Genomic DNA, 1,153,433 nt, shown 5'->3' with positions numbered 1-1,153,433 from the left:
TGAAGCCTTGAGTCAAGGTCCTGGCGTAGGGAGAGCACCTCTCCCACCCCGGTGTCCGAAGCATCCACCTCCAGAGTGAACTGTTTCGCTGAATCAGGGTGAACGAGCACTGGAGCATGGGTGAACTTGTCTTTTAAGGTGCTGAATGCGTTGTCTGCCTCCGGAGTCCAAACGAACGGCACCTTAGAGGAAGTCAGGGCTGTGAGGGGGCTGGCCGTCTGGCTGTAGTTCATAATAAATTTTCTATAAAAATCGGCAAAGCCCGGAAACCGTTGTAATTCCTTCCGAGTGGTAGGGATAGGCCAGTCTTCCACCGCCTTGATCTTGCCGGGGTCGGCGCGAACCTGCCCACCCTCGAGGACGAAACCCAGAAAACTGATGGATGACTGGTGGAATTCGCACTTCTCGGCCTTCACAAACAGCTGATTTTCCAGGAGGCGCTGAAGGACTAGATGAACATGCCGGCGATGCTGTGTAGGAGTCTTTGAATAAACCAAAATGTCATCAAGATAAACAAAAACGAATAGATTCAGGAAGTCCCTTAATACATAGTTTACAAGAGCCTGGAACACGGCGGGTGCATTACATAGTCCAAACGGCATCACCAGGTACTCATAGTGTCCGAGTGGAGTCTTAAAAGCCGTCTTCCATTCATCTCCCTGGCGGATTCGGACCAAGTGGTATGCGTTCCTAAGATCGAGTTTAGTAAAGATTGTGGCGCCATAAACTGGTTCGAAGGCCGATGAAAGAAGGGGTAAAGGGTACTTGTTCTTTATCGTGATGGCGTTTAATCCCCTATAATCTATACACGGGCGGAGAGACCTGTCTTTCTTGCCGACAAAGAAAAACCCAGCTCCCAATGGGGATGAAGACGGTCAGATTATTCCTGAGGCTAATGATTCGTTTATATAATTCTCCATTACCAACCTCTCCGGTCCAGAGATTTTATATAACCGGCTGGATGGTAATGGAGTTCCTGCCAGAAGGTGGATAGCGCAGTCATAAGGATGGTGCGCCGGGAGGGACAGAGCCCGAGACTTGCTAAACACTGATTTTAGATCATGATACTCACTTAGTACTCGAGTAAGATCGGGAGGTTCGACCTCCCTCTCCTTCTCAGGAGTACTAGGGGGAACAGCTGAGTGGAGACAGGATGACAAGCACTGGGTGGACCATGATTCTACCCGTAACTCCGCCCAGTTCAGATGCGGGTTGTGAAGCTGCAGCCAAGGAAATCCAAGCACAAGAGAGCTCTGTACTATGGGAAACACAAACAGGGTAATAAGCTCCCTATGGTTACCAGATAAGACTAATTCCAGGGGTAGAGTTCTATGGGTAATACTGTGGAGCGTCCGGCCATGAAAGGCCAAGACTTGACGTGGCACGGTTAATGGTTCAATCTTAATCTGGTGGAGTTTTACCAGATCCTGATCGATTAGGCTCAGTTCACAACCCAAATCTAGTAGGGCGGAGAGAGTGAGGCTCTGTTGATTCAATACTAATGTGGCAGGTTGATTCAATACTATTGTGGCAGGTAATGTGAAACGTGAGGGCATGCTAAAGGGCCTTTGGTCCTCCAGTCGCCCTGATAGAACCGGCGGACCCAACCTATTGGCCGAATAGGACAAGCCAAAACAAAATGCTCGGGGGATCCGCAGTAAAAACACTGCCCGGCCTCCCGCCGGCGACTCCGCTCATCATCAGACAATCGCGCCCGTCCGAGCTGCATGGGCTCGGACTCTACCTTGCCTGGAGTTTGTACCAGTCGGGTCGGTGTTTGGTGAGTGGTGGAAGACTGAGCTCTAGGCAAAAAACCGCTCAGCGCGGGACCGCCTCCTTTCCCTTATACAGTTATCCAAACGGAGGGCTAAATCAATATATTCATCTAGGTCCTCTGGTTCCTCCAATAGAACTAGTTCATCCTTTAAATTTTCATTCAGAGCCTGAAAAAACATTGACCTCAATGCACCGGAATTCCAGCCAGATGCAACCGCCAAAGTTCGAAAATCTAGTAAATGGTCGGTTGCGCTGCTTAAGCGTGCATAACCTATGAGCCACTTCAGTCTGACCCATCTCTAAATCGAATATGGATCTGAAGTCCTTTAAGAATTCATCATAAGTGCAGCCAAAATGACTATAATTAGTGAATCTTGCCTCTGCCCATCGGAGTGCCCTACCAGATAGTAAACCCAGAATATAAGATACCTTTGCATCATCATGGGGAAATGACTGAGGGGAATGGTTAAACACTAGAGAGCACTGCAACAAAAACCCACGACAACCTCCAACCTCACCGGAAAACTTCTCCGGGCAGGGGGAAGAGACATCTCAGCCATGCGAAAGTCGCTGCGCTACTGGAGGCTCTGCAGCGGCCCCCGGTGGTGCTGTGGCTCTAACACTCAGGGTGTGCTGCATGAGTGCCGTTATCTCCCCCAGCTGTTGACTAACCTGTCGCTGCTGTTCTAGGATCGAACGGAGGGTTGAGTCATGGGCCTGGATCGTTTGGCCGTGTTCCGAAACGGTTCTCCATAGTTTTTCTGCTGGGTCCGGCTGGCCTGAGTGTTCTGTCATAGTGTTAATGGCCGACTTGACCCACATGCAGAAAAACACAACTAAACATAGAAGCGTTTAGTAAGAAGTTTTATTTGCAGAATCAGGTACTGGAAACCGAGGATGCTGAGCGACTGCAAGAGAAAAGCGAACGCAGGTAAGACACCACCAAAGAAACCTTAACAATGTGCTCTATGTGAGAGCTTACGTCCGGTTGAGTTAGGTCCGCCAGGGAGAGAGGTTATGATCCTGGAGGGGCTGTGAGCAACACTGCAATGTTGGAGCAAGGTAGTCCTGAGAGGTTCAGAGGAGGGTGGACAGGGTTCGCCTGGAGCTATGAAGCAAACGTCTGATCCGGCAGCCAGCGGGTAGAAGAGCGAGAATCCAGAATCCATAAACTGTTAGAAGTCTTCCAGAGATCTCTTAGGAACTAGGCTTTGGTATCCTGAGTTAGATAAGACCATTAGTCAAGGGAATAAACAGAGTCTTCACAGAAGATAAAAAACTTTACAAAATCACGAAATTGGCCAGGCTGAATACCACGAGGAGGCAAAACACTCAAGCATCGAAGTACTGGCTCACCTCCTTCTTATAGTCCTCCAGCTGATGACACTCATGCGATACACCTGACCACCCAGAACTCAGCTCCTAATGCCCCTACTGGTGGAAAAGGGTTAGTAGAAGGCAAAAATAACCAGGATCTGACAGTCTTTGTATAATATTTTCATAGGTAACACATTATCTTGCTCAATTTATCCACTCCTTTTCAATACAGAGCATTATTATCATTATCATTATTATTGTCAGAGACAGAGGACTTAAATTCAGCCAAACACAAAGTGAAAAGTTAAAAAAGGTTTATTCAGCAAAACAGCATCAGAAGACAGGAGACCAGCAGTCAGCTTCCACGAATCACTGAGGACAGAGAGGCGAGTTAGTGGCTGAATAAAACTCAGGACTTGAAAAGAGTTAAATAAAGACACTAACCTTCTCAGTCTGGGAATGAGGTGCTGAATCCAGAAGAGGATGTGATCCAGACAGTTTATGTGGAAGTGTCCAACAGACTGAAGTCGGATTGCCGACTGATCCAAATCCTCAGCGGAATCAGTTGAAGCTGTGACAGGAACACAGAGAGCTTAGGTTGTCCTCTTGACAATAATTCCAGGCGGACTAGAGAGCCAGGCGGACTCAGGCTGAATAAACCAGTGGCTTGAATAAACGCCTGTTTTCAATCCCAGTGCAGCCGACAACCCCTCACAAGCCACTCAAAGTAGGACAGAGAAAAGGAGAAAAGAAAGCAGCGGAAGTGTTTGACATCTACCGGGTCTCAGAAAGAATGGCCAGAGACCTGACATGGGGGCCGGTTCAAGCGAATGATGGCCGTCGAGCGTACATCCCAGCTGTATGGGCTGACCGCCTGGAAGACAAAGTCAAACTCAGGGTACAAGCAACAGTTGGGGAATGGGCCAACATCCTAATGATGCCATCCTACCACACCCTAGCAAATTATCAGCCCCTGACCAGCAAGTACAGAACCGCTTATGTTGGAGTGGTGCATGATGTGATGTTAAGAAAACTAAAGAAAGCACCATACAAGTATGCACAAGAGATCGTGCGACAGGTTGATGAGCTGTCAGCCAAGGAAGAAGAGGAAGAACCTCCACTGCCGTCAGCACCACGTTCCACAAGCAAGCCTATAGGGAAAATATCTGAACAACACACGGCATCCAGCCCTGAAGCTGATGTTTTTCATGAGTACAAAAAGATCAAGACTTTAGTTAGAGAGAAAAGATCAGAAGAAAGTAGTGAAGATTATATCAAAGATGTGTGGCTGATGATTATCAATGCTACTGAAAGTGACGAAGCTAAAAAATTGTGGCTAAGCCATGTAACAGCACATCCCTTAGACAAACAAGGAATGGCTCAAAGTCATTATGAGAGGTTGGTGTTGGAAGACATGTATGATGAAGACTCCCAGATCAGGAGAGCTAGTCTGCGCATGGATGGAGGTCAGCGCCTTGCACCAGTGTGGCATGTGCTTAAGCAAACAATCTCACCAGCTAGATATGTGAAGGACTTCCGAGAAGTAACTAAAGGGAGGAGAGGAGAGATCGCTTTTGCCAAAATGCCGATGCAGGGTACGACAGTTCCACAGATGGATCAAGCAGTAATTTCTTTTGATCTGGAGCAGCAGTTTTATGAAGAAAGAAAGAGACAGGACAAGGGGCCAAACCACCAACTAAGGCTAGTGTGAAAGCTCCAGCCAACCCTCCTAAGAGGCCGCCTCTTCAGAGAAGAGAACAACCGCAAAGAAGATTTTACGGACCACCAGCATCGCAAGGCCCATGAAAGAAAAGCACCTTTCTCCCTAGGGAGGAGTACGACAAACTGTCCTCTGAAGAAAATAAGAGGCCCTCTTCGAGTCCCGCATATCCGGGACCGGGGGGCCAGCCAAGTAATGATGACATGGCCACGAGTCACCCTGGAAAATGCCTACTGGAAGGGGGACGAAATCTACACAAAGGTGGGAGGAGAACCCTATCTAGTGGACACCGGGGCTGAGGTATCCATGACTTGCAGAGGCCTAAAGACAACGGGATACCTTACGGTCTAATTTGCCAACAGGACCGTAGAAGAGATGCCGTGTGGAACTTGGCAAGGAATCATTTGGGTGAAGGGCCCATACAATCTCATCACCGTCACAGACTTGAAAGAACTCAACAAACCATGGGGAAAGCGCAGTTCTCTATCTCAAAGGCTGAGCCAGTTACAGTCAAGGTTAGAAAAAGTAGGATCGACTCAGAGTGGAACCGGGGCTCAAGAGTGGTACAAAGCAGTGGATGTGCCAGAAGTAACTGAACAAAAGCTGAAAGAAAGCGACTTCTCCCCGGCTGGGAAAGAGAAGTCACGGAAGATTATCACCTCAGCTAATGTGGCCCGGTTCAAGAACGACTGTGGAGACTTGGGGCCGAAGTATGGGCACCTCATAGAAAGGGGAGTGCATCCACCTGTTCGACAGTACCCCCTGAACCCGGGTGCTGTTGAAGGAATGGATAAAATTGTAAAAGAATTAAGCGCTCTAGGAATCATCAGAGAAGAGCTAAATCCCATCACTAACAGTCCCATTCAAGCGGTAAAGAAACCAGAGTCAGCAGGAGGAGGTTGGAGGCCAGTAATCAACTTCAAGGCCCTCAAACGAAGAACCATAGCAAACCGAGCCAGCCTAATCAATCCCCAAGGAGCATTGAAGATGCTAAGAGTCAAGAAATATAAATCCTGCATTGACTTAGCAAATTCATTTTTCTCCTTCAGACTCGCAAAGCAATCACAAGGCAAGACAGCATTTACACACAAAGGCAAGAGTTATGTATGGCAAAGGTTACCTCAGGGGTACAAGAACTCTCCTAATGTGTTCCAGTCAGCTGTAATGGAAGTTTCGGGTGACCTAGGAGCAACAGTGCACATAGTTGATGTGTTTATTGCAGACGAAGAGGAGCACATAGAGAGACTGCAAACAGTGGTGGAAAGAATCACAGCAGCAGGCCTGAAGCTGGATCTCAAGAAATGCCAGTTTGGACAGTTTTAGGTGAACTACCTAGGATTCCAAGTGACAACAGATTTGGGACTTTCAGAAGGGTATCGAGAGAAGCTGGCACAAATCAAGCCACCTGAATCCGAAAATGATCTACAAAAGATTTTGGGACTCTGCAACTATGTGAGAGATCATGTTCCTAATTATCAAAGATATGCTAAGCCGTTATATGCCTGCCTAAAGAAGCGAGAAGTAGAAGAAAAAATGACAAAGAAAAACTGGAAATGGACTGCATCAAACCAGAACGACCTGGATAAGCTCAAAAGAGCAATCCAAGAAGCCGTGATGTTGGAGCCGAGGAGCCAGACTGAAAAGTTGGTGGCCGAGATCAGCTGTGAAGATGAGGACTCCATGCTGAAAGTAAGCAATGAAAATGGGGGGTTAGTAATGTTGTGGAGTTACACTTTGTCATCTGTAGAGAAGAAATTCCCCCAAGAAGAAAAAGAGTTAGCAGTGCTTGCTAGATACTGAAGCACCTTAAAAGACCTAGCACAAGGACAGCAGATTAAAGTCATCACTCAAAGCCAAGTCCACAAGTATCTCAGAAAAGGAACGGTGGAAAGCACAAAAGCAACCAATACAAGGTGGGGAAGATGGGAAGACATCCTGCTGGACCCCGACCTTGAAATTGGCCCAGCACAACCAGCCAGCAAGAAAACACCCTTAGAGCTGTCTGTGAAAGAAAGGCCGCCAGAGTGGGTCCTATACACTGATGGATCGAAGAAAGGACTGGATCAGGTGGCCTACTGGGGATTTATTCTCAAACAGCACAGTCAAGAGAGGTGCCGCCAGAAAGGTAAAACTCCCGGTAGTGCATAATTGGCATCTCCATGGCTGAAACAACAGCATCCGTGGGTCACAGTGACCGTGACTAAAGTATTGGGCAATAACCAAGAAGTTGAGCGGAAAAGGTTGCGCATTTCTTTCTGCTCTCGGTGGAGGAAGACGCTTTTTCTCTGTCTCCCACAACCCTCCCATATCTGCCCTGCTTCAGCTCTGTCTTGTCTTCTTTTTGGAGCCTCTTTTTGCATATCTTCCAAATTCTGAGTTATGGATTTGGTCAGCTGGTCTCTCAATGCAATTGATAAAATTTTCTCGACGAGAAGACAGGGTGAAGGAGAGCCCAACTTGTCCGGGCTGGACGTTTTTCTCTGGATACACAATGGACTCCTGGCAGAAGTGGAGGATTGTGTGTTTGTCGATAATGTCAGTTGAGGATGTTGAAGATATGTATATAATTGGATGTTTGATATCAGGATTTCTGCTTTTTGGAGTCAGCGGTTACCTGGCATATCGATAAATTCGGAGAATGTCAGCAGCTGTTCTGGCAATTGTGAGGCTGCCTGGCATGTATGATGGGATCTTCAGGGCGATCAGCACTCAGACTGAGATGTTACGTGAGCTGAATCGCAGACTGGATGTGATCCTTACACAGGATCGCAGGCAGGTTGCGGTTCCTGGACTCAGGGGTGAAATGGGATAAATCTTGGAGAAAGTTGTTCGTTCGGATCTGGTGAAAGACCAGGAATTTGGCTGTTTGGATTCGCCTTTGAGAAGCACCAGCGAGACTCTCAAGGCTGACGGAAAATTAAGAGTCAGCCTAACCCAAATAATTATTGTTTTTCTGAATCTGGGTCCCCTGCACGGCCTTGATGGCTGGCTATCTTCAACCTCTCCTGGAAGTTATGTAAACATGACGCTCTGCTCCCTCTGCCCCCTCCCTTCCCTGAGGACATCTGTGGACCTGCTCAGAACTTTGTGTCCAGTTCCATCAAGGACAATGGCCTCTGTGACAGTGCTTCCACACACTTACTTGCACACACTCACTTGCACACACACACACATGCTCAAGATAAACATATGCACCCCCTCACATTACCTTCACCATTCCCGGCATGATGTTGTACTTACCTAATGTGGCCTCTTTTCTCATCTAGCAAGGGTAGCGCCTGTGAGTTGGCGGCAAAGCCTCGGTGACCCGTCCCCCCCTTGTCTTGTGTTATGATGTATGTTTGGATGGGTTGTACTGGAATTCTAATTTCCCCTCGGGGATCAATAAAGTATATTTGAATTGAATTGAATTTAATTTAATTTAATTTAATTTAATTACTAAGAAGCCTAATAAGGGGCTGACTGGTGAAAACAACAAGCGCTATAAAAACAATGTTGAAAGCAGAAACGAGGTTGTTTCCTCGCGGAAGACCAGCGAACAAGATTGGACGGAGAAACGAAGCTTAGATGGAAAAGGAACAGAGACACAGCCCCACTGATCGACTGCATTAAAAAAGAGGATCAACCGGTGTGCCCAGAAAGGACTGTGCCTCAAGATTAAGAATCTGATTTCATCTAAAGCCTTTTTATCCAGACAACAGAAGTGAACTTGATTGGTGAACAGCTGATTGCTCTAAGTTTCAGGCTTCTGGAAGTCCTGAATCAACTTCATCTATGTCTCCGGGTTTCCTTCAACTCTTCAGCCTCTGGAAACTACTATCTTTGGAGACATATAACAACAAAGATCATGTTTAACCATCGAAGCCTGGAGCACCAGTGCCTGCCACTTAAAGGAAGAAAATTGAAGATTAAGTCGTATTCCCTTCAAGAAACCACTCGTTGTTACCAGAAGAATTTTCTCCATCAGGTGCATGGATGAGCCTCCGTCTTCAAAGCCTCTCCAAACTCACTAGTTTCAGCATCAGGGAAAGACAGGTTGAGTTGATTGATTCATTTCTCTTATTGAAATTATTTTGTGTTGCTGAATTTAAGCTGTTACTGACCCTTGCGAAAGCGTTACTTATATATATATATATATATATATATATATATATATATATATATATATGCTCAAAAAAATAAAGGGAACACTTAAAAAACTCAATATAACTCCAAGTAAATCAAACTGTCTACTTAGGAAGCAACACTGATTGACAATCAATTTCACGTGATGTACAAATGGAATAGACAACAGGGGGAAATATTTGGCAATTAGCAAGACACACTCAATAAAGGAGTGGTTCTCCAGGTGGGGACCACAGACCACTTCTCAGTACCTATGCTTTCTGGCTGATGTTTTCGTCACTTTTGAGTGTCGGTGGTACTTTCACACTCGTGGTAGCATGAGACGGACTCTACAACCCACACAAGTGGCTCAGGTAGTGCAGCTCATCCAGGGTGGCACATCACTGCAAGCCGTGGCAAGAAGGTTAGCTGTGTCTGTCAGCGTAGTGTCCAGAGCCTGGAGGCGCTACCAGGAGAGAGGCCAGTACACCAGGAGACGTGGAGGAGGCTGTAAGAGGGCAACAACCCAGCAGCAGGACCGCTACCTCCACCTTTGTGCAAGGAGGAAGAGGAGGAGCACTGCCAGAGCCCTGCAAAATGACCTCGCCAGAGGTAGCCTGACTGCCATTAGGTACCGAGATGAGATCCTCAGACCCCTTGTGAGACCATATGCTGGTGCAGTTGGCCCTGGGTTCCTCCTAATGCAGGACAATGCTAGACCTCATGTGGCTGGAGTGTGTCAGCAGTTCTTGCAAGATTAAGACATTGAAGCTATGGACTGGCCCGCCCGTTCCCCAGACCTGAATCCAATTGAGCACATCTGGGACATAATGTCTCGCTCCATCCACCAACGTCACGTTGCACCACAGACTGTCCAGAAGTTGGCAGATGCTTTAGTCCAGGTCTGGGAGGAGATCCCTCAGGAGACCATCCACCGTCTCATCAGGAGCATGCCCAGGCGTTATAGGGAGGTCATACAGGCATGTGGAAAATGTGGATTCCCAAGTTTGGTTAAAAAATTAAAAAATATATATGTAAAGAACATAAATTATTAACCCACATGGTTAGATTTTAGTCCAACTATGATGCGTATAATAAAATGTATAATGAGCAAATTGTAATTTTCAAATAAATTACCAAGTGTTCTTACACTGTACATAGCAAATAATTTGCCTGTTTTTCTATTACCATATAAAAATAGGTTGATCTTTTACATGCTAATCTTTTTCAAAGATTTGATTTGATTGAACCCTTTTCACACATTCAATTCATCAATAATTTTATTCAGGTAAGATCAACCTTTTTCTTTCATGTTTTAAATGCCTACATACTAAGATTATATTAACGGTAGACTCTGCTGGCATCTAAAGAGGTGTGATGTTTTATTTCACTGAATTATGCCTGAGGATGTGGCTCCAACCACGCTCCTTCAGATACCACTGAAACTGGCCAACTAATTAATCTCTTGTGACTTTGACACAAAGAGTAGAACTTGGACTGCTTGGTAGAGATGATGGACAGGGCCAAGTTTATTTTTGGTTACAAAGAATTTGAAGAAGTACCTGCTGGCATAGTGCATCCATGAGTTTTTTTTTTTTTTTTTACATCCTTAACCTTTTGGGCTTGATTGAAGCATATTAACACAAAGGAAGCTTAAAAAAAAAAAAAAAAAGCACATAATAAATTTAACAATAATTAAAAAATGAAAGTGTTTTTTTTCTTTGCTCTATATGGCTTCACAGCAAGAGATATAAGTTGTTTGCTTTACTCATAGGCACATGTGTTGCTGAGCGACAGGAGACGTGACATGAATCACCTCACCCCCTCCTGACTCTTTGTTCTAAAGCATTTTGTAGCCATGCTGCTTCTCAGTCCCGTTCTCTAAGATCAAGCCTTTAAACCAGCCCTTCCATGGTCTATCCAGCAGAGCTGCCTTTATTCAGGTGGCTCTTTTAGGGGGAATGTCCACAAGTGTTGCAAATTCTCCAATAGTTTTGTTTCAAACCACCTTTTGTGAGAGTAAATTTTATTTAATTTTAGCTCTCAAACATCTTTTTAGTTGAAGCCTTCCACGAGTATTACAATCATCCTTCTTTTTATAGCCTGTCATCAGCATGTATTTGCTGTAACGATTAGAAAAATGTTTGTATGTAGAAAACCTGTTTGTATGACAGCAATTTTTTACCACTACAGAAATAGCAACTATTGGAATCACAGTAGGTCATTAAAAATAATGTCAAGAGTAACATTCAGAGGTTTGTGTGTGATTATAAAAACAATTCTGGATTTTCTCCAATCGCTATAATGTGGGGCACACAAGAGTGAAGCAATCTGTACTACGGGTCCTTCTCAAAATATTAGCATATTGTGATAAAGTTCATTATTTTCCATAATGTCATGATGAAAATTTAACATTCATATATTTTAGATTCATTGCACACTAACTGACATATTTCAGGTCTTTTATTGTCTTAATACGGATGATTTTGGCATACAGCTCATGAAAACCCAAAATTCCTATCTCACAAAATTAGCATATCATTAAAAGGGTCTCTAAACGAGCTATGAACCTAATCATCTGAATCAACGAGTTAACTCTAAACACCTGCAAAAGATTCCTGAGGCCTTTAAAACTCCCAGCATGGTTCATCACTCAAAACCCCAATCATGGGTAAGACTGCCGACCTGACTGCTGTCCAGAAGACCACTATTGACACCCTCAAGCAAGAGGGTAAGACACAGAAAGAAATTTCTGAACGAATAGGCTGTTCCCAGAGTGCTGTATCAAGGCACCTCAGTGGGAAGTCTGTGGGAAGGAAAAGGTGTGGCAGAAAACGCTGCACAACGAGAAGAGGTGACCGGACCCTGAGGAAGATTGTGGAGAAGGGCCGATTCCAGACCTTGGGGGACCTGCGGAAGCAGTGGACTGAGTCTGGAGTAGAAACATCCAGAGCCACCGTGCACAGGCGTGTGCAGGAAATGGGCTACAGGTGCCGCATTCCCCAGGTCAAGCCACTTTTGAACCAGAAACAGCGGCAGAAGTGCCTGACCTGGGCTACAGAGAAGCAGCACTGGACTGTTGCTCAGTGGTCCAAAGTACTTTTTTCGGATGAAAGCAAATTCTGCATGTCATTCGGAAATCAAGGTGCCAGAGTCTGGAGGAAGACTGGGGAGAAGGAAATGCCAAAATGCCAGAAGTCCAGTGTCAAGTACCCACATTCAGTGATGGTCTGGGGTGCCGTGTCAGCTGCTGGTATTGGTCCACTGTGTTTTATCAAGGGCAGGATCAATGCAGCTAGCTATCAGGAGATTTTGGAGCACTTCATGCTTCCATCTGCTGAAGATGGAGAAGAAGATTTCATTTTTCAGCACGACCTGGCACCTGCTCACAGTGCCAAAACCACTGGTAAATGGTTTACTGACCATGGTATCACTGTGCTCAATTGGCCTGCCAACTCTCCTGACCTGAACCCCATAGAGAATCTGTGGGATATTGTGAAGAGAACGTTGAGAGACTCAAGACCCAACACTCTGGATGAGCTAAAGGCTGCTATCGAAGCATCCTGGGCCTCCATAAGACCTCAGCAGTGCCACAGGCTGATTGCCTCCATGCCACGCCGCATTGAAGCAGTCATTTCTGCAAAAGGATTCCCGACCAAGTATTGAGTGCATAACTGTACATGATTATTTGAAGGTTGAGGTTTTTTTTAATTCAAAACACTTTTCTTTTATTGGTCGGATGAAATATGCTAATTTTGTGAGATAGGAATTTTGGGTTTTCATGAGCTGTATGCCAAAATCATCCGTATTAAGACAATAAAAGACCTGAAATATTTCAGTCAGTGTGCAATGAATATAAAATATATGAATGTTAAATTTTCATCTTGACATTATGGAAAATAATTGACTTCATCACAATATGCTAATATTTTGAGAAGGACCTGTATACTGAACAAAAAAGTGTGAAACAACTGAAAATATGTCTTATATTCTAGGTTCTTCAAAGTAGCCACCTTTTGCTTTGATTACTGCTCCACACACTCTTGGTATTCTGTTGATGAGCTTCAAAAGGTAGTCACCTGAAATGGTTTTCCAACAGTCTTGTGTATATATATATATATATTTATACACACAAAGAGATGGCCACACCATCACTGAATATAAACATGACTAAACATTCTGCCAGCATTACAGAAGCCAAGTATGCTGTTAATTTAGAGACATAGGAAACAGAATCAGGTCTGAAATGCTACATTTGTCGCCAAGTTTCAGACAGCTACTCAAACATGGGTCAATATGACAACACGTCACATTTTCTGCCCCACCAAAAATCCCTGCATGTTCTTAACATCACAGTAACATACATAATCTAATGAATTGACATTAGTCCAACCAAGTTTATTTTGGCCTGAAGTGTTAAATTGTATGTATATGATATGATTACAGGACTTATTGTAACTTACCTTTAAAAGAATATCAGCATGGTGACCCTAAAGGTACTGCTAAGATTTGTGAAATTTTTCCACTTAGTTTGTGGGCACATTTACCGTTCTCTCTCTCTCTACAATACATTTACTTTTTCTTTCAGATGGATCGTATATATCAAGTATGTCCACAGATTCTTTCATGGTTTCTACGAAGGCCCCACCTGTTCCTTACGGCCATGGTCCATCAATGAATTAATAAACTCATGATGGTGATGGGTGTGACCAAACAAGGATAGGATGGAGCAGCATTGCTTATACTTTTTAGCTTTTGACTGAGAGATTATATGCAAAATAGGCAGAAATGCCATGCATTTTAAACGTCTGACAGACCGCCCACTAACATTTTTGTCTAGTCTTGTCTTCCCAACAAAAAAAAACTCACACACGTCTCGTCATGTTTTACTCATCAAAGAGTGTTGATCTCGTCATTGTCTCGTTATCGTCATGAAAAAAAGGGACATCAACAAAATAATTTGGTTATCGTTGATGTAAACAACACTGCTTTTAATCTCCCTATGATGTTTACTCTCATTTCAACAGTTACAAAAACACCAAATTAAATGTCCATGGTTTAAACAGGGCAAAGCTCTTCGAAAATGGTGAGTATACATGTTCTATTCATGTTCACCTGTGATTTGAAAATTTTAATAATTAGTAATAAAATATTCAATAATTTTTGGCCCCTTTAAGTTGAAATAATTATGGGAGTGTCCTCACAAGAAAATTGAATTTTTGTAAAAATATTTTACAATTTATAATGGTCTTTTCAGGATTTTTTATTTATCTTACAATAATTCTTCAGTAAAATCGATATGTCCAAAAATATTAATCAACTATTCTTGTGGCCTTTGTCAATAAAGAGACGACAAGAGGAAGGCAGAGAGAAGGAGATGACATCTAGTTTGGGCACCATAACCTTCTGCAACAATCTGCTGCAGAAGACTGCAGAGGTGAGCAAATAATATGGTAAATATGGTAAATGAATATGGTAAATGCATGTATGACTCTCACATTTTACGATCACATGTTAAATTAGATTGAATATATTTCAGAAAATATACTATATATACTATACTACATATATTATAGACATTCATAAAATAAAGAGATTTATGTGCATAAGCAGAAAATCAAACAGAATATTTCATATTTTAGTAATTGAGGTTCTCCAAACACGTGTGAGAAAAACATAAAATTTCTAGACCAATTCAGGAGGAAAACGGCTTAGCGAGGGAAAAAATCTTAGAGTAAATGTGTGTAACTCCATTGGTCAGAATTTTTAAGTGTTATCCAGCTTTCAGAATCAGAATCAGAAAAGCTTTATTGCCAAGTACGTTTTTGGACATACGAGGAATTTGTTTTGGCGTAGTCAGTGCAATACAATACAAATTAAACAGTATAAACATATCTACAATATAATATAAATATATGTGCACAGTTTTAAGTGAGTGAGAGTAAATATGGAGCAGTATAAGATGCAAGAGCAATACAACAGTGCAGATGATCAGTGTGCAAGTATGGCAGGAGTCCAAGCTGAGCGTTAATGTAACGCATAGAGTTACAATTTACAATTGTCAGTGTGGTTTCCGGGCTTTGTTAACAAGGCTGGTGGCAGATGGGAAAAAACTGTTCTTGTGGCGTGAGGTTTTGGTCCGGATGGACCGCAGCCTCCTGCCAGAGGGGAGAGTCTCAAAGAGTCTGTGACCGGGGTGGGAGGGATCAGCCAGAGTCTACCCTGCCCGCTTCAGGGTCCTGGAGGTGTACAGTTCCTGGAGCGACAGTAGACTGCAGCCAATCACCTTCTCAGCAGACCGAATGACACGCTGCAGCCTGCCCTTATCCTTGGCTGTAGCAGCGGCATACCAGATGGTGATGGAGGAGGTGAGGATGGACTCAATGATGGCTGTGTAGAAGTGCACCATCATAGTCTTTGGCAGGTTGAATTTCTTCAGCTGCCGCAGGAAGAACATCCTCTGCTGGGCTTTCTTGATGAGGGAGCTGATGTTTGGCTCCCACTTGAGATCCTGGGAGATGATGGTTCCCAGGAAGCGGAAAGATTCCACAGTGTCAATTGTGGAGTCACAGAGGGTGATGGGGGCAGGTGGGGCTGGGTTCTGCCTGAAGTCCACAACCATCTCCACTGTCTTTAGAGTGTTGAGCTCAAGGTTGTTCTGGCTGCACCAGTCCAACAGATGGTCCACCTCCTATCTGTACGCGAACTCGTCACCATCAGAGATGAGTCCGATCAGGGTGGTGTCGTCCGCAAACTTCAGAAGCTTGACAGACTGGTGACTGGAGGTGTAGCTGTTGGTGTACAGGGAGAAGAGCAGAGGAGAGAGAACACAGCCTTGGGGGGAACCGGTGCTGATGGTCAGGGAGTCAGAGACGTGCTTCCCCAGCCTCACGCGCTGCTTCCTGTCAGACAGGAAGTCAGTGATCCACCTACAGGTGGAGTCGGGCACACTCAGCTGGGAGAGCTTCTCCTGGAGCAGAACTGGGACGATGGTGTTGAAGGCAGAGCTGAAATCCACAAACAGGATCCTGGCGTATGTTCCTGTGGAGTCCAGGTGCCGGAGGATGAAGTGAAGGGCTAGGTTGACTGCATCATCTACAGACCTGTTGGCTCTGTAGGCAAACTGCAGGGGGTCCAGGAGGGGGTCGGTGATGTCTTTTAGGTGTGAGAGCACAAGGCGCTCAAAGGACTTCATCACCACAGAGGTCAGGGCGACGGGTCTGACGTCATTAAGCCCTGTGGTCCTTGGCTTCTTGGGAACAGGGACGATGGTGGAGGACTTGAAGCAGGCTGGCACATGACATGTCTCCAGTGAGGTGTTAAAAATGTCTGTGAAGACTGGAGACAGCTGATCAGCGCAGTGCTTCAGGCTGGCTGGTGAGACAGAATCCGGACCAGCAGCTTTCCGGGGGTTCTTTCTCCTGAAGAGTTTGTTTACATCCCTCTCCTGGATGGAAAGAGCCGTCCTCGGCATGGGTAGGGGGCTGGTGGGGGGGAACTTCAGGGTGGGGGTTGGAGGTGCCAAGGCCCCTCTTGAGGTTGGAGAGATGGGGGTGGTGGATTGTGGCTGCAGCTGTTGGGGGGCGTCGTGGGGGATGGTTGCAGGACTGTCCCTTTGTCTTTCAAAGCGGCAGTAGAACTCGTTCAGGTTGTTGGCGAGGCGTCGGTCGTTGATGGAGTGGGGGGCTTTCGGCTTGTAGTTGGTGATTTGCTTGAGCCCTTTCCAGACAGACGCAGAGGCGTTGGCTGAGAACTGGTTTTGGAGCTTCTCAGAGTACAGTCGTTTGGCCTCTTTCACTGCCTTGCCAAACTTGTACTTCACCTCTCTGTATATGTCTTTGTCCCCACTCCTGAAGGCCTCTTCCTTATCCAGTCTTAACCTTCTGAGTTTAGCTGTGAACCAGGGTTTGTCGTTGTTGTAACTCACCCTGGTGCATGATGGTACACAGCTGTCCTCACAGAAGCTGATGTAGGAAGTCACAGCCTCTGTGTACTCGTCCAGACTGTTGGTAGTAGTCCTGAACACATCCCAGTCTGTACAGCCTAAACACGCCTGGAGATTCTCCACAGCCTCACTGCTCCCCTTCCTTGACGTCCTCACAACAGGTTTGCAGAGCTTTAGTTTCTGCCTGTATGCAGGAATCGGGTGGACCATGATGTGGTCGGATTGGCCCAGTGCAGCACGTGGGACGGCGTGATAAGCGTCTCTGATGGTGGTGTAACAGTGATCCAGAATGTTGTCCTCTCTGGTCGGACATTTTATAAACTGTCTATATTTGGGGAGTTCGTGGGTCAGATTACCTTTGTTAAAGTCACCAGCGACGATAACTAAGGAGTCCGGGTTGGTCCGCTCCACACTCAGTATCTGGTCGGCGAGCATGCGCTGTGCGACCTGCACGTTAGCTTGCGGCGGGATGTAAACACCGACCAGGATGAACGAAGCGAACTCACGGGGGGAATAGAAAGGCTTACAGTTTATGATGAAGGCTTCCAGGTCTGGAGAACAGTGCTGCTGAATCACTGTCACGTCGTTGCACCAACCACTGTTGAGGTAAAAACAGATTCCTCCACCTTTCACTTTGCCGGAGAGTTCCGTGTCTCTGTCCGCTCTGTAGAGCTGGAATCCTGCCAGCTGCAGCGCAGAGTCCGGTATTAATCCACACAGCCACGTCTCCGTGAAGCACAAAACTGCCGATGAATAAAAGTCCCTGTTTTTCCCCAACAACAGTTGTAGTTCGTCAAGTTTGTTGGGAAGTGAGCGCACGTTAGAGAGAAATATTCCAGGTAACGGTGTTCGTAGTCCACGCTGGCGAAGACGTACCAGCACCCCAGCCCGTTTCCCTCTCTTCCGGCGTTTCACCGCGTGAACAAAGGTGAGCGGAACCTTTGACCAGAATGTCCAAAACTTCCAGAGCAGTAGGCAGAAAAGTTGGAAATAACTCCTCTGGTGTAGTAGCCCTGATGTTCATGAGTTCTTCTCTGGTGAGAGAGCTCCGGGTACCATCACAGAAGACCGTTTTAAAGCAAAAAACAAAACAAAACAATGCGCACCAACACGCCGAGGTGGCGCCGCAAATTCTACATTATTTTGACCATTACAAAAAAATAATATTTGTTGTATCTTAATATTTCTCTGGAGAGAAAGTGCAAAAAGCTTATTTGCATTTAAACATTTAAAGGTAAATTACTACATAATTGTAGCCCAAACACAATTTGCATGCTCCTTTCTTATCAGGAAAGCTTCTTTTCTGTCAAATTCTGTTTAAGTAGGCTTATACAACAGCACAATATGCTGCCAGTCAAACCTGTATCAAATTCACTTAGTCCAACAATTTTGATCAGGGAACGAGGGTCAGACTTTCTGGGGGTGAGAAAATTTGAACTTGATGGCTGAAATTGCTTCAAGAAAACAATGTGTGAAGTTGTCCATATAGGTAGGAACAGAGTGTGTATTCAAATTGTTTCTTCCTCTCTGTTTCACTTTTTTATTTAGAGCAAATTGAGCTTATTGCCCTTACTTGTTTTCAGAATGACAAATTAAGCCACAGTTTACACACAGGGGCAAGCACACAGAAATTTCTATTAAATTTATAGTCAAGGAAATGTGCGTCTATATCTAAAAAAAGAAATGATACATTGTTTCCTTATCAAATTAGTTTATTTTTCTATCTTAGCTTACAACAATTATATGGAGTGCAAACATAATAATAACACTGCAGGGTCAAAATCCTGTCTTGTGTTCCATTAACAGAATAGAATAGAATAGAATAGAATAGAATAGAATAGAATAGAATAAAAAAGGGGTTTTACTGGTCCAACTGGAATGTTTTTCTAAGTGAGTGTACACTTCACATCCATTTCCAACAAAATATAACACGCAATCTCCATCCAAACACGTTAGAAACATACATACACATTTGCCACAAACCATGTAAGAGACAGAGCAACCATATGATAGAAGGTGCTCTGGTCCGACGAGATCAAAATAATGTTGGATCGAGCTCAAAACAGGGCAATACTTGGAGGAAAACCTGTTAGACGGTGGGTTCACCTTCCAGCAGGATAGCAGCCCTAAACATATATCCGTTGCTACAATGGAATGGTTTAGAAAAAAAAGGATGTTCATGTATAAGAAAAGAGTAGAATATAAATACTTATTATTGTCTCGCAGTGTGGAAATTCAGGTGTGTCAGCTGCAAAGTAACAAGTATGGAAACATACAGGTGCTTACAAATGTGAAAAACTATAAAGATCAAGAAGTAAGAGTAGACTGTACAGTAAAGGGAAATAAATTTACAACCTAAGAAAAAATACTGTACAGTTATTAAAAATGGCATACTCAGATTAATGAAATGTGCAGCTTAGTTGGGTGATTTGAAAATATACAAAAAGGCCCCAACTCTGTGGCAAAATAAAAATGTAAGTGGGTGTAATTTGAATTTAATATCCATTCTGTCTCCTTAAAATAAATTATTTTGTAGCAGTTCCAATGAAAATTTGTACAGGACAGCAGCTTTTATCTCTGCTAGGACCCATCTGTAACCTCATCCTCAACAGTTTAAACCTGCTGGGTTGTAACAGAGCTGAAGAGTTTAATTAAATGGGTTTCATTCACTGCAGTACTAGAAATGTTATCTTGGTGGGACAAACAAGTTAATATTCCAATGATCGCCTTCGATGAATCATGTCTACAATCACTGATGACTGGCTTAAGAGTCTCTGTGCTGGAACATCATTTATCAGACCTGATGCGGCTCTTTCTGAACAGCCGCGTCAGTGGGGTATCTGTCAACTGCTGCTTTAGTTGCTGCACAAAGGTAATAAAGCAGATGGCTTATCTTTGATCTGGTTATCTTTTAAAAAATCTCTCATTTTCCCTGATCAACTTTTGAACAAATAGCATCAATACAAACTGCTGGAAATGCACAATTATTTCTCCCTCTACTCCAATTTGGTAGAACCAGATTTAATTTAATTTTGTTTATTTGTCAGCAGTTTGACTTCAAGAAAATAAGGTTTCAGCCATTAATAGAGCAAAACACAACAAAGATGTCAGTTCAAAATTAATTTGAACTGACATGCCGACTGTTAATGGATTAGATAAAAAGATGCATTTTGAGTAGTTACTGTATTTATATTCAGGGAGCCTGCAATGTAATGTTCTGCTTTGTGCCAGTTTTTCTAGCGAGCCTGAGGTGTGGTTGAATACAAGGCAGCGATGTAGCACTTATCCAGCAGCCAGGTGTTCATTTTACTAACAATAGACCATGCTGCGTCATTGTGCTCAGGCCAGCTACATCCTCTCATCACGAATTAGAGAGCCGGGCCCTCAGTCACCGTGTCGTTTTTGGAGTCTGACTTGTAAATGGTCTTTTTATTTAAGGCATGCTCTTTGTCTGGCTAATCAAAGATGCCTCTTGTTTGAAATGCAGGTGAATGAAATGAGGGATGGGAAAATGGATAAGAGAGATGGATAGGGGAGAGGACTGTTAAGGTATACAGTGAAAAGGTTCCTGTTTAATACATGGATTCAGTTTTAAACAGCTGTGAGGTTTTTTCTTCTGAGTTTCTCTTTGTTTTTCAGCGTCAGCCAGTGCACGGCTTTAAAAATAAGCTTTGATGGCCTTTATGTCTGTAGATTAATATTCTTGAGAAGATCAGTCTCATTCAGCAGTTTGGAGCAGTTCTTCATTTGTCAAACCCTTTAACCTATGTGCTGCTCTTTATGCTAATGACTCCTCAAGGGTACAATAATATCTCTATAAAGGCAAGGTTGATAAGCATATACAGTATAGTCCCAGGATTCATTTGTATGGAGTATATAAGTTCCCTAAAGTTTAATTATGTTAAACCAAAGTGAAAAGACTCTCCAGAGATGTTTCAGTGTTGCTCAGGTAGAATTTAACAGCTGATGAAGATCACATGAGTGCCAGAATGATGAGTTGGGCAGCCTGATTTATGTTTCCATATTAACTAATGACTTTGAAGAATGTGTGAGCATGGAGCTCAAGGTAAGTCTCTAATCTATATTAGTAAGGTGATGTTCTCCACTGCTACAAATTAGCATAGTGCAACTACTGACAGAAACATCGATTTCAAAGGCAAAAACTGAGATCAATTGATTTTTGTAGTTAAGTGCTTCAGTCATGTCCAGGTGTGAGAGAACACACTGTTAACAGTGAATATTGTTGGCACAAAACGCTTATTACCTACAAAATATCTGGACTCTGACTTGGCCATTCCAAAACCTAAAAATAAAGAAAAGTGGTAAAGTCATTATTTTGTTAATTTAGATGTTAAAACTGACTGGAATTTGAAACGTTTTGTATTTTCTTCAAACTGGAAAATCCTCAATTCCATCTAAAGAAAAGAAACCCAAGATCATGATGATGGTGCCACCATATTTTATTAGGGATGTGGTTACTTTTTGAAGATTCAAAACATCTTTGTGCTTAAAACACCTTTTGAAATTTTTTCGTCAGCCCATAATCTATTTTCCACAAGGTTTTAGAATATTTTAACAAGGGTTGGATGTTTTGTTTGGAAGAAAAGTCTTCTGCTTTCAACACTACATTTCAGTCTGTACATACCAAGCCCCAAAGTCGCCCCTCAAGGGCTGGCATCCTACATTTTCAAATGTTTCTCTGATTCAAAACACCCTAATCAAATCCTAGTTGATCATCTGCTAATTGCAGAACTTGTGAATATCCTGAGGCAGTAATTCAAGCATTCAAGCATTAATCTGCTTTATTAGAGCAGGAACACAACTAAACCATGCAGGACACAAGGTTCTTGAGGATTGTAGTCTGACATCCAGGCTCTGCAAAGTTTGGCTTTACCTAAAGGATTTAAATGAGAGAATGTCAGAAACATACTATAAGGATAGCTCAGCTTTCTAACAGGGTTAGCTGAAATTGATGTCAGGTGTGTAACTAATAAGACTAAGTGTTTAAAGTGGATCCAAAGGTGCATAAACTGAAGTATTTGGTACAAGGGTGTGCAAACCTATCCAGCTGGGTTAGCAAAGCTTTTTTTTCCTTTTTACACCCCCTCCCAAACAGATATGTAGCTTGTGGCATTGAAACCATTCTCAACTTGTATGAAGAGTACCAAAAGTGTGCTAGGAAATTATCTTCCACACAATGAAGCAAACACCCTAGACTGTTTGGTACAAGATACAATCAACTCATGTTTTTATGTTGTTTACACCAAATTCTGACCTCACCATCTGAATCTCGCTTCTGATAGTGAGACTCATCAGACCAAGTAATATATTTACAATCGGTTACTGGCCAATTAAAAAAAAAAAACAGTTCAAACTGTGACCTCATTTTTCTGTTCTGAGCTAACGCTGCTGCTGTATTTTATCTACTTCAAGGTGTGTTTAGAGATGGTATCTCAACAACCTTGGCTGTAACAGGTGGTTATTCGAGAAACTGTTGCTGAGTCCTCTTGGTCAAACCATTTTTTGTAAACCAGAGATATGGTGGTGCAGGAAAACCACAGTAGATTAGCAGTTTCTGATGTACTCAGACCAGAACATCAAACACCAACAACCATGCGATGTTCAAAATCGCTTAAATTCCCCCCTTTTCCCCTATTCTGATGCTTACTTGAAACTTTAGCAATTCATCTTCACTACATCTTTATGCTTCAATGTGCTGAGCTGCTGCCAAGTGCATGACTTATTCACTATTTCTTTTATCACACCGTTTAACAGGTGTATTTAATAAGGTGACATGGGGGAGGTTTTGCAATGCAAAGCACATATTTATGCTGCATGTGACTGCTGCCAACAGTTATTCTATTTAATGTGCCTTTTCCCCAAATCAATATAAAACAGGATTGTGCAATGATCCGTTCCTCCTCCAAATTAGTTTACCTAAATTGGCTTGACTTTCTGATGGATTTTTCTTTCCATCACATCATTTGTTTTCTTTAAAGGTGAGTCTAATTATTGCTGATTTATTATCAGCACAGCTTGATTCAGAAAAATAAATAGTCTCCTTTCAACCATTCAAGGCTCTCAGTTTTAATTTTGTTACTTTTGTAAACTAGAAGACAGATACTGTATGTCATTATCTGAAAACATTTGTTTTTGACTTGAAGTGTATAATCAAGTTGAAGCTTGCACATTTTAAAAGCATTGTTTGCTTTCTTGTGGGGAGCTAGTAAACAACTCTTCTCTGTGTAGAAGTAAGAAATGTGTGAAGACTCATAATTATGAGTGGGTGTCCTTGGTTGTCTCAAGAAAGAAAAAAAAAAAGGCGCTTCCACTCAGGAAATTATTCAGTTTCTTTGCTCTCATTTTCAAATGGGCACATTTGTATTTTGAGCCATTAAAATGAAACTGCTGGGCAACAGAATTACTGTGGATACACCTTTCCCCTTCTCCCTCTATCCCTCTGTGGTACAAAGCTTTGAAAATCCCTTTAGACTGTGCTGCACAGAGGACTTCATGAAGGACAAGGGGGAACACAGGAAACATATTTAAGAAGCTGAAAAACCTAGCATAAAAATTACACTTCTCTGGCTCATTGTCTTCCCATTTTTCAAAACAATTTAATGCCCAGACAGAACTCACATCCTGCAAGGCAACTATTGATCATTCATCAATAAGCTGGGTTTCCAAGTGGCTGTGATTTACGTCATTATACAGCATGCTTAATCTTGCTCAGGCCACAGCAAAGGATCACTGATCAAAATACATACACTCTGAAAATATTTTTTAACACATAAAGGTAGAAAAATCTGTAATCATCAGTAACTTACACATGAAGCATTCTTTTCTTGCCCAACTAGATCAACGTACTTACAGGACTCTGCAAAAGTATTCACAACCCTTAAACTGTTTCACGTTTGCAAGAACATCACAACCTCTTTACATTTCATGGGGACTTTATGTGAAGGACCAACAAATTGTAGAGAACCCTTCTACTTTGTAGAGAGAGTAGGTCATTTGGAGACTAAAGTTGTTGCCCCTTTTTCTTGTGTAAAATAAATGAAGTTTAGTGAAATTAGAAATGGATCATTTCTGAGAATTACTTTTAGTGTCTTGCCACAGATTATCACTCAGAAAAGTATCCGCACAGAATGATGTTTCCACGACATTGTTTTACTGTAAGGATGGTGGTGAACTTTGGTCTTATCGGACCAAATAACCTTTTTCCACATGTTTGCTAAATCCTCTATGTGGCATCTGAAAAATTTTAAGAGGACCTCATATGGCTTTCTTCCAGGTAAAGTGGCAAGTACAAAAAACATTTTTTTTTTTAATTTGCCACTGTTGTATAAAGGTCAGTTTGTTGAATCTACGACTAACAAATTACATGTTAATCCCTCAGAGTGGTTTTCCGATGTATTTATGATGTTGTATTACTTTATCTGTAATTTACTTATGTATTTATACCATGGTCATCAATAAGGGAACATCTCATTTTATTTTATCTTGTTAGTTGTCTGGTTGACAGATCCTCCCACCTGAGCTGTGGATCACTGCAGCTTTTCCAGAGTTACAATGGAGCTCTTGGCTGCTTTTCTGATGAATGATGTCTTTACCTCTTTCTCAGTGTAGGTGGACAGCAATGTCTTTTCATTTTCTGACAATAGAATGATCAGTGCTCTGTGAGGTGGACTCTATTTACCAATTAGATGTATTGTGAAGCTTGTGCTGGGTTTTATTAAAGGGTATCAGAGTAAAGGGGGATTAATACATGTGCACAACACACCTTTCAGATTTTTATTTGTAAAGCCGTTTGAAAACAATGTATAATTTTCCTTTCACTTCACTGTTGTACACTACCCTGTTTGTCTATTGTATAAAATCCCGGTAAAATACACTGAAGTTTGAGAGACGTGACAAACTAAAAATGATTCAGGTGTATCAATATTTTTACAAGGCACTGTTCATACTTGTGATGTTTGTGTCATGCTTGACAGAAGCAAAATAGTAATGCCTTAACTTTGATTGCATGTCATTTGATGACACAGTGGGCTTTACACTAGGGGGAGACAGAGATCCTTCGTGGACATACAGTCATAGTTAACTAAAGATTGCATGATTAATGAGCTCAGGTAATATTTTAATGAAAACAGATCCAGCTCCTTTGTGCAGATTGTATTATCAGCAGGATAGTAAGCAGCAACCACATCTCTTCCTACCTTTGCTTTTTTATTGTTTCTGTAATTATCTATTTTTTGTGTAGAAATAAAATAACCCAAAAAATTATTATTTGGTGTCCCCTTCTTGGTATAGTGTGTCTTAAAATGCTTACACAAACACTGAGGCAGCTGGGTCCTGAACCATAATGTAGTGAAATCTGGGCCACATTACTGGGCTGTATCCTGAGGGAGGCTCATTGCAACAGCGACATGGGAAAAAGGAGAGACAGTGTGAGGCAGGAAGAGCGAATGAACAGGGCATTGTCAAATTGCCCTCTCACAGTCTATCTTAAACCCATAACGCCATGCTCCTGGATAGTTCATAGGATGTGTTGGGCAGTCAATAACCAATTTATGTGAAGTTGATTGAAGAAAAAGGGAATCACTGCCTGGTAATTTTCTTTTGAAGTGTGGAGTAATTTCTTCTGTGCTGCTCCTTTGTGTGAACCCTTCAAACTTTTTCTTAGAGCAGAACCCACCCGCTTCTGCTATTATCCTCCCTTTTTTCACATATACCAACTTTTACCCCTAATTAAGGCCTTACCAATTATATGATGTTACCTGCTTTGCTGCAAACATGTCTTGAGTTGCTATAACAACAGCTGCTGCAATATCTGTCACTGCTGTGGGTTAAACTAAAAGAGCAATGTACATCACATCGTGCTTTAACAGCCAGTTACTGTCTCTGAGCTTTAGCTTTTCACTGTCTTTGTCTTCCACATCACGTCTCTCTGGCTTTGTACGTCAGCTGAGGATGTGTTCTTGCTGATAAAAATAAATAAATAGGAAAAACCACCTTCTTTACAGAGCAATGAGATGACTGAAAAAATGCAGTTTACTTCGAGCAGTAACAAATTGAAACCCGCTTTGTTTGCTGCCTTTCTGCAGCATTAATGAGTCCTGAAAACAGCAGGGGGCTCATTGTGGTTGTTGCATATACTCCCTTGCTTTGAATCACATCACAGCCAAATATAATTGTGGAGAACATAGAGAAAAAAGCTGATGAGAATCATTGCTACATTTTCTTTTTACAGGAGCAGCACAGTAGAATAGAATTAGTTTGCTTTAGAAATTCGATATATAAAGTGAAACTCATATATTCATTACACACATAGTAATATGTTATTTGTTCATTTTCATTTTTACAGGCTAATGAAGTTAGAATTTGACATTAGACCAATTTTACATAGTATTTTTACTACAGCAATGTCCATGTACTGTACCTTGTACTTGGTTGAGGCTCCTTTTGCATAAATCACTGCGTCAGTGCAGTGTAGCATGGAGATGATCAGCTTGAGGCTCTGCTAAAGTGTTAAGAAAGCCAAGGTTAATGTCATATTCGCTGTCAGCTTGTCTGCATTGTTGGATCTGGTGTCTCTCATATTCTTCTTGACAATATCCCACAGATTCTCTGGGTGGTTCAGGCCAGGTGAGTTTGTTGGTCAGTCAACCACAGTAATACAATGGTCATTAAAGTAGGTATTGGAACGTATAACATTATGGACAGGTCCCAAGTCCCGCTCAAAAATAAAATGAGCATCTTCTTAAATTACTTTCTAGTTAATGGAGATGGATCCAAAGCCAGTGACACCAAAAGATTTGTTGACATTTTCTAGAAATAACACAGGAGCGACAAATCACACCGTGGAATGTCTTTTTAATATTTGTAAAGATGTTAGCTTACAGATGAATTACTAAATCTGAAACAGACCAAGAACGGCTTTACACAATAGTCAAGTTAGAAATATTTCTACAGTTTTGTATCATTGAAGTAGGCACACACCAAGGCTCAATAGCAATGCTCACCAACAGTCAAAGCTCCAAGAATGCATTGAAGTGTACTAAGTGCAGTACCACTTGACCTACTGAATTTACTTTGACATCAGAGCTGAATGTTGATTAAAGATTTATACAGAAGCGAATAAAAAAAGAATGTCAAATGAATTCAGTTTGAAATAGTGTTTTTCTTGCAGAAAATCCTATGTATATTTCCATGATGTTGTGATGCATAATAAAAAGCAGAGGAAATGCACGCACATACAGTAAAAAAAAGCTTCCTAATTCAATCACCATAAAAAGACTGGTGGCCAATACAAACAAAACCGTGATATGAAAAATCACTACAAGGTCTATAAAAAGGTTAAAAAATTAACTAGGCAAGTACTACAGTCAGTATAGGAGCCTTTAAAACAGTAGGTTCTTTTCTTAGGTTATGCAGTATATGTTGAGGTACAAAACTCACAAAGACTAACTGTAAGGAAAAGGGTAGTACATCTATACATCAGCAGGTCCACATACTGTATAGCATGGCTATATTCATCAGATAATAGGTGCGGGACATTTTTGCTCTTCGAGATACTGTATTAGTAAAAGCACTTGATGTCAGAGGCCTGGAGCTGGGAAAAGGAAGAGAAAAAATATAGCACTTCATGTTATAAGACACAGTGAATACATAGGGGAGGTCAGCTGGCGGGATTCACATGGCTTTCTGGGAGAAATGTGTTCATGGTGGCACTGATGGGACTGTGCTATCTGTGCCATCATCCTGAGTGGTCAATACCTGAAGAGAGCAGAGAACATTGTTCCCTCAGTAAACCTGAAAGGATTTACATCTTCAATAAAAATGTATTTTAAAAGAAAATATCTAGTACTTTGCAAACGTTTCAAATCATGCTGTTTCTTGATAATTTGCTTCCAATGAGCCAGATATTCTTGCAATGTTTAAAAGTGATCTTTAGTCCTCATACCGGATGATGACTACAAATTGTCCAGACGAAAATGACAAAAGCAGGATGTGCGGCCTGAAAACCTATCTATGGTAGACCATAATCATGTCTTTTAGAGATAGGAAAATCCAGAAAATAACTGACAGGACCAGAGAGAGGCATTAACCTTTAGATAATAATTGGTAATAATTGCTGCTGGATGCTTGTAACATATTGTCTAAAGAATTACTGATCTTCTCACAGCCACAGTATGCGGAAAGAAACATGCCTCTAAAAATGGTCTGGTACTGGACTAAACCATAATAAAGAAAATGAAACAAACAGAAAAACTTTGAAAAGCCCTCCAGATAGCCTAATTGTAAAAGCTAACAAAAAAATCGACTTACTGGAAGCAAAATATAAATAAATGGGACATAAAGTGCCTTGCAAAAGTATTCATACCTCTTGAACACTGTTGTGGTAAGTTACAACACCAAAGTATTTTATTTGGGATTTTATGTGATAACCCAATATAAATTAGTGCATAACTGTGAAGCAGAAAGAAAATGTTACACAGTTTTCAGAATTTAACAAAACATTTAAAGTCAGTTTTTGGGAAACTTTGCACATCTGACTACCAAATGTTTTATCCATTCTTTAACAAATATCTCAGATTTGATTAAAAGCATATGTGAACAACAATTTTCAAGTCTTGCCACATGTTCCTATTTAGATTTCAGTCTGAACTTTTACTAGGTCATTCTAACACATGGAAATCCTTCGATCTAAACTATTTTTTGTTGCTACGGCTGGATGTTAAAGGTTGTGTTTCTGCAGGTCCCGTAGGAAGGTGAACCTTCACCCCAGCCTTTTGCATCTTCAAAAATGTTTGTCCTCTAAGATTGCATTGTATATAGCTCCATCCATATTCCTTGACCCGATTCCCTCTCCCTGATGAAGAAAAGCAGGCACATAGTATGAGGCTTCCACCACTATATTTCACCATGAGGAAGGATAGTTTAGGGTAATGTGAAGTGTTAGTTTTCCATCATCACACACCACATTTTAGGTGTTGGGCTTAAAGCTCTTCTTCTGTGTCCCCCACATGGCTTGTGGTAAACCACAAACTGTAATTCTCATTTCAGATTTTATTTTAACAGTGGCTTTCATCTTGGAACCCACAAGGGAATATTGGTGCTCTATCGTTGGAACCTCTTCCATAAAAGAAATGCATGACTAAAGGTTGTGGTGTTAACAATATATCCCCCACCACTGCTGTGGATCTCTGCAGCTCCTCCAGAGTTACCAGTGGCTGCCTGACTACTTCTAAGATTAATGATCCAACCTAAACCTGCTTTAAACTTCTCCACAAATTTACTCATGAACTGTCAGGTTTGTTGCCAATCTTCACACTCTTTTGAGTTTCATTTTTTACCTTTAAAAACCATGCATCATTTTTATTCCACTTCATATTTCTGTATTGGTCTGTCTAATTGAAACCCTATAAATTCACCGAAGTACCGGAGTATGCAAACTCCATGCAGAAAGACCCCTAGCCGGGAATCGAACTCAGGACCTTCTTGCTGCAAGGCAACAGTGCTACCAACTGCGCCACCTCCATATGATGTGTCTCTAAATATATGTATCCCAGAGGACTCTAGGTATGAACACACTTCTAAAAAATCATACATCTACTTATCATTTTTAAAAGAAAGCAACAAGGACATTACATGTTTTCTAAAGAAATATTTAAATAAGAAATAAAAACTGATATAAAAGAAAGGGTCCAAAAAGGACAGAAATGAGAGCCTTTTCAAAAAGGAATGTGAAGGATGGGACACATTGATGACTGAACAAACGGGAATCGACATAGCTGCAAAGTTATGAATTAAAGCTACATGTGATGGATTAAAAAGGAGAGAGATGATTTTACTGATCAGGTTCAGGCAGAAAGATTTACTTGTAAAATACCGTGTCATTGAAAATCGCTTTTATTCGGGAACAGGAGCGACTGTATTGTCTTTCTGCTCAGAGGGAACGGCCAGGTAGTTTGTCCTGCAGAAAAACAGAGGAGCGTGTGGGGTTAAGTTCATCCAGAAGAGTTGACACTATCATTCAGTGTTTATCAGCAAACGCCCAGCCTCTTAAAACCATATCACGTGCTTCCAGTTACATGCAGTGCATCTGCATGGCTTCTCTGTAGACTAAGCAGGTTTTATTTTAGTGAAATGAGCTTTGTGACTCAATCAGCAAACTTTGAGCAGGTAAAGCTGTCAAAATCAAGTTTCACTTTTTGTTGTCAACTTCATCTTGAGTACCAGATTAAAATTATCTCACATATTACAGTTATCTTACCGTTTCAACTACTTAGACTAAGTATTAAAGTATGAGCTTCAGATGCCTCCTTCATCTGTTCTTTGCAGCTACAGTGCCTTGCGAAAGTACTCGGCCCCCTTGAACTTTTCAACCTCTTGCCACATTTCAGGCTTCAAACATAAAGATATAAAATTCAAATTTTTTGTGAAGAATCAACAACAACTGGGACACAATCATGAAGTGGAATGAAATTTATTGGATGTGTCAAACTTTAACATATAAAAAACTGAAAAGTGGGGCGTGTAATATTATTCGGCCCCCTTGCGTTAATACTTTGTAGCGCCACCCTTTGCTGCAATTACAGCTGCAAGTCGCTTGGGGTTTGTCTCTATCAGTTTTGCACATCTAGAGAGTGAAATTCTTCCCAATTCTTCCTTGTAAAACAGCTTGAGCTCAGTGAGGTTGGATGAAGAGCGTTCATGAACAGCAGTCTTCAGCTCTTTCCACAGATTCTCGATTGGATTCAGGTCTGGACTTTGACTTGGCCATTCCAACACCTGGATACGTTTATTTGTGAACCATTCCATTGTAGATTTGGCTTTATGTTTTAGATCGTTGTCTTGTTGGAAGATAAATCTCTGTCCCAGTCTCAGGTCTCTTGCAGACTCCAACAGGTTGTCTTCCAGAATGGTCCTGTATTTGGCCCCATCCATCTTCCCATCAATTTTGACCATCTTCCCTGTCCCTGCTGACAAAAAGCAGGCCCAAACCATGATGCTGCCACCACCATGTTTGACAGTAGGGATGGTGTGTTCAGGGTGATGAGCTGTGTTGCTTTTACGTCAAACATGTCGTTTTGCATTGTGGCCAAACAGTTCGATTTTGGTTTCATCTGACCAGAGCACCTTCTTCCACATGTTTGGTGTGTCTCCCAGGTGGCTTGTGGCAAACTTTAAACACGACTTTTTATGGATATCTTTGAGAAATGGCTTTCTTCTTGCCACTCTTCCATAAAGGCCAGATTTGTGCAGTGTACAACTGATTGTTGTCCTATGGACAGACTCTCCCACCTCAGCTGTAGATCTCTGCAGTTCATCCAGAGTGATCATGGGCCTCTTGGCTGCATCTCTGATCAGTCTTCTCCTTGTTCGAGATGAAGGTTTAGAGGGACGGCTGGGTCTTGGTAGATTTGCAGTGGTCTGATACTCCTTCCATGTCAATATGATTGCTTGCACAGTGCTCCTTGAGATGTTTAAAGCATGGGAAATCTTTTTGTATCCAAATCCGGCTTTAAACTTCTCCACAACAGTATCTCGGACCTGCCTGGTGTGTTCCTTGGTCTTCATGATGCTCTCTGCACTTTGAACAGAACCCTGAGACTATCACAGAGCAGGTGCATTTATACGGTGACTTGATTACACACAGGTGGATTCTATTCATCATCATCAGTCATTTGGACAACATTGGATCATTCAGAGATCCTCACTGAACTTCTGGAGTGAGTTTGCTGCACTGAAAGTAAAGGGGCTGAATAATATTACACGCCCCACTTTTCAGTTTTTTATTTGTTAAAAAGGTTTGACACATTCAATAAATTTTATTCCACTTCACGATTGTGTCCCACTTGTTGTTGATTCTTCACAAAAAATTTGAATTTTATATCTTTATGTTTGAAGCCTGAAATGTGGCAAGAGGTTGACCAGTTCAAGGGGGCCGAGTACTTTCACAAGGCACTGTATATATCACCATACTGCTGGATTTTGTTTATCTTAATAAGGTCTGAAGCCTCTAGAAAGTTCCAACTTAATCATATTACCATCCAGCTTAATATGCTTTAGCCAAGGTCAAAGTACCAAATTTGGAATGCAAATTTTTTATCATGGTCATTTTACACAGCAAAGACCAGTTCATATCTTTAGAATAATTGCTGATTTGCAATACTTCAGAAAATCCTCCCAATTCCCAGAGGAAAGCACCTACTGTCCTAAAGACGCTCACTAGCAAAAAAGTTAAACACCGGTCTTTAACTTTCTTCGTCTTACTGATATTGATCAAAAGAACCTACTGAAAGGTAAAGTCTAAGTGGATGAATGTACTGCAGCAAGTAACTATTTGTCATCAAAGTTGGTAGAAGACATTAATATTAGGTGGTTTTCTGGACCGGACCCAACTTCTATGCTTAGTTTTCAAATTATCAATACGGATGAGTTTAAGACCATTCCAAAAATGTAATGTTTGGATTTGTATCATGTTAAGACACCCAGCTTGTGTCCAAATGTCCATTGTGTAGCTGTTGTTTTGAGGTGAAGTTAAGGAATTTGGGGATAGTCCTCCTGTTCATTGTTAAACCCACTTTGCTCAATGAACCAGAACAACTGACAGTGAAACAGGGCCCTTAGCATGATGTTACCACCACCATGCTTGACAGTTGGAAAATCATTTTCAAAATAAATGCAGAGACATGAATGCATTTTGTTATTGCGGTGAGATAGCTCCATCTTTGCCTCGCTGACCATAAAACATTTACCCAGGAGCATTTTAGCAAATTCAGTCAAGATGGCACCCTCTCAGTTAGTCTCCTCAATGTGAACTGTGACACTGGTGTTGTAGAAGTTTCCGGTTCATTAGATGCTAGAGCTGTGACAGGTATTGGGTTGTTCTTGAATACAAACAAATTTTCTTTCTACTGAGGGTTACAGTATAGGTCAGATAGTTGACATCTGGACCTAACTGGATGATCTAACAGGGCATTGATCCCAGACACGCATAGGAACAGAGTTGAAATGGGTAATTGAATGTATATTTGACTTGGTGCTGATTAGAGAAATCCTCAATAAATTCATTTTTGTGCAGCTAATTCTTGTTTTTAAAAATCACTGATGTTGCATAGTGGATCATTCAAGCCTGGAAAAGGAACGATTCAAATGGAACAGTTAAATACCAATATTAATGACATTCATGTCTACAATAGGTGTATGTGCACTTTTGACTGGAACCTTTTGGGAGGTTGTAGAAGTTTTAAAAAAAAAAAACAACATATAATTTACTAGAGGCACGGACATTGACTTTAGAGATTTGCTGCATTTTCACAGACTCAGATTGCATTGTTATGAAATAAGGAATAATCAGGATATGCAGCATTATATTCTGCAGTGGTTGGGCTCTATGTGTCACACAGGGAGTGGGATTTGGAATTTGCATGAATTATTGCAAACAACAATAGTGAATCAACCATAAAAAAAAACAACAAAACTGTTAACAGACATGGGCTGGCTGAGGCAACGTGGAAATCCAGTGGGGCTGACTACACCAGTGGCTTTGAGATAAGGTGATACAAAAAGCCAGTTTGTGATGGAGCTGAAAATCCAGCTTGGATGTAAAAAGCTTGTTTAAAAAATGAGCACTCAGCAGAGCTTGGAATAATTCAGGTGTGTCTGGCTGGCTGCCTTACAGAAAAGACAGATTCATGTTGAGAGGGTTAAAAACCAGGGCAGGGAACATACTCAATTTTCAATTACTCCCATGTCTGTCTGTTAGTCTGACCTTTTCAGTCAGTCTTTCTGACAGCCCACTAATTCTCAGCAGCAGATGCCTGGGATTTTAAATAAGCATTATATAATAACAAGAAATTCAAACATCCACAGTAACAAATCATCCATTTTAAACGAAATAAACTTGATTCACATTTATATCAGAATAAATCATGTCAGAAAACTGTATTTTGTCCTCATCTCACACTGATCTGTGTGTGTAGATCCGTGTGAGACTCACTCTGCATCCTGCGCTTGCTCATCAGACTTTGAGATCTTCCTATAGCAGTAGACCATTTCCACCAGCAGCCAGAAGGTCAAGAACACCAGCAGGACATACATCATGATCTCAGAGTAGATTGCAGCGGTGTCATTGGAGGCTGTGGAGCACAAACAGCAGATAGGCACATGTTTTATTCAGCGTGCATAAATTTTCTGGACCATTTTGTGAAGAACAACAAAATAAGACTGCTGCAGCTTTAAGGAAGTGTCCTAAGTTTGTTGAACACTGCTGACACATAATCTAGAGTCATTTATGATGGAGAAGAAAATAGATAAGCAGTCTAATTTGACTGAATAACAAATTCAATTCATCCGTTATAAAAGATGCATTCATGTCTCTGCATTTATATTTATGTGTTCCTGGTTCATTTTCTTATCAACATAATGCATTTCACATACCGAATTTGTAGTTTATTACCAATTAAAAATTGATATGATGTGTTTATCATTTTTAAAATGCAAGGAAAAAGAGCAGAGAACATCAATTATTTATCATTAGATGGAAAATGTTTTTACCAACCAGTAGTAAAGCTTGTTTTCATGTTCTTTTGGTCACTTTTGAAAATGTCAAAAACATTCTAAACCTGTCGTTTTCTTAGTTTTCTGCAGCAACTCCGCCCACCAAAACTAAATTTTTCTAGTAGTTATTCTGCTACCAGTCTCAACCCAGTCTGACAGCAAAGTGTGTACACTGGTACTAAAACCATGAAAATAATTTTGGCAACTTTTCGAGGCTAATGGACACAAAACTGAATGCATAGTAGAGGACCATCATCAGTGCATTTTCAGGAACACTTGCAAAAAGGACTTGGGTCATATTAAACACGTGAAAAAGTCTGACCTCACAAGTAAAGACTGGCTGACTGAGATTAAAACAAATTGAAATGGGTTGATTGCTGCAACATTAGAGGAGCACTTGCATAAATTCTGATGCAGTGGTGTATATGTGCAGTATATATGCTGTTTCTCTGTAGCGAAACTCATGCCATAGACTTTTTGGACACACCCAAAAAATCTCAGTCTAGCTTAGCAGGAGATCACATTATGCATGCCAAAGTATCAGATTCAAAGAAAGGCAATACATCTATTTTCTTCATATCCCCAAATGCAAGTCAGGTATGCAATATTGTGATTGGAGTATTGATAAGTATGTGTATTTGGTCTATAGGAATATTCAATTTAGAAAAATGGTTTCCATGCAACATACATGTCATTGCCCGGATGAAAATATCCCACTTCCTGTTCATCTACCCAAACGTGCTTTTACTGCTTTTACATTTTCAGTGGCATGGTACTATCTGATTATCAATTACAGTAAGCGCTGTAAAAAGAAAATATTCTTATATGAATTCATGCTTTTAGGTGGATTTATTAAAACTTAAAAATATACTGTTATAAGGTTGCATACAAAATATGATCTGCGTAAATACACTGTAATGATATTAGAACCTAAGGAGTTAAAGAGAAAAGGTGCCTTGCAGAGATTTCTCAACGTTACAAGCAGGTGGAGGCAAATTCAACAAAAACCTGCCTATAGAAATATAAAAGCTCCACAGGGTACCTTTGTGTATGATATAAGATGGAGGTGCAAACTCACAGTGGTTCTTGCATCATAAATGTATTTTATTCTTAAGAGTTTCTTATTGTTGATGTGTTTGAAAACAATCATCATGCCCATCGGAACATAAGAACAGTTTCTGCCTATTATAATTATTTATTGTCTTTAAGTCTATAGGAAAAAATGTTTTTCATATCTAAAATATCCTATTTGCTTACATTTAGCTGTGGCAGAAGATTAACAACATGCTTAAAAAACCGCAGACTGAAGTGCTCTGCAAAGGTATTCATACACCTTGAATTGTTTCACAAATTGTAATTTTATTCTATGTATTTTCGGGAGTTTTATGTGATTGACCAACACAACGTAGTGCATGATTTTGAAAGGGAAGGAAACTGATACATGGTTTTTTTTTTTTTCTTTTTTTTTTTTACAAATAAAACTCTGGGAAAACTCTGAAAAGTCTGCTGATTTGTAGTCAGCCTCGTTAACATTAATATTCCATATGAAGTCTAGTGATACCACTTGCCTTAGGAAGTCACCTACCAAGTAAATGGAGTCCACCTGTGTGTAAATTAATCTCAATATAAATCCAGGTATTTTGTGAAGCCTCGGAGGTTTGTAGGAGAACATTAGAGAACGAACAGCATCATGGAGACCAAGGAGCACAAAGTGCTAATCAGGGAAGAGCCAAAGAGGCCCATTTTATTTCTGGAGGTTCTGCAGAGATCTACAGCTCAGGAGGCAGAAGATGCCAGCATTAGCAATGCACTACTTTTTTATGATGAAACATGGTGTTCTCAGTATCATGCCATGGGAATATTTTTTTATTTTCTCAGCAGGCACGAAAGCTAGTTAAAGTTAAGCTGGAAGATACAAATGCCACACTTCTAAGAGTTTTATTTGCAAAAGAATATCTATTTTTTTATTTCTACTTAAAAATGTGTCATTTGTTTGGTTGGTCTGTCACACAAAACCCCAGGAAAATACACTAAAGCCTGTAGATGTAATAAAAAAGAAAAGAAAAGGAAAACCCAGTTATGCAAGGCACTGTATTTCACCCATCATTCACAATGTGACCTCATTAGAGGAGAATGTCTTAATGGCCAATTTGAACATGAGTCAGGACTGTGATAAGCAAAATTTCCTTGAGAACACATAGGGGCATTTGGCAATTGTAAAACAAAATCATTGTTAAACTATTCAGAAAATTGAGTTTAATTTTTGAGCCACTGTGAACCTGGTTGTAAGTTTGTACCAAATTCCAGAAAACATACTCAGAAGAAAGCTGACATATTTGTTCAACTTGATTTTTACAGTCCCTGCAAATAGGGGTTATTTTTGTAATACAGGTCCTTCTCAAAAAAGTAGCATATTGTGATAAAGTTAATTATTTTCCATAATGTAATGATGAAAATTTAACATTCATATATTTTAGATTCATTGCACACTAACTGAAATATTTCAGGTCTTTTATTGTCTTAATACGGATGATTTTGGCATATAGCTCATGAAAACCCAAAATTTCTATCTCACAAAATTAGCATATCATTAAAAGGGTCTCTAAACGAGCTATGAACCTAATCATCTGAATCAACGAGTTAACTCTAAACACCTGCAAAAGATTCCTGAGGCCTTTAAAACTCCCAGCCTGGTTCATCACTCAAAACCCCGATCATGGGTAAGACTGCCGACCTGACTGCTGTCCAGAAGGCCACTATTGACACTCTCAAGCAAGAGGGTAAGACACAGAAAGAAATTTCTGAACAAATAGGCTGTTCCCAGAGTGCTGTATCAAGGCACCTCACTGGGAAGTCTGTGGGAAGGAAAGAGTGTGGCAGAAAACGCTGCACAACGAGAAGAGGTGACCAGACCCTGAGGAAGATTATGGAGAAGGGCCGATTCCAGACCTTGGGGGACCTGCGGAAGCAGTGGACTGAGTCTGGAGTAGAAACATCCAGAGCCACCGTTCACAGGCGTGTGCAGGAAATGGGCTACAGGTGCCGCATTCCCCAGACCTGGGCTACAGAGAAGCAGCACTGGACTGTTGCTCAGTGGTCCAAAGTACTTTTTTTGGATGAAAGCAAATTCTGCATGTCATTCAGAAATCAAGGTGCCAGAGTCTGGAGGAAGACTGGGGAGAAGGAAATGCCAAAATGCCAGACGTCCAGTGTCAAGTACCCACAGTCAGTAATGGTCTGGGTGCCGTGTCAGCTGCTGTTGTTGGTCCACTGTGTTTTATCAAGGGCAGGGTCAATGCAGCTAGCTATCAGGAGATTTTGGAGCACTTCATGCTTCCATCTGCTGAAAAGCTTTATGGAGATGAAGATTTCACTTTTCAGCATGACCTGGCACCTGCTCACAGTGCCAAAACCACTGGTAAATGGTTTACTGACCATGGTATCACTGTGCTCAATTGGCCTGCCAACTCTCCTGACCTGAACCCCATAGAGAATCTGTGGGATATTGTGAAGAGAACGTTGAGAGACTCAAGACCCAACACTCTGGATGAGCTAAAGGCCGCTATCGAAGCATCCTGGGCCTCCATAAGACCTCAGCAGTGCCACAGGCTGATTGCCTCCATGCCACGCCGCATTGAAGCAGTCATTTCTGCAAAAGGATTCCCGACCAAGTATTGAGTGCATAACTGTACATGATTATTTGAAGGTTGATGTTTTTTGTATTAAAAACACTTTTCTTTTATTGGTCGGATAAAATATGCTAATTTTGTGAGATAGGAATTTTGGGTTTTCATGAGCTGTATGCCAAAATCATCCGTATTAAGACAATAAAAGACCTGAAATATTTCAGTTAGTGTGCAATGAATCTAAAATATATGAATATTAAATTTTCATCATGACATTATGGAAAATAATGAACTTTATCACAATATGCTAATTTTTTGAGAAGGACCTGTATAAGCCCCTATATGGTAAAGAACAGATGCATTTACCATGAGCTTTTCCACCATGAACATCATTGTCAGATGATATGATGCAGATATATAATGATCACTACACAAAAGGCTTTCTGAAATTTGATACTGTTGTATGAAATATGAAGGAGCATTTTAATATTGTGCAGAAAAAAACAGATTATAGCATACATAGGAGGAAAAAAACATTCTGTGTCTTTATAAGGATCTCGTTCAAAATTTTACCATGTGCAGGCATAGAAAATGTAAATTTAAAGAAAAAGAAAATAATTAAGTACTTCCAAATATACATGTTGATGTGTATATTCGAACGAGGTGGGTGATGAAACACTCAGCAGACCAAACATTCGAGAAGCATAATACATTACCCGTTTTTAAAAAGATAGCAAAGTAGCTGGTTTGAATTAAGCCCTTCACTGACAACAGAAGAAAGCTTTAATGGAAAATAAAGGCAGACAAAACAAAACAAAACACAGTTATTTGTCAAATCAATCACAGCATGGAGGAGAGTGGGAAAGAGAAGAGGTATTGTTAGTGGCAGACTGCTTTCACACTAATGCATCACTTAGCAAAGAGAACACCTTAGGTTGATAATTAAAAAGCAAGTCATGGTGGCCTGATAAACACTTTAAAATCAGATGAAGAGGAGGCAGAGCACAAAGAAAGGACTCCGTGCACAGAGATCAGCACTGAACTGTGTTTTGCATCTAAACAGTACAGCCTTGATTAAGTCAGCTCTAAAAATATGAGTTAACAAAGGTTAGAACATATTATATTGTATCAGAAAACATGCAGAGACACTGTAATTGCTTTACCACTTTCAGTTAAAAACCAAATGTTTACATAAATTCTATAAAAAAACATATAACCTTTTTTTTTTTCTTACTGTCTGACATAAAATCAAATCTAAACCGTTTTTGTTTTAGGTCTGTGAGTATAACCAAAATTATTTGTATTTGCTAAATGCTGGAATAATGATAGAACATTTTCCTAGATAATTATTTCTTAATTACTTCAAATTTACAAGTTTACATATATTTCCTTAATATTTGTATGACTTCGGATCTGACATTTTCAGTATTTCTCAACAAGCTTCTCCCAATACTTGCTAAAATTCCGGCCCATTCTTCCTGACAGAACTGATGTCAGTCAGTCAGGTCAGTAGGCCTTCTTCCTTACTCACACCATTTCAGCTCTGCCCACATATTTCTTGTGGAACTAAGATCAGGACTTTGAGATGGCTGCTTCACACATTGACTTTGTGGCCTTTAAGCCACTTAGCCACTTATTTGGACCCAAGATTAGGACCTATTTTTACTCATGCTTTAACTTCTGTGCTGATTTTTTTCAGATGTTTCAATATGTTTTAATGTGTTGGTTTTTTTTTTTTGCATGAAGCAATCTGTTTTATGAAGTACACAAGTCTCTCGTGCAGCAAAACACCGAGAGAACTTGGTGCTGCCACCCTTGTACCTCACAGTCAAGATGTTGTTCTCAGGCTTTCAAGCATCTTTTCCTCCATGGTCATTATGGCCACTCACTGCTATTATTGGTTACAGACCACAAAACTTGTCTCCAAGACCTAATTTCTTTGTCCTTAAGAGCATTTGCTAAGTGTAATCTCGCTTTTTCAGTTCAGCTTTTAGAATAATAGTTTCTTTCTCTTTAAGTAGCCTTTCAGCCCATGTTGGCAGTTTTTTTTTTTTTTTGTGGAGAATGAACTCTCTTTACAAAATCTTTCGCTTTTGCTCTGCGGAGGTCCACAGTTCTCCTCCTGATATTCTGGCAGATTCTTTTCATTTTTCCATGATGTCACACAAGGATGCAATGTGTTTGAGGTGTTGTTAAAAAACATCCACGGGTGTGACTATATTTAACTGAAATGTTGCTCAAAGTAGTCTAGTGCACATGATTTCAGAATTTGAGGAGAGCAATGAAACAATGTCTCTCCTTTTCTGGCATTAAGCAAATGTAAAAAATGATAATCTTAACTCATCAGCAACAAGAAAAGTTTAGTCTGATTTAATGTCACACAGTTAGAATAAAAAATGGCTGTGTGTATTTTTATACATTGAGTTAAATATTTGGTTTCAACTGTGTTTGCACTAAAACCAAAGCACACAAACATACCTTTCTCTTTCACGGTCAGCGTGATATTCTTAATTGTCAAAACAGAAGGAGTAAAGACTTCAAACTTAAACTGACGGTTAACGTGGCACTCATAGAAACCACTGTCACTCTCTGAGACATTTAGGATCGAAATGGAGACATCTTGAAGGTCCTTGCTACCTTTCCACTCCAGACGGCCGGTAAAATGCTCATTCAAACCTTTTCGGATTCCATTCTCATATTTGTAAATCTGGGGGAAAAGAAAAGACAAAAAGACAAAAATTTTAACATGAAGAACCAAAGCTGAACCAAAGAGTCATACAGGACACTATTCTGGAAACATACATGTTGTTTTGTGTTTTCGTTTTCTTTTGGCCTGAAGTACCAATTCACAGTTGTATTTGTTTTGACCTCCTCCCTCTTCAAACAGGAGATGCACGTCAACTTCATGGTTTTTCCGAGCACTGCTTCTGTATCCGACGCCACGTCGACACATACTGGCCTGCTCAGGTGGACTAAAGAACACACATTTAGCTTTGCAGTCAACCTGTATGTTCATATTTAAAACTCCTGTTAATATTTTTTTAAAATGTTAAACAAACATTTTTCTGTCATGTGTATCAATATTATTCATTTAAACTAATAAGTAAACAAGCTAACCTGATTAGGAGGGAGAGTTTATCTTCATCTATCTTAGATTTTGCATGCCAGTAATAGATTATTTTTGACACTGAAATTGGTTTTGAGGAATTTAAGCCAAAAAGAAAGTCTAATGGTAAAGACTCTAAAACGTTGGGCATTTATTTCAGGGGAGAAATGCTTAAGGATAAAGTATACAAGTATTTACTGAATTACAAGCTGTCTTGTAAAGCTACACAAACTACAACAGATACACTTTTTTGCAAAAAAAAAAACCCTCATGAGTGAGTTTGTTTTCATTTAAGCATCTCTTATAATCTGTTCACATCAAATCCAACACAGAGACAGAACTCGGTTTACATTAACACACATTTAATTATACAGTCCTGTGAGCAGCGGAGAGACTCGAGAGACAACAGATAGAAGACAAAAACGTGGCTTCAGCCAGGTAATATTTACCTGGAGAGGGAGGAGAACATATAGCGAAAGAGTGTAGAGACAATAGCTAGAACTGGTGAAGGGTTAGCAACATATTGTGAACAAAATGGAGGAAAAAGGAAACTGCTGGGGTATAATTGCATTACAGTTGATTGAATAATGTCAGGAAAGCACTGAGTGCAGTAAAAAGGAAAACAATTCAGTGTTTATGAATGCATACAAATTGAGTCTGAAACCCACTGCTCCAGAGCCAAACGTAGCTCCTTTAGCAACTAAAGAGTGGCTCTTAAGAACTAGGAGAGGTTAGTTTTATGTCTTCCATCGACACATATTTAGAAAATGTCCACTACAGAAGGACACTAATGGTACAAAGGAAATTGTTTTTCTTGTTGTGTCTGTTTATGATGTAGGCTTCGAATTATGTGCTTTATTTTTCAAGTGAGCTAATTTTCACATAAAGACTCAGTTGGTCCCAGCTGTATGTAATTGCATTCCCACTTAAATAACTTTTTTCCTTAAAAATTTGAGTGTTTCGTTCTGAAGTATGAAGATAGAAGTAAAATCAACTGTGGGTTCTCTAAACTGATGCATAAAAATGGCATTACAAAGCTTGCCAATGTTTTGCATAGACTGATTTCATATTCTTATCGGTATTCATAACTAATTTTTGGCAAATTATAACTAAATGTCAATGTATTTAATGGTATTTTGTATGATAGACCAACAAAAATCATTGCATATTTGTCAAGTGGAAGAAAATAAATAGGGTTTGACATTTGTCTAATGAGAGAAGCAGCCAAGAGATCTATGTTATCTCTGGAAGAGCTGCAGAGATGCTTAGTTCTGATGGGATAATCTGTTAATATGACAAGTATTCATAATCGACTGGCCTCTATGGAAGGGTAGTGAGAAGAAAGACATTGCTGAAAGAAAGCTACAATAAGTCCTGTTGCAGTTTTCCACGAGCCATTTAGGAGACATAGCAAACATGAATGTAGGTGCTCTGATCAGATGAGACCAAATTTGAACTTTTTTATACTACTTACAAAATGCTGTTTGTAGAGGAAAAAACTGTCACTGCACATTAGTCTGTACGTAATTTCCAAAGAGAAAGGTGGTGGTGGCAGCATCATGCTGTGGGGATGTTTTTCTTCTACTGGGACAGGGAAACTGGTCAAAGCTGATAAGAAGATGGATGGAGCTAAATATAGGGAATCCTGTCAGACAACAAAAGACCTGGGAAGGCGATGGAGGTTTACCTTCCAGCAGGATGACAAAACTAAACAAATAACAGCAACAACAGCTAAATGCAATGGTTCAGATCAAAACACATGCATGTGTTAGAGTGACCCAGTCAAACTGTCCCCCATGCACAAACAAACACTAACACAAAAAAACACAAGATTCTTGACCTGGCAAAATGTGAAAACGTCCACGGGGTAAGAATATTTTTGCAAATCACTGTATATGCATGACTGTGCGTTGGGCCCATTTCTGTTATATAACAAGCGCCCCCCACCCCTCCTGGCAGACAGTGACAACATTGATTTTATCTTTTTTTCATCGTGTTTTTACCACATGTGGGCGGAGAGAAAAGGCACAAGAAAACAGAGAAAGAAAGACAGGAAGGAAGGACGAAATAAATCAGTGTAACGTCGCTTTCTTCTGTGCAGCTAGTCTGTTTATGTGAACCATCAGAGTAAGCGCTCTGGTAAAAGTCAATGTTCATAACCGTGAATGCTCCGTAACCATGGCATGCTGCCACGCTCCTGATTTAAACAAGGCATACGGCAAACCTTAAATTATATACTTACCGACAAACAACAAAAGAAGCAATGTTTGCAGATGAACTCTGTGCAGAGTTACCATATTCAGCCCTATGAGGAGCTGCTGGCAGGACAACCTCTGCTGTAACTCTAGTTCTGTCTGAAGTTGCTTTCAAGGCCAACTCCTGGGTGAGATATCAGAGTTCAGGACCACAGACAACGCCTCTCCTCGGCCGCTCAGAGCGCAGGAAACTTGCCACTCCTCCACAAGTGAAAATCCAAGGCAAAACGCTTGTCAAAAGAAGGGAACTGAGGGGACAAATAACGCTCAAAAGCACTGCAGGACATTTATTTTAGAAGTTTTCCCTGCCCATCAATGGCGTCTGGGTTCGCAATTCCTCTTCTACACAGAGGCAAGTAATTTCATCATCCCTTGGATGGACTGGGCAAGTCCGAAATGTGCGACAGCAAACTCGAGTGATGCAACAGTTTCCTCGCCCACAACTCCAGTCACTTAGTCCAGATCCATCCCCATACACTGAGTTTATTTTTCTGTTCTTCTGCAACGGTCAGAACCCGATGATTCGAACAATAAAGCCGATTTACTCACTTACAGCCTCGAGATGTGAAGTCTTGATTAGACGTAAACAGCAACGCTTATCATTTCACATGAAGGTAAGCATGTTGATTGTTTCAACTCTATTTCTTATATAAAAAAAAAGCCATTTACTATATTTCCTAGCCGATGCTTACTCTTTGTTTTCCACTTAGCGCCTGGCAGCAGGAGAGCGTTTGATACGCATGCGTGAGTCACTCCCTCCCATAATACAACGTGCATGATCATGTTATACCCAGCCCATTTGGGTCCTGCATGGGCACCTCCTCGCCATTAAATTTGTTTTTATTTGACTGTAAACAAATCACAGCAGCTCCTGGAACAGCTTGCAGAAATAGAATGCAAATCAGTTTTAATACTTTAAAAAATAAAGTATGAAAGGGGTCTCTGTGTCATGAGTTTACATAAGTTGTTGAGCACACTCATGACATTTCATTTTTTGAGTGAGCACATGTATTTTTTTTTAACTTGCCCAGCTTCATCATGAACAGACTAATAAAAAATGTTGCAGGTGGTCAAGCCTTTAAGTAAAGAAAACTAAAGTGCGCACAGCGCCTTGCAAATACAGGGGTTGGACAATGAAACTGAAACACCTGGTTTTAGACCACAATAATTTATTAGTATGATGTAGGGCCTCCTTTTGCAGCCAATACAGCGTCAATGCGTCTTGGGAATGACATATACAAGTCCTGCACAGTGGTCAGAGGGATTTTAAGCCATTCTTCTTGCAGGATAGTGGCCAGGTCTCTACGTGATACTGGTGGAGGAAAACGTTTCCTGACTCGCTCCTCCAAAACACCCAAAAGTGGTTCAATAAAATTTAGATCTGGTGACTGTGCAGGCCATGGGAGATGTTCAACTTCACTTTCATGTTCATCAAACCAATCTTTCACCAGTCTTGCTGTGTGTATTGGTGCATTGTCATCCTGATACAGCGTCAATTCCTCAAGAATGGTTCAATAGTCCTTGGCAGTGACGCGCCCCTCTAGCACAAGTATTGGGCCAAGGGAATGCCATGATATAACAGCCCAAACCATCACTGATCCACCCCCATGCTTCACTCTGGGCATGCAACAGTCTGAGTGGTACACTTCTTTGGGGCTTCTCCACACCGTAACTCTCCTGGATGTGGGGAAAACAGTAAAGGTGGACTCATCAGAGAACAATACATGTTTCACATTGTCCACAGCCCAAGATTTTTGCTCCTTGCACCATTGAAACCAACGTTTGGCATTGTCATGAGTGACCAAAGGTTTGGCTAAAGCAGCCCGGCCGTGTACAGGTCCTTCTCAAAATATTAGCATATTGTGATGAAGTTCATTATTTTCCATAATGTAATGATGAAAATTTTACATTCATATATTTTAGATTCATTGCACAATAACTGAAATATTTCAGGTCTTTTATTGTCTTAATACGGATGATTTTGGCATACAGCTCATGAAAACCCAAAATTCCTATCTCACAAAATTAGCATATTTCATCCGACCAATAAAAGAAAAAGTGTTTTTAATACAAAAAACGTCAACCTTCAAATAATCATGTACAGTTATGCACTCAATACTTGGTCGGGAATCCTTTGGTAGAAATGACTGCTTCAATGCGGCGTGACATGGAGGCAATCAGCCTGTGGCACTGCTGAGGTCTTATGGAGGCCCAGGATGCTTCGATAGCGGCCTTTAGCTCATCCAGAGTGTTGGGTCTTGAGTCTCTCAACGTTCTCTTCACAATATCCCACAGATTCTCTATGGGGTTCAGGTCAGGAGAGTTGGCAGGCCAATTGAGCACAGTGATACCATGGTCAGTAAACCATTTACCAGTGGTTTTGGCACTGTGAGCAGGTGCCAGGTCATGCTGAAAAGTGAAATCTTCATCTCCATAAAGCTTTTCAGCAGATGGAAGCATGAAGTGCTCCAAAATCTCCTGATAGCTAGCTGCATTGACCCTGCCCTTGATAAAACACAGTGGACCAACACCAGCAGCTGACACGGCACCCCAGACCATCACTGACTGTGGGTACTTGACACTGGACTTCTGGCATTTCCTTCTCCCCAGTCTTCCTCCAGACTCTGGCACCTTGATTTCTGAATGACATCCCCCAGATCTTGGGGGATCCGCAGGTCCCCCAAGATCTGGAATCGGCCCTTCTCCACAATCTTCCTCAGGGTCCGGTCACCTCTTCTCGTTGTGCAGCGTTTTCTGCCACACTTTTTCCTTCCCACAGACTTCCCACTGAGGTGCCTTGATACAGCACTCTGGGAACAGCCTATTCGTTCAGAAATTTCTTTCTGTGTCTTACCCTCTTGCTTGAGGGTGTCAATAGTGGCCTTCTGGACAGCAGTCAGGTCGGCAGTCTTACCCATGATTGGGGTTTTGAGTGATGAACCAGGCTGGGAGTTTTAAAGGCCTCAGGAATCTTTTGCAGGTGTTTAGAGTTAACTCGTTGATTCAGATGATTAGGTTCATAGCTCGTTTAGAGACCCTTTTAATGATATGCTAATTTTGTGAGATAGGAATTTTGGGTTTTCATGAGCTGTATGCCAAAATCATCTGTATTAAGACAATAAAAGACCTGAAATATTTCAGTTAGTGTGCAATGAATCTAAAATATATGAATGTTAAATTTTCATCATGACATTATGGAAAATAATTAACTTTATCACAATATGCTAATATTTTGAGAAGGACCTGTATATTGACCCTGTGGAGCTCCCGACGGACAGTTCTGGTGGAAACAGGAGAGTTGAGGTGCACATTTAATTCTGCTGTGATTTGGGCAGCCGTGGTTTTATGCTTTTTGGATACATCCCTTTCAGACAGCTTCCTCTTGCGTCCACAGTTAATCCTGTTGGATGTGGTTTGTCCTTCTTGGTGGTATGCTGACATTACCCTGGATACCGTGGCTCTTGATACATCACAAAGACTTGCTGTCTTGGTCACAGATGCGCCAGCAAGACGTGCACCAACAATTTGTCCTCTTTTGAACTCTGGTATGTCACCCATAATGTTGTGTGCATTTCAGTATTTTGAGCCAAACTGTGCTCTTACCCTGCTAATTGAACCTTCACACTCTGCTCTTACTGGTACAATGTGCAATCAATGAAGACTGGCTACCAGACTGGTCCAATTTAGTCATGAAACCTCCCACACTAAAATGACAGGTGTTTCAGTTTCATTGTCCAACCCCTGTATATACTTTGTACTTCCATAATTTGCTTTAAGCGTGGCTGCAAGTTTTTTTTTTTTTTGAGTTTGTCTCTACTAGCTTTGAAAACCTACAGATTAAAATTCGTGCCTATTCTTCTCTGAAAAACATCTTAAGCTTAATCAGATTAGATAGAGGGCATCTGCAACAGTTTTTTTTTTTTTGTGGCACAGAAACGTAATTGTATTTAGGTGTGAACCTTGCCCAAGCTTTCATCTAAATCATTCCATTGAAGCTCTGGCTGTATATTTTGGGCCATTTAGGGCTAAAGTCTGAAGTCTTTTAGAAGCTCCAATAGGTGTTCTTCCATGAATTTTCTATCAACTCTGACCAGCGTTCTTGTCCCTACTGAAGGAAAGCCTCCCCACAGCAAGATGCTGCCACCACCTTGCCTTATTCTGGGTATGGCGTGATTAGGGTGATGCTTTGCACTACACATAGTATTTTGCCTGTGTCCCCAAAAAAATCTATTTATGTCCCACCTGACCTCCTCACATGTGTTTGTTGTGATATCTACATGGCTTGTGGCAATGAAAGTTCTAATGCATATATTTCAGCAATGGCTTTCTTTTGATACACTTCCTTAATCCTGGCTTAGCGCTAGTACAGAGCAAGGCAGATGTCACAGGAGGCGAGACAGGGGAAAACACGAGTAGCAGACGCTCTGTGCGACCCCCCTAGGACTGTGGGAGGGTTAAAGGCCAAATTTGTTGAATCCATAATTAACACTGTCAATTTAGTATAATCTGTTCCCCTGTCAACAGATTCTACTACCTGAGATTTGGATTTCTGCAGCTCCTCCAGAGTTATCACAGGCTTCCCGGCTGCTTCTCTGATTAATGCTGCCATTGCCCTGCTTGTCAATTTAGGTAGATAACCTCAATTTAAAATATTTGCAGTTGTCCCATACTCTGTGAGATGTTCATAGCTGTAGATATTGTTCTATCAGCTAACCCTGCTTTAAATTTCTCTTTAGGTTTACCCCTGACCTGTTTGCTGAGTTCCCTGGTCCTCCTTATGCTGATTTCATTCATAAATCTTCTTTAACAAACCTTTGAGGTCTATACAGAACAGCTGTATGCTCAAAATGATTTACACACAGGTGGTTTGTTTACTAATTAGGGAACCCTAGGGAAATATAGTGGGGTTAAAAACTGCATACCTGTGTTTTTTTTAGATTTTTATTTGACAACCACTTCCTAGTTATGCTCCGCTTGTGTTAGTCTATCACATAAAGTCACAATAAAATCCATTGAAGTTTGAGGTTTTAACATAAGAAAATTTGGAAATTTTCAAGGGGGCATAAATACCTTTGTAAGGCACCATATCTGACAGTACATGCGCTGCTGGTTTGCATAGTGAATACAGCCAACTGTAACCAACTATAAAATTGAAAGGTTTTAACTGTTAGCTATGTATAACCAACAAATGTTTTGTTTAGAAAGTATAGTCAATGGTTTTTATAATTACTTCTGAGAGCAAACCTGTTTAAAACAAAAGTATGAACTTGAACAGTCAGACATATTTAAGGAAATGTACTTGAGTTTTAAACAAAAAGGTTTGTCCTTAACTTGAAATTAACAATAAATTGAAAACATCTGCACCATCTTCTGATCCAAACTAATTTGGTTCAAAAAGGAAGTCACCTCACTACTTCAGGTCGTGAATTTGATTATATGCCTGTAGGAACTCTGCGGTTGTACAAATTTCAGATCCTCCAAAATATCTAGATTATAGTTATAGAAAATGAGCAAAACATTTAAAACCATTTATGATTTGTCATATGTGCATCCTTAGTACAAAGGTTAGAAAGAGATTGCATCTAAAGAATGGGACCTTAAACTGAGAACTTATTATTTTATAGTCTTTTTATTTTGTAAAATATCCCTTGTGGCCTACTTATTAATCATCCAATCATCCAATTTCTATTCTCTCTATTGTTGGTCAAAAGCTCACTTTCAGTTACAACATTTTATCGCCATTGCTCTCTTTTTTTTTTTTTTTTTTGCTTCCCTCTTGATGCTGAGTTCAACAATAATTCAAAGAGGAAATAGAAATGTAAATCAGTTATTTAAAATGCATAGATTTCTGTAGAACAAATACAGACATCTCTTTGCACTATATACTGCAATGTGTGATCTCCCAGCTGGAGTTCTTTGCAATCAGAAAACTATTAAAAGATCTTACAGGATCCTACAAGAACCTCCTACATGCTTTTTCTAGTGTTGGCTTCCTGTGGGACTCAGACTCCGTTGCCCTTGCCGCAGGACTACATTGACGAGGACAACTTTTATCCCCAGGGGTTGTTACCTCCTTAATTCCCAACCTTGTCTTAAATTGCACTTGAATGTCATTCAACCAGCAAAGCGTTGCACCATAGAACCCTACCAATGTTATTTATTTTTTATCAACCATATTTCAAATTTTACTAATCAACTTTTTTATGCAGTAAAAAAAATAATTGCGTCTTTGTGCTTTAAAGTGCCCCTGTGCGATGAAAACTTAATTGAATTAAACAGAACTGAACTAATATAAGTTTGAATTAAATTGAGCAGAATTAAACCCAGTTTAATTAAAATGAACCCATATTGAATTAAGCAAAACTAAAAAGAATTCAAACTGAAGTGAATTGAAATAAATGTTGAATGGAACTCTGCTGAATAAACTGAATTAAACTGAACTGATCACAACTCAATTAAACTGAAGTACACTCAACTGAATTAATACAGTTTAATTAAACTACAAATTGAATGGAAGTGAATCAAACAGAACTAAACTGAGAACTATATTGATTAAATTAAACTAAATTCAACTGTCCTGACTGAATCAAATAGATTTGAATTACCACAGAGATTCTTTGTGTCGTCTGGACAATAACTTACATAAATGAATAAAACCACATTTTTCCTTTTCTAAAGAAAAAATACATTGAATTTGCATTACACTAATAAGATAGATTAGGGTTACAAAGACGCAAAGACAATTTTTAACATCCTGTATAAGCATCCATGGTGCCACCCAAGCTTTGATTGATGGGTATATGAAAATATCCTTATAAATAAATCTAATCCTTTCTCAAATCTGTGTTCATTAAATATTTATTTTACTACAAGAAAGCCATGTTACATGATGTCAATTTTGTGAAAAGCTTACTTTTTTTAAATTTGACTTAAGATAATGCTTTCATTAAGAAGGAAAGATTTCTGAGTGGGCTGTTCCTATCTGTGAAGTCTGTGAAAGAAGCAAAACTGACATGTTAAGACCAAACTGTGATAAAGTCTGAAAGGGAAGCAAAAATCTCAGAGTATTTAATCCTGCAGCTCTTGTATCTGGAACAATAAGAGGATTATTTATACAGAATAGGAATGCAGCGTTGGTGAGGATCACTGTCATTCTTTTGTTTCATATTATCTAATGGCAGAGATAAAAACTCTAATTTCTGGTTATGAATTCCCTTCTATGTATCTGCACACATCTAACTAATGACTATAGTTGTGGTTCATCTTGTGCTAGAACTGTAAAATGGAAGAGTTATACAAAAAGGCTTCAGAGCTACTTAACTCTTTCACAGAAAAACAAGAGGAGAGCTAAGTGCATCCAGCAGCAGCTTGCTGAGAAGCAGACTAAATATGGCAGGTCTGGTTGAACTACATGCTGCAGATAAGGAAACCATAGCAACAGTAATGCAGTACCATGGTGACTAGGGGCCTGCTTAATGACAGGCTGCAAACTCATTATAAGCATACAGGACTATTTCTGTTCTTCACCTGCATCCATTCTGCCTCGCTGCAAGAACCAAAGCCCAACACCAACAGAAAGGTGTGAATGGATGGGTTATCACAACTGTTGCTCTTTAAACCTATCTGAGGTGCACACATGTAACAAATACAACATTTTGATTAGATCCTTTACCTGAAAGGAAGTTTTGAGAGCAGGTATTCAATGACACTATAAATTGACAGAATGCACAAGCAAAATTTAAGTGGTCAAAAGTACGTTAATATGTGTTGTGCGTGAGTGTTTGCAGGGCTTTGACGTAAAGCAGATTTCGAGGGATTTGGAAGGATTTCAAGATAATAAAAGGATTACAGCAGATCAAACATAATGGAAATTGAGCTGTAAATCTTGAGCTAGAAAAACCTCTTAAAGCTGCCGTTTGTAAAGCCAGACTTCACTCATCTTTCAGTAATATTAACTGCTTTGGTGTGCACTGTATCTGAAGAGCTTGCCTCGTCAACATATTCATACCGAGTGAACTCTACCATATTTTGTCAGGTTACAACAACTCATTTCATTAGTCTCTGGTCTTCTAACGCTTCTAATAAGTTTTCTTCCGGGATTGTCCTGTATTTAGCACCAGTTTTCTAGTCCCTGCAGAAGAAAAGTCTCCCCACAGCATGATGCTGCCACCACCATGTGTAAACATGGAGATAGTGTGTTCAGAGTTAGGTTTTCTAGCACAAATAGGGTAGATATTTGTTTACTAATTAGGTGACTCTGAAATGCTCTGGATTTTCTTTACTGGTATCAGAACAGTCAGTCATTTTCTACCACTTCTTCCATAGTGGGTCGCGGGGAAGCTGGTTCCTATCTCCAGCAGTCTATGGGCGGGAGGCGGGGTACACCCTGGACAGTCCATCGCAGGGCGGTATCAGAACAAAGGGGGGTGAATACAAATGCACCAAAAATGTCGTCTATCATTTTTATTCCACTTCACAGTTATCCATTACTTTGTGTTAGTCACTTAAAATCCCAATAAAATAAATTTAAATTTGGGGCTGAAATGTAACATCATATAAAAAAATAAAGTTTTTTTTTTTTTCTTGTTCTAATTCAGCCAACAATTACTCTACATCTTGAACAAACTACACAGGTGTGTTTAAATCAGAACATCTTTCCCGATAGATGAACAAAAGCAGGCTGTCTGCATGCACGTAATTAGTTGCTGTGACTTGAAAGAGGAAAAAATGGAAACTGAAATGACCCATGTGTTGGGATCTACACAATTAGAGCGAGCGTAATGTGGTACAACCACAAATCATCCCACAGATTTACACACACATCAGGCTCCTCAAGCAGTTCTGTATTCACATGTTACTGTGAAGCAGACATGCAGGACAGATCAGACAAAATAAGCTAATCTAACTGATAAAGCACATAATCTCAGGTCAGTCACAAAACAACACCTCACAGACTCACAAACAAGCACCCTCACATAGTTGCAGGGCAGTGCCTGATTCAGCCAAGGGGATTTGGCATGGAGCAGAAAGCTAACACTGATATTAGGTGAAGACTTGTTCTATCTGACCTTCTGATTTGGCTCACAGCCCCCCTGTAGGAATACTGACTTTCTATTATAAGACCCAGAACCCTGTGTGTCAGATAAAGCACTGGAGCAGAAGAAAGCAGCAGTTATGAAGCTCAGACTTCTCTGACTGGCATTCATGTTGTGGAAAGGGTTATAAAGCCATTTCTAAGGCTGTGGGAATCCAGAAAACCACAGTGAGAGCCATGATTGACAAATGAAGACAACAGGAATAGTGGTGAATCTTCCCAGGAGTGGCCAACTCATCAAAATTACTCCAAGAGGGTATTACCAACTCATCAAGGGGGTCACAAAAGAACCCAGAAAAACATCTAAAACACTGCAGGCCTCAATTACCCCAGTAAAGGTCAGTGTATCTGATTCACCAAAAAGAAAGAGACTGGACAAAAATAGCATCCATGGGGGAGTTCCAAGGTGAAAATCACTGCTGAATGAAAAGAACACAAAGGCCCAAAAACATCATGATGATGCCCAAAATGTTTGGGAAAATATTTTGTAGATTTATGAGACAAATATAGAACTCTGGCATTAAACTAAAACAGCATTTCAGAAAGGGAACATCATACCAGCAGTCAAACACAGCAGTGGGTGTGTGATGGTCTGGGACAGCTTTGCTTCTACGGTACTTGGAGAACTTTTTCAAAACTATAAATTCTGTTCTCTAACAGAAATTCATGAAGAAAAATCTATGGCCATCGGTTTGTGACCGTAAGCCAAGTACCTGACTTAGATCCGACTGGCATTATATGGCAGGAATTCACACAAGCCATTCATTCACAACAACCTTCTAATGTGGCTGATTTAATAAAATTCTTCTGGGAAGAGTGGGCCAAAATCTTTCATTAGTTGTAAGACTCATGCCAGTTACTGTAAAGGCTTGATTTCAGTTGTTGCTGACAACTGGGGCAAAACCAGTTATTGGTTTTAGGGTAAATTACTTCTCTGCACTGCAGTGCATTTAGATGTATAAATGTATAAATGATGTAGTGAACATTTTTTTGTTTCATAAGATATAAAAACAGGTAGGTTGTCAGCTTTATAAAAAGAAAAAAGTAATCAGAAAACAAAAAAAGCCAGTTATCATTAATCTTAAGTTTATCATTTGAATTTGACTCTTATAATTAACATAGGCAGTTCTAACGGCCTAAAGCCACTCCCTTTATTAACTCCTGACAGACAAACTATGTGGACCAGATTACAGATTGTCATACTGCAGCTCACTGTCAGAATATATTTCTGTCCGTTATCTCTGGAAAGTTGACAGAGCACAGCAGAACTAGAATCACACTTTAACAAACAAAACAGAGTATTATCTTGTACAAAGATTAGCTAAAAAGCAATTATAGGCCAAATGTAACTGTAAAAGAAGTCTCAGAGAGTCAAAAATAGGAATGTGACATTGCCAATTGAAAGGAAAACAAAACATTAAATACATGATAGTAATAATTTTGTCCTTTTCCCTTTTTCCCTTTGGTTTGACTATTCGGCTCTAAGATTCCTAGGCCAGTTTTTATGGACCTAATCTTTTGTCTGGATATTTTGGTCCATTAATGTGTCAGGATTGTTGGTGTGAACATAGCTGCTCCTCTGGTGGTCAGAATCATGACTTTCCATTTTAGAACCTGAAAGAGCTCTGCTCTCTGGGCTGCGTGGGCTGTGCTTCTGACCAGCTGAAAGGGTGGACAGCCGATGGTGGTCGGCAGGACTGCAGCAATCCGTGGCAGGATTATGTTCCTTTTCTCTGCGCTGATCGGAGCCAACATCACTTTTTTTACGGCCTCTTGTTCCTTCTTTCAGCTTCCCGTCATGCAACTGGCACCGTCTCATTTGGCCTAATGTGGCTTGCAGCTCATTGAGGCGCTGTGATACATAACATCTCTTCAGCTCCAACAGGATTGTTCCGTTACGACTCAGACTTGGCGTGTTTGTTGATGTTTCCCGCTGCAGAAATAGATCATTCATACATCTCATTATTGCATACTAATGAATGCTTTTATCCTCTATGTCAAGCCTGATTAGGAGTGAATTTACATCAGCTTTTTATCTGTATAGTGTCTTGCAAATTCTCAAACGTTTTTACAATTCGTCACAGTACATCCGAACATTCCAATACTTGTTTGTGGCATATTATGTGTTAGAAAGGTTGGGTGAAAATCTGAAAAGTGTGGTGTGCATTTGTATTTAGCCACTTTAATTATGATACCCCTGAATAAAATCTAGTGCAACCATCTGTAATTTATCCTGAGTATAACCCCAGAGATTTATTGGAGACCATTATTGAACAAACAGCATCATGAAGACCAAAAGACAGACGAATCATGGAGAAAGTTGTGGAGAAGTTTAAAGCAGGTTTAGATAAAAAAAAAACAATATACCAAGGTTACAATATCCCATCTCACAGAGCACTGTTAAGTAATCATTTGAAAATGGAAAGCATATGGCCAATCTGTAAATCTGCCAAGAAATGGTTGTCCACCAGAACCAACAGACCGGGCAAGGACAGAATTAATCAGAGGAGCAGCCAAAAGGCCCATAATAACTGTGGAGGAGCTGCAGAGATCAGAGCCCAGGCTGGAAGATCTGTTGACAGTAGTAGTAATAAGAGAACTACTTATTGTGACCGGTCTCCAGTAATAACCTAGCCATTAATTGGTAAGAGCTGATTGGGAAGATGGATAGAGATAAAGATAGGAATCTCATTGAAAAAAAAACGGATGGAAAGACCTGAGGCTGGGACAGATGTTCACTTTCCAGCAGGACAACAACCCTAGCCATACAACCAAAGCTACAATAGAATGGCTTAGATAAAAGCATTGTGCGTTGGACCTAAATCCACTTGAGATTCTGTGGTAAAACTTAACCAGCTGGAGCTTGAACTATTTTGCAAAACATAGAGAAAAAATAAAAACCCTGGTGGAGCTGGTGGAGACATGTCTTGAAAGATCTGCAGATGTAGTTAAAGTGAAATGTGATTCTGCAAATTCTTGAACTTCCGCTTTCATTTATGCGCTGTTTTGTTTTGATCGATCACATAAAATCCCAATAAAACACATTGTGGTTTGTGGTTGTAATGTGACAAATTGTGGAACAGTTCAAGGGATATGAATATTTTTGCAGGGCACTGTATGTAATAAAAAAATAAGTAACAAGATCCTTACACAAAATACACAGAAACCATGATAGAAATAGATCATTTATGAGCTGGACACAACATTCGGATAAAATCATGTATGTAACTTGCAGGATTTTAAACACAGCATTCATTCTAATTCCCACCTGATCTTCAGCACTGCTATCTCTCTGCTTTAGCATTGTGCTTATTTGACCTCTTCTCTGCAGTTGCATGCTTAGCTGCAGGAAGGATTCGCTCATACGGTCAATTTCTTCCTCTACACATGACATCTGGAGAGCAGGAAAATGAATCATGTAATGCAACATATTCAGGAAATCATGATTAGTCTCTTTGGTCCTTTTCTTCCAACTTTCCTACCTGCACTGGTGTCCCATTTGGTGGTAAACCTGCAGAAATTAAACCACAACTTGACAAGTCATCCTTAAACTCATGAAGAAATATCTTAATTAAATCTCTATAGAAGAAATGAACAATTACTATACACAGCAGTATGTGGTTGCTTTTCAAGCTATAGAGTCCCTGTGTGCACTACTTCAGCACTCCGTATAAAAGTGTACTAGAATATTGGTTCATTTCTCAAAAAGAAAAGCTCTTTAAAGTCATTAGGGAAGTAATAATTGACTTCCTCTCCAGACCCCACAATTGTTGAGTGATGTTTATAGCTTGTGAAAGGGGAGAAATGAATAAAACAACCGAGAGCCTGATATCACAAATGGATTTGTCCATTTGTTTATGATGTGCATTATTCTACCAGATTAATGGAACTTAATTGTTTTCTGAAAAAAGCAAGCGGACACGATCAATGCCAGCACTAAACATCGATTGGATGATCATGATAAAATCTAAAAATGCAATTTTCATTTAAAAGGAGACCATGCAAGATGAGAAAATTGGTATGGATTATTTAGTGTGTACCATATGTGAACTTCCTAAGCATAGTGTTATTTATCTTGCAAAGAATGCTCAAATTAAAGATGCTGTTCTAATTCAAAGTGTACTTGGTTACAAGTAAATAACTTTTTCATTTCTTTATCAATGCAGGGGCAAAGGATTGGATTATTGTTATGCAGTTATATTAGAACACAGTGTTGAGGCATATTTTTATAGTCCAACACTGTAAAACAGTCGGCAACTCAAGAGGGTTGAGATATAATGTTAAATTCATGGTATTTACAGAAAAATGAAACGTTTTTTACATACACTATCTAATATATAACACAAACATCCACTAAGTTTTAAATGTACTTATTGTACACGATATTTAACGTTTTTAAGGTTTTCCTTTTTATAGAGTAATTTTGCAGATGTCAGTTGATAAACATGTCGGGTTATCTGCTGCAGTAGCCAGCCTGCAGTTGGCTGCTAAACAGATATCATTTACTCATAGGTCAGGGAACGTTTCAAATGTAACATTTAAAAAAAAAGGTTTATTGAATTCTTTTCACAGATTTGTGCCACTTTGAATATGTAAGGTGAACGTTTATTGAAAAATTCAAGGGATATGAGTATTTTTGCAAGGTGCTGGATGTAATAGGAGAAAAATCTGCTCCAGTAGCCAGCCTGCAGTGGGTTGCTGAATTGATAGCAGCCCATGGCTTGCCAATTGTAGTTTTAAAGCAGCTTAATAAAAAAAAAAAGAGTGTTAGTTGGTGTCTTTTGATTTAAAAGTCATGGCTGTTGGTGTTTTTCATAACAGAAAATATTTCCAATTAGACTTTTTGTAAGTCCAGGAAAAGCTTAAGCAACAGGTCATGGAGGACAGCACCGCACCTCTAGGCTTCAAACAGTCAGATAAAAACTGGTGAATTAGGTACTTTTTCTGACATCGTTAAAACCTCTAAAAACCAAACGGATGATACGGAATAAGATTTTAGCAGTTCTGAAACTTAATTTTAAAAAATGGTTTACCAAAAATAAAATAAAATAAAGTCCAGGTTGTAACTAGAGGTAAAACTTGTGCAGACTATTTCGAATAAGCAGCTGCTTGGTGAAATATATGGTAGCAGTACTGCTGTGTAGCAGTAATCTCCTGGGTTTGAATCCTGGCTTTACTGTGTGGAGTTCGCTTGTTCATGAGTATGCATGCATGCATGCATGAGTTCTGTCTGGGTACCCCAGCTTCCTCTGACCATCAAGAAATATGGGTTTTAGGTTAAATGGTTCTAAATTGACATTAGCTGTGGCATGTGTGTATCCCACCTCTCAGCACCAGCATTGAAGGACAGGGCAGGTATAAAAATGGGTGGAATTTTATAAATAAAGTGCTCAATGTTTTTTTACAAAATGTTGGGAAAAGCTGAATGTGTCATAGGAAAGTTCACCTAAATTTGAGCTGAACAGGTCAACCAAACCCACTGCAATCTTAGACCAAACAATGATCAAAATACAAGTCTGCTTTTCCAAATGTCTTGTCTGCCTTGTGTAATAGTTCTTTATAAAAAGTGTCACCCTAATGACCAAAACCATATTTAAAAATGTTGAATCAATATTACACCGCATTAGTCTTACTATGTACTACTAAACCCATTAATTAGTATTATATTTATGCAAATGTAAAACCTCAACCTATATGACAGAGGTAACTTCTCAGAGCTAGCATCAGGAAAAAGCTTACAGAATCTTTTTTGAACTGAGCTCAATGGGGGCATCTCAACGGTGTTTTATTGCTTTTTTTCTGCTCTGTTGTTAAGCTCATGCACTATTGGCTGAGCTCTACTTGATGTTTACTATGATTACGTTTACCTCCTCTTATTGGAGAGCAGAGGATACAAAGATGCCGACTGCAGTTTGCACTTTGCCGTGCATTTTGATACAAAATTGCCATTGAATACTGAAAATAGAATCTATTCTGAAATTATTTGGACTATTACTGGTCTTTATTTGCATAATTATTGTGACATCTATCATTATATTCCTTACAGAGACATAATCTTTTTGAAAATTTAATTTTCTATTCTCAAAGTTCTCTGCAAGTTATTTACATGCATTATTTTACACTAATGTGCCTAAAGTGTAAAGAAAACCATGCTTGCATAAAAAGATGCCATACCTGTATTTGGAGTTGATCTTTGTTTGAGGTTGCAGATGAGATCCTCCAGTTTAAAATACTTATATCTCTCAAGTCTAAAGTAGAAGATGAGAAGTTACTTATTATAAATGCATTTAACATACTTCGCTGTAAGTTTTATTTTTCTCACCAACCTTCTGGCTAATAGGTGCTCAGTGAAGCGTGCTTCAGAGGGAACTCTGATATTGAGAAATTGCTCCACTAATGCACCATGCCGCCCATCTAATGCATCAAAATTAGGCTGAAAAAAAAGCTATAAAAAGTTATCAGCCTACATTTCAAACTGTGCGAGAATGATGAGTGAACTGCAGATAGCTCTCACACACCTCGGCCGAGCTCCATTTAAAAGAAAGGTTGAACAGCTGAAGGCTTACAGTTGAAATGGCCTCATGTAGTGCTTGCAGAAACCTCTGGGGTTTGGATCCTGGGTAAGAACAGCACAAATTAATCATTGTGCTGCCAAAGAAGATTACATAGTTTATGCTCAAAGATGATTGCCCAGGCTATAATATTATGCATGACATTCAGGACTCTCTTTTATTTTTTTTTTATTACCTCCTACTATGTAGGCCATGGACTGCAGGATGACAGCAATAAAGTGTCCCACATGATGAAGCTTTGGCTCGCACAGATAAAGGATTTGATTGGTTGGATCAAAATAGAAGTCCCCTGTGCAATGGGCCAGGAGATTCTCGTTAGAGGGAGCTGAGCAAAAGGGAACTGACTTCGCCAGTAAAAGAAGAACAGAGGGGAACATCGGTGACTCTGCAAGCAACTGCATCACGTGACAACCAAACAGGTAAATAGCTGAGTGCTGTGGAGACAGGTTGTCCAGTGCAATTGGAATTAGATGTTCATTGTGGTTCTCTTGGACAGAAGGCCCCATTTCTGCTAAAACAGAACATTGTTGTATCAGGATGTTATGTTTAGGATTTTGTGACATCCAGTGTCTTGCAAAAGTATTCGTGCCCCTTTCAGTTTTTTCACCTTTTGTCACATTGCAACCACAAACGTAGTTGGATTTCATTAGGTTCATATGTGCTAGACCAACAAAAGTACTGCATCATTTTGACATGTAAGAAAAGTTTGTCCTGCTTTCTAAAGTTTTTACAGAATAATAATCTGTGTGGCATTCATCTGTGATTCAACTCCCCATTAACCCCTGAAAAAAATAAAGTGCCACCAACAGCCTTTAAAATGAAAGTATGTAGTAAATAGGGTTCACCTGTCTGAAATGTCATCCCGGTAAGAAAATGTTTGTTCATGAAGGTCTCAGAAGTTTGTTAGAGAACATTAGTGAACAACTAGCATTGTCCAGACCCAGGCACACACTAGTGGGTTCAGCGATACATTTGTGAAGAACTTTAATGCAGGGTAAGATTTTAAAACTACATATCAAGCTCCAAACAACTCACACAACACTGTTTTATTCATTATCTACAATGGCAAACATACCAAGGCATAGCTATCCAGCTAAATGGCCAGGCAGGGCAAGAAGAGCAGTATCAGAGAAACAGACAAGAAGCAAAAGTGCAAAGCAAGAGAAGATACATTCCAAGAGACTTGCATCTATAACTGCAGCAAAGGGTGATCCTACAAAGTCGAAACCTGTCTCAGTTTCTTCCATTTCACAATTATGGACTATTTTGTACAGGTTTATCGAATGAAATAATGATACAAAAGGTGATGTTTAAGGGATGACAATACTTTAGCAAGGCACTGTATTTAGATTTCAAACGTGTTTTGATTTGCACCATTGCAGGGATGTTGATGTGACTCATCTGTGGTGAGCTGCTGTAAGGACTGCTGAATCTCTTGCAGAGTTTTGAACAAAGGAGATATGGTGACCAATTTGGACAGATCGTCATCACTGAGATAAGGAGCTGTGGTCTGTGCACAGTCTAGAGAACAGAGAAATTACATTTTAGAAGCACATACTCTTTTATCCTAATATGTTCAAAAAAGGGGAAAAACCTAAAAAAATAAAGATTTGTTTCTCACCTGTCTCATGAGAAAGAGCTTCTCCTTTATTCATAGACACTGATGAAAACTGGGGATAGTTAAGAAATACAACTTTTACATTCTCATCATATGCTTGAAACAGTTTACTAATGTTTCTAAATTACCTGTGCAAAACACATATTGGTGTCACCGGGTTGCATATATCCAACCTGAGCCTCACAATCTTTTGAACCATGGCAACATGGAAGACCATGCAGATCCTGGTTTTTCCAAGTTTCTCCTGTCAGCTTGCACAAGAGAGCTTCAACTGATCTAAGAACAGCTCCCAGTAATGACACAGAGTTCTCAGCTTGGGTGGTGGAAATGTCCGTTTTCATGAAAATACACAAATTAAAGTATTTTAAAAATTTGAAGTTTTAGGCTATTAAAGCTAAACAGTTGTGATTATTTAAGTGCAAAGGGAGAGAATGTTTACTGCACTGGTAAAAATCCCCTCCTTAATTTGCAGGGCATTGAATCTAAAAGAAATCTGAACTAATGCAAACAAAATGGCAACATAAAAATAATTTTGAAGTCATCCATTGGTAATGAAAAATAACATCAAAAGCATAAGAAAAGTGTTCACAAAACAAATGAAAAGTACTGTGACAATAATTGAAACAGTTCAGAATTATTATCACAATCATCAAGGTAATCAGAAAAAGTCACTAAGGGAACTTAATAGTGAAACAAAAATTTTAAAAAGAAGAGAAGGATGGATTGTGTTTTTGAGTGAAGGAGGGGAAAACATTGATTAATTTTTACTCGGTTTTGCTGCAGTTCTCTTATCGGAGTAAGATGTTCCTAAGTTTGTTCTTACACTTTTTGTTTACATTAGTGTAAAAATCATTGTCATATACATGTTGATTCGAAAGTTCTCAATATTTAATTTGGTCTGCTTTACATTTAAAGTTACATTTCTAAAAAAAAACACCAGTAGGCTGACTGCTTGATGATCCTGTCATGACACATACAGTTGTGATCAGAACTTTACATACACCTATCATCAGCATAAAAGTATGGGGTGGACTGATAATACAACTTAAGATTATTATTAAATAATTGTGCAGAAGTTTGAATTTAGAAGAATCTGGAGGCTGTCCTCTGTTATCACTGTCAGGGGACAGTGATATAGAGATATAGACTGTGACCAAATAGTTTTACCTCCTGTTTCTCCAAAAGGAAATTAGCTTGTCCTTGTGGGAAACTGTCAATTTTAGTTGAGCTTTTGAAGGTCCTGAGTTTTGGAGCAAAAACTTCTTTCTTTTGGACTATGCTTAAAAGCCAGGTCTATGCTAGGAAACCAACCAATTTGGTTTTACTTTTCCCTTTCTGATTGGTAAAATGGTATCAAGTTAGAAAATATGCCAGGAATTTATGGTTAGGGGCTACAGAAATGTTTCAATTTAATAAGAACCATTAAATCAAATAATAGTAGGGGGATATGTTTATATTTGACCCTGCATTATATTTTGACCATGTGTGGATTAGAAAAAAATCTACAATAACTTAAACTTTGTGGTTCTTGTTTTTAAATGAGTGTTTGGTGTGTGATCACTTCACCCCAAACCAAAGAATGGTTGAAATAAATCATTACATGACCATAAATATTAGGATTACATTAATGCTGCTGATGAGAGTTTCCCTTCTGACCACAGCTGTATTTACTGCAGACTTAATGGTAAGTTTAGTATGTCGTCAAGAAAAGCTCAATTGCGATACATACGATTTTGGATAAAATAGAATATATTTTTATAGGTAACTTTTATTTCCTCCTAAATTTGTTTCTCGTTGTTTTCTAATGACAAAGCCTCTTAAAAGAGTCTCTCTAATGGGTTTCTGATCTCAGGTTTTCAGAGTCTACAGTCAGACACAAACTGTTAACTAAGCAAATAGAGTAAGGCAGAAGGGACAGCAGCTTTTGCTCACAACAGATGGTAGAATGCTGCGGCGAAGTTTTCAGTACCCTTGACACCGCACTGAAGTGTTGTTCATATTTTATACAAAGAAACCGCATGTTTTCAATGCAGCAGCCAGTACAAGCCATCAGCAAACGGTCTGCCCATCTGTTCGTCCATCCATTACTGAATAAACTGACAAACCACTAATAAAAAATACTTTGTTTTTATTCTCTTCTCTTGGTATCATAAAAATGATACAGAAGCTGCCTCAGAGGTGCATAAAGACTATTACATATTAAGTCTCTTGATGGAATAAACTAATATAATAGAAATTAATGAGTTAAATTGCTGGTTGTAGCTTTTATTTTGTTATTAAAAACTGCAATGGGTCCACCTACTTTTATAAATGGCAAACTATGTAATTTATCTCTCTTTGATCATAACATTACATTGTCTTTTTTATAAAAAAAAAAGCTATAACACATTTTTGCTTCTTGTAGCTTTACTAATTATTTAATAAGTACCTTTATTCTTACCTTGATTGTCTCTCTCTCCCATATTAATGTGTGATGGTCTATCCTTCATCACATCATGGACTTGAATCTCTTTAAGGAGATGCAAGTTTTTATAATCCATATTTTCAAATATATCCTGAAACAAAATGTACAGTTTTCTTTATTTCTTAGACATATACTTCGTGTAAGCACACCTTTTTGTTAAAAACACAAGGAAGCTTGTAAACCTTCAGTGATTCAGCTTGTTTGCAGATATTCCTGTAAAATTCCTGCATGTCTTTGCGATGTCTGGCCAGCTGGGCGGCGATGTGGAGGTTTTGGTCCTCTAATTTGTCATAAAGTGTCTTCACATTGAACTCCTCCAGATCAAAGCAGCCTGACACGCTTCCTAAATGAGATAATCAAACGTCAGTCATGGAGAGATAATTTCTTTCCCTAATTTGACCATATGTCAGTTTCCTGGGGTCTCTCTCTCTTTTTCTCTCTAAATTATATTAGCAAAAGTCATTACGGTCCAACATTACCTATTATTTTGTTCATTGTCTATCTAATTCAGAATAGGCTGTTAACTAGGAGCTGTAATGCTCGATCATCTCATAATAAACAGTCCATTTAAATGTCTTAAAACTGAATGAATAATGCAACATGCACTAACTGAGAAACATTAGGGCCAGCGCCACTATCAGTCAGTAGAGCACACTACCAAACAATTACAAATGCAGTGAAAAGGAAATTAGATGAAAAAGTTTTTTCTGTGAAAAGTGTTTTCTGAAGACTTTCTGTTACTTAACGGCTTGAGATGGAAGTTTTTGGGATAGCCTATTTCCCTTTTGTCTGAGAACCAGACACTATTCATTTAGCAAAGATTTATGTTGTTTTGGATAAAAAAGTTACAGAAAAATGATACAAAGTGAGAGTTTACCTCCCTTTGAGACTGCAGGCTCCTCCTCTTCTGCTCCCTCACCTACACCTCGAATGCCAAGAATGCCACCTTGACTCTGGACAGTTATGCTAAAACACATAAAGGAAGTAGCCTTATTTAAAATGAATCTTTTAGTATCTATAAAGGATATCTCACATATTTAAGGATGTTTTGATTTAGGATTCTATTACAAAATACATTTATGTCACTAATTTAAGCCTGTACAATAAGACGTTTACCAACATCTATGTGCATCTCAATAACTTGGAATATTATTTAAAATTAAATTCAAACAGTGAAACACATAGATTCATTACATATGTTGTTATATATTCCAAGTGTTTATTTCTGGTAATTTTGATGAACAGGCTTACAGCTGATAAAAAGCAAAACAATCTTTTTTTTTTTTATATAATAATGTGAATAGCCAGCATATCAATGCAAAGCTGAGTGGAAGGAAAAATGTGGTGAAGGTGCACAAGAAACAGGAATAACTGAGGCAAGTATCGAGTGCATATATTATACATGGCTTTTTCTTTTAGTATGCCCACATTTTTGCATAAAGAATATTTTCATTGATATTTTCAAGTCTTAAGTTCTTGTAATTGTAATGCTTATAGTTTGAAGGTAATGAAAACCAGTCTGGGTCAGTAGCCTACACAACCATGGGGAAGACTGCTGACTTTACAGAAGTCCAGAAGACAGTCATTGATACCCTCCATAAGGACGGTAACCCACAAAAAGCCATTGCTAAAGAAGCTGGTTGTTCACAGAGTGCTGTATCCAAGCATATTTATAGAAAGTTCAGTGGAAGGAAAACATGTGGTTGGAAACGGTGCACCAGCTACATGGATAATGGTAGCCTGAGAGGATTGTCAAGAAAAATCCATTCAAGAATTCAGGGAAGCTTCACAAAGGCCGGACTGAGGCTGGAGTGGCTTGACGCACAGACGAGTCCAAATGTCAAATGTCGGATTTCTCATGTATAAGCACTCCTTGAGCATAGACAATGTCAGAAGTGTCTTACCGGTACTAAGAAGAAAAAGAACTGGGCTGTTGCTGGGTGGTTCAAATCCTGTTTTCAGATAAAAGTAAATTCTGAATTTCATTTTGAAAAAAGGGTCCCAGTGTGGTGTCAAGTCCAGTGTGACGTCTACAGTCAATGCAGTCATCTACCAGGAAATGTTAATCTGACAAGTTTTATGGAGATGCTGAGTGAGTGAGTGAGTGAGTGAGTGAGTCAGTCAGTCAGTCAGTCAGTCAGTCAGTCAGTCAGTCAGTCAGTCAGTCAGTCAGTCAGTCAGTCAGTCAGTCAGTCAGTCAGTCAGTCAGTCAGTCAGTCAGTCAGTCAGTCAGTCAGTCAGTCAGTCAGTCAGTCAGTCAGTCAGTCAGTCAGTCAGTCTGTCTGTCTGTCTGTCTGTCTGTCTGTCTGTCTGTCTGTCTGTCTGTCTGTCTGTCTGTCTGTCTGTCTGTCTGTCTGTCTGTCTGTCTGTCTGTCTGTCTGTCTGTCTGTCTGTCTGTCTGTCTGTCAGTCAGTCAGTCAGTCAGTCAGTCAGTCAGTCAGTCAGTCAGTCAGTCTGTCTGTCTATGTATATGTATATATATGTAAATTTATATATAGCTTGGATCATCAACAGAAATAAGTTCTTAAAAAATCTCCCTGTGAGTAATAAGTCTGTGGTTTACCTTTTTGAATTTAATTACTATTACCATTGTTGTGAATAATGTGAAGCAAATGGTGGAATGAAAAACACTGTGCATACAAATGCTAACTAGATAAGCCTAATAATCAATTTCCGTTTTATGCATGCATAGAGCATGTCACAAACGTATTAGTATGGAGCAAGATGGGTAAAACTGTGATAAACTTGCTTACACTATTGCTTACATTATTGTCATTGTTTCTCTGTTCAGTTCTCATCATGTTCTGTCTCTATTCTCAGCCACCGCCTCCAAAATCAGCTTCATTCATTCCACCTGCTTCATGCCAATCAGTCTCCTTGTTTTCACCTGTGCCACGCTCTTTATTTACCCTACTATTCTGTTTACACCTTGTTGGAGAATACTGTTTGTTCATGCCAAGCCTGTCTTTGTCCTCGACTGTTTGCCATGCCACGCTGGTCCATAAATGCTCTCTTGTTGCTGTATCAGCTCCTGTTCATGCTTGTTTTTAGCCTTTGCTCCATGTTTTGCCCACCTAATACTTTGCCTTTTATTTATTATAATCTTTTCTATTTACCATTTACCATTCTGCTCCTGGCTGCATATCCAACTCCAAGAACCAAAACTTGACACCAACAAGAAATCCTCAAATGAAATAGTGAGTAATATACCATGAGTACAATAGATGGGATTGTACAGAAAAACATAAGTACTAAGAATTTTGTATTTTTTGTTATCAATTAGCTTGAGAGGCAACAAAATGTTGATGGAGATGTGCATCTAATCCTATTTAAATAGAAAACTGACTATGACATTACTAATGTAGCCCTCCAGAAAGTCATTAAGAAACTCTTGTACCTCATTCAGGTATAAGTTTCAACCTATAGCAATATTGGCTGGTTTGGGAGTTAAATGTGAAATACTTCTCACCATAAAAGTATACGTTAGCATGTTGCAAGACATTTTTTGTGCTGTAAAATAAATATCTTATGAAATGAAATCATCTTATGTTTGGATAAAAATAATATATTACAGTTATGACAAAATACAGGGTTAGAAAGGTTGTGTTATGTAGAAGTGTGCAGAAACATCTTTTTATTTCATGTTTGAAACTGTTGTAATGTGAAGCATGTTATAACAAATAGCTGGCAACATACACGCATGTTATATAGTTTAAATGTAGATTTCAACAAGTAGTTTAAAAAATCTCCATAAATATTTCTTCACCTCATCTGTTACATAAACACACCTTTCACTGCTGCAAACACACTCGGCTGGGCAGAAGGGCTCTCCAAGGCTGCGCCACTTTGGCCTTATCTTCCAGTGGGGGACGAGCTTTGATTTGCTGGGTCGTAGAACCAGCACGGTTGTTGTCAGGACTACAACCAGGACCAACAGCAGACTCAAGATCCCTGCACACAGTTAGTGAAATATGTGAGGCCAGCCTAACAATCCTGTACCACATACAGGTCCTTCTCAAAATATTAGCATATTGTGATAAAGTTCATTATTTTCCATAATGTCATGATGAAAATTTAACATTCATATATTTTAGATTCATTGCACACTAACTGAAATATTTTAGGTCTTTTATTGTCTTAATACGGATGATTTTGGCATACAGCTCATGAAAACCCAAAATTCCTATCTCACAAAATTAGCATATTTCATCCGACCAATAAAAGAAAAGTGTTTTGAATTAAAAAAACCTCAACCTTCAAATAATCATGTACAGTTATGCACTCAATACATGGTCGGGAATCCTTTTGCAGAAATGACTGCTTCAATGCGGCGTGGCATGGAGGCAATCAGACTGTGGCACTGCTGAGGTCTTATGGAGGCCCAGGATGCTTCGATAGCGGCCTTTAGCTCATCCAGAGTGTTGGGTCTTGAGTCTCTCAACGTTCTCTTCACAATATCCCACAGATTCTCTATGGGGTTCAGGTCAGGAGAGTTGGCAGGCCAATTGAGCACAGTGATACCATGGTCAGTAAACCATTTACCAGTGGTTTTGGCACTGTGAGCAGGTGCCAGGTCGTGCTGAAAAATGAAATCTTCATCTCCATAAAGCTTTTCAGCAGATGGAAGCATGAAGTGCTCCAAAATCTCCTGATAGCTAGCTGCATTGACCTTGCCCTTGATAAAACACAGTGGACCAACACCAGCAGCTGACACGGCACACCAGACCATCACTGACTGTGGGTATTTGACACTGGACTTCTGGCATTTTGGCATTTCCTTCTCCCCAGTCTTCCTCCAAACTCTGGCACCTTGATTTCCGAATGACATGCAGAATTTGCTTTCATCCGAAAAAAGTACTTTGGACCACTGAGCAACAGTCCAGTGCTGCTTCTCTGTAGCCCAGGTCAGGCGCTTCTGCCGCTGTTTCTGGTTCAAAAGTGGCTTGACCTGGGGAATGCGGCACCTGTAGCCCATTTCCTGCACACGCCTGTGCACGGTGGCTCTGGATGTTTCTACTCCAGACTCAGTCCACTGCTTTCGCAGGTCCCCCAAGGTCTGGAATCGGCCCTTCTCCACAATCTTCCTCAGGGTCCGGTCACCTCTTCTCGTTGTGCAGCGTTTTTTGCCACACTTTTTCCTTCCCACAGACTTCCCACTGAGGTGCCTTGATACAGCACTCTGGGAACAGCCTATTCGTTCAGAAATTTCTTTCTGTGTCTTACCCTCTTGCTTGAGGGTGTCAATAGTGGCCTTCTGGACAGCAGTCAGGTCGGCAGTCTTACCCATGATTGGGGTTTGGAGTGATGAACCAGGCTGGGAGTTTTAAAGGCCTCAGGAATCTTTCGCAGGTGTTTAGAGTTAACTCGTTGATTCAGATGATTAGGTTCATAGCTCGTTTAGAGACCCTTTTAATTATATGCTAATTTTGTGAGATAGGAATTTTGGGTTTTCATGAGCTGTATGCCAAAATCATCCATATTAAGACAATAAAAGACCTGAAATATTTCAGTTAGTGTGCAATGAATCTAAAATATATGAATGTTAAATTTTCATCATTACATTATGGAAAATAATTAACTTTATCACAATATGCTAATATTTTGAGAAGGACCTGTACAGTAGTGAATTGTTAAAAAATGAGAACAACTTGCCAACAATGAGTCCCCAATCAGGAAGAAGGTTGAGCCGGTGATGTTTCACAACCCCATACTTGACTAAGTGTGCTGGAGTCATGGGTTGAAACGCGGCAGTCCTGCTGTCACATTCTGTGCCCTCCTCACTGACCACCACAACCATACTCCGCTGAGGGACGACACTGTCCACAAACACATACTTTCCTGCTTCGGAAAAAACATGGGCAAACCTGAAAGGAGACCCGGAGAGGAGATCCAAGTTTATTTTTACAAAATGTCATTTGAAAAGATAAATACTCTATGGAGTCTACACTACATTGAAGAGTTGAAATGTGTTTGTTTCATCAGGATCTGCAGATGTCTGAAGGCCCCAAAGTCCCAGCTTGGGTTACTGTTAAACAGGTGGTCCTTCTGGTACACTGGGAAATGGCTGAGAAGGCGGTCTAAATATTTAAATAAAGTTAGAATATCAGGGAAATAGCTCAAATAAACAAATGTAATTCCACCAACACAAGAAACAGTTAGTTATTAAAGTAAATAAGATTCAAGATACCAGTGTGGTTGACAGTGAGATGAAAAACGAGCATGTCACCCGAGGAAAGGCAGGCGATGGGATTTGGGATTCGAGGAAGGGCATCAGCATTATTCTCATCATCTTCTTCAGTGTCTCTCCTTTTTCTAGATCTTGTATTTAGGATATCAATTGGTTCTAAAAGTAAACATTTTAGTTTTACATCTTTATTATTATTTTGTGAGATAATAAGAAGAGTTGAATAAAGACTTAACACAGCGGCTGTCAGAAGTCACCCATCATTATTTTGGGCTTGTTGATTAATTAATTTAAAAGGTTCTTTTTCCAGGGTGGAATAGTTATTCATCAGTAACTTTACTGATTTATGAAAACAAGATCTAGGTGCAGAAGTTTGTATTAATTTTTATTATACATACCTGCTCAAATATTTACATACATTCTCACCATAATTGAGTTAAAATACCCCTTGGCAACTGATTTCCAAACACAGGCTCGGCTTTTAAACAATGAGTACAGATTTTCAACAAGACTGAGGTTAGGGCTATATGGAAGCCAACTTTGAAGCTTAATATCAGCCTGGTTTAGCCATTCCAAAACCCATCCATCCCATCTAAACTTTCTCCCTCTGACAAAATGAAATTAGTCAGGATATTCAGAAACAACACAGGGTCCACAGTTAAGTTTAACATCAATATTGACTGAAAGGGTGCTTACCAAGAAGCCTCATGCTAAAACCCAACACCTTCAAGTTCAATATTTGCTGCTTTCTTGAGAAAGGTTTTACAGTCAGGGGATGGGAGAATAAGATTGAGATATATCACCACTATGACAAGAAGAAGGTTTGGAAGAGCTGAGGTGAGGGTTTCAAACCTAAGAACACCATCATGCTGTGGGCCAGACTTTCTCCCAGTGGTACTGGTGCACTGCACAAAATAAAGGAAATAAGTAAAATGGAGGACTACTTTCAAATTCCCTTTATATCTAGATCTAGATGCTTAAAATTTGTACACAACTGGTTGCTCCACCAGGACATTGATCCCAAAGGCACATCTAAAGTGTTAGCTCAGGCTAACATTATCCAACTGAAATGGCCACAACTTGTAATGTGGAATCACTCTGACCTAAGCACCTACAATATTATGTCTTCATTACGAAACATTGTAAAGATGTTCTATAAACAACATCTAAAATCTCAGAGTTTTAGCTTCCCTAAATTTGTTTTTCTTTCCACTTATTTCCTGCGTCACACAGAACGAAAGACACAGGCTGGTGAAACAACAAGAAAGCATCAGTCTCTGTGTTTGCAATTGGTGGAGCTCCAGGTCCAGCAAAAGTTTAAACATTTCTGTGTCCATAAACTCCTTTGAGCATAGTCATTTCTTCAAGATAGGTTTCACTTTCGCCTCACTCAATATTGGACAGTTAGCAGGGATGCCAAAAAAGGTAAGAAGGAGAAACTCCAAGAAGCCATTCTACTTAATTCAATCTCAGGGGCTTTGATTATTTTGATGACAAAGGTTTTTTTTGGCACATACCCATCCCACGACAATATCCTTCGATAGATACTTTGCAATCAGAAGAGAAGACGTATCCGAGACGAAAATAGGGTCTAGAGGGGGCATAAGAAACAGATTGAGGAGGAGAGGCAGCCAGCTACAGTCAGGACTAAGACAGAGGAACTTTCCACTCTCCTTATGTTTAACCAGGACTACCAACAGAACAGCCTCTTTTGCTTCACCGAGATTTGGCTCGCTAATGATACAGACCTGCAACTGGATGGCTTTGAGATCATTCACTTTGACAGAGATGCAGAGAGAACCAGGAAATCAATTGGAGCTGTCAACAGTGGGCTACAAACATTACAATGACAGAGACCGAGAGCTGTAAGCACTACAGGCTGTTGACATTGTCTTTCAGACCACATTATTTACCCAGGAGTTCTCCCAGCTAACTGATTTTAGCATGCATCCCAGGACCGGATTTAAACATGGCAGCAGAGTGAAGAGCTGACAGCTATCACAGAGCTGTCAATCCAACAGGAGCATAGCCTGTGTTTCTTCTGGGGGATATCAAAAAATCAAATCAATACCAAAATACAAATCACAGCTTAAAACATGTGAGACGAAAACAAAAACCACTAAAGCCTGCAATAATGAAGCAACCGAGACACTTGAACGGACACATTGGGAATTACTTTTCAAAGACTGTGGTGAGGATTTATTCTGTAAGGACACTGTCACCCCCATTAAAAAATAATCTACCCAAACAATAAAAATGGTTCACAAAAGAAGTGAAATTCTACTTAACCTGGGATGAAAAGACATTTCTTTAGGGAGACAAAGAGAAGGTGAAAGAACTGAAGCGGGAGTTCAGGAGACGGTCTGCCCTTGCAAAAAAAACAATTATGGGAAAAAGGTAGAGGAAAAACTGATATCTGGGAATGTGGGGGAGGCATGGCAGTGATAAAATATCATGAAGGCAAGCCACCAAACCAGCTGCAACAGGCTGCACAGATCTGGCCTTATTTGCAAAACAACTCATCTTTTTTAGTAGGTTCAATCTAAACAATTCATCAAGTACCTTTAGGTTAAGCGTTCAGACTCATAACCCATCTCTTACTGTTGATAAGCACACCACAGCAGATGCTTTTAAGTTCAGTAAACTGGTTTTAAATACAGAGCTCCCACAAGGCTACGTTTTATCCCCCGTCCTGTTCTCTGCCTTTACCAATAACGTCACTTGTAGAAGAGAAGGGATGGTTCTTTTTAAATATGCTAATGACATGGCCCTGTTGGACCACATGGACATTATAGAGCCTCTCACTCTTGGTGAGAAATCACTTGACCTTAATCACAAGCTTTTTAAGTCTTTAACTATTCAAGGAAGGGCAGGTTGAACAGGCAGGGTGCTTTAATTATCTGAGAACACAGAATGACACCTGTATGTCCTTCTAAATACACTTTGACACGATTTATAATAAAGCCCTCCAGCGTATCAATCTTTTCAGGAAGCTGTCCTGACCAGCAGAGTTGCACTCAGAATTGTTGTCTGAATGCCAAGAAGAAGACCAACATATTTACTTTCACAAGTGGAGCATTACGGCTTTCGCTATAATGCTCCGCTTGATATATAGAAATTACGTTGGGATTATTTTGAATGCAATGGACACCGAGATGAAAAAAAAAATACAAGGAACTAATCAATACAAGATGTATTTAGAGGCAACTGCAGCTCAATATAGAGTATATCTTATATCTGTGTATCTGTAAACACCTGAATCCAAACACCTGTGGACGTATGTCTGACTGTGCTTGTGTATACGAAGTTTCTCCATAAGAATATTCAGCGATGGACGTGAGGGGCCACAGACCTGCCCCCCAGGACCCAAGGCAGACACAGAGGAGATCGGAGCCAGAGACATCTAAGGGCTCCTCAGAGCATTAGAGCCCTGGAAAGACCACCGCAGGGATTCAAGCACCCCCTGCCAAGATCAGCCCCAGGGGGACCACCTAGCCGCCACAGTGCAGAAGGCCCAGGGACCTGCAGCAACAAGCCCAAGGAACTGAGACCCGATGGAACACCACCCACCAGCAGAAACACTCACACCCTCACACTCAACATAAAGACACACCCCTCCCCTATGAACCCCAACATGAATTTCCTCACAGGGCAAACCCAACCAGGACACAGATATCGAATACATGTCCCCAACCACAAATGCCATGAATCCTACCCGACTGTGACCACAACATGGCACCAGGCCAGGGCCCGGAGCTTCACACAAATAAGGTTTCTATTCTATTCTATTTAAAAGGACGAAACCATTTGAATTACAGTGAGGCTTTTTTTTCTTTACAAAGAATGGTTTATACTGTAAGTCAATTTCACACATTTGCTTTGCTAAAGATGTACTCTGACATATGGGATAAGTTTTGATTGACTGCAGGAGATGTGCAGAGGATTTGTACAGAGGTACGTTAGTCAGATGTTGACTGTGAATGGATTAAGTAAAATCCACGACAAATTCAAAATATAATTACATTATTTTCAAATTCACTGAGGTTGTATGTTGTTTCACTTTTCCTGCCTGGAAAAGGAACCAACTTAATAAATCGCTTAATGCCTAAAATTATTACAACATTTATGCAGATGACAAGTGTATGTAAACTTCTTACCAGTCCAGTACAGGTCCTTCTCAAAATATTAGCATATTGTGATAAAGTTAATTATTTTCCATAATGTCATGATGAAAATTTAACATTCATATATTTTAGATTCATTGCACACTAACTGAAATATTTCAGGTCTTTTATTGTCTTAATACGGATGATTTTGGCATACAGCTCATGAAAACCCAAAATTCCTATCTCACAAAATTAGCATATCATTAAAAGGGTCTCTAAACGAGCTATGAACCTAATCATCTGAATCAACGAGTTAACTCTAAACACCTGCAAAAGATTCATGAGGCCTTTAAAACTCCCAGCCTGGTTCATCACTCAAAACCCCAATCATGGGTAAGACTGCTGACCTGACTGCTGTCCAGAAGGCCACTATTGACACCCTCAAGCAAGAGGGTAAGACACAGAAAGAAATTTCTGAACGAATAGGCTGTTCCCAGAGTGCTGTATCAAGGCACCTCAGTGGGAAGTGTGTGGGAAGGAAAAAGTGTGGCAGAAAACGCTGCACAACAAGAAGAGGTGACCGGACCCTGAGGAAGATTGTGGAGAAGGGCCGATTCCAGACCTTGGGGGACCTGCGGAAGCAGTGGACTGAGTCTGGAGTAGAAACATCCAGAGCCACCGTGCACAGGCGTGTGCAGGAAATGGGCTACAGGTGCCGCATTCCCCAGGTCAAGCCACTTTTGAACCAGAAACAGCGGCAGAAGCGCCTGACCTGGGCTACAGAGAAGCAACACTGGACTGTTGCTCAATGGTCCAAAGTACTTTTTTCGGATGAAAGCAAATTATGCATGTCATTCGGAAATCAAGGTGCCAGAGTCTGGAGGAAGACTGGGGAGAAGGAAATGCCAAAATGCCAGAAGTCCAGTGTCAAGTACCCACAGTCAGTGATGGTCTGGGGTGCCGTGTCAGCTGCTGGTGTTGGTCCACTGTGTTTTATCAAGGGCAGGGTCAATGCAGCTAGCTATCAGGAGATTTTGGAGCACTTCATGCTTCCATCTGCTGAAAAGCTTTATGGAGATGAAGATTTAATTTTTCAGCACGACCTGGCACCTGCTCACAGTGCCAAAACCACTGGTAAATGGTTTACTGACCATGGTATCACTGTGCTCAATTGGCCAGCCAACTCTCCTGACCTGAACCCCATAGAGAATCTGTGGGATATTGTGAAGAGAATGTTGAGAGACTCAAGACCCAACACTCTGTATGAGCTAAAGGCTGCTATCGAAGCATCCTGGACCTCCATAAGACCTCAGCAGTGCCACAGGCTGATTGCCTCCATGCCACGCCGCATTGAAGCAGTCATTTCTGCCAAAGGATTCCCGACCAAGTATTGAGTGCATAACTGTACATGATTATTTGAAGGTTGATGTTTTTTGTATTAAAAACAGTTTTCTTTTATTGGTCGGATGAAATATGCTAATTTTGTGAGATAGGAATTTTGGGTTTTCATGAGCTGTATGCCAAAATCATCCGTATTAAGACAATAAAAGACCTGAAATATTTCAGTTAGTGTGTGTTAGGGTTAATTAATGATTATATATGTTTTAACTTTAATAGAAGTGAAGCTTGCTGTTCAGAGTGATTATATCTTATATGTACAAGAGCTGCAAGATAGAGACAGGATGTTCTAGAACGTTCTGTCGGTGTAGCTGTTTCTAATCTTATGAGTGTGCATCCCTCCCTTTGTGCTTGGAACATTTTGTAACCAGGGCCTCTTCTCTTATGAATAAAAGGCAGAGAGAGCAGGGGCTGTCTCAGAGTGTGTTTGGAGGATTGTAATTGAGCAGCCTCTGAGACACTCTCACCTGCAGGTTAAAATGAACTAACTTCTCTGTGTCTTTCTTTGTGCAGAATTGTGAAAGTGTTTGGTGTTTAAACCTAACATAAATGGTCCTTCGAGCCGGATACCAAGACGCTTGACGATCCCAGTGGGTGAGTGAGATTCCAGACAAATCTGTGGCCACAGTACTAATACCCTTTCCGGGACTGGTCCCTCCCTGACAGGCTGGGGTCTGACGGCTGACGGTACTCCCGAGGACACAGAGAACCAGTGAGTAGGTCTTTCATTTAAAAGGAATGAGTGATGAAATGCAAATGACCTAAAATAGTACAGTATAGAGAAACCCTGACAATTCTAGACACTATCAGGTGAACTAAAATAGACAGTTAAATTCCGCAGGAGGGTAGACTCCCTTAGTTGAAATAGACTAATTAAACTCTACACAGGACGGCGGAGTCCTCTGTTGAACTAAAATAGACAGTTAAATTCCGCAGGAGGGTAGACTCCCTTAGTTGAAATAGACTAATTAAACTCTACACAGGACGGCGGAGTCCTCTGTTATGTTTTTGTGAAAGTAATTACAGTAAGAGTAAAACGCGTAAAAAAGTGTGACTGAAAAACGTGTGGAAGAGTGAATGGAATCGTAATGACCATTAGGTCCTTACTTTTCATATAAACTGAAAACAGATAGTAAATGGTGAGCCTTTGTGGATGCTTGTAGGCAAGAAAATCCCACCTGAACAGGGTTGAAGTGGATTTTACCACAACTGAATTCTTCATCACCATACTGTTTTCAAATACATAAATCCAGTATTTAGAATACACCAGGTATTAAAAAACATACTGGATCTAAATCTAGTTCAAAATGGGAAAGGGGCAAAGTAAAGAGAAACAAAGTAAACTAATTGACTTAGAAGGGGAGGTAAAGTTTATGGAGAACTATGTAAAAGGAGCAGGTATGATCTGTCATAGATGGAATAAAAAATAAAAAACATGGGTTTTTGGGCAAATTAGATACAAAGGATGTCTTAAAATTACAAGGGGATCTAAAATTAGCAATAATGAAAACTAAAAAGAGAAAAATAACAAAGAACAATGGGGGAAGAACAGAGAAAAAGCTCTGATTTAACAGAAATATGTACACGATGGCATAAAAATACGGATTTTCAGGTAACTTAATTATCACTGAAATCCTAAAACTACACGGGGATCTTAAACTGGAGATTATGCATTCAAAAGATTCAAGAGACAATAAAAAACCTTGCCAGGTTATAATTTCAAAGGGGACTTTTCAGTCCCTGAGTGCTCACAGTTGATAAACAGATTAAAACAAAAAGATGAATTAAAAAAAAACAACAATAAGAGCAGCTTTTAACTGACATAGCCATAATACTGAGGCCTTAAGAAAAGCACAGAAAAAAAAAAAAAAACTTTCAGCTTAACTGAAAACAAATAAAGGGGGGGGGCGGACTGCCACCCATCCCAGTTTAGAATACCAAGGTAGCCCCAAATTATAAAGACTAAGAGGTGGTTTTAGAGGACGTGGTAAAAGAAGTTAAAAGAGGAGGTGACAATGTGGACAACATGGAAACTGTCCAACTGGACAACCCAGTGAACAATGACTAGAGTTGTTAAAGAAGTAATCTGAGAGTAAAAGATTTTGTAGGCAAGCATTAGTGAGAAACAGGTGCTTTAAAAATCATTCTATGGTGTTATACTACCAACAATATCATGATAAAATGCAAAAGATTCATTTTACAGGGAAATAATTCCATATTTGGCTCAGATTGTGTGCATTCTTGATTTTTCCTCTTTGAGAGAAGTTAAATTTCAGCTCTGTGAAACGACCTTGACAAAGAGATGCAGCTGCCTGAAAACAAAGATAAAACTTCTGCAAACAGCAGAAGCCTGTCTCTGCTGAAAGGTCTGAAAAAATTGTAACTCTACCCTGCATGTGTCAAACTCAAGGTCCGCGGGCCAAAACCGGACCCCAGAAGTTTAGTGATTCTCTAGAAGTAGAGCCTTTTAATATGGTGATTGTGTGCTTGAATGTTATTTTGTCAATCAATAAGCAGTTTTGTTTACATTCTGCCACAATCTGCCTTTTGAAAATGTTTTGAATCTTGCTCTTTATGTATAAAAAAAAAAGAAAGAAAAGAAAAATTGGCTAAAGTCTGCAGACATAAAATGAACCTGGATTGAAGCTCTAACTAAGTTTATTTAATCTGAGATCTTCTCCAAATGCAACAGTATATGTCAGTCTACATGAGATACTAACAACTTCACCTACTGATATAATATAAAGATGTGAGTGAATATGTGAAACAAACAATGATGAAAGTTTTTCAACAGGTGATGCTCATCCAGGAGGAAGACAGTGTTCCTAGGAAATGCAGCTCATTCATTAACAATCATTTTTTCTCCTATAGGTGGACGTTTTGCTGATTAATCATAGGCTGGATCTATGAAACATTATGTGCACAGAACAAATGACCAAGGTTCTGACTGACTTATGAACCTCACTGACCTGACAATGATAACATGACACCCAACAGATAACACCTTTAAGGTGGATCCACTAAGACCACCTTATTGATTCTTGGTGAATAAAAAAAAAAAAAAAAAAAAAGGAATTGAAGCGTTCAAAACAGACCTTGTGGAAACAAAAGGGGTTATGAGGAAACAATGTGCATTTTAAGAATAATAGAAGTCAAATTATGTTCAAATCTTTGCAAATAAAAATTACTCTGACAGAGAAATAAGTAAGTAGTGTGTGAATGTGTGTGAATGGGAATGACTGATTTCATTGTAATGCATCTTTGAGGGACATTAAAAGCGCTAATAAAGGTCTGATGTTCTGATGATCTTTGCCAAATTTATATCTTAATAAGGTTTCCAGAATCTTTTCCGAAAAATCATATAAAGATAGCAAAGGTTCTACCTGTATTAAAAATACTGATAACTATAGGAAAGTTCATAGATCTGTCTTCAATTTTTCCTAATTCTTTTACAAACAGGTTATTTAAACTTTCATGTGGCCAAATGTCTGTGTTTGACTTTCTGTTTTTGTGAAATAAATGTCTGTTTCATGTTATGTAAAAATTAGAGTCCTCAACATTACCATAATAATATTAGGTCAGTTCTCTATGGTAAAACAAAAAGATTTTAACAGATGTTTAGACTTTTTCCAGTCAGGTTCAAAATGATTGAATTAGACTCAAACTTAACATAAGATTAAATTAACCTTAACAGAATTACTGGACTGGACTGAAATAGAGAAAACTTGAGTTAATTGAAACAAACTTTAGTTACTTGAACTAAATACAAAGCTGACTGAAACTGTATGTTGTATCTATAAAACTGGGTAAAACAAACTAAGATTATAAGATATAATATGCCCTTCATTTTTTGTGTTCATCAGTGAGTGAGTTTTTATTTTTTATTTTTAATAAGAACTAAACCAAACATTATCTGAAGAAATAGCAAAAAGCCGAAAAGACTTAAAAGATACCCCTCTGACAGATGGAGAAACATTATTTGTAGACGGGTCTTCAAAAAAGGATGAGAAAGGTAAAACAAAAACCGGATATGCTGTAGTGACTCTTAATAAAGTACTAAAAGCAGAAGCACTCCCTTCACACTACTCAGCGCAAGCTGCTGAGTTAGTAGCCTTAACTGAAGCATGCAAATTAATGACAGGAAAAAGTGCAACAATATACACTGATAGCCAGTATGCATATGCAACAACGCATACTTTTGCACAACATTGGAAAAATAGGGGTATGATTACCTCCACTGGAAAACCTGTAACACATGCAGCACTATTAACAGAGCTATTGCAAGCAGTCCAACTGCCAAAAAAGCTTGCAATATGCAAATGTGCAGCACACACCACAGGAACAGACACTGTGACTAAAGGCAACGCCTTTGCTGATAAAACTGCTAAAGCAGCTGCAGAACAACAACCAAGTAGTCTTCTCCTAGTAACAATGGAACTAAAAGATGAAACATTACTGGAAATGCAACAACAATCACCCCAAAATGAAATACAAACCTGGCTAAAAAAGGGAGCTCAACTTAAAGAAGGAATATACACCTGACCAGAAAATAAACCTATCCTACCAAAAAACCTATACAAATGGGCAGCAATTTCGAGTCATGGAGTTTCTCATGTCTCGAGAGGAGGAATGGTAGGATTAGTGAACAAAATATACACAACATATGGATTTAACTCTTATTCAAAAAATTTTTGTAGAACATGTTTGATCTGTGCTAAACACAATGCACAAGGGAACTTCAGACCAAAAAGGGGACTAAAATAAGTTTCTTAATAGCAGTGTTTATTCTAACCATCATAATTTGTGTTGTGGTCATAGCATTGTGGTATCTGTTGTAGCATTGTAGCTCTTCATCTGACCTTCAGAGAAAGTCCGGCTACAAAGGGAGCTGCAATCATAGTTTGCAGCTGTCTCAAACCGGTGAAGATTGTCCACAGCTCTGTTACAGGTTTTTAGGAAGGGCGCCAATCTACAGAAAGATGTTCACGCCAACACACAAAAAGATATTGATAATAGGGGGCGTCATCTCGATCATAATTGTAGGTGCCCTGCTAATATGGGAAAGAAATCATAGAACACTGCATAAAAGATCCCGGTCATCTGACCTTGACGAATCTGACGACAATAACAGGTGTGGAACAAAAAGAGCTTACCAATTTGGATTAATGGTGTGTGTGCAGTCAAACACCACCACGAATCTTGTCATTCCACTTACCAGTCTTAGCCGTAAAACAGAAAAAGGCCAAGATTATAAAAACTACAAATGGTATTTGACTAATGATCAAAAACAAACACAATGGGCCACAATAGTAGCTGATGCAAATAATGAATGGACCCCAACGTGGGGCACTACTGCATATGCAAAGCACCAGAAAAAACTATTCAGACTTAACGCAACAAGTACAGCTATATATCTAACTGTGAATCTTACAAAAACCTCCCTAAAACCCCCTGGGAGCAACTTACAGGGAGATTGTTGGCTTTTCCTACTAAGGGCCTATTCATCAGGGGCGGATCCCAGTTTCCTACTGTTTATTTGTGAACATGAAAATGCAACGACCCTCTCCCCAAAAACAGTAGAAAAAGGAGTCAGAATTGATCCTGGGAACCTGACAACAGATGACTGGTTCGAAATATCTACAGGAATATCTAAAATAGATAACAACTGGCTTTTAATGGCGGAACAGGCTGCCCAGGCAGCAAAAACAGATTGTGTAGTGTGCATGGGAGCCAGATTACTGCTACAAGTGGTTCCCTCAACGTTGACAGAAGAATGTCTAGTGGAAGTAATGAACAGCACAAGACTCTCAACAAACTGTACTATGTGGGATAATGTTTATCCTTTAACTACAGCTGAAAAACAAAAACCAATGTTCTCAAATAAGATTGCTCCAGGAAATTTTTCCTGCATTAACCGAACAGGTGTGGGATCAAACATAAGCAGACTCAATAAAGATCAATGTCACTCCATCATAGCAGTAGGTGTCAGCTTTAAACCTAAAGCACGCAGCGACATCTGGTGGTGGTGTGGAGACGATAAACTGTATGACAGGTTGCCATACAACACAACTGGATTGTGTGCATCAGTGTCATTAATATTTCCCGTGTCTGTTATTCCACTCTCAGTAGCAGAGTTGTTGGGTACAGTAGCCAGCATATTTCCACACACCTGGAAAAATAGAGAAAAAAGATCAGGATGGAGTAAAGACGACCCTACTTATATAGATAGCATAGGAATACCAAGAGGAGTTCCTGATGAATATAAGTTAGCAGATCAAGTAGCAGCAGGTTTTGAATCCACCATATGCTGGTGGTGCACAATAAATAAAAATGTTGACAGAATAAATTACATCCATTACAATGTGCAACGACTAGGAAATAAAACTGAAGAAGGATTCTCAGCCATCCATGAACAATTGTCAGCTACCTCTTTAATGGCTTTCCAAAATAGAATTGCTGTCGATATGCTCTTAGCTGAAAAAGGTGGAGTATGTTCAATATTTGGCCATCAATGTTGTACATTTATTCCAAATAACACCGCAGCTGATGGGAGCCTCACCAAGGCCCTGGAGGGTCTTAGGTCACTTAACAGCAAAATGAAAGATCATTCTGGAGTTGACACCACAATGTGGGATGGTTTTGGAGAAATGTTTGGTAAATATAAACAATTAGTGTTGTCTATCCTTATGTCAATAGCAGTCTTTGCAGCTATTCTCACATTGTGTGGATGTTGCTGTATTCCGTGTATAAGAGCTTTGTGCACTCGCATAATAACCTCTGCTATTCAGCCAGTCAAAACAGAAATGTCAGAGATGTATGCCCTCCTGAGACCTGAGGAGACAGAAGGAGCCAGTGATGATGATGATGATGACCAGGAAGAAGAAGAGACTTCTCTGCATTTCCCTGATCTGTATCTTGACCCTGACGACAATTAGTTGTATACAGTAAACTTAAAGACCTCCTGCTACTTTTTTAATGACATGTACAGATAAAACACACCATGATGTCTTAACTGAAAATCTGAGAAGAAAAGGTTAATGATTGATGTATCAAGTGTTTAAAACATTTATAAAGAGGAGGAAAATGTTAGGGTTAATTAATGATTATATATGTTTTAACTTTAATAGAAGTGAAGCTTGCTGTTCAGAGTGATTATATCTTATATGTACAAGAGCTGCAAGATAGAGACAGGATGTTCTAGAACGTTCTGTCGGTGTAGCTGTTTCTAATCTTATGAGTGTGCATCCCTCCCTTTGTGCTTGGAACATTTTGTAACCAGGGCCTCTTCTCTTATGAATAAAAGGCAGAGAGAGCAGGGGCTGTCTCAGAGTGTGTTTGGAGGATTGTAATTGAGCAGCCTCTGAGACACTCTCACCTGCAGGTTAAAATGAACTAACTTCTCTGTGTCTTTCTTTGTGCAGAATTGTGAAAGTGTTTGGTGTTTAAACCTAACATAAATGGTCCTTCGAGCCGGATACCAAGACGCTTGACGATCCCAGTGGGTGAGTGAGATTCCAGACAAATCTGTGGCCACAGTACTAATACCCTTTCCGGGACTGGTCCCTCCCTGACAGGCTGGGGTCTGACGGCTGACGGTACTCCCGAGGACACAGAGAACCAGTGAGTAGGTCTTTCATTTAAAAGGAATGAGTGATGAAATGCAAATGACCTAAAATAGTACAGTATAGAGAAACCCTGACAATTCTAGACACTATCAGGTGAACTAAAATAGACAGTTAAATTCCGCAGGAGGGTAGACTCCCTTAGTTGAAATAGACTAATTAAACTCTACACAGGACGGCGGAGTCCTCTGTTGAACTAAAATAGACAGTTAAATTCCGCAGGAGGGTAGACTCCCTTAGTTGAAATAGACTAATTAAACTCTACACAGGACGGCGGAGTCCTCTGTTATGTTTTTGTGAAAGTAATTACAGTAAGAGTAAAACGCGTAAAAAAGTGTGACTGAAAAACGTGTGGAAGAGTGAATGGAATCGTAATGACCATTAGGTCCTTACTTTTCATATAAACTGAAAACAGATAGTAAATGGTGAGCCTTTGTGGATGCTTGTAGGCAAGAAAATCCCACCTGAACAGGGTTGAAGTGGATTTTACCACAACTGAATTCTTCATCACCATACTGTTTTCAAATACATAAATCCAGTATTTAGAATACACCAGGTATTAAAAAACATACTGGATCTAAATCTAGTTCAAAATGGGAAAGGGGCCCTTGGACAGTAATGTGTAGAGGAAAAGAAATTTGCAGGTACAGAGCATTTATACCAGTTGCCTCAAAATGTGATTAAAAACTGCTTTTTTGAAATATCTATCCTTTTCCAAACTCAAACAGTTTTCAGATATGTCTTCATTTTAGTTGATCCTGTTCATTATTTTTTTGTTGAGGTGAAAAATGATAGCAGAGTGAACATCTTTAAGTAAGTTTAGAGGGTGTACTTTATTTTTACTATGACTGCTCAATGCACAATTTTAACTGTCTTTATACATGAATTCTAGATTAGGTTATTTTTTTCTAGCAAAAATAACATCCCTGTTGGATGCATGAAGCTGTTGCAGAACTTCAGTGACACACTGCTGTGTCCTAGGAGGACAAGGGAGCGTTATCGCAGATCTGTCCTCTTATAACATTCACTGCTCCCAACAAACACAATAAGTGTTCCCTGTTGTTATTTGCTCAGTTTTTTTCACTTCTTGTAAATAGTGTTGTTGCTTTTTATGCACAAATGTACAGAGGTTGGACAATGAAACACCTGTCATTTTAGTGTGGGAGGTTTCATGGCTAAATTGGACCAGCCTGGTAGCCAGTCTTCATTGATTGCACATCGCACCAGTAAGAGCAGAGTGTGAAGGTTTAATTAGCAATGTAAGAGCACAGTTTTGCTCAAAATATTGAAATGCACACAACATTATGGGTGACATACCAGAGTTCAAAAGAGGACAAATTGCTGGTGCACGTCTTGCTGGCGCATCTGTGACCAAGACAGACCACCACTAAGAAGGACGAACCACATCCAACAGGATTAACTGTGGACGTAAGAGGAAGCTGTCTGAAAGGGATGTTCGGGTACTGACCCGGATTGTATCCAAAAAACATAAAACCACGGCTGCCCAAATCACGGCAGAATTAAATGTGCACATCAACTCTCCTGTTTCCACCAGAATTGTCCGTCGGGAGCTCCACAGGGTCAATATACACGCTGCTATAGCCAAACCTTTGGTCACTCATGCCAATGCGAAATGTCGGTTTCAATTGTGCAAGGAGCGCAAATCTTGGGCTGTGGACAATGTGAAACATGTATTGTTCTCTGATGAGTCCACCTTTACTGTTGTCCCCACATCCGGGAGAGTTACGGTGTGGAGAAGCCCCAAAGAAGCGTACCACCCAGACTGTTGCATGCCCAGAGTGAAGCTTGGGGGTGGATCAGTGATGGTTTGGGCTGCCATATCATGGCATTCCCTTGGCCCAATACTTGTGCTAGATGGGCACGTCACTGCCAAGGACTACTGAACCATTCTTGAGGAATTGACGCTGTATTCCTGCCCACAGCCATCAGCATGTACAACGGCTCTTTGAGGAAACCTTCATAATATGAGCTATAACAACATTTAATTTCCCTTTGGGATTAATAAAGTATTTTTGAATTTGAATTGAATTGAAAAGGAGGCCCTACACCATACTAATAAGTTATTGTGGTCTAAAACCAGGTGTTTCAGTTTCATTGTCCAACCCCTGTACATGCATATTTTGTAATTGTTTAAAAATCACTATTTAGTTGCATATTTCATTTAATCTAAGTATGTTATTTTTAATAACTGTACAGTATTTTCTTTCTGTTATAAATTATCCTTTACTATACAGTTCATTATTTTTATTATCGATTTTAATCATTTTTGCCTTTGTGCGTATCTGCATGCTTCCATTTGCCTTTCTCTTTTATTCTGGTACGCATGAATTTCTCCACTGTGGGACAATAAAGAATATTTCTATTTCTATTTTTCTTTTTGTTCTTTGTGTACATTCTTAGCTTTGTCTCTCCTATTTTACTTTCTCTGTCAGTGTTTTGTCTGCTGACTTCTGCATTTGAATCCACCAACTGAATCATCTCTTCTGACAATAATACAAATAAGACCTTCTTTTTATTGCTAAATGGAGCTAAATAACCCTGGTACAAATATGCGCACATTCATGCATGTTGAGACATCAGTTCGAAGATCAGACCAAGAAACTATTTTTTGTATTAACTAAACTGTTTTTTTTTTTTTTTTTATCAACCAGAAATGCTCACTATTCAAAATCTTTCTATATGCAACCAAACAAGTCTGTAATATTCAATTCATCCTGATAAGAATCTGGAAAGTTGGGACTAATACTTGTTGTGAAGAGCTTTCCATATATTTCTTAATTCCAGCAAACAATGCAGTCTGAGAAGCTTCCTGGCTCTATCATTACAATCCTGATAATGTATTTTGTCTATTTTTATCTGCTCCTAGCAGCTTTCACATATTCATTTGCACATTTAGGATTTGTATATGGTAAATAACTGGGACTGGATAGAATGATTTGCAGTGCTTTAAATGTGTAGCTGATCATAATTTTTTCTGTGGCTCAGTCAGCTTTCTCTCACCCTTGCCCAGACCCTGCTGTTTCTTTCTCTAAGGCTGAGTTGCAAGTCTCCGTCCGGTGTGAGCTGGGCAGACACCTGAGGCAGCCTGAAGAGGCAGGAAGTATTGCAAATCTCCTCTGCAGACACATATCGCTCACACAGACAGCTGAGGCACCAGCAGATAAGAAAGGAGACAGGAAATATCAGACATGTCAGTCTAAATATTTACAACCTGGGTTACATAGGCTCAAGTAGCTTTTGCAGGATAATTTAAATCTGTAATAATTCAGAAAAAATAAATGAGACTCACATGCCCATCTCCACATCCAGAGTTCCTCCATGCGATCCACAGGTTATATTACAGGAGTGGAGGGAGGGTGAGACGCACTCTCTGGAGGCTGCTAATCGTACTTCTCCTGTGCTGCACCGTCTGTTCACCTGAAACATAAAACCAAAGACACTAACATCTGAGTAGGCTAAAAACACAAGTATGTTGCTGTTTGTCTCATCAGTCTGAGTGGAACCTTTAGATATGCCTCAAGCTAACATTACAAAGATCTAAACACAAAAATCAATATTGATGCAAATACTATGTTTATAAAGTATACAGCACATTTTGTTGACCAATCAGTACTGACCTCAGGCTGGCAGTCCAATTCACTATCAGAAGTAGAACTTTTGAAGTCCAGCTCATTGTAGTAGATAAAACCAGTTCGGCACAAACACGATCCATCAGAATACTGGAAAGCCCGATTCTTCCCAATGCAGGTACAGGAAGAGGAACCTGCAAATATTATTTTGCAGCGCACACAATTATTTTAGAAAATAATTACTATAAAAAAATGCCCAAATTCTCAAAATATTAATAAGAGAATAATTAGTTTTATTGCTTACAGTCCATTAGTGTATTTTTTGAAATTCAGCACAAACTGAAGTTATTTATTTTGACAGCTAATTTCTAATTTAAGAAACTAATGACAACATTTTTTCTAAATGTAATACAATTGAAGATTTTTGTGAATATCTTAAGAACAGAAAGTCTCTTTCGGTAAAACAACACTTGCTGAGACAGTTGGAAGGATTTACAAATGGCTGACTTAGTACACAAGATGGTCTTTTGTTTTGTTCCCGTTTAATCAAATTTAAGATAAGTGAAAGAAAGGCTATTTATGATAAAATGATCACTACTTCTTTAATTTCACACAGATTTCTGCAATTATTGACCAGTGTCTTGAATTGGAATGAGCAAATAAACTATACATAGATTATCTTGTTATCTAACCAAGTGATGAGGTGGAGGAACTGCCACATGGAAAACAGGCCTTCTGGGCAGGCAGGTGGTTGAAGGTGTTGGTTGGACAAGGGTGACAGTCGTCCATTTTCTCAGCACGGGTAAGGTTACCAAAAGTGCCAGGTGGGCAGGACTCCGGCTGGCCGTATCCCTTCCCACAGACATACCCCAGAGGGCAGGGATTACTCTTGTAGTTATCCGTGCCTGGTCAAAGTGGGCAACAAAAAATGAAATGTTGTAAATTTAGGTGAAAATAAACAATTACTTTCTCATAGTACCTTGGGGGCAGTAGTATCCTGGTGGACATGGAAGGCACTGCAGACTCGGGGAAAGGTATGGACGATAAGTCCCCACTTCACACAAGCTACAGCTGCTGTTGTTTGATCCTCTGAGTCCACTCGTGCTGACAGGCATGGATCCTCCAGCACAGGATTTCATTGCAGAGCTGTTGGCAGGGCAGTAGTAGGGATATGGGCATCTGTGGAACAAGTTTATTATACAGCTTTAACCCAGACCTTGTAGAATCAGCTAGTGCCCATTTAAACAACTTTACTTTGTTGAATCTTTTATGTACTCACAATTGTTTAGGGTTGTCATATGAATATGATCCCTCGGGGCAAATATAACCTTCTGGGCACGCTTGAGGATCAGACGTCTGAGGTCCACAGTATGAGCCGGCTCTGCATAGCTTCTCTGAAATTGCACCTGGAGTACAGTCAAAAACTCATTACAGCCACAGGACCTCATCTGAATGTATTTAGAAAATAAATATATATAAAGACTCCTACCAACGGGACATTGATACGAGGCCCTGCAGGGGATTCCTTCCACGTTGGGCTTTCCTGTAATGCGAGGGTCTGGGCAGAAGGTTCCCCCTGCACAGGGTTCACAATGGTTGGGTGCAGCAGCTCCAGGAAGCTGTCTCTTGGTCCCTGCTGGGCAGAAGATGGGGGGTCCAGTCCCACTACACCAGAGGCCAGGTGGGCAGGGACTGCTGTTATACTCTGTGAGTCCTAGAAAACCCCAAAAGTTATTTAGTCATTGTAACCACAAAACATTTAGCCCTGGAAATTGATAGCAGTTGTGGGGATATTTTGTCAGGATGGAAATGATCCTCCACAATCAACACCTGGTGACTTTCTTAAACTTAACAAAAACAACAGTGATTTTCCTCTAATTAGTGGCATTGGCACACATTAAGTTTTGTTACAGTGACTGACCGCAAATTTGTGCCTGTTTTTCCAAGTCAAACCGCGTTCGATATGAACACGAAAAGGATGGAGCAGAGCGGTGGAGGGTAGCCAGAAATTATTTATATTCCATCAGTTTCACTGGTGGGGGGTTTGTTTCAGAAGGAAATCCAACACAGCGATAAAAGCAAACAAACGTTTGAGAAAAAAAAAGGAAAACAATTATACACATACAGTGCCATGGAAAAGTATTTGCCCCCTTATAGATTTTGTCCTTTGCTTTTCTTTCACACTTAATATGTTTTATTTGGAATATGCACATTACTTGGAAATGTTTTTTTCTGCCCCTTTTTTACACTTCTGTCATGTACCAACTTGATTTGAGGGATGGACCACTTCAACACGTGCCTGGCCGGTAAATAAAAAAAAATAAAAAAAACCCTGAAGGTAGAAGTAAATTTGCAGCATCATCAACCTCACATATTCAGCAGCACTTAAAATACCCAACACTCAATAAAATACCCAATACTCCAGACGTATTTAATGACTGTATCAAACCTGAAGTTCTTTACGACTTGTTATTTAAAAGGGAGGTCTTTTAAAATTAGAGGAGGAACAGGGAAATAAACTATCTGCTGAGCATTAGCCATTAACTTGAATTACAATAGGGCTCAGTTTCAAGCCTAAAGCTTTTGTAAAAGGGATTAGAAAGACGTTTTTCTCTGAAACTGCACAACTCAATGATTTCTGTGTCCTCAAGTGACAAGTTTTAAATTCAAAGCCTTTCCTCATCATGCATTTCCTTCTCTTATCTCAGGCAGTGGTACAGGCAAAAGTATTTTAGAAAGAATATATATACACTGCTCAAAAAAACTAATGGGAACACTCAAATAACACATCCTAGATCTGAATGAATGAAATATTCTCATTGAATACTTTGTTCTGTACAAAGTTGAAAATGCTGACAACAAAATCACACAAAAATCATCAATGGAAATCAAATGTATTAACCAATGGAGGCCTGGATTTGGAGTCACACACAAAATTAAAGTGGAAAAACACACTACAGGCTGATCCAACTTTGATGTAATGTCCTTAAAACAAGTCAAAATGAGGCTCAGTATTGTGTGTGGCCTCCATGTGTCTGTATGACCTCCCTACAACACCTGGGCATGCTCCTGATGAGACGGCGGATGGTCTCCTGAGGGATCTCCTCCCAGACCTGGACTAAAGCATCCGCCAACTCCTGGACAGTCTGTGGTGCAATGTGACGTTGGTGGATGGAGCGAGACATGATGTCCCAGATGTGCTCAATCGGATTCAGGTCTGGGGAACGGGCGGGCCAGTCCATAGCTTCAATGTCTTCATCTTGCAGGAACTGCTGACACACTCCAGCCAGATGAGGTCTAGCATTGTCCTGCATTAGGAGGAACCCAGGGCCAACCGCACCAGCATATGGTCTCACAAGGGGTCTGAGGATCTCATCTCTCATCAAAGAAATGCCACCCCACACCATTACTGACCCACTGCCAAACCGGTCATGCTGAAGGACGTTGCATGCAGCAGATCGCTCTCCACGGTGTCTCCAGACTCTGTCACGTCTGTCACATGTGCTCAGTGTGAACCTGCTTTCATATGTGAAGACCACAGGGCGCCAGTGGTGAATTTGCCCATCCTGGTGTTCTCTGGCAAATACCAAGCGTCTTGCACGGTGTTGGACTGTGAGCACAACCCCAATTTGTGGACGTCAGGCCCTCATACCATCCTCATGGAGTCGGTTTATAACCGTTTGTGCAGACACATGCACATTTGTGGCCTGCTGGCGGTCATTTTGCAGGGCTCTGGCAGTGCTCCTCCAGTTCCTCCTTGCACAAAGGTGGAGATAGCAGTCCTGCTGCTGGGTTGTTGCCCTCCTACAGCCTCCTCCACATCTCTTGGTGTACTGGCCTGTCTCCTGGTAGCGCCTCCAGGCTCTGGACACTACGCTGACAGACAGAAAACCTTGTTGCCACAGCTCACATTGATGTGCCATCCTGGATGAGCTGCACTACCTGAGCCACTTGTGTGGGTTGTAGATTCTGTCTCATGCTACCACGAGTGTGAAAGCACCACCAACATTCAAAAGTGACCAAAACATCAGTCAGAAAGCATCGGTACTGAGAAGTGGTCTGTGGTCCCCACCTGCAGAACCACTCCTTTATTGAGTGTCTTGCTAATCGCCAAAAATTTCCCCCTGTTGTCTATTTCATTTGTACAACAACAGGTGAAATTGATTGTCAATCATTGTTGCTTCCTAAGTGGAGAGTTTGATTTCACAGAAGTTTGATTTACTTGGAGTTATATTGGGTTGTTTAAGTGTTCCATTTATTTAAAGATCATTTAAAATATAAAAATGTAAATTCAAGCTCACCAGATAAAAATATATTAGGTTGAGTTTTACACTCCAATACAGTTAGCAGAAGAGAGGGGATATAAGTAAGGTAAAATAGCAATAAAAGTCATGATAAAAGCGATGTCTTGAAATCTGTATGCTTGATTTAAGCTTTTAAGAAATGTTCACTGTTAAATCCTTTACATGGTACCTGTGCTGTTACAGTTTGAACCAGGAGGACAGGGCAAGCAGTCACCCTTGCTGCCTGCTCCTGGGGAAGCTCGATAAGTAAACATAGGACATGGCCGGGGTCCAGTACCAACACTGAAGTCACTTCCGGGCAGACCGTCACAGTAATGACCAGCCGGACACAGATGAATGACTGGGTTTCCTGCAAGCAAAAAACTCCTTATATTAAGTTAAAAAAAAAAAGGCTTTCATGATGCAACTGGTTTTGCTACTTATTGTCCTAATATCAGTTTGGGAGGTAAATCTGTATGATTCTGGTAAAACTCATCAAGCCCCTACTACAGGCACACAATCAATGCTGCAAGTATATGCGGTGCATTGAGTAAAAGCAATCATTACCCTTGAACTTTTTAATAGGTTTTATTGGGATTTTATTCCATAGACAAACAAAAAGTTACTTATTCACATCTGAAAAGTGTCTGATGCACTGCAGTCAGTCTTCTTTACTCTGATACCCCTAAATAAGGAGGAATCAATTCAGAAGTCACCTGTATGGTGAATACAGTCAGCCTGTGTGTAATTTAATCTCAGCATAAATAAAGAAGTTCAGTGAAGTTCTCAGAGGTTTGTTAGAGAACATTTGTCACTGCGTTTGTCAGGGAGACCCTTGTGCAGGGAAAAGGAATGTTTCTTCCAGGTTTGGGAGCAGTTTACAGGACAGCAATGAAGAGGAGGGGTAAGTGGTTATTGAATGAAGAGATGTTTGATTATGTGCAATGATGATGGAGAGGAACTGAATTTTACTCTTGCAGGGTGGTGAACATATCCTCGGGGAGTGAGGTTGACAAGCTGTGGATTGCTAATGGTGTTTGTTTTCTTCTTCCAGAGGGAAGATGGTAACAACAGCAAAGCTGTGGAGGGTGGACAGCCAGGTGAATAATGGTGGTGGTATGGAGAGGTTCATGCAGGGGATCCAATGAGGAGCGACCAAAGGAGCAGTGAGGAGATTCTTGGGAGGGGATCCAGAGGTGAGTTCATCGGTAAACTCTAAGAAACAAGACGGGAGAGAGGACCTGAGGACTGTAGAAAATGTTTCTTCCTGGAAGGTGGACACACGAGGTGAGCTTAGGAACATAACATAAGAGGGCTACAGATAAGAAGGAGCCTGATTACTACTTAGAACATTCTGACATCTTCTAGGGATCGACTTCTCTTTATGCTCCTCCTGATTGGTCAGTCACACCCTGCAATCAGAGAAGACACACCTACACACACACACACAAGAACACACACACATTACCCTGCACACAGATATGACAACATAAGTGAACAAACAGCAACATGAAGACCAAGAAATGCAGCAGATAGGTAAGGGATAAGGTTGTGATGAATTTAAAGCAGGTTAGGTTATAAAACAATATTCTAAGCACCTCACAAACCACTGTTCAATCCATCATCCAAAAAGGGAAAGAATGTGGCACAACTGCAAAGCTACCAAGACATAGCTTCTCCAACCTAATCTCACCAGCTAGGCAAGAAGAACAATAATTAGAGAAGCTAGAGGCTTATGGTAACTCTGGAAGAGCTGCAGAGATCTACAGCATAGGCATGGGGATCCGTCAACATTATTAAAGCCACTGCTCAAAGAATGAGAAGTACCACTGTCAGTTTACCAGAAGTGATGGAGAAGGCTTGGGAGAAGTGGAGAGACGTGCTCTGATCAGAGAAGAAGAAAACATAATTTTTTGGGGCTTCACGAAAGCCGCTGTGTGTGGTGGAAAACACTAACATTGAACACACCATCCCCATCTTGACACATGGTGAGGGCAGCATTATGCTGTGGGGAAGCTTTTCTTAAACAAAAACAGTTAAACTGGTCTGGGTTAATGGGAAAATAGATGGAGTTAAATACAGAGTAATCCTAGAATAAAACCAGTGAAGAGGCTGGAAAAGCATGGTATGAACATTTCTTGTGCAAATTGACATTTTTATGTTGGAGACAGTTATCTACAGCTGTGGATCAGCCTTTTTCTAGACCACTGCATAACAGGAAAACGCCTTTGTAACAGTTTAGCACTGATTAGTATAGATGAAGCTTTTCCTAATGCAGACAAGACTAAAATAATGCTCTGTTCCGAATCTAAGAGACAACAAGTGATCCACTCAGCTACAACTTTAGAAGCCAAAAGTAAAAGAGGTGGTTACCATGTAGAAATCTCTGTCAATCTTAATCGATGAGTGTTTCACTTTTAAATGGCCAGTTTAAAATGAGGGGCTGCTTTCAAGTCCATATACCTGCACTAAAATTGATAAAAGGGGTTTTGTCTATTCTGCTCCATTTACATCCAACAAGCAGCAGGCTGACTGGAAAATGACACAACATGTTAAATTGGGTGCATTTATTATTTGAGGCTGATTCCATTTATTTATTTTGTTTTTGGTAATCCACTTGTGATTTCTTATTTGTTTTTTGTTGGTTTTTTTTGTTTATATTGTCGCTATTTTCATCTTGTGTTCAAATTGGGCAACATTTAGCAATTTAAGTTGTAAGTTAAGCTGCCAATCGTAGCCAAGTCTGTTTTGGAAAATAGGGATGTTATCTGGTTAAATAAAGATTAAATAAAATAATCTAAATAAAAAGATTGAGATGGAGGTTCACCTTCCCACAGAACAGCTACCCTAAACATAGATCAGAGCTACAATAGAATGTTCTAGATTAAAGTACATTCATGTGCTAGAATGGCCCAGTCAAAGTCTACACCCTGACTAATCTTAAACAATAAGCAAACATTGTACTTCCTGCCTGTGCCAAACATTTCAGACCTTCCCCAGAAGACTTGCAGCTACAGCACATGATTTATTTACTAAATATTGACTCAGAGAGGTTGAATATAACTGTGCACCACACTTTCAGATTGAATTTGTAAAGATAATTTGGAGAGCATATATCCTTTTTCTTCTTGCACTACTTTCTGTTTGTCTATCACATAAACTCCCAATGAAATATAATAACATTTGCAGTTATAATCTGACAAGCTAGAAGGGGAATGAATATTTTTGCATCTGTGCCATCACTTACCAGGTTTGCACCAATACTGTGGTGGGCAGGATAAGCAGTCCTTTACACTCACGGCCCCTGCAGAGCTCCTGACTGTATTTGCAGGACACAGCTGAGCTTCTTCTGTACCTTCAGGACAATAAAAACCTAGAGAAAAGGAAAAAATCAAACACTCTTGAAGATGAGGAAAATGCATTTCCGGAACCAAAAGAAAACTGAGCAATTTAGATATCTATGGATGTTTTTTGTTGATGTTTTCAAAAATTGATGGAGTACCTGGTGGACATGGGCCTGCACACTGCACACCCCACTGACAATGGGTCATGTTAGACACTGATCCCTGAGGGGTGAAACCTGCACTCCCAGAAATGCACAGATACCCTGCAGCACAAACACCCTGAATCTTACCAGCCCTAAAAAAAAAACATGGTTTGTAAACATAGTAATATCAATATTTTCTCATTGCATAATTTTCATCAATCATATTAACAGTGCATACTAAGATATTTTTTTACTTAGTTAAACCTTTCAATGATATAGCTTCCTGATGTTAATGCGTAAAATAAAAGTGGAGGTTACTATTTGCCATTGGGTATGTGCATATACGATGTGCATATGGCAAATGGTGTGAGTGCAAGAAGGTCTGAATATACAGTATGTGACAGTGAGACACGTGCAATGCGAGTTTTTGCATGCAAGCACCCGATGCAAGATGATTCCAGAGTACCTGCAGAACTTCCCTGGAGGGCATGGCAGACACTCTTTCTCTTCCTGTAACCCACTCTGGTTTGAATGGGTGTATGTCCCATTAGGGCAGGGCTGTGGCACCATTGTCCCTAAAGAAAAAGACACAGTAGTAAAATAATAATTACAAACCGTCTGTTGCTGTCTTTCACCTGCTCACCTGCTGGACAAAATGAGTGTGGAGGACAGGGCCATGGGTTTCCCACTACAGCCACCTCACAGAAGAATCCAGGTCGGCATGGGAAACAGTTCTCCGACCCCGGGTTTGGTTGGTATTCTCCGGTAGGACATGGCAAGGCCATTGCAGATCCCTCGGGACAGAAATGGCCCTGGGGCAAAAAAAAACAACAAAAAGGCACATCCAATTTGGCAGGACATTAATAATGAACAATGCAGCATATGCAGATTGAAAAACAGAAAAGAGAAAAAAATGTGAAAGTAATAATAGATGTGTACATAAATAAACATACCTTGGGACAGAGGAAAGCATATGGAGTGGTTGAGGAGAAGTCAAATGGACAGTAAAAACCAGCAGAGCATGGACCACTAGGGATAGCCAGCCCATCAGAAGAGCAGTAGTGTCCAGCAGGACAGGCAAAGCAGTTTTGCATGGAAACACCTCCTACAGTAAGAAGAAATACTTGTTGTACATAATGAGGCAAAACATTTTCAAAAACGTCTTTGAACAAAGATAGGAATTGGGAAGATGGGAAGTTACTAAATACATTTTTTTAAATTATTTTCATATAGTGCTTTGCAACAGGATTCATATCCTTAATATCCTTCATATTTTGTCACATTGCAACCACAAACTCCATATTATATTTTGTTCAGAACTTTTGTACAGCCAGAGACTGAAAATGTTGCCTATTCTTCTTTGCATAATAGCTCAAGCTCAGTCAGGTTTAATGAAGAGCATTTATGAACATAATGAAATAGCTCTAACTCTCTGTTTATGGTCATTGTCCCACTGCAAGGTAAATTTCTGTCCCAGTCTCAAATCTTTTGCAGCCTCTTACATGTTTTCTTGCAGGATTGCCCTGAGATCAGCTCCACTCATCTTCTCGTGTATTCTGACTAGCTCCCCATTCTTTTTGGAATAAAGGCACCGAAACACAATGATGTTGCCACCATTATGCTTAAAGACGTTGGTGGTGTGTTCAGGATGGATGCATTGTTGATTCCAATACAGGCAAGAACAGAGAAATATGTTATTTCCCAGGGCTGCAAGATGAAGACGACAACCTTCTGTTTTTAAAGTCCTTGTTTGGGAGTCAATGCAGCTTGTTCTTGATGCATATTCTGGATGCATATTCTGAGCAGAACTTTTTACTTGCATAGTGTCCAAATAACATGATGTGGGTGGAGTGGGAGATAAATATACAGACTCCCTCTGGGTTCTGCATGTTATGAAATGTCCTTACTAGCAGAAACTTTGTTGTTGTTCCTGCAGTCTCAAGTACGAGATATGTATTGGCCTTTTGTTTTATGCTACACCTGCTGTTTTTCATATTGGCCAAAAAGTTCAATTTTGGTCTTATTTAACCAGTGCACCTTCTGCATTTCCTTCCACTCTCTAGTTTGATTTGCCATCTCCAGCTCCTCCAGGGTTACAGTGGGCCTCCTCACTGTCTCTCTGATTGTGACTCTCCTTACCAGGTCTGGGACATCATAATGCTGTTTGATCACTAATGTTCTCTAACAAACCTTTGAAACCTTCAAAGAAAAAACTATATTTACAGTGAGATCAAATTAAATACACAGAGGCTATTCAATAATTAAGGGGACTTCCTCTGCAGTGGTTGCTCTGGAATTTATTTAGGGTAATGGTGTTCCTAGTCAGTCTTCAAGGGTCAGTTGTCTTGCATGTTTAGATGCGTTCTACACTTAAATCAAATGAATGGTTCATTAACAGGTAATGAGAAGATAATTCAGCTGATTTCATCAGCTGTGTTGGATCCGATACATCTAAAATATCCAAGACACCAGCCCACAAGGACTGGAGTTGTCCATCTCCGATTTGTAGATATCAGATTAAAGGGGGTTTAATACCAATTCATAACACACTTCTGCAACTATTATTTCTCTATGTATACAAAAATGTAAAACCCTGTATCATTTTTATTATGTAAAGAGGGAGGTGCTGGTCTATTACATTACATCCTAATAAAATTCAATCAAATTTGTAGTTTTAATGTGACATGTGAAAAAGCTACAAGGAAATGGATACTTTTGAAAGGAAATTTGGATGGGGATGTAACCAAAAGATGTACCAGTTGCATTGCGGATACTCCCAGCAGGGCATGGAACTGGGGTGAGAGACCCTGCTGGACAATAGTGTCCAACAGGACAGGGCCCATTCCTCAGAAAGATTTCAGAACTCTCAGGTGTTGGCACTGTGGCTCCACTTTGGCAAAAGTAGCCCTGCAAACAAGGACCTACACAAAACACATCAACACTATCAGTTCGATTACCTCCAGCTAGTTAAATCAAGAGACCTGAACGTGAGTATATTTTAGTGCAAAGCTTAAATAATATCAGTAAACATCTTAGTGTTTACCTTGCGGAGTAGAAGCTCCATATGAGCTACAGTACACTCCAGAAGGACATGGCAAGCAGGCAGATAGAGAATGAGCTCCTGTTTGGTTGTTGAAAGTTCCTATAGGGCATGGCTGAGGCAGGACTGTCCCAGCTGGGCAAAAATGGCCTAAGAAACAGAGCAATTATATACCATGAGCGGAGAAATAAAAGGTGGATGGCTGAAACAAATTGCACATTTACCCAAATGAGTAAACCACTAGAAGTTATACTATTGATTTTACACTTTTGTCCTCACCAGCTGGGCAGATAGAGGGCTCTTGAGTAGCTGAAGTGGGGCACATGGTTCCTCTTAGGCAGACCATGCACTGAGCTGCTCCAGGGACCGGACCGTAAGTGCCAGCTTCACAGGGCACTTCGCTCGCTGTGCCAACAGGACAGCTGTAGCCAGCAGGGCAAGGGTAACCACGGAAGCCATCGGACGGTGTGGGACTGAAGCTTCCTCTCAAACAAACATAACTGTAGGTGTAAACCAAAAAAACAAACTTCAAATCGAATAAAAGATTACCCGAAGCATCAATTAATGAAGCCCAGCAGACAGTCAGTGAGGATGTGTTCCTCCAGTAACACTTTAAGATGGGTGTCTACTTTGGCCAAGCAATTCTGGCTTAAACCAATTTGTACAACTCAGTGAATGTAATGAGGCTCACCGAGCAATTTCAGAATGAAGGGAACCAGTGTCAGTATTAGAATAATGAAGCTGACTCTGAGAAAAAGCTTAACCATTTTAAAATGAACTTTCTCTTCGTTGAAGTCAATAATACAGGGATGTTCTCAAGCAGTTACTTGTAAATCATTTTTGAGGTTCTTAAAAAATACAGGACTGTTTTCAAGAATTTAGTTGGGAGTATTTGACTGATTGAGGGTCTTCCCGGCCCCCACATTTTGACAGCCTTGCTTATTGAATTTGAGACATAGATAAACAAAGCACATTATCCCCAATCTAAGTAAGACAGCTTCACAACAGATGACTATTGAATCACTAAAGACCTAAAAACAGTCGTGCCCAAACGTTTTGCATCGCAAGCCAAAATCGTCAAATCAAAAGTACTCAGTTTTCTTTTTTTTTTCCCAATCTATAATGCAAAATACTTTTATTCTAAATTGTTTTGCTTTTACCTGCTCAGCAAAAAATTCAACTTGAATATTATTATAAAACAAAGTAGTCTAATTTTTGTAGAAAATAAATTTTTGTAGCCTTGATAAAATAAAGTTGTACAGTCCCGAATGTTTTCTACTTGGTCGGTCTAGAAAATTCTTTTGGAATGTTTCCAGCAGCAACAACAATAACAACAAATTTCTTTGAAAACACTTGCTGTATTTAGCCAAGCTTAATAAATGCATATGTCCAAGTCTGTTTTTTGAGAAAAAAGATGTATGTTACTTACTATGAAATTAAAATCAAATTAAAAACACATGGCTAATAAAAAAAAACAAATGTTGTGGTGATCCCAACATTTAATAAGATAACTTTGTTAATAAAATATTATAAAAAGTCTATATCAACAAAAGTTTCAAAAATTTCAGAAAATTATTTTATTTTATTATGCTTTAGAACTTAAAAAAGTGGCCAATAACAGAACTGACAAGATATTTGTTGTTTAATTATTAAAGGATAAGAAAATAGTCAGTATTGTTGTTTATGAATGTTTGAATAAAACTGTGCTGATATATGAAAATAAAAAAAATACTGTGAAATTGCTATGATAAATGGACAAGCAGCCTTAAAGTGCCGGAGTTGAGAAATACCCTGTTGCCAGGGGGCTCCTCCAATGGCATAGTATGTGGTGTGTGACATTTTGGGATGGTTGAATGCATCAGACTTTAGTGGATTTTTCTTCAGTAACAGTGACGCTTACATAGATTTCAAGTTGTTTAAGGAGAGCAATACAGTTTAATGAAGCGTGAGGGTTATATAAACATTCTGACAAAGCTTTGGTTCGGTCCAAGTTTCTAGCTGAGTGAGAAACCATTATGTTCCCAAATACCAGACTTTAGTGATAGCTGAAAGTTCCCTCTAATTTGTGTTTATGTTGCTTTTTAAAGTCACATGATGCACTAAAGCATTGCACACTTAGTGCACCTGCATGTATTCAGGTTTAAAACAATGCTGTATCTGTTTGGTAAAAATGGGTGCCAAACCAAAAGGTCTGAACCAAATATTTTCAATGTGTATTTGTGTAACGTCACACCGCTAATTTGTACAAGGTTGTACAAACAGCCTACTTTTTTGTAGCCGACACTTTTTCCATCCTAGATGTTCCATGATATTTAGGGTGTTCCAATGACACAACTTTGCATAGTCTATGAAGCATTTATAACATCACCTTCTCTAATTTTCAAAGCACATCTATCAGGAAAAGTCAGTAATCAAATATAACATGGATTACACATTTTTCCTGACATTTCATGCTACTAACATTATTTTGCACAACCATGGATTAATAATTTTCCGACACAAGCGGATATTCTCTCCTGCTGCACCACATGTCCACTATGACATAAACTTGCATATACGATCTGAGACATGGCGTTGGATTTAAATCTATCAAGAACATAAATCCAAATGAAAGAATCCCAAGTTTGGAGAGAATGACCCTACACCTATTGACTGGACTGTATTTTTAGCTTTTCTAGTCATACTGACCACTAAAAGCACTTCACATTAGAGTCACATTTACCCAGACCCATCACAAACGCGCACACATTCATCCACCGACACACAGATCATTAGGCAATTTGCCCGGGGAATTTTGACATGTGACAGAAGGAAGCTGGAATCTAACAACTTTCGAATTGCAAGGCAACTACTTTTACCAGAGTGTGTATTTTTCTGCTGCATACACATGTTTGACAAATAAGGGCTTATGTGCTAAATACTTATAAATTAATGTTACCTAATTTACATTTTAAGCAATAGTGAAAAAAAATCAAGTCATACAGCAGCTGTAAAAAACATTGATTAATAAATGAAATGTGTCAAAATATGATTCATGTAACTTGTTTTCTGATCTCCAGATATACAGCACACAGAAAATGTATCTTAAAATCATAATCATAAAATTAGAAGAAGGAGGTCAGGAAGTTTTACCCAGCGTGACATGGCAAAGCGCTGGATAGATCTGACATCGCAGGACTGTCACAATATAATCCAGGAGGACAGGGTGGACATTCTTCTGGTGCTTTTAGTCCCTGGGAAATGGCAAGAGAACCAATGGGGCAAGGGAGAGGATGACCAGTGCCAGATGGGCAGTAATGACCAGATGGACAAAGATGGCCATTGGTTGAATTAACCTGGAATAGAAATGTGAAAAATGTGATGTAAGTTACAAATAATTGCAACGTTTTTATTGTGTAAAACATTTACCAAGATAGATACAGCACATTATCCATTTGTTTTGTTTCTTATGTAGTATTACACAAAGTGGTGCCAGTGAATAATATTTTAACGAGTTTCAAACAACATAGGGCAAGGGTCAGCAACCTTTACAATCCAAAGAGCCCTTCTGACCATCTCTCCTACTTTATAATCATAAAACCTATTTTCCTTGGGAAAAAAGATTACAGTTTATTTTTAATGTTTTATTGGTAACTTAAAGACCTATTTAATTTAATCAGAATTTTAAAAAAAACGTTCTCTTGTAGATGGAACTACTGAATCTACCATATCACATAGCCTTTATATGTAAAACTGCTGCTCATTTTAGGTTTTAGGAGCCCCTGTGTGGAGACGCTGACTAGCCTCGTGCAACTCTGGAACCGCACATTGCAGACCCTCGGTATAAGGGTAAACAGAAGAACAAATGTACGAAGGACCTTTTTCTTTTGACGACAAATCAAATCAAATTGCAGAAGCCTTAGGATATATTGTTTTTTTTTAAACAGGGCTGTATTTTATGAGACTTGTGGTTGAATATACATGTGATTGATAAAACAAACTGTAAAGCAACAGAGGAAAAGCCTAACACCTGATTCTCTGTAGAGTTTGGACTGGTTGATCCTGCAGGACAGAAATATCCCTCCTGACAAAGACCTGAGGGCTGTGACAGACCAAACTGAGAGCAGAACATTCCTGCAGAAACAAAACAGAAAAACATTAAAGAACAAACTTCACCACGATGGGCAGCATAAAAGTACTGTCCAAAAATGCATTGTGGTGTGGTGTAGATGCACAAAATTTCCCTCACCAGCAGAGCAGGGACTGCAAGCATTAGGATTGGAGGCTCCAAGACGACTCTGTACTGTGCCAGGAGGGCAAGGGAACTCCTGTCCTAAAATCTGCCCTGCAGGACAGTAATGTCCAACAGGACAAAGTACAGGCTGGAGAGTACCTTCATCTGAGACACACCAAGAAAAACACTAAATTATAGAAATTCAATTGAAACATTGCTCAATCATTTACCAGGGTGAATAGCGACATTAAATACAGGTTTAACAATGAATTAGTCTATCTTTCTTTTACTCTAAAACAATTAACTATCATCAGCTGCTTAATCAAATGCACTTCAGAAACATTTTGAAGAACAGGTTACTTTGTTGCTCCTATAAAAAGACAATACATTAACTAAGTCAATCCATTTAACAATTCATCATCACAAAACAAACAAGACACTCAAGAGTACAAAAGCACTGTAAAGACATTGAGAAAGACATCTGTCACATTGTCTTTTGATTGTACTTTCGCTTAGCATAATCTTTTGAGTCCTACCTTGACAGTAGTATCCAGGGATACAGATGGTGCAGTTGTCTTGGTGAGTGTTGCCCATTTCAGAGCTAAATGTTCCTGCAGGACAAGCCAAGGGGACTCTTGTCCCACTGGGGCAAAAGAAACCGGCTGGACACAGAGCCTGATCTGCTTTAGTGGACCCCCAGTCACAATAAAACCCTGCCTGGCAATCACCTGGCAATGGAAATCACAATTAAGTAAATTCATTGCTGTTTAATATAATATCTGGTAATGTAATAATCAAATTACACCTGTTCAATTTTCATTTTATCCAAATGAGATACATCTTTTATTTCATCACCTGCTCTAAGTCCTTCCTGGCAGAATATCCCAGGTGGACACAGAGATCCTGTCCTGTTGTCAGTTGGATTTGGGACCTTTGCACCCATCAGACACAGAAAACCAGCAGCACACAATCCCGAGGGCTCAACCAAACCTTCGGATCCACAGAACTGACCTGCCGGACACATTAAGCACTGACCTGCAAACAAAAAGACTGGCAGTTGTGAATTCAGTCCTAACAGCAAAACAAGCTATCTGCCACATGCACTCCATCCGCATATGTTTGAGGTGCTGATAACTCTGCCAGATCTTTTTTTGAATTTGATCAATAAAAAAGTAAGAAAGGAAACTCAGACCTCTACCTGTAGAGATAAGACCCTGGCTAGAGCTGTAGGTTCCTTTAGGGCATGGAATAGGCTGATTGTCCAGACTATCTCTGGGACAGATATACCCAGCTGGGCAGGGCAGAGGACTGGAGACTCCAAGAGAAGTCCCTCTGCTGGGAGTGGGATTCAGAGGCTGGCAGTGGAACCCAGCAGGGCAGGGAACACATTCTTTCTGACCAGGTAAATCCTGGAACCACCCTGGAAAAAGTTTTTACAGGAAGTATCAAAACCTAAAAAGATGAAGAATTTATAGGCCTTAAAATGAGAGCCTTTGTAGCATTAGTCATAGTTTACCAGGTGGACAGGGTTTACAGTCATCTCTGCCTTTGCTTCCGGGATCATTTTGGTAAAAACCAGCTGGGCAAGGTGTTGGGACACTGGTGCCTTTTGGACAGTAGTGACCTACTGGACAAACGCCTGCAAATTCACCTGATGCTGGAGAAGCAGACTGAGAACCCTCTAAACAATAGTAACCTGGAGGTAGAGAAATTTTAACAAAATTGAATCAGATGTTTTCATTCATCCTGTGAGTAGTTTTTTACAGCCCCCTGTGGTGGGTGCTCATTTGTACACCAGCTAAAGATGTGTAAACAATATTAAAATAATTTATCTATTTTTGCTGTGCCATTATGTCACAGTGGAAAATTGTGAAAATAAAAAGTGGAGAAAGCACCCCAAATTAAGACTTATTTTTTAATCACTGGTGCTATACGTATGTGCAACACAGTTAACTTTAAGAAATTTAATGTAACCAAATCATTTTTAATTAATATTTTTACTTTTTTACTTGATCAAATAGTCTCAAAAATGTTAATTAGTGATACCCAACTTTCTGTTTTCCTGGGGTAAAAATATTGCGCTTAGCCACTCTTCAAAATTGGAAAGTCAAAAGAACATGCCAATCAAGTAAAGCAAATGTGTGCCGATCAAAATAAGTCAAAAAATGGCCGCACAAAAATAGCTACTCAGAAACACTTTATTTCTATAGTCAATGCAATGTTTTCATAAAACGATTAAAACAACTATTTTGGGACAAACAAGAACACAGTTTTATCTCACTATCACAAACAGCAGGAGGGTAAGAGAGGCTAAACGTTCTCTACAGCTAGAGAACAGCAATGGCATCTTGGGTCCACCGAGTCTACACTCTCTACCTGCTAACCAGTTGCTTGGGAAGCATTCCAGGAAAATCCTTTTCCGTCTAACCATGTACTTTAGTCAAATGAGATGAAGATTGTCATTTTTGGCAACAAACAAAGAATATGTGGAATAATTGTTCCCGCCCACTGTTAAGTAAAGAAAGGACCCTGTGATGCTCTGGGCCTCTTTCTCTTCTACAGGCCATGGGAACCTTATTAAACTCCATAGCATCATGAAGTCCTTAAAGGAAAAAGAGATTAAAAAAAAAATCTTAATGATTCTGCTAGAAAATTATAAAAATGGGTCGACATTGGGTCTTTTAACAGTGTAAGAACAAAAAGTTCTCTGGACACAAATCAACCTTATTCCATGACCATCTCAGTCCCCAGACATAAATCCTTCGACACACCTGTGGGGTTAGCTGAAGAGAGGGGAGCAATGAGAAGATCCAGGACTCTGGATGACCCAGAGAAATTGTGCAAAGAAGAATGGTCAAAGCTTCAATCTTGTGAATTATTATAGCAAAAGACTAAGTACTCTTCTATTGACAAGTGAGGGCAGTATGAAGTATTAACAGCAGGGATTGACAACAATTGTGTGATGGTGATTTTCTTAAAACTATCATTCCTAATGTGGAATTTTTTCCCCCACTTAATAAAGGTACTTAAACAATGGTTGGAGTGAGATTACACACCTGCAATAAAAGACCAATTTATTTGAATGGTTTTCACACATTTTTACCAGATTTGGCAATACGTCTGGAGGGCACCAAGTTTACCTGCGAGGCAGGGTCCAGAGACTGAAGAGAGACCAGGTTCTGAACAGTAAAAACCAGGACCGCAGCTCTGACAGTGAGAACTGTCTGCAAGCCCACGTTGTTCGCTGTCACAAATATTGTAAAACACAGAAATAGTTCGTAATATTATGCAAGGAAATTAAGATTGGTAGTTCTTCATATAATAGTACAAAAACTAGAGCTTGCTAACAGGTTGAAAGTTAAATTACTTGGAAATCCTAAAGAAATGTAAATATTTAAAAAGTCTTACTTAGAAAATCTTGATTATCATACAATCAAAACTGCAAAATCAATAAAGTTTCAGCTGAGATCGTATTTTTCCAGATAATATGGTATGTGGCAAGGAAAGACATTCAAAGGTTTACCACGTACAAAGATTCTGGGATTTCACCTGTATGTCCCTTTAGGGCACGGTTTTGGTACAAAAGTCCCCCTGGGGCAATAATATCCAGGTGGGCATGGGAATCCCGTCAAACTGTCTGATGGCGAATGCTCAAAGGCTCCTTCAACACAAACGTACCCCTCAGCACAAAGCCCACTGGGGAAAGTCCTTCCTGAAAGCACATTTTATTTCAAGCGTTATAATACAGAAACAACACAGCACCAAGACAAACCTGACTTTTTAGGACTTCATTTCATATGTACAAGACTGAACACAGTCATTCTGGGGATCGATGTCATATTAATTTTAGGCAGTTAACAATGCATTTGATCCTCTCTTTTTCCAAGGTGGAATGATGTTATAACATACAACAGCAGTGAGCTTTAAAACCCATAACTATTTCTTAGGTGGGTGCAGCAAGACCACACTCTTTTTGTGGCTTTCAAAAAACTTGTGGCATAATTCATCAGGAATAAATCTTAATCAAATAGGTCGGTTTGCTCGCAGTTTCCATGGCTTTTAAGCATAGTCCACAAATTAAAATAGAGTTGAGGTTCCAAAAGCTTAATATTAGCCTGTTTTTAGGTATTTTAAAGCCATTTTTAATATTTGCTTGGGATCACTGTCTTGTTGGAATACCCAGTTGTGTCCAGGTTTCAACCATCAGGTCCAAATTGTGAGTAGTTTGTGATCATAAATGATCATAAACTGGATAATGCTGGAACACTAGTAATACTGTCAACAATAAAGAAAGTTTCACATTGCCATGGACTGAGACGATGTGGAGCAAGAAAGGGCCAAAATGTACACCTTCAAGATGGACTGAAATTGCAGCTGCACACAAGGACAGGGCCAAGAGTTTCTGAAAAAACGTTTTATAATCACACGGGACACAGATTGAGCTATTTAGGCCACAACAGCAAGACATATCTGTGAAGGAGTTAAGGTGAGGCTTTTAAACCAAAAAACGTTGTAACACGTATCAAGTATGGTGGTTGTAGCAATATGAGTGGTACTGATCCACTGAGCTTTGTGCAATGCAATATCAGAATAATGAAGATGAAAGACTAGCTCCAAATTCTTGAGCTTCATCCTAAACTAACACCTAGATGATTCAAACTTAAACACAATTAGATGTTCAAACAGGGCAAAGACCCATGCTCATTAAAACGGGTTTTGCTATTCATAAAGCCTCTGGAAGGCCCAGAACTCAAGCCCATCTAAAACTGGTTGGTACCAAAACTTTTAGATGAGCTGTGATATTTCTGATGAGAAGAATGGTCAAACATCTGGCCATAATAGTTCCAGAAGCTTTTTGATGGCTACAAACAGAATCTGTTTCTCTACAACTAAAGGACATTTATGTGAATATTAGTGGGGGTGCATGTTTATCTTGGAGCCTGTATGCTTCATATTAGCCCTGTGTGGATAAATCCATTATAAATTCCAACTTGTACACCCAGTTCTTGTTTTTAAAATTCATCACAGTTGTATGTTGAATAGTCACTCGACTCTGAAAAAGGAACAATTGAAACAAATTATTAAAAGCCTAAAATAACATGACATCCATACTAATGATGAGTTGCTGTAAACCTCTGGCAGCATAGTTTTCTGCACAGTGTAATCCTCTTACATTTGGAGGAATGTCTCTATCTTACCTGATCCTTTGCAGTACATGCCAGGGTCACATAGTGTGCACTGGGACTCTTCTGTAAGTCCTGACACGTTTCCATAGGTCCCTGATGGACAGGGATGTGGAGTTACTGATGTAGTAGGGCAGTAATATCCTCTGTCACAGGGAAGTGGATGACTCATTCCTAATGTGTTGATGCAGAATTCCAAGTAAACATTTACTTTTTCCCATAAAAAACTGCATAAATCAAGGCTAATCAAAATTTGTGCTCTCAGCTGCGAAATGCATAGTCATCATACAATTTATGGTTTACCCTGATCTTGACAATAGAAGCCAGGGGGGCATGTTTCACAGGTCCCTTGGCCCTGTCTGTGCTGGTAGCTGCCAGGAGTGCAGGGGCTCTGCCTCACACTTCCCTGAAATGACAATTAAAATGATTTTATGAGACTTTACACCTGGGGAACAGCACATATCAACAATGATAACTGCAGAGCAGTGATAAAAGTGGAGGCAGACAAAGCTGAAGTTGAAGACTGAGACAGTCTGTACCCAGTTGGGAAGACATTAACTGGCTGCAGCACATGGTAATGTGCATGTCATATCAGAGCACTCTTCTGTGAGGAAATCTCATACAAAATTCAGTAGTGATGACTGACAAGAGCTTGAGGACTAATGGAGTATGGCTGACCTTCTCACAATAATGTCCCAGTAAGCAAACATGCAGTTGAGGTCTTTGAGAGCTCTGTCCTTCAGGACAATAGTAGCCCTCTGCACAGTGGCCACTTGGCTCAGCCTGCCCTCTCTGATTGCAGTAGTGACCTGGAGGACACGGCTGACATGCCTCCACTGTGGATCCACCGAAGGAGCCTGGTGGTTAACACACAACAACCGTACCAGGAGAAAAAGATTTAAATGGTTAAAAGTAATACTGAGCGTTTCAAAAGTATCAATTTCTAATATTTGTCACAAAACAAGCATAAATTTCAATGTATTTTACTGGGATTTTATGTGCTAGACCAACATCAAATGGTACATAAATGTGAGTTCAAAGGAAAATTGTGTTTTTTTAAAGAAAAATTCTGTAAACTGTGGCAGAGCCAAGAAGACAGTGGTAACTCTGGAGTAGCTGCAGAGATCCTCAGCTCAGGTGGGAGAATTTGTACTCTCAGAGATCTCCTATCTTAGCCTAAAATAGGGGGGCGAGGGGGCAACTGTCCCCCTGCTGTAGACCCCTGCTGCCCCCCAGTTTTATGTCCTTAAAATACTTGTAATTACTAATTGCTTGTTGGTCCAAAGGCCTTCAAACAAAAAATTATTTACAAAAAAATATTATTGTAGATATAATCTGACCTCCCTGAAAAACGTAGATACGGCCCTTCATCAAACATTGTCTGCCTACTTCTCCGCAGCCACGTGTACGTGTGTCAGAGGCACATAATGAGCCAGCCTGTCTGCAGCCCAACAGAGTGAAGCAACTGAGCTGACCAAGCTTCTGCAGTGAAAGTCTGTTTGTCCAGGAGATTTTTAACACATAACAGCAAAGGCAACTAAGTTTGCAATAAATGAAATGTTCACTTGTAATGTAATGGTCTTCACTCTCTTGGAGACCATTACATAACACAATAACAACCAGTAAGGCGTGTTTTTATGCAATCCCCTAAATTCATAAATCAAATTCGGAACTGTTCCGGAACTTGAAGAGTTTAAAGCCCTACTCTTAAATTCCTGAATGCCTACTCTTAAAATTTTCTCAGAATACAGCAAATAATCAGTTTCATTCCTTGACATCTTGGTTAATAATTCTGATCTTCTTAAGACTGCAGTTTATAGAAAACCTGCTGATAGGACTGCATTCTTGCAATACAGCAGTTAGTGTCCTTCTAGCCTCAAAAAGGGAAAACTTTTTTCTGCAGCACTGAGGAAGCTTTTGACAAACCACCTAAAGATTTATGCAAACGATTTAGAGATAAAAGGTATAAAGACCTAGTATTGAGGAAATGTAACAATAAAGTAAAAAATCATGGAAGGGCTGCAGTATTAACCCAAACACCTCACTCTCATAGGGACTCAAACATTGTATTGGCTGCTACATTCTCTATATTATCTACAGGGATCAAACGATTTGTCATCAAACATTGGCACATCTTGTCCAGTGACCTGACTGTTGTCCAATTGGGATTTTTGGACACAAAAGTAATATTCAGAATAAAGATTCCTGTGGATAGACACTTTAACACAGCTGCCACAACATTTGTTTCTTGAAATTTCAAGGTACTGAAATGGTGTCTGCCCCTAAAAGAGGGGGTGACAGAGAGAGACAGTTCTTACAAAGAGAAGCATTCTGGATTGACACATTACAAACATTAAACCCCACAGGTTTGAAAGAGAAATTGTTGTTGAACTGTTTTCTCTGAAATGCTTTCCCCAATTTTGTGACGCTTTTTGACTCTTTTGTGTCAAAACTCAAAACTCTTTTGACTCTTTTGCTAGTTTTTTTTTTTCATCTGTGAATGTGCTGATGATGGCATTTAGCCAAAATGTGTTTACCTCGCCCATGCCAAAAAGAGAAAAAAGAATACGTGTTGGTTATCTTGATTTTTTTGATACTCTAGAAAAGAAAAACAAATCTGAAATCATTTTGTGGGTAGAAATAATTAAAGCATTAGCGTAGATAAAAATGTAATTTGAATGCAAACTACAAAGTACCTGCTCCCTAAACAGTTTCTAATTCATAGCCACACAAAGAAGTTACACACACACGTTGATGAGCTTCTAGTTGTTCATTGCGAGACAAGAATATAATTAGACAATTAAACCATTTTGTGACAACAATTATTCATAAGTGCCCAAGGGTGAGAAAAAAATGCTTCATTGGAAGTTTTCATACATTGCCACATCAGTGAGCCACAAAGACAGACATCCAGTTCATGTGAGGACATCAGTGGGAAAACTGACAATGATAGCAGCAAAGAGGATTGTTTCCTGTCTATCTCAGCTCTGGTTTGTGTCTGAATACTTATTATTTCCGACTCAGAATGGACTAGGGAATACTGACTTGTTTGGAAATGGTTTAACAAGCTGCTTTTTTCTGAGAAATACATTGTGGCCCCCCCTTAAAACACATTTTATTAAATTAATTTAGTCATTTCAACTATATTCCAAAATGTCTTACTTTTAGTGGTTCCTAAAGGGCAGGGAATGGGAAGTGGTGTTCCAACTGGGCAGTAGTGTCCGGAGGGGCATGGGTTAACGTAAGGGTCTGAGGACCCCCAGGGGCAGTAATAGCCAGCCATGCAGGGTCCTGCTGGTGCATCTAGACCAGTCTGGTTGCAGTAAAAACCAACATCACAAAGCTTAGGGTAAGCGGATCCTAAAGGACAATAGAAACCTGAAAAACAGCAACAAAAGCTGTCAATAAATTCAAGTGCTACAAAACAGGAAACTCATGATAATTATCTTTTTCTTATGCAAGCGCTCCCCCTGAAGATAAATGTTTTCCTCAGTGGCTTAAATATTTAATCTCCCATTTTCCATCTCGCAGAGCTTTCTTGACATTTCAGAGGAACTAACTACTTTGCTGCAGGAATTCAAATTTGTTCTTTTATGGGCTGATATGAGCAACTGCTTTATGGTGTGTTCCTGCACATCACCACCAAGCATCATTTCAATACAGAGGTCACAATGTAGCATTCAGACTTTCAGATCTTTAAATGGGAGGACTTGGAGAGTGAGGCGCATCTAATAGAGGAGGAAGCTTACTCTGAATAGGCATCAGCATCTTGTGCTGCTTTGACCAAGTGACAGCAAAGATTCTTCTATCATGGCAAGTAAATGTAAACACTTTCTGAAATTGTGTAAAAGTTTTAAAAAATATATTTTCTAATACCTGTATCCTAAACAGTACTTATACACCATCCCAAAAATATTTTAATATTTTTTTAAATGTATAAAAATGTTGAAATTACAGACGCAAAAAATTGAAATAAGTGATATTACAGTGACAATGTCATAAAATGAAAACGCTTGTGGAGGAGGGGATAAAGTTACATTAGAGCACGCATTCACTGTCAGGATTTACTCACCCTTAGGACATATATCCCCTCTGTAGGTGGAACATGCATAATGTGGACTCTTGAGATGTTCTGCTTTCTGATTCACATTGTGATCAGAATCAGCCTGGGGCACCAGAACTACTTTGATCCAGGTAGTGTTTCTCCCTGCAGCTGAACATAGCAGGCAAAGTATAAAAAAAACAGCTGGTGTTGCATCTTTATCAGATGGGACACAAATAGACACCATGCCTATTTTCTTATATGCAAATTTCATATATTTGCCCAAAATTTATCGTATTTTATGTAGTGTTCTACTAAACAAAGAATGTTGAATGTATGAAACATGCCTAAATCGCAATCAGCCTTGCCAGTGTTTTTTAGTAATTGTAAATACTTCATGACACAAAAAGAGCCATTGGAGCTAAGTCTCTAAAACAAAACTGGACTACGGTATTCGGATAATGCGTATGTAACAGTAGAGTGTGACTACCTCATGTAAACAAGAGTTTGATTGTTTTTATTAAAAAAAGTATTTTCTAACAGGAATATGTTAAATGAATTTATGGTTGCTTATTGGCAATATATAAAAATAATTTGGTGAGCACTTTTACTTTCCCCAAAATTCTTGCTAATTAGAAAAAGCAGGTAAGTTTTATGCTGGTCTGTTGAAAACACGTTTTGCCCCAGATCTTTGAAATTATTGAAATCTTGGCTTTATGACGAGAAACTACCCAAGGCCTAAGAATTAGGCATAATCCACAGTTCAAGTTTTGGTCATGACAAATAGCATAAGCAGACTCTTCAGCCAGACCAACGAGATTTCCATGGCTTTGTAGGATCATTAAGCTTCTCAGACAAGAAAGTTAGCTTTTTAATCATTAATTTGTATGTGTAGCATTAGCTTGAAGTGACTTTTCAGTTCAAAACACCACGTGAGAACTAATAGAGCTTGAGTGGCATAATAAATATTGTTCTCAGAAAAATGCTGTCACACCTTCATTACTGTAGTGTAGCTAAATCCTCATCAGTAAAATAAGAATGATTATTTGTAGAAAGGTTAGAGCTCTAATTGCTTCAGCTCACCACTGCTATGTTTTACACAACCAATGCTGGATTTCGTGTTCTGGTGACACAGTTTTGTGAAGAAAAGGAAGTGATGTCACAGTCCAGTGCACATTAGAGAAATAAAACTGCTCAGAACTGGAGAAGAAATTACAATTTCTACAAAACTACTGCCAAAATGTTCCCTTTTTTAACAGTTATTTGCAACCCTGGTGGAGAACAGGCAGACTGAGCATGATAATGAATGCTTTTACATCCCTTGGTACGGTGCCGGTCTGTTTTATCTCTACACTACTGCACTCCGGCAACATTTCTCCTGACTCTCTCCTCCCCACTGGATAAATCTCTATATAAATAATCCCTTTCAAAACCATCATTCAAACTGGAGACTGTAATGTTCCTTTTTCATATATTTCTCAATTTCCATTTATCTATCCATCGTCTATACCTACTTATCCTCGCTAGGTCACGAGGGGGCTGATGCCTATCTCCATCATACAATGCACAAGAGGCTGGGTACACCCTGGACAGGTCGCCAGTCCATCACAGAGCAACACAGAGGCAAACAGGACAAACAACCATGCATGCACATACTCATACCAAAGGGCACGTTTTTGGACTGTGGAAGGAAGCCAAAGTGCCCAGAAAGAAACCACAGAGGGAACATGCCAACTACAGGCAGAAAGACCCAAGGCCAGACTCAAATACAGGAACTCTTGATGCAGCGCAACAGAGGTACCAAGTGCTCTACCATGCAGCCCTATTTCTCCAGTTTGTATATATAAATGAATATAAAGAACTGTAAAAAATTGCAGAACGTTTTACCACTGAAAAACATCAGAAAAAACATAACAATACCAGATTTGGAAACGTTGGAGCAGGAATGATTCCACATCCACAAGACCATGTCTAGTTCCATCGAGTAAATGTCCAGGATTTGCACAAGACAATTAAAGTCAGATGAGTTGGCTTGTGGTGTGGGGCCATCAGCACCTCCAGCACAGAAGAAACCTGTATAACATGAACCTAACACAAAGAAGTAGTCATTAAGAGGAGGTTGCATTGAACAGTTTGTCAAATAAACCCTTAGACTTGCGTTTGTATTTTGTTATTGTATGATTTAAACCTTGTAAAAAGACTAACTGTTCCACACCTTATACTATTTTTGGATAGAGTCAGAATGCAGCAAGTGCAGTCCCCCACCTGTAGGATGTGTGGCTCCAGGAGTTAGGCAGTATTTCCCTGGGGGACAAGGACGACATTGGGAGAGGGATAAAGCTCCAGCATCTGGAAGGAAACTGCCGACAGGACAGGGTTTGGGTGACCCACTTCCCTGAGGACAGAAGTGTCCCTCAGGACAAACATCTCCATATGGCTGGGAGAGAGGTGAAGGCTCAGTGGACCTCTGGGAACAAAAATGCCCTGTAGTGGACAATATGGACAAACATCCTTCTAAGGATTACTGAAATATTTACTATTTTACCATAAGGGCAAAAGGGCTTATGGTCAATATTATCTTATGGTATTTTAAAATGATTGCTGTTAAACCAAAGTCATGTACAATAAAAACTTCAAAGAGGAACATGAAGAAGCAAGGCAGACAATAATAAACAAAAATAAATAAAAGTTTCTCAATAAGATTTTAACCTGACCTAATTGTAGGGATGAACCTGCTGCCATCTTGGCATCTTAGTAAAACATTCACTTTTTCACAAGAAAATATTTTCAACAAACATACAAATTATTTTCTAAACATATTCATACCTAAATTTCTTTTAATCTTTAAATTTCAATTTTTATACAGTTTCTGTTCAGATTTGGTGTGTTTAAAGTTGAGGCATTGAAAATTTATTCTACCAGTTATACATTTAGGGTTTTTTTTTAATCACAAATATTTAATTATTGAATGCAAACTAACAAGATAAAAGGTGTATTACATTAGTTAGAGAATAAAAGTAGATAAGAATTAAGAGCTAGTAGAGTCTAATGTTCATCATGCAGACTTATGACAGAATTAAAAACTATTATGGTACTTTAATTGTATCCCTGGTATAGTGTTCTAATGACATAGGACTAAATTCTATCACATAAAGTTTTACATCAACTTTAAATATCAAACTCCAAGTTTTCAAGAGTTTATCTCGCCTCTAAAAATGTCTTCTGTACTAAAAATAACATTTTCTAGGGAGGTTTTTTTGACATACTGCTTGTGAACTGACAGACCTGCGCTGCAGGGTCCAGACGGTTCTGTCAGAGCCTTGCTGTTACAAAAGTAGCCGGAGGGGCAGGGGGAGCAGTCGCTCAGAGATATCCTGTCAGCTAATGGACTGACATAGCCCAATGGACATGGAGAAGGAACAGAAGAACCTTCCAGACAGTAAAAACCTGAGAAACAATCCAGGTTTTATGAAAAAAAGCCTCAAAATGAAAAATAGGTACAAAGTTTGAGCAGATAAACATGTGAGAACAGTTAATTTACCTGGCGGGCAGCTGTCACACATTGACTGTCCAGATAAAGACTGAAAAGTGCCTGGACTGCAGATGACTGGCTCTGCACTACCAGCTGGACAACCAAAGCCAGGTGGGCATTGGTATCCTATGAAATAATGAGAAAATAAACCCCACACTGTCACATGCTGCCTCGTTGTTCATGATTTAAAAAAGGTCATGGGTAGAGCACAATTTAAATATCAGTATATGTCTTTATTAATGCAACAATGTGGCAGCTATCTGATGTTTTTAATTATGCAGTGTGATACAATTCAAAAAGTGCAATGAAGAGAATATTAGCTGTAAGCAGAGCTAATCCTCCACAAAAATCCAGTGGGAGGGATGGAGAAGAGAGTGAACTCCTCAGCTGAGGTGCCATGAAAATAACAGACAATTTTAAAACTATTTATAGATTCTAGGGCCACTTCCTGTACAAATTGGTAAAACAAGTCCTCTTCAACCAAGGGCTAAGAGGAGGTATGGCATCTCTCTGGCTTGTAATATAACCGAAACAGGAAGCTTACCTGGGACATTTAATTACTTCTGTGGCATTTATTCAACAGATATGTACAGACAGAGGTTTTAGACCTCAATAATTTATTAGTATGGTGTAGGGCCTCCTTTTGCGGCCAATACAGCATCAATTCGTCTTGGGAATGACATATACAAGTCCTGCACAGTGGTCAGAGGGATTTTAAGCCATTCTTCTTGCAGGATAGTGGCCAGGTCACTACGTGATACTGGTGGAGGAAAACGTTTCCTGACTCGCTCCTCCAAAACACCCCAAAGTGGCTCAATAATATTTAGATCTGGTGACTGTGCAGGCCATGGGAGATGTTCAACTTCACTTTCATGTTCATCAAACCAATCTTTCACCAGTCTTGCTGTGTGTATTGGTGCATTGTCATCCAGATACATGGCACCGCCTTCAGGATACAATGTTTGTACCATTGGATGCACATGGTCCTCAAGAATGGTTCGATAGTCTTTGGCAGTGACACGCCCATCTAGCACAAGTATTGGGCCAAGGGAATGCCATGATATGGCAGCCCAAACCATCACTGATCCACCCCCATGCTTCACTCTGGGCATGCAACAGTCTGGCTGGTACGCTTCTTTGGGGCTTCTCCACACCGTAACTCTCCCGGATGTGGGGAAAACAGTAAAGGTGGACTCATCAGAGAACAATACATGTTTCACATTGTCCACAGCCCAAGATTTGCGCTCCTTGCACCATTGAAACCGACGTTTGGCATTGGCATGAGTGACCAAAGGTTTGGCTATAGCAGCACGGCCGTGTATATTGACCCTGTGGAGCTCCCGACGGACAGTTCTGGTGGAAACAGAAGAGTTGAGGTGCACATTTAATTCTGCCGTGATTTGGGCAGCCGTGGTTTTATGTTTTTTGGATACGGGTTAGCACCCGAACATCCCTTTCAGACAGCTTCCTCTTGCGTCCACAGTTAATCCTGTTGGATGTGGTTCGTCCTTCTTGGCGGTATGCTGACATTACCCTGGATACCGTGGCTCTTGATACATCACAAAGACTTGCTGTCTTGGTCACAGATGCGCCAGCAAGACGTGCACCAACAATTTGTCCTCTTTTGAACTCTGGTATGTCACCCATAATGTTGTGTGCATTTCAATATTTTGAGCAAAACTGTGCTCTTACCCTGCTAATTGAACCTTCACACTCTGCTCTTACTGGTGCAATGTGCAATCAATGAAGACTGGCTACCAGGCTGGTCCAATTTAGCCATGAAACCTCCCACACTAAAATGACAGGTGTTTCAGTTTCATTGTCCAACCCCTGTAAGTGGATGAAGGGACAGAACACCTACTTCAATAGTTGCAGCAAAACCTTAAAAAATGTAAAGTTACTTCTTTATGTAAAGTCTAACATTTATGTTTATATACTCCCTCGTTTCTGTACTATACAAATAGGAATTGAAGGCGGGTATAAATTTAACCTAATTGATGCATAGGCTATAGTAATCAATGGAGACCAGTGCATTGCATGACACCTCTTTTATATGTGGTACTACTATAGAAGGATGAAAAAACAGAAAATCTTTAAATTAACAATTAGTCTTATGAAAATGGGATTATACTATTATGTTATAGTGCATCTATATCAGCAATTAACAGGTTTAGAAATATGAATTTTTAAAACAAAGCTTTCCACAATTGAAGCCTCCTTATTTCATGTTTCGATTTTTGATAAAGTACTACTTACCTCGTGTAATTAAATTACACATCAAAACATTTCATTCTGTTGTCCTATGAAAATAAATTTTACAGATACTTTATAGCATAGAAGCTCATAAGCTTGTGTCAGCATAGGTATAGATAATGTAGTTTAATATGGAGTTATTACCATACATACTTGTGTCGGCGCTTTGCACATGACAGCATCTAACATGCAGTTACCATGTTAGATAGTGTGAGTTACTGCATATAGTTACTAATCTCCAAAATTATTTATTTTATTTCTGTTGGTCCTATTGCTTCTATATTCTTATTTAAGTGCTCCAGAACTACAAACATCAGCTGCCTCTGGGGTTTTTTACTAAGTGTGTTAAATCCAGTAATCAGCACCACTTATTAAGAAATAAAAAGTATTGTAGACTGCATTCATTTGTAATTATACAAATCCCATTAAGTGTTTTATGATATCATTTTCTAATCTTCTGTTCATAGCAATAGAGCCCATTTTGTTTAGTTACCTTGTCCATTATACAGTTGAATATATTTCACTGTAAATCATCATTTCAACAGCAGCTTATGCATAAATCTTTCCTTTATTATTGAACAATTGCCTCCTACAAATAACTTTTTCCAATTGCTTGGAAACTACGACCCACAATACAGATTATTTTAACAGATATGATTTGCACCCCCAATGATGTGAATTGTACCTGGCTGATGTCCAGACGATGATCCTGTTGGACAGAACCATCCCTGGGGACAGGGGAGGTCCACAGATGTCTGAGCCCACGAGGGGCAATACATTCCTCGGTGACAAGCTTCACAATCGTTTTCAGAGTGAGCTGCAGTCCTGCCCAAGAAAGTACCTATTCAAAGGAGATAAATGAACCAGCATGGAAAAATGATTCATGGTCCTGCTCCCTTTTCACACACACACACACACACACACGCACACACACACATTTATCTATACAGATTTGAAAAGGTATGGGATAATTGTCATGTGTGCTCTGCTGCTCCATTTATTCACCTAATTAAGTACCTATCTGACCACTCAGACAGGTTTATTTGGACTCCCATTAGGTTTCACATCTCTCCATAATGTTGTAGATACATTAACCTATCACACATTCCCTCTGGGGGATTTATGGCCTGTTGCCCTACCTACTGAAGATACGTGTTCAATATGTGAGGCCAGACACACAGCTCATGTGTGGGTGTCACAACGCATATGTTCTTTCCGTGGGAGTTTTTTTTTTTTTTAACAACACTATTATAACAAAAGATAAAACACTTTTCTAGTCAGAAGTTTAAATACACTCACCATCATCAAAGGTGTCATAGTCAGTGTGAAGAGGTTAGGGGAATGTTCCAGAAACTAGTTTGTGTTTGGGATCCCTGTCCAGTTGGAAAAACGTATATGTGTCCAAGTTTTAACTGTCCGACTGTTGATTTGAGGTGAACTTGAAGAATTTGGAGGCAGTCTTCATCATTCATTATTATTCCATCTACTTTGTACAATGCAACAGAACCTCTTGAGCAAAACAAACCCCTTGCAGCACCATCCTTAAGAAATGGTAGTGTTTTTGATTTAAATGCCTTTTCTTGACCCCTCTGAACATTATGTTACAGAGGCCCTAAAGCTCAATTCTTGCCTTGCCTGGCTATAAAACCTTTCTATAGGATTTGAATTTATCAATGTGCTTAGCAGCAGAATCAGTCCAGTTTAAAGGGAAGGCTTCTAATGTATCTTAATGGGCAACCCCTCAGTCATTTCTTTTTTAGGTTAAACAAGCTTCGGTGTTGATAGTGACACTGGTATACCAGCATCTTTTAGTTTATGATCCTACCCAAAACCTCTCTCAACTGTGGGTGGCAGTTTGGGTCAGATGATAAACATTGGCTACAACTGTGTGTTCCAACTAGAAAAGGATCCTAACCACACATCACAACTATTTATTTCTTTGAAGGGTTACATTAAACTTGCCGAACTAAAGGGGTTACCTCAATTATAAAGGAAATTTGTGGACTTTGCTTCAAAAAGGTGTCTGGCAGAAGCCTAACTAATTTAAATATTCATTCAAAACAGTGCCAAGGCCAAGGTTTAGTCAAGAAGCAACTTGCCAATAGATATTTATCCACACTATTTCGGTTTTATGTACATATTTGAGCCAATATGTATAATATTTTAACGTATATTACGTCTAATCAAGATGGGTTATATTATACCAAGAAGGGTTATATTATACCTGGTTAAATAAAGATCCAATTAACAAATTGTATGTTGTATAATTAGTCCAAGGATCCACGGTGGAACAATTACCATCAGTTGCCTTCCAACACGAAGGTCCTGGGTTTGAATCCCAGCCTGGGGTCTTTCTGCATGGAGTTTTCATGTTCCCCATATGCATGCATGGGTTCTCTCTGGGTCATCCAGCTTCCTCCACCAGTACAAAGACATGGTGGTTAGGTTAACTGGCAACTCTAAATTGCCCTTGGGTATGAGTGTGTGTGCAAGGTTGTCTGTCTTCTGTGTCTCTGTGTTGCCCTATAATGGACTGGCGACCTGTCCAGGGTGTAGCCACTTTTGAATGCTGGAGGTAGGCACCAACCCCCCCTGCAACCCTCCAGGGATAAGCAGGTATAGACATGGTTGGATGATTAATACAGCCTCAAAAAAGAGGGGTCCTAATAAAACATTAAAAATAAACGTTAACATCAATTGATATGACATTGATATGACATACACCTGATGACAGGTGTATGTAAACCTCTGACCTGACCTACATTTTTTGTTTTTCCTTTAGGAGCTCTGTCAGTGTATGTTGTTTTTCTACCTGGAGGACAGGGGTTTGGTTTTGTGCTGCCTTTTGGACAGTAGTAGCCTGCACGACACACATCTCCATGGACTGAATCACCATCAAATCTGGCTGAAGATGCCACTTTTCCTGGAACAGAAAGCACACCTTCATTGGATTCCTTTACTGGTTTTGTTAGTAAGTGAGCTAGAAGACCAAAATCATTTTCAGCAACCTCTTTAAAAAAACTGCTAAAACAAAGCAGAAATTAATGTTCAAAATTACTTTAAAGGTGCTGCGGAGAAATGTTGAATTAAATCAGATTTTTTCAGATCATTCAAATTTCATACCTAAAGATGTTGTTACTAAAACAACCTGTTTAGATTGTTGCTATGCATTTATTAACATTATTGAAAGGTCACGAATGAATGCTACCAGTGATATTTCTCAAAGGTGAAGCAGCTGGCGATCCCTCTCTGCAGTAGAAACCAGGGTTGCAGAGTCCAGACGGGGAAGATGCTCCAGGCTTAGCACAGTAGTGGCCAGGCAAACAAGGCTGACATACTTCTATAGACACTGCACCTAATTTAAAATTGAACAAAACCAAAACAATATATTGATGGAAAGAAGAAATTAGATGTGGTATAATACTGTAATGTCAAGTGTTTCCAGGCTTCACTATGATATGAACAAGGCTTCTTGCTTTCAGTACAAAAAAGGTCCCAGTGTGAGAAAAGCAAGTGGCCATTATGTAAAAGTGCACTATGGATAAGGGGAAAACATATTTAAAAAGGCCTACATTTTACATGGCCTCAATAATAAAATAAACTATGGCCAATGTGTAGGGACCTATTCTTCATCCAGGCAATTGTTTTATTCAGTCATTTCTTTCCATTTAGCTTTACTTTACTTAACTGAATGCACCTTACTGAATTAGGATTTTGGTAACTTATCAGAGTAATATAATGTCAAGTTTTTATTCAGTCTTATCTATTTATAAATGTATATACCTCTATATATTTTACTTTTTACGGTATAAAGTTGGACCGATGGTTGTGTGCAGCGACATACACTACTGTTCTGTGTTATTCTACCAAGGTGATTGAACTAGCAACCCTCCAACAATCTGTTAACACAACAGTCTTCAAAGAAAAACTCAGATAACTTATTTTATGATGGTTTATTTTATTTATTTTTTTTGCTGTGAGTTCTTGGCGTAATATTTGTGATCAATTTTATAAATGCACTTATTCATTTTCTATCTTTGTAGCTGAATGTTTCTGAATAGTTATTGTTTAAATTTAGCTTTATAAACTGATAGCATAACACTTCTGCGCTAATTTACTCTAACAAGTTGATTGATTCAATAAACATTCCACCAATCAGAAAACTCTACAGTCTTCAAAAACAGTGAAATATTTTCAGTAGGATGATTGTTTAAGAGTACCACAGTCGACTTTTCATATAATTCTGTATGTGGTATATCAGCATTTGTGACGAAGGTTTTATATCACCTTCTATGGAGCTAAATGTGCCTGCAGGGCAAGGAACCATGTAGCTTGTTCCCTGTGGGCAATAGGACCCAGCAGAGCACCGCTGTCCGGTTGGACTCTCCTCTGGTTGGGCAGAAACAGAACCTTGGATACAGAAGTAACTAGGGAGAGAAAGGCCATTACAGCATACGTAACCTGGTAAGGCTGAATCAAATGGAGACAGTTTACAATCTTGCTGCAAACATCATATATGTATTTACCCAGGAGAGCAGACCCCAGAGGGAGAAGCCAGTCCAGAGGAACTGCAGTATCTTCCAGGGGGGCAGAGCTCACACCCTGACTTATTGGACAACCCCATCTGGCTGCTGAAAGTGCCAGCTGGGCATGGGAACGCTACACCAGTCTGAGTTCCTGTAGATAAACATGTATTGTATCTACAGATGGCTGCGGGCTAAACATCAAAGAACAATTTATGATGACCATGCTTATCTCGATTATGCTCAGTAATAGCCATTAGCATAATTGGAAAGCAGTTTAGAGCCGCAGTCGCTCACTCAGGAGTGCAAACAAACCAAGTTCAGCAGTGCACTCTGCGTACAACAAATGCAATATTCAGACAACTAATCTCACAAAGGCTGTATGCAGCACCACTTGTGTCACATTTATTAGTGACAACATAATGCAATAAGGCTGTACATTTGTATGAATGTTTTATAATATGCAGTGTACTGTAGCTTACCAGGTGGGCAATAATGTCCTTTAGGACAAGGCATAGGAGTGTGAGATCCAGACACCTGACCAGCATCTGCACTAACCAGGCCAGGGCAGAAAAATCCTGCAGGACATTCAATACAGTCTGCCTGTGGAGGAGACACCAGCTCTTAATCATTTTTATGAAATTGCAGAATAAAGTAAAATATGTTTGACCTCCTCACCTGACCCGGCAAATTCTGATAGGTCCCAGGCAAGCAGGGCACCTGTCTTTCAGATCCAGGTGGGCACTTGTTTCCCGGTGAGCAGGTTATAGAGTATTGCAAGTTGCTGTTTTCTATGCCTAGACAATAAAAGCCAGCTGGACAGATATGAGAAGGAAAAGAGAGCCCTCTGCTGACACACAAAAACCCTACAAAACAAGGAAAAAAACTTGTTACTGCTACAGTTTTATGGGACTAATGGCAAATAATTAAAAATAGTTCCAACCTGGAGGACAAGGCAGGCAGTCTGAGATATGACTGTTTCTGCTTTTGTTGCTATAATGCCCTGCAGGACAGGGAAGTGGTGCAGAGGAGCCCTGAACGCAATAATGCCCTTCAGGACATTTATCACCTGTCACCCCTCCATCCTCTGGTGTGGGTGACTGAGCACCAGAGAGACAGTAGTAGCCTGCACTACAAGGGCCCGATGCTACATCTTTACCAGGAGTCGCACAGAACGAGCCTGGTTGGAACAAAAAGGAAGAAAAAGCTGAAATGTTTATACCCCTGTAAATTTATACCAGAAATAATAAAATGTTAAACTTGAGAATACATGAATGTAGACATTTTAACAACCGACTCTGAAGTAGACTATTTTACCAACAGCTTCTAATTACCATCATCATGATGTACAAAAAAAAATAACACTGGGTCAACTGCTAAATCTTTAATTAATCATTAGCAGTAAATGATGTGTGACCTGGAGGGCATGGCAAGCAGTCCTGGGGTTTTGTCATCTGAGTGCGAGGATTGAAAGTTCCAGCTGGACACGGGAACTGGTATTTGGACCAGGTCCCGGCCGGGCAGTAATGGCCCGGCGGACACTCAAAACTCTCCAGCACAGAGTTGTTAGTTTTCCCAGAGCAATAAAATCTGTCCAGGCAAAACAAAAAAGGAATAATTTAGTTATTGGCTTCTGATGGCAGCACGGACAAAATGTTCTCCTGTATAATATGCAGAAGTACTCAGAAAAAAAACAATAAACTAAACTCAAAGTTACTTACTTTGTAAAACATGAAAAGCATGTTCCCTAAATATGCTAGAGGATTTACAGGTACTGCAACCTCTGTTGTGTATGTATGTGAAAATCTGTGTCAGCTTACAGTTCATGGAGACCATGTGAAACTGATAAGCAAGCATACCCCTGGGGACAGACACTGCAGCTGGCTTGGCCGTCTTCTGTGCTGATGGTTCCCAGGGGGCAGTGCTGAGGAGCTGCAGAACCCTCTGAACAGTAATAACCTGCTTGTGCAAATAGAGGCACCATGAAAGAGATGCACAGACACAATCCACAAGAAACAAGGTTTGATTCTGGTCCCAACAGAGCAGTTGCTTCTGTTTGGAGCCCTAAGCTGGAAAGAGCCTGTTGTTTACTTTTATGCTTCTATGCTGAGCTTGCTTTCAGGTTATGTAAATGAAAAACGTTATCACTTGTTAAAGAATTCCCATATGTACTGCTTGTTAAATGTCATAAAACATTGTTATCTGCTGAAATTTACTGCTTGAGCAACAATAAAAACTTGACCTAATTATTGCCACATATTTATTCATTTCCTCCCCATAATGATCTGTTGGCCACGCCTTTTAAAGAAGAGGCTAAAGCTAATATCTGAAGTGTCATTGATCACCTTTTGGGCATGGACCTCCATGGCTGTCTTTGAAAGGAGGGTCAGGGCGATCTGCACCCTCAACACAGAAGAAGCCTCCCCAGCATTTTCCTGAAGGTGCGGACAGCCCCACTGAGTCGCAGTAGTAACCTGAGAAACATGGCTGACAGTCCTCCTATAAAATGAAAAACATGAAGCAGCAGAGTAATGCTTTTAAAAAAAGTTTTTTAAAAAACTGGTCTGGGAGTAAATACTAGTTAACTTTATACAGCACCTTAAAAAGTAGTCATAACCCTTTTGCTTTTGAAAGCAATAACTTTATTTTATTTTAATGGGACCTTATGTGATAACCAACAGAAAATGTGCATAGCTCCACAGTAGATCCTTTTTACTTGGTAAAAGATGAAGAAAACCTCTTCATAGCAACATACTGCTACTGCCATGTATTGCCTTACATCCAAAAACCTTTTTTGTCATTTTGCCTCCTGTTTTTAGTAAAAGATCATTTTCAGCTAACAGATCGTATTTTATTTCTTTAATCATACAGGCGCTGTCAATAATTTAAATAAAAACATCATCCTGATGGAATGTCATTTGTAAATATTTCATTGTCACTGTAAGGAAGACAGGTGAATGCCATGATAAGTGAAAATAACCTTGGAGGCCACATTGGTGATGTTAGAGAATGTTCCAGATGGACAGGGCTGAGGATGGATGGTGGCCTGGGGACAGTAGTGTCCAACAGGACAAGGTCCTCCTCCTCCTGGTAAGAGACACATGTCTCAAAGAGCACTAATAGATAACCACTATCAGATTTACAAATATATTAGCAAAAGAAACATCTGGGATCACTTCTAGTAAATGGGTGACTTTGTAGTGTATGCTGTGTAAAGACATTTGTTTACCTGCAGCCTGCGAGAGAGGCTGTGGAGACACGTTTCCATGTAAACAGTAATATCCTTCCTGGCATGGCCCAGTGACAGCTGTGGCATTTCTGGAAGAGCAATAATGGCCTCCGTCACATTGCCTGCACTGGGAGACAGACCAGTAGCCAGGATCCGGACCGTAGGTTCCTTCTGGACAGCTTTTTAAGGCAAATCCAGTCCCCTCAGGACAGTAAAATCCTGTAGGTCAAGACAAAAATCATGAAAATGAAAAAATAATGAAAAATAAAAACGATTGGACAAACACATATGCTTCTTTGTTTGTGTTTTGGCAAAAATGCTATGGTATAGATAAACACAAATCAAAATTTGATAAGATTTTTTTTATTTCAATTTAAGTTTCTGAAAAATAAACAAACAAACATAACAACAAACCTGCAGGACAGAGGTACAGAGAGCCAGACACACAGAACCAGCCTGGGAGACAAAGCTCACACTGACTCGCATGTGTTACAGCCACATAAGTCCCTGGAACACAGGGCAAAGGTTGAACAGTTCCCTCAGGGCAGTAGTGACCCTCAGGACAGGGTCCTCCTGAAATTCCATCAGTGGGGGTAGGTATGACAGCTCCCTCTTTACAGTAATATCTGCATAAGAAATATGACCAAATGTAATCAGGTTAATGATCAGATGGCTTGTATGACTTTGATCCAAAAAACACAAAAGAGATGTACCCTTCACTACAGAATCCACTGGGTTTAGTGAGGCCAGTAGAGTCACAGTAAAATCCCCCCAAACAAGCTTTACAATCTTCCTGGCTACGTAACCCTGAGCTGTTTGTCCAACTTCCCTCAGGGCAAGCTTGGGGTGCTGCAGAGCCTATAAAGACGACATGAAGAAAAACTGCATTAAACAAGAGTTTGCACAAAACAGTAAAATAGGGTTAAAATTATGCATGCACAGTGTTTGGCAAACATATACAGCGTGACAATGTTTCACACAGTATTATCGAAAAATAAGAGAAAGTATACAAGTGAGACACTCTTATGGAGTGTTGGGTGCAGCGTTGGCAAACTCACAAAAAATCAGTTTGCCCTGCAGCAGCATTTCAAAGAGATGGGTCAGCCAAGTAAAAGAGGGCAAATGTGGGATTTATTTTAAAGACATCAGGAAAGCAAAGGCCACAAGATCCATGCTGTCAGAACTTGTTGATGACCTCCAAATGGTAATTAGCATAAATAATACAACATAGCCATAAAATATAATGGGCCAAAATGTTAATAAGGTCCTTCACCATACATTTGCTTACATTGTGCTTATAAGAATGTAATGTTTATATGCATAATATTAAAAAAAAAAACAATGCTTGAACAATGTGCAGCGCCTAAATATCAAAGCTACAAGCTTATAAAAGAAAAGGCAGGCAAATAACCTGAGGGGCAATAGTGACCAGGTGGGCACAAGGAGCCAGAGAATTCATTCTGGGGGGAAGGAGAGGATGCCCCAGGTTGGCAAAAATATCCAGCGTGACATGGTCCTATGGGTGGAAGGACATAACACATTTACATCATTCAGCAATCTATTCATACATACATCATACAAAGCTGTGTACAGTTCAATTCAATTCAGTTTATTTATATAGCGCCAATTCACAACACATGTTGTCTCAAGGCACTTCACAAAAGTCAGGTACATACATTCCAATTAATCGTAACCATTGAACAGTGCAGTTAGATTTAGTTATTTATTCAAATTGGATAAAAAGTTTTTCTATCTAAGGAAACCCAGCAGATTGCATCCAGTCAGTGACTTGCAGCATTCCCTCCTCCCGGATGAGCATGTAGAGACAGTGGACAGTCACTGGCGTTGACTTTGGAGCAATTCCTCATACTGAGCATGCATGTAGCGACAGTGGAGAGGAAAACTCCCTTTTAACAGGAAGAAACCTCCAGCACAACCAGGCTCAGTGTGAGTGGCCATCTGCCACGACCGACAGGGGGTTTGAGAGAACAGAGCAGAGACACAAAGAGAACAAAGAAACACTGATCCAGGAGTACTTTCAATGGGAAGGAAAAGTAAATGTTAATGGATGTAGCTCCTTTAGTCATTTCACCTAGAAAGAAAAAACAGATAAACTCTGAGTCAGTTTTCAAGGTTAGTGTCTGAAAGAGAGCACATACAGTTAGTTACAGTTAAGCTCAGTCAATTGCCATGTCTAGGAGAGAGAAAGGGTTAAACACTAAAAGACAGGGCTATGTGGATCATAGGTAGAAGGTGAGCATTAAGTTGTTGCCAGCAGAAGCTTGGACGATGCCCCCCTCCAGAAAGTTGTCACAGGTATACACAGACTCAGGCCAGGTGTAGCTTCTAGGAAGAGAAAAGAGGGAGAACATAAAGTTAAAAACTGAAATAACAACAAATAATGCAAAATTGGAGAGTAGTGTGAGAATGTAGCGAAGAGGGTGAAAGTGGTCGTTATGTCCTCCAGCAGCCTAAGCCTATAGCAGCATAACTACAGAGATAGCTCAGGATAACCTAAGCCACTCTAACTATAAGCTTTATCAAAAAGGAAAGTTTTAAGCCTAGCCTTGAAAGTAGACAGTTTGTTCATCTAGAGCTCACTGATGGCCATTGTTATACTAAAAACCACAAGGATTGGGATACCTCTCTCTGTCAGATTGACCATAACCATTGGAAAAGAGAAGGGGTCATACAGGTAGCAGAAATGGAGGGTGTGTTTGCACCTCAACCATAACTGAGCCGGTTTAAGCTAAACCTGACTCCCCCTTACTCCAACCAACAGGGAGGGAAGAAGATGGAGGTAAAAATAAGGAAGATAGCTCAGGATAACCTAAGCCACTCTAACTAACTATAATCTTTATCAAAAAGGAACCTTTTAAGCCTAGCCTTAAAAGTAGACAGGGTGTCTGCCTCACGGACTAAAACCCGGAGCTGGTTCCACAGGAGAGGAGCCTGATAACTAAAGGATCTGCCTCCCATTCTACTTCTAGAGACTCTAGGAACCACCAGTAAACCTGCAGTCTGAGAATGAAGTGCTCTGTTAGGAACATATGGAACAATCAGATCTCTGATGTATGATGGAGCTAGATCATTAAGGGCTTTATATGTGAGGAGGAGAATTTTAAATTATATTCTGGATTTAACAGGTAGCCAAAGAAGGGAAGCTAAAATAGGAGAAATATGATTTCTCTTTTTAATTTTCATCAGAACTCTTGCTGCAGCATTCTGAATCAGCTGAAGTCTTTTAACTGCATTTTGTGGACATCCTGATAGTAACGAATTACAATAGTCCAGCCTTGAAGTAATAAATGCATGGACAAGTTTTTCAGCATCACTCCTGGATAGGATATTTCTAATTTTGGCAATGTTCCAGAGATGAAAAAAGAAAACCCTAGAAACCTGTTTAATATGGGATTTAAATGACATGTCCTGGTCAAAAATAACACCAAGGTTTTTCACTTTATTACTGGAGGTCAATTTAATGCCATCCAGGTTAAGTGATTGACTAAGCAGTTTACTTTTTTAAAGACTACAGTCCAAAGACGACAACTTCTGTCTTGTCTGAATTTAGAAGCAGAAAATTTAAAGTCATCCAAGTTTTTATGTCTTCAAGACATGCTTGTAGTCTATCCAACTGGTTGGGCTCATCAGGATTCATGGATAAGTAAAGCTGAGTATCATCAGCGTAACAGTGAAACTTTATTCTATGCTGCCTGATAATTTGACCTATTGGAAGCATATATATAGTAAAGAGAATTGGCCCAAGTACTGAACCCTGTGGTACTCCACAATTAACCCTGGAGTTTAAAGATGATTTATCATTTACATGAACAAACTGGAATCTGTCAGACAGATAATATTTAAACCAGCCTAGCGCTGTTCCCCTGATCTCTACAGCATATTCCAGCCTTTCTAAGAGAATTTTGTGATTGACTGTATCAAATGCAGCACTGAGATCTAACAGAACCAGAACAGACACAAGTCCATTATCTGAGGCCATAAGAATATCATTAGTGAATTTCAGCAGAGCTGTTTCAGTGCTATGATGAGCTCTGAAGCCTGACTGAAACTCTTCAAACAGGTCATTGCTGTGTAAATGCTCACACATTTGATTAGCAACTATTTTCTTAAGAATTTTAGATAAGAATGGAAGATTGGATATAGGTCTGTAATTTTTCAAGTCATCTCGATCAAGCAAAGGTTTCTTAAGTAAAGGTTTAATTAAATCTACCTTAAAAGCTTGTGGTACATATCCATTTACTAAGGATAGATTAATCATATCTATAATGGGCTGGTAATCAGAGGGAACACTTCCTTAAATAATTTGGTCGGGATTGGGTCTAACATACAAGTTGAAGGTTTAGATGAAGCTAATATTTCTGATAACTTAGGAAGCTCCACGGGATCAAAACAGTCCAAACACAGATCAGGTTCTACGGTTACTTCCAATGTTGTCTCTCTTTGAGGATGAAATAATCATCTTCGGGAGAATGTCAAAGATTTTCTTTTTAATAGAATCAATTTTATTTTTGGAAGAATCCCATAAAGTCATGACCGTTGAGAGCTAAGGGAATGGGTGGCTCAACAGAGCTATGACTGTGTAAGTTTAGCACCTGTACTAAAGAGAAACCTAGGATTATTCTTGTTCTCTTCTATTAATGATGAGAAATAAGCTGTTCTGGCTTGGTGAAGTGTCTTTTTATACAACAGTAGGCTATTTTTCCAGATTAAGTAGGAATCCTCTAGGTGTATAGAGTGCCATTTTCTCTCCAATTTTCTAACATTGTGCTTTAAAGTATGCAGCTCTGAATTAAACCAGGGAGCTAGCCTCCTATGAATGATTACCTTCTTTTTCAAGGAGGCTGCATTGTCTAATGCATCACACAATGATGACGTAACACTATGAACAATATAATCAATTTGTGAAAGGGCAGAAAAAAGTATTGTCCTCCACTGTGCTTTTCAGTGATAATGAGGAAATCAAAAGTGGAACAGATTCTTTAAAGGTTGTTACTGTGTTGTCTGATAATGATCTACTATAATGAAATTTTCTTTCAGGTGTGGAGTACTTGGTTAAATTAAACTCAAAGGTTATTAAAAAATGGTCAGACAGGACAGGGTTATAAGAAAATATTACAGGTCCTTCTCAAAATATTAGCATATTGTGATAAAGTTTATTATTTTCCATAATGTCATGATGAAAATTTAACATTCATATATTTTAGATTCATTGCACACTAGCTGAAATATTTCAGGTCTTTTATTGTCTTAATACGGATGATTTTGGCATACAGCTCATGAAAACCCAAAATTCCTATCTCACAAAATTAGCATATTTCATCCGACCAATAAAATAAAAGTGTTTTTAATACATAAAACGTCAACCTTCAAATAATCATGTACAGTTATGCACTCAATACTTGGTCGGGAATCCTTTTGCAGAAATGACTGCTTCAATGCGGCGTGGCATGGAGGCAATCAGCCTGTGGCACTGCTGAGGTCTTATGGAGGCCCAGGATGCTTCGATAGCGGCCTTTAGCTCATCCAGAGTGTTGGGTCTTGAGTCTCTCAACGTTCTCTTCACAATATCCCACAGATTCTCTATGGGGTTCAGGTCAGGAGAGTTGGCAGGCCAACTGAGCACAGTGATACCATGGTCAGTAAACCATTTACCAGTGGTTTTGGCACTGTGAGCAGGTGCCTGGTCGTGCTGAAAAATGAAATCTTCATCTCCATAAAGCTTTTCAGCAGATGGAAGCATGAAGTGCTCCAAAATCTCTTGATAGCTAGCTGCATTGACCCTGCCCTTGATAAAACACAGTGGACCAACACCAGCAGCTGACACGGCACCCCAGACCATCACTGACTGTGGGTACTTGACACTGGATTTCTGGCATTTTGGCATTTCCTTCTCCCCAGTCTTCCTCCAGACTCTGGCACCTTGATTTCCGAATGACATGCAGAATTTGCTTTCATCCGAAAAAAGTAGTTTGGACCACTGAGCAACAGTCCAGTGCTGCTTCTCTGTAGCCCAGGTAAGGCGCTTCTGCCGCTGTTTCTCGTTCAAAAGCGGCTTGACCTGGGGAACGCGGCACCTGTAGCCCATTTCCTGCACACGCCTGTGCACGGTGGCTCTGGATGTTTCTACTCCAGACTCAGTCCACTGCTTCCGCAGGTCCCCCAAGGTCTGGAATCGGCCCTTCTCCACAATCTTCCTCAGGGTCCGGTCACCTCTTCTCGTTGTGCAGCGTTTTCTGCCACACTTTTTCCTTCCCACAGACTTCCCACTGAGGTGCCTTGATACAGCACTCTGGGAACAGCCTATTCGTTCAGAAATTTATTTCTGTGTCTTACCCTCTTGCTTGAGGGTGTCAATAGTGGCCTTCTGGACAGCAGTCAGGTCGGCAGTCTTACCCATAATTGGGGTTTTGAGTAATGAACCAGGCTGGGAGTTTTAAAGGCCTCAGGAATCTTTTGCAGGTGTTTAGAGTTAACTCGTTGATTCAGATGATTAGGTTCATAGCTCGTTTAGAGACCCTTTTAATGATATGCTAATTCTGTGAGATAGGAATTTTGGGTTTTCATGAGCTGTATGCCAAAATCATCCGTATTAAGACAATAAAAGACCTGAAATATTTCAGTTAGTGTGCAATGAATCTAAAATATACAAATGTTACATTTGCATCATTAAATTATGGAAAATAATGAACTTTATCACAATATGCTAATATTTTGAGAAGGACCTGTATGTCTTCACACTCAATGCCATATGTCAGCACAAGGTCCAGAGAATGAAGACAAAGGTGGGTAGGTTTGTTAATGTTTTGAGCAAAGCCAATTGAGTCTAAGATAGCATTAAAGGCTATATTTAGGCTTATCACTTTCAGTGTCAACATGAATGTTAAAATCCCCCACTATAATAAATGTATCTGTATTTAACACTAAATCAGATAAAAGGTCTGAAAACTGATCCAAAAATTGAGAGTAAGGGCCTGGTGGACGGTACAAAACAACAAACAGACGTGGTTTTAGTGCTTTGCAATTTGGATGAGGAAAACTAAGGATTAAATATTCAAAAGAGTTGTAGCTATTGATTGGTCAAGGACTAGTCAATAAATCGGACTGAAAGATGGTTGCTACTCCTCCTCCTCGCCCAGTATTTTGAGGAATGTGAAAATTTAAATAATTAGTAGGAGTTGACTCATTTATAGTAACATAATCCTCTTGCTGCAACCAGGTTTCTGTGAGGCAAAATAAATCAATCTGATTGTCACAAATCAGGTCACTAACTAGCAATGTCTTTGAAGAGAGAGATCTTATGTTGTGTAAGCCATATTTAATTGTTTTATTTTTCTTTTCGGTCTGAGTTGTGTTTATTTTTATTAGATTTTCCTGATTTCCTCCTTTTAGATAATTTTTTAACCTATTCAATTTTGGCGTGGGCGAGACACTGTCTTAATAGGGTAATGGCTGGGTAGCAGTACAGAAGCTGCAGAGAGGAGTGTTAAACTATGACCCTGCTTCCTGGTCTGAACCCTGGGTTGTCAGAGGTTTGGAGAACTAATAAATTCGGCCAGATTCCTAGAAATAAGAGCAGCTCCATCCAAAGTGGGATGGATGCCGTCTCTCCGGATCAGACCAGGTTTTCCCTAAAATATTCGCCAGTTATCAATGTAACCCACATCGTTTTCTGGACACCACCTAGACAGCCCGCGGTTGAATGAAAGCATGCGGCAAAACATGTCGTCACTGGTCAGATCAGGGAGGGAACCAGAGAAAATTACGGAGTCCAACATTGTTTTGGCAAACTTACACACCGAAGCAACACTAACTTTGGTCACCTCCGATTGACGTAACCGGGTGTCATTACCGCCAGCGTGAATAACAATCTTACTGTATTTACGCTTATCCTTAGCCAGCATTTTTAGGTATGATTTGATGTCGCCTGTTCTGGCCCCTGGCAGACATTTGACTATGGTCGCTGGTGTCTCTAGTTTCTGACTATGGAGCAGCCAATTACCAGAGTTGGCTTCTCAGCGGGGGAAATCTGTTAGAAACGCAGACGGGTTGGTGGTAACCTGTGGGCTGGGATCTAGGACTATGCTTTTTATGTACTGTCACCCGGCAGGCCTGAGGCCCCGGCTGCGCGGGCTCTGCTGGAGGACTGCTACGGGGAGCTACCCTCGGTGGCTCCGCGCTGGCTAAGGGGCCTCGGCTATCTGCTGGTTTTTCAACAGCGCGGAGCCGGGCCTCCAATTCAGACACCCTCGCCTCCAAAGCTACAAAAATGCTACATTTATTACACGTCCCATTATCACTAAAGGAGGCAGAGGAGTAACTGAACATCTGACACAGAGAGCAGGAGAGGAGACTCAGAGAGAGAAACAGTAGAACGGGTAGCCATGGTGGAGCTAACGCTAAGCTAGAGACCCTTTACCACTACTAGAAAAACCGTGTAAAACACGGAGAGTCCCCAAACGTTAAAGGCAGCAACAGGAAGTAAGTGTTTTAACGTGCTTATGTAATAGAACAAGAACGATGTATCACAGTAGAGAGAAATCAGATCAAACGAGAGAGCCTTCAGACACCAAACAATTCACCAACAGCGAAAACAGGAAGTGACGAATACGCCTTACCACGCCTGTCCAGCAGAGGAAAGAGGTGTGATCAGTAAAAGAAGGTCAGAGGTACAGACCACATTAAACAAGGGAATCACATAAATTAGGCTTTAATGAACAAGTTTCTAATATAAATCTTTTAAATTTTACTCCAAAATGTGTCTTATTGTGATCTGATCTAAGATAAAGGTATATACTGTAAGGTGCTTGTTAAATGATCTGAATGGGCACTTACACTCTTAAACACTGCAAGTTATTTTTTTAACCCAATATTTTACAATGAAAAAAATCAGACTCCATTGAACCTCTAAAGAAAGAAATGGTAAAGACATTAGAGTTATGCAATAAAATAATGCTAATGTTATTGAGTTGTGTTCATAACAATAGTTCACACTAGAAAACGAGTTTGTTCACAGAATGTAGCATTAGCATTTTATCAGCTCAGTATTTAGCACAAGCTAGTGCTAACTGTTCAACATTGACACTTTGACCAAAAGAAATGGTGGTAAAAACAATATCAACAGGGAATGCTGGATTTTAAAAAGTTCTATACACAGATAATGTTTTGCTCTGTTCTGGTCATGCAACAGAGAGGGCTGGAGAGCTCATAATTCAACCAATATTTGACTCCCAAATTGAGTTACTTTTAACCCGGCATTTTCCGGTGTGGAACGTTTTTTTGGTAAAACTAACATGGACAAGTCATATAAAGGGTTTCTACATAACAAATATCAACAGTTAAAACCTGTTAGTTGCAATTGCATAAAAAATTGAAAGACAAGACAGGACATTTGAGTCCACCTCACCTGTAGGCTCTGACAGTCCACCTGAAGAACAGTAGTGGCCAGCAGGACATGGGACACATCCTGCTGGGCTGCCTGTCCGCTCTCTTGGGTTGAAGGAGCCAATGGGGCAGGGGTGTTGGTTGGCTAGGCCCGTACCTGCAGGACAGTAATGTCCTTTGGGGCAGGGTCTGGGCAAGGAAGTGTTGACCGGACCCAGTCTCAAATCACAATGGTACCCTTTAAATTGGAGAACAACTTGTTTTTCAATTAGAACAGCCAGCATGTAGAGATAAAAAGTAGTAATTTATTTAAACTGGCAAAGATCACTACTTTAATAAATCAGCTTCCACAGAAACATTTTCAGACTTCAGAAAGAATATTTTTATTTCAGTTTGACAGCAGTGGTAAAAGACTAAATAATTTTTTTTTTATCTGTGAACCATGCACTTGTTTGCTTGTGGAGATTAAAACGGGTTTATGTTCTTCTCACCAGCCTCACAGATCATGCAAGATCCCTGTTTGTTTCTATCCTGGTATGTTCCTGATGGACAGGGCTCTGGAGCTGAACTACCTTCTAAGCAGAAATGACCAGAAGGACACGGCAGAGCTGTTGCTACACTCTGACCAGGAGGACACCAATATCCTATGGAGGTAAATCAAGCACGGTTAAAAGGTAAATGATAGTAAAAGATAGGGGATTTCACAAAAAAGGTTGGCACACTTTCTAAACATTTAACTCTGGAGACTGTGTGGATTGACCTTGGCTGCAAGGTCCAGTAGGAGCCCTAAGGCCTTCTTCTCCGCAGTAGAACCCTGCTGTACACGGCTGACAGCTAGCCTCATTAGTCAGACCAGATAGCGAGGAGAAGCTTCCAGGTGGACACATCTCTGGCTCTCCTGATCCTTCCACTAGACAAAGAAAACAGTCAAGAAAAACCATCAGTCATTCTTCTATTCATTCATCTTATTTGCAGTTCAGTTGCCACTGCAGGGGTATTGAAGAGGCCAGAATAATTTATCGCTAAATAAACTTGGCAGAATGTATGGGCACAACTCCACATGGTTCAGCACTTTATCAACAAGCTAACACAAATAGAAATAAGCACACATATACAGACAGGTAATTTTAAGAGTTCTTATCTACCTAAATCTCTTAGATCAGTTCAGGTCTTGAATTAACTTTCACTTTGAGCCATGGAGAAGATGAAGAAAATCTAAAGGACCCCCACAATACCTCAGAAGTAGCACTTTGTGATCTCTTTGGTTTCAACGAGCAGTTTACCAAAGTTTTTTTATCTACGTGTGTCAACCTGGGGTGTTTCTCCTATCTAGTAACCTAATGCTGACTTTTAATCAATAAAGACAATAAAAGGAAAACCTTCTCTTTAGCAATTTATTAATGCTGTCGGCCTTATTTAACAGCGAGCTAAATGCATTTCTTGTTACAAAGCACTATGTCAATTTTCCTACCAATATACTATAACATCACATAGGCTTTAGTTTGTTTGTATAAACAAGTTGGCGGATAGAAACACTCCATGATAGTAAACATGGGCTCACCACAGTACGTCCCAGGAGGGCAGATGTTGCCTGTTCCCACATCGGTTGGTCTGGCCTCAGTGGCTCCTCCAACGCAATAATACCCAGGAGAGCACGGTCCCACTGGCAGAGCTAAACCTTTTGGATAACATAAAAACCTTGTTACTTTTACTTCATACATACACACTCTTTATCCACCAGCCCTGCAGGTTCTGAAGGATGCAGTTTAATTGTGTATTCCAAGTTTTACTCAGAAGCAGAAATCTTCCGAAATTAGACAGGAGAGTGGGAAAATAAAAGTTTCTTACCAATCCTAGCCATTAAATCTCATTACGATGTTGCATTCAAAAAAGGTTTAGTGGTTTTTCCCTCATTTTATTATTTTCACACAATGTATGCAAATGAAATTTTTCTTTTGTGTTTGAATACATAACACAGAAAGAAATAACTGCTATCAGCTAGTATAGCAGTAGTTGGCCATCCACCGAGGACAGCAATTAGTATGTCCCACTGGTTTTTCAATTTGCACCCAATCCTGGTTAAGTTGGGTTTTGATTGCAGAGGTAAATAAGTAACCTAGAACTTATGTATGTGTTTCACTGTTGACAGCATATGCAGTACAGCTAATTTTTTTGTAGCTTGTGTTTCAAAACAACATCAGTGCACTTGAACAACAACTCCTTCTGCCAGTAATTCAGCGCTGTATTCACATCTTAAAATGTTTATAGCACAATTTCTTGAGTACAACTAAAGGAGTACCACTTGAGTAACACTACCAATCTTGTACAATCTTGTAATACAGTTTGAAAACACTGGGTCGGGCGCAGCAGTAGAGCATGCAACCCATGTACATATGTACATGACTCAGTCCTTAGATGCGGCTGTTCTGGGTTCGAATCCCAGCCTGGTCACGTTTGCCGCATGTCTTCCCCCTCTCTCCATCCCACTTCCTGTCTGCCTTCTTAAAAAAAAAGAAAAATAAAGGCCACTGGTGCTGCAAAAAAAATGAATAATTGAAAACTCTGGGTTTAGTTAAGGCTGTGTTGTCGCAACATATTAACTCAAAAACTCAAATTAGGACAAGTATCTGTGATTGTCAGGAAAACAGAAACCACAGTATCTGGATTGTCAGTGATTAAGAGCTGCACAATCATATGACTAATATAGATGATATCTTACTACTGTCTAAAGATATTAAAGTTTCTACTGTATACTTTTGTTTTGAGTAACTTTTCATTTGTAAATAGTCAAATTGGGCCTTGCTGTCAGCATAACCCTAATTTTAAATGACTTTCGTGATATGCAAGGTTTTAAAGTAGTTCCACAACAAGTGAAAACAACCCAATAAAATAAATACTTAGAAACAAATATTAATTGCTTCGGCCATCTCTCAATATCAGACCTCATTTTAGCTGGAATAAAAATAAGTGGAGAAACTTTCCAGCAATTTGACCTATCAAATTTTAAAACCCCCTCTTAGAGCCCTGTTTTCTGGCCCAGAGAGTGAGAGGGATTGTCAAACTTCTTATCAGCACACTGCTCAGGAAATGATGATGCATGTTGATGCATTTGTGCACAGGGCATAGCTTAATGCCATTACCAAGAAGGCATCACTGAAACTGATTTATTTATGTTCCTGGAGCAACAAATTTGGGCACCTATGCACTTTCCTAGCCATGTAAGGCTTTACTTATATAAGAAAGGCAGTTCCACATCCTGCTCATATTATTAAACAGCACAGCTCTTTAGGTAGAGGTCTGAAAAGTACAACGTCTGAAAAACACAACATGTATTCAACTCCAAACCTAACAAAAAAACATAATGAAATTGTATGTTATATGTATTAATCTTTATGAAAGTATTTCAGTAAAAGAAGGTGCCCTATTCAGTTAAAGAAAAGCTACCACTCAAAGAGATTTTTATGCACTAACGTGTCTGAATGGCTCTACCGCACAATGAAAACAACGAGTTTAAAAGCAGAAAGCAAGAGGCAGGCAAGGGAGATATATGCTTTGCTAATCTGCTAAAGCTTTAAGCTGTAACTTTGTTGGAACTGTGTAAAATTGGCCTGCCCACAGTCCAGAGCTGCCACAAATGGAAAGAACTTTGAAATGAAAAACAACAACAGAGAGTCAGCACTGCCGAATTGCTGTAAGATTTTTCTTCCAAAATTAGAGAACAAGGTGTTTTGCTAAAAAACGAAGTGATATATTCTGCTCAAAAAAATAAAGGGAACACTCAAATAACACATCCTAGATCTGAATGAATGAAATATTCTCATTGAATACTTTGTTCTGTACAAAGTTGAATGTGCTGACAACAAAATCACACAAAAATCATCAATGGAAATCAAATTTATTAACTAATGGAGGCCTGGATTTGGAGTCACACACAAAATTAAAGTGGAAACACACACTACAGGCTGATCCAACTTTGTTGTAATGTCCTTAAAACAAGTCAAAATGAGGCTCAGTATTGTGTGTGGCCTCCATGTGTCTGTATGACCTCCCTACAACGCCTGGGCATGCTCCTGATGAGACGGCGGATGGTCTCCTGAGGGATCTCCTCCCAGACCTGGACTAAAGTATCCGCCAACTCCTGGACAGTCTGTGGTGCAATGTGACGTTGGTGGATGGAGCGAGACATGATGTCCCAGTTGTGCTCAATCGGATTCATACCCTCATACCATCCTCATGGAGTTGGTTTATAACCGTTTGTGCAGACACATGCACATTTGTGGCCTGCTGGAGGTCATTTTGCAGGGCTCTGGCAGTGCTCCTCCTGTTCCTCCTTCCACAAAGGCGGAGGTAGCGGTCCTGCTGCTGGGTTGTTGCCCTCCTACGGCCTCCTCCACATCTCCTGGTGTACTGGCCTGTCTCCTGGTAGCGCCTCCAGGCTCTGGACACTACGCTGACAGACAGCAAACCTTCTTGCCACAGCTCGCATTGATGTGCCATCCTGGATGAGCTGCACTACCTGAGCCACTTGTGTGGGTTGTAGAGTCCGTCTCATGCTACCACGAGTGTGAAAGCACCACCAACATTCAAAAGTGACCAAAACATCAGCCAGAAAGCATCGGTACTGAGAAGTGGTCTGTGGTCCCCACCTGCAGAACCACTCCTTTATTGAGTGTGTCTTGCTAATCGCCAAAGATTTCCCCCTGTTGTCTTTTCCATTTGCACAACATCATGTGAAATTGATTGTCAATCAGTGTTGCTTCCTAAGTGGACAGTTTGATTTACTTGGAGTTACCGGTTCCCCCCAAGGCTGTGTTCTCTCTCCTCTGCTCTTCTCCCTGTACACCAACAGCTGCACCTCCAGTCACCAGTCTGTCAAGCTTCTGAAGTTTGCGGACGACACCACCCTGATCGGACTCATCTCTGATGGTGACGAGTCCGCATACAGATGGGAGGTGGACCATCTGTTGGACTGGTGCAGCCAGAACAACCTTGAGCTCAACGCTCTAAAGACAGTGGAGATGGTTGTGGACTTCAGGCAGAACCCAGCCTTTCTATAAGTTCTGCTGAGAAGGTGATTGGCTGCAGTCTACTGTCGCTCCAGGAACTGTACACCTCCAGGACCCTGAAGCGGGCAGGGAAGATTCTGGTTGATCCCTCCCACCCCGGTCACAGACTCTTTGAGACTCTCCCCTCTGGCAGGAGGCTGCGGTCCATCCGAACCAAAACCTCACGCCACAAGAACAGTTTTTTCCCATCTGCCACCAGCCTGGTTAACAAAGCCCGGAAACCACCCTGACACTCTCCCTTTCCCCCACACCCCCCCCTTTTTTGCTGACAGGACACCTGTAACCTGTAACTCTATGTGTTACATTAACGTTCAGCTTGGACTCCTGCTTTACTTGCACAATGATCACCTGCACTGTTGTATTGCTCTTGCATCTTATAATGCTCTACGTTTACTCTCACTCACTTAAAACTGTGCACATATATTTATATTATATTGTAGATATGTTTATACTGTTTAATTTGTACTGTATTGCACCGACTACGCCAAAACAAATTCCTTGTATGTCCAAAAACGTACTTGGCAATAAAGCTTTTCTGATTCTGATTCTGATTATATTGTGTTGTTTAAGTGTTCCCTTTATTTTTTGAGCAGTGTATATTACTAGGATTTTGCATGATAGACCACACAAAGTAGTGCATACTTTATTTGTAAAGTGAATGGGAAAGAATGCAATGTTTTATAATTTTTACAAATAAAAAATCTGAAAAGTGTGCCATGCATTTTGCAGAGATCATTTGCTCATGTTTATGTTTACGCATTTGGCAAACACTTCTGTCCAAAGAGACTTACGAATTAGGAAATAGCAATGCATTAACTATCAAGCTAACAATAAATTACAGGGGTGGCAGTGTAGAAATAGATGCAGAAAGAAAGGGGGTAGGCAAGTATAGCATAGCCGCCAAGATAAGAGATGAACTGGTTCCTTAAGACTTTCGTGTGGGAGACTGTTTACAAGTTGTGCACCTCACAAATCCGACTTTTATGGAAAAGTTTATTTTATTTAAAATGTTTAATTCTCAGCTTTATTTAACTGGGAAACACCCGTTGAGAATAAAATTCTGTTTTACAAAAGAGTCTTGGCCAGGAACGATATAGAGATGAGCTTAAGATGCAATTTCAAACATAACAGCACAAAAAAATGTTAATTTAACAGCAATTACAACAAGATTTACTTGTTTCTAAGTCCTCTAAAAACTATTTAAAAGTGAAGTCCTAACTGATGGAGCAGCAAATTAAAAATAGTTTCCTAGTTCAATTTGGACCTTCAGATCAAGGTAGAGGGTCTGGCAGTGAAGTGAGTTACACACCATGTCTTTTTGTTGATGTATTTTAGCAGCTTTGTTGGCACATGTCCAGTAATTGCTTTATTTATTATGATGTACCAGCGGTTTAACCTGAATAGCCAGTTCAAGCATTTCCTAGTTGTAGAAATCAGTGGTGAGTTAGAGCTTTGAGATTTTGTATAAATGTAAGAGAACCCTGATAACTTAGTCCAACACTTGTAGGCAATAAGAGGATGCATGCATCTATACAACTTATCACCATAATTCAGAGTTGATATAAAAGTGAGTGGCAAGAAGCAAGCATTTGTTGAAATAAAGCCATTGAAAATCCTGTTTGATGTTTTCCACCAGCCATAACGGGAACACAGCAAACATCTGGAAGAACGTTGCTCAGAACAGATGATACCAAAATCAAACTCTCGGGTGGAGACAAATAATGTTCACCCTGCACAAACCATACCCACGATGGCCCATGGTGGTGGTAGCATCATGGTGTGGAGATGCTTTTTATTTCAGCAGGAATGGGAAGATGGTCAGAGATGACGGGAAGATGAACAAAACTAAAAACATGTAATAATGGAAGGAAACCTGCAAGAGGCTGCAAAAGACTGGAGAATGGGCACGTGGTTCCCTTTTCAGCAGGACAGTGACCCTAAACATATGGCCAGTGCTACAATGAAATGGTTAAACATATAGGCCTGGCCTCAATTTGTAAACCACCTGTGTTTTATCAAATAAAATTACAATAAAATACACTGAAGTTTGAGGCTGCAAAATTCTCGTGTGTTTAAGGAAGTAAGGAGCTGTATGTGATCAGTGTCGCCATGAGAATTATTACGTATAATATTAAAAGCTCTTATGGTGTTAAGAAGATATGACATTGTAATTTAAATACCTGATTTATTACAGAAGGTTCCCGGTGGACAAGGTAGAGGCTCAGAGCTGCCCAGAGGACAGTAAAAGCCCACTTGACAGCGCCCCCCTGTGGAGGTAGCTGGGCACAGACAGTTGGCATTTGTGTAATTATCAAGGTCAAAGGGCTGAGAGTTCCAGGCTGCTGACACACAGAACCAACCTGAGAGGACCAAAAAGCACAAAAAGACACAAAGCAGGCAACATCTCAGCATGAGTTCAAACCAGAAATTCAACATTGCCGGAAAAAAGCAACACAGAGCAAGGTGAGACAGATGAGTCACTGTTGACGAAGGAGATGATTTAATAAACCAGACAGGCATACTTCAAGTTTCAACCTGAGAGATGTGGGTAAAATACGACTGAGGATAGGGCCATATTCTACTGCGCATCTTTCTGCATGACTAAATTATATGCAGAAAATTATTCAAAAGCTTTTGTTGCTGCTGAAATGTTGCCACTGTTGTGATGTTTCATGCTTCATGCGCACCCTTTGTTCTCTTCTTCAGAGTCTTACAGGCTGCTTCGGACTGGTTTGCCAGCCCCTGAAGCCAAAACAGGCTGGGATGGAGGACAAAGTCCTGACACGGGGAACTAGGCTGCGTGACTGTGACTGTGTGATCGGACGAAATGAACAAAGACACCATTACTCACCAGCCTTGCATTTTCCAGACACTTTGGTAAGCCGTTCCTTCTCACAGTAGTGTCCTGGAGGACAAGGCAGGCAGCTGTCCAGACTCTGAGTCATGGGCTCTGGGTTGTAGTAGCCACGCGGACAAGGAAACTGGGTGGCATGCTTAGTTCCTATGAATATAATGGATATCGTATTTTAAGTAAAAAAAAAAACATTCCATTTGGATATTTCCAATGCACCAAAACAAAGGAGAAAGGTTTACTGAAGCAGACACTATATATCAGCGGTACATGAAGCTAAAAATATCTCAGCCTTCTATTCCAGCAATTTTTCAAGATGCATATGACTGATAGCATTTTGGATGACAGCACCATCAGGACAGTAGAACCCAGGGGGGCAGGGGAACTTGGCAAAGTTGTCAGTCTTTTCAGGACAGTAATATCCTGCCGGGCACCGAGAACATGCAGGCTGGCCTGTGAGGTTGCTGTAGGTTCCAGCTGGGCAGGCCACTGGGCTGAAGCTTCCCTCAGGGCAATAATGACTTGCTGGGCAAAATCCTCCTTCAGAGCCTGAAGAGGAAACTTTAATTAGATGTGAAAGAAGGATGATGAAATGATCACTGCTTTTAGCCTTTAATGTGATAAATCTGGTTAAAGATGCAAGATCGTTCAATGGCCACTCATTCCATCAAGCACCCTCACACATTTGAGTCTCTTGTATTCACCATGGTTTCTTCCCTAAGTGAGGCCTGATAGATCTCTTCATGTATTTAATGTAATGCAGGAAAGGCCATTTATATGAAACCCTATTGTGTTTAAGTTGAAAAATCATTAAACAACCTTCCCCCCACTGACCAGATGAGGAGAAAAACTCAAATACATCAGTATTCCTACTTCCTACCTGTGTTTGCTGTGTCTCCACCTGGACAATAGGATCCTGCCTGACACAGACCAGATGGATGAGTGAGTCCTGTGGTGCCACAGTATTGACCTGCTGGACATGGACTGCAGCCAGAGGCTTCTGTCAGATAAAGCCTGCATGCAGACAAAATGTCAACATCATTACAAGCCATCCAAAGTTACTTAGTAAAAATAGTGGGTTTTACTATTTAAATCAATGAAACCTGTCAGAGTAAGTCCCAGGTGGACAGGGGAAAGGGAGACTGGTACCCTCGGGACAGTAGCTCCCCTGTGGACATGCCCCTCCGATTCCTGTGCTGAAGTTGCCATCAGGGTTCTCAAAGTTTACACCTTGCAAAGATGATCATTTTAGTTAAGTATACTCATTGGATTCACTTTAGTATAACATTATTTTCACAGTGACGAGTCTTTTTGTTTTTAATGCTAATACTGAGCAAGTAATGCTCAACATGTGATTTCAACTGTGTGGACATACTACAGTGCCTATTTCACATTTAGTCATTTTGTGACCACAAACATGAATGTGTCTTTTGGGGATTTTATGTGAGAAATCAACACATTGTAGCACATAATTGTGCCACTGTGTAAAAAGTGGGCATGCATTTGTATTCACCCCCCTTGATAAAAATCCAGTGCAAACATTTGCCTTTAAAAGTCACCAAATTGATAACTAGACATCAAGTGGCCCGTGGTAAGTTTGGAGGAGCTGCAAAGATCCACAGCTCAGGTGGGAGAATCTGTTGAGAGAACAACTCTTCCACAAATTTGGCCTTTGTGAAAGAGTGGTAAGAGTAAAAAGCTGCTGTTGAGAAAAAAGCCTTTCAGTCACCACCCATGTAGGCAGCATATCAAACATGTGGAAAAGATTGCTCTGGTCAGATGATTCTAAAACTGAACTTTTTGACAATACGTTTGGTAGTAAAGCAACAATGCAGTCATAAACCTGTACACACCGTGCCTACAGTGATGGCAGCATCATTTTGTGGAGGCTTTTCTTCAGCAACTATGTGGATGAGCTGTTAAAATGATGAATGGATCTGAATACAGAAGCGACAAAAGATATACCTAGGCAGAGGTTTACCTTCCTGCAGGACAACAATTCTCTACATACAGACGGAGCTACAGAGCAGGGGCTTGGATGAAAGCATTATCATGTGCTAGAAATACCCAGTCAAAGTCGAGGCCTAAATCCAACTGAGAATCTGTGGCAAGACTGCTGTTCACAGATGCTCTCCGTCCATTCACAATGACTGAGCATTAGCTATTTCACAATAAATGATGGGTCAATAAAGAGGGGCCTAAAAGAAATGCAGGCCACACTTTTTGGGTTTTGTTTGTGAAAGATTTTATGTTAAAAAACATAGTTAATTTTCCTTCCACTTAATGTAAAATCTCAATACAATACACCAAAGTGTGTGGTTGAATACATTTTTGGGGCACTGCATTGGTATTGTACCTGCTATGCAGTAGTACCCAGAGTGACAGAATCCAGTAGGTTCAAACAGCCCCCAGTCATCACAGTAGAAACCTGCAGAAAACATTGGAGAAGTTGCTGTAATGCATGAAAAGTGTTCATAACAAACCCTCATCACATCAATATATTTCTTGTTTAGTTAATTAAATATGATGAAACTTTGAATTATTGCCTTTCATTTTTATCAATCAGTTTTAAATCCATCCAGTAAATAAATTACAGCTTAATAAATTAAAATTCCTTTCAGCAGGATATTTTATGTGCAGAATACCAATGTGTTGCGAGGTAGTGCTGAAAACTATGTAACAACACTCCCACCTGCTGGACAAATGAGGCACTGCTCCACTTGACGAAGCCCTAACCGAGGGCTGTATGTGCCAGGCGGGCAGGGTAGGATGCCTTCTACTCCCCCACCAAGACAGTAGTGACCTGCTGGACAGGGCTGGACAGCCTCACCAGACAGACAGTATGTCCCTGGTGGACATTCATCACACACTTCTGCACCTTTATTCACAAAAACAAAGAAATGGGGTCAAGCAAAGCTGGTATTGTAAATGGTATATCTTTAAGTTAGAAAGGATATGCATCCCCAATGAGTTGTTTATTCATGTATGTGTAGGATACCTGTGCTGTTTGAGTATGTCCCATCAGGGCAAGAGATTGGAAAATCTGACCCTAGAGGACAATAGTGTCCAGCTGGACAAATGTCCCCTGTTAAACCATCAGAGGGCTTTGAAATTGTTGCCCCTCCTAAACAGTAATAACCTATAAATTAGACAATACAAAAGTTACATAAAAATCATAGCAAACTTATAGAAAGAATTCATGTCAATAGTTAATATTAATTTCCTTTAAATAACACTACAGTCTTTTTGGAATTAGACACATCATTTGATGGACAAATAAACACCTGTGTCACATATTCCCGAAGGCTGCCTGAGTCCAGTGCTGTTGCAGTAAAACCGAGGTGCGCAGGCCCAACAGGAGGACAGGTTCTGGCCTCCTACTGAGCTGCTCCAGGTACCTACAGGACAGGGGTGCTGCTGTGGGAACTTGGTCCCTCGCGGACAGAAGTAGCCTGCAGGACACACATCACCAGTGGCAACAGCTACCTGTAGGAGTTCAGCAAAATATGAGTCTACTTGTTAAATAATATATTAACTTCTCAAATGTAATTTGAAGAAAATAACACTGAAGGGAACTGGATGTCTTTAGAATGTCCTCAAACTTTATGTTAACTTGAATGATCTTGGATGTCAAAATATGATGAGTCCGATCACATTGGCTTCATCTCGAATGTTCCTTAAAGTAAGAGATGTTGGCAGTTGAGGCTGGTGCCTGTCATTCATTTCCTACGCACCATCAACAGCTTCTCTAAACGAAGATCTGCAGTTATTAATTTACCAAACAAAAACAGGAACACAACATTCGTCTGGATTTGTATTCATGTTAACGACATGAAATTAAATGCCAGATTGTGTGGAAATGTGAGAGCCATGCGCAGCTTATTTGATCTTAAAAACCAGGACATTTCTCCCTCCTTAATTACCCTGTTTCTCCTTGTCTCCCCACCCCCCACTTGCTCCATTGCGCGTACACGGCACCATGCTGACAAATTGCCTTACTTGAGCAAAACTGAATTACAAGAACAAATTGCCAACAAGCACCTGGCAGACAGATTGTCAGACATTTTACCCACATGACAGAATTAGCAGGTACAACCTAGGGTAAATGTACAGTGCCTTGAAAACATGTTTATACTCCCTTGAACAATTTAATATTTTCTCATTTTCCAACCCCAAACCACATCGTATCTTGTCAGGATTTTTATGTGATAGACCAGCATAAAGTAGTATATAATTGTGAAGGGGAAGAAAGAATATACATTTGTGGCAAATGCAAAGCATGGATTTTTATTTAGCCTCTCTAAGATTTTGTGTTAAACCATCTAAACCATCTCCCTTGTAGCTCTGGTGGCCTGTTTTAGGGTCTTTGTCCATCCGGGCTTCATTTCATAAATCGAGGTTAACGAGCTCTGAGTAGAAAGCAGATACTCTGAGTAGACCTACTCAGGGTTTTCGGTTTCAGAACAGGGTCTAACTATTTGTCACTCAACTCGGAGTCAAGTTCGCCCTGAGTTAAGCACAAACGCAAGTACTTAAGTCCCGATCAATAACACGATTAATCAAAGCAGCAGTAGGAAATCAGAAGCCTCGAAGTGCGTATTTCTCGCAGAGGGTATTAGAAATATTAATGATGGCATATTGAGAATATCAAAACATATTTAACAAAAAAAGCAATACTGTTGCTGTTACAAAAGAGTGTGAATTAGCGTGGAAGAGAATTGCTGACAAAGTCAATGCATAAGTGTGATTTAATGGAAAATTATAGTTAAATCCTAACACTACACTCATTTAATGTAAAAAAAAAAAAAGTGTATGTTTGTGTGTGTGTGTGTGAGCACAAAAAGGACATTGCAGCAAATCACAATAGCATATAAAAATACAGTTAAATCAGGTAAGGTCCAGTTATGAGCTATTGTTATGTTTAACCTTTACCAAATGAATTCCACATCATTCACTAGCTATACGCAGCATATGCAATTAATGATGTGTAAGAAGTTAAAGGTTGGCTCATGACTTAATATGAAAAAGTGTAGACATGCAACTGAAATTGAGATATTTTTCTGTCCCTAAGACCTAAACATACAGCTGCAGAAAACACAACAAGAAATCCAACTGTTGGAGCATCAGTTGAATGTGGATTATTTTTTATTTTCAAAGTATTAAAAACTACTGTATTTTCACTTCTGTCTTTAGTTCGGGAAAAGATTGGTCAATCAGAAATTATTATAACAAATATATATAAATACAGACTGAGTTATTGATTTCACTGATACCTGCAATTCTGTGGAATTCTGTGTCTGTGACTAGAGGACTAGGGGACGGCTTTGGGAGTGCTGGCGCCTCTTGCTTAAAATAAAATATTATGAGAATTTATTATGATAAATATGTGACTGTATTTTGACGGTATCCTTCGAAAATATATTAATCCGGAAAAGACACCTATTCGCAGTCTGATCAGTGATCAACCTCTACTGGCGGAGATTTCTGGGGAGTATTTGCACTCCAGCGTCTTCAGGCTCCTCCAGGAAAGATCACATCATTTCTGACACTTTCCTTGTGCCAGATCTCAGCTAACAAGCAGACCAAATAAAGGGTTATTTCAATAAACCCCGTTACCGAACAGGGTTGGTTCACATAACTTGACACAGGGGTAACAGCTAGCTGGCTTTTTAAAACCGAAAACCCAGGGTGTGCACATACATACCCCAGAACTTACTCTGAGTTTTCACTAATGCCTTTTTCTGAAATGGGGCCCTGGAATGTGAACACAATCCCAAGTCTTTAGAGGCCTTTAACAGGTTCTCTCCTGTATTGACCTGTATTTAGTCCTATCCATCTTCCCACCAACTCTGACCACTGTCCTAGTGCCTGCTGAAGAAAAGTGTCCCCACAACATGATGTTGCCACAGCTTGATTTACACTAAAATTAAATTAAACACACCTGGACTCCAGTTACTAATTACGTGACATCTACAAATTCAAGGGGGGTGAATACTTTTCCAAGACAATCCATATGATGTGATTTAAAAGCATGTGTTAAAATCTTTTTGCAGATTTTTGTTAAAACATACAGGAGAGCTTGTGGTGGCTCCTGATGTGCAGTAGTGACCCGGATCACAGAGACCTTGAGGCTTGGAGAGGCCAGCTCTGCCACAGAATGAACCTGCCTCACATGGTCGACAGTGCTTTGCATCCCCACCACTTAGCTGGTCAGAATAAGTGCCCTGAAAAATCCGATTATTCACTATCATCTGCATGAACTGCATTTACAATGAAAAAGCACAGTAAAATCAGTAATATTGATACCAGACATGCACCCACATTCAAAACAAATTTTTGCTTCTAGAAATCTAAGTAAAATAAAGATTTGGCTTCAGGTTATTGCACAGAGCATGACAATGACAAACTTTACATCACATAACTGCATTAGATAGAGCAATAAACTACTCCTTTCCTTAGATATAACAGCATTACAGAGGTATTGGAAGTGTAAGAAGATCAGATTTGTTAGGGCTCTAAGCCTATCAAGCCTATTGGTTTGGACATTAAGGGTTCCCATCCCCACTCATTCACACAAAAGCATTTCTAATTATTAGGTCAATGGCTGACTTGTAGAAAATGATATTTCTGTAGCTAAACTGAAGTAAGGCAGTAAGGCAGGGACATTACAGACAAGAAGAACAGCAAACTAAAACATGGAGATACAGACTAAAGGGCAGGGCCTTGGAGCAGAGGAACCAGACGGACAGTAGTGTCCTGTAGGGCAGAATGGTGGCTGCCACAGGCCCGTTCGATTGCACAGCCTTCCTCCCTGACACACCATACATGAACCTGCACCTCGGCCCTGTGGAGATGGGGTTTTTTAGGCATGTTAAGCAGTATCACAAATTCAGATTAGCAGCATTAGATTGAGATATGTATGTTTTACTTCCTACAGGCTGAAAAGTGCCTAGAGGACAGGGCTCTGGCCTTGCTGCTCCCTCCAAGGAATAAAAACCTTCCTGTACTTCATTCTGAACCGGTGAGGAAGAACCCCCAGTACAGTAGAAACCAGGAAAACAAGGTCCAGAAGGTGAGCTATTGTTGGAACCTAAGCAATAAAATCTGAGATAGGAAGAGTGAAGATGTGATTTTAAATAAAAATAATCTATTTGCTATCCCAAATGGGGATTCGGTATGAGTTGAGTTACCCAGGCGGACAGCTAACACACTCCTCAGGGCTGCTGAGGCCAGAACTGTTGCTGAAAGTGCCAGACGGACAGGGGAAGGGAGAGGATGAAGCCAGAGGACAGTAACCTCCAGGTGGACATAAACCTCCCGTTGGTCCATCCACTGGAGTCTGGCCATAAATAAACAGCACACAGAAAAACGGGTGAAAATTCACTTCAGGTACTTAAGCTCTGAAGTGTGTGTCCTACTATATATACAATAAAACATTTAAGCACTACTGCTTTCTTCACAGAAATAGCATCATCTTACTGCAGATTTGGCTCCCACTCTGCAGTAAAAACGCTTTTTGCAGCTCCCAGAAGGCTCTGTCAGTCCAACACCAGTGCAATACTGTCCGCCGCTACAAGGGGTGCACTCTGAGAGCTCACTGAGACCTGACTGCGAGCTGTAGGTTCCCTCAGGACAAGGCTTGGGAGTAGAAGTGCCATCTGGACAGTAAAACCCCTGAAATGAGTAATGAATGGGAGGATAGTTGATGTTTATTGAGTTTTAATATAATCTGAGAGCAATTTAAGCATCTGTAACTTGTCTTCAAAGAAGCATAAACAATACGAGTGAAATAAACGCTCAGTAGGTCCCACCTGAGGGCAGAGTAAAGGCTGATCAGTTCCCAGTTTGTTGCAGAAATGCCTAGATGGACATAAAATGCAGGCCTCTCCAGTATGACCAAGCATGTTGTTCCTGAACCTGCCAACCTGACAGGGATACATGTAGGGGTGTCCAGTCCCTATGGGGCAGTAGTGCCCATCAGGACAGGGCTCTGTCTTAAGTATAAGAATATACACAAAAATGTATCATTAAATTAATAAATAAAAAAATAAAAATTATTTTATGCGTGCAAGTTGCTAGAAACCATGATGGATTTACTGGCAACGCTGATAAAGCTGTGCAAAAGGCCTTAAAAGAAAATCACAATTAATTGCTGTGGCATCTCACACTGAAAAAACTTTAATAATCAAACTTATAGTTGGAGTGCATTTGTTCTCATCTTGATGGGTGTCCAAAGGGTGGCCTGTGGACAATTTGCAGCCAACCAAAGGATTCTGTCTGGCCCATGACGACAATTCAAGAAAGGTGCATATTGGGAAATTGGTACATCTTTCTTTTAATAAGGCAATCATGCAAGGCCCATTATTGGATCTGCTTTGATCTACAGATCCCGTTTCTACATTAATCAGACAACTTTGTTTCATACTGTTATGCAGGTTAAAAAAAAAATAAAACTCACAAAAAACAAATTTTTAATGTCAAAATTTGTACTTTCGACTTTATGACTTTCAACTTTATGACTTTTTGCATGTGGCAAAAAGTTTGGAAATGACTGCTCTGAATTGACAAAGATGTGGTTTTTCTCTAACGCTGTTCTTTCTTCATTTCACTCCACAAATCTTTTACAGGATTACAGGAAGTCTGGAAACTGAAATGGCCTTGGAAGATGGTAGTTTTGGAGTCTGTTGAACCACTTTTGTGTAGATTTGGCCAGATGTTTTGGAGAACTACCCTGTCTGTTAGTTGGCAAGATTGTTCTTTAAAATCTCTATTCCAAACAGATCAAGGTTTCTGCGGCCTTTTGAAGAAAAACAGGCCCGCAGCATCATACATCCTCTTCCATTCGAAAGAGTGTGCTTTTCCACATATTTATACCTTGTTTCATCCCACTTTGCAAAGAGAAATGAGCCGCTGTTTCACATTTACATCTCAGCGAAACGAAAGTCATGGATTACCAATTAGAGAAACTCATGTTCTTGTTAAAAAGCCAAGTCCATGTATGTTGCATTTATTTGAAAGGGATTGTTTGGTTTACTAGCTGATGTGCCAGCGGTAATTTTGAATAAAACATATATATATATATATTTTTTTTTTTTCCCACGGGGGAGAGGCAGCAGGCAGGTGTGGGTTTGCTTGTTGCCCTCCAGCTCAGCCATCTCGTGTTGGGGTTTATCCCAGTGGATGAGAGGGTCGCATCCCTGCGCCTTCGGGTTGGGGAGAGGTCTCTGACTATCGTCTCGGCCTACAGGCCGAGCAGTAGTGCGGAGTACCCGGCCTTCTTTGTGTCCATCAGTGCACTTGGCACCAGGAAACCCTAGGCAGGAGGTCAATGATTGACTTTGTTGTCGTATCATCAGACCTTCAGCCGCATAATTTGGACACTCGGTTGAAGAGAAGGGCTGAGCTGTCCACTGATCACCACCTGGTGGTGAGTTGGATCCGCTAGAGGAGGAGAAAGCTGGACAGACTTGGCAAGCCCAAGCGCATAGTGAGGGTCTGCTGGGAACGTCTGGCGGACCCCTTGGCCAGGGATGTATTTAACTCCCACCTCAGGGAGAGCTTTGACCAGATCCCGGGAGATGTTGGAGACATAGAGTCCGAGTGGACCATGTTCTCCGCATCTATTGTCGATGCTGCTGCCCGTAGCTGCGGCCTTAAGGTGTGCAGTGCCTGTCACGGCGGCAATCCCAGAACCCGGTGGTGGACACCGGCAGTAAGGGACGCTGTCAAGCTGAAGAAGGAGTCCTATTGGCAGTGGTTGGCTTGTGGGACTCCTGAGGCGGCTGACGGGTACTGTGAGGCCAAGCGTGCTGTGGCCCAGGCTGTGGCAGAGGCAAAAACCCGGGCCTGGGAGGAGTTCGGTGAGGCCATGGAGAAGGACTACCAGTTGGCCTCGAAGCGATTCTGGCAAACCGTCCGGCGCCTCAGGAGGGGGAAGCAGTGCTTTGCCAACACTGTTTATAGTGGGGGTGGGAGGCTGCTGACCTCGACTGAGGACATTATTGGGCGGTGGAAGGAGTACTTCGAGGATCTCCTCAATCCTGCCATCACTCATTCCCTGGTGGAAACAGAGGCTGGGGACTCGGGGTTGTACTCCTTCATCACCCAGGCTGAAGTCACCGAGGTGGTTAAAAAGCTCCGCGGTGGCAAGGCTTCGGGGGTGGATGAGATCCGCCCTGAGTACCTCAAATCTCTGGATGTTGTAGGGCTGTCATGGTTGACATGCCTCTTCAACATTGCGTGGCGGTCGGGGACAGTGCCTCTGGACTGGCAGACTGGGGTGGTGGTCCCCCTTCGTAAGAAGGGGGATCGGAGGGTGCGTTCCAACTACAGGGGGATCACACTCCTCAGCCTCCCTGGTAAGGCCTACGCCAGGGTATTGGAGAGGAAAGTCCAGCCGATAGTCGAACCTCGGCTTCAGGAGGAGCAGTGTGGTTTTTGACCAGCTCTATACCCTCTACAGGGGGCTCGAGGGTTCATGGGAGTTTGCCCAACCGGTTCACATGTGTTTTGTGGACCTGGAGAAAGCATTCGACTGTGTCCCTCGTGATGCCCTGTGGGGGGTGCTCCAGCAGTATGGAATCGGGGGCCCTTTATTAGGGGCCATCCGGCCCCTGTACGAGCGGAGCAGGAGTTTGGTCCGCGTTGCCGGCACTAAGTCGGACCTGTTCCCAGTGCATGTTGGACTCCGGCAGGGCTGCTCTTTGTTACCGGTCCTGTTCATAACTTTTATGGACAGGATTTCTAGGTGCAGCCATGGGTCGGAGGGCGTCTGGTTTGGGGACCAGTGGATTTCGTCTCTTATTTTTGCAGATGACGTGGTCCTGCTGGCCCCATCTAGCCAAGACCTACAGCATGTGCTGTGGCGGTTCGCAGCCGAGTGTGAAGTGGCTGGGATGAAGATCAGCTCCTCCAAGTCAGAGGCCATGGTACTCGACCGGAAAAGGGTGGCTTGTCCTCTTCAGGTTGGAGGGAAGTTCCTGCCTCAAGTGGAGGAGTTTAAGTATCTTGGGGTCTTGTTCACGAGTGAGGGAAGAATGGAGCGGGAGATCGACAGACGGATTGGTGCAGCTGCCACAGTAATGGGGGCACTGTGCCGGTCCGTTGTGGTGAAGAGAGAGCTGAGCCAAAAAGCCAAGCTCTCGATTTACCGGTCGGTCTACGTTCCTACCCTCACCTATGGCCATGAACTTTGGGTCATGACCGAAAGAACGAGATCTCGGATACAAGCGGCTGAAATGAGCTTCCTCCGTAGGGTGGCCGGGCACTCCCTTAGAGATAGGGTGAGGAGCTCGGCCATCCGGGAGGGGCTCGGAGTAGAGCCGCTGCTCCTCCACATCGAGAGGAGCCAGTTATGGTGGCTCGGGCATCTATACTGGATGCCTCCTGGACGCCTTCCTTGGGAGGTGTTCTAGGCACGTCCCAGGGGATGACCCAGGACACGCTGGAGGGACTATGTCTCTCGGCTGGCCTGGGATCGCCTTGGGCTCCACCTGGAGGAGCTGGAAGAGGTGTCTGGGGAGAGGGACGTCTGGGCGTCTCTGCTGAATCTGCTGCCCCTGCGACCCGGTCCCGGATAAGCGGAAGACGGCGAGTACGAGTAAATTTTTTTTTCACCAAATAGTTTTTTCCCCTAACAAATAAATAAATGAATGAATATTCTCAAAATTAAAGATTTGATTTTTCCATTTTTTCCGTGTAAGATTTTGCAATCATATAATAAATTACTATTAGGCCTTTTTTTTTTACACATCTTTACCAGTACAGCCAACAAATTTATCCTGATTAATATTTTCGGTTGTAAAGTGGTTACTATTTTTCATCTTAAACACAGTTTTTTTCCTTACAGGCCTTGTGATAGGCTGCTCCTGAGGCCGCTCTGTGTAACAATACTTCCCCTCAGGACACTGGACACACTGGGATGCAATACGGAGACCAGGAGATGCACTGTATGTCCCATTAGGGCACGGAATGGGGTTGGGATCCTGTGCATTTACATTTGTAGACATGTTAATAAAAGTTCTAGTTCTGGTACTTTTTTATATTCACTACAGTTATTTAATTTACCCATATTACCCGCTCCAAGACTCACAATGCCTCCTCCAGGGCAGTAGAAACCTCGAGGGCAGAGCGTGGCTGATCTCTGAGGGTCTCTGGCCAAACCCTGCGAGCAGAGGAAACCAGGTGGGCACACCATGACACTCAGCATGGCCTCCTTGCTGGTGGTATCATTACTGCAGTAGTGCCCCTGTAGGCATGGAGAGCACTCCGCAGAGCCCTCGTCCTACACACAGGAGAATAAGAAGAAACATTCAGGGAGTTGAAGTTAAAGATATAAACTGGTATGTAGGTGGGAGACAGCAAAATGCACACTGATAACTTGAGAGAAAAAATGTTGGAACATAAAGACTACCTCAAATTAAGAAAAAGATGATATATTATAACAAAAGCACTATACTATCTGTCCTGCTGACATTTACAGATGTACACAGTAGGTGAGTAATATAGGATGATTGCATGTGGGTGGCAAATGTAATCTAAAAATAGGACAATCAAAACCGTTTCTAGAATGATGGGAATACACCGGTGCTGGTTTTCAGTGGAGCTGTCAGTTGCCCAGTTACACAGGATTTTGTTTAATGGAGTCTTACAGAGTAGCTGCCAGCTCCGCAGACTCTGGGGTTTATAGTGGCTGAGTAGGGGCAAAAATAGCCAGCAGGGCAAGGAGAGCAGTCCTCCAGCTTTCGACCTCCTTTCAGGTGGCGAAACGAAGAGCTGAGACAGACAGTGCGAACATGATTTACTGAATCATAGGTGCTTCATTCTCTTCTTCAGTCACATGTCTTCTTTCTGATATTCTGCTTACGTACGGAGGGCAAGGTGAGGGTTTGGAGGTTCCCAGCTGACAGAAAGAACCTTCAGGACAAATCAAACAGTCCTCTCTGTATCTGTTGCCCATTTGAATGCTGTAGGTGCCTGCGGGGCAAGGATACTGGGTGCCATATGCTGTCCCTGAGAAGGCAACATCACCATAAGTATATTCAAATGAATGATTAATGATTACAGCACAAGTGAAACGATTCCAAAAGTTGCAAAGACAGTTAAAAGACAATTCTGTGAGTTTGTCCTGTACATACAGCTGTGTAAAACATTACTTTATTGCATGTGCCTTCATCTTGTTGTGTTTACCTTCAGGACAGTAGTGTCCAGAGTTGCATCGGCCTGCTGGAGTTGCAGACCCAGCCAAGCAGTACCAACCTCGAGGGCATAGCTGGCACTCTGTTTCAGCCTCCAGTCCACTCTGACTGCTCAATGTCCCCACAGGACACTTGTACTGGGTTGGAAACATCGTTCCAGGGGGGCAATAATGGCCAGCAAAACAAAGAACCGGCGGTCTTTGGATACCACCTGTTCCTGATAAGGCAGAAATGATACACCAATACAGTAAGTAAATGTAGTAACAAAATGTATTGGTATGCAGGAAAGATGATTAGAAATGCCCATAAAATCCTTAGAAATTGATGTAGTGCGATAGTATTCATACCTCTTAAACTTTCTCAGAATTTGTTGTATTACAACTACTTACCTGTATATGTTTTATGGAATTGGAATTTTATGTTTTAAAACAACACATAATAGTGCATAAAGTGCATGGGAAGTGTAAGGAACATGATACATGGTTTTGAACATTTTTACAAAAATCCTGCAATCACAGCAGCATGTCTTTTGGTGAATGTCTACCATCTTTGTACCTCTAGATACTGAAATGTTTGCTAATTTTTCTCAACAGGTGAATAGAGAGCATCTGTGAACAGCAATTTTCAAGTCTTGCTAAATATTTAGGCCTGGACTTTGACTGGACCTTTTCAACACAAGATGCTCGGATCAGACCAGATTGTAGTTCTAGTTGTATCTATGTTTGGAGTTGTTTTCTGGCTGCAAGGCGAACCTCCTCACGTCTCAAGTCTGTTGCAACGTCCAACAGTTTTTCTTCGAGTAGTGTTTTTGAGTTCCACTTACCTTCCAATCAACTCCGAACAGTTTTTCTGTACCTCCTGAAGCATCCCTACAGCATGCTGCCAACACCATGTTTCAACATGGTGCTCAAGGTAATGTGCTGCTTAGACGTTTTCCACCACACACTCTTTTGTATTTGGTACAAAAACGTAATTTTGTTTGTCTCATCTAGCCTAGGTACATTATTTCCACATGTTTGCTATGTCCCCTTCATAACTTGTGGCATTCTGGATTTCTGAAGAGTACAACTAATACAGTAGTTGTGGTGTTGATGGACTCTTCCATCTGAGTTGTGGATTTCTGCAGCTCCGCAAGAGTTACCATAGGCCTCTTGACTGCTTTAGAAGTAGGGTCTCCTTGCCTGGTTTGTCACTTCAGATGGACAGGATTGTCTTGGTAGGTTTGCAGTGGTGCCATCTCCATTTTCAGATGATGGATTCAACAGTGCTCTGATCCACAATTGGGATATTGTTCTATACCCTAACACTGGTTTACACTTAACAACTTTCTCCCTGTTTGATGTGTTCTTTGTTCTCCATAATGTTGTTTGTTTACTAATGTTCTCCAACAAACATCTGAGTTCTTTACTAAACAATTTGATTTATATTGAGATCAAATTACCCACAGGTTGAATTGTTTTCCCAATTGGCTACCTTCTGAAGTTAATTGGCTTCGACAGATTTCATTTAGGAGCATCCGAGTAAAAAAGGCTGAATATAGGAGAAGGCCACACTTTTCCGTTTGAAAACATTTTTAAATCACGTTTCTTCCACTTTACATGTAGGCACATCTTTGTGTTCATCTATCACATCTATCACAAAAGTGGAAAATATCAAGTGGCATGAATACTTTTGCAAGGCACTTAAATAAGAGTGAGACATCACCTATCTCTGTAAGGAATGCATAACAATATTTTCTACTTTTTTCTGATGTAGGTCCTTTTAAAAAGCATCTACACAGATACAGAAAATGTAACCTCGTAGACAGGCGTATTGTGCTGGACACAGCTGACAGTGTGAGCGGTCTGTAAGGTTGATACGATTGCTAAACGTTCCCGGTGGGCAGGCGTTGACTGGTGCATTGGGTTTTGATGAACCAGGAGGACACACAAACCTATGGAGACAATTCCCTTAGAAGCACACTTGACAAAAAAAAAAAGAAAAAAGATTTTGTTGTTTCTGAACAGGTTGTTTACCCAGGCATGCAGTCTACATCAGGGGCCCTTAGTGCTATCTGTGTGCAGGCCTTTCCCGCATAGCATTCTCTGCAATCAGCCACCTCATCCTGCCCCTCTAAGGGGTTAAAGGACCCTGGTGGACAGGGCACTGGGTCACTTGTCCCCTCTGGACAGAAGAAACCAGCCGGACATTTGAGACAATCCTTTACACCTAGAGGAAGAGGTTAGAATGAAATCACTGTTGGTCTGTAGCTTCTCTACTGAGATACATAAACCTCCATTAACATGTTTGGTTGTGAGTTTTTTTTTTTTTCATCCATCATTTTCTCAGTAACTGACTCACTACTACAGCTTTTTTTTGTTTTTAGTTAGTTTGTTTCCATTTGACCCCTTTAACATTTATTCTCACCTGGATATTATGGCTCCTCGTGGGAACCAAGAGCAACTCGGTAAACAATGCAATAAGTGAACTTTTTACCTGATGAATAGATTGAAATAGTAAAATAGTATTTTAATTATTGTTTGCAAAAATGTAGAACATGAAAGTAAAGATTAAATTATATGAAATGCATGCAAAAATTAGACATCATATTTTCTAAAAACCAAACAACAATGCAAGTAGTTTTTAATTTACACTCAATGTTTGTCAGTGCTTTTTGTAATTTACAACAAGAATAAGTATTTGTATGTATGTGTGTAAATACAGTTCTGGTCAGATGTTACCCTACACTCATCATGAGTACATTTGGGGCCATTAGTGATTTTACTTGAACCTTTTTGTTCTAGAGTGGAATGATTTAACAGAACACAACTTCTATTATTGTTAAGAACAACTATTGGCTGAAATCTATACATATACCCCCACCAGATGCACCTTGACCACACCTGTTTTATAGCAATTTAATTTAGTTGGATATTATATCCACTCTGCTTTGGTTGGGATCCTTTAAATGTGTTGGTTTCCTGGCACAGATCTGGCTTTTAAGTATAGTCCATGAATTGTCAACAAGATAGAGGTCAGGGTCATTCCAGAAGTTTCTTTATCAATTCCATAACCAACTTTGAGGTGTGTTTGGGATCACTGTCCTGATGGAACACCTGAATGTGTCCAGGTATCAACCAGCTGAGCCAAACTGTCACCTGAAGATTAAAGGAAATTAGTTGGGATGTTCAGGAACATACCAAGAACCTTCTGTACTCAAGCCTATATAAACAAGAAGTTGCTGGAGGTGTCCTTATACACGGTGAAGTGAGCTTAACATCAAAATGGGCTGAGGGTGTGCAGACCACGAAAGAGGCTTTAAAGCTCAACTGAAATTGGCAGCTGCCCACACGTACAAGCCAAATATATTCTAGAAATAAGTGTAATGGTTAGACAGGATACAAATGAAGGTTTATCACTACAATGACAGAAATAATATTTCTAAGAGTCAAGATAGGGCTTCAGACTGATGAACACTGTACCAAATGTCAAATATGATGGTACATAGTTACATAGCTTTTATGCTGAGGGTATGTTTTGCTGTCAGTAGTAGTGGAGCACTGCACAATGTGGATGAAACAATGAAGGATTGCCTCCAAAATTCCTTAACTTCACCGTAAATCAATAGCTACAGAGTTGAACCCGATGGCGTCACGATCCCAAGCACACATCAAGATTGGTTTTGGAACAGATACAGCCACAGGTAAAACAGATAAAGCTTGCCAAAAGGCCAAGACCTTCGGCTCTTAGAATTCTTTAGTCCTTAAAAGCCGGGTTCATAACATTAAACCAACCAGTTTGAATGAAGTCGTTCAGTCTTGTTAAGAACAGCGGATAAATATCAAACCAGGACCACGTTGATGGCCACAACAAACATGTGGCTACTGCAAACGTTGTTGAGGATTCATGTGCAAATATTAAGGAAGGTTTGAGAAAATATTTTAACCTGTATGAATAATATTAACACTGTGGGGTTTGGAGAAAATCCACAGTAAATTTAAACTTCAGCATGCATTTCTTGTTTCAAAAAATCCCTGAAGTTGTTTCTTGTCTACTATCCACTGTGGACAAGTACAGTTTGAATAAATTATCAAATGCTCAAAATCAGTATGACAATCTTATTGTATGTGCACTTCTGACTGAAAGAGAACTCACTTATTGCTCCTTGGTGAGGGGTGAAGGTGCCTGATGGACAAGTCACTTCCTTCAATGTGCCAGCTGGGCAGAACCGTCCTCTAGCACAGGGCAGACCAGGACCTGAGGAGCCTGTTTAATGTAAAACACAGAGAATTAAACATCTGAAAAGACTGTGTTCAATATTAAGGAAATCTTTTGCAGGTACTGTGCATTATAAATAAGGAACTCTGGTCACATCACCCATTGCTGCAATATTTTATCAATGTTTTTTTTCTTTTTTCTTCTTAAACCAAGCATGCATTCACTTTCTGGGACATGTTTTATTTGTATTTCCGTGTCTGTTGCTCCAGTGAAGTGAGTTTTATCAGAACAATGGCTAACCTGCAGGACAGAAGCGTCCCTCTTTGCATCTTTTGCAGGCTGCCCTACTTGTCTGACCCAGTTGTTCCCCTGATGTACCAGCAGGACAAGGTGACCCATGAGGGGTGGCGGTGCCCTCTTCACAGTAATAGCCCTGTGGGCACATGAACTGGGAGGTGGGTCTCTGTGAGCTCCCTTCCAGACAGTAAAACCCTTGAGAAAAGTATTTATAGATGAGAAGAACATTTTGTAAAGGACGCGACCTGTTTGGTAAGATGATGTATCTGAAGATGGAAAACATTTAGCTTTTATAGCTTGAAGAAAGGCAAATGAGTTAGAACGTTTCAAGCCCACAGTTTTTCTGCAAAGCTTTGGACTTAAAACCATTTAGAATGCTTGCTATACCAGCAGGGCAGATTGCACAGTCTGTCATTCTCTGCAGACCTTCTTTAGGACCATAAGTCCCTGCAGGACAAGGTACAGCCATACCTCCCACACAATAATGACCTAACAAACAGATAAACAACAATCAACACATGTTTGGTTTCCTTCAGGAGCAAAAACCCTGCTAAAAAAATGTATTCCATTATTAACACTAACCTTTTGGACATACAATGCAATCTTCCTTTGCAGGTTTGTAGGTTCCTGATCTACAGGAGTTGGGTTGACCTGATCTGTGGACAGACTGGTTCCAACGGGGTGCCACAGCTCCCCCACACAGCAAGGGGGTATCATTACAGCTAAGGCAGGAAGTCTGTCCAGGGATGGAGGACCAACCAGGAGGACAGGGGAGTGGTTGTGCCATCCCACTGTCTGGACAGTAACTTCCTACAGCAGCCAAAAGGCACATTTAACTATCAAATTTAAAAGACACAGCATAGAGAGAGAAGTAATATTTTATAGAAGCACTACCTGCTGGACACTGCAGACAATGAGCAGTACAAACAGTAGAGTAAAAACCTGGGAAACAGTGAATACATTCAGTGTGATCCAGGTTGGGCTCCTTTCCAGGTTCACACTGTGAGCACATAAAAAACTTTAGAAAACAGGTAAATTTTCTCTTTCTGCAGCATACTGTAAACATTCTCTATTATTTGCACGTCTTTAATGGTTGATGGTGACCTTATAAGGAAGCCCAAATGTGCAAACAGAATCAAAAGGGCAGGTCAGACACTGCAGGACCCCTTCAGGTGAATGTTGTCCTGCTGGGCATAAATAAAGTGTTCCATTGGCCGCGTCACATGAAAAGCCTGCAGGACACAGCCGACAATCCACTCTGTCCTCTGAACTGATCAGGCCTGGAAAACAGGGCTGCAACATGAAGCAACCAGCAATGAGCACATATAAAGATACCCAGTTTATACAAATATGAATCTGTGAAGTAAAATGTATTCAGTTTACTGAGTCAAAACATTGTACAACCACCTTTTTGGGGGTATGTTTTTAGCAGCTTTGCACACCTGAAGACTGAAATGTTTGCCAATTCTTCTGAACAAAATAGCTTAAACTTAGAATAGATAGGGAGGATCTATGACGAGCAGTTTCCAAGTTGTGCCACAAATTTTTCCAGTCGAATTTAGTTCTGGACCATCAACATGCTTTGATCTAAACCATTCTATTGTACCTCTGGCTGCATGTTTAGGATAGTTGCCCGGTTGAAAGGAGAATCATCGCCTCAATCTTGAGTCTTTTGCAGCTTCTTAACAGTTTTTCTTCATTCAGTGCCCTGTATTTGGTTTCATCTAACTTGCCATTAACCCTGACCTTCTCTGTCCCTACTAAAGAAAAGCATCTCCACAACATGAAGCTGCCACCATGTTTCACGCTATGAATAATGTGCAGTTTTTTGCTATACATAACACTTTGGAAAACCAGCCAATAATCTTAAATGCTTCTCTGAATAATGCTATCCTAGCCCAGCCTCTCAGTTTGATAGGTTTGCAGTTGTCCCTTAATCTTCATTTTCATCTCTGTGAGATGTTCACACCTTGGGATATTGATTTATAATCTAACTCTGCTTTGCAATTATTCAAAATTTTAGTCCTGACCTGTCTGGTGTGTTCCTTGGTCTTCATGACCTTGTTTGTTCACCAATGCCTTCTAACAAAAGTAGCACTTGGAATTTGGTTTGTCATCTCCAAAGACTTTTGGTTTTCTGCTCACTGAAGTTAACTCGTTGAATTTCATCATTTAGCCAAAATAAAGCACCTTTCCCCAAACAACAAGCTAATCTCTCAAATAATGAATGTTTTTTTACTGATATTCCAAACAGTTGTTGTATTGTTCTGCTTATATGATAGCCATCTGCAACTGCAACGGACTCATACCAGACAAAACAATGGCTCTGGAAGGATAACCACTTTATTTCTTTTTAATTAAAATAATGCGTAAATATTTCAAGTTTATTACATGATGTTCTCTTAACAAATTTAGGGGAGAACACTATACTGGTCTATTTATACTGGGCTAAAGTTTAACCGTTTGGACTGTTAACCAAGTAGGTGACAAGTTGCAGCCTGTTGCACTGGATTTTATTTAGGGGTATCAAAAAAAGGGGCTAGCCATGAACTCAAATGCACACCCTACATTTCAGATTTGAAAACCATTTATAATTTTCCTTCCACTCTACAATTATGCACTACTTTTTTTGGTCGCAACATTTTACATTAAATCCCAAAGAATTACATTGGAATGTGTGATTGTAAAGTGAAGGAGGAGGAACAGGTGAAGGAGTACTTTTGAAAGCACTGTAACATTTTAATGTTAAGATGCTTGGAAAAAGCTTTTCTTTGATTATATTTATTTTATGCTATGGCAGGTGAAACAGTTGAAAAAGAGCCCTTTGAATGTAAATCAGTCCTATTGGAGTTAAGCAATCAAAGGCATGTGAATAGGTGTTTTACCTTACAGTCACTGATGCTGCTTTTCCCCGTGTAGAGGTTGAATGTTCCTGCTGGACATCGATTAGGTGCAGATACTTTTCCAGCGCAGCTATAGAGCAGAACATGTTTAAGTAGGCAAAACAGCATCAATTATTCATTTTCGTTGTTCCATATGAAAAAAAAAAAAAATCCAGTCCCACTGTTTCAAATATGGTTGATGACTTACAAATGACCAGAAGGACAATCCAAACAAAGCTGCTGGGTGAAGTACCTTCCTTCTGGACACACACCAAAATCTACTTCTTCACTGAGAATAAGATCTCCACTCCCCTCTGGGACTTCTCAGTAACATCAGAAAGGATGTAAAATTCAGTCATTAAATGCACTTTAGGAAATAATAAAAGCATGAAGGTTGTTTTTCTTACCTAAAGCATCTCCAGGCTGCATAAGCAGCGTAAAAGTCCCAGAGGCTGAAACACATAGCAAATACATTGCCCTCCACAAGCACATTACATCTGGATCTCTAATCCTGTACATCAGCATGTTACGGTTTTTCTCCATTTTCAGAGCACACCTTGTTGTTCTAATCCTACATGGAAAACTGTTTACAGCCAAAAAAAAAAAGCAAGAAGCCTGTTTGCCTGAAAGTGAAATGAGCACGAAATGTGATTCCCAGGAGGTGACTCAAGCTGACAGTGATGTGCAATTAGGTTCTGTAACTGTATCTGAGACTTTCATTATGCATGAGCAAGCGCAAAAGGTAGCCTATTGTTTCTGTTAGTGGATCACAGCAAATTATTTATGTTACCCAGGAGCTGTCATTCACTGTAAGTAGGCGATTTAAGACATAGAAGGACTTTTTAATAGATATCAAATCAGATATTTTCTTGGAATTAGTGGATGAAAAGTAGAGACATTTTGTTTTCCCGGGGCAATAACTGCAAGATAAATTATTTTAATAATATCCATCCGTCGCTTGAGCAGACAAAGTTGCAAGAACAAGTGACACCCTCAAACTTCCTGCACTAGTAAGCGCTAAGGCCTTTCCTAAGCCACATGTGAACTGCTTGAACATGAATGGTATTAATGCAAAAATACCCTAAAAAAAACAACAAAACCTTTAGCACTGCATCATCATGTTCCATGACACATTTGCCCTTTTAGTTTTTCAACAGAACCTTTCTATGCAGGAAGTCAGCTGCAATGAATGGAACGTTGTGCATTATCTTTAGACACCCCTGAATCCTTTTGAATACCACTTCCTGTACCCAAACTCAAGAGGATGAACATATATGTGGGTATATGCAGGTGCAAGCAACACCAGACTGCAAGAGCACAAGGTATTTCATAGCTTGAATATAAGGAGCAAAGAGATAAGAAATAAGGAGAAGTAATGAGGATCTCAGTCCATTTCATCGTATTCTTCCTTTGGGTGCCAAAAGGTAAAAAATCAACTCAATGTTTCACCTTCATGGTAACATAACTTCCTTTTTTGTAAGGTAACTAAATTATCCTTTCTTAACAGGGCATGTGAGTTCTGCAAACACAAAGGCACTCATAGATTATAAAGTGGTAAAATGGGGGGACAGTCTAGTGTTGAACTGCACCTATAACTGCTCGTCTGGATTTACCCGTGGCTCCTGGAGGACAGAGTCTGATATATCTGATTGCAACACAACACCAGGAAATGGCAGCTTTTGCACTGTGTCCATCTGCCTATCAAATATTTCTACTCAACATATAGGAAAGAACTACAGCTGCTACACAGAAGCTATAGATGACCCTAAACTTACAAAACAAACTGTGCGCATCATTTTCCTTCGACTTCAAGGTATGCAACTTTATATGTTGATATATATATATATATATATATATATAAGTTTTGTGAAAAAACAAGGAGAAAATCCATTTTTGTTTTGTTTTTACAGCTCGAGACACTGTCCCGAACTGGACAAGAAATCCCAATATTGATCTCAAAAATAGTGAGAAACATTTTTGATGTCTGATATAAAATAATCCACAGTTGCAACATTTGTTTTATTGATCAATCATTTTTTAATACAATGATCTTAATTATATTAGCATCGCTTCCTGCTGAACATGGGACTTCAAATGGAGGTGAGGCAGCAAATTGTAAATTCCAAAAATTGTTTTTAGGAACTTCAATCAGTCATATTGGATCTGTTTTCATGTTAACAGGAGAATTTAACGGAATGAAGGTCTTGGCAGCGGCAACCATCACAGTGGCCACGGTTCTTGCAGTTTTGGCAGTCTTCTTATGCATAAACCGCAACAGGCACATCTGGAATGGTAAAGGTGATTACAATGTAGTATCCTCTTAGAACACACTTGCAAAAATATGTGTAAAGATGAAAGCGAGAAAAATGTACCAATTTGTATCCTTGATGTATTTTAACAAAAAGGCTTCTCATTCTAGGGGAGCGGGTTGTGTCCAGGTCATAGTGAGTACAATCTGATCTCATCTTTATTTAAATCTCTGCGTGAAAAACTGTAAGATCTATGTTATGCATATCTCTTTATTAGACTTTATAAATTAGCATTATTTTTAACCTTTCCAGTTCACACCAACCCCCAAATGCTGCCCTCCAACCAGTAAAAGGTGAAACATTGAAATATAAGATAAATAATGAAAATAAATAAAGAACTGTGCAAAAAAAAAAAAAAAAAACGTATTTGCATATTCTCTACACAGGGATGCTATCAACACAAAGTGAGAAAATAATCTTACGGATTCCTCCGCCTGGTAAGATGAACACTCAGAACCATCAGAATCACATGTGTCATTATGATGACTGAAATGTGTTGTTCTGCTTGACCCAGAAAATGAGGGGGACACTGAGGTTCCATATGCGGATATAATGATCACCGTCCGAGGGGTCAGTACACCAGAGCTCACTCAGGTTGGCTACTTAGGAACAGGAGAGGTGAGACACAAAGAGAGAAAAGCCCAAAAGTAATAATTCATGTATAATTCCATCCTCATCTTGTTTTGCACAGGATGGTTTACCAAGAATCTTTTAGCTTTTTGGTTTATACATTCTGTACACATTCGATGAATAGGCAGAATATTGCAGAAATAAGCATAGTTCCATTTATTTATTACAGGAGTTTGTTATATCAGGTTTGTTATATCTAGTTATATTAGGTACATCATTATCTAGAACCATTACAAGATTATATGAGAGACTTTGCTGCTTTTGTTTGTATCCACTTTAATTTTCTTATGTGCATGTTAGACATTTAAAAAGCAATGTTTCCTTTCATGTATTTTCATTTTGAAACATTAGCACATTTCAGAAATAAAGACATTTTTTGGATGGCAGCAGAAGTCGCTCAGAAACTTGCATGTATTGTTAAGCAATAGTTATGTTTTAGGTTGTATGCATGTTGCTTTGGTTATGAGCTTTAAAACACAACCCTTTTCATCACAGATCAGCAAAATTAACCAACACTTCTGTCATTTTAGGTTTTGCTAAACCTGAGAACAGTAGGCAATTTGTTACTGAATGGCTTTCCAGCATGACTTAAATACAGCGGATCTCAAAAGTGTCAAACTACCAGATATGATGTAAAACATTTATCAGAATAATCAAAACATTTAACTACTTTAACATGAAATAAACTCTGTACAATTCAATTGGGAAACACAACAAAAAAATAGGGGGAAAAATAAATAAATAAAAAAAGGGCGAAAACCTAGTTGCATAAATGTGCTCACCTTTTTGATCCAATTTCAGCATTTAATCTGTCTGGGTACACACTTAACCTCAATTACAATTAAGCCCGAAAGTATTCATACCTCTGTCAGATCTAGATTTAAAACTATTTTTAGTCAACAGAGAAGTTTTATAGGAAATGAGAAAGGAATCTCTCAAACCAAACACACATGAATACTTTTCTCCATTTTAGTAAATCCAAGCAAACATGCAAATTAACAAAAGAATGGCTACAACAAGAGAAACGTAAAGTTTTGGAATAGCCTATCCAAATCCAGAACTACACCTGACAGAAAATCTTCGGACTCATCTAAAGAGGACTGTGGACAAGAGATGCCCTTTCAGTCTGATAAATCTGGGGAACCTTTGAGAATTAGAGTGAGCAAATCTTACAGTCAAGATGCAGTATGCTCATAGAATTCTACCAAAAAAGACACTTATGCAACCAAGTCATTGCAGTTTTTATTTTATATATTTTCTATCCATCCATTGTCTATACAATTATCGTGGCCGGGGTAGTGCCTATCTCCAGCGGTCATTGGGTGAGAGGCTGGGTACACCCTGAACAGGTTTCCAGTCCATCACAGGGTAACACAGAGACACATAGGACAAACAACCATGCTCACACACATCCCTAAGTACAATTTAGAAAGACCAATTGACCTAACAGTAATGTTTTTGGACAGTGGGAGGAAGCCGTAGTGCCTAGTGAGAACCCATGAAATTTACAAAGACCCCAGGATGCAAATCAAACCCCGGACCTTCTTGGTGCAAGGCAACAGTGCTACCAACTGCACCACTTTATATATTTGTCTGTTTTCAGCTAGAGAGGATGTATGTCACATTAAAGGAGGAAAAACATTTAACTGCTTTTCATGGTTTAATTTTTTTACATCCCAAAACTCTGGCATTTAACAGGGGTGTAAGTCAGTGTAAATTCTAACTAGTGTTTATTAAATGGTTATATTTTTTAAATATACAGTTTAATTAACCTGTATGTGCAGGATCATTAATTATTAAATATCAGTTTTCCTCTGGCTCATCTGCAGTGGCGAGGAGATGAATCAAGATGCCACCTGCAGGCCTCGCGCTCAGCTGACCGACTGCATGTGCCCCAGCCCAGAGAGGTCAGCCGCAAGATGAGCACCAACTCTGAGTATGCAGTTATCACATATGCCTGACCATAGATATTTCAGCCTGTTTTTACTGCAGCACGTGGCCCAGGAAACACCTTCTGTGCCTCGGTAAAATTCCCCAGTCTCATTTCAGAAACGTATCTACATACTTACTGTTTAAACTTTGTTTAAAACACTCCTGTTACTGTTGTTTTTAACAAGTCCAGGTATATTCCATTATGTGCTCCTTTAAATGCAGTGCAACACAAATAGATAACTCTACGTATAATCGTGGACCACTGAGCACAAGGGTTTTCTTGTTTTGTTTGTGCTTTTGACTCTGACAGCAGTAGTACGTGATAATGTTATAAGCTGATACATTTCAGTGCTAATCAAGTTTATCTTCAAATGGATCACTTTAAAGGGACAAATTATTTAACCTGAGAAACTCCGTCTTGAATCTGATACAGCTGGACTGTTCATCAGTGCCTTTAGAAAACAGGACCCTTTAAGGACTCTGAGAGAGAGATCATCCTTCAGTTGATTATTCACTGTGATTGCTGGCTTTAGGAATCACTTTGTTAAAAAATTACTTTATTTTCCATCAATGTTTTTAAATTTTTTTTTTTTTTTCATAGATTTAAACACTGACACCGTTGAGCATCCAGGACGACAGCTCACAGTACTTTGTGAAGTTGTCCTTGATCTCATAAGTGATTAATTTTTACATGCATTAACCCCCTAAAACACTCATAACCTAATCATTTGTGTAAAATCCCATAGATTTTGGGTTTGCGTTTCCCCAGATTTCATACAAGCAGTATTTGGTTCACAAAACTTGCATTCTGTATCAGGGAGGCATGAATTAGCCTACACACAGCTGTTTGAGCACTCAGTGGCTTATTGCTCTGGTTTATCTGTACAGGTCCTTCTCAAAAAATTAGCATATTGTGATAAAGTTCATTATTTTCTATAATGTAATGATGAAAATTTAACATTCATATATTTTAGATTCATTGCACACTAACTGAAATATTTCAGGTCTTTTATTGTCTTAATACAGATGATTTTGGCATACAGCTCATGAAAACCCAAAGTTCCTATCTCACAAAATTAGCATATCATTAAAAGGGTCTCTAAACGAGCTATGAACCTAATCATCTGAATCAACGAGTTAACTCTAAACACCTGCAAAAGATTCCTGAGGCCTTTAAAACTCCCAGCCTGGTTCATCACTCAAAACCCCAATCATGGGTAAGACTGCCGACCTGACTGCTGTCCAGAAGGCCACTATTGACACCCTCAAGCAAGAGGGTAAGACACAGAAAGAAATTTCTGAACGAATAGGCTGTTCCCAGAGTGCTGTATCAAGGCACCTCAGTGGGAAGTCTGTGGGAAGGAAAAAGTGTGGCAGAAAACGCTGCACAACGAGAAGAGGTGACCGGACCCTGAGGAAGATTGTGGAGAAGGGCCGATTCCAGACCATGGGGGACCTGCGGAAGCAGTGGACTGAGTCTGGAGTAGAAACATCCAGAGCCACCGTGCACAGGTGTGTGCAAGAAATGGGCTACAGGTGCCGCATTCCCCAGTCCGGGGCTACAGAGAAGCAGCACTGGACTGTTGCTCAGTGGTCCAAAGTACTTTTTTCGGATGAAAGCAAATTCTGCATGTCATTCGGAAATCAAGGTGCCAGAGTCTGGAGGAAGACTGGGGAGAAGGAAATGCCAAAATGCCAGAAGTCCAGTGTCAAGTACCCACAGTCAGTGATGGTCTGGGGTGCCGTGTCAGCTGCTGGTGTTGGTCCACTGTGTTTTATCAAGGGCAGGGTCAATGCAGCTAGTTATCAGGAGATTTTGGAGCACTTCATGCTTCCATCTGCTGAAAAGCTTTATGGAGATGAAGATTTCATTTTTCAGCATGACCTGGCACCTGCTCATAGTGCCAAAACCACTGGTAAATGGTTTACTGACCATGGTATCACTGTGCTCAATTGGCCTGCCAACTCTCCTGACCTGAACCCCATAGAGAATCTGTGGGATATTGTGAAGAGAACGTTGAGAGACTCAAGACCCAACACTCTGGATGAGCTAAAGGCCGCTATCGAAGCATCCTGGGCCTCCATAAGACCTCAGCAGTGCCACAGGCTGATTGCCTCCATGCCACGCCGCATTGAAGCAGTCATTTCTGCAAAAGGATTCCCGACCAAGTATTGAGTGCATAACTGTACATGATTATTTGAAGGTTGACGTTTTTTGTATTAAAAACACTTTTCTTTTATTGGTCGGATGAAATATGCTAATTTTGTGAGATAGGAATTTTGGGTTTTCATGAGCTGTATGCCAAAATCATCCGTTTTAAGACAATAAAAGACCTGAAATATTTCAGTTAGTGTGCAATGAATCTAAAATATATGAATGTTTAATTTTCATCATTACATTATGGAAAATAATGAACTTTATCACAATATGCAAATTTTTTGAGAAGGACCTGTAAAGTCAAGTTAGAAGAGGGATCTTTAGGCATCTTGTCTGGTTAAGCTGTTCTAAATGTTCTTGTAAGACTTTGTGTAAAAAAAAAAAAACTGGGTAAACTTATTTTGCTACAGTGGATAAATAGCACTGGGAATAGCTTAAGATAAAAGATCTTAAACAAAACAAAAACAAAAAATAATCAAACAAACCAAACAAATATCCTGGCCTGTGTAAATAACTAAAAACACTGTTAACTTGTAATTTGTTTTCCTAAAACAAATTGTATCTTCATGCCAGTCTGTTGATAACTAAAAGCATCAAGATCCACTTTAAATAATTAAGAGAAAGATTGACTGATTGTAAATAGAATATAAAGACATGAGTGAATATTAAAGAATTATGCACAGAAATGTTTGTGCAGATAAAATACACATGTATAGCACATTGTTAAGCAAGTTTTTTATGTGATGTAAAAGTTCACAATATTTATGATGAGATGCATTTACAAGTCCAAACTTGGAAGGCACCAGTTAGTCAAGCCATGTATTTTAGCTGTTAATGAGAATACACATGTATACAATCATTTTGGACTGCAGAAGGCTTGGGAATATTAGAAAAGGTTTGGTTTAGAAATTATATTCGCTTCTACTTTTATGTGCAGCCTAGTTATCTGGTGTACTTGGAGCACAGTGTCAACAAACTGCAGTAATTGAATGTTTAAAAAGAATTAAATTAATAAATGTTATTTCTTTCAATAAAGAAAAAAAATTGGGATCTGGAAAATAAACTTGTTCATAGAAAGCTATGTTCACATCTTAGGCAACTGTGAGAGTCATAAAATGACTACTGTTTTTTTTTTTTTTTTTTTTTTAAATACGCTCTAGTGTTTCTTGATTATTGTGTTTATTTAAATAAATGTCTTTAAACATTCATGGACGTATCTTTGCTTTCTTTCTTTTTCCGTTTGACAAGTCTTCTAAAATTACAAAAGTAAATGTTTCTGTACAATCCTATTTACCTGAGTTATGTCTATAATAAAGATTTTATCGAATTAGATTAGTATTTGTTCTGCTTTACATGACCCTTCTTTGGGTCCGTACTCGGAACCGTTGCTTAGTAACATAGATCAACAAAGCACAGCACTAGTTGAGCTAGCTAGCTATAAACGTTCAAAGTCTCGCCAAAGGTGGATTTAAAAAGCTTCCAGGTAACAAGTGGTACTAACATTTTATTGTTAAGGCGTTTTATAAAATTCAGGGTATTTACATTGAAATAGTTAAGTGTTTTAACAGCCGAATTTAATTATAAACGTAAATAATATTTAGAAAGCTAGATTTAGTTCAGAGTTGTATATCATTTGTGGAAAAAAAAACAAAAAACGGACATATTTACTGGTTCTAGCTTGGAATCAGACACGTAGTCCAAGAAAATGTCAGTGCCCTTCTCCAACACTCACCTGAGGGTCCCCCGAGGATTCGGTACCGTGTTAGAGGGACTGGCCCGAGAGGTTCTCCGGGACCAGCCTGACGACATCCCTGCATATGCAGCGCAGTATTTCGACAAACTTCTGAAACAAAGAGAAGGTGACTGAAATTTCAAATATCACAAAATAAGGGAAGTACCGGTCAATGGTGGGGTTTTTTTCCTCGCAGAAAGTGGGTTGGACCCTGCTGAGTGGGCTGCCAGACTGGAAGACAGGTTCTACAACAACCACGCTTTCAGGAATACAGAGGTAGGTTAAATATTGTTTTTACTTCAAAAGTCACAGCTCTTGATATACCTGACTAAATCAAGTTTAGGTGAAGTTGTTGTATATGTTATTTTTCTCCAGACTGATGGTCCTGAAAAGGAAACAGCAGCAGAGGAGACCGGTTCCAAGTGAGTCTCTCTTTAAGTGCAGCAGGCAGAATCAACACTGGAGGAGGAAGAACATGAGGGAAAGGATAGAGAAATATTCTAAAAAAAATTAAACTAGAGTTGAACTTTTTTAGTCATTAAAAAGCTAAGAGTAATTTTGTCATTTATTACATTTTTATATGGACCTTTCAGTTCAATTCAGGTAATAAAAATAGGATCATTTTGGAACCAATATTATCTCAAGGCACTTTTGAAGAATAATGGGTCAAATTCATATCCATTTATACTGAAATATAATTAAATGTACCCAATTTATACCAGTACAATCCAATAATGTAGACAGATTCAGATTTCATAACTCCAAATTAAGAGTAATTCATATACAAAGCAATTATATTCAGCTCATCAAATAATACCGGTCAGTGAAAAGGAGGGCCACCTGATTGCATCGAGTCAATGACTTTGCAGCAATCTTTCCTTAGACAGTATATAGCAAAAGTGAAAAATGAATGATTCTCATTTTCACAGGAACAAACAGGGCCAGTATGTTCCATCTTCCACAAATGACTATAGGTTGAGCAGACAGGTCACAGGTTCAAGGGTACTTTCAACTACTTATTGCCCTGATAAGAAATTATGAAATATGAGTATATTTACTACAATTATATCTTTAATTTCTTTAAAACCCTTGGGTCTGAAAGCACAGTGCATCTGAAGTACTATTAAAGGCTTCTCATGCTTCATCAACCAAGGTTGGGAAACAGTGGTCTCAATCAATTGACTGCGTTCGTTTCTTGAATTTCTTTAGAACAGTGCATGATGTGTTGCCTTTTGAGGCCTTTTAGCCCATATTATGTTGGTAGGTTCTGCTTAAGTGGTTTCTTGATTAGTGGTTTAGTAATTAGTAAATATAGCTTGTGAAACTAAACCAAAACATCTGTTTAATCACAGTTAATTCATGATTTAACAATAGAGGCAATTATGTTTTCGCATTTTCAAGAATTCTGGTTTGGATAGCTTTTGTCATCTGATAAATGAAGCCATCGTTTGAAAGCAGTATTTTGTATTTACTCAGGTTAAGTTATCCAATATTCAAATTTGTTTGATTACCGGAAACACTTAAGTGGGACAAAAAAGCAACAAAGAAGACATCGGTAAGGCAGCAAATAATTTTCTACTGCAATGTATGTACAGTTATTAGTAAGATGTCATTAGCTAAGATATTAATAGGTCTCTTCCTAAAAGGTTTAAATAGGACCATGTGAAAAAAAGAATCTTTAAATATATGCAGGGATACTTAAACCAAAACAAAGCTATAATTAATAGCAGAGTACTGTCAGTTTTTCAGTGTCAAGGCAGAGAGGAAAAGGCAGAACAGAACTACTTGAGACCAGCAGCTGCAGAGGACATGCGCAGGTTTCAGCTGAGTTCAGCCGATGTACTGTGGCATATTCTAAGCATTGCTTTAATCTGTAATATTTCTGAAAATGTTTCATTTTGTTGCTTTCTAGAGAAAAATCAAACAAATCCCAAACTGAAGATGAATCAAGTCACTCAGGAGAGGATACTACCAAACAGTCTCCTATTTCAGATCAAACTGATTCGGCTGAAAGCACAGATGATGAAGAAAATAATGATCCAACAGACCAACTCACTATTTCACATAAATTACAGCATACAGAAAAGACATCTGGCACAGATAAACAGTCAGATGAACAAAACGGTACAGAAAAAAAGAACGATTTTACCAAAGCTAAACTTTATCAGGTTGACAGACCAGATAAGGACGTAGATGTTAACCCTGGTCTAGACTCTACAACATCTCAGCTTGATTTAGATCTCTCTAACCTGTTGTCAGCCAAAGAAATTTCAAATGCAGATATGTGGGAGGTGGGAGCGTCAGAATATGAGGGAAAAGATCAACAAGATGATGCCTTTGAAGATAAGGAGATTGTTAGCTCAGAAGGAGAGGAGGATGCTGAAGTAGCAGAACCAGTTCAGAGCCTTCAATATTTTGCTCATGGTAACATGGATATCTGTGCTTCAGAGCTTGGAGGAATAAAAAGAACATTAGAAGATGGCATCTATCAAGATGATGCATATGCTGCTGAAGAGGAAGAAACTATGAAATATCAGCTTGAAGAAACTGATGTTGAATTACTCCCATCTCAGTATGAAATCCCTCAGGAAAACCATCAGGAAGCAGAGAATCATGCACAAAAACTAAATGAGAGGGAAACAACAGAAACTGAAGCTTCTTATGAAGAAACCAGTAAAAGTTTAGCTCACTCTGAGAATTCCTTAGATAACAGGGCTATACAAAAGGAAGATTCATTGGTTGAGATGAGCTTTGAGGATGTTCCAGAGGATCAGTGTATTACTGATGTTTTGGAAAAAAACTCTGAGGAAGATGCTTCAATAGAGGTTGCACCGATTAATATATCAGAATTGCCCCAAAAAGAGGAGTTCAAGGAGCTTACAACATGTTCAACAGTAATGTTTGCTGCAGAATATCAACATAAAACTGAAATGGAGATCATCAAGAGGGAAGTTATCTCAGAAGAGGAGGAACTAAGCTATCGCGCTGCCTTTGACACATTAAAAGAGGAAACAAATAATTTAAATTATAGTAATGATGGTGAAAGGGAGTTAGGTAGTAAAACCCCTGAATTGGCAAACAAAATTAAAGATCATGAAAATGAACATATAGAGGAGATACCTGACGTAAATAGAGAGACGGAAGAAAAAAAGCAGTCAAATGAGCAGGACGATAAAGAAGATGAGACAACAGACGTTTCTATAGAAGGCTACAGTAAGATGGATGACCAGGAAATTAATAATAGCAGGGTGATACAAAACCCATCACAGCTCATTGAATTAGATATGTCAGTGACTGGAATCATGACAGAGGATGAAACCTTGGAGGAAAATCAAGAACATTTACTGCAGCCTATGGCACAAAGTCCCAAAACCATTGGGGAATCACAGTCAGAGGATGTCAGGGAAGAAAAGTGGGACACATTTAAACAAGAAGAGGAAATGGCAAATTCTGAAGTGCAAGAACAGAGTGAAGAACCGGGGAAAGAGGAGACTATCACCCCCACTGGTAGTGCTGATTGGACAGCTGCTGACCGTACGGTGGAGGAAAGGCCTGCTGCGTTTGAGAAGGACACCTCAGCGTCTGCAAACAAGAGTGATAAGGTAATCTTGGTTGTTAGATAAAATTGTACAATCATTGTTATGATGCATTTCACCCTTTACCTATGCTTTAAAATTATACAACTGTTAAATTAATCGAAGGATCTTCTGTTACCCTCAATAAATTTGAATAAATGTCCCTTATTGCATAGAAACCGCCCACATTGTGCAGGTATTAACAAGGTCCTGGCATAATTCTAGCCTGATGTTTGAATATTGTTCTTATCCCAAATGGTAGAGCTCATTTAAATTGTTCATTTTCCAGACATGACAAAATAATGTCCTTCTGTTCTTGCAGCTCTCCTTGAGAGGTTCTTGCAGCTTGTTCTTGACACATATTCTGGACAGAACTTTTTTTGTGTGTGGTGTCAGACATGATTAGTCAGAAATTTTAATTGGGCGTGGTTACTACACAGACAAATTCTGCAGTGAGAGGAGCCTATGATGACTTCCCAGACGTTCTTGTTTAAAAGTATAAAAACTTCCAGCCCAGATAGAACTTCTTGTAATTTATTCATTCTTGCAAAGTATGTACAGGTCTTAAGGTTCTGGAATGGCCCAGACCTCAACTTTATTTAAAGTTTATGGGGCGGGTCTGTGCCAGGAAATGAAACATTTTAATGAACTCTACCATTTCTCAACTATCCTTGCAGAGTTATGCTAGAAGCATGTTAATGACTACATAAAGGGTAAGTTCTTTCTGTAGTTCGTAAGAGACATTTAACCAAATATTAGTGGTTATAATTTAGTTTATAATTTTTCAAAAGCATTGAGGCTGAGTAATATGTTCAACTCAAAGTGAAAATGGTTCAAATAAATCATTAAAACCCCAAAATTATTATAACATAATAACCAATGATAGGTGTAGATCAATTTCTGAAAGAAACTTTGACCTATTAATGAGCCCGTATAGGCACTCAACTCTCGGGATATAGATGTTTGAAAATATCTCCAAAATATTTCATTTTCTGTATGATGTGTCGTAGTCTCTGTGGTACTTTAAATGCCATTTTACTTGTGATTATATAGAAATGTCTTTCTCAGAACGAGGCGGTTTTCATCCCTCTGTATTGATGCCTGTTGGCTTGGTAAATAAAAAAAGCTGCCTGCACCAGATCAAGTCTCCTCCTGGGAGCCACCCAGGAGCAGCGCCCCCAGAGTGAAACTTGTATAATCTGTCAGTGTAAAAGAGCGACTAAACAGTTTGTCTCAAACATTTTTAGTGCTGTCAGAGGTAGAACCCCCAATTTGATTGAACAAGCTTCTTTGAACATGAAGGGAGGGAGTGTAGGAAGGGGTACTGAGAATGTTACTATGGTAACTCCCTCAACATGTACGTGTCGTTATGGATTTAATAGAAGATGTGATGCTGATAGTTGCTAGGCACCCTCTGTATCAGTAATCTACCTTGTAGAGCTGTTTTTAACTCGCTGTGTAATAAAGTATAACCCCTAACTTTAGGTAAAACAAGCCACTTTTTTAACCTTAAGACAGCCACGGCAACACTTAAATATTTCTTATTACATTTCCTTAACTCTGCCTAAAGTAATCAGATGGATAAAAACAGTATTTTGAAATGTACCCCATAAATCAAACAGATGTGAGCAGATTAGCTGCATATTCATTACAATCAAGTAAAAGGTGTTTACAATTTCTAAATATTGAGCTATTGATTATCAGAGCTACTCAGCTCAGAGCTGTTAGGCATGTGCCGCAATTACCGTGATGAAATGCTCTGCAAATTGGAAGCATTACGTTGCTGTTTGACATATAACGCGGATAAATGGATGTTTTTGCTGGTCCTAGCCCCCGTCTTGTCTGTGAGGCTTGCAGAGGAGTGTGGGCGGCCGTACCAGCTGGGATCAGAGGGATGGAGAGAGCTGTTAGTTCTCTCTGCCTCTAATAAATTTATAACACCTCCTAACGCAAAAAAAACCAAAAAAAAAAAAAACTTTTTTAATTTGTGGAGTTCCTTACTGTGACGAAGAAAGTTGTGAAATTTTAAAAATGCTGGTTGCATGCGGAAGCCGCTTTTTGTTCACATTACAAGTAGGGCCTGCCTATACAAATACACAAACTTCTTATATGTAATTTCAGTTTTTATGTTCTACAGTACTTTGTGAATCTGTTAGACACTTGCAAGGGTAAAGTGAGCAGAGTAGGTCAGCAACCCTAATGAGCCTGAAAAGATGAAACACATGCTATGTTTGTAGGTCTCTCTCTCTCTCTCTCTCTCTCTCTCTCTCTCTCTGTTCCTAGCCTCTCTCTTTCTCTCTCCTTCTCCCTCAATGCGTGAGCGGCTGTTACTGAACATACAGCGACTGTTAGTGAGAGCCAGTCAGGCATCTGTATTGTTTAAGAGACTCACCTAAAGAGCGTCCTCCTTGGCCCAAGTAGAAATTTAGACACTCGAGTCAAAATAGATCAGCTCACCTGAAGACTGAAGTCATCCGGGAGAAAAGGAAATGGACTGTCACAATGTAAGTAGATTTTTCCGATGAACTTTTTAGTAGATAACCCCGTTTAGCTGTTTGGATGATTCAGTTGTTGCCCACTGATGATGCCTGAGGGTTAGTGGTAATGTCAAACTGCCCACAGAAGCTAGATTTGTTGTTGGGTTTGTCCTTTAAAGCAGTATATATGTGTTTTTGTTTGTTTGTTAAAGATTAATTTTTAAAAAAAGTGATTCTGTTGTAAAGAAAAAGCTTTCCAACTTTACAGGAGATTTGAACCACACAAGAGATGTGTTGGCAGTGTATATCTCTGTGCTTCTTTGAAAAAGCTGGATGTTGGCTGCTCTGTGAGCAGTCAGACAGAGAGGCTAATGAATACTGGCCGAACAGGTGGGTGGTCACACTCCCACACTGAAAGGGGTTTCACTGGAGACATGATGCACTGCCTCACTGAGATAGTGGGATGGCAGTGGGTCTGTTCTGTGGGCTGCCTTTATTTGTGGAAAATGTCAATCCATTACCATAAACAAAGCACAACGTATGCGTGATCTGTTGTCTCCACATAAATTGAATAGGTGTTTACATAACTCATCAATACCCGTGGCACTTTTTTACTGACAGTTTGTCACTAGCCAGAGTTTCTCTTCCACCCACTCCACTTTTCCTGTGGGACTGTGGATTCTGAGTGGCTGTCATGGACTGCAGCAACATCTCATGCTGGATCATCTTGTTTTTGGGGCGAATGCTGCAGAGGGAGTATATTATTATTTCTTTGAAAGATGACTTTAGGTGTCAGCCTAACCCTAACGTTAGGGTAAGTTTGGAATGAAAACATTTTTGTTTGTTTTGATGAAAGATTTAACTCTTTCCTAATCTTGTTAATGATAAAAACAAAACAAAAAGCAGAAATTCGTTATATTAATAGATTTGAACTGGCAGTGTTTCATTGACAAAACAACGAGAATGTAGACTTGAAAAAGTTGGTTGTTGACAGATTAAGAACACATTACCCAAGAAGGATCATAACTGATAGTAGCTAAAAATGCTAAAACAAACATTCTTTAGGGAAAAAATACTGTTAAGCTGTTAAGTAGCTACTGTTAACAAAATATGGTCTCACAATCTGGTAAAGATGAAAAACATCCACAAGTTTTTCATGAAACAAAGTTAAGAGAAAACACCACATAACCCTAAACTCTATTCCTATGCTGCTATAAACCTGTTTGTCCTCGTAGCAGGAGGAGTGCAGCCGGCCCCAGGAGGAAGAGGACATCATGGACATCCCCCTGGATGACCCCGAGGCCAACAGAGCCGCTGCCAAGATCCAGGCTGGCTTCCGCGGCCACATGACTCGTAAGAAGATGAAGCCAGAGGACAAAACTGAAGGGGAGGAGGTGAGCAGCACTGGGGATGTGCTCCACAGCAGCCAGGGGGGCTCAGGTCAGTGTTGTAGAGCCAAGGGATAAGACTAAGCCCCATTATGCTGTTATAGAGGGCATTATGGTTAGTGATTGTACATATGGTAAGAGAGAGGCTCCCATCACGTCATAACTACACTTGATAACTTAAGGTAAGTGATGGAGATGTTACTTATTAGACCAAAATGAGAGAAGGTTTAGATAAACATGTTCTGATATTGTCAGGATGTCTTCTCTGAGAAAAACACATGAGCATAATGCAGGAACAGAAACTGATTTAGCATCTTAAACATTAGGAAAACCACCATTAATCCTATACATAATTCAGCACATTTTTTAAAAGTCCCTCAAGGTTTAACCGAAGTGTGATTAATGCAAGACATAACTGAGTGACTCATTTAATTACCCCATGGGATAGCGACAGATGATTGAATGTCTCAGTTCATTTTTTTTCTCTTTGAGAACTTGGATGAATCTGCCTCTAGATGCAAGTGGCAGAAGATGTTCAAGGTTCCGTTTGCTTCGAAAATGTCAAGCACCATCATCTAGCACCTATTTGCCAGTCTTTATTTGATGTAAGAGTGAAGGTGGTAAAAAAAAAAAAAAAATCAACATTGAAGTATTACATTAAAAAGCACCTAACAGGTTATGATTAGGTTTTACAAACCAGGATTTCTGAGTGACAAAAATCCAAATAAACATTTTTTTTACTATTGTTTACCATCTCTCCCACTCAAATATTCTGCAACAATATGTTTGGTTTGGCTATAAATAACTATTCATTAGTTTCAAAGGCATTTATTAACAAATTAGTAATTTCAATTAAAATTACTTAGTGGGGGCACTGCCTAATTATCAGGTATTAATAGCCAAACAGCTCTTGGTTTCTGTCAGTTATTGTTTTATGAATACTTGCCTGGTGAGGTGAGGTATTATAGAACAATAGATGAAGGAGTGAATTTGTGCACTGGCGTTCTTAAACAGCAAGCATTACTCACATATACAGAACATAAACCACTTCTCTCCAAAATATATGGATTTATTAGCAAAATACTTCACGTTAAAATACTAAGTACAAATTAGAAGCTAAGGAAAACGAATAAACTACGAAAAAAGGGCGCAAAAGAATATAACTGAAACCGATAACCAATAAATCAATACAGTAATATCACAGTTCAATGTGAATATGTATGTTTAAAAGCCAAGGTTTATTTTGAGGGATTGGAATTAAGGTAAAATTAGCTTTAAAACTAATTAAGAACAACAACTAGTACATGTTAAAAAAAAAGTTAACAATGCAAAGCAGAAGGGTAAATAATATTTTTAAAATAATTTGCCGAATTAGAAATCAATAACCTTTTGGAACCTTGATTGTTAATTTTGAGTTTCCTACCCATCACAAGGAGTGATGGACTACTAAAATTGTTGCTTAAAATGGATATGGGCAAACAATTTGGCTGTCTTGATTGCAGGCGTGATGTGAGCCAGAATCAGCGGCTCGGCTTAACAAAGAAAATAGCACTGTTGCGCTCTTTAGCAGCCCCTCTAAGTCCCATATGTACCTTTAAGTACTGCTAATACAAATATTGATGTGTTTATGAGCACTGGTGACCTGCTATGACCGATTGCAGCAGAACTTATGGTGGCTAATGACTTAGCATTAGCAATGCTTTAGTTTTAGCATTAGCAGTTTACGGAGACTCAATCTAGCATGTTTTTAAGGTCTATGCAGGCATATTTCTTTCAGGTTAGTGTGAGGAGAAGAAGAAAAAATACATAAAATGGAATTAGCTCACGTTGCAGAAGTAAAATTACTCCTTACCAGCCATCAACTTTATAAATCAAATTTGTTGCACTAGGCTCAATGGCCTTTTAGCACTCAAGCAGTTAAACACCACAAACAAAGCAAAGACAATGAAATCAACAATATTTAAATACTTTTATCCTAAATTAATTTTCTCTGCCCAGACACAACCTCTTACCGTGACCCATTCTGATGAACAGTGGAGCACGGTTGATGTGCTTGTGAGTTTAGCAGATCTGATGAAAATAGAAGAAGCTTGATTTTGGTGTGGCAGCTGGGACGAGCATCTGCTCGTGCTGGCACCCGTGGGCAGTGTTCGGTGTTGCAGTTTTTTCAGGCAGTGGGGGAAAAGCGCTTTATCGATGTAATTAGGGAGACCGTCTCTTCTTAGGTAATCTCTTGCTCATAGTCTCTTGCTCATAGAATCTCAGACAGAAAGGTTAAGGTGGATATTCATATTTCCGCTCACCTGATACACAAACATTGGCTCCAAGGTTTCTACAAAGATGCAGTCTTTTACTTAGCCAGCGAGATCAAGACGTTCACATGCGCATCCTCCCCAATGCAACCAGTGAACAGCTGTGGGTAAAGAAGAGGACTGCTGCTGCGGATAGAGTTTTGTAGCTCTATTACGTCCCAGGGATTCTATCTGTGACTCCTTCTTCCTGGGAGCTTTGCATGAAAATGGGTTGATGCTGTGCATTCTGGGATGCAGGGTTTTTACCAGTCTCTTTTGTTGTCTGTGTGGAACTCAGTTCTTGTTTCATGGCTGGGACCCAAAACATTACAAAAACCACAAATTTAATAGACAAAATGTCATTTTTCACACAAATCCAGACAAAAACGCCAACACTGAATTTAGTAAGACATTAAAACATTTCTGTTTTTGCCAGGAACGATAAAATCTGTTGAACCTTGAGTTGTTTTCTTTCCTAACTCTAAAAATGTCATTGAGTCACATAACCATCAAGCTAAAAGGCAGTTTATCTTTACTTAATAGTAAAGTAGTAAAGTATCCTCCTATGTGTGACTAAAGACATGAATTAAATGGCATTTGAAGGTTTTTCTTTGTATTATGTTTTACCAGAATCCAATATTCCTTAAATAATACAGCAACCTGTAGACAAGATTAATTTTTGTCCCTCTTTGAAATTATTTTAAAATAACACATCCAATAAAACGTTAGCCTTAGACAAGATTACTGGTGCTTGGGAACATTTACCACCAACATCATTCATTTAAACATAAAAATAAAACAAAAATTGTAATATGTTGCCTCTTTGATAAACCATAAAGGAAAAATTTACTCCTACTGCTAGTTTTTTTCTGTCCTGTCCTTGAAGCTTAGGCAAACAGTCTGACCTGTGGTGTAAGGTCAGATTTAATTTATGAAAGGGGGAAAGTAAGATATTCCTCTTGTTGCATAATGGACTTTATTAACTTAATGGCATGACAGACCAAATCTAATTCAAGTGGAATTGACACAACAATCATGACTCACAAGCAACTGTGAGGAACAAAACACAATAACAATAGCAACAAAGAAAAGAAAAAACAGAAGATGTTTAATAAAAAATAAGTAAATATGAAATAAATGAAAAAATAAAATACAAAAAATTGTTACAACTTTTAAGCAAATTAACCTCGCTCATACATCGTCAACCGTTCCAGGTTAGTTCACCCTTTGCAGGTTCATACTTCATTTCATACCTGTGCATTGCCATGTCATCCATTTCTACTTCTATTTAATACCTTTTAACAAACCCTTACATACCCACATACTTAAATAACAGCATATGAGTTTGTCTTTCATTGTGTAAGGTATTCATTTAAACCACACGGATAAACAGTCATAAAAATGACCAAATATCATAGATAATTTAATTTTCAGAAAGTGTTTTACTATCCGAAAACTTTTTACTACACTTCCTTTTTTTGTTTTGGTTCCGATCCGAGGCCGGAATTACGCAGGGGCAAGAGGGGGCAATGCCGGACGCACGCAAAGACTTAAAGTGGACGTCGGCTGGACATTATTAGTGTAATGTTTCAACTCTGTCAGAAAACAGTCAATAAATGTATACTGTTTTCTCACCTGATTCAGCGAGTCTCTTTTGATTATGATGCATAGCAGAACATTGATTTATTTCTTTTACAAATTCCATGCTTTAAAAAGTTTGCAGCATAATGCCAAGACAAGCAAGGCTATGAAAGCATATTTATTTCCTGTCTTTTTATTTTAATTTTATAAATAAATTTGGAAATGGATGCCCTTTTTTGGCTTGAGCACCTGCCTCCAAAAATGTTTATGTTCTGACCAGCACCAGATCCAACTGGAATGGAGTGCTGGTCTGGTTTTAGTTTTCTGTATTTTCCCCCCTTTAGCTTGATGCTGTCTCTCTACATCAAGTCAAAGCTTAACAAAGTAAAGGCTCCACCTCAGTTTATATTAGATGAACTCTTGACAGCATTTTGGGCGTTTACAATTGACCAATATAATTTCACAGTGACAGTTGATTAACCAATGACCCTTACTGATCGATAATGTGAAGTTCAACAGATTCTATTTTTCAAAATAAATGAACTTTTGATATGAGTAAAAGACACAACAGTTTGAGATTTTCAGATGTGTAGGTTTTTACTTTTCTGCCACACAATAACAACTACTTTTGTCAATCAAATGTTATTAAAAGCTACCCAAATTTTAACTACCCGCCCACAGCTATGTTTTCCAGCCCATCATGTTCAAAAGAAGCTCAACTGGGGGGAAACCAGTCCAGTCTGGCAAATTGCACAGCACTACACAGTTTACCCCAATCTCATAGAGAAAACGCTAATCAACAACAGCAATAAACATGTCGGAGCATAATGTGTACGCATGATGATGCACTTTCACATTTCGGCCTACCCCCTCATATGTTCTTGCCTAGAACCTGCCCTGTTCTGAATCCTCCTTGGGCTTTTTGACCACCCTCATCAAATCAAAGTAACTCAAAGTGACCTCTTGCTGGTAGGTATTTATTATAGCAAAAGAAACAAACAAACAAAAAACAAGACAAAACAAAACAAAAGAACAAAACAACAAAATAATTAAAAAAGAAGATGACTAAAAATTAAAGTGAAACAAATACAAATGCAGATATATATCTTTTAAGCAAACTTCCCTTTTTTTTCCTACCATGGCTGGTTTCTAATCAGGAGAATCTGTTTAACATGGTGGATTAGCATAAATGATCCCCGCTAACCCAGTTGCCAGATGCTTTGTGTCTTTAGGTAGGAGATGTATTTATAGCTGCAGGTGCATTAGTTACAGTATATGCCTAAAACGGCCGAGCAGAATTAATGGGCCTGTCCATGTAGAACTGAGCATCTTGAGGTCCTCCCGCAGGGGCAGACCCCCTTTTTACAAGAAAAGTGCTCAGTCATTTCAGATGTCCCCCAGAAGAAGAACAGTATTAACTATACTTTAAAAATTTGCAATAATAAACATATTTGAATAAAGATTTTTCCTTCTTTTGTAAATTAATGCCTTTTCTCAACTTTTTTTTGTACGATGTGTCGGTTTGTCTTAGAGGCTCTTTAACCTTGACTGTAATGAATATAGGAACAGTTCTGTCTAGGTTCTTCATATCCTGACTACAGCTCGCCTGTTTCTGTTTTTAGAGACAGGAAGATCGGGGGCAATAGAGAGAGACGACACATCTGTGCCAGAGCAGTGACGCCCCTGTCCTGACCTGGATGATGAGAGGGAGAACAGTCAAGAAGAGGTAGATGGATGGCACAAGCTGGTACAAGCTGGTTTGCAGGCTTACCTTTTTAACCCCAACCCACCCCCACAATCATTTCCCTTTTTTTTTCCCAACATGAGTTAGCTGTAGAAAATGAACAGTTTCGAGGGTGTGTTATGTGAAATATTTGTGAACTTTAACACTCCCTCCCTGCTTCTTCGACAGCCTCCAGCCTCATCAGTGCGAATATCTTTGACCCAGAATTTGCAACTCACTGCATGTACTTGTGAAACTTCTGGTACTGTGCTAGTTTTTAGATGATGATCTGTGAATGTGAAAATAAATGTCCTCCAAGCTAGACAGGGCTTATTTTTTGAATGGATCAATGCATATATCCTGTGTGTAACACCTTGTATGCATCACTTTTGGTGACTAGTGGCTTATTTTGTTTGTTGGTTTTCCATGTTTAATGATGTGCTTGTATTTGGACAGTTATCTGACTTGCTTGCAAAATAATTAAAGCATCCAAATCACCAAAAGAAAAGTAGCTATGTATGTTCTATTTGTTATTTATATCTTTCTGACCACGTGAAGTATTTTCACAGCATTTTTCTATAAATCTGATCTTCCAGAGCAGTAAGCATGCGGTATTTACACTCTTCTCCAGATGCATTTTGGTACAGCTTTACCTTATAAAATAGTAGTTCTATGTCCTCTGTTGTTTTGTTGTGTTGTAAGAGTTTTTCAGAGCTTTTTCAGAGTTTTTCAGTGCTTAAAAAATCAACTCAGTAGTACCTGAACCTTGGTGTGGAGTCCTGGCACTAATAAATTCATTCTAACTATACAGTGAAACTTGAAGATGTGTTTGTTTCAAACAGGCCTCTTTTATGTTCACCTACGTCTTCAGCCGCTCGTTCTCATCTGCAACACAAGCAGAGTATTTAATCAGAGGAAGCATGTTTTATTGAAGCTGAAACACTGTATGTATCCTGTGGAGTTCACTTATGCCAGAAAAATCATAAATAATTTATAAAATAAATGTGTATTTACCGAGGTGCAGACAAAGTTCTCAGGTTTTGAACTAATGTTTAATAAACAATACAGTTTTATTAATTATGTTTTGCACAGTTGCAAAGCCAGCACACCATAAAGGTACAGATGTTTTATTCATGTCACAAACTTTCATGTATTTTAATAGGTTTTTATGTGATGGAGCAGAACGAAGTAGTGCATAACTAAGAGGTGGTAGGAAAATGCTACAAGTTTTTCATAAGTTGTTTTGTTCTAGGAAGATCGGACAAGTGCTAGAAAGCATGTTTATTCAGCCCCATTTACTCTGATGCCCCAAAACAGCCCCTAGACCAACAGTTGCCAACCCAAGCCAACTTTATTTATGAAGCACTTTGAAAACAACAGGTACTGAGCAAAGTGCTGAATAACAAGAATAATTCAAATAAATGAACAAAAACATGACATTTTAAAACAAATAGAATTATAGAAAGTAAAAGTAGCAACTAGAAAATACGACATAAAGAGGAACAAATAAAATAAAATCAATAACCTATACTAGGTCAAACACCAAGGAGAAGTGGTGGGTTAAAAATGGATACTGAAGGGGCTTTTCTGATTCACAGTGGTAGAGCATTTCAAAGTTTAGGGGCTGCAACGGCAAAAGTCTGATCTCCCCTGAGCTTTGGCCGTGTCTTCGGCACCTCCAGCAACAGGTAATCAGCTGATCTGAGTGACTGAGAAAGGGAGTGTCTTCACAAGTCCCCTAAATATTGAACTGAATGTAGTCTTCGTAGAAATACAGTTTCTCTTTCAAGAATATTGGTGAACAAACAGCATCATGGAGACCAAGGAACACGGTAGATAAGTCAAGGATAAAGCTGTAGAGCAGTTGAAAGAACGTTTGGATTATAAAATTACATCCCAAGCTTTGAAATATTTTTTAAAATATTAGCCGTGAATAGCGGGAATCCAGACTTTATTTAACAGTGGCTAGAAAAAAGCCATAAGAGGTCCCGTTTGCAAATTGCCAAAAGCCATGTAGGGTCAGGGAAAAGCTGTGGAAGAAGGCACTCAGGTCAGAACTGAACCAAACTGAAAAATGAAACTTTCAGGCCTACATTCAAAATGCTGTGTGTGATGGAAAGCTTACATACCTCATCACACTGAAAACATTAAAGCATAATGGTGGCAGCATCATTATGTGTGGATGCATTCTTATGCAGGTAACTGGAAGCTGGTCAGAGTTTATCTGAGGATGGGTGGAAAGAAATACAAGGCCATCCTGGAAGACAACCTAGATGCTTGAAGAGACTTAAGAATGTCGCTGAGGTTCACCTTCCAGCAGGACTAATCTAAACATACATCCAGAACTACATTGGAAATGATCAAAGCATATTTGTGTGTAAGAATGGCCTAGTCAAAGTCCAGACCTAAATCAAATTAAGAACATATGACCAGAACAAATATGCATTGATTCCACTCTTTGGATGTGCGAATTGAATGTAGCTATACCCCAAAATGACTTCTAGCTGCAGCAACAGCTGGTTATGAAAAATATCTACACAGGGATGAATACAAATGCTTGCCACACTTGTCAGATTTGTATTTGTAAAAAGTTTTGAAAATCTTGTATCCTTTTCCTTCACAATTAAGTGTATTTTGTGATTCTCCATCACATAAACCCCAGAAAAATATTTTGAGGTTATAACACAACGAAATGAGGAACAGTTCAAGAGGTGTAGACATCTTTGCAAGGAACTGTATTTAATAATACATGACTTAATACAATAAGGCTCTATAAACCACCAAAGTGTACCTCAATTTCTCTTCATCTACTGAGGCAGTCTTGTTCACTTTATGAGAAACAGGATAGTGCATCTTCAGTCTCCCTGTGCACCCACTCAGCCCACCCACACACATCTGAGCCACGCAGCACACTGCACAAACCCGAGCTGCACATGCTTCCTCACACAGGAAGAACACAACCCATCCATCAACATGCTCATCGCACTCAATTCACTCATTTCCACTGTCTCTCTCTCACACACACACATATTGTCACACACACACTGACACGCGCACTCATGTGATGGGCTGTGTCACCAGCTGTAGAGATAGCACAGCCAACATCTCGTTAGAAGTGGTTTTGCAATGGCAAAGTGCAAACACTTCCTTCTCAGGCTGACATTATTCCTCCTCCTCAATCTCATAAACATCCTCTACGGGTTTTATTTGGACCTATTCTTTTCTCCTACTCAGTCCCAGAGGTGCCATGGCCACGTTCTGCTGTCTCTTTAATGACTGTGGGTGAACAATCAATATTATGCACACCTCCAAACATAGCACAACACCCACTTTGCGTTGTAGATTGAATTCTGACAGTGAAGAGAAAGACACATTAAAAAAATGTCAGCATGGAAATCTTGATTGCCAGGATACTGAAAGAGTTTGTAAAACAGATGGTAACCTTAAACATCTCTGAAGATGCTACATAGCTTAAGTTGGAATATTTTAGTGGTAAAATACAGAAAAGATGTGCTTGGTTGGCTTGTTCTACTTAGACAGCTTGTCAGTGAAAAAATATATCTAGTCTCCTGGGTGATAATTAAAGATGAATAAGCCAGGACATAAACAGCAGGGGGCGCAATTATATTTGTTCCTGTGGTTATCCCTCCGGCCCCACCATTAGGTTCACCTATTTTTTTTTTATTTCAGCGAAGGCGCACAGTTTAGGAAGGAATTAGAGGCTAGACATAAATTAACTATTAGGCCACAGCTGCACAAACTACACATGATCATCATCTCTTATTTAGTGCAATAAAGAAATCAAATTAATAAAAGAGACATGTAACATGAAGATGCATAACATTATGACCAAATATAGGAAAACATTTTATTTTGTTGCTTTGCAACATTGGACAGGGAAAATCTATGCACTGGGTAAATGTTTCTATGAGTTTAGTCAGTCCAATGAGTTGATAAGATTCGCCATGTGGATCAGATTTGGAAGGATGCACTTTTTCACACCTATGTGTTAGTAAGGAAGACACAAGCCGTGTGTTTAAAGTGTCCAGTGGTATATTTCTTTTCACTAATAAAAGTACAGTGACAACAGCTGGGTAATGTAGTATGCATTTCCACACTAAAGAGGAAACCTGCCGACCCTACTTAGTGTGTATTTGGGTCAATGACATCACAGGAGGCACAAGAATCCAGAACAGTTAACTGGAACAAATCCTGTTTATATTCCTGTCTGAATCTTTCCATCAGACTGGTTTCATTCATATAGGGCCCTGATTCAATGAGTACATGTCTTCTTGTGCTTATATCACTCAAAATAGTTGATTTACCTGTACAGTAGCACAATGTAAAATCTGAACTTGTTCTACTTTGGCTTACTCAAACAACTTCTCATTTTCTGATCTCTGAGCAATGGGATTTTTTCCCACTCCTTCCCTTTCATGGTTGCTAGAACTATGGCAATAACATTGGCTGTACTACAGTCATGGTGTGGATAACTGGTAGGAATGTGCTCATTATAAGTCTGTCTGCCTGGTGATCATTTTTAAACATAGTTGGGACTTGTAAATTATCGTAATGGAACACATTTACCAGACTGGTTTTTATATAACAATTTAGCTTAAAATAATCACTAAAGATCATAGATAAAGTAATCCATCCATTTTAGCCCTAGTACTCTTCACAAACGTCTTCCACATGTTTTTTCGTTACCATATTTTACTGAAACCCATGCACTGTTCTTACATATGGTTCAAATGCAGCCAAACAGGATACAATTAAAAACCTATTAAGATGTCAGTTTTAAAACAAATCTAAATAAGAGGAAAAATCTGAAAGGTAAATACAAGAGATCAGTGATCTGTTGCCTTACATCTTATGTCACCAGAGGCATGCTGTTAAAAAAACTATTTACAAATGAAATAGCAAATCAGCCAAAAACTGACCATGACATGTCATGTAGGTGACAAACTAAATCCAAAGTGAGTTTGGTTGATTTTATAGAAACATCTGGCTAGTGGCTTTAGTGGGAGCAACAAGGGTTTGAGTCATGAAACATTAACCTAAAACTGTCTGAATCTCACAGTCTGTTTCCCTGTCTCTCTTCCTCTCATGTCTGAGAAGTGTCCCACTTGATTTAGAGACCATTAGAGGATGAGAGGAATGGTGAGGCCTGCCTTTTAGAAAGGGCAGAGGTGAAAGGGAGAGGTTCGACTTTGATGACTCGGTACACAGGAGGCTGAACGCTGGGTGGCTAACAGCAGCTGCTCACACAGTCACAGAGCTCTCTGTCAACCATGATTCCTCCCATGCAGAGAAGCAACCTCTGTTTTCCAACAAAATACAATTTAAAAAATACTGAATCATCAGAGCACACAGGGTAATCTAAAACATGCAAAGAAAGGAGACTGATATAACATGGAGATTTTACACTTAATGGCATCATAACTTACTAAATAATAAACTTTAAAGAAACCATCTGGTGGTGGGCAAAAGGTGATCTTTCAATTAAAGTTTGCTGCTCTTTGGGTCTTTTTCCAGCAGTGCATTTGATGTTCTTTAGTTTTATGCAGCTTTAATGTGAAAACACAGCCTAGGCTGTTCTTTTGATGCCTTTCCTCCCACTGCTCACTTTGTTCTTCTCAAAGGAGAGGTTGCTGTCTTAATGCAGCCTCTACTCCACCTAGAGGACAAAGTAAGTATCCGCTCTTTACTGGTGGTTCTATTATTTGTTGTTCATTTCGTTGTATAACAATCAAAAAGGTACAGTAGCTCCAAGAGCATACATTGCCTCTTAACTTTTCATCATTTGTGGAAAAAGAGATTTATGATTTTCAAATGTTTTGTTTTTGTTTTTTTTACAAAATAAATATCTGAAAAGTGTGGTTTGCTTTTGTATTCAACCTCCCTCAGCGAATAGCCAATAATTTTAGAACCGACTTTCACTGCCATCACAGCTGCAAGTCTTTTGGGGTATGTCTCTACCAGCTTTGTACCTGAAATATTTGCCCATTCTCCTTTGTAAAATAGCTCAAGCTCAAATTGGACGGAGAGCATCGGTGGACATCAAATTTGAAATTTTTGATTCGGGTCTGAACTTGTCATTCTACCACATGAATATGATGCCATCCAAACTATTTCATCATGGTTAACCTCTTCACCAGAGTCAAGTCTTTTGCAGCCTCTAACAGGTTTTCTTTTAGGATTACCTTGTATTTTGCACCATCCCTTTTCTCATCAACACTGACTGTCTTGTCTGTGTTGAAGAAGAGCCTCCCACAGCATGATGTTGCCACTACCATGTCTCACCAAGGGCATGCTATGTTCAGTGTTATGTGCTGTGTTAATTTTTCACTACACATAGCATTTTGCTGTGACTCCTATATAGGTTGTGGCACATGACAAACTGAAATGACTTCTTGCCACACTTCCATAATGGGCAGATTTTCTGAGTGCACGTCTTGTCAGGGTGGGCAGATTCTCTCGCTTAAGCTGTGGATCAGTGCCGCTCCTTGTGAGTTTACCGTGTCATCAATGCTGTGTCTCTAATTAATGTTTTTCTGTCAATTTAGGTGGGTAACCTTGTCTTCTAACTTAACAGTTATGCATTGTTTGTATTGGTCTAGCATATTAGAACTGTACAATATACCGAATTGCTGTCGTCTATGGAGTATAGATGTGTGCAGTATTGCAATTACAAAGCACTGCTTGAATGTAATATTTGGTTATATTTTAAGGGCCATGCATGCAAACTGTCATGCTATTACTACTGTATATCTGCCCTGTAGAATGGACTCTCACTGCACTCAGTGGACAAACTGGATGTATTGTCTCTGAATGGCCAAGATAGTAAAGGTTACGCGAACTGATTTTGCATATCAATAATGCTTAAAAAGATACCACAAAAAAAAAAAAAAAAGATTATTCGAAATATTTTGAAGAAGGGAAAGAAAGAAAAGAGCCAGGAAGATGTGTAATAATTGTAATTAGTATTGTAATTCAACAATACCATCAGTAGTTTCCCAGCTATTGTGCAGCCATGTGTCAAGAAGTCATGGTAAAATGCTTTCAGGTTTACACTTGAAAAAAGGACAAAATGTTGAAAAGCTTAAGATGTAGAAGAAGAACTTTAGCAAAGCTCTATAATATGCCACTGACATACCTGATCACAAATACAATAGTAAAAGAGGTTTCATTGTTTTATTATTTGGCGTTACAGCATGCTCAGTTCAAAAAGTCTGTTTTTATTATGATTTGGTATAGAAGAGAGAGACAAAAGCGGGCTTAAAAAGGGAAGCTTTTTGTCGGTTTCTTTAAGAGTTGCTGATTTATTTGAACTAGTTCCAAAGTTAGTAACTAAATATATCATTTTAATTGTTTACTTGCAGATTAAGAAGCTCTAAATCAAACAAAAGACACCATTGCTCCTATTCAAAATACTTTTTTTATCGCCTATTTTTAAAGTTCAAAGTTGAGAAGAAAAGAAGGGCTGATCTACTCTATCCACACTGTGTCTGTGTCACATGAACACACACACACAGTTGGCCGTTGTTGGCTGTGAGTGGGGTGCTGTGGGGAGAGTGGGGCTCAGTGTGACCAGGCGGAGGCCAGCGTTGCAGGCAGGCGCACAGCGGAGAGAGTGCTGTGCCGCAAAGACGTATCCAGGGTGGATAAACCATGCTCAGTGAGCGGGAGAAAGACTCTGCTCAGGACACAAGATGAAGGTGGAGAGGAAGCCCTCCTCTAAAGGTGACAACTACAGGGACATTCCTCCACTGCTGACACTCTTCGGCCTCTTCCTCCTCCTCCTCTTCATGGGTAGGTACAAATATTTGCCATCCAATCCAGAAAGTTAGCCAAACTAACAGAATATTTTAAAAAGTTGTCAACTGGCAAAAGGAAGTGTGTTAACATTTTTTAAACCTAATATATAATTTTTTAATAAAGATAATCCATAGATTAAATAGGTCTAAGGTTTTTTTTTTCTTTTTTGTTCCTCTATTTTGTCTCTGAATGAGGTTGTGAAGTTCACATTTTGTGCTCAAAAGCAGCTTGAAGTGGCAATTGAAAAAATATTTGAAGAGGACAATATGAGGTCAAGAGAGATAATAAAAAACCTTTTGTATAATGAGCTGTGAATCAGTGAGAGCTTGCTTTTCATGGGGAGATTTTTATGTGTTTAATCCAGAGAAATCTTTAGGAAAAGCTAAGTTTACAACAGTACCATGGGCCCAGTTTACCCAAGCAGGCCAGAGTTGGTTAGAATCACTGGATCCTGTGTCTATCTCCAGCTTCACCAGTGACAAAGAATTTCTCTCTGCAAGCCTCTCTCTCTCTCACTCACTCGTTTCAAGGGAGGAAACTCATTGCAACAATCGTGCCCTTTGTGTTATTGCCTTGGCAACTCTTGTCAAGGGGACCAAATGGTTACCACGGCAATGAGGCGATGCCCTGCTAACTGCCTCTCTGTGAAAGAGCGCCGCATACCCTCGCTCTGCCTCAGGCTGATCTCTCCATCACTGGAACCGAACAGTAGGATGCCCCCCGACAGGCTCACAACCAATATTTGGACCTCCATGTGTCCAGCTACAGTTGAGTTATAGCAACGTTCACTGTGAACATAATAGCTTTGCTTTGTCTGGTTTCCAAGACGGGGCTCCACTGTAAAGGTAAAATGTGGCTTACATCAGAAATCCTTATCCCTGGAAGCCCCTAGGAGGTGGGCAATAACTGGGGAACACAAATCACAATTAGTACAATGCTTGTTCTCTCTCTTTAAGAGGTCATGAGAAATTCCGATTTCTGAGAAGCAGATTAGGGATTGAGATGTATAGGATCAAATAAAAACAGGCATGTGTGTCATTATGTTGGTCTCTGAAGCGCTTTACTGACTGAAGAGGAAAACAGGATCTTCTAAAGGGTTTTCATTTCATTTTTAAATGGCATTATTATATTGCTACATAACCTTGTGTCTTCTCATTCTCATTTGTTTTCTAATACCACTCATGTTGGCCAAGAGTTAAAAAGATAAAATTGTTCCTCATGTAAAAGGTCAGCTAATTAGTTCACGACTGTTGTTCATTGTTGTAGATGTGCCAAACTTGCCACAAGGCAAGGATTATGTAAATGTGTTCTGATTTGCTGTAGATAACAACACAGAAACTGACACTGAACAGCAAACAACTATTTTAAACAGTGTGGGAGCAGTTTCACCAGCATGTTAATTAATATGTAGGAATAATTTTAAAAAGCTGCACTTTTATGTCAAATGAAATCATTTAATTATAGCAAGGTTTTTACTGTCTTGTATCTAAGCAGTGAACCATGACGGTCACAATATTGAAAAAACTCACAACTCAAATGTTTATTTTCACAGCTAATGTGAAGCGGTATCAAGACAGCTGTCAGAAAGATAGGCTTTGAATGTTTTACCCTCAAATGTATAAAAGCATTGATTTTCAGTTTGTCATAATTTGTGGGTCTTTGTTTTTGGTTCTCTCTTGGTTTTGTATTTAGGTTATTTTTTGTTGCTGATTATTGTCATTAAGGGTGTTTCATAGGTAATTAATTTATTTGTTGGTTTCTCACCTCTTTCTTATGTTCTCCTCTTTGTATATAGGCGTAGGCTCAGACTGTATTTTTTTTTTTTAAGATATTTTTTCAACACTAGAGGCCTTCATTTTTCTTTTTTCTTTTTTGTTCTACAGTGCAAAATTATCCATCCAACTTGAAATGTTTCACCTGTTATCAAACTTTTATATATTTTACTTGGGCTTTGTGTGGCACACATTTCTAAATCTTCTACAAATTAAATCCTGAAAAGGGTGGTGGCACTTTGTTTTTAGGCACCTTTACTCTGGCTGTTATAGTTATTTGAATTTGCATTGTGAATACTTTTGGTTTTATGATGCCTAGTGTCCCATATTTGGATTTTCCCTTAGTTTTGAGCTCTGTGTTTTGTACACTTCTAATTTCCCTGTAATTCCTATATATTTGCTACCTTTTGGTTGATATTCATTCTTGTGTTGGCTTGTGTCCTGTTTAGTACTATTGTCTGGTCTCTGTGTATTCATTTCTGATTTTACTGTTCATTTTTCCCCAGCTTCTCAGTCCTGCTCCCTCCACAGTTGACAGTCAATCTGCTAATCAAATTACCTGTGACGTAATCTTATAATCAACTTTCCAACGATTTAAGCACTAACTTTCTTCTCATTCTTTGCCTCAAATGTTTATCCTGGTTCCTGTGAAGTTTTCAACTTTTGTACAAAAATAAATTAACAAAGGGTCCCTTACTCTTCCTGAGTTTCTTTTATTTGTGTCTCAGTTTTGTATCAACAGGTTGGGACTTCATAAGACTGCCATGTTCCTTCCTGTATTTGGGTTCTCAAGCAACACAAACTATGACACTGGTACCTTTAAAAAATCAAGTGGAACCAGTCGTACTACACTGCAAAATCTGCAATATGGAAATGGCAAGAGTGTGGCACAACTGTAAACCTACTAAGCCAAGGGTAGATAGAACATAAACCAGAGAAGCAGCCAAGAGGCCCATAGTGACGCTGGAGGAGAAATCCTCACCTTACATTGGTGAATCTATTTAGAGGACAACTATTAGTTGTACACTCCACAAATCTGCCCTTTATACAAGAGTGGAATAAATATCATGAGACGTCCAATATAAAGCTGGTGATAAACCATGTAAGAAACACAGCAAATATTTGGGAGAAGGTGCTCTGGTTAGAAAAAAATAGATAAATTAAACCCTACTTAGTACGCTGCATGTGGTGGACAGCTAACATGCAGCATGCTGCATATTACTCTGAACACACCATACTCACGGTGAAGTATAGTGCATTCAGCATTGTGCAGGGAGGATCATATATTTATCTGCAGGGACAGGGAAGTTGGTCATGCATGATGGCAGACTTGAAACTGAGTTGGAGGTTCAGCTTCCAGCAGGACAGCAATCTTAAATGTACAACCAGATCTGAAATGCAATGGTTTTGATCAAAGCGTATTCATGTAATAGAATGGGTCAAAGTCCACATACTTATTCAGATGAGAATTTGTAGCAAGACACGATACATTATAGTCAAAGACAATGTCCATTCAATTTGACTGTGTTCAAGCTATTTTACAGAGAAAAATTGGCAAAAGTTTAAGTCTCTAAATGTGTAAAGCTGGCAGAAGCATGTCCTCAAAAGACCTGCAGCAATAACTGCCGCAGAAAAGATGGTTCTACAAAGTATTGACTCACTGAGGCTGAATACAAATGCAGACCGCACTTTTCAGATTTTTATTTGAAAAAACTATTTTGAAAAAATAAAAACTTTTATGCGCCTCCCTTTTCACAATTATGCACTACCTTTGGTTTGTCATAAAAAAAAATCCCAAATAAAACAAATTACTTTGTGGTTGTAGCATGAGAACATTTTTAAAAGGTTGATGGGATTTGAATACGTTGATGCAGTGAAGACACACATTTTCTCATCTGTTCTGGACCCCACCACTGTCTCTTTGCCTTACAGGTGAGGCATTTGGAGTGAACGTAACCAGCCAGACCCAGGTGGTGAGGGGCACGGTGGGCAGAGAGGCCCTCTTGTCAGTCAGTTACTCCAGCAGCAGTTCTGACAGGCCTGTCATCAAGTGGCAGGTGAAGAAAGACAAAGTGAAGCCTGTCACAGTCGTCCAGTCGATCGGCACAGAAATCATCGGAAACCTGAGGCCTGAGTATCGCAACCGCATCCTGGTGTTTGAGAATGGCTCCCTGCTGCTTCACAACCTGCAGCTATCAGATGAAGGGGCGTACGAGGTTGAAATTTCCATCACAGACGACACGTTCACCGGAGAGCACTACATTAAGCTGACAGTGGATGGTATTCAGACTAACTTTGTGGGTTTTAAATGTTCCAAAACATATAAGCTTAAATATAAAGAAGAATTAACTTAAAAAACTAAATATTTCCGGTATGAAAATAGATTATTAGTATGAAGTGTGATTATAATACAGGTTAGGTAATTCAGGTTATTTAATTTCTTTCAGGTTTACTATACAACTACAGCTCAAGAATTAGAATATCTAAATATTTTGTCACTGATTTCATAAAAGTGAAACAGATCAGACTGATCTTCTGTGAAATTCACATTTTCGGAGCCATAATTATCAAAATTACAAGAAATAATGGCTTTAAATATTTTACTTTAGTGGTAATGAATCTGTATAATGAGTTTCAGTTTTTTAAATGAGTGACAAAAAAATATAGAACTTTTTCATGTTATTCTATTTTTTTGAGCTGTACCTATCCTGTTATCCTCCTTAGTTCCTGTGTCAAAACCTTACATCCAGATGATGGCCACCTCTGTCCTGGAGTACAGCGAGCGCTTCCACCTTCACTGCTCCCATGATAATGGCACAAAGCCTATCTACAGTTGGCTGAAAGGAGGGAGGGTACTGACCAATGACTCACGTCTGCTGCTTTCACATGACCAGAAGGTTCTGACTATCTCACGCGTTCTGATGTCCGATGATGACATCTATGCCTGCACAGTGGAGAACCCCATCAGCAACATGAAGAGCATCCCTATTCGGCTCACCGTCTACAGTAGGTGGCATGTTACACCGGTACAAGCTTTAGTAACACAAGTTTACATTAGGATTGAGATGATGGACATTCAAAAACTGTTGAGTTGAGCTGGATAATTCATCCTTAATGCATCTTAAAGTCTTCCCTGAAAACATTTTTTCAGCTCTAAGGAAATTGGAGCTGAAAGTATCTCAAAAATCGTACTTGAGCTCAGCCCTGTTAAATAGTTGATTTACAGGTCCAGGTATGTATCTCAGCAACACTCACTTGACCAGAAATGTTTATCCAGTTCTAAAAACCCTGTAGAGAACTATGCAAAAATTTGAGATATCACTAAATCTCCTTATATTACCCAGGAAGCCACAATTTGTTTTAATCTATTATATTGATCGTAATCAACAGTTCTTCAGGCTTTCTGAACTTCTTTAAAGTCTTTCTTTTATTTTGGCTGCTTTTTAACAATTTGTTGTGTCCAGTCCTTCAGCTCAATCTGGAGAACAGCAAATACCGAGTGTGTTTTTGAAAAAAAAAATTACAAGTTAACAAGTGGAAGACAGGAGACATACAGGGGTTGGACAATGAAACTGAAACACCTGGTTTTAGACCACAATAATTTATTAGTATGATGTAGGGCCTCCTTTAGCGGCCAATATAGCGTAAATTCGTCTTGGGAATGACATATACAAGTCCTGCACAGTGGTCAGAGGGATTTTAAGCCATTCTTCTTGCAGGATAGTGGCCAGGTCACTACGTGATACTGGTGGAGGAAAACGTTTCCTGACTCGCTCCTCCAAAACACCCCAAAGTGGCTCAATAATATTTAGATCTGGTGACTGTGCAGGCCATGGGAGATGTTCAACTTCGCTTTCATGTTCATCAAACCAATCTTTCACCAGTCTTGCTGTGTGTATTGGTGCATTGTCATCCTGATACACGGCACCGCCTTTAGGATACAATGTTTGAACCATTGGAAGCACATGGTCCTCTAGAATGGTTTGGTAGTCCTTGGCCGTGACGCGCCCATCTGGCACAAGTATTGGGCCAAGGGAATGCCATGATATGGCAGCCCAAACCATCACTGATCCACCCCCATGCTTCACTCTGGGCATGCAACAGTCTGGGTGGTACGCTTCTTTGGGGCTTCTCCACACCGTAACTCTCCCGGATGTGGGGAAAACAGTAAAGGTGGACTCATCAGAGAACAATACATGTTTCACATTGTCAAAAGCCCAAGATTTGCGCTCCTTGCACCATTGAAACCGATGTTTGGCATTGGCATGAGAGACCAAAGGTTTGGCTATAGCAGCCCGGCCGTGTATATTGACCCTGTGGAGCTCCCGACGGACAGTTCTGGTGGAAACAGGAGAGTTGAGGTGCACATTTAATTCTGCCGTGATTTGGCAGCTGTGGTTTTATGTTTTTTGGATACAATCCGTGTTAGCACCCAAACATTCCTTTCAGACAGCTTCCTCTTGCGTCCACAGTTAATCCTGTTGGATGTGGTTCATCCTTCTTGGTGGTATGCTGACATTACCCTGGATACCGTGGCTCTTGATACATCACAAAGACTTGCTGTCTTGGTCACAGATGCGCCAGCAAGACGTGCACCAACAATTTGTCCTCTTTTGAACTCTGGTATGTCACCCATAATGTTGTGTGCCTTTCAATATTTTGAGCAAAACTGTGCTCTTACCCTGCTAATTGAACCTTCACACTCTGCTCTTACTGGTGCAATGTGCAATCAATGAAGACTGGCTATCAGGCTGGCCCAATTTAGCCATGAAACCTCCCACACTAAAATGACAGGTGTTTCAGTTTCATTGTCCAACCCCTGTAGGTTAATGTCCCAAAAACTACTGAGAATCAATAGGCGAGCAGAGGGGATCCAGCAGAACTGAAACACAAGACCATGGCTGACTGACCTTGTGTGGGATCCCCAAGAAAAAAGAATGTTTTTAATTTAATATTACTTTCATATTATCTTAAAACTATAAAAGTAAAAAATTAAGACTGAGTTGTGTATTTTGAAGGGAAATATTTTTTTTCCTTTGCTTTATATAATAAGAGCAATCTGTGTGCCTTTGACATTTTTGATAAAAAACTATTAGATTTTATTTCCCATTGGGATTAGTAAGGTATTTTTTTTTTTATTGAATTCTTATTTTCTCACTGGTAGACTGTTGGAGAGGGGCACCAGCTCCTTCTTGACCCAGTATGGAAGAAACAGATGGATGGATGGATTTATTTTTATTTTTTTAATTAGCCTCTGTTCACAATGTGCTTTTTGAAACTACCTTTGCAACTTGATCACACTTGTGCTGACATCCCTTCAAGATCTGATGTCATATTATTTCCTTCTACCGTAAATCTGCCTGTTTGCATATATTGGATAGTAAAAGTAAACTTTTTTATAACGTTTTAACAAGTTTACACAAAAATCTAATTACTGATCATAATCAATGTTGCTGACACTCATATTCTTGGTTAATTGTTAAACATTCTCAGGAGAGACTAATGGCTGGTTGGGCAGTTTATTTATAAATTACTTTCAACAACAAACATGATCACAATCAATGTTGCTGTCAGTGTTTGACCCTCCTTGCTTCAGATAACAAAAAATGCCAGATTGCATGTATGGGATGGGGGTAGTTTATGTGTGTTTTTTATTTTTTTGAAGAGAAATTTAATCACTACATTTGCATTTAAGGGAGTTATATAACCAGACTCGTACTTTTAAACAAATTGAGCAATTTCTGCTTGTGTCTGAGCTTGAAACACCTTTTTTGTAAACTGTAAACTCAAGTTTACTTTTGATGGGTTTTTTTAAACGTTGGCTCATTAACTTCTAGTTAAAAGCAAAAACACATATGGATGACCATAAATTAAAAGGAATGGTTAAAGTAACGTATTTCTAATTAGGCTTTACCTTCTTAAAACAATCTAAATAATTTATGTAATATTAATAATTTTCAGCCATCTGAACTTTCCTATTTACTTCACTGCAGGGATAGTGAAAAACCATTCAAACAATGTCAACAGAACTACAGGTTCTTCTCAAAATATTAGCATATTGTGATAAAGTTCATTATTTTCCATAATGTCATGATGAAAATTTAATATTCATATATTTTAGATTCATTGCACACTAACTGAAATATTTCAGGTCTTTCATTGTCTTAATACGGATGATTGTGGCATACAGCTCATGAAAACCCAAAATTCCTATCTCACAAAATTAGCATATTTCATCTGACCAATAAAAGAAAAGTGTTTTTAATACAAAAAACGTCAACCTTCAAATAATCATGTACAGTTATGAACTCAATACTTGGTCAGGAATCCTTTGGCAGAAATGACTGCTTCAATGCGGCGTGGCATGGAGGCAATCAGCCTGTGGCACTGCTGAGGTCTTATGGAGGCCCAGGATGCTTCAATAGCGGCCTTTAGCTCATCCAGAGTGTTGGGTCTTGAGTCTCTCAACGTTCTCTTCACAATATCCCACAGATTCTCTATGGGGTTCAGGTCAGGAGAGTTGGCAGGCCAATTGAGCACAGTGATACCATGGTCAGTAAACCATGTACCAGTGGTTTTGGCACTGTGAGCAGGTGCCAGGTCGTGCTGAAAAATGAAATCTTCATCTCCATAAAGCTTTTCAGCAGATGGAAGCATGAAGTGCTCCAAAATCTCCTGATAGCTAGCTGCATTGACCCTGCCCTTGATAAAACACAGTGGACCAACACCAGCAGCTGACACGGCACCCCAGACCATCACTGACTGTGGGTACTTGACACTGGACTTCTGGCATTTTGGCATTTCCTTCTCCCCAGTCTTCCTCCAGACTCTGGCACCTTGATTTCTGAATGACATGCAGAATTTGCTTTCATCCGAAAAAAGTACTTTGGACCACTGAGCAACAGTCCAGTGCTGCTTCTCTGTAGCCCAGGTCTGGGGAATGCGGCACCTGTAGCCCATTTCCTGCACACGCCTGTGCACGGTGGCTCTGGATATTTCTACTCCAGACTCAGTCCACTGCTTCCGCAGGTCCCCCAAGGTCTGGAATCGGCCCTTCTCCACAATCTTCCTCAGGGTCCGGTCACCTCTTCTCGTTGTGCAGCGTTTTCTGCCACACTTTTTCCTTCCCACAGACTTCCCACTGAGGTGCCTTGATACAGCACTCTGGGAACAGCCTATTCGTTCAGAAATTTCTTTCTGTGTCTTACCCTCTTGCTTGAGGGTGTCAATAGTGGCCTTCTGGACAGCAGTCAGGTCGGCAGTCTTACTCATGATTGGCGTTTTGAGTGATGAACCAGGATGGGCCCCAGGAATCTTTTGCAGGTGTTTAGAGTTAACTCGTTGATTCAGATGATTAGGTTCATAGCTCGTTTAGAGACCCTTTTAATGATATGCTAATTTTGTGAGATAGGAATTTTGGGTTTTCATGAGCTGTATGCCAAAATCATCCGTATTAAGACAATAAAAGACCTGAAATATTTCAGTTAGTGTGCAATGTATCTAAAATATATGAATGTTAAATTTTCATCATGACATTATGGAAAATAATTAACTTTATCACAATATGCTAATATTTTGAGAAGGACCAGTATAATTATTAATAAAAAAATTGCAAAAATTGTTTGAATTCTTTTTTTGTATAAACATGGAAGAGATCAGGGTATATCCTTTTTGGACCTTTTCATGCAGTTCATCTGAGCTCAGAAAAACTTAAATTGTGTAAAAAATGAAAACAACATTCTTTTCTTAAGTGCTGCTTATTTGATAAAATAAATTGAAATGACAGAACACATTTTCTCACCTTCATTTAGGCTAAAAGGATATTTTGTCAAATTGTGTATGCTTTAAAACTTATTTTACTGCAAAACTACCAGAAAGTTAGCTGTGTCTTTGATGGACTGTAAGCAAAAAAGTGCATCAAGATCCAATTTAAAATAGGTTCTTTGAAAAGTTGTAAATTTTTAGGCATATGGATCATGCAGTGAGTTCAGCGGCCTTTAGTCCCTAAATAAAAAACCAAAACAAGACAATAGTTGGCTGAAAAGGAGTGGAAAAGCAGCCAATGTCAAAGCCAAATCTTTGAAAGACCAAGATTCAAGACCACCTTAGACGTGCTTAACTTACAAGTGTTCCTTGTACAAAAAGCAAAATTAAGGATGTCTTAGGGCTTTCGGTACTTTGGGTACAAAACATTCATTTTCAGAAGCCCATCAACGAAAATTATCAACGATCAGTACACAAGCATGCTGGCCTCACTAACAATGTTGTTTACAAAGAGTGCAAATCTTGGCTGTGTTTGCAAGAGTGTTGGCTCAGAGTGGCTGTTATGGAGCACCAGGACAGAACTGCATGTCAGGCTAAGAGAGGGAGAGAGAGAAAGAGAAAGAGAGAGGGCGAGGTGGTCTAATCCAATGAATGAAGAGGAGGGAAATGAAAAGGAGGCAGATAAGTCTACTTTTCCTCCATAGGACACTTTGCCTCAGTGAGCTTCAACAACTCTGACTTTGTTATTGCTGTAATGTAATGTGCTGCATGAGCAGACAGCTGCAGGCCCTCAGACATGCTGTACACTCCCTCTGCATGCATAGCAGCGCCGCAAAGTCTCAGAGGGTCTCCCCTCATGTCCTCCTTTACTGCATCCAAGTCATGCCAATACAGTCTCAGTACGACAAATGAATAAAAGAAATGCAAAAGAAGAAATGACTAAAAAGGTTTTAAGATTTGAATACAGTAGCAACAGTAAATTTAGAAGTCAGAACTTTAATTAGACTTTTAGTAATGCCTTTGTGTGTTTTGTTTTTTTCTCTGTCTACCACTCGGGTTTAGGACGGAGCTCGTTATACATCATTTTGTCCACCGGGGGCATTTTCCTCCTAATCACCCTGGTCACAGTGTGTGCTTGCTGGAAACCTTCCAAGTAAGAGCTGTTCTTTTAGCTTTTTTACCCTTCTTTTCAACCTCTTTTCCTCTTAACCTCCTTTTTCCCTTTCCTCTGACAGGCTTTGATAATGCATACAATGATGTGACTAGAATCTTAAGTAGCACTGAAGTGAAAATAAAATGTGGTATTTACTGTTTCTGAGTTTATCAGAATGTTTGGTATATGTTTTGGCATAATTGGATTTTCTTTGGTGTTTCATGCAGGAAGAAGCACCGACCTGTTCCCCAAAGAGCTCCTGTCTATATGGAGCAAAGTGAAAATGGTCATGATGGTGAGAAACAGCTTTTCTTTGTCCTTTTTTTTTTTTTACTTTAACTAGTATTTAAATTGTGTTATTTGGGATTTGGGAATAGGTTTTATGCCACCATCATTAATTTATGAATGTATTGTTAACTCCCTATAATCTAGTAGCTACCAGGACCACCACACAGACAAGGTGTTGTAAGTATAGCACTAGCAATGGTTGGTGCATATTTAACACATATCAAGGATCTTAATCGATGTACTTTGCTGCCATCTAGTGGTTGCAGTTATGCCCAATTTATCCTTAAAGTAAAGTAAAGTAATTTGCAAACTAAATAACTAAATGTGTATGTTTTGTATGTGCTATATTCTCTTGAACAATCTCTATTTAATTTAGAATATCCTGATTTAGTTTGGAATAATTTTTATATTAGAGGAAAAATTTCAGGAAATGAGGGGCCAAAATGATTTAAAAAGAGAAACGTACAGATCAAAGATTTGTGTCCGATATACTGTCTGCAGTATTTTTAAAACCTTGACCTGCCAACACCGATTTCAGTCAATTCCATTTCTTCTTTATGAGCCACAATTCATAATCACTGAAAATCACTCCTTTACCAAGTCAAGAAAACATTCCTAGGGATTTATGAACTAATGTTCTATAACAGACCACTATTTCTTGTAGGTAAATAATTTGGGTACGAAACTGTTTGGAGACATGCGGGTGTCAGGTCAAGCAAAGATGTTTTAATAGTCAAAATAGAGCAGATTAAAAATACAACCAAACAAATGGTCAAATGGCTTAAAGTGGAGCACTCCTGACCTCGAGGAGGGCGGGGTGTGAAGTGCCTTAATAGCATTTAAAGCAACCGTACTAAATGAATTGCTCTCAGACGCACCTCAGAATAGGGGTAAAAGAGGAGCCTGTGGAGCTACGACAAGCATTTCAGACCAAAGCTTTGCAGTTCCACTATAAATAGACCACAACTGAAAGATATAAGTGTGAAAAGGAAGAATTTCAAAGCATGATATGTCCCCTTTAAGATAATAAAACTACTAAGGAAAAATAATGGATTGAACACCATACCAATTTTATTTATAAAGCACTTTAAACACCCACAGGACCAAAGTGCTATACACAATCATAAAATACAAGTGATCAATCATAAAACAAACAAAGTTGTATATAAAAGTAGTAATAAAATAAAACATGGTAAGACAAAGTCAACATCTCAGATTGTGTCAAAAGCCAAGAAAAAGAAGTGGGTCTTGAGAAGGGATTTAAAATAAAAAAAATGACAAGGTCTGTCTAATCCCAAGGAAAGGTCATTCCACAGCTTGGGAGCTGCTACAGAAAAAGCATGGTCACCTCTGAGCTTGCGCCTTGTTTTAGGCACCCTCAGTAACAACTGGTCAGCTGATCTAAGGGAACAGGAGGGTGTGTAGGGATGTAGCAGCTCGGACAGGTAGGGCGGGGCAAGGCCATTAAGAACTTTAAAAGAAAATAAATTGATTTTAAAATGAATCCTAAGATGTACTGGCAACCAGTGTAAAGAGGTTAAAATAGGGGAAACATGATGTAGCAGCATTCTGTACACTCTGAAGCTGGAAAATGCACAAATCACTGACTGTAATCTAGCAGAGTGGTTACAAAGGCATGGATTACTGTTTCAAAATGCTGGTTTGAAAGGATAGGTTTTACTTTCACTAGCTGCCTCAAGTGGAAAAAGCTGGATTTTACAACAGCTCTAATGTGGGTTTCCAACTTAAGTCCAGCATCCATTTTAACCCCTAAATCTGTAATAATAGGCCTGATATACTGGGCCAAGGAGCCAACATCAGTCAGGGAATCTTCACTGGAACTACCAAAAATCACCACCTCTGTCTTTTCTTCATTAAGTTTTAAGAAATTTAGGGCCATCCAGGCCTTCAAGTCTTCCAAGCATAAAAGCAGAGACCGAAGAGAGTAAGTGACTGTACAGAAACTAAAAGACAGAAACCAGTAAACTAAACAATCACTAAGAACTTCAAGAATTGCTCAGAAACAGGATGTAAAATAAACACTGTCCAAAGAAAATGTAGAAACTATGGTCTGCAAAATAGTTTCACACGTCACAAAAAGAAATAGTAACTAAAGACAGCAACTCAAATCAGAATCTTTATAACTTGAAATACTAAATATACAGAATACAAATGTACATAATAAACCAGGGTCCTTGACAAAATAGCAGAAATGTCCAAAACTGCAAAAGTATAAAATGTCAATAGGTAAAATGACAAGCACAGATTGAACTGTAGCTTTTTGATGCAGCAGCTTGAATGAACAAATAACATGCCGCTCTAGAAAATAGATTTTTTATAAAAAAGCTTCTGAGAACTTTTGTGTTTTCTTCAAACATTTTTTAAGCACCTCAGTGATTCTTAGAATGGTTTACTAAGAGTCTTTCATTGTAAATAGCGTAAACCTTGTAGGCCTTACGTATCATGCATTCATTGATCGGAAAGAGATCTGATTTTTGAGTTACTGGTGGGTTGGACACAAGTCAGGGCTGGTCAAAATTAAATACTTCTGAGTCCAGTCACCAGCATTTCTGGGTTCATCTCTTAATCACAGTAATAGTTATGTCTAATAGGTTTGTCTTTTGCAGTTGATGTGGTGCCCAAGCCAACCACGCTTGGCCGAAGGAGCCCCATGCCTCTTTATGTTCTCAACGAAGACGTAAGTCTATCTTCTATTTACAAAACCTCTATTTAGGGTTGTTATATCCTCATACTTGACTAAAAGCTTAAAGCAAAATCGACACATACCCACAAGGACAATGATGATGTCGTAATGCGGTGTTTTGTGTGACGGACCAGAGGCAGACAAGCACGGAGGAAGCAGACTGGGATCAAAAAAACTCCTTCTTTTAATTTTCAGAGTCCACTTACATGCAGCCGAGATGCAGGTGTACAAGAAAATCCAGAATAATAAGGCAATCTCAAATGAGAACCCAACAGGATCCGAAGCTGGGCGAGAATCCAAAAAGAGATATCAAAACTGTCATAGAAAAGACACGACCAAAAGACATGGACGACACCGCATGGAACAAAGGACAAAGGAAGACTTAAATACAGACAAAGGTAGACATGAAACAATAGGGCAGGTAATCAGAGGAACAGGGAACAGGTGAGACAAGGAGGCAGGGAAGCAGAGGGAGCAGGTGAAACAGATAGGAACAAACGTGGACAAAGAGGAGCCTGACGAAGAACAAACTGTAAACACACCCAGGAAATCAGAACACATGGGAGAGAACAGAGACAGAAGGACAGGGCAGGAAAATAACTTCATAACCAAAAACAGGAGAAACAGATCTAAACAGATAATCACCAAAACCATAAACGCAGAGCAAAGCAGAACCTAGAAAATAAAACACCAGAAACGGGAACTCAGAGACTAAAAACATCTGATTAAAACATAAACAAATACTGAACCAAAAACACACTGTGACAGATGATGTGACAGCATTTTGTAAGACTTATTATCCTTTGAACTGTTCCACATTTTGTCACATTACCCACATATTTTAATATGATTTTACAGGATAAACAAACACAAATGTGACTAAATGTGAAAATCTGAATATTACATAAAATCCGGTGTAAATAATTGCTTTCAGAAGCAACACAATTAGTAAGTAGGTTCCACCTAGTCTGTAATTTAATCTCAGAGTTAATGCAGCTGTTCTATAAAGGCCTCAGGGATTTTTTTTATAGAACATTAGTGAACAATCAAGATCACAAAGACCAAGAAACACACTAGACAGGTAAGGGATAACACTATGAAGTTTAATGCAGAGCTAACTTAAGAAATAACATCCCCACATCTCATGTAGCACTGCTGATCTGAAAATGGAAAACGCAATGCTCATCCACAAACCTACAAAGATTTGGTCCTCTACCTAAACTGACAGGCTAGACCAGGAGAGCATTTAAAGAGAAGCTATGGAGGAGCTTCACAGATCCACAGCTCAGGTGGTTCTGTCATTAGAACAAATAGCAATAGCACGCTCCATAAATCTCTTTTTTCTGGAAAATTGGCAAAAAAAAAACATTGTTGAAAGAAAACCAAAAGAAATAAGGTACTCTGGTTGGATTGTAACCAAAACTGACTTTTTTGGCAGATTACCCTAAAAAGACCATCCCCAGATTGAGACATGGTGGTGGCAGCATCATGTTGTGGGCACACTTACTTTCAGCAGGGACAGCAAAGCTGGTTAGGAGTGATGGGGCAATACATAAGGCCAAAGACTGTACAAAATATTCTACTCAGGAGTGCTGAATTCAGATGCAGGCCCAAACTTTTGAAGACCACAGAATATTTTCCCTCCACTTCACAATTATGGAGTACTTGGGTGTTAATTTATCACATAAAATCGTCAATCAATAAACAGATTAAAGTTACTAGTTGTTACCTGACAAAATGCGAAAAAGTCCTACAATTTCACAACTCCTTTCTGGAATGCAGGGTTAGGATCGTTAATGAAAACAGCTTTGGTTTAAATTATTGTTTATTGCACAAAAGATGTCAATTGTTCTCACGTGAATCTTTTCTCTATTTCAGGAGACTCTGGAGCATCTGGAAGAATCGTCTGGCAATGCTGCCATCCAATCAGAAATTAATATCCCTGCTACCTATGTTCCAGTCCTTCCCCATACCACCAACAGAACTGAGCGGCCGGTCTGGTCCACGCCCCGCAGGTTCCCCCGCAGCCCATCTCCCCTGGCACAGCCTCTCCCTCAGCCTTTCCCTGCTCCACTCCTACGTCCTGTCTGCTCTCCGGCTCGCTCCCCGGCTCACTCCCCGGGATCATCCCCCCGCAGTTTCAGCCCAGTCAGGAGGGTCCGTCCTCCAGTGGGCATCCCAGCCAGCCACCTGCCTGTGGAGGTAGAGTGCTCAGATCCCAGTGATCAGACTCTCACTTCCTCACAGCACTGACAGTCATCTGGATAATAGTTTTCACCTGAGATATGTGACATGCATGTTTAGCTTGGATTCCACGTTCTAGGTTAACAGATGGGTTCATTTGTTTTCCTCATGTGCCAGTATTTTTGATGCACTTCTTTATGGCTATGCACAGCAGCTTTTATGAGTCTCTCTTAAATACTACCAGCACATAGGATATCGTGTAAGATTCTGGTATACGCAGTACAACTTGTTTAATTATGGGGAGTTTTTTATTTAAAAAGAAATTACAAAACATAGAATCCCAGCCACATGTATTGGCACCCATGCTAAAGATGTGTAAAAAGCCGTAAAATAAATTTATATTTTATTGCTGTAGCCAAATCACACATTGAACAATTTTGTAACCCAATGCTTGATTTTGAGTGTAATATACAGTCAGGAAAATAAGTCCCATGTTACAAAATAATTGCTTCAGTCAAATTCAGCTGAGGCACATTTATAAGGCACCCCTGCTGTTAGGACTTTACCCAACCTCATTTAACCAATAGGACACCACTTCTTTTCTTGTATAGCATTTGACAAAAATCAGAGGCATGCATAAAGAGGGATCTTCAACCAGTCCTCCTTGCACATGCTCTCTACAATGTCCAGAGTCCTAAGCTCTTTCTTATTCTCCCATCTCTCCATCTCACCTGACAGATTTTAAGTTGAACAGATTTCTATTTAAAATGTTTTTCTATATTAAAGTCGTGATGCCATGCACTCTAACAACGTTCCCAGTGCTATGGAAGAGGAACAGGCCCCACAGCATCACAGATCCTCCACCATACTCAACAGTGGGTGTAGGATGCTTTTCTACAATTTCATTCTTCAGGATCCTTCAGGTAAAAAGGTAAGAAATGCTTCAGTTAGATATGTTTTAAAAAGATGATCAGGTTAGCACTGGTGATTTTGTTAATTAGGTATTTTACTGAATAAAGATACTCATATTAAAGGTTAGATTTTCAAAAAACATCTGAGAAATTTTGCTTCTGCGATAAATGCTGGGGTGCAAATAAATGTGCCACCCCTTATGTGGCATTGACACAAAGTACACATAAGTTATTAGCTTTCTGTCTTTGAATTATTTGTTCCTTTTATTGTTTATTTTTCTTTCAATATATAAAGCACACATTGTATTTGTCTCCACATTAGGTCACTTTATAACATAAAGATAAAAAGAATCTTGCTACATGTTGTATATTGTTATGTATGTTGTGACAATAAATTCTCCAACTCCTGCAAATTACCTGTCATCCTTCATTTTCTGAAGGTTATTTAAAAAAACACCAAGCACATGAAAGAATGCCATATTGGTTAGAAACATCTTTGATTTACTTCCTTTAGTTCTCCTGAGACAGTTGGAAGTACTTTTACTGGTTGGAAATGTTATTGTAATGCTTCTCCAGTCCATTAGGTGTTACCCAAACATTTCAACTGACAAGACCACACTGTATTAAACATTCTCTGCTACTATGAAGGATTGGCTGCTTTTGATTAACCTTTCCAGTTTTTACCCTAAATGTACAACAAGGTCCAAAGTTTGTGCAAATTTTAGTTGTCTTAGTGTCTTTCATTGATTGAGCACTTGGTTTAAAGCTATTCTCACTGCCTGGCACTGTCACAATTGTCCAAAAACAAATGCCATCATGGGCTTGTAATAACTGGTGATAAGTATTTTTATTCACTATGGAAGATTTTTTTTTTCTTCCTTGCAGAATTATACAGTGGCTTGTAAAAGTATTCATACCCCTTGAACTTTTCCAGATATTGTCACATTACAACCACAAACAGAAATACAGTACAGACCAAATGTTTGGACACACCTTCTCATTCAAAGAATTTTCTTTATTTTCATGACTATGAATATTGTAGCTTCACACTGAAGGAATCAAAACTATGAATTAACACACGTGGAATTATATACTGAACAAAAAAGTGTGAAATAACTGAAAATGTGTCTTATATTCTAGGTTCTTCAAAGTAGCCATCTTTTGCTTTGATTATTGCTCCGCACATTCTTGGCATTCTGTTGATGAGCTTCAAGAGGTAGTCACCTGAAATGGTTTTCCAACAGTCTTGAAGGAGTTCCCAGAGATGCTTAGCACTTGTTGGCCCTTTTGCCTTCACTCTGCGGTCCAGCTCACCCCAAACCATCTCGATTGGGTTCTGGTCCGGTGACTGTGGAGGCCAGGTCATCTGGCGCAGCACCCCATCACTCTCCTTCTTGGTCAAATAGCCCTTACACAGCCTGGAGGTGTGTTTGGGGTCATTGTCCTGTTGAAAAATAAATGATGGTCCAACTAAACGCAAACCGGATGGAATAGCATGCCGCTGCAAGATGCTGTGGTAGCCATGCTGGTTCAGTATGCCTTCAATTTTGAATAAATCCCCAACAGTGTCACCAGCAAAGCACCCCCACACCCTCACACCTCCTCCTCCATGCTTCACGGTGGGAACCAGGCATGTAGAGTCCATCCGTTCACCTCTTCTGCGCCGCACAAAGACATGGTGGTTGGAACCAAAGACCTCAAACTTGGACTCATCAGACCAAAGCACAGATTTCCACTGGTCTAATGTCCATTCCTTGTGTTCTTTAGCCCAAACAAGTCTCTTCTGCTTGTTGCCTGTCCTCAGCATTGGTTTCCCTGCAGCTATTTTACCATGAAGGCCTGATTCACACAGTCTCCTCTTAACAGTTGTTCTAGAGATGTGTCTGCTGCTAGAACTCTGTGTGGCATTGACTTGTTCTCTAATCTGAGCTGCTGTTAACCTACGATTTCTGAGGCTGGTGACTCGGATTAACTTATCGTCCATAGCAGAGGTAACTCTTGGTCTTCCTTTCCTGGGGCGGTCCTCATGTGAGCCAGTTTCTTTGTAGCGCTTGATGGTTTTTGCGACTGCACTTGGGGACACTTTCAAAGTTTTCCCAATTGTTCGGACCGACTGACCTTCATTTCTTAAAGTAATGATGGCCACTCGTTTTTCTTTACTTAGCTGCTTTTTTTTTACCGTAATACAAATTCTAACAGTCTATTCAGTAGGACTATCAGCTGTGTACTGTATCCACCTCCTGCACAACACAACTGATGGTCCCAACCCCATTTATAAGGCTTGAAATCCCACTTATTAAACCTGACAGGGCACACCTGTGAAGTGAAAACCACGTCAGATGACTACCTCTTGAAACTCATCAACAGAATGCCAAGAGTGTGTGGAGCTGTAATCAAAGCAAAAGGTGGCTACTTTGAAGAACCTAGAATATAAGACATATTTTCAGTTGTTTCACACTTTTTTGTTCAGTATATAATTCCACATGTGTTAATTCATAGTTTTGATGCATTCAGTGTGAAGCTACAATATTCATAGTCATGAAAATAAAGAAAACTCTTTGAATGAGAAGGTGTGTCCAAACCTTTGGTCTGTACTGTATGTTTTATTGGAATTTTATGTGAAAGACCAACACAAAGTGGTATACAATTATGAAGTGGAATGAAAATTATACATGATTTCTTTTTTTTTTTTACAAATAAAAAACTGAAAAGGGCATTGTGCAAAAGTATTCAGCCCCCCTGAGTCAATACTTGGTGGAACCACCTTTTTCACAATTACAGCTGCAAGTCTTTTAGGGTATGTCTCTACCAGCTTTGCACATCTAGTGACTGAAATGTTCGCCAATTTTTTGCAAAAAAGCTCAAGCTCAGTCAGATTAGATGGAGAGTGTTTGTGAACAGCAGTCTTCAGATATTGCCACAGGTTCTCAATTGGGTTCTAGGTCTGAACTTTGACTGGGCCATTCTAACACATGAATATATATTTTGTTTTAAACCATTCCTTTGTACCCCTGATTAGGGTCGTTGTCCTGCTGGAAGGTGAACCTCCGCCTTAGTATCAAGTCTTTTGCAGCCTCCAACAGGTTTTCTTTCAAGATCATCTTCCTATCAACTCTGACCACCTTGTTGAAAAGAAGCACCCCCAGAGCATAAAGCTGCCTCCACCATATTTGACAGCGGGGATGGTGTGTTCAGAGTGATGTGCACTGCTAGTTCTCCACCACACATAGCATTTTGCATTTTGGCCGAAAAGTTAAATTTTGGTCTCGTCTGACCAAAGCACCTTCTTCCACATGTTTGCTGTGTCCCCAACATGGCTTCTAGCAAACTGCAAGCGGGATTTCTTATGGTTTTCTTTTAACAATGCCTTTCTTCTTACCACTCTTCTGTAAAAACCACATTTGTGCAGTGCACAACTAAAAGTTGTCCTGTGGACCACCTGAGCTGTGGATCTCTGCAGTTTATCCAGAGTCACCATGGGCATCTTGGCTGCCTCTCTGATCAGTGCTCTTCTTGATCGGCCTGTAAGTTTAGGTGGACAGCCTTGTCTTGGTAGGTTTACAGTTGTGCCATACCCGTTCCATTTCTAGATGATGGATTGAACAGTGCTCCGTGAGATGTTCAAAGCTTGGGAAATCTTTTTTATCTCTAGGAACCACCAGTGGGCAATAAAATCTCTCGTGTATGACAAAGCTTAATGATGAAGGGCTTTGTAGCAACATGAGTAAGTCAATTGCAAGGTGTCGTTAACTTTGCAGCAGTCCTTCATAATGAGCATTCATGTGGCAGCAAAGGAAAGGAAAACTGCCCTTTAACATTAAAATCCTACTGCAGAACCCAGCTTACTGTGAGCAGCCATTGTTCAACCATGTTTGAGAAAACAAAGCTGATTCACACACACAAAATGTATTGGTGAGTACTTCCTTTGTGAAAGAACAAGAGCTAATGACAGCAGTAGCTCCGTTAGTGGCTTCATCTAGTAGTGAAACACAACTGAACATATAAGCCAGTTGAAAATCTGTCTGATAAAGATGAGTGACTTTGTTTCTTATGTGTTTTTGGATTTCTTCAGATTGCGGCTGGATTTGTTGCTTTTATGACAGCGAGTATTTAACATTTAATCCATCTTTTTTGTTTTTTTAAAGAGCTTGGTTAATTTGGATTGTTTTTCATTCTTAAAATATGAAATTGTAATTTGAAAATAGCATTTTATATTTGCATGGGTTTTCTTTCTGTCATAATCTGATATAATTAAATGTTACCAAAAAAGCCAAAACCATAGAAATCGACAAGAGGATAAACTATTTTTCACAGTTCTGTATAATCTGTATTAAGAGACAGTTCTCTCCTCCTGACTCGGTTGTGAATTGAGCTTTTGTCTTTAGCACTGTGGCCCCCGGGTCCTTTCGTGTGCATGTTCATGCATGTGAGTCCCTGTCGAGTAGTTGTAAGCAGTCACACCAGTGTTTTTGTTCTGCCCTTGTTCTGCCCTTTATAAAGAACCCAGTCTCACTAGCACGAAAATTAGATATGTTGACTTGCCTCCACAGACTTGACTTTCAGTATTTAATTGTGCAAATGCTTGTAAAAAAAATAGATAAACATAGCAAACAACACTATCATTACTCCATTTCGTTAAAAACCCATTAAAGGGCTCCAGAAGCATATACTTGACTACAAACGTTGCATCTGGAGGTTTGGAAATTTTGGTGCTTTTAAAGTGATTCTAAAGCTAAACTTTGAAAGGAAAGAAACATAACTGCTGAACATTAAGGATTAATAAATTACAAACTGTGTTTTAAAGCATCTGTTATCATCTTAGAAACATTCATTCCAGGTTTGACCAATCTACATCTTGTACATTTCACATCTGTCTCAATCTAAAGTAGCGAGGATTTCTCAGATTGTGTTTTAAAGATCCCCTGGTTAGTGTAGAATAGATCAGTATTGAGTATTTCTGATTTTGAATTAGAGATGAATAAATGCAATCTAGGCTCCATGAAAGAACATCAGAACAGTTTTATTCAGTGCAGAATTTAAAGATCCAAAGCCGATACAAAGTTCAGCATTATTAGTCAGCCGTAGTATGTGGCAATATCTTACAGCGCTAACACAAAAGAAGGCAAGCCCAATGTCAGGGAATGAACATGCAAATAAGCAATAAAAAACCTGTCTTAAAATCACGAAGTTTTATTGTATAGACAGAGCATGTAGTTTAATGAAATGTATCGTGTGGACTCCTAGTGCAATTCTTAAAGTGACACAGTGCAACTTTGAGGTGAAACTGACAGATTACCTGGGGGGGGGGGGGGTTTATAGCCTGTGAGCTATAAACCCCACACAGCAAGCCTTTTGATTTAAGTGTACAGCATAATAAAATGCAGAAGTTAATTTAACTGTACATGATCATGTTAAATTAATGAAATGAAAATGTAATACTAGTGCCATGCCAAGGTTTCATTCTCCTTCAGCTATTCCACATTTTCTTACATTACAACCATACACTTCAATGTAATGATGATGATGATAATAAAGACCAGCATCGCCATCCACCTAATATAAAGGTAAGCATTTTTCTAAGAAGTATCTAAGAAGCCCATTGTAACTCTGGAGGTGCTGCAAAATCCACAGCTCAGGTGAAAGAATCTGTTAACAGCTAGGAAGGCAATAAGAACCTCTTTATTCTTAGAAAGCCATACTAAGTCCTATTTGCAGTTTGCCAAGGCATGCAGGGGACACAGCTAACATGTGGAAAAAAAGTGAGACAGATGAGACCTAAACTCTTTGGCCTACATACAAGACTGGAGAAAAACAAACAATGAATGCTCCCTCTCCATGGTGAAACAGAAGGTGGCAGCATTATGCGGTGGGGAAGCTAGCTGAAGCTGATGGCAAGATGGATGGAACTAAATACAAGGCAAACCTGTACGAAAACCTGTTGGAGGAGGCAAAAGACTTGGGACCTAGGCAGGTGTTCACCTTTCAGCAGGACAGATACCCAGCACACGCAGCTGGAGCTACAATGGACTGGTTCAGATCAAAATACTATGTGTTCAAAGCTAGTTAATTACTCTTTCAAAATGACTGAACCCCTTTTCATCTTTGTAAGAATATCTAGGATGTTGTTTGTTAACCAGTCGTGATTCTGGTCCAGTTCCAGGTAACCTTAGCAGTTGTAAAATGTTTCTCTAAATTTGTGTTTCTACTCAACTTCCCGGCCCATCAATGTTTTGTTGTTTCCATGTGTCAACTTTTTTAAACTTAGCTGTCCTATCTGAAAGCGCTATCCCTGCATAGGATTAATAGAAAATCAAATACTGTATATGATTTATCTCCCCTTTTATGCATTGCCTAGTACCCAAAGAAACATTGAAATAGTATAAAATGTATATAAAAAACCCCAAAAGACTGAAATTGGTAATGTGGTGTAAAAATTGGTGCACTTAAAATGGCCTGATGCATCAATATAATCAGGATAATGTGTTCTCCTCAGAGGTCCAGCTGCACATGTTTTTGTCATGGAAATCCTCCTGATTTTATCGATTGCTTTTATCCTGAAATGGATCTTCCTTTACTGAAGGTGCGAGATCTGCGGTTGCATAACCTAATCAGATCCGCTTGGTTTGATCTGCTCATTGCTGTCTTTGTTCTAATGGAAACACCATTTATTCACTGGTGCTCAGACTCATGAATACACATGCACCGCAGTGTTCTCACATGACAGCAAGAAAACAAAGAAATATGTGCAGAATCTTTTGTGGAACATAAAATGTCGTCAGATAATAGAAGTGGGTCAGTCTTGTCAAGCTTTGGAAAGTTGCTTTAAACCTCTAGTGATCTCACTTATTGAAAGCTGGTCAAACAGTTGGTCCTGACATGTTCCACCTTTCCACTGGTGTGGCAGGAGTGTTTGGAAGGGGAGTAATTAGACTCTGGGGGACTGCATCATTTTACAAAGAGGATGTGTGTTTGTGGGTCTACAGGCGTGTGGAGAGAAGGTGTCCTCAGAGTCGCAGGAAGTGATGAACGCTCTCCAGATCCAATCAATCACCTCTTGCTGCCAGTTTGAGCCCTGCTGCAGATGTCCTTGTTAACACCATTCAGTCAATCTGAAATTCTCAGCAGAAGACAGTGATTCGGTCATTGAAATCTATTTTCCTCAAAACCTTGCTTCTAACTTTATCCAGGTCAAAGAGTGAAAGGCAGTGGAGCAATAGTATTTAGTAAACAATCCTTGAAATTTTTACTTAGTTTAAAGTGTAATATTAAGTCTTTTATATTTGCCTACTTTTTTCAACTTTGTAGCCCCTACTCTCCTCATTTAACTTTGTTTCTCCAGGATAACTTACTTGCAGCATGAAGGTATTTGTGGATTTAAGCTTTTTCTTTCATCAAAAAAGTATTTCAATTGTTATCACAATACAAAAGAAAATATTTAACAAACTGATGCAAAAAAAAAACTGTGCATGTATCTAGGGTTTGTGGACTGTACTTGATTTGTTTTGATAATAAAAAGCTCCTAATTTACAGGTCTGTCAGCATTACAGGCCCTGCCTACTATCATAACACATTAATCATAAGAAAAAAAGAAGAAAATCATGGATTCAAGTGGTTAAAATTGGCTTCCTATGTACGTTAGCTGAGATCAGAGAGCTGCAGAGATTCATAGCTCGAGTAAGACAATCTGCCAAAAGGACAAAAACTAGTCATGCACTTCACAAATCAGTTTTTATGAAAAAGTAAGAAGAAGCCACATGAACATCTGATTGCAGTTTATCACAAGCAATGTAGGGGAGCACAGCGAACATGTATGAGACATGGCTCAAAATGTGTGAAACACTGATTATATAATCCCCAATGTGAAACACCATGGTGGTAGTATCATGGTGTGGGGGAAGACACTATCCATAAAATTTGACTTAGATTGAGCTGTTTGAATAGAAGAATGGGCAAAGAAAATTTGCAAACATATTCTGACATTGTAACATGGCAAACTGTGGGAAGGGGGTATGAATACTTTTCTAATCACTGTCTGGTATGTTTTTTTTCTAAGATCCAATGCTTATGCCTTTGCCTTGACTCAGATGCAGAGCTTTCAGACCTATTCAGGTATAATAATTTCACCCCTTCAGATCTGTGATTGTCTCTTTAGTCTCCATAGTAACAGTCCCATAGCAACACGTACCACGTATGCTCAGTACTCCGTTGCTCTCACCTGTCTGGCATCATCAGCTTTATCACACACAGTCTTTCTCTCCTCTTCACTTCCTTCAGTCTGCATGTGGTTGTTTGTTTCTAAGCGTGCCTTCATGTGAGATGTAAGTAAGCCAGATCTTCTCCACCTGGGACCTTATTTTCAGTCTCCACGGGGGCAAGCTGCATCGCTGACGCTGTGAGTTTAATACATGCACTGATCCTTCACAATATATTATCTATTCTTTTTGTTTGATTGATTCATAATATGCAAATATGAGTATTTTATATTTAAATGTTTTATATTAGCATTTGACTTAATTTTAAGTTGTTACCAGAAACTTTTAACACAGTGCCTGTTGCTATTAGTTAGTTTTCATTACTCTACTGAGTATCTGATTATCTGCATAAATGGACTAAACATACCATAATATCAACTTATTTGCAGCAGATCCTGAGAAATAGAACAGGGTTTTTGGCTCTTGAGGCTTAATTAGGTCTCCAAAGCAGAAACTCTTAAGGTGTTTAGCAGAGACCAAGAGCAGCATGGGTTCCAGTTCTTCATCCTTCCCTCCCAAAAAGATTTACCTGGATGTTGATGGGAAGGTGCAGAAGGTGAGACTAATTCCAAATTTTTAAAGTTAAAGTTTGTTGTAATGAACTTGATAAGTTATATATAATCTATATATTAAATGTACCAAAACGTTAACATGTATAATTTGTTATACATTTGTTTGGGAGGTTATAAATTGTAGCTGTCACTATGAGGACCCAATTATTTTATTACTGAAAAGATTGTATCCTTGATACTTAGTCTCAAATCATTTACAGTTCACAAGCTCATATATGGATTTAATATTTAGTTTATTTAGCACAATAAAATGTGCTAATACAGAATAACAGTTAAAGGCAAAATGCTCTAACCTCAAATGTAATAAGAATAAGAATAATAAATATACAGTTTACACGAATTAAACTGTACCAATTAATTATAAACAACACAAAAATAAAGATTTTAAAATTGTATTAATACTATAGGCTTTTTCATGTGTGACTGAAATGTAACTGTATTTGTGACCTGTGTTAATGCATTAGTGTTTTTAGTGCTAGCTAACATAACATTTGACAGAAACAGCAATAAAAATGTAACACAATTGCTTTCCAACAGGGATCTTAATATATTTCACATTTGCTGTGTTTATTGTTGATCTTTTGTCTTTTACCTATATTTAAATTTTTTTTATAGATTATAAATTACAGCTTTTTTTTTTTTTCAGATCCCATGAATTAATTCTAAAGAATATGAAAGAGCACCACGCTTTATGGAAATAGGGTTTAAAGCTGTAAAATAAACCACAACAAACAATAAACAAAACGCTCCACCCATAAGTCACCAGCTATTCCCAGGGAGGATTCAAGAACCCTAACAAGGATCAAATTAGACAGTGAAGCATGTCAGTTTGCCTTAAAGGTGCTGCCAACAATACACACGTATTTAAAGTGCAACACGTCTCTTCCTGCATCATTTTCTGATGCCTCGCAACTCCAGGAAACATTTATGAAAAAATTGTTATTTAATTGTTAATTACTGTGACATAGATCTGGAAAAAAATTTAAGCATCCTCCACAATGACAAAAGAGTAACAGCTAAGCGATTTAAGAGCTCCTAAAATATGAACAGTTACAAGAAATAGTTTCAAGCTCAGGTTTCATGCTTCCAAACATACTGACATAAGAACAAGCAGAAACATTGCTCATCTAGTGATGTAAAGTGTTTTTAAAATACAAATCTGCCTATGACACATGTCTCTACAGGACCTGCAAGCCCATGATCCGGACAGCAATGTATATTTGTTTGCCTTACAGCTTACTGCTCCCACAAAAACTACAGTTTGTGTTCAAGGTTCTTGCTGTAAATCATTGTTCATTCCTTCAATTACACAGCTGACCTACTCTTGTAAACTAAACTGATTTGTTTGCATGTGACATCTTTAAGAGTTCCAGGAAATCTCACAACCCAGCTGTTGTATTCTTCCAAAATTGTTCCCACAAAGTAATGCTGCCTCTTACTTGGCCTTATTGATTCATGAAACAGTCTAACCCTCATTTCACCTTCTTGTATGTCTTTGATTTCTGAAAAACTCAAAAAATTTGATGACCTTGAGTTTATGAATTTTTGTAATAGAAATGGAATAGAAATGTTCTTTATTATGGATAACTTGTTTTATGCAGATCGGTTGTCATGCACTCTCTGCTAATGTATTTGACATTGAATTGTTACATTTCAGGTGGTGTTTAGTCGGCACTGTAGTCCATGTGACATCAAGGAACTACTGTGTTCCTCATCCAACCTTCCTAGGTTAGTTGTGGTTCACAATGCAAGTTGTTCACAATACAATACATAAGTATATAAATATTCTTTCGGTTCTCTGTTGCTTTTGGTGTAGTAAATGTTGCTTCTTCTTTAGACCGCTTTCTTTTTTTGTGTTTTGTCCCTATGGCAGCATATATTTTTACTTGCAAAGTTTTCTCACCCCTTAAACTTTTTTAATTTTGTCATGTGACAACCATGAACTTCAATGAATTTATTTGGGATTTTATGTGAAAGATCAACACAAAGTAGAACATAATTGGGGCAAAGAAGGGAAAGAATGCAGAGTTTCCTATATTTTTGCAAATAAGAATCTGGGCTAGATTTGCTGAGTTCACAAATTATAATTCAGCTACCTGAGCTGTGGATCTCTGCAGGTCCTCTTGAGCTGCCAAACTTGTCTTGGTAGATTTACACTGCTTTACACTACTAACATTTGACTGAAAAGTGCTCTATGAGATGTTCAAAGCTTGTAAGCTTGTGTTTTTTTGCTGTTTGTTCACTACTTTTTTCCAACAAACCTCTGGCCTTCATAGAACACCTGAGATCAAATTACAAACAGGTGGATTGTACCAGTTACTGCAGTGGATTTTATTAAGGGGTATCAGATTAAAAGGGACTGAATACAAATGCCCACCAATCTATTCAGATTATTCTTTGTACAGAAATACAGCTTGTGGTTTTAATGTAACAAAATGCAAAACATAAAGGGCTTATGAACATTTTTGCAAGCCACTACATAAAGTGCTCATATTTTTCTTCAAATTTCATTTGCTTTCTACAGGAACTCTGCCATCAAGATTGTGAATCCAGAAGGTGCCTTGGTCTCTGTTGATGCCACAATGCCTACCAACTCTCCAAAGTAACCGAGAATAAATGCTGAATTCAGAATCTCAGTGGTGGGCACAATTCGGCCAATCCGCTAACAGCTAATAGACATACTAATCTTTCTTTTAGCTAAAAAGCGCTTCATTAACTTTGGGAACTGTGAGCAGACCGTTTAGCTCCTGTTAAATTGGGCTTGGCTAACTTTAAGTCCGCTAACAGAATTTAGTTAACAAAGAAAACGAGCCAACTACTCCCTTGGCTTTTTTTCCAACTGGGTCAGCAAGTATGGCAGTAACAACAGATGTAGGTGTGTGTGTTCTTATCTGCTGCCGAGAGACGACCATCAGGAGTTTTTAACCTTGGAAGACAGGTCATTTGGTAGATGACATTTTCCTGGTCCTCACTTTTTTCATGCTGTTTTTCGGTTAGGGTTTAGGTTTAGGACGAAGATGTGAACTTAGTTTAGGTTAGGTGGAGGGTAAGGTATATAATGGTAACAGTTAGGTTAGGGGTTCGAGTCAGGGTTAGGCCATAGAAATGAATAGAAAACGAATAAAAGTCAATGCAAAGTCCTTGTAACGATAGAAAGACAAGTGTGTGTTCGTTGATGCAACACAGTGAGGTGTGGTCTCGATAAGATTAGTTCAATAGATTTTTAATAGCTATTTATTTTAAATAGTTTTTTTATTAAAAGTCACCAAAAGTGGTTTTCCCCATTTCTCTGGTGGTTAGAGCAGTGAAAGGCATGTGAATTTCCCGGTGTAACAATCCAAATAGCATCCAGCGGTGCCTAAAACAAAAAGCAAACTGCTGCCTGGCCCAAATCAATGCTCTCCTCTGGGTCAATCACTCCTGAGGTGAAGGCTCCTTTCCTGAAGTCTTCAAACACCAAACTTTCTTTTTCTTTTTCAAATAAGTACTCGTCTGTAACTGCAGCATCAATTCCACACATGGCGTACATCTCTTTCTTCACACCCACGCAGGTTGTCTGTCTTCTTTATATTCCTCTTCTTAGGTTTATTGGTGGTTAGTGGTTGGTAGCTGTTAGCGTTAGCTTCAGTGGCAGCTAGAAATGGCACTTCTGTTGGCAGCATGAGCTGCCAAAAGAGGGTGCCATGGGGTGCCAGACCAGCTGTAAAAGTCTTTAGATTCTGCCATGGCAGTTGCCGCTGTTTTGTGAAAGCCAATGATGATTATTGGCAAACGGGTTGTCATTATTAGCTATAGCCAGTTGGTCAATAATTACTTTCAAATGAAGATGCCATTATTGGTTATTAATTAATTAACAGTGTTAGACCCATAATATATAGTGACTATATTTCAAAAGATAATTAAGATACATACCAAGGTATCCGTTTCTAAGAAAGTATGTTTTGGCCTTGTAAGACCAGAAACAACTAGAAAAACTCCTTAAGACTGAGCCGTAATTGTCTGTTTTAACTTTTAATACTTGCCCCGCAGGTTTACCAGGTTTACGTCATTTGGGCTAATAAATGTGCTTTACTCTATCAGGCTACTTATTTTTTATTTTGCAGTTTTGCACAGCTGACGTTGTTGTATCCAACACTGTCTTGGTGGAAGGCTTTACTGTTTTGTAATTTATATAGATGATGGTATATAATTCTTACCTTTTTAAAGTGTATACTACTTAGGACTCCTACTGAGCAAATGGGCCATTATAATTATATGAGAGCTGTTATTGGATTTATTTCCAGACTTTTAGAATATGTTCAGGTGATTCAGATAGCTGCGGTAAATGAACCCATGACGAAGCATCAGAGCCAGTGTCTAGGGTGCATTTTCATGAGTTCTTAGTACACTCTATTAACTGCAGTTTTTGTAGCCTAGACAAAAATTTTATACAAATAGTCAGTCAGTCAGTCATTTTCTATACCGCCTCATCCATAGTGGGTCACGGGGAGCTGGTGCCTATCTCCAGCAGTCTATTGGCTGGAGGCGGGGTACACCCTGGACAGGTCGCCAGTCCATCGCAGGGCAACACACAAACAACCATGCACACACTCATACACCTAAGGGAAATTTAGAGAGACTAATCAACCTAACAGGCATGTCTTTGGACTGTGGGAGGAAGCCGGAGTACCCGGAGAGAACCCACGCGTAATACAAAACAATCATACTATAATATTTGCGACTTGTATTATAACTTAGCAAGCTTAGCCTTCTGTTCAGTAATCATTCCATGAAACTTAAGGTAATGTCACAAAAGTATGACTCAATATTTTCTTCTTAAATAAATGCAGTGAATTTGAATGTAGATTTAAGACTGTTTATTAAAGAACCAATAACTGCATCATCGTCTTAAAGTAACAATTGAGTAACAGGCTAGAGCTTCGAACAACGCATGGAGAATAACAACCCATTTTCGGATGATCAACGTCCACAAACAGTGGCAGCAGTCTTGTCTCTCTGGCGTCTTCTGGCACCCTCCTGTGGCACCCTCATGGCCAGAGGCTTTCATAGACTGCCATTATGTTTTTAAGTCATTTTTATTTTCTGTGAGTAACAATTCACAGTAACCACTCATGCTCTATAATAAACCGACTGTTTGTGGAATGGCTCTTTGTCATCCTCTAAGCACGTTATATATACACATAATGCTATTTAGGACATGGTTTCCATCTCAAGTATTGTTTGTACACTGTTTATTAAATAATAACCAATTATGACATCATTATTTGAAAGTAATTACTGACTAACAGGCTTTAGCTAGGCATTGGCTCCCACTCAAACTTAAAGACTTTTACAGCTGGTCTGGCACCCTCAGCTCATACTGCCACCAGAAGACCCATTTCTAGTTGCCACTGCCACTTATGAGCTCGGCCCTGCTGAAATGTTATTGGTTTAGCGTCAGCAAAGCTAATATTTTAGTTAGTGGAATATAGGTTCGTGAAGCTAACCTTTTGGTCAGCTGTGCCCACCACTGCCAACTCTACTTAAATGTTTTTACATCATTTTTTCTTAAGTTAAGTTACATTCTCAAATGGTTTCATCATCTCTTCAAGAGCTCTGACATGATGTTCTACGTGACAGTTCATACAAAAAAGGAGAGACAAATGTGACTAAAATCTACACATTTGATTTCTTAACAGTTTTCTATACAAAGTTATCCCACTGTCAACTGGTCAGTCAGAAGGTAAACTATTTGAATTAAAATGATATGGCAAAGTAATCGGTGTTTAATGACTCATCAGATTTCTCTTTATGCCAGCAGAGAGGGAGGACATGTTTCAGAGTGTGTTGTCTCAGGTGGCTGAGCAGTTCACCAGGTAACACCTTCACCTCTTGTTATGTCTGAAGCCTGCCCATCCCCATCTTTACACATACCTCTGTAATGTTCTTGAAAACTAAGTATTTTCAGGACACATCACTACCCTTAGAGGTAAACTGAGTCACCTAAAAACAAAGCTGATTTATCATTTGTTCTTAATTGTCTGTCACAGAGCTTTTCACATCAATGAGCTGAAGACTGAGGTCACCAACAGGCTGGTAGCATTGGAGAAGAGAGTGGAAAGTGAGTGTTGACCAACAAAGCAAAGAAAGCATCTGGAAAGTTCTGACAGGAAACTTTAATAATTGTCTTATTTTAGTGGAGGGCTTGAAAGTAGTCGAAATTGAAAAGTGTAAAAATGATCTGAGGAAACTTCGAGATGAGGTGACTTCAAGAGGTGGAAGCAGGTGAGGTTTCAAACATAACATTACAAATAATAAATATGATAAGAACTCAATAGAAAATGTATTTATTGTGTCTAACCTTAGGGTAAACTGTTCATGCAAATACAACTTCTCAGATGACGGGAAGAAGGTCACGCCTAGACGAGATGTCCCCACTTACCCAAAGGTATTTCCTCTGCAATACATCCTGTGCAGGCTGCAAGAGCTATGCAGGTTTTCTAATCGCTTGTGTTCATTTTCCACATTCAGTACACACTTTCTCAGGAGACCATTGAGGCACTGAAGAAGCCAACGTTTGATGTTTGGCACTGGGAACACAATGAGGTCTGTTGATCTCCATCATTATAATTTTGTGTTACAACCAATAAAAAAGGCTGATGGCAGTTTTTACTCTCTCTCTCTCTGTTTGTTTGGTGACAGATGTTAAGTTGTCTGGAGTTCATGTACCATGACCTAGGACTGGTAAAGGAATTCAACATGAATCCCATCATACTCAAACGATGGCTGGTAAATATAGCCAAATGTGTCAGTGGTTAATCTGTGGTTTTCAGTTAGAAAATTAGTTAGTTGATTTAATGTTCTGTAATATGAAAACTGAATGTGTGTTTCTTTGTCCCGTAGCTCGCAATACAGGAAAACTATCGCAACAATCCCTTCCACAACTTTCGTCACTCCTTCTGTGTTAGTCAGATGATGTATGGCATGATTCAACTATGCAACCTGCAGGTATTTTCCAAGTCTGGGCTCATTCTGGGCCTTACTCATGCATCTTAAACTTTAGCACAAATGTTCAAAGTTACAACCGCAAACTCCCCTATATTTTATTAGGATTTTATGTGATAGATCAACTCAAAGTTCTGCATAAAATGATGGGAAAATGAAACATTGTTTCCACATTTTTAGAAATAAAAATCAGAAAAGGATGGGGTGTGTATGTATTCAGTTGTTTTCATTCTGATACCCCCTAAATAAAATCAGGTGGAGCCTATGGTCCTCAAAACCTAAGTAGGAACTAGACACTACCAGTGTCTAATTTAATTTTAGAATAATTACAGCTGTTCTGTATGGACTGCAGGGTCGCAGTCCTGAGTGGTTGCAGTCAGGAGCTGCCCCAAGGTGTGGCCCAGCTGGGTGGCATAGCCAGCCTTGTGGGCTCACCGCATTTTGAGGCCACACTTAGGCTTCATGGCAATCTTTTCAGGTAGTGATAAGGGCAGGCCACCTGGTGCTGTGTGCTACTGTCCCTTTAACTGAATAAAGTCAATTATGCATCGGTGAGAATATTCCATTACTCCTATCTTGTAGAGCAAATCGGCCATTAAAACAAAAAGGGAACCAAGCCTACTATACAGTTTGCTTAATTTCAAGAAAAGACACCTGGAGAAAAAAAAAAACTGAGAAGCAAACCACAGGCCCATGGTAACTCTGTAGGAGCTGCAGAGATTCACAGCTCAGGTGGGGGAATCTGTTGACAGTACCAATTAATTATACACTAAAAAAGTGAATGATATGGGCGGGGTTCAGTTGTTTTTCTAAAAAAAATGGACAAAACGTTTTGCTTCTAGATGTACAAAGCTGGTAAAGAGACCCCAAAATACTTGCAACTGGAACTGCAGTAATAGGTGGTTTTACAAAGTAATCAGACGGCTGAATACAAATGCATGCCACACTTCTTAGAGTTTTATTTATAAAAACTTCCAGATCACAATTATGCTCTTCCTTGTGTTATCCCATCAGAAAAACAGCACAACACATGCAATATTGAAGTTTGTGGTTCTAACTTGACAAAAGGTGTAAAGGTTAAAGGGGTATGAAGCCCAGTATACATCACGATCTTTTTTACTAAAACTTCAGAAGTATTCAGAAGTCAGAATATTTATTTATAATATTTCCAGTACATTTATAGTCAAAGGGTGTTTTTCATTTTGCATTATCCTGCAGGGCAAGATGACACTCACAGATTTGGGAATTTTAATGACAGCTGCAGTGTGTCATGACCTGGACCACCCCGGCTACAACAACACGTAAGACTCACTCCTCTGTCTGTAGTACTGTTGACAGATGTAGCACTGCAGATGGCCACTGACCCCCACTATGTTTGGATATACTCTGCAAAACACTGTTGTTGATGAGCTGTGAAACTAGTTCAGCCTGGAGAGATTTCAGGTATGAAAACATGCTGAGATAATCACATTGATATGTTATGGTCTGAGTTCCACGCAGGTGAGAACGTTATCAGAGAAAGTTCATAAGAATTTACTATCCAACCATCTCAAATCCATTTACCTATGTCATCCATCTATCAGGTACCAAATCAACGCTCGCACGGAGCTGGCGGTGCGCTACAACGACATCTCCCCGCTGGAGAACCATCATTGTGCTGTGGCCTTTCAGATCCTTTCGCTTCCTGAGTGCAACATCTTCGCAAATATTGATCCTGAGGCATTCAAGAAGGTCCGACAGGTACAAAATCTCATTGAGCTTGTCTTTAACCTTTTACAATACATATCTATATATCATTCTAAAGAACATCATTGTGTTTATTGTTGAATCAGCAATTATTTTTCCTCTGATTGACATCCAGTCATGTATCCATTTCATGATTAGTTTTAAAAATAAAACCTTGCACAGACTTGTCATTTTGAGGCATGTCAGTGGGTTTTCTGACAGGACATGTTTCAAACATTCACGCATTTAGCAACAACAAACGTTAGTCTAAACAATCCATGAGTTTACATGTTGCATGTCTGCTTTTAATCCACTGATCACTTTAAAACTCTTTACTTGTCTATTTACACTAAACATATGTCTACTCATGTGATCCCTTAACACAATAAAGTATCTCCTTCTGAGATGTCTTTGTCACTCAAACCTGGAGGAATTTCTGGTCTATCAGTTGTTGAACATAATACAGTTGTGGCCAAACGTTCGGAGAGTGACTGATATTTTAAAAGTAAATAATAAACATTAGGTTTGTGAAAACCATTATATTAAAATCTAGAGAGTTTCACGTGCATTGCCTCTAAATCTAAATGCTCCACGTTCCGTGCTGCTTCTGAGGGCCAGAGCCTGCGCCACGCTGCCTCAGAGCACAAGTGCCCGCTCCTTGCTTCAAGCTGCTGTTGACACCTCGTGCTACAGTTTCCAAGGTCTCCGGCGTGGTTGTCCAGCTGGACCAGCCTCATGATCCTGTCCCTGAGTTCTCTGACGAGGCTGTTCGGGTGGACCGGCCATGTGTTCCTCTCCCAAAGCTACAAAGTTCCTCTTCCTAAGCTCCTCCGTGGGTCCCCACGTCCGTGGGTCCCCAACTCGAGGGCTTCTCAATGGGTTCCGGTCTCCAGAGCTCCTCTTTGGGTTCTCCGAGGCCCTGGCCAACTTCCTGGCAAAGTTCTCCGTGGGTTCTCGATTCACCGCCACTGCCAGCCTCCAAAGTTCCAGCATCGCAGCTGGCCTCCAAGGTTTCTGCATCACCACTGGCCTTTCTGCATCAATGCTCTGCTCCATAACTCTGTGCCTTAGCAGGACTATCTTTGGGTCTCCCGCCTGAACTCTGGGTTTTTGTTTATTTTTCTTGCCCTCCCTCCACCTGGTTTGGGTTGTTTTTTGTTTTCTATTTCATGGACTCATTGAGGCGTCTGGTTTCCACCCTTGGGTGGGGGTAATGTAATGATCAGTACCTGTTTGTGTTTCTGTTAATTACACTCACCTGATTTCCATTTCATATTGTTTGTATTTAAGTTCCTGTTTTCAGTTCCCTTGTTGCTAGAGTCTTCTGTTGGTCTGTCTGTTTCTCTGCCCATGCTCCGTGTCCTTTTGTTCCGTGAGTTTGTGACTTCATTGATTATTAAAATCATTAGTATACTACATTATTGCTCCAGTCTGCACCTTGGTCCATCTCCAACTATTCAACTTAAGACAGCACTGTCCTCATTAACACTTTCCGCTATGGGATAAGATAACTGAAACAGTTATCTGGCCTGCAGGCCAATTTGTTACTAGGCTAAAACACTAAAAAAGGTTGTTATGATTAAGTTAGTTTTTATTAACATGTATTATCTCTGCAATTCATTGCATTACATCAGATCAATCTTCATTACAACTAAGACAGAGCAAGTTGCCACCAAAAAAAAAAACTAGGGATTTCTGCCAGTCAGAAAAGAAAAAAACTATTACTGTACAGTGCCCCGCAAAGGTATTCACACACCTTGAACAGAATGTTTAAAGCATAGGATATTGTTTTATTCTTTATGACACAGTTGTTCTGTAATATTTTCCAACAAATCTCTGAGGCATTCACAGAACAACCAGATTTACACTGAGATTAAATTACACACAAGTTGATCCTGTTAACAAACAAGTGACTTCTAAAGACAATTGGTTGCCATGGATTATTTTGGGGTATCAAAGTAAAAGGGGTTGTATATAAATGCCAATTTTCAAAAGCCTTGTATGGCTTTTCTTCCACTTCACACTTAAGCACTACTTCGGGTTAGCCAAGCATTGAAATACATTGAAGTCTGTGGTTGTAAATTGACAAAATGTGAAAAAGCTTAAGAGTTATGAATCCTTCTGAAGGCCAGAGTTAGTTGATTTTATGACTTGCATACAGATGCTAAATAGATTTGGTCTTTCCTCTCATGTTTTCAGGCGATTATCACCCTTATTCTGGCCACCGACATGGCCCGGCACGGTGAGATTCTTGATGGCTTCAAGCAGAAAGTGGACCACTTTGATTTTACCAATGAGGAGCATGTTTTGTGTGTATGTAAACATTTTCACTTACAAAATCACCATCTGTTTATTTTACTGCACAGTTACTCTAATGGAGTAATGGAGTAACACTTTTTGCAATACGCCAAAGTCATATAGATTTTATAACTGATAAATTAGAAATAAACGCTAGAAATATGAGTATAACAGATCATTGTTACAGTAATAAACTTATTTGTCCTCAGTTCTTGGGCATATTGCATTTGAGTTTGAACAGGTTTATCTTTGTTATTTTAGCTGAAGAGGGTGTTGATCAAGTGTTGCGATATTTCCAATGAGGTGAGACCAACTGAGGTTGCTGAGCCGTGGGTGGACTGTTTACTGGAAGAGTACTTCATGCAGGTGACTCAAGCTTCACAAGAATTTCCTTTGACCAGAAGGGCCTAATCTTTAAGAAAATGGTTTGTAAACCAGAGAGAATAATGTTGCAATGACCTCTTTGGTTTTAAGAGTGACAGGGAGAAGTCAGAGGGTCTTCCAGTAGCTCCCTTCATGGATAGAGACAAAGTTACCAAACCCACAGCTCAGATTGGATTCATCAAGTTTGTCCTCATTCCCATGTTTGAGACAGTCATGAAGGTACTGGACAATGTTTTTACAGATAGCTATTACAGCACTCTCTTATCCAACAATAGTTGTTTACTCTGTTTGTGTATTTTGACCAGCTTTTCCCTCAGATTGAAGAAATCATGGTTCAGCCTTTGAGAGACTCTAGGGATCATTATGAGGAGCTGAAGCAGCTTGAAGACTCAATGACAGAGGTATAAATCTATCTATCTATCATCTATCTATCTATCTATCTATCTATCTATCTACCTATCTATCTATCTATCTATCTATCTATCTATCTATCTATCTATCTATCTATCTATCTATCTATCTATCTATCTATCTATCTATCTATCTATCTATCTATCTATCTATCTATCTATCTATCTATCTATCTATCTATCTATCTATCTATCTATCTATCTATCTATCTATCTATCTATCTATCTATCTATCTATCTATCTATCTATCTATCTATCTATCTATCTATCTATCTATCTATCTATCTATCTATCTATCTATCTATCTATCTATCTATCTATCTATCTATCTATCTATCTATCTATACTTATTAGTAATGTGTCTTGTAAAAGACACATTAATTATGAGACAATTGAAACCATGTCAATATCATAATATCTTTTTTGTCACTGTCCAATAAAAGCAAATGCAAGAGCAATAAATAATTTATGTAAAATAGAAGCAGTTTGTTTAAAAGACAAAATAAAAACACAAGTACATACATTCATACTGATAGCGCATTCCCATTATTGCATCTCCTTTATATGTTGTAGTAAAAGGATTTAAAATAAATGTTACACTAATAGGTACACCTTACATCTGTTAAGGACAAGTCAAATACAAAACCTTGCCCGGATGTTTTTCCAGAAAAAGGACGTCCTAAAATGCCTTTAAACTGTTTATGCAGGCTTAGGCTAATTTTGGCTAATACGGCTAAATTTGGTCTAAAAGTCAAATCTTGTAGACACTTTGTTGAAGTCATTGATGATTAAACATCTAATTTAGATTTTATCTGGACTAGCTAAATGAAATATATATTTCATATTGGGGATTTGCACCAAATATCTTTGCTTTATACATCCCGTATTGTGTCAACTTTGGCTACTTAAGGAAAATATTCTGTGTGAGACGCTTTGTACGTTGTCAGTTTTGATCAACACCAAATTATTGACATTTTTCCAAAGCGCCAGAAAGTCATGATTGCTCTTACCATGAAATGCATTTTCCCAGATTTGACCCAATCCAGCAACATTCACACATTCTTGGAGATCCAGGAAACATTAATGGCTCCTTACTCACTGGAATATCATAAAATAGCAACTCATAAACGTCCAACTCTCCCAGCCTCCAGCCAGGCAAGACTTTAAGCTGTTACACACCCCAGCCAAAACACAAATAATTTTTTACACTTATTCTCTGGAAGAAAGCAAACAAGTAACAATTGCTTGCATTAAAGTTCCAGTGTGAAACATTTTGAGACATCTAATTACAGAAACACATGATATTGTAAACAGTGTTACATAATTTGAAACAAATGAAAACATAAAGAATAATTGTGTTTTTGTTGCTTGAGTGCAGCCCAGTTATAGTCTTGTTACTGCAGTAACATAATAAAAAAGGATCAAAACTTGTTGCTGTTTGCATTTAATACGATTTCTCTCACACTTGTGGACCCCTACAATCAATAAACTAGTCTACAGGTCCTTCTCAAAAAATTAGCATATTGTGATAAAGTTCATTATTTTCTATAATGTAATGATGAAAATTTAACATTCATATATTTTAGATTCATTGCACACTAACTGAAATATTTCAGGTCTTTTATTGTCTTAATACGGATGATTTTGGCATACAGCTCATGAAAACCCAAAGTTCCTATCTCACAAAATTAGCATATCATTAAAAGGGTCTCTAAACGAGCTATGAACCTAATCATCTGAATCAACGAGTTAACTCTAAACACCTGCAAAAGATTCCTGAGGCCTTTAAAACTCCCAGCCTGGTTCATCACTCCAAACCCCAATCATGGGTAAGACTGCCGACCTGACTGCTGTCCAGAAGGCCACTATTGACACCCTCAAGCAAGAGGGTAAGACACAGAAAGACATTTCAGAACGAATAGGCTGTTCCCAGAGTGCTGTATCAAGGCACCTCAGTGGGAAGTCTGTGGGAAGGAAAAAGTGTGGCAGAAAACGCTGCACAACGAGAAGAGGTGACCGGACCCTGAGGAAGATTGTGGAGAAGGGCCAATTCCAGACCTTGAGGGACCTGCGGAAGCAGTGGACTGAGTCTGGAGTAGAAACATCCAGAGCCACCGTGCACAGGCGTGTGCAGGAAATGGGCTGCAGGTGCCGCATTCCCCAGTCCTGGGCTACAGAGAAGCAGCACTGGACTGTTGCTCAGTGGTCCAAAGTACTTTTTTCGGATGAAAGCAAATTCTGCATGTCATTCGGAAATCAAGGTGCCAGAGTCTGGAGGAAGACTGGGGAGAAGGAAATGCCAAAATGCCAGAAGTCCAGTGTCAAGTACCCACAGTCAGTGATGGTCTGGGGTGCCGTGTCAGCTGCTGGTGTTGGTCCACTGTGTTTTATCAAGGGCAGGGTCAATGCAGCTAGCTATCAGGAGATTTTGGAGCACTTCATGCTTCCATCTGCTGAAAAGCTTTATGGAGATGAAGATTTCATTTTTCAGCACGACCTGGCACCTGCTCACAGTGCCAAAACCACTGGTAAATGGTTTACTGACCATGGTATCACTGTGCTCAATTGGCCTGCCAACTCTCCTGACCTGAACCCCATAGAGAATCTGTGGGATATTGTGAAGAGAACGTTGAGAGACTCAAGACCCAACACTCTGGATGAGCTAAAGGCTGCTATCGAAGCATCCTGGGCCTCCATAAACCTCAGCAGTGCCACAGGCTGATTGACTCCATGCCACGCCGCATTGAAGCAGTCATTTCTGCAAAAGGATTCCCGACCAAGTATTGAGTGCATAACTGTACATGATTATTTGAAGGTTGACGTTTTTTGCTTTAAAAACACGTTTCTTTTATTGGTCGGATGAAATATGCTAATTTTGTGAGATAGGAATTTTGGGTTTTCATGAGCTGTATGCCAAAATCATCCATATTAAGACAATAAAAGACCTGAAATATTTCAGTTAGTGTGCAATGAATCTAAAATATATGAATGTTAAATTTTCATCATTACATTATGGAAAATAATGAACTTTATCACAATATGCAAATTTTTTGAGAAGGACCTGTATATGTTCCTCTGCCAAAGTTATCAAACACACACAGAACACTGAGGACACTTGTCATGATTAAGGTAACATAAGACTTCATATTAATTTATATGATTTCGTAAATCATGTTTATAGTCATGCATGATTGCAAAGTTGATCGTCATGAAACATGTCATCAATTCAGAATCTGCACAACAGAAGTCAAAACAAGCAGGTGTTGACAGATTAGATCAGTGCATGGAGATTTGATTGGGAAATCCTAATGTAGAGGGGTTGTTTTCCTGAACTCTGTACCAGGATGAGATTACATTAAGATGCACACAAACACAGACTCAAACACACACTCTCAACACTTGCTAATGTAAAGATATCTTTTGTTCAATGAGGCACAGAAGAAAAAAAACTGAAAATATGTCATTGGGCTGGGAGAAGAAGTAAGGTCTGCAGTGAGTGAGTGTGTAAGTAAAAGCAACTGAATCCTTGGTTCTGTTTGTGTGTTTTAGTGTGAGTGTTATGAGGGCTGTGTCAGAAACCCTCCTCTGAAATCATATATAATCAGGAATGTGCAGCACTTTCACCATGTTGGATTTGACATTTCAGTTCTGAGAGATCAATTATCTCACATTATGCCATATAATTGAGTTTCCTGGCAAATCTAAAGCTTTCAGTTTGAATGCCTACAAACAACATTTTTAGGTGTTTACAAGAGAGAAACAAAACATGTCTGAAGGCAAATGTGATACAAAAAGTTCCAATTTTATTTTGTCATTGGTGAAAACAAACTGGTGAAAATGTTGCAAGCTAATCTTTCTCCTAACCTAAAACTCTTAAGGTTGTTGGAAATTCACAACTGCCTAAATCACAACATTTATTGTTTTTTTGTACTTTCAGATTTTGTTTTTAAAACTATTTGAAAAGAATGTATAATTCTTGCAAAAAATAAGAGGAAAGGTGGATGTTTGCAAGACACTGTTCAGGCTTTTTAAGTGTTGCATAAATTGTGCATTATACAAACTGAACAATCAATGACTGCTTGTTTAAAGCTCAGTTTTACTTTTATTCTTGAGGCCAAAGAGTTTGTGATTGCTTAAATTTAGCTGTTTTTTTATTTCAGGAGTCTTCTGTCATAAACCGATTGAGGAAAGACTTGAAAAGTGAATGAAGCCCCAGTGAAGACATCCAGTGCTGCATTCTGAAGATGACAGCTGAAGCAGGGGACCAAGATAAAAGCGAGATAGCTCTACAACACGCTGAACTAAAATTAGGCAATCTGGGACTTTGACTTTTACAGTGGATGATGATAGGTGGCGCTGACCTTCCATGCATATTTATGGTGTGAAAGCACTGCTCTCTTTATCTTTGCATTTTTTTGTGAAAGAGTTGGAAGGATGGCTTTCTCAGAACAGAAAGTAATTTGTTTTAATCTGTTAAATAAAATAGACCAAAGTGGCTCATTTTAAATTAAACCTGTAAAGTGTTGGTTGGTATTGTGAAATCAGTGTTTTTTCCAAGAATTATGCTGCTTCTTACTTTCAGCTTCTCTTCGTTACTTTTTATTATAAGTTGTTTTTAGCATTCACTTTTTAGTGAAATAAAGTGCATACAGTGCACCAAAAACCTTGTGTGCTTTGTTTTGATATAATGCAGAGCCGAGTCGGCCAGAGATACAGTTTAGGCAAATGTCACAACTGCTTAGGCAGTCTTGGGCCGGCCCTGCTGCAACCCAGAACAAATTGCTCTAATATTTAATTTAATTCCACTCAATTCATTTTTTATACCACACCAGTTCATAACAAAAAATAATCTTAAGGCACTTTTCACTTACATGCAGAACAATTCAATACAAATGCATTTGGTTTAATCCGGTTCATTTCATTACATTACAATAGAGTTATATGCAAAATTATCCATTTGCAGTTTTTACTCTGATTCATCTTAAGAAAGTACAGGGTGTATGTGGAGCAAAGCAGCTGCCTTATAACTGGAAAAAATCTCCTGTAGAACCAGGCTCATTATGAGCAGCTATCTGTCTCATCCAGCCTTTAGTTAAATGGACAGGAAATTACAGACAAAAAGAAAAGCAAGGGACGAGAAGCGGCAATTAAATCCAAATAATAACTCAACGGAGAGCAGACAGACTAAATAAAGCTGAAAAAAGCAAAGTTGTCCTAAATAGCCCAAGGCACCTAAGCCTTGTCAAAAAAAGTTTAAGTCTAATCCCAAAAATAGACAGGATGTCTGCCTCACAGATAAAAACTGGGAACTGGCTTCACAGGAGAGGAGCCTGAGTTCAAGCTCAGCCTTCCATTTTAGCAAGTATAGGAACCACAAGTAAACTGGCAGTCAAGGAGTAAAGTGATGTGCAGGAAATAATCAGAACTATGAAGTCTTTAAGATAAGATTGAACTTGATTATTGAGACTTTACATGTAAGAAGAAGAATTTTGGCTTTCATATTTGACACAGATCCAATAACCATAAAATGGTGGAAATATTGTCTCTACCTTTGATTCTCATCAGAACTTGCTGCAGCATTTTGGATCATTTGAAGGGGTTTGAAGTAGTTTTTAAACATCACGATTATAAAGAATAAAATAGCCCAGCTTGGAGAGGACAAATGGATTGTCTTGTTTTCCTGCATCACTTTCTGCACCTACTTTCGACAAATCAAGCTGGAAGAGCGAGGTACTAGACACATGTTCTGAATGTAGTTACATATGTAGATCAGTATGACAGCTTGTCTTATTTTACTCTGCGATGTTCATAAGTTGAGAACGTTCACCCAGATGTCAACATAATTAAAGCATCATGAGTACTAGGAATAATGTGGATGGTGTGTTTTCATTTCTGTGAAAGCTGTCTCATTACCTGATGGGTTTCATTAAACTGTTCCAAACTAAATTCCTGAATACACCTTTTCCCAAAGACATCCCTACTTTTTCAAGTCACTACAGACCAAAGGTGCACTTCTTGGAACCCGCTCCACCATCCACGCCTCTCCTTCCTGCAACAGTCTCCCTGCAAGCCACGTGAACGATGCTGGTTTTCCTCCAGGTACTTCACGCTGTTTTTATGGCTGCCTTTTTATGCAACATGTTGTAAATTACTCTGCTATTACTTCACCTGCAGGCTATATCTGACATCTAATTAATGCCACATGTGTAGTTCTGATGAAATCATAACAGTACACACCAGCAAATAGGATGAATCAACATCGTTTGTACTTTTGTATTTATGTAGCATGACTAAACTGCATTTGCAGCCCATCAGTCTGTAGTTTAATGCATGTGATATATTTACTTGGCTGTCAGTTTGAGTGTTATTCTGGTTTTAGCTACTAAGGAGATGATCCCGAGGCAACAGAGAAAACAGCAGACCACATGCATCAGTGGCTGTTGAGATTAAAGCAGAGAGAAATCTTATTTTGGTATTACTTGAGTAAAGGTAATTACCCACCACCTTCACCACATAGCGTGACACTGTGGAGATTTAACCTGTGGGAATGCTATGCATTGTCTCATCATATTGCACTGCTACCTATAAATAAATGGTGTCATATAATTAATGCCTAAGATATGTTTAATTAAAAATAGATGACGGAACATGTGGCTAATTTTAGGTATTTTCCCTCTTTTCATTTTTATTTTACATCAGTGAGTTGGGCCAGTCTCTAACATGTTAACTATTGGGTGTTTTTATGAAATCCACACTAATTAAAGTTGCTGGTATCTAGACCCCCATAGCTGTTTTCTTTGCATGCAGGCAGGGTGTTGCATCATGGCAAACTGCCACGATACTTTGGCACCACTGTTTGTTGATATGAAGGAGAATATAATGATTATGTCTGACATATCTTGATAAAGGTTAAATGAGAGTTCATTTCATTTGTTACTGCCCTTTTAGTAAAAAGAGACAGCTACATGCAAAGGGGAGATGTGGTATTTTGACAGAGTTACTCTTTTACACAGTGACACTAACTGGGATTTGCGGCATTTGTGTATGCAGCAGCAATATTAGCAAGAAGGAAAGATAACATAATATGCAGTCTTTCTCTTTTTTCCCCATTAACTATAAAAACAACTTTTTCTAAACTTATACTGCTGCATTTTATAATAGTTTTAGAGACGTTTTTTGTTAAATAAAAATTATTTAAAATATAATCAGGGGTATGAATATTTTGGGTTTAACTGTATATACAGTACTGTGCAAAAGTTTCAGGCAGGTGTGAAAAAATGCAGTAAACAAAGAAAGCTTCCAAAAATTGAAGTGTTAATCATTTATTTTCATCAATCAACAAAATGGAGTGAATGAACGAAAGATAAATCTAAATCAAATCAATACTTGGTGTGGCCTTTAAAACAGCATCAGTTCTTCTAGGTACACTTGCAAATAGTTTTTGAAGGAACTCGGCTGGTAGGTTGTTCCAAAAATCTTGGAGAACTAACCAGAGATCTTCTGTGGATGTGGGCTTTCTCACATCCTTCTGTCTCTTCATGTAATCCCAGACACACTCCATGATGTTGAGAGCAGGGCTCTGTGGGGGCCATACCATCACTTCCAGTCATTCTTGTTCTTCTTTATCCTGAAGATAGTTCTTAATGACTTTGGCTGTATGTTTGGGTTTGCTCACTTAGCATTTTGTAAATTGCTAAAAATAAACACAAATAAGCACAAGTTTAAAAAATACTTTACAAGCTTTTAAAGTTTAACACTGATAATCACGGGTGCTGATACCTTGTCTGTCTGGCAGTCATCTCTAAGTTTGAGTAAAAATGAGTCCATAGATCAGTAGGCGGCTTTTTCAGCTTTTTTGTGCAACTTACTTTTACAGTGTTGCTTCACATCGTGTGAACTTGAAAAATAACTTAGACAAACGTCACAAAAATCCCTCAGAGATCACCTTTTCCTGGTCTCACCAGTTATAAATCGTTTCCCAGTCGTTGTTGTAGCTGCATTTTCTTTTTCGGGACATACTTTCCATTGTATTCTGTACACCCAACTGATGTAAGCTATACAAGAAAATTCATTTCTTGTTCTGTTTTATTTTACTAGCATCATGGCGCACAGGTTAGTCATAACGTGGGACGCTGCTGCAACTTTTGATTGATGATGCAACTCTGTGATGATGACTCTGCTTTCTTCACATTTCAGAAAAGCTACAGTCGAATAGTTTTTTTGACTTTTAACCCAGTCAAATGCAGGACATTGTTTCTGTTTGAGGGACACCAGGACAGGAGTGAAAAATGCACAGTCCCACACAAATCATGTACCAAACTAATACAATGTTGTTTTATGCCTGAACACATGCAGAATGTTTATTTTTACCACTAAGTGCACAATGCACCGTTCTGTAGTGCAGCTTTAAAAAATGACACCAACAAAGAAAACACAGAGGACTCTCAGCTATCACTAAAGTATTTTATTTTTCGGTACTCGTACTCGTCGTCTTCCACTTATCCCGGACCGGGTCGCGGGGGCAGCAGATTCAGCAGAGACCCCAGACGTCCTTTTCTCCAGACACCTCCTCCAGCTCCTCCGGGTGGAGCCCAAGGCGTTCCCAGGCCAGCTGAGAGACATAGTCCCTCCAGCGTGTCCTGGGCCGTACCCTGGGCCTCCTCCCGTTGGGATGTGCCTGGAACACCTCCCAAGGAAGGCGTCCAGGAGGCATCCGGTATAGATGCCCGAGCCACCTCAACTGGCTCCTCTCGATGTGGAGGAGCAGCAGCTCTACTCCGAGCCCCTCCCGGATGGCCGAGCTCCTCACCCTATCTCTAAGGGAGTGCCCGGCCACCCTACGGAGGAAGCTCATTTCAGCTGCTTTTATCCGGGATCTCGTTCTTTCCGTCATGACCCAAAGTTCATGGCCATAGGTGAGGGTAGGAACGTAGACCGACCGGTAAATCGAGAGCTTTGCTTTTCATCTCAGCTTTCTCTTCACCACAACGGACCGGCACAGCGATCCCATTACTGCGGCAGCCGCACCGATCCGTCTGTCGATCTCCCGCTCCATTCTTCCCTCACTCGTGAACAAGACCCCGAGATACTTAAACTCCTCCACTTGAGGCAGGAACTCCCCTCCGACCTGAAGAGGACAAGCCACCCTTTTCCGGTCGAGAACCATGGCCTCGGACTTGGAGGAGCTGATCTTCATCCCAGCCGCTTCACACTCGGCCGCGAACCGCCACAGTGCATGCTGTAGGTCATGGCTAGAGGGGGCCATCAGGACCACGTCATCTGCAAAAAGAAGAGACGAAATCCACATTCTGTATTTTTCGGTAATGTTGTAAATTAACCAAAATAAAGCCAATCAAATCATAAAGCTACAGTGGAGAAAGAAAAGAAAGGTGGACTTCACTAACAACAGCAGTAAGGTATGTAGCTCACTCTTCACTGAAATGAATTACTCACCTGAAACAACATCAAGCTAAAATTAAAGATCCCTGTTACTTTCCAAAAAACAGCTCAACTCCAAATCCAACTCCCTGCAGCATTCAACCAGTCCAAAACCTTGCATAGTAAATGACATGCAACAAACTGGTACTGTCATGACAATCTCTCTCACCAGAAATTTCACAACAGCTGTGCTTTTATTCGACTTTCAAGAACATCTTGAACACTGAACTGTCAAAATATCAAAACCTTTTTTGATTTTGAACTGTGGTGTTTTGTACCGTTACACTCCTATATCGCTGCCTCTATAACAAACAAGGTACTGCAATAGAAACGTTGCTACTTTCGCAGTTTTACACCTGAAGAGTGACATTTAACTTGTCAACGCAATCAATATACAGGTCCTTCTCAAAAAAGTAGCATATTGTGATAAAGTTCATTATTTTCCATAATGTCATAATGAAAATTTAACATTCATATATTTTAGATTCATTGCAAACTAACTGAAGTATTTCAGGTCTTTTATTGTCTTAATACGGATGATTTTGGCATACAGCTCATAAAAACCCAAAATTCCTATCTCACAAAATTAGCATATTTCATCCGACCAATAAAAGAAAAGTGTTTTTAATACAAAAAACATCAACCTTCAAATAATCATGTACAGTTATGCACTCAATACTTGGTCGGGAATCCTTTGGCAGAAATGACTGCTTCAATGTGGCGTGGCATGGAGGCAATCAGCCTGTGGCACTGCTGAGGTCTTATGGAGGCCCAGGATGCTTCGATAGCAGCCTTTAGCTCATCCAGAGTGTTGGGTCTTGAGTCTCTCAACGTTCTCTTCACAATATCCCACAGATTCTCTATGGGGTTCAGGTCAGGAGAACTGGAAGGCCAATTGAGCACAGTGATACCATGGTCAGTAAACCATTTACCAGTGGTTTTGGCACTGTGAGCAGGTGCCAGGTCGTGCTGAAAAATGAAATCTTCATCTCCATAAAGCTTTTCAGCAGATGGAAGCATGAAGTGCTCCAAAATCTCCTGATAGCTAGCTGCATTGACCCTGCCCTTGATAAAACACAGTGGACCAACACCAGCAGCTGACACGGCACCCCAGACCATCACTGACTGTGGGTACTTGACACTGGACTTCTGGCATTTTGGCATTTCCTTCTCCCCAGTCTTCCTCCAGACTCTGGCACCTTGATTTCCGAATGACATGCAGAATTTGCTTTCATCCGAAAAAAGTACTTTGGACCACTGAGCAACAGTCCAGTGCTGCTTCTCTGTAGCCCAGGTCAGGCGCTTCTGCCGCTGTTTCTGGTTCAAAAGTGGCTTGACCTGGGGAATGCGGCACCTGTAGCCCATTTCCTGCACACGCCTGTGCACGGTGGCTCTGGATGTTTCTACTCCAGACTCAGTCCACTGCTTCCGCAGGTCCCCCAAGGTCTGGAATCGGCCCTTCTCCACAATCTTCCTCAGGGTCCGGTCACCTCTTCTCGTTGTGCAGCGTTTTCTGCCACACTTTTTCCTTCCCACAGACTTCCCACTGAGGTGCCTTGATACAGCACGCTGGGAACAGCCTATTCGTTCAGAAATTTCTTTCTGTGTCTTACCCTCTTGCTTGAGGGTGTCAATAGTGGCCTTCTGGACAGCAGTCAGGTCGGCAGTCTTACCCATGATTGGGGTTTTGAGTGATGAACCAGGCTGGGAGTTTTAAAGGCCTCAGGAATCTTTTGCAGGTGTTTAGAGTTAACTCGTTGATTCAGATGATTAGGTTCATAGCTCGTTTAGAGACCCTTTTAATGATATGCTAATTTTGTGAGATAGGAATTTTGGGTTTTCATGAGCTGTATGCCAAAATCATCCGTATTAAGACAATAAAAGACCTGAAATATTTCAGTTAGTGTGCAATGAATCTAAAATATATGAATGTTAAATTTTCATCATGACATTATGGAAAATAATTAACTTTATCACAATATGCTAATATTTTGAGAAGGACCTGTACAGCAGCAATGTTATTATTCTAGGACTTGTTTTTCCTGAGACCTTATTTATTTTATTCTATTTCTTCCTATATTGTCATGTTGAGCAATGGTGCCTCTTTATGTGGTCATGTTTTTTGTAATTGGACCTCAGACCTTCAATGTTCTGAGCAGAAAGTCACATACCTCCCACAGCCTTCATGAAGCTCTAAATCTGCACTGGTGGACTCACAAATCCTGATCTCAGAGCCAGGAGCAAGTAAGGAGAAATTTGATCTGGGTTAATCCTTTTTATCTGGTTTCATTCACACTTTATCAGATTAAAGAGCATGTGAGAAACATTCACTCTGCAATGGTGATTGAAACTCATAAAAATGTTTGTTTCACAGGGTAGCACAGAACTGGGAAAGCACATCTTTTGTGACAGCGGAGATAATGTCTTGTAAATGATGGTACTTGGTGATTGACATTTTGTGAATCCTGATTGTTTCTAGTTTGACATGTTTAAAAATTTTAACATATGACACCAAGCAGGGTCTCTTGTTTCAATTGTTGTATCTCTTAATTTATTTTTTGTTATATTTTTCCTACAAATGTACTCTATGTTACTGTATGTTATACCAAACATTAGACTCTGAAGAGCCAGCCACCCGAAATGTTGCCTGCTCACAGGACCACAGCGAGGCTCAAACCTGCTTCATCTGACCAAACAAATCACGCAAACAAAGGCGAGCGAGCAGGAGAGATGGTTAAATCATTCTGGAACTGATACACTTACAGGAATACCAAGCTCCTTAAACTGTCCAGACACATCCTGAATTTACTGACGACAGTTACATCCCTGCTAATAATGGCAAAATGTCAAAGGTCACAAGGGGGAGTAAAGGTAAATTAGTGGTCCTACATTTTTGCACCAACACTTCGATACCCTGTGAAAGAGAGAGCAAAATCTATTATAAGATGGTGTACAGTGCCTTGTTGGTAAATTTACACCCCTTCAACTTTTTCACATTTTGTTACAGCACAGGTACAAACTTTTGATTTGATCTGATAGACCAGCACAAAGTAGTTGTTGGTTCAATTTTGTTTTTTGTTAGAAATCTGAAAAGTGTGGCACTATATACCTTCAGCCACCTTTACTTTAATACCCAGAAATCAAGTCTAATGCTACCAACTGTCTTCAGACTTTGTCTACTTAGTAAACTTATTATCAGAGGTTTAGCACTTATTCTCCTTTACTATGTAGCCTGATTGTTTTTCCTGACTGGTTCTTAGAGCCTGTAGTCTGGTAACTTTTTCTATGATTTTATAGAATAGAATAGAATAGAATAGAATAGAACAAATATATATATATATATATGTAGAACATGGCTTAACACTTGGGTTTCTCGACTCTGAGTCAAAGTTGCAAAGGATAAGAAGCCCTTATCAATGGAATGCAAATAACACAACTCACCGTGGCAACGTGAGGAAATAAGAAGCCTCAAAGTGCACATTTCTAGGCAATGGAATTAGAAATATTGATGACGGTATACGGAAAACATCGGCACATATTTAAGAAGAAAAGCAATTCTGTTGCTGCTGCAAAATAGCGTGAGTTAGCTTGGCGGAGATCATGTAAATATGTAAGTGTGATTTGACCGAGAATTAAAGTTGAATCCTCGACACTACACTTATTCAACGTCCCAAAAACGTGTGTGTGTGTCTGCAATAAATGTGTGCCTAGGTGCAACCCAGCAGGCACAAAAAGCATGTGGCAGCAAATCAATATGAAACATAAAAATCCAGGTAAATCAGGTAAGGTTCAGTTGTTGTTCTGTTTAACCTTTACCAACTGAATTACATAGCATTCACTGTATATATTTAGCATATGCAATTAATGATGTGTAAGAAGTTAAATGTTGGCTCATGACCTAATATAAAAATAGATTAGACATGCAACAGAAATTGAGATATTTTTCTGTCCCTACAGCTCCCTGTGAAACAGCTATACAAGGTGTGCTTACAAGAAAACATAGAAACATGTATAATCAGACAGGAATACCTAAAATGCAGCTGCGGGAGCATCAGTAAAATGTGGGTGAGGTGGCCACAGAGGTGGATGATTTTATTTGTTTGAACAAAATATCAATACTACTACTGGATTTCACTTGCAGGCAGAAAGAACGCTTAATTAAATGAAAGGACTTGTCTTTCCTTCATTGTGTTTTTTATCCTATTCTACAAAACCATAGAAAAAGTTACCAGACTACAGACTATAAGAACCAGTCAGGAAAAACAATCAGGCTACATAGTAAAGGAGAATAAACCCCAGGATAAATTACATTTATTTTTAAATATGCTGTGTGGTTATCAAAAGCCTCAGATTAATTAAATTAAAGGTGTAGCATAGTCAGGTGGCAGTTTTAATGTAAAAACTGTGCATTATAATATAAAACATAAAACAAATAAATCATCCAGCAGTCTATGGGCGAGACGCAGGGTACTATGGAATAAGCGGTAGAAAATGACTGACTGACTGACAAATAAAACATAATCTCCTTTATTTAGTGAAGAAGCAGTAAATGTAACTGTCAGGTATGCAGCCAATGATGCCCGGAAACCCAGAAATGTATGAATAGATAAAGTCTGAAGTCACAAAATGTGATTCAGATTAAATTACTGTTTTCAGTGATACCTGTGACATTCTTCTTTTATTACCTGTCCACAGTTTTTCAGATTGCAAAGCCACTTATAAATGTCTAAGCTGCTCCTGTTTAAAATAAAATGTAGTTAAACCTAAGCTATATGTGTCTTATGATAATAAAATAAAACACAACTTCAGCGCCACGCTCCGTCAGGGACCAAACCCCGGTGTCGCTTTGTGACAGGTAAGGACACGAACCACTCTGCTGAGGAGGACAATGTGACTCCACTGAATGTTTGTGAATGATATCAGGGTCACCTCTGCTATACAGTCAGTGTCAGTGCAACGATAACATTCCTGATAGCATGATGTACAGATGCCTTTGAACAATTTTCTGCATCACCGGTTATTAAAACAAAACGAAAAATTAGAATATAATTGAGATAAATTGACTGTGGCGATAAAAGGTAACACTTGAAAATATATTCATTCAAAAAACGATAAGACATCTAACCACAGTCTGATCGCCCTCTCCTGACGTAGATTTCTGTGGAGCAGTTGCGCTCCAATGTCTCCAGACTCCTCCAGAAAAGATCACGCCATTTCTGACACTTTCCCAGTGCCAGATCTCATGGAAAACGTGGACTGAACCGAGGGTTAGTTAAATAACCCTGCTACCGAGCAGGGTTGGTTCACGGAGTAAGTTGTAAGTTGTAACTTGACTCAGGTTAACGGCTATCTGGCTTTCTGAAACCGAAAACCCAGGGTACCCATAGTTACCCCAGAACTTACTCTGAGTTCTCACTAACACTGCTTTTTGAAACGGGGCCGTGTTAATCAATGTTGTAGTCGACTTCCAGATTCCTGTGTTTCTTCCGTGTCGCCTGCCAATGTCCTGTTGCCCCTTTGGTCCTGCTCAACCGCAAACCATGACACAACGACCCAACCAGAAAATGGACCAAGCAAGGAGGTCATTACTTTGTTTGAGGGCCTCCAGCCTCCAGAGCTCCGCCCAGGATTTCTCCTTGCCCCGTAGACAGTCTACAGACAAGGTTCTCCGTGAGTTCTCCATCCACCTTCTTCACCGGCTTCCAATAATAATGTCATGATCTGCACCAGTTTGTGTCTCTGTTGATTGCACTCACCTGTTTTCCATGTAGTTATTTTGACCTCAGTGTATTTAAATTCCGGTTTTCTGTCATGTAATGGAGAAAATTTCGTTACCGATACAATATAATTTTTACTATGGTAACTTGTATAGCACTATATGAATATTTTTACACTTATTAAAATCACTTTAACTACCATTTTATTTAGTGCTGCACTTTAAGCAAAGATTGGAACACCAATGACCGTTTGCACACATGAAGGTTTATTTGTTGAAGATTTATTGAGTATTTTAATAACTAGCATATAGCCTTTTGTTCCAGGCCCTGCACAGCTGCTCCTCATTAACAAGTGGGGTGGTTGCCTGTGAGAAGAGAACAATTGTTGCTTGGAACAACAAGCTCTACTGTTTAGTCAAACTTAGCCAAATGTTTGTGTCAAGTCATGGGTAAAAGTGTGAGTGTAAAGAAGTTTCTGGTTGAGATGTGTTTGCTCACCTTTCTTTTCTGTGTCCTCTCTGGGGTGTTTGGACAAATGCTTCCCCGGTTCCCCGGGAGTCCGGACACCATTTAAAGGTTCTGGGAGAGGCCCTGGGATAAGAGAGTGTGGGGAATTTTCTGTACATGGGTTTTTGGGTGTTTTCATAATGGTGCTGTGGAAAATGGTAGAATGTATATATTTATTTATTACAATGTTAGTGTTGTGTGTATATAAATGGATGAGAGACCTTGGTAAACTCACCAGTTTCTTAATGATGGTTTAGTCTTCAAATAGCTGAGACTATTTGAGGCTCCCATTTGTCATTAGGGCGAGATTCTTTGTTTGGGAAAGCTTATCATGCCATTATTGCTCCATGAAGTTTTGCCAAATAAAGACCTGCCATTTTCATGTCTCAGCCTTCATCTTCGCTGCAAACACAGCCATGAAAGGCCGCCTCGTTACATGTCCCTTCATTGCCAGGGCATCTGTTGTCATCGCTGTTGTCAATGTCTCCAAGAGTCCTGTGTTTCCTCCATGTCAGTAAGTTTTTTATTAAAATGCATACATCCACTATGCACCTGCCGTTGTCCTGTTGAAGACGATGGATGCAACTTAACACAGTCAATGCTGGGAGAAAACCTGTTGGAGACTGCAAAAGATTTGAGACTGCATCAGAAGATCAGCTTCCAGATGACCCAAAACAAATAGCCACAACTAAAATTGAGTAATTTAGATCAAAGCATACAGATTAGTTACAATGGCTTAGTCTAAGTCCAGACCAAAATGCAATTTAGAATCTGGGGCAAGACATGAACATAGAATCCACAGATGTTATATCCTTGGCTGAGTTAATGGACATACTGTACATAAAAAGGCTGTGCTTGTCCACTTGTTCTCTACAGTGCAGATTCTTAGAAAAATATGCACTAAAACAATATTCAAAACCTTTGTTCTTTGTTCTAAATTGTAAACATAGCCAATTTAGAGCAGATTACAGTGGGTGCAATCTGATGAGTGAACATTTGAGCAAAATGATCATACCAGCTTGTCATATTAAAATCAATAATTCAATGAACATTGCTCACTCAAAAAACACCAAACAACTTCAGGAGAACCCACAAACTTACCACAGGGAGGTCCTAGCAGAGTTTCCGGGATTCCCAAAAGGACTGCGTGCCATTATGGGATTTTTCTCTGATTGCATTTGTGTCCCAGACAGGAATGTTAAAGTGATGCAACAACCAGCTGGTTGTTGCCAGAACAGCCACAGTTGTGTTGTACTTATTTTGTTGCACATTATCTCATGAAACCATCTCAACTTTACTCTTAGAGACCCGTGTTCACACATACAATATATTCATTAATGTTCTAATGCAGAGTTTACATCTTTGGTGTAGTTTGTTTGAAGATTTTTGCAACAATTTTGGAATTAATACCTTTAAGATGAATCATTTCCAGAGTATTTGCTTTACATTGACCAAACACGGGTTTATTTTGCTTTTTACTGTCAATATTAAACAATAGGCAATATACAGTCCTGTGAAAAACTATTTGCTTCCTGTTTTGGCCTTTTTGTCACACTTGAATGTTTCAGATCATCGAACAAATAATAATATTAGACAAATATAACCTGAACAACAAAAACCAAGAGCACTTGAATTTAAGGTCTCAAAACTGACGGTAGGACATTCTCCCTTAGGATTTTCCTGTAGGCAGCAGAAATCATAGCTACATCATTTATTCCAAGTCCTGAAGAACCAAAGCAACCCCAGACCACACTACTATTGACATTATGGTTGACTGTTGGAATGATGTTTTTCTTGTAAAATCATTTTGTTTTATACTAGAGGTAACAAGATGCAAACCTTTCAAAATTTTTAATTATTTTCTCATCATTCCACAGAATGATTTTTTCCAAAGGCTTTAGGGATTATAAAGAGGTTTTTTTTTAGCAAATGTGAGATGGAATTATGTGTTCTTTTTGGGCAACAGTGGTTTCACCTTTGAAACTCCTTCACAGATACCACTTTTGCCCAGTCTCTTTCTTATTGTTAAATAATCAACACTGAATTTATCTGAGGCAAGGAAGATGTGCAGTGCTATAGATATTGTTCTGGATTCTTCTGTGGCCTCCTGTTGTTGACACACTCTGAGTAATTTTGCCTGGCCGTTCCTGGGAATATTCACTATTGTTTCATTTTTCTTTAACTTGTAAATTTGTGCTCCCAATAAAGCCTTATAAATAGTTTTATACCCATTCCCACATTGACAGATTTCAATGACTTTATTCATCATCTGTTCCTGATTATCATTTTGCCAGCAAGGTTTGATTTTTGTTCTGAACTCAGACTCAATATCAGACAGGAGAAAGGTAGTCTAATGTTGGAAGTAAAAAATGATCAAATACACTTAATCACTTAAATACACTTAAACGAGAACCACACAAGAGGAGTGAGAGAACATCAGGCAAGAATGGCTACATCAAAGCAATGAAGAACAAGAAAAGCAAAGAAAGACATTTGGCAATTCAGGTGATTTAAGTAATATTTTTCTCTTAATAAAATAAAGCAATTTTTCAAACCTGCTTTTTGTACTTATGTTATCACTGCCTGATATTAACATTTCATTGATGACCTAAAATGTCAATGTTTTTGTCATTTAAATCCCACATTAAACAGGTTTCTAGGACGCTGAAAAACTAGTCCATGTATTTGTTACTTCAATGTTGGACTATTGTAATTCGTTACTATCAGGATGTCCACAAAATGCAGTTAAAGTATCATGAATTGCTTAGATAGTCGAATTAGAACAAAACCAGAGGATGAAACAGACTCAGCACACAGGATAAGACGGTAAATGAGGTTTATTTCTACTGTAGACTTTGTTTAAGGAATCTTGAGTTGGAGTTGTCCAGAAGCCAGAGGAGGAGGTAAACCCAGGAATCCAAGGAGAGAGAGAGAGAGTACTGGTGATGAGAATATTTACAGTGCAGTCCTTAGGAGAGAGTATTACCAGATGTTGGCAGGCAGGTAGGCAGATAGGCAGGTCGACAGGCAGACAGGCAGGCAGACGGATAGGCAGACAGACAGGAGTCCACATAACTGAGGTTATGTTCCAGCAAAGGTCTGTATCAGCAGCTACCTTAAGAAGCCCATGAGCTCATTAGGAGAATGCGTTGCAGCTGCAGACAATGAGCTGCCAGAACCAACCAGAAGGGGAGGAGCAGAGATCCTACAGTACCCTCCCCTCAACGATTGCCTCCAGGCAATCCAGAACGCTTTTCAGGATGGCGTTTGTAAAAGGACGTGATGAGAGCAGGGTCCAGGATGTGAGAACGGGGAACCCAGGTTCTCTCTTCAGGTCCATATCCTGCCCAATCCACAAGATATTGAAAACTACGCCCCCTACGCCGAACATCCAGGATACGATTGACCGTATATGCAGGGTGGTCATCAATGAGTCGAGCAGGAGGAGGGGGCTTGGTGGGAGGACTCAGGGGGCTTTCCGAGACTGGCTTGATCTGGGAAACATGGAAAGTAGGGTGAATGTAGATGGAAGACGGTAGTTTGAGTCTCACCGCAGATGGGTTGATGATCTTCTCGATGAGAAAAGGGCCAAAGAAACGGGGGGCCAACTTTCTAGAAGTATCTTTTAATTTAATATTCCTGGTGGAAAGCCAGACTCTCTGATTGATGCGGTAGACAGGTACATCAGAACGGTGACAGTTAGCGAACCTCTTATTTTGTTCCAGGGTGCGTAGGAGGGTCCTCCTGGTCTGTTGCCAGATCCTACGACACCTGGAAACATAATGCTGAACAGAGGGTACCAGGATGTCAGATTCAACACTGGGAAACAGCAGGGGTAGATAGCCCAGTGAAGCCTCAAAGGGGGACAAACCAGTAGCAGAGGAAGTATGTGTGTTGTGAGCATATTCGATCCATGTGAGATGTTTGCACCAAGAAGAGGGGTTGTCATTTATTACGCACCTCAAGGCGACTTCAAGTTCCTGGTTGCATCTTTCTGTCTGTCCATTAGATTGGGGGTGGTATCCAGACGAAAGACTTACGGAGGCACCAAGAGCTTTGCAAAACTCCTTCCAAACTTGCGAGATGAACTGCAGGCCTCGGTCAGAAACAATGTCCAAAGGTATGCCATGGATGCGGAAAACGTGGAGAACCAGGAGTTGGGCAGTCTCCAATGCAGACAGAAGCTTGGGTAAAAGAACAAAATGGGCTGTTTTAGAGAATCTGTCAACAACAGTAAGGATGACTGTGTTACCGTCAGATGGCGGGAGAGCATTGATGAAATCAACGGAAATGTGGGACCAGGGGTGGGCAGAGGTTGAAGAAGACCAGCAGGGGGTTGATTAGTGTTCTTGTTTCGAGCACATGTGGGACAAGCTGCAACAAAATCTTTAATGTTGAGGTTCATAGTCGGCCACCAGAAAAACCTTTTGGTAATGGTGATCATACGAGTCACCCCAGGATGACAAGTCAATTTATTGTTGCGCACCCAATCCAGAACTTTATTGACGACAGAGTTGGGAATGAACAGCTTGCCCACTGGGCCAGTACCTGGGTCAGGTTCAGACCTCTGTGCCTCCCTGATGTCCTTTTCAATGGCCCAGGTGAGGGCGCCCACAATACAAGAATCCGGTAGGATGGAAGCTTCAGTCTTGAGTTGGTCAGAATGAGAGAACTGGCGAGAGAGAGCGTCAGGCTTAATGTTCTTGGAACTGGGTTTGTAGGAGATAGAAAAATGAAAACGAGCAAAAAACAGAGACCAACGGGCTTGTCTGGGGTTAAGTCTCTTGGCATTTTGAATGTAGGAGAGGTTCTTATGATCAGTCCAAATGAGAAAAAAGACTTCAGTACCCTCTAACCAATGCTTTCAGAGAGGAGGTGAGTTGAGTGAGAGGTGCAGTGACCTGACTGTAGTTCCTTATAAACCTCCTATAAAAATTTGGAAATCCCAAGAACCTTTGAAGTTGCCTGCGATCAGTTGGAGTAGGCCACTCTGCCACTGCCTTGGTTTTCTCGGGATCAGTTCTGTACCTGCCTGCCTCAAAAATAAAACCCAAAAAAGACACAGATGTGACACTGAATTCGCACTTTTCGGCTTTAACAAAGAGTTGATTTTCAAAAAACCTTTGGAGAACTGTTCTGACGTGTTGGTGATGTTGTTCTATGTCCTGGGAAAAAATCTAAATGTCATCCAGATAAACGAAAACAAAGAGGTTGAGAAAGTCACGAAGAACATCATTAATAAGAGCCTGGAAAACAGCGGGTGCAATAGTCAACCCGAAAGGCATAACCAAACACTCAAAATGTCCTAAGGGGGTTTTGAAAGCTGTTTTCCACTCATCACCCTCTCGGATCCGGACCAAATGGTAAGCATTGCGCAGGTCGAGTTTAGTGAAGATCTTGGAAGAATGTAATTGTTCATGTATGGAATCAATAAGTGGTAGTGGGTATTTATTTTTAATAGTGATTTGATTCTATCCTCTATAATCAATACTAGGTCTTAATGTGCCGTCCTTCTTACCCACGAAGAAGAATCCGGCGCCAACAGGGGAGGTAGATGGACAAATGATCTCAGATGCTAAAGAATCCTCAATGTACTCTTTCATGAACCTTCTCTCGGGTCCGGAGAGTTTAAAGAGTCTGCTGGATGGTAGCGGAGCGCCTGGGAGGAGATCAATAGGGCAGTCATAGGGGCGATGCAGAGGTAAAGAAAGAGCCCCTTGTTTGCTAAACACAGGTGCGAGATTGTGGTATTCAGGTGGAACTTTGGACAGATCAACAGGCTCAGAAGGTTTGAGTTGTTTGATAGAGTGAGAGACAGCAGTCTTTAGGCAGTTCTGGAGACAGAGATTACTCCATCTCTCTACTCTGCCCTCCACCCAATTAATAACGGGATTATGTTTCTGCAACCAAGGAAACCCCAAAACTAATTGTGGAGAGATGGAAGAGACAACAAAGAACTCACCCCATTCATGATGGTTACCAGAGGTGATGATGTGAAGCTGAAGCACTTTAAATCTCACTTGAGACATGGATTGACCAGTGATGCCAGTGACAGAAAGGGAATTGTTGAGAGGCTGAGAGGGTATTTGAAGTTTATCAACCAGATCCAAGGAAATAAGATTCTGTTCAGCACCAGAATCAATAAAAGCGTCAACAGGAAACAATAATAGTGACCGGAAAACACAGACGAGAGGCAGGGGAAGAATGGGATATGCTCATCAAAGTCCCCTGACCTATTGACGAGCCCTCTCTTTTCCCTTCTTGGGGCATCTTGTGATAAAATGTCCTTCTTGTCCACAATATAGGCAAAGACCACCCTCAAAGCGGCGTTGTCGTTCCTCTGGGGTGAGTCGAGTGTGACCAATCTGCCTCGGCTCCGGTTCCGCAGATCCCTCTGAAGAGGAAGTGGTTGCGTCGAGGAAAGTGGTTCGAGGCGCCAGAGAGTGCTGCCACTGTGAATTGTATTTCCTTTCTGTTTGTCTCTCTCTTAGACGGTTGTCAATGCGGATCGATAGGTTGATTAATTCATCCAGTCTTTCGGGTTCATCTCTCAAAACCAACTGGTCCTTTACTTGATCTGCAAGGGAATTAACAAAAATACCCTTGAGTGCCGCTTCATCCCAACCCACCTCCTGCGCTGCCACCCGGAAGTCGATGGCGAACTCCGCCAACGCTCTCCTTCCCTGTTTGAGGGTGAGTATCTTCTTAGCCACTGCCTCCTGCTGGAGTGGTTGATCGAAGACTCTCTTGAAGTGACTGAAAAAATGGCATATCTAAGAGACTCAACAGGGTTAGATGCCAAATAGGCGTGCGCCCAGCGCAGAGCAGATCCCTTTAGCGAGGTAACAATATAAGTAATCTTGGAGGCAGCAGTAGGAAAAAGGGAGGGGGAACGACTAAATGCTAATTCACACTGGAGAGAAAAACCACCAAAGTTATTAGGATTACCATCAAACAGTTCAGACGGACGGAAGTCAGGCTCTCGGATCCCAGAAGATAGAATTGTGGGTGGCTGAGGATTCTCTAAACGAGCTGGAGGATTGGAAGAGGCAGGTGAGAGTTTGGTTATGATTTCGCTTAAAGCATGAACCATACCACCACGTTCTGTGAGATGAGAATCCGTAGTCCTTTGTTGTTGCAGTAGCTGTTGAAGCATGGTGTCAGTAGATTGTAGGCGTTCCTTTAAGGAAGTCTGTTCATCATCTGAATTGTTCTTCGACATGTTAGATGGCTGGAACATACTATCATGAATTGCTTAGATAGTCGAATTAGAACAAAACCAGAGGATGAAACAGACTCAGCACACAGGATAAGACGGTAAATGAGGTTTATTTCTACTGTAGACTTTGTTTAAGGAATCTTTATCCAATTTGAATAAATAACTGAATCTGACTCCACTGTTCAATTGTTAGGATTAATTGGAAGGTATGTACCTGACTGTTGTGAAGTGCCTTGAGACAACATGTGTTGTGATAGATAGATAGATAGATAGATAGATAGATAGATAGATAGATAGATAGATAGATAGATAGATAGATAGATAGATAGATAGATAGATAGATAGATAGATAGATAGATAGATAGATAGATAGATAGATAGATAGATAGATAGATAGATAGATAGATAGATAGATAGATAGATAGATAGATAGATAGATAGATAGATAGATAGATAGATAGATAGATAGATAGATAGATAGATAGATAGATAGATAGATAGATAGATAGATAGATAGATAGATAGATAGATAGATAGATAGATAGATAGATAGATAGATAGATAGATAGATAGATAGATAGATAGATAGATAGATAGATAGATAGATAGATAGATAGATAGATAGATAGATAGATAGATAGATAGATAGATAGATAGATAGATAGATAGATAGATCGATCTATAATAAATATATTATAGAAATATATTTATAGAAATATATATATATTTCTTCTCATTCAATCCCTACTATAGGGTTTATTTTTTTGCTCTACCACTAAATCGTTTTCAATTACAGGTATATAAAGTTCTTGGTTAAGACTAGAAATACATCATGGTCTGGCACTAAATACAAAAGAAAACATACTTTGTTGCAGTTGGTTTCAGTTTCTTCAATGGTCCACTTTACCAGACGAAAATAACCTTCAAATAAAATAAATGCTGTAGCTTCGCCCTACAAGTTGAAAACCAACACAGCAATATTCTAACCTAGTGTGAGCATGTGAGACATTGGGAAAAAGATCAAGTTGCTCCAAATTAAACTCAACAGAATGAAGTAGTTTTAAATAACTTCTGTGCATTGCTCTCTTATGACCAGAAACAATTTATTCAACAACATTGTACATCTTAGCATCAGAAAACTCTTTGCAAAATATAATTTTCCATGACCACATTCTTTGACAATCAAATGTAACACAGAGGCATCTGATAAAGCAAGAGCTGTGCACATGGTTCATCTCATGTGTCCTTTACCTGCATGCCACCATCATTTTCTTTGTATCTTTATGGCCCTGACTCCCGCACGCTGACAAAGAATTACTTCTTCTCTTGTTACAATGCTATCAAAGAATGACCTAAACTTAAAACTTGCAGAGGCTATTTGCAGTTTACTTCTCCATTGTAATGCATTGCTTCTCTTTTGCATCAAGTAAGAAGGAAGTTTTCACAAATCTTGCATTTTTATGCCAAACAGGAATGTAAAGAACTTGTCTAGTTTAGTTGTTTTTCCTTTGCCTTTAGTCAATAGCATAGATTAAATACTTTGTCATTAAAAGTGCACACTGTTCTTCTTTTGGCAATAAATAGGAAAATGCTGTATCTTAAGCTAAAAATTAGAAGTATGCAAAAAGCAAACCAAAAATGAGGAAAAATATTTGTTTATTGCAAGCTTGGGGACTGTTCAGAAACACACTGAAAGTTCTTGTTCCAGAAAAAGCCTTGCATTCATAACCCTTGTGGTTATTGCTTCATAGTTTAACATTTTAAATGTGTTACAGAAGATAACATTAAATATTTTACATAGCTATGTGTCTGCGTGATTCACATGTTCATCTATAAGTTGTAAAAAAAAAATGTAGCTCTGTTCCTTTAAAAGATGTACCTTCAAAACAGACTGTTTTGCTGGTTTCTTGGGAGAAATGGCACAATAAACCGTCTTTCCACTTAAGCAGAGAACCAGCTAAACAAGCATACGTGATGTAAATTGTAAAGCACTATCAGACTGAGGCTTAGTAGATGTCAGACAGTTTGCTCAGGGAAAGACCTGCACCACTTTGTTTACTGCACGATAATCTGGAGCAGAGATCTTGATTGTGTGCTGGCAGAACATCAGCAGCCGTGCCGTGACTCAACGACCACACGGCAATTACGCTGGCCTCCTATCTGTATGAATAGCTGGCCTGTTACGGCAGCAGAGCTGGCTTAATGACGGATGTATGGAGAAAAGTTACAAAAAAGACCACTAGCAGAGTGCCTTGATGTCTTTCCACAGTAATCCCAGTGTGGGTCAGGACATAAGGCTGGAGAAAAATTATTGTTAGAGCTTGGTTAAGATCACTATTAAAAAGATTATTTTCTGAGCTTTTTGTTTTTTAATGAATTAATAAATAATTAAATGAACACGGGTTAATAAAAGTGATAACATGACCTTTCAAAATAGCTGGCACCCATGATAAAGATATGCAAAAAGCCTAAAATGAATGATTAATTGCAGTATTATGATATATGGTGTACATTGTAATAATTTCACGCTAATAATTTAACCTTTAAATTTAATACATTTCAGAAGAGAAGAACAATATTACAAATGACACTCACAAAATATATGTAACAAAATATATGAAACAAAACCATTTTGTTGGTTTTTCTATGTTAATGTAAGTGTTCTGGAAAATTAGCAATCTGTGACTTCTTGTTCCCCTGGGGTAAAAATATGACATGGTGCTGAGGCACATTTCTATGAAATCATGCATTTGGGTTCAGGGACATGTGTTTGATATCTTTGTCCTGGTTGGGAGTGGCCCTGTGGGGAGATTCATGTTGGGGCTCATGGGGTTGAGATCGGAATTCATTGGGAGGTTGGCACAGTTTTAATCCTGGGACAGCTAGGGTTGGCGGGCTCATTTGGACCAGGTAGATCCCTCTTTTGTACATGGCCCCCTTTCTGGATGTGGACGGTGGTCGTTGGGGGCTGGGGTCAGAGTTGTGGGTCAGTTGCTCAGGTTCGGGCAGTGCCGGCTGGAGCTGGGGCGGTCTCCACCCCAGAAAGAAGGGGACCACCTCCTGGATCCGGGGGGCTGATTGCCCCTATCGGCACCTGGACCTGGGATTATAGAGTATGTATAGGGAGTGTGAGTGAGTGCATGACATCCATTGTTGTGTGTCTTTATGTTGGGTGCATGGGTGTGAGTGTTTTTATGTATACACATGAGGATGGGAATGTGTGATTGTGACTGCATGTGCCTGTTTATGTGTCAGGTTGGGTCTTCGGCTGCTCCCTCTCCTGGATCAGTTTAGGCCCCCAATCAAATGTGGGGCCTATTTCCTCCCCGCCACGCTCCCTGCAAGTGGCTGGTGTCTCTGGCCACTAGCGTATATGTGGTTTTCTGTATCCAGGACTGGGTGCTTTGGTGTGTGCCAGCTCACTCCCGGTGGCTGCTTTCCGGGGCCTGGGCTCCTTGGCCCTCTCGGGCCTCTGTTTGCGGAATGATGTGTCCTGGGGTCTCGGGTCTATGGGTCCATGGCTGGATCTCCTCTGGCATAGACGGCCTGTGGACTCATCGCTGCAGCTCCCTGGGGCTTCTGCACTGTGGCTGCTGGATGATTCCCCTGGGGTTCTCCTCTGCTCTTCCCTGGGGCGGCTGCGGTAGTCCCGGTGGTGGTCCACCTGGGATTCCCGTGCTCTGTGTAGCCTTTGGATGTCTGTGGCTCGGATCTTCTCTGTGTCTGTCTCGGGTCCAGGGGGGCAGGTCTGTGGCTCCCCACACTCGCTATTGCATATTTTTATGGAGAAACCTTGTATACACAAATATGCTCATACTTAAACCCATAGGGGTTCCGATTCAGGTGTTAACAGATACACAGATGTTCTATATCGAGCCGCAGTTACCATTAAATACATCTTGCATCCAGTTGTACCATCCACTTTATGTTAACAATGCTGTTATTATAGATGTTTCTGCAGGTGTAGAAGCAATCTTCTAGGGTGCTATCTTGTATTCCCTTCACCCTTCTTTCTCTCCTGCATTCTTATCTCCTTCTTTCCCTTTTTCCTTTTTGCCCCACCTCTCCCTCTTTTTTGCTACTTAATTTTTCCTTTTCGTTTCTGTCTCTGTGTCCATAACAATTGAAATAATCCCAAAGCATTTTCTAAAAAAGTTTCCTTTATACATCTCAAGCAGAGCATCATAGCTACATCACCACACAAACCACTCAAATTCAACAGCCTAAAAAACTATTAAAATGTAAAAAATAAAAATAAAAATAAAACAGTGTTTGTGACTCACCCCTGAATGACTCCCTTCGAGCATATTTAAATCCCCCCGCTGTGAATTAATAGCAATTTATCCTCCAACCTTAGCAGTCTGAGAGTGTGATTAATTAAATATTAAGGAGATCTCCACAGCATACTGAACAGATGTTTTGAGTCATGTAACTCCTTAGAATGAAGACTTTAATTAACAACATCTGATGCAGGGAGAGTGTACATCCATCTATTCCCAGCAACAACGATGAATTAAAACTCTGATCTTTTTGGTTTTTCTTTGATCATCCCTTCATGAAACCCCTATGAAGTTGAGACAGAGGACAGTAAACAAAGTCTGTTTTTAACAAACCACAGGGACACACTAAAATTAATTTTTTTTAAGAAAAGAAGCTTGTCGTCACATATAAAAAAAGGCTATCAAATTTTTCCAGACATGTTCAGACAAGTAACAATGAAGTGTTTTTGCCTTCAAATAACCCTGAAAGCATACAGAAGAGGCTCAAAGTACTTGTATGTGAATCTTCTGGAAACAAAGAGAGGAGTAGCTCCACCTGAGCTATCAGATCATAACAGCTTCACCCTGCCATAATGGGGAAGGATAAATGATACTTTCCCTACGCCTGTGTTTGAAGGAGGATTTCCTTTCATCTTCTGCTGGGACTCTGCCAGGAAAGATTTTCACTGTGGGATTTTAAGGCTCCTAGCCATCAGCCCAAACATGTTTATTTATTTTTACAATTCAGAAAGATCTTTTTTTTCTTCCTGTGGTGTATTTGTAATCCCTCTCTCTGTCATTAACTTTATGGGAATTTCCATGGAATACACTCTTAACAAGTTATTGTGTGGGATTGGGAAACCATACGGTAGAATGCTTTCTGAGGATCTGCAGAAGTTGTTTTACCAGGTTTTTTCTCTCAGTAATATCCATGATGACAAAAGAATATTTGGATAACAACATCCAAAACTGTATCTTTATCAGATTATGGAACATCAAATGTCAGTCACTCAGTCATTTTCTACGGCTTATTCCATAGTGGGTTGCGGGGGAGCTGGTGCCTATCTCCAGCAGTCTATGGGCAGGAGGCGGGGTACACCCTGGACAAGTCGCCAGTCCATCGCAGGAACATCAAATGTAATCATAACAAAAAAATCTAAAAACTAGTCTTATCATTAGTAGCTAAACCATACATATTCAGGATAGGTGAACTGTTGGGGGAAGCTGGAGCACCTGGAGAAAACCCATACATACATGGTAAAACTTGTAAACTCTACAAAGAAAGAACCTGGTTAAACCCAAGACCTTCCTGCAAAGAAACGGCACTAACGACTTGCTACAGTGCAGCCATTTTTTTCCCGACACAGCGTTATGTATTTTGTCAAAACAGTCTTCTGCAAACTTAGGTCAGTTTGCTGAAATGCTAGCACCTTCACTCTCTGTTTTGATATGACTTGTAATTTGGTTGTTAGCATAATTCAGTGCAGTTCCAATAAATGCTGTGCAGACAAAATCTACTGAAAAAAATAAAAGAATTTAGTGCTTTGCTTTGAATGTCAAAAAATGTATTTACTGGTGTTTCAGCTGCTATCCCCCAGACCGACAGCTGTCTGCACGCAGGCTGCAGAACAGGTCACATGGAATAGATAGACAAGAAGGAAACATCGTTGTGAAGGCTTAAAAACAAACTGTTTTGTGGTCTTAACTACAACAACATTCTTGGTGACGAAACAAACCACCAGCATCACACTTCCACCACAATACTTTAGAGTTACAGTTAGTACAGTGCTCTTAGCTTTCAAAGATTTGATTTGGTCAAATATTCCCCTGAAGACATTTAAGTTGTCCATGTGCACAGATGCAAATTTAAGTCAAAGTCAAGCTGAGGGTGTTTGTTTTGGAGGTGGTGTTTCTTTTCTTCCAACTTGAACCTTAGAGGTTAATAGTTTGTTCTTGAATATTCTAACCAATGTTAATGTGATGTTTATGCCAAAGATTTTGGATGGTCCAGCAGAACAGTGATCCCAGATTAATCAGAAAGGGGTTTGAAATGGATAAAGCAAGCTTTTATGAAGCCTGTGGAAATTCTGATTTCGACTCTATTGAAAATTTTTGGAATAATTCAAAGCTGGGTAAATGATGGGAAACCATCCGGCTTGTTGATGGCATAAAAACGGGTGAGTTTTATCTGCAACTTGCTAAGGGACTATTTTATCCAAATATCAGTGAGGGTTTATTTGAGCCTGCTTGTATAATGTTGGCCCTGTGTGGATTAGAGCAAACCCAACATCAGCTTAAACTTGTGCACCCGATTGCTATTCATTAAATTTATTTATGTTTTATATTGAATTAACTGTCAACCGTAATAAAAACATTCAAATAAGTCATTAAAAGACCGATGAGTGCACATAGTCATCTGACTGCCAATGTTTTCATATATTCATAAAAACAATCTCCTGCCCTGTCTTTAGTATGTAACTAAATCGTCTTTCAGCTTTTCTCTCTGTTCTACCATCCAAGCCTGTGCTCCTAAAGGGTTTGCTGCGGCCCCTGAGCCCCACAATGTGTAAGAGGATATCTTGACTCAGGCTTCAGCGGGGAGCTCAGTGAGCAACTGGTTGCTGGCTTTAACGCACTGGCAGTTAAACTGAGGGAAGAAATGAAGTGAGGCACAGATATGAAAATATCATCAGAGCAGCTTTGGCTCCTGCAATCCCAATGTAAACACTGGACTCTCTCAAGAAGACAAACATACTCCAACACTTCTGGCATCCGTTTGAGGAAAAGATCAGTGATTAACCACGATGTTTGGCTCTTCCTCACTTGTAGCCCTCATTCTGCAGTACTGCAGAGGTGAAATACCATCAAACTGTTGGTTTTGGAGTTGTGTTGATTGCATCAGAATGATTTGTTCAAGCAAATCAATATAATGGAAAATTGTACTGAAAACATTAATGCACAGCTATTTGTGATAGCAAAAAAACTTGCAAAGTAATTATTTTCATTTTGATCTCTGTCTCTAAGCTTTTTGTATCTACATATGAAGAAAAATGTTTCAGTTTTCCATAACTGAAACAAACAGAAACACAGTATGACAAGCCTGATAAGTTGCAGAACAATCAGCCAGTTGTTTTTTCTTCAGCTGATAGCATACATTGCTGTTTTGGTAAAGACTGTCTTCTCTCCATCAAATTCAGAAATTTAAAGCTCAATTTTAAAAAGCCCTCACACATGTACATGTACATAAACACAAGCACATAACCACATGCACATGGATGGAATGCAGTATTAGTGCCTCAGCTGGGATCAAACCCAAAAAAGCGGAAATGTGCCCAATCAAGGGTTGAAAATACTTCACATTTTTCACAGTAAACGTGGAAGTGCCTGTTCAGGATTACTCCACAAACCACACTATGAAGACTTTTTCTAATGTGTAAGAACGCAAAATGAAATTAAACTAAAGGCTCTCGTCAGAGTTGCTGATAAATGAGTGCAGTCCTTTTTACACGAATCCGGGATATAAGGTTGTTTCCAGACGTCTCCAAAGTTAACATGGACCTCTTGTCCGTTTTCCTGTGATTACTGCTCTCCTTGCCCGGACTGTCAGTTTAGATGGACTCTATTTAATCATTAGGTGACTTCTGAAGGCAAGCGGTTGCACTAGATTTCATTTAGAAGTATCAGAGTAAAAGGGGAAAATCATTTTTGATAAAATGTATTTGTGAAAAACATTAAAAGACATATTTATTTTCCATCAACATCACACTGATGCACTACTTTGTACACACATAATACCCGTACAACACAATTAATTTTGTGGTTGTAATGTGACAAAATGAAAAAAGGTTTACAGGATATGAATACTTTTGCAAGGCACAGTAAGTAACAGTGTAATTACACTGACTTTAAAAAGAAAGGATGTAGATTTACACTAAAGATGGATTAACCCAGATGTATCAGATTGAAAAATAACATGATGACAGATTATGTTGGCTTTATCCTTCATTACAGCTGTGAATAGTCTATTTAATGTGTTTAGATGACACACAGCTTTGCAAAACCAGAGAAGCCCATGTGGACTACAATTTACTGTAACTGGATCATGTTTTCTGGTACTAACATAATCACTAATATCTTAGGTGAACCGTTTTCCATGTTTAAATGAACAATTGTTTCTAAAACAATAAGGTCATACAACAATACAATGATTTAAAAAAAACATAAGGTTTTTTAAAGTCTTTAAATTTACAGCAAAATTTCTATAATCCTCACAGGGTCAAATATATATATATATATATATATATATATATATATATGGACTCAACATATAGATACATTGAGAGACAGCATGTTTAGGAAAATGGCCCTTAGCAGGTTGCACCTGGAGCATATGCTTTCTGTAGCTATCAACAAGATCCTGGCATAAGTGCAGCTGCATATATTGAACCACCCATTCTGGTAGAATTGTTACAGTTTAAATTCTGGGGTTGGGGTCATTCCAGAAGTTTAACCTTGAACTGCTATTGCTGATCCAAATTCAGTTCTGGTGTATATTTGGTGATTTGAGGTACAGTTCTTTTTTGATTGGCACCTTCTCAGTCCACATTGATGTTAAACTGGCCCCGCTGTGGACACTGGTGTGTTAGTATCTTCCAGCTCACAGTAGGCTTGAGCCTTGGTTGTTCCTGTATTCTTCCTAAATTTGAGAATCTGTTTTGTTTCCCTCGTAAGACAACAATTTGAATTTTCTCCTAGATCTTGGCAAGGTGGTTATACATCAAAAAATGTACTTAACATGACAAACAGGTGATCTGTAGTTGTTTACAAATGGCCCAAAAGACTTTCCCAACCTAAATAAATCTACATTTTCCTTTTAAATCATCACTGATTATCTTGAACTTCCCCATTGTTCTGAGCAGTGGTCAGTCCTATGAGTGCTGTCAAACTAATGTGCCTCACAAACTACATGTTTAGTTCTTAATCAAGCTAAAAGGCATTCTAGCATCTTCAGCCCCATTTCAAGATCTAGATAAATGAGCCTCTTGCAACAGCTTGTTGTTGGATCATTCCACCTTGGACAAAGAACATTTCCAAAACCCCAGAATCATCAAATTCCCACACAGGATGAGCTTTTTTTTAATTATGCATAATCTTTTATTATAAATTCCACTATTAAAATGGTTCGAGTAAAATTTTACCAGTTGATGCATTTATGTAAAAAGCGGGTTCAAACAATGTAATTAAACACATTTTAATGTTGACCGAAACCAAAACGGTGTCCTAAATAAATAAATTGTGGTATATCTGCTGTCATCAGCCAGTAGATTAATGTTTCACTCGCCCGGTCTCATAAGAACTGAACAGTGAATAAAACAAATGAGCATGCTCTCCCTTTGTATTTAATTTCTTCCTATTCCTCATGATAATAAAGTTACTCAACAACTGTTCCTCTTCTCATACTCTGACATACAAAATAATGAGGTGAAGTGCAGACTTGGTTAACCATACACTAGAGATTGTGCCAGTAATTACCACAGGACAACATGGTTGTTAATCATAAACTTCTTCTGTACACTGAAGCTTGTGTCTGTTTTTGCTATCAGTCTGAATCACCATTGTTAAATAGTCTCACAGAACTGCACTTTGGACTGCTGCAGGGATTTTAGACGGATTTTAGACTGATGTAAGTGCAACAAGAGAGCCTGTACGTTCAAACAGACATTTTGAACCCATGTGACACTATGCAAACTAAAGAAGAAAACAGAACAATATTTCAGTTGATTGTGTAATAGGAATTATATTGCTGGTGTAATCCCATGCATCTAATTACTTTCTCTTGGTCCAAATGTCTTCATCTGTTTGCATGTTCTAACTGAGACGTAGCTGGTGAATGCTAGAAAGCAACACTTTATAACAAAAGGGAGTGTTTGTCTTACCTCTACACCTCTCTACGTAACAGGACCTGGGATCCAGCTTGGTTTCCCGGCCCAACCTAACAATGTTTGCTGTGCTATGTAGCCCTGTTTGCTTTCCCCTTCGCTGGAGCAACCACCTCTGGGTTTCAGCAGCTTCAGAATGCCAGCACATCTGGGGTAACCAATCAAGGTCTCGGTTCAACCTGAATGCTGTGCTTTAGCTAATAGAGGTTTCTTATGTCAATAAGTAGCTGCACACTTCTGTGCGATTAGCTATAATTTCGAAGGAAACAGAGGTTCATATAGTGTCACACACTGTCGATGCGCTTTGCCCTTTTGAAAAGAAGACCACACAGTTTATCTGTACTGCTCAATCCCGACCCCACTGAGTTCCACTCTACACCTCCTGCTTTTCTGTAATGTCGGCTTCATCGTGAAAGCTCAGTTCTGTGCAGGACAGCGGAAAATGACCAGCTAGGTCGGTGATTTATGAACCACCAGAGTCAATATAGAGATGGCCTCATCATTGTGGCTTCACGGCGGAGCTGTTTTGTGAAAAGACTTGTGTCTGACCTACAGTAGACAACAGTTCGAGTGCTTACATTTTAAGAATCAGAAAGAAATTCTAGTGAGAGATTTAAGCTAACGGATGCCCAAAAGAGGACTCTTTCTGACAGAATTTTCAAAACAGCTCAAAATTTTATTTTTCCAATCATCAAAGCAAATGTTGCGGATTCTTACGCTTCAATCTTTTTTGCACCAGACACGGTATGTGCAAAGGAATAGTCAAAATTTTTGAATTGATCTTTTGAAGTTATCACCATTTGCCGACAGCACTCTTTGAGTTGACGAAACAGAGATTAGTTTTCCAGTGAATGGCTGGTCAAAACAAAACCTGACTTCTACCATGTTGAAAAATCTCAAAATGTCATAGAAGTTCATAATCAGTGTCATATTTGCATGAAATATTATCTGCATAGAAGTCTGTAATTATCTACAGTCAAACGCATGGCAGTCTGCAGTCCAACTAACAATAAACAAAGAAAATAATGCACAATGAAACATGTTGGTGTATCCAAATTGAGAAACCATTCAACAGAAGTTTCGCTCAGTGTAAAAATCAATAAAATAGTGTTCACTTAAACTACTATAATATTTTTGTTTTTACTACATACTAATTTTCTAACAGTAACTCTGACCTAATATGCCAAACACTGTGATTTACAAAAGATTTTTCAAATGCCAAGCTCTGTGTTTAAGGACTGACTTTGTAGTAAAAATCTAGCAGCAAAGTTTTAATTGTAAATAACTGTTAGAAAGAGACATGATAGTGTTTGAAAGAAAAGCTACAACGTTGTATTTTTCATTTTTAATTGCTTAAGGCAGAAAATTGCTTTGTTTCTGCCCTCTTCTGAAGAAGCAGCTTGAGAATAATTTACCATTTATTAATTTACTGAAATAGTACAACTTTTAAAGATTTCTGATGAAACCAAACCAACTTTACATAAATAAAATTATTTTCATGTAATTTATTCGAATGTATAAATACAACTTTAAATAGATGTTTTTAAAGCTAAAGCATCATAATCCTCCTAGTAACTATACAGTACTTTTCAACATTAACTCCCCTTTCCTATATTTTACAACCATAAACTTTGAGGCATTTTATTGGTAAATTATTTTATATACCAACACATTGTGTGGTCTATAAAACAAAGGAGCGTAGAAGGAAAAAATATGTGGGATTATTTTACAAATACATATCTGAAAAGCGTTCAGCCCTCTTTAACACCTTTAAGTAAAATCCAGTGTAACCACTTGCCTTTAGAAGTCTTCTAATTATGGAGTCCACTTGTGTAAAAATTACCCCCAGTAGAAATAAAGATGTTCTGTGAAGTTCTTTGAGGTTAGTTAGATACTGGGCAAAAAACAGCATAGAGAAGTTTAAAGCAAGGTTTGGCTGTAAAACAATTTTTCAAGCTTTGAACATCTCGCAGAAATTTGTTCAAAATGGGAAGAGCATATCACAACTGCAAACCTACCAACACATTGCCTTTCATCAGCAAAAACTGGAAAAACTGCAAGCCTATTAAATCATGGCTGTCCACATAAACCGAATGGCCAGACAAAGAGAGCATTAATCAGAGCAGCAGTGAAAAGGTAACTCTAGAGGAGCTGCAGAGATCCACAGCTGAATCAGCAGAATCAGTCAACACAGCAACTATTAGTAAGATAATCCACAAATTTGGCCTTTACAGAAGTGTGGAAAAAGGAAAGTCATTGTTGAAAGAAAGCCATAAGAAGTCCTATTTGCAGTTAGTCATAAGTCAGTTAGGGCAGCGGTCCCTAACTCTCATCCTCAGGGACCACATCCCTCTGCCACATGTCTGATTTACATAAAAAGGTTGTTAACAAGCTTCTTAAGAACCTGATGGTATGCTGAGGACGTAATGGAATCATTTGAATCAGGTGTGCTGGAGCTGAGGCACACCTGAAACATCCAGAACAGCAGGCCCAGAGGACTCTTTTAAAAACCTCTTTTGACCCTGGCATTTAACTCCAGAGAGCATGATTAGTAGGCCAGTGCTTGCACTATCTTTTGCCTTCTATTGTTCATTTTATTGTTTTTATTGTGTTGTTACCATTTACTGCTTGTAGCATTATGATTTTTCTTCTCGTATGTTTTTTATTCTGTTCTACAACGCTTTAGTTGCTTTATAATATGTAAAGTGCTCTATGAATACAATTTTGATGTAGGGGACACAAGAAATACACAAAGCAAAATTAAGAAAAATTATGGAACAAAGACTGAAGCGGTGGTCCTCCTTACAGTATGACAACAACCCAAACACACAGATACAATAGACACAATAGAATGATTTAGATTAAAGCAACTTTATGATTAGGAGTGTCCCAGTCAAAGTCCAGACCTATATCTAATTAAGAAGATAAGATTAGAAAATGGTGTTGGAGCTGGAGCTTTTCTGCAAAGAAGACATTTTAACACTGAACGTGTGAAGATAGGAGAGACACACTTTCAAAGGCCAAGAGCTGTATTTAGAAAGTGAAAGTTCAGTCAGAGGGGCTGAATATATATGCATGCCACACGTTTCAGACTTCATTTAGCTAAAAAAAAAATATATATATATATATATATATAGAAATCTAAAATAAAATACACAGAAATGTGTGGTTGTAACGTGACAAAATCTGAAAAACTTCAAGGATTATGAATACTTTTGCAATGCACTCTATAGTTATGTTTTTGTTTTTTTGTTTTCTTATCTCCAGCTGCATGTTATAATTTGCCTTTTTTATGACTACATTGCATTAACAACAGAGAGAAAGCAGTGATTTACAAGTCCTCAGTGCACTTTTGTTATAACTGTTAGGGTATTATTAGCCTACGTATCCTTGCTAGAGTGCCAGAGGATCACATGAAGCCTTTTTAGGGGGGATGGGCAGAGTTTGGAGAGGTTGGTATGGCTTTAAGAGTTTACTACCAACACCTCTCTCTCTCTCTCCTACACACCGCAGAAACTTTGGAGGGCTGGCGAGCAGTGGGATACCTACGGGCAGGAAGTGACGGGACTGCACTGATTTCAGAAGGAGGGGAGAAAAGCGAGAAAGGTATCAACACAAAGCAGACTGCGGAGCAACGTGGGACCGCGTCGGTGGTGGAGTGAACTGTGCCTGATCTCAATAACACCGGAGCGAGAAACTTTTTCAATGGAAGGAGGTTACCAGCAGTGAGGAGCGGAGATTTTACTCTGCAGGCTCAGATATCCATGACTGTGTTCACACTTCTGCAAAGCATCGGCACCATATGGAACAGTGACCCACAAGCCTCCAGCCTCCCCCAGCTTTGAAAATGAGGGACAAAACTTAACGCAAAAGGAGGTGGTGGTCGGGGGGAGAAAAGTGTGGGAGACAGTTGGAGGATATGAACTCAGATCTTCAGGTTCCGCCACGATTATTCGCTCCGTCGGGTTCAATTTTGCGTCTTCGGGGATGTTTGCGGGTTGCACCTCTGCGGCTTCGGTTCGAACGCTGGCCCGCCTCTGCGTCCTGGTGCTGATGGTCGCCGTGGGATTCGGGTCAGAGCTTCGGGTTCGGGTCCGGCTCTCGGACGGGTTGGTGACCGATGAGGTTTTGGAGGCGGACAGTGAGAGAGACTCGATATCGCTGGAATTTAAGCAAGGAGATGGGACCCTCATCACCTTTGTGGCTGACTTTAAACAGGTGAGAGGGGCTTGATATTTTATTGTTTCAATAAATTAATCTTAGTTTGACAGGTCAATGTTCTGGGTTTCTAATTCTACACTGAAACGTTTCTAATTATATATTGAAACGTGTTTAGGAATTTAAAGCTTTTTTTGTCTGATAAACATTTATTGGTAATGAATAAAGATAATAAAACTTACAATTTTACAAGTTACTATATATCATAATAAAGGAGCCAACTTTCATTTAATTTAATTTAGAACCTATTAGAATCTTACCCAATTAGTTCCCTCCAAAGGCAAAATCTAATTAAGGCCCCTATAAAGGCAGATTAGGCATTGGCTAGTTGTTTTGGGTATATTGTGCTTTTTATGTTACTGCACATACATCCCTCTCAGTTTGAAGACCATTTACTGAGAGGCCCAAGATAGTGCAGACTTTTCTCCAGCTTTGCATAGGAAAGAGTAATGCAGTGCTGCCCCTCCTCCACTTGTTGCTGTGCATTGTCAGTTCGCCATCTGAATGAACTCCCCTTCACTTTCCCTTGCTTACTTAAATGATACATTTTGGAAAATATTTCTGTCCGTGAAAAACACAAAGTGACAGTGCAGAAACGGAAGACATGCCACCCTCGGTATTTATTAATGGTTTGTTCACTTGGAACTTGTAAATCTGATTTTCTGAGCTCTCACTTGGAAATTAAAGGAGAACATCACTTAAAATTCAGAATTCCTACTGGGAAAGTCAGAGATCGTCTGATAAACCCCAATTTAAGTATCCAATATGGCTGCCACACCTGTGCAACATACAGAAAGTTACAGGTTTAGGCACATTTTTGGCCCTTCCGATTGTTTTGATCAATTTATTGTACTGTAACTACTGTAATTGTTAAATTGTACTATTGTATTTGTTTGTCTGAGCACATAAAACAGAGAAAAACACATGGTAAAAGGTCTTGTTGCTAATAGTTGGTAGAACCACAACAATTAGCAAATTCCATAGCTTGTGTGATTTGCAGCAATAACATGCTTAATTCAGGTTTGATGTCATTCCTAGGACTGAGGTCTGTCTTGTGAAGCAAATGTGATGCACTGTAAGGTCATATTTAAAGTTACAGTAAGTGACTTTGGTTTTATATTGGTAACATGGCTCACTGCCCAGGGTGTCACAGCCTTGGGGAAGACACAGGTGCTCAAAAAAAGGAATGTCAGTCCACACAGTTCATTACACCGTCCCCCAGCATCAGAACCTATTCGAAGTGCCTGGTTAAATTTTATTTTTCATGGAAATGTTCCGACATCAGTGGGAAAATTCCTATTTCCCCCACTTCAAGGACGAGTGCCTTCAGCAACATCAAGGAGGATTTGCTGAAATACTTCATACTTCATGATTAAGAGGTCAGTTCCTTCTGTCTATGGAAAGACGGACACAGCAAAGCGGTAAGCTGAAAATAACGCTAAATTAACAACAAACTTTATTTTAGACGTGAATTTATTGTGTATTGATATGATGTCCTGGCCATTGTTTTGATAGCAGTAGCATCGTGCCTTCTGCTTATGTTAGTGCTGTGTGCTGCTTTTAGCTCCTTGAGGACATAACCATACTGCGTGTTTTGAATATTATTTTTACATAAAAGGTTTTGCATTGTTTTTGTCTTGTTTCTGTAGCCCTAGACAATTATCAAACTATAAAAATGCCTGAACGGGTTAAAGTGGAGCGCTCTTTGACCTCAAGGGGCGCAGAGTTTGAAGCGCTTCAACAGCATTTAAAGAGACCGCACCAAAACAAGTTGCTCTCAGACGCATCTCAGAACAAGGGTAAAAGAGGAGCCTGTGGAGCTACAATAACAAGGAGTTCAGACCAAAGCATTGCAGTTCCACTTTATATAGACCACAACCGAATGATATAAGTGTGAAAAGGAAGGATGCATGATATGTCCTCTTTAAACTTAAACCACACCTGGCTACTTGCAGCATCTCTGTAAAGCAACTGAGTGCAGGCTCTACCTGAGCAGATCGCTCAACTAATTAACCAGCCGGTGTAATCTTAGACTCGTGTTATTCTTTAAAAAAGCAGCACAATAAAAATGTATATTACTCTGCACAATAAGCACTTGAAAACTACTACCACTTTAGAGGGAGTTCATTTTATATTGTCGTTTAAAACTGTGTATCTAAATCAAAATATTTTTTACTCAAGGTAATCATACAGTGAGAATCTCACATCAGCCCATGCAGATGGGAGACAATCAGAAACCCTGAGTAATTTTGCACTGTCCTTGACTTCTTACAATCTTGTCTTTTTGTTTTTCAAAGGAATCTGCTTTGCCACACACTCAGATATGTCCATGCTTTTGGTTGGAGCTAAATCATTACCCCAAAGCATACACGGAGGGTCAAAAATCTATGGATTTACAGCAATCTCCCCACCCCTTAGAGAATTTACTGTAAGACCATTACTAAGCTCTGTTTGAAAGTTTCATTCATCCTTCTCCGTCAAAGCGTGACTTTTAGCATAGGCCAAGACAGATGTTACTCCCCAGATGTGGACGGCCACAAAAACCCCAGCAGCCGACCGGCCCAGTCAAAGAGCAGATCGTAAATGGCCACGTTTACTGTTCTTTTAAAAGCAGATGAGCTCATCGAGTGTCCTTCTCCAGCCAACGCTGCAGCTTTTTGGGAAAATGTTTTACTTTTGACAATGATCACTCTGAGACGTATAAAATCTGAATCTTGAGAGGAGAGCTTAACAAAAAGCAAGAAAGGCATGTGTCTGTGATGGTTGTTGTCACATAGAAGCTGACAGGCTGGCGAAATACGGGCATGCGATTTACCGGGATTAAGTGGGCATATTTGACCTTTTTGATCTGCACATCTGCTTCGCTAACCAAAGCAGCTAATTTGGAGTTGAAAGAGGAAGGGCCGTTATCTCAAATCATTGGTGACAAAGCAACAGAGAGGGGGACGTGCATGTTATTTATTAGTAAACCAGGAGCATTTCTCTGGGTGTCGCAAGGCCATGTGCCTGAGCCCATACGTCTGCCTGCATGTGGTTTTGTTTATTTGAATGAAGCCAATAAAACTTCTTAGATCACTTTACTTTTTCCACTGGTTGATTTATCTGTTCCAGTTGTGGAGTCTGCCTCCTCTGTCTCCCCCACCTCTCTGTTCTCTTCCCACTCCACTGTTACATGTGGTTTCCATTCAGCTCTTGTCCGGTATCTCAAAGATTTATGGAAAGTCAGATGAGCTGCCAATTCCAGCTTCCATAAGTATATAGTTGGGAGGAACGTGATCTGGGCATTTTAACAGGAATGTCAAACAAGAGTCAGTACAATGCTTTGCCATCAGTCTGTCAAGGATAAAATTAACTGGTTAATTTACTACTTGAAGGTATTTAGAGCATATTTGGAATAATATTTGGGATTATTTACAAAATTAAAGCCTACTTCCTCTTCTGTTCTTTGTGAAAATATGGCAAAATGAGTAGAAAAGCAGGGAATGCTATAGCTATTAGTTGCTGAAGTGCTCTGCTGTGTCTGAAAGGACGGTTTATCTAAGCAGCAATCTACCCCCCAAGGATCTGCAGTACAGTAACTCCTGGACCATTGTGTTTGTTCTGAAGGCATCTGGACATATGGAAACATGAGTAGTTTAGCCAGCTCACAGCATCTGAGTCAGGTTGAGTAACAGCACATGAATATCACTTCATTTTATCCTTAAATCACATAGAACCTCTTAAATACCTGTCAATTATTCTGTGGCAGAAAGAACTGTTTAACTTTGGTACATCCATATGACCAACTCCAACGGTTGGTAACATCCTGATGAAATGCTTTATGGAAATATTGTTTAGCAGAAAATAAATGTGGTTTTCATCTAAAAGCTTCCTGGCTGCCACTTCAGTTTAGATCAGCCTTTTTTCTCTTCAGTAACTGACACAATTTATGGCCTTAGACTGTGTAAAACCTGAACATAAACCATGTCTCGCAGATTTGATGAATTGTTTTTATTTTTCCAGATGTCAAACCAGCTTGTATTAATGGAGTTCTACGTTCATTACCATGTAATGGGTTTGATCAATCCAGGAATGTGAAGAACAGTAAAGACTAACAACTCATGGGAGTTTTTTTTCTATCAAAGCTTCAGTGTTGAAGTTCTTTCTGTTTCTACCCACCCAAGTACAGACTCTGGCACCAACAAAAATACTAGTGTAATCTCGGCACCAGCTCAGAAGAAGTAGCTGTTTTGTCCGGGGCTGGTGGCAGCCTCAAGAATACCAGCAACTAATTAAAATGTTGTGAGTGTATTGTTTAAAACTCCTGAGTTAGATTTGCTTTCGATCTGCATCACTTAAGAAAAACATTACCTGTCAGACAATTAGTTCAACGTGCCACATAGAGCTGTTGTTAGAGCTGTTATTTTCCACTGAATCGTAATTACCTTGTCCAATTTAATGTTTAAACACTGACATTTTTATTATCTTCAGATAGTGTTAATAAATCCTGCTCTAAGAAATGTGTTTACCTCCCGTTTTCAGTGTGGCTGCTACCTATCACATTTATCTGGCTGTAGGAAAACCAAAGTGGTTTTTATCCGGAACCAGTACAGAACTGACTCCTACACCCACTCTGGTAAAGCACAGCAACTGCATCAGAGAAAAAACTTGTAACTTACTGCCGAAGAGCCCATCAACTGGAACAAGGACTACCAAATCATACTTATTTTTCCACTTAACTGAAACGTGCTCGACTCGGATGTTAAGTACTTCAAATATCTGAGTTCCAACTTATGAAACTGTAACTTTTAAAAGCCGTTGTATACCTTGATGCTGGAAACCTAGCCATGCCTAATAAAAGAATACTATGATTAATGTGATGATTAATGTGATTTGTGGTGTCAAACTGTTTCTATGGGCTGTGAGCCTTTGCAAAAATTCAGGATATAACAGAAAGACGGTTTAATATTTTCTGGAAGAGACGTGTTTATTGATATAGCTCCGAGCTTGTTCTCTGGCTTTGGTAACCATGCCCAGAAAGGTTTTCCAAACATTATGCTTCCGAATCCCAAACTAACATTCGAAGGGACCGCTGGCCGCGGATATGTATGCATGCATTTTTACCCAGTCCAAAAAGCTGGGGCACAATGACAGCATGAACCATACCAGCAGCCAATATGAGGCTTTTATTCACTCTTAAGGGCTGTTTTCTTATCTCCTTTAATATTTATTGCATACATATGCTTTGCCACGAACATTTTTATTTTAAGTTCTGAAGTGGATCAAAACCGCACACCAGTTTAATTGCAACCCCAATCTATGAAGGTGTCACTTTGTCTTAAGATCCAACTTCTCAGGCTAACTGAAGGAAGCATTAAACTAGAGCGTCAGATAGAGAGTGAGTTCAACATTTAAATATCATTAAATATATATTTACAATGGTCAATAAGGAATTTAAAAGATTACTGTCCCTACTTGCTTGGACTCACTCTTTTTTTGTGAAAAATGAATCCACATCAGTGGAGACGTAGCAGGAATGACGTTTTGTAAGGTAAGGCTTTTGTAATGATCATCGGTCAGGCGATCAATAGATGACTGGAGGCCACTTGGTACCATCTCACATTATCATGTTAAATGGGCCTGGATTTTGTAAATAATGGCACTGTGGTGAGAGGACTTGAGTTGTTATACTGCTTTGCAATTCATTCCAACCTAAAAATGTGGATTGTGTATTGGTCACAGTTGTTTCCCTCAGGTCAGTTCACTGTAATGGGCTTTCAGAACATCTTCAAAGCACAGAGGCAAGCCAAACAATGAGTCTTCTGCTAAATGAATTAGAGATACTTCACACACCCTTATTGCAAACTGAGCGTCATGGATGGAAAGGCCGGTTTGTTAGCTTTTACTGTACCATAATACACAGATGTTTGCCATATGCTGATTCCTGATTCAGTTGGTATGTTTTGTTGAGTTTGGACATTGACCTTTAACTAAACAAAGGCCATCTCTTGTTTGGGGACTCCTACAGGAATGTGTTTTCATCCCTTTTTGAATTCAAGAAATACCCATGTTTTCCAAGAGAGGCAATAATTTGTTTTTGTCATATAGATCAGTTGCAAGTCGGTACATTTTTGCCACACCTTGCCTCTTGCGTAGGCCTGAAACACTGTCTCACTTTGTCACCTGCACAAACTTGTTAGAGTCACCTGTTCCAGGAAATGCTGCTGATTCAGACATGCATTTGTACAAGGGAAAACTTCCCACACTGCTTTTGTAAAAAGTGACTGTGAATCATCAGTGAGTCAATAAAAAGTCATCCAACATTTACCTGGTATTATGAAGATGCAGGTAGCACACCAAAACTCCCTGCTTTTGATGTCACAATCCTTTTTAAACAGTTGATGGCTTCATTTGAGTGGTGTTTTAGGGATGGGTGGCAAAAATATGACTGATGCATTGATCTAGATTATTATAATTTGTTCACGTTGAGGTATCTGTCCCTTTTTAAAATACAGGACAAAATACATTAAAAATAAAACAAAGACTTGAATGAAAGCATGCAATAAAAGTTTTCTGATAATCCCAGTGTTGATTAGATTATCAGTATCTTACAAGACATGCCTTTAAAGACTAACCTCACTGGGACCTTCAGGGAGCGTTACCTAAACATTCATTGGTGTTCACTGAAGATTACACCTTTCCTAACATTTATAGAACATTCATAAGGACATTCCTTAAAGGTTTCTCGGAGGTTTGTTTCAACACTGAAATTATGAGTTGGTACTGGTATCTGGTAGCTATCAGCGAATAGTCTCTAAATGTTTCATGAAGACTACCTGCAACTGCTGCAATGTAACTTTTAGAGAACATTTGGGGAATGTTTGCTAGAGGTTTGAAAATCTGTGAACTTCAGAGAACAGAAGTAAACCTTTAGGTAACTCTCCCTAAGGGTTCTACGTTATTGATACGCTAATCAACGCTGTGAGCATCTAGGTAGCTTCCTCCAAGCTGTTTTTTTTTTCTTTCTTTTAGTGAACATTGAGACATTTGCATCTTTCCGGAATGACTGTCGGAATGTTGACTGAAGAAAACCTGCTAATGTTCTGCTAAGCTCTGCAAACGGTCCCTTGTTAGCTGGGTCTTCTTCATGGCAGTATGTGTTAGTAATGAGGACAGCATTTCCTTTAAGAAGCTTTAGTCAAGCTTATTTGTACCACTCATTTGATTAAAAAATTTATTTTTGTTTCAACGTTTAGTTGAAATTTAAGTTAAGATCCTCTTTGCACATTTTGTCACATTAGGAGAATGTTTTACAGATGAAGTGAAGTGCTTTTCTTGGTCATCCTTTGTTTCCTTTTGACTCTCTTTATAAAATACCTTCTTCCATGGTTGTTTGGTGGTTGGTCCCATGTGGCCTCTCAAGGCCCTTTTGCTCCAGCTGGTGTCTTTATCCTTCGTTCCCCTCCCACCAGCAGGCCAGATGTTCATTAATAATGCTGCAAAGGAAGATGGAGGAAACAGTCTTCCATCCCTGTAGCATGGAGACCAGCACATGAGGATATTTCATATTTGTTTTAATATGATGATGGTCTGGGTTGCTCAGGTTACTGCCTAGGACAAAGGTAGTGACTGATGATGGACAAGTTGAAAGCACTTGTGGCTTGCAGTTTACATAGTTGTAATCTTTTCAAACAATTTTTGAGGTTTAAGGAATGCTCTTGGCAACAACAAAGCCAACAAAGGGGTTAAGGTGCCAAAACCTCAGTTTCAAACATAGCATCCTAAAATGTCCTCTGTTAAATACAGAGCAGCTTCATTTTTTTGATGCTTGCTGAAGTTATAGTCACTTAATGCCTTCCATTTGTCAATACGTAAGAAAAACAAAAAAAACATTTAGCAGTAAAAGAGATGGAACTAACTATATTTAAATATATAAAGTTATGTTGCTTTTGAGACTCCTTTGGTAAACCTCCACAGAAAAATATTGATAATTGTTTTTTAATTTAGTCTTTTTAGACTAATTCCTTAGAATGTTTGTCATTTGGTTTAAATATGGCTACAATTACTTTTTCCATCTCTTATCGTGAAGTATGTTTTCTCCTGAAGCTGGATATGAGAAACGTGGAGTAACGTTTAGAGGTCGAATGGCATTGCAGCCATCCCTGTTGTTCAGTCCTTATCCATCTGCCTCATTTCCTTCCCTGTTAGCACTCACTGTTTGCCTTCCTCTAATTTCCTGAATGCAAAAGTCCACATAAACTGCGTGGTTGTCTGGTTAATTGCATCCAGACTGTGTGCAAATGAATGCATAGTTCCCTTGTGGTGGTCTGAGAGTTTTGTAAAGCGTGTGTGTCCAAAAAACAGAAGTCTGACGCCAGTGATGATTGTCTTTCTTAGTTGATGTTAACAGCATGGTTACATTCTTTTCAGAAGAATAGCCAAAGGGTGCGCCTTTCTTTCCATGGCCTCCAGTGTTTTGATTATCCATTTACTGACTCTGTTTACTAATTGGTTGGTTCTTTGGGCAGCCAGGTGTGACAAGCCCTAAATGTGACTCCACATTCCTTCCTTTGGAGCATCTGTAATTACCTTCAACTCAAGCATTTCTTTGCTCAGCGGTTTTTCTCCTACTTCTTTTGTCTGCGCTCATCTCCAACTCCGTCTACCAAACTGATCTTTAATCCCTGGTCACACCTGTGCTTTTTGACTGGTTCCTCTCTTACTCTAAGGCAAAGGCCCGACTTGTCACCACACAAGCTAAATCTGTGTGTTGTTTTTCTAAAACGGGGGCAGTTAGAGGTTCACTTTGGAGCTCAAAAGTAAAGAAGGCAAATCATCACTTGGATTTTTGGAAACAGAAGACAAATGCACCCTCTTAAAGTCCGTTTCAAATACGATGAAGGCCTTCAATGAAAAAGATGGAAAGGAAATTCAACTAAGAAAGAAAAGTCAGTAAAAAAAAAATCATCTCAGCCAGGGGTAAAATGCCTCTAAAGACTCACATTGATCTCAAATGACTCATTAATGAGAGGATTTAAAACAGGAAGAACTCCCTCCACAGGCGCTGCAGTCGGTACAGTTTTTGTGTCAAATGTGAATAACCATCCTCACCCTCATGAGTGATCTTGTGTTAGTTTATTACCCAAACAGATATCCACAAATCTTTAGCAATTTTTTCTTCACATGATCATGTTTGGCTTGTGGGTTTGCGGTGAAATTTCACTGTAAATGGAACCCTTTCAGCTTGTGAATAGGCTTTTGTGCACCTCTTAAATAATCTGGCCCACTGAAGGTAGTTACCATTGAAACAAGTCTTCCTCACTCTCTGTCTCTATCCCTCGCTCTCCCTCTCTCTCCATTCCTCCTGTGAAACAGGTTTTAGTATGTCCCACTTGTCATGGTGCATAAATACAGGCTTGTGTTTGGCTGGTATCCAGCGGTAGTTTGTCTACAAATGCACTAAAGTCCGTTGTGTAAGCGAGCAAAGTTACAAAATCTGTACTTATGTAGATTATTTATAGCTGTACTGACATTTATGCTGCACTGGTTGGGGAAGAGGACTTATGGCTACTCCATCTCTGGCATTGACTCGCTTTTATTTTAAAACAAGCCAAAGATTTTCTTTCTAATGCCTATACCTGGTGTTTTTCTCTAAATTTTGTCTGCAAACCTTTAATTTTTTGGGGGTTTGGGAAATGCAGTAATTGATGGGTGAGTCTTTTACCCGACATAGGACATATTGTAAATGCCTGTTGGGTGCTCTTCATTTTCCAGTTAAAGGATGTCTTTATTTAGAACTACTTCTGCCAATGTGAGATTTTTGGTCCAAAACGTACTGACTTTGAGGCGAAGCAGGTTTGCTGCAACAGAATAGCTGCAACAGAATAGATTATCTCCTTTATTTGCTCATGGAAGCATGACTCCAATTTCTGTCATAAGCCAGTTTCACACTAAAACTGGACATGTTTTGGAAAAACTGTTCACAATTTGGTCCGCTTTTCTTTCCTGGGGCTGCTATTCACACGTGTACTTCACAGCTGGAGAGTTTCTGTCAGAGATATGTCTGCACAGCTGGAAATGTAAAGGGGGTGGAGGGGGGGGGGGGGGATAGATGAAGCATCTGTCCACAGCAAACAGGAGGAAGAATGTAACTCTGACAGGGAAAATTTGCTGGCTTTTCTTTACAACAGATTTGGTGAGGATGCAGGTTAGCAGATGTTTAACAGCAAGCGGAAACGACTAATGCCAAGCACGCTTGCATTAAATACCTTAGATTATTTGATGCTTACACACTGTAATAATATTTGAAAGAACTCAGGGTGAATGCTTTTGTCAAAACCTGTATCTTTTCTTTTTAAGTTAAATTTAACTTCAAAACAACGAAAAATGGTAGCACATTTGTGCTACCTTGGTCCTAGAGATGCACAGATCAGAGTTTTGTGGCCAATTTTCTAATCTCAGCCAGTAGTCATCAGTTATTTATATTAGGAACACGGTTTGTATGCAAGGTGAGTCCCTATAAAGTTGAGTTGACTTTGTAAATTGTCATCAGTATATTAGAGATTAGCAGGAGGGGGACCAAGTCATTGTCACAAGGAAGCTTCAAGTATTTTCCAGCCGAGTTCCAAGTCAAGGCATTCAAGTCTCAAGCAATTATTTAATAAGAGTAATAATAACTTTGAGATTTTTTTTAATGATTTTTAAAAGCTGTTTTCCTCTGCCAAAATAAGCTAGAGGGAGTGAACTTCAAAACCGTCTGAAAATCAGTGGTGATGTTTAAAATCCTGTTTTTATATCATATAAGTAAGATCAGATATGCTGCTATCTGCCAGCTTAGATACACTGGCTGTATGTGGTTCAGGAGCCTGTGACCTTGCAGGCTCCATGATCAAATTAGTGAGCAGAAAAACTTGGATGTTAAGTTCATTCGTTTATTACCTTTGATTCATCATTCTTTGTGTAAGTTTGTGGAAAGGAAGTAAGATGTGGTTGCCTCTCTGTTTTAGATTTCAGCCCATGTTTCACTTACTTACATTTATTTATCGTTGATGACCTTGTAATCTGTGCAAGCAAATACAATTTTATATATATATTATTTAAATAAGCAAAATTGTTTTAAGAAATGTACAAGTGACGCTTAGTAAAATACAGAGGATCATCTGAATAAAATGTATTACATTTAAACAGGCAATTTGCATCTTACAAATTTGCATGTGGAAAAAATTGTATTATTATGTAAATAAAATAACTATTTTTAGTATAATAGTGCCATTAAACATAAGCTATAACATTGAAGCCTTGCATTTGTGACATCAGTTAAGCCTAAATTATAAAGACAAAGACTTTTGTTTTATTAATTTTCTTTTGAAGGAAAAAAACAACTCTATTGAGACTTCAGCGAAGACATCACTATTGGTCTCCATCTCGGAGCATTTTGCGCTGAGAAGTCTTTAAGTCAAAGAGTTTGTCTGACTTGATTCTGAGTCACATGACCCAAGTTCACAAATCTGGACGTCAGCATTACTAAATGTAAGCAGCAGTCTCTGAGCCTATTCCCTGTAAAATACATATCATTACCTTAAATCTGAGATTTCAAAAAGGCAACATTTCTAAATCCCACATGATCCATGACAGACGAATATTAAAAGGATTCAACAACTATAATTAAACTTCGTCAAACCCAAGAATGTGTCATCCAGTGAATAATTTGAGTTAGCATTAGGACTGTTTTAAAAAAGGTGCTGAATAGGATTTTAATGCTGCATTGTCAAGATTACATCTTATGTTCTAAAGGTTACTTCATCTGCAGTGGTTACCACAAAGGCTAAAAATAAAAGAAAATATATTATTTATTTCAATGTCACACTGTTTCCAAAACTATTTTCTATCTATGTGTAATAAAAAAAAGTAAAAAATGAATACAATAGTTCGGGTTTGTGAAAAAAAAAATATGGCATTGTTTTTTAAGTCACACAGTCTGGAACAATTAGTAATTTAGTCTCATTTTATTTCATTAACCAGAAACATGTTTCAAAAAGTTTAACAGGAAAAATACAATTTGTAAATTGGCAAAGAAAAAATCTTCTTCAAACTAATTTGGTAATTGGCAGACGTTTGGAGGCATCTTGTTGAATTATTAAGAAAATCTTAACCTGCCTGTGTCGTAAAGGACAATGTTAGGTTCAACTGTTGGTGTTTAACTCCAGAGTTTGAATAGTGGTTAGATAAGTAAATTCCAACGAAACAAATAACTTTCGGCTCTTCCCATCCTGTTTTTACCAGCACCTGGTTCTAATGGTATGTTATTACCACAAGGAGGCAGTAGGTCACAAAATTGTGACTTCTAGGCATAGGCATAAAAATAACTGCCACGCTCAGGTATTTGGTGTTTTCAGCAACAGAAACGAAGGTAATTAGGCTGAATTCCTTTCTTCTTTCCAATCTAGACACGCTCATTTTACAAACAAAAATACTAATTAGTTTGAAATAGTTTTTAAGATTAGCCCTTGATGAATGTAATAAATAAGAAGATAAATAGAAGTTGAACAATGTCCAATATGGCTGCCATCAACATAAAGGGTATAGGTAGTTCTGATGGTTTATATCTGCATGGCGCAGTTAGTAAAGGACCTAGGACCTTTAAACCCAGGACCTTCTTTCCTTGCAGCAAGAGGGTTCTGGGTTTGAATCCCAGCCTGTGGTCTTGCATATTCTCCACATGAATGGATCAGGGCTCTTGGTTTGTTTTGCCAATACTAGTTAACCTGCTTGCACTAGTTAAAAGTAAATGCAGAACCCACACAGGCTGCATGGTATCAGGAAAGCAAGATAATGTAGGTGAAACTTACGATGATTTAGGCATAGTCCATATTAATCTAGTTTCTAGTTTTGGATGTATTGTTAACATAGACCTTAGATAGTGAGTAGTTGAACCATATACTGAAAAAAATTAATTGATCAGTTCTATTACAAAAACATTGTTTCAGTGAAAAATTTCCATATGTGTAATGCTGCTGTACTCGCAATCAAACAGCATGGCACCATGGCAATACAGAAATATATTGATTTTACCAGAACATGTAAATGCCCTCATAAAGCAGCTCCTGCTGCATTAAACAATAATCATCACCAAATATATTACCAGTACCTGACAATGAATGCATGGTACTTATATATTTGGGTCATGTTAGTCCTGACAGGTTTTTGCGATACTGACATATATTCCACTGATACTGACATGACAGAAACTTGCAATATATTTTGCAGCCCCAACAGACACACAAGCACGTCATCTTGTTATTACTCTGACTAAAAACAATTGTAATGTCAGTTGTTTCAGTAAAATGCAAATACCTTTGCTTTAAAATGTTTATAAATGCTATGTTAAATGAGATAATGGATTCATGAACTCTTATGGAAACTACAGTCATGGTTTAAATGGAAGGACATCAACAAGGTTTTATATATCTGGAAGTAATAATTAAAAAAAAATCTGTTTTTTACAAGGTCCTAAAATAAAGGAAATGCCAATTCAGATTTTAAAAAAAAACTGTTTTGGACATCCAGTTCTTGGAAGTTTGGCAGCTGTCTTGAATATTTTCCACTTGTGAAAATTCTTTCCCACCATAGAATAATGGACTTCATGTTGTCTGGAAATGACCAAATAGTCCCCTACAGATTGATGCACAGCAGCAATTGCTTCAGCACAATCACTTTCCTCTGACTTGAGTGTTCCACAGCAGCAAAATGCCAAAATATCTGTTTTTATTGAGACACCCAAACCTCCTGACCACGATTTAATTCACAGATAAACAACAACTGTCTGCTTCCTGGTGCCCTGGACCCCATGGAAGCAGTAAAGATGAACTTGCTGTTTCTACATTTTCCTGTACTTTTATTCATATTAATGACTCTGTGTAACCTGTCATCGTTCACCAGTAGTACTTGACGTAACGTATACATGTTACATTCCAAACCTCATCATTTATAATAAACACAGATTGTCTCTCCTTTCAGTTTTTTTATCTTTTTAGATTCTCCAGAGGCAGAGAAATAAAAGGTTTAGTGGGCAGTTAATTTTCTCAAAACAAACAAACCAAAACTATACTAGTTAAACTGATCAAAAAATACATTTTTGAGGAAGTATTTAAAATAAAAACCAACCTTCTATTCTAACGAGGAATGCAACAGTAAGCGTTTTATGGGTCAGTTTCCAATCTCCAATTTTCTTTGGTTATCAGCGTTTACCTGCTGGTACCAATTTTACACGATTTTGATTTCACTTTTTAACTTTTATTGACAACTAATTATTTTTTTGATGCTTACTGCAATCATCATGATTCATAATGTTTTTTACAACAGCTGGAAGTAAATGACTCCAATGGAAGAAGCAGAGCAACTTTGCAGTAATATGTCCTTTTGTGTGGGGAAGTCTGTTTAATGGTAGCAGCATAAATGAACAGCTGACCTGCAACAACCTTTTATGCTTCCTCTGCTTTCCTTTTTTAAAGTCTTAAGTGTTGCTAAAATTGGGTAACTATAATATTTTTTCTCTCAGTAACAATTAGCACACTAAGGAGTGTAGAAATGCATCGTTCTGGTGGAGGTGATGCAATCATTAGTCTACATAACATTGCATGAGAATTTTAATTCAATGTAGCTTGCGTATTTCGCAAAGGTTCCCTGACAAAAAGGGTTTCCGACCAATTGGTCACCGAGATCGTTGGAAAGCAAGATGGATGAACTCCAAGCCCTACAAAGGACCCAGCCAGAGTAGTGGGAATGCAGTATTATGTGTTTCACTGAGACATGGCTGCAGGATCATATCCTTGACTCCAGGGTCTCTCTTCCGGGCTTTCTGACATTACAAGCAGACAGAGATTTAAAGAGGAGCGGCAAATGTAAAGGAGGTGGACTGGCAGGACTTGTGAACAACAGATGGTTTAATCCAGGACATGTTACTGTGAAGTGTCGTCTCACAGTCCAGATATTGAACTGTTAGCAGTACGTTTTCGTCCATATTATTTAGAGAGTTCACCCGTGTTATTTTGGCAACAGTATACGTTCCACCTTTAGCTGTTGCCAACACTGCATCTGATGCCTCAGTTGTTGCTAAGCTAAAGACACAACATACCAATGTGTTTGTGGCAATATCTGGTGATTTTAACCATGCTTCACTCTCTGCTACACTTCCAACGTTTAAACAATTTGTCTGCTGCTCTGCCAGAGAAAACAAAACATTCGATTTGTTTTATGCATATGTCAAGGACTCCTACATCTCTAAAGGAAGACCTCCCTCTAGGCAAATCAGATCACAATCTTGTTTTTCTCTGCTCGAAATATAAGCCCCTTGTTCAGAGGCAACCTGTAATAAAAAGAACTATGACAAGATGGTCACAGGAAGCTGAAGAAGCCCTGTGAGGTTGCTTTGAGGCTACAGACTGGGACGCACTGTGCCAGCCACATGGAGAGGACATCAATGCCATGACTGAGTGTGTAACCGACTATATAAACTTCTGTGTGGATAACATCATCCCCTCCAGAACCGTGAGATGCTTCCCCAATAACAAACCCTGGATCACCAGTGACCTGAAGGACCTGCTTAACAAGAAGAAAAGAGCCTTCAGAGAGAAGACAGAGAATTATTGAGGAGTTTACAGAAGCAACTTAAAGTCGAGATAAGAGACAACAAGGAGGTGTACAAGAGGAAGCTGGAGAGCAAGCTCTAGCAAAACAATATCAGAGATGTGTGGACAGGGATGAAGAAGATCACAGGTTTCAAGCAGAAAGACAAGAGGAGCGGATGTCTGTATAGAGCCAATGAACTAAACACTATTTTCAATAGGTTCAGTTCAGAAACAAGCTCAGCATCCTCATCTCCTACTCACAGCCAAACAGACATCCCACCCTCATTTGACCCACAGCTTTCTGGTCACGTGTCAAATAATTTATCTTACAACTCAGCCAGGGACCCTACTGCTTCTACATGTTTTCCTTCAGCCAAACCAGAAGATACTGATGCTCCCTTTGCCTCCACTTTCCACCTGTGTGTCTCAAGAAGTCAGGCGAAGCGACAACTGCAATAAGGCTGCAGGTCCAGATGGTGTCAGCCCTAGAGTCCTGAAGGCGTGTGCAGAGCAGCTCTGTGGGATTCTGCAGCACCTCTTCAACCTTAGCCTGGCCCAGAAGAAGGTTCCAGTGTTGTGGAAGATCTCCTGTCTTCTTCCGGTACCAAAGAAAACTCAACCATCAGTCCTCAATGACTATAGACACTTTGCCCTGACATCCTACACCATGAAGGTCCTAGAGAGACGTCTGTTAGCCCACCTGAATAAGCAAACGATAAACTACCAAGATCCTCTTCAGGAGCACCACAGGGGACTGTACTCTCACCATTTCTCTTCACTCTGTGCACCTCAGACTTCCAATACAAGACAGACTCCTGTCATCTGCAGAAATACTCAGATGATTCTGCAGTCGTGGGGTGGATCACAGATGGACAAGAAGCTGAGTACAAGAAGGTGGTGGACCGCTTTGTGGCATGGTGTGGAAACAATCATCACATCTTGAACGTGACTAAAACAAAGAAGATGATTGTAGATTTTAAGAGAAACAGGAAAACTATTTCCATCATGGGAGAAGAGGTGGTGGTGGAGTATAGATACATTGGTGTTCACCTGGACAACAGACTGGAGTGGAGATGCAACTGTGAAGCCATCTACAAGAAGGGACAGAGCAGACTGTACTTCTTGAGGAAGCTTAGGTCCTTTGGTGTTTGCAGCAAGATGCTGCATATCTTCTATAAGTCTGTTGTGGAGAGTGTGATCTCTTCTGACATCATCTGCTGGGGAAGCAGCATCAGAGCCAGGGACTTAAAAAAGCTCAACAAGCTGATAAAAAAGGCTGGCTCTGTTCTGGGGACTCCTCTGGAACCTATGGAGATCATTGTGGAAAGACGGATTCTTCATAAAATGAAGAACATTATGGAGAACCCTGCGCATCCTCTTCATGAGACTGTCCTACAACAACAGTGTCTTCAGTCAGAGGCTTCTTCAGATGTGCTGAACCAAGGAACCAAGAGCTTTTTGTTCTTTTAATTACCTTTGTTGGAATTCAGCTGTATACTGGATGTGTTTCTTGGCAGAAACCTCCAAGAAGTGACTACACTTGGGTGTAAAGGAAACACCAAATAATTGCCACACATTGGCTTTTACTGGCTAAATAAACAAGATTTAATGTGCCTTCTTCCGTTTAACTGTACAAGTTTAGCTGGTTCTTCTTCTTTCCAGTCTTACTTTACTCCATCCATTCGTCAACTGTATCTTTGTATCTGGCAAAGAGGTGTAACAGTACAGTTTTCTTTACCTTGAGCTCCAGACTAAATCAAGCGATTGATTCAAAATGTCCTGCTTCTACCCTGAGGTTTTTTTTCTATTGTCCAAGAGTGATTTGGCTCTGAATGATCAATAAAAAGTTTTGCCACAGTCAGCACCATTGTTCCCTTGCACAAGTTGGCAATCATTAATCAGGACAAGGAAAATCAAAGCGAATGGGAGGAGATGTCAAATACTAAACTTTAGCATGAAGTCAGTTCCACAGAGGTATCTCTGGCAAGGCTGCCCTGCTTCTCTGTAATTACCCAGAAAACCCTGGGGCAAATGTGCACACGTTTCTCCCTTTGCCTACTCACAGCGTGGCAGTGCAGCACTATGTGTCTGCAGTATGGGAGGTCTCCAAGACACGGCCTCTGCATTCCCCCACATGTGATGAAACTTGCTCGTCCCCCCGTGTGAGCATTGTACACCCTCTTCCTTATATCGCACCGTGATATATGCGTGGCTCCTCCAGTCCTGACGTCCTCTTTAATCATTTCAGCTTTGTCTTATTATTATCTCCACATGGAAAGAGCTGAGGTTTCTAATCTCTTCTGTCTGTGTTGCTGCGCTGTTCTGGAGTCTCCAGGCCGGGTCACAGAGATCTCATCAATATTTGCTCAGTAGTTTCTCTTTTCCAAAGGTCAAATGGTGTCGCATGATTGTCTTGTTTAATACCCCTGCTTGTACTGTACGCCTGCAAGGAGCTCTGTTCACAGCCCAAAGTGGCTGTCAGAATGAGGTGTAGTTTTTGCAAGTTTTGTGCAAGTTTTCTGTCAAAATCTGCACAGCTTAAACAGTTGTAAGACAGGACGCACTGCTTTGTTGTAAGTGGTTACCCCCCTTACTCTGTGGGGTCATCTCTGGACTGTTTATCTATTCCAGAGTGCTACTCCGCAGCAGCCTGTTCAGAGGGATGTGTGAAAAGTGGAGGAGGGGTGTTTGGGACTGCAGAGAGGTGGGAGCTCTCTGCTGTTTGAGCTTCCCATCATACTTTGGTTCCCCCTTCCCCCTCACCTCGGTCAGGACTCTTTACGGCCTTGGTGCCAGATCTGTCATATGTGCCAAAAGAAACACTTTTTTATTGTATTTTAAGGTCATGCTATCTAAATTTTCCTGCAAATAGTTCCTAATAAAATAGCATTGAAAAATGTGCCTTCTTTAAACTTTGCACAGAAACTTTAATTTGACCCTGCAAATAACCAGAACACTGTTGTCGCAACACTGGGCAGGCCTACAGACAATAAAAGTATTAACAAACTGTCAGATGAGGCTTTATTGGCACAGTGAACATAAACTTCTCTTTACTTTTGTCAGACAGTTGTTTGAACATCGTTGAAGTCCACATATTGAATTACTTTAAGGGTGTCTGGTAATGTGCAGCAGTGGAAAGAATATTAGCTGTAATCTGTAAACAGTAACTTATTGCAACCCGCCTTCGTATCCTTTAGGAGTCTGTTTATGTGTTCATCCTCCATTGCCTCTTTCAGGAAGTGAAAATATTCCGAGCACTGATCCTGGGCGAGCTAGAGAGAGGGCAGAACCAGTACCAGGCGCTGTGCTTCATCTCTCGCCTCAGCCGCAATGAGATCATCCCCAGTGAGTCCATGGCCCGTCTCAGACAGGTATGACGCACCGGATCTAGTAGTCTTGTGAGCCCATTCACGTTCAATAAAGTAAGGGACCTCTGGCGAAGTCATTATTTTTTTAAATGTCTGTGGGTTTTCTGTTTCATGAACGTGTGCTATTTCAAACTAGTGGAATGAAAACACCAAGTATACGCATGTCTTACTAACGCTGTTCTAGAGAATAATCACTTGTTGCTTCCAGTGAATCAGAATTTGCTGTAATTTTTTTAAATGTTGAATAGATACGTTTTTTTTTTTTTTTTTTTGTATATCCCGGCGGTATCCCATTGTCTGAATGCTATCCCTCCTTTTTTTATGCGAGTCATTCTTTCTTTTCTGGTATACTTGTATAAATCCTTCGTTAATTTCCATCTCCCTTGTGTCCTTCCTTCCATTTTTGTTTTCTCCCTTCCTTTCCTTGTCCACATTTTTATCTTCTCTCCTAGTGTCCTTTATTTCTTCCTTCCTTTTTTCTTTATTCCGTGTGTCCATACTTCCTTCCTTGTGCCCCCCTTCCTTCCCACTTTTATTTTATCAATCCTTCTTTCCTTACCTCTGTCCTTCCTCCCATGCGTGCTTCTTTTCTTTATTCACTTGTGTCCTTTTCTCCTTTGATTCCTTGTCTCCTGCCTTAATTTCTTGCGACTTTCTTTGCTTCTCAGTTTCCTCCTTCCTTTGTTGTTTCCCTTTAGCTTCTCCATTGTATCCTACGTCCCTTTCTTTGTGCAGATTCAATATTTAAAACCTGGTAATAGTAAACTTCTGTGTTTATATATTTTAGATAAATGCAAATGAGTCTGGAAAGATATGAAATCTGTGTATGAAAAATAAGTAGGAACCCTGTAAATGGACCACTATTCAAGGAAGACCTTGAACATTGTTGCCGGGTTTGGATAAAATGTTTTCTAAACATTATAAGATATGTTGTCGAATCTTAACTGTCAGACTGTTTAGGAGCTATTTAGTGGAATTAATAAACTTCTAACCCCCCCTTTAAGACATTTTTTTTAATCGTAGAAAACAAGACATTTACCCAAACTTTAACAAATAACTAAATATTTTTGACAATATGCACCTGTTCATTTGTGCTGTTTCCTCCAGAAAAATCCTCATGTCATACGTCTGGCAGAGGAGCGAAAAGGGCTGGAGCAGCTGACGATGAGCGCTGCGGTGAATCTCAGCCGGGCTGGGCAGCTCAGCTCCCACATCCACAACATGTGCAGCGAAGCTCAAGAGGCCATTTACACAAGGGAGGCAGATGTGAAACACTGGCTGGAGAAAGGTAATCAGACCTGTCCTTCAAGCACACATGGATTTAGTTCATTTTAATTTATCTTTACATATTTGAAAACATGATTTTTACATTATTTTCTTTCTTTTTTTTGCCCAATTGTTTGAGGTTTTGTAAAAGCAATAATGCCTGTCAGTGCTGAGAATCAGTATGACAGCACCTTTGTTCACTGACAGCCATATTTGAAAGAAAACACTCTTGATGGTCATGGTTCAAGGAGCACCATCATATCCAGAGGGAATCACACATGCATCTCTTTAACATGACAAAGCCCCCCTCTTAGCCCACCATCTGCCCTCATTTTTTACCACTTTGTCTGCCCTCTTCAGCTCCATACAGTATTTAATTGAGTGAAAACACAAGGAGATGGTTTCACACTACTGTCTGATGGCATGCTTTTGTTTTAGCTCTTGTTGACAAGACTTGCTTTTGTGTTGCAGGAGTAGATGGCTCAATATTTGAGGTCTTAGCCCAAACGACAGAAGCACCCAGCTTTCAGGCCTGTCATTCTACTAAAGACTTGTGGCAGCCATGTCTCTGCACATTTGGCCTGCGTCTGGAGTGGTACCCATGTCTGCTTAAGTACTGCCGCAGCCGGGACGGCACAGCCAAAGGAACCACTTACAAGTGTGGCATCAGGAGCTGCAGCAAGGGCTACCATTTTACCTACTATGTTCCCCAGAAACAGCTCTGCCTATGGGATGAGGAGACCTAGCGTTTTTCTTTGGGCAGTTTAAAATGGAGGAAAAATAATTTCTCCAAAGACAAGCCAGTGCTTGTCCACCAGTTCTATACATGGCAAAACTGGACCTTGACCAGCAAGATGGTAAATCAACATTTTATGTATTGGGAGTTAATGATAAAAAGGAGATCAATTCAGTGACCCCAAACAAAGGAACGACAACTGTCACAAGTAAATGACATTCTTCTTATCCTCGTTGTTAATTTGCCAAAAACTACCAACTTTGTGCCTCTTTTGGAAGAATTATTGTGGAAACAACACAAGACAACAACTGCCTCTGAAACAAGCTTCGATGTGCACAAAGCTGAACGGTGTGTTTGTGGGGAATGAAACGGCAGTGGAAAAACAACTGCGTCCCCCCCTTACCGCCGTGGAGGGAGACCTCTTGGTGAAGGACAATAAGGATGGTGAATTTATCTTCGCTGTAAGCTTCTATAAAAAAACTAAAAGTATATGGCCAGTTAAAGCACCTGTTTATAAACAGGTTCACAAAGAAATTGCCTTGCCAACCGTGGAGTTATTTTTGTTTTGGTTGCAACACAAAATTGTTAAGGGCTATTGTATGATCTTTTCATATTGCTCTTAATGATTTTCTTGGAATTTTTCTTCGATTAGACAAGCTCTTACATCAGCCTATCTAAACAGCAAGTCCTCAGAAAAACTAAATATTATGCTAAGACATCTGTAACTCCTGGGATTTGGATATTGTTTATACAGGTGTAATGTTTATTTGTTCCTATCATGTCTTTGCTGTACAGCCTTTCTTTCCACCCAATTTATACTCTTAAGGAGCCAATTCCTGTTCTAACACTCTTAGAAAAAAGTGCCAAATAAACCTAATTTAGCAGAAATACAACTTTTAAAAGGGGTGAGAGTGTCCTTTTCTAGACAAGAGCTAATCAGTATGTTTCACACAGAAAAAAAACGTTTGTGATCTTTACTGCCATCTTCTGGTAGATTGAGGTGTAGGTTCAACTGCCATAAATCTGTTTTGTTTTCTTTTTGTTTTTTAATATTATCACTAAGATGTTTAATTTATACATTTTTAGTATTTGGTCATTACTTGCATAGTTGAAGAAGCTGTTCATGGGACCAACTTAAGCTATGTCTGTTTGTCTGATGTCCAGAGTAATATGTGGAAGTAGATTTGAATTGTCTTACCTCTTTAATGGTCTTTAGCTACCATATAAACATTTAATTTTTACTTTTCTTGTTGTTGGCTTCTCCTGCTAACTAAAGAACCAAATAAGTGAAACATTTGTCACTGTGGCCTTTTTGTGTTAATCAAGTGCCTTAACATTTCCACAGATGTTTTTGCAATGCAATTGTAGATTGAGTGGTTGAACATATTTTTCTATGAAAGAGATTTTTTGAATTGTTGTAAATAGTTGTCATAAAAAGAAAATAAAACAATTTAGGTATTGTATCTTGTAGAGCTGTTTTACAGAAATTGTTTCAATAAAGTCATTTTGCACTGCATAAGAGACTGCTTGACTTTTGGGTAATTTTTTAGCTTTTAGTTACATGAAAAGATGTTGACTCATCCACTTGTAGAAAAAAAAGTTCAGTTTGTAGATTCAGAATTATTGAAGTACGTTGCTTTTTCACATTTTGTGACATTTTAGACATAAACCTCGGTGTCATTGAGATTTTATGTGACAGGCACAAAGTAGCATTTAATAAGAAGAAGAAAAAGGCTGCATGGTTTTGGAGATATTTTACAAAAGATTCAGAAAAGTGTGGCATTTGTCTGCAACCTGTCTGCTTTACTCCGATGCGCCTAAATAAAATCCATTGTAACCAGCCAGCTTCAGAAGACACCTAATTAGTAAAGGGAGTCCACCTGTGTGTCATTTACCCTCCGTGTAAATCCAGCTGTTCAGTGAAGGCCTCGTAGGTTTGTCCGAGAACTTGAGTGAACAAACAGAAAATCATGAAGATCAAGTAACAGGTTAATGAAAATAGTTGTGGAGAATTTTAAAGCAGTGTTCAGTTATAAAACAATATCTTAAGCTTTGAACATCTTGAGCCCTGCTCCATCTAAATATGGAAAGGGTTTGGCACACCTGCTAAGCTATGAAGATGTTCACCTAAATTGAGACGCAGGGAAGCAGCCAAGAGATTTATGGTAGCTTTGGAGAAGCTGCAGAGATCCTGAGCTCATTTGGGAGAATCTATCAACAAGTAGTAGTATTAGTCATGTGCTCCATAAATCTGACATTTATGAAACAATATCGAAAGAAATAGAAACAATGTCCTATTTGCAATTGCCACAAGCTATGTGGGGGGACACAGCGAGTGTGGAAGAAACGTGCTCTGGTCAGTATAAGACAACACGCCATGTGTTGAAGAACTGACACAATACCTTACCCTAAACACACCATCCCTGCAGTGAAACATGGTGGTGACAGCAGTTCATATTTTTATTTGTAAAATAATAAAAAAAATATGTTAACCGTGTATATTTTCCCTCCGTTTCACAATTACGTTTGTGTTGATCTATCACATTAAATCCATTTTTTAAAAGAAATGTAAGTTTGTTCCCTGCTTGAGTTGCAACTCCGCATGTTGCCCACTAGGTGTCGCCTTAGTTCTGAAAAACATTATTAAACATCGAGTCGAGAAAGATGGGAAACGCTTTTTCTGTCAAGTATTTAATGAGCCTGTTATCATCTCTCCCTACGGTGTAGTTCGAAATTATATACTCAGATCCCCTTCTTCGTTTGATTTCAAATCATATGAAATGTTTACATTTATAGCACTCGATGTAAGCCTCCTGAGAACTAAAGGATGCTGATGGATGCTGTTGCCGCCGGAGCAGCCCAGATACGGGACAACAAATAGCAGCTAGTGTGTTGCATTTGTCATTCCCTTCGAAAACATACACGCAGAGGACTACGGTAACCGCAGAGACCGCCAGATGTTTACCAACAGGGTAATATATATCTTTTGCATGTGGTAAAGCTGGAGAAAACGCTTTATACTCTATGTAACCATAACCTGCTACAACTGGTTAGCTTGCTATCTGATCTGTTCAGCCGGGTACCAGGTTGCGTTGTAACAGCATCCTAATGACTGGTGCATAAGCTCTGGTAACGGTGCCTTTTGCTGCAGATGACAGCGACTGTTCCATCTATCAACCATCTATTTGAGAAAACAAAAGCAGGTCAGTTACTTCAACTTGTCGCCAAATCCTGCTTTCCTTTAGGTTGTCATGGAAACGGTGTGTTCGCCTCAAACTTCAAAACCCTCAAGTGTTCCTCCTCCTTCAGCTATAATATATCAGTTTTCTACAAGTCACGAAGACGTCCCAGCTGTATCCTGGAAAACACAATGATGTTGTAATTACCGACTGAATAAGTACATTGTTATTGTTTAAGAACAACAATAGAAAACAGATTTATTGGCTGAAAACATAAAGGAGATTTATGGATTTATTAAAACACAGAATGAGCTGGGTGAACAATCATGTTTTAAGGAAGAATAAAATTGATTGGATAGCACCCAATTTGTTGTTTAAATTAAACATTTAAGAAGTCAGTAGACCATTTTACTAACTAATGTTTAATACTTAAGAAAATCTTCTATATGTACAATGCAAAAAAGGACGTATGGTACCGGGACAAAAGTTTGAATTAAGTATTTTCTAGGTTCACTGACTATTCATTGTTTCATTATCTAAATCCATCCATCCATCCATTGTATTTTCATCCATCTTTTTCTGTCCATCCATCGTTCACTGCTCTGTATACAGTTCGTAGTTTTTGCCAATTATATATTTAAAGCCCAACCCCTGTAAAAATATTTTTGTATTTATTCTTTAGGGCTAAGAATTCTGGAATTTCTGCATCTGAAAAATTACAGAATATTGACAGGAAAAACCTGGACACTAATACCAAAGACTGTTATCGATGGGAACGGATAAAGATAGTACTCTGGGGCAATGAAAAAAGGTTTGCTTTCCACTTCTACTTGTCTCAGAATGATGAGACATCATCAGGCTTAGAACAGCAATGATTGAAGTGATGTGTCGTCAGTGCCTTATGCACACCCTAAGCATATTTATTTGATTTTATGTCCAATAAAAAATATTGAGATATACTGGTTTTACTCATTCATAAATTCAATTCAATTCAAATTCAATTCAAAAATACTTTATTAATACCAAAGGGAAATTAAATGTTGTTGTAGCTCATTATGAAGGTTTCCTCAAAGAGCCGTTGTAGATGCTGATGGCTGTGGGCAAGAAGGATCTCCTGTAGCGCTCCGTCTTACAGCAGATCTGAAGAAGCCTCTGACTGAAGACACTCTGTTGTTGTAGGACAGTCTCATGAAGAGGATGCTCAGAGTTCTCCATAATGTTCTTCATTTTATGAAGAATCCGTCTTTCTACAATGATCTCCAGAAGTTCCAGAGGAGACCCCAGAACAGAACCAGCCTTTTTTATCAGCTTGTTGAGCTTTTTTAAGTCCCTGGTTCTGATGCTGCTTCCCCAGGAGATGATGGTAGAAGAGATCACACTCTCCACAACAGACTTATAGAAGATATGCAGCATCTTGCTGCAAACACCAAAGGATCTAAGCTTCCTCAAGAAGTACAGTCTGCTCTGTCCCTTCTTGTAGATGGCTTCACAGTTGCATCTCCACTCTACTCTGTTGTCCAGGTGAACACCGAGGTATTTATACTCCTCCACCACCTCCACTTCTTCTCCCATGATAGAAATAGTGTTTGACCTATTCCTGTTTCTCTTAAAATGTACAATCATCTCCTTTGTTTTAGTCACGTTCAAAATGAGATGATTGTTTCCACACCATGCCACAAAGCGGTCCACCACCTTCCTGTACTCAGCTTCTTGTCCATCTCTGATCCACCCCACGACTGCAGAATCATCTGAGTATTTCTGCAGATGACAAGAGTCTGTCTTGTACTGGAAGTCTGAGGTGTACAGAGTGAAGAGGAATGGTGAGAGTACAGTCCCCTGTGGTGCTCCTGTGCTGCTGACTACCTGGATAGACTCACAACCTTTCAGTCTCACAAAATGTGGTCTGTTTGTCAGGTAGTCTTTGATCCAGGAGATTGTTGAGGCATCCACCTGAGTCTTCTGGAGGTTCTGACAAAGCAAATCAGGTTGGATTGTGTTAAATGCACTGGAGAAATCAAAGAACATGATCCTCACAGTACTGCTGGCTTTGTCCAGATGACAGTGGGTTTGTTGAAGGAGGTGTATGATGGCATCTTCAACTCCAACTCCACAGCAATAAGCAAACTGAAGGGGGTCCTGATGGTTTACTGTTTGCTTACTCAGGTGGGCCAACAGGAGTCTCTCTAGGACCTTCATGATGTGAGATGTCAGGGCAACAGGTCTATAGTCATTGAGGACTGATGGGTGAGTTTTCTTTGGTACCGGAACAAGACAGGAGGTCTTCCACAACACCGGAACCTTCTTCTGGGCCAGGCTAAGGTTGAAGAGGTGCTGCAGAATCCCACGGAGCTGCTATGCACAGGCCTTCAGGACTCTAGGGCTGACATGATCTGGACCTGCAGCCTTATTCCTATTCAGTCTCTCCAGTTGTCTCTTCACCTGACTTCTTGAGACACACAGGTGGAAGGGGGAAGCAAAGGAAGCCTCAGCATCTTCTGATATGGTTGATGGCAAACATGTAGAAGGGTCTAGGGCTGAGGTGGAAGATAAAACATGTGAGGTGTTACTGGACAGCTGTGGGTCCTGTGGGTCAAAGGAAGATGGAATGTCTGTTTGGCTGTAAGCAGGAGAGGAGGATGCAAAGCTGGTTTCTGAACTGAACCTATTGAAGAATAGGTTCAGTTCATTGGCTCAGACGTCCATCGGTCTGATCATCCTTCTGCTTGAAGCCTGTGATCTTCTTCATCCCTGTCCACACATCTCTGATATTGTTTTGCTGGAGCTTGCTCTCCAGCTTCTTCTTGTACACCTCCTTGCTGTCTCTTATCTTGACTTTAAGTTGCTTCTGTAAACTCCTCAATAATTATCTGTCTTCTCTCTGAAGGCTCTTTTTTTCTTGTGAAGCAGGTCCTTCAGGTCACTGGTGATCCACGGTTTGTTATTGGGGAAGCATCTCACGGTTCTGGTGGGGATGATGTTATCCACACAGAAGTTTATATAGTCGGTTACACACTCAGTCATGGCGTTGATGTCCTCTCCATGTGGCTGGCACAGTGCGTCCCAGTCTGTAGCCTCAAAGCAACCTTGCAGAGCTTCTTCAGCTTCCTGTGACCATTTTCTCACAGTCCTCTTTATTACAGGTTGCCTCTGAACAAGGGGCTTATATTTCGAGCAGAGAAAAACAAGATTGTGATCTGATTTGCCTAGAGGAGGTCTTGCTGTAGAGATGTATGAGTCCTTGACATTTGCATAAAACAAATCCAATGTTTTGTTTTCTCTGGTAGAGCAGCTGACAAACTGTTGAAATGTTGGAAGTGTAGCAGAGAGTGAAGAATGGTTAAAATCACCAGAAATTGCCACAAAAGCATTGGGGTTTTGTGTCTGTAGCTTAGCAACAACTGAGCTGATGGCATCACATGCAGTGTCAGCAACAGCGGAAGGTGGAACGTAAACTGTTGCCAAAATAACACTGGTGAACTCTCTGGGTAAATAATATGGACGAAAACTTACTGCCAACAGTTCAATATCTGGACTACAGAGATGACACTTCACAGTAACATGTCCTGGATGACACCATCTGTTGTTCACAAATACTGCCAGTACACCTCCTTTACATTTGCCGCTCCTCTTTAAATCTCTGTCTGCTCGTATGGTTAAAAAGCCCGGCAGAGAGACACTGGAGTTGGGGATATGATCCTGCAGCCATGTCTCAGTAAAACATATAATACTGCATGCCCGGTACTCTGGCTGGGTCCTTTGTAGGGCTTGGAGTTCATCCAACTTGTTTCCCAACAATCTCACATTGCCCATCATAATCGACAGAAGAGATGGTTTGAACTTCCTCCTTCTCTCTCTTCTCTTAGCTCCTGCTCTGCATCCACGGCGTCTCCTTTTCAACTCATCAGGGATTTGGGGTTGTAGCTGAAGTATTATTTGAGCTTTTGAGATATTAATCAGCTGCTCCCGGTTGTAAGAAACAACTTCGTTGCCATGGCAATGCATCATAACAAATGTCCAAAAATAGAAAGTATCAAGAAAAATCCTCCAAGCTGTACAGCATCCGACACCGGAGTGAACAGTAGTCCAAAAAAAATCAACTGTATCCACCACAAGAGGAATAGTTCCCAAAAAAGAATAAATCAGAATCAAAAGTAACAGAGCTACTCCAACCTGCTGCCACCTCTTAGTAAAAGGTCCCTGGATCGAAAAATTATGCCATTGGCTATGCTCATTGACACAATGCCATGGCTAATATATGCTGTAATTACACATTTATATGCTCCTACAAAATACTGGAAGAGTATGATTTGTTTTTGCACATAATTTGACAACACATAACATCTAAATGTGTCTACAAACAAATACAAAGTAGCATTTTGTTCAAGTTAAAGCAAAGAGGTACATGGTTTTTAATTTGTTTTTACAAATTTCAAAAGTGGGGTATGTATTTGTGTTCAGTGCCCGCTTAGAAAGAACCACCTTTTGTCTGTACCAGCTTTTCACATTTAGACACTGGAAGATTTGCCGACTGTTTCTCAGAAGCTAAGTCATGCCAAAGATTCTCAGCTGGATTTAGTCCTGGACTTTGACTGCACCATCCTGTAATGTAAAAATACTTTGACATAAACTATTCCATTGTAGCCCTGCCTGTTTGTTTAGGGTTGTTGTGTGGCTGGACGGTAAACCTCCACTCCAGTCACAATACTGCAATTGCAACAGGTTTTCTTCCAACCATCCTCTCATTAGGTCTGAACAGCTTCTCTGGTCCTGCTTAAGAAAGGCATTCCCACAGCTTGATGCTGCCACCTCCATGCTTCACCATGGTGATTTGATCCTCTTTAGGGTGATATATAGTGTGATTTTTGACTGTAGGTCAGAAACATGTATTTTTTTCTCATCTGACCAGATCACCTTCATTTACATGTTTACAGTGTCCCCTAGAAGGCTTATGGAAAACAGAAAACTTCTTTTGGCTTTTTTCGACAATTGCTATTTTCTTATATCTCTTCCACAAAAGCTAGATTGTGATGTGCTTAAGAAAATTTCTTCTTGAGCTGTTTATCACTTTTGCTCCTGCAGTCAGAACGGGCCTCTTGGCTGCTTCTATAATTGTGCCGTACTCTTTCCATTTTTGAAAGATGGATTAAACAGCACTCGTGGAGATATTCAATGCTTGGGATATTGTTTTATAACATAACCCTGCTGTAAACTTCTCCCAACCTTTATACCAACCTGTCTGGTTATTTCCTTGGTCTTCATAATACTAAAAGCTTAGCGTTTTCCTTCCACAATTATGCCCTACTTCGTTTTGGCCAGTCACATAAAATCACAATAAATGAATTGAAGTTTGTGGTTGTAACGTGACAAACTATGAAGTTCAATCACTACAAGTAACTAAGCCCATTTCCATATTTTGTACTTGCAGGCATAATCTTGTGCTGTTTCATTAAGAAAACCTCTAAGGGTGAGAATGCAAATTAAACTGTAACAATATTTAATAATCCGACATGTAATTGTATTGTGTGTGTGTGACTGTTAGAACTGCTGTCTAGACCAAACAAGACAGAAACATTTTTTTTTTTTGCACTGATTTACGGTGTTTCCAAAGTTCACGCATCACTTGGCAGCAGCCAAGTTTGTTTTCCTCATGGGATCCTGTCTGAGGCCAGCTGCCCGATGACCTCTCCGCCAGTTTTGAAACTAGCACTCTAAGACATCCAGACTTTAGTGTACATCTTGTTCTTCTCTTTAGAGGGTGGTTCTGTCCGTCTGCAATGGTCTCTCCTCCTAGCACAAACGTCACAGCAGAAGAAGAGACGTCCCCCTCACCCCATCAGACCCTCAGCCTGCCGACTATAGTACTATTATAGTTCAAGCAAAGACTAATTGTTGGTCATTTACAAAGGCTGCACAGTCCAAGCCATTGAATGGCATTTCTGCCTCTCTCTACTGTAAGTGATATTACAGGGGGCGAAATCTGCCTCCTTGCATTGTTCTCTCCCTTTTTAAAGTGATTCAAAGGAAGCTAAATGCTTATTTAGTTGCTTTAGTTGTTTTTTTTTTTCAGCCTTTACTTGTTGGTTTGTCTTCAGGGGAGACGATGGCGCTGGTTGTAGTTTTTGCAATCCTCTGCCTGTGCTGCTGGGCATCCTTCTACTTCATCTTGTGCATCATCAACGGCTCCAGGAGCTACGAATGGAACTGTCGCCTTGTCACCTTGGTGCACGGCATCGTGGCCATTTGCATCACAGCGTACATAGGATATGTGGATGGGCCATGGCCGTTCACTCACCCAGGTAGGACACAAATACGGTGAATCCTTGCAGAAATGTTGAAGCTAATTGCTGGGTTTTTTTTCTCACAAATTTAATTTGGGTTTTCCAAGTGATTGCGTTTTTTTTAAAGCTTAAGTCTGTTTTTGTTTGTTGATGTCAGGCACCAAGAACACCCCTCTACAAATAAGTGCCTTGGTGGTCAGTCTGGGCTACTTCATTTTCGACATGGCCTGGTGCGTGTACTTCCGCACTGAGGGACCTGTCATGCTGGCCCACCACACCATGAGCATCCTGGGAATCCTGCTGACCCTGTTGCTGGGCGAGTCTGGCATCGAGTCCTGCGCTGTTCTCTTCGGCAGCGAAGTCACCAACCCCCTGCTGCAGACACGCTGGTTCCTCAAGCAGACAGGACGCTACGAGACTCCGCTTGGGAACGCTGTGGATGTCCTGTTCGTGCTGCTGTTCGTTGTGATGCGAATTTTCGTAGGAGGCACAATGCTGTACTGTGAGCTGATCTCCCCGAGACCCAGATTCTTCATCAAGTGTGGAGGAGTGGCCATGTACGCTCTGTCCTGGGCCTTCATGGTGGATATTGTGCGCTTTGCAATGCGGAAGAGCAAGAGCTGGCACAAACAGAGAGTCAGAAAGGAGATGGTTGAAGCTAACGGTCACGACGGGAAGATGGACTGACTCGCATTTGAGCCTCTAAACAAAATCAGTTTAACTGACTTGAAATCAGCTATTTACTTCTGACATCAATAGATCTTCAGTCTACAGGAAAATCAACTTCCTACATTGACAGATTTATAAAAAGGTTTGGTATTTTCATTTAAATTGAATATGCTACGCCATCTTTTTGTAGAGTCTAATATGTGTGCATTTTGCAAGAACCTTACTTTATATGCACTTCCTGCACCCGAAGAGTGCTACTTCAAAGGTACAAACAACATGTTTAAAATGTGCAGGGAAAACCAAAGCACTTTTATAGAAACACATGTTGCTTTCAGCTGCTGTGAACTGTGGCCCAGTCATATGTGGTGGTGCTGCTCCAAAAGAGGAGTCTACAATTTAGAAAGTGAGTCAGTCAGAAAGTGAACAGTTTGTGTCAGAGAAAAACTGCTTTTTCTTTGCTTTATTTTAATAGTTTTGTTTTATCCTTTGCTCTGATAAAAGCACAGTGCTTATTTGAAAACACAAGACAGTTTGGAAAATTAATCTAGACCAAAACCACCAAATAATCTATTTTTCAAATCTCTATTGTAAATCCATATGACACATGCAGAGAAATGTAATAATGCAGTTCTACACTGAAAATGCTGTGATGTTGTACTTCATTGTTTTTTGTGTAAGCTAAAATGATCCTGACATATTACATGTTTCACTTTATTTGTCTTTTAGAAGCATTATTGTAATAAAGTAAAAAATGCCCAGTGTAATTCAGACAAAAAGTATTTTGTACTAGTGTTTTCCTATTAACTGACTGAGTTTGTGATTGTCAAAAAGGTCTCTTCTGTCTTTGTCAATGGCAGAAATGATCTTCACTGCAAATTATGTGTCTGAATGTTTTTTGAAATACTTTTCATAGCACCCATGCACTTTTTTAACATCTCCACTTTGTTTGCTGAATCTTTGTAACAAACCGCCTCTGTACGCCAAAATAGAGGGTTTGAGACTGAAGGTGTGAGATTACAGCATCATCGGCACCATGCCAAGTAAGGTAGCAAGCCATCAGCTTTCATGTTTCTGTTTAGACTCAATATATTAGTCATGAATCATGTTGCATATAATCTTTTGTTTTTTTCTGAGACACGAGGATTTCTGCAGCAGAAATCCATAGCTCATTTGTTTGTTTCCTGATCATATTGCATATTATTACATTCTACACTCTGCTTGTGCCTGACTGCCTCTGTTAAAAAGTCCAAGAACGTACAAAAATAACTTCTCTGTGCCTTATCTAAATGTACTGCCCTTTATTTGTTTTGTTTTATCTGTGTTGTTTTTATGGTATTTTTCTTGTGCTGTAGTCTAAACTCTCCAACACTAGACTGTAAAGTGAAAACAATGACGATGGATTTATTAGGTCTTTGTAATCCATATTTAAAAATAATAATAATAATAACACTTTGTCTATGTTTTCTGCAGCAAAATGTCATCTAAGGATAAATAATTGCCAGTGACTGAATAAGCATCATGTATGGACTGAAGTTACCACAACTATCCACATGATGGCGTCATTTCAATTAGGTTTGATTGACCATTGAGGTGATTTCCTGTGAAAGGTGCTGGCATTTTAATTTTCTCTTTTTGTTCCTTTTTCCATTTAGGCAAGACATGTTTGTGTGGTTTTATGTATTGTAGGGTGTAAAAACAAAGGTATCGACTGATCAGAAAGCAGAACACTCACATTTTTTTTTTTATAAAGGATAAATAAATAAAAATGTAATACACAATAAAGACAAATACATAAAGTCTATTGTTTATAGTGTACATTCGGTGCACCAGTTGGGTGAAAATGGATCAGGAATGGTTAAAAAAAAAAAAACAGGTTGAGTTATTTATGCATTAAAAGTTCAATAATAAATCCGGTTAGGGATTCAGTCCAAAAAAAAAAACAAACACGAAAAAGCAGCTGCTTATAATATAAAACTGGTTCATTTTGATCACTTTCTTAACATTTCTATTTGGCAAAACCTTATATGTATTATGAAGATAAACTGAATGGACAAATAATAGATTTAGGCTGAGTCCCATTTCACCCCTTAATCTTAGCCTTACCTCTGTGTTTTTCTGGTTAACACACATGGGATGAGGGTTTCCCAATTGTTTCCACACGATGTAGGGTGATGGTCAAGGGTCATGGCTTTCTACCTCTAAACACTGAGATTTTCCATGGGCACACTTGGAGCCCAGTTGGTGGGAAATGTTCTTGCAGATCCCCTCAAAGCTGTGAATATTTTCTTCATTAACGTATTTGTAAATGCACACTAATCCCTGTAATGTAATTTGAAGTGGTACCATATATATTTTGGTATCTCTTAATTACTTAATTTAAAATATTTCAAATGACATCATAATTTAGCGTCCTGGGTTTGGCTCCCGGCCAGGGGTCTCTCTGCATGACGTTTGCATGTTCTCCCCGTGCATGCGTGGGTTCTCTCCCGGTTCTACGGCTTCCTCCCACAATCCAAAAACATAACTGTTGGGTTAATTGGTCTCTAAATTGCCCTTAGGTGTGAATGGTTGGGTGCATGATTGTTTGTCCTGTATGTTGCCCAGCAATGGACTGGCAACCTTTCCAAGGTGTGCCCCCATCTCACCCGTAGACCGCTGGAAATAGGTATCAGCTTCCCCGCGACCCAGTATGGAAGAAGCGGGTATAGAAAATGGATGGATGGATGGATAGATAATCATACAGCTTGATACATACAGATATCTTTGGCAAAAAGCCTTTTATTTCTGTGTTTAAAAGCAAAAAAGTGCTGTCATGTCTAATTTGATGTTTTTGAATAAATTGTATTTAATAATAATTGGGTTCTTAATTAGCAAGCATAACACAATGACATATTCTGACATCTGCTGCAGACTTAATTACTGTTTACGTGACAAATACAACCATACTACATCACATCTTTTTAATAGCCATAGCCAATGACGCATAAGCTTCTCAATTGAGTATTCTATTTCCCAGTGGATTGTTTCACCACTACCTGACTAAGGGCCCAAACGTTAGGTGAGACGATGAGATCATGGTGTATGGGTGACACAAAAATGACATTTGGATTTAGTCAGAGTTTGAATGTTGTCTGCCATTAAATAAAACTCCTCAAGTCACGCTGCTGTAATGATCAGTAAATCCTGGTGGGATGGTCAAGCACAATTAAAGTTATGTCTTAATTCTTACCACTTAGCTCTATTGCTAGATTCGCTCCCCTTTTTTTTTTTGTAATGTAGGGGGAAGAAGAAATGGTAATACTATCAAATCCTCCTTTGTGCTAAATGTTTTGTAGGTAAAACAACTACTTCAACATCAGGTTTGGTTTATTTTCCTATGTATTATGCGCAGTAACGTCAGTTTGTCTTAATAAGCATAAAACCAATGTTGTAAGCGATGCTTTGTTGCAGCTGAATAAATGTTTATGTCATATATAAACATACCGATGTTGTATCTGTTTAATGACGTGAGTATCTTGAGAGTATCTCATTTTGTAATTCTTGTGATTCCGGTGGGCATCGCTGTAGCAGTACAGGTAGTACTATTCTTCTCCAGAATGCCTCTTTAAAAGGATTTCCAACAGAATGAATAAATTCTAAAAACGCCTTGCTAAATTATACTTTACAACTCACTTCTTTTTTTATTCAAAAAGGTATCCCTTTGTTAACCAGTTTATTGACTTTCCAGCATTTTCCAATTTGCAAGATGGGAAAGGTTCATCAGTATTTACGCTGGTGACCAAAGTTACTCTTTCAGCTGGTATACTGAATACCTCATTCCGTCTTCCAAACTTTTAACCCATATTTACAGTCAGTGTTTGAAAATCCAAATTATTCATAACGTCACTTTCCTTAGACTTCATGGAGATTGTTAGACTCTTGATAAAGTTCAGTTTTTTATTTAGTTGAAATAATACTTCAAAACATACAGTTCCTTATCGAAATTTCTCTTTAGGCAGTGTTAGTTCATGTGTGTTATTTTTTAACTTCATTTTAAATTCTTGATTATATTAGTATCTACCTGCAATGTTAAATAAATTTCAACTGAAATGTATATATGGTTGATTTTAAAAGAAAAGTATCTCATTTGAATGGTTTTCAAGCATAATTATAATGACGTTATTTCTATTTAAACTCAACTGTGAACTATTATTATTGTTATTATACGTTTGTTTAAAAGTAATTAATATGATAGGAGTACTCAAAATATAATAAAATATTTCTGATAAAGTACACTAATAAAACATTACAATGGAAAACCTAAAATAAACTTTTTGTAAAAAATTGCTTAAATGTTATTTGGATAGATTTTAATCAATATTTCTGCATAGAAATTATGTAACTGTGAAAGCTAAGAGATAGTTGAATAAATGAGTAAAACTGTGACCAATTATTAAAATGTACTTCATTCATTTACTTCAATTCTAACTTATTATTAATGTAGTTTTGCTCATTTGGTGTATTAAAACAAATTTTTAAAAACGAAGAATCTTGTAGCTAATGCATAAAAAATGTGTGGTAAGAGTAATAAACTTTCTAAATCTATTTCAAGAAGGTGGAATGTAAACCGTTTCCCTAACAACTGCAACTTAGTGTTGTTTATTGGCAACGACTGCCTCAGGGTGAGGAAGTTTAGCTTAATGGCAAGTTTGACTTTAAGCCCTGTGGCTAAACTAGTTAATGCAGGATACTAAATTAGATTCTTCCTCAAACAGTGTCACCTTCTCCAACCCAATTAATTTCAAGGGATTTCAACAACATGGAATGAAAGAAAATAATAAAAATATTTTAATGGTAGTGTTTTCAAAAATAAACTTTGAATGGGAGTCAGTATCAGGGAAAATGTTGGAGAAACACTGTCTTAAAAGGCATATGAAAAAAAGGTAAAAGGGAAATTTGGAGAGTTTGAAACTCACAAAAAAACACACAACTTGGCCTAATTCAATGTGATTTCCTTCAACACATCCAAAAGTAGGCAAACGTGAAATGAAGAAATATGCATGTACACAGCATTACTGAACATAACACTTTATTTGGTAATATTCAATACCATGGCTGCACGGTGGCGCAGTTGGTAGCATTGTTGCCTTGCAGCAAGAAGGTCCTGGGTTTGACTCCCGGCCGGGGGTCTTTCTGCTTGGAGTTTGCTTGTTCTCACCGTGCATGCATGGTTTTTATCCGGGTACTCCGGCTTCCTCCCACAGTCCCCAAACATGACTGTTAGGTTAACTGGTCTCTCTACATTGCCCTTAGGTGTGCATGGTTGTGTGTCTGTGTTGCCCTGCCTGCGATGGAATGGCGGCCTGCCCAGGGTGTACCCCGCCTCCCACCCATAGACTGCTGGAGATAGGCACCAGATTCCCCGCGACCCACAATGAAAGAAGCGGTAGAAAATGACTGACTGATATTTAATACCCTCCAAAATTCATTTTTTATAGTGTAATTACATATCTGGCTTTTTTTATGGATAGCCTAAAGCCTGCAGCAAGAATGCATCATATACAAGTCAGAATTGATATTACAGTGTTGTTACGTGTAGTAGTAGTGGTGGCAGGGCTGTTATCCCGATTTTAAGCGGTTTTACTGTAATGTTTTCTAACAATGTGATACAACTAAACATTTTCCCATCAACCGGCGGAAGTGGTCAGTGGAAGCGCTACTGGACTCCAACTGGTAGCGGGCTAGGGCGTTGCTAGCGGCAGAAAGTGGGATTTTTTTTTTCTCTCGCTACCTTTCCTCAAGTTCTACTCTTCTACAAGCCGTGTCTCCCATCGGGAAACAGCGCCTTTTACGTTTGCCAACAGTTTGAGGACCCCTCCGAGGCTTTCGGTGGCTGTTTACAGAGGAGCGGTTGATACTTTGCGTCCCGTTAGCTGGCCGCGTTGCTAACCTGCTTTCCATCCACGGGAATTCTGCCGAGAAACGACCGAATCCTGGAAACATGGAGTCAAGCGACGTAGCGCTGTGCTAACCCCTACTCCGCTGGATGTTTTTTTTTTTTTTTTTTTTGTGCTCCCGGAGACTTTTCGACACGGAGACATATCACAAGCTACACGGGACTCAAGAGGGTGTTGTTACATATCATTTTTTCCGTCGCGGCTCGGCTCATTGTTGTGAACGGGAGTTTGCTTAGTTTGCACTCGAAACAAGAGCACACACGAAGCAAAGTTTTTTTTTTTTTTCTTTTTTGCTGAAAGGGCTCATCTGTTTTGTTTGCTGGTAGCAGGCGAGATTTAACGCCTGCCAGCCTGGCGTGAGAAAGGATAGCCGAAAACACAACCATATTTCTTGTTTTCTATATATAAATATGAACATCTTAAGCCGCTTTGTTTTTTAATCTCAACATTTAGCCGCAGTTGTTTTGCTAACTTGTAACACGGTTCGTTGATACTCGCTACTGAGCGATTCTCATGATCACGGGAGAGTCGTCCCCACAGTCACAGGCAGGCATTTCTGGGAACAGGGAATACCAAATGGGACTGCGGGAATTTCCAGCGTCTTTTTTAAGATCATTTAGGCACCGAGGCCACTGGTAGCCGAGCGAGGGGTGGTGGCAGACAGACTACATCGCTGGGCCAAGGTGTCTGGTGGTGCATTTTGGATTGTTTACACGTTTCCTACCGGCGGAAAACTGTAATGTGAATGCAGAAGGAGTCATACAAGGAGTCCATATATGAACGACAAGTTTTGCCTGCTGGAGCTGTTTTTATATTTATTATTGCTGGCGAAACGCTCTACACTGTAAGGTCCTTGCTGCTGTTTCATTTCGACAAGGATTGCCTGTAAACAGGATCAACCAGTCAGTGTTTTATTTTTATTTTGCCCCCTATTTAATCTTTGGACGTGCTTTGCAACAACCGTTCCCAAACGGAGTTGATTCTGATCATTGTTTACAAAATCCTTGCCTACTTCAGGACGAATGCCAGAGAAGGACGCTCCAGGAAGTCAGGTCACCACGCTCTGGAAAATGTTGATGGGATATAATTTGCTGCAAATCTAGAACCGGAAGCCCAATGAGTGACACACAGTTCAGCTCCACTGACAGGTAATGTCTGCTCATCCACTGTCTGCACACACACACACACACATTAATCCCTCTAAGGTCATGGTTCTCAAACTGTGGTAGGTGTGCTTCTGGTGGTACTTTGGCAGCTTTTAGCAGTACTCAGAAGAAATTTGGGTGTCCTTTATTTGTAAGGCAAATACAAACAAATTAAGTAAAATTTAGACATTATAAACCTCAACATTTTAAAGGTAGCGATGTACCAGTCCAGAGTTCAGAACCTGCCATATTTTTTTCTTTAATTGGCTCTAATTGGTTTCATTTAAAGCGTCAGAACTAAGAACTCCCGGCATTATCTGTCTATAAACACATCAACCAACAGCATGCACTTGGTACATCTCTACCAAAAAGATGGGATTCTCAAACAGATCATGCGGAGTAAAGGATGATTTATTGTGCTATGTATGAAAGCAAGAATACGATACAAAATCATCATAAGTGCAGAAATACAGTGTTTTTTACTGCAGCTACTACAAAGGTTTATATGCCAGGCAGCCATATTGGATTCAGTGTAAAAGGTTGGTCAGAAACCTCAGATTTTCCTACTCAAAATCCTGGCTTCACAGGACCTTTATGTTAAGTTCTCCAACTTTCTAAATTTTATCTTCCAAGTAAAAAGTGAAGTGTATCCTTCAATCAATCATGCAGGCATGCAGTGCAAATAGATAACTATATTTTTATTAGAAATGCCCTGATCAGGCCAGTACCAATCTCTGATTTTCTTTGAGGTCTGACCTGCTTTTCCGGATTTTGACCAATTTTGTTTTGTTTTATTTTATTTCCAAGGACTATGACATCTAAAAAATGTGCTGTAGGTTGTTTAATAGAGGTGGTAGATTTTAATCCAACAGAAAATAGAGGATTTACAAATAATGTTGGCAGCAAAGCTTCTTCTGCTAACCTTTATCAGATTGTTTTTTTTTTTTTTTATGAACTCAAAAACTGCACCAAAGTACATAGTGTGGGCTGCTGCATTTATAGACGGAAAATGGTGGAAATTCCTAGTTTTGTGGGATTTAATGAACACAGAATGATTTAATGACCTGTTAATCACCAGTCAGAGCTGTTCAAGTGAAAATTGCCCGATTCTGATCTCTGGTTGTTGATGGTCGTTTTATTGACATACAACAACAAACTAAAAAAAACTCCTTGCCCTGCTGAAGGACTACTGTCAGTATGGTTGTACTTGGAAAACTCAGTATTTACCGAGACAGTACTTGTTATAAAAACCTGAGAACCAATGCTCTGATATTTGTGCACAGTACACATGCTTTTAGTAAGCCTCTTATAGTGAACCCTCTCTGTTGAAATGCTCAGTAATAAATGTGCTACATTACTGTAGAGGGGCATCAAACCTTAATGGAAATTCTGGCGTGCATGGAGTTCTTGCCAAGGAGGAGACACTTGTCCAACGATTGGGATGGCCTTCAGTGTGTTTGTGCTAGGAATCAGTCATCTCTAATCCGTGTACACCTTTCAACATCACTATTACCCTTAAGCCTTTAAAGCTAACCCTCTCCTACACCTATTAAAGCAATCTCTGGATTTAAATAAAACCTCGGCTGCATGAAGTAATCGCTTTATCTTGGCAGCTGTCTGTCTAAAAATCAAAGGTTAAACCAGAAGGGCTAAATAACATGTTTTTTGGGCTGTATGAAAGAGAGCTATTTGTGTGTTTCACGGCAGTGCATTGAGATGCAGTCCGTGTACATCTCTACACGTTGCCTTGTGTCATTACAGGAATGAGCTTCTCTGTGGGTTTTGCAACTTTAGGGAATAAGGAGGTTTCTGTTCTCAATCTGATGTACCTTGACAGTGAAACAGAAGGGAAGCTGGTGCATTATATCAAGCCTTCCTCCCTCCTTGAATCCCACATACCTGCAAGCAGACCAGGCCAAGCTTCCTGGAATGTGTTTGTAGACTGGGAACAGAGGGGAGCTTATTGCACAGGTTGGGATGTGAAATATCCTCATGGGTTTGAGCTGGAGGCTAAAGCCCAACCCATTTTACTTGACCCCCTTCCCCCACTGAAATGATGGCAACAGCGGCTGGCACCAACTGCAATTGTAGTGGTATTTATTATGTGTGTTGCACTTGTGTGTGTGCGGTTTGTCAGATGGTATTTATGTGACTCTGTGTATGGTTAGGCTTGAGTCGGTATGTGATTCTCACGATATGCCAAACTTGAATAAAAATACCCGGCAAGTTTCATGATATTTACTTAACAATGTAGATCATCAACTTATTGGTTTTATATAAAACAGACAAGTAATACTTATTCACACTGACCTGAAAACAATATAGCCAATGAGTACTACAGTTACAATAATATTGTCAGCAACATTTTCTTCTTATTATTTTGAATTTAATACATTGACTTAATCAAAAAAAATAAAAATAAAATAAACACCAAGTTAACAGTATTATTTTTTTGGGTGCTTGTTTAGCTCTTTATAGGGTAAAACTAGTATAATAAGCTGAAATTAGCTGTTTAATTAGTCAGGTTATCTGCTTTGGTAGCCAGCCTGCAGTTTGCTGCTTTAAAGACATGCTGCTCGTAGCTTGCTGGCTGTAGTTTTAAAACAGGAATCAGTAACAACCGGTTTCAACAGACTTTGCTTTCATGCAAAATGGACGAAGTAAAAAAACAAAGTACAGCTACTGAGAAGTAGGTTTTGCAACTCAAGATATGTAGCTTTAGCTTAATATTCTCTGACTGAAACCAAAACTAACAAAGAATTAGAGTTTCTTTAGTTGAAGTTTTATCCCGCAAACTAAAAAAAAATGAATGAATAAAAGGTGCAATTCAAAAGTTTAATATTAAAAAATATTGTACCAGGGGGAAAAAATAGCAGAATTTATTGCGAACTGTACTTACATCATAACCTGAATTTGCAAGAATTCATGAGAACCGAGGAAGTTCTTTGCTCCTAGTAGTCTGGATTTATAATAGAAAAAGCTAATCTCTGAGGCCGCGCTCAGTGTCCAGTCTGATTCTGTGTTTTCAGCTGAACCAAAGCCAAGAAGCCATCAGAGAGGTAGATCTGAATGGTAAGAGGATTTTTAAAGCTTGAGTGGGAAGGGAAGGATACTCGCTTATCACAGTGCAGCACCCGAACTTCAGTCCGAAGGGGTTTGCACATCCAATTGTGATCCCTTTGTTTCTCAGTAAAATAGTATCTGATATACCCAGTGTAATACCTATGTTTCTCCATGCTCACTTGGCATATTGAAAAAAAAAAAAACTGTATATGTATTCTTCTATGGTGTTAAACGATAGGTGTCAGCTCACATTAGAGGACTTTATCACCACCTGCTGTAAGCAGTGTGCACAGGCGAGACCCCATTGATGTTGATGACATTTTTTGCCCAGACAAAGACCGGTGACCCACTGGCACTTTTACGTCAGGACCCACCAGTTGAGAGGGACAGCTTTATACCAGACTGCTTTAAATAATAAGATAGAAAACGTTACTAGTTTTGGAACTGTCAAACCTATTAAACACCTTTGGACTCCTTGATACTGCAAACTGATCTATGCCTGTGTGTGGCACCATAAATTAAATTTATATAGTTGAATTCTGTGATTTAAACATATTAAAGATACTTATGACAATAGGCTGGTGCTAATTTTAAATTAACACAGCTTTATAGCTTGCCCAAAAATATCATACAATCCATTGTGACATATAGTGCTACACAGATGTATTTTTGTTCAAATTCTACTGAGCTTGTTTATGTGTTGGAGTTCATCACTTTTCCGCTTTAATAACTATTATTTTTACTCCACATAAAGGAAAATAACATAGGCTAATGTATTATTTTAAAGAGCAGATTTTACAGTAGGCCTTTTATGCAGCTAGCTGTGTGCTTCTGTAGCCCAACAGCTTTAATTGCTTTCATGTAGGATGCAGCTGCTCATCAGGGTTTTATGTTAAAAAATAGTTGACAGTGCTGCATTTCCCTCGCTTCCTCTTGCTTCACGTACAACGCTTTATAGGCTGTGTTTTTAGCAGCGTCGGCTTTGACAGCAGTTTGTCTCTCACATGTTTCAGGCTCTCACCACTATGTGCCTGTTAGCTCTTTGTCACCGAGTTCTGCTGATCTCCACGTTTTCCCACCACCTCCCTCCTGAGGTCCTCCCGGAAACCGGTGCTGTTGACATCACTGGTTGTAAACAATAGTTTTCAGTGCAAGCAAATCGCCTATCCACTTCATATTCCTGCAACTGTTTGTCAAAGAAGTCTGAAAAATGTCAATCCGTGACAGAAAACTTGCGGCTATGTTATTTTTCATAAGGAGGAAAACCCTTTCAAAACAAAACATAGCATTAGATGCGCGTGTAATCCTACAAACACTAAGTGTTTGTTGAGCAATGAAGATCGAAAAGTGATGATGCCAGCCCCTTTTGACAATAACATAGCACTGAAGTTTATGTTTGCCATGCTGCAGTGTAGTTTGTTTCCTCATGATAAATGTTTTCATGAGGGGTTCTGACAGCTTGGCTTGCTGGTATGCATCTCCTGCATTTGGCAACCGTCCCTGATAATGCAGCATCCTTTCAATCCATCAAGTGAGTGCTGATACTGAAGGAGCTGCGTCAGCTGCTCTGAACTATGCAGTAAAACGAGTATGTAGAGAGAGTGTAAAGCACTGACAAGAGGTTCAAATTGAGATGCTAAAGATGTCCGTGCACCAGCTGCAGGTGTCTCGCAAAGAAATCGGAATTCACCTGGAAAATATTTTTTCATTTAATTCCAATTTTCCTTTAGTAAATAAGCGTGAGATTCGGCATGTTTATGGCTAATGAATTACACTGCTGGTAAGCTGTTTTAAAGATCTTTGAAAAATAGTTTTATTAAAAGGTGAATGACACTGTCATGAGGTCAGATTAACTTTGACATGGGCTTGTATGAGATATTTACAATATCATAACCTTGAGTAAAAATACCACTACACAAAAATATAATATGATCTAATTGTTTTTACTTACATCAGTTTGTTTATACTAAAGATATTTTGAAAAAAATGCTTAAATTATCCTGCAGTCACAAGTAGTCTTATAAATGTGGTGTGAGTGGGACTAACAACCTGATGGAAGCTGGGTAATTGGTTAATTAGCCAGGCTATCTGCTCATGTAGCAAACCTGCAGTCTGCTGCTGAACAGCCTCTTACTATGCAAACAGCACTATCAAAAAAGCACTACGTTAAAAACAGTAATGTGCTGCGCTCCTTAAGTTTCCACAGTCCAACACTCCAAGCAAGCAGCTTTACTTCTTATAAACAAGAGAAATGTGTCGGAGCGACATGTGTTGCACCGAAACAGCACAAAGGCTGTAGGAAAATATGTTACGAGCCAAATGATAAAGAGTCGCATCAAAACAGAATAAGGGAGCTAGCGTTACCCTGCCACATCAGCAAACAGTTTCCCAATCAAAGGTCATCAGCAGGGTTGAGATGCACATTCACTGAAGACTATGTAGCCATTTGTGCCAAGTCTATTGGTATTGTTATCATAACATTATTGCATCTTTCCCAAAACCCAGTTAGTGCAGTGTGGGAGCAGAGAGTGCTATTTTATTGAAACTCCTATAAGGACAAAATACCAGGTGCTTTTGCATAAACAAAAATAATCCCTAGCAAATGTCTGAGCAATGTCTAAACATAACTGGACAGTCAGTACAGTTCTGGTTGCCATGAGAAACTGGTTAAAGGTAGTAGGACTTTTAAATTCATACAAATTCATACTAGTGCAGTCCTCGAGAGCTACTGTCCTGCAACTTTTACATGATTCACCTGAATCAAATAATTGGCTCGTTACCAGCCCACTGCAGAGCAGAATGACATGTTGATGAGGCAATTCAGCCATTTGATTCAGGTGTGATGGAGAAGGGCTCCTTCTGAAACTGCAGGACAGTAGCTTTCAACGACTGGCGTTAGCTACCTATTCTATAAAATTTACGTTTATACGACATTTGGATTAGGAAAAATTCACATTCAGATTTGTTTCTATTTAGAGGTTTTACTGTAGGAGAGTTATTTTTTTTAAAGAAGTCCAGCATATTCTCATCATGTGTTTATTTGTCTGTTGGAGACCTGCTGTTATCTCTTTCTTTCTTTCTTTCCTCTATCTATCTATCTATCTATCTATCTATCTATCTATCTATCTATCTATCTATCTATCTATCTATCTATCTATCTATCTATCTATCTATCTATCTATCTATCTATCTATCTATCTATCTATCTATCTATCTATCTATCTATCTATCTATCTATCTATCTATCTATCTATCTATCTATCTACCTACCTACCTACCTACCTACCTACCTACCTACCTACCTACCTACCTACCTACCTACCTACCTACCTACCTACCTACCTACCTACCTTCCTCTCTCTCTCTCTCTCTCTCTCTCTCTCTCTCTCTCTCTCCATCCATCCATCCATCATGTATGTATTTAATTACCAAGCTCAGTTGTTCTGAAACTGTTGGACTGTTGGTATGAAAAATGTTGGGCTTAACCGTAGGTATATCGACATTGATAGTCTTTGGGTTTTTAAGACTATTTACATATTTTATATAAAAATTAGGGTGCCATTTTATTGATTTATGCTGCCATATTACACAGTGTGTTGTTGAAAAACATCTTATAGCGCATTGACAGTACCTCTCTTCATTTATTGTCAGATTCTTGCTGTCCATCATAGCCTTTTAAATTCCTGAAATTAAGTCGGATTTGAGTGGGCGGAGCGCTGATGGCGTAGGGGTTTAAGCGTGCGACCCATGTACAGAGACCTTAGTCCTCGATGCAGGCGGTTGCGGGATCAAGCCCCAGCGACGTTTTCTGCACACCCTTCCCCCATTCATTCAACCATTTCCTGTCTGCTTACCGTCAAACAATTATAAAATAAAGAACACCAGTGCCGCAAAACTGAAAATGAGACTCCCTCACCTGCGTTTATCTTTCTAGGCTGTTGTAAATCTCCATACATTTATGAACAAGTACAAATTGACATGCAGGTCAAATCATATTTTAACCAGCAAGTAACAAGTGTTTACATCCATTTAATTTATTATATTATTCTTTAATATTCAGATGTATCAGCAAAGTGGAGCCTGAAAAAAAGAAACAGATAAAGCTGGGGAAAGGATTAGAACGGCAGAGATTTAAGAATCAAGCCATGCCCGAGGGGTTTTGATGTTGAAGAATGGGCATTAACAAGGGCACTGACTGCCTGGGGAGTTTGGGGTCTATCACCCAGCTTTGTGATGTTGATGCCTCTGGACACCTCTTATGATCCTGTCTTGTTAACCACAAGAGCTTAAGGGCCTGGACATTACTTTTACTCCCTAAAAGACTGGATCACAACAATAGACAAAGGAGGGACAAGGAGTGAGAGTTATCTTGTTCAAGTGTTATGTCCTCACATGTCCATTTAACAGTTCATGACCTTGAACTCAGCTACACCCTTCTAGCTAGCTGTTAGCCCTTGTGTTCTGCTGACTGTACTGTGATGCATTCATCACATTGTAAACCTATCATTGTAAGATAAATAATTTTCCTGTAAATATGTTTAAAATTTGTGTTTGCTCTTCTTGTGATTGCACGTCGGCTATATGTTTATATGAAACAACTGGAAATGGGTGGTTGATTTAAAAAAAGCATAGTCTCTGCTTTCTGATATAATAACTGTGCCATATTGAAGTCTTCCATTCAGTGAGATGAAGGATGTTGTACAAAAGGTACAGGCTGCCTCAGCAGTGGTTTTAGTGGTGCAGTGTCTGTTTCAGCTGACTCAGGGACGACTTGGAAGGGAATCCATGTAGTACTGTTCCAAATCTGATATTACCTGTAGAAAGTGAGAGCTAATTAAACGTAGATGTGACTGAAATCCAGGTATAGTAATGCATAAACTTTAAACTTCAACTAAAATTTAACGTGGTAGCCATTTAAATAAAGAGTCTTATTTTTTTATTTCATATGTATATGACAAATAAATATATATATATATATATCATTATTATTATTTCAACCATAATGACTCATATTTTAGTGCAGCTGCTGAAAGCTCTTCCATCTATTTAAGCTTTTGCAACACATGTTCATTCAATTCCAGACGGTTTCTGAATTAATTGCTCACAGATCACCCCATGTTTAAATTGCTGGTGTTTTTGCACAAAATTGTTGCATGAGTGGGAAAGACACAACCAAGTAGCAGTACTTGCATGTGTTTTTAATTCACATCTGTGTCTTAGAATCCAAATTGTTCTCACACAAATGAACTGACTGTACCCTTTTTGTTTGTTTAATGCTGCCTTGTCTTCTCAGTTGCTGGTTATTTTACCCCTTCAGTGTTTCATGCCATTGGTATCTTTGGTTTATTAGAGGTGAACCCGCAACTTCGGCGTTATTAGTGGTGAACATTTAGCCATTTCTGTTACAATATCATCATTTGGTTTTTTCTATTGAGTACCCAAAATGCTGCCACATAAATCATAACAAATATTTTGATAATAGATTAATCTGTTGACTGTTTTGATTAATCGATTAATAATCGGATAGCATAAGGTGCTTAATAGGAGGTTTTTGCAGAATTTGAACTGGGTGAAGCTAAAACTATGCCCCTTAAGGAGTTCTGGATAGAGCGCATTTACAGACACTTAAATGCAAAATGTACTGTACATATGTTTTTGTACAGTTTTGGCTTTATTACTGCTCTGAGTGGGTTGTTCTTTCTGCAAATGGCATGTTTTAGAGTCTGTATACTCCTGTTAACTATTAATTGATTATTAAATTAGTTGACAAATTTATTTTTTTTATCGGATTTATTGTTTCAGCCGTAAATTATTTAAAAGTCATTGAGACCTTTTTAATGCTTTTGTAAATGCATGCTACCCGATAGCACTTTGCGAGACAGACTTTGCTTTGCCATGAAATTTCTTGGGGTTTTAATGTCGTGAGATCTTGTGCCAAGTGTTGGAGTACACCCCTACATATCACAATCTAAACCAACTCGCTGCTGCTGTGTGGCGCTGTTTGTTAACGCATTTGCGGGAATTCCGAACTGCTCCATGTTAAAAGTGGTAAATACATGTTAGACTTCTATAGCCAAATGTTACAGAAAGACCTACTAAGGGTTAACTTAAGCATTACACATACACCTACATGCAAGGAATGCATGTGTGAAAGGGGCTTATATCTGTCTCCAGATATGTGTGTGTGTGTGTCTACACACCTCTACACCCCAGTTTAAAATCTTTTAAAAAGCAACCTGAAATCAATAGCAGCAGAGAAAACTTTGTATAGTCAGGATTTCAAAAAGCCCGATTAGCTCAGAGAAGTCGCCCATTGATTAGTATTGTTTTCAGGTCTGGCAGCAGGTCTCACCAATAATCAGTGGTTTGGACAGCTTAACACCCTTTTTCCTTTCTCAGTGCTTGAGGACAGCAGACAGCATAGCGTGAAGAAATGTCTATCCGCCAGCTCTCATGTCAGGAATCCCGATGAGGTTATTGGGGCAGAAAGGGCACAGATTCCCCCCTGAGGCTGTAGCTTGAGCTACAGAGCTATTGGTCTTGTTTCTTTAACACAAACCACACCTCCTTCGCTTTTTCTGTCTCCTGCGCTTATTTCCTTTCTTTGTTCCTTAAAACTATGTTGCATTAGAGAGTGCAACATGTTGAAACTGAAAATGTACAGAGAGTATTTTGTTTTATATTTGTGTAACACAGAAGGCGCTTTAAGAAAGTAGCATGACTCCGTGGCTGTAACCTCTTGACTCGCAAGGAGTGGAAAGTAGTGACGTCAGTGTTTGTGTGTGTACCCTTTTTGAGTGACTCTGGTCCAAAGATTTGACTGTCTCTGTGCTGATGTCCTTCTCATTGGCTGGCTGCCAGCCTAAATCAGACTGTATCATTACATGTATGGAATAGGAACACAAGTCTGTTTTAGGAGGTGCTGTCAATGGTTGGCTGGTTGAAAAGCACTGATTGCCAGCTCCATGAGGTACTTGCTTGGCAGGCCAACAGCCATTGCTCAGCACAAATAACAAGCTGAGGACGCCACACCATCCGCAAAGACTCAAAATGCAGTTTGCCAAGTTTTCCAGTCTAATCTATCATCTCAGGATGTGCTCTGGTGTGTGATGTTGGAGTAGACACACCTTAGTCTAAGCAGCCTGGGGGCATCCGCCAAAGCTGACAGTTTCTGGACGAGTTTTGGGGTAAATACCGTGCTGTGAAAACGAATTTGCTTTATTTTTTTTTTATTTTTTTGTCAAACTTAAATGTTTCAGATGATCAAACAAATTGTATATTAAATAAAATTAGATTAAATATAAAAAGTTGTTTTGAAATTATGATTTTATTTATTAGGGGAAAAGCTACCCAAACCAATCTGTGAAAAAGCAGTTGGTCCCTGAAAAGAAACTGGTATTGCCACCCTTGGCAGGAACTTCTGCAGTCATGTGTTTCCTGTAACTGGCAGTGAGTCTTTTGGGTTGCTGTGGAGGAGTTTTTACCTACCTTAGTTTGCAGAAGTGTTTATATTCCCCCACACCGGTGGGTTTTCAAGCATGAATGGTGTGTTTAAGGTCATGGAAAGCATTACAATCAGATTGGACTAGGCCACTTCAAAACCTTCACTTTGTGTGTTTAGGCATACAGTGATTGACTTGTTGGTGTTGTTTGATCATTGTCCTGTATAGCCCATATTTACTTCAGTTTAGGGTTTCAGACTGGTAAGTAGACATTTTCCTTCAGCGTTTTCTGGTGAAGATCAGAATTCTTGATTCCATCAATAATGGCAAGGTCCTAATGCAGCAAAGCACCGCCTTCTACTTCTCTTTTTAGCTATTCCATATGCTGCCCCCTGACACCACTTTTATTAAATGCTGTTAGTTTCTCTCCTGAGGTTATGGGACACACACTGTTCTATGTTTTCTCCATTTGTGGGCAATGGATCTAAACGGGGTTCTGGGGAGTCACAAGCCTTAGAAATTACTTTGTAATCCTTTTTAGACTGATAGATCTGAATGATTTAGTTTCTTATCTATTCTTGATTTTGTTCTTCATGTGTTGCTTTTTGGGGTCTTTTAGCCTACTTCACGTTGTCAGACTGGCTCTGCTTAAATGTTTTCGTAATAGTACAGGTCTGGCAGTACTCACGCCAGGGTTTGGCTTGTAAAATTGATCTGAGCTGTCCAATCATGATTTCCTATTGAGGCCAATAATAATTTTGCGTTTGGGCACGGTGTTTTGGATGGTTTTTTCCCCTTAAACATTTGAAGACACATGTAGTGTGGGACAAATAATTAATTGGTTTTGGAAACGTGTGGATTTAGTCTCTGTGAGGATAGTTAACGGGTTTTACTGAGAAGAACTTCTACAGCATTTTATATGACAAAGCAAGTTTAATTTACTGAACTATGTCTGTTTGTTTCCTAACCTTGGTTGATTTTTCTTTATCACGTGTTCCCGTTATAGTTTTGAATTTACTTTGAAGCTTTCATTATAAATTAGTTGTTTATAATTGAACAACATGTAACTTCACGGGTGTCCTCTCAGTTTGCAATAATCTGAAAGATCCACAAACTCGCAAGAATCAAAACGTGTTCAAGTTCTTCTCCCTAGAACCGTCTGTCCCTCTCCCACTCTTCTTTTTCTCTCTCTGTCTCTCTCTCTGTGGCCTGCTCTGCTACCAGCCTTCCTTGCTGCCACTTTTGCAGCAGTTGGCCCAGCTCTGCCACAGTTTTCCATCAAAACACCAAACCTCAATGGAGCATTCAAGCCCAAACCCGCTCCAGCGCTGCCCCTCCCTTCTGCCGGTCTCTGTTCTGACTCTGCCTTCTTTATGCCTGACTCATTCCCTGCTCATTAAGTGGGCCAGTGCAGGAAGAGGCCCTAGTTCTGATTGTGGAAGCACTGTAGCATCTGAAGATTTCAGCGAGCTGAGTTGCTTGTTGAATAGGGGTTTTTTCAAGGGAATAAATGGTTAGCTTAGGTTTTTCTTGGCTTTTCATAAATTTAGATGCCATCTGCAGTCTAAAGGTTTGTAAAAAAATGCACTCTGGTTGGTCATCTATAGCTAAAGACACAATCTGTTGCAAAAGGTGTTAAACATAGGACTCTGTCCATTTTGCATATAATATATCTGGCGTACAATATAGTCCTTTAGGATTTCTTTATATAACATTTATTATTGGGTTATTTTAGGTGGCTGAATGACAAGACATGATTGCATGTAGACATGAGAATGCTTATTCCTACTGCCACAAAAAAAATAACAAATTGATTATTACTGTTATTATAGTCTTATTGGTACCATATACTCGTACTCGTACTCGTCGTCTTCCGCTTATCCGGGACCGGGTCGCGGGGGCAGCAGACTCAACAGAGACGCCCAGACGTCCCTCTCTCCAGACACCTCCTCCAGTTCCTCCAGGGGGAGCCCAAGGCGTTCCCAGGCCAGCCGAGAGACATAGTCCCTCCAGCGTGTCCTGGGCCGTCCCCTGGGCCTCCTCCCGGTGGGACGTGCCTGGAACACCTCCCGAGGAAGGCGTCCAGGAGGTATCCGGTATAGATGCCCGAGCCACCTCAACTGGCTCCTCTCGATGTGGAGGAGCAGCGGCTCTACTCCGAGCCCCTCCCGGATGGCCGAGCTCCTCGCCCTATCTCTAAGGGAGTGCCCGGCCACCCTACGGAGGAAGCTCATTTCAGCCGCTTGTATCCGAGATCTCGTTCTTTCGGTCATGACCCAAAGTTCATGGCCATAGGTGAGGGTAGGAACGTAGACCGACCAGTAAATTGAGAGCTTTGCTTTTCGGCTCAGCTCTCTCTTCACCACAACGGACCGGCACAGCGCCCCCATTACTGTGGCAGCCGCACCGATCCGTCTGTCGATCTCCCGCTCCATTCTTCCCTCACTCGTGAACAAGACCCCGAGATACCTAAACTCCTCCACTTGAGTCAGGAACTCCCCTCCAACCTGAAGAGGACAAGCCACCCTTTTCCGGTCAAGTACCATGGCCTCGGATTTGGAGGAGCTGATCCTCATCCCAGCCGCTTCACACTCGGCTGCGAACCGCCACAGCGCATGCTGTAGGTCTTGGCTAGAGGGGGCCAGCAGGACCACGTCATCTGCAAAAAGAAGAGACGAAATCCACTGGTCCCCAAACCCGACCCCCTCCGGCCCTTGGCTGCGTCTAGAAATCCTGTCCATAAAAGTTATGAACAGGACCGGTGACAAAGGGCAGCCCTGCCGGAGTCCAACATGCACTGGGAACAGGTCCGACTTAGTGCCGGCAATGCGGACCAAACTCCTGCTCCGCTCGTACAGGGACCGGATGGCCCCTAGTAAAGGTACCATGTATTTAATGTTAATTTGATAGTGATACATTGACATATAAAAGTATAGTATCTCGCAAATGTCAGTATACTCACATTTTTGTAAATGATTTATACCTTTTCATAAGACAACACTGAAAATGTGGCAATATAAAGTGGTCAGTGTACAGCTTGTATAACAGTGTAAATTTGCTGTCCCCTGAAAATAACTCAACAAACATCCATTAATGTCATAAATCTGCTAGCAACACAAGTGAGTACAACCAAAAGCAAAAATGTTTACATTGTGCGCAATTGTGCAGTTTTCCCTCCCTGGTGTCATGTGACTCAGTAGTATTACAAGGTCTCAGGTGTGAATGACGAGCGGGTGTGTTAGGTTTGGTGTTATCGCTCTCATACTCTCTCATATTGGTCAGTGGAAGTTAACATGGCTCGTCATGGCAATGGACTCTCTGAGGATCTAGAAAAAGAATATGTTGCTCTACATAAAGATGGCCTAGGCAATAAGAAGATTCTTAGCACCCTGAACTGAGCTGCAGCACTGTGGCCAGGACCACACATAGTGTTGGGACTAACATGCCGATTCTCCCGGAATCAATTCAAATTTTTAAATTTCCATACCTAATCTCGATACCTAGCTCACTCACCTGAAGAAGAAGAAGCTACCAAACACCAACGAAGAAGAATTCACAGAACGTCTGCGCATGTGCAACTATATTCAGTGTGTGTGGTGGCAATGGAAAGTATGGCTTAACTTTAATAAAAGTCGGCTCGGTGTAACACTTAATAATAAGATTATATCATACAAAGGAGGGTGCACAACCAATATTAAATTAACGCCTCCGGATTCATGGTGTAGAAGTAACAGATCATGTCTTCGGCAAGCTGCGTCGCTGTTACTTCGACCCTTCTCCGCCTCCAACACTCAGCATAGCACCACGCTGCAGTCAGTCAGGTAAGTAAGACAAAAAAATACGTCTTTTACCAACATTGAGGCAACTAACAAGTTTAACTTGACCTAAAATGGTGGGTCATCTTAAATGCAAATACGCAGCTAACATTAGCCCATGTGTTTTTTCATTGACAAACAACATCTGCACCAGGTTAGCCCATCTGTGGGAGCTCAGTAACATGTGTAAGTTAGCCTTTCAGAGCTCAGACCATACACTGCACCTTGGAACAAAATGGTATGCCTGGCTGATGCCCCAGAAGGAAGCTTCTTCTAAAGATGATGCACAAGAAAGCCTGCAAACCGTTTGCTGAAAACAAGCAGACAGTTCATTGAGGGAACCATGAATGCCATCATGTTCTATGACATAATGAAGCAGAGCATGATCCCGTCCCTTTGGAAACTGGATCACAGGGCAGCATTCCAACATGATAACAACCCCAAACACACCTCCCAAGATGACCACTGCCTTGCTAAAGAAACTGAGGGTAAAGGTGCTGGACTTGCTAAGCATGTCTCCAGACCTAAACCCTATTGAGCATCTGTGGGGCATCCTCAAACAGTAGGCGGAAGACCACAAAGTCTGTAACATCCACCAGCTCCGTGACGTCATCATGGAGGAGTGGAAGAGGATTGTAGTGGCAACCTGTGACGATCTAGTGAACTCAACACCCAAGAGAGTTGAGGCAGTGCTGGAAAATAAGTGTGGCAACACAAAGTATTGACATTTTGGGCACAATTTGGACATTTTCACTTAGGGGTGTACTCACTTGTGTTGCTAGCAGTTTAGACATTAATGGCTGCATGTTGTTAATTTGAGGGGACAGCAAATTTACAGTTATACAAGCTGTACTCTGACTATTCTACATTGTATCAAAGTGTCATATCTTTAGTGTTGTTGCATGAAAAGATTTAATATAATATTTACAAAAATGTGAGGAGTGTAGGCTACTAACTTTTGTGAGATACTGTATATAATAAAGACCTTCAAAATTTAGTAGTAGTGTTTTACCTTTTACCTTTTTGCCATTCCACTCTTTATATACACTAGAGGTATGACTAGCTTATATTAGCTGGATAATTATTCAGGCTATCTGCTCATTCACAGCCTGTTGTCAGCTCTAACCTTTAGCCTGCCAGCTATAGCTCTAAAAAAGCATTATCTTAATAAGAGTGATGTGGAATGCTCCTTCAGTTTTCACACCATGACTGTATTGGCAAACAGAAATCTTTCCAAAAAGGTGCTTTTTGTGTTTTCTGTAAGCATAACCATAAGTGTAGGAAACTTATTTCAGTCAGCCAACTGGCAGTGCACAGTAACAGCTGGGAAGGGGCAGCACAGCATTACCTATGTTCCATGAAGCTAAACAAAAAAATCTCACTCTGGCCAATGACATTAATCATTGGGAACAGTATTGGGAACAGACATTTCTGATATTTTTAATTCTTAACTATTCAGTACCCGGCTGGATACTATACCTTGGTACTGGTATCCAGCCTATGCTTAATTCTATATGCAAATTGTTGCGATGCTACAAACATGCTAAATGTGCAATGAAATAAAGTGATGGTCCCTATGGAGGCGTGATGGAGTAATCATAGAGTTTCTCCGCTTGTTGGTTCTAGCTTTGATACTTTATGTCGCTATAAAGAAGCGAAGAGGTGATGCCTACGGTGTGTTTAGTCTATGTCAATCAACATTGCTTTTTTGAGTTGGCTGGAGTGCACACTGGCCAGGTCTGCAGGGGTGGATCCTATTATTTTGGAGTTTAAACAGTAAAACTAACCATTTCACCCCCTGTGGTCATATGTTTGTGAGTAAAATCTTTTAAAGTGTTAGAGTGTTAAAGCTAACCAGTTCCTGTCAGCGGAGAAACACTAAGAGAGACTGTGTCTGCACATCATGAGGGATGTTTGTGGTGAATCACAGCAAACCAACAACTTATTGAATGACTTCAGTAACTCAAACCTGACTTGAAATAAAAAGGTTGTCGGCTCGAACCCATTAAGTTCTACAATGTCTGCATCAAATCCACGTGGCACTCTAGCTGCTCATTTGAGCTCATTGTAATGACGTGAATATTCTTGCCGTATTTCTATTAGGAAGACTTTAACCATACACACTATGTGAAGTACTTTAAATCTGTTAAACCCTTCAGGACGCCAGATAAAAAAATTGAAAATCACCTAGAAGTCCGTCATTGCGCACAGAGTCTGCTTGAGGTTTGTTTCCAACACTTAGTATAAAGGAATGAGGCCAACGTGCCAGGGGAACTTTTTATAGGTGAGCAGCATACATATGAGGCCGACCAATATGGCTGGCATGGCCCGGCTCAGGGATGACTTTTAGGCTACGTTCACACTGCAGGTCTAAATGCTCAAATCCGATTTTTTTCAGAAATCTGATTTTTTGGTGTGGTCGGTTACATTACTTTGAAAATGTTGCAGCTCCAAACTGATCCGCATGCGCATAAGAACAATACGAGCGTCATCAAGTGCAGCACAACAGTAAACACGGAGAAATAGGTGTTATGGTTTAAGTGCACAACAGAAGCCACTTATTGTGCTATGTGGGAAGCACATGAATAAAAGGAGAGTGAAACTCTTTATTGTTCCGTTTTAGGGAGATCTGACTGCCAATTCAGCACAACAAACTGTTTGAATATGGAGACATAGCCAGCAAAGGTGGGGCAAGGATGTTAACAACTTTACAGAGACTGAGTTTATTCTGAACTTTATCATGTCGAGGACAACTTTTAGACATGTATGTCTGTATGTCAGCGCCTCTCCTCTCAGCCTCACAGGCAGAAGACTTGATGCAATCCAATGTATCGGACTGCATCGGGGGATATCATCACATGCTTGGTGACCTCGATAGAATTTTACAATCCTCTGTTCGAACGGTTGTATACGAATTTACAATACAAACTACGTCTCACATCCATAGTTTCTATGAGTCTCTCAATTTAGGCTTGAATAAAGTTTTATCTCTATTTATTAACGAGCTCCAACTTCTCGCTGTCTCTTCACTGTACAGTGCTATTCTAGCCCCCTGTCTGTTTTGCTAAGGCGTTTACTGATGGGCCATGCAAAATTACGACAAATGCATTGGAAAGTGACGTCAAAGTCACATCTAATCCGCATTGGTTTTTCCCACTGGAGTCACATTCCAAAAGACCAGATACGAGTCGGATTCAGGTCCACATATGCATGTGGGTCAAATGTGACTTGGAAAAAGTCAGATATGGGCCAGATATGGGCCAGATCTGAGCGTTCACACTTGTTCTAAAAAGTCTGACCTGGTCACTTGACCCCTCAAAAAAATCTGATTTGGGCCACATTTGCCTGGAGTGTAAATGGGGCCTTAAATACCCGACCTGTCAGTCAGCTCCCTCTGAAAAGCTCCAGTAAAGAACTGCAGCGTAGTGAGAACTTGAAACTGACACCGGAGATGCATGGGTTCCACTGAACCCAGCTCCATGCAAAAATAATTGCCCTGGGCAATCCAAACCGGACAATAAGCCAAGCATCATCATGTGCCAGCAGGTCAGTACGATCTCTGAATAAAACGCTCCCTCTGACGTCTTCCATCCTTCAGCTGTGCCAAAGCTGCTATCATTCCACAGTTACGCGTAACTTTATGCAGCTATTTATGGACATGGGATTGTCTCCAGTTTGTCCAGTTTAGGAATCATCAAACCTAAATTGTTTGCAATTAATCTACTGACACCGTTTTCTTTTTTTGTGAGAATAAAAGTGTCCCTTAGATGATTCACATGCATTTTATGCTCCTCAGCGCACAGACCGATGTACATTTTTATCTAAAGTTGACAGAAACAGAGGAAGTTTCACAGTTTACGTCTGAATGAGGTTTCTGTCATTTTCTCAGGTGTGTTACGTTACTGTATGAGGCTAAATGTAATTTAGTTTCAACTCTCCTGTTTAAACCATAAAAGCTCAAACTCATGAAAAAAAAGCATCCGGTTTGATGCTCCATGAAATAAATAAAACTGAATGTAGTCATATTTCAGTGGTTTTGGGTGAGTTTTCGTTTTCTGTCGTTTATTATTGTCAATTGAAAATGTTTACGTGACTTTCGCACATTTTCACGGCAGGTCAAACGTTTGCGTGGATTTATGCACGCTTTCACTCAGCGTTAAGTTTTGTACATGCCGAGTTAGTTTTTTCCTTAGTGGCTGAGATGCTAGAGCTCATGGAGAGTGATGGGAACTGGTAACAGTAACAAAAGGAAAGTGTCTGTGAAATGAGGGTTATTCATAATCAATATTTGTTATCATAATTTCCAAAAATAGTATAACAATTAACTCTTTTCTTGATATTGTACAACTCTAATTTCATTTCATGTTATTTTCATTCAGCCTACAAGTTTGTTTCTGTTAGACGATGTCTCAGGTGTCTCCCAAAAAATAAAAAGATGCTGTACAAGGGGAATAATTTGGTTTTTAAAAACTCTCCATTTCCAGTTACACCTTGTCAAAAATTAGTTATTCACTTTTAAATAATCAGTAAAATTACCTTTTTTGCCATTGTGGTAGTTAAACCTGACATGGTTTTTGCAAATTTCCCTGCTTTTTATGATTTATCTTTGGTGATTAGGCACTAAGTCTTCTAAGTTGCGGCTGGGTCACCCTCTCTTTTAAAATATCAGTTTAAAAATTCCAGCATCAAGACTAGAAACCTCCAAACTGTGATACAATGATCACATCTGTGCAGCTTGAGCTGTTAAAAATCAGTTGACACCATGGGCAATCATTGTAGCACAGTAGGTATACCTGTCAACAGTATTGTTTACAGTATTGCTCATAACGACGGCAATTTGTTTAACTTTAATTTGTGCCAAATGTTTTAAAAATTAGATAAGAAGTAAGGGCAATAATACTGTTTTTGTGACATGTGCATCCTCATCCCGCATTGGAACAGCAAAGTTTGCGCCTGCATGCACACGTCATAGCGGCTAATAGGCGATGTCCAATCCAGTAATGTGGATTGACAGCGTTTAGAAGGTGGTTAGTAGCTTTAACTCCGGTGTTGGCAAATGTTGGGAAAGACATGGGAACATAAATCAAGTTTTCCTTTTATTAAATAACTTGTGGTCTATTTTTCCAAGAAATTATATGCATTACTTGCTTCATATTTTTATTTACTGGTAAGATCAGAATCTCTTAGGTGTTCCCAAAGGTATTTGCTACATGCATATGGGCTAAATTGCAACAATAATATTTTAGCTACTCAGCATAGCTTCCTTCATGTAGATAATGAACTTAATGATATAACAATGCAACTCAGAATGCCCAACTCAGAATTAGCACCATAATATCACCCCATAGTCTTCTCAGATGGTTTTGGAAGGCAGGACATTTGAGGCACTTTTTCTAATCAGAACAAGTAAGTTGGGAATTTTATTAATTGGGAATGTATAGAATTCCCAAACTAAAAGTTGGGAAAAGACTGTTTGGAATCCATGCCACCAATATATTCAGCTTGTAAGATGGACTGTCGGCGCAGTAGATTCCAGCACCTGACACAGATAACGGCACCCAAGAAGCTGAAGACCAAACTGAGTACTGGAAGCCATGAGGTCACAGTCAACTTCCTGGTATCATATAGTCCTACTCTTATGTATTTGCTTACTGAAATAAACTGTGGAAAACAGACTGCTTTTCTCTGGGATTTCAGCTTGATTTAAAAAACTAATCAAACTAAACATAGAGGGAAATAAATAAATATGCATTTTTTTCTTCTTTTTAATATTGCTTTTCTCAAAGATAATTACTCATTGGAATATAATATAAGTTTTCAGTTTCAAGTGTAGAATGTCAAATTGTTTTGTTCAATTTGAGTGACTGCTCTCACTAGCTGTAGATAAAAATTATCTTTAGAGGTTATTATCAAATAATAACAAATATCAACAACAATCATAGTTACTCTCATGGGCTTTTAGGAAAGGTAACCAACCACCCCTGTCCTAGTTATGCTGCAGATAATTCCTTTAGATTGTTTTGATTATTTTTGAATGATTTTGCCTGAATTTATACAAACAAGTGTATATTCTCTATCATCTTTAAGAATATCTGATTAATTGAATAAAATGACCATATAAAACAGACCATGTGATTTAGTCATCCCCCCTTTAAAGATGAATAATGTCACAGGTTATTTTTTTTATTGCAGCGTTGCTTTGCTCAGTTACATTCATGTGATTCTTTCTCACACCCTCATTCAGTCGCACTGTCCTGTATGTCTGAAAGTTTGGTCAGCAAGTGAGGTATATCGTGTGACCTACATTAAGGGAGGTCAGTGTTACCCAAACAAAGAAGATGAAGGGTGGGTGGATATAGCCTGTAAAGCAGCTGGTGTCCCAGTCTCTGTTATCTGAGTGCTCCTGGGTACTTCTGCTTGACGCATTGACAGGTTCAGGTGTGTTTCTACTTTTGCTGGGATGATTCTTCATCAAATAACCTGATGGGTGTTTCTTGAAATAGGTTACTTTTTTCTAATGGCTTTCGATCAATGTTCCCATTAACCAGTGCATCAGGTTTCCTTACTGCAGCGTGCTCAAAGATTAATGACTTCACTTTGTTGTGTTAACTCAGGAGTCCATACATGAATGACTTTCTTGTAGGATCTGGGACAGCAGTGCCTGAGTCAGGCACATTCTTAACTTTTTTTTTTTTTTTTTTTTAAAGTGAGTTGACAGGAAATAGGGTGGAGAGAGATTTTAACCAAGCAAATATAGCCTTTCTTGACATCATTCAGTGCAGAACCAGACTTGGTTATTGATCTGTGTGGCACATTTTATATGTGATTATGATGCTGTTTTTAGCACACATACTTCAAACATAAATATTGTTGTTCTTGCTATCTAGCTGTCCTACAGTTTTGTCTCTGTCCTTACGTTTAGTGGGTAAATGTTCCTCTAAAAAAAATAAATAGATTTTTTACACATTGTTTAGATCCTACAGTTTGAGGAAAGGTCTAACAGCACCATCCCCATACACCAACCTACATTCTTAGTGTTTAAGTATTTTTTAACCATGTTGGCCTTCACAAGAGGAACTATTTCCATATTAGTGTTGGGCAATAGGATTTAAAAATAGTGTCACTATATACATGTGCAACCACATAATCACTTACACTGTAAAAAAGATGCATAGCCTTTTTTTTCCACTTTCCAACTGTCTCATGGTCTAAGCCTTTCCTCTTGTAGATCAGTAGAATCACTAAATTAATTTCTATTTGCTAAATGCAAGAATAATGAGTTTTTTTTTAGATTATTTATTACATTACATTTGGTAGAATTGCCTTTTAAACTGTATGACTTGGGTCAAACATTTCGGGTCGCCTGTCACATGCTTCTCACAGTAGTTTGCTTGAATTTTACGCCCATTCCTCCTGACAGAGCTGTTGTATCTGAGTCGGGTTTGTAGGCCGCCTTGCTCAGATACATATTTAGCTGTGCCAACAAATTTTCCTTGACATTGAGACATAGGCTTATCGATTGCCACTTGAAAACATTGACTTGTCGTTGCTGTTTTTGAGGCACTTTGTAACTAATTTGGCTGTATTACTAGACTTAGTGTCAATTTGGAAAAAAAAAACATTTATCCCAAGCTTTAACTTCTTGTCTGATGTCTTGAGATGTTGATTCAATTTTGCCTCATAATGTCATTTGCTCATTTGTGAAGTGCACCAGTCCCTCCTTCAGAAAAACACCCACACAGCACACATATTTCCCATTTTTGATTTTGTTGTTTAGCTTATAAACTTCTCTCTTCTTCCTCCAAATGTAACAATTGTCATTGTGGCCAAATATTTAAATTTTTGTTTCATCACACCACCGGACATCTCTCCAGAAATGAAGGTTCTTTTCGCCTGAGCGAATTTGCAAACAGAAATCTGGCTTTCTGTGTTGTTTTTGAAGTAATTGTTTCTTCAATCCTGAGTGGCTTTTCGGCCCATGTTATTACAGTATTTGTTTCCCTGTGGATAGTAGTGCTCTTTTCCCAGTTTCTGCCAGCATGTTCACAAGGTGTTTTGATTTGGTTCTGTGGTTGATACACGTATTTTGCTCTGAACCGTGCTTCTCTGGGATAAATAGCTTAATTACCTTGTGAACAGTATGATGACTGGGCATTCCGATGGTATTTATTCTCGTGTATGACTTAGTCAGAAGGCAACTCCAGATATCTGGAAAAGGATAAAAAAGGTCCACTGTTCTCTTCCTGATACTTTTCCACAATGTCTCACAAGGTAGCAACATGTTTGAGGTCTTGCCTTAATAAACAGTACATCCAAAGGAATGCCTCAAGTTATTCAACCTATTAGAAGTTTTCAAAGCAATGACATTATCATCTGGGCTTCAGTGTTTGAGCTTGGTTAGAAAATAAATTATTCCTAACTGACCTAAAACAGAAAAAACATTTGTTTTTGATGTAATATCAGATGGTGAGGAACAAAGTGGTTATTTGTCTCCTTTATAAGGAGCATCTAGTTGATGTTTTAAATCCCTTTGTAGAAGGTTCTGAGCAGTGGTCATTTAGGTGCAGATGTATGCAGAGCACAGTTTGACCAGCTACCTTTTCCATTTGTCCTACAATACGGCTTTCCCAAACAAGCAGAGACACAATTTCTGTGGTTAATCTCCAGTTTTCCCCAGAAAACACTTGTTTAAAAAGTAATTTATACAACACATCTTGTCTGAATGTATTTTTAATTTGTCTGTTTTAATAAAGATATTACAGAAAGTCTGACTTTTCACTCAAGCCTGAAACCTAGGTTGCATATCAGTCATTTGTTCCTGTGTGATCGACCAAGAACAACATCTGCTGACTCAGTTTTACCATCTTTGAACTTTTGCATTCACATGTAAAATTTCAGTGTGCATGTGTGTGTTTATGTGCTGACTTTTCCAGCTTTCCAACTTGGAGGTTTCTTTGGGAGGGGACTACTTAAAGCTATTTTTTTTTTCTTCAGCTAGAACCTCTGGAACTTATTACAGTCTGAAGCATTTTCATAAACAGGCCATTCAGTTGCCTTTGCACAGCTCTGAATGAGACTCAGTGTCACAGGGAGAAAGAGAGTCAATGTAGGCTGGTAGGTCGCAAGACATCCCCATTATGGAAGATTGCTTTTGCAGGACCATTTTTTTGCTATATTACTAAGCTTTTTTTTTAAAGGTAGTTTTATTGCTGTAGGCCATTTCCACATTGAAATAGTCTAATTCATCAGGGTTAAAAGTACTAAATCCATGTCTAAATTGTACTTAGTGGATTCTGTTTAAAAAAAAAACCAAGGTGACAAAACATCTCACCTGGAACAGCACACAGGCCATAACTCAGCACATTACACTGTAAATGTATGCTTATCTGTGCTGCCATGGACTGGTTGCAATGGCTTAGTTATACACTGCTCAAAAAAATAAAGGGAACACTCAAATAACACATCCTAGATCTGAATGAATGAAATATTCTCATTGAATACTTTGTTCTGTACAAAGTTGAATGTGCTGACAACAAAATCACACAAAACTCATCAATGGAAATCAAATGTATTAACCAATGGAGGCCTGGATTTGGAGTCACACACAAAATGAAAGTGGAAAAACACACTACAGGCTGATCCAACTTTGATGTAATGTCCTTAAAACAAGTCAAAATGAGGCTCAGTATTGTGTGTGGCCTCCATGTGCCTGTATGACTTCCCTACAACACCTGGACATGCTCCTGATGAGACGGCGGATGGTCTCCTGAGGGATCTCCTCCCAGACCTGGACTAAAGCATCCGCCAACTCCTGGACAGTCTGTGGTGCAATGTGACGTTGGTGGATGGAGTGAGACATGATGTCCCAGATGTGCTCAATCGGATTCAGGTCTGGGGAACGGGCGGGCCAGTTCATAGCTTCAATGTCTTCATCTTGCAGGAACTGCTGACACACTCCAGCCACATGAGGTCTAGCATTGTCTTGCATTAGGAGGAACCCAGGGCCAACCGCACCAGCATATGGTCTCACAAGGGGTCTGAGGATCTCATCTCTGTACCTAATGGCAGTCAGGCTACCTTTGGCGAGCACATGGAGGGCCGTGCAGCCCTCTGAAGAAATGCCACCCCACACCATTACTAACCCACTGCCAAACCGGTCATGCTGAAGGATGTTGCAGGCAGCAGATCTCTCTCCACGGTGTCTCCAGACTCTGTCACGTCTGTCACATGTGCTCAGTGTGAATCTGCTTTCATCTGTGAAGAGCACAGGGCGCCAGTGGCGAATTTGCCAATCCTGGTGTTCTCTGGCAAATGCCAAGCGTCCTGCACGGTGTTCGGCTGTGAGCACAACCCCTATTTGTGGACGTCAGGCCCTCATACCATCCTCATGGAGTCAGTTTCTGACCGTTTGTGCAGACACATGCACATTTGTGGCCTGCTGGAGGTCATTTTGCAGGGCTCTGGCAGCGCTCCTCCTGTTCCTCCTTCCACAAAGGTGGAGGTAGCAGTCCTGCTGCTGGGTTGTTGCCCTCCTACAGCCTCCTCCACATCTCCTGGTGTACTGGCCTGTCTCCTGGTAGCGCCTCCAGGCTCTGGACACTACGCTGACAGACACAGCAAACCTTCTTGCCACAGCTCGCATTGATGTGCTATCCTGAATGAGCTGCACCACCTGAGCCACTTGTGTGGATTGTAGAGTCCGTCTCATGCTACCACGAGTGTGAAAGCACCACCAACATTCAAAAGTGACCAAAACATCAGCCAGAAAGCATAGGTACTGAGAAGTGGTCTGTGGTCCCCACCTGCAGAACCACTCCTTTATTGAGTGTGTCTTGCTAATTGCCAAAGATTTCCCCCTGTTGTCTATTTCATTTACACAACATCATGTGAAATTGATTGTCAATCATTGTTGCTTCCTAAGTGGACAGTTTGATTTCACAGAAGTTTGATTTACTTGGAGTTATATTGTGTTGTTTAAGTGTTCCCTTTATTTTTTTGAGCAGTGTATAATCGTGCTGTGGTATGAAACAGGACAGTTTTAATCTCCGAGTCCAAGTCTGCTTCCCGTTGGCCCTAACATTCTGCTTGAACGTGCATCTACAGGGGTTGGACAATGAAACTGAAACAAGTGTCATTTTAGTGTGGGAGGTTTTATGGCTAAATTGGACCAGCCTGGTAGCCAGTCTTCATTGATTGCACATTGCACCAGTAAGAGCAGAGTGTGAAGGTTCAATTAGCAGGGTAAGAGCACAGTTTTGCTCAAAATATTGAAATGCACACAACATTATGGGTGACATACCAGAGTTCAAAAGAGGACAAATTGTTGGTGCACGTCTTGCTGGCGCATCTGTGACCAAGACAGCAAGTCTTTGTGATGTATCAAGAGCCACGGTATCCAGGGTAATGTCAGCATACCACCAAGAAGGACGAACCACATCCAACAGGATTAACTGTGGACGCAAGAGGAAGCTGTCTGAAAGGGATATTCGGGTGCTAACACGGATTGTATCCAAAAAACATAAAACCACGGCTGGCCAAATCACAGCAGAATTAAATGTGCACCTCAACTCTCCTGTTTCCACCAGAAGTGTCCGTCGGGAGCTCCACAGGTTCAATATACACGGCCGGGCTGCTATAGCCAAACCTTTGGTCACTCATGCCAATGCCAAACGTCGGTTTCAATGGTGCAAGGAGCGCAAATCTTGGGCTGTGGACAATGTGAAACATGTATTGTTCTCTGATGAGTCCACCTTTACTGTTTTCCCCACATCCGGGAGAGTTACGGTGTGGAGAAGCCACAAAGAAGCGTACCACCCAGACTGTTGCATGCCCAGAGTGAAGCATGGGGGTGGATCAGTGAAGGTTTGGGCTGCCATATCATGGCATTCCCTTGGCCCAATACTTGTGCCAGATGGGCACGTCACTGCCAAGGACTACCGAACCATTCTTGAGGACCATGTGGATCCAATGGTTCAAACATTGTATCCTGAAGGCGGTGCCATGTATCAAGATGACAATGTACCAATACACACAGCAAGACTGGTGAAAGATTGGTTTGATGAACATGAAAGTGAAGTTGAACATCTCCCATGGCCTGCATAGTCACCAGATCTAAATATTATTGAGCCACTTTGGGGTGTTTTGGAGGAGCGAGTCAGGAAACGTTTTCCTCCACCAGTATCACGTAGTGACCTGGCCACTATCCTGCAAGAAGAATGGCTTAAAATGGAGCACGGCGCCTGCCAGATTCCAAAAATTGTGAGGTGCATGACCAGGCGCTGCAACAGCGCACGGGGCTCTCGCGCAGGGTTGAGGACAGAGCAATTTTGTCACTATTGGCACGCAAACCCTCGCGCCCACTTCCAACGCCTCAAGTATAAACCTAGGCTACGTGGTGAAAATCATCTTGTTTTTTTTATCCTGTATTTCAATAAAAATTCTAATTATTGTTCTGTTTATTTTTGCAGGATTACCAAGAAAGCAATAAGGTAAGATTTTTTTAAATGAATGTTGGTGTCAAGACATTAATGTTTTTGACCAGGTTGTCTTACTGTAACACTCATAAACACTAGTGTAAACACACAGATTCAAATGCAAGAAATGTTTTACTTGGTCTGCTGTGTTATAACATAGAAGTCATCAACAGTTAGACCAAACATACCCCAGCAACCCCCTCTCATTCATGAACACATACACACAAAGGGGTCCCTTTTCTATGAGCACCCCATGACTGCCTTACACTGCGAATTGAACAGTGGCCTTTTTACAGTTGGGGCCGGTATAGGCAGAAGCAGCCATACATAGCCTCTGAAGCTTCAAGGTAGGATGCTCGTCCTGTGGCATCTCCGCTGAGGAGTGTCTTTTATGTGGCACTCGTCTCTGGGCACTCCGCAGAGCTGCCCCACATCCTCTCTGACTGTCACTTTATAAAGTAGACACACACAGACTGATTCATTCACTGGAAGGTCTTTTGAGTTACACATTCTCAGCTCTGAAATGAACAAACATTATTCACTTGCCTGGAGTTTGTGCTTTTCCAGGGCAGCACAAAGAACGGTATCTACAGCCCCTTGCAAACGTTTTTAACCCCTTGAGCTTTTTCACATTTTGTCCTTTTAAAACCACAAACTTAAGTTTATATTTTAGGTGATAGAATAATACAATGGTAGTGCATAATTGTGAAACTGAATGAAAATGACACCTATTTTCTAAACAATTTTTTAAAAATACAATATTGAGAAGTGTGCAATTATGTATTCTTCCTACCTCAGTCAATACTTTACCACCTATGCCTGCAATTACAGCTGCAAATCATTTGCGGTACGTCTCTGTCACCTTTTCATACATAGAGATTGAGCTATTCCCCCATTCTTTGCAGAATAGGTAATGGAGACCTTCAGTAAGCATTAGTTTTGCAGATTTATATCAGATTTAGATCTGGACTTTGACTGGGCTTTTCTAATGCATGGATATGCTTTGATGTAAACCGTTCCATTATAGCTCTGGCTCTATGTTTAGGGTTGCTATCCTCCTGGATGGTGAACCTCCACCCTAGCTCAAGTCATTTACAATCTCTCTTTTAGGATTACCCTCTATTTAGCTCCATCCATCTTCCCATCAGTTCTGACCTGGCCCTGCTGAAGAAAAGCATGCCCACAGCATGATGCTACCTCCACCATGTTGCAGCGCGGGGCCATTTTGTTCAGATTTATGTACAGTGTCAGTTTTCTGCCACACAAAAAGACAAAAATAAAAGAATAAACCATAGCATCTTATCCACATGTTTGAGGTGTCCTTTTGCTTGTGAAACAGTGCAAACAGGGCATCTCATTAATTCTTCCACAATTGCTTTCTTCTTGAGATTTACAGGGTTCAAAACAAGTAGTTGCTGTGTCAACAGATGCTCCCACCTGATCAGTGGATCTTTGCAGCTATTCCACAGTTACCATGTGCATCTTGTCTGTCTGCTTCTCTTATTAATGCTTACTTTGCTTAGCCTGTCGCATTATTTGGAAAGCCATGCCTTGGTATGTTTGCAGTTGTACCATCCTCTTTCCATTTTCAGATAATGGATTGATTAGAGCTCTACAAGCTGTTCAAAGCTTTAGTTAATGTTATAGAACCTAACGCTGCTTTAAACGTATCCACAATTTTCTCACTGACCTGTCTGCTGGGGTCCTTGGTCTCTTGTTCTCAAACAAACCTCTGAGGCCTTTCACAAAACAGCTGGATTTATACTGAGATTGAAATTCACACAGGCGGACTCAATTTACACATTTGGTGGCAGTTGGTTGTACTTGATTTTATTTAGGAGTCTCAAGTTTAAAGGTGGCTGAACACATCAACACTTTTCTGAGTTTGTTTGTAAAAAAACAAAACAAAATTGAAAACCTCGTATCATTTTTCTTCACGCTTTTGCACTTTTTTGTGTTGGTCAAATAAAATCAATAAAATACTGTACCTCGAAGTTTGTGGTTTTAATGTCACAAATGTGCAAAAGTTCAAGACGTGGGACGAATGTACTTCTACAAGGCACCCTATTATTTAGAAAGTTTTCCTTTTTAAAAAACGTTTGCTCTCTCTGGTTTTACTTATTTCTCACATCTGTTCTTCTTTCTTTAGAACCAGCAGCATTCTCATTAAGGACCATCCCCCAGACAAGAAACCTAAAAGTGACAAAACCTCACTCTCCTCCAATGAGTTTGACCCTACAGGTAATTTCAGAGTCTCATTTTCAAGTTTTTCATGTTTGCTCTTGTCTTTATTCCTGTAGCTGCCTCTGTATGTTATCCACATCGTTCTTCTTTTTTAACACACAACACTGTCAGGCAGAATATGTGTGTTAATCACCTGCAAGAACACATGTTGGAAGGGTAAAATACGTTCTATTCTGTCTGTTATATATAGAGAATAAAGACACCAAAAATGTTGTGCTTTCATAGATTTGAATGTAACAAATGTTTTTGCTTTTTTTTTTTATATTGATATTAACATTATTTGATTATGAACGTGCAGTAAGTTTGAAGTGTGGGCAGAAACTTGTGCCATCAGAAACTGAATTTAAATTGCTCAGACTGAATTTGTATTCATGTAATTTCAAAGTAAATGCATTGGTGTGAATATTAATTCCACCAAACTGAAACTGAATTTAATGGTTTGAAAATGAATTTATTTACTTTGAAAATGTATTTCGTTGTATTAAAAATTCAGTTTGACTACTTTCACTTTCATTTCCAATATTCAATTTCAGATCTATAATTGAGTTTTTTGTTCCACACATGCGGGTCTTTAAGAATAGCCACAGATTAATCAAACACGGATTCATCAATTTCCGTTTCACATCAGGTTAAACTTCCTTTACAGCATTTTTTAGCTGGAGCAGTGCAGCATTCATGAGCTTAGCTGATGTCAATCACCAAGTCAAATGAGCATCTATAAGAAATCATGTAAACAAATGATGTTCAAACAGTAACACTTATGCTACTTGTAGCTATTAGCTAGGGCAGTGGGAGTGGACGCATTTAAGCGATATCTTGATAAACCGATCAGATATTTTAGGTTTACACAACTACATTCTTGTCTAAAAACATTGTAAAAGTTCATTTTGTTTCACAGAATGCGCAATATATCCAATTTTATTCACAACTTTTCTCTCTTCTCCGGCCTTTGCTACTTCCGTTGAACAATCTACTTCGACCTGCAATGAATCATGGGATAGGGTGGGACACGGAGGATACACTGGACCCATCCTTCAAATCTGGGGAAAAGAGGGCCGCATTTGTCAAATACTTCGAAGTTGGATAGCCTTTGTTGCCTCACCATGAGGTGATCGGCCTACAAATGCGTCCTTCAAAGGATGCAGCCCCTGAATTTGGACACAGCAATAGTGAATGACATCCGTGAATCTGTGTTTGATTAATCTGTGGCTTCAAGGACCCGGATGTGTGAAAAAAAAATTGAATTTTGGAACTGAAATTGAATTATAGCACTGAAAGTGAAAGTAATCAAACTGATAGTAAAGAAATGTATTTTTAACAATCAAAACTGATTCTTCTCCAATTTATCACACTAGTTAAGTGACAATGTTAAGGTTAGAAATGCAGGTAATCGATGCAGAAAAACATAAATAAGGATTTGTTATGATTATTTACTTGTAATAATGATACATTTTTCATCACATCTAATTGGAATTCAACTTTTTTAGTCCTAAATCACAGAGGACATTGCAGCAATAACACTGTCCACAGTTTTTTGCAACCTTCTAGAGGAGGTATCACGTGAAAAGGCCTGTTGAATTGGTACAGTACTTCACTTAACAGTTCCATGGTTTGCTAAATCTTTACCTACTTTATTTTATTAATAAAGGATTAAGCTGGGGTGGCTAACTGTTGACACAAATGTAGTTAGCAATATGCTCAGCATTCTTTTTGACAGACATGGGTTTATCTCCCTGTTCTCTCTCCTTCATCGTGTTTAAAATAAATATATGACAGTTAAAAAGAGGGTAGTGGAGGAGGTGCTTACTGGTTGCCATATAGGACAATGGCCCCAATGACGTTTGCACATTCTGGAGCCCTGATTTGACAACTGCACATCAGCCTTTATATGTTTGGTGTGAATTGAAAGTATCAAGTGGATGTTATAAAAAGCCTTCACAGCTTTTACAGCTGTTGAATATTGTGATTAATACTGTGCTTTTTAACAAATAGTACTGTAGTATTTTGTTATATGTGCATTACACAGTTTTAAAATACCTGCAAGACTGAAACTGAAAATTATAGAAAAGAAATTGACTGTTGTACGTACAACGTTGCCCTTTTACAAAATTCTTTTTTTTGCACTTCTAAATGTTTCAAATCTTCAGACATTTTTTGTTTAAGACAAAGATAGGCTGAGTAAAAGGCAACTTTCAGATGACGATTTCATTTCTTGGGGACCCAGTTATCCAAAACAACCAACCATCCAGACCCCTCTTGTTAAATCATAAATTTACTCTGATTAACCATATTTATTTAAACACACCAACCCTGATTACCTCCAGACTGGTAGAATAATAAAAAAATCCCTCATAATCACAGCTCCTGTCTGACAACATGAAGTAGGCTAAGAAATTTCCACAAGCAACACGTTATGTCCAGATCTAAAGAAATTCAAGAACTGAAGAGAAACAAAGTCATTGACCTCTATCAGTCTAGGAAGAGATACAAAGTCGTTTCTAAGGCTGTGGGACTGTTTGGAGCCTACTCTGTTAAGGTCAGGGATGATGATTCAACATTAAAAAGAAAGAGACTGTGCAAAAATTACACTCATGGGAGAGTTCCAGGGGCAAAACCATTGCTGATCAAAATAACTCAGTTTACATCATTATCCCCAAACATTAGGGGGAAATATTCTGTTGTCTGACTGTGTTCGCTCTGTTGTATCTGGCATAAAACTGAACATAGCCTTAAAGAACCTTATGCAGACAGCCAAAGAAAGTGGTGGTAGTGTGATAGTCTGGGGCTCTTTTCCTGCTTCAGAATCAATGCTGCTCTATAGGAAAATCCTGAAGAATAGTGTCTGGGCATCAGTCTGTAACCTTAAGCTTAAGCATACCTGGGTTATGCAACAGAACATTGGTCTAAAGCGCACCATCAACCTCTGAATGGCTATCCAATTAGGATAGCATAGTATGACCTTTAACAGCAAATCATGCTTGAAAACCCCTTAACTGTAGCTGAATTAAGATAATTCTGCAAAATGGAGTGAGCCAGAATCCCTCTTTGTCATGTAATAGACTCTTTGCGAGTTAATTGCAAAAACTTCATGACAGTTGTTTCCATCCAAGGATGGCACAACTAGTTATTAGGTTTAGGGGGGTATTACCTTTTCACATAGGCTCAGGTTGGTTTGGATGACCTCTTTCCCTTAACAAATGAAATCATCATTATTAACTGAGTTTTGTATTTACTCAAACGTTCTTTGTTAATGTTGAGATTTGTGGGATGAACTGAAGGATTTAGGTGTGACGAAAAAGCAAAAGCAGAAGAAATGTGCTAGGGGGCAAATATTTTTTCATCACACTCTACATGAAGGACACAGAAAGTTTCTGTGTGTCTTCCAAACTCCAATCTCAGATCTTTGCAGGGTGAGATTGTCGAGGTCCCAAAAAAGACCAGGGCGATATGGTGTCTTTTCCCCTGGTATTTGTCTGCAATCAGGGCAGCATGATGAAAGATACGATTAAAGCTTCTGTATTCAAAACAAAACAGAAAATCCTCTGTAGCACATGGTGGCTTATCTCTGTGTGATGTAACCATACTTTTTTTTTTCTCAGCGGGTTACACAAGATGGGCACTTTACCACATGTTTTTGGTGTCACTGCAAATAAATGAATGTAGTTTTCAGTGACCGTGTTCTCCTCGTCTGAAATATGTGGCAATTAAACATAGTCCATCACAGGCAGGGAGAGTTAAAGCTGTACTTCTTTAGACTTTAGATGAAGATGCTCCCCTTTATTTATATTCATTGTTCATTTTTCAATTTGTCATTCATTTTTGCATGTTTGCATGCTGTAGGTTTCATCTTGTCTGATGTTTCTGCATGTTGCATAATTTGGGTATGTAGTTAATGGGCAGTATGTAGAATACTTTTTCACACAGATGTAGACTTCTATGATTTACGTTTTCAAAATAAAACCCTTTATTGACTGGGCTCTTTTATCCAAACCAGTTACTTTTATTTAAACTGCCTTTTATGTTCATTTAGTTTTTTTCTCCTCCCATGATTTTTTTCTTCCTCATGATTTTCTCTTTCCTGTTTTTTTGTTTCCTTTTCATGTGTTGGTTGTCGTTTATTTGTGTTTACTTGTTTGTGTGCTGCTGTGCTGTCTGGTGGGGGCTGTGAGCAGAAGCTCTGGTGGTGGAGAAGAGTGGCAACAGCAGTGTGCTTGCAGAGGGAAAGCCTGAGTCCTGTGGTAAGACGTTTCATGGTGCAATTGCCGGTGTGACAACATTAAGGTCCTGGTGTGAAGTTGCCAATAGAAAATAACTGCTGCCGAATGTGTTATTACTGTGTTATTACTTACAAACATTCTTTTTTACATTATAATGTTAGCCTGCGTGATAAATCACCCAAGCTGGACTTTAAGTCAAGGGATAAGCCCAAGAGATAAGTTACATAAACATCTGATTTATAGACTTAGTATACAAAAACATCAGAAATTATGCCAGAGAGTGATTAGTAAACAATTTATTGAGGCTCACGCAACTACAATATTTTTATCTTGGACTTATCTGCTGCCGACTACTTGGCATGAGTAGATATGATATTCTTACAACATGACAACCTTGAATAAAAATGCTAAATTATATTAAATGACATTTTTACACAAAGGGGAGTCCGTCTTTTCTGTGTTGGTCCGTCTGAGCAGTCTCGTGTAGCCTTTTAAAGCATGATGGGCCATAGTACGCCAGTCCAAAACACATTCTAAGCCCTGCCTAGATCAGGAGAGTTTAAGGCACTGGCCCAGTCCAGTGAAGATCTTATTTGGTCAAACCCATTTTGAAGATACTCCTCTCTCAAGTTTAATCTTAACATGAGAAGTATTTTGTTTGCTGCCACATTAAGCACAGATAAAATTTCCAGATGTTTTGCATCTGTATTTACTAAAAGTACTCATTTGCATTGGCAGATGGACCTATGATTCTTATAATTGTGTCCTTCAGCACAACAACTAAGCCTGAAATCTTGTGTGGCAAGAATAGCTACTGATTAAAACTGTAGCTGCTCCGCTTGATTGTAGTTTGCAGAGTTTACAAACTAACAGGATCCTTGTAAACACTTCATTTTTAATACTTGAGCCATGTCATTGAATGGATTTCTTTATGATTTATATAGTTTAACTGATCGAGGATCAGTTAGGATTTCCTTAAATATATCTATGTTTATACCAAGAATATGTAATGCTTATTGAAATTTGCATTGTTTCCAGTTCCAGAGGTTTTAAAATGTTTTAAAATTGCTAAACCTTTTCATCATATCCTTCCTATGGTTTAAAGTCATTTTAATGAAATTCCATAGAAGATCCCGGAGTTACTGGGGTTTACTTAGACTGTATGGAACAATAATGCAGATCTCCCTTTCCCCAACATGTTGCTGTGCACTGCCTGTCTGCTGGCTGAAAGAAGGCTCCTTTACTTTACCTTTTGAAAACGAGATATTTGGCTGTTTGGAAATATGTTAGGTTAAAAGGAGTCATGGTCAATCTAATATGGCCGTGTTATACTTGTGCTTCTCTATGAAGATCAGAATGGCATAAAGGTGTAATATTCTTCACGATATGCAGGTAAAAACTAAAACATTTTGTTTATTCTATTTTTTTGCTTAGGTCAGATAGAAATTATCAAGAATTGTTAAAGCTAACAGTATTATTAATGTAATAATCAACATGTATTATTTTAGAAGCAGTAGGAAGAACTGCTATTTTTCTGTTTTAAATAAAGCATACCATAAGATTCTCATTTTGGCCCATGCTCAGTATACAACCAAGCTCTCAGTTGATGTGCTGGCTCGTTTCCTGAATCCATGCTAACAGGGTCGTTATGGAGCAGCATCTTCCCTGTGGTGTCAGCCTGCAGTATCAACTCTGCTCGGCTGCCCTCTCATGCCTGTCACATCAGCTGGGAGTCTGTTTCAACATTGTAATGGTGCACACAGTCAATTATTGTGAGATTTCTAATCAAATGACTCATCGTAATAGCCTGCCATCACATGCAGCTCACTGACAGAACACACTGTTAAAACTGCTGTCAGATAGGCCAGCTTGGAATGAGGGAGTTACGGGTTGCTTTCTCGAAAGCTGTTTCTCAAAATAAGACATTCCTGTCGTTATTAGGACAGCATGGGTGTGTTTTGTCTGTTCTTCCCCTGTGCTTGTTCTTGTGATAAAATAAAAACTGAAGGATTCATTGGCAAAAAAAAAATGTAAATATTTAAATACTCAGTTTTAGATGTACGGAAAATTGTCTGAATTTGGTTAGCCATATTTTATTGATTTTAGTTCCTTCCCTTTGGCATTGTGATCCTGAAAGCACCTCGACTGCTTTAAAGGTCACTTTATCCCCTAGAGGACATTTCCATGTGTTTCAGTAAAGGGTGCCGATTACATACAAGTTGAACTTCTGAATAATGCATGAGCTCAGATGGTTCAACCTAAGCAGTAATTATAAGACCACTTTCAAATCCTTCACTGCCATATTTCACGCCATCTGAAGATGTTTAAAATTTCAGCTAAAGATAGAAAATCAAATCTAGAGGCAGATTCACACCAGCTCTATAACCCAAATGGCTTATCTGCTTTCCTGACACCCCCTGCCCTCTCACCCATGCCCTTCCCCCTGCTCTTTCAGCTCTACTTAACCCTCTTTTCCACCACCCAGCCACCTCCTAGACTGTGCCATTTGGCTCCCTAGCCTCCCTCCTTGTATTAGCTGCAGCCCCCTCCAATCTCTAACCCCCATCTAGCCCTTATTGATGAACATCTTTATTGTTGTTGCTGCACTGGCCATAAAATGTGGAACACACTGGAAAATATATACGTTTTTATGTTTTAAATCTGCTTCTTAAAAGATGTATAAAGGGTAAAAAATCAACAATTTTCTTGTTTCAAGAAACAAAATAGTTTTATTTTATATGTTTTGTTCTTATGAAGAGTGTTTATATTAGCTTTCGTGTTAAGTCTGGCTCTTGTCACCAACACATGAGATAAGCTCTAATCTCTTTTCCCTGGTCATGAACCAAAGCAAGAAAAAAAACCTTTAAAGTAACGTTCCTATTTTGATCTCTCTGTTGACTGTCGACAGTTCCTTGCAAGAGTATTAAAACCCTTTGAATTTTGTCACATTCTGTTATGCAACAGTCACAGACCTCATTATAACTTTAGGGGCTGAAACAAGTAATCGGATTAATTGCAATTAATCAATGATTAAAATAATCGTTTATTTATTTAGTAATCCATTAATCGTTAACTGGAGTATACAGACTCTAAAACATGTCATTTGCTGAAAGAACAACCCACTCAGAGCAGTAATTATGCCAAAATTGTACAAAAGAAATTATAAATTTTGCATTTAAGATGAAAAACTTTGTTTATATGTAAATATGCTCTATCCAGAACTCCTCAAGTGACATGACTTTTATATTCATCCTTTTCTATTCCGATACCTCTTATAAAAATCCAGTGCAACCAACTGCCTTCAAAATGATCGTAGGTAAGGAAATGAGAATCAACCTGTATGTAATTTAACCTCACTATTACGACAACTGTTCTGTGAGGGCCTCAGAGGTCTGTTCATGAACATTAGTTAACAAATATCATCATAAAGACCCTAGAACACAGTAGAGAGGTCAGGGATAAAGTTGTGGAGACCTTTAAAGCAGGGTTAGGTTATAAAACAATGTCCCAAGCTTTGAACATCTCAGTGTGCTCTGTTTAATCCTTCATCTGAAAATGCTCTGGTAAAATTCAGTTGAACAATACTTCTAGCAGAATGTTAACGCCCTGAAAACAATATGCACACCATGAAAAATGGCAGTGGCAGCATTATGCTTCGAGGATGCCTTTCTATAGCAGGCGACTGAGGCAGTTGTTCACATTTCAGAAGGACAGTGACCTCAAACCGTAGAGCCAAAGTTAAATGATTGACAAGAAACCATGTTCACACGGTAGAAGGGCCAAGTCAAAGCACGGACCTAAATCTGATTGAAAATCTGTGGCGATATGTCTAAATATATCCAGTCTGACTGACCATTTTTGTAAAGAAAAATGGGGAAACATTTGATGGTGGAAACATAATCTAGAAGCATTGCAAGTATTCTTGCAGTTAAAGGTGGTTCTGTAAACTGAATACATATGCATGCCACAATTCTTAGAATATTATTCGTAAACAAAATCTGAAAACAACATACCTTTTTCCGTCTTAAGTTTTCCAGTTACACACTTCTTTGTGTTCTTTCAAAAAACTTAATTGAAGCTTCTGGTTGTCACGTGACAAATGTAAAAATGTTCAAAGGGAATAAAAACCTTTTGAGCAATTGTAAATACATTAATCAAACACGTCCTATTTTTGTATTAGCATTAATAAAATAATGGACAGCATCTTGCCTTGCACCTCAAAAATACCTAAATTATAATTAGTCTCTATTGGATGTTAGATGTATGTGTTAAACAGTAGTTGTTTAAAGGCATTGCTTACATCTAACTAACAGCTTATTTCTCTTGGCCGTACCGACTACACAGCTTTCACTTTGAGATTGATTTCAGTGTGACTAATAGGGTAGGAGGAACAAACACAAAGTCTGGTATTTTTTTAGAATTTGCAAGAAGGGATATGAAACTCAATCAACATTAACTTCCCTTTTTGTGGACCTCAATATGTTTAAGGAAACTTAAATAATTTAACCTTAAACCATGAAAGCAAGCCTGAGGCTTAGATTGTATTTCTCCGTCACAATGTTTTTGTTTCTAACTTCAAAGTCTTTTATCGACTTCCTGGTCTTTGTGAACATTCTGTATTGTATTTTCTGTCCCGTCTCACTTTACAGGTCTGGTCCAGCGATGTGTGATCATCCAGAAAGATGAAAATGGCTTTGGGCTCACTGTCAGTGGTGACAACCCTGTGTTTGTGCAGCTGGTCAAAGAAGGTAAGGTTGAGTGTTACTCTTAAAAAGGAAGAAGAACCAGATGTTACAATGACAACTTGTGGTCTGAGCTGTTACAATAGAGATATATGCCTAGACTTTAAGTTCGCAGAATTTGTTGTGAACCTGTGTATAAAAGTGATACTTAGGATGAATTATACAAATCGTTAACTTTCTCTGACTCGAGACTCAATTGGCAGTAAGCTGTATTTCCTGCACAGTAGTTCTAGTGTAACTGCTTTCCTTTCAACAGGATTCTTCAGACTGGGTGCTTGTAGCTCTGTTGTCGTTCTCTAAAAACAGCATATGGGCTATGCCGACATGGACAGAAAAGAAGAGGAAATAACTCTTTTAGGGCTTGTTTGGCACTGTCATCAATGCTTGTCAGTGTTTAATCCCTTTTTGGCTTACCATTTGTGCTCTCGTTTCCAAGGCAACACAGAAAGCAGTCATCCTAGTCTTATGTATAAAGATATATAGATACCTGGAGCCCTCCTTGACTATAGAGTATGTCCAGATACCTGATTAAAATGTCCATGATAAGTCTTATACTAATCAACACAGGTTTTTATAACAAGATTTATGTGTTGTTTGGAACAGTCAATCTCACAAGAGTGAGTTTCAGTGTCATCCACCTTTTCTCTTCATTTCACCTCACACGTTTCCTGTAGGATTGAGGTCTACGTACAGATGTGGCCATAGATGAAGGTCAACTTTTAGTTTTTTTTAACCATGTCTGTGTTGATTTAGCCATATGTTTTGAATCATTATTTTTGCTAAAACCCAGGACAACATTCAGTCTTCTGGCAGAAGTCACCAGATTTCTGTCTGAAATGTGCCATACACTCTTATCAAGGTTCCCACGGCTTTTGGAAAAGGAGGCCCGCATCATCACAGATTCTCCACTATACAGTGGCCCTGTGGTGCATTATCACATGTTTATCCATTATTTAGTGCCAAAGCCACCTGGAATGTCTTAATTTCATAAGACCCTTGTTTACATTTAAGATGACAGGACAGAAAAGGCTTTTTCCTGTTATGCCTCCTAGATAACTGGTTGGCATGTAGACGGCATCTGACAGAGACTCATTGACCACAAGATGCCATTCTTTGTTGCAAGTCTCTGACATTGAATTATAGAGACTTTACCTTGCTAACAGTCCTCCTCCCTGAGGTGGCCGTTTGATTAGCCTAGTGGTCATTTGATAAGAGAAACTGGCCCTTTCGTCACCTCTATTTATACTCCAGGAAAACAGTCCTAAATAAATGTATAGATACTCAACTTAAAAACACTAAGGTTGTTTTTTTTGTACGGACCATATCTTGTCTGAAATAAAATAATAAACTAAGGGTTATATTTCAACACATCTAAAATCAGTCAAATTTAATTTAAAGGCATTGTTAGGGTTGCCGATAAATGTGGCACCACTGATTTTGTGCAACATGGTTTTTTCCCCATGATAAATGAAGTTAAATTAAAGGCTAGATTTTTGTACAATTTTCTGTCGTATTTTGCTACAGTAATAAATTATACATTTATTTATTTATTTATTTTTTACATCTTTATCGGGTAGTCAGCTAGTTTGTGGGCCGCTGTAAAGAAAACAGTGATTAAATCATTCTCTCTCTGGACCTCCTCATTATCAGGTGTGAGCTAAAGTTAAGACTAGCAATGTTTAGTCGGCAAGTATTCTGGAAATATACCAATAAATAATAGCTGCATGTTTACCCACAGCCTTTTAAGGACCTATGTTGCAGTTAGTGGCCAGTGCCAAGCCTTGTTGGTTGTTTTTCTTTTCTTTCTTTTTTTTGGGGGATTTACAAACTACTGTAGCTTTACCCTTGTGAGTGTAGACTCAGACGTGGCTCCCATAATAACCTGTCTCATGCCTAAATCCCTTTGTTTGGGGTGGAGCTGTGAAACAGGTCCTACTTGTAATATAACTACTGTTATGGTCTTCCAAAACAGGCCCTTTGCCACGTCTGGGCTTTCCAGGCAATATGGGGTACTCATTGTGTAGAAATATCAACAATTTAACCCTGAAGTTATATTTGTTTTCCCCTCCCTCAAAATCAGTGTTTTTTTTGTGTTTTTCTTCTATTTGTTCTGTTTCTGTCCTGCCTCTTGAGTCAAATCAGTGCTTTTGTGTCCTTTGCCAGATGGGGCTGCTATGCGAGCAGGTGTTCAGACAGGAGACAGGATCATCAAGGTAATGTAGTTTAAAGAAAAGGAAGATAAATACAAGTGTCAACATCTCTTGGTTTGGTGAAGCAGTTGTATGCTGCCACCTTCTGGATATTAAGGGCTATCTGCTGTTCACAGATTCAGGGAATATTTTATTGTCAAACACTCAGACTTGGCTTTGCATATTATTTTTTCATAATTCTCATCATGCCACTATTGTCTTCTAGGTTAACGGGACCCTTGTTACACATTCTAACCACACCGAAGTAGTGAAACTTATCAAATGTTAGTTCCTCTGGACACATTTTACCAGAAAGAATAAGCAGAATAAAGCTGAAGATGAGATTTTGTAATTCTTCTGGCTTCTCTTTCTAGCGGGCTCCTATGTGGCCCTCACGGTTTTGGGACGCCCTCCAGGGCTCGCCCAGATCCCTTTGCCTGAAGCCGAGCCCGACATCTTGGGTGTTAGCATATCCTCTCCAAACTCTCCAGCAGCAGAGCGCCCATATAGTCCTCTGGACCGCCTCTCCCCCTTACAACCGTCATGGGTACGAAAGATATAACAGTTTTGGTCCTCAGAGACTTACCATCTTTGAGATTTTTTCTTATTGTTATCTCTGTGTTTAAAAAATCTCTTTTAATATAAAAGGTCTATGTGGGTAAATCCTTTTAATCAGAGCTTTGGAATTGTGTATTAAATATATGTTTGCCATAACTGCTTATGTGCTTTTGCTTAAGTAATCTAAAGTATAGGTTGCCCTGAGTAAGCAGATTTAGGCTAATCAGTTACTACTTTTTTAACCCTCAGGAAGAAAACAACAGTTCCTGCAACCAGAAGACTAGTGTCTTGCAAAAGAAGCTCTCAAAAGAACAGCAGGATCTGCAGGTTTGCATAACAATGGCCATTATCTACTGTCTTTTACTTTAATGCTTGTAGTTTTCCTTGGTAGTGAGCTACGCTACCTGACTTTTTGCATAGTTTGTGTATAAAGCCTTAGTCATAATTGTTGCAGTCTTATTGTTTCTGTAAATTAAAGGCTGACATTTAATGTCTTTATATTGAACACTGTTCTGTATTGGAACCAGTTACTAATGATCTAACGGGACATGTTTTAATCTGAATTAAATCTAAACAGTTACCTTTAATGGCCAGGTCTGCATTGCCTTGTAAAAGTATTTATTCCATTGAGCCTTTTTCAAATTTAGTCACTTTACTCTCCCAAGCTTTGAAAATGTTGCAGAACATTTACTGCTCTGTTCATCATCCACAAACGGAAAGGGTATTGCAGAGAATTAGTCTTACTGGCAGCTAAGAGACCTGTGGTTACTTTGACGGAGATGCAGAGATCCATTGCTCAGGTAGGAGCATCTGTTAATGAGGCAACTGTTAGTCATTTGCTCCACAAATCTAACTTTTACGGAGGAGAAAGCTGTTTAAAGTCCCATTTGCAGTTTAGTATAAACTTTCTAGGGCACATAACAAACATGTGGAACAGGATGCTATGGTCAGATGAGATCAAAGTTGGAACATTTCGTTCTACATACAAAACACCATGTGTTACCCTGAACAATTCATCTCTGTGGTGATACAGGTGAGGGTAGCATCTTGCTATGGCGTTGCATTTCTTTAACAGTGACAGTGAAGCGGATCAGAATTCAAAGGCAATCTCGGAAAAAGAAAAACCATTAGAGCCTTGAGACAGAGGTGGGAGGTTCCCTTTCCAGGAGGCCAACGACCTTAAACATAGAGCTGAAGCTACAATGAAGTGATCTGGATCAAAGCATTTCCATGTGTCAGAATGGCCCAGTCAAAGTCCAGCCCTAAATCTAGTTGAACAAAAGTTAAAAGTTCATGGTTACAGACACTATACATTCAGTCTGATGGAGCTTGAGCCGTTTTGCAAAGAAGAATGTGCAAAAGTTAACTCTTTCAGCATCAGAAGACCAGAAAAGCTTCAGGGGCCTGATGGTATTTCCCCCTTCCTGCCTGAAAGCCTGCGCCCACCAACTGGCCCCCATCTTCACTCAGATGTTGAGCAAGTCTCTGGAGCTGTTCCCTCCTGCTTCAAACGCTCTGCCATCACAGCAGAACCATGTGTGAAAGTTTGCAGATGACCCCACTGTCATTGGTCTGATGCAGGACAATTGCGCGTCTGTATACAGGAGGTGGATCGGCTGGTTCACTGATGCAGTCAGAATCACTTGGAGCTTAACTCGCTCAAGACTGTGGACATCATGGTGGACTTTTAGAGAACTCCTCCTTCCCCTCACCATCCTCAACATCACTGTGTAGACCGTGGATTAATTCCAATTCCTAGGAACTACCTTTTCTCTGGCCCTGAGATGGTCCTCCCAAATAGAGAGTACTTCCTGCGACAATTAAGGAAGTACAACCTTCCTCAGGAGCTGCTGGTCATCCTCTACACTGCCATTATCTGTCCTGTGCACATCCTTCTCTGTGTGGTGCTGCTCAGCCACAAAACAGGACAGGTCCAAACTACAACGAACAATTTGGTCTTCAGAGAGAATCACCGGGGCTGACCTTTCCTCCATCTAGAACTTGTACAGTTCTGGGGTCAGGAAAAGGGCAGCTAACATCTCTGCAGACCCCACACATCCTGCACACAAATTGTTTAGACTTCAGGAGTGCTATTTGCAAAAACCAGCTGCCACAGAGACAGTTTCTTTCCCCATGCTGTTTCTATGATGAACACGATGAAAACCTTACAGCTTTAGTAGTGAGCTACTCTGCTGTGAAACAAAATAAGCATATTTTCTCTATCACAACCTGCCTTTCTTTTTTTTTTTTTTTTTATCTTTCTTTACAAGAAATGGCTGTACACGCATATGCACATACTGCTCCTTTTATCCTTAATTTTACTTCCTCTAAAGTTTATATATTTTTATATTAAATGTCTGTTTCTTGTGAGCGCTTAAAACCGAAGGCAAATTCCTTGAATGTGCGCACAGTCTTGGCCAATAAAGCTGATTCTAGTTCTTCTACAAGACTGGAAGCTATATTTGCAGCAAACTGTGGTTCTACAGAATTTTGACTCTCGGGTTAAATTGAAAAGCATGCAACATTTTCATATTTGTATTAGTAAACCATGAAAACCATCTATCCTTTTGTGTGCTTTGTATTGCATAATTACATAAAATAAAGTAAATTACATAGATTTTTGTGGTTGTAACATGACAAAATGTGAAAATGTTGTATGAATATTTTTGCAAAGTACTGTACGTGTGTATTGGCCTATTTGTGTACTCATATCTCAAACCTGTTCTTTGTTTTGATTACTCCTGTCACGCTGTCTAGGCAATGAAAGAGGAGTACAGCAGGAACCCCTCCCCCAAACTACTGAAAGACATCCAGGAAGCTAAAAAACACATTCCTCAGCTGCAGGGTCAGCTCTTTAAGGCCACTGGAACAACACAGGTACCAACTTTCCAATTTAACCCAGAAAACCGGAGATCTACTGACACAGATCTGCCAGAAACATCCTAGCAATCTTTGTAATTTTTTTGTAGCACATTTGGGGATCATTCCAGACAAACATTAATCCTAATCTCGTTAGAGGATTAGGCTTCCTCTGTGGGAAGCCACTCTTTTGTGTCTGCATGGCTGAGAGTTTTACGTCTCTCTTTTGTTATGTAAAGTGTTTCTGCATGTCAGTCTGCTGCAGGTACACTTCATGAAGTTAGATTCTGGAGATGTAATCTTCTACTATTTTACTCATTAGTTTGCTAACATCACTGTATTCCATTATGTGGACTGTGACCAGGGTTAACTGTTCAGAATTGTAACAAATCTTGCATGGATCTTCAGGAGAATGTTTCAAGTGGCGATGCAGACGACAGTAGCATGCATGAAACGGATCGCACGCATACCCCTAAAGCAGACAACAGCACAGATCTGTCCTGGAGCAGCACTCCTGTAAGTATCGACCTCCCTTTAGTCAGAGGATGTAATTTACATGCATACGTTGGCTTTGTTTTCACATGATAGTTTGACTGAAAACAAGTAAAATATTATTTAATTAGTTTTATGGTTCTTTTAGAAAAACTGATTATTTAAGAATTCCTCATCCTGCATCTTGTTTCCAGATAACACGCATGTTTGGACCAGCATCTCCAGAAAGCCAGTGTCCAAAAGACTTCTCCTACCCTAGCCCAAAGAGCATACCCCGAAACAGCTTCAACTCCTGCCATTCCCCAGAGACAGAGGATACCACTGACCTGGTATTTAAACTGGGTTTAAACTTCTTTTTTACTTGCTAGAACCTCCTGAAAGACTATTTATTTAACCACGCACCTTGTTAGGAGTTTATCTGCTGGTATTTGCCAAATACCAGCAGATAAACGTTGAGGGAATGTATGATGTTGGTCATAAGTTTCCATACACACATCATCAGCATTTACTATTAATTTGTTGCTATTAATGATTTATTTAAATGGATTTGTTTCCATAGGGAACTGATTAGACAAAAAACAACCTTACATTTGTTGTGGATTTTCTCTAATCCACCCTGTTTTAAATTTATACTTACAGGCTCAAAAACAAATAAGTACACCCCCACTAATATTTGGTTAAATGTCTCTTAGCAAGTTGCAGAGAAACAATACAATTTTGTAGCCATCAGCAAGTTTCTGGCACAGTTCTGGCCATTTAAGTTGGTTGCTTTCTTGGGACAGACTCAACTTTAAGGCATTTTTATGTGATTAAAAAAACTGTATTTGTGCAACAAACAACAGACTACTTACAAGAAATAAAAAAACGGTCCAGGTAACAGCAGGGATTTAAACACTAACTGAGCAGTTTGTTGAGGGGTGATGAGTTGCTGCTCCAACAAACTACACTCAACAAACTACAGTCTCCTTAGCAGGTAGAGTCTGCTCTGACCCTTCCTATAAAGAGCATCAGTGTTGTGACACCAGTCAAGTTTATTGTTCAGGTGAAGACTCAAGTACTTATAAGAGTCCACTGTCTCAAGCCCTGCTTGCACGACAATGTTTTCTGGTGACACCGGCAATTTTTGTTGCGTTTCTACTGTTATGGCTGAGATTTAAGAGGTGTGAAGTTCGGGGAAGAAAACCAGGCATGCATGGAAGATAAGGGGTCTATAGCTGGGAAGACTGGGCCAGGGGAGGCGTGAGTGTCTAATTACCTTTCTTCATTAGTACCTACTCAGCTCTACTTGACTCAGGTCTTTTTCCATTACCATTGCATTCTCACCTCAGTGTGGGTGGGGTTGTCATATTCCCCTTTTCCACTGGCTCGCTTCAGCCGGCACGGCTCTGCACCTTTTGGTTTCGCTCTACTCAGTACGGTAACGGTTGTGTTTCCACTGCCCCCCTAACGGCTGAAGCTATGGCGACTGAAGCCCCGCCTCCAGCCATGACTGTAGAGCGCTGTGCTGCTATTAACGTTACTGTGTTGTGTAGGATGTTATTACATACAGCGCTCTGCCTGCATTTAATTCTGAAAGGTCATTTGTTCTTTTTCTTTGCCGTCAGCCTTCAGGCTGGTTTATGATCTGTAAATGGTAAAATTACATGTTTGACGTTTGACCTGCTCCAGCCACTATGGTCCTTAATATTATTGTAGTTGCTCTTGAGTTTTATTAACTTTTCCCTGCACTGTCTCAATGAAAACCTTCTAATTTCTCCTCATCCTAAGCCAATCAGTGAAAAGCAGTCCGGTCACATCACATGTAGTCCCTACTCAGCCCCGGTCGTACCTGCTCAGGAGCAGGGACCAAAAAAGTACCGGTACGGAAAAGACTGTAACGGAAACGCTCCCAAAGCGAGCCGAGTGGAGTCCAGTAGGGCCAAATCGAGCCAGTGGAAAAGGAGCAATAGTAAGGCAGCCACAGAGTCCGAAATGTAACTTGACGGGATTTGTATGCACAAACATGCAGCAACAAAACAAATTGGCCGAGCCAATGCTCATACATGTGTTTTGTTTCTACACTCTCTGACCTTAAGCGTTTTGGGTTAGACTCTATCCAACTGGCCAAATATTACATTAGCAAAAAATGCATGTTCATAACACTTAGAATACGATAGCGAACAATTCTTGAACTCCTTTTGCGATACATTATTGCACCCAGTTATTACGATGTCAATATATTGCAGTATATTTTGCAACCTCAGTTGTATGCATGTACTTGAGCCTGTATGTATAATTTTGACAATGTGTGGATTATAGAAAATCCACAATAAATTTCAACTTGTGGGCTGAGTTTTTGTTTGTTATATAAACATTTTATCCTTGAAAAGGACATGTTCAAATAAATCATTAAGAAACCCAAATGTAAAGCATATTCATGGCCGTAATTAATGTATAAAACATTTTCACAGAGGAGATTCTGATATGCATTATCTTTATTTTTTACAGGACTCTCTGTCACCCACCACATTCAGCAGTCCCTCCTCTTCTCGCGTTATCTCGCAAATTATCGGAGCTGAAGACGACTATTTTGATCGAGACCAAGAGCAGGTGGGATTTTCACATCCTGATGTTAACATGAGTGTCAAACATAATTTTTGTAGACCAACACACCCATATGTGTTTCAGACAAACGGCCTGTGTGACAGCTTTAACAGTATCGCGCAGCTCAAGTCTCGCCCTGCCCACCTGGCAGCCTTCCTGCATCATGTCATCTCTCAGTTCGAACCTGCTCCTGTGGTAAGACTCTCCGAAACATAGAAAATATCATTTTTTCATGCAACCTGACATCATTTAAATGAATCCTAATGTCTTGTTCTCAGTTGTGCTACCTCTACGCTGAGCTCTATAAGCAGACCAACTCCAAAGAGACCAGACGGGTTTTCATGGACCTCCACAATTTTTTTATGGACCGGGGAGCAGTGAGTCTCACTAATGTTGCACATGTTCAATGTTAATAAAATTTTTACCTGACAGTTGTGGAATGCTACCAAATTTATTCTAACGTGTTTGTAATTATTCATTTAATAGTCAAATTTATCTGAATCGTGCACATTTTTAGCCAAAAATGAGTATGCTCATTGGTAAAACCTGCATTTTCACTCTTGAAAATCAAATAACTTTGGCATTGAGATGTTAGAAAGATGGCATCATTGCTACTAATTGATTTTAAAACCATTTTCTGTTGCAGAATTTAAAGGTTCCTGTTCCTGAATCTGTTTCCTCTGATCTTGGTAAGGTTGTCATATTGTGCTTGTGAAAATACTTGATATTTCTTCTCCTGCAATTGATCATTTTTGTTTGAGTGTGAGCTGCTAATCTTATGTTAAGTGTATTTAGAGTACTTTCTGTTTTTTGTTTTTTTTGAAGACCGGCGGCGGACGGAGCTGATACCAGAGGAAATAAATAGGCAACATGTTCAAACCCTGCAGGACTCTCTCCTAGCTGAAGTTGAGAAAAACCTCGAGGACTTTAGGTAAACTTGGCCACTCTGTTTCTTTCTAATGTGACAGCTAGTACTGGAAATTGTTATAGATTTTGAAGTGTGAATATTTGATGTCAATATACGAATAGTTGTTACGATAGTTAAGTACCACGTCGCTTTGTCCCTGGTTCTGCGTACTTTATTTGGGTCTTGATCTATTGCCACAGACATCATCTACTTTAACAGCGATTCATACATTAAAATAACAAATGTTTTTAATTTTCAGGCAGAAGCGCAGCATGGGCCTAACTGTGGCTGAAGCTGAGCTGGCCAGACTGGACCAAGAGAGAGTCCGAGATCGCGTCGCTCTTGAGCGGGAACGTTCATACGCTGAAAACATAATCTCCAAAATAGATGATATCCTGTGAGTCGCTCATCTAGATGTATTCACACATACAGTCACATGGTATTCTGCTCTGTTGGTAACATGCAGTGATTTAAATATAAATTTAGGGCTTTTATTGATGTATTTGAGATGTTCCTTTTCCTGGTTGAAAAGATCATACAACAGAAAAATTGAATGACTGAATTAGATTTTTGAGGATTTTCTCTGACCCACACAAGGTTCAGTAACACTAAGACTTAAAACACAAGGGACTAGAAAAAAAGGTGAGTATCATAATGCAGAAAAATGAAAATGCAGGCTTGGTTCAGTTTGTACCATTACAGACTTAAAGTAAAACAACCAAAAGTATTAAAACTGAAAAACAAAATACATAAAATTATACATACAAGCTTAAATATTTATACATAGAAGAAAATGAAATGTGGAAAACTTTATTCCCAACCAGTTTGTTTTAAAGTTATGACTGCCCAGCTGTCCATCCATCCATCCATCCATCCATTCATTAATCCAGTTTGTCAGTCTTTCTTGCTTCTTACATACAGTGTTAATTTTTACAGGTTTCATATTTAAAGTCTGACCTCTGTAGAAATATCTTATAAATTATCAGTGAACTTTTGTATTTATCCTTAAAAAGGGGCTTATACCGATGAAGAGCTCTGAAAATTAGAATTTGAGTCTCTAATCTTTAGGTCCCTTGTGAAAAATGTTCAGTAAGGCTGTTACTAGTCAATCCAAGAAGGACTGTGAAACAAATCCTTGTTCTGCTGTCAAAGAGAAACTACCAGCTTCGGGCAATCATGATCATTGACAAAAAATGATTCGTCCTTTATATTATCAAGTTAGAATACACATTTGAGCCTTTTACTGTAACTTAGTGTAGTTATAAATTAGAGACATTAATTCATCATGTGTGCACACGATTGTTGTTTAAAAAATCACTGAAGTTGTTCTTTGTATAATCATTCTACCCCTGAAAAAGAACTATTGAATTAAAGTATTGAAAGTCCAAAATTGATATGAGATTCATGCAGAAAATTAGTGTATGTAAACTTCTGACTGGAAAAGTATCCATACAAACATATTAATGATCTGAATTAATGGAGGTTATTGAGCAGACATATACTAATGTTATATTTTCTACTATTTTTGTTTACTCATATTTTACGTTTTTTGGCTTGCAGTTCCACTCCTCAGACCACAGAGGAAGACAAATGGTAAGACATCTCATACTATCACACATGCTTAAGTTATACATTTCTTAACTAACTTGATCATCACTAAAAGTTTAAGGGTTTATTGTTACACTTTTGAATGAATGGGTCTCAAACTCATAAAGTCCTGTAGCTCTTTGTTTGATCTCGTAAAATTGGGCATTAAAAGCACACATGGATTAAATGAACTATGTCGGAAGTAGTAATTCGTTAACTTCAGACCATTTGTCTTTGATGTTTCTCCCAAGGAGACTTAACAACTCTGACAAATAAAGCTCCAATCTCCCTCAGTTTACAAATAAGGCTCTTAGGCAGACTCTTAAAGAGAACCTGTAATTTATGCAGTATGTTTATATTAAATAATTCAAAAGTGTGACTGATTGAAACGCTCTTGTTTGATATGCCATATGGTCTCAGCGCAGCACAGATGGGTTTTCTAGAAACTGTAAGAAAAGGACAGGGATGACATATGGCACAATGCACAATATGCATACTTGTGCTTTTCACTATTAAGCATTGCCTCATTTTTTTTGTTAAAATGCAATTACCAAACTTGTTTCTTGACTCTTCCTATTTTCCATTAGCAATACGATACAGTTTGTTATCTGTACATACATGAAGCACCTTGGTGTGAGGGTCAAGGAGCCTCGAAATCTGGAGACCAAACGGGGTCTGAACCGCATTTTCCCTAAGATAAAGGTACCATATCTCTTTGCTTCTCAAATATCAAACATCTTTCTTTATCTTTGTCAACCATGTAATACTTTGTCTCCTTGATTTCTTTACTAACTTGCAGAAAAGTATTAAAACCGACAAAGAAGGTGAAGTAAAAAAGAAATTTTCAATTCTTGTACCTCAGCGTCGACCCAGCCGCATTGAAGCAGCATCAGGTGAGTTCTTGATTTAGGCTATGAGTGTTTGGGAGGCTGCCAAATCTAGTTGAAACTAGATATTTTTCAAATGCAGCGAAAAAAGACACAATGTTTTTCCCCCCCTTGCTAATTGCCAGAATAAAGAGTGATGGAATAAAAAAACATAAAAAACACTATACGTTTTAGCAGTTTGAAAAAGACTAGATGATTTTCTTGGCCTTGTAAGCTTCTAATCAGAATGCAGTGAAATTCATTATGCAAGGTCGCAACATGTATTTTTGTCCAGAGTTGCATTAATTTTTCGCCAAGATGGGAGAGGGCTGCACGGTGGCACAACTGATAGCACTGTAGCTTTGCAGCAAGAAGGTCCTGGGTTCAACTCCCAACCTGGGGTCCTTCTGCATGGAGTTTGTATGTTCTCCTTGTGCATGCGTGGGTTTTCTGCGGGTACTCCGGCCTTCTCCCACAGTCCAAAAAACATGACTGTTAGGTTACTTGGTCTCTTTAAATATCCCTTAGGTTTGAATGGGTGTGTGTATGGTTGTTTGTCCTGTGCGTTGCTCTACAATGGACTCGCAGCAAAGAGCGCCACTGCAGCCCTGTCCAGGGTGTACCCCGCCTGTTGCCCGTAGACTGCTGGAGGCACCAGCTCCCCCGCGACCCAGTGTGGAAGAAGCGGGTATAAAACATGGATGGATGGATGGATTTAGGAACCAGAGAACCCCATCTCAACTGTGAAGTTGCAGCACCATGTTGTTGGGAGTGTTTTGCTGCAGAAGGAACTGTTCACATAACGGAGACCGCCATAAGGAAAAAACAATGAGGGGCCTTATTAAAGCAACATCTCAAAATATTAGCCAGAAGATTAAAGCTTGGGAACAATTGGCTCTTCCAAACTAATATTAACTATAAGCATATAGCCAAATTAGTTACAGAGTGACTCAAAGACAACAAAATTAATATTTTTGGAGTGGCCATTACAAAACTCTGATCTTAGTCCCATAGAAAGTTTATGGGCAGAGATGAAAAGGTGTGTGCGTACAAGGTGACCTACAAACCTGACCCAAGACATACAGCTTAAAAGACAATGCTAGCTATGAAGGACATTTATGTACATTTTAGAATTCATAGAAAGGATTAAAAAATGTTCTCTTAGTGTTTACCTAATAAAAACAATTTTGGTAGACCTAGTTTAGTTTTAATCTGATTTAATGATCATCAGTGGCGGAAAGAAATGGTTGTGTCTCTTTAAAAGTGAGTATATTTATCTGGTGTTAGGTGTTGTAGAACTAGAATGATAAGTTCATTTACGTTTTCTTTATAACCTTAACACAGCAGGCAAAGCTCTGGACATTCGCCCCAGGCCTCAGAAACAGCTGTCTCAGCCAACTCTGGGAGCAGTTGAACAAATGGATGGTAGTCGTCTGAGGGGCAGCCAGTCCAGCGAGGGCTCCGAACTCACATATCCCATGTCTGTCTCATCTCCAAGTAACACCACCCACAGCGTGGACGCAAGCCGGGATGCTGACAATGGTGAGCTTTAACCTGGCTTATTTAATTTGAAAAAAGGTTGTTAATATTGGTTTGCAACTTCTTGTTAGATTGAAACCTTGACCAGCAGTAAAGCATATTGAACTAACCTTTACTTTAGGAGTTTTACTAAGTTCAACAGCCTTGAAACCAGTTTGTAAAAAGGTTTGTGCGGCTCTTTCGCAAGGATTATAATGGCGATTCATTTCAGATAGTCCTAGTAATTAAGTCTGTATGAAAAACGTGTGTGAATACCTCCGACAGGCAATAGAAAAGTGTTCTGCTGATCTGAAAAGATGAAAACTGAGCAGCGTGTTTAAATGTGCTTTCACAGCTGAAATTAAGCTTTCTATTACACCTTCGCCTCCAGCAGGAATGTTGCTGCTTGAGCTTCAATAATCTCTGGACACAGACCTCCACCTACCACAATACTAGAGTTCAGAATGCAATTAAAAAGAGTCAGATCTGACCAATAATATCAGATTATTTGTTTCATTGCTTCTTTTGTTTAAATGCGAATTAAATTCACTCCAAATTGGTGGATTTGTGTTACTAAGTTTATTGTGCCGATCAGTAAAGGAATTCTAGTGACAAAATTAAAAAGCATAATTTTCAGCAAGAAAACTCTCAACCCACGATTCTGTCGCAGCTATTACACTTTACAGTTTATGTTGAGTCACTCCAGACTTTATGGAACCGTTTCAAATTGTTAATGAGTTTTGCTGACAGAGACGCCTGCATTTACTCGACTTTGGAGCAAGAGGAAAATATAACTCCGCTTTTATGCCCATTGTTTGTGATTATTTCACAGTGGTTAAATCCTGAAACTAAAATAAAATGACTACTTTTTAATAAGCCTCATAGTTAATTAAAGCCTATGAGAAAGGCGCACTGACCAATCACAGTAGCCTCTGGAGTGTGTGCGCTTTGATCAACCCTTAAGGTGGGGAGCAATACTCAATCCTGGAGGTTTTGAATATTTTAATTTGTATCTTAAAATATTAGATATGAGAACAACACTGATTTAAATCCCTAAATACTGGCTTTGATGGGAGCGTTACTAATTCAGGTTCCACAAACAGCTAAGTTCATGCTTGTCATTCATTTGATTAATTTTTTCACCAAGGTCAGCTGATTTCTATTAATGTATTGATTTTCAACACTGAAAACCCATTGATTTTTCAACATGAGTGGTTAGCTTTAATTCCTCCTCATGTATAATTTAAAGTTAACATCAAAAGTGAACTATCGGGGATTTATACTGGGAGATCCCTTATAAACAATAAATCTTAACTCCTGTTGAAGGACCTCTACCAAGCTTCCTTTTTAAGCTTTCCTCTGACTTTTTTGTTGACCACAAATCAAGTAATGTGAGCCACTGGATGTGTGAGCGCATTAAAATCTTCACGTTAAGGCATGCATATGATACAGTTTTCAGTATGTGATTACAGTATAGACTCTGCATCATTTTGCTGGTATATTAATAAAGTTTAACTTGTGTCAGTTGGGACACCAACATCAGCCCCCTCCAGGTTGATTGACGGACTTCAGTCGGATCCTCTGGATGGATTAACTGTACCTGCTTCAGATATGGAGCTTTATACCCTGGAACAGTTACAAGAGGATGACAGAGAAAGTGATAGGTATGTTTGTGCATATGTGTGAGAATGAGGAAGATTTCTCATTTTTGTCACTGATGTATTTGAATAAATCTTCCTTAGAGCTCACGAGGGAACGCCAAAGGCAGTTAGAAGGTGAGTGCAGCAGGTCGATTTGACGTAGATGCCCTGGAGTCATCTAAAAGGTAAAGGGAGAAATGAAAAGTTACCATTTTCTTGTCCTAGACTTGAGGGTTTGGGTGTCGGTGATGTTCAGAGCGAGGATGATCGGGGGACGGACTCTGAGCTTGATCCTCCCAACTGGCAGCAGCTGGTGGGACGAGAGATCCTCGCTGTACTCACACCTCAAGAGATTAAGAGACAAGAAGTTATAAATGGTGAGCACATACAGGGCCTATGCAAAAGAATTCATGTACCTTGGTCTTTTGCGTTACAACCACCAACTTTGATGTATTTTATTGGGATTTATTTGCTACACCTGGGGTCTGCAACCTGCAGCTCCAGAACCACATGTGGCCTTTTGGCTTCTCCACTCCGGCTTTTACAAAACTAAATGGTAAACGTTTCTAATTATAAAGGCAAATAAGATAGGGTGGTTTTAGTATTTCTTCTATATATTTTTATGTAATATCTGCATAGTAATTTAATGTTTTTTAGCTTCAAATTATATGCTTTATATAGTAGGCTACCTATCTTTCTTCATTTTCCATATTTATGGAAATTACTCGCTCATTTGGCCTCCACAAAATACTTTTTTTACTTTGTAAAAGTTAGAAAATGCATTTTATTTTAAAATATGAAGATGGAAATAAATTTTAAAATCCTTAGCTTTTCAAAATAACGAAAATTCTCTTTGTTTTTTGTGGCTCTTGACAAATTATATTTTGTAGCCACAGGGGAAAAATTGACCCTTTGAATGGAAAAGGTCGCTAACCCTTGTGCTTGCATTTTCCTTGCAACAACCTTGTGTTTGTCTATGAGATAAAATCCCAATAAAATGCATTAAAGTTTCTGGTTGTAATGTGACACAATGTAAAAACATTCAGGCGGTATGAATACTTTTGCATGTCATTGTAAGAATGTGAATAAAAAAACAGTGCATGTGCTTTCCCGTTCTTTTTCTATCAGACAGGACATGCAGCAGAAATCCTGCTGAAGTGTCCTTGTCATCTTCCACTTTGAGCTAACTACATTCATGTTGTTCACAGAGTTATTTTATACAGAGCGTGCGCATGTTCGGATGCTGAGAGTTTTGGACCATGTTTTCTACCAGAAGCTTTCCAAAGACGCAATCCTCCCCCCCACCGACATCAAGAACATCTTCACCAACCTAGAAGAGGTTCTACAGCTGCATGGTACACTCAAAACTACAAAAATGTTGAACTAGATAGCCAAAAGATGCTAAAGTTGTGTTGATGCTGTATTCTTTAACTTTATCTTATAAATCAATGAGACGCCTTAACAGTTCATTTGTTGAATTTCAGTGTCAATATTTGAGCAAATGACAGCGGTGCGGAAGAGAAATGAGTGTTCTGTAATAGATCTGAAAGGGAACGACTTACTCTCATGGGTGAGTAAAGCAAAATTGTTTCCTCTCACATTGGATGTACTTGAAACAAACTATACACAGCACAGCCTTCATTGTCTTTACTGGTATTTTATGTGACAGAGGAACTGAAAGTAGCACACTTTGACTGGGCCATTCTACACTCTCCAGTCACAAATGTTTTGCAGCCTGTAAAAGGCTTTCTTTCAGGATTACTCATACACTCTTAACAACTTACCCTTCTCTGTTGAAGGAAAGCCTCTCCAAAGCATGATACTGCCACCACCATGCTTCATCATGGGATGGTGTGTTTAGGGTGATGTGCAGTGTTAGCTTTACTTACAACAGTGTTTTGCATGTAGCTACAAAAAGCTACAGTACAGACCAAAAGTTTGGACACACCTTCTCATTCAAAGAGTTGTCTTTATTTTCATGACTATGAATATTGTAGCTTCACACTGAAGGAATCAAAACTATGAATTAACACATGTGGAATTATATACTGAACAAAAAACTGTGAAACAACTGAAAATATGTCTTATATTCCAGGTTCTTCAAAGTAGCCACCTTTTGCTTTGATTACTGCTCCACACACTCTTGGTATTCTGTTGATGAGCTTCAAGAGGTAGTCACCTGCAATGGTTTTCCAACAGTCTTGAAGGAGTTCCCAGAGACGCTTAGCACTTTTTGGCCCTTTTGCCTTCACTCTGTGGTCCAGCTCACCCCAAACCATCTCAATTGGGTTTAGGTCCAGTAACTGTGGAGGCCAGGTCATCTGGAGCAGCACACCATCACTCTCCTTCTTGGTCAAATAGCCCTTACACAGCCTGGAGGTGTGTTTGGGGTCATTGTCCTGTTGAAAAATAAATGATGGTCCAACTAAACGCAAACCGGATGGAATAGCATGCTGCTGCAAGATGCTGTGGTAGCCATGCTGGTTCAGTATGTCTTCAATTCTGAATAAATCCCCAACAGTGTCACCAGCAAAGCACCCCCACACCATCACACCTCCTCCTCCATGCTTCACGGTGGGAACCAGGCATGTAGAGTCCATCCGTTCACCTCTTCTGCGCCGCACAAAGACCATGTGGTTGGAACCAAAGATCTCAAACTTGGACTCATCAGACCAAAGCACAGATTTCCACTGGTCTAATGTCCATTCCTTGTGTTCTTTAGCCCAAACAAGTCTCTTCTGCTTGTTGCCTGTCCTCAGCAGTGGTTTCCTAGCAGCTATTTTACCATGAAGGCCTGATTCAAACAGTCTCCTCTTAACAGTTGTTCTAGAGATGTGTCTGCTGCTAGAACTCTGTGTGGCATTGACCTGTTCTCTAATCTGAGTTGCTGTTAACCTGCGATTTCTGAGGCTGGTGACTCGGATGAACTTATCGTCCACAGCAGAGGTGACTCTTGGTCTTCCTTTCCTGGGGCAGTCCTCATGTGAGCCAGTTTCTTTGTAGCGCTTGATGGTTTTTGCAACTGCACTTGGGGACACTTTCAAAGTTTTTCCAATAGTTTGGACTGACTGACCTTCACTTCTTTAAGTAATGATGGCCACTCGTTTTTCTTTACTTAGCTGCTTTTTTCTTGCCATAATACAAATTCTAACAGTCTATTAAGTAGGACTATCAGCTGTGTACTGTATCCACCTCCTGCACAACACAACTGATGGTCCCAACAACCATTTATAAGGCTTGAAATCCCACTTATTAAACGCGACTGGGCACACCTGTGAAAACCATTTCAGGTGACTACCTCTTGAAGCTCATCAACAGAATGCCAAGAGTGTGTGGAGCAGTAATCAAAGCAAAAGGTGGCTACTTTGAAGAACCTAGAATATAAGACATATTTTCAGTTGTTTCACACTTTTTTGTTCAGTGTATAATTCCACATGTGTTAATTCATAGTTTTGATGCCTTCAGTGTGAAGCTACAATATTCATAGTCATGAAAATGAAGAAAACTCTTTGAATGAGAAGGTGTGTCCAAGCTTTTGGTCTGTACTGTATGTTTTTGCAGTGTCCCGTACATGATTTGTGGCAAAATACAAATAGATGTTGCTGTGGTTTTCTGTCAACAATGATTTAATGTTTGCCGCACTTCCATAAAGGCCAGATCTGTAGAATGATTGACTCAAATAGTTTAACAGATCCTTTAACAGATTCTCCCACCTGTGCTGTTGATCTCCACAGCTTCTCCAAAATGTGCCTCTTAGCTGCTTCTCCAATTTAAAAAAGAAAAAGAATAACTGGAACATATATTTGAAGGAATTCAATTCATCCCATTTAACAGATTAATTATACAATATGGGATGGACAAGAATACAGTTTTGGAATATCAACAAATTAAATCTACAATAACAAATAAATTTAGGCTCAATAACGTTGGGTTACAGATGCCATCAAGTATATTATAGATCCTCAATCTCAATATCCCTTCCTATTACGAAATGGTAGGCAGATTTATCAGTCAACTTTGACCAAACATTGTCTCAGATATGTTTAAGAACTTTTAAAATGACTCCAGTTTACAGTTAATAGACTCAGGCTTCCTGGGGCGTGTCCTGGGAGGCTTGGGCCCTGGCGGGTATGTCACCAGGGTTTTGGGCCGGTGCATGCTCCGGTGCCTGGCCTTGGCCCGGGGGCCTTCGGTGCATTGGTGGGCTTAGGGGCCTCCTAAACTGGCGAGAAGGTGCCATCTCATTGCAGGTGCCCTCTCCTTCAAGGAGTGCATTCTGCTGGCAGGGTGGAGGGTCTGTGGGAGGGGTTGGGGCAAAGTCAACCCAGGTGAAAAAATGAAAAGGGGAGTCCCACAATAACTTGATTTTTATTTTTATTTATGAAATTTTAGAAAGCCTTCAACTTTACACATATTTGCTACTTTGTGTTGGTCTGTCACAATGAAATGCAACATTTCAAAACATCACAGAATGTGGAGAAAGTGTATTTTCTGCAAGGAACTATGAATGAAAACTCTATAAGCCACAAGGAGCATATGGCTACCTTCGGTAACATGAAAGGTTTTCACTGTGGAGAAGAAATGCAGCCTCATCTCTCAGTAAACGGGCATGTCAGGAGACACCCTAGATTTGGCTGGCATCTGCACATCTCAATATCATCCCTGATATATTTAATGTGAGGTAGCCAAACATCCAATGGCAGGCTCGTTTGAATCACCTCTGCGGGGAGATAAGGAGGGTAAATGGTTCCCTGAGGTCCGAGCATTGATCTAGTCCACATTAGAACCTAAGCTGTCGGTGCTAAAAGGACATAAGCCAGGCCCCCTTCTTGGACTTAGCTACTCATGTAAGACATTTCCATTACAAATACTTCTGACCAACTGAGCTCCTCTCAACCTCTACTCTCCTGTGTTGGATTGTGGTGTGAACAGTTCAGCGGTGCCGAGGAGGAGAAGATCAAGCAAGCAGTGGGGACATTTTGCAGTAACCAGCCGTTTGCACTGGAGATCATCAAGAACAAGCAGAAGAAAGACTCGAGGTTCACTTCATTCATCCAGGTACTCCCGCTATGTCCCATCATATTAAGCAGATATTAATCATAAAATATACTGACCTATTTTTATATTTAGGAGGCTGAGAGTAACAGACAGTGTCGACGACTGCAGCTAAAGGACATCATTCCTGTAGAGATGCTACGGCTCACCAAGTACCCCCTGCTGTTAGACAACATTGTCAAGTACACAGGTGCAGTAGAGCTCTTTAACCACAGCAGGTTATTTGTTCATATTCTAATTAGTCAGTGTGTTTGTGGGTTGGTTTTTCTCGGCTAACATTTGGTAATGAATCACTGAACCAAATTGCAGGTAATTTATGTTTTACGTCTGGAATTTTCAATCTGGAAATGTTACTTATTTTACGATTAAACAAATGCGTAGTAATCCCAGCAATACTTACAAACATCCACCGATTCATGACTTTATTTACTAATACAAGTGATATACTGTATATAACACTGATATAGCACATACCTGGAGTGTTATTTATTACTTTTCCTCAGGTCATATTTGAATCAGGTTCTATAAAGACGTAAATCCTGCAAAAAAGAAAGTAATGTTTCTTCTAAAATCTTAATACAGTATAAAACACAATTATTACTGAAAACCATCTCTTGAGTTTTAGTGAAGCAGTGAGAAATTACACTCCCGTGTTACAACATACCGACTATTAAGGAATTACTAAGACTAATGAGCAGATTATCATTATAATGGTCCTGAAGAGTGAGTTCACATTTCCGGAAATGTAGCACTCATTATTTGAGCTGTCATTTTATTCTTAGCAGGAGTTCGGGTCTCCCACCAGAAGAACGGCTCTATGATAAAGTAATAATAAAGTATTACAGGAGCATAATGCCTCTCGCGCTTTATCATAATTTTTAGGAATTATAGGGTGTTAATGGACACAGGAAGTATCAATTTGTCCAACAGCTCCCCAAGGAACCAGAGTCCTTCCTGCTTGATGTCATAATATTTTTCAGACGATCCAGAGGAGAAGCACAAAGTTAAGCAGGCAGCGGACTGCTGTAGAAAGATCCTCAGTCATGTCAACCAAGCTTTAAAAGAGTCTGAGGACAAACAGGTGGGTTTTATTTATTTATGTTTTATTAACAAGTTATATGTTCTTCAAGCCTTCGTTTAGATTTCTCCCTTCTCCACATAAACCTCATCAAATGACCGTCTTTTGCCTGTTCTGGCAGAAAAAATATTTTACGTATTTTGGTTACTTCCTACTTAGCAATGTTCTTTAGTAGAACATTTACTTATCCCATTTTTCTGTTGCTTTACTTTTTCCTACAGAGGTTAGAGGACTACCAGAGAAGGTTGGACCTCTCCTCTCTAAAGCAGACAGACAACCCCATGATCCTAGAGCTAAAGGTGAGCAATCTACACCAAGGGTTTTAGCTTTTCTTTACATGCACCTGGCTGTTGTCCACCATCATTTGCACTTAGAAACATGTGCAGGATAAAATAAAGCTTACAGGAACTTGTAAAAGTATTCAACCCCCTTGTCATTTTTCATGCTTGGTTGCCACACAATGTGCATGGTGGCGCAGTTAGTAGCACTGTTGCCTTGCAGCGAGAATGTCTTGGGTTCGACTCCCAGCTCCCTCTCCCACAGTCCAAAAACATGACTCCATTTTAGGTTAATTGATCTACAGTGCATGGTTTTTTGTCCTGTGTGTCTGTGTTGCCCTGCGATGGACTGGCAACCTGTCCAGGGTGTACCCCGCCTCCTGCCCTTTGAGTATTGGAGATAGGCACCAGCTTCCCTGGAGTGTGCACCATTTCATTCATAGAACATGCCCACAACCTTGAAGATGTATTTGCAACAATTACAGCTGCAGGTGAACTTGCCACATCTGGCCACTGGGGTTTCTGTCCATTCCTCATCCTGCTGCAGTTCCTTCACCGATCATCAAGTCTAACCATTGATTCTCAATTGGATTAAGGTCTGGACTTTGACTAGGCTATTCCAACACATTTGAATGTTTCCCCTTAAACCTTTGGGGTGTTGCTTTAGCAGTATGCTTTGGGTCATTGTCCTGCTGGAAAGTGATTCTCTGTCCCAGTTTCGAATCACAGGCAGACCGACACAGGTTTTGCTCAAGAATATCCCTGTATTTAGCACCATCCATCTTTCCCTTGATTCAGACCAGTTTCCCAGTCCCTGTTTCTGAGAAACATTCCCACAGCATGATGCTGCCACCACCATGTATAACTGAGGGAATGGTGTTCTTGGGGTGATGGGATTCATTTGGTTTGCGTCGGTCATAGCGTTTTCCTTGGTGGCCGCAAAATTCAATTTTAGTCTCATCCAACCAGATCACCTTCCTCCACGCAGCTCTATGGGGTGTACATCTGATTGTGATCATATGGACAGACACTCCAGTCTCTGCTGTGGAACTCTGCAACTCCTTCAGGGTTACCTTTGGTCTCTCTGCTGCTTCTGTGCTTAATGCCCTCCTTGCCTGGTCTGTGAGTTTTGGTGTAAGGCCCTCTCCTGGCAGGTTTGTTGTGGGACTGTGTGCTTTCCATTTTAAGATGATTGATTTGATGGTGCTCCGGGGAAACATTTTTTTATAATCCCACCCTGACTCTCAACAACTTCATTCCTGACTTGTTTTGAGAACTCCTTGGTCTTCATGGTGTGATGCCTCTTGCTAAGAGGTGTTTCAACCTCTGGGTCCTTTCAGAAAAGTTGTGTTTATAGTGACAGATCATGTGGCACTTAACACAGGTTGACATCATTTCACTAATTATGTGGCTTTTGAAGGCAATTGGATGGAGCAGAGCTTTTTAGGGGCTTCATTGCACATATCAATTTGAATTCTTTTCCTTATGTATTTTTCTCATTTCACTTCACCAACTTAGACTAGTTTGTGCAGATAAATCACATAAAATAAGATATTAAAAAATATTTAAATTACAGGTCGAAATGTAACAAAATAGGTAAAAAGCCAAGGGTGGTTGAATACTTTTGCAAGGCCCTATATATGTAAGTGGGTCCACAGGGCCCACAAACCTCAGAGCTCAAATCTCTCATTTATTTTTCCTGCTGTGCATCCATCAGAACCTGGACTTGACCAAGAAGACACTGATTCACGAGGGCGCTCTATCATGGAAAATGAACAAGGACAAGACTATTGGTTTGCGCTTCTTGGCATTTAAATATTTATGTATTCCTCATAGAGCACACAGTGTAGCTGTAGTATACCAATGTGTATGTAGGAAAATGAATGGATGCATCTTTTATTTTCCTTTCAGAGTTGTACACACTCCTCCTGGAGGACATTCTTGTTCTGCTACAGAAACAAGATGAGCGTCTGATCCTTAAGTGTCACAGCAAAATCCCGCCAGGCACCTCAGATCCAAAACATATCTTCAGCCCCATCATTAAGCTCAACACTGTTCTGGTGCGCTCTGTGGCCACAGGTCAGTTTACAATCTCTGCTACTGACATTTAAAGGAATAGTTCTGTACTTGTGTAACTGCTCAGCCCTATAAAAACAAATCAGTATCTAGTGGCTTGAAAAATAGCTTATTTCTGTTTAGCTTTTTCACATTTTGCCAAATTATTATTTCTCCAGCTTTCCTCATCTAGACTCTGAAAATTATGCCAATTCTTTGGTGCAAAATGGCTTGAGTCTAGATAGAGAACATCTGCCACAGATTTTCAGTTGGATTTAGATCTGTACTTTGACTGGGCCATATGAACACGCTTTGATATAAACCATTTCATTTCACCGTGGCTGTACATTGAGGGTTGTTGTCCAGCTAGAAGGTTAACCTCTGCCCCAGTCTCAAGTCTTTTGTAGCACCTAATTTTCAGCCTCCATGAATAGCCTCCAAGTTTTCACTCAAGAAAAGCATCCCCACAGAATGATGCTGCCACCACCATGTTTCCTGGTTCGGATGTTGTGTTCAGGATGACGAGCAGCGTTAGTATAGTATGTTGCATGTTGGGCATAGCTGTCCTGTCAACAGCTTCTTTCACCTGAGCTGTGGAGCTCTGCAGCTCCTCCAGACTTACCATGGGCCTCTTGGCTGCCGATCTTGGATGTATGCTCCTGCCATGTCACGTTTGGTAGATGACCATGTCTTGGTAGGCTTGCAGTTGTGCTATACTCATTATATTTTCGGATGATGAATTGAACAGTGCAAGGTGAGATGTTAAAACAAATCTGGATATAGTTTTTATAACGTGCTCTAAACTTTATAAAACATCTTTATAATGCTGATTTTTTCCACTACTTTACTTTTACTAACCTTTGCCAGTTTAACAAACCGCTAAGGTCTTCACAGGGAAAATTGTATTTATACTGAGATTAAATGGCACACAGGTGCATTTTTATTTACTCAATTAGGTTATCAGGTAACTTGTTAAGGCAGTTGGAGTTTATTTTATGAAAGTGAATGGGGCCAAATCTAAAAGCACTGCATATTTTACAGAAATCCCTGTAAAATATATTGAGCTTTGTGTTTGTAAATACTTTTGCAATGTCTGGGTTTTTATTTAAGGTCTTTGGATAGAACTATGAATAAACTAACCTTAAAGACCCTGATTACTCTCTTTCCTTGCAGACAACAAGTCCTTCTTCGTTCTCTCCATGTCTGACAATGTTGCACAGATCTACGAGCTAATGGCGCCCACAGTCTCAGATCAGAAAACGTGAGACCAGTTTTCTTGCGACTGATTAATTCGATTTATGGCCACAGTTGTGTGTCAACCTAAACGTATTTTTCTCCTCCTACACAAGGTGGCAGACTCTGATCTCGCAACGAGCCGATCCTATGAAAGCCAAGCCTCACAGCAACCTACCGTTACCTCAGACTGAGTATGCTTATTTATCCTTTTATAATCCAGTCACATCAAATGGCTCTCAGGGTTTCATCTTGTTACAGTTATGTTTCTCTGTGTGTGTGTTAGTGGGGAGAGAGACGGCGTGGAGATCATTACAGCTGGCATTTCCAGACTGAGCAGAGAACGAGACCGCACATCTACCGGCAGCACTCAGTCCTCGGGTAACTCAAGCCGCTCATTTCTACCGCCTGTCTTGGAAAACATTTCCATCTGCACTGCTCGCATATTCCAGATGTGTGGATAATCCCTGATAACTGGAGTCATTCATCTTTAGATAAAGAGAGCGGCCCAGCCTCTAGAAGTGCACTGCAGAGTTCTCTACCTGGTGCTAACACGTTTGAGGAAGTGAAGGCAGATGGGGAGGGAGAGGAAGAGGAAGATTTTGTGGACTCAGAGCTTCCTTATGAAGTACCTGAAGTTGACAGAGAAGGAGACTCGTTCGATGTGTTTCCCTCAAGGGCAGAGGAAGCATTAAAAACATGTAAGTGGGGTGAATTCATAAAGAAATTAACTTACTGAGCGCATAAATTACAAAATAAGAAGTTACTTGTTCTTGATTTCCTCAGTGGCTGCATTAAAGCAAGTCCTGGTGAACCAGCTGATGTCCCAGGAGGCAGCACAACAAACCAAACGTTCGACGGGAGTCCGTCTCCTAAGGACCACCTCTTTGAGGACCCCGACAGACAACCGCACAACGGTGATGGTTCACAACGGCTCAGAGAAGAGCAGCTCTAAAGCGGAGCACCTGGCTCAGGACTTGGGTTCAGGGGACACTGGATTCTTTGATTCTCCTGAAGATTATGGTATGTGCAAGAAAATGGAAGATTGTTCAAAAATGTGCTGGAAAATTCTTTGTAATCTCTCATCTCGATTCTGCCTGCAGGATGTCTAGTCCTGGAGGGTTACGGCGGCCAGGGGGAGAGCAGCACAGACGACGACATGCTGGCATCAACCCCAGGGAAACAGCTGAGAGCCTCACAAGGCTGTGCTGCCGACTCCGGGATCAATCTGAGATTTTCTTCAACGTCACAGTTTGGCAGCCTCTCCACTTTCAGCAGACAGGTGTTGTCTCACCTTAGAAATCTTCAGACCAACCTCAGCTATTTAAAGGTACTCATCATTACATATTTACAGCTCCTCAACATATTTAATCTGGGTTCTTTCCAGATTTAAAAAGTCTGGAAAAGTATTCTCCAGGTCTGTTTAAGTATGGAAAAAAGTTCTGTTTCCAGACTGTTTTCCTCATCTGACTGCGATAAATATTCAGCGTGCATTTGAGCTGGTATTAAAAATTATGTATTTTTCCATTCATCCACCCATCCGTCCAATAATTCATTCATCTACCAATCTTTCCTCCCATTTCTCCATTCCTTTATACATCAGTCAGTCCATCCATCTTTTCAGTCTTTTTTCCATCCATCCATCTAACAGTCGTTTTATCCATTTGTCGGCCCCTCCATCCTTGCAGTCTTGTTTTTTGGTTCAGAAATTGACTGATAACTGTATATTTGAGTGTGGAGAAGTATGAACGTTTGACCTGAAAAATGTTTAGGAACCCTGTTTGATAGTAGGCTTATACACAGACACAAATGCAGTTTGATGTGTCAACACCATTTTTCCTCGTACAGGAGGTTGAGACAAAGTACAATAATCTAATACGCCAAAGGACAGAGAGGTCATCGACAGACGCAGATGGAAGCAAAGGTATTCCCATTAATGAATAAATCCTTCACTTTTATTAATTAATTTCTGTGTCTGTCCTCTTTCTAATTTTCCATTCAATCTTTTTTTTAATCAGATAAAAGATAGTGTGGATGTCGGCGCCACAGCTTTTGGCTTTGGTCCCATAGAAGAAGTACTGACTCGCCGTCTGTCCTTTCTTCTCCAGTCCTGGACTTTTTGGACGTCCTATAAGCTTGTCCTTCGACTGCTGAGCTCTTCTTTTTTCATCACCCACAGTCACCACTGGGAATAATAGACTTAAGTGCGGAGCAAATGTTTCTGAAGGGAGAATTCATCTGTGTGGTGCCATGCCTTCCCTTCTCAGCACAAGGCAATCAGGGAAGTGGGATTGCCCCCAAAACCTCAACCCCTTTTTACCATGGAACGCCCATTCCCCCCCCCCCCATAAACTCCCTGCAAGAAAGAGAACTTATACCAAAATGTACAAAGATGAGTGTTTAGAATATATATATATGAAACACAAACGAGAAAAGGAAAATTTTAAGATAATGTATTAAGATTTTTTTTATTCCCAAGATGTATTTATTTTCTTTCTTTTCATTTTTTTAAAAGTGTTTCCCAAGTTGCGTGCATGCTGTTGGCCATGGTGTTACCTTTTTAGCTGCTTCTCCTGCTTCGGTCACACATGGTTGGCATGAGTTGGACGCTAGCATACAAGTTCTCTAGCGTATCTTGATGAGTGGCAGCGCTATATTGACTGATAAGAGGCCAGAGTTGCACTTGTTACTGATAAATCCAGAGTGTATTAAAGCTCCTGAACATTGTTAAAGTCCAGAATTTAAATTCTAGGTTTGCTGTTAACTAGAATGAAGAGTCTTGAGGCTCTGATCTGGTCTTGTTACATTTCTGTGCTGACTCCTTTCTCGTTCCCTTCACTCTTTTCTCCTTTTGCGTGTGATTCTCTCCATTTTTTCCCCCTGTGAACTTCTTTGGGTGTCATCTCTTTCCTCTTTCAAGCAGCCGAGTGCCTCTCAGGCTTATTTATCCCTTCCCACACTCTATATGTCATGCTTCCTGTTCTGCCTCTGGTTATCTTGCCCTATTACCCTCTCCTACAAGGAGCGGTCATGCTCTCTCTATATCAGCTTCTGACAGAAATGCTGCTTTTTTCTGTTACTGTTGGCGATACAGATCTGACTGCCCGAAACTCTAATAATGTCATGCAGTTCAACATATAGTGTACAATGATCAAGTTGGAAGGTTATGCATAACTTTACAAAATAAAAGGTGCCATGACACATTGAAAAAGATAAGTCTTAATATCTTCTTCCTTATTATCTAAACTGTCCTTATATTGGTGTAACAGAATGCCTCGTAATAATAAATAATAGTAAACTTTTTTCACATTTTGTCATGTTACAACCACAAACTTTAATGTAGTTTCTGTGGTCTTATGATGCTGTTTTTTATTAATGTTATCTTACAAACCTTCACAGAACAGCGGTATTTATGCTGACAGAAGATTAATAAAATCCAATCCTGTGTATAAAGGGTATCGGAGAACACGTAGCTGAGTGGAAATGCACGCCACATTTTCCAGAGGTATTTGTTAAAAACGTTGTAAACCAGGCACTCTTCATGCACAACTTGGTGTTGGATCACTCACATAACATGAATTAAAATACATTGAAGCTCGTGGTTGTAACCTGACAAAATGTGGAGACGTTCAAGGGATGTAAATACTTTTTAGCCACTGCATTTACTTCATATTTAATGTACACATTGGCAGGTTACACTCGTTACAGATATATTTTATTTGTAGAATCATTTTTGTATGACACCTTCAGTAATAAAAAAAAAAAATCATGATGAGAAAGTAATTATGATGGACTGGCTAACTGTCTTAGAAAAAGACAGCTAATAGCTATGCTAAAAATGTTCTTGTTGGTAAAATGACTTAAATTTTAATCAAAACAACAAAGAATGATTCAGATAGGCTCTTCAGCCAATAATCTTCAACCATTAATTACAGAGACAAACTATAATTCCCGCAGACTGCTCAGCCTAGTTTATATGTCAGGCTCACAGTGGGATTTGACACTATTGTAAAAGATTCGTCTACAAGTCATAATGTATCAATGCGTTTTATCTGCTATCCTTATGTATATGATGTATATGATGTAAATATGTTAGGTGTCCTCTGTGTAAATGACTTCATGTCCAGACGTCTTCATATCATACGGCTACCGTCTCTAATATCTAAAGCAGCCCAGTGATTTGCTCTCTTGAGATCCACCCATCCATTGTCATGCCCGCTTGTCCTTGCAGGGGGGGGGGGCTGGTGTCTTATTTCCAGGGGTCACTGGGTGAGAGGCAGGGTACGCCTCCTCCACTCCATCATAGGGGAACACGGAGACACACACCACAAACAACCATGCAAACATACACTCATACCTAAGGGCAATTTAGAGAGAACCTGACAGTCATGCTTTTAGACTGGGAGAAGGCCGGAGTACCTGGAGGAAACCTAGCATGCATCGGGAGAACATGTAGAAAGACCCCCTCAGGCCTTGCTGCTAGGCAACAGTGCTACCAGTTCAACAGGCCGCAGACATATACCAATTTTGTCAGTTATGCTTAAATGAACATATTTACCTAAATTAGCCACTTTGTTAGAGCTGGAAACAACCTAATCCACAACCATTGAGCAGAAAAAGTAGTACATTAAAAAGCTCCCACCTATTTTAACACTCAGTGGAATAGAAAGACACATGAGCATAAAGTTAGTTATGTTTGCATTCCCATGAGGAATGTTAAATCCGATCTGGTCTGTTAATGTAACTTGGCTGACGTCTCCAGCTGAAGAAATGTGGTTTCTTCATTTAATGGTTATGGCAGCTTCGGTATGCCTTCCCCTAGTTATTCATGTCCACTAGTTATAATTTGTCAGTATAACATGTTCTTTCCTCTGTAATGCATACAGTGGCTTGCGAAAGTACTCGGCCCCCTGGAACTTTTTAACCTCTGGCCACATTTCAGGCTTCAAACATAAAGATATAAAATTCAAATTTTTTGTGAAGAATCAACAACAAGTGGGACACAATCGTGAAGTGGAATTAAATTTATTGGATGTGCCAAACTTGTTTAACAAATCAAAAACTGAAAAGTGGGCGTGTAATATTATTCAGCCCCTTTTACTTTCAGTGCAGCAAACTCACTCCAGAGGTTCAGTGAGGATCTCTGAATGATCCAATGTTGTCCCAAATGACTGATGATGATAAATAGAATCCACCTGTGTGTAATCAAGTCTCCGTATAAATGCACCTGCTCTGTGATAGTCTCAGGGTTCTGTTCAAAGTGCAGAGAGCATCATGAAGACCAAGGAACACACCAGGCAGGTCCGAGATACTGTTGTGGAGAAGTTTAAAGCTGGATTTGGATACAAAAAGATTTCCCAAGCTTTAAACATCCCAAGGAGCACTGTGCAAGCAATCATATTGAAATGGAAGGAGTATCAGACCACTGCAAATCTACCAAGACCCGGCCGTCCCTCTAAACTTTCATCTCGAACAAGGAGAAGACTGATCAGAGATGCAGCCAAGAGGCCCATGATCACTCTGGATGAACTGCAGAGATCTACAGCTGAGGTGGGAGAGTCTGTCCATAGGACAACAATCAGTTGTACACTGCACAAATCTGGCCTTTATGGAAGAGTGGCAAGAAGAAAGCCATTTCTCAAAGATATCCATAAAAAGTCTAATTTAAAGTTTGCCACAAGCCACCTGGGAGACACACCAAAAGTGTGGAAGAAGGTGCTCTGGTCAGATGAAACCAAAATCAAACTGTTTGGCCACAATGCAAAACGACATGTTTGGTGTAAAAGCAACACAACTCATCACCCTGAACACACCATCTCCACTGTCAAACATGGTGGTGGCAGCATCATGGTTAGGGCCTGCTTTTCGTCAGCAGGGACAGGGAAGATGGTCAAAATTGATGGGAAGATGGATGGGGCCAAATACAGGACCATTCTGGAAGACAACCTGTTGGAGTCTGCAAGAGACCTGAGACTGAGACGGAGATTTATCTTCCAACAAGACAACGATCTAAAACATAAAGCCAAATCTACAAGGGAATGGTTCACAAATAAACGTATCCAGGTGTTGGAATGGCCAAGTCAAAGTCCAGACCTGAATCTAATCGAGAATCTGTGGAAAGAGCTGAAGACTGCTGTTCATGAACGCTCTCCATCCAACCTCACTGAGCTCCAGCTGTTTTACAAGGAAGAATGGGCAAGAATTTCAGTCTCTCGATGTGCAAAACTGATAGAGACAAACCCCAAGAGACTTGCAGCTGTAATTGTAGCAAAGGGTGGCGCTACAAAGTATTAACGCAAGGGGGCCGAATAATGTTGCATGCCCCACTTTTCAGTTATTTATTTGTTAAAAAAGTTTGACACATCCAATAAATTTTATTCCACTTCACAATTGTGTCCCACTTGTTGATTCTTCACAAAAAATTTGAATTTTATATCTTTATGTTTGAAGCCTGAAATGTGGCAAAAGGTTGAAAAGTTCAAGGGGGCCGAGTACTTTTGCAAGGCACTGTAACATGTAGTGGTCCTCTTGACTAAAACTCTCAGCTCCAGACATTTTCTTATGACATAGAAAGTATTTTAAACCAAGTATGAATTCTTCCTTTTAAAGTTGTACAAAGTAGTTGATCTTAGCTGGAAGGCTGGACTCTGTCCACTGACATTTGGATGTTTTTTTTTTATTATTTGTGTTGAAAAAATGTGTTTTCGCCTCCAAAAATACTGTTCCAAGTCGCAAGTGCCCAGATGAATAATTTAAACCGTTTTTTACACTCAGTGAATAGGAAGCAACACAAACATTGATTTGGTTTGTTGTTTGGTGGCGAGGATTGTTAAGTGTAATATTCCCACTCAAAGTAGTTTTTTTTTTGTGGTCCTCATATAGGGTGTAGAGAGTCTCTTAGCTAACTAGCTAACTGACAGTTGTTAACTTTGCATTTTAAAACTCGACATTTACACACGTCCCTGCAGGAACATTCCTGAATTACATGAGCTGGTCATCAGCAGGGTGCTGACAGACTAAGGAGACAAGACTATTTGATTGAGGTGTGTTGGAGCAGGGAAACATGTAAAACATGCAGGACACCAGCCCTTCCAGAACCAGGATTGCCCTCCTGTGCACTAGGTCTTATGTATGTCTAAATTATTGAGTGTTAGTTGGAATGAAATGTCTTACATTAAAGGTGAAAAACATCCAGTTATAGGACAAAGTAAGTATGCCCCCTTTATATTGTAGTTTTTTACTAGCAATCCATTGAGTTTTGCCTTTAGCTTTCTATCTTTGTTGGTTTTAGTTCGAATCTGTACTGTGTGGTTTTGTACACTTAAGGATAGAACAAATAATGTAAGAACCTGGTAAAGACCACATTATTTATATGTTAAAACTTTGGGCAGAGGGCATCCTTCGTTTTTTACTATGTCTGTGTGTGTTTCCCTGCCTGATCACACTTGAATCTGAACGTGTCATTGTTCTTGCAGGCCTCTGCAAAACTTAGACATGTTGAGGCAATTAAACCATTTTATTTAGGTGTGTTGGAGCAGGAAAACAACTAAAAGTTGCAGGATGCTGGCTCCCCTGGAGTCACTTCTGAGGTAAGAAAATGTTGTTCACATATTCAGTCAGTATTTGAATAATACTACCATATTTCATAGACACCAGCCACCATCAGCTTCTCATCGATATGTTTTTTTTTTACATTGTCACATTAATAATTTTCTGTTTTATATGCCATTTTAAAATATAGGATTTCATACTCTGAAGTTGATATATCTGAGTTTGGCTGTTCCTACAATCCCAACCGAGCAGTCAGATCATCTTTCCTCAGATTGAATTTTACGGTTGTTACGTTTCAATAACAACTTTTACTCAAAGGCAAACAGAAAATGGTATAAATTTTTTATTCGCTGCAGACTTGACTTGGGCTCTACACAGGCATAAAGTGTTATTGAAGTAGGTATAGCTCATAATTTGAACAGAATGTTCAGTGTTCAGGTTCACCTCGATAAAGTAGAATCCAAAAGTAAATTTATTTGCATAATAACATAAACAGATTATTACACACACCGATATAATTCTAGCATTTAGTTCTGTTAATTTTGATCATTTTTGGCTTGCAACTAACAATAAATCTAAATTCTGTCAGAAAATTATTATTTTTTTTCCTGCTGTGAAGTATGTCCCTGTACTGTACAGTCAATGCACTTGAACCTCGTTTTGCATGAATTATTGCAGCAATGCTGTGTGGCATGGAGGAAATCAGCCTGAAGCTCTGCTGGGTTGTAATGGAAGCCCAAGCTGCTTTAATAGTGACCTTTAGCTCACATGCTCTGTTGGGTCTGGTGCCTCATGTTCTTCTTCTACTACATAGCGTCTCTGTGGGATTTAGGTCAGACAAGTTCTCTGGTCAATTCAGCACTACAGACCCGTCACCCTGACCTCTGTGGACATGAAATCCTTTGACCAACTGGTGCTGAAGCATCTGAAGGACATCACTGGCCTCCTGCTGGACCCCCTGCAGTTTGCTTACTGAGGCAAACAGGTTGGCAGACGATGCAGTCAACTTGGGACTACACTTCATCCTGTACCACCTCGATCACCCAGGGACGTACGCCGGGATCCTGTTTGTGGACTTTATCTCGGCCCTCAACCCAGACATTTACCACCAGAAGCTCACTCAGCTCACAGTGTGAGCCTCTACCAGCTTCCTGACTGACCCGTAACAGAAGCTGAGGCTGGGGAGCATCTTCCGCTGTACAAGAACCATCAGTACTGGTGCTCCCAGGGCTGTATTCTCTCCCCACTCCTCTCTGTACCCAAATAACTGCACCTCAGCGATCCCATCTGTGAAAATCCTGAAGTTCGCAGATGACACCACTGTTATTGATCTGATCCAGAACAGTGACGAGTGCATAAAGACAGGAGGTGAATTGGCTGGTCCCCTGGTGCGGTCAGAACCATTTGTTGCTCCACCCGCCAAAGACAGCAGGGATGACAGTGGACCTCCGGAGAACACAAACTTGGGAAATAAAGCTGATTCTGTTTCTCCTTAGCCCACGTGAGAAATTTCCAATGTTGTCTGTGGTTCAGGAGTGCCTTAATACCAGGAATGTACCATCTGCAGCCCATGTGCTGGATACGTATATGGTTAACTCTGAAATGGTAAATGGCTCGTAATTGTATAGCACTTTATCAAGTCCCCAGAAACCCCAAAGCGCTTCACACTACATTCACCCATTCATACACGCATTCACATTCACGCATTCACACACTAACAGTGGTAAGCTACATTGTAGCCAGAGCTGCCCTGGGACACACTGACAGAAGTGAGGCTGCCATACACAGGCTCTTAAAGGACCTTGACTGCAATCCATGGCTTGTGAATATCCCACAAAATCTTAAATAGACTTTGCTTGGTAGTCCTTTCAAGGCTGTTTAACCCTGTTGCTAGTGCAACTTTTTTTACCTCATTTTTTTTCTTCCACTCAACTTTCCATTACCATGTTTGGCTACAGACAGCTTCTTTAGAAATTACATTTTTGGTGATCAAGTCAGTAAATTTTCAAAGGCAGTAAAAATGTGTTTTTTTCAATTTTTGAATCAAAGTAGTTTTTTAAGTTTGTTAACATCTAACGAGAACTTTCTCTTGTTTAATACTTTAATTCTGCCTATCCTTTGCATAAATCTTAGGGTAACTAATCAGTTCTAAACAAACGGTAAGTAACTTGATGAGGGACGCCACAGAAGGCGATGTTCATTACCAGCAGGTGGCAAACTTCCACCATTAAACTACCCTATAAGCAAGACCCACCCCAAAACCTGCAGTGACATCAGTGTTTTAAATAACCCAGGGTGCCTTTTGATTTTCCAAACACATTTCACCCCAGCGTCTGGCAAATCCTTGGACCAGGCAACTAAATATCTTATTGGTCCTCACACCAAGATAAAGCTGAAGATAAGAGGATTCCACACAGATCTGTGCAGCAGCAGTGTTACTTTACTTCAGGTTTGCTGCTACCTGTTGTAGTGTTATATCTGGTCATGGTTATGCATTGTGTATCTGAGTGTAAGGCAGGAAGAAGCCACACAGTTTGACATGCTTCTTTTTTATCCTCAGTCTGTCACTTTGCTGCAGTGATGCAGAGAGGAGAGGGAAAAGACAGGCTCTGAGGAGATTGTGAAAGTCCAGATGAGGTAGAAAAAAGAAAATGGGGTAAAGGTAAGGGGGCAATATATTAAGAGAGTAAAAGGAAGGAAATGACAAGGGACAGATTGCAATTAAGACGCAGGGGGATATGAAAGGATTGGTAATTGATTGTCGCGTTTGTGCACCTGTCATCAAGCTAATTGAAAAGGCAAAGCCAGAGAGGAGAGAATTGTCGGTCATATCGTAGCAATTCAAAAGGGCACTTTGTCTCATGCTTAAATGAGATGAGCATTTTTTTCTCCATGCATCAGTGCCCCAAGTCATCCAGGAAAGAGATGCTTTATCCTGAGATTGGTCTTTTTTGAGACTGGCAGCACAGGGTGGCATGGCTCTACCCTCATTTAAACAGCTCCATTTGCTTTCTGGTGCTGGTTTGAAATCAACTTGAGTATTCCTTATAAGCTATCCCCATGCTGTGGAACTGCGATCATAGTGTGGAGCACATAATTATGTTTGTCCTGAAGGGCCTTAACTCCAACATAAGGATTCTTGAATAATAACTGACCTGTGATGGAAAACAAACAAGATCCTTTTTTGAGAGATCCCAACAAACTGTTTCACAAAGATCCAAACCTGCACATCTACTAAAACTGAAGTTCCACGTAAGAGCTCACATTTGCAGATACCCGTTGCTTCCTGAAACAGAATTCTCATTAATATGCTAATGCATCCAGCAGTGCATCTATTACCATACTGATGTTTCAGGTGTTGTGTATTTACACATCAGGCTGACGTCTGTGTGTATACCGTGTCAGTGTATGAATTAGTCTATTATTATTGCTGAATTACTGATGAAGTCTGATTGTGACGTATTCAGTTTCAACTAAACACGACAAGCACTTGAAGTCTTCACTCTGCAAATGCGTGCTAGGAATAAACCTCCTGCCCTGTTCACTGTGCTTCATTTTTCTCATTTGATATACTGCACTGTTCATCAGTATTCATCTGTGTGTTTGCAGCAGGATGCTCACAAGCAGCATCCTGAGCTGCTGTTTTCACTTATATATCAGTCAATGACTATAATGAGAGTCGTTTTAGGTCAAACTCAGGATCAGTCAACAAAATGATTAGCAATTCTCTTCCAGTACCTCCAGGAAGCCTTTCTAGCAAATACGTTGCGGGGATTTGTTTTTATATGCAATAAATCACTGCCTAGTTACATATCACTCGTCGAAGACGTTTATTTTCCAAACTTTGAATAAGATCAAACAGAGAAAATTATGTGAGAGCTTTTTTAAAGTTTTTGAAAAGGCAACCTGATGTTCAGATTTATAGTACTCTGCAAAAATACTCATATCTGTTGTAATTTTTATTTGTTATATTTGTTTACATTTTGTCACTTTACAATTGCAAACTTCGCTAAAGTTCATTGGAATTTGAAGTGATAGAGCAGCACACAGTCTTGATGATATGGGTTTCAAATTTCTTTTGTAAATAAAAATCTAAAAACCTCGGTTGGCATGTCTCTTCAGCCCCATAACTCTGTTATCCTTAAATAAATAGCAATGCAACATATTGTTTTCCAAAGTTACCAAATTAGTAAATAAAGTCTACTTGTGTGTAATTTATTCTTAGTATAAATCCAGCTGTTCTGTGAAAGCCTGTGAGGTTTGCTAGAGAACATTAGTGAACAAAAAGAATTATGAAAACCAAACAAAAAAAAAAAAAAGAAAATACATAGAGCATTATTCAAAGAAGCAGCCAACATTCCCATAGTAACTCAGGAGGAGCTGCAGAGAGCCACAGCTCAGGTAGAGGGATCTTTTGATGGAACAGCTATTAGTTTTGCCCTCCACAAAGCTGGTCTTCATTAAGGAGTAGTGAGAAAGCTATGATAATTCTTATTTACTGTCATGTAAAGGCACAACAAACATGTAGAAAAAGGTGCTCTGATCCAATCTGATCAAAAACAAGCATTGTGGCTCCTGTGCAATGAGTGACAGAAAACTACCGCTGTACATCACTCGGAACTCAACGGTAAAGTATAGTAGAGGCAGCATCATGTTGAATTGATGCATTTATATTTTCAGGGACAATGAAGGTATTCAGAGCTGATCAGAAGATGGAAGGAGCTAAATATAGGCTAATTCCGGAAGAAAACCTGTTAGAGGCTGCAGAAGAGTTGGGACTGGAGCGGTGGCAGGACAGCGAACCTAAACATACAACCAGAGCTACAATAAACTGTTGCAAATCAAAACATATTAGAATGTGTTTGAATGTCCTAAAATATTCTATCCTAAATCGAAATTGGGAATCAAGACTTAACAATTCCTCTTCGTGGAAGCTCTACATCGATTGAGCTAATTTGCAAAAAGGAATGGGCAAGCATTTCAGTCTCTAGATGTGCAAAGCTAATAGAAACACTAAAACTTGCCACTGTGATTACAGCAAAGGTGCTTTTATTTTTTAAATAACTGCTTGGGGCTGAACACAAAGATTTTTTTATTTGTGAAAAAATGATTTAAAACTATGTACTCTCCTTCCTTCCTTCCTTCCTACCTACCTACCTATGAATGCTTTTGCAAGGCACTGTATAACAGGGTCTATACTAAGATTTCATTTGCTTCCCTTTATGTAGCACAGTTGAGGGCAATTTAGAAAAACACATTTAGCAAGTTTATCTTTTCAGCTTCGCGAGGCACAGATCTTATTGTTAAGCAAATGTGTCAATTCTGTGTTACCCTAATGCTTTTATCACACAGATCAAGCATCTTTATCAAACGTATGTTATCATAATTTTCAATCATGTGTACTAGTAAAACATGCCGTTCACAAACATTATTGTGTCTTTGTTAATTTATTTTTCCATTTACTTGCAAAACCCCCACGAATATTGCAGCCTATTTCCAAACGGAAACCCTGACCTTATAGAATCGATTTCCATTCTGCCCTATTCCCTCTCCATCGAGCTGAGGCCAGTATCAGATGAATTGCACCGAGGATCAATGCAGTTCCACCAGTCTGTTTAGTCCATCTTCTTTTGCAATCGGTGTACCATGCCGAGCAATGGGCCATGCGCGATGTGTTCAGTCAATTCTGAAAGAGGAATAAGCTAGCTCCCTAAGAAGGGAAGGGATGTGCTGTTAAAACACACCACTGATGGACAGTGGATGAACAGTTGAGAATGATACCTAAACCCTTTCATTTGTTCCTCCTGTGGGACACGTTCTAATCAAGCTATCAGATAATGAATAGGCACCTGTGACTTGGCTTGGCATTAACCCTGTCTAATTACCACACCACACATTGATGGAGTATCTAGGTAAAAAGCTTCAGGCAGGCAGGCAGGCAGGCAGGCAGGCCAGCTGGCGTTGGGCTCCCTTGTTCATCCTGCTGTGAAAGAGAAACCGCTGGGAGCTTTCTGAGCTGTGACCTGGGACCACACCCGGGCTTAACGCTCCTCAGAGGCACATTAGAAATCGATGGCGCTGCTGGCAGTCATGTTTCTGGGGGATTTCGTAACCAGCAATGGGCAGAGAGGCGCACAGCTGCAGCCTCTGTCCTGCCACGTTGATTGGATGGAGCGTAGTGGCTACATGTCCAGTACCATGCAAACATGAGAGGGCACCGAAAACCAGATGGGGAAAAACAAAGTTGGATGTTTAAAAGCCTAAGTGGGTTGTTTGACATATCACTAGAGTCAGTCGCTCCATGTTGGCCTCTGGGATTTTGAAGGGAAACACACTTGAGCCTGCCACTGATTGTAACTGATGCTGGACTCGGTTGAGAGGAGGAAATACTTAGTGATTTATCATTCTTATTCCATGCCTGCTTTGAGTAATTCAAATCTGAACACAGAACAGAATAACAAGTATTACTAAAGGAACATTATGGCATTTATTCTCTTTCTTGGCACCCTTGATGATGCCAGTTAGACATTTTATTAAAAATGTAAAAGCAGTTTAAGTAAGGCTCTGTAAAAGCAGCTGGTGATATTTTCATATTTGACTAAAAATAATTTTGCAGAATGGTGTAGTATCCTCCTCCTTTTTTTAATTTCCCACAGAACAATCATAGTCATGAGTCACAATGAGTCATAGGAATCATAGTTCTTCTTTTGCTCCATGGAGCGTGCTATGCTTGCCTAATCGTGTAATCATTCCTTATAAGTGTGTGCCACAAGTCTGCAGCCACAATTTTAATGCGCTGTCCTCTTCATGGGTTGCTGATAGAAAACCATAGGTTTAGCTTATGTTCTAAGCATGAGGATGAATTTTACATCAGCTTTAATGCTGAAACTGTATGTTTTGCTTTAGCAGTGTAGCAAAACTAAATATTAAATAGTTTTTTGTCTTACAGTCAAGAAAGCACAATGTTTTTGTATCGTTACATCTAAACCTCTAGAATAAGATATATATTTTTTTCAGTCAGTCAAACTTATATAAATGTCTATCACAGAAATATGTTTAGTTTGTTTCAGTTATTTTAAGGTTCGGTATCTAGAGTTTTACATAGTATAAGTAAAAACTGATTTTTAATATAGAAATGTCAGGCTACAGAAAAGTACAGCTATGCACTGTACAGCATCAATCAAGGACAGTGGTACCATTGTCATTAAAGCAGATATTGGTACTTTTAGCAATGCAGGGAGGTGCCAAGTACTGCACGAAAATGAAATCAACATTTGCATAACACTTCTCATCAGACGAAAGCCTGAAGTGCTCTAAAATGGCCTGGTAGACAGCTATGCTGACTTTGGACTTGATTAAACACAGTGGACCAACACAGGCAGATGACCTGGTGGCTCCCAAATCATCACTGACTGTGGAAACTTCACACTGAACCTCAAGCAACTTGGATTCGGTAGCTCTCGACTCTTCCTCTGGAGTGTGGGAGCTTGATGTCTAAGTAAAATGCAAAATGCACTTTTATCTAAAACGAGAAATTTAAATTGTCTTTAATCTAATCCAGAAGTGGCATTACACATGTAATGCTACAGCTGTTGCCCATGTCCTGAATACATCTGTGTGTGGTGGCTCTGGAAGCCAGTGGTGTGCAGTCTGGGGAAGCAGGTGAGGCAGTGCCTCTCCTGCCATAAATGCGCAGTGAAAATTGACAGGGTGAGGCAAAAAGTAACCTGCCGCACTGATCAGGGGCAATGCTGAACCCCATAGGCCCCACAGACTGGTAACACCATGTCGCCACACAGAGGTCAGGGGTTTTTTCTCTCACTCATTTAAATTTGGTCCGACTAAATTTAAAATTACTTCTGAAAACTAAGGGATTTTTCTGAACTGGATTTTTTGTTGAAATAGGAGGTTTTAGAAAGAGGAAGACGAACTCCAGAGCTGAAAGATCTGCTTCGAAAAGGTGGGAGAAAGGCAACCCGCTCTTTTCAACTGGAGTGAAACACCCGAAAATAGTGTGGGGTACACAGATTTGACTTTGCATTGAATGGGCAGCACAGACTGAACATCATGTGTCCACAACGCAAAGGTGAGGGAGAACTGGGAGATTTCAATAAGCTTAGAATATTGCAACCTGCTTCCATGACAAATAAAGGTAAGATTATTCACAATTTCAGATCATTTCAATTTTAATAAAAAAGAGGGATTAGGCATAATGAAAAACTAATTTTAAATTATTAAATTTGACCTTATATAAATTGTTCTTTTGTTTTTCTTGCCATAATATTGTTGAACAGTATGAAACTGATTAAATCATAATTAAAAGCTTTTAAAACAACTTAATGTTTCACTTTAAGGTCAAAATTGAAATATAAGCTTATATTTTGGGTTCATATATTTGAACATTCAGTGTCTCACTAGTCATAAATCTAACCACATGTCACTGCTGGAAGCTCTGACCCCTTTTCCAGTCCACGCTTTATGAATCTCCCACAAACCTATGACTGGTCTTTGCTTCACAGGCCACTCCAAACAGTAGCTATCCATGCTGATTGTGCACCTTATTCTTCCTTCTTCTCCACTTTCTAATAATATGCTTGGATACAGCCGGCTTCCTTAACAATGAACATTTATGTCTTACGCTCCCAGTGCAGGGTGGAAATGACTGCTCGACAACTGTCAACAGTATCCAGCATGATTGTGTAGATCACAACACATTTATGTTGCAAGAATGGTTTTTCATTGGTCTTACGTAATGTTATTTTCAAAGGAACTGTTTTTTGTTATCTGTAAGCCAACTTAAAAAAAACGAATCTTGAAATATATCACTTTGTGTGTATTTAAATAATATCAGGTTTACTATTCTACCTTACTATATTCTCAAACACCAAGACATTCAAATTTATTGAGAAACATCGGAATGGGGACAGTGTCAAAGCCTGTTAATCAACTATGCCTCCTTTTACCATCAGAAACCTGATTTCTATTTTTTCTTTTATATGTCATGTAGCTATTTTAAAAATCAGCTGGTATTGCTGCTTATCTAATTCAGCACCAGGTTTCTGCACAACAGAAACTAATCAAGTTCAGTTCTAATCCAATTTGGTCTATTCATACTCCAAGTGAACCCAGTATACAGGTCCTTCTCAAAATATTAGCATATTGTGATAAAGTTCATTATTTTCTATAATGTAATGATGAAAATTTAACATTCATATATTTAAGATTCATTGCACACTAACTGAAATATTTCAGGTCTTTTATTGTCTTAATACGGATGATTTTGGCATACAGCTCATGAAAACCCAAAATTCCTATCTCACAAAATTAGCATATTTCATCCGACCAATAAAAGAAAAGTGTTTTTAATACAAAAAACGTCAACCTTCAAATAATCATGTACAGTTATGCACTCAATACTTGGTCAGGAATCCTGTGGCACTGAGGTCTTATGGAGGCCCAGGATGCTTCGATAGCGGCCTTTAGCTCATCCAGAGTGTTGGGTCTTGAGTCTCTCAACGTTCTCTTCACAATATCCCACAGATTCTCTATGGGGTTCAGGTCAGGAGAGTTGGCAGGCCAATTGAGCACAGTGATACCATGGTCAGTAAACCATTTACCAGTGGTTTTGGCACTGTGAGCAGGTGCCAGGTCATGCTGAAAAATGAAATCTTCCTCTCCATAAAGCTTTTCAGCAGATGGAAGCATGAAGTGCTCCAAAATCTCCTGATAGCTAGCTGCATTGACCCTGCCCTTGATAAAACACAGTGGACCAACACCAGCAGCTGGCACAGCACCCCAGACCATCACTGACTGTGGGTACTTGACACTGGACTTCTGGCATTTTGGCATTTCCTTCTCCCCAGTCTTCCTCCAGACTCTGGCACCTTGATTTCCGAATGACATGCAGAATTTGCTTTCATCCGAAAAAAGTACTTTGGACCACTGAGCAACAGTCCAGTGCTGCTTCTCTGTAGCCCAGGTCTGGGGAATGCGGCACCTGTAGCCCATTTCCTGCACACGCCTGTGTACGGTGGCTCTGGATGTTTCTACTCCAGACTCAGTCCACTGGTTCCGCAGGTCCCCCAAGGTCTGGAATTGGCCCTTCTCCACAATCTTCCTCAGGGTCCGGTCACCTCTTCTCGTTGTGCAGCGTTTTCTGCCACACATTTTCCTTCCCACCGACTTCCCACTGAGGTGCCTTGATACAGCACTCTGGGAACAGCCTATTCGTTCAGAAATTTCTTTCTGTGTCTTACCCTCTTGCTTGAGGGTGTCAATAGTGGCCTTCTGGACAGCAGTCAGGTCGGCAGTCTTACCCATGATTGGGGTTTTGAGTGATGAACCAGGCTGGGAGTTTTAAAGGCCTCAGGAATCTTTTGCAGGTGTTTAGAGTTAACTCGTTGATTCAGATGATTAGGTTCATAGCTCGTTTAGAGACCCTTTTAATGATATGCTAATTTTGTGAGATAGGAATTTTGGGTTTTCATGAGCTGTATGCCAAAATCATCCGTATTAAGACAATAAAAGACCTGAAATATTTCAGTTAGTGTGCAATGAATCTAAAATATATGAATGTTAAATTTTCATCATGACATTATGGAAAATAATGAACTTTATCACAATATGCTAATTTTTTGAGAAGGACCTGTATGAACCTAATCATCTGAATCAACGAGTTAACTCTAAACACCTGCAAAAGATCCCTGAGGCCTTTAAAACTCCCATCCTGGTTCATCACTCAAAACCCCAATCATGGGTAAGACTGCAGACCTGACTGCTGTCCAGAAGGCCACTATTGACACCCTCAAGCAAGAGGGTAAGACACAGAAAGAAATTTCTGAACAAATAGGCTGTTCCCAGAGTGCTGTATCAAGGCACCTCAGTGGGAAGTCTGTGGGAAGGAAAAAGTGTGGCAGAAAACGCTGCACAACAAGAAGAGGTGACCGGACCCTGAGGAAGATTGTGGAGAAGGGCCGATTCCAGACCTTGGGGGACCTGCGGAAGCAGTGGACTGAGTCTGGAGTAGAAACATCCAGAGCCACCGTGCACAGGGGTGTGCAGGAAATGGGCTACAGGTGCCGCATTCCCCAGGTCAAGCCACTTTTGAACCAGAAACAGCAGCAGAAGCGCCTGACCTGGGCTACAGAGAAGCAGCACTGGACTGTTGCTCAGTGATCCAAAGTACTTTTTTCGGATGAAAGCAAATTCTGCATGTCATTCGGAAATCAAGGTGCCAGAGTCTGGAGGAAGACTGGGGAGAAGGAAATGCCAAAATGCCAGAAGTCCAGTATCAAGTACCCACAGTCAGTGATGGTCTGGGGTGCCGTGTCAGCTGCTGGTGTTGGTCCACTGTGTTTTATCAAGGGCAGGGTCAATGCAGCTAGCTATCAGGAGATTTTGGAGCACTTTATGCTTCCATCTGCTGAAAAGCTTTATGGAGATGAAGATTTCATTTTTCAGCACGACCTGGCACCTGCTCACAGTGCCAAAACCACTGGTAAATGGTTTACTGACCATGGTATCACTGTACTCAATTGGCCTGCCAACTCTCCTGACCTGAACCCCATAGAGAATCTGTGGGATATTGTGAAGAGAACGTTGAGAGACTCAAGACCCAACGCTCTGGATGAGCTAAAGGCCGCTATCGAAGCATCCTGGGCCTCCATAAGACCTCAGCAGTGCCACAGGCTGATTGCCTCCATGCCACGCCGCATTGAAGCAGTCATTTCTACCAAAGGATTCCTGACCAAGTATTGAGTGCATAACTGTACATGATTATTTGAAGGTTGATGTTTCTTGTATTAAAAACACTTTTCTTTTATTGGTCGGATGAAATATGCTAATTTTGTGAGATAGGAATTTTGGGTTTTCATGAGCTGTATGCCAAAATCATCCGTATTAAGACAATAAAAGACCTGAAATATTTCAGTTAGTGTGCAATGAATCTTAAATATATGAATGTTAAATTTTCATCATGACATTATGGAAAATAATGAACTTTATTACAATATGCTAATATTTTGAGAAGGACCTGTATTTTCAGTATTTTAGTTTTTAAAAATGCAAGTTTAGAAAGTAGGGTGTTGGTAGGCAGGTGACACTTTGGTGAGCATTCACAGCTCCAGATCACCTCAACTTTAGATTAGGAGAGGTGATGTACGTCTGTCTGAGAGTCTTCTAAGCTAGAATAGACCAAACTGGGGTTAGATAATTTTATTTGCCTGCCATGCTTCAGCACTGATCAGTAAAGCTCCTATGCTAATTGTAACAGCTGGAAGGAATGAATCTACTTGCAGGAAAATTAGAAAGTCTAAAGAATGAGTGAAGAAGGAAATGAAGAGGATAACAACAAAACCTGACTGGAATTAAAAATGGCCTTTCTGTTCGGTCATCTGTTGCCATTCTTTCCGTGGGCTGCAGGCTCCTGAGCTAGTTATTTGTAACATCGAAAATGCTCTCCTGCTGTCAGCTTTAACTCATCTGATAGCATCCTGCTGGCTTTTGAAAGAGGCAAAAACTGAATGGACGCTAATAATTCTTCATAAGCCCTCAAAGGTGAGCTGCTTCCCCCGACCTCTGGGCGCAGAGGTTTCACCCTGGAGGGCTGCAGAAAGTACCTCCAGTCACGGCCCCCGATAATCCAGCTGCATTGCAAACAGGCTCACAAAGGCAATGTTTGGAAAGGCGAGGAGGCAAGCGGGGGCTGGGGGGGTGGGGGGCCTATTTAGTGGTGGACCAGAGAGAGCCTCTACATTAACATCTTGACCTTGACAATTGGATAAAAGGTGGCTTTGCTTCTCCAAACAGCTTTAACAGCATATGGGCTTTTGAGGTTAAGCTAAGCTATTTTGACCTATTGAAATAATAGCCTCTCTTGTTCCTTCTCCAAGCATGAAACAACAATGAGGAAAATACAGTTTTATGTATCAACTGAAGTCCCAAAATAGGTATGTTTTTTTTTTGTCCCTGTTTAGAGAGGTCACACGCTGACGACTCAGTTTGCCAGAGGCTTTGATGTACTCTACTGATTACATAATTATGCTCCGCCGATGTGCAGTCTGTTGAGCTGGCAGCAGAAATCTGTGCTATCTTTGCTGTTTAACCTTTAATAAAATCGGGACTGGAGATTGACAGACTAAATTGCCTGCGTTGGGGAAAATCAGGAGAAAAAAGAATTTATTTTGATTCCTTTTGGATTTCCCCAAATAATCACTGACTTTGTTCCTCTCCTTTACGTGCAAACTAATGAGCCAAGACATCGATTACTCAGATGAAACAAACAAACAAACAAACAAAAAAAAAGTGTCTTAAGGGTATTTATTAAAGATTTAGAGAACAGTTGCAATAACCTATTTGTAAAATATAAGAGAAGTGGGCAAAAGGAAAACTGGCGCAGGTTAAATTGATACGAGCAGACTGATGGGTCAATGGAACTTTAAAATATCAATACCAGCAAGGTGCAAGGGCTAAAAGATTCAATTTCCAACATTTATTTGTTGAAAGCACGATGGTTGGTTTTCCTCACTATTCTCTTTCATTTCCATTAACACAAGGTCTCCGCTACTATCTGAGATTCAGTACCTTGCTCTCTATAATCTATGCTAGCTGTAGACATCAAGGGCAGGGGGAATCCATGCAACTAGACAAATATATTATTAGCATGCAGATCATACATGAAGGTAGCCTAAAAAACAATAGCCTTCCAAATATTGCATCCAAGCAGTCCAGCTCATGTTGATATTGTGATGATATCTGTGATTTGATTTATTGTGCAGCTCTGGGTAGTAAGCTAAATGTTGCATGGTCTTGCATGTAAAAAAAAAGTTATTTTTCCAAGTTGATGAACCAGATTTTTGGGGTGGATAGAGGGCTGACATTAGCCTTCTGTAGTGACCTTTCCAAAGTCTGAACCTTAGCTCTATTGAAAATTTGTGAACTATACCTAAAACCAGCGTCTGTGACAGAAAACCGACCAGTTTGAATTGACTCTACCAATCCCCTCAGAACCATGCTGATGGCTGTTTGTTTGAGGTGCAGTTTTCTACCACAGTTTTTGACCTTGTGTGGATTATATAATTTAAACAAAAAGTGTGCATTCTGAAAAAGGAGACTAAAATAATCCATTAAAAAAACAAATTGCTGAATTTTCTGCCCATGATGAGTGAATGTGAGTTTCTCACTGCAACTAAATTAATCCAACTGCCTTGCAAGGTAACTGTTTCCTTCCTTAAATACTCTGCTCGTACTCTTAAATATTGCAACCCACTTTGCAGTCAGGCAGCACAAATTGTGATTTGAGTCCTCCGCAAACTATTACTGTTATTTAAATGCTCCCATCGGCCCTATTGCTCATTCCTCCTGTTCTAGAATGAGTGTAAGAAGCATTTAAGTGCTTGCTCTCTTATGCTGAATGGAATATAGCTGATCTGTTTTTGTTCATTTCAAGTTGTTGGAACAAGGCGCATCAACCCACCTGTTCCCCTTATCTCATCCCCACATCACCTTTCAGCAAAGAGACATATAAGCTTTAGCACATGTAGTTCTAATCCAGGTTATATTTCGCTCAATGACTGCTTTCAGAATTGTCACAAGTGGCTAAGAGTTTGGGGATAGTCCCGCTCTGACACCATTTCTTGGTTAGCTGCTCCGAATTCAAGTCACTGTACTCTTCTTCACTACTTTATCTCTTGTTACCCACGCTCTGTGTTTTCCTCATCCTTCATGTCTTCCGATCTCTCCCTGTCCACTGGAAAAGCGCCAGAGCCATTAGCCTGCTGTCAGTCTAAGAGAAGAGGAGGATCCATCCTGTTAGCTGATGCAAAATGAACACCACTCGGCCGTTCACTTCAGAATACAGGTGGACCTTCAGGGGTGGAAGGTAATGCAGCACACGCAGGCAATAAAGGAGTGTCTGCGTGCATGCAGATGGACACCAAACAACACCAGCTGACACACTGACACAGCACTGCTGCACTGGTGCGGCACTGGCCTGATTCAGAGCTAATGAATATTTACCAGCTGGTCATACCATGTCTGAATCTGCAATGGCTCACAGGAGAGGTGTTAAACCTCTGGTGGGTAAAAGTTGTAAATCAATCTTCAATGCCAGCAGCTGTCAAGGTGAAGAGTTTACTCTCCATGCTTCTGCGGACTCACATACAGCCATCCTCACAGCTAACATTTACGCACGTGTCATGAATGAGGTACCAGATATTGTAGATGATTCATCTTTCATCCCCACTTGACTGACGTGATCACAAAGGAGTGGGAAATGAAAATTGACCAAATGTGACACAGGGTCATGAATTTTTGGGAGATGATTTTAAAAGATTTTATTAAGATAAATGTGAATCACTTCTTCACCACCGCACATACTCATCTACCCAGCTCTGTCAGCAGTGATGTTTTCTCTCAGGAGCTGCGGTGCTGTCAGGCTACAACGGTATTGTAGCGATGCAGAATTGACATTGCTTTGTCGCAGAAAGGGTGCATTCCCTAGAACACAAAGAGAATAATCCTCAGGTTTTTTTTTTCCTCCTGCAAACATACAGCAGTATGAGAAATTTTCTTCAACCACATAAGCACTTTTCTATAATATTAAATATTTATTACTATATCTGCAACAGTTAAAGTTTTAGGATAATGGAATAAACATTATTAACTATGATTAATTATTAACTTCTCAGTAAAAATATGAAAATAAAAAATGTAGGATTAAAGGAGTAAAATAATGTTTTGATTCAAATTTTTCTAAATTATTAGTGAACCTAGGGGAGTTCAGTATTCTTTGCTCATTCGCATGTAAGAAGAGCACCAAATTATTAAATGTTAATGTTGACTAGTTAAAAGTGCTTCATCTTTATTTTAACATCATTCTTTTTTTTTTCTTTATACCATGACTGGTCCTGTTTACATGTATTCCTACTGGCAGTCAAACTGCAACATACAAGTGCAACTCAATACCTCAGACTATCATTGAAAGTTTTATTTTTTTATTTATTGTTTGATTCAATTAAAAACATACTTGTATGTTGAATCAAATCATAACACACAGAGGGATTAATTTTGAGTGTTTATTTCGCTTAATCTTAATGGTTATGGCTCATGGCTACTGAAAACCAAAATTCCTGTTTCACAAATAATCTAAATATTACATGAGACCCATAAAAAAGGATTTTGATACATAAATGTATTTCTACTAAAAAGTATGTTCATGTACTGCACAGTATGTTGATTCATTACTGGTCAGGGCTCCTTTAGCATCTACATCAGTGGAGTGTAGCATGGAGGCGATCAGCCTGTGGTTTTGGTGAGATGTGATACAAGGCCAGGCTGCTTTAATGGTGGCCTCCAGCTCGTCTGCATTGTTGGGTTTGGTGTCTCTCATCTTCGTCTTGAGAATACCTTGTTCAGGTCAGGCCAGTTTGCTGTCCAATCAAGCACAGGGATATAATGTTCATTATACCAAGGATTGGTACTTTTGGGCAATGTGGGCAGGTGCTAAGGTTCAGCCCCGAAACCTGAAGGATCTGGAGAAGATCCGGATGGAAGAGTAGTCCAAAATCCCTGCTGCATTGTGTGCAAACATTTCTGAAATTGTGTCTGGCTCAGAAGCAGCCTAACATAAAGATTGTGAGAATAGTAGCTGAGATCCTGGACAAATCTGTGTGTGGTGACTCTTGAAGCACTGACTCCATCTGCAGCCCATACCTAATGAATCTCCCGCAAACTTCTGAATGGGCTTCAATTTACAGTCTTCTCAAAGCTGTGGTTATCCCTGTTGATTGTGAACCTTTTTTCTACCACACTTTTTCCTTCCACTAAACTTTCCATTAATATGCTCAGATACAGCACTCTGTGAACATCCAGATGATTTGGCACAGGGGTTTGCCCTTCTTGTGGGTTTGGTCAATGACCGTCTGCTTCCCCATGATCATGTAGACCACAAAATAGCGATAACATAACATTTTTAATTAAAACTGCATTTTATAGTTTTTCTTTTGGAATATTCAAATGTTCTGAGAAACTGCATATTGGTAATCATCAAAATGAACACAAATTAACTCTTGAATTATAACAGTCTGTATAATGAATCATAACAATTTCTCTTTTGAAACTAAATTACTGAAATTAACTTTTTTATGATGATTGAGACATAATTACTCAGATTAGCTCATGTTGTTTTGTAATTAAACTGTAAGTCTAGGATTCATTCTTGTCCTTTCACTGAACATCAACCTCACAGGTTCACAGCTGAATAAGGAAGTTGGTGCCAGAACATCTGTCGATAGAATAAGGCTCTGAATGCTAATAGGGGAAATTGCTGACAATCCATGTAACAATCCATGTTAGTGCACCATGCCATTTTCCTTTAATCAATACACCAGCAGGGATGCAGCTACACACTGACTTCAGCACAAACGTGTCATCCATTGTGAGCTGAATCACAGTGAGGTGACTGTACCCTTGTCCTGCCTAGTTAGCGTCAGCAGCCTCGTTCGCATCCATCCTGCCCACACATGGTCGCAGTTCATTTGGGATTCAAGGCTTTGTCAATAACGTCTCTAGCAGCGTGAGAGCATCCTGTCTAATTACAACGGGCCTCTCGGTCAAGTCAAGTTTATGTGGGGTCAGATGTAGTCATGCAAACTTAAATCAAGTCAGACTAAGATGGTGGCAGAATCTGACATGGTGTTAACTTGAACGCAACATATTTCGGAACACATTTAGTTTTACTTGGCTGATTATTCATTGCGCTTTGGCAAGTTGCATACAGCTCTACATTGCGCCTCAGGAAAGCATGTACCACATCATTAACTGTTCTGTTGGTGTCAAGCTGTCTGTTCCACACATCAAATGTTCTGCCACTGTTTATCTTATTCCATCAACCATTACCAATCTACCTCACATCAGGGGATTTAGATGTCTTTGACACAGCCTGAAAATTAAACATCAAACGTAGCTTTAAAATTGTAGGCACCGCAGAAAAGCACAGAAAAACAAACTTGCTTAGATAATCCTTTTCCTTTTTACCACTTGTTTGCAGAAAAACAGTAGATCTTTACATTTTGATTGTATCTGTAATTCTAAAATGGTTTCTGTCCACATCCCTTGATTTGATGTTTGTTATATGATGATATCGTATATTGAGTTTATGGATTATACTGAACAATCAGGGTACGTCCAAGTTCTGTTTTTTTTTTTTTGATAAATAAGACCTCACAAATGTCATTATTAAGAAAAATGTAAAAATTGAAATGTCTTCTTGGGAGACAAACAAAAATAGATGTCAGGTGTGTATCCAAGCAGCACATTTGTCTAGAATTAAAGAAATTTGAATCATTTATTATACTATTTTTTTTAAAATAATAGGTAATAAAGAGGGTTATTAATTTGGATTTTTATAGTTACAGCTAGTGAATGAAGCAGTCATTCATGCTGACATGTACAGAGGTACTGTGTGCTGCAGCAAGGAAGAAAAGCCCCAACCTCAGAGGAAGCACAAAAATCTCTGCTATAAAGGCAGATCTTGTAAGTTTATTTAAGCGTTAGAGGACTTTAACTTACTTGTTCAAGTTTTAAAACTTGTTCTGATTCTATTTTTTTTTTTTAAGTTGCTTATTGTATTTAATTTAATCATCAAGTTGAACACAGTCTGTTTTTTAACTTAGTTTTTATTTAGTTTTTCAGTAAGAACTAAATATATTTCTGTAATTCACTATCAACATCTCTGTTCATGTAGAGATGTTGATAAAAAAAACAGGGGTGTGAAGATGGGAATACTTGGTTTCTCAAACCTCAATGTATCGCCCTTCATCTGGTATATATATCTCAGACATTTTGGATCCATATATTGTATGTAGGAAGCTCTGATTCCATTTATTTAACAGTGTGCTGTTTAATAAAGTTAAAGTACAATGGATATGAAAAGTCTACATATCCTTGTTAAAATGGTAGGTTTTTGTGCTGTAAAAAAGACGATGATGAATCCTTTCTGAACTTTTTTCACCTCTGACCTATCACATGTACAACTCAATTAAAAAACAAGCTAAAAGGGGGTAAAATTGAAACCTAAAATAATGTGGTTAGTTAGTGTGCTCATCCTTAAACTAACACAGTTTAGGAAGGATTGAATCAGAGTGGTACATCTTGACATTATTTGCAGACTTTTTGCTGCAAAAGTGTTCCAAATCTGTCAGATTTGAAAGGGTCTCCTGTGCAAAGCCCTCTCCAGATCACTTCACAGATTTTCACTTAGATTCAGGTCTGGGCTCAGATTGGGCCATTCCAAATCTTTCATATTCTTTTGGTGAAGCCATTCTGTTGGTAATTTGGATGTTCCTGTTCACCTTCAGCTTTCCAACAAATGCTTGAAGGAACCATCGATAGCTATTCCTAAATCCCTCCACCTTAACCGAGGCCCACCAAAACGTGTTGCAGCCATCACCATGTATTAGTGCGGATTTGGTATTCTGCTGGTAGATATGCATCGCTGTGGGATTCGAATATTGCTTCTGGATTTAAAGGCAAAAGACCATGGACAAGGTTCAGTTCTGGTTTCATCAGACTTTCAGGCATTTGTGAGAGACTTCAGATGTGGTTTTGCTCTTCACTGTAGTCCACTGTGTGGAAATTCTTTTGTACGCTTCTCCTGACCGATACCTTTTAAAACTGGGAGCCATTTTATGCTTTTCAAGCTCTCTGCAGATCATAGCCTTTGCTGTGAGATGTGTATGAGAAAATGTAATGAAGACTTACAAGAGGAGCTGAATTTTATTGAGGGATAATCAAAGACACGATGGTAGGTGTGCATTGAGTCCTTAATATGATTTCAAATATATATGTTGGTTTATTCTGACCTCAGACACATTCCCAATTATAAGAGGGTATGTACAGCCATTCAACCACATTATTTTATTTTTTTAGGTTTTATCTCCCCTCTAAAAGACTTGTTTTTTAATCGAGTCGTACGGTTTTGTGGTCACATTCAATGTGAAAACTTTCTAAAATGATTTATTTTTGTGTCAGTTTTTCAAACTACACAAATCTGGATTTTTATTGAGGGTGTGAACATTTTTTATAGTTACTGAACTAAATGTATTAGTGATGGTGGGAACTGGATTCATTTTAGCAATTGGAGGCTAACCAGGCCTTAAAGCAGAAAGCAAAAAGGAAAGACTTGTGGTGAAGAACCTTTACAAACCGGACAAGACAGTAAAGGAATCAGTTAATTTTTAATCAAAGTAAAGTAGTATAAACAAATCTGAGTGTGGAATAAATTTAGATCGAGATTTAGAGTTTTTTAGTATTGGGTTTATGTTTTCTGAGCCCAGAACAGTGAAAATGCGGACAGAAGAGACCTCTCTCACTCGCACAAAATTCCAATTTCTGCCCCAGGCTAGTAGCTCAAGGCTACATCAGCCACAACTAACATAAATCTTGTGGGATTTTTTTTCAGAATATTAAATGCTGTTGAAAAGAGGAAAATGTTTGCATTATATTAAAAGGGCTCTACTTCACCTTTAAACCTCAGCCTGAGAGTTTCATTCTCCAAACTACAAAATGCATGTCTTTAGCATTCAAGGACAAACTTCATATTCAAGGTGTTATCAATGCTCTAAAGCCAGTGTTTGGAAAGTAGCAAATAACTAAATGCATATTTGGCATGGCACTCTGTTTGTCGCCTGGAGTGCATGAAAAATTAATATCAGCTCTCAGCCTGCATTATGGGACACAAATATCCCATTAAATTTCCATTCTGGCCACATATTGGCTGTGGGTGATGGGTATCGCTTCACTGAGTCCCACTTGAAGCATGCGGGTATAGATTATTGTCAGTAATTAATCATGATTTACTTAGCATGTCGGCCATTGTGTTGCATGTATACTGCAGTTGTGACAATTCACATCAACATATTGTAAATCTGTTAAAGTAAGTGTGTGCATTACAGCAGCCTCTAATTCATTTAATCCCTGTTTTTCCTGAGACTTAATGTAAACGTACCTCCAGGTGATTTTGAACGATTAAAATCAGTTTTGATTTATTTATTTAGTGAAGAACATTTGTTAAGATCAAAATTTCCTTTGGAAGTGATCCCTGGGCATGAAGATTATAGAACGAGAAGATGGTTTGAGGGCAGATTTAATTAATGCATTCTCACATGACCAAAATGTGCCCCATTGATAAACCCTTCATCATCTCCATCCATCCCGCTACAGCACAAAAGGCTCGTTTTGGCTAAATATGTAAGTTTTTTTGCTGAGCTCAGGGATCCTTTATCAGACAGAGGGTTATGGAAATTGGATACCAGGGGTCCTAAGCGAGTTTTAAAGTATCGAAAAGCTGTCTTTGACTGTAGCATTGAAGGAGTGACTGTGGATTTTGCAGAAGAAACAGACACATATTTATACCAAGGCAGCACACAAGGAGGGAATAAATTTGGACATTTTGTAAAAAAATTAAATGAAACAAAATCATATGAATCTATGTAAAATCCTGAATTTGTAAATGATACTTATAGGAGAATGTATTTTAAAATATAAGTTTGCTGTAGGGTAAAAATAATTTCCCTCACAATTTGCATATCTAAAAACAAATAAAAAGACAAGACTAAATATAATTATGTACTTACAGTATATTTGCCCTTAAGCAATTTCACATGTTGTAACATTTCAACCACAAACTTCACTGTATTTTATTTTGATGTTATGTCATAGAGGACACAAAATAAGGCATAATTGTGAAATGCAAGAACAATAATTGCAGGTATTGTTATTTAGCCCTTCTGGGTCTGTCATATTCCTGGATAGCTGTTTGACCCACATGCAAAACCTCACTCAGGTGACTCAGTATCTTTTAACAGTTTATTTCCTTGCAGGTTCTAAACAATGATCAGGTTCAGATAATTGTCTCAGGCTCGGGTATCAGGTTTCTCAAGAGTCTCTAGGGAGAGCACAGGTAAAATCAGTTCCAGAATAGTTCCAGGAAATAGTTCTTTCTTCAAACCTTCTTACTTGTGTCTTGGATGGAATCCGCCAGACAGAAATTTGGAACTGGGGGGTAGAAACTGTGGAAACTGAAAGATGGTCTGGAGTCAAATACCGGGTCCGCCCACACCTCACAGGTACTAAACCAGAAGCAGGGAAAAACACAAGGATAAGACTTCTGAAGTACTAGGTACAAAGTCAAAGGTTTCACTAGGAGCCTTGACGTTACCACAATGGCAAACACTCAGGCGAAGAAGAACTGGTGGTTTTGCTCCTAAATACTCCTCCAGGTGGACCTTAATGAGCTCTGGATACAGAACACCTGTCACTGGCCAACTCCTCGTGCTCTCCAACGGCCTCTGGTGGTCACAGGGGGGAGGGGCAGCACCAGACACCCAAAACCCCAACAGGGTCAATACTTTGTAGAACTCCATTTAGCTGCACTTATATCTGCAATACATTTGGTGTACATCAACAGCTTTACACATATAAAGAATTCAGTTTTTGCAAATTTTTCTTTGCAAAATAGTTCAAGTAACTGAAGTTAGGCTAGATAGTATTTGTTGAATATCAGTTTTTAAGTCATGCTACAGATTTCCAAATTGATTTTAGGTCTGGACATTAACTGGACCAATTTCACATTGTACATATCTAAACTGTTCCAGTGTTACTCTAGCTGCATGGTTAGGGTTGTTGTTCTGCTGAAGGTGAACCTCCACCCCAGTCTCAAGTCTTTTGTATCATCTAGTGGGTTTTCTTCCAGTATTGTTCTGTATTTAGCTCTATTCATCCTTCCATCAACTCTGACCATTCTCCCTGTCTCTGCAAAATAAAAGCATCCCCACAGCATGATGATGCCACCACCATGTTTTGTTATACTGTTGGTGTGTTCTGGATATTGCGATGTAAGTTTTCCACCACATATAGTGTTTTGCATGTAGACCAAGGAGTTTAGTTTTGGTCTCGTTTGACCAGAGCACCTTCTTTCACATGTTTCTTTCACATGTTTGTTTTCACATTTCCCCTACATGACTTGTGGCAAACCGCAAATAGGACACTTTATGGATTTCAACAACTATTTTCTTTTTGCATTTCTACCATAAGATCCAGATGTATTCAGTGCACAGCTAATAGTAGACCCTTTCAATACATTCTGCCATCTGAGCTGTGAATCTCTCCAGCTCCCCCAGAATTACCATGGACCTCTGGGCTGCTTCCCTGATTAATGCACTTCTTGACCAGTATTTAAGTTTTTGGTTAGGTGGTGATGCTTTGGTAGGTTTGCCGGTGTGGCATACTTGCAGATGATGGATTGAACAGAGCTCTATGAGAAGTTCAAAGCTTGGAACATTGTTTTATAACCTAACCCAGGTTAAAAATCCCTCCCTGACCTTTCTGCTGTGTTTCTTGGTCTTTGTGAGTCTTTTTGTCCACTAATATTCCCTAACAAACCTCTGCAGGCTTCTCAGAACAGCTGTATATATTACTGAGATTTAATCACACCAGTTTATACTTTACTAATATGGTGTCATCTGAAGGCTGTTGACTGGACTGGATTTCATTAAGGAACATCAGAGTAACGGGGAAACGGGAATGCATTTTATTTAAGAATAATTTTCCTCCACTTATATAAAAGTTATAAAACATTGTGTCAGCCAAACCATATAATCTCTTTAAAATCAATTTAGTCTCGAGTTTTAATGTTAAAAAATGTAAAAACAAAATACTTTTGTATATATCTGCTTGCATAATTTTAATGACTGGTTTTACCTTGCGTATAGCTTGTGTCCTATTAGTTTAAGCAATGAAAAGAAGTTTAACATTTCTTTAAGATTAATTAGAATTCAACATGTTTTGTGGTCTTTGATATGGATTGCTTCTTCATTCTACTATCTAAAGATTTTGAGCAAAATCATAAAGAATTGCTAGGTTATAAAAGAAAATCATACGGTTAGAGCAAACCAACGAAAATCAACATGGCCGGGCTGTAATCTGAATGCACTGTACCTTGAAAGTACAAAATGCACAACAAAAGAAATGGGAAACAAATGTTGGGACCACAGCCATGGTTTACAACATGCGGTAAGGACTTTTCTGGAACTTTCAAAATAAGTTGCATTACTTCCAGCAACTTAGGAAAGGGGGGATAACAGCGAACTTCCCATGATGCCACTGCCCGTATAAAACCCCCACCTTTCCAATGGATCGATCTCTTCCACGCCGGTGATGACCGGGACAGGAGGCACACAACGCGCTAATGTCTCTTTGCTGGCAAACAGACATAACTCTTCAAACTGGATCCAAGGCTGTCATAAGATCACGCGATCATATGCACAAGTTAAGTACGAATGAATCACTGTTTGTGTACCCGGTATTCATTCATGAACGGTGTGATTAAAGTTCAAGTGTTGCTTGACTTTTCTCTCTGAGATCTACAGAAAGCAAACTGTTTGCAGATAATTCCCTCTACGACATCTGGAGCGGTTTCCCGGTCTGGAAGGAGGACAACAGAGACCGCATCACCGTGGTAACGTGCAATTTGGTTGGAGCGCGCCCCCTCCAAACAGCTCTGGAGGTTAGCTGAAGCTAACCTTTTGATCACAGAGCTTTCTTCAAACTTCCCGGACAATTCTCCTTAGCAGGTTCACATACAAAGTAGAAGTAGAAGTATTTATAATGAAATAATCTAAACGTTTTTCATTTTATGACGTTTGGTTTTGTTTCTGTTGAACTCAGCTATCTTGGTGCTAGCAGGCTATCTGCTCAGCACATGCTCAGTTTTGTGTCCTGTGTTTGTGTGTTTTGAAAGTTAAGACAAACTTTATTTAAAGGGTGATATTAAACACAGAAGATTGATCATAACGCGCCGTCCGCGCTTATGCATTTTAACCCTTTTATTAACCCTGGTATTTTAAAGGTGTGTTTGATTCTGGTGCTAAGCTATCAGCTTCTTTTGTTAGCTTTCACTGCTAACAGCTAAGAACACGTGCTTGTTGCTGAAGAATATTTGCCCAGAAAGGTTGTTAGTTTTCAATCCAGTAAATAATAGTTCCCTAAACATTATTTTACTAAATATGATAACTAGGTAAACACCATTAAGCCCCATTTCTTCAGAAAGATTTGGCTCTTTTCTAAAATATTTCCTTAAATATTTTACAATTTCCTTAATAATATTTCTTTAAATATTATTTTAACAAATAAAGGCAGCTAATGAGACACCGTTGAGAATTGGTCATCCAGAAGGTTGGTTTTATTCAGCAGATCATTCTTTAAAACATTATTTTATTAAAATAATATTTTATCTGATCTTGCATTGTGAAGGGTTGTCTAAACGTTTGCTGATTATTGCCTAAGTTGGTTCCAAGACTAACTTAACTTCACTTCCAGATTCTTCAAGATAATCATTGGTTCTTAAACATAAACTTTGCATGGTAATGTTTCTTTCAACATCAGAGAGTCCTCTCTTGGGATCTTTTCACCATCTTTCATCGATCCGAGGTTCACTGAGCTAAACAAACAAAAACACACTGGACCATTGTTACACAACTTTAAAGGACTCATATCATGCTGTTACCAGGGCTGCTCTGGGTTTTTCGGATCGTTCTCTTATCCACCTCATCCCAACCTACAGGCAGAAATTAAGAGCTTCCAAACCCAAGGTTCACACTGTTAAGAAGTGGACTGAGGAATCAAAGCAGATGCTACAGGCCTGCTTTGAATGCACAGACTGGACTGTTTTTGAAACCTCAGCCACTGACCTAAACCAACTAACTGATGTGGTGACATCATACATCAGTTTCTGTGAGGACATGTGTGTGCAGACCAAGACCTTCTGCACCTTTGGGAATAACAAGCCATGGTTTACTCCACACCTCAGGAATCTGTGCAGGGAAAAGGAAGAAGCTCACAGCAGTGGAGATTGGGCGTGGTACAGGCAGGCCAGGAGCAGACTAACAAAGGAGATCAAAGCAGCCAAGAGAAGCTACAGTGAGAAGCTGAAGAACAGTCTTTCTACTGGTGATACTTCAGCTGTATGGACCGGTCTGAAAAACCTGACTGCCTATTGGAGCCCCCCCACCCATCCTGAACAGAATCCTCGCCTGGCGAACCGTCTGAATGGCTTCTACTGCAGACATGACAGGAAGCCATTCACGCCTCAAATCATCCCCTCCACATCCTATTCAGGAAGAAGTTCTTCCCACAAAGCTACCAACCCCCTACCTTCAGATCCTCTGCCTGCACTAAAGATCTCCAAGGAAAATGTAAATAGGCTCTTTCAGCGCATGAAAACAAAGAAAGCTGGAGGACCTGATAACGTCTCCCCATCATGCCTGAAAGCCTGTGCAAATCAGCTCGTGCCGATCTTCACCCGGATCTTCAACAAATCACTCGAGACGTGTGAGGTCCCCTACTGCCTCAAATGATCCACCATCATCCCGGTGCCCAAGAAACCCACCACCCTAGGATTAAATGACTACAGGCCTGTAGCCCTGACATCTGTGATCATGAAGTCCTTTAGCGGCTGGTGTTGAAGCACCTGAAAGACATCACAGGTCCCCTGCTGGACCCCCTGCAGTTTGCTTACCAAGCAAACAGGTCGGCAGATGATGCTGTTAACTTAGGTCTACACTTCATCCTGCATCACCTCGACCGTCCAGGGACGTAGGCCAGGATCCTGTTTGTAGACTTCAGCTCGGCCTTCAACACCATCATACCGGACATCCACCAGCTCACACAGCTCAACATCCCAGCCTCCCCAGCAGGTGAGACTGGGGAGCATCCTCTCCCGAACCAGATCAATAAGTACTGGTGCCCCCCAGGGGTGTGTTCTATCCCCACTCCTCTTCTCCCTGTACACAAATGACTGCACCTTATCGGACTCGTCCGTGAAACTCCTTAAGTTTGCAGATGACACCACTGTCATTGGACTGATCCAGGATGGTGATGAGTCTGCATACAGACAGCAGGTGGATCGGCTGGTACACTGGTGCGGTCAGAACTACCTTGAACTCAACCCAATCTGGAAATGGTGGTGGACTTTCGGAGAACACCACCCACATACACCCTCCTTACCATCCTCAACAACACTATATCAGCTGTGGACCACTTCAGGTTCTTAGGAACCACCATCTCTGAGGACCTGAGATGGTCTTCACACATAGACACTTTTCGAAAGAAGGCCAGCAGAGACTGTACTTCCTGAGGCAACTCAAGAAGTACAATCTTCCACAGGAGCTGCTGGTCATCTTCTACACTGCCATCATTCAGTCTGTCCTGTCTTCATCCATCTCAGTGTGGTTTGGCTCATCCACAAAACAGGACAGGTGCAGACTGCAACGAATAATCAGGACTGCAGAGAGAATAATCAGGGCTGACCTTCCCTCCATCCAGGACTTATACAGGTCTAGGGTCAGAAAAAGAGCTGCTAAAATCTCTGCAGACCCCACACACCCTGCACATAAACTGTTCAGAGCTTTACCTTCAGGCTGCCGCTACAGAGCACTGTTCACTAAAACCAGCCGCCACAGAGACAGTTTCTTCCCCCAGGCTGTTTCTCTAATGAACATTCAATGAAGTACAAAACAACAGCATACAGATGTTGCAAATGCACCTTTTTATTATATATGTGTATATTTGTATATTGTATGTATATTCTTTAATGCAAAAAACAAAAACCAGAAAGCAAAGTGTACCGGAGTCAAATTCCTTGTTTGTGTGTACGAACTTGGCAATAAAGCTGATTCTGATGTGTGTGCAGAGTTTTGCTGTTCAATAATGTCAGAGCTTGGCTTACTCTTTTCTATTTTGTCCTAATACCACCGCCTTACTGGGTTGGTATTCACAGGACAACCCTTAACGGACTGAAATATTATTTGATAAAATATTAAAGTATTAATATTAAATATTAAATAATATATTCAGATTCATAGTCACAACACAAACGTACAGGAACAGAAGATGGTGTTTGTGACTAAATGGGGGGGGGGGAATAAAGAAAATGTGGAACATTTTCAAACAAAACCCAATTTTAAACACTTAAATAATAGCGAACAAAGATATCTGAAAGCAAGACAGTTAAAACTGCAACTCACGATTATGTTGCAAATCAATCGATCAATAATCGGATAGCAGATGGTGCTTAATAGGAGATTTTTTTTCACAGAATTTAAACCAGGTGAAGCTAAAGCTTTGCCACTTGAGCTCTGGATAGAGCATATGCACAGACAGAGAAAGTTTTTAATCTTAAATGCAAAATGTATATATTTTTTGTACAATTTTGGCCTAATTACTGCTCTGAGTGGGTTGTTCTTTTCAGCAAATGACATGTTCTGTATACCCTAGTTAATGATTATTTCATTATTAAAGTAGTTGATGGTTATTTAAATAATTGATTAATCCCTAATAATTTGATTAATTGTTTCAGCCCTAAAGGCAGTTCATTCTCAGTAGATAAGTCATGTTTAGCTGCAAACATACTGGCGCTGTGTGGAGCAGGTTTTTATATATATGGCACCCTTGTTCCATCCCAAATCCCTTTCTAGTTAGAGTTTCCTTTTACAAGACACTGGGACCCAAGTTTAGTCTTAAAACTTTTTAGAGAAACCTTGATGATCAAAGTGACAAGTAGAAAGATGTAATCGCTGAGCAGTAAGGAGATCACAGAATTTTGGCCAGAAAAGACATCTTGGAGACAAGTCCATAGTTAATACCCTTTCATCTGAAGGAAGCTGAAGCAGTCTTTCATATTGACAGATGTGTGCCTGATGTAAACGTTGCATTACAATTTGCACTGGTTATGCTGTAAAAACAGGACCACTGGGATGAAGGACTTGCCAAAGTCATCTGCTGAGACACTCCTATGTTTAATTGCATGAGTGCACTGAATACCTGAGAACTCAGAGGGGCACGGGTTCGTGAGTAAGAAAATCGCTTTGAAATTAACTGCAGATACATCATCCTAAATATTTACTTATATTTACTGATGAATGTAAAAGGGGAAAGGGGTTTACTTATTATATTAGACAATGCTTTTGGATCGGTGGCTTGTTTTGCAAACAGGGAGTAATCATATTTTCTCACTTTTAATAAAATCTGAAGACACATTTCTCAGATGCTTGAAGTTCTACGAAGCAGTAATCGTTCAAGAAGCTTTCAAAACAAAGTTGGTTTTTGTTCCATACAGTGAAAGGAATTTTAGGTTATAGGCTGGGCTTGGATACATTTTTCAGGGAGAAAGGCTACCAGCAGTGTGGATGAAAGTACTGGAAAATAACTCAGGATTGAGTCAGCAGGGTTACAAAAATCAGTTTGAGCAAAATATAATTACTTTATAAGTGTTTATGAGTTGTTCACATTTTAAGATACTATAATAAAATATTCTAATCAGTGCTCATTGGAAGATGACTGGGCAGTTGTAGGTTTTGTGAATCAGATTGGTGTCAAACAATGTAAATGTAACCGTTTTTATCTCGTATCTGTTATGAAAGTGGTGTGTCATGATTCGTGTCAGTTTTTTGCCATGATCGGTGGGCGTACTGAGGGTGGGCAGGTGAATCGCGGTGACAAATTTCTCTGAGCTGTCCGCTCTCCACTTATAATGACTTATAACCTTCATCTTTCCGTGCAGTGTTATGTGTTTAAATTGACATCTATCATATGTGCACTATGTCTGTGACTCATTTGTGTGTCAGAGTATGGACATACTTTCAACTTAAGTTATTTTTTCTAAATACAAATTGAACTGGAGACTAAGATCCTAATAAAGAAATTCTTGTCAAACAACCACAGAGCAGAGGTACAGTGCCTTACAAAAGAATGCAAACCACTATCACTTTTTCACATTTTGTCATGTCACAACACAAATCTGAATGTATTATATTGGGATTTCATATGATAAACCAACACACATAAATTACAAATAAAAATCTAAAAAGTATGGAATGAATTTGAATTAAGCTCTCCTAAATCAACCTGTTGTCCAGTATTCTTTAGAAAAATAGCTCATAAGTCGCATTGGATGGAGGACACCTGTGAGAATCTGTGTTTCATGATTGTCCTGTATTACCGTCATCCATCTTCCCATCAACTCTGACCAGCTTCCCTGTATCTGTCCCATAGCATAATGCTGCCACCAAAATGTTTCATTGTAGTGAGTTTAGTTTTCCTGTGGTAAAGAAAAGCATCCCTACAGCATGATGCCACCACCATCTTACACCATGAAGATGGTCTGTTCAGCATGATGTGCTGTGTTATTTTCAATGTATTTTACATGAATTCATTTGGTCCAGTTTCGTTCTCATCTGACCAGAGCACTTTCTTCCATGTTTGCTGCGTCTGATACATGGGTTGTTGCAAACTACAAACAGGGACTTTTTCCAATGATTGCTTTCTTCTTGTTAGTCTTTCATTAATGGACAGATTTGAGCAGGACATGGACATTGGCTGTCCTGTCAACAGTTTCTCCCACTTGAGCTTTGCAGCTCCTCCAGAGTTACTATGGGCCTCTGGTTAAGGCTTTTCTTTCTTGCCTTGTCTGTTTAGATGATTGACCAAATTTTGGTAGGTTTGCAGTTGTGCCCTACTTTTCACATATTCAGATGATGGCATGAACTATGCCCTATGACATGTTCAGTGTTTGGGAGCCAAACTCTGCTTTAAACTTCTCCACAACCTCATCTCTGACCTTTCTACTGTGTTCTTTGGTCTTCATGATGCAGGTCGTTTACAAAAAATCGACCAAACCCTGAGTTCTTCACAGAACATCTGGGTTTATGCTCAGATTAAACTAAATGGGCCCTACTTACTCATTGGGTTATTTCTGAAGGCAGTTATTTTTACTGAATTTTATTTATGGGTATTAGAGTAAAGGGGGCTGAACATAAATGCCTTCTTAGATATTTTATCTTTTGCATGAAACAGAAAACAATGTGTCATTTTCAATCCACTTTACAACTATGCAACACTTGGTGTTGGTCTATTATAAAATTCCGATAAACTAAGCTGAGGACGTGAAAGTTGAAATTGTAACCTGCATTTTGTTTTCTTTGTAATACTTTACAGTGAGATGCAAACTAATACGAATCAACTGCATAAATAACACAATTTGTGAGTACTCTGTTGTTTTTTTTCTTTTTGACAAAGAATATTAGATGTAGAATTTTGCTCTAACCACCAACAAACCACAGCTTCCTATTGGTTGCAGCAACATGTCACACGGTTAACTTTCTCCTTGCAAAACCCGTTTTTCTTACTCTGTATGCGGACTGCATCCACCTCCTCTGTTAGTTTCCAGCGCTTGTATAAATGCAGAGTCCGGAGCGTTTTCCTTTTCACGCCCGGCCAGTCTCTGTGTGAGGAAGGCAGCCAGCATCTCCTTTCTGACGGCGAATTTCTTCGCGCAATTGAGAGAGAGAGAGGGAGAGAAAGAGAAAGCACGGACCTTACCCGCACCTCAGTCTGCTCTGAACCTTTCTAGCGGACCGCAGTGGATGGTTCCACCAAAAGGAGGTGTTTTGTAGGCTGCAGAGAGTGTTTGTTCAGAGGAGCTCCGCACACAGAGAGGGATCAGCTACCTCGCTATTTCTCTCTGCGCTCTTCCCCTCAGTGGGAAGTGGGATGCGGGTTACGCAGCATCACCGGTGCCGCCGCTAATATCATCCTTACAGATACACCTTCCACTTCTTAAGGCCTATCAGACTCTAAGCCTCTGAGAAAATTAAAACTCTTCCCCGGTTAGAAAACGGGACTCATTTCCACTGGAGATAAAGAGAAGGGAGATATTCTTCAAACTCCTACGGATGTGATTTTTCTTCCCCCTGTCATTTTTTGCCTCTGTCCAGTGAAAGCGGGAAAACATCTGATCACCCCAAAGAAAACACCGAGATTTCCGAGGACTGCTGTTCATCTTATCGCTAACACATTTAATCTGTCCATCTCTCTGTCCTGAGAGTCTCTGTGGTGGAGGCAGCTGCAGGAGATCCAGAGACCTGAGGTGGGGGAAATTGAGTTACTCTGCAGTTAGAGGCTTTTCTTGCAATTCGACGTTATTTCTGTGGACAGAAGGGCACAAACCCGCGCCAAAGTGAGAGGAAATTGATTTTAAACCAAGGAAAGAGGCATCAAAGGTGAGTCTCTTAATTGGAAATATGCTGAGTTTCGAAGAATATTACTTTATAAAAGCGTAAGATTGCATCAACATAAACCAAGCCTTTTATAGACACTGCTTATTCATGCCGAAGCTTAGTAGTTGTGTATAATATATATATATGTGTGTGTGTGTGTGTGTGTGTGACTCAACCTGTCAGATTCTTCCTCTGCTTTAACTCTTTGCTCTTTGGATGGTTTCTTCACATCCCGCTGCTACAGTTGTCATGTTGTTCGGACCGTGGCTGTGCGCACGTTGTTGCATGTTGGACAGGAGAGCACAAATCACTAGTTGGAAGGAGGCAGAGGACGTCTCAGTCGTGACGGATGATGGGAGGGCGCAGAGAGAGAAAGTGACACAGATCGGAGCGTAAATTCATTTTGTGGGTGATGGACAGCAGGTGTGTGGTGCATGTTGATATAACGCTCTGCGCACAGTTGGAAAGTGGACTTTTTATCCTCCTAACACAAATGCACGAGGAGAAGGGGGGCGATTGACTGGCGATGTTGTCATGAAAAGTAGGGAGGACAAATTCATTTTTGGCACCACCTTGTGGTTCGGGTTGTTCCTGTTTGCTGTCTTGGTGGCATCCACAGGTTACTGGTGTTATTTATAGCACGATGAAAGACAATCCCACATACAGCCATTATGATGTAATGGGATAAATTGTATGTGTCTGTTTGTCTATTATGTAGCAAAATTAAGAAAAAATCTACTTGCATCTATTGTTTTAACCACCTGTTGAGAGCTTTTTCATTGCCTTTTTCAAGGTTATCTATACAACACAAACTATTCAGGCTTGCGTTTTTAAATTATGTGTTTCTTAAGCACTAAATCACTTGAGTTTCAAAAGTTTATTTGCTTGTTGACAATATAAGTTAAGCAATTATAGCTGGTTATTCAAATGTATGCTGCATTCAGTTTGTCTGGCTGGATCTGAATTGACTCCGTCTGAAAACCAGAGGGGTTTGCAAATTGTTTTCTTGTTGCCTGCTACATTAGTACAAGTTAATAACAAAGTTACACTGTATTGCCAGATGTATTTGCTCATCTGCCTTCACACATATGAACTTGAGAGACATCCCATCCTTAATCCATGTGCTTTGATATGATGTCAGCACACCCTTTGGAGCTATAACAGCTTTAACTCTTTTGGGAAGGCGTTCCACAAGGTGGTGTTGATGAGAAATGTTTGACCACTCTGACAGATGTATTTGTCAAGTCACACGCTGATGATGGACAAAAAGACCTGGCTCACATTCTCTCCCTATATTTCATCCCAAACCTGTTCTATCAGGCAGAGGTCAGGAGTCTGTGCAGGAAAGTCATGTTTTTCCACACAAGACTCATTTGTCTCTGTATGGACCTTTCTTTGTGCAGTGGTGTGCAGTCATGTTGTAATATAAGGGAACCACTGCCAAACTGTTCCACAAAGGTGGGAGCATAACATTAAAAAAAATACTTTCGTATGTTGAAGCATTAAGAGTTTTTTTCACTGTAACCATAACTCCTGAAAAACAGCCCCACATCATAATCCCCTCTACAACAAACTGTAAGGTAATTGTTCTCTCAAATGCATGCATGGTCGTTTGTCCAGCGTGCCTCTGTGTTGTCCTGTGATTGACAGGCGACCTGTCCCGAATGTATTCTCCCTCTCGCCCAATTAATGTTGGAAATCACCGACCCCCTCCTGGACCCCCTGCAGTTTGCCTAGAGAGCCAACAGGTCTGTAGATGATGCAGTCAACTTAGCCCTTCACTTCATCCTCCGGCACCTGGACTCCACAGGAACCTACGCCAGGATCCTGTTTGTGGATTTCAGCTCTGCCTTCAACACCATCGTCCCAGCTCTGCTCCAGGAGAAGCTCTCCCAACTGAGTGTGCCCGACTCCACCTGCAGGTGGATCACTGACTTCCTGTCTGACAGGAAGCAGCGCGTGAGGCTGGGGAAGCACGTCTCTGACTCCCTGACCATCAGCACCGGTTCCCCCCAAGGCTGTGTTCTCTCTCCTCTGATCTTCTCCCTGTACACCAACAGCTGCACCTCCAGTCACCAGTCTGTCAAGTTTCTGAAGTTTGCGGACGACACCACCCTGATCGGACTCATCTCTGATGGTGACGAGTCCGCGTACAGATGGGAGGTGGACCATCTGTTGGACTGGTGCAGCCAGAACAACCTTGAGCTCAACGCTCTAAAGACAGTGGAGATGGTTGTGGACTTCAGGCAGAACCCAGCCCCACCTGCCCCCATCACCCTCTGTGACTCCACAATTGACACTGTGGAATCTTTCCGCTTCCTGGGAACCATCATCTCCCAGGATCTCAAGTGGGAGCCAAACATCAGCTCCCTCATCAAGAAAGCCCAGCAGAGGATGTTCTTCCTGCGGCAGCTGAAGAAATTCAACCTGCCAAAGACTATGATGGTGCACTTCTACACAGCCATCATTGAGTCCATCCTCACCTCCTCCATCACCATCTGGTACGCCGCTGCTACAGCCAAGGATAAGGGCAGGCTGCAGCGTGTCATTCGGTCTGCTGAGAAGGTGATTGGCTGCAGTCTACTGTCACTCCAGGAACTGTACACCTCCAGGACCCTGAAGCGGGCAGGGAAGATTCTGGCTGATCCCTCCCACCCCGGTCACAGACTCTTTGAGACTCTCCCCTCTGGCAGGAGGCTGCGGTCCATCCGAACCAAAACCCCACGCCACAAGAACAGTTTTTTCCCATCTGCCACCAGCCTGGTTAACAAAGCCCGGAAACCACCCTGACACTCTCCCTTTCACCCACACCCCCCCCTGTTTTTGCTGACAGGAAACCTGTAATCTGTAACTCTATGTGTTACATTAACGCTCAGCTTGGACTCCTGCTTTACTTGCACAATGATCACCTGCACTGTTGTATTGCTCTGGCATCTTATACTGCTCTACGTTTACTCTCACTCACTTAAAACTGTGCACATATATTTATATTATATTGTAGATATGTTTATACTGTTTAATTTGTACTGTATTGCACCAACTACGCCAAAACAAATTCCTTGTATGTCCAAAAACGTACTTGGCAATAAAGCTTTTCTGATTCTGATTCTGATTCTGAAAAAGGCACCAGCCACTCTGCAACCCTGCAGGGATAAGCGGGAATCAAGTAGGGACAATGGATAGATGGACAATGTAGTCTACCAATTGCCAGATTGCCACTGGTGTAGAGTCCAGTGGGGAGAGCTTTACACCACTGCATCTGATACTCTGCATTGCTTTTGGTGATATAAGACTTGGATTTGGCTGCTTTGCCATTGAAACTCTAGCTCTACACACTGTTCTTGTAGGCCACAGAAGGTTTGGAGGTCTGTAGCTGTGGACTGTAGCTATCAGTTTCCTCATCGTTGTTATGATACCACCAACAGTTGACTGTAGAATATTTAATGCGGAGGAAATTTCACAACTGGACTTATAGCACAGCTGGCATCATATCACAGTACCACTATGGAAATCCCTGAGCTTCTGAGATTTGCCCATTCTTTTACAGATGTTGGTAGAAACAGTCTACATGCTGAGGTGCTGGATTTTATTCACCTGTGAAGTGATCGGAATACCTGAATTCAATTATTTGGATGGGTGAACGAATTTGTTTGGCAATATACTATATTCTATTTTATGCCTTCAAATCCAATAGTAGGCTCAGTGTGAGCGGCCATCTGCCACGACGGACTGGGGGTTTAAGAGAACAGAGCAGAGACACAAAGAGAACAAAGAAGCACTGATCCAGGAGTACTTTCTATGGGAAGGAAAGGTAAATGTTAATGGATGTAGCTCTGATGTACTCGTTTGACCTAGAAAGAAAGAACAGATAAACTCTGAGCCAGTTTTCAAGGTTAGAATCTGAAAAAGAGCACATGCAGTTAGTTACAGTTAAGCTCAGTCAATCGCCATGTCTAGGAGAGAGAAAGAGTTAAACACTAAAAGACAGGGATATGTGGATCATCTGTAGAGGGTGAGCATTAAGTTGTTGCCAGCAGAAGCTCGGACGATTCCCCTCTCCAGAAAGGTGTCACAGGTAGACACAGAGCCAGGCCAGGCATAGCTTCTAGGAAGAGAAAAGAGAGAACAAAGTTAAAAGCTGAAATAACAGCAAATAATGCAAAATTGGAGAGTAGTGTGAGAATGCAATATCATAGTAAATCCCACTGGTTTTCCAGCTTGCAAATGGAGCCAGGTCTGACTTTCAATTTGAACTGTTAAACATGCTGAGGCGGTTTTTGATCTGGGCCTTATGGGATGTTTTCACAGGCCAGCATTGGAAAGGTAGGGCTCACAACACAACATAAAGTATAACTTAAGTCAGCTGCGCACTGAACAAGTGTCCTATTGCTTTAACACATGTGCAGTTAATGGGGAGTTGGAAGCCCAAGCCTGATGCTGAGCATAGAGAAACTATGCTACGTGATTTGTGCACTGCTTGTTATCCCACCATAGAATAACAGATGACTTCTTGCATTTTGGCTTGACTCCTACAGTGTACCTTTCGTCCATTCTTGTTGTATTTCCAACAGGGAACTTGTAAAATTCGACTTTCAGGTACACAGAAAATACACCATTTACCCAACAGCAACTGTATGACAGTGCAGAGGTAGCAGTGTTTTGTTTTTATTTATATTCAATAATAATAATCTTTTTCATGATGCTATGCAAAATAAGTAAAGAAATGCATTAATACATTATAGGACAACATTACCGAAAGCACAAGTGCTTCAAATATATTCTTAAGAAGAACACTTAAATAAGTGCCCATATTTACATGTACACCCTGCTTAATGTTGCTAGGCCAATAGGGATTTATTATAAAGCCTTTGTTCTTCCTCTATAAAGCTTCTTTGTCTGTTTGAAACATTTATGCTTCCTATCCTTACAGCATGTATCGACATTAACCAGAAGGATTATCAACAAATACTCCGTCCGGTACAGTCTTCAACTTCACTTGTTTCTCTGAGCACTCGTCTTTCAGCAAAACACAGCTAAATTTGTCTTTTCAAATTTAATCCTTAGTTAAACACTGATGGTTCAACAACCACCGAGATGAAGCCACTGTGTTTTACTAAGAGGCAATTGTAAATGATGCAATATACTGATCAAAAAAAGCCAGAGGGCGAAAAGCTAATTGCAAGTATTCCTCTTTTTCTTTTAACCGTTCGCAGATCTTTTTTTTTTATCTGGGTCCTACACTTGTTCACAAGGACGCGCTCTTACCCTCAAAGATGGTACTAATAACACATCCAGCAAACCAAACCAAAAAATCTATAAAAGTTAACTATAATATGTGAAACAACACGAAAGTAATAGGATGATGACTTTAGCTCTAACAGTGTTGCATTTGTGATTTGGATACATATCAACAATTCATTTTTGCTCCAAGCACAAAATTGCCAAATCAGAGGGTTTCTTAAGCAGGAAAAAAGTAATTAGGATGATTAAATTAAGTATGATTTGGTGCAAATCTTTGCAGGAACAACTGTTCTGCATAGCCAAATTGGCAAAACAGATACAGGCTCTCACAAGAGTGAGTACACCCCTCACCTTTTGTGAAATATTTTATTATATATTTTCATGGGGCAACACTGAATATATGACCCTTTGATACAATGTAAAGTACTCAGTAGTACAGCTTGTATAACAGTGTAAATAACTCAACAGAGTTATTAATGATTAATGTTAATTAACTGGCAACAAAAGTGAGTAAAAATGAAAATGTTCAACTTGTGCCCTAGGTGTTAATACTTTGTGGGCCACCCTTATTTTCCAGCAGTTCTCTTGGGCATGAAGTTCAATAGAGTTTCACAGGTTGCCACTGGAATCCTCTTCCTCTCTTCCATGACCACATCAGGGAGATGGTCAATATTAAAGACCTTGTGCTCCTCCACCTTCTGTAGAAGGATGCCCCACAGATGCTCTTTTTACCTTTAAAAGAAAAAAGAGCAACAACTGAAGCAATAATTTTGATTTTTGCTGCATATTCATACTATAACTATACCATACTATACTGAACTGTTAATATTACAACCTTTCACTTACAGGCAGATGCTCTGCTATTTATCAGTGTTATTTTTAAAATTTAATCTCTGTTTAAAGCATTGAAAGGCTTTTTTTGACTGTAGCATTTCAGAGCATTGTAATATTGTGATGGCTATGCTAGTATTTAAAATGATTACTAGTAGGACTACTGGACAAAAACGTTGATATTTTTTTTTTGTTTATGAGAAAAGACATTGGAGAAAAAAATGCATAGGTTCTGCATTCAGTCCTGTGCTGAGATACTTTGTTAACATTGTTAACCTTTGATTAAAGATGAGAAATTTGAGGCCAACCGTGTTGTAAAAAAGACTGCCATAGTATGGATATAATCAGTTTGCTTATTAGAAGTGTGTAAGCTTGTACTAGCATAGTTTTATGTTGTGGTACTTGAAGATCTTAGTATCGTCTTGTGGACGTTTGACGATCACTGATTTATTTTATTCTGCCGTATTAGCTATGTGGGAACCTTACAATTTACTTTACCTTTTAATTTACTTTATTTATGTACTGCCTGTTTAGAACAAAAGTAGAAGAAGAAATGGGCAAATTAAGAAACAAATAATATTGGCATCATGATCAGGGTGTCTTACGTTCTCCTTTTCTTTTTCATCTTTGCACTTAAAACCATTGCATTTTTTGTCAGAAATCAGCATCTCTCTATGTATGATAGCCATTAATTTCCAGTTCATACTGAATTCCAACACAAATGCATCATTCCACAAAATAAAGTTCAGTTTAGGTGACCATTGAAGTCAGCAGCAGTTACACAGATAGCATGTCAAGAAGCACGACAGCTTAGGTTATTGTACTAAATATTGATTTCTAAACTCCAAACCCTTCCCAAGTTAAAACATTAGTATTGTGTTGTTAAAAAATCAGTATGAAGTTGTTCTTTGCACAATGTGAGTTCTAGAAAAAACTGCTTTCTTTGGTTTTTATTGACTTTGCATGTTTAAATAAATGCAAAGAATAACAATATTTTATTTAAAATGTGGGAGAAATGTTATCAGTGGTTTAGAGAACAAAATAAGAATATTTATTTTATGCACACAAATTTCTTACCTATAACTAATATTAAAGAAAAACTTTGCTGTGACCTCTTAATTATTCCCAGATGGACACAATACACGACTCAGAGGAGTTAGTTTCCTGTAAGTCGACAAATCTTAGGAATATTCTGCCTTTTAAGTACACTAAATCTGTTTTTACCTTCTCTATTTAATGCATGAAGAAGCAGCAGTCCAAATCAGCCAAATTAATTCAAATTCAGCATCACAACATCACAAACTGTGCCTTACCTGCTGGATAAAAGTGGTCTACAGCTAATCTTCTGTCACAAATCTTAAACAGTGGAAATGTTCTACGCTCATGGCTCTGCTGAGGCCTCATGTCTGCTTTTGTGTGACACTCTTGGTTGTGGTTAGACTGTATGAATCTCCTAGGTCAAAGTCTGTAAATCTCATGGCAGTGTATTGTTCCAGTTCTGAGATGGGTGAAGTGTTACCACACACTCGACCCACCTGCAGCTATTTGTTTGTATCTGTGCTTCAGTTTACTTGTTTGATTTGCTGAGCTTTGCAAAGCAAGTTCTGCAGTTTTACTCCAGGACAATGGAGCAATTGGTGCACAAAGCGATGGTGTCAATTACTTTAAACCAAATGCCCGATTTTCCACACAGGTCTGTTGCTACCGTTGAAGCATTTCTTGTTTGTATCGTAGATTTGTTTTTTGTTCTTTTTTGGGAGTTGGAAAATTTGTCCTAAATGTATTGATAAACAAAACATTGACAGCTACATCATAGTTCAGGCCTGCCACTGATCTGCAGAGTGAAAACAACTAATCAGACAAATTTCTGATAAATGACTGTGAAAAGTCCTAATATATCAACATTCAGTCCTTGTAAAGATCAATATGTATGAATAGGATATTTTTCATAGATTCCATTGAAAGAGCTGGAATTATCATAATTTGTAAAAGGTTACCTGATTATTGAAGGACAAGCAATTACAATGAAATCAAAAGCAGGTTTTAAAAGAAGGTTGAAGACCTCATTTGCTGAAACATTAACTTGTTTACTAAAAAACATGAAGGGTACACATGAATCACATCTGTGGATAGAATTAATATTGCGGTGGGGTAAAAGGTCAGAACTGTTAGATCTGTTAAGAGCCTTGTCATTATCCACTGTGCAGCTGAATTAACAACCTTGGTTTCATACCTGTGTGTTATAGGTGAAGTAAATTCAGCATCTGAATCCATTGAATTCCTCTCTTCTTTTGGCTTTTTGAATCTATTATCAGGTCAATGTCATGTACAAGTTCCACTGAAAGCAAACCTACAGAATGTGTCTCTTTGTGATGACATGGCTGCTGAAATTAACTCAACTTGAACACAACATCCTGCTGCAAGCTACAACATACAGTCTAAACCTGCAAGATGACTTAACAGTGCAGTGAAGAAGAGAGTATGAAGCTGTGATAGGGAGGAGCAGAAAGCTCAGCCAAAAATGGGTATCAGCTAATTGGCGTTGGTCATTATTAAGTGTGTTCTGCATGAGTCCCGTTGACTTTATCCTGTGACGGGCATATTTGTTTTTACATGTATTATGCTATGAAAAAGCATGTGCCCCCTTACAGATTTATTCTGTTTTTGCTTTTTTTGTCACACCTAAATAATTCACATCCAACAAATTTTAATACCAGATAAAGATAACCCAAGAAAATACAAGAAGCAGTTTCAGTTGTGCAAATATTCATATTTGTGCAAACCAAACATTGGAAATTCTTAGTTTTCTCAGAGATATTGTTAAAATCTCCTGATATCTCAACATTTTTAGGGCTACCTTTATCTTGAAATGATGTCCACTAAAGACAGCCATAACATAAAATACACACAAACAAACGTCCGGCTTCTTATTTAGGTGCCATCTGTAAGATTAAGACTAAGGAAAAGTAGGTACCATCCAGATCTATTCCATACTGCCTAATTTGCTAACTTCTCTGCAGTCTTGTTTATGGACAGATCAACAGTTCATGCTAGGGTGGCCAATGTTTTCAGTATCACCTGGAGATTACCCCACTGGTTATATGGATTTTTAGCTAATCATTTTGTGTTTTAGTCTTAAACTCTTGCTCTTTAAGAATAAATCGTTTTGCTTTCAGGGATATTAATTCTCAATGTTTGGTTTTAGGCAATCTTGAATTTCCATTTTCTGTTTGGGGTTTTAAATGTAACTTATTATTTATGATTCCATGTTGCTTTCTATGATGCATATTACAGCTTACAAGTGAAGCACAACAAAGTAATTTTGAAAAACATTGGATCAATGGGTCGCAGTAGGCTCTCTGATGCCATCGTAAAATGGCGGAAGGGTGCATATTTTTCACAAATTATTACGCGTGTTTCAAGAAAGAAGTAATCAGTAGCGAGTGTATCTGTTTATTAATCTGTAAAAAATGTATATTTAAACGAAAAATTGGTATAAAAAACTGAAACATAATAGTGAGAAAAAATACTTAAAGGCAAAAGTTCAAAGAAATTCTTTCTCGATTAAGTGGCAGCAGCAGGGTGAACAAACATAATATTACATCTGCAGAGGCCGTGTGCACTGTGCTGACAAGGAAAGCGAAACAAGATTCATGGTCTCATTGCATTCCTGATCAATTGATGGATTGGACATGGGACCTCAGCTCTCCAAAGTTTTGAATGTTAACTAGCTACCATGCATCTATCCTTCAGCCTTTGAAGCATACACACACAGCATGGATCACACACAGCAAAAACAAGCCATTTAGTCTGTTGAATTTCTGGGGTGTATCTGTACAATTTAACAGATTTATAGTATCATGAGGATAAAATCTTTTTAGTGCAACGTTTTTGTATAGAAAAGGGGGAATAAATTTGAAGAAAATCATTGTAGTAAAAAAATACCATCAGATTCTAGGTGATAAGAACTAAACAGGTTCAGGGAGTCATACTTGGGCAGAACATATCAGCTTTTTCTGTCACATTACATTTCTGTGGTCCAGGTGTGAGGGCAACACAGAGTAATGCCAGGTCATGGCCTTTAGCATGTCTGTTTGTGCCTCCTCATGATTTTATCTCTTCCCACATTTTTCTTACAACAGCATAGCCATCTGTGTACTCAGCGCACCTTTGGGGAGTGGTTTATTTGTCTGTCAAAGATGATCCATATCCACTGCACAACCTCTCAAACGTTTAGACACTGATAAATGAGAAGGAGAATAAGTGCAAAGCAAGCTGGCATAGATAAAGTACTTGAAGGCATTCAAGTGCTGGTCAAGGGAAAACAGAAAACCCAAATGGACAGTGTACATATAGCATGCTTTATGTCTCCCTTATCTACCTCAGCTAGCACATATTCTCCCTCACTGCTGGTGTAATGGTAGTTAGAAACTGAAAATGGTACGCTGCTTTATAATAGAACATTGAACTCGAAGTTTAGATCTAACAGCACAAATTTTACCAAGCCAGAGCCAATATTTTAAAACTATAGCTGTCATGTCCTAGGTTAAACGGCGTGAAGGAATTAATAAGCTACTGCTGATATCATACGATGTGACAGCTGTCGGCACCACATTCACTCAGTCGCAGCCATTTAATAAATGTTAAGTCTATATGAGTGCTCCCCAGCACAGAATGAATATTTTAGCTGTCGGGTTAATGTGAACTCAGTAAGCATCAGCCCCAGTTATTCTCAGCTACTGATTGTTATGATGAGAGACAAAAGTCACAGTTACTTAACTAGACTAATCTCCTCGTTAAACATTTAGTCGATTGTGTTGCATTTTTTTGCAGATTGGTTGCTGGCTCCTAAATCAGTCACAAGTACATCGTAATAGTTTTGCACATTCTTTCTTTTCAAAATCAATCAAACTAAGGTAACATCGTCAGAGCAGGATTAACCTCACAAACCATGGTAAACTATTACAATCAAAATCTACCTTAGGGAAGAAAAGACAATTTACCAGAAAATACTAATGAAAGACCAAACAATCTGTCGATCAAATCAAATTAAATCTAAGACATTATAACCTGTTTAGAAAGCAATTAAGTAAAAATCCGTTAAATTACTCAACACCTGACTGGACTTTTTCACAAATCTCTCCATTTCTGGCTTCATTTTTGTCTAGTCCTCTTATTACAATTGGCACAAACAGGATTTGGCATAAGCTTATTGGTTTTACATTTTTTAACTGTTATTGCAGAGCCAAAACCACAGCGCAATAATGAAAAACTGTCAGATACTTGAAGCTGCACTTAGACTTCAACAACTGACGCTTTGAGAGGAAAAATAACATATCTAAGGAACTTTAGTAGATCACACTGCAGAGATCCAGTTAATATGCTAACAGAACAATTCACAAAGCAAAGTTATTGTAAAAAATAAAGTTCAATGCACAGTGTGATGGCCACACCTGCAGCCACACAGTCGGTAACCCCACACACAAACACTTTTTCATTTTGAGTTTTCATATACACATTCACTGCAGCAAAAATACATGGGTTTCTGTTTATATTTTCATTTGACAATGTTGAAATACATTAGTTCTAATTGTAGCGCGCACATTTGGTTAACTTTTGTATATTTAATTTTGTCAAATATTAAAAATTTTTGGTGTTTTCTTTGCTGGTGCTGTGGGGGAGTACCTTGAACAGAAGCAATGGACTCTGGCTGGCACACTCCAATCCCAGATTGACTGATTGGGTGATACCATCTGGAGTTCCACCATGGGGGAAGACCATGGAGTCTTTATTCAAATTTCTGCATAAGTTCTCTTTGTTTTTGTGATTTGCTTATTTTGTTTAGTTATTAGTCATTCACGTACATTTTTAAGCTAACTGTGTTTAGTTATTTTTGCTAGTTAAATTTCTGTACATGTTTTCCTTCCCTTTTCCTCAGTGTGTTAGTCTGGTCTGATCAGCCAGTATTTAGGTCCCCTTTGTTTGTTGTGTAGGAGGTCAGTTTGTTTGTTTGAGCAGTTAGTTTGAGGTTTTGTTATGTTTAACCCTGATTTTTTTGTCTTGAGTTTAGCTTCTTTATTGGACCTCTTTTAAGGGCACTGTAACCGTTATTTGAATTTTGTTATTTTGGGGAAATAAAACCCATGTTCTTTGAAAATTATTACTGTGTCCTCATGCTTGGTCCTTCACACACAGACAGCTTACGAGTTCTTATTTTTAGTGGTGTTCCAATCTCGGCTGCCTCTTCTTTAACTCCCCTGGGTGCTGATGTTGGCAAACACTATAGATCCTTACTGCCACAAGCCAGCTCTATCTTCCCTGGTAAAGCTACTTTGTCAGGAATATTTGCAGGTTTCTTATTGGTATGGTGAAAGCGGTCCTGGATCAGTCTAACTAATGTTGACATTGTTTGTTACTTTTTAATTGGTTCCAAGAAATACTGACTTAGAGTCTGTGCAAATGATTCCCAGTTTATTGTGCCCACCCCTGCTGGATGTCGGCCAATCATTGGAGAACACTCCAGAAGGCAGTAAAATGCAAGATTTATGTAGTGAAAACACCTTGACATAAAACTGCTTTTATTAGATTCCAGTTGGTTAAATTGTTTGAGCTGTTATTATTTTTTTCATGCATTAGTTTGAGCAAAGAGCCCCAGGCAACTTGGTGTTGTGCCTTGCTACAGGGCACATCGGCATGTGGCAGGATGAAGCTGGTATCAAACCTACAACTTTCAGATTGCAAGACAACTACTCTTCCTACTTACTTACAGTCACAGTAGATCAGGGCATACATATTCTTTATAAAACAAAACAAAACATGCAGCCAATAGTTAGTTTTTGAATTTGTCTTCTGTTTCATTGTAGAAAAAAAGAACTTCTTGTGTTTTATTCACATTTGTTCTCTAGTTGGTTGTACTTTTACTTATATTACTTATAAATACTTATATTCTTATTCTCTTACATATATTTATCAATATTCTGTACAGCTGCTGCAAAACCCATGAGTCCTATGTGACAACACTGCATAGATTTCTGGATAATTTGGCAACAAACAAAAGCGCAGAAGCACTTTAAAGAGAGAGCCAGGACAGACTGAAATAATCTAATTTGATATACAAGGATCCTGCTGACTGGGTCCAGTCAAACCACTGAGCCCATCGTGCCTGCACTAGTAAGACAGCCTCCATTAATTCCAGTAAACACCAGTTGGAACAAGCACAAAAAACCTTTTTCAAGTTTTTCTAAACATGTAAGCATGATCCAAGGAACTTTATTAAATAAAATATAAAGAGCATCTTCAAGGAGTCCCAAACATTCCTTATTGTAGGGGAACTTTTTTAAAGCTTAAGTATCACTGTGTCAGATACTGAATGCAGGGTGTTTAGGTCTTTCTTTGTTTCCAGCATTTTTTAAAGTTCCATATGGAGACATCCATAGATGGCTCATCTAAAGCAAATAATTCAGTCAACGTTCCTAGTTTTCTTTTTGCCACATTACTATACAGTGGGACCATTTCTACAGTTCCATTAAAGTTGGCTTTTGATTTGTACATTCCAACTTAAAAGCAAAGGGCAAAAATGTATTTTATTGGCTCGAATCAGAAGCCAACTCCACAACTGTGCTTCAACAGATTGTTACCCCGGGTTAACTGCATGAACTCAGAAATGTTTGAAGTTCAGGTGTTGAATTGATTTGGTAATATAAGGTAAAGTTATTTTACTACTGCCTTGCAAAATACTCAAATTTGAGAAGTTAGAAGTAGGACTGTTTTTGTGTTCCTCTTTAAAATGTAAAAAAACTCTTGTAGGTTGCTGTGTTATGGTGCAGCTGAAGAAAAACTTAACAGATCTTACAAAATTAACTTTGCAAGGACACCAAATATCTTACTTCTGTAATAAATAGTAGACTCAAGTAAAAAATTAACAATTCAACAAGAAAGATAATTTATATGCAGGCTGGAATTTTTTTAACTTTTTAATTGGTGAGCTGCCTGTGCTATCTCTTTAAAATGTCAGAAGATGTTTCTTAAATTTAGGGACACATAGCATGTGTGAAACAAATATATATTTTTGCATGATCATAGATGTTTCAGTATGCTATACTTGACCAAATAATTCTTTCATGAATACTTGTCAAGAGGAAAATAATAAACTGGTGTAGTATTAATAGAATGTCAAAATGTAATATATGCCTGTAATTTAATACGGAGAATGTATACACCTCAGTAGAAGCTCAAGCTTAATGACTCAGTTCCACTTGACTTTGTTCATACATAAGGATTCATATTTCTATCAATCGGTTGGAAATATTTTTTAAACCAGACATTTTGGGGACCTGACTTTCATCAGGCATTTTTTTAATTAGGTGTCAGACATATATGACATTTGTCATGCATTGTGCTTTTCAAGCAATTTACAGCATATTTAATTTTCTATGTTATGTAATAAAATTAAAATGAGTTTGAATTTAACATCAATAATTCATGAGGACAAGCATTGCTAAAACCATCACTAACATGTGGCTACATCTTTGTAAAATAGAGAGAAATTATTTACATGTGCAGTGTATTCGTGCTCTGCTAAATACACAACAGTCAGCATACTGCTAATCACTGAACTACGGAGCCCGCAAGGAGACATGGGGGATTTTTTTTTCTTTTGCGTCCCCACGCAATACTTTTGCGTTCGCTCGCAAAACTTTTTGCGTTCTCACGCAATAGGCTTTGCGTTATCTCGCAATACTTTGTGGGAGACCTGTTTTTGAGATTTATTGAGTTTTATTTTGAAATTGGCCTTAAATAAAATGATCTTCAATCAGACTTAAAGACACTTATTATCCACATGCTGTCAAACTACTGAACTCTGGACAATAATACTGCACGAAACCACATCTGTGACACTTTATTTGCTTATTACTGCTGCATGATGTGTACTTTTTTTGCACGCCATTTTTATTTTTAAAGTGATTTGAACGGTTCTTCTTATCTAAGCATTTAATCGCATTGTTTACTGCGTGTTAACCTGCATATGACAAATAAACCATATCAATGCCATATCAGTGCTGTTTGTTTTGTGAGCAGTTTGTCAAATGTGCAGCTGTTTCAAAATGCAGAGCTTTCTCAAGGTGATTAACAACTTTTGCGAGCGAACGCAAAAGTATTGCGAGCGAACGCAAAAGTATTGCGTGGGGACGCAAAAGAAAAAAAAATCCCCCGTGTCCCCTCGCGGGCTCCGTACTGAACAGCTCACTTACACTAATTTAGTTACTTTTAGGCAAATTCATTAATTCATTTATAGTAATGAGCTCAGCAACGTGTGGGGCAGTATTTGTTTTCTACTTTTGCACAGAAAAGCCCCTCTTCAGGTAAACATGAAAGGTCATAAAAAAGCAGACACTGATTGATTTTCCATGTGTTTCTTTAAATGTTTTTTTTTTATATTTCGCCCTGTAACCTTCAGCTTTTGGACTTCCTCAGTTGTCTCTTTTTTGATCTATCCACACTTGCCTCCCGTCTGAAAACCCACTCAGAAATCAACATTCCCAGCTCTTAAGCTCCCTTTTTCTTTCAGTCTCGGTTCACACCAATGCAGACATTTTGCCAAAATTAGATTTTCTGTTACATATGAACCTTCTATGTCAATGCAAGAAGAGTTTTTGGTGTAAAAACATTTACAACACTTTTCCATGTTGTGATGTATGCAGAGATTATTAAAAACAATGACACAGAGGTCCATATGGCCACTAAAGCTTTCTGTGCTATAAACCACAGCAATAGTGAGAGGTATTTTGTTTCATATCTATCTCGATTTGTTCTTTCCCTTAAAAGTCTAACAAAAGCTCAGTTTATATGACTGAGAGGAAGGGGTAAATCATCTAAAAGGTACAGCAGAATTTAGACTATGTCGAAGCCGTTTCTGCTTCCCCGGGTCCATTGATTTGGGCACAGGTTTCAAAAGAGTGAAATAAACACAAAGTACAATCAGCTTATGTTCGCCTCTGCGCAGAGTGAGAGAGATGCCCCAGCCAACACCTGCGAGCAACAACTCTGCTCTCTCTCTGGTTCCAGCTCGTTTTATTAAGTCTCAAGGGTGTGTTCACATTTCCTTTTTTACATATATCATATCACTTAGTTGTACAACATGACAGTTCCTTATGTCCAAATAAGGAGTGCTTCTTGTTATTACTTCCAGCAGACTCATCTTATCTTGTCTCCGGCTGCACCCCCCTGTCCTTCACCAATTTATGACCTCTATCTGCACATTCCAGTTACACACATAGATAGTTTATATTCTACAACATCCCCTTTTGAACTCTCTTAAGAGTTCACACCCTAAAATGTCCTTCAACCAAGTACTTCTAAGAATAAGTAGAAATAAGTAAAAATATTACTGTACCACCTGTAAAACGAGAAAATCATTAAGAAAACATGCATCCATCTTATTATGCGTCCATGAATTCACACTCTGAGTCCTCATCCTGGTTATGGTCAATTTGCAACAGTGGCATCGTTGTCTTTGGATCCCTCCCCTCAATTGTGGAGGTGATGAGACGGACCATCAGAGAACGAATGCATGGTACACAACAACATCCACAGGTCACCATTATCGCTACAAATACTGCAATAGAAATCATCAAAGACATTATCAAACCCTTCCAGTGTCCAAACATGCCTGTCATCCACTCCTCCAGGGGATTATCAATTCCAGAATGTTCATGCATGGTGGCGGAGAGGGTCTTAAGTCCCTCTAAAGCCTTTGACACTGAACCATCCGGTGCAGTGTTATTGGGAATAAAAGTACAACACATATCTCCAAACATGGCACACACACCCCCTTTTTCAGCTAACAACATATCCAATGCCATCCTATTTTGTACTGCCATGAGGGAAGTTGGGGCCAATTGTTCAGATAAACCTTCTACAGCGTCTCAAGTTAGATTGGCCAGACGCAAAACATTATAATGAATATAATTAATGCGGTCTACATTTTTGTTGGGCGTTACTGGGAACAAGGCAGCTATAATAGGGATGTTTTCAAATCCAGCTGATATTTGGTCCCCAAGTTTATACTCATTCGGGACTCCTCGCGGAACTCCAATTGCATCTATATAGGTGGGGGAACCCTGACTCACGTCAAAAGTGGTTGGAGCGCTTCTTTTCATAATATGTCTTCTCCTCCTACGAGTGATTGCCAGTGCCTTATTTTGTTGATATGTCACAGAGGTAATATTAGAGCCAATTAAAATCAACGGGGCCTGCAACCTGACCACTGCATATACTCCTATGGTGTTATTTGGTATATTAGTGAGAAGTCTATATCCTCCGCAGTAGTAATATAATCCTGATCGTGCCCAAAGTCCTATCACTTTCCCAGATGTGGTGGTATTACACCAGTCCGAGGAAATTTGTCCTACATTCGCCTTTGGGATGTTTGAGGTGAAATTGAAACAAGAATATGTCCCATTCAGCCTCTGGGGAGTGAATGGTCCTGTCTTGGTATTGTTTGGGATGGGTGGAAAGATGCTAGCTAGCGTGGTACAGTTGGCTGGGGTGGCTTCTTTAGTTAGTTGTAACATGCAGCTGTACCCCCAAGCATCTTCCGGATATAAAAGGGCTGGGTCAGTGGTTAAGTGTGGCCTTGCAGATGCACATGCAATGCAGTCAGACCTATGTTCCTTCGCAGTTTGGGCCATCCACTGCAACCAAAGATTATCCTCTGCATAACCTTTGGCCATCTGTATTATGTCTAAAGGTTGCAAGGTGGAGTAGTCTACTTTTATTACCCCTCCTTGTGGGACCAGTGGTTCTGGGACAGCAGGAGCCCTGGTGGCCTGCACCTGATACGTTTCTTTATTCAAATTAACTTTTATTATTGCCTTAGGGTCTGTTCCTGATACCTCTATTCCCAAAATGAAATAAATGACTGTACCCCCAGAATACGATTGTGCATGTAAGCTGCGCGACAATGACTTAATGGACAAAAGTAAAGGATTCACCCCCCCGTGTGTGTTATGGGTCAACGCATTTCTTACCAGACTAATTTGTTTGGCTGTATCCTGATATCCATATGTGTAAGTGGGAGTCCACCTGCCAGTATAGGCCAACACATGTTCCCAACCCTCACACAAACTATGACAATGCATGAAAGAGCACACAGGTCGCCCCTTAGCGCAATCAGCCTGTATTATGGGGCTACCACATAAATACACATCATATCCCCTCCAGGCCGTCGGATTTTGCCCGCAATCTATGACTTCACACAGGTCAAACTGAAAAGTGGTAGTTGCCCCTAACATGTAATTTAGTTCTAATCCCCCATAATATTTAATGCATACGTCCTTGGATGGAGTTACCCTAGACCCTTTGGACACCTTTCCGGAGTGGTTTTCAGAACATGTCTGGAATGGAAGTTCACAAAAATACCATAGAATAAACGTAACAATGAATACTGAGAGAAACACTCCACCTATGATGAAACTCCTAGAGAGTCTAGTTCCCTGGCTTTGGGTACTCATTTTTCTTAAAACTTATGCAACTTAAAACATAAACATATAAAGTTAAATCAGAACCTGAAAAAAGATACAAAAAAATCAAAAATGTAGTATAAAATATAAAATGTTCGCAGAACAGTGTCTTCTGGGGTGGGAGGGAAACTCTACCACTCCTAGTGAGAGGGAAACTCAATCACTTCCGCCTCTTCTTCTGCTGTTCTTCTGTCTTCAGCTCTCAGGGCAGACTAACCCTGGGATAATTTCTCTCACCCTGGGATTATTCTGCCCCTTCTTGGGTGGGAGAAGTGAGATTGTCTTTTCCTGTGTTTTCGCTCAGATCTTCCTGGACCTGAGAAAGGGATCGTTGAGGTGGTTCTGCTCCTGCACACTGGCTCCAGTGATACCAAGTAGCACCTTTGCCCTTTAGCCTGACTGCATGGGTTGTCCTCTCTGTGACCTGAAATGGACCGGTCCACCTTGGCTCTGACCACTTTCTTTTGATGACTTTCAGGAGGACCCACTCGGCTTCCGAGGTGGTGGTTCCGACCCTGGTCTCTGGTTCTGCTGGGATCTGTTTGGAGAAAGCTGTAACAAGACTGTGAAGAGATCTGTAATAATCACGATGAGACATAGATTGTTCACACTCAGTGAGAAACGGTAACCTTGTTTAGGGGCCTGGAAATGGCCTCCCTGTTTGCAGCTCATGTGGGGTCAAACCATGTTTCTGATTTATAGAACTCCGTACAGACATCAGAGCTAATGGTAAGGCAGTAACCCAATTCATTTTGGTCTGTGCACAGATTTTAGCCAATTTGGTTTTAAGGGTTTGTTTCATTCTTTCAACCTTCGCCTGTGACTGTGGATGGTACACAGTACCAAATGAGTATTTCAGTCCCAGGAATTTTTCCACTTCCTTGAGTTCCTCATTTTTGAAATGTGTTCCGTTGTCAGACCTTATTTTAGCTGGGAAACCGTGTATAGGGATATAATGATTTATCAAACACTTCACCACAGATTTGCTGTCTTCCTTTTTTGTAGGCCATGCCTCCGGCCATCCAGTAAATGCATCCACACACACCAATAGATATTGGAACCCATTTACTCTCTCAGTCATGTTTGTATAATCAATGATAACCTCTTTTCCTGCTATTGGGTCTACTGGGAACTTTCCAGGTGCTGGCTTCAAGGTTGGTCTAACATTGAACTGCCTGCACATCTCACATGAATTAATCCAATGCACTGCCATTGGTTTCAAAAAAGGGTGCCACCAGTGTTCGAGATTTTTCAACATTTGCGTTGTTCCCACATGTCCTACTCCGTGTGCTTCTTCTAGGGCTACTTTGGTAAGACCTGGTGGCAAGATGGGACGTCCGTCTGGGCTTCTCCAGAGACCACTCTGGTCCTCTGAGCCCCCTCGGGCCTTCCAAACTGATTTTTCCTAGGGAGAGGCCCCCTTTTGTAATTTCATTACTTCTTCCAGGGTGGGTTCTGGTGTCCACTCTGCTTCTGAACACAGCATTATGTGCCTGGGCTGGTATCCTGCACACTGTTTAGCTGCCTGGTCAGCTGCCTGGTTCCCTTGTGCTACTCTAGTGTTACTGCTGTCATGTCCTTTGCATTTAATAACGGCTACTTCTTGAGGGAGCAACAAAGCTTCAGCCAACTTTCTCATTTCCTGTTCATGTTTAATGGGTTTCTGTCCTGCAGTTCTGAATCCTGTCCTCAGCCACTGTTTGAGTTCTACATGTACCGCTCCTGTAGCGTATGCGGAATCTGTGTAGATGTTAACCTTCTGTCCTGCTCCTAGTTCCAGAGCAGCTATTACTGCCAAAACGTCTGCTCTCTGCGCTGATTGTGCGTCTGTCAGTTCCTCTGCCTGTACTGTGACAAAATCTGTCCCTGTGTCTTCCACCACAGCGTATGCTGCCTTAAGTCCTTCTGTGTCATGACTGAAGCAGCACCCGTCTGTGTACAGGTTTTGGGCATCTGTTAGAGATGTACTTTGTAGATCTGGTGTGATTTTTTCATTGAACTCCATTTTTTCTGCACAAACATGTGGTGTACCGGTAATTATTCTATCTGCCATGTTTATTCCTTCATGTGTGTATGTGATGTTTGGGGCCTCCAGCACCTTACTCAGCCTCTGTTGTCTCAATGGTGAGAGTGTGAAAGCCTGAGAGTTCACAAAGGCCACCACACCATGTGATGTCAATATGTTAAGAGGATGTCCCATCACTACATGAGCTGTTTTTTGGATTATGTTAGCCATCCCTGCTGCGTGTCAGGTGCACTTATGATGTCTTTGTTCCATATTGTCCAACATTACACTTATGTACATTAGCACTGTTCTTATTCCCCCTTTTTTCTGGAACAGCACGCCATTTGCCGTGTGTGCTGTGACAGAAACATCCAACTGGAAGGGCAACGTGTAATCTGGGTGTGCCAAATGTGCAGCTTGCAAGAGGCTGGTTTTTAAGTTAATGAACGCTTCTTCAGCTTCTCTGGTCCATTCAAGCGGGGCAGTGAGGTTTCTCATGCCCTGTTTTTTGACAAGATCTCTAAGGGTTGCAGTGAGGTCAGTGTAGCCGGGCACAAAAGATCTGCTATATCCTGTAAGTCCTAGGAAAGACAACATGTCCTGAACCATAAGTGGTTTTGGGTGGGACAGAACTGCAGATTGGTGAGCTGGGGACATCCCCGTACCAGGTTGGGAAACAACTCTGCCCAGAAAGTCAACCTGGCGTCTGCAGATTTGGAGTTTGGCTTTGCTAACCTTGTAGCCTTTTTTGGCCAAATGCGACAGGACAATTGCTGTTGCCTCAAGGCATTCAGCCACAGTGGGTGTTGCGAGGAGAATGTCATCCACGTACTGAATCAGAGTGGTGTTTGGGGGTAATGGGCAATCTTGGAGAGAGTCTTTCAGAACCTGATTGAAGATTCCTGGAGAAAGCGCAAATCCCTGCGGCAAACGAGTGTATCTATACCTATGGGATTTATAGGTAAATGCGTAAATGTCCCTGCATTCCTCAGCTAAAGGAAGGCAGAACAATGCGTTGGCCAGGTCAATGCAGGTAAACCAGTAATGGTCAGGTTAAGATTTGTCAGAGCAACATAGGGATTGGGCACGGGAACGGTAGGGGTGGCCAAAGCTGCATTTATGGCCCGTAAATCATGTGCCATGCGCCATTTACCCGTCCCTTTTTTCTCCACTGGCAGAATGGGTGTGTTCCATGAAGAGGAATGTGCGGACTCTGAAACACCTGAGTTCCAGAGGCCTTCCACTGTATCTTCAATGCCTAGTTCTGCTGCTGGTTTGTGAGGGTATTGGGGTTTCCATATTGGTTCGTCGGTGGTCAACTGAAAGGTAATGGGGGAACATTGAATCAGGCCTACATCTGTGGGTCCCTCTGCCCAGAGGGTGGAAGGCATTTTTTCCACAATAGCAGCTGTCAGCGGATGGTCTGTTTTTTCCCTACCATGGTGTCTGTCTAACTGAACATGCTCCAGTGTGCCCATATCTGTGGAGTGGTTGAATATGCGATAAGTGTTACCTGAGGGCGAGTAAAAAAGGTTGGGGGTTGCCAAAGGCTGCCAATCCGGTAGGCTCAGGGAGCGTTTTAACACACCTCCAAGTTCACGTGCTTCATGACCTGGGTGCAGAGCCAAAGAGACGTGAGGCACGCCATCAGACCACATCCTAAACCACACTTCCTGCTCTTCAGCCAAGTGAACCTCGGCCATCACTCCTTCTGGTGCTACATAAATGTCTGTGGTGACAATGTCCCAGTGCGTACCATCTAACTCATCAGCAAAGCTTTCCTGGTACCATTCACAATTGTTTCTATCATAAAACAAGGTGACATGCGGGGGGGGGGGGTCAGGAGGAGGTACATAGGGCGCCAGAGTGGAGACCCAGGATTTCCACCGATGGAAAGCCGAGAGAATGCCTCTGTGCGCGGTAATTTCAGGTTGCAGCAAAACCCAGTATATGTCAGCCATTGAGTCCTGGAGTGGTTGGAGGAGGTACTGTCCATGTGAAAAAGAAGTGTTATTGCCACAAAATAACTGGGTGCCATTGGGCAGGTGAACCTGCAGTCCATCACTCCCGCATAAAATGGTTGCTCCCATTTTTATCAACATGTCTCTACCCAGTAAATTCACTGGTGTGTCAATGGAGACTAGATAACTGTGATTCAGTGTCTGTCCACAAATTTCAGTCTATAAGGGCTTGGTATATGGCAGGACCTGTTTTGCCCCTGAGAACCCCATGACAGTTGTAGTCCTGGTGGAGAGTGTGTTTGGAGGAGCCTGTTTGATGGTTGAACATGTGGCCCCAGTGTCCACCAGAAAAGGAAGGCTATTTCCAGACACAGTCACAGACAGCAGGGGGTCTGCAGTCCCGCTGTCTTCTGGGGTCGGTGGGGACCTTCAGTGGTGCTCAGGCCAGAGACTAGGCTCGTCCCAGGCCGGTAATTGGAGTTGTGGTCCATGTGCGCCGCGTGCGGGGCCACCTCTGCCTCTGTATGGACGGGCCGGAGGAGCCATGGCGGGACCATAACACCCATACCCTCTGGGTGGACCATTCTTATGGGGGCAATCTCGGGCCCAATGTCCAGGTTCATTGCAGTAGCAGCACACATCGGCACCACTCAGTCTCCCCTGTGGTCCTCTCCGGGATCCCCTTCCACTCGGCCCTCCCCGTCCCCCAAAACGACCAGCATGTCCCTGATATGGGACTGGGGCTTGATGCCACTGTCCTGCTGTTTCTCAATTTCCAGGAAATGGAGGAGCCTGAGGGGGCTGAGACACTGCACCTTCATACATAATTTTAGGTGTTTTACCCTCCTTTTTCTTTTCCCCCACCTTCTGTTTAGCTTCTGCTCATTGCATTTTGAGGAGTAAAGTTTGTAACGTTTTTAATTCACTCTCCTCATTTTGTTTTGCCTCTTTGACTTTAGATAAATGATGCATCAGATGGCACTCCCATACTCCAGTCTCTGCCCCAGGTAGGTCGGGATTATCTTCCATATTAGTTTTAACCTGAGAGGGCAATCCTCTTAAAACAGCATCCCGGAACCAGTCCCTTTGGGGACCAGCTCTGTCTGGATTAGTTCCTGTCTGTGTTTGCCTCATGGATTTGCACTGATCTAAGTATTCTCTAGGATTTGTGTTTGCGTTCCACTCAAATTTTGGAATGGTACGTCCTCTGGTTACTGGATACATTTGTCTAAGAGCTATGCCTATGAGAGTGGAATAGAAGGTAAATGGGTCCCCATCTGGTGCTGCTCTATGTCCCTACAGCTGTGTGGCTTTATGCGTCGTCCAGCAATGGCCCTGTAATCACCTAGAGCTAAAGTGGTGCCTGCTGTCAGGGAGTCCAGTGTCTGTAGCCATATAGAGGCACCTTCTGTGATAGGGGGAAGTTTCTCACACAAAGTGGTGAGATCTCCCAGTGTGAATGGTTTGTATCTGTTTCCTCCAAATTGTTGTTGGAACAGTGGACCCATATAAGAAGGTTTGGGCTGGGTTCAGGGTCTCATGTTATAACCATGTCCATCAGGGGGGGGAGTAGCCTCAGGTACTGGTGGCATTGGGGTTGAGGGAGATGACATAACTTCCTCATTTTCAATTGGTAACTGATTCTGTACTGTAATAGGTTGTGCCTGCATAGCAGCGTCATAAGTTACCGCAGTCAGTGGTTCTTTTTTTACCCGTTTCCCTGACACTGACATAATAACTGAACCCTCAGTTACATCTGGTTTCAGAGGTGTGACCAATTCCATATCGCTAGGTGAATGGGAAGTATATGGGGTGGAACACTTTATTGGGCCAGAGGCTGCCTGCAATTTGTCCCGTAATACCCGGTCAGCAAATGGGTCAGTTAGTGGAGCCTGTGAAATGAATGAACCTCCAGAAGACAGTTCAGACTCAGCAGTGGAATGTGAGCTGAGAGAGGTGGGGGCTGAGGGGGAGGGAGCAGGCGGTGATGGGCCAGGAGGAGACTGGCCATTTACTGGCGGCAGATCACACACGCTCACGTGTCCCCCAGTAACTTGCAACGTGGTGTATAAGCCTGCAGGGGGAGTAGTGGGGGGCGTGGTGTGTGATAGAGTGGGCTGATGTGCGAGAAGTGCATATGATGGCGGCATTTCAACTGTACTGCTATCCTTAATCTGTCTGCTTTTCCTGTCTCTTTTCTCAGTCATAGCATGGTCACTACTTTGCCACAGCAAACCCATCTGTGACCAACATTTTTCATCCTTTCCTGTCTTGTTTTTAACTTTGTTCCACTTTCCTCTGCTCAACCACCTGCTGTCTTTACACTGTTTGTCAGACAACTCTTTCTCCTGTTTTGACTGTTTCATCTTCAACCAGAACCACTTGCCAACATTCTATCTGTTGCTTTTTCCATCTTTTGACAATTCTTCATTTATTTTAGAATCCATCCGTTTAACCAACTTCTGCTCCTCTTTATGTTCATGTGATTTTTTAATAGCAGCTGTCATTACTAGCAGCTGGTTCTCTATGCTCTTCCATGGACCATTCTGTCCATCACTATCATCAAATTCACCCTCCATGTTTTAACACTTACTATCCTTTTTTCTAAAAGATATATTTAATGCGTTATCTCAGTCACTCACTCATTCAGTTCTGGCCGACCGGGACGTATGGCACGCTATGTCCCGAGTTCCCGGCCCAATTGAAGGTTCTCTAATCGACCCTCAAGATACCAGAACACATCCACCCCCCAGGAACCTGTTTTCAGTGGCCGGTCCTTGTTATCACAGTCAGGTTACCAGACCAGAACACTTATCCAGTCCCCCGGGCCTTTCACACCGTTTTTTTTAACCCGCAATGGGAGTCACTCGCTGCTTGGCGTTCCTCGCCACTCACACAACAGCTTTCATTCACTCGTGTTTTCCTAATTAGTCTGTTCTTGCCGGGGTGTGTGTCCAGCTCACAGCTCATTTCCTTTTAAACTGTAAATCTTGTCTGGTCTTGCCGGAGTGTGTGTCCAGCTCACAGCTCATTTATTTAACTTCTTGGACTCACAGGATCTTCTATCTTTTACGGTGTTATTTCCACCGCTTATATTGTTCCTTCTGTGCTTATGCAGACGTCTGTAATTTGAGTTTTCGCAGAGAAATATCTCCGTTACTCATCAGCATTCATACACAGTGTATTTGCCTGGTCTTGTCCTCAGTTATATATAGAATTTGAGGTTTCTCAGTTACTCGGGCCTCTAACCTAGCTAATAGTACCCCACCGTCGAAGACGTACTTTGAACTGCCACGTTCGAGAAACTACTATATTATTCCACACAACACCACCACTAAGTCTTGTAATTCTCTTAAAACAATATCCTATTCACCAGTTTAAATCCTAGTCAACATTTATGACACTCTTTTTCTTTAAGTTTTAGCAGACTCAGACTTACTAAGACATCGGACACAATATTAATTTAGCCTATCAAAAATCCAAAAGCAGAGTTTGATAAAACAGGTTCTGCTTACCTTTTCTGTAGTTTTGGCTGACCTTGCACCCCCTATCCGCTGCTCCCCTATCCTTCACCAATTTATGACCTCTATCTGCACATTCCAGTTACACACATAGATAGTTTATATTCTACAACTAGCACGGCTTTAGCCGTACTCAGGAAAATATTGTTTTAAATTTAAATGTCGTTGATGTTGTTGCCATCTACTGGCAAGAAAAAGGTTACACAGTTGGAATGGTTGGAATTGAACTCGGCTTCAAGATCGGCTGCACATTTATGATGGTGATCTACCGTTCTACCACATCCCTAAGGTGCACTGTTGGATTTAGATCTGGTAACTCTGGAGACCACAGGAGTACAGGGAACTAATTGTCTATGAAACTAGTTTGAGATTTGCTTAGTTTTGTGACATGGCACATAATTCTGCTGAAAGTAGACATCAGAAGATGGGTACACAGTGGGCACAAAGGGATGGAAACAGCAGAATTACTGAGATAAACTGTGGTGTTTAAATGATACTTAACTGGTACTAAATGACCCAAAGTGTTCCAAGAAAATATCCCCACATCGTTACAGCACCACCACCAGCCTGTACCATTGTTACAAAGCAGGGTGGGTCCTTTCTTTCAAGTGGTTTACACCAAATTCTGACCATACCATTTTAATCTCATAGCTGATATTAAGACTTATCGGACACAGTAATGTTTTTGCAAAAGTAGTAAACCTGTGCGAATTGTAGCCTCAGTTTCCTGTTCTTAGCTGGGAGGAGTGCAACCTGGTGTGGTCTTCTGCTGTTGTAGCCCATCTGCATTAAGGTCTGATGTGTGTTATGTGTTAAGAGATGGTATTTTTCATACCTTGATTGGAACAAGTGGTTGTTTGAGCTACTGACGCCTTTCTATTATCTTGAACTTCCCCGCGCATTCTCCAATTACCTAATTTTTGTCCCCACACATCTGATGTCCACTGGATGTTTTCTCCTATTCAGACTATTCTCCATAAACTAGAGATATGGTTGTTTGTGAGAATCCCAGTGGATCAGAAGTTTTTCTAATACTCAGACCAGCACATCTGGCACCAACAACCATGCTGCATTCAAAGTCATTTAAAAGTCACTTTCTTCTTCACTCTGGTGTTCGTTTTGAACTTCAGGCAGACATTTTCACCACATCTAGATGCCTGAATGCATTAGAGTTACTGCCATGTGATTGGTGATTTGCTGTTTGCATAAACAAGGACTTTAATAGATTTACCTTATAAATGTATTACAAAGTTGAATTCAGTTCAATTCAATTCATTTTAAGTGTGAGCGAACATCTGTCACTACTAACTGGCGGTTTGAGAGAACAGAGCAGATACACAAATATTACACAGATGAACTGATACAGCCGTACTTTCTATGGGAAAGAAAAGTAAAACATTAATGGTTGTAGCTACTTTAGTTTCTTTATCTAGGAGAGAAAGACAGCTAAGCAGATGAAGTCTGAGCCAGTTTTCAAGTCTAGAGTATGAAAGAGAGCACACATTATCAGTCACAGTAAAAGCTCAGCCAATAGTTATATCTAGAAGAGAGACAGAGTGAAACACTGAAATGGCCAAGTGTATCATGTGTAGAAGGTAAGCATTAGGTTGTTGGCAGCAGCAGCAGCCCCCCTCCAGGAGAGTGCCATTGCTAAACACAGAACTAGGCCAGATGTAGCTTCTAGGAAGAGAAAAAAAAGAGAAAATAGAGTTAAAAGCTAAAATAACAGCAAATAATGCAAATGGAGAGTAGTATGAGAATGTAGCAGAGTGAGGGAAAGTGGTCGTTAGGTCCTCTAGCAGCATAAGCCTATACCAGCATAACTACAAATATAGCTCAGAAGCAGAAAAGCAGAAGCAGAAAATTTAAAGTCCTCCATTTTTATGTCTTCAAGACATGCCATTTTTATGTCTTCAAGACATGCCTGTAGTCTGTCCAACTGGTTGGACTCATCTGGATTTATGGATAAATAAAGCTGAGTATCATCAGCATAACAGTGGAAATTTATCCCATGCTGTCTGATAATTTTACTTATTGAAAGCACATACTGTCTATAGTAAAGAGAACTGAACCCTGTGGTACTCCATAATTAACCCTAGTGTTTGAAGTTGATTTATCATTTACATGACCACACTGTAATCTGTCAGACAAATAAGATTTAAACCAGCCTAGTGCCGTTCCCCTGATCCCTTCTCAGTCTCCTTATATTGAGTCATGTACAGTATCATGCACAAGTGATATAGCATAGTGGTTGTTTTTTCCAAAAGTGTAGTGAAGCTATTGCATTGACTCAAATGGCTGGCAACTATTCATTCCCACAGTGTCATGAAATGTCTTACATCTCTGTGGATTTTAAAGACAACTCGTATAATGAGCCCTGAAATGGCCTCAGTGCCTCACTGAAGAACACAGAAGGCTGAGCTGTGTATTTTCTCATTGTGCTATTTTGATAAATGGTCTTCTTGCTGTAGATTTGTTCTAATAATTATACTACAAAGGCTGTTAAGTTCACAACGCTACAAATCAATAGCACATTGGGGTTGTAAACTGATAAAGGAAATACCAATGGCCTGAACTGATGTTGCTTGCTTTTTTAAGCTAATCACCCATGATTAACTTTTAATTTCACAGATGGCTTAAACTGCCACGGATTAGTCCTTCAATATCATTACCACGTGGTATCATTTGCTCAGTTTGGGCTGCTTTTTCATGTCTCTAACTTTGCCAACAAGCTATTTTGATCAGAGAGTAATTCTCATCTCTAGGGTATTTTTCAGGCACAGAAAAAAAGTAGACAATCAAGTGTAGTGTAGTGTGCAGATTAAGAAGCTTTACTAAGTGTTTAACTTATACTTCTTTGGCTGTGTGGTAGCTGTCAGGTAAAAATTGACAGTGCTGTACCGCACAGCCAGTTGGAAGACTGAAATGTAATTTCAAGACCATAAATTGTTATTTTTACAGATGCATATTTGCCTAAGGGAAAGGAAAAAAGTCGAACCCAGGTTCTGGGTTTGACTCCTGGCCAGGGCTCTTTCTGCATGGAGTTGGCATGTTCTGCCCGTGCATGCGTGGGTCCTCACCGTGTACTCCGGCTTCCTCCCACAGTCCAAAAACATGACTGTTAGGTAAATTGGTCTCTCTAAATTGCCCTTAGGTGTGAATGAGTGTGTGCGTGGTTGTTTGTCCTTTATGTCTCTGTGTTGCTCTGCGATGGATTGGCAACCTGTCTAGGGTGTATCCTGCCTCTCCCCCGTAGTCTGCTGGAGATAGGCGCCAGCTCCCCTGTGACCCACTATGGAATAAGCGATGTAGAAGATGAATGAATGAATGAAAGAATGGAAAGAAAAAAAAAAAAGAAAATTCATCTGTCTTTTTCCTTTCAATTATACTTTATGTAGGTCTGTTAGCGAAAATCCCAATAAAATACATTGGAGTTTGTACTATTACTAGAGAAAAATGTCCAATGCAGCTAGGGCTGAGAGATATGAGTATCCAATTGCATCTGTAATGCTGAAAATTATAAAATATACATTAGGTGTGGCCATTAGGGCATATAGACTCCGTCCAACTCACCAAACATATTATTATTCTGCAAAGTGTAAATGCATGACACTTGAAATATAGTATGTTACAAGATATTGCACCTGAGCAGTCCTTTGCAAATCTTGGAACACAATTGTTCCAATATTTTGAGACTTGCTTTGGACCAGACCAGAAATTAATTAAGCCTACAGACTACTATTTAAGTTTTTAAAATCTAATATTACAGAACTAAACTTATTTAGAATTTAAATAAATTTCTAAAGTGGCTTCAGTTAAGATGTATATGAATTTTAAACAGTGAAGTATCATATGACATCAATATATATTTAACTGAAGCTTATGCATTCCTCCCCTGGTCTGAGCCCCACAGACAATCATATTAATCTCTCTCTATTTGACTACCTCTCCCAATGGTGCGTGCAGAAAATGAACATTGTTAGAATTGATCCTGGTACATCGCTCCTAAAGCTCCCCATCTTGTGAAGCAGCCCTCCGTGCCTTCCCAATCCCCTCTTGCCGGTTATATGCCAGTCAGCTCTGCCAGCAGTCTTGCACTTCTCTTTCATTTGTGAATGTGAATTTCATCAAACATCAATACTCTTTTGAATCATATCCAAATGGGTGGTTTATTGTTCTACAGACAAGAAACAAGCTCTGTGCTCAATATGCTGGCTTTCTTAGTCTTACCTGACCACCTTTTATTACCCTTCTGTGACTTAAGATGGAAGCTGGAACTCTGCTCACTTCCACTTGGCAGGGACAAAACTGTTTGCGAAACAACTGCATAATTCAATATAACTTGGTTCTTAAGTACAGCCTTCTTATCAAGGACCCATACATGCAGTGCTGTAAAGAAGTGCTTGCCCCCTAACAGATTTCTTATGTTTTTGTGTCACATTTAAATTGCTATTGTATTTACTCAGGTTAACTTTATCTAATCTTAAAATTTGTTTGATCAAATGAAACACTGAAGTGTGACAGAAAAGGAAATCTGTAAGGGGAAAACACTTTTTCCCATCGCTGCACAGGCTGGTCATTGAGCAAAGTAGGATGTCTCAGGGGGACTGGGTCGGACTATAGGTTCTTAATCCACGACTAAAGAAAATTCTCAAGTTTCTTTTATAGGTTTTAGCAACTGATGCTTTCCTTTTTCTCGTTTTGGGAAGAAACATTTATTGATGTGATTCCATGAAGTGCTAGAACTGAATATTATGCTTTTCTATTTGCTGCACCTTTCCTTTTTCCAGCATTACTTCCATTATATTGCCTTACTAAGATGTCCACTAAGATGTTTCCATATTTGTATACAGTTGCCGTATGGCAACAAGTGTATTTTAGCATATTACAAACAACGTTTAATCTCAAAACTGAATTTAATGTTAAGATTAAAGTTTACTTACCTCAGATAGTTTTTAACATTTTTTATTTGATGAAAATTTTCCACAATTCAGAATAGATGCAATCTTCTGGAGTCCCAGACTGATGATGTTCACATGTCAATCTCCATGAGCAAAAAGGACTGGGAAACAGGATATCCTGGTCATGTGACTTCATACGTTCCATTTCCATCAAAGTAAAAGCCTGTTTTTTTACAACAAACTGTAAAAACATAGATTTTATATCACAGCTTTTTTAGAAAATTAAGATAAAGTAATTGTTGCCATATGGCAACATAATACAATAAGGGTTAATACCTGTTTAAAGGCTAGCTATCTAAAATGAGCCTCATCATATTCTAATTTATTGTACATGACTGGAAATCTGTGAAAGATGCTATATAAAAAAAACTTTACTTATAAAGAAAATCAGGAATCAGTTTTGTCCAGAAAAAGCTGTATCTCTAGTTTATGGTGATGTAAATTATCATTATTGTAGTTTCAGGTGCGTTGTCCGCTACGTGTAAATGTTAGCACGCTCAGGATTTTTAGAGCAGATCCCCTTTACCAGTATTGACTGATGCAATAAACAAGGTAAAAATGTAGATGCTTTGCATCATTAGTATTAAACTTGGGGACCTACGAAAGCCTCATAATCTAATAATTATCTATTTAATGGCCGCTAGCCTAGATTTTGTCCACTCGTCGTAAAGATACATCTAAACCTTAATAGTCAGTTCTCAATAATGTTTACAATACATGAAGTTTGACCAACTTATGATACCAGCTCATCAAAACTATTTATATAATCTTCTGTCTTGAAAATAAAGACTCCCCTATCAACTTTAAGAAGGAATGTTTCTTGAATTATTTCTACTACTGCTAATGGTTTATTACTTTAGAAAAATAAAGCTTTGGGCTGAATTTTACCTTGTGTTCTTGGCAGGCTTTGTGTCAAGATTCAAGTTATCAGCAGTTTGAGTAACAATGCCTTTACAGTTTCTCCTCTGTCCTGCACTTTTTACATGTAAATGCTGACAACAACCAGATGTTATTGTTTTCTTCAGTTGGAAATTCATTTAAGATTAAAGAGATCCTAAGAAGGTTCCTCTATTGAACTTGTGTCTTTCTACTAATATTTGGGGATTTTAATTGATAAAAACATAACTTTTAAAGCTCATGTTGATAATCTTTTGCAAAAACTGAGACTAAAATAGGTTTTTATTTTTTCAGAGAACAGTTCTTGTTCTTCATTTAGTGCATGGAAACAACTTGTTGCTGCCACCTTCCTAACTCTTGGACTACTGGCACGTTTTATGTAGGAATGGCTCTACACATACCCTTCAGTTACTAGATTCTGCTTATAACCGAGTGCTAAGGTTCATAAGCGGATGTAAACCTCTTACCCATCATTGCGCAATGCATTCTTTAGTTAAATTGCCGTCTCTTTCTATGCAGAGATTTCCATTGGTACAACTTTTCTATAAATTAATTATTGGCTTGTTGCCTCCATTTGTACCTTTTTTTTAATGTCACCCAAACATTCACCACCTCCAATCCCGGGATATCATTACTCACTGTGTTCCCTCAATCTTTTACGCTGCACCATTAACCTGGAATAATCTTCAAAAGGAACTCAAATTCTCTGATCTAATTTTTCTGGGTGAATTTAATATGTAGGTCACAAATATAGAGACAAAGGCTGCCAGCTCCTGCTTTTGTTCTTAATCATACTTTTGTTCTTAATTGTGGCTTTGTGATTTTTTTATTATCTTAAATACTTTGACACTGTATTTTGATATGCACTTGGGTTAATAATTAATAAAAAGAAACATGGCCTTAAACAGTGTGGTAGGGATTGGGTCTAACATACAAGCAGATGATTTAGTTGCACATAAAACATCACTATCTTCTGGCTTTCTGTTTTTTGTTCTCTCCTATTTAATCTGCCTCATCCGAAAGTCAAGTTTCACAAGTATCCCTCTAACACCTGCCGTAACTTCCCACTGACTCCCTCTTTCCTCTTGGTCTTCCAAACTGGAGTCGCAGCGCTGCTTCTATCCCCATTGTACTCACCATAGTTTTACAGGACCTTGCTATTTGAATTAATACCTCTTAATGTACAGCATATGATATGTGACTTTCCATTCATTTTAATTGGCTTGTGGTAGCCATGAGTCATTGCGCATCTGCGCCCCTCAGCTTGATTGACGGGCAGCTGCAGGGACTCATCATATCTCAGGTGAAGAGGTAGTATGTCTCGGCTACTTTTTAATCATGTACTGCAGACTGGGACTGATAAGAGATGTAAGGGTGATTATGGTTCAAGGAGGACGTCCTTGCTCTCGGGCCTTGGGATTATGGCTCTTTACCATGCTCTGACTTGGGGAATAAATACATTAGCATTCCGAGAGCTGCCTCCTTAGGGGTTACAGAGTTGCTGAAGAGATTTGAAATAGAGAGGAGAGACTTACTTCTTTAGGGAAGTCAGATCCAGCGCCCGAAGCCTCTCTGTAATCTGTAATTTTTTTGCATTTTGATGAGTGCAGCAGATGAAAAGTAAAGATGTGGAAAGCATTACAGATATATTGAACAGATTTTATAAATATATATCTATCTATCTATCTCTCTCTCTATATATATGTATGTATATATATATATATATATATATATATATATATATATCTGCGATGGATTGGCGACCTGTCAAGGCTGTACCATGCCTCTCGCCCGTAGACTGCTGGAGATGGGCACCAGCTTACCCGTGACCCACTATGGAATACATGGTATAGAATGTGAATGAATGAATGAAATATGTGTTATGTGTGTATATATGTATGTGTGTATGTACATGTGTATATTTACATATGTATATATATGTGTATGTATGTATGGATATATATATAGATATATACCATACATATAAATATATATCTAAATATATACATGTATGTTTGTGCAGAAAGTGTGAATAAAAGTGATTTCTGATCCAAAAAATAAAAATACTAAATGGAGTGAGCTCTAACACGGCTAACAGCCATTTTTGCATGTCATGTAATGCACAACTTATTCTCAGTGAAAAGCAGAATCAAGGGCTGGGGAACTTAGTGTGCAACAAAAGCTAAATCAGAGGAGGCCCTGCTCAAAGATTTCACCAACTATTTATAAAAACTCACATTAAGTATGTGTTGAAATGATATAGAAATACTCCAGATAATAACTGTCAGTGATTTAGGATTTTTCAAACTGAACGACATCTCAGCTGAGGTCACATTAAGTCTTCTTGTTGAACATCTTGCACATCTACAGCTGATAGCCATCCAAAAGAAAGGTGCACAACAAAACTATTCATACCCCTTGAATTTTGGAAGTAAAAAGAGAGATGGTTTATTAAACTGTTCTGCAGATAAAAACCTGAAGTCTTTTGTATGTGTCTAACCATTTACCTCTACTTGTATAGACCTAAATCAAATCCAGTAGAACAAATTGCTTTCAGTAGTCTTCTACTTAGCAAAAGAGTCCAACTTTGTGTAATTTGATCTCAGTATAAACTACAGAGATCTACAGCGCAGGTGGAAGAACCGGTTGACAGTAAATAAAGTTTATTTGTTAAGCGCCTTTCACAGACAAAACCATCACAAAGCACTTTACAGAAAACCAATAAAATAAAAATTAAGTGCAGATAAAATGATAACACACAGGTTTTAACTCCTTTTTAAGAGTCTACAGAGTCAACAAAATGTAGCTGTTGAGGTAAACTGTTCCACTGCCTTGGTGCCGTGGACTGAAAGTCTTAGATTAGATTACTTTTCAAATTAGATAAGTATCTGGGGCCTGGCTTTTTAGTGCTCTGTATGTTAATGTGGGAATTTTAAAACAAGTCCTAAAATCTATTGGTTGCGTAAAGAATATAACATGGGGGTAATGTGAGCTCGCTTGCTGGAACGCGCAAATAGTCTGGCTGCAGCATTTTGTATCGCTTGGAGGTGAGACTGGAATGATTAATCCAAACCAGTAAACAGGGCATTGCAATAATCTAAACGTGATGACACAGATGCATGGATAATTCTTCCCAGTTCAGCTAAAGAGACCATATGTCACAGTTTAGAAATGTTCCTTAAACGAAAGAAACAGGTATTGGCTCTATGCAAGGTAATGTTCATTAAAGGAATTACAAGGAGCTCAACATTATTATGATGTAAAATTGAAAAGAGAAGATAACTTAAAAATAATACAATCGTCATTAAAGCACATGTGCTTAATACAAACTTGAGAAAAAGACTCTGAGTAGCAAGTAACATTAAAGGAGACTGACTTATGATCACTGAAGACAACTTAATTTTGTCATGATATGACATCTTTGACTTTGTTGTGGTCTTGTGTTTTCAATTTTTTATTTAGTTTGGGTTTTTGCAGTCTGTTTATTTCCTTTTGCCTCCTGTTAGTTTTGTTCCCTCTACCGCCTCCTAGTGTGTGTTGTGTTTCTCTCCTCTCGTTTTCAGCTTCTTAGTAGTTGCTTTGTATTATTATTATTATTGTTCCTACGATTCTTTAGTTTAGTTCTTTTATTTATTTATGGTTCGGTATTTGTTCTCCTTCTGGCTCTTCCTTATATGTTAGTTTTAGTTATTGTTTATTTTTGCTTTGTACATATTCTGGCTCTCTGTTTCCTTTCCAGTTTTGTTCTATCAGTGTTGGTTTAGGTTCGTTTACTTTTGTAGTCAGGTTTCCCTTATGGTTTATATTTTACTAAGTGCCTAGGTGGTTGTGTCCCCTCCAGTTTCTCAGTTTCCTTCAGTTCATGTTTATTCTTGATTCTTAAGTTTTATTTTAGCTTGGTTTATAGTTTTCTATTAGTTCTGCTCACTGTCTTGTCATTTAGTTCTTTTCCTCATGCTTTAGTTTTATTAGGTTCTACTGCTCCCTCTGCCTCCCTGTCTCCTTGTCACACCTGTTCTTAGTTCCTTGATTACCTGCCTTTTGTTCTCAATATGTATATTAGTTGGTTTTGTTTCATTGTCCTTGGCTGGTTCCTTCGCTCACACTCGCTACCTTCGTTCATGCCATGTTCCTGCAGTATCCCAGCTTCGTAAGTTTTTGGATTCAGGCTCTGTGTTGTACCTGCAGTGATTTTGTTACGTTTTTTGATCCTTCAAATAAAATAAGGATTTATCTAAGATACTGCTTCCAAGCTCTTGTCTGCACTTTGGTCCACCCCAAAACCCCCAACGTGACAAAATGTATGTGCAAATTATGAAGAGTAACACCATAAGTGAAAACCAAATCCTAGGTGTGCCATGCAGATACATGTTGAGCAAAGCTAAAAAAGTCCTTTATGCTGAGAAACGTTTTGGTGGTACCATTTGATCAGTTTTCTGCATAAATATTAAAGTCTCCGAGAGTGATGATGCGGGGTAAATTAATAGCGGAAGATAAATAGCAGACCCAGGTGGACGACAAGTTAGAATACCATATATTGGGTGAGCTCGTCCAATTTTATTTTTTAAGATTTTTATTTTTGTAAAGTAGGCAGACAGGAAGTGGGGTGGAGAGAGGGGCAAGAGATGCAGCACAGGTCTCCGGGATCGGCACTCAAACCAGGGACATCTGCATCGAGGAATGAAGCCTCTGTACATGGGTCGCGCACTCTACACTATGTGCCACTCCAGAGCTCGTCCAATTTTGCACTGCCATGTCTCAGAGATAAACATAAAGTCCAGCTCAGCACTACAAAACAAGTTTTTAAAAATGTGAGACTTGTTAGAAATAGAGCAGGCAATAATTACTATAATTTTAATGGAGAGATCCACCAGGGAAGGTGTAGAGTATGTGGTGCTAGAGTCCTGCTGGTGAAATAGTTTGCAGTGAATCTGGGTTGCTGCCATGTTGAGCCGATAGTTTTCACACTTTGAGATGGCAGTCTTGGTTGTGAACAGAAGGGAGCAGGGAGAGCCTAGTCCTGACAAGTCTCAGGTGAATCCACCCAGCAGCAGCCCAGGGATCAAACCTTCTCAGGTTCACTTCTTCACTTCATGAAGTTGACTAATCAGAACAAAGAACCCGGCTCTCTTACCTCTCTTACCTACAGAAAGGCCTAAGAGGTTTTTTCTGTAGTTTCCCACAAGCCATGTATGGGAAACGTCAAACACGTAAAAGAAACATTTTCCGATCAGATGAGACCAAAATGAAGTTCGTGGCAAACAAGCAGATTCTTTGTGTGGTGAATAACTTAACACCCTGAGCACATCATAACCACCATGAAACATGGTGGTGGCAGCATCATGGTTTGGAGATGCTTTTCTTCAGCATGCACAGGGAAGCTGGCTAGACATGATGGTATGATGAATGGAGCTACATACAGCTCAATCCTGGAAATAAAACCTGTTACAGGCTGCAAAAGACACAAGACGGAGGCGAAAACTATGCATCGCTTTCTTTCCACTTCACAATTGTGTGTTACTATGTTGGTATATCACATAAAATCCGAATAAAAGGGAAGTTTGTGATTGTAATGTGATCAATGTGTTTAAGTAGGAAGAGTGTGAGTGGTTTTGTAAGGCACTGTAAATAATAACTGTCTGTAAATAATCTTAAAAAACAGACCTCGCAAACTATCCTACTGCCTTAATTTGAATGATGAAAGTGTCCATTCAGAATGCAAATATTCAATATACAGAAGAAAACATGCTGTGATTTACTACAAATTATTTTGTTTTGTTCGGAACATGTTTTGTTTTGATCTGGAAAGACACACAAAACAGTCACAAGTTATTAGCCTAGCCTGTAGCTTCAATAAATGAAGTAATGATCAGCCACACTTGGCATTATGGTTCTCGGTAGTTGAGTGGAAGTTTAAAGCACAGGTATAAATTCTTTCTCATCTTTTTTTTTTTTTCGATGAGTACCCTGCTGGGAACATGATTTTGTAGCTGTATATGGGACTGTATTTGATTTATTTGCATGAGTTAAAGACATTAACCTGTATGTAGTGGTTAGTGGCATAAAGTTAAACAAAGTATAAATGCGTTTATCATAAAAAATGTACAAGCCAGATTTTAAATGAGAATGTCTCTTAGATGAGAAGTAAAATATTTGAAAACTAAAAGTCCAGATGTTCAGTGACCGCTTTGAAGCATGTTGTTACATGGGTGACTGAGCAGCAGCAAGGTCTGCCATTTTGTCTCTGACTAGTATTTACTTCAGAATTGGATTTTGTATACTAATAAAATGGTTTGATTTATAAGGACAGTGACTGGAAGAAGCATTCTCCTAAAGTGGCTTGTTTTATAAGCTCTGTGGCAGAAAGATATGGTGACCCTGTTGCTGCTCTGTGGTTGGTCAGTTCACAGCAAAAAGCAAATTAACTGTAGGTGGATAACAAGGATACTGTGTTATCTCTTTAGGCTTTAAATTTTAACATTCTGTTGGAAATTGGTCTTTTGTTACTTCAGAAGTAAGACGTGTGTACATAAGACACATAAGTTTATCTTTATTTAGTCAATTATATATTCTAGGGCAAGTTGGCAACTTTGTCATTGGCATATCCCTGAATATACTCGCACCTACACACATCTAAGAGTCCTCGTCTTTTCAAAAGAATCCTTTAAGCTGTCCGTGCTCTTCTAACAGTCTGATATAGCAAAGCACTCCATTTGATGCGTGTACTTTTTAAGTATACATGCAAGGAGAGATAATGCAGATGATTGGAATTACTTGAATTTGTTTGCTCATCACAGAGATTTATTGCTTGAAGTTTCTCATTTAGTTCTGATTGATTGTTCAGCCCGTACTTGACATCATTGTTCCTCTCATGTATTTGACCCAATGTAATTTTTTACATATGGTTTCCTGACAATTATAAATGGCTATTTTTCCATTACTCTGAATGAAGTGGTAGCTGCTAAATGTCTGAAATGTGTTTTTCAGCTCACAGGATAAATACTGCTTTTATTTGAATTGCAACAATGACAACTATACCTAAAACCAGTTGACGCTAGTTGCAGCACACCATGATCATTTCATGGATCAAAGTGGAAGGTCAAGGTTGGTGAGTTTGGGTGCTTCACCAGCAACTAGAATAGTCTATCCTTCTCGGTCGACAAACCCTTTAATGAAAACCTAAATAAAAATAATGGAGCTAATATAAGTGAACTGTTTTAAAGAACCCATAAGGGTTTAGTATCCAGTCACATTAAACCTAGGGCTGAAAGTCTACATAACTCGACGACTATCCATCCACTTTTTTGGGAAAGTATTTTTTTTTTTCAAATTATGTTCTACCCAAATTAACATCTAAGTCAACCGATTTATAATTTCCAACCATTTACTGCCACTTCATTCAACTTGATAGCCATCAGAGTCTGCTAGTGCCTTTTAACTGTAGCCCCTTTCAGTCTATGCTTTTGCAAAATCCCCACAAGGTCAATCCACGCTTAAAGCTCCTTTTGTATGTTTATGTAACAGGTTCCAGGAATGGAGACCACTGTCACAAATATGTTACCTGTTTGAAGCTGGTGAAAACAGAGCAAGAAGGACAGGATTCATCATGTTTTCTTCCAGATTACGTCTGAGGGAACAGGAACAACAAATGCACAGCAAAAGTTCTGCCCCGACTTAAACCCTTAATGTGCCAATAAATAAAGATATAGATGTTTACAGTAACCAAACATTATTGCAGTGTTTACTTTTCAAAACTTAACACCTAAATGTGGCAATACCTTTTTTAGTGGTGCTACATTTACATATGAATTAATCAAGCCACATCCTACAATAAAGATTTTATTGACTTTTTTGTGAAGGCAAGGTTTTTCCGCACTTCTCCTATCTCATTTAATCGAGTGTGAAAACTAGCTGGTATGTAAGCTACAGACTCATGTTGTACCATGAAATGATATGCTTGATGTGTTAGTCAGCTGTGTTGGTGGATTGTAACAATCTGTTAGTGTTGTTAAGCTGCAGTTTCATAATATTCAACTTGAACAGGTTTTAATTTCATTTTTGTAATTATCCTTGAATACAAAGGCAGATTTTCCTAAAGGGGTTAGTATTACACTTCATCAAGTTTAAAAATAATTTGATGTAGATTATGATGGTGTTTTTGCATGTTGAATAAAATGTTGAAAGAGTATAAAATTATTACTGATATATTTTGAATGGTTAAAAGGTCATTTTTAAATGTTCATCTGTTAATTTAGGCCAACAAACAAAAAATACAGAATTTAAATAAATAGCTAATGCAGTGTTATGGTCAGACCAGATGAGACAATCTTTGTTTCCCTCATTAGAGACCTGAGACTAGAAAAAGAGTTGATACTTGACTTGGACTTACCCTTTTCAAGACTTGGGACTTTGACCTATGAACGTCTTTAGAGGGTGGAGGGTGGAGCTTTTGCATTTCTGAGCTGAGCTGCCAGTCAATTGGCTGGGCTGGCAGGTACATGGGAAGTAGGGAAGTGCCTCTTCTTCACAAGCAGAACTACTCTGTTGTAACCAATGAATCAGCTTTCAAAGGTTCTGTATTGGCAGCTCAATATTTGCAAGCACTTTCTCTCAAAATATAGTGGGGTTGAGTAGTTCACACATGCCAGGATGGAATAAAAAAAGGTCTTTATGGCCCTTTCATGAATTGTCTTGGTGGAAAAAGCCAAATGTGGGTTTGCATTATAATACTTTAACATACACAATACATTACATTAACAAGAGTCACTGAGAAATTAGGAGACAACCAGAGATTCTTATCAACATCCTTCCTATGTTGTCCGTTATTTAAAAGCAATGACATTTATCTAAGCAATATAGAATACTGCTACTTGATATTTTATTTAAAGGGTATTTAGTGTGTGTCCATGTGTGCCATTCTTACAGAACCATCAGCCTCCATTTTTTTATGTCAGTCAGTCATTTTCTACCGCTTATTCCATAGTGGGTCGCGGGGGAGCTGGTGCCTATCTCCAGCAGTCTATGGGCGAGAGGCAGGGTTCACCCTGGACAAGTCACCAGTCCATCGCAGGGCAACACACATACAACCATGCACACACTCATTCATACACCTAAGGGAAATTTAGAGTTACCAATTAACCTAACAGGCATGTCTTTGGACTGTGGGAGGAAGCCGGAGTACCCAGTGAGAACCCACGCATGCACCGGGAGAACATGCAAACTCCATGCAGAAAGACCCCAGGCTGGAAATTGAACCCAGGACCTTCTTGCTGCAAGGCAACAGTGCTACCAACTGCGCCACCGTGCAGCCCATTTTTTTATGTGAAGATACTAAATATAACTTTGGCAATCAAATCACCATTTATTGAACAGCAGGGTGGTAAATGATGGAAAGTGTATTTCTCTTTTGATCTTTTAAAACCTGTTATTTTGCTGTTTTGTTACAGAAGTATTTATCACAGCTTGTGCTTGTTCTGTTCCCATCTGTTCTCAAAATGAATTGACCTCTTATAAAGCTACATCGGTTATAGTGCTAACTTTGTCCCACACACCTGCTTCTTCACCTCCAGAAAATGTTGAAATTGCTAACATTTTTGCTCTGTTGCTCCGCTGAGCATCTGCATTATATTTACCATCTGAAACACCTGTGATGATTAAGTGTGGCCTGAAAGGAGCCTCGGTTAAAATAACGGGCAGAAAACCCAAGATTACTGAGAGGAAGAAAGGCACAGCTGTTGGAGAGTCAGACTGGAAGCTGAACGATATTTCTAAGTCAGACCCAGTGTTTTTTTTACACATCATGTTGAACTAAATGCTAAGTGTAGTCTCACTAAAATTATCATGTTGCCTCAGATCTTCTCAAAATGAATTTAACATCTAATTACTTTAACAAGCTAAAGTTGTAAGAAGAAAAAGGTGTCAGAAGCTGAGTTGTTGTGTTGCAGGCAATTATTTCTCTATCCTTCCTGTACTGGTCTCATCTGCTGAGGGGAGAGATTTTGATCAGTGGACTTGCAGTCTCTTCAAATGTGATGTTTGTTGTGGAGTCTGGTATTGATTTGAAGATCAGGAAGGGGTGGAGGAGAAGAAGAGCGGTTCTCATATAAATTAGTCAGCCGTGATGTTTTTAATTTGTGATGTGTCTGTTGTGCTCTGCGACACAGGTGATCCTTCAATACAAGCACTGAAATTGGTATATTAAAGGTCACATGGCTGTTGGCTCATCTGATGGCGTAACCAGCCAATAGATGAGCTTTCTAACTGACTTGATTGAATGTGGCTAAATGCTGATTGCAAAGTTTAAAATGTTTCTTGGCTGTGCCCTACTCAAATCACACATACTGGAGCAAAGGCATAAATATATTTTGTGACCTTTTTGAAGTAATAGCTTTCATGTTTTATTATATTAAACAAATATGGTTGCCCTAACAAAAATCTTCCAAATGTAAATGCATGAAGATAATAAGACTTTTTGGTTCTGTTTACAGCCAATGTTTTGTACAGGTGTTTAAAGTGTTGCCTGTTTTCTTAGTTCTGGTTTGTTGTGCTTAGTTGTACTTTGATTGATCCCCAGTTTCTGAGTTTCTTCTGATCTGTTATTTTAACCTGTGTTCCCTTTGTATTCTCAATGTTTCAGTCTATGCTCTTGCACAGATGCTCCATATACAGATAATTACTCTTTCCTATTTCTCCTGCTCCCCATTTTTTCTTTTTGTCATTGTCAGATCCCCTTTTTGCCTTTTCCTCTTGTCCTACTAGTTCTGCCCTTGTAGTTTTTTTTCCTTGTAATGTCATTATGATATTATTTTTGCCAGTCTCCCACCTGTGTTTGGTCATTTTTAACAACAGAATAAGCTGCATTCTACACATGACCTATGCAAATGTAAGATATTTCACTCAAGTGAAGTTACAGTATATTTATCAATGGGTTTCCCTTAAAAGGGCAGATGTATAATTTGGTCTATTTTGCCATCAGAAAGACCTTTTTCCATTAGTTTTATTAGGATCATTTGTAACTGTCTTTTTAAGTGTCCAAATGAGTTCCATTCACTTTTAGGGACAGTTGTTCCATTATTTAAGGCCAACTACCTCATTGAAAATGGTTTATGTGAAATGAAGTGAAGGTTACTTTGAATAATTCAGTTTAAGGAGGGTTGGTGAAGCTGCTTCTGTGTGGCTTTTTTAACTGTTTTAACTAGTTTAATCAAAAAAGTACAAACAGGTATTACCTGAAATTGGCTACCAGAAGAAATTAGCAAATTTGTAATAATTAAGTTAATGAGTTACGGTGGATATTTTTGCCTCTTCGTTGCGATGTTGATGATATTGATGGTTTGTGGTTGTAAGTTAGAACACGAAGTAGTTTCCCGAACCAGATACAAAAAACAGGAACAACAACAAAATGGTAGCAGGCAAATACAGCATGTATCACAGTTATTGGCAGCCCTGCTAAACATCTTTTATCATAGTAACATAATTTAACTCTTAAAAGTTTAGAAATTTTCAACATTTACATTGACATTTTTGGCCAACACAACAGCACCTAATCTTCTATAACATTTTACAAGGTGTGAACATGCAGAGAGATGTTTTGCCATTCTTCTTTGCACAATCTGTCTAGGTAATTCAGACTCCTGTATCCTCTCTTGTGCAGTCTTCTTGAGCTCATCCTACAAGTTTTCTATAGCATTTAGGTTGGGGACTCAGATTGCTATGGACAAAAGTTGATTTTGCAGTGAGTGAACCATTTCTGGGTTATATATATGGCCAAATATTTTTGCGTCATTACCTTGATAAAAAGTCCAAATATGCCTGCTTTACTGTTCATAGGCAGTCCATCAGATTTTTGTTTGAAATATTCTGGTATTTCCCACAGTTCCTGTTGCCATGTATTCTTACAAGATCCCCAGAGACTTTGGAAAGAAAATGGCCCACAGCAACACAGATCCTCCACAATACTTAACAGTAGAGTGTGTTTACACATATTCATCCTTTGTTTTATACCAGACCCACCTTGAGTGTTAATAACCTTATTCCTAGCCTCATTTGGCCAGTTAAAGTGCCAGCAGACTTTTGCAAAGTCTAAGGCTCTGATCTTTAAAGATCGTAAATAAAGGTTGCTAAATTGCTTGCGCTAAATAAAAATTGCACATGCAATGGATAACAGATGCAAAAGAGGTGCAAACCACCCTATTTAAATGAAGAAATTGTGCGTGCTACTGACTGGCTGCTGCTGCCCCCAGAGGAACAGGAGGAAAAGCAAACACATTCTCTCTGCTGTGTTGCTTGAAACATCCAGGGGTGTTGCGCTTTGCCATCGATGCGCACACGGGGCAGCTGTTCAGTACTGCGTCTACACCACAGGAGTGCACACAGTTTGTTAACTGTGTTGCTTGATGTAACTCGCCACAAATTGTTCAATCAATCTTAACAGTTTAAAAGACAAACTGTTATGGTTTACTTGATATAGGATCCCAGAATGCAGACGAGCAGGCAGTGTGATGGTAAGTGGAAAAAAAAAAGGTTTAATAACAAAAACTCACTCACTACAGGAGGCAGGAACAAAACAAATGGGCAGGCAAGACAGGCATGGCATGATCAAAAAACAAGACTTGAGCATGAAAATATTTCCGCAATCAATGACAGAACAGGTGTGTATATATGGAGCATGGTACAGGTGGAAAACAAAACTGATTAACATGGTGCAGGTGGACCAAATAAACTTAATTGACAGACAGAACAAAACGTGGCTGTGCCAAAGACAGAGACTCTTGAACACAAACTAACAGAAACTAGAAAAAACATGAAACAAAAGAATAACCAGATCCGAAAACCAAACTTGACAAAACATGAACAAGACGACAAAACTAAAACATGACCAGGAAAATAACAGAAGCATGAATCAAAATCTAAGAAGAATAATAACAAAAGAACGAGTCAAAACCTTAACTGTGAAAAACCGAAGAAAAAAACAGAAACCAAAAACCAAACAACCCCAAATCATAACACAAACATGTCTGTCAATTCATTTATTAGAGGTTTACCTCCCTTGATCTGTAATTCTTTTCAGAGACTCACTGTGTTCTTTCTTTTTTTTTTGTGAGAGCATGTGTTTGCAGAGTTCGGAGTTTATCATAAACAGCCTCAATATACAAGCCTGAAAGTAATATTAGCAACATAAAATAGTTTGTTGTATGAGTTGGCTATCTGTAAATTATAGCTTTGCTAATTTTAAAACATAACGTCACATCAGTCTCCTGCAAAAAATTTAAATCAAACATTTCTAAACACAAAAATAAAGTGACGCCTTTAGTGATGATCTCACTAAAAGCGATGGTGTGCTGGAATGATCCACACGCAAGAAAAAAGTGTTGCAATTAGTTTTATCATTGGAGATATGTCATGGCTTTTGTTTGTGATTGGCTCAAAATCAGAGCTTAGATAATCCTACGTCCTCTATCTCTATTTTTATTTTCTGTTGACACATGCAGAGAAAATTCTCTCTCTGTCGTCTATCATTCTACCTATGCATCTTTCTGGCCACAGTGACAGCAGACATTTTTGCGTCTCAGTTCGTACCTGCATTTCAAGTGTGCTAAATCTACAGGTCCTTCTCAAAATATTAGCATATTGTGATAAAGTTCATTATTTTCCATAATGTCATGATGAAAATTTAACATTCAGATATTTTAGATTCATTGCACACTAACTGAAATATTTCAGGTCTTTTATTGTCTTAATACGGATGATTGTGGCATACAGCTCATGAAAACCCAAAATTCCTATCTCACAAAATTAGCAAATCATTAAAAGGGTCTCTAAACGAGCTATGAACCTAATCATCTGAATCAACGAGTTAACTCTAAACACCTGCAAAAGATTCCTGAGGCCTTTAAAACTCCCAGCCTGGTTCATCACTCAAAACCCCAATCATGGGTAAGACTGCCGACCTGACTGCTGTCCAGAAGGCCACTATTGACACCCTCAAGCAAGACGGTAAGACACAGAAAGAAATTTCTGAATGAATAGGCTGTTCCCAGAATGCTGTATCAAGGCACCTCAGTGGGAAGTCTGTGGGAAGGAAAAAGTGTGGCAGAAAACGCTGCACAACGAGAAGAGGTGACCAAACCCTGAGGAAGATTGTGGAGAAGGGCCGATTCCAGACCTTGGGGGACCTGCGGAAGCAGTGGACTGAGTCTGGAGTAGAAACATCCAGAACCACCGTGCACAGGCGTGTGCAGGAAATGGGCTACAGGTGCCGCATTCCCCAGGTCAAGCCACTTTTGAACCAGAAACAGTGGCAGAAGCGCCTGACCTGGGCTACAGAGAAGCAGCACTGGACTGTTTCTCAGTGGTCCAAAGTACTTTTTTCAGATGAAAGCAAATTCTGCATGTCACTCGGAAATCAAGGTGCCAGAGTCTGGAGGAAGACTGGGGAGAAGGAAATGCCAAAATGCCAGAAGTCCAGTGTCAAGTACCCACAGTCAGTGATGGTCTGGGGTGCCGTGTCAGCTGCTGGTGTTGGTCCACTGTGTTTTATCAAGGGCAGGGTCAATGCAGCTAGCTATCAGGAGATTTTGGAGCACTTCATGCTTCCATCTGCTGAAAAGCTTTATGGAGAAGAAGATTTCATTTTTCAGCACGACCTGGCACCTGCTCACAGTGCCAAAACCACTGGTAAATGGTTTACTGACCATGGTATCACTGTGCTCAATTGGCCTTCCAACTCTCCTGACCTGAACCCCATAGAGAATCTGTGGGATATTGTGAAGAGAACGTTGAGAGACTCAAGACCCAACACTCTGGATGAGCTAAAGGCCGCTATCGAAGCATCCTGGGCCTCCCTAAGACCTCAGCAGTGCCACAGGCTGATTGACTCCATGCCACGCCGCATTGAAGCAGTCATTTCTGCAAAAGGATTCCCGACCAAGTATTGAGTGCATAACTGTACACGATTATTTGAAGGTTGACGTTTTTTGTATTAAAAACACTTTTCTTTTATTGGTCGGATGAAATATGCTAATTTTGTGAGATAGGAATTTTGGGTTTTCATGAGCTGTATGCCACAATCATCCGTATTAAGACAATAAAAGACCTGAAATATTTCAGTTAGTGTGCAATGAATCTAAAATATATGAATGTTAAATTTTCATCATGACATTATGGAAAATAATGAACTTTATCACAATATGCTAATATTTTGAGAAGGACCTGTAGAGCAAAAACAGCAGTCTGTTTTAGGTTTGATGAATCTCATCGTGAGTGGTAAAGGACTACATTGGCATATCCCCCTCCCATAAATCTGCGCGTTTGGGTCATTATCATATGTTCTGCATATTCATGAAGGCAAACACGCTGAAAACTTTGCGACCACTTTTTTGCTGATTTTACATATGTAATCCAAATGGCACCTCATTGGTAGATCAGTTTTGGAATCGCAAAAGGTTTGCGTGTACAAAACCACACATAAAGATCTGCCCATAAATGTTTACGTTTGTGATGCAAAAATAGTTTTTTCTGACTTTTCTCCCAGATTGTCTCCAATGGTTGGTATAGAGACTTGGATGCTACTCTTTGCTGCAGTTCTGGAAAGTGAGCTTTGGAGCTTTTTTACTTACGTTATTATCCTGCTCTATGTGGGTGATGGAAAGACAACCTGAGTGACCAGTGCATAAAAAAAACAACAACAAAAAAACCTCCGTGTCAGGAGAAATGTAAAGGTACTGATTACTAATTTGAATTTCCTAGGCATTCCGATCAGCCTAAGGTAGAAAAAAGTATAGATAAAAAAAGACTTCAGTTGCATTTATTTTGAATGTTTTGTTAGGTGTGACTTAGACAGTGGCTGCACGGTGGCACAGTTGGTAGCACTGTTGCCTTGCAGCAAGAAGGTCCTGGGTTCAATTCCCAGCCTGGGGTCTTTCTGCATGGAGTTTGCATGTTCTCCCCGTGCATGCGTGTGTTCTCACTGGGTACTCTGGCTTCCTCCCACAGTCCAAAGACATGCCTGTTAGGTTAATTGGTAACTCTAAATTGCCCTTAGGTGTATGAATGAGTGTGGTTGTTTGTGTGTTGCCCTGTGATGGACTGACAACCTCTCCAGGGTGTACCCCACCTCTCACCCATAGACTGCTGGAGATAGGCACCAGCTCCCCTGCGACCCACTATGGAATAAGCGATAGAAAATGACTGACTGACTGACTGACTGACTTAGACAGTTTTACAGGCTTTTCAAAATGGTGACGCTTCATAAAAAAACTAAATTTACTCAGCCACTGAAACTATTTCCATAATTCAGGGCTTATACCCTATTGATAAATGATAAGGATTACCACATTATAGGCTAGGCATTAAATATTGCATAGATATTTTAGTATTTAAATTCTGTCTTTCAGTCAGCATTTTTGTCCACAAAGAGTCTACATTCATGAAGCTAGCATTTAGTAAAGAGTGGAAGAGCTCCAGAACCTGTGGCTGTAAGAAGTAATCGTTTTTTGTCAACTCTATTTTTTTTTTCTTTTTAAAGATTACTTCATAAACAAATTTTCTGTTAATTTTCCACATTATATGATCTAATTGAAAAAGATATGTAGCTTAATAAAAAGGACCACAGGAAATGGCTCTGTTAACACTCATCTATTATTATTACCTTTTTGGGTGAAATTGTTAATAAATATATATATTTTGTGAAGTTTTATGTGTTTCCTGAAATGCTTGAAAAAATAACTTTATTTTAGGAAGGTGATGATATGGGATTTTTCCCCATTGAATAAATGCACTTAAAATAAAGGTTGACATTTTTCCCAACATTTTCATTGTGTACTATGCAACTGCAATAAAACATGCATTTAGTTTGAAGCTTTTTGGACACCAGGGGTGTTTTTTAATGTGCTTAAATCCTTCCAAAACTTCTTCATAGATGACAACATAGGATATACTTTTTCTATTACTTTTATTTACAATCCTCCTTATATCACACTGGTTATTCAACAAGGAGCTGAACTGCCTATTTTTCTTTCCAAGTCATTTTGCAACAATGACAAAAATCCTTTTTTTTCTTTTATCTGAACAAAATTGTATTTTATTATATTTTAGACTGTGGTATCTAACAGGTGATCTGATGAAATATGCTTTGTATATTTAATAATTTCCTTTTGTGCTTCTTTTGTGAAAAACTATGTGAGCTGAAGGGGAAGGGTAACTTCTTAAAAAATATGAAAGCAAAAGGATTAAGACAATTATCCGCCAGAAAGAGGAATTTCACCCACAGTCTCCCCTTTTAATCTCACATATACATACAAATACAAATACACATAATCTCTCTCTCTAATGTCCATTTAGTTGCACCATAAGACATTTGACCTTTTCTACCCAGATATGTAGTGTTAACGGTGCAGATGAATATAGTCCATTTGATGAATACATTGGACATCTTCAGAAAATAATTACAGAGGTTGATGAGGTTGTCTGTATGAAGTATGGTCTCTCATAAGACTTCATTTGGGAGTAGTCTAAGGGCATGTGTGCCCCCTACATGTTCCTTTGCCTCCCTTTTTCTGACATCTCATTAGAGGCATGTCAAGTCCTTCTGCACAATGTTATGATGATTATACTGCGGGATGGCTTAGGTGATAGAATAAAATGGGAAAGAGACTCCTAGTTGGGTATGAGCAGTGATATGACCACAAGGTTAATTGTGATGCCAGTGCAGGCAGGATCAAAAGCTTTTTCAGCTTAGACAAAGCTGTTTGTCAGATTTAGCTGTCAATAAAGCCGGTTAAGATCTACAAAAGGAGCTAATTTTGAAAATGTTTTGTTGAATACCTTTGAGTAGGCATGGGATGGTAGGTTCTCATTATTCCTGCTGCTACAAGAATAATCTAAGAAATTTATAATCTGATATAATCTGGTTAATTAGTTGGCCTTTCTGCTCATTTAGCCAGCCTGTAGTCTGCTGCCTAACAGACCAAATTTGAAAAAGTTACCTTATTATTGTGCCCTGCCTCCTGCCCATAGACTGCTGGAGATAGGCACCAGCTTCCCCGCAACCCACTAAGAAAGAAGTGGTAGAAAATGACTAACTGACTGTTCTTATTATAGATGATGGGTGGGCCCCTTTAGTTTACCGTATTGGACACCCTTTTTAGCTGATATGATGAGTTTCTTGATATGCTGCTAATCGTCCAATACTTAAAGGTACATGAACAGTAAACACTGATTTAAAACAGTTCGATTCCCCACTCTAATTAGGTTCAGTCCAACTTATTGTGTTTTGATTAGGTTAAAAATTATACCATGCAATTTGATTTGGTAAGATAAATTGGAATAAATCAAAGGAAATGATTTGCAAGTAAATGAAAATGATACAGATGATTCATCATACCTTCACCTGGGTGTTGTAAGTTGGGTTTAGTTGTGTGGCTGTAAATGGATGTACAAGGTGACCCATGCTGCAGATCAAACTGCCAAACAACTGCTCAGGGACACGGTCTTGCTCGCCTGACTGGACATCATTTTTCTCCATTTAGCCTCATCTCACACCTGTAATAGGACGGTCGTCCACATGAATGCTTACAGCATCACTTGGATCGAGTCATGTTTTTCGGCACACATGGATTTGACAAAATATTTACTACATTTCTATGTTGGTCTGAAAAGATTTGAGCTACAAGTTGTTCTTGAGATTAGTTTCATTATGATCTTAAGCCTATATTTAATTTTATATGTAAACTCTTAGGTAAAAGAAGATGCAAGTACTTTCATTGTCTGTTAGGTCTTATACACATACAGCAGATCTAAAAATATCCACAGACTACTGTAAAAAATATTTAAACATTTTAAAGCTTTTTGATGATGTGATGTAGCATTTATTTGGTACAAATAAACTGAAAATGTGGGGGTGTAAAAACATAATGCAATAAAGGTGCAATAATCTGGTTGCATAAGTGTAGACACCTGTAAACCAGTACTGAAATACCTTTTAATTGAATTTCATTATTTAATCTTCTTGAATGCACACCTACAATAAATTATATTGAAACCTGAATGAAAGTCGTACTTAGATTTTCCTGGCTTTTCCACATTTGCATAATTTGGCTAAAGCCTTGCAGAGATGTTACAAAGAATCACAAGGATCTCACTGTACAAAGGATCTGTTATAAAAAGAATAGAATATTTTCCACAGTATTATTTTTTTACCATTGCACAATGAAGTCATCAAAAAAAATTCAACAGAAAATCTGAAGAGGGTTGTGGATGAGACATTTTCATAGTCTTATTGATTGGAAGAACTTTTGTAAGTTAAATTTGGCAGGTATTGGCCACAGTTGGTGATTGTGCTTATTATCATGCCAATCTTTGATCTGAATTTACAAACGGGGAGTTACACAAACCTTATTTAGGAAGTCCTATAACCGTCATCTGGTCATGTTAAATAAACTGGCAAAGTTATAAAGAGAGTCACAAAAGATGTTTATGAATTAAGATGAAGATGACAGTTGTTAATCAGTTCTGTGAAGGGCGATAATAAGTTCTAATTGTTGTTTTTTTAAGTTAAAGCCCAGTGTTTTTATTTTCTAATTATACAAGGGAACTCACTGGGGTGTTTCACACATGTGACTCCCCACAGTTTGATTTGTTAGTCTTCATAAGCCCACCTCCACCTCCTAATAAAAGAAGTTCCTTCCTCAGCCCCATGCATACAAAAAAGAGAAAAAATGACATACAGTATGTCAGGTTTACTTAAGGAATGTGCATGTGCATAGGAAGGTAAATGCTAATTCATTTCAGGGTTGTGTTGTGTGACCCTTAGTCCTTTATAAAATAATTTAATCCATATATTGTTTACACAGTACTCACACACAGCAAGCCTAATTACAAATGCACAGAGATAATGACAGCTCATCCCTATTAATGTGTGAGTGAGGAGCACCATGTTCAGTGCCTCAGAGCTCTTTAAGCTGCTATAAAGGTACATTTTCCCGACTGTTGGCAGTAAACTTAATTAAAAAGATTACAATGAGGTCCAGAACCCGAGCGCTTGAATGTAATGTCACTATAGACTGGATAGCCTATATTAAGTCCGTGTTTATTTTCTTTTACCGAAAACCTGTTGTTGTGATCAAGATGGTTCCTACACAAAAGATGCGTTTTGCACACAGGTACCACAGTGATTCTTGAAAAGAGTGCGGAAATATCTGTTGTGTGTGTAGTTCACACTTTTAGCTCCTAAATCGCATTGCAATTATTAGTTATGATGAGACTGTTTATTTTGCAGCTTAAATGAATAAACCTTTTTTAATGTTATGATCATGCAAACAAAATGTAACCTGCAATCTATACCCTACTGTTTCTGTGTGCATTATACATATTTGACTCTTTTCATTGAATTTAATATGTAGTAGTCTGTTCCTGTAAGAGTGCTGAATAAATTTAAATTTAATTGACATATTGCACATTATGGCTAGTAAAAATATATAGTAAGAACAGTTGTTTGAACTGAATGCCTGAAACTGCGGATTGCTAAAGAGACAGTCTAAATGTGAGAACAAGAATCACGCAGTTGCAATAGCCAGCCCTTTGAGTGATTGCATTGCATGCTGTACCCAAGGATCAAAGAGAACAATCGTTGTTCTCCTTTTCAAGTCAAACAAAGTGACTTTCGTACACATTTGGTGTAATGTGTTAGCTGATGATAATTGAAATTGCTTCTATCTTCACTCCAGGGTTTTTTCCTTCATCTGTCACCTAATTTGTGCTTGCTGCAGTTAGTCTCCTGCTACACCCTATCTTCTCTCTTTTCATCTCCCCTTCTCCAACCTTGCCCTTTTTCTTTCACTAAATTGCTCTTCATTCATATGACTTTCCTGCTCTGCCCTGTCTTTAACCCATTGTTCGGCCTTTGTTTTGGACAAGAATGTCAGCTGTGGTCATAAACCTTAAAATGTTTGCTACGGTTCTTGTCTCCTCCCCTAAATCATTGAACAATGGCCTGGGGGTGTGCTTAATTTTAGCAGTCATTCATACAAAATAGATTTTTCCTGGAAACAAACAAAAGATGAAAATAGATATGTTGTAACCCTGCTTAGAGTGTGTAGTCAGTGATGTTTTTGTTTTGGCAAATGGCTTAATTTGCATTCAAAGTGACAGACAAATATGGAACCATGCATCCCGCAATGTCTCTGGATGCAGCCTAGGCAGTTAGCTCTGAATGCAACTTCAATCATTCTTTCTTTTATGGGTCTTTAGAGATGTTGAGTGCTCATTGATGCACATATAAGGCAAAAAGTATAATGTGCAATTCAACTGAAAAACAAACAAACAAATGTATTGCAAGAAAAATGAATAATCCAGATGCATAAATGTGCACACACTTAAACAAATACTGTTTAAGCATCTTTTGATTTGATTTCAGCATTCAGAAGAAGAAGTCTGTCTGTTCCACATCTTGACATGTCAATATTTGTCCACTCTACCTTGCACAATTTCTCAAAATCTGTTTGATTATAAGGACAGCTTATGTTCACTTCCATTTTAAGGTGACCTTTTAGATTTTCTGTTGAATTCAGGTTTGGAAACTCATATATGTATTCATTACACATAGAATGAAATATTTCAAGTGTTTTGATAATCATGGTGTACAGGTAATGACATTTTTTTTTGGGGGGGGGGGGGTTCTTAGTGTTGTAATTATGAATCTGAGAATATTATTTAATATTTAATATTAATATTTTAATATTTTATCAAATAATATTTCGGTCTGTTAGGGGTTGTCCTGTGAATACCAGCCCAGTAAGGCGATGGTATTAGGACAAAATAGAAAGGTGTGAGACGAGTTCTGACATTATTGAACAGCATACACTCTGCACATATACAGTGCCTTGCGAAAGTATTCGGCCCCCTTGAACTTTTCAAACTCTTGCCACATTTCAGGCTTCAAACATAAAGATATAAAATTCTAATTTTCTGTGAAGAATCAACAACAAGTGGGACACAATCGTGAAGTGGAATAAAATTTATTGGATCTGTCAAACTTGTTTAACAAATAAAAAACTGAAAAGTGCGGCGTGCAATATTATTCTGCCCCTTTACTTTCAGTGCAGCAAACTCACTCCAGAAGTTCAGTGAGGATCTCTGAATGATCCAATGTTGTCCCAAATGACTGATGATGATAAATAGAATCCACCTGTGTGTAATCAAGTCTCCGTATAAATGCACCTGCTCTGTGATAGAATCAGGGTTCTGTTCAAAGCACAGAGAGCATCATGAAGACCAAGGAACACACCAGGCAGGTCTGAGATACTGTTGTGGAGAAGTTTAAAGCCGGATTTGGATAGAAAAAGATTTCCCAAGCTTTAAACATCCCAAGGAGCACTGTGCAAGAAATCTTATTGAAATGGAAGGAGTATCAGACCACTGCAAATCTACCAAGACCCGGCCGTCCGTCTAAACTTTCATCTCGAACATGGAGAAGACTGATCAGAGATGCAGCCAAGAGGTCCATGATCATTCTGGATGAACTGCAGAGATCTACAGCTGAGGTGGGAGAGTCTGTCCATAGGACAACAATCAGTCGTACGCTGCACAAATCTGGCCTTTATGGAAGAGTGGCAAGAAGAAAGCCATTTCTCAAAGATATCCATAAAAAGTCTAATTTAAAGTTTGCCACAAGCCACCTGGGAGACACACCAAACATGTGGAAGAAGGTGCTCTGGTCAGATGAAACCAAAATCGAACTGTTTGGCCACAATGCAAAACGATATGTTTGGCGTAAAAGCAACACATCTCATCACCCTGAACACACCATCCCCACTGTCAAACATGTTGGTGGCAGCATCATGGTTTGGGCCTGCTTTTCGTCAGCAGGGACAGGGAAGATGGTCAAAATTGATGGGAAGATGGATGGGGCCAAATACAGGACCATTCTGGAAGACAACCTGTTGGAGTCTGCAAGAGACCTGAGACTGGGACGGAGATTTATCTTCCAACAAGACAATGATCCAAAACATGAAGCCAAATCTACACTGGAATGGTTCACAATTAAACGTATCCAGGTTTTGGAATGGCCAAGTCAAAGTCCAGACCTGAATCCAATCGAGAATCTGTGGAAAGAGCTGAAGACTGCTGTTCACGAACGCTCTCCATCCAACCTCACTGAGCTCCAGCTGTTTTGTAAGGAAGAATGGGCAAGAATTTCAGTCTCTCGATGTGCAAAACTGATAGAGACATACCCCAAGCGACTTGCAGCGGTAATTGCAGCAAAGGATGGCGCTACAAAGTCTTAACGCAAGGGGGCCAAATAATATTGCATGCCCCACTTTTCAGTTTTTTACTTGTTAAACAAGTTTGACGCGTCCAATAAATTTCATTCCACTTCACGATTGTGTCCCACTTGTTGTTGATTCTTCACAAAAAATTTGAATTTTATATCTTTATGTTTGAAGCCTGAAATGTGGCAAGAGTTTGAAAAGTTCAAGGGGGCCGAATACTTTTGCAAGGCACTGTATGGAATGAATTCACACAATTTCTTAAAATACAAGAATTTATTAACAAAAATAAGTCAACTCAAAGTCAAATATATATTCAAACAACAAACTCTTTACTATGCTAAAACAATCCAACTAAACTACCAAGCAGAATTAAAGAATAACGAAGACTAATAGGCTATGTACAATATTAACAAGTTGATTAAAGATGATTGGAAATCATGACCCTAAAGAGTGATGCAACATTACCATGCAATGTTTATGTTTGAGAACCAAGGATTATCTTGAAGAATCTGGAAATGAAGTTAAGTTAGTCTTGGAACTAACGTAGGCAATAATCAGCAACATCTAGACAACCCTTCACAATGCAAGATCAGATAAAATATTATTTTAATAAAATAATGTTTTAAATAATGATCTGCTGAATAAAACCAACCTTCTGGATGACTAATTCTCAACGGTGTCTCATTAGCTGCCTTTATTTATTGAAATAATATTTGAAGAAATATTATTAAGGGAGTATTTTGGAAAAGAGCCAAATCTTTCTGGAGAAATGGGGCTTAATGGTGTTTACTTAGTAAATGATGTTCAGGGACTATTATTCACTAGCTTGAAAACCAACAACCTTTCTGTTGAATAGTCTTTAGTAGCGAGCACATGTTCTCTACCGGTTAGCCGTTAAGCTAACAAAGAAGCGGATAGCTGAGCACCAGAATCAACACATACCTTTAAAATACCAGGGTTAATAAAAGGGTTAAAATGCATAAGCGCGGACGGCGTGTTATGAGCAATGTTTTGTTTAAAACCACCCTTTAAATAAAGTGTATCTTAACTTTAAAACATACAAAGAACACAAACCGGCACGTGCTGTAGCTAGCCTACTAGCACTAAGATAGCCGGGTTTCACAAAAACAAAACTTCATAGAATGAAAACGTTCAGATTATTTCATCCTAACTGTTAATCTCTATATTATTCTGCCCAAACACTTAACCTCATGAATTGTGGTGGGGAATGTTGTCCAAGGGGCGAAGCTTGAAGAAACGTCCACAGTCAACAAGCGGTTAGCTTTCAGCTAACCTCTGCGTTCGCTCTGTGAACAAAAGGGTTAGCTCTGAAGAGCTGGTGGCTCGTCCTGTCCGCTGCGGTCTCTGCCGTCTTCCTTCAGGCTGGGAGACTGCGTCTTTGCCGGGGCTTCTCTCGAACAATGTTTGCGTCTACGGGGCCTCGGAGAGACAGTCAGCAATGCTTGTACCTTAGTTATCCCCGTTCATGAATGAAAATACCGGATACACAGACAGTATTTCATTCTACTTAACTTTGCATATGATCGATGATCATATGGCTTCCTTGGATCCAGTTGAATTTATGTCTTTTGCCAGCAGTACCTGCAGTCCGCTAACGGCAGCTGTAGTGCAGCTCTACCATCTTTTAGTTTTAACTACATAACCAGCGTTTTATACACACACACACACATATATATATATATATATATATATATATATATATATATTTATATATATATGTGTATATATATATATATATATCTATATATATGTGTGCGTGTGTGTGTGTGTATATTTATATATATAAAATCACTGTTGTTTCAAATTTGTTTTCATTATTGGTAAAATCCATGGATTTGTAGTGCCCTAAATTGTTTTGTACTCTTTTCCTGACTGATACCTTTTAACAATGAGACCCTTTTGATCTTTGCAACCTCTCTGCAAAACATGGTTATAGCTAATCGATGCAATTGAGCAAATGTTATGAGAATTTAAGGTTAATCAGATTTATTCAACATAATTAATGGTATGTGTGAACTCAAGAAGGTTGATTGCTAATAATCCAAAAATCAAACCATGCTTTCAGTCTGACCAAAAGAAGTGTAGGCTTTTAAACATTAACAATAGTCATGCCATCATGGTGCAATAACAGTCAAAAGAGCTAGAAGTGCAGCTTCACATTACTTTTATAGGTCACTGCTGACTGGCAGTTTGCTTGAGCTCTTTGCAAGCAGCAATTAGTTATGGAGGAGGTGTTGATGCTTAGGCACATCAGAGCATGTGTCACCTTTGACACCATTACTATCCTAATGGGATCCTGTTTTAAATGTATGTACAAATATAGATCACACAGAAATAAAATTTCCCTCTAACATCTGCTGCTACACTGCCCATAATTTAGGCGTTCATGTTGCTTAATTAAATTAGCAACAACCATGATCTTTTCTTCCACTGCTTAATTTATAAGAAATTAAGTGTTGCATTTTTCTTCTTTGTGAAATATAAAGCTGCTTAAAAGAGATGGTAAAAAAAATTATTCTGTGGCCACTTTGTTAGAAGCACTGTACAAGTAACAGGTAGGACTCCCTTTTTGCCCTCATCACTGTCCTTATTCATCGTGGTATAGATTTAACGAGATGTTGTGGGCTACACATCCATGATCTGAGTCTCAGCTTCCACCACATCTCCAAGACACTATATTGAGATCTGGTGACTGTAGTGGCCATTGGAGCACAGAAACCAGTTTTAGATGACTTGTGATTTCTAACATGGTGCATTGTCCTGCTGGGACTAACAATCATAAGATGAGTAGGCTATAATGGTAAATGGATTTATATAGTGCCTTTCCAGTCATACAGACCACTCAAAGCGCTTTACACTAAAGCCACATTCACCCAATTGCACTCACTAATGCTCACACATTCATACACCGATACACAGATCGGTAGACAACTTAAGGTTAAGTGCCTTGCCCAGGGGCACATCGACATACAGCAGGAGGAAGCTGGAATCGAACCCACAACTTTCTCTTCCTACTGAGCCACAGTACAGTCGCCTGTTATGGGATGGACATGGTCAGCAACAATGCTCAGGTAGGCTGTGGGGCTTAAACAATGCTCAGCTGTTAATAACAGCAGAATGGATCCATGCTTTCATGTTCTTTAGACCAAGTTCTGACGCATCTGAATGTTACATTTGAAACTGAGATTCATCGGACCTGGCAATGTTTTTCGAATTAATTATTACATTTTAACAAGCTTGTGCTAATTGTAACCTCAGTTACCTGCACCCATGTGACAGGAGTGGCCCTACTGTGGTGTTCTGCCCCTATGTTTCAGGTTTTGACATGTTCAGAGATGGTATCCTTAATAGCTTGGTTGTAATGAGTGGGTATTTGAACTACCTTGCCGTTTCTATCATCTGGAGCCAGCCTGCCCATTCTCATCTGACCTCTGACATCAGATAGATATTTTTGGCCAAACAATTGTTGCTCACTGGATATTTTTTTTTTTTTTTTGTCCATTCTCGGCAAACCACAAAGATGGTTGTGTGTAAAAATCAGATTAGTCCATCTGGCACCATCAGCCATTTCATATTTATAGTAATTTAAATCCCCTTTCGTCCTCATTCTGATGCTTGGTTTGAACATTAAGCAAGTTGTCTTCACCACCTCTAGATGCTCTCCTTCTGTGTGATTGGTTGTTTTGCTTTTTGTGTTAATAAGAAACTTACAATACTAATAAAGTATGTTTCTGATTATAGTGTTAATGGATAAAAAGCACCCAAGGACAGATTTACAAATTTTTTCGTCATACAATCTGCAGGATCCAAAAAAAGGTTTGATTAAGCTGAATAAAGTTTAAGCTCTGCCCAGCATTTAAGCGCGTTTGTGTTACTTCAAATAACTTTCTCCTAAAATGGTATTTTTATCAGAAACATTTTAAAATGATATCTTTAGTATACAAGGACTGTGGGTCAGAAATGTTTGAATATTTTCTAAAGGATTTCTTCTTTTTCATTGTAGCAGCTGCAACAGAGATGATAACGGGCTATGGTTTGACAACTTAAGTGGCTGGGGTTTGATGAGATAAGTGGGACATGAGTTAAAAAATGCCAAGCGATGAAGAAACCCTGGAAACAACACTGTTTTTCTGAATTAGTTTCTAGAGTCACAACTGGAATAAAAAAGTGTAGTCCGCTTTGAGCTGCTGTGTCCACCCACACAACTGCGATTCTGTTGACTGGTATGTGCATTTACATACTGGCAGCATGGGGTGGTTTTAGTGAAGTCTTTCTTCTAAAGCCATACTAAACATGATGTTCATGAAGCTGCAAATATACTTTTCCCTATTTTTCATCTCCATCTTGTTTTATGACAGCCATTTTCTAATAGTTTTTTTTTTCACTCTTCCTGCTCATGCTACTTAGGTTTCAGACATTAAACAAACACAGATTTAGGCTTAGTCAGCACAACAGAGTAAAAAATCCACTAATTTGACACCATCTCATGGTTTATTTTCAAGTGCATAAACGTTTTCAAACCATATTGTTCTTTTTTTCCAACTGTCTCTGTCTTGCTGACCTGAGCCTTTCTCTTTCAACATTGGTGTCTGATCTTAAACTGAAAATCTTATCTTTTCCTGATCAGTGAATGCACAATACATAAAGTAACACAAAGATCAACCCTCTTCATTGTGTAAGTTGTTCCAACAGGACAAAAAGGCAGTTAGCTATTCTTATGTACTTAGGTGTTTAAAAACAAACTTATATTAAACCCAAAAGTGGTGAAAAGCTTCTAGAAAGGAAAGTGTATTTTCTATGAAGGTATTTTAGCTGGTCACACAGGCTGCCACATAGATTGTTAGAATTCAGTCCATAACAGGAAGCTGCACATATTACAATAAATTGCTCTGTTTGATCCTTTTAAAGAGTCTGGTTCTGTCTGTCATTGGGCAAGCTGGGTTTGAAAATGTTAGCAGTCTTTCAGAAAAGTTAAGGCAAAAGTTAAGAAAAGGAACTCCTAACTCTAGAAGGTATACACTCAGGGACTGCTGTTAGTAATCCTTACTGCACCAATCTTGCTAATCACGCACAAATTAACTCAGCGACAATATCGACTTACTCATTACTCATTGTAATTATAGGGCACCATAACTATAAATAAGTAAACTGTTATTTACACATACAAATTTACACATGCCAAATGTATATCTCCAAAAATAAATGCTTTCTATGTTTAGTAAATTATCTGCACTTTGTTGATCTAAATCAAACTATTTTGTTGAGGGTCATTTAATAAATTGCTTTGAAAAGTTGCTTTCAAGAAGTGTGACTTGTATAAACTTGATTTTATTATTTATTAAAAACAATCAATCCATTAACTGTTCCAGTGGCTGAGTGCTCTCTGAGAGATTGGTTAGTCTTGTTCCCTTTGACTTCGATCAATCGAGCCATTTTTTCTTTCCCATACTTTTCCTAGTTGTCCTCCTCTCTGCTATCTCTCTTCTCTGTTACCGCATCCGTCCCACTTTTTTATCTTCAACAGCTCCATCCACTCAGTTACTCAATTACGTGGAGCTTTTGACCATGGCTCACAGATTCATACATCCTCAAAACCCCAGATTTTACTCAGAAATATACCATGATATAATACATATACTGTACAGTAAATATAAGATAACGCTACTTTAGGTCTCAATAAACTTACTCGTCAAACAGTAAAAAGTAAAAGCAAGTGTTTGTGGTGGGGTAAAATCAGCATTGAGGTTGTACCCTGTCACTTCTAATCTTTGACCGCCGGCACTGCCTGTCGACATAACCAGCTAGTTCCTGTTGATGCACACTGATCACCTGCACAGTTGTACTGTTCTCGCATCCTATACTGCTCTACATTTACTGTCACTCACTTAAAACTGTGCACATATATTTATATTATATTGTAGATATGTTTATACTGTTTAATTTGTATTGTATTGCACCGACTACGCCAAAACAAATTCCTTGTATGTCCAAAAACGTACTTGGCAATAAAGCTTTTCTGTTTCTGATTCTGATGGAGCTTGATCTGTATGTGGTGGGGATGATTGTAAACTTCCACAGAGAGGCCAAAGCAGAAGCCACTGATTAATCGTCACATTGAATGCACTACTGATTTATTTTTTAAGTATGGAGCCCTGGAAGTGCTGGGCTCCATTGATAACAAAACCCAACAGTGAGGGCGGAAGGGTAATATTGGGATTTAACACATCCTGGCAGCTTAGTGCTTGTCTGCTCAGCCACTTTTCCACTAGTACCTACTTAGCGCTACTCGACTCACCTTTTATCGGTTAGTAGGGTTTTTCATTAGTACAAGTTACTTGGTACCCGTTCTTTTTTTAGTACCTACCTGACTGAGGTTCCAAGCAAGCCAAGTCATGTTGAAGTTGGTGGAGCTTGGTTAAACACCTAGATTACAGTCTGAAGCAAAAATTTGCAACAGGAGAGCCATCTGAAGCACAAACAGCATAGATATTACAAAAACTAAGATCAACCATTCAACCATTAAATTGTTGTAGGTTGGGCATATTGTGTACATGACCACTATAGCAGACTAGCATTAGGTAAAGTTAGCCTACCCTCACATGTCGTCTAGCTCGTACCTTTCAGATACAACATTGGTTCCATGTCCTCTATTCTTGCTTTGTGTTTGTGTTGCATACAAATCATGTCATGTTACTTTCTGAGCACACTTGCTATGATGACCCTGCCCACATTGATGTGGTACTCAATTGTAATAGAAAACGACCCATACCTTGTAGAGTTGAGTAAAGGCAAGTCAAGCCAAGCTGGTACAAAGGGAAAAGAGCCATACCTGGGGATTGATACCCAGTGGGCATCAAAAAGCTCATTTTCATATTGACATTAGGATTTTGTTCTTTTAAGTGTGGTTCTGATGGCATGAATGTTTTCAGCCCCAGGCGAGTGTTTAGTTTTGGCACCAACCCCTGCAGTGAAGATTTTGTTTGATCACAGGATGTCTTCCTCTTCCTTTTTTTATACATTATTTTTTGGTTTGTCTTACTCTGAAATTGAAGCCTTCCTGCATAAGTTTCATACTCAAGTATTTAAACATCTGCCTGCTGATTTTGTTTAATGCAGAATGTGGCTTTGTTGCCTGGGGTGGCAGATTCACTTGCACAAACTCTTTAAATCCATGAAAACAAAGAAAAAATACAGCCTGAATTCACAGTGAGATGGAATTACTTATTATTAGCAAACTGTGACACAAAGCTTTCTGAGGTGGTGGTCTGGAAACCATTATAGCGTTGTATATGATAGCATGAACAGGGGGTAAGGCAGATGATGAGCTTCCTGGCTTTGTCTGTGTTAATGGTTCCAGCCAGTAAATCACTACCAGTGAGCTGTGCTAACATGATTCACTTTAGCTTATTAACGTTAATTGAAGCTGGTGTCTCCTTATGAAATCTTATGTAATCACCGTTGGGATCATAAGGGCTTTGGAAAGAGCACCTCACACTAAAGATATTTGGACTGAAAATGAAAGAAGAAGGAGCAGAAGATATTTTTTACCAGGAGAACGAAGCCACTAACATTTAATAAATACAAATTCATATATTTGACTAGTATAGTAACACTGGGTCAGTCCTATTTCTTGGCATTTCTTGGCATTTAATTTAGGAAAAGGTCAAAATACTCCTCACAAGGGGTACTTTTTCAAAAACCCGATACATCATCTTTTCTTTCTAACTCTCTTTACATAATACATGAGTTAATATATCAGTATGTGCTGTAGCCGGCACCAGACATAAGCAAATTTGATGTAAAGTACAGACCAAAAGTTTGGACACACCTTCTCATTCAAAGAGGTGTCTTTATTTTCATGACTATGAATATTGTAGCTTCATACTGAAGGCATCAAAACTATTAATTAACACATGTGGAATTATATACTGAACAAAAAAGTGTGAAACAACTGAAAATATGTCTTATATTCTAGGTTCTTCAAAGTAGCCACCTTTTGCTTTGATTACTGCTCCGCACACTCTTGGCATTCTGTTGATGAGCTTCAAGAGGTAGTCACCTGAAATGGTTTTCACTTCACAGGTGTGCCCTGTCAGGTTTAATAAGTGGGATAGCAAGCCTTATAAATTGGGACCATCAGTTGTGTTGTGCAGGAGGTGGATACAGTACACAGCTGATAGTCCTACTGAATAGACTGTTAGAATTTGTATTATGGCAAGAAAAAAGCAGCTAAGTAAAGAAAAACAAGTGGCCATCATTACTTTAAGAAATAAAGGTCAGTCAGTCCGAACAATTGGGAAAACTTTGAAAGTGTCCCCAAGTGCAGTCGCAAAAACCATCAAGTGCTACAAAGAAACTGGCTCACATGAGGACCGCCCCAGGAAAGGGGAAGACCAAGAGTCACCTCTGCTGCGGACAATAAGTTCATCCGAGTCACCAGCCTCCGAAATCGCAGGTTAACAGCAGCTCAGATTAGAGAACAGGTCAATGCCACACAGAGTTCTAGCAGCAGACACATCTCTAGAACAACTGTTAAGAGGAGACTGTGTGAATCAGGCCTTCATGGTAAAATAGCTGCTAGGAAACCACTGCTGAGGACAGCCAACAAGCAGAAGAGACTTGTTTGGGCTAAAGAACACAAGGAATGGACATTAGACCAGTGGAAATCTGTGCTTTGGTCTGATGAGTCCAGGTTTGAGATCTTTGGTTCCAACCACATGGTCTTTGTGCGGCGCAGAAGAGGTAAACGGATGGACTCTACATGCCTGGTGCCCACCGTGAAGCATGGAGGAGGAGGTGTGATGGTGTGGGGATGCTTTGCTGGTGACACTGTTGGGAATTTATTCAAAATTGAAGGCATACTGAACCAGCATGGCTACCACAGCATCTTGCAGCGCCATGCTATTCCATCCGGTTTGCGTTTAGTTGGACCATCATTTATTTGTCAACAGGACAATGACCCCAAACACACCTCCAGGCGGTGTAAGGGCTATTTGAGCAAGAAGGAGAGTGATGGGGTGCTGCGCCAGATGACCTGGCCTCCACAATCACCGGACCTGAACCCAATCAAGATGGTTTGGGGTGAGCTGTACCGCAGAGTGAAGGCAAAAGGGCCAACAAGTGCTAAGCATCTCTGGGAACTCCTTCAAGACTGTTGGAAAACCATTTCAGGTGACTACCTCTTGAAGCTCATCAACAGAATGCCAAGAGTGTGCGGAGCAGTAATCAAAGCAAAAGGTGGCTACTTTGAAGAACCTAGAATATAAGACATATTTTCAGTTGTTTCACACTTTTTTGTTCAGTATATAATTCCACATGTGTTAATTCATAGTTTTGATGCCTTCAGTATGAAGCTACAATATTCATAGTCATGAAAATAAAGAAAACTCTTTGAATGAGAAGGTGTGTCTAAACTTTTGGTCTGTACTGTACATTTTCCAGTTGTTAATAAAAAAGAATATCATAATACCAAATGTATAGAAGAAAAAAACAAAGGTATCCAAACAGAAATGACACTATATGGCTAATGTTAAGAGTTTTATAGAGTTTAATAACAGTATTGCCAACTCCTCTGTAAAAAGTTGGCAATCCTACTATAGTTGCTAAATAATTTCATTACCTAATGTACATAATTAACCATGTGCATTTAATTGTAATAGACACGCAGGAGCAGAACTATAGAAGACCCTGCAATAATTAAGAGGGTAAATGGGTCAACATATGTCACCTTGTCCATGCAAGTCGCTTGGATCTTGCATATAAGCACGCACTCCTATGCTAATTTTAGCTCAACTAACCAGATGTACAGTTTTACAACAGCCTTCTTATGAAGAATGCATTAATGTATTCAAATGTCTCATTTGTGGAGACATTTGAGATCTTTGAAGCAATTCTGTTATATATTATATAATATTCAGTTCAGCATATAGACATGTTTATGAGCTGCTTGTATTACTAGCATAATTTTTTGTCCAATTTGAAGTACAAATGTGTAATTATGTCTAAAGAAAATAATAGAGATTAATAGCAATGAATCAAACAAAGCAAGTCTAAGTCAAGTTTAAAGTTTGAGTATGAGTATGAAATTTAAGTCACCATTTGTGCAGTGGCATAGATGAATTATCTGCAGCCTGGGTGCTGAGGCATAAAGATGGCCTGTTCTGAATGCAGCTGGGAGGGACTGGTACGTAAGGACTGGGTTTCAGGACGGGGGAGGTGCCTATTGCAGCACTTGGTGTTTGTTAAGAACAATAAGAACGATATGTTCCTTCATGTCAGTATGTCCAAAAATCTCAAATAAAAGCAGAAAAAGTTGCTGAGTTTCTTGGTAGTCGCTTTATGGGGCGTAAAAATGAAGTGCCATGAAGGATCTGAATAACCGCTAAATAGAGTGAAAAACTTGCTAAGTGGGCATTGTGATGGTACAATATCTGCATTTGTAATATTTGACGGCATATTTTAGTGTAGTGAACAATAATTGTCATTACGTCCAAATTCGTTATGAAACTAGACATTACAGTGATTATTGCGCCATTAAAAAACAAACTAAATAATTACTTTTGTTTTAAAAGCAATGCTACAGTACCCAATCAATAAAAAATTTGCAGCTGAAAAATCTTTTATGGACTGAAGCAGAGGCAAGCGGGTAAAAAGGGAACTTAGTGTCCATATTGTTTGTTACCTTGAGAAAATATCTAATATGACTTACATGTTATTGTAAAAACCTAAGTCTTTGCAAATTAAAATGAGGCCTGGGGGGTGAAGGTGAGCAAATATTTTAACCCGCTGGCACACACAGCAGCCTGAATAGATCTAATCTTAGCACATGCCTCCTTTGGAGCTCGTGACTTAACCTGATTAATCCAAGCACTTAGCTCATATTCAAAACACAGAGCTGAAAGTCTCTTTTCCTCTTTTGCTGTATCTGTTCACTCCAGCGCCTCCTACATTTTCTACTATCACTTCCTCTCTTTGTTCTTTGCCAAAATTTTCATCCAAGTCTCCCCTTGCAATGTCAGGCACTGTTCCCATGCCTCTTTCTGTCTTCATCTCTTTCTTTCTTCAAATCTTTTCTTCTAACCTTTGCATTCCAGGTACAGCAGATGAATATTTGTGTCTCAGGATATATTCGACTCTTCCAGTGAGTTTTGTTCTTGATTCTATGCTGGTTGTGATCTGCTCAATGAAAGTAAAAGCTCCTTTAATTAACAGCAGTATGAGGAGCTGTTGGAAAAAAAAAAACAGGTGTTCAGGTAGAGATCACATTCTGTCTCAGTATCTACCACATGCTTTGAGTTTATCTGTCATTCTGAAGCATATTTCTTTCTAGATTTTGGCTCAATGGAAGTTAGGGGGTGTTTTGTTGTCCCCATATTTAAGACCATCTAGTAATGCAGGTTGGATAGCTCAAAATGCATTCTACATCTTCTGTTAGGGTCAGTAATATAAGCAAAGGAAGTTCATTAGTCACAACTCTGATTTTTTCATTAACTTCTCTCAGATAAATTTGTGGCCATCATAATTGCTATGGTATTCATTATGTGGGTATGCCATCATTAGACACACTTATTAAAAGCGCACTGAGAAGACACTGATGGGGTTCAAATGAGCATCACGTTTAATCAAACCTGCATGGAATAAATAACTAAGAAAATATACTCCTTAATGGATGCACATGTGCACACACAGACCATTTGCACTCGTGGTTAAATGTCAAGTTCTTTTCTAACCATAGCCAGCAGAATGCAAAGCACCTTTGCATTGCTTGAAAGAAAACCTGGGGAAACTGGGAGTATAATTAATTGTCATGTTTTCCTTGATCTCATACTATTGCTCCACTTTGGTGGAATGGAAGCACATTAAAGCTTTTATGTTCCTATATTAAACAAAAATAATAGATCAGAGAAAATAATGAAATGCTTAGAAAGGTCAAAATACTAATAAAAGCACATTTCAAACACCAAAAAAGAAATGTCATACATGGCTAAGACTTTTAAGTAGCAAAGCTCTGTTTTATCTAAGTCCCTACAAGAAAATATACCATTTGCATAGTGGTCCTAAAACCAAGTCTTGCATTTTTGATCGATAAAGCCAAAAGAAGGTTGCAAAGATTAAGTAAACTAAGAGATCGGAGAAAGGATCCTCTTGAGGCTCGTTGCCGTAAAATTGAAGCCAATGGCGCTAAAACCATTATAGGAAGCAGTGAAAGTCAGGTGTTTAGGAGGAGATTGTTTTGCCAGACTGTTTAAATGTAATTTAAATGTATGCTACAAGTATTGGTGTGAACATGAGTGGAAAGTAGCAACCTCTACTGCCCAAATTAAGGTACATTTTTGAAGTGGTTGGTAAGTTTTTCCGACCTGCAAACCATAACCCCAATTTAAACAAGAGAACCCATTTCAATTATTTTAACAACTGACCTGGTTGGGGTAGCAATGTGCCTGAGCTGTTGGTAGACTGCTATAAATCCTATTGGGAATTTGAAAAGTAGTGAGGCAATTGAAATGGCTTGCTCAGACAAGACTAATTTTCTGTTATCGTAATAGGATGAGATTTTCCAGAGGGTATTGGTTTGGATCCAGGTTGAACACCACTTCACTTCTCATTACACCCTAAGAGTGTAAAAGTTACATGTACACTGCACATATACGGCCGTCGCCACTCAAACATAATTTTTTCATATATATTTTAATTTAGCCATTACATAAGGTGGTACCTCTGATACCTACCTACCTTTACAATTTGAGCTTCCAGATTGAATTGTACTTTTTTTTGTTTCATGGACTTGCATATTTACCATATAGTTTTGGTGATTAGCTAATCTAGGGGTGTACATTGAGCCCCTCATCATATAAAAAAGAAAAAAATATATATTATTGCAAAAACAATTGGCCTGGATAAACCATGCTCAAACCACAAACATTTCACTGTGCACTTCATAAGGTACATTTATGGTATTTTTTTGGGAAAATGGGGAAATTGGAAAGGGGGAGTCATTATGACAGATTTGGCATAAAAATGTAAATACATATATATATATATATATATATAAGCTTGATAGTTCCCATTTGGGTTGGAGATGAATTAAGGATTTACCCCTTGGTAAACTATGGTTGTGAATCCACCTCAAACCACTATACAGTTAAGGTGCCATATGTGTTTCAAAAATTCCTGTTGATGCATATGCAACACATATTAAGCATGATATTGGAAGTAGTTTGCTGTTATCTAGTGGTCTGGAGTTGACCCAGCTTATAGCTAATTTTGCAAATTTTCATACTGAATACCAAAATGTGTACCTGTTGTAACTTTTGGTATTCAAATTAAGAATGTATTTAATTTATAATCAGTTTGACAGCAACACACAAATAGTTATTTTATGTAATTGTAAATTAATTCTGGCATTGTAAGATTAAGCTTTGAAAATGAAAAAAAAAAACTATTTGTAAAAAAAAAGATTGTTTTTTTTTTTAGCTCTTATGTTCTGCCACTGTTCCATTCTAAAACAAGATCTATCTATTTTTAAATAGGTTCACCACATCTCTGCTTTAGTGCTGTCAAACAGTTGTGACCAATATCAAATCTTGGAGCCACGTTGTTGTGCCTTATCAAGATTAATGCTTCCAAGCAGTTTTTGAAGAAATCATGTGTAGTACCATGAGTTTCAATTCTGTCAGACTATCAAATATATCAACTGTCTGGCCTGTCACTTAGATTGCTGTGACCAGACACACCGCTTTCAGTCTGTCATGCTCTCTGACTGTCTACTTTCTTTGAAAAGTTGAAGAATTGAGGATTCAACGGGTCATTGGGTCCCAGACATATAACCCTCATCAAATCATGAATTTATGTGTGTAACGATCCTTAAACATGATTAGAGAAAAGCTGGAAACATTGTGCACCAGTGAGCAGGTAATATGATGGGCTTATGTTTTGCAGGGCTCTGGGTACCATGGCTTTTATGTCTAGTGCATTGAATTGCACAATATTATATAAGTAATTAGTGTCATTTTTCTTACCATCTATATTTTGTGTAACTCCTTTTAATATTTTATCTTTCCATGCTTTGTATCTTTGTATTACATTGTAAAATCACAATTCAGGCTTTTCATGGTTGTTGTGCTGCTTTCTAAGACACAATCTTTTACTTTCTCAATTGCTCTGGTGGTACCATAATTACTCCCTTATTTTTCACTTATGTCTGTATCTCTAATGACTTGTAATACTTTACCTACTCTAAATGGCACCTTACTTTAACCAAAACAGCCACCTGACAGAGACTCTTTATTTTAGCTCTCTTGTCACTCTTGTTTGATGTCTCACCCCACCTTCCCCCTCTAACCTCATTATCAAAATCTCTGGCTATTGGTGTGGGGTTTAAAGCCTAACACAGGGTGCAGCCAATTGGTATAAACCCATCTGGGCACAAGGGTGATTACGCTATAAAGAAGTAGAGGAGAACACCTCTTAATTTGACCATCCCACTGTTATTAATTAGAAGTGTGGATAGGCTTGTCTGCTCTATTAGGACAGGAAAGAAAATGTGTGGAAATCAGAAAAAGACCCCATGCAACGATTTGTTTCATTTGTCAAGGAAGGTTGTGAATAAAGAAGCCTGCCTCATCTATCAGCCTCCGAATAAAGAGAACTCTTTCACTGTTTAACAGCCACTCCACTACGTCTCCATCACCCAAATGAGTCTAGCTAACATTTCTTCCTAAATTTTATAATGCCAGTGCTCGTTGCTTTAAATCCATTTGTCTAAAGCCCATTTGCTCGTTTGCATGTTGTAACTGCCACCTTTAAAGAAGTGTCAGGATCATAGAAAAGACTAGAAATTTACATGTGTAAATCAAAATTAAATGCCTTTGTTTTTTTTGAGGTATTTGTGACCCATTCATGTGGTTTTTCCTTATGACAGTGTGTTTCTGAACGTTTTATTCCCACTGCACTTTCATTCCCACTATACCTTTCTGGTATAGTGAAAAAATTTCATTTATTATCAACAACAGTTTTAAATACACTGCTCAAAAAAATAAAGGGAACACTAAAACAACACAATATAACTCCAAGTAAACCAAACTTCTGTGAAATAAAACTGTCCACTTAGGAAGCAACACTGATTGACAATCAATTTCACATGTTGTGCAAATGGAATAGACAACAGGGGGAAATCTTTGGTGATTATCAAGACACACTCAATAAAGGAGTGGTTCTGCAGGTGGGAACCACAGACCACTTCTCAGTACCTATGCTTTCTGGCTGACGTTTTGGTCACTTTTGAATGTTGGTGGTGCTTTCACACTCGTGGTAGCATGAGACGGACTCTACAACCCACACAAGTGGCTCAGGTATTGCAGCTCATCCGGGATGGCACATCAATGCGAGCTGTGGCAAGAAGGTTTGCTGTTTCTGTCAGTGTAGTGTCCAGAGCCTGGAGGCGCTACCAGGAGACAGGCCAGTACACCAGGAGACGTGGAGGAGGCCGTAGGAGGGCAGCAACCCAGCAGCAGGACCGCTACCTCCATCTTTGTGGAAGGAGGAACAGGAGGAGCACTGCCAGAGCCCTGCAAAATGACCTCCAGCTGGCCACAAATGTGCATGTGTCTGCACAAACGGTTTGAGACCGACTCCATGAGGATGGTATGAGGGCCTGACGTCCACAAATGGGGGTTGTGCTCACAGCCCAACATCGTGCAGGACGCTTGGCATTTGCATGAGAACACCAGGATTGGCAAATTTGCCACTGGCGTCCTGTGCTCTTCACAGATGAAAGCAGGTTCACACTGAGCACATGTGACAGACGTGACAGAGTCTGGAGACGCCGTGGAGAGCGATCTGCTGCCTGCAACATCCTTCAGCATGACCAGTTTGGCAGTGGGTCAGTAATGGTGTGGGGTGGCATTTCTTTTCCATGTGCTCGCCAGAGGTAGCCTGACTGCCATTAGGTGCCGGGATGAGATACTCAAACCCCTTGTGGGACCATATGCTGTTGCGGATGGCCCTGGGTTCCTCCTAATGCAGGACAATAGAGTGTGTCAGCAGTTCCTGGAAGATGAAGACATTGAAGCTGTGGACTGGGCCGCCTGTTCCCCAGACCTGAATCCAATGGAGCACATCCGGGACATCATGTCTCGCTCCATCCACCAACGTCACGTTGCACCACAGACTGTCCAGGAGTTGGCGGATGCTTTAGTCCAGGTCTGGGAGGAGATCCCTCAGGAGACCATCTGCCGTCTCATCAGGAGCATGCCCAGGTGTTTAGGGAGGTCATACAGACACATGGAGGCCACACACAATACTGAGCCTCATTTTGACTTGTTTTAAGGACATTACATCAAAGTTGGATCAACCTGTAGTGTGTTTTTCCACTTTAATTTTGTGTGTGACTCCAAATCCAGGCCTCCATTGGTTAATAAATTTGATTTCCATTGATGATTTTTGTGGGATTTTGTTGTCAGCATTTTCAACTTTGTACAGAACAAAGTATTCAATGAGAATATTTAATTCATTCAGATCCAGGATGTGTTATTTGAGTCTTCCCTTTATTGTTTTGAGCAGTGTACTTTACCTTAATTTATTTTTAATATAAGACAATCTACAAACAGAGGCATGAAGGAAATGCCAACATTTTTCAGGTCTGTTATTGCCAATAAATTTGATAAACAAGTGTCTGACATTGTGCTCTTAGCTGTCTCGCAGTGCAAATAAGTATTTTCTGATGCTGAGCAATACAAGATTACTTGTATTTTAAAGTATTCTCCTGGGTTTTGTCTTACTACAGTCTTACTTGGATGTAAACATGCTCTCTGTTTCCTGTGCTGTAGGAAAATCGTTGCCAGTCATCTCCGCTGGGAAGAATGTATCTATTTTTGTTTTTCATGTTAAAATTACTGGTCTTGCTACTGTCAGCTTAAAAAAGACAAATCTGTAAAATCTGTTCTTTTTAAATATTTTACCTTTAGGTTTTTTAAGTCATAAATGCACAATTTCAACCCTATACATTAATTGGCTACTGGTCCTTATTATGTTAAAGGGAGGGAAATTCTTAGGTTGAGTGGGATTCTCCCTTCCAGGATCAATATCTTCTAAACAAAGTGTTGTTAAATACCACATAGCGCAGGTACATTTCAGTACAGTTATGTTACTATAAAATTTAAATATATTAATACTTCCAAAACCTAAACATAGACAAACAGTCCATTTTTACAAGATTAAAATGATTGTAGTATAATTAGAGGATTTAATAGTAACCAATGTTGAAAGGTTCGTGGCTTTTAGGAAATCCTGATGCAGCATCACCTTTTACATATCTGATGCTCTAGCTTAAGTAATGTGATCTGGCTGCCAAAGATGTTTTTGGACAAGCCAGAAAAAGGTCAATGCCATGAGCATTTTAACTATTGGATTATGCATATACCTGACATATGGCCAGTCCAACAAAATGTATTCCCAGTAATGAATTTACTTGATGTATTGCTGCACCATTCAGATGCTCTGTCTGCACTAAAGAATATTCACTTACATCGGCATCCTGAATGCGTTCAGTGGCTGCTATCTTATATACAGTACATTATAGCTAGACTTATTTTCTGGTTTATTTAGCTGATAATTATTTTCCCACTTAAGAGGTGCTTATACTGTATATAGAGCATTTAACTATTAGCTTAAGATGGTCAAGCGATCATTAAGTGAGGGAAGTGGGTAAGGAGGGGGGCACTTTCATACAATGATACACATATCAGTCGGCAACTAGGGATTAAGTGCCTTGTCCATAGGCACGTGGACATATGACAGGAGGAAATGGGAATCGAACCAAGATTACCCTACTCTCTGTGCTACAGTTGTCCCCATGTAATAGCACACCATAAATTTTGCAGTTCATCTAATGAGACACTCTACATATGATATGTACTTCATCTTTGTGATAGGTCTTGATGTTTTACAAAGTTGACTCACATGGGTTTTAGATGCCCAGGGCATACATGACAAGATAAGGAATAGGCTGACTACAGATTTACTATTAGAGCTGATGTTAGTGTCTAATATAAGATGTGTTCATAAATCTACAACTACACTGTAAAACCTGACCTTAAACCCTAATATTTCAATTTGTACCATTTGGGACTAAGTTCCATGTCTGAAAGAAGAGGTGTCCTGAGCACTTATGGAACTCCATGATTATAAAAAATAAAAAACAAAGGCATACATAAACAAATACATTTGTCTGAATTGATAAAATTATTCCTAATAATATAGAGTCAGTTGTTTATCATAAATGTTCAACGTGAAAAATGCAGAATGGGAAAAGGAAACTGTCATGTGTGAATGGCTGAGCATTATGTGCTTAGTAAATGTGGGTCTCCTTACAATGAGTGCTGACCAAATAATATGTAATACTATGATTACATTTTTAGATTGATAATTGACTTATTTACATCCCTTACATTTAAATCATTTCAGATAACTAAAATTCTATTCCTCCCTGTGACCTATCAAGTTGTGTGATATTTCTCATTACTACTTGTTTCACACTAAATATATTAACTCAGTGAGTTTTGTTTCTTGCTTCTGCACAGGCATGGCTGCACACATACAAATGCAATTAGAGTTCTGTGCTAATTGTTTCTGTGGAGCTTGCTGACATTCACACAGTCACGTTAATCCAATTGAGATGCGACAACTAAACCAGCCAGGTGTGGGACAATGCAGGCGGGGGTGATCAGTAAAATGAGAGATGGATATGTAAAATCAGAGAGCAGAAAATGGTCGGTGTGAGCAAGTCAGACAAACTATGTATTTAATAGACAGTAGTACACTAGATATCGTCTTGTGTCAGCAAGCATTACTAAATTAATTGGTCTTAGCATGTAATTGCAATGTTATGTGCAGTCAGCCAGAGGTGGCGCTACACACCTATCAATGAAGTGTAATTTATGTCCCTTGTTCTTATTAACAGCTGCATTAAAGTTTTCCTGCAGGTATCTGATCCCATGAAATCAGAGATAACTTTAACAGTAAAGAGAACAAAGGAAACAGATTGTGATATTGGCTGCCTTCATTAAAGCATGTCTTTAATCTCTTCTTAGATTAGATAACGTGCTTTAACCTCGCTGCAAACACTCTGGCAAAGTGTACGTTTTCGTCTGTTGCACTGCAAAGGATGACCCAGAAGACCTTCTAACCTTATGTAGCACTGACACTGAAACGGTAGACTTTTTAAGTTAACCTACTATTTCATGCTGATTGAGATTTTAAAATTTTTAAATCTATAATATGACATCATGCACTGTATCTCTGGGATGCAGTTCTTAAGATGCATTTTCAACTGACGGGTTTACAACAAAAAACAGAGTAATAGTTTGTCAACAGAGGGTGATGGTTGTTTAAAACGTTGTTCTTACTGGAAAACACGCCTTGTGGGGGAGGGAAATATCAGTTATGTTATACATACACAAACAGGATCAGAAAAGGGTTGTTCTTTGGGAATTACTGTAATCTCTGGGGATATCTGCGATATTAGATCATATCTGGGAAGAAGGTAGGAATTCCTGTGAACTCAGTGTAGGGCTGGTTCAGAATGAAAACAACTGGTATGTTGTGTTATTTTAATTTCAAAAAGTTCATGCAATGCACAGAAGTTGTTTCCATACCAGATCTGGACATTGTAAAGCCCACAGGCAAGACTGAGCTCTTAAAATGTTCCTGACAAGCCAGGATTTAAAATCAGACTTGCAATAGTTAAGAATATTCTACACGCACATCATAATGCTGATTTTATTTTGTAAACATTGGTTTTGTGTAGCAGATGTCTTGCATTTCTTTATGTTAGTAGCTATAAACCGTCCTTGTACAGTATTTAAAGCTGTTTGTCTTTGTAAACAGGCTCGGCAGTGGTAAATTTAAAGAGATTCAAGTTACCCTAAGACATTTTAACATGTATGTTAAAACGAGAGATTGATAGTGAATAAAAGTGGTGTTATCAATATGTGAGTTCACAAGATTTACTGAGTGCTGATGTTGAGTAAATCTCAAGTCTCAGTTGCCAGCATGATTGTTAACATTTTATTGTCCAGTTGTAATGATTGCTGATGTCATTATATTTACTGTTTATTAGCAAATATATTTTGGAAAAAATATGTGGCCTTGGGACTAAAATTAATTGTCAACCCCCTATTCAACATCCCCCATGTGTTCAAGGTTATTTTTAAATTAGATCAATATCTCTTGAACAATGCATATATTTTTTGATTTGTGGGAATCTTTTGATTTTTAACATTTCCAGCTCCTTAAAATTAGCATCTGTTCATCTGTTTGTTTAACCAGGACCTGTAAAAATGTGATATTGATTGCCCTCTAAAAACAGTTTACATATTGTGTTCTGAATTTAAAAGTTCCGTCATGTCTTATTATATTTGACAATAGGTGCATAAAATCATCCTGAGCAAATAATGTATGATTATTTAAACAATTTAGAAATATCTTTGGTTGGACTCTTGATCAGTAAATCACACTAACCTTTCCTTTCATTTATTCAAGCACGAACACAGTGTATGTGTGTCTTTGCTCGTTCATTTACATTTTATGTTGCATAATATTTTTTAAGATATGCATTACATTTATTTACAAAAAAACAACAATAACCCTCATATGTCAGTTGCACCTTATTTCAGGTCGTTTTTTATCAAATCCAAAGGGTTTGCTTCACCTGAGACAAAATATCAAGCAGTATCTATTTTTCAGAAACCCCTCAGGTTGGAGTCACCAGTTACCTAGACTTATCAAGAGTTTTTACACACCAGTACCCCTCCTCATGATTTTTGTTTTTTACTTTTTTAGTGGTTTTATTAATGAGAGCACACACTGAAAGAGCAGAGGACACTTTTACTTTGGCTTGATATCAGAGTCTCATCCAACTGCTAATTATCCTCAAATACTCTTAGAAAGTCACACCTCAAATTAAATTTAGAAAATCTAATACAACTTGGTCAATTTTAGTGGCTCTGAATCTTTTAATGTATAACTAATGAGAATCTTGTGTTTGACAATGTCATGGCAGCCGAATCAGAAGTTTGGATGCCTCTGGATGGTCACTACATCACAACTCAGAGTAGTCAGATCAGATCATAGTTTTTTTTTTCTCCCCAACAAACTGTTAAACCTCACTGAGCAGCTGTTTTGCATACACACGTCTCCCTTTACCACCATTACCCATTATAGATGTGGTGCTTGACTGCAGTAATGATGCTTGACTTCTGAACCCAGAGACAGGCTACTAGTGTCAAACATCAATCTACCCAAAGGGAATTTAGCTGTACTGAGATTTTACAGACATCAGCTGTGTCTTGAGCTAAATTTTCCTGCAAGCTGCTGATGCAACTGAAGGTTAATCGCTGTGCTGTTTGTAGATAGACAGAAAGGGTGAGATAGATCAGTGTAACATGTTTGGTTACAAATGCTACCTGTGGATTCCCTTGGCACAAGATTATTTCTGTATGTACCTAAAATTCGACTCAAATTAGGCACCATAATCCAATTAATTTATTTCCTTGTGTTTATTGTATTGCGGGAATTAAAGATGGCTTTCACCAGTTGTATGATTTGGAAGAAAAGTGGTGCCTGCAGAGATAATTAATTCTGTTTTATAATGAAATGTTTCTTTTGATTTCAATGCTTCATATACAGTACAGACCAAAAGTTTGGACACACCTTCTTATTCAAAGAGTTTTCTTTATTTTCATGACTATGAATATTGTAACTTCACACTGAAGGCATCAAAACTATGAATTAACACATGTGGAATTATATACTGAACAAAAAAGTGTGAAATACCTGAAAATCTGTCTTATATTCTAGGTTCTTCAAAGTAGCCATCTTTTGCTTTGATTACTGCTCCACACACTCTTGGCATTCTGTTGATGAGCTTCAAGAGGTAGTCACCTGAAATGGTTTTCCAACAGTCTTGAAGGAGTTCCCAGAGATGCTTAGCACTTGTTGGCCCTTTTGCCTTCACTCTGCGGTCCAGCTCACCCCAAACCATCTCGGTTGGGTTCAGGTCCGGTGACTGTGGAGGCCAGGTCATCTGGAGCTGCACCCCATCACTCTCTTTCTTGGTCAAATAGCCCTTACACAGCCTGGAGGTGTGTTTGAGGTCATTGTCCTGTTGAAAAATACAGGTCCTTCTCAAAATATTAGCATATTGTGATAAAGTTAATTATTTTCCATAATGTCATGATGAAAATTTAACATTCAAATATTTTAGATTCGTTGCACACTAACTGAAATATTTCAGGTCTTTTATTGTCTTAATACGGATGATTTTGGCATACAGCTCATGAAAACCCAAAATTCCTATCTCACAAAATTAGCATATCATTAAAAGAGTCTCTAAACGAGCTATGAACCTAATCATCTGAATCAACGAGTTAACTCTAAACACCTGCAAAAGATTCCTGAGGCCTTTAAAACTCCCAGCCTGGTTCATCACTCAAAACCCCAATCATGGGTAAGACTGCCGACCTGACTGCTGTCCAGAAGGCCACTATTGACACCCTCAAGCAAGAGGGTAAGACACAGAAAGAAACTTCTGAACGAATAGGCTGTTCCCAGAGTGCTGTATCAAGGCACCTCAGTCTGTGGGAAGGAAAAACTGTGGCAGAAAACGCTGCACAACGAGAAGAGGTGACCGGACCCTGAGGAAGATTGTGGAGAAGGGCCGATTCCAGACCTTGGGGGACCTGCGGAAGCAGTGGACTGAGTCTGGAGTAGAAACATCCAGAGTCACCGTGCACAGGCGTGTGCAGGAAATGGGCTACAGGTGCCGCATTCCCCAGGTCAAGCCACTTTTGAACCAGAAACAGCGGCAGAAGCGCCTGACCTGGGCTACAGAGAAGCAGCACTGGACTGTTGCTCAGTGGTCCAAAGTACTTTTTTCGGATGAAAGCAAATTCTGCATGTCATTCAGAAATCAAGGTGCCAGTCTGGAGGAAGACTGGGGAGAAGGAAATGCCAAAATGCCAGCAGTCCAGTGTCAAGTACCCACAGTCAGTGATGGTCTAGGGTGCCGTGTCAGCTGCTGGTGTTGGTCCACTGTGTTTTATCAAGGGCAGGGTCAATGCAGCTAGCTATCAGGAGATTTTGGAGCACTTCATGCTTCCATCTGCTGAAGATGGAGATGAAGATTTAATTTTTCAGCACGACCTGGCACCTGCTCACAGTGCCAAAACCACTGGTAAATGTTTTACTGACCATGGTATCACTGTGCTCAATTGGCCTGTCAACTCTCCTGACCTGAACCCCATAGAGAATCTGCGGGATATTGTGAAGAGAACGTTGAGAGACTCAAGACCCAACACTCTGGATGAGCTAAAGGCCGCTATCAAAGCATCCTGGGCCTCCATAAGACCTCAGCAGTGCCACAGGCTGATTGCCTCCATGCCACGCCGCATTGAAGCAGTCATTTCTGCAAAAGGATTCCCGACCAAGTATTGAGTGCATAATTGTACATGATTATTATAAGGTTGACATTTTTTGTATTAAAAACACTTTTCTTTTATTGGTCGGATGAAATATGCTAATTTTGTGAGATAGGAATTTTGGGTTTTCATGAGCTGTATGCCAAAATCATCCTTATTAAGACAATAAAAGACCTGAAATATTTCAGTTAGTGTGCAATGAATCTAAAATATATGAATGTTAAATTTTCATCATGACATTATGGAAAATAATGAACTTTATCACAATATGCTAATATTTTGAGAAGGACCTGTAAATGATGGTCCAACTAAACGCAAACCGGATGGAATAGCTGCAAGATGCTGTGGTAGCCATGTTGGTTCAGTATGCCTTCAATTTTGAATAAATCCCCAACAGTGTCACCAGCAAAGCACCCCCACACCATCACACCTCCTCCTCCATGCTTCAAGGTGGGAACCAGGCATGTAGAGTCCATCCGTTCACCTCTTCTGCGCTGCACAAAGTGCTATGAATCAGAAAAAGGCGGACCCAAGATTCAGCCAGACACAGTACTGAAAGTTTAAAAGGTTTATTCAGCCACAGGACAACGTCACACCACTCCTCACAGCTTCCAGGAATCACTGAGGCAGAAAGAGGGATTAGTGATTTGTAGTCTTTCCAGATTTTGCAGGGATCAGAAAAGCCACTAACCTGCTTTTGTCTTGAGTGGAACTTGAAACCCAGAGGGGAAACCTCAGTGGGCGGCAGGCGGTGATCTCCACAGCACAGGTAAGAAGTGACTCCAGGCTGAATAATCCGAGGGCTAGGCTGGCTCAATAATCCAAGGACAGAAACAGAGTCAACGATCGGAACAAGAGGCGTCAGGCAAGGGGCAGGCAGAGGCATAAACCAGATGCAGGAAACAAGGTCGACAACCAAAATCCAAATAGTCCGACAGGGAGCAGGCAGAGGCATAAATCCAAAAGGCAAGGCAAGGTCAAGAACAATGATCAGACGGATGGAACGCTGGATATCTACTCACACAATGGCTTTCAAAAATCTGGCACCGTCTGGTTGTCAGAGTCAGTATATATATCAGGGAAGACACAGGTGTATGGCATGCCACAGATTGCACTGCACAGGTGCCACCAGGTGCATATAATCTGCTGATTGCAGCCAGGGAGACAGGGTAGAGCAGACGTGCCAGAATCATAACACAAAGACCATGTGGTTGGAACCAAAGATCTCAAACCTGGACTCATCAGACCAAAGCACAGATTTCCACTGGTCTAATGTCCATTCCTTGTGTTCTTTGGCCCAAACAAGTCTCTCCTGCTTGTTGCCTGTCCTCAGCAGTGGTTTCTTAGCAGCTATTTTACCATGAAGGCCTGATTCACGCAGTCTCCTCTTAACAGTTGTTCTAGAGATGTGTCTGCTGCTAGAAGTCTGTGTGGCATTGACCTCTTCTCTAATCCGAGCTGCTGTTACCCTGTGATTTCTGAGGCTGGTGACTTGGATGAACTTATCGTCCCCAGCAGAGGTGACTCTTGGTCTTCCTTTCCTGGGGCAGTCCTCATGTGAGCCAGTTTCTTTGTAGCGCTTGATGGTTTTTGCGACTGCACATGGGGACACTTTCAAAGTTTTCCCAATTGTTCAGACTGACTGACATTCATTTCTTAAAGTAATGATGGCCACTCGTTTTTCTTTACTTAGCTGCTTTTTTCTTGCCATAATACAAATTCTAACAGTCTATTCAGTAGGACTATCAGCTGTGTACTGTATCCACCTCCTGCACAACACAACTGATGGTCCCAACCCAATTTATAAGGCTTGAAATCCACTTATTAAACCTGGCAGGGCACACCTGTGAAGTGAAAACCACGTCAGATAACTACCTCTTGAAACTCATCAACAGAATGCCAAGAGTGTGCTGAGCAGTAATCAAAGCAAAAGGTGGCTACTTTGAAGAACCTAGAATATAAGACATATTTTCAGTTGTTTCACACTTTTTTGTTCAGTATACAATTCCACATGTGTTAATTCATAGTTTTGATGCCTTCAGTGTGAAGCTACAATATTCATAGTCATGAAAATAAAGACAACTCTTTGAATGAGAAGGTGTGTCCAAACGTTTGGTCTGTACTGTACATAAGTAGCAATGCATTTTTGGCTGAAATGGTTACTATGACTATGACCATTAATGTTTTCCATTGTAAAAAGTCTGATGCTTTGCTTTGCTTTGTAAATTTATATGACTATTTTTGGCTATTTATGTTGTAAATGCACAATTTGTTGTTTTCTGAGTGCTCAACGTAAGCAGAAGGCATGAGAGTACAACTGAGACTCCTGACAAAAGTTCTGTTTTGTGTTTAGGACTGTCCATTGATGGGTTTTTAAATATGCCTGCACTATATGCAGAAAAAAAGGAACATGAATCCAATTCTCTTTCTCCCTGAGTCTTATACTCTGACTCTTTGAGCTAATACTATGTCAGTTAATGTTTAGCCAGATGTATGCAGTCATCAGTTTCTGATTTGGCTGTTTGACATAAAATGTTAGGTGCTGCAGTACTAAACTAAAATCATTGCAATGAAGATATTTAATCACATCTCAGTTTTTTTTTACCCTTCTCAAAAAACCACAAGAATGTTAGTGGATTGTGTATTGGTGCTGCAGACTGCAATTAGACATACAGGGGTTGGACAATGAAACTGAAACACCTGTCATTTTAGTGTGGGAGGTTTCGTGGCTAAATTGGACCAGCCTGGTAGCCAGTCTTCATTGATTGCACATTGCACCAGTAAGAGCAGAGTGTGAAGGTTCAATTAGCAGGGCAGGAGCACAGTTTTGCTCAAAATATTGAAATGCACACAACATAATGGGTGACATACCAGAGTTCAAAAGAGGACAAATTGTTGGGGCACGTCTTGCTGGCGCATCTGTGACCAAGACAGCAAGTCTTTGTGATGTATCAAGAGCCATGGTATCCAGGGTAATGTCAGCATAATACCAAGAAGGACGGACCACATCCAACAGGATTAACTGTGGACGCAAGAGGAAGCTGTCTGAAAGGGATGTTTGGGTGCTAACCCGGATTGTATCCAAAAAACATAAAACCACGGCTACCCAAATCACGGCAGAGTTAAATGTGCACCTCAACTCTCCTGTATCCACCAGAACTGTCCGTCGGGAGCTCCACAGGGTCAGTATACACGGCCGGGCTGTTATAGCCAAACCTTTGGTCACTCATGCCAATGCCAAATGTCAGTTTCAATGGTGCGAGGAGCGCAAATCTTGGGCCGTGGACAATGTGAAACATGTATTGTTCTCTGATGAGTCCACCTTTACTGTTTTCTCCACATCGTACCACCCACACTGTTGCATGCTCAGAGTGAAGCATGGGGGTGGATCAGTGATGGTTTGGGCTGCCATATCATGGCATTCCCTTGGCACAATACTTGTGCTAGATGGGCGCGTCACTGCCAAGGACTACCGAACCATTCTTGAGGACCATGTTAATCCAATGGTTCAAACAATGTATCCTGAAGGCGGTGCCGTGTATCAGGATGACAATGCACCAATACACACAGCAAGACTGGTGAAAGATTGGTTTGATGAACATAAAAGTGAAGTTGAACATCTCCCATGGCCTGCACAGTCACCAGATCTAAATATTATTGAGCCACTTTGGGGTGTTTTGGAGGAGCGAGTCAGGAAACGTTTTCCTCCACCAGAATCACGTAGTGACCTGGCCACTATCCTGCAAGACGAATGGCTTAAAATCCCTCTGACCACTGTGCAGGACTTGTATACAGGTCCTTCTCAAAATATTAGCATATTGTGATAAAGTTCATTATTTTTCATAATGTCATGACGAAAATTTTACATTCAAATATTTTAGATTCATTGCACACTAACTGAAATATTTCAGGTCTTTTATTGTCTTAATACGGATGATTTTGGCATACAGCTCATGAAAACCCAAAATTCCTATCTCACAAAATTAGCATATCATTAAAAGGGTCTCTAAACGAGCTATGAACCTAATCATCTGAATCAACGAGTTAACTCTAAACACCTGCAAAAGATCCCTGAGGCCTTTAAAACTCCCAGCCTAGTTCATCACTCAAAACCCCAATCATGGGTAAGACTGCCAACCTGACTGCTGTCCAGAAGGCCACTATTGACACCCTCAAGCAAGAGGGTAAGACACAGAAAGAAATTTCTGAACGAATAGGCTGTTCCCAGAGTGCTGTATCAAGGCACCTCAGTGGGAAGGAAAAAGTGTGGCAGAAAACGCTGCACAACGAGAAGAGGTGACCGGACCTTGAGGAAGATTGTGGAGAAGGGCCGATTCCAGACCTTGGGGGACCTGCGGAAGCAGTGGACTGAGTCTGGAGTAGAAACATCCAGAGTCACCGTGCACAGGCGTGTGCAGGAAATGGGCTACAGGTGCCGCATTCCCCAGGTCAAGCCACTTTTGAACCAGAAACAGCGGCAGAAGCGCCTGACCTGGGCTACAGAGAAGCAGCACTGGACTGTTGCTCAGTGGTCCAAAGTACTTTTTTCGGATGAAAGCAAATTCTGCATGTCATTCGGAAATCAAGGTGCCAGAGTCTGGAGGAAGACTGGGAAGAAGGAAATGCCAAAATGCCAGAAGTCCAGTGTCAAGTACCCACAGTCAGTGATGGTCTGGGGTGCCGTGTCAGCTGCTGGTGTTGGTCCACTGTGTTTTATCAAGGGCAGGGTCAATGCAGCTAGCTATCAGGAGATTTTGGAGCACTTCATGCTTCCATCTGCTGAAAAGCTTTATGGAGATGAAGATTTCATTTTTCAGCACGACCTGGCACCTGCTCACAGTGCCAAAACCACTGGTGAATGGTTTACTGACCATGGTATCACTGTGCTCAATTGGCCTGCCAACTCTCCTGACCTGAACCCCATAGAGAATTTGTGGGATATTGTGAAGAGAACGTTGAGAGACTCAAGACCCAACACTCTGGATGAGCTAAAGGCCGCTATCAAAGCATCCTGGGCCTCCATAAGACCTCAGCAGTGCCACAGGCTGATGGCTTCCATGCCACACCGCATTGAAGCAGTCATTTCTGCCAAAGGATTCCCGACCAAGTATTGAGTGCATAACTGTACATGATTATTTGAAGGTTGACGTTTTTTGTATTAAAAACACTTTTCTTTTATTGGTCGGATGAAATATGCTAATTTTGTGAGATAGGAATTTTGGGTTTTCATGAGCTGTATGCCAAAATCATCCGAATTAAGACAATAAAAGACCTGAAATATTTCAGTTAGTGTGCAATGAATCTAAAATATATGAATGTTAAATTTTCATCATTACATTATGGAAAATAATGAACTTTTTCACAATATGCTAATATTTTGAGAAGGACCTGTATGTCATTCCCAAGACGAATTGACGCTGTATTGGCCGCAAAAGGAGGCCCTACACCATACTGATAAATTATTGTGGTCTAAAACCAGCTGTTTCAGTTTCATTGTCCAACCCCTGTATTTTAGTGGCATACTGTTTTATTTTAGGAAACTATACTTGAGAAATTTATTCACCTGCCTTAACTTATTTACTTTGAACGTTTACAATTGAAGCCTTAAGCATATAAAATACACTCTAAATTTCTAATAGCATAATATAGAACATTTAAAGCCACCTTTCACAGTGCTTCACATTGATTTTTTACATTGGTTAGAGTGGTGCACCATAGTTTTTAAGTTAGGCACACAACCACAATGTTTAGATATGGCCAAGGTTTTTACAGCTCCTTTACTAACATACATTTTCATCTTTAAAAATCTATTTTTGTCATTTTTGTTGCAGATTAACAGTAGTGTAACAAAGAGTGTAACAATATGAAAATTTTGTTATAGATGTTTCTGTTCTGTAAACCACCCACATCAGGCTTGAAAGAAACTGACTTGGCGGTAGCAACAGGCAAGAGCAAGTGGAAGCAACAGGAGAAGGCCGAGTATGTAACTCCCATTTTGTTCTTTATCTCTGTACACTGAACAGATAGGACAACAATCCATGTCTCAGCATGGGAACAGATAAAATGTTAGGTGTTGCAGCACAACAAAGAAGAAAAAAAATTCCAAAAAGCATTACACTGAAGATTGTTTATCATATGTTAGTTTTTACACTTTTACATTTTTGTCTCAGTTTCTCAGTCAATCTCAAGAATATCTTTTGTCAATCATAGAAAACTGTTCTGTTAATATGCATATAATTTCTGTGCAGTAAGCATAAGCTGATGTAATATTTATTCAGCTTGGGGTAATGGATTAAATGAAGTAAAGAAATATCAGTTTGTAGTGTAAAAGTTCAAATGTCTTTCTCAGTGACAGTAACCAGGGATTAGTTTATCTCAAGCATTGCATTTTCACTATGAATTCTTCTTGAAAGGCAGTAGGCAAATTCAGAGAATCTTGGAAGCAATGCTTTTGCATGAGATATTACATGTGGCAGGACAATTTCCAACCCGAGCCGGAGTGGCCTGTCTAGTGCGGCATTTAATTTTCACGTTATTGCAAACGATTTTTTTTCTCAGAGCAAGTTGGTACTCATACTGTGTCACATTAATTTCAGTCGAGTTGACACCTATCCCATGAAAAATTGCAGAAAATATGAAATGGTCATCACAATCCTCCCCATGCTACATGGCTCATTGCATAGTTTGAAACCACCTACATTATGATTATGTCTGACATTTTTTATCGAAGGAAGAGAAGTTACAAAATACAAAACCCCTAATGAGTTTTGACTGCTAGAACTACTCAAACATTTTAATGCTTGATTTTTGTGGCATAAGTGCCATTCTCAGAATTGGTTTATAAAGGTTCTAACCTTCTCCACAGCTGCCAGGATGCTTTAGCACAGCCTTCTTGCCTCCTTTCTTCACCTTGCTCTGACAAAGACAGGAAACAAGTCTCTGGGAAGTGAAACCCCTGACAGCATCTCATTATCCACTTAATAGCACGAGATTAATTACACTGACAGTGACAGATGGCTTAGTTCTGGATCACTGAGATTGGGAGCTACAGGTACAGATGAGAGACTGCATATATGTAATATACCTTTCCCTAATTCATTTGATGGAAATCTGTTTTTTTTTATAGTATGACAAATATGTATTAGGGCTGTCGAAATTTGAAAAAAGATTGTAACATGTTACACAATCTTGCTGTAGAGGTGTTTAAATGTGTCCTGCTGCAACTGAATTTATTATTAAACTTGTCTGCGCTTTACACTTGCTAAAGTACTTTTACAACATGATTTTGAATGCTAACCAACACAGAAGGTATTGAGTAATAATAATAAAAGTTATCTTCTGTTAAAGCCTTGTTTTATTCTCATGTTTGTTTGCACTGCTCACAGTTAAAACAATAGAAACTGAGAAAAGGTGGAGAAAAGATGCCCTACAACCTTCATCTGTCTCCATTCAGGTTGTGCTCTACTGTGTATCTTTCTACTAGCTACCCACATTATACATTCATGCAGGGAAAGGCTTGGATACCTATTGTAAAGTTGCAATGAACATATGTGCAATAATAAACTTGAATTTCAGCATAACTACAACAGATAACCAAACAATTTAAATATGTTACTAATTTTCACCCTTCCTCCATCTTGATCAGATTGGCTGGGAAAAAGGTAATTGCAAGGGGCAGGAAAAATGAAACATGCTCCCTTTTTTTAAATGACCCTACTAGTAATTCAGTATCTGTATGTAATCATATTATTAGATGTAGACCTTAGGGCAAGTTTACCGAATTCGGTAAATCCTCACACGGTAATCCATCCTCACACTTTACTAAACTGTGTGCTCAGTTTCGCAATCTGAGCACACAGATTACAAGACTGTGCTCTTGGTTTCTACAATCCGTGTCAGGACTTGAACAACGGACGAACCCAGAATGCAGAATAGCAGGCAGCATGACGGTAGGTGAAAAAAGATTTAATAACAAAAAACTCATTCAGAGGAGGAGCCAGAAACCAAAACAATAAACGGACAGGCAAGACAGGCAAAAACAGACATGGGCAGGCTGGTGAGACAGGCTTGGCGTGAATAACAGGACAAGAGCATGATCTGAAAATGTTTCCACAAGGAATAAACAGAACGGAGGTGTATATATGGAACCTGAACCAGGTGAAGAAAGGAGGCAGATTAGTTTGGAGCAGGTGAACTGAATAAAGTTAATTGACAGGAGAAAACAAAACGTGGCTGGAGCAAAAGGGAGACCCTTGAATACAAACAAGTACACTATGAAATTAAAGCATAACCAGATACAAAAAACATAACTTGATAAGACATGAACAAAGTAAAACTAAAGCATGATTAGGAAAATAATAAAAAGAAGCATGATTCAAAATCTAAGAATATTAATAATAATAATAATAAACAGAAGAATGATTCAAAACCTTAACTGTGAAAAACATATAAAGAAAAAACCCAAAACCAAAAACCAAACAACCCCAAATCATAACAATCCATCTGCACAGTTTGATAAACTGTGCGCTCCATTTTGCAATCCATGCACGCAAATTACTGGGACTTCTGTCAAGAGTTTGGATGCATGGCACACAGATGCATTTTTCATATGTAACATTTAGTAAGATTTAGAAATTGCAACAAAATATTAAAACCTATTTCTCCTGATTATTAGCGCAGCATCACACAAAAAACGTATTTAAAATAACGTGTTGCCTAAAGTTCCTTAATATACACAGTCATGTAAAACAAATGTGACCTCATTAAATCCTTTGTCAGACTCAGTAGCTGCTATAATCCTGCAACAGCCTTTGCGTTATTCTACATATTTGGATATGCAGATTTTTAATAAAACAGTGTTTCACAATAATGAGAAATTTGGGTAATATAAATGAAGAATGAAAACTGAGGACGTCACTCCACCCCAAAAACATGTATTTATTAAGGCAATTTCTGCTGTGGAGTAAATTAGGACCCCCACTTTCATTTCCACCCAAAATGGCTAAAATAACATACAGATGTATCACATCAAGTTCTCACGTTCAGAACAGTATTATGTAGCATTTTGAATAAAAATCTGCCCTGTTAAAACTCTGACACTTAGTTTGGTATGCTCCTGACTGTTTCAATGACTTTTCAAATGACTGTATTAGGAGTCATTAATTCAGCTCATGAGATGACACCGTACATTATATTGGGTCTATGAAAGACGAGATTTTAGCGAAATCTGAGATGTCACAGGAGGTGCCAGAAAGAACTGCGGGGTTGCTCTGACCAAAAATCTAGGGCCATGGTCGGAAATGTGATGTGGTGGGCTCCTTGTACCCCGGCGTGTGAAAAAATCACGAAAAAGACGGGAAAACTCGGGTAGCGCACACGGGGTCCGTGCGACCCCTCTAGGACTGCGGAAGGGTTAAAGAACCTTTATTCAATTTAGTATGGTTTTGTCCAGGTTTCAGTAGTCAAAAATGGAATAAAGGTTTGAGAAATTACAAAGAATCTATTTAGTGCAGTTACACTGCCTGTGTATGTGTATGTTTAATAGTGAAAGTAAGAGCATTTTCACATACACAATGCGAAGAGAACTCTATGAATCGTGACTTAACATCTTTGTAGCTCTAAATCTTACCTACTAAAATCACAATATTCTCACAGTGTTTATAAATCGTTTGTATCTTGTCCGTCATGTAGTGCTTAAAAAGCTGCCAATTCAAACGACTCACCTTCATATTTACGAATTAATAGCATGCACTTATTTCTCCAGACAAAGTCCCATGCTGGCAGGAACTTGATGAGGCCTTCGCTAACCGTTCATTATCTATTCTCTTTGTGGCAGTGCTCTCACTGCTGTAACAACAGATATACACTTCAGATTATTGTAAGCCCTATTATGTTTAACCAGTAACAATTATTGTTCTGTCACTGACATAGTTAAGGAAGTAAATGTTGGAAGTTAAACTTGTGCCTAATTTGCAAGGCTACGATATTAAAATCTTTGATAGTAAGGCTCAGAGATGTGGTGTTTTACACAGCTGCTTCTGGTTTAAATCCCAGATGGGGCTTCTCTTTAAGTTTTGTGTATTCTTTCAGTACCTGAATTGGTCTCATGTTTGTCTTTCAGCTCAAAAGCAAAGATGTTTGTTTTTTGGACACAATACTGAGTGTGTGTGTGTGTTTGCAGTAACTCTTTGTAGCACTCTTCCTTTCCAGTCAACACCCATCCCTGTTTTTCCTCTGCACACTTCAGTCTGCTCTTTCTGTCCAGTTTGATTTTTAACTGCTTTAAGATAACATGCTGACTTTAACAGATGAAAGAGTTTATTGATTTGGACTGGTTTGAGCAGTCAAAGTATAACCCTGTCCATTTAAATAGTCTATTTTTGAGACCATAAAGCGTATTTTCTTCATCCTTAGCATTTAGGATCTTCATATGCGGGTGAATTGACACTGACACTCCAGTCTGGACTATATGGACTATGATCACGCGATCATATGCACTAAGTTAAGTAGGAAGGAATTGCTGTTTGTGTATTCTGTATTCATTCACGAACGGGGAAATTAAGGTGCAAGCGTGACTTGACTTTTCTTTATGAGGTCTACAGACGCAAACTGTGTTCTAGAAAGTTCCCAGCAGATACCCTGTCTCTACAATGCCGAGTGGAGCGGTTCTCCCGGTCTGAAGGAAGGACAAAGGTCCGAGCCGCCACACCCCACAACTACGGAGGTTAGCTGCAGGTTAACCCTTTGTTTACCCACAAGTGGATGTTTTTCCTCAACACATTGTGGATGGTTTTTTAAAAGTATACCAATTATTACCTAAGTTAGTTCCATGACTAACTTGAATTCATTTTCAGATTTTTCAAGATAATTCTTGATTCTCAAACATAAATAACATTGCATGGTAAAGTTGCATCACTCTTTTGGTCATGGTTTTCAACCATCTTTGTTTCACTTGTTTATAGCACTTGTACATAGCCCATTAGTCTTCATTATTCTTTCATTTTGCTTGGTAGTTTAGTTGAGTTGTTTTAGCATAGTAAAGAGTTTATTGATTGAAATACGTTTGACTTTGAGTTGACTTATTTTTGTTAATACATTTTTGTATTTTGAGAAATACAGGAATTCATTCTGTGTGTGTACAGAGTTTCGCAATTCAATAATGCCAGAGCTTGGCTCATCACTTTCAATTTTGTCCACCGCCTTATTGGGCTGGTATTCACAGGACAACCCTTAACGGACCAAAATGTTATTTAATAAAATATTAAAATATTAATATTAAACATTAAATAATATATTCATATTCATAATCACAACACTGGTGAACCTTCCTGACCAGACGGGAAGTGTTGGCACTCCAGGTGAGGTTATTGGATATGTGCACAGTCAGGTACCCGAAGCTGGGAACCAACTGCTCCTCCGATGCATGGGAGAGGAAGGGTGCTTGTCCCTTCTGAAATCCACCACCATCTCCTTAGTCATCTTCTTTCACTAAACCTTTGCCCATTTAAGTATAGTAAAACTAGGGAAGAGTACAGAATGCAGAGTTCTTTTTCATCTAACATGTTTGGCTTTGGGTCTGCACGGTGGCACAGTTGGTAGCTCTGTTGCCTTGCAGCAAGAAGGTCCTGGGTTCAGCTCCCAGCCGGGGCTCTTCCAGCATGGAGTTTGTATTTTCTCCCCGTTCATTGTTTCTGTCTGGGTACTCTGGCTTCTTCCCACAGTCCAAACATGTGACTGTCCAGGGTGTACCCTGCCTCTTGTCCATAGACCACTTTGTATAGGGAGATTACTTGGGATTTTGAAGACATGTGGTGTGAATTTTAAGTATATGGAAATATTAGAAATATATTTACTCAAATAAATGCTGACGTGTTCAAAACTGCTGTAAGCCCAAAATTATTTATACCCCTGGTGGATTTAGGCTTATAATTATTATTTACTAAAAAAGTGAAAAATGACTATCAATTTAGAAAAGAATAACATACATATATTTCTGCATTTTATTAAAACATCCATCCATCCATCCATTGTCTTCTGCTTATCCGGGCTTGGGTCGCGGGGGCAGCAGCCTAAGCGGAGAGACCCAGACCTCCATCTCCCCAGCCACTTGGGCCAGCTTGTCCAGGGGAATCCCAAGGCATTCCCAGACCAGCCGAGAAACATAGTCCCTCCAGCGTGTCCTGGGTCTTCCTCTGGGCCTCCTCCCAGTGGGATGTGCCTGGAACACCTCACCAGGGAGGCATCCTAACCAGATGCCCAAGCCACCTCAACTGACTCCTCTCAACGTGGAGAAGCAGCGGCTCCACGTTGAGTTCCTCCCGGATGACAGAGCGTCTCACCCTATCTCTAGGGGAGAGCCCAGACACCCTGCGGAGGAAACTGATTAAAACATTTCATGTCAAATTGGTGCTTCAAATGTCAGCTAAAACAAGTTTGTTCTTATTGTGGAAGATTTAAAATGGCAGGGGTTTGCCTTACATGTAGCTTTCAACATTTATCCTCAGAATACGTTTTCAAAATATGATGCCTGTATAGGATAATTTTTAGGGCCAAAGGTTTTTGAAAGCTTTGCCTTCACTTTTGCTGCTGAAAAGGAACATTTTGAAGAGTAACTGTGTTACAGCTCAGCTCTTTTAGCCATAACAAAAGCATTGGGAGACACGGATGCAACCTATTAAGGTCTTTATTGAGTCAAAACAAAACAATAATTGATAATCAGTGTGTGTGTAATCAGTATATACAATGCCTTGCAAAAGTATTCGGCCCCCTTGAACTTTTCAAACTCTTGCCACATTTCAGGCTTCAAACATAAAGATATAAAATTCAAATTTTTTGTGAAGAATCAACAACAAGTGGGACACAATCGTGAAGTGGAATGAAATTTATTGGATGTGTCAAACTTTTTTAACAAATAAAAAACTGAAAAGTGGGGCGTGCAATATTATTCGGCCCACTTGCATTAATACTTTGTAGCGCCACCCTTTGCTGCAATTACAGCTGCAAGTCGCTTGGGGTTTGTCTCTATCAGTTTTGCACATCGAGAGACTGAAATTCTTGCCCATTCTTCCTTGTAAAACAACTCGAGCTCAGTGAGGTTGGATGGAGAGCGTTCGTGAACAGCAGTCTTCAGCTCTTTCCACAGATTCTCGATTGGTTTCAGGTCTGGACTTTGACTTGGCCATTCCAACACCTGGATACGTTTATTTGTGAACCATTCCATTGTAGATTTGGCTTTATGTTTTAGATCGTTGTCTTGATGGAAGATAAATCTCCGTCCCAGTCTCAGGTCTCTTGCAGACTCCAACAGGTTTTCTTCCAGAATGGTCCTGTATTTGGCCCCATCCATCTTCCCATCAATTTTGACCATCTTCCCTGTCCCTCCTGACGAAAAGCAGGCCCAAACCATGATGCTGCCACCACCATGTTTGACAGTGGGGATGGTGTGTTCAGGGTGATGAGCTGTGTTGCTTTTATGCCAAACATATCGTTTTGCATTGTGGTCAAACAGTTCGATTTTGGTTTCATCTGACCAGAGCACCTTCGTCCACATGTTTGGTGTGTCTCCCAGGTGGCTTGTGGCAAACTTTAAATTAGACTTTTTATGGATATCTTTGAGAAATGGCTTTCTTCTTGCCACTCTTCCATAAAGGCCAGATTTGTGCAGTGTACGACTGATTGTTGTCCTATGGACAGACTTTCCCACCTCAGCTGTAGATATCTGCAGTTCATCCAGAGTGATCATGGGCCTCTTGGCTGCATCTCTGATCAGTCTTCTTCTTGTTCGAGATGAAAATTTAGAGGGACGGCCGGTAGATTTGCAGTGGTCCATTTCAATATGATTGCTTGCACAGTGCTCCTTGGGATGTTTAAAGCTTGGGAAATCTTTTTGTATCCAAATCCGGCTTTAAACTTCTCCACAACAGTATCTCGGACCTGCCTGGTGTGTTCCTTGGTCTTCATGATGCTCTCTGCGCTCTGAACAGAAACCTGAGACTATCACAGAGCATTTATACGGAGACTTGATTACACACAGGTGGATTCTATTTATCATCATCAGTCATTTGGGGCAACAATGAATCATTCAGAGATCCTCACTGAACTTCTGGAGTGAGTTTGCCACACTTAAAGTAATGGGGCCGAATAATATTGCACGCCCCACTTTTCAGTTTTTTATTTGTCAAAAAAGTTTGACACATCCAGTAAATTTCATTGCACTTCACGTGGACTGATGGCAGAAGCAGGGCGGAGCAGAAACTCTCCGCTCTCACACAAGTAAGTAAAGCTCTTTTATAGACAGGAGGCTCTCCCTGTGTCCCCCTGTTACCTTTGATAAATTTAAGCCAGTATCCTTATCCTGGCTGCAGAAGATTGTTGGTCAGATGAAACCCTCAGGACCTCCCACTGACTCAGTTCCTCCTCGTCTCTTCAAAGAGGTCTTCCCTTCACTGGGACAATTTGTCCATTCAATTTTAAACAGTAGCTTGTTTTCTGGTGTCTTCCTTGAAACATTTAAAAAGGCTGTGGTGCAGCCATTGATCAAAAAGCCTGATTTGGGTCCGACTGCTTGTGAATTTTAGACCCATTGCTAAACTGCCTTTTATCTCAAAGGTTCTTGAGAAAATTGTGTACAACCAATTGATGCACTTCTTTGTCAGGTTTTCAGTCAGGTTTTAAAACTTTAAATAGCACTCAGTCTGCACGTTTGAAAAAGTGTCACTGACCATTCCTTATACGTTAATAGCACAAACTAAGTAGCTGACTGCTCCTTTATAAAAAGATTAAAAATTGATGGGCAGGTGTGATCGCCTCAATAAAAGGGGAAGTTTCAACTGGCCTGGAGAGAACAGGTGTGCGAAGGAAAGTCGTTAGCAGTTACCTTAGAGAAGCAGGTGCTTCTGCCTATTAATTTGGGGAGGGTAATACAGCAATTTCAATAATTCCAAATATTATCAAGTCCTTCACTTTATTGTGAGAAATATAATTCACCATTGGGAAAATTAGAAACTGGTTTGCCAAGAGTGATGCTGTTGCAAATTAACCTCGAACCGGGAAATTAAAACAGAAAACTTGAAAAAAAAGCTTAATTTTAGACTCTACAGGCCTCAGCCTATTAAATGTAAATTTTAAACACAGGAAAATCATAATAGAGCAAATTCGGAGGAGTATCCTGGAGAAAACCTATACGCCAGCAAGACGTATTCAGCATTGTTCAAAGTTTTTGCTAAATGGGCCAAAATTGCCATGTATTCGGCATCCATAAAACCTTTTTTTCTTTTTCACTCAAAAATTTTAAATTATTTTTACCTTCTCAACATAAACTACAGACATGCAATATGTCATGGAAAAAGTAGTACAAATTTAATCTATAAATAATTGTAGACCTAAAACCTAAAAAAGGATCTCACACACTAATAAAAGAAAGGTGTAAACAAAACGTTTTCTTTGTGTCAATCTTTTTTTATTTTCTTATCTATAAAAATATTTTGGTCTTTTCTCAGGCACAACAGTGGAATGTGAGTCGCTCATCTATATTTGAGAATGGTTGCGGTATTCAGCCAAGTTTAATAAATGTGTGCGCACAAGTCCGCTTTTAGTAAAAGTAGCTGGATGTTTCTACTTTGAATTAAAATAAAAAATAAAATAATAAAACAATAAAAACAAAAACATCTTGTGCCATCTTGTTTCCATTTCAAGCAGGATTGTATTAGTATCAACTGCCTGTGCTGGCGGACCAAATTCAGTCGGAGGGGGCGTCACAAATGTTCTGTTGTTAGTTCATGTTTCACAGGGGAAATTTGTTAATGCCGCACTGCCTCCTACCTCCTTTTCCTGTGTAAATAATCGTTGGCTTCTCTTTAAATTCTTATCAAATGCAAATGTGAAATTGTGTTTTCATAAACTGCAGTGACTTGCAGATTGCTGCTCCCTTATTATTTTCAAACCCCATGGCCACTTAATCTGTATTTTTCCCAATTGAAGATGCTATACCGCAGTTAGTGTGTCCTATGCTTGTAATATAGAAACTCCCTTGAAAAACCCAGAGATATCTCATTAAGAGAGTTGTGCATTACCAAATGCATGTAAATATGCTTTGATGAGGTCAGACCGAAAGGACCGAAGAAAATTGTTATATTCTCTGTAAGAGAAACATTCTATAAATTATTGTTCCATACTCTTGATCAGATTTCTTTTCCTTATTTTTCTTTAGCTTCACAAACTAGGTATTATGTAGCAACAGTGCATTTAGAGTTAGTAGAAATGCTGATTAAAATTAATTAACATCAGTTCATAAATATTCTGGTCCAAATGCCCCTTGATATTTTTTTCTTAAAAAGCTGTGCTTTCACATTTGGAAATTGTGATCAAATTGTGATCGTGATTTTGCTGCAAAAAAATCATGACACAATATTTTTCACCACCCCTACCTCCAAATAACTAAAGCAATGTTGTAAAGTAGAGCGGGCCTGAATTTCCCTAGAATGAATTGAAAGTGCTATGCAAAAACAAAGATAAGATAAGGATGGTTTTACAAACGACTGAAGCATGATGCTCCTTGTTTTTACTTTGACTGTAACTATTGCATTTAAAATGGATATACAGAGACAGTTAAAGACTGTATATTACTAGAGACCAAAAAATGCAGTACAGGCTTTTCATGTATGCATTTGTGGGACATTATGAGATCTCTCAGAGGCTATTTTGCAATCTAATGTCTACCAAAGAATAGAAAAACACCTTTTGTAAAATGGAACATTCTTCCATATACCAGTGCTGTAAAAACATCTGCACTGATGTGCTCTTGGGTTTGCGTTTGGTAGGCCAATCCCTCCTGCAGAGGTTGACCACTGTTCCATATTTTCTCTATTTGTAGATAAGGTTTTGACTGTGGTTAACTGGCAAGCCTAAGCCCTAAAAGGGGTTCTGTAACTCTTATGAGGCTGATAGATGGTCTTGTATTTTTTTCTTGTTCTGTTCTTTCTTTAAATCAAGACTGAGGTGTTTTATTTTATCCTTTAGCCTACATCATGTGGTCAGACAGGTACTATATAGGTAATTTATTGATCTTAAAGTTCTGGCAGTAGCCAGGCCTAAGCGTGTCTAGTGTAATTGAACCACATCATGTGATATAATCACAGTTAATTCATAATTTTACAACGGGCGCATTTACTTACTTACTTACATACTGCCAGGTTGGTTTGGTATGGGAAGAAACTTGTGCCATCAGAAACTGAATTTGAATTTCTCAGACTGAATCTGTATTTGTGTAATTTGAAATTAAATACATTGGTTTGAAAACTGAATTTAATGGTTTGAAACTGAATTAATTTACATTGAAAATGTATTTCATTGTTTTGAAAATTCACTTTGCCTACTTTCACTTTCGGTTCTAAAATTCACTTTTAGTTCTAAAATTCAGTTTTTGTGTCACACATCCGGGTCCTTGAGGATAGCCTTAGATTAATCAAACACAGATTCATCGATTTACGTTTTACATCAGGTTAAACTTCCTTTACGCCATGTTGAGCTGGAGCAGTACAGCATACATGAGCTTAGCGGATGTCCGTCACCAAGTCAAATGAGCATCTATAAGAAATCATGTAAACAAATGCTGGTCAAACAGCAACACTTATGCTACCTGTAGCTATTAGCTAAACATGCCAGATCAGCATGGTGCGGCCGGTGTAATGTCGGTCTGCGTTTCCCCTGCTTTTACCTCAGCGTAACTTATGTTGCCTAGCAACAGTGATAGCGTGAAGCACAGAGCTGTGAAGCCAAACAAATGTAGCCCTAATGGCTTATTTTCTTGTTTTATAATCTTTTTCATTATTCAGCCATTTAAATTGCTAAAGTTTGGTGTTCATAGATTAAAAAAACATATAAAAATCTATTTGTAAATTTATTTCTAAAAATGTAACAATTTAAACACTGACATATTAACTTTAGGAACAATGTTTAAATCAGTTTATTTGTAGAGCATAAAAATAAAAGAACCAAACATCAACATTAGATATCATCTGACTGAATTATATCTGTGTTTAACTGCCATCCATTGGGGAAACCCAGCAGGAGCTTGAAAACAACGTGCTGGGAGTCAGCTGTTCTCTCGGGGTTCATCGCACCTCAACCCCCCGGTCAGCTGTGCTCTGGCGAGGCAAGCTGGCTGTGAGCCCGGTGTCAGGGCAGCAGAAGCGGACGTCTCCGAACACGTCGGAGCACGTGTGGAATTAAGCGAAATCTTGATAAACCGAGGAGATATTTCAGGTTTACACAGCTACATTCTAGTCTAAAAACAAGTTCATTTTGTTTCACAGAAAGCGCAACATATCCAACTTTGTTCACAGCTTTTCCCTCTCCTCCAGGCTTTGTTACTTCCATTAGCACAATCTACTTTGACCCGCAGTGAATTATGGGATAGGGTGGCCCACGAAGGATACACCGGACCCATCCTTCATATCTGGGGAAAAGAAGGATGCATTTGTTGGCCGTATTTGGAGGAGCTTGCGAAGGTGTAGACTTTATTGCCTCACAATGACGTAATCGGCCAACAAATGCGTCCTTCAAAGAATGCAGTCCCTCAATTTGGACATCCGTGAATCTGTGTTTGATTAATCTGTGGCTTCAAGGACCCGGATGTGTGACACAAAGAAATGAATTTTAGAACTGAAAGTAAAAGTAGTGAAACTGAATTTTCAGTTCAACAAAATACATTTTCAGAGCAACTGAATTCAGTTTCAAACCAATAAATTCAGTTTCAATTAAGTGAAATACAGTTTCAAATCAGTGCATTTAATTTCAAATTACACAAATACAGATTCAGTCAGAAATTCAAATTCAGTTTCTGATGGCACAAGTTTCTTCCCATAGTTTGGAAAGTTTTTTTAAATAAATGAAATCGTTATTTGAAAATTACCTTTCTGCATTTATTAATGTTATGCTTGTCTTATTTTAACAGTTGTTTGATGATCTTAAATATCTACAGTACGTTTTACAAAGAAACAAAAACGAAAGAAATCTGTACGGGGGGCTAATACTTTTAACTTTTTAAATGGGTCCAGTTAAGAGAGGCAGAATGAATCATCTCACTATTACAGGTATATATGTGCTCATCTTGGTACAGTGCATCTGTATCTAAACAGTTCTCCACTTGGCTACAGGTTCAGCTTTTGTATGTCAAACAATCTGAGCAAAATGTAAAGATGGGGACGGACAACCAATTCTTTCACAAAGAATGGAATAGTTATGTGTAGAGAGAAAACATTTGAATGGCTCCACATATATAAGAAGGTCACCCTGTAGGATTACTAATGATTATAATCATGATTCTTTTTTCCAAAAGTGAATTGCAGTCAAAGAAATCACAGTGTACAATCTATCATTCCCAACATCCTCATTATTGTAAAGGTTTAGTGAGGCATGCAATCATTGCTAATGAAGGGTTTGATGTTGACAAGTATATGCAGTCTGTGATACGATGCTCCAGTTCAGATGTTCGAGTAAGTTAATACATTTTTCTCTTTTGTAAAACACATGCAGGACTACCTCGACTTTATCACAAACAGACAGATTCTTAATTGGTTGTGGTTTATTCCTCTGCATGGTTTTTACAAGAAGTTTTACAGTTGCTGAATGTAGGCATAGCCTAGTTAATAGTATTGATGTATACTTTTAGGGCTTAAAGAGCTTTGAATTAGATTCCAGAGCAAGTACCAGAAAGTATAGTTTTCTTGAGCTGTATAGTATAAAGAGTCACACAGTACTCCTGCTTCCCCACCTGTTGCTGCACACTGCTGGTTAGCTGGCTGAAAGAATGTTCCTAAACCTTTCCCTCACACCCTTCTCGCTCTGCAGTCTGTGCGGAAACCTAAGAAGCTCTTATCCATGAGTTCAATTATGATGGCTGTCTCTAAAGCAGACATGCTGCAGATATGATTAACCTGCAAATATTAATGTATTATACTTGTTGCTCCACAAAGAGTGAATGGCAAGCATTGTACAATATTGCACACAATAAGAATGTTTACTTGAAAAGGATTTTTAATTTTGAGCAGGTGTTCAAAACTTCTGCATGGTAGGCCTATACATATAATTATTATATCTCAATATGTTATATACATTTTACAACAGTAGGAATAATAGTTGATTCTCTGTTTTAAGCAAAAGCTTTTAGATCATGTTATACATTTTTGTTTGAATGTTCAATCTAGATATCATAAAATCCTGCTATTCATATTTAGCAAACAGTGGGACTTTAATGCTTGCAGTAACCAATCATGAAATATTTTTAAAATGAGGTCCAAGATTCAATTAATGCTTGCCCAAGTTGTGACGTTTTTGTATGTTTTCAGGAGCAGGTCAGTTTGCCCCTTCACAATTTGTACTTTCTCAGTTTTGTTCATTTTGCACCCAACTTTTTTCGAGTTTGAAAAGGAAGCGTCTTTCATTAGATGTTTTGTACTGACCATGCAAGTACATGAGTTCTGAAACTCCTTTGGGACATTTTGTACCCACTTCTACAAATAGGTTTTTAAGTAATTTTAAGTAATCATAGTCTTCTATTAGGGAATAAGATTACCGAACACCCATAAATATTATGAGTCAACTAGTCTGAGCATTTTATGATTCTTTATCTCCAAAATTCTTTAAAAATATTTAACTACTAAGAGAAAAAACTGACAGGCAATGCCTAAATGCATGGGTATAAAATGGCAATGTGTGGGTACAAAATGGGGGTATGAATAGGTGAAATGATTTGCTGTATGTTCTGGGGGCAATTGCTGTGATGAAGTAAGCATCTGGCCTCATATTCACAAATATTCTCAGAGAGCTCCTGACTTAGGGTACAAATTACTGGCAGGGAGTCTCTGAAAGGACAGTCTCTGCCGTCCTTTCAGACAGGACGATTTCTTGCTTCGCCGAGCAAAATGCATTTGAAGAGCAGCGCACTGCTTTGCAAGCTCCCGTGCACGCCGTGGTCAAAGTTCAAGATACTTTCAAGAACTTTGACCATGGCGTGCAGTAACGAATACACGCTCAGCCAAATGATATGGTGTGTTTCCCTTAACTTCTTGACACAAACACACACAAACAGCCTGCACAGCGCGAATGCGCTGAGCCCAGCAGCAAGCGCAGCGCAAACTGCATCCTGTCTGAAAGGCCGTTAAGAGTGGTTCAGGTAGTTGCTGAGAACTGAGCGAGGAGGGGACAGAAACTTTTATCTTAGCGAGGTGGTGTGCTTGACCCCGTTGCTAGGTGTGATGCTAGATTATTGTACTTTATCTTGTCTAGTGTTTGTATTTATGTATATACTTTTTTCAATTTGTTCCTAACCTTTATTGTTGAAAGCATTTTACAGTCTGTAAATAATATTTAAATTCTGTGTGTACTATGTTGTAGTATTTTTTCACTTTTTATTCATAGTTATTCATTATTGTTTTTATTATTTGTTTATCGTTCCTAATATTACATTCCTAGAGCTGCTCATTTACCCTGTCCTGTTGCTGAAACTATTTACCTTCCCCATAGGGGGATGATAAAATTGATCTTATCTGCTCAATTGAGCCAGCATTGTCTTATTAATTCACTGTTGTTCAACGTATGGAGAATATCTGTATTTTCTAACTGTCTTTCCGCCATTTTCTCTTAGGCTCACTAATTCTCCTCCTCACTTCTTTTATCAGTTTTTCTCTCTTTAAAGCCGAAGGTGCTTTGTGAATAACTTGTATTTTACCGAGGGAAAAGTAAAAAAAAAATCTTAGAATATGAAGGAATTCTAAGATTTGTCTTAAAATGACATCACTAGGAGCTACTTTTAGTTATTCTGAATATAGGCCCAGAATTTCATGTAAGATTTTTCCTGTAATGTATCGCCCTCTTACTAAAGCTAAAAATGCTTTTTAAAACTTGTCGCTCTGTCATCTTTAACCTTGAGAAACAGATCCAGGCTTATCAGTTTCCGTAATCTGCATTTAACCTTGTTTTTATTGCCTATTGCTGGTAATATGCATAATTATTTCTTCACCAAAAAAGAAAACTGAAAAATAAAAACAAGATATAATGAATTTTCTTCATCAGTACATCTAAAATAAAAGCAGTTAAATACTAAAGTTTTTCTTCATCCTCAATGTATTATTGGCACTATATCAATGGACTGGAACAGTATAAAGTCCAGAAACATGGTATTCAGTTAATAGACGAATTGCTTATTTTTAATGTGGAAAAGCCTATCAGGAAGTTGTCAAGTTGTACATTTTAATATGATGCTTAAGTATTACTTTTGTTTGTCCTGTCCTGTTTGTCATCTCCTCATCTTTCCTTTAGTCCTCTTTGTCCATGTGTATTTATAGCTGCGTCGTTACTTTGTTAGCTCCTAGTCTTACCTTGATTTGCTTTCTGCTCATCTTTCCTGGCCTACTTCTTTTGTTTTATTTTGAATTGTGCTTTTGGCTCATCTTTTGATACATTTTGATGCCCTTTAGTAAGTTTAGACCAGTAATCTCTATGTATCCACAGTCATTTTCAAATTTCTTTGACTAGTGAATTGTGTTTTACATATCTGGATTTAAATACACTTTTGTCAATTCAAAATTAAGAAAAGTGTGATTTGAACCAATGTGGCTTTCTAAGCAAACTTATCTCAAAGGGATTTTGTTTAGTTACGTATTTAAATACAACAAATCAACACCAGGAACCACTGAAGTATTGAACATGTCTCCTTTTACGATCCTTGAACTTGTAATCTCAAGACTGCATTCTGTTAATCTCTCTCCCACATTCTGTGAATGTGAGTTCAGTCCATGTGCAGTCTGTAGTTCAGTCTTGTTCCATTGGCAGCAACTTGGATGGGATCCAGTATTACCAATATTAATGGGCACACTTTAGGCTGAGAGGGAGGATGAATGACACTATAAAAAAAGAGGAGAGTGGAGTAGAGAGGCAAATGTGTGTGTGTGTAAGACACAGAAGGTTGTGATGTCTGCCTTCCAGCAATATATTTGGTCTCTGAACATAAATGCAGTTAATATCTGGATGTTATTTATATAAAGAAAAAAAACATGTCCAATAGTGTTATTTTATATATGATTTTAGAAATAAATTTTTTCATTTTTATTTAGTAACTGCACTGGTAGCTTCACTCATGGACTGTAATTCTCAATCAACGTATACATACTCAAATTTTAACTGGTGTCCATTTTACATTACAGGTCCTTCTCAAACAATTTGCATATTGTGATAAAGTTCATTATTTTCTATAATGTAATGATGAAAATTTAATATTCATATATTTTAGATTCATTGCACATTAACTGAAATATTTCAGGTCCTTTATTGTCTTAATACGGATGATTTTGGCATACAGCTCATGAAAACCCAAAATTCCTATCTCACAAAATTAGCATATTTCATCCGACCAATAAAAGAAAAGTGTTTTTAATACAAAAAACGTCAACCTTCAAATAATCATGTACAGTTATGCACTCAATACTTGGTCGGGAATCCTTTTGCAGAAATGACTGCTTCAATGTGGCGTGGCATGGAGGCAATCAGCCTGTGGCACTGCTGAGGTCTTATGGAGGCCCAGGATGCTTCGATAGCGGCCTTTAGCTCATCCAGAGTGTTGGGTCTTGAGTCTCTCAACGTTCTCTTCACAATATCCCACAGATTCTCTATGGGGTTCAGGTCAGGAGAGTTGGCAGGCCAATTGAGCACAGTGATACCATGGTCAGTAAACCATTTACCAGTGGTTTTGGCACTGTGAGCAGGTGCCAGGTCGTGCTGAAAAATGAAATCTTCATCTCCATAAAGCTTTTCAGCAGATGGAAGCATGAAGTGCTCCAAAATCTCCTGATAGCTAGCTGCATTGACCCTGCCCTTGATAAAACACAGTGGACCAACACCAGCAGCTGACACGGCACCCCAGACCATCACTGACTGTGGGTACTTGACACTGGACTTCTGGCATTTTGGCATTTACTTCTCCCCAGTCTTCCTCCAGACTCTGGCACCTTGATTTCAAAATGACATGCAGAATTTGCTTTCATCCGAAAAAAGTACTTTGGACCACTGAGCAACAGTCCAGTGCTGCTTCTCTGTAGCCCAGGTCTGTGTCTTACCCTCTTGCTTGAGGGTGTCAATAGTGGCCTTCTGGACAGCAGTCAGGTCGGCAGTCTTACCCATGATTGGAGTTTTGAGTGATGAACCAGGCTGGGAGTTTTAAAGACCTCAGGAATCTTTTGCAGGTGTTTAGAGTTAACTCGTTTGATTCAGATGATTAGGTTCATAGCTCATTTAGAGACCCTTTTAATGATATGCTAATTTTGTGAGATAGGAATTTTGGGTTTTCATGAGCTGTATGCCAAAATCATCCGTATTAAGACAATAAAAGACCTGAAATATTTCAGTTAGTGTGCAATGAATCTAAAATATATGAATGTTAAATTTTCATCATGACATTATGGAAAATAATGAACTTTATCACAATATGCAAATTTTTTGAGAAGGACCTGTATATCACCCATAAATCTACAAAGCTGAAAGCATAGGTTTTTTAAGTTACCATTATGCTATGAAGTCACCTAATGAGACCATATATAATAATGTAGACCAAATAGTACTGATGAATTGTGGTCTGTCATTATTTTTATTATTTACATGTCATTAACTTTAGTAACTTCAATGTAGCATATTAAACTGGCACTCTGGATTGGCAAAAATCTAATCTTAAATGAGTTGGACTGGGACATGTCCAGTGTATACAGGTCCTTCTCAAAAAATTAGCATATTGTGATAAAGTTCATTATTTTCCATAATGTCATGATGAAAATTTAACATTCATATATTTTAGATTCATTGCACACTAACTGAAATATTTCAGGTCTTTTATTGTCTTAATACGGATGATTTTGGCATACAGCTCATGAAAACCCAAAATTCCTATCTCACAAAATTAGCATATCATTAAAATGGTCTCTAAACGAGCTATGAACCTAATCATCTGAATCAACGAGTTAACTCTAAACACCTGCAAAAGATTCCTGAGGCCTTTAAAACTCCCAGCCTGGTTCATCACTCAAAACCCCAATCATGGGTAAGACTGCCGACCTGACTGCTGTCCAGAAGGCCACTATTGACACCCTCAAGCAAGAGGGTAAGACACAGAAAGAAATTTCTGAATGAGTAGGCTGTTCCCAGAGTGCTGTATCAAGGCACCTCAGTGGGAAGTCTGTGGGAAGGAAAAAGTGTGGCAGAAAACGCTGCACAACGAGAAGAGGTGACCGGACCCTGAGGAAGATTGTGGAGAAGGGCCGATTCCAGACCTTGGGGGACCTGCGGAAGCAGTGGACTGAGTCTGGAGTAGAAACATCCAGAGCCACCGTGCACAGGCGTGTGCAGGAAATGGGCTACAGGTGCCGCATTCCCCAGGTCAAGCCACTTTTGAACCAGAAACAGCGGCAGAAGCGCCTGACCTGGGCTACAGAGAAGCAGCACTGGACTGTTGCTCAGTGGTCCAAATTACTTTTTTCAGATGAAAGCAAATTCTGCATGTCATTTTGAAATCAAGGTGCCAGAGTCTGGAGGAAGACTGGGGAGAAGGAAATGCCAAAATGCCAGAAGTCCAGTGTCAAGTACGCACAGTCAGTGATGGTCTGGGGTGCCGTGTCAGTTGCTGGTGTTGGTCCACTGTGTTTTATCAAGGGCAGGGGTCAATGCAGCTAGCTATCAGGAGATTTTGGAGCACTTCATGCTTCCATCTGCTGAAAAGCTTTATGGAGATGAAGATTTCATTTTTCAGCACGACCTGGCACCTGCTCACAGTGCCAAAACCACTGGTAAATGGTTTACTGACCATGGTATCACTGTGCTCAATTGGCCTGCCAACTCTCCTGACCTGAACCCCATAGAGAATCTGTGGGATATTGTGAAGAGAACGTTGAGAGACTCAAGACCCAACACTCTGGATGAGCTAAAGGCCGCTATCGAAGCATCCTGGGCCTCCATAAGACCTCAGCAGTGCCACAGGCTGATTGCCTCCATGCCACGCCGCATTGAAGCAGTCATTTTTGCAAAAGGATTCCCGACCAAGTATTGAGAGCATAACTGTACATGATTATTTGAAGGTTGACGTTTTTTGTATTAAAAACACTTTTCTTTTATTGGTCGGATGAAATATGCTAATTTTGTGATATAGGAATTTTGGGTTTTCATGAGCTGTATGCCAAAATCATCCGTATTAAGACAATAAAAGACCTGAAATATTTCAATTAGTGTGCAATGAATCTAAAATATATGAATGTTAAATTTTCATCATGACATTATGGAAAATAATGAACTTCATCACAATATGCTAATTTTTTGAGAAGGACCTGTACATACTTTAGTATTCTCATTGACACAAACCAACAGGAGCCTGAAAATTAAGATGATGAAGTGGTGCAAATATTTTTTTCATTCCTGATCTTTTGTTATAGGACTGAAAGTACAGTTTAAAACCCTAATCAAACACAAAGAATGGAGAAAGTATTTTCTAATTAATTCTGAACAAAAATTACGTAGAATTTTGTCTTGCTTGATATTGATTAAAAACGTACAGGTTATCACTGCAGAAACAGCCATTAGTTAAACCCATTATTCTACTTTTGTGGGCAGAACAAGATCAACAATGGGGCTGGCTGATCTCTGTGTATTTATTTAGCCATACAGCTATGTTTAGTGACTGGATAAAATATGTAAGAAAGTTTTGCAATACTATTTTATAATAGCACATAGCCTCAGTGAACCTATTTCAATAACAGCGTCCATCTACTTAGGCTTATACAAATGCAAGATCATGAAACATTGGACATTTCAGGCAAAAAGAATTATTTCTTCCCCAGAGTGGAACAATTTATCACAAATAACGTGATGGAGAGACTCAAAGACGTTAGGATTCAAATGAATTTCATTTGTGGGGCAGTCAACATAACACCCCCCACATCCGAGGTAAAAAACATTTCCGAGCTTCGGCAGACTGTTTTTTAAATTTCAAACAGGATTGGAGGAGAGGCGGACTGTTATCTCATGCAGTGCAATTACTGTGGTGGATTTTCTCAGGGAAGATTTGCTTTTATCATATTTATTCAAATGTTTACGTTTGCTTCTTTGGTTATACTTCCTCTCTTTTCCCAAGTTTGCTTCGACTTACGTCTGTGTGGGTGGATCACTGAGGTCTTCAGACAGTTTGAAAAGAAAAATGCTGCCTTAAACGTCACAGTTTTTGACACAAAAATTCCTTTAATTATAAAATTACATAAACAAATGTTTAGAAAGTGTAACACTGTAGTAAATGAGCTACGGTATACAAGTCAGAATATTGTATGAGAAGAAAAATGACTGCTGTTGAGAAAGAAAAACTGTTAGAATGTTGGCTTAATTTGCTTTCAGTTGCGTGTGGTGCTTCTTTGTCAGATATTAGTTAAATAAGAAGGATAACACCCCCTTTCACTTGGTTTGATTTCCTCCAAACACTTCTTTCAGATCCCCTTTTCGGTTTCTCATCTCACTTGATGTTTTTTTTTCTCACTCTCGCTCCCTCTTATCCACAAGTTGACCAATTACAACAATGTTAGCTCTGTCTGTCTCTCCCTGCTTTGATAATTAGAAGTCTGACCATGTTCTTCATTCACAAATTCCTCGCTCAACCATTGTTGCTCAGGGCCAACTTTCAGTTTAGATGAAGCCTGATTAAATTCAAGGCGCTGATTAGCCGCAACGGCTGTAACAGAGGAAAGGAAAGCGGAGCAGAGGAGACAAGGGAGAGGGGTGATGCAGGGAGAACTGGCCTGAAGTGCGGATGCCATTCTCTTTAATCACTAGAAAGGCTCAGAAAAAGCCAACACAGCTGATTCAGTCAGCAAAAATGGATTTGTTTTAAGGTTGTTTTTTTTTATGATTTGCTGCAGTTTACATAGGGGACAATAATCCCTATTTGTTGATGTTATGAGTGGTATCCTCAGACTGTAGGGTATGTGTCCTATGCATTGTGTTGTTCAGTTGTGCTGAAGTTCTCAGAATCCTGGCTGATGCCTAATACTGATGTTGCCTGCTTAAGTTGTCTTGACAAAGAAAATATGCGTAAGCATGCCTAAAAATGCTGGTTCAGTTTTATAGCTACAGCCATCCTCCTGAAAGCACTGCTGAAAATAAAAACAAAACAATACAAAAGAGAATCTTTCAGCTTTTTTAACTTTTGATACAAGATGCATCTAAAACTGTGAACTATCCTATTTCTATTAGTTGCATAATATTAATCTAGGTTTTCAAGGTGGTTCATAACGGATCCTCAGTTGATGACCTCTGCTTCCTGCAGGTAAGCTAGTTGCAAGTTATCTGAGGATTTTCAGTGCTATACACATAATTTAACAGCATATATTTTTAACTGCATATATAAAAATCTAGATTCACAATTTACACATATTGATTTGTCGTAATGCAATATATATATATATATATATATATATATATATATATATATATATATATATATATATATATATATAAACCAAGTAATAATAACATTAAGTCCAAAAGTTTGGGCTAAATATATATATATATATATATATATATATATATATATATAAACCAAGTAATAATAACATTAAGTCCAAAAGTTTGGGCTAAATATAACTTAAAAGTAGTCAGCTAAGATGCCAATTCTTCAGGGGGAAGGCTAGACAAAAGGACAGGCCGTAGGCCGACAACTGTTAATTGGAGTTGGGTTTTAGAAGGGACTCCCTGTACCGAATATTTAGAAATGGTGTGGATTAGAACTGCACATTCCTGCTAGAATGACCAATTGATGACATTGCGAAGGTATTTATACTCCTTAAACGTTTCTGCATTTTTTGCTCCGATTACAACAACAAACTTATGTGTTTTTTATTGGGATTTTATGTGATACACCAACACAAAGTAATGCTTAATTGTGATGTGGGAGTTAAAGGATTCAATGCTTTTAGTTTTTTATTAATACAAATCTGAAAAGTGTGGCAACAAGTACAAACATGTGAACACAGATTCCTGCAGATTCTCAAAAATATTCAGTGTTCATGTAAAACATGAGGAAACCTGGTCCACTTCTTCATTGGTTCATACACTCTGAATGGCAACCTAGCACCTGATTTGAAAAGTAGGAAGCTCTCCAAAGAGCTGTTTTTGGACAGATGAACACTTCTTTGAATGTGCTTATTAACAGTAATGATAATTTGTCCCAAGCTCAACCCTGTGTGTTTGTTTTAATTTTTTGCATGGATCTACTTCATTGTTTAAAGTTTCTTCTTGGTTGTGGATTTGCTGCTTCTGTCTCCTATTTCTTTATTTTTAATGTTTTGTCAGATTCATAAGTTAAATGTAAAAGACAAGTGGAACCATTTGCAAGCCAAACATGCAACTAACACCAACAACATTGTGGTTGGTGATTTAGTTTTACTGGCGTAAAATTTGTATACAAATGAGGACAATATCTGCCTAAAAAATCTTTAATTTGGGTAAGCCTTACAACAAAACAGCACATAAAAAGTAAGTTGTCTATAATGACAAACGGTCTTAATTATTTGCATGACCAAAACCCATATTTTAGTTCAGGCAGACCACAGTTATTGAACTTATAAGACTGCTTGCACATATGATTCAATTCCTGGGAGGGAAGATGAACATGACGAGAGAAAAAGCTGCATGGTGGCCCTTGATGGTAAAATCACTACGTGGCCTGAGGTGAAATCACCAGGAGGCCCTGTGTGTGGCTGACCTGACGATGGTCTTAAATCAGCCGTGTCCTACGGATAAATCCAGGGAGAGGGTGATTGATGGAGAAAGCTAATGAACACTGTATTCTTCTCATGTCTGAGGACATAAAAAATAGGTGCACATACCAGCAGTCAGAGAGGCATTGACATTTCGAGACACAAACTACAGCGTTTCTAATGTTTGTTTACTGAAGTGTTCTTTTTTTTTTGTTCAGAGAGAAAAAAATGCACAAGTTACATTGTGGCCTTTTTTTAAACAAAAGGTCATAATTATTTTATTAAACCCCGTTCAATAAATTTGTTACTGTTATAAAACATTTTTTTTCTTTTCCAACACTTAAGAGGATATTGACCACAGACGCTGCTGCGGTCTGTGTTTATTCTGCATTCAGAGCATTCAATATTTGCTCTTTTTATCACTTGCTCATCAAATTTATCCTTGATGCCTAGTCCCATGTTATTGATCTTCTCCACTGCTGACCTTTTTCATGCTCTGTGTCACTGTGGTTATTAAACATAGCTTCAACGTTCCTGGCTGAGTCTGGTGCTTTAAAAAGATGTAAGAAAATACTTCTGCAGCTGACTGAAATATTATTAACTTTGTGTTGTTTTACTATTAGCAGTTCTTACATCATCTTTATTTGAGGGTTTGCTAAAGAAATTTCCCTGACCAAAGCCCTCGAATGCATTTTGGGTGCCACTGTGAAAGGTTACAAGTTCACAAAATAAGAAATTACATTTGTGGCTCAACACAAAAATTTATTATTTAGCGTATCATGCTTAAAAGCATTTTATGGCACATTTGAGCTTCAGATCTTGTGCTTCTCTTGGGAATTCAGACTTCATTTTCTAAGAGGTAAAACAATTACTTACAGAAATTATGCAATGTAGATGATCAAATTACTGAGAGCCTATTGGAGGAAGGATGGGAGTCATGAAAGGGTGGGCAGGTTTGACAAAAGGGGACATGAGAAGATCAAATGGGAAGGCAATCTAAACTCAATTTTCAACTTGTCCCATTAATTTATTAATTCATTCATTCATCCATCCCTCCATCTATTCATTGACTATACTCGCTTTTCCTTTACCCCATTTATTCAACATTGCAGTAGGCTTAAAAGAATTAAAAGTGCCTATGTGCTAATTGCAGTTTTGTGGGGGGTCAGTTATTAAATTTAATTAATCTTTTTGTTGTTTAATTTCTCCAATTATTTGACAAGAATGATGCCTCCAAAGTAATAGGCCCATGGCTTCGGTATGCATAATTATTTTGTGTGTCTGTGCATGTGGGAGCACTATATACAGGTCCTTCTCAAAAAATTAGCATATTGTGATAAAGTTCATTATTTTCCATAATGTCATGATGAAAATTTAACATTCATATATTTTAGATTCATTGCACACTAACTGAAATATTTCAGGTCTTTTATTGTCTTAATACGGATGATTTTGGCATACAGCTCATAAAAACCCAAAATTCCTATCTAACAAAATTAGCATATCATTAAAATGGTCTCTAAACGAGCTATGAACCTAATCATCTGAATCAACGAGTTAACTCTAAACACCTGCAAAAGATTCCTGAGGCCTTTAAAACTCCCAGCCTGGTTCATCACTCAAAACCCCAATCATGGGTAAGACTGCCGACCTGACTGCTGTCCAGAAGGCCACTATTGACACCCTCAAGCAAGAGGGTAAGACACAGAAAGAAATTTCTGAATGAGTAGGCTGTTCCCAGAGTGCTGTATCAAGGCACCTCAGTGGGAAGTCTGTGGGAAGGAAAAAGTGTGGCAGAAAACGCTGCACAACGAGAAGAGGTGACCGGACCCTGAGGAAGATTGTGGAGAAGGGCCGATTCCAGACCTTGGGGGACCTGCGGAAGCAGTGGACTGAGTCTGGAGTAGAAACATCCAGAGCCACCGTGCACAGGCGTGTGCAGGAAATGGGCTACAGATGCCGCATTCCCCAGGTCAAGCCACTTTTGAACCAGAAACAGCGGCAGAAGCGCCTGACCTGGGCTACAGAGAAGCAGCACTGGACTGTTGCTCAGTGGTCCAAATTACTTTTTTCAGATGAAAGCAAATTCTGCATGTCATTTTGAAATCAAGGTGCCAGAGTCTGGAGGAAGACTGGGGAGAAGGAAATGCCAAAATGCCAGAAGTCCAGTGTCAAGTACGCACAGTCAGTGATGGTCTGGGGTGCCGTGTCAGTTGCTGGTGTTGGTCCACTGTGTTTTATCAAGGGCAGGGGTCAATGCAGCTAGCTATCAGGAGATTTTGGAGCACTTCATGCTTCCATCTGCTGAAAAGCTTTATGGAGATGAAGATTTCATTTTTCAGCACGACCTGGCACCTGCTCACAGTGCCAAAACCACTGGTAAATGGTTTACTGACCATGGTATCACTGTGCTCAATTGGCCTGCCAACTCTCCTGACCTGAACCCCATAGAGAATCTGTGGGATATTGTGAAGAGAACGTTGAGAGACTCAAGACCCAACACTCTGGATGAGCTAAAGGCCGCTATCGAAGCATCCTGGGCCTCCATAAGACCTCAGCAGTGCCACAGGCTGATTGCCTCCATGCCACGCCGCATTGAAGCAGTCATTTTTGCAAAAGGATTCCCGACCAAGTATTGAGAGCATAACTGTACATGATTATTTGAAGGTTGACGTTTTTTGTATTAAAAACACTTTTCTTTTATTGGTCGGATGAAATATGCTAATTTTGTGATATAGGAATTTTGGGTTTTCATGAGCTGTATGCCAAAATCATCCGTATTAAGACAATAAAAGACCTGAAATATTTCAATTAGTGTGCAATGAATCTAAAATATATGAATGTTAAATTTTCATCATGACATTATGGAAAATAATGAACTTCATCACAATATGCTAATTTTTTGAGAAGGACCTGTATGTCAGCCAAGTTTGGGCATGTCATGTGTCTGACCCACAATCTTATATTAAAGCTCAAACACCAAATGAGTCGTTTTATAAAAGCTGTTTTTAAGTTTTAAAATGAAAGTGTTGTGAAATATAGGAGTGCTTCAAGTTGAGTAAGTTTGAGTAAGTTTAACCTAATTAAATGTGTGAGGAAACATTTAAACTCATGCTTATATGTTAATGTGCAGACTCCCGACCATATGAGTTTTACTTCATCCTGTTTTAATGACATTTGATTGAATAGATAATGTAAGATGATGTGTGAAGATATAAATAATACCTACAGTTCACAAGTGCAATTGATATTTGTGTTGCATATTTTAAGAAAATGGTTTGAAAGAAAGAGGTAATTTCTAACTTTGAGTGGCACTCATGACTAAAAATAGCGCAATTTATGTTCATTTCAAGTTTAATCTTATCTTATCTGACTTTCACAACACTCTTAATACTCATCTTTATTTATTTCTATGTCTAAATATCTAATAGCTAAATAATACTTCATTTTTTTCATGTAAAAGGTGGCAAGGTGGTAAAATGTAGGTCTTATTAGTGGTGTGCTATAAGTATGACAGTTTATTGTAATAAAACAAAACCAACAACAAAGATTTTATGAGAAAAAAAATAGTTTTTTAGATTATGTAATATTATGGGATTAATCAAATAATCCAAGACATTGTCAATAGATTATTCCAACAACAAAATATACAAAATATGGCGGCCCTGGTATTGCTGATTCATAATCTCATTAGCTGTGAATGGATTTAGGACCATAATACAGGCGTTGGACAATGAAACTGAAACACCTGGTTTTAGACCACAATAATTTATTAGTATGGTGTAGGGGCTCCTTTTGCAGCCAATACAGCGTCAATTCGTCTTGGGAATGACATATACAAGTCCTGCACAGTGGTCAGAGGGATTTTAAGCCATTCTTTTTGGAGGATAGTGGCCAGGTCACTATGTGATACTGGTGGAGGAAAACGTTTCCTGACTCGCTCCTCCAAAACACCCCAAAGTGGCTCAATAATATTTAGATCTGGTGACTGTGCAGGCCATGGGAGATGTTCAAACTTCACTTTCATGTTCATCAAACCAATCTTTCACCAGTCTTGCTGTGTGTGTTGGTGCATTGTCATCCTGATACACGGTACCGCCTTCAGGATACAATGTTTGAACCATTGGATGCACATGGTCCTCTAGAATGGTTTGGTAGTCCTTGGCAGTGACACGCCGATCTAGCACAAGTATTGGGCCAAGGGAATGCCATGATATGGCAGCCCAAACCATCACTGATCCACCCTCATGCTTCACTCTGGGCATGCAACAGTCTGGGTGGTACGCTTTTTTGGGGCTTCTCCACACCGTAACTCTCCCGGATGTGGGGAAAACAGTAAAGATGGACTCATCAGAGAACAATACATGTTTCACATTGTCCACAGCCCATGATTTGCGCTCCTTGCACCATTGAAACCAACGTTTGGCATTGGCATGAGTGACCAAAGGTTTGGCTATAGCAGCCCGGCCATGTATATTGACCCTGTGGAGCTCCCGACGGACAGTTCTGGTGGAAACAGGAGGGTCGAGGTGCACATTTAATTCTGTCATGATTTGGGCAGCCGTGGTTTTATGTTTTTTGGATACAATCCGGGTTAGCACCCGAACATCCCTTTCAGACAGCTTCCTCTTGCGTCTACAGTTAATACTGTTGGATGTGGTTCGTCCTTCTTGGTGGTATGCTGACATTACCCTGGATACCGTGGCTCTTGATACATCACAAAGACTTGCTGTCTTGGTCACAGATGCGCCAGCAAGACGTGCACCAACAATTTGTCCTCTTTTGAACTCTGGTATGTCACCCATAATGTTGTGTGCATTTCAATATTTTGAGCAAAACTGTGCTCTTACCCTGCTAATTGAACCTTCACACTCTGCTCTTACTGGTGCAATGTGCAATCAATGAAGACTGGCTACCAGGCTGGTCCAATTTAGCCATGAAACCTCCCACACTAAAATGACAGGTGTTTCAGTTTCATTGTCCAACCCCTGTATGTTGTCTCTTATATTGACCATGTCCACAGAGTTCTGATAAAGACTTCCTGTGAATAAAGTTTCCTCAACCCAAGTCCAGCAGTTTAAAAACACCTCTAATAGAACAGAGGCTTCTACTACTGAGGTACGCACTGCTGCTTATCCTGCTAGCCAGAGATATTTATAGTCCCTTTTCTTCACTGGTTGTTGTGGTTAAAAATTGTATTTGCATGTATACAGCAGGTAAAATAAGCATTGAACACATGAACATCTTCAGTTCTTTCAGGAGATTTTTAATTGGATGAAAGTCAGATGATTGTCTGGGCAATTATAGTATTTTTTCTTTGTTTCTGTATGTACTAAAGAGTATTATTGACTATTGGAATATGTACATCTTGAGATTGTTATCAGGAATATTCTGGTAAATTTCTCCGTCCTCCATTTATTGAAGTGAATTTTGCCAGTAATGTAAAGTTTTTCTTTGATAAAGGGGTCCTTTTGCAGTGAATGTGCGTAGAAGCCATTGGAATTGAGTGCATTACCTATTGTTTTCATGGGGAAAACTGTGTACCTACTATTTCCAGGTCTTTCTGAAGCTCTGTCTGAGTGCTCCTTTGTTTTTGGAGAACTTTTGGTTATTCCTTTGACTCCCCTGTCATAAATATCATGAGAGACACCAGGATATGGCTGGTTTATGGTTAAAATATATTCTTTTCACTTCTGAGGTATGGCTCCAATAGCACTTATCCGAACACTCAAAAAGTTTAAATTAACATTATAACCTTTGATATTGATGTCAACAGTGAGACATTTTTGTAAACTTACCTTTGCTTTCACCAATGATTTCTATGCAATTCTTTGGCAGTGATCAACCTTCTTATAGACCATCAGTTAATATTAATCTAGCTGATTTGCACATAGTGGTAAGAATGCTTTCTATATACAGACAGATTTTAGCGGGTTTCTTCACGTTCTGTGCCTTTTTAGACATAATCTTTTTATGTGTTTAATACTTATTCCTTGTAGACATTCATTTCATTACACGTAAGTTAATATATGTAATAATCTGTTTAGATTTTTTGGTATGTGTAGTTTACTGGGGTTGTTGGCCATATCTTCTGTGAACCTAATGTAAATGAAAATATTAGAAATACAATTATGGAAAATACTTATTTTAATTGCTGTATTTCCTATGCTGAAAGATTTTATTTATTCCTCTGTGTTTATATACAAGGTCAAACATTTGAAAGGAGGAGCAGCAGCAAAGGAGGGTCACGTATAAAACTTTAAATCTTTTTGTTTATTTAATGTAAATATGTGGACCTTTTCCAATACTACGTGGTCTAAATATTCTGTACCTTGTTTCACATGTAACCTGCAATGTCCTCAGCTCTTTTTCTTCACAGAAATTCCCATCACATTCCTCCTTTATAAACAGTATAGTGCAAAAATGTTTTTTTAAGCAAGCTTGCAAGAATTATTTATTCCAGGTGTTTTATTCTGCATGTGTTTGTATGAAAACAAGGTCACTATTTTTAACCTTGCCTACTAAGCTCCAAATGATTACACTATAAATGCACAGCCCCCAAACTGTCTAAATTCATTAAGTAATTGAGGAAGCAATGCTGGAGTGACAAACTGGGCTAGTGGTTTTTCTTTTTCTCCCTTTAACTAAATGTAAAAAATGTTAAAGTCAACTTGTACCAGATTGTAACTTGACATTTCACCAGCAGTTGTAGACTAAACATCTGGACCACTGTTGAGTGGCTAAGACAAAAGTCCACATTACTCCTCCTGAACCTGAGGATTGACACTTCTTCAGAGTTCTTATTTCTAACACCCAGAGTAATCTTTCCCAGATAACTAAAGGTTTAACCCCTTTTATAATTGGAATACACTTTCCAGCCTCTTTCCCCAAAAAGTAGGACCACTGCTTGTGCTGTATCACTCCATTATACAATATTGTTTCAACCGTGGCCCAATCTTTACCCTTGCAGAATTGCTGGGCAGGGTGTCTCAGTAATTTGCTTGTCCTTACCACATGGGCTTTCTGAATCTGGAGTAAGAATTTTTGTGGGACAACTGGGTTGCTTTTAAGGGCTATCTAGTCCTTGTATGTCCAACATTAGATCTACATTTATGCCTGTATTATCAGCATGAAGAGAAGCTTTTTCCCTGTGTGGTGGGCTCCCACAAAGCAGCTCTTTCTTACTGATGTTTGTGTTGATCTTGGACGGGACCTCAAGACATAGTTTTGGAGATGCCAGTTGCTGTCTCAAGAAACATCACATGCTCACTTGACAAAGGTAATTTCTTTGACATTGTCAACCACAACATACATAGGACAAACTTCAAACCATTTTGCAAGCAGCCAGTTTGGATTCCTTCTTCTCTCAAAGTTAGAGAACACATTTTTAATACAATGTGGGCACTTCTCTAGTCTTTTCTGGTGAAGAAAGAGCTAAACCAAAAAGCCAATCTCTCTGTTTATCAGAGAGCTACAGTCATTCTTGATTGAAATAAGTAAGATTAGGTGGTTTAGGCATCTAATTACGATGCATTTGGCCAACTTCCTTTAAGGTAGATGCAGACTTTGCTGGAATAAGCTGGAGAACATTGATAGAGAGATATCTGGGTTTTCCTCCTGAAACTGTTACCCCCATGACCCGATTTCGGATAAGCAGAAGACAGTGGATGAATGGATGAATATAAGTTATCAAATCAAACCCCGAGCACTACTGATGTTTTGACTGACAGTGATCTAAATAATCCCGTATCATCACATAATCAGAGCAATCTTATAAGTAGGTATTGTTTGATATCAACTTCTGAAGCTACAAGAAGGAAACCAAACTGATACATGAAAAATGTTTGGCAGGGTATGTCTGAAAAACTTGTAAATCATATTGTACACCGGTCGAGGAAAACTGTTATCCCTACTTGCAGAATTTCAACCAAACTACTCTCAAAGATTGTGTTTTAGACCTCATGTCTAGTTGTAATATATGTTTATTTTCATCATACTGTTGAGGCCCTGCAGGAACTGTTGGTCCAACTCCTCCTTACATCAGGTTAGCATCTGCTTTAAACAAAAATATTTATATGAACGCAGGCAAACTTAGAAACAAAGAAAAATATTTAACTATTCCCTAAGATTTCCTATACCACTTAGAAATTATGTATTGTCATATTGGTTTATTCTTCTCTATGTACTTGTATGTGAGGAGCCAATTTTGTCTCCTTTCCATAAAGGCAAAATACCCCATTATCTCATTCAACAGAAAGAAACACAAATCACTCATTCTCCATTGCACATGTTGTACAGACGTTAATGAAACAAATCAAGTCATCAGTGGAACAAAACAACCGCTGGATGATTGCACTTAAAACACATATTCATTAACCATAATATAACACCCTCATGATTAGGTCATAAAGTTTAAGCCTCCAGGGCTAAATCTCAATTAAGATGATTGTTTGTGGTGGAAAAAAGTAATTATTTTTCAAAAAGCTAAACTTTGTGGAAGCATAATCAAATGAAATGAAGAAATGAAATGTTACTCCCTACAGCATCTACGATGTTCTTACAGTGATCATTGATCTTTCTCCAATATGAAAGAAATTACATAATATTTATAGGGATAGTGGCAATTATGCCTGGCTGGCAGACCTTTTACCACTAAGTATATGACAACTATTTATTTATATATTCTGCCTACATACATTAATTCATACTGTATATACTTATTATTCACCAAAGCAGACATTTAAACATGTAAACTTTAACCTCTCTTATTTTGTTACATGTTTTGAGCCAGATCATGACATATGCAGTTCCATTGAGCAAAAAATAAATAATAATAAAAAAAAACGTTAGCAATGGGACAGCTACACATGGCATCAGAGACTTGGTGTAAAAATGGTGTAAGCATATTTTATCTTATAGTTCCCCAATGAAACATTGAGGTTATCTTGGACTACAGAAGTAGTTCTTCAAATAGCATGCAGTGATTTTTGAATAGAGCCTGGAATATAACTGAATTTAATATTAGTATTTTCCAAATCTGTATAAGCCTGGAAAAACAAATAGGTATATGAAAAAATACATTTTAATTTCCAGACTCTAATCCTTATCTCATTGTCTAAATGCCATTGCCTTTCTTCCACCCTTCCTTCTTGCCTGTCTTGTCCTTTCTTTGCCTTTTTCTCAAGTCAATTCTTCTTTGGCTTCCTCTAATTTCTTGAATCCTCCCTTTATCATGCCTATCATACTTTCTTTCATTGTTTCGTTTGTTTGTTCGTTCCTTTCTTTCTTCTGTCCATCTGTCCTTCATGTTCCCTACCCCTCTTAATTCCGTTATTTGCTTCCTTCTGTCCTTCATTCCTATCTGTCAATTCTTGTATCTTTATTTCCTTCTTTGTAACTTTATTTCTCTTTCCTTGTCTTCTTTGTCTTTCTTCCTTCCTTCCTTGCCTTCCATGTCGCCTTCCATGTTGTCCTTACTTCCAGTTTGAGTTTTTTGTAGGTTGCATATATCAGGGTGAACTTTAGTATTTTATATTTGAAAATGAGCATAAAGGACAAATAACTATTTCTATTTGGAAAATGTGTAGGAACCCTGTGAGCAATTGTTTGCTTGAAATCCTAAACATTTCTCCCAGATTTTTCAAACTTGGATTGCACTGATCTCTGTTTAGTGTAAATTAGTCACTGACTGCTCATAGGTGCTACGGCAACCCAGCTTTCACAATTTGTTTTCCATTTTACACATGTGAGCAATTTTAATGTACCTGCTGTTAGAGCATATATGCACATCAACCTTGTCCTTGAGCTGCCACTTGCTAGAATACATGTGCACACACATACACACATGCATTCATAATTATGTTGATATAATTTGCAGTTGGACACCGTAGCAAGCCTTTTGACACTGAAACTTTTTATGCATGCATAAACTACTGTTAAAATTCCCTGCAGCCACTGATCTTTCACATGTGCATCTTATAAGATCCATCCATTCTCCATATCAGCTAGTTTCCATGGTCAAGCATCAAAACAATATTGTCAGTTTGTGTCAAATTGCATTGAACAGGCTGAGAAGTAAGCAAAATTAAGTTAAACTAGAGACACCTGGAGACGTAATTATGAAATGTGAAAATGAATCAGTAGAGAGAATATATATATTGTGAAATGCTATGAAATTATGGCTTACAGTGATGAAAAAAGAACATTATTTAGGACATGGGACTCAAAGACACTGACAAATAGCTGTTTTTCAACAGAATTAAGGTGTTTTATTCACTAAAATGAGAATTAAATAGATTCTACTTAGCACTAAATCATACTTCACTGTACATTAATAAGTAACAGCATAAATATCTTTGAAATTTCACATTGCAATAGTTTTTTTTCATTTCGTTGCCATAATTAGAAAATTATTTAGACTATCACATATTAAATCTTACCAGAAATATTTATCTCAGCTAAGTTGTTCATTTTAGGAAACTTTATCTGATGTAATTAATATTGATTACCCTGTGGTTGCATAATTTAGGTCAGATGCTGATGACGTCTTGTACTAGTATTAACAAATTTATGTTTATTTTTCATGTATGCAATGAATGTACAAACCTAAGCCTCTCTCTAGCATACACTTAGGTGTCTGAACAGGTACAGGTCTTCTTTTTTCATAAGGTGACAACAAGATTAGTTTTGTGGGTGGTCATGACTCAACTGTCTATGTTGCCTATGTTGATGGATAAAAGGGCATTTGAATCTTCATGCAATATTGGAAGCTTTTCTCTGTGAAATGTCTGTTGCCAGCAGCTTTGCCAGCAGCAGGATTTCTTCGCAAAATGCATCCCTCTGGATGTAATGCTGTGTACCATCTGCTTTCACCAAACCTGTGGTAGATTATGCATACCTGTGTGTGTCCTTAGGGAGGAATATAACATTTTAGGTCATGCATTATAAATTACCGTGAGCAACTGTAGGAAATGCGGGCACTTGCTGTCCTCGGGTAAGGTTAAAACCCAACAGGAATCAAAGGTATATTTCTGTTGTTATTCAGGGCGTCTGCTAGATAGAAGCAAGGGCACAAAAGTAATGGGAAGGCCTGACTTTACTAGTCCCAGTATAACTCTTAGCCAGCCTGGTCTAAATAAACCTCTGTTTAATGCTTCCTTTCTTGTCAAAACTACCTCAGGTATATATCTCGTGTTTTCTGTAAGCCTACAGCATTGCATCACTTAGAGCCCAGTGAGAAACCTCCAAACCCCCACCTTCAACGTTGTGTTTTCTGGATCCCTTTTTACAGTCCATGTGGACTTTAATTTCTCCCTGCTGCTCTGTTTCAAGTTCTGTATTTCAAATTTTTAGCCCTGTCTTCAATCCCACCAAGTTCAAACTAGGTATTGTTTTCTTAAGTTAACCAAGCAAACAGGGCATCTGTTGGCCAGAAGAAAGAAAGTGGTAGAGAAACAGTGGGAGACATAGTGTGTGCAGCTGTTCTTTGGTGTGTCTAGTGCAGAACTGATTTAAGGCCCCAGGCCACAGGATGAAGGCTGCTCTACACTCTAGGCACGTCCCTGAAACTAGCAGCAGAGGAAGCACTACTGCCATTCAGCTGCATCGACTGCACACACCTAAATGAGTCTGTTCTGTCCTGCAATGCCCAACGTGGCAGTCTGCCACTTACTCAACCTCTCCAGCTCCTAGTACGCCCCGCCCCCACTGGCTGCTTTGCAGTTCATCTTTACTTTATTTGCCTCTTTTAGTCCATCACTGTCACATCCCAAACTTTGCAATTGTGGTGTCTTTCTCCGCGAATCCCCCTACCCCCATCCACACTGGCAGTCGTTAGTTTAGTCATGTATTTAATCTTTCTGTCACCTTTTCTTTAGACTGACACTCCATCATGTCGAGCAACTGTTCTCCGATGGGTCAGTGTCCATTTATTGAGGTCGATTTGTTGCAAGGTCTTTCATGATCACAGATTGTTAGAAGGTTTACAAGCTCTTAAGGTGTCACCCAAAAACACAGCCTTCTTATAGAAATATCAACCAGCCACAGTAACAAGTACAGTATTAAATATGCAACGCCGTGTGGGTTATTAAAAAAAAAAATTGTTGGGTGTTTATTTAATTGAATCTGCATATTTGTTATATTTCTGATATCCCTTTGTGACCTCAGTGAAGATGGGGGAGGAGGGCAGTTGGGGTAGGGATTTAAAATAGTGTGAAAGCTTGTGTGCTCTGAAAGGTTCATCAGTCCTTGCAGCCTGCTTGGCAGCTTTTTTCCATCTCTTGTGGTGTGCATTGTATACAGCTCTTTACTGTGAGTCATTACGCAAGCCAGTGGAACAGAAGTACCTTTGAACTAATGTACAGAAGTCACTATTAAAGAGACATTTAACATTTCTTGAAGTGGGGTTCTTTTGACAGTTCTTGGTATCTTGTTGAGACCTTTTGTCAAGACAAGAGGGATTTCTGCCGCATTCAGATTCAGTATAAGTCTTTTTAGACTGTTATGAAATAGCCTCAAGCTGCCTTTATGTAAACACAGATGCCCATCGATGTAAATTTAACATATACCAATGATTGTATCGGAAGCATTTTGTTGCCATCTCGCTGTCATAGTCTGAACAAAATCTGATAAAGATTTTACAGCATCATTACAATATTTTAAAATACTGTGATGATCATCTAAAATGGATGTGCTCAAAACTACACTACTGGTCAAAGGTTTTGGATACACTTTCTCACTTAATGGGTCTTTTTATTTTCATGACAATTTACATTGTAGATTCTCACCAAAGGCAACAAAACCATGGATGGACACACATGGAATTATGTACTAAACAAAAAGTGTACGGCGGAGCCGGGGTCCCACCCTGGAGCCAGGTCTGGGGTCGAGACTCGGAGAGCGCCTGGTGGCTGGGTTGCTCCTCGCAGGAGCCGGCCGGGCCAGGCCCAAACAAGATACGCGAGGCCATCCCCCAGTGGGCCCACCACCTGCAGGGGGAACCGTGAGGGACCGGTGCACAGAGGATTGGGCGGCGGACGAATGTGGAGACCTCGGCCGCCCGATCCCTGGATGCTTAGGCTGGCTCTAGGGACGTGGGATGTCACCTCGCTGGGGGGGAAGGAGCCTGAGCTTGTGCGGGAGGTCGAGAAATATCGACTAGAAATAGTCGGGCTCGCCTCCACGCACAGCGTGGGCTCTGGAACCCATCTCCTCGAGAGGGGCTCTCTTCTACTATGGAGTGGCCCACGGGGAGAGGCGGTGGGCTGGGGTGGGTTTGCTTGTCGCCCCCCAGCTCAGCTGTCTCGTGTTGGGGTTTACCCCAGTGGATGAGAGGGTCACATCCCGGCGCCTTCGGGTTGGGGAGAGGTCTCTGACTATCATTTCAGCCTACGAGCCGAGTGATAGTGCGGAGTACCCGGCCTTCTTGGTGTCCCTGTCGGGGGTGCTGGATAGTGCCCCTCCTGGGGACTCCATTATTCTGCAGGGGGACTTCAACGCCCACGTGGGAATTGACAGTGACACCTGGAGAGGCGTGATCGGGAGGAATGGCCTCCCCGATCTGAATCCGAGTGGTGTTTTGTTATTGGACTTCTGTGCCCAGTCACGGATTGTCCATAATGAACACCATGTTCAAACATAAGGGTGTCCATCAGTGCACTTGGCACCAGGATACCCTAGGCAGGAGGTCAATGATCAACTTTGTTGTCGTATCATCAGACCTTCGGCCGCATGTTTTGGACACTCGGGTGAAGAGAGGGGCTGAGCTGTCCACTGATCACCACCTGGTGGTGAGTTGGATCCGCTGGGGGAGGAGAAAGCCCGACAGACTTGGCAGGCCCAAGCGCATAGTGAGGGTCTGCTGGGAATGTCTGGCGGACCCCTTGGCCAGGGATGTATTCAACTCTCACCTCCGGGAGAGCTTTGACCAGATTCCGGGGGTTTGTTGGAGACATTGAGTCAGAGTGGACCATGTTCTCCGCATCTATTGTCGATGCTGCTGCCAATAGCTGCGGCCGTAAGGTCTGCGGTGCCTGTCGCGGCGGCAATCTCCAAACCCGGTGGTGGACACCGGCAGTAAGGGACGCTGTCAAGCTGAAGAAGGAGTCCTACCGGCTTTGGTTGGTTTGTGGGACACCTGAGGCGGCTGATGGGTACCGTGGGGCCAAGTGTGCCGCGGCCCGGGCCGCAAAAACTCAGACTTGGGAGGAGTTCGGTGAGGCCATGGAGAAGGACTACCGGTTGGCCTCGAAGCGATTCTGGCAAACCGTCTGGCGCCTCAGGAGGGGGAAGCAGTGCTTCGCCAACACTGTTTACAGTGGGGGTGGGGAGCTGCTGACCTCGACTGGGGACATTATCGGCCGGTGGAAGGAATACTTCGAGGATCTCCTCAACCCTGCCGTCACGCATTCCCTGGTGGAAACAGAGGCTGGGGACTCGGGGTTGGACTCTTTCATCACCCAGGCTGAAGTCACGGAGGTGGTTAAAAAGCTCCGTGGTGGCAGGGCTTTGGGGTTGGATGAGATCCGCCCTGAGTACCTCAAGTCTTTGGATGTTGTGGGGCTGTCATGGTTGACACGCCTCTTCAACATTGCGTGGCGGACGGGGACAGTGCCTTTGGATTGGCAGACTGGGGTGGTGGTCCCCCTACATAAGAAGGGTGACCGGAGGGTGTGTTCCACTTACAGGGGGATCACACTCCTCAGCCTCCCTGGTAAGGCTTATGCCATGGTATTGGAGAGGAGAGTCCGGCCGATAGTCGAACCCCGGCTTCAGGAGGAGCAGTGTGGTTTTTGTCCTGGCCGTGGAACACTGGACCAGCTCTATACCCTCTACAGGGCACTCAAAGGTTCATGGGAGTTTGCCCAACCAGTCCACATGTGTTTTGTGGACCTGGAGAAAGCATTCGACTGTGTCCCTCGTGATGCCCTGTGGGGGGTGCTCCAGGAGTATGTAATCGGGAGCCCTTTACTAGGGGCCATCCGATCTCTGTACAAGCGGAGCAGGAGTTTGGTTCGCATTGCCGGCACTAAGTTGGACCTTTTCCCGGTGCATGCTGGACCAGAGGATTTCGTCTCTTCTTTTTGCAGATGACGTGGTCCTGCTGGCCCCCTCTAGCCAAGACCTACAGCATGCACTGGGGCGGTTCGCAGCCGAGTGTGAAGCGGCTGGGATGAAGATCAGCTCCTCCAAGTCCGAGGCCATGGTTCTCGACCGGAAAAGGGTTGCATGTCCTTTTCAGGTTGGAGAGGAATTCCTGCCTCAAGTGGAGGAGTTTAAGTATCTTGGGGTCTTGTTCACAAGTGAGGGAAGAATGGAGCAGGAGATCGACAGACGGATCGGTGCGGCTGCCACAGTAATGGGGGCGCTGTGCCAGTCCGTTGTGGTGAAGAGAAAGCTTAGCCAAAAAGCAAAGCTCACGATTTACCGGTCGGTCTACATTCCTACCCTCACCTATGGCCATGGGTCATGACCGAAAGAACGAGATCCCGGATACAAGCGGCGGAAATGAGCTTCCTCCGAAGGGTGGCCGGGCACTCCCATAGAGATAGGGTGAGGAGCTCGGCCATCCGGGAGGGGCTCGGAGTAGAGCCGCTACTCCTCCACATCAAGAGGAGCCAGTTGAGGTGGCTCGGGCATCTATACCGGATGCCTCTTGGACGCCTTCCTCGGGAGGTGTTCCAGGCACGTCCCACCGGGAGGAGAACCAGGGGACGGCCCAGGACACGCTGGAGGGACTATGTCTCTCGGCTGGCGTGGGAACGCCTTGGGCTCCCCCCGGAGGAGCTGGAGGAGGTGTCTGGGGAGAGGGACGTCTGGGCGTCTCTGCTGAGTCTGCTGCCCCCGCGACCTGGTCCCGGATAAAGCGGAAGATGACGAGTACGAGTATAAAAAGTGTGAAATAACTCTAAACATTTTTATATTTTAGACTCTTCAAAAAAGCCACCATTTGCTTTGATTACTGCTTTGCATCCATAGCATTCTCTTCTTGAACTGCATGAGGTAGTCACCTGAAATAATCTTCCAGACAGTCTTGAAAGAAGTTCCCAGAGGCTCATTGAGAGATGGCCATAGGTAATATTTCAGTTATCACAGCAAAGGGTTAGTTTGGTGCACAATTTCAGATATGTTCATTCACAGTTTTGATGCCTTCAGTGAGAATCAATGTACAATGTAAATGGTCATTAACATAAGAAAACCAGTAAAAGAAAAAGTGTTTCTAAAACTTTTAACTGGTAGTGTAAATTGTAATTTAATTTCAAAGCCCCTGTTTAGCAATAGCAGCATTCATAAAATAATTTGTCTAGTTACTATTTCACCCAATTGTACCTAATGTACCTAATGTTGCTCATTTGCATCATACTTGTATTTTGATGTTATGTGGTACATTTAAATTGGAAATCTCTACTTGGTTTAGCATCTGCTTGACAGATAAGCCACAATTAATTTATATATTTTTATATCATTGTAAATAAATTCAGGCTATAAGTTGGTTAAAATGTCAGTGTTTAATGAACAATCTGTTTTACAAACATTTAGGTTGTGATTATGTTTGCATTAGATGCTTATTTATATAGAAGTCAGTTATTATTTCCAGACCATGTTAGTCTATAGGCTATAGCAGTGATCTGCCTACGAGAAACATTTATTGCAAAACAAAACAAAACAAAACAAAACAAAACAAAACAAAACAACCTGTTCTTCTTGAATTCCCCTTCCTAATTCTACAGTAAGAGCAATGATTCACCTTTCTCCAATAGAGCTGTGGACACTCAAATGCATCTGCATATCCCAGGCCAACATCTGAAGTTGATTAAGTAATTTATTATTTATGTATTAGAAACTCTTCCCAGGATATTTTTCTTACACAAAGAAGCTAACTACCTCGGTCTTGTATACTTTTGTCCAGAGATGAGATGTCAGCATGTCTGTAGCATCGTGTTAAAGGTTTTTGTTCATTCTCACGAGATGGCAGACTCTCCAACAGATATGTAGAGAGAGAATAACCTAAATTTCAATGTTTGCTTGAGTGCAACTATGTGCAACAGCTTGCTCACTGATAACCCTCACCATTTTGTCTCATTTTTTGGCACTAAATCAGTCTGACGTCAGGCACACTGGAAATGCACAAGTCCACTAGTTTGTAAATCCTGTTTAAAAACGTCTTAGCATTGGTAGAATGGGGCTTAGTTTCTTCTCGAGATTGTTCAAAATCTGTATGTAAAGATGGTCAGAACCACTGGCTGTTCCATCTATAGTAAACATTGCATGAGTATGCGAACCTCGTCTGATATTTACTGATTAACATCTGGGTCTCCAGGTAGTGCATGACTGGGAACCCTGCATCTACTAGTTGCTCCACTAGTAAAGATAAACTCAGTCTACCAGTAATACCATTTGAAGAATCAACAATGCATCTGTCTACAAAGTTATTGAGGCTGTGCTATTATATTAAGTTAATTTAGTTGAATGTGGTGTATGTTTGTACCCCTTTTATTTAGTGAGTCGACGAGTGAGTTGAACACATTTTTCCCCCAAGAATTGTGTAAGTGATTCATTTCAGCTACTCAAATAGTACAAGCTCTATCCAAAATGTAATGTGTTGAGCATATCTCACCAGAGCAACTATCTGTTGCAAAAGTAATGTGGTGTAAAAACATAGAAATACTTTGGCAGTTTAAATGAATACTTTTTCTAAAGATGTTTACCTGCTTTACATGTTTATAAGGGCACCTTACCGAAAAACAAAAGCTATAGACCTATGGCTATGGCTGAAGTTGGTAAGAAAATGTCTTCCCCAATGAAAGGAGTCCTTTAATGACATTAGCTGAAAGGCCACTCCAAGAGGAAGAAGCCATTACTCTAAAAGCAAAGTAAAAGGCCAAATTACAGTTTCCAAAAGAACTCAGAGACAAACCCTCAATTTCCGGACATATGTTCTACGGTCGGATGAAACACAAATTAAAGCATTTGGCCATAATGACGATTTTTAGATTTGGCAAAAAGTGGGAAACTTACAACCTTACACCATTCCAACTGTATTAGTAGAAGTATAGGGATGGCACTATCATGTATGGGTGTGGCTGGGTGAAGCACATCACCAGAGGCGAGCGTAGCTGAGTGGGAAGAATAGTTGTCCTGCAATCTGAAAGTTGTGGGTTTGATTTTAGCTTCCTCCATTCCAATGTTGATGACTCAACCTCGAATTGCCTACCAAACTGCATTTCATTTTATGAATGTACACACATTCCTGAGTGTGATTGGGTGAATGTGGCTCTAGTGTAAAGCACTTTGAGTGGTCGGCTGGTTGCCCCTCAGGAGTATTGCTACCAGGACCTGGGAGCATAGTGTATGTATGGGGAGTGTGAGTGATTGTACGACGTCCATTGTTGTGTGTCTTTACGTTGGGTGCGTGGGTGTGAGTGATTTTATGTGTATGCATGAGGGTGGGAATGTGTTATTGTGATTGTGTTTATTTGTTTTTGTGTCAGGTTGGGTCTTGGGCTGCTCCCTCTCCTGGATCAACTTAGGCCCCCATCAAATGTAAGGCCTATTTCATCTCCACCAGACTCACTGCCAGTGGCTGGTGTCTCTGCCCGCTGGTGTATTGGTGGTTCACGGTGTCTGCGGCTAGGTGCTTTGGTGTGTGCCGGCTCACTCCTGGTGGCTGGTTGCCGGGGCCTGTGCCCCCTCACTCTGTCTGGGCTCTTCTTGGGGGTGATATGTCCTAGGGTCTCGAGTACTTCCACCCACAGGTGTTTGGATTCAGGAGTTAACAGATACACAGATGTTCTATTTTGAGCCGCAGTTACCACCAAATACATCTTGTATTCATTAGTACCATGCACCTTTCGGTAACATTGCTGTTGTTATATGTGTTTCTGCAAGTGTGGAAGCAGTTTTCTAAGGTGTTATCTTGTCTTCTCCTTATCTTTCTTTCGCTCCTCTATTCTTTTTTACTTCTCTCCCTTTTTCCATTTTGCCTGACCTCTCTCTCTCTCTTGTTTCTCTTTTTTCCTTTTTGTTTCCATTACCGTGTCCACTGCAACTGAAATAATCCCAAAAGACAAAAATAAAAATAAATAAATACCTGCACAAAACAGCTGAAATGAGTCCTAAAGTCTTAGGTTTATATTGCTTTTTGGATTCGCTGTGATATAGATCCTAATTTCTCACTTCAGCTGCAACAATTCTTAGTAGCTATTTTGCACCTCTCTTTATTTTCAAGATCAGCTATAGGAAGTGATGGTTATGCCAAAGCAAAAAAAGAAAAATCCATGTAGCTTTACCTCACTGTGCATGTTTCTGTCCATTGATTTTCTTGATGAGTTATCAATTTGCATGGCTTGTATTGCTGCAGCACCTACATTTGTACAACATTGTGAGGCTTAGAATAGAGTAATAGAGAGCTTGAGGAAAACATTTCCTCAAGCTGAATTAGGATACCTTTCTTAACAGTTGAGATGCTGGTAGAGGGAAAAATCTTTATTTATGAGGTATGGGCAAAATTATGTTGGGTGATTTATTGCGCAAGCACATTTTCACACACAAATACAAGCAAAAACATACCACCAGATAAATCAGACTTATCTGGAAATCTAAATGTTCAAAAACACACCCACATACACACACACGGCAAAAATCTCATTAACTCAGGACCTTTATTTTTGTGTTGACAGCTTTGAAAAACAGTCCAGACAAAAAATCAATTCTTTCTTTGTCGTTTTAACGATTAATTAGAAAATGTTTCAATTATCTGTGGAAATATTAAGTTTTGTCTATCATGACACTTGTTTTTTTCTCAGTACTTTTCTAAACTGACCACACTGTCCTAGATTAACATTTATCAAATACTACTGAAGTATACTTTATTTATTTATTTATTTTCATATTATCACAATAAAATGCATTCAGCTGAAACCAGCCTGGCAATTTTTGCAGTATAATTTAAAGATTATCACCTATCTAACTGTAGCTTATTAAATCATCATGACATTTGCTTTTATTGAGCGAGCTGCTTGTCAAGCCAGAAATGCAGCTCACATACTGCCAAACACCAGAGATTACTTGTAAAAACAAGATGCATTAATCCGTCTTTTTTTTCAGTCGGCAAAAATGAAATAATTTACCTGCTGAGGAAAAATGACAAGATTCACAAAAACACAATAATGAGAGACTGTTTAACACTTCAAGCTACCCATTTGTGGCCAAGTGTTGAGACAAATCAGTGTCTTTTATTGGCAGCTATAGGGAGTGTTTTTATTCTAATAGCGGTTAACAAGAGTGTATTCAATTTACTAATTGGCTCTGCTGGCAGCACTTCATTAATGTGATTGCTTGGCGTGCTTGTGTCGCCTATATATGGACTCAACGGACTCATCCACTGGTGGGTATTTAGTTGTTTTTTTTCTTTTTTTCTTTTATGTACAGAAGGTTTGTATATTGAACAACCAGTGCCCTGGGAAAGTATCATTATTCCATGAAGTTTTTTCAGTTTTGCTCACCAGACAGAAACTAAGAGCTTCCAAACCCAAGGTTCACACTGTTAAGAAGTAGACTGAGGAATCAAAGCAGACGCTACAGGCCTGCTTTGAATGCACAGACTGGACTGTTTTTGAAACTTCAGCCACTGACCTAAACCAACTAACTGATGTGGTGACATCATACATCAGTTTCTGTGAGGATATGTGTGTGCAGACCAAGACCTTCTGCACCTTTGGGAATAACAAGCCATGGTTTACTCCACACCTCAGGAATCTGCGCAGGGAAAAGGAAGAAGCTCACAGCAGTGGAGATTGGGCGCAGTACAGGCAGGCCAGGAACAAACTAACAAAGGAGATCGAAGCAGCCAAGAGAAGCTAAAGTGAGAAACTGAAGAACAGCCTTTCTACTGGTGACACTTCAGCTGTATGGACAGGTCTGAGAAACCTGACTGCCTACAGGAGCCCCCCAACCCATCCTGAACAGAGTCGTCTCCTGGCGAACCGTCTGAATGGCTTCTACTGCAGACATGACAAGAAGCCATTCACACCTCAAATCATCCCCTCCACATCCCATTCAGGAACAAATTTGACCCGTAAAACAACCAACCCCCTACCTTCAGATCCTCTGCCTGCACTAAAGATCTCCGAGGAAGATGTAAATAGGCTCTTTTGGCGCATGAAAACAAAGAAAGCTGGAGGACCTGATAACGTCTCCCCATCATGCCTGAAAGCCTGTGCAAATCAACTCGCTCCGATCTTCACAAGGATCTTCAACAAATCACTGGAGAAATGTGAGGTCCCCTCCTGCCTCAAACGATCCACCATCATCCCGGTTCCCAAGAAACCCACCATCGTAGGATTAAATGACTACAGGCCTGTAGCCCTGACGTCTGTGGTCATGAAATCCTTTGAGCGGCTGGTATTGAAGCACCTGAAAGACATCACAGGCCCCCTGCTGGACCCCCTGCAATTTGCTTACTGAGCAAACAGGTCGGCAGATGATGCTGTTAACTTAGGTCTACACTTCATCCTGCAACACCTCGACCACCCAGGGACGTACGCCAGGATCCTGTTTGTAGACTTCAGCTCGGCCTTCAACACCATCATACCAGACATCCTCCACCAGAAGCTCACCCAGCTCAACGTCCCAGCCTCCACCTGTCAGTGGATCAACAGCTTCCTGACGGACCGACAGCAGCAGGTGAGACTGGGGAGCATCTTCTCCCGAACCAGATCAATAAGTACTGGTGCCCCCCAGGGATGTGTTCTATCCCCACTCCTCTTCTCCCTGTACACAAATGACTGCACCTCATCGGACTCGTCCGTGAAACTCCTTAAGTTTGCAGATGACACCACTGTCATTGGACTGATCCAGGATGGTGATGAGTCTGCATACAGACAGCAGGTGGATCGGCTGGTACACTGGTGTAGTCAGAACTACCTTGAACTCAACCCAATCTGGAAATGGTGGTGGACTTTCGGAGAACACCACCCACATACACCCCCCTTACCATCCTCAACAACACTATATCGGCTGTGGACCACTTCAGGTTCTTAGGAACCACCATCTCTGAGGACCTGAGATGGTCTTCACACATAGACACTGTTCGAAAGAAGGCCAGCAGAGACTGTATTTCCTGAGGCAGCTCAAGAAGTACAATCTTCCACAGGAGTTGCTGGTCATCTTCTACACTGCCATCATTCAATCTGTCCTGTCTTCATCCATCTCAGTGTGGTTTGGCTCATCCACCATACAGGAACGGTCCAGACTGCAACAAATAATCAGGACTGCAGAGAGAATAATCAGGGCTGACCTTACCTCCATCCAGGACTTATACAGGTCAAGGGTCAGGAAAAGAGCTGCTAAAATCTCTGCAGACCCCACACACCCTGCACATAAACTGTTCAGAGCTTTACCTTCAGGCCGCCGCTACAGAGCACCGTTCACTAAAACCAGGCGCCACAGAGACAGTTTCTTCCCCCAGGCTGTTTCTCTGTTGAACATTCAATAAAGTACAAAACAACGGCATACAGATGTTGCAAATGCACCTTTTTATTATATATGTGTACATTGTACATTGTAAATTTGTATATTCTGTAATGCAAAAACAGAACAAAAGAGCAAAGTGTATCGGAGTCAAATTCCTTGTTTGTATGTACGAACTTGGCAATAAAGCTGATTCTGATTATAACCACAAATGTCAAAGTATTTTAGCTATGTTTTATGTGAAAGGCCAATCTAAAGTAGTTAATTGTTAAGTGATTGGAAAAGCATATATGATTTTTCAACTATCAAAATCTGGAAAGTGTGGCATGCATTTGGATTCATCCCAAAATATTTAATACTTAATAGAAGCACCCTTCTCTGCATTTACAGCTGCAAATATTTTAGAGTGTGTCTCTGCCAACTTAGTACATCTAGTAACTGAGTTGTTTTTAATTCCCATTTGTGTTTTGTAACTCTTGAATCTCCCCATGTGTTTAAAAATCCAAATGGATGTTGAAAAAACGCAACTGCTATTAGCAGTTAAAAATTGGCCTTTTAGAGTGATGACTTGACATCAAGACTCTGCAACAACATTGTTTACTTCGTGGTGTTGTGCAATATTTGTTTGTTATTTAATATTAATATTTAATTCAATAACTTTCGGTCTGTTAAGTATTGTCCTGGGAATATCAGCCCAATATGGCAGTGGTATTCGAACAATAGATAAGAGTGATTCAAGCACTGACATTTTCATAATAGCAAACTATGCGCACATATGGAATACATTCAAAGTCAACAAAAGCAATTCAAGTCCAAGTTAATATTTCTCTTAAAATCTTTACTGCGCTAGAAAACAATTCAACTAAAAGTGCCATGCAAAATGAAGGAATAAGGAGAACTAATGAACTATGAACAAAAATAGGAACAGGGAACCAATAAAAATCATGCATTATATGACAGTTCAATGTGGATTACGAAGAGTTTGGAAATTAGGTCAAATTAGGTTTAAAACTAATTAAAGACAACAAATGGTATGTCTTCAAACACCTCACAATTTGTACTTACATTCTGGTAAGTACAATTTAATAAAACATTTCATTTTAATATAAAAAACTATTTTAGGGAATTATTTGACAAATTAGAAATCAATAACCTTCTTGGATAATTGATTGTTAAAGTTGTTTTTGTAAAAATAATATTTAAGAAAATATTATTTGCCGAATTAGAAATCAGTAACCTTTTTGGAGAATTGATGTTCAGTATTATGTAATTGTTTAGCGAATGGTTAACCTGATCTACGAGCTCTTAAAACAGTGGTGGTAAACTTTACTTAAAGATGCGAGGGAGTGCACGTCCCACAGATGGACAGAGAAATTTGGTGCTACCACACCCTGGCCACCTGCTACTATAACGTTTGCCCAAACTTTGAACACTCATTCATTCATTCATTCATTTATCTTCTATACAGCTTCTTCCATAGTGGGTCACAAGGGAGCTGGTGCCTATCTCCAGCAGTCTACAGGCGAGAGGCAGGGTACACCCTGGACAAGTCGCGCATCCATTGCAGGGCAACACAGAGACATACAGGACAAACAACTATGCACACACTTATTCACAGGGCAATTTAGAGAGAACAATTTACCTAACAGTCTTGTTTTTGGATTGTGGGAGGAATCCGGAGTACCCTGAGAGAACCCACGCATGCACAAGGAGAACATGCAGAAAGACCCTAGGCTGGGAGTTGAACCCTGGACCTTCTTGCTGCAGTGTTACCAACTGCGCCACTTTGAACACTATTAATACAAATATTAATGTGTGTACGAGTGCTGATGGTGCATTATCTGACGATTACAGAATGAATGAGACAACCTCTATTGTTAACAAAGCTGTCTACCATGTGGTACAAGCATGGCTATTAATATTTTAAACAATATTTGAACCTATTTTGAGCAGGTTAGTTCGAGGAGATTAAGAAAAAACACAGATAAAATCAAGTTTCTGCTACACGGAGAGGCACGCAGCAAGGCATGTGAAGCTGCGGTTTCTCTGCCATCTCCTCTCAGGCGGGGAAAACCACTTAACTCAACATGATTAGCGACACTGTCTCTTCTGGGGGAACCTCTGGCTCAGATTCCTTTTCTGCAGAAGCTCAGAAAGAAAAGTTTAAGACAACTTGTTTTAATTACCCTTTAGCATGATCACTGACTACTCGAACTGCACATCTTTACTCAACTTTTGGTTGTCTCTCGATTGGCTGGTACACAAATGCCAGATCTTGGTCAACTCTGGATTATTCGAAGTAATATGTTCTTACTAGTCAACGAGTTACAAAGACATTCTTGTAAAGAGCAGCTCGCACATTTGTGAGCTGCTCTTTCTCATGCTGCTAGGCAGCAGCATAGGGAAAGGGTGGCGACTGGGAGCAGTGTTTTCTTCAGGGATTTCATGACATCACAGGGATTCCAGCTATGACTCCTCCCTGCTGGGGTTGGCCTACAAAAACTAGGTTAACACTGTGCAGTATAGCATTCAGAGTTTTTTTTACCAGTCTGTAGTTCTCTGTGTACATTTCTAGTCTATGTTTCATCCATGGCTGGGGTGCAACAGCTGTGTTTGAAATCAATATTACTTACCCACCTTACATACACTATATTGCCAAAAGTATTTGTTCACCTATCCAAATCTTAAATGTTTCAATAACTTCCCTGACCATGAACATGAATAATATCCAGAACCTAAGCTTCTGGACTGCTTTTACCTTTTTGTGTATCTGCATGCATCCATTTTCCCTTCACTTTGCTGTTGGTACATTTGAATTTTCCCATTGCAGGACAATTCTACAAACATTTGTGAAATAACAATTCTCAGGTGGGTAGAAATTGCCATTTATTTTTTCTTTATGAGGAAACATCAGCATTTGATTCCTCCAGGCATTCATTTAAATTTTTTTTCACTCTCAAATTACAACTTAATGACTTTCGACTGCTCAATCATTGTGCAAATCACTGTAGTCCAATTCTGTTTGGTCATACACAGATGTATTGCTTTCTTAATGGTGAGTGTAATTCTGTTCCTCATCTTTTAATGGTTGTTCTTCAGTCTGGGTGGGATAACATTGCATCACAACACTGTGCATTATTCTTTGATATATTCCATTAACTCGCAGAATCCTCCGTTTTGAGTTGAGTAGCTATTTTTAATTTTAGACCCAGCAGGATCACACTTTCTACAAAGCAGTAGTGTCACAGCAATTAAATTAATTCGACCAAAAGTAGGAAGGATATTATCCTGGTTAAGGTCAGAACATCTTCATTAAAAATAGCATATGCTTAACATCCAACAAAAAAGAATATTCCTGATCCGATTTAGATTATGCTTAAAAGGAGTAATTTTTTAAATGTTAATACCTTGTCAGCTAGGGCTGCACAATATCTTGTGAAAACATTCACTGGCCACCTTTTTAGATATGTCTGTTCAATTGCTTGTTAAAATAGTAACAACTCAGCCAATCGCATGAAAGAAATTCAATGCATTTAAGCAGATCAGCATTGTCAAGATGATATGCTCTGCATCAGATTTGAGAAGAAAGAGGATTTAACCCCTTAAGCCTCAGGGGCCTGGCCAAAAAAAGATGATTGTTTTGACATCAGAATGTACCAGTTTATTTCTAAAATATTGAGTTATACCTTCACAGAGAAACCAGGCCTTAGAGGCCTTAGACATTTTGGGGTGAATGTTAAGGGGTTAAGTGACTTTGAGCTCAGCAAAGTTGTTGGTGCCAGACGGGCTGGTCTGAGCATTTAAGAAGCTGCTAATCTACTGGAATTCTCATATACAACAATCTCTCTGGATTGTGCACAATGGTCCGAAAAAGAGAAATTATCCAGTGAATTGCATTTGTGAGGATGAAAACTGCAGCAACTGTGTGATGAGATCATGCCAATATTGATTAAAATCTCCAAAGTATTGTTTCTGAAATCTCATTTAATTTATGCCACATAGAATTAGGGCAGTTTTAAAGGTGAAGATTCCAACCTTGTGCAACCAAGGTCTACTTAGTAAAAGGGATGGTGAGTCTGTGCAGCATCAATGTAGCAAATGACTGTAATGCAATTGCTTTAGCAATCATATTTTGACTGTGAGGGGTGCATGCTTTGTATATCCATTTCATCAGGATCTAGTAAGGAATATCACTTCAGTAGTTGAAAACACTGTAATGAACAATGAGAAAGAAAGCAGTGAGGAAAATGCGGATTTATCACTACTAATATTGTCATGACGTTATTTAACAATCATTTTGACATCACATCAATATCTAATAGCGAGCTCTTTAGAAAGCTCTTTCTGCAGCTTCCTAACACTGAGTTAGTATTATTCTTGCTTTCAATGTAGATTTAAGTCTATGAATTATAAAAAAAAATTATTACCACATTTCCTTATGCCTGTATAAAATGTTTTTTCAAGATAAACATATTTGCTTAATTTAATACAGGTTTCACTGTGTTACATTCTACTGTGTTACATTCTACTGTGATTGGCATCTTCAGTTTAGTCAGTTTAGGACTTTGTGAGCAATCATTTATTATATATAATAACTTATGTACCTTTGCCTTTCACACAGCAGCCTGCAACGTATGACAAAGAAAGATAAAATAACAGAAAGAGAGAAAAGTAGTAAGAAAATGGTTTGGGGAGCAAAGCATAGTGAAGGAAACAGTCAGCAACAATATCTTTATGACTTCAAGTTTACATTTGTCAGCACTTCAGAAGTTTCTTTGTTATTTTTTACACGCATTGCCTTTAAGATTGGCATCGATTTCAACTTTTTATTCTGGTATTACTTTGAATGATTTAGAAAAACATATTCCATAAAAGTGTTTATAAGGGCAATTGGATTTTACAGCTGAATTAAAATGTTCTCTGAACAAAACATTTTTCTCCCATCTGTGAATCTACTTCAGCAAGTATTTTTAAGGCCAAGTTATGCCTACAGGTTTCTGTCATTATGGCAAAGTGATAGTGCAGTCTCTTCATCAAAAAACACAAAAGTAGGTTCAAAGGCAAAAAATATTTGAATAGACTTTCCAGTAAGTAATACTTGATCTGTACCACAATAGCATGATACAGGTGCACACCATAAAAGATCAGTATGCAGAAGAACTTCTGTAGTTTTCTGTTGTAGAAACATTTGTATCAATAACCAGAGGTCAGCCTTTGTTGATTATGTGTTGCCATCAGATTGGGGTTATGTAATGTCCTGACATTGTTTTAGATTGTCAGTAATTTAGGTTGTGGTAAATTTAAGTGTTTGTTTGGTTTGTTTATTTCAAACACATCAGACAAAATTAAACGTTCAGGTATAAATGAATTAACAGGTACGGGTACACCAAAATTATTCATATGCCTAGGAGATATAAATTAGGTTAAAATTAATCTTGAATTTTAACCAAAATGTTAGTGTGTGACAGAAAGTAATATTATATATTTGTTGGCCAAATGGAGCAGAGTTCATTTTCTTGAATCGAAAACTCCACTTTGTTTGGGCAGCTCATCTGAACCGCAAACTGCCAATTTTTGGTCTGCTTGAAAATACGGGTCTTGGTTTGGTTGCCAGTGAACCACTGTTCTGTGTTTCTCTTTGATTCACTGAAGAACCAGAGGTTTAGAAATGCAGGCGTCACAGACTTTGTTTTTCATCTGTTCTTGATGTGTTTCTTTGTAGGACCCTTTACCTTTCTTAATGTTGGTCATGCATATTCTATTTAAGTAATTTCCTGATTTTGCAGTGCTAGCAGTAAGCTGGCTTGAATGTTACTTGTGAAATCAAACTTAGCTTTCCAAAACAATTAATACGGGGGGGAATTCCATTTTCACATGGATTAGTTTGAGTGCTTTTTTCCCTAGTATATATGTAAAACTCTGGTGCAGTTCACGACATATTGAATTGCTTGTTGACTCAGACTGCACAGCTTTTTGTGGTAACACCCCAAACTTGCAGCTGTTGTGACTGCATGACTTTGTCTGGGTGGTTTCCTTTGCTTTCCAAAGAGCAGTGAGAAATCTTTCAGCGTCCCCTGCCTAATAAGACAATTCTTGTGTGAAAGTTAAAAACTTTTATTAATTGACTTCACCATATTTGCATGTTTTTCTAACTTTCACCAGGGAGCCAAAAAATAAGGCTTTCTCTAATTTGAAATAAAGACGAAAAGATTTGGGATTGGCATTTTATCACTTTATGATGCTGATTAGCAGAACTAGTGTGGTAACTATAGACATCAGTCATTGTTTTGTTTTGTTTTTTGCTTTAAAACGGTCTTCTGTGATGGTACCCGGAGCTTTCTCACCAGAGAAGAACTCATGAACATCAGGGTTACTACACCAGAGGAGTTATTTCCCACTTTTCTGCCTACTGCTCTGGAATTTTTGGACATTCTGGTCAAAGGTGCGCTCACCTTTGTTCATGCGGTGAAACGCCCGAAGAGAGGGGAAGGGGCTGGGGTGCTGGTACGTCTTCGCCAGCGTGGACTACGAACACCGTTACCTGGAATATTTCTCTCTAACGTGCGCTCACTTCCCAACAAAATTGATGAACTACAACTGCTGTTGGGGAAAAACAGGGACTTTTATTCATCGGCAGTTTTGTGCTTCACGGAGACGTTGCTGTGTGGATTAATACCGGACTCTGCGCTGCAGCTGGCAGGATTCCAGCTCTACAGATCGGACAGAGACACGGAACTCTCCGGCAAAGCGAAAGGTGGAGGAATCTGTTTTTACCTCAACAGACAAAGGTAATCTCACCCACGAACTCCCCAAATATAGACAGTTTATAAAATGTCCGACCAGAGAAGACAACATTCTGGATCACTGTTACACCACCATCAGAGACGCTTATCACGCCGTCCCACGTGCTGCACTTGGCCAATCCGACCACATCATGGTCCACCTGATGCCTGCATACAGGCAGAAACTAAAGCTCTGCAAACCTGTTGTAAGGACGACAAGGAAGTGGAGCAGTGAGGCTGTGGAGAATCTCCAGGCGTGTTTAGGCTGTACAGACTGGGATGTGTTCAGGACTACTACCAACAGTCTGGACGAGTACACAGAGGCTGTGACTTCCAACATCAGCTTCTGTGAGGACAGCTGTGTACCATCATGCACCAGGGTGAGTTACAACAACGACAAACCCTGGTTCACAGCTAAACTCAGAAGGTTAAGACTGGATAAGGAAGAGGCCTTCAGGAGTGGCGACACTGACATATACGGAGAGGCAAAGTACAAGTTTGTCAAGGCATTGAAAGAGGCCAAACGACTGTACTCTGAGAAGCTCCAAAACCAGTTCTCAGCCAACGACTCTGCGTCTGTCTGGAAAGGGCTCAAGCAAATCACCAACTACAAGCCGAAAGCCCCCCACTCCATCAACGACCGACGCCTCGCCAACGACCTGAACCAGTTCTACTGCCGCTTTGAAAGATAAAGGGACAGTCCTGCAACCATCCCCCACGACGCCCCCCAACAGCTGCAGCTACAATCCACCACCCCCACCTCCCCAACCTCAAGAGGGGCCTTGGCTCCTCCAACCCCCACCCTGAAGTTCCCCCCCACCAGCCCCCTACCCACGCCGAGGACAGCTCTTTCCATCCAGGAGAGGGACGTCAACAAACTCTTCAGGAGACAGAACCCCCGGAAAGCTGCTGGTCCGGATTCTGTCTCACCAGCCAGCCTGAAGCACTGCGCTGATCAGCTGTCTCCAGTCTTCACAGACATTTTTAACACCTCACTGGAGACATGTCATGTGCCAGCCTGCTTCAAGTCCTCCACCATCGTCCCTGTTCCCAAGAAGCCAAGGACCACAGGGCTTAATGACTTCAGACCCGTCGCCCTGACCTCTGTGGTGATGAAGTCCTTTGAGCGCCTTGTGCTCTCACACCTAAAAGACATCACCGACACCCTCCTGGACCCCCTGCAGTTTGCCTACAGAGCCAACAGGTCTGTAGATGATGCAGTCAACCTAGCCCTTCACTTCATCCTCCGGCACCTGGACTCCACAGGAACCTATGCCAGGATCCTGTTTGTGGATTTCAGCTCTGCCTTCAACACCATCGTCCCAGCTCTGCTCCAGGAGAAGCTCTCCCAGCTGAGTGTGCCCGACTCCACCTGCAGGTGGATCACTGACTTCCTGTCTGACAGGAAGCAGCGCGTGAGGCTGGGGAAGCACGTCTCTGACTCCCTGACCATCAGCACCGGTTCCCCCCAAGGCTGTGTTCTCTTTCCTCTGCTCTTCTCCCTGTACACCAACAGCTGCACCTCCAGTCACCAGTCTGTCAAGCTTCTGAAGTTTGCGGACGACACCACCCTGATCGGACTCATCTCTGATGGTGACAAGTCCGCGTACAGATGGGAGGTGGACCATCTGTTGGACTGGTGCAGCCAGAACAACCTTGAGCTCAACGCTCTAAAGACAGTGGAGATGGTTGTGGACTTCAGGCAGAACCCAGCCCCACCTGCCCCCATCACCCTCTGTGACTCCACAATTGACACTGTGGAATCTTTCCGCTTCCTGGGAACCATCATCTCCCAGGATCTCAAGTGGGAGCCAAACATCAGCTCCCTCATCAAGAAAGCCCAGCAGAGGATGTTCTTCCTGCGGCAGCTGAAGAAATTCAACCTGCCAAAGACTATGATGGTGCACTTCTACACAGCCATCATTGAGTCCATCCTCACCTCCTCCATCACCATCTGGTACGCCGCTGCTACAGCCAAGGATAAGGGCAGGCTGCAGCGTGTCATTCGGTCTGCTGAGAAGGTGATTGGCTGCAGTCTACTGTCGCTCCAGGAACTGTACACCTCCAGGACCCTGAAGCGGGCAGGGAAGATTCTGGCTGATCCCTCCCACCCCGGTCACAGACTCTTTGAGACTCTCCCCTCTGGCAGGAGGCTGCGGTCCATCCGGACCAAAACCACCCTGACACTCTCGATTGACCACAACTGCAACAGTATGAAAATGCAAATTAGCAAAAAGAGCAGCACATGCCAAAATCTAACTCTCTGTGGCAGCCTTGATAACCAGTTTCCTTTTCAAAATTTACTTCATTCTAAATACCTCCGTAACAATGAAAATAGCTACATTTTAGACTTCTTCCCACAATTACAATTACCACACCCTAGAGTGTTTTGACTGCCACAACATGGTGGCATTTAGATATAATGTGTTCATTGAGTAGAAAAAGACTGGATTTCTGATTTCTTTTTTGCTGGACAGCAGACAGAGCTAGTTTAGCTGAAAATCAGCAAACCACAGTCACAAACTGATGTCCTGGTGCATCTCTGCTATTTATTTATGGTTTTATTGAATAAAAAATGTTAGGAAAAAAAGTGAAATCCAAGTTCCCCACTGTTCAAATATCAAATTTTGGAAACACACAAATGTGTGATCTCATGTCTTGTAACACAATGAGTGAGGCATTGTAGAGCATTTGCCCTATACTAAAAAAGGATTTTTATATTCTGGATGCTGATTTTGTCAAATATTGTTTCCTTGTTTTAGATCCTGTCCCTCACACTCTCTTCGTCCATCTGTTCTCTATTTCCTAAATTACATCAGGCCTACTGCTGTCAGCACAGAGATTTTGATGGACAACTGAGTCCTGACTGAAAGTATTGTCACAGAAAATGTACCTCATATGTGGCAGGATTATGTGAAAATCTGGGGATTTTCTTCAAATTCAGTATCTTGGGGCACTTGAAACATAACAATGCCCTCAAACAAAACGTAGTTCACCCTTAGTATAAAACACATGACACAACTCAGAAGAGCCAGCTCATTTTGTCAGGACTCGGCTGTACACCGGCATCTCAAGGGTAAGAGACAATCTGTTTAGGGCAGTAAGGTTCACATCCTGGGCAGAGTTGGCAGATGGTTTGAGTGGAGTACTTTTTACACATCATTTCTAACAATCAGGCATAATCTTTCTTTGAACTTCAGTTTTGGGAAAATACCAAAATGTAATACCGATTAAAGTTATTTAAATGTGTATACACCTCTGAATCCTTACCTGCAGTTGCCACAGGGCAATGCTAGTTAACGTGTAAGCAAAGACACACCAACATGGCCAACCACTGTTGGGCATGTATAAATTAACAAAAATGCCAATGTGTGAGGACCATTAGTGTTTTAATTTTGCAGACAGTTTCACAACTCCCATCAGTACCTAACATTTGGGTTTGTGGCCACTATATTTCAATTTACATCAGCAAGATGCTGCATATCTCCTAAAAGTCTGTTATAGAGAGAGAAATCTCTTCTGTAATCATGTGTTGGAGTAGCAGCATTAGAGTCTGTAACTTAAAAAGGCTCATCAAGCTGGATAAGCATTTTTCAGTCAGTCAGTCATTTTCTACCGCTTATTCCATAGTGGGTCACAGGGGAGCTGGTGCCTATCTCCAGCAGTCTATGGGCGAGAGGCAGGGTACACCCTGGACAGGTTGCCAGTACATCACAGGGCAACACACAAACACTCATTTATACACCTAAGGGCAATTTAGAGTTACCAATTAACCTAACAGGCATGTCTTTGGCCTGTGGGAGGAAGCTGGAGTACCCGGTGAGAACCCACACATGCACGGGGAGAACATGCAAACTCCATGCAGAAAGACCCCAGGCTGGGAATTGAACCCAGGACATTCTTGCTGCAAGGCAACAGTGCTACCAACTGCGCCACCGTGCAGCCCAAATTAAAATTCATTATTTTAAAATGTTATTTTCACTTTGTTCAGATAGGGTAGTAAGTCACATGTGACAATGACCCCCAAGACCCAGCCATGAGGCACAGGGCGGGAAAAGAAATGTTCTTCCACCAGCAGTAATCATTCTCCTGGATCATCCTCAAGTCTGTACTGTAGGAGGATGATACAGACTGGAAATGGTGGAGTTCTTAGTTTGGATGCATTTAATCAAAACAAAGGGGAGGGGAATCACATTTTTCTGTATTTGACCTTTTAATTGGAATCGATCAAGTGAAAATTGTCCAAAGTCGATGTCTGGCTGACTGATTGGTGCATCTCTAGTTATAAGCTACATGTCGTTGGTTGGTTTTGCAGTCCCAGCTGAGTGATCTGTAAAGGTGGGTTTTGGTTGTGTTACGTTCTTTAGACCTTGACCTAAAATGAGTTAAGAAAAGTACAAGCCTGAAACTTTTGATTATTCTGAACAGAAGAGGCCCTTAATATCCGAGGCAAGGCATCTTCAAGCAACAAAAAAAGAAGCCTTCTGTTCAGTGCACTTTTTGAGTTTCGATATGATCCAAATTAAGCATCTAATAATCTCATGATTAATAATTCAGGGTTTTCTATTTGAATCTCCATTTCTGAGTATTCCTCACTTTGCTGGACAGCTGTTCATTTAATCTATTTGATGCTTGGTGAGTGTATTTGTGGGGACCTTTGGAAAGGCAGTACTGAATCTGAGGTCGTTTAGAAGATCAGTGGTCATATTTTGGCAGCCCAGTTACACAAATGGTTCATAGATCTAAGGCCAGATTCAGTCACACTCTCATGTTTCAAGCTGCCTGGGCAAGTCTTGTGTGACTCAAAATTTGCACTTTAGAAGATCCTTTTATTAATTTAGTGAGAAGGTAAAGATAGGAAATATATAGGTCGATCTCCAGGAAGAACTTTAATTCTCTGCTGAGTAAAGGTGCCATTAAACTGCAGTGACATGAAATTAATGCTTATCTTGTAAGCGACATTTACTTTCTCATTTACTTGCAATATTGTGCACTGAGGGCTGTTGTGAAGGCTGATGAGTTTCAGAAGCTCTTTTTATGGAACATACAGTGACAATATGAAATTAAAGCTGCAAGCAGCATTGAAGGCCCTCGCAGCTCAGCACAATTTAGTGTTCAGCGACCGCGGGAGCCTGGCATCACGGCCTACACGCCACCAACGAGGCCCTTGTTCGATTACTCACGTTGCTTATAGGTGGTACTGTGAGCGACATATCGTATGATGTTCGGTCATGCAGAGTTCTGGTCTGGTAAGAAGCATTCAAAATTTGGGGGAAATCTGACCTTCCAGATGGAAGCTGCACTCACTTGTTTATTAGTGGGCGGGGATAAAATCATGTAATCAATTGACTGTGCCAACATTCAGTTTCAATTCAATTCAGTTTATTTATATAGCGCCAATTCACAACACATGTTGTCTCAAGGCACTTCACAAAAGTCAGGTACATACATTCCAATTAATCCTAACCATTGAACAGTGCAGTCAGATTCAGTTATTTATTCAAATTGGATAAAAAGTTTTTCTATCTAAGGAAACCCAGCAGATTGCATGAGGGAGATAGAGCACTTGAACTATCCTAGGGGGTGCTTTTGATCCAATGTAATCCAATAGAGCTGTTTGGGGGTTGACAAAGATCAACCATATTTATTTTGGATTGAATCGGCCCATGCATGTGTAACTTAGAACCAAACGTATGGCCGTGGCGTGACATCAGAATTAACCACGCCCACACACTTATATGTATCAAAAAGCTTTTGATAATTTTTGATCCCCAGTGCCTTAAGAGTATACTGAGCGATTTTCAAGTCGCTAAGTCAAAAGCTGTAGGAGGAGTTCGCTCAGATATGCGGGCTAGAAACGACAAAACCGGGATCAAAATTGAAACTTCAGTCCAAAATGGCCGACTTCCTGTGGGGTTTGGATCAATGATCCCTGAGACTTTTTTGTAGGTCATGAGAAGTTACATAAGTGTACCAAGTTTCACAATCCTCAGTCAAAGCATGGCCTGGGGCTGATTTTTATTTTATTTTGTAGGGGTTGCTGTGGACGAATTAAGTCACGCCCACCAAATATGTCATCAGATCTCTGTTGGGAATTGGACTATGATCATTCATATTGAATTTGGTGAAGATCAGATGATGTATGTGGAAATTAGAGCCAAACGTATAGCCATGGCGTGACTTTGCCGCGCCACCACAGCCACGCCCTTTTATGAAAAGTCACTGTGCTTCAAACGAAGTGAGACCCACTAGTTATCAGTCATCTGACACAGTTTGCAGCGGATTGAGTGTAGACAGGCAGATAGCGACCTTTCCCATTAAAGAAAGTGACTTCCTGGTCTGAGGGGTCGGGGCTTTGATAATGTCAGCATATGACCCCATAGGATCGTTGGGAACCCGAAGGTCCTTCTTCATGCCAATCTTTGTGTGATTTGGCATTTTTTTGGGAAAGTTAATGCATTTTTTCCCGTTGGGCACAAACGCCATTTTTGTGCCCTGGCCACGCCCCCTAAACATGGCCGAAAACTCATGATTTTGATAACTTTTAATCCCCCATGCCTTAACTGCATATTGACCAAATATGAAGCCAATAGCTCAAAATCCCTAGGATGAGTTCATTAAAGTTCGAGGTGAGTAAAAGTGAAAAAAACAGCCAAAAATTGGCCTTTGACCCAAAATGGCCGACTTCCTGTGTGTTTTAGGGCATACTCCCAAGAGACTTTTTTTCTTGGTTCGAGGAGCTCTATCAGTGTGCCAAATTTCAGATCTCTCCGACTTACGGTTTGGCCCATCTCACGTTTGCGGGCGAGGCTAAAAGGTTTGGCCACGCCCACTGACGACTACATTAAAGAACAAAAATTTCATGCGGACACAAAAGCATGTGTATCTAGGGGCTTGACAAAGTCCCCAAATTGTCCCACAAAGAGGCAACAGAATAATAATAAGAAACACTACGAAAATAGGCCCTTGCAGGCTTCCTGCTTGGGCCTAAAAATGTTGGATGTGCTGTTTAAGCAGGAAGAGGATCTGGCTGAGTAAGGGACATGGCGTAAAAACAGGCCATCAGCAAATCAGCAGTGCAAACTTTAAAACTGTGGTTTATAAGGCAGATTACGAATTTGCTTTGTGGTGGATAAACGACTGTCTTCAGCATTAGTGATCAGGCTGCGGAAGAAGATGCTACACAAGGAATTCCAACCTTATGGCTATAAAGCTCTTCTGGATATGTACACTTCATTTTAAAGTTGGTCATATAAGTTGATCTAAAGCATATTTCTATCTATGTCGGGAATTATTACAGCTTTTACTGTACTAATCAAAGGCTTGGACATGCTCACTCACCCATTTTTAATGAAAAGCTGTTTCAAAACCTTGGACAGCTACTAAATGTGTTTTGTAAAACATTTTCTCATTTTTTCAGACACAGATTTCCTATTTTTTACTTTCTCTCTTTTCACAGGGACCCTGCAAGCAGCACGTGAGCTTGCAGAAACCAAACTGTGCTTCAGTGTGCATATATACAAACCTCTGCAGGTGCTGGTAGCTCACTCTACATGTCTATGTGAGATGACGAGAAGCTAAGTGACTACCACAACCACCTAGATCAGACAGCCTTCTGTGCTGCAAGATGGATTAAAGCCCCACACCTCAGGAGATCAAAGGTAGGAGCGGATGTTTTGTAATCAGCAGTCACTCACCTGTTCTATTAAATGATGGCATGAAGAGAATGAAGTGGGCAGAGGAAATGATGAATTTCAAAGAGTTTAAGGACGAGGTCTTCCTGCCATCTGTGGACTTTAGGTTTGGATGTTGAAGCCTGTCAGGTCTCTGTGTATGTGAAAGGAAGTAATGAAAGTTTTAAGAGTGTTAAAACTGCTGGTACAGCAACATTATGAAGTTTTCAGTGTTTCTTTAAAACAGGGCTTCCTCCTGCTGGTTTAGACTGTAGTTTAAATCCACTTTAATAAAAAGTTTAACCCACTTTTGCAAAAAGATCATATTACCAAAAAGTGAATATATCATTTTAAGCTCTACCAGGTGACAACATTATTTGGTGTAGAAGGTGTCAATACGCAAAGAGAGCTCAATGTTATGTGTAAGTAAGCTGTGCAATTATTCTAATTTAGCCTTCAGTTTTGAGTTTTAACTCCAACTTTTTAGAGGCTGACCCCCTGTGCTTAGGGGAAAGCATGTTTTGAAAAGTCAAAGTAGGGAAGTTAGTAGTAAAGAGGACAAAAAGAGGCCAGCAGGAGCATCAGCAGTGTCAGCCTGGTGGGTATGAATTGTTTGGTATGAAAGGTGCCATGGTAGACAGCACCTTTTCATGCCTGATGACCCTTTTTTAGTGTTTTTTTTTAATATAATATCCTACATTTTGATCCAAGTGCCATAAACACACTGTTTAAACACAAAATTCACTCGTCTGTTTAAGCTGAGAGGCACTATCATGGCTACAGGGAAACAAATTAAACAGCCTGACGAGACTAATAAAGTGTTTAGAGTCAGAGATGTTACATTAATAGATGGACTTATTTGCAAAGGAAAAAGCAGTTGTTAAATAACCTACACTTTTTTCAGAGGAGAGAATTGTGAGCCTGTTGCCATCAGAACTGTTCAGGTTTTATGAAAGCAACAGTTTGGTTGATAATCTTTCAAAAGAAGGAAGAAAATTGCAAAAAAACTCAGCAGGTTGCTTGATGCTGCATGGCGAAGGCAGAGAAAATTATGGCGCTGCCAACACACCATACAGATTATACTAGTGCTGTGGCACCGATAAACAAGGAGCAGAGTTTGTCTTCAATTTATAAGAAAACAGTTATGAAAGGAAAAATGGGTAATATTACACACCTTGTTTTTACTGCTGTCGACAAAGAGTGAGTAATTTGGCTTTTTGTAGAATAGTTTTTGTTCGGATTTCTGTGCAACTGTCTATTTATTTCTGACTCCATTTAGAATAGTCCTCATGTGACTCGTATTGCTTTAGGATGGATTATTTAATAAAGTTCCTGGTCACATTGTTTTGTATTTATTTAAAACTAAAACAGGGGCCTGAGTATTTCGCCAAATGAAACATGGCACATGTTTAAAAGACTGCTCTTCTCATCATTGCTCTCTGAACACTGTTGGTACTGAACTTGTATTTTTAGATGTATTTCTTTTTTGTCCTGTTTCGTTATGAACAATTCAGTAGTCACACTGTGTGGAGTTTGTGGGTTATTTGGTTACAGGGAATTGTATTTTCCCAAAATATAATATTTGTTGTTTTTAACCAGCTGTTGGAAGGAGGGTGAGAGTCTGAGTCAAAGTTTGTCACTGTATTATAGTGTTGAAAATATCACATTGTAAAGAGCAGTTTTAGATTGTCTCAATCAGCAGCATGACATTGCCTCTGCTCCGAATATAAATACTTGATCACTGCTGACAACAGGAGGGTTAGAACAATATTCAGGGCTTTTGTTATGTATTTTTTTGAAGATAATGATGAAAATTGTTTTTAAAGAAAAATCAGAATCAACTAAAATTGGTGTCAGCAAGGGTGAGTTATACAAAAACTGCAGACTAGAAATTATATTAATTATTTTTGTCAGTGAATCTTTAAGTTAATGAGATAAATGATTTAAAAGTGCAAATAAACATTATTTCTACATGCTGCAGCCATATTGGATTTGAAGACAATCCACCCACTTTCCAAGTCTTCATCTAGATTTAATTAGTGTTACAGTTAATTCTTCCAACTTACAACAAAAAAAACAAAAAAACACAGCTATGCACCTCTGCAAATGTAGAGCAGTTATTAATACTTCTTGGATCATATACTGTCTCACACAATTTTATTTCAAAGTGCTCATGTCAGCTATCGGTGGCCATGCTGAACATTGCCCTTGTAGAGACTTTTGCATGACTTTTACTGCTCAATTATTTGTGGACTGGGAATACTGAGCAGAGAACACATATTTGTTGTGTGAGCAAGTGTAAAGTGCTGCACATTTTCCCCAGAAGATCATATCCAATTACTTAAGATACATGATGTTAAAACAATCATACAGAGGCATTTGGCAAACAAGTTGCATCTCCTTTTCTCAACTCTTTACAATCAAGATTCTAAAGCTAATATTTAAAGTGCTTTCATTATATGCTGAGGTTCTGCTCCTTTAAATTCCTATAAATAGTATAGAAATGTGTAAATGGGTCTTAAAACAAAAACACAAAAATATTATTTGTGTGGTAATTGTGTCAGTTTAGGATTTATTTGTCTAATAGTTCTATATACGCGATGTTGGATCTTGAAGTCCTCGGTTAGCCCCTATATCTGCCATCTCCACCAACCAATTAAAAATACAAGAAATCATCAAAATTCTCAGGTGGGAATAAAATGCAGTGCAGTTACGCACAAAGCATGTATAATAGTCTCCCTATTCTCAGCTGCAAACAGGGTGCACCAACTCCTCCATTGACAGCACAAAACCAATAGAAATGTTGTTCACAGCACAACTGGCTGATAAGTTATATTCTCTTTATGTGGTTCTTTCTGATGTCGCCCTGGGCAGTTGACCATATGCCCCATATTTAAAAAATTAGTTGCAACCTAAAAACTTTCAATATATCTGGATTATGTCAGTGGAATAATGGACTGCTTTGAGCATTTATGTTCTGAAGCTGCAAACATGGGTCAGTGCTATAAAACAAAGGGTATTTAAGTAGGGCAGCTTTTCAATACAGCTCTCATTATACAGGTCCTTCTCAAAATATTAGAATATTGTGATAAAGTTCATTATTTTTCATAATGTCATGATGAAAATTTAACATTCATATATTTTAGATTCATTGCACACTAACTGAAATATTTCAGGTCTTTTATTGTCTTAATACGGATGATTTTGGCATACAGCTCATGAAAACCCAAAATTCCTATCTCACAAAATTAGCATATCATTAAAACGGTCTCTAAACGAGCTATGAACCTAATCATCTGAATCAACGAGTTAACTCTAAACACCTGCGAAAGATTCCTGAGGCCTTTAAAACTCCTAGCCTGGTTCATCACTCAAAACCCCAATCATGGGTAAGACTGCCGACCTGACTGCTGTCCAGAAGGCCACTATTGACACCCTCAAGCAAGAGGGTAAGACACAGAAAGAAATTTCTGAACGAATAGGCTGTTCCCAGAGTGCTGTATCAAGGCACCTCAGTGGGAAGTCTGTGGGAAGGAAAAAGTGTGGCAGAAAACGCTGCACAACGAGAAGAGGTGACCGGACCCTGAGGAAGATTGTGGAGAAGGGCTGATTCCAGACCTTGGGGGACCTGCGGAACCAGTGGACTGAGTCTGGAGTAGAAACATCCAGAGCCACCGTGCACAGGCGTGTGCAGGAAATGGGCTACAGGTGCCGCATTCCCCAAGTCAAGCCACTTTTGAACCAGAAACAGCGGCAGAAGCGCCTGACCTGGGCTACAGAGAAGCAGCACTGGACTGTTGCTCAGTGGTCCAAAGTACTTTTTTCGGATGAAAGCAAATTCTGCATGTCATTCGGAAATCAAGGGGCCAGAGTCTGGAGGAAGACTGTGCAGAAGGAAATGCCAAAATGCCAGAAGTCCAGTGTCAAGTACCCACAGTCAGTGATGGTCTGGGGTGCCGTGTCAGCTGCTGGTGTTAGTCCACTGTGTTTTATCAAGGGCAGGGTCGATGCAGCTAGCTAACAGGAGATTTTGGAGCACTTCATGCTTCCATCTGCTGAAAAGCTTTATGGAGATGAAGATTTCATTTTTCAGCACGACCTGGCACCTGCTCACAGTGCCAAAACCACTGGTAAATGGTTTACTGACCATGGTATCACTGTGCTCAATTGGCCTGCCAACTCTCCTGACCTGAACCCCATAGAGAATCTGTGGGATATTGTGAAGAGAACGTTGAGAGACTCAAGACCCAACACTCTGGATGAGCTAAAGGCCGCTATCGAAGCATCCTGGGCCTCCATAAGACCTCAGCAGTGCCACAGGCTGATTGCCTCCATGCCACGCCGCATTGAAGCAGTCATTTCTGCCAAAGGATTCCCGACCAAGTATTGAGTGCATAACTGTACATGATTATTTGAAGGTTGACGTTTTTTGTATTAAAAACACTTTTCTTTTATTGGTCGGATGAAATATGCTAATTTTGTGAGATAGGAATTTTGGGTTTTCATGAGCTGTATGCCAAAATCATCCGTATTAAGACAATAAAAGACCTGAAATATTTCAGTTAGTGTGCAATGAATCTAAAATATATGAATGTTAAATTTTCATCATGACATTATGGAAAATAATGAACTTTATCACTATATGCTAATATTTTGAGGCAGAGGAGGGATAAATGGTAGGTCTGATCAGGCTTACAATCTGCTGTTCCACAGCAGTAATGTCAAATTATACATTGAAACAAAACAAAAATCTCTCCAAAATCTGAGAAAAAGTAACATTGTGAAATGGTTTGTAAAGGATGATGCAGGTTTTTCAAAAGAGCTTTATACATACATGTAGCAACACTGGCAGGTTTTTCTTTCAAACTTAAAATCGGGTGACAAGGCACATTTCTGGGGGTTAGAGTTGTTTTGTGTTCTGAGGCAGAAATACTATACAGTCCAGCATGAAAAGGTAAAAAACCTAAAATATTACTTTGGCTAAAGGTTTAACCCCCTCTTTCTTCCCAGATACAGATAACAGACACCAATTTAAATTCTACTACAGTTAAAGTTAGAAGAACATATAAACTTTAGATGAATTAAAACTGGGATGATACAAAATGGACTGCTGAGAAACTTCAGCCTCTCAGAAACACACTGCCCACACTGAAGGTTCAGGGTAATATCAAAGGCACCACCTGCCTATCAGTTTTTTCCCAGTTCCTGACAAAGTTTCCTGAGGTGGAATTATGCCTCTTTTTCTCTTCTAAGTGCATAATCAGTGGAGCTTTTCAAATTTCTTTTCTAATTTCTTTATTGGAGGACGTAATAAATGTGCACAGTTGAGTGTGTTAGAGACTGCAGTCAGTAGGTAAAAAAAAAAAGAAAAAAATTCACATGGCAATGTTGTATAGCCTGGAGTATAACCTGTTTTGCTACATACCAACTGCACAAAAACTGGCAACAATTTCAGCAAATGGCTTGCTGTTTTCTGTTCCTATCTGGAATACCTCTCTGCTTCCTCTGTTCCCTTCTGTACATTTGGTTTTCTATTGCAGAGAAAACAAGCCCCAGGAAACCTAATAAAATAGATATTTTCTATTTTTCCTTTCTATTTTTTACAAAAAAAAAGAGAACGAATATTTATCTTTATAGCATTCGTTTGTTTCAGGACTGGAATGCAGTGACATAGAGGCTGATATAGTGGCTACACTACCTGCTCTGTCACTCAGTCTTAATAAACCTTTCATTAAAAATAAAAAATAAAAATTTTTGAAGGGGGGAAATATGTTGGTAACATATGGTGTTTTTTGAATTAGTTCACTCTGACAGAAATTTCTCAAATTGAAAAAGATAGCAAATTCATTCCATTTGTCACTGGAGAGTGAGAATAAGCCTTTCAATATTTGTGGGAAAAAAGGAAACCTCTGCACCACATATGTTCATACACAACGTATATATTCACACACACACACACACACACACACTCTTGTTTTGCTATATGTAGTGAGGACCATGTGTTGACTCCCATTGACTTCCATTGATTTTCAGTCATTTTCAACCCTTTCTATGCCCTAACCCTGACAATAACCCTATACCTAACTATTACCAGTGCATGCCTAACCCTAACCTTCACCTAAACTCAATTCACATCTTAGTCCTAAACCTAACCGTTAGCAAAATAGGTCGTGAGAACCAGCAAAATGTCCTCACTTTGGTACAAACGGTCCTCAATTTGATGGTGAAATCGGGAAAATGGTTCTCACTGTGATGCCAAGACAGGAACACACACACACATACACATACACACACACACACACACACACAGTGAGACCAGGTTAACTGAAATTACATTACGAACTCTCGTGTTCTGGTAACATTACAGCCACATTTATATTTATACATGGGGGTAAAACACTTTTCATATTTTTAAAGGCACTGTGCTATTCCACAGGCGGCTCCAGTTTCCCATGAATGCAAATGCCAAAACACTCAGTGTGCTTTAGAGGCATTGCATTTCTCCAAGGCATCAGCACCATGTGAAATCTACTACTGACAGAATTTAACTTTTTGCTGACTTTGGCTCGAGGAAAGTGATTTGAAGAGTCGGTTTCAGTTTCATTGCCCACATGTGCAATCTTGCATAAGATTTGAGTATCAAATATCACTGTGATGCAGATGGTGCATTATAGCCTCTCAGTATGCATCAACTTGAATGTTCTGGATTGCCTCTGTGTAAATCTGCCTGCTGAGCCTTATTGAAAATGTTAAAATAATCTTTGCTGCCCTGCCTTGTTGTCTCTCTCACCACTCTCTGTAGGTGTTTTTTACTTGCTACCAAAAATCACACAGCACATTGCAGATGAACTCAGTCTTTTCTGAGTAAGTTGCATGTCTATGTGTATAGATTTATGAATAAACATATACTTAATTAACTTTATTGGTCTCTCAGTCTGCTCCCGTCTTTGTTCCTGCTGGGTCACTGCCGGTCTTTTTCTTTTTTCTTTCTCTGGCACTCCTGAAAAGAGGAGATAAAACCCACTGATGTTTGTCTGCTCCCTGGCAGATTCTTGAGGCAGACAGGTATAAGGGCTCTAGCAGATGGTAACAATATTTGTGAGACCAATGCAAGACTACTGGAAAGCTTAAGAATCCCATGGATTGGGGTTTTGACCAAATACTAAAAAGGGATATAATCTATTACAATGAAATCATCAGTAATTATGTAATGATATTTGTTTAGCAAACCAGTAAACTGTAATTGCTTAAATCATAACTGTTTCAGTTGCCTAATTATATTATCTGGGCCCACAGTTGTCAGTTCTTCTCATGAAAGATATAGGAAAAATGCTGTTGTTTTAAAAGAGATGCCTCACATCTAGTGAATGTATAAAAGTGAATATGAATTAACGTTTAACCTTTAACTTCTTATTGCTTGTTGTGGACCAGGGCCCAAATATACAAAGATTCTCAGAGTCCTGTCAGAGAGCTCCTAACTTAGCCTAAAAATTCCTGCCAATGACTCCTAGCTTAAGATTGATTCTATTTGCTGTTGAGAGCGACTCTGAGCGAGGAGACGACAGCGATTCCTATCTTAGTGATGAGCTGTGGTTGACCCTGTTGCAAGGTGTGACGCTGTCTTCTAAGAGCTTTGATTGGTTGCTGCAAAAAACAAACAAACAAAATGCGCTCATAGTAATCAATGAGCAGAAATTAACCGATGATAGAATCTAGACCGGACTTAGAAATGTGTAGATCATGATGATGAAACTTAGCCAGATTAAATTAATTGTCACACAGCACCATAAGGTTTTTACATGCTCATCATTATTTTGATTTGCTTATTATTATCTTCATTCGCCATGCTGGTCGATTTCCCACAGCACCTATCTCACATGAATTTAATACCAATATTACATTTCTTGTATAATGAGCTTTAGTTTTATAAAATGACCAAAACAATTTTTTTCCAAATTCATTTTTTAAAGCTTTTACAGTTTGTAAATATTTAAATAATTCTGGATGACATTGTTTGCAATTGTATTTACTTTTTTTTCATGGTTATTTATTCTTGTTTCTACTATTTATTTAACCTTCCTTATATTACCTTACTAGAGGTGCACATTTAATCTGTCCTGCTGCTGAAATTATTTAATTTGCCCCTGGGGGGATGATACAGTTTATCTTATCTCTTTAATGGAGTTTAGATGAAAATTCAACTTGGAAGACTCACCTCTACTTCCGGCTCCGTCTAACTACTCCACTACGTTCTCCGCTCCAACCAATCAGCTGGTCCGCTTTCCTCAATCCTCCCTCAAGGCTTTGCATTAAAAGATCTTCATACGCAGAATCTCCTTCTCTTCAGCTGAGCTTGACCCTCCTCCATGTCATTATCAGCATCTATGTCTTCCACCGGGATCCGAGCGCCAAAAGAAAACAAACACCAGCTAATAAACGTCTTTAATTGCCATCTCTGTGTTTCTCTCATTTGTGAGTGTTTTCAGGTTGAATTAATAATTGTATGATTGTTATAGAAGTTTATGTGCTCATTTATTTAGGGGGTGGATCCCTGTACGATCAAGTCGGTAGCGTTTTATTAATTCACTGTTATTCATTGTTTGGAGATTATCTCTCCTTTGTCTGTCTTTCTACAATTTTCTCTGCTTAAGACACTCTTAGGCTCACTAAAAGTCCTCCTCACTACTCTTAACATTAGGAGCTCTCTTATGCCTAAGATGCTTCGTGAATAACTTTTATCTTACTGAAGAAAAATTCTAAGAATAATTTTAAAATTCGAGAAATTCTAAGATTTTTCTTTGAATGACTTCACTAGGAGCTACTTTTAGTTTTAGGATTATTTGTGCATACAGGCCCAGATCTGTAACCTCGCGGAATTACTGAGGGTAAAGATGTAGTCCACAATAAACAATAAAGCAGGAAGACATTAATTTTCAATCGTAGTGACCTCTCAAGAAAAACAATGACGTTCCTTCTTCGCTGTTTTATGGTACTCATAAAATCATTCCTAAATGTGTGTTTTTAGTGAAGAACTTTTAGGAAATTTTTCCTTGACCACGGTGCATGGCAGAGATGTTTTGATGACTGAGCTATACTGACAGGTTACCTAGCACAACGTTTTAAATTAAAATATGTCAGTGTTGTGTTTGACAGATGGTTAAAGATGTCACTTTGGTTTTTGTTCCTTTTCAGTTGTTAAGAGATACATTATTCAAATCAGGGCAACAGAAGTTATTCTAACACGGTTTCTTTATATAGATCATTGTTTTTCTTAAAATCTCACTCTGCGTTTTCTTTGATTATGTGTATTATGGCACACTTTATTATAATTTTATTTTATCAGCTGTCATGGTTACAATATGCTTGCGTTGTTTCCGTTGTATCCTTAAAACGACAGCATAGACCCGGATGCAAAGCACAAGTACTGCTTGAAAAACAGGAAGTGTTACAAAGTATAGTCTGAAAGAACAGTCAATGGCACAGTTTGTTGGGAAATGTTACATAAACTTCCAAAACAGCCAAAGAGTAACACTTATCACATTAAACTGTGTAGTTAGATTTGTATTTGGGGGACATTCTCCCTCTAGATTCTTCTTCAACTGCCACTTATTGAATACAGGCATATTTTCCATGTAGTAACATCAACACATTTAAGGCAGAATACAGCTACTGTTTAACTGTCTATATTAAGACATTTTCTGCCTCTCTTAAGATATCTGAAGGTTCTCTGACAAATACAGGTCCTTCTCAAAATATTAGCATATTGTGATAAAGCTAATTATTTTCCATAATGTAATGATGAAAATTTAACATTCATATATTTTAGATTCATTGCACACTAACTGAAATATTTCAGGTCTTTTATTGTCTTAAAACGGATGATTTGGGCATACAGCTCATGAAAACCCCAAATTCCTATCTCACAAAATTAGCATATCATTAAAAGGGTCTCTAAATGAGCTATGAACTTAATCATCTGAATCAACGAGTTAACTCTAAACACCTGCAAAAGATTCCTGAGGCCTTTAAAACTCCCAGCCTGGTTCATCACTCAAAACCCCAATCATGGGTAAGACTGCCGACCTGACTGCTGTCCAGAAGGCCACTATTGACACCCTCAAGCAAGAGGGTAAGACACAGAAACAAATTTCTGAACGAATAGGCTGTTCCCAGAGTGCTGTATCAAGGCACCTCAGTGGGAAGTCTGTGGGAAGGAAAAAGTGTGGCAGAAAACGCTGCACAACGAGAAGAGGTGACCAGACCCTGAGGAAGATTGTGGAGATGGGCCGATTCCAGACCTTGGGGGACCTGCGGAAGCAGTGGACTGAGTCTGGAGTAGAAACATCCAGAGCCACCGTGCACAGGCGTGTGCAGGAAATGGGCTACAGGTGCCGCATTCCCCAGGTCAAGCCACTTCTGAACCAGAAACAGCAGCAGAAGCGCCTAACTTGGGCTACAGAGAAGCAGCACTGGACTGTTGCTCAGTGGTCCAAAGTACTTTTTTCGGATGAAAGCAAATTCTGCATGTCATTCGGAAATCAAGGTGCCAGAGTCTGGAGGAAGACTGGGGAGAAGGAAATGCCAAAATGCCAGAAGTCCAGTGTCAAGTACCCACAGTCAGTGATGGTCTGGGGTGCCGTGTCAGCTGCTGGTGTTGGTCCACTGTGTTTTATCAAGGGCAGGGTCAATGCAGCTAGCTATCAGGAAATTTTGGAGCACTTCATGCTTCCATCTGCTGAAAAGCTTTATGGAGATGAAGATTTCATTTTTCAGCACGACCTGGCACCTGCTCACAGTGCCAAAACCACTGGTAAATGGTTTACTGACCATGGTATCACTGTGCTCAATTGGCCTGCCAACTCTCCTGACCTGAACCCCATAGAGAATCTGTGGGATATTGTGAAGAGATCGTTGAGAGACTCAAGACCCAACACTCTGGATGAGCTAAAGGCCGCTATCGAAGCATCCTGGGCCTCCATAAGACCTCAGCAGTGCCACAGGCTGATTGCCTCCATGCCACGCCGCATTGAAGCAGTAATTTCTGCCAAAGGATTCCCGACCAAGTATTGAGTGCATAACTGTACATGATTATTTGAAGGTTGACGTTTTTTGTATTAAAAACACTTTTCTTTTATTGGTCGGATGAAATATGCTAATTTTGTGAGATAGGAATTTTGGGTTTTCATGAGCTGTATGCCAAAATCATCCGTTTTAAGACAATAAAAGACCTGAAATATTTCAGTTAGTGTGCAATGAATCTAAAATATATGAATGTTAAATTTTCATCATTACATTATGGAAAATAATGAGCTTTGTCACAATATGCTAATATTTTGAGAAGGACCTGTATTTCTTTATTTCTAATCTTAAATACAGAGTATAGGAGTAAATAACTTTAAAAATAAGGTATCTAAAATTGTGTCTAAGGGAGGTTTAGACTTCATGCTCAAAAGATCAGAGGGTCTGTCTTCATCATTCCAGTTGTATCTGCAGAGTAATGTTATTTTACAAAAAAGAATGAAAGTCTTCTACCGAGAGTTGCACTTCAGGGAAAAGTGGTTGAAAGAGATAAGTTGTAAAAAACACTGATGTGAAGCAATAGAAACATGGAGACAAAACAGCCAAGATTATCAAATGGTTAGTCCTTGTATTTTTATTGCACGGTCACTCAGTTTTAGACATGAGCTTTAAAGCTGTTTAAAGGTTTTTGCCATGCCTTGTTTTATGCCTCTCTTATGCAAACACCCTCCTTTGGTACCCTCAGTTTTGTTTGATTGACTTGTGTTTGATCAGAACAGTTTAAATAGCAGCTTCAATATTTATGGAGCCAATGGTGATGATACTGTGTGACTGTGGTAGAACAGAAACAGTTCATTGCCCTACACCATGTGGTAGACAGGTCCCTGCACATGTGTGACAACTCTACTGGAAAATTAAATCAGAGGAAAAGACAGATGTACAAGCATGGGCAGCGAACAAGGAAATGATTTTATACCCAGAAATCCTTTCACGTATACATGCAAAACAGTGAGAGAAGCTTAAAAAACAGGACTCGGAGGTGTAACTTATAAAGTAGCTTAAACTAAATTGGAGAGAGATTACCAACTGAGAGAAAAATACAGTAAGGGTTGGGGTGTTATAAAATAACTGATTAACCTAGTACATTCATAATGTTTACTGTTTTGCATTGTTGAAATACTGATACCTAGTTTAATGTTTAAAATGAATCCCAAGCAGCTTCAAATGCAACTGAATAACATATTGCGAAGGACCAGGATGCCTTTGATGCTTTTCAGCTTGTAATCAGTGGCAGCATCTGGCCTGGTGATTTGACAGATGTACAGAGCTTTGGGTCATGTAGTAGATGGCTGTCATTAGAAAAATAAACCAACCAAAAAGTGGCAACATGATTTAGTTTAGCAAATCTTGTGTAAAATCACGTTAGATTTGTTTGTTTTTCTTACTAAAAAGGTTTATCTGTTTTTAGTTTTGCATTGGATGTGAATAAAGATTTGAGTTCTTTTTAATCTCAACATACATCATTAAAGGTTTTCATTCAACTACTTTTAGTTAAGAAAAGCAACAAACAACATCTTTTAAAACATTTTAGTACTTTAGCAATGGGTACCTTGATGCACAGACATTAATTATGTTCATGTCTAATCACAAACTTAATGGAGGGGAAGGAAAAAGTGATTTTCAATTTTTATTAATTTTTATTCAGCCACCTTTAAATTAATAACCCTATATAAAATCCAGTGCCCTTAGCACAACAATTAGTTGACATGTCAACAAAAATTCTGACTTTTCTTACCTGAAAATGCACTCATACAGGGGTTGGACAATGAAACTGAAACACCTGTCATTTTAGTGTGGGAGGTTTCATGGCTAAATTGGACCAGCCTGGTAGCCAGTCTTCATTGATTGCACATTGCACCAGTAAGAGCAGAGTGTGGAGGTTCAATTAGCAGGGTAAGAGCACAGTTTTGCTCAAAATATTGAAATGCACACAACATTATGGGTGACATACCAGAGTTCAAAAGAGGACAAATTGTTGGTGCACGTCTTGCTGGCGCATCTGTGACCAAGACAGCAAGTCTTTGTGATGTATCAAGAACCACGGTATCCAGGGTAATGTCAGCATACCACCAAGAAGGACGAACCACATCCAACAGGATTAACTGTGGACGCAAGAGGAAGCTCGGGTGCTAACCCGGATTGTATCCAAAAAACATAAAACCACGGCTGCCCAAATCACGGCAGAATTAAATGTGCACCTCAGCTCTCCTGTTTCCACCAGAACTGTCTGCCGGAAGCTCCACAGGGTCAATATACACGGCCGGGCTGCTATAGCTAAACCTTTGGTCACTCATGCCAATGCCAAACGTCGGTTTCAATGGTGCAAGGAGCGCAAATCTTGGGCTGTGGACAATGTGAAACATGTATTGTTCTCTGATGAGTCCACCTTTACTGTTTTCCCCACTTCCGAGAGAGTTACGGTGTGGAGAAGCCCCAAAGAAGCGTACCACCCAGACTGTTGCATTCCCAGAGTGAAGCACGGGGGTGGATCAGTGATGGTTTGGGCTGCCATATCATGGCATTCCCTTGGCCCAATACGTGTGCTAGATGGGAGCTTCACTGCCAAGGACTACCGAACCATTCTTGTGGACCATGTGCATCCAATGGTTCAAACAATGTATCCTGAAGGCGGTGCCATGTATCAGGATGACAATGCACCAATACACATAGCAAGACTGGTGAAAGATTGGTTTGATGAACATGAAAGTGAAGTTGAACATCTCCCATGGCCTGCACAGTCACCAGATCTAAATATTATTGAGCCACTTTGGGGTGTTTTGGAGGAGCGAGTCAGGAAACGTTTTTCTCCACCAGTATCACGTAGTGACCTGGCCACTATCCTGCAAGAAGAATGGCTTAAAATCTCTCTGACCACTGTGCAGGACTTGTATATGTCATTCCCAAGACAAATTGATGCTGTATTGGCCGCAAAAGGAGGCACTACACCATACTAATAAATTATTGTGGTCTAAAACCAGGTGTTTCAGTTTCATTGTCCAATCCCTGTACACTTTTCACACTTCCCTTTCTGAAAGTGTTGCAAAGACAGTCATCATAACTTTAAATTGAGCTGAAATAATATTTGGGTTCCTGAAACCTGTAAGATGTTTTAATGGCCTTGCTGCACCGTTACACATGAAGCTGTTTATTTAGATCCCTAACAATGCATAATGATCATTAATGTAGCAGTGTTTTTCTGATAGTTTAAAACTCGGTAAATCTTGAAGTGAAGTATTCATGGGGGTTTAGTATATTTCAACACATCTTTAACCTTGAAAACTAAAGTAAGCTTAAATCTGGAAAGAAGGTGCGAAATAATAATATTTAATTAGACAGAATTATAGAATTAGACATGGCATTATGAGAATTGCAACTGAATTGCAACTAAGCTCCAGATTTGGTTACCAGAGAGAGGTGAGACAACAGGCTGATTTCAGACCAAACTAAGGATTCCTCTTATCAGATTTATCATCACGGTTCAGGGGTAGCCAAAGCCGGTGGACCAAAGGTGCCTAACTTTCACATCTCAAATTTTTCCTTCCCAAACGATTAGTTTAAAGTTAGCTCAGGCACTTGGATATTTAAACTATTTGCAGAACCTATGCATTTAATTTGCAGAGAGACAGTGAGATTAATATAATTTGGCATCTCTGGAACTTGAATTAGTCTCTTGATTTTTCTTTGTTTTGTTTTTTTTGTTTTATTGATTTGCTTAATTAATCATTGAATATATTAGTCCAATCACTGATGGGTTAACCATTGCTTTGAATACTGAATATTTAAAATAGACTCATAAAATTGTATTGGAAGTGTAATATAAGATCATTATTTTCCACACAGTATACCATAAAATGGCTAATCAGTTTAGTCCTTCAGATAATTTTTTTGTTAGTTTCTAAGAAGCACCTACTGCTGCTTAACTTTATCATTACCAACAGTTTATAACTGGTAAGTCCAGTCCTCCATAAGTTCTCGCCAACACATGTTACAGTTCCTTATAAATGAGCACATTTATTTCAGCTATCTAGTCTGGCAAGTAAAATATGTGCTGCTAGAATCTGCGGCAAAAACCTGCTGCAATCATTCACTGAAGTTTTTTAAGGTTTCTTTAGGACACGTTTCTTTAAGTCAGTGGCCGTGTCTTCCTATTCTGTGGGTGAGTATAGTAGTAGTTTAATGGGGGTGAATATCTTTCTCAGGCACAGGTTTTTAGAATTGGAGGTTTAGAATTGGACAGAAAGATTGATGATTTTCAAGGGGAGAATTACAGATAAAGAGTAAAATGAAGACCCGAGGGGACAAACATTAAAGACCACCCAGTATGTGGCACATAAAAAAATGGATGTGGAAAAAAAATGGTGAGATAATAGACACTAGAGAGGGGTGAGGAACGCATGAGATGAGACCATCTGAGGTTTTAGTGAGAGGAACTGAGGGGAGGGAAAGAGATATATATCATATTTCAGATATTTGAAACCGTGAAGTAGAGAAAGAACCTGATGAATGACTATGTTGGGCAAACTGGCCTGAGCATCTTTCGGAACGCAAGAATGAAGGGCAATGGTGGGAGGAGATGGAGAACAGCTGGATCCAATGGTGTGTGGTGAAGGGTAGAATTGTTTTAGCTTTGGTGAACACCTTCCAATCCTTTTTATAAATTGTAACACAACAATCCCGATCACACCCAAACTGGATGCTGTCGCTGGTGCAGGCTGATAGATGGATCACTTTGCCTGGCTAGTATAATTATGAGTTGGAACATGGCCATGTGGAGACAGGTAGACAGAAAGTGGGCATCCACTCATGAGTGAAGATAATCTACAGTGATCCTTGGACAAAAAGCCACAAAAGAAAGACCTGCAACTAAAGAAATGTTTTCCCATTCTGAAGAGCAGCTAGTAGAAATGGGTCATGTGTATCATATGTATGTATACCTGTGGGAAACAGGAAAATACTTACACTATATAAATGCGCAGGTTAAATTTATTTTATAGGAACTGTTAGAGGGCCAGTAAAATTCTCAATGTAGCATTTTGTTCCCCTGTTAAAAAAATACTTCAAATAAAAGTTTTGACTTTTCCATTTCTTCCTGTGCGGTGATGTTTTAATGCAATAGAAGAATAAGTTATTTTGAGGCTTTTTATACTTTCTTTTATACAGGGTTCCAGGAACTGTGGAGATTGCTGCTGCTGAGATTGTTATGCTGAGTAACTACATCTCAAATAGACACACAGTCTTCTTTTATATGATTCTAGTGATGATTTGTTGGTTAAGGCTGTATTTGGTCCAAATTAAGTATTTATTTCAGTTTGTAAGAGTTAAACAATACTATAACTACACCAGTGGGTTAAAGTTATTTACAATTTTTTGTGACGAAAACACTCTTCAAGTTGGGAATTAGAGCATTTTTTGCATTCATTTAAAAGATTTTGGCTTAATTTTAACCAATTTTGTAAAAGTAATTTTTAACAAATTCTGTAATATACAATAGGAGAAAACAAGGATCTCAGTGTGCTGTGCATCTAGCCATAGAGCAGCTTCTTGCATGTTAATTCAGGACGATAAAGTTGAAGCTTCTGCTAATCAAGATATGTACTTTATACATTTGTATTACAGAATACCATACCATTGTCTGGATTACTATATGTTCTTCCTATGTTCAATTGGTCAACTCTATGAAAAGACCACAAAGAGAAACTTTTACTTCTATTAGTTCCCTTTGCCTTTGGTGGGTTTTTATAATACACTAGAGTTATACCATTTGGGACTTAATAAAAGACTTGCCTTTGATTGTACTGCAGCGCTGTAATACATAAATTTAGCCTACAGATTCTAAATATTCAAGCAATGCATTTGTATTCAGCTCATCCTCAATCCATACTGTAATGAAGGAAGAGATGGGATGAATGAACACAGCTCATGTGGCATATTTTCATTCTCACTGGGCTTTTAGTTTTCACTGAGGCGTGAACCTCTTTCCCCTGACAGCACAAGTAGAGAGCATCTGTGAATGGCCAGGAGACAATTTACCGTTGAATAACTCCGGTCTTTGCATGTGAGTGACAGGTCCTTATCAGAGCTCCCGCTTGCTTATCAAAGTTGAAAGAGGGTCAGGTTGAATTAAAGACTAGCTAATTAAAATGTCCAGCGAACATGCCAGCCCTCATTTAATTTATCACCTCAAGCTCGCCTCTGAAACAGAGAAGTGAGATGCTGGTCAAGCATGGAATGGGAACAAGGTGTGGTGGACCTCATCTGATGCTGGAGCATAGGTTATTTAATAGGTTCAGTTTGGTAGCAATCAGGCTTATGCTGTGCTATGGTATCTTTGTTTTCATAGTCACACATGTAAATGATAACATGTGCATAATTGCTGCAGGATTTTGTTCACATGAAAGCGGAACATGGTAGATTTGCAGACTGGTGTCCCAGATAAAGAAATAAAGCTTGTGATAGGATATTCCTAAAAGGCCTTTTATTCTTTATGCCTTGTTTCATTTCTTCTTTGAGACATATGTTCTCAAATCTCACATTTTCACACTTGGTCCTGAACAGAGAGTTGTTAATGGCTTGATTCTTGTCTAGACGTAAAGACTGTAGCGAGCATTAGGAATATTTTGTGGGGGATTTAGGGGTCTCTCATAGATCTAGAATTTAAATATTGGATAAGGTGTCTGTAAACATGTCTATAGGATATTACTGACCATAACAGGAAGATATTAATTATCTATTTTGTGTGGGAAATATCATTGAATCTTTGTCTCATAAAATATCGTAGGAAAAAGTAGAATAATAGTAGAACAATTTGTGTTGGTTTCAACTTCTATTAACTATTAGATAGATAGATAGATAGATAGATAGATAGATAGATAGATAGATAGATAGATAGATAGATAGATAGATAGATGGATGGATGGATGGATGGATGGATGGATGGATGGATGGATGGATGGATGGATGGATGGATGGATGGATGGATGGATGGATGGATGGATGGATGGATGGATGGATGGATGGATGGATGGATGGATGGATGGATGGATGGATGGATGGATGGATGGATGGATGGATGGATGGATGGATGGATGGATGGATGGATGGATGGATAGATAGATAGATAGATAGATAGATAGATAGATAGATAGATAGATAGATAGATAGATAGATAGATAGATAGATAGATAGATAGATAGATAGATAGATAGATAGATAGATAGATAGATAGATAGATAGATAGATAGATAGATAGATAGATAGATAGATAGATAGATAGATAGATAGATAGATAGATAGATAGATTTTACATAGCTCAGTGAACTTTAAAACGGCTTTATTTTAAGCAAACAGACAACACTTTTGGGTGGAGGCAGGAATGAACAAAAACAAGCGTCACTGGCATAGACAACAAAGAGAAGTGATGTTTCTGCAAAGAACAAACAGAACAGTAGGGCATATATGGAGCATGGTGCAGGTGAAACGAAGAGACTGATTGCATGATGCAGGTGGACCGAATGAAGCTGATTGCTATGGCTGACACAGGCAGCGAGTAAGAACAAAACGCGACTGGGGCAAAACAGAAATCCAATGATACAAACTAATCGGGAGAAAACATAACATACAGAACATAAACTAGAAAACAATAATCAGAAACTAAGGCCCAAGCAGGAAAATAATAAACAGAAGCAGGATACAAAAAACAAACTGTGATAAAGAATAAATAAAACCCAAACACCCTCAAATCATGACAGATAACTGTTGCATTGTTTTAAAGAATGTGAATTGTTGCCTTTTTGAAAATATGAGACAATGATAACATTTTAACAATATATATCTGACACATAGCTAAGCTTCTATTGCCTTTAAAAGGCTATTTGGAGATGTGATGCTTGCAAATCTAATATAAGATGTAAAACAGATAATCAAGGCTTTGCTAAACATATGGGGACTAGATGGGCAACATGTTCACATTATGCTGTACAATTCAAAAGCTATCCAATGCAAATAAGACACATCACACATCTATTTATAAAAATACATAACAAAACCAATTAATTAAATAAATAAAATTGACAGTTTGACTTCATTCTTTTATACTTTTAGTTGTCAACCGTTACACATGCATTCATTCATCCCAACATATGCAAGTCTACAGGGAGCAGTGTTTCTGTATTATTTGAATTGTGCATGTACAAATCGTGACACATTGGTTTATTTGTATTCATTAGAACCTCATACAGAATATTCAAGGGGTCTAACAACATGAAATGCTGCTTAGGAACAAAAAATAACACCAATAATGAGGAAACCTATGCCATCAGTTTGTGCAATCATCAAAGTGTGTTTTCTCTTTCAGCAGACTTTTTGTTGTCAAGGTGTTTGATGCAAACTGACACTGGGAGCGAATCACCCTAATGAGATGCCATGTTGCTCTGCAGAAGTGATTACCTCAGGAGGAAAGGCATTAGATTGATGAGGGCAATCTTTGCCTCCTTGCCTGAGATGCACCAACACCTTCACGGCCATCACTGCACCATTCAGGCAAAAAGCAGGCCACTCTTTGTCAGACCAAATGACCCATAACATTTCCCTGGGGAGTTAAAAAGGGAGAAATCTGTTCTGCGCCGTCGGAGCTTCAAGTGACAATATCAATTTAAGTATTGTGCTACTACTAGAGATTCACTTTTTTGAGTCATCAGTGCCAGCTTGCCTCTGTGCATGCTGATCACCATGTTCCTTGAGAGTAGAGGCATACTATCTCTATAGATCTTAACTCTGAATAAAAGGCTTCTCTCAAAAGCAAGCTGGGAATTTTAAATGTCTATTATAGATGCATCACTTAACAATTAAGCCATGTTTCCCATATTAAAATTTGAATGCTGATAAATCGATGACTGAGGTTATTGATGCAATAAGGGATGACTGCTGTGCGTCCTCTCTGTTACTGTTTGACCCAGCCTTTGGTGATTGCCTCAGCGGAAGCTCAGGCACCCATTAATCAAGACTTGGTTGATCGCTTCCCAGGTCAGCAGTGATCTGGGAGGGAGGCTTGTGGAGGTGAATGCAGCAGCAGTTTAACAGCCGACACCAGAGAAGTCTTTAAAGCAGCAGATAACAAAGACAGACATAGAGTTGTCTGTTTGCTCCTCTGGAGTCTTTAGAAACATTGCAAACAGCTGATGCAGGATGAGATTACATTTGAACTCATTCAGACTTCATATTTTTAAGATAGTGAACAAAGATGATAGATAATAAGCATATTTTGTGCAGACATCAGTTCCATAGATAATGGTAATGAGCTTGATAAATGTCAGTAATATTACGCCAGAGATTTATTGCCATTGTTTTGCATATACTTTTGCAAAGGATATTGCAGTGACACAGCAGACCACTTGTTGAACTCATAATATAAAATAAAAATTCTATTAGTAATTTTTAACTGAGTATATAGGCCTGCACAAAACAAAATGTCAAGCATGCTTTGTTGTGGGTCAGTTTTAGTTTGACTTGGAAGATTAGGTGCTAAACTGTTCAGTTTAAATCAACACAAAAATTATTCGCTCCCACATGAATTAAGAAAGGTGTTAGTACAACCCTTACCACTCAGTGTGATTTAAAATTTAATGGTGTATGATGGTAAACAGCTTGAAATAAACTAACCCTAACTTTCCTCCATTGACTTTTTTATGTATCTAATACTACAACAATTTTATTCATTCTCCAGCTAAACCAGGCGGTCCTGAATTTTTGGACATTCGAAAAATTCTGTGGCATGGCATGCAATCACATGAACATGTGACTATTGACTTCAGCCACGTTTTTAATGGGGACAATTATTGAGGTTGCACAACATGCTTCTGTTTACATTAGGGGCTAATTCATATCTCCCAGTCTGCTTGCCTGTGTGACATTAATTGTCTCATTACTTCCCGCCCTTTAGAGCTGCAGCCTAGATTTTTGTGACTGTGCCGTCTTCATAGCAAAATCCACAGTAGAAGCTACCATTCAGAAGGTGGCAAGAAACACATAGCATGATGAGATTTTTTTCTTTTCTCCTTTTGGATAATATTTCTCACAGGTAATACCACAATATAAACATTCATTAACTCTCTAATGAGAAATCACAATTTGTTATTTTTCTCTTCTTCTCTTTTAAGTAAATAGAGTACAAGTTAGTGCTTTATCCCCCCTATGCGTCTAAAAAGTGTATATCTCTAAGTGGAACCCCTAAAATAAGGCTCCACAATATTTCGCAACTATGTCTTTATCGCAATATCAGTGTCTGCAATATTCATGTGATAAAGGACTGTTTATATATAATATTGTATTCACAGCGTTATGAACTTGCACTTTACATGCTAATGTAATATTCAACCAGTTGAACAGAGTCTCACGGTAGCAGATGCTCACACTGGACACAAAAGACAATGCCAAAGGTGCAAAAGGTCACAGAGTGTAGGAAGTTCAGATGAGAAAGAGAATAAGAAAGAAAATTGGCATTAATGGCAACTGATATCATAACAAGACTTTTTAATGTTGTGCAGCCTTGGTTTAAAATAGTATGAACACAGGGCATGTTCAAGTTGGTCAGCTCATGTTCATGGATGTGGAGAGGTTTATTCAGACATTAAATCTGATGAGGAAAACAGAAGATAATGTGGAAAAATTGGGGAACAGTAAACCAAATAAGCTTTTGACAAAGTGCATCATCAACCATAACTTTGCAGATGGATGCATTTCTAATTCTTAACAGTATTACCAGTGGACAAGACTAATCTTTTCTGTTACAGCAACAGAAAGAGAATTAATTCCTATTTGAGCCATTTTGACATATTCTTTCAAAAGTGTCATGAGTTGGAGGACTGCTGTTCTTTAGGCCAGGCTTAAGATTGATTTGGTGTGAAAGAAACATTTTTAAAGAAAGTTAGGCAAAACGTTTTGGATTATCAACTGGCACACTGTTGCACTCAGTCAGGACAACAAGGAGTTTTAAGTTATTCTCTTTCTGCATACCTGTTGGAGGCTGAAGCACCTTAAGAAAATAAACAAAAGCCTTTTAACTTGATGCTACAGACATGCTAACATCTTATCACTGTTCTCATTTTTTACAGAAGAAATGTCTTGCAAATAGTAATGGTGGTATAAAAAATGACTGAAAAGACAGAAATTGGTGGCCTAGAATATGCTGCATGTGAGCATGCATAGTTCTAATAGAGAAAAAATGGGAGGCACAGCTGTTTGTAGATGTAAGTAGTTTAAGAATGCTTGGTATAGTGCACGTCTATCAGATTACTTGGATAAATTTTGTATTATTCAAAGCTATACCAAATTACTAAACTGTTCAAGAGCTACAGCCCCATGCACATTTGCTACAGAAATTGAATGAGTGGAATGCAAGTATTTCAGCAATGACCTGATAATAACAGAGGTTAATTTCATGCTACATTATGCACATAGATCAGTATGCCGAAAGCTTGAAGCAGTTGCCTTTTTAGGTTAATCTGGCCTACTTTTTGATTAATCCAATTTGATACAATGTAACATAGTCAGTGTACAGCTTGAATAACTGTAAATTTTTGTCCCCTCAAAATAACTCAACCCACAGCCATTAATGTTTAAACCGCTGCCAATTGTGTCCAATTAGCCATTCTCACTCCCTGGTGTCATGTGACTCATAAGTGTTGCAAGGACTCAGGTGTTAATGGGAAGCAGGTGCATACAATTGGTGTTATTGATCACACACTCTTATACTGGTCAGTGAAAGTTCAAAATGGCACATCATGGCAAAGAACTCTCTGAGGATCTGAAAAGAATGTGTTGCTCTACATAAACATGACCTAGGCAATAACAAGATTGCCAACACCCTGAAACTGAGCTACAGCATGGTGGCCAGGACCATGCAGCTGCTTAACAACAGGACAGGTTCCACTCATGACAGACCTAGCCAAGGAAGTTCATGAACGAACTAAAGCATCATATCTAGAGGTTTCCTTTTGAAAATAGACATACTGGCATTGTTGCAGAGGTTGTAGGGGTGGCGGTAGACAGAAAGAAAGAAAGAAAGAAAAAAAGAAAGAAAGAAAGAAAGAAAGAGAACGAACGAAAGAAAGAACGAAAAAAAAATCAAATAGTTTGCCCAAGACAAAAGACATGGTATACTGGAACCATATCCTGTAGACTTATGAGACTAAGATAAACTGGTGAGGAGTACAATGTTTGTCTTGCTTACAGTCAAGCATGGGGGTAGGGTTGTCATAGTTTGGGGCTGCATGAGCGCTGTTGGCTGTGTGGAGCTACAGTTCATTGAGGGAACCATGAATGCCTACATGTACCGCGATATACTGTAGCAGAGCATGATCCCCTACCTTCGGAAACTGGACCACAGGGCAGCAAGCCAACATGATAACAAGCCTAAACACAGGTCCAAGACGACCCCTGCCTTGCTAAAGAAACTGAGGACAAAGGTGCTGGACTCGCCACGCATGTCACCAGACCTAAACCCTATTGAGTATCTGTGGGGCATCCTCAAACGGAGGGTGGAGAAGCGGAAAGTCTCTAACATCCACCAGCTCCATGACATCGTCATGGAGGAGTGGAAGAGGATTCCAGAGGCAACCCGTGAAGCTCTAGTGAACTCCACACCCAAGAGAGTTGAGGTAGTGCTGGAAAATAAGTGAGGCCACACAAAATATTGACACCTTGGGCACAATTTGGAGATTTTTACTTAGGGGTGTACTCACTTTTGTTGCCAGCAGCTTAGATATTAATTCCTTCGTGTTGAGTGATTTTGAGGAAACAAAAATGTACACACGGTGGTGCAGTTGGTAGCACTGTTGCCTTGCAGCAAGAAGGTCCTGGGTTCAATTCCCGACCAGGGGTCTTTCTGCATGGAGTTTGCATGTTCTCCCCGTGCATGCGTGGGTTCTCACCGGGTACTCTGGCTTCCTCCCACAGTCCAAAGACATGCCTGTTAGGTTAATTGGTCACTCTAAATTGCCCTTAGGTGTATGAATGAGTGTGTGCATGGTTGTTTGTGTGTTGCCCTGCGATGGACTGGCGACTTGTCCAGGGCGTACCCTGCCTTTCGCCCATGGACTGCTGGAGATAGGCACCAGCTCCCCTGTGACCCACTATGGAATAAGTGGTAGAAAATGACTGACTGACTGAAAAATGTACACTGATATACAAGCTGTACTTTACATCACCATATCTTCTGTGTTGTCCTATGAAAATATATAAAATATTTACAAAAGTATGTGGGGTGTACTCACTTTCATGAGAAATTGCACAGACACAGTGTATTTGGCTTTAATCTTTCATCCCAAGATGTACAGGTTATTAAGTATGGGGGGAAAATACTTTACAATCTGGCAAATAGATTGAACAATGTCCTGTCTCAGTTGAAGACAGCAACTTTTATTCAATAAAGGTGTAGTAAAACACTTTATTAACACAAAAAGAATTGACATTTCAAATGTTGGTGCATCTCAAAAATTTAAATATCATGAAAACATTTTTTTTCAGTAATTCAGTTCAAAAGTAAAACTCATACAGTATATTATATGGAATATTTATACCCAGAAATTGATATGTTTCAAGTGTTCACACCACATCATTTTTATAATCATGACTTACATATTTTGACAGCAAAATATATTTGTTTTTTATGCAATCTGTTCAGGCTTATGTTTTGTTATTTTCTTTGTGTGTCCTTTGATGTCCTGTAATGCACTTTGGCTCTGTTGTTAAGTAAGTCCAGGTTACTTTAATAGCTGCCTTTGGCTCACCTGTACTGTTAGGTGTGGTTACTTTAATTTTCCTATTGACAAAACTTTACAGATTCTTTATGGGGTTTATATCGGTGCCTCTTTGTTGGCCAAGCAGAATGATACCATCATCAATAATCAGAATGAGAATCAGATTTGTTGCCAAGTTTGTGCACACAAACAAGGAATTAGACTCCATTACACTTTGCTCTCAGTGAAGATTTGTTATTTATTTTATTTTTTTTATATTATAAATGGAATAAAATAAGTACCTTTTAGAGGCACTAATATAAACAAATGACTTTACAAGCGAAGATATTGTGAGATCAGTCCAAGTATGCATGGTGTTGTTCTGGAACTCTGACTGTCAAGTGTTCATCAGAGAAACAGCCTTGGGGGAGAAACTGTCTCTGTGGCAGCTGGTTTTAGCAAACAGTGCTCTGTAGCACTGACCTGAAGGTAAAATCCTTAACATAACACAATAAAACAGATATTGGTACTTTTTGCATTGTGGGCAAGTGCCAAGTCCTGTTGGAAAATGAAATCAGGATCATCATAAAGCTTGTCAGCAGGGGCAAGCATGAAGTGGTCTAGTTTAAGCGTGGTTTACCAAAGGAATGTGACAGTTATTGTCCAAGATAGATCTGTGCATGGTAACTATTAAAGTGCTGTCTCCAACTGCAGTCCATGTCTTGTGACTATCCCCTAAACTTGAATGTATTTTGCTACACACTCCTCTCAAGGTTGCTACCAATTATGCTTGTTGCTTGTGCACCATTTCCTACCACACCTTTCCCTTCCACTCAACTTTTTACTGACATGCTTGCATGCAGCACACTTTGAGCTGCCATCTTCTTTAGTAGTTAACTTTTCTGGCTTACCCTCCTTTTTGGAAACTTGTCATGTCAGAATTGAAAAGGAATAATCCTTTATTTATTCCGCAATGGGTAATTTCAGTTAGGAAAGGTCAGTAAGCAGTCTTTCATTACTGACATGCTTAAAATGTATAATTCTGTGTGTAATTAATGTATTTAATATGAGATTAATTGAACTACTCAAAAACAACTTTCATTAATATTCTAATTTATCTTTTAGGTGTGTTTAATATTTTCATATTTAGATCCAAATGAAAAAATATGTTTTAGATAGACAAGCATATGTGGCAATGTAAAAAAAAAAGTGTAATGGCAGCTTTACTAATCTTATTTAGTAGTTTAGTGGTCAAATATAAATTGTGTGTAGTAATAATCTGCAAAGCAATAATCTTTCTTGAGCATCTTCCTGCCATCTGGGTAAAAACAAATGTCTAAAAGGCTTTTGCTCAAGTCAAATATTTGTGAACTTTATCTGCAACAGCTCAGCAAGCAGTTCTGCACTAATCAGCCAACATGTGAGCCAAACTGTTGTGGGTTTGTCATAGTTATTATCCTCACGGGAGTTCATTCTAGTTACATTTTTGGGCTTACTCCCAGAGAAGTACAGTAAAAGCAAAGGCACTGAGGAATTTTTTGCTTAGATTTTAGGATGAATAGAGTGATAATGAAATAAAAGGATTAGAATTAAATGGAGAGGAGCCAATGTGGTGTGAGCAGCAGCTGTTTTCCTGGAATAGTTTTTTGCAGTTCTCCATCAAACACCTGCTAAACCCATCACTGGTGGAGCAAAAACCATACAGTTGTTTCTAATGCAAATTTGCTTTTGACTTTATTAAGTGAAATAACTTTCTTTAACATTAACTTCTCCTTCTGAGCACAGCACTGCACAGTTTATCTAGTGGGCGCACAAATAACGTAAGAATAACTACACATTCTTAAGATTTTACCTTTTGAAAATTTCACTAGTTTTCATTATTCATAGTCAATTTCATTTCCGTATGATGTGAATTGCTATCTGTCTTGAGACTTTTTGGGGTGTAGAATCAAACTTTCTTGCTAGTGAAGTATAAAGTATGCTTAAGCTGCCTCTGTTCCAGTAGTTTCTGTTCTGATAGAATTTCATTTAAAACGCTAAACCCAGCTCTGAAGCGGATCCTTGGGGAAACAAGAGCCGGTGCTCTGAGGCCAGGGCTTAACACTGAAATTTGATGTTTTACTTTGTCTTAAGTGCACCAGCTCTTTACTGATACTTCTCACTGTGTAATGCACACACTGAAACATTCTCCTCGAGGCACTTATTAGTAACAAGGTTTTGCTTAAAAATGTATATGAGGAAATTATTTGCAATTTATAGATAAATCAGTTAGTCATATATTAAAAAAAACTTGGTTCTCATTTAAATGGGTATTTTCCTGATGCTTTATTTTCTTAAGATTTTATAAAATAATCCCATTCTGCTGTGAACAGAAGCATCTAGATCTATATAAATATATATATATATATATATATATATATATATATATATATGTATATATATATAAATATATTTTTTAATATATATATATATATTTTATATATAAATATATATATTTATATATTTATAAAATATATATGTATATTTATATTTATGGCTCAGTAGGAAGAGTAGTTGTCTTGCAATCAGAAGGTTGTGGGTTCAATTCCAGCTTCCTCCTGCCTTATGTCAATGTGCCCCTGGGCAAGGCACTTAACCTCAAGTTGCCTACCGATCTGTGTATGAATGTGTGAGTGTTAGTGAATGCGATTGGGTGAATGTGGCTCTAGTGTAAAGCGCTTTGAGCGGTCTGTATGACTGGAAAAGCGCTATATAAGTTCAGTCCATTTATATATATAAATTCCTAATATATAAATAAATTGGAGTCTTGAACACAACCTGTGTGAGCTCCTCCTTCTGCAGATAGGTAACAGCACCACCTCCAGTTATTGAAGATGGATGGATGGATGAATGGAGCATTTGATAGAGTTGTAGTTTGATGTTGGTAATATCTCAAAATATTCACCATTCCCTGAGAAGTAACCTTGACTTTCAGCATATAGTATGAAGGATTACAGCCAAGAAGTGTTTACAAGGAGTATTAAATAGAGCAGAAATGGAAAAGCTTTTGTTCAGTGACACACAGCTTATGAATTTCTGCAGTTTACATCAGCTGTGTTTTTTGTACATAATAGTTACAGAGTCTTTTCACACCAGCTTTGACACCAAATGAGTCAATCAAAAGACATTGTACAGTGACAGATTAGCATTGAAGACAGTTCAGATTTGAATGTTCTTATTTGCCAAGGTGATTTGTCATTTCTTAGAGTCTTGGAGTTTTTCTTTATGTAAAGCAACACAGACAGAAAGTCTTTGAGCTCAGCAGTTAGTCTGCAGAGCTCAAGGACTGTAACCCCAACCTTCTGGCTTTTGACTATTTTTCTGCCTCTGACATATTGGGTCTTTATCTTACTTTATTGCTCTTGCAAAAACACATACTTCTGTTTGCAGACTCCAGCATTATTTATACAGAATTCAGTTTTGCTAAAGGTTTATTTTTCCTATATCAGGCAGTGTTCAAGTGGTTCAATGTCACTCTGACTAGAATAAAAACATCATCAGTGGCACAAGACTTTCCAGTGCTTAACAGTGTTCTAAACATTTTACCAGACCAGAGTTTCAAAGGTTGGTCACCATACATTTACAAAAATCAACAGAAATAATATTGTATGAAAAAAACTTTCAACTGTGTTACATTTTTATATTGAAGAAAACATTAATCCATACATTAGCATAGATGCTAATGTTTCCCTTTAAGTGACAAAGGCACTTAAAGAAAAAATCTTTTGCCTTTTTCTTTGCAGACAATTTAGATTATCTACATAAACATGGCATCCACTGCAGCAGAGGTCCCTCAGCCTAGTTTGTGAGCCAAACTGACCCATAAAAATGTTAACTTGGTTCCATAGTTCCCCAAATCTGATTTGATATGATTTGATGGAAGCAGGCCCAATCCACACATACCTCACCACTACTATCCTTGTTTGAGCTGCTCCATCCCAGCCCCAGGAGCTACACTGAATGTTAAAAGTAAACACACACCTATTAAGGTGTTGCCAGGTTTTTTGTCATGTAAATAATTATCTTTCCATCAATTTTGGAGAAATTTCCAGTTTTTGTAATGTCACCGTTCCCCGAGATATTCTTTAGCTATTAATATCTGTTTACACTGTTCTATAGTGTGTATGTATAATATCCATCCATCCATCCATCCATCCATCTTCTATACCTGCTATCCATTGCCCACTTTGCATTCCATGTATTTATATGACGGATACCAATGCACAGTGAGATCTTTCGATCCTTTGAATTATAGGGATGTATGTCACATTAAATGTTTAAAGAGTTTTGAAATTATTTTGCATTTTATTATGTCACATATACCTGGCATTTTAGCAGAGGGGGATATAGTTTTAAGATTTACTTTATATGTCCACAGCGTGAAAGGTTGGAGGTGGTGCTAAACAGGTTACATATTTAATACAAAGCAGCTAATCAGAATGGAAATGGTAATACATATATTTGTCACTATGATAACTGAATAGTTGTAGTATCTTCTGAAACACAAAACCTTCTCAAGGTTTTGTGTTTTTTTTAGGTCTGAACTTTGACTAGGCCATTCAACACATTTAAATGTTTCCTCCTTAAACCACTCCAGTGTTCTTAGGAGTATGCTTCAGGTCATTGTCCTGGTGCAAGGTGAACCTACATACCAGTTTCAGATCACAGGCAGACTGACACAGGTTTTGCTCAAAAATATCCATGTATTTAGCATTATCCATCTTTCCCTGGACACGGACCAGTTTCCCAGTCCCTGCTACTGAAAAACATCTCCAAAGCATGATGCTGCCACCACCATGTTTCACTGTGGAGATGTTGTTCTTGGGGTAATGGGATGTATTGGGTTTGCGCCAGACATAGAGTTTTATGTGGTGGCCAAAAACTTACATTTTAGTCTTATCTGACCTGAGCACCCTGTTCCATGGAGCTATATGGAGTGTTGTGGTCCTATGGACAGATACTCATGTCTCTGCTTTGGAACTCTGCAACTCCTTCATGTCTGCCATCGGTCTCCGTTGTTCCTTTCTGATAAATGCCCTCCTTGCCTGGTCTGTGAGTTTTGGTGGGAGGCCCTCTCCTGGCAGGTTTGTTGTGGTACTATGTGCTTCACATTAAGAGATGATGGATTTGATGTCGTCCTCCATGAGAATATCAAAGATTTTGACATTTTCTTTATAACCCCACCCTGACTTGTACTTCTCAACAACTTTTTCCTTGACATCTTTGGAGAGGTCCTTGTTCTTCATGGTATAACCCATGTCTCTTGCTTAGTGGTATTGCAAAATAAATTAGGGGCCTTTTAGAAAAGATGTATTTATACTGACAGATCATGTAACACACAGGTGGACCTCAATTCACTAAGTATGTGACTTTTGAAGGCAATTTTGAAGCAGAACATTTGGATGGAGCAGATCTTTTTAGGGGCTTCATAGCAATGAGGGGTGGATATGTTTCACTTCACCCACTTAGACTATTTTGTTCAGATCCATCACATTAAATAAGATGGAATGTAACAAAACAGGTAAAACGCCAAGAAGGTGAATACTTTTGCAAGGCACATGGTCATATTTGGCAGCAAGAAATATATTCATTGATTTCATTTATTACAGTGGTGGCTTGGTTAGTTTGTCAGTGAAGCATTTAAGTAGTTTGTAGTTTGAGCTGATTGACTAGGAATGTTGTTCTGTTGCAGAGAGGTTTGCTGGGATTTATGTAGGCTTGGACCAATTATGTGGTTTACAGATAGGAATCCATGCGTATGAAGGATGTGTTGGGGCAAAAGCTAAAGTAAATGAAATGTTTGTCCCTTCAGTGTGTCTCTTTCCTTTTCTGTTTAGTTGAATAGTTGAAGTAAATGATGGAAGAATTCTGCAGCACAGGGCACTGTCATGCCTCAGTTAGCACTATGGGAACCTAACAGCCATTGCAGTGCAGTAGACTTCTTTATACAGTAGGCAATGCACAGCTGGGCTTTAATCCTTTTATTTTTGAACATTATTCTCAGAGTTTGTTTAAATTGATCCAGCTTTAATGCAGTCTGCAGCTGTACTGCTGTCACGACTCTAGGGAATGCAGTGTTGATCCGTTACTGGTCTACTTATTTTTACAAGACTGCAATGCACCTGGGCAAAACATTATGTTAACTTCTCTAATACTGTATGCTGTCAAGTCTTCTGGCATTGTTATATGACAGCTCTGACCTGCCAAGGCAGAAATTTGTGTCTTGCATGGAACAATGTTAAGGTAGGCGGCATACCAAGCCAACTGCCATTTGATGATGTAATAGTGATACAACAATGTCAGGACTTAGGTTTCACAAGGAAACATTGTCTCAAGCATAATAAACCTCAGTTTCAGATAACAGTATATCCTGGGGTTATAGGCACTGAATTTAGTGATGTAATACAGGGCTTCATGTGATCTGGAGCATAATTGAATGGTGGACAAGAATGATACCACCAAACTAAGAGAAGCACAAAGGCAATAATAATATTGGCAACGACTTTTATTGATAATAGAGTATATTACAGGGATAGTGTTCTATGAATAAAAGAAACAGAGGTATACATCTCTGAGAAGCACTAGGCATTATCAACTTTATCTTTCATACTCCCGGCGGTGCTGCTGGAGAATTGGGTATATAATCAACTTCAGGTATGATAGCAGCAGCTGCAGCAAAGCGATTTGTTTTGGTATGTTTTGAGCTGTATTTTTGAAATAACTGGTGGGCAGTTTAGCTAAATTTCTTCTTTTCTGTCTGTTACAATAATCACACACCAAGTGACATGTTCATGCTTTGCAGGGACATGTCCTACTTGTTTTGCTGTTTGCGGCTATACCTTTAATCAAATCAGGTTTAATATGTGGCTTCAGTAGGCGTGTGTTTAAAATAGTTTATTCCTACATTCAGCAAATTAATTTTCATCGGTAACAAATAGATGAAAAATAAAGAAGATTGTGGCTGAAGAATCTAAATTTAAAGTGAACCCCAAAAGCCATGCAGATGTGCTGTTTTTACATATAAATTAAAAAAAGATGTTTTATACTGCATTAAACAACTATTGTCACCAAATGTAAATACAGAGAACTTGAATGTATTGTACATTCATTGCAGTCTAAGCGGTTCTTCTTAATGTGCATATTGATTATATTGACACTGCAATGATGATTAATTAATATACAGTGCAGCCCTGGAGTAAAATGAAGCCCAAGAAGGATAAAAATCCTTACCGCCCTTGTGCTTGAGCTACGACCAACAACCGAGAAAAAATATTGGCTTCTGAAAAGGATTAACAGGGCTGCTAAGAGCAGATCAGGTATGATTTTAGGTTTGAGAAATACTTTATGTCGTTTGTTGTGGAAGTAGCGGTAGATGACTCCTTTTTGAATACAAAAAAGTTAGTACAAAACTACCAAAGCTATACTGGGTTAAAATTACCTTCACGAAATGATGCAATCAGTAGAAAACAGAAAGAAAAGTAGTCACCAATGCCAGAAAACTAGATTTAAGAAAAAGGACTTGGGTCTTTAAACAACATACTACATGATAGAAGCACAGTTTAGAACACAGTCTATAAACTGTCTAACAACGAAGTCTCAATCTCTCTGAAAACATCTGTTCAAAGCAAATTGATTTATGATTTGGGAAGGAATTCTTGGACATTTGAGCTGTAAAGTTACTGAAAGAGTAGGACTATCAGCAGCCAGATGTGGGATGTCTGGGATTCAGGGATGACCCTGAATCGTATTCAACCCTTGTTCGTTTAGAATAAAATAATCAAAAACTCTAATTAACTTATTTTTTCAAAAAAATATTTACTGAGGTGAAACTAAAACGTTATAGGATTTAATGTCAGAATCAGAATCTGCTTGATTGGCCAAGATTGTGTGCACAAACAAGGAATTGTACTTCAGTTTCAAGTGCTCACAGCATACAGACATTAAGTATAAATATAAAAACTTTAGAGGAAATAAAAATAAGAATAAAAGGAGCAGTATGTACATGTATATGTATGTTCAGCCATTTTTCTATGTAAAGAAAAATAACAAAAGAATGCCACAAAAATGCTTATTTTGTTTCACAGCAGAGTACCTGACTCCTCAGGTGGTAAGGTATTCATTGTGTTTATCAGAGAGACAATCGCGGGAAAGAAACTGTCTCTGTGGCAGCTGGTTTTAGCAAATAGCGCTCTGTAGCGCCTGCCTGAAGGAAAACGTTTGAACAGTTCATGTCCAGGGTGTGCGGGGTCTGCAGAGATGTTAGCTGCCCCTCTCCTCACCCTAGACCTGTGCAAGTTCGGGCTGGAGGGAAGGTCAGCCTCGATGATCCTCTCTGCAGACTTAATTGTTCATTGCGGTCTAGACCTGTCCTGTTTTGTGGCTGAGCCAAACCACACAATGATAAACAAACACAGGACAGAATGAAGTATGGTAGTGTAGAACAGTGATTCCCAACCTTTTTTGACCTGTGTACCACCTGAGCTATTTTGTTATACCATGAGTACCCCCTCAGTCAAACATGTAGAATAAAATAGAATGTATAACAACTGATTATTTAATGAAATCATTTTATTTAATCTCCTTAACTTTAACATTTAGTTGTTAGGCATTTTCATCTTTTTTAGCTCAAATTAAACCTAAAGATAACTCTGTTGGCGTGAAAGTGAACCAGGTATCTAAATAAATACAAAATCGACATAAATAATAAACCTGCCTTTGTTATATCAAAAACTGGAGCTCTTTTGCAAAAGTCCACAATAAACAGACAATTAAACTCAGGAACAGAACACTTAACTAAAATAATATTCAGGTTCAGTATATCAGTTTTACCTTGTTTTCATAATTTATCTGAGCTTTGATGAGACACCTGAGCTTGCAAGTCTTTGATAAGCTTTGATAGATCTGGAGGCTGAATGGAAACAGCTGTTACTTTTCTCTCTCTCCCAGTAGTGGAGCGTCCTGCTGGTGAACAACAATGACACCCCTGCCGATCTAGTCTTTCCCACTTGTAGTTATTTTATTGTGCCTTTTTTGCTCTTTTGGTTGATAGAGGTTTGGTGTACTTTGCACCTGGTTCCTAATAAAGCATCACACATCCAAGAATTATCACTACTAACTGATGATATTTACCCTTCATCTTGGAAATCAAATATCAAATGTTTCCACGTACCTCCCCGGTTGGGAATCACGTGTGTAGAAGATGATCAGCACTTTTTGAGTTGCTGCAGGAAGTACTGTCTGCTGGGCAAAACAGTGTCTATTTGTGAGGACCATCTCAGGTCCCGAAAAAAGGGTCCCTTGTAGGACACTTTACATGCTGTTTGTATATTGGTAGGTCACATGAGAGGTTTGTGCTGTTAAAATTCCCAAGAATTTTCCTCATTCCTTACAGTTGTGTTGCTGGAAACTTGCATTATTCTATTACTATACTCCCTTCGCATTTTTTTAACTGTTGATTGCATCTTTTATCTGTTGTTGTAACAAAACTACTTTACAGCTTCACTTGAGCTAATTTATATAGTTAGTATAATTAAACTTGTATATTTCCAGTCTGACAATCTTTTTCAAACTGATTTCCATACTACCCAGGTGAAATCTTGAATGAAGAAAAAGATCTAGTAGCTGGGTCAAGGTAGTTAGAGAACATGAGCCTTCTATACTTTATTTTATGTGTTTCTTGCTAACTTTATGATGCTGTTAGGTAGTGATGCTGTCGTCTTCTGTACCCATTTATTAATTGCATTGCACTGCTCCATTTGAATGGTTATTTCAAAGAGGACATTCATTTACTTCTGGCGTTGTAGCAAAAAGCCTTTCTATGGCTCAGTGAAACAAAAGAATGGATGATGCTCATCATAAGAGGAGATCAACATTTTATTGAGTTGGTTCATCTGCCTGCAAGAGTCCAACACTCAAGCAGTTGCATTTTAACAAACAAGCAGTTTTAGAGGTATTGCTCTGAAAAATAGTGTGCTATGTTTATGTGCAAAAAAAAAAAAAAAAAGTTTTATTTTATGCCACGCAAAGAACCGTTTTTCCTGTTTGGCTAGTTCTGTGTTTCTGAACAAGTTTTCAATAAAGTTTAAATTTTTAATATTCCTTAAAATGCCATAAAATCCACCCTGACTTATGCCTGGAGCTTTACCTAAAGGCAGCACACTCAGTATCAAAATACTTCACTATGCTTGACTCTCCATAACTCAGAACAAAATAGCATCTGTTTAGAAAGGAACCACACTTACATCATTGTTACTTGCACCATAAATTCCTACACAGAAAAGAATGGATTTTGTTGGAGGTTTTTTTCCATAGCAAACATAATTAAATTAACACCAGGGGGAGGTGAAAATGAAAACAATTCATTACAACCTTACTTCCTTACTTTGGGAACCTTCCTTAATATCCCATAAATCTGCTGCAGTTCTAATTGGATTGAACACAACACGGAATATTATTGAAAAGTTAATACATGTCAGCAATTCAGTTTTAAAAGGAAAACGCATATAGATTAATAACACACAGAATGACATATGTTGAGCCAAATTTCAAGGATTAAGGTTTACAGCTTCTGAATACTCAAAATTTAATTTCTCAGAAAATTGGAATTTTGTATAAAACCATTAAATGACAACATTAAACCTTTATGGCTATGTTATGGTCTACACTATAATTGTGATGACTACTTTTAGTTTGCTTGACAGTTGTCCAGCACTCATTCAGGGTAAGCCACAGAAGGTTATTGATTGAGAAGGTGCCTGTTTATGGAGGACTGTATCCAAGCATAATAATGAAAAATTGAATGGCAAAAAAACTATATGAGCAACAGGAATAACAACAGCTTTGAGAATATTAAGCAAAGCCCATTCACATGGAGATTTACAAGGCATGGACTGTAGCTCAGTCAAAGCTTCAACAGCCACCACTAACAGATTTATCAAGGAGATAACCTATAGCCCTTGTGTTTAGGCACTTCCTTACAAGAGACATTGTCTGGAGTGTCTTCCATGAGAAAAAGTACTGGATTGTAATTCAGTGATCCAAAGTTCTCTGTGTTAGGCATGTAACAGTGTTCAAACAGGCATTTCTATTTATTATATGTTCAGTCTTCTATTCTGAAGTCCAACTTAGCTAGTGTGTATACTTATGTGTTCAGCCTTTTATTTTGGAGGGTGAAAAACAGGGTTGTTGTTGTGCAGTAATGGCGAGGAGGATGGAGAATAAATAAATTGTTGGAGAAAATATTTGTCGATGCATGGGATTATTTTCATCGTGTAACATTGGTAGCAGAGGATAGTTAGTAATTAGAGTCCCGCATACATTTAAAGAAAGAAAACCCTACGAAAGGTGGAAGAATGAAGTCGCAATTTGAACCTGAGTCACCAAACTTGACAAGAGCAAACAAGTACTTGCAGTAGCCCTGGCATTTTCTGGAAGAGCAGGAGAAGTGGTGATGGAAATACCTGTGGAGCATAAACACTGGTATGGACACATTACTTGTGAAACTTAATGACTTATTTTTGAAACAAGAAAATAATCAAATTTAAATGGCTTACTTCAACTGTAACAGAATCAAGAGAGATGTTAACGTGTCCATGATGGACTATATTATGGATTTTGAACAGCGGTATGGAAGAATGCCTCAAGTACAAAATGGAACTTCCTAAAGCAGTACTAGCATTTACATTGCTAGATAATGCATGTGTTGGTATTAATGACTGACAGCTGGCTCTCACAGCATATGTGGATTTAACTTTTTCTGCAATGAAGTTGGCGCTGAAAACTATTTTTGGAGGAAAGTCTTCGGCCTCAATGGTGGGAATTAATCAGGACACAGCAAAGAAAATAGAGGAGCAAGCAAGAAACAATGAACACCATTGCCTGGTACCAACCCACTAGATAGGTTTGGCCGCAGATCAAAATCTGCCATCTGTCAAAGCTCTTTCCACTGGTCCAAGGATTGTCCACACAGAGGTGAGCAGGTCAAACTTACTGAAGATGAGACAAGTGATGACATAGAGGAGTGAAACATTACTTGTACAAAGAGTCACCTACAGAAGCAGAAATGTTCATGACAGAATGTGTTTACTCAGCAATAATAGATCCACATGCACCAGGATTGTGTGTGGGCAAGAATGGCTAAACAGCTACATCACTAGATTAAATAAAAGTGAAGTAAGCAATGCATTTTAAACCCTTCATGTCTGGAGACAGATGGTCAAATCCATCAAAAGATTGAAAATGCCCACAAAAATTGGACAGACAAAATGTTGCATTGAAACTGAAGTTGCCTTATTCCTTTGCTACTGAGCAAAGCATATTTGAAGAGAGCTGAAACAATGCTAGGCGTGGAAAATGACAGAGCAGTGAAGTTCAATAAACCTGTAAAATCTGACTTTGAAACCTCTGGTCATTACTGCATCAACATTACAGACAATGATTAAGTCAAAGAGCAAATAAATGGGCAAGTGGAAAATCTGGGATGAAAAGGGAATATTGACCATTACAGATAAAATGCACAATGTGAAAAAACTTAAAATCTTATTTAAACTTCATCTACAGATTGGTCATGCCTTAACTGACACACTACAGAAGCGTCTGGACAGCTAAGGGCAACAAAGATCAAGACTGTGAAATCCTCAGGCAGAAAATCAGTGGTGAGATATTCCAGTGATATTGCAGAACAAAATCAAAACCTGCCAGTATCACAGTAAAATAAAACCATGCCAATAGCTGTGCACGAACTTGAGCCAAGCGTCTGGTATCATTATATCATTGATCAGTTCACACGATTTCATGCAGGAAGCAACAAACAGGTCCTCTGAAAGTGTAACTTATCACATCTGGATTAGTATGCAAGGTCCACCTCAAAAAATATTCAGTGACAATGGAGTAGAATTCAACAATGACAGGACAAGGGACACAGCAGAAAACTTTAACAGAGAAATAAAGACAACTGCTGAATACAGGCTATGGAGTAACAGACATGAAGAATGACACAACCAAACACTGAATAACGAACGTGAAATCAAGCAACAAATGTTACTGGGACACCGCATTCGAGTGGGCTTTGATGGCAAAGAACACCATGAAGCGTATACATGGTTTTAGTCTTCATAACTTGTGTTTGGACAGAATCCAAATCTGCCTTATGGGTTGACTGACAAGCCTCCAGCTTTAGAAAGCACCAAAAAAAAGAGTGGGTAGCAAAACACATCTCTGCGCTGCATGCATCAAAAAAGGCATTCACAGAAGCAGAATTCTCAGAGAGAATACAAAGAGCACTATGTAAACAAGTTCATCACACAGATGACAAATATGAAGTGGGTGACAAGGCACACTACAAAGAGGCTGGACTGCCCTGAGTGAAAAGGACCTGGAGTTTTCATTGGTGAAGATGGGGCAGTGGTGTTTGTCAGACATGGGGGAACCTGCATTAGAGCACACTGCACGAAGACTTAAGAAAAGTTCTTGCTGAGAGTGAGGATCAACAGAATGCAAATTATGATGGAGAAAGTGTCATTCGTGTTTCAAGACAGGAATCCTCAAATAACAACAATATGGAAGACACAAAAAATTTACATGTGGAAGAAACCACTGAGGTTTAACATCAAACCTCGTAAGACTCAAATGTCAGACATAATATTCAAAAGTGAGAACATGTCTAAAAACAGGATAGGTTTTGAAATACACAGACATTAGCACTGGAGTTGGCCACGCAGCTAAGGTTCTAGGGTAAGCTGTCAAAACCACAGATAAACATGAAAACTGGCACAGCCTAGAATGCATTATGCAACACTAAAACAATTTTCAAATTCATTAAGATGCACCTATATTTCATGGACCAAGAAGCAGAAATTCAGTGTTACCTCAATCTATGTGAATGCAGTTGTATAGTTGTGCTAATTGTCATTATTAGCTTTTTTAATTTATATCATCTGATAGAGCAGGGCAGTATTAAGAAATCCCATTCATTTTCAGTGTATATTAACAACTTGTTGACTCCTCTGCTCTTACACATGTACCACTGATGGTCGGCTGGTAAAAGCACTGATTTATTAATTTTTTCCAGTCCATCTGCTGCATGTCTCATGATGAATTAATACATTACACACTGACTCCCTGCTCCACCTCATTGCTTAAAAGCCAACACTTGATGTTTAACCCTTGTATGGCGTTGATGTCCGAGGGACCCTTTCTCTTTTTTTATAAGAGCAAAATATATAGAATTAATAACTTTTCAAACTCATTAGCCTTGGCTCAATTTGTGTAAACATAAATCAGGAAAACCTTTTGCACCCACTGTACACCCCACAAACACGTTTATAATACACCCAGATGTTGGACCCAGAGCTGATAAAAGTATGAACCTTCATTCTGTCTTTTTTGGGCCTATTGTGTGTGTTCTTGTTCAGGTCCTTCTCAAAATATTAGCATATTGTGATAAAGTTAATTATTTTCCATAATGTCATGATGAAAATTTAACATTCATATATTTTAGATTCATTGCACACTAACTGAAATATTTCAGGTCTTTTATTGTCTTAATACGGATGATTTTGGCATACAGCTCATGAAAACCCAAAATTCCTATCTCACAAAATTAGCATATCATTAAAAGGGTCTCTAAACGAGCTATGAACCTAATCATCTGAATCAACGAGTTAACTCTAAACACCTACAAAAGATTCCTCAAGCCTTTAAAACTCCCAGCCTGGTTCATCACTCAAAACCCCAATCATGGGTAAGACTGCCGACCTGACTGCTGTCCAGAAGGCCACTATTGACACCCTCAAGCAAGAGGGTAAGACACAGAAAGAAATTTCTGAACGAATTGGCTGTTCCCAGAGTGCTGTATCAAGGCACCTCAGTGGGAAGTCTGTGGGAAGGAAAAAGTGTGGCAGAAAACGCTGCACAACGAGAAGAGGTGACCGGACCCTGAGGAAGATTGTGGAGAAGGGCCGATTCCAGACCTTGGGGGACCTGCGGAAGCAGTGGACTGAGTCTGGAGTAGAAACATCCACAGCCACCGTGCACAGGCGTGTGCAGGAAATGGGCTACAGGTGCCGCATTACCCAGACCTGGGCTACAGAGAAGCAGCACTGGACTGTTGCTCAGTGGTCCAAAGTACTTTTTTCGGATGAAAGCAAATTCTGCATGTCATTCAGAAATCAAGGTGCCAGAGTCTGGAGGAAGACTGGGGAGAAGGAAGTGCCAAAATGCCAGAAGTCCAGTGTCAAGTACCCACAGTCAGTGATGGTCTGGGGTGCCGTGTCAGCTGCTGGTGTTGGTCCACTGTGTTTTATCAAGGGCAGGGTCAATGCAGCTAGCTATCAGGAGATTTGGGAGCACTTCATGCTTCCATCTGCTGAAAAGCTTTATGGAGATGAAGATTTCATTTTTCAGCACGACCTGGCACCTGCTCACAGTGCCAAAACCACTGGTAAATGGTTTACTGACCATGGTATCACTGTGCTCAATTGGCCTGCCAACTCTCCTGACCTGAACCCCATAGAGAATCTGTGGGATATTGTGAAGAGAACGTTGAGAGACTCAAGACCCAACACTCTGGATGAGCTAAAGGCCGCTATCGAAGCATCCTGGGCTTCCATAAGACCTCAGCAGTGCCACAGGCTGATTGCCTCCATGCCACGCCGCATTGAAGCAGTCATTTCTGCAAAAGGATTCCTGACCAAGTATTGAGTGCATAACTGTACATGATTATTTGAAGGTTGACGTTTTTTGTATTAAAAACACTTTTCTTTTATTGGTCGGATGAAAGATGCTAATTTTGTGAGATAGGAATTTTGGGTTTTCATGAGCTGTATGCCAAAATCATCCGTATTAAGACAATAAAAGACCTGAAATATTTCAGTTAGTGTGCCATGAATCTAAAATATATGAATGTTAAATTTTCATCATTACATTATGGAAAATAATGAACTTTATCACAATATGCTAATATTTTGAGAAGGACCTGTATATGCTGCTGAGAGAGGTCAGGCAAAAGTTTTGAAACACTAAAGAGAGCTCATTTTGTGTGTGTGTGTGTGGTAGGGGGATATACATTTTCTGATTTAGTTGCTTATCAAAACGGATCAAGATAACAAAAAGAATTTATAAAGAAATGACCTTTCAAATTATTTTTGATGCGACAGTAGATTCTGATAACAATATAGAGGATGATGTCTCAGAATGTGAAGACCACATTTTTGAAATGGAAGAGTCTGACAGTGACTTTGAAGGACTCTAGACTGACATGGTTACCATTTGCATTAGAGTTGCATTAAAAAAAGAAGATAAAAATAAGTTGCTATAATAAAGCCTTTCTTCATCTGTAAATTTAAAGATAAGCATAATTTTTTACTTATGCATTGAACAGAATTTTAATGTTATTGTCTTAAAACAAACATAAATGAGTGACACTTTTCAAATCTAATGTTTTCTTCCAAAGTTAAAAGGCAAAAATGGACCATATACACTTTGCTGTTTATATTGATACAATTGAAGTGAAGTGAAAATTTATTTTTGTATTTGAATGTAAATTGTTTGCTTGTGTTGAATTTCAAACAGTACAGTGCAATGGGTCGAACAGATCCACTAACATTGCTAACACCTCACAAGGGTTGAGGGCACTTAAGCCCCAAAATCCTTTTTATTTATTTATTTATTTTTTTTGCTGCAAAGTCGTAGTCTGAAGCAACAGGACTGTTTGCAGCAGCAGTTACTCCTCTCAGCTGCAGTGCAAACATCAATATTAAATGTGTCTTAATCTGCACTGTGTGAAGCTGGCCCATGGGTGGATTTATCATTAATATCTCTGGTTCTGAACAGACAGTAAGGATCAGTCATTTAAAGCACCATTCGTATGATATAAAATATATATGCACACATTTTATCCAGTGCAGTTTTAGCCATGTTCAGTGTCCATCCTGCTGATGACTATAAGGCCAGAATGCTTCCTGGAAACTCTAGAGGTGTTATGGTGGAAATAAGGCCACAGTTTTCAATTGGCACAGTGAAAGGGCATATTCTCCACTTTCTCATAGTAGTTTTCTATTCTTATTAAAACTTAGCAGGGTCAGCGATATAAATTAATAGGTAATGTCAGTGGGTGATGATATTCTCTTGTTTGTCTGTATCCACATTGATTGTGGACGTTTTAAAGGTGTCACTTGGAAATCTATGTGTGAAATTAAACTATAAGAATATAACTGCAACACATATGCTTCAGCTGTTAATCGCTGCCTATAGTTTAATACCTTTTATTGGATGAGTGTTAGTGTCAGTAGAGGCTAATTGAGGTGTTTTCTATAATATCTAACTAAATCATCAGCTTTATGGTTTTAGTGAGGTAATAATACAACTGCACATAATAACTCTCTGGTCTTGGAAGTAAACCTGATCTATTGAGAAATAGAGGGATGTGTTGTTATTCTTTAGCACCTTGGCACCAGTAATGTTTGCTCGGCTGTTTTTGCCAGGAGCCATAAGTTAAACATCATAGTGCTGTGATTTTACTCCCTGAAGGCACCATTTGGCTTTCTTTAATAAACAGAGTCGTCAGGACATTTAATTGCCCCAGGAAGCCAACTGGTTGTTACTCTGTGTTTTTATAGTAGGCCGATCAGCAATTAAGGAGCTGAACACAAATAAGTGAGCATATCCCTATCTAAACTAAGGATAACTGCTTTAGAATTTCAGGTGAAAATGGACGTAATGTTTTTCCCCTCAGAGATTTTTCCAGCTCTGTATTCGTTTGTTTTGAAACAGCCCTTTGAAACAACTAAACCACACTGGAACTATCATTGTTTCTTTTGAGGACTAAGGCTGATTGCTGGCTTTTTTCAAAATATTGTCAAGTAAAGGATTATTTACCACGTCAAGCTGCCTTTATCTCCATCTAATCCAAGAATTTGAAAGCAGGCGCTTTTTTCAGTTGAACTCCTCTTTTCCCTCACTTGAGATAGGCTGAAGAATATTGCAAACAAATAAATAGCTCTACGTGCAGAGGAGTACATTAGCAAACCCTCCCACATAATGTGGTAACATTGTGCTTGAAGTAGGACTTCAATTGGACACCCTGAAACAGCATGGAACTCAGTATCCCACACAGCACTTCCCAGCTCCCTCAGATCAGCATTCAACCTTTTTCCCAAGTGGCCACAGCTTGGAAGGAGTGCAGTACATTGATGGTTCTTTGCAAACACAGACATAAGAGATCATTTGGGTTTTCACAAAAGGAACCATTCAGAGTGTATATAAAGCCACAAGATCATTTCTTGATTTTCTGATTTTATTTAACAGCTATTATGATTTTTTCTTATTTATGTTATTGTAAAAATATTTTTACACATATATAACACAAGTGATACACTGTGCAAATCAATTGAAATGCTCCATCTATGGAGCACATGTATTCCTGTTGCCATGCAGAGTAGCATTACAGTAACTTTGCTACTGAAAATCTATAGTAAGACCATTTTTGTTAACTTTTGCAGTGTGCACATCCAAATAAAAATGTATACACGTTTTACACTAACCCTCAACTTTATTAGGTATGCCAGTTCAGTCATTTAGTAACACAAATAACGATTTAGACAATTATATTATAGCAACTCAGTGCGCAGACATAGTGACGATGCCTTGTTAATGTTCAAACTAAATATCAGAATGGGCAAGAAAGAGTATACAGGTCCTTCTAAAAATATTAGCATATTGTGATAAAGTTAATTATTTTCCATAATGTCATGATGAAAATTTAACATTCATATATTTTAGATTCATTGCACACTAACTGAAATATTTCAGGTCTTTTATTGTCTTAATATGGATGATTTTGGCATACAGCTCATGAAAACCCAAAATTCCTATCTCACAAAATTAGCATATTTCATCCGACCAATAAAAGAAAAGTGTTTTTAATACAAAAAACGTCAACCTTCAAATAATCATGTACAGTTATGCACTCAATACTTGGTCGGGAATCCTTTTGCAGAAATGACTGCTTCAATGCGGCGTGGCATGGAGGCAATCAGCCTGTGGCACTGCTGAGGTCTTATGGAGGCCCAGGATGCTTCGATAGCGGCCTTTAGCTCATTCAGAGTGTTGGGTCTTGAGTCTCTCAACGTTCTCTTCACAATATCCCACAGATTCTCTCTGGGGTTCAGGTCAGGAGAGTTGGCAGGCCAATTGAGCACAGTGATACCATGGTCAGTAAACCATTTACCAGTGGTTTTGGCACTGTGAAGCAGGTGCCAGGTCGTGCTGAAAAATGAAATCTTCATCTCCATAAAGCTTTTCAGCAGATGGAAGCATGAAGTGCTCCAAAATCTCCTGATAGCTAGCTGCATTGACCCTGCCCTTGATAAAACACAGTGGACCAACACCAGCAGCTGACACGGCACCCCAGACCATCACTGACTGTGGGTACTTGACACTGGACTTCTGGCATTTTGGCATTTCCTTCTCCCCAGTCTTCCTCCAGACTCTGGCACCTTGATTTCCGAATGACATGCAGAATTTGCTTTCATCCGAAAAAAGTACTTTGGACCACTGAGCAACAGTCCAGTGCTGCTTCTCTGTAGCCCAGGTCAGGCGCTTCTGCCACTGTTTCTGGTTCAAAAGTGGCTTGACCTGGGGAATGCGGCACCTGTAGCCCATTTCCTGCACACGCCTGTGCACGGTGGCTCTGGATGTTTCTACTCCAGACTCAGTCCACTGCTTCCGCAGGTCCCCCATGGTCTGGAATCGGCCCTTCTCCACAATCTTCCTCAGGGTCCGGTCACCTCTTCTCGTTGTGCAGCGTTTTCTGCCACACTTTTTCCTTCCCACAGACTTCCCACTGAGGTGCCTTGATACAGCACTCTGGGAACAGCCTATTCGTTCAGAAATTTCTTTCTCTGTCTTACCCTCTTGCTTGAGGGTGTCAATAGTGCCCTTCTGGACAGCAGTCAGGTCGGCAGTCTTACCCATGATTGGGGTTTTGAGTGATGAACCAGGCTGGGAGTTTTAAAGGCCTCAGGAATCTTTTGCAGGTGTTTAGAGTTAACTCGTTGATTCAGATGATTAGGTTCATAGCTCGTTTAGAGACCCTTTTAATGATATGCTAATTTTGTGAGATAGGAATTTTGGGTTTTCATGAGCTGTATGCCAAAATCATCCGTATTAAGACAATAAAAGACCTGAAATATTTCAGTTAGTGTGCAATGAATCTAAAATATATGAATGTTAAATTTTCATCATGACATTATAGAAAATAATGAACTTTATCACAATATGCTAATTTTTTGAGAAGGACCTGTATAAGTGACTTTGAAATAAGTGATAGCTGTTGTGAGAATTATAGAAAACTGCTACTGCTACTGGGATTTTTACACAGCTATCTATATAGAACATACAATATCCAGAGAGCGTGGCAGTTGTGTGCGACAAAAATGTCTTGCCAATGTCAGAAGAGAATGGGCAGATTGGTTTCTGATGATTGTAAAGGCAACAGTAGCTCAAAGACATGTGGAATATTCTCTCTGAATGCGCAATACCTCGAACCTTGAAACAAATGGACTACAGCCATTGAAGACTAGACTGGGTGCTTCTCCTACTAAGAACAGGCAACTGAGGCTACAACTCACACAGGCTCACCAAAATTACACATTAACGGATTGGAAAATTGTTGCCTGTTTCGGTGAGTCCCAATTTTAACTGGAGCATTAAGATGGTAGGGTCAGTAACTGATGTGGCCAACCTAAAGTCATGGATCCATTCTGCCTTGTATCAACGGTTTAGTATATGGGGATATTTTCTTGGAATGCTTGGGCCCCTTCACAAGAGTTCAACATTTTTTGAAATGCTTAAACCTACGTGAGTATTATGCTGCCCATGTCCATCCGCAGTCACTAGATCTCAATCTAGCCACACACCTTTTGGATGTTGTCGAATGGGAGGTTTGCATTATTGAGATTCGGCTGACAATTCCACATTATTTGTGTGATGCTATCATGTCAGCATAAACGAAAATCTTAGAGTGATCTTTGTAACACCTTGCTGACTTAAATCCGATAAGGATTAAGACAGTTTTGATTATATATATACATATATATATATAATTAAAATGTTTATAATGCATAAAGAAGTGGCAAAAGTTAAGATACTATTCAGTTAATATTCCCCCTTGAAAATATGTGTTCGATTACCAAATGGTTCTTTTACAGAAATTTAATATAACATAAATATTAGAACATCTATCTCCAGTAGGACTGACAACATTCAGTTTGATGAAATTTAAGACCATGGTGAGTAATGCCAGTTGAGGTCAAACGTCAACCCAAGATTAGTTATATTTCCTATAATCCACCGATTTCTGTTTAAAAAAAAAACCAAACGGATATATTTTGTTTTTCCATAGGTTTAAAAACCTTTTAGTTTGCTTCAGAAGTTTTAAAATACTCTTGTTGGATCCAGCCATGGATTACAACAGTTAAGGCCAGTTCGATCTTTTCTGGAATTTTCGAGATAAACTACAGTAACCTGCTCCTAACTCAGCCCAGGAACAGCAGGATAGCAGACCTCCCGTTAAGTCACTGCTTGAATAAAAACCCCGCATTCCAACAAACAGACCTCTTCCACACAGGTCCCCAGCGGAGCTGGAAGGAGAGACAGCGCTAATGTCTCTTGCTGGCAAGCAGACAGAACTCTTCAACTTAGATCCAGCGTGACTACGATCACATGCAAGAAAGTTAAGTAAGGATTTGCTGTTCGTGTATCCGGCATTCATTCATAAAAAGGGTGTAATGAGAAAAGCTTGACTTGGCTTTTCTTCTGAGGCCTCCAGAAGCAGCCTTAATCGAAGCAGATTTTCCCTCAGCCGGGAAAGGAAGGCCAGGACCTCATTGCACACCTTTCTGCGTGCACATCCAGGTAGCGAGAGCTACCCCGCTGCATCACGGCCACTCAAGGAGCTGACGTGCCTTTGCCGTACGGTTCGGCCGGGCCAGCTAAAAGCCCTTCCCCACAGCTACGGAGCTTAGCTGCAAGCTAACCCACACGTGTTGTTGTTTCCCACAACGGACACGACAACCTCTCCTCAGCACGTTTCTCGTAAGAGATAGTGTTTGGGTAGAGAAGATCAGTTTAGAGTTAAATAACCTAAATAATGTTCATTTAATGACATTGGTTTTTGTTTGTGTTGAGAAACTCAGCTTATGATGTGTTCTGTGTTGTGTTTTTAAAGTTAAGACAAACTTTATTTATTGGGTGGTTTTTAAACACAGATCGGCCATAACGCACCATCCTTGCTTATGCATTTCAACCCTTTTATTAGTGGTATTTTAAAGTTATGTGTTTGATTCTGATGACAAGCTATTAGCTTCCTTTGTTAGCTCCAACCGCTAACGGCTAAGAACACCTGCTCGCCCACTTTATGAGTCAGCTATAGATCATTTACCCAGAAAGGTTGTTAGTTTCCAATCTAGGAAATAAAATTTCCCTAAATATTATTTTACTAAACGTGATAACTAATTAAACACCATTAAGACCCATTTATCCAAAAGGTTTGGTTCTTATTCAAAATAATATTTCCATAAATGTTATTTTAATAAATAAAGGCAGCTAATTAAACACAATTAAGACCCATTTATCCAGAAAGGTTTGGTACTTATTCAAAGTAAATATTATTTTAATATTTCCTTAATAATATTTCTTTAAATATTATCTTAATAAATAAAGGAATTTAATTTAACACCATTGATAACTGGTCATCCAGAAGGTTGGTTTTATTCAGCAAATCATTCTTTAAAATGTTATTTTATTAAAATAATGTTTTATCTGATCTTGGATTGTGGATGGTTGTTTAAAGGTATACCAATTATTACCTAAGTTAGTTCCAAGACTAACTTAAGTTCATTTCCTGATTCTTCAAGATAATCTTTGGTTCTCAAACATATGTGTGGTAATGTTGCATCACTCAATTGTTTATGGTTTTCAGCCATATTTGTTTCACTTGTTTATATTGTACATAGCCCATTAGTCTTTCTTATTGTTTCATTCTGCGTGGTAGTTTAGTTGGGTTGTTTTAGCATAGTAAAGAGTTTGTTAATTGAAATATGTTTGGCTTTCAGTTGACTTATTTTTATTAATAAATTCTTGTATTTTAAGAAATTGTGTGAATTAATTCTGGTTGTGTGTTTTGCTGTTCAATAACGCCAGAGCTTGGCTCATCCCTTTCAATTTTGTCCTAATATCACCACCTTATTGGGCTGGTATTTACAGGACAACCCTTAACAGACTGAAATATTATTTATTTAGGTATTAATATTAAATATTAAATAATATATTAATTATTCATTATCACAACCCCTGTTTTAAAGACATGTTGATTTTTTTTTAAATAGACCATGTCAAGCACTGAAAAATTGAGGGTTTAGAAATGGTTTTAAAACTGGAGTGGGCAATTTAGTTTTACTGTAAACAGAAGAGGATAACCTTTAACATCTAACTTACTCTCTAATGCTAATCTTCATGAATCAGTCAACAGCCCCATCAGGATGGCTTCATACTAAAATAAGGATTTTAGTATAAAGATTAGCAATGCTAAAAGGAAATACTGTATGCTGTACTTTTCCAATCAAACAATGCTCTCTGTTTATTGTTCATTAGACAGTGCAGAGTTAGATGGGATTTTAACATAAAGGTTATACAGAGATCATTTTTTAAGGTCACACTTCATAATAATTTGTATCTGAATCTTGAACAAATGTTTGTAAAATGTGGTGAAAAACTAAGTGTAAATGATTCACGAATTTGCATATTTTTTAATCAAAAGCATGGCAAAGCATATATATACAGTATATATATATATCTTTTTTTTAAAGTAGTTAAAGCAACATCCAAAGAGATTACCCGAAGCACAGAGGTCATTAGTGGACAGTGGCACCTTATGCTATACTGACTCTTTAAAAAGCCAAAGGTAGGAAAAACTCATTTGTGTTTTTTGTGAGATTTGATTTGTATATGTGTTTCATTTTAATGCATTTAAATGAGTAAAGTTCTGAATTTAGAAATTTGTATTTTGTCAAAAGAGCCTTATTGCATCTTTAAAACATAGCAGTGTGAGAATTATGCTTTCGAACTATCTTGTTGCACATGTGCCAGATGGCATTTGTTGAAGTGAAGCAAGACAATGATACAAACAACTCAAAATTAGCCATAGCTGGTTGTTTATACATTTCAACCTGGACAGACTCACAAAGAGAAGACAGGGATGCAATTAGAAAAGTTTATTAGAGCATGTTAATATCTTTGGCGCTTGAACCCCAGTGGAAGACGTGAATGCTGAGAATGACATGGGCTTGAATGAACATCTTAGGGTTAGATTTAAAGATGTTTTCCCCCCTGGTATCCGGTCCTGGTGGTGGAGTGGAGGCCTGAGGAGATTTGGAAAGAGTTTGGAAGCCAAATGGTGGAGATAGGGTGGAGGAGGGTCAAAGTTCAGCTGCCGAACGGAGGGTTCCATCGATGAAGATCTTTTAAAGCGGAGCCTTGAAGGATGATTGGCCGGGGAGAAATGCAGACTTGACGCTGATTGGTGGAACAGAGCCGTATGGAGGAGTAATTAGACGAAGCTGGAGGTAATGGTGAGTTTTCCATGTTGAATTTTCGTTTAAACTCCATATATGAGCACTTCTCAAGACTTGTGTGCTCTGTTAGTTATCCTGGTAGATACAATTCCAAGGATTTTGGTAGATCAGTCAAACATCATTTTGTATTTTTAAAAAAGTTCAAGGGATATTAATGTTTTTGCAAAAGGCACTGTCCATCTAACAATTTCTTAACATTTTTCAGTTGAAAATATTTTTGCATTGCATATTGAGAGCATAGTGTCAAATTTCTTGTTTGTCTGTACAAACTTGGCAATAAAGCTGATTGTCATTATGTATGCATTTGTTCAAGCAAACAAGGTTGCTTGCTAGTGAGTGAATATATGTACGAGGCAAAGAATGATCCAGGCCACTGAAATGTAGACACGCATTCCGCCAGATGCTCCAGAAATCAATCCCTGGATAACAGATGGCAAGATCACTACAAGCATGATAACCTTGCCTCTTTGTGCTGCAGGATCCCTCGGGACATTCGAGAAGCTTGTATTCAGTTATGAGTGTATCCTTGGTACACTCACATTATTTTTAGAGAGGCTTTCACTACCACACATTACAGCTCTGTTTTGATTTTTGGAAGTTTTTAATAAAGTCTTTGACATTTAGTTGATGGTTTGAAGTGAAATTTTACACAGAAAGAATTGATATATTGACACTGTTAGAGACACATTGACCTTTTGGTAGTAGTTTCTTAATGTACCATACACTTGAAAATATTTTCCAGCTTTCTTGCTCAAATTACATTTTTATGTTTTTTAACCTGATATCTATTTCATATAGATGAAATATTGCCTTTTATGCGGTATTTAAGAACAACAGGTGTTTTATTTTCATCCTTTTTTATAAATATATAGTTGTTAAAAACGTTAACAGGGAAGGTCTCACTGAGTTATGAAAACATGGAAAACTGATCAACAACAATAACCTTATCTATGTGCAAAAGGAGCAAAACCCAAAGACAATGATGTGTTGGACACAATCTAATAATATTTTATTGCAATTTTTACTGTTGTTGGGGTCATCCATTTTGGTTGAACAGACTGACTAAGCTGCATAGTTCGACATGCACAGCTCAAGAGGACGTCACCCAAGATTATAAAACCCAGGGAAACCAAACTTTCATTGCCATTTCCAGCGTGTCTCACGGGACGACACAACAGAGGCGCATGTCTGGAGCAACAGAAACTCGCAGGCTAGAAACTTTTCCTCCACAAAGCCATTCCCGGAAGAGCTTGAAAGCCGGAATTCTGTCTGATACAAGAAGGTCGGAAGATTCATAACTGATCGAAGATCCTGCCGACACTCCAGGCAGGTGGAAACCCACAGAGGTTTGTGTCCAAGGAGATGAGTTTTCCTCCTTGTTGATTCAACGGTTCCTCATATTTTCCCCGTTCAGGATGGAGGAGAAGCTGACCGTTTTTAGCGATCAAGGACACGTGACGCTCCCGGTTTTATTATTGGAGTTTTTCCACCAAGTTCCCGCCTCAGAGTATTATGACCCTTTGTTCGAGATTTAGGGCAATCAGCTTTTACAGCTAAAAGAAAAATGACAAATAAGCTTTCAGAATTACACGCAGGCATAGCACTGTATTTGAGAACATCCTAAATCAGCTGATCACTCATAAAATCAGCTGTTCAGAGGCACAAACATTTGCCCCAAAACACACAAATGTAAGCAGTGATTTTTGGTTAAGAAAATAATTTTTTTGAATTATGATTTTTAATTGTAATTTTTGATAAATATTCATTAATCAATAAACATAATCCTTACACTGTTTATGCACCCAAAGTTAGAGTTTTACAAAAATCAGAATTAGCTAAGAAAATTGCATTGTACTGAGAAAAAAAGTGAACATTCTTTGCTACAAAAATCATGCTGTTTTTCTATAGGCTAATAATTTCCTGTTGCAGTGAAAAACATTTTTAGACCAAGATTTGAGTGTCAAAATAAAAATTTTATCCTGTAGAGACTCACAATAAGAAAAACAAAATGCGATTAGAGATGTTACACAATGGATGTTTATTTGTTAGGTGCTCAGACCCCAGAGGAAGAAATGAATGCTGATAATACATTAACTTGATTGAACGTCTTAGAATTAGAATTGTCTTCCCCCCGGGATCCGAAACTGATGATGGACAGGAGGCCTGATGATAAGAGAACTGGAAAAGCTGAGAATCCAATGGAGGCGATGGGATGGAGGAGGGTCAAAATTCAGCTGACACCTGGGAGATCCATGAATGAGAGACTTTAAATGCAGAGCCTTGAAGGATTATTGGCTGAGGATTACTGCAAACATGATGCTGATTGGTTGGAGCGGAGACATACGGAGTAGCCATTGGATGAAGCTGGAGGAGTGGGTGACTCTCCCAGATGGAATTTTCGTCATTACTCCATAAGACACAGCGTCCTCTCGATTAGTGCATCGTAGTTTTTGTTTAGGGGAGGGCAACATGGAAAGGCCACAGTTTTGTGATCACACCGACTAACAATTTTAGCACGCTCTGTCTTCAGTTACTCTTAAAAGGTGGCGCCAAATACAACAGTTAAAGAAAACTCTAAGTCCGATCGGATGCTGGTGACTTATCCCCTAGGCCATTTTATTTTATTTATTTATTTTATTTATTTTTTAAACTACAAATAGTCTACAGTAACAAGTGTTAAATGATTCTAAGAGATATACCAGCAGGACATTGAACAAGGCTATTTTGGTTTGATCAGGGATGATGATCTGTCATGTTTCATAAAGTCAATTAACCCAAATGGTAATCAGAACCACAATCAGTAGAAATAGGGTGTAATATAAAATCTTTTGAACATAATGTATAATCAATTAAAATTATATGAGATGCTTGATGATTGATAAGTAGGAAATAGTGGTACAGCGTGAAATCAGAAAGGGACAAAATGTGCATAGATATTGGCAAATTAATACATTTTAACTTGAGCTGTCAGATCAGCAGAAAAGGGTGTTTTATAGATTTGACGTTATTCCTGATGAATCACAAAAACAGAAACACTGCATCAATTTTCTGTTGAGAAGTCAATCTCTTCTTTTTTCAGTTTCCTTTTGAGGAGACAGGTGACAAACCAGCTCAGTATCACCACCTTTTTGGATGTAGTGGAAACTGTCCCTGTCCAGCTGACCCAAAAAAGTAAATGTAGATGCATGCTCAGGAGATTCCACAACTTGCATATATGGACATGGAGAAGTAAATTTTAGGCCCTAAAAGCTGCTACTTTTTTTTCAAACTGTTAAATGATTATTTCTAAGAAAAGCTTGAATGAGGCATGGAAGTTCTATAAAGTGTGGCTCTGCTCGAGTCAGGATGTGCAAAAGCAAACATCTGCAGTAATATTTTTAAACATCGACATTTTATGTCTGAAAAAAGAAAACATGAAACCAAAGGAACTGTCTACATGATAAATAAGTCTATGAAAATCACCTCAAAATGTATTCCTTCATTAGGGAGAGAGCAAACATGATGTCTGGGTATTTATGGCTGTTTTCAGTCCAGGTTTAAGGATGGTTTTTTTTATGTTCAGCGAATTCCAAAGCTTCTTTTTGCAGTTATAAAATAATAAAACAGTGACAGGGTAGCCTTTTCCCAGCAGCCTGTTTGATTTTCATATTGACTGAGTCTATAACTGAACCAAGATTGGGTCTTATTTCCTCTCTCTGTACAAAATTTATCATTTTCCAGATATTTTCACAGATGCATTCACAAAAACACAAACATCTGTTCTTCTCTAGTGCTTTTCATTTCTGTCTCTATCAAAAGCTTTCACATCAACATTTATTGGACATTTTGGGTGCTGAATAATATCCAGACCTCATTATCACAGCTCTGGAAAGCTTTTTGTGTGCCTCTTTTCATTTGATCAAAACAACAAATAAATGCGCAAATTTAACGCATTGCAAGGAATTGTGATCAGAATTAGTTTCCCTAGCTGCAATGGTGAATTTGATTTGACTTCTAAACTTGATAATCAAGAAGAAATGTATTCAAGGTTATTTTAACTCTGATGTAAGATGTTATTCTCTGTTAACAGGTGCTATCTTTTTGAGTATGGTCTTCTCTCTTTTTGAAATGAAATCCAAGTCCCACAAAGGATTTGATATGATCATTTTATCAGTTCAGTATCTATTATTTTTGTGGATTCCTCAAACAAAAGAAGGAAGCAGGTATGTCAAGTTACTGCCTATTTTTCCTTAGAGCAGTGTGTTATCTTGCAAAGGGACAGCAGCTGCTGTGAATTCCCCAGGTACCTCCTACGCTACAATACCTCTTCATGGTATCTCAGTGGGAACAGGTTTAGTAGACAAGGCAAGTTCACCCCTGCAGTTTGAGGATATAGAGATACATACAGATATACAATATGTGCAAGCAGACACACACACATGCGCGCGCACACACACACACACACACACACACACACACACACACACACACAAAAATCCAACTCAGTTTTTTTAATGAGCACTATCTACAGTAAAGCTGAGTTGTGTTACAGTGCAGGTACAGCCTTTTCACACTTGACTAACTCTCATTACAGACAGAGATTAAATCAGCAGCTTAACGTAACTCAATTAAAACGTAAAGTTTCTCCTCCTGTTTCACACTGTCAGGCATTATGGGTTTTCTGCCTTTTACTCTGTAACCTCTTTGGTCTTATTACAGTACTGAGGAATTACTAAGATAAACAGCATCATGACCAGTAGCTAAACCAATAGTTGTAGCTATCAGACTGCCCATGTATTATTCAGTTATTATTGCAACAATATTTATATATGTGGCAGAAAACGTACACATCTTTTCGTCTTCAAATGTTAACATTGAAACGACAAAGCAGTTGTTTAATAAAAAAAAGACGACACAAAAACAACACCTTTCCCCAGATACAGTAAGTTGCAGTAAAACGTCTCCCACTGTCTGTAATTCTGTAATATATGAATGTAAATATAAAATGTATATTTTTGTAATTTTTGCCCCTGCATACAAATTCCACAATTTTTTATACTTGTGTGACACTTTGTTTAAGTCATGTTGTCTTCAGAATTTTTTCCTGTTACCTTAGCTTCAAGGGCACAGCTCAGTGAAAAGTTTTCAACTGCCATAAGACTTCTGGTTGAGAAAGGTTTTATGTTGGAGAAGGTAGTTTGTTTCCAGCTTTTTAAAAATTCAGCTATGGTCGATACAGACTTCGCAGTTGGCACCTTACATATTTTATTTCTGTTTTTGCTCTTTTGTCGCATTCAAATGTTTCAGACCGCCAAACAAATCTGAATATGAGTCAAAGATAAACTGAATTAATAGAAAATGCTGTTTTTAAACTATGATTTGATTTATTAGAGGAAAAAGCTATTCAATCCAACATGGCCCTATGTAAAAACGCATTTGCCCTTTAATCCTAATAAGGCAAGACAAGTTTATTTGTGTAACACATTTCAGCAACAAGACATTTCAACGTGCTTTACATGATGACAAAAAACATTGAGTACATTGCAGTGGCATGTTAAAGGAAAGCAAAAAAAGTAAAGAAAAGTTAGACTACAGATTGAAATTATTGACCTCAACGTTTTGTAAAATCAAAAGACTAAACGAACGCTCTGCGGGAAAATTTCAATCTTTAACCCATTCACTGATGCACTCTGTGCTTTTTGGTCCATTTTGTTCTTACCATAAAATCATATGTTTCTTTATGGGGAGGAGGTAATTCCTTAGAACCCATTACGTGTCTAGGTAATGGAGAAATATTCCTTTAAAACTTGTCAAGTCTGGAGCAAGAATCAGAGCCTTCTTGGTGCCCTTTAACCTTCCCCCAATAACTATTGTTAGGAGAGCCCAGCTCAGCCACGGTCAGTCGGGGAGGGGTCTTCTACACGCTCAGTTTAAGGTGGAAATTCCCAAAACACCTTTGGCCCCAGTAGAAAACATTGTTATTATTTTAAACATTTAATTAGCAGGACCTTTTAAACTATTATAATTTTTAATTTATTTGTTTTGTTTAGGCCTGCTTGTGCCACCCTTGGCTGGAAACACAGCCATCAAGCATTTGTGGTAACTGAAAAAAAGTACATTGCCGTGGAAGAATTTTGACCCCATCTAATTTGCAAAATTGTTTTAAATCATCCTTTGAGTGGAATTTGAGAATAAACGACCTGTTTATTATTATTATTAAACTTTATTTAAAAAGGGAAAGTGTACAGCTCAAACATTTGATACACTGTACCAGAGTATAGCTGAAACTTAAGCTAATTCGCATCTGCAATCTCTTGACTGTTTACTCAGACCACACACACAGACTCATACACATGAACAGATGGACACATACAGTCAATAATTACATAATTAATCAGTTTTTATCAGATTTTTTAGACTGGATTTACTAAACACCAAAAGAACTGTGGTATGAATCCTCCCAGGTCATACCACAGCATCTGAATTGGATTTAGGTCTAGACTTTGACTTGGCCATTGCACAACTTTCCTGGTGCGCTTTCGATCATTGTCCTGCTATACAACCCTAGTAGTTGCCTGATTTTATCCTTCATTATTTTCTGGTAGAGAGCAGAATTCATGGCTTCATCAATTAAGAAAAGCCTTAAAGTCCAGAAGAAAAAAGCATATCAAGATCATCCTACTCCCACCATCATGTTTGATTGTCAGTATGATGGGTTTTCTTTGTAAATGTTATGTTTTACGCCAGATGTAGCCAAGCTCAAATCTTCCAGAAATTCCATGTTAGTCTCATCACCCCACACAATATCTTGCCGAACGTTTTGGATAATCAAGATGTTGCTTGGGAAGGGTGAGACAGGACTTTGAATTATTTTCGGTCAGCAGGTATTTTTGTCTTGAAACTCTACCATGGATGACATTTTGTCTGAGCAAAGACTCTGAGATAAGTGAGGCATGCAGAGCTGATTGTTCTAGACTGTTAAGCTGAGTTATAAAGAAATTCCTGCCCATGCTGAGAAAAAGATTGATATTGAATGTCACATTTAAAAAAAACCAAAAAACATAGGTCTCTTTATTTCTTTAAATTAGACAAACAAGTCTAATTTGTCCGCAAGAATTAAAAGTGAAATAGAAGATATTTGTATGCTGAGTAAACATAAAGGTTCCCTTCTCAGTAAGTAAACATAAAGGTTCCCTTCTCAGTATGATAGGTCACATTTTACTGTTTATTTATAATGTCCACATTTGCCAGAAGAGTTGTGTTAAGTCAGTGATTGGTCCCTGGACAACAGTTACAGTTGTTTAATAGAAAGTGTCAAATATATGTGGACTGCACAGACAGAGTGAGTCTGGTGCATACATGCACTGTACATGCAGTTCAATAAGGAACAATGAGAAAAAACATTTTGTTGATGCTGGTTTAACTGTAAAAGTAAAAGCACAAATAATCTAGAAGAACATGTCCTGTAAATTGTTGACTGAAAACATCCAAAAAACTATTATAGAAAGAAAAACACACCTTATTTCAAATGTTTCTCGCTAAAGAAAAATAATATACTCACTAAATATAAACCTATAATTCTTTGAATAAAAAATGTCTTGGATTAGTATAGATATTGGTTGAAATAACAAAAGATCATTAATCTCTTGATGTTCTTTTTTGGCCTGTGATGCTGATTCAGTATTAAATTAAATAACCAAAGTGTAATGTCTTGTATTAAGCCCTATTCAGTAAAAAGCAACTAATGGTAACATGCATTATCCTGAGATGTTGATAAGCACTCAGTGTTGGGAGCTATGAGGAGGTGTGGATGTGGCGCCGTAAGAAATAGAGACTAAAAGCTAAAGTGTGTAGGTGTAACCCACGCAGCTCAGCTGGGCCTAGCTAACACAGCCTTAACTACAAGTAAGGTTAGGGCCTGTTTGTCTGAAATCCCTCAGGAAGGGACTGATCAAAGACATGGGGCCACAGTGCAGCTCATGTTTTCTGAGGCTGCAGCATGGAGCAACATTTATGTGCGCAAACTAAAGGAAACACAGAACACACCTGCTCCCTTGACTTGTATTGATTACATTCTGTGTCCATCTGTTGTTCCTCCTGTTTCAGGAGTCCCAACAATAGGAGCCTTTCTTCAGTGGCAAAGCATTTAGTTGATAATACAACAAAAACAGCAAGTACAAAGTTTCTTTTCTTTTTAGTCCTTTTTGTTTGATTGGCCTGAGTGCAAAAAGAAAAATATAAGAAAAATTGGACTTCACAGACACCTTTATTGTACTAATGAATGCAACCTTCCTGCAGCAGGTGTAGTGTTAAAGTTAACATATGTTTGATGGAAAAACCCCAGTGGTTCTGAACTGTAGCTCCAGTCAGAGGTTCAGTAAATGGCTGGAAACTCCGGCTTCAGAGTGGAGGAAAAATCTAAGAGCATATGGGGACAGTCAATGGTGAGAACAGTCAGCTAGTGCATTTAGAGTGTAGATGTAAGAGCAACTCCTCTGAAACTGCACTGTAAAGCAAGAGGTTAGCAACACATAGCATACATGTCGATAAAGAGCCTTTAAAATACTTATTTCAAAGGATGGGAAATAATGTTTAGTAGGCAAAAAACTAAAAATGACTTGCACATTTTAAATCTATCGCTCTTAGTTTTGTTGCTGGATTTTAGCATCTACCTTTTTATTCTATGAGAGTTGGGTTTTGGAGCAGTTCCCTTTTGCAGTCATATTTATCATACATTGTATCAGGAAAAAAAAACTGATTTGTTAATATTTTAGTATCATCTTGGGTGGTGCGGAGGAAAGGATGGTATCCATTTAAACATTTTGCTAAACAACAAATATTGTAAATAAAATCAGCCTAAAAATGTTATAGAAATGTGTTTTGATTCACTGTCCATAACGGGCTTCTCCTGATCAGGGTCATGGAGGCTGGAGTCCATGCCAGCTGTCACCAGGTGAAATACAGGGTTCAACCAGAACATATTGCTGGTTCATCACAGGGCCAACCCAGAGACACACAACTATGGAGGCCTATCTGTATGATCCACTTAGAATCACCAATTAAAAATTGTTATGACATCAATGTTTTTAGACTGTGGGAGAAAGCCAAATTACCGGGAGAAAACCCACACACTACAGGAGAAAACTGAGGCTTTACAGAAAGCGTTGCAGCTTTGAAGTTGCTGTTTTTTGCTGTAGAAAAATTATTTTTGGAAATGGAAACAGACATACAGATATGTTGAGAAAAACAATTCCTTGTTTTCTAACTGACAGGCTGATTCTAATGACTTAGCAGTTGGTTCATCAGATTATCGTTTACTCTCTGATCAAGAAATCGTAAGAAGAATAATTTTTCTGGTAAATGTGTTTGTTTTATTGCATCAAAACATGTTTTTTGCAAGTCTTTTTGTTCCCATATAGTATGTATATAGTTCGTTTGTATAGTATCTGATCATGAAATTAGAGCTTTGTGGGTAAACATTATTAAACAATCTAACTATAGACAATGACTCCAAGAAATCTATTATACAAAGTATTTGTGATGTAATAAAGATTTATATGCTCCACATGGCTATCTTGAGAACACCTTACCCCTTCATATTTTTACCACATTGTGTTCTATTGGGATTTTTTTGTGATAGGCCAACACAAAGAAATGCATAATTGTGACAGTAGAAGGAAAATGACTTGCTAAAGAAAAGCATTCCTACAATATAATGCTGCCTCCACCGTGTGTCACCATCAGGAGACTGCGTTCCAGGTAATAAGTGGCGATTGTTTTCTGTCACACGCATCGTTTTACAGGTAGGTCAAATGTTACATTTTTTTTTTGTTCTGGCCAAACCACATTCTTCCACATGTTTGCTCTTTTCCCTGCTTGGCTTGTAGCAAACTGCAAATGGAACTTTTAATGGCTTATTTTCAACAATGGCTTTTTTCTTACCATTCTTCCATAAAGATCAGATTTGTGGAGTGGAAGACTTCTTAGTTGCGTATCTCTGTAACTCCTCCAGGGTAACCATGGACCTCTAAGTATCTCTATTTAATGGTCACCTTACCTGGTCTGTCAGTTGAATTGAATAGTGCAGTAGTGCCATACTCTGTTTTCTGATGACAAATTGAACAGTCCATCATGAGAGATTCAAAGCTTCAGATATTAATTTACAACCATACCACATTTTAAACCACTCTACAACTTTATCATGAACTGTCTGCTGTGTTTTTTTGGTCCCAATGATGCCGTTTGTTCACTAATGTCTACTAACTAACTTCTGAGGCCTTCATAGAACAGCTAAATTAATTCTGAGATTGAATACCACACAGATGGACTTTACAATATTTATATGACTTTTGAACAAAGCTTGTTGCACTTTATTCTGTTTGGAGGTATCAGTGTAAATGGGATTTCAATCCTGTAGGACTCACAAATGGAAAACACAAAAAATGCCATTAGAAGTTTATTTTTTATATACATTTCTTTGGCGATCAGACCCCGTGGGAAGACCTGAACGCTGCGAATGATGAGGGCTTGAATGAGTATTTTTAGGATTAAATTAGAGATGTCTTCACCCTGGGATCTGACTGGTGGTGGAGTGGAGGCCGGAAGAATCTGGTTTTTGAGAGTCCAGAAGGAGGTGATGGGGAGGAGGTGGGTCAAAGCTCAGCGGAAGAGCGAGAATCTTGCCGATGAGGATTTTTAAAGCAAAGCCTTGGAGATGATTGGCTGAAGAGAAGGTGCGGATTTGACGCTGATTGGATGGGCGGAGACGCACGGAGGAGCCATTGGACCAGCTGAGGTAGGAGGGAGTCTTCTGGATTGAATCTTCGTCAGAACCTCATCAATACATATAAAGAGCACATTTAGCAGACTTTTTGTTGTACCCTCAATAAAAATCACGTAAAATGTTCCTTTTATTTCACAATTATCCACTCATTTGTATTAATAAAATCCTGAAAAAATACATTCAGGTTTTTGGTTGTAACTTGACAAAACGTCAAACATTTAAGGGTTTATTAAATTCAATTCAAAATTGAAAAATGCTTTTTTAATCCCAAAGGGAAATTAAATGTTGTTGCTCATATTACAGAGGTTTCTTCAAATAACTGCTGTAGATGCTGATGGCTGTGGGCAGGAAGGATCTCCTGTAGAGGTCTGTCTTACAGCAGATCTGAAGAAGCCTCTGACTGAAGACACTGTTGTTGTACAACAGTCTCATGAAGAGGATGCTCAAGGTTCTCCATAATGTTCTTCATTTTAAGAAGAATGCTTTTTTGCACAATGATCTCCAGATGTTCCAGAAGAGTCCCCAGAACCGAGCCAGCCTTCTTTATTAGCTTGCTGAGCTTTTTTAAGTCCCTGGCAGAGGAGATCACACTATGCAGCATCTTGCTGCAAACACCGAAGGTCCTAAGCTTGCTCAAGAAGTACAGTCTGCTCTGTACCTTCTTGAAGAAGACTTCACATCCACTCCAGTCTGTTGTCCAAGTGAAGGTATTTATACAACACCTACCTTTCTACTCCCATGATGGAAACTGTGTTTGACCTATGCCTGTTTCTCTTTAAATTTACAATCATCTTCTTTGTTTTATTCACGTTCAAGATGAGATGATTGTTTCTACACCATGCCACAAAGCGGCAGTGGCGGATTGCTCTAAGACAGCAAGCGAAGCTCAGCTTCCCCTAAAATGTCAAAAAATAAGTGATCAAATATATACTTTTGTCTGTACATGTCATTGACTAAATGACAACGCGCTCAAATTTTGTTCAGAATCAGCTTCTTATCACTTGTAACGACACGGGTTTCCTCTCACTCATTCCCACAGCTTCACAGTGCTTTAAACAGTGAGTTCAATAGCGAAGCATAAATGCTGGGCTTTATCCCGCCCATCGGATGCTCAGCGTCTCTGGGGCTCTATGGGGCAGTGGGCTGGCTTCGGCTGGCCCGGATGCTCAGCTTCTGCATGATTATTGGATGATCTGTCTGAAGCTGAATCCCTTTTTGATTGACAGCGAAATGAGCAAATCGGCGATCTTGAAATTGAGCTTCCCCTCCTTGAAAGACCAGCATCTGCCACTGCAAAGCGGTCCACCAGCTCCCTCTACTCAGCTTCTTGTCTATCTCTGATCCACCCTATGACTGCAGAATCATCTGAGTATTTATACAAATAACATGAGTCTGTCTTGTACTGGAGGTTTGAATGTGTACAGAGTAAAAAGGAATGGTGAGAGTACAGTTCCCAGTGCTGCTCATGTGCTGCTGACTACCTGGTTAGACACACAATCCTTCAGTATCACAAACTGTGGGCTATGAATACTTTTCCAAAGTTCTGATAAGTAAATGTAGTGTAGATAATTAAATAAGGTGGTATTTCTAAGTTTGAAGGTCAGCCTGTGTGTGTGCCAGTTCCTGTCTTTTGGATGCTTGTCAGTGAGGCAGCAGGCATTTTCCATGACTCTTCCTGTTTTGGTTTCTGCTCCAACCCTAACGCCGACAGGTGTCTGCAAAACATGTCAAATTCAATTATTTAAATGTTTTCTTCACATCTTTCATCCACTATCCATCACTGTTAGAATCACTACCCACCCTGTGTCAGGATGGCCGATGTTTATGTGTCATTCATGCGCTGGTCTGAGTCATGTCACCAAACAACAATATGATGGTATTCAACATCTCTTTTGGTCAAGAATGTTGAGTCATAAGATAAAAAGTAAATAAACAAAACAAACATGTTTGCTTTATGTGGAAAGTGCACTTTGACTCATTATTAAGGACTCATTTTCCCTCATGGCCATATTCAGATTAAGGCATGTCAACATTTAGATGATCTGAATAGACAACAGTCGCTTTTTATGGAAAATTACTTATTTGATCCAGTTGAGGACAGTCTCAGGGCAGTTTTGCTTAACATACCCAAAGTTATATTAGAGCTGCTCTAAAACCATCATTTTGGTGGCCCTGAAAAATGTACATGGTAACTAACTGATTTCTCGAAGTGTTACTGGTACAGCACAACAGATGTTTGAACACATAAACAGTTACCTTTAGGTGACAGCTATTGACAGCTATTACTTAGAAAATGGGATGCCTTACTGGTATCTTGTTGAGAATTCATTACAATAGTGAAAAATATCCCAAACCTTTATCTAAAGGCAAGTAGAATCCTCTCTCTGAATCCTCCCTACACTTTTCACAAAATGTTTCACATATTTCTCTGTGAACTACTTATTGTCAAAACAAGTCTATCTTTCTACTACATGCTGAAGTTTACATTATTGTGTGGCTTGTTATACTTCCCATTTTTTCCAAATTTTTATCTCCAGCATTTCAAACTAAAAACATGTTAGAGAAGCAGCTCACACATCTCACAGTTTACATTTAGAAGCAAGATGATTTTTTAATTTCCTAAAAAGTTAAATTTTTGGAAATACAAGGTTTCTGTTCGGCTACAATAACATTCAAACACTACCTTCCTCTTGGCCAAATTTCAGTGGATTAGTACTTCACAAGCTTGATATGGGTTATCCACTGTGTAGATGACATAACAGAGGGATGCACTCTTTTAAAATGTGAACTACTTTTGGCTATTGTAGCCTAAGGACGTGATGGTCTATGATGAGGTGGCAATCACAAAGATTACATACCCTCTAAAAATCTTCATTTGGAAATTCATTTATCCAATGTAAGGCAACAAATTGTCACAAGTAGTTGCCAAGCAACAACTTGGTCCAGTCTCTTTGACAAAATGAATGCAATCTCCCATTAGTTTAATGCTTAGGCTTTTACCAGAGAGGCATCGTCCTGTAGCTTCATTCAGAATGAGGTATTTTATATGGTGGAGAATGTGGCTAAGATACATGTAGCCTTTCATTGTTTTTAAAATGAAAAATGCAAATAAGGAGGCTTTAAAATGCCTTGGCATTTTAGGCTGTAATACAAATGGAGAGCCTCAAGAGAATAAATTACGTGTGTGGCAGTGTCACTATTACTTTATGCATTGCTCTGTCTTCCTGGTATTCTTACCCTTTTTATACAAAACAATTCTCTCTCAGATTTACATTTGTAACCATGGCAAAGAGGAGAACGGTTCACAGGGATCCTACAGGCAGATGTACCTTTTATTCGTAGATTCTAGACACTTTTAAGTGCCATTCAAGGCTCAGACCACAAACAGAGCACCTTCCAAGTAGACCTATAGCTACTTTTAAACATACAAAAATGTAGCTGAACTACAGGGGTGACCAACTGTAAGATGTGCAGTAGATATGTATCAGGAACAGGTGTAAGATTCTATGTTTAAGCATGTTACATCTCATCTTTTTAGTTTAATCTCTCAGAAAATATGAAGAACACTAGTTCAGCATGCATGAAATTGTACTTTTTCACTGACAAAAGAGACTCGTAACATTTGTCCTTCAGTCTGTATGTTTTGGTCAGTAGCATAACTGCTTTTTGCCCTCTAAGCTTTCAGCTCTCTATTTCCAAGGGGGCAACTGATGGACCAACTAAGGGTCCAGATACAACTTTCAGGTCCTTGGTCAGGTCTTTGCTGATTTTTTTCTACTTTTAAGGCAATTTCTTTTAAATACTTTTAACCTGCAGTAGATATTCGTTTTATTATTTCCGATTTCCACCCTTTTCAGAACTTAGATATCGGTCAGTCAGTCATTTTCTACCGCTTATTCCATAGTGGGTCGTGGGGAAGCTGGTGCCTATCTCCAGCAGTCTATGGGCGAGAGGCAGGCTACACCCTGGACAGGTCGCCAGTCCATCGCAGGGCAACACACAAACAACCATGCACACACTCATTCATACACCTAAGGGCAATTTAGAGTTACCAATTAACCTAACAGGCATGTCTTTGAACTGTGGGAGGAAGCCGGAGTACCCGGTGAGAACCCACTTAGATATTCAAAATCATATTACAGATGTAAATGCTTTCCATTAATTTTTTTTAAAATCTCTATCTTGTGCTTTTTTAGACAACTGGTGAGATATTTCTTGAAAACCAATTTAATCAATCCTCGTTAGGAAACAGTTTGCCTATTTCTTCATTGATTGATTTCATACATTCTACAAAGTTAACTGAAGAGAGCATAGTGATAAATAATTTTTTCATGTAACAATACTGTGATTTGTTGCCATTTGAGTTTACAGGTATTTCAATATTTTGCGCAAAACTGTGCTCTTACCCTGCTAATTGAACCTTCACACTCTGCTCTTACTGGTGCAATGTGCAATCAATGAAGACTGGCTACCAGGCTGGTCCAATTTAGCCATGAAACCTCCCACACTAAAATGACCAGTGTTTCAGTTTCATTGTCCAACCCCTATATGCACATAGAGTGTCTATGAAAATTAAACCAGCAGTTTTATGGACAAAATGTGCAATGTGGGTCAAGTGGAGAGCTGGTAGAATGGTGGGCTGCGCCCTTAGCCACTAACACCTGATTGCCCCAAATCTCAAACAAAGTGTCATAAAACTCTGAGGCGGGAACTCAGTGGAAAAGCTCCAGTGATAAAACTGGGACAAAGGAGTGGTCAGGCCACGAGGCCCAGACCGCAGCTGCTTTGAATAAAAACTTTTAAAAGTCCAACTTCCAACTCCTGGCTGATTTGGGATCAGCCAGACAAAAACATAAATATGCACCTTGCTGATTGCATCCGCGCTCCGCAATCAAACTACACTAGCACTGCAAATCAAACAGCTCAGCATAAAATACTTCAATCATTATTGCATGCAACAAGTTGATACCTTGGATTAACCTGTTATTATCCTGTTGGATGTGGTTCGTCCTTCTTGGTGGTATGCTGACATTACCTTGGATACCGTGGCTCTTGATACATCACAAAGACTTGCTGTCTTGGTCACAGATGCGCCAGCAAGACGTGCACCAACAATTTGTCCTCTTTTGAACTCTGGTATGTCACCCATAATGTTGTGTGCATTTCAATATTTTGAGCAAAACTGTGCTCTTACCCTGCTAATTGAACCTTCACACTCTGCTCTTACTGGTGCAATGTGCAATCAATGAAGACTGGCTACCAGGCTGGTCCAATTTAGCCATGAAACCTCCCACCCTAAAATGCCATATGTTAAAATCAGGAGAGAGACAACTGGCTGCTGACCTCGACTGGGGACATTATTGGCCGGTGGAAGTAGTACTTCGAGAATCTCCTCAATCCTGCCATCACGCATTCCCTGGTGGAAACAGAGGCTGGGGACTCGGGGTTGGACTCTTTCATCACCCAGGCTGAAGTCACCGAGGTGGTTAAAAAGCTCCGCGGTGGCAGGGCTTCGGGGTTGGATGAGATCCGCCCTGAGTACCTCAAGTCTTTGGATGTTGTGGGGCTGTCATGGTTGACACGCCTCTTCAACATTGCGTGGCGGACGGGGACAGTGCCTTTGGATTGGCAGACTGGGGTGGTGGTCCCCCTACATAAGAAGGGTGACCGGAGGGTGTGTTCCAACTACAGGGGGATCACACTCCTCAGCGTCCCTGGTAAGGCCTGCGCCAGGGTATTGGAGAGGAGAGTCCGGCCGATAGTCGAACCCCGGCTTCAGGAGGAGCAGTATGGTTTTCGTCCCGGCCGTGGAACACTGGACCAGCTCTATACCCTCTACAGGGTACTCGAGGGTTCATGGGAGTTTGCCCAACCGGTCCACATGTGTTTTGTGGACCTGGAGAAAGCATTCGACTGTGTCCCTCGTGATGTCCTGTGGGGGGTGCTCCAGGAGTATGGAATCGGGGGCCCTTTACTAGTGGCCATCCGATCTCTGTACAAGCGGAGCAGGAGTTTGGTTCGCATTACCGGACCTCTTCCCGGTGCATGTTGGACTCCGGCAGGGCTGCCCTTTGTCAACCGGTCCTGTTCATAACTTTTATGGACAGGATTTCTAGGCGCAGCCAAGGGCCGGAGGGCATCTGGTTTGGGGACCAGAGGATTTCGTCTCTTCTTTTTGCAGAGGACGTGGTCCTGCTGGCCCCCTCTAGCCAAGACTTGGCTTAATGTCTTAATGTCTTTGTCTATTTTTATCAAACAAGACTGAGTTAAGGTTCCCCTGGTTAGATACAATGCTGTCAGTCAGTGTGTAAAATACCTTTCTTATGAAATTTATATTTAAATAAAAAGCCAGTGTTCCACGTTATCTAAGTTATAATGCAGGGGAAAAAAACTCTCCTCTCTAAAGTGGTTGAATTTAGAACAGCCTCAATGAAGAAAATGAGAATTAGCAAGCACAATTTCCATGTAAGTATTGGTACAGAAAAAACTGATAAATATAAATAAAGTGAACTGGAGCCAAATTCTCTAGTACAAATTATTGACACAAGACTGTGATTAGGTATTTATACTTTCAATGTTTATGATTCAGTTTGTTTTTCTTTTTTATTTAATTTTTCATTTCACCTTTGTATAAGCATGCAGGAGAAATTTCTTATTTACAATTGCAGCCTGGTAAAAGACAGAACCTTTTGAGGGAAAGGAGGTAAGGAGCTGTAAGACAGACACATTTAATTAACAGCAAACAAGATAGTATAAACACTAACCTTAAGTTATCACTTAACACTTAAGTTTGTCCTAAGTGGATATGTTCTGTAAGACTGCCACATGCAGATGTTTCCCTTGCAAATGTAAACAACTGCTGTAGGCAAAATAGTGCACATATGTTTGCATCTTTTGACTCCCAAACTCCACCTCGTTTATTCACAATATTGATCACAATATTGGTCTCCTGAATATAACTCATCTGTTTAGCCAGTTCCTCTCTTTATTAATTGAAATTTTCTTATGCTCTAACCACAAATAATGCATTTTTATAGTGGATTTCAGGTGATAGAACAACACAAAGTTGTGCATAACTTCTATGAATTGAAAATAAACGTATACATGTTTTAATTTTTTTGACAAAAAATCTAAATATCTGTCAGCTCCTTTTATGCTGATTTCCATAAATAAAATCCAGTGCATTGAAAAGCCTTCAAACAATTCTTCTTTAGTAAATGTGGTCCCCCTTTATTCAGTTTAATGTCAGTATAAATGCAGCTGTTCTGTGAGGACCTCTGAGATTTGTTGGAAAACATTACTTAACAAACAGCATGATGAAGCTCAAAAAACACAGCAAACAGGTCAGCGATAAAGAAACATATGGAAGAGGTTGAGACCAAATTTGATCTTGTTTGCCTACATGCAAAATGCCCTGTATAGTAGTGAACGATTGGGCATCGTGCTGTGGGTTTACTTTTCTTCAGCAGGCAAAGGGAAGCTGGTCAGAGTTAGAACCTGCAAAAAAACCTGAGACTGAGGTGATAGTTCACCTTCCAGCAGGACGGCAACCCTAAAAATACAGCCTGAGCTACAATGAAATAGTTTACATCAACACATGTTTGTTTGTAGGATTGGCCCAGTCAAAGTTCAGACTAAAATCCACTTGAGAATATGTGGTAACACTTTGGTGCTCAAAGACTTTGTCCAGTCTGATAAGGACGAGTTGTTTCACAAAGAGCCCTGGTCAGGAATCTCAATTTCAAGAGCTAATTTTGTAGAGGCATACTCTAAAATACATGTCTACAAAAGCACACACATTTTTCAGATTTTATTAGTTAAAAAAATTAAAACCATGTCACATGTTCCTTCCACTTCACAATGCACCTCTTTAATTTGGTCTATTTTAAATAAAAATACATTGAGTTTTAAATTGTCACATGAGAAAATGTGGTAATGTTCAAGCAGTATGAACAATTTTTCAAAACAATGTACACAGATGTGGCAGATTCTTAAGCTCAAAAACTAAAATGGTTTTGTTGCTTTATCCTGATTACCTCCTGACTTGTCATTTACTTAGGATTTTCTTATTTTGTCATAGCAAAACAACTTTTCCTGAACTTCAGGGTCAGGGTTATAACGAACACACAGAACAAATGATACTTTCATCCATATTTTATATGTCAACATCTCACTCAAGTTAGATTTAGTCCTTCTTTGCAAAGGAACATTAAAAATATTTAGCATACTCTAGACTTTAGCAAATCTGGTAATTGATGAGTTTTAAACTTGAGCCCTTCACCTGCAGTTCTCTCTTATTTGTTCTCAGCCCTGTTCTCAAACCTGCACACATACACATTAGTGTTTGAATGTATAAATAGGTCATATTTGTCAGGACTCAAAAACCCCACACTCCTGGAATTCACTCATAAATATAAAATATTCTTCTGTCACATCTTAATGCTAGGAGGAGATTTAGCTTTGAATTTGGATTGACCTGATCTGGGATTAGTGGACCTGTGATTTATCATGATTATCTATTATGAACTGAATTTCATTAAGCCTAGAAAGGAGTTAAGAAGATGTGTAGTTTCCCATCAGATAATTTAAATTACAATTGAATAAAAGGTTATTAAAACAATATCCCCAGTGATGTATAGAAATTACTGTCTTTTTATAGGTTAAAGCTGTATTTCAGATACCAACAAGTCAGTTAATGTAGCTTTAAACATTTGTTTAAACTGTAAGAAGGAGCAGCAAAAGCATGAGCTGTGACACAATTAAATTATATTGTGTAGCCTTGTCTGATACAATTTGAATGACTGGATATCATTATATTACCCTCTCTGCAGATTACTATGAGTTAAGATTCTTAAACCATCTAAAACTCATTTATATAGTCCAGTGATACTGTGGCTCTCTTGGTGCAGTGGTATTGGTGCTGTCAAAACACAACCCTGCATGTTCATGTTTTAGCCATGCACAATCCTCACTGATAACCTCACCTTTTTTTCCCTGAAAATTCCTGTACCACACTCAATGGTGACAGTACGCTAAATGGGTGCTTATAGGGGCCAATCTGTGCTTGACAGTTTGCAGAATACTTCAAGTAGAAGTTGTGTGGTCTTCCCTTCAACCACAAACAAAGCATGTAACGGTAAAGCAAAATAATGGTATACTCCTCAAAAATCTCACTGTAACAGGAGAGCATCGTAATCTGAAAGCCATTTCTAACTGATTAGGCAAAGAAAGATGTTTTAAATATCTTTTAAATAACAGGTTCTAATTCTACCTTCCATGACAACCCTGCTTTTTTTGTAAGGCCAGCAAGTTGCGTGTACATTTTTTTCTTCTCATTTGTCAAAATGACCAAATTGTGTGCCAAAAATCTCATTTAATATCCTACAATATTTAACAATAGCAAGCCAGAAATGATAAAAAAAACTTTGCAAAGAGCAAAGACCTAATGAAAATAAAATAGGCAACAAATGGTTGATTAATTTACCAACAGGCCTGATTCAGCATAGATAGCCAAAAATAATTTATCAACATCACAGACAGTATTTGCTTTCCCAAGGGAGGATTGGAAAGTCTTTTGGTATACAAAATCCATTCTTTGCTAAATTCAAAAACTTTAAGATTTTTGTCTTGTTTTGTTGCTCACATCAGAACAGGATATCAGCAAGAACAGAATTACCACAAATTATATGATGCTCAGTGTTATACTGCTCAAAAAAGGACACAATGACTGAGAACATGAGAAGTGATTACTTAACTTTGAACAAAAATGTCACAGTGCTCCCAGTATTGCCAGGGTGTCTGACACTTCTTACTTTCTTCTCTTTGTAATACTAAACTCACATTTCTCCACAAAATAAATATGTTGCCTTTGCAAGAGGTCCAACTCAAGATAGGTTTTGTATGCAGCACTATGTAGCTTTGTGTAAATAACAGACCTGAGCTGCCTTCCTGATTTATATGCATTTCAATCCTGTCAGACTCATAAATGAAAACACAAAGAAAGGATATTACAAGTTTATTTATATAAATCTTTCTTTGGCACTCAGATCCCTGGGGAGAAGACCTGAACGCTGCGAATGATGAGAGCTTGAATAAGTATTTTTATAGGATTAAGTAGGGATGTCTTCCCCCAACTGGTGGTGGAATGGAGGCCTGAAGAATCTGGTTGTTGAGAGTCCAGAAGGAGGAGACGGGGAGGAGGTGGGTCAAATCTCAGCGGAAGAGCTGAGACAACCCAGCACCAGGACCGCTACCTCCGCCTTTTTGCAAGGAGGAACAGGAGGAGCACTGCCAGAGCCCTGCAAAATGACCTCCAGCAGGCCACAAATGTGCATGTGTCTGCACAAACGGTTAGAAACCGACTCCATGAGGATGGTATGAGGGCCCGACATCCACAAATGGGGGTTGTGCTCACAGTCCAACACCATGCAGGACGCTTGGCATTTGCCAGAGAACACCAGGATTGGCAAATTTGCCACTGGCGCCCTGTGCTCTTCACAAATGAAACCAGGTTCACACTGAGCACATGTGACAGACGTGACAGAGTCTGGAGACACCGTGGAGAGCGATTTGCTCCCTGCAACATCCTTCAGCATGACCGGTTTGGCAGTGGGTCAGTAATGGTGTGACATTTCTTTGGAGGGCCACACGGCCCTCCATGTGCTCGCCAGAGGTAGCCTGACTGCCATTAGGTACCGAGATGAGATCCTCAGACCCCTTGTGAGACCATATGCTGGTGCGGTTGGCCCTGGGTTTCTCCTAAGGCAGGATAATGCTAGACCTCATGTGGCTTGAGATGAAGACATTAAAGCTATGGACTGGCCCGCCCGTTCCCCAGACCTGAATCTGATTGAGCACATCTGGGACATCATGTCTCGCTCCATCCACCAACGTCACATTGCACCACAGACTGTCCAGGAGTTAGCGGATGGTTTAGTCCAGGTCTGGGAGGAGATCCCTCAGGAGACCATCCGCCGTCTCATCAGGAGCATGCCCAGGTGTTGTAGGGAGGTCATAGAGGCACGTGGAGGCCACACACAATACTGAGCCTCATTTTGACTTGTTTTAAGGACATTACATCAAAGTTCAGTCTGTAGTAGAGAGAGAGAGAGAGAGAGAGAGAGACATAATCTAAAGAAATCTAAAGAAAATAACAATAATTTTTATTAAAAATCAAGCAGATATTTCACATCTACACAGTTGCACTAAAAACATTATAAAAGTTCATTTGTGTCACAGAAAGTGTAATTTTTCACAGTTTACTCACAGCTTTTGCCACTGTGGTCCACCATGGCTGCCCCTGCTCGACCAAACCGCTTTGACCCGCAATAAATCATGGGAAAAGATGGACCGCGAAGGATACTCACAACGCATCCTTCAAATCGGGCAAAAGAAGGACACATTTGTCCGCTGCATTTGACCGACCTTCCGCGCCGCGCTGTGACGTAATCGGCCCACAAGTACGGACTTGGAAGGATCCAGCCCCTGAATTGGGACACACCCTCGGCCTGCACATGGATCCTCCTCCTTCCTGTTTATTGACCAATAGTAGAGGAGCCGGAGAGAAGAAGGCAGCCCTCCTCATTTGCATAATAAAGGAGAAATGCATACGGTAAAGGAAAAAGAGAGACGAGGAAATGTAAAAAGAACAAAGGCATGTGTAAGGAAAAGGAAAAATAAAATTTATTCATTTTTTGATAAAAACGCATGTCTAAGGAAAAGGAAAAAGAAAATATATACATTTCTTGATCAAAATGCATGTATAAGGAAAAGGAAAAACAAAATATATATATTTCTGTTTTTATTTCAATTTTGTCAGGATCGTTCCTCCATAAGGCGGAGGGTCATAAAGGCACAACAGAGGAAGAGCAAAAAAATAAAGCCGTGGATGTTTCTGTCCCAGCTTTTGTCTTCTAATAGGATCAGCACAGGCATTTATGTGTCTCTGTGTGTTTGTGTGTGTATCATAATAGTCTCAGGAGAAAGGCTGCCTTTTCTCAACCGCCCCACCCATCAACCTATCCTCCTCAATTTCCCCCAGCACCCCCATGTCTTTATCTTTCCCTCTGTGGTATTTTTGTGATGCTAACCTTCTTACCTCTCTCCTTCCTGTATTGTCTTGGGTCTCGCCACCTGCACAAACCACCTTGGAATCACCCCAGTTCCTCTGGTTGCTTCACAAATCTCATTCACAAGCATGGTCCATCGCTTTACCTATTCCCTGGTCTTCTCTGTTATTGGACTTCTCAACTTCCTGGAACTCTTCTCCTACAATGCTGGCAGGTCTAATGTTCTCGTTGCTAATGCATTATAATCCATTCGACCAGTAGTTGCCTGCTGACCAACAATGAAGTGGTTAATATCCGGTATGTGTTTGAGTCGTTTAATCATGAATATGTTGCTCTAAAAAGTTTTTAAAACAATTATGTTACATTCTAAGTAGTAGGCAAGTTTTAAGCCACTCGTTATTTCTATATATTTACTTATACTATTCTATATCTAAGGTGTCACACTTTTGAGCCTAAAAAGCTTTCTACTGCTGACGAACAGTATCTTAAAGTCGTTTTATGAAATATTAAAAAACATCCAGGTAACACAGAGCTGAGAGATGCATTTCCTGTTAGTTCCATGCTAAGTTAACAGCTCTCTTGAAATCACCTTGTTGGTGGTAAAATCTGTCAAGCTGTGTCTTTGATTTGGCTGAGACAAACATAATATACAGTTTTTTTTTTAGAAAAGCTTTTGAGAAAACTTGTTTTGTTTCCAGACCAGGTTTGAACAGGACCTATGTGTTATGGTATTTGCTAGTTTTATTCTAGGATGATCCAAATGCCTAAAGAACATGTAAATGCTTCCTTTTCTGTTTTCACATAGTGGGAGAGTTTTCATTAATCTCCAATTGTGTTTTAAAAATCTTTGTTTATCATAGAATTATTCTGTTCTGTTTTTTAGATTTTGAACTATGGATAATGAGACACAGTCCAGACTTATTAAAAAAAGATCTGTTTGTTTATGGTTTACACGAAGCTCTAAAACAGATGCCAACGTTGGTGTCATCCATTATGGTCGGACAGATCAACTAGGCCGCGCAGTTCAACATGCGCAGCTCAATAGGCGTCGCAGCTCTGACGTCACCGGGGATTATAAAACCTGCTGAAAATAAACTTGAAAACTGGAATTCTGTCTGATACAAGACGATCGACGCAAAAATTATTTTTCAGAATTATGATTTTTAAATATAATTTTTGAAAAATATTCATCAATCAATAATCATAATTCTTACACCAACTTTACTGTCAGCTGTCGTATTCTCGCGCGTACATATCTTTCGTATCTTGTCTGTGAAATTTGTTTTTTCCACCAATTACAAAAATGGTGTGAGTTAAATGAATTAAATTTGATGAAGGCTTCATTAGAGCTTATGTAACCAAAGCTTTGCGCTAGGCTGATGTGCTAAAGCAGACTCTATTAAAGCATCTTGCAAAAACTCAAGAACTACATCCTTCTATCCTTCAAAATAAGAGCCTCAAACAGGGTGTCAGGCTCATTATAATAGCTTAGACTAAACAGTTGAAGTTACAAGCTGACAGCAACTGGATTGAACTGGATTTCATATTGTGGGGAAACATTGTGGTGTTTTTATATAATGTGGCCCTGTGCTACAAGATCTTGTCACACCTAGCTTTTGCTATATTACATTAATTTAACTACAGTGTTGTCTTTGTATTGATCTATTTATAACAATGATTTTAAAATGTTTCTTTGCAAGCTGTCTGTTTTGAATAGGCTCAACAATGGGTCTTTTCTTGGGTTTAGGAGCTCTATCATGTCTAAATTTATAGGTCAGCATTAATTGGCTTAACAGAGAAAGACATTTTCTTTTTGAAAATGTTCAGGTAAAATCCTTAACAAAGTCTCAAGATATAGTGACCAAGATCCCTTTAAAATAGTTAAACAAAGTCTAAAAAAAACGTAGGGCTCTTTTCATCAAATCGCTCCCATGTATGTTCTGAGCTTCATTCTTGAAACTCATGGGTAAGTTTAGCTTTTAATGTGTTAATTTTAAGCTAAAATGAATGACTTCAACATCAACAAAAGTTTGGATGAGCACTCAAATAACTGGAGGCTATTGTCTCTCTTTTTTCAGCTGCTTGCTTGATATTGCATGAAACTGATTTATTGATGTGGGTCTTTGCACTGCATATAGCTGTATTGATGATCAATTTGTTTTCAAATTGCCTAGTTGCTTAAAAAAATCCAGCTTGAAATGCTGTGTAACTCCCGTTTGCAGTACTGCTGGTAAATGCCAAACTGAGAGCAGCTGTTCAGGACTCAGAAGCCCAAAACTGGGTGTTGTTTATGACAGTGTTAATAAATTAGGTTGGTAATATCAGGACATCTGAAATACTGAAATAAATACTTTAATTTGTGTGTGTACATTTTCTCCCTGCATTATGATGACCTAAAGAAATTTAGAATTCAGCAGAGGGAGAATTAAATAAAGTGCCATAAGGTGGTTTAAATGAGGCAACGGAGTGACACAGAGCCGGCTGTCTGGGTGTGGAAAGCCAAACCAGTTTTTTTGTAGAACCAGTTAAGAACTGGCTCTAACACCAGGCGCTGTTTAGCGCTGGAGCTGCTTTGGTGGAAAAATCCTAATAGAATAATTTGGGATATTTCAAGATTATTGCACAATGTTGTCTCTATTTAAGAGGCATGCTTATCATTTGATTATTTTCTTTCACTAAAGATGAGCTAAATTGTGAGGAAACGTTTTGTTTTTAAATAGAAATATTTCAGTAAAGTGAACTTGAGGTAAATGATTCACATCTTCAAGCCAGGAGATGAGGATCAGCATTGTTGCAATAACCTTGACCTAACAGAGTAAAGGTGAATGTTTTAAGAAGATCTGTTCAAACAAATGAACTACTGTGTATACAGATTCTACGTATATATCTTTGCTTGCGTACAGTCATATTTAATGCATTTGGACGTTCATTTATTTCAGTAACATAATTCACTAAGTCAACAACATTAGATAGATTATTACACACAGACTGATGTTTCCAAACCTTTATTTCTGGTAATAATAATGATTTTCTTACACCAGACCAATAAAAAAACGTTTTAATATACAGAAATAGGGGCTTAATGAAAAGTATGTATAATACCTGCTCAAAAGTTATTCTCAAAAGATACTTTAATCTGACAAATGAGCCTAATGGGAACCCATACTCTAAACTTGATAACATTTTATCTTATTTGGTCTGATCTGCCAAAACATTAAAACGACAGAATGAAGAACAAATCATGCAGAATAAAGTACATTCGTCATGTTTAAGTTCAACTCTGGCGCTGGCAACAATTACGGACACCGCATGAAAGCTTAACAAGTTTATTGAAAATGATCGGTGAAGTAATGGATCTTCTCGGTTACCGGTGAGACTCTGACTGGACACTAAGAAGGAGAGGTATGAACTTATTCTCTGTGTTGTTGATGGCAGATAATAAATTTGAAGAAGAAAATGAGACCTTACTGTTGATTGTGAGTGAAGATTGAGAGGTGAGCAAACCCACAGAATCTGAGATTGACAGTTGGTGGTGTTTGGTGGCTCAAAAATGCAGTGTCTTTGTCTCCAGGAGGAGATGTGTGATGGAGTGGACGGCGTTGGAGGGTGGACAGGCAAGTGAGCGTGTGATAAGTAGCTGAACAGAGACACCGGCTGTTTTCAGGAGGGGGATCGTAGGAGCAGTGGGAAGATTAACAGCGATCGTCTCAGATGGATTCTTCCTTAGATCCAAAGTGGGAGGAAGCAGGACCCTGGAACATGGGAACTGCTTCCTGGAGGAAGGGAGGACAAACTCTGGTAATAGTAGGAACAGGAAGAAAAGATAACGCTGAGAAAATGTAGTCCTTAATTACGACGCTGAGTAAGCTAGCAATCTGGCATCTGACCCATGGGATCTGCTCTGACAAGTTGCAGCTGCGGGGCCACTCCTGCCAGTAACACCGTGTGAATAAGACATTACCTCCCCTCCCACCTCCCAGCAATGAATGCCCCCTGGTTGACGTCTAGTAATAATAATAATAATAATAATAATAATAATAATAATACATTTTAATCAAATAGGGCCTTTCGGAACATCAATGGACCATGTGCAAGACAAGTTAAAACAACAAACAAAGGACAATAAACCAACAAAAACACCAGCAACTTAACATGGATAATAAAGCATTACAGTGAATAAGCAGATTTAAAGGGATGAGTTTTGAGGCAGATGAGGAAGGGAGTCAATATTGCAGATGTCAGGTGGCAGCTTTTTCCAGAGCAGGGGGCCAGACTAATATAAAGCTCTGCCCAAAGTGGTTCTGAGACAGACAGAGGGGACAGAGGTCAATAAAAGAGAAGGACCTGAGGAAAGTGGGAGGGCAAGTAAATGCGGAGGAGCTGGTACGGGTAAGGTGGAGCAAGGTTCTGGATTGCCTTGAAAGTAATAGGAAGTAGTTTAAATTGTATTCTGGATTTGAGTGGTAAATTCAATTTTCAATTCAATTCAGTTTTATTTATATAGCGCCAATTCACAACACATGTTGTCTCAAGACACTTCACAACAGTCAGGTACATACATTCCAATCAATCCTAACCATTGAACAGTGCAGTCGGAGTTAGCTTTTTATTCAAATTGGATAAAAAGTTTTTCTATCTAAGGAAACCCAGCAGATTGAATCCAGTCAGTGACTTGCAGCATTCCCTCCTCCCGGATGAGCATGTAGAGACAGTGGACAGTCACTGGCGTTGACTTTGCAGCAATCCATCATACTGAGCATGCATGTAGCGACAGTGGAGAGGAAAAACTCCCTTTTAACAGGAAGAAACCTCCAGCAGAACCAGGCTCAGTGTGAGCGGCCATCTGCCACGACTGACTGGGGGTTAGAGAGAACAGAGCAGAGACACAAAAGAACACAGAAGCACTGATCCAGGAGTACTTTCTATGGGAAGGAAAAGTAAATGTTAATGGATGTAGCTCCTTTAGTCGTTTCACCTAGAAAGAAAGAACAGATAAACTCTGAGCCAGTTTTCAAGGTTAGAGTCTGAAAGAGAGCACATACAGTTAGTTACAGTTAAGCTCAGTCAATTGCCATGTCTAGGAGAGAGAAAGGGTTAAACACTAAAAGACAGGGCTATGTGGATCATAGGTAGAGGGTGAGCATTAAGTTGTTGCCAGCAGAAGCTCGGACGATTCCCCTCTCCAGAAAGGTGTCACAGGTAGACACAGAGCCAGGCCAGGTGTAGCTTCTAGGAAGAGAAAAGAGAGAACAAAGTTAAAAGCTGAAATAACAGCAAATAATGCAAAATTGGAGAGTTGTGTGAGAATGTAGCGAAGAGGGTGAAAGTGGTTGTTATGTCCTCAAGCAGCCTAAGCCTATAGCAGCATAACTACACAGATAGTATCAGTTCAGATTATTTAGTTAAACGGCGCTTATTTACAACAATGTCGTCTCAAGGAACCCCACAAAGGGTCCCACTGATGGTCATTGTTATACTAAAAACCACAATGATTTGGATACCTCTCTCTGTCAGACTGATTATAACCATTGGAAAAGAGAAGCCAGTGTAGCTGTTGTAGAATGGGAGTTCTGAACCATTTGAAGTTTATGGATGGATTTTTGTGGGAGACCATAAAGGAGAATTTTACAGTGGTCAAGATGGGAGGTGACCAGGCTATGAAAAAGGACAGAAGTGGGGTGGGGGCTGAGGGAGGGAGGGAGAAGGTTTATGGAGCGAAGGTGAAAATAAGCAGACTAAATAATATTAGCATTATGGGATTCAAAGGAGGGCATGACAACCAGATTCTTTACCTGAAAGGAGGGGGAAATTGGTCCATGGTCAAAGAAAAGTCCACAATGCGCCAGACTGTGAAGACAGGGTGACCATCAATGACCCGGGTGGGTGAAACATGGAATATGAGTTGAACACAGAGATGAGGCGGCAGTTTGATTATCAGTTATTCCGTGCCCTCAAGCCATTGTCTCCATTCTTCCAGTTCCAATTTCATAATATCTCTCTGGAGGCGAAAAACGTTTAGAAAAGAAGGCGCAGGGATGGAGCTTACCATCAGAAGAAGATTTTTGAGGAAGAACAGCCACAACCCTGATGTCAGAAGTGTTCACTTCCTGGATGAAATGAGCAGAGGAATCAAGGTGGACCAGGATGGGAGTTGTGGAGAATCAGTTTTTAAGTTTATTGAAATCTCCTTCCGCTTCTGAAGACTAGACAATCTATGAGCGACGAGGCTACCAGCCTGTACTCTTGATTGAAACCTATGTCGAAGTTATCAAAACCTAAGGACCTGGAGTTTTTTTTCCTGGTAGTGGGAGTGGATGCTCTGTGGTGGACATCCAGAAGTGGAAGGAGCTGAATTTTAAAATCTATGACAAAGAAATCTAAGATGAATGCACAAGGAAATCAAAGCGATGTGAAAGAGACACAACAAACACACCAACCTGCACAGAGCTCTGTTGATATGAGATCACCAAAAAAACTTATAAACTAGTTCAACAAGCAGGTATATTGATGTAGCTGATGGGTTTAAATCACCTATTTAAAAGTATGAATGACCAAGGATAAATATTAAGATATTATTGGAGAGTTTGACAAAGGCAGTGACAAGGTTACATCTTGTGCATTCATGTGCCTATGTTTTGTACAAATACCACACTGCATTTATATGATGGAATATTAAATCTCAAAAGCTTGCATTTATATTCCAAGGTCAAAGCGCAGAGCACTGACTAGTCTTAAAAGATGAAATGACAGTGGGTGGTGATTATTGTTATCTGAGGTGGTTCAGTTTGCTTTGTTTTGTGGCAGCAGATATGTTTTTGGCCCTGAAACAGGTTCATATATCTCTTAAAATGAATGAAACAGGCCTCTCCTCCCCCTCCATTCCTTCTCTTCTCTCTTCTCACCACCTCACCGCTCTGGAGCTGCCTCATCACTCATCTTTCCCTGCGTCATTAACTACTGAAGGCACAGAGCAGTAATTAGGCAGAGTAATCCTGTTTCAGCGACAATGAACTACAGCAGCCATAGCACAGATCCCTATGAAGTGAATCACTGTGAAAATTATTGTAACATTTGCAGAAGAACATTACACCATTGCTATACAAAATTATATACAGAGTCTTTAGAGTATATTGCTGTCGTACACTACACAGGTTTGCAGAGGCACTGAATGCTTATTTAATTGATAAAACCATCTTTTTTAGATGACAATGTTAGACATAAGTGTACTTCTGTATTTTTCAAAATGTTTTAAATGCAGCAATCCAGTGCAGACACATTTAAAAGAATTCATGTTTTAATTAAATTACATTTAAGAGCAATAGTAGTTAGTTTGACAATAAAAAAAAGAGACTATAAGCAGTTATTTAGTTTTTCCTCCTTTAATGTTTTTGGAAGATAGTACATTTCATTAATCATTAGATAAGATTTTGTGACCCTTCTTGGAGGTTCTTAGGGATGAGGGTTCTTAGGTTCTTAGCAGATGTTTTTTTTTTCCTTCAAAAGTTGAATACAGATATACTTTTTTTATATTACAGGTCCTTCTCAAAAAATTAGCATATTGTGATAAAGTTCATTATTTTCCATAATGTCATGATGAAAATTTAACAATCATATATTTTAGATTCATTGCACACTAACTGAAATATTTCAGGTCTTTTATTGTCTTAATACGGATGATTTTGGCATACAGCTCATGAAAACCCAAAATCCCTATCTCACAAAATTAGCATATCATTAAAAGGGTCTCTAAACGAGCTATGAACCTAATCATCTGAATCAACGAGTTAACTCTAAACACCTGCAAAAGATTCCTGAGGCCTTTAAAACTCCCAGCCTGGTTCATCACTCAAAACCCCAATCATGGGTAAGACTGCCGACCTGACTGCTGTCCAGAAGGCCACTATTGACACCCTCAAGCAAGAGGGTAAGATACAGAAAGAAATTTCTGAACAAATAGGCTGTTCCCAGAGTGCTGTATCAAGGCACCTCAGTGGGAAGTCTGTGGGAAGGAAAAAGTGTGGCAGAAAACGCTGCACAACGAGAAGAGGTGACCGGACCCTGAGGAAGATTGTGGAGAAGGGCCGATTCCAGACCTTGGGGGACCTGCGGAAGCAGTGGACTGAGTCTGGAGTAGAAACATCCAGAGCCACCGTGCACAGGCGTGTGCAGGAAATGGGCTACAGGTGCCGCATTCCCCAGGTCAAGCCACTTTTGAACCAGAAACAGCGGCAGAAGCGCCTGACCTGGGCTACAGAGAAGCAGCACTGGACTGTTGCTCAGTGGTCCAAAGTACTTTTTTCGGATGAAAGCAAATTCTGCATGTCATTCGGAAATCAAGGTGCCAGAGTCTGGAGGAAGACTGGGGAGAAGGAAATGCCAAAATGCCAGAAGTCCAGTGTCAAGTACCCACAGTCAGTGATGGTCTGGGGTGCCGTGTCAGCTGCTGGTGTTGGTCCACTGTGTTTTATCAAGGGCAGGGTCAATGCAGCTAGCTATCAGGAGATTTTGGAGCACTTCATGCTTCCATCTGCTGAAAAGCTTTATGGAGATTAAGATTTCATTTTTCAGCACGACCTGGCACCTGCTCACAGTGCCAAAACCACTGGTAAATGGTTTACTGACCATGGTATCACTGTGCTCAATTGGCCTGCCAACTCTCCTGACCTGAACCCCATAGAGAATCTGTGGGATATTGTGAAGAGAACGTTGAGAGACTCAAGACCCAACACTCTGGATGAGCTAAAGGCCGCTATCGAAGCATCCTGGGCCTCCATAAGACCTCAGCAGTGCCACAGGCTGATTGCCTCCATGCCACGCCGCATTGAAGCAGTCATTTCTGCCAAAGGATTCCCGACCAAGTATTGAGTGCATAACTGTACATGATTATTTGAAGGTTGACGTTTATTGTATTAAAAACACTTTTCTTTTGTTGGTCGGATGAAATATGCTAATTATGTGAGATAGGAATTTTGGGTTTTCATGAGCTGTATGCCAAAATCATCCGTATTAAGACAATAAAAGACCTGAAATATTTCAGTTAGTGTGCAATGAATCTAAAATATATGAATGTTAAATTTTCCTCATTACATTATAGAAAATAATTAACTTTATCACAATATGCTAATTTTTTGAGAAGGACCTGTATGAGTGTATTGACACATTCAGCACAAGAGACTGGACGATACACAATATTGGAAAACCAGATTGTTTGTTTTTCTTTGTTCACATATTGTTAAGATTTCATGAATCACAACATGTGTTTTAAAGAATATATGGTCAGTTGGTCCTAATGCCATAGAAGCATTGAAAACTTTCCCTTTTCGCATTTTCACAATTAGAATAAAGGTTTAATGAATCTCAAACTGTGTGTTAAAAAATATATATTTAGTATAGAACCATCTATTTCAGGTCTACTTAGTTCCAATATGTTAGGTCCAGTATTTTCACAGTAATAGCGAAATGCAGTCCAGATTCCTTAAAAAAATAATGAAATAGCTGAAACAGTATATTTCAGTATATATCAGGGGAACCTGGTGTATACCTGATATATACTAATATATTTCAGTACTTTGTACTTCAAATGAAGAGTTTAAAGCATTCAACGTGGGAAAACAATTAAGAGACCCCAGCCATTTTTATTTCTGAAATACACATTCCTCCATTTATATCTATTCCTCTATTCCAGAGTTGTATAAATCTCTCTTAATGAGGCTCTGATTACGTGATCACCTGAACCCAAAATCAATGTGAAAGTTATTGTTGTTGTCTTTCCTTTAAAAATTCTCCAAAGCACTTTGGATTTCCTTGTGAATGAATGGTTCTATATAAATAAACCTGCCTTGCCTGTAAAATGCAACAAAGTGTCAAGCTAAAAGATCTCACCTTCATATCATGGGCTTATAATAGTAACACAGACTTACTTCACTAGATAAAGTCACACTGACAGCACCATATAGCTTCACAAGACAGATGGAACCTTTAGGTCATATATGGTTGGGCTTTCATATTGCAAGAGCCTGTGCCATGATCCATCCCTTGTGGACATTGATGTTTTTATTAATTTTATTGTTTGATCAAATTGGAGATTATTTGACAAGAGTTATGCACATAGGGTCAAACATCTTTTGTGCATACCACAATGTGAATACCACAATGTGCATACACATCATTTCTGCAAAAGATTCACTGTTAATTTGGATTCTCGTCTGTCGCTCAGATGTCAACAGTCCTGTAGCTTTAGGTATTTATCTTTGTTATTATTACATAATCATCTATCTGTTATACTGACAGAAAAACAACCCAAATACATTACAGTAATATGAAGTAATTTCTGAGTTGGTACAGTGTCTTTGGAGTTGACTAAGTTGTCCATGTTTCACCACAAACCTCAGTCTTTTTCAGTAGCTTGACACACAGCTGACAAAATCTTTTGTCAAGAATATCTGTATTTTGTCTTTGTGTGCTCAACCAAGTTTGGTCAAACTTGGAGGTGTTTATTTTTTCTTAAAATGAGCACTACAAAGCATTTTACACTACAGTCAGTCATCCACCCATTCATGCACACACTGACAGTGGTAGGCTACTCAAACCAGCAACTCACTGGTTACAGTTCGAAGCCCCTACCATCTGAGCCACCTTCATCCCACATCCACTTGAAATAACAATAGTCACTAGCCGCTCTCTGAGAAAAACTAGCATTTAGACATAACAGTTTTGGAACCTAAATCTTGAACCTTGAAACCTAAACTATGAGTTTGCTTTTAGAAAAGTGTTTAGCCATCTCCCTTTAGGTGGCTGTTAAGATTAATAGGATCTCCCGTTTTTCGCCAGTCCTATTGTAAGTTTCAAAAGAGAGACAATTCAAAAGCCCTTTTTAATATCTTTCTAGCTTGAGGGGGGTATTCCTTGAAGGTCTAGACATGTACTGTAATATCTATTGGCATCAACAGTCATATTCAATAAATTAGTATATTAATAAAAACCTACTCTGAGTATTTAGGTAATTTAAATTTTTCTGCCTACAGGGCTGCATGGTGGCGCAGTTGGTAGCACTGTTGCCTTGCAGCAAGAAGGTCCTGGGTTCAATTCCCATCTGGGGGTCTTTCTGCATGGAGTTGCATGTTCTCCCCGTGCATGTGTGGATTCTCACCAGGTACTCTGGCTTCCTCCCACAGTCCAAAGACATGCCTGTTAGGTTAATTGGTCTCTCTAAATTGCCCTTAGGTGTATGAATGAGTATGTGGGGGTTCACCCCGGTGAACGAGAGGATAGCCTCCCTTCGCCTATGGGTGGGGGACGGGTTCTGACTGTTGTTTGTGCTTGTGCACCAAACAGCAGTCCAGACTACCCACCCTTTTTGGAGTTCTTGGAGTGTTGAAGAGTGCCCCTCCGGGGGACTCCCTTGTTCTGCCGGGGGACTTCAACACTCACGTTGGCAATGACAGTGAGACCCTGAGGGGTGTGTCTGGGAGAAATGGCCCTCCCATTCTGAACCTGAGTGGTGTTTTGTTATTGGACTTCTGTGCTCATCATGGATTGACCATAACTAACACCATCTTCAAGCATAAGGGTGTCCATTTGTGCTCTTTGCACCAGGACACCCTAGGCCGCAGTGCGATGATCGACTTTGTTGTCATGTCATCTGATCTGCGACCGCATGTCTTGGACACTCGGGTGAAGAGAGGAGCGGAGCTTTTCACTGACCACCACCTGGTGGTGAGTTGGCTCCGATGGTGGGGGAGGATGCCGGTCAGACCTGGCAGACCCAAACGAATCTTGAGGGTCTGCTGGGAATGCCTGGTGGCATCTCCCGTGAGGTGGAGCTTCAACTCCTACCTCCGAGAGAGCTTCAACACGTTCCGGGGGAGGTGGGGGAGTCCAAGTGGGCCATGTTCTGCACCTCCATTGCCAAGGCAGCTTACCTGAGTTGTGGTCGCAAGGTTGTTGGTGCCTGTCGTGGCGGCAATCCTCAATCCCGGGTAAGGCCGTGGGGTGGATGAGATTCGCCTGGAGTACCTTAAAGCTCTGGATGTTGTAGGGTTGTGTTGGTTAACGTGACTCTGCAGCATTGCGCAGACATCGGGGGCAGTTCCACTGGATTGGCAGACCGGGGTGGTGGTCCCTCTATTCAAAATGGCGGGCCGTAGAGTGTGTTCCAACTATAGGGGAGTCACAATCTTAAGCCTCCCTGGTAAGATCTATTTGGGAATTCTGGAGAGGAGGGTCAGTCGGATAGTCGAACCTCGGATTCAGGAAGAGCAGTGTGGTTTTCATCCTGGCCATGGAACACTGGACCAGCTCTACACCCTCAGCAGGGTCCTGGAGGGTTCATGGGAGTTCACCCAACTAGTCTACATGTGCTTTGTGGACTTGGAGAAGGCATTTGACCGTGTCCTTCTGGGAATCTTGTGGGGGGTTCTCCGGGAGTCTGGGGTACCAGGCCCTTTGATACGGGCTGTTAGGTCCGGCAACGTGGACCAAGAGCTTGGTCCGCATTGCTGGCAGTAAGTGGGACTTTTTCCGGTGAGGGTTGGACTCTGCCAAGATTGCCCTTTGTCACCGATTCTGTTCATAACTTTTACGGACAGAATTTCTAGGTGCAGCCAAGGTGTTGAGGGGATCCGTTTTGGTGGCTGTAGGATTGCGTCTCTGCTTTTTGCGGATGATGTGGTCCTATTGGCTTCATCAGCTCGTGATCTACAGCTCTCACTGGAGCAGTTTGCAGCTCCAGTGAAGCAGCCGGGATGAGAATCAGTGCCTCCAAGTCCGAGGCCATGGTCTTGAGCTGGAAAAGGTTAGAGTGCCTGGAGGTCCTGTGGAGGAGTTCAAGTATCTTGGGGTCTTGTTCACGAATGAAGGAAGAATGGAGTGGGAGATCGATAGACGGATTGGTGCTGCGTCAGCAGTGATGGGGGCGCTGTACCAGTCTGTCGTGGTGAAGAGAGAGCTGAGTCAAAAAGCTCTTGATTTACCGGTTGATCCACGTTCCTACCCTCATCTATGGTCATGAGTTTGGGTCATGACCGAAAGAACGAGATCACGGATACAAGCTACAAAAATGAGTTTCCTCTGCAGGATGTCTCCCTTAGAGATAGGGTGAGAAGCTCACCCATCCGGGAAGGACTCATAGTAGAGCCACTGCTTTTCCACGTCGAGAGGAGCCAGTTGAGGTGGCTTGGGCATCTGGTTAGGATGCCTCCTGGACGCCTCGCTTTTGAGGTGTTCCGGGCACGTCCCACTGAGAGGAGGCCCAGAGGTGAGATCCAGGACACGCTGGTGGGACTATGTTTCTCGGCTGGCCTGGGAACGCCTTGGGATTCCCCCAGATGAGCTGGCCCAAGTGGCTGGGGAGAGGGAAGTCTGTGTCTCTCTGCTTAGGCTGCTGCCCCCGCGACCCAACCCCGGATAAGCGGAAGACGATGGATGGATGGATGGATGGATGGATTAAAAATAAGCAACATCGCAACACATATTCTAATTTACTGAATATGACTGGAAGTGAACAGCATTTGATGATAAACAATATATGTGCTGACAATCTCACGCTAATTATTTAGTCAATATAAACGTATGCAGATGTACTGTATGCACAAAGGCAAATTTTGATGGTTAATATTGATAACCAAATGGAACTGGAAACAATTTATTTACACCTATAAAGCAATGTAATGTCTGAAATGTAATGTATAAAAAAACAAAGGACTGATGAATAACATTCTATCTTTTTTTTAAATATGCAACAAAACCTAATATTTGCTCATGCTTTGCTCTTATGACTTAAACTTGAGAAGACAAAAAGGTAATGAAGTTATAAATGCCCTACTAAAGATGTGAAAACTATGTTTCCCTTCATCAGTCCAGTCCCTGGCTACACTTCAAAAGGTATCAAACACAACTCTACGCAGTTTTTACAGACAAATTGGGAGGTTACACTGCAGATTACGGGAAACAAGAAACCCTGCTGGTTTGCTTTATCTGAGTGCTGTTCTTTCTGCTGTAACAACGGCTTAAGTAGAAGGCTTAAAAGGCAACATGGAGACAAGGTACAAAATGCTTATCAGATGAAAAGTAATTTCCAACTCTTAAGGATTGTCTTTTGTTTTCCTCTAAAATTGGATGTTGTATATTTTTTGTCCATAAAACTTATTCATGTTTTTGTTTTGCTCACCTTATATTTCAGTTATTTTCACATTCTTGCATTTTCCAAGTGTTACTCAACCCTGTTCTGATATGGCTGCCCTTTTACAGACTAGATTTGGAACTGATTTTATTTCTGTTTATACTATGGTTGTGTGCTTAGGCAGCATGGATGTAAACAGCAAAGGTTTTCAAAAAAACAATATTAACCAGTATTCATCTTATCACCTCACCTGCATTACCTAAGTTATGTTCCAATTCTGGTGGTAGATGATAAGACTGATTTATGCATTGCGATGTGGTCCAAATGGAAATGAAAATTGTTTTATTTTTTATGCTTGTGTTGCATATCATTTACCAAACCATGCCCTTTAGTTAATCATTTGTGTGTCCTCAGGCCTAATTTCTCTATGAATGTCATAATTTGGTTTTTTGATGGACCAAAATGCAGGGAAGAACTCCTGAAGCTTGAGGTTTTCAGGTAAGATGAGTCTTTATTATCCATGGCGGGCACAGACAGGGTAGCCAACCCACAAGATTGCACATACACATAACATAAGGAACCAGTGGGGAACAACGGAAACAAACAGGCTTAAATACAAAACTGAACAGCAGGGAGAACCAATGACAAACGTGACCAGACAATCAGGGGAAAACACAGAACAGGTGTGGGCTTGGGGTGCAGGGAGACAGAAAACAAAAGATTAGACCAGGTAAATTAACAAAAACACAAGCTCAAGAACTCAAAACAAGCAAGTATGACATAGACCCTCCCTTTAAGGGTGGATCCCAGGTGCCCACAAAACAAAACAAATATCGGAGGCCGTCCCCGGTAGACCCAGAGTTCAGGTGGCCGGCCCGGAGGCCGTCCCGGGCAGATCTGGCGATCAGCAGGCTGGCGACATTGGGGCAGGCGATCAGCAGGCCAGCAACGTAGGAGCCGATGATCTGACAGCCGCCGAGACACAGGAGGCGGAGAGGGTGCATCCTCGCACCCCTCATGGACAGGAACAGGAAGTGGAGACACGTCCTCTACGAACTCCTCCGGAACAGGAACCAAGGATGGAGGCAGTTCGTCCACGAGCCCCTCACGGACAGGAGCAGAGTATGAGGGCGGCTCAGCTCGGGACCCCTCCAGAACAGAACCAGGAACAGGATCGGGGTGTGGAGGCAGTTCATCCAAGAACCCATCCGGAACAGGACCAGGAACAGGATTAGGAGTCTGAAGCAGCGGCGATGGCTGATCAGGAACTAAACCATGAGCTGGAAAGCCAGCTCCAGCTTCAGTGGAGAGGCGAGCGGAGGAGGGGGCAGGAGGCCTCCTCATTGAAGCGACGGTTTCTCCCAGGGCCCTTTGTTGCTCGGCCTCAATGATGTGCTGATCTGGAAAAAAATGCTTCCTCGCCTCGAGCCAGTCCTGGAGACTGCCAGCTATCTCCAGCCTCCTCCAAGGGGAGCTGGGAGAGGTAGCAAAGTGGGAAAACAATTTGATCAGAAACTCACCCCTTTTGTATTCCCTCACCATTCCTCCTGCTTAGTCCCGTTGGCTGGTTCTTTCTGTCATAATTTGGTTGTTTGATGGACCAAAATGCTGGGAAGAACTCCTGAAGCTCGAGGTTTTCAGGTAAGCTGAGTCTTTATTATCCATGGGAGGACACAGACAGGGTAGCCAACACACAAGATCGCACATACACATAACATAAGGGACCAGCGGGGAACAACAGAAACAAACTGGTTTAAATACAAAACTGAACAGCAGGGGGAACCAATGACAAACGTAGCAAGACAATCAGGAGTAAACACAGAACAGGTGTGGGCTTGGGGTGCAGGGAGACTCGACCAGGTAATTTAACAAAAACACAAGCTGAAGAACTCAAAACACAAGCAGGTATGACAATGAATGTTTTATAAAATATTATTTTTGCTTAGCAGCTATTTCCATCAAATGCATTTTTGTAGTTTGCATGACGAGAGGGTCCAGCTGCCCAGCAACATTGGTCAGGAAATGATAGAATGTTTTTGATTAAGAGCATAGATTTGCATTTAAGTTTTTTGTCTAAAAACGTTAGTGCTTTTGTTGCCAAATGTTTGCCAATAATAAGACAAGATGAGTTTATTTTAAAAACTTGACCTGAACTCTGAAGCACATATTAAAAGAAAGCATGTTGGGTGTGGCGCTGATGGTGTAGGGGCGAAAGCACAAATGTGCAGAGGCTATAGTCCTTGAAGCGGCTGTCCCGGGTTCAAGTCCCGGACCTGCCGACATTTGCCAAATGTCTCTCCCTACCCCTCTTTCCTGTATGTCTACTGTCAAAGGAAAAATACAAAATAAAGGCTGCTAGTACTGAAAACATATCTTTAAGAAAAAGAAAGCAGGTTTCCTTTAGCTTATAGTCTTTGTATGAATAACATTGTGCTTTTTGGTTGGTACAGCATTTCACTACAAATTGGAGCAAAATAAACTTGAGCTAAAATAAAAGCATGCTTCAGACTCTTAAGAATTTGAATCTAAAATGTTTCTTTCACAAACTTTCACATAACTGATTTACACACAGCTTTGGAATAATATTAGAGTCAGTTAAGTTTGGGACAAAGTCTGAACGCTCCTTTTAAACACTGTTTGCTGTTTCTGATGTTTACCGCTATTATCCTCTACCACCCTGAAGGTAGAAACCATTTCTCTCCCCAGCTGTGCACTTCCACACTAGCACGCTGCATCTGTGATTGTTTTCCATGCAGCCTTCCATGATGGATGACTTGCATGGTATAATTTAAGAGAATGTCTACATAGAATACCAAAGAAAAATCCAAGCATTGTCGACTTTACTTACTGCTTGCATAGTTTTCCTTCATTTTATGTAGTTTAATAAAGGGGTCAGTTTAGTTAACTAATATTTTGTAACAGAATATATCATATGGTGTGTAATATCACAGCATACAGTTCCTTGCACAAGTTTATATAGCTCTGGAACCATTTCACCTGTTGGCATGTTACAGTCACAAACTATATTGTATTTTATTATGATTTTCTGTGATAGACCGACACAAAATAGTATAACGTTACAAAGTTTACCGAAAAATACATGTTTTTTAAAGTTTTCTTTTCTACAAATGTCATGCATTTGCACTCTGCTCCTCTGAGTCAATATATTGTTGAGCCACATTTCACTGCCGTGATACGTGCAAGTGTTTTAGATTTAGTTTCTTTCAGCTTGACACATCTAGAGACTGACATCTTTACACATTTTCTTTTCAAAATACCTTAGTCTGTAAGATTAAATGGGAAGTGCTATTTTCTGATCTTCCTACAGACTCATTTAGATTCAGTTTTGGGCTTTGACTAAGCTTCTAATGAATAATCTTTGATTTGATCCACTCCATCATAGCTCTGGTTGTATGCTTATGGTTGTTGTCCTGTTGGAAGTTGAACCTCTGCTCCAGTCTTAGGACTGTTGCAGTCAGTTGGGGTATTCAGGGTTACCATATGTTTAACTCCATCCATCATCCCATCAACTCTAACCAATTCACCTTTCCTTGCTAAGGATAACCATCCCCACAGCATGATGCTGCCACCATGTTTTACGATGGGAACGGTGTGTTCAGGTTGATGTGCAATGTCTTTAGAAAATATAACGAATTTTTCGCAGGCCAAAAGTTTAGGTTTTGATCTCATCCGAGCTGAGCAGTTTTTCCCACATGTTTGCTATGTCCATTAAATGGGTTTGTGGCAAACTGCAAATACGACTTCTCATGCCTATTGTTGCAGAATTGAATAGTACACAACTAATTCTCCCTCCAGTGCTATGGATTTATGCAGCTGCTCTGATTAGCTTCTCTGATTAATGCTTTCCTTGTCCTGGCTGTAAATGTAGGTAGATGATCATGTCCTGCTAGGTTTGTTGCTATGCCATACTCTTTCCATTATCAGACAATGGATTCAATGGTGCAACGTGAGAAGTTCAAAATATGGGATAGCTGCGGTAGCGCTGGGGTAAAGCACACAACCCAGGTACAGAGGAAGTCCTCGCTGCAGCCGTCATGGGTTCAAATCCTGGGCTGTTGACCATTGCTGCATGTCTTCCCCTTTCTCTCTACCCCATTTCCTGTAGGTCAGAAAGTGCTTTACAATAAATACAAGCATAAAAATATAGAATATCAAAATATAAAAGAAAATATAAAACAACACGCATAAAACTAGGTAAAAGCCATTATGAATAAATTAGTCAAAGGTGGAGGCAATAGCTCGAAATGATTTATCTCTTCTGGTCTTAAAATCTGTTTGTGGAACCATTAACGGCCTAAAGGTAAGGACGAAATTTCTTAACATGAATTCTAAAATATACCCGAAGCTAATGTAAAGAAATTAAAACTGGAGTAATGTGCTATCTCTTTCGTATTTGGTTAAAAGCTTAGCAGCAGCTTTCTGAACTGACTGCAGATGGTCAAGATCTTTTTTATTCAAAACATAAAAAGGCTGTTACAATAGCCAAGACAAGAGGAAATAAAAGCATGAATAATCATCTCTAATTTAACTTTTGACACCAGAGTTTGAAGCTTGGAAATATTTCTTAACTAAAACAAAAAAACAGAAAAAATGCACTCCAATGACATGGCAGAGTAAAATATAATACCTAGGTTTTTGATGTTTGATTTGACAGAGGAGGCCAATGCGCCAAGCTGTTGCTTGATTTCAGCTATTATGTTCTCAGGGGCAGAAATAAGGGTTTCAATCTCATCAGAGTTCACCTGCAAGTAGTTGTCACTGATTGAAAGTTTGATTATACTTTAAATATTTAGTTAGCTTAAAAGAACAGTAGAGCTACATATCATCGGCATAGAAGTAATAACACACTTCAGAAAACTGCCTGATTATTTGGAGGGAAAATAAACAAAAGAAAGAGAATGGGTCCCAAGACTGAGCCTGTGGTACCCCACATGGCAGGCTCTTGGAGTCAGATATGATCTGGTTTGCAAACCACTCAATGCTCAGCCAGAAAGATAGGAGTGTTTAGAAGACAAGGACAAATAGCAGAAAAACCCTTTTTAAACAACTCCACAGGGAGCATGTCAGCAGATATTTTCATTTTATCAACCAAAGATGAAATGTTATAGAGTCACTGTATCAAACGCATTTAAAGCCCAAGAATGTGGAGAGCCAGAAACAAAGCAATGACACATTGACATTCTTTACAAATAAATTAAGTAAGTTATTACTGTCAGCTTTAAAAAAACACAGGTAATGTAGGGATCACAGGATCACAAGAGAGTTTATTGTTTCAAACAGGACCTTGAAATATTTTTTATTTAAAGAAATCAGATTTGAGAAATATTCCATTCAGGACAGTTTTAAAGAGATCCAAACTTTCCTGAGGTGGAGGCAGTAAACCTTGAGTTTAGTGTATTTTCTAAGGTGTTCTACCTTAATACAGACGCAATTTACAAATTGATTTATTAATCTATGGGAAAGATGTGTTAGATGGTACAAAGGCAGTTTTTAGAGGTAAGAATATTTTAGCAATGATTATTAAAGCACCGTGTTGCAACATTAGGGCCCTCACTCAGCAAAGACGGATAAAACAAATCACAGAACTTCGGAGCAACATCCTGAATGATACATTTTTTCAGGATTTTACAATAAGCTGACATTGAAAGCTAAGATTAAAATATAGCACTGATCACTCACATGAATGTCGATAAAACATAAATTAGTGATATTTAAGCCAACAGAATAAAAAACAAGATCCAAAGTGTGACCTGTTGTGTTAATGGGACCAGAGGCACATTGAATGAAATGAAAAGACTGAGTAATAGATAAAAAGTCAGTTGCTGTGTTACAGTCATCCACAAGTATGCTAAAATCTCCAATAATGAAAACTTTCTAGTTTCATAGTGGAACAACAACGTTATGCCTGACGTGTCTGCTGTGTTCCTTGGTCTTAATAATGCTACTCTGAGATTTCAACTAACAGTTGTGTTTATACTTAGAATTATTTACATCAGGTGGACTCCATTTCCTGATTAGTGAGGATACACTGTACTGGTTGCCAGCCCATATTAGCTCTGTACTGATTAATTGCATTAATTAGTCAACAGTCTGAAGCCTTTTATGGGTAACAATCTATAAATTAAACTTTTGCCTTTAAATCTTTGACAAGGCATTATCAATGGTGCATTGGAACTAATATTTCCTGGAAACATTGCTGAGGTAGTACCAAAATCTATCTTTAAAATAATATTAATTTCATAGGCAAAATTACTGCTGCAGCAATTATAATTATTTCCATCTTTCATGCAAGAATCTGCAAAACGTTTTTTCAATCTTAGTTTAACACATTGTTAAATGCGCCGTTTTTTCCCTCTTACAACAATAATTTACCTGTAATACACCAAATGAAAGGTTGATTATGCTGCATTGATAATATTATGTTCTATTATGTTGCATTGATAAAAGCTTTATCAGTTATTTTATTCGGCCTGCAGAAACTAAAAAGAAATAAATTACCTCACAGGAAAAGCCTTTGTGAGAATAAGTAAAATGTTTTTGGAAATGATCAGTAATAATGAATAAAATGCATAATAAATGTCTGAATGTTAGAACTGTTGCCTACAAAAAAGGAGCAGTGATGTAGTCATTCAATGCTCTGGTATGAGCAGGCGGCCTTGTAAGCCATCTGACATCAGTGGGTGTAATTTTGATGTGCATGCTATGGAAAAGTGCCGGAGTAAGAGCACTGTAAGAGCAGGGTGTCCTTTATGTCTATGGCTTTTCTACACAAAGAAAACAACCCCAAAAACCCATAGAAATGTCTATAATTGTGGTATTAAAGGGAGCTCTGGCTTATACCTCATTAAGAGAAGAGCACAAAAAGCCTTAGGGCCTTTCAGCAGATGCGAGAAAGGGAGAGAGCAACAGAGAGAGGTTGAGATTGGCAGTGAGACTGAAAGAGAAATTGACTGCTTCTTCGCAATAGGGATTAAATCACATTGCACAAATACACAAATAGACAAAAACATACAAAACAACTCATCACATGCTACACAAATAAACCAGTTTAAGAGTCCTGTATTTGGACCCAGTATTTGCATTTATCTTAATGATGTGCACGTTTATGCAGTTGACAAGGTAAACTTGATGTACTAAAAATGTACCTAAACTGTATTTGCTGTGTTTAGACAATTTGATGATAAACACCTAGTCGTTTAAATTTTCTACTTACGCTCTATATACACTCCAAAACTCCATGTCTAATTGAGCAGCTGTGAGCCATTCTAAAGAGAAAGATTTGTCTCACAAATGACAGGAGTCTGTCTTGTACTGGAAGTCTGAGGTGTACAGAGTGAAAAGCCAGACAACCCCGCCTTTCAACAGCGCTTTCGCTCTGGGTCAGTTTGCTCCTCTGCCAGTTTGTATCCCCATTTTGTAAACTAACCCTTTCATACCAATGAACATAATCATTTATATCAGTTTGTTCTTACTGGTTGTCGAGTATTTTAGAAAAAGTTGAGATAATCATAACAATTCTCAAATCTTACTTCTTTTGTTATTTAAGGACATGGTATTTTCAAAAATTATTTAGTTTTCCTTTGATGGGGGTTCTGATCTGTGTTTAATCCTGACAGCTCTTATGAAATATGACAGATTATCACTGTAATCATACTAATCTAACTTGGACTTTCACCTATTTTAAAGTTGGTAATGGAAATGGTAGAAATGGTGGTGGACTTTTGGAGAACACCACCCCCATACACCCTCCTCACCATCCTCAACAACACCGTGTCGGCTGTGGACCACTTCAGGTTCCTACGAACTACCATCTCTGAGGACCTGAGATGGTCCTCACACATAGACACTGTTCGGAAGAAGGCCCAGCAGAGACTGTACTTCCTGAGGCAACTCAAGAAGTTCAACCTTCCACAGGAGCTACTGGTCATCTTCTACACTGCCATCATTCAATCTGTCCTGTCTTCATCCATCTCAGTGTGGTTTGGCTCATCCACAAAACAGGACAGGTCCAGACTGCAACGAATAATCAGGGCTAACCTTCCCTCCATCCAGGACTTATACAGGTCAAGGGTCAGGAAAAGAGCTGGAAAAATATCTGCAGACCCCACACACCCTGCACATAAACTGTTTAAAGTACTACCCTCAGGCCGTCGTTACAGAGCACTGTTTACTAAAACCAGCCGCCACAGAGACAGTTTCTTCCCCCAGGCTGTTTCTCTGTTGAACATTTAATAGAGTACAGAACAACCTCATTCTGAAGTTGCAAATCCACCTTTGTATATGTGTATATTGTATATATGCATTTATGGACATAAGGATATATGCAGAATATATCTTATAACACAAAAAACAAAAAAGAAACCCAGAGAGCAAAGTGTACCGTAGTCAAATTCCTTGTTCGTCCTATGTACGAACTTGGCAATAAAGCGGATTCTGATTCTGATGTTCATGGAAAAAATTATTACTGGGGAAATTTTTAAAAAGTCCTACCTACTTGACCTCAGAAATATCTCCATTCATGATTGGATGTAACAGTTAGTTTTAACTAAAGTGAGTGTTGCTTAGCTGGTACTTAGTAATATTTTATTTACAATAAATCCATCTTAGGATACTCATTAAAAGCATGACCACATTGTTCATATATCAAACACCTTCCCCCATGTGTCTCACCTTAATCACTACTGTAAGTTTACATAAAGTATGCCACCGACCAGTATCTTGATAAAAAGCAGAAGCTTACCTGTCGTCCATCTGGAGGAGCAGCCATATAGAAGAGAAATGCAGCTGTGGATACTTTGTGGGCGTAGGAAATTTCAACATCTAAAGTGTTGCTGAAATTTAGGTTAAAAAATAAACATCTTAATCCTTTCCTGCTAGGCTTTGCATGTCAATTGCCAACTCAAAATCAACTGGAAAGTGTAAAAGAACATCTCAAAGTGAAAAACAAATCTGAAACTGAAAAAAAACTTTGAACATAGAAAAACAGATTTGAATCTAAACATAAAAAACCTGAGTGAAAGAAATCAAAAACATTTTCAAAACATAAAAATGTGTTGTAAAAAAAGTACTGAAAAAAATCTTTAGTCAAACTAAAAGGAACTTTAGTTTCACTTCTACCAGTTTTTTTTCAAATATGCAATAATTTTGATCTTTCCTGGGCTCCATACACTAGACTAAAATATTTCAGTTTAAATGAAACATTTTGTCTTACTTTTGACTTTGAACATGTATATGCAGCCCAATGTTCTCAACTTATTGTGCATTTTTAACAAAACTGGCTTCACAATGCAGTCTTATTTGCAAAGCCTTGGCCCCTGTACATAGTTCTTTAGTCTTTTGTATATATTTACCTTCCGAGCAATCGGACTGTCTTCAAATCTATTCAAGTGGATCTTTAGGTGTCTTGTTCAATGTTTGCAACATTTTGTTGCATTGTGTCTTCTATTATTTAGAGTCAGTAATCTGTTTCTCCCTTTGAAACTTGCAAGAAATGTGTTATCTCTAAAGGTAGAGACAAATCCAAACTTTTTTCACCATGTAAAGCAAATAAGACAATGAAGCCAATTGAGGAGATAGAGACACCTGACCTTGCAGTCTAAAGATAAACAAATTACTACAGCTATCACTGAAATAATCTGAGTGACAGGAAATATAGGATTTCAGTCTTGAAGGAATGAGGGGTCAGTAAGGAAAAACTGTGTACAAACTAAAAAACATGTTTTTGTTTTTGCTTTTTTTGCTTCGGCTATTGCTGTAAATATCGCTATCACACATGTTTCACATGTTTCTTTAAATATCTTGGCCATGTCACACACCACTACTGAGAAAATTAATTTTTATATTGGTTTATTTTGATTGCTCTGAAGATGACTCCTGGTTGTTTTTGGTTTGTTTGTTTGTTTGTTTTAGATGTAGAGATATTTGCTCCACTCATTGTCCCATTTTGAGAATCTGTTTATTTGTCATCCAAATAAATCCTCATTGATTCCTCTACTGTAGATAAGACTACACATAAGTACTTCATATAATACCACTTGAAAACACTGGAATAGCTTCTTAAAAATCCATGCATGTAGGAAGCCAGAAGATACTGATCAACAGCACTTATTTTTTCATTTGGGATCAGGTTTAGATGCAAAGTGCAATGGGTTTTTGTAACCTATCATTGGTCATGGTAAATATTATTGCCTAAGAAGATTTTTGAAGTTGGCTTTGTAATGTGTAAACTGCTCCCTAAGGGAACTCCCTCGAAATTGCAAATCTTAACTGATGACTTGTAAGGAGACTTTTAGTTTATCTGCAACATAGCATCAACTGGCTTCTGTTTTTTAAGCAAAAAGCTGTTTTGTTTTACATTCTCATCATATCTTTCTTAAACGTTACTTACTACTGACTGATTTCCAAAGCAGTGCTGTCAACAGCGAAAATCTTTGATTCTTAAGACGGGACAGACAACATAAGACAAACCTTCCTGACAGCTGTAACCTGTGAGTAGAGCCTTGCTTTTTTCAAAACCTTCTGTGCTCATTATTGTTTCCCCTACATGGCTTTTCTACCTATTCAATCTTAAGCATCAATGACTTTATTAATTTTTTTCTCTTAGTTTTTCTATGCCCCATTAGTTTTTGTGCACTACATTGGTTCTAAAACCACACACAGGCATAAACACCTAAGCAACAAATACACCTTGCAGTTTGAGCCCTACATCTGTTTAACTAGAGCGACAAGCTGTTGCGATTTGAAGGGACATTGATTTCGAAATCAAGTTTGTTTCTCTCCAGTGCCTTTTTGCCAACTGGGAACTGTGACTGCTTAAGTCTGCCAAGGAACAGATTTTCAGGCCATGGTGCCGGTTTGTCCGTGGCTCTCATTTCTGCTGCTCTCACTCTTTCTGTTGCTCTTGGTGATGCAATGTTTTACAGTGAGACTAAGAATAAATTTTACTGTTGAGTATTATTAGGACTCATTTGTATGCAGTGTGCTTAAGAGTATGCAATACACACACATAAATCAGGGACAAACCTATTTTAGTCCCTCCTATGCATACGTAAACACTCCCTTATTCTATTAGGTCTAGGTAACTGACAAAGCGTGTGAGTAGTTCATCAGTGGATAATAAAATTTCTTTGAGAAAAGATGGAAGAGGTGAGCACTTGTCGAATGCATTCATGTCTCATTCACTTTTTCCATCTTTTCTCTTCCCTTTGTCTGCTAAAAACATGCTGATTTCTGGATCTCCACTGGCTACTTGTAAGATTAGCCTCTCAGTGCAGTGGATTGTGCATAGTTTATTGAGAACCTAAATGTGTGAGATTACACTGCAGCATGTTCATGGAACACAGACGTGATAGAACGCTGGGTCATTTTACACTGAAGGTAACTTTGAATTACTGTCAAATAGATACTGTGGCCTGAAAGCTTGAACCTTTCACATTATGTCAAATGACAACCCCCCCAAAATTCATGAATTTTATTGGGATTTTATGTGATAAACCAAAGAAAACAAAAAACAAACAAAAAAAAACAAATCAATTTCAAGTGGGAGGAAATTGATTCATAGTTTTCAAATTTTAAATATTTCGACAAGCTCTTTACTTTTTACAGAAACTATGTTAATTGAGTCATCTAGTTTCCAGTTTCTTTTGATTTTTAATAAAATCGAATGTTTGGCAGCACACATTATTTTGTCATCCTCAATAGTAAGCTGTTTTTAAAGTATCAAACATTTGTTGTTATTCTAGCCAGCATGGTGGTGAAAAAAGCTAAATTGTTGCTTTTATATAAAAGATCTTTAAAAGAAGGCTTTGGTACTTTGTTACAATTGCTGAATCCCTTTAGAAATGTTGAGGTCTTATTTGAGCAAAAATGTTTTCTTCAAACTGCTTTATAGATCATTCAGCCTATTTGTAGAAAGACAGAAGTATTGCTCCCTCTGTATCACTGTGTACACCACAGGACCCAGAAAAGCCCAAAGCCAGACTGGAGTGAAATGCATGTTGACATTTCCAAATGGTTCTGAAAGATTGTCCTGTGGACAAATAATGCTTTTGGTGGCATGAGCGCTATGTTTGTTTCCAAGAAATACACTCAATCCCTGTTTTGTAATTCTCTTATGAAATTAGAAAAATTGTATTTTATCTCTTGCTAGTTGTCCTTTGTTAAGTAATGTTGTCATTCAAATTCTCTTTCTTTTAATTACATAAAAATAATCAAGTTGAAAGTCACCAAATGGGCAGTAGTTTGTTTTGTATCACTGCAATTAAATGAAAAAATATATATATTAGTCTGGCCTTTGCAAATGATCTGCTCTCTGAAATGTTGCTTTTTTGCTGTCCTTGTTGCTGTTTTCCAAAGATCTTCTTATCAGTGTTCCTGTAAATACACTCACATTTACAGGAAATGAGATGTGATATTGATAGTCTATTTTGCTCTTTTCCAGCATAATGGACCAAACTTTAGTTCTATGCGGATCTGTGGCAGCCTATATTGAAAATAATCTAGTTAATTGAACATCCCATAGTTTTATAACACTGCTAAGATTTGTTTGCAGGTTTGTAGCTTAAAGCTGTAAAATAGGACTGATTTGGCTGCATTAACAGATACTCAGTTTAGTGACAAGCAAAAGCCTGTGTCTCAGATGAACACAATAGAAAACCTGTGGATACATGATGTATTTATTACACCTCACTTAAAAATAAAGGAAATAATATTATTATTTTGGGAGTGAAATATATTTAATTTATTTACAAAATGTAGATAAAAACAGATGACTTTTTTTTTTCAAAATTGATACTGATAATACAAATTTTTATTATCTTTTGAGAGAGGCCTGCCTGTTTTTCTTTAAGAAACAAAATTCTTGGTTGAATGAAAACAATTTCAAATATAGACAAGATTCCTATATATTTATTCATTAAATGTGTCCACAGTGGTTATCTGAGAATTTAGTAAAATCAGACAAAATACAACTTCCAGTAAAGAGGACCATAGACCTGCGCATGAACCTGACCCAATAAAGAGACACATTTCTCGTTTAGAGAAACTGTTCAGGAAAATACTAAATAGAGTATAAAAAAATAACTTTATTATTGATTTATGTTCTACCTCAGTGAAAGGTAAGATGGTCTTTTATTGAGCTGATTGTTTAGATTGATGGCAGATGTTTTTTGTAACCTTTTAATAAATGTTCAAAACAGCAAGTGTGTTTTTTTTAAGACCTACCCTTTAAAAAGTTCACTAGTGACAGCGGTACTATAATGGTGTAGCAGAAATTCAACAAAAACTTGACACCAAACATGCACTTTGTACTTCATCTTCCAAAGCCCCCAAATCATGATTTGTTACAAATATACACAACCGGTCAAAAGTTTTAGAACGCCTTTTTCATTTAATGGTTTTCTTTATGTTTATGACTATTTACATTGTACGTAGATTCTCAGTGAAGGCATCAAAACAGTGAATGAACACGTGCAATTGTGTAGCAAACCAAAAATTGTAAAATAACTTTAAATATGTTATATTGTAGAATTCTTAAAGTAACCGCACTTTGCTGTAATGATATATTAACCTTTGGCCATCTCTCAATGAACGTCTGGGAAGTTCTTTCAAGACACTTTGGAAAACCTTTTCAGGTGACCACCTCATGAAGCATGGACATAATGCCAAGAGAGCAAAGCAGTAATCAAGGCAAAAGGTCGCTACTTTGTAATAATATAAAATATAAAAATGTTTAGAATTATTTCACCCTTTTTGTTTACTAAATAATTTCATGTGTGTTCATTCACAGGTTTGTTGTCTTTAGTGAGAATCTACAATTTAAATAGTCATGAAAATAAAGAGACCCATTAAGCCAGAAAGGGGTTCTAAAACGTTTGACCGGAAGTGTATGTTGCACAGAAGAAATTAAAGAAACATTGTTGGGGAATTCACTGACTTTAATGTCAATCTATTTTATTTTATTAGTTTATTCTTTTTCTTTCAACTTTTTCCTTACAAGGGTCGCCATAGCAATTCATCTGCTGCTCACAATGCTCTCTTCTGACCTCAGTCTAGCTTCCACTACACTTTCCCATAACTTCATTATATGACTGAGTCATCAACTTTATTCCTCTGTAATTGCACAACTCTGCAGATCTCTTTATTCTTGAAAATTGGTACCAGCATACCTTTCCATTACTCATTGATTGATCTCATTAAACAGCGTAGTCAAAAACTCTGCCTCAGACACGTTCATACCTCCACAGGTTTATCATCAGGACTAACTGCCTTTCCACTCTTCATCCTTTGTAATGCCTTCCTTTCTTCATCCTTACTGATCTTTGCTACTTTCTGATCCACAATGATCTCTGCTCCTGTTCTTTGTTCTCTCTCATTTTCCTCATTCATCAGTTCTTCAATGTACTCCTTTGATCTTATTATCACTCTTGCTGTACCTGTCAGTACATTTCCTTCTTGGTTCTTAATCACCCTTCCCATCTCTGACTCTCTGCCTTGCCAACCTGTATAAATCCATCTCTCCCTCCTTACTGTCCACCCTACTATTCAAGCCATTGTATGCATTTTGTTTAGCCTTAGGTACCTCTACCTTTACACTAAGTCTCTGCATACCCCTGGTGACTCTTTTCAGTCCTCTCTTCAGTCCTCATAGTGTCCACTGATCTCTTTCTCCATACACACTCCTGTACTTCCTCTTTCAACCACCAAGTCTCTTGATGAACTTTCCTTCCAGAAGACAAACCAAGTACTCTACTACTTGTATCCCTGATAGAGTTAGCTATCAGGGATACAAGAAGGAGAATAAGTAGGAGTACAAGTGTAATCATCTGGAGGCACCTCCTGGCCAGTCAAACCTGTCTCAACTCCTCCCAGAAAGCCATACTATGTTGTTCATTTTTTAGCTTCCACCACTTTGTTCTCTTCGTCTTCCTCACCATCAGAATCATTCTACACACCGCCACCCTGTGCTGTCTGGCATTTTCACCTACCACTGCCTTGCAATCACTATGTTCCTTCAGATTACATCTGTAATCCACCCGTTTGCTCCTACCTCCGCTCTTGTACAGGTCCTTCTCAAAATATTAGCATATTGTGATAAAGTTCATTATTTTCCATAATGTCATGATGAAAATTTAACATTCAGATATTTTAGATTCATTGCACACTAACTGAAATATTTCAGGTCTTTTATTGTCTTAATACGGATGATTTTGGCATACAGCTCATGAAAACCCAAAATTCCTATCTCACAAAATTAGCAAATCATTAAAAGGGTCTCTAAATGAGCTATGAACCTAATCATCTGAATCAACGAGTTAACTCTAAACACCTGCAAAAGATTCCTGAGGCCTTTAAAACTCCCAGCCTGGTTCATCACTCAAAACCCCAATCATGGGTAAGACTGCCGACCTGACTGCTGTCCAGAAGGCTACTATTGACACCCTCAAGCAAGAGGGTAAGACACAGAAAGAAATTTCTGAACGAATAGGCTGTTCCCAGAGTGCTGTATCAAGGCACCTCAGTGGGAAGTCTGTGGGAAGGAAAAAGTGTGGCAGAAAACGCTGCACAACGAGAAGAGGTGACCGAACCCTGAGGAAGATTGTGGAGAAGGGCCGATTCCAGACCTTGGGGGACCTGCGGAAGCAGTGGACTGAGTCTGGAGTAGAAACATCCAGAACCACCGTGCACAGGCGTGTGCAGGAAATGGGCTACAGGTGCCGCATTCCCCAGGTCAAGCCACTTTTGAACCAGAAACAGTGGCAGAAGCGCCTGACCTGGGCTACAGAGAAGCAGCACTGGACTGTTTCTCAGTGGTCCAAAGTACTTTTTTCAGATGAAAGCAAATTCTGCATGTCACTCGGAAATCAAGGTGCCAGAGTCTGGAGGAAGACTGGGGAGAAGGAAATGCCAAAATGCCAGAAGTCCAGTGTCAAGTACCCACAGTCAGTGATGGTCTGGGGTGCCGTGTCAGCTGCTGGTGTTGGTCCACTGTGTTTTATCAAGGGCAGGGTCAATGCAGCTAGCTATCAGGAGATTTTGGAGCACTTCATGCTTCCATCTGCTGAAGATGGAGATGAAGATTTCATTTTTCAGCACGACCTGGCACCTGCTCACAGTGCCAAAACCAATGGTAAATGGTTTACTGACCATGGTATCACTGTGCTCAATTGGCCTGCCAACTCTCCTGACCTGAACCCCATAGAGAATCTGTGGGATATTGTGAAGAGAACGTTGAGAGACTCAAGACCCAACACTCTGGATGAGCTAAAGGCCGCTATCGAAGCATCCTGGGCCTCCATAAGACCTCAGCAGTGCCACAGGCTGATTGCCTCAATGCCACGCCGCATTGAAGCAGTCATTTCTGCAAAAGGATTCCCGACCAAGTATTGAGTGCATAACTGTACATGATTATTTGAAGGTTGACGTTTTTTGTATTAAAAACACTTTTCTTTTATTGGTCGGATGAAATATGCTAATTTTGTGAGATAGGAATTTTGGGTTTTCATGAGCTGTATGCCAAAATCATCCGTATTAAGACAATAAAAGACCTGAAATATTTCAGTTAGTGTGCAATGAATCTAAAATATATGAATGTTAAATTTTCATCATGACATTATGGAAAATAATTAACTTTATCACAATATGCTAATATTTTGAGAAGGACCTGTATAACACAAACACAAGCAGGTATGACAGTGGGTGGTTAGAGTGAACTGAGATTTGAGTGTCTATTGCCCAGAAAGACACTTTGTGCTTTTTCAAAAGTTTTTGAAAGATCGTGCTAGAAAAATCCACCTGCATTGTGCAAAGATAACCAGAGAATCATGACATTATGGAAAATAATGAACTTTATCACAATATGCTAATATTTTGAGAAGGACCTGTACGTTATCCTGTGTTTCTTCATGTTTTTCAAAGTCTACCACCATAGGTCCTTCTGCATCCACATCACCTCTCATTCTTGATCTAATATATCCATTGAGATCTGCGCCAATCAACGTTTTCTCACTGACTTCTTCTCTAACTCACCTCCTACCTGTTGGGCATAACCACTAACAACATTGAACATCACACCTTCAATTTCTAGCTTCAGACTGATCACCCTATCTGACATTCTTTCACCTCCACAAACTCCATGACAGACTCCTCCTTCAAGATAACTCTGACCATTTCTCTTCTCACCCACACCATGGTAGAACAGCTTGAACTGTGCTCCTAAGCTTTTAGTCTTGCTACCTTTCCACCTCAACTACTAAACACACAGTATGTCCATCTTCATCCTCTCCACCATGTAAGCCAACTCTCTAGATTTTTTTCTGTCGTTGTCCCGACATTCAATGTCCCTACTTTCAGTCCTAGACACCTGCCTTTCCTCTTCTCTCTCTGCCTATGGACAAGTCTTACTCCTTCTTGCTCTTTTTCTTTGCTGACCAACAGTAGCCCAACTTCCACCTATACCCTGTCAGTCACCAGCATTAATGGCTGTACAAAAAATATTTGCTTCATGACTCTTATCCTCACAAAAGTAAGGTTACCAAAAATCAAGCACAATATTTAAGAAACTGGCATTGCATTTCGGGTTTAGACTATAGAATTAAAAAGGATAAGAAGAAAAGAGAATAAAGCAGTTTTAATCTTTCACTGATTAGTTAATTCATCAGAAAATAATCTAGATATCATAGTTGTCTTAATAATTCTGGTATAAGAATGTCCATTAAACTGAGCATGAACAACATAGTTAATTTTTCAGTATCTGTTTCTTTTCAGGTTATTTCTATAGTGCCAGTTTACAACCAATATTGTCTCAAGGCACCAGACAAAAAAGTTAATTCAGTGCAATCATACAGGCAGATTCAACATCAGTTTGATTGATGTTTTTTTTATTTGTACAGGGACAGTGCACAACAATACATTGACCTAAAAATAGGAAATATGCATGGTGCCAGGTTATAGCAAAATATGCTAATTTCCACCTGTAGTCTCTCACAAAGTTACATACAGGGGTTGAACAATGAAACTGAAACACCTGGTTTTAGACCACAATAATTTATTAGTATGGTGTAGGGCCTCCTTTTGTGGCCAATACAGCATCAATTCGTCTTGGGAATGACATATACAAGTCCTGCACAGTGGTCAGAGGGATTTTAAGCCATTCTTCTTGCAGGATAGTGGCCAGGTCACTACGTGATACTGGTGGAGGAAAACGTTTCCTGACTCGCTCCTCCAAAACACCCCAAAGTGGCTCAATAATATTTAGATCTGGTGACTGTGCAGGCCATGGGAGATGTTCAACTTCACTTTCATGTTCATCAAACCAATCTTTCACCAGTCTTGCTGTGTGTATTGGTGCATTGTCATCCTGATACATGGCACCGACTTCAGGATACAATGTTTGAACCATTGGATGCACATGGTCCTCAAGAATGGTTCGATAGTCTTTGGCAGTGACTCGCCCATCTAGCACAAGTATTGGGCCAAGGGAATGCCATGATATGGCAGCCCAAACCATCACTGATCCACCCCCATGCTTCACTCTGGGCATGCAACAGTCTGGCTGGTACGCTTCTTTGGGGCTTCTCCACACCGTAACTCTCCCGGATGTGGGGAAAACAGTATATTGATCCTGTGGAGCTCCCGACGGACAGTTCTGGTGGAAACAGGAAAGTTGAGGTGCACATTTAATTCTGCCGTGATTTGGGCAGCCGTGGTTTTATGTTTTTTGGATACAATCTGGGTTAGAACCCGAACATCCCTTTCAGACAGCTTCCTTTTGCATCCACAGTTAATCCTGTTGGGTGTGGTTCGTCCTTCTTTGTATGCTGACATTACCCTGGATACCTTGGCTCTTGATACATCACAAAGACTTGCTGTCTTGGTCACAGATGCGCCAGCAAGACAATCACCAACAATTTGTCCTCTTTTGAACTCTGGTATGTCACCCATAATGTTGTGTGCATTTCAATATTTTGAGCAAAACTGTGCTCTTACCCTGCTAATTGAACCTTCACACTCTGCTCTTACTGGTGCAATGTGCAATCAATGAAGACTGGCTACCAGGCTGGTCCAATTTAGCCTTGAAACCTCCCACACTAAAATGACAGGTGTTTCAGTTTCATTGTCCAACCCCTGTACATTCTAATTAAATCCTATTAATAAACAACACACTCAAGTTAAGATTTATCTTATAGTCGCCTTATCATTGTTAATGGACTATCTATTACTACATATTCTGATTCTAGGTTATAGGCTGCTTCACCATCAGGTTGTCTCCTTCAGACTTGTACTACTCCTGACAGCAGGACCACTGAGATTAGGTTTTAATAAAAGGTTTGTTTACTGCTTGGAGATGTTGGTAGAAGTCGCTCAGGCTGTGGCCACCCAATTTACCCTGAAGCAGAAACACTCAAGTCAATGCAGAAAGCCAAACAATTAGGCAGAACGTGATATTTCAATGTACAAATACCTCTTCCATTTTGGTTGAGTGTATTAGTTCTTTCAACAGCTACTCGTTTTAAGCTCACTGCAAATATTCACCCCAGGATTACACACACTGCATGCATATTAACTCTGCAGCTTTTGGCAGTCAAACGTTCTCAAACATTGGTCATACATCACTCATTTCCATCTACAAGTTGCTTTTGTACCAGTTCTGTGTCTCCCAATGCAACAGTACATGAATATATGCAAATGCACGGGTCTCATTATGTGTCTGACTTGCCTTCAGTTCAGACTGTCAGTTTTAATGGTCCACTTGCAGCTGAATTAACTGAGTGTCTGATGAGTGATTGACAGCTTTGACATTTGGATTGTGTAAACAATTGCTATGATGAGGCGCGTCAGACTGTCGGATCAACCTGCTGTGGCAGTCGTCGATCCTCTCTTGGGTTGCCACATTGAAGGAGCACAGACACGTTTACTCTCTGGGTTGTCAAACCATGCTGAGACCTATGAAGTGTTCCTCTTTACTATAATTTTAGAAGGTTCATTAAGGGGAGACTTTAAATGATAAAATATTTTTGCTTGTAAGATTTACTTTTAACATTGTAAATAGCTGCAAGACACTTTTATCTTTTTAGGGCATCAAACAGAAAAAGGCTCAGTCTGCTCGTATAACACTACAGACTGAACAAAACTGAACAAAGTTATTTCCATTACTAAAAACAGTTTTTAATAGCATTACCCATTTTATAGTTGAAAGAAAACACAAATTTGAAGGATACTTTATTTGCACCCGTACAGAAAGAGAACATCTTAACATAACCAGAACCATAAAAATGTAGCTGTACTCAAAATGCTGAAGACTCCACAAATCAATGGACATAGAAGAAGAGGCAATATATGCAGGAAATAAATCTGAAATTAAACTTGAAGGGGGAAAAATGACTACAGTAAAAATAAATAAAGGAACAAATAAAACATGACTCAAAAACAGAAGCAGATAAAGGCATGTGCTGAAAGGAAGACAGTCAGTCAGTTGGTCATTTTTTACCACTTATTCCATAGTGGGTCGCGGGGGAGCTGGTGCCTATCTCCAGCAGTCTATGGGCGAGAGGCGGGGTTCACCCTGGACAGGTCGCCAGTAAAAGGAAGACATTGAAATGTTATTTAAATAAATTATTTTTTTTTTGTTCTAGAAAAAAATTTATTAACTCCAGAACAACAGCAAAAGACCTTTGGAAGATATGCATTGGGTTAGAGATTAACAGAGTAATCGAACGGTCCTTGGAATCATCTGGTTTTCAGATTATTTGACCCTTACCAGTAGTACTCAGTAGTAGTAGTCAGAAATTCAAAAATCTGATACTTTTCCAATCATTTACATTTTCCAAGGGATTGCATTGTATCTAAGCATTACCAGGCTGCACTGACAACAGTCCTCTTTGGTGTGGAAATTATTATTGCAGAAAGAAAACTACCCATTTTCAGAATCAGTGAATTGTTAAAAACTATGTCAGAGGTAGCATTTTATTGGGTGCTGGTCATTATGCTCCTTTACCATTTATGAATTTTTGCATTTGTCATATTTAATTTCTTCAGCTAAGAAACTAACTATTTGTTACAAGAAATCGATTTGTATCTGCATTGTGATGTTTGGTCGAATTAGCTCAGGGGTAGACAAATTGAGCTGGACTTGACTTCATCAGATACCAAACAGGCTGTAGTTGCTCGGTTTTATCCTTTTGAGCTTCCAGTCTCTGTCTGTCATGGATCATGCTCATTTTGGGAATGTTGGCAGCCTTTTTGCAAATCTCATAGTTAAAGTGAGAGTCTAGGGAATACATGTGGAGACTTGCTTAAGGTTTATAAAGTTAACAACACTAACTACAGCCATATGATGTTAAACACAGCTAAAAATTTAAACTATAATTTTTTGTCTGTTTTAAAATAAAAGTAAAACCCTGATTTACAGCAATTGCTCTCTCTCACACACAGTCTAGCAATAAATATTCTGAATGCGGTTATTTGTAGTTCCTAAAGGAAAATTGTAGTCACCTAAAATTATTTTTGGAAGATCAAAGCTCGTTGCATCACTACTTTTGAGCTGCCTGTTTTCTGTCAGGATTTAGCTTATTATCATGTCATTATGTTTCTAGTGATTTAATCTACCCACTCAAGACTTAAAATTTAAAATGTATTAAAACAACTCTTAGTGACAGTTTAAATGTTAAAAAGCAGACTATTTGTAATGAATGTATCAGGGATCAGACATCATCAAATCTGTCTAGGACTTGTTTTGAAACAGTTTTGGTAGTCCTGCCTCTCAGCTCCTTTTTAATCTTTTTTTATATTTAAGGATTTATTTCCTGTCTGGTTGCCCTCTATGGGTCATGATGTGGGTTAATAGCGGTTAAAATATTCTACTGTGTAAAAATGTGTAAATGATGCAAATTTTTTTATGGACCAGTGTAACATTAAAACATTCTGTTTTGACATTTCAACAAGAAACTTGTCAGATAAACAGATATCAGCAACATTTGTTTTTAAAGCTTGTAGGGAGCAGAGTTAAAGAAAAACATTTTGGTCAAATGAGTAACTGAACACTGTGTCCTAAATTTTCATAAAGTATATGAAATTAATGAAATATAAAACATATATCAGCTGCTCTCAGAGTTTGGGCTTTAATTGTTCTCAGCTGTCATAACTGGGGCATGTCATTCAGATAAACTAGGGTAAATGTGTATAAAATAGTACAATCTTACCTGGTTTCATGTTCTTTCCTTATCTATCTTTATTAATTCTGCCTTAGTGCAGCAAGAGGAAAATAGATCAATCTGTGTTTGTCTTCCTCAAACGAGAAGCTAAAAATGAAATTGACTTAATTGGCTTTAGAGAGAAGGGAAATGAGGGCACGGATTCAACCTGGCTTTCATTTTACCTCTGTATTGAGCGAACTGGAATTTTGCTTTAGTCTTTCAATGAGGAGCTAGCGATTCAGGTTGCACTCAGTCCAAAAGCTGACAAGGCTTTTGTCTCTAACTCTGTGATGATGAAGCTTTTAATTTTCACTGATCAGTCTCAATAATAGAAAGTAAATTTGTTTTTTAATGTATTGCTGTTTCATTTAATTGCAATGAAAGTTCTAGTTTGTAGAAGTAATAAAGCCAGTAGTAGGTGTTAAACACAAAACAGTTATTTGATTTTGCAATTAAAGTAAAACATCTTTGTGTTATCAAAGGAGGTCCAACACAGAGCCTGGAGGCAGACGTAGAGTGAAGAATATCTTCACTCTACGTCTGCCTCCAGGCTCTGGTCTCATCTGATCAATAAATATGAAAGGTAATATGAGCAAAGGATTGACCAGATATCACATCACACCCAACTCAGTTCACTGTTTCTTAAGAACTTCATATTCATACAGGCATTTTTAAACAGCAATGTTAAAATGTTGACTTTAACACTGCTACAAACTATTCGACATGCCTTGTTTTTCTGTAAAATACTACACTCATGTTTATCTGATGACATCGACACTTGTTGCCTTATTGAACAAACGTCGGATACAAGACACTGTGGAAAGAAATCAACATTGTGGTGTAACAAAAGGCCATTTTAATTTTCAAAAAATATGATTAAGCCTTAGCCAATATCAAATGATAGAAATTAGGTTGAATCAAACACTTAAGCAGACTGAATTGTTTTTGTAAGTGTTTGATTGAGTTTAATTTCTGCTGTGTGATATTGTTTAATGCTCCCCTCGTCGTCTTCCGCTTTATCCGGAACCGGGTCGCGGGGGCAGCAGACTGGAGTTCATTGTACAAAGAAGTATTCTTTATAAAATAAAGAACAGTATGGAGAATCCTGAGCATCCTCTTTATGTGACTGCCATACAACAACAGTCTCTTCAATCAGAGGCTTCTTCAGATCTGCTGTCAGACTGACCGCTACAGGAGATCCTTCCTGCCCACAGCAATCAGCTTCTACAACTCTTTGAAGAAACTTGCATAATATGAGCTACAACAACATTTAATTTCCCTTTGGTATTAATAAAGTATTTTTGAATTGAATTTTGAATTTGAATTGAATTGAATTATACTGCATCATTTTACCCTCTAATTTTATCTTATAGAAAAGGCTCGATGAAGTTTTATTAGGCCCTTGATTAGGTCACAGTTTGGCAGCACTGATTTAGCTTAATTTCTGCTTCGTTACATTTTTAAGATTTCCTCCTTCAATAAACGGTTTCACTTTATTTGGAAAGATACTAAGAAGCAAAATTTTTCTCTGGTTATCTTTGCACAATGCAGGTGGATTTTTCTAGCACGATCTTTCAAAAACTTTTGAAAAAGCACAAAGTGTCTTTCTGGGCAATAGACACTCAAATCTCAGTTCACTCTAACCACCCACTGTCATACCTGCTTGTGTTTGTGTTATACAGGTCCTTCTCAAAATATTAGCATATTGTGATAAAGTTAATTATTTTCCATAATGTCATGATGAAAATTTAACATTCATATATTTTAGATTCATTGCACACTAACTGAAATATTTCAGGTCTTTTATTGTCTTAATACGGATGATTTTGGCATACAGCTCATGAAAACCCAAAATTCCTATCTCACAAAATTAGCATATTTCATCCGACCAATAAAAGAAAAGTGTTTTTAATACAAAAAACGTCAACCTTCAAATAATCATGTACAGTTATGCACTCAATACTTGGTCGGAAATCCTTTTGCAGAAATGACTGCTTCAATGCGGCGTGGCATTGAGGCAATCAGCCTGTGGCACTGCTGAGGTCTTATGGAGGCCCAGGATGCTTCGATAGCGGCCTTTAGCTCATCCAGAGTGTTGGGTCTTGAGTCTCTCAACGTTCTCTTCACAATATCCCACAGATTCTCTATGGGGTTCAGGTCAGGAGAGTTGGCAGGCCAATTGAGCACAGTGATACCATGGTCAGTAAACCATTTACCAGTGGTTTTGGCACTGTGAGCAGGTGCCAGGTCATGCTGAAAAATGAAATCTTCATCTCCATCTTCAGCAGATGGAAGCATGAAGTGCTCCAAAATCTCCTGATAGCTAGCTGCATTGACCCTGCCCTTGATAAAACACAGTGGACCAACACCAGCAGCTGACACGGCACCCCAGACCATCACTGACTGTGGTTACTTGACACTGGACTTCTGGCATTTTGGCATTTTCTTCTCCCCAGTCTTCCTCCAGACTCTGGCACCTTGATTTCCGAATGACATGCAGAATTTGCTTTCATCCGAAAAAAGTACTTTGGACCACTGAGCAACAGTTCAGTGTTGCTTCTCTGTAGCCCAGGTCAGGCGCTTCTGCCGCTGTTTCTGGTTCAAAAGTGGCTTGACCTGGGGAATGCGGCACCTGTAGCCCATTTCCTGCACACGCCTGTGGATGTTTCTACTCCAGACTCAGTCCACTGCTTCCGCAGGTCCCCCAAGGTCTGGAATCGGCCCTTCTCCACAATCTTCCTCAGGGTCCGGTTACCTCTTCTCGTTGTGCAGCGTTTTCTGCCACACTTTTTCCTTCCCACAGACTTCCCACTGAGGTGCCTTGATACAGCACTCTGGGAACAGCCTATTCGTTCAGAAATTTCTTTCTGTGTCTTACCCTCTTGCTTGAGGGTGTCAATAGTGGCCTTCTGGACAGCAGTCAGGTCGGCAGTCTTACCCATGATTGGGGTTTTGAGTGATGAACCAGGCTGGGAGTTTTAAAGGCCTCAGGAATCTTTTGCAGGTGTTTAGAGTTAACTCGTTGATTCAGATGATTAGATTCATAGCTTGTTTAGATACCCTTTTGACCTATGAGGAGATCTCCTGCTCCCTCCTCCACCCGCCTCTCCACCGAAGCTCAACACGGTTTTCCAGCTCATGGTTTAGCTCCTGATCAGCCGTCGTCGCTGCTTCCGACTCCTAATCCTGTTCCTGGTCCAATTCCGGAGGGGTTCATGGATGAACCGCCTCCACACCCTGATCCTGTTTCTGGTCCTGTTCCGGAGGGGTTCATGGATGAACCGCCTCCACACCCCGATCCTGTTTCTGGTCCTGTTCCGGAGGGGTTCATGGATGAACCGCTTCCACACCCCCATCCTGTTCCTAGTTCTTTTCCAGAGGGGTCCTAAGCTGAGCCGCGCTCACACTCTGTTCCTGTCCGTGAGGGGCTCCGAGGACGAACTGCCTCCATCCTTGGTTCCCGTTCCAGAGGAGTTCGTAGAGGACCTCTGTCCACTTTGTGTTCCTGTCCCTGAGGGGTGCGAGGATTCACCCTCTCCGCTTCCTGTGTCTCGGTGACCAGGAGAACCCAGAAGCCGGCCGTCAGATCATCGGCTCCTACGTCACCGGCCTGCTGATCGCCTGTCCCTATGTCGCCGGCCTGCTGATCGCCGGAACTGCCCGGGATGGCCTCTGGGCCGGCCTCCTGAACTCTTGCCCTCCTTCCGAGGCCCCCTCCGCCGACCCTGGTCGGGTTGTTTTGTTTTGGTTCTTGGTTCTTTGTAATTTAATAAAGCAAAATGGAAGTTAAACAGAAAATTGTGAGATACATTGCCCTTAATTTGATATAAAAAGTTAGGCTTCTTATCTCAAACACATTTTATACCATTTTATCAAGCTATTGTGTCCAGTGTTCCTTGCTTTTATTGCCTGTTTTAATATGTGCAAGGCTTGTGGCTCCTGTTTTCCTTCTAGTGCAAAACACAAATGGAAATAACTTCTATTGTCTCTCAGTGAGGAAGTTCAGGTGTGCCAGTAGCAAAGTGACAGGCAAGTTGAAGCATGCATATTCACACCAAGGTAAAAAATATAAAAACAGAAAGAAAGAAAAAGAGACTGTTCAGTAAGGTCAAATTAAGAGCATAACAAAACAAAAAAAAAACATGTACAGCATACACAGATGACACATTTTCCTTTTTATAACTTTTTGGTTTAATTCTATTTAATTTTTAGGAAATATGAACTATTATTATAATTATTGTTATTATTTTTATTTAGACTGGTAATCTCGTTGAGACTGGTAGTCTCATTTACAAGAGAGGCCTTTAGCATGGTCAAAAGAGATCGGTTACATAAAATAACACACAATAATCATTGGGTTGCCATTTAACTGAATGTTATCATGCAGTACATCATACATTCTTTGATCACAGAGAATGTTAAATGTCATGGTTCTTGAATCAATAGAAATGTGTCACAGTTTTGCCGAGAAGTTTGAGTTTCTGTCAGTCTGCTCACTAAGTCACATCTGTATGCTGGAAGCATATATTACTGTCCTGGGAACAGAAACACAGCACACTATGCAACAAAGCCATTATTTGTCATTGTTTATATATATATATATATATATACACACACATATACATACATATACATATACATAACACCTTGTGCAGATGTTTTAAAGTACATAATACCATCAAAAGTATTGTTTAGCTTGCCAGTACATACAGATGGCATTAATGGCATCTCATCTTTTTTTGTGGCACTAGTGGCCTTTACTATTTTTCCAAAGTAAACATACAGGAAGACATGCAGCACTTGTCTCCAGGGTGAGGATTCAAACCCCCCCCCCCCCCCCCCCCCCTTATAAAGTTGAGGTCAGGACTCTGTGCAGGCCAGTTAAGTTCTTCCACACCAAACTCACTAACCCATGTTTTTATGGTCCTTGCTTTGTGTAATGGTGCACAGTCATGTTGGAACAGAAAGGGCCATCTCAAAGAAATGTGAATTTCTTTTTACTGAAGCCAAAGGGCAGAGCCCAACTCCTGAGAAATTACCCCACTCTATAATCCCCTCTGCACCAAATTGTACCACTGACACAGTGCAGTCAGGCGTTCTCCTGACAACTGCCAGAAGCACAATTATCTATCAGATTGCTACACATGATATGAGAACACGTTTTCTCTGCTCTAGGGTGTATTGGCACTGGTATGCTTTACACCAGTTTGGTTGGGTAAGGCTTGGATGCAGCAACAACCATTCCATGCAGTTCTCCATCCACTGTTCTTGAGCTAATCTGAAGGCCAAGTGAAGTTTTGAGGTTTGAATCTAACTGCCTCTCTTTTTCTCACTCTTTATGCAACTCAGCATCGGCTCACGTCACTCTTTGATTTTACGTGACCTACCACTTAATTGCTGATTTTCTGTTGTTCCCAATCACTTTCACTAAATTATGGACTTATTGCACAGGTGGCATCCTATCACAATACCATGCAGGAATTCACTGAGTTCCGAAGAGCGACCCATTCTTTCACAAATATTTGTAGAAGCTGTCTGCACATCCAAGGTGCTGAATTTCATACAGCTGTTGTTTTGGAAGTGATTGCAACACATTAATTCAATTATTTAGAGGGGTGACCCAATACTTTGGCAATATAGTATGATTCTTTATACTCTGCTTTCCAATGTGTTGAATTTTTTTTGCAATTGTGGACTCAACTGTGAGCTTTTCAGACATTCTGAGGGTCTTTTAAAGTTTGTTTTTTGACTTTGAATGCATTTCCACTTATTCTTGACATTAACTAGTCAATCATATACTGCATCCTGAGTTTTTAGTCTACAGGAAGTCTGTGTTCCAGGTTGTTGATAATAAAGTCTTAAATATCAAATTAAGCACTGGATTATTTCTGTTATTTGGGGTTCTTTTTATGTCTGAATGATTCAGAAGTCAGATTTTAGTTTCTGACAAAATACCAGCAGTCATTTGGAAAATGGTCAAGTACTAGAGTAAAAATGTGTGAAAAACTCCAAAGAAAAGGTACAGTACGTTTCTTTCCCTGCTCTCCGTGGAGGTGGACGATTTTCCTCTGTCTCCGCACCCCTCCCATATCTGCCCTGCTTCAGCTCTGTGTCTTGTCTCTTTTTGGAGCCTCTTTTTGCACATCTTCCAAATTCTTCCAAAATATGGATTTGGTCAGCTGGTCTCTCAATGCAATTGATCAAATTTTCTCGATGAGAAGACGGGTCGGGAGAGCCCGCTTGCCCGGACGGGACATTTTTCTCCGGATACACGATGGACTCCTGGCAGAAGTGGAGGGTTGTGTGTTTGTCGATAATGTCAGTCGAGGATTTGGAAGATGTGTATATAATTGGATGTTTGATATCAGGATTTCTGCTTTTTGGAGTCAGCGGTTACCTGGCATATCGAGAAATTCGGAGAATGTCAGCAGCTGTTCTGGCCATTGTAAGGCTGCCTGGCATGTGTGATGGGATCTTCAGAGCAATCAACACTCAGACTGAGATGTTACGTGAGCTGAATCGCAGACTGGATGTGATCCTTATACAGGATCGCAGGCAGGTTGCGGTTCCTGGACTCAGGGGTGAAATGGTATAAATCTTGGAGAAAGTTGTTCGCTTGGATCTGGCAGAAAGACCAGGAATTTGGCTATTTGGATTCGCCTTTGAGAAGCACCAGTGAGACTCTCAAGGCTGACGGAAAATTAAGAGTCAGCCTAACCCAAATAATTATTGTTTTTCTGAATCTGGCTCCCCTGCGCGGCCTTGATGGCTGGCTATCTTCAACTTCTCCTGGAAGTTATGTAAACATGACGCTCTGCTCCCTCTGCCCCCCTCCCTTCCCTGAGGACACCTGTGGACCTGCTCAGAACTTTGTGGCCGGTTGATGAACATTCCAACGAACCATCAAGGACAATGGCCTCTGTGACAGTGCTTCATGGACTTACTTGCACACACTCACTCGCACACACACACATGCTCAAGATAAACATATGCACCCCCTCACACCACCTTCACTGTTCCCGGCATGATGTTGTTTTGTCAACTTGTTGCTTCTTTGTACTGAGGTTTTTTGCAATCTCAAACTGTATCCTGCTAAGGATAAAGTGTGAAATATGATTTTTTTCCCCTCTACTTACCTAATGTGGCCTCTTTTCTCATCTAACAAGGGCAGCGCCTGTGAGTGGGCAGCAAAGCCTCGGTGACCCGTCTCCCTTGTCTTGTGTCATGATGTATGTTTGGATGGGTTGTACTGGAATTCTAATTTCCCCTCGGGGATCAATAAAGTATCTTTGAATTGAATTGAATATAGTTTTATTTATGCCAATATTAATACTCTTAGCAGCCACATATTTATCAGTTGCACAAGTTATGATGCTCAGCAATCATCTAACAGAAAATACACCCTTCTTTATGTATAAAAACAGTCCAATTAATTTGACCATGATCCAGATTAACCAAAATTACCTTTATTTTTGTAAATGGATGTAACGAACAGGTAACAGTCATTGGAATCACTTGGGTCTTGGCTGATATTGTTGATATAACATGGTGGATGCTGTGTTTCAACCACACTTTGTTCCCTTTAATGCCATGGTAGAATCTGAATCTAGCTGACCGTGGCCAAACTCTTTTAGTAGCATCTCATGCCATGTTATAAAGCTCATTTTATTTGCTCTAGGGCACATCTTCTCCGTCACAAGATCCTAATCAAATAAAACAGCCTTTGGAGGGGGTGGAAGGCCACTGACTCAGCAGCCTATGGATGTAGAGTTTTCTCAGTAAATTAAATGATCAGAAGTTTCAGTCCAATTGTGGTTATTTGGGAAGGTTGTTGTTTTGAATGAAACAGTCTTTGTGTTTCCAAACCTGAATGATGTGAACAGGATTGCTTTGTCACTGTAAATGTGCTAAAAGGTCTTCCTTGTTTTGTGGCTCTCCTGATTCTAAAGGAAAAAGGTTTCTTTCAGATTTAGAGAGGAAATGGTTTTAAACTAAACAAAGATAAAACACCCCCTGGTATCATCATGATTCACTGCAATTAATTTTGTATAAATTTTTCTAATATGAGTGCTGCTACATTTTTTTTTTTACTTTTTTCACTCCCACCTTTAATTGTGTAAACTCAGTGTGGAATGGCAAGGATAGATTAACAAAACAGATGTAAACATTATCACTATTTGACAATTTACCTCCTTGAATATTTAACAGAGATGTGGCTTTTATCTTTTTTTATCTTGAGACCTTTTATCTTGAAGTGTAGGTTGTAAAAGAGAACTTGCCTTCTTGCAGTTTTTTTTTTATCAAACACATTTAAATGTAAAATTGGTTTCAGTAATATTCTGTTTGTGTCAGTATCTGAGAAGGGAATTTACCTAGACCCAAGCAACAAAACTGTAAGGTAAAGTTTGTAATGGAAATACTACAAGGAACTCTTTAACATGGATCAATATCTAAGACAATGTCATAGCAAAGAGAGAGATTTATTGCTCTGAATTTAACACATTCCTCCAAGCATTTGCAAAGGCATACAAATAACCAGCTAATTAAGGGCAGATGAGACATATTTCATTGCAAATATGGAATTTATACAGATGCAAATCAATAAATCAGAAAATGACAAAAAAAAATCAAATTACATTAAGGAATCAAATATAAAAAGTGAATCTACTACTATAAAGATTCACTTAACATCCTGTATTTCTTGGTCTTATGCAATATTCACATTTTCTGAGAAACTGAATTTTGTGTTTTCATTAGAGGCAAGCCATAGTTATGCAAACTGACAGAAATACATTTTTTAAGTATGTTGCTCTTTGTGTGACAGATCAGTATGAGTTTGAATTAGCTAAATAAAATAATCCTTGATTTTCTATAGTTTTATTATTTGAATGCATCTATAACTAATATGTTTAGTTTCTAAAGTAAACCTCATGAAAAATATTTGTAGTGCTGTGCAAATTTGTGCAACTGAATTTTTACTACATCAGAGAAAAAGAAAAATCCTTAATATCCTTCTTTTCCATTTGTGTCACATTAAATGAACTGATTCACTTTACCCAACGATACAAATCAAAATAGACAAGAGCAGCAATCTCATCTAAACTACAACAGGCCTCAGCTTCATTTTGTAGCAATTTTGCAATGTCACCAACAGATTTCCTACATGCAATAAAGTAGAGACATTAAAAGCATGTGTGTCCTTGCTTCACATCCTGTCAGAGGCGATGCAGAAATGAATGCTTTACTGTTACTCTATGTGTTTTATAGGTGGCTGTGACAGGGGCACACCCGGGGCAGGACCCATGAGGAGTCATAGAAGATGCTCACAGCCTGGGCGCTTCTGCTCTTTTTAGCCATGTGGATGAGAAGCATCTCTGGTGGCCCACTCTCCTTTAGAATAGGTAAGCTGTAAAACTAAACCCTAATTTTTTATTCCCCACCATTAGTCTGCTGTTATATAATACAGTCCAAATATTTCCTTTGAATTCTGATCTCATATTGAAGACACAATTACACAACTTCCCATTCTGTGAGGATTAGCAAAGCAAACAATCCTTTTACAGTCGACTCAGGTTGTCTTCCTTATCGATATCTTCAGTTTACTAAAAAAGGGACATAAAATAGCAAATTTGGTGAACTAATATAAGCAGCAGAAATTGCAAATAAACTAATTATGTGGTGTATTTAAGGCATTGTAATTGTCCACTGCCTGTGTTTACAATACCTTACAAAAGTATTCACATGCCTTGAACCTTTGTCACACTGCAACCATAAACCACAAACGTCAGAAAATGTTTTGGGGATTTTATGTGATAGACCAACACATTGTAGGACTAAACTGTAAAGTGGAAGAAAAAGGAAAAGTGGTTTTCAAAGGTTTTTACAAATAAAAACAACAACAACAAAAACATGTGGTGTGCATTTACATTCATCTCTATGTGTCAATCCTTTGTAGACTTACATTTTGCTCCAATTACAGCTGCAACTCTTTTGGGGTATGTCTCTACCAGCTTTGGACATCTAGAGCATGGGTTGCATTAACCAAATATTTTCAGTTTTTGACCTTTTTCTTTTTTACATGGTGACAGAAAAGTCTGAGGCCATCTGTCATCTTGACAGACCGGAATTTCACACCCCAGACCACTTGGTGGCGAGTTAGCATTTTCATTACCTGTTTTCTCACTTGATGCATGACCTTGTTGGCTTCACTCGGAAAAATGTCACAGCAGCTAAGTGTGCAAAGTTTCTTAAAAAAGCCCAAGTTGGGTGCGCAGTTCAGGTCCATGCAGACCAGGACGAAGTTGTGAAACTGTGCTTTTAGGCCACAGCAGGTGATTTGTTTATATATTCTTTTTTGTTTAATTTCATTATTTTCATGCAGTTACTGGGACCACAGTTAGTGGAGAAAAAGTTACAAGTATTCCTCTGATTTATATGGATTCTCTGTTAAGCTTGTTCGGACTAAAAATTAATTGAAATGAATAAAAATAAATGGCATTGAATGTTTAATTATTATCATTTAAAAGAATAAAGTGATAGGTAAAAATAGGACAAGACAAGATTTTTTTTAACCCTGTCAGTCAAAATTTCAGACAGTGAGAAAGTCTAGTGGAACCTCTGATCTAGAGACTGAAGATTTCCCTATTCTTTTTTGCAGTATAGCTCAGGCTCATTCAGACTGAATGGAGAAGGAATGTGAGCATAAATATTTAAGTCTTGCCACAGATTCTCAATTTAATTTATGTCTTGCCATTGAATGGGTCATTGCAACAGATGAATATGCTTTGATGTAAATCCTTTTATTGTAACTCTGGCTGAAGGGTCATTTTAGAGTCATTGCGCTGCTAGAAGATAAACCTCCGCTCCAGTCTCAAGTCTTGTGTAGTCTTTAGAAGGGTTTTCTTTCAATATTGCACTGTATTTATCTCCACCCAGCTTCTCATCAACTCTGTCCAGCTTCCCTGTCCCTGCTGAAGAAATGCAATGCCACAGCATAATGTTGCAACCAACATGTTTTACCATTGGAATTTCATTTGCAGGGTGATTTTTTGTTTGTTATCGTGTTGTTCTTGGATGTAGGCCAATAAGTTAAATTTAGACCTCATTGGAATGGAGAACCTTAATCCACATTTTTGCTGTCATCTACATGGCTTGTGGCAAAATGTAAATGCAATTTCTTACAATCTTGTTTCAGTAGGTTTCTTCTTGACACTCATCCATAAAGGCCAGATTTGTGGAGTGCATGAAATAGTTTTTTAGTTAAAAGACCTGAACTGTGGATGATGGATTTATAAGGGGGTATCAGAGTATCGGAGAAGCTGTATGTAAAAAACCTTTAAGGAGTTTTATTCCAATGATATCCAACTCTAATGATCATTGTGTTTCCACTTCACAGTTATGCACTAATTTATGTTGGTGCAATAAAATACAAGTTCAAGGGGTATGCACACTTTGGGAAGACTTTGTAAGAAGGGCCATTCAGGCCTGTGACCAGCAAGAAGTTTCTCCTAATAGATAAATGATTACCAACCACTCATGGCTGAACAGTGAACAGCAGAATTGTTAATGACATTTCCGAATAAACTCTAAAACGTATTGCAAACAATTTGTGTCCTAACGTATTTGCTTTGTAAACAAATGTGCACTTGCAGGCTGAATACTGAAGGTTTTCATTTAAGATTGGGGCTATTGATTTGTATCTCTCTGTCTCATACACTACACAAGGCATTTGACAGAATCAAAGCTTAAATGCCTCATTCTGAAAGGAAAAACTGCTTAAAAGAGAAGAACTCAAAAGACACGGGAAACACATAGTTCTGTTACTCTGCTGTATTTTGCTTAGAACATATTGAAGAAATTTCATGAAGATGTCAGAAAAGTGTGTCAAAGTAAGATTTCTGTGACGTGCTCTTCCTCTCTGAATCTGAACCGCTTCACATAATGAGATATATTTCAAAGCTTGGGAACCAAAACAAACTTTTGAGTTTCTAGAAACTTCAGACACCATGTATTTGCTCTTCAGCACAGAACAGTGACATTTTATATAATATATCTATTTAAGTTGAATTTTGAATTTTTAACCCAATGATAAGTCTACAGGAAATATGTTACCTTTTTTTTCTTGGAAAGCACAATCAGTTTTTATTATTTTTATTTTAGCTAAATATTCAGAGCAATTTATATCTGACACATTGTAAAAGCTGAAATTGCTTTCTATTACCTTGGTTTCACTGTTTCACTGTGCTGTTTTGATCAATTTTTTAGTTGATCATGCAGGTTCATCCTGATGTATCATCAAAAATTTATATTTTTTAGTAACAAAACTTAATGAAAATAGTTTAGCATATAAATGTTATGTTATGGAGCATCCATGGCCTACAAAATCATGGGGAAGAGTGCTGACTTGACAAATGTCTAGCAGACAGTCAAGGATATCTGACATTTGGACCAGAGAAAATATAAGATATTTCTTATTTGGACTATGGTTGTTAAAAATAATTTTATAGCACCTCATAACTCCCTTTTCTAAACAGCTTTATAGAGATGCTAATTTTATTTTCCAGCAGGCCTTGCCACCTGCTCACTTCGGTACCTATACCTATTTTATTGCCCCTCACTGCACTTGAATGGCAAACTGACCTGACCTAAACCTTAAAGAAGATTGTGGTATTATTAAGAGGAAGATTTGTTCATTTCATTTCATTCATGTAATATGCAAACATATTTGCCTCTCAAACTGTTCATATAATTGATATTGTGAGACCTGTTTTATCACACTACTGTTAAAGGCAGAATTTTTTTTTTCATCATGAAAACATTTAACAAAATCAGGTAAGATAGCAGGAAGAGTCAGCATCTTGATTTAGCATCTTAAAACAATGATGTTCTTCAAAGACATGTTCTACTAAAACAAAAGTATTGTTTAGTTGTATTTTTTTTTTTTATCTGCCTTCTAGACTCCTTAATGTATATAGGAGCTGTTGCAAATCCCTTCTGAACTTAAGTCTCCTGTTGTACAAGAAAAGTCTTTTTATCCTTCCATTATTTCAAAAGTAAACAGAACTGAGTCAGAGCACACTGTCGATGTTTTAACAGCATCAACATGTTCTTATTTCTGAAAAGAACCCTTTTATCACTCAGTGGATTTCTGTCCTGTCTGCTCCCTCTCAGCTCTGCTTCTGTTTCTGCTGTTTGCAGACTGTCTGTTAGTTTGCCATACGATGCTTCAAAACCATTTAGTTTTTTCTGAAAACAGTCCAAACCGAAAACACCGGGAACAAATCATTCCACTGGATTCTGAATGTTGCTGGATAAATAAACAGCTGCTTTACTCCTTTGTTTACTTTAACTATTCACCACCTCTGACTGTAAAAAAGCAATTCGACAGCAGGGGTGGTTGTTCTTCTCCATCCTGCTACATCACTGATAGATAATTAGCTGCTTCGCCTGCCTTTTCTCCTTTTCTCTGCACACCACCCTGCTTTTTGCCAGTGTACCTTCATTACAAGGTGTAAATATTCCAGCATAGGCACACATTTCAAAGTTTACTGAGACACAAACAAATGTGTGCCCCCGAAACATCACCACAGACTCCCCTCTGCCATTTTTGCTTTTGTACATGGTATTTAACATGACTTTCCCAAGAGTCCTGGCTGTCTGGCATAATGTCACTCTCTGGCATTCACTGAATGTGTAAGTGCCAAAAACAACCTCCCACCTCTTCCCCATTTCCCTGTAGGAGCTTCCAGCAGCCAGAAGCAAGCTCCGTTTTAGTGGGCTCGTTGCCTTTCCTGCTTTGGTGGCAAATCCATGGTTTAAAATAAAAAAAATTAAACATTCTAATTATAAATAAGTCACCTTGGACATATAATATGATCCAAGGATTTATAGACCTTTTGCATATGAATTTGTAATTTCTAATTAAAGATACAAAAACATGTATGAAAAATGTGGTGTAAAAATGTTTTACAAATAACAATCTGAAATGTGTGGTATCATTTATATTCAATCCCTTTTACTCTGATACTCCTGGATAAATGCAGTGCTACCAACTGCCTTTAAAATTCACCTAGTTAGTATATTTAATCCCCGTGTGTCCAACTTGACCTCAGTATAAAACATGCTGTTCTGTGAAGGCCTCACAAGTTTGTTAGTAATTATTACAAAACAAGATTAATCATGAAGACCAAGAAACACAGCAGTAAGGTCAGGAATACCCTTGTGGAGAAGTTTAAGGCAGGGTCAAGTTGTAAAACCATATCAAAACGTTTAACATCTCATACAGCACTGATGAATCCAACTATTAGAAGAGAGTATGGCACCACTACAAACCTATCAAGACTATTGTGTCCACCTAAACTGAATGGCCAGAACGCAAAAGGATTAATTAGAAAAGTAGACAAGAGGCCCTTGATAGCTCTGGAGGAGATCTACACCTCAGTTCGGAGAATGTTTTAGCAGGACTTCTGTAACCCTACATTTTCACTGCCCTCGCCTCTGTTGCTCTCTTCCACGCAACGCACTTCACCACTATTCGCCTCAAGTCCTAATTTACATTGAAAGCGCTCCAATCTGCTCAGCTGCACCGCAAATCCTAGAGGTGCCCCAAGAAGCTTGCGTTGCAAATGCAAAATCATGCGATAACAGCTAGAGATAAATGTGGATGTCGGACCAAAACAATTAATTCTGTGGAAGACATAGATAAAACAACAGTTAAAATTACTTAATAAAACCTATATGCTTTGTTTATATTGTGTGTGTGTATTATGCATAACCACAAATGATTAGTTCAGACAGCATAGATATTAAAATATAGATGTATATTTATTAATATTGTGAGGCCTTAAAGAAAACCTATTCTCGAAAATACGAATGTTGTGCTCATTCAGTTTCCTGTCGGTCCAGTGTGATCTTTGTAGATTGACTTGGAACTCACTCCGGCATCTGGCAAAAACATACTCTGGTCGTATTTTGCCAGATGGCGGTGTGTCCTGCACCGCTCTGCGAAGGCAATCTAGATGCTTTCATTGACTATAAAGAGTGCGTAATAACTGCTGAGTTCGACCTGTGGCATGGCGGTGTTGAGAGGGACGCTGTATTGAGAGAATGATTTAGCAGAAACCGGGAAGCTGGTCAGAGGTGACTGAAAATGGATAAATACAGCGCAATCCTGAAAGAAAACTTGTTAGAGCCTGTAATGTACTTGAGACTGGGGAATTGGGGGACAATAAACAGTCAGACCAACAATGGAAAGGTATATATCTAGGGATATTCATGTTAAAATGGTATAGACTCAAGTCTAACTGAGGAACTGTGGCTAAACTTGACAAAATGTATTCTAAAGGAAACACTCTATCCAACCTGACTTTTGAAAAGAACAAATGTTGAAAATTCAGTCTTTAGAAGTGCAAAACTGGTACATACACCTAAAAGCTTGCAGCTAAAATCGCAGCAAAGGTTTTAGGAATGAAAAGCCATACGTCATATTCCTTCCACTTCACAACACCAATACAATACATTGAGGTTTGTGGCTGTGAAGTATGTTAGTATTTTTGCAAGGGATGGTACGACTTCAGTACAGTTAACAAAGTTACAAAATAGTGAAATGAAAGATGCTATACTTAAAACATACATACAAGAGATTAAGCTGCATAATATTGCTCAGAAATCCCAAAACAACACCATATGGTGCAACTTGTTTTTGTGAGCAATATTCCCCCTGTTCGTTAAAGTGAAGTAGTTTCTGCTGCCTAATTTCATTCCACCCAGTAAAGTCTGCTACTTTTGCTAATTTGGAGAAAATATTTCTCCACTCACACATAATCACTGCCCCAAGCTGGTGTCTGTTTTCCTGTGTAAAGGGAGGAAAAACTTAGTCTGGAAAATTAGACATGATCCTTCATTAGAGCTGGACTCATCAGAGCATCCTGCCTCAACTCCATAAAGACATTCTACACTCACACATGCTCTGCATCTGTCTAGTTCAATATCACAGTGTAAAAGCCAATTATCAGCTGTTCCTAAATCAAAGCAGTAGGGGTTTTCTTATAAGATGTTTTTTTTATTTATTTCAAAGCCTCTATTAAATTCAACGTATTAAGAAAACTAGTGGGTGCAGATTAAATATTCTAAACAGATCACACACTACGGTTTTAGAAGTATGTTCATCTTTAATTTCTCTATTCAGATAACCTTAGTACTCTATAAATAGGTGCTGCCTTTGAAACCACCTGAAAGTCCAAATCACCTTTTATTTAATTTAAAACACCACAAAAAATAGACCCAAATAGAAATAAATACCAAGGCACATTTTAGACAGTAATCAGTAATGGAGAAAATATTTGACAACCCTGGCATTATTGAGAACAAAGCTTAAGAAAAGAAACCGATCAGGAAGACAGCCAAGATGCCACCATCAACACTTAATAAGCTGGAGGAGTTTTTATGGCTGAAATTTCCAGTGTCTGAAAGCAGTCTTCTATATTCTTAGTATTTCAGGACAAAATAGCAAAATGTCAAGACAGATAGAAGCCATTTTTTAAAAGAAAAAAAACAAAAACAAGCCTTGCTCAAATCTGCCAGCACCTTATGGGATAATGTATTATGGTCTGATGAAACTAAACTTGAGCTTTTAAGCCAGAGTCAAGCTATAGCTACAAAAAACACAAGAACACTAAGGCCCTGTTTACACGACAATGATGTCTGGTAAACAAAAATTTTATATTTACTTGCATTTTTACTGTTCGTTTAAATGAAAATGGCACACATTCTCTCTGAAAATGGCACAATATGAGGACGGCTGGTAACGGTTTAAAAAATTCCCGGTCTCCACAACATGACAGCTGCTGACCAGTTTAAATCCCACAAAACACGAAGATATTAACAATAACAATGGCGGATTGCAGAGTACTTGACGGTCCTCCAACAAAGTGTTAATTCTTTCCTCCGTTTTGTAAGCAAGAAATATTTGCACATGGTGTTGAGTTTCAAAGAACATATTACCAGCTTGTGGTAATGTTTCTCTACTGTTGCCTTTTTTCTGTTTCTGTTAACTTAAACTGAAACAAAAATCCAGTTTTCAGTGAATCGGTGTTGTGTAAATAGGGCCTAAGTATCACTAGAAGAACCCCTATCACCACACTGAAACAGTTGAATTGGTTTGGCCCAAATGTTCCATGTGTCTGCTAGAAAGCATTATTTTTAGGGTTTTAGGTTATGTTCTAAATGTTTTTTGCCATATCAGTTCATTTTTCTACGCTTACATTTTCATTTGGTGTTTTTCATGCTCTTTTTTGCATTTAGCTTTCTAGTTTATTCTCGTGTTCTTTGTACTCGAGTTATTCTTGTCAGTATTCCTTGTTAGAAGATTCCCAGTATCTTAGTTATGTTCATAATGCTTTTGCTTTCAGTCTCATGCTAATTAGTTTTACTACTTTCACCCATGCCATGCTCCACTTATGCACTTTTGTTCTGTTAACTCCTTGCTGCAGTATACCGTTTGCCTTGCCATGCCTATTGATGACTGTTTTGTTCATGCCATGCCAAGCTTGCCTATGCTCTTGCCTGCGTATGCTACCACCTGCCTGTTGTGAGTTTTTTTTCCTTTTTGGTTATTTATGAAAACCTTTTTTTTACTCATCGTGCCTCTGCCTGCCTGTCTGGTCTTGGGTCCACTCCAAAAGCCACCATCTTTGACAGGGCTTTAGTTCCACTTTCAAATTGACAAAAGTATTGTTTCACCTGAAGATATAAATAATAAAGTTTTTAAATGACCTGCAGGAGTTAACATCTCTACTTTTTGATGTATAAGGCACTGGAGACAAGATGTCTTTACAATCTGACAGATTTGGAGAACTTTTGTAGAGCAGTCAAATGTTAATATCAACCCCACCTGACTTGATATTTAAACAGATTCATATATGGCCTGTAACATTTAACATTTCTGTTGAATGAGATTTATTTAATAACAGAAATATAATATATAAGTAAGAAATATGTCAGCTGGACCCCAAAAAATACACTATGTACACTATGTGAAGCAGTTAAAGCATGTGCATATTTTGATACATTTCAAATAAAACTGAAATCAAGCAAATCTTATAACAAATAAAGAAACTATAAACGTCCAGGCTTTTAAATTCTGATATGAGTAGTCATCTTAAAAGGATTTGTCTGCTATGAAGTTTATAACGGTGCAGTGGTCTAATATACAGTACAGACCAAAAGTTTGGACACACCTTCTCATTCAAAGAGTTTTCTTTATTTTCATGACTATGAATATTTTAGCATCAAAACTATGAATTAACATATGTGGAATTATATACTGAACAAAAAAGTGTGAAACAACTGAAAATATGTCTTATATTCTAGGTTCTTCAAAGTAGCCATCTTTTGCTTTGATTACTGCTCCACACACTCTTGGCATTCTGTTGATGAGCTTCAAGAGGTAGTCACCTGAAATGGTTTTCCAACAGTCTTGAAGGAGTTCCCAGAGATGCTTAGCACTTGTTGGCCCTTTTGCCTTCACTCTGCGGTCCAGCTCACCCCAAACCATCTCGATTGGGTTCAGGTCCGGTGACTGTGGAGGCCAGGTCATCTGGAGCAGCACCCATCACTCTCCTTCTTGGTCAAATAGCCCTTACACAGCCTGAGGCATGTAGAGTCCATCCGTTCACCTCTTCTGCGCTGCACAAAGACACGGTGGTTGGAACCAAAGATCTCAAACTTGGACTCATCAGGCCAAAGCACAGATTTCCACCGGTCTAATGTCCATTCCTTGTGTTCTTTAGCCCAAACAAGTCTCTTCTGCTTGTTGCCTGTCCTCAGCAGTGGTTTCCTAGCAGCTATTTTACCATGAAGGCCTGATTCACACAGTCTCCTCTTAACAGTTGTTCTAGAGATGTGTCTGCTGCTAGAACTCTGTGTGGCATTGACCTGTTCTCTAATCTGAGCTGCTGTTAACCTCTGATTTCTGAGGCTGGTGACTCGGATGAACTTATCGTCCGCAGCAGAGGTGACTCTTGGTCGTCCTTTTCTGGGGCGGTCCTCATGTGAGCCAGTTTCTTTGTAGCGCTTGATGGTTTTGCGACTGCGCTTGGGGGCACTTTCAAAGTTTTCCCAATTGTTCGGACTGACTGACCTTCATTTCTTAAAGTAATGATGGCCACTTGTTTTTCTTTACTTAGCTGCTTTTTTCTTGCCATAATACACATTCTAACAGTCTATTCAGTAGGACTATCAGCTGTGTACTGTATCCACCTCCTGCACAACACAATTGATGGTCCCAACCCCATTTATAAGGCTTGAAATCACACTTATTAAACCTGACAGGGCACACCTGTGAAGTGAAAACCATTTCAGGTGACTACCTCTTGAAGCTCATCAACAGAATACCAAGAGTGTGTGGAGCAGTAATCAAAGCAAAAGGTGGCTACTTTGAAGAACCTAGAATATAAGACATATTTTCAGTTGTTTTACACTTTTTTGTTCAGTATATAATTCCACATGTGTTAATTCATAGTTTTGATGTCTTCAGTGTGAAGCTACAATATTCACAGTCATGAAAATAAAGACAACTCTTTGAATGAGAAGTTGTGTCCAAACGTTTGGTCTGTACTATACACCTATTGAATTTAAACTCTACTTTGTCATATGGAGATACACACAAATTTTATCATTTTCAGTGTGCTCTATTTGCTCCAGCTCTTAAATGAATTAGTGTAATTTGTCAGATTAATACTGAAAATTATTATTAATTTGCAGACAGTCAGTCAGTCAGTCATTTTCTACCGCTTATTCCATAGTGGGTCACGGGGTAGCTGGTGCCTATCTCCAGCAGTCTATGGGCGAGAGGCGGGTTAGACCCTGGACAGGTCGCCAGTCCATCGCAGGGCAACACACAAACAACCAAGCACACACTCATTCATACACCTAAGGGAAATTTAGAGTTACCAATTAACCTAACAGGCATGTCTTTGGACTGTGGGAGGAAGCCGGAGTACCCGGTGAGAACCCACGCATGCACGGGGAGAACATGCAAACTCCATGCAGAAAGACCCCAGGCCAGGAATTGAACCCAGGACCTTCTTGCTGCAAGGCAACAGTGCTACCAACTGCACCACCGTGCAGACAATCAACTGATATTTAAAATACATCATAGAGTATCATTGAAACCATGATTAAAACATGTATAGCGACAAACCCTTTAATGTATCACTTAAATACAGCCGCACAGACACTCAAATCCTCAAACACACAAACTCTTATACCGCAATTACTCTTGCCTGAGGCTTGTCAACTTAAAATGTTCATATTTAATTATTTTGTTCACATTGCTACAAAAACAGCTTGAGGACATTCCAGACTACTGACGGAGCTGCTAACTGACTGGCACCCCAGGAAGCAGTCGGAGAAATCAACCTGTGCCTCTTTGCTTTGTTTTCCACACTCAGCAGGGAGGAGATGATCGAGAGTTCTCAGTGGGATGAATTCAATTCGCTTCACTTTCACTGCAGCAGAGGCTGAGCCATCTTTACCTGCTCCTTTAGGATTCAGTTTATTTTGAGATGGATATTGGAATTGAAAGACATGTTGATAATAAGAGAGTCACTTCACCCCCATTGTGCAGTAAATACAGAGGGTACACTGTAACAGTTGGTTGTTGCCTTTTGAAGATGCCACTCTGAGTTACCCTGAAAATAATTTTTTTAAGTTATTTGCCTCTGGTTTATCTCTCTCAGCTGGCAACTGTGTGATGATTAAAAAGGTATAACTATCCATGGCAGGGCTTCACCAAAGTACAGGTCCTTCTCAAAATATTAGCATATTGTGATAAAGTTCATTATTTTCCATAATGTAATGATGAAAATGTAACATTCATATATTTTAGATTCATTGCACACTAACTGAAATATTTCAGGTATTTTATTGTCTTAATACAGATGATTTTGGCATACAGCTCATGAAAACCCAAAATACCTATCTCACACAATTAGCATATCATTAAAAGGGTCTCTAAACGAGCTATGAACCTAATCATCTGAATCAACGAGTTAACTCTAAACACCTGCAAAAGATTCCTGAGGCCTTTAAAACTCCCAGCCTGGTTCATCACTCAAAACCCCAATCATGGGTAAGACTGCCGACCTGACTGCTGTCCAGAAGGCCACTATTGACACCCTCAAGCAAGAGGGTAAGACACAGAAAGAAATTTCTGAACGAATAGGCTGTTCCCAGAGTGCTGTATCAAGGCACCTCAGCGGGAAGTCTGTGGGAAGGAAAAAGTGTGGCAGAAAACGCTGCACAACGAGAAGAGGTGACCGGACCCTGAGGAAGATTGTGGAGAAGGGCCGATCCCAGACCTTGGGGGACCTGCGGAAGCAGTGGACTGAGTCTGGAGTAGAAACATCCAGAGCAACCATGCACAGGCGTGTGCAGGAAATGGGCTACAGGTGCCGCATTCCCCAGGTCAAGCCACTTTTGAACCAGAAACAGCGGCAGAAGCGCCTGACCTGGGCTACAGAGAACCAGCACTGGACTGTTGCTCAGTGGTCCAAAGTACTTTTTTCGGATGAAAGCAAATTCTGCATGTCATTCGGAAATCAAGGTGCCAGAGTCTGGAGCAAGACTGGGGAGAAGGAAATGCCAAAATGCCAGAAGTCCAGTGTCAAGTACCCACAGTCAGTGATGGTCTGGGGTGCCGTGTCAGCTGCTGGTGTTGGTCCATTGTGTTTTATCAAGGGCAGGGTCAATGCAGCTAGCTATCAGGAGATTTTGGAGCACTTCATGCTTCCATCTGCTGAAAAGCTTTATGGAGATGAAGATTTCATTTTTCAGCACGACCTGGCACCTGCTCACAGTGCCAAAACCACTGGTACATGGTTTACTGACCATGGTATCACAGTGCTCAATTGGCCTGCCAACTCTCCTGACCTGAACCCCATAGAGAATCTGTGGGATATTGTGAAGAGAACGTTGAGAGACTCAAGACCCAACACTCTGGATGAGCTAAAGGCCGCTATCGAAGCATCCTGGGCCTCCATAAGACCTCAGCAGTGCCACAGGCTGATTGCCTCCATGCCACGCCGCATTGAAGCAGTCATTTCTGCAAAAGGATTCCCGACCAAGTATTGAGTGCATAACTATACATGATTATTTGAAGGTTGACGTTTTTGTATTAAAAACACTTTTCTTTGTTTGGTCGGATGAAATATGCTAATTTTGTGAGATAGGAATTTTGGGTTTTCATGAGCTGTATGCCAAAATCATCTGTATTAAGACAATAAAATACCTGAAATATTTCAGTTAGTGTGCAATGAATCTAAAATATATGAATGTTAAATTTTCATCATGAAATTATGGAAAATAATTAACTTTATCACAATATGCTAATATTTTGAGAAGGACCTGTATATTTATGTACAAAAAATGCATTAAGACCCTGCTAGTTTTACAAAGTGTGTATTATGGTCTGTGATGTTATGTAAGGCAGCAAGCAAAAAACCCTAGACATTGTGGATCACCATACCTGCCATACCATACCATACCTGCTGGGTGGGGGGGTTGTTAGTGCCTTTTTCCTGTGGTCATTAGATGAGAAGCAAAGTTTACCCTGGATGGGTCACCAGTCCATCCCAGGGCCACACAGAGACACACAGGAAAAAACTACCATGCTAGACACACACTCATGCCTAAGGGCAGTTTAGAGTAACCAAGCATGTGGTAACACTGCAAAGGTAAACTTTCCTTCTGGCCATGAAGAAACCTCCAGAACAATCAGACTCACTGTGAGCTGCCATGACTTATTGGGATTTTTGGGAAGCAAGGTGTGAAGTGACAGGTTGGGTTTAGTTAACTCAATAGCAGATGAGTGTCTGTCATAAGATTTGTGACATAGATTTTAGGGCATCTAGTTTGTCTGACTTTTACCCAGGATATTCAGTCTATGGAGATGAATATGATCAAAATCAGACAAAGGAAGACTTGGAGTGCAAGATGTTCAACCTTACATGGTTGAGCCAGAGTCTAACTCTGCCGATCCCTAAACTATGATGAACATAGCCATAGATGGTGAAGCTGAAACAAACTTTGGGCAGTGATAAACTGGGCAGTGATAAACTGGTACAAATCTATGTGTTCTATATGTTCCTGTTCAATTCTTTTCATTTGGTTCAGCTCTGTATGTGTTTTCTATACTCAGCTTGATTTGCACACACTAGTTATGTTACACATCAATACCGAGATAGGCTGCAGATGTATGTGTTTTGGCTTAACTTCCCTTCTCTGGTATTGACTGGAATGATAGTGATAGTAGAGGCTTTACTGTGGATGAAGACATAGAAGTGGCCTAACTTGTTGTATTAGGATCCTCATAAATCTGTCAGCCTGGCCATCACTCTTGGCGGTAGTGGCAGGCTATGCAGCAGATATATAGGTCACAGAAGAACATGAAAATGATTGCTGCAGATCCTTAACATTGAAATATGGACATCCCAGTCTGGATTTGTTCTCTTTATAAGCACCTTCCATGTGCACATTTTATTAAATGCATGTGAATAATGAGGAAAAGTAGAGAGAAAGATACTCAGGAGAGCTCTAAGACAGGCAAACTTTGAAGTCTGTTTTCAGTAGCATAGATATTACTGATACAAAAGAGTTACTTACAACAAAATATTAAAAGGAATAGATGATGCTTCATAGACGACAATCTAAAGTGAATTTAATCGTTTTTTACATTTCTTGACTCTAAAATGCTTTTAGTCCTAAATATGTGGAAAAGGTACTCACAGTAGTCAGGAGTTGGAAACCTACAATAGAAGAATGCTTACGCTCATAATTTCTTAGAAAATATGTTTTTAAAACCATTCATGTTTAGAGCTGTTGTAACTAAACAGAAATAAGGCATACATGTGCTGCAGAATCATTTTGTATGTTCTGTAGTATTTGTCTGCCGATATTGTGTATGATGTTACGCATCATTCCACGCACTGATGGCATCTTGGGTGGATCAGTGCAACGGAGTCTTGGAGTGTAATTAGCCCTGCTGATGTAATGTCCACCAGTCAGCAGCAACACACTGTCAATTCCCTCAGTTGTGCTCTCTCAGTAACTTATTAAGGCCAGCTTCAAGAGCCACCACAGCTGAGTCACTGTGCCCTTGCCTCTAGTCAGCTTCATTCTGCCCCCATTTGCTCTAATTTCAGATGGCATCTATGAACTAATTTAACTCTCTGAGAAGATAGCATGTTAGGTGGATGGGACCGGATATGCGTCTGAGGAAAGCAACCTGGGTGGCTTTGAAAATTATTTAAGTTGTGACCTCATCATCTCCCGTTTAGCAAAGAAGTGTTACTCAGGAATGAAGGTTAAAGTAGAGGCTCACGTCCCAATAAGGACCCGGGGGACGAGACCTCATAATTATTCCCCTGGCTTTTAATTAATCAGCCATGTGCTGTGCAAGTCCTTAGTTTTTTGACAATCCAACCTCTGTTTTCACAGAGTTGAACCTTTGGGGCACATTTTAGATTTTTGTTTTTTTTAGGTGATGACTTGTTACAAGAGCCAACAACCTATTTTTGTTTCACTCACATACCAGAGCAGATAATAAGGTTGTATCACAAAGAAAGGGATCTTAAGTATCCATCAGCAATTGTGCCTGCAGGCAAAACATTCTTTATTGCAACTTAGTCACCTAATTTGAAAATGTTTGTGGAGGATTTTTGTAAGGAGGCTTTGTGTTTGGAGCAGAATGGACAAATCTCCCCCGTGGGGTCTAAATGAATTAAAGAAAGTTTATGATTAATCTCTAAGGTTTTAATTACAAGGGCAGGTGCTGGGACCAATCGTTTATTTAATGCCAGGAATGGCAGATCAGATTTTATACAATTATGTACGCTTTTACTCCAGAGCTTACTGCATAAATTATGATCTGAAAAGTGCAAACGTGCACAGATATAATGACCGTGTATGTGTGTGCGGTTTCAATCTCACAACCTAACAGAACATCTTCAATCACTGTTCCCTCTTGTGAAGACAAATTCAAATATATGTGCTCATTTTCCTTTGTGAATCTGCACTTTATATGCACAGCAACTTCTCTGCTAAGTACAAACAGGAAAAAAATTGGTACTTAAATTATTAACAAACTAATTACAAGCTGCAGGGTTATGTTTGGGGATGCGTAATGGAGCTTGTCTCCTGCTGAGATGGAGTCCGTGAGCATAGTTTACAGACAACAGCATTAGAGTTTCAGGATTATTACCATATGCTGTGGTGGTATGGAATAAAGGTAATAAAAATGGTATGCCTGGACCTCAATTGAAATTAGGTTGGTGGTTAGAGTGGTTTCAAATGCAATAAACATGAGAACAGTAACTCCCATTGCACACATGAAATGCTGGTCTAAAAAAAAAGAGGGCTCACACTCTTCAGGAAACATCAATCTGATGTGGTGACTCAATAAATGCCTCTGAAAGCTGGCTTAATTTTGAACATCTTGATTTTTTATTATAAAAAAGGTATTTGTGTAATTAAAGATCTGTAATGTTTATTGCAATCACACTGAACTATCCTAAGGTACAATGGGTCCTAAAAGTGCACACATCCCTTTTAAAATGTACGTTTTTCAATATAAACAATTGTTTGTGAGAAATAAATTTTTGGGAAAATGTAATAACAAATAAAGTCTTGCCATAACCTTGCTGCATAGGTATACACACACTTCAACTAATAATTTGTTGATGCACCATTTAATTCAATTCAGTTCAGTCTTCTTGAGGACAAATCTGCTATTGGTTCTATCTTTTTTCCCCCAGTTATATCTGATTAATGTGGTATTTCACAGTGTGCTCCTTTGTGAAACACTGCATTTTGTATTGTTAATGTCACATTAAATGTAGCTATCATAGAATTAAAAAAATACAGCTAGGGGTTTCTTTAGTGATTCAGAGGACTCCCAAACTGTCAGGCTATTTACAGTCCCTGCAAGTCCAAAAAGTTCTAATTTCAATACCAAAATTACACAAAATGGAAAACAACATTACAAAAGACCATACCCCAAAAGATTTTTATTTTGGAGACTTTCTAGTTTTGATGTACTGTTTTAAAACTAAATAGAATATATTTCATTTAATTTGCTTAACTTAAATCATTGTTATATTTTTATTCATTTTGAGAAATGCAGTTTATCATTATGTCTTCAAATGTTCCTCGAAGTTTATGGAGTAAAGCAAGTGTGGAAGCCCCGCTGGTTATGCGAAAGCTATATCTGCACACAGCTCTAGCAGATAATCCTAACGCTGCAATGCTACAAGAAAAACTGAGAAGAGATGCATGCTTCTGTAGCCTGATTTGATCAATTCATTGGATAACTCTCAAAATCAAAAGCATTCTGAGTTTTTCCACACCATATTTTGGTAACCAAGGCAGAATCTACAGTACAAAACCAGCCAAGGTTTGTGTCTTGCCCTGTTCAACATACATACATTTGTTCCTGAATTCTTTAAGCCATTTAAAAAGATATTTTTATACTTGCCCTACATGAACACAAAGTCTAAATAGAGGGTGCCATGATTACATGTCGATACATCATAATACTGTATGTCAAACATCCAAAAATGTCCAGTGAGCGGTAGTTGTGTGGAGGAAAATGTCTTGCTAATGTTAGAGGAAAATGGGTCCACTGGTACCAGATCACAGAAAGACAATAGGGGCACAAACCTTAAAGAAGATAGGCTACCAGAAAACAACCAGATGCTACTTTGGAGAACAGGAAACCAAGGCTGCAAAACTGAATTGAGCAAAATGGATATACACTTTGGATGGCTACTTTCAGTAGTTAAACTAGTTTCTTTAAAATTAAAGTAAGTTTAAAGTTCTACAATTCTTCAACATCCTGAGTAACGTGGGTGTATTTTTAATTTAAAAATAAACCATCTTTTAAGAATAACTGGCAATAACTGATATTAATAGTCATAACTGATATTACTTGATGTTATAAATTGGAAAAGGCACACTTTAAAAAATATTTCGAACAAAAAAAAACTTTATAATTCCAGATACGGATAATGCTACCTCTTCATCTTCCCTTTTCCTGCATTACAAGAAGGATTGGTATGTCCCCACTACTCAGTGTGAATGTGCATAATATACGGGTAAAAGAGGAAAAGAGCAAAGGGGTGAAATGAGATTGAGCCTGGGTTTTAATTCCTTATGTCACAGTGTCTTTAGGAAAAAGCATGGATTTCTTTTTTTACCCAGTTTATTTTTAATTCATCCCACATTATCACCTCCCAACAGACAAGGACATCAATTTCCTCTGCGAAGCAGATGTGTATGTGCTTCAGATCTTGGCTCTCTTCCATTAAAGCCCATTCTTTGTAGAGAGAGCACTTTAAAGAAAACAAAGGCAGATGATCAGATTTTTCATGATTGATTCCAACCCAAACCTATTGTGATTTATCCCTCCTGTTCCAAACCGTCTTTTTTCCAACTGCAGACTGTGTGCACAACTGCTTTGTTATACCTTTGGTCTCAAAACTATTGAGTACGTGTTCCTAGGGCCAACCGAGAAATCATGTCCTGATGCATAGAAATATTGTTAGAATGCTAAAAATGCCATTTCTTTTGTGTTGAGCTATTGTCTCCTGGCTCCAAGCACAGAAAAAAACAGCTTTGTTGACTTGGTTTTGATTAGTGCAGAACAACAATGACATCAATGACGAGTTCCCATATTCACAAACTGGCTCACACATATTTTGTATAAAAGCATATAAAGAAACCTGCATTTCACTCTTTAACTACACAACCTACAAACTTTCTATCACTGACCAGCATGTTAATCATGTGTAAGTTAAAAGATATCAATAGCACCTGCATGCTTATTCTTTTTCTGGTCCTCCTGGACTGCAATGTTTACTTAAAACAGTCAAAAAGAAAGCTTTGTTTTTTATCTTACTAATAATTGGGTGAGAATTTAATTGATCCTCATTATCACTTGTTTGTTTGTGAATATCATCTGTGTACATCTCTCCTGTGTACTTTCCATTTTCCATTTAATCTAGAAAGACTTACTTGATATTTTTGTATTTATTGATATTTTAGCTTAATTTAGTCAGTGTTAGCTATTAAATAGATAGCACAACTCTACTTAGTTGGGATTCGGACAAGAAGTTATGAGTCAAAGCTTAATTTATTTGATACATTTCCCGGGCACTTATTGTGTAAAATTTGGTCTGATATGCTTTGTTTATTGCTGACAATGCATGATCAAGTCTGATTGAGTTCCCAGTGAAATGGAGAAGAGCTGTTTGATCCACTTTACTATTTATGTATTATGTATTATATTATCTATTATGTATTATATATGTATTATATTAATGAAATTATAATCACAACTTTATGAAAACATAACAAATGAAAGCAAACCTTTGAACTTAAAAAAAAACATGCACATGTACTCTCTACTTTTTTCTTTAACTCCCCTAAATAAAATCCAGTGCCATCAATTGCCTTCGGAGGTCACCAAATTAGTATAAGAATCTAGCTGTGTGTATTTTAATTTCAGTATATGATCTCTGAAGTTTGTTAGAAAGCATTAGAGAATAAACAACATCACAAAAACAAAGGAGCACTCCAAACAGGTCGGAAATATGATTGTGGAGAAGTTTAAAGCCGTTAGGTTGTAAAACAATATTTAAATAGGATGTTTTTTTCAACAGGGACAGAGAAGTAGGTCAGAATTTATAAGAGAGCAGATGGAGCCAAATAAAGGAATAAAACATGTTAGAGGCTGCAAAATACGTGAGACGGGGGTTTAAGGTTAACATCCCAGCAACACAACAACTCTAAACATTCAGCCAGAGATACAATAAAATGGTTTACACCAAACAATAATAATGTTTTAGAGTAACCCAATCAATATTCAGGTCTAAATACAATTTGGAATCTGTGGCAAGACTTGAAAACTGATATTCACAGATGCTCTGTGTAAATTCATTTTTAAGCAAATTTGCAAAGAATAGGAACAAATTTCATTCTCTAGATGCGCAAGGCTTGTAGAGACAAGCCCCAAAAGACTTGTAGCTTTCATTTCAGGAAAAGGTGGTTCTAACAAGTATGGACTTTGTTCCCTGTAGAATGCATTGAAATTCATAGCTATGAACAAAGATAACAAAATGCAAAAAAAAAAAAACAAAGACATTAAAGGGTGTTAATATTTTTGCAATGCTCTGTATTGTATTGGTTAGCTTTCTATTTAGCTATATTTAGTCTTAAAGTACTAGAACTCACAAATACGTAGCTTGAGCCAATTAACTAGAAAATTAAACCTAGAGAATTGAAGCAGAAGCAGAAAGACAACAGGACCATCCTGAAAGACACGGAAACTCAGAAACCTAGGATTTTCATAAACTCATTGCTGTTCTGCTTTTTAACAGGTTTTTTATTGCTGCAAAGACATTTTTCTTGTCCCACATTCCCCTTTTAAAATTGGAACTATGAAAAATGTTATTGTGACTGAAAAGTATCACTTTCATAGAGATGGTTTTGGTGTGTTAAAAGTAAAGATCAATACCAAATGATCCCCTCCCCAAGTAATGAAAAAAAAAAAATCTTAAACGTAAACTTTCCTTTTAGTGCTGGGTAGCTTCTGTCTGTTTTGAGTAAAACAAGGAACTAGAGTATCACACACAAACAAACCAACAATCAATATTCCATTCATCTTAATGGTTAGTGGTTGGGTCAGCAAGCAAGTTGTCTGAAATAGACATCTCTAATGTTAGCAAAAGGCCCACAGTTATGTCTGTTTTCTCATTCTTTTCTCTTTTTCCCTTTTTTGCCTTTCTTTTCCTTTCCTTTTTAAGTTATAGTAGGTTTTGTTCTCATTCAGTTTTGTACAATTTTCTGTTTTTGCGCAACTGGAGTGTGTAAACTGTAAAGCTGCATTTATCTACATTTGAGTGAAATAGTGATTTATAAGCTGCTGTCACACTGTTTTCTTTTATCCTGCCGAGTATGTTGGCAATACAAAACATGTTTTTTATGTGGGTCCATATCTGAAGAACTGAAGTGCAATTTATGAAACAACTAGTCTTCTAATATCTATAAAGTATGTGTGTTGCTCATAGTGCTCCTAGATGTTTCAAAGTGTGTTTGTATTAGAGCAATGGATGAGAAATGTACTGTGTGCTACAGCATCAGATAGTTACTTTAGCAGGTACATCACTTATTCCCATGCTTAATGATTGACTAACCATCTAGGGTGAATGTTCAAAGCTTTATACACATTGTATGAGTGTCCCAGGGGGTCAAATAATTATTAATTGAATTAACCAGAAAATTGATGGTTGGAGCCACTTCAAGCATTCGGCTTGCTGAGGTGAATGAATCTTAAACAGTGGTAAATTTATGCAGTTTGCCACTTATAGAATTGAATTTTTAAACTTGTTTTGGTTTCTATGGTGTGGTAAGAGAAATAACAATTTGTCTGACTTCTGCTGTTTTTTACCCATTAATTTAGACTAGTCAATTCCTCTTCCACAGCAGTGCTTATTACAGTAGAACTGTTGGGAGTAAATGTTTCCTCTGGTGCACCAGAATACTCTAGCTACCACTTTCACCTGTCACTTAGGAGATTCATAGAGGTGTTCATGATTCCTCTCTCTCCCAGTCTCATCCAATACATCCAATATTAGATCTCTGACTGCTTTGTAGAAATCACTAAGGCAATAACAGGAACACAATACCCCTGTGAAAGCAGAAGTGTGGTTTTATTCTACTGATCTAATGGACCACATAGATCTCCTGGGCAGGGAAAGCCTGTATTTGGGCATTCCTGTCACTTACTGACATTAGTTCTGGAAACTATTTTGTATCTTATCAGATGGACAAGACTGTTTTAAGATTATTTTCAGTAGTTAAATATTTAAGGTAATATGTTTTTATGTACACTGATATTTTTCCTGTCTTTAACTGCACAAGTATATTTAGCACACACATTCACACACAAATATACACAACCTTCCTCAAGGGGAAGTATGCCCACTCCTGCCTTGACACTGTGTTCTGCCAGTCCCTCACCATTATGCCTCACCTTTGATCATGGATCACAATGAAGAGTTTGGCGAGCCCTCAAAACCTTTCTCCTTCCAGGCGAGACCTTGTGCCGGTACAGACGCTTGGCAAAGCCATTGGTAGCTGCTGCTACTGCCTTGAATACCAGTGCTGGCCAAACAGATGCTAGTGAACCTTTAGCTCTACTTCAATTTATATGCATGCACTCACCTGTCTATTTAATTCATCTAATTATCTGTGCAAACTTCTGTTACACTTGATGTTGCTCTTTTGAAATTTCATGGCCATGTAGAGATGGTACATTTATCATCCTTTTATTTTACCTAATATTTTTCTAACCTTGAGAGGAAACAGTAGTATGGTGCTTCCAAATTAAAGACAATTGTGTGTTATATAAGCACATAGAACAGCAGAAAACCAAAGCTAACAGACTTATGCAACTCTTTTAATTTACACTTTACATGTTTAGTTGTTTAAAGTTTCTAGGAACTTCTAATTAGGAGTCTATGACTTCATCGAAAACTAACTGTTAGAGAAGTGCAGCAAAGAGTGGCATCTTGGGGTCACCAAATCGCTATAACAGCCATTAGATGGTATCTACGTGCCAGCTGGTTGTTGTGAGAGTTTCTGTTCTACCATCAGAAATGTAAATGTAAATGCTAACCTCTTCTGGCATTTGAACTTGAGCCCTGTACTTTGGTAAATTAAACCAAGATTGAGCTTTTTGGCAACAAACATTCCAGGAGTGCTTTGACAAAGAATGAACATACAGGGGTTGGACAATGAAACTGAAACACCTGGTTTTAGACAATAATAATTTATTAGTATGGTGTAGGGCCTCCTTTTGCGGCCAATACAGCGTCAATTCGTCTTGGAATTGACATATACAAGTCCTGCACGGTGGTCAGAGGGATTTTAAGCCATTCTTCTTGCAGGATAGTGGCCAGGTCACTACGTGATACTGGTGGAGGAAAACGTTTCCTGACTCGCTCCTCCAAAACACCCCAAAGTGGCTCAATAATATTTAGATCCGGTGACTGTGTAGGCCATGGGAGATGTTCAACTTCACTTTCATGTTCATCAAACCAATCTTTCACCAGTCTTGCTGTGTGTATTGGTGCATTGTCATCCTGATACATGGCACCGCCTTCAGGATACAATGTTTGAACCATTGGATGCACATGGTCCTCAAGAATGGTTCAGTAGTCCTTGGCAGTGACGCGCCCATCTAGCACAAGTATTGGGCCAAGGGAATGCCATGATATGGCAGCCAAACCATCACTGATCCACTCCCATGCTTCACTCTGGGCATGCAACAGTCTGGGCGGTACGCTTCTTTCGGGCTTCTCTACACCGTAACTCTCCCGGAAGTGGGGAAAACAGTAAAGGTGGACTCATCAGAGAACAATACATGTTTCACATTGTCCACAGCCCAAGATTTGCGCTCCTTGCACCATTGAAACCGACGTTTGGCATTGGCATGAGTGACCAAAGGTTTGGCTATAGCAGCCCAGCCATGTATATTGACCCTGTGGAGCTCCCGACGGACAGTTCTGGTGGAAACAGGAGCGTTCAGGTGCACATTTAATTCTGCTGTGATTTGGGCAGCCGTGGTTTTATGTTTTTTGGATACAATCCGGGTTAGCACCCGAACATCCCTTTCAGACAGCTTCCTCTTGCGTCCACAGTTAATCCTGTTGGATGTGGTTCGTCCTTCTTGGTGGTATGCTGACATTACCCTGGATACCGTGGCTCTTGATACATCACAAATACTTGCTGTCTTGGTCACAGATGCGCCAGCAAGACATGCACCAACAATTTGTCCTCTTTTGAACTCTGGTATGTCACCCATAATGTTGTGTGCATTTCAATATTTTGAGCAAAACTGTGCTCTTACCCTGCTAATTGAACCTTCACACTCTGCTCTTACTGGTGCAATGTGCAATCAATGAAGACTGGCTACCAGGCTGGTCCAATTTAGCCATGAAACCTCCCACACTAAAATGATAGGTGTTTCAGTTTCATTGTCCAACCCCTGTTCTTCACGGTCCCTCTAAAAGACAAATCAGTAATAAAGTGTACACATATGTACATTCACACATTAAACATTTTGTTTATATCATATACCTCATTGATGTCTGTTTCCCTTCAAATGCCCTGGGGAACTTGTTGGACCTCGTGACATAGTTAGGTTTTTGTAATACTAGCAGATTTAAAATATAGATTTGGTGGATTCTGCTAATAAATTAAAAATCAACACATTTTCATGTCTATTTTATTCGCTAGATCTAAATCCTATAGAAAACCTGCAAGGTCAGAAGCAAGTAGAAGAGAGGAGCTAGTAGTCTGAATTGTTACCAGCAGAGGTGTCATTCATCAAGTTGAAAATACTTGTTGGGCACAAAAATGTGATTTATTTGCTTTATAATAACACAAACAATTTTTTGGGAGACTTTTTATTTTCTTTACCTGCTCAACAATAAACTAAACACACAATACAGGGGTTGGACAATGAAACTGAAACACCTGTCATTTTAGTGTGGGAGGTTTCATGGCTAAATTGGAGCACGTCTTGCTAGCGCATCTGTGACCAAGACAGCAAGTCTTTGTGATGTATCAAGAGCCACGGTATCCAGGGTAATGTCAGTATACCACCAAGAAGGACGAACCACATCCAACAGGATTAACTGTGGACGCAAGAGGAAGCTGTCTGAAAGGGATGTTCGGGTGCTAACCTGGATTGTATCCAAAAAACATAAAACCACGGCTGCCCAAATCACAGCAGAATTAAATGTGCACCTCAACTCTCCTGTTTCCACCAGAACTGTATGTCAGGAGCTCCACAGGGTCAATATACACGCCCGGGCTGCTATAGCCAAACCTTTAGTCACTCATGCCAATGCCAATCGTCGGTTTCAATGGTGCAAGGAGCGCAAATCTTGGGCTGTGGACAATGTGAAACATGTATTGTTCTCTGATGAGCCCACCTTTACTGTTTTACCCACATCCGGGAGAGTTACGGTGTGGAGAATCCCCAAAGAAGCGTACCACCCAGACTGTTGCATGCCCAGAGTGAAGCATGGGGGTGGATCAGTGATGGTTTGGGCTGTTATATCATGGCATTCCCTTCGCCCAATACTTGTGCTAGGTGGGCGCCAAGGACTACCGAACCATTCTTGAGGACCATGTGCATCCAATGGTTCAAACATTGTATCCTGAAGGCGGTGCCATGTATCAGGATGACAATGCACCAATACACACAGCAAGACTGGTGAAATATTGGTTTGATGAAAAAGGAGGCCCTACACCATACTAATAAATTATTGTGGTCTAAAACCAGGTGTTTCAGGTTAATTGTCCAACCCCTGTACGTTTTATGAAACAAGCAACAAAGTAGTCTGCATATTTGTTGCAATTTTCTTGGTCAATACTCATAGCATCAAGAACAGCATAAATGCAAGCTTTATTTAGCTGGATTTGAAGAATGAGATGCACCACTCTGCTTTTGAATAAGTCAGTAGACATCATGAGAAAGCAAAAACCGTGTTTAATAAAATATGAATACTTTGTGTTGTACCTAACATTTTTCATCTTACAGAAGATTTTAATAGATCTTTTTTGAGGACCTCAGACTAATCACTCCCCTTATGGCAAAAGGTCAAAGATCTTTACCAGCATTTCATAAGTTAGGTTAAACTTTTCTAATAAGTTCTGAAGAGTTTTTTGCTTGTTTTGACTGATATTTTTCATCTTTTGCAGTCTTTGAGATTGGAAGCCCTCCGTGCCATCCCCTTAATCGTTTGCTCTCTCATCAGATCTGTATTAGATTCTGGTGAAGACTCTGGCTGGGCCACTCCAAAACATTGGTTAGAGGAAACATGTTGGTAAAATCAAAAGATTTGTTTAAACCAAAGTCTATCAGGGGTAAAAAAAAAATGGTGTGATATGATTTTTAGGAGCTTGGACTACTTTGAAGATCAGATCAGGTAGCAATGCAAAACTACAGAAAAAATACATACCCTATATCAAGCTTAGCCATTGTGAACACTCTCCAGGCCCGATTACAAACACAGACACAAACATAGCAAGGACTTCAGTGTAGCAGTCAGTCAACAGCGTAGAGAGAGGCAGACTATTTCCACTGTCCAGCCAGCTGTGTTATTAACTTGCTCTGCAGTGAATCAGTTGACAGGAATCCATGTTTCGCTGTGCATGTTCGCACTTGTGTGTGTGTGGCTTTTTGCCTTTTTTGCCTCTCTAGTCCCCCCAGATTGTTAAGGGTCAGTGCAGGCTTGTCCCTCTTGTTTTCCTCCTGTCACCTTTCCTCAGATTTCACAGAGTGAAGCAGTTGGGAAGCAGCATGGATTACCTTCCATTTCAGCTCACCTGTGTCTTGTTGTGTCCCTAAATCTTTATTACTTTGTCTCACTTGTAGACATGCACACACTCAGTCACAACAGGGGCTGTTTTTTAGCATCATACCTTGTTTACCTTGGCAGATCTTTAGGGATCTCTCGGTTGGTATTAGCTCTCCTGTTCTCTTTACAAGAGAACAGTTTGTGACTTCATGAAAAAAATGCATGCAGTTTCTGCCTTCAGACCTTGTGTTTGGAAGTGGACAAACCACTGATGCGGTGTTCTCATTAGATGGCCTCTAGAGCTTTAAGGGTCCGAGATGATGTATAGGTGGTGGTATACGAAGGCAATTCTGACCTTGGCTGAATCACCAGACAGCAGGGGGTGAATAGTAACATTGTATGTTCAGTTGTGTTGGGTTAAGCAAAGATCATGAAGTACAGAGGTTGCATTCAGGTTGTTAAAGCAAACCTAATGCAAACTCTATTTCTTGCCAAGTTCTTTGCTGTTCTCCTTGGAATTTTATTTAACCAGGGTTTTGTGGTTGTAATTATCATGACACAGCTTGTCTCCTCTCAACACCCACATACTTTTAAATGTTGCTGTTTATTCCTGAAACACCTCCTCCTTTTTATTATATCAGCATTTCTATGTTCCCACCTGTTTTGTTTTTAGTCTTTGAGAAACTTTCTGAAGCCTCCTGAGAAGCGTTTAGTTGCCCTGAAGCCATGCTGGAATCTGACACCATCCTGTTTGCACAGTCTCGCTTGTTACAGTGTTTGACACCATGCTTAATCCAATTGAGCTCATTATGCATATTGCTAAAAATTGAATTTGTTTGAATCCATGCTGCAGGCACTTAAAATTTTTGTCCATTTTGTGTTTGTGTTAGTATCCGCTGTTGTTACATCCTGGCTTAAATGACTGCAACAAATAAAGGAAGAGAATGCCAGGTGGTAACTTTTAACAAAATCTAATTTATCTGAATTCAGGAAAATAAATAATCCGATGTAACGTTTGTCTATAATGTGTAGAATGCATGTACAACATGAAATACACCTAATAAACAGAACCAAAACATCAGAGGCCATTATGGGGAACAGCCTTGTACCCAGAGCAATAACAATATCCAGGCAGGAGTAACTCTATAGCCATAGACACACAGGGCCTGGATGTGTCTCCTGCCACTGATTTTAGCATCCAAGCTGTAAAAAAAAAAAAAAAAACACGTCTTACAAATGTACTTTTTGGTACTGCTTGATTGCTTTTTTAGGGTTAACTGATAATATTAAATGTTTCAAAATCAGGACGACTGGTTCTTTTTCCTTCTGTAACTTTAATGGTCAAATGGTTGAGACATTTCAGGTGGGTCCACATCTTTTTCCCTGCTCCTTTTCTTAAAATGTACACTGTCACACTCAAAAACGTTAAGCAACCAGATAGAATTAGCCTATTTTTATATAAATGTATATTCAAATTGGACATTATTTTGTCTGTGTCCTTTTTTCTATCAATACCCTGTTCTAATCATGCTGTGAAAAAGTTTTGCTCCCTTACATATTTCTGCAGTTTTTGCTTCTTTGTCAATCTTATACAGGTCCTTCTCAAAAAATTAGCATATTGTGATAAAGTTCATTATTTTCCATAATGTCATGATGAAAATTTAACATTCATATATTTTAGATTCATTGCACACTAAGTGAAATATTTCAGGTCTTTTATTGTCTTAATACGGATGATTTTGGCATACAGCTCATGAAAACCCAAAATTCCTATCTCACAAAATTAGCATATAATTAAAAGGGTCTCTAAACGAGCTATGAACCTAATCATCTGAATCAACGAGTTAACTCTAAACACCAGCAAAAGATTCCTGAGGCCTTTAAAACTCCCAGCCTGGTTCATCACTCAAAACCCCAATCATGGGTAAGACAGCCGACCTGACTGCTGTCCAGAAGGCCACTATTGACACCCTCAAGCAAGAGGGTAAGACACAGAAAGAAATTTCTGAACGAATAGGCTGTTCCCAGAGTGCTGTATCAAGGCACCTCAGTGGGAAGTCTGTGGGAAGGAAAAAGTGTGGCAGAAAACGCTGCACAACGAGAAGAGGTGACCGGACCCTGAGGAAGATTGTGGAGAAGGGCCGATTCCAGACCTTGGGGGACCTGTGGAAGCAGTGGACTGAGTCTGGAGTAGAAACATCCAGAGCCACCGTGCACAGGCGTGTGCAGGAAATGGGCTACAGGTGCCGCATTCCCCAGGTCAAGCCACTTTTGAAGCAGAAACAGCGGCAGAAGCGCCTGACCAGGGCTACAGAGAAGCAGCACTGGACTGTTGCTCAGTGGTCCAAAGTACTTTTTTCGGATGAAAGCAAATTCTGCATGTCATTCGGAAATCAAGGTGCCAGAGACTGGAGGAAGACTGGGGAGAAGGAAATGCCAAAATGCCAGAAGTCCAGTGTCAAGTACCCACAGTCAGTGATGGTCTGGGTGCTGTGTCAGCTGCTGGTGTTGGTCCACTGTTTTATCAAGGGCAGGGTCAATGCAGCTAGCTATCAGGAGATTTTGGAGCACTTCATGCTTCCATCTGCTGAAAAGCTTTATGGAGATCAAGGTTTCATTTTTCAGCACGACCTGGCACCTGCTCACAGTGTCAAAACCACTGGTAAATGGTTTACTGACCATGGTATCACTGTGCTCAATTGGCCTGCCAACTCTCCTGACCTGAACCCCATAGAGAATCTGTGGGATATTGTGAAGAGAACGTTGAGAGACTCAAGACCCAACACTCTAGATGAGCTAAAGGCCGCTATCGAAGCATCCTGGGCCTCCATAAGACCTCAGCAGTGCCACAGGCTGATTGCCTCCATGCCACGCCGCATTGAAGCAGTAATTTCTGCCAAAGGATTCCCGACCAAGTATTGAGTGCATAACTGTACATGATTATTTGAAGATTGACGTTTTTTGTATTAAAAACACTTTTCTTTTATTGGTCGGATGAAATATGCTAATTTTGTGAGATAGGAATTTTGGGTTTTCATGAGCTGTATGCCACAATCATCCATATTAAGACAATAAAAGACCTGAAATACTTCAGTTAGTGTGCAATGAATCTAAAATATATGAATGTTAAATTTTCATCATGACATTATGGAAAATAATTAACTTTATCACAATATGCTAATTTTTTGAGAAGGACCTGTATGTTTCAGATCATCAAAGAAATTATAATATACACTCACCAGCCACTTTATTGCTAGTACCAGGTTTGACCCCCTTTTGCTTTCAGAACTGCCTTAATCCTTCGTGGCACAGATTCAACAAGGTACTGGAAACATTCATTAGAGTTTGAACCATATTGTATGCTGTCAAATTCACGCCAAAACCCGGATGTCTGTTAGGTTGAATGTATACATTAATGTTCACTAATTATCACTCACATGCATTTCTTCCCTATTCTAACCGTCACATGTAAATGTGACCCAGTGTCTGGCGGTACTCAATTGTTATCTTGGTCTGTGTGCAGCTGGTCTTGCAATAACCGAAGGCAGTACCAACTGTCCCTGTTTCCACTCCCCAACTGAAACTTGTAAATGTCACACACCCATCTGATATGTCTGTACACTCTACTGTATAAATAAACGGAGCTGAGGTAACTACATTTGTAGCTCACACACTCGTGTGTGGTTGCCCTCGCAGCGAGTAAAACAGAGTCTCTGTCTCACTTTCTGTTGTTCAACTGTGGTTTGACTTGATCAACTCATTCCACCCTGACAATGTCTGATGTACTGAAGCAGGTCTGTACATGAACAGAGAGAAGTTGGAGTGGGATGTGTTCAAGACACGAAGAACATCGCGCTCTAGGCATGGCCTGGAACTCCTTTGCCGTAAATGGGAGGGGAGTGTTGTCCAGCATTTGTTGTATAGGCATTATATACAGACACCCACGGCCTCCCCAGGTCTTTACAAGACTGCTGCCTGTATACCCCATCTCTTCTGGGGTAATCACATTGAGCTTTCTTTGGCCCGATCCTCCTATTGTTAAAAATTTACAAAATCATTAACCCCTCACATACATATTAAAAATATAGCGAGTAATATTATTTATTAATATTTAGGTTTTGATTTTACCCATAGCTTTATGGATTAACCAGCCCCCTTCTAGATCCTTCATTTTTGGATATGTCTCACAAAGAATGTCTAAGATCTGTCAAAAATCATACGGAAGATTACTACATTAAAATAGTTTTGCAAATATTGTACTTTTTAAAATGCGAAAATGGCACTCAGAAACAGATTAAGGCTAATAAAAATAAAAACAAATCCTAAGAAAAACAGACAAGTGTACAAATAAAATATATCTGAGGGTCTCAACAGTGTGTAAATATTATATTTTAAAAAAGTAGTATGCAGAAACTTCAGAGGGTGCTGCATAAGGTACTAAGCAATTGGAAAGTGCAAGCAAAGACTTGGTGTTCTCCTGCTCCCATTGAAACATTTGCAGAGATTGATGATGATGAAAATACCTCCTTGTGATTTGCATCCTCAGGAATTTGAACTGTCTTCTTTCCTAACCCAGCTTGAAGAAGGGTTAGCTCCTCAGAATGTTTTGGTGTTTCTTCTGTGGGTTTGTGTAAAAGGAAAAAAGCCACCGCTGTTCTCTTTATTCCTGCCCTCTTTATTGCCTTTCTCTTTTTGTCTTTAAAAAGACCTGGAAAACATATTTTAAAAAAGAATGGACAACTTCAAAGTTAATTAAGAGCTTCACATATATTTTCCACTCTTGGAGAATTTGTCAAAATACAAAGATATAACACATCCTTGGAAATGTTTTTCCAAACCTGGCCATGTTTCGCTGAATTGGGGTGGAACATGAGGGTGCCTCACTATGTCCCTGTCGTCCCGTTGCCTCTCCCCCTGTTCCCTGTCCCCTAGCTGCCCCAGCAGAACTCTGTCCCTGAACTTAATTATACAATATATTACACATTAATAATATTAGCTGTAACATTAACAGCAGCAGTGCCGTCTGCACAATAACGTATTAGAGCAGTGGTACCAGATTGCAACAGCTATTTTATACATTCAAAACACATTCCAAATAGACTATTACATGTAAATAATAACCATGTTGTGTACAGTGCTCTATTTTACATACCAGCTGGGTCACTTGCTGATCACAGCATAGTTAATAAATTTACAGCCATGCTCATTAACTGGTCCTGAAACAAAAGTACATCATTACACCCACATTCCCAGATATTTATCTTAGTTCCCAGTAAATGTAATGTAATTACCTCCTTTGAATCAGTCATTTCCATAACTAATCTAGAAAGAATAAAAAACAAGAGCGCAAAGATTAAATAAAGTACAGAGAAACAAAACATGACACAGTATACAATTACATTACAAGATTAGCACTATTTGTCATGGGTTTAATGTATTTGCTAGTTTTTATTCATATAATGAATCTCTGTTTAATATAGGGGATATAATGCAGAAGTAGAATTGATCATATTTAAAGATAGACCAAAAGTGTCTGCATTACAGTCTATTCCGTGTGATTTTTGGTTGATATTATTTTCAAATAGCAAGAGATTAGCATGTGCTTAGCCCATGTGTGGAAAAACGTGCCATAGAGTTTAAGCATATTATTAACGACTTGCAAAGACTTTAATCCTAATGCTATAATTTATTTGTATAATTTCTGTATTTGTCACTCAATATCAACTGGAGTTTTGGGTGGTTATAGCCCTTGTATCCACTGCTGATTCCCTTCGCAGAAGGCAGCTAAATGTTAGCTATTAGCTACTGAACATTTTAACCTGTCTTTTTCCAGACCAAGTAATATTGTGAATTGTGAATAAATACATGCATAATCCGATGCAACAATGAAACATGCATAATGTTCTATGATAAATTCATAAAGCCCTTACTCACCAAACTCCGATTTCCTGAAAAAAGTTTTCATCTCAGCTGCATTAGCTGGTCACGGTTAGCAACAGGGATCACAGGCGGGGATAGTGGAAAAGGGGCCAATCATAGGCAGGTAAATGTCTTTTTTTATTTTCTAAACAGCTAAATGTTTCACACGAGCGCGCAGGAGTAATCCACGCGCTAGCAGATTGATACACCGAGAGCACAGAAAGGAGCATCTCTGGCACGCCTGTGTTGAGTTTTGTGCCTGCAGCATAGAGTAGCGCTCGTGGTCATTGGATTGTGCACGCGTGGGACTTCCAATGCATGCATGCAATGCAATCCATGCCCTCCTGGAATTAAAATGAACTGCTCGTGATCTTCTTTATTGCTCCTACCGGGTTTTGGCGTGAATTTGACGCCATAATGTTGACATGATAGCATCAACAGATGCTGCCGATTTGTTGGCTGCACATCCATGATGCGAATCTTCCGTTCCACCACATCCCAAAGGTGCTCTATTGGATTTAGATCTGGTGACTGTGGAGGCCATTTGAGTACAGTGACCTCATTGTCATGTTCAAGGAACCAGTCTGAGATGATTCGTGCTTTATGACATGGCGCGTTATCCTGCTAGAAGTAACCATCAGAAGATGGGTACACTGTGGTCATAAAGGGATGGACATGGTCAGCAACAATACTCTGGTAGGCTGTGGTATTGACACGATGCTCAATTGGTACTAAGGGGCTCAAAGTGTGACCAGAAAATATCCCCCGCACCATTACATCACCACCACCAGCCTGAACCGTGGAAACAAGGCAGGATGGATCCATTCTTTCATGTTGTTGACACCAAATTCTGACCCTACCATCCGAATGTCGCAGCAGAAATCGAAACTCATCAGACCAGGCAACATTTTTCCAATCTTCTATTGTCCAATTTTGTGAGCCTGTGTGAATTGTAGCCTCAGTTTCCTGTTCTCAGCTGACAGGAGTGGAACCTGGTGTGGTCTGCTGCTGTAGCCCATCCACCTCAAGGTTCGACGTGTTGTATGCCTTGGTTGTAACGAGTGGTTATTTGAGTTACTGTTGCCTTTCCTTCAGCTCGAACCAGTCTGATGACCATTGTCCTCTGACCTCTGGCATCAACAAGGCACTTGCACCACAGAACTGCCGCTCACTGGATATTTTCTCTTTTTCAGACCATTCTCTGTAAACCCTAGAGATGGTAGTGAGTTAAAATCCCAGTAGATCAGCAGTTTCTGAAATACTTGGACCAGCCCGTCTGGCACCAACAACCATGCAACGTTCAAAGTCACTTAAATCACCTTTCTTCCTCATTCTGATGCTCAGTTTGAACTGCAGCAGTTCGTCTTGACCATGTCTACATGCCTAAATGCATTGAGTTGCTGCCATGTGATTGGTTGATTAGAAATTTGCATTAACGAGAAGTTGTACCTAATAAAGTGGCCGGTGACTGTAGAACAGAGATAGCCATAGCAGTTTTCCAATAAAGATTGTAATTAAAGGAAAAGAAGCTATCCAACCCAACCTAGCTCTAATTGAAAATGTAACTCATTTCTGCTGCCCCCCTTCGTGGCAAAGAATAAAGCCACGACAAATAAAACCATAATTTGAAAATTGCCTAATATTAAAATGTTAGATGGTGTGAAACATTCAAGTGTGATATTAAGCTCACATCTTAAGCAAATTTCCTTTAATGTCCTGTAAAGCTCTTTAGGTTGCCTATTCTATGGATGGTACTATTAACAAGAGAGTGTGTACAAACAGTCTCGTATACAACAGAAGTGTAGGTGTGAGCTGGAGCATGCAGGGTTGTTTCACCTCACAGGAATAAAGTGTTTTGCTCTGTATAATTTTTCTGTCAGTGATGCTAAGCAAGGTCTCCTGCTGTTCTTTCAGTCTTTGCAGTACAACTTATAAATGGATTTAATTACACCAAAGAGCAGATGCTTTATGTTGTTTTTTTTCTTCAGAAATTAGCATTCTGACTGCTGGCTACTATCCTGTAGTCCAGCTGTACTGTTTGACAGACATGTGGATATGTGTCACTTTCTCAAAACACTGGCAGAAATCTGTGCTGTCCAAAGATATGCCTGTTTAAATTCACCGGTGAGTTCTCAGTCAAGACAGAATGCTGATTTAAAAAAAACAAAAAACATTTCTAATAGTTTAATTTAGAATATTCAGATCCTCAGAGGCAGTTCGAGTGTGAGATTTCTCTCTAAATTTTAACTAAAAGTCTTAAAATGCTCTTGAGGATGTGTACAGGTAGGACATTCTAAGAGGTAAGAAGAGACAGATTGATACCCAGCACAGATCTGTACTGATAGTCTTGTGGGACCTAATGGGCTGTGCTGGTGTGACTTTGGTTGTGATGGATACTCTCTCACCAGTTGACATTTGTTGTCTCCCTTCTTGTCCTGTTTATATGTTGATGAAAAGTCAATATTTCATGTACAGTGGAAATCGCTCAGTATGGGGACATAGGAGCATATGTCAGTTTGCATTAGAGAATAAGAAATACAAAAAAATTGAGTTGGAGGGAGACAGAGTCTCTGAAAGGTTATTCATTACTGTATCCCTGAAATCTCTATATGTACATAAGCTGTTTTGTGTGGGCTTTACAATTGTAAGGTCCAAAATGCAGTGATCAATGTAGATTATCCTCCCTGACTCCAACCGGAGTGCAGCATTCAACCCAAAACAGTGAAATAAGACTAATACAGCATTGATCTTTAATTGTTTTATAGTGGTTATAATTTAAAAGACACCAACTGCCAGTCCAAACTATGTGAAAATGTGTAGGTAGAATAGATTTTGAATGAAGTCCACTGATCTTGTCGGAAGAATAACCACACAAAGCTGCTGCAGCTGAGTCTCCTCCTTTATTTATATATTTCCACTAAGGTTGTTGGATTTTTATGCAGGTATTTGAATGCTAAAAGAAATGTTTAGCATGGGTGGCTGAATCTAAAATATAAAACTCTAGACATAAAATTTAAAGTTAACATAAAATTTGACCAGCTGAGGAGGTAATAACTGAATTAAATTGTTAGAATATGCAGTCAGTGTTTGGCATCCTCTTACCACAAAGCATCAGCTTTGGTTCAGTGTCTATCCAAAAAGTACTACCTCCCTAGCAGACCTATCTCTGTTAAAGAACCAGAACTGTCTCTGTTGTCACTGCCCTGGTTAAGCACTGGAAACACTTTAGATGAAAAACCCAAGATTTGTGCTCAGTTCAAGTTCCTATGGTAAAAAGAAACAAAAATGCTTTAAGTTCCAAATTTTGGGCTCCTGTGACAGAAAGTTTTGATGTTTGCTTTTTCTCCACACACGCAAAGACATTAGATCTTATATATGATCTAAGTAGTTGTTGTGGCCCATAAATTTTTGAAATAACCATTTCAGACAATTTGGAGTAGTCACTCTACAGTTAGAAAGACCATTGGCATCTTGAAGACAGTTCCTGATTTGCAATGATGGTTTTTGTCTTTCTTTTTGTGAAACCATAAAACGCACACTCGGAAACGAACCCCATTAAAAGTTTTCAATCTTTCCAATGTTTCCTAGGAGTGAACACCCAGCAAGTTCAGTGCAGCTAACTCAGACAAACTTTATATTGTTAAATGTTTATGGTTGTACAATTAGAAGACTGAAAAGCCAGGAATTATTTGAAAGTGGTTGCGAACATAAAGCCTCTACTCTCTGAAGAGTTTGACAGTACGGCGTAGGTTTGCCAAGCCACATCTGCACACACTATAAGAAATGGTTTTTGAACAGATGAGACCAAAGTGGAATTGTTTGACAACAAAAATGGTGTCTTGCTTAGCAACATCAAACGCAGCATATGAAATGCAGTGGTGCAGTAGTAAGGCCTGTTCTGAAACCAATGCCTACAAACAATAATGCACAGAAAGAAATATGTAAACTAACCATATTAAAATGTATCTGCAACAAATTGACTCATAAAAACATGATTATATAATGTTTTTGCTGTAAAATGCAGGTCTACAAGCTATTATTTTGAAGGATTGCTGAGACGTTGAACCATTTCTACAACATTTTAGCAATTGTTTGTTAAAATAGTTACGAAGGGTAACATATTGTGCAACATTATTCATTTGAAACAATGTGTGGCTAATTCTAGGATGTGATAAGAACTTAAGAACTGCTTGATTTCACCTTTAAACTTTAAACCTAAGGGTTTTAGGAAACTTTACATACATTTAAATCTTGACTCCAAATTGTAGCTTAAACTATTCAAAGAAAGTTTTCAAATTAGTTTTTATCAAAATTTTAAAATATTTTACAAGTAGGAGTACGAATACGAGTACATATTCCATAAATATTATCTTGCATATGAGTTTAATAATATCTTTAGTATTTGTTTACCAGACAAACCAGTGCAACCGATTAATGGGCAAAACAGATTAATGAACACAGACATTTTGTAATGTAAAAATGTGAATAAGAAGTATGTGCAGGAGTAACTGCCAAGTTGATCAACTTCATTATTTGTTTGACTTGAGGAAAGTGTAAACAGCTATTTGTGGGTTCACAACGGAGTCTAAATTGAAAGGTATTTCCAACATGATCCCATAATTAGTGTAGCCAGCAAATACATGTTGACTTACAGGTAATTATTATGTTAAGAAACAGGGGAACTTGACCATTATAATTACAGCCCAGGGTTAATTGGTTTGCCTGATTTGTTCTTGTCACTAACTTAGACTTGATAAATGTTTTTCTAGCTTCTCGTCATTAAGGACCTGACAATCTTAAGTGCTCAAATAATAGGCAACTGAAATTATTTACATGTTTTTCAGATGGTCATTAATATACCCAAATGGAAAGACTGAGTTTTCATCAGCACTGTATAGTACTGAGCCAAATGGATCCTCACAAAGACAAAAACAACACAAATGCCATGGAAGCATTTTGAGCCTGTGGATAACCTAAGTGAACTTAGGTTAAGGCATCCAGAAAATCCACAAAACACTTAACACAACCGAAGTAAGAAGAAGAGAACAAATATACTTTGTCATTTTATATGTCCCCAAAAGATCTGAGAAACTGAGATTGATATTTTCCAAGTACAACATTCTGTGGAATTTCAAGGCCAACAACACTCACTGACCCCTTCCAGATCATATGTTTAAGCTATGATCTACATTCCCTATGTCAAGTTTTAAGTATGTTCCCATGTCTGCTGTGTTGTCGGCCACAACCCTCAGTCCGCAATCTAGTCTATTATATTTAAAATTATTTTAAACAGGAAGAACGGTGATTTGTTAGAGGAGTAATAACCATATAGGATGAAAACTGACACCAAACAGTGACTCAAAACTGGACCAAAACACCTCCAATGTTGTCTTTGTTAGGAATCATTTCTCAAGTGACAATGTCCCACATAGCTCACAGGATGAACTGGGTCAGAGAGTAACTGAAAACCCTGGAGCTCCTAATCAATTATCAGAACTGAAGGAGCATTTTGGATGGCAGGTGAAACTTCCCAAGAAACAAGAGAAGAAGTCCACCTACCTTCTAGGTTCTGAGGTTAGAAGCAGATACATTTTGTTATGACAAAGGAGAAGATCAAACCCCTCATCTCTTAAGATGGAGAAGGTTATATCTGGCCATAAGACTTGTTAAGTTGGTTATTAAGTGCTTAAAATTACTATGAAATAAACTTTCTTTAGTGAACATATGTACAGGCTGTTGATTTATTGGTGCTGCTCGAAATGTACTGTTATAACTGATGACTGGATTCTGAATTGACCTTTGGATCAATTATGTTGTTATCAAAGCATTTGCTCCTGTCATGCACTGTAAGATATATTCTAAAGGTCAGTGTAACCATGTCACCATGTCAAGGGCTCCCCTAAGCCTAAGTGTGCTGTATACCATCAGCAATGTGTTATGTTCTGTGTCTGAGGTTACATCAGGTTTTAAGTGTTGTTACAGCACATATATGGATTTCTATATCCATATTAACCAGAACACATAGAGTTTTATTACATTTCTCAGTTTAATTTCCCTCTCATCTACAGATGTGTTTAATAACAGCTTCCCTCTTTCTTTTTTGTTTCTTATCCATCCCTTTCCTTTCTCTAATCTAAATGTCCAATGGTCCCCCTTGACCTTTCAGACAATGGCATGCCAGTAACTGTAGCAATGGGCAAGGCCTGTTGAGGGAGATATGCTGACTGACAGGTAATGACATCCACTGAGAGCTGGGATTCCCTCAGGAAATACTGTCTGCTGGCCTGCCAGTCTTCTCTCTGAATTCAGAAATGAAACTACTCTGCTTCACTCTGCCATTTTCATCATTATATCCATCAGCATCATCTTCTTCCTTCTCACCATCAACATCAAGATTATCTTTGTGGTGCTGGCATCACACTAAATCAGTTTTTTCGCTGCTTGTCTGTATCGCGATCTGTCAAACAGTTGGCTTGTTGCTACAGGTCTGCCCTCGGTTTTTCCCTCTGTCATGAGATCTTCTTGTCAGTTTCCCTTTCTTTTTCCATTTCTTTTAGTCTGTAACTCTCCCTTTAGATCTTTTTCCTCCTCCTGTGTCTGCCAGTCTGACTCTGTCAGGCTCAACTAAAAATGTCACTTATTTTTACTTATGGATCAGAGGACCAAATGCAAATGAACCTTTGACATTTATTTCCAGCTTTTCTCTTGCTGACCCACTTGTTTTAGCCTGCTAGATATTTTACATTGAATTAATTCCTCCTGTGGCTCTAAGACTGATGAGGTGATGGTGGTTTAAAGGACTGTTAATGTATGAGCATATGTTTTTATGTATAGATAGGACAGAAGGGGGTCTCATAATTCACTAAAGCTGCCATGAGAATTGATGGGAAGCACAAGCTTTGCACATGGTGCTGCCATTTTCTCTCAAGTGATAGACTTTAATTTCTTCATTACATGTCATGCTGCTGTATATTAAAATTTTAGCTAATAAAAGTACTGGATGTATATTCAGCTCTAGGTTACCGGCATAAGTGTCTTATGGAAAAAAGTGTTTTTAAAGCCAGTTAACAGATTCACTTACTCCTGTCCTGGCTCCTATAGTGGCAAGACGTAGAACAGACATTATGCAATAATATTACAATTTCAGACTTACCATTTATTAGCTCAAGTATAAAAACGACATGTATGCTTTAAAAGCTTTAATATCAGCTGCTCTCTGACAGCATGGTGAAAGCATCCAAAAATGACAGTGTCTTCACTACAGACGTACACCCATCTGGAACAACCCTGAAATCCTACTAAAGGATAAAGAACTGAATACCTGGAACAAATATTTGAAGGAATTCTGTCCGTCCCATTTAAACAGATTAATTAGACAATATGGATGGACAAGAATACAATTTTAGAATATAAACAAACAAAATCTATGATAAAAAATAAATTTAGGCTCAATAAGATTGGGTTACAAATACCGTCAAGTGTACTAGAGTTCCTTAATCTAACCCTGCCCCCCTGCCACCAAACTACTGTCTAAAATATACAGGGCACTGCCTTAAATAGATGAACCAATATCCGTTCCTATTACAAAATGGGAGATGGATTTATCAGCTTTGGCCACACATTCTGGTCTCAGATATGTTTAAGGATTTTTAAAATGACTATTATCCCCAGAGTACAATTAATACAATATAAAATCCTTCATACAGTACATTATACAGGTCAACAATTATATCCATGCACTATAGTTATGTACACCTGTTCAGAGATTCTGGTGCCAGATATGTAAAGACTTATCACATAAGTGTGTGAGATGTAATATTTCACTTTCCCTCTCAGTTTGCTTCTTGGGCAGCTTAGATGATGTAACATTGGAGACAAATTTATGGGGTAAGAACGCTGTCAAAAACAATGTGTATGTAAAGATGGAAATGTGTGCATATTAGTCAATAGTTGTGCATAAGTAAAATCCAAAAGAGGTATTGTATATTTTCTCAATAAGAATAAAAAATAAAATGTTACAGCTTCAAGAAATTACAAACACAAAGTTCAAGTTTACAGTTGTGGTTTATTCTTTTTGAATACAATATGCTATAACAGTTTGTGAATACGATTTATTTTCTTTGAGAATACGAATTTACATCAGCAACTTGGTGTCACGTGATCTCAGGCTGGTTGGTGGAGCATAGTTAGTCGATTCCCGTCCTCACCGCCAGTAAACGTAGTGATGGAATTTGTGATGTATCAAGAGCCACGGTATCCAGGGTAATGTCAGCATACCACCAAGAAGGACGAACCACATCCAACAGGATTAATTGTGGACGCAAGAGGAAGCTGTCTGAAAGGGATGTTCGGGTGCTAACCCGGATTGTATCCAAAAAACATAAAACCACAGCTGTCCAAATCACGGCAGAATTAAATGTGCACCTCAACTCTCCTGTTTCCACCAGAACTGTCCGTCAGGAGCTCCACAGGGTCAATATACACGGCCGGGCTGCTATTGCCAAACCTTTGGTCACTCATGCCAATGCCAAACGTCGGTTGCAATGGTGCAAGGAGCGTAAATCTTGGGCTGTGGACAATGTGAAACATGTATTGTTCTCTGATGAGTTCACCTTTACTGTTTTCCCCACATCCAGGAGAGTTACGGTGTAGAAAAGCCCCAAAGAAGCATACCACCCAGACTGTTGCATGCCCAGAGTGAAGCATGGGGGTGGATCAGTGATGGTTTGGGCTGCCATATCATGGCATTCCCTTGGCCCAGTACTTGTGCTAGATGGGCGTGTCACTGCCAAGGACTACTGAACCATTCTTGAGGACCATGTGCATCCAATGGTTCAAACATTGTATCCTGAAGGCGGTGCCGTGTATCAGGATGACAATGCACCAATACACACAGCAAGACTGATGAAAGATTGGTTTGATGAACATGAAAGTGAAGTTGAACATCTCCCATGGCCTGCACAGTCATCAGATCTAAATATTATTGAGCCATTTTGGGGTGTTTTGGAGGAGCGAGTCAGGAAACGTTTTCCTCCACCAGTATCACGTAGTGACCTGGCCCCTATCCTGCAAGAAGAATGGCTTAAAATCCCTCTGACCAATGTGCAGGACTTGCATATGTCATTCCCAAGACGAATTGACGCTGTATTGGCCGCAAAAGGAGGCCCTTGTCGAAGCCGTCTCTGCTTCCCCGGGTCCGTTGATTTGGGCTCAGGTTTCAAAAGAGTGAAATAAACACAAAGTACAATAAGCTTATGTCCGCATCTACGCAGAGTGAGAGAAAGATGCTCCAACCAAAACCTGCGAGCAACAACTCTGCCCTCTCTCTGCTTCCAGCTCGTTTTATTCAGTCTTCAAGGGTGTGTTCAACATATACATATCATGTCACTCATGTATAACATAACAGTTCCTTAGGTCCAAATAAGGAGTTCTTCTGGTTATTTTCTCCTAGCAAGCTTGTCTAGTCTTGTCTCCGGCCTTCCCTGTCCTCCATCCATTTATGACCTTGCCCTCTCTCTATCCTTTCTTCCCTTGTCATTCACCAATTTATGACCTTGCACTTTCTATGCTTCACTCCCTAAGGACCTTGCACATTCCAATTACACACATAGATAGTTTATATTCTACACCCTACACCATACTAATAAATTACTGTGGTCTAAAACCAGGTGTTTCAGTTTCATTGTCCAATCCCTGTATATGTAAATGTAAAAAAAAAAAAAATGTATACACCCTTGAGCTCAATACACATGCAATATGCATAAGAGGCATACCAATATAAATTTCACACATGCTTCATAGACGTCACAGAACTGTGTAAAATGTATTTTGCTATGTGGCAATACAAATAACATTGCGTCAGGACCTCTACAGCTACTAAATACTCATTTGTTCTAGTTAGGTATATGTGCTTGAAAATCCTCTGTGTTAAAGCTACACATTTCAGCAGGACCTTCTGGGAATAAGCTGATGCAGAGCAGGAATTAGAGTGACATTATGCAAAAAGGTGTTCCCAAGACACATGTGCCAACAATGCACAAACTGAAATACATTAAACAAACATGGCAACCCACCATATCCACTTTAGCTCCCATGAGTGCCAGCTTACACGTGCTACATGACAGAGAAGTAAACCTCAGATCATAAGTTTACACTGCATCTACAAACGATGAAAGCTGTACACATATTTACAGAATACTACAGAAGTCTGAACACTCCTATGTAATGTGGTGTTCATTTCAAATAATTCGAGTTCAGAATTTTCCAGCTATAGCAATACTTTTTTGTGTCATTTAAAACAGTTCAGATTTGTCATTTTAAGAGCAGAGGCAATGGAGCAGGAACTCAGTAAGGCAAAAGTTTCATTTCTAAGAGGCAAATCTGTTATGTTTTTTTTATTTTCTATACTTTGTATGTTCATTTTCATTCTTGATAACAGACTCAATCATCCTCAGCATATAGGAAACTACAGTTACACACACACACCCAGGGTAATGTTATTTTTTGCTTATCAAAGGTGATATATTGAATTTATTTCTACAGACATGTCTGGCCAAGTCAGATTTTGCTTATTTTTTCTGTTGCAACTCTTGTTGTGGGGTGCTTTGAATAACTAATATGATAGCATATTTATCTTCTGATTAAACGTTTAACATTTGGTTTATGATTTGAGCCAATATTTTGGCCTAAAAAAACAATCATGGTTCCAACTCTGAGCACCAGATTTTTAGCGGTTATGCACTTTTAGTGCTACCTTCTTACTTTTAGGACAATGCCTTCAAGGCTGTAAGCTGGCTAAATTCTAACCAATAATCTTTATCATCACACTTCTATGTGATATACCGGATCACAGCCTAATTTAAACCAGATATTTGCATACAGTGTATAAAAACACACATATTTCTGATGTGTGTGATTTCAAATCAAAATAATTGTTTCCTGTTTTAGTCAATTTAGTATTACCAAAATTATTTTTATGTGCCAGAATAATCACAGTCACATTAGATAAACATTTTTTTATAAATAATTTTTTACTTTCCCCTCGACTCAGAGGTTTACAATGATGGTGGATCAGGTGGTAGGGGTTCATCCAGTAACTGGTGGGTAGCTGATTCAAATTACCGCTCCATCCGCCTCAGTTGTTGTGTCCTTGGGCAAAACACTTCACCGTCCTTGCCTGCTGATGGTGGTCAGAGGTGGTACCGCTTGCATGGCAGCCTCACTTTTGTCGGTTTGCCTCAGAGCAGCTGTGGCTACAATATAGACTTGCACTTAGTGTACAGCGCTTTAGAGTTTTTGGACTTGATGAAGCGCTATACATGTGCAGGCCATTTTACATAGATTAAGATTGCTGTGCCTTTAAACAATTTGGGAAAGCACAGATGGCGTGCTGATGTCAGGGCTTTGTAAGCTTATGATGTTAATTCACAGATTTGATTGGAGGTACACCTGTGGACATATTTTAAGACAACACCTCAAACACACTGCTTCCCTGTGTGACATCATGGAAAAATCTAAAGAAATCAGGCAAGATTTCAAGGAGAAAACTGTGGACATTTACAAGCCTATTTTGTTCTCCAGTAATATTTAGACATACCAATGAGGCATGTTTCCACCAACGATAAGAGGTTTCAGGGAATGAACTCTGGATCAACTTGGGCACCACAGACTACATGGTTTTTCTATGTGAACCGCAATATCAGCTCAGAAGAACATGGCTCCAGAAGAACATACTGCATAGGCATTATTTATTTGTTTGCAGAAACACAAGAAACACGTATTGTATAGCTACTTGTTTCCATTACACCGGTGGATACTGAACATGTGCAAATAAAACATAATACATACCATTGTTCTTTCACAGTTGCTGTATCCTTTTCCATATTAACTGTAGTTTATGGATGCTCTTTTTTTTGCATTGCACACAGGTCAGCAAGCTCTGCTGTTTTTCTACCACACATCACAGTGCCCAGCTTCTAGGAATGTTGTTGATTTCGATCAGGTCCACTTCTCCTACTTTGTGTTTAGTTGGTGTGGGCAGCTGGCACTTGTAGGCTGGTTTCAGGCCCGTTAGGTCATCGTTTCGCCTGTGGTTCCAAAAGTCAGTTAAGAGTTTCTGACAGTACCTTCATCTCTAACCTACATCCTCTCTCTTTACGTTGATCTGCTGGGATGGAAGTATCTCTATCCCAGGATGCATCGGTCTCTCATGGCAAGACTGAACCACTAGTTCTGTAAATATATGCTTTGTAGATAGCACCCATGGGTGCTGCTCCCTCATGCTAAAATCTAAATCTTCCACTCCATTTCCATTCCACCACAGATGGCTGTGGATGGGGTTCTTGACACTCCGGCCTCTGGTTGGTAAGTCAGCAGGGTTGATTTTTCCACTGCAGTGTGATCAAATTTCTGGGATGGTAAGATCTTCTATTTCAGCCACTCTGTTTGCAATGAACGGCTTCCACTTCTGAGCTGAGGGTCCACATATTGAGTTGGTTCTTTTCCATGTTCAATGGCTTGAGAAGGTTGTTTCCCAGGATTGCTCATATCAAAGCTCCCATGAGCTCCAAATGTGACAGTGACATATTTCTTAATGTAGTTATCTTTGCTTTGGATGCCACAAAGCTGTGTACAGCTTCTCCTTCCTTGTTCTGGACCTGCAGATAAGCAACAGCACTATAAACCTTTTCACTGGTTGCACAGAACTCATGCAGCTTGGTTGCCTGTGAGTTTAATTAAATTTCAACTTGGTACCATCTTGGAATAGACATCAGGTGGACCTCTGACATCTCTTCATATCACTCATTCCACTTTTCAGTCAAATACAGGGGAAAATCTTATCCCAATCTATAGCCCCCTCCCTTTTATTCTTGGAAAAGGCATGTTACCCTGATGGTAAATGGAGTGAGTAAGCCAATGGGATGAAAGACTCAAGCTAATATCTGTAACACTTGTGTTCTCTCCATTATTGCACATATCCAACAGTTATGTTAAGTCAAACACCAAGTTGTCCTTTTCTGACCTCCACTGAAGATTCACCACTTTCAGTACATGTCCACTGGTGTCTGTCTTGGTACTGTGTCCGAATCCACATTCTGTTTACTTGGCTCTAAGTTTAAGTGAATTTCACACACTTGCACAAGTCCATGTTGGCACGGGACAGGATCTCCTTTGCTGTTGCATTTACAGAGAGAGCTTCATCTAAGTTGCCTGAGCTGGAGGTAAAATCATCCACATACAGCGATTCTCTTAATGCTGAGGCTATGGTGGGGTTTTCTCTCTCGTATTGTTTGATGTGCTGTCTTATTGTTGCAGCCAATTGGAACAGGCTTGGTAGAATTTAAACACCACTTTGTTCATCCTCTTAATTTGCAGCTCATCCTTGAAGTCTTCAGTGGGAGGTCCATGAAGCCAGAGACACCTCACAGCATCCGTGTCTCTTTTCGTAAGAGCTATCTTAAGGAAGGTTTTAGTGATGTCTGCCGTAAAGCCTATCTGATGAAGTCTGAAACTAAGTAGCACATCCAATAACTTCGGGTTCAGGTTTGGTCCAGTCAGCAAACAGTTATTCAATGAGGCTGAATTCTTCTCATGATGAGGCATCAAAAACTACTCTCCATTTATATTTTGCTTCGTCTTCTCTGATAACAGCATGATGTGGCATATAATATTTAAAATTTTCACATTGTTTTTATGCTGTGGAATTCTCTGGTACATCTTCATTGATACCTTGTTAAAGGTAATCTTGTATGCCATTATTGTACTTGGTGTACAGTGTTGCATCCCTTTGTATTTTCCTTTTTAGGCCTTCAAGGCATCTCTTTGCTGCATTGAAGTTTTCTGGGAGATCTGGTGACATCTTTTCCATTCACTGTTCCAGCACCGCACGGCTCCATTCCACTCAATCTTGCTCTACTCGGCACGAACGCTGTTGTGTTTCTAATGACTCACTGATGGCTGGAGTTGCGGCTTGAAGCCGCTGTGCTGCTATTAACCATTACTGCCTCATGGTTTGGTGTGAGCCTACCAAACATGAGATAAGTTTAAAGTGCAAACATGCAAAGTAAAACAAACACTCACATCATGTCCCCCAACAGTGATTTCAAGCAACTGCAATGGCTTTCAGTTTGACCAGCTCCTGCCATTGTGGTCCTTAATATTTGTCATTCTCTCGCTACCTCAACAAACATCTTCTCATTTCTTGTCAATGGGCAATCAATGAACAGGAGTATGTTCACTTCACATAATATCCCTGCTCAGCCCTGAATGGGACCTACAAACAAGCAGGTACCTAGAAAACCAGTACAGGGCCGGAAAAGCCAGTAATGGAAACGGTAAATGGGCTAAAAGGACTGGAGCTGGCTAAAGTAGAGCCCATGGAAAATGGGCATAAGTATTCCACCAAATTTGTCACAAAGGGTCTTAAGTACAACAAAGTCAATGTTTTGGAGTGGCAATCACAACGAAACATTTTTGGGCAGAGCAGAAGCGTTCCAGCAAACAATCTGAAGAAGCTTTGGGATGGACACCAAAAATGTGTGACCTAAGTAGCACAGTTTAAAAGGCAGTATAGTTAATCATTCTGTAAACTTCTGAATTTGAAGAAATAATAATACAAAAACATTACGGTATTTAAAATAATCTCTGTCATTATTCTAATATCAATAATGACTTAAAATATATTATTACAGGGTTTTTTTTGTTTCCTTTCCATTTGCTCCATGAGTTCAACAAGACCATAGCTATAATGGTGAAAATTTAGATCCATTTGCATCCTTTTAGAAGCATTCTTAAAAATGTGCAGCAAAAACAACAAATGGCAATTAACTGTTTCTGCATTCCAGTCTTCTCCATTTTCACCTTGTTGCACATATCGGTGTCATGGTCCCAATCTAGAAAGCAAATTGATGTGACACCTGTGGGAGTAAAATAGTTGCTTTCTTCACCGAGGTCCTTCTTGTCCCCTCAAAATAGCAAAAGATGTTTGGCAGTGAAATGGTGTCAAAAACCATCAACAAGAAGAGATTCAAGGTTTCTAATTATCCCCCCCTTTTCCAGGTCTTGGCATTCATTCTTTATTATCAGCCCTTGTGGGTTGTTCATACACAGAAATCGTAAAACAAAGGAAGCATTTTCCAATTTGCCTTCTGGGTTCATGATTTTTACTTTCAAAGCCCTTAGAAGAGGTGATTAGTCTTTGTTTTAACATGTTTCAACAATTATCATGATTCTTGACAGCTTTTCAGCGATGTTTTCATTTATTCTTCTCTGATTTTTTTATTTGCTGACCACCAGTTACAGCAGAGGATTAAGTAAAACTGTCAAACCGTTTACAGGTTAGTAGAGTCAACCTCAGCATTCAGGCTCAGATTGAGACTTAACAAATCCGTCCTTAACTTTAGCAAACTTTATTACGAGAGTCTGTAGGCTGTAATTATGTTTATTAAAACAAGAAATCACTTGTCACCTTGTCTCTGCTGTGTAAGTTTTTCTAATTATATAAGGTAGCACCTCCACTTCTCTTGATAGTTTCTGCCTTAGGGCTTGAGGATGAGAGTGATTGTCTGGAAATGAAAAATTAATTTTCTACAAAACCGTACAAGCTGACATATTGGTTTCAGATGTTTGCAGTCATGCTGGTACAAGTGAATAGACAAACATAAAGCTCAGTGTTTGGCTGCTTAATTACAAAAGTGCAGGGTTGTTTGAGCTCCCACAGGTCTGTTCACACACTCATATATAAATCTAATACTGAAAGAACTCTTATAGCTGTCTACTTTTTCCGCTAATTAATCTCAGCACTGCTGCCACATAAAATGAGGAATGAGTTTATAATGGTTAAGGAAAGTGTTTGATTTATTAACTATTTTCTACATTAACTAAAACAAATTATTAAAGAATGGTGGTATAGGGTTCAGAGTTTCAGAAATACTAGTGTAATATGAATGTGCATAGTTTCACTTTGAAGAAGTCTAAGTCCAAATGACTTTCCATCTGACACAGCTCTCTTTGATCCTGAGGCATACACCGGCTAATCATAACGCAGCATCCCAATCTCAGTGAGCCCGCACAAACAGTTCAGCCTCAAAATGTGTTGCCCTCACTAAAAATGGCATTTCCATTTTCTTAACAAAATTATAACTATAGCTAGAACTGGATATTTCCCAATGCCAGAATAATTTTTTATACCTTTTTTTTATTATTAGAGTAACGTAAAAAAAAAGTTACTTGAGTGAAAATGAACTCAGGGACAAAGGCCTGTCGTGTGTTTTTATAAAACTAAAAGTGTTTATTTCCTAATGACCATCATTACATTTTGAGGGAAAAAGACTGAGAAAAAGCCTGCAAGCCTAATAACGCCATCCAAGTACGGGGTTGACAACATCCAGTTGAGGGCAGCAGTGTGTCTATTCTAGCAGCAAGAGAGTAAAACGCAAGGTACACCCAGGTCAGGCCACCACTTCAAAATAGGGCAACACAGATATTGTCAGGATTTAGAGTTCTGCTGCCTGCTGCTCACACCTTTTCGACACTAGGTGCCGCCAGTAGGAGTGTACCTGAGGCGACAGGTGTTGTGCATCTACTAATCAGCTGGAAAGCATATAGAGGAAGGTTGCCTACACCTCGGCGCCTGAGTGTTTTTGCGTCCGTGGTGTGAATCCTACCTGATCTGTTCCAGTCCTCCGTAGTGGCTAAGGCTACTTCCTGATCTAGTCTGTGCATGGCAAGCTGAACTCCTTTCCTGACATTTATTCTCTCCCTGGCGGGTTATTCCGGAATCTCCAGTAAGATACGTTTATGTTGGTACATGTTTCTGAGGTTCAGCTATTTATCTTTTCTCTTTGTGTTTTCACGGTAAGGAAGATTAGACTCGTCGCTCCTGTTGTTCCTGATCAATCTTTCAATAAAAACGTATCCCTTTTACAAAGTTCTCTGAGAGTCTCTGCATGTGGGTTAAGTCGGCTGTAAAAATCATGACAGATATGCAGATATCTTTACCACCCATGCATCTTTTTGAACTGTATGAGTAAACTGCAGTAGTTGTGTGGAGTAGTACCACACATGCATAGAGAGAACTTGCTGGCCAAATGATAAAAGGCCGAGTCAAACTAAGCCCCAACTCCATGATGTTCTTCCCATAAAAAGATTCAAAGTACCACAAACAAAGTACCTCAAAGACAGCAACTGTTTTCTTTAATTAATTCAATTCAGTTTCAATTCAGTTTATTTATATAGCGCCAACTCACTCCACATGTCGTCTCAAGGCACTTCACAAAGTCAGGTACATACATTCCAATTAATCCTAATCTTGAACAGTGCAGTCAGATTCAGTTATTTATTCAAATTGGATAAAACGTTTTTCTATCTAAGGAAACCCAGCAGATTGCATCCATTCAGTTACTTGCAGCATTCCCTCCTCCCGGATGAGCATGTAGAGACAGTGGACAGTCACTGGCGTTGACTTTGCAGCAATCCCTCATACTGAGCATGCATGTAGCGACAGTGGAGAGGAAAAACTCCCTTTTAACAGGAAGAAACCTCCAACAGAACCAGGCCCAGTGTGAGCGGCCATCTGCCACGACTGACTGGGGGTTAGAGAGAACAGAGCAGAGACACAAAGAGAACAAAGAAGCACTGATCCAGGAGTACTTTCTATGGGAAGGAAAAGTAAATGTTATTGGATGTAGCTCCTTTAGTGGCTTCATCTAGAAAGAAAGAACAGATAAACTGTGAGCCAGTTTTCAAGGTTAGAGTCTGAAAGAAAGCCCATATAAGTAGTTACAGTAAAAGCTCAGTCAATCGCCATGTCTAGGAGAGAGAAAGGGTTAAACACTGAAAGACAGGGCCAAGTGGATCATCCGTAGAGGGTGAGCATTAAGTTGCTGTCAGCAGAAGCTTGGACGATTCCCCTCTCCAGAAAGGTGTCACAGGTAGACACAGAGTCAGGCCAGGTGTAACTTCTAGGAAGAGAAAAGAGAGAACAAAGTTAAAAGCTGAAATAACAGCAAATAATGCAAAATTGGAGAGTAGTGTGAGAATGTAGTGAAGAGGGTGAAAGTGGTCATTATGTCCTCCAGCAGCCTAAGCCTATAGCAGCATAACTACACAGATAGCTCAGAATAAACTAAGCCACTCTAACTATAAGCTTTATCAAAAAGCAAAGTTTTAAGCCTAGCCTTAAAAGTAGACAGGGTGTCTGCCTCACGGACTAAAACTGGGAGCTGGTTCCACAGTAGAGGAGCTCGATAACTAAAAGATCTGCCTCTAAGAACCACCAGTAAACCTGCAGTCTGAGAACAAAGTGCTCTGTTAGGAACATATGGAACAATCAGATCTCTGATGTATGATGGAGCTAAATCATTAAGGGCTTTATATGTGAGGAGGAGAATTTTAAATTCTATTCTGGATTTAACAGGGAGCCAATGAAGGGAAGCTAAAATAGGAGAAATATGATCTCTCTTTTTAATTTTCATCAGAACTCTTGCTGCAGCATTTTGAATCAGCTGAAGGCTTTTAACTGCATTTTGTGGACATCCTGATAGTAAAGAATTACAATAGTCCAGCCTTGAAGTAACAAATGCATGAACTAGTTTTTCAGCGTCACTCCTGAATAGGATATTTCTTATTTTGGCAATGTTCTGGAGATGAAAGAAGGAAATCCTAGAAACCTGTTTAAAATAGGATTTAAATTACATGTCCTGGTCAAAAATAACACCAAGGTTTTTTACTTTATTATCGGAGGTCAATTTAATGCCATCCAGGTTAAGTGATTGACTAAGCAGTTTCCTTTTTAAAGACTCCGGTCCAAAGATGACAACTTCTGTCTTTCACAGCTTGTTGGGATATCGCATGTCACCTTATTTGTTTTCTTGCTTACATTTTCCATGTAAGCACTCTTTAATAAACTTTATCTAAAAAAAATACTGTTCCACTTCCCTTGTGGACGTCTATATCTGTGTTATCCAACACTGTTTATAACACCATTGTTTAATAGTGCTGCTCTCATTCCTTTATGTTAGTGTGGCCCATGCATCCGTCCACCAGTCAAACACATATGAGAGGCAATTGTTTAGTGTTCATTTGCTATATGTCATATTTACCTTTGTAAACATCACTTTAGATAGCCATGTTTACAGTTGACAGTGTAAAACTAAAGTGGCACTTTTAGGGGTGGGGGGGGCATGGCAGATTGCAGAAGTGAACCTTCAGTCCCCCACTCTGGTTCCGCTAGTGAATCTATATGAGTTTATTAATTTAGTTAAATTAACAAAATACATTTACTTTTCAATGATATTGTAAATTACAGAAATGCATCTGCATGTATATTTTATTATATAAGCATGCAACAATTTTTTGGCTGTAAGGTTGAATTTTGAGAGACTAAATATAACCTGCAGCTTTTATCAGTATATGGGGACCAGGGTTGCCAGATCAGCCTGACTGTTTCCAGCCCAAACACAATGTAAAACCGACCCACCTCAATAAAAACCAGCCCAAATCTCAACCCCTCTTGAACCTTCTGTTAAAAGTTTGAAACTATAACATACATAATAAAGAATGTTGCGCCACATTCCTTTAAAACATGAAGTTGCGCTCAGATTTCTGCATTACAATACTTGCAATGAGCTCTTAACCCTATGTGGACCATTTACAATTGATATTGACCAATATCATCTCACAGTGACACTTGATTAACCAATGAGTAGCACTGATTTATGAAGTCAACTTTGACAGATTCTCCACATTGTTAAATAATTTTACTAATGATATGAGCACAAAGACAATATTTTGTTGAAACTCTTTTTAGTTTTTTGCCACACAATGACAACTATTTTGATAGTTTTCTTATTAAAACTTTCTAAAACCCACCTAACATGTTCAAGAGAAGCCCAATTGGGCAGAAACCAGCAACACTGAGGGGAAACACTAGACTGTAGTGATGTGCTAAAGTTTTCTTGACTCTCTTGATTTTCTTGATTTGATGCATACTCAGTATTTTACCATCTTATGTGTTTCTGTGTTTTTTCTGATATGTAGATACATGTTTGATAAACCAAAATTATTTTCAGTGGAAGAGTGCTGCAGTAAAATACTAAGACAGATATATTTTTCATCATTGTCTCTAAAAATCCAAAAGTTTGCTGTTTTGTGCATATTTCACCAGATATTGCAAAATAGACACCAGAGTCACTAAATGACTGACAAGACATTATGGTGTTGACTGCAATCCATTACAAGTAAGCCATATCCGAACTACTTTCATGCTTCAAGGACTCAAGCTTAATAAGGCAAGTGATGTTCAGTTATTCTAAGGAAAAATACATAATAGGTTTTTAATTTTAAAATGAAATAAAACTAAGTGTACTTTATTAATCCCAGCTATGAACAGAATTTAAATAGAAGGGAAATCTTTTAAAATGTTTTTAAAAAAATGTGCTTATCTTTTGAATAAAACATTTGATATGTATTAAAAAAATCTCAATGTGGATGCTGTAAACATTGCAGACTAGACAAGTTATTAATAGGTCAAACCTTTATTGTAAAAGCCTTGTCATTGTGTTCTTTGAATGGAGCAATAAGTATTATTGTTATTGCATAATAATTTAATCCCATCTTGGTGTTTTAGAAAAACATGTTTATTTAGAATCAGGCTAAAATCCTTTTACATTATCACCATTTCTATGCTGTTATACAGTCTCTTAACATAAAAACAAAAAATCCAATGCTGCTTTAAAACTATGGGTAAAGTCAACTTTCAGATTAGCATGGTTGCAACTCTGACAAGCGTAAGAACAGTCAACACAATTTGCATCTATAAGTTAAACACTGGAAAACATCTAAACTTACGTTCTGTGTAAAAAACTCATAACAAGTGGCATTTAGGACCATTCCACCATTCAAGTATTTAGAGCACATTACCGTAAGCTCATAAAATAATCGGTGAAAAGTTTGGTTGTCTGATCTAGTTACCATTTACTTAAATTGCCATTGAGCTAAAAGAGAAACCAGTAGATATTTCAGTAGAATGCATTTTTTTCTCTGTGCCAGCACTCTCCCAAAATACTTAAACTTCTGTATCCTTACATCACAAAATCCATCGGTCACAATGCGAAGAGGTATAAAACCTTCTGGAGCAGAAAACAGAAAAAGGTCAATGAATTTTCAGACTTGTAAATGTCTTTTTCTTTTAATCACAGCATGAAAATGAATTTTCACAGCTGCAAATCCAAGACTGTAAATGACAGAATTCCAAAGCTGTGCCTGTAAACCGATTAGCCATAAAATAAAATAATCAATCAAGTTCTGCATGAATTTCTCTCCCCCTGACAATACAGCTCTACAGCTCATTGTTCCATGAACAAAGAATCTCATTGTGTCTTCTAATGTCTGGCTTTGTAACCCTTTAGAACCTCTAGAGTGCTTAACATTCATGGATCAAGTTGTCCTAGTACATCCTTCACAATGCCGTATCTGTTTTGGCGGTTGGAAGCTGTAAAGTTGACTTTGGAAGTTCTTTTGTATGTTTACAGACATAGGGCTGCACTACGTTCACAGTTGAGCCCCAAACTATACCTGTAACAGATATTTTTTATAATACTAGCATACACACACACACACACACACACACACACACACACACACACACATAGATATTTGTATATATATATATATATATATATATTGCCAGGTTCATATGTACGAACCTGGCAATAAAGCTGATTCTGATTCTGATATATATATATGTACAATGCTAAAAAAAACTAAAGGGAACACTTAAACAACACAATATAACTCCAAGTAAATCAAACTTCTGTGAAATCAAATGGTCCACTTAGGAAGTAACACTGATTGACAATCAATTTCATATGCTGTTGTGCAAATGGAAAAGACAACAGGGGGAAATCTTTGGTGATTAGCAAGACACACTCAATAAAGGAGTGGTTCTGCAGGTGCGGACCACAGACCACTTCTCAGTACCTATGCTTTCTGGCTGATGTTTTGGTCACTTTTGAATGTTGGCGGTACTTTCACACTCGTGGTAGCATGAGACGGACTCTACAACCCACACAAGTGGCTCAGGTAGTGCAGCTCATCCAGGATGGCACATCAATGTGAGCTGTGGCAAGAAGGTTAGCTGTGTCTGTCAGCGTAGTGTCCAGAGCCTGGAAGCGCTACCAGGAGACAGGCCAGTACTCCAGGAGACGTGGAGGAGGCCGTAGGAGGGCAACAACCCAGCAGCAGGACCGCTACCTCCGCCTTTGTGCAAGGAGGAACAGGAGGAGCACTGCCAGAGCCCTGCAAAATGACCTCCACCAGGCCACAAATGTGCATGTGTCTGCACAAATGGTTAGAAACCGACTCCATGAGGATGGTATGAGGGCCCGACATCCACAAATGGGGGTTGTGCTCACAGCCCAACACCGTGCAGGATGCTTGGCATTTGCCAGAGAACACCAGGATTGGGGCCACACGGCCCTCTATGTGCTTGCCACACTATAGAGGGAGTTGCAGTAGTCCAGTCTCGAAGTAATAAAAGCATGAATGACCTTCTCTAAGGCATCATGAGGAAGATAATCCTTGACTTTACAATAAGCTTCAGATGATAAAAGCCAGACTACTGCATTCACCTGTTTATTGAATTTAAAATCTGAATCAAAGGATCACCCCAAGATTCTGATCAGACACACAGCCAGAAGAGTACAGGAACCCAACTGCACTGCTGCACTCTGTCAGCAGGTCAGATTTACCAAATAAAATGACCTCTGTCATTTTATCAGTCTCCAGCCTTGCTAACGTGTGTTATAACTCTGCCCCTGGGAGTACACTTTGGTTCGGTGGAGAAGAGCTGTTTTATTTGTCTGGTGTCTATTTCCCTTGTCTACCTGTTCTGACAATTGGCTTATGTCTTTCCATGTTCCCTTCATTTTGGCTTCCAACCTTCTCCTCCATGGTGGACATTGTTTTTTGTGGTTTCCCGTACCTTGGACAAACATCTGAGGGATCACTGTTGCTGTACTCTTTATCAACTCGTTGGTTTCCATGATGGTCACAGTAGGGATTGTACTTAGTGCTGCATTTACATCATCTTGGAGACCCTCTGGAGGTACTTCACTCAACTTTTGGTGTCAGGGTTGACAGGCACTTAACTTAGCAGTGATCTTATTTCTCAGGTCAGTTATTCTCACATCCATTTCTGTCATTGGGACTTAGTACCCAGCTTTGGGAGGGAAGGAGGGGAGGGCAGGCTAATGTTAACTCCACCATCTGACCTTGTGTCCTGGCTCCCCATTGCCGTAGCATTAATGTGTTTAACCTCATGAATCTTTAGTTTGAAAGCAAATTCTGTTTGGGGATGTTGGAACATTTAGATACTAGATGTTTTGATGTTAGCTTAGACTGTGGGTATTGAAGCATCCATGTTTCCCAAAGTCTTTTCATGTGGCTCTGCTGCCTAGGGTTGCTGTCGTGTTCCAACATTTCTCATCAAAGTGCCTGATTCCTCAACACTGGACACAGACCTTGTTTGACAAAGCACGATTTTATTCCAGATGGACACCTCAATTTATCTGCCACAGAATGTTTTCCCCTAAAGATGTTTTTGGGCAAATGTGAGATAAGGCTTTGTGTTGATTTTGGTTATCAGTTTTGTTCACCTTGGTACTCTCCCATGGGTGCCAGTTTTGCCCAGTCTCTTTCTTATCCTTGTATTACAAACTCTGACCTTAATTGCGGATAGCCTTTCAGTGCTGTAAATGTTGTTCTGGGTCATTTTGTGACCTCCCGAATGAGTCATTGATGTGCTCTTAAAATAATTTTTGTAGGCCAGTCACTCCTGGGAAGGTTCACCACTTTTCCATGTTTTCTCCATTTGTAGGTAATAGCTTTCACTGTGGTTCACTGGAATCCAAAAACCTTTGCAATCCTTTCCTGACAGAAAAATTTCAATGACTTTGTTTTTCTTTTGTTCTTGGATTTATTTATTTTAATCTAGGCATGATGTGTTGCTTTCAGAGACCATGTGGGGTAATTCATGTTGTCAGACAACAAGCCTGGGAAGGGCCGGGGAAGTTCAGCCCAAAATGTGGTTAATCATAGTTAATTTATGGTTAAACAGGGCGGCCAGTTATATTTTCACACAAGGCCGGGTTGATTTGGTTAGCTTTTTTTCCTTTATTAAATCACACAATCTTTTGTAAACAGCTTTTTGTATTTACTCATGTTAACTTTGTCTTTATCTTGCTGTTTAAATTTGTCATATGATGTAAAAGATTTTAGTAAGGAAAACAGGCAAAAACAAATAACATCTGTAAGGGGGCACATATTTTTTCACAGGGTGCTTCTTTTATGTGACTGGACTGTGGGAGGATCTACAAAAAAAACCACACATTAAAAAGGAGAAAATGCAAACACAGCACAGTAAGGCTCCCACTGGGATTAAAACCTAGGACATTCTTGCTACATTAACACCTCCATGACTGTGCAGCCTATGTACCATGCATTCATGCTCTGTATGATCAGTACTGAATTTGGCAATGCTAATATTTGGAGGAGTGGTTTTCAAGTACCAGCATACATTTGAAACAGCACCATAAACGGAGTTGGACTTTTTTAATGCTTGTTGTATTTTATCATAAAATATAACCTAGAGAACATTCATATCTATGTACACTCCAATTTGCAAAATAAAAAGGAAGCCCCCTATGAGTTCCAACAAGGATATGACGGTTTCTCTTCAAATACAAGCCAAAATCCAATATGGCTTCCATCTGTTTAAAATGTAGCAATGCCTGTAGTCTTTCTTGTAGTTTATATCTCATTAAATATTTTCCACACATAAATACATTTGTGAAAATGTTCCTTTTGTGTTTAAATACATAAAATCTAGAGACAAGCGATGTTGTTTTGTTAACAGTCTGGAAATAAAGTACAACTGACAAATTAAGCTGATTTTTCAACTTGCAGGTTGAACAGGGTTATAAAGAATTTGATGTCATTGCTAAATGGTTGAAATAGAAAGTAGTCCTTAGCAACCCTAAAATCAGCCCACGAGTGGTACTTTAAAGAAAAGTCAGAGAACCATTAACTTTAAAACTTTGGTAAATGCTTTATAGGGGGCTGGTCATTAGGAAACTTTACATGTTTCCATGCAACAGTATTGTCTAATGACAGCAGTTCTAAGATTGAGAATGGAAACAATATTTTTTATTGTTTTTCAAGTATACTTAAATCACAGTAAATTCAAAGCAGAAAGACATAAACACTGTATATTTAAATACTTCTTTATTTATCACAACTCCTATCACATTGTCCTATCACATTGTCCTTCACATATTCAACATTATTGCACATCACATATTTTCCTCATGTTGCAGCTCTGTTTCAGACCACATTGCTCATTAGACTATAAATTACACTTACACATGTTTAGTGTTGTTCACTTCACCTATTAATGGTTTTAGTGTTTTATTGGTAGTTGGAGCGTGTGGGCAGTACCATAAATAGAGGAATTATTTATTTATACTTTCAATATATTTTAGCCAACAGAGCAGAGTATTTTATGCTGTGTTTTTGTTTTGAACCATTCAGCTTGTTAATGTTGAACCTGTTAAACCTAATATACAGAGTTTGAAATATTATATTTATTGTAAACCGCCGTTCCTCCTGTCCTCAGAAATTACCCTTTAAAACTACAGATACAAAGTAACCTACACTTTACTGAATTACAACAACAGTTCCGATATTTGTTAAAAAATGCTAAACGACCTCGGGAGATTTCTTTGTGATATCCTCCCTGCTGTTATCGTTTGTTTTCAACAGACCACTTTTTCTCAGAGTCCATTGCCTACTATGCTTTAGATCCCCACCTTACTACTCATTGGGTTATGATGGATCGGGCTGCAGTTTATGTTTTTTTATGCGTTAAGGCAGCTCTGCCTGTTTGCCATATGTCAGGTATTGAACACTTCAAAATGCCAATCCTTGCAAGACTAATTGAAAACATTTATTAAGTCTAATAATCAGTCTACTTACCTGAGGCCATTGGCTCAGTACAGTGTTTATTTATACCTGAAAACATGCATAATGCTTATGTGCAAAAGCAGCTGTGCAATGCAACATTCTGTAGTGCAACTTTAAAAAGTGACTCCAATACAAAATAGTGGACTCCCAGCTTTCACTACACAGCTTTAATGATGATGGCGAAAGAGAGGTGGACCAAACGCAAGCTTTACCTCAGCATTTTTAAACATTGACAATGCCATACAGTAGCTCTCTTTCATGTACTTACTGTAATTGCTCATCTGAAAGAACTTCAAACTGAATGTAAACATCACAGATTCTAGAGAAAAATCAGGTCCCATCCAAATCCAGCTCCCTGTAACCCAAGTTCCATGCATGGTATGAGATTCAAGTTAGACAAATTCCTGTTCAAGAGAGACAACTCCAAAGTGATTTTAACATGTTTTATTCCCAATATGGGCAAGGTCTTATTCAAAACTTCTCAAATATCAGCACTGACCATTTTCAATTGGTCATATTGTTGTATCATCAATCCATATTACCATGCATTGCTATCTCTGCTTATACTACTTTATTTATTGAAAAAAAAAGAAAGAGAGAAAAAAAAACTGCCAAATCCCCACTAAGTTCTTTACCAACCACTTTAAGTTTTTGAACATAGTAAAATCAGAAGATGCCAGAAAAAAACTGTATAAACTGATTAACATTCAATCCAAACGTCTGCACCAAATCTGGAGGGAAGCTGTATGTACAGTTCTCTATCTGGTTTGTGTTCACCAACCAGTTTATTTAGCTGTTTTTACTACACACCAGATTTTCTAGACATGCTCCAGGAGGACTGCATGTCAGAAAGACAACTTTCACTGCAGACTGTTAAGAAAGTTTGCTGAGCTAGCTACCGTCTGGGTTACTGGAAAACAACCAAATGGGTGTTGTGTAAATACAGATGGTAATGTTACTAGATTTTGGAGTTAGCTTGGTTTTTATGTGTTTACTGATAAAAGCTGCTGTTTAATGCTTTTTTGTCTGTAATGTTTGCTGCCTTCTGTTAATTAGCTGAATACATAAACATCTTACATTGAAATAAGAGTTCGTGGAGCTTTTTAAAAAATGTTTCCAGCATTATGTTCAATATTGTTTATGATACTGTTCTCAAAATATTTATGCAAGTACCTCACGCAGAATCTTTACTCTCCTGATAGTTTTAGCATTTATATTGGTTTTCATTTTCAGATTTGAAAAACACCATATAGCCTCTTCTTTTTTACTTATTTTACTAAGTTTAATGTATAAGTCATTTCCGATTAGGCATTTGCCAGTTTGGAGACTCAGCTGTATATTTAAATTAAAGTTAAATAAATGTATGCCATACAAATGCTTGAAAACTGAATGGCATATTTCATCCGTATGATACTTACTCTACTTATCAATGATATTCATGACCCTGCAGGATATATTTTTCTTGACAGATAGTTTGTCCCAATTAGAGTTTCTTTATGAAAGCCTCAAATGCTGCTACAAAATGTGTTAAATGGGTTACAAAAATGACTACTATAACATTCTGAAAAGATATCTTCTAATACATGCATAGCTTTATTTGTTTCTAAACAAAATGCATTTCTCTGTTGTTTGGGAACAGATTGGAAGAAAAAAACTTGGATCTTTTTTTTTTTTTTTGCAGTGTATTTTACTGCTGACTATTTTTATTTCTGTAAAGTTCTATAGGAAATCATATTTATTATAAATGTGCTATATAAGCCTGACCTTGACCTTACCAAATGTATTGGGTCACTTGCCTTGCACACACCTGAATTTTAATGACATCCCATTTTTAATACAAAGGATTTAATGTGACATTGGCCCACTGTCAACTCTTCTAGTTGAGGAGTAATTTTTCCAGGAGTTGTACTTGTTGTACAAGAATGCCTGTCTCACAGTCTCTGCACTAATTCGGCCCAGGCTGAAGTCTCTGGTTGGAGCATTAGGGTTCTGCGCAGACCAGATAAGTTCTTCCACACCAGACTCAATCACCCATGTCTTTATGGACCTTGTTGTATGTTTTACACCACGACATTCAACTTTTTGCATTGGACTTGGTGATGTAAGACTCTGATTCATCTGCTCAGCCACGGAAATCTATTCCACAAAGCTCTCTGCACACTGTTCTTGAAATAATCTGAAGGCAACATGAAGTTTGGAGGTCAGCAGCTTTTGACTCTGTAGGTTGGACACTGTAGACCTCAGCATCCACCGAGTGAGAAAATCTGACAATTGTGCTCATTACACAAGTGGCATCCTCTCACAGTACCATGCTGGATTTTACTGAGCTCCTAAGAGTGACCCATTCCTTCACAAATGTTTGTGGAAGCAGTCTGCTTCAGGAAGTGTTGGAATATATACACCTGGAGGTGACTGGTACATCTGAATTCAATGATTTGTAGGGGTGAATGAATGGCTCATACAGTAGTGTGTATCACTAATCACTAGATCACATAATTTCTACATGTTTTACCTGTCTGTTCTCCAATACACCTCATTCACATGGTTAAATTTTTTTCATTTTGTCTACAAAGCTATATAGGAACCTACTGATGACCTATTTTTTTATTTACTTGTGTTCAAACATAAAAATGTGTAAGCTAGATACTCAAGGGCTGCATTCACTGTAGTAGACAAATACAAAACAAAAACCTACTTCAATTTCCTTAAAGGGCTGCATGGTGGCGCAGTTAGTAGCACTGCGTGGGTTCTCACCGGGTACTCCGGCTTCCTCCCACAGTCCAAAAACATGACTGTTTGGTAAATTGGTCTCTCTAAATTGCCCTTAGGTGTGAATGAGTGTGTTGATGTATGTATCTGTGTTGCCCTGCAATGGATTGGCGACCTGTCCAGGGTGTACCCCGCCTCTTGCCCATAGACTGCTAAAGATAGGCACCAGCTTCCCTGTGACCCACTATGGAATAAGCGGTATAGAAGATGAATGAATGGATACCTACTTCACACAAGAAAAAAAAAAATCATGAGTGGAAAAGGAACAGTAAGAAGAATTTAGAAACCAGACAATACCAGAACATACATATGGTCATCTTAATACTATATTGCCAAAAGTAATGGGTCCCACCACCAAATCAATTAATTCTTGTGTTTCAATCGCTTCTGTGGCTGCAGGTGTATACAGTTTGGTGTGGAGAAACTTGACTGGCCTCCACAGAGTCCACAAATTGGACCTTATAGATTAAGAATAGGGTGCTATCAAAGTTAATGTACATGTAAAAGTAGAGAGAAAAATATTTTTGGCAACACAGTGTATGTTTTCTTTTAGGTTTTATTATACATGTTGCAGTTTTTGGCTTTCATTGTGTCTGTTTTCCGTATGTTAATTTCAATGATTTTGGACATGTATACTTGTTGGTATTCTGTTTGTTTTTAACTAGCAAACAAAATGTAATTATTTGTAAAGGGTGCAGTACAATATCTGCTGCTCTTTTTATGTTGTATTTATTATCTACACTGACTGTGCCGAGGTCTTGACTTCCATACAAATATTTGATGAAGTAGCTCCACCAAAACCTGATGAAGTGGTTCGGGTGAGATCTTTAAGTTCATCTGTGTTAGCATTCGTTCAAGGAGCGAAATGTGGCTGTGGTTCTCATGAGTACTGATGCAGCACAGAGCTGGCGAGGTCATAAAAGAAGCTAATTCTGGGGCAGACATATCATAAAAACCAGAAAACAGTTAATTAATTTTGTGTATCTGAAAGCACCTGTCATTCCAGTTGTTTTCAAGCTTAAAAATCCAGAACATGAGTGATGTTTGCTTTGAATGTTTAACTGCTGGTTAGATACTTGTGCTGTTAAAGGTCACTGAATACGTTCATGACGTGATTAAAATATCACAGCATGCATGCAAAGAAATGACCTTAGCTTTTTAATATCCCCTGCAATCTTATTCAGATAGAATAACTGTTTTCACATAGACAGAGTACAAAGTATAGATAATGTCTTTATAATTTGCTTTGAAGAGCCAAACACATGAGATTGCAGTGTTACATTACAGCAAATATTCTACCCAGAAGCAGCATAAAGCAAATGTGAGTGTAGGACTCTCTCTCTTCATTGTTTCATGTTGCTGTGGCAAACTGATTTAATTTGGTTGTAGACTCGCTCTACTCTCTGAAAAGCTACTGCACTGACTGAGGTCTTTTGCATTATTTCATGAAAACATAAAAAACGTGGATGTTTAGTGCAGTAAACAGTATATTATGAATTAGCATTTAAACAGTTTTTTTTAATGGTTAAAAATTTTAAAGCTTCAGGATTTTATTATAGAACCTAGACATGGGTGGGTTGATTCTTCCTGTCTGATAAACGTGAATAAAAATACCCCAAACTTAAAAATACTTTTATGACTTGATCTTATTCCTTTTATGAATAACAAAAAACATTTATTCCTACTGCTACCCAAATAATATAAAATGTTGATGATTAACAGTTATGCAAATTATCTACAGCATTTAGATATTGTTGCTTTGATTTTGATAAATTAAAAGTAAAATTGTTTATCTTTCTTTGTTGTTGTTCTCATTATAAAGTAATAATAGAAGTTTGGCCAGATAATATTAGTAGGGCTAGTTAAGTTAAGGTGTTAGCTGTCTGACTCCCCTAATAAGACTGATACGGTAGGTGGAGTTTCTGTAGTTTCCCTGCTTTCTGTGAAATATTGTCACGATTTCCAATTAGGCAAATTTGCCTTTCTTGTAGGGAAAAGTATTTTAGCCTTCTTTCAGCCAGCTAATCTTAGGTGTGCAGCAACAGGTGTGTGTTACTGTATGCTCCATGGAGATGGAGAGGTAGGCAAAACTTTAGTTGCTCCAACCCTTTCTCTGGCATCTCATTAAAATTAAACCATTAAAAAAAGTCTGAATCTCACTTTTTGCAGTTTTGAAACCACAACTTTTTCAAACTTTGGTAGACTGGTAACCTGCATAAAACTAAACTAAACTACGTTTCAAACACATCAAAAAAAATAAAAAATAAATACTCCTATACGGTGCTATCCCCAACATGAATGGAATTGTTAAACATTTTCCACCAATGTTGGCACTCTAGTTAACTGAAAGCCAAGCTCCTATAATGTCAAGTAATTATTGGTCTTAATATGTCTATCTACCATGGGAGCAGGGATTTTTTTTATCAGAAGTTAAAAAGAATATGACTTCTTGGATCACTAGCTGTGCAGGTCACGCTACCTTCTGTTTAAAATAAATCTTTCGGATTTGTAGTAAAAGTGCAGAAAATGTTTCTCTCTATTCTTATTTGTTGTACTGTATTCTGTTCTTGCCAGCTGCCATTCTTGATGATCCTATGGAGTGCAGCAGGGGGGAGCGTTTAGCCATCACACTGGCCAAAAATAACATCAACAGGAGCAGCAACCGCTCCGCCACGGGCAAGCTGGAGGTGGACATCTTTGAATTGCTAAGAGACAGTGAATATGAGATGGGAGAGACAAGTAAGTGTCTTACTGAGGCCATTATAAAGAATTTAATCTGTAAAGTAAAGATAAAAGCATGTGTCTTTTGTTATGTTATTTTGAGTCTTTCTTGTTAATACAGTGCTGTGAAAGAGTATTTGTGTCTTAAAAGGTTTCTTCTGTTTTTTTTTTTTTGTTGTTTTTTTTGTCACACTTAAATAGTTGATTCTTGAACAAATGTCAATATCAGATAAAGATAACCTGAGTAATTACATAAAATTATTTTTAAACACTGTCCAAGCCAACCTAGCCCTGTGTGAAGTAATAGCTGCCTTAAGCATATATAACTGATTGTGCCTACCTTGCCATAACTGGCAATACATTTTTCACATGTGAATCAATTTTCCCCCACTGTCCTTTGCAGATTATCTTCTTATTTAGCCACAATGAAGAGTTTTCAAGCAAGAATGGCCTGCATTATAAAATGATTTAAATTAGGACTTTGACTAGGCCACTCCTTTTGACCCAAGCAAAAGTGGATTTGTTTTTGTGGACTTGTCCTGCTGCATAATAAGTGCATTTGAGCTAAACGCATCAAGGTGGTCGCTGAATATTCTCCTTCAGAATTTTTTGCCAGAGAGCAGAATACAGGGTTCCATCATTTAAGTACACTTGTCTACTCCCAGACCATTGTGCTACTACTGCTAAATGCTGTCCTGGTTTAATGCCACAGGTTTTAAGTATTGTTCTATGTTCTTCCTGAGGAAGATTGGAGTAAGCTTGTGCAGGTCAATGAGGTGAGGAGATCCTTGAGATAGAAAGGGGCTTCACCATGGATGCACTGGTAGGCAGTGATGGGAATAACGGCGTTAAAAATAAATGACGTTACTAACGGTGTTACTATTTTCAGCAATGAATAATCAAACGAATTACTTTTTTCGATCATTACAACACCGATACCTTTGCTGACAATTAAATGGGTTGTATTATAAACTAAATGTACTCATTGAAGTTCTTGTCATCTGTCGTGGCTCACAGCCACAGTATCAAAGCTTTTTTTCTTTGGTAAAAGGAGGAGTGAGGAGCGAGACAATCGCATAAGTGAAGATGATTGGCTAAGGTAGAGTAAGCTTGCGTTTTTTGTTTTAATAAAAAAATATAAATTTTTTTAAATAAAAAAACAAACAAAAAAAATAAGAGTAAGCTTTCGTTATAAGCCAATCAGAGGCACTGTTCAGTTTACACACAAACAACAAACGCACACAGCAGCCCTCCTCAGACAAACTAGCAGATGTAAGCTGCAACAATGGCAGGTCTGGAGAGAAATATTGCATTTTCAAAGTGGAAGTACGGGCACTACTTTATTCTCTTTCAGGTAAAAGGCGGGAACATACATGTAAAGTAAATATTAAAAGTTCGGTGCAAGTTGGCAACATGTCTATATAATTCCACTCTGCAACTGGCTCATGAGACCTTAGAAAAAAATCTAAATTCATAGATATATTTAAACTTAAAAAAGTAATGCGATAGTTACTTTCCCAACTATTTACTTTTATAATGATTACTTTTTGGGAGAAGTAACTAGAAATTAAGTAATTACTTTTTTAAAGTAACATGCCCTACACTGCTGGTGGGTAAGGAGGGAGACCTTATACTCAATCCTGAGTGAGACAGGAGCCAGTAGAGTGATTTAAGGATGGGGTGATGTTGTCATGTTTGCGCACCTTCAGTAGGATCCTAGCGGCACTGTTTTGAATATACTGCCTTTTCTGAAGTCTTTTCTCTGGGATCCTGGTGAGAAGCGCATTGCAGTAGTCCAACCTGGAGGAGACAAAGGCATGGACAAAACTTTTCCGCATCTGTAGAAGTGAGTGTCGGACAGAGTTTAGCAATGTTCCTGAGGTGGAAGAAGGAGGTCTTGCAAAGATGTTTGATGTGAGCTTCAAAGGTCAGATGAGAGTCAACTTTCACACTCAGGTTGGTGACTGATGTTGAAAGTGGAATACCTTGTCCTGAGAAGGTGATGCTGGTAATGTCAGATGACTGAACCTGATGTGGACTAAGATGGTTTCAGTCTTAGAGCTGTTTTGCTGCAGAAATGTTTGCCTCATCCATGCCTTTATTTCCTCTAGGTAGGTGGTCAAAGTGGTTGATGGCAGGGCAGCAGAAGGAGTTTGGTTTGTGCTGAGGTAGAGTTGAGTGTCATCAGCATAACAGTGTAGTGAATATCCATGCCTGTTGATGACATGGCTAAGAGGGAGCGTGTACAGAATAAACAGGATGGGGCCAAGCACTGAGCCTTGAGGGACACCACAGTTTACGTTGTGCATAAGGGATTTAGTAGGTCCCAAGGAGACATGCTCAGTTCTCCCAGTGACGTAGGATGAGAACCACTCATGAACAGAGTCAGAAAGATTGATAGTGGGATGTGAATGGTGAAGGAGGATGTGGTGGTGTAGTGTCGAAAGCTGCAGTCAAGTCCAGGAGGATGAGAAGAGATAGGGAAGGGTAGCCCTGCCGGATTCCAACATGCACCAGGAACAGGTCCCACTTACTGCCGGCAATGCGGACCAAACTCCCACTCCACCGCCCAATAATGTCCCCAGTCGAGGTCAACAGCTCCCCACCCCCACTGTGAATAGTGTTGGCGAATCAGTGCTTCCCAGGTCACGTGCCTCAATTGTGTGGTCCTCATGAAGGTGTCTTGAACCACTCTTTGTCTGACCCGTCACCCAGAGCCTGTTTGCCATGGGAGACCCTACCAGGAGCATTTAAGCCTGTAAGAACTACGTTTATTGATTAATTAATATTTACCAAGAATTATTATAATTTAAAATCATAATTTGAAAAAAATGTATTTCTTAACCAAAGATTATTACTTATGAATAGAAATCAGAGATGTCCTCTGGTGTTGTGATTATGGGCTCAAAGCTCTTTAATAATTACAATTAGCTATTCATCATTAATAATTAATAAATTATTAACCTAAACCACAAAATGTCACTGTTTATTCAACCGCTTCACCGAAGGTGGGGGAACTTCGACCTTGTTTTGACAGATAAACACAAACGCTTCTCTTAATTATATATATGAAGATTTATTGAAGCCAAATAATCCTGATATACCATTATTCTGGTCCAAAAACCTTCACCTAACTAGCAAGCATCGTTCTACACAAAGGGAATAAAAATGACTGCCTAACAATAATAATAGAAGAAAAATATATATGCGCATTTAGTGTCTATGAAGATCAAACCAGCAGTTTTATGGACAAAATGTGCAATTTGGGTTAAATGGAAAGAGAAGTCCTCCTGGTGTGCTGATGTCTCAATCGCAGCGATCAGCTGATAAACGGTAGGGCCACGCCCCTTTAGCCTCTAGCAGCTGAATGCCCCAAATCTCGAACAAAGAGTCATAAAACTCTGAAGCGGGAACTCAGTGGGAAAATTCCAGTAAAAACACTGGAACAAAAGAATAGTCAGACCACGAGGCCCAGACCGCAGTTGCTTTGAATGAAAAATTTTCAAGAGTCCAACTTCTAACTCCTGGCTGATTTGGGATCAGCCGGACAAAACATTAACCACACACGATTCAGCAGCGCTTGCGCAGCAAATCAAAACACAGCTCAGCATAACATAATTCAATCAGTATAGTATGCAACAAGTTAATACCTTAGATTAACCTACAGGTGATCCTACATCACCTTAACTGCCTCATCCTGCTCAGACCTCTAAATGCACCTATCCGGTTTAATATGAAAAGAACAAAATTACTTTGACGTTGATTTCTTCTCTTCTCTGGTTGATGATGGATCAGGTCTGTAGAAAAATGAGGGGGGATCATGCGTCCGTGATCACCTCAAGGAAAAGAAAAACAACGGTAACTTCTCATCCGTCCAGGAGGAGAAAATATGAAGAACCGTTTAGTCGACTGAATTAACAAGGAGGAAACTAATTTCCTTGGAGATAAAACCTCTGTGGGTTTTCACCTGCGCCGGGTGTCGGCGTGGTCTTCGATCGGTTTATGAATCTTCTGACCTTCTTGTATCAGACAGATTTCCAGCTTTCAAGCTCTTCCAGGAATGGCCTTGTGGAGCAAAGGTTCGCCTGCGAGCTTTTGTCTCTCCAGAGATGTGCCTCCGTTGCGTCATCCTGTGAGACACGTGGGAAATGGCAACGAAACATTATTTCCTACGGATTTCATAATCCCGGGTGACATCAGAGCAGCGACGTCTGTTGAGCTGCGCATGTCAAAATGTGCGACCAAAATGGATGACTCCAACAAGCCCCAGACAACATCGCCTCTAGGATCATTCGAGCACTCAAACCTCTCCACCACGTTAAGGTGGCGGTTCAAGGAGGGTGATCTGAAACAACTCAACATCTGCCTTTTTTGGGTATCTGACTCCCATGTCCTAGATCGTAATAGTGATGAAAAGGTTATTGCTTTTATAGAGAAATATGTCATGTGAACTTCCAGCTGAAGATGACTCATTATTTGAAGTGGTTTCATCTGTGCAGCACACAGCTCTGTATGTGTGTGTTATGTGCGGTCCAATCCGAGAAAAGAAAGAAGAAGTGATCAGTATGAAGCACTGCTGGTCTAGTCAACAACTGCACCAGAAAAGTTTCAAAAGTAAAACTAAAAAACTAGAACTAGCAATACCTAAAAAAGTGTTTTGACATCTTTTCACCCATGTCTTACCTACAATGAAGGTCACCTGATGAGATGTATTTTGAGCAAAATATTAGAAAATTACATTGTTGCATGTTGCAGCAACTTAAATTTAGTGTTTTATATTTATTGGGTGAGCATTTGTTTTATGATTTATCGGCATCTGTAAATCTTTTTTCATTCAATATTTAAGCTGTGAAATGTGATACAATATAGTTAAAAGATGTAAGAGATGTATACAGGGGAAAAAAAACTATGCATTGTGTTAACAATTAGTAATGTGGAAATGTTACTTTAGCCCCCCCACCTCTCTTTCCCCAGCATTTATTAATGCTGTAATTGCAGCATTAATAAATACAAGAAGGCCAGGTCATACACTTACATATGTTTTGTAAAATCTTTAAAACAATCTCAAAGCAGGTAACAGCCGTAAGGCCTTCTGAGCATTTTTCTAGTGGTGAAAAATGTTGATTATTGTTTATTGGCTTGCAACGTCTTTGCAATTCAAAGTGACAAACTAGCACACACACACACCTTCTCCCAACACACACAAAAGCACGCCCATACACACACAGACACACAAATGTTCACAGTCGCGCACCCACACAAATTTTCACAAAGTTGGATATCACCTTGTGTCATTCAAACACAAGGTAATATTTCAATAATGCAACCTGTCTACTATGATGCCAGATGCAATCCTGATTGAATAAAGTCAATTAAGCAATTATGATACCATCTCCAGATATCCTTTTTGTAGAACAAAGCTGCCTTGATACATGTAGGAAACCAGGTTTTCTGAGTGGTATGGTTAAAATGGCATGAAAGGAATTCTTGAAAAAAAGTTGGGTGGTCAGTAAAAACATTTTAAGCATGTTTGCCATGAAAATTGGAACAAAAGTACAGAACATTGACATTCAATAAAGGGCTTGTTTTAATGTATTGTGTTTTCACCATGTTATAACTAATAATTGGAAAATGGTTGCCTCACACCTCAAGATTTATTGTTTGACCTTCTTGAATTTTTATTGAAAACACTCCAAAAATCAATTTAGCACAGTAGTGTACTTAAAAAAACGACTAATTTTCTAAACAAACAACTGTGACAAAAAGTGGAGAGATTGATTTTTCAGTATGATACAGTTGAACAATCACAAAAGATTCAGTGGTGCTGCCTATTTGTAGGCTTTTACAAGAGCAACAGGAAACATTTATGTTTTCTCTGTCTGAATAAAGACACGCCTAATGTTCCATTTTTTGGTGTGTGCAGCATCTGTTTGTGTGTGCAGCTTAGATATTGTTATACAGCACAAATCTTTTGTGTGTGTGTGTGATTAGGGCCAGGAATTGGATTAGGGATGGATCAGTGGCCACAGTTAGTGTAGATGGAAATATCAAGAAAGGGCCACTACATGCATTTGCTTCATGCCTCACACAAACAATCAGATATATTTAGGTGTTTAAAACAAAGTCAGTGAAATTTGGTTTTTTTGTTATCTTTTGTTATGAAGCCTGACCAAAATCAGTGTAAGACAAAATATTTAACAATAAATCCCCTAAAGTCAGTGATCATATATCACCTTGGGCTCTCCTGTTTCATCATTGCATATTTCTCTAACATCCATACCATTTATTATGATGTCAGTGTCCCTTTATAGCTGTAACACTTCAGACTCTCCCAAAAAGGCTTTTTACAAGTTTTAGGAGTGTGTTTATGGCAGTTTGTTACCATTATTCCAAAAGTCCATTTGTGAGGTCAGACACTGACTGGCTTATACACAGGTACTTCTCTAAAAATGTGAATATCGGGAAAAAGTTAAAAACACTTTGTCACCTATTCAGAAAGGGAAACTCATATATGATATAGATGCATTATAAATGGAGTGAAATATTTTGAGCCTTTGTTTTTTGGAATTGTGATGATTATGGCTTTTGGTAGATAACAAAAAAACCAAATTTCACTGTCTCAGAAAATCAGAATATTGCAAAAGATTGATAAGACATAATATTTTAAACAGAAATGTCAGGCTTCTGAAAAGTATGTGCATTTCTATGCACCCGATACTTGATTGGTCCTCCTTTTGCATGAATTACTGCATTAATGCGGTGTGGCATGGAGACAATCAGCCTGTGGCGTTGCTGAGGTGTACTCAATGTCCAGGTTGCCTTAATAGATGTTTAGGTCGTCTGCATTGTTTGGTCAGGTGTCTCTTATCTTCCTCTTGACAATGAACTCCATAGATTCTCTATGGAATTCAGGTCAGGTGAGATTGCTGGCTAATCAAGCACAGTAACACCATCGTCATTGAAAATACTTTTGGTACCCTTGGCAGTGTGAGCAGTCCTTCTGGACAAAGCTTGTCAGCAGATAGAAGCATGAAGTGCACTAAAGTTTCCTGGTAGATGTCTTCGTTCAGTGTGGGCTTCAGAAAACACAGTTAATAAACACCATCAGATGACATGGCACCCCAAATCTTCAATGACAGTGGAAACTTCTCACTCAACTTTAAACAGCATATATTCTGTTCCACTTTTCCTCCAGACTCTGTGACCTTGATTTCCAAAAGAAATGGAAACTTTACTTTAATCTGAAAAAAGGACTTGGATCACTGAGCAACAGTCAAGTCTCTGGTTCAGCAGTGGTTTAACATTAAGAATGATACATTTGTAGCCCATGTTTACTATTCATCTCAGCGTAGTGGCTCTTGATACACTGACCCCGCCTCAGTCCACTGCTGGTAAAACTCCCCCAAATTCTTGAATACATTTTACCTGACAATCCCCTCAAGGCTGCAGTTATCTCTGTTGCTGGTGCACCTTTCCCTACCACACTCTTTCCTCCCACTCAACTTTCTATAAACATGCTTGGATACAGCACTGTGTGAACGACCATTTTCTTTAGCAACAACCTTTTGTGGCTTAACCTCACCCAGGTGTCAACGACTGTCTTCTGGACATCTATCAAATCAGCAGTCTTACCTATGATTGTGTAGCCTGCTGACCCAGACTGAGAGTTAGAGGCTCAGGAATCATTTACAGAATTGAGTTTTAAGTTAATTAGCTGATAATTGTACATTCAACCAGTTGTTACATTCTAAAAATAATGAGGATAAAAAATGCAGTCATCGTTGACTTTCACAGATAAAAATTGTTTTGGTATATTTTCATTACATTGTGTGTGCTTATGTGTGTGAGAGAGGTAGGCTTACATTCCATGTAAACCGTAACTGTTGTTTCACAGCCACTGCTTAGATGATGTTCCAAGCGAGCTAAATCAATGCCTAAAAGCTAAACTTTTTGCTGCTCTGTATTGATTAAACTATAAACTTTGTGAGCTGAATGTTGCAGCGACCCAGTAGACCTTGTTGCAATAAGCAGTACTCCTGGGGGCTAAAACTCAATCCTAACAATGCAAAACATAATTTCCAAGGTCCTGGTGAGGATAAAGGCTTGATCTTACACAATAAATACAAAGACCATGCATACAGTATGTGGCATTCTTGTTGCATTTGATTGTTTCTGATTGTTTATAGTTCAGGTGACCTTATTTGTGAGGTAAAATGGACCTGAAAGATTCTACAAACATTTTGTATATTCAGTTTAGTTTTAGGTTTTAAAGCAGCGTTCTTTTATTTTGATGTTAATGTTTGCTAATATTATTACTTATGATTTTAATGTTTTAATTATAAAAGTAAATTCTTTGGCTTTTTGATTAAAGTTGTACAAGTATTGGAGCCAGTCTGTGTTTAGTCATAATTTCAAAACAAATAGCTGCATGCAGGCTTGCAGCCAAAACAATGATCTCCATATTTCAGTGAAGCCATGCAGACAGGTGCAAATGCATGTGTGTACATGCAAAGTGAATTTGAGTGTACATATGTATGTTGTTCTTGTGCAGTGATGTGTCCTACAGTAGATCCCATGGGTGACTAGAGAAACAATTATTAATGATTTGATTCTCTGCCTCTTCCGCCCTAAAGAAGTTTACCCACTTTCACACACATGACTGATAATTGCTTCTCTTTTGCCCCAGCAATCAACACAAAATTGCCAGGACGTAGACACACCTTGCACACACAAGAGTAGCACTGTTTTGTGCTTTCCCCCAGCTCCACACCAGAGTCAGTAGTGTTTTAATTATAAGGCAGGGATTATAAACTGAGAAGAAACACCATTCTGTGTTCCAGTTTGGAAGATGAAAGCATGTGTACACAAGAGAGGAGTGAAATTCATTTTTTACTAAAATGTTTCTGTCAAAAGATATGTTTTCAACCCCAAAGGTAAAGCCTTTAAATCAGTCCTTGTAAATGTAGAATTCAGAGAACAAGACAAGATGTGTGCCACTTTTGGGGATATTATTCCATTCATGTGCAAATATTCAAATACCAGATTTCAGCTTTTAAGCCTCCAGATATTGCTATTTCTGTCTCTGTGCTTTTCTAGTCGTCTGTCACTCTGTTCATCTGTGCCTCATCTCATTCCTATATTTTCTGTCTCCATATGTGAGTGCATATCGTAATAATATTAATCCTTCCTATAAGATTAGTTCACATCGGATTGACCAAGGTATGGAGACAGGCGTTTGTCCATATCCATATAGCTGGAAATTCTCTTTAGACATTCAGACAAGCCGGTTTGTTCAGAGGTTGTCACAGTTACTGTATCTGTTCAAATATGACCAAAACATTTATTAGATACATTTCCTTCGTAACTAATTCAAAAATGATTTCTCTGTGTGTCTCTGTTTCCTTTCAGTGTGCCAGATCATGTCTAAAGGGGTTGTGGCAGTCCTTGGTCCATCTGCCAGTCCAGCTTCCAACTCCATAATCAGCAATATCTGTGGAGAGAAAGAGGTGAGTCCCTGCGCCCCATGGGCCTGTAGCCCACACTCACAGCTTGACCATAAATAAAAGAGCTTAGAAAAATAGAGTTCCTGATTAGCAGCTATGTGTTTTTTGTGGCAAATTAAGGATGAATGAAATCTAAGCTGGTGGTAAAATGGTAAAACACTTAATGACATAGGTTTCCACTCTAGTCCTAGATAAATCAAAGCACTGCTGGATATTTTAGTTTTGATTTTCTTCTCATTACCTTGGAGTGGTTCGAGCACCAGAAGTTGGTGTTTTCAAACCAACAGAAGTCAGGTTTTTTTCTGTTTGATGTTTGTTTACTCAGATGAATCACACATACTGATAACAAAGTGGTTGTATAAACTTATTGCTGCTACATCAAAATCAAAAGTAAAGGGTATTTTGGTATATGTGTAACATATGGAAAGTCATATTTTATAAAGTGAGTAAATGTGGATTATAAACTTAAATTCTGCAAACTGATTCAACGTAAAGGCTTTTTACTCTAACCGAAACTCTGCTTTCCAGGTTTAAATAAAAAAATAAAACATCTTGTAACAAGGCTTTATAGGTACTGTCAGTGAATGCATATTAATGCCTAGGGCCAATTGAATTGTATTTGCATTAACACACTAAAGGATTGTTGGATACTTAGTATTTGTTTGTTAGTTTCTTAGTGCATTATTGTGTGCCATTGGATTTGTTTCAATTAGATCTCTGCTTGTCTCCTCCGTGGTTTGTAGTTTTTTTGTGTCTCTGCTCAGCTCCACTCATTTTAATGAGTATCCCTCCCTCAACTTCCCTGCTTTCATTCTGCCACAAATGCCCCACCTTTCCCCTGATTAGCTCTTCTGGTTTCTTTGTCATCTTCCACCACTGTCTCAGTATTTAAACTCCTGATTTGCAAGAAAAAAATTGCACAAAATACATGCAGATGCAAACATACCCACCCAGTCCTGCAGATAAGAGCAAATTGTAGGTTGTAATGGAGGTTGTGATCTGAAATGGCACTCCTTAAAACTTGTCAAAACATCTGACTGTATAAGGGAGGAATTATGTTTGGAATAATGTGTCTAATTCGATAGGTGGTGTGGATGATTTTAATGCACCCCTGTAACTGATTCATTTGAAGACGTGTGGCAATGACTGAAGTTAAGCTATATCAGCTCAGAGCAGGACAGAGATACCTTAGTGTCCAATGATGGTGTATCTTCTTTACAGACTTAATTTATTCATGTTTATTTGAGTATATATATACAGTACAGACCAAAGGTTGGAAACACCTCATTCAAATAGTTTTCTTTATTTTCATGACTATGAATATTGTAGCTTCACAGTGAAGGCATCAAAACTATGTATTAACACATGTGGAATTATATACTGAACAAAAAAGTGTGAAACAACTGAAAATATGTCTTATATTCTAGGTTCTTCAAAGTAGCTACCTTTTGCTTTGATTACTGCTCCGCGCACTCTTGGCATTCTGTTGATGAGCTTCAAGAGGTAGTCACCTGAAATGGTTCTCTTTCAACATTCGTTTCGGTATCTCACTATGGGACACGCCTCCAGCGCCTGTCCCCCAGAAGCTCTATTACATTACGCCAGTCTTGACTGGCAGGCGGAAGTGACGTCCGCTCCCATGGGAGGACTTCCTCCCAGTATAAAAGTCGACGTCACGTAGGTGATCTTCAGTCTAACACCTCTTCTCGCTCCCAGAAGCACCTCTCAGACGATCATTACAGTAACTTGAGCTAGCTTAACTGTTCACAGAGCGAGCTAACAACTCGGTCGCCGAGCGCTTCTCAATAACTGTGCTCGACTGTTCTGAGTCCCTTTCAACGCTGGTCTGTCGCCAAACAGCAGCGCTGCAACTGGTCACCAAACTAGCTGCAACCTTAATGGAGCTTAAGAAGTTGTGTAACTTGCACTCGTTCTCACCATGAACAGAGTCAAGCCACCATCTAGAACTTGCACATGTGGCAATCTCATAGCTGGGGCAGATACCCACTCTGTCTGCACTTCGTGTCTGGGGCTGCAACATGCCCAGGACGCGTTGGCGTCACCGGCAAGCTGCGAGCACTGTGCACGGCTCTCCCTTAAGTCTCGTCGGCGCAGGCTAGCACGCCAAGCTAGCCTGTCGGAGGTTGATCCTATGATGGGGGTAGCCAATCCCCCGCCACCGGAGCTTCCTGGTACTGATGAGAGAGAGCCCACTTTGGCTGGAGCCAGTTGGGGTGATCAGCTCGACGCTGTCGCGCCACTGACTGACCCAGAGGAAGACGAGGCCGTACTTCCAGGTTTCAGTACTCTTGCTAATGCCGAGTCCGAATCTGAAATGGAGTCCCTCAGTCTCGGGTCTGACGACGACGAGCTGGACTGCGGGCCTTATGCCATCCAGTCGGTTGCAAAGCCCTCGGTGACGGATGACACCAGCCGCTGCGGTTCCCTAAACCCGACTGCAACAGACCTGCATGATGTCTGCAGAAGGGCAGCAAAGAAGCTGGGCATCGAGTGGCTGGAAACCCTCACCGAAACTACCACATCTCGATATGAGGGGAAGTGGCTTCCGAGAGCAAAATCTTCCGGCAGACAGCTGTTGCCGGTCTTTCCCGAGTGCCTCGAGGAAGCGACCCGATCCTGGAGCAATCCTCTCACCGCCAAGAACCCCGTCCTGGGAGGGTCGGCGCTGGACTGGACGGGCATGGAGGCCGGCGGTTTTTCACATCTGCCTCCCGTAGAACCTCTGCTGGCATCTCACCTGCACCCATCGCAAAAGTCAGCCATGACAGCGGCAGGACCCACCCTTCCCTTCAAAGCTGACTCTTTTCAGTCCACTCTGAATGAGAAAAGCTACAAGGCGGTGGCTGCCTCTGTTAAAGCCTTAAACGCTTCGTCTCTTCTCCTTGCTTACCAAGCGGAATTACAGGAGCAGATGACTAGCACACCGATGGCCGATTTGTGGGACGAGTTGTGCGTGGTGACAGACCTATGCCTGCGTCTCCAAATAAGTGCTGTCCAAGCATCCGGGAGAGCCATGGCCCTGATGGTCACTCAGGATAGAGCTAGATGGCTGAACCTGTCTAGCCTGTCTCAGAGGGAAAAGAACCAGCTCCTCGACACCCCCGTGGACCCGAAGAGCTTATTCGGACCCACTGTGGCAGCCATGCAAAAACGCTGTGAGGAAAAGAAGAGGGAAGGTGAAGCGCTAAAGCTGTCTGCCCAGGAAAGCGCAGCCTCCTCCCCCTCCAGCACCCCGTGTGCCGTTCGCTCAAGCGGCGGCTCAACCGGCCTACCGCATCCCCAAACGCCAGCCTCAGCCGCAGTCAGCAGACCGTGGGAAACAAACCGAGCTCAAAGGTGCTTGGGGAAGGAAGCCATTCGCTCCCTCGACGGTGCCGGGAAACCAAGCGACCCCTTCCGCTACTGTCAGCACAAAGAAAAAGAGGCGCGCTACCTAGGGAGCCGTCTTCGGGGTGGGAGAGCAGGATCTGCCAGACACCTGCACCCCCCCTACCAGGACACGTCCTGTCCCAGTTCGAGTTCAGAACGCCACGTTCAAGGCAATTCAAACGGCCTGCAGAGCCGACGTTGGAGCTCATCGTTCAGAGCCGATTGAAACGGAGGAGGATCAAAGCCACCGAGAGCTCAGTGGAGCCGCAGCTGTGGCCAGAAAGCACACACCAGTGCACAAACACATGCCAGGGTCTAAAAACACGACCTTCCCCCTTCACAACATGTTCAATAAAGTTGTTTTCTGGCACGCATCCAGGCCTGGAGCCGAGGGCGCAGCCACAACAAAAAAACATGAAAAATATGTTAAAAATAACACAAGGACAGGACATGGCCGTGCAGCTGCACATGAGGCCACAAGAGGGAGCTCCCGCTCCACCCTTGCCACAGCTGCACATGAGGCCTCAAGGGGGAGCTCTCACCCTACCTCTAACACAGCAGGCTGTTTTTTCTGTGGAAGAAGCAGACCTGGGACGAGCGCAGCTGGCAGTTGTAGCAGAACAGCAGATCCCTCAGCCGGTGTTGCGCAGTGTTTACACGGAAGCCCCTTTAGGTCCACTGGCAAACAACACTCAGCTGTGGCGAGCGTGTGGAGCGTTAGATTGGGTGATAAAGTCTGTATCCAAGGGATACAGGCTCCAATTTGTGACAGCCCCACCCCGTTTCAAGGGCATAGTACAGTCATACGCCCGGGGAGAGTCCGCTCGCGTCCTGCAAGAGGAAATAATTTCCCTGCAGCACAAAAGAGCTGTCCGGCTGGTACCGCAGGAGCAAAGCAGAGACGGGTTTTACTCCAGATACTTTCTCGTGCCGAAAAGGGGTGGGGGTCTGCGACCGATATTGGATCTGCGGGCTCTGAACACATATCTGAGACGGTATTCGTTCAGGATGCTAACACACGCAGCTCTGATAAAGTTTGCGCGTCAAGGAGACTGGTTTGTCTCCATAGACTTGAAAGACGCATATTTCCATATCCCTATATACCCCCCTCACAGAAAATACCTCAGATTTGCGTTTCAGGGAGAGATATACGAGTACCTGGTACTTCCTTTTGGCCTCTCACTGAGCCCACGTGTGTTCGTGAAATGCACCGAGGCAGCCATCGCGCCTCTGAGGGAAAGGGGGATGCGTCTGGCAACGTATATAGACGATTGGCTGATTGCAGCTCAGTCTTTAGAGGAGCTCAGGACGCATGTCGAGATGCTTACTTTACATCTGACAGCTCTGGGATTCACAATAAACTGGGAAAAGAGCATTTTAACCCCAGTACAAACAATCACCTTCATTGGCCTGTCCCTGAATTCAGTCGAGTTCAGAGCACGCCTCTCAGCGGAACGAGTAAAAGCCTTTCAGGCTTGTCTGGCACTCTTTCGCAGAGGCACACAGGTGAAATTCAGGTTATGCGTCAGACTGCTCGGCCTGATGGCGTCAGACATGCGCCCGTTTCAAAGGTGGGTGGCGTCACTCAGCTTGAGCCCCACACGCCATGCTCACCGCAACGTCCTGGTTTCTCTCATATGTGCATGCGCGCTGAGCCCGTGGAAGCGTCCCGGTTTTCTCAACACCGGCGTTACCATGGGAACCATCCTGACGAGGAAGGTAATTACCACAGATGCCTCGCTGACAGGCTGGGGAGCCACTCACGAGGGGATGATGGTAAACGGTGTTTGGAGTCCACAAACACAGATAGCTCACATAAATTGTCTGGAACTCCTGGCCGTGATGCTGGCACTGAGAACTTTCTGCCCTTTATCAAAGGGCACCATGTTTTGGTCAGAACGGACAACACAACAGTGGTTGCTTACATCAACAGACCGGGGGGTCTGCGCTCACGTCATTTACACGAGCTGGCATACAGACTGATAATCTGGACCAGCTCACACTTGCTGTCGCTAAGAGCGACTCACGTGCCAGGGGTAATGAACAGAGGCGCGGATCTGCTGTCAAGGGGCAATCCCCGCTACAAAGAGTGGAAACTCCACAGCGAGGTGATGTCCCAGATATGGAAGAGGTACGGCCGAGCGGAGGTCGACCTCTTCGCATCAGGGGAAAATGCTCAGTGTCCGATGTTTTTCTCACTGACAGAGCAACAAGCTCCGCTTGGGCTGGATGCTCTAGCGCACAAATGGCCGCCGGCCCTACTGTACGCCTTTCCCCCGCTGGAACTGATCATTCCTACTCTCGCCAGGGTGCGAGAGGGAAAACACTCACTCATTCTGATAGCTCCCCGCTGGCCAGGGAAACATTGGCTAGCGGAGATTTTTCAGATGCTACACGGCGAGCCATGGCGGCTTCCCCTCCGCAGAGATCTCCTGACTTAGGCACGCGGATAAATATTTCATTCGCATCCAGAGCGCATGGCCCTATGGGCCTGGCCTGTGAGGGGTTAAATCTGGCTGCCAGTGGGCTTCCCCAGAGCGTTATTGACACAATTCAAAATGCAAGGGCCGTTTCCACGCGTAACGTGTATGAGGGTAAATGGCAGGCATTCGTGGGTTGGTGCGCAAAACCTATGGTGAGCGTAATGCAAAGCCCTGTGTCGGACGTTTTAACTTTTCTGCAGGCACTGTTGGATAAAGGCTTGGCTTTTTCCACTGTGAAGGTGTACCTGGCTGCTATTTCAGCCTGTCACGTTGGCTTTGGTGACAAAACAGTGGGGCAGCACCCCCTGGTGTGTCAATTCATGAAAGGTGCACGACGGCTCCGTCCAGTGTCGAGGAGCCTCACTCCTTCATGGGATTTACCTATGGTACTTGATGCGTTGTCACGTGCACCGTTCGAACCGTTGCTGCAGGTTGTGCTCAAAGTGCTTTCCTTTAAAACGGCCTTATTGATTGCTCTGGTTTCTGCTAAGCGTGTGAGTGACATTCAAGCGCTCTCAGTTAACCCGTCCTGCATGCAGTTTCTGGGTGAGTCAAAGGTTTTACTGAAACCTAATCCCGCCTTTATACCTAAGATTTCTACGGCTCTGCCATGCCGTGCCCTTGAATTAATGGCTTTCTACCCACCACCATTCTCCTCTCAGGAGCATGAACGACTGCATACGCTCTGCCCAGTACGAGCTCTGCGGTTATATGTGAAAAGAACAGCAGATTTTCGTAAATCAGAGCATCTGTTTGTGTCGTGGGCTTCATCACATAAAGGAAAGCCTCTCACAAAGCAACGTCTTTCGCATTGGGTAGTGGGGGCTATTATTATGGCTTATGAGAGCAGAGGCCTTGCACCCCCTGCAGGTCTGCGGGCTCATTCCACTCGTGGTGTGGCATCATCCTGGGCATTGTTCCAGGGTATACCTGTGGAGGAAATATGTGAGGCTGCCAACTGGGCGACCCCTCACACCTTCACTAGGTTCTATAAACTGGATGTCACCAGGCCCACACTGGCTCACACGGTTCTGGGTGTGGTTTCCACATTGCCATGAATGCAAGATGCAATCTGTTGGTCTTCGAGTGAGCTTATCTGGCAATACGGGAGCAGAAATATCCCATAGTGAGATACCGAAACGAATGTTGAAAGAGAACTTTAGGTTAAGGATTTAACCCCGGTTCTCTGAAACATGAGTGAGGTATCTCACCAGATCACCCTCCTTGCAGGGAGCGAGGAAGAGGTGTGCTTATTAAACTGAAGATCACCTACGTAACGTCGACTTTTATACCGGGAGGAAGTCCTCCCATGGGAGCGGACGTCACTTCCGCCTGCCAGTCAAGACTGGCGTAATGTAATAGAGCTTCTGGGGGACAGGCGCTGGAGGCGTGTCCCATGGTGAGATACCTCACTCATGTTTCAGAGAACCGGGGTTAAATCCTTAACCTAAAGTTTTCACTTCACAGGTGTACCCTGTCAGGTTTAATAAGAAGGATTTCAAGCCTTATAAATGGGGTTAGGACCATCAGTTGTGTTGTGCAGGAGGTGGATACAGTACACAGCTGATAGTCCTACTGAGTAGACTGTTAGAATTTGTATTATGGCAAGAAAAAAGCAGCTAAGTAAAGAAAAACGAGTGGCCATCATTACTTTAAGAAATTAAGGTCGGTCGGTCCGAACAATTGGGAAAACTTTGAAAGTGTCTCCAAGTGCAGTCGCAAAAACCATCAAGCGCTACAAAGAAACTGGCTCACATGAGGACCGCCCCAGGAAAGGAAGACCAAGAGTCACCTCTGCTGTGGACGATAAGTTAATCCGAGTCACCAGCCTCAGAAATCGCAGGTTAACAACAGCTCAGATTAAAGAACAGGTCAATGCCACACAGAGTTCTAGCAGCAGACACATCTCTAGAACAACTGTTAAGAGGAGACTGTGTGAATCAGGCCTTCATGGTAAAATAGCTGCTAGGAAACCACTGCTAAGGACAGGCAACAAGCAGTAGAGACTTGTTTGGGCTAAAGAACATAAGGAATGAACATTAGACCAGTGGAAATTTGTGCTTTGGTCTGATGAGTCCAAGTTTGAGATCTTTGGTTCCAACCACCGTGTCTTTGTGCAGCGCAGAAGAGATGAACGGATGGACTCTACATGCCTGGTTCCCATCGTGAAGCATGGAGAAGGAGGTGTGATGGTGTGGGAGTGCTTTGCTGGTGACACTGTTGGGGATTTATTTAGAATTGAAGGCATACTGAACCAGCATGGCTACCACAGCATCTTGCAGCGACATGCTATTCCATCCGGTTTGCGTTTAGTTGGACCATCATTTATTTTTCAACAGGACAATGACCCCAAACACACCTCCAGGCTGTGTAAGGGCTATTTGACCAAGAAGGAGAGTGATGAGGTGCTGTGCCAGAAGGCCTGGCCTCCACAGTCACCGGACCTGAACCCAATCCAGAAGGTTTGGGTTGAGCTGGACCGCAGAGTGAAGGCAAAAGGGCCAACAAGTGGTAAGCATCTCTGGGAACTCCTTCAAGACTGTTGGAAAACCATTTCAGGTGACTACCTCTTGAAGCTCATCAACAGAATGCCAAGAGTGTGCGGAGCATTAATCAAAGCAAAAGGTGGCTACTTTGAAGAACCTAGAATATAAGATATATTTTCAGTTGTTTCACACTTTTTTGTTCAGTATATAATTCCACATGTGTTAATTCATAGTTTTGATGCCTTCAGTGTGAAGCTACAATATTCATAGTCATGAAAATAATGAAAACTCTTTGAATGAGAAGGTGTGTCCAAACTTTTGGTCTGTACTGTATATACAGGTCCTTCTCAAAATATTAGCATATTGTGACAAAGCTCATTATTTTCCATAATGTAATGATGAAAATTTAACATTCATATATTTTAGATTCATTGCACACTAACTGAAATATTTCAGGTTTTGTATTGTCTTAAAACGGATGATTTTGGCATACAGCTCATGAAAACCCAAAATTCCTATCTCACAAAATTAGCATATTTCATCCGACCAATAAAAGAAAAGTGTTTTTAATACAAAAAACGTCAACCTTCAAATAATCATGTACAGTTATGCACTCAATACTTGGTCGGGAATCCTTTGGCAGAAATTACTGCTTCAATGCGGCGTGGCATGGAGGCAATCAGCCTGTGGCACTGCTGAGGTCTTATGGAGGCCCAGGATGCTTCGATAGCGGCCTTTAGCTCATCCAGAGTGTTGGGTCTTGAGTCTCTCAACGATCTCTTCACAATATCCCACAGATTCTCTATGGGGTTCAGGTCAGGAGAGTTGGCAGGCCAATTGAGCACAGTGATACCATGGTCAGTAAACCATTTACCAGTGGTTTTGGCACTGTGAGCAGGTGCCAGGTCGTGCTGAAAAATGAAATCTTCATCTCCATAAAGCTTTTCAGCAGATGGAAGCATGAAGTGCTCCAAAATTTCCTGATAGCTAGCTGCATTGACCCTGCCCTTGATAAAACACAGTGGACCAACACCAGCAGCTGACACGGCACCCCAGACCATCACTGACTGTGGGTACTTGACACTGGACTTCTGGCATTTTGGCATTTCCTTCTCCCCAGTCTTCCTCCAGACTCTGGCACCTTGATTTCCGAATGACATGCAGAATTTGCTTTCATCCGAAAAAAGTACTTTGGACCACTGAGCAACAGTCCAGTGCTGCTTCTCTGTAGCCCAAGTTAGGCGCTTCTGCTGCTGTTTCTGGTTCAGAAGTGGCTTGACCTGGGGAATGCGGCACCTGTAGCCCATTTCCTGCACACGCCTGTGCACGGTGGCTCTGGATGTTTCTACTCCAGACTCAGTCCACTGCTTCCGCAGGTCCCCCAAGGTCTGGAATCGGCCCATCTCCACAATCTTCCTCAGGGTCTGGTCACCTCTTCTCGTTGTGCAGCGTTTTCTGCCACACTTTTTCCTTCCCACAGACTTCCCACTGAGGTGCCTTGATACAGCACTCTGGGAACAGCCTATTCGTTCAGAAATTTGTTTCTGTGTCTTACCCTCTTGCTTGAGGGTGTCAATAGTGGCCTTCTGGACAGCAGTCAGGTCGGCAGTCTTACCCATGATTGGGGTTTTGAGTGATGAACCAGGCTGGGAGTTTTAAAGGCCTCAGGAATCTTTTGCAGGTGTTTAGAGTTAACTCGTTGATTCAGATGATTAAGTTCATAGCTCATTTAGAGACCCTTTTAATGATATGCTAATTTTGTGAGATAGGAATTTGGGGTTTTCATGAGCTGTATGCCAAAATCATCCGTTTTAAGACAATAAAAGACCTGAAATATTTCAGTTAGTGTGCAATGAATCTAAAATATATGAATGTTAAATTTTCATCATTACATTATGGAAAATAATGAGCTTTATCACAATATGCTAATATTTTGAGAAGGAGCTGTATATGTGTGTGTGTGTGTGTGTGTGTGTGTGTGTGTGTGTGTTCTTGTACTTGTTGCTGAGTGAGAACCATTTTTCGTATTTTTATCGCAAAGTGAGGACATTTTGACAAAGTGAGGACATTTTTCTGGTCCTCACTTTTTCAAATTCCGTTCTTGGGACAGGGGTTAGGTTTAGGACTAGGGTATGAATTGAGTTATTGTTAGGGTTAGGGTTAGGTATTAACTGGTTAGGGTTAGTGTTAGGGTCAGGGTTAGGCACTAAAAATCAAGGTAAATGAATGGAAGTCAATGGAAGTAACCAAAAAGTCCTCATAAAGATAGTAAAACACGGATGTGTGTGTGTGTGTGTGTGCGTGTGTGTGTGTGTGTGTGTGTGTGTGTGTGTGTGTGATATGTCATATAAATGACAACCAACTGCACCAGCACACAGAGATTATTCCTGCTTAGTTGGGCTAATTTAGGAACAGGCTTGTCCTTGGGTATATGTTGTGAATTAAAAGTATGCACAAAAAGCTTGTCCAAAGCCATTTACACAAATAACTTGAAACCATCCATCCCACATTTTTGTCAATAAGTGTATAACTTTCAAACGGAGGAAAAGTTACAGTAGGTTGTATTTCCAACTTTTTTTCTGGGCTGCTGCTTTACTTCGTGCAAACTGCCGTTCCTGCACATCCAAATCAGTACCGCCCTCACTCTTCTTGTTGATGCATGCAGAGACCCCCCTGTAGAACTTGGGATAAACTTTCTATGTCATAGGGGAAAGAAATTATTTTATCAGTAAATAATTCTTACCAAAATAGAATAAAACAAATATTTGTAACATCTGTAACATTGCTACTCATGTGATCCTTTTTGCTTCATTTTGTGTACTTAACCACAGTGAGTAAGCATAAAAAACTGAGTAGACCATACTGTACTTTGCCAAAACTGTTAATTCTGGAGAAGAATTGTTTACTTGCACATAAATGAACGGTTTGTAAAAAACAGCCTCATCCAGCTCAAACTTAAACGGGAGCCGCATTTGTGTACATTTTAATTACCAACATTGCAAATAATGTTAGGAATCATTTTGTTGCTTTTAGTGACAAATGTTCACCACTTTTTGTTCCATCTCAGCATCTGATTCACAAAGTAGCTAACAAAAATAATTTAACAGTGTCTCCCTTTAAGTTGTTAAAATATCATTTCTGGTAGTACAATCTATAGGTTTTCCACTGCCACAAACAAAAATGTTCTCTCTTTTTTCCTTTATTTAAAAAAAAAATAGCATTTAACCTATCCATAAGTGTTTTAGATGTTTCAAGACACAAAGTGGCATATTGTTCCACATTATATAATGATTAATATGTTTTTTAGTGTGTATCATAGATTCACAAGTCTTTGTTTTGTTTTGTTTTTTTGTCCAAAACTTGTTTCAAGTGTTTTGCCCCAGGTCAAGTCTGTTTTAATGACTGAAATAGACATTCTCTCATTAATATAACTCTGCATTGCTGTAATTTAGGAATTAAAAGCAATTACTGTGTTTGTCTTTGGGCCTAGTATTTCATTCAACATGGTAAGCAAACTGTTTTGAACTGTTGTGAAGGATTTTTAAAACTAGTAAGGCTTAATTTTTATCATGTCAGCAATGAAAATTAAGTTTATGTCGAATGAAAAATGGTAGTAATCAGGTAACAGCTCTTAATGAATCAAACAGAAAGTGCTTTCAAATAACCTTAAATTACGTTTCTTTGAAGTAGCGTAGGACACACCTGGTAATCCCTGTGTTTAACTAAATAGTACACACATTTCATGATACATTAAAAATAACAAAACAGATAATGAGCCACATTATACAGAGTGAATGAGTACTAAAGAAGACATTCTGAATGAATATAACTGAAAGCGCTTTTACTTTGAAGATCTGGAAGTCTTTTTGTAATGATGCTAGCGGTACACAGAGAGAAAAATATGTTGGTGGAAAGTAAAGTTTGTTTTGTTCTGAAATTACCCAAAATTTGTTATAACTGAACTCAGTTTGAGGGAGATTTATTTTTATGAAATTATGGCTGACATGAAGAGATCATTTTGAACAGTTACTAGCCCACAGTCCACAAACATCCTTTGCTAAACAAATTAAGGCCACCCATTAACAGACATGTATGCATACCCCTGTGAGAGCTACTGTCTGTGGTTTACTTACTGAATTAGTTCCATGCCTGATGATATGGGATACAGATTGTTAATGAGATTGTAGTTAAAGTCAAGTCAGAATTTTTTTTTACTTAAGTGTGACTCAAGTCCATGTATAAGACTCAAGTCACCATCTTTGGATTATATAAATATATGAAGCTATGGGATGAAGTATACTGTACATATGTGGTCAATCCACAGAGAGGCTGTCCTTTTTGTCCTACATGAATCTGATCCCAACATGTGTGCAGTAGTTAAAGGCTTCCTAATCCCATTTACTCTTCAGCTATAAACAAATAGCTACAATAAATCTTCAGCTATAATAAAGCCTAATGAAACATTAGCCTGATACAATGGGAGACAAACCAGGGCTCCCTGTTCCTAAAACCTCTGGTGGACTAGCAGCTGTGAAATAGTAACTGCCATATTACCACTTTATAAATATTAACGTTACCATAATAAGAACAAAAATTAGTTAGAAGGAGGAGTTGATATGTGCCCTGAAGGTTTAGTGTTCCCCACACTTTCTTATATTTCATCCTCACAAATCTGTGAAGGGAAGGGGTAATCATCAGGATTAACATAATACTGGGAAGATCACCCAATCATGTGCTTTTGTCAGAGAAAGTGACAGGATTATAAGATTTGCTGCTGTCATAATAAATTAATCTTTGTATTTTCCATGTATAACATGACATTAAGCAGTGATTTTCAGCACCACTGATACCAGAGCTGTACTCAGCTGTACTTAGGTTAACATCAAATATGTATTATTCTTACTGCAGTGACAGAGAAAGTATGAACACATACCTTGACAGCATTACAGAATTACATTACTGAGTTTAAGGTGGGTGCCTGCTGTCACCTGTTCTGTAAATGTAATAGTATACTTCATCCTTATATTGCTCTTGGCAACACTAAGAGGACTTTTTCAGGGAGGTGCAATACTTGATTTTGAGATATACTGTTGGGTTTACAATCCAGTGGCTATACTTATGTTGTTGGTACTTATTTCTAATCCCTGCTTTGTTAAACTATGCATTAAGCCTTTTTAGTGGCACCTGTTTTATTTGAAATGTAAATCAGAGCAGTGTAATAGAAATGCTTGTGTTTGGTGTTCGCCTTTTTTATATAAGGCAATTTCTCTTTTTTATATAAGAGAAATATAGTTTCGACTTTGGATTGAGGGTGGCAAATTTGAACAAATGTTTGTTCTGTCACAATAGGTCAAGTATGGATTAAGCGTTGCAGATTTGACACTTTGTGAAGAATACATTCATGTGCTTTAAACGTCCTGGCGAGGGCCTGTATTTATCCAACTTCTCAAAGTGTAATTTTAGTGGTAAGTGTTAAGAATTTCTGAAATTTACTCCTACTTTCAGACTGAAGTGTATATACAAGTTGACAAAAGTCATCAGGCTAAGAATAATTTATACTCTCCGAGTTGTTTAAGGCAGCTCCAGGGATCTCTCAACTGGTTAGGATTTGCCAACAGGTGTAATTTTTAGTTTTTAGATAGGTCAAATAGGTTCAGGCATGCAAAACAACAGAAAATAAGGAAGAAAAACCTTGTATATACCAATGCGCGTAATGTTGGACTTAAAGACGGCTAATTCTGTGCGGCTTTTGTAGAGATTATTATACCTTTTTTTTCACAGTCAGATGGTGAGCAAATGTAGGCTGAACGTTTCTTTTGTAAAATGTTTTCTTTTTTCAACTACCTCAACTAGTGTTAGTGTTTCTATCACTCTCTCAAATTTAGGGTTTATATACAGGAGTCAGTAAACCACCACCAGTTTCAAATGGTCGGAACACATAGCTGCATAACTGCTCGTCTATAAAATAATACATAATAAACTGAATTATTTCAGACATTCTTGATAAAAAAAAATTTTTATTATGTCCTATCTGAACTTATCTTTAGAGTTTCACAATTTTATCTTGAGATTTCTCTGATAGTATTGTTAAATAAAAAATCTGATTCGGTGATCGATTCTTGCCGGGGGCTTTCAAAATACGTCATCCAGGATCAGTTTTGTGACACAGCAACATGTCATAAATCAGCTCTGAGTATTTCTAAGAAGCTTGATAAATACGGGCCAAGATATACTGTATGTCACATTATACAGTTTTGCCTAAGAATTTTTGGCCCACATGGCAAATGAGGTTTATTGGTAAAATTCATAGTTGTTCTGTTACTTGCAATAACCCAATGATACAAGAACAGTTTAATTACTTAAGTAAAACTAATATTAGAAGAGTTTTATCTAAATTTAACACTTCTTTTTATGATAATTGCACTCCGAAAATAATTTTACCCCCTGCTGAATACATTTCTTAATGTGACTACAGACTTGTAAATCAGGTGTCTTCTCAGGCACATCTGAGGCAACCCAACAGGATTTCATTACTTGCATCAGATGTGTTTGATGTAGAACCCCCTCACATACCTAAACTGTTAATGGTAATGTTTCATTGCGTTACAAATATGGCTGAGCCAAGATGACTGTCTAAAACGTTCAGAAAACAGATTATTGCCTTGAACAAGCAAGGAAAAGACACAAAAAGACAGTGAATGTCTTAAATTTGCATAGAGGTGCAATTGGAGACATGCTTTGCAAGTTTAAGGAATGGTGGCTGCTTCACCTGGATGCGGAAGAAAACCATAAAACTCAGCCTACTGAAAAAAACCTCTACAAAGACTTGATTGGGGCATGGTGTTGGTGGTGTAGGGATTTAAGTGTGTGACCCATGTATAAGAGGCTTTGGTACTTGAAACGGCAGACCCGGGTTTGAGTCTGCATGTCTTCCCCTCCCTCTTCTCCCCGTTTCCTGTCTAACTACCACCAACAAAAAATCTCAACAAAAAATAAAGGCCACTAGCTGAAAAGATGGATTCAGTCAATTATTAATTATTATTAATTATTAATGGTGTCATTGGACCTTCAAGTTGGGATAATCCTAAACTGTTTTAAAGCCCACCAAGGTTTAAGAAGAAGTCCTGCTAGTGACCATCATTGTCACCTCACTTGAACTCTACTGAAAATCTCTGATGGGATTTGGAAAAGACAGTTGTAGCACACAAACCCCAGATTATTAACTTGCCCTTGAGGAGTGGCGCTCAGAAAACACTGCCAGAAGCTGGTGCTATGAATGACATTTGCAGAAGGTCATAACAGCAAAAGTGTGATCTAAGTACTAATGATGCTTTTTATGAAGAGGATGAATAATGCACTGATCTTTGAGCTGGTATTTTGTCTTTAATACTGTGAAACCCCTTGTAATGTTAGTTCTTTTAGCTATTTAAATTGTTCTTGTTTGATTTGCTTTGTACCAGCAGTTGCTAGTTAGTATATTTTGTCAATAAACATAATTTTCAGGGGGAGTGATTGTCCAAATATTGTCCATCCTCTGAAAACCAAAATAACAGATGAGAATGAGACCAAGATGTGCAGAAAGCAATTAAATAAAAGATAAATAAGAAAAACAAATATATTTGTTTTCCTCAGTCTTGGCATTCATTTTAGCATCTATCTTGGCTTTTGGATCGTCAGTCATATTCTGGCTCAAACATCTTAAGCTGAACCCCTTGCAGCTGGAATGATGCCTCTGCCTCATCCTGATTGTATTTATTTTTTTCCTATTCCTAAGTTTTATTCCTCCGAGCAAAAGTCCATAAAGACTAAATGCTTGACAATCCACATTAATCTAACATAACAAATTAAAAAGTTGTTTGTCCAGCATACAGTTTTCTAAAGCCAACAAATAACAGTAAAACAAGGTTTACAATAGTTTCCTACTTTTCCTGCTAACTCAATACTTTGAAAACAGACACCCGGATGTCCATGCAAATGAAACGTCTCAGTTTGCTCTGTAAGTTTGCTCTATAAGCTTGTTATAGAAATGTATAATTTTTATTTCTTAATGTTATTTTTTTGTTGTACTTGTACAGTTTATCAAATATGAAATGCACCTCATCTTTAAACAAAGGTTCAGTGAAGAAAGTGTTACCCAAGCAGAATTGCATTAATCTCCTTATCAGGATTACAATGTAGAAAATCGATGGATTACTGCTGCTTGGAAATAACCATGTGATATTGTACTATTGTATCTATTCACAGCACAGCTGGTTTTGTATGATGTTGGGTTGTGTTGAGGAGCAGAAGCACGGGGGTTGAATGAAAAAACTAACTTAGAGTATGAGCAATTTCCAGGACCAGGACCTAAAGAATGTGGGTCACTGCCTGCTTTTACTTGATCCTAAAGGACAACCTTTCCCTGAATTGTGTTTGGAAGGGGAAAAAATACTTTGGTGAAATGACCCCCTTAAGTTAAATGTTTGAGTCCATTACACTTCCCCTCAACTTTGACTTTTTTTCATTATTGAGCATTGTGTAGTATTCACAGAGCTGTAAATGTCTGATACCACTGAGAAGGTGCTTTTGACACATTGGCAGTCTACTTTCACTGCTCTTTTGAAAAAAGTGTTGGACTAGTAAAACGGCTTGCAGTGTCAAAGCTTGAAATAGGTTGATGTGATGCATTTATCACCTCACAAGATAATAAAGCTAAATTTAGTTGTAGAAGAAGTAGTAGAAGATATAACACTTTAAACAGTGAAATAAAAAAGTCTAGATTATCTTTGGACAATAGATAGCTGATTATCATACCATGGACTGAAATTGTTTCCTTGGTAATACTTTGCTTTGTTTCTAGGTTATCATTAATCTGAGGCTGGTTTCGTTAGTAATCATCTAATCAGTCAATTCAAACACCATTACATGGATGCAAACACAAAAACCTGAGAACAATGTATTTTGTTTATCAAAATGAACTACTGATGTTCTTAATTGATATGGTAAAATGACCAGTGCAAATCACATTAAAAGGAATCTGCAAGATTTTTGCATTTTATAGTTTAAATTGCCATAAAAATTGTCATAAAAATACGACTGAATGTTTACATAATTTTCATTTAGATTCATTAACGTAAATCTAATCAGGTAAATAAGTTGGGTGTTATCAGATTTTAGCAAGACGTTAGTGCCCCGTCAAACTCTGCAAGACTAGACCACAACATCAAACATCTACCAGAGGGTGGATGGGATCTGGAGGCTCTATAAGGGTTTCCTGGGAGGTTTAGGAATGCAACGTGTTCCACATTTGGTGTAATGAAGCAGCAGATTTCTAAGATTATATACCCAGAACCTCTGTAGTGAGATTGAGGTGGTTCATTATCATGGTGGCAGCATGTCAGGGTCCTGGGTGCTGTGTGGAGCAATCTGTGTGTAGCAGTAGTAGCTTATCAGTTAGATTAAATGAACACTGAAAGATTCATCTTAAAAAAATAACCCAAAAACATGTTCTCTTTTCAAATCCCTGGTACATGTATTTGTGCTGTGCTTTTGTGCAACAGGGCTCCCAGCAGGAGAGAAGAACACACACTTCCAGATTGCACATAGAATATAGACATGTTTCTGGTACACTGAGGGAAACTGTAACATCTTCAGGGCTGTATTTATAAAATACAAAATGTTTTTTCAATGTAATTTCCAGCGGCGGGTTTCACATTTAGTAGTATTTCAATCCCACATTCAATTGTGATTCAGAGTTTGCTGCCATTTTGTGCCTACATTGTTTATGGCAGTAGGAAGTTTTTTTTAATAAAATGTAAATAAAAATGTTATTTTCAAAACTGATGCTCCTCTTACATTGTTTATTATCCTTTCAGAGATGTTTGTCTCATTTTCTATGAGAAACAAACTTCTTAGTTGAATGAAAATCATTTTAAATTTAAATCTGCCAGGGATATGAATAATTTTGGTCTAACTTTATCTGGATCCTGAGTGTGACATTAAGGAACCTGGTAACAGCCGTGATTGCTTATCCATGAGGTGTAGTCCATGGTGACCTCATGCCCTCATGGATAAGTGAAGTTTTATTAGCCTGTTGCAATCCAGCAACTTTTGAATGTTCTTTGAGATCTTGGAACCCATTGGTAATCCCATAACCTGTAATCCAGCATGAAGGGGGTCTAAGAGTGTGCAGTATTAGTATTCATGTCAAACATCAAATTGTTTTATCTCACTGATTAGGCTGCACTGCTCAGGCTTAAGGTGTGGAAATCAGCACAATGATTGTTTAGTTGTCTACCCTCTTTTTAACAAATAAGGTCTTTATAGCCTTTCTTCCTCTGATCAAAAACCTACCATTCATCATTTATGCCTTATGAAAATAGTACATTAACATTGCTGCACAATCTCCTTACAGTAATTAATGTATTACATAACATAGGGAAGAGGGTTCTGTATTAATATTAATAACATTGCAATATTTTCTTTTATTTATTTTTTATTTCATTAGAAGCGACTGACAGATTTACTTCTTCTTTGTCTAGCTCACCTTCACCTCTTTGTCCCCTGTACCATTGCACAGATTGTGGCTTAATAATCAGCACTGCCTGTAATTGGTCAAATTAGCTGCCCGTAAACATGGAGAGCAGCCATCATCGCATCCATAATGATAATGCACCAATGATGTCTTCCCTATTTATTGCATGAAATCAGAAGTGGCAGGGTAAGGGACTGTTGTACAGGATGTAATTGAGCTAGTGATCCAGAGCCTGGTGTCTAAAATATTTCACCATTATAGCGAGATAAAAATCTGTGAAACGAGGGAATCAAGCCTTGGCATGTGCCAATTTTGACAAAAGTAGCCATCATTCACATGTATTGATTTACTGCACTGTTAGGTGTTTTTAATTGATTTCTTTAATAGATTAGCGCCACAAGCTTTGTCATTACCACCAATCATAGAGGACCACTGGTAATAAGAGCACAACGTGAACAGGGCAGAAGTAACAGAAGGTTTATCATGCAGGAAAATTTAACACTGAGAAAATGTTTCCCTGCTGAGCAAGAAAGCATTGAGCTACAGTCATAAATGGAAAAGTCATCTTTAATGAGTTGCAACACTATTAAAATTCAGCTTTATTCAGTAGCACAGCAGAGAAATCAGCAGTCCACTGGGAAATAATGTAAATCTTTATACTATGCACAGCAGCCAAATAGTCTGCAGGATGCCTTTGAGGGCAGAGAGGGAGGGAAGTAAATTAGAAGCAAAGCAAACCCGGAAACTGTGTTTTCCTAACCCCAAAATGTCGCTTCTACATTTTGGTGTGTGCGAAAAAAGAAAAGAAAAATGACAGACGTTCGACTAACAGAAGTTAGAATCTGTCACGTAAAGGCCTGCAGTTACTGGATTGTTTTAGCTGGGTTTTATTGGTGCAGATCTCTGCAAATTTCATTGTATTTGTAGATTTTTACAGATGCAGAAACAGCATCACAACTTTGAGTTGTTTGGAAAAGATATAATGGAGAAGAAACATGTTCCAAAAATATATACTTTTGTCTTGTCAGTCCACAGAATACTTTCCAAAAAGTCTTGAACTTTATAATTAAGAATTTATTTGGCAAATGTGAGATGGGCCTTTATGTTTCTTTCAAGCTAGCAGCCTTTTTAGCTTTGGAGCCTTCCCATGGATGCCAGTCTCTGTTCATGTCAAATCAGGAACACAGAGACATTAACTGGGCCAAGTGAGGTATGGAGCCATTTATAGATCTGGATTCTCTTGTGACCTCCCGGATTAATCTTCAATGCTCTCTTGGGGTTATTTTGGTTGCCTCCTAGGAAAGTTCACCTTTTGGGTTGTAACAATATGGATCGAAGTACTGCAGTTTTAAAGTCTTTTAATGGTAATTTTTTAATCGATTTATTCAACAGTAAACAATGAGTGTTAGCATTTTCTGACAATAATTAGATTTTTACCAATAGTTTCAAAGTTTTCAGAAAATGGTGACTATAGAAGTGACTTGAAATTTGTTTCAATTTAGTCAGTTAACAAACAACAATCACATATAGAGAATGGATGGAGCGATTGTTTGTATAACAACAAAACCATGAACTTGAAAATGCTCAATGTTGTCTAGAAATTTTTGAAAAAGATTGTACATGCATTAGATAGTAAAGAAAACATCTGAATTACTTTGGAGTTGTTTTTATATGTAGGCAATGCAGTGTACAAATTGCACTTGGAATGCACCATTATAAGGCAGCTATTGGTAAAATCCTCTCGCCGGATAGTTTCTGCTCATTTGGAGCTGCTTGACTACTACAGGCAGCCATAGTTGGACTTTAGCCTATTTTTCCCATACCACTGTGATGTTTATATTCAGCTTGATATTGTTTAAGGTGAGTAATTAGGTTTAGGGAACAGTAAGTTATTTATCATTTCTTTAGATTAGGGCATAATGTGTTACTTTTTAAGATCTATTAGCCTATTTCATGTTGTCAGACAGGTTCTATTTAATTGATTTTGTGACTATAAAGCACAGGCAGTTATCAAGCCAGTATTGTGGCTTGTGAAAATGAACTACAAAATGTGATAAACACAGTTAAATCATAATTTAATAATTCAATTAGGACCTGTTTAGTTACGGCATCCTTTTTCCCTTTAATAAAGAAAGAATCTTTTCAAAACTGATGTTTGTATTTACCAAAGTTATCTCTGTATGTTATAACATTGTTTCATCATTTGAAACATAAAAAAGGGAAGAAAAAAAAACAGAACAGATCACTGTAAAGAAGGATACGGACAGTGCTCACCACTCCTGGAGTTATTTACCTCAGGCAGGTAAAACTATGTACTGGTGGATGCCTCCACATTCACATCATGCCCTTATCTAAAGAGGTATGTATTGGTGTTAGTTGTGCAAATTTACAGTTGGTTAGCGTGTCTGTTTTTATTTCCTCAGCCATCTTTAACTCATTCCTGTTGTTTTTGACATATGCCCCTCCTTAGTTGTTACCTGCTTTCTGAGCAGGTTTCTGCTTTTCTTTGGCAAAGGCCACATAGGCAGCTGCTGAAAGGAGCACTGCTGCAACAACTCACAAAAAAAGTAAAAAAAAAACATATAAATAAATAAACAGCAACAACGTGCAGCCCTGACTAGCACATTTTCTCATGCTCTGTTAAGCATAATAATTCAGAAAATATAAACAATCCTGCACTCTGTTTTTCCTCATTCTGATGGACCTCCCACTGCTGTCAATCAAATGTACCGAAAAAGAAAATTAAATCCACCGACGGATGGACCACAATCGACTGATCTAACAGAAGTAGGTAAAGAAAAGTTTTAATGAATTGCGTCATGTTCAAATTAATTTGCAGTGTCTGAGAATAACCTTTGTAACATGTTCCTTAAGTAACAGTTGAGCTACATAACGTTAGCAGGTGATTTTGTTGTTAAAAGCTAAAGCATGAGAATTGTAGCTTCTGAAAGAGCTGTTTCTCTTACTTAACAGCGGAATTGGAAGCGACGAACCAGAAGCTAGCTTCAGTGCTCTGTCTTCCACCCGAAACAGCATGTGAACAGATGCTAAAACAGTTTATGATGAGTTTATCTCCTGAATATTTGTTGGACAGGATTTCCTCCTGTTAGTTGGCCATGGAGGGTCCATATTTGATCAAAAATAAATGTATTGTTTTGAAAAAGCTCAAAATATCTTTTTACTCTTCATCAGAGTCCATTATTATTTATAGTTTGCATTCTGTTGTTGCCCAAAAAAGCCAAAAGCTTCATTATCTTAACTTTTAATATACAGTATGTGAATTTGTTAAATATGAAAAGAATGTGAGTCTCTGCTTCATTATTCTTTCATTTACCTTCTTGTGTTTGTTCCTTTTATATAGAAATAAGTGCTACTGGAAAAAATTAAAACACTGTATCCCTCTTTTAAATGATTGGAAAGGAAAAGATTAAGCTTTTCTCTCCTATCCATTATTATCTTAAATATTTTTCACAAAATAATCGAAAGGTTACATTCTCAGTGTTAATAGAACAGCCCAACAACAAAAGAGTAAAAAATATAATTATTTTGCCACCATTTACACATTCTTCAGAAAATTATTGGCTGCCTGATAATGCTACAGTGGATACTGTAGCTGCTGTGCAACTATATAAAAGTGTTGCAATCCCCTTTATTTAATAAAAATCTCAACTAAACAATGTTATGTTGAACACATCAAGTAGTCTGCTGCAGCCACATAATTTGCTTATACTGTACATGATTGCTCTAAACGTTCATATGTACTGTGCCAATAAAATTGCTAATCCTTTAAACTTTTCTAAACCTTAATAGAGACAGAAAACAATGTGAATTGTATCTTGCAGATTCTAATTTTGTTTTTAATGCAGTATTAAAAAGTATCTTAAACCTTTAATACAGAGCTGTTGATCCCCCCGCCTTCAGATCTCAAATTGTGGTCTTTCATTGATATACTATTTGTTTACAAAAGGTGAAATCACGTCAGCTGGATCCACCACAGAGAACAAAAATGCCCATATGTTATCGCCTACTGTTGCATATACCTGCCTCAGACCACCTAATCCCTCACCGCCATATGAAAGGCCAGATGTTGGCTCCGCGACGACTCGTTGCCAGTGACAATGAGGCAATATTGCGGCTGACAAACCCCACTAGGAGATCAGTGCATCATCTTGTAGTCCCCATAAATCACTCTCTGGTTTCCACTGTACAGACAGGGGAGTGGGACTGAGCCCATCTGGATTTCATACTAATGGTGACTAATTGAAACTCTTCAAGCTGCAGAGAAGGAGAGCATCAGGTTGTTTCCTTCCTGGCAAGAATGTATGGATTGGTTGGAACTTCTGGAAAATGACAAAATCCTGTTGTTTTAGAAGATTTTAATTTAAGTGCATTAATTGTCAGCAGTGGCATTTTCATATATCCCTCATTCCATCTAAGCTATGTTTGCATGCCATAGTTCATCACATTAGGCTTTGTCTAAATCCGTTCATCGAGTTTTTTCCATCTATCATTAAGAATGAAATGTAGAATCTTTCTGATTAGTGTTAAGCAGAGAAACAGGTTTTTCTATATATCAAACATGTGTCAGAAGTGCTCATGAATATTAATGGTCTGTCTGCTGTCTTGGGGATACTATCTGCTTGCAGGAGTACTGAGAGTTTAACCAGATGCTCCTTATTACACCAATGCTCAGGTTGGATTTAGAGCTGGACCTGATGTCTGCTGGGCAAACATGATGCACACAAATTGAGGTTAGGTGTCAGCAGAGCCCATCACCCAGGCAGAAAATGTTTGAAAAAATCTGAAAACTGATTGTAACTTGAATGTAATTTATGTGGCAATTATAGTGTGCAGATAAGTTTAGCTTTTAAGGTCCATGTGACCCTGGCAGAAGCTCAATTTGTTTCATCTTCTGTCGCTCCCTCTCTAGTCTCCAGCAGGACAGTGTTTTTTCTGCATGGTCAGTGCTCAAAGTAGCAATGCTGTGCAGGTTATATTACTTCTGTTTTATGTCTTCACAACGTTGAATTCATTTCATTTTGAAAGATTTCTTAAGGTTGCTTTATTCGCAAGTGAAGGAACTGTGGATTTTTTTGTGGATTCTTCTGTACATCCAATGGGAATGATCTTTAACCTGAACCAGGATTTAAACCCTGTCGAGGACTTCTGACTTTTTTCGGGTGCAGCTCTCTATTCCCACCATTTCCCACTGGAGATAGATTCCAGCCTTGACAAGAAAGAATAAAGTGGGGATAGAGAATAGTTTAATAAATGGACACCCCTAACCTTTGATAAAACTTTCAGGAATAATATTTAATCCATGCTTTTTCTTAATCCCTATGAATCATTTACATGGTTGTGACTGGGGGGAACCTGTGTATTGAGTCTGTAAAGCTGTCATAAAACATTTCAACTTGTTCACATGGTCTGGAATAGCTTCACTTGATTTTCGGTTGATAAGGCAATCCAGCTGAAACCTTTCTTCTAGTAGCTTTGCTCACTTTAGCCTGTCTTCTTCTAGATGTTTCCCACAGTTGGTCAATACAAAGCCAATGAGTTACTTACGCTGCTCATGTAGAGCCAATATTAGCTAAACCATACTTTTTGAGTGTGTGTGTAGATAAAAACTGACCAGTTAACATTTTTTACATGCAACAGTTAGCTGTTCTTATCTTCCCACTTTTAATTGACCACATTCCCACAAATCTCAAAATGGCAAAAAGATTTGGTTGGATTACTTTCCTAATTTTTGTTACGGTATTACAGTATTGCACACTCCTTGTTTTCCACTCCTTGCTTGGAGCAGAGAGAGGAATTTTTAATAACCTGCAATCTATTAATTTTTCAACTTCTTGTAGGATGACTGCAAGCTACATTGAGTGAGAGACACCTAATGAACCTGGCTATACTTGATGTATGCAGACTGCGCAATGACAATATCTGTCGATTCCCAGCTGACTGCAAGCGAGTTTAGCAACATAGATTCTGAGTGTCATATTAGCAGAACTAACAGACTGAAAAATCACTGCACTGTTAATTTTGTGAAGGTGGTAATATGTCCTCTGCTCAGCCAGCGGTTGTAGTTCTTCTGTTTCTTCCCAGGCTTTTTTCTTTTTGATAACTATCTGTTAGGGGACTCAAGCCGTCTGCGGTCAGAACTCCAATATGCACCAAATACAGGTGCATCCTAAAGAGTTAGAATATCATTCCTAAGTTAATTAATTTTATTAATTTAATTAAAATAACGTTAAAGGGATGTAAAGTATAGAAAGAATTTTGACAGAGTGAAATGTTTCAAGTGTTGATATACAGGCATATTCAAATTCATATTCATATTAATAGAAAGCTTCATTTATTTCAGTTACTCAGTTCACTAAGTGAAACATTATAGAACTTAATTACACACAGCATGATGTTTGCAAGCCTTTATTTCTGTTCATTTTAATTATTTTCTGCTTACAGCCATAAAAACATGACATTTAAGGTTAGAATATTACATCAGATCAATGGAAAACACATTTAATACAAAACTGTGGCCTTACAGAAGAGTATGTTTAACTACCGAAATTAATTAACAAAAATGTTTTTATTGTGATGCACCTTATATTAGTATGTTATCTGTGTCACCTATGCTACATTACTATTGTTAGTTGTCATAGGAGTATAGACATGCTGCATGACCCTCATCTGAACTTTCCAAAACAAATAACAATGATTTGGTCTGAATGCCTTTAAGTATAAGTCAATCATATTAGCAGACTTTATTTAATATCTAGTGGCTCACTGCCTTTTTTGAGCTGCAGTGAAGTATATTTTACTTGCTTTCCCATTCATCGTCTTTTAGCTTTCTTGATTCATAAAAAAATGGGTTTGTAATCTTTACAGACTGTTACAGTGTGAAGCAGCAAAGCATGTCCTCTAATCCACAAAATAACAATGATTACATTTAATTAGCTTTGGGATTCAATGAACTACTTTTTTCTTACAAGCACCTTGGCTCTCTTCTGACTTGCATCATATTCAAATGTCTCCTTTATTTTTCTTATTTTCTTTCTTCCTATGACAGTTTTAAAGCAGCTGTCCGCTTTTAGCCCATCTTTAATATCAGTAATTACTCACCTGACACAAGCCCTTTTGGACCATTTTTTTGGCAATTTTCCTCACTAATTTCTCTGCTTCTCTCTGATATTTTATCTTTTTTGTCAGTTTTCCTTTATCTACTGAATATTTCTTTCTGTACTATCTTTCTTCTGCTTTAGGGTGTATTCACATCTGCCACGTTTGGTCCCTTTAAAAGGAGCAGAGTTCGTTTTGCCCTTGGTCCGGACCTTTTGTGCAGGTGTGAATATTCACGCGAACCCTGGTTTGTTTACAGTATAGTTCACTTGCAAAAAGTATAGTGTGAAAGTGAACCCCATCAAACAAAAACAAAATAAAACTGTCTATTCAGTCACTTTATATTCAAACCAAATCCAGGTGGTGTTACAGTGTTTTTATCTATTTATTTTACATTATTATTGGGTTTTTTTATTAGCCATTTTATATGCCAAATAAGTCTTTTTGGATATCCATGGTGTGCAGTGGTTAATAGAAAATACTAAATAAAAAATGCCTTTAGTGTTAATTCTCCTCACAAATCCCAATATGCTGGTTTTATTTTGGGGAAAAAAAGTTTTTTGTTTTTTTTAAGCCTGCTGTTATTTCTTCATTTAGGTTGCTACATTCGCATCCTTGTGTGCCAGTGTCACCTCATGGTTAATGTAAAGTTTTAAACAGAAAGTACAGTTTTTAACAACTCACAGACTGCAGTTTCATGTTCACATTAATAGTATCGAAAAGGAATGTTTGGGATGCAATTCGTTGTTGCTTCCACTTGTCATAAACACACTCTTTCCATGCCTATAAGATATTATGCCTGTTGGACGGGGTGCCTCTCTCCAAACTTGACAAAGATGACTGAGTCCTAAATGCTAAAGGTCACAGAGACAGTTGAAACCTTTGATATTGTGATCTGATTTTCTACATTATACAGATGCAACAGCTTGCACATTTTTAAATTTTCAGGCAATGGTTTTCATGAAAGAGAATTTGTTACAGTAAGATAATATAACATTTCAGTTCTTAGTACAGAACAATAAGACATTCTATTGTTCAGCTGCATTGATAAGCATTACCAGCAGCAAAAATCTGTTTTTATCTAATAAAACTTTGGAATATGATCTAGCAGTTTTCAAAGTAAAATAAAATCAAAAGTTACCAGTGTGAATGGGGCCCCAGCTCTTCTAGGTTGCTGTCTGGCAAATTCTAGAAAAAGTTTAGTCAGACCTGATGGAGACTGCCTGCGGACATCCGTTTTCTGTACTTTGACTGGTCCATTGTAACACATGAATATGCTTTGATCTAAATCATTCCATTGTAGCTCTGGCTGTATGTTTTGAGATGTTGTCCTGCTAGCAAGTGTACCTCCGTACCAGTCTCTGTTCTCCCTGCTGAGGAAAAGCATCCCCACAGCATGATGCTGCCACCATTATGTGTCACCACAGGGATAATGTGTTTAGAGAGATATGCAGGGTTTTCCACCATAAACAGCATTTTGCATGTAGGTGAAAAAATTCAATTGATTGATTTTTGAAGAGAGTTGGTGACACTTATTGTTATGCATAAAAAGGGACACTTATCTAGGAAAATAGTAACTGATACTTGCCAGCCTAGAGAAGAAAACAAAGCTATCCTTAAAGACTCTAGATATCACTTTTACAGTGAAGATACCTCATAGATTGAGAAAATTCAAGAAAATTCGAGATCAGCATTAACCTCTGCAAAGTGGTTGACACTAATTTTCAAATATTTGTAATGACCCTTAATTCCAAAGTTTTACTCTCACAACCAAATAATTTGCTGTCGTAGTCGTTAGGTTGTGTCATTTTATTTTTCTAAAACATGGATTTTGTTATTTGTTTTTCTATTGTCACTTGCTTGACTTCTTGAACGGGGTCCCTTAATAATAACTAGCCGTCCTTCCCTCACCAAGCTGCAGATGACTCTGCCGTTTCACTTCACATTTTATAACACAGTAAATGACCAGCCCTTTCTGACCTGGTTTGGCAGCATACTCTTGGTGAAGACACCAGTAGACCAGACTCATTTCTTTCCCTGACGTCTGTGATGTTCTTGTAACAGGGCTGTCAGCATGCACAATGGAAATCCTGCAGATAATAAAAGAAAAAAAAACACAGTTTGACATCAGATGTCAGATCAGCCAGAATGGACACATTTATTAAAATCCAAACAACTTCCTACAGAATCATGTTCAGCTCACTGCACTAAATTTGGTCATTCAAAGTCAGTTTGCTTTTTTCCCCACTGCATTCCTGACAGGACCTTTTGTGGCACTGCCAGTTAAGACATTGTCTAGTAACTATGTGATGTGTAAAACTCATTTGTGTTATTATGTTGTTTTTAACTCCTGAGTTGTTTTTTTGTACTGTAAAACATTTACTGTAATTATTTATTTACTGAAAATAATATACAGATATAACAATAAGGTAGTCGTTTATCTAGAATAACAGGAATAATGTTGAGAACATAACTGGCTGGCATAAGATTCTTACTGAATAATGACCTTGAATAGAAATACCACAAATTCACAGTATTTGAAACAAAATTAAACTAGTAATTCACCATCAGGTGTTAATTTGGACATTCCCTCTTCATAAATGCCATATTTCTTTTGGTTTGTGCACATGGCACCATTTTTGGACACTAAGACTAATTTGACAAGGTTTGGAATTCATATTTTAAGTTTTGTAGCAGACCAGACTGAAAGAATTACTAACCTTTTAAATCATTAAGGACACAAATATCTACTGTCAAAAATTATTAAAAACTTAAAGATTAATAACTTAATCAACTTTTACATTTTTAACCGTTTGAATCCTAGTTTGACTGTCACTGTTGCTCTTTATAAATTAAATTAAAAAAAACATGAGTTATTTTCCATATAACAAATGTTAGGTGGCTGGGAGATAAAACAAATCAGAATAGGGTATGGGAAAGATTGCCTAAAATATTCACCCTGTTGCATTATTATTAGCTTTGGTGTAGTAGCCAAATTAAAAATTTACTACCCTCTTGACTCAATGGGGTTACAAATGTCCACTGCTATATAATCATTACAGATTAATATAGTTTTTTTCATATTTTGTGAGCAAAACCTTTCCATCAACTTCAGTCCTGATGAAATAATTGTCAGGTTTTTGATCCTTTTGATGCCAGTGCGGTGATGTGTTAATATTTTTTTATGAAAAACACAAAACTCTGTTATTTCGATAAAACACTCATTTTGTTTCAAAACTATGTTAGGTACTGGCAAAAAAATTATTTAGTCGCAATATTAGTTTCTTGTGTGGTAGACGGTTTAAGGATTTAAACAAAAATGTTGCTAATAAAGAATAAATACCCTCAAAATTGCAAAACATTTTCAGGTGCCTATTGCACAGAAGATCAGCTCTTTTCGATGTTCTGCTCAAGTTACAAGTTACAACAAGCTGACATTAACTGGTTAATTAGTTTTCTGTCTTTCCAGCTGTCCTTTTGTCTGCCCATCTTTCCATTCTTTCCCCATTCATCCAACCTTTTGTTCACTTGTCCATCCATCCATCCATCCATCCATCCATCCACCCATCCATCCATCCATGTGTGAGTTTGTCCATTGATCCATTTGTCTTTTGTCTTTCCATTCATATTTCCATTTATTCATCCATCTTTCTATTTCGGTTTATTTGCCCTTCCATCTGTCCTTCTTTCTATCTATCTATCTATCTATCTATCTATCTATCTATCTATCTATCTATCTATCTATCTATCTATCTATCTATCTATCTATCTATCTATCTATCTATCTATCTATCTATCTATCTATCTATCTATCTATCTATCTATCTATCTATCTATCTATCTATCTATCTATCTATCTATCTATCTATCTATCTATCTATCTATCTATCTATCTATCTATCTATCTATCTATCTATCTATCTTCTAATCACTTAATCCCTGCAGCCTCTTCTTGATATGCAGCTGTTGCTCAGCTTTCTCCTTCCTGCCCAATTTCTAATCTGTGATTTGAAGGTCCACTGCAACATCAAGATTGATGTTGCTCTATCAGCATTATTTGTTTAACTCAAACCCAGGTTCTCAAAGATTTGTTGACCAATTGTTTGCAAGTTGTTGAGACAAAGCTGTGCTTTGTTGTGTAGGTGTAAGTCAAGTATTTGGCTGGATTCCCAGAAAATGATTAATCTCACTGTTGAGATTAGAGACAACACTTCCAATCCATCAATTTTTTATTGGGGAAAAAATTATTTCTCATGCTTTTTTCAACACAGCTAGACCTGTTATCAAAATCAATAAATTTTCCCCTGATTTATTAAAAGGGTTTTAAATGCAACTGCTCAAATAAAATAAGCACCTTGTCTTTTTCATTCTCAGTCCTCTTATTAACACAGACTGGATGGTGCAGCTAAAGATAAGTCAAAATTTGCTGCTCTAAAAATATACTCTGTAATAAATCAGCTGAGTGTAGAACAAGCTCTTCTGGAGAAAAGGGGTTTGTTCCTGTACTAAACTACCTGATCAATGAGATAGAGATCTCGTGGTCAATGTTCCACTTTCCTCAAACACACCAGAGTATCCACAGCACACTTTATCTTTATTAGTGGTCTGTCTTTGTGCTGACCCCTGGGACCTGATGCAGGCTCATTGCTAGTACAAGTAGAGACCAGTCTGGAGGGTGTGAGACATGAGATGGGTAAGCGGTCATGAATGAAGATTGTTGACAGGTCAGCATCAACACTCTGCCTCTCTTTTCATTGCATCTCATTACTGTTCTGCCTCTCCCACTAATTTTTATTTGGCTTTTTTTCTAAACACCAACAGCTGGTCTTCTAAATTTCCCATAAACCTCTTGGTTCAGAAGCAAATCAGGTCGCGATAATAAACTACCACCTGTGCTCCTCCGTCCCCTGTCAACCCCACAACATATCCCTGCCAACTCCACTCCAGCATTTCCGCCTTGGCAGCCCACTTGCTGACTTATGGAGAGAGTCTCTAATAGCATCTGCTCTGTGACGCTCAGTCGCCAACACAACCCTCTGGCTTGCAGTCGGATAGTTTTGTCCAGTCTTCAGACATTGTTCTCTCTATCAGCTGGCTTTGTTTCACAGATCTCCAAGCTGACAAGCTACAACAATTTTTTGACCCTAAACAGGCTGGGCTTCAGAACCCTTGTATTTAGTACGCTCAGACTGAGTGGCTGCTTTCCACTTGGCATAAGTGCTTTGAGATTTCAAGGACAATTGTGTTGTTTTTCTGCCAGGCATGTTATGTACACTAATTGATTGCCAGGTCAACAGGTAATACTGTAAATGAGTCACTTCACATCAAAACAACACCGTTGCTAACCTTCCTACAGCTGCAACTTCAGCATCCCAAGGTCCATAAAAGTCCGGTGATACTTCAATAAACTGTTTTGTTCTGCAACCCCTCTGAGTCCAAGCTGGCAGATGCAGATGCTGATTATCTCTCCTCTCCATATGGCACCACTGCACATCCAGCCCTCTTCTTCACTCAGACCCCCACCCTCCCATAGGCCTCCTGTTACCTTCTCAATGGTCAGGTTGTTGCATGACTTGGAAAGTTAACAGAAACAACCCAGAGATTATTAAAGTAGGCAGAGGGAAAATTACAATTCACTTTTACTGACGCATCACTAATACCTTGTGAGATTTTTAACTACCCTCTTTATATAAGCTTGGTTCTTCAATTCAAGCGGATATAAGCTGACACAAAGCAACCAGCCTGTGTTGACCTGTTTTAAGGGTTCAGACTCAGTGTTAGAAAGACAAATATATTGTAAGCACTTTCTAATTGGGTTAGGGTATTTTTGCAGCTGAAAAATATGTTGCTCCTGTGACACTGCTCATGTATGTATGCTGTGTTTTTGGAGGTGTGTGCAAAGCCTATGTCCTCTGGGAGCTTCCTCATTAAACGGCTGTCAAACCTCAGTCTGCAGACCTGGCAGCCTTTCTGTCACACTGCAACACACTGCAACACACACACACACACACATACGCACGCACACACACACACACACACACCACCTATATACAGTAAGTATATATACAAATATAAATAGACAGTTGCACACCTCCAGGACATTCTGGACAGTTTTATTTTCAAATACAAATCTAACTGAGAAAACTGAGGGCATAGTTGTAGGATTTGTAGTAGGGTTGGTTTCAAATTGACATGGCTTAACATTACTATGACTGTACAATAGTTTTACAATGGTTGAAAATCTGATGCATACAAAATGCCGTCTATATGCATCTAGAATTTAAAAAATCAACCTTGCAATGCATGCGCAGTGCGATATTTAGTTCTCCAAAGGAAAATTCATTGGCCAGCAGGTTCACACTGTAGAAGTTTCTGAAGTTATTGAAAAAAAACTAGATAAATTAATAATAATGAATTGTCAAAACAGCGATCAAATTAAGGGAAAAACAAGAAAACTACCAGTAAAAAGCCAAATAAAAAATGCAGAAAGAAGTTTTAAAATATAAAAAAAAAAACATTTATTAAAAAACTAATTTAAAATAAGTCAACAATGCTAACCACTCTAGAGGGCACGATTCTTTTATCTCAGTACTTTTTGACACTCTTCGTGCCACTGAAAATCTGTAAACTGATTAAATCTTTTTTCTTTTTAATAGATCATAGTTGTATATTTGTATGTATTGTTAATAATTTAGGTACCAATAGCAATAAATGTTTTCAAATACAGTTTACAGTTTACAAATTTCAAATTTGTCGTGGCTTAAAATTGTCTCCTGGGTTTTGTTTTCACTCCACATCCCTACAGTAAGCAAATATATTTATACATGTAATATTGTATCATGTTAGAACTAGTACCTACACCTACTGTATGTTGCCTACAGTGGTGTGAAAAAGTGTTTACCCCCCTCCTGATTTCTTATTTTTTTACATGTTTGTCACACTTAAGTGTTTCAGATCATCAAATAAATGTAAACATTGGTCAAAGACAACGCAAATAAACACAAAAGGCAGTTTTAAAGAAAGGTTTTTATTATTAAAATATAACTTCACTGTGGTTTATCACACCTGAGTTCACTTTCTCAAGCCACAACTTTTGACAGTCAGGAAATCACTTAAAAAGGAACAAGCTGACCAAGTGAAGTAGATCAACTGTACCCCACTGTATATGGTAATATAAAGACTGAGCTAACTACTCTACAGCTTAGCTGATAAGTACTCTTTAAGGCTAAGTGCAAATAACGCTGATCTGAAATTTTAACAAAATCCATGATGAGACAAGTTCAAACAAATAGTATAATACCTTGATGAAGTACAGGGGTTGGACAATGAAACTGAAACACCTGTCATTTTAGTGTGGGAGGTGTCATGGCTAAATTGGACCAGCCTGGTAGCCAGTCTTCATTGATTGCACATTGCACCAATAAGAGCAGAGTTTGAAGGTTCAATTAGCAGGGTAAGAGCACAGTTTTGCTCAAAATATTGAAATGCACACAACATTATGGGTGACATACCAGTGTTCAAAAGAGGACACATTGTTGGTGCACGTCTTGCTGGCGCATCTGTGACCAAGACAGCAAGTCTTTGTCATGTATCAAGAGCCACGGTATCCAGGGTAATGTCAGCATACCACCAAGAAGGACGAACCACATCCAACAGGATTAACTGTGGACGCAAGAGGAAGCTGTCTGAAAGGGATGTTCAGGTGCTAACCCGGATTGTATCCAAAAAACATAAAACCACGGCTGCCCAAATCACGGCAGAATTAAATGTGCACCTCAACTCTCCTGTTTCCACCAGAACTGTCCGTCGGGAGCTCCACAGGGTCAATATACACGGCCGGGCTGCTATAGCCAAACGTTTGGTCACTCATGCCAATGCCAAACGTCGGTTTCATTGGTGCAAGGAGCGCAAATCTTGGGCTGTGGACAATGTGAAACATGTATTGTTCTCTGATGAGTCCACCTTTACTGTTTTCCCCACATCCGAGAGAGTTACGGTGTGGAGAAGCCCCAAAGAAGCGTACCACCAAGACTGTTGCATGCCCAGAGTGAAGCATGGGGGTGGATCAGTGATGGTTTGGGCTGCCATATCATGGCATTCCCTTGGCCCAATACTTGTGCTAGATGGGCACGTCACGGCCAAGGACTACTGAACCATTCTTGAGGACCATGTGCATCCAATGGTTCAAACATTGTATCGTGAAGGCGGTGCCATGTATCAAGATGACAATGCACCAATACACACAGCAAGACTGGTGAAAGATTGGTTTGATGAACATGAAAGTGAAGTTGAACATCTCCCATGGCCTGCACAGTCACCAGATCTAAATATTATTGAGCCACTTTGGGGTGTTTTGGAGGAGCGAGTCAGGAAACGTTTTCCTCCACCAGTATCTCGTAGTGACCTGGCCACTATCCTGTAAGAAGAATGGCTTAAAATCCCTCTGACCACTGTGCAGGACTTGTATATGTCATTCCCAAGACGAATTGACGCTGTATTGGCCGCAAAAGGAGGCCCTACACCATACTAATAAATTATTGTGGTCTAAAACCAGGTGTTTCAGTTTCATTGTCCAACCCCTGTATGTATACCACTTGAAGTTAATATTTTTTTTACATAATTGTAAATAATTGTGAGGTGGAAGAAAAAATTATGCATGGTTTTCAACATTAAGTAAAATTAAAACTGAAAAGATTATGAGATTTGAGATTATAATTGAGTCTCCAGAGTTAGTATAAGACCTGTCTTGGTAGGTTTGCAATCATAACACACTCTCTAATATTGGATGATGGACTGACCTGGATCCATGTGTGCTCACTAAGGTTCTCTAAGAAGCTACTCATTCATTCAATTGCTGCATTTATACTGAGGTTAATTAACATAAGTGACTCTATGTATTGAAGACATTTAGTTGCACTGGAATTTATTTAAGGGTATCAGAGTAAATAGAGTGACTACAACTGCACATTTTACAGATCTTTATTTTCAAAAAAAATGTTTGATTTCCTTCCACCTTACAACTCTGCACCACTTTGTGTTGGTCTATCACAATGACATACAGTATATTCAGGTTCAGAGTTTGTGATGTAGCAAAATGTGAAAAGGTTCTAGGGAAATTAAAACGTTTGCAAAGTACTGCAATGTTTTGTTAGAGGCAAATAGATCTTTCACACAAATACTGACAGCCATTTTACTTGTTACAAAGAGAGCATCCCTGACAACAGTAATAAATTTGACCCTGGTAAACTCACTGACACTTAATAAGGGCTAATTGTTGCTGCTTCTCTGTTCATCATTCCCAGTTTGTACATAATATATCTGGTTGTGTTTTTGTTTTCCTGTCGACACTTCCTCTGCCTCAACCTCTCTCCTGTCACTCACTTCATCGCCCTCGTCTCCTCTCAGTCAGACTGTCAGTGTCTCCTTCACTGTCTTTCCATTTTCTCCTTTTTACCCACCTGACACTTGCCCGTCCTTCACAGCACTCACTGCAGTATTAAATTGTGTTTACTGTGAAGCTACCAAATTATTTAAAAGTGCAGCACTTACCATGGGCTACATATTGCAAGGGTTTTCTTTTTTCTCTGCTCATAGTTTTCCAATATAATTAGTTTCACACCATTAGTATCAAAGCCTTGAGTGGAGGCTTTAAAAGAGCAGACTGACTACTTTTAATGCCTGGCCTGTCATGTTTGCGGATAGTAAATGAACTGAATATTGTAAGGCCTTTTAAACAATAATAAAGAACTCATAAATGAGCAAAAAACAAAACACTTAAGGATCATAACACAGCCTGTTTACCACACTTCTATCATCGGCTTGTTTACACAAATTTTAATCATCTCATATGTTGTCCAAATATGTTTAGGCAACTTTTGTAAATGCTTAATGCTTTTGCCATAATTTAGGTGCAGTAAAATACCTTCTCATTCAAAGAGCTTTCTTTATTTTCATGACTATGAATATTGTAGCTTCAAACTGAAGGCATCAAAACTATGAATTAACACATGTGGAATTATATACTGAACAAAAAAGTGTGAAACAACTGAAAATATGTCTTATATTCTAGGTTCTTCAAAGTAGCCACCTTTTGCTTTGATTACTGCTCCGCACACTCTTGGCATTCTGTTGATGAGCTTCAAGAGGTAGTCACCTGAAATGGTTTTCCAACAGTCTTGAAGGAGTTCCCAGAGATGCTTAGCACTTGTTGGCCCTTTTGCCTTCACTCTGCGGTCCAGCTCACCCCAAACCATCTGGATTGAGTTCAGGTCCAGTGACTGTGGAGGCCAGGTCATCTGGCGCAGCAACCCATCACTCTCCTTCTTGGTCAAATAGCCCTTACACAGCCTGGAGGTGTGTTTGGGGTCATTGTCCTGTTGAAAAATAAATGATGGTCCAACTAAACGCAAACCGGATGGAATAGCATGCCGCTGCAAGATACTGTGGTAGCCATGCTGGTTCAGTATGCCTTCAATTTTGAATAAATCCCCAACAGTGTCACCAGCAAAGCACCCCCACACCATCACACCTCCTCCTCCATGCTTCACGGTGGGAACCAGGCATGTAGAGTCCATCCGTTCACCTCTTCTATGCCGCACAAAGACACGGTGGTTGGAACCAAAGATCTCAAACTTGGACTCATCAGACCAAAGCACAGATTTCCACTGGTCTAATGTCCATTCCTTGTGTTCTTTAGCCCAAACAAGTCTCTTCTGCTTGTTGCCTGTCCTCAGCAGTGGTTTCCTAGCAGCTATTTTACCATGAAGGCCTGATTCACAAAGTCTCCTCTTAACAGTTGTTCTAGAGATGTGTCTGCTGCTAGAACTCTGTGTGGCTTTGACCTGTTCTCTAATCTGAGCTGATGTTAACCTGCGATTTCTGAGGCTGATGATACGGATGAACTTATCGTCCGCAGCAGAGGTGACTCTTGGTCTTCCTTTCCTGGGGCGGTCCTCATGTGAGCCAGTTTTTTTGTAGCACTTGATGGTTATTGCGACCGCACTTGGGGACACTTTCAAAGTTTTTCCAATTGTTCGGACTGACTGACCTTCATTTCTTAAAGTAATGATGGCCACTCGTTTTTCTTTACTTAGCTGCGTTTTTCTTGCCATAAATTCTAACAGTCTATTCAGTAGGACTATCAGCTGTGTACTGTATCCACCTCCTGCACAACACAACTGATGGTCCCAACCCCATTTATAAGGCTTGAAATCCCACTTATTAAACCTGACAGGGCACACCTGTGAAGTGAAAACCATTTCAGGTGACTACCTCTTGAAGCTCATCAACAGAATGCCAAGAGTGTGCGGAGCAGTAATCAAAGCAAAAGGTGGCTACTTTGAAGAACCTACAATATAAGACATATTTTAAGTTGTTTCACACTTTTTTGTTCAGTATATAATTCCACATGTGTTAATTCATAGTTTTGATGCCTTCAGTGTGAAGCTACAATATTCATAGTCACGAAAATAAAGAAAACTCTTTGAATGAGAAGGTGTGTCCAAACTTTTGGTCTGTACTGTACGCAAAAATAGATGTGAGGAAAATTTATTCAAACCAGAGAACGAAGGCAGTTCACTTTTGGAACAAAGCAAATACAAATCATGATATCTTTGGAAACCTACACCTCATTTTCAAATAGGAGAAAAATATTTTACCAGCGAACAGACAAAGGTGTTCTGGGAAGAAATTGTTAAATCTTTGTGACACTGGCACAGTATGCATTGGAAAAAGAAACCGAAGAAAGACCAAAATCAAATGTTGGTTTGTTGTCTGTGTTATTGTTGGTTGGATTGTAATAGAAAGGCCTATAGGCCTGCAAGGTACATCTATTATTTTTCTACCTCTCTCTGTCTTGATTCAAGTCTATGCAAATTCCTTAATGTTCGGTCACTATTAGCATTTATATCAAGCAACATATAACGGGTCAATTTAATTTGGTAGCAAATTCACCCACCATTACAGTGTTGCTTCAGGATGTTGCAGAGTGGCAGAGCTAAACTGAAAACGATGAAACTGCAAAGGCACTTGTAGAAGGAGTTTTTACTGTAGTCTTATTTTTCTTGTTTAATCTGTCATCAGAGTGACTGACATTAGCTGTTAGTTTCTGATAAGAAGTCGAGCAAATGACTCTGATGTAGATGCTGGCTTGCTGTTATTACTTTGGAGATTGATGTCTTTGCTTTGAGTAGGTTCTTTATACAGTTGATGCTGAACACTGTCACATTAAGAAGATAGTGACAGCAACTGTACAACAACCAATTAATCATGTGTGTAGCAGACGGGGGTGTTGTGCTTGACAATGATACAAAGTCCATGCTTGCCTTTTTTAAGTTATTTCTAGGCTTTAGCCCTCTTGCTAAATATAGTTGCGCTTTAGGGGTGTTAAACATATGCACATTGACTCTATAGCAGGTTTAGAAATGTCCCCTGCTCAACACAACTAATTCAAATGGGTGTTTTACATTCGCAGCATCATCTCAGCATGACATCCAGGTCATATGATATGGGCGAAATGACTCCCTGATAAGGATCCCAGGGCGATACCAGTGCTAAAAAAGAAACAACGAAACACAACAAAACAAAACAAACTGAAGTTAGCTATTTGTTACTTGTCTGCATGTCCAGTGAGTAGAGCTTGGTTGTCCCCCATGTTGTGCATAGTATAAAGATTAGACGAGCAAATGGCTGTGCACCATTGCATTTAGTATAGTTTACTTCAAAGAAGTAAACTATACTAAATGGATATTTCACAGTTTCTTTCAAATATTCGGGGGTCAATGGCCTTGTTCAAACTCTAATACTCTAATACTGATTACACCTAAACTGAGTTACTCTGAACTAAACAAAGGTTCTTTACAACACACTTTTATACCTTTTTTTATGAATATTGAAACATTAGGTTAAACCATGAATTATGTTTAAATGGATTACAGATTTCTGAAAACACTGCTTTGTTTTGTGAAATCTGTGACACAAAAATGGATTCTTATTTTTTTTGTTGTATTTTCTCTAAAACCTCTTCTCATTACTATTGTTTATAGTGGATTGAAAGGGCGCTCTACAAAGACGGTGTTCTATTTAATTGAAATCTGCTGACTGCAGTGAACTCATTTTCATCTCAGTTTTGTGACTTGTTGCATTACACTGCTGAAAGTATCCATCAGATGATGGGTACACTGTGGTATTAATTAAATGATGGACATGGTAATGACCATTTCCTACTCAGGTAGACTGTGGTGTTTAAACAATACTTAGTAAACCCTAAGGGGACAGAAGTGGGGAAATACAGTGCAATACAATACAGTACACCCCACAATATTACACCATCAGTAGCAGCCTCAACTGTTGATGCAAACCATGATTTATCAATATTTTAATGTTGTTTATACAAAATTCTGACCCTTCCGTCTAATTGTTCCATCTAAAATCAATACTAAACAGTCAACATTTTTCCAACATTTTTCCAATCTGTTATTGTACAATTATAGTGAGTACATGCTAATTTTGATCTCAGTTTCCTGTGCTTAGCTGCTGTAACCAAACCAACCTCTTCAAGGTTGTGTTGTGATATTCTGTCTATATTGGTTATAAGAAGAAGCTGTTTAAGATAAAAAAAAAAACATGACTGTTAGGTTAATTGGTTTCTCTAAATTGCCCTTAGGTGTGAATGAATGTGTGCATGGTTGTTTGTCCCGTGTTGCCCTACGATGGACCGACGACCTGTCCGGGGTGTACCCCGTCTCCCACCCAGACTGCTGGAGATAGGCACCAGCTTCCCTGCGACTCACTATGGAAGAAGCTGTAGAAAATGACTGACTGACTGACTGTTTAAGATACTGTTGCCCTTCTATAATCTCCAACTAGTCTTCTCCTTTGACATCAAAAATGCATTTTCATCCAAGATTCTGCATTTTCTCTCTGTTTTGATCCATTCTCTGCGAACCACATCGATGGTTGTGCATGAAAATCATAGTGGATCAGCTATTCCTGAAATAGATATATAAGTGAGTTGTTCTGACTCCAACAACCATGTTGCATTCAAAGTCACCTAAATTCCCTGTCTTCTCCATGCAAATACACAGTTTAGACTTTAGCAAGTGGTCTTCAGCACATGTAAGTGCACTGAGTTTCTACCATGAGATTGCCTGATGTACTCTTTGAGTTAACAAGTAAATGTAAATGTTACTTGTTTATGACCCCTTACTTCAAAATTATTTCCACTTCCAACATATGCCAGACCTTTGTTCCCCGAGAATTAGAGATTGAGACCCTTGTAAATAGTTGGTTGCAGTCTGTTAATGTTTGTTTTTTATTATTATCATTTTTATTATTTTTTAGAATAACTTGGTGAATTTTTTATTAAAACAAAAGAGCATTATTAAAATATTTTCAGATATTTTAACAGATTGAAAATAATTAGGATGTTATCTTGGGTATTTTCTTCATTAGTCATGGCTGCATGCTGTGGAATCTGATGAGGAATCTTGAATTGGAGCCGAGTAGTTCCTCTGAGATATCACTCTTTTGCAGAAGGGTCCAAAGTAACACTTTGATGGAAAAGGACAGACTATATGTGTTCCTCTGTGTGTATAAGTAAATATGGATGTTTGTGTCAGCAGCTTCCTAAAACCCCACTGATAAAAGCCCACCAACGTGTGTCCGGTTGTCAGCAAAAAGGAGGTGTATTACACCCCAGTCTGCAGTGAAATACAAGGAAAAAGTGGCCTGGAAAGGAGACAAGAAGAGTAAACAATGTAGGGTATTAGCTAGAGAAATGAGCAAGAGATGGTGAGAAATTGTAGAAATGCAACAGGGAATATAGAGCAACAACTGAATAGGGTCTCATTTCCCCTGTGTGGTGTGCAGTTATTACCACGATTTTAAAACTCCTTCTTAGAAGAACGAGTGGCTGTCAGAACTGGCTGCTCCTTCATTCATCCACACACCCAGAGACTCCATTACACCCTGATTGACAGGGATTTAAAACCCATCGTGGGTATATAGGTGTGCAGGGGAAAGCAACACATGGTTGCTGAGAAACATGAAGACAGGCTATCTGCTATGATGAAAAGGTTGCCTCTTCCGTATCTTCGCTTGGACTCAGCATGTCTTCCTACATCCCCTTCAAGCCCTACTGCGCACTGCTGTAATGCCCCGCCGGCTGACTGACATGACACCTCCCACCCCATTGTCCACTCTTCTTCGTCCCACGTTTTCTCCCATGTGGCAATAAAAGCTCTGTCAGCATGTCTCTTTTTTAGTTCCATGGGGGGCTGATGCAGAGATGGATGATATCTATGGGAAATAAATAGAAAGAATGTTTGCATTTCAGCAGCATGTAATTTATAATCATCCTAATGTTTAACAGATTTGTAGTTAGGGCTACTAGAGCTTTGTTTCTGTGCTCAGGGAATATGTAAGGCGGCAAGGTTAACTGTAGTGTACTTAACCTCCCTTTTCACAGGAGAGATGAATGGTGTTAAATATGCCTGTTAGTACTGTGGGAGTTGTATGATAAATTCATTAGGGGCAACTAAGGAACACAGCTTTCTCAAATAGCCCAAGTGAAAATGCTCCAATCAGTCTTACTGAAGATTGTTTACCTTCCATTGGGATTTAGATAGAAGAATTATGCATTGACCAATATATTTGTTCTCACTGTGTCTCATCTTTGTTCTGATGTCTGGTGCAACATATGTAAAGCAGTACATGTTATGTACTCAATAATTCTATGATATTCCCCTTACCTTGATATAATTGAAATAATGATAGAATAAATTTGTAGTAAGAGCTTATTTAGTTTATTTCTGTATAGTGTAATAAATAGCACCAATGCATGCACCAATCAAAGACGTGTTGGACAATTTAACATCACCAATTTTCTAGCTCTTCTGTAAGAGCCATAAATAAGATTTTTTTTTTTTTCCTTCCTTCACTCTTGACAATGAAAAGATTATTGTTGAATCAAAACAAATTACGGTGCCATCTCTTTCTATGTTACAGAAAAATATTCCAGGTTGTTTACCTGTTTACAAGACATTAAATTTGTAAGATCATTTTTCAGTAACAATTTTCTGCAGAAAATGTAAAAATGCACCAAATGACAAGACAGTACAGACATTAAATCCATGATTAATGTGTTGTAAGTTTAAAGCAGCCTTGTGTGATACATTTTCATGATGCTACGCTCCCTGTTTTACTTATTAAAGTGACAAATGATTCTCTGGAAATACAATTTCAGTGCTCTGAACCTCCCCCAATGAGTGAGATGATTATTATCCGATTGAATTAAACAGCAAGTGACGGCATATGTTTCACTTTTAGTTTCACCCATCTCAAGTCCCCAGGTGAGGAAACTATCTGCATAGCATAGCATGAGCTTATGCAATGTTATTATGGGGTGATATATATTTGAATCACAGCTGTGGTAATTCTATAGCAATGGTGGATATGTGTGGTATACCAAATGAGCACAAACATCGCACTAGATTGCCTTTTAGGATATGTAGGGGGCTTATTTGGCAGCAGCGATCATAAAGACAGACACAGTGACAGAAAAAGAAACTGGAAAATTGAAAGTATGGAGAGAAAACTCAAAGAAGGACAACTGTATTTATCGTGAGAGTGGCTTCGGCTCGTTTCCATGACATAGTAAGGCTATTAAATGGGTTGGATCTATGTGAGATTCCAAACAAGGAGTGACCGCTACTCACTCCTGCTATATTTAGTTTTGTTGACATTCTTGATATTTTAGCATTTGTCTACAATTACACCAAAATATCAAATACAGCTATTTGCTGTTGTTGGTGGTGTATTTCATCTTTGGTTACAAAGCACATCGCCATGCAAAAGATAACTCGAAACAAATAATGTAGGTAACAACAAACTATGTACAGTAGTTAGTTTCATTCTAAATTTAATAAAGTTCCAAGACACCTCCAGGACAAAAGGTGGCCAAACCTCTGAAAATGGTAAGAATTTTGTACACGAAGACAATTTCACCATCACATTTAAGCACCAGAGTAATTGTCAGTGGTTGTCTATGTAGCTAACAAAGTGTGCTTGGTGCAAATTCAGGTATTAAAGTCTGGATAAAGTCGTAAATAAGCTTATCTGATGAAAACAACTGCACAATAACTGTGGCTAGTGTAGCTTCCAAAAATGCACTGCAATGGGTGGTCACAAACACATTCCCTGTACATGATGTGTGAGAGCATGTAACCGAATTTCTCAATGTGTTCATATGATTTGTGGCAGGCTGGCTTATGAGGAGATCAAATTGCCTATGCTGCAGTGCTAAATTCATGGAAAGGTGATCATCTAGAATTACTTTCCAACACCATTAAAATAAAAGGCTGATACAGGGGTGTACTAGTTTAATTTCATATTAGACTATTAGGCCAAAGCCTTGCAAAGTTTTTGCTGTTAAGTGTCTTTCCATTGGAAATAAAAAAAAAACACTTGAGCAAAACGTTATTTACTTAACAAGCTTAGAATTGTTGTATCTGCATTTTGATTATTTTAATATATCTATGGTGGGATTTCGGTATTTTTCTTAAGTAACAGTCCCTTTCTGGCAACACGGACTCTCTTTTCAAAGTATTGTATCACACCTTATTTTGGCTTCTTTATGCATGTCTTACCAAAGTGTTGCTTAAAGCAGAAAACAGGGTTTTATTTAACTTTTGTGAAAGGAGTTGTGTACTGAAAATTAGTTGGAAAAGTCCCTTTTTGCATTTGAGATTAGATGGTAAATGGACTGAACTTATATAGCTACTTACCAACACACACAGACACTGATACGCAGATCAGTAGGCAATTTGCCCAGGGGCACATTGATATGTGGCAGGATGAAGCTGGAATCGTACCCATAACTTTTGGATTGCAAGAAAGCTACTCTTTTCATCGAGCCACAGTCGTCTTTAGATCTGATCAGATTTATTTTCCAAAGAAACTTTATCGTGGATACAGCCGCTGGCTGCTGCCTAAATATAAAATCCATAAAAATCACAAAACTTTCACACTTATATCCAGTTTCTCCCACTGCGTATTACACATTGTCCAATTAGCTATTAAAATTATAAGATCAAAATACAACAAATATATACAATAAAAATCTAATAAATACAGTTTAAAATACTGTTGACAGTTTGTCACAGTTTGCAGTTTTTGATGTTATTTAAGACTTCGATGGAGAGTGTAACAAATCAGTTCTTGTAAATACGTTTTCTCATTCAGTCTTGTTTGGAACTTCTGCTTTGGTAAATGAAAACTGTCTGAACTCTGAATTTGCACACTACCACAGACCCCTAGGGTTATTGATGTTTGCACTTTATCCTATTTGCTGTAACTTCTTTCCTCTGAGCTATTCACTCTTTTGATCATCACCCAGCATCTTGCTGACTATATTTACCCTGCATTTTATTTGTGTTACTTCTTTAGTTATTACCTGTGCCTTTTTGTGAATATGTGTGCTAGAGGTGAAAACTACAGCTTTCAGCAGCTGATAGTTAAAACGCAGCAAACTAATAATAACTTCTCCATGCAGGTACCATATGTCAAAGTGGCTCCAGAGGACATTCTGAAGGTGCAATTTCCCCGCTTCACCACCCTGGACTTGAGACCAACGAATACCGACATCAGCTTGGCTGTGGCCGGCCTCCTCACCTTCTTTAACAGCACGACCGCCTGCCTCATCTGTGCCCAGGCTGACTGTGAGTACAACATTCACACCTTTATGACAAAATACATAAACATACACAGCTGCAGAGAAGGATCACGAGCTGCCTCTACTGCAGCTGCCAACAATGTGCAAACCCTTTCTTTGTCTAATGTCTGCTATCCCTTAACACATTAGCAGACACAGGCTTCTCACATACTCACCGGCTGTGATCTAACAACAAACACTGTGTTTATCAGCGGCTCACCCTGTGACATGCTTTCTTCTGAAGCAGCTGCTGCACTCCACACAGCCACACCACATAACTTTCTCACAGCAGCCCACCCACTTAAAAACAAATTACATTTACTACAGAATCACTTCTTCGTTCCAGCCGCATAGTCATTCTTAAAATTAGGACAAACACATTAGCTGTGGCAGGTTGATCTATTTTCAAATTTGTCTGTGTGCTCTCAACTTTTGCAAATGAAAACCAATCTTTAAGACAAAGGGAGGTGCAGCTGTAACCAGCAGTGATTTGACCGCCTTCTTGTCAGAGGCCTTCATTAGATTCCAGAGATACTTAACTAAATGACCTCAAAAAGTGTGTGTACCCTCCCAATGCAAGGTATTTTTTAAACAAAGAAGAAGATTAAATCTGGGTTTGTTCCCACCCTCTTGAAGTCCGGTGCTCAGTAATTACAACTCCCCTGACAAAGGCACTGTGACCCTGTGGCACCAGCTAACCCTTTTTGTTTAATCAGCAGAAGGCTTTGAAGAAAAGAAATAGGTTTAAGATATCAGCCATGCGTCAGACAGCCCAGAGGTAGCTACTCTGAGACACCCACTCTCTATCTCCACACTCAGTTCTCCTGCCTTTTAACTCCCTTCTTTAATGTCTTCTGGTCTTTACTTTAGAGTCTCCTTCATTAGAAAAAACAGTTTGGCCCATCCTAATATAGCAGTGTGTAGGATTTAGTGCTATCTTGCAGCTAGGATGTGGGTTACAACCAACTGACTACTACTTGCGAAGGCATTTGTGTCTAATCTGCAAAAAAAGTAACAGCTGCATAAAAAACAAAATGTTTTATTAGAAAATTACATATTGTTTGGAGATGGTAGGACTTAGATTTTCTTATTTTCAACTATCCAAAAGTTAGTAACAGTATCATTCTGTCATAAAACACATGAGTTTAGGGGGTTTTGTTGAAGATTAGAGAAAATATATAAATATATTTTGAATTTCTATAGCCATTTTGTTAGAGGCAAGAATAAAAATAAAACTTAAACATTTCAAGGAAAATCTTGCAAATAACAGAAAAAAAGAAATCCAATTGTGTACTAAAAGATGAAACTTCCAGAACATTTTGTTGAAAAAAAAAGGTAGCAGTTGTTTCAGAAACCAAAAATATGTACTCCATGTATACATTTGAAACCAGATGTTTGTATAAACTGTATAAAAAAAGATACATAATCCTTTTTTTCTCATTGTGTGACATTTAATCAGATTAAAATGTATGTGTTTAGGTCAGTAAGGATAATGAAAATTATTTGTATTTGCTAGATGCCAGAATACTGAGAGACGGATTTTTGTTTAACCACATTCAAGTTTGAATGTTTTCATACATTTTCTTAGTATTAGGTAGAACTGCCTGTTAAACACTATGACTTGTGTCAGATGTTTTTGGATTGTTTCCACAAGCTTCTCGCAATAGTTTGTTGGAATTTTGTCCCATTCCTCCAAACAGAACCAGTGAAATTGAATCTGGTTAGAAGGCTGCCTTGCTCACACACACCTTTTCAGCTCCACCAACAAATATTCTATGGGACTGAGATCATTGTACGAGTAATTTGTCAATATGATTACAGGTGTCATCCATTTGAAAGACTCATTTGTATACAGACATTGACTTCTAGGCTGATGTCCCGCGATGTTGCAGCAAAACACCCACACATACGTGGTTAGCTTGCAAAATGTCCCCTTATTCCTTCAAATGTAACAATGGTCAAGAGGCCAAACACTGACATATTGGTTTTATCAGAACACAGGACATATATCCAAAAATTAAGGTCTGAGTGTTTTTGAAGCTGTTATCTGGCTTTTTGACCAGCTTCAGCCAGCATCATCATAAAATCTTCTGCATTTGTTTTGTAGTTGATACACACATTCACACCAAATCATGTTCATCTCAGGAACACAAAACATGTCACCTTTCTGAACAGTGTGGTGGCTGGATGTTCCCTTGGTCTGTATAGTTAAATAAAACCATGTGAACAGAGGAATATGTCAGCTGTAGGCAACCAGAAATTGTACGCAGGGACAAACCAGACTTGTTGAGGTCCACAATTCCCCTTCTAATAACTTGGATGATTTATTTCATTTTTTTCCATGCTGCCACACAAGGAAGCAGTGTGTTTGACGTTTTGCCAAAATGCATCCCTTTAACTGAAATGTTAAAGAATGGCATCCAAATAGTGTATGTAAACTTCTCAATTTGAAGAAAGTAATGAAAAGATTCTTGCATTTACCAAATTTTGGTAATTCTAACTGACCTTAAATAGAAAGGTTTAATGTAATTCAATGGTTGACAGTGGGAATGAAAAGTTTTTATGTGTACTTTTACACAACACATGTAAATATCTGGTTCCATCTGTATATTCCATTTACTTTTCCCACACTATTTTTCTTATTTAGCACAAAATGAAAAATGTTAAATGGAAGACATATTTAAATATATTGCAGGAAACCCCACGCACTTACAAACCCTTGTATGCAATACATTCATAACTCCGTACTTGTTTTTTCTTACAAGACCTGTCAGTCACTTCTTTTGTTAAGGGCTTAGATCTGGCTTCTGTGGCATTTATTCGTCAGAGAGCTGCTTAATTCAGCTCCTGAAAAATCTGTGTAATGAACCATTTAGACACCCTCTGACTTTCAGGTTGGTAAGTTCAGAAGGAAAAAAAAATATTTAAAATACATTTCTCATTTTTTGTGGATATATGTTTGGGGCTGTGAGTAACTTCTCATTGTGTGGCAGTAGGCTAGAAGTGGACTGGGAAGGAAATGAAATAAAAATAAGTAAATTGAAGGGAGATTAGAGGAAGATAAGAGAAACCATGGGAAGTCGGACATGAAAACAGAGAGGATGCCTTTTGGCATGTGTGTGTGGAGGTGAAAAGATTCAGGTCATGAAATGTGGGGTGGTAACCATCCTGGATTTTTACATTAGTAGAAAGCAGGAGACGGTCCAGGAAATTACACAGCACACTCATGTGACCATTCAACAGAAACTGAAAAAAATGACAGCCTGGCTGGGTTTGGATGTGCATGTATGTGTGTTTATATTTGAGCTATGTGTGTTAGAATCTATGGGTTTTTAAGCTGGCACCTACTTGAGTTTGGATTCTGGTCCAGCAGCCCCGCCCCTTTCCTGAGCTCTTGCAGTCAATTTGGTCGATTGGCAGCCTGCTGTCGGTCAGTGGCTCATCCTGAGTGCTAGGATCATTAATCTCCCAAGCCAGTGACAGCCTAATATAGCGTAACCGATTCATGAATATTTCCAGCAATGCCTGAGCAGTCAGAAGAGAGGGTGTGACCAACAGCTTTGTGCACACCATGACAGATATTAATCTGTCTAACCTCTTCTACTATCAAAGTCTAAGTGCTCATCATCAGCGGCTATGTTGAAGCTATTACAGGTCTGTTGGGAGAACCTACGTGTTTTTTTTTTTTGTCCCTTTGTAAATTCAGAAAGAAGCGACACCCAGAAACGTGCTGGTTTATGCACACAGTACAAGGTTTGCACATTCATAATTACATTGCTTCCTGTATTTGCAAGAGGATTGCATTTTCATTCATGAAAAGATTGCTGCACCTGTCAGTAAGCTGAACAGGGAGATGTTCAAAGATTTAACAGGAGCAGTAGTGCAGGTATAAGATTTCTTCAGATTTTCTCACAATCTGTTGATCTGTTTAAGGTGTTTCCAGAATTTACAGGGTTTTTGCAAGATCTTTAAATAGTTATGAGGCCTTAGTTTTAGCCCTTTAAACATTTTCAATACACCCAGAATTTCAATATGTAGTCCTAAATTGCATTTAATTGTTTTGTTTTTTTAGAAGTGCACTGATTGCATTCATTTGTTCCATTATTAATATTGCTGGCTGAGATAACTTCAAACTCTATGATGCTTGGAGGCATCAAATAATTATACTGCAAAATAATTATATCTGAAACCCTCCTATGTGTGTGAAAATACTCCAGTCACATGCCATAACTTAAGGAATTCTGTTTAATTTAACAAAGTTTTATTTGATTTCCTCCAAATACTAATTAATCAAACAAAAGGTAATTAAAATGAATTGTGACATTTGTTTAAAACATTTAATTTTTCATTATTCACTTAAGACTTTAATTTAAAAAAGAATGGCTGTTTAAAGATGTTAAAAAGTAAGAGGAAGAAATAATCATAAACCGCTCACTGAAGTACTATCTTACTCATACTCCTGGCAGATTTAGATAAAAAGTTATTGTCAACCAAGACGTTTGTGTCCAATAGAAAATGAGACAGGCATCTCTCAAAAGATAATAAAGCTAGGTAAATTGAGTATTGACTTTGAAAATAAAAGATCAGTTTTTATAAATGCGTAAGAAGAATGGCATTTCAAAAATTATTAATTCTTTACTAAATGATCAGTGAGATTCTGAAGGCTTTGAACATTGTGGGGTTGTCATGATTGACACGCCTCTTTGTGTCACATGGAGGACCGGAACAAAACCACTGGAGTGGCAGACTGGGGCGGTGGTCCCAAATTTTAAGAAAAGGAGATTGGAGAGTGTGTTCCAATTACTAGGAGATCACACTTCTTAGCCTTCTTGGGAAACCTTACTTTGGGGTGTTGGAGAAAAGGCCCAGACTGATAGTCGAACATTGGATCCAGGAAGAGCAATGTACCTTTTTACTGGGTGTGGAGCATTGGACTAGATCTTTACCCTTCTGGAACTGCTGAAGGGGTCATGGAAGTTTACCTCTGCAGTCTACATGTATTTTGTGGAAATGGTAAAAGGCTACAACCATGTCCCCTGAGGTATTTTGTGGGGATGCAGCAAGTATATGAGGTATATGAGTGGCTTTGAAGAGCTATCCAATTATTGTATGCCCAAAACAAGAGCTGTGTTTGTATTCTTGGCATAAAGTCAAGCCTGTTCCCTGTGCGCATACTCTACCAGGGCTGCCCTTTGTCACAATCATGTTTGTGGTGTTCATGGACAGGATTTCAAAGCAAAGTCATTGAGAGGAAGGTGTCTGGTTTGGGAACCTCAGAATCTGAACTTTTCGCAAATTATGTGGTTCTTTTGGCTTCTTCAGGCCACAACCTTCAGCATGAACTGGAGCGGTTCACTGCTGAGTGTGAAGTAGCCAGAATGAGAGTCAGCCCCTTTAAATTTGTGGCCATGGTTCTCAACCAGAAAACGAGTGGACTTCCCCTTCTGGATTGTGGGTCAGTCTCTGGCTCAAGCAGAGGAGTTGAAGTATCTTGATGTCTTGTTCATGAGCGGTCGAAATGAGCTTCCTCCCTAGGGTGGGTGGACTCATCCTTGGAGACAGGGTGAGGAATTCTGTCATCCGGAAGGTGCTGGAAGTAGAACTGCTGCTTCTCTGCATCAAAAGGAGTCATTTGAGGTGGTTTGGGCAACCAATCAGGATGACTCCTGGGCCTCTCCCTTTGGAGGTTTTTTTGGGCACGTCCACTGGGAGGAGACCCCAGGGAAAACCCAGAACTTACGGGAGGGACTATGCATCCCTTCTGGCCTGGGAAAATCTTGGGATCCCCCAGAATGAGCTGGAAGGTGTCGCCAAGGAGAGGTATGTGTAGGGTTCCCTTCTAGCCATGTTTCCCTTGCAGCCCAATCTCGGGTAAGTGGAAGACAGTGGATGGATAAATAATCAATGGAAAACTCTTGGGAAAAAATGGCACAACAGCAATCTTTTTATAACTGCTGGTATTTTGACAATTTATCTTTGATGATGAGCTCCACAACTTTGAGGTTGGAAGGCCTCATTGCCACTACCCTTATATGCGGCTCCCTCCACAGATCCACTATCACAGTGTTTCACAATCCTGGTCCTCAGGGCCAACTGTCCTTCATGTTTTAGACATGTCTGCTCCAGCACACCTGATTGAAATGATTGCATTACCTCCTCAGCATGCCAAATTAAATAACCCCTTATTATACATACAATGAGATTCCTAGTCACTTCCAGTGAGTGATGTCTCTCTATATGTCACGCTGGTGGGTATTGCCACTCAGGAACAACGCAATCCTAAAATTAGATTACAATCAAATTTATGTCAGTTTCCATTAAATTTATAACTGTTTATTTCAAACTGCCAGTATGTTAACGATTTGTATTAATTGTAAATACCCAGTCATTTATTACTGTAGTCTCTTTTTATGCTGCCAGCTGTAACGAAGACTGAGTGAAAACATATGGATGAATAAGTGGACCTGATGGGAAAGCAGCGATAACACTGTGGGTGAACTCTCTAATATCATTTTAAGTGTTTAACTGTTGAGGAAGGCCAGTTGGCAAAAAGTTCACATCTTGTTCATGTTCTCATAGGTATGTGGTTCTCTCAAAAACGGCTCCTGGTATGAGTTCTTTGAGGAGAAAAATACATGGATTTTCTGATGATAATGAAAATGATTGCTTAGTGAAGTGTGCCCAAAAATACAATATTGTTACTAAATTTTGCCTTTGACAACACACTGCATCATTAAATAACATAAAGGAGATATTTTATTATTTAGTATTCTATGAAAAAAATATATTATTTACACCTATTTCAGGCACACTGGTGTGTATTGTGAAAACAAGACATAACAAATAAGAAGAAAATACATGATAAAAAGTCACAAAGAAATATATATACGTAAATACTAAATGAAAATTTAAAACAATTATAAAACATACTGACACTTATTGTAGTGTTTCCAGAAAATTGAAAGATACCTTCTGTTACTCTTTTTAGGACAATCCACATTCATACCGTTAGTTATTTGTTTTATCAAGGAAACATAAATTACCAGCCAATTTTCCTTTCGTTAAGGTGCAAAATCAGGGGACAGTGCTTGAGACAAACATTTGTCTTGCAATGGTCCATCTTAGAAGCTTAAGGTGGATTCAATGCATCCTGAAAAGCCACTAAAATTGTTTTATCTTGATTTTACTTTAACTACACCTGTACAGAAAAACAATTCTGAATAACAGCTGCAAGCCATTAGAGGAAAGGAGTGACCAGGTTGTTAACATACTACAAATCATTATCAAAGCTAACTGTCCACTGCATAAACATTCCTGCTATCAAACAATCAGGAAACCAAGTTTGGCTGGACTTTAGGAAATGCTTGGGATCATTGTCCTGTTGGAAGATCCAATCACACCCAAGCTTTAGCATCCTTGCAGAGTGCACAATATTTTCTTCCAGAATTTCCTTATACCTGATTGAATCCAACTTGCTCTCCACACACTGCAGGTATCAAGTGCCAGAAGAGACAAAACAAACAAGAGCTTCACTGTTTCACTTCCATGCTTCGTTGTAGGCATGGTGTTCTTTTCAGTGTTGTTAGATTCTTTCTCCTCCAGACATGCCAGCAGGTCTTGCTGCAGGTACCTTTTAGTCAGTCCAGACCTTTTGACCACCTGGTTCTTTAGGAATAGGGTGGCAGCTATTGTTACCTTCATCTTTCTGCCACATTTTGGTGACATAGCCACTGTTCCTTTTAAACTTGTTAAATGTGTTTTCAACTGGATCTCTTGGAACATTCAAGACCTTTCATTTTGTATAATTTTACTTGTCTGTGTAAGGCATTTATCTCCTCACTGAAAATGTTATACAAGTCACTTGATTTAGCAATATTTCTATCATTATATGTAATGTCAACAGCCCAGGTACTTAAGGTGTTCTATCTTAAACAACAGGTGTGCCTGAGATCCCACATGATACCCAAATGTGTGCTTTTGTGAAGAATTCTAGGTTTAAAAATTAATTCTTAATTGTGTTGATAAACCTAATTTGCATTAGGGGTTGATGAATTTTAACTGTTTAGATAAACCCCTTCACATGCTGTAACATTTACATCAAAGTCTTGCCAAATGTATAATTATCACTCTATCACTGTCGTTAAGCAATTTCAATTTTTCTTACATTTCACTAAATTCATATTTTTAACAGTAACTCATTTGATGCTTAAACAATCAATAATGTAATGAATAATTTGAAATAAAAATATTTTTTAATAATTTGATGCTGAAAGTGACACTAAAGCAATCATTTCAAACCCTAAGGCATACAACCAGGGGTTTCTTTGTTTTCCACATTATACGTCTTAACAGTCTCGTCCCCTGAAACTTTCTACGGGAGGGGGGGCCGGACCCCCCCTGGCCCACCACTGATTTCACCACTGTGCCTTAAATCAGGTGCCTGCCTGTGTGAGTGTTAATGATGTCAGCCCCAGTACTAGTTGTGTTGGTATGTAGAGTCATGAAAGAAGAGGAAGAAAGGAGAAGAAGAAACACAAAACTACCTTGCAGTTGAAGTCACAGTGAATAGTAAGAACTTCCGTTTTTTTCTGTGTCTGACACTGGCAGGATCAAACTATAAAATGTAATAGGACACCTTCTAAAGTTAGACTTGATGTGACGGTTATTTTAAGAGACAAACTACTGTCTACCGCAAGCAGGACAATTAAATTAGCCTCGACAAAGAATGAGGCACCAAGTCACCAAACCATAATAAAGTTATATCAGCAGCTCACTAATGAAGAAAATACTATTTTTGCCAAAAAACTGCACTTAACTTTGTTCTTTAGAAGGTTAGTTTTTTGATTTATTGAATTCTAATTTTTTCTCCCACTTAAAGGGGCCCTGTTTGAAATGTTTGAGACCCACTTCAGTAATGTAACATGTTCAGCATGTTTATTTAACTTATGACTTTCAGATGTTGCTGTAGCTGTGTGTGAATTCCATATGTATGCATTATAAAATGATAAAAACCTTTCACACCTCACCTGATGTTACAAGGAGATTACAGTTTATATTGATGAAACCGCTTCCGTGGTTATTTTGGTTTATTTCTGTAAGGACTTTGCTCTGACTTACTGTTCACATTTTAACTGCTCACCTTGTCTGCTGTACTTTAAAATTGCCCTAATGGTTATTCAGTCATAAAACTAGGTCTTGCTTTACTGTTCAAGGCTACATGATGATTCAACGTAATGTACAGCTGTCAAAAGGGCTTTTAGGTCTTTGTTAACACATCTCCTGTGACCCAAGCTTTATTATATATTACTCACCTGCACCTCTCAAGGAAATCATATGCAGCTGCCATCTAATACTACAGTTTTAAATCTTTCACATTACCTGCTCCTCTGTGATGCAGCGATATTTTCTTAGTGTTGGTTGAGGGGTGGTCTGTCACCTTTATCTGTGTGTCTCATAGAGAGCCGAGGCCAAGTATCGTCCATGCCAATGAAGAAGTTTGGTCTCACTAACACACACACAAAACCATGTTCTTCTGCTCTTGCGAGGACCATCTGTTATATTATGCATTCTCGGGTGTAAAAGCATAGCTTTAATCAGCCACCCGTAGCTCTTGATCATATCTGACATTAGGGAGACTTAAAGAATAATTTTATACTTAACCCTGATGGTTTGGATGTGTATGCTTAGTTGTTGTGGTGGTGGGTCTCTTAAGACAGGTTTTAAGAGATCCACAGACAAACACTATTTTGTGTCATTTTCCCAAAATGCCAAAACGATGTATGTCAAAACATCCAGTCAATTTTGAAACCCTGACATTTTAGATCCTTTATTATAAAACTGCCATTTTTAATTGTATATCAAATTGGCTGTTTTAAGGTTTAGACTATCTCTAAATCTGCTGCCATAAATGCTTTGCGTCTCATTAAACAGCAACACATCTTGTTAGTGTCTTGCGTAAATAGTCCCCTGATTTTCTCTAACATTTCATCTTTGAAATCTGATTAGCTCAGATAGTAACTTATACAAATCAGTATTACCATGGTGCATGCCTGAACTGCCTGAATCTTTAAGTGTTAGGCATGCATAGCAGCGAGGGGTTGATTTGGCTTCACAAGAATTGAAAAAGTTGTTTGTGATAAATAAATAACTGCACTCTGCAAAATGTCCTCCCCCTTGTGTTTTACCTTTGGATAATGTACTGTGGCATCTGTTTTTGTTGGTGTCTGACTCAAATGAGTGGAATACACTATTTTTAGTATGAACTGCAGATCAACCTTCTCTTCTGTCTGTTTTCTGCTGCTTCCGTTCTCAACAGAATTCATAATGCTTGATAGCACAACAATTTTATAGCAATGCAACGTCATGTTGGTGTTGTGGTAGAGCATCTCATCCAGCAAACAGAGTGGGATTTTCAAGTGATATAAGATATTACCGTTTCTGAAGACTAAATGCATATACAATTACAGTACTACAATAACACTCAAAGGCATGGGCTGGTATGAGATTCTCACAGTAAATAACCTTGGGTAAAACATGATTTTTTGGAATTGAAACTTATTCAAAGTAACAGCAGACAATTCTGATTACTCTTAAACTTTTCTCTGGTATGTCATTAAAGAGATTCGAACGTGTAAGGATGGTTTGATATAAAAATTTTAACAGTTTTGAAAGTGTAACTTTTTAAAACCTTTGTATACCTTGAAACCTGTAACCGTTTGCCTCTACTTAGAAATGTGACATTGTGTTGAGACAATTTTGCAGCACTTTTGCTCTAATGCCAAATCTCAAGCAAATATTGCCTGGACCTTGGGTTTTTTACATTGCTTTTATTACCACGTCTTAATGAAGCAGTAAGGAGGTTTATACAAACCTGGCTCAAGTTTAGACGACTGAATGCTGTTGCATTACTGGATTGGTGAAACTATCAACTGTCATGTCTGCAAGGGCATTAAGAAGGATCCACTTGATGTTTTCCATTAAATTCAGGACATTCTACAATGATTCTTTTTTTAATGAAGTAAACAGTGCTTAAATGTACTTAAAGTGCCTGTGACATGCTTTTCCCAAAAATGCAGAAATTGAAAGAAAACATCTTAATATTGAAGGAATTGGGCAGTAATTGACATGATATTAGGATTAAAGACATGATAAAAAAAAAAACTATGACACAAAATAAGCATATTACAATGTTAAATTTCTCAAGTCCAAAGTCACCTGGAAATTACATCTGAGAGGAAGTCTCCATTCATTCATTGTATTAGCATTAATGTTAAACGGTTCAGGTAGAAGCCAAGTTGTGTTAAAAACTGCGTTAATATGGTGAAACTGTGCATTGCTGGTGGTGGCAGCAATACTATGACAGCAGGCGTTAGTCTGCACCACTTCCTGAAGGAAAAAGGATCAGAGCTGCCTGGATCAGAGCTGGAAAACTGTCAAGGGAGAGATGGGCAGGTCCCAACAAGCACAGCCAGTTGTGATCTGAGGATTTTTTAGCAAATTGCTTTAAACAAGAAACCTCTGAATTCACAAGAAATGATGTCAGAGGTCAGGATATCTGACAGACGAAGAAGAATGTTGAAGCAGAGTCTATAGCCACACCGCCCAGAGCATCTGATGTGAAAAGATCACCAAAGAAAATGTTATTGTTGCTGTTGCTAAACAGATCAAGGCTCAGCAGGAAAGAACACTTTCTTGTCGCAAAAGTACATTTAGATATTGGCAGTTATTGTTAATAATTAAAAATCCAAAACTATTATTTTTATTATTAATAATAATATTTTGAAATTATTATTATTATTATTAGTAGTAATAAGATAAATTACACACGCATACGATATATTTAACTAATTGTTTCTCTAAAGATTCTAATATAAAGTAAAAAAAAGGACACACCAGGTAGTGTCTTCAGATTTTGAAACACCCTTGTGTCTGCTGCTGCTGCTCTATGCTGCTCAGCTTCACCTCTGGATCTTTCACTCTCTGGATCTTTCATTCAGTGCCGTATTTACTGTAATCCTGGATTTACACTGTATCTGCTCCTGTCCGGTCCGGTCCGGTCCAGCCCAGAGGAGCTCCAACAACCATACCCAGATGGCAATAAAAGCAAGTGATAAATGCGGTAGCAAGTCCAAAACATTTTTCTGCGGAATTTAAACCTGTGAAACTGCTTCATTTTTCGTTTTACGCATCCAGATATTTTCATTTGTTTTGTTCTACAATGGAGGAGTTCACTGAGTGCAGCGAAGCTATATTTGCTGCCTAGTTTGATGCATTTAATGATTCATTCCTCGGTTTATAAAATCTTAGTTAACCCAGTAACTGATCGAATTGATCTAATGTAAACAACTGCAAATATGTACACGTGTACGCATAAATATCTGTGTGTATTTATTAATATAGCGAGATCTAGTCTGTCTTTTGTGAAAGACTTTGAAAATCTGGATGTTGAGCTTGTTCTGTTTCCTGGTGGTGTGGAATGATTCATGCATATTGACTCTGGTGGAATTAGATGGCCGTCCGCACGCTGCAGCACTTATGCTCTGCCATCTGATGAAAGCTCACTTTCTTCTCCTGACTCTGCTGCGTCTCTCTCTGATAGTGACAGAAATATATCTAAAGAAATATCAGATTCTTTGCTGCTAACTATGTTGCTGGCCATTGTAGCAGAAGTCAGTTTGCCTGCAGGAGTAGTTTGGAACTGGCTTTTTTGTGAAATTTATGACCATATTTCTCAACAACTGTTCATTTCAGTAGTATGAATTTAATTCTTAAAATGTTTTATCAATGTATTCTATCCATAAATGTAATTGGATTTATCAAGAAAATTCAATGTCACAGGCACTTTAAGCATAAATGGAGTGAATTACACTTGTCTAGACATGATGTAAGAAAAACAGAGATAATTATGTCTAGGTCTGTGGTTAACAGAACAGATAGAATATTACACATTTTATGTAACTGGATGAAACAAGACTAGGCAATTATTTTAGCATAATGACTATACTTAAGATTTTCATTATATAAGCCATGACGTTTGCAACATGGAGTTGCCCATTAACTGTGAAGTAGATGTGGATAAAATATGTGTCTGTTACACATATCGAATGGATTTACTGAATCAAATTAATTTGTATGAATAATTAAATCTGTTTGTATTAGAGACTGTAGCCTCTGTACATGGGTCACGCACATTACCCCTGTGCCACTGCTGTGCACCAAAGTTATACTTTGTCATTCAAATCTTTTGGACCCATGGAATTTGAACTTACTTGGGTTGAAAAAAAGTTTATAGGAATTGCACAAGTTTTGTTCTGTAGAGTGCTGTGAGATTACTTTTGTTTTAAATTAGCAGCATGTATTTGATGAAATCTGAAATATCAGAATATGTAATAGCTACCTAAACTCTATGTAGGAATTCAATCCAGGCAATTTGCTGGTTACAATGAAAAAGTTAGCAGGTTGCTAGCTTCAACATAAAAACATAGAAGAGAGGCCAAGTTTAAAAATTTTTTAAATCTACCAATACCAAGCTAGATTCTGATACTTCATCAATGCATATCTTGCTAGTATAGGGTTGAACCTGATTTTGCTGCCTTAATGCTTAATGGCTTTTACTCTGCAAGGTGTCAAAAACATAGTTTTTTTTAGTTGCTGTTAATTTGTCAGCTGCACATCCTGTTTTCAAAGATATTTTGGCCCAACCAGAATTTCTGCAGGTCTGCCTTAATGTACTGCTCCAATGTGGGTTAACTTCGTTAGGAAAATTAGTATAGTTCTGACACCCTGTCACCTAAAACACATATTGCTATATCATTTGTGTCTTAACATAACATATCTCTGTCTTAACACATTTAGCTAAAATGTTTACCTGTCTTGCTTCTGTTGTTTTTATACTGAGTAGTTAGCATTAGTGGTAGGCCCACATTAGCATGATTAGTCTTTTTTTATGATACTTTGATGAGCTCATAACATATTTCAGTACATTTCTAGTTAACCTTTTGCAAATAAAACGCATTGAAAAAGTTGCAACCTTCAAATATCCTTATTTTTGACATTGATTAGTCCGTTTAAGAACATAAACTTATTTATTCTTCAGTACAGTTGAAACATTAGCCTTGAGAAAACAAGAATAAGAGCTCAGACATTTATTCTTGACTTGTCTTAAACGTAGAAGCTATTGTTTTTTGTACAATGCATTCTCAATTCTAGTTTTTTGGTTATAATTTATGTGCTTATGATTCTGCAAAAAGACCTCTAAATCACTCTTCCTAAATGTAAATCTACCCATTATTTAAAAGCATGTTTATTCATTTAATTTATTGGTTTTCCATTGCAAGAAACATTCTTGGTAAAGCATCCAGAACACTGTGTGCTTTCTTTTCAGTGGCTCTATTACTGTGTGTGTGCTGTTTAGAATGGGCTATCTGGCATTCTGCTCCATCTAATGTCACAGACTCAATGTGAAATGGTATTTGATAGCCTGTAAAACACAGTAGTCAATGGTTACAGGAGGCAGACCAGGAACGTGGTGTAAAAGAGGCTATTTCGAGTTCATCAAAGTGATTCAGCGTAATTCGACAGAGGACGCTGAATTGGCAGCTTCTAGACACAGACAGGAAAGCCAACAGCAGCTGGGCTGATGTCTCAGGAGTAATCTCATACAGGTAGTATGAAAACAAACACATACACTGATATACTGCCACAGACAGGCCATAAGACATTCAAACCGAGACATAATTATAGAAGCTTTTAGACATGATGTTGGTAGCTGGGAAGTACAGCAGGCAGTGTTAATTTGTTGGAGAAGATGAAGGAATGTGTTTGATAACTTGAAATAGCCTCATCAAAATTGGTCTACCCATGACAGATAAATTGCTTGGCTGTCGTCATAAAAAAAATCACAATAAATATCTGTTGACGCCAAAGTGTAGAGTGTCATTTCACCATTGCGTTAAATGGAAATGGCAGGTGGGAACTGTGCAAATGCAAGCAATTTTCCACAAAGTTGTGTCCTTTCTGTGTGACTTTCCTTATCAGTATCATGAAATGTTGCATGAATGCAATGAAATCTGCCAAATTGTCAAGGTGAGACCAGTGAAACTGTCATGTATGCTTTGCTTTACTACTCTTAAGATGGGTTTTTAATCATAAGAGCACAGCATTCATTGCTTGACAGCGGGCTGGTGTCATTCTCAGATCATTTAATGATGGTAAACACGTGATGGGAGACAGTTATCAAATCAAAGACTGTAGATCTATTAAGACACACATTTGAACATAAACAGTTAATTTACAAATGGTGTTTATGCTTCAGCTCCAATAAAAACAGATTTCAGTGTCAATTTAAACAGATAAAGTGCTTTGAAACAGTATTTTCCCCCTTTACAAATACTTTCTGTTTAAATTTTTTTCATCACACTAGTTTAGATCATTTTAAGATAACCTGAATAAATGCAAAATGCAGTTTTCAAATCCATCCATCCATTGTATATACCTGCTTTTCATTGCAGGGTCGTGGCTGAGCTCGTGCCTATCTTGAGCGGTCATAGGGCGACAGGTGCGGTTAATCCTAGACAGGTCGTAGTCCATCAAAAGGCCAGTTTTCAAATTATAAATAAATGTCTTAAGAGGACAAAAGCTATCTAAACCAGCATGGCCCTATGTAAAAAAGTAATTACCCCCTAACCTAAAACTGGTTGTGCTGCCCTTGCCAACGTCTGCTATCAAGCATTTGAGATAACTCGCAAAGAGTCTTCTACATCTTTTTTTAGTCCACACCTCTTTTGCCCCTTTTCCAGTGGCTCGTTTTAGGTGGCGTGGCTCCGGTCCACTCGGTTTCACTCTACTCGGTACAGGACCAGTTGTGTTTCCACTGACCCACTGATGGCTTGAGCTATGGCGGCTGAAGTCCCACCTCCAGCCATCATTGAAGTGCGCTGCGGTGCTTTTAACATTACTGTGTAATGTTTGTATTATTTTATATGCAAGAATGTCTTATATAGGTTTTTTTAATGTATAAAATGATCCATTGGGTGGAAGGATAATCAGAGAGGAGAGACCCTGCTGTCTGGACAAGTGATGCTCAAAGTTCGGCTGAAGAAGTTACAATTTTGGACTTTATGAGTAAGTTTTTGTCTCAGCCATGGCAATAGCAAAGACAAGGACCTTAAAGCGTAAAAATTATTAGTAAAAGTGTATTTCGATTTCACCCGCTCCAGCAAATGTGATCCTTAATTTTATTGTAGTTGCTTTGCTTTTGAGATTTATTAACTTTTCCCTGCACTACCTCAGCGAAAAGCTTCTCATTTCTACTGGTCCAATGGCCAATCAGTCAACAGCAGTCTGTTCACGTCACACATAGTCCTGACTCAGCCCCAGTCGTACCTGCTCAGGAACAGAGACCTAAAAAGTAAGTACCGGTATGGAAAAAACTGTGATGAAAACAAGAGCCAAGTGGAGTCAAGTAGGGCCAAATCAAGCGAGTGGGAAAGATGCATTTGTGGAATTGTTTTAATACAGTCACAGTGGAGGGTTTTTGAACGTGAATGTTCTGTTAAAAGTCATTGATAGATTCACCTGCAGCTTAGCCCAAGTGCACTTCAAACTCATAGCCAGATATTCTCCTTCAGGATTTTCTGGTGTGGTGCATAATTCATTTTTCCATCAAATAAGCCAAGTCATTAAGGTTCTGAGGCAGCAAAGAAGCCACTGACCATCACACTACCACCACCATATTTGACTGTAGCTATGAATATTTTTTTCTAAAATGCTGGATTTTACACCAAATGTAATGGGCTGCACAATCTTGGGGATCATTAAGGTGATGTCAATGTGTGATGGGCCTTGGTGATTTTTTATGTCAGCAATAGTTTTTGCCTTAGAACTCCAAGTTAGGTCTGCAGTGCTTTAGATGTTCTTGGTTCTTAGGACCTTCTCGATGGATGATTCCTGGGAGTTGGTCTGCCACTCCTGTTAAGGTTTACCACTGTTCCAGTGTTTTCCCCATTAGTGAATAAATGCTTTCACTGTGGTTCGCTAGAGTCCCAAAGCCCTAGAAATGAATTTGTAACACCTTGGAGGATGATAGATCTGTGTCAACTGCTTTGTTTCTAAGCTGTTGAATTTCTTTAGAAAGACGTTTGATGTGTTGCCTTTTGAGACCTTTTAGCCTTCTTCATATTTTCAGACAGGTACTGAATTTGACATTTCTTGATTCTACAGGTGTGGAAGTAACCAGGCCTGAGAGGAAATCAGATTTTGGGGTTAATTCTTGAGGAATGCAGTACGATTACTTTTCATATAGACCCATGTTGATTTGGATAGCTTTGTCTCTTAATATTTGAAATAATGATTTGAAAACTGCAATTTATTTGTACTTGACATTAGACTTTGTCTGATCAATAACATTTGAGTATAATGAGAAAAAAACAGAAATCTCTAAGGGGACAAATGCCTTTGCACATCTCTGTATGCTTGCAATAAGATGTTTTTTTTTTTTCAACAATCGGTGTAAATTTGGTTTAACTATTCAATACTAAAAAAAATGAGACTGAAGAACATTTTCCATCAGAATATGATTAAACTAGGTTAGCATTGCTTAATTTGCATTAAGGTTCCCACTGTGTGTGAGTCATTTCACACCTGTGCATCATGTCCTCTTGGCACCAGAATACTAAACAGACGTGGAGAGCAAATTTCGAGGTCAGGTAAATACGAACAGTGCTTCCACATAGCAGTCACCTACAGCCTTGTTCAGTTTGTATTTTTTCCCTAAAACACACATTGAAAAATATGTTTATATTCCGATATGGGATATATAATCATAACCTATCAGGAGCTGCTAATACAAGGATGAAAAGCCACTTATACAATTCTGCTAGAACAGTTTTGGTTAACTGAATTTTGATTTGATTAAGACAAATTTCACTTAACTTACCAAAGCCAAAATTACCCTTGGACTGAGCTCAGCAGAGTTTCTTGAGACATTTCTTTGGGTTATGTACTGTAGCCTTTAACTATGTATTTTTTTAACCAAGTTAATGACCAGGAATATTATGTGGTTTACATGCAGATCTCTCACAAAGGAGACAAGTTTTGGGGTGCGGCGGTGGTGCCAGGGTAAAGCATGCAAACCTTATATAGAGGCGCCAATCCTTGATGTTGAGTGTTTGAGTCCCGGCCCCGTCAACCGTTGCTGCATGTCTTCCACTCTCTCTCTCTCCATCCCATTTCCTGTAGGTCAACTTACAAAATAAAGACCACTAGTACCACATAAGTATTTTATTTATTTTTTTTATTATCTATTCAGCAGGCCCTTGTGATTTCTGAGTGGCATTGAACAAAGTTTAAATGGTGGAATTTCAAGTTGAAATGCAATCCACTATAAATAATGATAGTGAATGCTGTTTATCATCATTTACAAAAACGTTCACAGTGAAAAAGAGACTGTATTTGTTGCTGGAGCTTCCTGTTTGATATAACTGGCTCAGCCAAGGTTCAGCTCTCCCCCACAGCAGTGTTGGAGAAACCTGAGCATACAGCACAGTGCCAAGTCTTTTAGAATCATCCATCAAAGGAAAAGACTTAGCATATAAAGTAGAAGAACAACTCTTTCTATCTTTATTTAACATTTATTTTAACAGGAAGGTCAGTTGAGAATTAATTTTCGTTTACAATGACGACCTGACCTATGAGTTTTGTTTATACACTATAACTTGGACATAGCAATACAAAAAGGCTCAAAAAAGAAAGATGCAAGTTTACTGCCAATATTGGATGTTCTAAGTTAGACTTTCCTTTCTAAATAAATTAAAACAATCAATGAAGTTTAGACAGAATTAGTATAGAATGTTAGGTTCATATTTTACAAAATCATAGCCTCTCATGCAAGTGATTGGTGTTTAAGAACTTTATAAAACATAAACTAAATTAATCAAATTCATTGTTTGGTTTGATAATGAACAGTTACGTTTTATATATAACAATATGGTTACCTTCTTTTTTTTTTTGGTGCACCAATGTGTTTACTTTGTAAAACGTGGAATTAAAAAACAAATAAACTAGACAAAGGGAATTTGAATAAAATGTATTTCATATGGCCCTTTTTATTCTTTCTAATGCAGTTCTATGCTTTTTTCCTTTAGTTTTATTTAAAACGTTTTATGCAGCCTGAATACAGCTTGAATGAGTGGTGTTTTTATTGTTTACCTTTAAAATTTAAATAGAATTACTAAAATTTGGCAAAACAGTCTTAGTCTGAGTGTACCTGAAGGCTCAAATATTAAATATATATAATATTAAATATCCATTGCACTTGACACAAGTTAGCACAATTACAGAAATGGATAAAAAGCCATTCAAAAACATTATTTGGTCCGAATACTTTTTACTGTTTTAAGAAGAGGGAACTGTACCATGTTGTTCACCCTTATCAACAGACAGAAAGGATGTGATTTCCAAGTAGCTGGCAAAACCAGACCCTGAGGATGTCTTGATAAAGTTTAATTGTAATTGTATTTTAGGTTTTCATGAGGAAGGTTAGTCATGTCATGCACTTGTCTAACAGTCTTTACAACACTGTGCAGAGTGAAATTACATTTTTGGATACCCCAATGTATCCTTTGGTTCCACCATTGTGCCACGGTGACATCTGTTCGCCCCAGTGAAGATGGTGAAGAAGTAAGATGCTTAGGTTGACATTAAACCAGCCAGCTGGAGGAAAAGCTGGCATTTCCAATGAAGTAAAGCTAGTTGGAGCAGGCAGGAATAACAGAAAGAATAAGATTAAAAATTGAAGCATAAAACCGAGCAAGAGAAACAACAGAAAATAGTTGAACAAATGTGACTGTATTAGTTTGAAATGATAAAAGTAGTGCCGTTCTTCAGACATATGACACTCATATTTGTTTTCTGTGTGTTTTCCTGACAGGCTTGTTGAACTTGGAGCAGCTCCTCAGACAGTTTCTCATCTCCAAGGAGACTCTGTCTGTACGCATGCTGGATGATAGCCAGGACCCGACCCCTCTCCTGAAAGAGATCCGAGATGACAAGACTGCCACCATCATAGTGGATGCCAACGCCACCATGTCACATATCATCTTAGAACGGGTAAGTATAAACATAATGGTTGTGTTATTTATGAGCCTATTTGCTTGACGCGACTTCTTATATGAAAAATGGCACAACATATGGAAAAGGCAACATTTTGTTTTATAACCAAAAAAGCTAAGGCAACAGCAGTGTCCATTTATGAACTGCAGAACTTCATTTTCTACATGTCTTCAAATTGAGTTAATATAACTTTCACCGCCAAATTTAATATTTTGTTGATGAGAATTAAAATAATTATGCTTCTGGAAAAATTCTGGTTGTTAGTTGTAGTTTAGACCCAGAAGATTGGTAAAATAACTGAGCTGAAACACCACTGCTAAACAAATCAATTATATTAAATTAGTGATTGTAAATAATGACATCAAATAAAGCATTTTCCAGTAAATAAAGCCAAGAAAGTTTAAATAATTCTGCAGAGATTTGTGGATGTGTATGTGTAATAACAAATCTGTTTTTCCTCCCCGTCTAATGTAGAATATAGCAGAGATTTAAATACATCGTAAAGTGAAGCAAAATGCTTTTTTTATCCATCCTATATCTGCTGGGTTGCTACTTTAAAGAGACAGTTTTTACATTAAAATGTAAATGTGGTATGCAAAGCTATAAAGCAAAACAGCTTTCAGACAGTTTTAGTGAGTCCGCTTCCTGTCTCTATGTATAGGCAACCTCTTTGTGCTTCTTTACTAATGGAAAATATGAGTAGTTACTGCCTCAGAATATTACTCACACACTGGATTTCAACATAAAGGGAGCCTCTACATTTTAATGGACACATGGGTTCTTAAGAAGCCTTAATAGCATCTTTCCCATTTCAAAGGAAAATATACCATATTGTTTCCTAAACCAAGTAAATGAATGTCTGGAGATGGGTTAAAATTAAATAGACAGAGAAGCAGACTAGAGGAAGAAGATTTTAAGTCATTTCTTTCATTCTGAAGCACTGCGCTGGTCCAAGCACTGTGGCTGCAGGGGTCCACACTGTCATGCCTTTTTTCTATGTCTGCTCCCTCTGCATGGAGTTAACTTCATTCTCTGTACTCATTCAGGATTATTTTCACATTATTTCATCACAAACTCTTCACCTTGCTGTCTGCTGTATCCATTTTTTACCACAGTGCCTTTAAAAAGTATTCAAAGTAACTTTTCTACATTTGCTCACATTAAATTAACAAAATTCAGTGTGTTCTTACGTAATTTTACGTGATAGACCAATACAAGATCATGCATAAGTGGGAAGTAGAAGGAAAATGATACATGGTTTTGGTTGTTTTTGTAGTGCGGCACACATTTGTATTCAGTCACATTGAAACAACAACCGTGTATGGCTCAAATTACATTTGTAGTTCTTTGGTGCAATATGCTTAAGGTATTTAATATTTAATTAAATAACTTTCGGTCTGTTAAGTATTATCCTATGAATATCGGCCTAATATAATGGTGGTATTAGAACAATAGATGAAAGAGTGATTCAAGCACTGGCATTCTCAAAACAGTGAACTGGGCACACATATGGAATAAATTCACATCAATTTCTCCTTAACATAAGTATTTATTAACAGGAACAATTTAACTCCAAGTTAAACATTTTTCTATTAACAAACTCTTTACTGGGCTAGAACAATTCAACTAAACTACCAAGCAAAATGAAAGAATAAGGAACTAATGAACTATGTACAAATAAAATAACAAGGGAACCAGTGAAATTGACGCAATGATACGACTGTTCAATGTGGATATTTATGTTTAAGAACCAAGCTTTATCTTGAGGAACTTGGAAACTTGGAGGTCAAATTAGTTGTTAAAAACTAATTAAGGACAGCAATTGGTATGTCGTCAAACAACCAGTCACAATGCAAAATCAGAAGGTAAGTAAAACATTATTTTGATAAAATAATATTTAAAAGGATTACTTACCAAACTAGAAGTCAATAACCTTTTTGGACAATTGATCTTAATGCTATTTTAACTATCCATAACATGGAGCAATGGAGTACTAAAATGGCAGAGAGAAATATCATTGGACTCTAACAAGATGGTTACGAGCCACATGTAAATATTTCACTTTGGACTGGCCACGACTTCTTGGTGAGTTTTGTTTTTGGCTCTGTGAGCTTTCTGCTTTTTGTGGGCTTCGGTGTGGGTTTTCTCGCAGGGCTACTTCAGGCAGGGGCATGGGGACCTGGATGCTATGGGTCTTCTTCTCACGTGGGTGCACCTTTGCAGGGGGCTTTGTTTTTGGAGGGCTGGTGGGGGCGCACTTGCATAGTGTGGGCTTTGTTCATGGCTTCCGCTTTGGGTGCTCATTACTGCATACTGTCCTCCACTGTTTGGCGTGCTGTGGTGTCGGGGTGGTGGTCCTGTGTGTGGTGGCTCCGGCCTCCGTGTTTTGTATGGCAGGGCGGGCGCACTGGGCTCGGCGGTTGCATTGGGCCTCTCGGCCTTAGGCTGAGGTGGGGTTTGCTTCTCTGCTGGGTGGTTCCTGGTGGGTGGTATGTGCTTGGGGTTTGTGGTCTCCACCGTGCCCCTACCGATGTATGGAAGGTTGTGTGGTGTTGCTGTGACATTGGCTCGGGGGGAACCGCAGCTTGGCTAGGCTCTGTTGTTTCTGCTTGGCTGGCATGGATGTTGGTGGTTCTGCATCTCTGGGGAAGTGCAGCCTCTTTGCTGTGTGTGCTGTGACCTTTCTTTGCCGCCGTTCTGCTTGTTGCAGACCCTCTTCCCCACCCATTTTTCTTTTTAAATGCACACTACAACAACACGCATCAACACCACATTTGAGCGGGCGGAGGTAGGCTTGGGGTCTTTTCCCACCCTCGTTTGCTGTTTGCCGTCTGGGGTTGGAGGCCGGGAGAGGGAGCGGGCCTTCTGGTCGGGAGCTGGGCTGGGGATGAGGTTCGGGTCTTGGGGGTTGTCTGGTGCTGGGGCTGGCTCTTCGGCTCTCTCGGGATCATTTGGATTGCCTTGGATCTCGGCCCCTGACTTCGGTGTCTGGTCCATTGGTTGGCCGGGCGGTGTGCAGTGTTGATTGAGATGTGGCTTCGCGTTGATGGAGGGGCTGGCCAGGTTGCTTGGTTCGGTGGGTTGTGCCGTGCTGGAGGTGGGTGGCCGGCATCCTGGGGCTCCTCCAGAGTTTGGGTGTGGGGTTGTCAGGGTGCCCGGTCCTTGGCGTGCTGTGGTGGCCTTCCTCCAATACTTCCTTCTGTGGATCTTGCCCCTGGCTGGGCACAGGGCTACGGTTGGTGGTCAGGTGGGTGGGGCGGTGGAGCATGTCTTGTGCCCGCACTGCGGTGGCTGATGAGATGTGCTTGGCCTGGAGCGGTTGGCCTGCCCGGCCCGGTTATCCGGCTGGTTGTTTAGCATTTTTATCTTGGTAGAAAGTGGATGGTAGGAGGTCAGGTGGTAAAGGTGCCTTCAGGTTCATGTGCAGTGCTACGTTTCCTCCACACAAAGTATTTTTGTTTTAGGCCGAAATTTCAATTTTGATCTTTTAAAACACTTTCTTCAACATGTTAGCTGTGTCCACAGTATGTTTGGATTTCTCATTATACTCATACTCGTACTCGTCGTCTTCCGCTTATCCGGGACCGGGTCGCGGGGGCAGCAGACTCAGCAGAGACGCCCAGACGTCCCTCTCTCCAGACACCTCCTCCAGCTCCTCCAGGGGGAGCCCAAGGCGTTCCCAGGCCAGTCGAGAGACATAGTCCCTCCAGCCTGTCCTGGGCCGTCACCTGGGCCTCCTCCCGGTGGGACGTGCCTGGAACACCTCCCGAGGAAGGCGTCCAGGAGGCATCCGGTATAGATGCCCGAGCCACCTCAACTGGCTCCTCTCGATGTGGAGGAGCAGCCGCTCTACTCCGAGCCCCTCCCGGATGGCCGAGCTCCTCACCCTATCTCTAAGGGAGTGCCCGGCCACCCTACGGAGGAAGCTCATTTCAGCCGCTTGTATCCGGGATCTCGTTCTTTCGGTCATGACCCAAAGTTCATGGCCATAGGTGAAGGTAGGAACGTAGACCGACCGGTAAATCGAGAGCTTTGCTTTTCGGCTCAGCTCTCTCTTCACCACAACGGACCGGCACAGCGCCCCCATTACTGTGGCAGCCGCACCGATCCGTCTGTCGATCTCCCGCTCCATTCTTCCCTCACTCGTGAACAAGACCCCGAGATACTTAAACTCCTCCACTTGAGGCAGGAACTCCCCTCCAACCTGAAGAGGACAAGCCACCCTTTTCCAGTCGAGTACCATGGCCTCGGACTTGGAGGAGCTGATCCTCATCCCAGCCGCTTCACACTCGGCTGCGAACCGCCACAGCGCATGCTGTAGGTCTTGGCTAGAGGGGGCCAAGTCATTTGCAAAAAGAAGAGACGAAATCCACTTGTCCCCAAACCAGACCCCCTCCGGCCCTTGGCTGCGTCTAGAAATCCTGTCCTTAAAAGTTATGAACAGGACTGGTGACAAAGGGCAGCCCTGCCGGAGTCCAACATGCACCGGAAACAGGCCGAAATTTCAATTTTGATCTTTTAAAATACTTTCTTCAACATGTTAGCTGTGTCCACAGTATGCTTGGATTTCTCATTATAGTTTATTTTTATTTAGTTGTTATGACTTTGTTTCTCTAATACAGTTAGTTTTAATTGGTATTTAGGATTGCTAGTATTTATTAGTTATTATTATTAATATTATTATTCATAATGCTAAGTTTTTATTAGTTTAAGTACTTCTGGTTTATTCATACTTGGATTAATTTTTAGGTGCAATATTTGAAAAGGTCAGTGTATTGTATTTCTAAAATTGTATATATATGTATTGGTTTAACAACGACTCACGAGATACCGTTTTCAAAAAACTAACTTACCACAAAAACTAACCATCCACAAGTTCAAAATGTGTGTAATGCTGCAGCTGCTCCAAACAGTCTATAGACTGAGGAAACACATGAACATTATAATAATAATACAATACTACACAATATAATTTAACCTAATTTCAATCACATTGTCGTGTGGACTTCCCAGTCTTAATAAATAATGCATACTCCTGCTTGTGGTGTTCCTGTGTATTAACTGGCCAGCAGCTTGGTCAACTCTAAAAGCACTCCATTATGGCTGTTTCTATTCTGGTGCTACCTGGCTGTGATGTGGCTCCTTTTTTCGGGGCAGCTATTCAGAGAGGCTAGCTTGTCAAGGTTCTCAAAATTTCTCCCCTTAAGAAGTATACCACATATTTTATCACCCGTTTGTACTACAAGACACTTGCTTTGTTGCTCTCGCAGTCATACTTGAAGAAATCCCATATAGGAATCTGGTGCTTTCTCCAAACTTTTGCTGTCATCATTTTGTGGACTAGGTGAGCAAAAATGTAATTTAGAAAGTGCCGCCAGGGACTATGGGGTGCCGTACGGTGCCGATGAAAAAACTCCATTTCACATCAGTTCGCAAAGCTTATGAATAAATTGATAAACAAAAAACAATGAAGGATATTATACAGTATCTTTATTTTCAGTACATTTTAGTTAGTATTACAAATTCACAATATAGTTAGTTAATTGTAATTTTTCCCTATTAATTACAGTTTATTTATTTCAGCTAACAAGAATGTTTTCTTAATTTCAATTTTCGTTTTGTCATTCGTTTTTGTTAACTATAATAACCCTGCTCCTGTCAGCAGAGTCTCATACTTTAGCTGTACATCATTGCTGATGCTTCAGAGTTTCCATGGACCTCTTGGCTGCTTCTCTGATTAATGCTCTCCTTGCCCACTCTGTCAGTTCAGGTGGATGATCATGCCTTGGTAGGTCTGCAGCTGTGCCATACTCTTTCCATTTTCAGAAGATGGATTGAACAGAGCTATGTGATAAGTTCAAAACTTGGGATACTGTTTTATAACCTAACTGTGCATGAAACTTCTCCATAACTTTATCCACGACCGGTGCACTGGGTTCCTGTGTCTTCATGATGCTGTTTGTTCACTAATGTTCCATAGCAAGCCTTTTAGGCCTTCACAGATTTATTCATACTGGGATTAAATTACACACAGGTGGACTGTACTTTTAATTAGATGACTTCTGAAGCCAGTTGTTTGTATTGGATTTTTAGGAGTGTAACAGTAAAGGGAGCTGAATGCATATAAAGACCAAATTTTCAGATTGTGGTAGAAAACAGCACAATCTGGAAAATTGGTTTAAAGATCAATCGGTTATGCATAGCTCAAAGTTGTAAAAAGAAGGAAGGGTTGTTTAAAGCAGTGAAAGGTTTCATTTTCCATCTGAAGTTTGTTTTGTTTATTTTCTGTTCTCTCTATGAAATATGTGCCGCAACCATACACTATGATGTGAACTCTGTTGTGTACTGGTATAAACGGTAGTCACCCAGAGAATATATGTCATGCAATGTTAAAAGTAATTGTCTGCATCAAAAAACACGACATCAGCTATTCTCCCTACAGCTTTGCTTTTTGTGCGAAACTAAAGGGTAAATGCTAATTTCCATAAAAATATAATTACTATAGTTAAAGTAGTTTTAAAGCAGCAGTGTACAAAGAAGAGGATGCTTTGTGAGGATGAGGTGAGAGGTTCTTTTGAGTTCAGTCACAAACATTTATTTAATGTTTTGCAGTGATAATTACCAGCTTTCTGCTTCTTAGTGGGTTATTTACTAAGCTTATTTAATACACCTTATCTGAATATTTCCTATTTATAACAGAGTAGCACTCATGTTAACACTCATGTTAACACTCATGTTAACACTCATGTTAACACTCATGTTAACAGCATGCTTCAGAGGTTAGACTGTTCACAGGTATGACAGCTAAATCTTTGTTAAGCTTACGTCCGTGGCTGAATACCCTCAAATCATCTTCACGCAAATTGTTTAAAATCAAAACATCTACTTCCTAGAAATAAAATGTAAAGTTTAAGTTTCAAAAGACACAGGTTTCATCCATCGATCGATCTATTGATAAAGATCGACCAATCTATCTATCTATCTATCTATCTATCTATCTATCTATCTATCTATCTATCTATCTATCTATCTATCTATCTATCTATCTATCTATCTATCTATCTATCTATCTATCTATCTATCTATCTATCTATCTATCTATCTATCTATCTATCTATCTATCTATCTATCTATCTATCTATCTATCTATCTATCTATCTATCTATCTATCTATCTATCTATCTATCTATCTATCTATCTATCTATCTATCTATCTATCTATCTATCTATCTATCTATCTATCTATCTATCTATCTATCTATCTATCTATCTAGATAGATGATAGATGGATATATCATTAATCATATATATATATATCATTTAAGCCCTTTGTACAAACAAATACAAATGATATTTATGGATTTCAGTTCATTTTTATTTCTAAGTTGATCAAACTAAACTCTTAATAAATTTCTCTTCAGATCATGTGTTTTTGGAAAATAATCTATAAAAGTTCACCCTGCCCTTTGCAGCTGCTCCACACTGACTTTGATTTAATCAGATTGTATGATAGTGTCGAGCAGCATACCAATGGAGCTCAGAAATTAATTGCTCCATCGAGAAGCTTCGTTAGATGATGATGCGTCAGTGCTTATCAAGTTGTGGATTTGATCTGTATGCTCAGATGAAGCTCCAGTTACACGACTCAGTGACCTCTCAACTTTTCTTCCCTGTTTTTGATTTCTCTCAGAGCTTTATGTTTTGTTCTTCCCCACCCCTTTGAGTGTCAGACCTTAAACCTTGCAATTTTTTCTGCAGAAGCCTCTCCTTATTTCTGTTCTGGCCTTTGTGTGCTTAATTTTCTTACTTTTTGCTTCTCCCTCTTTGCCCTTCTTTCATTTTTCCTGCAGGCATCAGAGTTGGGGATGCTGTCAGTCTACTACACTTACATCTTCACCTCTCTGGTAAGCAAATGGCCATGTTGGCAATTAGGATACAAATTTCACACCTAAAGAAGCGCATCAATAATCTAATGCTGTGTTCATGTAATGTATTAAAACAGAACATTTTAATTGATGCTCCACTTTGGATTAAGGTTTGGTTGGAAAGAGCTTATATAGAGGAATGACTGCATAGATTCATTATTTCAGGGTTAAATGGTCGATTTTCTCCCTCATTTTGTTGGGCTGTAAATTAGAGACCTGGTTTAGCGGCCGTCGTGGCTCCAACCGCTGAAGTGCATTTCAGCACCAAGTTAATAAATTATTTAAAAATATGTATTTTTATAGGGCTGCATGGTGGTGCAGTTGGTAGCACTGTTGCCTTGCAGCAAGAAGGTCCTGGGTTCGATTCCTGACTGGGGGTCTTTCTGCATGGAGTTTGCATGTTCTCCCCGTGCATGCGTGGGTTCTCACCGGGTACTCTGGCTTCCTCCCACAGTCCAAAGACATGCCTGTTAGGTTAATTGGTCACTCTAAATTGCCCTTAGGTGTGTGAATGAGTGTGTGCGTGGTTGTTTGTGTGTTGCCCTGTGATGGACTGGCGACTTGTCCAGGGTGTACCCTGCCTCTCGCCCATAGACTGCTGGAGATAGGCACCAGCTCCCCCATGACCCACTATGGAATAAGCAGTAGAAACTGACTGACTGACTGACTGATGTATTTTTTCCTACTAGTACTACTGGTGGTTGTGCTTCTTTTGTCATTTTTTCTTTATTTATGACTACAGGAGTTGACCAGGCTTTGGTTGAATGATTGAATAGCTTTCACTGTTTCCTTTCTTTTTGATTTGGGATTTTTTTATAAATACTATTAGGTGAAGTAGGGGTTTTGTTTGCATATTCAAATATAAATAAAATGTTACTTATGTTAACCTTCTAAATGCTAGTGCACTTTTTGCTGTTAATTTCCAAGAATAAAAAACTTTATTTTCCAAATCCTAAATGTTCTATTTAAGTGTTGTTGCAGCTCTGTTGTGGACATTATTAGTGTTTGATATTCTCAAAGTGGACCTCTTAGCAAATTATTAGCTTATGTAAGAGAGTTTTCATTTGGTTGCAGGGTAAGGTAGCTTCTTTGAAATTATCTTGGTCTATTTAAAACTTTAAAGGGATCTTAGTGGGATGACCTCTCCTGGGTAGCTGTGATCTTGCTTAAAATCTGTCTGACTTGGAATTGAGTTCTAACAGTTGAAACATGCGTCTTTAAACTTTTCCAGTCTTTTATGATTATTGAGCCTCTTAAATGTTCCTCACAGCTCTGCTGCATTCTTGCCCCAATATATACCAACACATTGACAGTATGTTGTGACTCTCATCCATGGACAGGTCCTTGTTCTTTGAATAAAAAAATAAGATTTATTTATATACCGCCAATTCACAACAGATGCAATCTTAAGGCACTTAACTAGACAAATGGGTCCAATTCCTATTTAATTACACTCCCTGGCCACTTTATTAAGTAGACCTGTTGATTTGCTTACTAACGCTAATGGCAGATCAGCCAATCACATGGGAGCAACTCAATAACAGTCTAGATGTGGTGAAGATGATTTGCTGAGGTTTAAGAATGTCAGTATGGGGAAGATTGAGGATTTAAGGGACTTTGAACATAGCATGGTTTGTTGAGCGCGCCAGCAGGGCCTTAATGTTTCAGAAACTGCAAATGTACTTGGATTTTCACCCACAAGCATCTCTTAGGTTTACAGAAAATGGTCCTGAAAAACAGAAAATGTCCAGTTTTATGGACAAAAATACCTTGTTGACATCAGATTTAAAAGGAGAATTGTTAGATTTGGTTTGAGATGAATAAAAGGCATCAGCAACTCGATTACCCTTTCGTTACAACAGACTTATGAGTAATAACATCTCTGCAGCACATAACTAATAGCAGCAGAAGACCACACTGAGCACCGTTTCTTTCAGCTCAGAAAACAGGGACTATAATTCTCATCTGCTAAACTGACTAGAAAACAACTGACAGGAAAAATGTTGTCTGATCCAATGAGTCTTGATTTCACCTAAAAACTTACAGATGATAGGTTCATAATTTGCCGTAAACAACATGAAGATACTGAGTCATCATGGCTTGAATTAATAGTTCAGGGTGGTGATGTTAGTGTAATGGTGTATATTTGTTTCACCAGGCCTGGACTGGAAGAAAGTTTTGACTGTTTAGACATGATCTCTGCAGATGATCCTCAGAAATATGTGTGTATACACTGGAATTAAGATGGTAAACAATTACACTGAAAATGTAAGCTGAATTGTATAACTGTAAATTCACAGTTTGCATATGTACTGTTTATCCATTCATTCATCCTCTACACCGCTTCTTCCACACTGGGGAGCTGGTGCCTATCTCCAGCAGTCTACAGGCAACAGGTGGGGTACACCATGGACAGGGCGTCAATCCATCGCAGGGCAACACAGAGACACACAGGACAAACAACCACACATACACTCATTCACACCTAAGGGCAATTGAGAGAGACCGATTAACCTAACAGTCATGTTTTTGGACTATGGGAGGAAGCTGGAGTACCCAGTGAGAACCCACACAGGCACAGGGAGAACATGCAAACTCCATGCAGCAAGACCCCAAGCCAGGAGTTGAACCCAGGACCTTCTTGCTGCAAGGCAACAGTGTTACTAACTGTGCCACCGTGCAGCCCTTTGTTTATTCATTAGGGATACATTAAAATTTACACAAACATCTTTTTTTTTTCATTTCCTCACATCTTCATAACCTTGTAGTTTATATCTCCCTAACATCTCTAAATCATTAGTTCTCTTTATATGGCATGCTTTTCAGAGCCTGTATTGCAGCAAGGTGGTGTAAAGTTGGCCATCAATCTGTTATGCAGAGCTTAAAGTAGCCAAACATATCAAAGCTGCAGCCCTGCATATTTGGCAGGCTCAGATGACGACAAGAGTGTTTGTCCAAAGGGAGAGACAAGGCTTTTTTCTATGCCTGTTTACATCAAATTCACTTCAGAAAAAGGTCTCAGTCTCTGATGTTTTAGCATTCAGAGGGGTTTAGGTCAGCGATGTTACATTCTGAATGCTAACACTGTACAGTTGTATGGTGTATGTAGCTGTGCTGAAGCAAACTGCCGTAAAGGGCGAACTCTGTAGTTCAAGCCACATGGAAACAGAGCTTAAAAATTGCAACAAACACAACAAACACAAAAAATTGTTTGAAAGCAGCTAAAGAGATTTAAATTTGACCTTAGATTACTTTTTTGCTTGGCCTGGGCTGATGCATCACTCTGAAATTTGTTGTGAATCTCATATATAGTTGTGTGATACTGAAAAATGTCATCAGTATCGTTTTTTTATGTGTGTCATTTGTTTAACTGGGTGTTGCTCTCAGGCAGCATTATTCAGTGAAGTGGACGTGGCATGTGATTTAAGGTAGAAATCAAATATTTCAATAAAAATTTTTTCCATTTGCCTTGATGAGCTCAGATTTTCTGGGTGTTTGTCTTGATTTAACCTTTGACCTTTGATACACTGCAACGTATGGGCAGTCTTGAATCCCATCATTCTAATTTTTCAGATATTTGTGATTAAAGCTGGTTTCTCAATATCTTTGTGGAATATTGCAGTAAACCTGCAGTTACCACAGCTTGCCTAGGAAAGTATTGTTTGAACCTTTACTTCTATTTGTGTCATTCATTCATTTATCTTCTACAGGTCCTTCTCAAAAAATTTGCATATTGTGATAAAGTTCATTATTTTCCATAATGTCATGATGAAAATTTAACATTCATATATTTTAGATTCATTGCACACTAACTGAAATATTCCAGGTCTTTTATTGTCTTAATACGGATTATTTTGGCATACAGCTCATGAAAACCCAAAATTTCTATCTCACAAAATTAGCATATTTCATCCGACCAATAAAACAAAAGTGTTTTTAATACAAAAAACGTCAACCTTCAAATAATCATGTACAGTTATGCACTCAATACTTGGAATCCTTTTGCAGAAATGACTGCTTCAATGCGGCGTGGCATGGAGGCAATCAGCCTGTGGCACTGCTGAGGTCTTATGGAGGCCCAGGATGCTTCGATAGCGGCCTTTAGCTCATCCAGAGTGTTGGGTCTTGAGTCTCTCAACGTTCTCTTCACAATATCCCACAGATTCTCTATGGGGTTCAGGTCAGGAGAGTTGGCAGGCCAATTGAGCACAGTGATACCATGGTCAGTAAACCATTTACCAGTGGTTTTGGCACTGTGAGCAGGTGCCAGGTTGTGCTGAAAAATGAAATCTTCATCTCCATAAAGCTTTTCAGCAGATGGAAACATGAAGTGCTCCAAAATCTCCTGATAGCTAGCTGCATTGACCCTGCCCTTGATAAAACACAGTGGACCAACACCAGCAGCTGACAAGGCACCCCAGACCATCACTGACTGTGGGTACTTGACACTGGACTTCTGGCATTTTGGCATTTCCTTCTCCCCAGTCTTCCTCCAGACTCTGGCACCTTGATTTCCGAATGACATGCAGAATTTGCTTTCATCCGAAAAAAGTACTTTGGACCACTGAGCAACAGTCCAGTGCTGCTTCTTTGTAGCCCAGGTCAGGCGCTTCTGCCGCTGTTTCTGGTTCAAAAGTGGCTTGACCTGGGGAATGCGGCACCTGTAGCCCATTTCCTGCACATGCCTGTGCACGGTGGCTCTGGATGTTTCTACTCCAGACTCAGTCCACTGCTTTCGCAGGTCCCCCAAGGTCTGGAATCGGCCCTTCTCCACAATCTTCCTCAGGGTCCGGTTACCTCTTCTCGTTGTGCAGCGTTTTCTGCCACACTTTTTCCTTCCCACAGACTTCCCACTGAGGTGCCTTAATACAGCACTCTGGGAACAGCCTATTCGTTCAGAACTTTCTTTCTGTGTCTTACCCTCTTGCTTGAGGGTGTCAATAGTGGCCTTCTGGACAGCAGTCAGGTCGGCAGTCTTACCCATGATTGGGGTTTTGAGTGATGAATCAGGCTGGGAGTTTTAAAGGCCTCAGGAATCTTTTGCAGGTGTTTAGAGTTAACTTGTTGATTCAGATGATTAGGTTCATAGCTCGTTTAGAGACCCTTTTAATGATGTGCTAATTTTGTGAGATAGGAATTTTGGGTTTTCATGAGCTGTATGCCAAAATCATCCGTATTAAGACAATAAAAGACCTGAAATATTTCAGTTAGTGTGCAATGAATCTAAAATATATGAATGTTAAATTTTCATCATGACATTATGGAAAATAATGAACTTTATCACAATATGCTAATTTTTTGAGAAGGACCTGTATACCGCTGGGTTACAGGGGAGCTGGTACCTATCTCTAGCAGTCTACGGGCAACCCTGGACAGGTTGCCAATCCGTCGCAGGGCATCACAAAGACGTACAGGACAAACAACCATGCACACACTGATTCACACCTAAGGGCAATTTAGAGAGACCAATTAACCTAACAGTCATGAGTCATGTTTTTTGGACTGTGGGAGGAATCCAGAGTATCCTCTGAGAAGCCATGCATGCACAGGGAGAACATGCAAACGCCATACAAAAGACCCCTTGGCCGGGAGTCAATCACAGGACCTTCCTTCTGTAAGGCAACAGTGCTACCAACTGCGTCACTGTGCAGTTCTCTGTTTGTGTTTGAAACTTTATTACTCACTGATGCTTAGTTGTTTATGAAAATTTATAATTTTTCTTTCCAAAAATCTTTGCTCTGGAAGCCTAAATAAAGTCATATTCGATAAATTAGAGTATGGGTTCAGACGAGGCTTTGTCAGATTAAAAGCACTGTTTGAAAATAACAACCATTAAGCAGGTATTATACATATTATTCATTAAGCTCATGGTTCTGTATTAAAAATGTATCTTTTTGATCTGTTGATCTGAGGTGATGTAATATTCTAATCTTAAATGTCATGTTTTTATTAGCTGCAAGCAGAAAATCATCATAATTAACAGAAATAAAAGCTTGAAAACACCGGTCTGTGTGGAATTAATCTATGCAATATGTTTCACTTAGAGAATTCAGTTAACAAAATTATTGAACTAATATTCTAATTTACTGAGTATGACTGTAGTATGACTGAGTTTCTTCCAAAGACAGATTTCATTATCTGCGTATATTTTTAAACTGATATGGGTCAATGCGCTATTATATTTATCAGTGGAGAATCTTACTAGCCTAAAGCTGTCTTTATTTCATTAGGATACCATTTACAAAAATTAGTGCAGGTCGAACACTAGGATTCACTTATGCAAGAAGGTATCTGCACGACATACCTGTAAATGTCGCGGTTAGGCTAGAGGAAATACATTTTCCTTGTGTGCGTATTTAGGCAGCAGTTTTTTTTTCTTTCCTTTAGATCAATGAACCACAAAATCAAGCTGGGGTTGATAGTTTTACTGTATTAGCAGAGCAGGACCACTTTAAACACTGCTATGTCACACAAAACTACAAATCCTACTGAATGTTTAAATTATGCCTAATGGGTTCATTTATGGCTGTACAATAACAGAGTTGGTGGCACTGTTGCCTTGCAGCCATAAGGTCTTGGGTTCAACTCCCGGCCGGGGGTTGTTCTTCATGGAGTTTGCATGTTCTTCCTTGTGCATGCGTGGGTACAAAATACATGACTGCTTGGTCAATTGGTCTCTCTCAATTGCCCTTAGGTGTCAATGGATGTGTGCGTGGTTGCTTGTCCTGTGTCTCTGCGCTGCCCTGTGATGGACTGGCAACCTGTCCAGGGTGTACCCTGCCTCTCACCCACCAGCTTCCCCACGACCCAGTAGAAATGGGTATAGAAAATGGATGGATGGTTTTGTTTAAAAAAGGTAGCCAAAACAAATCATGAATGATGTGAATATAAAACTGGAAGTATTTAATTATGCTTTTTAAGAAATTCCTTCTAATTAAAATATTTATCAATTATTTTTATAAAGTCTTTTCTGCAGGTTTTCTTAGAAGGATTAGGATTAAGACAGAGAGAAACTTTTGAAAAATCTTGCTTGTCTGTAAGAAAACGTGTATTTTTCTGTTGAAAATTGTAGTAGTTGACCACTGATTTGAGAATAGCATGGCTCAGAGAATATCTAATGCTACAGTAAACTTAGCAGATAGCTGCTCCCTTTTGTAAATTAATGAGGTTCAAAACACTTTGCACTAATAGTGCTGTTGAGAGGATACGTATCAAGCTGATTTATGACTCATTAAGAGTGGGCTGGTTTCTTCCACAGCTCTTGACATATTATCTTCTGTTGTTCTAGCTCACTGTTCTCTTCTTTACTCTAGCCAGCTTGCCTTTCTCTGTGTCCACATGTGAATAAACCTCCTCTCCTCTGCTGAAGGACAGCCCACATATCTTTGTATTTACAAAATAATGACCCAACCAACATCTCATACAGTGACACCATTTGCCTAAAAATCCAACTATTGCTCATCAGTGCAAAATAGCAAAATAGCTTTAGATGACATGATTTAATGATCAGCTGGGTGCCCTTAGCAGCCAGGGATGGCATGCAGAACCTGTGAGATTAAAAACTGCTGAGCTTTTGTCTCCTTAGTTGTTGTAATTAGTAACTCACTATATTTATTGTGTTTTAAATGGCTCTGGCTCTTACATAAATATACAGAAGAGGACAAAGAAAAGTTTCAGGATGTTATTTTCCTCCATTTTTTTCAACACATTGCATTCTTTGTTTGCTTTTTCATCCACTTATTAGGCTTCATCACCATTTCATGAGGCTATCCTTTTCATGAAAGCTGTTATGTTATGTCTTCAAGCAGCTTAAAACACTTTGAACCATTTGTGCCAAATGTGGTGTTCTCATTCCATGACACACAAGAAACATTTGCTATGTTTGATGTAAAAAATTAGGAAATAAGCCTGTTTGTTGATTTTTTTTACTCTGTTTGACTTGTTTTATTTACAGGAAGCTCATTTTGTACCTGAAATGGGAAATTATAGTAGGGACCTCTTTATATACAGGTTTTTGTAATATTCATAGCAAAACCATGCTTTTGGAGTGCATCCTTTTATACTGTTAGGAAGTTTTCTGCAATTCAAAAGTATTTTTTTAAAAACAGTCCATCATTGTGTATTTTGGCACACTGGAAAACACACCTCACACAAATTCCCGACCTTTGCAGGTTAAAAGTCATAGCATGAGATAATAAAAAACTGTGTGTGAGGTATAAATCTTAAAAATTAGGGAAAAAGAACAGCAAAACATTCTTGTAAATTAAATTCTTGAATGAAGATTGCCTTCTATCTTAGTAGTAAAATATCTGAAGAGTTAAGTGAAATCAATAATTGCTTCATTTGCTCTTAAATCATCTAAAATGACAATAAACACAGCTATAACTACTTGATAGATTGTCTAAGTGTGGTATATATAGCTACACGTAGGTTTCTGTAAGATTGTTCATTAATATCAGTCAAACATTATTACATTCAACCATTCACCTTCAAAAAACAAACTTCTTCTAGTTTTTACCTTTTTAAAAGAAAAAAGAAATTCTCCTGTGTTATAAAAAATACTCTTAGTTTTCATTAAAATTCAAACACCTGTGCGTACAATATAACCTTTTCTAAAACCACTCTTCTTAGACTAACACAAGATATGCTAAAATAAACATGAAGATATCCATGTGTTATCAATTTAAGAACAGATCTTGATCTGTTTTAATTAGGTTTGTGTGGGCAGACGGTTTCACCTTTAGATGGCACCTAATTATTTTCTGTAGAAATTAATGCTCATTTTGAGTTTAAGATTGGAGTCACTGGCCATTAAAAATGTGTGCGACATGTAAACACTTACTGCATATTACTGCATAATCTGATCAAAAGAACATTTAATCAATCTAAATTGCTGCCAAGAGTATTTTTCTGTAATTACAATGCCAGGAGAGTAAAAGTTAGAGGTTAGAAGCCCAATAGTTTTGTGATGAATTAAAGTGTAAAAATTGTGATTGGTGCTGATTAGAGAGGAGACTATTTTAGGAACAATGACCAGCTGGTCATTTATTCTACAAAGGTATTCTCAGCTTTTAGCTTTCCTCCTAAGGCTAATATAGAATCCCCTTGTTGGAAAAAAAACAGTATTTCATGCCTCTCAAACTGTGTAATTGTTGTAATATTTCCTAGACACACCTAAAGAACGAAACAGAAAACTTGAGTGATTTAAAAACAGTTTTTTATGTTACAATTACAGGAATTGAGTCAAAACAAAAAGGTAGATGTTATGGAGATTTAGAAAGCCTGTTGTTTCTCATGCTCAGAATTAATTTAAAAATGGAACATTCAGCTTGTTTGGAAGTTAAATATTATGAAATATAGCAGTTTCTCAAATGTTTTATAGTGCAGTTATGCCATGACACATTTATGTTCAAAATAAAATCTTTCGCCTATCTATCCTGCACGGTGAAGGATTTTAACCTGTTCAGGACTCACGCCGGATTGTTTTGCTAGTTAATGGTAATAGGACGTTCAGCTCCATTTATGTTTTGAAAACTAAGGACATAGAAATGATAACTTGCTAAAGTAACTTGCAAAATTAGATGATGTTAGAGAGGTCCTGATTGAGGTTCATAACTGCATTTTTTAAATTATCAGTGTCAGAGTCGACTCAACTCCTGTTCCCTGTGATTTTATGTCCGTCCGTCTAGTGTTTGAAATTCTGTGAACCCCGTGGTTACATTTTGCATGGTCAATTTAAAACAAAGACAAACATTCACAACCCGTATTTCAGGTACAGGTCTTATAAAACTCTATTACAGGCAGTAGACATTATTGTGTCATTGTTTAGATTTAACTTGTCTGTGTTTTTCCTTACAATATAAGTGTGGTTTTGCCATTTCCATTGATGTCACAGTGGATTGATGACTTTATTGTCTGCTGCAATTCCCTGTCTGTGTTTTGGTCCCGTCTGTGCATGCTGCTCTCAGACAGCTCTCCCTGCTGGATGCAAAGCTGCAAAACATTCTAAGTGCTAAGTCAAAGTGCTAAGTCAATGAAGCATGAGTACAACTGTTTTTGTAAGTTTGATATGTACACAATTAACTGGAACTGCTTTGAAATATGTTGAGAGCTGAAATATCAATGAGTTATATCAAAGCAGAGAGAAAACATGTTGGTATCAGGAGTAAGTGGCACATATGAACACAATTAGGAAGAGACTTATGAGACTTAAGTAAGTGGGGAATTTACCAATGGGAAACAACCCAAAAGGCAGCTTCTGCAACTGTCTGCAGCCAGCTGATCATCATAGAATCCACCATGAATTCTGCTATGTATCAGAGAGAGCCCTAGGAAAATGTGAAACCATTTGTAAAAAAAAAAAAAACTACTTAAAATTGAAGGGAACTGGACCAGAAACATACCTGTTAGTCTTCAAAATACAGGCTGAGAATTGACAAAAAGAAACTCCTTGGCAGTTTTAAGCCCAGATCTTGATCTCATTGAGATGATGTTAGGTGCCCTGAAATGGACTGAACATGGAATAATTACGTTCCTCAGACTAAATTTGGAGACTGATATATAGTTACAAGAAGCATCTCACTGAAACCTAAGGAGTAAGACCAACTATTTGAAGATAGTGTCCCGAGCGTTTCCCCAGTTACAATACAGATTTTTGTTGATGAATGAAAATGTAGATTTTTGGGGTTTACCATTAATTAAATATTTTCCTGATATAAACATAAAAAATGAATATATATGCAAAAATGTTTTTATTAAATTCAAATTCAATTCAATTCACTCGTACTCATACTCATACTCGTCGTCTTCCGCTTTATCCGGGACTGGGTCGCGGGGGCAGCAGACTCAGCAGACTCAGCAGAGACGCCCAGACGTCCCACTCCCCAGACACCTCCTCCAGCTCCTCCGGGGGGAGCCCAAGGCGTTCCCAGGCCAGCCGAGAGACATAGTCCCTCCAGCGTGTCCTGGGACGTCCCCTGGGCCTCCTCCCGGTGGGACGTGCCTGGAACACCTCCCGAGGAAGGCGTCCAAGAGGCATCCGGTATAGATGCCCGAGCCACTTAAACTGTCTCCTCTCGATGTGGAGGAGTAGCGGCTCAACTCCGAGCCCCTCCCGGATGGCCGAGCTCCTCACCCTATCTCTAAGGGAGTGCCCGGCCACCCTACGGAGGAAGCTCATTTCAGCCGCTTGTATCCGGGATCTCGTTCTTTCGGTCTTGACCCAAAGTTCATGGCCATAGGTGAGGGTAGGAACGTAGACCGACCGGTAAATCGAGAGCTTCGCTTTTCGGCTCAGCTCTCTCTTCACCACAACGGACCGGCACAGCGCCCCCATTACTGTGGCAGCCGCAACGATCCGTCTGTCGATCTCCCGCTCCATTCTTCCCTCACTCGTGAACAAGACCCCGAGATACTTAAACTCCTCCACTTGAGGCAGGAACTCCCCTCCAACCTGAAGAGGACAAGCCACCCTTTTCCGGTCGAGTACCATGGCCTCTGACTTGGAGGAGCTGATCTTCATCCCAGCCGCTTCACACTCAGCTGCGAACCGCCACAGCGCATGCTGTATGTCTTGGCTAGAGGGGGCCAGCAAGACCACGTCATCTGCAAAAAGAAGAGACGAAATCCTCTGGTCCCCAAACCAGACCCCCTCCGGCCCTTGGCTGCGCCTAGAAATCCTGACCATAAAAGTTATGAACAGGACCGGTGACAAAGGGCAGCCCTGCCGGAGTCCAACATGCACCGGAAACAGGTCCGACTTAGTGCCGGCAATGCAAACCAAACTACTGCTCCGCTTGTACATAGATCGGATGGCCCCTAGTAAAGGGCCCCCGATTCCATACTCCTGGAGCACCCCCCACAGGGCATCACAAGGGACACAGTCGAATGCTTTCTCCAGGTCCACAAAACACATTTGGACCGGTTGGGCAAACTCCCATGAACCCTCGAGTACCCTGTAGAGGGTATAGAGCTGGTCCAGTGTTCCACGGCAGGGACGAAAACCACACTGCTCCTCCTGAAGCTTGTGTTTGCCTATCGGCCGGACTCTCCTCTCCAATACCCTGCGTAGGCCTTACCAGGGAGGCTGAGGAGTGTGATCCCCCTGTAGTTGGAACATACCCTCCGGTCAGCCTTCTTATGTAGGGGGACCACTACCCCAGTCTGCCAATCCAAAGGCACTGTCCCCGTCCGCCACGCAATGTTGAAGAGGCGTGTCAACCATGACAGCCCCACAACATCCAAAGACTTGAGGTACTCAGGGCGGATCTCATCCAACCCCGAAGCCCTGCCACCGCAGAGCTTTTTAACCTCCTTGGTGACTTCAGCCTGGGTGATGAAAGAGTCGAACCACGAGTCCCCAGCCTCTGTTTCCACCAGGGAATGCGTGATGGCAGGATTGAGGAGATCCTCGAAGTACTCCTTCCACCGGCCAATAATGTCCCCAGTCGAGGTCAGCAGCTCCCCACCCCCACTGTAAACAGTGTTGGCGAAGCACTACTTCCCCCTCCTGAGGCGCCGGACGGTTTGCCAGAATCGCTTCGGGGCCAACCGGTAGTCCTTCTCCATGGCCTCACCGAACTCCTCCCAGGTCCGAGTTTTTGCCTCTGCCACCATCCGGGCCACGGCACGCTTGGCCTCACAGTACCCATCAGCCGCCTCAGGAGTCCCATAAGGCAACCACAGCTGATAGGACTCCTTCTTCAGCTTGACAGCGTCCCTTACTGCCGATGTCCACCGCCGGGTTCGGGGATTGCCGCCGCAACAGGCACCGCAGACCTTACGGCCGCAGCTATGGGCAGCAGCATCGACAATAGATGTGGAGAACATGGTCCACTCAGACTCTATGTCTCCAACATCCCTCGGCATCTAGTCAAAGATCTCCCGGAGGTGAGAGTTGAATGCATCCCTGGCCAAGGGGTCCGCCAGACATTCCCAGCAGACCCTCACTATGCGCTTGGGCCTGCCAAGTCTGTCCGGCTTTCTCCTCCCCCAGCGGATCCAACTCACCACCAGGTGGTGATCAGTGGACAGCTCAGCCCCTCTCTTCACCCGAGTGTCCAAAACATGCGGCCGAAGGTCTGATGATACGACAACAAAGTCGATCATTGACCTCCTGCCTAGGGTATCCTGGTGCCAAGTGCACTGATGGACACCCTTATGCTTGAACATGGTGTTCATTATGGACAATCCGTGACTAGCACAGAAGTCCAATAACAAAACACCGCTCGGATGCAGATCGGGGAGGCCATTCCTCCCGACCACGCCTCTCAAGGTGTCACTGTCATTTCCCACGTGGGCGTTGAAGTCCCCCAGCAGAATAATGGAGTCCCTAGGAGGGGCACTATCCAGCACCCCCGACAGGGACGCCAAGAAGGCCGGGTACTCCACACTACCACTCGGCCCGTAGGCTGAAATGATAGTCAGAGACCTCTCCCCAACCCGAAGGCGCAGGGATGCGACCCTCTCATCCACTGGGTTAAACCCCAACACGAGACGGCTGAGCTGGGGGGCGACAAGCAAACCCACCCCAGCCCACCGCCTCTCCCCGTGGGCCACTCCAGAGTAGAAGAGAGTCCAGCCCCTCTCGAGGACATGGGTTCCAGAGCCCACGCTGTGCGTGGAGGCGAGCCCGACTATTTCTAGTCGATATCTCTCGACCTCCCGCACAAGCTCAGGCTTCTTGCCCCCCAGCGAGGTGACATTCCACGTCCCTAGAGCCAGCCTAAGCATCCGGGGATCGGGCCGCTGAGGTCTCCACCTCCGTCCGCCACCCAATCCTCTTTGCACCGGTCCCTCACGGTTCCCCCTACAAGTGGTCGGCCCACTGGGGGATGGCCTCGCGTCTCTCGTTCGGACTTGGCCCGGCTGGGTCCCTCGAGGAGCAACCTAGGCACTCTCCGACGAGTCCCGACCCCAGGCCTGGCTCCAGGGTGGGACCCCGGCTCCACCGTACCAGGCGACGTCACGTGCCTCGATTTTGTAGTCGTTATGAGGGGTTCTTGAACCGCTCTTTGTCTGACCCGTCACCTAGAGCCTGTTTGCCATGGGAGACCCTACCAGGGGCATTTAAGCCCCAGACAACATAGCCTCTAGGATCATTCGAGCACTCAAAACCCTCCACCACGTAAAGGTGGCGGTTCAATTCAATTCAATCACACTTTATTATTTCCAAAGGGAAATTAAATGTTGTTGTAGCTCATATTATGTTGGTCTTACAGCAGATCTGAAGAAGCCTCTGACTGAAGACACTCTGTTGTTGTAGGACAGTCTCATGAAGAGGATGCTCAGGGTTCTCCATAATTTTCTTAATTTTATGAAGAATCCTTCTTTGCACAGTGATCTCCAGAGGTTCCAGTGGAGTCCCCAGAACATAGCCAGCTGTCTTTATTAGCTTGTTGAGCTTGTTCAAGTCCCCGGCTCTGATGCTGCTACCCCAACAAATGCTGGCAGAAGAGATCACACTCTCCACAACAGACCTTTAGAAGATATGTAGCATCTTGCTGCAAACACCAAAGGATCTAAGCTTCCTCATGAAGTTCAGCTCTGTCCCTTCTTGTAGACTGCTTCACAGTGGCATCTCTACTCCAGTCTGTTGTCCATGTGAACACTGACGTATTTATACTCCTCCACCACTTCCATTTCATCTCCTCTGATGGGAATAGTGTTTGACCTATTCCTGTTTTCATCTGCTCTGTTTTATTAACGTTCAAGATTGTTTCCACACCATGCCACAAAGAGGTCCACCAGCTCCCTGTACTCAGCTTCTTGTCCATCTCTGATCCACCCCACAACTGCAGAATCATCCGAGTATTTCTGCAGATGACAGGAGTCTGTCTTGTACTGCAAGTCTGAGGTGTACAGAGTGAAAAGGAATGGTGAGAGTACAGTACCCTGTGGTGCTCCTGTGCTGCTGACTACCTGGTTAGACACACAATCCTTCAGTATCACAACCTGTGGTCTGTTTGTCAGGTAGTCTTTGATCCAGGAGATTGTTGAGGCCTCCACACTGAATATTTATTATGGTAGATGTGCATATTTTATTCACAACAAATTAGTACAGTTAAATACATTGTGCCTTATTAAATTTATTTAGGAAAATTCTTAATTGTCTTTGGTTATATTGCAAAATTAAATTTAGTTGTGAAAACAAGAACTTCTAAAGAGCATCATCAAGATTTAAAGATTTGTGGCAGAAAAGGTTAACATGATGAATAGCAACTGACTCTTACTGCTGTACAATAACAGAAACTATTGATTATAAATACTGATAGTTGCCTAGCAGATCGTTTAGGCCTGTAAATATTAATCAGACTTAATGTTCCATCCTTTCTGCGCTCTGGTCTCCCTTTCCCATCCACATCTATATTCTGTTTTGTCTTTTTTTCCAACCATCCACTGCTTCTGTGTTCCTCTGCTGACATTTCATCTGTATCTGGTCCTGACAACTCTGACTAACGATCTGCCAGACTGCTCCTATGGGTAATCTGTTTCCCCTGAATCATCTTCTCAAGATGCTCATCAGCGTCTTCAAGTGGCTACCCATCTCGAGTCAGTGTTTTTTCTTATGCCCACTACCAGATTTACCTTCTACCCATAGAAAACACTTTATTTTTGTTCAGCTGAATTTCATTCATTTTTGTTTGACTAAGAGGGAGCATTAGTGGATAAGGAGGAAGTGGTAAGGGTAATTTGTTTCTCCCACCATCCTTGTGCAACATGTTGGACTTTTTTCATCAAGCTCCAATGTTTCCAACTATCTTATGCAATTCAAGTGTATCATCCTCTTGTTTCCATAATATTTTTTTATTGTGTTAAAATGTAAATAAAAAAGCAGGAAGGAATTTAGAAGATGTCTCTGTGGAGAGGATTAGTGAGACTAAAACATCTTTTTCTGATCCTTGTTAGAAGAGCAAATTATTATCAGACAATGCTTCCAGGGGTGCAGATAGTTGGTTTACTGCTCTTTTTTTTTTTAAAAAGCTGTTAAATTCAACTTGATACATGTTGTGATGGTCTCTGAAATTTGAATTGAGCTCCTCATCAAACTGACTGCGCTCTGTGATTTTAGAGGTTTTGATCTTGGATAATGAAATGCAAACGCAAACCTTTGTGTTCGCAAAGCTGATCTACAAACGAGGTGGTAATTGGATTGAGTGTGCAAAATCAGCAGAACTGCGGGCGCAAACTTTTTGGCGGGTCTGAATATGCAGAACACGTCATAATGACCCAAACGCTCAAATTTATGGGAGGAGGATATGCAAATGTAATCCTTTACATGCGATTTTCCAAACCTGAAAGGGATTGCGGGTGCAATTTTAGTGTGTGAATTTAGCACGTTTGAAATTCAGGTGCTAACTTGGACGCAAAAATGTCTTTGGTCAGAAGGAGGCATAGATAAAATGACAGATGATGTGGAGAAAGAATTTTCTGTACATGTGCCAACAGATTTGGGTTGGAAAAAATAAAAATAAATGAGAATAGAGGATTCTATGTAGGATTATCTAAGCTCTGATTTGGAGCCAATCGCAAACAAAAGCCATGATGTAGAAACTCCTTGAAACACTTGTTTCTTGCATCTTGATCATTCCAGCGTAACATCGCTGTCAGTGAGATCATCTGCTGAACGCGCACAAAGATCATGGCAAATACGAACATTAATGATCAAGCGCGCACAGCCTGTAAACTTTAATCGCACATCATGCAAAAGACCCACTGTGCTTTGATGTTGATAATATAATTAATAGGAAAGAAATAAAGACATTATAAGGCAGATTAAATCCTCCATCTGCAAACTAGATATCAAAATCACTTATTAGTGGGTGAAAATAACACTTTTAAGGCAGCTTTTCCATGTGGTGACTAAGACATGGTGTGCTTTAACCTTTTCACTAAACTAAAGCAACCTGTACTAAATTAATTAACAGACATGTTTGTCTGTTATATTGTTAATATTTGTTGCAAGTTACGTCGAGCAAAATAGGAGAAATAATCTCGTCAAAAACAAAACCTAACTAAGTGTAAAAGTCCAGAAAAACAAGGGTGGAACGAAACAGAAGAAAAAAAATCAGCAACTGGATCAATCCCTGCATATTTCTAGCAATACAGCAGATGATCTGTTTGCCTTTCTTCTTTTTCCAGCCAGTAGCAGCCAGCCAGTAGCACATGCCATTTTCTCATTTCAATTGGGTGGTCTGCACCTGTTTTGCACCTAATATCCATTGCACCCGCAATCTTTGAAGATCGCACACAACACGCCCACTTATTGCACGTGCAATTTATTTATACTACATGCAAATTAGCATGCGCTATTTGGGATCTTTGAAGATCAGGCTAGTCATGTTAAAACCACAAATTTCTGTGAATTTTATAGGGATTTTATGCACAACATGGACACAATGTAGTTTATATTACATGCATCCCAAAACTGTAAATGCTGAGTCATATGAAGAGAGTAGGGCTGCAGGTGGCTCAGTTGGTAGGACTGTTGCCTTCTGCCAAGAAGGTCCTGGGTTCACCTCCCAGCCTGGGGTCTTTCTGCATGGAGTTTGCATGTTCTCCCTGTGCTTGAGTGGGTTTTCTCCAGGTACTCTGGCATCCTCTCACAGTGATCCTGTTAGCTTAATTGGTCTTAGGTAAATTTCCCCTTAGGTATAAATGTGTGTGTGTCTCTGTGTTGCCCTGTAATGGACTGATGACCTGTCGAGGGTGTACCCCTCCTCTTGTCCATAGACTGTTGCAGATAGGCACCTGTGACCATGTACAGAAGATGTAGGTATGGATGGATGAACAGAGTGTCTTCTTGTATATCTATCAATTGCTTTTGGCAAACTGTAGATTGAACTAAAGTTATAGGGCTTTTGATTCTATGAAGACCAGATTTTTGGATTGTACCATTAATAGTTGTACTTCAGATCCATCCAACTCTTGGTATGTTTGCAGGTGTGCTATACTCTTTTCATTTTCAAATAATTGACCTAACATGTTTGTGTGAGATGATGAAAGCTCTGGTCATTGTTCTATAACCTCACCCTGCTTTAATCCTCTCCATAACTTTTCCCCGGATTTGTCCAGTATAATCCTTGGTGTCCATGATGCGGTTTGTTCTTTAATGTTCTGTAATAATCCTATGAGACATTCACAGAACAGTTACATTTATACTGAGTTAAATTAACATTAAACAATATGAAAATGTCAAAGAGATATAAATACTTTGGCAAGCTCCTGGGGATGAATCAAACCTTTTAGTTTCTATTGGGCATGATAACGCTCTCAGGACCAGTTTATCTCTAAACCCTCTTAAAGTCCACTTAATCCCAGGTGTTAATATTCTCAGATATAAATCGAAAACTTCATGTAGTTTTAGGGGTCAAAGGCCCAGAGACATTAAAACAAAGACAGGAAAGTGAAAAAGTATAGGAGATCAAGAGTTCAACTGTGTTTTTACAGCTTTATGTTGTAAAAAGAAAACTTTGTTTCTGGGAGAAAAAGTAGTTCACATCATTACACACCCAGACACACACACACACACACATACACACACACACAACGACTCTCCACTCCACAGCCTTCTAAGTGATTTGTATACTGCAATCCAAACCTCTCTGCTGAATTTAATAAATCATATCAAGTTGGCAGTGACTCATCGTATGTTGACGGGATGCCTAGTGTCATTTGAAGATTAGATGAGCACAAGATTGGGCCTGGCAGCAGCCTGTGTGGCACACTTTCACTTTGTGATGTCATCTTGTGCATTGATGCGATGCTCGCAGGCTCACTTTCTCTCACGCACAATCAAGTCCACGCAAAACAATCAAAAATATGGTTTGACACAGCGTTGGCTGACATATTATCACCCTTTACAAAGCGGGGGCATTCCTTTCAACCCCCCTCCTCCATTCAGCATTGTGCCTGTTTGTTTTGTTCTCCATGTTCCATTTCTTCTCCAAACACCCATGATCCCTCTTGTCATTGCGTCGTCGTCATGCATCCCTGCCTGAAAGTCTGCCAACATTTCCTGACTGTCACACACACAGAAACACGAATGATAAAACTTAAATAAACTCGAAGCCCCCCAACCCATTTCTCACTCATCCATACAAGTATGTAACATCTTGGCCCGCTTATCTACTCAGTGCTAGGTTTTCCTCCGGGGAATAAGCTGTATAGTTTTGGTCTTTTGTTTTGCTGCTGTAAAACAAAAGTATTTTGATTTAGAGTACCTTTAATTAAATTCAGTCTCATTTAGTTTTATTTATACCAGATTACAAATAATGCCATCTCAAGGCACTTTACAACACAAGAAAGCCAAATTCTCATTTACCTATTTTGGTCTAATTATGATTAATATCAAACCAATTTATTCTAGTACAATCAGATCTTATCGTACAGGGATGTCCAAATCCCCTCTTCAAAGGCTGATGTCCTGCACATTTTAGATGTGTCTTTGCTTCACCTTTCCAAATGGTTTAATTACCTTCTCAGAATGTTATCCAGTTCGGCAGATACCTGTTAATGACCTTTTAATTTCAATCATTTATGTGAAGCACTAAAACATATACAAAAATGCATTGTACTGGCCCTCAAGGACTGGAATTGGAAACCATTTATTTTGGAAACTCATTGCATTTAAAACAAACATGAAAGCAGAAGTTCAAGCTGAATGTCCGAAGTAAAGTAGGAAAGGAGATTTAACTGACTTTGAATGTGGGTTGGTTGCTGGTGCCAGACAGGCCAGTGCATGAGTAAAGAAAGGCAGCAGTAGCTCTAATAACCACTCATAATACCTAAAGCATGCAGAATACGATCTCTGAACACACAACACATTGAACCTTGAAGCAGGTGGGCTGCAGCAGCAGCAGAGCACACCTGGACTCAACTCCACCAGTATCAGTTTAAAACAGAAACCATTTTTTCTATTTGTACTGATTCACCATAATTAGACAATAACATACTGAAGAAATGTGCTTGGTCCAATGAGTTTTGATTTTAACTGAAACATTCAGATGGTACAGTCCGAATTTGGCATAAACAACATGAGACCATGGATCCATCCTACCTTGTATCATTGGCTCAGGTTGGTGGTGTTGTGTAAATGTGTGGAGGATATTTCCTTTTTCCACTTTGGGACCTAATAGCATTGAAGCATCATTTGAACACCACAACCTACCTGAATATTGCTGCTGACCATCTCTTTTTCTTTACAACCACAGTGTACCAATTTCTAATGGCTACTTTCAGCAATATATTGCACTTTGGCACTTTGTAAAACAAGACAATGAGTACAATGTACTCCAATGGTCCCCTCAATCACCAGATCTCAGTCCTATAAAACAACTTTTAATATGTGGTTTAATCTGCAGAAGCTGTTATCATCTCAATATGGACCACATTTTCTAAGGAAAGTTTCCAAGACTTTATTGAATTTATGAATTCATGAAGAGTTAGGGGACTTCTGATTGGAAAGGGGTCCATCCAGTACTAGAAAGATGTACATAAATAAAGTCGTCAGTGAGTTTACAATACAATCTCCAGTATCAAATGACCTGATCATATAATGGCAGCTGGTAAACCGGTTAAGTTTAATTTATTAAAACTGGATTTTATTTGTGTGGAGGTGCTTGTTGGGGTACATCTATATGCTCCACAATTGCTAAATAATGTTTTTTACCAAAATAATTTTATAGTTTACTCAATTTGCGTACTTTTGTTTTCATTTATTATTTACTAAAATTCGTTTTAATATAAGGTTTAAAGAATAAATACCAGTGTTTAGTGCCCTTTGTTATTTCATCTCTTAGTTTTTCCGAGCCTTTCTCCTTAAAACAATCCTCAACCTTTTCCCTCTTTTCTTTTTGTTTGTCTCCAGGTGTGTTTGGATTTGATAGGACTAATGGCAGCTGATGCACATTTCAACTTTATTGTTTATTCACATCAAATCTATTGCAAAGGAAGAAAAACATAATAGCCCACATAACCCTGAATGTGAATGTGTAGACATGTTCCTATAAATAAAAGAAACAAACTCTTGAATGTTATGGTTCCCTAAATTTACTGGGCCAAATAAGATTTAGGTAGCTAAAAAAAACTAAAAAGTCTTGTCACTCAAACTGCTTCAGAGGGCAACCACTGTGACTGCAAAAATGATTGGGATTTAATTAATTCCCCTCCACGGCTTATGTAAAGTTCATATTTCCCTGTTTAGATGCAGAGTTTGAGAATCAATCAACTGAGTAATAGAAAGGGTACTAGGCTGCATGGATGGTGACAACAGAGAGCTGCATCGAGGCAAAATATAAATTAATGCTATCATTATGTCTCAACAAGCATGTTTTACCAAATAATTTTAGCTGCTTTTCATTTCTAATGCAACATGTTTGTTAAGGTCAGCAGTGATTGTGTTCCTGCTGTTTCAAAGATAAACACAGACTCTTCACCAGTCAGGTAAACAAATAATTCGGATGTTTTAATTGACTCTCTGTAACTTTAGACACTTTTACCATTGTCAGAGGTAGCAGTGTCTAATCTAGAATGTCTGAAAACCTTAACATGCCTGTCAGAAATTCATAAAAGGTGATATTTGGGTATTTTTTTATTGAAGTCATGTAGTAAATAAGTAGATCTTCTCTTCATTTCATCCATACCTTTTCAATTTGCCAGTTTCTAAAGAATCCTAATCATTTTGGCAATCTGAAGTTATAGAGTTCTCTACCTCACTGTTACTTCACAACATTTTATTATCCACTGTACCGACTTCACTTATGATTAGTAATCAAAATGTCAACCCAGTCTTCATAAATAACTGCCATAATTTATTAAACAATGTAAGACAACTTCATTAAAAGGGAAATCCTTTGCGAGCACATATGTCACTTGTGTTTTTGGAGCAAAAAGCATCTACGTCTACATGAGAAGTTGCTATGATTCTTCATAGGAACCTGCTGCAGCTACCTTTTAATTATTCATTGACATTTTACTTGGTAGTACAAGCTCAGACAAATAGATTCAGCAATTCTGTACCTTATTTCCCATATTTATTTGTACCGAGAACATTCTGTAAAATATTTATTTTGCACAAATTTGTTGACGAAAAAAACACTCGATTTTCAATTCAATTCAGTTTATTTAAATAGCGCCAATTCACAACACATGTCGTCTCAAGGCACTTCACAAAAGTCAGATACATACATTCCAATTAATCCTAACCATTGAACAGTGCAGTCAGATTCAGTTATTTATTCAAATTGGATAAAAAGTTTTTCTGTCTAAGGAAACCCAGCAGATTGCATCCAGTCAGTGACTTGCAGCATTCACTCCTCCCAGATGAGCATGTAGAGACAGTGGACAGTCACTGGCATTGACTTTGCAGCAATCCCTCATACTGAGTGTGCATGCATTTTCTTGTTCTATACGCCCATTATGTTTTTAACTCTGGTTGTTGCAGTGTTCTTGGCTATAACTGACTAGCTGTTGCTGCTGGGTGTCGTGGATATGAAAATCCCAGCGTTTGTGGAGCAGAGGACAGTTTGATACGTGTTAAAACAACAGACTGTACAAATATGATAATTCAGGTCTAAACAGGATTCTTTTGATTTAGCGTGTGGCAGCTGATGCCTTTTACATTTTACATTGCAATTTACTCTATTTAACAATGAACAAAGTGTGGCACAACATAAATAAATAATAATAATACGTTGTATTTTAATGTACCTTTAAAGATTCTGAAGGTCACCTACCATTATGAACACACATGTTAGCAATATTTTGACAAAAAAACACAAATATATCTATATCTATAAATATATATATCTATATATCTATAAATACTTTTGTGAAAAAAAAACAGCCATTAAAGTGCACATTTAAAGATAAACTCTACACAACCAATAATCTATATGTATTTACATCACTGTTACGACCAGTAGTGATGGTATTAGCGGAGCTTTGGATAAGTCAAGCACAACTGTGGCTTCTAGAGATTTTTATAAAGCTCTTATGATTTGCTGGAGTAAACATTCATCTATTACTTTCAACTTTAGTTTTTTGTTGACAACAGCTTACTGGGCTCATAGGTCTGCTGCCTTAAATACTCCTATTTTTAATGGCTGTGGTTCTTTGTTAGTAAGGGGCAGTTTGAATACTACTGTGGGCTTTGTCAATGTTTACATCTTGTTTATCTCTGTTCTCTGATGCGCCTATGTTGTGGTCTCACTTAATGTGCTGCCTTTTAAATGTTGTAAGGCGGAACCTAGAGTTTCGTACATAAACATTCTCTATTTGTTGCATAAAATGCTGGAGTTGTTTGGTGCACATTTGTGAAAATAAAAGGCCTGTACTAAGAATTTCTGGTATAAATACATTTATAGATGCATTAATGTAAGTAAAGAAGCATCCTTTATTTATTATATAAAATTATAATAATTTTATATAGTTTAAATTCTTCTTCGGAGCAACAATAAGTTAATATTTCAGGCACAATGTTTTGGGGTCGCTGTCACAAAATTCCATAGTAAATCTGTGAAAAGAGCTGTAAATGTGTGTGTGAGCAAGGCGACCTACAATCCTGACTCAGTTAGACGAGTTTTGTCAGAAGGAATTGACCAAAATTAGGATTGTTGTGGAAGGATCTAAAGAATGAATGATCTAACTTATGCAGTACAAGGCAATTCAAGTACAGGTCCTTCTCAAAATATTAGCATATTGTGATAAAGTTCATTATTTTCCATAATGTCAAGATGAAAATTTAACATTCATATATTTTAGATTCATTGCACACTAACTGAAATATTTCAGGTCTTTTATTGTCTTAATACGGATGATTTTGGCATACAGCTCATGAAAACCCAAAATTCCTATCTCACAAAATTAGCATATTTCATCCGACCAACAAAAGAAAAGTGTTTTTAATACAAAAAACGTCAACCTTCAAATAATCATGTACAGTTATGCACTCAATACTTGGTCGGGAATCCTTTGGCAGAAATGACTGCTTCAATGCGGCGTGGCATGGAGGCAATCAGCCTGTGGCACTGCTGAGGTCTTATGGAGGCCCAGGATGCTTCGATAGCGGCCTTTAGCTCATCCAGAGTGTTGGGTCTTGAGTCTCTCAACGTTCTCTTCACAATATCCCACAGATTCTCTATGGGGTTCAGGTCAGGAGAGTTGGCAGGCCAATTGAGCACAGTGATACCATGGTCAGTAAACCATTTACCAGTGGTTTTGGCACTGTGAGCAGGTGCCAGGTTGTGCTGAAAAATGAAATCTTCATCTCCATAAAGCTTTTCAGCAGATGGAAGCATGAAGTGCTCCAAAATCTCCTGATAGCTACCTGCATTGACCCTGCCCTTGATAAAACACAGTGGACCAACACCAGCAGCTGACACGGCACCCCAGACCATCACTGACTGTGGGTACTTGACACTGGACTTCTGGCATTTTGGCATTTCCTTCTCCCCAGTCTTCCTCCAGACTCTGGCACCTTGATTTCCGAATGACATGCAGAATTTGCTTTCATCTGAAAAAAGTACTTTGGACCACTGAGCAACAGTCCATTGCTGCTTCTCTGTAGCCCAGGTCAGGCACTTCTGCCGCTGTTTCTGGTTCAAAAGTGGCTTGACCTGAGGAATGCGGCACCTGTAGCCCATTTCCTGCACACGCCTGTGAACGGTGGCTCTGGATGTTTCTACTCCAGACTCAATCCACTGCTTCCGCAGGTCCCCCAAGGTCTGGAATCGGCCCTTCTCCACAATCTTCCTCAGGGTCCGGTCACCTCTTCTCGTTGTGCAGCGTTTTCTGCCACACTTTTTCCTTCCCACAGACTTCCCACTGAGGTGCCTTGATACAGCACTCTGGGAACAGCCTATTCGTTCAGAAATTTCTTTCTGTGTCTTACCCTCTTGCTTGAGGGTGTCAATAGTGGCCTTCTGGACAGCAGTCAGGTCGGCAGTCTTACCCATGATTGGGGTTTTGAGTGATGAACCAGGCTGGGAGTTTTAAAGGCCTCAGGAATCTTTTGCAGGTGTTTAGAGTTAACTCGTTGATTCAGATGATTAGGTTCATAGCTCGTTTAGAGACCCTTTTAATGATATGCTAATTTTGTGAGATAGGAATTTTGGGTTTTCATGAGCTGTATGCCAAAATCATCCGTATTAAGACAATAAAAGACCTGAAATATTTCAGTTAGTGTGCAATGAATCTAAAATATATGAATGTTAAATTTTCATCATGACATTATGGAAAATAATGAACTTTATCACAATATGCTAATATTTTGAGAAGGACCTGTATATACCAAGTGGTACATAAATGTATATAAGCCTCCAAATAAAAATAAAAAAAACCTTTTAAAACCTTTTCCAACTCATCATTCTTGTAATAATAGTGAAAATAATTAACATAATCCTAATTTACCAAACATAGGAACAAGGTCAATTTGATTTATTGTCAGACTGAAATTTGCCTTTTTGTATATGTGAATATCTGATTTCAGTTGTATGTATTGCAGTTCTTTATGATATTGGTATTGTACATACTGATACTTTTCCAGCCTTAGTACACAATAGGGCAAATCTCCCTCTTTCTAAAAACATCACTTTCAAAAAAGTGAATCATCAGTTACGGAAATATTGTAAAAAACAATGTAAAGCTTAAAAATGGTAGTATACTGTGTCAAAAGGCAACATATTGGATCAACTGTCAAAACTCTTCAACATGTTGTATCTTTCTTTTAAGGTCTGCATTATGTGTTTAAAATAAATTCTCCATTATTTTTCATTGCTTTGCTTTGTGGAGTTTGCAGGTATTTTATCTCTGCAAGTAATGCATAAATTATTGAAAAACCCTTAAGACCTTTCTGTGATGCCCTAAATGTTTTGACTTTATCTTGCATCCAACAAAACAACCTGTGAGGTTTTTAAGAAGCAGAAACATTTGGGTTTACACAAGTGTGTCTATATCTGCTTTGACTCTTCTTAGTGGGTTAATAGCTTGTTGAACCAGCGGTCTTATAAGGACTTGATTAAAGTCTTGTTGGAATTTACTCTTGTATAGACACTTAAACAAACAGTTTTGAGTTTGAAATGTGTAATTGGACATTTTAAAATGTATGCAACAGAATGAAAATAGATTTTTTTAGATTTGTCAACTGTTGTCTTTGTAATGTACCACCCTCTTATCTTTATTTATTTAAAGCAAAACCCCATTTGTAATGTCTTTTCATATTTAAATAAATCTAAATTGATCGGGACCCATGAAAAAGAACTCGCGTTAGCAAAACAGAAATGAATAGAAACCAAATCTGGAGAAAAAGGGTTGCTTCCAACAACTTGGCATGCTCAATGTGAAAATTGTAACTGCTTCTTTTATCACATCGAATAATATTTTACACCAGTATGGAAATACAATCAGATAGATATGCTTACAATTGATTTGTCAGACTGAGTATCCCCTGGTCTCTTTACAATGCTAAAGATCTGCCAGATTTTAGTTTGATTTTTTTCTGCATCAAGCTGACTAAACTAAACTAAACTAAACTAAACTAAACTAAACTAAACTAAACTAATTCAGTGTAGTATCACACATCTTTGACTCAGAATGTGTGTGAGTAGTTTTTATTTATTGATTACTGCATGTTAGCCTTGTTACAGTTAACCCTCCCTCAGAGCCCAATGTTTGGATGACTCAGCCTGGGTTGCAGCCTGGTTTTGTCCCAGTGCTTGAGTCAGCTTACTATAAGGCATGCTTTAAAAAGCTCAATTGGCTTGCTGACTTCATTTGTCCCCTCTCTTCTGTGCTGAAACCTTTTCTATCCGTCTTCATCCTTGGTTAACTTACAAAGAGTAAATAGGACATGGAAGCTTAGCCGATGAGACGGACATGGAACGGGCAGGAAAACAGTAGAATCCAGTACTGAACATGGGAACCAGAGTTTAAATACAAAGGCATGTTGGAGAAATGGCCAATAAGCCAAAAGGGCTAATCAGATTAAATGTGAAGCAGCTATGGCAGGGAGAATGCAAGGCAATGGAAGGAGGGAGGCCAATTAACACTAACGAGCAGAAACACAGAGAAGTCCAGGGTAGCAGAAATCTAACAGCAAATGAAGTCCGATGGATAAGAACCCTAAAACACAAAATGATGAACTAATAAGGAAAACAACAAGAAACATAAAGAAAATAACTTAAGAAGGCAAAACCTATAGAACAAAGTAAACAGCAAATAAATGGTCAAAATACCCAAAAAAGAAAATCAAAACTCAAACACATACATATTGTGACAATTGGTGCCTTGCAACACAAGTTTTGGGTTTAAATCTCAGATGAAGCTGTTCTGTTGAGTTTGTATGTTCTACCAATGCATGTGTGAGTTATCTCTGCATAGTCCAGCTTCTTCCCACACAGTGCAGAAACATGCATGTTAGGTTAATAGGTCTCTCTATATTGCCTTTAGTCTTTACTGCAGTGGTGAGATGGGTGTACAAGTATTAAAAATTGTAGTTGAAAGTTGTGAACACCCTTTTGTCTTTGTTGCCTCTTGCTTCTTAAAATGTATGTGTAAGCGTTCTCAAAAATGTGTATTAAAAAAAGGGTAAATTAAAGGTTACTTTAGAAACAGTATTTCTCTGGTAGCCAAGTTGACATGTGCAACTGTCTTTTTAAAATTGAAAAAAGTGCAGGGGGCCTTTGGGGAAAACCGCACAATTTATCTTTTATTCCCTCAAAAAGACTTTGAAAGGAAAAAGCAGTTTGATAGAAAGTTTTTGTGAATTTGGAAGCATTTGTACCACAGTATAGTTGATGTTTTTGTCACTTTGTTTTTTAATATGTTTGATAACCTAGACCCTATTAACACAAAGTCAGCACAATATTTTACTTTCACCCTATTCAAAGTTAAAACTTAAAAGATGAATGGTAATGTATCACAGCCTGTACAGTGTTCATTTGACTTCTCTTATATAAATACTGTCATTAGGTAATTAATACTTGAACGATTAGATGTATAACCTGTGTGTAAGCAATATGCCACTGTTATATTTTATTTACAGCTGTTTGTGCAGAGATTGCAGATTAATCAGTTTATGCACAATGACAGAAAATGTAAAAATTGTTTGAAAAACAGCCGTTCACTCCTCCAACCCATGCACCCACACCCCACTCACACAAAAAGAGCACCTGCAATCCCCACCAACAACTCTACTACATCATCTCCTCTGACCCCCTGTCTGCACTAAAGATCACTAAGCATGTACATAAATAGGTGTAAATAGGCTCTTTCAGTGTCAGGAGACCAGGAAAGCTCCAGGACATGATGGTATTTCCCCATTCCGCCTGAAGAACTTGTGCTGACCAACTGGACCCCATCTTCATTTAGATCTTCAATAACGGATCTCCTGCTTCAAGATCTCCTTTAAGTGTTCCACCCTCATCCTGCTCCCCAACAAAGGCATTATCACAGATTTAAATGACTACAGACCTGTCTCTTGGATGTCTGAGGCCATGAAATCCATTGAGTGTCTGGTGTTGAAGCATTTGAAGGACATCAGAGGCCCTAAACTGAACCCTTTGCAGTTTGCTTACTGGGCAAACAGGTTGGCAGATGCTGCAGTCAACTTGGGGTGATGCAGTCATCCTGCATCACCTCAACCACCAGCTCCAGAATCCTGTTTGTGAACTTCAGCTTGGCCTTCAACAACATCAACCCCGACACCCTCCACCAGAAGCTCGCCTATCTCACAGACCTGGCCTCTACCCAGCAGCAGTAAGTGTGGCTGGGGAGTATCTTCTCCTGTGTGTGTTCTCTCCCAACTCCTCTTCTTACTGTATACAAATAACTGCACCTCAGCGGACTTGTCTGTGAAGCTCCTGAAGTTTGCAGATTACACCACTGTCATTGGTCTGATCCAAGACAATGGCGAGAAAAGCCACAAAACAGGACAGGCCCAAATTGCAATGAACAACTAGGACATTCCTTGTTTGTGCACACAATCTTAGCCAATAAAGCTAATTCTGATTCTGATTGTGAAAAAAGGCTGTGATACAGAGATTCCTTTATAGTTTGTATAGTACATTTTACTGATGAGGTGTTCATTTGATGTGATAGTCATTCACTTATATACAACCTGTCACAGCTTGGCATATGTTTTGGGTGCCATTTTCGTTTTAATAAACTGCTGCTCTAAAATGTATGTACTGTAATACATGGCTCACAATTTCCTCCTGAAATAGTTCTGACTGTATATAAAAAATGAATGGATGAATAAAACAGAGACATGTTAAGTAAAACCGGCATTTACTTGAATAAATATAGTTATCAATATACCCAGAGGAAATGTGCTGTTCGTTATGCCTTTATCAGTTTGTTGTAGATTTATTTCAATCAAACATGTGATTTATTTTGAATTTACTGAGTAATTTTACTGAGCAGGTAAAACTATCTCAGTGAACGCAGGTAGTTTTACCTGCTGTATATATAGTGGTATGGTTTAAAAGTGCACGGTGGCACAGTTGGTAGCACAGTTGCCTTGTAGCAAGAAGGTCCTGGGTTCGATTCCCGGCCTGGGGTCTTTCTGCATGGAGTTTGCATGTTCTCCCCGTGCATGCGTGGGTTCTCACCGGGTACTCCGGCTTCCTCCCACAGTCCAAAAACATGCCTGTTAGGTTACTTGGTCACTCTAAATTGCCCTTAGGTGTATGAATGAGTGTGTGCATGGTTGTTTGTGTGTTGCCCTGCGATGGACTGGCGACCTGTCCAGGGTGTACCCCGCCTCCTGCCCTTAGACTGCTGGAGATAGGCACCAGCTCCCCCGTGACCCACTGTGGAATAAGCGGTAGAAAATGACTGACTGGTTTAAAAGGAAAATGGACTGAATTTATATAAATCTTTTCTAGTTAAATTTAAATCTCAACGTGCTTTTTCCTTGAGCCACATTAACCCAGCTGCTCACACAAACACTCATACACCAATATCAGATCGGTATAGGCAATTTGAGGTGTTAAGTGTTATAGAGAATGTAACAAAAGAAAGCTGGAATCAAATTCACAACTTTAAGACAATTACACTGATCCACAGTCATCCGATTTATGCCACACAATCCCTGCTTTGTCGTCTGCACAGAACAATGTTAACTGCCAGCCTGCTGGCACATTCAGCTGGATTCAATGACGTTGCTAAGGAGCAGGGTCAAAGACGAAAACGCAGCAGTATTTTAGTTGCTAGTGTGTGCTTGCAGCTGTAAATAATCCATTCTGTATCCAGTGGACACTCATTAGCAGGACAAAAACATAGACGTGTTTTCATGCAGGTCAGCTGTAAGCCATGTTCAGCTAAGTGCTCTGTGGCTAGCCTCTATCTCCAAACTCACCCCTCTGTGAATCCTTTCCTCGTCAGCTGGCTGCGTCTTTTATAGCTAGCCATACACCTCCTCCTTCGTAAAAGCCATCTGTATATTACATAATCGTAAATAAATTCTGCATTGTACTGCATGAAGCCAAACCTACACATTAGTTTCCAAGAGGCTGCTGAAAATTTGCATGTCACATTCTCAAACCTGGCAAGGTATTTGACGTTAAGACCATGTGCTGCAAATAACTAATTATTGACCTAATTTGTTTTTTTTTTCATCACAATAAAAATGCAAAATATTTTAATCAGATATATTTGATCTAATTTTCAAAGCAGGTGCTATACTTTAGCATATGTTAGCTTAACATGTTTTATTCCTCTTTGCTTGGGAGACAAAAAAAGAGTAAAGAGTGGAGAGGCACACACTCCATGTTGCTTGAAGTCTAGGGTGAAGTTTTCACTCTGCTCAGTGACCATGGTATTACCGTACTTGATTGGCCAACAAACCTGCCTAAACTGAGCCCATTGAGAGTCTATGGGCTATTGTCAAGAAGAAGATGAGGCACCCCAGTAGGGGCACAGATTGTAGAAACTGTAGTTTAAGATCTAAAGTGTAAGCTATTATATTTTCATTCTGCTTTGTTCTGTTATGTTTCTGTTAATAAAAGTAAAAACCACGTTGTGCGTGGTAACAGCTTCATCTCATTCATGTGGAGACTTTCTCTCAAAAAGTTGCTGTTAGTTTACCAAAAAAGTTGCAAGATTTGATGCTAGGCACTTTGTTAAATAAAAGTCGATCTGGGTTTTGAAAAGGTGCCAAATCTAATGACAAAAGTGCTAATTAGGCAAAACTGCAAACCTCTCTGCAAACGCTATATAAACTGATCAACAGCTCTGGTTGGGGTGGCCAATCAGATTCCAGGAGTAGCCGGTGCCATCCCCAGTCACCCCTGTTGCCACTCCCCTGGAGACACTGGACCCAACAATGCAGATGACCTGAAGGTCACTATGAACCGACCTGGGCTTCTATTACACCTCAGCAGAACCACATTTTGATCGCCTCCATGCCACGCCGCATAATTGCAGTAATTCATGCAAAAGGAGGCTCAGCCTTGAGTATTGAGTGTATCAAAATCGACATACTTTTAGAAGGTCTAACAATTTTGCTTAGAATATCCTTTTTTCATTGATCTTATGTAATATTCAAATGTTCTAACACTGAATTTTGGTTTTTCCTTATCTGTAAGACAGACTGTCCAAAATGACAGAAATAAAGTTGGGTAATATTTCACTCTGCGTTAAATTAATTAATATACCAGTTTCACTTTCTAAAATAACTGACAAAACATATTGAACTTTTTCACAATATTCACAAAATTGTATTTTATTTCAGTTTATTTTGCCTTCATTTAACCAGGTTAAACCCATTGAGATAACGTATCTCTTTTACAAGAGACACCTGGCCGATAGAGGAGCAGCACAGTTTCAAAGAAACAGTAAAGAAATACAATTTACATTGAAAACATTGGTCTTATAAAATGCTTGTACACAAACTTGATAGACTGCACTGATTTCAGCAGGGCTTTAAACTCATTCAGTGTCACCAGGGCTGTCAGTTGAAGATCAGTTTATAGTTATTTCCAAGTATTGGGAGCTGAAAACAAATGATTTCTTGCCTAGTTCAGTTCAAATGTTGGGAACAACAAACTGCAGAACATTCATTGATCAGAGACTGTGGCATCCATTTTCTTTGTTAAGAAACAAGACAGGCAAGATAGAGTGATGGCTAAAATGGTATAGTAAACAAATAAATACCCATAACTGAGATGACAGAGACACAAGGACATCCAGTTAACTTCATCATACAGTTTACAGTGAAGTGTAAAGGGGCCAGAGTTAGTAATTAATCTCAGTGACCCATGGTAGGCCTACACATATCGAGCATCTGGAAGCAGTGAACAGAAGCATTCATATAGAGTGCATCACAATGGTCATTTACAGGTAAAAAAGTTGTTTCCACCAATGTCTTTTTTACAGTAAAAGGAAAGCAATACATATATCTATAATAAAACCCCAAAAGGTTTCAGTTTTGATAAAATATACTGAATATGTTCCTTAAAAGTCAAGTGATGATCAGTTAAAAATCCTAGTTTTAAAAGTAGATACAAATTCAATTTGTTCACCATTTCTTGTTAAACGTTTTCCAGAAAGTGTTGATTTTGCAGATCTTCAGGTGGTGAAAAACATTTTGTTTTATCTGCAGTAATACAAAAATAACAATAGTAGAAAAATCTTACTATAAACAAAACAAAAACATATTAAAATACATGTTTTTGAGTCAGTGCAGAGAGCAGCTACAGGGGGTTGCTATGTTCTCATGCGTTAAAGGGAATACTGACCTGTATGATTCAGCAGAAAACTAAGTAGGAGTACCAAGCAAAATGTTTTTTAAAGCACAGCGTGAAGGAGACAGAATGAATCTCCCTTTTTTGGAACAAAAGACCACAGTGAGCTCCTATCACTATTAATTTACCAACTACTGAGTTGAGCTAGCAAGACTCAAATCACCTTACAAAAGGAGCACAGAATAAATGTAGTCTGAGTCAGTTTGGCCTCAAGGGCTGGAAAAATATTCAGATGCTTTCCGTTTGCATCTTTTCCTTCATTTTTACAGGAACTTAAATATATTTAGAAATTAATGCATTTGTATACAATATTATAAAACGTCCACACGAGACAGGTTTTAAGTGAGTTTACCTCAGAGATGGTTTCAAAATGTCCTTGTAGATCTAAGGTTATAGTCAGAACAACTTGTTATTCCTACTTTTAGTAGAAATAAGTTTAGTTATTAATTTAATTATTTAGTTATTATCCTTATTCTATCACTGTATGTTGTACCCGAAGCTCATGGAGAGAATGCCAAGAGAGCAACGCAGTCATCAAAGCTATTAAATATGTGTGTATTTTTGTGTGATTTTATATGTGTGATAAAAAATGATGAAATATTACATCTATTTTTAATGTTATGACAGGCTATATCACAAAATATTGCAGTTAATTTATATGTTTAAAACAAGGATAAGCCCATCCTGGCTTTTGTGCCTAAAACCATGAGAACAGTGAATCAGTTTGTCTTCTTACATCTGTCTTACATTGTCCCATCTCGGTTTCCAACAAAACTTAAAAGTGTGATGAAGACTGCCAGGACTGAGAGGAAAAAATAAAGAGAACACATCCTACACTTGTAACATCTCAAACCTACAATTGTTTAGCATTGATATTTAGGCATGTCTGATCGGAAACCCCATAAAAGCTATTTCTAAAGGCATAGTTTACAAACTGAGAATGTACCTTGGTCTTTGTGGTCCACCTGGATCAATGAGAAAACTGATCATCTTGTCAAGATCTTAATTAATTAAATATGTTTTGGTTGCATTTTCTTCTACTTTACATTCACCTGTCTTTGTGTAACATGTGTGGAACATTTTGTGTATATACACACAGTGGAGAGTCTGTCAGCCTGGTAAACTTATGCAATGTGATCTTATGCAATGTTTAAGATCCCATACTTAGTTCCATTTAGTATACTTTCTTCCTTCTGGTGCTAAAACACTGCTAGATTTTTCCCATTTTAGATTAAAGTAGAGACTGAAATTAAGAAACACGGATTCCCTTTCTTAAGGCTTCAAAGAGACTGATAGATGTTGTTTAGATAATGTTTTGAACATTAATTTGTCAGTGCTAATAGTTTCCCTTTTGTAGTTCGTAGATAATTCTTAATCACGCTCCCTAGAAAGGTAGGATTTATCCTTTGGATTAAACTTGATAGTTTGAGACTGACTGATTTATAGACATTGAAATAATTTATTATTGCTCAATTTCTTTGCAGGTATTATGCATTATCTTTAATCTGTACTTTACATTTAAGGACATAGGAGACGTCTAGTTTCAAAAATGACAGTTCACTTACGTTTTATAGGAAAATTAGATGAAAAGAAAATACAGTCAATATTAAATACTCCTGCAATGACCACAGCTCAGATGGAGTTTCATCTCCATTTTTAGCTGATCTTTGTTTTTTTTTGTTTTTTTCTCCAAACATTCTTACGTTTCCCATTGTCCTAGAAAATGAATCTCCTCCATGTAGACAATTAAAATAAATTAACCCTTTATGAATAATTTTAAGACATTCTTTGTGGAATTTACATTCTACATGTCTTCTTGTTTGAAGCTTTCTGCTGTCTTGTTCATTCATAAAACTAAAATTGGTTGCTTAATGGAAAGTACTTATTCTGGTGACCGCAGTATTGACGGTGTTTTGGGCATCTGCCAGTCTAAGTATTGTTCCAGCCATAAGGTTCCTGCAACTCAAATCAGCTTTTACTGTAACAGGTCAGACATGATTCGATAAATAATTGTCTGAACTACTCATTGGTTTCTAAAACTCTAATGTATGCAGCTATTAAAAGCATTAAGACAAAGCTAGTGTGTCAGCTACAACATTCCCCGCTAATATACACTGCTCAAATAAATAAAGGGAACACTCAAATAACACATCCTAGATCTGAATGAATGAAATATTCTCATTGAATACTTTGTTCTGTACAAAGTTGAAAATGCTGACAACAAAATCACACAAAAATCATCAATGGAAATCAAATTAATTAACCAATGGAGGCCTGGATTTGGAGTCACACACAAAATTAAAGTGGAAAAACACACTACAGGCTGATCCAACTTTGATGTAATGTCCTTAAAACAAGTCAAAATGAGGCTCGGTATTGTGTGTGGCCTCCACGTTCCCGTATGACCTCCTTACAACACCTGGGCATGCTCCTGATGAGACGGCGGATGGTCTCCTGAGGGATCTCCTCCCAGACCTGGACTAAAGCATCCGCCAACTCCTGGACAGTCTGTGGTGCATCGTGACATTGGTGGATGGAGCGAGACATGATGTCCCAGATGTGCTCAATCGGATTCAGGTCTGGGGAACGGGCGGGCCAGTCCATAGCTTCAATGTCTTCATCTTGCAGGAACTGCTGACACACTCCAGCCACATGAGGTCTAGCAATGTCCTGCATTAAGAGGAACCCAGGGCCAACCGCACCAGCATATGGTCTCACAAGGGGTCTGAGGATCTCATCTCGGTACCTAATGGCAGTCAGGCTACCTCTGGCGAGCATATGGAGGGCCGTGTGGCCCTCCAAAGAAATGCCACCTCACACCATTACTGACTCACTGTCAAACCGGTCATGCTGAAGGATGTTGCAGGCAGCAGATCGCTCTCCACGGTGTCTCCAGACTCTGTCACGTCTGTCACATGTGCTCGGTGTGAACCTGCTTTCATCTGTGAAGAGCACAGGGCACCAGTGGTGAATTTGCCAATCCTGGTGTTCTCTGGCAAATGCCAAGCGTCCTGTACGGTGTTGGGCTGTGAGCACAACCCCCATTTGTGGACGTCGGGCCCTCATACCATCCTCATGGAGGCAGTTTCTAACCGTTTGTGCAGACACATGTACATTTGTGGCCTGCTGGAGGTCATTTTGCAGGGCTCTGGCAGTGCTCCTCCTGTTCCTCCTTGCACAAAGGTAGAGGTAGCAGTCCTGCTGCTGGGTTGTTGCCCTCCTACGGCCTCCTCCACATCTCCTGGTGTACTGGCCTGTCTCCTGGTAGCGCCTCCAGGCTCTGGACACTACGCTGACAGACACAGCAAACCTTCTTGCCACAGCTCGCATTGATGTGCCATCCTGGATGAGCTGCACTATCTGAGCCACTTGTGTGGGTTGTAGAGTCCGTCTCATGCTACCACGAGTGTGAAAGCACCACCAACATTCAAAAGTCACCAAAACATCAGCCAGAAAGCATAGGTACTGAGAAGTGGTCTGTGGTCCCCACCTGCAGAACCACTCCTTTATTGAGTGTGTCTTGCTAATCGCCAAAGATTTCCCCCTATTGTCTATTCCATTTGCACAACATCATGTGAAATTGATTGTCAATCATTGTTGCTTCCTAAGTGGAGAGTTTGATTTCACAGAAGTTTGATTTACTTGGAGTTATATTGTGTTGTTTAAGTGTTCCCTTTATTGTTTTGAGCAGTGTATATGTTATGGTAATTCCATGGCTGCCTCAAAATGAATTTAATGGTCTGACCTGCTAGAAATTATGTAACTGGCAATTTATCTCACTGTGCAAGAGAAACGACTTGGGTTCACTCCATGCACCGCTCACACTGTGAAGTATCCAGACAGAAACCACTGCAACTGGTGAGAAATTGATGGAGCTTCAATCTTAGTTTTCATGACTAGTTATATAGAGTGGTGTGATGAATTTCATCAAGTAAAAAAAGAGTTTCAGTAAATCACTTTTTCAATTTTTCAATTACCTCCAGGTTCATAACAGGCCTGACATTTTGTAATACTCCTTGTCTCCTCCTCCCCTCCCATCCCACACTCCCTGAGAACATCGTAATTAAGAGGCTGCAGGAGGCTTTAGAGCTCAGCCAGAATTTACGTGGCAACTGATACAAGTATGAAATGACTTATTGCCCACAACACTCCATGAACATTTCAGCTATTAGCGGATAATCAGCATGCCACTAGGAATGGATTTTGCAACTGCACGAGGGTCTGTTTCAGGCCGAAAGGTTTTACTAAGTCATAACCTTCCATCTCTGTGAAGCTAAAGGGATGTCATTAATCAGTTTTTTATCATTAAGAAAATCAATATCCAATTTACTGAAATGTTGCTTGCCACTGCCTACTGGAATCAGTCTCTTCTCTCAGTGCTACCTCACTAGATAAGGAGTAGAGATGATTTTTCTTTCTTTTTGAAATTGTCAGTGATGCTTATCGCTAGTGACAGCTGTGTCTTTATCTCAGTCACGTTTTGCAGGGAAGAAAATAAAGATTTTAGGATCCAAGATTGCAGGAATAGATATAAATGCCACATGTCCCCTTTTAAACATTCCAACCTACATTTCCTAATACAAAATATAATTTAAATAGCATAATATTAAACATGTTAGTACTTGGGATAGGCCAACAGAGGATATAGAGGGGTTGGACAATGAAACTGAAACACCTGTCATTTTAGTGTGGGAGGTTTCGTGGCTAAATTGGACCAGTCTGGTAGCCAGTCTTCATTGATTGCACATTGCACCAGTAAGAGCAGAGTGTGAAGGTTCAATTAGCAGGGTAAGAGCACAGTTTTGCTCAAAATATTGAAATGCACACAACATTATGGGTGACATACCAGTGTTCAAAAGAGGACAAATTGTTGGTGCACGTCTTGCTGGTGCATCTGTGACAGAGACAGCAAGTCTTTGTGATGTATCAAGAGCCACGGTATCCAGGGTAATGTCAGCATACCACCAAGAAGGACGAACCACATCCAACAGGATTAACTGTGGATGCAAGAGGAAGATGTCTGAAAGGGATGTTCGGGTGCTAACCCGGATTGTATCCAAAAAACATAAAACCACGGCTGCCCAAATCACGGCAGAATTAAATGTGCACCTCAACTCTCCTGTTTCCACCAGAACTGTCCGTCGGGAGCTCCACAGGGTCAATATACATGGCAGGCTGCTATAGCCAAACCTTTGGTCACTCATGCCGATGCCAAAAGTCGATTTCATTGGTGCAAGGAGCGCAAATCTTGGGCTGTGGACAATGTGAAACATGTATTGTTCTCTGATGAGTCCACCTTTATTGTTTTTCCCACATCCGGGAGAGTTACGGTGTGGAGAAGCCCCAAAGAAGCGTACCACCCAGACTGTTGCATGCCCAGAGTGAAGCATGGGGGTGGATCAGTGATGGTTTGGGCTGCCATATCATGGCATTCCCTTGGCCCAATACTTGTGCTAGATGGGCGCGTCACTGCCAAGGTCTACCGAACCATTCTTGAGGACCATGTGCATCCAATGGTTCAAACATTGTATCCTGAAGGCGGTGCCGTGTATCAGGATGACAATGCACCAATACACACAGCAAGACTGGTGAAAGATTGGTTTGATGAACATGAAAGTGAAGTTGAACATCTCCCATGGCCTGCACAGTCACCAGATCTAAATATTATTGAGCCACTTTGGGGTGTTTTGGAGGAGCGAGTCAGGAAACGTTTTCCTCCACTAGTATCACGTAGTGACCTGGTCACTATCCTGCAAGAAGAATGGCTTAAAAGCCCTCTGACCACTGTGCAGGACTTATATATATCATTCCCAAGACAAATTGACGCTGTATTGTCCGCAGAAAGAGGCCCTACACCATACTAATAAATTGTTGTGGTCTAAAACCAGGTGTTACAGTTTCATTGTCCAACCCCTGTATTTTTGTTATTTCGTTGTTTTTCTCTTAATAAAATTCTAAAATATAATATATATAATGCGTACAAGTTTATTAAGCTATTTGGTGTTTACTTGTTTAGCACAGCAGTTGATCATTATGAAGTTGAACTAGCACAAATAAAAATAACTGAACAGCAGATGTAACAGCTAAAATTCAAATTTAGTAATTAATGTATCTCTCAATCTATAACATGTTTGGATGAAGCAACAAATTAGGGCCATGACAAGGAGTCCTTTTGACCTCAAAGACTTGGAGTTTAGTAAAATGTAACTAAAAACAGATAAATATATTTTTCAATACTGATAATCTAACCTTTAAGGTTGTTTTATTATCTTTGAGGATAAGCCTGCCTCATTTGTTATCAGAAACAAGCTTCCTGGCCAAATAATTATTTGCCAGGGGTATGAATAATTTTGATTAAATAAAAAGATAGAAGCACTCTGTCATTATGTTCAAAATAGCTCGGACCCACATACAGAGAACACTCAAGAGGAGGAAGTAAAGTAAAGATTGTTTATTGAATATATAGTCAGGATGAGAACGGACGAAATATCTCATGAGTTATGATGGTCAGGTCGCCAGGAGGAATGAGATTCAGGATCCAGGTCTTAAGCAGGTATATCCATAGAGAGTTCACTTGGTGCTGTTCTGTGGAGCTCAGGTTACCGTAAACAAGTTCGATATGCGGTGGCTTACGTTGGAGGGTGGACAGGGTACACTTGTGGCTTGGCTCAGGAGACGAAGAGGACAGGAAGCTGCCAGCTTGATGCGAATCCAAACTAAGGTAGATCACAAGATAGGAATCCTCAGAATGAAGACAGGCTTGATCATCCAGAGTAACTTTCAGAGACGTAGTCCAGAAAACTCAGTGACATAGATCCAAAGCTTAGGCTTTCAAAATCTGCAGAGGAGCAAAAAACAAAGTTAAACAAGGTCGAAGTACGACGCATAACTTGGAGTGTGGCTAGAGTTTGTACCACTGTGGCAAAACACTCTCGCATTGAAGTGCTGGCAGCCTCCTGCTTAAGTACTCCTCCTGGCAATCAGTGGAATAAGTCGCACCTGTCATCCAGCACACCTGAGAATAAGCACATGTAGCAAGCACAAAAACACAAACTCACACCCAGATCCTGACACACGTTTTCTCATTGCCTGACATGAAATCAAATTGAACCTTTCTTGCTTTAGCACTGTTAGGATTACCGCAGTAATTTATAGTTGTTAGATGCCAGAATAATGACAATACGGGTTAAATGCCAGAATACACTCAGAGTACCATATACAGGTCCTTCTCAAAATATTAGCATATTGTGATAAAGTTAATTATTTTCCATAATGTCATGATGAAAATTTAACATTCATATATTTTAGATTGATTGCACACTAACTGAAAAATTTCAGGTCTTTTATTGTCTTAATACGGATGATTTTGGCATACAGCTCATGAAAACCCAAAATTCCTATCTCACAAAATTAGCATATCATTAAAAGGGTCTCTAAACGAGCTATGAACCTAATCATCTGAATCAACGAGTTAACTCTAAACACCTGCAAAAGATTCCTGAGGCCTTTAAAACTCCCAGCCTGGTTCATCACTCAAAACCCCAATCATGGGTAAGACTGCCGACCTGACTGCTGTCCAGAAGGCCACTATTGACACCCTCAAGCAAGAGGGTAAGACACAGAAAGACATTTCTGAACGAATAGGCTGTTCCCAGAGTGCTGTATCAAGGCACCTCAGTGGGAAGTCTGTGGGAAGGAAAAAGTGTGGCAGAAAACGCTGCACAACGAGAAGAGGTGACCGGACCCTGAGGAAGATTGTGGAGAAGGGCCGATTCCAGACCTTGGGGACCTGCGGAAGCAGTGGACTGAGTCTGGAGTAGAAACATCCAGAGCCACCGTGCACAGGCGTGTGCAGGAAATGGGCTACAGGTGCCGCATTCCCCAGGTCAAGCCACTTTTGAACCAGAAACAGCGGCAGAAGCGCCTGACCTGGGCTATAGAGAAGCAGCACTGGACTGTTGCTCAGTGGTCCAAAGTACTTTTTTCGGATGAAAGCAAATTCTGCATGTCATTCGGAAATCAAGGTGCCAGAGTCTGGAGGAAGACTGGGGAGAAGGAAATGCCAAAATGCCAGAATTCCAGTGTCAAGTACCCACAGTCAGTGATGGTCTGGGGTGCCGTGTCAGCTGCTGGTGTTGGTCCACTGTGTTTTATCAAGGGCAGGGTCAATGCAGCTAGCTATCAGGAGATTTTGGAGCACTTCATGCTTCCATCTGCTGAAAAGCTTTATGGAGATGAAGATTTCATTTTTCAGCACAACCTGGCACCTGCTCACAGTGCCAAAACCACTGGTAAATGGTTTACTGACCATGGTATCACTGTGCTCAATTGGCCTGCCAACTCTCCTGACTTGAACCCCATAGAGAATCTGTGGGATATTGTGAAGAGAACGTTGAGAAACTCAAGACCCAACACTCTGGATGAGGTAAAGGCCGCTATCGAAGCATCCTGGGCCTCCATAAGACCTCAGCAGTGCCACAGGCTGATTGCCTCCATGCCACGCCGCATTGAAGCAGTCATTTCTGCAAAAGGATTCCCGACCAAGTATTGAGTGCATAACTGTACATGATTATTTGAAGGTTGACGTTTTTTATATTAAAAACACTTTTCTTTTATTGGTCGGATGAAATATGCTAATTTTGTGAGATAGGAATTTGGGGTTTTCATGAGCTGTATGCCACAATCATCCGTATTAAGACAATAAAAGACCTGAAATATTTCATTTAGTGTCCAATGAATCTAAAATATATGAATGTTAAATTTTCATCATGACATTATAGAAAATAATGAACTTTATCACAATATGCTAATTTGTTGAGAAGGACCTGTATTTAAATCTGGGAAAGCCCTGGTGATGATGCAATGGTTTTGTAAGCCACTGATAGGTTAATTAACAACATTTGAGTTAAATGGAGGCACTCCTGTGGATGTACTTTAAAAACACACTCAGCTTCTTTGTGTGACATCATGGGAAAATCAAAATTCAAATAAATTCAATTAAAAATGAAGGAAATCTATGGAATCTTCTGAATTAAAAAAAAAGTTTAATGAAATCCTCAAATAAAAAAACTTCCCGTTTATTGTTCTGGCATTTGGCAAACAGAAGTTGTTTTGACCATATTAGAATAAGAATCAGAATCAGCTTTATTGCCAAGTTCATACATACAAACAAGGAATTTGACTCCGGTACACTTTTGCTCTCTGGTTTTTGTTTTTTGCATTAAAGAATATACATATTTACAATATACAAATATACACATATATAAATAAAAAGGTGCATTTGCAACATCTGTATGATGTGTTTGGTACTCTATTAAATGTTCAACAGAGAAAGAGCCTGGGGGAAGAAACTGTCTCTGTGGCGGCTGGTTTTAGTAAACAGTGCTCTGTAGCGGCGGCCTGAAGGTAAAACTCTAAACAGTTTATGTGCAGGGTGTGTGGGGTCTGCAAAGATTTTAGCAGCTCTTTTCTTGACCCTAGACCTGCATAAGTCCTGGATGGAGGGAAGGTCAGTCCTAATTATTCTCTCTGCATTCCTGATTATTTGTTGCAGTCTGCACCTGTCCTGTTTTGTGGATGAGCCAAACCACACTGAGATGGATGAAGACAGGACAGACTGAATGATGGCAGTGTAGAAGATGACCAGCAGCTCCTGTGGAAGGTTGAACTTCTTGAGTTGCCTCAGGAAGTACAGTCTCTGCTGGGCCTTCTTCCGAACAGTGTCTATGTGTGAAGACCATCTCAGGTCCTCAGAGATGGTGGTTCCTAGGAACCTGAAGTGGTCCACGGCCGATACAGTGTTGTTGAGGATGGTGAGGGGGGTGTATGGGGGTGGTGTTCTCCGAAGGTCCACCACCATTTCCAGAGTGGGTTGAGTTCAAGGTAGTTCTGACAACACCAGTGTATCAGCCGATCCACCTGCTGTCTGTATGCAGACTCATCACCGTACTGGATCAGTCCAATGACAGTGGTGTCATCTGTAAACTTAAGGAGTTTCACGGACGAGTCCAGTGAGGTGCAGTCATTTGTATAGAGGGAGAAGAGCTGTGGGGATAGAACACACCCCTGGGGGGCACCAGTATTATTAATAAATAGTATTATTATTGCAGTATTATTATTGATCTGGTTCGGGGAAGATGCTCCCCAGTCTCACCTGCTGCTGTCGGTCCGTCAGGAAGCTGTTGATCCACTGACAGGTGGAGGCTGGGACGTTGAGCTGGGTGAGCTTCTGGTGGAGGATGTCTGGTATGATAGTGTTGAAGGCCGAGCTGAAGTCTACAAACAGGATCCTGGCGTATGTCCCTGGGTGGTCGAGGTGTTGCAGGATGAACTAAGGCCTAAGTTAACAGCATCATCTGCCAACCTGTTTGCTCGGTAAGCAAACTGCAGGGGTGCTTCAACACCTGGATTTCATGACCACAGATGTCAGGGCTACAGGCCTGTAGTAATTTAATCCTAGGGTGGTGGGTTTCTTGGGCACCGGGACGATGGTGGATCGTTTGAGGCAGTAGGGGACCTCACACGTCTCAAGAATCATTATTTGAATGTGAATAGATTTTGCTTGACAATCTTCTCCAGATTGCAGTTGTCTCTGTTACTGGTGCACCTTTTCCTACCATACATTTCCTTCCACCAAACCTTCTTTAAAAATTATTGGATACAGAACTCTGTAGCAGCCTTTTTAGTAATGACCTCCTGTGGCTCCTCCTTGTGAAAGGGTGTCAGTGACTGGCTTCTGGACATCTGTCCAGTCAGCAGTCTTCTCCATAATTGTGTAGCCTACTGATCCAGACTGAGAAACCATTTAGAGGGTCAGGAAAACGTTTGATTAATTAGCTGATCAGGGCGTGACACCATGAGTTTTCAATATTAAACTTATAAAATATTCTAATTTAGTGAGACATTGAATTTTGGGGTTTCATTTTGTTTCAGCCATAATCATCGGACTTACAAGAAACTAAGTCTTGAAGTCTTTCACTCTTTATTTAATGAATTTGTGTAATATATGAGCTTCACTTTTTGAAATGAGAGACAACAGATATTGAACTTCTTCATGATATTCTTATTTTTTTAGATGCACCTTTACTGGTACTTGTCATCCTAGAGTTTGAAAAACACAGCACAAACCACCCAATATTAATGCTGAACGCAGGAACAGCAAATAACTGCCTTTGCTTCTGTGGTCTGGTTGAGCATGGATGGGTGGATGGATGGATGGATGGATGGATGGATGGATGGAGTGCAGTTCAGTGCAATGTATAGAATTGTATATCTCTTCTTAATCTATTGTACATTATTTGACTTAAAGATGCAACCTAATGCTAAATTCTGATGTTTAAAAGTTAATAAGTAGCTGAATCTTGTCTTTGTGACTAATTTGAAATTACCATCATGTTTTTTACATCACCTACATCAATGGCTGGTAATTCTCACAATAAACAAACTCTGTTTATTCTAATGCTGTATATTTTTTTTCCGTGATAGGTTTTTTTGAGACTGACGGTGTTAACATGACTCAAACTCATTAAAATACAGAGATGAAATTCACAATGAAAAAGGTGACAATGATTGCAGCTTTTGTTCTTTAAAACACAACAAGCATATATAATACACAACTCTCAACATTACATCTGAAAAGATTGTCACATTTGGGGGAATATACCTAAATTTTACCTATAACATATAGACAAATTGTGTCTTGTCTAGATTATGTAGATTGTCTTTGCATTTGTCTTGAATTTGAGTAACTGAATCTATATGACTGGATGTATGAAAGGGTAAATTTCCTTTAGTATTTTTTAAGAATGGCTCCTAAGAAATATGCCAGTGTGTTATGTGTGTTGATGGGAAAAGGGTGCAGAGGGGGTAAAGGAGAGGTACGCTTCATAACTCAGTATCCTACTATCAGCTGAATCAGTCCTCATGGGATCTCATTATTCACTGCTCAAGCTGACTTTTTTGTTCCAAACACCAGTGGTCATATATTTGGCCTTTTTTTTAGTTGCGGGGTTTGTGTGTGGTTGTATGAAAGGATGACATGTAAAAATAATGAGAAATCACAGAAAGCAAACAGATGTGGAGTTCTATCTAAAATGATAAAAGGGACAATAAAGAAGGGAAAAGGGAGTTAAGATTGAGAGCTAGATACATCTAGGGCTTCCATATTATGTGAATTTTCAGGGGGAAAAGAAGTGGGAGGGAGAATCAACAGTTTTTGCTTGGTTGGCTCACATTCAAACTGTTGATTGATCTCCAGGTGACAGCCAGTGTCACGGGCCCTCGGCCATGCTGTCATTCCCACACCCCTCCTCCATCCCTGCTCTGTCACTCTGCTTCACTCCTCCACTGCTTCTTAAGCTTTCACTTCTGCCAACCTATGTCTCACCTTTCTCTCAATTCATTGGTTCAACTTTCAGCTCTTCTTCTCTTCTGTATTCTTATTGTCATTCTGTTCATCTGTCCCATGCACCCTTTCAGGGGTGACAGTTGGTTTGTCTGCTGTTCGTTTTTACCCTCCAGCTCTTGTTTTTGTTCACTCTGATGGGAACCAACTGTCCTCTTATGCACTGTTTCTTTCATGTCTCCTATTTACTGAGCAAGGATGGCTCATATGCATTATTTTTGTTTATTTTAGTTTTATAAGTAGATTTCAGCAGTTCTCAGGCCTCACGGAGGGTCATGGGAACAAGAGAGACACCTGAAGTACAATATCCTTTTAACTGTATTTTCTCTGGCTGGATTTACAACACAGTAGGAACACAAAGATTGAATTTAGGCTGTAGGCTGTGATTTTCCCCAATAGTTACCTGTTATACAGAATACATTTGTGTATTAATAAAAAAGTGATGAGATGATGACACATATTACCAACCAACCACAATGGCAGTGACACTAACAATAATGGCAATACTGTTGCTGGTAACAATTAAATGTTTAATCAATTAAAAGCTAAACTGTTATCCATTCAAAGTTTCTGTGCAGGTACATATCTACAATGAAGCACGTACCAAGAGTGCGCTTAAATGTTGACGTTGCTTACAATAGTAATTCAAATATATTGTTGGTTACAAAAAAACTAGTAACTGTACTTTAAGTGTTAAATATGTGAATGAAGGTACCAATGTCAGTTGATGCTATTTAGAAAAAAATACACAAACTCATTACAGCTGTTCAGAAACACTCTTTGGCCTCAATTCACAGATATATGCTTTTCTTTAAGAGCTATATTTTTAAGAAGGGAAGTTGTGATAAAGTCGTTATTGTGGTTTTAGTGTAAAATAGTTGTCATGATATATTTGCCACACTTCTTGCAGTGTAGACATGAAAGAAGAAAATGAACTAACTACAACAAGTAAAAGGACAGCAAAAACACTTCTAAGGTCCAATCCTATTTCTCTTCTGTCAATGTGTTTTACACATGCAACAGGGACATACATCTATTTAGCTGGTTGCAGTGTAGACTTAATATTAAGGTAAAGGTTAAATTTGGCAAGGAGTGCAGATAATAAGTCCCTGGAAAATTAATGTATGTCAGTGTAATATGCTCTGATAAAATGTGCTTCTGTGTGTGCTTATGCATATCACCATTTGAATTTAAATGTGCTTGTGTGTCAAGCTCTGAGCCCTAAAGCCCTCAAATGCAACACATTAGTTTCTTTCAGGCATAGCTCGAGGATATTTTGGTGACCTTGGTTTTTATTGAGCATGTGCTTCTCAGACTCAGGTATTTGAAACTCTTTTTAGGTGTTTGTAACCATGCCCCTCATTTTGTGTCTGCAGTATAAGTTTACATGTGTTCAAATATTCATACATGCAATATAATGTCGCCCTTCAGGGACATGCTTAATGATAGCCCCATTTGCACAGCTTTCACTTTAATGATCTGTGAAAGTATACTTAGTCAGTAATTACATGGACAATCCCAAAAGGCTTATGAAGCCTCTTAAGGGTTCACTTAACACAGAGGAAGTCTAAAGAAAAGATTATTAAAGATATTTCTTGTATTCTGACATGTTTGGATAAGTGTTTGAAGTCCAGCCAGGGAATTAGCAGTCCTGAAAATATATTTGGAACATATATGACTCAAAAGGCTTGGTTACTGGGTTTAATTTTACAAGATATCGATAATCTGGTGAATAATCAAAGCATTAGAGTTTATTTTAAAATTATTATATTAATTATATTATTCTTAGTTGCTGCAGCCTGAAAAGAAAACCTTATAAAAGACCTTATAACAAAAGTCCCACATCCTGTAATAAACAGGATGAACTAAAAGCAGTAATCCAGGTACAGTGAATTTATCATTGAATTAAACTGACTTGCATTATGAGGAAAAAGGGATGAAGAACAAAACAATAGAACAAGTAAAATTGTAAAAATAAACTGCTGGGCCACTTTAATACCTCTAAATGTAATCCATTCCAACAAACAGCCTTATAAACTGACTTAATCTGTAAACAAAATTCCCCTGTGTGTCATTTAATCTCAGTATAAATTCAGATGTTCTGCAAAATCCTCACAAAGAGTGGAGAAATCAACAGTAACTCAGGAGGAGCTGCAGAAATCCACAGCTCAGGTAGGAGAATCTGCCCACAGGACAACTATTAGGGTGTATTCACACTTGCCACTTTTGGTCCGCTTTAAACGGACCAGAGTTCGTTTCCCCCATTGGTCCGGACTTTTTGTGCGGGTGTGAATACACTCAAGCGAACCCTGATCTGGACCAAACAACCGAACGGAGACCCACTTTTTGAGGTGGTCTTGGTCTGCTTCCAAACAGACTCTGGTGCGGTTCGCTTATGGTCTGAATACGAACCGGCCCCGATCCGAACCAACTGTAGAAAACATACGTCTCTTTGGACTTAACAAGCCACCATAGCCGGTAGCAAAGGTGTACGTTATACTCAAATCATACCTGGCCAGCTGATTGTTGCAACACCGGGCATGTGGGACCGGGCAGTCAGAGCACACCTTCTTCTTCTTCTCCAGACTGAGGTCCACCACTCATTATCCCCCTGCACATCAATTACAGTTAAGACCAAAACTTAATTAAAATGGAAGCATTTCTTTAAAACATATGTGACTTAAATGTGACATTCATTTGTATGTGTGAATCCATGGGGAGCGACATCATTTGAAGTAACAGGAACTCAGGGCACAACCATGAGGATTCACTGAAATGCCATTAATTAGTGTATATGAATGTTGATTGTTCATACTGCCCAAACACATTCAAAACACAAGACTTTAGCATACTTCTTATTTCTGTACTCACAGTCTCACCTGTCTCTCCTGACAAATCGAAAACATAGACTAAAGTTATCCACCTGTCTTAGTTTGTCTTTAAGCCTGAATTCATTTTAGATTTGAAATATTTTTCTAAAAGAACAGAAATATATTTGAGGTTGCTTTATTAAGTAATTCACACATTTAATAGTGACACTGTAGTTTTGTACTGTATTCTTTGCAGTCAAATCTATCCGTGGTCAGTAGTAGTCTAAAGTAAATGTAATAAAGGCCAGTCAGTTTTTTTTTGTTTTGAACAACACAAGGACATGGGTCTCAGCAATGTATCCTGGCTGGAGTGGATGGACAGCAGCCATCTATTTCATCTCTCTTACCTTCATCACTTCTCTGTCTTTTCATCACACTATTCCCCTCAAAGTTGAGCTTTGAAACAGACTTTGTCTTAATTTAATGGATGGAAACATTAGCTCTTGAAATGGAAACATCATTAGTCTATGTGTTGGCGCATTGCTTGTGCAATGCGCCAACACAAATCCAACAATGTTGTCAATGGGCGGTAACTATTCTAACTAAACTTAAACAGTGTTATGAAGGGTGAAGACTAGTGAACTGTTATTTGGAGAATTAAAGTAGAATATTTTACTGCTGTTACTTCTGTCAGCTGGACTCTGACAATGAGTTTGGTTGCCTTATACAGCTGCAGCGCCTCCTACAGTAACCTGGTGGAGCTACTTAGAAAACCACGCCGTTCGAAAGCATTGTTTTGATAAATCTTTTATCTTAAACAAAGCAGAAAATTACTGAGGTCCGGACACATTTTCAAATATTAATGTGTGTATGAGGCCTGGTGGCGTGATACTGCCCATTAGCAGAGCTTTAGTTTTAGAATTAGCAGCTGGGATAATGAAGAAATGATTTAGCATGTTTATTAGTATGCAGATCTATTTTATGCTGGTTAGTGACAGGAGAGGAACAGAAAACACAGATAATATGGAACAAACTCACATAATGGCCTATCAGTCCTCAAACAACTCATTAAGATAAAGTATGAATCACCTTATCTCAACTTCGACTTGCACTAGGCCCTGCTCCCCCAATAAAGAAATGTCTAACATTTCTGTAATGTTAAAAAGAAGTCCAAAGATACGGATATTTTGGTAAGGCACTGTGAATTGTGGTGGAAAAAGGTATTTCTTGATTGAGAGTTCACAGCAAGTCTATGCACATTGATTTTACATGTAAAAATCCAGTTTAGGGTGCAATCTGAAATAGGCATGGTCGTCTCAGTACCAAAATCCAATGCACTTCCCCCTACAGAAATAAACCCGCAACCAAATCTAGAGTAACTACCTCTTTTGTGACAGCAGGAGGGAAGACTGAGCGACTGTTCCTTTTATTAAAATAAGCTGAATGGGGTCTTTTCAATAACACAAATGTGAGTATTTGTGCTTGGTTGTTGTAGTAATCTCCAAGAGGAAAATGTTTTTGTTCAGATATCCCAGTAAACACAGACTGTAGCCTTGTGAAGAGATGTTGCTTAAAATTAAATCTTATATTTCATTCCCATTGAAATGCCCACCATTCCAGGATATGTGTCCTCCAGATGTTGCATATATCTATCTTTAAATCTATTTATATCTCTCTAAAATGTCCATATTAAACATTTTCTCTCATCTGGACTGCATTCGTCAACATTTTAATAAAGTTCCATTCGACTGCCTTCTTGAACAGGCAAAAGAAATGTTGTGTGGCTTGCCAGCATGATTAAACATTTAGGATTCACAGGTTTCTGTGAGGTTAGCACCAGGGATAATAGGCCTCCCACTCAAAGTCAATATTCCCTGCTTCTTCCTGCCCTCCTCTGATCCGTGTTAGTATCAGCTCAGTCTCTTCTTACTTCACTGTGGAGTGACTCATCCCGAGTCCTCTTATGGTCTGAGAGCTTGTTTTCACCTTCCTGCTCTTCTGTTATTTAATTCATGAACCTATTCACCATTTGTATGTAAATATCCATTATCTGATTCACTTAATACCCCTTTGTCTATTTTCTTCTCATAGATAAAAAGGACATTTTTATGTTTTTACCCTAGGATTACATTATTTTTCTCTTTTTACTTCGTTTTTCTTTTATGTCACCCTGCTAGTTCTATTTTTTATTAAAACACCTCACAGGATTTAGGATGCATCCTAGTATGTGATCATTTCACAGCATTTTAAAGGTCTGGGAGCTGAGAACAGTTATTGTACCAGTTTTGGTTCATTTTCTTTCTGCACCGTAAATTCTGCACTGTCTCACTCCATAACATGTAATAGCCACTGCTTTTGCCCAAACACATTGGTTCAACATAGTGGTTTTTCATTAAAAGCTTGAAAACTGTAAAATTACTACAATTTAAATGATCCAATATCATTAAACCCACCCCCTTTACTTTTAAATAAAACCTATATAACTACATTTGCATTATTTCAAGCTGCCACATAAGTTACAATTACAACTAACCAAAGACAAGAAGCACTCGGAAGAATGACAAATTGGACCTGTCACACACACAAAAAAAACGTAACGTTCATCAGACTTTACATTGCACATAAAAAGTGTACACAGTCCCAGGTACAGTGACAGGTTTATGTGATGTAAAAATTAAATTAATCAACTTTCAATTTCACAAATATCCTGTTTTAGTCCAGTAAAAAAAAACAAATCTGTTAAAGTGAAAAATGGAAGAAGAAAAACTGAAACTGCTGCAATAATCTGGTGGCATAAATGTGCACATCCTCAAATAAATCCTTAAATTAACCATTGTTGGTTTCAAGCATTCAGTCTTCTTGAGTTCAAACCTGCCATTAATTCAGTAGATTCTGAATAATAAAGTTCAGCTGACCTAGTAGAGTTGTAGAGTTTTCTTGCTATTTTCAGATTTTCATCGTTTAAGTAAAGTATAGTTTGAGAGAAGTTACAAAGGGTCAAAATGGAATTATTGTACAAAGGAGTGAATCATGAGAAGTTTAAAAAAAATCCATAGTATTATTTATAAAAAACACAGTTCTTCTCTCTCCCACCCCTGTCCCCCTGGGTGGGGTGGGTGGTTGATCATCTCAAGCTCGGGTCCTCTACCAAAGGTCTGGGAGATTGAGGGTCCTTTGCAGTATCTTTGTTGTTCCAAGGTCGATGCTCTTCTGGACTGAGATCTCCGATGTTTCTTCAGGTAAATGTTGGAGCCACTTCTCCAGTGCAGGGGTCACTGCATGAGTTCTAATGACCACAAGGCTCTACTCTTGTCTTCACCTGTCATGGTCTCTCTAGCTCTTCTTTGTGCCCTTGGCATTCCTCCACTTTCTCATGTTCTTTTTTCCTGATGTTTCCATCATTTGAGATGGCCACATCAATCACAATGGCTCCCTTCTGCTGCTTATCAATGACCACAATGTCGTCTAGCAGATATTAAAAATTAATAAAAGAATGGCTTCGCAAGAATAATCTTTCGAATGTCCTAGCTTTAGTTTAGAACTAAATCTGGCAGAACCAATCTGTGGACTCAGATTGGTTTTTGTTGTTTTTAAATAAAAGTGAACTTTTGCAAGGTAGCATGGATCAGTATTGTTTAATGAAGATAGTAGATGCTATTTAAAATTTTTGTGCAGTTTATATGTCACATTAAAGGTGGGAAAAGATTTGTATTTATTATGGTTTAATTTTTTACGTAACAAAACATTTTAACACTTTTTACGTTTACTGTACTATACTCTATACTCTGTATTGGATATTTTAATAAAATAATGCTTTTTCATCATGTCTCCATGGCCTCTCAGATGCATCAGAAATGCTGCAATGCCATGCCAGTAGGTGGCAACGGTAGCTCAGGTGGTAGGGGTTCATCTCCTAAATGAACCCCCCCCCCCACACCAGCTGTGGCTACATTGTAGTCTACCACTGTTGGTGTGTGATTGTGTGTATGAATGGGTGAAAATGAAAATAAACATGGCTTCACTGTTTCAACAGATCTTCTCTGTTTAGGCTTTGTAATAAAAATCATCAGTGAAGTTTACTGTCAAAGCAGTTTTCAACGTACTTTTATTCCTGTTATTCAGCGATGTTTGATCACAAACCCAGTTTTTAAAGTGTAGGCTGCTACCCTTGGCTCTTTTTGCACCTGCCAAACATATGGGGAAGTGCTATGTAGTTTGCATTATTCACTCATTCACTTGCAGTTGGAGATTTGATATTTATTATTTTAAGCACTGGTTCAGATGGCATATGGGTTTACTTTCCACAGTTTGCTTAAATTACTTAATTTTATTATTATTTCCTTGTTATTTATAAATCAAATCTAATGTATCTAAGTTTCAGCCCTACAAAATATGCTTAATTTCTTAAAATTTAGCCTCATGCAAAAAGTGTTCTTTAAAGACTTCAAGAGAAGAAACTGGGTGACAGAGGTTGTTGAGCTTTTATTGTAGTGAAACTTCATAGGGTATGCTTTTGAATGTCTATTTTTTATGTTTAATATAAGTTTTTGTACTGCTGAAAAACTTGACCTCTCGTAGTGAGAAAAGATGGATGTTATTTATGTTAATAGCAAAAGATTGTTTTATACTATATGGTGGAATTATTTGTTTGTACAGTTAAGATCAGTGTCGAAAGGTCTGTTTTCTTCCAGTAGCTAACTGTTGAAGCCAACTCCTTTCATTCATTCCTGTTTGTTTTCAGTCTCATATGCCACCTCTCTCCTCCCACACTGCCAGCCCTATCATGCTCTCCTCTCCAGTATTTACCATCCCCACAAACTATTCTTATCTCCAGAGTCCCTGGCCTTGGTGGCAGACAGGTAGATAGGCAGACGGGGCTTGGTCCTGTTCTCATAAGGCAGACGGCACGAAAGGAAGACAGGTGAAGGCCGCCACCTGAGGGGGAACTGGTTTCTGACACCTCTATTAACCTTCAGGAGACGTCCATCTGCTGTCAGCCCTCTACATTCTCTTTTTCCTGCACTACCTCATTTCTCACCCTCTCTGCTGTTTCCCAGGCCAAGATTGTCCCCAGAGTAAAAGAACAAAATAACAAATGACTTCTATTTTCCATTTTTTTACAACCTTCAAGACATTAGTATGCAATGGATTTCCATCCCATTTCTCCACAGGTCTCAGTGTCCTTTATCTGCTTCCCATCAACTCTCTAGTTTGTCACAGTCTCTTTCTGTGTGTGTAGGTAATTCCAATACATTTGCTTTGCACTGTGTCTACGACACTGTTTGTACAGTGACCTCCAAGGGAGGAAATGCATATGGCAGTGGAAAATGCTTAATTTTGTGCAGTGATGTATAGCTAAATATTGAAAATGCTTTAGCTGTTACACATCAAATCCACATCAGTAATGAAAGTTAAAGGAAAGTGAGTCATACAGATGAAATTGCATATAAACCTGTTTAATAAACACATAACCGTTTTTACCTTGACACCTATTCAATATATAATTTGTTGTTATTTAAAAAAATTATTCTGGATTATGGCAGAAAACAACCGCCTTAGTCAAAGCGTTCTGCCTTCTGTAACCATTTCCTCTCTTTCTGTCTCATTTTTCCTCACAGGAATTCACTTTACTGCGACTAGATGATGTGGCTGACCACCGGGTCAACATTGTTGGGTTTTCAGTTTTCAACAAAACGCATCCCTTCTTCCAGGAATTCGTGCTAAGCCTCAACCGCTCCTGGCAGGAGAACTGTGACCATGCACCCTTTGCTGGGACTCCGGTTAGTGACCCCATGAAATTATCTCACATGCAGCAAAGATTTAAGATGCACAATAAGAATAATGGATAACACTTAGTTCTCATCAGAGGTGACATAGTTTTCATAAATGTGATATTGTATCAATTAAGGACATGTATCAGTTTTCTGCCCACTGGGTTTTTGATTGAATATGACTTCTAAAAATGCGTACAATTATTTTACTTAAGGTTGATAATAAACTCAGAAACAACAGCATTTTTACTAGAAAGTCTAATTAATGCAATCGTCTTGTTGAAGTAAATTCCCTTTTTATAACTTATGTTCTCATCTGAGCGTTATCCACCTTAACTTCTATTTTCTCTTTCCTTTAATTGTAAAAATTATACAGTTATGCAGTAATCAAACTGCAATTTGATTTTATCCGATCTTGGCCAATTGATTAGCTTATAGAACTTTATTTATGTTGAGACTTCACCAACAATCTCATCGAAAATGAATCTCTTTTTGTCATCTCGCTTTTTGTCATTCAGATTTTAGACTTATTTGCCAAAATAAATAAATCATCTGTAGTGTTAAAATGTCTTCTGTTAAGGAGTCACACTCTACTGTAATTTTTTGAAGTAGAACATTTTTGTGTTGTTCATTTTAAAGAACAAAACCTTCTTGCATGAAAGAAAAGCATAATCAGGGATGTTTAAAACCTTTACATTTTTCAAAGTTTTAATCATTTTTCTTTAATTTGTTCCTTATTTTGTTTGACTGGTTTTTTTGTATTTATTTTGATTCATCTGTTCTAACACAACATTGGTTTTTACTTGTTTTTTATAGTTAATGACAAAAACATTTGAGAACTCCTTAATGAGTTGAGGTGGATAAAATACCTTCTCTTTACTAACGTAGTTCTGTGGAGATATAGAAGGAAACATTTTCTCCTCCATTGGTGTCAGTTGTACTTCTGTGACTTAGGAAGTAAACTTTCTAATGACTGCATCACTACTTCTGCTTATTTTAGGTAAACATGTGAAATTTAAATCACATTTTAAGAACCTGATGCAGGGTTTTTGATGGATATCCATTTTAAAATGCTTAATTAAATCCGGGGGCTATTCGTAATACATCCTGGGTCTTCTGCTCCAAATGTGCTGGTCTAACAATGTTAATGGTTCTCATTATATCTACTCAGGACTTTTTTAGCTTTACAGGAAACAATTCTTGTGTTGTTCCCCTGTTGCACATATCAACAAACTAAGACACTGGGTGATCCAAATATGACATTCTTCTAATTAACCGCTGTAATTTCCTGTGATGCTCTCAGTAATTATTGTTTCCCAGACATCTCATTAGCATTGGTTAGCACCACCTTATTACTTATAAAATTGTTTCTTCCTTGCCAAGTTGCCATCATAGGACATATCTATCTTCCCAACACTCCTCCTAAATTATTTAATAATAATCTAAACTGTTAGAATTTCAGTTTAAATCTATTCTGCAATGCTTTTTGCTTTAAAAAATATTTCTTCAATTCATCTGGCTGTGGTTGTAGGACTGAAGTGCATTTTAATTATACAGATTTTCTAAATTGTTTTCTTTTTTTCAGTAAGCTGTTGTGCTTAGTTTCTAGAACAGGATCACTGGAGTTTTAATTCTCAAAGTCTCTGAATAAAACATGGTAAATTGCCTTCATAAACTGCTGTTTATGGGACTACAATTTATGGGCATTATCTGACTTTCTAATAGGCCATCCAGGCACAGCACTCTCATCCATTTGTCTTTAAGCCCTGCTCATAAAATCAGAAGCTTAGCATTACATCAGGAACTATACCAGCTATTACAGAGAATTTGTGCTCTCAGACACCAATAAAATGCATAATGGCATGATTTCCTGCTTGTGCACAATGCAATTGTAAGACATTAAAACATTCTTAAAAATAAACTGATTTAGTCATCAATTGGTTTAAATTATTTATACAGTGTGTGATTGTATGAATTGGGTAATATCTAAATTAAAATCTTTTGAAATTATAATATTTTAATTACATGAGTGGGAATTTAGTATATAATTATATGACAGGCCACCCAATTCCAAAATGTTTAACTTTAATTTAAAAAAGGATTAAATCACTGTGATTGGTTCAGATGCTGGGAAATACCATAATTTCACCATTAGTACTTAACACATTCCTTTATTAAGCTAAACTCTAAGATTACTATGCCTTTTAAACAATTTGGAAAGGCCCAGGTGATGATGCCATGGCTTTATGACCTTCTGATAGGTTAATTAATTGAAAAATCAAAAGAAATCAGCCAAGACATCAAAAGAGAATTGGGGATCTCCACAAGTCTTGTTCTTCCTTGGGTTTAATTTCCAGATGCCTGAAGGTGCCATGTTTATCTTTTAAAACATTTGTATGCAACTATCAACATCATGGGACATACGCTGTGGTTCGATGGAACTAAAATTGAAGTTTTGGGCCATAAAGACCATTACAATTAGAGGAAAATAGGCAAGTTTGAAAGCCCAGGAACTCTATCTCAACTGTGAAGTATGGTATTGGCAGTATCATTTTGTGGGGGTGTTTTGCTGCAGGAGGGAATGGTTCACCTTACAAAATAGATGGCATCATGAGGAAAGAAAATTATGTGGAAACATTGAAGTAGCATCTCACGGCATTAGCCAGGAAGTTAAAGCTTGCCACAACTGGGTCACCAAATGAACCATGACCCAAAGCCTACCACCAAATTAGTTACAAAGTGGCTTAAGGACAACAAAGCCTTTTCCCTTGAAAGTGGCCTGTAAGCGTCAGTACGTGTCCCTGCAAACTGAAGACATCTCTCAGACAGTTTACACGATATCGTTAACAATCCTGACTAGCTGCAGTATGCCACTGCCAAATCTGTAACCCTTCTATGTTTATTAGCAATAACAGAAGTAAACAATTGCTACCAGATTGTTTTTAAAACCAGGCATCCATAATTGAACTCAGCACGTAGTTCCTACAGGGTTCACCACGGCCAATAAGCGAGAAGTCGAGTGGGTGACGCTGTTCCAAAGACCGACCCCTCTGTCTCTGTCCCGTCCCCTCTGTTTTAACATTTCCAGATGAAAGTTGAGATGGAAAAAACAACACAGCGACCAAGGAATGTAAAGATGAAAGATGGGAATAAATGGGCTCAGAGAAATCCACTGGGGGACATTTACAACAGGACTACATTAGAGGAGAAAATACAACTAGAATGTGTTTGAGAATTAGAAGGACAAAGAAATCTAAAAAAAAAAAAACAAGCTTTTTAAGAATATTGTACTTAGAAATATATCTATGAGGTAATAAATATAAAAGAAATAAACCTCTGTATATCTGAAATATTGATCATTTATTGAATAAATCCTCTATTTTTTATGTTGTTGCACTTGAAGACACATTAATTTATTTTTTAAACTATTGATTAGGTGAGTAATTTATTTATTTATCAAGTTATTTATTTATTTATGTATTTATTCTCAATTATGGCAGGATTGGTCCTCCATACTACATGGACAAGCTCCCCATTATATCTTAGACCTGGTTAGACGTCCTGAACTCTAAGACCCTCCGGGCAAAGGTATTCATTGCACAGCTATTAGGAATCGATCTCTCCAGTCAGTAGTCAGCACCAAGATGGTCGAATGTTTTTCTTCTGTTTATTTGCTAGACAGATTGTGCTGCTCTTTTAAAAAAGCAGCTGAAGTCACTTTTAAATATGAAGGTCTTTAGTTTGCCCCATTGCCTTAATGTTTCAAGCATTTCATTTTTAATGTGTTTTTTTTTTTTATTCATCAATCTCTCTGTCTTGTGTAATATTCCCTCAATCTTGGGGCCACTTCATCTCTAGTTCCATGAAAGAGATGTAGAGCTGTGAAGCTCAGCTTCCCAATAAGCTTCTTATGCAGAGCTCTATGTATTTTAATAAAATGTATCTAGCAAGGAGAGAGCAGTAGTGACGATGAGGCTGTTTGTTCAGTGGAGATGAGAGGAAAGGCTGCCTCTCCCACTGTTTTTGGCCCTTGCTGAGAGCAGCAAACAGTAATTGAAACACTCAGGGTGAGCCAGCTTCATTGGTGATGAGGGCAGGAAGGACAGAGTCTCTCCAAGAAATGGGAAACAGCAAGATAGAGAGGGAGAGATGGTTTTCATCGCTGTCAGCAGATCAGACGTTTTATAATGATCTAATGGAATAATATCACTTCCACTCTACAGATGGTTTAACCCCTCACTGACCAATAAGCGCTGACATGTTTCACTTTGAATTATTGCAGCTTTCTTTGTGTCTTGTTGTGCGTTGTAATAATGGATTAACCATCTTCCTCTTTCTCTGCAGCTCTCATCAGCCTTGCTCTTTGATGCGGTATACGCAGTGGTTGCAGCGGTCCAGGAGTTGAACCGTAGCCAGAACGTTGGTGCTACTCAGCTCTCCTGCAAGTCGTCCAAGATCTGGGAGCATGGCACCAGCCTCATGAATTACCTGAGGATGGTAAGATTAACTTTACTGGACATGATGAAATGACAGCAGTGGAAACTACTAATTATAAGGCAGTATTTTTCTAACATTGGTCCTTCAGGTGCACAGTCCTGCATGTTCTCGATGGTTCCCTGCTTCAGCACACCTGATTTCAATGTATGGCTAATGAACAGGCTTTTGCTGAACTGGAATCTTCTGAATCCGGTGTGCTAAAGCAGGGAAACATCTAAAACATGCAGGGTGGTGTGGCTTGAGGACCAGGGTTGAAAAACACTCATACAAGTGTTTAGTTTGAAATTTTAGGAAACATAATCGCTTACGTTTTCCGAGTCAAATACAGCTTGTCTAAGTTTCTGTTTGTGTGTAAGTGATATTTGCACACATTTTTCTTGTGTGCTACTTTTTCTCTGTGTTTCTGTTCTTTGTGCCCTTTTCAAAGCTGCAAACAGGAGACCAATTAAGTGGTCTTCTTCCAGTAATTGATTTAGAATACCTGGATTAGGGGTGTTGTTATTACCTTGGAGAAAGGCACAACAAAAAGACTCACTGAGGCATGAAAAGAGGAGACCAAAACTCACACAGCACAGAAATCACAGCAACAGACCAGTCAACAGAGAAATAGCTAGAAGTGTCCACAGTAAATGACTGCAAACTCCTTCATTTGTTTTGTAAGATTAGAAATGATGATGATGATGACATTTTAGAGCAATTATCATACTATGGCTGCCATGTTCTTGAACAGTTAGGCTCAAAAGCTTGGGAACAAAAAATTGTTTTTTTCTCTCTACAGTGGCGATAACAATGCAACACCAAGCAATGCCAAAATACGTGAGACATCAAAGTCAAGTAAATCCTGATGCTATTGGCTATAAGTAGCTTAGTTCTGACACTGGCAATAATGATCTAAATAAGAAATATATGTAGGGCAGTGGTTCTCAAACTTTGTATTTGATACTATAAAAAAACTATTTTACAGTCGTTTAACATTTCCGCAATAATGATTACTTTATAATATTTTGTCGTAACCCCCAAATGACAAAAAGAAATACTTAATTTCAAAAGCCTTTTTGAATATTGTAATCACCATTCCACAAAGGAGTGTAATTAATTACTTACTTTTTCAGATAGGATAAATGTCAGTTAACAGACTTGAAACAGTATTTTTATAAAGGTCACTTTATATTTTTACCATGAAAAACAGCAGAGATTATTGTCTTGAATCAAGGATAATCTGTCTAGATTATTTTTAATGTAAACGTATAAACATTCTAAATAAAAATAAAAATGATTTCCAATTTGGATTGAAACTGGATCTTATTAATTTGCTCAAGTGTAAGTCAAACATTTTTTGTCAAAGAAAAACTTTGTCAAACAAAAAGCCTCTGAGATGTTGCTAACAGAAAAGATATTTTGGGAATATTTAAGTATTCTCGTGGTAATTTTTCAAACAGTAAACCACAACAGAAAATAAAATGCAGTTCTTAGTCTAATAACTAATGAAGTGATTGGAGAAAAAAAAAAAACAGCAGCCACAATCTCGCTGGTAGAAACATACCTATGCACAGTTTTTAATCTGGAGTGCTCTGACAACATTGGTGCCTCTATCTCTTGTCACAGAAATCATGCAACCTTCTTATAGCATGCATCAGATCAGCCTAGCACAATACTATCACCAGTATGTTTATGTTTATAACAGTTCAAACCTTCGCAGCAGCTCAAGTATCACTGAATGAACAATGTGCTACCAATATTTTAGAACTTGTATGTACATTAGTACATTTCCTGCTTTGTTTTTAACTGTTTTTCCTACATGAAGTAGGTTGCACATCAACAAATATTTGTCCGCACACAGTTTCTAGACAGTCCTCAGCGCTGTAATACAAGGTTAACTTTGTTTTAGGAATCTTCTTAATTTTTCTAAGAACATCTCAGCTATGAAAGTGTCTTTATTTTTACTTTATTGTTTTTTTTTTATACTCTGGAGTGGCCCACGGGGAGAAGCTGTGGGCTGGGGTGGGTTTGCTTGTTGCCCCCCAGCTCAGCCATCTCGTGTTGGGGTTTACCGCAGTGGATGAGAGGGTCGCATCCCTGCGCCTTCGGGTTGGGGACAGGTCTTTGACTGTTATTTCGGTCTACGGGCCGAGCGGTAGTGCGGAGTACCCGGCCTTCTTGGTGTCCCTGTTGGGGGTGCTGGATAGTGCCCCTCCCGGGGACTCCATTATTCTGCTGGGGGATTTCAACGCCCACGTGGGAAACGACAGTGACACCTGGAGAGGCATGCGCTGTGGCGGTTCGCAGCCAAGTGTTAGCGGCTTGGGATGAAGATCAGCTCCTCCAAGTCAGAGGCCATGGTACTCGACCGGAAAAGGGTCGCTTGTCCTCGTCAGGTTGGAGGGGAGTTCCTGCCTCAAGCGGAGGAGTTCAAATATCTCGGGGTCTTGTTCACGAGTGAGGGAAGAATGGAGCGGGAGATCGACAGACGGATCGGTGTGGCTGCCGCATTAATGGTGCCGGTCCGTTGTGGTGAAGAGAGAGCTGAGCCGAAAAGCGAAGCTCTCGATTTACCGGTCGGTCTACGTTCCTACCTTCACCTATGGCCATGAACTTTGGGTCATGACCGAAAGAACGAGATCCCGGATAAAAGCAGCTGAAATGAGCTTCCTCCGTAGGGTGGCCGGGCACTCCCTTAGAGATAGGGTGAGGAGCTCGGCCATCCGGGAGGGGCTCGGAGTAGAGCCGCTACTCCTCCACATCGAGAGGAGCCAGTTGAGGTGGCTCGGGCATCTGTACCGGATGCCTCCTGGACGCCTTCCTCGGGAAGTGTTCCAGGCACGTCCCACCTGGAGGAGGCCAAGGGGACGGCCCAGGACACGCTGGAGGGACTATGTCTCTCGGCTGGCCTGGGAACGCCTTGGGCTCCCCCCGGAGGAGCTGGAGGAGGTGTCTGGGGAGAGGAACGTCTGGTGAGTCTGCTGCCCCCGCGACCCCGGTCCCGGATAAGCGGAAGACAACGAGTACGAGTATGTTTATATAACAACTTAATATTCAGAGAAACTTTCTAACGCTCAGAGAATAAACTACATTTATATATGCTAAGTTAAAATGAGCATTAATCGCTTAAACACAAAGCAGAAGCTGAACCACTCTGCATCTTAAAAGTCTGCTATTGATTCACAAAGGCTTTGATTGTTTTTATTTGTGTCTCAGGACATGAACCCTGAAACCTTGAAACACTAAAATATTACTTTTGTCCACAGACTCCTGTCTACACACATCAATGATTTAAGATCTGTTACAGTACAAATGAACAGAAATAAATTTGCTATAGACTATTTTAAACTGATATAACAGTGAAAAAGCAGTGGAGTTAAGATATCAGTGGAAGCACTGCTTGGTAATACTTAATGACTGGCATTGTGGCAGAACGTTGCACAGATCTATTTATATTTTGGGATCGGAGTTCAGACTTTGAAAATCAGTACCGCAGAGTACATGGTATTAAAAAATTGTTTGATAAAACAGCAGCAACAGTAAACTTTATCTATACTTAACAAAAAACGTAATTAAGTTATAAAATATTCATAGCTGAGTGAAACATTTTTTTCCAAAACATAAATAGTTTTTAATTGAAATAATTATTCCAACCATTTTACACTGTCAAACTTTGATTCAAGAAAACTGTAGGAAATTATGCTTTTGAAGCAATACCTTTGCAACATCTTTTTTCTGTGTGTATTTTCTATATTATGATAGTTTTACGAGTAAATTAATGGAAAAGATGTATGTTTAAGTAAGTGACAATGTCTCATGAGCCTCTGTGGTAAGGCTCAGACAGATCTTTCCCTTACTGAAAAATCTTCAAACTAGAAGATTGCATGAATAATTGTGCACAGACAACAAGGCAATTTTTCATATGTTTATGTTTTTTCTTTTATTCTTTCAGGTTGTAGTTTTGATTTCATGTAAACTTAAAAAGATCTCTCTTACTGGACTTCTTGTCACTTTTTAATAGGTGTCTTACCTCCCAGATATACAGGTCCTTCTCAAAATATTAGCATATTGTGATAAAGTTCATTATTTTCCATAATGTCATGATGAAAATTTAACATTCATATATTTTAGATTCATTGCACACTAACTGAAATATTTCAGGTCTTTTATTGTCTTAATACAGATGATTTTGGCATACAGCTCATGAAAACCCAAAATTCCTATCTCACAAAATTAGCACATCATTAAAAGGGTCTCTAAACGAGCTATGAACCTAATCATCTGAATCAACGAGTTAACTCTAAACACCTGCAAAAGATTCCTGAGGCCTTTAAAACTCCCAGCCTGGTTCATCACTCAAAACCCCAATCATGGGTAAGACTGCCGACCTGACTGCTGTCCAGAAGGCCACTATTGACACCCTCAAGCAAGAGGGTAAGACACAGAAAGAAATTTCTGAACAAATAGGCTGTTCCTAGAGTGCTGTATCAAGGCACCTCAGTGGGAAGTCTGTGGGAAGGAAAAAGTGTGACAGAAAACGCTGCACAACGAGAAGAGGTGACCAGACCCTGAGGAAGATTGTGGAGAAGGGCCAATTCCAGACCTTGGGGGACCTGCGGAAGCAGTGGACTGAGTCTGGAGTAGAAACATCCAGAGCCACCGTGCACAGGCGTGTGCAGGAAATGGGCTACAGGTGCCGCATTCCCCAGGTCAAGCCACTTTTGAACCAGAAACAGCGGCAGAAGTGCCTGACCTGGGCTACAGAGAAGCAGCACTGGACTGTCACTCAGTGGTCCAAAGTACTTTTTTTGGATGAAAGCAAATTCTGCATGTCATTCGGAAATCAAGGTGCCAGAGTCTGGAGGAAGACTGGGGAGAAGGAAATGCCAAAATGCCAGAAGTCCAGTGTCAAGTACCCACAGTCAGTGATGGTCTGGGGTGCCGTGTCAGCTGCTGGTGTTGGTCCACTGTGTTTCATCAAGGGCAGGGTCAATGCAGCTAGCTATCAGGAGATTATGGAGCACTTCATGCTTCCATCTGCTGAAAAGCTTTATGGATATGAAGATTTCATTTTCAGCACGACCTGGCACCTGCTCACAGTGCCAAAACCACTGGTAAATGGTTTACTGACCATGGTATCACTGTGCTCAATTGGCCTGCCAACTCTCCTGACCTGAACCCCATAGAGAATCTGTGGGATATTGTGAAGAGAACGTTGAGAGACTCAAGACCCAACACTCTGGATGAGCTAAAGGCCGCTATCGAAGCATCCTGGGCCTCCATAAGACCTCAGCAGTGCCACAGGCTGATTGCCTCCATGCCACAACGCATTGAAGCAGTCATTTCTGCAAAAGGATTCCCGACCAAGTATTGAGTGCATAACTGTACATGATTATTTGAAGGTTGACGTTTTTTGTATTAAAAACACTTTTCTTTTATTGGTCGGATGAAATATGCTAATTTTGAGAGAAAGGAATTTTGGGTTTTCATGAGCTGTATGCCACAATCATCCGTATTAAGACAATAAAAGACCTGAAATATTTCAGTTAGTGTGCAATGAATCTAAAATATATGAATGTTAAATTTTCATCATGACATTATGGAAAATAATGAACTTTATCACAATATGCTAATATTTTGAGAAGGACCTGTATATGACAGCGGATAAGGTCTGTGCTTTCATCTCATTTGAAGATATATTACCTGCTCGCTCAGTTTATCTTGTCTCTGCATTATTTTGAGAGACAATGAAGGACGAAAGATAAAGATGTGCCGTCAGTGAATTAAAGTGTTTTCCTGGTAGAGATAAATGGCTGTAAGGGGTGGAAATCCTTAAATGTGACACATGTTTGATACCAACCTGTTTGCCTTTCTTTTTCAGAAACAAAATTAGGAGTAATCAGTTGATAAACAGCAAGCAGGCCATTATGAATTTTGCAAGATTAAACTCTTAATGTTATTTAACTTTATTTATTTTGTGAAATCTTGTTTTATGCTTAGGCTGCACAGTGGTGTCAACGGTAGCACTGTAGCCTTGCAGCAAATTTCCTCGGTTCAACTCCCGACTGGGGGGTCTTTCTGTATTTGCATGCTTGGGTTCTCTCTGGGTACTCCGGCTTCCTCCCACAGTCCAAAAACATGACTGTTAGGTTAATTGGTCTCTCTAAATTGATAAAACGTGTGAATGGGTGTGTGCATGATTGTTGGTCCTGTGTGTTGCCCTGTGATGGACTGGCGACCTGTCCAGGGTGTACCCCGCCTCTCACCGGTAGACTGCTGGAGATAGGCACCAGCTCCCCTGCGACCCAGTATGGAAGAAGTGGGCAAAGAAAACGGATGGATGGATGGATGTTTTATGCTTGTTTTATAACCTAATTTCTCATGATAAATGACCAATTTTCTCATGGCTAAAAACATACTGCTCAGTGGTTTAAATCTGAGCTAAGGTATTTTTGGGTGGATTTTGCATGGTTAACATGTGGACACGTCTCTGGGTACTCTTCTCTTCTCCATAGTAAGAAAAAAACCCAAGCAAGTTAGTTTAATCGACCACTCTTAGATGCATTTAGATGTGAGTTTCTGATGTTTATTTGGTGTCATCCTAGCTTTTAATGAGAGGTTATGCATGGTTTAAGCTGAAATATTTCATTATAGAATGGAAGATACCTTTAAAAGCTGAAATTCCACTAAATGTTTCTGATTTATTTTTCATTAGCTAATGACAGTGCTTCAAACTACATCCCAGAAAGAACTGAAAAAGTTTACCTCAGTAGTGAACACACACAATGAAGGGCAGGACAAGGCAAGCAGGGGTGAAATTGGATTTTTCCAGTCTTTTTTTTTTGTTAATTTCAAAGTCATGTTGACACATACTCAAAGGGCTGGGCATATTAACCCAACCATATCCAGATCTACTGTATTTCACTTCCAAAATCCTGAGAGTTGTACTCTGTGTACTCGGATTTGGCCTCAAGGCTTTGTCAGGGACATCACAAATGGTAGAAAACCTGATTGTTGAAGAAAAATAAAAAACAGATTTTCACTGCTGAAAATTATGCTATTTTGTATGGTTGTTAGGAAACATTAAAAAAGCTATCAAACATGGTCCACTGGCAGTATTTTACAAGTTTATCCTGATCAGAAACGAGTTCTAAGTCCAGTTCATAGTTCATTAACTAAGTTCACTATGCAATAGGAATTAGATCTAATTCATTGGTCCGTCTTTCCTATAAATTAGTCTTTAATGATAATGTGTCAGCATACTGATTCTTTCATCTTCTTGAATTTGCAACCTGACCTTTGCCAGAAAATTCATAGTTACGCACTTCTGTCTATTGACGCACACTAAATAAGTTGCACTAAAGTGTGCAGAGAGAGAACAGGTTCACGTTTTCAGTGTCAGTTTTGTTTAAATATAGAACAAAAACCGTGAAGGAATTTCCCGCCAGAGATGTATGTATTTGATCTTTTAGGATTTTGTCTGGGACTTATTTAACGGTGCTCAAACTTTGCATTTTTGCACATACTAAAAGAATGAGAACACACCTTCCTCTTGACGTGAACATCCAAAAGTTTTGGAAAGGCCTAATTGGTATTGATAAGGAGTGAAATATCCTCTCAGGTACTTGGCTTTTTTCCCTATTTAACTAGTTATTAGTTAAATATTTTATTTTGTTGATGTTGCTCAAAAATGTTTGATGTTGGAATTATGGCTAATGAAGAAGCGAAATCTAGGTAAACAAGTTTAAAGAGTGCAATGTAGGCTGACTATTGGGCAAGAAATTAAAACCTCTAGCCATTTTTACTCAGTGTTCTGCTTTAAGTTGGATAGGTTCACAGTAAAATGTATCACTTACTTTAAGAGATGTAATTTATCATAGTGGTGGGGAAAACCTTTTAACATGCTCCTTTCTCTGTTTTGGATAGGTAGAGTTGGAAGGCCTAACAGGACACATTGAATTCAACAGCAAAGGTCAGCGGTCTAACTACGTCTTGAGGATCATGCAGAACAGCAAGGAAGGCCTAAGGCAGGTAAAGTAACTTTCAGCCATGTACATTACAGGTTAGGATTGTTTGTTTCTTCAAACAGATCAAATGCTCTAGTAACACAATTTGCAAAAGTATATAAACAATATGAAGAGTTGTAAAGAATCTGCATATAATGAGACCAGTATATTTGAGTGAAACAACAAACACTGGTCAATCACTGTTGAGATAAGCACTGGCTTTAATATGACAGTTACTGTCCACATTGCTGATCAGACACTGTCCTGTTCCCAGTGGAGCACTACTTTTGGCAAATCTTGCACTTTTGTTTATGGTGGTGAGATACAGTTAGCTGAATCATACCACAGGGAGTTGTGATAACACTTGCTCAGCTGACATTTCTTGGTGCAAACAATCTCCATTATCCTGCTGGCAGAAGAGCCGATGTGCCAGAGGACAAAATTAAATATTCAGGATGCCTCTTTGAAGGTGAAAGAAGTACACTTAAAGGGGAAAATAAATTTAGATTGAAAGAGAAGTCAGCTTTGAAGAAAGACACTCTTTTGGTGCTGTTATTGTTGCTTTAAAGTGTCTAAAACTTTAGATAAATGTTACCCTTTTGGGATTATTTTTCTTGATGCTACAAAAGTCCTTTTTTTTTTTTTTTATATAAACTAAACTTTTAGACACTATATCAATGAAGGTTTATTGGTTTTGATTGCTAACCAAAATAGATTTTCAGGCTAGTTGTCATTTGTTTTTGTTTTTTTGGCACAAAGTTCCAGGAATTTCATTATCCAGACCTTTTTTTTAAAAAGACATATGTGGGGCACATCGGTTTTCCATCAGAGGACAATTTCAAATGCATTGCAGTTTGTTAAAGATAAGGTAAATTTACAAAGATTGCTAAGAGTGGTAATAGTTGAAAAAAGAATGTATGTGAAAAAAAAAATCTTTGAGCAGTTTAGTCTACAGTCTGTTAAACATTTCAAACCTACTGATGTATGTGTGTAAAACACAAGGCAAGACTTGTGTTTTACTTCTTATTCAGGGTTCATCATCAATTCTTTACTGACATTTTTAGATTGAACCTAAAATGCTCAGAAATAGAATATAATATATAACTATATTAACTTCACATCTCTAATTTGTGATCTGCAAAAATTGTTTTTACTATAGTATGCAACCGTTGTAAATCAGTTTTACTATTGCTGTCTCTGCCAAGAAGGTTATGTTTTCAGTTGAGTTTGTCTGTCTGCATGTGTGTGTTCTTGTACTTGTTGCTGAGTGAGAACCATTTTTCGTATTTTTATCGCAAAGTGAGGACATTTTGACAAAGTGAGGACATTTTCCTGGTCCTCACATTTTCAAATTCCGTTCTTGGTACAGGGGTTAGGTTTAGGACTAGGGTATGAATTGAGTTATTGTTAGGGTTAGGGTTAGTGTTAGGGTCAGGGTTAGGCACTAAAAATCAAGGAGAATGAATGGAAGTCAATGGAAGTAACCGAAAAGTCCTCATAAAGATAGTAAAACACGGTGTGTGTGTGTGTGTGTGTGTGTGTGTGTGTGTGTGTGTGTGTGTTAGCTACTTTAAGGAAACATTATAGACAAATTCTAGTTTTAATTGGCTTTAGCATTACATACTAGCTGTTAGCACGATTACCATGGCTGGCATTACAAAAACATCAGTCTCTGTGCATCTTCCATAAAGAACTGTCAGATTTTCAAAGGGCTGTCAACATTTTCAAAGCTAGCATATTTCATTACAGGCAGCGGTTAAAATCTCAAAAGAATAAAACAGGGGAACTTTTTTTTACTCTGTTCAGCATTTCTATTATCTGCTGAAAGGTTTTGTTCTCTCTTCCTCTGAATATACATCTTTATCCAACTTAACTTTTGTAGGCCTAAATGATAGTAAAAATAGTCAATATTGAGCCTACTTCACTCAATAATACCATCCACACCAGAGAGTGTTGTGTGAACTATTAACACTTTTTATGGTGTGTTCAATGATGAGAAAAAGATAGAATTTTTGAGTTTCCAACCAGCTGATCAGGACCGATCAAGCTGTAAATTGTCCAAGCTGCCCATTTTTTTCCTGCATCTCTTGTAGTAAATGAATGCAGGTCCATTTTGTGGTCTTTCTGATAAAAAACCAAATCGCTGGGTTTTAGTGGAGCAGTTTCTAGCAGAAACTTTGATTTAAAATCAAGGTTGATGGGGGAAAGTTTACCTTTGCATCAGTCAGCTACATCCTAAAACGCCGAACCGTCATTAGCACTAACACATTTGGTTGTATGTAATGTATAGCAGAACATCATTGTCCTTACCATTTTGGCACTGGACAGTGGACTAATGTCCAGGATGCTTTGGTAGTCTTGAAGGTTATTGTGCTCTAAACAGATTTAACATGTCCTTCCATGTCTTACACCATATGTGGTGTTCTTTTCTTTATTTTTCCTTCTGGAAACCTAGCGTTGATGTGACCGTCCAAAAGCTACAGTTTTGTCTCATCGGTCAAAACGACGTTTATCCTGGAAACTTTGAGGCTTGAATTCCAATGTTGCTTTTTGTGTTTTCCTCTCAGCTGTGGAGCCCACATGGAGATTGGCTGCAATACCCTAAAATGTGTCCTTTTTAGAAAACTTGGAAACTGTTGTCATGGGAACATGTAGCTGCTTGGAGATTGTCTTGTAGCCCTTATATCTATGATCTTCTTTGTGAGCTTCTCTGACAGCTCTAATCTTTGTTAATTCTGCTGCTGTTTCTTTAGTTTTTCACAAAAGGCATACAGACAAAATTATTCTCGTCTGTATATCTATATTATGAGGTGATAAAAAGGGTGATTTTATTATGATTTCACAAAAGTATGGACATTATTTGAGTTCTCTACATCTGGGTTTTTGCAGCCAGCCAGTGCTCTTTTACAGATATACCGATTAGAATTTTGAGGCAGATTTTCCATATCAAGTTTTTGTAAAGCTCATTTTGTTTGATTCTGGTTAAAAGCTAGGAACACTTAATCAAAATATATTTTTCTAGTTTTCTGTTGCAACAGGTATATTTACAATAGGAGCAGAGGCACATGTGTCAGAGCAGTTGTTGAAAAACAGTTTTACTAATACTAACATTAAAATAAGTATTGCGAAGTTGACATTTAAAATTTAAAGATGTGTTTTGCAATTAGCATAGTCAGTGCAATTAGCATAACCAATTGCACTGACCATGTGCACACAAACACAATCTGTGTGCTTTTCTGGTGGAATAAATAATCTTCACTTCCAGATTCTGCTGTAAAATGTTAGGCCTTACTGTTATCTGGTAAAATTCTTCCACTCTATCATGGCTCAAATTAACCACAGACGTGTCTCAACCTGTCGTAGAAAATACATTTACCTTTTAAATAGCTTCTTGCATCTCTGTGCTTCCACCGATTTCATTTTAAATCACCTCACTGACATTGGAAGTAACTACCGTTGAATCTTCTCTCTGTAACAAATATGACAACAGAGAATGTTGTTTCCAGCTTGACCAAGTAGCGGTCATCAGAATCAGAATCAGAAAAGCTTTATTGCCAAGTACGTTTTTGGACATACAAGGAATTTGTTTTGGCGTAGTCGGTGCAATACAGTACAAATTAAACAGTACAAACATATCTACAATATAATATAAATATAAGTGCACAGTGCATCATGTATGTTGGGCTCACTGGACAAAGAGCAGATTTTGGAGTTCGGTCACTGCTCAGGGCCAATCAAACTAAAAACTGGCCAATTCTTCTTAAGTGCTGATTTCTCTGTCTATTTTAGATTTAAAAAACATCTCTCTCGGGGCCTGTTACCTGTCCCTAGTCTTTTGCCCGGCAGATGTGCCTATGCCTCCCTCCTTTGTTGGGACTCGGTAAACGGGGGTGCCTATTGGGGTCAGCTGGGGAGCTGGCTCCCTGGAAGAGCGGTTTGCCCCCCAGTCCTTCCCTCCCCATCCCCGGACACCTCCCTCCGCCAGCTCCATCACATTACCACTCATGGAGGGCCTTGGAGTGTGGGTGCGCCACTGGAGTGCCACAAGGGTTTTCCATCTCTGCAGTCCCATGGCAGCCTGTGCCCCAATTTTATTGTACAACTTAGACACTCTCACCTATAACATTTTCATGACATTCACATGTAGGGCCTTGGGGGTGGGCGCACTCAATGGCATCAAGAGGGAGGATATCCTAGTAGCCTAACTTCTGGTGCCTGCGCTCTTCCCCACCAAGTGCTTTGGTGTGTGCTGGCTCACTCCCGGTGGCTGCTTGCCGGGGCCTGGCCCCCTGGGCTCTGTCGGGCCTCTGCTTGGGGGGTAGTGTGTCCCGGGGTCTTGGGCCTCTGGGTCCATGGCTGGATCTGCTCGAGAGTGGACGGTTGCTGGCGGGGTCTGTGGGCTCGTTGCTGCGGCTCCCTGGGGCTACTGCACTGTCGCTCCTGGGCGGTTCCCCTGGGACTCTCCACTGATCTTCTCTGGGGGGGTTGCGGTAGTCCCGGCGGTGGTTATCCTGGGGTTCCTGTGCTTTTGGGGGCCTTTGGATGTCTATGGCTTGGATCTCCTCAGTGTCCGTCCAGGGACCATGGGGCAGGTCTGTGGGTCCTCACACTTGCTATTGCATATTTTTGTGGAGAAACCTTGTATACAAAAGCACGTCCACACTCAGACTCACAGGTGTTAAGCTTCAGGTGTTGACAGATACACAGATGTTCTATATTGAGCTGCACCTCTCACTAAGTACATTTTACATTCATAAGTACCGTGTACTTTGTTGTTAAAAAAAACAACAACAAAAAAACAGCTGCAGGTGTATAAGCAAGCAGGGTGTAATCTTGTATTCTCTTCATCCTTCTTTCTCTCCTCCACTCTTTCCTCCTTTTCTCCCCTTTTTCCCCATCTCTCTCTTTTTTGAGCTTCTTTGAGCTTTCCTTTTCATTTCAGTCTCTGTGTCCGTAACAATTGAAATATTCCCAAAGAAGTTTATAATAAAGTTTCTTTTATAAATATCAAGCAGTGTCATAATGCGATTCTTGTGTGATGGACCAAAGGCAGACAAGCATGGAGGAAGCAGAGTGGGATCAAAAAACTCCTTCTTTAATTTTCAATGTCAGCTTACTTGCAGGCGAGGGCAGGGCAACAAAACTGTCCAGATACCGGCATTGAAAACTGGATCCAAATAAGGGGTAAATCCAAAGGCTCCAACGAGACGTGGAAGACGTGACAAAAGGACATGACGACACCGCGTGGAACAAAGGACGAAGGCAAACTTAAATACAGACAAAGGTGGACATGAAACAATAGGGCAGGTAATCAGAGGAACAATGAACAGGTGAGACAAGGAGGAAGTGAAGCAGAGAGAGCAGGTGAACCAGATAGTGACAAATGAAGACATGGAGGAGCTAGACAAAGAACAAACTGTAAACACACCCAAGGACCAGAACACGGGGGGAAAAGATCTAATAATAATAATAATACAAAAACAGTCAACAGAACAGAACCTAGGAAACAGAACCCAGAAACGAGGACTTAAGGACTAACCAAACAGTAACAGAAAAAACACCTGACTAAACGTAACTAATTACAGAATCAAAATCACATACAATAAACCGAACATAACCTAGAAAATAAGACACCAGAACGGGAACTCAAAGACTAATCATACTGGACAGCAACCACCTAACTAAAACGTAAACAAATACAGAACCAAGAGACACACTGTGACACAGAGCTTTAAAGCATTAGCTGTGATGCTCTGCTTGTGAAAGTAAATCTGTTGGGCAATTTCTTGGCACTCAGACAACAATTCTGAGCGCTACTCTGCCGGACAGGACACGGTAAAAAAAAAAAAAAAGTCGTAGGTATAACAGGTTTGGTCCTACAGTGTGTTGTGTACAGCCACATGGCAAGCACAACATACCACACATGAACAGACTTCACTCAAGAACATTCATGTGTCGGACTGGAAATTTCACAAACCCTCTCGAGATCAAATGTGAGTTCAGAGTAATTCTCCTCTGTGTTTCCGTCACCTTGCTTTCTGATTGGCTACATGTCACATTCAACAGGCTGCATGCTCATTTATTGGGAGAAGACAATCTAGAAGAATATCCCTGATTTGAGGTCGGAGCAGTCCTTCCAAGCAGACAAGATCACTCTTAACACATCACACACAACAGGACTATCTCATAAGATTGTCTTAAGAGCCATCACGATGAATGGGTCATGTTGGAAGAGAGAAAAGGGTTAAAAATCTGCATAAGTTTGACAAATTGTTTTCCAACCTTACCCTGCTTTAAACTTCTTGATTTTCTTTATGATCTTCATGATGTGCAGTAATGTTGTCTCATAAACCTCTAAGGCAGGGGTGCCCACACCTTTTCAGCTTGCGAGCTACTTATAAAATGACACAAAGAGCTACCTACCATAAAAATGATATATATATTGCATATTCGTTATTGTTCTTGTTGTGTATACTTTAAATAAAATGTAACTTAATCTAAAAAAAAAAAAAAAACATCTCTCTTTACTAATTAGATTTTTCTCAGCTTTTCTCACCATCTGCTTTATTATTCACCAATGGTATTTACATGCGTTAAAGCAAAAGTGGACTATTAGTAGCACATTTGTTTCCTTTAAACAAAAGCAAAGAGGTTGTTTTTTATATACAGTTGTTGTTATATTGAGTGACAGATAATTTTGCTTGCTCCAAAAAGCGTTTGGGAGTGCAAATATTTATTGTTTGATATTTCATCCTGAGGGGTTAAAGATGATGTAAAATGATATCTGTACTGTTCATTTCATGAGGCTATAAAAAAAATATGCGCATAGCACTCACCCTAGCAGCTATAAAACCACACACATCTCTCTTTTGCCCTTCTGTCTGTGCAGCATTATGCACACTATATAGGTTATTATCCATCAATAATCGTAGAAACTGTCACCACCCCACTAAAGCAGAAACCTTTGTTTTGCCTTCTTATCTACAGCATTCTAAGTAGCTGTTATTGTATTATCTCCTAGGCAAGATACAGGACAAGAAGGCTTCACAGTGCTTCACAGTTTTCTCACCCTTTCAGTGGATGATCTCATGGAAACGTTCCTGCCTGAGAGTGAGCAACATCTTTTCTCAGCAGGCTGTGAAACAGTCAGTCAGTGGCCCGGTGCTTTTATTAACCTTGTCTGTCTCCCCTCACGTCCCTTTTTAGTCTGGCACTGGGCCATTCAAGCAGAAGGATAACACTATCAGGCCTGATGTGATGATTTCAACCAGAACTATTGCAAATCAGCTCTGCCAGTTATAATAATGGAAAGAGGCAAGGTGTTATATGGGGGATAGAAAGGAGGGGGTTGTCAGATGCTTTGTTAACAAAACACCTCCCACATGCTGTTGGTTTGGGCTGCTACAGTCAGGCAGACAGCGGAGGGGCAGGGCCTTGGCAAAAAGAGGAAAGGTGGCTCACAGCCCAAAAGCACAGTTCAAGAGTAATATTTGTATGCCAGAAAATGATGCCAAGATGCTTAAAGTCTTTTGTTTGGCTAAATAGAATATAAGCATCATAGTATCTACAGTATCTGGCAATATGTGCAAATAAAATAAAAAGGTTTTCATCCAGAACATGGCGAAAATATCAACATCTCAGACCAATAATATAAAAACAAAAGGATTAATAAAGCTTAATGTACACAGCCATTAACAATTTGTTTCTTGCTTGCATTGTGGGCTGTTTATGCATTATTTTATTATTTAATGAGTAGCTGTCGCTGGATGTGGTACCAGTTCTGCAGGGAATATTAGTCAGGGCTTTTGGAGTATGTGTGGAGTATGTATATGGAGTAAATTATTATAAGCATTGTTTCAGTAGCTAAGCTGTATAATTCACTGGTCTGTTAAAATAATTTTTATTCATTTTCCATGCTATAAAAAGCAAAAAAGGACTCACACAATCAGTTTCCAAGTTAGGATTATGTATTTTAATAGACACATTCCTACAAGAGATATTTTACCTTGTAGCTGGTTTAAACATACTGTATGTATGTTCTCCACCTGCTTTATTAGGTGTACCTGTTCAATGCAGGAAACTGTGGCTACAATTCACAGAGGCTCTCTAAAACTGGAAAATTAGGAACACCTCCACTACCACTGGTCCCTGGGATGCCTTCTGTGGTACTTAGAAGAATTTTTAGCATAAATTTATTGCAAGGTTGATACAGGTGGATTTACTGAGATATAGTGGATGAACTAGGAACAGCTGCTGCTGGCTACTTATGTTCCATTTACCTCTGATGCCAGGACATGGATCTGGCTTCTGGATCAGTTAAACCATGTTCAGGTTCCAATTTTGAAATTGGATCTGCTATTGCTATGCTAAGAGACCACACTTACCTAACTTAGCTAACTTCTGTTAGCTATATAAGCTAATATTTATTTTTTTTTGCATTATGTACAATCAAACACTTGGGTTGGTGTTTCTAAATGAGGTTGTATAGTCTGTGTTGGTGAACGATTAATCATCAGAAAGGTAAATAAACATTTTGGTTGCAGCTCTCAAGCTTTAAAATGCAAGGTAGCCATATTGAATTTTGAGGCCAGAGTTGCTATGAAACATTAGACTTTCACACTCAGAATTCCCACTTCTAGGGATCTTTCTGTTATTTTTAACTTCAAGCTTGGAAATTCTACTACCTTTTGGCTGTGGTGGAAGGGCAGATTTGTATTGTGGATGTGCAGTCAACAATCTTTAGCAGATTCAATTCAATTCAAAAATACTTTATTAATCCCAAAGGGAAATTAAATGTTGTTGTAGCTCATATTATGAAGGTTTCCTCAAAGAGCCGTTGTAGATGCTGATGGCTGTGGGCAGGAAGGATCTCCTGTAGCGCTCCGTCTTACAGCAGATCTGAAGAAGCCTCTGACTAAAGACACTCTGTTGTTGTAGGACAGTCTCATGAAGAGGATGCTCAGAGTTCTCCATAATATTCTTCATTTTATGAAGAATCCGTCTTTCCACAATGATCTCCAGAGGTTCCAGAGGAGTCCCCAGAACAGAACCAGCCTTTTTTATCAGCTTGTTGAGCTTTTTCAAGTCCCTGGCTCTGATGCTGCTTCCCCAGCAGATGATGGCAGAAGAGATCACACTCTCCACAACAAACTTATAGAAGATATGCAGCATCTTGCTGCAAACACCAAAGGACCTAAGCTTCCTCAAGAAGTACAGTCTGCTCTGTCCCTTCTTGTAGATGGCTTCACAGTTGCATCTCCACTCTAGTCTGTTGTCCAGGTGAACACCGAGGTATTTATACTCCTCCACCACCTCCACTTCTTCTCCCATGATGGAAATAGTTTTTGACTTATTCCTGTTTCTCTTAAAATCTACAATCATCTCCTTTGTTTCAGTCATGTTCAAAATGAGATGATTGTTTCCACACCATGCCACAAAGCGGTCCACCACCTTCCTGTACTCAGCTTCTTGTCCATGTGATGTGTGATGGTTTCATGTCATGGTTGCTTCACAGCTAGAGGGCTTGCTTTTCTTCAGTTACTAAGGTTTCCGCAGACAGTACAAAACCATGCATGTTTTTAGAGAAAAAAAATTTGATCTGGGTGGAGGTTTCTTCCTTTTAAAATTGCCCCCCATATACTTGCTCAGGATGAGGGATTGCTGCAAAGAAAGAACTGGATGCAAACCATGCAGATTCCCTAGACAACTACCTTTTTTCCAACTACATTATATAATCAAGTGAAAGTGATCATATCATGTGTTTTTTAACATTTTATATCATAATATGAAATAAAATGCACTATATGATTAGATTGGTCTGGAACATATCGTATTATGAACCGAATTTCACCTGAATTCGATACTAAATGACTTGACATGAATTTGACCTCTTCGTCATATAAAGTACCTTGAAATGACATTTATTGTGAGTTGGTGCTCTATAAACCGAATTGAAATTGATTTGAAATTGTCATCATGGGATGAGTGTTTGTGCTCTGTGTAGGCCCTGTGAAGGAAACAGATCTTTCCTTCACCTTTGTTCCACCTCTTATCCTAGTGACTGCTGGGATATTCTCAACCCTGAGCCTGATTTAGCTTGTACAGAAAAAAACAAGTTTCTGAATGAATGAATGAATGGGTTTTACCAATGACTGAAACATCCTAAATGATTATAATTACAACAGTGCAGGTTCACTGGTGAAGTCATTTATGAAGGGGGTATAAAGGCTGCTTTTATACATTAGCAAAAACACACGGCAAAAGATTCTCATTTTGCTCTCTAGTTAACAATCTATTTGGCTCTAACATATAAAGTCCTACTATTATACACAACCAGGACAGTTGCCCAGCAACAAATTCTGTTTTTCTGCTTCGCAATATTTCAGTCCAGCCACTTTGAATCTTGTCCATTTAAATGCAGGTTCTCTTTTGTTATACTGGAAAAAGTGATAGAAAACACATATTTTAAAGACGACAAAGTCCATCAATTCGTATCATAATATATTTAAGTGAGCTTTAAAATCTGTCAAACATTTTCTTTCTCTGAAGTTGAATGTGTGGCCAGCTAAAATGTGTTTTTTAATTTTGGTCAGGGAGATTTTCTTCTCTTCTTAGTCAGTTGCACACATATTGTTTCCTTCTCAGAATCGAACATCAGTGTCTTGATGCAATCAGCCGGGTTTCCTTAGTTAGAAAACTTTTTACCATTTGGATTTATAAACTAAGTCGGACCTGTTCCTGGAGCATGTTGGACTCCGGCAGGGCTGCCCTGTCACCGGTTCTGTTCATAACTTTTATGGACAGGATTTCTAGGCGCAGCCAAGGGCCGGAGGGGGTCTGGTTTGGGGACCAGAGGATTTCTCCTCCAAGCCAGAGGCCATGGTTCTCGACCGGAAAAGGGTGGCTTGTTCTCTTCAGGTTGGAGGGGAGTTCCTGCCTGAAGTGGAGGAGTTTAAGTATCTCGAGGTCTTGTTAACGAGTGAGGGAAGAATGGAGTGGGAACTCGACAGACGGATCGGTGCGGCTGCTGCAGTCATGAGGGCGCTGTACCGGTCCGTTGTGGTGAAGAGAGAGCTAAGCTGAAAAGCGAAGCTCTCGATTTACCGGTCGGTCTACGTTCCTACCCTCACATATGGCCATGAACTTTGGGTCATGACCGAAAGAACGAGATCACGGATACAAGCGGCTGAAATGAGCTTCCTCCGTAGGGTGGCCGGGGACTCCCTTAGAGATAGGGTGAGGAGCTTGGCCATCCAGGAGGGGCTCGGAGTAGAGCTGCTGCTCCTCCACACCGAGAGGAGCCAGTTGAGGTGGCTCGGGCATCTATACCGGATGCTCCTGGACGCCTTCCTCGGGAGGTGTTCCAGGCATGTCCCACCGGGAGGAGGCCTAGGGGACGGCCCGGGACACGCTGGAGGGACTATGTCTCTTGGCTGGCCTGGGAACGCCTTGGGCTCCCCCCGGAAGAGCTGAAGGAGGTGTCTGGGGAGAGGGACGTCTGGGTGTCTCTGCTGAGTCTGCTGCCCCCGTGACCCGGTCCCGGATAAAGCGGAAGACGACGAGTACGAGATTTATAAACTAAACTTGAATAGATTGTTTTATAACTAGGATCGTATTGAAATGTAAAATATTGACTTCAAATCTTTGTTTGGATTATAATACAGACCCATTCAATAAATTTGAATATTGTTGAAAAGTTCAATATTTCATTTAACTAAGTTCATTTAACTGAGTTAAGGATTTACAGCTCACTTAAGAGAATCACAATGACTGGTTAACCAAGCATTGCAGCAGGGAGTTTACTGATGAGCCTCTGTCCTTTAGTGATAAAAATAGAGAAAACTTACAATGTTGACACGGAAGAAACTGCCATGGCAAAAACAGCCAGAGAAACGCAGTCAACAGAAGAATCCAGGAAAAACAATGAGAACCAGTGAGTATATATACTGAGACAGGGGAAGAGACATGGCAGGCAAACCAGAAGAGCAATCAGAGGAGATGTGGAGCAGCTGGGGCAGAGGAAAAGCAGAGCAGCTGAAGGGGGAGAATAATTAACACAGAAGAGCTAAACAGAGATACAAGGAAACTACAAATCAAGTTGGGGAGTGGATAACCAGAGATCTAAGAGGCACAATACTTAATGTAAAAGAACCACTGGAAAAAAAAACAAAAGCATAAACTAATAAGGAAAATACCTAACAATAATAGAGCACAGAGAAATAAACTTAAGAAAGCAGGACCTAAAGAACAAAATAAGCAGCAAAGCAATGGTCAAGACACACATGACAAAAAAAATAAAACCCAAACACCTCAGAATAGTGACAAATCATGTCCAAGACATGGTATGTTTTTTCTTTTCTTAGTTTTTTGTTTGATTTTGTACATGTGCTTATTTAAGTAGGTTTATGTGACATGCTATTGTACAGTTTTTTTCTGCACCAGACACCTTCCAGGAGATCACTTTTGTATAAATAGTATGTTAATCTTATACTGAGTTTTATAGTGAAACAATAATTTAAAGAATGCGACATTTAACATACTCAGTTTTTATTTTAAACAAAAAAGCAAAAATTATCCCACTTTCTGCTGAAACAATATAAAATAAAGACCTTTACAGATTTTGATGAACACACTTAAGCAAAATTATAGAATAAACACCTATTAAATTTAGTAGTCATTTTGCTTTTTAAAAGAGTAACATTGGAAGAATAACAAACTGACATTAGTTAGTAAATTACTCAGGCTATCTGCTCAAGTAGAGCCTGCAGTCTGCTGCTCAACATACCTGCTCAGTAAATCAGATTCATGCTTATATGACCTGTGGCAACAAGAACCAAACCTACTTCTGCATCTTTGGCCATTGAAATGATTAACAGGTCTGCTGGGTTCAACTTTGCTTTAATTCATGCTGGTTCAGGTAGTCAGTACTGAAATTATCTGTTATGCCTGTATTTGTAGAGCAGGGCAGTTTTTGTTACTAACCTGCAGAACTCGTTGCTCCCACTGGCACTCTTTATAATTTGTGAGCAGATGGCAAATTGCCCCCAATTATAAATCTGCCTCATAGACTCTTTCAGCTTATGTTTATATCACACACGTTATGTCTCCCTCACCTCTCAAAATCTGAGAGTTTGCATGTGGCACTGGCTCTCAGGCTGGTTGTTGTAAGGCTTACTTGAGGTTACATGCTCCTGACTCTTTGCACATTATGGGTAACATCTGTAACAGCTGGGTAAATCTCAGGAGAAGGACAGTAAACCAAAGAGTGTCTATTGCAGCTGTTGCCCTCCCCGGGCTGCAGAAAGAGAGATTTTGCAGCAGATGGAATTTTGCTTAGATATTTTCTGAGAGATGCTACAGGGCAGAAAGGATTTCCTCACTTCTCAAACATTAAATACAATTATTTTTATGCATAATTCACTTTGTATAGATTTGATCTGCGTAACATGATAAACAATTATCAGCATATATATGCAGTTAAAAAAAACCAGTAAAAGTGGGCTTATAAAATACTGCTTGTCAAGATTAACTGTTTTAGAAGAAAGAAGTAAACCTGAACTTTCAGTAATTTCATGACGCCTGGAGCCAAGCTTAGTGAAGCTCATCTGCAGGATATGATGTAGCTGGAACACACAAAAATATTTGTTTGTCCAGTTTTGGCAGGTGAATCAAATTTCCCAGCTGCTTCTGTACTGAAAGGCCTGTCAGCCAGCAATGATGCTGAACTTGGCATGGCTTTATCCGTGTCGTGGCCAAGACACCACTGGCACCTGTAACCAGCAATAATTCAGAGAGGAGAGGAGGGATTAGGGACGAGGACAAGAGGCTGACAAATAAATGAGATGGAAAATTGAGGCATTAAAAGACTAAACGCTTTAAGATTAAAAGCACAGCATGTATATTTCGGCAATGGCTGCTCCATTTTAGCTGTCTCCACACTTAATATTAAAGCCTGTGTTATTGTGACCTTCAGCTCTGTTTCTCACTGGAATGAATAATCGTATTATTTTTAGAGAGCTGATTTTAATCCTCAGTATATTGCACTGTGTCCTCTCATCCGTCGTATTCAGCTCGATAATGGAGCGTAATAAAAAGGATGTCTCTGCTTGTGTTTAAACGTGGACATTTTTCTGAGGGCTGTGTACTCCAGATGGTCTGAACACCAGGGTTATGCTGTAAAACACATCCTTACAGATAGATATACAAATGGTTAACGTGACTCAATCTGTTTGTGGGAACACAGACGGCTTTCTTCTTCTCAGGAATATAAAAAGACCCAACGTTTCACTAAAGCCTACCTGCTTTCTATACAGGAAATCACTCTATTGGCTGTTGGGGGAGCAGCAGTATGACAGCTGCTATCGTTTAATCTGTTTTGATGCTCAAATTTGGCTGCTGGATGTGCTGGTGTTTGTCTTTGTGTGCTCATCTGCATGCCTGGCTTTATGTTTCAACACTACATGCGTATGTCAAACCATGTGTAAGCTTTCACGCAGCACTTGTGAAGATGCTTCACACATAACTGTAAATCCCACATTTGCTTGATTTGTTGTTTGATGTCTGATTGAGTTTTTGGTTGAGGAAAAGGGGACTGCACAGCCTTTAAGACACAGATTAGACTAAGAAACATCAATTGAGTCTGTGTGAATTGGGGAAGGATGCGTGTAGCTTAAAGTGCATTTGAGTGGTGAACAAGAAAGGTCTATGGATGTGGACAAATTTGACTGAACCCTTACAGCTTATTGCAACAATGCTTCATTTCTCTTGATTTGTCCTGAATTCAGTTAAAACCTGTTGCATAATGCACACTTTTACAATAGTGCCTTACAAAATCATTCATACCTATGTCATGTAACAACCAAAATGTGGATTTTATGCAATGGATCAAAAATACTTGAGCAGTGGAAGGATAGGGATTTTTATTAACTTTTTTACAAGTAACTGTGCATTTAGCCCCTTTACCCTGATACCCCTAAATAAAATGAAGTGCAACCAATTGCATTCTGTAAAAATGACCTTTTCTAAGATTTCATAATTTGGGATGTGATTAAATTTGCTTCTGGAAAATATGATTTTAAAACTTACTGAGAAAAGAACACAATTGATTTTCTTAAGCCCTTTTAGGAAGTAGAGTCAGCCTTTCTGTAATTTAATCACAAATTAAGCACAACTGTTCTGTGAGGGCATCACAGATTTGTTAGAGAATATTGGTGAACAAACAGCACTATGAAGACAAAGGACACTGCAGAGAGGCCAGGGAGAAAGTTATTGTGAAGTTTAAAGCAAAGTGCAGTTATACCACAAAATCCCAAGCTCTGAAGATCTCACAGAGCACTCTTCAATCCATCACCCTAAAATGGTAAGACTATGACACACTTGGAACCCAAACAAGACCTATCTGTCCACCTAAACTGGGGCTGAGCAGTAGGAGCAGTTATCAGAGAAGCAGCCAAGATGGTAATGGTAAATCTGGAGGAGATGCAGAGTTCCACAGCTCAGGTGGGAGAATCTGTTGACAGGACAGCTATTACTCATGCACACAGATATGGGTTTGATGGGAGAGTGGTGAGATTGCAGAATTGGTTAAAAAAAGTGTAATAAGTTAGCTACTGTGTGGGGGACACATCAAACATGTGGAAGACAATGCCCTGGCTTGATGGGACTAAAAATGAACCGTTAGGGCCACATTCAAAACGTTGTGTGATGGCAGACTAATCCCCAGACCCTCACATGTGTTTACTGTTCAATCCATGTGTGATCGTCCTTCCTATTTTAGTGTCTAAACTTGTTTTTGTTTTATTTTTTAAATATTCATTTTGGAACTACTTTGCTGCTGACAGGGAACCTTGAATCTGTGCAGGGGAAAATAAAGTCCCGTAAATACCCCAAATACAACGCTAACATAGCATTCAAGAACTGCTGAGAAAAACATTGTGCCATTTTCAAGCTGCTCTCCAAGAGCCCTGCTCTTAATTCTGTTGAACATCTATGTAAAGATGTGAAAATTGCAGTGTTTAGACATCCCCTTTCAAACCTGAGACAGCTTTAGCAGTTTGCTCAGGAAGAGTGGGCCAAACTACAGGTTTGGCAAATGCAGGCGTCTCTCTGAGATCGCTTGTTGGCAGTGACAGTTGCAAAAGGCACTGCCACAAAATATTAAAAAAGGATACCATCTATTTGGTCATGCCATTCTCAATTGGTTATTGATAAAAAATCACCTGAAAAGCTCTGATTTATATTAAGTGTGGAATAAACAATAAGGGATGACATTTAAGTTTGGCTAGTCTGATTTCAGAGATTTGTTTGTGTTTTACTTTACTGTTAAAGGGAACCAAGAAATTTGTGCTTGTTTCTGCATAAATGCCAGTTATTTGCTGTCAAATATTTAACAAACATTCTTCATCTATGTTCAAGTTTTACATACCATAGTAACAGTGCGATCCAGCCTGTCAGCAGCCTCCTGGCCTCTGGGAACGGACTCTCATTTTCTACATGAATCTCATTGACAGGATCATGCTGATTAATTGAGGAAGCCGCAAAATAACTAATTAGTGCAGTTTGGATTAGACAAGCTGTTTCCTTTTGAGGTGCTGAGCTCCGTTATGGATCAATATGTTAAGCTGCAAAAGAGGATGCACTCACAACTTTATTTGGGTTATCATCGTTATTGGTTTCATATATATTTTTACTCTTAATTTTGTTTCATTTTACACCTGTTCATAAATCATTACATTAACATACATGCGTATCTGCCTGCTGCAGACGGGTTGTTAGCTGAAAACTCTCAGCCGGTTCCTGAACAGAAAAGAGTCATTAATGAAGTCTATTAATGGAGGCACTTAATCACTCCTTCAGCACAGAAGCCATCTGAGAGGGAGGTAGGGAAGAGAATTGGATTGTCTGAGTCTGAGATTTAGTTAGACAGGCTCTACATGTCTTCAAAGCAGGAAGCACTTTCTGGCTACACCTGGAGACAGTGGCCAGAAGAGAAAAAGGTCAAAGGCCCGCTACAGCATGACAGAAAAATAATCTTCCTATTCATTGCTTCTTTACAAGAGTCAATACACAGAGAAAGATTTGGCTCTGCAAGTCTACCATATCGATAACGTGTTATTTCAGGCTGCAATGGTGATGACTGTTAGACTTTGAAATGAGTCAACGTGCCAAAGGAAGTGTACTTTAACTGACTGGGAATCAGTGTTTCTGTACCAGTTATCTCTTGAGGTTCTCATTTCTTTGAGCAATGCAGTGACAGAAGACATATTCAGATCTTTCACTAAAGCAGGAGTACAAACACAGCAATATTAAAAACTCTGCCTTAACTGTCCCAAAAGAAAAGTCTTTATACCTTCAAAACTTCAAGTTAGTTTTATTTACTCAGAAGTCATGATTATCCTGTTCCTAATCAAAAAGTACCTGCAGTTAGGACCAGGAAACTAGAGTTTGGACCTAATTTCTATATAGTCCCTTATCCAATATCCAGTTTGGCATTCTCCTTAATAAAAAGACAGATGATAGTTACAGTAATAAACTGTTTAGTTGCAGTTTTGTCAGTTTATATTTTTCAGACAGAATCAGACGTGTTTTAATGGGTCTCTTTATTTTCATGACTATGTACATTGTAGATTTTTATCAAAGGCAACAAAACTATGAATGAACACACATGGAATTATATAGTAAACAAAATTTTTTAAATAACTCTAAACATTTTTATAGTTCAGATTCTTCAAGATAGCCACCCTTACCTTTGATTACTGCTTTTCTCTCTTAGTATTCTCTCCAAGTCCTTTATGAGGCGGTCACCTGAAATGGTTTTCCAAAGAGTCTTTTTTGTTTTTTGTTTTTTTTACTGTGTCCTGTCCGGCAGAGTATCGCTCAGAATTATTGTCTGAGTGCCAAGAAATTGCCCAACAGATTTACTTTCACAAGCAGAGCATCACAGCTAATGCTTTAAAGCTCTGCTTGATATTTATAAAAGAAACTTTATTATAAACTTCTTTGGGAATATTTCAATTGTTACAGACACGGAGACTGAAATAAAAAGGAAAAAAGAAGCTCAAAAAAGAGAGAGATGGGGAAAAAAGGGGAGAAAAGGAAGAAAGAGTGGAGGAGAGAAAGAAGGATGAAGAGAATACAAAGAGTCTTAAAAGAACTTCCCAGATGTTCATTGAGAGACGGCCAAAGGTTCATGACAGCCAACAGTGGCTACTTTAAGAAATTTAAAATGTAACATATTTAAAGTTCTTTTACAATCTTTCATTTTTAAATAATTCCAAATGTATTTATTCACAGTTTTGATGCCTTCAGTGAGAACAATGTTTATAGTCATAAACATAAAGAAACCGATTAAATGAGAAAGTGAGTCTAAAACGTTTGACCAGTAGAGTGTATAGTGTGTGTGTATGTATATATATAAATATATATATATATATATATATATATATATATATATATATATATATACACATGTGTGTGTGTGTGTATATATATATATATACTCGTACTCGTGCTCGTCGTCTTCCGCTTTATCCAGGAGCAGGTCGCGGGGGCAGCAAACTCGGCAGAGACAGCCAGACGTCCCTCTCCCCAGACACCTCCTCCGGGGGGAGCTCAAGACGTTTCCAGGCCATCCGAGAGACATAGTCCCTCCAGCGTGTCCTGGGCCGTCCCCTGGGCCTCCTCCTGGTGGGACGTGCCTAGAACACCTCCCGAGGAAGGCGTCCAGGAGGCATCCGGTATAGATGCCTGAGCCACCTCAACTGGCTCCTCTCGGTGTGGAGGAGCAGCGGCTCTACTCTGAGCCCCTCCCGAGTGGCCGAGCTCCTCACCCTATCTCTAAGGGAGTGCCCGGCCACCTTACGGAAGTAGCTCATTTCAGCCACTTGTATACGGGATCTCGTTCTTTCGGTCATGACCCAAAGTTCATGGCCATAGGTGAAGGTAGGAACGTAGACCAACTGGTAAATTGTGAGCTTCGCTTTTCGGCTCAGCTCTCTTTTCACCACAACGGACCGGCACAGTGCCCCCATTACTGCAGCAGCGGCACCGATCCGTCTGTCGATCTCCCGCTCCATTCTTCCCTCACTCGTGAACAAGACCCCGAGATACTTGAACTCCTCCACCTGAGGCAGGAACTCCCCTCCAACCTGAAGAGAACAAGCCACCCTTTTCCGGTCGAGTACCAGGGCCTCTGTCTTGGAGGAGCTGATCTTCATCCCAGCCACTTCACATTCGGCTGCGAACCGCCCCAGCGCATGCTGTAGGTCTTGGCTAGAGGGGGCCAGCAGGACCACGTCATCTGCAAAAAGAAGAGACGAAATCCACTGGTCCCCAAACCAGATCCCCATGTGTACCGGTTGGGCAAACTCCCATGAACCCTCGAGTACCCTGTAGAGGGTATAGAGCTGGTCCAGTGTTCCACGGCCGGGACGAAAACCACACTGCTCCTCCTGAAGCCGGGGTTCGACTATCGGCCGGACTCTCCTCTCCAATACCCTGGCGTAGGCCTTACCAGGGAGGCTGAGGAGTGTTATCCCCCTGTAGTTAGAACACACCCTCCGGTCACCCTTCATATGAAGGGGGACCACCACCACACTCTGCCAGTCCAGAGGCACTGTCCCTGACCGCCACACAATGTTGAAGAGGCGTGTCAACCATGACAGCCCCACAACATCCAGAGATTTGAGGTACTCAGGACGGATCTCATCCACCCCCGAAGCTCTGTCACCGTGGAGCTTTTTAACCACCTCGGTGACTTCAGCCAGGGTGATGAAAGAGTCCAACCCCGAGTCCCCAGCCTCTGTTTCCACCTGGGAATGTGTGATGGCAGGATTGAGAAGATCCTCAAAGTACTCCTTCCACCACCCAATAATGTCCCCAGTTGAGGTCAGCAGCCCCCCAACCCCACTGTAAACAGTGTTGGCGAAGCACTGCTTCCCCCTCCTGAGGCGGGACAGTTTGCCAGAATTGCTTCAAGGCCAACCAGTAGTCCTTCTCCATGGCCTCACCAAACTCCTCCCAGGCCCGAATTTTTGCCTCTGCCACAGCCCGGGCCACGGCATGCTTGGCCTCACGGTATCCGTCAACCACCTCAGGAGTCCCACAAGCCAACCACAGCTGATAGGACTCCTTCTTCAGCTTGACAGCGTCCCTCAGTGGACAGCTCAGAACCTCTCTTCACCCAAGTGACCAAAACATGCGGCCGAAGGTCTGATGGTACGACAACAAGTCGATCATTGACCTCCTGCCTAGGGTGTCCTGGTGCCAAGTGCACTGATGGACACCCTTATGTTTGAACATAGTGTTCATTATGGACAGCCCGTGTCTAGCACAGAAGTCCATTTGTATGAGAGCCAAAGCTAGATGAAGTGTGAGTTTTTTTCACTCTGGGTTTTTTTTTAGAAAACCATAAACCCTACTTAAGAATGGATTTATTTTAGAAAAAAATTGCCAGTATTTTTATGCATGAATTATTTACGAGAGGGAATTTTGTGAGAGTTAGAAACATTTGCTTGGTAGGGTTTCAGTTGTTAGAATGTTAAAGAGGGGCTGATGTCACCCACTGTAAGGACTTGCCTTAGAAATAATTGCGACCAAAATATTCTAGTGGAATGGGGCAAATTTTTCATAAAACTAAAACTAATTTAGCAAAAATGGTAAGAGATCTGAAGCAGCTGGTAAAGGCACCATCTTTTGTGGACTGAATTTATACAGTCTTTTTGTAGTCGTACTGACTACTCAAAGCCCTTTACACTACAGTCATATTCATCTAATTGTACTCACATGCACACACATTGCCAATATTGATACACAGACTAATAGTACCTTCACCAGTGATACATCGACATGTGGCAGGAGGAAGCTGGAATTGAACATACAACCTTCAGATTGATGGACAACTACTCATCCAACCGAGTCACAACCACCCCTTGTGACCTATTTGAAGTTTAATTGGCTGACTGAAAGCATTGGGAAGAGGTAAGCCTTTTAAAAGTTGTAGGCGTTTGGGTCATTCTAAAGCTTACCTCAATTATTTTCTTAGGGAAAATAATTTTTGGAAAAGTCAGATATTTAAAAAGGTATAAAAGTAATAAATATGAGAAATTATAGCACATATCTGCTTGAACATCGTAAAAGTTGAATGGTTGAAAAAGCACTAATTAAGAGGAATTAGTGACCATTCATTTCTCGACAGGAAGACAGGGTAAAGGTTAACCCTCTTGTCCAGACGGGACGTTCTTCTCCGGATACGCAATGGATTTCTGGCAGCAGTGGAAGATTGTGTGCCTGACAACAATGTCAGTCGAGGACATGGAAGATTTGTACATAATTGGATTTCTGATAACAGGATTTCTGCTTTTTGGAGTTGGCGGTTACCTGGCTTATCAAAAGATTCGTAAAATATCGGCAGCTGTTCAAAGCACGCCAAAGCTGCCTCAATGTTTGAAGGGATCTTTAGAGCTCTCAGCACCCAGACTGATATGTTAAGAGAGCAGAATAACAAGCTGGACGTGATCCTTGAACAGAATCGCAGGCTGGCTGCATTTCCTGGACTCAAAGGTGATATGATTTAATCTTGGAGAAAGTTGTTTGCTCAGGATCTACTGAAAGTACCAGAAATTTGGCTATTTGGATTTGAAATTGAGAATGCCAGTAAGACTTTGAAGGCAGACAGAAAATTACAGCCGGCCTGAACCAAAACATTTATTGTTTGTTTAATTCAGGCGCCCCGATACGGCCATCACAGGCTTCTTATCAAAGCATTTCTCCTGGATGTTCTGTAAATACGACACTCTGCCCCAGCAACCCCCCTCATCTGTGAACTGAACTGTATGGCCGTTTGATAAAACTTCCATCTCTTTTTCAAGGACAATGGCACCTTCGTCAGTGTTGACTCTAATTCTTTGCACACACGCTCATACTTAAATATTGGCACCCTCACGAGTCCACTATGCCCCTGCAAAATCTTTGCTTATGTGTGTTGCTTTCCCATGCTCCTTATTTTTACCTAAATGTGGATTTCATTTCTTAATTTCTTCTCCTTTTCATAGATTTTTACATTTACCAGTGAAAGGAAAATAATACTAGTTTCTTGAAAATTTGAACAAAAGCTGTTTTTACACCAGTGACTCAGCTTCCTTAGTCAGAACTCAATGATTGCTTAGTTTAATTTCAATGGATGCAAATGACTACAACATCATTATACCAGCGAACCCGAGGATTATTCTCTCTTAGCACAAGATCCTTTCCCCTACATAGAGGACTTAATGATATAATTACCTCTTTAGAAAGATTGGTTTAGAACCAGCTCTTACTAGTAAAACCCAAAGTATTATTAATGTTTTCTGTATCATTGTAATGTTGGCCAGAGATTTTTAGATTCCTCAGAAGGATTCATATATTTTTAGATTTCTTAGAAGGATTGTAGTATCATTTGATTAGTTTTTCTGTGTTTATTTTCTTTGTGATTGTATTGTAATTGTATGTACAGCGCTTTGAGTGTCTCGTTACTGAAAAGCACTAAATAAATAAACTTACCTTACCTTACCTTTTGTTTAAGGCTATTATTCCAAAAAACAAAATCCTATATTGTTTTGATATACAGGTCCTTCTCAAAATATTAGCATATTGTGATAAAGTTCATTATTTTCCATAATGTCATGATGAAAATTTAACATTCATATATTTTAGATTTATTGCACACTAACTGAAATATTTCAAGTATTTTATTGTCTTAATACGGATGATTGTGGCATACAGCTCATGAAAACCCAAAATTCCTATCTCACACAATTTGCATATCATTAAAAGGGTCTCTAAACGAGATATGAACCTAATCATCTGAATCAACGAGTTAACTCTAAACACCTGCAAAAGATTCCTGGGGCCTTTAAAACTCCCATCCTGGTTCATCACTCAAAACCCCAATCATGGGTAAGACTGCCGACCTGACTGCTGTCCAGAAGGCCACTATTGACACCCTCAAGCAAGAGGGTAAGACACAGAAAGAAATTTCTGTACGAATAGGCTGTTCCCAGAGTGCTGTATCAAGGCCCCTCAGTGGGAAGTCTATGGGAAGGAAAAGGTGTGGCAGAAAACGCTGCACAACGAGAAGAGGTGACCGGACCCTGAGGAAGATTTTGGAGAAGGGCCGATTCCAGACCTTGGGGGACCTGCGGAAGCAGTGGACTGAGTCTGGAGTAGAAACATCCAGAGCCACCGTGCACAGGTGTGTGCAGGAAATGGGCTACAGGTGCCGCATTCCCCAGACCTGGGCTACAGAGAAGCAGCACTGGACTGTTGCTCAGTGGTCCAAAGTACTTTTTTCGGATGAAAGCAAATTCTGCATGTCATTCAGAAATCAAGATGCCAGAGTCTGGAGGAAGACTGGGGAGAAGGAAATGCCAAAATGCCAGAAGTCCAGTGTCAAGTACCCACAGTCAGTGATGGTCTGGGGTGCCATGTCAGCTGCTGGTGTTGGTCCACTGTGTTTTATCAAGGGCAGGGTCAATGCAGCTAGCTATCAGGAGATTTTGGAGCACTTCATGCTTCGATCTGCTGAAAAGCTTTATGGAGATGAAGATTTCATTTTTCAGCACGACCTGGCACCTGCTCACAGTGCCAAAACCACTGGTAAATGGTTTACTGACCATGGTATCACTGTGCTCAATTGGCCTGCCAACTCTCCTGACCTGAACCCCATAGAGAATCTGTGGGATATTGTGAAGAGAACGTTGAGAGACTCAAGACCCAACACTCTGGATGAGCTAAAGGCCGCTATCGAAGCATCCTGGGCCTCCATAAGACCTCAGCAGTGCCACAGGCTGATTGCCTCCATGCCACGCCGCATTGAAGCAGTCATTTCTGCAAAAGGATTCCCGACCAAGTATTGAGTGCATAACTGTACATGATTATTTGAAGGTTGACGTTTTTTGTATTAAAAACACTTTTCTTTTATTGGTCGGATGAAATATGCTAATTTTGTGAGATAGGAATTTTGGGTTTTCGTGAGCTGTATGCCAAAATCATCCGTATTAAGACAATAAAAGACCTGAAATATTTCAGTTAGTGTGCAATGAATCTAAAATATATGAATGTTAAATTTTCATCATGACATTATGGAAAATAATTAACTTTATCACAATATGCTAATATTTTGAGAAGGACCTGTTTATGTTTTGATTTGTTTGTTTTATTTTACACTTCAACACATTAGAAATAGTGCTTCATGTTCTTTAATAGATAAATATTGCATTTTCCACCGATGGATCTCTCGTTCCTGAACTGGTTTGGTTCGCGTGCCTTCGAATTTCGTATTTTGTTGAGCACCGACGTGCATTTTCACTAGTTTTGGGAGCCAAGCATGAGTCATCAACAGTGGGCGTTACACAGCATGGTAGCGAGACAGCAGAGCTTGCTGAGCTGCACACAGTGTTCCTTTTAAAGCAAAAAGAGAGCAGTCATGAACTACAAGAAAAAAAGATGACGACTCCATACAAGAACAATAGTATGTAAAATATAATCTGTTGTAATGAGCAGCTCAAACCAGTTTTCCTATGTGCTGGAACTGGAACATAGTTTAGTTAACATTGATATCATTACCAATTTCTAAGACAAACATTAGGTTACTTTCACACTCGTCTTTAGCAGAGTGAGTTTTGTTTTAAACTTTCCACTGTGCTCTTTGCTCCCGGTTCTGTTGCATATGTATTTCTGGTAATTTCCTCCTCAGGTAGAAGACTTTGGAGAATACTTGGACCAATCACTAAGGAATGCACATCACAATTCTCTATGCATTGTGCCATTATGCAGTGCTGCAAGAAAGGATATCTTAACTTTTGAACCTCTCGTGAATGTGATTCACTGCCGGAGGACACACAGATATTGTGTTGCACCTGTGGGAGGGGAGAGTGTGAAGAAGGAGATTTTATATTAGTGTAATTTTATTTCTAATATGAGATGAACTCTCAAAATCTCAGAGTAAAAGAACTTGTGATCCCTGTGACGGATCTATTATTATACAAGACATGGCGCTATTATTGCTGCTGGTGCTTAGGAGCAGCATGTTGGTGCAGTATCAAACTTATATAATATATAATATATGATAAATCAATTGTACAAGTTCACAGTAAGCATTTTTCTCATATGTTTATGAGAGCTTGAATCATTTAGGTTTTCAAAGAAATTTAATCATCTAAGCAATTAGGAGAGAATAAGCTGTATTTTTATTGGGCAGGTAACTTTTAAACTGTGGTGCTAGTAAATAAATTAACTGCATTTAAGAAATATCGTGGGAAGTAAAATCTAATTAAAAATAAAAAAAAATTAAATGTATCTGTTGTAAAAGAACAGTACAGACTGTAGCACATTTTGTTTTATGCTGGTGTTATTTTTTTTTTTTTACAACACAGTCTAGAAAAGTTTGGAAAAGTAGGAAATTTGATTTTATTGTTTTCCTTTAGTTTAAGTATGAACAAGGATAATAGAATGTAATAGAATAAAATATTGTCTAAAAGAGGTATTCATCCATCCATGAATTCATAATGAACAAAACACTTTTAATCAGATTACATTCATGGTGAAATTTACTCTCCAAGTGACTTTAGGGAACTTCTGAGAAAAAGTCAAGCAGCAGAGCTCATGAAAAGACCTATTTTATTCTCACCTGTTTCCCACTATCTATAGAAAAGCAGAGTTTCCTGATTATCTCATATACACTTCACCTTTCAGTGTCATGGAAACACACACACACAAACACCCCCCCCCCCCCCCACACACACACACACACACACACACACACTCATAGATATACCAACACCAAATGGGCACCACTTCAATTTGCTTGAAATTATTTGAGCTATGTTATTTACACAAGACTTCTTCCAGTTAAAGGGTGAATGTGCTCGTTCAATTCCTCTGCCTTTTCTGTTGGATTTATTTATTTCCTGTCAGGACTGCTCCTACCTTTATTACAGCAATCTGCTCCCCTCACCCACCCCCACCACTTCTTTTGCTCCAATAGTGTCTGTGAGAACACCATTACTCTAGCTGCCGCCGTAGATGCAGATGTACTCAGGTCAATTTATATGCTGCAGTGAGAGAACGGATGAAAAGGACAGGTACAGCAAAGAAGGAGAGTTGGAGGGTAGTTGGAGGAGATGAGTGGAGGTGGGATGTGAACTCAGCAGGTTAACAAATTCAAGAAGATCTTGAGCCTCTCCCTAATATAGAAGCCTGATGTAACTCAGCATGCCACAGCTTGGCTTGATCTCTTTCTTTGCCTCAGGCTTCAACACAGATGATTAGGTCTTAACCAGGTCTGATAGACATACTGGATCTAAATACACTGGAGCTGCTACTTGAGTCTCTTTCCCTGAGGTTAGAACCTGTGTTGCACCACTGAAACAGGTCTAGTTCAGTTATTTACAACTGTTTAGGGACAGTTATTAATTAATCTTAAAACTGTTAATGAGCTTTATTTATTTAATACTTACCTATAATACTACCTGAAAATTAGAAACAAATGACAGTAGGGATATTACACCTAGACGTCTGATCTCTGAATGAGTTGCAGAATTGTGAAAAAAGACATGAAACATGACAGCATAAAAGATCTTACTAAGCAACACACCGATACAAAAAATCTATGAATTGGTGAGTAGCAAAGTGACATATTTCAGTCTGGGAAGGGTTACAAAGGCATTTGTAAGGCTTTTGGAGGCCAGCAAATCAGAATAAGAGCCAATTATCCACAAATGGATCAAACATGGAACAGTGGTGAACCTTTCCAATGAGTGGCTGCCCTATTAAAATTACTCCAAAAGGCCATTGATGATTCATGCAGGAGGCCACTAAAGTATCTATCATGACATCTAAAGCATCGCAGACCTCACTCAGTTCATGATTTAACAATTAGAAGACAATGGGCAACAATTTTTTTGTAAAAAAATATCTTAGTGATCCCTGAAAGTTTGGGGGAAATGTTCTGTGGACTGATGAAACAAAAGTGCATGCCTGTTACATCTGGCGTAAAACTAACGCATTTTTTTTCAAGTCAAACATGGTGGTGGAGGTTTTTCCTTAATTAATAATGAAATGCAGTCTGTGTACTCTCGTCTGTATTTGAGTTTTGACTTGGTTTAAAGCCCAACAATTTCCTGCACGCTTTCTTTCAAAATGAGCTCCTATGATCATGAAACTGTAGCTTCATCAATGATTATGAGCTGCCCTGACAGAAACAGAGTGTGATCAGTTGGTGGCAATCTGCAGTTTATATCTTCACATGTCGGTTCACCCATCACGCTGCAAACACTAAACCCACTGACTCATGATTGTAATTGCATTAATTCAAAACAACTGAATCAGATTTTGCCATCAAACTAACAAGTAATCTCAGGCATTGTTTATTTTAAGGAATTGTAAAAATATGCATATGAAAGATATTTCTGTAAGAAAATGCTCAGTTGTTAGAGCTCATATTTTTGCAGAGATGTAAAGGTTTCCCATAGTTTGACAAAGGCCTCTGCACCACTATATACAGGTCTCTTTTGAGGGAATGTTTTATCCGCCTCCCCTATAGGGGAAAATAATAGGTGATGACATAAATAGTTTTTATTTTGCACTACACAGTACAGCTGTTTTATTTGAATAGCGCATAAAATTGTCCCTGAAATGTTATAAAGCATCTTTGTGGATCACATTAAGGGGCTATAAATTTGCTGGAAAGAACTTTCATATTTCAATTTTATTTCATTTATTATCTGTTGCAAGCCATATCCATAATAAAGAAAACCACATCATAGCTGAACATCATAGCATTTTTCTGTTGTCTTGTTGCCAAAGATGGTGTGTGCCTGTTTGTTAAAGCGTGTGTGGTTAATTTCTCGAGCCACTAGAACTGTGGCATGTTGTTACAGCATGTCAGACCATGTTAACTTTTAAAAACCAGCCATTAAACACTTTCTCTCTTTTATATCCAATGGTTGCATCTTGAGGTCTGAAGGAAATCTGCTTTTCTGAGAAATGTAAACTGTGAACATTGTGCATGGACCTCAAATTAAATGTGTGAACTGAATATAGTAAAAAAAAAAAAATATATCCATGCTTTGCTTTTATACTTCAGATAAGTCTTTGCTCTTTTTTATGCTGCTTTAAGCTTTATGGTGATTGTGACACTCTGAGTTCACTGTAGATGGGTTTTATTTTCTCATCTTATCACCATGTCAGCCTTGTTTAGGAAGAATGTCTCATGTAGCAGGGTATTGTACAAAGTTTACTCAGAACTTGAAAGCCTCATGCCCTCTCTCTAATGTCTGTAACAATCGTGCACAAAGCTGTAGATTGGTTTATGAACATCTCTGTCACTACTGGTTTACTGCATGCATAGCTGTCTCTATTATTAGCTAAATGTCCTGAGTGGTGCAGACAGCCCTGGAGGTCAGAGAAGCTTAGCATTTTGCTGAGAAAAACACAACTTGTCTGCAAGCAAGACTCCTTTTCCTTTCTTTTTTACTTAAGTTGCCCACATATACATGAGGACTGATCACAAGCCATGAATGCAATCTAATGTGTAGCATTTGATGTGTAATTAGAATGTCTGGCCTTACATGATGGGGGTTGATTCAGATTTGTCCAGCATGTGCATCTATAGACATGTTAAACTAATTCTGCCTTGGTGTTTATTTTCTCTCAGACCAAAATAATTTGCTGCTGGGGTGCAACAGCTGCTGCACAGTCAGGTTTGCAAAATAAATGATGTGATTTGATTTTTAAATTTGGCATTTGAATGCATGACAAGAAAAGCTAACAACACACTTGCTGCTGCCTTAGAATTTAAGAGAGAGCATATCAGCCAGAAGCTGCCAATCAAATGTACTTGATTTAATTGCCATTAGCAATTGTGGACACTGCTTTAAAACAAGTGGTTTTGGCTGTTTGCTGCTTTAGAGGATGCAGGTGTGTGTTAACACAATGCCAGGGCGGAAAGACATCAGTGATCATGTTGGAGAAGCAATTGTTGCTGCTGATCAATCTGGGAAGGTGTAAAGGGTCATTTTCAAAAAATGTTAGGTCCACCAATCTACAGAGAGAAAGATTGTTCACAAGTGGAAATTTTCCTAATCTTTAGAGTGAATGTCCCATCCAAAATGAACATAAAATGATGTGGAGTCCCTACAATGCTCAGTGAAATATAAAAAAACACTAAGAGCTCTACAAGCTTTGATTTGTGTATTTGATGGCAAAGTCTATAACATTAAACAAATATAGCTTCTTTGGATTTGTTATCACTGTTGGAAGGCTCTTCTCTTTAAAGAAATATGGCAGCACTATTTAACTTTGCAAAATTGCATTTGTCTTTCACACAAATTACCAAAGTAATGTTGGCCATAAAGCACAAACCCATGTTTGGAGAACAATAAACACAGCATATCAGCAACCAAGTTTCAGGCACGACGTTGGAGGAGTAATGATTTGGACTTGTGACAGTGATAAAGCTCACAACTACGCCATCATTAAGGACAATAATCCCAAACACAGTAATAATTCTTCAGAAGAATTGCTCAAATTAAAGAGTTGCAAAAGCCTGGTCAAAAACCAAATTTCAACCTGATTGAAATAATTTAAGTTCTTGCAAACCCCAGTGCACTGAAGCTATTTTGTGAGCAATAGTGAGCTAAAATTGCTGCACGATTATGTTAGACCGATAGTCTTAGAGAAAACAACTACTCCAAGCTATTGCTACTAAAAGGTGGGGTTACTTTCAGTGATCGTACTGACAGTCATTTAACGTTTTTCTGTAATTGCTTGTATAGTTGGGTGAAATTTGACCGTTGCTCCTATAAAAAAAGATGGATGAAGTTGCTTTACCTCTGCAACTCTGGGTTATGATGTCACATCAACTTTGTTGCATTCACTAAGGTTTGCACATGTAACTCCAACAAGTTAAATAAGAGATCAACGCTATCCTTCCAAATCATCAGCCTTCTTAAAGATATCCCCTGTGCTGAATCTGCAAATGCATATTGAAATCCATATTGAATTTGTCAAAGCACAGACTCACATCCATAGTCTGCGTACACCGGCATCCTTTGGGTGTGTCTCATTTTCTCCTTTGTTTGGTCTCTCAGAGACAAGCAGTCCCCTCTCCTCTTTTGTTTTTCTCGCTTTGCACTTTGCAGGCTGGAGATGGGGAATAGATCAAAAGCAGAATGGATGAGCTGTTTTGCCAGATCCCCCAGTCTTAACGGATTTCAAGGCTGGGTGAGGCTGTGAATGTGTTGCCTGGGTATGTGTGTGCGTGTGAGTGTGTGTCTATGTGTGTGTGTAATATGCATGTTCATGTAAATGTATGTGTATCTGCCTTAGAGCCTCTGTTCCTTTGTGCCTACAAGTTTGCCTCTAAGTCTTAGTTTTTATCAGTCAGCACTGTGCACCCTCGAATGCCTTCTAAGACTCACGATGCGCCATGTAGCTGTCGAAGAAGCAAAGAGGATTCCTAACCCTATAGGCATTGTTTCATTTCCTCCTACTTCCAGGCATTATCCGCTCTCCAAAAATCTTATTTGAAATCTTATATGATTCCTACAAAGAGTCACATTTCTATATAAACACGATTTATATTATAATAATTAATCATTTAAAAAGTACCAATGGCAAATACAATGTTTTGCTCTGCTCTCCAGTACTTGTCATAAATGGTTGTAATCTTGACAAAACATTGGCCGAGCTCCTATGGGCCTTGTGTGCCTTATTGTCTTGTTGATTTTCTAGATTTATGCTATGAATGCTTTCAGATTTGATCTTGGGGACTATGCACCATCAGCACTAACTATTAGCTGGGTCAGCTGGGTGATATCTCCAGGATTCATGTTTTTTAAGCAGGGCAAATTGTTTTAAAGTTTTGGTTGGTTGGTGCACTGTGTTATTGTTAAGCAAGAGCTAACTCCTATAGGCATAATGCTGCGTTTTTGGTTTTCCAATCTGATACAGGTGAACCTGGTATTTGTGATTACATTTAGCTACAGCTGTTGGATCTGCAGATTACAGGTCAGTCAGGTAGAAGGACGGAAAACTATTTAAACCATATAAAATATAAACAACACAAGTCCTGTTGTGTAGCTTTGAGAAAAACCTCAAAGCTACACAACAGGAATGCAACAAGGAACCATCAAAAGCTGTATAAGGATTTTAAACAGGTCTAATAATGTGTTTTGTTCTTCTGGACAGCTAGGGCAGCTAGGTCAACGCCACAGTGAATGTACAAAGATGTGATGAGTGGCTAACCTTCTTTTACCCTGTTTCTAAATCTTGAATACATAAACTTACCTGCCCTGAAGGGCACACGGCTTTTTTTCCCTTTGCAGTTAATAATCTGCATCATAGAACTGAACCAACGCCTGACATCTCTCTGTTTCCATTATTATCTATAATGTGTAAGGCCAGGTCACATACTATGAAGATAACCCTGTGTAATAACTTTTCAGCAGCTTTATCGTAAGCCTGTAAATTTTAGCTTTAGTCAATACAACCCCTGGCCTCCTATTTGATATCTATAATTTTCTCAGAACTGCTTTTGTACATTAATAAAAGATTAATAAAAAACATATTTTCAGATAAAGTGAAGAAATCTTTTGATTCTTGGTGCATTTAGTTCATCATTCATCCTAATGAATAATGTTTTAAAGAACAGCCATCTGGTCACTGGTCTGCACCAGCAGAGTTTGAAATCAGCCTGTTATGGCATTATTAAGACTTTTTTTTTTTTTTTATCTCACCTGATTTATGCAATATTCCTTTTATGTGCCTGTAGCTTAAATGTAAACTACCATCTGTGCTGCTTAGAATAGACAGATAAACCCAACTCTAGCTAAACCTGACCGGCCCTGAAAGCATCTGCTGCAGTAAAACACAGCTGGTTCGAGTCCCACAGCCGGCCACTCGGGGTCCCTGAGCGAGACCCTTAGCCCCTGAATGCGCCACACTGGCAGACCACTGCTCACTAAAGGTTAAATGCAGAGGACAATTTCACCATTGTGAAATCAATAAATAGTACATAAAAATGTTGAGATTACATGTGAATGTAATAGATTGCATAAATGCTGCAAGCTCAGGTGTTCTTTAGTCAGGTAGCCAGAGCGTAAGTACATACTTCTATGGACCTACCAGGTATTTATTATAGCTGCTGATATTTGAAACTGAGGTGGATGCTATATATACAGTCACATTCAATAAATTTGAATGTGCGTTCCAATGAGACTTGTTTGTCAGGTTGACAAACCTTTTGAAAATAACAACCTTTAAGCAGGTATTATACTTTTCTTTGAGTCTTTATTTCTGTATTAAAAATATTTTGTATTGGTCTGATGGAATATTCTGATCTTAACTTGTGTTTTCATTAGCTGTAAGTGGAAAATCATCATGATTCTCGAAAACATCAGTGTGTAATTGTGTGTGTGATTGATCTGCAAATGTGTTTCACTTAGTGTTGGAGTTGCTGAAAATTTGTACCTTTTAATAATATTCTTATTTATTGAAGAATATTAATTAATTAAGACTGTTCAAATCATACATTTAATGGTGTATTATCCAGGCTTAGGAGTGTCAAAACGGGCAAAACAGACTTAACATGAAGGACAAATATGGTAACATTTCAGTATCACGAAAAGTCTTGACACCCTATTACTAACTGATTGCTTCCTTCCACCTGCACAACACTGGTTTATTCATTAAATATTCAATATTTAATAAAGTGCTAGTTTATCGTCTCTCTTTTTTGACCAGCTGCTATTTTGGTTTTCTCCATCTTCCTTCTTCTCCAAACTGCCCTTTGAACAGTGTCTGCTGCAGGGCTTTGCTACCAAGCAAATCTTTACTGGAAATACATTGAAAAGACAACTTGCTCTCTGTTAAACTAACGTGTAAATGTGGTTATAGAGTAAATGGAGAAACATGAAGTTGTCTCCTGAAATCTACAGTTGAAAGGTTGTCTGGACTGATCAAACGGACAAGTTAAGCTTGACATTTTTATTCAGGTTGAATATAAACAAAATGTATTAGCTACAAAATACTCTCTTTAAAATATTTTTCTGGACTGAATAATGAATTAAAAATAATTTAATGGCAAGGAAAAATGTCCACAAACATCCAGTGTTTAATGGGGGACTGTTCTTATTATCTTATTTCCAACAACAACTACAGTAAGTGTCTGCAATCTGATGGAGGAAAAAGTAAGAAAATAATGCCATGCAAAACTGTATTCAGAGCAGTTTTTTGTTTCTTCCACAAGTTGAAATGTATTTTACTATCAAGACTTCTGACTTCTGCATAGAAAATGAGTCCCTGTTTGCACACTGACTGTGATTATGGAAACACAAAATATGCAGCTCAGAGGGGCATGGAAGACTGGTCTGAATCACAGTGCTTTCACAGTCGAGCTGCTATTGAAACCACACAGACATTTTCAGAAACAATTTGGACTGTCCACCTCGTCTCTGTGTACAGGGTGAGCAGGGACTCTTGCTGCCAGGGCGTTCATTGTTTGTCATGTTCTCTGCAGGGAATGCAACACTTCCAGAACTTGAAGCATAGCTTTGAAAGTCTGTTCTGCAAGCCAAAAGCCCTTTTCCTGAACTCCAAGCTGGTGATTCATGACAGCCATTGAACTAACAACACCATTGTCCATCATAATGTCAAATAATGACCATGCTTACTTGCTTTGTAATGGGTCTACACAATATGTCACAGATACAGCACATTGTTGTTGCAATATCAATCTGTGCATTAATAAGACAAATGAGTGTCAGTGTTGCATGTGTTGCATTTTATTTTTATTTATTTGAATTTAGGTAATCTCATTGAGACTAGTAGTCTCATTTACAAGAGAGACCTGTCAAGGCAGGCAGGAGGTAGGCAATATCAGATCAATGTGGATATTTAATAAAAAGGTAAACAAGCATTAAGAACTAAACATGACAAAAAGGGGAAAATAAACACAAAGGGAAAGAACAGGCAAGGCAAGAGGTGATGGCACCAGTAGGATCTGACCATGACTGAAAAACCCAGGGAGCTTAGGTAAAACAGAGAGGGAGTGAGCACAGGTACCACAAACAGGGAGAAATAACTGTTTTCATAGAAACCGGAAAACACAGGGGAAAAGTGGAACTACAACCAAAAACAAAACACACTAAATAATATAAAACAAGTGTAAGGAATTCATGCTTTGATATTCAGATCCTTAAACCTGAACCAGAAACCTGCATCCAAGATGCTAAAGGTCAGAGAGGTGGAAGCATTGTAATGACAAATGGTAACGAGATAATTGAGGGAAATGTGTATTTATCACAACTGCTGTCATTATTGAAACAAACAAAAACAATCACACAGTTTTCTGTGATGCAGGCAACCCTACTTTGTAATGCAATAAAAGAACAAAAAAAGTCAGATAATTTGTGAGTTTAAAAGTGCTCTTTATCAGCCCCTTAATATATGGAAGAACTGTAACCTCTAGCCCTTTTCTGTCGGTTGGCAACAGAGTCACGACTGTGCACGCGCCTCAGTCCTCTCTCCGTTATGGCAGTGTTTTCCACCTACGCCACCACCTGTGTTTATGTAGCTCCTGAAGTTTGCTTGCAGCATCTCCCTGATTAGTTTCATTGCTGTTGGTGATGAGTCACAGCAGAGAGCGTCTCTGTTAAAAAGTTAGCCCTTTATCCCACTCACTGTTCCATAGAGAAAATGTACATAACAGTTGCATACAAACTGTGTTTGTTTAAACAATGTTCTCACTCTGAGAAATAAAGAACGCGCTCTAAATATAACTTTGCTTTCTTCGTTTAGTGCAGTCAGGAGAAGTTCATTAAACTGGTGCGAACATCTGCTGAATTTAGTGTGTAAAACCAACTAGGCTTCAACACGTTGTCTTCAGACCCAGATAGCATGGGGCTGCCATGGCAAAAAAAAAAAATTGTCCTCAGAGTACTTTACCTTAGCTGTACAGGCAGCAGCCATCCAAGCGTTAAGCTACTGCATATTTCCGTCTCGACTCAAACTCATTTACGTCCCTGTGACACCTGAATGCCTTAGCTTCACTGTAAGTGGTCTATGTGACATTATGCTCGATAATGGTTGCTGTTGCTTCCCCCATATATGATGGATGTGCCTGTCACAGTGCAATGCTGCTTTTTCTGACAGGAAAAAAAACCAGCCAATCCTGACGCTTCAGTGGTCAGCCGCCTTAATCTTTTCCTCATGCTGTAATTCTGGTTGCAGAATGAACCTGGAGTAATCACAGGGTGCGCCGTTTCACTTGTTGCCACACTCTCCGTCTCACTTGCTGTCTCTTTCTGTTACTTGTGCATGTTTCTGTTCCTTGCACATATTTCCCATTCCACGTTATGCAGAGGCGTCCCCTCTCTATTGTTCTGCTGTTTTCTCTTGTTCTCTCCACCTTAAGTTTCCTATCTAACGGTCTGCTACTTATAGTCTGCCAATGATTTGCTTTTCATTTGCCAGCCTCACCACACCTACCCAGTAAGTGACTGACATTTGTCTTGCATCTTTCTGTTCCTCTATTGTTTTTGTTTTGCTCCTCTTTTCCCTCTTATTACGCCTGTTTTTTCTGCAAGCCTTCCTGTTTCTTTGGAGACCAAATAGTGCAAAACACTAGTCTGAATTTGGCATCTTAATGCACAGAAATTGTCTGTACTCTGCAGAGGATAACACATTTTTAAGAGATTGAAAAGTTGAAGCGTTTGTTTAGTTGTGCGTTTTTTTTTACTCCTAAAGCATCACGATATCATGTTTGTCAGCCTTAGTTTTCAATTGGATGAACAAAACAAGCTGAAACACAGGTTTTCTAGTCTAGCCTTATCAAACATGAACTAAAAAATATATTTTATTACTGTAAAAGCCAAACGTCAATCTTTTTTTGACGCACAATAGTAGTTTATTTGCCTTAAAAATGGTAGTTTATGTGCCTTAAAATTAATTGTGGCTTTGATATAAAATCAAGGCAGGCATGTCATACCTGTGTAAATAACAGTCTCATCTTTAAATGTGATTTTAGTTCGTAGCAGTGACACCCTTTAGCAACCTCTAATTTTGCTGTGGATATGTCACATTTACAAAAGATTTTCTTTTCTTAATTTTATAGTTTTATAGTTCTTAATTTTATAGAAACAATAGGTTTCTGAAACCTAATTGTGTCCTAGTTTTATGTGAGATTAGTTTCTATAAAGTTAAACTTTTTATACACAAATTCCTCTCATAATTCTAGAACCAAAGGTACTTCAGTTCCCTTGCAGATAATCCAATTTTATGTCATTTAAATTACAACATAGTATGAAAGTTATGTGAAATGTTATTTAAATAATACCCTTGTGCTCTCCTAGCATCTGTAATTGTGAACATCTTTAATAGTGAAACACCTATGATACACAATGCAGGCTACGGTGCTTTACAAATGTTTTTCCTTCAAGGTACAGCCACAAGCTTCTCTTTATTTTATTTCGATTACAAATGATCAACACAGAGTGGTTCATAATCATAGAGGAATGAACATTTTTGGTGAATGTGTCTGCCAGTTTTGCACTCTCGAGACGAATTTTCTTCCCATTCTTCTTTTCAAAATACATCAAGTTCAGGCAGATTGGATCAACGTTCTCAATTTTTAAACCTTGTAACAGATTCTCAATAGTCCCGAGTGAATAAGAGCATCCCCACAGCATAATCCTTCTATCCCCATGTGTCACTTTGGGGTACAGCATTAGTTTTCTCCACATATAGTGTTTTGCTTGTAGGCTAAAAAGTTACATTTTGGTCATATTTAAACGTTTTCAGAAAACAGACAAACTGAAACCAGGAATTTTTATGCCTTCCTTTCAAGAATTCCTGTCTTCTTGGCACTCTTCCACACTGGCAAGATTTTAATACTGCATTAAGAATAGTTGTCCTGCCAGCTGATTGCTCCACCTGAGCTCCTCCAGAGTTAAATGTCCACAGCTTTATCCCTGACCTATCTGCTGTGTTCCCTGATCTTTATGATGTTGTTTTGTGAATGAATGTTCTCCAACAAACCTTTGAGGCCTTCACAGAAAAACTAGATTTATACTGACATTAATTACAGTCTTTTTGTAATTATGTGTCCTCTGAAACCAATAGAAATTATAGCAAAGGAGGTTGAATACATTTCCAGTTTGCAGGTTTGTATTTGTAAAAGGCTTTGAAAATCATGCCTTATTCTCCTTTCAGCTTACATTTATTTTACTGTCATATAAAATCTCAATAAACTACATTTAAGTTTTTGCTTGGAAGGTGACAAAATGTGAATAGTTCAAGGGATATAAATACTTTTGTTGAGCCTCTTTCTGACCACTGTGCTCCACTCAGCAAGGTTTTCTGGTTGTGTCTCCCCTGTCCATTAGGCAGTCTAGTCTGATTTTTTGTTCATGTTTATTCACAGTGGTGGAACTTGATGTTCAGCCTTATCAGAGCAGGGGCATCCTTTTCTTAAATTTAAAACTGAGAAGACTAATAAGACCAGTTTTTGTATTAAATATCTAACTCATACTTGCTAGACAAGTTTTAATCCTTTCTACCTTTCTACCTTTACTCAGTCGTTAGTTCTCATTTTTCTGCCAGGGTCTCATACTTTCATATAGAATAAAAAGTGTTTTTCAGTCTATTTTATGAGTTTCCTTGGAAACAATTTCAGTTTAGTACTTTACTGTACCACAAGGGGAACTTTGGCACACAGCAGCAGTCAAAGACAGTCAAAGCATAATCTGCACATGTTCCCACACTTAATAATAATTAAACATATCAACAAGGACATGTTGAATAAGAGCTTTAATTGCACTTGGGACAAAATAATATTTGTACCGATTACACCTTATAGTTGGCTACCTGTACCTTTGACCTGAAGGAAGGAGAACAAATTCCTATAAAAGGAGGTGGGCTCTGCTAGCCAGGACGGTTTGGCCTTTTTTACAATCTGTCCATTCCAGATACCAACCAGGGGCTGCTGTTGAATGACAATTATTTTGCTGACAGTTTTAAGAAAACAGTACAGACAGTTCTTATTTTTCAAAGACAAGTTGCCATACCAAGCAATAAAACCATATGGTAAAATAGACTCAGTAAAATATCTATTGAATAGAATCAACAGTGTTTTATCAATGCTAAAAAGATTCAAACGTATTAATAAATAAAGCATGCTGACCCATCTTGCGAATTGCTGCAGTGTGTTGGTCAAAGCTGAGAGAATTGTTCATGATTGTTCCCAGGTACTTGTAACAGTACACTGTCTCCACTAGAGATCTCTTGATCGTTGTTGGTATAACAGGATGGGCAGTTTTTATGAAGACCATGACCATGTCCTATGCTTTACTGATATTCAGCAAAATGCAATAGGTCAAGCTGGCCCCATACTTTATCAGTCGGAATGACTTTGACCAGTTGCTCAAAGCATTTCATAGCATTAGAGGTCGAAGCCACCAACCGAAAATCTTTTTTGTTTTTTGCCACCGGTTTGATCATAGATTCCTTCCACAGTTTGGCAACCTTCTGCTGAATAAGACAGTAAACAATTCTAAACAAATATCACACAGTTGGTCTGCACCGACTTTGAGGAGTCTGCCTGTGATTCTGTCAGCCCCTGGGCTTTTCCCGATGTTACATCTGTGGAACACAGACCTGACGGACTGAACACTGATGGCAGCCTCAGAAAAGACAGGACTTTTGTCCAATGCTTTAAAAAGATTATTGTGTATGTTTATAAAATTCCATTCATCAATAAAACGTAGATGAAAATCATTCATTGCATCTGCTCCTCTCATTGTATAGTCAACAATTATTTTTAAGTTTATTACGAAATATAAATATAGCAAAGTCAACAAAGCTGCTTAGAAAGCGTCTGCCACATGCCTCCTTGTTTTTCAAACATGGCATTAAGGAATTGACACAGAGAGATTATGCCTTGCTATAAATGTTCTAACTGATGCATGTTGGTGACGCAGTCTGTGCATCAATCAAATGAAAAAGCACAAAACAAGCTCAAACCCGAGCAAACTCAATTCTACCAACCTTCTCAACTACTCGCTTTGAGCGTCTGTTGCTTGTGTCAGAGACACTACAAGCTTTGACTCAGCTGCAGTGTTTGACACCCTGGTGAAAATGGTTTGCTGTTTGACAATACGCAGCTTCCTGTCTGCATGACAAAAGCAGGAGTCAAATAGAGCCTCTGCTGGCACTGTGATTGTAATAACTTTTGTTTTATGGGATGGGTTGTTGTTGATACCTCACCAAGATTGATGTGACACTACAATTCGCTTCACTTTAGAAGTTACACATTCTGCACCATTGCTTCTAAGTGTGCTTCAATGACAGAAGATTACAGATGTTTTATCTGAGCCTTTTCATTATAGCAGACTGTGTTGCTCACTGATAAATGTTTCATCAGCTTAATTAGCGTTTAAAGTTTGTCTGTTCAGCTTTTAGACTCTTTGCTGTCATCCTTTCATCGTATTTGTGCTCCAATATGTAATGATTACCCTCCTGCTTTATTGCTTCTGAATTCATAAATAATACGATGCTATAGTGCCTTGCAAAGGTATTTATACTCCGTAAACATTTCTACTTTTTTTCACATGAATCATCTTCAATGAGGAAAAATTATATAAACTGTTTAAATGCTTTTGTAAATGAAGATTTACAAGTATAGATTCAGCCCCCTTTAATCTGAGAATGCCAAATAAAAACCAGTCCAACCAACTACTCTCAGAAGTTGCCTAATTAGTAAATAGAGTCCACCTTCACTGTTCAACAAAGGCCTCAGAGGTTTGGTAGAGAACATTAGTGAACAAACAGCCCAATGAAGACCAAGGAATACACCAGACATGAAAGGGGTAAAGTGGTCTGTTGTTAAAAGAAAGCCAAAAAAAGTCTTGTTTGCAGTTTGCCACAAGCCATAAAGAGGATACAACAAACAGGTGAAAGATGTGCAAGATGTGCAAACCTGGTAGAGACATACACTAAAAGAGGAGAAGGTGATTCTATTGTGTCTACTCAGCAGGGCTGAAAACAAAATGCATGGCACGCTTTTCAGATTTTGTGAAAATAATTCCTTACACATAATTATGCACTATTTTGTGTTTTATCACATTAAGCACTGATGTTTGCAATCATAATGTGACAAAATGTGCAAAGGTTTACAGGTTAAAAAAACTACTGTAGTTGCATGTTGATTATTTCAAATAACTTTTGCAGTAATAAAAGTTTTCAGTCATTTGAGCAAGCACATCTCATTGCTAAAGCACCTCAAAAACATTACGGCTTCACTTTACACCCATCTCAGTTCGAACAGAGGTGAAGAGAGGGCTACCATAGGGTCAGATCCCTCATCGTTCTGACTCTCCACCCACTCATCTCTGGCTCTAGCCGAGGTGCCACCTCATCCCATTAGCCTCTCAGTCACCCCCATGCTCAGACTTTCATGTCACCTGCTGAGCCCAGCCAAGCTCAAGACTCCCCACCTCTGCGGGCTCTGTACACTGATTGCAGAACGGGATATTTCTCTGGCCTCTTTTTTGGCCATACTGCGGTATATGCTCACATTTCCTCCCCTTTCTGTCTCTCTCTCTGTCTCTTGAGGCAATCAGTAGCAGGGTGTGCAAAGAGTTGAGGGGGTTTTGGTAGCAGTGTAGTCTGTTTGTGTGAGCAAGGTGCTGTTTTTTTCCCCTCAACAAGTGCACCACAGGAAATATGAGGCAGGATCTTTTTGATCATGCTCTCTCAAAGGAAATCTTTGATTCTGGGAGCTGTCTCTGCTTTTTTCTCCTCCTTTTGATATCTCTCACATCAGAATCCATCATCAGTGTTGGAAGAGTGGTTAAATGGCGTCCAAATCTAACACGGATCAACATGAATGGGTTGAAATCTCTCGACAGTTTTAGCAATTTAGCCATGAAACAAACAAACCATGACCATGTTTTTTTAATAACACTTCAATTATTGGTAGTTTAACAACATGGTTGGGCTCCAGACAGTAAAATTTTCCTGACATTTCTCTAAGCCTGTAATACGTGTGATGGGTCTAGTAAATCAAACAAATTATACTGTTGTCAAGTCTAGATTAGATGTTATATTTAAAATTCATTCATTTCAGTTAAAACATATTTATAAAGTTTTCAAGTTGATTGTAATGATAAAGGCTTTTTTAGAATAAACAACAGATAAAGGTGAATTCTTTTAAACTTTGGGAAGATTAGACTATGTGCCTTTTTTATGCTTAATATTATCTTGAAGGTGGTGTCTTTCTTGGTTTTCATAACAATTACTTGAACAATATGTAGCAACAGTGGGCGAAGGATCATCACATTTCACAATGTCTTAAAATAGCCTTCACATATTAAATTTTTAACTGGAGGCAAACAACATTCCCCAAACAAAAAACAAAAAAACACATATGTTTAAATGTTATCTTGGTCTTTGTTTATCTTTGACGCATCTCCCGTGCCAACTCAAATTAAAGCTTCTGTATGAGTCACAGATAACGAAATTGCATGTTTATGCATCAGCTGTATAAATAAAGTTATAGCATGTAACACTTGCAGAATGAAAACAGAAAAAAACACAAAAAGTTCAACTCATGTATTATTACTGTAGTTACAAAAACTGAATTTTAATTCACCCCGCAGCACATATGAATCACTCAAACTTGGACTCAAACCATGTGCAAAAATGACTTGGCAATAGCATCTTCTTGCATGAACAACATTCTGGACAAGCCGCTCTCTTTCTTAGGAGAGAGAGAGAGAGACTGTAAAGATACACAAGGGAGATAGAAACCAGATGAAAAAACTGACTCCTCTCCACTGAACCAGCTAAAATGTACTCCCATTGGCAGGGTAAAAACAGAGGAATTAACCCGCCAAAGCTGGAAACTGAACAGTACTGGAAAGACATATGGGAGAAGGAAGCATCACATAACAATGATGGGCAGTGGCTAATAGACCTAAGAGCAGACCATACTAATCTTCACGACCACCTCCTTGAACATCACAGTGGCAGACATCCAACAAAGAATCCCAGGTATGAAGAACTGGACAGCGCCAGTCATGGACATGATCCAGGAATACTGGATATTGAAGCTGACTTCTCTGCATGAGCACCTAGCAGCACAAATGAACTAACTGCTAAACAATGGGACTGAATGAGGGCAGAACAGCCCTGATAATGAAACATCCCTGGAAGGAAAAAAATCCAATTAAACTATTAATATGACAGAGCCACTAAAAGCCATTGGTAAAAATACCAGAGGAACCTAACACCATTTACTAGTTCTTACTACCCGTACTACCCAAGACTGCAAAACCAGACAAACAGACCTGTGCACTGCCTGGATAGATTACAAGAAAGCCAAAGATTCAATGTCACACATGTGGATCCAGAATCCCTGAAGCTGTAAAAGGTCAGCAACACTCTGAGAACCAATGTTAGAAACTCTGTAAGGCTGTGGAAAACCACCCTTGAGACCAACCTTAACCAACTGCTCAAGTCTCAATCAAATGTGGCATATACAAAAGAGATGCTTTGTCCCCACTGCTGTTCTGCATAGACTTGAACCCCCTCAATCAACTAAATCAACATGACTGGCTATGGATGCCAACTAAGAAATAGGGCCACCATCAGTCACCTCCTCTTCACGGATGACATCAGTATGCTAAGAGTGAGCAAGACATTGACTCACTGATACATACCAGAAGAATCTACAGCAGGGATATTGGAATACCATCCGGGCCACAGAAATGTAACTGGATGGTGACAAAGAGAGGGAAGGAAATGCACTGGGAAACCCACGCCCAAAAGGGGGAATTAAATGTTGAAGAGTATGTTTAAATACCACATGCAAATGGGAACTATTCCGGGGAATCAACAGCTATGCCTTGCCAGTAATCAGACACCCTGCTGGGATAAGAAGTTGGCCAAATGCACTATGTAACTATGCACTATGTATACAGAAGAAGGCAGAGGACTAGTGAGGATTACAACCACTGTTCAAGATGAATCCAAGAAGATGTACCCAATGAATAAAGTGTAAGATAGTGGCAGGAAAGGTATAAATGGAATGCCTTAACCAAGTAGCCGGTATAGTGTACAGAAAAATCTATCCTGAATATTGACTGGAGAACCCTAGATCAAAGTGGGAATCAATTGGAGCTAAGATTGAGTAGGACTTCAAGATACAAACAGATGAAATACCTGGAGAAACACCAGAGATCTCAAGATGAACAGCCAACCAAAACACATCTCTTGTCCATTTAAACCTTTCAGTTTGAAAGTTCTGTGAAGGATTGATGACCTGTCCAGGGTGTACCCCGCCTCTTGCCCGTAGACCACAGGAAACAGGCACCAGCTCCCCTGTGACCCTGTACGTAAGAAGCGTAGAAAATGAATAGATAGTACAAATCGAGGTCCCTGTAGCATTCAGCCAGCCCATAATGCTGCACATGACCTGCAACAACACACTGGTAGTGTTGAGAGGAGTATCTGAGAGGAGTACCTGTGATGGGGATATTTACAAAAACGTTGTAGTTGTTCATTAACATGCACTGTCCTTGTTTTAAATAAATATATCTGGAATCTGTGACTGGACCTGCAAATAAGCAATGGAAAGCTCATCCTGGGCTGATGGCTGACAGGTGGCTCTCTTTTTTCTGCCCCACATAATAATGCCCTGGTTGGTAAACAATATTGTTCATATCAAAAAATGTCACCAGTATTTGTCACTGTCCAAGCTTAAAATTTTGATAGTTCGCTATGTAAGAGTATGAAATTTAAAAGTTGCCATATTTAACAACTTCTCACTGCTTTTAAACTGCATTACAAAATCCCAACAGAGATATCAGTCCACCACTGAATAAGAAGCAAGCAATGGGAGAGCTAACGTGTCTGTTGATGAGCCTATCACACTGAATGACCACAAACTGCTGATTCAATTATCTGGTCTACAACAGCCTAAAGTCAAGCAGTGTGTGAACCTGACTCAAATAAGAATGACCACAAAGGTTTTCCTTTTCAGTGCCAGAATAATCAGTTCATATTTTCTTCTAAGTTTAATCTTAAAAATATATTTTTTAATTAATAACCTTAACTAACCCAGGCCCACTCACTGCCTAGAATAGTATTTTATGTAAGAGTGAACGGCTGTGAACTGAAAGACTTTTATGGCAAACTAACTACTTTACACAAATAAAGGTACAAATTATTTACCTTGTGGAGTGGATCTATGTAAAGACACAGCCAGGCCTTTACAAACACATTTGTTTAATCTTATTTTCATTCTGGCATTCATTATTTTTTCTTTCGGAATATGGTTAATTTAAGTACTGTTGAAATAACAGCTCAGATGTTGTACAGAAATAAAGAGATCATCAAAATAATTAAATAAACTAAATGAGCTCAGACTGTGACAAGATGATGACTGACAAATCCTGACATTTTAAAAGAGGTATGACATCAAAAATTATAAATCATCTAACAACTATTATCTGGTGTGTGAACAACTATATGAGTTGTATATAGTAAAATTAACAGCCCTGAGCTAAAGTTAGAGTCATGGGAAAAAGTAGAGCTTTGTTTCATTTCTAAGGTTTTAAAATATAAATGATCTGGCCTTTACCAGGTTTTAAATGATTATAATCTAACCTCCAGAATACAAAACCAATTCAGAAGCAAGAATAAAGCAAAAAGGGCAAATCTGAGAAGAATGTGTACCCTTTTAAACACCTAAATCTATACAGAATATCTAAATTGCATGTGTAATGTTTCACCATAAAGTAAATCAAATAATTTTGATGTTATTTTGTCAGTCAGTCATTTTCTATCACTTCTTCCATAGTGGGTTGCAGGGAAGCTGGTGCCTATCTCAAGCAGTCTATGGATGGGAGGCAGGGTACACCGTGGATAAGTCGCCAGTCCATCGCAGGGCAACACAGACACACACGGGACAAACAACCATACACACACTCATTCACATGTAAGGGCAATTTAGAGAAACCAATTAACCAAACAGTAATGCTTTTGGACTGTCAAAGGAAGCTGTAGTACCTGGAGAACCCATGCATGCACGGTGAGAACATGCTAACTCCATGCAGAAAGACCCTAGGGTGGGAGTTGAACCTAGGACCTTCTTGCTGCAAGGCAACAATGCAACCAACTGCACCATCATGAAGCACTTGTTATTTTGTGTAACAGAAAGTATACAACAAAAAATAGATTAAAAAGAAAATCAAAAATTAAAATAAAACTGAAAACCTTAAAGAAAGAGACGCAAAATACCATAAACAAAATAAATAAAATAAAAAATAGAAAAAATAAAATCATTGTAAATAAAACCACAAAGTGTATAAAGAATGGGTTACAACAATGTGCACATAAAAGCAACATGATTTAAAGCTGATTTTCAAAAGCTTTTAGATTGATAAACTTGAGTTGTGTAAATTAATGAACGAAACAGACGATGTGAATTAATTTATTGGGATGCAAGTTAAGACGCTCTGTGAGGTGGTGTTGAGTTTCAGCTGTGCTGAAAACCTGGCACTGCGCTGCAGGATTTGCGGGTAATTGCTTTAATGAATGCATTATGTTGCCTCTGATTGAACACATGCCCTGTGCACACGCCTCAAGGAGCCAGGCATGATATTTTTTGCTTCCTCTTGCATTTCTTACTGAGATTCCCTGTCATCTCACCTCACACTGCAGCGATTTGGCACTTTATTTGAAGGTGACACTGCTTCGCCGATAGTGGGGAGGGAGAAAATTAAGCACAGATTGTCTCTGCTGGCCTTTCCCAACTGATGAACTCTGTGACTGATCTTCTCTTTGTTTGTATGTGTGTGTGTCACTTTGCAGATAGGCCTGTGGCACTCTGAAGATGGACTGTCCATGGAGAGAACTCTTCCATCAATCAATGTGACAGACACCCTCTTCAACACAACTCTTACAATCACAACAATACTGGTAAGGATTGTTTGCACATGCAGCAGTTGTTTGTGCCTTTTCTGTTTGCCCAAGTTCCTGGCTGATCTACATGTGGCTGACATTCTGCTGTTGACAGAATATTACCATATCAAAAACCCATTTCGTGTTTTCAGATCCAAACTCATCCCACTTGGGATCAGAGGAACTGTGGCTGCTCTATTGTTTGTACCCCAAGTACCTCAGATGAGACTATATCACAGTGTATCAGCAAGAGCAAATAATTTACCAGGTCAACTATCTTCAACCTCTGTTGCAAATAACCGCTCTGTGTGTCTGTCTCTGTGCCATCACAGCTCATTTAATATGCAGCTTTTATGCATTTTCTCTTCAGTTTAATTCATTAACATTGCATTAAAAATCAATGTTCTGCTGTTATGTAATTGTTTTGCAGTTATTGGCTGATGAAGGATATAAACTGTCCTTGAAAGTATTTTTAATCATCTTCATACAACAAAGACTATAAAGTACACACATCAAACAGAAACTTGACGCATAATAGCTGTTTTATAAGTTCTTGGTATTTTTAAATGTTCTCCAAAGAGTGAAAAATCTGGCACAGTTTATAGGTTTTATTGGACATATTAAGCCTTCTATAACCTCGTTTCTAAAAATTTTTTAATTAAACAAGAGAAAACTGGTTTGCAATATCTATGTTTGGAATGACAAAGACGGCATATCAGGTATTGACCATTAAGTATGTTGTTTATTGGTAAATGAATAATTTGTTCACATTACATGTGCATTCCTGTTCAGTTTTTGGTCTAAGAGCACAAATTGTAAGAGTTTTTCCCCGATTTAGAATCTTTTTTTGAAAATTAAAGAGTTCCGGGCTACCTCATCTTGAGTTTTTATTTTATAGTCCACCAAATGTTTTAAATGACACTGATGTATTTTTGCAGTTGTAAAGTGTGTTGAAAATAAAGTAGTTTGGTTCTGCCTTTCAGAATAAAAAAAAGATATCATTGCATTGCAGCATATGTTGCGCCCAAACCTGTATAAATGTCAACATTTAATGAGGTACAAGTTATTTAAGCCTTGCACACTTTTGCTCCAGCCCTGATTCTTACTCCAGATAACATGCCAGATGGTCTCTCTTGTCTTTTGCCTGGAGGACATCCATGTTTTCCCACATTCATGATTTTCAAAACGTTTCAAGTTTTGATTTATCTTGGACTCCAGAGCGGCTTTCCACATTAGCTTGGTGGATTTTAAATGGGCTCAGCTCCAAATAAAACATCAGTGTGGCTCCATCCTCATATAGGGAGTTTATTTATTTTTTAGTAGACATGGTAGAGTTATAAATTGTGTTTTTTGCTGGACTCCTGGCTTAATGCATGAATTTACACTACAAAATGCTATTTATTTCACCTGTTTGTTTTAATATGCAGCTTGCACACAGATGTTCCTCAAAAGCAGCGGTTCTCAAAGTTTGGGTCAGACCTTACTTGGGGTCAGGAATCAACAAATGTGGAGTAATGAGATCCTCTTTGGAATGCAAAACTATTAACAAAAAGGTTAATTCTGAAAGTATGTTTATACAATAAATGTTAAAACTAACACAAAACAGTATGTTTAATATTAATTCTTTAATATTTAATTAAATTATATTTCAGTCAATTAAGGGCTGTTCTGTAATTACCAGCCCAATAAGGCGGTGGTATTAGGACAAAATTGAAAGGGATGAACCAAGCTCTGGCGCTATTAAACAGCAGAACTCTGTAAAAACACAGAATGAATTCACACAATTTCTTAAAATACAAGAATTTATTAACAAAAATAAGTTAACTCATAGTCAAACATATTTCAAGCAACGAACTCATTACTATGCTAAAACAACCCAACTACCAAGCAGAATGAAAGAACGAAGACTGAACTGAGCCAAAGGTGGTTGAAAACCATGACTGAAAGAGTGATGCAATATTACCATGCAATATTTGTGTTTGAGAACCATGGATTATCTTGAAGAATCTGGAAATAAAGTTAAGTTAGTCTTGGAACCAACTTAGGCAATAATTGGTGTACCTTTAAACAACCATTCACAATGCAAGATCAGATAAAACATTTTGATAAAGCATTTTTTTTAATTATTTGCTGAATAGAATAAACCTTCTGGATGACCAATTCTCAACAATGTTTAATTAGCTGCCGTTATTTATTAAAATAATATTTAAAGAAACATTAAAATCATATTTAAGGAAATATTTTTTTGATTAGAACCAAACCTTTCTGGATAAATGTGTCTTAATGGTGTTTAATTAGTTATCAAGTTAAGTAAAATAATATTTAGGGAAATATTTCCTAGATTGAAAACAACCTTTTTGGGTAAATGATCTTCAGCTGACTCATAGTAGGCAAGCACATGTTGTTAGCTTTTAGCGGTTGGAGCTAACAAAAGAAACGTGTAGCTTATCATAAGAATCAAACACATTCCTTTAAAATACCACTAATAAAAGTGTTAAAATGCATAAGCATGAACAGTGCATTATGGACGGTGTTCTGTGTTTAAAAATCACCCTTTAAATAAAGTTTGTCTTAACTTTAAAATACACAAACACAGAACAGATAAACTGAGCACATGAGCTGAGCAGCTAATCTGCTAGCACTAGGATAGCTGAGTTTTCAACACAACAAAACCAAACGTCATAAAACATTGTTTAGATTATTTCAGTCTTAACTAACCTTCTCTGCCCACACACTACCTCTTACATGAACCGTGCTGAGTAGAAGTTATCTGTGGCGACAAAGTTGAGGAAAGCATCCACAGTGAACAAAGGGTTAACTTTCAGCTAACCTCCGTAGCTGTGGGAAAGGGCTTTAGCTGGGAGCATGTTTGGCTCCTTTAGAGGCTGCGATGCGGTGGGGTAGCTCTCGGTACCTGTACCTACACACAGGAAGGCGTGCGATGCGGTCACGGCCTCCTTTTCAAGGGTCGTGGGAAAATCCGCTTCGATTAGGGCTGCTTCTGGAGGCCTCAGAAGGAGAGTCAAGTCAAGCTTGTCCCTTTACACCCTTTATATGCATGAATGTCGGACACTCAAATAGCAAATTATTACTTAACTTTGTTGCATGTGATCGGAGTCACTCTGGATCCAGTATGAAAAGTTTTCTGTTTGCCAGCAAAGAGACATTAGCGAGTTGTCTCTCCTTCCAGTTCTGCTGGGGACCTTCGTGGAAGAGGTCTGTTTGCTGCAAAGCGGGGTTTTTATTCAAACAGTTACGTCACGGGAAGTCCACTGTTACTCCTGTTCCTGGCTGTGCTGGAAGTTGGTTAATGTGATTTATTTTGAAAGTTCCAGAAAAGTTCTTACTGGCCTTCAATGTTGTAACCCATGGCTGGGGTCCCAACAAAAACACTGTATTGATTGTTGATGGCTCTTGTGTTGACATTTTTATCCCGTTCAAACGATTTGCCCTTAATGCTAGTGTACTCACCCCATCATGAGGGTCACACTGTTCATTGTGGGACAGAAGAAACAGTTTGGGAACTAGTCTCCAGTCTTTCCACTGCAATTTTCAGTTCAGTGTATTTTGTTTAAATTTTTCAAATTTGGAACTTGGACATTTAAATTTGAAATTTGAACGTACAGTTAATAAAACTATATAATTCAACCAGTCTTACAGGGTGAGTGGATACAAATGGTTTGTTGGTCTTTGTGGCCTTAAAAAACAAACCCAAAAGTAGAATTTCTGTAGTACTACTGTTTTAACATATCTGTCATTGTGGTGGAACCACTGTGCTAAAGTATATAAATTGTGGCATATTCCGAGCCAATATTTCCACAATATCTGCAGTTTTTTGTGTTGGCACTATAAAAATCAAAACCAACACCTTTACAGAGGCTCGGCAGAGGCAAAGTGCATAGGCTGAGAAAAATGTCCAAGGAGATTTTGCAGAAAAAGGAGTTGTTGAAAAAACCTGGAAGCGTTTAAGCACTAAAGGGCTGGTAGTGCGGAGAAAAAGAAAAGCAGGTGGGAAGGTGGATTTGGTAACAACATGATCGGAATGGAGAGGAAAGCCAGGGTTACTGCAGGGCAGGTGGAGTTGGCAGATGAGTCACTCCTTGAGACATGATAAAGTAGACTAAACTACAGGATGCACGTAAGCATGACCTTTAACATGTACCCTTTTGTCCATTCATATGTTCAAGCCAAATTGTCTCCAGTGATGCAGCAAAAATCCTGTCATCATTGCTTCTTCTTGGCTGAATTCCATCGGGAGTCAAACCATAGTAGGTTTTGACCTTTTTTTGTGAAGTTTTTATTTTTTTCAATTCAGTGCTTTAAACTGTAAAAAGTATACTGTTGAATACTTCTGCTAATTCTTTCCTCCAGGTAGTTGTTCTAACATTAAATTAAAAGCCTTCAAGCTTCCAGCAGCACATTTATAGTGCTGTCTGATGCGTTATAAACAAAACATAATCATTTCACAGCCTTTGGTCAGTACTTTTTTCTTTGTCAACTAGGAATTTGTATTGCCCATTTAGTCAAGGGTCCAGAGCACTCCTAAGCAGGTATTTTTTTAGGAATCCCCCTTTGTTTGACTGATGTCATTTTACTCTCGAGCAAACTAATTGCCCAGTTCCTAATGCAAAAAACATCCTCACAGCATGATGGTGCCACCACCATGCTTCACAGTAGGGACGGTAAGAGCCAGGAGATGAGCAGGGTTTGTTTTCACCAGTTATGAAACTCTGAGTTCAGATCAAGAATTCTTCCTTGGTTTCATCAAGACCCGATAATTTAGTTTCTCCTGGTCAGACAATATCTAGGGTGCCTAGACTGTGACAAATCCCTAGGTTGCCTAGACTTAGGGTGCAAAAGTGAAGCAGGCCACCATGTCCACGTGGCAGTCTGATTGGTAAAGTGTGTTAACAATGATTGACCTTCTGGAGGGTTCTCCTATCTCCTTGACCAAGTCCCTTCTTTATTCATTAGTAAATATGTTCAGGCACCCAGATCTAAATAGGGTTATTGGTGGTTCCAAACTTTTTCCATTTTTCAGTAATGGAGACCACAGTGCCATTGAGAACATTTAGTATTGCCAAAGATTATTTGTATTATTCCCCAGACTTGTGCTTTGACACAATCTGCCCTTGAAGGTCTACAGACTATTTATTGAGTTCATTGCCTGGCTTCTGCTCTAATATGCATGGTCAACAATGAGACCTTATATAGACAAGTCTGTTCTATTCTAAATAATGTTCAGTCAACTGTATTTACCATAGTGGTAATAAGTGGTAAAAATATAAAATTTAACATTTAATATGTTTGCAGAAATTTCAACTAAACTTTGTTTTACTTTATTATTGGCCACATGACTGGAACCCTGATGAATTATTTATAAGCCTGTAACATAATAAAAATGTGGAAAAAACTGAAGTTCTGCGAACACTTTCCAGATAAATTATAGCTATTATCTGAAGGCCTCAACAAACATGGTGTTTTAGCTATAGGCAATACACCAAAATGATTTTTGGACTTTACTAATGACTTTTAAAGGCACACAGGAATGTACTGTAATCAGGTGACGTTAGAAGTAATCTGTGTAGCCATTAAAGAAAACATCACAAAAGCATAAACCCATTATTCCAAAGAGAAGTTTTCATCATCATGGACAAAATTGATGAAATGATGGATGGTCTTAGCCACATTTCAAAGAAATACAAATTATTCATCTAAACATGTTTGTTGTGGTTAAAATGCCAAAAAAAACTTTAAGGTTGTTAAGATTTAGAAAGCTGCAAAAGAGAGTGTTGACGTTTTATAAAAAACTGAAGACAAAATGCATTTACAATGCCATAAAAACATTTTCTTCACACATAACTGTTTCAGTTCATCTTCCTCTGCTACTGGTTGAGTAAATCCTGGGTGGATTTTGACAAAACCTATATATGTGGAATGTGTGAGATCTCTGTTTTCAGCAGATATGCTGGTTGTGTGTGTAAAAGCCATGTGGTGAACAGCTGAGACCAAGTTTTGCGGTGATGCCATGTTGTAGAGTTTGTTTCCATTCTGATTCAACTGCTTGTAGTTTCAAATGTGTTTAATGTAGAAATGGTTTATGTCAGCTTTTAGCCAAGATTCCAACATGTCTGTGGATATCACACGTTTATCTTCAACTAAGGGAACGTACAGTAATGAAATTAGAAATAAAAAAGTTAAATTCTTCTCCCAGTACTCAAGAGGCCAACCACATTTTTAGTGGAGTTTAATTTTAGAGACACCCAGGCTTGATTACTACCATTTTTGTAAAATCAAAAAAACACTTAAATAGAACCTGTCTGACAACATGAAGTAGGCTCAGATATCTCAAAATGCAACACTTCAGACTCCGCTCAAAACAAACATCATCATTGACATATATCCATCTAGAAGGGGTTAAAAGGCCATTTGTAAGGTTGTGGGACTCAAGTGATTCACAGTAAGGGCCATTAAAATAGAGAATAGACAACCTTCCTAGGATTGGCCGGCCTACCAAAATAACTCCAAGAGCTCTTTGACAACTCATACAGCTGGTCACAAAAGAAACAACATCTAATGTACTGCAGGCCTCACTTGTTCCAGTTAAGATCAGTGATTCAATAATAGGAAAAACACAAAATTGACGTCTATGGGAAAGTCGCTGACGAAAGCAAACATAAAGGGCCATCCTAAATTTTCCAAACATCATTAGAATGTTTTGAGAAAATGTTCTGTGGACTGACCAGACAAATGTGTAACATTTGTAAATGTGTGTATCCCGATTATATCTACAGTAAAACTAGCAGCAATTCAGAAAAAGAACATCATACTAATAGTTAATCATGGTGGGGGTGGTGTGATGGTCTGGGGCTCTTGGAGCTGGAGGACTTTCTGTGTTTGATGAAACAACTAAATCTGTTCTCTATCAGAAAACGCTGAAGGAGAATTTCTTGCCATTAGTTTTTGATCCCAACCTCAAACGTGTTTAGGTTATGCAGCAGAACTATGATCCAATACACACCCCAACAAGTCCACCACTGAGTGACTCACAAAGAAAAAAACTCATAACAAAATGTTATGGAGTGGCCTAGTGAAAGTCCTGAAATGAATCCAGTAGAGATGCTGTGACATGGCATTACACAGGGGCCAAGAACAGTGCGCCAGAAGGTTTGGGAGTAATTACTGTTTAGAGGGCCAGGTTGCCTTAGATTGTTTTTTTCCCCTGAATAAATGAAGTCATTTATTAACTGTAGTTTGAATTTACACAGGTTGTCCCTGTGAATTTATTATTTGTTTGACGATGGGACTGGAATGATATTAAACCTCCAACATGTCCTCAGGGGAAAGAAAACCTTTCACTATGCATTTCTTGTCAAATGCAGAGTGACCCAGTTATTTAGCTGGGTAGAATTTTACACCCATTCAACACAAATAAATGTAATGCAGCACTATTAAAAAGCTGCTGCACAAATCTACTTTCTCGATCAACCTTTTTAATGATGATAAATCATCCATTAACAATAGGCTGCTAATTTTAACTACAAGAGTAAATGCTCTTGGGTTTTTTCTACCCTTTAACAAAACTGTTGAGCAATTTTCATTGGTTGCATGTGTTTTCATGCCTTTTTTCATCACACCTTAGAGATTTGTCAGTCATTCGGTTCATCCTCCTCACTGAATCAGATAATAAGGCACAAAGTAGGTTGTGAGCAGAGGCAATTGGGCTAATGTGTTTTTCTGAGTTGCTTGCTTATCAGCTTCATTCCCATGGCTTGGGGAGGGCATATTGGCACACTTTGCTGGTCCTTATTGGGATTCAGATGGAATGGCTCATTTTACAAGGACGCTGGGTAAGACAAAAAATGTGTGTCTGTTTTTGGGTTGGGCCTGATTGCAACTAAGACAATGTTTTCATTGTAGACAGAGAGAGTATATATAAAAAAGAATTGGACTAGCACAGAGCTTTGATTTCACTTTGGATATATTGAGTCCCAGGACCAAACTTGGAAAGGCACCACGGAGCAATTTTCAGTCCCTATCACAGCTCATTCATCATCGTCTGATTGCCGTGTCACCGTTATCTTGCTTGTGGGCGGCAGGCGGGCCTAAGCTGAAGGCCTCCATAAGAATTCTTCACCTGTAGCACTGGCTCGGAGGGGAGATGTGTTCTCCTCAGTTTTTATGGATCCACAGCTTTGTGTGCACTTCTGACACATCTGCCCGGCCTTTACGAGGCTAGTTTCATTACACTCCAGCATGGCTGTCACCTTCCTTTTTCAATTTCACAAATAGCTTAAGGAAAAATACTGTCACAGAATTGATTATCACTTTATTGCAGGGCCACAAGCCATGCGTTTGTGAGCATTAATTGAGTTTGTGGCAGGCATTGTTTAGATCTTAGCAAAAATGTCTTTACAGGCCTGGTGGCAATATCGATGTGAGCGACAAGGCTTATCTTTACCTCTGTGAGATTCTTTTGATTATGTTGTTGTGATTGTGTGCTGGGGCTTTGTTTTCTTCTTGCCCTGTGAACAATGGTGCCTCAATAAGAATAATCAATTTCAAAAATGTTGAAAGTTTTAACTAGGAAATCATTAAAGAGTTTTGAAGGGAGCTCATGAGATTTACATAAGGCTTGAGCAATTTCACATTTTGTCACATTCTACTAACTTCAATGTAATTTATTGTGATTTATGTGACAGACAGACAGACAGACAGATTAGCACCGAATTGTGAAATGGAAAGAAAGCAACACATTGTTTTCAACATTTTTAACAGTTGTTCAGAAAATTGTAGCACAGCCTTTTACTGCAAATACAGGTAGAGGTGAAAGTATGTCTGTACCAGCTTTTTCTATCTAGAGGTTGAAAGTTTACCCCACTTTTCATTGCAAAATAGCCTGAGCTCCATCAGATTGGATGGTGACTGTCTACAAGCATCAGATTTCAAGTCTTGCACCAGATTTTCAGTCGGATTTGTTTGAGAACCTTGAATCTGGCCAGCACACCCAAAACAATCATTTAGGTCATGGGACTCTGAGGTCAGTGTCCATGTTAAGGAAACAATTCAACAGTTTGATTGAGGTGCGCTCGAATAGGCATAAATCTAAAGGTTACAAGACACTGACCCCTGTATACTGGAGTTGGAGACCCCTAGTCCAAACCATTCCATTTTAGGGTTGACTGTATGTTTAGGACTATATTAAACTCTCACCTCAGCCTTTAGTCTTTTGCAGCATTTAACTGGTTTTCTTCTAGGATCAGATTTAGCGTAATCCATCTTTGCGCCAACTCTCTGTTCCTGCATACTGAAGAAAATCGTTCCCACAGTATGATGTGGGCAACATCATGCTTCACCTTTTGGAAGGTGTATTCAGGGTGATGTGCAGTTTAGTGGCAAGTTCACTGTCTTATGGCTTACTTACAGCAAAGGCCAGAGTAGAGTATAACTTTATTCATGAGATCTTAACCCTTTAGCCCGGGCATACCTGTATGAGCAGGTCCTCCTCCTCAAATTGTTTTTCACAAGTATTATCGGTTTTACAGCACTTTAAACACACAAGATGCCATTTAACTGAACAGCTGTATACTGAAGTTAAACTGAATTCAGGTGAACTCTGTAGACTAATTCATTGCGATTCTATTTAGGGGTGAGATTTAAGGGGCAGAATCCATTTGCACACCACACTTTTCAGATTTTTGTTTGTAAAACATTCTTCATTCTCCTTCCACTTACTTCCATTATGCCCTACTTTGTAAAATAGATGAAAGTTTATGGCTGTAATCTGACAATATGGCAAATGTTCAATAATTTGAAATAGTTTTGAAAATCACTTTTTGTTATTACTCACTTTATATTTAAAACTCAGCTGGGCTTCCCTTTTCGAGACATATGTTTTTGATGGCAGCCATTTTTGTAAATTCACAGGGTTTCAAAATGTAAATCTCAATTGAATCGCTTCGTTCTGGATACCTGAATTGTGTCATTTTCTGCTTTTTTTAAAAACTACATCACCATCTAATATTCTCCCTCAGCTTCCCACAGAGTCCCTGTGGGTCGCCGAGCGCTTTCTTATCTAGTCACAAATGCTTCGGTAAAAATCTAACAGTGTACACAGCGCTGACTGATAAAAGCAGACGCGGAGGCTGATTTTCTGGCACACAGGCTCACAGGCACTGAGGCATATGCTTATGTATTTGCACATGCAAACTCAAGTTCCGTCCTGGTTCTCTTTGATTTTTTTAAGCATCCATTTAGCTCCATATTTTCTCTAACAGCTTTATTAGAAGTCTAACATTCTTATGCCCCAGCCAATTTTCTCTTGACCTATCACTTTATGGGAATATTATTAGACCACCTTTTGATTCTGTTCAAATAAAGCTACAAATTAATATCCCAGCTGGCATCTTGCTACACTGGAGAGCTAATTTTAAGGAAAAGAACACTGTTTAAAAAAGCTAGAAGGGGCTTTGTGGAGACATCCTAAACACCCAGAGGTTTTAAGATGAGAAACTCTGTTGTGGTGGGTGTGAAGCTTCATGTGAAGAACATCCTCAGGTGCACTTTGCCACTCTGCAAACGTGTGTATTTGGCTGTGCATATCTAAAAGCATGCCTCGTCTACTGAAGTTATCAGACTCCTCATGGTCTGTGATTAAGCAGCTGCTTTAAAAGTTTGCATTGCTTTATTTCTTCAAACCATTGTTTTGTTTTTGTTTGTCTGTGGTGTGTTAAACAGGGTATTATGGTCTCCCCTTCACAGATAACAGAACTTTCATACCCCTGTGTAATCGTTTCACACATTCTAAGTAGTCAGTCAGTCAGTCATTTTCTACCGCTTATTCCATAGTGGGTCGCAGGGGAGCTGGTGCCTATCTCCAGCAGTCTATGGGCGAGAGGCAGGGTACACCCTGGACAGATCGCCAGTCCATCGCAGGGCAACACACAAACAACCATGCACACACTCATTCATACACCTAAGGTCAATTTAGAGTGACCAATTAACCTAACAGGCATGTCTTTGGACTGTGGGAGGAAGCTGGAGTATCCAGTGAGAATCCACGCATGCACGGGGAGAACATGCAAACTCCATGCAGAAAGACCCCAGGCTGGGAATTGAACCCAGGACCTTCTTGCTGCAAGGCAACAGTGCTACCAACTGTGCCACCGTGCAGCCCACATTCTAAGTATTTTTCTTTTAATATGTTCAAAACTTGACAGACCCTTTAAGCAAGAAGTAGTTTTATGAGTAATTCATTTCAGTTTTTTGAAAGGAAGTTTTAGGATCAGGTTTTAATAGCTTTGGTTTAGTTTGGTTCATACATGTTTTATGGACATTTTCACAAAGGCTCCCAAAGAAAGAGGAGTAAATTGGAATTACAGGAGAAAATGACAAATAAAATTGAGAGGCATGACAGTGGAAAGAAAAACATAATGGTTCCATGACTCTCTGTTGGCTGTTTAGTTTTTACTAGTATGATTGATGTTTCCAGAGTTGATGTTTATTTGGCAGAGCTAATCAAGTTAACACCTTGGGATAGAAAGGTATAGTTTACAAAGGGTAAGATTTCCTCGCCTCTCAACAACACACAAACACACATACACCCACACACACACCCATTGATATATGTATATATCACACATGAATCAACATGAAGTTGCAAAGTGAATTTGTTTCCCCAAGTAGGTTTTCTATGAGAGCACAAACATTATGTAGTAATTTTCTAAGAGAATATGTCAAAATTTGTCTTGCTAGGCTACATGGAAGTTTTAACACTATAAAACTGCATTATTGTTCAATATTTAAGCTGATTTATTATGCATACATGTTTCTTTATGTGGCCACATTCTTGGAAACAATGAGAAAACCTTGTATTTTGCAGTACTCAACCTCACCACCAGATGTCACTAAATCTGAGCTATGCTTCCTTTAATTAAACAAAAAAAAACATAAAAATAAATGTTCATTAATTGGTGCAAAGTAACTTTTGGGCTAGAAAGAAAGAAAGAAAGAAAGAGAAAGCTATCTACGTGGTAAAAGACCATATCTAGGTATCCTAGATTTTATTGTCATTGGAGCACATAAAACTGGAAGCAGAAAGCTTTTACTGCATCTTACAAATTTGTATTCTTATTTTTACTGCTTTTGCCATTCCTTCTCAATACTTGCTGGCTGTACCAAACATAAATTTAGGAAATGGCAACACCAACAGTTATGTCTTTCCACCCTTTGTTACTTGAACCTTGTAAGCACATTTTTAACTTTTATCTAAAGAAAGAAAATCAAGTAAACAACAGATAAAATTTACTTGAGCGGCCTTTGTCTCAATGGGTATCTCAATGAATTAGAATATCGCTGAAAAGTTTATTTATTTCAGTTCTCAGTTCAAAAAGTGAAATTAATTTATAGATTCATATGTTCCAAGCTTTTATTGCTGTCAGTTAATCAGATTAGAGCTTAAAGCTATTGAAAACCCAAAATTCATTTTCCCAGAAAAATTGCATAATACAAAAAGCAAAAAATAAGTTATGACCTACACAATCATGTTCCTTGTTCCTTGTGTAAAGCCACTCCTGAACCAGAAACAACAGCAGAAGCATCTTAGCTGGGTTAAAGAGAAAAAGATGTGAACTGTTACAGTAATTGAGGCAAAAACAAGCTCAGACCAAGTATTGTATGCGTACTAAATGCAGTACATGGACATACTTATGGTTTAGGCCCTCGTCTCTGCATTAAATATTCCTTTTATTGGTCTTATGTGATTTTCCTATTCCAGGTTTTCATTGGCTGTAAGACATTATCATCCAAGTTAATAAAAATAAAACGTTTAAATATATGTTCATAATAAAGCTATGAGTTTTAATTTTTATATTGGAGTACTAAAATAAATTATTTTTGATAATCAAATATATTTGTAATGTAACTCTATAAATGAGGGACATATGGATGGGTCATTCTCCAGCCTTGTTTGTCAAAGGTCCATTTGTAAGGCAAGTTTAGGTGATCAATATTTACTTGTAGCCATTTCCTTTCTTGTGAAAATCAATACAGATAAGCTTTATTTGAATCACACATTTTCTTGTCTTTCCGACTTTGAAGAATCTGTGTTTCATCATTTTTATACCGCAGGAAAAGACACAGACAAATGGATTACATAATAGACATTTGTGTGAGCAACTAAAACTAAAGCCAATCTTTTTTAAAAATGCCTACATTATATTTATTTTAAAGGAATTGTTGGGTGTGCCCTGGGATTTTGTTAGAAAATAAATTCTTATTGTTGAATTTGTATCACACCCAGTGGATAAATGTCACCAAATGAATGGCTGGATTTCCTGCATCTCCACCAGAGGTGCCAATAAATGTAGATGGTACTGTACATGTCTATTGAGTAAACCTTCGAGCTTGCTTAGATGAGCTGAATTGACATGCTTATGCTTTGAGCGTTGTGATGCTGACAGAGCATTCATTAGCATTCATTTTGTCCTCGCTGTTATCACATCACTGCAGTTCTCTCGTCCATTGATGCAGCAAAAACGATGCAGAGCCATTCAGTCCTTGATGTCAGAGTGATGTTCTCCACAGCCTTTAAAAGTGGAACCAAGCAGTTAACTTTACTGGGAACAGGACCGCTCACAGTAACAGTCATGCCACCTGATGGGTATCAAGTTCTCCCAAAATAACTATAACTATTTTTATGGATTGTACTTTGAGGCAAATCAATCATGAACTGCACGCATAAGCATTTACAGCTGTAGCAATAGCAAAACAGTTTCACTTTAATCTGTCTCTCAAACGTTAGCACCACATCATTGGTGCTTATGGTGTAACCTCCTGGATGCAGTCACAGTTTGCTTTATATGGCTCACACATATGGATTTATGAGTGATTTAGTAAATTCAGACCACATAAGCTGGCAGTCAAACACTGACTTGGATCTCCAAAAAGCAGGTTGTAAATAGGTGTCTGCTTATGAGTGTGCGTGATCAGATGGAACAGTGTTTTTGTTTCTTATACAGCTTTTGTTTCTTATCCAGGTGTTCCTGATTTTGGTACCTGGCTCTGCTTCATATCCACAAATATCAGTTTTCATTGGAGGCCGTAAACCTGACATGAAGCATGACCTCAAGAGAGCAAAAATGAATGAAAATCTTCAAACATTTTCTGAAAAGCAGTCACGTTAAACATTAACGATACTAATTAATAACTTAAACATTTTAAGGCACAAATTTAAGAATTGTTACAGTGGAAGATGTTTTTACATCATCTCCAACATCAATTTCTTTATCTTGCCAATGCTCTCCATTTGCAGTCATTGTGATGCTATATGCAAACTGTTTTTGCAGGAGAATCCATATGTAATGCTGCGGCCGAACCACCAAGAACTGGAGGGGAATGACCGCTATGAAGGCTTTTGTGTGGACATGCTGAAGGAACTGGCGGACATCCTCAAGTTTAAGTATCGTATCCGACTGGTGGGAGACAGAGTCTATGGCGTTCCTGGAGCTAATGGAACATGGACTGGAATGGTTGGAGAGCTCATCTCAAGGGTATGTACTGTACCTATTAGCACACCTTGTGTCAAAAGCCTTAAACTAAATTTCTTGTACTGCAGCATCATAATCTCAAGTGGAAAAAGTTTGAAAAATCCTACTCTAGCAATGTTACCCAAAAGTGCACGGTACTAATGAATGCAAGATGTATTTGGTGGTAACTGCAGCTCAGTATAGAACATCTGTGTAATTGGTAACACCTGAATCCAAACACCTGCGGGTATAAGTGTGAGAGTGCCCATGAAATGCAATAGCGAGTATGAGTGGCCACAGACCTGCCCCTCTGGACTCGAGACAGACACGGAGGAGATCTGAACCACAGACATCCAAATGCCCCCCAGAGCATGGGAACCCCAGGAGGACCAGTGCTGGGACTACTGCAACCCGCCAAGAGAAGAGCAGAGGAGAGCCCCAGAGGACCCACCCTCTACAACATCTCTAGAACGTCCAGAGTCCAGGGTCCTCTCTTATCCTCTCTTCAGCTCATTTCACAGGTTTTCCATATGATTTATGTCTAGGCCCTGAGATGGCCAATGAAGACAGTTATTTTATGTCTTACCAGTTCCTGTCCTGTTTAAAGAAACATTGAGGACCTTTTTTACAATTCATTGGATTTTTATCTAAAACCTCATGGTATTTTAAAGAGTTTATGATGCCATGCATTCTAAGAATGTTCTGAGGGCCTTTAGAATAGAAATCGGCCCACAGCATCACAGTTGGTATGTTTTTTTTTTATTATTTTGTTTTTGTTCACACAGTCATCCATTTTTCATGCCAAACCTACCTGGTGGCATGTTTGTGGGATGATATGGAGGAAGACGACACAAATGCAAACAGGGCATTGCCAGGTGGTGAGATGAACCCAAGGCAGACTTGAGTAAACTAAAAACACAGGACCTACAAAGAGTGAAATCAAGCAATAAACAAAGAAACCAGAGAGCTTAAATACTGTGGATGTGTGATTAGTGATAGTAACCAGGTGAGTAAAATCAACAGAATACATGGCAGCTCAATAGGGAGCAAGGCGCTGTGGAGACAAAACGGAAACACTAAATAACTAGAACTACAACTAAAGACTAAGAAAATAGAGTTGAATTCAGAAAATACAGAAACACCTCAAAATACAACAGCCAGAATACAGACCATGATATCAGCCAAAAGTCCATGCGATCATGACAGCTGTAGTGCTAGGTGCAGAAAAGCTAAATCTTAGTGTTATCTGACCAAAGCACACAGTTCCAGTTAATTCCCAATAGTGTTTAGTAAATTCCAAATGTTTATCTTTGCCATGGTAGGACAGAAAAGGCTGTTTCCTGAGAGGAAATTAAACAGCATATTATACAGGAAGTTAATTCAATTCACGTCAATTCAGTTTTATTTATATAGCGCCAATTCACAACACAATAGGCACTTCACAAAGTCAATTCAATCAAATCATACAGATTTCAAGTCTGGTACATACATTTCAATTAATCCTAACAGTGTAGTCAGATTCAGTTTATTATTCAAATTGGTTAAAACGTTTTTCTATCTAAGGAAACCCAGCAGACAGCGTTCCCTCCTCCTGGATGAGCATGTAGAGACAGTGGACAGTCGCTTGCATTGACTTTGCAGCAATCCCTCATATTGAGCATGCATGTAGCGACAATGGAGAGGAAAACTCCCTTGAACTCCCTGAAGTTATGGATTACTAGTTAGAAAATCGTAGACACATATCCACTTTAAAAAAAATAAGTTTATATTTAAAAACAGCTGAAGTTACTTTAGAGGGATTGTTTGGGTCGGGGATTTTTGCAATAAATCTGATTCCTTAGCTAGGTTTTCCGCCACTAAATTAATATGTTATGTAAATAAAAAATTGTATTTTATCTGTTTATTTTTGTTTACACATCTTTACATGAGGTGTCAATAAATATGTAAAAATGGAAAACACCCAGGGACTTTTATGTAGCCTGCATCTAAGACACATAATAAATTATCCTGTTTAGTCAGTGATAAATACACATCAACAACTAAAGTAATTCCCCCTGATACCGATACACACAGACCAGCAAATGAAATTGGATTGCTCACTTTTATTTATTTCACAGCGAATAGATTTCCTTTACTTCACACAGTCTTTTCTTTCACTCAGCAGTTGGCCTTTTCAGCTTAAGTATAGTATTTTTCATAATAGTCAAAGCTTGTTGGTGGCTTGTTTTGTGTCAGCTCCTTTCATTAATCTGTCTGAACTGACCTCAACAAACACCTCGCTCCTCCCTTCCACTCTCGGCGAATCAGTCTATGCTTGTACTGTAAAATCTCAGTGAGATTTCTTACGGCTATGTTGCGTCTGCTAACAGCCCGAAAAGGTTATACAAAGAGCCCGAAAAGGTTATACAAAGCTAGGGGAAAAGACGGGGACAAGAGGATGTAAAGCAGCCAAATGAAAAATGTGAGAAGGAAGGCAGGAGTGAGATGGAGGAGGAGGAAATGATGTAGTGAATGACTGAGTCTACTCAAAGAGGTGATCTGTCTTAATTCTGTGGGCTAATGGAGGGCAAAGCCATTAAGAATGTAAAGCAAGAAGTGTCTACTTATGCTATAGTCAGAGCCCCTATCCAGTGGAAGTTGTCTTAGGGAAGCTGACCTTCATTGGTTAGTTTAAGTCAATACGTATCTTTTGAAAGCAGCCTAAGATACAGAGCTCCAAACACAAAATGAAAAGCCATGTTTGAAAGGGATTTGTCATGGGACAGAGGGTCATCTGGAGGGATGCTTGGGGGGTGGGGGGGTACGCAGTTAGAAGAAAGGCTTCATCCTGTATGGTTTCAGGCTATGAAAGGAAGAGGTAAAAGTAAAAAAAAGATCTGGGACCGACCTCGCCTGCGAGTTTAAAAGATAAGTTGAGAAGATACAGTATGAAACACGCGCAGCAGGAAAGGGAGGGAGGACAGCCTGAGGACATTCTGGACAACAGATTCCCGTGTCCCTAGCTGTAACATTTTAACTGAACAATATTTCACAGAGTGAGGGTGACTATTTTGACTGGTGTGAGACAGCCTGTGTGTTAGCCCAGAAAAAGGCCTGTGAAGTCTAGGCACAGTATATTCTGTTTTGTTAGAAAAACCTGCAATTAAAAAACAGAGGGAATTCAGCAAGCAGTTCAGTCCACTGGAGTTTTGCAACTATTTCTGCACTAGATACACAAAGCATATTGCGCTAAATAATTGCAGAAACAGACTACAAGGTCCAGGTAACCCAATATTTTATTCAAGTCTCAGTTGTACTTATCTCCCGCAAATACAGCAGGTGCAGAAGTGATCAGAGGGGGGAAATTATTTTCTCCTAAAGAGCTCCAAGTTCCCACCTACACTCCTTAGAGCTGCTATAACAGCATCTGACCATATCAGGAAAGAGTGATTAAATCCTTTTAATTTAGTTAACTAAATTTAAAAAAGGGTTTTTGGTTTGCGCTGACTGTGAGCTCAATTGCCACTTCATCCTCTATGGCTCCTAATCTGAATTTCTAAAAAGCAATAACATTGTTTAGACAATTTATCTGATTAGAGAGAAATATATATCACAAAACCTTTTGGGACTTTCCTGTTCTGTTTTTGTAAAGCTAGCCGAGCACATCCAGCTACTTGTTTTTTTTCAAACAGCTCTGGTCTTTGAGAATGCAACGGTTTGTGTTCTGGCATAAATATAAATAAGTAAGGGTGGACCTTCCCTTAAGTGCATGTAAAAAGTTGGAAATCTGCCTTTGGGTAAAAAGAAATGCCATTTTGCTATACCTTTCCATCTTGTTTAAGAATTATAAAGATGTGCAACCTGTTAGGCAACTTCACAAAGCTATTAGTTGGAGCTTTACCAGAGTTTGCACCTCTTCTAACTCTGGAATTACACACAAATCTGCTCCTAAAATAGCTTCACAGAGTAAATAGCAATAGTCTGGGCTGACACTGTGTCCAGTGTGCCCAGTTCTTTAACAGTTTTTTGTTTGCTACTAGAACATGAATTCATGCTCTCCTCAAGTGAGACCTTCTGGATATTTTGGCAATAAATTTCAAAATACAAACCTCAAATAAGTAAACTATTTGAAGAAGGTCCATCTGTTTTGACAACATGGATCCATTCACCATCTCCTCTCCCAGAAATGAGGAGGAAGAGGTGGTAAGAAAGCTTGCAGTCAAAACCATCAAGTAAAATTAAAAGGACAAAAAACTGTTTCTTTTTAAACTGGTGTAAGTATAAATCAGTATACTTGTAATCTGTGTATAATCTGATACTTAAAGTACAGTCAATGCATTTAATTTCAGAATAAATGTGTTAAATGGATTCAACTGCCTTTCTTTATATGCAGAAATGTTTGATTTAGAAATGCCTCCAGGCAGATGGGGCTCTTGACGTTTTGAAGGGGGGCCTCACCATGTCAAGGCCTGGAGTTCTTTGTCAGTCAAAATGAGGACAAAAAAGCAAAATACTCATCTCTATCTCTTTGATCACTTCACTGCATCTGCTGTTTTTGTGGCTCAAGAGAGAACAACTGTGACCTGACGCAAAAACAGCAGCAGCAGCACCTAATTTCTGCTGGACTTACTGCATGTACAGGTCCTTCTCAAAATATTAGCATATTGTAATAAAGTTCATTATTTTCCATAATGTCATGATGAAAATTTAACATTCATATATTTTAGATTCATTGCACACTAACTGAAAAATGTCAGGTCTTTTATTGTCTTAATACGGATGATTTTGGCATACAGCTCATGAAAACCCAAAATTCCTATCTCACAAAATTAGCATATCATTAAAAGGGTCTCTAAACGAGCTATGAACCTAATCATCTGAATCAACGAGTTAACTCTAAACACCTGCAAAAGATTCCTGAGGCCTTTAAAACTCCCAGCCTGGTTCATCACTCAAAACCCCAATCATGGGTAAGACTGCCGACCTGACTGCTGTCCAGAAGGCCACTATTGACACCCTCAAGCAAGAGGGTAAGACACAGAAAGAAATTTCTGAACGAATAGGCTGTTCCCAGAGTGCTGTATCAAGGCACCTCAGTGGGAAGTCTGTGGGAAGGAAAAAGTGTGGCAGAAAACGCTGCACAATGAGAAGAGATGACCGGACCCTGAGGAAGATTGTGGAGAAGGGCCGATTCCAGACCTTGGGGGACCTGCGGAAGCAGTGGACTGAGTCTGGAGTAGAAACATCCAGAGCCACCGTGCACAGGCGTGTGCAGGAAATGGGCTTTTGAACCAGAAACAGTGGCAGAAGTGCCTGACCTGGGCTACAGAGAAGCAGCACTGGACTGTTGCTCAGTGGTCCAAAGTACTTTTTTCAGATGAAAGCAAATTCTGCATGTCATTCGGAAATCAAGGTGCCAGAGTCTGGAGGAAGACTGGGGAGAAGGAAATGCCAAAATGCCAGAAGTCCAGTGTCAAGTACCCACAGTCAGTGATGGTCTGGGGTGCCGTGTCAGTTGCTGGTGTTGGTCCACTGTGTTTTATAAAGGGCAAGGTCAATGCAGCTAGCTATCAGGAGATTTTGGAGCACTTCATGCTTCCATCTGCTGAAAAGCTTTATGGAGATGAAGATTTCATTTTTCAGCATGACCTGGCACCTGCTCACAGTGCCAAAACCACTGGTAAATGGTTTACTGACCATGGTGTCACTGTGCTCAATTGGCCTGCCAACTCTCCTGACCTGAACCCCATAGAGAATCTGTGGGATATTGTGAAGAGAACGTTGAGAGACTCAAGACCCAACACTCTGGATGAGCTAAAGGCCGCTATCGAAGCATCCTGGGCCTCCTTAAGACCTCAGCAGTGCCACAGGCTGATTGCCTCCATGCCACGCCGCATTGAAGCAGTCATTTCTGCAAAAGGATTCCCGACCAAGTATTGAGTGCATAACTGTACATGATTATTTGAAGGTTGACGTTTTTTGTATTAAAAACACTTTTCTTTTATTGGTCGGATGAAATATGCTAATTTTGTGAGATAGGAATTTTGGGTTTTCATGAGCTGTATGCCAAAATCATCCGTATTAAGACAATAAAAGACCTGAAATATTTCAGTTAGTGTGCAATGAATCTAAAATATATGAATGTTAAATTTTCATCATGACATTATGGAAAATAATTAACTTTATCACAATATGCTAATATTTTCAGAAGGACCTGTATTTGTGTCTGCATAAATTAAATGCAAATAGCAGTAGCAAAATAGTTGCAAAGAAATTAGCAGATCTGCACTCCTGGTTTGCACCAATTTAGCTCTTACAAATAATTTACGATTCCTTTTCTGTTTTTAACTGAATTGTAATATGAGTGAATGCAACTGGACACAGGGACTATGGTGTTTAGCAGCATATTATCACACATTATATTGTGTGATAGCAGAAGGTGCATTAGGAGACAGGCAAAGGAGTCTAATTGCATTTCATTAATATTTCACTGGATGTTAAAACTGTCTGTCCATTTTTCAAAGAATGAGGGATTTCTTTGTTAAATTTGTCTGGAAAGCTGTTCCCTACGTGTGTTTTCCTTTCAGCGCTGAAAGCAGTACTTTCAAACAACAGAGAGGGAAAAATAGGACAGCTGATGACAGAGGGTCATAGCCTTCTGGCTGGGGATTGGGCTTCATGAGACACTATAGGCCTCGGTGTTCAGTGTGGGTGGCTTTGGGTTGAAGAGGTGGAAAAATCCAGAATAGTGGTCTTCTTTGAGCTTAAGTATGAATGTGCTCTTAGGTGAAGCATTTTAAACTTATTTTAAGGATTACTTTGATTGTTACAATTCACTCTTCTGTCAAATCTAAATGCAATTCTATGTATGTCAGATTTTGTTAAAAAGAGAAAGTGTTGCTGCTGCAGTGCTCCCCTCTGCTTGCTCTCGTCCTGCTATACCCCTCCATCTCCCCAATCCTCTTAGTCCTCCTGCTGCAGACAAAGAGCAATGCTTTACTGCTTTCGCTCTGTGCTCCACAGGGAGATGAAAAATCCCTTGCAGTTGCACTTTGCTGGCCTGTATTATTAGTAGAAAGCTTTCCAGTATTCAGCTGCATTGAGCATTTCTCTGCATGTGTGTGTGTGTGTGTGTGTGTGTGTGTGTGTGTTTTACCAGCCTTTACTTTGTCAAGTGATTTGTCTTGACAGTGCTCCTTTGCCCAGCTACAATGGTTACCCTAAGTCCTCTGGTGCCCTCCACACTCACACCGACTTACATACACACACATTGCCAATGCTGGATTATCCTCACCACAGATATTGCTGTTGGTTGACAAAGGGGCTAAAGGCTTCAAAAGGGTATTATTGGGGTTTTGCCAACATTAGTCTTCTTCTTATGTCATCCTTGTCTTCTTTTCAATCAGTTTAGTCATAGAGAGGTAGTTATTTCTCTGAGCTGGGCTCAATGTGTCTTTGGGTTTGTGTTTTGAATGACGTGATCTGACTCTGCTTTCAGAAAGCTGACCTGGCAGTGGCGGGCCTCACCATAACAGCGGAGCGTGAGAAGGTGATTGACTTCTCCAAGCCTTTCATGACCCTGGGAATCAGCATCATGTACCGCGTTCACCTGGTGAGTTACCTCCAACACCAATACATGCATACAGACTGCAGGTTTAGCACAGCAGGTTGTCAGCCATGTCTAGTAGCTGGAAAAGACTCACTCTCCTCTCTCTTCTCAAGTCTCTCTTTTTGCCAGTCTAAATCCAGTCCTCCTTGGAAGCCTTATGGCATTTTTCACCTCTCAGGTGCTGCTTTTTCTCTTCCTGATTTACCCCTTCTGCTGGATCTTTTCTCTTTGCGCTTGTTTCATGCAACAGCAACTCCTTAACAATATTCAACTCCTGTCCCTTCTTGTGTGTTTTCACATTTCCTCCTTCCACCTCTTTTGGCCACCTGCTTTGCCAGCACCAGATGGTGTGTTTTGTAGTGTGAACGTCTTAATGAATGTAGCAGTTTCACAGTTGTTTTCTGCCTGCTCTCTGATTATGGTTCAGCCATCTTATTCACATAAGTAATGGCTAAGGCATGCACAAAGGAACGAAACAGCAGCAGAGCAGGTGGAAATAAGCCAGTGTTTGCAGAGACCGTGGTCCATTAATCATCAGTCCTCCACCAAAACACAAGGTGACACCAGAGGGCCCAGAGGCGCTGGTCAGAATCCACCCCGAGATGTTCAGCCATGTGCACAAGCTAACAATGCAATACTATCCCAGAGGGGCGTTTAGTTGCATTTCTTCGATTCTGCACCTCCACTTCCTGTACGTCTTCATTTCAATCCCCTCCTTCCTGCAGCCTGTGCACATCTCGAGTACCTGAAAGACTCAGCCACGAACCAACAGCTGGTGAGAATCAATCAATGCTTTGCAGCAGATGCAGCCTTAAATGGGCTGCTGGGCAGCGTTTGACCTCCCAGGTAGAAAGCCGGCAGGTGGGTGACATCTAGAAGAGATGATGTGGAGCCATTGTCCCCACAGGGCTCCGGCACATAGAGTCAAAGAGTGAAATTAGCGTAGACTTGACCCAGTTTCTGAAAAAAGGCTACTGAAATAGAAGTGGAGATAACAGCGTTTGAAAAGGTAGCGAACAGAGCGGGATGAAAGATAATAAAAACCAGCATCCACCTACCTTTGTCTCTCTCCCTGCAGTCTTTCATTTACCTCTTCTCTCGTTACGTTCTGGTCGCCCCTTGGCATTTTTAGATCTGATTCACAGCAGTCCTTCGCATTGCGCTAAAATCCAATATGTGAATTTCTGTGACTGCACTTATTTAGTTCTAATCCACTGGCTATTGATCTGAGACTCGTGCTTTCTACAGAGGCAGTCTGATGCTTATTTCAAACTTTAAATGAAAATTTGAGTTTGATCAATAGGAAGAGCGAATGTGAAACTGAAAGTGCTAGCAAGTTATTAATTACCATTAAATCTCCATTTCTCTTCTTTGTCAGTGTGTTTGTCTTTCTGTCTCCTGTTTCTGTCACCTGCACACTGTTTCTCAACTCTATTTCTATTATTGGACACTATATATTTAAAAATTTATAAAAATAGCATTTATGGTATATTCTGAACAATGCCAACAATAGATCCTGAAAAAAGATTATTGCAAATCTGAACGTATGTAAACTTCTGACCAGCATTGTACACTTACCCCTACCCTTCGCCTACCCAATCCCCCACGTTTTGGACTTACACTATATTTCCAAAAGTATTGGCTCGTCAGGTGGGTGCATTTCTTTTAATTAATTGTTGAAACAATCACAGAAACAATGTAATCATTATGCCATAATTTTGGCATATTCTGCTATGCCAGTATGCTGTTTTTTTTTGGTAATGTCTCTGGATTTCCACCTTTTTTAGACAATGAAGCCACGTGTTTGGGGCGGTCATGTTTTGAAAGGTCAGTGCAAGATGGCAGAAAGGGGAAAGGAGAGTAATAGAAAGGTTACTGTGCTGGGTATGAACTGATGCATGATTGGTACGAAGTATCCTGCTACTTGAAATAAGTCGGACATGAAACAACGAAAACTGCAAAGCTAAGAAATGGCAAAGGGGATAAATGACCAGCACACTGGGTGAAACCAGGACCTGAGTCCAATTCCTTCAAAAACAGCTATCTCCTGTCCACCAAATTTTGTACTTTAAACAATGCAATCAGGCAGTTGTTCTACAGACAACTGCAGAAAATTGGTGACTTCTGTGTACTGTGAGCCTCAGCATTCTCTGGGCCCGCTCTGTGATTTTGCGTGACCTACCACTTCAGAGCTGAGTGGCTGTCATTCCCAATCCTTTCCACTTTTCTTATAACATCACTAACAAATATTTAGATGAAACCTCTAGACTTGTCTTGATGCACAGGTCATGTTTAATCACAGTATTATGCTAAAATTCACTGAGCTCCAAAAGGGGCCCAGTCTTATGTCCAGGTAATGGATTTTATCCACCTGTGGCTGTTAAAGTGGTTGGAAATAGTATAAAATAGTATATTTCAGGAGGTAGTTAAGTTATAGCGCTTAGAAATAGGACTCTCATTTAAGAAGCTGATTTGTGGTCAGTTTAGCATTTTATGTACTTAGACAGATGTGACACATTCAACAGCTCTCATGTCTGTAGCACATCTCAGCATACTGTTTTTTATTGTTTTTAAGGAAGAACACAAATATAAAACATATGTAATATATCTAGATCAATTATCTTAATAATAATAGGTAATAGATTTTTCACAAAGAAATAAGCCATTATTCACACCCCTTTATTGTAATTTTTCTTATTCACACGAACTAAAGATATCAATCAAGAATGTCGTTGCACATCAAACTGTAGATAACAACAGTCGAGATGGTAAAATGTTACACATCAATAAATATGATGTCTTTTTTTTTTGTAAAAGCCTATTAGGATGACATTGGAGCCAAATGTAACATATCGGAAAAGATTTCAGTGTTTATTGTGCCATTAAAATGATGTTACCTGAGAAGATACTTACATTTGTGAGTGTATTTCCAAACAGATCTTCCTTCATTTTTAGGTTTGGCTCTTAATTTTCCGAGTTTAAAGACTGGAACGCTGTGCCCCTTACGCCCGACCCCTATAGCTTGGAAACAACTGGGACACCCTAAGCCTTTGTTTCAACAAGCAAAACATAGTATTATGGCTAAGAATGAAGTCCAAGGGAGAAGCTATAATAAGTAGGAGTCTGCTGGGTCCCCATAGTGGAAGCAGCAATGGTCACAACTTCTTTAACTGTTAGGTGCATCTATGAATACCAACGCTTAATTACCTGGAGTTATGGTAATGTCGCATTACAAAAAATGCTATGATTTTTATTCACTGGAGGGGCCACTGTTTGAAGGGTTGTGACTCTGCAACATTAAATAAAAAACACTGAATGTATTTCAGAAATTCTGCATCTTGTCTGCAGGAGGAAGAGCACAACGTCTTTTTGTTTTTCAGCTGTGCTCCCCAGCAATTTTTTAGCAGCCTGAGCACTGTCAGCAAGTGCCATATACTATTTAGTGATGTGGTGATATGGTGTATCACATAACAGGCTGTTAGAGCTGTTGTTGTGAAAAAATAAAACTCCTGTTTTGTTAGCATCTGTGCAACAAATAAGTTGGATTCAAAGATGCAAGCAAAGAAAGGATCTCTGTTGTGCAATTAGGATTCTTATGTTATTTGATATTTAATTAAATTACCATTTGGTCGGTCAAGTATTGTCCTAGGAATACCAGCCCAATACGGCAGTGGTGAAAGGGTGATTCGAACCCTGGCAACACTCCTCTCCAAAATATAAGGATTTATTAACAGAAACCATTCAACACCAACTTAAACATATTTCAATTAACAAACTATTTACTAAGCTAGAACAATTCAACTAAAACTACCAAGCAAAATAAAGGAATAAAGAAAACAAAAAAAATATATACAAATGAAGGAACAAGGGAAGCAATAAAAATGATGCAATGATATGACAGTTCAGTGTGGAATTAAGTTCAAGTACCAATTTTTATCTTAGGAATTTGGAAATGAGGTTAAATTAGTTTTACAACTAATTAAGAACAATTATTGGTATGACTTTAATTAACCAACCACAATGCAAGAGTAGATAATGAGAAGAGTAGATAAAACATTATTTTAATAAAATAGTATTTAAAGGTTATTGCTGATTTAGAAATCAACCTTTTGGATATTAGAATCTACATAAATGTTATTTAATTTGGCATCCTTATCTTAGTGAAATAATATTTAAGGAAACAATTTTTGTTATATTAGAAAACACATATTTTGTCCCTGTCCGCCCGGAATGGGGAAAGTGATTTTGTCAGTGGCTCTATGACATCACGGGGCTTCCAGGTATGAATCCTCCTTCCTGGGCTCGACTAGAAGTAGGTTAAAAACTGTATTTAAAGGTGCAGCTCTTCTACCAGCGTCTTCGTTTGTGTGCAGTTCAGAGTCCATGTTTAATCCATGTTTTTATCCATGGCTGGGCGTCTGGGGCACAACACCACAAATATGTGTAAAAGAGAAGTGAAAGTGGTGGTTAATTAGACTCTACTGGTGTTAATTGGAGGAATATGAAAGCTGCATTAGAGTTAGCACCATGACAAAGAGAGCTTTGCTGATTCTGCTGCCACACAGACAAGATCAACAAAACAAATGTGGGCTTGTGCATAGTGCCTTTCAAAAATATTTATACTACTTTCTTTACTACATATTTTGACACATTACAACCACAAACCACTATGCATTTTATTAGAATGTTTTGTATTGACCAACACAAAGTAGTGTGTAATTGTGCAGTGGGAAGGAAGGGATACATTGTTTTTTATTTTGTTTTTAGGACAAATTTAAAATGCGAGGCATGCATTTTTCATTCAGCCCCCCCTACGTTAATACTAGTTCCAATAATAATAATACTTCCACTGTAATTAAAGCTGTAAGTCTTTTTATGTATGTCTCTCCCAGCTATGTACATCAGAGGAATGAAATTGCCCATTCCTATTTTCCAAATGTCTCAATTTCATTTAGAATGGATAGGGAGCATACGTGAAGATCGATTTTGAAGTCGTTAATTTATATCTGGCCTTTGATTGGACTGTTCCTAACATCTGAAAATGTTTTGATGTAAATTGTTTCTTTTCACTATCGGCTGTATGTTTAGGGTTGTTGTCCTACTGGAAGGTGAACCTCCACCCCAGTATCGAGTCTTTTGCAGGCTTTCTTTCAGGATTACCCTGTTAAACAACTTGGACCAGCTTCACAGCCTCTGCTGAAGAAATGCATGTGTTCAGGGTGATGTCCAGTGTTAGTTTTCCACCACTCAAAATGTTTTACATATAAACCAAAAAAGACTTCTTATGGCTTTATTTCCACAATGGCTCACTTCTTGCCACCCTTCAATAAAAAATAATTTTTGGAGTGCATGACTAACAGTTGACTACTCAACAGATTCTCCCACTTGAACTTTGCAGCTCCACCAGAGTTACCATGGGCCTCTTAGTTGCTTTTTTGATTAATCCTCTGCTTGCCAGCCTTTCAGTTTAGGTGGATCACCATGTCTTAGCATGTTTGCAGTTGTGCAATCTTCTTTCATTTTCGGATGATAGATTGAACAGTGCTGTCTGAAATGTTCAAAGCTTGAGATACAACCTGAATCTGCATTAAACTCATTTGCAGCTTTAGATCTTGCCTGTCTGATGTGTTCCTTAGTATTCATAATGCTGTTCATTATTGTTCTCTAACAAACTTCTGGGTCCTTTCTCAAAAAAGCTGGATTTATGCTGAGATTAAATGCAAACAAATTGACTCTATTTACCAATTACATCTGGAGGCAGTTGGCTGCACTGTATTTTATTTACTGGTATCACTGTAAAGGAGACTGAATAGCAAAAAATAAAAATAGAAAAACATGTATCATCTTCCTTCCACATCACAATTATGCGACACTTTGTTTTAGTCTATGACATGAATTTTCTATAAAACACATCAAAGTTTGTGATTGTAATGTGCAAATACTTTTGTAAAGACTCTATGCACACATGTTCACAAAGATTTATGCCTTTGTTTAAATCAACCTGACATGAAGCCAACTGACCTGGCAAGCTCAAAAGGCAGCGGGATGTTGCTGTGAAAGTGACCCCGTTTGACCTCTGCCAAATCAGCCCCTCTCCACAGATTGCCCCCGCGGCCGTTTCATCAGGCGTAACATCTGACAGCATGCGCTCGGACACAATTAGCAATGTGCACATCATCAAAGAGCCGTCAGTGAAAGACCCAAGGCGGGGAGTCATAGGGAGGGACAGCAAGAAAGACAACATGAAAGGAATTGAGCAAAAAATTGTTTGAAAAAGAGGCAGGAAGTGGGTAGAGAGAGGACAAAGAAATCAGAGCAGAGAGGCGAGCAGGTGAGGTAAAATGACAAAAGGAAGTTTCTCTCAGTGAGTCAGTATTCAGGAGATGAACCCCTCTGTTGCTTTGGGGGATGACATTGTGGTATGAATACCAAAACACCCAATGACTTGGTGAAATCCTTGACTGAATAACCTCACCAGTGTCTTCAGCCACCTTCATGGCTTGTAAGCAACCCCCTTGGGAAAACAAAGAGAGGAAGAAGACAGGTGATAGGAAGCTAGGAGAGAACAAAAGTTAAACGTACAACTTACTAATTTGTGTGCTAAGAGAAAACAAGAATATGCTTACTGTTGAAGTCAAGTTTTTGCTGTTTTATTTGTTTAGATTTTGTCATGAAAGCTGGTCATAAAGGAGTTTTTTCTCCATCTGCATCTTATCACACCCTTTGATTTGCCTCATATCCTCTTATCATCTTAAGAGAAGGATGAGCACCCGTAAAACGATTCACTGCCTTAATAAAAATGGTTTATACGTGGCAGCAAATGTTTATGCGTGACGAGACGAGGCAACCTATAGCTGTAGTAAGCCCTCATAAAATCACATTTGGTGCTTTCTGAGTCTGATTCATGCACTGAAGCAGCTATTCTTGTCAATACCACAGCTTTCTGCCTCTTTGGAGTGTTTATCTCCCCTTGAACCGTTTCTACCACACTGCTTGTGGTTGCTGTGTTTTGCCCGTCAGCAGTCAACCACCTGCTGCTTCTGTGCAGGGGGAGCAGAGGTGCTCGTCCGAGCACGTACTGAATCTGCCGTGCTGAAGATGACTGACAGCACAGACAACTACTGACAAGATTGAAAAGATGCACACACACACGCGCACACACACACACACACAGGTTCTGACAATCTGTCACACTCTAACCTTACAAAATGAAGATATTATGCTCTCTCCATGTATCTTTAAGAACAGAGTTTAAAGAGTGAAATCCAAAACCATCTGGAGGTGCTTTTGTTTCTTTAACCTTCTTCACCCTGAGAGACCTTGTACTGGCACAGGTTGTATTTGTGAGAGAAAGGCAGATAACATAATCTTTTGAGCAGTCAAGTGCCACTAAACTGAGCTGCTAAATTATATGTAGAAGTTTTTTTGGACCACTTGAAGCCAATAAAAGCAATCTGAAAAATATCCAGTATTTCTGCAGGACTCTTATGTCTAACTAATGATAGACAATATGGAAAAAGTCAGATTAGTATATTTATTATTAATATTATTAACAGCAAAATAACAATAATTGTTTTTACAGATTTTCACAAATCTGTGCAACTGCAAAAGTTTGTTTAGTTTTGTCAACCCAATACATCTAAAACGTTATTTAAGACTTGCCTGTCGCTATCGTTTTGTTATTGTATGCAATATGAATATTGCAGAAGTTTGTTTGGAATGCAATTTTTTAGTAATGAATTCCAGGTATCATGAGTTTACTATTTGCATATTGTGTTATACTGCATTGAATGCACCTGATACAGGTCATGTTGGCCAGGATGCAACTTTTAGATGCGTCTCTGGTTCAACACACCTGAATCCAATGAATGGCTGGTTCACAGACCTCTCCAGAACTTGTTGATACCCTGAGGAGGTAATTCATCTATGTTGGAGCAGGGCTGCATCTAGAAGTTGCAGGACAGAAGCACTTAAGGACTGGATTCTGTGATCCCTGATCTAAACCACTAGTTCTGGGTGTATGTTTAGGATCATTGTCCTGTTGTCAGTCAGAGGCTTCTTCAGATCTGCTGTAATGCAGATCACTACAGGAGATCCTTGCTACCCACATCCATCAACCATGTACAATGAATCTTTAAAGAAACTTCCATTGAAACTTAAATTAAACTGGGTTAAATTTTCACAAAGCAAAAACTTTTCAGATCTGAACTTAAAAGTTGATTATTTGTTAACAACTCCTTGAATAAAATACACACAACTTTATTGTTTATTTTCAAAGGACTGTCTGACTTCACATAGGGCTGCAAAGGGAGGAGTTTGCTCCACAAGCAAAGGGTTCACAAATGCAGCCTCAGTGACATTTTGTTTTACTGTGCACATCAGTGTAAAGGTCAAAAACATTTTAGTGTTTGTGAAGATCCAGATTCACTGGATCAAATTCACAAATTAACAAAATCCACAAAATTTAGCATTTCACATTAGATTCCATTTTATTTCTAGCATGCAATGATTCCATCTGACTTCTCAATTTGGTAACCAGATCCCTACTTATAGGTGACATCAGATTAGAAACATGTTCCAGTCTTTGAATCTATTGTACTGAGATTTTGATTTGTTCATAGTTTGCCCAAGTCCCCCTGATCTTCCATTTAACCTTACAACTGGTTCATAACTGGATCTTGGGATACTTTGCAGCTAAAATGTTTACCGAAACATATAACACTTGTTTCTTTCTAAATTCCCCTTAGTCTCTCCAACTTTCCTTCTTGCTCCATTTTCCGCTGTACTAAATTTGAGCACTCAGCTTCAATGTGCCCTGCTGTGGTCTTCTCAGACCAAGCACTGTCCTCATGCCTCTGCTGTTTGGTGCTGAGTGAAGAGTTATTTTATCAGAACTGGAGAGGAGAGAAATGTTGGGCTTTTGCCACCAAGAGGGAACCAAAACTATCAAAGCTGACCAATAAAATCTAAACAATGAGCTGAAAGCTCTTGAAACACTCAGCAGGACTGAGAGGAATAAGTGATAAATGTCTATTGGTTTGTCAACACAAGAGACTCTGCAGTGTCTTTAATTTATGGTCATATTTTTATTACATTTTGACGTTAGAAAACAATATGTTTCTTTCACAGTTCCTAGTTTAAATTTTCCTAAACTGTTATATTTAGAGAAAAAATAACTCATGAGAAAAACTCATGACATGCTTTGGAAATAAGAAACATTTATGCAGTTTCCTCTGAGTGCTCATTAGCGTGTCTGCCATAGCCTCACTATGGATGATTCCCTCCAACTTGTGTAAAACACAACTTTGTTTGAGTCCTGAAACAAACATTTTACCGCACCAAAGTCGGGATTTTATGAGCAGCACAATCTCCAGCTGTTTTCCCTTTTGTCCTTGTAATCTCTGTCTCTTCCCCACCCCTCCCTGTCTGTCTTTGTTTCCTAGCCTCTCTCCCGCACCGTCGCTCCTCTGCCATCTGTTAGCACGGGATTCCCTCATCTCCTCAGCTCCTTTTATTGTAATAAGAGGACCACGGTGGGAACTTAAGATGTGGGCATGCAGGGGCGAGCAGTTCACAAAGCACTTCTTCAGCATGAACAAAAAAGGACGAGCAAACATGAAGACTTACATCAGCACAACCTCTAGTCCAAACTAAAGGCGACTTGGCAGCATTTCTTTCTTTGCAACAGCACTCTACCTTCAAGAAGGCCATTATGTGCTTCAGCACTCTACTCTTGGATTTTCAGGCCACTATCATCATTATCATCACAAGCAATTACCTTGTGCAGATAGAACGGTGCACATAATGACTGGCAAGCTGATTTCAATCTTGCTCAAAATGATACTGAATCTCACTCTTTCCCCCTGCTTTCTGTAGCCAGGCTTAAACACAAGTGATTATAGTCGCACTAATGAATTATCATATTTGCACAAGTCTTTTATCATAACAAATGTCCGTCAAAATAATTCCTGCACTTTACCTCAATTTTGATTTTGAAGGACCTCAGAAATCTATCAATACTGTGTTCCAGCTTGTGTGAGGTCTCCTAGGAACACCGAATTGAGTTTACTTCCATAAAAGTGATTTAGGCTTGTTCACATGGGCTTCATAGTGTGTCAGAAATGGAAGATAAGCAATTTCTATATGACGTGTTATGCGTTTGTCTTCTAATAACACTCAGGCAGTCGGTTCCTTGATCATCTTCACTCTCTGAGCTTCCTCCTGGCCCCGACAGGCACCTCCATTTTCTTGTCGTTAACAGATGGCGGATTGTGCATCTGTGTGTAAACGGCTAATGTTCCCTCACTGAGTAAGCAGGAAAGAAATACAGTATGAGCGTTCCCAAACTCATATTAATATGCACACAGACCCGTTCTGACACTGGTTCATCTGAAATTGGCTTCATTTAGAGGACAAAAGCTGCTGGTGGTGGATAATGAAACATTAGAAATTAGCCCCTGGTTTCCCACTGGCTCACTGACTGCCGACCTTATTTTAGCTACTTTATATCCCGCAAACCAATCCAAACAGATATATAGCAGCCCTGTAGCTGCTTCGGCACTAGTAGCCTTATTGCTGAAGCTAGAGCTATTAATCTATTTCCTTTATTCCCTCTGAGCAGGGCTACTGTGCACCCCAGTTCTGCTGGAAGTCAAGTATAGGTCATGGAAATGAATTCATGTTTAATGCAGCTATAACAGTTTAGTTGCTCATCTGTCCTTTCTCTCTCTAGTGCATTCTGCCTTGTGGGAAACACAAATACTGCCTGTTGTCTTTACTTCATTTAATGATTCTTAAACTGTATCATGCAATTTCATTGTAAGGGTGTAGGATTTCACATGCATAAATAGCATACAACGCCGTCAGTTAACATCTGTGTCAAGTCAATATTTGACAGGCTGAACCACATTTAGCTTATTACAGCTGCAACTATTTTGGTGTATGTCTGCCATCTTTACACATTGAGAGAGTGAAAATGTTGCCCATTATACTTTTCATCATTCCCACAGCATGATGCTGCCATCACCATGTCTTTACATTGGGGGCAGTATCAGTTTTCCTCAACACAGTGCTTTGCTTCTCCTGAAGAAAGCACCTTCGTCCACTATCCTCTACATAATATATGGATATTTAAACAGGGCTTCCTATGCCTTTCTTTCAACATCAGCTTTCTTCTTGCCACTCTTCCATAAAAGCTAAATCTGTAGCATTTTGTTTTATTTCACCTTTATTTTTACAGGTAAATCTCGAGACACAAGTCATTTTCAAGAGTGACCTGTTTTAAATATACATACAAAACATTAGTCATGCATGACGAATATTTGTCCTGTTAACAAATTTTCCTCGCTGATCTGTGGATCTCTGCAGCTCCTCCAGTTACCATGGGCCTCTTGGCAGCTTCTCTGAATAATACTTATTTGCATTTGTGCTAAAATCATCCTGTTACTGAATGACAGACTGAACCATGTTCCATAAAGTATTTAAAGCTATTTTCTTCTAACATAACTTTGGTTTAAATCACTCCACAACATATACCCCTGACCGATTTGGTGTGTTCCTTGGTCTCCATGAAGCAGCTTGACAAATGTTACCTTGTAAATATCCTAAGCCTTTATAGAACAGCCATATGTGGACTCTGTTTATCAATTCAGTAACTTCTGAGAACAGTTGGTTGCCCTGGACCTTATTTGGGGTTATCTGGGTAAAAGGGAATACAAACGGAAACCCCTCTTTTCAACTTTTCCTTTGTACATTTCTTTGCCTTTTTTCCTCCACTTCGAAATTCTGGGATGGATTGTCTTGGTCTGTCACATAAAACCTTCATATAATACATAGATGTTTGTATCTGTAACATGAGGTATGAATATTTTTGCAAGGTAAATTATTTTTTTAGTACCAGATTCTGGGAAGTAAAGCCTGTTATCTCTGTTGGCGTATCCCTTTACAGCTCTGTGCCACTCTGTTGACATTTCATGGGAGACTGAGTTTGTGCTTTCATACAGCGTTGATCTGAGTGTTTACATGTAAATGAGATACACATAATTATAGTGCTATCTGCTTAGGACAGAAAGATCTGTGCTTATCGCATCAAAATCGCTTTATTTACGGTCGCAGTCACCTTTTTTTGTTTTCTCCAATATAAAGCAAGCATCAGCTAAGTTAGTTACTCAGACTAAACTGGCCAGAGGCAAGGAGTCAGCACTAATATTTTGAGAATTGTTTAAATCTTTCTTTTTGCTTTATTGAAGAGATACTTAAAAATGTCAACTAGCTCCCTGTCACTTGTTGCTCCAACTTTACTACTGTGTACAGTGCAGTGTCATAGCACTCATACACTTTGAACATTTTGTACATTTTGTCGTGTTACTTTCACAAATGTCATTGTGTTATTGGGACTTTATTTGATAGATCAACATCAAGTAGTGCAGTTTTGAAGTGTGGTTGCAATAATACATGTTTTTCAAAGTTTTTTTTACAAATAATAATTCAGTGTGCTGTGAATTTGTGTTCATCCCAGCTGGGACAATAATTAGTAGAACCACCTTTTGTTGCAGTTGCAGCTGCAATTCTTATGATGTGTCTGCCAGCTTTTTGCATCTAATTCTTTTTTGCAAATTAATGTAAGCTCAATTATATTCTAAGAAGGGCATCTGTGAACAGAAAGTTTTAAGTCTTGCCACAAATTCTCATTTTGATATACATCTTTGATATACATTACAGACCAAAGGTTTGGACACACCTTCTCATTCAAAGAGATTTCTTTATTTTCATAACTATGAATATTGTAGCTTCACACTGAAGGCATCAAAACTATGAATTATGAAACAACTGAAATTATGTCTTAAATTCTAGGTTCTTCAAAGTAGCCACCTTTTGCTTTGATTACTGCTCCGCACACTCTTGGCATTCTGTTGATGAACCTGAAATGGTTTTCCAAAGAAGGAGTTCCCAGAGACGCTTAGCATTTGTTGGCCCTTTTACCTTCACTCTGCGGTCCAGCTCACCCCAAACCATCTTGATTAGGTTCAGGTCCGGTGACTGTGGAGGCCAGGTCATCTGGAGCAGCACCCCATCACTCTCCTTCCTGGTCAAATAGCCCTTACACAGCCTGGAGGTGTGTTTGGGGTCATTGTCCTGTTGAAAAATAAATGATGGTCCAACTAAACGCAAACCGGATGGAATAGCATGCTGCTGCAAGATGCTGTGGTAGCCATGCTGGTTCAGTATGCCTTCAATTTTGAATAAATCCCCAACAGTGTCACCAGCAAAGTACCCCCACACCATCACACCTCCTCCTCCATGCTTCACGGTGGGAACCAGGCATGTAGAGTCCATCCGTTCACCTCTTCTGCGCTGCACAAAGACACGGTAGTTGGAACCAAAGATCTCAAACTTGGACTCATCAGACCAAAGCACAGATTTCCACTGGTCTAATGTCCATTCCTTGTGTTCTTTAGCCCAAACAAGTCTCTTCTGCTTGTTGCCTGTCCTCAGCAGTGGTTTCCTAGCAGCTATTTTACCATGAAGGCCTGATTCACATAGTCTCCTCTTAACAGTTGTTCTAGAGATGTGTCTGCTGCTAGAACTCTGTGTGGCATTGACCTGTTCTCTAATCTGAGCTGCTGTTAACCTGCCATTTCTGAGGCTGGTGACTTAGATGAACTTATCATCCGCAGCAGAGGTGACTCTTGGTCTTCCTTTCCTGGGGCGGTCCTCGTGTGAGCCAGTTTCTTTGTAGCGCTTGATGGTTTTTGCGACTGCACTTGGGGACACTTTCAAAGTTTTCCCAATTGTTCGGACTGACTGACCTTCATTTCTTAAAGTAAGGATGGCCACTCGTTTTTCTTCACTTAGCTGCTTTTTTCTTGCCATAATACAAATTCTAACAGTCTATTCAGTAGGACTATCAGCTGTGTACTGTATCCACCTCCTGCACAACACAACTGATGGTCCCAACCCCATTTATAAGGCTTGAAATCCCACTTATTAAACCTGACAGGGCACACCTGTGAAGTGAAAACCATTTCAGGTGACTACCTCTTGAAGCTCTTCAACAGAATGCCAAGAGTGTGCGGAGCAGTAATCAAAGCAAAAGGTGGCTACTTTGAAGAACCTAGAATATAAGATATATTTGTAGTTGTTACACACTTTTTTGTTCAGTATATAATTCCACACGTGTTAATTCATGGTTTTGATGCCTTCAGTGTGAAGCTACAAAATTGATAGTCATGAAAATAAAGACAACTCTTTGAATGAGAAGGTGTGTCCAAACCTTTGGTCTGTACTGTACATCAGAGTTTGTTTGGGTCATTCTGACATATACACATGCTTTGATCTAAACCATTGTAGCTTTGTTTGTGATGGGTTGTTGTCCAGCTGGAAGATGAGCGTCGGTTTCCGTCTTTTGCAGCCTCCAACAGGTTTTCCCCCTGTTTAGCTCCTTCAATCTACTACCTTTGACCAGTTTCCAGGCATAACAATGCCATGATGCTTGTTTTGCGAGTTTTGGTCACATCTGATGAATGCACCATTTTCCATACATTACTGTGCCTCCTACATGGCTTGTGGCAAACTGCAAATGGGAATTCTTTTGTCTTTCTTTCAACAACAGCTTTCTTCTTGCCACTCTTCCATAAAGCCAAAACTTGTGGACCAAATCACTAAGTGTTTTCCTGTTAGCAAATTCCCCCCACCTGAACTATGGATCTCTGCAGCTCCTCCAAAGAATGAGCTTTATGTTCACCAATGCTATCTAGCAAACATCTGAGTTTGTTTACAGAAGAGCTATATTTATACTGATTTACAGTTACATACAGATTAACTCTCAAACCAATTTGTTGCCCTATATTTGATGGTAACAGAATAAAAGGGGGCTGAAATCAAGTTTCCTTTTTCTTTCACTCTACCTTCATGTGCTACTTTCTCAAATCAAAAGAAAATACACTGAAGTTTGAGATTTTGAGAGATGTGAGTACTTTTGCAAAGCTCTGTAAACACATGTTGGGAAACTGGCCATTAGGTTTGAGAGAGCATTGATCATTTAAGTTTTTTCTTTTTCTTTCATGTAGTTAGAAACTTATTTGTGTTTGCTGTGTTTCAGGGACGTCGACCAGGCTACTTCTCCTTCCTGGATCCCTTCTCCCCTGGCGTATGGCTCTTCATGCTTCTGGCCTACTTGGCCGTCAGCTGCGTCCTCTTTTTAGTGGCCAGGTACTGAGAGCTTGATCTACACAGAGGAGGAGGAGGAGGAGACAAAAATACAACAGGCAAACAAAGGACTGTGTACAGAGATTAGAAACAAAACAGAAAAAGAGTTGTTTAGGGGATACACAGAGCAGGAAACAGGTGTCTGTTCCTGCACTTCTTTAAATTTTTGTGGTTGATCTTCAACATCACAGGGAAAGAAACGGCTCTCCTCCAAGTGGCGGGTCGTTAGAACCAGACTGCCACCTGCTGGCTAGGGAGGGTACTGGTAGAGCTGCTGCTGAAATGTATCATTGTTGGATCATCTGACAAAAGAAGAGGAAACTATTTTAAATAACAAACTGTTAGATCCCAGATCAGCTGGCTAATTAAGCCTTTAGAGAGGTGTCAGTAGGTGATGTGCAGCATGGAATATAAAAGACACAAAGTCTTCCTTGTTCAGGCGTTTTAGAGGAAAATGACACAGTAGTTCGACTTTGAGTAAGCTATTCACAGATAACTTAATGTTCCAGTGTTGTACACAACTAATTTTTCCTGTGGGTCCCATGCTGCCTCCCTTTGTGGATTTAAAATTCTCATCCGATGAAGTAAGCTGCACTTTGGGGAATGAAAAGATAGTTGTTTCTTCGGAGAGCCAAGGTGACTTTGTGCTCACTTATTCTTGCACTCCCTTTGCTCCTTGTCATTCGTTCCTCTCTCTTTCTCAAAATCTATCTGTCTCTTGGGTTTATTCACTCTGATTTATTTATCCCAGCTCCGACTGTTTATTTAACCTCCACTGCCTCCTCCTCCTCTGCAGACTGACGCCGTATGAATGGTACAACCCCCACCCCTGTCTGAAGGGACGCTGCAACTTGTTGATCAACCAGTATTCTCTCGGCAACAGTTTCTGGTTTCCTGTTGGAGGATTCATGCAGCAGGGATCCACCATTGCGCCCAGAGCATTGTCAACACGTTGCGTCAGCGGAGTGTGGTTAGTACTGACGATTGTTTTTAGCTTTCAAAAACATTAATGTATCACATTCAGTTCTTCTCTAATCTACTGTTGGAGCAACGTGAAATTTCATCTTTTGTTTGTCCTTGCCACCAGTTCAAGAATAATCATTGTGTACATTTCTTCATTTATAAAAATAACAAGTTCGTGCCCTTTGGGCACATAGAAATACTTTGTCAGAGTTTTTAATGCTTGTAAAAATGCTTTCACAACACCTGATTTGTTTAATCACATTTGATTACAATATAAAAAAAGAATATATAAAAGACCTGAACCAGGGTGCTCAGAAAAAATAAGTGAAAATCATCAAACATTAATTTTGAAGTCTTGCCGAAGATATATAGTTCGATTTAGGTCTGGACTTTGACTGAGCTGCTCTTATTGTAGATCTGGCTGTATGTTTAGGTTGACTGTCCTACTGTACAGTGAACCTTCACCACAGCCTCAAGTCTGTTGCAGCTTCTAACAGACTATCTTCCATGATTGTCTTGTATTTCACTTCATCCATCTTCCTATTAACTCTGGACAGCTTCCCTATCCCTACTGAAGAAAAGCATCTCTACAGCATGATGCTGCCACCACCTTACTGTAGAAATAGTGTGTTTGGTGTGATGTGCAATGTTGTTTTTTTGACAGACATAGAGAATTTTCCATGTAGACTAAAAATGTTAAACGTCGTTCCTATCTGGCCAGGCCACCTTCTTTTGTAAGGTTTGTTCACTAGTTTGCTGGCAACTGCTAGTGGGACTGCTTATGGCAACTTTTTTCTTGCTACTTTTCCATAAAAGGCTGTTTGTTGAGTGATTAGTTAATAGTTGTTTTTCTCCACAACTTTATCCCTGACCTGTCTGCTGTGTTTCTTGGTGTTCAAGATTGTTCACTAATGTTCTCCAACAAACCTCTGAGGTCTTCACAAAACAGCTAGATTTATACTGATATTTTTTTATTAGTAAAAGATTTAGACCATGTTTAAAACCATGCATCATTTTCTTCCTACATCACACTGTTTGATGTTTGAATACTCTTGCAAGGCCTTATATAAAACAATGACCTGGAAAACCAGATAAAAAACATTTGCACAAAAATGTTAAAGAGGTAAACCCCGTAATATCATGGGATAGAATGAAAGCTTTTCTTAGAAGTAAATTAGTAGTGTTTTCTTCAGTAAATTAGGGAGGATGGAGACTGTACTCTACTGGTACATGTAAAAGGGAAATGGTCTTGGAGCATATGACACACAACCTAAGGGGTTTGTTGGAGGTTTATAAATGCAGTATTACTACTAGAAATCAAATAAATGGATTCAGACGACATGGGGCAGAAAAAGAAAATGTTATAACAGAAAAACTTTAAGAGAGGAGCAAAAGCAACTGAATTATTACCTAAACATATTTTAACAGAACAAATGCATCAAACTACTATATGTTTTAATAGTTGACCCCCAAACACAAAAGAAATCAGAGGCTGTAACAAGAGCAATCCAAAAATATATTAAGAATAATCATAATAATAATAATTAGTCATATCTAAATCATTCAAGGAAAAAAGTATGCTGATATGATAAGTCTACACATCCCTGTTAAAATGCCAGGTTTTTATAATGTAAAACAAATCAGAGCAATACAAATTATTTCAGAAAGTTTACCACCATTAATGTAACCTACAACCTGTAGAACTCAAGTGAATAACAAACTGAAGTAAACTTTAAAAAAATTAACTAAAATAATGTTTAATAAACACATTTCCTGTGTGCAGCCCTCTTCAGATCATACCACAGCTTTTCAATCAGATTCAGTTCTGGGATTTTGTTGGGGCATTAAAAAATTATTTTGATTCTTGTGAAGCTGTGCTTTTGATGAATTGGATGAACTGCATGCTTTTGATCCTTGTTCTGCTGAAAAATAAGTTCATTTTTATCTTCAGCTTTATTGCCGAAGCCTAAAGGTTTTCTTGAAACATTGACTGGTATTTGCAACTGTTCATAATTCCCCCACCTTGTGTAATTCCCAAATTCCAGCTGCCCAAAGCATGATACTGCTACCACCATGCTTCATTGTGGATATGGTGTTCCTTTGGTGATGTGCAATGTTGTTTTTGTAAATACCTTTACAAATTTTGCCCAAAAGGTCAAACACTGGATTCCTCAGACCAGAACACATTTTCCCACATGCTTTTGGGAGACTTCAAATGTGTTTTTTGCAAATTGTAGTTGAGCTTGGATGTTTTACTTTGTAAAAAAAAAAAGGTCTTATCACCTTATATTCCAGACAGGAAGAATACCGGACAATGTTGTCACATGTACTACATAACCAGTTCTAGAAACTCCTGCAGATCCTTTAATGTTGCTGTAGGGTTGTTGGCAGCCTCCCGGATGATTTTCTTCTTGTCTCTTGAAATATTGCGGAACATCCAGTTCTTGGTAAAGTGATGGCAATTCTTTTGTTGATGACTATATGTTTAATCTAATGAGTTAACTTCTTTTGTGCCTTTTTCCCGACTAATACATTGCTATACTGAGATCCATCTGATGGGTTATACACTCTCTGCAGACCACGGCTTTGCTATGAGATGTGATTAAGCAAATAATCATGAACACCAACTATAGCAACTGAACTTTATTTGAGGGGACTCCAAAGCACTGAATTGAGGGCAGGCGTGTTTTCCCTCTATATTAACATAAGTTTGAATGTGGTGGGTAATCATGAATGCAACTACACCACCAGTTATTTATATTTTTTTGTTTTGTTTTTATTTTTCCCCTAAAAGGTTTCAGTTAGTTTTTAAACTGTGTTGTACAGATTATATATCAAAGTGAAGGTGGAAAACGTTCTAAACACAGGAAGGTACACATTTTATACATATTGTGTTTTAAAGCTTCTGGACTACATGTCTTAAGTGTAGTAAATTTACATAAGTTGTTTCTGGAGATATAATAGATGCAGACCAAACATGATTCATATTAAGTTGTCCAAAGCTAGGTACTGTTCAAAGTCTCCACATCAAGCTGCTGCACAAGAAAATAATGATTTAGAGAAAGCATTTGACCTCGTTCAGTAGGGATTTTTGTATAAAGTATTAAAATGTTAGGCATCCACCTGATAATAAATTACTTTTTTATATCTGGTCTGGATAAAAGATAAATGTTGCTAAAAGCTGGAACATGATATCAGTCAGAATATCAGAAATGTTTGGTAATAACAATCCCAGGCAAATTCAATAAAATTTATAATGAAAGATGTGATATGGTATCCAGTGAAATAAAACCTATAGCAAGCTGTATATTGTACTTATTCCAATCAGCATCAGCTGAAATACCCCAGATTTAATTTTCTACATGGAAATTAAAGATATTTAGATAAACAAACTTCCAAATAGAAAGGGAGGAATCCTCCTGTGACAACTAAAACTATATTGCAGCACTTAACAAATGACATACGTTCTGAAAAATTATTAATTAAAACACAAGAAATTGCCATATTTGAAGATACAAATACAATCTGGATAAAAATAAAAAGCAAAGCAAACAACTCATATAGACTCAACAACAAATTTTATATTGAAAATGTGAAATAGAAAAAACAATTACATATTTAAAAAATATTTTGGTCTTTTTAGAAACGTTTTGAATTCTGAAGTGGAGAATAAATGGGAACTGAGAGTAGTTAAAGATATTTTATCATTCACAATGTCGTGTAAAGCAAAGGAGAAACACTGGAATAGGAGGAGATTTGCCAACCATCTTTTGAATAGATTCAGCTTGTTGAAGAAACTAATTAACAAAATTAGACAAAAGAAAACTCAAATAGGGGAGAAGTGGGAGAAATGAAACCAACAACCATATTAGTCACACAAACTGAAGAAAGATGAAGTGTGACACCTACATGCAAACTTTCCCACACTGTTCAAATTACTGACAAGGATCAGTTACTGTTAGATTACCCAGTACGCTGCAGAAGATGGCTGCTCACACTGAGCCTCATTTTGTTGGGAGTTTTGTTCCTGTTCAAAGGGAATCATTCCTTTCTACTGTCGCCACATGCTTTCTCAGCGGGAGCGACTAATGCAGAGTCAACACCTTTTTAACAAATGTGAATAAATAAATAACTCAATATAGTGTATTCTGTTATAATTACAATATAATTGGACTGTATATAATTGAATCTTAATCTGTCTATATGAATGCGTTGCATAGAGATAAATCGGAATTATTTGATTATTTATTTTTATACAACTGGATATGAACTGGATCTGTTGATCTTTTAAACTTGCTATGGAAATAAAGTTAATTCAGCCTAATTGAATTTATATGAGTTAAACTGAACTTAACCAAATTGAAAGAAGGACAGTTATAATAAATTCCCAATAAACTTCTCTCCTTTGACAATGGATGATACAATCTCTGCTATGGCCAATCCCCAGACAACCAAATCTTATTTTATTTTAGGTTCCTATACATTATCAAACTAAAACAAAAAATGCTGATGTCTGTTTCTTGTTTGTTTCAAACCTTTTCTCTGGTTGGGATGAATCTGGTATCTTACTCCAGATTTCCAGGATATCAATTATTAAAGATTTGTGATTGCAAAAACTGTGTATCTGTGTACAGTTGAGACATGGTCTGTGTCTGCTTTTGCAGCTAAAACCCCATCCAAACCAACCATTGTTCCTTTTCTCCATCCATTTTCACCATCCCACTTCATCCATTCAGCACATCACCCACTGAAACCTCCTGTCAGGTGTGCAGTTATTTAAATCTTCCTACACTTTCACAGAGATAATTTATCTTCATAAAGCAGCCTACTTCTACATAGATTTATAGATGGATACATATGTTTTTTTATCTCTGCCATCCTCCACAGGTGGGCCTTTACATTAATCATCATCTCCTCGTACACCGCCAACTTGGCTGCTTTCCTGACTGTTCAAAGGATGGAGGTGCCAATAGAGTCAGTGGACGACCTGGCAGATCAGACAGCGATAGAGTACGGCACCATGCATGGAGGATCCACCATGACTTTTTTTATGGTGAGAACTCATATTAAAGTGGTTCATCGCATTGTTTTTCTTTTTAACATATACTTTTCCTGTCAGGCAGTTACATAGGCATGGATCCTTTATTAATGTGGTTGCTTTTAATAATTTATTAACTGTTTCTTTTTGTAGTAGACTATTTATACAGTTTACAACTTCAAAGATTTTGAAAAACAATAATTAGCTGCACACATTTGAATTATTGGTTGATTTCTCTAATCCACACTGATATAAAATTTACTATATACATACAGGCTAAAATATATACATACACATATCCTTCAGCAGATTACACCTTGAACACACATGTTTTACACTCATCAACTAACGTTTAAGATTAGGATTAAGATTGAGAACTTCATTGCTCAGAAACTTTTGGGCAATGAAATTTCTACTCCATGAGCTCCCTGCAAAACCATTAAAAAAGCATTGTCACAATTAATCATAAATAAGCACAAACAAATCACGAAATAACTTCATAGATAACACCACAAACTACGTAGCAGCTGAAATCTATATTTAAATGTGAAAGAAATAAAAATTAATAGAATTTCAAAGTTTAATAGCCTGGGGACAAAAGCTGTTTTTTTAATTTTTTAATGCTGACTTTCACACTTCTGTGTTGTCTGCTGGATGTCAGAACTGTGAACTAAAACAGTGAGTGCTGTAGGTGAGTTTGTTCTCTTATGATGTTGTTGGCTCTCTGTGCAACCTAGGTAATATAAACGCCCTGTAGTGGGGGAGGGGGGCGGTCCACAGATGAATTGTGCAGTTTTAATGACACGCTGGAGAGCTTTCCTGTCCTGAGTAATGCAGTTTCCAAACCACACAATGATTGTTTGTCAGGATGCTCTCCACTGTGGACCTGTATAAGAGTCTCAGTTGAGCCTTCCTAGTGATATGTCGTATGTTGTAGGACCAGGTGAGATCCTCACTGATGCCGAATATGGAGGGTTTCAACCTCTCTCCACTTGGTTCCCTTGAATAATAAGGGATGTGATGGTCGCTTTCTCCGCTCCATCAGTAATCAACCTAATGATAGTTATGTCATCAGCATGCTTTATGATAGTGGTTTTGGACGGGGAGGGGATGCAGTCATAGGCGAAGAGTGTGTAGAGGAGAGGACTCTGTACACAGCCTTGGGGGGTCTCAGTGTTGACTTTTTTTGTCTCTGATGTTCTGGTATCAACTCAGACTGTCTGGGGTCTGTCTGTAAGGAAGTGCAAGACAATGCAGCAGAGAGGAGATGTCAGTCAAATGCTGTGGAGCTTCTCAGTCAGTTTGCTGGGGATGACTGTATTAAACACAGAACTGTCTATAAACAGCAGTCAGGTGTAGGTGCTCTTGTTCTCCAGGTATGAAAGGAGTATGTGGAGGGCTGCATTTATGGTGACATCAGAAGAGCGCTTCTGGCGGTATGCAAATTGCAGAAGGTCTAGTGTCTCTTGGATAACCTGTTTAATATGAGACATGACTATTCTATGAAAGCACATCATTATAACTGATGTCAGTGCAATGGGGTGATAATCATTAAGTCAGGTTAAATCGTTTTTCCTGAGGAGTGGTACTATGGAGGTGCTATGGAAGCATGCAGGCACAGATGACTGGGAGAAGGACAGACTGACAATGTTTGTGAGAACCTCAGCAAGCTCAGAGGAGCAGACCCTCAGCACATGGTCAGGAATCTTGTCAGGGCCCGCTGCTTTTAGTGGGTTAATCCTTCTCAAAACCTTACACACTTCAGTTGAGGTCACAGTAAGTAGGGAGCTCTGCATTGCCTGATCTAGTTAAAACCCTCTGTGTTGGTTGTTGTTGAGGGAGTCAAAGTGAGCGTAGAACTCATTCAACTCATCTGAAAGCGAGTTGTTATGGCTGTCTGTGATTCTGCTGCCCCTCTCCCGAGAGTCAGTGATGTGTTGCAAGCCCTGTCGTATTCGTCGGAAATCTGTGGTGTTTAGCTACAGTGATGGATCTGCATAGTTCATATCTGGCCTTCTTGTAACCTTCCTGGTTTCTCCAGTCAAAGGCAGTAGAACAAGCATGTAGCAGGGAGCGTACTTCCTGGTTCATCCAAGGTTTTTGATTTGGGTACGTTTTGCAACACTTGGAGGGAACAATATAATGAGTGCCCATGCTAATATAACATGTGGCAACTGTTACACATTCCTCTTTGTCCCCAGAGCCAGCTTCCCTCAGACCGGCATGTTGATGTCACTATGGGAGCCCAGTCCTGAAGTTGAAGTGATTAAATGTTCTCATCTTCACAGATGACATCATGCAGCAATCGCAGCGATGTGCTCCGATAGGCACACGGTGGGATGTAAACAGCCAGAAATAACAAAGCACTGAACTCTGTTTGGCAAATAAAAGGGTCTGCATTTCACCTTTAACACTTCAATGTTCCCCTTTACCCGAACGTTCATACTCCAACTGTTTTTGATGTACACACACACACTGCTCCCTTTTGTTTTTACCAGAGGCAGATGTGCAGTCTCCGTGGTGCACGGAGTGTGTCTCTAGCTAGATGGCCGAGTCCAACATATTTGAAGTAGTCAAGGTTTCTCTCTAAAAATAAGAGCACAACACTCTATAATTTAATGTAGCAATGTTATCCTGGTTATCAGATCATCTTATTTTTGCGGGAGTGGACATTAGCTATCGGAAGGCTAGGCACCCGTAGTCGTGTACAGTAGCTCTAGCCTTCAGCCTGGCATGTAGCCCACCTCTCTTACCAGGCCTCCATCTTTGAAGCACTGAATGTTAGCTGCTCTGGCCACTCTAGCTTGGTGTTGCCAGCACGCGCTGGCAGGGGTTGGTCCAGAAAGTGGAGAAAACAGCTGTCCAAAAGTTTCGGTATGGGCCCATGTTGAACTTTACCGATATTCAAAAGTGTCTCTCTGTTGTATTTGATTCTTGTGTATAAGCACTGGACAGTAACAGCACATAGTAACACCACGCATACAATATAAAAACAGTGTTGAGAGCACATCATGGAGGGCCACAGAGGGCGAACGTGTTTGGCATAATTCTGGTTTTGACTTCTTCTTGACCAAATTGAAAGATTTACCGGCACAGATTTAGCGTTTGAGCACAGTGTAAATATTTTCAGTACAGTTGAGTTCAGTGACTTAGGAAGGCCATGCCAAAAGCTTACAGTTATTTTATCAATGTATTTTGTCATGTTGGGACATTCAATTACATATAAGTTTAAACCAGCTCATTCAAACCATCATGCACAGATCAAAGGAAATTAGATAAGACATTCAGGAACATGCCAGGAACCATTAAGGCTCAAGCCTGCCATAAACTGCAAGCTGATGGAACACCAGTGTAACTGTCCACAGTGAATTTTTGCACCACCATGAACAGAGAACATCTCGACCAAGAACTAGCCCTTGCTCCAGATCTGACATCTTCAGTCCCAATTGAAATCTGCTGCTGATCACCTGGAAAAGCTGAATGGCTTCTGAAGAGCAATATATGTTCCGACACGACAAAGATTGAGCTGTTTGGCCACAGTCACACGAAGAATTTATGGAGGAGTCTGTCATATCCACAGAGCTGTGTGCAGGTTGGTGTGTGTTTGTGTGTCTCTCCTCACCTCTTCCTTGCAGGGTGTGACTGGCAGGTGTGGGTGCTCAGCTGCAGTCAAGACTAATCAGGAGGAGCTTAAAGAGGAGCAGATTCCATAAGGCATATGCCAGATTGTTTGCTTACCAAGTGTGGTAATCAGCCCGACCTTCTCTGTGTTACTCTTTTGCTCTGCTTTGATGGTTAATTTTAGTTTGTTCTCCTTTTTCAGGAACCCTGCTCATGTTTTTTCTCATACTCCTACGTTCCAGTGCTCTGCTTCCTCGTTCTTTCAGTCATTGGAGAAATCCTCTCATGTTCCCCTCCCTCAGTCTCCTTGCTGCTCCTCTGACCTTTCTCCTGACATCAGCCCCTCGGATCATTCAGCAACTTACCACACACTCATCTGCCTGTCCACCCTCCAATGTTACTCCCCCTGGATCTCCTCCATATTCATCAACAGTAAGACGTTTTCTCCACCTCCTTCACCGGTACCTGTCTTGCCCTTATTCAAAACAATAACCACTTACTTCTCCTTCTCAGTGTCCAACAAGAACCTTGCTGATAACCCAGAAGATCCACTTCCCATTATATATTTGCCAATAAATCTTTCAAACCTTCTTCATGTGTCTGTAATTGTTGCCTACAAGAGTCAGTTTAAAACAAGCCACGATGAGGCTTCAGCTCAGAGAATACTACAAGGTTGGTGGTAGCAGCATCATATGTGGGGTTGTTTTGCTGCCATTGGCAGTGATACATTGCACAAAGGGGGGAAGAAATAAGGAAGAACTACCCCCTAAATCTTTAACTTCAACTCAACAGAGAGATGGTGGAATCTAGAAGCAATATGGTGTTCCAACAGGACAATGATACAAACACACATAACTTTTTCTTAAAGAGATAAGGCAGGGGGACGTTTTTCCCTGTCCTGAACTCTACAGAGAATTTAATTACTACTCTCAGGTTTGTGCCAGGAAACTAATTAAATGAACTATGCCAGTTGTTGATAGCTATAAATATTATGTGGTTGAGGAGCACCTAGTATTATCCAAATACACTCTGGGGTTGTATGTGTATATTTGTTCCTGAATGCATATTTTTGGCTCTGTGTCAGTTTGAGAAAAGGACAACAAGTTCAAATTTGAGAACCTAATTCTTGTTTCTTGTATCATTCCACCCTAAAAAGCAAAATGTTTCAAATAAATCATTAAAATCTCAACTATAATTTATTTATGAAGTCTGATGCACATCATAATTAAATGTAAACTTGTCATCAGAACTGTGATCTCGCTCTGACTTCCAGATCTCTTGTGATCAGTAGGTGTTGAGATACTTGTCATCATCTGCTTGTCTTTCTCCTTTAGCCATCAGTTTTATTTCTGTCCTGCCTGCCCATGCCACCATCTAATATCCTCCTCCTCAAGGAGTTGGTTGGCTGTCAAAATCCCATTCTACCCTCTTTCATCTTCTAGATATTTGACCTCAGAGAGACAGAAAAAGACAGGGTGACAGTGAAGGATGGTATGATAGAAGGAGACATTAGCCCAGCTTTCCTTGATGCTTTTACACCAGTTGGACCCTGAATAACTTAGAGAAGACTGGTTAAGAGTAAATGTTAGACAATCAGCAATATTATATATCTTTGGTCTGAAATCTGAAGATAGTCTACGGCAAAAGAAAAAATTGCAGATGAAGCAGAAGCACTGAATCAGAGTTTGAATAAATCTGTCAGTCAAGAAAATGAAAAGAGAAAACAAATAAAGACGCATCTCCACATCAGCAAAGGCAGAAAATGTTTATCTGCAGCTAATAAACCTTTGCCGCCTCACTTCTGCAGCCGACTGTTTGTTTATTCTGATCCGATCTCGCCCTCTGGCCACCATGCAGAACTCTCGCTACCAGACCTACCAGCGCATGTGGAACTTTATGAACTCGAAGCAGCCCAGCGTGTTTGTGAAGAGCACAGAGGAGGGCATCGCTCGGGTCCTAAACTCCAACTACGCCTACTTGCTGGAGAGCACCATGAATGAGTACTACCGCCAGAGGAACTGCAACTTGACTCAAATTGGAGGGCTGCTCGACACCAAGGGCTATGGCATCGGCATGCCACTGGGTGAGTGGGGAACAGCAAGAGGGAGAGGAATTAGAAGTGAGGAAGGAGAAAAAGAGCTGACTTTTCTTGGTGGATTAAAGAGAAAAAAAAGGTTTTGTGTAAAATGATGACTTCAGAGGCCAATGCTGATAGTTTCACCAAAATGTACTGTATACAGGTCCTTCTCAAAATATTAGCATATTGTGATAAAGTTCATTATTTTCCATAATGTCATGATGAAAATTTAACATTCATATATTTTAGATTCATTGCACACTAACTGAAATATTTCAGGTCTTTTATTGTCTTAATACGGATGATTTTGGCATACAGCTAATGAAAACCCAAAATTTCTATCTCACAGAATTAGCATATTTCATCCGACCAATAAAAGAAAAGTGTTTTTAATACAAAAAACATCAACCTTCAAATAATCATGTACAGTTATGCACTCAATACTTGGTCGGGAATCCTTTTGCAGAAATGACTGCTTCAATGCGGCGTGGCATGGAGGCAATCAGCCTGTGGCACTGCTGAGGTCTTATGGAGGCCCAGGATGCTTCGATAGCGGCCTTTAGCTCATCCAGAGTGTTGGGTCTTGAGTCTCTCTACGTTCTCTTCACAATATCCCACAGAGTCTCTATGGGGTTCAGGTCAGGAGAGTTGGCAGGCCAATTGAGCACAGTGATACCATGGTCAGTAAACCATTTACCAGTGGTTTTGGCACTGTGAGCAGGTGCCAGGTCGTGCTGAAAAATGAAATCTTCATCTCCATAAAGCTTTTCAGCAGATGGAAGCATGAAGTGCTCCAAAATCTCCTGATAGCTAGCTGCATTGACCCTGCCCTTGATAAAACACAGTGGACCAACACCAGCAGCTGACACGGCACCCCAGACCATCACTGACTGTGGGTACTTGACACTGGACTTCTGGCATTTTGGCATTTCCTACTCCCCAGTCTTCCTCCAGACTCTGGCACCTTGATTTCCGAATGACATGCAGAATTTGCTTTCATCCGAAAAAAGTACTTTGGACCACTGAACAACAGTCCAGTGCTGCTTCTCTGTAGCCCAGGTCAGGCGCTTCTGCCGCTGTTTCTGGTTCAAAAGTGGCTTGACCTGGGGAATGCGGCACCTGTAGCCCATTTCCTGCACACGCCTGTGCACGGTGGCTCTGGATCTTTCTACTCTAGACTCAGTCCACTGCTTCTGCAGGTCCCCCAAGGTTTGGAATCGGTCCTTCTCCACAATCTTCCTCAGGGTCCGTTCACCTCTTCTCGTTGTGCAGCGTTTTCTGCCACACTTTTTCCTTCCCACAGACTTCCCACTGAGGTGCCTTGATACAGCACTCTGGGAACAGCCTGTTCGTTCAGAAATTTCTTTCTGTGTCTTACCCTCTTGCTTGAGGGTGTCAATAGTGGCCTTCTGGACAGCAGTCAGGTCGGCAGTCTTACCCATGATTGGGGTTTTGAGTGATGAACCAGGCTGGGAGTTTTAAAGGCCTCAGGAATCTTTTGCAGGTGTTTAGAGTTAACTCGTTGATTCAGATGATTAGGTTCATAGCTCGTTTAGAGACCCTTTTAATGATATGCTAATTTTGTGAGATAGGAATTTTGGGTTTTTATGAGCTGTATGCCAAAATCATCCATATTAAGACAATAAAAGACCTGAAATATTTCAGTTAGTGTGCAATGAATCTAAAATATATGAATGTTACATTTTCATCATGACATTATGGAAAATAATGAACTTTATCACAATATGCTAATATTTTGAGAAGGACCTGTAATGCACAGTGAAGCCAAGAAAAGGAAACAGAAGAATAGGAGCATTAGTCAGAAAATGATCCATAAAGGTTGCATTGGAGGGTTAAATTGAAAAGTAAAGCCCCTGCATAGCCAAACAACTGGCTCCTATTATTGGACAAAAAGATGCAAAAAGCGAGAATGGTTGATTAATGTTTCAAGGTCAGGTTAAAACATTCAATATGGAAATATCAAAAAAATCAAAGTTTACACTCATTTACATTTTTTTGTTTTTTTATCTATCATGGTCAATGTTGTTTTTTCTGTAAGTATTGCTTTAATGATGTCCTACTTCAGATTTATTTGCCCCAATACTTCAGATAAAGAATGTGGTTATAATAAAATGTCATGTATATATTGTTACTTTAAAGTGCAGTAAATTAATCTAATTTTACACTTTGCTCACACACCAATGACTTTTCATGACAATGGATTTTTTTTGTCCCAGCAACAGTTTCTGCATGTCTCCTTCAATATGTAGTATATGTAGTACAAACACTTGTGCAAGTTTACATCTTGCTGGCAGTGCACTCCTATTACTTCTTTCAGCAGACTGTATTTTTACCAGCAGGTCTAGTCTGCTGGTTACTAGTGTGCATCCTACTGCTAGCTTTCTTCATGGCTGTTCTGGAGTGTGTTTGGATTACAGAATGCCAATCTATTTTCCCTGGCTATAATTGATATAAATGTAGATAAATATGAGTAGTAATATGAGCACTAAATGTGTCATTAGATCTGCCTTTGCCTTTAGTCTTAAAATTAGAGGCATGCGAACACTAAGGTTTGCCCACAATTGCCCAAAGCAACAAATAGTTTAGCAAAACGTTTTGAGTCTTTAGTAAACTCATGTATTGCCTCTGCTCAGAAAGTTTTCATGCAGAGAGCTAGGCTACAACAGCAGGTTTACTCTCTGTTTTGGTAGGACTTATTTAATATGCGGCTTGTAACATATTTTGATGCCATTCGAGTTAAATGTGTGAGGATAAAAGTTGTTCTCCTGCTTCATAAACTTAACAGTTTGCTTAAAACCTTTAAATTTAAGGTTTTCAGTTTTGCTCTGAACAGCTCAACTTCAAATGGACTGCTGTCTGAAAACAGAATAAAGAGCAGGTCACGTAGCATAGACATACAGAAAGCTGGACCAGCAATAGAGTGTCTCCTTTACTGTGAATGTATTTGTAAAGGGTCAAAACCCCAGATTTTTTAGATCAGGCAAAGTATTATGGATGACCTACCGTTTTAAAATTCTGATTTAATTTCAGACAGTGATAAAAAAAAAAAAAGGTTGTCTGTCTTTTTATTGTGTCTGTAAATATCTAGTTTCACTCTAAAAGAAATTGAATATTGAAACTACACAGTTATGAAGGAAAATATGCATGTCAAATAAATTTGTCAGGGTTTTCTAACCTAGGACCAGCTAGTCAGAGATGCATTGGCTTTTCCTCTTTACAATCTGCTTTTGCATTGGTGCTTTATGTTCCAGAAAATGCCTTCTCCTTTTCAACTGAAGGAGTAGGAGAGGTGCAGCATAATCAGCTGATTGCAATCTGAAATTTATGCCACTAGGTGTGAGTACAGTCGCCACAATGAACCTTTTCTTAAAATGGGAACTGACTTAGGATTGTTCAGTCAAAAGACCTGCCTCGATTTTATCTTCAAATGAACTGCCAAACCAACCTCAGCTACACAGATATAGGTTTGCCTCTATGTTGTCTTAAGGCTTGTGTGAAAATGTGATTTTGTTCGGTGTCATGGATTAATTCAGAGAAAGTTCTGCAGGTTTCAGAAATATTTAAGCACCAATGTAGAACTATTTTCTGTTTCGCCTTTCTCTTTCCTTCAGGGTCAGTGTACCGTGATGAGTTTGACCTTGCTATCCTCAAACTCCAGGAGGACAATCGTCTGGAGATTCTCAAGAGGAAGTGGTGGGATGGTGGCAAGTGTCCAAAGGAGGAGGACCACCGTGCTAAAGGTTTAATTTTGATTTTAAGACCAATCCTTAATGTAATTAATCACCATTTGCGATAGTTATCCCTCATTTCTCTAACCCTTGCCATTTCCTCAGGTCTCGGTTTGGAGAACATTGGCGGTATCTTCGTGGTGCTAGTGTGTGGTCTACTGGTGGCTATCTTAATGGCTGTGCTGGAGTTTGTTTGGATGTTGAAACAGGCCCCAGGAAACGAGGTGAGAAAGGTATTTAGGTTCCTTCCCACTTGAAAAGCAATAAGGTTTTGCATTGATGAGTAGTAGTAGTCTATTCTTCCAATGTATGTTCCCAGATTTTTATTTTTTTCAATAATAACAGGCTGTCAGAACAGTTATCTGGCTTTTTTTAAGTAATATTTTTAAAGAGTACTGTGATGAAGTCATTTAGAGTGTTATTACTGCTCATTTAAACTGTAGGGATGATAAATCATAATTATACTTGTGGTCCTAAAACTTTATTGCAGTTTAATCTGGAAAGAGGCCTGGAAAGCATTCTGTGGTAGTCAGGGAACTCTGCGTCACGATAAATCAAAGACACAATTATTTATTTTTTTTTAAGTGTGCATGCCATTATCGTTTATTTTCAATGTTATTCTTTAAGGATAAACATTTTCCTTATAGATTTTTGTCAACTCTCCACACTGGGATTTTAATGCAAGAAAACATTGTGTCTAAAGAAAAAACTATTTTTCTTTCTTAGAAACACATTTGTATGGGTCATTCTCAAATACGAATTGTATATATATTATATTTACACATTAAGGAATTAATGGAGTCATACCTGCATGTGCTTTGGCTCTGAGCAGCAGCGTCTGACGCCAAATACAGAGCCTTACAAAACTGTTTATACTGCCTAAGCTTTTACACATTGACTTCAAGTTGCAACCACAAGCTCCAATGTGTTTTACTGGGATTTAATGGGATAGACTAACAGAAAGTAACACATAACTGTCAAGTGGAAATAAAATGATTACAATGAAATTAATGTAAAAAATGTTTTACAATTTAAAATATAAATGTGTTTCGTGCATTTAGAGCTCATGTCCAGCAATTGTTTTTTCTATTTTGCTTTGTATTTAGCTCCAACCATTTTCCCATAAACTCTGACCCGCTTCCCTTTCTCTTCTGAATAAAACCATTACCAGAGCATAATGCTGCCACCACTATTTTTCTCCATGTGGATAGTGTAGTCAAGGTAATGTGCGTACATATCGTTTTGCATGTAGGTGAAATTGTTAAATTTTGGTCCCCACTATTGCATGTTCTTTCATATATTGGCTGTTACCCCGCACATAAATTACTCACAGGGGGATTATCTCTAACTGCAATGGGTATCACTTAGAGGTATCAAGAGCAGAGTGGGCTGAAAACAAATGCACCACACACTTTTCGAAATTACATTTTAAACTCTGTGTGAGAGTAAGAAGTATGGTTAACATGTTAATATGTTGCATAAATGTGTGGTGACTCTTTTTTTGTTACTGTTAACCAATCATTAAGATAATCATGAAACTTGTATGTGTTATGTGTGTCCCTGACGTCCATCAGTCTGTCCTGATCGAGTCAGTCAGTCAGTGACTTGTCTGGCCTCTCCATTTCTCTCCCTCTCTTATCCCCCCTCTATCCTTTTCTTTGATTCCCCTTCCTGTGTGCACATGCAGCAGTCAGTGTGTGAGGAGATGCTGCGGGAGCTCCACGGGATCGTGCTGTGTCAGGACAGCCTGCAGGTGAGGCGCCGGCGGGCGGCGTCCATGCTGCGGCCACGACCTTTACCCCTGGAGGAACGTCGAGCTCGAGCCGCCGCCGTCAGCCTCAGCAACGGCAAACTGTGTGCTGGCATGGGGCTGCCGGAGCCGCTCTCCCACAGACTACCGCAGGAGGCCGCCCTGGTCGCAAGGGGGTGCAGCCACATCCGGATTTGCCCCGAGTGCAGACGCTTCCAAGGACTGAGAATGCGTCCTGCGGGGGCCGGAGGGGCGCTTCCATCTCCCACGCACAGCGAAGAGAGCATAGAGTGGGACAAGACCACAAATAGCAGTGAACCTGAATAACACTCGGGAAATCCAGTAGGACTGACTTTTCCAGCGGACACCTCTTGTTTTTCCAGGGATCAAAGACCATGTGGTATTTTTATTCAGCCATTCTGAGCTCGTTCTGGAAAAGCAGGACAATGCTGTGGACTTCATTATGCCCATGAAGCAACAACCTAAAGTCAGATTTTGAAATGTTTTTTGGATTTTTTTTTTTCCTTGATCAGAGAAAAAAGAACTGATGAACCTGTCTCATTGTGGCCTGTCCCTGTTGGCCCTTTGTACCCTATGAAGCAGGACAGACAAAAACAGCTATGGGGCATTTGTACTATGCAGTATTTTCAGTCATTTATCATTGTGCTGTTCATTTTTTTTTATATATATTTCTGTCCTCTGTTTGATTAATTATAACTAAATATTGTTATTCTATTCTTAAAAAATATATACTTTTTTTTATTTTGACAGTTACCTGTATGAAGATGTATCGCATCTAATGTGCTGCGAAGGAGGGCAAATTAAAGCAAAGTCATCCTTTAAAACTTTTTATTTTAAAAGTGCCAAAAAACATGAGTTACCTTGTGACTGAAAAAAGCACCACAGCCTTCACAGAACAAACAAATTAAACCAAGAAAATAAACATACAGACACACACAGACTTGTTTGTAGTAACACTATTCTTTTATAAAAAAATGTAACTGTCTCTGAAAGACAACGCTGCATTGATGGTGGAATGTCAAATCAGTCCAATTCAGATTCTGATCAAAATGTAAGGTGGTGACTCAGTTGTAACATTATCTAAAAGAATGTCTGTTTTATTTTCACCTTCCTTAAGCTGCTAACACACTATATTTTATCTTCCCACATACACTATATTGCCAAAAGTATTGGGTCACACCACCGAATCAATGGATTCTGGTGTTGCAATCACTTCCATGGCTGCAGGTGTGTAAAGTTTGGTATGGGGAAACTTGACTGGCCTGCTGGTCCTGACCTCAACCTTCTTGAACACCTTTGGGATGAATCAGAGCAGAGGCTGCAATTCTGGTTTTGTCATCTGACAATGAACACACTCCTAAACCTTGTGGAAGATATTTACAGAAAAGTTGAAGTTGCTATTGCTGCCAATGGTGGATCCATCAACAAATTGGACCTTGTAGATTAAGAATAGGGCGTCATCAAAGTTCAAGCAAATGTTAAAGTAGACAGACAAATACATTTGGCAATATAGTGTATGTTGGTGTCTCTACAGCCTTTTTGCAGGGGTACAAACATAAAGAAAGGTTGGGTAGAAGGATGTTTTTCTATTCAGTGCAGTAAAAGGTTATCTGCTTTTTGTCAGGCTGAAATGATTCAGATCAACAGGCAAACTGTTAAATCAGATAATGATAACCTAAGTAAGTACAAAATAGAGTTTTCTACAATGATTTCTATCATTCTATTGAAACCAACCCGGCCACTGTATTAGAAAACAACTGTCACCTTTGTTAAATCACAAAATGAGTTTAATTTCACCTAGCTGCATCCAGGCCTGATTACTGCCGACCAAAACCAACTTAACATCGACTGATCTAAAGAAATTCAAGAACAAATGAGAAACAAAGTGATTAATAAGTCTGGAAAGTGTTACAAAGTCATGCCTTAGGACTTGGGACTCCAGTGTACTTCAATCAGAGCAAATATCCACTAATAGAGAAAACCTGGAACAATAGTGAAATCTTCTGAGGGCTGGTCAATTTACCACAATTACTGCAAGAGTGCATCAACGACTCAACCAGGAGATCTGAAATAACCCACAACAACATCTAAAGAACTGCAGGCCTCACTTATTTCGGTTTAGGTCCGCGTTCATGACAAAAAGAGAAAGACTGGGTAAAAATGTCATTCATTGAAGAGTTCCAGGTTGAAAACAACTGCAGACAAAAAAGAATGCAAAGGCTCACATTTGCCAAAAAACATCTTGATGATTCCCAAGATTTTTGGGACTTATACCACAAATGAGGTTTTTAGAAGACATGCGTTCCCTTACATCTGGTGAAAAACTAACAGCATTTGAGAAAATAACATCATACCAACAGTTAAACATGGTTGTGTTGTCTGGAGCTAGTTAGCTGCTGCAGGACATGGACACATTGCCACCTAATTGATGAAACCATAAATTCCCCTGTCAAATAGAAAAATACTAAAATAGAGTGTCTGCTCATGAGATTGTGATATTACGATGAAGCACTTTGGTTTTGCTTAAAGATTAAACAGCCAAGGGGAGACTGAGGGTTCAGGGTAGTTTAGTTCTGGAGAGAGAATTTTCAGGGTAGCATGATGGAAACGCGCCTGTAGTGACACCACATTTATCACATATTCATTATTTTATTAGCTTTCTTCAGCAGCTGTTATATATATCTGTTTATGATGTAACCAATCGTTGTGCTATACATTCTATGTAAGATTCGGGCCCCTTTTCTGTTGCTCAAATCTTAGAATTGATTTCTTTTTGCCTTGAGATAAAATAAACCTGTTCCACATTGGGGCCAACAAAAAACCCTGGTAAACAAGATTTTACATAAGCAGTTTACTAGTTCTTTTAAATATCAAAACACTGAGGCTTTTATTGAATAGGGTGTTTACATGCCTCTTAGAGATGTATTTTGCTTCAGATGTGATTTGACAGTTTTTATGCTTCATTTCAGCAATAGATCCAGTCAAAGAAATTTGTTTTTAGAGGGTCTGAGTGACAAAAAATATAGACAATGATTCACTCAGTTTTATTTGACTCTCCAAAGAGTTTAATGAATTAATCTAAATCTCAATTTGAACATTATTAATAATTTGCCTTGGTTGGAAGAACATTTGCCTTTTTGCATTTTATTACAAATAAAACCAGAAGCAGTTATCAGAGGTCAGGCAAGAGTCACTGTCAATGTTCTGACTGATTTATGGTAACCTGACAGAATCAGAGGTCGCCCAGACCTGTCCTTATCGCCCCAAACCAAACTGTGGAAAAAAGTAATTGCCTTTGTTAAATCATGCATTAACATTTTCTGCAAAGATGAATTCAATTTCACCTCTCATGTCCAAGACTGATTACTGTCAGATCTGTAGAAGCAAGAAATCCCTTAAAAAGAACCTGCCTGACAACATGATGAAGGGAATAGGATCAGATCAGAACAGATAAGAAAAACAGTGACTGACATCTAGCAGTCTGGATAGGCTCGAGTCATGATTTACAAATGGAGAAAACATGGAACGGTGGTGAACTTTCCCAGGAGTTGCCAGCCCAAATTACCATCCAGGAGGTCAGAAAAGAACCCAGAATAAACAAATTAAGCTTGTGATTAAACTGCGGTGGCATGACCTCATACAGGCAGTTCAGGCTTGAAACAACTCCCCCAATATTGCTAAATTCAAACAATTCAAACAAGAGACAGTTTTTTAATGGTAGTTGTTGCCAACTAGGTTTAGGGGGTTATTACTTTATTACATAGAGCAAGGGTGTTTGGACAGATTTTATTTGTTGTTATAAATAAAATTATCATTTGAAAACATGTTGTATTTATTCAGGTTATCTTTGTCTGATGATAACATTAGTTTGATAATCTGAAATATTTAGGTGAGTAAGGGTGCAAATATTTTTAACAGTACTGTAAGCTGCCATTTCATGGCATCTAAATTAAGATGCAGCATTCATTAGCAAAATTCACATTTCTCTCACTTCATGCATCCATGTTGTCAGAATTTCCTCCTTTAGAGCAAGAAACGACAAAAGAGAAATGCTTCATTGAAGGAAATATTTGCCAGGTTTAAATGTCTTTTTGTATTTTTTATGCATAGTATCTGTCCATTATCTGCTCCAATGTTTTTCAAACCAGCTGACCCATAAAAGTTATGTAAATACAGTGTAATCAGTGAAGTTCTTGGTAACGTTTGTTGTGGTATTTTATTTAAGAGTAATTATTGTTGGACATTTATTGTGTTCATGGAGCAGAATCGTGCACACTCATATGTTGTTTTTGTTTTTTTTACTGGAATCATTTTCAGGGACATAGTCACATTAATTAGTTTAATGGAAAAAAAACAAATCTCCAGACACATTCACTGTAAAATCTGTACATTTTTTTTTAACCATTTAGTCAAATTAATGAGTCAATGCGCGAGAAAAAAACACCCAGATTTTATAAAAGCAGTTTTCATCCCTTTGCTGAATGTTACTAAGAAGCAAGTGAGAGTGTGAAGGCTCTTTCTGCTCTCAATGCAAACTTCTTAAATGCTGAAAGCATTTACAGAGGTGGTAAATCAAGCATAGTGGGAATGAGATTGCCAATTACCTTGAAGGCACGAAGAGCAGTGGAGTACGAATTAAAAGAAATCCCACCGAGACTCTGGGCGACCTTCTCCAGGAGAGAGCTGGCACTGTTTGTGCTTCTATATTTTATATGCTTTATTTTTTTTTTGTTGACATTTTATTTCATTATAAACACATTTCTGGTTTTGTCTCATTTGTGCTATAATGGATTTGACCTTAGCAGCTGTTTAGATCTGTCATGCTGCTGACAACCTCCTGAGTGCACTTTTTTTTCCCATACAATGCCTTTAAAAAGTATTCATACCGATTGAACCTTTTCACATTTTGTCACATAACAACCACAAACTTTAATGTATGTGTGGGGCATTTTATGTGAGTCACCAACACAACTCGCTCACAGTTGCACATAAATGTGAAAAAACAATTATTTAAGTTTTCTATAATTTTTTGACAAATAAAAATCTGAAAGTGTAGCTTTCGTGTGTGTTCACCACCTGTACTCTGATATTCCTAAATAAAACCCACTGCAACCATTTTCCTTCATAAATCCCCTACAGTTTTATATTTCAAGCTCAGTCACAATTAAGGAAGAGCTTTTTTATTTTTGTGAACATCAATTTGCACATGATTGTGCTTTGATCTAAACCATTCTATTACAGCTCTGAATGCATGTTTAGGATTGTTGTCCTGCTGAAAGATGAACCTCTGCCTAGTCTCAAATATTCTCCAGTCTAAAAGGTTTTCTTCCAGAATTGTCCTGTATTTACCTCCATCCATCCTCCCATCAAATCTGATTAGCTTATTTGTCCCTGCTGAAGAAAACAATCCCAAAGCATAATGCTGTCACCACTGTGTTTCACCATGTGGATAGTGTGTTCAGGGTGATGTGCTGTCATTTTTTCAAGACACCGAACATTTTGCGTATTGGGAAAAAAGGTATATTTTTTGGGTTCCTCTAATCAGAGGAAATTATTGAACATGTTTGACTTGTGGTCAACTTTAAATGGATATTTCTTTCTTACAACACTGGCTTTCTTCTATAAAGGCAAGATTTGGAAAGTGCACAGTTTTTCTGTCAGTAGATTCTCTCATTTGAGCTGTGGATCTCTGCAGCTCCTTTGGTGGTATTATGGACTTTTTGGCTGGTTCTCTAATTGCTCAGTCTGTCAGTCTAGGTGGATAGCTATATACCTTGGTAGGTTTGTTGTTGTGCCATACTCTACATTTTAGATGATGCATTAAACAGCGCTGTATTAGATGTTGAAGTCTTGGGATATTGTTTTAGAACCTAATCCTGTACCTCCATGTCTCCACTAGGTTATCTCTGACCTGTGTGCTGTGTTCCTTGGTCTGTTTGTTGATTGATGTTCTCTAACAAACCTCTGAAGAATTCACAGAGCAGCTTTATTTATACTGTAATTAAATTATAGTACACTTCCAAAGGCAATCAGTTGCACCAAAATTTGTTTAGAAGCATCAGAGTTAAAGGGGCATGCCGCACTTTTCAGATGTTTATTGGTTAAAACAGTTGTTAAAAACCATGCGTCACTTTCCTTTCATTTTGTAATAAAACACTTATTTGTGTTTGTCTATCACACAAAATCCCATTTAAAATCTTTCAGACATTGTATCTTGACAAAATGCAGAACAGCTCAAGGAGTATGAATACTTTAGCAAGGCGCTGTGTATAGAAGCAGGGAAGCAGTGATGTGCTGCATGGATTGTCGGGTGTGTGAACGAACAGAAACTGAAGCATCTACCTCTCACTTTTCTCCCAGAGCCCAGTTAACATCTGCACACTCGAGAATCTTTTAAGCAGCTGAGAATTTGTGTGGGCAGAGAGTCTTAGCAGAGGCTAATGAGTTAAACAACTCATGTGTGATTTAAGCATCCACTGACTTGTAGTCCATCTATCACTGTGATTTTCAGTGGATATTATAGTCTCCACTGGATAGTACAATGAACAGCCTGCATCAGATTTACAGTTTAATTCAGACTGCTTCCATTGTCTCCCAGTACCTACATCCAAGTCTTTCTATTCCAGTGTTACAGATGAGAAGTTGTGTCCAGTGCATCACAAACCTGTCACATTGCTTATCTACAGCATGCACCCGCCACACACATACTCACTTCTTCCTGTATGTCACCGCCATGTCAGGTTTATATCACTGCGCTTCTCCTTCTGCCTCTGGTGCTTTAGCTTCATAAATAAAGTGCATCTATTTGCTCACCGCTTCCTGGCTGCTGCTGTTGGATTTATGGAGCCTATGATGAGCACTGAGAGCTTGCAGAGATGTGTGTGAAAAAATACTTCACTCCTCAAGCTTACTGCTTACAGCACATCTACACCAGTCATCCCGTATCTAATGGTTATTGTGCAAGGACTCAAGAGATACCATACACAGAGTTTAATGTAGTTTATCATGCTTGAAGCACCCTGCACAAATATTGGCACCCCTGGTGAAGAGACATCCAATGTATAAACTTATCCAGCCTTGTCTGTCACAGTTCCAGTTGTTTCAATATTGTTCTGACTGTAGATATGGGTACGTTTAGGTGAGTAGCTGTTTTCTTGTAGCCGTTTTCTGATTTATAAAGATCATCATTTGTCTGCCTTACCTGAATGGCATGTTTACTTGTGTTACCCATTTTGACGAGTGGGGAATAAAGGGCCTCTATGTCATGTCATATTTACAAACCCAGTCACAATTGCTGGCATCCCTGGTGCTATATGAAGGTTCATTTAATGTTTAGAAGAGGAAAAGGCTCACAGCAACACAGATCATTTATAACAGTTACCAGATAATATTTTGATTAAAACAAGACCCACCTTGAGTGTTTGTTGCAGAAAAGCTTGATCTTCTTCTTATCTGTTAAGTTAAAATATCAGTAGAGTTCAGCGGACATTTATGTTTGTAATTAATGAAAAGAAAATGCTTCCTTTTTCTGCTGGAATGTCTTCTTAACTGCTGGTTGGCATGTAGATTGCCTCTGATGATTGTTATGGAGACTTGGTGGTCTAGAGATGTTACTCTTTGCAGTTCACCAACTGTCCTCCACATGTTGGCTGTAACTTTATGGGTCATCGTCTAGTTTCGAGAGAGGAGGCTAAAAGAAATACGCCTGTGCTTCATATCATATTTATACCCCACTGAAGCAGGAAGTTGTGGGTTACTGTTTAAAAGTTCTTAGACACTCTGATCAACTTCAGAAATTATGTAGAATTTGCAAAAATGCTTACTAGTTTTGTGTATTTTGAAGGAAGAGTCCGGGAAAGAAATTAAGCTACTGCAATAAAAGATGGATTTATTTAAAGTCTTTTTACACAATGTACAAGGGTTGCCTATATTTGTAAAGGGTACTGTATATCCCACAAACAACCTCTTTGTCCAGAGATAGAAAGCCAAACCACAAAACCTTTATTTTGAATACTTTTGCCCTGTGTTTACCTCTGAGTTCATTATGATTATGGTACTTTGTAATCGCAGCTGTTGATCCTGTTTTTGCTGCCAAGATTGTATCCCTTTGTGTAACAGTTGCCTTCTCTTGTCTGACAGCAGAGACGGGAAAGGCAAAGACACAACGAATACATTCACAGCACAAAAGTCACAAATGATATATAAAATTTTTTCAGAGGGAACAACCATCTTCACAACAACCCTGGTGCAAATTTAACGTAACGTCTTACTTATTTGCATTTGCCATTTTCTTCTTGTCTTTGTTTATTTGCGCTATAACATGGTTATTTAGACTGAACAAATTCTCCAAGAAGCTGTTCCGCAGTGTTTTGTTCTGCGACAGTTGTTGAAACATATTGACCAAAACATCTTGACATGGCTTGTCTTTCAGAGAAATAAAAACGGCGCTCTGTTTACTTTGCTTTGTTCCCCCTCTTTTCATTTCAGCCTGGATCGATTGGAGCTGCAGATGACGAAGCATGGATTACAGAGTGTGTGTGTGTGTGTGTGTGTGTGTGTGTGTGTGTGTGTGTGTGTGTGTGTGTGTGTGTGTGTGTGTGTGTGTGTGTGGTGTGGTGGTGTGTGTGTGTGTGTGTGTGTGTGTGTGTGTGTGTGTGTGTGTGTGTGTGTGTGTGTGTGTGGTGTGGTGGTGTGTGTGTGTGTGTGTGGTGTGGTGGGTGGGATCAAACGTTTCTGTTTATGAGTGTTTTCTATTGCATTTCTCGCATGAACTGGTCTCCATGGAATGATCATTGTGTGGGCATCCTGATTCATCAGCTGGAGGCTCTCTCTCAGTATGCATCATTTCCCAAAAAGCTGGCCAAACGCTGCAGACGGCGGTGTCAAATTAAAGGGTAAATAAAGCAGCCAGCTTTTCACAAAGTCATGAAGAAAACTGAGCACTTATCATATGAGTTTTTCCCAGAAACTGTTTCAGAGAGGTTGACAATACTGCATTCAGTCCTTCTGGAAGTGTTCTTGTTACATCTTGTCATGCTTTAAACCTTAATGTTACTGACGTTTTATGCAATAAACAAACACAATACACCAGTTATATAGTGGATGGTAGAGGACTTAAAATGTGAAGTGTGACATTCATTTGTATTCAGACCCCTTGACTCCGATACCCTTGAATAAAATTCAGTGGCAGCATCATGCTCTGGTAATCTTCAGCAAGCACAGAGAAGCTCGTTGTTAGAAAGATGGATGAAACTAATTACAAGCTAATGCTGTAAGAAGGTCAAGAAGTATTAATATTTCTGCAAGGTGCTGAATATTGATGTTTTTTCCATTAAATTAAAGTCAAATAAATTATATCAAACACAAAGGCAATCTTCTCCCATCAATTATCTTTATGAAGCATTTTTTCTAGAATTGTAATTAGGAGTAAATCACTGTTCAGCTGCCTCATCAGCAGGTACATCCTGCTTATCTTACTTTAATTACTCAGATGGCTGCAGTCAGTCCTATTAAACTCCGAACAAACAGAAGCACACACCCTCTGAGGGCAGCAGCTCCTTGTGGTTTTTAGGGGGAAAAAAATAGTTTTCTTGAGTTAATGTTTTAATTGGTCATTAGAGCACAGACTTATCCTAATCTCTGTGTAAATGACTCATTACCCCAAAGACCAGAGAGACTAACAACACAGCTCTGGAGTCAAGAAAACAATGCACAAATGGTAGCTTTAGAAGTTAAATCTGTTCATCATACTCACTGCAGGAAAGGAAAGATTTCTCAGTCCTGGGCAGCTAAAACATTTTTTCTTGCATAATTATTGTTATTTGCCTTTTTCTTGCTGTAATCTTCTGTGTACCTAATTTTAAAATTTAAAGCTTACATTTTATACACATTTTCAATTAGTTTCTTCCTCTGCTTTGTTCTTTTAATTGTTATCAACAATACTGTATTAGTATTCCTATATGCTATCCCTTGCAAAAGTATTCATACTCATGAATCTTCATGGACTCCACAAACTTCAAATATATATATTTATTTAATAGACCGCCACAAAGCAATGCATAATATTGAAGAGTAGAATCACTGTTTACGGCAGTTACAGCTGCGAGTCTAAGACTGAAATTTTTGCCCATTCATCTTTGCATAAAACACCAATCTTAGCCAGACTGGATATATAGTATCTGTAAACAGTAATTTACAGCTCATGCAACAGATTGTCTTTTAGAATAGGGTCTGGGCTTTGACTAGGCCTTTTTAACATGCTTTGTTATAAACCACTCATTGTATCTCTGGCTGTATATTAAGAATTGGTGTCATAAGGAACACAATCTCCACTCTTTTGCAGCCTCTAACAGGTTTTTCCCCAGGATTACCCTGCTCGTTGATGGTAAGATGAATGGATTTAAATGGTAAATGGCCTGCACCTTTATAGCACTTTATCAAGTCCCCAGAGACCCCAAAGCGCTTTAAACTACAATCAGTCATCCACCTATTCATACACACACTGACAGTTGTAAGCTACATTGTAGCCACAGCTGACTTAGAGCAGACTGACAGAAGTGGGGCTGCCATTCAATCGGTGCTACCGGACCCTCAGACCACCATCAGCAGGCAAGACGGGTGAAGTGTCTTGCCCAAGGACACAATGACTGAGACAGACAGAGCGAGGGTTCTAACCGGTGACAGAACGAACTCCTACTACCTGAGCCTCAGTCGCTCCATTTAGTTCCGTTCATCTTCCCATCTACCAGCCTCTCTATCCCTTCTTTATCATCACCTCAAATAATAGCTGTGGTGTTAACACATTCTTTCACCTGATATGTGGATCTCTGCAGCTCCTCCAGAGTTACCATGTGCCTCTTGGCTGCTTCTCTGGTTAATGCTATCCTTGCCCAGCCTTTCAGTTTAGGTGGACTTTTGATAGGTTTGAGGTTTTCCTATACTCTTTCCATTTTCAGATGATGAATTGATTAGTTGAGATATCGTTTTTTTTTAACCTAATCTTGCTTTAAACGTCCCCACAACTTTTTCCCTCACTTGCCTGCCGTGTTCCTTCGTTACATGATGCTATTTGTTCACTAATGTTTTCTAACAACCCTTACTAATTAGATGACTTTTAAAGTTCTTCTGTCACCGGATTTTATTTTGTGGTATTAAAAGTAAAGGGGGCTAAATACAATTTTTAGATTTCTATTCTTAAAAAATGTTCAAAGTAACAGTAATTATGGGCTAATCTATGTTAGTCCATTAGATAAAATCCCAATAAAATACACTGAAGTTTGTAATTATAACGTGACAAAATATAAAACAGTTAAAGGTGTAATAATACTTTTGCAAGGCTCCGTATTTAACATAGCCCTGTCTCAACAGTTAGGATTCTCCTGTCCAATTTAAACTTTGTCTACTAAGCTATTTAGTTCTATCCAAAACAGACTCTAACAGCCTGCATCTCCTCAACTACAGGAAGTCATCTACTACATCTAGTGGACATTGTGATGCATTACAGACAACCTATGATGCGCCACTGAATCCAGAGAACATATAAATGTGTCTGTGTTGATGTTAGCTGATTGTTGGCTGATGATGTTGTATTTGTGTGTAATTAGGTACATACAATACTAGATTGATCCAAAATAATCCTGCAATAATTTATGTCCAGCAAATTCAGGCCAAATCCATCTGCAATTTGTACTGATTCTGTCATGATTCTCCTCTGTTAGGTGTTTGTTTTTGAGTTTCTTGTCTGTTTATCTGCACTTTGTTGTTCAGCTGGTGTTATTCTTATTAGATTACATTCATGGTCCATTCTTGTGTTTAGATATTTATGCTACGTCTCTGTGTTTCCACTTATTAGGTCCATGCTCCATGTCCATTGCCTCGACCTCAGTGTTGGTTTAGCTCTGCTCCATGTTCTACATCCTTTGCAGTAAGTTAAAAGTTCTGTTATTTAACTTTTCTTCGTACCATGCTGCTCTCACGCTCCTGTCTGTGCGTTGGTCCTGCACAACACCACTCCTTGACAGATTCTAATTTCACGCCATGCTCTTTGTCATTTGATCTGTATCAACCACATCAAGCTGTAAAGGCAAGATATGGTAGGTTTATTTTTATGGCACTAACCATGTACTTTAAGTGCTTTAATGAAACAAGGAAATAATTATCATAAAGAAGCTAGAAATGACAAGAAATTTAAAATGAAGACAAATGCGTTTCTAAAAACTGTTCAAATAGCTAAACCTTTTTTGAAGATAATTTCACCACATCTAACCTTGATTATATGACTAAATATTTCTTGTATTTAGTGTCTAAGAACTATAAATTGTTAATCCATTACTTCCTGCTTCCAAGTGGTGAAAATATGATTTGACATAGATGCCTATTTCTCATAGAAGCTCCTAAAAATGGGAAAGACAAGAGAAAATGCCAATCAAGTAAAGCAAATTTGTGTTGAAATCAACGGATGGTTGCAAAAAAATAACTATTCACCTAATCTAATCTATATATCCAGTGTTAGAAAGAAAATTTTAACAACTGGAACCGTGATGAATAATACTTACATTTATTTTACTAAAACACAGTGAGTTGGAGGGGCTGCATGGTGGTGCAGTTGGTAGCACTGTTGCCTTGCAGTAAGAAGGTCCTGGGTTCGATTCCCGGCCTGGGGTCTTTCTGCGTGGAGTTTGCATGTTCTCCCCGTGCATGCGTGGGTTCTCACCAGGTACTCCGGCTTCCTCCCACAGTCCAAAGACGTGCCTGTTAGGTTAATTGGTAACTCTAAATTGCCCTTAAGTGTGTGCATGGTTGTTTGTGTGTTGCCCTGCAATGGACTGGCAACCTGTCCAGGATGTACCCCGCCTCTCGCCCATAGACTGCTGGAGATAGGCACCAGCTCCCCCATGACCCACTATGGAATAAGCGGTAGAAAATGACTTACTGACAGTGAGTTGGAAGGTAAATAAAAACTGTATATGGCCAATGTGTACCACTTTGCTAAACAGCTGTTGCTTGAAATGCAAATTTTAAATCAACATTATTACTAATCAAACTCAAAGCCATTAAAATAAACTCCTGCTTTGAGAGGAAAGTTGTTGTAAGCAGTAATGTTCTCAGTTTAGATTTCAGAGAAACAATTTCTGCAAATATCAGGTTCTCAGAGTGTTTGTTCCAAGGCTGAGGAGCAGAGAACTCATGACCTGATGCGTCCAGTCCTGACAAGCAACTCGGAAATGTTTTAAGGCGAAGATCATTTAGTGCCTTATGGACTGGTAACAAGATTTTAAAATCTATCCTTTTACAAACATGGAGCCAGTGCAGTGATTGAAGGATTAATGTGATATAGCAAGCTATCAGAGTCTCCTGCAGAAATCATCAGGAAAATAGATACAAGATGAGTTTTTTGGTTAATCTGATTTTCCTCCCCTTAAAGACCTTTATCCCCAATGAGTTTTATGACTGAGCTGATGCTAATTAGATTCAATGTCTTGCTGTGGAGGAGAGAATTGATTATAATTGCATATTAAAACCCTATCTGTACAATCACAGACTCAACCCTCTTACACAGCTCCGGGCTGACCACCTACCTTTGAAGATCTAAGCCCAGGGAAATTTCCACGTCTGTACTCAGGCCACTCAGGCCAACAATGTCTCCATTTCTCACCCCATTAAATTTTAATGGACATTTCTGTTTTACATAAATATTGTTAATTAATTTATATGGGCAGCCTGGAATAACATTATATAGTTATAGTTGTATTTATCACAAACAGGATTAGAAAGACAATGTATAGCTGTTTCACTGCAGGAATAACCTAATTTCTTCACATTTTAAAACTGAGATGAGGTAAACTGCAGTGTCCCCACGCTCTATACTCTCAAAAAATATACATATTACGCCTCTAAATGAAATTTTACTCCTCTGCTCAGGTCCCAAACTTTTTTCTTTTGACACTGAGGTGTTCTGACACGGGTTTGTTGTCACATTTATAAAACATTACATCTTTTGGTACTTTGTTATCAACAGAAGACATTAAAAACCATTTGAAATTCAATTCAGCTGAGTTTATTTATATCATGCCTATTTACACAAATGATATCTCAAAGAAAGATAAACAGACCCAATTCATAATCAGTCATACAGAATCCATTCAGTTCAAGTTCTTTTAGAGTCAATATAATCAATTCCAGTACAGTCTAACTATGTAGTCAGATTTAAAGAAAATTACATACACTCCAATTTGATCCAATTTATAACACCATTTAGTCAAATTCAGTTGATCATATGATGCCTATTGGTAAAAAGATATCTAGGAGCTGATCACATCTAGTAATCGCCTTGGCAGGAATCCTTCATCCTGAGCAAGCATGTTTTAGCCGTTAAAATAGACCATTCCCTTTTAATAGGAAGGAACCTCCTGTATGACTAGGCTCAATATAATCAGGCATCTGCTTCGATTGACTGTGCAAATGAGGACAGGAATGAAAGACCCAGAATTACACAGAAGCACAGAGCTGAAGCACTTTCTATATGTACTCCTGACCCTCTTATGAAATTTAGTAGCAGCAATAGTGTTTCAGTGGTGCTTTTTCAACTCAATCTCAGCAATAGCTCCATTGATGACTAAATTCAGGAAAAAGAGACACAGCTAAACACAGAATCACTGAGCCTGTAGTACTTTCTATTTTGGGCTAAAACAAGGCGAGTGTATAAAGGTGTAATCATTATTATCTTTGTTAATGAATCTGCCCAGGAAAGAAACAAAGGTTAAAAACATAAGCACTGACCCAGGTGTACTTTCTATTGGGGTGAAAAACAAAGAAAGCACATAAAGTTAACGGCATCAAAGGTTCGTTCAGTGGAACCATCCAAGTAAAAGACACAGTTAAACACAAGCACTGGCCCAGGTGTACCTTCTATGGAAAGAAGTAAAATGTTAATACTTCTTTACTTACACTAACTGTAAAGAATGCCAGACAATACAGAAACGCTTTCCTACCAACAGATTTATTAAAAAACCTCAGTTAGAGAGCTAATTGCAATAAAGTACAGTATGACAATTGAGCTTTTAAATTCCTATTTCTTTATGACATGACTTTCATATACTATTCATCTGTCTCTAATACTTTTTAGGCCTAGCCCTATTATAATACCCCCCAGTGGTTTAGTTACATTAACATTTTAAACAAACATGTCACATCATGAAGGGAAACTACTCGCTTTAGTAAACTGTCACTAAAAGGTCTCCCATTTTAAACCACATTATCTACACATCCTTAAATATCTTTGCAGACTGTTAAAGTCACGAGCCTGGCTGCTACTCATGGGAAAGAGTTTAGGCAAGCTTAGCCTCATTGCACTGCAGTCTCAGAGTCAAACATTGTTCTTGGTTAATCTTCACACATCAGATCTGTTGGTGAAAAACATGGATCAACTTCACAAAATGTTAATCTAACAGCACGCACAAGAAGGAAAGCTGGATGAGGGCATTGTTGTCTAAAGATGTCTGATCGAACCCTCAGAGGGCTGTCACTGCTCTCTTCAAGTCTCTTTGTGTTAGCTTCTATTGGAAACTGCTAGTGTTTCAACACACATATACAAGCCTATCAGTCACTTTCCATGTTATCCAGCTTGTGCTGGAAGTTTGCTTTGATGGCATCTTCATCTTGTTTCATGTTCTCACATATACATTTCTCTTTAATCAGCGCTTCTAGAATCGACTGTAAAACAATATAAATGCAGAACATAATTTTTAGTCTTGTCACTCACTTTTTCTGTTTTAGCACCATTATTGGAAAGTTTTGATGCTTTTCTGCTTAGGAAGACAAGGGTAAATGTGTAATCTAGTATGTGACACTTAATTGCTTTCATTGTAAAAGGTAAAACAGCAATCAGCTTATGCGCCAGGCTAATTAGGCTTTCTGTTGCTCAAAAACTGTCTTAACGTAGGAAACACGGCTCTAGTCTGGACTCCCAGAGGGACTGACATGTTGCTTGGGTTATTAATGAGAAGACAAATTTTTTATTCATGCTCTGTTTGCAGGTACAAGTATTTGGACCTTTGGTTCTGCCGTGTGTCCCTCCTCAAGTGTGCTCTACTAGAGAGGACCTTTATTATTGTATCTCACAATGAACCTGCATTAAATGATGCAAATATACACAGATTAAGCATAAACATAAAAAGGTTTATGTTTTTTCCAGAGACCACCAATTATTAACACAGTTTTGTTTCATTATTTCGTGAAGGTCAACATAGCTGGAAATATTGGACATCTAAGAATTCTAGAGATGTTTTATACAGTGCCTTGCAAAAGTATTCACACCTTCTGACCTTTTCACATTTGGCCACATTATGAACCCATAGCTGTGGGTCAGTTGAGGAAACTGAGGCATGAGGTATTTTAACAGTTTATTCCATTCTTACACTCTTTAATTTATTTTGTTACATAGTGCAATTTTAGCTGGAGATACCAGTTATTTTAATTATTAATAAGCCCAACAAGGGACTGGAGTTGAAAATCATCCATAGCTTTAACTTTCTGTACAGCACATGTGTTGCACTGCATACATTCAGGCTATGTCAAACTGTCATAGTCCCAATAAAAATAAAACAATTTATTATTATTATTCCTAGTAGTAGTATTATTATTAGTAGTATTAATAATCTTAATTTGGTAACAAACAGTTCAGGGATAAAGTTGTGGATGTTTAAAAAAGGGTTAAGCTATGAAACAAGTTTTGAACTTCTCTATAAACCTTTTAAAACATGGGGCGTCCTCCTAAACTAAAAGGCCAGACAAGGACAGCATTAATCAGAGAAGCAGCCAAGAGGCCAATGGTAACTCTGAAAGAGCTGCAGACACCTACAGCTGTAGTGATAAGCTGTAAGAAAACTGTTAGTGGCACATTTCACAAATATGCCATTTATGGCTATCGCAAAACCATTGTTGAAAAAAACACTCAAGAAAACCCCGCTGCTACAAGTCATGCTGCCAAGACAGCAAACGTGAAAGAAGCTGTAGAAGTCAGATGACACCAAAATTTAGTATTTTCACTAATGTGCAAAATCATTTGTGTGTGGAAAACAGACACACTGCACATTACCCTGAACATACCATCCTCATAGTGAAACATGGTAGTGTTCTTTCTTTTCTTCTGCTTTACTTCTGAATGGAGAAGGAAGCTGGATAGAACCAAATACAAGGCAATCTTTGAAGAACATTTCTTAGAAGTGCAAAGGTCTTGAGACTGAGATGGAGCTTCACCTTCAATCAGGACAAAACTTCTAAACATACAGTCATAGCTACAATGGAAATGGCTCTTAACAGATGCTCTCCATCCAATCTGGCAGAGATTGGACTACTTTGCAAAGAAAGGAAAGCAAAAAGCCTGGCCCTTAGTTGTGCAAAGCTGGTAGATATGCCCAGAGTTATTTCTCCTCAGACACGTCCTCCAGCTCCTCTGGGGAAAGCCCGAGGTGTTCCCAGGCCAGCCTGGCCTCCACCACCCGGTGGGATGTTCCTAGAACATCTCCTGAGAGAGGCGTCCGGGGACGTCTAAAACAGATGGCCGAGCCACCTCAGCAGGACCACTTAAACTGCAAAAAGGAGAGACAAAATCCACTGGTCCCAAAACCAGACCTTCGGCAATTGGCTACGCCTTGAAATCCTGTCCATAAAAGGTATCAACAGGAGAGGTGACAAAGGGCAGCCCAACATGCACTGGCAACAGATCTAACTTAATTCTGGCAATGCAAGTCAAACTCCTGCTCCGCTTGGACGGAGACCTGATGGCCCCTAATAAATGTTCTTGGACTCCGTACTCCTGGAGCAACCCCGACAGGGCACCATGACAAACACTGTCGAATGCCTTCTTCAGGTCTACAAAGCACATGTGGACCGGTTGAGCAAACTTCCATGAACCCTTGAGCTTTGTAGAGGGTGTAGAGCTGGTCCAGTGTTCCACGACCAGGACAAAAGCCACGCTGCTCCTCCTGAAGCTGAGGTTCGACTATTGGCCGGACTCTCCTCTCCAACATCCTGGCACAGGCTTTCCAAGAGAGGCTTAGGAGTGTGATCCACCTATAGTTGGAACACACCATCCGGTCTGCCAGTCCAGAGGCACTGTCCCCAAACAATATGAGACGTTGAAAGCAGTGTCAGCCACAACAGCCCCACAACATCCAGAGACCTTGAGGTATCCAGGGCAGATCTCATCCACCCTTGAAGCCTTGCCACGGTGGAGCTTTTTGACTTAGGCTTTGGTGATGAACAAGTCGAACTCTGAGTCCTCCTTAGGACATACAGCTATAATTTTGTAAAAGGTGGTTCTAACAATAGGTTATAGCGGGAGGGCTGAATACAAATAGACACTATTCTTTTCAGATTTTTATCTGTAATCAAACATGAATGTCTTGTATCATTCGGCTTCCACTTTACAATCATGGATTACTTTGTGTGGGTCTATCACATACATTCCCAGACAAATACAGTGAAGTCAGTGGCTGAAATGTAACAAAATGGGAAAAAAGCAGCATGAATACTTTTGGATCACCTATCTTCTCATATTAACCTGTAGCCAGACAAAATTACAAATAGTGAATTTCACAACACAAAATTAATTTGTAATCTGTACAGCTACTTGCTATTCTATAATATTAGTTGCAGAGGGAGCTGTCACTGCATTAACAGTTTAGGCCCCGGTTCATTGTGGGATTCAGAGCTACATTCAACAAACACATCTACAGCTTTTCATGAATGTACGGTCAGAGGCGCGCGTCCGGCCGTGTGCATTGATCGCGGACGCGCACAGAGAAGGCGTGGAAATAGGACTGGATGGGGGTGTTGCGCGGAAGAAGGCGCACAGGAAAAAGAAAGGGCCGCACATACACGTCACTTGGGGAAGCTGAACACACTGGGCAATGTTTAATTCTCACCATTATTTATTCCGCCCTGTTCCCGTTTCTGACCGCGGAGCCATCGCAGCACGAAGTGCGACTTCCTCTTAGTGCTCGGTGTGAGGCATATATCGTCACCCCCACCGCCCGCTGGGGAGCGCTGACACACACACCGCCGCTGAACTTCCCGTGAAGACGCGGCACGGGCGAAAAGAGCTGTTGCTGCTGTGAGAAAAGCGGAACGACAGCGGGGCTTGTCAAGAAGAGAAGACATACTTGAGTCATTAAGGCGTCTGGCCACAGAAAGGGAGCTATTGTCCTCCAGCTGAGGGCGAGCAGAGGCGGTTCTGCTACTCTGCTAATTAGCCTGCGTTGGTCCCTGCAGAGAGGGAGAAGAGAGCGGGGCTGCTAGCTGCAACAACAGGGTTTAAAGGGGCCGTTGTTCACATTTCCTCCACAATCTGGACATTTCTCTTTTTGACTGATTTTATTCCTAATTATGGGGTCCTTCAGCGGATAGTACCCTCCCACCCTTCCTTCTAACCCCACCGGCGCACCCTGGCTCGGATTCGCCCATCGGGCGCTGTCCTCGCAGGGGGGTAACGGGTTCACCATCGCCCGGTAGAGCTAACTACAGGCGGTTTGGTCTTCGTGACCCTTGCCCGCCCTGCCTCGCCTCGGACCCTCTGTCCCTAACCGAGTCGGAACATGGCAGGGAACCTGAAGAAAGGTGGGGGTATCATCGGAATGATGAAGGATGCCTTCCAGCCACACCATCATCACCTCCACTCCCATCACCAGCCCGGGGCCGTGGACAAGAAGACTGTGGAGAAATGCTGGAAACTGATGGACAAGGTAAGCAAACACCCACATTGACAAGGGATTGTTTACGCGTCTGATGTCCAAAACCACTCTTGGCTAACAGTAGCTAACAAGCTAGCTAATCTTTGCAGCTAATGTTATGTTAGCTAGTCAGCTGGGGAGAGACGTTAGTAGCTCACTTGAGCTAATTTTACCACCTAAACGTTGACGTTTTAATATTTCCTGCCATTATAAAGGAGATGGTACTAAAAACAACGTGAGTTTGATACTAGCCTCCGGACATGGTAAACAGAACACCTCCTATCAGTTAAAAGTCTGAGCTAACGCTATCGCCGTCATCTGCTCAAATAATAAGGTGTTTCACAAACTTTTAAAATAGACCGAATAAAACATATTACACAGGAGGCGCGTAGTGTATCATTATCAAGTCTGCACTGCTTCCTCTTAAAAAAACAAAAACCTGTACATTCAGTCAGCTGTCTGTCAGCCTTCGAAAGCTGCAATAAATCGCAGGGAAACATCTTTGTAACTGGGGCGATTGTGCTCCTTTTTTACGAGGAAGACTCATCTCACAACTTACTTCTCGGAAAAAAGTCAGAAGCAGCTCGACCCTCAGTTTCCTGTGAGATTCAAACAGCTTTTTGTGTCTCTCTTAATGATCTCTCTTTTTGATCCCTCGACATTTAGCTGTAAAGTTAGGAGGCTATTTACTACCTTAACTTTTCCGCTTTATTTAGTTCCAGCAGCGTGTGGTTGAAGTTATTTGTAACCATCTCTGCAACGCATTTATGTTAGTTAACGTCATGCAATTAAACCATTTTCCAACTCTCTAGCATTTTCATGTGATCTCAAACAGTTTAAGGGCAGAACTAGCAAGCGGAAAATGTCATTCTTCTTCTCTAGTCTTCACGTTTCACACTAGGTATAGGCAGTGATGAGATTCCCCCTGTGTCCAATTTCATTTTATCACGGTTTTTACACTGCAATTTGTAACATGATCTAATTGATCTAAACCAAAAAGCATATGTTATTGCGTATTACAGTTATAGTAATTTAATCTTTTAACATTTTTTTTTGTTTTGTTTTTTTGTTATTTTGATACATAGACTTTGGCAGTAATATAGAATTAACACCTACTAGGTTCAAAAGCAGTTTTCAGGTGCTTATTGTGCAGCCTGCTGCCACTTGCTAACATGCGTGCCACTTCTAGATTGCAGTTTTAAAGCATTGTTTTCGTAATGAGCCCTGTGATAAACTCAGGGTGCACCCTGGCTCACTCCTAAAGACCGCTGGGAAAAGGCACCAGCTCCCCCGTGACTCTGCAGGGCGCACAGTCAATTGATAGATGAATGTTATCTTATTAATCATCCCATTTAAAATGACTTTAATAATAATATTTTATATTTTAATAATATTTTTTTTAATACTTTGTTTTAATGTGTTCTGTAACACTTATCTATTGCTATTTTGATGCATAAAAAAACTTAAGAATTAACACATGCTTAAATTCGTAGTGGTTGTTCTGATCCTTATAGAGTAACTCACGTATAACAAGGTAATATTAATAGTTTAGTCAGGTTATCTGCTTGGGTAGAGTCTGAATTTGGCTGCTTTACAAACATGCTACTCATAGCTTGCCAACTGTAGCCTTATATTTAATGTCATATACTATGCTAAAGTTAGCATTCGTACATTAGCTAAAATGCTAATATTAGCATTTTGAATATTACCTGCTATGCAGGAGTTGGTAATTAACTAAAGTTAGCTAATATGCTCACGGGCGTGGGTTTTGTAGCTTTCTCAAATCTGCTGTCGATGTTTTTGAGACCTTTCTCTGATGTCTCATTGAAAGCAATTGAAACGGACCAAAAAAATCATACACGGTTTTGAAACGGTAACATTTAAAAACCCGGGAGAACCATGATGATGTTGATGGCCCAAGCCTGCGACATACATTAGCTGTTCATGAAGTATTCAGTCCTTTCTAATTACATTTGTGTGCACAAATCTGCATATACTTAATTTGCCAGAACTCATTCGTAACTTTTATTTTATCAGCCAAATGTATATCAAAATAATCCTGCGCACTTCAGTTAAGACGTATATTTGTGTATTTCTTAGGCATTGGGCATATATTGTCCTCACTGGTTCCTGTACTTTGTGCAGTAGTTTATATATATTTGGAATCTTATCAAAATAAAATGAAAGCTTTATTAGGTTTAAGCAATTACATATATGGTGTGGTATTTCAGGTTAGGTGATCATTCTTCTAAACTGCACACTGTAAAGCTCGCCCTTGCGGCTGTACAAAGACATTTTCAAGGTGATTTTCTCATTTTAAGCTGCAATTTAAGTATTCATGTCCAGTAAGTTATAATGTCATACAAAGTAAATGTGTATTGTAGTCTTTGGTACTGAGAATGGCTTTTGACAGTATGTTTTTATTTTTACAAATCGCACTATATGCTGAAGTGGTTAATAATCACCAATTTAATTAAATATTTTTTTATTTGCCATAGCAAGTATTGTAGGATTATTGTCAGTCATATATTTTATGCTCAAACACCAATCTTGGCTTAAACAATGCACTGTTAAGCAAGTACATTCATTATTTGTCATTAAATTAAAAACTTCAAGGAAAGGAAATAAAGGACTTTGCTTTGCTAGACAAGAAAAATGTAATATTAGGGGAAACATAATTTTGCCTTTTCTTTGTTTTGCTTTCAAATCTGAGCAAAAGTCTACTACTGTTCTTCAAATAGGTTATCCTGAGTTATCATAAACCTACCAGCTCTGCGCCAGGTGTAAAGCTACATTTGAAAGAGTTAAACAGAGAGATAGGTGTCGAAGTGGAATACGTTTTTGCTCCGAGGCAGTCAAGATTTTACTTAAGTTTTAATAAAAGCTGACATATAAGGGGCCCCAGATGTTGCGGCTTCCTACACATGGGCATGCAATAACGCGTATTTTACTGGGTGCTCGGTGCAACAGCAAGTCTGGCAGGTGCTGATGCCAGCGGTGTAACTCTTATCTCTTGTTAGGTGTAAAAATGTCTGTCTGTAGACGTAAAGACAGGTTTTAAATATGTTATTGGCCGGTGTTGTATTCTTGGTGATCAGATTAAAGCATATGTGTACTAAGAGTTGGTTAAAAGGTGAAAGTTTCCAAATCAGGAGGGAAAGAAATTTATCCCACTGTAATGCAAAATCCTACATTTAATATTGCAGTTAAATGTGTTTTTTGTCATAAGCACGTTATGAGCAGCTGTCTTGCTTTTCTCGGTTTCGAGATTAAAAATTCCACCCAAAAGGAAGATGATGCTAATTTAGGAAACTGCTGAAACTGATGGTTATTTCATTATGTAATATTTTCCTGTTTACCTTTAGAGATGGTTCATAGTCTGGTTTCCTCATGGCATGGCTAAAACTGTGTTGGTTAGGTGTTAGAAGGCTGTACGTTCAGTTAATTAGATATGAACCAATCCTTGATTCTCCGAGCTCGAATACTAAATTTATCCGTGCCAGTTTTATTTGTGGCTTGAACTGTGAAGAACTTTTTAAGGCATTTTCCTAAAGCAACATTTGTGCAGTAGATATTATAAATTGTGCTGTGTTACTTATTTTACCTTAATTGCTCTAATGGATTATTAATCAACAGTTTTAAAGAGAAACAATTGAAAGTAAAATACTGCATTACCCTCTCCCGTACAGCTGGAGAAAACTGCTCTTATGCAGGCACTTTTCTCTGACGTCTACTGAGACTTTAAACCGTCGGTGCAGTTTGACAGAAACATTTTAACGGTTTCGAAACTATAATTTCTTAATACTTTAATATACTTTGACTCTAGTAAGTGGACCAATACCAAATTTTTTATGAACTTTTTAGATCGCTCCAAGTCTGCCACTAGAGATGGAAAAAATAATCAAACAGTTGACTCTCATAAAAGGGAAGGTAATTAATGACTGCATTTTTGTAACTGTGTTCCTGGCATATTTCTTTCCTGTACTCCTACATGGTCGGCACACAATCGTCTGGCCTGATTTACAAAAAATCAGCCATGTCCTGTTGCTGACGTGATTATTGTTTGGCCACTACTGAAAGCCAACAGTCGAGCGCTGTAAAGGCCCAGGTTTAGATCTGTGAATGAAAACCTATTTTTTATTTATTTTTTTCTTGCATGGCCTTGCAACTGAACAAGTAAATTGGATATGTGCATGTCGGCTTCAGTTGTGTTGTGTCGTGACTGAGTGTTCCAGGCTTTATGCCAGTGTCTTTTTATTTTTATTTTTAATGGTCAACTAAGTGACTCAGTTACAGTAAGATGGGCGATGAACGATGAAACATCACTAAAGATCAGACGTGTTTCAGTCTACCGTGAATTCAGTTCCATCTGGTCATGACCACAGACGTTTTGAAATCTCCCAGATGTTTATTTTTGTTCATTTATAGTTTTTTGCTGTGTTTTTTGTAAATGTGATGCACAAATGTACATTACCAGGACAACAGCCTGCGCTTGAACTCTTCAGATTCACGTGATAATTATATTCAAATGTCAAGTAAACAGAGTGGGGTTTTTTTATGTTATAATTTTTTTTGAAGGCAGAAGTACCAGAGGATTCACACACTGAAATGAGGAAGTGTAAACACATCAACTGCTTCTCCAAACATGCTGACGGACATAAAGGGGGGGGTGGGGGATAAGACTTACACATCAACTTAAAGGCACGATGACCATGTAAAAAGTCCAGGCATTCTTGATTAGTTTAAAGTGGTGGAAAAACAGTGAGGTGACATTGAGAACAGATTCATGCACTTCAAACTTTTTCAAAGGTTAAAAAGCCCAAACGGCAAATCAATATATTGAAATTTTCTGTATTACCGTATTTTCCGCACTATAAACCTTAAATTTTTTCAAAAAATGACAGTGCGCCTTGTAATCCGGAGCGCCTTATATATGGATCAATTGGTTAATTGGTTGATCCATACTGGTTGTACACGGCGCTCTGTCAAAATGTTTCAGTACGACTGGTAAACTACAAAGCCGCACCGCTTGCAGCATTACGGCTACCGTAGTCAGGGGCGTCGCCGAAGTAATAGCGGTAAACACCTGTACTGTGCTTACTCCTAGTCCAACACCACTTGTGTGTGTATAACGTTTGAATGTACTGTTGCAGGAATTGCCTGAACTATATGTGATTAGAAGCTCAGTGTGTGGGGTGTATGTTTCGTGTGTGTGTATGGAAGATGTTGACATTACTCCTCCGGACAGAGGTGGCGCTGTGTGCTGCCGTAGCTGAGAATCAAGAGTGAAGGAGTGACGTCGGTATTGTTGTGTGAGTGGGGTGGGTAGAAACGGCGACCGGAGCAGCGGTGTATGAGTCTGTAAGCCCTGTGTTTTTACGTGCTGCAAAGTCATTAAAAAGAACCCCGAATCTCGTCAACAACTCAGTGTTTTGATGCTGTTTCTTCATGCTCAACTCAGCAACGTATGAGTGAGGGAGTTAACCCCGAGGAAACTAGTAACTTCGGCCCTGGAGAAAGCGTCTCCCCTGTGTCATCAGACTACGGTCAGGGGACAGAAACAGGAAAGGTTAACAGTACGTTTGATTTAGTGCATCAAACTGTTTCTTTTACGTGTTTACTGAATCAGGGAAAAGTTCCCTTTCACGTTTGATTTCAACTTCAACTTCATAGACTCCAATGCATTCCTAACGTGCGGTTGGCTCTATTCAATAGAATTCTATGTAGAGGAGACCTTACCATGAGAGTGAATGGAGTTATCAGAACGCTGGTTTGTAGTGTATTAATAAAGTTTGACTGACTGACTTATCTGACTGTTTTGTTGACATTCTCTTTAGCACAGCTCCATCTAGTGGATGCATAACGCAACCCCAGTCAAACGTTTGACTGCGGTAGCTTCTATTCTATGCGCCTTATAATCCGGTGCGCCCTATATATGAAAAAAATTCTAAAATAGGCCATTCATTGAAGGTGCGCCTTATAGTGCGGAAAATATGGTAATTAATTTAGAATTGTAAAATAGAAGAAAAATGGTACATGATTTTAACAGATTTGAGAAAAAAAACAATCCGAAAAGCATGGCCTGCTATGCGTATGTAGGCAGGCCCTATGAAGAAACATTTTGTAGAACTGCCTTTCTCTACATGTATTTTAGAGTTTGTCTCTACCAACTTTGCACATGTAGAGACCGAATTTTGTCGTCCGTTCTTCTTTGAACCCAGCTCGAGCTAAGTCAGATTGGTTGGAGAGGGTCCGTGAACATCAGTTGTCACAAAATCTCTATTGGGTTTGGTTTGGACTTTGACTAGGCTAGTCTAACAAATGAAAGTTGGTTTGATCTAAATCATAGCATTGTAGCTTCGGCTAGGACCGTTAGGACCGTTGTCCTGCTGGAAGGTGAAGCTTCAAGCCAGTCTTGAAAAGGCTCTCTTCCAATCATGTCCTGTATTAAGCTCCATCCATCTTCCCACTAACTCCGAGAAGCTCCACTGTGCCTGCTGAAGGAAAGGAAGGTGCTGCCGCCACCACGTGTCACTGTGATAAACAGCATTTTTGATTATTTTTTTTTCTCCAAAAACAAGCATGGAAGCTGAAAGTTAAGTTGTTTGGTCCAGAACCCTCCTCCACATGTTTCCTATGTCCCATAGTGGTTTTGAGTACTTTAGCAGGACACTGTACAAACATTCAGCCTTTGTTTTAGGCCCATATGTTTTATAAAGGAAGTGCAACACTTGTATTATAACTAATGGTGGTTTACAGTGAAGGACTGAATGTATTACATAATGCGCACGTTGCTGGGTTCTAAAAGGCCCAAGCTTTTAGGGACCTTTCTCTGTCTTTGTTGGCACGTTATGTTCCGCATGTCTCCTGTCTCCTAGCTGGAAATATTTTGAGTCCTTTACTTCAGCAGCCATACTAATCATTTATGTACGCCACATTTTTGATATACAGTGTAAAAATACATTGACAGTCATCTAATCCGCTCTTCTGCCATTTTTCCTCACTACCGTTTTATCAACCCTTCTTTTCTGCTTTTTCTTTCACATACGCTCCTCAAACCTGTTTCTTATCTCCTAACCGTGTCTTTTTTTCTCCCCCTCACATCCTCCCATTTCTGCAGGTGGTGCGGCTATGTCAAAACCCCAAACTGGCTCTAAAGAACAGCCCCCCTTACATCCTCGACCTGCTGCCAGACACCTACCAGCACCTGCGCACCATCCTATCACGCTACGAGGGCAAAATGGAGACTCTGGGAGACAACGAGTACTTCCGGGTCTTCATGGAGAACCTGACCAAGAAGACCAAGCAGACCATCAGTTTGTTCAAGGAGGGCAAGGAGCGCATGTATGAGGAGAATTCGCAACCCAGGTCAGACAAATGGTCCGAAACTGACCTTCATGTTGGTGTCCTTATGTTAACATGGCAGTACCTTCCTTTAATTAACCCACCTGAAATGAGTAAATTTGTTGCGTGATGTAGGTCACGTTTCATTAAGAATCCCGTTGAGAACAATGGTGGGTATACCAACCCCTCCAGGGTAGTTGTAGTTCAAGATGTATCAACACAAGAGAAGAGAGATGTTGTGGTTTGAGCATGTGAGGGTGTGTGGTTAGAAGGGTGCTCATTCTACAGCTGCCTGTCACTTGGTTTTTGAACCTCCCTATCTTTACCATCTATTCACTGTGTTCTTTAGCTGCTGCAGTTGTTAGCTCTATGATACCCTTAGCAGTTTGGAAGGAAACACAAAAGATTGCGTCTTGCACTGAAAAGAAGTGGTTCTTCTTAAAAACAAAAAAAGTGGGTGTTGAAATAGGTAGACATAACCACAGACAGCAGAAGTAGTTCTGAGGAAGATCATGTATTTCTTGTAGCTGGTGAATTTTAGTTTAAATGTGTGCTCCATGTTTTTAGTGTAATTTCCATTAATGTCAAAATTTACAAGCGTGTACCACCATATGGAGAGCAGATCTCTATTGTACAGATGGATTCAGCATCGCAGAACACACACTGTAAAAGGTTAGAAAAATTACATTAACTTTTTTGACACGGAGAAAAAAAAAAGAAAAAGGTGACTCAATTATCATCTATATGCTTGGGTAGAAAAAAGCTTAATGTTTCACGGTGCCAGTCAGGACAGTAAATGAAGACCACAGTGGATTTGTTGGTCAAGCACCAGACGTATGAGCCAACAAACTAACAAGGACGATGGCTGAAGGGTTTCCTAGATAATAATTCTCTGGAGAATGAACTTTTCAGCACAGCCATGCCCTGCCTGCCAGTAATATATTTGACCAGATGGATGGATGTTCACAGGCCTCGACTTGAAAGAGACTTTTGTGACCGTCATGCTTAACTTCACAGAAAGCTTTTGGAGTATCTGGTGTCATAAACTGGTAGTTTTGTTGCATTGCCCTACACATTTTACAGTTTATTGCTTCCCTGATTGTTATGGACAGTTTGTGACCTCGGGATGTGACTTTTTGCTTGAGTTTTGTGAGGTTTGGAAATGTCTGTCCATTGTAACAAATAAACTTGGGTCACAGGTCTAGTTATTGCTCTAAATGTAGATATAGACACATTAAGATAAGTTTTTTTTTTTTTTCTTGTAGTCATTTAATGAGTTGAGATCAACAAACATCTGCCTTACTTTATTGGTGGGTTCTCTTGTCATTCCCATTTTGGAGATTGGCTAAAAGAAACTGCTATTTGTCAGTTAATCATTTTCTATTGTGGTCTTTTTTGGGGTCCATGTGAATAAATGTATTCAAATTAAAATAGTTTAAAAAAAATCAGTGTCACACTGATGCTGCAACTATTTAAAGTTTTTTTTTAACACATTTTACTACAGGACCCAAAATTTGTGGAGGGCAATGAATCTATCTTTAGTTGAAGTGTCAAGTTGCTAGAAAACTATGAATTCCACACAGACCATAGAGGAAGAAGTAAAACTGTTTTTTTTTAGGTTAGATTGGCAATAAGGGGCAATAAACTATGTTTCTCTGAAATTCCATTAATTATGACGTGTAATGTCATTTGTATGAATTGGTGCAATGTGGTCTGGATGTTTAGTTAATGTTCAGTTTCTTCATAGATTAACATTTTGTTCCCTAACTAATTTTTCCATTTCTTGTGTTTTAAAACAAAAAAAGTCATCATTTTGTGCAGAAAGATACATCCTCATCTTGTTGCATAGTTCCTCAGTGAGATTGTTCTTTTGCCATGACCATAATCTTGCAGACAAGACCCCACAAAAGGCAATCAAAGAGAAGAGGAAGTTTCAATTTCAGGCCCTTCTGTTTTTAACAGGAACAGATAAAGTTGGTTGCTGCCATTTTAACAACATGTCTGTGTGAAATTCATTTCCATTCTCACTTCACTCCGCTGAGAGGCTTTGCCGAAACAAATTTCTGCTGAAGGCAGAGGAAATGCACACATATACGCAGCAACTGGGCCTTGCACACAAAGATGAGTATTGTTTGAATGAGGAAGGCAGTGGCTGTGACACTAACCAATGGGTATCAGCCCACTTAAGAATGCTATAGAATTAACAAATGGTGTTGAGATGCTGGGGAGAGACGTGTGTGTGTGTGTGTGTGTGTGTGTGTGTGTGTGTGTGTGTGTGTTCCTGTCTTGGCATCACAGTGAGAACCATTTTCCCGATTTCACCATCAAATTGAGGACCGTTTGTACCAAAGTGAGGACATTTTGCTGGTCCTCACGACCTATTTTGCTAACGGTTAGGTTTAGGACTAAGATGTGAATTGAGTTTAGGTTAAGGTTAGGGTTAGGCATGAACTGGTAATGATTAGGTTTAGGGTTATTGTCAGGGTTAGGGCATAGAAAGGGTTGAAAATGACTGAAAATCAATGGAAGTCATTGGGAGTCAACACATGGTCCTCACTACATATAGCAAAACAAGAGTGTGTGTGTGTGTTTAGGCAGCAGCAGAGTTTACACTTGGCTTAGACTCAGAAATCCAACTGGAGGGATAATCTCAATCCAGGATGGCAGAAAGAATTTCTGAGTTGCTTTTTCTTTTTTTAGATCAGCATTAACAAGAACTACAAAGGCTTATTTTCTGGCCTTATTTCATATCAGTATGTGATAGTTGTTAACAGAATTAACTAAATTGTCACTGAGCTTTGGATATACAGGTCCTTCTCAAAATATTAGCATATTGTGATAAAGTTCATTATTTTCCATAATGTCATGATGAAAATTTAACATTCATATATTTTAGATTCATTGCACACTAACTTAAATATTTCAGGTCTTTTATTGTCTTAATACGGATGATTTTAGCATACAGCTCATGAAAACCCAAAATTCCTATCTCACAAAATTAGCATATTTCATCCGACCAATAAAAGAAAAGTGTTTTTAATACAAAAAACATCAACCTTCAAATAATCATGTACAGTTATGCACTCAATACTTGGTCGGGAATCCTTTTGCAGAAATGACTGCTTCAATGCGGCGTGGCATGGAGGCAATCAGCCTGTGGCACTGCTGAGGTCTTATGGAGGCCCAGGATGCTTCGAATATCCCTCAGATTCTCTATGGGGTTCAGGTCAGGAGAGTTGGCAGGCCAATTGAGCACAGTGATACCATGGTCAGTAAACCATTTACCAGTGGTTTTGGCACTGTGAGCAGGTGCCAGGTCATGCTGAAAAATGAAATCTTCATCTCCATAAAGCTTTTCAGCAGATGGAAGCATGAAGTGCTCCACAATCTCCTGATAGCTAGCTGCATTGACCCTGCCCTTGATAAAACACAGTGGACCAACACCAGCAGCTGACACGGCACCCCAGACCATCACTGACTGTGGGTACTTGACACTGGACTTCTGGCATTTTGGCATTTCCTTCTCCCCAGTCTTCCTCCAGACTCTGGCACCTTGATTTCCGAATGACATGCAGAATTTGCTTTCATCCGAAAAAAGTACTTTGGACCACTGAGCAACAGTCCAGTGCTGCTTCTCTGTAGCCCAGGACTGGGGAATGCGGCACCTGTAGCCCATTTCTTGCACACGCCTGTGCACGGTGGCTCTGGATGTTTCTACTCCAGACTCAGTCCACTGCTTCCACAGGTCCCCCAAGGTCTGGAATCGGCCCTTCTCCACAATCTTCCTCAGGGTCCGTTCACCTCTTCTCGTTGTGCAGCGTTTTCTGCCACACTTTTTCCTTCCCACAGACTTCCCACTGAGGTGCCTTGATACAGCACTCTGGGAACAGCCTATTCGTTCAGAAATTTCTTTCTGTGTCTTACCCTCTTGCTTGAGGGTGTCAATAGTGGCCTTCTGGACAGCAGTCAGGTCGGCAGTCTTACCCATGATTGGGGTTTTGAGTGATGAACCAGGCTGGGAGTTTTAAAGGCCTCAGGAATCTTTTGCAGGTGTTTAGAGTTAACTTGTTGATTCAGATGATTAGGTTCATAGCTCGTTTAGAGACCCTTTTAATGATATGCTAATTTTGTGAGATAGGAATTTTGGGTTTTCATGAGCTGTATGCCAAAATCATCCGTATTAAGACAATAAAAGACCTGAAATATTTCAGTTAGTGTGCAATGAATCTAAAATATATGAATGTTAAATTTTCATCATGACATTATGGAAAATAATGAACTTTATCACAATATGCTAATATTTTGAGAAGGACCTGTACAGTCTACTGATCAGAATATAGAAATAATATGGCTATGAATTATTTTAACACATTACCGATTTAGTAAAACAACAGAAATTACTATTCTAGCTACAATTCTAGCTAGCTGTTCATGCTAGTTACCTGAAGAGGGTTAAAAACCCAAACATACTGAAGTCCATCATTCTACAGGAAGAGATTATATATGAGTGGTTAGTTGGCTACAGTTTGTCTCAGTACGTGTCACCCTTACGTCAGACTGTACAACACTTCACAATACTTGGGTCTGGTGTCTGTCATTTTCCTGGTCGTTTTCAGGTCAGGAGGGTTTGCTTGGCCAATCAAGCACAGTAACACCTTTGTCACTGAACCAGCTTTTGGTACCTTTGGCAGTGTTGGCAGGGCACAAGTCCTGCTAGTAAATGAAATCAGTATCTCCATAAGCTTGTCAGCAGAAGGAAGCATGAATTGCTCTAAAGTTTGCTGGTAGATGTCTGCGTTGACTGTGGACCTCAGAAAACACAGTGGACCAACACCAGTAGATGACATGGCACCCCAAATCATCATTAACTGTGGAAATATCACACTGGACTTCAAACAATGTGGATTCTGTGCCCCTCCACTCTTCCTCCAGACTCCGGGACCTTGATTTGCAGATGAAATGCAAATTTTTCTTTTATCTGAAAGGAGGACTTCAGACCACAAAGCAACAGTCCATTTTCTGGTTCAGGACTGGCTTGACATTAATAATGCAATATTTGTAGCCCCTGTGTAGTATTCATCTGTGCGTAGTTGCTCTTGATGCGCATTGCATATTCGGTCCACACCTGGTGAAGCTCCCCCACATTTGTGAATGGATTTTGCTTGACAATCCCCTCAAGGCAGTGGTTATCCATGCTGCTAGTGCACCTTTTCCCACCACATTGTTTTCCTTTCACTAAACGTTCTATGAATATGCTGGGACACAGTACTCTGAGCAACTAGCTTCTTTAGCAGTGACCTTTTGTGGTCAACCCTGATGTCAGGGGGTTTCAATGACTGTCTTGTGAACATCTGTCCACAGTGCCCTTTTGGAGGCTCAGGAAATTTTTGCAGGTGTTTTACGTCCATTAGCTTATTGGGTGTGACTCAGTAGAGTCAGTGTGCTATAGAGTAACACTTTTTTTGTAAGAAATCTATGAATGTGAACGTTTTACAGTGCCTTCAAATTGAGAGGTCAAAGCAAAGGGTTAAGTGTTGTTCACAGTAGAAAAAAGTGAAAATAAAAGTGAATTTACTATGAGTAAGACTTAATTATTAACACTCACATATATACACATGTTACTCCATATTTGGAGGGAGTCGACATAACACAGTCAGCACTTCCTCCTTGTTTGCTTCACTTACTTCCTGTACAAACCTTACGCAGCACAGCTAGAGACTTTTCAGGCCTCTTATCTTTGGAGAATACACAGAGGCATAAGATGAGTATTAAAGTTAAAACCTTTCTTTAGTTTATCGAATTAGGACAAAGTAAAAGGATGTTATCTCAACCTGATCAGCTTGTAAAATGTATGCATTTTTTATGGTAAGAAAAACAGTTGGTGGGTAAGACATTCAAAAAATATTTAGGAAGTTGGACCCCTTCATTCTCTTTACTCGTTCCCCTTGAACTGCGCCTCCATTGCATCCTGAGCAACGCTGATAGATCCAGCTGGTTACAGGAAGTGGTGAGCTTATGAGCTGCAGGGTGATGCAGCTGCACAGAGGGACAGACTGTAGAAAGTGATAAAGGTGAAGGAAAATTACGTATTTGCTGACGGATGTTTTTGAATTTTCAATGAATCCTTAGCAGCAGATCTGCTGTGGTTTCAGTTTGATTAAAGTTTAACAAGGCCATTCATTGAAATCAAAGCACTGTTAATCAACATGTTTGTTCAATGAAGAAGCTTAGAAACACATGGAATAAAATTAATTTAGTGTCTTATTTTTAAAATCAGAGGAAGATTTTTTGCAGTTTTCAGAATTGTAACTTTGTTATTATTTAGAATTCATTTGTTTGCCCAGCATTAAAGCAAAACAGATATTTTAAAAGGAGCTTTTACTTTATACTCTATATTGCCTGTTAAGTAGAGATGCATTGATCAGGCTTTTTCAACAGATACAGATATCTGTTTGTCTTTGCGATCTAACTTGCAGATTCCTGTTTGTTATTACATATTTTATTTCTTTCTACGGAGGACTATATCACAAAAGGGCAAAAAACATTTAATGCAAGTTGACCTCGTGTTCCTGTCATTTGACTATGTTTTATACACCAACCCACCATTATTTTATGTGTTGATCTCAGGGAGGCTCGTGGCCCCTCGGGTTCCATCTTTTTAAAATTAGAAATACGGTGAATGTTCTGTTGAATTTAATTTTACTTGGAACTTAGAGAAATACTTGGATATTCTGACTTCGAAGTAGAAGTGGCATGCAGGATTACAACACCCCTGTCCCCCACCACCACTTTTCTTTTAAGCTTTCTTCTAACTTCACTGCCTTCCTTTTCTGACACCATTAACATTAGATCTTGACACAATAGAAAAGTGCATTCCACACATACCTGTGTGATATTATTACAATGGTCAGCAGGACCAACTTCCTCACGCTTTTTGTCATTCAGCCTTCCCTGCAGCTGGACCATTGTCATGCATTTCATTCAGTAATAATTTGGACCCAATTCTTTATTCTTAATGACAGTCAGTAGTTTTGTGAGATTCGGTAGCATTTCCACAGCAAGAGAATCTCCTGGGAAGTTTGGCAAAAACCATTAATAATGGATTTTGATCTGTTTGTGTTCTTTATTGTCATTTTACTCCCACTTTTTGACCAAATTAATTTTTCTAATAAGACTGAATTAATGTCTCCTAGTGGATCTAAACTTGTATCTGTCTGTGTTTCCTGTGGAACTCTTATTTTAACTTCTGTTTTAGGAAAGGTCATTTTTCCTTATGTTCATACGATGCACATCGGCATTATGCATGATTTGCATGAGACTTGGTCTATCTGCGGCATAGTGCTTGGTCGGGTTGAATCTAGTGAGACTATACACTTACTCGCTGCTCTTGCTGCTCTGATTGTCTTTAATTTTGTATTTTAGACCTGTTTTTTGTTTAACTTGGTAGGATTTCCAGCCTAGAGTGAAATGCATCACACCATGAAATACTAGTGTTTCCTCTGTCATTATAATGTGGGGGCGCCCCCCCCTTTCAAGGACCCCCTCCGTAGAAAAAAAAAGTCATTTAAAGTTACCTTTCCTATATAAAACATGTCTATACATTGTCATTTCTGCCTTTCTCTGTTCCACCCTGAGGTGCAGACACACGCGATGTGCACAGGTGAACACAATCCCGCCTGTAGACACGCCAGAGAAGATGCCACAGCCACCTGCAACACAAGCTAATATATATCTGCTCCTTTTAAGTGCTCCCAAGGTTTTGAGGATAGCAGCACTTATTCTCATGGGAGTAGCAGCCATAACTCTGCTACTCTGTATCCAACTGTAGAAAATTGCCTAAATGCTTCAGGCCGTTCCTTACAAGCAGCAAAAATCGACACCTCACCGAGTGACGGGTTTTGACCCGGCTTGGGTGTCAGAGGGGAAATACGTCCTCTGGCTGTACCAGACTGATGTTGGTTAAAAAAAATGTGTATAAATGCATTAAGGCAATGAATTGTTATATTGCTGTTATTGAAAGAAACGCATAGAAATCCTTCATGTGTCGGTTAGCGTGGAGGTAACAGTCCTAGGGGAAACACTGAATTCTCTTTATCCTTTTCCAATAAAGTGGAACAAAAAAAGATTGTTTTGCATACTTTCAAATGTTATTTTTCTTGTATTCCTGTTTTGGTTGAGGACGGATTTTCTAAATTATGACTTCCTATTTTTTGTAAATGTGCTTGACACCCCTGTAGAACAAAGGTCTGCCTCAGAATGCACAGGCCTGCACTTTGACTATCTGTGGATTCTTATCGCCACTGCAGTAACGTTGTAGGTTTCTCTTTGCATTTGCAGTGAATCAGTAGGAAATGCATCAATGCTTTACAGTGCTGATTAAAGCGATTTAAACGAGAACGTTTGCATAAATGTCATTCATCCGTGCCTTTTTCAGCAGCTGTTGGCATAAATTTAGCTTTATTTTTTAGTCCCACAGATTCACGGTTTACAGTACCGCTTAAGTTTAACATAGTTGGTTTTTTGTTTCCAGTGGAGATGAAACACACAAAATATCTGTTAAGTTACTTAACGTCAAGTTTTATTCTGAGAGGAACAGAGCAACAATGAAAACCTCTATTCTGAGCCGTAGCAAGCTATTTTAGAAATTTAACCTGAAACTTTTTATTTAGTTCAAACAAATCCTGGACCGATTTTAAGGTCAGTTTAAGTTTCATTAAAATTTTGCCTCAAGATGACCTCAATCAGTCAAGTTCTCCCATATACAAAACCAGTGGTTTCACACCTTTTTTTTGGCACTTCCAACAGGTACTTTTGGCATTTAGCATCTAATAAGGATCTGTCTGAAATTCTTTAGTGGTTAGCCTATCTGGCAAATTGCTACCAATGTCTGGAATGGAAGACATGGTTCACACTTGAGTAACTGAAAAACTTTCAAATTTTCCTCCTCAAGGCTTGAGGGTTTATGTGCAAATATGTTTGCACACACACACACACACACACACACACACACACACACACACACACACACTGTCTTGGCTGAATATTGTACTTATTTATGTTGCAGTAGCATCTTGAGTAGCACACTCATGTCACCCTCGCAATATTAGATTATGGTGATTAGGATGATGCGAATGACTATCATCTGTGCTTTGTACAACGAGTGTTTGGTGTTTATGCGTGCAGAGATGATTGAGCTCCGATATACAAGTCAGAGCATTAAGAAACAAATAGCTGTCACATTTTAAATTTATATCTTGTGAGAAATTCTCACTTTCATCCTGTCATTTATGGCTCTGAAAAGGGATTAAATAAAGAATGAATTAAAAACACCTTGCTCTAAACAGTGTCTTACGGCAGTATTCCTATCTCTTGAACCTTTTTGCATTTTGAAACATCACAATGATAAACATCAGGATTGGGGTTGTTAGTGGTAACAAAGACAATGTGTGCGAAGGAAATCTTAACTGTAGACATTACCTTGAACACCATCTCCACAGTGACACATGGTGGTGAGCGCATTATGCTGTGGGAGTGCTTTTGTTCAGCCGGGACAGGGGACTGAAAGATGGATAGCACCAAAAACAGGACAAATCAGTAAGTCTGTATCCCTCATTTTTGAGGTTTCTGTTAACAGTCAAAATTGGCATCTGTTTGGCTCTGCTTCACAATTAAGCACTACTGTTTGTTGATCTGCCATCACAAGGTGGTGCCCAGAAAATACACTGAAGGTTGTGATTATACCAGAACTAAATTTATGAAGTTTAAGGTCTATAATACAACTACAAGGCACTACATACACAACATTCTGCCAAACTGTTGAAAACGTTTGGTTTTTATGTTTTTCTTTCAAGCAGACAGATGTTCCTGAAATCCTCTTTAATAACGTCTTCATTAGTAGTTCTCCAGGCCTTCAGAAGGTCTTCCAGAGGTTTTTGTTGTAACTTACCGCATACTGTTCATTGTGTAGTTAAAAAGGTGAGCAAGTGGAGGAGAAAAGAGGGAAAGAAAAAATTCTGAATTAAAAATTGAGATTCTTTGGGAACCCCCTTGTATGTGTAAAAATAAGGATTTATTCATGTCAAACTGGCTCAGCTTTGTTAGTTTTTATAGATTAAACTTAAGAAACAAGAGCAAGTTGTGTATTTGTAACAAGCTGTTGTAACATTTCCTCAATTTGTTGTTCTCATCTACTTCCTGTGAGACTTAACATGCGGTTTATTAAATTTTATATCCTTTTCTAAGTATTGGTCCATCCAATGCAGAACATGGACAAAATATAGGAGCCTACCAAATATGGCACCCAAGCAGTCCTTTTAATATTGCACACATCGATGCATTGTGCAGCTCCTGTTCATCGGATTTTAGGGGAAAAAATAATTCTTTTTATGCCCAAGACTGGGTAGATCTTGGAACCCAGACTGGCCTCAACCATTTCTTAGCTATTTTTGGCCATCCAGTTGATACTGTATTAACTAATCCATCTCACGCTAAAATAGTAGCTTTTACATCCCTTTTAGTCAGGGGTCACATTTTACTCCTTTGGAAATCTTCTATGAGACCTTCAACTTCTTCATGGTTTCAAGATGTCATGTAATTTCTGAGGCTAGAGAAGATGGGTCTAATAACTAAGGGCAATTTTGGAAACTTTTAGCAGATCTGGGGCTGTACCTTCTTTTCCTTTCTTTCCCCCAACTGTTCCTGCTTCTGTGTGCAGTTTTATATCTCTCTTATTGGTTTGGCCACTACAAACTATAACCAAAACTGTAATATGTTGGCCTAATGTGTGACACTTGTATAAAATAGAAAATGCACGCGGTAAGTGGATTACACTGAACTTGTAATGAATACTGTGTGGTTATTTTCTTTTCTGATAAATAAACACAATTAAAAAAAAAATCTTCTCACAACAGTTTCATCATTTCACCATGTCTTCTTAATCTTCGCACGCTTCTCTCTATAAACTGATAAGTAAAGGGCACTAGAGTGGCAAACAAACTCAATGATGGTGTTAAAAAGTTTATCCTCACTGTTGTCGTCATGGCAGTAAATAACAGCAGTGGTGAAATTCTAGTCCTTTTTGCCCTTTCATCGTGGATGGTACCTTTTCAAAACGAAACATCCGTATTTTGAAATTCCTCTTAGTAACGTGGATGACTGAGTCCTATTCCATCAGTTGGAATAACCATGTTGAGCAACCTGTGAAAAACCTTTGAAAACTGGTGATTCCTGATGGTGCACATGACTGACTCACCACGGCAGATGCTGAAATTGGCACTGCTGTGATCAGTTACCAAAGCCATACACAAAAATCCATGATTTTAAAACCTCACAGCCTCTGTGTGTGTGTGTGTGTGTGTGTGTGTGTGTGTGTGTGTGTGTGTGTGTGTGGTGTGACTAGAACATGACACTGGCGTGCGCTTGTGTGTCTTTCCTCAAAAGAGAAGACGTATTGCTGGTGTTTGTTTCATCTCAGATCTGTATTTGCTTTTCTAAAACATTAAAGAACAAACTCCTGCTCTCTTCTTGGTTGAGCTGGATTTCTGCTTTCGTGTTGAGCACATAAGGCTAATACAGCTGGACTGGTAACGTTGCAGCTACCAGTCCAGGCAGGTTCTGTTTCTGCTAGCCTGACCTGTGCTGGCCGTGCTGCCTTGTGTTAGCGCACTGCAGTGCTGGCTGTCTAGCTGTGCTTCTTTATCACAGCCAGCAGGAAACAGGAAGGGAGAAGCCAGCTGCGAGGTCAGGGGTCGCTATATAGCATGAGGGGGAAGGAGGACAAAAACGTAGTGTTCCGAAAAGGTTTGGTTTTTTTCTGCTGTGGTCGCAATGAAGGATTACAGCGAGGAAGAGAATGACTCTAAACACACATGGCAGGCTAGAGTTAGGTCACCAAACTCCTAGGTGTAGTGGTAGTCCACTCAGTGTGCATTGTCACTGCTGGCACAGCAGTGGCTGTTGTAGTGGTCTGCTGTTGAGGTGTTGGCCACTGCCCAGTGTACACACAGCACAGAACTGCTTTTGTGGGATGGAGAAGTGCAAGGACAGAGGGGGCTGAGACAGGCTTTAACAGATGGTAAGCTTGTCCTGCATAAACTCTGACTTTCATTATTATTAGAAGTCATCACATGCTCATACAAGTCATGCAGTTTGTTATGATTAATGAATTCTTTGCACAGAAATATTCTTTTGCATATTTGAGATGTGTATTACTGTGTGTGTTCACTGCAAAACCAACACCTTACTACACCTTAGTATGCTGTGTTGGCTGAGACCTTTAAAGTGCCATGGGTGAATAGCTGTGCTAAATGCAGAAAATCTTTGTTGGTATGTGCTCATCAGGGTGTAGTACTCTTTGCAAAGTAAGATTTCAGAGTCAAAAGGAGTCAGACTGGATGACTGTAATAATTCCAAAAGGTGTGCAGGTTTAAAGTAAAACCTGTCACTCATTGTAGTTTTTCAAGCTAATAATTATCCTTCTTTTTGTTAATGTTCTGTCATAAAGACGAGATTAAAAACAGCGTCTCATTGACTGCAGAACTGATGCGAGAGACAGCTGGAACACACTGTGTGCTTGATACTAGACCGTTGTTTGTTTCACATGCCCTCTGTCTTAGTCCGGCTCAGTGTTAGCATGTACGCTGTCCCACCAAACGTGGTGTAAATCCATGTCTGGTAAATCATGTGGCCTTTTTCGGTTTGTCAGCTGAAATTTGTCGATCCACAGTAAGTCACTTTTTGTCTTTTTTTTTTTTTTTGACTGAGCAGATCTGTGGTTCTACTTCCTTTTGAAGCTTCCTGTGCTTCTTTTGTATGGTAAATTCACTGAATTCTTTTTAAACAGCTCCTGCTCTGTGTATCATTTAGAGATCATCTTGGTGTCAGTGGTGTTAGTGTTGTGTGGAAGCTAAGGTTTAAGGTTCTCAACTGAACACTATTATAAATTAAAGTAAAGGATAGTGTGTACATTCCAGTGGGATCTGTTGAGCTGGATTTAACATTTGATTGTGAAAGCTACTTTGCCTTGCAACAATATTCATACCCCTTGAACTCTTTCACATTTTGTCACTTTACAACCACAAACTTCACAGGTTTTTTTTTTTTCCTTTTTTTTTATGTAGTAGGAAGGGAAACTATATATGGCAACTGCACGTCACCCTTTTGGTGGCGTGCAGTTGCCATATATAGTTGTTGTATTCAATCCCCACATCCAAACCAAATTAAACCATTTAACTACATTTGAAACGATATGCATCTGTGGCTCTGCACATCACCCTGTGCACAACATCTCATGGTGAAACATGGAAGTGGCATTTTTTTTTTTTAGCAGGGACAGGGAAGCTGGTTAGAGTTCGTGGGTAGTATTATAATATCCTTACCATTTTAATACCATAAAGAAACAACCACACCACTGACATTGCTTCTTTGCCTCAGTTACACACCACCACAATCACCGACCCCCTCCACCTCACATGCACAAACAGCAACAAGATGGAAATAATCATCGGTTATTAATATTGGCCCAGTTTTACTTGAGCAATATCGATGCATTATGAAATTACTAACATCGGATGATAACGCATCCCTACTTGAGACTGAGAGAGTATCAATACACAATATCTGAAAACGGCCCAGTGGAAGTCCAGCCCTAGAGCCATATGAGAATCTGTGGGAAATCTTTAAAATTAACGAAATTGTTGTCTACGTCCAATAAGCTTTAAGATATTTTTTGAAGACAAATGGGGAAAGAGATTATCTCTAGATATGCAATGTTGGTGGAGACACCCGATAAGATTTGGAGCTATAATTGCAATGAACAGTTGTTTGGCTAAGTTTTCGCACAGGAGCCTAAAGACTAATATGTATTGTTAATTTTGAAAATCCTGTTTCTATCCATTTCATTACTAAACACTACATTGTGTTTCTCTATCACGGAAAATACAGTAAAGGAATGCAGAAAAAGTTCGAGTGTGAGTACTTCTGTGGGAAACTATTAACCTATGCTTCGATTTCTCTCCCTCAGTCCAGACCGTCTGCGTCGGCCCTGTGAGAATCCGATGAATAAAACATGAAATCAAATGGAGAGTTCATAATCGTTGGTAGCCTCCATGAATGTTTCAAGTTCAGAGATCAGTGGATAAATACACCTAAAAGGAACATTACATCTGTGACAGAGGGGAGATTAACTCCTAACAAACTTGAGAGAAAGGAAAGGTTTTTGTGTGATTATGTTTTAGAAGAAAGCAGATCATAGTTGGGAGGCTGTTGTAGCATGGATAAAAGCACAGAGAGGCTGAATAGATGAGACGGCAGCTTTGAGGCTTAGTAGGGCCACTGCAGCCAGGGAGGCTGACCTCCTGCTGAGGTCATGCTGCTGAAGACACACTCGCCTTTTATGAGTAAACTGCAAAGTGAAGAAGCTCTTGCCGGAAGCATCAGAAGTTCATCGAAGATTTGCTGAGGAGCTGATTGTCTAATTTGTTTCTAAGCATTACAGACAAATGTAGTGCTCACTTCAAAGGCAGCTACTGTTGCTACGTCCACCTTAGTCTTTTCAGTACAGTCTATGTGGAAAGAGCACTTCAAAGTGTTGGGCAATGAACTAAACAAGTGCTCACTTTTTTGAAAATCCTTTATTACTGAGAGGGTGTGATCGTCAAACATTTTCCAGTTTTACATCCTTTCCCTTTCTGAAATAAACTTCTGACGAGCACAGTTCTTTTTTTGGCTGGGCTTCAACATGCACTAATCTTATTAGTCTGTTTTCGTTTACTGTCCTTCCTCATTCAGTCTTTCCAGCCCCTCCCCTTCGCTTGCTGGGTGTGTGCTGCTGTGTGGGGCAGCTGCGGCGTAGCAGCGTTTTCAACACCGACTGTCCTGTGCATGTCAATTCAGCCTGCCGGCTCAGTCTCCCTTCGTGCTGCCCTTTTAATCGTAGCTTTTTCCAGCACAGTGCACTGAATGCTGCACTGGGGTGTGGTTTTCATTGTCAGGATGGGCTCTCGTTTCCTATTCTCCTTGTTTTATTATTTTTCGTACAGTTCCCTCTCACTTTTCTTCTTCTTGTTTGCCCTCTTCTCAGCTTCATTGTTGTCATGTTTTTTTTCCGCTCCAACTCATCAGTCATTTCCTCCTCTCTGCGCTTGTTGACCAGCCGTTTGCAACTGAGTCAGAACTGTAACACGCTGCAGCCTCGATTTGTAATTCATCCTGTGAGCTAATTCGTATGTCTATGGGAGCGGTGCTACGTTCGTCTCTGAACATCAGGGAAGCTTTTAACGACAATCCTTAGATATATATAAAGAAACAAAGCCTTTGAGTTTGATGTTTTTATTTGTTCCTTGAACATTTTAACCCTTAATCTCTCTGCATTTCCTGTCGTCTTTTCACTTGTATGATTATCCGTGGTATGTGAAAACATCAAATGTGGTGGATATAAAAAGTCTACACACCCTGTTAAAATGCTTGGTTTTTACCAGTGGGACATACTTGAACCTGTATATCCACTAGAAGTGTGTTGATTTATTTTTACTGACAGTCAACCAGACGCTATCAGTAGGACCTTTTGTTTTTCAGCCAACAAAAGCAAACATTTTATTTATAGCAAATTACATGTATGCTTTTGCAATTTGCCTCATATTTTTTTAATAGATCATTTCTGATAAAGATGTTATAAAACAATCTGTTTAAAGAATGCAGTAGGTTCTCCATTTTCTTTTGTATTAGAACTGTTTTGTTTTTCTAGTAATAATGAAAAATTCCTTCTGTTGTCCTTCTGTCACAATTAAAGCTTTCACATCACCAAACAAATGTTAACATCTAAGATCACTTGAGAAAACGCCAAAAAGCTGTTTTAAAACATGATGGATCTCAATCAAGGCATTATGCAGTGTTGTTAATGACCTCGTGAGAAAAATGCAGCGATTAAAAATGGTAAAGGGTGAATTTCTTAACTTTTGCAGGCGGAACCTCACCAAGTTGTCGTTGATCTTCAGTCATATGCTGGCTGAGCTGAAGGCCATCTTCCCCAATGGTCTGTTTCAGGGCGACAACTTCCGCATAACCAAAGCTGATGCTGCAGAGTTCTGGAGGCGCGCCTTTGGGGACAAGTAAGCACCATTATGTTTGTCTTTTTCTTGTGGATTGCTGTATTACAGGGCTAGGTCATGTGAACCTGAAAAAGTATCTCTACAGTTACTGGTATTTATTGCAGTGATAAAGTGGTTGGGTAAATGGGAATTCAGAACAGTCGCACTGGATTTAGTCTAGGTCGTCACAAATCAAATTGTTCCCAGTATTAGATAGGCTACTTCAACACACCAATGAAGGAGAAGGGAAAAATAGTGATGACAGCTTAAGTTAAGATTTCAACCATTTAAACATAGCTTTATTTAAAGCTTTGGAGAGACTGTAAATATCTGATTGTTTCCCTGTGTTCCAGAACTATTGTGCCTTGGAAGGTGTTCCGCCAGTCTCTCCACGAGTTTCATAACATCAGCTCTGGCCTGGAGGCCATGGCCCTCAAGTCCACCATAGATCTTACCTGCAACGACTATATTTCAGTGTTTGAATTCGACATCTTCACCCGGTTATTCCAGGTAGAAACACCACACAAATACGCTATGAACTTGTCCTCATTTATCATTTTACCTTGACACAATAATGCCAAGAATGGGAGGGGCGTCAAATGGAGACTACAGTTTCAACAATCTGCATTCAAGCTATGCATATTGAACTTCATCCATGTAGCAAAATCTGTTTTCTACTTCTGGTCAGTTTTCTATTGAAACAAAGTACAGTATAAATGAAATCGCTACAATATGATAACAAACAGACTGTTATTCCCATCAAATTATTCTTAAATGAATCTAAAACAACTGCTGCTTACGAAGCTTTCTTGAAAGCGCAGGTCTTAAACTCCAGTCCTGGAGGGCTGCTGTCCTGCAACTTTTAGATGTGTCCCTGCTTTTTCTCATCTGAATCAAATAATTAGTTCATTAGCAGGACTCCAAAGATCTTGACTGCCTTCTGAGGTCTTTTCAGCCCTTTGATTCAGGAATGTTGAAGCAGGGACGCGTCCAAAAGCTGCAATGACACCGGCCCTTCAGGACTGGAGTTTGACACCCATGCTAAAGCACTACTTCTCTTTTACCATCTGTTGTTGTTTTTTAAGTCATTTACTTATCAGTGATGTCTAGACATAAAGTACAAGTTGAAACATGCACCTAAATTATGTGAACAATTATGCCTTTTAATTGTTATTGAATTTTATGTTGGTCTTTATTTGTTTGGATAATTTTCTCATTTTATTTTTTAAGTGTTTTTAAAAGTTATATCAGGAAAAACATTTTTAACATTTTAGGATTGTCCATCCAAAATACAGGCTGGTAAACACAGGGTGTTTTCCCATTTTGTTCCACATATTAGCTGAAGTCCCTTTTTTCACAAGTTTGTATTGTGCATGCATAAGTTACAGATGCTAAACGGCACAAATAAAAATGTTTATATCAGTATTAAATGTAGTTATGGTACCAAGAAGAGACAAATATTAGAACAGATTGCAAGAGAAGGACCCAGTTAACTTTTTAGGCTTTCTAGGTTGCACAAGCCTTTTCCATCTGAAACTTCTGCTATGCTACAGTGTCATTTATTCCCTGGGTGACATTATCCCTTGGAAGTTGTGTGCAAGGCTCCGACAGGCTTAATGAAGCCTAAACAGATTACAGACGTTTCCTCCCCCAAACAAAAAAAGTCGTCCTTCTAATGTCCTCAGACTCAAAGAGGAAGTAACTCTTGGACCATTTTAAGGGTTACTCTGTTGTTGTAGTATATTAATGTAAAGTATCCTAAAAGCAAATGCAGTTAAAACGCATGTAAATGTACAGCTGGTTTCTTTTATGAAAGTTGTTCGTATTGAGGAAGATGGTCTGTTCGTTGGGTGAGAATGAGGCCTATAGGAAGAAATTAGGCATGCGGTGTATAACTGAGAAAAGCCGTTTAAACGTGTCACTTCCTCTGTGGGAGAGCTATAAAAGAAAACCAGCCGTGGGTTTTAATTTTAGCTGATTTTTTTTTCAAGCCAAAGAAATAATTTTAAAATCATTCTGCAGTTCACCTATATAGCTTTTAAATGTGACCCTTACCGCTGGATTCCTGCTGCATCCATTCATGCCAGAAGTCCTTCACTGACTCACTAACTCAATAAGTCTAAATGTAAACATGAAGGTCGCTCATCTTATTTAATGTTTTGTGTATCAGTGTCTTCTATAACTAGGGGGACAGTTTTCATGGTGCTTTTTTTATTTAGCTGATATTTACTCATAAGCATTTGAATTCAGTTGAGTCCTGGCTGTACTTTGACATTGCATCACCTCTCACTTTAATGCTGAGTGGATGATATGTTGGCTGTGAGGCCTTGCGTACCCATCAAATAAGGCGTTTCACTGGGCTTTTTGCAGTTTCTTTGAGCGTTGCCTATTCTGGCTCAGCGGTGAACTCGTTTAGAGGATGGGGGAATATTATGCCAGTCATAAATAATCTCTTTCATTGTATCAGGACAGAATCCAAATGTTTGCAAATAACTTTATAAGCTATCACAGTTTAATTTGCAGAGAAAATTACTTTTCTAAACTCTGCTGATGCCTTTTTCCTCCTTGTAGTATTGTGTTAAAACACATCTGGGTTCTTCTTATAAAAGCCTGCATCTATGGTGCGCCTAAAAAATTAACCCAAGGGCATTTTACATGGATTATTAGTCAAAGAAACAACATTTAATATAGCAGCATCTGATATTTACCTAAACTACTCATAATACCTCAAAGACCCCTGTAAGGCTGGAATTTGAACATTTTATTTTAGTCTCTGTTAAATAATGTCAGGAGTATTGTTTTCGTGTGCCTGTGTTTCTTATTTTAACATGTGGACACTGTTGTTGCTCTACCAGATATGCAAAACTTTAAAATTAAAATGCAGTGAACACCCTGTTTTCATTCCCCCTCCCCCCATTAGATGAGGAAAAAGTAAAGTTAAGTAGTCTTTAAAGAAAATATGGGTATTTACAATTCTGGTCAGAAGATTCCATACAGCGATCATGGGAATGCATATTGTATCAATTTAGACAAATGTCCTCTAGCAAGTTTTGCCACTTTTCTTAAAAATCAGGAACATATGGCTTAATTCTGGCTGGATATTTTTACCATTTAGCATATTTTGTGGAGTTCATGTAAATGGGTTGGTTTCCTGGCCCAGACCCAGCTTTTAGTCTCTGAATCTTTGCTGGGGTTATGATGGGTGAAGGCTGTTCAAAAAGCTAAATATTCCTTCATTTTAGGGTTGTCACAATACTAAGATTTCAAACTCTGTACCGATACTAAGAAAGATACTCTGTACCGTTTTTAATCCTGCATCACAATGCTTTGAAGGCACGTGGTTCTTTATGGTTAAAAGAAAAAAAAATATGAGGAATTACAATTTGATATAAAATGATATTTTAACTTCCTTAATTAGGGCCAAGCTAATAAGTAGGGGACAATTTAGCCCTCATTTAGAAAAATATATAATTTAAATGTGTCACCTTCCTAAGTAGGTACTGATGGAAAAGGGCCACTAGAGAAACAAATTTAACATCAGGCAGAGAGGATACCGACCATTAAAGATGCCTTAACTCCAAAATTGACACCTTCAAGCACAACTAAAATGTGCAGCTGCCCTAATGAAAAATCCAAATGTCGCCTGAGAAATGTTTTAAGGTCAGACAAGACAAAGATTGAGCCAAAGTAACAAGAAGTGTGCTTAAGAGTCATGGTGAGGCTTTCAAACTTAAGAACACTCAAACTGTAAAGCGTGATGGTGTGCTGAGGGCCTGTTTCACTGCCAGGGGTACTGGCGCATTGCACAAAGTGGATAAAAAAAAAAAAACAACCCACAAGTTCTTCAACTTAAATCAACAGTTGATTTAGGCTTAGATCCAGCAGGAGAAGAAACCCAGACGATAAGCCATAAAATGACCTGAATTAATATGACATTAGTGCAAATAAAGAGTGTATGTAAACTTCTGGCCAGAACTGTGAAGGGTGTGAATTATGAACAGTATGGAAAGTACGTCACTCTTTGGCTTCATATTGTGCCAGTTAAAATATGCACCATTAAACATTGACAGACACAAGCTGGATCAGCCTATAAATCCCACTGATGTTCACTGAACAGTTGTTGGAACAACATCTGTCTGTGCTGCAGTATACAGTATTTCTCCTCACTTAGTTTTTGCTCTTATTACTGTGTTCATTCACTGACACATCATGACTCACTCTTCCTTTCTCTTCTGCCCGTTCTGTGTGTGTGTGTGTGTGTGTGTGTGTGTGTGTGTGTGTGTGTGTCTGTGTGTGGGTAGCCCTGGTCATCCCTGCTGCGAAACTGGAACAGCTTGGCCGTTACTCACCCAGGGTACATGGCCTTCCTCACTTATGATGAGGTCAAAGCTCGGCTGCAGAAATTCATCCACAAGCCTGGCAGGTGAGAAGTAATCGAAAAAAACCAAACACATCTATACTTGTCAAAAGACAAGTAGCATTTATCGATTTAGCAAAGGTTTTGACTTTCGTTTCCTGAAGTGGAGCATACTGTTCATGTGCTTCTACTGACAATAGCTGAGTTGGGGTTTAGCTGTAGTTCTCAGGATCTATTTTTAGTACAACTCGTTAAACGGTCCGTGTTTCTTAGTATTACAACTTTAATCCTGGTGACGGATTCTTATGCCATAGTTTATGTGGGTGCGTGTGGGGAGCAGAGTCCAGAGAGCCTAGGGCAGCATGGCACTGGTACCTTACATCAATGGCCTGATTGTGCATTAGAAGTTGATGTCACTTTTCAGGCCTGGCCTGCTTCAGGCCACATCAATACCAGAGCACTTACTGGTCGATGTAAAAGCTACTTTTTTACACTTTAATCTGGAGCTTCGTAACTGTATTTTGTTTTCTTGAAAAAAAACGCTAGGGTTGCCATACTTAGTTGCTAAAGTGTTATCACTCCGTCATTTAGATGGTGAAAAAAAGAAGAGAAAATTTATTCCAATCTCCCGATTTGCTATCTAACATCAGTCACAAAACCGATTCAAACTCACCCTGCTTCAGTCCTGCAATGAGACCATTTCAACTGTATTTTTAAAGCCACTTTGTTCCTCCTAACTTTTTCATACAAGATTTCTCAACTTAAGTTTAGACAGCACATCGAGCCCAGAGCCCCCAGTCTCTTGCTGACTAATCTGAAGCTCCTCTTTCACTTTGTTTTGTTATTGGATTTCCTCTTTCTCTTTTAACATCCATGTTTTTAAACTGTTTTTCTAATTCTCAAAAAGTTTCAGTGAAGTGTAACAGAGAACAGACTCGTCTCTATTTTCTCCTCAGTGTTAATGCCATTTTATGTTAGTTTTGGCCACAGAATATGCCCTCTATAGATTATTGCAAGTTGTTGTGGTTTCTGTGCTAGCTAATGTCTTCAAAATCACGAGTTATTTTTAGTACTTCCAGCAGGCCATATGATTGCGGTCTTCTTAACTGTTGATTTATAATTCCCACAAGCCTGTCTCATCTTTCCTGTTGCTGTAAATAATCTTTATTGTGTATAATGTCGCAGTTTGTGAACATTAGCGCTACTCTCTTTATTAGCCCATGTACAGTGGCTCTCAAAAGTGCAAACACTCCTTATAAAATGCCAGGTTTTTGTTATTTAAAAATTGGGACAGTAATAAATGATTTAAGATAAGTCTGTCTTATCGTATCTTTAAGCATGTTGTCTAAGGTTAATGTGAGATATATGGTGTACAATATTTTTTTTAATAAAGAGAAAGTTGCAGTTGCATAAGTGTGCACAGCTTTGAGCGAATAGCTTGCATTTTTCTTTCATTAAGTTATTTTTGGGTGAATACTGACCAGTTTTTTGAAATGTTCATCATTCAATTGTTTCATCCACTTCAGCAAAAACCCTTGTTTAACTTAATACATTAAGCTTTGGGGTTACTTTTACCGATGGTAAAAGACTACGTTTTACTGTAGGCGTGGTGCCTCAGCGTTGTTTTTATGCCAAAATTATATTGTGAAAGTATGGCTGAAAGGTTCAGGTAGATTTTGTAGATTTTAGCCAGGTTTGGATGTTTTCATTGGTAGAAAACGCTTCTGACTTTCAACCGTTCTTCTTCGTCCAGGCTAATGCAGAACACAGCTGATACTAACCTGAATTTCCTGCAGCATCTCCACTGTTGTTGTCAGGCTCTTCTCAACCTTCCTGGTCTGTTTCCATCCTGTCTTTTCATTATCATTTATGGTGAAATGTTCGGTTAAGTCAGTATTTCTCTCTGTGTTCTCCAGTTATTCATGAATGCCTTTACTACCATGGTATACATATAATGTGTTGGAAATCTTTGCTTATTTTACAAAGAGAGCTTTTGGTTTTACTGTAAATTGGCTTTAGCTAGAGGATGCAAATGAGCATATATCAAGAAAATCCTTTATTTGAAGATTAGCTTCTCTGTAATTGATGGGAGGTGTTTGCTGCAAAGATTGAATGCTGGAATTGAATCAAAACCAGTTCAAAAGAGTATTTGTTTATGGGTGTGTGCAACTTATGCTACCATGTTATCGCTGATAATTCTTTTACTCAATAAAATAGTTTTTCCACTTGTGTTACGTACAAGGAAGATGTTTGAACTGATTTAACAAATTATTTTCTTTTCTTCATTCCAAAAACCTGACATTTTAACAGGGATGTGTACACATGTTTCTGAACATTGAGACCATACAGTCTGAGTTAAAACGTTCTCATCTCCTCTCAGTACTTTTCTTTTAAGAGACAAAAATGTTGATTTTCTTTGCTCTTCTGCAGTACTTTTCACTGATAATTTGTTCATTTTTTTTTATTCTACTTCTCGGTCGGCTGGGTCTTACTGCAGACAGCCAGACCACGAGCTCCTTCAGAAAATCGGAAAACACAACGAGTAACTGTTAGGAAAGCCGCACAACTTAAAAGGGATTAGCATCAATGTGAGCGAAAGCTCAGTTCAAAGTATTTAAATAACATTCAGACCTTTACCACAGATCTGGGTTTGGACCACAATCCACAAATTGCTGTATTCAATAGATCTTCAGAAGATCTAATAGTCTTTTAAAACTGTTCAGATGTCTGTTTTTTAATCTTCTGATTAGAATAAATGTCATAAAAGCTGAGATTACTTAAACAGATTTTCTTTACCCATATTACCCGTCTTTAGTTGTAATATATCTTTTTTTCATGTGACTTGAAACATTTTAAACAAATCTGCCTATCTCTCCCCAGTTATATCTTCCGACTGAGCTGTACTCGACTGGGCCAGTGGGCCATTGGTTACGTGACAGGCGATGGAAATATTCTCCAAACCATTCCCCATAATAAACCCCTCTTTCAGGCCCTCATAGATGGTTTCAGAGAAGGCTTGTAAGTTCCATTTTTGTTTGACTAATTGATATGTGGTGTGATTTTTCATCTACGTCTCTGTCTGTTTTCAGTTTGTGCTCCTTAGATCTTCTTTTTTTTTTTCATTTCTTTTGTTATTCTTCTAACTGTAAATCTTGTTGTGAACTTGGTTACCCCCTTTCTCTGGATCCTTCAATTGAATCTGCCTCTGAGCTTCAAGTAAATCCAGGCATATCATCTAGCTTATACCCCTTATTCACCACACTGTTACACCAGAGCAGAACTATTGATTTCCAACGCAGACCTCAGTCAGTGGTCTAACTGGCTGACCTGAAACTCGTCTTCCCCTGCCAGTGGTGATTCCTGTGTTTTAATGAAAAGTGTGTTTGGCTTGTCCCAACCTGTAATCAAACGCTGATTTGAACTGGGAAAGCCTGTAAAGTATATGACCCTGTGTCTACAAAACATTTATCAGACGGTAATTACAGCGCCCAACCCATTTGTAAAATTGTCAAGTAGTGTACTTGCATCAGCTCGCATGGAGAAAATGAACAAAACAGATGTTTTTATCACCGCAGCTTGTTGGGTGCACAAGTGGTAAAATCAACGTAACAAATAACAATAATTACTGTTGAATTAACATGCATGTTGATTTAACCGGAGATGTTTTGTGTGGGTGCATTTTCATTTTATTTCCTGCTGTATCTCCAGCTATTTGTTCCCTGATGGCCGGACTCAAAACCCTGACCTGACGGGACTATGTGAGCCTTCACCTCAAGACCACATTAAAGTCACACAGGTCAGAGCAATGCACCTAAAACCAAGGATACTTTCATGTTGTTCTTTGCTTATTTTGTTATGTTTGCTTTGTATTATTTTATTGAAAATAGTTTCCTAAAAAACAACATATTTTCTCATTAATTGATTTAATACAGAATTACATTTTTGAATGTCAAAATAGCAAGTTTGATTGGTAAGGCTAAAAAAAATTAACTTCCAGGTATGCTGCAACACAAAACTAGAAATTAAATACTATAAACACAAATTGTCATTATTTTCTTGTTTGATTACTTCACTATGTATTAGTTTGATTTAGAAATTATTAAAATATCCAGCAATAAATGTATTTGTTTGATGTGCACAATTCCAGTTTTATTTAAATGATCACATATACAGATGTTTAATAATAAGTAAAACGGCTTATTGATTTATTGAATCGTGGCACTTTTGGCCCTCCATAAATTTAACTTGTTTTCTCAGAAAAACTGAAAGCACCTTCTTTTTCTTCAGTAATTTTATTAAGGTCACGTTGTTTTCAGTGAAAAAGATGCATTGCTATAATTGTGTAAAAAGCAGTTTATAAGTTGTTTTAAGTTGTTGTTGAGCTTATTTCTGTTCCAGTGCAGGTCTGAAACTAAAACTACGCCCCCACGCTCTAACTGAATCTAACTCATCCTCCCATGTCCTGATCGGCAGGATCTCAGGTGGTGTCAGTTCTCTGTGATGTTACGGTCTTCTTGTGTTTTTTGTGTTCCCGCCTTCAGGAGCAATATGAGCTGTACTGTGAGATGGGCTCCACTTTCCAGCTCTGCAAAATCTGTGCGGAGAACGACAAAGATGTGAAGATTGAGCCCTGTGGTCATCTCATGTGCACCTCCTGTCTCACTGCCTGGCAGGTACTAGAGTGGGTGGTAGCAAAGGCTTTTAGGTTGCTGGGCTTACGTGTCGTGAATAATGGTTAGGGTTGCTTCATATTCTGGGAAAGTGTAACATTTAAATGTGAGTAGGTATAGTGGGAAAGAAACTGGTGTGTGGCGACATGTTTGCATTTGCACAATTTATTCCTTGTTTTATTTTTTATAGCTTAAAGAAATTATAACATTTTTAAATTGTACTTGGGTTTTTTTTTCATCAATCTATTTTTTGATGTCATCCTTTACCTTTGATTTGAGAAACTAAAACTTAGTGGTTTTGAGTTACTGACAGAAGCCACGGGGAAATGCACACTGTTAACAACAGAAAGGTGGTCATTTCACTGCTTTTGTGTCTCAAACCTCTTAGATGAGGATTTTAATCTGGGTCTGATTCTTAAGCTGGTCTGGTATAGATACAAATCAATGCATAGACGCTTCTGTTCAGAATTATAGATAATTAGGTCCAGATTTGTTAATGTTATAATTTCTAAAATGAAGCTGAGCTAACTTTGTGCAGGTGTGAAAAGAGTGAAGCCCACTGCAGATTCAGAAGTTTATTTCTGGATTTTGTTGTTTCATGTTCTGTCTAACATCAAATAGTAAAGCCCAGTTAAATGTTTTGCATTCAACTTTCCAGAATGTCTGCTGCGAAAAATCTAGAAATATGAGTGTGGAAAGGTTTGACATGGAAAATGTGTAGGAACCCGGTAATGTCATCAAGAGGTGGATTTGCTGAAGAGCTCGTCGTTGCATGTCTGTAAACTTCACTGCTTGTTGTAAAAAACGCCATGACTCCTGTCTTTATGCCTGTGCCCCAGGAGTCGGAGGGTCAGGGAACGGGATGCCCCTTCTGTCGTTGTGAGATTAAAGGTACCGAGCCGATTGTTGTAGATCCTTTTGACCCCAAGGACAACAGCGGGGGCTCCTGTCGGGGCACCATGGGGGCAGAGGGAGCTCCGTCGCCAAGCTATGACGACGACGATGATGACAGACTTGAAGACCCCCACCTGGTAATGAGCAAACTTGCTTCCACAAAGGTAAGATTGTGAAAAAAAATTGAGTTAATTGAAATGCAATTTATTTTGCATGGACTCCTCTGTTATAAGGCAGAGCACAGGGGATGCCTCACACCGATCTCTATGTAGAAACACCCTCTTGCCTGTCATGTCTTTTTCTTCTGAGCAAGTTCACATCTTGTTACTAAGGTCTTTCATCTCCAGCTTTCCTGTTGACAGAGAAGCAGCTTTTTTGTTCCTCTTGGTGTTTGAAATATGGGACATTCTTCTGTCTTACATCTTTTTATGCCTCTGAGAAAATCTGTCTACATTATTTGGTGACACCCTGAAATAATAAACACTTTCATCTATTTATCTAGTCATCTATAATTTCTGTTGGAACCATTTTTGTTCTCACATTACTGCACAAAGTAATACAGTAACATTAATGGATTGCATCTCATAGTTGTTTGTCTCTTTTGTCTGATCCAGGTGGAGCGCCCCCCATCACCCATGTCCATGCCTCCTCAGTCATCTCTTCCCCCAGTGCCTCCGAGACTTGACTTGTTACCACACAGACCTCCAAACCCCCCTGGTGCCTCCAGTCCAGGGGCCACCAGTAAGGTAACTGATCATTCCCATCCAACATTTACAGGACATTTCTGCTACCTGTATGACTCCTTCTCTTTTCCAATGGTTATAATCAGTCTGACAGAGAGAGGTATCCCAATCATTGTGGTTTTTAGTATAACAATGACCATCAGTGGGACCCTCTGTGAGGTGCCTTGAGACGACATTGTTGTAAATAAGCGCCGTTTAACTAAATAATCTGAACTGAAACTTTCTGTGTAGTTATGCTGCTATAGGCTTAGGCTGCTGGAGGACATAATGACCACTTTCACCCTCTTTGCTACATTCTCACACTACTCTCCAATTTTGCATTATTTGCTGTTATTTCAGCTTTTAACTTTGTTCTCTCTTTTCTCTTCCTAGAAGCTACATCTGGCCTGGCTCTGTGTCTACCTGTGACACCTTTCTGGAGGGGGGAATCGTCCGAGCTTTTGCTGGCAACAACTTAATGCTCACCCTCTACCAATGATCCACATAGCCCCGTCTTTTAGTGTTTAACTCTTTCTCTCTCCTAGACATGGCGATTGACTGAGCTTTTACTGTAACTAACTCTATGTGCTCTCTTTCAGACTCTAACCATGAAAACTGGCTCAGAGTTTATCTGTTCTTTCTTTCTAGGTGAAACAACTAAAGGAGCTACATCCATTAACATTTACTTTTCCTTCCCATAGAAAGTACTCCTGGATCAGTGCTTCTTTGTTCTTTTTGTGTCTCTGCTCTGTTCTCTCAAACCCCCAGTCGGTCGTGGCAGATGGCCACTCACACTGAGCCTGGTTCTGCTGGAGGTTTCTTCCTGTTAAAAGGGAGTTTTTCCTCTCCACTGTCGCTATATGCATGCTCAGTATGAGGGATTGCTGCAAAGTCAACACCAGTGACTGTCCACTGTCTCGACATGCTCATCCGGGAGGAGGGAATGCTGCAAGTCACTGACTGGATGCAATCTGCTGGGTTTCTTTAGACAGAAAAACTTTTTATCCAATTTGATTAAATAATTGAATCTGACTGCACTGTTCAATAGTTAAGACTAATTGGACTGTATGTACCTGACCTTTGTGAAGTGCCTTGAGACAACATGTGTTGTGAATTGGTGCTATATAAATAAAACTGAATTGAATTGAGGACCTCTGACAGATCAGACACTGTTTATTTGGTTCGTTAAACATCATTGGCAACATAAAGCTGTGAGGGCCATGGCTGGAAAGGTCAACATTTTAAGGAAATCAATATATTATGTTGTTACATGGGTAGTTCCTTATTCCTGCATAGATCCAAACAATTCACTATAATTATCTGTTTCAATGCCCAAGTGTAATTTTAATGAGTTTTATACATCTCCAGAATACCACTAATGTAATTTCAAATATCTTAGCAGTTCATGTTTATCTGCATTTTGGCTCCAATGGCAGCAGTTGCTTAGTCATTGGTTTTATCTAGGAAAGAAACACAGATAAACATTAAGCCATTAGAACCATCTATGTGATGAAAAACAGAGTGTATATAATTATTGGCAGCAGTAGCTCCTTCACTTGTTTTGTCCAGAAGAGAGACCAGGTTAAATACAGAAACACGGAGCAAGTGTGCATCTATGGAGAGAAAGAAACGGAGAGAACAGAGATCATACAATAGACCATCCTTGCAGTAAAAAAAAAATGCATGGAATAGTTTTTCTGCCTCTCACTGGGACAGGATATTCCTTACTTCTTTTTCTCTGTTACTCTTTAGTTAAAAGGACAGTCTTATGCATATATGAGTTTTGACTCAAATAACACAACAAAATGTCTCTGCTTATAAACAGAAAGTGTTGTTGGGAGATTAAAATGTTTGCAGATGACAGCCATTTTTTGTCCCTTGCTGTCATTCATCTAAATCCTCCTGATAAATGATGGTTTTCCTTCTAAGCCGATTATTTCCTGCATTGGAAAATCATTTTCTTCAGCTTTTGGTCTGTATATTGTTTAGTCTAAAAGAGCTCCTTCTATCTCTTTCATCCCTCCAGGCTGCATCACATCACAAAGACAAGCCTCTTCCACTTCCTCCTGCACTGCGGGATCTCCCCCCTCCTCCTCCTCCTGACAGACCCCACACAGTCGGGCCGGCTCCTGACGTTCGGCATCCGAGGCGGCCCCTACCCTGCACTCCAGGGGAGCCCCTTCGAGATAAGCTCCCTCCCACACCCCCGAACCGTCTTCTGACCGAGTGGAACTCCAGACCCGTTCCCAAAGCTCCCACCCCCTCATCCTCGTCATCTTCACCATCCTCCTCGACCACCCATGTTTCCAGTCTGGGAGGGGATCTCCGAGCAGGTGTCAGGGAGCTCTCTAACAGACACTCCCTCCCTCTGGCGCTGCCCTCGGCTCTAGACAACCATTCGGACTCTCAGAAGAACAACAGCTCCCTCAGTCTGGACCGCCAGCTGGTCAGAACAACCTCTAACACACACACACACACCACACTAAACATCTGATTGATCTCACGTTGGCAGGAACTGTTCAGACAAGAACATTTGCTATAGATAGACTTGGTTATTTTTGACAGTGGGCTAAGTAGCAAATCTTTTTTAAATTCAGTCATTAAAACTAACCTAAGATTTATCTGCTGGTGTCTTTCCTTTCTCTTTAATAGCATTTTATATGTTCACTTATTTGTAAATAGACATAATAAAAAGCCAGGTAAAAGTATGCAATTGGGGCCTTAAACCCTTTGAAGAAACATTTGTTTTCGACATCCAACCTCTTATTTGCTTTACATTAATGCTAACCGGAACAACAAATGTAAATGTATATTTCTGTTAAGAATAATTTGTTGGCAATGTTTGTAGTAGCTCTGGAAGCCACACGCATCAGTGAAGCATGGGTGTCTTCTGTAGTTACATTATTAAGCCTTGACTGCAGCTGTCTTTAGTTGTGGTTCTTCATCATTTTTACCTTTTGAGTCCTGGAAGTGAAAATGCAGCTTAGATTGGTTGAGATTAGGGCACTGATTTATAGTCCTCTATAAATCTTCTTATCCCTGGAGAAGAAATCCACTCGCAAAGCTTGTTTATTTTATTTGTTTAATGAATTAAAATCTGAAACCTTATCCACCATCAGATCCCTCATCAAGTGAGATAGTTGGCTAAAACACGTTGTTAGTAATCATGACTTGGCTGCACAAATACGTTATAAAAGTATAAAAGCAAGCAACTCATACAAAGGGCCGAAAATAACCAATTAGAGTTGGCAAAATTACTTTTCTTTTAATTAGGTCGTTGTCTACATAACGTTTTTAATCAAATCTAAGGGGTTTTTCATACTCAATCCAAATCATTGAATTCATATGTTCCAGTCAGTTCATTGAGCCACAGGTGTATAAAATCCAGCACAAAGGTACGCAAACTGCTTCATCAAACATTTGTGAAAAGAATGAGTGACTTTCTGCAGCTCAGTGAATTCCAGCGTGGCACTGTGATAGGACGCCTGTTGGTGGTATCATCACAAAGAGGAGGTGAATGGGAATGATGGCAACTCAACCACAAAGTGGTAGGCCAAGTAAAATCAGATGCTAAGGCTCATACCGTGTAGAGGTCTTTAACTTTCTGCAGAGTTAATAGCTCAGACCTCCATCCTAATGTGGCCTTCAGATTACCAGTGCTTAGAGAGCATCATGGAATGTGCTTCCATGGCTGAGCAGCTGCATTCGAGCCTTGCATCACCAAGGACAATTCAAAACATTGCACACCCCCCCCCACTGGACTCTAGAGCAGTGGCTGCGTGTCTCTGAAGTGACTAATCATGCCTCTTTGGCAATCCAATGAACAAGTCTTGGTTTGGTAGTTACGGGAGAACAGGATTTCCTGACTGCACTGTGTCTGGTTTGGTGTCTGGTTTGATGCAGAGGGAATTATGGTGTGGGGGTGTTTTTCAGGAACTGGGTTCCTCCTCTTAGTTCCAGTGAAAGGAACTCTTCAGGCTTCAGCATACCAAGATATTTTGGAAGATTTGATGCTCCCAACTTTGTGGGAACAGTGTGGCCTTTCTGTTCCCACATTACTGTGGACCAGTGCATAAGGAATGGTCCCTAAAGATGCAGATGAATAATTTTAAGGTGGAAGAACATGACTAGCCTGCACAGAGTCCTGACCTCAACCTGATACACCTCTGGGATGAATTGGAGCATAGAATGTGAGCCAGTCCTTTCGTCCAACATCAGTGTCTGACCTCACAAATACATGGTCAAAAATTCCCAACAATGGCAACCCTAACCGTTGTGGAAAGCCTTTTCTTAAAAAAACTGCTGGATAAAAACGAACCTCACAGCTGTCTTCATACTTATTCCAACAATACAGTTATTTAAAATTGTCTGGTAATTCTTCATGAAACCGAAGACCAACTCTACTCCTGGTTTATTCACTGAGCTGCTCTCCTTGGTGTCTCCTAGGTGTCTTAATGTGGCTGGTACACTTTCTTTTAACTTCTTGTCAGATTATCAGACAAACTGTAGTCAGCACAAAACCGAAGCAAGATCGATGGCAACAAGCTGAAAACACTCCCCTCTTGGATGACTCAGCAAAAAAAAAGTCCCAGTTTAAAATCTTTTCCTCCTCGATCACTTTTCAATCCAGAACCATAATGCTGCTTCTCAGTAGTGTTCAGGAGCTTCATGGAAAACTAAGCTTCCTGCCAATTTATTGCAGAAGGGTAGAAATTGCTATGGAAATGTATATCCATATTGCCAATAGTCATTTTCATATCTCATATGGCATAAATGACAACATTCTATAAATATTGATATATATCACCCAGCCCTAGTGCAAAGGCACTCAAGTGAACACTTCTAGCAAAATGGTGCGTGAGATGTAGTAGCTAAAATGAGGTCATACGGGTTTTAAAAGTCTTAAATAATCCTAAACTTTTAATTTTATCTAAATTCTGAAGAACTACCACACCAACTCGGCTTTGATCTGAGTAGCCAAAGCCTGTTTCATCCCACTACAGAAAATATCAGGCTCTTCTGACTCATCATCACCCATAAACAATCAGACATGCCTCCTGATGATCCTTTAAGTCTTCTGTTAATTGTTTTCCCTTCCTGTCATACAGGTTATTTTATTCCAGGATTTGTTTATCCCAATCCTAACTTAGTCAGACATTGCATGATGTTTCTTTCTTTAATATAATGTGTAATATGGCCTTTCTAGTTATAACATTAATTGGCACCTTCAAGTAAAACCGTTGTATGTGCTCCTAGGAGTGTGCTGCTAAGAGTGAGCTTTCTTTCAACATAGAAATCAGGTCACATCTGTGGTTTCCAAATATTTGTCACTACTTTGTTGTTGCATTAAAATCCACATCTGTTTTAAATCGAGTCGTAACTCTAAAATGAATTGATCACCCATTTATTGCACCTCATTAGTGAAATTATTTCCATCTAATTGCTAGCATGTGGGTTTTATTAACTAAAAACTATGTGAGGTTTAATGTGCTGGAGTTACTTTAGCTTTCTGTCTTCAGTCTTGACAAAAATAGCAAAACATGCCCTTAAATTATATCTGTGTTTAAATGTTCAGGTTTTTTGTGTAAAGTTACTAAAAATTTTAAACCCGGTTTCCTTCTCAGAATTTTGCTGCAATAGCTACTCCAGACTATGACAACCCCAAAGTAAAACCATCATCCTCAGCCAATGCCATCTATGCACTGGCAAACAGGTATGTCCATGTGGTCCAGAAATAAACTTACCGATACACACCTCTCACCTGTCAGCTGGGTGGTGTACATTATGTTTCTTCTCAAAGCACGTTTTAATGTGGATGTTCAGTAAATACTCTTGGATTGTCTGTTTGGTGCTAGGCCGTCTCCAGCTTTGAGGCAAGTAACCGGAGAGGAGGCCTGTGACAGTGAGGAAGACTCGGAGTATATGATTCCTTCATCTCGCCCCATTGTGGTTCCATCAGTACCAGATACCTCACAAGTCCAAAGGCCCCCACAGCCTCAGCCCCTGACAGCTCTCCAGGCACAGACTCAAACCCCCACATTCAACTCACGGTATGCAAACCTCCTGATTACGGCACTGACAAGTTATTTTTAGTCATTGTCCGAGTTTAAAAACCAATCATTTGTTGTTGTAGGCTCCCACTGGGTGCAGAGGATGGGCATGACGCCATGTACAACATCCAGACGAGGTCACAACAAGCCAGAGATTCAGGTATTTTCTTCTACTAACCACCATACAAAATCAATGTCAAAGTATTCTCTCAGAAGGAACAACTATGACTCTAGCACCACAGTGTAAATATTTGAACTTCACATAGTTTTGTGATCAGATCATTTTGCATCCTTCCAGATTACTCAGAGTTGCCTCCTCCGCTGGTCACCAATGGGCCCAGGGACCACGCAGCAGAGGACAGAGAGGAAGAAGACAACGGCTACGACTTCCCAAAGCCCCGGCTACCGCAGCCTCCTGCTCGGCGGACCCTTTCAGAAATGGCGGGATCTCTGTCATCATCTTCATCGTCCTCATCGTCATGCTCATCCTCGGTGGCTGCCTTCAACCGCCTTTCCCTAGATTCAGATCTGGGAGCTGCAGCATGTAAGTTTAATACATCAGCCAAGTATGTATGAATAACTGCCTCATTTCGATTCCTACACTGGCCTGTCAAGCTTTGTCTTGTGATATCATATCTGGCATCCTTTTGATGACATTCACAGGTTATTTTCTGCTTAGATGGGTAAGTCTTATGTGAAGACTACGTGATGTTTACAAGATCTGTCACCCAAGAATTAACAGATGTTTCAGATTAGTTTTTTTTTTTACCAAATGAGATTTATTAGATAGTCCTGGAGCTATTTGGCTGGTGTCTCATAAGGAGCTAAAACAACAAGTACATTAATACGTTGATACTAGAATTGGACTCTGATTAGGTTTAAGTTTCATTTTTATGAGTTGAAGGCTGAAATTAAGTCCGGTATGTCCCACGATGGTATACAAAACGGGGTTATACATTAGCGATGTTAAAACCACAGAAGCTTCTTGCAGGATGTTAAAAAAAATCTACCTGCTGCATCATTTGAAGATGAAAACAAGTATGTCGTCTGTCATGGACTGCCACAAATGCCCCTTCAGTGGCCTCAGCAGTTGTATCATAGTCTGTAGAATAAATGTAAAGGGGGCATCTATAGATATAGATCGTTATTAGAGATAGCTGGAAGATGTTGGTGTTGGGGAACAAGTATTCAGGTGCTGGCATGATATAATAACTCGAAGTAAAAATGCTGCAGTTTGAAAACAGTAATTTATAACATGAATTAACTGCTTTAATTTAAAACAGGACAGCAACAGTTATTCTACCGTTGCTAAAAAGAGGTAACATGCAGATTGTTATCGTTACAATAATATTATCTGTAACATTTATTTCGGGGTTTTGTAGCCAATTTCTCTTTAGTTTTCAAAGCTTTCACCTGCCAATTCAGATTTTATTCGATTCTCTTTTCATTTTTAGTAAAATACTTTCAAAATACTGTTTTGTTGGCTGTAGAGCCATTTGCTTATTAAAGACAAATTCGTTCTACAATTTTAGGTGTGTAAGAAGCCAGTGACTGTAAAACAGGGTTTTCCTATTTTACAACAAAGACAAAATGATGAAAAGGTTTGATAATGTCAACCTGACTTTTAACTTCTAAACACTTGGCACCATTAGCATTACTAAAACAGCAGTCTCTCTGAGTTATCTCCAGAAACTGTAGATCTTACCTTTACCTAACCCAAATCTAGCATGTTCCATGACAGACTGCAGTTCCAAGCTCAAAAGGATACAATAGAGGAACTTTGCGGTACTTTGTACTGCCTTCTTATTACAGTGCCTTGTGAAAGTATTCGGCCCCCTTGAACTTTTCAACCTTTTGCCACATTTCAGGCTTCAAACATAAAGATATAAAATTCTAATTTTTTGTGAAGAATCAACAACAAGTGGGACACAATCGTGAACTGGAATGAAATTTATTGGATGTGTCAAACTTTTTTAACAAATAAAAAACTGAAAAGTGGGGCATGTAATATTATTCGGCCCCCTTGCGTTAATACTTTGTAGCGCCACCCTTTGCTACAATTACAGCTGCAAGTCGCTTGGTGTTTGTCTCTATCTGTTTTGCACATCGAGAGACTGAAATTCTTGCCCATTCTTCCTTGTAAAACAGCTTGAGCTCAGTGAGGTTGGATGGAGAGCGTTCATGAACAGCAGTCTTCAGCTCTTTCCACAGATTCTCGATTGGATTCAGGTCTGGACTTTGACTAGGCCATTCCAACACCTGGATACGTTTATTTGTGAACCATTCCAGTGTAGATTTGGCTTTATGTTTTGGATCATTGTCTTGATGGAAGATAAATCTCCGTCTCAGTCTCAGGTCTCTTGCAGACTCCAACAGGTTTTCTTCCAGAATGGTCCTGTATTTGGCCCCATCCATCTTCCCATCAATTTTGACCATCTTCCCTGTCCCTGCTGATGAAAAGCAGGCCCAAACCATGATGCTGCCACCACCATGTTTGACAGTGGAGATGGTGTGTTCAGGGTGATGAGTTGTGTTGCTTTTACGCCAAACATATCGTTTTGCATTGTGGTCAAACAGTTTGATTTTGGTTTCATCTGACCAGAGCACCTTCTTCCACATGTTTGGTGTGTCTCCCAGGTGGCTTGTGGCAAACTTTAAACTAGACTTTTTATGGATATCTTTGAGAAATGGCTTTCTTCTTGCCACTGTTCCATAAAGGCCAGATTTGTGCAGTGTACGACTGATTGTTGTCCTATGGACAGACTCTCCCACCTCGGCTGTAGATCTCTGCAGTTCATCCAGAGTGATCATGGGCCTCTTGGCTGCATCTCTGATCAGTCTTCTCCTTGTTCGAGATGAAAGTTTAGAGGGACGGCCGGGTCTTGGTAGATTTGTAGTGGTCTGATACTCCTTCCATTTCAATATGATTGCTTGCACAGTGCTCCTTGAGATGTTTAAAGCTTGGGAAATATTTTTGTATCCAAATCCAGCTTTAAACTTCTCCACAACAGTATCTCGGACCTGCCTGGTGTGTTCCTTGGTCTTCATGATGCTCTCTGCACTTTGAACAGAACCCTGAGACTATCACAGAGCAGCTGCATTTATACGGAGACTTGATTACACACAGGTGGATTCTATTTATCATCATCAGTCATTTGGGACAACATTGGATCATTCAGAGATCCTCACTGAACTTCTGGAGTGAGTTTGCTGCACTGAAAGTAAAGGGGCCGAATAATATTACACGCCCCACTTTTCAGTTTTTTATTTGTTAAACAAGTTTGACACATCCAATAAATTTAATTCCACTTCACAATTGTGTCCCACTTGTTGTTGATTCTTCACAAAAAATTTGAATTTTATATCTTTATGTTTGAAGCCTGAAATGTGGAAAGAGGTTGAAAAGTTCAAGGGGGCCGAATACTTTCACAAGGCACTGTGTGTATTGAAAGTCTTGCTCTCTTGCTTTCTTGCTCACTGAATTAATGACAGACATGTCATAAAGTAGAATTTCATTTTAAATAGCTTCTTGTTACTCTGTTCTTTATCTGACTTCAGTTTTTACCCCATATTAATACTGATCATACTTAGTTTCCAGTCATTTTCACTCAGTAACTGAGTCCACACAAAAATATTTTGTTGTCAGCGTGACATAACACCTAGTACAGTGCTTTTGTGATTGGAAAAACATTTCTGAGTTTCTCACAGACCCGTGGCTCTGTGCACCTGTACAAGAAACAACCACAGCAACAAAGTTGCAACCATCTTGTGCTGGTTTGTCTTGCTAATTCTGTCTTTTGGCTGGCTCTGTGGGGCAGCAGCAGCTTTTCTTGTATCAAATAATCCACCACCGCTTTTCCGAAGAAACAGAAACCAAGAAGTAGGAGGACATGTTACTTGCTCAGTGATGGCCCGAAAATACTAGAGTTTTCTCATACCTAATGAAAAAAAAGGAAAGCAGGCACATATTAAGATTGAGCTCTAACTTGACAGTGTTTTGGTGCAGATATTGACAGATTTTGTGAAGGTGTGATAAGTCAATTGCATGCAAGCCTTCCTGAGGTTTGAGCCGCAGTGCAGGATATATATTCAGCAGTTTTTTCATGGTTTCTCACAATGATGTCTCTGTGTTGGGTTGACATTTACCACACATGAGAACTCTGCATGTTCGAATCTGAGAGCTAATTAAATCACTCTGCGTCAAGCTGACAAGCTCATGGATTATAATTGGCCTCTTGCAGTGCTTTGTTAAATGTCACTGCAGTGGAAAGCGGAAAAGGTTTCACATTTTGTGAAAGGACATGCATCCTTCCTCAAACCTAATTATAATAATGAACATCTTTAACTGTAGAGCTCTTTCCGCTTAAAGAAATCATCTCTTCAAGTTGACCTTTTGTTGCTGTTTAAATCCAGACACTTCCCCTTCCTCTTTTCTTCCTCAGCTGTTTTAGAGCCAGTGGAAGCACCGGAGAGACCTCCGAAACCTCTGCCCAGACGGATCAGCTCGGAGCGCCGCCACAGCCCAATCCCACCTGTCCCTGCTCCACCCAGCAGCATTGTTGCAGGCGGAGAGGCCAACCCCTTGATCAGCAACGAGATTGAGCACCTCATGAGTCAGGGATACTCTTACCAGGACATCCAGAAAGCTCTGATGATTGCACAGAATAATATAGAAATGGCCAAGAACATCCTGCGTGAGTTCGTCTCTGTTCCCTCCACCGCGCACATTCTCACATAGCAGATTGTGGCGGCCCGGTTTTGCCGTTTGCTCTTTTTGCCCTAGCTTAGCCCAGCCTGGTTTGGTTCAGGTTGGCACAGAATCGACCTGTAAAGCCCACTGCCTCCAGGACAACGTAAAGTGCTGGCTGACACCCTTTGCCATCCACCACCCCCCCAAACCCTCCTGTGGTTTCTGACCTGGCTGTTACCCAGCAAGCTCACAGTATCTGCAGGACCCTGCGCTCCTGCACTCCATGCGCTTTCAAAAGTGTCAGACCTTTTTCGTTTTTGGTTTCAGGAGCATCTCCTCGGGACCGCCGGTGCGCAGCAACCCGAGACTTTCATAGGAATCTGCCGAAGACAAACTCTCATCTTTCATGTTGAAGCCTCTGGCTGAAAATATAATCAACACCTCACAAGTAAAACTAAAAATGTATGTCTATATGAGAATTTAATATATAAGTATATATTAAATGTGTGTAATATATACAGTACGTGCATAAATAATATGTGAAAATAGTTCAGCTTGGAGGGTTGCTGTTGGTACCACTGTAAGGGGAGACAGGAGTCAGACTACGGGGAGCGAGGAAGGAAGAGGAAGGACGAATCTGCCGTCTTCCCTCACCAGGATGCGTTAGTCGGCAGCACCTTGGAAAATGTGCAGCAGAGCTTTTCATCTTGACTTAAGTCTGATACGGCCTTTAACTAACGTTGCTTTGGTACTTTTCTTGTTTTAAAAACCAACAAAAAAGCGTGTTTAGTTGTTTTGTTTGTAGCATGTTGATGGTTTCTGATCTGGACATGTTGCTGGCTGCTTGTATGTTTTGTGTACGTGAGCATGGTTGCAGGGCTGATAGCGCTCCGCGCCGTCCCGCATCTCCGGGGGGAAAAAATGAGTCTTTGCTCAGAGATTAAACAGACATTCCTCTGGATCTTACATAGCGTTATTCCATAGCTTGGTAGCGAGACAGAGGAGCTTTCTGAGCTGCACGCAACGTTCCTCCTTTTAATGCAAAAAGAGAGGATCCATAAACTACAGTTAATACGACTCCATGCAAGAACAATAGTATGTACAACGTTTTAATTTGCTCAGCAACTGCGAGTGAAACAGAAACGAGTAGTTATATGTTTTTGCAAACCTGATAAATAATGTTTATACGGTATATTCTTCGTCTTTGCTGCCGTACTTGTTGCTTCTATTGTCTGCAGCTTCGACCCGCCCACGGCTGGTGCAGAAGAACCAAAAACTGCGGTGCCTGAGTTGAACCTGAATTTGCGCTTTGGAGCCTCTCTTCGTTTGTGGAAACACACGTCACTGGTTCGGGAACCGAAACGGCCTCCAAACCGAGTCGGTGGGAAAGGGGTAACAGAGTTTAATAGAGTCTTAACGAACTCTATCTGAAAAGTCAAAGAGTGGCATGTTTGCACTCATTGATGAAGCAATGGTGTGTACTTTAAATGTACCCGTCCGATTGTATGACAAGGATGCAGAAACAAATGTAAAAGCTGGCACTGTTTGGGATACAAAAACTAAATGACACTTCATGACAACAGTCATGACCATCAAAAGTGTTGTTAATGTTCATGATTCATGTCATGTTTCAGACAGGTTCATGACTCCCTTATGTCATCCCTTTCAAATAAAGTTTTACCGTCAGTTTAGTCATTTCTGCCACTAGAAAGTGAATTACTTCTGGTGATTTTACAGCTTTAGTAGCTGTTGTTGTGAAAGCACACTAAGAGCAATAGGCAGCCAGTGAAGTGACTAGATTAAAGTAGGGATGGATTGCTGAACTTGTCTACCAGCCCCACGGGCCTAAGAGTTCAGAAGGCATTGAAGCCTGGGGCTCTGCCCAAAGAATGTTCTGTATTGGCTCACATTTGGTTTGTCCATTTCCTGTCTGAATCTTGTCCCTTTACATCCTCAAAATCCCATCAGAATCTATCATTTAAGGGGCTATTTTTCAACATTTTCTCTTGGGGAATCATATTCTCAGACCCTTCCCTGATCTAAATGTTCTTATGCATGTGGGCCCAGGAGCCCACAAGACCAAACACCACCCAAGGTTCAAAGGGTTGAAATGTTAAAAGGGTTATTTTCATATATTATATGTTGTGTGTTAAAAGTGCGTTGCATACATCACCACTGCCAATCTCCCCACCTCATCTACCTTCCTGTTATGGAAAAAATTTCAAGCTCATGATTTTTTCCCACTATCAGCCCTGTGGTTGCCTGTCTGGTGGTGTGTGTGTGTGTGTGTGTATGCCAGACGTTTTACTCCACTCGTCTGGCTCTTAGGAGAAGCCCCGCCCCTCCCTCTCCTGTCCGTCTCAACATGAATGTGTACTCCAGTCCACGTACTTGCACCTGCGCTCTGTAAATGTACTACTGCTCCATGTTCTAAGGCAGGGCCTGGTGTAGCTGTAGAGATTGTCAGAGGACGCGTCCTGCAGCTACCAGACAGGCGAGTAGTTGTGTGATCTACGGTGGCTCACGTGTTTTCTTTCTGTTGTCTGAACTCACTGGCTGGTCCGAGTTTCTGTCTCCAGCTGAGTCCAGTGTTACAAAAACAAACAAAACAAAAAAACTTTTACTTTGGTAATATATTATTGTTATATGATCATAAATGTTGTTGTTTATAATTAATTCAGAAGTGTTTCACTGCTGCTATTATTGTTAGTGCTAAACAATTAAAGCCTTAAATGTACATTTGTGAATACTGTTTTAACCGTCATCCTGTTTCTTTAAAGTGACAGTATCATTTGCTTTTCCAGTTCATAATGTAGCATACTTGAAAAGTACAAGCAGCTCGTGAGCCCGCAGCCCTCACGAGCTATCGACCTGTTAGTGTTTTTAACTTTTACTTTTATTTAGACTATATACAGGGTTTCTTTGCAGTCTGGAAACGTTGGAAATTAGATTTTTACATTTTAGGATCTGGATATGTACTGAAAGCTGTTTCCAGACTTTTGTAATTCTATTATCTTAAAGATAAACACCTGAATATCAGGGGAAAACTGGCTTTTTTCTTTTACATTCATTTTCCGTATATTGAGAAAATAACCTCATCAATAAATCAAATCGGACCTTTTTTGCCAAGGAGGACTTCATGGTATTAGGAATTCATAAAATTGCAATACTACTGATCAATGTTGGCACCTGAAATATTATAACCTACCTAACATTAAATCCAAGCAGTCCTTTGCAGTTGCGATATTGCATGTGTTAAAAATGCAATGAGGATTTCTACAACCAAAAGAGATGACATCACATCTAGGATGATGTAATTTAGATTTGACCAGTCTAGGTTTTCAAATTTTAAGAGAGACCTGAACAAATTTGGTCCAGAAGCCAAAAAAACTGTGAATCTTAACAGTCCTAGGTAGCTCGGCCAGCAGTGGGCTGCATGTTGGCTGTGTTTAGCTGTTTTTCTTTCTTAAAAGAGAAAAAAGTGAAGCAGCCAGCTGACCGCCAGTGCATAGCAACAGGTGGAGGAGGGGCAGCATTCTATTACTCACTCAAAGTAGTAACAGGGCCTTTTCCCGGCTACTTTGCTTTCCATACCCTCTAAAAACCACGGTTCTGTGGTTCCTGACCCGAGTAGAAAAACCTCATCGATCACAAAACGCGGGTCATGTTTGAGATCTTGAGATCCTCCTCAGAAATTAAAGAAACAAAATTTCTATTTTTAAAATGCATTCATGCTAAAATAAGAGAAAATGTACACAAATAGATAAAACTGTGTATATTTAGTTGATGCTGTTTGCGTTGTCATTATACCTTTTGTAATCGATTTGCCAAAAATGATTGCATACCCAACCAATAGGTGTGGGTGACAAATATCTACCACCGTTATATTAAGGATTGGGAGCTGGAACTATTAGGAATCCTTAAAGTTTAAAGATTGTATTTACTGTAGGATTTAGTCTTGGTGTTATAAATTGATATACAGCGTCTCAAAAAGCAGTGAACAAGTCCTTTACCAAACTGTAAAATCTTACAGCCATGAATGTCTGTATTTTGCAGCGGGAACATTTTCTAAACAACCAAATTAGTCTTTCAATGAAAAAAAAGAAGTAACCGCCTTTTAGCCAGCTTTCAGGGTATTAATCTGGTCCTGAGGATTCTCAGACTTGGTCTGGGTTTAGATGCTAAACAAAGCATTAACAGTCCTATTTTTTATATCTACAAACAAGAAAACCGTATCAAAATTTACAAAGTAGATTTAAAGGTGTTTTTCCAAATTCACCAGGTCTTGATGTTACAGAATTGTAAGCCAACTTCAGCATTGCTATTTCAAAAACCAAATTATTTAAATGGTTTTTATTCTTCTATCAAAAAACATGCAGCAAAAAAGTACAAATTTGACTGTGTAAAAGTAGGAACCCTGTATATATCCACAACAATAAAGAAACCAAAATGCTTTAGTTAAGTTTTTAAGGATAAGTGCTTTCTGTTCTCTTCAGCATTGCTTTCTCGCTGCTCTGAAAGGGAGCGAGCGTCAAGGCTTTTCGTAGCGTAGACTCATGGGTACGCTGGCCCCGCCCTGCGGTCTACGGTAAAAATCAGTATTTGGGCCGACTGTAACAACTAACTCAGGAATAAATGCTGTCAAAAAGCAGAGGAGACTCAGAGGCACAGACAGCAGCTCACCTGTGTACAGCCAAAAGTAACTGCTTCTTAGTCACACTTGAACATTTTTGCTCTCGCTTCCAGGTACTCTGAATTTTAAGGATATATATTCACACAAGCAGCTTTTAGGTACATTAACTCAAGGCTCTCCCAGTATATGAAGAATGTTTTAGTGTTTGTTTTTTAATTTTCTGATTAGGAGGATGCCCATCAGCCCCAGTTTGTCTTCTCCTCTTCAGGCTGATGCTGTGTGTTGACTGGAAGCTCTCTCTCTGCGCTGTCTCTAGTCCTTTTTCATGTTTATTTCCTAGTTGCCTTGCAAAACTTCTTGAATGATGGGTGGTGACGGACCGGGGAGGTCCACAATCCTCAATACTGTACCGATGTTTCAAGACAGCATCTCATTCTCATGTATTATTATTATTATTTTTATAAACCTTTATTTTTGCACATCATACCGATTTGTGCTTTGATACTGTCACTCTAAAGGAAAGCAAATTGTATAAAGGAAAAAAGTAGTTTTGCATTTCTGTACATTTAATTTTGTCCCAAAGCTTTTTGTTTTACTTGTTTTTCATGACTTGTGCCATATGTCTTGAGAAAGACATCATCACAGAGGTCCTTATTTCACTTTTAAAAAGGCCTTGATAATCGAAGAGTGATTGTAGGTGTCGATCTGTACCTGTTGGTCTCTGAAGGCAACATCGTGCCCTAATGCCTGCATTGGTCTGTCCTCTGCCTCTTCAGCCGCACCTCCTCTCATCCCTCAAAAGCTTTCAGTCTCCTTTTGCTCACCTTTTTCCAGATCAGCGCTCAGCCTCTGGATGCCCCCAGATGCGCTCATGACTGAGGAATTTCAATTTTCAGCCAGGAGAGGGGGCTGTGGTTCTACACTTTTATTTCCCCACATCAGAAAAAGAAAGGCATTCATGTTTTTTTATGATTTGTTTTTTTTTTTTAAAGCTCATATCCATTTGAAAGTATGCACATTGCTGTTTAATAAAAGATTAAGCAACTGCTTCATCTCTCTTCTTTACATGTAAAGATGAATCTTACGTGAGTAATTTGGTCTAAAGAATGAAACTCATGGATTCATTAAACACACTAATATATTTCAGCAGTTTTTCTGTTTTAATGACTATGATTTGGGATTTAAAACCAAAACAAATGTTTCTCAGAAGATTAGAATGTTTCATAGGACCAATAAAAAGTATTATTAACAGAGAAATCATGCAGTGTGGAAAAGTACAGAGTTTGATTTTATCTTTTCTTCACATCTGGATAAGTATGGAAAAAAATGGAAGCAGAAGAATGTTTGACTTTCCAGGCTATTCTATATTCTATTATAATCCAAAAAATGTAACCCAGAATTTCTGAAAGATAACGTGCTTTTGATTCACTATTTTGCCAAAAGGATTGGGTCACTTGCCTTTTGAGACTCACAGCCTTTAATGACATCTTAAAGCTTTAATGTGCTTTTGGACTTCCCTTTGAAGCTACAACAGCTTCAAATCTTCTGGGAAGGCTCTCTACAAGGTTCACAAGTGTGTTTATGGAATATTAGACCACTCATGCAGGAAAGCATTAATGAGGTCAGACCTTTATGTTGGTTGAGAGGTAGTTGCCACTCAAATTTATCCCAAAGGTACAAAATCAGGTTAAGGTTGGGGCTCTGTGCAGGCTTGTAAAGTTCCTCTTCTTCACCAAACTTTAGTCCATCTCATTGTTTCCTTTTTTGTTGTCACTGACAGAACCCACATATAAACATACATTCATTCAACCCTATGAAGAACTTTACCTTTTTTCTGATCTGGGACCGAAAAGATTGGGAGCAACTCGAAGAGAATCCCACTGATGAATCCTAACATCCTGCAAAGTGTACTGAGAGGTGCAGTGAACTGCAGACAAAATATATTACTTGAAAGTTACTTTTGTTTCATATGATGCATTTAATGTTTAACCTTCTTGTTTTATAATGCTTTTAGTTACTGCATTAAAAACCAAAATGTGATTTGACCGCTGCCAGGAACAGATCGAATGACCGTCTTCTAAATCTATGCTGAAAAGATACCTCTAACAACCATTTGTTCATTCTTACAGCAGCAAGACGATGAATTTCCTTAAATAAATTATTTAGTCTGGTATTTAAGAATTATATCCCTTTAAAAGAAGCTCTTCCCTTAAAATACATAATTTTATGTGCTAGCCTGGGGACATTTGTTATGATCAGTTCACCTGCTGTTCATTCACTAAGATCAAGGATAATTTTTAATTACACGCTTTACATTTTTTCTTCATGATGTAATTTTCTCCCGATTATAAACAGTATTTGTTCTAGGGTTGCAGAAAGATGACGTGGAATTAAGGAGTGTTACCCATCCTTTGTAGAGTGCAAATTTTTTATGATGTAAACAAGACCATGCTAAATAATGTCTACACTTTTTCCACCCATAATGTGACACATCCTGTGTGTGTGAACCTTCTAACAAATTGAGTCTTCTTTGGTGGAAGTTGACATCCGCCATCTTTAATTGATAATATTTACCCAGTCTAACTCCCAAAACTTCTCCAGATCTATCAGATTGTGAGCAAATCTCTGGTCAACAGTCCTTTTCATGACACCCCACAAATAGCTTTTCTCTTAGATGTAGTTTGACCTTGTTTTGACAGCCATTCCAAAACTTTTATATTCTTTGGCTGAAGGCAATTTTTGTTCTTTTGGATGTAGCCTTGGTCTCATTTTGATGAAAAATATGACACCTTGTCATCTTCAGCTCTGTAACAGACACCTGAAGGTTTTGGCTCACGGATATTTTGAGTTGTTCATGATTTTATCTATTTTGACGGAAAAAGTTTCCGCTAAAGGAATGTAATAACAGAGTTGCCACCACAATGCTCTACAGTGGGGATGCTAGGTTATTGGTGCTGAGCAGTGCCAAACGTACCTTTTTGAAACTTAGCTTAATACTTTTACAAATGCATTCTCCCGAAATGTTTCTGGGGTTTTAAGTGGAGACTGTTTGCTTCTTTTTTGGGAATGAAAAAAATGCCTCTGTTTTGCAAAAGTACTTTTTAGTTCAGACATAATGAAGATACGAGACAATGTTGCAGAATTTGACAGAAAGTCCTGCAGCTCCTTTAGTGTTAATGTCAGCCTTTTGGCCCCTGACCAGAGTTTTGGTGATGTTACAGTTGTCCCATATTTTCTCCAAGTATTAATAAGTACATTCACAGTGCTATGCTATACATACTTATTTAATTTCCCTTTGGGATTAATAAAGTATTTTTGAATTTGAATATAATATTAGGTATTGTTTTTGCACTCTTCCTGATTGACACATTTGAACGTCGAGGTCATGTCGATCCTTTATAACCTCCCTGCAAACTGTTGCTTTTAAATGCAAATGTCAGTAAAATCCTTCTGGGATAGCTGAACTTTACTTTCAGTTTTACAAATTATTCATTCACTATGGTCTTATTTTTTTACAAAGCTGAAATCTGACAATTTAACAGGATTTTGAAACCTTTTTTTTTTTTACATCTTCTGTATTTGAAATAAGTACAGACCTTTATATATTTGACAGTAAAACAATTAACATGAATGCATTCATTAATTCTATTAAAAAATAAATGGGTATTAAGACATTCTCCTAAATGTCTCCTGAGGCTCCGGTAGAGCCAGCACTCACTGGAGGAACCATATATCCCTTCATGCATGGGAATGCATTCAGATCCCCCAGGATGGGCTGACCATGACTGGATGTTTAAACATATGGAGCTGTTAGAACTTGATCATTTTTACTTTATTTTGTATGATTTTAAAAACTAAACACAATCATTCTTTTGGTAATTACAATATGCTTTATAACTCAAAGACATTAAAAGGCATTTCAGACAACCAGTTACAGTTTTTAAAGCAGTAGGAAGGAAGTGTATGATCGCATGATTGTCTGTAAGCTGGAGTTGTTAAGCCACACTCATTCCCCCCTCCTCAGTAGTACACAGATATTATGGGAACCAATATGAACACAAAGCACTTAAATGGCGCTTAAAGGAGTAGTTGTTGGTTTAAGGCATCAGGTTTGAGGGGGATTCTGTGTCTCTTTGGGTTAGATTAGCTCAAGTTTCGTTCATTACAGAAATTCATTCAGTGAACAGAAATGTAGGCTGTAATAAGGACAACTTAATGCAGTGATTCTGCTCTACCCTATTTCCTTCTAATAACTAAATAACAGGTATAGAAACTGAATACATTAACATACAATCGCATAAAAACATATATTAGAAAGACAAAACTGTCTGAATTCTCACACAAAAAGGAAAAAATATCAGTGCTTGGAAAATAAATAGAAACAGAACCATCAGTACAAAATGTGAAGTTTCTGCAAGGCATCTGAATGTCATATCTAAGGCAAAAAGTAACTTCATGACCTGACTGTTGGCAATGCATCAAATCAAACAATCACATCTGAAAAAATAAAAATATACAGAGAACAAAATGAGGATAAAATAGAAAAAGATTAACCAAACCAATTGTTCTTCTTTCATCTACAGAACACTGGGAGGTGAGAATATGAGTGATGTGTCTTTAAATGACTTACAGGTTTGTGTTTAAAGCATAAAAAGGTATAGCTAAAGACGTGAGGCGTCTCTTAACTTTCAGTGTGCAGACCGATACATAACAGAAAACGAAAAAAACTATTTACCGTCCTAAGCTCCTCTTTTATCACTAAGAAGCACGGAAACACTATCTGGTCATTTGTTTTTATAATTTTTTTTTATTTTAAATAAAGAAATATATACATAGACTATGGTATGTACACTAACTAAGCTGCATCAGAATGCTCTTCAGTGGATTGCTCTGCCTGAGGTGATGCTAATTCATACAGTGCTGGCCCCATTTAATAGCACCCATTGTAAGGAGACTTAAATTAAATGTATTTATTTTTCAGTAGAACAATTTTAAACTGAAAACCCAATCTTTAACTGTACATTTATTCAGAGGACTGACATGACCCAATGAAAACCTTTTAATAAGGTTGATTTTGTCTCTGGGGAACCATTATCCTGTTGAAGGACCCATGATGACCCAGTATTAATTTTCTGGGAGATTCCACCAGATTTTTATTTAAATTCTGGTGGTAATTCAAAAACCGTCCCACAGCATCACAGATCCTCCACCATTCTTTACCCTGGGCATGAGGTGCTTTTTATTTTTTTTCAATTGTCCTGAGGGATTGACAGCAATATAATCGTGTCCTTAGAAGAGCTAATTTAAATAAACAACTATCTAAAGGAAATGTGTTTTTCAGGTTGTAAGAAGTTTCTTGAATGGAAATAGATGTTCTCTCAAACATCTGGATTTTATTTATTTATTTATTTCTCTGAATAAATGGCCTTGAATTGAAAGCCTGGATTTTCAAGGCCAAATTATGCTACTGGAATAAAAGATTAATTTATTTTAAGGCTTTTACACGTCTTTATCAGGGGAGGCAATAAACGTGTCACGCTCTGATTTTAAAACAGATCCTGTCAGCTTTGTCAGCTCTCCATAGACAATCAGCAGTGTACAAGGCTTGCAGTAATGAGAGATGCAGTCAAAGCTTGGTAGGCAGATGATGGAGTTACATTATGGAGCTCGTGAATCGTGCTTCATTTGAGCTTGAGGGGGCAAAACATACAGCACAAAAAAAAAAAAAGATTTTACTTTGAACAGTTTAAGTGTCAGCTGATTATCTCCATGATGTAACTCTGGATGAAGGAGCTTTGGTTGAGGCTTGAAGGCATCTGGGGATCTGAGCCTGAGAGGGAACACCAGGAGCAGCTTTCAGGGAGTCTGCGCTCACTGCCTAACTTCTAACAATGCAGGTATTCATCACTCAGGAGGGTGAACACACACATTAACATACAGACAGGCACAAAGAGAGAGAATGATGTATTAGAGAACACGTTATCAGATCAGCAGAACAGTATTGTATCGGGTCCAGGATTAGATATTTACCTGTTCACTGGGTAGTTGTTTTTCTCCATTGACCCCCAGCAGAATCGCCTCCTCCGTATTGTCGTTCTTCATCTCCACCATAATCTTATCTTTGCTGGACTTCTCTTTAGTGCTTAGGTAGGACGAGAACATGCTCAAATCAGTAATAATAGCATAATGATGTCAGTCATTAGGAGGTCAGGGTGGTTATCGAACGGTACCTGATGTGGATATTATGCTTTTGTTTTTGCTGAAGTCGATCAATTCTGCATGTATCGATTGAACATCCTCAGAAAAAACTGGTTTGCCTCTTAGTTGCAGTGTAAAAGCAAATCATAATGTGGGCGCTGGTGGACTAATTGGTCAAGTGATTTATTAGTCTGTCATTAAAATGAAGCTGAGCCAATATAAAGAACACTTATTTTATGCTGAATATTTTACCCACATTCTCAAACCCCAAATATCATATTATGAGACCAGAGTTATAATCTGCTTTGTGTTTGTAACTTAGGCAAGTTTTGGGGTCATTTAAATATGTTTTAACTGGTGAGCAAAGAGCCCTTTCACTAGTCAATTTAGTTCAATTTAGTCCACGATGGTAGTGAACACCTCCCACCCCCTCGACGAGACTGTATCTGCTCTGAAGAGTTCCTTCAGCGGCAGGCTGCAGCATCCCAAGTGTGTGAGGGAGCGTTTCCGTCGCTTCTTTTTCCATTCAGCTGTCAGGCTATACAACAACAGCAGCAGAACTCAAGCACTTCACAGAGGCAATATGGTCAATTACTGTGCACACTTTTTTATATTGTCTAGAAAAATATCTATCTACTATCTATATATCTATATATACTCTTAAGTTGGTCAGGCTGTTTTAGTTTTAAGCATCTGGCATTCCGAGGTGAGTAAGTCTTCATCACTGCAGACAGCAAAGTGTAACGTGAGGTTAGGTGATATTCTTAACAGGTCATGATTGTGGTAACTGGGTAACAGTTGCGTTGATTGTGTAGCAGCGGTGGACATGTGGGATATGGCCTGTGAGAGCTGTAATGCGTATGTGGTAAAATGTTTTGACCTCCATTGCAGTCTGGCGTATTTGGCGATTAGTTTGTGTGTGCTACAGAGACAAAAGCATGGTAGAGCAAAGCCAGAGCTTTATTTTAATGTGGCATTATGTCTTTAAAACATAAAGTCAAGGCTTCCTTTAATAAAATATTTCCACTTAGGTTGTTGGATTTTTTTACGGATTTGAGTGCAATCTCTGTAAAACACTGTTTGCAAATAAAAATACAGAACTCCTGTTGTGTAACTCAAAGTTAACAGAAAATATTACTGGCAGAGGAGATGACTGAACTGATCACTAAGTTATTTTTTTGCCAAAACCTTACATCCAGAGTTTATGCCTTCTTCCATCCTTAAACACTGCTTGACCACTAATTCCAGACTGTACATTTTACACCCTTCCTCCTAATGAACTTGCACTATATAAAAATGAGGGATCAGGACTTGTTTCACAAAATGCACTTCATTTTTTTCACATTTAGACCGACTTAACAGTAGAAAGTTGTGTTGTTCCTTAGTGTAGAAAAGAAATTGGATTCCAAAGACTTAAGAAAATAAACGAACAAAACCTGGAGAATCCCATGTTTTACTCTAAATATATCTAACAAATACAAAATGCAACATAAGATCATTTTGTTCTTATTAAACTTACAAGTCCTGTTTTCCAGATCGATTGCAGATCTTGCCCTTTTTGTAGAGGAAGTAAAGCACGCTGCCCAAGATGGCCAGAAGCAGGATACAAATAATAATCACTGCAATGATAACACCATTGCTTCCTGTTAAAGAAAAAGTAGAAACATAAATCAGTGTAAGTGGACTTTTAAAAGAAATGACGTTCGGAAGTGGAAGAGTCCGATAACAGGTGTGGGTGCAACAGAAAGCATTCAGTAAAAAGACAGCAGTGCTGGCATCTTTCAGGTGATAAATCTGGCAGCCCAAAAAAAATAGGTGCAAAAGTTAAACGTCTGCAGGAGAAGAGGTGCATTTGAACTACAAAGAAAGAAAATCAGCATCACAACATGCACAGGAAGAGGTGAAGTTAATGAACAATGTTTTGTTCATCAGGAAAGAGGTGTCTGCTGGAGGAGACTCAGAAAGGTAATATGGTGGAGAAGCAAAAGAGTGCTTTTTGGTTTTTGGAGAGAATCTGTATGAACATGACATACAAACCTTGTTTGCCTTTCTCTGATGGTTTGGCTATTTCTGCTTTGACTGGGGAAAACCAAATGAGTACAGATATCAGTGGGTTTATGTATTTAATAACTGATATCAGCAGGCCTGATACTCACAGTCGCACACAAACAGGCATTTCAGTCATTCAGTATGAAAAAGCCAGACTTAAAGGATCTTATCTCTCCGAAGCTAAAAATCTAGTTCGAATCGTGGTCAGTGACTTGAGTCATTTCCCACAGTAGCCCTGTTTATTCTAAGTTCACAAGAGAGAAACATAAACCCAAAACAGCTTTCCTCTGAGGGGGTGGAAAGTTTCCTGGCAGGGCAAATGTCGAAAAAACGAGACAGAGAAAGAAAAGTCAGCATCCTGTAATGGGAGTGAAGAGGCTCACTGAGTGGATTTAAAGCATCTGACCCTTCAGTCCCGCTCATTTAAGCATGTTTGTGTTTGTGCATATGTCTGGACACCATATTGTTGACAGAAATGCTATACTGACAGCGCATAACATCCGTCTCAGTATTTTAAGTGAAATACAAATATGATTTCTTCATAATCATAATCTACAGCAAATGTAAGCGTAAAAATAGGCATAATGAACTATTTTTGTTAAATATATTTACCGGATAAAACTGCTGTAGGTGATTACTGCAACCTTCAGATAAGGCTATACAATTAATCAAATGTATATCTCATTCCAGATTACTACTTCAAACAATCGTCAAACGGTCATCAAACATAATGTAATTGACATTATGTTAAAATTAAAACCAGGTGGAAGTGAACTCTGAAATCTCTGCAGATCAATGGTGAATTAGTATGAGACACAGTATCCTCTAGACCATGTAAAACTGATGTACTGACAATTTAAAGTTCATTCCTATTTAATTTACTAGAAGAAACACATATGAGACATTTTATTTTACAAAAGTATTTAGAAATTATTGACAGGGACATTTTTAAGCACCTTACAGAAAATTTGCCAAATTATTTCTATTTGCTCAATGTCATAATGATGAGAGAAATTATTTTCTTTAAACCTTCTTTAAATTCAGATGTTTAAAATACCTTTCCTTAACATTTGGTAGGAATGCTTTTCAAAATGGATGACTTGGGCGAAACATTTTGTCTCTTTCGACAAACGTCTCGCAGTAGTTTGCTGTAATTTTGACCCATTTCTTCTGACAGAACTGGTGTAAATGAATCAGGCCTGTAGGTCACCTTGATTTAACAAACATTTTCAGCCCATAGATTTCTATGAGATTGAAGTCCAGACTTTCTGATGAACCCTCCAAAACATCGACCTTTTGTCACTTGCTATCCTTGTCCATTTGGAAGGACAATTTGAACAAAAGCTTTACCTTTCTGGCTGATGTGCTGAGATTTAGCTTCTTTCTTTATAATGGTTTCTATTTTGAGGAATGCATCAGTTTCCCATAAAACAAAATACCTAAACAATATGATGCTGCCATCCTCGAACTTCACAGTTGGGATGATTTTCTCATGCTGGCAAGTTTTCCCCACTTCCCTCCAAATGCAACGATTGCCCACTATGGCCAAACCTTGACATTTTAGTTTTATCAGACCACAGGACATGTCTCCAAGAATCAAATTCTTTTGAGCGTATTTAGCACATTTAAAAAACTGTAGTCTGTTGTTTTTTTGTGTTGCTTTGGGGTAATGTAGCACTCCTTTTATTGTGACAAATAAGACGCTCTTACCAGCCTCAGCCAACATCTTCACAAGGTTTTTTGCTTGTTTTTCGGGATTGATTAAAACATGTCCCTTTTTGGGACACAGAAAACATCTCTGTCCTGAACAATGTGATGGCTGGGCATTCCCATGATGCGTATACTTACATATAACTTTAGACTTATGGATATCTATAATTATTTTTCTTTATACCTTAGTTGTTGTAGTATTTATTAGTATTTTTTTTTTCATAACTTTCTTTTGATTTTTTTCAGACAGGTATCCCGTGTATTTGAGGTGTTGCCTCCAGTTAATTCAAATATAGTGGATTATCATATCAGAAGCTCACAAAGCCATAACATCTAGTTTTAAGGTAAAGTAATCATATTGTCATTATTCTGGCATCAGCAAATAGAAATACAGTTGGTAATTCTAATTGACCTGAAACAGGAAACATTTAGTCTGATCCGATGTCAGTCAGTGAAAGAAAACGGCTTATGACTCTTATTGCAGTGTATCTGATTTCAGATGCATTTATAAAGAAACTATTTGTTAAAAGAAAAATGTCTGTTAATTGGGATTAAACCTAGTTCTTTTGATGCATACATGTAACATATTACCAAACAAAATTATAAATATTCGTGTTTCAGGGGCAGCCCTGCGTTTCTTACTCTTTAAATATCCCAGAAAATCACCAGAACAAATAAAGCGAAATTTCATTCTGGACAGACAGATGAAGACCTTTGAAAACACCGTCTCTGTCTTTCTGAACTCCAGTGAGATTCAGTTTTCCTCGATTGGAGCTAAACAGGCACAAAGCGACTGGTCTTACCTGTGGATCTGGGACTAGCAGCGTTGGTGGTTGTGCTTGTATTGATGGTTGTGTTGGCTGCTGCAATGGTTGTTGTAGAGATTGTTGTAGTGGTGGTTGCTGGTGTGGTGGTGTGTTTAGCTGAAAGGGGGTAGGGGGCACAAATAGGAATACACTCCACATTACAACATCAGGGGAAAAGGAGGGGGTCACATCAACAGGTGAACGGCTTTATGGTGTCTCTTTTGCAAAGAGAACACACGGTGAAGTGCTCCAGTTAACAGGCAACACTTTACAAGACATCACAGAGAGTTTATGACCTTCAGACAAAGATTACAAAACAAACACAGACAAGAAGGGGAAGGACAGATGGAGAGGGAGGAAGAAAGATGCATCTACACACATGTGAATGCAGTGGGTGGACAACAGGCATGATCCAGGCACTCACTGATTGTGGCTTTGATGTTGTATGTAACCGAGTCTGTGCCGAAGTCATTTGAGGAGTTGCAGAAAACGGTCATGTCCGAAGTGACTTTGACTTTGACTACACTCTTAGCGCCCACCTCGGTCTTAGTTTGAGATGCGGAACTGATGACCTGCCACAAACACACATTTCAAGACTGAACAGTGTGGTCACAAAGAAAATGGTAAGATTTGCAGAAAAGAACACTGTACACTATTTTAAAAAAGCATATAAAATAGGCACTGATTCACACAATATCAGTTTCCCATTTTATTACATTATATACACAACCTGGGTTGTATTTTGCATCAGAGTATCAAGTCTGATAAGCTGTCCTGTTCATACTGAAGCAAGGCATCCTCCACACCATGATTTTGCCACCAAAATATTTCACAGTGGGGACTGACGGAACCATAATGGAGTCAGGTTTGTTTACTATTTAATTTTGACGACTGTTATTTAAAACCAACAGGCTACTGTGGAAAAAGCATCTTCCTGCATGCCTGACGGGTATCATGCAGAGGAGTTCTTGGTCTGAAACTTTATAAAGGTGGATCAATTTCAAAGAAACATTCCAACAAATGTCCAAAGGGACATTAATGTCCTTTCCTCTAGTACACACACTCCGGCATACTCTTGCACACTCCTACACACACCTGCATACAGTTGTGTGTAGAAGTGCCGAGAGTGTTTTGTTTTTTTGTTGTTTTTTTTTTGCCGCCCTCAGCCTTTTCTGTTTCTCTTCTTTTACTTCGAGTCAGACAAAAAGCCATAGACAGAGCAACAGGTTTACATTTGCATCAGGGTCCTACACTGTTGCATTGTTTGTGTCGCATACAAATCACGTTACATTACTTTTTCAGACTGTGCAGCCATCTTGCTATAAGGATCCCACCTACATTGAGATGGTACTCAATTGAAGTGGAAAATGACCTGAAACGTGTAGAGTCAAGTAGAGCCGAGTCAAGTTGAGCCGAGTGGTTACTAATGGAAAAGAATCAGGAATAAATCAATGTCTTTAAATTCACCCAACAATTGTTTCTTTGTTAGATCCGACTAGTTTGCATTCTGACTAAAAGCTTTACATTGTTTGGCTTTTGTCATAATGGACCTCATCACTCAAACCTTCAGGAGTCCGGCCAGATAACTGAATCCTTTTTGCCAGTATGTTGGACTAAGAGATATTTCTTAGTAGTACCTTTCCATCAGAGGTAGTCCAAGTTATTTTGGGAGAAGGGTAGCCTCTGACATGGCAGCTCAGTTCAACATCCTTCTCAGCAGTCTCTTTCTCATTGAAATCTTTTTCTGTTATTTCTGGTGGGCCTGCAGAAAGAAAGCCATGAAAAAAAAAAAACTTGAATGGTTTCAACTTAGAAGTAAAAATGAATAAAATATAACAAACCCTAAAAAAAATAACAAATGGTTCCAAATAAGCTATTTTTGTTGTCTAGCTCACCCTGAACGTTCACTTGTAGTGAGCCGTTGGTTTGCATTCCTGGAATCTCAGGTGCTGTCACTACACAAATGTACATTCCTGCATGGTCATATGTTACATCCTTCAGGCTTAAATGGTGACCCTTTGAAACTTCCTTTCCATTCTGCAGAAAAAAACACGTCAAGCTCACTCGCTGCCATAAGCATATGTCATTGATTCCTAATGCATCAGACTTCTGTTTTTTTTTTCAGTAAAAGACCAAACAGTTATCATCGGCAAGCTTGTGTAGGTGCAACATTATCTGATGCATGCAATTGTTTTGCTACTGTGTGTGAAACTACATCACACTGTTACCTTAAGCCAAGTTGTGTCGGTGTGGAGAGAAGATAAAGCATTGCAGCTGGCTGTGAACTCTTTTTTCTGGACCACCAAAGCAGTTCCTTTAGGTTCAACAACAGCCTCATCCAGATCTATACAACAGGTAAAGTATTTAATACTGAATAAGTCTAATTTTATGTTCTAATCATCAGATAATATCAAAATGAAGTCCTTACAGTTGACAAACACTGTGGTGTTGGTTGACAATTCCTCAAAGGTGTCCAAGTCCATTACATTGCACTGGTAAACACCACTATTCAGACGAGTAACTTTCTCCAGCACCGCTGTAGTTTCACCCAATCTCTGAGACTTCAAAACCCAACAACAATCTTACCAAAGATAATGCGACCACATACAAGATGTTATTCAAGTATTAGGAACAAATACAATTAGAAAATGGACTTAAAGGTTTCTCTTGGTCAGTGCATATTTAACAGGGGGCTCAATAAATTAGATTACCATTGAAAAATGAATTAATATTTTTATAAGTAAAACTCATATGAATTCATAATAAATAGTGATATACTTTAATGCTGTTAATTTTGGTGATCATGGCTTACAGCTAATGAAAACCTGAGTTTAGTTTCTCAAAAACCTTTGATAATACATTAGACCAATAAAAAACAGAAATACCAGCCTCCTACAAAGTATGTCTATGTACTGTACAGTATACTGTACACATGCAACACTAGAATGGGGATCCTGCATTAATTACTGCATCGGTGCGGCGACACATGGAGAAGTTCAGCTTGTGGCTCTCCTGAGGTGTCCAGGAAGTCCAGGTTACATTAATATTGGCCATCAGGTGGGGTGCGCCGGTGGCCCAGGGGTTAGGTGTGCAACACATGTACGGAAACTGCAGCCCGTTGACCTTTGCTGCATGTCTTCCCCTCTCTCTCCACCCTATTAGCTAAATAAATAAATTTTGGCCTTTAGCTAACCTGCATTGTTGGTTCTGGTATCTCTAATCTTCCTTTTGACATTACTCTCTAGTTTCTCTGCGGGGTTGAGGTCAGAGCTAGTCTATGACTCGTCATCAGTGATACCATGGTCATTAAAGTAGGCATACTTTTGCCAGGTCCTTTTCATAGAGTTTGTGAGCAGAGGGAAACGTGACATGCTGAAAAGTGTCCTCTCAGGCGGCTATGCTGACTCTGTGCTTGATCAAACACAGTGGACCAACACCAGAATATGGCATGGCTCCCCGAATCATCAGTTACTGAACAAACTTTGACTCTTGAAGCTCTGACTCCAGCTGCAGTCCACACCTTGTGAATCACCCCTAAACTCTTGAATGGGCTTTTCTGTACCGTCCTCTCATCACTGCAATTATCCCTGTTACTTTTTAACCTTTTTATCCCACAGTTTTTCCCTCCACTCAACTTTCCATTAATACTGTTTGATACAGCCTTCTGTGAGCTGCCAGCTTCTTTAGCAATGACCTTTTGTGGCTTCCTCTCATTTCAGAGGGTGTCAGTGACAGACCGCTGGACAACTGTTGAGTCAGGAGTCTTCCTTATGATTGTGTAGGCCATAACATGTCCATAGCGTAAAATTTCTTTATAATATTTTTTTTTAAATGTTCTTATGTAATATTAAAATTTTCTGGGGAACTGGACTTTGGGTTTAATTTGCTGTCGGCTGTAAACATCAAATTAGAAGAGATAAACAGTGTATGATGAATCCATATAAAATTAAAATTGCTGAGAATGGAGAGAATCACATTACTTAATTGATTTTCTTACATCCTTCTTAATTGTGAACTCTTGGGATGGTCTATTCCCGTCACAGCTGCAGTGGAGCTCCACAGTGTCACCTTCCCTAATTTTACCCTTTGGGGAGTCAACCGACATATGTACTGCAGTGGGAGGATCTGAAACAAAAACAAAAAGGTCAGACCACAACTGTAAACTTCTAAGTAGCAAGGTTCAAAACTTTTACGTGAAACAAAATCTATAATGCCTGTCATATTATAGTAATGTAGGTCTCAAAAGTTATTAGGTGACAGAAAACTGAATGACATTTATAACTTTTTTTAGTGTTGTGGAAGGTTTTGATAACTTCACTCTCCATCATTTCAGCAGAAAAGTTAGCTGGAAGGGGCAAAGGGTTTATTTTGCTTCTTTTCTGAAGAAACTGTTAGGAAAAAGTCCAAGACTCTGAAAAAGCTCCTCTCAGATTATAAAATTCACAGACAAAACTGAATCAAACAAACCTAAGGTGCATCTTTGTAACAAAAATGTTTCATCTATGATATATAACTAATGCATTGGTAGGTGATCTTCAAAACTGATTATTGTTATAACACTTGAAATGCACACAAAGTGTCCAGAGCTGTTCAGCTGTCACATGGAATCATTTACATCATTTAAAAGTCTTTATTCAACTCTGTCTCGGCTCTGAAGAACAGAACCTGGACTGGATCATCGTCTATTGCCAGAACACTTTCAAGGTTTGGGTCACTCACAGTAGACAGTGATGTTTATATGTTCAGTTTCAGTCATCTTTGCAGTTCCAGGAACAAAGTATTTGGCCTCGCAGTAGAACGCCGCTTTTTTGTCCTCTTTCTTCACCTTCATAGTGAGGACACAATTGACCGAATATAAACCACTTGATTCGGTGGTGACGCTGTGCACTATGTCCACCACTGGAAGACAAAAACATTTGCAAACACCAGAGACATAATAAGGTAGCCATTACATAGCTCATAGTAAGCTTATGTGCAGACATCGTATGGTCAATTCATTAAAAAGGAAAATATGGCGCAGTGTTGGTCGTGTATTGGTTTAGCGCATGACCACATATAGACGCTATAGTACTCAAAGCGGCCGTCCCAGGTTCAAGTCCTGGACCCGGCGACGTTTGCCGAATGTCTCCCCTTCTCTTTGCCCCTCCTTCCTGTCTACCTACTATCAAAAAGAAAGGCCTCTACTGCCGAAAAAAGAAAAATATTGTTATACAGTTGTGTGTATTGTTATGTTGTTGTTGTAGGATTGACCTGTCGATACTGTACTACAAACAATGCAGTGTACAGTGTTTTAATGGTATTTCAACAGTGAAAAAAATGACACCCCACTAAACATTCTGTAAGTATTTTGTTTTTTAAAAAGATGTCTATTTTAGAGAGAATTTAATTTAATTACAGATAAACACCACTATGTTGTTTTACACAATAAACATAACATATCAACAAAATGTGTTTTCTAGCTGAGGAAAAAAAGTTAGGACACCCTACCCCCCAGCAGGTAGTTTTTACCACCTTTGACTGAAATAACTTCAGTGAGGAGCATCTTGTAGCGACCCACCAGGCTCTGACATCAGTCCAGGAACATCTGCTTTACTCCTCACTGTCAGCTGTGAGATGTTTGAGGCGTTTCTTGTATATTCAGCTTGTTTCAGGTCATCTGATCAACATGGTGGATTCTATGATGGTGAGCTGGTAAGGTATGCTGCAGTAAGGCCTCCCCACACCATGACACATCCACCTCTATGCTTCACAGTTGGCACTGATGGTCTTTTCCTGCAATGCCCTTCATTCCAAAAATGTCCTCTGTTCTATTGTCAAAATTATTCAATTTTTAACTTAACTTATGTCCAAAGAACCTTAGTCTGCGGTAGGTCCCAGAAAGACATTTAAGGGTTTTTGGAGGCTTCTTTTGTGATACGATATATTTAAGTTGGAATAAGTATTGGGCTATCCTAATTTACTTTTTAACAGTGTTGCTAAAATAGATCTTAATCATTTATGTTTTAAAATATGTTAGAACAACACAAAGGCAAGTGTTTTTATTTTTTAGGAGCCCACAAGGATTGTTAGGTTGTTTTTTGGCTAATGTAAGAGGACCTTTGTGTTCATTTTTCATAAGCAGTTGTTTTGGCCTTGAAACTCTCCCATGCATACCATTTCTGTCCAGTGTCTTTATTATTGCTGAATCATGAACACTGATTTAACTGGTCCAAGCGAGGTTTGCTGTGGTTGAGATGTGGTTCAGGGTTCTTTTGTGAACTCCTAAATGAGTTGTTGAGGCGTTTTTGGAGGAAATGTGATGGGCACGCCATTGGTTTACCACTGTTTCATGTTTTCTCCATTTATGCATAATGGTTTGCTGGAGTCCCAGTACCTCTGTAATGGGTTTGGAGCTCTTTCCAGACTGATACATCTGATCAGTGACTTTGTTTATCATCTTTTCTTGAATTTCTTTAAAACTCAGCATGGTGTATTGCTTTTTGAGATTTCTTAGCTTACTTCCTGTTGTCGGACAGGTTCTATTTAAATTATTTCTTGCATCTACAGGTCTGGCGTTAATCAGGCCTAGGTTTTTTTAGTGAAATTGCTCTCACTAACCAAATGTGTATCTTTATATGACTATATATCTTGCAACTTAAAACTTAAAATAAAAACAAATGAGTCTAGAGAAGTACTGTGTTTTTACCACATGAAGCACATATTAAAATACTACAACTAAAAGTAGACTTAGCTGTGTGCCTCACCGTCTGGAATATTGCGCAGCGGCATGTTGTTTCTGTACCAAGTAATGCTTGGTTTGGGATATCCATTTTTCACTTCACAAGTGCCAATCTATATAAAGGGGGCAAGCACAACATGAGGAGGTTGTCTGATAGGTTTTTTCAATTATTTTCAACGATTCATCTTTGTGGTCAAAGACCGATTTACCTTTGAAGGTGGATCACTAACTGATATTCCCTTTTTCACACCTTCGATTGTGGGAAACTCTGGTGTTTCTGAAGGAAAAAGAAAAAAAACGATGTAAAAGAAAGAAAGACTTTTGACATTCTGTCGGGTCATCACCACACCTACAAGTGTCAATAGTCTGATACTCTAATGTAAATCCAAATTTAAAAGACATTATGAACTGAGTAATTTGCCCAAATCCATCTTTAACTGTGTTAATCTCTCAGCAATCAGAATGCAGCAAATCTTACTAAACACTCTCAGCTGTGTCCGTCCCTCCCCGGTCCCATCTGTAAGGCTCTTGACGTGACAGATGAACTCCACCTCATCACTCAGCTGTACATCCCTGATTGTCAGCACCACCTCTCCGGGGGTTCCGGTGTTGTTCACCGTGAGCCGATCAGTGTACGGAGTGTTTTTCTCCACAGTGTGATGAAGGCTTTCCAGGTGGTAGATTTTTTGACTGTAACTTGGACTCTCCACCTGCAGGTTCACACAGATCAGTGTGCATGTAAGGACAGCTTATATCTCTCTCTGGATGTCTACAGTAAAGATTTGATGAAACTCACATAGAACCACTCTATGATTATGCCACCGCTGCTGCCGATGCCATCATCCGACGTGAACCTGCAAGTGATCTGAGCTGCGTCTCCCAGAAAAGCTTCCACTTTATCCTTCATGGTTACCTCCACAGCGGCCCTAGCTGAAGGAGAAAAGGGGAATGCGGTTGTTCTTTTATGTCTGCTTTCCAAAACTCAGTTCTCATTTAACGTTGAATATGTTGTTTTCAAAACACCAAAAGACATACAGTTTGTTGAAACCTCTCTTATTCACAATCATGGCTGTAGTTTTTCCTATAAGTCCACCATATGTTGCACAGAACAAGTCAACATTGGATAATCTGCAACTAAAAACTCCAAGGTAAGATAATGAAATAATATATTTTCCAAATGACCCCACATAAGTGTTCTAATGGGATTTATATGATATTAAATAATTGTATTGCTTAAGGTTTTATATATTTGAATGCTTTCATCAATTGTTCATTTTCTTTGCCTAACATAAAATATCTTTAATGTGCCGAATATAAGATGTACCGATTGCATTCGGTTTATCTTTAAACTTAATGCTTATCTTTAATGACCCAAATGCTGAAAGCAATTTCAGAATCAGGGAATTCAAAAATAGGAAACAAGCTGTCTTGAGCTGCAGTGTTTTGCAAAAGTATTCGTAACCAATGAAACTTAAAATTCATGTTTATGATTTTGAATTATAGGCCAACACAAAGAGCAAAAATGTGAAGTGAAAGAATTTCTTTATATTTTCTTTACAAATTAAAAACTGAAAAGTGAGGCATGCATTTGTGTTTAGCCCCCTTTGGTCCATCTTTTGCTATTGTTGCAGCTGCAAGTATTTTAGCGTGTGTCCAGACCAGCTAGACACGGGTAGATACAGAACCTTTGCCTATTCTTCTTTGCCAAAAACTAATAACACAACATCTGCAAACATCTACTTTCTGATCTTGCCACAGCTTCTCACTTATACTCACGTCTGAACTTTGATTGGTCCAATCTAACACATAAATGCTTTGATGTAATGCATTCTGTTGTAGCTCTGGTTGTTTGTTTAGATTCACTGTCCTGCTTAAAGGCAAACCTCTACTGGAGTCTTATACAGCCTTTAATGGCTTTTCTTCCTGTGATGGCCTGTTTTCAGCTACCTCAATCATCTCATAAACTCTGGCCAGCTTCCCTGCCCCCGCCAAAGCATAGTCTCCCCATATTATTATGCTGCTACCACCATGTTTCACAGTAGTGTTGGTGTGTTCAGGGTGATGTGCACGGTTAGTTCTCTGCTGCAGATAGGGTTGTACATGAAAGCCACATACTTCAGTGGTATTAAATCCTAATAAATTACATTCCAGTTTATGATAGTAACGTGACAAAATGTGAAAAGCTAAAATGGAAGCTCTTGATTCATTCTGTAAACAAGCAAGTGTTGAGACTCCCCAGGATTATCATCTTTATAGGACCCGAACTGTTTTTCTCTAACATTTTTGCATACACAAACTCAAGGGAGACATGAGATTTAGTAAAAAGGAAGAAAGTCATAGTCGGCAAAAGAAGAGGAGAGCGATGCTATGATAGGAATGAGAAGCCCACCCATGTCCACTTAAATGTGCCGCATTTAAACACGGCACCCTCACAGAAGAAAGGCCTGATTTACAGGCAGTATAGAAGCACCACTGTTCCTTCATAATCTGTCTGTGAGAACCAGCTATAGGGTCTCCTACATTGACACATCATTTTAGTCTATGAGGGGACCCTCAAGTACACTTGGAGCAACATTGTTTGAATAAATGTATAGGAGTTCAGAGTAGAGAAGAAGCCTGGACCTTAAGAGGTTTATAGCTATAAATTGCTGCTATACAGAACTCTGTGAAAATCACCTTAATGGGCAAGAACATGTCATTTTATGGCCACCAGATTTGCCCTTTGTCTTTTAAAAGATGTCTTTGTGACTAACTTTTGTGTGAATGAATATGCTATTTTTAATCCTGATTAATTTCTTGCTTCATTGCCTGGTACGCACTAGATCAACAGTAGAGAACAAAGTAATCAATTTCAAAAGAAATACAATAAAAAACTAAAGTTAATCAAAACGTTCTGTTTTACTGGAAGAAAATATAAACAAGCTCTGAAGATTTTCCTCAGTATAATATGTTTTTCCTGTAATTATGGCAATATATGAAACACGTTTATGCTTTACTTCGTTCCTGAAAGAATCTTCTAGTTTCTGCCACAAAACAACTCAACATAAATTCTTCCCTCTTACGGCATTAGCCCACCTGTCTCTCACACAGCTGTGTGTCGCTGTTTTCTCCTGGCTAATGGAGCTGAATGGATGCTTTCCTGGTAAAGAAATCCAATTAGTTTCTAGGACATAGACATTTCCTGGCCATTAACAATCGTGGGGCAGTGCTCTTCTGACTTGCCAGATCCCAAACCCCCCATCTGTGAACTGCAGAACCTGCAAGAAAAGCCCTACTCTTCAAAAACACCATCACATCTGACAGCTACATCACATTTCATTTGGAATTTGATCAGCATTAATGTCGACAAGCATCTGTCAGAGGTACTGCAGGAGCTGGTATCAACTCCTAATGCTATAAACACACATTGAACTAGAAACCTGCAAGCAGCTTTGAAGGCCCTCGCACCCCTCAGCGCAACTCGGGCTGTTGAGCGACCGCAGGAGCCTGGCATCGCCTCCTACATACGATGACACTGCGTCACTTCAACACGTCGCCAGTAGGTGGCACTTTGAGCAACATGTCATATAATCTTCGGTCATGCAGAGTTTCAGTCTGGCAAAAAGCATTCAAAATTTCGAGTAAATCTGACCTTCCAGATGGAAGCTGCACTCACTTGTTTGTTTGTGGGCGGTGCTAAAACGACATAATCGATTGACTGTCAAAATGTCCATCATTAACTCATGATCATGTATACTACATTTCAAGTGGATCCGATGATGTGTGAGGGAGATTTAGCCCTTGAAGTGTCTTAGGGGGCGCTATTGATCCAAATTTAAATGTAATATAATAGAGCTGTTTGGGGGATGACAAAGATCAAGCATATTCATTTTGGAGTGAATCGGACCATGCATGTGTAATTTAGAGCCAAACGTATGGCCGTGGCGTGACATCAGAATTCGCCACGCCATCATATTCACACCCTCCAGCTAAAGCAGTAAGTACTGTCGACTGTCTAAGACCATCATATTATCTGTTACTTGGGACATTTTCACATTGATTAGGTGAAGAACATCAAACATTGACTCTGTAAAGGAAAACTTGCTACTTCCTGTTCTCAGGGGGCGGGGCTTCGATGATGTCAGCATCTGATCAGTGAATATTGTTGAGGCCTAGAGGCAGATCAATCCCAGAAGGTTTCATTTGTCTGTGACTTTCCTTGTAGGAGCTACATCAATTTAGTGTTTTATGGTGAGAAGTCATATTTTGAGGCGGGGCCACGCCCACACGCTTTCATGTATCAAACAGCTTTTGATAACTTTTGATCCCCAATCCCTTAAGAGTTTACTGAGTGATTTTCAAGTCTCTAAGTCAAAAGCTGTAGGAGGAGTTCGCTCAGATATGCGGGTTAGAAACGGCCAAAACAGGGTCAAAATGGCAACTTCAATCCAAAATGGCCGCCTTCCTGTGGGGTTTGGACCAATGCTCCAAGATACTTTTTTGTAGGTCCTAAGAAGTGACATATGTGTACCGAATTTCACAATCCTCGGTCAAAGCATGTCTTGGGGCTGATTTTTTGAAATATTCTAGCTGTGGACGAATTAAGCCACGCCCACCGAATATGTCATCAGATCTTTGTGGGGGACTGGACAAGGTTCAATCACATTGAATGTGATGCAGATCAGATGATCTATGTGGAAATTAGAGGCAAACGTATGGCCATGGCGTGACGTCTGAATTTGTGGCGCCGCCACGGCCACGCCCTTTTATGAAAAGACACTGTGCCTCAAACGAAGTTAGACCCACTAGTTATCTGTCTTCTGACACACCTTCAAGTTGATTGGGTCAAGAGGGTCAGAGAGGCAACTTTCCAAGTGAAAAAAGTGACTTCCTGTTCTGAGGGGGCGTGGCTTTGATTATGTCAGCATATGACCCCATAGGATTGTCGGGAACCCGAAGGTCCTCCTTGCTGCCAACTTTGGTGTGATTTGGAATTTTTTTGGGAAAGTTATTGCAATTTTTCACTTTCGGCGTGAACGCCAAGTTCGTGCCCCGGCCACGCCCCCTAAACATGGCCAAAAACTCACGATTTTGATAACTTTTAATCCCGCATCCCTTAACTGCATGTAGACGAAATATGAAGCCGATAGCTCAAAATCCCTAGGAGGAGTTCGTTAAAGTTCGAGGTGAGTAAAAGTGAAAAACGGGCAAAAATCGGCCTTTAATCCAAAATGGCCGACTTCCTGTGCATTTTAGGACATACCCCCAAGATACTTTTTTTCTTGGTTGTAGGAGTTCTAGCATTGTGCCGAATTTCAGATCTGTACGACTTACGGTTCGGCCTATCTCACGTTTGGGGGCGTGGCTAAGTGGTTTGGCCACGCCCTTGGGCCTAATAATATAGACCTAATCAGTGTGACAGAGCTCAGCATCTTTTTTCTTGGTAGCAGCCTTTTAAGTTTCAAACACATCTGGCAACAAAAACTATTATCTCCTTTGAAAGGACACTTGCATGGACTGCATGGCCTCATATTGAATGTGGAGAAAAACTGTTCTCAGCATCTTTCTATCATATTTCTCAAATAATGAATAGGTCAGAAGTTGAAATCGTCCAGTGACGGGTAAAAAAAATTAGAAATCCAATCTTTTATCTGTAAAGTCACCATAGTGCACTATATTTAAGTGCAACAACTGTTGTTGGTGTGTAGTTGAGAAACAAGTGGTAACAGGTATAAATCAATATCGACTAAAATATCAGTCTGTTGGAGCTTTACTATTTGATGAGAAACTTACCACAAAATCTCTGATCAGTGCATCTTTAGTGTGATGATAACGAACTTTAATGATGTTGCTTAACTTATCAGCCACTCACTCACATACTGTTAAAAATCAGCGGCTCATTAGATGTGTAGTTTCTTGTTTATGAGGTACAAAAGAAAGCCAATTAATTTTCCCCGTGACCACTTATTCCTGCAACAGATGGTGTAGCCAACACAAAAACTCTGGTTCAAATTTCACCAAACAGCCTTTTTTTAAAGTTTAGTCAGTGCTGTGACTGTTTACCTAAGTAGTTGCTTGGCAATCCTTTGCATCTTTAATTTATCATAATTTTCCAGAATGAGATTTGTATATAAAAAAAAATCTCTATAAGCTAAATCAGCCTTTTTCCCTTTAGCTGAAAATAGAAAAGCAATGTAATCCTTTCAGGCCAAAGGAATGTTCACAAAATACAACAATAAAATAACTCTCTGGAACAAGAAGGTATTTCACAGCTTTTATTGTTAAAAATGTTAAATTAGGCTTGACAAGATGCGTTGAAAACATGAAAAATGCATTGAGGTTGCATCAAGAGGTTGGAAACAAGCAAATGTTGCATCCGGTCCTAATGGGTTGAGGGAAAAATGATGGAAGATAGATGTAAAAATAAGCTGAGGAGAAAACAAAGAGCTCAGGGATTTTCTGCAAAGCCTTAATATCTAAATATTCTACAAGTTAACTGTGATGGAAATTCTTATTGTTAAGTGTTCCAAAGTGTATGACCTTTAGGTTACCTCTCACCTCAGAACATTTGTGTTGGAAGCTGTAAAGCCATTATCAGAAGTTTAATGGTTAAAACCCATCCTTTAGCGTGATGTCTCAGGAAGAGCAGATGGTCTGCTCGTAGATATCTTTGTTACCTCTGACCCGAGGAGGGTCTAGGGCTATAAAGCACAAACTCTTTTAAGTTGAGGTAACACCCACATACTCTTTAAATACTGTGTGTAAATGTTGATCGGGGCTCTGCTTCACCGACTAAGCTTAGTGACAGAGTCTTCAAACGCTGAATGCCTTTGAATAAAACTTATAAAGACAAAGTCCGGATTTTCTCTTGTTATGAGTCAACTTCTACCCACTTTGATAAGAAAATTCCACAACAATTTTAGCGTCACGAACAGGATCTAACGTGCCAGAGGAAACCGCAGGAGGGGACACGGACGCCTGGCCAGCCTGAAGACGTTGTCCTCAGTCCACCTTCATTTCACGGAGGGGAGTCCGGGTGCCCGCCTGCGGCTTCTGGCCGATTGGATCCGAACTATGTGTCTTCAAATATATCTGGGTGAGAAGGTGCTCTGTATGATATAATGTATATTATTTTTTATTACACATTAACCATCATCTCCTAACTAATTAATTAGATTCTGGAGTTGCGAGAGGGAGGACATCAGCTGAGGGCCCGGTCACCCTGTTAGGAAAACAGGGAGGTTCTTATTGGTAACAATAAGATAAAACAAAACACAGGGTTTTGCGGGTGGTTTTTTGCAATTTTCTACACCTCATAAAGTAGAAAAGCCAGACGGCAGACGTGCCGCTGAACGGGTAAAAAAAAAAAAAAAAAAATGGGTTGCAGAACCTCAAAGGTATCAGGGGTGCCTCCTTCTCCAGACTCTGCGATTTATAAAATAATGAAAGAAAAAGGTGGAGATGATTGTGTTAAATGTGCTTTAATTTGGGAGGATAAGTTTGGTTTTCCACAAGGTGGAAGTTTGAGTGTAAATCAGTTGAATAAAATAAAACAGTTGATGGATGGTGATTGGGAGAAAATAAAAAATAAAAAAAGGTTTAAAAAACAAGATTTAGATCAGAGAGAAAAATGGGTAAAATGTTGGAATGAATGGATTACGGAGGCTCTGCGTAGGGAAAGAAAATCCGAATTGAAACAGATGGCAGGGGGAAAAGATTTGTCCGGGGACGTGGGAAACAGGTATGACAATGCTGGTCGTGCCGTTGAAGACCCCACGTTTCCACCTCCATATAGACCTAGTGATGCTTCACCCTCCTGTCTATATCCATCTTTCCAGATGGCAGACCTCGATCTAGACTCCCGTCCTCCTCCAGCAGCGGGCCAACCAGCAAATCTGCCCGCAAGTCAGCCAAGACAACTCACCAGTCCACTTCAGCATCAGCCCGTGAGTCAACTCACGCCTGCAGTGCAGGCTGACTTCACCGAGCACAGCGGCCCCAGCGGAGCGGAAGGTGTGATTATGCACCAGCCTACAGATGAGCAGCGACCGGGATCATCGAAGGACCATAAAATACCTTTCCTCTCCTCTCCTGTTAGCTTTCATGTGTTTACATGGTTACGGAGTGGAAGACAACGAAGAGAAGATAAAAAAGAGGAAGAAGAGTATCAATGCCCTATGTTGGAAGTAGCCAGAACAAATGAGCCTCAGTTGGTGTTTCGACCGTGGACTGTAGCAGACATCCAAGCCAGCGCTGCGTTACTTCCGGATCCCGTAGAAGACGGAAGAAAGTTTGCTACGGAATTTAAAGCTTTATGCCATGAAATGAGACCTACCGGCACAGAAATTCTCTGGCTCCTTGCAGCAAAAATCAAACCTGGAGAGTTAGTTGATCTGTGATTGGCAGAATCTGCAGTGCGCCTTATCGTGACAACCAGTGGTGAAAATGGTGATTTAAATCATCGTAATGGGCCATGGTATAATGCCATAGAACATTTGTGCACTGACTTGATCACAAAGTTTCCACAGAGGAGTGATTGTGCCGTGCTACAACAAGTTAAACAACGTCCTGATGAGACTGTTGCTGATTTTCTTTACCGGATGGAAGAAGCGTTCAATAAACATTCAGGTATGGAACGCCCCGCTGACTTTACTGTTTTGGGCCCCTGGGAAAAGATGCTGTGTGGATATATTATGGAAGGACTTCTCCCTGAGATCGCAGCACAAACTAAGACTCTTTATGTTGGTTGGAGACATGGGGTGCGTTTTGAGGAGCTGAAAAGACATGCTTTACACAGCGATGATGTCATCAACGACAGGAAGAAGGAAAAAGTGGACAAAAGAGAGACTGATTGGCATAACGCTGCCTTGACCCTGTACTGCAGTACAAATCAACGTGGTTCTTTTCCTCGAGGACGAGGCCGGGGACGCCGGGGCAGAGGTCGGGGAAGGGGACAGTGGTCCCGCTCTGATGCTTGCCATAATTGTGGAAAGTTGGGACACTGGAGGAATGAATGTCCAGAGAAACTGGAGCGGCCTGAAAGCGGTAACTGACGGGGGGAGGACGGGACGCTGGATCTGGCTGTCACTTGCATTGAGGAGGGTTCTCTTAAGGAGCGTGAGGTTTCACAAACACGCACACAGTTGCATGATGATACTGATTCACATAGGTTGCTTACAGAGGCCATATTACACTTAGAAGGTGCCTTCGTAGTTTTACCAGGCACATATCTCCATACACAGAACCCTGCTTTTAAAAGAATGCCTATGTTTTCTATGATGGTGATGGGTGAAGAAATTTCTTTTGTTGTAGATTCAGGAGCGACACACTCTGTTTTATCAGCTAAATGTATCAAAGAGCAGCCAAAACTGAGTGGTCGATATGTTCATTCTGTCTCTGCTTCGGGTGAAACAATTAGGGAAAGTTTTTCTATTCCTCTAAAGTGTTCCACTCCACAGGGAGTGCAGTTAAAACACTCTTTTTTGGTGTCTCTTTTGTGTCCTTTAAATGTGATGGGTAGAGATTTGTTGTGCAGATTAAATATTGCTATTATTTCAAACCCTGATGGACTGACAGTTCACACTCAGAAAGACTTTGACTATGACTACACTGCAGTACATTGGGCCCCAGATCAACCCTTATATGCATATCAGTGGAAGCGTTCAGTTGGTCCTGTACCTCAACATTTTGTCACATTGGCAGTAAATGCTGTGACACCTGATAGTGAGATAATGGATGCAGATGATCTGCATTGTACTTCACATGTATCTGAAGGACCTGATTTTGATTATGAGGACAGTTGGTACAAAATTACAAATGAGAGAGTGCACCTCTCTGACATGTACTGGAATGATCACACAGCAGCTTTATCTGTGACTTTGACCTCTGAACAGCTGCATCTTTTTCAAGTTTCTGGTTCGGCGCCGCATGTATCATTGGCCAAGTCTGAAAATATGGAATGGAAGGATGTGGGGTTTTTTGTTAGACGTTGTCTCCTTGTCACAAATGGGAGGGAGACAGATGTCCCATATGTGTTGGTGTCTCCTTCTCAAAATGCTTTTAAAATACATTGTCCCACTGTTGTTTCCTGTAATCGTACAGTGCAACTGATTTCACATTCACATCTGTTTTTAGCTACTGCTTCTTCTGCGGATGCAGATCTTGCAGAGCAGCCTGATTCATTGTGGGCTGCTCACAAATATGTTGTTGGTCTTGTTACAGATTGTGAGCCAGTTGTTATTACTCCTAAATCAAACTACAGGCCATGTCAGAAACAATACTTATTGAAAAAGGAAGCTTTGGAGGGGATTTGTCCTGTTTTTGATTCCCTCCTTAAAGCTGGGGTAATTGTACCCTGTCCAAATTCACCTGTGAGAACACTGTTGTTCCCTGTAAAAAAAATTACAGCTGCAGACAAAATTAAATGGACAGATGAGGCAGAACTGGCTTTCAAAACAAAGTCCTTGTATGTCCAAAAACGTACTTGGCAATAAAGCTTTTCTGATTCTGATTCTGATTTTGATTAAAAACAGCCTTGTCTTCTGCGCCTGCATTGGCTTTACCAAATTCTGACAAGCCATTTATTCAAATGGTGGATGAAAAATCTGGTTTCATGTCATCTGTGTTGTTGCAATCCCATGGTGATAAATTGCGACCTGTGGCTTATTATTCCAGTAAGCTTGATCCAGTTGCAGCTGGGTTGCCTGGTTGTTTGCGAGCTGTTGCTGCAGCTGAGAAAGCAGTGTTAGCGTCACGTGACAATGTTGGATATAATCCACAGACAGTTTTTGTTCCACATTCTGTTTCCATCATCCTCCTGGAACAAAAGACGTCTCATCTATCAGCAGCAAGGTGGCTTAGGTATTCCTTAATATTATTGGACATGCCTAACATTACAGTTAAACGTTGTAACACTTTAAACCCAGCCACACTACTGCCTACTGAGGAGGATGGTGAAAGTCATGACTGCGCAGCTGTCTTAAATGTTGTTTGTACCCCTCGTCCTGACTTGCAAGACACCCTTTGACTAACCCTGATCTTGTTCTCTACGTAGATGGGTCTTCCTCCCGTTCTGCTGGGGGTCTGAATCAAGTAGTGTTTGCAGTGTGCTCTGACTCAGCTGTTTTGCGCTCAGGTCCTTTGCCAGCGCATTACTCTGCTCAAACAGCTGAATTAATTGCTCTAACTGAAGCTTGCAAGTTGGCAGAAGGAAAGACTGTGACTATTTACACAGACTCAAGATATTGTTTTGGAGTGGTGCATGTTTTCGGGGCTTTGTGGAAACATCGCTCCTTTTTGAAATCAGATGGAAAACTTATTTTGAATGCTAGACAAGTGTTTGATCTTTTGGTGCTATTTTGTGACCCGCACGTTTGGCTGTGGTGAAGTGTGCTGCGCACACAGAACAGTCTGATTCTGTTTCTAGGGGTAATGCAGCCACGGACCCGGCAGCAAAAACCGCGGCTTTGAGGCCTTTCTCCTCAGATGAAACTTTTCTTTCTGTGACAGATCCGCATGCTGTCACTGTTCCTGAAATGCAATCTTTTGCTACTCCACGGGAAAAAGAAAAATGGCAAAAAGCTGGCCGTATCTTTAACAGCAGTTCTGGCTGGCATTTCTCTGATGGTAGACCATGCCTGCCTAAACATTTTTTTCCCTGGTTTGCTAAATGGACGCACGGATTGGATCATGTGTCCAAAGGGGGAATGCTGGATATGGTTAATAAAGATTGGAGTAATTATTTTATTTTTATTTTTTATTTTGATGTTTCTTTCATGTTGCATTATTCCAATGGTTAAGGGGATGGTAATGAGACTGATACATTTTTTCATGTTAAAAGTTGATAAGGATGTAGACTTAATTTCTGTATGTAATGACTGTGATGATTCTGCATTTGAGATAACAGATGGTATGGATAACGATGGATTTTATGTTGCTTAAGATGCTATAATGATGTGATTACTCTAAATTGTTTGGGGAGTTAATACTGATGTTCAGCATTCTAGTGATATAGATAGAGCTTTGGTGATTTATTCTTTTGAAGTGTTGTTATCCTTGTTATTTCAGTTTTGTTTTACTAGTGATTTGCAAACCTTAGATCTTAGTGAAGACCATGAACATAACACGTGTGTTTGTTATATGTTCTTTTCTCTTTTCTTTTATTTTGATTATTTTCCTGGGTGATGGTTTTGTAGAATTTTTTTTTTTAATATGATTGTCTTGTAATCACAAGGGGAAAGTGTGATGGAAATTCTTATTGTTAAGTGTTCCAAAGTGTATGACCTTTAGGTTACCTCTCACCTCAGAACATTTGTGTTGGAAGCTGTAAAGCCATTATCAGAAGTTTAATGGTTAAAACCCACCCTTTAGGGTGATGTCTCAGGAAGAGCAGATGGTCTGCTCGTAGATAACTTTGTTACCTCTGACCCGAGGAGGGTCTAGGGCCATAAAACACAGACTCTTTGAAGTTGAGATAACACTGTCATGTTTGGTATAAATACATGTGTGGGACTGGTGTTTGGGGCTCTGCTTAACTGACTTGCTCAGTGATAGAGTCATTCAAACGCTGACTGCCTTTGAATAAATTTTAAAAGACAACGTCCGGATTTTCTCTTGTTGTGAGTCAACTTCTCTCCCACTTTGATAAGAAAATTCCACTACATTAACAAAAAGAGATTGATTTGAAAAACTATTCAATAACGGGTCAAGTTACATAAAGTTAGGTGCTCTTAAAGATGGGACACTTTAAAGTCTGGAGTGAGTGTGCTCCTTGCAGAGGTTGAGCCAGACGGCAGAAGATTAGATAACCTCAAGAGGAAGTAATTTCAAACACAGCTTGTGTTCAGTTTTGACAACACAATGAGTTTCTGTCAGTGATAACAAAGGTCGGAGCTGCTCATGGTCAGCTTTTTTAGTGATTAAAATGTTGAGTTTTGGTTTTTTATGTTTTTATTGTATACTAAAGATCAGATAAACATGTTTTTATTACTTTTCAAATGCTATTTTAAAGAATACCCCATGTTTATACCTGAGATTTACATTTTTAAGCCTTTTGCATTCATTCTGGAGAGTAATACTGAGTGATAGGCCCTTATATTTGTCTCAGTAGTGTTTCAGGTTGATAATCTTTTAGCTTCCATCCATTTTTAAAGAAATGAACAGTGATTCTTATTAGGGGTCATATCTGTGGAGTTTCTTGGCCATGGGCCACAAATTTCTATGTTCCACTTCATCATCATTTTTGCCTTGTGATATGCTGGATAACACAGCTCAATACATGAAGCCTTCTTCTCTGCAACTGAATCTCTAACCTTGAAAATATTTTAGGTCTGGAAAACATTTCTTTCAGGTCACAATTTATTTACCCTTAGTGGACAAATGGCTCGGCACTGAGGCATAGATTAATTCACCCGAAATCTTAGGTCATACCTCTGTGACAAAGCACCATGCAAAGGTCATGTGAACACAATCTGAAAACCCAGAGTATCTGCTTTTTTTTGTGTTTTGCATTACGTGCTACATCAAAATATCAGACCGATCTGTTTCCAGAAACTCACCCGGGTGTAGCCATTACTAAAAGACGGGTTTCATTCAGTTTTACTTCCGCAAACATTGGAGACAAAGGACAGAAGAAGTCTGGTTCTGGTTAGGATTATTGTGATGGTAAGATGTTTTCACTCAACAAATTTAGAAATATGCTAAAGGTTTTTAGTCTTGATCTCCCATCCCTTTGCTCCAGCCTAAAATAATGCAATGGGCTGAGCATGTGTTGAACATTTTGACATGAAAATTGTGATCAATAACATTGCTTTAAAAATCAAATTATTAAGAGAGGTAATATAGTAAGAGATGTAAAAATAAAGAAAACGTACTTTAAGCATTAACAGCATTCTCCTTGCATGTGAGGCCATTTTGATTCAATGTTGGATGGGTCCACATCTTTCCATGGGGCTAACCGTGAGGCAAGAAGATGATGACTTCAACCACATCTGCCCCTCTTTTTTAGCATTCACTGAGCTAATTATATTAATAGGGTTAATTCGGCTCAGTCTGCCACAGGTAACTTTTCAAACTTATCGGGCACATGAGTTAACATGTATCTCAACAATCAACCATAATCTAAGCATAAAGTGAACTGAAGCTGCAAAGTTTGGAAAACACAGCATTTAAGTCCATGCCAAAACCTTCATCCATGACTGAAATAAAAAAAGATAAAGGCCTCTGATTGCTCTCAAGACACAGCAGTCATCTCTCTGACAGGCAGACTGATGAGATGAGGCGTATGGAGCTCAAAAGATGGGATCTGTTTTGACTTTGTCCCTGTGATGGTTTCAATAACAGTCAGCCGTCAACCTGCAGTCCTCCCGCTCTGCTCGTCTCTGGCACGGAGCCCAGACCACAGATGGCCATCAGAGAGGGAGAGAAGGGGTTGCTCACCTTCAGCACATTAACTGCCATTCACAGCAGATTCCTCTCCAGAGCTCTAATTGATTTAAAAAGCACTGTGGGCTTTGATGCCTAATAAGTCTACATAATTGCTGCAACAAAAACCTCTGCAAGTTTCTACGTTTTGGATGAATGTTCCTTTGGTTTTATTCTTTATCTGTTTAAAACAGATAGTAAAAATATGTTTGACAGGCAGGTTTGCGTGTTTGTGTTACTGTTTCCTGCCACTAGAGGGGCTGAAGCAATTGTGTGAGAACAGTTTTAAGATGATAAGTGCCATGACAGGTAAGCTTAATGTCAGCAATGCTATTAGGTGTGCAGTAGTGCCTCCCAAAACCTTAGTGCTAAAAAGTAATTAATTTTGCTGTGCTACTGCTAGCAGGTGAGAACACACACTTGGTTGCGTACCCACCAGCATCAAACTACAGGCAAGACCACCTCTTCCTGCTGTACAGCACATTGAAAGCAAAGCTGAAGCATGACACTAATTTTACATGACTAATGACACACAATATATCTGTGAGCATATGTAGCACAGTAACCTCCAGTCTGCCTTATTTCAGCTAATAGCAGTGGGTCACTTAAATGGTAAATGGCCTGCACTTCTACAGGGGTTGGACAATGAAACTGAAACTCCTGTCATTTTAGTGTGGGAGGTTTCATGGCTAAATTGGACCAGCCTGGTAGCCAGTCTTCATTGATTGCACATTGCACCAGTAAGAGCAGAGTGTGAAGGTTCAATTAGCAGGGTAAGAGCACAGTTTTGCTCAAAAATATTTAAATGCACACAACATTATGGGTGACATACCAGAGTTCAAAAGAGGACAAATTGTTGGTGCACGTCTTGCTGGCGCATCTGTGACCAAGACAGCAAGTCTTTGTGATGTATCAAGAGCCATGGTATCCAGGGTAATGTCAGCATACCACCAAGAAGGACGAACCACATCCAACAGGATTAACTGTGGACGCAAGAGGAAGCTGTCTGAAAGGGATGTTCGGGTGCTAACCTGGATTGTATCCAAAAAACATAAAACCACGGCTGCCCAAATCACGGCAGAAATAAATGTGCACCTCAACTCTCCTGTTTCCACCAGAACTGTCTGTCGGGATCTCCACAGGGTCAATATACACGGCCGTGCTGCTACAGCCAAACCTTTGGTCACTCATGCCAATGCCAAACGTCGGTTTCAATGGTGCAAGGAGCGCAAATCTTGGGCTGTGGACAATGTGAAACATGTATTATTCTCTGATGAGTCCACCTTTACTGTTTTCCCCACATCCAGGAGAGTTACGGTGTGGAGAAGCCCCAAAGAAGCGTACCACCCAGACTGTTGCATTCCCAGAATGAAGCATGGGGGTGGATCAGTGATGGTTTGGGCCGCCATATCATGGCATTTCCTTGGCCCAATACTTGTGCTAGATGTATTGGACCAAGAACTACCGAACCATTCTTGAGGACCATGAGCATCCAATGGTTCAAACATTGTATCCTGAAGGCGGTGCACCAATACACACAGCAAGACTGGTGAAAGATTGGTTTGATGAACATAAAAGTGTAGTTGAACATCTCCCATGGCCTGCACAGTCACCAGATCTAAATATTATTGAGCCACTTTGGGGTGTTTTGGAGGAGCGAGTCAGAAAACATTTTCCTCCACCAGTATCACGTAGTGACCTGGCCACTATCCTGCAAGAAGAATGGCTTAAAATCCCTCTGACCACTGTGCAGGACTTGTATATGTCATTCCCAAGACGAATTGATGCTGTATTGGCCGCAAAAGGAGGCCCTACACCATACTAATAAATTATTGTGGTCTAAAACCAGGTGTTTCAGTTTCATTGTCCAACCCCTGTATAGTGCTTTATCAACTCCGACGACCACAAAGCACTTTACGCTGCAATCAGTCATCCATCCATTCATTCACACACTGACAAGCTACATTGTAGCCACAGCTGCCCTGGGGCAAACTGACGGAAACGAGGCTGCCATACAATCGGCGGCAGCGAGCCCTCTGACCACAATCAGGAGGCAAGGCGGGTGAAGTGTCTTGCCCAAGAGACACAACAACTGAGACAAACAGAGCAGGAATTCAAACTGGCAACCCACCGGTCACAGGATGGACCCCTAACACTGTCGCCACCGTCGTTAAATACCTCTTGTGGCAGAAACAGTGTAATACAATGACAAATTAAATTACATTAAATTAAATTATGTCAGACAGTGATAAAATGTTATTTGTCTATTTATATTGTATATGGAATTATATGGCTTCAACTTTAGATGTAAACATATACAGTCATATTCAATAAACTAGAAAATGTGTTCTGTTTGCATGGTTAAAAGTAAATTTTGAAAATAACAACCTTTAAGCAGTTTTTAAAATGTGGTTCATTAGGACCACATCTCTGTATTAAAACATTTTATTTTTTTATTGGTTGGATATAATATTATATTCCTAAACGCCGTGTTTTCATTAGCTGTAAGGGGAAAATCATTATAAATAGACGACAAAGACTGAGAAAAAGAAAAAGTTAAGAAGAACAAGAAGATGAAGGCATGGCATAATGGGATGTTTTTTTTGGCAAACTTCTTTATTTCAGTGATTTTCCCAGACAGTCAAGCAATTGAATATAAATTAAAATGAAAAAAATATTATCTTGAGTTTATTTTCAACACTGACTAAACCTCATTGTAATTCTGGATGTAAATGCCACAGGTCCAGGTTTTCTAATAATGAAGTTAGGTGTTTTTCTGTCCGCTTTCCTGCCCTCCAAAGCGCTGGCAGAGCATTAGCAGACTCATTTCAGATTCTCAACGGTTCTTCAGACTGGGGGGGAATAACGTTAAACTATTTATAGCTCCTGGAACCAAAAGAACTGTGCGCAATATGTGTGCTGCCCTTTGTGCACATTTTTGGGAAAGAGGTCATTTATTATTACTGAGCATCATTCACCTAAAAATCTTTCCTATCAGTTAACATAAAGCTTCACAGCCAGTGATGTCTGTCTGTGGTAAAAAACGTTTTCCAAATCAAACCGAAAATGATAGACAGATAGAAATCTGACAGATTTTAAGCCTGAATATTTGGAAAGAGTCAAAGTATTTGGTCCACATCAACATGCACTGATCTGACCTGAACTACAGACCCGATTTAGGCAGTAAACACATTACATGGTGGGTCGGAGAGCACATGACAACCTTCCAAGTCTGCTGTATCTCATTCACGAGTTTCTAAACAAAAGAAACGTTCAGTGAATGAAAACCAGGCTTTTTTCTCCCTCTTCAGACATGAGCGCGTTTATCCCATAGAGGGAGCATGCCATTCTGTTTGCATTACAGCATCTTTATGTAATCATTGTCTCCTGACACAAAGTTAGATTTTTAATGGTACAACATTAATATTTACATAGCAAATAGTTCGCTGTTTAGATTCTTATTCATGCAAAGAATTCTCTTCTAGCAACTGCAAAGAAAGGCTGAGGCTACAACTGAATCAGAAATGTTAGCAATAAATGTTATGTTCATGGGAAGCATAGACATGGATCCCTTTTTTGTGTGCATGAGTGTAATGGGTCATGAACCTAGATTTAACTTCCATTATCCACTCATTATCTTGTCAAGTGACTGTGCAGCTGGAGCACAAATATAATGCCGGACAGCACATGAAATCATAATTATAGCGTGTTCTGTATTACACTGAATTACAGATAATATCTTCATGTTTATCCTCCTGGCTGTGTGTGTTTGAATGCACAATGCAGGCCCAGATATGCTGATTAAACGAAGTGACAGCACTATGACATGTTTTTCAGCCTAAGAATAACAACAGCCTCTCAGGCTTGTTTGGTTACAGGATGCAAGTGCAAACTACAGCACACTGACCTGACTGGCATCAGAAATAGCAACTGGACTGCAGGACATGAGAGAGAGGGAGCATGGGAAAACAGTGGCTCAGTCACGCTGTGGTTTATGTGGATGTAAATAAGTCTGAGAGCTGTAGAAAGAGTGAAGATTGGCTAACAAGAATAAAATGGATTAGAAGATGGATTTACTCAAGGATGGCATTTATCAGCCCGTGTCATCCCTGGATTTCTCTTCTTTTATCAGAAAAGGCATGATTTTTAGATGCTTTTCAGCTGCGCTAGACATTGGGCCTAACACTACACTTATTCTCCACTCAGCCAAACAAAAAGCTCTGAAAGAGTTTCAGAAATTCTGAATAATTATCAAAATCAAACTTCACATGGTTCCTGTACAGGTTCCTTCCACACTCAAATTTCCACATTTCTACGGACGGACGGACGGACAGACAGACAATATAAGACATACTCTATGCTTTATTCCCAGTCCTGGAAAATACTTGAAATACCTTTTCCTCTCTGTATGTGAATCCTGACTGATAAAATTAAAAGGTCTTTCTTCTTGAAAGTAAATACATGAAGGATGGATTAAAACATTTGCACAGCTTTCTATCCTCCTTAGACCTATAAAAAGTCCAGCTGACTCTCCTCCAGGTCTGAGAGTTTACACAGACAGACTTTACTTCAAGAAACTAGAGATGCAGCCAGCCAGCGGTCCATCTCAATATGATCTTTTGCACAGCGGTCCCACCCAGCCACCCACTTCTAAATAGGGCAGAAGAATGCAATGCAAAACTCTTGAAGACACAGACATTGAGGTCCTTGTCACATGTTCATCAATCACATCCATGCAGCCATATACACCCTGAGGCCTTTTAACACACATCCACAGACACGTTTCACACAAGATTTAGAGCTCACATGTCTCTCACTGCTCCAGGAAACGCGCTCAGCAGTCTTCATTCTGAAACGCCTTGAATAGGTCACTAAAATGAAAGAATGACAGATTTTTCTACAGCAGATATCAATAAATATACTTTGTGTGTGGCCATTTTTTGTCATGGCACTTTTTGTGTCTAACAACTGAGCAGCATCTCTTTGATGCACCGTTCACAGTGCTGCAGGACTTTTCCCATAAACCCCAGAAAACAACCTCTTTGGACTCTTTACAAGTTTAAAAAGTTTGGTTTCATTCCTGACTCTACAGCGTCGAGCTTAAATAGCTTAAATAAATAAACTATCATAAACAGAAAACACTGTCCAACAGCACAAAGCAAAAAAAAGCATCTGGAGGTTGTTGGGGGGCTATCCAGTTAAACTATCTGTTAACTGATGTTAAATTACAGTTAACATGCATAGAAGAATATTTACACTCAGCTCATCTTCATATTGACCAGTTTTAGATGTTGTCTGGTCTCTTGAGCAGTATTTATCAACCCTAGTGTCTATAGCTATAAATATGCTGTGTTTAGCTTTAGCATTATGAACCTATATATAGATTTATGGGTTGTGACAAGAATTCCTCTTGTCATTAAACGCATCAACAGTGAAAACTATAACCTACAGGCTAATGTCCAATTTTCACTGCTTCACAGCAGACAATTCTATACACACCATGAGAAGAAAAATAATATATTATCCAATGATTTGTCTGCTTTCACAGTGTACAAAGTCCAATAACTTAATGTCCACTTCCTGGCTGCAAGCTTTAAGAAATTTATCTTGATTCAATATGGAAACAGTCAGTCATTTTCTACTGCTTCTTCCATACTGGATCATGGGGAAGCTGGTGCCTATCTCCAGCAGTCTATGGGTGGGAGGCAGGGTACACCCTGGACAGGTTGCCGATCCATCGCAGGGCAACACACAAACAACCACACACACCTAAGGGCAATTTAGAGACACCAATTAACCTAACAGTCATGTCTTTGGACTGTGGGAGGAAGCTGGAATACCTGGAGAGAACCCACACATGTAAACTCCATGCAGAAAGACTCCCAGCTGGGAGTCAAACCCAGGACCTTCTTCTGGCAAGGTAACAGTGCTACCAACTGTGCCACTAATACAGCCCAATATGGAAACACTGAATAGTACATTTCTTTGTTAAAGCCAATACATAGACATCAAGAACAGATACATTTGTTCTCTGTCCTTACTGGGAGTAGCTCTTATGTAGTACGAACTGCCCTTGCCAGCAAGAACTTTGTTCTTGCAGCCTCAAGTAAAATAACTAATTACTCTGTTCTTGCAGAGTATATATTGGCCTCAAAGCAACACTAGCTACATGCCATATTTGTTGTATATTTCTTCTTTCCCTGATATCACAGCACTTGACATTTTTTTTAACCAATCAGGGCAATGTGTATGCACAGAAATTCTGGAGAGAAAATCGAAACATTCTGTGGGTTTACAAAGGGGAAATTTGGATCCTCTGCAAGATATATGGGTTTAACACAGAAGCAAAGGGTGGTGCCTGATTTTCTGATGCCACCAATCAGTTGACAGGAAAAAAGCCACCATAAGGTTTCTAAGTTACTGAATGCACTCTGTGAAGTTAGGTTCTCTATCTGGTACATTTACATCTGAATATATATTTAAGGAAACTTTTAGACGGTAAGTAGTGGTACGTGTTGAGGTAGGAAAACTTTACTGGCCGTACACAGTCAGAGATCAGTTGTACGTTTCCACAAGTTTAGTTGCAAAAAAGTCAATAAACCAATTGAAAAAACAGTTTTCTGTGGCAACTAATGACTAATATATGTAACTGAAGTTAACCTCAAATATACTCATACCCCTGGCAGATTTAGATTGAAAACAATTTCCATTCAACCAAGAAATGAGGCATATCGCAAAAGATCACAAAAAATAAAATAAAAATAAATTTTGAAAAAAACAATTAAGCTGTTTTTATTTATAATTTAATAGAGGGAAAATGAAAATCATTTACACTCTATTCTCAATAATTATTGGCAACATATAGGCAATTTTGGCATGTGATTTAAGGATAATCCAAGGTGCTTTGAATGACTGTTTTGCCCAAATCATTGATGTGGAGGTGCAAGACTTTTCGCTAAGAAGTCACATGTTTGATCAGGACAGGATCAGCGTTTTATTAATGGAGCAACACAAAGACATTTTTAGAGAGGATGTATCATTCTGATGTGCAGGTTCATGATTTATTTTGGAAGTTCAGTGACTCTGGTCCAAAAACCTACTTATTGCAATCATGCTCAGCTTCTGTGTCTCCATGAATCCTTAGTTTCATGACCCTGTCAATTTCACATTAATCTTTATTCTGATATTTATGTGTTACTAGGCATCCTCTTTTTAATATGGTTTGTAATCCAATGCAATACATACAGTTGTCTAAGGTGTCATTTACTGAACTGTTCAGCACCGTGAGAGCCTTTGGCGTCCGCTGGGTTCAGGTGATGTTTTCATTGCAGTGTGCAGAGACAAAGACGGACAGTGGCAGCTGAAGCAAGCAAGCTTCACATTCCCACAATGCCACAGGAGAAAATGAGGTGATCTTCTCACACTTATGTAGACACTTTCCCTAACAACACACGCGGATACTCCTGGGATCTGGAGCCAAATGCCGGACGCATCTACCCAGCATGCCGTTAGAAAATAAAAGATTAGCAACTCCACAGAATGTTGGGAAGATAATGGAGACTAGGAATGTAAATACAGAGGAGAGGATCAGAGCAGACCACACAACTCAACAGAGGGGAGCAGAGGAGGAGGGAGTTACGCTGCTCTCAGATACCTTCTGATGATCTGATTGTGCCTTTCATTTCAGCAGACCACCTGTTGTAAAAATCCTGGCTCGGTTCCCAGTGCACCATACTCCATTTTCAAAAGTATCTCTGCTGACTCATAAGCCTTAAAACAAGGCTTCAGATGAGACTCTCCTAAGGTCACACCTGGCAGCACCACTGTTGATGCACTTCAGGTCAATACAGAACGCTTAAACTGAAGCAGTAAATATAAATTCTGTTCTACCTGCTCTTAACCGCTGCCACTGAGGTGCAACCTGTATTTCTCCCATTTCAGAGAATTTCCACTAGAGATGCACCAATCAAATTTTTCTAGATGACATTTTTCTTTGAGGTCTGACCTTTAAAATTGAATTTTGATCTATTCTAATTATATGTTAGTAGGACTATAAACAAAAAGGAGAAAAAGTTGTTGCAGCCTAATTGGTTGTGGTAGTAGCTTCAAATCCAACATAAAATAAAGGAATTACAAGATTATCTACATGTGAAAGATCTAAATCTGATTCCTAAGTGCATTAAAGTACATGCTCTTGGTTGATGCATCTACAGATCAAAATGGTGGGAGTTCTTAGTTCTGATGCATTTAATGAATAGGGGGAAAAGAAAATTGAAATCTCTAGCAAGAGCCGATCAAGGGAAAATATCTGGCTGAATGATTGCTGCATCTATAAAACACAAAATATAAACAACATTCTACTCCCATTTCTACTTATTTAATGTTTGATTTACTAAAGGGTTTAACTGCTTTTTACACCCACAAAACAGGAGCAAATTAAAGACAGTGCATCTCACCAACACAAAAAAACCTCGCAAAAGATATTTTCAGCCTCAGACTGTTGCACCAAACAAATAAAGTCTCACTTTTAAATTAAATGTAGATGCATTTAGTGGAAAAGCTCTCCATGTTACAACCAGATCTTCAAATGTAGCTTTTGATATTAATTCTTACAAACACAAGAAAGGGTCAGGGTAAGGCTGCATGACATTAGAAGACCATGCTATTGCAATAATGCTGAATGTTGATGTAATAATGATTTGGATGTTATTAACACAACTCACCCTTGTCTTTCTCTTCCGTTATCACAGTGTCCCCACCAGTCTCTGTGGGCTTCAGCATCTAGGTCTTTATGATCTATACGGCGTGGACATCATGGCCAATTATATTGCTAGCTTTCTGGGTATGAATTCAAGAAACCTCAGTTCTAGCAGCCTACCAAATACAGTCCTTGGGAATTGGATCTTGTGCATGATGATATTGTGGTTGAAATATCAGTGTAGAATGTGTCGCTAACGGCCAGATAACTTCTGCTACTTACGGCATGTTTTCAGCTTTTTACTACAACAGAATAGTAGCTTTCAGAGGTCTGCTGTCTGTTTCATCAAACATTATGGACATTCAGTTAGCCCAAGTGAGCCTTCTCAGACCCCAGATATGAAGATCCAAACACGCTTAGCTGTCAAAAGTGGCACAGGTTTCCATTAGCTGAGCCTAATCTGTCTTTGATAAGAAGTCCTTTGGCCTTCTGTCAGCATTTATACCATCCAAAGGAAGTTCATTCTGTTCTTTGGGCTTTGATAGTCAATCTACAACCCTGCTCTGTGCCCTTTCCTCAGAGTTTCCACACTCAGCTATTGTGGTTTACCCTCCACATACTTTTACACAGACAGACTGAAAATGACCTTCGTTTATGACTTATGACTTCATGTGCTCTCATAATATTAAAAATCATGGCGAATTACTTTCCGCTTCACATAAATTACACCTACTTCCAATGCTGTGTGTAAATGTGTGTCAGAGTGGATCTCAGTGGGCCATTTCCTTGTGCCTGCTCCCATGATGGTAGAAACTCCGCCTCTATCCTCTTTCCCACGTTCCTGTCCACCAAATGCTCGCCATATCAGCCACTCTATGAGCCGGCAGCAGTAAAATAACACAGTCTGTATGGGAAAGGCCAGCAGGGACAGTATCTTTCTGCAACTTAGTTTGTGACGATACAGAATCTCAGATGGGGAGCGAGAGGAGTCTCATGACATGGCTTCTAAACTATGAGATGTGCGCTGCTTGCTGCTGGCATATTAGGACTAAAGATAGATTACACACAAACACAGATGCAAACAGCCACACACTGAAAGCTGCTTGCCCATTAACTCAAAGGATGAGGTGCTCTGCAGAAGCTCTTTGCCTTTTTTGGTAGAGGGCGTAACAATGACTCACAACGGTTTTCTGTTCCTTCATCATGAGAAAGTGTTCTGCTGCCTTTAGTCCTTTCTGTGCAGGTGTTCATGAACATATGTGCTAAAGACCACACAGAGAGTACTATTGTTTAACCTCAGTATCATGAGCAGTAATGGTGTAAGTTACAAGTGTCAACTACATTGTTAAGCTTCCCAACAGCTGGTGTGTGACAAGAGCATAAACAATAGGCGTGAGTATATTTACACACATCATTCATCTGCATGATCATTTATTCATTGTGTGTTGAGGCTGACAGGATTACCGAAAACCCTAAATCTTAGCCACAGAAAGTTAAATCAGGCTCAGCAGTTGGTAAATGTTGCTAAATTGTTCAAATTCACAAAAAAAAAAAAATCAATAGTAGAGGGTTTTGTCATAAAATAAAAAACACAAACATATAATGTACCAATGACACTCTTACAGTTAGTTTTTAATGTTATTTGGTTCCAAATGGAGATTCACTGTCTGTCAAGTCTCTCAAGATTGACTGGAAACCAGCCTGTCAGAAAATTTCCAAAATCCCATCTCTTTCTGATCAGCGAACACACCATACTAAGCACTACTAGGTCCAGTTGACACCACCAGTCTTTGACATAGAGGATGGTAATGAGGGATGAAGACTCAAAGTTAGCTAATTATTAGTATGAGTATTGTTTTCTCCTTTGGGTAGATATTCTCCTTACAGATCAAAAACCCTTATTCACTAACATGTTGTAACCCGTCTTTTCTAATAACACGCTTAGGATTTAATAAGCAATTAAAAATCCTAAATCCTCAAGAAGAGGATGCATGATACAACCTCCACTGTGTTTTACTGCAAGTATTTGAATTTTGAGATGTTTTGTTTAAGATTTGTTGATGCCAACATTGTTTAAAAAAATAAAAGCATGAACACTCTCTTGTAAGCATTTAATTTTTAAAAACTAGGAAAAAAGTTGTTTTAAAATACAGTTTGACAAAAATCCCACTAAATCCCATGAAGTAAAATGCTTTAATACTTTTACAATCAAAGTACACTGTAAAGTATTGGTGCCACAGAAAAAAGCAAGTTTTTAGAACTCATCTTGTCTAAATATCATAAACATAAACGTTTATTGTTTACGATTAGCAGCTATTAGCATACAAGCAGAGCTTAAAATCACTGAAAAATCACTGTAAAAGGAAGTTTGCTAATAGAGGTAAAAATCTATTCTGTGTAGATATAATTACGTGGTTGCCACCAACATCATCTCATGCTCTAAATAAAACAAACCCCAGTGTTTATGTTATCTCAACAATATTATACAGTGCAACATATGCTGTGATCTGAGCTGTGAGAAAGGGATAGCACTAGTAACATCAATTATTCCTTTCTGTTGCTTTAACTGGTTTTCACAGAATATCACTAGACAAATTAAGAAGACAGGATAAAATCAAGTTGGAGTCCATTTTGCAGTTTGAAACATTTCAGTTTCATTGAAGTGGTCAGAGATGATATTGTAGATTATCTAAATGTGAGGATGGACCTTAAAAAGAAAAATCAGCTTTGCTAACTAAACACTGTGAAGTCCGCTGCACTGCCTCAGCATTGAAGCCTAACAGGCTGCATTAGATTAAAAGGATCCTCTGGTCCATTAGATCAGCACAGAACATTATTTCCAAAAACAGCATTCATTATTAACAGGGTTTTGACCCGAATGAGAAGAGTAGGGGATCCTGAAGGCTTTCTAGTCTCGACTTTTGTTGTTGCAGCTCCCAAAGGAGAGTGAGAATCTAGATGTTTGCTGTCTTTGGTATATCTCTGAGATGTGATGAGACAACAGAAAACACAAACAAAAAAACAAAAACGTTAACCTTACATCAATGATTGTGGGTGGAATTATGATTTTTACATTTATGACTGATGAATAGAAATGCAATATGGTTTGATTTTTTATACTAATAGGTGCTAGTAGATTTTGTTAATCAACTATTTTTGTAGGAAAAGTCGTGATAATCACTTGTGATGTCGTAGTAATTGTTCTAAACCTTAAGTGAAGTAAAAGCTGTAACTAAACGTTTGAGCAGCAATAATGTTGTAAGAATTAAAGACACTGTTTAAGAGACAGTATAATGTTGAGTGAGTCAGGAATATAGCAGCAGTGATTCCCAACCGGGGGTACTGGTACCCCTAGTGGTACACGAGTACATTGCAGGGGGTACATGGGAACATTTATTATTTTATTTCCAAGATGATGGGTAAATATCATCAGCTAGAAGGGATAAATCTTGGATATGTGATGCTTTATTAGGACCCAGGTGCAAAACACATCAAGCTTTTATCTACCAAAAGCACAAAAATGTACAATAAAACAACTACAGGTGGGAAAGACAAGAGCAGCAGGGGTGTCATTGTTCACCTGCATGACCGGGAGAGAGAGAAAAGTAACGGCTGTTTCCATTGTGCCTCCAGATCTCTCTAAGCTTATCAAGGACAAGCAATCTCAGGTGTCTCAATAAAGCTCAGTTAAATGATGAAAGCAAAGTAAAACTGATATAGTGACCCTTAACATACGTTTTGTTAAATTGTCATTTATTTATTTATTATTTATTTGAGTCACCTTATTTTTGGTTTTTCGTTGGTGGCAAAAAGCCTTGTTGCCTGGTTCCTATAGGTTGCCTTAAGCCAAAACCTTTTAAAACAGCGCCATTGGGGCTCGTGCTGAGTCACTAAAATAAACCTAACCCATATACCAAGTGCAAGCTGTAAAATTAGGGAAATGAGCAGCCGTAAACAGAAGTAACTTTTGTGAGCTGGATGACTGCTCCAACCAGTCCAAACCACAAGTAGAAACATGGTGAGACTTCTGGATGTAGGCTGTTGGAGGTCAGGCGTCTCATTTCCCAATACCAGCTTAAACAGATCTTTCAGTAAACCAGCTTAGTATTGAAGTTCGGACTTGTTGGATGGAGAGTTCGATTGAGCAATCCTCTCAGAAAAGGAAAGTAGGAGGGAGGGGTTTGCTCATCAGACAATGAAAAAGTATGTGCACCCTTACAGATTCCTTCTGTTTTAGATCATCAAAGTATTTTTTTAATTCAGACTGATGGATTAGTAAATACAAAAAGCAGTTTTCATATGATGATTTCATTTATTAAGGGGAAAAGCTATCCATGCCAACCTGGATCAATAATCAAATATACAGTCATAGTCAACAATTAGACCCTAGTATTGAAACGTTAATTTATTTCAGTCACTCATTCACTAAGTGAAACACATATTATATATTAATTACACCCAGACAGATGTTTTCAAGCCTGTATTTCTGCTAATTATGATTATTTTCTGCTTACAGCTAATGAAAACACGACATTTACGATTAGAATATTACATCAGACCAAGCTGTTTCTAAGGCTTTGGAACTCCAGTGAACAAGTGTAAAAGCCATTACCCACAAATTAAGAAAACATTGAACAGTGGTGAACCTTCCCAAGAGTGGCCAGCCCACCAAAATTACTTCAAGAGTTCAAAACTACAGCTGACCAAAACGAACACAAAGAGCATCTCACATTTCCCAAAAAAATAAAAATAAATCATCTCTATGATCCACAAGACTTTTGGGAGAATATTCAGTGAACTGACGAGACAATAATGAAACCTTTTGCAAGGTCTACATCCCGTTAGATCTGGTGTAAAACTCACAGCATTCCAGAAAAATAACATCATACCTATTGTTAAACATGGTGGTTGTAATGTGATGGTCTGGGGCTGCTTTGCTGCTTGAGGATCTGGATGATGACTTGTATCAGTTTTTATCAGTTTGTGACCTTAAGCTCAAGTGCACTTAGTCTGAAAACAAGAATGGACCAAAATGACCAAAGGTTTCATGTCAGTTGTCACAGCCAAAAGGTGGGACAACCAAATTTAGAGAGTGATTAAATTTTCACACAGGGCCAGGTTGGTTGGGATAGTTTAAGAAATTCATCATTTGTATTTAATCAAGTTATCTTTATCTGATATTAAAATAAATGTGATCTAAAACTTTCAAGTGTAACATAAAAGGAAAAACAGATTAAATCTGTATGGGGGCAAATACTTTCTCACAGCATTATTTGTGATGACTGAAAACTGCAAAGAAATCTTGGTATTTTTAGCCCAAGTAAATCACATCATGCAAACACTGGCAGCAACTTCTGTGTTCAGAACTCAATTCTGATACTGATCAGCCCATTAAACGTCGATTAGCTTTCACTCCAGTTTTCTTATCCCCCAATCAGCCAAAATCCCCTTTGCTCCTTATTGTGACATTAATCAAATACAACTTGAAGGAGAAATTTGGGCTGCTCACTCTATCATTGAGTGAGGAAAACTGTAATTGTTAGATCAGCTGATCACAAATAAAACAGGCTGATGGAAAATGCAAATTCAGCGTTAAGCTAGTTAATGCAATTTCTAAAACAAACTTCATACAAATATATCACTGTAAACAATTAAATATGTTAGACACACATGCCAAACAAGAAATGCACAATATTATCCTTCATATTTATAAGAATCCTCTAAAAATAGAGAAATGAGATAAAAAAAAAATCAGTAGTTTACCAATATGCTCCTTTTGATTTTAATACTAGAATCTTATTTGCACTTTTTTACTGTGACTCGTAAAAACAAATGTGGCATTGGACAAGCTTTTATTTTGAGAAATCCTTTGAACCAAAAAAGGTAAAGCAAAAGCAGACTCAGATTTTCCCTTTAAACCCTCAAACCAGTTATTATCTTTCTAATTTCATTATTCATGATTATGATTGATGTTCTGTGACACTGTTTGTGGAAAATTTGCTTTAGTCTTTCAGCAGCAGAGAGAAGAAAGTAGAAGTGATGTTTCTGTCTAATCAGAGCAAAATGGTTATTTTACTTTAAACACCAGTCTTCTGTATTCAGAGCTTGGCTGATGATGTTTGCATAAATGCTACACAATGCTAACATCTGCTATGGGGTGCCTTAGTCAAATAGACTCAAATAGACTACGCCCAGTGCCAGTCGAGATTAAAGCTCGTTTAGCCCTGTTTTTCTCACATCTGTAAATAAATAAATCCAGCGACTTTCAGAGTATTTAAGGCCAGACTCATGTCTTCATAACAACAGCCCACCCAGGCAGATCCTCCTGCATCACCTCCTGCCTCTCCAACAAATTTCTTTGGTCACATCATACTGAGATTATTAATGATACGACAGCCCAGACGCTTTAATTATCAGCCATATTTCCCCCCGGTAAACAAGCAAACCGCTGACCTCGATCTCGATCACATTAGAGAACAAGAAGGACCAGCTGAAAGTGGTGATGCCCTAAGAGGGAGTTTTACACAATAGCAACCCTTCAAACATCAGCTCAGAGAGAGCTCTGTAAGATGCTGACCCCAAAGGAGGAGAAGCGCATGAATTAAAAGGAAGATCAGGAACCTCCTCAGCAGGCTGAAGATGGAGGACAAATTACCGGCTTAAATGTCGATTCACAGCACTACACTTTTAGAGATCATTATACAACACCAAAAGAGTGTTTAAATCAGACATAACCTCCGTTTTTTCATTGCAGATTGAAAGCATACATCTCATGCAATAAACTGTTCTAACACATCTGACATGATCCTCTTCTCTGTGTACCCAAGCAGCTTTGCAGGTGTGCCCTAAAGGGATGATTACAAAGAAAATGTAACACAGATTTAAAAATCCAACTGTACTTTTAGCTTCAGAAAGCAAATCATAATATTCCTACTGGATGATAAAAAAAAACTTTGCTTGCTTAATAAAATGTTAAATATACAGATCTTCTAATAGAAAGTAAAAAACACAGATAATTCTAATATTTTTCAATAAATCACTTAAACCGAAATTACAAAAATTAATAGCTGTAGACCTAAGAGGAAGGCCTGGCTAACTTCAATCAAAAAAGAGTTACAATAATCCAGGTGATGAGGGGATAAAAACATGGATCAGTGTCTCTAGGTGGCGTCTAGACAGAAGGGGATTTGATTTTTGACAGCTGCCTTAACTAAAAGAAAAAGGACTTAACCACAGCATGGACATGTGTTATGTTTAAGGGCTGTTGAGGACCAAAGCAGCAACGGGACCACAGCAGACACACCAGAATGAGGACTTACAAACTCAAGGAAACACAGGGAGCCTACAACATTCGAACAGAGAATCCAGCAAAGAGGAAACAGAAACCAGGAACTTAAATACAGCAGGGATGGATTCAGTGACATGACAACCAGGTGAGTACAATCAGCAGAACACAAAACAGCTGCGGATCATGACCACACGTGAGTCAAGTTTTAGGCTGGAAAAAAAGTGGAAAAGTCAAAGGAAGGGATCCCACCCAGTTGCTTTTATTTATCATTTCTTATTTCAAAACAATATTACCTTAATAAGAGTGTTGGGTGGCGCTCCTTTTTCTCCCTATAATGACTGTCAGGGTTTTGTTTCGCAACAGGAAGTAGTTTCAAACAGCAAATTTGTTAGTGTGAGAAAACGTAGCAACCTTGTTTCAACCAACTGACTGGCAGTGAGCAGCAACAAGTGGGGAAGGGGCAAAGCTGCATTACCCTATGTTTAATTCAGCCAGAGAAAAACACTGTTGGACTTTGTGGTTTTCAAACGTAACTTTTTAAATCCTTGGTATGCCTTGATACCAGAAACCAGCAAATGATCAGTCTCAAAAAATAGTCCCACTCCAGATTATTTCCTAAATTCTTGCATATTTTACATCCAGTTTTCTTTGAGTTGCACTATATAAAGCAATAGCAATACTGGAGACACTTTACTATTACAGCAACAAAATAGTTGAAGCTCCTCATGTCAGTGTCAAAAGTCTTGAGGGTTGGGTTAGAAATAAATTAACAGATTTTCTTACAAATTAAGATAACGTTTTTGCTTTGCAATGACACTGAAGTTGATAAATCTTTACGCAAACACATTTCTAACACACATATGTGTAATGAATCATACATCCTCTGTCCCCTCTGACAGTTTAAACAGTGTTGATTTCAACATTCTTGTAAAACCCCTCTGACACCCCGGCTGTCAATTGTCACTTAAAGCCACATTACCCCATAAAGCCATCATTCTGACATTGGAGTCGCTGTGACTGACAAGGAGGAGCAGATGGCTCGTCTGAAAGCCATTAAACCACCTTTGACCCAGGGTTAAAAAAAAAAAGACAGGCCTCTTGAGTATTTCCACAGAAAAAAAATCTTTGACAGGTTCATGCTTGTCTTACCACATTTAAATATGCACAAGCAACCAAAACATGTTTCTTGGATTCATTTACTCATGAAACCCAATAAAGAAAGTTACTCTTTGTCCGGCAGGCAGATTCTGTACTTCACCATCTGTGTGAATTGATCAGGTGATGTTCTCTTAATGTGGCGAGGAGACAAATGAGAGTGCAAGTCAATGTGGGGAATGAGTGTAGGCATTCCCACAAAGCAAACTTACTTAATCTGTCAATAAGTCTAAATCTGTCAATGTTCCTAAGTTTGTTTGTTTTAATTCGTCACCAAAAAGCTACCAATCAAGTTTTAGATTTGGTCTGTAAAGCTGCTTCCCTCCTCAAACTCCACTGACAGTTTTTAAGTATCCAACAATTACTGTCTGTTTTTATTTATGCTTTTGTTCCTGGAAAAGAGTTCATCAGAAGCTACAAAGAGCAGGTTGTAACAACACTTGCACACAGAAATTAGCTGATGACCAGAATGCACCAAATATAAGCACTACCAAGTCCCAGAAACAACAACACTCTTTAGTGTGGAGGTTGTTACTCCAGGAAGAAGCTATTTTAAGTATCAGAGGGGGACTTAAAATGTAGTCGGAGGAAGCACAGAAATGAAAGACCCGATCTAAAAGAAACGTTTTCGTAGACTCATCGAGACATGTCTGCAGTTTATTCTGGTATCAAGAGAGAGCTAGACTTTCAGTAGATAACAGGAAGGCTAAATGGATTACAGTAAAGCTGCTCCATTTGATCTGTTTGAGCTTTACACCTCTATTTTGTCATCATCCGCACCTGTGTTGTTTTCTGTTAATTGCACCCACCTGTTTTTCAGGCAGATCTGTTATTCCTGTTGTATTTAAGTCTGTGTTTTCTGTTCCCTGATTGTCGGGTCGTCTGTTAGTCCAGCTGCTTTGCTGTTAATCCCGTTTTCTTGTTACTCCTGGTCCCTGAGTTTTCCTTTTTATCCTGTAAGTTTTAGTCTGTTCATTAAAATGTATCCAACATCCATGTGCTGGCCGATGTCCTGCTGCCATGTTGGTTCTTTGCCTCCTCAAATCATGACACATTTGTCATAGTATATACTGAATTAGCAATGCTGGCAGCCTTTTGGAAATGTCACAGCTAAGGCAATGGTCGACGTTCTCTAGAATATGGTTTTAGAAATATCCTTTAGCAATATATTTTTTGTATTGTGGAAACTTAAGTAGAATTTTGTATTTGCATTTTATTATATTGTTTGTGGGCTGCACGGTGGCGCAGTTGGTAGCACTGTTGCCTTGCAGCAAGAAGATCCTGGGTTTGATTCCCAACCTGGGGTCTTTCTGCATGGAGTTTGCATGTTCTCACTGGGTACTCCAGCTTCCTCCCACAGTCCAAAGACATGCCTGTTAGGTTAATTGGTCACTCTAAATTGCCCTTAGGTGTGTGAATGAGTGTGTGCATGGTTGTTTGTGTGTTGCCCTGCGATGGACTGGTGACCTGTCCAGGGTATACCCTGCCTCTCGCCCATAGACTGCTGGAGATAGGCACCAGCTCCCCCGCGACCCACTATGGAATAAGCGGTAGAAAATGACTGACTATATTGTTTGTTTTTATTTAATCATAAGCCCATCACAAATTAGCTTAGGTTAGTGATGTTATAGTGTTCAGTATCTATCAGCCAGTTAAAACTTTACAAAAACCATAGAAAATCTGCCACAAAACTCTGATATGTGCATCTTTAATGTATAATAGATTTACAGTGGGCATTTTTGTGTGGCACATTCATGAAATCGACAAATGGAGCACTGTAATTACGACCCACGTAGACCCACCAACAAGCTCAACTTTACAACCTTTATGTTATTCTGGATCAAACTAAGCCATAAGGCTGGTAAACAAAATACACTGGAATAATAAAAAATAATAATTTATGTGATCTTTGCTTCAAAATTGCCAGCTGGTGGTCTGCTCCTCCTTTTCATCTCTTATGTAATCTCAGTCTGCTTACAGACCTCCTCAGGTGTTGTTTCATCATTTATTTCAGAGCTCATCCAACAGATTATAGTTCTATAGTTAGTTTGGTTTGTTTTTCCAGCCGTGACCCAAGACTCTGTGGGCAAGCAATCCCACAGAGGAGAGTTACATTGATTACACTAACCTCACTGCCCCTCAGCGGACAGAAACAATTAGCAAAACAAAGTGACAGTGAATAGACACCACAAAATCACAGTTACACTAAACCAGTTTATATTATATGGCATACTGTAGGAAAGCATCATTAATGATCGACAGAACCAGGTCCAGAACCAGCACTGATTTCCCACAGACTGTAGCAGAGTGTAGAAAATATTTCCAAACTGAGAAAGGAAACCTGAGCATAGCAGCTGTAACACAATCCTTCATCCTGTGGTTTCTGAGTGCCACCGAGCTCCCCTCTTCACTTCCCACACTGCAAAAAAAAAGGCTTACAGTCAAATACTGAAATAAAGTTATTTTTAAGGAATTATTTTGCAGATTGCACAAAGAGACCTGGGCCATATCCAAACTGCCTGATATTTTGCATCAAACTTTTTTTCTTCTTTGAGTTGCAAGCAATGCATGCATTGTCTTTGGTGGACAAAACTGCAAAGGCTTTCAGATACTCTGGTTTTTAATTAGTTTAACAAAGACATTTTAGACAGTTCCGGATAAAGCAGAAGACGACGAGTACAAGTTTACAAAAAATATCACTTTTTGCACGTGCTTTGTGTACATAAGTGGCATTGATGGCACAATAGCAGAGAAAGTCTTTACCATATTTTCTAAAGTGGGCAGGTTTTGTCCTGACTTGGACACCAAAAAACTTTGATTGTGAAATGATTATTCACTCAAAAGGAAAATGGTAAACAACTTTAAATTAAAGAACAAGCTACAGTTGTTTTTGGCAGAGCTGATGACTACAGTCAGGATTTTCTCTATGAACAGTTTTAAAAGTTTCAGAATTGCATAATTTTTCATTTATGCTGTTTAAAGACCGTTTTATGAGATACCAGAAAAAGTGCTGGAGTAAGGGGCGTGTTCTACAGCTGTATAGAGCATAGAGGTACACAGTACTGCCCCTCCCCCACCTACTGCCGATCAGCAGATGAAAGAAAGCTCCTAAACATTTACCTCATTTACAACAACAAAAAAAACTAATTTGGCTGTTTAGAAATATTTCCTGTTGCAAAAACAGTCATTGTTTGGAAACGGAGTACCACTCTTTACTTTTATTAAGGTAATGCTTTGTTAAAACTACAGATGATTTCTGTTAGGCAGGTGATTGAAGGCTAGTTATCCAAGCTATAATCAACTTGTGTTGATTTATAAAAAGAATGTACAAAAGACTCAGAACAATTAGCGCTTGAAAACTACTACAAGTACAAATTATTGTTTGTGTTACTAGCATGATGCAGTAAAACTGTGGTATTTTTGCAAAAGGTTATCAAAGCATGAGGCTCAAATACGAAACTGCTTGATTTTAATTTCATTATTTAGCATTTTATAACTTACTATGATATGAAACATCAAAGTTCTCATCTAGAGGGACATTTATTTTTTAGACTCAGAAAAAATATCAGTTTAAAACACAATTACAGAGTATTGTGGTCAAGGCCTCAATGTTTGGTTCTCTCTAATTAAGAGTACAAAAGTAAAAGCAATGCAAATGACACCTCATCCACCCTCCTATAAGTCGATTGGAACATAGTGAGGTTCAGTGTTATGTTTTAGAACATTACATGTCGGCTGGTTCAAACCACCGTCTGATTGACAGATTGTTCTCTTCCTATTGAACCGCTGCCATTCCTGCTCTGTCACAATGCTTTTTAGGATTTATATACACATGCACAACCACAGTCGCAATAGATATTTGGAATAATTATGTCTGGACAATGTCTCTGGGCAAACCACTGCACATTTGATTGTGTTTATGTTGGCCAAAATTGCACGTCTCCTTCCTAAGGGCACAATTTTCCAGATTAGCTACTAGCTGGTCCAGTAAAATACCAAATTATGCAAGATTTACCTCCACACTCCCACTGCAGGACACCCTGTCAGTGTTTTTCTGTACCTAAACAGGAAAACTTCATAGTGGAGAAGGTGGTATTGTCGATGAGTCAAAATGATAATTATGTTAGGTTGAACCTGAATAAAAGCCAGATGGTTTTATTCTGGTTCAACCTAACATAATTATCATTTTGAGTCATGACTTTGAACTGAACCGAAACTGATTTATAAAGTTAATCAAACAGTAACAAAAAGATTTAGGGTTTGGCACAATATATGTCTCAAAAAATAATACATAAATAATAAGACCTGATTGTAAAGTTGAACCCTGTAAAATTCCTGTAGATGTTGTACATGATATGTGTAGTGTATTTGTGTTTCTAATGTCCCTCAAGTCAAATAATCCGTCCCAGGAAACATCGTTCCTAGACCTTCATCGTGACCTGCCACCCGACTCAAAGGGCACCTAATCTCGATGGGCCTTCTCGCTGGTTGTGGACCCACATAGAGGGTTACCCTTTTGGGCTGAGCCCAGAAACCAAGGCTTGACCATCAGGTTTGTAACATGTTTGGTGGATGGCTCCCTCCAGGTCAAGTGGAACAGTTTAAGGATTTTAGTGTCTTGTACACAGTTGATGGCTGGATGGAGCAGGAGAATGATAGATGGTTTGGGACCTCTTCTGCAGTAATGTGGTCACTTGTTATGTCTGTCATGGTGAAGAAAGAGGTGAGCCAAAAACCAAAGAATAAGATGCTGGATACAAACAGCTGAAAAGAACTTTCTGAGTCGGGTGGCTGGGATCAGCCTTAGAGATACGGTGAGGAGCTCCTTTATCTGCACTGAGCTCCGTTGCTGCTCCTCCATACCGAAATCAGTCAGTAAAGGTTGTTCCGGCATCTGATCAGGATAGCTCTGGACACCTTCATTAGCAGGTTTCAGGCACATCCCAACAACAGGAGACTCCAGGATAGACCCAGAACTTACTGACAGAGATGTACAGCGAAACCTGCCAGCCAACAGGATTGGCCAGTTTTCAAATTATTTGCCTTCGGCCAGTGACCAACCACTCGGAAACTCAAAAATCTTACTGTATTCAGTATTCCTGCTGTATTTCGGAAATCTTTGGTAATGATCTATTGGGGTTTACTGTTTTAAAGAGTAAACACTGATTGGAATGTAAAATCTATAATCATTTAGTCTTCTTTTTTAATAATAGTAAAATCTTGCTTTATAGCGACTGCTTTCTTACATACATATTTTGAAGTTGCATTTGCTTCTTATATAAATAATTATTGAGCTGTTGCAGCAGAAAGGCCTAAAAAAGATTTTTAATGATCTATAATTGGTGTTGGCAGGTCAGAGGGTGACAAAAAATAAAGGTCAGAAATCAGCTCCAAACCTCTGGTTTATGCATCTCTACTCACTGAAGAAACTATGTATTCTATCTGATCTGAGAACGTTGTAGGAACCGCTAGAACAAGGTGGGCTATTACATCATGTTGCTGGGCAGGGGGATGTCTGGGAATCTAGTAACAGACCACATCACTTTGTCTGTTCTATAAATAAAGATAAAAACAAATGAATGAGTAAAAAGAGTTGACTATTTGTACGAATGACTTTTAACTGAGTATCTGTACAGTCAGCAGAGAGATCCTCCTGAATTTAAAGACGCTTCATTTTTATAGCCACTAATTACATTTTATTGCAACCAACTGGGTCTGAACGTTTATTCAGAGGGAGTTTTTTCCCTGCTGGGTTTATTAGTTCTTCAGTTCAGACTGAGAAAAGTTTACATTGAAGGAGAAACTGAGGACTGGGTCATTAATAATCACAAGAAGCAACAACAAAAAACCCAGCATTGTTTTACAGTTTGCCATGCCACATATTAGTGAAACAGTAAGGCCACATTAACAACAACACCGAAAGGCATCAGGCTGCCAAGTAGTGGCATAGCTGGATGGACTCATGTTCTCTTTGTGTGTTTTGTTTGTCTTTGAGCTAGGGGAGGGGAAGGGGGTCGTCGGACGCACCAGGTGTGCACAGCTGTGCATCAGATCAGAGGACTTCAACAGCCGTGAGAAATAGAAGAATCTTTGGCTCTTACATGCTCTGTTAGCCGAGGTGAGCTAAATCCTGACTGATAGAAATGGATTTGGCCTTCAGACAAATATTGAGCAATCTCTCTGAGATTAAATGTCTTATTGCAGATGAGGCCGTTTGTATTTCCTGGATATCAAATAACGAGATGAAAAAGTTGCCAGAAGTTGAGAGGCTTGAATAAATAAGTGAGAATAAGTAGCCATTTGTTGATAAAATGTAATTTTATTAAACTCTCCTTGTCCTAATCCACAGGTCCACATCCTGTTCTCATTGAGCTGTTATCTGTAAGCTCTTCTTATTTTTATTATTAAAGAACTCAATCAGTCTCTGCATTTGGGTCCTCCACAAACTTAATCATGACAGTTCAGGGTGCCCCCAGAAAAACTCACGCTTAGGACTTTTGAGGCCCAAAATGACTCCCTGCAGAAAAAGTGTTAAAAGAAATGTGATTTTTACTTTTACTGACATATTTTAATCAGCACTAGTCAGATGTGTAACCTTTTTATTGACCCTTACACAGTTTTGTTTTTTTTTTGTCATTTTTATCTAGACAAATGCTACATATAATTTATGATGTGCAAAATACAGAATGCTTGGGGTCTTTGGAGTGGGTGTTTGAATTTTTGAGATATTTTTCGTGGTGATAACAATGCAATAATGCAAGAACTTCTACATTAGTTCTGCTGCAACTAGTGGCTGAATACTAAATGTAACCTTATGAAAATGTTTTCAAAATTCAGATTTGAACCCAGAGGCTCAGGAGAGGTAGTCACTGTTTTCAGTTTATGTGGTGGCTAAATCAAAGGATATCCAAACAATTGTGTTTCAGTGGCAACCAATAGGTTGTGCAAGGTAGGTGTAACCTTTAAACTGTAAAGGTTTAAAAGCTCATGCCATTAGCATTAACATATGCAAATATTTTAACGATAATAAACTAAAAAGTGACTAAAAAGATTGAAAATCAGGTTCCCTGCAGGGTTAAAGAGAAAGGCTGCATTTCACTCTCTGATAAGTGAAAGTAAATTAAACTGTTGACTTCCCTACATCATTTTGACCTGTAAACACAAGTTAAACTTCTTACTGTTCCAACAAAAGCTGTTGAAATGAGGATGTGGCTGCAGGCTGATTTGTTTGCTGGAGCTACAATATACAAACAATCTTTGGCTGCTACTTAGCGCGCAAAACAAAATGGCCTCAATGACAGCAGCACAAAGCCCTGAGAGCTTCCTCAAGCAGTAACAAGCCCTCCCAATCCCCTGCACTACTGTATTGACCCAGGTAATGGAGATAATGGATGTTATTCTCATCGGGAGAAAGATCAAACAGTGAAAGGAAACCCTTTGTTTCAACAATTCCTGCTCCCAAGTGCACACCCATTATTATGGCTCAGCAGGGAAATGATGCATTGCACCCAAACACAAGCTACACAGAAAACACTTTAAAACAAAGCATCTATGAATCTCACTCTGCATGACGTCAGAGTAATAGTGCAGAATTCAATCAATGATGTCCCCACATGACCATGTGGAGCCCTGGATAATCTGGAGTTCTGAAGCCTTTTCCAAAGACAAACACTTCAGACAGGTTGAACCAGACAATACCTCGAAGCAATGCTGTCTTTTAGTCCAGCGTAAAACCTATGAATTATTTATGTTATATCCTAAAATACAGTGGAAGCACAGCAGTCACTCACATTTTGTCAAAAACTTCCCCGAAAAAACGTTCTTTTGTTTAGTTTTAGCCAAAGAAAGAAGCAAGAAAAGTCAGAATTTATACAAAATGTTGCTCCAGTTTAGATAGAAATTCAAATCCTGTAACATACAGCTGGTTTACAATAAAGGTAGGTTAGCTCCGTTTCTAGTTAAAGGTCCATTTAAATACAGTTCTGTGCAAAATAAATTAATCATGTCTTTGCTTCTAAGCTGCCAGACTGTTCAAATTCAAATTCAATTCAAAGATACTTTATTGATCCCCGAGGGGAAATTGTGTTATCAGTTGTGTTATCTCTCAAAGTGGTCTTGAGCAAAAGTTAACCATAATTTCCAATTCTTTTAATGTTTATTTTTGATTCTGTCACCAGTTATTTTCAATCCTGTACCTGATCATTTTCAAGTCACTAAACCCAAATCAGAAAAACATACAGGGATAAAAAGACACCAAAGCTAAGGGGATGAACCTGAGATGTGTCTATAGGAAGTGTTTCTTTTACGAACTGCCAGTCAATGACACAATTTGTTCCCATTTCTGTTACATTTAAAAAATGCTAATGCTCTTACTGGTTGTCAAATATAAAACAGTATTAGCGAGATGAGGGTGATACCTAAAGCAAAAAACTTGGTATACAATGCATTAGTGGTGGTCCATTCTTGAACAGCTCCATGGACACAGCTTGTTACACTTACTCTAAGATGGTCGTAATACAATAAAAGCCTCAAATTTGCTCTTTTTGGCATTTAAAAAGTGGAATAAGGGTTTCATAAATTTTACACAGTTTGTTTTTAAGAATTTCTGTTCTGTTTGAAATTTTGCAGCTCAGGTTTGACTAGTCTAAATATTGTACATTTTTAACCAGACCTGAACAAATCAGTACGGAAACCATAGAAGTCCTCTAAGTTGGCTTCAAACCTGTAGTTGACCACACTTAAATAGTAAATGGGAGATAGAAAAGCAAAAGGGAAGGCGGGGCAAATCAGACGTTGTTTGGAGTTTACGCCGGCTTTTCAAAAAAGCAGAGCAAGCCTGAACCCGGCTAGGAATTGTTGAATAAACAAGGATAATCAAAGGTGAAACAGAAGGAGAAGCAAGCATAGGAGTTACAGGATGAGAAGCTTTTGTACTCAACATGGGATTAGATTGTGATTGGTTAAGGTGATTAAGGTGTGGTCTTTTTATGTCATAATTCTATAATTCTATTGTTCAGTATGAAACTGACTCATATGTTTCATATATTTAGATTATATTTATTTAGATTATGTGCTGCCCCCAAGGCCATGGCAACCTGGTTGGTTAGCCGTTGCAGTAAGTGATCAACTGAGTAATGATATACAGGGGTTGGACAATGAAACTGAAACTCCTGTCATTTTATTGTGGGAGGTTTCATGGCTAAATTGGACCAGCCTGGTAGCCAGTCTTCATTGATTGCACATTGCACCAGTAAGAGCAGAGTGTGAAGGTTCAATTAACAGGGTAAGAGCACAGTTTTGCTCAAAATATTGAAATGCACACAACATTATGGGTGACAGACCAGAGTTCAAAAGAGGACAAATTGTTGGAGTCAGGAAACGTTTTTCTCCACCAGTATTACGTAGTGACCTGGCCACTATCCTGCAAGAAGAATGGCTTAAAATCCCTCTGACCACTGTGCAGGACTTGTATATGTCATTCCCAAGACGAATTGACGCTGTATTGGCTGCAAAAGGAGGCCCTACGCCATACTAATAAATTATTGTGGTCTAAAACTAGGTGTTTCAGTTTCATTGTCCAACCCCTGTATCTCTCAGGTCAGCTGTCAGATCTGCAGGATTTTATTTCCCTTTTCTTGAAAGACATGCCCTTCAGATAGTGGTTTTGTGCTGACTTTAGGCTGCAACCTTCATCTTTTGCCCTCCGCTTCTTTACTTTTTTCATTTTTAGGCCCACAGTGCACATTATGCTGTCATTCAGGCCCAAGAACTGGACAGAAAACGGCTAAAAAGCAGGCAAAGTCCAACATGAACTTTGAAAGATCTTTTGAAGGTCTGAAGAACTATAGAGCAAGACATTTTTAGATTACAAGAAGGTTTGGCACCAAGGGTAAAGAAATTTGAAGTAGTTTAACATTTTTGCATATTAAATGTTGACATTTTGAAGATGCTTTCATCCAACATGACTAGCCATAGACTGGTATCAGACAATTTCCCCCTAATCAGCCCTGATCAGTGATCAGCAGGTTAAGTACTGAAAAATCTGATTTTTTCCTAATCATTTAATGCATCAAAACTAAGAACTCTCACCCTGTACGCAAAACTAATGTACACCCTGTACATTGATACACTTTATTGAGTTTAATAAAAAAAAATTGGTAACAGTTAGTGATATATGCTTCATGCATAAATTCAGCTTTCTTGAAATTTCCTCATTTTCTGTTGGATTCAAAACTACTACCTCTATCATAGAAAGTGCAGTGCATTTCTATCTTATATGTTAGGTCTAAAAATAAATCTGTGGAATCAACCTCTCAGACCTCAAAGAAAACACAAAATCTGCATATACCAGGAAACATTTCATCTGTAATTCTTTTAAAGCAAACGACAATATTTGAGCTTCACTACAATATTAGAGATCTAGCAAGAAAACAAATCAAGTGTTAAATAGACTAAAATTGCAGCTCAGGTGCAATCGTTACAAAGGTGTTTGTAGGAAGCTGAATTGTGAGGTTTTCTCAAAAGAAATGTACTTCTGATGAAAAGGAAACTCTTAGTAATCCCAAACATTTTCCAAATAAGCCCCCTTTTTCGTTGTTTCAAGATGGCTCTCAGGCTTTGTCCACTGTTTCCTTTCCAGCAGTCACATATGATCTGGATAATGTTTCACTAATGTTAACAAGTGTAAACTCCCAAAAACAAATTTGGACAACTCCAGATTGATTATACAATGTAATGGCCTAGAACAAACAAACGGTAGAGGGTGGCTTCTTTTCACTGTGTTTGCAGGGGGACACATTAACACAACATGAAATGCTCCAGACTTTAATTTCAGAAACAGAGAAAAGTACCTAGGACACACTTTCCCCACACATATACACATGTTATAGCACAGTTTTAAAATTTGCTAAATTAGATTTATGTGGTATTTAATTATGTAACACTTTGCTGTTGGTATAACCACAACTCATGAGGGGCTGCACCAGAAAACGAACTATGTTCACAAGCCCTCCTAAGAAGCATGAAATGACACAAAGTGACTGCATAAATGTGCCGGAAGAGAAGTTTGAATTTAGTGACAAAAGCGTTCTGATCTGCTGATCCAGGGCCAGATTACTGAGCCGCAATTTTTTATGATGCAGTCCGGACCCAACAAGGGCATTTATTGTCCCTGATTAGCTCTCTACTTCTTCTGAAGGGGCAGGAGTTGTTCTGAGCTCATGAAACTGAGGCACAGCGGCTGTTTGTGCCATCTGAGAGCGATGACCTTTAAACCATAAGGGTCTAATGTGGACGCTCGTTGGCCCGGGTTGATGAGCTGATGCCACAAGAAGTTAACTCATTCCCTATCAGGGATTGGCGCTGAAGTCCAACAGCTTGTTCCCTGATAAAGAGTTTTTTGCACAGACACACTCATTTTAAGACTGTGCGCCCAAATCTTCAGTATCAGCAGGACAGTGTGGATTTTAAGTGGTTAAGGGTTAAACCAAATCTCTACTGGTCTTTTTAGAAGATTGTAAACTCAATACAGCACCTTGCAAAAGTATTTTTTCAACTTTAGTCATAGTATAACCAAAAACTTTAATGTATTTTCTTTGGAGTCTTTTAAAAAAACTGTGGTGTGCATTTCTTTTAAGCCCCCTTTACTCTTTCATTACAAATAAAATTAAGTTCTTTAACTGCCTTCAGACGCATCTAATTAATAAATGGAGTCCACCCGTGTGTAATTGAAACCCGTTATAAATCCAGCCATCCTGTGAAGGCCTTAGAGGTTTGTTACAGAACAATAGTGAACAAAGACCATCCTGGAGACCAAGGAACACAGCAGACAGGTCAGAGAGAAAGCTGTGGAGGCGTTTCAAGTAATATTCCTTTTAATTAAGCTTTAATTAAAGGAGCAGCCAAGAAGCCCATGGTGCCTTCCTGTAGCAGTCTTTGGCGAGAGGCTGGGCACAACCTGAACAGCTCGTCAGTTCATCACAAAGTAACACAGAGACACACAGGACAAACAACAATGCACGCAACCCTAGAGTACCCATTAACCTGATAGTCATGTTTTAGGGTGGAAGCCAGAGTACCCAGAGAGAACTCACACAACATGCAAACTCCATGGAGAAAGACTTCAGGCTGGGACCTGAAGCCACGACCTTCTTGCTGCAAGGCAACAGTTTTTCCAATTGCGTCATTGTGCAACGAGCTTGAGTTATCTCATAAAAAACAATGGCAAATATATTTGGTGGTTTTAAATAGTACAGACTAAATAGTAAAGGGAGGCTGAGGACAAATGGATGCCACAATTTTCAGAATTTTTAAAATTTGCCCAAAACAATGTCCAACCTCCTCAGAATTATGCACTATGTTGTGTTGGTCTGTCATATATAGCCATGTACTTTAAGGCTATAACATGACAAAATGTGAAAACGTCCAAGGGTTACGAAAGCTGTATGTTTGACACTTGATGTGATGTTTGAAGAAACACTGTGCTGAACAATTAGTGAAAATCTGTTTCTTTTCATAAAATGTAGCAACAAAGAATTAACGCAAAAGAATAACATGCAAAATCTGTGTACATTTTCACACTCTTTACCTGTAGCTGCATGAGATCACATAACACATCAAGACAATAAAATGGGAATGGCTGTGTGGATATACAGGGGTTGGACAATGAAACTGAAACACCTGTCCTTTTAGTGTGGGAGGTTTCATGGCTAAATTGGACCAGCCTGGTAGCCAGTCTTCATTGATTGCACATTGCACCAGTAAGAGCAGAGTGTAAAGGTTCAATTAGCAGGGTAAGAGCACAGTTTGGCTCAAAATATTGAAAGGCACACAACATTATGGGTGACATACCAGAGTTCAAAAGAGGACAAATTGTTGGTGCACGTCTTGCTGGTGCATCTGTGACCAAGACAGCAAGTCTTTGTGATGTATCAAGAGCCACGGTATCCAGGGTAATGTCAGCATATCACCAAGAAGGACGAACCACATCCAACAGGATTAACTGTGGACGCAAGAGGAAGCTGTCTGAAAGGGATGTTCGGGTGCAAACCCGGATTGTATCCAAAAAACATAAAACCACGGCTGCCCAAATCACGACAGAATTAAATGTGCACCTCAACTCTCCTGTTTCCACCAGAACTGTCCGTCGAGAGCTCCACAGGGTCAATATACACGGCCGGGCTGCTATAGCCAAACCTTTGGTCACTCATGTCAATGCCAAACGTCAGTTTCAATGGTGCAAGGAGCACAAATCTTGGGCTGTGGACAATGTGAAACATGTATTGTTCTCTGATGAGTCCACCTTTACTGTTTTCCCCACATCTGGGAGAGTTACAGTGTGGAGAAGCCCCAAAGAAGCGTACCACCCAGACTGTTGCATGCCCAGAGTGAAGCATGGGGGTGGATCAGTGATGGTTTGGGCTGCCATATCATGGCATTCCCTTGGCCCAATACTTGTGCTAGATGGGCGCATCACTGCCAAGGACTACTGAACCATTCTTGAGGACTATGTGCATCCAATGGTTCAAACATTGTATCCTGAAGGCGGTACCGTGTATCAGGATGACAATGCACCAATACACACAGCAAGACTGGTGAAAGATTGGTTTGATGAACATGAAAATGAAGTTGAACATCTCCCATGGCCTGCACAGTCACCAGATCTAAATATTATTGAGCCACTTTGGGGTGTTTTGGAGGAGCGAGTCAGGAAACGTTTTCCTCCACCAGTATCACGTAGTGACCTGGCCACTATCCTGCAAGAAGAATGGCTTAAAATCTCTCTGACCACTGTGCAGGACTTGTATATGTCATTCCCAAGACTAATTGATGCTGTATTGGCCGCAAAAGGAGGCCCTACACCATACTAATAAATTATTGTGGTATAAAACCAGGTGTTTCAGTTTCAATGTCCGACCCCTATATGTGTTTGTGATGAATGACTTCAGGATGCCAGAAAGTCAGCGAAGGACAAGAGCAGGAAGTGGGCTTGATAAGGGTAGAAAGAATATGAAGAGATCACAGACAATGGCTTAAACTCAAGCAGGAGTTCAGCACAATACAGCAAGCAGGAGGAGGGAAGGTTTGTGGGGTTGGTGACAAACAGGGATAAAGACAACAAAAAGGTAAAGGCGTAAGGAGAGTCTAGGAAGAGAAGAGGCAGGAAATCAGGCTCAGAGACAGGAAGGCCTGTGCTGTTGGGAAAAAACAACAATAAATCTTATCCTTAAGAATGCATATAATTATTAACTTCTCAGTAATTTCTATTAAAGAAAAGGACACTGCACAGCTACACAAATGAACAGATTTCTCTATCCCTGTATGCCGTGTAAAAATCCTCTCTTTAAGTGCAGTGCAAGATGGAGCTCGGACAAGCGTTTCTGAGTGAGAAGAACATAGTCAAACTATTCTCTGCTGCCCGGGCAGCCATGAACCACTTGAGCACAGCTGGGACAGTGACAGAAAGCAGACAGAGAGTTCCCTCATTCTGCACCTCTGTGGGCGCTGCTGGCTAAAAATACATGCAGCAATCTTTGCAGTCCAACAGAACTTCAGATAGTACAGATACTTGATCACTTTTACAGAGCTGGTTTCCAAGTTCATATGCAACAAGAGAACAGGTCTAACACTGAGTGAAACGGTTATTTGAGCCAGCCTTTAGACTCATTAGTCCACTGTTAATATTAACACTAGAGTCTCATCAAAACAACTCCTGTGCAAAAGGAATGCATTGAAATTCACAGGCAAATTAGTCAAAACTCTTAAGCACAAATCCATTTTCTGGGTGGAAAAAAGGAAAAATATTAAGGCACCAAAATAAGAGCAAATGGTTCTTGCAATTCTGGTTAAAATAGAAAAAATAGAAGCAGAACGGGTTAGTTGCTCTTACAGAAAAAACACTTTTTCAGTGGCTAAATTAATGATCCACCAAAAGGTAACACAGTTCTTTATAACTTGATTACAAGTCATGCTCAGTAAAAACTTCCTTCTAATCTTCTTTGACTTTGCAGCATGTGTTTGTGTGTACAAAGCTTGCAAAGCAATCCTAACAACGCTCCTAAACCAGTCCAGTTGTTCCTGAATCACTGCAGCAGTGATTCACTCACCTCCCCAGGTGTGAAGGAGAGCCAGCAGTCCCAGCAGGAGCAGAGAGGCAGCGTGTCTTACAGCCATGGTGGTCGATCAGAGGCAGAGATGTCTGTGCTGGGGTGTGTTCAGAGGAAGCCTGCTCCTCTTGTGGTGAACTGCTTTAACACACACGGCAAAGCGAGAGAGAGAGAGGAGCAGCATGAGGAGGCAGATGATGCAGGGAGAGGGAGGGATACAGAAACAGAGCTCCTCCGCTGCAAAAAGAACGGGACTCCTTCAAGACACATACAGTCAAACACTCTCACAAGCTCATCTTCTGTTAAACTTCCTCTAATTTGCTTTTATAACTCTATTACAGCTCCACAATGTCTCCTTTACAGAGATAATTTGACTAAATCATATTTTCATCCCAGGATTTATTGAGCAAATGAGTTTGATGTTTTTTGCAGTGGACAAGGAGGAACGAATGGAAGAGCCAAATAGAGAGAGAGAGAGAGAGAGGGAAAAGCGAGCAGAGAGGATGGCGGAGGTCTGGAAGGAAATGCAAATGATGCAAACAAGTGGAAACCTGCTGTGCCTTTGTTGTTTCTGAAACATAAACATGTCTTAATTAAAATTGCTAAAAGTACACTTATCTTATATTTCATCAACAGGAAAACTCAAAGCGGAAAACGTTTAAACGTCCTAATGTGTGGGTGTGGTTGTCAACAACTCCACATTCAGAGCAAGACGTTTGATTTGGAATTGGGTGTAATCATTGACTGGTTGAGCTTAGTTTTATTATCTTGGCTGCTGGTGACAAAGTAGTTGGTGAAGGAGAGCCTCGCAGTTTGCAGATTAGAAAGATTAAAACAAGATACTAAATTAAATTGTCTTTGAAAGGAACAAAAATCGTGGAAGAGAACCTGTTAGAGTCTGCAAAGACTGGAGCAGTGGCTAGGTTAACAACCCTAAACATACAACCCAACCTGCAATGGAATAGCTTAGATCAGAGCTTACTATGACCCAGTCAAAGTCCACATGTAAGTCTTATTTGCAGGAAGATTTCAATATTGATGCTTATGAATGATCTTCATTAAACATGACTGAGCATGAACTAATTAGCAAATACAAAAATCACTCTCTAGAAATGTAAAGCTGGAAGGAACATACCCCATAAGACGTGCAGATGTGACTCCATTGCAAATACTGCAAAGTTTTGACTTAGGAGTGCTGAACACAAATGCAACACCCTCCCAATGTTTCTTTGTCTAAAAAACATCAATATTCAATTGCACATTGCTTTGGGTTTTCTCTAACAATCCAAGTAATTTTTTCTTCCTTTACAATGACGTCAATAGTGAAAATAGAGAATGTATTGGCTGCTGCAGCTTCTTGTCTGTCTGTGTCATGTGACCTGCTTGATAGAGACAGATAACCTATTTTCAGTTTACTGTAGGTGATCATAAAATTTCTATTTAAAATGTCCTTATCCTTTCAGAGTTCAAGGACGGCAGACAACCTGTGATGCTGTGGGCATGTTTTTCATCCAGGGTCTATGAGAACCTTCTCAGACTGCATGGCATCTTAACATGAAGTGTTGAGGTTCTTCATAGAGTCAAACTCTACTGGAATGTTTTTTGCTGGGTACAATTTAGGTACCAGAAGAGTTTAACTAACTCCACGTGTTTCCATTCCTGTTGGTCGGGCAGAAAAGGTTTATTTCTGGCATCATTCCTTAACAACCAGTTATTGAGATGTAGTGACCCCAAGATGCAACTCTTTGCTTGGAAATGTTTTTTTTTTTACTTCTCTTACCAGCCTTCTCACTGTGCATGGTGACAAGATAGACATGCTTTGTTGTTTCAGGTTATAATAAAAGAGATGGTCATAATAAATCTGTACCTCTGCATCTTATATCTTACAATTTAGCAGATTCTGACTGACAAACCACTGAAAAAACATTGAATTCATCATATCATTTACATGGTGCTGACCTCATGATTTTTGCTTTCTGGACTCCGGTCGTTGATAGGCAGACCATTGAATGTAGGGGAGTAAAAATTTGACGCCTTGGCCAAGTATGTCAGAGCTCCCACACATTATTGCCACATCACTGTGAAAATAATTTCTCAGGGTACCAATGGGTAGCTGGAAAAAAATACAAAATACCATGAATGGACCGTTAGCAAACATACTAGGCTGGACCTCTTACACAGTGGAGACAAATATTTCACAAGTCATCCAGGCCAGAATACTACATCAAGACACTATAACTTTGAGTTCATATACAGAATCAAATTTAATGATAATATTTTATTAATATTTCATAATCACAAACTTTTTGAGTAATTAATGTAAACATATTTGTCTTCAAAGGTCAAACCATACTTTAAACATACATTTTCTGGAAGGAGCCCCGGGTAATGATTATTTAGGTAAGGCAATTAATATGTTTCGATCTTTGGAAACTAGAAACATAATGAAACATGAATGTGTATGAACATGAATGTAAGAACGTGTCCTGATTTCTTTAACAGAGGTGATTCAAAACATTTATGAGCATAAATGTTGTGTTTGGCACATGGGTTTAGAGTGTTTTTTGATCACCAGATCAGAACATCTATGTTGGACTCAGAGCAGCACTTTCTTCACGTATCTCTCAGACATACATAAAAGCCTTGAACCATCAGCACAGAGAGAGCACTTGTTTAATCTCATCATCCTGTAGAATCTGTCCTGTTCTGTGTGGTGGGAAACAGATTCAAGAAAGCTCAAAGTGTCATGTATGCTGATCTCTGTAACCGTCACTGCTGGAAAATGCTGCTGTGTCTTTCATCTGTAATGCCAGCCAAGGTGATCACACCGGACTGCAGGTCCGCCTCATATCAGAAGGATACGTGACGATACTGAACACCGTTGAGAGGGTTTGCACAATCATCGTCTACAGTCTGCTGGTGTGGATGAAGGAGTTATGGCTTGGATTAACGCCTACACCTCAATTACTTTTTATATTTTACTTTTCATATGTTTTATTTTAATCATCATTGTCCTTTTTGGTCTTTAATTGTTCTTCAAGACATCATTTCCATCTGAAACCTTTAAAGCATCTCTATAAATTAGATTGTTCTTCAAGGAGGTAATCCATTTCACAAATATTGTGTCAGCTAACTCAAACATATGTCAATTTACTGTACAGTATAAGCCCTTAATACCTGGTTGGGGCTCCTTTTGCATGAATTACTGCATGAGTTAAGTGTTGCATGGTAGAGATCAGCCTGTGGCTCTACTGAGGTGTTGGGTCTGGAGTCTCTCGTCATCTTTCTGTTAACAATACTCCATAGATTCTCCGTGAGATTTACATCCAGTCAGTTTGTTGACCAATCAAGCATGCCAATTAAAACAGATATTGGTACTTTGAGTAGTGTGGGCAGGTGCCAGATGCGGCTGGAAAATTAAATTGGCATCTCTATGAAGCTTGTCAGCAGTCCTCTAGAATTTCCTGGTTCCAATGGACCAGCACCAGTAGACGACAAGGATCCCTAAATCATCACTGACTGTGGAAACTTCACACCGTACTTGGAGCAACTTGGAGCAACTTGGATTCTGTGCCTCTTCACTCTTCCTTCAGACTCTGGAACCTTGATTTGAAATGAAACTTACTTTAATACGGAAAGAGGACTGTGGACAGCCAAGCAGAAGTCCAGTCCTTTTTCTTTGAAACTTCTTCAAACACCTTGCTTCACAATCCTCTCAAGGCTGTTTTTCCTTCCTCTAAACTTTCCATTAACATGCCCGAATAGAGCACTCTGGGATTCATTAAACACAGAGTTATATATTTCAACTTCTTACAGATAAATTTAATGTAAAATGCAGAATGTAATTCTTAGAAGATTTGGCCATTACATAAAAACAGTAAAAAAAAGGTTTCATCATTTAAGTGAAAAGAAAAATATATTTTCCTGAAACAGAATGTTTTTTCTAACAAATACTGTTTCCTGCAGCAAAAACAACCATACATTTATATGGCAAACACACCCTCCAATTCTGCTACCTGTGTGACCCCCTCTTTTTTCCAATGGTTATAATCAGTCTGACAGAAGGAGGTATCCCAATCATTGTGGTTTTTAGTATAACAATGACCATCAGTGGGACCCTTTGTGGGGTTCCTTGAGATGACATTGTTGTAAATAAGCGCTGTTTGATTAAATAATCTGAACTGAAACTATCTATGTAGTTATGCTGCTATAGGCTTAGGCTGCTGGAGGACATAATGACCACTTTCACCCTCTTTGCTACATTCTCACACTACTCTCCAATTTTGCATTATTTTCTGTTATTTCAGCTTTTAACCTTGTTCTCTCTTTTCTCTTCCTAGAAGCTACACCTGGCCTGACTCTGTGTCTACCTGTGACACCTTTCTGGAGAGGGGAATCATCCGAGCTTCTGCTGGCAACAACTTAATGCTCACCCTCTACCGATGATCCACATAGCCCTGTCTTTTAGTGTTTAACCCTTTCTCTCTCCTAGACATGGCGATTGACTGAGCTTAACTGTAACTGACTGTATGTGCTCTCTTTCAGACTCTAACCTTGAAAACTGGCTCAGAGATTATCTGTTCTTTCTTTCTTGGTGAAACGACTACATCCGAGCTACATCCATTAACATTTACTTTTCCTTCCCATAGAAAGTACTCCTGGATCAGTGCTTCTTTGTTCTCTTTGTGTCTCTGCTCTGTTCTCTCAAACCCCCAGTCGGTCGTGGCAGATGGCCGCTCACATTGAGCCTGGTTCTGCTGGAGGTTTCTTCCTGTTAAAAGGGAGTTTTTCCTCTCCACTGTCTCTACATGCTCATCCAGGAGGAGTGAATGCTGCAAATCTCTGACTTGATGCAATCTGCTGGGTTTCCTTAGACAAAAAAACTTTTTATCCAATTTGATTAAATAACTGAATCTGACTGCACTGTTCAATGGTTACGATTAATTGGAATGTATGTACCTTACTTTTGTGAAGTGCCTTGAGACAACATGTGTTGTGAATTGGCGCTATATAAATAAAATAAACTGATATAAAGATGAGCATAAACTACATTTCCTTTTTGGTGGGGACTAGTTCTTATGGTTTCCGACTGACACAGGAGAACTCGCTGTTCCTAAAACAGCTACATTGTTCTGCCTGCCAATGTCAATGTGGAAATGATGACTGGGTCTTTAGAATACCCAACATGGGTGTAGCTTGAGGAGACGTAGAGTGAATAAACATAAATAAGGGGGAACTTTTTTTTTCCAACGAGCCACTTAAATTCCTCATGAGCAAATTTCAAGAATGTCCCCTTTTCAACCTTTTGAAATATGACACATCCTGGATGGGACATTAGGGAATGTCCCAGAGCTGCTGGGTATGGGAATGAGGCAGAGGGAAGCAGGAAAAGCATCGTCCACTCCCCCACAAAGTTCCCAAGGACTTCAGAGCCATGAACTATTTACAGCGACATTCTTAAGCCTACTCACGAGAGGAAAAAACTATAAACTATCTAGTTTTTGTATTAATGATTATATGAAACAAGCACCCTTCAAGGAGTGATTTGTAAACACATCTTATGTTCAGGCTTCACTCAGGGAACCTATTCAGATAATTCTGAATTGTTTAGGACAAACATTTCACATCTATACCCTTTTTTAACCGAGTTTTGAACACATTCTAAACAAAATTCACTCTTCATTAAACTTAATGTACAAAACCGAAAAAGGGAAACATCTAGCCTTGTTGAATGTCCACGCTATTATCCAAAAACTCCAAAAGTGATAAAATAGCTAAATTTTATTTCAGCTGGTGTAAAACTAGGGTGTACCAGCAGTAAACCTGAAGGAACATGTGCTGTCACAAAACAATGACTTCGCTCTTTTGGTGATTCCAAAAAACTCTTTAATCTAAAGTTACCCTAAATCAAAACACAGGATCGGGTTGACTTTCAGTTAAAAGCCTGACAAATATCTTTTGTTCTGGGAAATAGCTATTTCCACATTTTGTTCAGGCAGACACACAATTTTTACTGCTAGATCATCTTTGAGTCTGTGAGACACTGGGAGGATGTATGAACACAAACAACCTTAAGTAAGATATATTACCCCTGCCGAAGACTTTTTACACTGCATTTGGTTTTGTTGTGACACCTTTCCCTGAAATCCTTTTTTTTTTTTACTGCAGAAATAGGGAATTCACATTCATTCTCAGAAGAAAATTTATTTGTTCTGATTATCCATAAAATAATGAACATTATAGCTTTCAGATCCTTAAATCATTAAATCAAAGCAAATAAAATTTGAAGTTTATAAATATATAAACTACAATAATTATACAAATACAGGAGAATATAAGGAGGTACCAGCCTAAAGTGAACAGTCTAGACTATAGAAAACACCTGAAATGGCAATTTAATTTAAAGAAACCTGTGGAAATTATGAGGATCTGACAATAAATCATAAGAAAACGAGGGTTTATGGGACTGTCCCCTCTGAGGTAAAGGCTTTTCATTTATTATAGAAACTAATGCTGTGAACACATTCAATAACATATGATTCTTTAAGGAAGGAAAAATGAAAGAAAAGCTATCTAAAACAAAAATAAAGAGCCACTGATAGAGCAAAAACTACAATGATGAATCAGACTTTTATGGTTCATATTGAACCTCAGCCTCTATGGTAGACAGCTGAGGTTAGCAAATAGGCATCATAAAATGAGATGATATAAGTCTTTTTAAGCATGAAAAAAATTACAAGACTTTTTTGGCACTTGTTCCCTTTGTCGAACATTAATCCGACAAGAATGAGGGTGGAGAGAGAAGGGGAAGACAGGCAGCAAATGGCTCGAGACCAGCAACTGAACAAAGGACAACTTGATAATGGACACAAAGCCTAAATCAATGTTTTTGGTTTTTTGCATGGTTACAGGGCGTATGCAAAAAGTAAAAACTTAAATTTAACCTCGTCTCTGCCCTTGACCCTTCTTTTAAAATTCCAACTCCCGATTTCAGTGTCTGCTGGGTGTGTGCCACTCCTTAAGAGAATAATGATAAACCTTCTTGTTTATCTCACCAGAGGTCACAGTGCTGTGCTCATAGGCTAAGGGAAGACTAAAGGAAGGAAAGGGAGGAAAATAAGTCATTCCTTTCCAGCCACTCAGGCCAGACCCAATAGCAACTTGTTTTGGGGGGTACTCTGCCTGCCTAGGATAAGAGACAGCTATTGTATGATTCTCTCCTGGGGACGTGGGGGCGTTGAGAGGGCACCAGTGTTTTGGGGGGTACTCTGCCTGCCTAGGATAAGAGACAGCTATTGTATGATTCTCTCCAGGGGACGTGGGGGCTTTGAGAGGGCACCAGTTGATTGAGAGAACTCAAGGGAGGAGTGGGAGAGAAATTTGAATTTCTGCTCAACTCCACAACATTGAGGACTGGGACAAAGAGACACTTTGATGACCAGAGTAGCAGAGAATTTCACATTGCTTCACCATGGTAATTACATGTAGTGGCATTAATCAAAATAAATTAACCCACTGACATGTTTCTCCTGTTTGCCCGTCTGGGTATAGTTTGGCACTGAGAGAACATAAAACACAAAATGAGGATACATATAAAAAGTTAATTACTCCAGTTTAAATATAAGAAAAGATAAATGTGGACTGAGCAACATCTGCAAGATATCGGACTAATCAATCCCTTTCTATGGAAAAAGTTTTGCAGTAAGATATTTGTTTTTTCTAATGGTTCAGATGTTTTAAATAATCTTGAATTTAGTTAAAAAAAGAGAAAAGTTGTGAAAAAATAAATAAAATTAGAGTGTCTCTAGAATAGATCCCTGTGGAACACCATTGGCTACATCAATGTACAATTAACACTATAAAAAATTTAACTTTTCTTTTTTTTATAACCTCTATAAGGCATGTAAAATGTACTTTATAATTATTTTTCAGTTCAAGATGAAATTCTTTGGCTCTATGAGGCCATTTTGCCACTTGTCTCTTTTCTATTAGGTTTTATAATTTAGAAAAAAAAAGTGATACGGAAAACTTTATGAAGAACCTTTTTAAGTTGTTAGAGGTTTGTGAGCAATAAAAAGACACTTCAAACAAATCTTTGTATAAAAGAATTTGCTGCTGTTTCACAGATGATAGGTTATGTGTCATGGAGCAGGAAACTGCTACTGCTGCCTGCAAACTGTTGAACATCCTGCAGATGCACAAACAAAGCCCTGAGAAGACAGAAATGTCACACCATGGGACCCCAGCCTTCTTAGTCATCCCCTTGGTATCTCTCTGAGTCACACAAGGAAAACCACTACTGCCTAGTTAACCTCACCTTTTCTCTATCCTCTTTCCATTGCTGCCTCTCAGTAAGCAACAGAGATGGAGAAATAACAGGCTGCCCCCCAGGGTCTTAACTTAACTTGCACTCCAGTGATTTCTACTATGTGCAGTTTGTGTTTTTTCCCAAAGAAGCCCGTAGTCAGCCAAACTTCCCTTGTCCTTATTCTAAAACACACACAGACGTATTCTAGATGTAAGTTTATGTGAAACTGGTGTACTGGTCAGCAGCCAAAGATATCATCACATCCTAAAATAAACTGTATCATCTGGGGAACAGAAGACCTGCCGAATGTCATGGCAAGAGCCACAGATCTTCAACACTGTAGAGAACGAAACCTTTGCAACGACTGCTTCATAAAAATATCTCATATTACAGTGAAGACGTTTGCTTCGGTTTAACATTTCTTAGCTTGACCACAGTCCAAAGAAAATATGCAGTACTTTCCAAAAACACGGATACCACTAAAACTTTGTTTTAGTTTGTTATATTACAACAGCAAACTTCAATGGATTTTACGTCAACGGCTTTTATGTGACAGACCAACACAAAAAAGGTGCTCTGATCAGATGAGACCAAAATTGGCATTTTTGTGTCGTGGAAGGATCTCGGGTCGGACCAAAGTGCAGACAAGAGCTCAGTAGCCACATCATAGTTTATTCCACACTCCAGGTACTATGGCAAAACGAAGCATGAACAAAACATAGTCATGGTAAACATAGCATAAACGAAGCATAGACAAAGCATAGACATAGAAAAGGAACCAACGAGGAACTAAGCAAACAGAACAACTAATATACACAGAGCACAGAGAGGGGAACAAATGGCAGGTAATCAAAGAAACCATGAACAGGTGTGACATGGAACAGGTGAAACAAATACAAAGGCTGAGGATGGGTGAAAGGACTAAACAAACAGAAAACACAAACTAAGCAAGAGAATAAATCAGAGGAGGAAATAAAGAACTAGAATAACTATGAACTAAGTAAACAGAGAAACTAGAGGGGAACATAGAAACAATAACGTAAGAAATAAACAAAGAGCCATAAGGAGAATCTAAATTACAAAATAAACCATCAAGTCCAACATGTCACTCCATGACATTTTGGCCTACAAGCAGAATGTTACTTGTAGAAGAAATCTAACACTGCACATGTCCCTGGGCATAATTCCCCATGGGTGAAACACAGTGGTGGCAGCATGATGATGTGGTAATGCTTCAATTCAGCGGGGACAGAGAAGTGAGTCAGTGTTGATGATGAGATGGATAAAGTTAAATGCGGGGCAACCCTGGAAGAGAAAACGTTTTGGAAGGAGCAAAAGACTTGAGACAATCAGTGGAGCTTCCTCGTCCAACAGGAGCACAACCTGGACTAACAGCCAGACCTAGAATAGAACGGTTTAGATCCAAGCATATTCAAGTGTTGGAATGGTTCAAAGTCCAGACTGAAACAAGAATCTCCAGCATACAATTGGTCTTGAGCTATTTTGCAAAGAAAGGAATGCACCACAATTTATGCAAAGCTGAAAGAGACATACCCCACAAGACATGCAGCAAAGGGTGCCAAGTTCAAAAGGTCTTCCTTCATAGTATTCACTCTGGATGGGTAAATTCAAACCATATTATAAAAACATGCTTTTTATTCCACTTGATTATGCATGAATATGTGTTGATGTATTACTTATGCAAATTAAAGATATTGAAGTTTGTAGTTTAAACATGACAAATGAAAAACTTCAGGGACTATGAATATGCTGACAAGGCACTGTATGTTCATACAGTCCACTGTCACTGTAACTGATACAGTGTACTTTTGAATCGTTTGCAGAAAGCTGAGGAGCAGACAAGGGGAGGATGTTCCCCACAGTGAAGCTCACCAGTTAGTCAGCTTGTCCATCTGTCTCCTTGTCCTCCTGCCATAAAGTGGGCTGCTTGCTTTCTGGCTTCCTTGCATTGTTTTTTGTTTTTTTTGTGATATACAACAAAAATCCTTGCATGGTCAAAGGGGGGCATTCAAAACTAAAAAAATAAGGTAGAACTTAACGTGGAATTTTGTGCCTTGAGCATACCTTTGCAAATTAAAATTATAAATCGTATTCAGAAATGTATGTGAATGTATGTATGCATCAGATATATGTAAAAAAAAAAAATATATATATATATATATATATATATATATATATATATATATATATATATATACACACAGTGCCTTGCGAAAGTACTCGGCCCCCTTGAACCTTTCAGCCTCTTGCCACATTTCGGGCTTCAAACATAAAGATATAAAATTCTAATTTTTTGTGAAGAATCAACAACAAGTGGGACACAATCGTGAAGTGGAATGAAATTTATTGGATGTGTCAAATATTTTTAACAAATAAAAAACTGAAAAGTGGGGCGTACAATATTATTCGGCCCCCTTGCGTTAATACTTTGTAGTGCCACCCTTTGCTGCAATTACAGCTGCAAGTCTCTTGGGGTTTGTCTCTATCAGTTTTGCACATCGAGAGACTGAAATTCTTGCCCATTCTTCCTTGTAAAACAGCTTGAGCTCAGTGAGGTTGGATGGAGAGCGTTCATGAACAGCAGTCTTCAGCTCTTTCCACAGATTCTCGATTGGATTCAGGTCTGGACTTTGACTTGGCCATTCCAACACCTGGATAAGTTTATTTGTGAACCATTCCCTTGTAGATTTGGCTTTATGTTTTAGATCATTGTCTTGTTGGAAGATAAATCTCCGTCTCAGTCTCAGGTCTCTTGCAGACTCCAACAGGTTTTCTTCCAGAATGGTCCTGTATTTGGCCCCATCCATCTTCCCATCAATTTTGACCATCTTCCCTGTCCCTGCTGACGAAAAGCAGGCCCAAACCATGATGCTGCCACCACCATGTTTGACAGTGGAGATGGTGTGTTCAGGGTGATGAGCTGTGTTGCTTTTACGCCAAACATATCGTTTTGCATTGTGGTCAAACAGTTGGATTTTGGTTTCATCTGACCAGAGCACCTTCTTCCACATGTTTGGTGTGTCTCCCAGGTGGCTTGTGGCAAACTTTAAATTAGACTTTTTATGGATATCTTTGAGAAATGGCTTTCTTCTTGCCATTCTTCCATAAAGGCCAGATTTGTGCAGTGTACAACTGATTGTTGTCCTATGGACAGACTCTCCCACCTCAGCTGTAGATCTCTGCAGTTCATCCAGAGTGATCATGGGCCTCTTGGCTTCATCTCTGATCAGTCTTCTCCTTGTTCAAGATGAAAGTTTAGAGGGACGGCCTGGTCTTGGTAGATTTGTAGTGGTCTGATACTCCTTCCATTTCAATATGATTGCTTGCACAGTGCTCCTTGGGATGTTTAAAGCTTGGGAAATCTTTTTGTATCCAAATCCAGCTTTAAACTTCTCCACAACTGTATCTCGGACATGCCTGGTGTGTTCCTTGGTCTTCATGATGCTCTCTGCACTTTGAACAGAACCCTGAGACTATCACAGAGCAGGTGCATTTATACGGAGACTTGATTACACACAGGTGGATTCTATTTATCATCATCAGTCATTTGGGACAACATTGGATCATTCAGAGATCCTCACTGAACTTCTGGAGTGAGTTTGCTGCACTGAAAGTAAAGGGGCCGAATAATATTACACGCCCCACTTTTCAGTTTTTTATTTGTTAAAAAAGTTTGACACATCCAATAAATTTCATTCCACTTCACGATTGTGTCCCACTTGTTGTTGATTCTTCACAAAAAAATAGAATTTTATATCTTTATGTTTGAAGCCTGAAATGTGGCCAGAGGTTGAAAAGTTCAAGGGTGTCAAATACGTTCGCAAGGCACACATTTATATGTATATACTGTATGTATATATGTATATATATAAATACTACAGATGGTTTAAGACAAAAGATTTTTGATGTCCTCATCTTTTTGGAGGAAGGATTTGTTTGAACAGAAAACAAACAGAGGAAGCTGACTGCTGGCCTGCCGACTAACCATAAGGATGGATACCATAAAAGGAGCATGTCTTGAGGCTCAAGGTCCCAGACACAGAAATGTATCGACCTTTTATAGCTTCATGCACTCCTCCTATGTATCCACGTTGGCATCGTTAGGAGTTTAAAACAATTGCTGGTTCAGAACGGGATTTCCTATGATGGTATCAATTTCCCACTGTAAGAAAGAGACACTCGGTGCTGAGGCCTAAAACAAGGAAGGAAGTAGTGTTGATATTGTTCTGGGTTGTAAAGTGTTTTTTGTTGCATTGTCACAGGGGTTGCAGATGTAATAAGACAATATATGCATGTACTTCTGAGAGATAACATCCATGTTCACTCAACTCATTAGATTATTCTCCCAAACCCTCACAAGTTTATTTCTCAAGCTGAGTCCTTTAGTTATTTATTGGACCATATCCTTCCTGAATTCATGTGCATAAAGCTAAGTTTTAAAAAAGTATTGTACAGATAATAATTAAAAGAATAATAATAATATAATGGACTACACAATTTAAAAAACTGGCTTTTACTTAATTCTAAATAATCTAAAGGCATTGTATTTGCCCTCAGTTATATAGTTTTTATTTTTATTATTTTTAGTGTGGGCTTCCCAATGTATCTGTGTCTATTCTATTCTATTCTATTCTATTCTATTCTGTGTTTCAGTTGAACTGTTTACTTGTGTCAATGATCAAGTGCTAAATTGAAAACGATTCATTAGAATAAGCTGAAAGAAAGTTTCAGTTATTGTTTAATTCAAAAAAGACTGTTTCCAAGCAACTTCAACGGGGCAATGCAGTAAAAGCGGCTTCCGGAGCTGAAAGAATCGGTTCTTTTTAATGAGTCGAGCCAAATGATTTAGATCCCGGAAAGGAGTCGCAGTTCCCATCCCTGGAAGGGAGGTCAGCTGACGTGACCCAAACAAACATGGCGGTGTTGATAACGTCGTTAAACATCTCAAATATTCCAGTGAGATTTTTTTTTTTTTTCTAATTTCACTTGGTTTCATTCAACATCTTTCCGCGGTCTCAATATTCGGTGACATTGACGTTCATCTGGGGAAGCATTTCTGGATCGAATCAGGACCACAGACCTAATACGAAACCAGGAACATAAACGGAAGTGTTAACGGTTTGTTTAAAACCAAACATCCGCTTCTGCAAGCGCGTGTGTTTGGGACGACATCCCGTCGCTTCAGTGAGCAGAAGACTTGATAAACGTAAAGAGAAACGGCTTTGTGTTTAATGAAATGAAGTGCTGTGCTGCAGTACCGGTTCGACCGACGCTAACAAAGAAGTAGACGGCCGCACAAGATGTAACGTCTACTGAAAATTAGCCAGCATGTGAATGGATACCACATCTGAGCACGGAGAGGTAACTGGTTAAACTGAGCATAAACCACCATGGGGTTGGTGAACGTTGTGATTTCCAGTGCTGGGAAATGCCTGGATGTTGCCGGTTTACTGTTGGACCTGAACTTCCTGGTCGTTCACACCGTGGTGAGGACTCTCCTGGCGATCATCGCCTTCATCACCAACCTGCCCACCCTGATCATTAACCTGCTGCTGCAGCTGGGGAACCTCACCCTGTTCTCCACCGTGTACATGGCAGAGACAACATCAAACCTGGCCCACGGGGCGGTCACCCTGCTGGGCAGCGTGGTGCTGGCTCTGGAGGGGCTCCTGGAGAGTCTGAAGATGGTGGGCTACCTATCGATGCACGTCCTGCTACGTTGCAAGGAGCACCTGTGCAGGGGTCTGGTGTCTGTCTTGGAGGGCTGTGGCATCGCTGTCAGCCTGGTAGTTTATTTAACGAACACAGTGGTGAACTTTGCACTAATCGCCACCCAGAACCTCTACCTTGCAGCTGTGGGTGTGTGGCAGACGGTGTCCAGCCCGCTGCAGAAGGTGCTGGAGCTCACCCTGACCTTCTTCACCTTCCTGTACAGCAGCCTGGCCGGAACGTCGGCGTTTCTGTGGTCTCCCTGTAAGCTGCTTCTGGATTTTATTGCCTCCCTTGTCCACATGTTCATCTCTATCTTCATCCTGAACATCTATGGCCTTCTGCTTACCGTCACCATTGCCCTGATGACCACCGCCTACCTGAACCCCAGACTGAGCCGACAAGCAGCTGTGCACATTTTGGTTTATGTGAACTCCTTTCCGGCTCTGCGAAGACTGTATCGGACTCTCTGGCGGCTCTCCTCAGCCCCGTGGACCAGCCCAGATTCTCTACAGCGTAATATGCAGCATCTGCGGAGGAGGCTTCAACATCTCTACCTGCTGGAGAGAAGATTTTGGCGGCAGTTGTCTCATCACAGCAGCCTGCTGGGCCTGGTGCTGCGGACAATGTTCCATAGGAACAATGCCAACAGAGTGAGAGGTGACGGCGACACTGGAGAGGAGCGACGGGACCCACCAGATGGAAGAGCAGGAGATGGAGCCCACCAGGAGATGCTGGATTTACCTTCAAGTTCTGATGGATCACTAAAGACGTCTCCATCTTTAGGCAAAGATGGTAAACTTCTGCCTGCTGAAAGTCTGCTTACTCTGTTAAAAGAGCAGGAGGAGAGGAAAAAGTGTGTTATCTGTCAGGACTGCACTAAGACAGTGGTGCTGCTGCCGTGCAGACACCTCTGCTTGTGTAGAGGCTGCACCAACATCCTTCTGAGGCAGCCCATCTACCAGCAGAACTGCCCTCTGTGCCGTCAGATGATCCTGAACACCATGGACGTTTATCTCTGAGGGAGCAAACTGAACCCATGCAGCAACGAGCCCAACAGCCTTAAAGTATTTAACCCTATAGAGAGTATTTCAATGATAGGTTTGGTGATATTTTCCTTTTTTTTTCCATGAAGCCCCCCCCAAAAAAAAAACACAATTTTTCCAAGTTGTGTGGTTGTCTTCAGTCACCAAAGTTCTAAATAAGTTTTGTTTTTAAAGATGGTCTGAAATGTTTTACACAAAACTTGATAAAAACAAAACATGTTTCTTGTAAGTTCTGTTTAGGTTGAGCTTTGTGGAATCTCTCCCCAAAACATTTAATAAACCTGTTTCAAATGTTACATTAGTTGAGAGAAATACTACAAAAACCAATTTACATCTGATTGTTCCTGGACTCCTGACACTTAATTCAGCAGTTTTCTCTGGTCAACATTGCCAAAGAATCAGTTTTTTTTTAGCATATTCATCCAAAAACCCAACCGTTTAGCTTCACCATCAAGGAAAGCATCTTATGCCCTTTTCTTTCTGCATTCTGCTTATTGGTTTCCATCCGAGGAACGTTCATGGGTTTTACTTCCAGTAAAGTGGTCTAAATATGATATTTAACATATGATCTACTAAATGCACCTTCCAGTTCTGCTGGAATGAATTGCAGCAACATCTGCTCGTTGAAAGAGGCGTGCTCACTAAATTAAACATTTACTACACCAAGTAAAATAAAAATGAAACTCAGCAGCTAAGCTACCTGCAGTTTTTGTATGTGCATCACTACTGCTTGGCATTATGGGAAATGAGGAACGTATGCCATGGGTGTGCCCACTGCTTGCTTGCAGGAATATCTCATTTTCACCAAGACCAACGTTTTTAAATATTCCACTCTTGCCTCGCTGGGGCTCAAGTGTTGTAGGCCTTGAACTGTTTACCTCTGCTTACGTCTTCAAACGTAATGCCGTCGACGTGCCAAGCTGTGAGATATTAGAGCAACACTGTGCTTTACTGCAGCAGTCTGCAACTACAGCCTTCGACAGTTTTATCTGTGTTGCATTTTCTACCTTATTTTCTATTGAGCTTCATTTCCTGTGGTTCTATCTATTGTTGGGGTGTTTCCCAGTCTTCCATATAAAGGTGTATTTTTACAGTCAACACCAAATAATCCATAAATAGTTTTTCTTTCCTTTTTTTTCGAAAAATGCGATTTAAAAACAGATTTGTTATGTTTTAAAAAAAAAAGGACCATAAACTGAAAAGGCTTCATGGTACAACTTGCTTTTGGTGCTCATTTGTTGCTTTCTGAAATGTTGAATATTTCTGAAATGTTCATATTGATCTGTTTAAAGTTTACAAGACGCTATTTTTGACGTGTTGCAGTGTTTTATTGTGGTTGTGGTGGAATCAATTTGGCCAATTTGCTTTTTTCAAAGCTTTTCTTCTCTTAATCGTGCTTCGCAAAGAGAAGTGTGATTTCACAGTAACAGCTGCATATTGTAACAGTCTGATTTCACCCTTTTCCTTATTAGTGAAAAGATCTGAATGCCTTGTTAATGAGACTGTTGTCATCCTAAGCTGCTCCTCTCAGGTATTACCTAAACACAGAAGATATTCCTTGTTAAAGTGGACTGAAAACGGCTCACACGACTGTTATCTGTTGCTATACCTGAAGTATTTAGCTGTATGGACAGTGTGAGAAATGATTGGGAAATGTGAATAACATGGGTTTTTTAAAACATGGCTGCCGTGTAACTGGCAAGTTCATAATAAAACCAGAATAAGTGAGTAAACTGTATGTTTTCTTTTTTATGAACCTAATAGACAAGTTTCCAGCTAAAGGCTAAGACACAGATTTAATGGATTTCAACAAATGATTAACCTATTACTATTTTTTTTAAACCACGGGTCCTTTTTATCTGTAGAATGCCAGCATATAGCAATAAGGATGTTTTGGTGTTTTGCACTTTTCTGAGACTGGAAAGTGGCAGAAATGAGGCATACCTCTCCCACTGTGGATCTTAGCCGATAAACCAACAGGAAGTAGCATATAACCATAATGTGGTTATATAAAGTAGGAAAGGAGAAGGACACATTGTTTTTAAATTTATTTAAAAAAAAGGAAAAACTGAGCAGTCCGGTCTCCCTTTATATTCAGCTGAGTGTAGAACCTCGTTTCATCGCAATTACAGCTTTCAGTCATATAGGGTATTTCTCCACCAGCTTTTCACATATACAACCTAAATGTTTTGCCTGTTCTCTGCAAGAAAACTCAAGATCAGCCAGACTGGATGGAGAGCAACTCTGTACAGATTTTAAATTAGAGTTTGACCCAGTGGACTTCCACTGGGCCATTATAACATGAATATGCTTTGATCTAAACCAATCTAGTACCTCTTTATTTTTAGGGTTGTTCTGCTGAATTGTGAACCTCTACCTGAATCGCAAGTCTTTTGCAGCCTTAGATTTTCTTCCAATATTGCCCAGAATTTAGCTTCATCCATCTTCCCATCAACTCTGACCGGTTTCCCTGTCCCTGTTGATGAAAAGTATCCCTACAGCATGATGCTGCCATTACCATGTTTGACTATAGGGATGGTTTGGGTTAAATTTTAGTCTCATCTGGCCAGAGCACCTCCTTCTAAGTGTCCCCTGTCCCCCCTATATGGCCTTTGGCAATCTTTAAAATTGGTTGCACTGGATTTTATGCACCAGAGAGGCTGAATGGACATGCATCCCACACTTTTGAGATGTTTTGTTAAAAAAGGTTAAAAACCATTAAGAATTTCCCATTTTCTTCACAGTTTTGAGCTACTTTGAGTCAGTTTATCACATAAAGTGCCAAGAAAACACTATTTTTGGTTGTAATTTGTCAAGACACTATGGAGTCCTTCCAGCGAGATGCAGGGTCTGCTCCCAGTGGGACATACCCTGAAAACCTCCAAAGGGAGGCATCCTGGTCCGATATCCAAACTACCTCAGTGGTTTGTTTATTCCTACAGCTACTTCTGCAGGACCTAAGAGGCTAATGTAACTTTACCCTAAGATAAACTTTTAGTGGGACAAACACCACAGTAGCATTTAAATGTACTCAGTAGCTGATTTCGAGTCATTAAAAGTAACTGTGCAGAAATTCACCAGTTCATTTGTAATGCAGTTACAGCAATTGAAAGACTCAAACCACAGCTGAATGTCTGAAAAAGATGTTGCAAGTCAGTGGTCCAGTTGATTTTAATACAAGTGGAACATATATTTTCATGTACAGATGTTGTTCTGAGTGAAGTTTGGACAAAAATATTGTTAATATGATGTGATGTCTCAATAACAAAAAGATATTTTTGTTCATTTTAGAGCCCCACAACAACAAAAAAAGATCAGCTTCGTCCCATTAAGTGTAATGCGTCCCAAATTACTCTTAAAGTTGCAAAATAAGAAAGGGAACTCTGATAAAAGCTTGAGGGCCAGAATTCAGTCAGGATCACAGTGTAATTCCTGATTGAAAAGCAAAAGGTATAATAGAGCGATGCTCGTTGCTGTGATCCATGACATTTTAGTTTTTTTTCCATGTATGACAAAACAAGTTGATTCAGGGACCAGACAGCCTTCATGCGCTCTGGGATTGTAAAGAAATATTTCCGAAGAGGCAGCGGACAGATGAGATCACATAATCCTTTCACTTGTGAACACATCTGATACTGAGGACAGAGAAACACTCAAGTTCAAAGATAGCTCAGCTTTCATGTCTCCCATATGCAGAGATAATGGGATTGCTCCGTGCAAGAATGTGAGGAAGGCAGCGGGGCTCAAGGATAGGGGGGGGGGGGAGTTCACTGATGGTCATTTTTTATAGACATGGCAATTCATCAAAGCCCTGTGGTTTTATTCATTTTGGTTCCCATTAAACACATCCCTAACATCCTGAAAGATGTCTGCGGCTGTTTAATAATGCAATTACTGACTTCTGTTGGAAGATTTGACAGATTGAGATATTTGTATGTAAATCTTAGTGATGTTATCATTTTTTTACAGCTGATTGATCATTTATCATCTCTTTAAGTAACCTTTGACCCAGCAGACACTTGTGTTTAACACTTAGAGTTAGTGATCAATAGCAATATAGTGTCTTTAGTCCAGCTCCAGCAGTATTAGGAGAACAGCAGGAAGCAACAACAACTAAAGAAAGTTTTATACTACAGGGATTCAGCCTCTTCCCTTTGACCTCAGCATTTTTGGCTGGGAACTGTGTGGGAAATCTCCATTGAATTTATCTGGATCTATTTTTTTCCTTATTCTTATGAGCTCTATCTCTGTTTACAACTAACAGTTCTCCATTGTGAGTAAACCTCATCTAAACCAGTTTAAGCCATTATAACACGGAGTTTATGCTGAGTTTAAGTTGATCCTTAAGGTCCTATCCTATCATGGACGTTCAAGAAAATATTCCTGCTTGAATAGGCCGGGAATGTTCAGACCAAAACGTTACCTTTGTAGGTCCTGGATGAAGGAATCCAATTTCCTCATTTCGGATGACAGTTCAGGTCTTTAATCAAATGCTTTTTACTGAACGTGTCTGCAGTTCAGATCAGGTCACTGAAACCCCCTGATCTGGACTGATCTCATCAGACTATGTTGATGTGATCAAGCCAGCATTAAGTGATATTGACATTCAATGAACTTTAAAGATACAGTTCATGGATGAATGCTGTTGGTTAAAAAAAACAGTTTGGAAAAACATTTCTGGTTTCATTAGCAGCTGGTAAGTAAACAAAAGACAGGTCGGTTTCAGCGATTCTTTCCTACCAATGGTTCAGTTTTCCAAGGTGCTTCTGGGTTAAATATTTTTCTGGCTAAAGAAGGTTTCAGTATTCAGCTACATGAGGGGAGAGTGGCAAAAACCATCATGATTTATACATTTTTAGCTGTCATTGATGGAGGAGATCAACCTGAGCCCAGCAGCTGAAGTAACATATTCATGTTTCTGCCGCTGATGTGCAGACATTTAAAACTCCATTAAGTATTTACATATTTTGAGAGTATGAGTCAGTGTTGTGTGGGCTTTCATACATTTAAAATGAGTAGAGAGGGTCGGAGAGGTCATCTTACTGACCTGTCTGCTCTGTGTTAAACAGACAAATATGATACTATTTTATATTATTATATATGACATATATGATAATATTTTAAGAAAACTAAATATCTACATAATTGCTGCTGTTTGACATTTAACACTTTTGCTTAAGAAACCTGTTTCCTTCTGTCAAATCTAAAACTTTGTAAGGATATATTAATATTGTGTTGTTTAATTCATAGACAGTATCGAAAATAACCACATAAATCTTTATTTAACCAATATAATTCAATTCAATTCAGTTTTATTTATATAGCGCCAATTCACAACACATGTTGTCTCAAGGCACTTCACAACAGTCAGGTACATACATTCCAATTAATCGTAACCATTGAACAGTGCAGTTGGAGTTAGCTTTTTATTCAAATTGGATAAAACGTTTTTCTGTCTAAGGAAACCCAGCAGATTGCATTCAGTCAGTGACTTGCAGCATTCCCTCCTCCCAGATGAGCATGTAGCGACAGTGGACAGTCACTGGCGTTGACTTTGCAGCAATCCCTCATACTGAGCATGCATGTAGCGACAGTGGAGAGGAAAACTCCCTTTTAACAGGAAGAAACCTCCAGCAGAACCAGGCTCCATGTGAGCGGCCATCTGCCACGACCAACTGGGGGTTTGAGAGAACAGAGCAGAAACACAAAGAGAACAAAGAAGCACTGATCCAGGAGTCCTTTCTATGGGAAGGAAAAGTAAATGTTAATGGATGTAGCTCCTTTAGTCGTTTCATCTAGAAAGAAAGAACAGATAAACTCTGAGCCAGTTTTCAAGGTTAGAGTCTGAAAGAGAGCACATAGAGTTTGTTACAGTTAAGCTCAGTAAATTGCCATGTCTAGGAGAGAGAAAGGGTTAAACACTAAAAGACAGGGCTATGTGGATCATAGGTAGAGGGTGAGCATTAAGTTGTTGCCAGCAGAAGCTTGGACGATGCCCCTCTCCAGAAAGGTGTCACAAGTAGACACAGAGCCAGGCCAGGTGTAGCTTCTAGGAAGAGAAAAGAGAGAACAAAGTTAAAAGCTGAAATAACAGCAAATAATGCAAAATTGGAGAGTTCAATTCAATTCAGTTTTATTTATATAGCGCCAATTCCCAACACATATTGTCTCAAGGCACTTCACAACAGTCAGGTACATACATTCCAATTAGTCCTAACCATTGAACAGTGCAGTCGGAGTTAGCTTTTTATTCAAATTGGATAAAAAGTTTTTCTATCTAAGGAAACCCAGCAGATTGCATCCAGTCAGTGACTTGCAGCATTCCCTCCTCCTGGATGAGCATGTAGAGACAGTGGACAGTCACTGGCGTTGACTTTGCAGCAATCCCTCATACTGAGCATGCATGTAGCAACAGTGGAGAGGAAAAACTCCCTTTTAACAGGAAGAAACCTCCAGCAGAACCAGGCTCAGTGTGAGCGGCCATCTGCCACGACCGACTGGGGGTTTGAGAGAACAGAGCAGAGACACAAAAAGAACAAAGAAGCACTGATCCAGGAGTACTTTCTATGGGAAGGAAAAGTAAATGTTAATGGATGTAGCTCCTTTAGTCATTTCACCTAGAAAGAAAGAACAGATAAACTCTGAGCCAGTTTTTAAGGTTAGAGTCTGAAAGAAAGCACATATTATTAGTTACAGTAAAAGCTCAGTCAATCGCCATGTCTAGGAGAGAGAAAGGGTTAAACACTGAAAGACAGGGCTATGTGGATCATCGGTAGAGGGTGAGCATTAAGTTGTTGCCAGCAGAAGCTCGGACGATTCTCCTCTCCAGAAAGGTGTCACAGGTAGACACAGAGCCAGGCCAGGCGTAGCTTCTAGGAAGAGAAAAGAGAGAACAAAGAGAGAACCTAAGCCACTTTAACTATAAGCTTTATCAAAAAGGAAAGTTTTAAGCCTAGCCTTAAAAGTAGACAGGGTGTCTGCCTCATGGACTAAAACTGGGAGCTGGTTCCACAGGAGAGGAGCCTGATAACTAAAGGATCTGCCTCCCATTCTACTTCTAGAGACCTGCAGTCTGAGAACGAAGTGCTCTGTTAGGAACATATGGAACAATCAGATCTCTGATGTATGATGGAGCTAGATCATTAAGGGCTTTATATGTGAGGAGGAGAATTTTAAATTATATTCTGGATTTAACAGGGAGCCAATGAAGGGAAGCTAAAATAGGAGAAATATGATCTCTCTTTTTAATTTTCATCAGAACTCTTGCTGCAGCATTTTGAATCAGCTGAAGGCTTTTAACTGCATTTTGTGGACATCCTGATAGTAACGAATTACAATAGTCCAGCCTTGAAGTAGCAAATGCATGGACTAGTTTTTCAGCATTACTCCTAGATAGGATATTTCTAATTTTGGCAATGTTCCAGAGATGAAAGAAGGAAATCCTAGAAACCTGTTTAATATGGGATTTAAATGACATGTCCTGGTCAAAAATAACACCAAGGTTTTTTACTTTATTATCAGAGGTCAATTTAATGCCATCCAGGTTAAGTGATTGACTAAGCAGTTTCTTTTTTAAAGACTCCGGTCCAAAGACGACAATTTCTGTCTTGTCTGAATTTAGAAGCAGAAAATGTAAAGTCATCCAAGTTTTTATGTCTTCAAGACATGCTTGTAGTCTATCTAACTGGTTGGGCTCATCAGGATTTATGGATAAGTAAAGTTGAATATCATCAGCGTAACAGTGAAAATGTATCCCATGCTGCCGGATAATTTGACCTATTGGAAGCATATATATAGTAAAGAGAATTGGCCCAAGTACTGAACCCTGTGGTACTCCACAATTAACCCTGGAGTTTAAAGATGATTTATCATTTACATGAACAAACTGGAATCTGTCAGACAGATAAGATTTAAATCAGCCTAGTGCTGTTCCCCTGATCTCTACAGCATATTCCAGCCTTTCTAAGAGAATTTTGTAATCGACTGTATCAAATGCAGCACTGAGATCTAACAGAACCAATACCGACACAAGTCTATTATCTGAGGCCATAAGAATATCATTAGTGACTTTCAGCAGAGCTGTTTCAGTGCTATGATGAGCTCTGAAACCTGACTGAAACTCTTCAAACAGGTCATTACTGTATAAATGCTCACACATTTGATTAGAAACTATTTTCTCAAGAATTTTAGATAAGAATGGAAGATTGGATATAGGTCTGTAATTTTTCAAGTCATCTTGATCAAGTGAAGGTTTCTTAAGTAAAGGTTTAATTACAGCTACCTTAAAAGCCTGTGGTACTAAAGATAGATTAATCATATCTAAAATGGGGCTGGTAATCAGAGGGAACACTTCCTTAAATAATTTGGTTGGGTTTGGGTCTAACATACAAGTTGAAGGTTTAGATGAAGCTAATATTTCTGATAACTCAGGAAGCTTCACAGGATCAAAGCAGTCCAAACACAAATCAGGTTCTGCAGTTATTTCCAATGTTGTCTCACTTGCTGAGGATGAAGTAATCATCTTCGGGAGTATGCCAAAGATTTTATTTTTAATATAATCAATTTTATTTAAGAAGAATCCCATAAAGTCATGACTGCTAAGAGCTAAGGGAATTGATGGCTCAACAGAGCTATGACTCTGTGTAAGTTTAGCACCTGTACTAAAGAGAAACCTAGGATTATTCTTGTTCTCTTCTATTAATGATGAGAAATAAACTGTTCTAGCTTGGTGAAGTGTCTTTTTATACAACAGTAGGCTATTTTTCCAGATTAAGTAGGAATCCTCTAGGTGTGTAGAGTGCCATTTTCTCTCCAATTTTCTAACATTGTGCTTTAAAGTACGCAGCTCTGAATTAAACCAAGGAGCTAGCCTCTTTTTCAAGGGGGCTGCATTGTCTAATGCAACTCCAATATAATTTTCATCTACCACCTATGGGATTTTATTTTGAACCACTCCTGCCACAACTGAGCAGATCTTTATAGTAGGATCAGAAATAGTTGTGTTGCTGCTGACAGGATGGATGCATAGTTTAATTGCTGAGCAGTGATACAACACCGCCACCTACTGAGCAAAGTAGTACAATAAACTGTGGAAGAACCAATTGTACAGAGCTGGAAGAAGAAACTGCCTCAAATATGTACAGTCATATTCAATAAATTAGAATATGCATTCCCATGAGGCTTGTTTGTCATATTAAAAGCACCTTTTGCAAATAACAGACTTTAAGCAAGTTTTAAACATACTTTTCATTAAGACCACATTTCTTTTGAAAAACAAAAATACTTTTTTTTGTATTTATGTTATATTCTAATCTTAAAATGCCAGGTTGTCATTAGCTGCAAGCAGAAATCATTCTAAGCAACAGATACAAATCTTTGAATATAACTCTGTGTAATTAATCTGTGTGTGTTTCACTTGGTGAATGGTGTTACCAAAATAAATGAACTTTTCAATAATATTCTAATTTATTGAATATGTCTGTATATGTATATTGATTTATCTCCTGGTCTGACTTTTGTTTAAACCTTTTGTATTTAGATCAGTGTTACTCAGAGCAACATGAGATTGTGTTCTTTCTTGTTTCCAAAAACCTAGAGTTGACAGACTTGACAATATCAAATTAACCTAAAACAAATATTCAACTGAGTAATAAAACAGCACAGTGAAACCGCCTCATGGTGCAATGTCTCCAACAATGACTCGAGTTTACGTCGTGTCTCTTTCTTTGGTCCTGAGTTTCAACACTGATCTGCGGGATAAGTATTTTTGCAAAAAGTCACCCTGAGCTACTATTCCCACAGAGACGCAAGGTGGTGGCAGCAGCATCATGTTGTGGCTACACTTTTCTTTCCTTTTTTTCTTTGCCCATAATTTAGCATTTTGGCCTACATGTAAAATGCTGTGTCATGGAAAACTAACAATTTGAACACACCATCCCCACAATGAAACATGTCTTTCTCTCCTAGATAAAGCCACTAAATGAAGTCCTGCTGCCGTTAACTCTTTACTTGTTCTTTGGCAGGTTGGTGTGTGTCTGCTTTGGCTTCTCAAGCCAGGTTCTGCTGGAGGTTTCTTCCAGTTAAAGAGGAGTTTTCCGCTCAACATGAATTCTCACTGTGTGCAATCTGCTTGGTTTCATTAGACAGAAACTTTAGCTGCATTGTTTTATATTGTATGCAGTTAAATTTGAATCTGTCAGTGTGGTCTATATGACTGGATTGAATTGGCTATGTATTTCTGTGTAAACATTAGATGTTTTTTGTTTTTTTTTTTATAAAGTATATTGAGACACCATTTGTTTGGAATCGGCAGAAAGTAAATGAATGGAATAGAATAATAAATATAATGAAATTGAGGCTGAAACATGTGGTGGGGATGCTTTTCTTCAGCAGGGACAGGGAAGCTGATAGAGCTGATGGGAAAATACAGTTTATGCACCTTAAAACAAGACAATCATGGACTGACCTGTTGGAGGCAGCAAAAGACTCAAGGCAGGTGTGGAGTTCCTCCATAATGATGGACAACAACCCTATGCTTAAAGCCTTGAAATCCTCTGTGTTTTAAGATTGCACTCTGATGGCTGCGTCTAAAGCTGTAAATGTGAACTGCTTTCAAGCTTTAAAAAGGTATTTACTAAATATTGTCTTTAAATGACTGTCCCAATGTTTAACAGGTAAAATAATTAGCCTAGCTATAAAAACTTTGGATTCTCCATCATCAAAATGACAAAAAATAAACTTTCCCAGTGATTTAAAGCAATTGAAATACACTGAAAATCTGAAGCTGGCAAAGATGCTTATGAGCAGAAACCTCAAGATTATTACATAAGTTCACAGATTAATATATTTTAATACCATGCAGCTGGTTTCTTATTCGATAGTAGGTAGCCTCAGATATCCTGTGTGTGTCATTGTTATTCAACTTTCAGGAAATTTGATCCCATCATCTGTGAGGTTCTTTCCTGAGTTTACTGTGAGCCTGTTATTTCCAACAACACACCGTTTCTTTTCACCATTTATTCCCTTAGTTTTGAATCCAGGAATGAAAGTCTTGCCTTACATTGAGGCGGACACCCGCCCCTGCCTATAAATCAGGCAACTATGTGACATTTCCACAGCAATTTGCCGGCTGTTAACCAATGGAAATAAGTGACTGATGCCAAAGAAAGATTGATTAACTTCCTTTGGTCCAGGAGGGAATGATTATGAGCCAATATTTCTACCTTAATTATGGGCAGGAGTGTTGGAGAGAGAAAGCAGGATAACAGTTGCCTGATGTCATGTATGTTCACAGCATGATTACAGCGGTCAGTGTTAAAATGTAACTCATGAGTCCATGAAGTTACAGTGAAATGGTGGAATCATTAAAAACAGGGGAAAACAGTAAATTCAGTGAAAAGTTATTATATTCCAGCCTGTTTTTTTTTGCTTTAGGTATTTGCTTTGGGAGTTTTCTGCCTTTAGCAATAAAAATCTGAGAGAAATATTAGATATGGCTAGTAAAACATATCCTATGAAAATCTGCCTGTCGTTGATGAGTCATAAATAGATGTAACAAAGTGCTTTTACAGACGTCATCCACTCCAAAACAAATTGTAATCATTTTAATCTGATTTAATTTCACTGGATGACTTTTTTCACTAAACAGCATGCATTGTAACCTACTGTATATATCCACTGTTAACAAAAAAGTTAGGATCCTATATTTACAAAACCAAATATAATGAAATGTTAAAATTATACCATTAACATCTAAACGTTTCATCTTCAGTTCTTGCAGTTTAAGTACTAGTTGAAATCTGTAAAATATCTTTTCATTGGAGTGTTTTAGTTTTGGGTTCATTAATAGGATGAAATGAATAGGATGGCTTTTAAATGCAGTGTTTGCAGAAGCTGAAGTTGAGATAAACTAATATAACGCTAATGAATTCTCTCTGAATACAGAGGAAGTAGAAACTCTCCCTCACAGTAACATAGATTATCTCTTGTTGATCAACAGAACAATCCATCTTCTTTTACTTTCGCGTATGTAGTCTCTTGAGCAACATATTGCCAAGAGTATTTTAGTTACTTTCAGGGTGTGTAAACTCCAGCAACTAGACATGCAGATTGTTTCTACAAACATTTGTAAAACAATGGGTCACTCTCAAGAGCTCAGTGATAGGATGCCACCTGTGCAATAAGTCCAGTCACGAAATGTTCTCTCTATAAGCCACATAAAACCACTGTGAGGTTTCATGCTCCTGGCTTCTTCCTTTTCCAACATGACTCTGCACCAGAGCACAAAGCAAGGTCCATAAAGAGATAGCTGAGTGAGTTTATTGTAGAAGAACTTGATTGGTCTTTAAAGAGCACAGACCTCAACCTGATAGAAGTAAGTAAATAAAGTTTATTTATACAGCATCTCTCAAAGACACAAAGTCACAAAGCATTTTATAACATAAATCAAATATGTGTTGTACATAGTATAAAAAGCATACAAGAGCACACTAAAATCATGACAGATTGGTTAATAGCTGACACAAATAATCAGGAGCCTGGTCATTTAGACCCCTGTAGCTGAGAGCAAGTACATTAAACCGATTTTTGAAATCCACAGGGAGCCACTGTAGAAAGTATAAGAGAGGGAGATATGGAAGTGTTTACTAGATTTAATAAGAAGTCTGACTACTGGGTTCTGAATTGCTTGCAGATGTTAAATTGATGATTTGTCAAGACCGATTAAAAAAGAGCATTAAGGACGTCTAAAAGCAATGACACAAATGCGTGAATAATGTCCGCTAAATCTGCTCAGGAGACCATGTCTCATATTTTAAAAATGTTTCCTCGATAAAAGAAAGGAATGAGAAATAGATCTGATGTGTGAGTCAAAGCCTCATTAGACGTCAAATGTAATTCCTAGATTTTTACCTTGGATTTGGGCAAAAAGAAGCAACTGTTTGATTGATTTAAGAATGCAGGTAACTAGAAACTATTGTAAAAGTCTGTTTTATTTCTGTTTAAAGCCAGGAAATTCCTGGGGGCCGGTCACTGATCCGAAATAAACAGTGGACAAGGATTATTGGAACATTGCAGAGCCTATCCAGCTGGTGTGGTTTAAGCAATGCATATAATTCAATGTCATCTGTATAGATTTGATAGGATAAGTCATAAAAACAGAGAATAATACCAGCTAAAGTTAAAATGTAAATAGAAAACACAAATGGCCCCTGAACTGACCCTTTGTGGAACCGCAGGTTACGGGAGCAGAGTCCGAGGTGAACTTGTCTGTTTTGATGCAAAATGTTCTATCAGACAGTTAGAAGACAGAAACCTTTGGGATGAAATAGAGTGTAGATTTTGAGCCAGGCCTTCTTATCCAACATTAGTGTCTGACCTCACGAATATGCTTTAGGGAGAATGGTCAGATATGGCCATAAACACCATCCTAAACCTTTGTGGAAAGCCTTCCCAGAAGAGGTGAAGCTGTTATTGCCACAAAGGGTGGGCTGTCGACGAAATAAAACCCTACAGATTAACAATGGGAACTCTCTGTAGTTCATATGTGTGTTCAGGCAGATGAAGGAATACTGCCATGGAAGTGAGAATTTACATACAGTATGTTTTGTAAAATTCCTCCTGTTTTAGAAAGGGAACAAACTTCTCTGGAATATGTGATTTTAAATGACTTTCAGATATGTTTTTTAAACATTTCTCTTTAATGATTTTTGTATTTTTCATTTATTTACAGAGTTCCTATGTAGTTTGGAAAAATGTACCTATAGTATTTCTAGGTATAAAGCATGGAAAAATATTTGCCCTGCCAGACTTTATTCTGTCCCCCATCATCCATCCATCCATCCACCCATCCATCCATCCATCCATCATTTTTGCTGGTTGCATATGCTGATCTTTGGTTTTATATTAAGGGGCCTAAAACAGACTGAGAACTCTGCTGATTTGAGTTTGAAAATGTTTGAATTTGGACATAAATAAATGTGTAGAAAAACTGTTATCTTAAAGCGGCTCAGCGCCTCATCTGTCACTTTGTCGCCTAAAATGTGGCCAAAAGTGTGACATCCAGAGACTTTTATGTGGTCTACAAATGTATTATTATTAATATTTCATAAAACATTAATGTTTCATAAAACACAGTGCAGTGATGGCATGAAAGCTATTTGAATTTAAGGCCCGGGTCTTTCCAGAAGCCAAAGTGCAACATCTGTGAGAAGAAATAAATGTCACTCAGTTCAAGGACTGAGCAGATTCAGAATAAACAGAACTGTTTAGTGTTTGTAAAACATCAGCTGTGCGCTATATACAGTTCAAGTAAAACACAGAAATACAGCTGTAACCACCAGTTCATTTGCCTTTATGCAGAGCTTCCCAACCTCAAACACCAATAAGGGAAAAAGAGAAAGAGTTGTTTTTCATTTGTCACTGCTAGACTAGTTTATGAGTATTTTACACACACCTCATGCAAAAACAGCAGAGTTTTTCCAGTCTGAGTAGACCAGGAAGCCAGTGAAGGTGCTGTCAGTCTTGGTGCTGGAGTAAAACCCATTGTACTCTGAAAGGGCTATCTGGACCCACACCTGGTCACCAGGGATCAGGTGAAGCAGGGAGCCGCCAGACAAAGATGCCGGTTTGGGCCAGTTACCATAAAACTGGAAGTAAGATGCCACCGCGTGTCCGTTCTTCATCAGGTCAAACTGCAGGCTGGCGCGGTACACGGTGGCATGGACTGCAAAGTAGTAGACTCCAGGGACCTTGCAGGTGAAGCGTCCTGTCGCTGTGTTGTAATCCCCCTGTTCATTAAGGATTATTGTGTCAAAGAGGACTGCATCGCCAACATTTAGGGGAAAAGTGTGGCTCTGAGACAGTTTGACACTGAAAGCTGATTTAGGAGCCACTGCACACTCTCCAGGCTGGCCTCTATCCCCTTTTTCTCCAGGGTAACCTTTGTCTCCAGTCAGTCCTCGCACTCCTGTCTCACCTGAAGAGGAAGAGGAGAACAAACATGAACACTGGATGCGAACATTCTGTTCCAAATTCAAACAAGAAGAAACATTTATTAAATTTGTCATAACTCTAAAGAAAGTGAGAGAAAAAATGGCAGCTCACAAAAATAGCTGTGTTTGCATTTTTCTTTGCAAACTCAAATATTTACTCCATAGAAAAATGCCTCAGCTTTCTGGTTCATCAATGCTCTCATATTTAGCTGGATAACCCCTGTTGCTGAAACCTGCTTCATGTCTGGGTTGCATGGAGGCGACCTGTGAACAGGTATCCCAGCCCAAGACCATTGGACTATACTCCACAGTTGCTCTTCTTTTATTGGTTTAGCCTCAGAAACAGCGTGTTTGGTGTCAGCCCACAGGTTTTCTAATTGATTAAAGTCTGATTGTTAGGCTGGTACCAACACGCTGCTAGTCTACTGGTGTGTTTAGGGTTGTTGTCAGGTTAAAATGTTCATTTCAAGAACAGTTTTTCTTCGGTATAGTCAAGATTATGTTTCTAGCTATTTTGATTCAGTATTTAAACTGATTTACAATCTCTGTCGTGTGATATTAGGACCAACACCATAGCATGAAGATCAACCCTGTACTGTGGTGTGAATGATGGTTTGGAGGTTGTCTAACAAACTGTCTGCAGCCTTCAGGCCCTTGAAGAGCAATCTTGCTTTCCTTGGTTCATGAAACATTTGAAATACACAATTTCTCTTCAGGCAAGTCAGTTTCTTTTTTGGTATTCTGCAACCTCTTTTGCCCATGCTGTGTTTTGAACACTTAGACTTTGCAAAAGATTTTTGTGGATATCTTGGCTTCATGTAGGGTTCTTCTCATTACTCACAGGTAAATGTAGACCCTTAAAAATATTAGAATTTCAGTTTTCTTTCTGATCCTTCTGGTTTTGGTTTCCATTTTAGCACCTTTTGAGTTATCTTAATTCAAAATACACTGTTCTTCTAAGTATCTTACTGAGATTTTCAGACAGGAGTACACTACAACCCGCAATAATGAATGTGAAGCGGAAAAAAATACACAAACCCAAAATGTTTTTAGATGTAATGATCTGAATGGTGTGTCGTACATTTGTTTTTGACTCCAAAACGTACGGGAAAGGGTGTGTATAACTTTAAAAGAGCCTGTAATACATAGAGAGGAGTAAGGAGTACCTGTATCTCCCCTGTCCCCCTTCTGCCCTTTCTCTCCCGGAGCTGCATCCCTCCCATCTCTTCCATCTCTCCCTGGCTGACCAGGACTGCCATGAATCCCAGGAGAGCCCGGGGTGCCAGGGTGGCCAGTGCACAGACTGGGAGGGATCTTGTTGTCTTCCAACTGGCTGGAAAAACAGACTTGTAGGACGATGAGGCAATATAACAAGGGGAACAGGCTGAGTGAGGTCATTGCACTATAGAGGCTAAAGTGAAAGGGAAAAACATTACAGTTTTGATCACAAATGTGTAGGCTATGAACTTAAAAACTGTTAAAAAGACAATAGAGATAATAAATTAAAGGCACAATAAATGTTTAATAGTAGATGAAACATAAAAATAATAATAGCAGGAGACGGAGCTCGTGTTGTGAATAGGAAAAAAAGTATTTGAAACGATAATTGGATCTCTCAATAAAACGGTTAACATTTCATTAAGTCATCATAAAAACAAGACTAATAATGGAGATGACAGCTACGGTTCTCCTAAAGGAACATTACTGGCCTCTAGCAGTTTACTAAAGATTAAATAAACAATCCAGAGGGCTGCTGGGAAGTGTTTCCATAGAGATGAGCCCAAATCATAACAGTTTTGTTATGAATAGTATTTATATTTGTGGAGGTGAAATCTTTGTCTTTAAGCATAAACAGCCTTATTCATCTCTGAAACAAGGCAGAGGCAGTATCATGCACCATGCACATAATTAGTGGCAATTTAGAGCTACCAACTACTTGTACTCGTCGTCTTCCGCTTCATCCGGGAACGGGTTACGGGGGCAGCATACTCAGTAGAGACACCCAGACTTGACACAGTATCTTAACTGGATCTAGGTCTGGACTTTGACTGTTCTATAAGATGAAGGGGTTTATGTATAGACTATTATATTGTAGCTCTGGCTGTAGGTTTAGTGTTGCTGTCCTGCTGGAAGGTGAACCTCTGTCAGTTACCTTCTCCCTATTGAAGATAAAGTTTCCCACAGCATGATGATGCCATGATCATGTTTGATGCATCTCCTACATGGCTTGTGGCAAACAGCAAATGGGACTTCTTATGATGTTCTTTTTGCCTCTCTTCCATGGCAGCCATCTTTGTGGAATGTACAACCAGAAATTTTCAGATTGTCCCACCTGAGCTGTGGATCTCTGCAGCTCCTCCAGAGTTAGTCAGTTTAGGTGGGCTTGGGATATTGCTTTATAACCTAAACATCTCTACAACTTTCTCCCAGACCTGTCTGCTGTGTTCCTCAGTTTTCATGATTCTGTTTGTTCACTAATGTTCTCTAACAAACCTCTGAGGTCTTCACAGAACAGCTGGATCGATTCTAAGATTCAATTATGCACCGGTAGACTCTTACTTACTAATTAGGTGCCTCTGAAGGGAATTGGTTACACTGGGATAACTTAGGGATAACTTGAGAAAAAATGACTGAATACAACTTTACATCAAACTTTTTAGATTGAGATAAAGTGAAAAATTGGAAAACCACATATCATTTTCTAATCTCTTCACATCTATGCACTGCGTTGTGTTAGTCTATTATATACAATCCAAATAAAAGAGACTAAAATTTGTGGCTTTAACATAACCTAATGGGGAAAAGTTCAAAGGATAGGTTTGCTTCTGCAAGGCAATGTTTACAGACATTTTAAGCAAAGCAGGAGGACAATTAGTTTGCTGTTAGCAACGTGCAGAATTTATACCTCCAAATTGTTCTATTAGCATGTTAACCGACTGAAAGTGGGATTTACATCCAGAACAGCTGGACACAAAGAAGCATAGAGTGAGACTTAACTGGAGAGAAACAGTGGGAAAAAATAAGGGTGGGACAAAGAACTGCATGTCAGCATTCCTGGCACAAGTGGAGCTCAGACAAGACGACAAACACTGAAGAGTCAGAGCAGCTGTAGCTCTTCGATTATTGGATGTGGTAATATTTTTAAGAAGATCATAAAAAAAAAAAGGATTTGAATATAAGGTTTATTTTAGAAGTATCCATTTTATATCCATTTTATTCACTTAGTTTAAGGACAACAGCAGATGAAGACTAAATAAAAAGCACATTTTAAGGAACAGTTAAGAAAGCATCAGTCCAGTCGGGAGGTCAGAGCCCAGCAGTGTCTCAAAGCGTCCTTGGGTTAGACACTGTAAGCACCATTGCTGCCAATATACGTCTCATTGTATGGTGGAGGAAAACATATACTGTGTGTGTAAACAGAGTGCAAACATAGAAAACACTATAAGTATATGTTTTCATTGCTGAATACGAAACCTATTGTCAATTTTGTTGTGAAACGTGGTCAAGACTAAAAGGCTTTGATGGAGTTTACTTCTTGTTGAATGGGAGTTTTCCTTTCCACAGTTGCCACGTGCATTCTCAGTATGAGGGGTTGCTGCCAAGTTAAAGACTTGAAGCAATCAACCGTCCACTGTCACCATGTTTGTTCAGGTGTAACAAACTGAACTTTACTTAATTGTTTTATAACCAGAATTAGTTGATGATGTATTTCTGTATATATACTGGATCTGTTTATCTTATAAAGTACCTTGTGATTATATGTTTTTGTGAACTGGTGTGATATTTATAAACCAAACTGATTGATCTGAAATTAATATAGACCATTTACCAATGAAATTAGAAGACAATGAAAAAGATTGTAATTTAAAGTTAATAAAAACTAACTGCAATGTCATGAGTAGGGGGAGTGTGGTCATTTTACCTCTTCACCATTTTAGACTTTTACAGTTTTGGTTGTTTTGTACTTTTCCAGGCATGAAAAGGAACCATCTACCTAAGGTAGTTTTATTCTGACTATCCATCAATTCATAGTTGAGAACTTTGACAACTGATGATTTAAAGTATTTATCTGTGATCTAATCATAGTTTCTTTGAGGAAATGTGGTTATATGACTTGGATAAATAATATATACCAGCAGGACATCACTCATATTACGTTTGTGCAGAGGTCATAATCTGTCATGTTTCATGAAAGTCAGCTACAAACAATTGCAATGCAATTCAATTCAATGCAATGCAATTAAAAATATGCAATGCAATTAAATGTTGTAGCTCATGTTATACTGGCATCTACAACAACTCAAAGAGTTGTTGTAGATGCTGATGGCTGTGGGCAGGAATACAAACTCTTTGGAAAATACTTTACAATTATATTTAATTATACATTATTTCTGTGCCAATTTATATCCAGAATTAATCAACATGTTAACTCTTAAGACACATATCCTGATGATAAATGTATTGTAAAGACATGGGTAAATATGGTTTAGGTATTGGAACAAAATAAAAGTAAGAAAGGGTGAAATGGAAGCCCCATGGTACAAAATAGGGGCTATTAATTGGAGAAGAGGCAATTTGACCTGAAGTCGCCTAGAAGACACTTAAAATAATTCAACAACACACACAAGAAGCTGAAAATGACTCAAAATACTCACAAATAATGTTAATATGACTCAGGATAACTAAAAGTGATTCCATGACACTTGACATTAATAAAAAAATGTATAAAACTAATAAGTACGCTCATTTTTAAAAGTAGATATCTCAGCACAATCTCCGTGCCATTTCTGTAGTCTGTTTGTCTGGTGTTTTTGCTTCTTATTTAGACGTGGGGGGCTTTTTATGAGTGTGTGACCAGGGGCCCACTGGCTCATAATTAGGGTTCCTTGTGATTAAAACGAGCAAATAAGCATCTGATTGCCAAACAAAAACCACAAAGCCACAACTATTTCGGAAAGTTTGACATAGCACAATCATGTTTTCCACTTGGTACTGTATGCATTTTTTATAATATTTGTAGCACTTTAGTTTACAGTGTAAGCTCAGACTCTTTCTTTAAAGCACATCTAGGCTCATTCACCTTGCTGAAGTACTGTAAGTTACAATACTTCAACTGTCTCTAAATTTCTGCTAAAGAAAGTAACACAACCTTACCAGAATGCAATGCAATCTTTGAGGCAGCTGCTTCAGATGATGTGTTGAAGAGAAAAAACACCAAAAAGTCCTCCTCCAGACCTGAGAGTTTGGCTGGGAAAAACTGAAAGGAAATGGCAATTAGAAAACTGGGGTCAGTGGGAAAGGAGGAGCCACAGTGGGGAGGAGAAGGAGGGAAATATGTGATGTCTATCCAGCACAAACACATGATAAATACAGTGCCTTGCAAAAATATTCAGACTTCTTCCCATATTGGCACTAGCTTTAACGTATTTTATGTCATAAACCAACACACAAAGGATATATGGTTTTAAAAATGTCTTCTAACAAGTCCAGATTTAAGTTCTGTCAGTTTGGATGGAGAGTTTTTAACACATGCATTTTCTAACTCTGTCACTCTCTTGATCTAAACCACTCCATTGTAGCTCTGGCTGTCTGTTTAAGGACTTTATCCTGCTGGAAGGTAAACCTTAGCCCCAGTCTTAAGTGTTTGTGAGGCTACCAGATTTTCTTCCAGGATTGCCCTGACCTTAGCTCCATCCATCCTTCCATGAACTCTGGTCTGCTCCCACTACCATGTCTCACCATGGGGACAGCTTGTTCACGGTGTTGTGCATTGTAAATTTCCCGCCACATATAGCATTTTGCGTTCAGTTGTAGTCTCATGTGACTAGAGCACCTTCCTCCACATTTCCTGTGTCACCTACATTCAAAAAGTCCAGATATGTAGATTGCATGACTGATAGCTGTTCTGCTGACAGATGCTCTCACTTGAGCTATGAATCTCTGCAGCTCCTCCAGAGTAATCTGGGGTGTCTTGCCGGCTACTTTGATTAATTGCTCTCTTGGCAGAGTGTGTCAGTTTGGGTGGATGACCATGTTTCGATAGGTCTGCAGGTGTTCCATACTCTGTCGATATTTAGAAGATGGATTGAGAGGTTCTCTGTGAGATCTTTAAAGCTGACCTGTCTGCCATGTTGCTTGGTCTTCATAATACTGTTTGTTCATTAATGTTCTCTAATAAAGCACTGAAGTCTTCATACAACCGCTTCATTTATACAGAGATAACATTAGGCAAGACTGGACTCTATTTAGTAAGCAAGGGAATAGGTTGCACCAAATTTTATTTAGAGGTTTCAAAGTAAACAGGGTGGGAAACAGAAGCATGCCACTCCTTTTAGATTTTTTATTTGTAAAAAAATTTAAAAGCATGTATGGTTTTCCATCCAACTTCCCAAATATGCTCTAATTTGTGTTGATCTATCACATAAAATCTTCATAAAAACATGGTTTGTGGCGGTAACATTATGGAATGGGATAATATTTTAGGGATATGAATACTTTAACAACTGTAAAACAAAGAAAATAAAAAAGAGGAAGCAGTTAGTAAGAAGAGAAGACATTGGGAGCAGGAGACAGGAGGGTGATAAATAGAAGGATTTTTGAAAGGTTGCATAATAGGGATGGGAACACTCTTCAGATCTTGACCACAGAGAGTTCACAGGGCTGTGGTCAAAGCATATGTTCCCATAATGCTCTGCTGCAGATGTTCTCAGAGGTTCATAAGACACAAAGACAGACCTTTCACAGAGAGTGAGAGAAATGAGTTGGGTTTGAGACATACACACTCTTTGTTCTCTGTGCCAAGCAATTTGTTTGAGATAGTATCTCCCAAACTAAAATCCATCCTCCACTCTTGCAGGACTCAGGCCTAAAGCCTCTTTTCCTTGTAATCCTTCATAGGTCAGAGGTGGCGTTAAGTTGAGAGTTCCTAATATCCTTCTGGGGATGAAGTTGAATTTTTAATTGGTTTCAGTTCAAAAGCCAATAAAAACATCTTTTTGCTTTTATCACCCAGCTCCAACTCCAAAAGCACCAGACCTGTGCCAAATCTGGAGACGCTCTGAAGCATAAGATTACAGAATATTGAGCTGAAGAAAACAGACGGGAGTCTTCAGTTTGGCTTGTTTGTTTTTTTAACTTTGTATGGAAAATTATGGGGGTTTTTTTTCTTTCAGAGCTGAACATTTTTCTTTTTATTAACAGAAGTCGAATTTTCCTGGCGACCTTAAATAAACAGCCACAAATTCCTGATCTATTGTTTATTTATTTTGAAAGATACAATGCAGTATGGATGTTTTAAACCATTTTTAATATTTTATACTTTGCTTTCAAGCAGACAAACTTCCTTGTAGGGTTTTAAAGTGGCTATGTTATTTAGCCTTTCTAAAGGTATATCAATGTCTTCC

The 1,153,433-nt window shown here is 39.4% G+C and overlaps 22 protein-coding genes and 3 long non-coding RNA genes across 47 annotated transcripts; 13 read left to right on the top strand and 12 right to left on the bottom strand.

Moving 5' to 3' along the window:
* Positions 1–26,718: 26,718 nt before the first annotated feature.
* On the bottom strand, positions 26,719–44,159 carry scn3b (sodium channel, voltage-gated, type III, beta). 3 transcript variants are annotated; one of them, XM_047391707.1, is made up of 6 exons: positions 43,405–44,159; positions 40,859–41,028; positions 40,535–40,763; positions 33,871–34,009; positions 29,744–29,838; positions 26,719–27,638 (listed from the first exon to the last, which is right to left on the bottom strand). In XM_047391707.1, the coding sequence occupies exons 1-5, from the start codon at positions 43,457–43,459 to the stop codon at positions 29,775–29,777; spliced, it is 657 nt and encodes a 218-aa protein (XP_047247663.1). In that variant the 5' UTR covers positions 43,460–44,159; the 3' UTR covers positions 26,719–27,638; positions 29,744–29,774. The 3 variants fall into 3 exon arrangements, with proteins under 3 accessions (XP_047247663.1, XP_047247665.1, XP_047247662.1); XM_047391709.1 differs by having other exon boundaries at positions 29,755–29,838; positions 40,610–40,763; positions 43,405–44,157; XM_047391706.1 differs by having other exon boundaries at positions 29,755–29,838; positions 43,405–44,155.
* A 9,421-nt stretch (positions 44,160–53,580) lies between these two features.
* Positions 53,581–69,781, bottom strand: LOC124883502. 2 transcript variants are annotated; one of them, XM_047390612.1, is made up of 17 exons: positions 69,353–69,781; positions 69,116–69,242; positions 68,818–69,029; positions 66,954–67,116; positions 64,043–64,131; positions 63,348–63,508; positions 63,142–63,256; positions 60,830–61,014; positions 60,705–60,753; positions 60,458–60,604; positions 59,259–59,594; positions 59,030–59,127; positions 58,838–58,944; positions 58,686–58,759; positions 55,994–56,022; positions 55,780–55,905; positions 53,581–54,444 (listed from the first exon to the last, which is right to left on the bottom strand). In XM_047390612.1, the coding sequence occupies exons 1-17, from the start codon at positions 69,384–69,386 to the stop codon at positions 54,022–54,024; spliced, it is 2,475 nt and encodes an 824-aa protein (XP_047246568.1). In that variant the 5' UTR covers positions 69,387–69,781; the 3' UTR covers positions 53,581–54,021. The 2 variants fall into 2 exon arrangements, with proteins under 2 accessions (XP_047246568.1, XP_047246569.1); XM_047390613.1 differs by having other exon boundaries at positions 59,259–59,591.
* A 15,700-nt stretch (positions 69,782–85,481) lies between these two features.
* Positions 85,482–113,835, bottom strand: si:ch211-286b4.4 (zonadhesin). The gene is made up of 34 exons (XM_047392736.1): positions 113,826–113,835; positions 113,599–113,760; positions 112,579–112,797; positions 112,234–112,401; positions 110,344–110,484; positions 109,434–109,631; positions 106,950–107,128; positions 106,575–106,677; positions 106,287–106,445; positions 104,638–104,800; positions 104,229–104,332; positions 102,605–102,784; positions 102,287–102,508; positions 101,944–102,123; positions 101,625–101,816; positions 101,104–101,253; positions 100,885–100,988; positions 100,008–100,210; positions 97,155–97,375; positions 96,879–97,025; positions 96,592–96,756; positions 94,789–94,940; positions 94,479–94,647; positions 94,302–94,410; positions 93,851–93,987; positions 93,596–93,721; positions 90,539–90,718; positions 87,555–87,779; positions 87,345–87,471; positions 87,045–87,244; positions 86,758–86,970; positions 86,114–86,259; positions 85,786–85,913; positions 85,482–85,641 (listed from the first exon to the last, which is right to left on the bottom strand). Exons 1-34 carry the CDS (start codon positions 113,833–113,835, stop codon positions 85,482–85,484), a joined length of 5,442 nt encoding a protein of 1,813 aa, XP_047248692.1.
* A 3,616-nt stretch (positions 113,836–117,451) lies between these two features.
* On the bottom strand, positions 117,452–121,576 carry LOC124884679 (ABC transporter G family member 25-like). The gene is made up of 7 exons (XM_047392735.1): positions 121,300–121,576; positions 121,104–121,224; positions 120,625–120,775; positions 120,386–120,525; positions 119,307–119,453; positions 118,911–119,021; positions 117,452–117,471 (listed from the first exon to the last, which is right to left on the bottom strand). The coding sequence occupies exons 2-7, from the start codon at positions 121,135–121,137 to the stop codon at positions 117,452–117,454; spliced, it is 603 nt and encodes a 200-aa protein (XP_047248691.1). The 5' UTR covers positions 121,138–121,224; positions 121,300–121,576.
* On the bottom strand, positions 121,211–124,336 carry LOC124884678 (neurogenic locus notch homolog protein 4-like). Its single transcript, XM_047392734.1, has 8 exons — positions 124,303–124,336; positions 123,851–124,069; positions 123,602–123,708; positions 122,967–123,120; positions 122,481–122,580; positions 122,039–122,211; positions 121,565–121,801; positions 121,211–121,224 (listed from the first exon to the last, which is right to left on the bottom strand). The coding sequence occupies exons 1-8, from the start codon at positions 124,334–124,336 to the stop codon at positions 121,211–121,213; spliced, it is 1,038 nt and encodes a 345-aa protein (XP_047248690.1).
* A 9,381-nt stretch (positions 124,337–133,717) lies between these two features.
* Positions 133,718–145,150, bottom strand: LOC124884677 (multiple epidermal growth factor-like domains protein 6). The gene is made up of 9 exons (XM_047392733.1): positions 145,093–145,150; positions 144,454–144,621; positions 143,862–144,047; positions 143,526–143,597; positions 141,170–141,319; positions 140,499–140,678; positions 134,814–134,930; positions 134,013–134,162; positions 133,718–133,896 (listed from the first exon to the last, which is right to left on the bottom strand). The coding sequence occupies exons 1-9, from the start codon at positions 145,148–145,150 to the stop codon at positions 133,718–133,720; spliced, it is 1,260 nt and encodes a 419-aa protein (XP_047248689.1).
* Positions 145,151–146,071: 921 nt separating this feature from the next.
* LOC124883504 lies at positions 146,072–148,489 on the bottom strand. The gene is made up of 3 exons (XR_007042221.1): positions 148,360–148,489; positions 148,105–148,273; positions 146,072–148,013 (listed from the first exon to the last, which is right to left on the bottom strand). It is a non-coding gene; the product is annotated as an uncharacterized LOC124883504 (long non-coding RNA).
* A 5,315-nt stretch (positions 148,490–153,804) lies between these two features.
* LOC124884676 (multiple epidermal growth factor-like domains protein 6) lies at positions 153,805–162,284 on the bottom strand. The gene is made up of 14 exons (XM_047392731.1): positions 162,149–162,284; positions 161,950–162,061; positions 161,745–161,832; positions 159,964–160,152; positions 159,754–159,859; positions 159,442–159,669; positions 159,247–159,348; positions 158,863–159,054; positions 158,500–158,610; positions 156,381–156,573; positions 156,162–156,298; positions 154,358–154,582; positions 154,039–154,180; positions 153,805–153,943 (listed from the first exon to the last, which is right to left on the bottom strand). The coding sequence occupies exons 1-14, from the start codon at positions 162,282–162,284 to the stop codon at positions 153,805–153,807; spliced, it is 2,100 nt and encodes a 699-aa protein (XP_047248687.1).
* A 748-nt stretch (positions 162,285–163,032) lies between these two features.
* On the top strand, positions 163,033–167,601 carry LOC124884413. Of its 4 annotated transcripts, none has more exons than XM_047392332.1 (10): positions 163,033–163,165; positions 163,249–163,554; positions 163,652–163,705; positions 163,806–163,841; positions 163,923–164,033; positions 164,161–164,185; positions 164,303–164,343; positions 164,437–164,487; positions 164,565–164,668; positions 166,510–167,601. In XM_047392332.1, exons 1-10 carry the CDS (start codon positions 163,117–163,119, stop codon positions 166,639–166,641), a joined length of 909 nt encoding a protein of 302 aa, XP_047248288.1. In that variant the 5' UTR covers positions 163,033–163,116; the 3' UTR covers positions 166,642–167,601. The 4 variants fall into 4 exon arrangements, with proteins under 4 accessions (XP_047248288.1, XP_047248287.1, XP_047248286.1 ...); XM_047392331.1 differs by having other exon boundaries at positions 163,923–164,039; XM_047392330.1 differs by having other exon boundaries at positions 163,806–164,033.
* Positions 167,602–170,096: 2,495 nt separating this feature from the next.
* LOC124884586 (sperm surface protein Sp17-like) lies at positions 170,097–171,058 on the top strand. The gene is made up of 4 exons (XM_047392577.1): positions 170,097–170,253; positions 170,448–170,629; positions 170,699–170,778; positions 170,878–171,058. Exons 2-4 carry the CDS (start codon positions 170,476–170,478, stop codon positions 170,926–170,928), a joined length of 285 nt encoding a protein of 94 aa, XP_047248533.1. The 5' UTR covers positions 170,097–170,253; positions 170,448–170,475; the 3' UTR covers positions 170,929–171,058.
* An 891-nt stretch (positions 171,059–171,949) lies between these two features.
* LOC124884584 (ribosome biogenesis protein BMS1 homolog) lies at positions 171,950–176,048 on the top strand. 2 transcript variants are annotated; one of them, XM_047392576.1, is made up of 3 exons: positions 171,982–172,057; positions 172,244–172,319; positions 172,415–176,048. In XM_047392576.1, the coding sequence occupies exons 2-3, from the start codon at positions 172,312–172,314 to the stop codon at positions 174,123–174,125; spliced, it is 1,719 nt and encodes a 572-aa protein (XP_047248532.1). In that variant the 5' UTR covers positions 171,982–172,057; positions 172,244–172,311; the 3' UTR covers positions 174,126–176,048. The 2 variants fall into 2 exon arrangements, with proteins under 2 accessions (XP_047248531.1, XP_047248532.1); XM_047392575.1 differs by having other exon boundaries at positions 171,950–172,319.
* Positions 176,049–176,385: 337 nt separating this feature from the next.
* On the top strand, positions 176,386–184,345 carry LOC124884587 (neurogranin-like). 2 transcript variants are annotated; one of them, XM_047392578.1, is made up of 3 exons: positions 176,386–176,581; positions 177,790–177,994; positions 183,437–184,345. In XM_047392578.1, the coding sequence occupies exons 1-3, from the start codon at positions 176,567–176,569 to the stop codon at positions 183,490–183,492; spliced, it is 276 nt and encodes a 91-aa protein (XP_047248534.1). In that variant the 5' UTR covers positions 176,386–176,566; the 3' UTR covers positions 183,493–184,345. The 2 variants fall into 2 exon arrangements, with proteins under 2 accessions (XP_047248534.1, XP_047248535.1); XM_047392579.1 differs by having other exon boundaries at positions 176,388–176,581; positions 177,790–177,948.
* Positions 184,346–191,072: 6,727 nt separating this feature from the next.
* On the top strand, positions 191,073–208,544 carry hepacama (hepatic and glial cell adhesion molecule a). Of its 2 annotated transcripts, none has more exons than XM_047392700.1 (7): positions 191,073–191,349; positions 195,060–195,407; positions 195,852–196,133; positions 201,948–202,044; positions 202,272–202,339; positions 204,960–205,030; positions 206,915–208,544. In XM_047392700.1, exons 1-7 carry the CDS (start codon positions 191,250–191,252, stop codon positions 207,287–207,289), a joined length of 1,341 nt encoding a protein of 446 aa, XP_047248656.1. In that variant the 5' UTR covers positions 191,073–191,249; the 3' UTR covers positions 207,290–208,544. The 2 variants fall into 2 exon arrangements, with proteins under 2 accessions (XP_047248656.1, XP_047248657.1); XM_047392701.1 differs by having other exon boundaries at positions 191,075–191,349; positions 201,954–202,044.
* A 7,652-nt stretch (positions 208,545–216,196) lies between these two features.
* Positions 216,197–234,787, top strand: pde9ac (phosphodiesterase 9ac). 2 transcript variants are annotated; one of them, XM_047392114.1, is made up of 19 exons: positions 216,197–216,523; positions 216,776–216,939; positions 218,613–218,683; positions 219,480–219,557; positions 222,634–222,677; positions 222,756–222,810; positions 222,985–223,055; positions 223,132–223,219; positions 223,301–223,382; positions 223,466–223,540; positions 223,637–223,723; positions 223,838–223,942; positions 225,158–225,240; positions 225,523–225,679; positions 227,864–227,977; positions 228,224–228,328; positions 228,437–228,565; positions 228,652–228,747; positions 232,918–234,787. In XM_047392114.1, the coding sequence occupies exons 2-19, from the start codon at positions 216,871–216,873 to the stop codon at positions 232,963–232,965; spliced, it is 1,557 nt and encodes a 518-aa protein (XP_047248070.1). In that variant the 5' UTR covers positions 216,197–216,523; positions 216,776–216,870; the 3' UTR covers positions 232,966–234,787. The 2 variants fall into 2 exon arrangements, with proteins under 2 accessions (XP_047248070.1, XP_047248069.1); XM_047392113.1 differs by having other exon boundaries at positions 216,773–216,939.
* Positions 234,788–265,352: 30,565 nt separating this feature from the next.
* Positions 265,353–288,552, top strand: oafa (OAF homolog a (Drosophila)). Its single transcript, XM_047392573.1, has 4 exons — positions 265,353–266,054; positions 284,896–285,030; positions 286,135–286,315; positions 286,765–288,552. The coding sequence occupies exons 1-4, from the start codon at positions 265,824–265,826 to the stop codon at positions 287,037–287,039; spliced, it is 822 nt and encodes a 273-aa protein (XP_047248529.1). The 5' UTR covers positions 265,353–265,823; the 3' UTR covers positions 287,040–288,552.
* Positions 267,653–270,908, top strand: LOC124884582. Its single transcript, XR_007042472.1, has 2 exons — positions 267,653–270,335; positions 270,576–270,908. It is a non-coding gene; the product is annotated as an uncharacterized LOC124884582 (long non-coding RNA).
* Positions 288,553–289,689: 1,137 nt separating the features above from the next.
* Positions 289,690–300,637, top strand: tlcd5a (TLC domain containing 5a). Of its 8 annotated transcripts, none has more exons than XM_047390800.1 (4): positions 289,690–290,001; positions 295,961–296,159; positions 296,301–296,504; positions 296,644–300,637. In XM_047390800.1, exons 3-4 carry the CDS (start codon positions 296,309–296,311, stop codon positions 297,171–297,173), a joined length of 726 nt encoding a protein of 241 aa, XP_047246756.1. In that variant the 5' UTR covers positions 289,690–290,001; positions 295,961–296,159; positions 296,301–296,308; the 3' UTR covers positions 297,174–300,637. The 8 variants fall into 8 exon arrangements, 7 of the variants coding, with proteins under 7 accessions (XP_047246756.1, XP_047246750.1, XP_047246753.1 ...); XM_047390794.1 differs by lacking the exon at positions 295,961–296,159 and adding an exon at positions 290,105–290,232; XR_007042254.1 differs by lacking the exons at positions 289,690–290,001; positions 295,961–296,159 and adding an exon at positions 290,008–290,232 and having other exon boundaries at positions 296,644–298,195; positions 298,626–300,637.
* A 2,202-nt stretch (positions 300,638–302,839) lies between these two features.
* On the top strand, positions 302,840–370,346 carry arhgef12a (Rho guanine nucleotide exchange factor (GEF) 12a). 3 transcript variants are annotated; one of them, XM_047391509.1, is made up of 42 exons: positions 302,840–303,993; positions 304,109–304,239; positions 331,024–331,044; positions 333,179–333,270; positions 337,446–337,511; positions 342,140–342,238; positions 344,396–344,445; positions 344,648–344,705; positions 344,796–344,968; positions 345,229–345,306; positions 347,737–347,856; positions 348,247–348,354; positions 348,525–348,659; positions 350,818–350,919; positions 350,998–351,108; positions 351,192–351,290; positions 351,560–351,602; positions 351,739–351,844; positions 352,080–352,217; positions 353,381–353,413; positions 353,995–354,109; positions 354,207–354,300; positions 355,618–355,815; positions 357,317–357,455; positions 357,534–357,566; positions 357,657–357,808; positions 358,640–358,786; positions 358,916–359,001; positions 362,364–362,489; positions 362,562–362,676; positions 363,467–363,567; positions 363,786–363,863; positions 365,560–365,635; positions 365,754–365,921; positions 367,071–367,158; positions 367,247–367,324; positions 367,417–367,511; positions 367,625–367,831; positions 367,917–368,153; positions 368,234–368,460; positions 368,979–369,054; positions 369,149–370,346. In XM_047391509.1, exons 2-42 carry the CDS (start codon positions 304,208–304,210, stop codon positions 369,157–369,159), a joined length of 4,311 nt encoding a protein of 1,436 aa, XP_047247465.1. In that variant the 5' UTR covers positions 302,840–303,993; positions 304,109–304,207; the 3' UTR covers positions 369,160–370,346. The 3 variants fall into 3 exon arrangements, with proteins under 3 accessions (XP_047247465.1, XP_047247464.1, XP_047247466.1); XM_047391508.1 differs by having other exon boundaries at positions 302,840–304,239; XM_047391510.1 differs by lacking the exon at positions 337,446–337,511 and having other exon boundaries at positions 302,841–304,239.
* A 35,624-nt stretch (positions 370,347–405,970) lies between these two features.
* Positions 405,971–991,116, top strand: grik4 (glutamate receptor, ionotropic, kainate 4). The gene is made up of 21 exons (XM_047391909.1): positions 405,971–406,792; positions 551,972–552,173; positions 670,093–670,226; positions 733,533–733,697; positions 743,088–743,185; positions 787,721–787,886; positions 807,807–807,985; positions 815,839–815,892; positions 869,486–869,647; positions 873,983–874,135; positions 882,041–882,145; positions 928,027–928,134; positions 942,462–942,665; positions 950,119–950,232; positions 965,330–965,439; positions 966,233–966,406; positions 971,287–971,452; positions 976,916–977,141; positions 980,768–980,896; positions 980,990–981,108; positions 982,572–991,116. Exons 3-21 carry the CDS (start codon positions 670,145–670,147, stop codon positions 982,959–982,961), a joined length of 2,904 nt encoding a protein of 967 aa, XP_047247865.1. The 5' UTR covers positions 405,971–406,792; positions 551,972–552,173; positions 670,093–670,144; the 3' UTR covers positions 982,962–991,116.
* Positions 639,270–647,537, bottom strand: LOC124884175 (arp2/3 complex-activating protein rickA-like). Its single transcript, XM_047391908.1, has 2 exons — positions 647,376–647,537; positions 639,270–640,088 (listed from the first exon to the last, which is right to left on the bottom strand). Exons 1-2 carry the CDS (start codon positions 647,453–647,455, stop codon positions 639,350–639,352), a joined length of 819 nt encoding a protein of 272 aa, XP_047247864.1. The 5' UTR covers positions 647,456–647,537; the 3' UTR covers positions 639,270–639,349.
* On the bottom strand, positions 873,996–894,243 carry LOC124884177. Its single transcript, XR_007042394.1, has 3 exons — positions 893,967–894,243; positions 885,497–885,589; positions 873,996–874,126 (listed from the first exon to the last, which is right to left on the bottom strand). It is a non-coding gene; the product is annotated as an uncharacterized LOC124884177 (long non-coding RNA).
* Positions 991,117–1,001,435: 10,319 nt separating the features above from the next.
* On the top strand, positions 1,001,436–1,052,878 carry cbl (Cbl proto-oncogene, E3 ubiquitin protein ligase). 3 transcript variants are annotated; one of them, XM_047391460.1, is made up of 17 exons: positions 1,001,436–1,002,397; positions 1,009,506–1,009,753; positions 1,025,689–1,025,835; positions 1,026,168–1,026,324; positions 1,030,116–1,030,237; positions 1,033,052–1,033,189; positions 1,033,880–1,033,967; positions 1,034,713–1,034,844; positions 1,035,681–1,035,899; positions 1,036,350–1,036,481; positions 1,038,484–1,038,903; positions 1,042,082–1,042,170; positions 1,042,313–1,042,507; positions 1,042,591–1,042,667; positions 1,042,806–1,043,051; positions 1,046,950–1,047,201; positions 1,047,525–1,052,878. In XM_047391460.1, the coding sequence occupies exons 1-17, from the start codon at positions 1,002,251–1,002,253 to the stop codon at positions 1,047,608–1,047,610; spliced, it is 2,895 nt and encodes a 964-aa protein (XP_047247416.1). In that variant the 5' UTR covers positions 1,001,436–1,002,250; the 3' UTR covers positions 1,047,611–1,052,878. The 3 variants fall into 3 exon arrangements, with proteins under 3 accessions (XP_047247416.1, XP_047247417.1, XP_047247418.1); XM_047391461.1 differs by having other exon boundaries at positions 1,001,438–1,002,397; positions 1,046,950–1,052,878; XM_047391462.1 differs by lacking the exons at positions 1,001,436–1,002,397; positions 1,009,506–1,009,753 and adding an exon at positions 1,018,984–1,019,323.
* Positions 1,052,879–1,055,643: 2,765 nt separating this feature from the next.
* Positions 1,055,644–1,116,106, bottom strand: mcamb (melanoma cell adhesion molecule b). 2 transcript variants are annotated; one of them, XM_047391743.1, is made up of 17 exons: positions 1,115,957–1,116,106; positions 1,070,108–1,070,241; positions 1,069,790–1,070,021; positions 1,069,521–1,069,588; positions 1,069,337–1,069,424; positions 1,067,313–1,067,492; positions 1,066,591–1,066,718; positions 1,065,022–1,065,154; positions 1,064,822–1,064,937; positions 1,064,489–1,064,630; positions 1,064,231–1,064,355; positions 1,063,018–1,063,165; positions 1,062,591–1,062,710; positions 1,060,066–1,060,107; positions 1,059,548–1,059,671; positions 1,057,861–1,057,972; positions 1,055,644–1,057,737 (listed from the first exon to the last, which is right to left on the bottom strand). In XM_047391743.1, the coding sequence occupies exons 1-17, from the start codon at positions 1,116,021–1,116,023 to the stop codon at positions 1,057,735–1,057,737; spliced, it is 1,962 nt and encodes a 653-aa protein (XP_047247699.1). In that variant the 5' UTR covers positions 1,116,024–1,116,106; the 3' UTR covers positions 1,055,644–1,057,734. The 2 variants fall into 2 exon arrangements, with proteins under 2 accessions (XP_047247699.1, XP_047247700.1); XM_047391744.1 differs by lacking the exons at positions 1,060,066–1,060,107; positions 1,062,591–1,062,710.
* Positions 1,116,107–1,129,078: 12,972 nt separating this feature from the next.
* rnf26 (ring finger protein 26) lies at positions 1,129,079–1,132,773 on the top strand. The gene has a single exon (XM_047390573.1). It carries the CDS (start codon positions 1,129,676–1,129,678, stop codon positions 1,131,014–1,131,016), a length of 1,341 nt encoding a protein of 446 aa, XP_047246529.1. The 5' UTR covers positions 1,129,079–1,129,675; the 3' UTR covers positions 1,131,017–1,132,773.
* A 10,635-nt stretch (positions 1,132,774–1,143,408) lies between these two features.
* Positions 1,143,409–1,151,323, bottom strand: c1qtnf5 (C1q and TNF related 5). Its single transcript, XM_047390590.1, has 3 exons — positions 1,151,185–1,151,323; positions 1,147,197–1,147,441; positions 1,143,409–1,146,014 (listed from the first exon to the last, which is right to left on the bottom strand). The coding sequence occupies exons 2-3, from the start codon at positions 1,147,426–1,147,428 to the stop codon at positions 1,145,494–1,145,496; spliced, it is 753 nt and encodes a 250-aa protein (XP_047246546.1). The 5' UTR covers positions 1,147,429–1,147,441; positions 1,151,185–1,151,323; the 3' UTR covers positions 1,143,409–1,145,493.
* Between the last annotated feature and the right edge of the window lie 2,110 nt (positions 1,151,324–1,153,433).

The sequence above is a fragment of the Girardinichthys multiradiatus genome, chromosome 18 (genome assembly GCF_021462225.1).
Source record: "Girardinichthys multiradiatus isolate DD_20200921_A chromosome 18, DD_fGirMul_XY1, whole genome shotgun sequence".
Classification (NCBI taxonomy): domain Eukaryota; kingdom Metazoa; phylum Chordata; class Actinopteri; order Cyprinodontiformes; family Goodeidae; genus Girardinichthys; species Girardinichthys multiradiatus.
Note: the sequence above shows the minus strand (reverse complement) of the source record. Positions and strands in the feature narration are given on the sequence as shown.

Bases quoted from the DNA above. Each gene is read 5' to 3' on its own strand.
- scn3b (XM_047391707.1), bottom strand. From the start codon at position 43,459: ATGGTAACTCTGCACAGAGTTCATCTGCAAACATTGCTTCTTTTGTTG. The intron at 41,029-43,404 runs GTAAGTATATAA...TGTGTTCTTTAG, and splicing joins GCTTCTTTTGTTGTTTGTCG to TCCACCTGAGCAGGCCAGTA. The intron at 34,010-40,534 runs GTATGTTTGTGT...TGTGCTCCACAG, and splicing joins GCTGACCGTGAAAGAGAAAG to CCTCCAATGACACCGCTGCA.
- LOC124883502 (XM_047390612.1), bottom strand. From the start codon at position 69,386: ATGCTCGTTTTTCATCTCACTGTCAACCACACTG. The intron at 64,132-66,953 runs GTGTGTTTATGT...TATGTGTTTTAG, and splicing joins TGTGTTTGCAGCAGTGAAAG to CATAACTGTCCAGAGTCAAG. The intron at 59,595-60,457 runs GTGCAAATCAAA...GTTCTGTTTTAG, and splicing joins ACATCAACATCCCTGCAATG to CAGAAATGGGGCCTTCTGTC.
- si:ch211-286b4.4 (XM_047392736.1), bottom strand. The intron at 100,211-100,884 runs GTGTTAGGCTTT...TTTCTATTCCAG, and splicing joins CAAACTCTACAGAGAATCAG to GTTAATTCAACCAATGGCCA. The intron at 96,757-96,878 runs GTAAACACTAAG...TGTTTTGTGTAG, and splicing joins TGGAGCTTCTACTCCGCAAG to GTCCTTGTTTGCAGGGCTAC.
- LOC124884679 (XM_047392735.1), bottom strand. From the start codon at position 121,137: ATGCCTTGTCCTAAAGGACATTATTGCCCACCTG. The intron at 119,022-119,306 runs GTAGCATTCATT...TTTCTGTTCCAG, and splicing joins ACCTTTGAGAAATATCACTG to GAAAAGTGGCATCTTCAGCC. The intron at 117,472-118,910 runs GTAGAAAAACAA...CCAACTGGACAG, and splicing joins ACCAAACCCCTGTCCTCCAG to GGATCCCAAACACAAACTAG.
- LOC124884678 (XM_047392734.1), bottom strand. From the start codon at position 124,336: ATGCGAGTCAGTGTGAGCTTTGTCTCCCAGGCTG. The intron at 123,121-123,601 runs GTTATTTTCACT...TTCATTTTATAG, and splicing joins TCACCAATGTGGCCTCCAAG to GAGGACTGTCAGCCATGTTT. The intron at 122,212-122,480 runs GTATGCTTGCTT...TTGCCTGGACAG, and splicing joins TGCAGTGTCTGTCCCCAGGG to ATTTTATTGCTCTGGGAAAA.
- LOC124884677 (XM_047392733.1), bottom strand. From the start codon at position 145,150: ATGGTGCCGTGTACGCGCAATGGAGCAAGTGGGGGGTGGGGAGACAAG. The intron at 140,679-141,169 runs GTGAGTAATGGT...TGGTCCTCTCAG, and splicing joins GTCTGGAAAATGCAAGGCTG to GTTGGTTCTGTGTGTCAGCA. The intron at 134,163-134,813 runs GTGAGCCCATGT...TTCTTTGTCTAG, and splicing joins CCCTCCTGGGACGTACTGTG to TGGAAGGATCAGGAGAGCCA.
- LOC124884676 (XM_047392731.1), bottom strand. From the start codon at position 162,284: ATGGAGAAAAACCGTAACATGCTGATGTACAGGATTAGAGATCCAGAT. The intron at 158,611-158,862 runs GTTAGCCATTGT...TACATTAAACAG, and splicing joins GGGACGCTTCTGTCCTGCAG to GCTCCTCAGGTCCTGGTCTG. The intron at 154,583-156,161 runs GTTACATTTTCT...CTGCCTTATCAG, and splicing joins ACAATACGCCTGTCTACGAG to GAACAGGTGGTATCCAAAGA.
- LOC124884413 (XM_047392329.1), top strand. From the start codon at position 163,117: ATGAGGATCTCAGTCCATTTCATCGTATTCTTCCTTTGGGTGCCAAAA. The intron at 163,166-163,248 runs GTAAAAAATCAA...CTTTCTTAACAG, and splicing joins CTTCCTTTGGGTGCCAAAAG to GGCATGTGAGTTCTGCAAAC. The intron at 164,186-164,302 runs GTGAGTACAATC...TAACCTTTCCAG, and splicing joins CGGGTTGTGTCCAGGTCATA to TTCACACCAACCCCCAAATG.
- LOC124884586 (XM_047392577.1), top strand. From the start codon at position 170,476: ATGTCAGTGCCCTTCTCCAACACTCACCTGAGGGTCCCCCGAGGATTC. The intron at 170,630-170,698 runs GTGACTGAAATT...TTTTCCTCGCAG, and splicing joins ACTTCTGAAACAAAGAGAAG to AAAGTGGGTTGGACCCTGCT. The intron at 170,779-170,877 runs GTAGGTTAAATA...ATTTTTCTCCAG, and splicing joins ACGCTTTCAGGAATACAGAG to ACTGATGGTCCTGAAAAGGA.
- LOC124884584 (XM_047392575.1), top strand. From the start codon at position 172,189: ATGCAGGGATACTTAAACCAAAACAAAGCTATAATTAATAGCAGAGTA. The intron at 172,320-172,414 runs GTTTCAGCTGAG...GTTGCTTTCTAG, and splicing joins GCTGCAGAGGACATGCGCAG to AGAAAAATCAAACAAATCCC.
- LOC124884587 (XM_047392578.1), top strand. The intron at 177,995-183,436 runs GTCAGTGTTGTA...TTCTGTTTTTAG, and splicing joins CAGCAGCCAGGGGGGCTCAG to AGACAGGAAGATCGGGGGCA.
- hepacama (XM_047392700.1), top strand. From the start codon at position 191,250: ATGAAGGTGGAGAGGAAGCCCTCCTCTAAAGGTGACAACTACAGGGAC. The intron at 191,350-195,059 runs GTAGGTACAAAT...TTTGCCTTACAG, and splicing joins CCTCCTCCTCCTCTTCATGG to GTGAGGCATTTGGAGTGAAC. The intron at 195,408-195,851 runs GTATTCAGACTA...TATCCTCCTTAG, and splicing joins CATTAAGCTGACAGTGGATG to TTCCTGTGTCAAAACCTTAC.
- pde9ac (XM_047392114.1), top strand. From the start codon at position 216,871: ATGGGTTCCAGTTCTTCATCCTTCCCTCCCAAAAAGATTTACCTGGAT. The intron at 219,558-222,633 runs GTAACCGAGAAT...ATTTCTTAACAG, and splicing joins ATGCCTACCAACTCTCCAAA to TTTTCTATACAAAGTTATCC. The intron at 223,383-223,465 runs GTATTTCCTCTG...TTCCACATTCAG, and splicing joins ATGTCCCCACTTACCCAAAG to TACACACTTTCTCAGGAGAC.
- oafa (XM_047392573.1), top strand. From the start codon at position 265,824: ATGTTTGCGGGTTGCACCTCTGCGGCTTCGGTTCGAACGCTGGCCCGC. The intron at 285,031-286,134 runs GTATGACGCACC...TGTTTCCTCCAG, and splicing joins CCATGGCCCGTCTCAGACAG to AAAAATCCTCATGTCATACG. The intron at 286,316-286,764 runs GTAATCAGACCT...TTTGTGTTGCAG, and splicing joins GAAACACTGGCTGGAGAAAG to GAGTAGATGGCTCAATATTT.
- tlcd5a (XM_047390794.1), top strand. From the start codon at position 290,181: ATGACAGCGACTGTTCCATCTATCAACCATCTATTTGAGAAAACAAAA. The intron at 290,233-296,300 runs GTCAGTTACTTC...GTTTGTCTTCAG, and splicing joins ATTTGAGAAAACAAAAGCAG to GGGAGACGATGGCGCTGGTT. The intron at 296,505-296,643 runs GTAGGACACAAA...TGTTGATGTCAG, and splicing joins ATGGCCGTTCACTCACCCAG to GCACCAAGAACACCCCTCTA.
- arhgef12a (XM_047391509.1), top strand. From the start codon at position 304,208: ATGAGTGACACACAGTTCAGCTCCACTGACAG. The intron at 344,969-345,228 runs GTACGAAAGATA...TTTAACCCTCAG, and splicing joins CCCCCTTACAACCGTCATGG to GAAGAAAACAACAGTTCCTG. The intron at 352,218-353,380 runs GTGAGTCGCTCA...TTTGGCTTGCAG, and splicing joins TCCAAAATAGATGATATCCT to TTCCACTCCTCAGACCACAG.
- LOC124884175 (XM_047391908.1), bottom strand. From the start codon at position 647,455: ATGTTGAAATTTCCTACGCCCACAAAGTATCCACAGCTGCATTTCTCT. The intron at 640,089-647,375 runs GTAAGCTTCTGC...TACCTCTCCCAG, and splicing joins CTCCTCCAGATGGACGACAG to CTCCCCTTGGAGGAGGCTGG.
- grik4 (XM_047391909.1), top strand. From the start codon at position 670,145: ATGCTCACAGCCTGGGCGCTTCTGCTCTTTTTAGCCATGTGGATGAGA. The intron at 950,233-965,329 runs GTGAGTTACCTC...GCTGTGTTTCAG, and splicing joins TCATGTACCGCGTTCACCTG to GGACGTCGACCAGGCTACTT. The intron at 981,109-982,571 runs GTGAGAAAGGTA...GTGCACATGCAG, and splicing joins AACAGGCCCCAGGAAACGAG to CAGTCAGTGTGTGAGGAGAT.
- cbl (XM_047391460.1), top strand. From the start codon at position 1,002,251: ATGGCAGGGAACCTGAAGAAAGGTGGGGGTATCATCGGAATGATGAAG. The intron at 1,036,482-1,038,483 runs GTAACTGATCAT...TCATCCCTCCAG, and splicing joins GTCCAGGGGCCACCAGTAAG to GCTGCATCACATCACAAAGA. The intron at 1,047,202-1,047,524 runs GTGAGTTCGTCT...TTTTGGTTTCAG, and splicing joins AATGGCCAAGAACATCCTGC to GAGCATCTCCTCGGGACCGC.
- mcamb (XM_047391743.1), bottom strand. From the start codon at position 1,116,023: ATGGCTGTAAGACACGCTGCCTCTCTGCTCCTGCTGGGACTGCTGGCT. The intron at 1,062,711-1,063,017 runs GTGAGTGCCTGG...ACCCCCTTTCAG, and splicing joins CAACATCAAAGCCACAATCA to CTAAACACACCACCACACCA. The intron at 1,059,672-1,060,065 runs GTTTGTATGTCA...TTTCTTTAACAG, and splicing joins ATCAGAGAAAGGCAAACAAG to GAAGCAATGGTGTTATCATT.
- rnf26 (XM_047390573.1), top strand. From the start codon at position 1,129,676: ATGGGGTTGGTGAACGTTGTGATTTCCAGTGCTGGGAAATGCCTGGAT.
- c1qtnf5 (XM_047390590.1), bottom strand. From the start codon at position 1,147,428: ATGACCTCACTCAGCCTGTTCCCCTTGTTATATTGCCTCATCGTCCTA. The intron at 1,146,015-1,147,196 runs GTACTCCTTACT...CTTCCTCTTCAG, and splicing joins GGGGGACAGGGGAGATACAG to GTGAGACAGGAGTGCGAGGA.